General features: G+C 36.2%; 5 protein-coding genes, 1 long non-coding RNA gene, 1 other non-coding gene and 1 pseudogene across 14 annotated transcripts; 1 reads left to right on the top strand and 7 right to left on the bottom strand.

The window, feature by feature from the left end:
• Nucleotides 1-2,167: 2,167 nt before the first annotated feature.
• On the bottom strand, nucleotides 2,168-7,335 carry LOC118917050 (uncharacterized). The gene is made up of 3 exons (XR_008998636.1): nucleotides 6,761-7,335; nucleotides 3,155-4,650; nucleotides 2,168-2,255 (listed from the first exon to the last, which is right to left on the bottom strand). It is a non-coding gene; the product is annotated as an uncharacterized LOC118917050 (long non-coding RNA).
• Nucleotides 7,336-45,869: 38,534 nt separating this feature from the next.
• Nucleotides 45,870-48,143, bottom strand: ARL4A (ADP ribosylation factor like GTPase 4A). Of its 4 annotated transcripts, none has more exons than XM_036894533.2 (2): nucleotides 47,992-48,143; nucleotides 45,870-46,865 (listed from the first exon to the last, which is right to left on the bottom strand). In XM_036894533.2, the coding sequence occupies exon 2, from the start codon at nucleotides 46,774-46,776 to the stop codon at nucleotides 46,174-46,176; it is 603 nt and encodes a 200-aa protein (XP_036750428.1). In that variant the 5' UTR covers nucleotides 46,777-46,865; nucleotides 47,992-48,143; the 3' UTR covers nucleotides 45,870-46,173. The 4 variants fall into 4 exon arrangements, with proteins under 4 accessions (XP_036750428.1, XP_036750427.1, XP_036750424.1 ...); XM_036894532.2 differs by having other exon boundaries at nucleotides 45,870-46,862; nucleotides 47,992-48,140; XM_036894529.2 differs by lacking the exon at nucleotides 47,992-48,143 and adding an exon at nucleotides 47,301-47,950.
• Nucleotides 48,144-90,958: 42,815 nt separating this feature from the next.
• On the bottom strand, nucleotides 90,959-174,784 carry SCIN (scinderin). Its single transcript, XM_036894554.2, has 16 exons — nucleotides 174,491-174,784; nucleotides 169,385-169,539; nucleotides 165,204-165,365; nucleotides 142,988-143,137; nucleotides 114,652-114,744; nucleotides 112,411-112,543; nucleotides 111,912-112,000; nucleotides 110,882-111,097; nucleotides 109,441-109,562; nucleotides 104,303-104,393; nucleotides 101,978-102,148; nucleotides 97,528-97,705; nucleotides 97,132-97,253; nucleotides 94,432-94,509; nucleotides 92,480-92,540; nucleotides 90,959-91,893 (listed from the first exon to the last, which is right to left on the bottom strand). The coding sequence occupies exons 1-16, from the start codon at nucleotides 174,687-174,689 to the stop codon at nucleotides 91,766-91,768; spliced, it is 2,148 nt and encodes a 715-aa protein (XP_036750449.2). The 5' UTR covers nucleotides 174,690-174,784; the 3' UTR covers nucleotides 90,959-91,765.
• Nucleotides 174,785-198,486: 23,702 nt separating this feature from the next.
• On the bottom strand, nucleotides 198,487-212,018 carry LOC118917076 (uncharacterized). Its single transcript, XM_036894550.1, has 6 exons — nucleotides 211,938-212,018; nucleotides 206,246-206,698; nucleotides 204,184-204,268; nucleotides 202,894-203,036; nucleotides 201,693-201,772; nucleotides 198,487-198,697 (listed from the first exon to the last, which is right to left on the bottom strand). The coding sequence occupies exons 1-6, from the start codon at nucleotides 211,938-211,940 to the stop codon at nucleotides 198,676-198,678; spliced, it is 786 nt and encodes a 261-aa protein (XP_036750445.1). The 5' UTR covers nucleotides 211,941-212,018; the 3' UTR covers nucleotides 198,487-198,675.
• An 8,677-nt stretch (nucleotides 212,019-220,695) lies between these two features.
• LOC118917103 (taste receptor type 2 member 7-like) lies at nucleotides 220,696-221,597 on the bottom strand (annotated as a pseudogene).
• Nucleotides 221,598-229,158: 7,561 nt separating this feature from the next.
• LOC118917104 (U1 spliceosomal RNA) lies at nucleotides 229,159-229,321 on the bottom strand. Its single transcript, XR_005026673.2, has one exon. It is a non-coding gene; the product is annotated as a U1 spliceosomal RNA (small nuclear RNA).
• An 86,971-nt stretch (nucleotides 229,322-316,292) lies between these two features.
• Nucleotides 316,293-340,580, bottom strand: TMEM106B (transmembrane protein 106B). The gene is made up of 8 exons (XM_036894467.2): nucleotides 340,408-340,580; nucleotides 337,907-338,128; nucleotides 329,049-329,112; nucleotides 327,547-327,706; nucleotides 323,623-323,763; nucleotides 323,314-323,363; nucleotides 322,523-322,576; nucleotides 316,293-321,766 (listed from the first exon to the last, which is right to left on the bottom strand). Exons 2-8 carry the CDS (start codon nucleotides 338,124-338,126, stop codon nucleotides 321,628-321,630), a joined length of 828 nt encoding a protein of 275 aa, XP_036750362.1. The 5' UTR covers nucleotides 338,127-338,128; nucleotides 340,408-340,580; the 3' UTR covers nucleotides 316,293-321,627.
• Nucleotides 340,581-340,690: 110 nt separating this feature from the next.
• THSD7A (thrombospondin type 1 domain containing 7A) lies at nucleotides 340,691-1,150,518 on the top strand. Of its 5 annotated transcripts, XM_057504555.1 has the most exons (29): nucleotides 340,691-340,753; nucleotides 436,608-436,640; nucleotides 887,317-888,148; nucleotides 929,510-929,758; nucleotides 932,398-932,579; nucleotides 936,592-936,660; nucleotides 963,073-963,228; nucleotides 964,513-964,725; nucleotides 1,058,551-1,058,745; nucleotides 1,071,606-1,071,840; nucleotides 1,076,129-1,076,244; nucleotides 1,085,331-1,085,463; nucleotides 1,086,711-1,086,814; nucleotides 1,100,085-1,100,279; nucleotides 1,101,807-1,102,070; nucleotides 1,114,301-1,114,479; nucleotides 1,118,594-1,118,727; nucleotides 1,122,820-1,122,973; nucleotides 1,124,439-1,124,583; nucleotides 1,125,943-1,126,058; nucleotides 1,129,444-1,129,561; nucleotides 1,129,816-1,129,961; nucleotides 1,130,389-1,130,563; nucleotides 1,135,527-1,135,700; nucleotides 1,138,245-1,138,340; nucleotides 1,141,150-1,141,232; nucleotides 1,141,581-1,141,791; nucleotides 1,144,349-1,144,436; nucleotides 1,145,149-1,150,518. In XM_057504555.1, exons 3-29 carry the CDS (start codon nucleotides 887,334-887,336, stop codon nucleotides 1,145,231-1,145,233), a joined length of 4,830 nt encoding a protein of 1,609 aa, XP_057360538.1. In that variant the 5' UTR covers nucleotides 340,691-340,753; nucleotides 436,608-436,640; nucleotides 887,317-887,333; the 3' UTR covers nucleotides 1,145,234-1,150,518. The 5 variants fall into 5 exon arrangements, 4 of the variants coding, with proteins under 4 accessions (XP_057360538.1, XP_036750359.2, XP_057360537.1 ...); XM_036894464.2 differs by lacking the exons at nucleotides 340,691-340,753; nucleotides 436,608-436,640 and adding an exon at nucleotides 688,949-689,576; XM_057504556.1 differs by lacking the exons at nucleotides 340,691-340,753; nucleotides 436,608-436,640 and adding an exon at nucleotides 689,568-689,698.
• Nucleotides 1,150,519-1,153,433: the final 2,915 nt, after the last annotated feature.

The following is a 1,153,433-nucleotide window of genomic DNA, read 5'->3' as shown; positions in this document are numbered from 1 at the left end:
CCATTTTAATTTCAAAGCTCCTCACAGGGCCAGTGGAGACTGTTGTTCAGATCTACAGAGCAATTCAATCTCTCCCTCTACCTGGTCCTGTTCTTCCTTCCTCTTTTCTCCTGTACGGATCCCGAGGCACTCCCTCTGAAATACCCCACATGCTGCAGCCCACTCCAGCAGCTGCAGCCCAGACAACCCAACAGTGACACCGAGCTGAGGCAATAACACGTTCTGTGGACCAAGTCAGCCAAAAAGGTCAAGCATGTAAATAAGCAAACATCTTTATATAAAATATAGTGCTTAAGTTTTTACTGAAACTGCCTTCAAAGAACTACATTATGACCACACTCTGCTTACCCTGTTGACTTCTGATGCATTTGATCAAAATGAGAATGCCCATTTATTAACAACAGTCAATCACAACCATTTTTCTTTAATTTGTGCAGCTGTCCTAGCTCAAACAAAATATGCTGAAGTGGCTGTAGTGCTTCACTTCTTCTGCCAGCTCTACTTGCATTCACCCCATCTTAGCAGCTTCTTGGCTATTCTTGCTATCCTTTATTGTTCAAATAGGCCCACATCAATGCAGCTGAGAAACAGTGACAAAACCACTGATGCTGTCTATAAGAGGGTAGTATTAATAGTGAACCATGCAAGTTATTTGTGTTAAGCATTACCCATGGAAAAATGTTAAGAAAGCTGTTTAATAATCGGGCTATGTTTTCTGAGACAAAATTCTCATAACAGGTGAAATATTCTCATAAAATTTTAACTTGTTTTCTATAATATCAATATTGGCCACAGAGCCCAACTCAATTATTCTGAATGATGAATTTGGTCAGAGCAGTAAAAAAACAAAAGAATCCATTGGTTTTTATTCTTTTATTCTTAAATTAAAATATTTGTATATGATCAGTTATTCTCATTGTCTTGCCAAAGGGTTTCAGCCCCGAGCAAGTTCACTATGGATACAATGAGACTGAGGAATGACAATGGAATGTTCCTGGGGTGAAAGGGTTTATACCCGACTCTATTCCCACAGTGGCAGGTAAATCACTAGAATCCCGTCCACTCAGAGCGAGTCTGCATGCAGCAAGCTGGTCTCTGCCTCTGGGCCTCTCTGCCCCCACAGCTATCTTAGTCTTTGTCCTCTGCACTGCCACCACTCCAGTTTCTGCTCTCCTGAAGCCTCGCAGCCCTACAGCCATGCAGCCATGCAGCAGCTGTGCCACCATGTCAGCCAGAACACTGGGCAGAGCTCTTTATATTATATAGAATCAATAACAACGTATTGCCCACACATGTGTAGTGAGCTAGCTGAACAGGGCCAGGTGAGAATCCTGGCCATAGGAATCTTCACTTTATCCACACTGATGTCACACAGGATATTTCTAACATCTTGATCCAACTCTGACAGTTCTTCTTTATTTTCTCCCTCAAATATATTTCAATCTGTGTCCTCTACATAGGAACCAATGGTAGTAGGTGGGCCAAATTTAAAAGGAAATTTTTTTTAACAAAAAACGGAGAAAATCAAAGAATTTTTAAGTAGAAAATTCCCAAGGATGACATTAGCAAAGTACATGTGAGTTTGATAAAAGTATGCATTTAGCTCTTCATATTTTGATGAGATACTATCACTGTATAAATTCCAGCAAAGATTAAAACGCTCACATTTCTTTTCATTTTATTTCCAAGGAAAAATGATGGTCATTACAGCAGTCATTTTTTTAAATTCATTTTATTATCATTAATCTACAATTACATGAAGAACATTATGGTTACTAGAATCCCCCCTTCACCAAGTCCCCCCACCACAAACCCCTTTACAGTCACTGTCCATCAGCATAGTACGATGCTGTAGACTCACTACTTGTCTTCTCTGTGTTGCACATCTCTCCCTGTGCCCCGCCGCTGACATTATACATGCTAATTGTAAGGCCCCCTTTCGTTTTCCCCTGCCCTTATCCCTCACGTCCCACCCATCCTCCCAAGTCCCTTTCCCTTTGGTAACCGTTAGTCCATTCTTGGGTTCTGTGATTGATTCTGCTGCTGTTTTGTTCCTTCAGTTTTCCTTTGTTCTTATACTCCACATATGAGTGAAATCACTTGGTACTTGTCTTTATCTGCCTGGCTTATTTCACTGAGCATAATACCCTCTAGCTTCATCCATGTTGTTGCAAATGGTAGGATCTGTTTTTTTCTTATGGCTGAGTAATATTCCATTGTGTATATGTACCACATCTTCTTTATCCATTCATCTACTGATAAAGTAAGTAAAAATAAATAGAAAGATGGATAAGTAGCAGTGAATGAATCTGTTGTGCTCTCAGTAAAATGAAGTTTATTTTCCTCCACAGTTGGAATACACTCAGAGGGGATGGGACATCAGACAATTTGGGTGAAGGGAGTGAAGTGGTAAGATCTGACCTAAGGTCCCAGCCACAGCGAGTGAATTAGAGGAAACAGCTGACTTCTAACACCTCTCAATAAAACAATGCAGGATTCCGTGTGACCTGGCATTCACAGTGTCTCTGTGGTCAGTCAAATTTCTCTGTTACTCATGCATTTTCTGTGCTGGGAATGTTCCCATAGCTTTTCAGGCTCCTCCCAGACCTGTTACTCCACTTGGAAGTATAGCAACAGTGGCTGCTTGAGGTGGTGACACCAAAAGGGGCCTCCCATCTGCTTCTTCTTTCACACTGTAACTAAAGCTGTTATCTAACATAAAATGACTGTAGAGGCCCAGGGACAGATCTGGGGTTGAAGAAAGGCCCGGCAAAGATTCCCTTGCAAACAGTGCTGTTGTAAACTAACTTGCAAGGGCTGGACAGCCTCTAGGGAGTGAGTTCTTCTCACTGGAAACTCGGGTCCTGTGTGCCTGCACTCAGGCAGAATGGGAAAGAAGTGAGCTTTAGCATGATTAGACCACAGCTGTATTCAACACAGTCACTTGTCCCTGTTAACTGAATCACACTGTTTCAGATGAAGGACAATGAGTAATAACTATTCTGTTAAAGTCTGACGTCTGATCAGACATACAACTTTTATCATAGAGACTGTTCTTTTATTGTAAGACATTTCTGTTTACTTCAGGACTTGGATTCAACATAGCAACCAAGAAGATTTTGAAGATTATCTGTTCCTGCAGCTAGATACCTACATGGAGGATGAGGTACAGTGTTCTCATGTTCCATTCAGTGATGCTGAGGACAACTGAGTGTGTTTCGGGGCTGGTAGCCTATCGCTGTTACTTCTTTCCGAGTAAAAATTTCAAGCACTCTACATGCCAAGAGGGAAATGGTTAGGAACCTGGTGGATGGTACACACATAGATGATCAATAACAAATACAAAGAGGATGAGAACATCTAAGCAAGAAACAACCTAAATAATTCAGTCATGTTAACTCGAATCATTTTATTTGAATAAATTACGATGTCCTGACAAAGAATGGTAAAACATTCACACACTTCAGCTATGAAAGGCAGCATTATAGGCTCACACAAACTCAGAAATAACAAATATTTTCTGCCACAATTTAATTTCTAGACAATCTGGTACTGAGGTGGAGTTATCATTCTGCTCTTGGTACATTTATTCACTTTTTACATGGTATCTAGACTCCGTCCCTCAGAGCTGTTCCATGGCTTTCTTCAAGCAGTTTCCAAACACCTAAATTAACCATCCACTCCAAGAGATAAGAGCTTAATCCTTCCCTAATTATATGATCTGATTGTGAACTGTAAACATAAATGATGTCAATTAATAGGAAAGACTGGGGATAAAAGCCATTTTTTCCCCTCACTCTTTCATTCCCCATTAGTCACTTTCCTGTGAATAGTTTGTCTCTAAAAAGGAATTTTCAAGGTATGTGATTTCTCCCTTTTCCCTTCTCTAAGTAGTAAGCATAAGCCATGCTGGACCATTCCTATTCTCCCTGTTGCTTAAAAAAAAAGTAACATTCTCAAAAACATTAGTGTGGGGAAGTTGGGGTTCCTATGGCCAGGATCCTCACTGACCTTAAACCCCCTGATGATGTAACTGGCCTGTTGCTAGGCTACCGCTTTCACACCTTTAGACAATAAGCTACTGTTGTGCTATATAGAGAGCTCAGCCCAGTGCTGTGGGCGGAGGCAGAGACGCTAGTGCTTGACCTACTACCAGGAGAACAAGCCGGGTAATAAACCCTTTCACCCCAAAGAACGTTTTGTTGTCAATTTCTTTGGTCACATTGAATCCATAGCTAACTTTTCCAGGGCTGAAACCAATTGGCAAGACAATTAGGAAAGTTTTTTATTTACATTGTACAACATATAGTTCAGGAAAAATGCCATGAAAGAGTGTATTCATTTACTATTAGTGCATAACAAATTATCCCAAATGTTAACAACTCAGAAAAATAAACATTTATTACCTCACCCATTTTCTGAGAGTCAGGATGGAAGTGGCATACCTGAATGGTTCTGGCTCAGCGTCTCTTAGGCAGTTGCAGTCAAGGCCTAGACCATGGCTGTAGTCATCTCAAGGCTCCACTGGGGCTGAGAGATCCATTTCCAAGACGGCTCATTCACACGGCTATTGGCAGGAGGACTCAGCTCCTCACCACATGGACCTCTCCACAGGGCTGCTTGTTCTCATGACATGGAAGCTAATTTCCCCTAGAATGAGAACACAGGTGTGGGCAATGCCTTTATGACCAAGTCTTCAAAGACACATACCATAATTTCTGCCATATTCTCGTTGATAGAAGACAGTCGAACCCAGCGGGGAGGACTCTTAGGTTCAACCTTTGAATTTGTTCAAATATTTTTAAACCATCACAGAGGGGAATTCCGTGTGAAGGATATCTATCTCAGCAATCTCATACACAATATCTATAATCTCCATCAAAAAATTATCACCCCTCAAAAAAGTAGACGAATTACTCAGCCGTAAAGAAGAAGAAAATCCTGCCATATGCAACAATGTGGATGAACCTCAAGGACGTTATGCCAAAATGAAATAAGTCTGTCACAGGAAGATAATAACTACATGATTCCACTTATGTGACTAACAAAAGAAGAATTAAACTCACAGAAGCAGAAAGCAGAGTGGTGACTACCAGGGGCTAGAGGGAGAAGGAGAATTGCTGTTCAAAGTTTCATTATACAAAATGAGTAAATTCTAGGGATCTGCTGTACAACATTGTGCTTATAGTTAACAATACTGTACTGTACACTTAAAAATCTGCAGATCTCAGGTTATGTCCTCTTACCACAATGAAAGCCATTAATTAATTAATTAAAAAAGAAAAAGTGGATGATTCACAATAACAAGTTACTGTAGGTGGTTTCCCTGTACTTCAACATGGCTATAGATAAATGCTACTACATATGTTAGCACTTCTAGGCGATAAAATGTTTGAAAATTCTTAAAGTTATTAACTTGACCTATCAGTTATGAACTTAGTAGAAAGATTTTTTCTAAAGAAAATTCCATCATGCAGCTCTTTTTACAGGACAAATGTATTAATTCTGTATTGCTGCTATTATGAATTACCGCAAACTTAATGACCTAAAAACACAATCCTCTTTTATTTTACAGTCCTAGAAGTCAGAAGTGTAAAGTAGGACCACAGGGCTATGTTCCTTCTGGAGGCTTTAGGAAATCATCTTTACCTTGCCTTTTCTGGCAACTTGTAGGGAGGGGGGGGTCATTATTCTGTGTAGCAAATGTGATTCTAGGAGAATATCAGAGTCCAAATAAATTGTGAAAAATACCTCGACAGACTTAGTTAACACCATATGAAAAAGACTTAAATTAATTTGACTTACCTGTTAACACATAACTAGTGACCAAAATGATTGACTTAATGTACCAAGATCACATTTGGCCTTCTTTCCAAAATCACGACCTACAGGGCTGGTAAATCATATTTGCTTTAATACTTATTTATAGTTAACATCTTGGATAAACTATAATTAGAGCCAGATTGTGTGCAGGTAATACTATCAAGTCATCAGTTTCTTTAACCTGTGGATCCGATCCCAGGCTCTTATCTCAGTCACCCCACAAATGATGAAGAAACACAAATGGCGCTGAAAAATGTTCATTTTGAAATATTTGAAGTTTGCCAGAGAAACTCTCAATAATTTCTTCTGAGACTGGAAAAAAGTTTTCAATACACACAGAATCATAGAACTTAGAATATGATGAGACCTAGGAAATCTGAAATTAATACAGTTCTTCCCTCCATGCCTTCTATTTCATATATGAAGATTCTACGGATGAGAGATAAATATGCTCCTAACTTCTTAGTAAAGCTAGTAAGTGACAGAGCTAGGCCTGAAGGCTAGGTCTTCGGACTCCCAACCTAGAGTATTTGTACTTAATCATATACCAATCACAAGCCCAAATTTATTCCTTAGTTTTAAAAAATACAGTGTGTGTGAAGGTTGTGCATGGCATAGGACAATGGTAGGAATGCCACCATGTATTGTTAGTCTTCTGTAACAGACACCTTTAAGTTAATTATCTCTCTGTATTTTATCTCAACAAGGTAGGAAGCACTACTCCTGATTCTAAAATGCAAAGTTAGATAACATATTTTTAGCAACGTAAATAAGCCTGACCAAAGCAAGAATGCAAGGATGTGGCCTGGGTCTCTCCTTTTAACAACAAAGCTCATGAATAAATCCACATTACATTTCTGAAGAAACAATAAAGAAATATGCAAGTTGAATAATTTCAAAATATCTGCAATGTAACATTATGAGAAGAGAGTCTTACCAATTTCATGCATTAAAAATTACAAAACAACAGTGTTAACAGATTCATTTGTTCATTCAACAAACTCTCATTAAGTGTTAATTTTGTCCCAGGTGCTGCCAATATAAGATATGAAAAAGATAAATTCAGTGTCACTCTTATTTAATAAATAAATCATAAAATGGCCAGTGGCAATATATAATATTTTTTAAGAATCATATAATTTCAGCAGGGTAGAAGGAAACAAAGTTATAGAGGAAAAACCTTTCAATAAGTGAATATATGAGAAGCAAACAGAATGATGTGAAGGAGATAGACATGAAAAGGCTTTGGAAAAGGGTAACCCAGGCCATGAGAACAGCACTGTGAAGATCTACATACAACCAAACCTTGACCTGTGTAAGGCAATAAGAAATCCATTGTGAGCTGAAGCCAAGTGGGCCGGGGCAAGTAGTAGGACACTAGGCCAGGGCTTGTCCATGTACGGTCTTGCAGGTCATTGAAAATACCTTCGCCTTTGCCCCGAATATGACAGGAAGTTTTTGGAAAGCACTAATAAGGAGACTGAAATGATTGGATTTACATTTTTAAATAGATTTAAATTTTCCATATGAAAAATCGATTGTAGGTGGGCAATAAGGGAGTAGGGTAATCAGTGAGGTAGCTTCTGCATTAGTCCAGGCAGGAAATAACAGGATTCTCTAAAATTTCATAATATGTGAAATAACAGCATAAGTTGAAGTAAAATAACGGTCAATAGACACTGTCTGAAAAACAAATTGCTTTTAAAGCAGTTTGTCTTTTCATTTTCTTTCAAGGATTGAACTCATATACTTACTATTGTCATATATGGTTTTATTCACTAAAGAGATATATATATATAAAACAATATGAAAACCCTGAAAAACAGTATGAAAAAATCTTATAGAGCATCTGTTTTCTTGTATAAAACATTAATTTTTTTCTTGTTAATTATCTCTACATCCCTCAAAAGTGGGTTATATTTATAACCATTTTCATTTTTTATCTTCATAAATTAGGGCTCAGTAAGGTTGAATGGCTTGGTTATAATAAAAACAAAGACCTAAGTGATTTCCAGCTTTGTTTATTGGGTAACAAAAGTCAAACACTGTCCTCTATCTGTATATTTTTTTCAGAGGAGCAGACATAATCTACTTGTCTCAAATAACTCTTGCAACTCACAGATTCCTTTGAAGTTAACAGGAGGGCCAGGGTATGTGGATAATAAAGACTTTGGAAGGGATTATGCTTCTTCATCTACCTTTGAAGGTACATTAAATTTATTTTGTGCTTGATAAACATAAACTCCACAGGCACTCATGAGAGAGCTGCATTATTTTTTTAGATACAGAAACACATGGATTTATGTTTTCCACATTTACTCATGCCACTCAAGCACCTAATTTACTTATGGCTGCTACTTGATTTAGTAGAAATAATTAACAATACTTCTTTTTCCCATTTGGTCCAAATGCAGCCTCATGACCTACTAATTCCTACTGAATTAGATAATGCCTGCTTTTACACAATATCTATTGGAAAAGTAACTGACTGTATTCTTCTTTCTTAAAATTTACTTTGTCTAACAAAGAACAACACCATTTGGAACAGAATTTAAAGATAAAATTTGGGGCAGATACAAAAGGAATCCTTTTTTATGTATGCATCCATGGTTGTTTAAGTATAAAAATCATCCTTTATTTTGGTAATTGATAAAATTAACTGTTTTACACCATGTATGTATATATAAAAGTGCACAGAATACAGAAACAAACAAAAACAGAAAAAATGTACTTCCTCAAACTATCCTGGAGACAATTCTCTCCCCAAATTCATTCACAAATCAGGAAGCAGAAAAGATTACTTTTCATAGACAAGAAGGGAAAAGGAGATATATCTTACAGAGATGAACTGAGGTATTCCCTGTTTGATGCCAAAAGACTCACATAAATCTACAATTTTGGGTCTGCTAAGTTGTTCTATGTCACAGAAACATAGCAATGGCTTAAGCAAATAAAAGTTTATGTTTTTACATAATAGGAAATTTTAAAGAATTTGGGCAATTTAGGTCTGATGCATCAACTTAAGGATTTCATCAAGAAGCCAGGCTCCTTCTTCTGTCCTTCTCTGCCATTTTTAATGTTTCTCTCATTCTCTTGGTCCCAAGATGGCCTCATATCCTCTAGACACTGTATTTTAGTTTGGATATAAGGACGTAAAACAGTGCAACGATCAAATAGCAAAAATTAAAAAGTCAATCATTTGGCTTCTAATTATATTTCATTGGCACAACTGTGTATCCAACAACTAGCCTAGCTAGGGGCTCAGACATTATTTTAGGTTGGGCGAGATGTACCCACTCTCCAAAGAAAGATTTGGTAATAAGAAGGGGTAAGTAAGTTTGCAAGATAATATTCAGGACAGCTTCTGGAAAAGGAAAAAATCGAGAAAATAAAAAGATCAGTGCTTGCTGTTGGGGAATTCAGGGGAAAGTGGGCAGTTCAGGGGAAGATGGGAATAGGCAGAGCAGAGGTTTTGGGGGCAGTGAAAATACTCTGCATGACATTATAATAGTGGATACATATCATTTTACTTTTGTCCACACCCACAGAATGTACAAAACCAAAAACTAACCCTAAGGTAAACTTTGAACTTTGGGTGATTATGATGTGTTAATATAAGTTCATCCTTGGTAAAAAATGTACCATTCTAGTGAGTGGTACTAGTGGGGAAGGCTGTGCATGTGTGGGGGGCAGGGGGCATACAGGAAATCTGTGTGCCTTACTCTCAATTTTACGGTAACCTTCTCTAAAAATACAAGGTCTTAAAAAATCTTTAAATATGTGATTAGGGGGAAAAATAGAGAACATACAGTTAAATTTGAATTTCAGATGAACGTGAATACATTTTTAATTTAGGTCAGCTCCATACAAAATAGGGGACATATTTATATTAAAAAATTATTCATTGTTTACCTGAAATTCAAACTTAACTAGGCAGCCTATATTTTATTTGCTAATCTGGCAACTCTAAGAAGAGAAAATTAACTACTGAACAGCAGCTGATAATTATTTACCACAGAGCCCATGGAGAATTTCTCTGTTCTCCTTTATAATGTTGATCTACTCTCTCTTCAGAGAATCTAACTTGAGTATCTACCTTCAGAGATTAAATATATGGTTTCATAATTGCCAACTGTAATGGTTAATTTAATGTTTCGATATCTAGGCCATTGTACCTAGATATTTGGTAAAATACCAGTCTGAATGCTGCTATGAATGTATTTTAGGTGATACTAACATTTAAATCAGTAGCCTTTGAGTAAAGCATATTACTCTCCATAATGTGGCTGGGCCTTACCCAGTTAGTTGAAGACCTTAAGAGCAACCTGAGGCCCTCCAAGGAGGGAAATCTACCTCAACACGGCCCTCCGATTCAAGCTGCAACTTCAGTTTGTCCCCTGGATCTCCAGCCTGCAGGCCTATCCTGCAGACTTTGGACTTGCCAGTCTCTACAATCCTTAAACGAGTTTCTTAAAATAAATAAATATATATATTGCTAGATATAGAAAGATAATAGATAGATAGATAGATTGATACTACACGGGAACAGAATTTTGCCAAAATACGTCTCTTGGAATAAGGATTACCACTAAGACCCTATTTTTAAGAAACTGCAGACAAAAGAGAAACTCGAAACCAAGTTACCCTTTTGTAAGAGACGTTTACATTTGTAAGGGAAATCTCCATTTGTAAGGGTGTCTCCCTTAGGACAACAGGAAGAAGAGGATTTCCAAATCTTTAGAAAACCTATGACAGGGCACCACTGTCTGCATAACAACCATACTGTTGCTGACTGTGCTTTTTCTGGTCAACTCCCATTACTGGCCTCCCCCTTTCCCAACATCATCTTTTGTCTTTAGCTGGAGATGGTATTTTCGGCGGTGGTTTGGGCCATTTCAGGGAGTCACTCAGTTTTCCTGGGTCTCTCCAATGTATACAGGAGGTGTACATGTTATCAAAGTTCTGTTTGTTTTTCTCCTGTTAATCTGTCTTTTCAAATGGGGCTCTTAGCCAGGAACCTAGAAGGATAGGGGGAAAATTATTTTTCCCTCCCCACAATAGATAAGATAGAAAGATAGATACACACCCATCCTATTTGTTCTGTTTCCCTGGGGAACTCTTAATGATACACCAACTAAGTTAAAAAGTATTTGACTGAAGAAATTTAAGAGTGTAAGTAGACCTATAAACCAACTGGAAAATATGCAGGCTGGATCATGTACTCCTTTTATGTTAAAATAAAAGATAATAATTAGTTAATAACTAGCTGCTAACCAGCTTTTTTCCACTGAATTCAAACCTTGTCCTCAAACTTCCCTTGCCATGGCAGCTGCAGATGAATTGAGAGGCACATTTGTTTTTAATCTGCTCTTGCTGTATAATCTAATCTAGTCATAATAGATGCTTCAGAATTCTTGACTTTTGAATAATTATAAATGCTTTTATAACTTTTTTACTTAATCAAAATGAGGCCTATAAACTTGTCCACCCAGTTAATCAACTGGTAGAAGTCAAAATGTCTTCAAGAAGTTCAGGAAAGTTGAGAAAAATAGAAGCTAAAGTGTTAGGGAAATTTTTAAAAGTTTATATCAACAAAATCACATGTACACATTTTATAATATTTGAGGTATTAGAAAATACCTTTTTTCTATAAAGTACAAATTTCTAACACTTGTCATGTGTTGATTTTCCTTTACCTAAGAATGTGTCTGCAGTGACAACTTTATCAATATTTTTAAGAGACTTCCTGGGTGTGGCTGAAGAACCTGTCATCCTTTGATAAAAAAAAAAAATGTTGTAAGGGGCAAAAAAACTCTGTGTGTTTTCAGTCATTCCCATAAGTTTATTAAAAAGAAAAAAAATCACTGAATCCAACTAGTATTAGTTTCTCTTAAAATTCAAAACAGAAAATCCAGAATTAGCAAAATTTTAGATCTGTATTGAGAATGAAACCTGTTAGTCTATGAAAGAGTGAAAAATCAAAATTGAATAAAAATGAAAAATGGGCACATAATAAGGATTTAGAGATTTATTTTTTCAATCTACTTCCTTTAGAAACAATTATACAGAAGAAAAGTAGAGTATTGCTTTTTGCTCCTCTTACAAGTCAAACACCACTCTGTAAGCATAAAGCCTAATGAAAGCTGTGACTAAAACTTGCACTGCTTTTGTTCTCAGGTCACCCATACCAGTTTACTTACAGACGACATAGTCTGCCTTACCCCATGCCTGGTGCTTTTCTCCCGGTATATCAGCACTGCCTTTCCCCTACCTGACTCAGGATGACCTAGAATGGATTTTTTTGCAAAGTTACCAAGACACCCTTAACATGAAACTTAAAATGTCCAAGTCAACACAAGTTGTCGATGCAGAGACCCGTAAATGGTCCTCCCCAGATGCTCACCCTTCTTTCCAAGCTCAAGCCAGCAGGTCACGCTTTTCTTTAAAAGACTGGGGTAGATGCTACTCTTTAAAGGGTGAGAAGAGAAAGGAGGAGGCTGACAAAGGAGTAAATCTAAAACAATGAGTATTTCCCCAATAGGGAAAGCTCAATGAGAGGCACAAGCAAAAAACTAAAAGATTGGATCCTGTTTTCCCACGTTGCTGCTAGCTGTGCCGGTCTGGGGACTTTGAACTGTTTCCCTGCCCTTTCTAATCTTACTGAGAGGTTCCTTCTGGACCCTCACCAATCCTCCCAAGGAAAAACCTAAATTCTAGCTATTCCAGCCTAGTCTTACAATGTCTCCTTACTCTTCAGTGTTTGCAAAAGGGGAGGTTAAAAAAAAATACAGTGAACAGGTGACATTCAGGAAAAGAGGACTTACTTGGGGACATAACATGTGGGATAGATGTCCTAGATCTGTCAGTTAGAAGCTGTGCAACTTAAGGCATACAGTTTTTGTGTGTTATGGCTTAGAGTAAAAAGGTAAAGAAGTTTGATAAGAAAGGTAGGTCTTACCTGAGTCTCAGTTTACTCATCAGTAAAATGTAATAGAAATTCCAAACTCTTGGGTACGGGGCGCGGGTGGGGAGTGGGTAGGGTAGGGGTGGAGGGTGGGACAGGAAGCTCTGTTATGAGGTGGAAGGAGATAGGTAAAGCCTGCGCTGTTTCAGAGTAGGTAATTTCTGCTGCCTTCTCTGAGGGTTCCCATTATCACTGCTGGGAATCCAGCTTTCTCCAGTGGTCTGTGGATGCCATGATTAGTAAACCAAGATCCCCACCTTCATGGATTGTACATTTTAAGAACTCTGGGATTTATCTTGTGAGAAACACACTCACTGGTCCAAATTCAATAAGTGGACACGGAGACAAAGAGAACAACGGAGCGAGGCTTTAACGAAGGTCTTGCAAGATCGGGTGTCTGGTGGGCAGGCACACCTGGGGAGTTTGGCGCCAATAATTTATCTCTTAGTGCGCGAGTCCCTCCCCTGGTTCCTCATTGGCTGAGTACTACAGGGTTCACATTCTTTCCCGGAGGTCGCCTAAGCCGGTTATAACTTTTCTTTACATTTGTCTTAATATTATTGGTAGGTTTAAAAAACAAACAGGTATAGCCAGGCCTTTATCAATTCCCCCACCCCCACTCTCAGCCCGAGCAGCTTCCACCACGTGGCCCTTTGTTCATACCTTACTGTTAAAATGTTTAAACATCCTAGTGGGAATAAATCTCATTTAGGTTTTCTACTCTTCCCTAACAATCTGAAGGAGTAACTGCAATAACATATGACAGACTGAGTTTTACACGTATTACTTGTTTTTTCAATTAAAATGTCCCCTCAAAAATATAAACTTTAGACTTGTATTTATCATGTGTTAGTCCTCTTCACTTTGGGCAATTTCTTGCAAAGGTTGATACAAAATTTGCCAAGAGGCTGTAAGAATTCAGAAATCCAAAGATAGAAAGCAACAATTACTTCTTTATGCAATAAAATGCTAATCCTCTCATTTTTCATTGTTTTATATGACTATTTAGTCTTCAGACTATAATCCCAAGTATACTGGCAAGTCTTTTGGAAATAAACAAGAAAAAAAATCTAAAGGAAGACATCTATTTTTAGCTTTCCACTGTTTCTTGCTCTCTGCTGTGATTATTCCAAAACTGGTCACAATTTTATTTGAACTGCTCTAAGAGGGAAAAAAATGAACTTGCAAAATGGATTCTTTAAATACACACTACCAAATGTAATCGATTTTTAATGCAAGGATAAGTAGAACAGGCCATGTCATATATTTATCACCAACCATTTGCAAAACAATCAGTCTACCCCATTCTCAACCTCAACCTGCTGTTGACCCTGCTCAGAGCCCCCGATAGCCCAAAGAGGACAAGACCTGCTTCCTCCCACCCCCTGCCTGGCTTGCTGGGGCCACCCATTGCCTGGCTAATGGAATGCTGGAACCCAGCCAGAGCTGCAGCCTGCGCGTGTGTGGTTTAGTTTTGTTTTCTCGTTAATGATCACACACATCTTTGGCCTAAACTGTAGACAGAAGTGGGGTAGGGGTGGATCTTATTTTATTAAGAAAAGAAAACCCAGGAGTGAGAGTTCTGGATGAAGTTGTCTAATGTTTTAAGAAATAAGTTTAGGTAAATAAGTAAAATAGAAAATCATGGCAAAGGAAGAAAGGAAAAAAGAAAAGACCCAAGCATGTCAAGTCTTACCAGAAAAAAACTATCAGAAATGTCACCAAAAATTATCCAACTTGATGTATAGACATAAATTTAAAAATAAATTTGTCTGCTTTCCTCCTAGAAGCTACTGAGGAAAGAAAATAGTTTCTTTAGGGTAAGTGGACAGGAGTTTTATTTTTGTTGTTGTTTAAGCATAAAAATATGAAAATAAGAAAGCATATAATTTTGCTGGCAATTATATTTCCAGGCTTAAAAGTATTAATGAACAGTTACTCTAAGTTACTCTTAAACTTATATATGTGTATGTGTATAAAATTTAATGACATCAAAGAACTCACATAGTCTGAGAAACTACCTTACAAAGATGATAGTGAGCAAGCAAAAAGGCGATGCACAGAAGTACTTGTTTTTTAGTTAAAGAGTTCACAAAGGCATAAGGCTGGTCGTCAGGAAATAAGCTTAAGCAAAGGAAATGGGAGATGTCTGGTTCAGGGGATTTGAGGCAGACTTTTACCAATGTGTGCTTTTGTTTTCCTTCTCATGCTAAGTCAGGATACATGCTAGGTTTTCACATGTCCAAAAAAGAAATACCAAAGTAATAAGATCACATCTAGGACGGTGTAAGTCCCGAGTTTTCTCTAACAGGAAGCTGTTCACTTGCAGCCTAGTGCCAGTCTTTCTTGATTTGGGCTGAAACACATGCAGGAAGAGGAAGGAATTAACAGATTGAGCACTGATGTGTTTTTACCAGATGAAAACTGAAGCCTAGGTAACTGTAATCTCTGGCCTAGGAATCTGGAATCGGGACTCTGAAAGGTCACACTGAGTCACCTGCCAGGACACTCACAGACAGGCCAAATGAGCAGGGATGTGTGATGGTTATCCAGTGGGTGCCCAAAACACCCCAACACACACACAACCTCATCCTTAAATTAATAGGCAGTCTAAGATTTTCGAAGTTTGATCACACCTTCTATACAAGTCCCATAACATTCCCACTACAACCAACACAAATTTTTATCTTTAACTCTTCTTATATAGAAATTCTGAATGTTTCCAGGAGATTAGTCTCCAGAGACCAAATAGTATAGCAGACACCCATAGAGAAACTGGTACAATAGACCATGCAGCCCTTGAAAGAGTGAAAAAGAGAGTCAGTCCCCGGCAAACGTCCAGTTCAACTGAGGCCATCTGTAAGTCCTGCACGTTTCCTGATGAGAGTCGCTAAAATGACTACAAGAAAATTCTTAACCTAGGTTGAGTGGATAGCATGCAACCTAGTAATTTCTCACTAAGACATAAAGGATTAAGAAAGAATGAAAGTGCTCAGAAGGAAGTCTTTTTGCTAGGGAAGAACTAGTGGGAAAACTGAAAATCCAGTATCACTTTTCCAGAGTTCAGGGATTGCCATGACCCATACTGGGAAATATCTTAACTCCAGCACTGAAGAGACCTAGCCATGGTCCTTGTGTCTCATGTTAAGTGTTCTCAAAGTGCAGATTTTGTCAGCCTCTGGCAAATTACAATAGCATTTGTTCCAGAACCACTCTCCTAGAAAGGGCTCTACTACAAAACTGAACTGCATGAATACCTTAACACCCACTTCCACCCACCTTCCCCTTCCTACTAACTCCACCCCACCTCACCCCACATTAGTACCCATACTCAAGAAAGTTGTTCTCAGTGTAATGGTAGAAGGAAAGCTACTCATTAAAACGTTCAGTTTAAGCTAAATGGCGGCTAGAAGCTATTTTTCCTCTCAGGAAAATTACATAGTTTTAATTGACTTATAAACTCAAAAGAACAAATTGTCATTGATGGCATTCCTGTGGACACAGTTTTGGCTGAAGCCTTCCCTCATTTTTACATTGTACAATAAATCAACTATTTTATTATGAAGAGAGACAATTCTAAGTAGACTTAGCCCTTAATGGAAACAGTGCTGTGATAACTCAATGCCTTCAAGGAAGGCCACCTCCCAAAAGGTGGATGGTGGTGTGACTGGTGGAGAAAGCTGGCCAAGGAGCCCAGGGGTGCTACCTGGTGGGGAGAGCAGGCAGAGGGCTGCAACGGATATGAAAAGTGATAAGAGGACCACTTTTGGAATCAGTCAGTTGGATACACAGCTGTCTTGCTCTGCATGATGATGATAAGCAGTGAGTTACCATGGAAAGTGAACAGACCTTACAGTCAGGAAGGTCTCGGTGTTACGTTACTTAACCATGTTGATACACACTTTCTTCACTTAAAGAACACGTGATTAGAGAATTAGAGATAATACAGCCCATGGCATATATTAGACACTCAAGATGACATTATGTAAATTACCATTCACTACACACATCCTGGGAGAAGAGCTAATATCTGCGGCACAGAAGAACAGTGTGAAATAAATGATATGAGAGCCAGAGGCATCAAGATTTATGACAGTGCAGAAACAGTGGAGACACAGGGCTCAAACTCTCTTTCCTTGTAATATTTTCTATCTAGCAGCTCGTTCTCAGTCCTACCAGAATTATATTCTTCACTAAACCTTACTTTTGACTTTATCTACAATATTACTCCATTTTTTTAAAACTTAAGTGTAGATAGAAATGGGCTATTTATAGCTACCACCCTGGGCTATAAATCTTGAAGGCAATGTGGATGCTGGCATGAGAGCTCAGAGTCCAAGCCAGTAAGAAGTGTAACTAATTAAAAGGATGGGTTCTAAGGAGTTACTCTCCCATTTATTTTAGCTGTTTGGGACAAATGAGGGGATAAAAAAAGGGTAGAGTAAGCAACAAAATGATGAAAGGTGCAGCTGTGGACAAATCTGATGACCTGCTACAAGTCTGGAGGAAGAAATGCTAAAGATTCTGTTTGCTACTTAAAAAAAACATAAAACAAGCTAAGAAGTCTTGATACCTTAAATACAATGGACCCCAAATTTTCCATCAGCTTTCAGAACTATTAACTGATAATTCTATATTTATATATATCTATACATGTTGAAAACTAGAAAAGTTAGGCCACAATTAAAATACATTTTATAAAATATTTACTCCTATCCAAATAAAACCTATATTCCTTTTTGAGGATAAAACTATGACTAAAAGCAATTTTGTCATATTAAATAGATATGCAATATTCTATTGCTAAATAGAATAGCAATATGCTATACATGATTAAGGAATGTTTTTATAATCAAGATACTCAATTTTCCTGAATGAATAATTTACTGAACATCAAAAATAAATAATTCCTGGGAACTTATTTTCTATGGAAGATTTTGCAGATGTGGTATATTTTTCTGAGAGAAATATCAGGATTTTTAGGACATTGCTCAGTTGTTTTTACTGAACACTAATACAGATCTAGTAACCAAAGTGAGACTCTAGAGAAAATAAAATTTTGATTGAAGACTTAAGAGAGAAGAAATATGCAAGGGGAAAATGGAAAGTTAGCAGTACTTTGATCATTAGACTCATTCACTTAATGAGTATTATTGCATGCCTTCAACATGCAATGCACTGGGGAATACAACCATGAAGAAGACAGGTGTGCCTCCCACCAAAGGGGAGCATGGGAATACTGGCCAAAGAAAGAAATTATAGTTGTGAATTACAGAATGCTACAAAAAGGAAAAATGGATTCCAAAGGAAGAAGCCCATCTCAAGGAAGATTTTTTTATTTTTGTTTTTTTTCCCCCTAGAACTTGATAGAAGAAATAAAAGCTGATAGAAGAGCAGGAGTCCCTGAACACAGAAGGCTGAGGTACTTGGGAGTTAGTGAGTGGCAGGACTGCATGCCAGTCAGGAAAGAGCTGTGTGCAAGCATGGCTGCAAAAGAGAGCATTGGTGCACTGAAGTAATGAAAGAAATTCAGAATTGCATTGTGTCAGAGTTCTGGACTAGAAGTTCAGAAGGAGAGGCCATTCAGAAAGGTAGAGCTCAGGTCAGGGGAGTTTACACACGATTTGTTATACACATCTCATTCCTTTAATGAGAAGGAATTGACCAATCACATGAGGGTGGGAAGGGTGTTTTAGCAAAACAGTATGAGCAGTCAGCAGTGAATAGAAAGACATCAATTTCAGGGAACTTCTGAAACACAGGGTTCATGTAAAGGAGATAGAGCATCTGTGGGGGAAAGAGTGAGGGTAGGAAATTTATCCTGGAAAGGAACTACTTAATATTTTAATAGGGGACCCACTGGGACAGATCTGTGTAGGAAATTTGTGTGGCAGTGTGGAGGATGAATTGGCTGAAGAGGAAAATGACTGCAGTCCAAGCAAAGCAAAAAGGCTGGACAGTGGCCTGATTGACAACAGAGAAAGAGTGTGTCAGAGAGATCAGAAAGGCATGAAATAAAAGGCACTGGATGGCTTCGGGTAAAGTGAGGGGAGAGAGGACTGGAGACAAAGAAGTATATGGATGCACACCATCCCATGTAGTATTCACTGGTCAATGGGACAGCTGTGAGGAAACCAATGGAGCAAAGCGAATATGGAGAAAACACTTGAGTTCAGTTTTGGAGTTTGCATTGTCTGTGGAATTTCTAGGAGTTAGAAAGGTGGCAGCTGCCTGGGGCTGGCACTTGAAAAGAGGCCTGGCAATGACTGAAATCACAGACTACGTGCAGAGCAGTGATCCTCAAACTCATCTGACTATGAAAATCTTCATCTAAGCCAAGTTTTCTAAGAAGAGTTTATAGTTCTTTCCTGTGAAAATTTTCCAGCTTTATCAGCGACTCTTACCCATTTTTTTTCCAAAATGGGAGAACCATTGGAAAAGATAATGAAGAAGACAGAGCAGGGACCTCTATTTCAATCTCCTCCACAGTCTTTATTATCCTACCAAATATTTTTTTATCAGTTTGCTTGAAAACTGATGGAAATATTATACATGAGGATAAATTTGTTTCATCTAACACAAAATACACTTTATGACTCATTTTTTTCTTTATTCTCCAGTTTTCACTTGTTTGTGAATATCTCCTTTATGCAGTGACTTGTTTTTCTCAGTGTCGGTGTATAATTTGGACTAAATAAAGAAGGAAAGGGGAGGAAATTATAGTTGTACCACCTTTCATATTGTGACATTCTGAATAATCAAAACATTTTAGCTATCATGTGAAGAATTCTGTTGTCAAATAGACAAAAATCAATTCATGAAAATAACAAGGGTGATGTTTATTCTGCAAAACAACAGGCTTCTAAAATATTGCTTTAATTTCTCTGTAACGGCAACAATATCCCTGAAAAACAATTTCACATCATTTGTTCTTGATGTGACATATGTATTCCTTAAGAAGTCTGGGGAGAAATCTTGTACAATTTTCTTAAGTAACTGCTTCTAAAAGGGAATTTCCATAACAATTGTATAATTATTAAATGGAAATAGCTGCATTGCTAGAAAGGAAGGCCCATCCCAGCAAAAAAAAACAGTATTTCCGTTTGAAAATTACTATTGAGAGAGTATTGAGGAAAGAAATAAGATGAATAATTCTAGTTTACAAAGAGGGAGGCTCCTCCCCATTTCTGGCAGAGATGCTACATTCTGGCAGAGACGCTACTTTTTTCAGAAAGATAAATCATAGTGTACAATTCCAACTTTTCCCTCTGTTGAACACTGACTTAGTATGAATCAAAATCCTGGCTGAAGGAAAGGTGAATACTACCCATCAGACTTTCACTGAATTGTCAAAATTAAGATTATTTGGCTCTATGTTTTTTTCTCTCACTAGATTTCTTTTCTTTTGGGGAATTCCTATTGCCGTGCATCTTTACCCTAATTATTCAGGATATTATAGAGGTTATAATTAAATCAATTAAACAGTCTCTAGTTGAATTCAAGGCTACTGAGTCACCACGAGTCACCACGATTCTTTGCACATGGAATTACCCCAAAAGGCCTACTTGGCAAGAGCTGGTAGTTTAAACTAGGCATGCACGTTCAGCAAAGAAATAAAATGAAACAAAACTTGCTGGGCTGAACTTAGAGGAAGAGCTTACATCTAGGAGGACTGGGAAGTCATATAGTCCAAGTTCTTCTTAATCAATATGTAAAAAGAAGAAATAATAGAGCAGAAAAAGAAGTCTTTTGATTACAATCATTACTGATTAAAGCATGATTCCTTCTGGTTCTTTCCATGAGTGTTCAAGTCAAAGGGGTCATGAATATAAAAATTATTGAATATCTGATAAGATTGTACAGTAGGTAAGAAAATAAAAAAGGAAAAAAACTATAACAAAAATGAAGAAAAAAGAAAAAATAGGTTAATTTAAAAAAAAAGGATGTACAGTAGGTATTGTTAGGATGTCTGTCCCGTCTAGGCAAACCAACCCCCTTTTCTAAAAATTGCCCTGCTTCCATACCAGGGCTGGGGCCTGATTACAGAATATGTATGACCTTAGTCCGACCTGGCCGTTGTGGATCAGGGAGGACAGCTAACAAGAGCTCATCCAAATAACTCTCTCCTAAGCCAGGGCTGGAGTTGGGATTCAGAAGCTTCAGTCCCTCTCTCCTGGCTGCCAGCACTGGGAAATAATGTAGTAAACAGCAGACAAGGGAGTCTGTAGACAGATGAAAGAATGAAAGACATGGAGAGGTACAGAACAAGAGACCAGCAAATAGCCTGACAGCAGGGTAGGTAGAGGTTTAATTGACTAAGATGAACAAGACTGGGAAAGAAATAGTTTTAAGAGAAAATTAAAAGTCCTTATTTGTACGTGTGGCAAATGTAATTGTACATAAGGAGGGAGATGTGAACTAGACATCTGCAAAGAGGGGAAATATCAGCACTGAAGATAGAAATTTAAAACTCATCAGCAAAGAGATGGTTTTTAAATTTGTGGGCCCAGATGAGGTCACAAAGGGATCCAACGTGGATGGATAAGAGAGATGGAAATCAAGTCCCAGACACTCCATCATTCAGCAAAGGAGAAGAAAAACTAGCAAAGTGAGCAGGAAGGAATAGCAAATGAGACAGGAAAAAAACCAGACAACTGTGGTGCCGCTGAAGCCATGAGTATAGATAGTATTTCCAGGAAAAGTGATCCAATCAACTACTCTTACCAAAAAATAAAAATGAAACAAAATGAAAAAATAAACACTTCTTAAAATTTATTCGTATTCAGTTTGAAGGCTCACTAAATGAATGATATTTGTTTGTTTGTTATTTGGCTGATATTAAAGACACAGGTCAAAATAAGAAAATAAAAACATAAGCATATATAAACCAAATTTTTTTAAATGCCTCAGACAGACACAATTGGGTTTTGTTGAGAAAATAAAGGCAGGAATGGGTTTTTTGTGAGATTCACTTTGCAGAACTGCTAGGACATACTTTGCGAGATGTTAGTGATGTTATTTCAGGGAGGGGGTCTGATAGTAAAAAGCAAGACTTCAATAAGGTCTACTTAGCTAGAGCAAATATGATATTCCAAACTGTTTTATAAAGGCTACAAAACAATAGGAAAGGCCACAGTGATTCTGTAAAAGGGAATGGAGAGAAAGTGTGTTTCTCCGGTCAGGGGAGGTGCTTAGGTGTCTGATAATACCCATCAACATGCCCCCCCTCCCACCACCACCAGCCTCAAGCATCTAATCAGTCTAAATAAAAACAACATGGTTCCTGGGTCAGCAGTTCAAAGCAAGTTTCAGCCTTCCAGTTTGACCAGACTGCCTCCCCAAGCCCTCCTTAATGCAAAGGCTGGTGTAATTAATGGGCTGAATTCCTTAGTGGGTAAGATCTTGAACTCTAGAGTCTACCAGGCCTTGTTAGAACCCCAGTTCTTCCCACAATTAACTGAGTGACCATGTTTAGAGATTTAATATATCTTTCCTCATTAGTGAAAAGAAGATTGCAGAAATTACTCCATAAAGTTATGTGAGAATCAAATGAGAAAATAAACATAGCATTTAGCACAGTGCCTGCAATCACCATTCAATGAAAGATAGTTTTGTATTATCATACTGGGATTCAAATGTAGTATGTAGATGCATTTGAACCTGTAACAGAGTGTGAGACTAGGAATACGATTAAAATCTCATGAAGATGATTGTTCCAGTACTGGGAAGCAGGAGATTTAGGTTGCCAGTTGTAGCTCAGTCTCCAAGTTCAGCCCTCTTGCCACTTCTTTCCTACACTCCTTCTTCGCTCCAATTACCTGTGTAGCCCAATGGGTCATTTACTATCTTCACATACATAAATGGGTATTTGCTATACATGAATACATGTTGTTGAAAAATAAAGTATGGATTTTTCTAAATCAAAATGCATTATTCCATTTCCTTCTCACTGTCACTGTATTTTTTCTTTTGTGTGTGTGTGTAAAAATGAATGTTTGAGCCTGTTTTAAGTGATATAGCAGTTACTGTTCAAAGCCTCCCGGGGTATGTGAGCCCCTGAGCTCACAGTTGTAAGAATCTGCACCAGAATACCAGACACTCACCGGCCTACCACTTTACATCACAATAGGCAATCCGCTGTGAGGCAGCTTTGAAATCCCAGAGCTGTGGTCAAAGAGGGACGGCCTGGAAGGACAAAGTGTTCTGTTTGTGTAGTACAAGGGTGTGGCTTTCGTAGAGAGTAAAATAATCTAAACACAAAGGCTTCCAGAGCACCCTGCAGTGGACTGACTCAGCGGAAAGTGGTGGGAAAGGAAGCTGAGTCTTGGATTTCAGAGCCCTCCAAAGCTACACCCTCTGCACTTAGTTCCATCCCAGTTCAACAGAAAGGGGTCTCATCAGCTGGTGTGCATGCGCGCGCGCGCGCGCGCACACACACACACACACACACACACACACACACACACTAACTAAGCAGAGATACTCCCACGGAGAACACTGGTAGAGACCACTGCTTGCTCTTTACAAACTCTCACTGGCCTTCTGCTTTTTCCTTTTTTCATTCAAGCAAAACCTAGCTGAGCATGGGAGGCCCTCTATGTTGAACCACCTTTTAGCAGCTTCTCTCAAAGAGGCTACAGAAGCAAACATCCAGTTAATACTTGGGGTACTTCTGAATGTCATGATAGTAGCTTTGATTACCAATGTCCAAGAGAGATTTGCATTTTGAAAACAAAACATTGATATGTCACACATTTGTTGTGTACAAATAAGTGGAGAAGTTAAAATTATCGAAGATTTCCATCACATATCTTTTTTAGGTTCTACATACATACACCACTACCACTGACAATAGACTTTATATAAATAGTGCATTTTAGAACTTATATAATTTAAAATTCTCCGATCTCTATATTTGGAATTAAGAAAGAGGTCTGAATTATACAAAATCAGTCCATATTGATTAGATTCCCCTCATAATCACTCAACTCTTAATTTTACACAGATCATTTTGCCTCAAGACCACTTTGCCAATTTCACCCAAAGATATGGGAACTTTCTGTGAAAAAGACCACATAGAACTGTACATTGTATCAGTGAAATTAATGTTCTTTGGAACCTATATTCCAAGGAAATATGTATTCAGAAAAAAAATCATTTACTAGGATGAACAAGAAACACTATGAATGTCTTTCCCTAAACTACCAGAATGCTGATTAAAAACAAATTAATTTTTAGAAAAAAATCATGAATTACATGTAATGTTACATTTACATAAAGTTTAAAAATATGTATAGTTAAGAGAAGCTTTGTTATGAGATTTTTGCCAAAAACCATTTAAAGTTAACCTAATGTGTTGACAGTATCCTATGAATTAAATTTGACACATTCATGAATGTTTTCATTGAAGTTGTAATGGTTAAAGCTTTCATTTAAAGCTTTAATGGGCAAATGGTTAAAACATATATAATTGGTAAAATACATGACCTCCCTTCATCAAGATTACTAAATGTAATAGGGTTGGGGTTTTTGTTTGTTTTGAATGGCCTTTTCAAAGCTTTTCTTTCTGCAACTAGATTACACGACTCCTTTCTTATTGTAGAAGTTCTGAAGGGCACAACCAGGAGCAGTAAAGGGCAAACTGCACTGTCTATATTTATGTGACAATACACCTCCATGAAAGGTGAGTTTCCTTGCAAAATACAAGGCAGGTAGAGAATATTTCCATTTAAAATGTACTACCCCAGAGAAATAACATTTGTCTTCAGAAGATGTATATATCCTGCAGAGAGTATATACTGAATACCCACTATACATTAGTCAGTTCCTAGGTTCTGGGACTACAGTGGGGACTAAGCTAGACAAGATTTCTACTCTCATGGATCCTACATTCCTGTGGGGGAAGACAGGCATTAACCACACAATCAACCAAAGAAACAAGATAATATCACATGGTCATGAGTGTAAGGAGAAAATTACAACAGAGTGTTATACTAGAAAGTGACTAGAAGTAGGGCTGCTAGGCTTAGCAAATAAAAATACAGGAGACCAAGTTAAATTTGAATTTCAGATAAGCAGTGAATAATTTTTTTTAGTAAAATATGTCCCATGCAATTTTGGGGATATATGTTTACAAAAAAATTATGCATTGCTTTTCTGAAATTTAAATTTAACTCAGCTTCCTGTGTTTTATCTGGCAACCTTACCTGATAGCTGGGAGAGACTTCTTAAATTAGGAGGTTGGGAAAGGCCTCTGTGAGAATGTGGTGTTGACAGCACGCCAGAAATAAGCTATAGCACAAGCCCTAAAGCAGAAACCTAAAGCAGAATGGGTGCAAATTACAGCATTGAGAAATTGTGATGGTCAGAATTGACCTAAGGAAGCCTTCCCACCTTGTACAAAGCACCTAGTAAAACGGAAATGTACTAAGAAAGAATAGGACTTCAGACGGTGGAGGAGGTTAGATTCCATAGTGTATCAGGCTAGGGATTCGGCAGGGTTTGGAGCTTCCTGTGTAACTTAAGAGATGCTCACAGGGAAGGTTAGAAGGAGGAGGTACTTGGAGAGAACTGTGTGAACCTGAGAGCAGGATAACAATTAGGGACTGAGCTTTCCTTGGGAAGGTTTTGAGGTCTTAATTGATTTCCTTCTATCATCAAGAAAGTCCTACAGGCCAAAACTTTAAATTGACTGGCTTTACAATGTAACTTCTTTTTTAAATTGTCTTAATTCTTTTAAAAAGTAGGAGACAGGAGGAAATGGAATATGCAGAGCCAGACAGCAATTTCAGAAAAAGGGAAAAGATGATTATTGAGGGGGAAACCACTTCAGATTCCACTTGGGCTATCCACTTCAGACTTCAAAGCAGCCACCAGCATGGGGTGGGAACACCCTAAGGAGAACAATGAGTTTCAGGATCCAGCACAAAATGTGTGTGCTGCCCACAACACACAAAATGGATGTACATACAAAAATATATATATATACATTCTGTGTGTGTGTATATATAAAAATATATATGGTTTTGTTTTCCATATATATGCATGCATTTTAAATGATATCATAGCTATTCCTCTGCAGATTTCCAAGTTTCACTCAATGACATGTAATGGAGACCTTTGTAAAATGGTATACACAGATCTATTTCGTTCTTTTTAACTACTACATAGTATTCCATCCTACTTATGCACTATTATTTAAACACTTTCCAGTTACTGAGTATTTAAGTCCTTAACAGGATTTTGCTATTAATGCAACTGGGTTCATGGTTCCCAAACCACACTGGCTGCTGTAAATACACAGGAATGTCATGGAATATTTTTCACTGTTGAGGGAAGCACAGCAATGTTGCTAGACAAACTCAACTACTACTACAACCTTACTATTAAATTTGGCTCCAACTGCTTTATCAGTGGAGCTATTAGATATTTCTTTTGTCCTAGGGTCACCATGAAAACATTACTAAGACACTAAAAGTGCCATGTACTAAGAAGGTTTGAGAGTCTCTGTGCTAGGAACATCCTTAAATGTGCCCATGTGTAAATAATATCTCAGGGGGAAGGTACTAAAAGTGGCTTGTTATTGTTTTTTAATTAAATTGAAACAATACTAAAAATAAATGCTTTTAATCCATCTTTACATGCTTTTGTTCCTTGAAAACATTTTACAAACTTATTCTCAACAAATCATTAGCCAGACTTTCGTATCTCAGTTTAGCAGTCATATTATTGCCATTGTAAGTTGGTACATCTCATTTAACTTTTATTCCCCCAAATTTTATGTTTTTAAAGACCTATGACATTTATATGATTGCAGATACTCTAATTTAAAGATACATTTACTTTAGATTTGTTGGCAGAAAGCACTGTAGAATATATTGTTTTGTGATCTTTGTGTTACCAAAGATTAAATGACTAGATTTACCAAACTCATCATTTTATTTGTTATGTAATATTTATACCAGTAGAGTTTAGTAATGATGAACATAATTTCAATAGGCTTATGAAACTGCTGGATTTCAAAACAGAAGTCTATGTGGGCACTTCATTTCATTGGCTGAAAGAACTGTGGGCATTGCACAGAAGTGGGGAGGTTATAGTGTTTCAAAGAGTTTAAAAGAAAAGGTACCAGCTCCAAGTCCTCTATCAAATTTTATTATTTTTAGCTATACACTCCCAAATACTTTTTATTATTTATTTATTTATTTTATTAAGTTATCATTGATATACAATCTTATGCTCAGGTTTTACATGAGCAACATTGTGGTTACTACATTCTGCCCCCCATTATCAAGTCCCCACCACATACCCCATTACACTCACTGTCCATCAGCATAGTAAGATGCTATAGAGTCACTATTTGTCTTCTCTGTGCTATACTTCCTTCCCTGTGCCCCCCTATATTATGTGTGCTAATCATAATACCCCTTAATTACTTTCCTTCCCACCCACCATCCCCAACCCCTTTTCCCTTTGGTAACCACTAGTCCATTCTTGGGTCTGTGCACACTCCCAAATATTTTAAAAGCAATAGAATTCAATGATTCACCAAATCATTATAGAGTATCATTAGCTGGTAAATCTTGGGGCAAAGTTCTCCTTAAACCACCTTACACGATGTTCTTCCTGTGGTTTCGATGGATTTACACACATTGCACAAAAGTCATGGGCACTAAAGAGGCAAATCTATCCTGCTATGTTTTACTATCATTACTGCTGCTGTTTTCTCAAGTACTTTCAGTAAATGTTTGTCAAAAGACTAACTTAGCTGGAATTTAATCATTATTTAAAAATCACTTGTTATTGTCAGTCTTAATGTTTCTATCACTAAACACAAAATAATACCTATTACCTATTTCTTGAGACTGCACAATCAGGTTACTATTATAACGCTGAATAGTGCTTGATAAAACAATTGTGAAAATATTCTATCATAGTATTCTTCTGACTAAGAAAGGAAATCTCAGCAGAGAATCTTCCTTTGATGGCTTTTAAAAACAATGTTCAAAAATTCTTATCTACTCATATGGCATTTGTCTTTTTTATCAGTCATGAGTGAAACCAAAGGGGATAGGAAGAAAGCTCTAATAGGATGAAAAAGGTGATTGTCCCAGACTTTTTGACTTTCTGGTTTTAAAATCATCCCAATCCAAAATAGGTAACGAGAGTTAATTGTACCTACACTAAGACGAATCCTGATGATGACTGTGGCAGTTTCTAGATATATAGAGATGAGATGAAAACTGAGACCTCTGTGGCCCCAACATGCAGTTTTTTATGTGACTACTCTGATACTTTGAGTCTGTATGAATTGCTTATGAACTCTGTGAGCTTACAAGTTATAAGGAAAGTGTCACTGTGCAGTGTCCAAGATAGTCATAATGGGACTTTCGTGCAGACTCCACCCTTGAGTTTCAACCACCTTTCAACAGGCCTGATATCCTTGTCAAGATATGACCTAGTATCCATGCTCCATATCAGATATAGACAGATAATTGCAGTTGTACTTAGTTTAAGGAATATCTTTGTACTGTAAAATATAGAATAGGGGATATAATATGCTTAATATAATATGTAATATTTAAAGAGTTGTCAATTTATGTAATGCAAGGAGAAAAATAGCTTTAATGGATTTCTTACTACTTTACCATTGCATTTTTTATTTCAAAGAATATTTTTTCACTATAAATTTACTTTATTTGAAAATCTAGCATCTCAAGTCTTTGAAGTCCAGTACTGAGAAGGCACAATAGCTTTCTGAGCTAGAATCTAAGGCTCAGTGATTAGAACAGGGAGTATATTTATCTCTCAGATGACTTGGGGCAGAAAACAGTTTGAGATTCACTCATCTGGATTTATTTATTTTACTTGCACCATATAAAATTGGACCAATTTCTCCCAATGCCTTAACTTCCTTCCTTGGAAGCCATGGAGCAGTAACTTTTAATTAGAGAGTGATATAACAACCCAGATTTCCACATTGTTGAGAGGCTTAGCATAGTTTAAAGACACTTTATACGATAGAAAAGCCCTCTAAGATAATAAAAATTGAAGTGATTTGCCTATAAAGTCCATTAACTATACATAATTGACACATTAACTATGATGCAACTGATTTGCATAAATATTCCAGAATATTAGCATTATTTGATTATATAAAGAATTTTATAACAGTGGTTTTTAAATCACTGAAAAACATGTAAATTCAAAAGAATTATAAGGCATTAAATATTATAAAATTCTGATCCATTACAGTCAAATGCTATATTCAAAATATGCCAAAGATCCTCATCCTCAGGGCTGGGAGAACAGGACACCAGACCTTTGAGGAACTGATGTTTCATTTTGTTCAGTAATTATCCTAACTGACCACAGAGAGGGGCTTTGTCCTGTCCAACCATCTCTCACCTTCTCTGGAATGACCATAGCAGAAGAAAGAGATTAAGAAAAAGAATTCAGAAGGCCAACTAGAAATTAACCTTTTAGCATGTCAATTCTTACTTTTAATGGAGAAGAAAATCATTCAGCTGACTCCATCAAAACATACTGGTCTCTTCTCTCTGCTCCTGGTACCTTCTGTATTCCTCTTCCATCACCTTTATCATACCATCATAGGGATTGTTAATGTCTGCTTGCTTTATCAAATTCTGAGTTCTTTGTAGACCATGTATGCCTAATACCTGTTACATTAAGTGCTGTGCATAAATATATTAACACAAAATAATACAATGCATATTCAAGATCTGAAAAAAAATGTATAACCTTCATTCCTAGAACTTTACTTCTACAATCCTATACACACAAAGATCTTCAAAAAAACAATCAACATTGAAATTTTAAATTTTAGATGTGTTATTTCCTTCCTCCCCTCTCTCCTTTCTTCCTTTTTCCCTCTCTCCCTCCTCCTTCCCTTTATCCTTTTGTCTGTCCTTTATTTACTATTCAGTACGAAGTCTGTTAGGCAGGCCCAAGAGGGCAGGAAGGCAGGCCAGCAAGACTGGCTGCATAAAGGTGGATTCAGCAAATAATATATTGAGACAATGGAAGCCAGATATCTTACTGTCTGAGGAAAGTACAAATGGAAAGGGAGGAAGCTATAGATGAGGCTCAGCTTATGATGGTTCACTTACCATGGTACAAAAGCAATACACATTCAGTAGAAACCATAGTTCAAATTTTGAATTTTGATCTTTTTCTGGTCCAGTGATATGTGGTATGATTCTCATGATGCTGGGCTGTTCCCGACGCAGCCCCACAATCATTAGGGTAAACACCTGATGTGCTTACAGACATTTCTGCACCCATAAAACCTTTCTGTTTTTCACATTAAGTAAAGGATTCAATAAATTGCATGAGATATTCAACACTTTACTATGAAAGGTTTTGTTAGAAGATTTTGCCCAAATGTAGGTTAATATAAGTGTTCTGAGCATGTTTAAGGTATTCCAGGCTAGGCTATAATGTTCAGTAGGTTAGGTGTATTAAATGCATTTTTGACAGGTTATTTTCCTTTTTTTTTTAATTGAAGTATAGTTGATATTCACTCTTATATTGGTTTTATGTATACAACACAGTGTTTCAACAATTACCCATATTATTAAGTCCTCACTTCCACTAGTGCAGTTACTATGTCAATGTATGAATATGTCACAGAATCATTGTCAATGTTCTCCATGCTGTACCACTATCCCTGTGACCAACTTATAATTGAGAATTTTTGTGCCCTTTTATCCCTTTCACCCTCCCCACCCAGCCACCCTAACCCTCCCATATGGTAACCCCCAATCACTTCTCAGTGTCTATGAGTCTACTACTATTTTGTTCATTTTGTTTTGTTTTATATTCCACAATAAGTGAAATCATACAGTTTTGCCTGTTTCTGCCTGGCTTATTTCACTTAGCATAATATCCTCTAGGACCATCCATGTTGCTGCTAATGGCAGGATTTTTTTCTTTTTCATGGCTCAGTAATATTTCATTGTTTATATACCACATCTTCTTTATCCAGCCATCTATTGATAGACACTTTGGTTGCTTCTTATTTTGGCTATTGTAAATAATGTGGCAATAAACATAGGAATACATGTATCTTCTGATCAGAGATTTTTGTTTTCTTTGGGTAAATTCCTAGAAGTGGAATTACTGGGTCATATGGTATTTCTATTTTTAGTTTTTTGAGGAACCTCCATACTGCTTTCCACAGTGGCTGCACCAATTTACATTCCCACCAACAGTGTAGGAGGGTTCCCTTTTCTCCACATTCTTGCCAAAACTTGTTATTTCTTGTCTTTTGGCTAGTGGCCATTCTAACTAGCATGAGGTGATATTTCTTTGTGGTTTTGATTTACATTTCCCTGATGATTAGCAATGTGGAGCATCTTTTCATGTGCCTGTTGGCCGTCTGAATTCCTGCTGTGGAGAAATGTCTGTTCAGGTCCTTTTTTAATTGGGTTGTTTTTTTTTGGTGTTGGGGCATGTGAGTTCTTTATGTGTATTTTGGGTGTTAACCTCTTATCAGATAAATTGTTTATAAGTATATTCTCCAATACTTTAGGTTCCATTTTTGTTCTGTTGATGGTGTCCTTTGCTGTACAGGAGCTTTTTAGTTTGATGTAATTCACTTGTTCATTTTTTTATTTTGTTTCCTTTGCCTGAGGAGATATGTCCAGGAAAAAAATTGCTCATGCTTATGTTCAAGATATTTTTGCCTATGTTTATTCTAAGAGTTTTATGGTTTCATGTCTTACATTTAGATCTTTGATACATTTTGACTTTACTTTTGTATATGGAGTTAGTAATCCAGTTTCATTCTCTTACATGTAGCTGTCCAGTTGTGCCTTATAGTTTTTAGAGTAAAAGTCTCACCTCCTTGGTTAGGTTTATTCCTAGGTATTTTATTTTATTCTTTTTGATGCAATTGTAAATGGAATGAATTGTTTTCCTGATTTCTTTTTCTGCTAGTTTTGTTGTTAGTATATAGAAATGCAACAGATTTCTGTGTATTAATTTTGAATCCTGCAACTTTGCTGCATCTAGTTATTAGTTCTGATAGTTTTTAGGCAGGGTCTTTGTGGTTTTCTATGTATAATATCATGTCATCTACAAATAGTGACAGTTTAATTTTTTCCTTACCAATCTGGATGCCTTTTATTTCTTTGTGTTGTCTGATTGCCACAGCTAAGACCTGCAGTAATTTGTTGAGTAAAAGTGGTGAGAGTGGACTTCCTTGTCTTGTTCCTGATCTTAAAAGAAAAGCTTTCAGCTTCTCACCACTGAGTATGATGTTACCTGTGGGTTTGCCATATATGGCCTTTATTTTCAATTTATGTTGGGTTCATTGGGATGTAGTCCCATCGTAAGTCCAGGAAGATCTATATAATGAATTATATGGTGATAGGGAATTACAATTGGAGGTATTGGTGTGCCCTCACAGTTATAAATAAATAAGTAATAAATAATTATATGTGTATGTCTGCAAATACACGTGTGTGTCTATGTGTATACACACACACACACACACACACACACATACACATACATTTTACTCCAAATATACATACATATACACACAAACACACCACATAGAGAAAGAAAGAAGTAGAGGTGGTATAAATTTTATTTTCCCACTAGAGAAGTCTAGAAGCAGTAGTATGCCAGCATCGAGCACATCTTGCACCCAGAGCTTAGTTTCTAGATGTTACTGTACTATAAGAAACAGGGCTTCTTGGCAAAATGATTCATCCAAGGGTTGTTACAAGGAAAGAACAAGCTGAACTTGGGTACTACGACTATGCTAGATGGTAAGGAAGTGCTCAAAGAATGGTGGGTACATGTCAAAAGGACACAGAAGCCAGCTTGAAAGGGCTCTTACTGGTCAAATCTGCCACAAATTGAGCATCAAAATAATGATAATAATGAATTATAGCTCATTGAAGGAAATGAAATTCATGAGTCCTTAAGGTGTAGATAAATTAAAAATGGGAGAAAAGCAATTTCTTCCTTATAGCTTAATAATACATGATGTAGAAAGAATGAAGGAATTGGAAAACCAACATTTCTCAACCAAAATAATAATAAATAAGCAAGAAATAGCAATTGATGTTAAAACTAATCAGTGAATGTGGGCTGAGGAACAGGATTTTACAGTCTCAAAATTTCTCCTCAGAAAATCATTACCAGTTCCAAAATGTAAGAAACATCGTGCTTTTATAGTAGAGAAACCTCAGAGACATTACTTTATTTAAGCAATCAAAGTTAACATCACCATGTGCCACATGATGCAAGGAAAAGAGCAAAGTATCACTTCTGTGAGATTGTGTTCACAAATGTGTGTGACCTGGGTATAATTTTCAGAAAACATTAAGCCCAAATTGAGGGGCAGTCTCCAGAAATTGGCCTGTAATCTTCAAAAATGGCAAAGCCAATAACACCAAGGAAAGGAAGAGGGACTGTTACCAAATAAATGAGACATCCAGGTACCACAATTGATCCTTGATTGTATCCCATGTCACAAAGGACATTACTGAGACAACTGGCCACTCTTGGATGAAGTCTCCGGTGGAAGGATATGCCAAAAACTTGTGCTATCATTGCAACTTTTCCCCTATTTTTAAATTTTTCCAAAATTAAAAGTGAAAAAAAAATGTTAATGCTGTTCCTTGACTATGACTCCAATGCTTGAAAATCCTAATAGTCAAGTTCATATAAGAAATAATACATTTGCATAATCAAGTTTAAGCAGTGAACACACAGTAAGTAGTGACTCACCAAATATTTCACCTGTGAATTACTAGTATTGTTATTATTAGCACTTAACACTCATCTAGCACTCGCATTGCTGAACATTATGTAGCAAAAGTAAGGTTCCTCAAGAAGCTGTTCTAAAATACAAGAACTTGCGTATACATAGGCACATTTCCAAATATAAGGCTTGTAAAGAGATAGAGAGCCATGGGTCTAATCTCATGAAGACAAAACTAGACTCAGGCTATTCCTTTCCCTTTTATTTCAGGTTAAAGGAGGTGGAAATTCAGGTGTTCACACATTACCAAGTCACCACTCTGTAGTTTGGAAGGAATGAAAATGACATCCTGTTTGTGGTCATGGCCAGTTTAGTACTACACTCTCCTTGAAACTCCAGGCCATCAACATTTCAGCAAGGCTGTGTAATTGAAGTGGAAACACTTTTTACTTAGGAATATTGGTGACTTCCCAGGAGACAGTGAAAGCCCTCTGCCCACTTGACTTTCAGTCATAAACGGTGTCAGAGGAACCCCATAAAGGATGAACCTGGGGGGACCTGTGACTGGCTCCTGAGCCTCCTTCAAACCAGAGCTCCCTGGACACGCCTCTGCAGCTAGGAGGCAACATTTTATTGCTGCTTCTTGAAAAATCTCCTTAATTCTCTCATGTTTATTTATGTATAAATCTACTCTTCCCTCTTCCAACACTAAGTTTTAAATAAACACTTGCTTATTAGTATACAGACCATAGATTGCCAAAAATAGAATTGGTGCAGATAAAAACAAAATCCTATTGGAGAGGGCCATAATTCATTCAACTGCTGAAGAATCTCTGTAAATTACATCAATTAGAGTGTCAAGAATTGCAGAGATTTTTCTATACCCTATTATATCTGGGATACTTCAGAAAACATTTTATAATAATAAAAAATAATTATAATAAATTTAATGTGTATTAAGGGTGGGGAGAGATTCTAAATACTTAACATGTAATGATTCCTGTAATCCTTATAATAACTCCATAGGGCACATTACTACTATCCCATTTTAGAGTTGATAATATTGTAGGCCAGAGAGATTATGCAAGCTATATGAAGACGTATACATTTATTTTCACAGCTGATGAATGGTAAAACCATCATTTGAAACCAGGCTCTTAACAATATCATACCTCTCTCTTAGAGAGCTTTACAAATCATCACCACCGCTATTTCAGCCTATGTTTTTCTACTCTATCAGATCTGAAATTATAGCACTTCAGATTAATAGAGAATCCAATTACTGTTCAAAATAAGTTAGCTAGATTCAAATGATATCAAGAATTTAAGGTGTATTTGAGATGGAACTGAAACTTTAATAATTATAAATGGCTGGCACTACAGCATAGATTAACGAGCAGAACATCAATAGCAATCTTATTTTAAAAATACAAAGGCTCTTCCTATCTATACCCCCTGATCTGTCCCCGGCTTGTAAGCATACATGTATCCCAGTATATGGTGAAATAAGTGATTTAAGCACTCAGTCTATCTAAAAACACACCAAAATGAGAATACCATAGTACATGAAAAACATCAGATTAAAGATAGAAGTAATCCAAGAAGCAAATTTTTCTGATTCTTTAAAAAAATTTTTATTGGATAATAAGGAATTACAAAGCACTAAATATAATCTTATATTCTCTTTTAAGCTTCTCATACATGTGTGTTTGTGTGTGTTTAGGAAATAATGTTGAATCTGTTATGTATAAATACAAAAGATTCATATTCTAAAGCATTATAAATGATCATACAGGCCAGTGTTGAGAATTTCTGGAATAAAACATCTCTCAACATCTTTGAAAACAGTTCAGCGCAAGCAATTTTGAAATCAATGAGCAAGAACAACAAAAATTTTAATATTTTACTATTTAAGTTTTGACTAAGTTTTGCCTGTAGCAGCAACAGAATATAAATCCTCCTACATTTATACTAAATATAGTCTGAATGGAATATATCTGCATAACATAAAATAATGGATCTACCTTTTGAAATTCAAGAAGCCTAGATACAACATGTAGCTCCATCTAACAGAGCAAGTTCCTTAACCATCTCAAGGTGATTTGCTCTTCTATAAAATGTGACTAATAAAACTATTTACTTAAATATAGGAATGTTTAAGTTACAAATATAGACATAAAATAAACACGATCTTGGAAAAAGAATTTAACACTGACATTAAACAGCCTTCTGGGACAAAGAAACTGAGATAAAACCAATAATCCACACGAGTAACTGGATAGAGTTTAGACCAAGATGACAACAATGGAAATGGAGATGAAAGGCAACATTTTTCGGGGAAGAGACAACATCCTAAAAGGGAAATAAGTTATATCAATCCTTAAAACTCTGTACTACTGCTCTAGGCTAAAATTTATTTTTTGTATTCCTTTTCAGACCAAATTCCCAACTAACGCACAACAGGAACACTAAGCAATCTTTGTTTTAAAATCTATTTGAAAGGATTTTGTAGCTTTGAGAGCTACAAAGACTTTGAGGATCTGGGGGGAAAGACCCAAAAGAAAAAGGAAGCCTAGAGAGATGGTCTAACCTAACCCTTGCTAGCTGCCAGAAACACAAGTAAATTCTTACTGGAGAATGATGACATCTTATTGTACCTCAAATGTCACTAAATTTTATTTAAAGTGTATGGTAACTAGTCAGAAGAAGACCAGAAATACAATAGGACAACATTTGATTAAAGACACACGGATCCACAGATAACCAGAGGTTGGTGTTATCTGATAGGCATAAACTAAAGAAGTGCTACAAATCCCAAGCAAAAGAGATACAAAGAAAACCACCCCTAGACATAAGTCAAACGGCAAGAAGTAAAAACAAAGAAAAATCTTACAAGCAACCAGAGAATAAAAGACATGCCACCCTCATAAGAACAAAAATTATACTAACAGCTGACCTCTCATCAGCAATGGAAGAAGACAAGAGAATGACATGCTCTCAAGTGCTAAAAATATAAAATAAAATTAAAAAACAAGAAAACATGGCAAACTACAATTCTATACACAGTGAAAATATCCTTTAAATGTAAAAGCAAAGTAAGTATTTTGGGGTACCAAGTGGAAGGATTTGTCGCCAGCAGATCACACTAGAGAAAAAAACTAAAAGAAGTTCTTCAAGCAGAGGAACACTGATCCCATATTATACCTTAAGAGATTCAGGAAAAAGTAGAAAGCAGAAAAGATAAATATGCAATAAATGAGTGAGTAATCATGTTTTGAATGATTTTTAATGTGAACTAAAATATGCAGTAATAACATATCACAAGGGCGATAAATGCAGTTGAGTGTATCTTATGTTTTTGTATTATGCAAAAAGTGCAAGCAGCAAAAGTATTAATTTATATTAGCTTCAATAAATCTAGGATGTATGTTGTAATTATGTTAACAACAAAAAGAATAGAAGAATTTATAACAATAGAGGAGAAAACAATATAATTAATAAATAAATAAGGAAAAAAGGACATTAAAAAGAAACAGAAATGGTCAAATGGAAAAATATTATGGTAGATTTAAACACAAATAGCATTGTTTTGTAATTAAATATATGAAGACTAAATAAAAGTAAACTAAATATTATTGTCGAAGACAAAACTGTCAGACTGGATGTTTTACCTGATCTTTTAACTTCACATTCAGCGATTCTCTCCTTTTCTCACTAGCTGTGACCATACTAGTTCACTATCAGTACTCAACTCCATTAAATAATTTCCCATGTCAGAGTCTTTGCATACAATGTTCCCTTTGCCTGAAATGCTTTCCATTATAGTCTTCCCATAACTCTTTAGATAGATGGGAAAAATTTTCTCCAAAGATTTTGTTGAAAGTTAAGTCGTCACTATGTTTTCCACAACTCCACCCTTTGTTTCCTTCATAGCACATTTCACATTTTATATTTATTTTGCTTTTGTCTAACTTTTTGCTAGGCCAAAACTAACTTTTTTCTGATTTCCCCCATTAAAATTAAGCATCATAATTTTTTTTATGTGCCATGTGCATGTTTAGCATGTGCACACACCATGTATGTTTTAAGAGCTAAGGATAACAATGGATAAATTCCCTTTCCTGGTGGACCTTCCTAGTGAAATAGAAACACTACCAATCTGTTTTGCTTATACCTGGTAGCATGAGGTAGTCATTCAAATGCTACCTGAGTGAATATGTGATACATATGTTAGGATCCATGCCAGGTGACTCACAAACCTTTCACAACATAACCCTGTAAGAGAGGTAGCACCACCATTTCAAGGTGAGGAGGCTGCAGCTCAGAGAGCTTAAGTAACTTGCAATAAGTCACAAGGCTAATATATGTCAAGATCATGATTTAAACTTCCTGTATAAAATTTAAAACAAACTCGGTTTTAGGATGGTGATTTGTTGACAGATTGATCAAGCAAGGACCATCTTTGTATACCAAACTGCAAGATTTAAAGTGTTTTAATATTTGATTAAACAAATATTACAGTGGTTTAGTCTAGGCCATTTGGCACCACCCATTTCCTTCAGGCATTGCTACTGTTTTATACCTTTGATTTTTCTTTATCACCTGTTAGTCCAAAAAATTATTGGTTATGCTCATGACCAGGGAAATTCCCAAAATGAGTACAGAAAAGCAACACTATAGGCACCAGCTAGTACTTGAACTCTAACTCTAACTGGTCTCTATCTTTTGTGAGATGAGCGGGACTACCTATAAAGTTCTAGGACAACTTGCACCTCTTAGCATAAGATTGTATACAAAGCCCCTGGAAGGACAAGTGCTTATTCCATATTGCCTTTCCACTGGGCTCTCTCAGATTTCCCCTATGCTGTCTGGTCTAAGCATCCCTGAATCAGACCATGTTCTGAGTTTGGTTATTTTGATTAGGATCAATCCAATGAAAAAAAAAATCTCACTATATAAAAGAAAAGGGATCTAAGACAGACAGGTAAATTTTCACTAAGCCAGTTCTATTTATGATCCCTTCTTGTTCTAATATTTTAAAAATATATTTGTTCAAGACACATGAAAAGATGCTCCACATGGCTAATCAACAGGGAAATGCAAGTTAAAACCACAATGAGCTATCACCTCACACCAGTTAGAAAGGCCATGGTAAAGGGGAACCCTCCTGCACTGTTGGTGGGAATGTAGATTGGTTCAACCATTGTGGAAAGCAATATGGAAGTTACTCAAAAAACTAAAACTACAAAATACCACTTGACCCAGTAATTCCACTTCTAGGAATTTACCCAAAGAAAACAAGATCCCTGATTCAAGAAGACATATATACCCCTATGTTTATTGTTGCACTATTTACAATAGCCAAGATATGGAAGCAACCTAAATGTCCATCAACAGATGAATATATAAAGATGTGGTACATATACACAATGAAATACTATTCAGCCATTTTAAAAATCCTCCCATTTGCAACATGGATGGATCTAGAGGGTATTACACTCAGTGAAATTAGTCAGACAGAAAAAACAAATACCAAATTATTTCACTCATTTGTCAAGTACAAAAACAAAGAAAAACAGAAGGAACGAAAAAGCAGTAGATTTACAGACACTGAGAAAGGACTAGTGGTTACCAAAGGGGAGGATAGGTGGGGAGGGAGAAGGGGATTAAGGGGCACTATAATTTGCAATCACAATATAGGTAGATCACTGGGACAGTAGTAAAGCATGAAGAATACAATTAATGACTCTATAACATCTTACTATGTTGATAGACAGTGACCATAATGGAGGTAGTGAGGTCTTGATAATATGGGTGAATGTTGAACCACTGTGTTGTGTATATGAAACCATCATAAGATTGCATATCAATAATACTTTAATAAAAAAAATACATTGGTTCACTGGATGCCCATGGTTTCTAATCACTTGAAAAGGCAAGAAAACAAATGACTATTCCTATTTTTGTGGACATTACACAGATCTGCAACAGGAAGGCAAGAGTACTTTTTCAATCAGAGCCTGTTTTATATCAGATGTCTTCCAATGCAAACTACATGAACTTAAATTTTCATGAAACAATTCTACTGCTAGTTTGGGTCTCAAATTAAAAATGGAAAAAAATTCTCCTTGACTGTGGAAAATATTCATGCTGCTCAGTTTATAAAAGTAAGACTTTAAAATTATGGTGTGTAAATGTTTTTAATTCCAAGTTGAATATTTTAAATATATTGGAAGAATTGCATGTATTAAATAAACCACTCAACATTTCTATAAAGTAAAAGATTTATGGAATTAATGTTCCTAAACACACACTAGTCGGTGCATAATCACATTAAAACACACACACACACACACACACACACACACACACACACACACACACATACATATACAGGAACTTTGACTGTACATCCTAGTGACATATAACTTAAAGAGAAAAGAAACTACAACTATTGTTAAACAATTTACAGTAATCATACTGTGGTGTGTAGTGTACCATTTTGAGATTGAAGATTAGGATTAGAGTAGAATAAAGTGAAAGAGTTAAGTGTGTGTGGTTGACAATTAGGATTTTTGGCATAGGTGAAAAGAGGTAATAGTAACATAACTAAAGTTATGTAAAAAAAAAACTACCATTCTGATAGATTTTAAGCTTTGAATTGGAAATACCAAGTGTATACTAATTATGTATCTTTTTAAAAAAATCCTAGTTTTATCCACTGAAAGGGCCTAGAAATAATGAAAAATCCAGTACTCTACAAGTGTGGACTCCACATATAATTTTCCACTACAAGGAACCTGGGGATCCTAGAAAAACTACAGGTCTGGGAAAGAAATGCAAGGTAAGGCAGGAATTTATTGTCAAGTCAGAAAGCAAAGGAACTATCAAAGATTACCAGGGTGATGTTAAAAGGACCCTGTTCTCTAAAGATGGGACAATTTGAGCATAAATGGGGATAAGAAACTGCAAAGAATAAAAATATGTCAACTATGTTTAAATGGGTAAGGTTATAATGATACTCAAACTTTACTGGTCACCTTCGGAGGATTCTAAGGAACCAACTCATTTTTAAAGTTTACAAATCAAGAGAAGCATTTATCTTGCCTTTCCTTAAGAATTGAACCTCAAAATAACCAAATCATTGGTGAGAGGATTTCTTATAGAAACACCCTAGCTTACAAATGAAGACGATAGAATATAAAATGTCACCCCTTTACAGCTCTTAATGAATGAATCTAGTCAGCCCTGTCCAATGCAGTAGCCACATCCACCTGTTGCTATTTAAATTTAATTAACATTCGATAAAATCTAAATTTACATTTCCTTAGTCACACCAGCCACATTTGATGGCTCAATAACTGCACATGGCTAATGGCTACAAAATTGGACAGTGTAGATATAGCATGTTTCCATCACCACAGTCAGTTTTATTAGATGTCATTAATTAAGACAATGACCATCAATGGCTGCTAACATCCAAAAGAGAGAGACAACCAGACCTAGTACCGATGCATGGAACTATAGGACATTACCACCTCTGAAGTAGCCTTGGGGAAAAAAAATAAATTTGAGAGTACAAAGAAACATGTGAAGCACCACAAGGGAAATGTATTCAACAAGACCCAGAGTGTGGGAAACTGTACAAAAACAAATTCAGTAGTAGAGAGAGAGAAGGCTTGGGGAAGGTGGGGAAAGGCACAGGAAGGAGAGGAAGGCAGAGAGATTGGGGAGGAGGAGATGGGGTGCAGAGGAAAAGGGAACCTATGGAGACATATGTCAACCACACATATTAATCACAATGTGTGGATTATTATTGGTTAATCTTGATTCTAAAAAACTTAAAAATAATTGGGGAAATCTGAACACTGAATGGATATTAGATTATTTTGAAGTATTGATTTCTTTTTATACATGTGATGACATTGAGATTGTTTTTTAAAACTGCTTATCTCTTACAGACACATACCGAAATATCTATAAATAAAATGTAATTTTTATAACTCACTTCAAAATAATACAAGGGTTCGGGGACAAGAAAGGTGGAAGAGAAGAAAACGTACAAGAATATAGAGGAAATGGGATTGGCTTTGACTGGATAATAACTGAAACTAGAAGAGAGACTTCGGTGTTCATTATGCTATTCTACTTTTATAAAAGTCTGAAATTTGTCATAATAAAAGGCTAAGATTTTTATTTAAAGCTAGAGTATCACTGAAACAAATCAACTTCAATCTCTCTTCAACCACCCAATTTTAGAATACTACACAATACTTAGCATAATTCACAAGCAAAGCTCTCTTTTGTGTATATGTATGTACAGAAATTAATTTATAAGATATGACACTTAGATAGTTTCTGCTATTGTCAAGGAAAATTCATTCAGCAAGGTTTTACTGGATGCGTACTGTAAAGAGAACCGTGCTTTTGAAAAAGCACTTTTCAAAAAAGCCTGAATTTTATAGTATTGAAATGATTTATCTTAGTTCAATTATTTTTATTTTTTAGCATGATAAATGACTGGATTTTCTGTTAACTCAATGGTTAACTTTAATGAATATCAGAACCACTAGAAGGCTTGTGAGGGTACAGATTACTGGGCTCAGTCCCAAACTTCCATATTTGTAGGTCTGGAGTACAGCCTGAGAATTTGCATTTCTAGCAAGTTCCTTGGTAATGCTGATGCTTCTGATCCATAGACCACACTTTGTGAACCATTGTGTTAATCAATACCAGTTCCAATCGATCATTTAGAACTACTAATGCAATGTGTATCTGAGCTCCATTTCCTGAGTTAGTCTTCCATTAGGAAAGGAAGGGATGAGGGCCGATGCTCAGGTAACACTTCTGTTGGCGCTTGTTTTCATTTCCTCCTTATTGCAGAACCAGAAAAGAGAGGGCCCAGTAAAGAAAGGGTTTATTGTGACTAATAACCCACACTTTTCTACTCAACATGTTTATAACCCAGTGCCTAATATGGATTATAATCTCAACTCCAGCAAAACATAAGCAGAAGACATTAAAAACATGATTCAAAACTGAAAGTGAAGAAACTAAGGCTGACAGTATTTAAATAAATTGTCCAAGATAAAATTAGTAAGTGGCGGATTCAGGGTTCAAATCTTAACTTGCATGGCGATTATCAACAATGCCACACTGCCTCTCAACACATATTCATGTGATTAATAATAATGACTACTATTTGAGTTCCTATCAAATGCTTGGTGATGTGCTAAATAGTTTACATTACTTCATTTAAACCTCTCCAAATTCTATGTGACAGTTTTCGTTTCCCAGGAGGGCATGGCATTCACATATTAAGTTTCAAGAACTTGCCAAGAGGTCAAAAGTGTTAATAGCAGGAGAGCCAGAATTTGAACCCTAACTGGACCCCCAAACTCTTTGTTTTTAGCTAGTACACATAAAATCCTCCTAAAACTAGCCTCCCTTATAGGTATTCCTACATTTCTAACTTGTATGCAGAGTGACACATACTTCAGCTGTGGCTTGAGATTATCTCTGACTGTCATGTTTTCATGTCAAATTTATGATTACTTAGCATGCTATACTGGCTCATATTGAGCTTTAAACACCCCAATCTTCCATAAAATTTGTAATTAAATATGGTCTCTATATTAGTTTGCCCCCACTCTACTCTTAGCTGATTCTTTGTAACTAAGCATACATTTAATATTTTGCTAAAGTTTTTATTGTTAAAATACAAAATTTACTATTTTTAACTATTTTTAGATGTGTGAGTCAGTGGCACTAAGCATACTCACAATGTTACACAAGCATCCCACAATCCATTTACAGAATGTTATGATAAATTCAAACCTTAAATGTAAAATTCCAACCTCAAAAGATTGTATTCAAGATTCCAAGTTGTGTTAGCTAAATGTCAAGTGTTACATCATGGAAAGTTTAAAGAAACATGTTTTGTGTCTTCATTATCACTGACGAAACCATTGTTTATATTACTGATGAAATTGTTGTATTAAATAGAACCTTGAAACACTCTACAAAAGACCTCTTTCCAAGTCAACATGAGCAACTAATCCAACACTCTTTAAGCATCCCGAGCCTTGTATAAACAAAAACATTCCAAGTCTATGCCTTTCCCTCTGTTCAGAAACCATTATTCTTCTCAGACTATTACCTTTCTACATCCATATCTTTCTCTAAGATAGTTATCTTTCTACATACATATATTTGTACTTTTTTTATTTTCGATGAGTATTCATTTTTCCATGATTAATTCTTAGTGAACCTATGCTTGCTGAAGTATACAACACTTTCTCCTAAATGTTTATAATCCATTTTAGAACTCTGGACTTTTAAGTCTCTAAATATCAAAACTTTTTTAAAGTTTGTTCTTTGATAGTAATTTGAAATTAGAGTTGTTCTTGATTAATATTTGGCATTAAACCAAATTAACTTCAACTGTAAGAAAATACCTTAGAAATATACTTTAGAAAAAGTGTACCTTAATAAAACTAGATACAAAAGTACTGTCTAAACTCTTCAGGGTTTATTTTGAGACTCCTTATTACCCTACTACCGGTATTTCAAGTTAGAATAGGTGATTGGAAACCCGCATTTTGCAAACTGGAAAATCTATTTTATAAATAAAAGCTAGTACAGTGTTCATGCCATTTCTTTTTTTGTTGTTCACTAAATATGAAATGCTCTAGATAACATGGATTTGCTCCCCCAATTCTCAAGCTAAAAAATAAAGGTCAAGACACTTCAACTTTCAATAATTAAAACAGTACTATTTTATACAGCAAGTATGTATAGATTACAGGAAGGCTGACAATCTAAATTGATTCAGAGATTTACTTTTCAGCAAGGTTTATTAATCCACCATGAATCTAGTAATGTTTGGACTATAGACCATGATTTCATATAGTGAAGGGAAAATATAAACTCTCCAAGAAAACAGTCTTTGGTGTCTGTCACACTTAAACAGAACCATACTACGACTATGTAACCCAGCGGTCAAAGTTATCATCACTCACCTAATTAAAAGCTTCAGCCAAAGTGGAAATACATTAAAACTCAAACACTGTTCTCCTAGTGCCTCAAGTAGTTTATTGATAATTATTATCCACATTTCTATAAATATAAACATTCTAAGTGACTGTCACTAGTGCAGGTATATTTAACATATGAAAGCTCCACAGGAAGCTACTTCATTTTGGGTGTAACAAGAATCAAGTTTCCAAAAACTCAGCGGTGCCTCTAAAAGAAACAAAAACAAAAACAAAACCAGGCTACCAAAGTGCATTTCTTTTGGTTATCTTCAGAATAGCTGTTTGCTTTACAGACAGACATTTTATTTGCTAATATATGATCTCTGGAAGTAAGTCTTTGCCTATAGATAAGAATTAGATGGTTTTTCCTCCTCTTAAAGGCTTTTTAAAAAATTTCAGTGTTAAACAGCACCAAGTGAATTTTCACAAAACATAGCTTTGCTACTTTCCCCTCCATTTTCTGTAATTGGAATTCTTATCTGTAGTACTGTACCATTTCTTATCTTATAATCAGAACTGGATTGGCTGTATAACACTGTTTAGTTTGTAAACAAAAAGTTAAAGCTCAGAGTACATACAGGGTTATCTCGTACATTTTCACTCCACAGCGCTTCAGGTGTTGTTTATAAAGCCTTTGCTCCTCCCATAACAGTACACAATTATATGAAACCACATCTGTGTTCAGCCAGCAAATATTAATAAAACAAGTATTTTATAACTGGAATAGTTTAGAGACCATATATTGTAGTTACATCCTCTTGACTGAATTGTTTTCTTCATAAATCCATAAATAAATCCCAGCATGTGCATTTATGATTAATCTACATACCCAAAGGTACTACTATATAGGAGTTATGTTGTTCTTCCAAAGTGCTTCCAACAAACAACTAATAACAGCCCTAAGTCCCAAGTGTTTTAAACCTGATTATGTAGAAAGAATGCATAGCTATTTCTGAAAAGACTATACACCAAAACATGCTTTGTTGAGAAAAATATTCCATGCACTTGAATATGCCCCGAATACCTTATTTTAAGAAAGACCAACTTAAACATTGTCTAGAATTAAGATATAGATAGCATTACAATATGATTCCACAAAATGTCAAAATTCATTTGGTCAAACTTAAAAACACTTCCTCCTTGTCCCTTACTTGTTGGACCAATGTGATCAATATAATTGTATGTATGTTAATCTACCTTGGTATTTCCATTCATTTTATTTTCTCTTAGCATACAAAGCCTTGTATGCAATATCCTTGCAAAGGCTTCTCCCAAAAAGATGTAAGCACAAAACATTAGGCAGACACTCCTCAATAAGTTTTATTTCACTAACTTCAGGTTCAAATTTCCACAACTGGTTTCTTGTCAATTTACTATTCTTGCTTGGCTTTCCAAAATGTTAGTACCAAGATTTGTGGGGTAGGGAGAAGAGACCACTTTAAGAAGCATTCACTCATCTTCCACAAGGCAAAAGAATTGGGCATCTGATTGTTCAACAAAACAAACAGCATCCAGGAGGGCAGGCAGGCAAACCAGGCTGTAGACATTTCCATTTGTCAAAATCAGACCAGAGAAAACCTACTCCACACAGATATAAAAGGTGTCACCATTCATCTTTTCTTTTTCTGTTGGCGCAACATTTTTCTTCTTTTAATTATCATATCATGTAGTTTCTCAAGTCCTTCCTTTAGTCCATCTCCTATGATCGCACAGGTGGGCTGCAAATGCCATGGAGTTGATGAGCTCAGTTCACCCATTGCCAACAATTTCTCGATTTCTGAGAGAGACAATGAGTTCCTCAAGTCTTGTTTGTTAGCAACTATAAGTACAGGGACTCCTTGATTTTCTGATATCCTAGTTATTTTATGAAGTTCAGTTTTGGCTTCTTCCATCCTTTCAACATCAACAGAGTCCACAACAAACACAATGCCATCTGTGCATCTGGTATATGACTTCCACAGTGGCCTCAATTTCTCCTGACCACCTACATCCCAGAAGTGAAAAGTAACTGTTTTAGAATTCCCCAACGTTACCTTAATTTTTTCAGTATTAAATCCTTTGGTAGGTACAGTATTTACAAATTCATTGAACTGCAGCCTGTATAATACAGTTGTCTTTCCAGCACAGTCCAAACCCAGAATAACAATGTGAAAGGACTGAAATGATGGCAGGCTGGACAGGATAGAAGTCTGGTCCGACAGTCCATTCCCCATTTCCAGCTGCAAATAAATCTTCCAAATGGAAATGCTTTCTTCTGACTGCTTTAGAACTTCTCTTCCTAGGGGATCCCGCTACAAGACTGCTGAGGGGAAAAAGGGTAAGTTATTCTTGTGAAATAATGTACTACAACTGTTTTTCTCTTTTTGTGAGAAAATAAACAACACAAGGGGCTTGATAAAACTTGCTTCAATAAACAAACCAAATGAAATATGAAACGTACGCAATCCAAGACAAACCGACAGAATAATCACTGTGATTGAAATTCTTTCACATTCCCTGGATCTGCAGGAAAGAGTACCTTACTCCTCCGGGTCTCCAAATCTCAAAGACCTCATTCCGGAGACAACCTCATCACCAGCAACTGGTCCAAGTGGCGGTAACCACAGGAGTGCCTTTTTTGGCAGAAAATTTGTAACACAAAATCCTATCTTTGGAACCTAATTCCACATGCTTAACAGCATACCCAAGGTGACAATTGCCCTTTCCGTCCCCAAATAAAAAGGCACAATGCTCTCACCTCCGGAATTGGAGTCTGGGTCCAAATGAGAAAGCATTGGTAGGCGTCTTTATGCTGGGGTAACGTACCCCACGTCCACACAGCTAAACTCTCCACGCAGCTCTGGCGTTGCTGCGCTGGAAGCCGTAGATTCGGACTCCGGCCACGCCCACTCCTCACGGCCCACCCCGTAGCCCAAACCCGATTGGTCACCCGCTTCAGAGGCCATGCTGCGCCCGCCCCCCACCCTAATTGGTAAGAGTAACTGCCGCTCCCTGCGCGGCGAAGCCGGGCTCTCCCTGGGTCTACAAGGACCACCTGTTGCCCTCAAGTTGGAAAATAAGGCACCTGCGGAGGGATCCGAGCGGCCCCTGCAGGAGAAAGAGAGCTTCAACCAGTGGGTCCTATCTCCGCAGGCCGCTCGCCCCGCCCGCCCGGGAGCACCTGCAGCGCGGCTCAGGGACGCTGCTCCGCGGCTCTCACATCCGGGGCCCGCGGGCACTGCTGGCACGTTAACCCTTTGTCCGCTAGCCGGAGGGTGCTACCTGCGGCCGCGTCGGCCGGCACACTGAATGACCTGAACTGCGGCCGCGCTGGGGCAGGCCCACCATCCCCGCTACGCGAGAGCTTCACCCGGTCCCTCTATACCCGACCCCGGCTTCTCTCCTCGGCAAGAGCAGTCACGCCAGCTATCCGCCCCGCTGCGGCTCACCTGACTAACCGTCCTTCCCTCGTCTTAACCCAGCGTTTGCCACAGCCTCCGGGGAGCGGGCTGATACCTGCCGGCGAGCACCGGCGAGGCCTGGGCGTTGGCAAGGGACGATTCGGCTTCCCGGGAGGCGGCGGGCGCCGCGCGCCAGACCGCTCTAACGGTGCTCCGCCGACCGCTCCCCGTGCCTGCGGCGGCCCCGCCCCCTAGCCGCGTTCGCCCCGCGTCGGCCAGTGGGGGGCGTGCGGGAGCCCGGTCTCCCAGCAACGCCAAAACAAGGTCACTTTCGAACTGGCCTAGCGCGGGCAGGCTGCTGGCGAAGTCGGGTGGAGCTTCCGGCCTCATCCCCTGGAGCCGTTGTGTCTGTGACGCTTCCTGGAGCCCGCAGCTTCCTTCGGACTGGTCCCCGGGCCCCACCCGGCACCGCCTATCCTCAGGACACTATACGGCGTCCTTTGGGCGGTGGCCGGTGACGTAGGGTCAGGGACTTCAGAAGACACCGGACGGACGGGCCTCTTGTATAAACGGGTGACGCGGACGTGCCACGGTAGCTGCCTTGGGTGTCACGGCCAGACTAGTGTCTGTAACGCACCTTCCTTTTGCAAACAAATAGCCTCTACCACGTATCTTAGCAGCGTCTCTCTGAGGTGGCGACACGTAGAAATTTCCTAGTTTTACAGATGAAGAAATACACTGTAAGATTAAATAGCTATTTCTAATTACCCAAGGAAAATTAGTGGTGGTCCTAGAACTTAAATCTATCAGTCATTAAATATATGATGCTTTCCATTTAATAATTCTGACTCAATGCAATTTGTGCTTGATCTATGTATTTGCAAATACTTATTGAACACCTAAAATATAGTCAAGTACAATTCTATGTGAAAAAATAGTGAGCAAATCAGATATTGTCCTGCTCTCTTGGAATATTGGTCTCATGGGAGAAAAAGTAACCAAATTGCCACATGAAAAAATGTGATCATTTCAGGGTGCTTATCATTGAAGGAGAGGTACTGATAAAGTTCTGGGAAAACATCAATGAACAAATGTCTTTTTGGTGGAAGAGGCTATAAGAGATTGGAACTCAGAAAAATCTATATGGTGCTCGAAAACGTACACTTTTAAAACATGGATTGAAATTTTCTCAAGAAATTGACTGATTTTTTTCCAACACCATTACTGCTAGTGATACTTATCTCCTTTATGACTAGCATAGGGAAAGTACTTGTCATACAAGATTTTTAAAGATACCTGACACAGAAACCTAAGGACTAAGCACAATGCATATTGTTCAAGACAATAGTAATTTTGGAAATAAAGCTACAAGTCTCAAATGGCATATTCTGTCAAATTACTGAATATAGGATAAGCTAAAGCTTACCTTATTAAAATTGTGGAATCTCATTAGCCAATTATAATAATCAGCCAGTTAGTGATAAGGCTTAGTGCAATGACTAGTCTCCTTTACTTGGAAATTTACAGGGATTCTTTATTAAGCTGGAAAAACTTGCAAGTTCTCCTTAAAGGAAGACTAAAAGCATGATTCTATGACAGGCTTCTGTTTACAATAACTCTGCAATAAGTAAGCCCTTCCCATACTGGTTGCAAGGGTGCATTTTGGCACAGTGTTCCTTGGAGCAAAAAAGATGAGATAGGAAAATAACAGAGTTTCCACCCTTGTAGAATCACCATCACCGCAACTGCACTTTAATGTTATATCCTAGAGTTATAACTAGAATAAGAATTGGCAAACTACAGCCTGTGAGCCAAATTCAGGAGATAAGTATGGTTTTTACACTGTTTAAAGGGCTGCAACATGAAAGATCAGAATATACAGTAGAGGTCATCTGTGGCCCAAAACCTAAAATATCTGCTCTTTGGCTCTTTATAGGAAAATGATTCTCCTGCTCTATAAGCAATAAGAACCATATCAAAACTGCAACAAATGGTATAAAAAGGTGAAATTCATGGAATACACTGTCTACTTTGTTGTGCAGTCTCCTGTAAATGGCCCATTTAGATATCTTATTTAAATGCTATTTCAGGAAAACGTTCCCTTTAGGCTCCAGTTCAGAAACTGTGTGCCGAGATGCTCCGCGGTGCCTCAGGGAACTCCTAAGGATTCTGTGGGATATTTTAACTTTTTGAGGGAAACACAGTGCCATCTCTTGGATCCTGTCAACAACTACAACTATTAAGTTGCTTGGATCTATCTACTTAAATGGAACTTTGGGGTATTTCTTTTGGCTGAGGCACCATGAAAAAATTACTGAGACACTAGGGGCACTGTGAAACTGCATTTAGTTAAGGTTTTCCAAACTTGGCTAATAATGAGAATCACCTGGTAGTACTTGTACAGATATAGATTACTGATCCCCATTATATAACTGCCAAATCAGAACGATACAGGAGAGGTTAGGGATCTGCATTTCAGCAAGTATCCCAAGTTATTAATGATTGGGTATTTTGAGGAAATACTAACCTTAAGAAAGGAGGAAGTTTTTGTCCTTTCAAATAACTACAGTTGAGTAATGTACCATGTTCCTCTTTTTGAATACCAGGGCCCAGATCAAATCTGATACCTATAGCAGTTTTTCTTTATTCCATAATCTGATTTTCTATGATGTACTTGTGTTACGCACGAACATACTGCAACTGATGTCCTTCTTAACCTTTGCCGTTTATTTTTATATACTGCTTCCTCTTCTAGGACACCTCACTTTATTTGTTTCAATACATATTTATTTGAATCTCTCAAGCTTGGAGGTCTGCGTAAACAGAAGGCATGATCTCTGGGAGAAGGAACTGGTGTAGTGGAGGTGACAGACACACAAGCACATAACTGCTATGATATTCAAAGGATTTCTGAATAGTAAAATGGAAGTTATTATCAAGTCCTATGCTTATACAAACTTTATCTGGCAGAGTCAAGATAACAGAGAAATGTAATTTTTAAAGTTGAATATTAAAAGAACTCAACACCAGACAAAGGGCAGGGAAAAGATTTGCAGGTAGAAGCTACAGTATACAGATCATGGAGGCATAAAGTTTATGATATGTTTAAACACATCCTAAAAGAGGAGATTATAATTTCCCATTGGAAAAAAAAGGACGTGCTAGAGGAACTTTAATACCTGTCATTCAGGTAGAAAACCAATGAGGAATCAGCATTTGAACAGCTCTATAGACCAAATACAGTAACAGACATATACAGACCATTCCATCCAACAAGCAGCAGGAACACACATTCTTCTCAAATCCACATGGAATATTATCGAGGATAGATCATATCACCACCAGAAATTCAAGACTGAACATATATCAAGTGTCTTTTCTGACCACAATGACATGAAATTAGAAAAGAGGAGGAAAATTCACAACAACACACAATTCACAATTGGAAATTAAACAACACACTCCTGATCAACCAGTGGATCAAAGAAGAAATAAAAAAGAAATCAAAAACTATCTTGAGACAAATGAAAATGGAAACACAACATAAACCTATGGGATACAGCAAAAGCAATTCTAATACGAGAGTTTATAGCTGTAAATGCCTGCATTAAGAAAAAAGAAAGATCTTGAATAATCAACTTCAAAGAACTACAAAAAGAATTATAAACTAAGCCAAAGTTAACAGAAGTAATAATAAAGATTAGAGCTGAAGTTAGTGAAATAGAGAATAGAAAAATAGTAGAAAGATCAGCAAAACTAAGAGGTGGTTTTTCAAAAAGATAAATTGACAACCTTTAGCTAGACTAACCAAGAAAAAACAAAAACGGACACAAAATTGTAAATGAAAAAGGGGAACACTGCAATGGATACCACAGAAATACATATTATCAAAGAAGCTACTAAGAATTAACTATATGCCAACAAATTGTACAGCCTAGAAGAAACAGACAAATTCTTAAAAACATACAACCTACCAAGACTGAATCATAAAGAAATAGAAAATCTGAACAGACCAATAATAAGGAAACTGAGTTAAAAAAGAAACCACCAACAAATAAAAATCCAATACCAGATGGTTTCACTGGTGATTTCCACCAAAAGTTTAAAGAAAAATTAACCCCAATCCTTTACAAACTAAAAAGAAGAGAACACTCCCAAACATATCATCAACCTGAGAAAGCCAGGAAAGGACACAAGACAATAAAATTATTGGCCAATATCCCTGATGGATAGAGATGTAAAACTTCTCAACAAAATACTAGGAAATCAAATTTCAACAGCACATTAAAAGGATCATACACAATGGGAATTATCCCTGGGATGCAGGAATGGTTCAACATATGCACATCAATAAGTGTAATACAGCATATTAATAGAATGCAAGATTAAAAACTATGTCATCCTCTCAAAAGATGCAGAAAAAGCATTTGAAAAAATTCAACATCCTTTCATGATAAAGTCTCAACAAACTGGATATAAAAGAAATGTATCTGAACTTTCAATGGTTTGTATGAAAAGCCCATAGCTAATATCACACCCAAAGGTGAAAAACTGTAAGTTTTCCTCCCAGGCCAGGAAACAAGATAAGGGAGCCTACTTTCACCATTCCTATTCAACATAGTACTGGAAGTTCTAACCAGAGAAACCAGGCAAGAAAAAGAAATAAAACGCATCCAAATTAGGAAGGAATAAAATAAGAATAAATTTTACCCAGTAGGTAGAAGATCCGAACACTGAAAACTATAAATTATTTATGAAATAAATTGAGAAGAACACAAATACATGGGAAGATCGGCCATGTTCATGGAATAGAAGAACTAATACTGTTATATTTCCATACTAAACAAAGTTATTATGGATTCAGTGTAATCCCTCTCCAAGTTCCAATGGCATTTTTCCCAAATCAGAAAAAAATACTACTAAAATCCATATAGAACCACAAAAGACTGCAAATAGCCAAAGTAATCTTGAGAAAGAACAAGGCTGATTTCACTTCCTGATTTCAAACTGTATTACAAAGGTGAAAAACCAGTATAGTATTGGCATAAAAACTGGTATACATTATTGTTGGGAATGTAAATTAGTTCATCCACAATGGAAAACAGTATGGAGGTTCCTCAGAAAATTAAAATATAACTACCATATGATCCAGCAGCCCCAGCTCTGGACATATAAATAAAAGGAAATGAAATCACTCTCTTGAAATATCTGAACCCCCATGTTTACTGCAGCATTATTCACAAGAGCCAAAACCTGTAAACAACCTAAGTACTTGTCTATGGATGAATGGATAAAGAAAATGTGACACACACACACAGTAGAATTATTCAGCCTTGAAAATTTGTAATTTGCAACAACATAGATAAGCCTGGAGGGCATTATGCTAAGTGAGATAAGTCAGACACAGAAAAATACTGCATGAAGTTGAACTCATAGAAATAGAAATTAGAATGGTGGTTGCCAAGGGCTAGGAGGAAGGGGGAAATGGGGAAATATTGGTCAAAGGGTATAAATTTCCAGTTATAAGATAATTAAGTTCTGAGGATCCAAGGTACAGCATGGTGACTATGGTTAACAATACTGTATTGTTCTTGAAAGTTGTTAAGAGAGTAGCCCTTAAATGTTATCACCACACACACATACAAATGGTAACAATGTGAGATGATGGATGTTTTTATTAACCTTATTGTGGTGATCATTTCACAATATATGCAGATATCAAATCATCACACTGTACACCTTAAAACTTACACCATGTTATATGTCAACTATATCTCAATAAAGCTGGGGATAAAGTGCTAAAAAAGGATATTTTCCTAAGCTCTAAATGATATAAGAAAAAGGATACATTTATGTTTCTGAATTGTATCGGTATCATTCACATTCATAGTCATTTACTCATATAACCTTAGAGCCAGAAAGCTTTTTTTTTGAGCTGGACTCCATTTCCATTGCCTCTTGAACTCCTCTGCCAAATACCCAGCATATTCAAACCTAATTATCACTTCATTATCACTCCTGCTAAAACATGGCCCATGTGTTTTAGCCCTGTTTAGTTAATGGTAATTCATTTAATAAGCCCCAAGTAGAAATCTCAAAGCCATTTAAAAAAACTTTCCCTCACTTATGATTAGCTACCAATATCTCTTTTAACACATTTCTCTCTTTACATTTCATTTCCATACTTACATCTGGTTCTCACGCTGTCTCTCCTAAGCTAGTTAATTCATCTCCTAAGTGGTTTTTCAGTTAACAGGCAGTGGCACTGTGATTTGTCCCCCATGTCCAGCACCAGAGTCTGTTCTCTTATTCATTACACTCTAAGGAGTCCATATTTAGGATAACTCACTTTGATCTACTGCAACATAAAGCCAGGGTACACAAAGACTTTAAAAAGAGGAAACCAAAAGGGAAGTACAATCCAAAATTCACTTACAATGATTCCTAGATAAGAATTCATGGACCCCACAGGTCCAAAACTGTCCTCATGAATCTATTTTATAGGTAATCTTCAGGATCTAGCGCCACCCAGTTTCAAGTCACAGAACACTTTGCCTTCCTTTAAGAGGGCTTTCACATGCTTCTGGACACCTTGTCTAGGCCCAACTGCCAAAGGCCCAGTGGTAGAAAGGTGTCATACCACACCATAGGTAAGGCCTACTTTCTATGTCCCTATTTCCTAGCCTTTGACCCTTCTGGCATGATTGACAGAATGTGCAGCCAGCAGGCCTCAGTGAGGATATCATATCAGAATGGCTAAGAACTGATCCTATTCAGTTTTAACTAGTACTGTGTGTTATATTTGATTTTACCACCTCACTCTGTCCAGACCATTTTATATTTACATCTTCTATCATGAACATTTTAATCCTCTCTGTCACAGGGGTCATGTCTTCTTGCTGGAATGCTCCAAAGCTCAGTTGTTTATACTTTATGCTTTTTCCTTGAGTAATCTCATCCAATAACAGGGCTTTAAACACACAAATTTGGGAGAATAATTTTGTATTCCAATGTGGAACTCTACCCTGAACAACTGAGATGAGTATAAACGTCTCAAACAACCCTAAACCTACTTCTCAGACCCTGCATTTCTCATCCAATACACTGACAAATCAATTTACCTAATTGCTCCGAGAAAGAAACCCAGGGGTTATCCTCATACATCACATCTAATCCATCAGCAAGTACTGAAGACATGTACCTCCAACCTGACCACATCTCACCATCCCACTGCTATCATTCTAGTTCATGTCCATTATGTCCCTGGTGCTTCTGTAATCTCTCTACTTCTGGGGGAAAGTTCTTCCCCTAGGCTTAAATATCACCTCCTGAGAGGGGCCTTCCCTGGATATCTTATCTAAAGTATCTACCCTCGCTTTCCCACCACCACTCTCTATCCTTTACTCTGCTTTATTTTTTCTTTTTACTATGTATCACTAGCTGGCATCATTTGTATTTGTTTATTGCATGCCCTCTCTAACTGTCCCCTTCTTTTTTTCCTAGAACTGTAAGTTCTAGCAGGCAAGCACAGTGTCAGTCTTGTGTGCCTCTGCCCCTATTGTCCACTGCAGTGTCTGGCACATAGTAGGAGTTCTGTGAATTTATTGAGTGGATGTTTAATATCCTAAGAGTACCTGCTCAAACAGGAGCCCACAGATTGAGACAAACACCAGTGATCATTTTAAAGGAGCAATTCCATGCAGAGAAAACAATAAAACAAATGACTTGTACCTATTTTTTAAAAAATAGGCAACAGATCCTGTACAATAGTTTTGACTGCATCATTATTACAAAATAGAATGCTTAGCTTCTCAGTGTAAAATGTCTGTATTAAATTTGACTATTATTGCAATATTCCTAAGACTGTCAGGTACTTGCTACATTTTCATAACTAATGGATTTAAGTGGTTTTCTCAATCCCAAGAGCAGGGGTACCCAAAGGGGTGTTCAGATTTTTACAACTTTTGAGGCAGAAACTAATTATTTTGAGAATAATAATTTTCCTCTACCTTAAAACCATCCATGTTTCAAATTATTTTAGCTCAAGTTTCAGCCAGTTTTTCCTGTTTTCAACATTTCTATTTTTTGTTTTCACCCAATATTTTCTTCTTTGTTTTATTACTGGTGGTCATCCTGCAGAGGGGTTGGGAGACAGTTAGCAGAGCGTGTGTGGTTAACACACTGCTCCCCTTAGATAAGAAGTGAACAGTATCCATGAATCAGGAATAGGCAGAAATTCCCCTTTTCAATTTCACAAACTGTATCTTTATACTTTTGGTAAAGGGTTCTTATGTGGCTGCTATAAAATACCTAACAATCATTCTTGAAATGACTGTTTGCACAACATATATAATTGTAAGTGCTCTCTTGCAATCTTGTCAAACACAGAAGAAAGGGATTATATAACTAACTTCAAATTCTCAAATCTAAAACAAACATCTGCAGGGTTAGTGAGGAAAACTTAGTCATTACTCAAAATAAAATTGATATCATACTACTTTTGAATATTTTAATTAAGACAAAACATTTTAATATGTAATAAAATGGCACATACTAGAAATATTGCCTCAAATGCTCTCCCATTATTAAAGAATTTCTAACAACTTAAAGTACCTTTAAATGACCTTTGTGAATATATACAAATCAAACAAAAGAGAGACTAATTCTCTTTGCAAGAAACTACCTAAATCATCTTATTAGGACAATTTAGAAAGACTTTGGCCTAATATCCTAGGGAAAATAATGAAAAGAGAAAGTTCTGTTACATTTTTTTTAGTTCACTTGCTTAAAAACAAATTTCACAAACATTTTCTAGAGCAGTAGGTTAGTACTGGAACAGACATTAAGAAAACTACACCTTGACCTTTGCCATAATGAGGGTGTGTGTGAGTCTGTGTATCTGTGTGTGTGTGTGTGTGTGTGTGTGTGTGTGTGTGTGTGTGTGTGTATAATGGCATTGGAGAAATTGACCAGATGAAGTAGGTGATAATCTGGAAGAAAGGAAGGATAAATAAAGTAATTCAATGTGATTTACTAATCCTGAGGAAGGAATAACTAATTTATTATGGACAATATAATAATCACCTTTTCACTGGCTTACATTTAGCACTGAAGAGAAGCTTGGACTGTAGTCAGGTCAAATCTTTGCTTTCATCCTATGGGTTCTCATGTAATGATGAAAAACAACATGCTTTATTGGAAAATTTGTTCTTGATAGATGGTAAGAAAATAATATTTAATTAAGAATAAGCTGACACAGTATCTACATGTTTAAATATCAATATATCTCTCATCTATAAATAATGTATTTTGGTTACCTGTGGAGAATAACAATTAAATGACCTTTGTATCATGATGCAAAAGTGATAAAGTCTAACCCAATAAACAATTAATACACAGAATCTTCCACACTGTATATTTCTACTCCTTATTTTATCTTTCAGTTTATTTTACAATGAGGAAATCTTTGATCACATCTGAGATGTATATTGAATGCTTTAATGCTACCATATGTATGACATCAAATATTTTACTTTGATGTTCACAATGCTGAGCCTAGAAACATTTTTTTATGGTTATAAATACAAGTGATGCAAATGCCTAGGGTGCCTAACTGGTTTTCTTGGTTTCACTGGATATGACTGGTAATTGTAGGTCTGCTTTGGTTATGTAGCTGTATTCCTATTATGTTAATGTGTGCATGCAATTTAATTAGTAATTTAAAACCTATACATGCTTATGTTACACTACAAGAAGATATGTCAGAGAAATAATCAATCTTCCCATGTTTTCTTCCGTCTGTTATTTCTATAGCTTCTCTTCTTCCTTCATAATTACAACCCCTAAGTAGAATTCGTGTCTCATATTGAAATTACTGAGTATCATAATTCTTCCAAGTGGTAAAGATACCTCAAGACAAATGCTGGGCATAGAAGCCACAGGGCATAAATCTGCAAAAAAGTAAAAAGCTAACCTTTTCAAACAATATTGTTTCTCTCTCACTTACCAACTTTACATTTCCCTGTATGGCCCCGGAAGATGACTGGTTAGCCAGAGACGGGTAAGATTCCTCAAGGGAGGAACAACCTAAGACAGGCACAGTCGCAGAGGGGCCATCAGGTGAGAAATTGGGAATCAACAGAGGTGAGGCTTAGAACCTCACCCCCACTGTTTTGAGAGAAATCTTCTGCATCCGTGGATGTTTTGATGCCCTTGTCTAGCTTGGATTAATACTTAGTCTATAGGCACACACCTGATCATCTACATTTGCCCTCTTACAGCACTAAACTATGTTTTCTACATTTATCTTGCATCTACCTACCACTTCAGCATTTTATTTAAAAAATAATAATAATAATAATAAGGGAGAAATGTGAGATTCACATATAAATCAAGTATAAAAATCAAACGAATAATCATAATTGACCTGATTGTTTATAGTTCATGATTCGTGATCAAAACCGAAAGTTTCTGTGATATGACTGACCTTGCACTGTTCACCATGCAAGAACTTATTCACTATGTAAGAACTTGTTCACCATGTAAAAACTTGTTCGTTATGCTTCAGAAGATTGGAGACTGTTGAGAATTAGGCTTGGAGTTGATTAATGATTGTGCATTGAGTCCCCTATACAGAGTTTTATTGTTGTTAACAACCATATGATCAATAAATATGAGAGATGCCCTCTCAAAAAAAAAAATAAGTGATGGTTGATGAACTAACGTGTACAAAACACCATGGCTAATCCCTTTAAGATGCTTTAATAATAAGTAGATATGAAGTGATTCATAAATAAACCTGCCTTCTACAAACTTAGTCTAGTAAAATTAAATAGTCTTTCTACATCCAATGTAGAAACAGTCTTTATACATCCAATGTATAGCAGGTACACATAATGCCACAGAAATGTCTGAAGACATGGATTTACTTTCCGTAAGAAAGAGCAGGCACATGTCATGGAAAAGGTGATGGCTTAATGCCTGTGTGTGCTGGGGAAAGCAGGGCAAAGGCTTGGGCCAGGAGAGAGAGCTGCTTTCCAGGAAGAAGGAAACAGCATAAGCAAAAAGATGCAGAAGCAGAGAATCAGGACATGTTCCAAGGAAATAGCAAGTAATTTATCAATTCACAAGAACATAGGATTGTGTGCCAGGAAGCAAATTCAGAAAGAAAAAAATGGACCCTAATAGTGGAGTGTCTTAATTATCTTGGTAAGGAATTGAACTTCAGCTATTGATGACTCCGTTTTACCACCTACACCCAGTAGGTCCCTAAATCCACACACAGGACTTAAAACTGTCTGGCTAGAGCATTAACTCCTTAGGTGTAGGTGATACTGTTCTATTTCTTGACAAGGGTAGTGGTTACATAGATGTGCTCACTTTCTGATAGGTTATCAAGCTGCACGCTTACTTCTGTGAGTTTTGGGTATGCATCTAATGCCTTTTTTAAAAGTATGAGTAAAAAGACAGAAAAGATGCTGCAAAAGAATGATAGTCGATTAGGGCTCAACTAATTTGAATGCAATGGTCACTTGCCAAAAATTACTTACGATGCAAACAGGTCACTGACAGCTTCCCAGAGACTAGTTTGAGAAGTAGAAAGAAAACTATTCAATTAAATATTAATGAAACTAGTCTAGATTTTATTAAAGGAGTGAACAGATTAAATTTTAGTGTAAAAACAAAAAAAGGAATCTCCATAAATTCCCCTCCACCTATCAGGCAATGAAATTACTATTTCAGCAAAATGCACCATGTTTACACTATATATTTGCATACACCTAAAATACTTCCATGTATCCTTGAAATTGCAACACTGATTTGTAGACCTTTGACTTGTGATTTGGGCTTGCTTTCTATCCTCATTTGCCACTATTCTGTTGTTCCCATTTCCTCACCCTCAATGTTATGCTCCATCCACATGGAACTACTTCTATTTCTCCAGATATTCCATAGTGTACCATGCTTATTCATGCCTCTGTATTTTTCATATGTATTTTTCATATGACACCCATGTGTCCCCTATCCATTTCCTTTCCAACCCTGCTCTGATACTTGTCCACTTAGAAATTTGTTTATTGTTCAATACAAAGTCCAGAGCCTGCACCTTAGCGTGGTGTCTTTAATGGCCTAATTAGAATGAGTCACTCTTTTCCTTTATGCCTTTTCTGTCTCATGTATCTGCCACTACATAAGCACTGATCACTTTAAAATTTTTCATCTCATGTCTAATTCTCCAGCTAAACTCTGTGATCCTCACTCAGTGTCTCACACAATGCTGCTACAGAATTTATCATAGCAAGGTGACTTCTTAGGCTGATTAATTAATCCAGACACAGCTGCCATTTAAAAGTTGCCAGCTGCCTCTCTGACTAGGGGTGAATTTAAGTCTCCCTGAAGCATATTTTTGGTCACTTTGGTTGCAAAGAAGCACTTTACATGCTCTTTTTAGTTAAATAATATAAGGCAATTAGGTAAAGATTGGGGAACAAGACAGCATAGGACCCTTTTTTGTGAGTAGTGTTGTCACTCCAGATGGAACTGTCACTTAGGGAAAGGTACAAAACATCTTGTGTAGTAAAGGTCCTTGTGTAGAAAAGGAATAAAAAACACATACTTAATTGATTTCTTTTAGATTGACATGGTCTCAACCAAACTCTATAGCAGGAAGAGGCCTCAAATGGAAACTTCTGTAATTAAAGTGGGGAGAGGGTCTGTACTGCGACCTGTATTCAACACTAGGGTTGGAACAGAGGTGGGAGGAAGGCTGAGTTCTAGGGCACACAGTGGGTGAATGTGAAAGTCCCTCCTCACCCTGTCTTCTTAGCATTGTAGACTTAATTCAGATACAGGTTCACTCTTCCTGTATATCAGAACAATTGCAGCTTCTGCAGAGATCTCGATCAATAATCACATTATAAGAGTAGGTCCTGGATAGCAAAGCAATGCTGCTGGGCAGACCAAAACAACAGCGGCTGGCCATATTATCCTGGATCCTATCATCACAAGGTATTTAGAAGTAAACTGGTGCTTTTCATTCAGTTCCCACGGTTATGGGATCACTCAGGGAGAGAGAAGAGGCCCCAACAGAAAAGACAGGTCTTCCTGATAAAGATTAAGTATTTGTTCCCGAGGTGGTTTTGTTTTCAAAAGTAAGATTGTGACTTTATTTGTACTCTAAGCTCTTGAGGTGGGTCATATCAATCACAGAATGAATAGTCAGCAAAGATTATTTTTTTCCCATTGGAAGGCTGGCAATCTCAGATCTATGGTTTAGGAAGATTACTTTGGCAAAAATATAATTAAGAACAGAAGGAGGAGGACGAAGCTAGGAAGTTTGGTAATATTCCTAGCTAGAGGTAATCAAAGGACTGAATAAGGTTAATAACAGAGAAAATAACTGAGGGGAAAACAGGAGTTAAATCATTTGGAGAGAAGATGGACAGGTCCCAGAAAATGATTAAATATGTGAGGCAAGGGAGATGTCGTATGACTCTTATTTATTTAGCCAGAGTAACTAGAAAAATGTTGGAACCATTAACAAAAAATAGGAAGCACAAAAGTGAAATCGTAGTAGAGAAGATAATGAGTCTGAAATAAGTATGCAGGTTTGAAGTAGTGGTGATACAGGTATACACATAAAACACAGTGGTTTTCAAAACTGTTATCAGACTCACCTGGTGAAGTTGTTGGTTTAATCTAGAAATTTCTGTTAGAGTTGGAATTCTTAGATTACAGTTAGATATATCATGATTCATTAAGCAGGGAACACATTTTGATTTACTCACACTGCTACGAGCTTTTAATTATAATGCTATCATGAGCAGAAAGTAGCAGGAAATAATGATTAGGAGCCAGCAACAGGCATTAGAGTAAAAGCTGCTTTCTTGGGCAATAGCTGTTTTAAGTGGCATTATGCCTCCTATATCAGTAATTTTTTTAAATGGTAAATTGTATATAAGAATTCCAGTGCTACTAAGAATTCTGGTGGGAAGAGCAATAATAGGCAAACCTATATGAAATCATATCTAGATTTCTTTAATTTTGTATCTATCTTATCACCATGCTCTTATTATCATTAAAAAGCAGTGCAGGAAATTATTTTTCTATGTAACCAAAACGTTGTAGCTTCCAACTCTTTGTTTTATTTCTCATTTAAGTATTTGTTTTCACAGCACACTTTGTGATAATGCATGGTCTCCTAGGAATACAAATATAACATGATCAAAAGATTTTTTAGTTTTCTCACTCAGATCTACTCAATCAGAATACCTAAGAGTAAGTCTTAAAAAAAACTTCTGGAACAAAACATAGCTGGAAATCACTGACTGAAGTTGAGAACAGAAGTCAGTGCAGGATAAATTACTAGAGTTACTGGCATAGGTGCAGGGTAGGAGAGAAATCTAAATCTATAGGAAAGCCCGTGTTGTCATGTTCAGAGAAATTTTTTAAATTACATCACCTTAAACAATTCTTCAGCTTCAGGAGCAAGTCAGACGAGATGGTGCCAGAGAGATGGGAGTCAGGTGCGTCTGCTGTGGCAGAGGAAACTACCTCTCTATTGCGCATACAGTTCAGGCCAGTATGTGTGAACACTGTCATCCTTGTGCACAGGACTGAAAGAGGCAAGGGTAGAAGTGGAGGAAGGCCTTGGATTCAATCAGTGCTGCTAAGTACTGACATAGGGGGTCTCCCTTTCACTAGAGGGAATGTAGGCCATCCCTGGCCCAGAAGGCTGTGCGGTGAAAGTAGACTTTACAGGGAAAATCTGAGGTCGGAGTGGAAAGAGTGCCCTCTGTAGATGCTACTGGATCAAAGGAAGAATCAAACAGAACCCTAGTTCTAAATTCTACTGGTTCCACAGCTGGCAACTGATAGGCATTTACAAAATACTGATAGAATGAATAAATGAGCAAATTAGATATGCCTTGGGGTCTTTGTGCCCCATTCCTCCCTTCACTTGTTTTTTGGGCATTGAATGAAGTTACTTTACACAAAATTCCAATAACTGTTGGACAAAATAGTATGTTGTGGATGTATGATTACTTTTATTTTAGCTTCCTGAAGATCACAAACCTTATTAACAGCATTTTAGTCATAAGGAATTAGGATTTTAAAATTACCCTAAGCTACTGAAATTTTGGAGTTTAAAACAAACTGAGCAAAGATAAGGCATAATTTGTACCTATGAAGATAAAATTATTGAATATTTGCAAGTAATTTAACAAGGAGAAGGAGTCCTAAATTTAATATTTGATAAACCTTTTGCCTTTTTATAAAAAATCAATATATGTTAAATAAATTAATAAAGAGCAGTTACAGTTTACAAACATATTTTTAAAATTTTCCACATTTACCAATTATCCTCCAAACTGCCTTATCAGGAAAGTAAGATCTGTGTGTGATTTTATAAATGAAGAAACCAAGACTCCATAAGGTTAAGTGATTTATTTATTTTTAATAACACAGTAACTAGCTACTGAAGGTCACTAAGCTAGTGTTTTTGAGTTGCGATTTGGCTGACTCCAGCTAAAAGCTCCATCTGCAGCCACACAACAACTAACTTGCTTTGGAATGTGGAGTGCAAGGAAGGGAAGAAGGGTCTCTTCAGAAGTTTCCACTATAACAGATTAGGGCAATAAAAAACCATGGAAGGTCAGTGTCCTTGTTTTGAAAGTACATTTCCTGTTTTTAGCACAATAATCCCTCAGTAGGCTTCATTTATTATTAGGACATAGTATTTGAGGATTAACAACTATCAGTCTGGAATCTATTGAGATTTGGCAGCAAATTTATGATGTTCTCAGTCCAAAAGGACTGTATGGTCTTAAGGCATGCCCAGACATAGTTTCAAAATAAGAGGATGAAATTAAGTTTAAAGTTTAAGTCACACAGAAAGAACTGGTGTTTAGAAACTGTTCTGCTATTTTCTACTTAAAGATAACACTACCTTGTAATAGAAAAATGGAGGTTTTCTTGATGCCCCATGTGATCACCACACATTAAAGATCAACTGGTCTTTATATTTTCTTTAGAACAGTAACTCTCTATGAAATAAATTGAAAGTATGATGAATGGCTTATTAAACTCAGAGTAAATATGTTTCTACAGGAATCTGAAAATTAAATCATTCTGATACTTATTAGACTGAGAAATCACTTCTGTTACAAATCATAGCTTAAGACGTTAGATAGAAATGTTCTACTGAGCCAGGTTCTCAAACAATTCTGAAATTAAACTTGTCTCCAGGATGTCTACACACCAAGTATAATAAGGCAATATTGTGCCTCAGGGAAAATCTGAAATATTAGAAAACTCTGCGTTGAATTATTACAAAGATAAGCAGTATTCAATTTGAAATCTTGCCTGTGATATAGACCACACAATCCTGTTTTTGTCTCATACTGAAAAAAAAAAATCATTCTAAAACAGAGGAGGTACAGAGAAAGCATAAATGATCCACCAAAGTATCTTGGGATGACTACAGGTCTACCGACCTCACTGTGTGTGTGTGTGTGTGTGTGTGTGTGTGTGTGTGTGTGTGTGTCTAAGAGAAATGTAATATTGTGTATCTAAGAGTAAAATTGTAATTATTTCTTGATTCTGTTTATTCATGTATATAAATGGTTAACATATCTGAAAAATATTAATTTTGTATATTCTATTTTTAAAAGGAAATTACAAATGGTGGACATGGCTAATATTTTCTACTGTCAGAAAGTGGAATTTCCATTTATTTAGTCAGAGTTTAGGGGACAGCACTGGATTAGCTTGCAATGTATGAACTGGACAGACTGTAATTGGATCTTCCTAAATTCACATATAATTTGTAAACTTACAAAGTATAATTACATGTAACACAGCAAAAAAATTTCCTTTGAAGAAATGAATATTAAATTCAGGCTTCTAAAAATCAATTACCATTTAATATTTTGGATCTGAAACTATAATTTCCAAACAACTAAAATATTCCATTTGCTTAGATTTTATCCACATACTAAGGATTACTACTGAACACAGAAATTCAAAGTTTAAGTAAATTCCAAGAATATGGCAATATTTTGATATTAAAAGATCATATGCAACTACTGATGAGAATACAAAGTGGTAAAACTGCTTTGGAAAACTATCTGGTAGTTCCTCAAATGGTTAAGCATGGAATTACCATAAAGACAAGCAGTTCTACTAGCAATATACTGAAGAGAAATGAAAACACGTTCATACAAAAAAAAAAATGAATGCTCATGGCATCAGTATTCATAATAGCCAAAAAGTGGAAACCACCCTAATGTCCATCAAATATTGAATGAATAAACGCAAGGGGACATATCCATACAAAAGAATATCATTTGACTATAAGGGCAAATGAAATACTGATGCATGCTATATAACATGGATGAACCTTGAAAACATGCTAAGTGAAAGAAGTGAGTCACAAACCAAATATTGTATGATTTCATTTATATGAAGTGTCCAATACAGGCAAATCTATAGGGACAGAAAGTATATTGGTGGTTGTCTAAGGCTGGGAAGGAAGAGGGTTGGGGAAAAATGGGAAGTGACTGCTAATGGGCATAGGATTTATTTTCAGGGTGATAAATATGCCCTAAAATTGATTTTGATGATGGTTGTACAATTGTGAATAAACCAAAAATCAATCATTGAACTGGCAACAACAAAAAAAGGCAGGAGTTTGGGGGAAGCAATAGCAATCTCTCAAAAACTAATCGGTTTGTGCAAGTCCATCATGTTTCTTTTAAAAAGATTTACACATTTGCCCACGTACAAAGATATTTAAGTTTAGCACATTTACTGAGGTTAAGAAAAATCATTTGCAATACCCCAGCTCTTCAGGATAGATATGTAGGTTATCATTCATGTTGTGTTCTGAATAACTAACATTTTGCCTAAATTCATTACAGTTATTTCACTTCAATGGGAAAATATCAGGCTTTAATAGATCTCCTTGAGTTTCTGTATCAAAATAGTTGGTCATCTGAAGAGTGATTGGCTGACAAGCAAATAATTAGCATGTACTAACTGACTATCTCCAGTTACATATGCAAGACTTCACAAAACAACACAATGCCTCTGAGGGGTTGTTTAGACTGTGTCCCCTATGTGTTTTCAACTCACAGATAATTCATTCCAAATAAAGCATAAAACTTGCACCACTACAACATCAAAGAAAAGGACTAAAAGATTAAGCAAATCTATTTGGCAATCCAATGTGCCAGTGGATGGAGACACAAATCTGTTTTGGCAGCTGGGTTTGTATACTTTCTAATACAGTCTGAACATTTGGACTCCTCACCAAACTGAACAAATCATGTGACTGGTAAAACTTTGGCATAAACACAGACAGTGTTATGTATATGAATTCCTTTTGCAGCTTGATATTTATGTCTTGGAAATTAAACATTCATTGTGCAAAGACAGAGGATATCAGTACATATGCGCAATATGCCAGCACCATACTAGGTTCTGGGGAAATAAAATACATGACAATGCCTATTTATAAAAAAAACACGCAAAAGAAATATGTTCTTTAATGATTGTTATAACAGATCTCACCATGTCATTTTCTTTCATGACTTTAGCTCTAAACACACTATAAACTATTTAATCAAGTACATAGGACTAAAATTTAAATTTGCTTTGTTTTCCCTTTGTGCCTCTTCTATACACATAACTTTAAGGGGCTTAAAAGGGAAGAAGGTGCCAGACTTCCTCTTTATACATTCTGACGAGCTCTGACAACAAATCACACCACACATCAAACTGTTTGTTCTTAGATTTTTAAGATCTGAAATTATCCACTAAAGCAACTTGAGTAAATCTTCTGAGATGATGAGACTTTCTTCATCCACTAATGTTCTGGAATCACAGCCCTCACCAGTCAGAATTAGAATTTAGAATTAGAACTGACTACATCAGAAGATTGTATTTTCTAAGAACACCCTCAACTCCAACATTTTGGTCTGCAGTTACAATCAGGATTCTTAGCTGCCAACAAATGAAATAAGTTCTACTTAGTTAAGCAGAAAGAGAATGTGTAAAGATATTAGAAAACTCTTTGAATCTGTAGGAGGGTCAGAGAGCCTGACACAGGGGCTACACAGCTAAGAACCATGCCAAACTTCAAGGGTTTCCTTTCTAGCACTTTCTATCATCTCACCTTGAACTCCCTCTTCAGGCTCTGAGATCCCACTGTAACTGCTCTCACAGAAGCCAGCAAAGACTGTCAGAGCTGAATCTAACAGATTCTTGGATTTTGTCTTCCTTGATCACTTAGCAGCTTTGAAACTGTTGATACCAGTCTTTCCCATCGTTCAGTCCTTCTTTGCCTCCTCTTCTCAGGCTCCTTGGAAGGCTTTATTTTCCCTACTGTTTACCTCCTAAATGTCAATATTCCACAGCATTTGTTCTTGGCCTCACCTTTTCTTTCTCTACATACCTCCTTGGGCTTCTGCATTTCCTCTCCTGATTCCAAGTACCATGTAAACAGTGATGACTCCCAAATCTATATCTGCTACCTAGAAATGTATCTTAAGCTCCCAACCTGTGTGTCCAAGACTTTAACTCACAACTCAGATTGCTCACACCAAGCTCATGATTCCTCCCTAAAGAAGTCTGTTTCCACATCCTGTCTCTCTCACGGAATGATACCACCATCCTCCAAGCCGACTAAGGCAGAAAATTGCTGTCACCCTTCACTCATCTATTTTTCTCACCGTTTATATCCAGCCATTTGCAGAGTTCTTTCTACTGATCTACCACTTCAATCTCTCTCAGAACTATTCACTTCTCTACATCCCTGACACTACCACTCTAGTTTATGCCACTACCACCTAATGCCTAGACGGCTGCCCAGCTTCAGTGGCCCTCCGGCTTCCCCGCTTGCCCCCTCCAGTACATTCTCTATATTACAGCCAACGTGAACTTTCTATTATGCAAATTTGGCAACTTGCTTCTTAATCTAAAATCTTTTACTGGTATCCCAAAGAGTCTAAGGATAAAGTCTAAACTTTTTAACATATTTTAAGGTCTTTCATTGATCCTGCTCCTGTTTGCTTTGTTGGCCTTACTCTTTACACACAATGTACTAGCCATAGGCACTGGATGAGATTACACTCAGCCACATGTAAGTGACCTGAATAACTGAACTTGGAGTATGTTGGGGTAGAGGTAATACTCTTATTATTTACCATATCAAGAAATCCAGGGGTAGACAGTTCAGGGCTAGAACAGTGGCTCCATGATATCATCAGTTGCCCAGTCTCTGTCTTATATCCTCCTACGCTATTACCCACAGCTTACGGCTTTTCTCCTTATGGTTACTTCATGGATACAAGATTGCTGCTCCACTTCAAGTGATACATCTGCATTCCAGATTGGAGATAAGAGAAGAAGCAACAAGGAAGAAGGGATGGCGCGTCTATCAAGAAAGCAAAACCTACTCATCAATCACCTACACATCTGCTTATGTCTCTTTGGCCAAAACTCTGACAAATGGCCCGAAGTATAAGTCAAGGAGGAAAAAAAGTAGTTTTTTGTTTGTGTTTGTATTATTTTAATCTGGATGTTTTGCTCCTTTGAACAAAGTCAGAGATCTGTTCATAAGAAGGAAGTAGGAATAAAATTTACATAACAAAATAGGAGTTCTGTTTATAAGAAGGAGGTAAAAATTGCATATTGACTAAATAACAGCATTTACCACAGGAACTTTTTCTGAATTCCTGAAAAATGAAACAGTCCCTAGCAGCTCCTTTTGTCATTAACCCTGTTACTCTTTTCACCTGGAACATTTTCATAACCCTATTTGCCTAACTTACTATTTATTCTTTGGGTCTAGCTTAATGTCACTTCTTTTAGAAAACAGTGCCTTCCTTGAGCCACTCTGTCCCACCCTCCCTCAAATTTCTCTATGTACTTGCAACATGATTGACTTTTTTAAATGTGAAATAATTTTCTCTTTAATTCTTGGACTTTCCCACTAGATCGCCTGTTTTGCTCATGACTTCATGTTCATAACACATGGTATATGCATTCAATATAAGCTGCTGAATAAATATGAAATATTCATGAATATATGATAGTGATTAAGGACATGTATACATTTTTATGTTATATTTTATAGTATATATATTCAACACAGCGTATGGAGACCTAAGAAATTAGAACATACTTGAGGAGAAATGTGGGGTGAGACATACAGGGTGGATCAATTTTATTTGCTATAATAAAATGTTCCTCACCCCTCATCATGGTACTTGAATTATCCTTCCCTGGGAAACTTGCTTATTTTCCTCAGACACATCATACTTAAGATGTTAATATATATAGAAAACAGATCAATGAAACTCAAAAAAGCTACTTACTTTGAAGAAATGAATGACTAGTACAAGGATCGGGATTAATATATCAGGTAATGGATCAAAGGAGAGATTCTCATTTTCCTCTCACCTTGGCAATGAAAGCTTTCTAATTGGAACAAAATAGTTTCATTTTCACTTTATTGTCTTTCTCACACTTTAAACTGTCCTCATCAACTTTCAAATGTTATTACACATCCTCTCACTTTCTAATGTCTTAGCATTTAGCAGATACTAACTAAGTATGTATTGGATAAACTATGTGTAAGGAAAGTGGCCGGGTATGTCATTATTCCTCATACTGAGAGAAAAATGCTAGTCATTGATAAGACTTAACTTAGAAATTCCTGCCTAGGGATTTTCATATTGTATTCTACAGAGGGCCATTTTCTTAGGCCTAATTTTTCTCAGTGCAGAATTATATAGTTCTTTGCTAATTATCCTTTTATGAAATATACAGATGATTTTACACAGAAATCTTCACTCTTGGCTAAACATGGGCTCAAAATATAGATAAATGATTTATAAACTAATGTTCTCTGAAGGTTAAAGAAAAATTGAAATATAAACTGAAAATTAAGATTCAGGAAGAGTTGATATTTGCTAACCTCATCCTAAGTGTGGGACAGCCACCAGAAAATATACTTTGGGAAAACAAGCCATATCTCTGAATAAAATATACAATTAAACTGTAAAGTTTCATTAATATGAATAATGTAAAATACTAAGTGAAAATATCATGGTGAAACATTTATATTTTCAGTAAGCTTTCATAAGATTGTGACAACATAATGAAAAGAAATAAAGACTTAAAGATATAGTGAAGTTAAAAGCCAACTTATAAATAAATCATTACTTAAGCATTCTATGTATCTTCATCCAAATTTATCACAGGCTATGATATAAGAGAGGTCTCCTGAATTTTTCTGGGCAAATGTTTGCTCCCAAACCTTGAATCATTAGTTTCCTTTTTTTTTCTATTTATTTTTTCCCCTTAGTTTTATTGATATATGTGACAAAAAACATTGTGCAGAGGCATTACGATTAGCACACATAATGTGTGGGAGGGCACGGGGAGGGCTGTACAACACAGAGAAGACAAGTAGTGATTCTATAGCATCTTACTACGCTGATTGACAGTGACTGTAATGGGGTATGTGGTGGGGACTTGATGATGGGGGAAGTCTAGTAACCATAATGTTGCTCATGTAATTGTATATTAATGATACCAAAAAAAAACACAACATTGTGCTAGTTTAAGGTGTACATATTGATTTGAAACATTTATAGATGGCAATATGATTACCAGTATAGCATAGCTAACAATGCTGTCTCATCACATAATTATCAATTCTTCTTTGGGTGAGAATACTTAAGCTCTGCTTTCTTAGCAACATTCAAGTATATCCTAGAGTATTATTAGCTATAATCACCAGGCTGTATATTAGACTTGTAGGACTTGTTAATCTTATAACTGGAAGTTTGGATCCTTTGGCCAATATCTCCATTTCCCCCACCCAGACCTTGATATCCACCATTCTACAATTGGTTTGTCTTGAGTCTGTTTTTTAAGAGTCCACATATAGGATATATCATACGGTATTTGTCTTTCTCTGTGTGACTTATTTTGCCTAGTAGAATGCCTTCAAGGTAGCACCAATATTTCTTAAGAAGTCATTTTGTGCATTCTTTAGGGAATAACCTTCATTTCATAACTTCAGCAGATTTTCCTCAGAAGTTGATGAGGAAAGCAGCTTTTATTACACAAGGCTAATGTATTCTGTTTAATATTTCTCATTTATCAGAAATTGAATGAGAATCAAAACATTTCTAGAAAAGTAAATTTCTATACAATAGATAGTTGCCAAAGGAAGGTTACATGATTTAAAAAAAAAAAAGAAAGAACAAGAAAAAGGAAGAAGGCAGAGAGGAGGGCAGGAAGGAAGAAGGACATTTCTCTCTCAATGCTCTTTCCAAAAATGCTTTTCTTTTACCTTGGCCTTGAGCTATCTCTGATGACCTTGCTACTCAAACTATTTCTAGAATTTGTAGATTAGCCATGAGTCAGAGTCAGTGTTTGGAAAGATGACAGGAGATGAAATGAGAGTGAGTTCTAATAGCTGCAGGATATTACTAAGAAAATCAGAAAGTAGTAGCTAAAAAGATTGGTTCCTACTTACTTTTTCATTTAAAAAATGTGTCTATTCTTATATAGAGTTTAGATTTTCTTTGTTTTTGGGTTATTTCAGTGGGCCATCTCGAAACAAGCTCAGAGACCCTACTAACTCAACTGGCCACTGAGCTACCTCATAAGGTCTATTTCCATTCACATGATTGCTTCCACACAAAACTTGCCAGACTCTGCCAGCAGACTTATTTTGTATGCCTTTCATGTTCTTGAATCAGATCTTTGTTTCGGGTTCTTTTCTTTCTCTTAGTCTGTTTTCTGTAACTCAAAGTTTATGTCCCCTTTCTAATTCTGCTTATAATATGACATTTCCACTTCAACTTCCATGCTAGGCAGTGCTTCCCAATTGCAACCAGCTTTCTATCAGGGGCTGAAGAACTTCACTGTTAGTGTCCCCATCCCTATACTATTATATTGTCTGGTGTCTTAAAAAGGGTGCCCAGGCTAGCAGAATCTTGCTCTATTTCTGTTAACAGAACACCAAGCTACTGGTAAAGGAGGTACTTTTTCCCTCTCACTATCCAAAATGCTTTACTTCTTCCAGTCAAATAAACCTCTCCTCTTATAACTGATTCTGCCTCAAAAAAAAAATCTGCTCACTGATAACACACAAGTCTTTCTTCTTTCCTCTTTAAATGTTCTTGCATCATAAATAAATCAGCCCAGCTTGTCTCTGGAGAAGTTAGAGCAATAATTAGCAGCCCACCCTTCACCCAGGCTGGTCACTGATCAGCAACACCCCTGGCCTCCCAGAAGCACTGAGCCATATGTTAAGGGAGACATGGCCACCAAACCTCTAAGGGATGCTGAGACATTCTCACTCTTCATCTTGTCCAGTCTTTCTTAGAAGGTTTCAAGGACATTCTTTAAGTTGAACTATTGCAAAGAAGGTCAAAGTCTTCCTAACTTATGAAAGATAAAAATATAAGACTTCTGAGAGAAAAATCCTTGAGAATTTCTCAAGGTACTTAAACAATTCCTCTCCTCTGTTGATGAAGTGAGGGGAGGGGCAGTGGTACAAGCTTAGTTCTGGCAGATGGGAGCTATCTTGATATAAGGAGACACTCTCAGCTTTTAGTTTCTGTTCTGAGCCATATTCTTTGTTTCAGCTATGGAAAGCTGCTCTAAGTTCTAGAAGAGGTCTGGGTAGCAGGGGCTCATTACCAGTAGAAGCAATTATGCATTCTGGAGCACCCGCTAATGATGCAGCACAAATCTTAGGACTATGGGATCTGGAGTCAAGCTACCTGCATTAAATCACAGCTCAGCCAATTTTACTAACTTACACTCTGAACTATATCAAATAAGTTAAGAAAGGAAGATGTATATCCACCTAGGCTTACACTCTGTGTAGTTAAACAGAGAAATTTGAACTGTAGTGTTTATGTGTACCTGTGAATGTGACCTCATTTAGAAAAAGGGTTTTTGCAGATGTAATTAATACTCTTGAAATTAGATAAACCTGGATAAACTGGGTGGGCCCTAAAGCCAGTGACGTGTCTTTATAAGAAGAGAAGACACAGTGAAAGAGGCCATGTGAAGAAGGAGTCAGAGCTTGGAGTTAATGCTGTTACAAACCAAGAAATGCCTGGAGCCACGAGAATCTGAAAGAGGCAAGAAGGATGCTCCCCTACAGCCTTCACGGTGAACATGGCCCTGAGGACACTTTGATTTTGTACTTCTGGACTCCACAACTGTGGGAGAAAAAATTTCTTTTGTTTTAAGTCACTAAGTTTGTGGTAATTTGTTATGGCAACCCTAGGAAACTAAGAGAGCATGTATAATCTTTGTGCCAGCAATAAAATAAATACAATTAAATGATAAGATTTTCCAATCCTTCCCCTCCTCCCCTCCCCTCTAAGAAGGCAAGCATCTTCTGCAGCTCAGCCAGTTGCTGTTTCCTTGCTTTCGTATTAACTGTGTTGCAAGGTAGAAAGGAGAGTGACACTGAGAGCAGGAAGCTGAGGACAGGGAGGGCAGGAAGAGAATGAGGAAAAGTAGGAAAAATGAGCAGATTCTGTGAAGAGTAGATTTGGGGGAAGCCTTGCTCTCTGTTCTAAAAAATTAATCCTTCTTTTGTTGCCATCTCAAGAGAACTTCAGTAAACACTGGAACTACTTCAGAGGGTCTCTGGGATGAGGTCTTTGTTTCTTTCAGGTGCATTGCTATGCTGAGATTAGTGGGGTAGTGGGAAGCATTTAAAATAGGTTACATTTTTAAAATCAGAAAATAAAGGTCATTTCTCTTCAATAAAACAATGTGTGTGTGTGTATGTGTGTGTGTATACACCACCAGAGTACTCATATCTTATATTCAGAAATGGCTATGGATGTTCAGAAAAAGAAAAGATTCTTTTACTTCTGCTCTGATCAGGGGCATCCTGATCCATCCAGACTTACACCATCAGGACCTATATTTCCAGTTGGACAACAGGTGTTTTCTCCTAATCTTGAGAACTTCTATCTCTGCATGGTTTGCCAGGAAACTGACCCCCAAAGTATTACTCTTTCATTTAAAAATGGAAGTTACTTGTCGAATCTGCCTTCTGGGCTCTGTAGCACTAATCCAGTTATAATCCACTGTAGCCTGGAGCTGCTGCAGATAGCCCAGAAATCGTTGACCTCATAGCTTGCAAATTTTAGCACTTCAAATGTGCCATTATCTACACGCGGGGCACCCCCATCCCACTAAAAGCAATGACAACAGAAATAGCAGCAACGGTGATGGGAAACTCACTAGAACCCCAGCTGCCAATCACTAAGGAGAAAAAGGTGAGGCCCAAACATGAGAATACTTCTACTCTAAAAACCTGCTTGTGTTAATCCTCATTTGATACTGAATGAGTGAGGATAACATGAGCGTCAAATACCTACATGCAGCAGTCTACGTATCTGAAAACTCCAAGACCAACTGTGCTGCACTCTGTGTAAAATATGTACTCCATTTATCTGTTTTGCATGGGGCAGCCCATGGCCAGGATTTGCCGCTGTACCATTTTAGCCAGTATCTGTGGCTCTACCTACACATTAAACGTGTTTTAGAATAGGGACAGTGACTTTACACTATGTTTATCAATGGTATCTGTCTCCAGGTGAGCAGTAGTATAGTGGATTATTTGAACCATTTTCTTCCTCAGGATGACCATGGAGACACTTACTCTGGATTTTATCTCCTTCATTAATACAAAGCTGTCGTGATGGTGTTATATAGCCTTGCCAAAAGGGCACATGATCTGCAGCACTGCTCTTTTCTCAACTCTAAGTAGCACCAATTCAGGGAACCTTCTGACTCCATGGACAGGTCTAGCTACCTGATTTATGGCTTCTGATTTTTTTAAATGGTGTTCAAATACAGCCAAGTCTGTATTTACCTGTCAGTTGTCTACCATCCATAGACAAATGGGTTACCAAATGTGCTCCCCAAAGGTATGTGCAGTGGTGGCATTGTCTACAATCACCCCACTGAATTAAAAAACACAACGGTTTCACCCAGAACACTTCATACTACACAGTAATTACAATTTCTCTATCTCATATTCCATGTGTTCCCCAACTTCACTGATACCCCTGCAGTAATCAGTATCTAAAAGAAATAAGAGGCTAGATATAAATAGCTCCAAGATTCCCTCCCATAGGCAAAAGGCAGCAAGCAGCTCCAAGCTAGCGAGAGATTATGAAGTGATGCTTGGCATCACCTTTCACAAACATACTTTACAAGCAGCTGACCCCTCTAAAATAACGGAGACATCAACATTACTTCAGCGACTTCCCTTCCTTGTTTTATCTTATCCCCTGAACTCTATCTGCATGGTTTCCATCATGTCCTACAAAAAACTTAAAATGTGGAACAAGACTAATTTCCAGAAGGTACTGTTACCAAGAACTCCATACTCAGGTGCTATTTCCAGGTAACTGAAAGGGAGTGGGTGAAGAGAAACTTCACGTCCATAGCATCTTCAGTGGTTCAACACTCCAGTGAAATTTGTCCACATTCATCTCTTCCTCTGATCATTCTAAGGAGTTAAGAGCCATCCCCTGCCATTCGCACTCCTGTCTGTTCCCGAGGAGGAAAGAGCTGACAAAATATCTTCTAATGATTGATCTAGCACAAGCTAACACCAATGTTAGATAGTTAGGAAAACTGAAATTAGCTCATTCTTGTTTACCTGGGAGTTGATATTAGTCAGAATGATTTCAGTAACATCAACATTCATCTTAAGTTATGAATTATTAAAACCTTAGACTGAGTCATAAGTAAATCTGCAGGAATAATATTTTAATTTAGTACTGTTTACAATCAGTGCAGAAATGTTGGAAAAGCATTGTGTGATCAGGCATTTTTAATAAAGGTATTATTTTTATTACAATAGCATTCAAAATAATCCCTCTAAATAAGATAGATTTTGTCATGTTAACTAAACTAAAAGACCCAATTTTCACAAGTAACAGAAAACATGAACTACTGATTTCTTATTCTTGCATTATAAGACAAATGTTCCCATTTGGTATCATCAAATAACAGTCCACTGCTTTTCCTATCCATATGAAAGACAGAAACACCACCAGTTGCAAAGCACAAGGGAAAATAATACCACCTCTGATTTGTCTTCCACTGATTATATTGTACAAGGAAATTAATGATCAGTATCTTCATTTCTTTAACAATGAAAAAAATAAATTTAACATTAAAAAAATTCAATTATATCCTTTGGTGTAGCAGTTTTATATGTTTTTCTGTTGGGTATATACAGGGAGTAGAATTTCTGGGTCATAGGGTATATATATGCCCATTGTAATAGAAAGTGAAAGCTTTTCAAAACCAATGTATCAAATCATACTTTTGCCAGCAGTCGGTGAGAGTTGTAGTTGCACCACATCTGCATCAGTATTTTTAGTTGGTATTGCAAAGTAAAATATTTTATTTTAGCCACTCCCTAATAGATACTTAGGTTGAGCCATTTCTTTTATAGGTTTCATGGCTTTTTAAAATTTCTGTGAAGTTCATTTATAAATCAATCTCTCTCTGTCTCTCTCTCATTGTTTATTTGCCCAGGTACAACAGCAAACTGGAATGACTGGTCAGTCTACATATGCTGGGCATATGCCAGCTGTTAAATTCAAACCCATTTCAAATGCATTAGGTTTAAAATAAATATTACTTTTTTCCTTTTAATTCAAAGTAGGTCTCACTTATTTTTTTTCAGTAGAAGGACTGGTTTCTCTATGTAACAATACATGTTTACAGTGAGTAGCTTTGCAAATGACTGACATAAGAACTGCTGCATGACTGAATGAAGAGCCAGGTGGGCAGATGCTTAAATGCTTCAATGTACAGCGGTTCCTAACCATTGTTGGAGGCCAAACCTGACTAAAAACAATGCAGCAATTCTCTTTACCAGGACTTTCAGAAATAGGTGGTATGAAAAATTACTTGATAAGCTAATTGAGATAGAAGATGAGAAAACGAAGAATTACATTTGAGTAAATACAGATGATCTCTAAACAGCTCTCCAAGGCAGAGGGTAACTGCAGGACTTCTCACTGACTGGGTAGAGTATGCACTTCTGGGATAAGAGGAGAAATGAGATGTACCTCTGCTGAAGTAGATGTGAGACTTCTGCCTTTCCTTGCTTCTGATTAAATATTAGGTAAATATGCTAAAATATCAATTTGAAGGGCTATCAACATCTTAGCTTGCTTGGAAACTCACATCACTCTTTCTTCTCTGGGTACCCAGTCTAGTGAAATATAGTGCATATGTTTGATATTTACATAACATTTCAGGTTAGTTTTTTTTTTTTACAAAAATAATATGCTATAAATCAAAATGTTTTGACCAGTTTATAAACCCATTAACAGTGTGTTTGTGATCCGGTGTCCCTATATTCCAATGACCACTCATATTTTCATATTTGCTACTTTGATAGGCAAAAATATGATTCTTCCCTTTTATTTTGAATTTATTAAATTATGAGTGCCATAGAACATCTTTTCAATATAAATTGGTCATTTTTCATTCTTCTCTGTAAAACTGTCTCTTTATGTCCTTTTGACCATTTTTCTGTTGGGATGTTGACTCTATTAATTTGTAAGAGATCCGTTTCAATGAAAAAAAATCAGTACTTGTACAGTTATAAATGTAGTAAATGTATCATATTTTTCTTTAATGCTTTCTGTGTACATACATTTTTTCTGAGATGCATTCAGAAATTATAGAGCTGTGTTTCCTCCTCTCCCCTTTTGGGCAGGTTAAAGCTCTCTGCAACAGAACTGAATAATCATTTTAGCCCTTCACAACATTCTACTTATCATCTTGTGACCTATCCCATTTTTGAGATTACCATTCAATAAATATTAACTGAGACCATACTATATTCCTAGATTTTAGAGATGAGAAAAAGCCACGAGCTAAACTACAGAAACATTGTCAAACACAAGTTACACTGAACCACTAACTTTGCTCTTTACTAATTTTGTGAAAAAGTACTCTTTAAACACTTCTTCCTCACTAGCCTTGAACAATATTAAATGTGCCTCAAAAGATACTTGTAAATCTATTTTTTTATTATTTTGTACTCCATTACCATTCCTAGAAATAGTTAAATGCCTTCCTGTATTATTCTTGTTGAATGCAAAAGTGCTATATTTATTAATGTACAGGTTAAGCCACTGTTGTAAAAAAATTCTTTTTAAGGCAAATGTTCTATTAGGTAAATGTTCGTACTAAGACACATGGTCACAAACAGCTCCAAGTGAGGCTGGAACTTTCTTTTCTACCTGGACAGCCACATATTTGCTAAGATTTTGTGGGTTCTATGATTACAAGGAATTAAGGGATATTGAATACTAACTAGGGGACACTTAGCAGCTTGTACCACAGCCCATTTCTATGGTAACTCAATTATCTCTTGTTTCTTTCATCCCACATGAAGGACACACCTCTTTTCCAAGGATGAACAACGTGGAGTCCAATCCAGTTTAGCTAAAAATCTAAAATCTCTACATGATGCGAAGTTCATTCCATGAGTCTTATAAGGCTTCTTCTGGTTCTATGACCTATAACCTTGTAGGTAATTTCACTTGTACTACCCCCTCCCCAAAGATACAAACATACATATATACTGATACACAGTGGTGGAATAGAACTGGGATAGCTGATAAACATTCTTACTTGGAAAACAGAAGAATGGGAAACAAAGAGAACCCCCAGTCTATGGCAATGCTGAAATCTCACTGGGCAGGAATTGCAGAGACTCTCCTCACTAGCTGTAGAGGAAGTTCCTTGATGAAATCCTGGCTCTGCTCTTTGGGAAACTCCCTTGGCCATTGTCCTTTCGGTCTCCTGGCTTTGTCCTTTGGGGAATTCTTCTCTGTTCGTAATTTCCTGGGACACATCGACTGTGCATGTTGGAAAGCATGCCTTCTTTTCCACTTAGATGTGATGATGGGCAAGGAGTTGGTGCTGAGCTGAATGTAGCACAAGTTTTTCAACTGTTTGCTGATACTGGTTAGGGGGTTAGGATCTCAGGAGGTGTTTTATAGTCAAACAATTGCAAAATTTGTTGACTAGACTTTCAAGTTCTTTAGCAATATAATTTGCTCAAAAACAGTTGACTCCTTTTCTATTGGTTTCAGGTAGTTGTGTAAGAAAGCAACCACAACCAAAGGCTTTATCTGGATATAACTCTGACAAAGCTATCATCCTTCCCTCCTTGAATTAACAGCAGCTACATCTGGAGGGAACATAACACCCTTAATCTGATTTTGGATAGCTTCACATTCTTGCTTGAAAACACTTAAGGGAAAGCTCTTGAGTAAAGTCCTGAGTGATAACTTTATCTGTGGATATTTTGTTTATAGAACAATTGGCTTTTCCAAATTGCTAATCTCTTAATCAATATAGATTAAAGCCTACCTGCTGAGAATAGAGCAGAGTTATAACCCCTTTCATCTCTGCTTTAAACTGATTAATTCTTGCCTGACTTCATCTCTCTCTTACAGCACATTGCTAAAAGCTGCAAGGAATGGCCCATACATATCAACCATCTAAATTTTCCAAACCCCTTGTCTAGGAGGTACAGGTTTGGCCAGCATGTGATCTGCCTTCTTAATTCTCACTGGTAATAGTTTTATTTAATATTTTCACACTAAAAAGGATACTGGCTTCCCAGCCTGAAGTATCTATTTACTGACTCTTAGCAAGTCTACCATTAAGGCAGGGCCACATATGTTAAAGCTCCACTTCTGATACCAGTTTTTATATTAATTAGGGTACAGACTGAACTGCTCTAAAAAGAAACTCCAAAATACAGTGTCTCAAGTAAGATAGACAGTTCTTTCTTTTTATCTATCAGTCATAAGAGGGAAGTTCTGCCATCTGCTATGTGTGGCTTCCATCTCTGTGCACAAGCTCTCATCATTTCTCAGCCAGTGGAAAAGGGAATAGCAATGTGGAAGACAAACAGCTTCCTTTTTAAGGAAATGACTAGAAACCAGCCCTTATAACTCAAAAGAACTTCTGCTAACATGTTTGGCCAGAAGTTTAGTCACATGGCCAAACCTTGCTGCCAGAGACACAGAGAATGTGACCTACTAAGTCATGCAGGCAAGTTTCTATAACTAAAAGGAAAAGGGGGAGAATGGCTAATAGAGATCAATTAGCAGCTATAGATAATCACATTAATATATTTTGTTCTTGCCCTTTTTACCCATCACTTAGGGAGAAATAGCATGCATATTTAGAAACAATACTTTTAACTCCCAAATTACATACAAAATAATGTACTTTTTATCTACATTTTCTCTTTGGAATATTTAGACTGTTTTTCTAAATACTGAATATTTAGACTGTGTATCAGAACCAAGTGACTAATCAATAAAAATATTTATTTGTGATATATTCTGCTTTTTAATTTTTATTTGTCCTTCAAGCTACATTCAGTTTTTTTCCGGAGCTACAGAGAACATTGCTCTAAACTGCTACCTTCTACTTTCTGAAATGTTCAATAAAATCAAAATTCTTATTATGTATGGTAAATGCAAAAGGTGAGTAAACATAAAATGGTTAATAATCTAAGAGGTGGTTTTTTCCTTCCAGAAAAGAAGGAATTGTCCCTACCTTTCACACAGGTGTTGTTCATTTAATTTTTACTTCTCATCCCTGCATATATCACAAATCTCATCAAGCATAAAATACTTCAAACCAGTAATCGCTTCTGGCATTCAGTTTTCTTCACTATTACCTAGGCCCTCATTAGCATTATTTTTATTTATTCTACTCAATCCTTGAGCTTTTCCCAATATCCTCCTCTTTTTTCCACAAGGTTTCTGTGATTAGTTGAACAACTATGCTTATAACTCCCTTCCATAGCATATCTGCTTTTTGATGTATCTATTTATTTTGGTATTGTTCAGTCTCTCTGTCTTCGCCAGATTCTGTTTGCCTGAGACTGTGCCATGTTCTCACTCACTTCCTCCTTCTCTCCTCATTTGGCTTAGGCTCCTGAATTCCAGCAGTTCATCGACCTCCTCCTGACTTCCAGCAGCCATGCTGCATTTTTTCCCAGCATCACACTCACCAGTGAAAGCCATCTAATACCTGATTGTCAAGGTGAGTGTGCAGGCAAATGCATGCTTAACCGTTAGAAAAACTGAGGTTCAAAAAGCAATTAAGTCATTCACCTAATGTATTCAGCCTAACTAGTAGTGGTGGAGCCAGGATTCTTCCCAAGGTCTAATTAAAAGACCTACCAGGATACCACACACTGTTTGTTAGTATTGAGCTAATACCATAACCAACCACACTGCTGTTGGACAGACAAAGGCAGCCCCACAGCATCAGTAATCTGTTGGCTGTATTTGGCTGTCAGGTGTCATCATGGGAATGCCCAGGAAGGGATCTGGTGCTACCCAGACTGAATAGTTTGCTTTCCAGGGGAAGAAACATGCCTAGAAAATTGAATGAAATTATACTTCCATTTTTTTTGGTTTCAATAATCATTTCAAAATTCAACAAGTACAAAATACACTTTTTAAAAACCCCCAGAGCTGGAAATTTTAGAATCACAGAATATTTTGGCAAACTATAGGGTACCTATAATCCTTACTAGGAAATAAAACTTACTTTTCATTATTAACTGATTTTCCATTACAAATTGGGGAATCATTATTCTGTAACTATTTTTGCCTAAACAGTCTTCTGAGCTTGTGGCAGTTTTGGTGCCAGAATATGGAATGACTTGTTCCTATATATCATTTATGAAATTCCTTGAGAAATATATTGTGTTTGACAGTGACCTCTTCTCTTAAGGAATACCATCATGGAACATAAAGAAGGGAATTGTGTGGATTCTAAAGGGACAGTTAGGCCTTATATAAATTTTCTGCTTTGAGTAAATGATGACCTTTTGGGGCCTGAAACATTGCAAAGGAAAGAATAAAATGCAAATTCAAATGAACAGCTGACTCAAGGATTGTTTAAAAAAAGGAAGTTGTATCTGGTGCCCTCAATAAAAGTTCATGTAAAAAAATACCTGACCTTATAAAAATATGATCTTTTCTGAAGCACTTTTATAACCAGAAATCAAAATATAAATAATAATTCTTCTCATTCAAACCTGGGTTGAATGTCATGTATCATTAGAAGCCCGTCTGGCTAACAATGTCCCTACTGGATCTTCAAAGACACAAAATTCACAGATACGCTGTGACTAAGAATCTAAGAAAAGAAAAATGCCACTCTCAAAAACCAAAGCTCAAAATGTATCTGATTAAATTAGATCTTTAGTTGTTTAAAATATTTTGGTTTTGGTTAAGCTCAAATGCAATATCATACCCACTCCCAGGACTTCATAACTGTCCCACATACACTTTTGTCTTTCAAGTAGTGTTACTGTAATTGTACAGACAGCAACTGCCTTGTGTGAGCCCAGGAGGGGTAGCTTCTACTTCCTGATAAGGATTACAGTACCCTATAGTTCCTTAAAATACTCTAACTGCCTCTGTTTATAGGATTGTCAGATTGGAACAAGAACAGCAACTTTGGAAAAATTAGGAAGGACATGAAATGCTGACTGGATTTCCCACCAGCTATAATATTTATTTTCTATGTTAGAAATGAGGGTCTAGGCTGAATGTGGATATGATGGGAGTGGGAAAGTCTACTAGCTTCTCAGGTTATCAGCTTTTACCAATATGCCAACCAACTAGAATACTGGCTTCACTGTATACTGTTCTATCCAGCACAGTAGGTGGAATAGCAGTCAGTGCCCCAGGATTACTACATCCTGTCTGGAACCTGACATGGCAAAGGGATGAATCAGATATGATTAGATTACTGACCTTGAGATGGGAGATTATCAAGGAGGGCCTAGTGTAATTTTTACAAGGGTCCTTACAAATGAAAGAGGGAGGCAGGAAAGTCAGAGTCAGAGAAGGTCAGAGAGCAGAGGGCTGATGGTGGGGAGAGAGAGATTTTTAAAAGATGGAAGAAGTGGCCACAAACTAAAATACACAAGGAGCCAATGGAAACTGGAAAAGGCAAGGAAAGGGAGCTTCTCCCAGAGCCTCCAAAAAAACCCATGTTGACCCATTTTTGAGTTCTGAGCTATAGAACTGGAAAGACAATGTACTTATGCTATTTCAAACCACTACATTTGGCACAATCTGTTAGAGCAGAAATAGGAATTCAATACACTCTGGTTCAACACTGATTTTAAATATTGAATATTAAAATTGTAGTGGTTTCAGAGTGTTTTTAAATATTACCTTTAACTGCATCCATTTATTTTATATCTTTTCTTTAATTAAAGTAACATTGATATACAATCTCACGTTGGTTTCAAATACATAACACAGTTGTTCAAGAGTTACCCCTATTATTAATCCTCACCCCCTCTAGTGTGGTCAACTATCTATCAATGTAGTAAAATAGTACAGAATCATTAACTGTATTCTCTGTGCTGTACCACCATCCCTGTGACCAACTTATATTTTGGTTGCGAATTATTGTGCCCCTTTATCCCCATCCCCCTTCCCCCAGCTCCCCACCCCCACCCCCTTGGTGATCACTAGTCCCTTTTTGGTGTCTATGAGTCCACTGCTTTTTTGTTCCTTCTGTTTTGCTTTGTTTTTATACTCCATATATAAGTGAAATCATTTGTTATTTGTCTTTCTCTGCATATATTTTGTATCTTTAATAATTACAAGGTCTCATGTTTTACTCAGTCTCCCAATTCAAATGCCAATCTCTTTGAGAAAAACCTTCACAGACAGACCTGGAAATAATGTTTAACCAGGTATCTGGATGGCCCATGGCCCAGTCAAGGTGACAGATAAAATTCACCATCACAGACTCATCCGCTCACTTCCTTCAGGTCTCTGCCCACATATCACCTTGAAGAGGACTTCCTGATTACTCTCTTAAAAATAGAATCTCTCATCTCACAATCCCTGTAAGTCTCTCTGGCCGTATTTTCCTTGACAGCAGTTATTGCCATATGCCACAATATGCACCTGAGTAATTGCTTCTCTTCCGTCTCCACCCACTCAACTGTAGCTCCACTGAGGGTAGGGCATCCTTATTCTCTGCTCTCTGCTGTATGGTCAGCACTAGGATATACACCAGTGTGTATATATATATATATAATAAGATAAACATGCCAGCTAGTCTGGCCATGTAGCAAATGTATTATAAAATCAATATATGATTGCACTCTATTGAACCTCAAAACTGGAAAACATTATAAAATACTGCTAGACTAGGAATACAACATATCTGAACTGCCTAGAAGCACTACTCTTCCAATTTAAAATAAAAATATGACTATTTCTCAGTGTTTTCAGAAACTACCAAACTCTTTCTTTAGTAACATGGACAAACAGCGCCCTCTACTGTGCTGTTTGGATGTATACATCTCTGAAAAACAATTTCATAACTTGTTTTAATCAGGCAGAACACTATCTTAATGGACTTGAAGAGATTTGCAGAAAGGTAATTTCTATCCCTAATGCTTTAAAATAAAAAATCTATTTCTAGAGTAGACAGAAAGCAAATATTATGCTGCTGACATGCAGAGTTTTTAAAACAGACTATTATATAGTGTCTCAAATTTGATTTGAGGCAAAGGTAGAACATGGGCAGGACTTTTAAGTCAGAGATGTTTTGCCGGTTATTAAATATAGTGTTTGAAGGATAACCAATTATAGGCTTTTCTATTCCTGCATATGAAAATAATATAAGAGTGTTCCTTGGTAGTGGAGTCTGGAAAGAGCTGGAAAGAGCTGTATTTGATTTGCAAAAGGCTCTAGCAGGTTTCCAGCCTTCTGTATATTGTAATCACCTGTGAGTATTTACAGAATATTAATGCCCAGGCCACTTTCATCATGAGTACTTACTTCCTTTCCAAACTTCAGGCCTTTTAGTTTCTTCTCTTCCTTTATTGAAGCAGCTCTCCACTGGGGAGAATTTTCTCCCCTCTCCCCCTAGGGACATTTGGAAATGTCTGGAAATATTTTTGATTGGTTCACAGTGGTGGGGACAGGGGTGCTACTCCTGATAAGCAGAGGCTAGAGATGCTGCCAATCATCCCACAATGCATAGGGCTGCCCCCTAAAATCAAAGAATGATCAAAATGTCAACAGTGTCAAGGATGAGAACCCCTGCCTTACTAGGCTGACTAAAAACTCCAGTAAAAAATGGAATAGAAGAGATGGAAACAAACATCTGTATATTGTTCCAAATCTTAGCAGGAAAAGTTTGGCCTTCCATCTTAAATATGACACCAGCACTATACGTTTTGCAGATGCCCTTTTTAAGATTGTGGAACTTCCATTCTATTGCTGGTTTGATGAGTTTTTATTATGAATGGTTGTTCAATTTTATGAAATACTTTTTTGCATCTATTCAGATACTCATATTTTTCCTTTTAGTCTGTTAATATGGATTTTTTATTAAGGAATGATTGATATACACTCTTATAAAGTTTTCACATGAAAAAACAATGTGGTTACTACATTTACCCATATTATCAAATCCCCACCCATACCCCAATGCAATCACTGTCCATCAGTGCAGCAAGATGCCACAGATCCACTATGTGCTACAATGTTCTCCCCGTGATCCCCCACATCATGTGTACTAAACATACTACCCCTCAATCCCCTTCTCCCTCCCTCCCCACCCACCCTTCCATACCCCACCCCTTTGGTAACCACTAGCTCATTCTTGGAGTCTCTGAGTCTGCTGCCATTTTGTTCCTTCAGTTTTGCTTCATTGTTGTACTCCACAAATGAGGGAAATCATTTGGCATTTGTCTTTCTCCACCTGGCTTATTTCACTGAGCATAATGTCCTTCAGCTCCATCCATGTTGTTCCAAATGGTAGAATTTGTTTCTTTCTTATGGCTGAATAGTATTCCATTGTGTATATGTACCACCTCTTCTTTATCCATTCATCTACTGATGGGCACTTAGGTTGCTTCCATATCTTGGCTATTGTAAAAAGTCCTGCAATAAACATAGGGGTGCATATATCTTTTTGAATCTGAGAAGTTGTATTCTTTGGGTAAATTCCAAGGAGTGGGATTCCTGGGTCAAATGGTATTTCTATTTTTAGTTTTTTGAGGAACCTGCATATTGCTTTCCACAATGGTTGAACTAGCTTACATTCCCACCAGCAGTGTAGGAGGGTTCCCCTTTCTTCTCATCCTTGCCAGCATTTGTTGTTCTTAGTCTTTTCGATGCTGGCCATCCTTACTGGTGTGAGGTGGTATCTCATTGTTGTTTTAATTTGCATTTCCCTGATGATTAGTGATGAGGAGCATCTTTTCATGTGTCTGTTGGCCATCTGAATTTCTTCTTTGGAGAACTGTCTCTTCATACCTCTGCCCATTTTTTAATTGGGTTATTTGCTTTTGGGTGTTGAGGTGTATAAGTTCTTATATTTTGGATGTTAACCCCTTGTCGGATATGTCATTTACAAATATATTCTCCCATACTGTAGGATGCCTTTTTGTTCTGTTGATGGTGTCCTTTGCTGTACAGAAACATTTTGTTTGATGTAGTCCCATGAGTTCATTTCTGCTTTTATTTCCCTTGCTCGAGGAGATGCGTTCAGGAAGAAGTTGCTCATACTTATATGCAGGAGATGTTTGCCTATGTTGTCTTCTAAGAGTTTTATGGTTTCATGACTTACATTCAAGTCTTTGATCCATTTCGAGCTTACTTTTGTGTATGGGGTTAAACAATAATCCAGTTTCATTCTCTTCCATGTAGCTGTCCAGTTTTGCCAGCACCAGCTGTTGAAGAGGCTGTCATTTCCCCATTGTATGTCCAATATGGATGTGTTTTTATTAGTTTTAAATGTTAAAATGGACTCCATGGATAAAACCCATTTGATTTTTATGTATTGCTGGATTCAATTTAATAAATTTTAAATATTTACATCTTGAGGAATATTAGTATGTAGTTTTCCTTTCTTATAATTTCTTTGTCTCATTTTGGTAGCAGTGTTATATAATACTGGCCTCATAAATGAGTCAAAAATGTTCTCTCATCTTCTATTATCTGGATGAGTTTGTATAGAAATGGCTTTATTGCTTTTGGTTGACAGAAATGACAGAGAAGCCCAATTTCAGGCCTAGACTTTTCTCTGCCAGGTTTATTAACCTTTCATTTATTTAATATGTGTGTGTGTCTGGCTACTTAGGTTATGTGTCTGTTTCGTCTTGAGTTAGTTTGAGTAATTTCTGTCTTCCAAGGAATTAGCCCATTTCAAGAACATCAAAGTTATAAGCATAAAATTGTGTTTATTTTCTTTTTAGTGTTCATAGGTTTTGTGATACCACTTTTTCCTGATATTAGCAATATGTTATATTTTTCCCCTTTTTTGTATTAGTCTGTATGAGTCATTCCCTTCTATGTTTCTTGGGGTTCAATTTGCTCTTCTCTCAGTTTAAGGCAGAAGCTTACATCATTGATTTAAGGTCTTTCTATTTACTGAATGTTAGCATTTAATGTTGTAAGTTTCTTTTTAAGCACTGAGTTAGCTGTATCCACATATTTTGATAGACTGTATTTTGATTTTCATTGAGATAAGAATATTTCTCATTTCCCTGTCATTTCTCCTTTTATCCAAATGTTTGGAGATTAGCCAGATAATTTTTCCATCATTTATTTCTAGTCAAATTTCATTGTGGCTAGAGAACACAGTTTGTATGATTTCAGTACTTTAAATTTGTTGCCATTTTTGTTTTATGGCACAGAATATTTTCCTTCTTGGCAAACATTTTAAGTGCCCTTAAAAAATAAATATGCTGCTATTCCCTACTTTGTTCTTATCCTATCAGCTATTGAGAGATGCCTTCCCTATTCATATATTCCAATATATATAATTCCATGTATTCTTCTAATCTTTTCATGGTTCATTCATTTTCACATTTAAATTTTTGGCCATACATAATTTATCTGGCATATATAGTAAAACGTCAATTCAACCTTTTCTTTTTTCTTTCAATACTAAAGAATATCATTAATATGTTAAAGTGAGGATGGTATTTAAGAAAGATTTTAGAGAATATATAAAACACTTAATAATATGTATAAAGAATATATATGCATATATATATAATATGTATAATATTAATAAATAACATACTTAAAAATATCTAACATAAGTTTTTAAAACTAAAACGGTGAGAAATCAGCGGAGAAAGCACAAGAGCAAGAAAAAAAAGTTTTGAAAATACATCTTTTTGAATGAAAACAGCCCCATCCTGTACATATAACAAATATTAGTATTCTTTTATTTTGATTAGAATTTCATTCCTCAGAATAACCTGTCCAATATAGAAGTTATTTTGAGGCCAATTCTCTAAGGTCTTGCTAAACAAAACAAACAACAGCTAAAATGACAAACAATAGTTCACTTTTCATAAGTTCCTTGTTTCCAGTCTTTTGCTCAAAGTTAATGCCTTAATCTGATTTTCTGATTCAAAATTTGTGAGACATGCTACTCCTGACTATAATACTTATTTCTGATTAGCACTTGGTTTTCCTAGATTCATAAAATGTTATTTTGTTTTCTAGTTCACATATTTCACACGAAAAATGAGCGTGCCATATGATTTGAAGTAAGGAAAGGTCTGTAAAGTACTAGTAGCTGAGAACTAAGTATATCTCTTCTGGTTTTCCATCCCAAAAATCTTTTGAGGACAATCAAAGAGAACAAAGAAATCTAATGCTACACATTAAAAATTAATAAGCAATAGCTCCATCCAAGAAAAATAGAAAATTATGGAACTTCCGTATTATTAATCAGGCTGTAGGAGACTGCGTTTCAAGTCCAAAAGACTAATTCCTATGAGTTTATACATAATGAGTTTTAAGACTACACTATATCAAAGAACAATGAGCCTTTCATAACCCACCAAATGTTCACCTTTTTAGAAATAAACTGGTTGCCCGCCCCACATACTGACTTCACCTGTGTTGCAGGTGTTTCTCCAAGTCATCTCAGCTTTCTGTGGAAATAAAACAACTCCCTAGCTCGCCCTTTCCAGCTAATTTTTACAAATCCTCTTTATCCCTTCTCTCTGCCAGCTGCCTTTCACTTTGCTAAATGTAGGTCTACTAAATCTTCGTGATCAGCAGCTGGAGTTACCGGCCATTTCTGTTACCACCTCCACTGTGTAGGCTGGGCAATACTGCTCAGTGCAGCTCACAAGATCCATCTCCCCATATTGTTTGTGCTGATGACGCGCGGTCTCCCAGCCGTCACCATCATTGCCTCTTGAGCATTTGGATTTGGGATTTGGGAAAGCAGTCTTTCCACAGCCCAGGCTTAAAACAGCAGCTCTGCTTAACTTGAATTGTTTTCTAGTCCAGCGGTGACAGTACGAGGCAACCCTAAGGAATCTCCCAGCTTCTTCAGCATTCAGCCCCGTTATTCTAGGCACGCTCCCACTTCGGGGCCTTTGTACTCAGGCTCCCCTCTGCCTGGGTGTGGCCACAAGGTTCACTTCCTCCCCCATCGAATATCATCTACTCAGCAAGGCCTTGTGTAACCACCCTATTAAAATTGCACTTTGCCCCACTCTCACCTAATACTTCCTGTCCTCCACCCTGTATTTTTCTCCTCCATAAAACTTAACCTCTAATATGTTTTCAGTATACACTAGTCCCCCCTTACCCAGGGCGTTTAAGTTCCAAGACCCCCACTGGCTGTCTGAAACCACAGATAGCACAGAACCCTATGTTTTGTCCTATACGTACATATGATAAAGTTTAAAAATTAGGCACAGCAATAGATTAACATCAACTAATAAAATCGAACAAATGTAACAACATACTGTTAAAAAAAAGTTATGTGGTCTATCCCCTCTCTCAAAGTATCTTACTGCCCCGTGCTCACCCCTCTCGCCGCGGGGTTGTGAGATACACAGGCCGCCTGCGGGATGAGGCCAAGGGATGACGTCAGCTTGTGAGGTGGAGTTAGGCTGTAATTGACCTGATGATGATTCGTCAGGATTGTCCGCCCTCTGGGCCGCATTTTCCGCGGGGCACTGAAAGTGCGGAAGCGAAACCTAGGATAAGTGGGCATTGCTGTCTCTACCTAATGACTGTGTTTTGTTAGCCTCTTCCCAGGAATAGAAACTCCGTGACAGTTGGAGATCTGTCTGTTTCCTTCATGTTGGATCCAAAGTGCCTAGAATAGTGCCTGACACCAATAATGTCTAATAAATAATGGGTGAAGAGTGCCTGCTTCCTTCCCACCCACACAAGACCGCTCACCGTCGGGCCGTAATGGTGCCCGGCCCACTGACCCACACCACCGCTCGGTCTGGAACACGTGCACCTTCATTTCCCCAGAGGCAGGAGGAGCGCTCCTCAGACCTGCTCTGCCCCGATTCCCCTTCCCACGGAGGTGTAACTTCCCCTGCTCACGCAGCCACACCCCTAGCCCACCACCAAAGCTGGGTTTTCCTTTATGGAGCTCCAGCTTCTGCCCGTCTTGTTTTCTGGGAGTTGTTTATAATTAAATGAGCAAAGCCATTAGACTGAGGTTCTAATGTGATGGCATTAGATACATAAACCAACCAAACTATAAGCTTGTAAATTCCTCAAGGTTATGAAATTAAAACACTAAGTACAACAAATCACAACCAACCAACTGGCTTTAAGCTATAATCAATAGTTCCCTTACTTTGTTTCTGCCTTTTCACTGTAAAAGCTTCTTCCCGAGTTCCCTTCAGAAGGAGCCTCATAACCATTTCCGGTTTGGGGCTAGCCAATTCAATTTGATTTTTGCTCAGATAAACTCCTTATATGCCTCAGTTCATCTTTTAACAGGGCCATGCACTATTTGGTATTAAAAATATTACATAATTCTGTAGCCATGGAAGAGTTATTTAATTTTGACCACTTAATGGGGATGAATTGAGAAATATTAAATTCAATTTATGCATAAAAGTTTAATATGGCATAATTAGGTCACATATCACATTTGAATAAACACAACAAAACACCTTTTTAAAAGGAGATATATTTTAATGATTCAAGGCAGCATTAAGAAGTTTTTTGTACATACCTTTTGTGATAATAAACATGTACTGTCATATATAAGTGGATAATACAAATTATTTTGTCATGAAAGAGCTGTTAAAAGCTTTTAAAGTCTTTTAAAAAGCAAAAAAGGTGAAGTTCTCTTAGAAAATGACACTTAGGAGTTAATGGTATCAAAGACATTGGCTAAAGAAGGAAAGCAAGAATAAACTTTTAAAGCCATCTTAACATAAACCTTCCTGTAAATACACTATTCCTTTGAATACTACACACAGAAAGGCGTATAACCCCAAGGCTTTCTTCTCTAGCATATATATTAAAGAACATGTCTGGCTAATGGTTCCTGAATTATAAAAATTCCTGACACTCTCCCTTAGATTGTGCATTACTTTTCACCTTTAAAAAATCACATAAAAAGATATAATCAGTTTCTGGCAGAGCTAATATTGGTCCATAACAAAGTTAACTTTAGATTATTTAATAATAGTAGCATAAGAAAATTCCACTTTAAAATAGATTATTTAATAATAGTAGCATAAGAAAATTCTTTTAAGAAGAATTTCAAACCAATATCAGGCTTTAAAAAATAGTCATATGGCTGAGGTTAATTTTCTAAAACAACAAAACCCCCCCTTTTTTCCCCAAAACAGCAATGGGACAGCCACCCCATATAATGTTTGTTTTTCCCTACAACAATTAGTTTACAGCCTGCTGGAATCCCAGCCCAGGAACCACCCTGTGAATGTGGGTGGCTCATGGCCCTGTTTAATGATGACAATTGGCGTCCTCTTGTCTCTTCCAGAAGGATCTGTCTCAAGGTATAGCTTGGCTAAAAACAGTTGCAAAAACACATAAATTCAGTTAGTTTCAAGCAAGCTAAAATAACTATAGAATGAAAAGTCTTGTAATAAAAATAATAAATCAAGTTTTCATTGCCCTGAAGTAGCCATATACAGTTCCATATGAACAGTTCCTTATTGATTTCTCTTGTCAGTCATGGAATATACATGAGAGTCTCATAATTTCCTGAAAAAATACTGAACTCTATGGATTATCCTTAGGACATAATTATTTTCAATAACTAAAAAAAAAAAGAGCCAGCATTACTCAAAAGTTATTTTTAAAAAACATGTTATCATAGTTATGGAGGTTTTACTATTTCCATAATTTAAGAAGTATTTAAGTGAGTTTAAAATTTTCAGAAAAAAATTGATATATTCTAAATTAGGTAATAAAAATATTTTTCTTGCTACTATCATTAAATTCTTCAGTTTAAAAATTCCATTACTCTTTAGTTCTGTTGATGAAAGCTAAGATTTTCAATTTCAATTTGCAGTTCTGGAAGATGTGGTGAAAAGCAGTCAGGAACTTGGTAATTGCCATTACTGCCCCAAATGTCCATGGATCTGACTTACCAGACTTCAGAGATTCTGTCCTCTCAACTTCATTGGCATCTTTGCCAATCCAAATAAAAATCTGAAAAGTGAAACAATAATAACATGTACCGTTTGGGTAATGTTGATTCAGCGCAAACCGTATGCAAAGTGTTTCTCACATGTTGCTTATTTAATCTTTACAACAACCCCAGAAGTTAGGGATGTAGAGATGGAGGCATACAGCAATTCAATCACTTTTCCAATTTTTATGCTTATAAGGAGACACCAACACCTAAATTTATATTTAGCCAGTTTGACTCGAGATTTCACATTTCTGGTGTTTTCTAGTTTATAAAGTGAGCCTTGTCAAAAACACTGTATTGGTTGTTTTGCCCCCATCCCTGGGTATATAAGGCAGTCATTATTCTGAGAGGGGGGACCACTCTTAGTTTGTATGGGCACCCCAAACTCCCTTAGAAATCCCTGACTTAAGCTTAGTGTTCTTCTCCTATAGTATTGTACCCTGTAATACTTTAATAAAAGTGCTATCATGTTTAGTATTTAAACATTGAGGTTTAAAAAAAAGCTGATGTAGTTATGAATTCTTCATGTACTCTTGTCAAATGTCTAGGTTGGGTATTTCAATGCTGAAAAGTTCTCCTGAATTACTGTATATTTAAATCATGTTAAATCACAAGTTGGCAGAGATATTTTGGTCAAAGTAGTTTTGACTGTATTCTAATGCATACTGAAGGTGCTGAAATATTTGCTTGGAGGGCAAAGAACAAAACCATAAAAGCATGATAATATAATGAAAGGTATGATTTAAAAAAAAAAGACAAGCAGCTTCAAGAACTATTCTAAAGTACCCATGACTACAGAAACAATAGGGCGACTTCAAACGGGACTGAGTAAATCCTTCTGAATAAGGAAATATTATTCTTATTTTATAATTTTTAAATACATGAAAGTGGTTTTTACCTACATAAAGTTTTAAATTTCAAATCTAGAAATAACTGATCCATTTACTTGGGGAGAATCTGACTAAATTCCAAATTCTTAGATCAAGATGCTAAGGTGTAATGTAACTGAATGATTTAGTAACTAAGAACAAAATTAAAAGTAACAATCTCTGTGGCTGATTCTAAGACTAGGTCTAATTGAGATAGGTGTTCCATAATTGTTCTATATAATTTGGTTCCTAACATTTTTACTTTTCCCTTTCACTGTTACTAGTTTCCACATAGGTTAAAAAAAAAAAAAGTGTCAGATGTGGCATGTCATATCATTCATTTTCTCCAAGGAAAAGACATATATAACAGTAACATATTTTAGTGCATTGATTCAAAATTATTCTGTTTCTTCCCCAGGGTCCCCAGTAACTTCTTGTCAAATTTCCAGAGAAAGACTGAATATTTCAGTTTCCCACATTGTACCCACCACTGTGCTTATTAAATAAAAAAATGTTTAAGTTAAATAACAGATGAATGTATGACTACATTAGTAGTGGGTAAATTTTACAAATAAATGAAAAGTAAAAGTTTTTTTGCCTTAAACTATAAAACCAAAAATGGTAGCCATGAAATTATTTCCACATTAAGATGGATGAAATAGGTGAAGGGGATCAAGAGGTACAAACTTCCAATTATAAAATAAATAAGTCACAGGGATGAAAAGCACAACATAGGGAATATAGTCCATAATATTGTGATAACTTTGTACAGTGACAGATGGTAACTACATTTATTGTGGTATTTCGTAATGTATAAAACTCTTGAATCACCGTGTTGCAAACCTGAAACTAATATAATATTGTATATCAACTATACTTTAATAAACAAAAAAGTCAATTTGTTACATGTATCTACTTTTTGCCAAACTGTTGAGTCTCTCAAATACAGCCTAAATCCTTACGTCCATTTCTCAAGGCAGGTTTTTTCAGCTCTCAGCCATAAGTAGGCTGTCTTATCATGAACAAAATACAATTTTACCTGGTCCCAAGCATCTAGTAACATGACATCATCTTCTGCTAAATCATTCTGGGTGAACTCTCCCGGAACCTCTTCAATCTGAAATGCATGAAAAAGCTTTCTGACCCGAAAGTAAAGCAGGACTTTTCTAATATTTATGATATAAATGCCTTGTATTATTTTGGAGCAAAAATAAAGTTTGACATGCATTTTTTTTCCTTTTGGGTAATAAAGATTTAAATGATTGCTTATCTGTTTAATAGGGTATCATAAACTGATGGTATCTTATTTGGCAAGAACAGTACTTTATATAGACACCATATTTGAATGCTTTAGGCAAGCCACCTACAGTCAATTTGTCCACAGTTTTCCGTAAATTGCTTCGCAGGTTTATGTTGCCTTCCTAGTCCCTAAAGACATTTGAATATATGGTCTGGGTATTAAGATGACTTTCATTTTGTAGGTCAGATTATTTTAATAAAATCAATAGGTGTGATCAATTTATAAACAGACAATTTTCAGTAAAATGTTATTATAACATAACATTCATATGCAAAGTTTCATTATTTTTATCTTAAATGGATTAAATTATGTTCTCTATAGTTAAGATTAAAGGGTAATGGGGAGAGTTAGTTTAATGCACCTAATACCAGTGGGCATGAATTCATCTGAGTTCAATATTTGTAAAGAATTTTGGGTAAAACTCCCATGATCCTCAGGAAGCTTTGCTAGATTGGACTGTGGCTCCCAAGTCTTCACCCCTTCCTTGATCATGTGACTTTGCAGTATAGCTAAGTTGGTAGAGTTGACTGTGGCCTGGGCCATGTCATGTTAGCAAATATGACTCAGCAGTGGCTCTCCTGTGCTCCTGGATTCTGTCATTGGAAAAGCAGGTATGAACCCAACCTGCACTTTGGAGAACCACCCAGCTGAGCCAAGCCTAAATAAAGCTAGTCCCAGGCAACTGCAGTACTCTGAGCATGACAATACAGCTTTGTTATGATCTGATGAGATGTTAGGTTGCTACATAAAAAATAAACAAAGAAGCAAAAAAGCTAACTATTTACAGAGGGCAAGGGATTTGTTTATATTATCTTTTTACAAAATATTAAATACAATTTATTGTCAAATTTTATTTTTACGATTAAAAAAAGCAGTAGCCTTAAATATCATTTACTCTGTGCCAGGCACTATTTAATCCCTTATATCATGCAACAATTAATTTATTATTCACAACAATCTTACAAAGTAGGCTCTAGGATTATCCCCATTTTGCAGACAAGAAAATTACAGTGTAAAGAGGGTAAGTAACCAGCCTAAGTTCACATACGTAGTAAATAATATCACCAATATAGCACAGGCAAATTGGTTCTAAAAGCTGTGCTTTTAACCAGTACTTCTGCTGTCTTATATGAATCTACATGTCTTAAGTCTGCTTTCTAATGGTAAGAATAAGATCACTTTCCTAATTGTGAAGGGAGAAGGAGTTCCAAATATCAAAGAAGAAAAATGAGTAAGTGTAGAGAAGTATGTTTATTTTAAATATGTGCATGACAAAAAAAAAAAAAACAACTAAAATATTTTTTTAACCCTGACTGAGAATAAAGTCTAGGTATTACTTTTGTAAAATATATCTTCATTGGAAACAAATGTCATTTATTTCAATATTAGAAAATTATATTAATAAGATATTATAGAAACATATGCTAAAAAAGGAGTTGTTTGGATGCAATATCAAATTAACAGCAAAACAACAGATTTTTCTGATGACAAGTTTTATAAAATACAGGGGTTTCCTGCGAAGTAGATGAGCAACTGTGGTGCTCAACAACCAAATATTTATTACAATTCGCTATTTAAATCTTTAATTTTTAGGTCAAATCACTTAAAAGCTTCAAGTGTGGTTTGTACATAAGCAATTTTTTCAGAGCATTTAGTTTTTAGGCAGCAATGTACCTGGGAAAATACCTAGGAAATTCTCATGTGTGTGTTGGAAAACAAAGTTTGTACTGACCAAATCTTTAGATGAACCCTTTTACATAGGAAAGAAATTTGTTCTTTAAACAAAATATTTACACAAAAGCTTAGCACATCAAACAGAGAAATAAATTTTTATAGTTAAACTGGGATGAGGGCTGCAGTCCAACATATTTCAGAGCCCAGTATAGTCACTCTTGGCAACAGTTACTTTAACTTGGAATTGCCTGGAATTCAAAGACTGTGAATGACTATGAAATAAAGCATTCCTGCTGATTTCAGTTAATTTGCAGGTGTGTATATAGCTTTCTGTGATTTTGTCCAATGATCATAATGTTTCCATATTATTTTTTATCCCATCAACATGGTGAAATTTTTTATTCCCTAAGGAAACTGAAGTATAAAATTTATAGTTTTATTAGGAACCACTATTGATGCTAACAGAAAACATCAAATTATTAAACTAGCGAATCCAATCACACACATATTCATACAGCACTTACTACATGCTGACACTGGAGCAAAGCAGCTGATATTTTTTAAGAGCAGCTTGATTTATATGGGATATTACAGTATTCCTATGCTTTCATATCCATAAATCATAGAGTAGAGCAAAGATTATCATGGGTGGTTTTCAGGCAAGCTAAAACTGAGAATCAGAGGAGTGACATACTAGAAAATGTCACAGCCAACACCAGAGCCCAATGCTGTTTGGTGGTACCCAGTGTTTCATAAGACACTTACAATGAATCTTCCAGTTTTGTTGGAGCAGCCGAAAAGCCGAGGTGGGTGGTTTTCTGCCTGGGTTTCCAGCAATGGAGAGCTCTGGTAGTCTTTCTTTCCTCCAAGGGAATTCCAGAACTCCTCTGCGAAAAACACACTGACTTATCCCATACATGTCCAGAAGCACAGAGTCGCAATTGCTTTACATTAACCAATAATATTACCTCACCCTGACTTTAATGTTAAGAAATTACTTAAATATAGCAGGTGCCTTCAACCATTTTTTTAACTAATGGAAAGATTCTTAACACCTTGAAATCATTATAAAGTTCCTATTTATGAAAAAAAGAAGTTGCACTATTAGCAATTATACCAAATATAAGTTCTGGCCAGTGTCCTTGGCCCCACAGCACACACCTGGTTCTTTGCCTTCCTGAATCCTTGTGGTCTTGCATTTGAGGACACTTGCCACATACTCAGCTCCTTTCTCCTCCTCCTGGCTCGCACCTTTTCCTATCCAGATATAACCATTGTTTTGTCGCAATTTCAGGACAAAAACGTCATTGGAATTCAATGAATTTGCATCAACATCTACCTAGGGTATGAAGGAAAATGACACAATGATTCAAATTCACTGTGGCTGCCCCAGCAAACACGTCCAAGAAGCTGTGGCCATGATAACCATGCACTGCCTTCTGTCCTGGTCTCAGGATGTAATTCAGGGTGGCACAGGGAAGCCACGATGTTAGAAACATCAGAGTGAGCACTTTGCTCCCTGTCACCTTGACACTCAACTGCTCACAAACAGTAGCACAAGGCTCTAGGAATAAAATTAGCCAAACTAAGGTAATAATAACAAAGGTAATATTCAAAGAGACCATAAGAATAAGGGCGGGCTACAACTGATGTTCAGAGAGAGGGCATAATATTTACAAATGCCACACCTAAGGCAAAGGCATTCAGTTTTTCTTTCCCCCACTAAATAGAAGGTTTATCAAACAATCAAAGGGACACCTAAAAATTATAAAGCAGGCACTGGAGTCCAATGTAGGCAAGGAGATAACACTATAAATTCACTGAAAGGTTCTCCAGGCTCAGATAAATTACAGTTTGAATTACAAAAGACTATTTATAGGGATTACCAATACAGCCTTTCAACCACCAATCTGCAGACACTGCCTGGGACTGGCCGAGTGAGCACAGTCTGCTCCTTGTGGCCACAGAGGAGGGAGAGGGACCCACCTGGGCCCAGACTCTGGCCTGAGGGTGAGGCTGAAAGGTGCTTCCTCTTGGCAGGGACAGATATGCAGTCTCAGGACTGGTAGTGAGCCTGAGGGTCCTAGGATGGGTTTGTGTCTTTGACCGTGGCCATGACTTTCTGCTTTTGTGACTCTGTATCAGTCTTTGTGAGACCTCTGTCAGGCCAAATGACTGTGTGACTGTGACAGTGTATCTGTGACTTTCTGTGGGACTTGGTTTGATGCGTGATAACAGGGCGATGAAGAAAAATCAGTAAGCAAGACTAGGACAGAGCAGCTGCAAGGAAGGAGGAAAACAAGCGGGTGGTATACTCAGGACAAGTGAAGGCTGTTTCAAGAAGGGACTGGTGATCAGCTGTGCCAAATGGTGCTGTTTGACCAACTGTGTGTCAAGCTGCCAGATGGGCATCAACTGTGTGTAGAGTTGGGCTCCACCAGGTTGGTCAGGACCTGGCCCAGACAGAGAGCACTAGAGGAGGAAGGAATAGCTGTGGGAAGTTTTAAAGATGTGTCCTAGGGGTTGGGAACATTCAGGGAAGTAGTTATCACCCTCTTTCAGTAGAAATGAGGCTTCACAATTGATAAGCCTTTAACCAGGTTAAAAGAGTGTACACAAATTATTAATATCAGAAATGAAAGAGGGGACATTCCTTTAGGTGTCTCATGGACATTAAGGGCAATAAAGAAATAATCTGAACAACACTGTGTCCACAAATTGGAAAACATAGGTGATGCAGACCCATTTCCTTGAGGGAAACAGGCTTCTAGGAAAGACAAAAAAAAAGAAAGAAAAAAGAAATGAGAAATGAGATCTGAAGGAGATTTATAGGAATCATGACTTGAAATTTCTCATCCAAACATCTCTTTATTGGTACAGAGGAAAGAGATTGGATGATGGGGAGAGAAGTAATCTGAGACCCATGTTCTGCCCAGTACAGAATCAGGGAGTAGTTCCAAAATAGAACATGAACCTCCCAGGAGAAGAAAGCAGAAAGCCTTATCAACAGCAGTCTTGACTAGTGCATTTCAGACAGGCTAGGAATGTGAAGGACAGTTTGAGAAGCTGCAAGGAAATAAAGGACCTGAATCACAAGCGGCTTGGGATGGCTCATAGAGAGGTGCCGACTGGGAGGAGACCAGGAATGTGACAATTCTCACTGACTTTACCATCTGAAATCAATGGAGTGTACCTGCAGAAGAGAGCTTCACTGTTAATTTGATAGATTAAAAAAAAAATGCTAGTCATAACCAAACACCTGAGAATATGTGCACAGAACATTTTGGATGAGATCAATACATATAATGGAACTTAAACTGCATGACTGAATGAGATCACTGAAGGGGCCCAGGACAGAGTCTCGGAGAGCACAAGTGCTCAGGGAAAAGCAGAGAATCCAGCAACCCGGGACTGGATGGAAGGTGGAGTAGAAACACTCCAGAAGGGTGGTCCTGAAGTTTGGAAGAAATCCTGATAAATGTGGTGTTTCAGAAGCCTAGTGAACAAGACAAAACAGTGTTTCAAGAAGACAGGAGGGGTGACTGCAGAAAATGCTGGTGGGAGAAGGGTAGGAGAAGTGGAATCAGAGAAGAGACTTTTTGCTGTGGCAGATGATCGGGAGATCATTCAGTGGAATGACGCCTGTGGACATGGATGCCTGCACGGAGTGGCTTTAAGGGAGAACAGGCTTTCATAAGGGGGGACAGTGAGTGAAGCCAAGTGCGTTAAGGGTCTGTACTCTTAAGGAGAACAGAGAAAGGATGTGACAGCTGCAAGGGTGAGGGTCAAGAGACAGGTTTTAATAAAGGTTGAGAGTGTTTTAAACGCTTTTTTGTATTCCAAAGTGAATGATCCAGGATAGATGAATAAACTGATTATATGGCAGAATAAGAAGATTACTGCATATGTTAATGATGAGCTGGGTGGGAGATAAGAACACAGGACAGATAGAAATCCAGTAAAGGCAAGAGAGCAGGGGAAACGGAAGTCAGTGGACACATGGAAGTGGTAGGAATTTGGCTTTAGGACAGCAGTCAGATTTTATATATGCAGTAATAAATATGTATTAATTTATTTACCAAAATGCTAATTTATCCAAGCATTATTATTTATTATTAATTTATGGATAAGAACACATTGATATTAATTTGTAAAATAATTTAGTATTTATATGTAACAAACCATTAATTGTTAAATATAAGTAAATTAAATTTCTTTAAAACAGGCAGGAAAGGGGATATATATGTACAGATGCAGACAAGCTGGTGAAGCTAGAGGGAAGTAGATAACAAGATTCTTTGATTACATGTATGCTCTCCATGCACTCGGAACCAGTTATCAGTGGAGAGCAGGAATGTTGGATATTTGGAAAGGACTGGAAGGCAGTGACAGAGGGAGTGGAGTCACAGATTTAGGCAGGCACCTGAAGAATTGCAGAATGTGCTTCCTGGAGTAAAGGGGCTAAAGGACAGGGGATGGTTGGCAGAGATGAAATGTTTGAAACAGATTTCTGAAGTGCTGAAGTTAGCACCAATGGCAAGGTTCAGGACAGGACCATGTGAGTGTCGGATGGAAGGGCTCAAAGAGACAACTGCTGGCTGAGGGAGGAGCGAGAATGAGGGAGACAGTGGGACCGTGGCTGAAGACGTCACAGAATAAGAGGGGGATGATGCTTAACTCAGGCAGTGGGGGAGAGACTGATAGGAAGGAGAGCAGTCAGGGGCAAGGGCGAGCTCATCCCTGCTCATTCCTCTCCATGGTAAGAGGCCACTGGGGGAAAACAGCTTCCACTTGAGAGGGCTGTATGGGAATCTGCATCCTTGGAGGACAGACTCAGGGTGAGAAGGCAAAGGGAGAGAAGAGAATACAGGGGGAGGGATGCCATGACCCACCTGGGTCAAGGCTCGGCCCAGTGGCTGTGCAGAGGGGAAGGGTTGGCAGTTGGGGCTGGGTGTGGGGACATTCAGAGTGGGCATGGCAGCTTAGGGGTGGCTTGGGAGACTTAGATTTCAATGGTAACTGATGTGACTGGGGTATGAATGCCTGGGTTGTCCTGGAGGTCAAAGCACTCAGCTTCCCAAAAACCTGGGCCTGCTGGCCTTGCCTGTCCCTGGAGGCCTTCTTGTTTCACAACACTGTGGTAGGGGTTTGGTTCCTTTCACAGCTGCTCTCACAGGCAGTTTATTTGCCCAGCTGAGTTAGAGCTCTAGCCCACTGTGGTGATGCTTGCTTTCCACATTCGTTACACATGTACAAACAAGGGCCTTGCCTCTCAGATGTCCTCAGTGTGGTCACCTGACCATGATCTGCCATCCATCTTCCCAAGGCCTTTCAAGATACAACTTAAGCTGGGTCATGCCTTTGGCAGCTTGATTTGTTACATTATTCTTAAAATTCATTTGTTTTCGTACAGTGAACATGAGAGACCTGGTATCTGAAGTTAACATTTTACTCGATTCTTCTGCTTTTAGTTCTTTTTATTGTGCACACTGGATTAACTAGAGAAATGAAGGCAATTCACTTGCCAGTTTTTAAAAACTACTATTTGTTGATGGCTCAGATCCCTGTCAAGCCTGTAGCAAGGCTTGGTTTATTGGATGCATGACATTACCTCCACGATTCTGGTGATAGATGCCAGGTTTCTACGGACTTGGAAGAGACGTGTAGGGGGAGCAGGTGCTTGACCTCCTTTCTTTGATGTTCCATTCTTGTAAATAATGAGAGGTTTGTCTTTGAACAAACTCAGCAGGTGAACAGGTTCTTTGCCTTGGGAGACTCGGATCTGGGGGTGGGGGAATAAAAGAAATGTAATACAAGGTGCAATGAAAGAAGGTTGTATTTCTAAATGTATTCTTATTTTTCTTTTTGTAAATAGAACATAAAATACACAAAAAGTCAAAAGCAAGAAGCATGATGAACAGAAAATATAGGTTAATGACAATCAAGCACAGGTTCCTTGCTGACTTAAGAATCATTTGTTGCTCCAGACACAGCATCTCTGGCTTCTCAGGTAAACATCACTATACTGTCCCCTTTTCTGCTTCCATAAAGCATAAAGATGTAGATCTGTTCATTTATATCTCCAAAAGAGAAAAAACAGCCAAGTGCTAATATATACTGCCTTTAATGAAAATTATTCTTTTTTCAAGAGCACCAAAACTTTACAGATATTATGGAGACATTTTTGTTTCTCACATAGTTTGGATCTTGTTCAGAAAGAGATGTACATTCAAATGCTTCCCAAAGTAAGACAACACAAAAGCACACTCATTATTTCCACATCCCTGTAACTGTGAGATAAAAAACAATCATAATTTGGGGATGAGTAAAGATTCAATCTAGACATCAAAAACTGGCAAAAAATAAACAGAATGTACTTTCTACTTTATAACTTACCTGTAGAAATGGTAAGAGTAGGTTTGATTAATATAAGCACTTTTTAAAATACAATGGTAGTACTTCTCAGGATAAGGTTTTAAGAAAATAAGCGGCAAATTACTTAATGTTTCCTATTAGCTTAACACCAGATACTGGATTAGAAATGAATTTCCTATTTCTTAGGTAAGTTATTAATGCATTTTCTAAATAAAGAATTCAAATTTTGTGTCAGTCCCCTATTTTCCAATTATTTTTCCCTTTGCTAAAATTGAAGTATCTTACCTACTCTGGTCTGTCTCTTTCTAGAAACCAAAAAAGTAGAAATGCTGATGCACATACCATTGTAGGGAGGCCTAGGGAGCATTGAAAATAATTAACTTCACAGATACCTTTCTATTTGACAGACATTCAAATCAGTGAGTAGCAAATTATGACAATGTCTTTTAAGTCACAACCCCAAAGCTTGGGGTGAGGTTAGCTAGGAGTACCTACAGGCGCTGGCTTAGCATTTCCTATAACATTAAGAAAACCTCCAAGGGCAACGTAAGAGAAGAGGGCCACTAATTAAGACTCATTCTTCTGTGAAATGAAAATAAGAGAGAAAAAGATAAACTGAAAAAAAAATGCAAGATTGTTAATATACAAATATATAAAACAGCATTGTAGGATTTTAGGTGCTTTTTTAAAAATGTGTTATTGTAAACTAATGCCATCTCGTGGTTAAATTAAACATTACCATTTCATTGTCAATATCACTGGCTAAGAATAGAAATCCATTCATTGGGTATATCAAATATACTAGGAAATACAGAATTTATAAGGCATTAGCACAATGCAAAGCCTTCCAAGTTTTTGCATAATCTGGTGAGAAATCCTTTAAAGATCAATTAAATGACCTAGATGATGTCAGTTTTGGCTAGAAGTAATTCATTCAAGAAATGAATCTAATATTTCATGGAAAAATAAGAGCAGTGCCTTTAAAGAATCAATCATATTATTAATCGGTTAATGAACAATTAAACTTAATTTATAAAACAGAGTTAATATGCACCTCTAAATCTAGATCTGACTTGTTTTATACATCTATTAACAAGTATCAAGATGGAAAGTAAATTAGCTGAGAAACCAAATTCAGTCTATCTTTTGTACTAAACTATCTGACTCAACTCTATTCAATCATTACCTCTGAACAAGCAATTTATACACATTTATAAAGATTTGCAAACTGGAAAATGATCTGCTGGATGGGATTACTCAGAACAGTATCAATGTCAAGTATCTGTCATGGACATTTGATGTGATTCTAAAGGAAAGATACTTTGGGGCTCTTAAGTATGTTAGTTTTTCTTTAATTTTTTTTTTCAACTTTGCTCCCTCTTTTTCAGAATCTGAGAGAATGAGTATGGCATGAGAGTAGAACTATTTAAATTCCAAAATGAAAAAAGGCTAGTATTTAGAAAATGTCCAATTCCCATCCCAAGTTGGGAGGAGGGCTTTAACAGACACTGGCTGGCAAAACTTTAACTTGCATGAGTTTCAAGGGTGAAAATATCCCTACCTGTACAGCCTGTCCCCCAAGGGACCTATCCAACTGAACCGTCAGGAAAGCAGATGTTGTAAGCTCATCTCTTGTGGCATTTGCTCCTTGCCTGGAGGAACCAAAATAAAACAAATCAGCTTCTATTTAAGTTTTAAGATAATCTCATGTAGGCATTTCAAGCAGAGACTTAAGTTATTATGAAAGAGCAAGAAGAAACCAACTGTTTTGACACAATATGGCCATAGAAGTTATCATTTTTAAAAAGTGCTGAATTGAGTCATGAATCACCCTGCATATTGTCTGGAACTACATGTCGTAGACATTTTTTGTCTCCATATTATAGGTTAAGAAACTGAGGTTTAGTACCTTACATAACTTAGCTAAGTCATCAGGTCTGTATAATTTCAAGTTAGAGCTGTTTATTTTGGGAAACCATCTCCATGTGAAAATATAAGTGGAATATAAGGCAAATCTATTAGGGTGGATATTAGAGACATTTTATCTTTTCAGGAATATTTGGTGAGCATAATAACAAAGAGCTAGACCCAGAAAAAAATCAAGAAAATAATTATCACAAGTAAGCAAGGGAGAGGCCTCATTTTGTCATTCTTGCAATTCTTTGAAGGAATTATTAATAAAATCTTGAGAGAGGCTAGACTACCACAAACCAAGATAAAGGTCAATAAATCAATTCCCCTAGTTCATTTGCAACTTCTCTTTCTCGGGTAGCTTGTGGCTGAAATTTCAATTACTTGCTTAACCTATGAAACAACCTTTATGAAAATCTGCTTGTTGGACAGTGTCGTGGGCCGAGGAGCCAGCTGAAACCTGACTATTTCGAGCCAGTTTTCCCACCTCTATCTGACTAGGAGTTATCAGGAAGAATACCAGTCCTGGAATTCTATTTCCAAAGTTAGTTATCTTCTGAAACCTTGAGAATGACCTGTCTGTCCATACCCAGGACAAATTAACATTAACCTTCCAACCTGGGCAACACACACACACACACACACACACACACACACACACAAAACACTGGCTGACATTATTTGTATCAGAATGCTTCCTTGCACCAACAGAGTCAAATGACTGATATGAAAATATAATTATGCTCTACAGAGGAGTGCAAAAATAAAAATAAAAATGGAAGGGCACTCTCATGTCAGACACACATTTAGAAGAAAATTAAAAAGCCTTTCTCTAACAAATGCATCCATGAAAATATTGTCTTTTATTGCTAATAGCCTAAATTTTCCACGAACCCTATGATGCTCACCAACACTTCTGGGAGCACAGAGCAGGGAGTAAAAGAGAGCTGAGGATAACAGCAAGAGCTGTTAGCACCTGTCATTTCTTCCTCTCATCTACAGTTTCCTGGCTATTTCTCCATGTCCTGCTTTTACACAAGAAAAAATACAACCAATAAATGATAACACCAAAGTTTTGTTTCCATCTTGCATCTTTGCTTTTCCTGGAGTATTTCAATCAGCTAGTCTGAAAAACCTCACCAAACTTTTGCCTGAAACTCTTAATAAATACTTCACTGCTTATCTCAAACCCCTCTTCCTCTTCCTATCAAAGTGACCCACCCATGCTCCCAACCACACAGATTCAAGCCAATTTGCTTTGTGGATCTATGACCCAAGAGGTCAAGTACTACACTACAATCAAGATATAGTAAAGTTGCTCTTTGTCTCTAATTTATGAAATCTTATCTTGATATGATTTCTGCATAAACCTGTGGTTCTTGCTACTCATTAAAAATAAATGCTGCATGAAAATGGAATTTACTGCTTCAAAGATTCATCATTGCCATTGTTCAATGTTTGTTCAATTTCAATTACCTGACATTTCAGAGAAGAGATCACTGCTGAAATCATTTTTCTGCGATCATCTTAGAATATAAGTGGTTCCAGAAATAAAAAGACAAATTTGTGTATTCAGTAATTGACTTAGTTCTAGTCTACAGCCTTTACCTCCGCCACATGGTCTTAACCTACATCCTCACATCAAAAGTATCACATAAACTAGAAAGTTGTTTCATTCAAAAGCTAGTCTTCAAGAGATCTGCTTGTTTTCTAAATGGCTCTTCACTATCTTTATGGAAGCTTTCAAAGTTCTGCAAACCATACATTAACAAACTTACATTTCATACCCATGATATTAAATGGCAAAGGCTCACAAAAGGTCTCAAGTATATAAATTAGACTCTTAATGGCTCAAAAAGTCATGCATTCTCATCATAGAAACTTTGAACACATGAAAATGGAAAGAAGAAAACTAAATGACACCCTTTCACATCCCCAGTCACATCACCAAAACAGTACTATTAACAGTGTGACATATTTTCATCTCTTATTCCCTTTGAGTTTTTTACAGGGAGGGCCAAACTTGTCCTTCTCCTGGGCTCCTCAACTTAGTGAATGGAACACTACCCACTTGTGCACAGACCAGAAATCTGGGGGGGGGGTCACCCCTGACTTGGTCACCTTCTCTGCTCCTCAGCACCAGTACCACTCTTGCAGATACCAACTCCTTAATACTTCATCAACGAGTCTCATCCTTTCCCTCCCCACTGCCCTGGCCCTGAATTCTGGCCACATGATTATTCAGCTGGATTACTGCCTCTCTGACACCAGTCCATTCTTTAGATGTCAGCCAGAATAATTTCTCTCAGATGAAAACCACCATGTCACTCCCCTGTGAAAACTCTTTGACTGGTTCCTAGTGCCCTGAAAATAAAGTTCATTCTCCCCAGAAGGTTACAGGGCCATTCACAATTTGGCTCCTTCTAATTTCTTTGGTTTTATCTTTTGCTCCCTAACTTTGCTCTGGCCATACATCACTACTGGGAGAGTAGAGCACACTTTTCTGGGCATCACTTGGAACAGCTTTCCGATTTGCTCGCCTGCCTAGCTCCCACTTCTGCTCCCTCTTAGACGTCACTCTCCCAGGAGCCTTTCCCCAATAGCCTAGGACTATGCCTTTGTGTGCAACTATAATTCCCCAGAGATCACGCAGCTTGTCTTATCCTAAAACCCTGTTTCATTGGAATACCTATTAATCACCTGCTTCCCTTTGCAGTGTAAGTACTTGGGGACAAGATTGTATTTTTTTTTTACCACTGTGTCTTTAGTATCTAGCATAGTGCTTGGCACACAGAAAGTGCTCAATGAACACTTCCAACTGATTTAAGGAATAGCAACTCCCCTTCAAACTGATAACCAACCTGATTATATCTTCATAGTTACTTATGTGGACTGCAAATTATTGATGCTTTAAAATATTCACTAGAACTATTTATTCAGTCTTTCTTGTTTTATCTAATTGCCACAATCAATGATACTCTTTATAGGATAAAAGAGAAGTAAGAGGGAGACTGGAAAACAGACTGTAAATGAAAAGCTGATTGGGAACAATTAATACATCCCTTTAAATGTCATGCTTTCTGCAAACACATTTGTGAGTTAAAATTGAAAAGGAAATTGCAAAATAAGGACATCCCTTATCTTACATTATAGCTGCAGTCAGGCCTTGGAGTTATGGAGCCCTGCAGATTTGGTGTGAAATATTGCTTCACCAGTAACAGCAGGTGTAACTTTGGGTTAAGTTACTCAGTATGACTCCCCCCTCCCTTTTTTGCTTTTTAAAATAACCTGGTTGTGAGGAAGAGAGGTAATATAAGGAAACATCTAGCACTTTGCTGACATAAACATGATGCTCAAGACAAAACGGTTGTTGCAAAGACAGCATCTTAAACACAGAGCTCAGTAGCTGCATATGTTAAATGTTAATAGGAGATGGTGTGACTGTGAGGTCAGAAATGTCCTAGACACGCAGTTCTCATTAACGCCATCATAGTGTACATTAGAAACTCAGGAGTCCCACCACCTGAGAGTCTGATTTATTTGGTATGGACGGGGGCCAGGCATTTGGATTTGTGAAAAAATTGCCCAGGTTATTTATTATGTGCACCTAGTGTTTAGAACCATTGCCTGAGGTAGTGCATCTGAGTCATCTGGGGAATCTTGTTAAAACACAGGTTCTGCTCTAGTGGGTCAAAGGTGGGACCTGAGATTCTACACTTCTAACCACTTCCCAGGGGTGCCAACGTTTCTCGTTCCCAGACCATCTTTTGGGTGTCAGGAGCCTAGGGGATGAATAATCATCCCATTTCCTGAACTTGGTTGGGCTCAGGGCACTGGTCAGTGTAAGCGGTAAACGGTCCCACTGTTGGGGATGGAGGTGGCTCCGTCACCTGGTGGAATGCTCACCACAGAGAAATGTCACCATGTGGGCAGAGACCTGAGTTGTGCACAGTCGTTATGCTTACAGAAGGTCACCATCACCACGTGGGCAAAGGTGCTTCACCTCGCACCCTCCACCCACACCTTTCAGCTTTAAGATCTTTTCTGAGGATTCTTTTCTTTTTTCCTGGTCTTCTCAGAAATATTTTACTTGATTTCATTTAGTAAAAAGTTTGAGAATCCCACATTATATGATTTTTGCAGAATCCCTATCCCTTTGGAATAGTTAACTTGGTCAGACATTCCCTGTTGAGCAGGGACTTGGCACTGACTCTAAGTAAACTTAACCTTCAATTAACTCAGATCATTATGTAAAAGTAAAGCCTTACAAGATGTGGATACACTGACATTTTTTTCTTCCATTATTGTCATGAATTTCACAGGGACAATAAGGAAGTATCAATTTGAGATCTCTGGAGTATGAACTAGATTCATAAATTACATATATCTCTTAGAGTTTGCTTCAGCTCCAATCAGGATGGGTCTCTGCAAACTTTAACAATAAGATGTGGTACCCAATGCTGGCCAGTTGGAGTGTTAGTCTGCACAAGAGATGAGATATTCAACTACACATTCACTCAGAGCACAATATCCTCTGGATATCAAAACCTGTTTCCTGGATTAGATAAGATGGTTTTTTTATCTAGCCCCTCCTGCTTGTGGACAGCAGCTCTAAAATACAGTTAAAATCATATTGAAAGAAAACACCACATGCACACTATACAAATCTCACTGGAGTTAACTATAGAATAATTCTACCCCATATTGCATGGAATTTAAAGGAATTTAACTTTAGAGCAAAACCTGGTTTCTATGAAACTTGAGACCTTATGAAAGAGAGAAACTTACCATGTGTAGATAATCTGTCCTCTGGGGTAAGTGTAGAGAATAATGTAACAGTCACCACCATAGAATTCACCATATGAGCTCCGGTCAATTTCGATCCTGCCATTGTTTTCTACACGCCAAATCTGAAAAGGAACGGAGCAGAGAACTGGTAGCATGGCCTGACTGAACCTAAGTGCTTAGAAAGTGCCCTGGATTGCGGCAGCCCTGAGGGGTCACAAGAGAACATCTCAGAGATGCTGTGGCCTGACATGGAGATTGCAGCCAAGACAGATGATGCGGGGCCCTCTGGCTGTGCTGAGCTTCAGAAAAGGGTGTATGAGCAGGAGACAGACCCAGAAGTTGATACCCCTTCACAATGGCCATGAGGGGCATTTCTCCCTTTGTGGTTCCCACACCCTTTGCACAGCTTAGATTCCCACTTCATGTCTTTGAAAAGAGGAAAAACTGCTTCTTAAATCTCTTGACTACATACTTTGGTCCAACCATCGTGGTAAGCTCGGGGAATATTGACATAAAATATTCAATTTCTGACATCAAGGAAATGATTAGGGGTCTAGGAGGGGAAATTTGTAAGTAAATGAACAATTCTGTTATAGTTCAGTGATAGGTTCTATGAAAAATATTACTTATGGTTTGAGTTCAAAGAAGGGCCATTTTTGTACAAAGGGAAGGCTTCTTGGAAGAGATGCAGCCAGTGACTTAACTGAGTTGCAAGGGAGGAGTGGGATTGTTAGCCAGACAGTGGAGGGGCAGGGCCTGACAGGCAGCAGAAGGATGAAGGAAGAGGGGAGAGCAAGAGTCGTGCAGGCCCAGCTGAAGATGGGTGTTCTCAGGAAGACTGGAGAGCTAGTAAAATATTTTAGAATAAGAAGTGACATCACCCAGTTCTCATTAGGTCAGATGACTCATGAGTGGGTTGAGTGTAAAGAGATTAGAGTTAGGGAGGATTATTAAGGAGTTTTTATCAATTTTTGTCCAAAAAAAGGAATAATAAACAATTCAAGTGCTTCACAAATACCTGATTTTAGCACATAACACATGGCCAGTTTGCTTTTGCGGCTGGTCTAAGGTGCAAGGGAAGGAAGGACAAACTGGTGGAGTTGGTGCATTCAGAGCAACACACCCTCGCTGGGCCAAAGCAGGAGCAGTTCTGGACCAGGAAACAAGCTGGCCCGGTTCCACATCAAATGTGTAGAAGATAATTAGGTGATCTTGCACAATCACCTAACTTCTTGGAATCTCAACATACACATTTTGAAACAGGACTGAAGGTCAGACAACTCCTTCAGCTTTTAATTCCCTGATTCCATATACAGTCTTAGGCCTTCTTCACTAATAAGTAAAATTTACATTTTGCATAGTTTGCAGTTTCCTGAAGTTATATTTCCATGTATACTGGCATAAATGGGTGTAATAAAAACCCACATAAACAGGCAAATACCTCCACTTTGCCCGAACCATCATCCACCATATTGTGCTGGGCTGCCATTTGTGGAGAATTGTGTAATTTTGAGGCATCAAATGGAATTTGTTTTATTTGAGCCACTTTCTCTGTGACATATACTTTCCCGAAGCCATCACTCTGATCTTTCTCTCTCCAGTCCTTAAAGAACTGTTTGAACATTGGTGTTTCACCTCCTTCTGGAAGAACTTGAATCTGAAATTTAAAAAATAATGATTATTATAAACAGGAAAGTAAGTGACCAAGGGAAAACATTAATCTGGTAGTGGAGAAAAAACTATGAAAATACATAGATTGTCCCTTCATCATTTCTGTGATGACAGACGTAAACTCAGAAGCTGGGATCCTCAGTGAATACAAAAGGTAGGTAGGTCATAAAACAACCCAGGAAACAACCTTTCCTCACAGTGAAAATAACTGCCCTTGAATTTGGATGTTTGAGGCAAGAATCAAATTCTTTAATATGTTACCATTGCAGGCAAAAAGGTTGGACTGTTTCTCTACGTTAGATTCACAAACAGTCTGGACCCAGAACAAATGGCCTCATTGTGTTACTCGTGCCAGGACATAAAAAATAAAGAGAACAAAACAATGCTGAACGATTCAAAAAAGAAGAGTAACTAGTCAGTGTCTATGCCGATCTCAGTGAAGCCCAGTGCTATCTGGGTATCAGTCCATGTCTGCACAACTTGCTCTAAGGAATTACTGATAATACTTTTGGTGCCTTCAACTGTGGCTGATTATCTTGACTTAAAGGCTGTGGAGGAAGCAGATGGGTCTTATTCTCATCATGCAGATCATGACTCCGATCTTCAGTTTCTGCAAAATTGCATCCTTCACACAGACACAGTTCTAGGGATATATGACACAACATTGCACGCATGTGAGGAATGACTTCACGTGCATACGTTACTTTGAACCAAACTCTTTCATGAGTTTTGTGGAGATGTCATGAGTTCCATGTTATAACTAACCATGTTTTTTCTAACCAGTTTGTTTCCAAACATACTTGGGTATTGGCAGGATAATTCATTTGCTCTAGAAATTCTTCAGCTGTCTTCATTGCAGCCTTTCTCTCCCGGGGATTAGCATCTTTACCTAAAATCCAAGAAAAATTAAAGAGAGAATTTTAGAGAGGGAAAACATTGTATGATAAAGAAATACTTGTGTTCAAAAATGAAAATAATTACAATTTAGCTGGAATATAACACTGAGAGAATGGCAAAAATTTCCTAGTGCATTGAATATATTTAATAACATAGTAATGAAGAGTGTATATAAAAAAGAGTCTTTTTATATTGCCCAAATACTTCCCCATCATCTCTGGCAGATGATGCTAGTAGGAAGAAAGTATAGTTTTGATGTCTGTATTTTATATGAACTATTTAAAGATAAGTCTCAGAAAGGTGAGTTTTTTCTTTTTTAATCAGAAGAGATGTTTTCTTTGCCTTGCTGGAGATATACCCATAAGTCAGAAGTGCAGCAAAAATGTCAACAGCATCATTTACCTTTCCATATGAAAATCTGTTTTGCAGCACCATGGTCCAAAATAAAGCATTCTTCAGAAAGCAGCACTGCCCTGGAGAAGGGGTTTTCTTCTGCCACCGTGGTCACTCTCATGGATCCACTGGCATCTGAAACCTAATATAAAAACTATGTGCTCATTTGGGGATGATAAAAATGTTCTAAAAGTAGATTATGGTGATGGTTGCACAACTCTGTAAGTGTAACAGAACCAATGAATTGTACACATTAAACTGGTTATGCCATATAAATCATATTTCAACAAAGCTGTTACAAAGAAAACAAAAATAAGTCCATGGGCCAAATGATACCCTAAAAAGTCTTTTTAAAAGTGCTTTGGGGTAAAATAATTAATAATACAAGTTTCCACATGGTGCCCAAAACATCAGGAAATGATAGTGATAAACATAATGGCTAAGGTTTGTTGATATTCTCACAAATACACTGGGTACCATGCAATAAACTTTATCGGGTTCCTTCCTAATTTTTACAGCTATCTTTTCAAATAGATAATAATCTTACTATACACACAAAACAGCTTATACTCTAATATTCATTCAGCTAACATTTACCAAATGTCTGCCATTTTTCAGGCATTTTGATAGGTTACAGCTTGTGCTTGTTGATTTTTTAAAAAATACAGGTCCTATGATTTAAGTATATGTACGTTGTGTAAATAAAGTAAGTTTCCTCTGTGACAAATAAATTGTTATTTATCTAGACTTTTAAAGTTCGGAAATGACTACAGAATTTTTTTTAAAGCTGGAGGTGGTCTTACAAAATTGAAAATGACATTAATGCCAAGAATTCACTGTTACTTCAAAGCCAGCTTCTAGGCTGCACGGTAATCATCTGGGCACTTACTAAATATGCAGATTCCAGAACCCTCTTCAGATTAGTGGTAGATTGAAGCAGCACTACTCAGGGGTTTGAATTCTGTATTTTCCTAAATCGTCCTAGGTGATTCTGCTTGCAGCTTTATTCTACAATCTCAAATTAGTATTTTCAAAAGACTTGACTTTATATGTGTGCAATACATTACAGATCCACTAGAGGGAGTGATGATACAGGATTAACATGTTCATATTTTAAAACACTGATTTAGTCCATAAACTATTGAGGAGGGAGAATAGTTTTATTTGATGATGTGACATAAAAGATATTTGCTAAGATGTTGAAAATGGGTTTTGGAAATGGTAATGAAAAAAAAAGCAGACACAAAGTCTTTAGATAAGAATTTCTGTATGCTTTTATCTTGAAATTATCAGTTTTTAGCAGAAGTGGTAATCACATTTTCCTTTACCATCCAGGAAGAAAAGAATTCCACTTCCCCTTTACAAAAGGAAGTTATGATACACAAGTCAGTAATTTTATCTCTATTTAAAATTAGAGTTTCTGAGCTAGAAGGTCCCTTAAAAGAGTAGCAAATCTAACTCCTTCCTGTAACAGATGAGAAAACTACTCCGTTTAGTTCTGCAGAAGGATTATGGTCAGCTCCAAATGACATCCTTAGCAAGTTACAGGGGAGGACCTGCCTGAAGGATCCCATTTGAGCAGTCTCCTCAACTGGTATATCTTGTAGCTTTTGTTACTCTCACCAGCAATAAAATCACAAAATTACAAAGATGAAAGGAAACTAAGTTATCCTCTATTATAATCTCTCTCTCTTTTTATTTTCAGCTAAAAACCTAACACCCAGAATGATAATGTCTTGCTTTGGGTCACTCAGCCAGTTGTTACCAGACCTGATGTGGACCCATGCCTGCCAATACCCAGGTCAGGGCTGTTTTTACCATTTCCTTCCAGCTGTTTGACTTGATAACTTAGCCCTCTTGTGACAAAGAAAACATTCATTTAGGCTAAACAAGATATTTAAAATAAGGAGAAGATTTTATAGCTTATCAAGATTTTATAAGGAAAAGCTTACAAAGTACTTTTACTGCACAGAAGAAATATTTTCCTGTATGTAATATATCAAAATATGTTGTTGCAAACTAGTACAGCAACAATACATAATTTTATTTAAGTCACAGCAATAATTATTTATTGTTTTTAGTAAAAATAACAAAATGTAATCAAAAGAGGAATTCAAATACACATACTAGAGTAAAGAATGGGTTCTACCTACACATTTCTTCAACTGCAGCAATGAGTCCCTCCCAGTCAAGGCCTCTCCAGCTGCACGCAGCCCAATAAAAACAATAAAATCATAAAAGTGTGCTCACCATGTAGAGTTTAGCCATCTTCCTGTTACTTATGTCTGCTATGGAATCATCATCATCGTCTCCAACTCTAAGCTCCGGCTTTGTTCCTAAAACCTGGAAGAAGTGAACAGCAGTTAATAGATAAAGACCTCTCATTAAAGGTTGAGGAGTAAAAAAATTTTTTAAAGTAAACCAACTTACATTTCTAAAGATATGGCTTATAAAATATCTGCCATTAAAATGATCAGGCTCAAACATTTCTCACCAATCATACTACATTGGCTTTTTCCCATGGGTCAAATTGATCAGTAGCATTATGTAAACCAACACTGAGGTTACCTACTGGTGAAGTGAACACCCAAGTAAGTAAAATTCCAAACGTGAAAGCCTGGATGGCCATTATCTCGAAAACTAACAAGAATTAATTAAAATATAATTTCCAAGTTTAGTTCTGCAATGGAATTTCTTTTGTGACCTCTTTTTCTATGAGCAGTCTATAGGCTTAATTAATTTATCATTACAAAGACTTGATCAAAATTACTATTTGAGAGTAGGGTACTATCATTGTTGACATATTACAGTCTAGGTAAAGTTCAAGCTCTTGGTAACCATATATGTCATGCTTTATTTCCTGCTGTATATTTGGCAATTAGACCAGTACCTGGGTTGTAATATTCAATAAGTAGCTGTGAAATGAATAGATGAGTATATTTATTTTTTCTTTGCATATATGATAATATCCAAAAGTTCAAGTATAGCACTTGGTAGAAAGCACACTTGAACCTGCTTTGAATTTCTTACACTAAAATCACAAAAGGTATATCTATAAAGCAGCTAACTTAATTGACACAAATATCATACAATGCTAAGAACAGGAATAAAATATAAACTTCCTCTAAACAATGTCACTTTTACAACAACATAAGTATAAATAAATTCAAACATGCAAAAAATATGTAAGACTATGCAAGGAAGATGTTCATTTAGATTCAATAAATATTTAATATACAATGAAAGTGCTTGCATAATGTATTTTATATTCAATATTTCTTACAATGTGTTTTGAGAAAACATACTGCTGAATGTTAGAACTTATTTCCTCAGGGAATGCCCATCTTTCTATTTACACAGTGATCAAACACTTTAATTACTGTCCATAGTAAATGATTATAAAATATAGTTTTTCTTTTTTTGCCAAAAGTAGGAGCAAGGCAAAAATTAAAACAACTGCAACCAAAAGTTTTTTTTTTTTTTAAACAGTTTTACTTTGGTAAAAGCATGTATTTCTTGTAAGAGCAGAAAAAGGTCTTCTTGTACACTCTTTTGCAATTCTACTCCAACCAACACAGTAGTTTGGAATCAACAATTTAGGGTAGGGACATAATTAATACCGGGCTAAGTGAGTCTGAAATTTGGGGCACAGTCTAACTCTCAATTTGCAGACAATTCCCACCTCAGCCAGGGATCTTAATTAGCCTCTCAAAGCACTGTAGCATTCTTGGGAATTGCAACTGGGGGGTTATCAGAAACAGGCTTAAGCTCCAGGGGTAGGGAGATACTAGGTATTGTTCTATATCCCTAAGAATCATTTTAAAATTTAGTTCAACAGCAAAGCATTTATCAGATGCCTCATTGGAGTATACAAATGAGTTCCCAAACCTTCACTTCCTGCTTACAAAGAGGAAACAATTAAATATGTTAACTTTATCCTCTAGGCCAAACATTTTGAGCTTTGAAATAAACTGTAAATAAAGCTCTTTGTCTCTACAGGTAAGATAATGCCTAAATTTAAAATATGCAGTTTAGTTTTCTCAAGTGATCAGCATTTAGCTCATGTAATCTTTTGTGTGTGAAATCACATATACTTCGACAATTCAAAGAGGAAGGGAGACAGAGAAGCCTCATCTGAGGATGTTCCATAAAAATTTCACCTATAATTTTAACTAAACCTGTCACTCAAGGTTGAAACTCTCCTTTCCTTCAATAATTTTCTCTAAGCTTCCACTTAAAAGTACCACCATCCCCTACCATGCTCCAAACTGAACTTACCTTTCCACAAAACTTGCATTTCTCAATTCTCCATTTGTGTCAGTGAATCTCTGTTCTCCTATTCACCTGGACTTGAAATCATGTGGCCCCTTCTGAATACTTCTTGTCCTCCACTTTGAATCTCCTACCCACTTAGTCATTAAATTCTATTTCTTTATTTTGATGTTTAGAGTCAACTAACTCCTGTCTATTCCTTAACTCCCACCCTAGTGAAGGGCCTCTTCTTTAGTCATGGTGTGTACTTCTGTCGAATCCTACTCCCAACCCCACTTTGAACTATCTCATCTTTTCATTCAGAAAGCTACCCTGTACACTGGCTAGAAGGCTCTTACTACTCCTAAGCTTCAAGAATATGACTCCATATACAGATTTGTATCATATCTGCAACAGCGATTCTTAAAGTTCCATGTGCTTAAGCAACACCTGGAGAATTTGATAAAGTACAAATCCCCACCTGCCAGCTATTAAGTCAGTCTTCCGGGGTGAGGCCCAGACATCTACACTCCAGGGGACTCTGAATTGGATGCTTACTGACAGAGCCAGCACTCCTCTGTCTGGATTTCAAAGCCCCTCCAGAGGCTGGGTATTCCCTACCCTGCATTATTCTCAGCGTTCTCTACCAAGTCTCTTCTCCAATCAGGCTGTTGTTTTCAGTGTTCCTTTGGGAGCCACGCACTTTCCTGCCCCAGAGCTTTGCCTCATGCCCTATGTAACTTCTACCTAGGGGGACTGGGTGTGGTAGAAGCAAAACTGAGTAATTATTCTTTGGTTGGTTCAGCTAATTATAAAAAGCACAGTAATAGCTGCTGCTTATTAAATGTCTACTATGAGTCATATACTGTACCAGGAGCTTTAGCGACATATCATTTCATCTTTATGAGAGTTCTCATGAACTAGATACTGAATTTTACAGAATATTCATTTTACTAGATACTCATTTCACAGAAAAGGTCACTGACGCTCAAAGAGAAGTGATTTTTCACAGAGCTTCTAAGTGTTGAGGTCGAAATTCTGCACAGATGCCCTTAATGCCATTGCAGTAACTTTTACAATAATTGGTTGCAGACTTCCCTAAATCAAAGGAAACTAGGCAAGTCTTTGAAATGGATGAAAGGATTCTTTCCATGGATGATGTCCAGGGGACTCTACTGATGATCTGATGCTTTAGAGATCTGCACTTTTTCTTTTCTTTATTTTTTAATTAGTAGAAAACTGAGAGCAGCAAATGATTTTGCTCACAGAGATGCATAGAAATTTTGCCTGGTGGAGATGAAACTAACTTCTGCCCTGTGGAAGACATCAGCTTTGCATTTACCAACAAATTCATTTCAACACAATTGCCCATACATCTGTCTGTTCTTTGGACCTTCCCTCAAATTAGTTATAATGTCTTATTACTTCTTGTATTAATGAATGACTTCAGTAAAATCTTTGACATGGGTTTATTTTATACTTGTATGAGATGCATGATTTTACTTCTTTGAAAACATTTAGTACCCCTCTTGTCTAAACCAAATGTATTGGAACCTGTTTATATATATATTGCCATTTATGTATTACTGTTTTCAGCCAATGCTTTTCAAGTGTGCCATGATGTGTCATGCTGGGCACTTTAATATTTTTATTTAACAGTTAGTTACATGGCACTATGCTCCAGACACCATTCTAAGCACTTACATTTATTAAGTCATTTCATCTTCCTATCAATCTTATGAGTTGGCACTGTTATTATCCCATTTTACACCTGAAGAAACCGACTCAGTAAGGTGTCCAAGGTCATGCAGTTAGTAAGTGAAAAAGTCAGGATTTGAACTCGGGGTCTACAGTGTGTGTTCTCAGTTGGCATGCTGTGCTCACTCCTGTAGGTACTTTAAAAGGTCTTCACTTAAGTGTTTAGTAGATACAGCAGAAGTTAGTCTCTGGAGGTACAGCAGAAGTTAGTTCACAGCAGAGAGTGTATAGGGACCACCTGCTGCAGTTCTCCCACTCTGATTAGAACAATATTAGCAAATCTCCTGTACAGTCCACATCCTATTCACTGTGGTTATAGTGTTCTGCCTTCCTCTCCACATAGCTCTTTTCATGTCTCCAAATCCTCTCTTTCTACTCCCTTTTCCTCTTAGTCCTGCCTATGCTGTAGGCATTAAAGGTTGAGTGAGGGAAGTTCTTTCATTGTATCAGAGGATTATGTGAGCAAATAGCCCTTAAAAGAAGATGTAACAGTGTTTAACAAACATGAAAGTGCTACCAAATAATGTAAAACAAAACAAAAATACTTTTCTGCTCATAAAATTGTCAAAAGCTAAGAGAAAATTGACAGCTTTCAGTGCAGGGAAGGATTCAGTATTCACCAGACACTCTCTGATGAGAAGAAAGATTCTTAAAAGTAACTAGCAGTAGGTAACAGAAACCTTAAAAGCATGCCAATTATTTAACCCAATAATTCTATACTTTGTAGTCTATTCTAAGGAAATCATCAAATATACATTCAGAGAATTAATGTAAGGAATGTCCATCACAGTATAGTATAATATTAAAAAAGGCAAACCACCTAATTGCCCAATATGGAAGGGGTTGATTAAGTAACAGGCTACATCTGTATCAAGGAAAACTATGCAGACATTAAAATATTATAAAAATGATTTGATGATCAGAAAAATGTACATAATATTTCAAGTAACAATTTAGATTGCAAAGCATTATCTACAGTATGAACTTATTCTTGTAAAAGCATAGGGATAGGTCTATGAAAACAAAGATTAGAATCTGGTTACGTTTTCCTCAAAGGTGGGATTTAGGGTGATATATTTTCTCTATTATAATTGCCTATAGTTTGCAAAATTTCAGCAATAAACATATATTTTCCTTTAATATATAAACTGTAAAAGCTTTTATTAAAAGTAATGATCTCCTGTTTGTCTATTTTTCTCTCCCAGTTGGATAAGCCATTGGCATTTTATGACTTCATATAGAGTAGTCAGCACTTCATTTTAACTTTCAGTTTACTGCAGGCTTCCACCTCAGGCTTCCTCACTCAAATCCTAATTGCTCTAGGTATTTTGATCAAAGAAGCATATGATAATGTAAAGACCTAGAATGGGCCACCAGTGGCCCAAGGACCTTAAGCTTTCAGCTAGAATTCAGTGATTTCAAAGATAGGTGCTGTTTTTTAAAGATGTGATATGAATAGGGAAAAAATGGGGAATATCTATACCTCTTCCTCTGTTTTGTCAGTAATGTAATGGAAATGTTTAACAATGGAAGACACTCAAAGTATATTAATGAGGTTGGAAATTTGTGGAAATAACAATCTTGTTCTCTTTCTAAATAGACCTTCTCTGCTATTCACTCTTTGCTTTCAACAGGCATTCAAATCAAAGTAGGTCATAAGATATATTAAATCCTTAGAGCAAATGCACAATCTAGCCTTAGAGTCACAATCCCTCAGCTTCAGAATCCCTGGGTTCTCATGACCCCTGTCAAGACCATCCTCAGTGTCTTATATCTTTTTCTTTTAAAACCTGAGTAGGCCTACGTATAAATTTGGTTTTTTTACAAATAAGAACCACACAGTTTAGAAAAGTTTTGCTGTATCTTTATAATCCTTACTTAATTTTCACATTTGCATCTGCCTAGTTATTTATTTTGAGACTTCTGGCCAGCCCCACCTATTTTGGATATGAAACCCCAACATTTATAATCTTGCTCCCTCAAGACACGTTTTCCCTCCTTTAACTTTCTACAGAAAAGTCAAGATATTTGGACACTTAAAGTATTTGGAGTGAATAATAGGAAATAAGGGGATAACGCATGGCCTGGGGGAAGGATGATGCCTAGCCAAAAACATCTCAGTCACTTCGGATGAAAGGGTTCCGTGGTGGTGTCAAGTGCTAAAAGCATTTAGCATAGACAGTCTTATGTGCTTCTCAACTCTGATTTTAGCTTGATAGATTGGAAAATGAGGCTGAAAGGTTAGGAGTTTTGCCTTAGGTCCAAGTCTTATAAATATTAAGAATGTAAACCCCAGGCCTTACAACTCCTACTGCTGTGGTCTATACAGAAAATGAGACATCATGTTCCTACCATCGTCATGTTAGTATGAGTGGCTGTGTTTCTACTTTCACTAAAAACAGCAATCTCTAAGGTTCTGCCAACCAACACTTTAAATGCTCAGTAATTCCTGTGTCTTATTTCCTTTCCCTAAATGAGAAAAAAAAAATCAGTAGATTACAGGCATATGGTAAACAAAAATAAATTACAGAAGTGAAATATAGCCTTGTTACGGTGTACTTATTTGCTTTAAGACATTTTAGGCCTTAGGTAAAACAAATATTTAATAACAGGGAAGATACACAAGGATATAAAATGACAGGCAATTCTGAGAAAAGCTGCCACTTCACTTAGCCAGCCCCACCCAGCATTTCGCTCTCCTGCTCTCTCTCAGTGACGTGCTTCCATGCCTCTAAAATACCTTTCTTCTTTTATTGAGATAGCACACAAAGGGCAATTTATTATACCAACAGTGGGAAAGGTATTATAGACTGAGGGGAAGCATGTGAAATACATGTTTGAATAAAAGGACAAAGTCAACTGAATGTCTATAGAGAGGTTTGGCTGTTTAACCCTCTGGGCCAAGACTCTATAACTGAAATACTCCAGGACTGTGCCATCCAGTATGGTAGTGACCAGCTACCTGTAGCTACTTATCACCTGAAACATGGCTAGCAACACCAAGTAACTGAATTTTAAATTTTGCTTAGTTTTAATTAACTTAAGTCAGAATGTAAATGGCCATACGCATCTTACAGATGCTGTGATTCACAATATTGCTCTACTGGGGACTCAAGGAAAGCTGTAGCCTTGAGGAACTCACTATTATGTAGATATGAGCCTCAGTATTACAATAACACCAACCTATTAGAAATTAGATTTAGAGGGTCCAACTCCCAAGAAAGTTAGCTTGTAACTTATTATAACGTGGAGAGCAAATTCAGGAACTGGAAAGCTATCTAACAGGTTATGAAAATATGTGGAAGCCAGATGCCAACTCATTAAACTAGAACAGTTATTTTCTCTGGCTGTTTATCAGGACCATCTGGAAAGTTGTGAGAAAGAATATCAAAGTCTGAATCTGAGCCTTAGATGCTAACTGAAGCCCTGGCACTGTGCACTGTGCAATGTAAAAGCCCTTTGGGTCTGAGTCAGTGATATATTCAAGTGTTCAGTGGCGTCAGTTTTGCTAACCTGGTTCATCCATCTCGGCCACCAGGACAGGTCTGCCAAGCATTTCTGATTATCATGGTCTGGTGGTCAGGAAGCCACCCCTCCAAATACCCAGGACTAATGTCAGGTAAAGATTTTAGGCCATTTGCCCTGTATGGGGATCCTTAAGCCTTCCTCCGTAAGACCTCAAACCCAATTTAGTGCTTGAACAGATACTTCCATCATTTGCTCTTAAGGTTGCTAATTTCTATGCTTCCCAATGAGCAGCCCCCTTACTCTTTTGGCAAGCCCTTCATTTGGTAGGCACTGGCAGTCTGAGCAGGACGGGCCTACTACCAAGTGGTGCTGTGACCTTGGTCCACATTAAAAATTATATAATAATTAGTACCATTCACAATTACTATGATGATTAACTGGAATAATGTATGGGAAGTGATCATCACTATACCTGACACACATAAGAACTCAACAAAAGTTAGGCCTTGCACCCTTTCTTTGCCTTATATATATAGTGAAACTTGCCCTGGTCAAAGGGTCATCTTCCAGCTTGGCATGAGCTGGGATATGATCACCACTCTGATTCTCTGCATGATGATTTTACCATTGAACTTCTTGCCACATAGCTCCTTGTGGACTTACTTATTACTTGTTCATGTTTTGATATAACCATGCCATTAAGTAGTCTACATATCTTGAGAGTGTACCTCTGTCAGTTCCATATTTTAGATTTAAAACTACAAATTGAAGACAGACCTATTTATCCCTTTTTAAGCAAAGCCTTAAGATTCACCAGTGTAATCAGCAAGGGATTATCTGATAATGCTAAGAAGGAAAATAAGACATAGTAATCTCTTCTCTTCTTTGCAGGTTATCCACAATTATCATATATATGATGCTATTAGTTCTTGGTTATAAAATGAATTAACTGACCTTCCCAGGTGTTTCCATTGTATCTCCCCATTTAGACTTGTACACAGGACCTTATTTTGGGGAGTCAGAACATATCAGTTATGTAAGATTTATTTATGGAGTGTCTATGATATACCAACAATATGGGAAAGGTCTGGAACTGTAATGACTAATAGGTTAGCTGTGGTCTCTGCCCTCAGTGAGCTGACTTTCAGTACAGGGATGCTAAATAGATTTCATCTGTCCTTGCTAATTCCCAGTACAGGCAGTGGTGCTGGAGTAGTCTGCAAAGCAAGATTCTCAAGTAGCTTCCAAATTTAGTGAGAAAGTTTTAACATCATCTACCAGTTATGACACTCACGGGCAGGTAGACATGGCAAGGCCTACATCAATTATTTTCAACTTCAGTAGATGAAAATAGCTTGCAAGGATTCTAAAATTTAGAGATGTTTACAGAGATCTGGTCCACAAATGACCACTGCCCTCCTCTCAAGGCTGGCTCTCCACACCATAATGCCTCTGGGCTTCTGCCCTTAGTAACTTATTGGTTATTTTCACCAGTTTTGGAGATTACCAAAGACAAAACTACTTTAGGTTGAATGACGGGAATAATGGAACACTGCTTTTCTTCTCCATTCTCTTCCCTTGCAGCAGACAAGAAGACCAAGAGTGACACAGAGCATCCTGGGGGTGAGAGCATGAGCTAAACATAGGTGAGTTCCTGCACTGCCCTCCTCACCATATATGAACATGTACACACACTTACACAACCCTGTTTTATTTTATCTCCTTCCAACCCTGAAGTGAGAGGCAAGTGAACCTGACTTACACACAATATTTCCTCAGATTAGGCCAAGTTTGATGGCCAAAGAGTTGTAAAAACTTCTTTATGTAATTTAGAAAATTTCCAAGCACCAAAAGTTGAGCAAACTCAATATGGCTTTCATGGACTCTGAAGGGCTTGAAAAGTATTTGCATACCTTTTACACTCAACGTTAAAAGAATGTATCTTCTTCCTAAGAAAATGTCTACCCCAATTACCCTGTACTTATTGCCTCCACAGTCTGGATGAAAGGTTGAATGATTTGACAGTAAGAGGTATAAAACAAAGGATCATTCCACTGAGCACAAACATTGTGTAACTAAAGCTATGACCTGTGATATGAAATACATAAAGTAGATATGATTGTCAAAAGGGTGAGGCATAACTTTGGAAGTTATAAAATAACTTCACAGCAGATGGAGTGCCCGCCTCTCTCTGTATGTTTACGATTGAGTGCTCTGGAATGAAGACTGGCTGGGTGTGAACCACAGATCTCCCATCCCCATTCCCACTTGCGAAAGTTAACCAGCCTCTCAATGACTCACTTTCTTCATCGGTGAAGTGAGGGTATAGAGCTATTGGTACTCTGCTCATCTCCTCTTGGGCAACCCCAGAGGTCATCTGCAGATAATTTCTTTAAGCTCAAAGCTTTCTGTTCTCTGTCTGACAGTATCATCTGGCCACCACACTGTACTGCATCCACACACAAGGCAGGTCAGAATTTCTGGGTAGTTAACACTTCAGGAGTGACCTCCAAACCATAAAGGAAGGGGGTTACTGGCTAAATCCTACAGCCACCTGTGTCTTCAGTGGGCTTATTCTGAAGGGTGTTCTATACAGTTTTCCAGAGGCTTCCCCTGGGACTAAGCCACACTTGCCTGCAGCAATAAACCACTCACTCAACTATGGCCTCACTTTACTTCTACTTGGTGCTTCCAGAATCATCTTCCATGTAACAGCCTGCCTCCAAGTCCTTGGCTCAGAGTTCGGTTTTGGAGGAACACAAACCAAGATGGGCTAAGAGATGTATGCATGTCATGGAGGCATTGTACACCTTGAATTAGCTCATCCTTGTAAAGCCATAGAAGAAGGCCAGTCTCACGGTGGCACTGGCTCTTTGTCCTGGTGTGGGGGTGCTTACCTCTTCTGTGGCAAATAAAATCCACAACAGTTTTCTTTGTTCAGATTGTAGAAGTTCTGTGTTAATGATAGGAAGTATTGTATGATGTAAAATAAATGCAACTAGAAAGATTAAGGAATGAAGAGAAAATCTAGCCTACTAGGGAGCCATCTACCCTTGCCCTCCCAGAATACAACAAGATGAAATAAATTATGCCACCACCTAGTAATACAGCTCCATGAGAGTAAATACCACAGCAACTGATACTCAATTACAGCGCATTTGCTCCTTACTTTGAAACAGTTTCAAATCAGCATATTTGTCTTGTCCACATGCACTCTATCAGACTTCATTAACCTTTTCTTTTTATTCAACAATAATTGACACATTAAAATTTATTTACAGTTTTGGATTGTTTTTAGTCACCAGTATTTACTGAGACAGAGCACTGGTATTTAATTTCTCAGTTGTGCATAGCATAGGACTTCATTTCCCAGGATATGTATATGGCTTTTGCTTGTCTGCATACAGACAGTAATGCATTTTAACACTTTTTAAAAGTATGTTAGTACCTTTTTCCTGATTTGTAGTAGAACGTTATGGAGTATCCAGAGCTGAGGGTTTTCTGCTGGTTTCTACTGAACAAACCACGCTTTTCTGACAAAGTCACTTTAAAATCCATGCATATATATGTACACTGATTATGTACATACACAGAGCCAAGCAATGTGGCTGCAAAATTATGATGCATGATACATTTTCAAACATAATAGAAATTCTAATAGTAGTAATATGTTTTTTTTCATTTGCATGAGTATTGTGAATATAATCCAAGTCCAGCACAGTATGATCCTCGGCTCTGGGAAAATAGGACGTAGAAGCACAATTCAGATGCCTCCATTTTAGGGAGTTCCTTCCAATATATGAACACATTTCCTTATGATATTTAACAAAAATTAATTACAAAATAAATATTAGGGAATTGTTTTAATTGCTGAATCATGAAAACTCAATCTTTTAATATCTGGGCTTGGTTAATTCTTAGCAAAAGATGTAAGAGGAAACTGACATAAAGTTAATACTACTGTTAATTATGATTATATGTTTTAAAAAACTACTTAATTTACAAAAGGAATGCCAAGGAATCACTGAATCCTAGAGATAAGGCCATTTGATATCTGAGCTTGGCTAATTCTTAACACGAGGGATAAGAGAACTTGACCTAAAATTGGTGAAAGAAAATACAGTGCTACCATTAGGCTTTTTTAAAATTTACATTATTGCTAATGATTTAACAAATATGAGGAGCAATATAAGTAATCAGGACAATGGAAACCTACCAATCTAGTTTAATATTTATGTTGATTTATCGATTCACATATAGATTTTGTTAGGGCAAAGATCCAGCCTCTTTTATGGTCTGTCTTACAATTGCTTTATCCTATTTACAGATCCTGTATCACTATTCCCTCATTTCAGCTTCAAACTAAGAAGGAAAAATTACCTCATTCAGCAATGATTGCCATTTGGACTGATTATATAAAAGTGACACCTTATCAGCCTTCATGTTGAACTTTGGTGTGACAAAGTAGATTTTTTTGAAATATTATTATTTATTGCAGCATATGGTTGGCTACACTGTTTACTATATTTCTTATCTTTGTTCAGAATACTTCAACTTTCCCCAGTGGATGAGTTGGTGAGGAACAAAATGGGTATCTGAATTAAATACTAGAAATCCAAATGAAAGATTCATTAAAATAAATGACAACAAATGAATGGTGCCTCAAACAGTGGCTGGCACTTAGTAAGCTATCAAAAATAAACGGGAGATATAAATAGCCGTGGCAACCATAGTGCCCTTGAGGGACTCACAGCCTTGCGACATGCGCCACTTGTCACTATAATTCTTTGGGTTTTGGGGTGGTGCTATCACACTGTCAGAAGCATAATGGAGGAAACAATTCAACACCAGGCAACAGAGTCTTAATTGCTGGTACCTCTGATACTTCCTCCTTGCACTGTATAACCTCAGCACGAATCTAAAGAGAGTGGCAAATATTCTGAATCCCTTTAATTTAAAAAACTTGAATGGACCTCCTCCTTTCATAAGGCTCTTATAATAACATTATTTCAGACAAAAAATACTGATGAAATCTCCTATGTGCACTTGTTACAAGAATGGGAAATTCCAAAATATTTAAGGCATCATTCAGTTTCCCAAGAACTTAGAAAAAGACCCTGGAAAATAAAGAAGGGATAAACGGGAACCTAAAGCTACTTGTACAGAACACAAAGAGCAGGGTGCTTTCTGACAAAACCTTTCTTGTTGTTTCTTAGCGTTTACTTTGTCTATTGACCAAATTAATATCTCAGGAAACTCAAATTCCCATTCTTACAAAGCACAGCATTGTGACTAACAGTGAAACGAATAACAGGTCAAGAGAAAACAGTTTAATGAGTGATGTTTGAGTGTGTATAGATATTACAAACCCATAAAATATTGATTTAATGAAAATATCATTGATATTTGATATTTAATATCATTATAGATATCACAAACCCACAAAATACACAATATTTTAGTTAAAAGATTAAAATATGATCCCATGTAAACTCAGTGAACTCAAGATTATGATATGAAACAAGCATTTCCCGAGAGAAACTTCAAAGAATGTTAACATAATTCCAAATTCCCAAATTCCAATTTGTTTTCGTTCTTAATATTTTACTTTACACACTGAAATGTATGAATATTCTAGTGTCTAGATTATAAAAGTTTGGTTGTGAATTTATTTAAATAAAATGTGAATTTTAAAAAAATGTAAATTAAAATTATATAAGAACTTAGAAAACATTAGCAATGTGCACCGGTATGTGATGTTAAGCTTTGGGGGAAAAGTAAGACAAATATATTGGATGATTTCAAAAATAAATCTACCTGTGTAGTTCCTTGGAGTTCATGGAACATACTCATGTTCCACCCGGTGAAGAGAGGAGGCGGCATCATGACTGTGGGTAAGAGCCAAGAAAATTGGTCAAGGCCAGTCAACAGCAGTGTTGTGTGCTAGAGAGCATGGAAAGTGGCACACTAAGTGAGCAGTGACCTGACCTGAGAGGGAAGACTCTATAGATGGGGGTATCCAGTCACTGGGAACAAGTACTTTGTTCCCAATGAACAGAATGAAAAGTCTTAGACACCAGCTATTTATTTCTTACTATGCCAGGTACCTTCCTTCACCTGGAGGTATACACAAATACCTAATACATGAGAAGGTACTGCAGTAAATATGAATAAGCTCAAAATTCAGTTATTACTTTCTAAGGGGTTAGTTGTACCTACCCATTTGTAAAAAGAAGACTAGCCAATTATATCAGTTATCCTGATAACACTAACTGCTCCTATGTAAATGTAGTTGGTTTTAAAATTTAATAGCACAGCTTTGTTCATATCTTCACTAATACTATTACTCAACATGCAGGGATGATTTTTAAACAATACCATCCTCTAGAAAAAAGGAAAACAAATGTAATGTGTTTCTGGTACCACATAGATCACAGTTAATTGTATTAATTACCCAAATATTAATGGGCAAAGAGTTAGAGCTCTGAGGGTATGTATAAAGGTGGTATCTGCCCTCAGGAACTTAGAGTAACAATGATAAGATACAAGTTTTATTTCGCAAAATACTTGGAGAAAGCATAATAAAAAGTTTTACTCATTGGCTAAATAAACACCTCAAAGGGATAATTTAAGAAATATGTGCACTAGCTGGAGGGAGCCAAGATGGCGGCGTGAGTAGAGCAGCGGAAATCTCCTCCCAAAACCACATATATCTATGAAAATATAACAAAGACAACCCTTCCTGGAATAAAGACTGGAGGACACAGGACAATATCCAAACCACATCCACTCCTGTGAGAACCAAGTGCCTTGTAAAGGGGGTAAGATACAAGCCCCGGCCCCGCGGGACGCGAGCGCCCCTCCCCCCAGCTCCCGGCGGGAGAAGAGCAGGCAGAGCTGGAGGGAGACGGAGCCCAGGGCTGCTGAGCACCCAGCCCCAGCCATCCGGGCCAGGGCGCAAACACAGTGCGTGTGTGGGGCCCTGGATACTAGGGAAACAGGGCAGCAGGAGCGGTGAGAGGGTACCGGAGGCCTGGCGCCAGAGGACATAAAAGACAGTGGCCTTTTTTTTGCTGTTTTGTTCTGGCGAGCATTTTTGGAAGTCTTAAAGGGATAGGGACCCCAATACTAGGGAAACAGGGCAGCAAGACCGGTGAGCAGATGCCTGAGGCTGGCGCCGAAGAATAAAGAAAAACGAGCGGCCATTTTTTATTTTTTATTTATTTTTAATTTAAAAAATTTTTTTTGTGTGTGTGTGGTAATTGTTTTGTTTTGGCGGGTGCTTTTTGGAAGTCTTAAAGAGGCAGGGCAGGACACTTCATCCAGAGGTGGGGAATCCGGGGATCTCTGGGCACCCTAACCCCCTGGGCTGCAGGGAGCACAGAGGCCCCTTACGGAGATAAATAGCCTCCAGGCGGCTCCCCCTCCAAGTTGGAGCAGAGGCCCGAGCCAGGCCACGCCCACAGCAAAAGCGGAGATAAACTCCATAGCAGCCGGGCAGGAAGCAGAAGCCCTGTCTGCGTGCAGCTACCCAGCACAAGCCACTAGAGGTCGCTGTTCTCCCAGGAGAGGAAGGCCACAAACCAACAAGAAGGGAAGTTCTTCCAGGCGTCACTTGTTCCAGCTCTGTAAGCTATTCCTATCACCATGAAAAGGCAAAACTACAGGCAGACAAAGATCACAGAGACAACACAAGAGAAGGAGACAGACCTAACCAGTCTTCCTGACAAAGAATTCAAAATAAAAATCATAAACATGCTGACAGAGATGCAGAGAAATACGCAAGAGATATGGGATGAAGTCCGGAGGGAGATCACAGATGCCAGAAAGGAAATTACAGAAATGATATAAACTCTGGAAGGGTTTATAAGCAGAATGGATAGGATGCAAGAGGCCATTGATGGAATTGAAACCAGAGAACAGGAACGCATAGAAGATGACATAGAGAGAGATAAAAGGATCTACAGGAATCAAACAGTATTAAGAGAACTGTGTGACCAATCTAAAAGGAACAATATCCATATTATAGGGGTCCCAGAAGAAGAAGAGAGAGGAAAAGAGATGGAAAGTATCTTAGAAGAAATAATTGCTGAAAACTTCCCCACACTGGGGGAGGAAGTAATCGAACAGACCACGGAAATACACAGAACCCCCAACAGAAAGGATCCAACAAAGGAGGACAACACCAAGACACATAATAATTAAAATGGCAAAGATCAAGGACAAGGAAAGAGTTTTAAAGGCAGCTAGAGAGAAAAAGGTCACCTATAAAGGAAAACCCATCAGGCTAACATCAGACTTCTCAACAGAAACCCTACAGGCCAGAAGAGAATGGCATGATGTATTTAATGCAATGAAACAGAAGGGCCTTGAACCAAGGATACTGTATCCAGTACGACTATCATTCAAATATGATGGTTGGATTAAACAATTCCCAGACAAACAAAAGCTGAGGGAATTTGCTTCCCACAAACAACCTCTACAGGACATGTTACAGGGACTGCTCTACATGGGAGCACTCCTAAAAAGAGCACAGAACAAAACACCCAACATATGAAGAATGGAGGAGGAGGAATAAGAAGGGAGAGAAGAAAAGAATCTCCAGACAGTGTATATAACAGCTCAATAAGCGAGCTAAGTTAGGCAGTAAGATACAATAGAGGCTAACCTTGAACCTTTCGTAACCACGAATTTAAAGCCTGCAATGGCAATAAGTACATATCTTTCAATAGTCACCCTAAATGTAAATGGACTGAATGCATCAATCAAAAGACACAGAGTAATAGAACGGATAAAAAAGCAAGACCCATCTATATGCTGCTTACAAGAAACTCACCTCAAACCCAAAGACATGTACAGACTAAAAGTCAAGGGATGGAAAAACATATTTCAGGCAAACAACAGCGAGAAGAAAGCAGGGGTTGCAGTACTAATATCAGGCAAAATAGACTTCAAAACAAAGAAAGTAACAAGAGATAAAGAAGAACACTACATAATGATAAAGGGCTCAGTCCAACAAGAGGATATAACCATTCTAAATATATATGCACCCAACACAGGAGCACCAGCATATGTGAAATAAATACTAACAGAACTAAAGGGGGAAATAGACTGCAATGCATTCATTCTAGGAGACTTCAACACACCACTCACCCCAAAGGATAGATCCACCGGGCAGAAAATAAGTAAGGACACGGAAGAACTGAACAACACAGTAGAGCAGATGGACCTAATAAACAGACATCTATAGAACTCTACATCCAAAAGCAACAGGATATACATTCTTCTCAAGTGTACATGGAACATTCTCCAGAAAAGACCACATACTAGGCCACAAAAAGAGCCTCAGTAAATTCCAAAAGATTGAAATCCTACCAACCAACTTTTCAGACCACAAACGCATAAAACTAGAAATAAACTGTACAAAGAAAGCAAAAAGGCTCACAAACACATGGAGGCTTAACAACACGCTCCTAAATAATCAATGGATCAATGACCAAATCAAAATGGAGATCCAGCAATATATGGAAACAAACGACAACAACAACACTAAGCCCCAACTTCTGTGGGACACAGCAAAAGCAATCTTAAGAGGAAAGTATATAGCAATCCAAGCATATTTAAAAAAGGAAGAACAATCCCAAATGAATGGTCTAATGTCACAATTATTGAAATTGGAAAAAGAAGAACAAATGAGGCCTAAGGTCAGCAGAAGGAGGGACATACTAAAGATCAGAGAAGAAATAAATAAAATTGAGAAGAATAAAACAATAGCAAAAATCAATGAAACCAAGAGCTGGTTCTTCGAGAAAATAAACAAAATAGATAAGCCTCTAGCCAGACTTATTAAGAGGAAAAGAGAGTCAACACAAATCAAGAGTATCAGAAAAGAGAAAGGAAAAATCATGACAGACTCCACAGAAATACAAAGAATTATTAAAGACTACTATGAAAATCTATACGCCAACAAGCTGGAAAACCTAGAAGAAATGGACAACTTCCTAGAAAAACACAACCTTCCAAGACTGACCAAGGAAGAAACACAAAAGTTAAACAAACCAATTATGAGCAAAGAAATTGAAACGGTAATCAAAAAACTACCCAAGAACAAAACCCCCGGGCCGGACAGATTTACCTCGGAATTTTATCAGACACACAGAGAAGACATAATACCCATTCTCCTTAAAGTTTTCCAAAAAATAGAAGAGGAGGGAATACTCCCAAACTCATTCTATGAAGCCAATATCACCCTAATACAAAAACCAGGCAAAGACCCCGCCAAAAAATAAAATTACAGACCAATATCCCTGATGAATGTAGATGCAAAAATACTTAATAAAATATTAGCAAACCGAATACAAAAGTATATCAAAAGGATCATACACCATGACCAAGTGGGATTCATCCCAGGGATGCAAGGATGGTACAACATTCGAAAATCCATCAACATCATCCACCACATCAACAAAAAGAAAGACAAAAACGACACGATCATCTCCATAGATGCTGAAAAAGCATTTGACAAAATTCAGCATCCATTCATGATAAAAACCTCAGCAAAATGGGAATAGAGGGCAAGTACCTCAACATAATAAAGGCCATATATCATAACCCACAACCAACATTATACTGAACAGTGAGAAGTTGAAAGCTTTTCCTCTGAGATCGGGAACTAGTCAGGGATGCCCACTCTCCCCACTGCTATTTAACATAGTGCTGGAGGTCCTAGCCACAGCAATCAGACAAAACAAAGAAATACAAGGAATCCAAATTGGTAAAGAAGAAGTTAAACTGTCACTATTTGCAGATGACATGATATTGTACATAAAAAACCCTAAAGACTCCACCCCAAAACTACTAGAACTGATATCGGAATACAGCAAAGTTGCAGGATAAAAAATTAACACACAGAAATCTGTAGCTTTCCTATACACTAACAATGAACCAATAGAAAGAGAAATCAGGAAAACAATTCCATTCACAATTGCATCAAAAAGAATAAAATACCTAGGAATAAATCTAACCAAAGAAGTGAATGACCTATACTCTGAAAACTACAAGTCACTCTTAAGAGAAATTAAAGGGGACACTAACAAATGGAAACTCATCCCACGCTCATGGCTAGGAAGAATTAATATCGTAAAAATGGCCATCCTGCCCAAAGCAATATACAGATTTGATGCAATCCCTATCAAACTACCAGCAACATTCTTCAATGAACTGGAGCAAATAATTCAAAATTCATATGGAAACACCAAAGACCCCGAATAGCCAAAGCAATCCTGAGAAAGAAGAATAAAGTAGGGGGGATCTCACTCCCCAACTTCAAGCTCTACTATAAAGCCATAGTAATCAAGACAATTTGGTACTGGCACAAGAACAGAGCCACAGACCAGTGGAACAGACTAGAGACTCCAGACATTAACCCAAACATATATGGTCCATTAATATTTGATAAAGGAGCCATGGACACACAATGGCAAAATGACAGTCTCTTCAACAGATGGTGCTGGCAAAACTGGACAGCTACATGTAGGAGAATGAAACTGGACCATTGTCTAACCCCATATACAAAAGTAAACTCAAAATGGATCAAAGACCTGAATGTAAGCCGTGAAACCATTAAACTTGTAGAAAAAAACATAGGCAAAAACCTCTTAGATATAAACATGAGTGACCTCTTCTTGAACATATCTCCCTGGGCAAGGAAAACAACAGCAAAAATGAACAAGTGGGACTATATTAAGCTGAAAAGCTTCTGTACAGCAAAAGACACCATCAATAGAACAAAAAGGAACCCTACAGTATGGGAGAATATATTTGAAAATGACACATCCGATAAAGGCTTGACGTCCAGAATATATAAAGAGCTCACACACCTCAAAAAACAAAAAACAAATAACCCAATTAAAAAATGGGCAGAGGAACTGAACAGACAGTTCTCCAAAAAAGAAATACAGATGGCCAACAGACACATGAAAAGATGCTCCACATCGCTAATTATCAGAGAAATGCAAATTAAAACTACAATGAGGTATCACCTCACACCAGTAAGGATGGCTGCCATCCAAAAGACAAACAACAACAAATGTTGGCGAGGCTGTGGAGAAAGGGGAACCCTCCTACACTGCTGGTGGGAAAGCAGTATGGAGGTACATCAAAATGCTCAAAACAAACATATCATTTGACCCAGGAATTGCACTCCTAGGAATTTACCCTAAGAATGCAGCAATCAAGTATGAGAAAGACCAATGCACCCCTATGTTTATCGCAGCACTACTTACAATAGCCAAGAATTGGAAGCAACCTAAATGTCCATCAATAGATGAATGGATAAAGAAGATGTGGTACATATACACAATGGAATACTACTCAGCCAAAAGAAGAGGGCAAATCCTACCATTTGCAGCAACATAGATGGAGCTGGAGGGTATTATGCTCAGTGAAATAAGCCAAGCGGAGAAAGAGAAATACCAAATGATCTCACTCATCTGTGGAGTATAAGAAGAAAGGAAAAACTGAAGGAACAAAACAGCAGTGGAATCACAGAACCCAAGAATGGACTAACAGTTCCTGTGTGGTGACCTCCAATGAGTTCTACACAATGGTATAAAGGGCAGATCAAAGTGTGGGCAAAGGGTCTGTTTGTATTTATACAGAGGATCAAAGCCTAATTTGGCTACCCAGAAAATGAACTAAGATACGATATGAAGAAGAACTTCCAACATCAGCACTCTCTGGAAGAGTCATACCAGAAGATGACCATCAAAAAACCTCAACAAAGATCCAGGCGATGCTGCAGTTGTAGCTGCATTCATCCCACCGGTTCCTGGACTTGCCATTGGAATGAAGAAGGAGATATCTAAGCTGGCCTGTGCATACAGTAAAACAACAAATTTGACTGGATCTATACTGTTGGAACTCAACCAAGAATTAGGAGAAGTGCAAGTTGCAGCGCTCCAAAATCTTGCGACTATAGACTATCTACTGTTAAAAGAACATATGGGATGTGAACAATTCCCAGGAATGGGCTGTTTTAATTTGTCTGATTTCTCTCAGACTGTTCAAGTACAGTTGGATAATATCCATCATATCATAGACAAATTTTCACAAATGCCTAGGATGCCTAACTGGTTTTCTTGGCCTCACTGGAGATGGCTGGTAATTATAGATCTGCTTTGGTTATGTAACTGTATTCCTGTTATGTTAACGTGTGTGTGCAATTTAATTAGTAGTTTAAAACCTATACATGCTTAAATTACTCTACAAGAAGATATGTCAAAGAAATAATCAATCTCCCCATGTTTTCTCCCATCTGCTACCTCTATAGCTTTTCTTCTTCCTTCCTAATTACAACCCTTAAATAGAATTCGTGCCTCATATCGAATTTATCGAGTATCATAATTCCTCCAAGTGGTAAAGATACCTCAAGACAAATGCTGGGCATAGAAGCCACAGGGCATAAATCTGCATAGAAGTAAAAAGCTAACCTTTTCAAACAATATGGCTTCTCTCTCACTTACCAACTTTACATCTCCCTGTATGGTCCCAGAAGATGACTGGTTAGCCAGAGATGGGTAAGATTCCTCAAGGGAGGAACAACCTAAGACAGGCACAGTCGCAGGGGGGCCAACAGGTGAGAAATTGGGGATCAACAGAGGTGAGGCTTAGAACCTCTCCCCCTCTGTTTCGAGAGAAATCTTCTGCATCCGTGGATGTTTTGTTGCCCTTGTCTAGCTTGGATTAATACATATTCTACAGGCACACACCTGATCATCTACATTTGCTCTCTTACAACACTAAACTAAGTTTTCTACCTTTATTTTACATTTACCTACCACTTCAGCATTTTATTAAAAATAATAATAATAGTAATAAAGGGAAAAATGTGGGATCCACATATAAATCAAGTATAAAAATCAAACGAACATTCATATTTGACCTGATTATTTATGGTTCATAATGCGTGATCAAAACCGAAAGTTTCTGTGATGACTGCCCTTGCACTGTTCACCATGTAAGAACTTATTCACTATGTAAGAATTTGTTCACCATGTAAGAACTTGTTCATTATACTTTAGAAGATTGGAGACTGTTGAGAATTAGGCTTGGGGTTGATTAATGATTGTGCATTGAGTCCCCTATACAGAATTTTTATTGTTGTTAACAACCATTTGATCAAAAAATATAAGATGCCCTCTCAAAAAAAAAAAAAAAAAGATCTACTTTCTTAGTTTTGTATCTGAACAAATTTTTTCAAGGTGTTATTGATGGTAACAACTTTTCGTATTTAAAGGGCATTTTCAAATGGGGCAACAATGTTGTTTGGCTTTTTTTTTTTCCTGACTTTAAAAGTAATTTCTAATTGAAGGAAAAAAAAAACCACTTGCCTCTATACTATAGAGTACATTATTAATAACAACAACTAGCATTTTTTGAGTATATACTGTGTACCAGCATCATTTTGCATTTCAGTTTCCAAAAAAATGTGTTATTCAGTGACAGCTCCTGATAACCTGTGTACTAATGAATCAGTGATGGAAATCTGGACTGACAGTAGTCAGTCTAAAGTGGACTTAAAGAGCTTGTTTTGAAGATGAAAAAAATAAAAAAGAAATATTTGCACTATACAACTCCAGAATTTTTTTACACGATACCCAGATGAGCAAATTGTAAATATCCAACCAACTTACCAAGTGAATGGCTGAATAGATTATTTTATTTTCAGTTTGTCATTTATGACTTCTAATAACAAGACAAACTCAATTCCTATACTGGGAGATCCTTTGGAGGTTAATCTACCCTAAATGCTATTTTCATATGGTCTAAAATACATGACTTTTTTCATGAGAAGGCTTCCAAAAATGGCAGTATCGTTCTGACTGAGCTTTCTGGTGTTTGCAGGCCTCACACTCTGTTCCCCCTGTCTCTGTTTCACATCTAGTGCATACTTATCCTCTCAATCAGACAATAAAATAAGCAGAATCTTTGAACTTTATTGGGAACCAACCCAGGGCTCAATAAACACTTATTAATTGAGACATAATATGACATTCTAATTTTCCTTCCAATTTTCTTTTTTTTGTTGTTTTCCAGAATCTGAAACACTTATTTCACTTGACTTTCCAATGAGCCTTTTGTTTTTATAAAAGCAAGAAACCTAACCGTTCAGCAATATAGTGTTTGCTTATGATCTCCCTGCAGTATTTTTACTGCCAGTATTCTGCCACTAGCAGTTACAATAGTTACAGACCTAACAAGTTCATTACATTATATTGAAAAAGTCTTTCTTGATTAGAAAAATTAGTTGATTTTTGTTGTCATTTCAAACATCTTGCCCCTTCTTTATTCTCTTTTTGATACCTACCAGATGCTGTTTTTAAAAAATGAAAGTCTATAAAACAGAAATTAATTGGCCATAGAAATTTCTCCTCAGGGGATTTTTTAGCTTCCCTGCTAACATTAGAGAATAAACAGGGCCAAGAAAGTTTGGGACCTTAGTTAGAGGTACTGACATATTTAATTCTTCACATTCATTATTTATTTCAAATATGAAAAGAAGAAAGAACAAGAAAAAAAGCTTTGCATGATTTATAATGCAGTTTTTCCTGGCAAACATGCTTCAATGGAGAGAAAAGCACAGAGTAAAATGTGACTTTAATTACAGGCTTTAGTTGGTTCCACATCCAGGGTTATTTTTATATTTAGGAATATGAGCTTTTAAAAATGTTAAAGATACAGATAAGAAGCTGACCATACATCCTGTCTTAATAAGACGGTCTTATTAGTACACATTGTCTCTGAGTCCTGCCTGGAGAGTGCCCCCTATTGCTCTCCAAAGTGTTCTGGTTTGAAGGCTAAATCTGTGGTCATCCTAAAGAGAAGCCATATTAAAATTGTGTGAAAATAATAGTGTGAACAAATAGCTGAAATACCTAGAAATAAAGATTATTTTTTCAAAAAACTCTCAGAAATATTGTTTTTCAATTCTTTTAGTGTTAAGCACTTTAATGTGCAAGACAGATATGTTCCTACTATTCAACATCAAAATGGAGTAATGATAACAGGATCATTTAACTGGTTGAAAAGTCCTTGAGTTTCAGCCATTATTAACCTCTGTATACAGACTTTGAAGTTTTTCATGATGAATCACTTAAAAGATCAATTTTAAAAGATACTCTGAAAGAGTTTTAGAATTTAAAAATTTTTCTCTAGCAAAATCAACACTTACACTAGAATCTCAGAAAAAGAAATGACATTTATATTGTGCTAAACAAGGAAAATACTTTTTTGTGTGTGCCATGGACAACTTTATTTCACTTCTGAAATCTATGGGCCCCTTCTATGAAAATAACCTTTTAAATGCACAAAATAAAACACCAATTATTACAATGGCACCCTATTGTATTGGAATACAACTATCAAAATACTAAAATGTAATAAAGTAATAAATGAGTTTCTTTTGTATTGAACATTTTCTAGGATATTTTAAAAATCAAGACATGAAAAGCCCCTAAAACACAGTCATGACATTTTACAATAAGCATGTCTCTTCTCCCTATCACTAATATTTTAAAATCAAAATCTTATTTTTACCAAATTTTCCTTAGGTTAGGTTTGTCTTTTCTTATTTTAATGTAACAGTGTAATGTTAATTGACCACTTAAATTTTTCTTTCTCAGCACTCTGAATGAAATCCAGTACTAAAGACACAGAATGTAGAAACACAGTTAAGGCCCTCTGCCTCAGTGGCTTCACAATTGACTTGGTATTAAACACAGATGTCCCTAAAAGACAAGGTAGAATCACAGGCCACTGGAACCTAAAGGTACCCTGGAAACTACTTTGTTCAATGCCTCATTTTACAAATGAGGAACCAGACAACGAGAAGTTATAAAGACTTGCTCTGGACCAAAGAGCACCATGGAAAAGCTACTCTAATAGTTAAATGTAATGTTCCCTCCACGATCTACCAGGGCAAATCATCTTCCTGGGGATGCTTCTACAGAAGAACAGCTGCTGAAACAAAAGATTACAATCAATTCAAAATACATCTTATTTACAGATTTTTCCTTCCAAATATAAGAATTAGAAGACTTACACAGTGATTACATCTCTAGAACAGAGGCCTTGAAAGAATGTTAAAAGTTCAAGAAATTGTTTTGAAAAGTTTTCAAAGTCTAATTTATAAGCAGTGTTGTTTTTACTCCTGAAAACCCAGTTAAACTATCCCTAATTTTATTTAGACAGCCGTTTTTTCTGATTATAAAAAGAATACATGTCTATTATAATAAATTTTTTAAATAAAAGGACAAATGAAGAAGAAATAACAAACTGCGATATCACAACCATCAAAGACAGTATTGGTAATATTTTAGCAAATTTCTTTCCATATCTCTCTCTCTCTCTCCACACACACACACACACACACACACACATACACACACACATATAAAACACACACACATACATGAATATATAGCTATATATATAAACTTATATATTAAGATAATATTGTAAACATCATCTACTACAGCAACAAAAAGGACAAAAATCTCATGATCATCTCCATAGATGCTGAAAAAAAAATTTGACAAAATTCAATATCCATTCATGATAAAAACTCTCAACAAAATAGGTATACAGGACAAGTACCTCAACATAATAAAAAGCCATATATAACAGACCCAAAGCTGAAAGTTTTTCCTCTAAGATAGGGAACAAAACAAGGATGCTCCCTCACCTCACTTTTATTCAACATAGTACTGGAGGTCCTAGCAACAGCAATCAGACAACACAAAGAAATAAGACATACAGATGGGTAAGGAACAAGTTAAACTGCAACTGTTTGCAGATGACATGATATTATACATAGAAAACCCTAAAGAATCCACTCCAAAACTACTAGAACTAATAATTGAATTCAGCAAAGTTGCAGGATACAAAATTAATACACAGAAATCTGTTGCATTCCTATATACTAACAAGGAACTAGGAGAAAGAGAAATCAGGAAAACAATTCCATTTACCATTCTATCTAAAAGAATAAAATACTTAGGAATAAACCTTACCAAGGAGGTGAAAGACCTATACCTTGCAAACTACAAGACACTCTTGAGAGAAATTAAAGAGGACACCAATAAATGGAAATACATCCCGTGCTCATGGATAGGAAGAATTAATATTGTCAAAATGGCCATCCTGCCTAAAGTAATCTACATATTCAATGCAATCACTATCAAAATACTGAAAGCATTCTTCAATGAACTAGAGCAAATAGTTCTAAAATTCATACAGAACCACAAAAGACCCTGAATAGCCAAAGCAATCCTGAGAAGGAACAATAAAGTAGGGGGGATTACACTCCCCAACTTCAAGCTCTACTACAAAGCCACAGTAATCAAGACAATTTGGTACTGGCACAAGAACAAACCCATAGATCAATGGAATAGAATAGAGAGTCCAGATATAAACCCACACATGGATGGCCAATTAATATACAATAAAGGATCCATGGATATACACTGGGGAAATGACAGCCTCTTCAACAACTGATGTTGGCAAAATTGGACAGCTACATGTAAGAGAATGAAACTGGATTACTTTCTAACTCCATATACAAAAGTAAACTCAAAATGGATAAAAGACCCGAAATTAAGTCATGAAACCATACAACTCTTAGAAGAAAACATAGGCAAAAATCCCTTGAATATAAACATGAGCAACTTTTTTTCTGAACACATCCCCTTGGGCAAGGGAAACAAAAGCAAAAATGAACAAATGGTACTACATCAAACTAAGAAGCTTCTACACAGCAAAGGATACCATCAGCAGAACAAAAAGGCATCCTACAATATGGGAGAATATATTTGTAAATGACATATCCCAAAAGGGGTTGCCATCTAAAATACATAAAGAACTCTCATGCCTCAATACACCAAAAGCTAGTAACTCGATTAAAAAATGGACAGAGGTTATGAACAGATACTTCTCCAAAAAAGAAATTCAGATGGCCAACAGGCACATGAAAAGATGCTCCACATCACTAATCATCAGGGAAATGCAAATTAAAACCACAGTGAGATATCACCTCATACCAGTTAGGATGGCCAACATCCAAAAGACAAGGAACAACAAATGCTGGGGAGGATGAGAAGAAAGGGAAGCCCTCCTACACTGCTGGTAGGAATGTAAATTAGTTCAACCTTTGTGGAAAGCAGTATGGAGGTTCCTCAAAAAACTAAAAATAGAAATACCGTTTGACCTGGGTATTCCACTCATAGGAATTTACCCAAAGAAAACAAGATCCCAGATACAAAAAGACATATGCACACCTATGTTTATTGCAGCACTATTTACAAGACATGGAAGCAACCTAAGTGTCCATCAGTAGGTGAATGGATAAAGAAGACGTGGTACATATACACAATGGAATATTATTCAGCCATAAAAAGAAAACAAATCCTACCATTTGCAACAACATGGATGTGGGTAGAGGGTAATATGCTCAGTGAAATAAGACAGGAAGAAAGACAAGTACCACATGATTTCACTCATTGGTGGAGTATAACAACAAAGCAAGAACTGCAGAAACAAAACAGCAGCAGACTCACAGACTCCAAGAAGGGAGTAGTGGTTACCAAAGGGAAAGAGTGTGGGGAGGGCAATTGGGAAGGGAGAGAGAAGGGGATTAAGGGGTATTATGATTAGCATACTTAATATAGCGGGGAGCAAGGCAGTATAGCACAGAGAAGACAAGTAGTGACTCTATAGCACCTTACTATGCTGATGGGCAGTGCCTATAATGGGGTATGTGGTGGGGACTTGATAATAGGTGTGAATGTAGTAACCACAATGTTGTTCATGTGAAACCTTCATAAGATTGTATATCAATGATAAATTAATAAAAAAAGATAATATTGTATATGAAGTTACATAACCAGTCTTTTCTCTTAGCATTAAACCATGAGTATTTTCCCACTAAATCAAATTCATTTCTAAAAACATCATTAATATGTAAGTTTGTGTCTGGTGGTCATTCAAGTAACACAGTTTAAAGACATTACAATCCATAAAATTATCTCATCATGTAATTTTTGATCACTGGATTATGTAATACTAGATCAGGTAATTTTAACACATTCAATTGTTATAAATTAAAATTATTAAAAACATGTTTACATGAGAGTCTTTAGAAAAATTTAAGTGCAAATGGTTAAAATCATTGGGGGGAAATGCATAATGTTCCAGAAAATTAGAGAAAATTCAAAGAGATCCCACCTGCTACTATTAAATGCAGGAAGATTCAAAAAGAAGTTACAACAGTAAATCCTAATAGGGCTCTGGAAAGTGTTTGTGTAAGGAAGCAGGAATTAGTGTAGTTAGTGCCTGATACACAGTAGGAGTTCAATAAATACTTATTGAATGACTAAATGGAATAAAGAAACCTGAATATGATTATACTCTGACTGACAACCTTACTTAAAGGAATGTATACAATATGTATATTCAGGTACTCATTGAAGTTTCTTAAAGGGAAAAAACTGGTCACAACTAAAAGTCTAAGACTGCTATAATGGTAAAGCAAATGATGTAGGTATAAAGAAACCTAGAGACAATTTTCAAATTAATTTAACAGCTTTTAAAATCTTAAGTTTCTTGCCTATAATTCTTAGTTTAAAATGACTGGAATATTTAACATACTGGTGTATTTAATCTCTTGGTATTAGATTTTCTTTCACTCTTTTAATTAAATAATTAACTTTAAAATAGAAAAAACCACCTCATTTAAAAAAACATATTGAGAAGCCCAGATAAATGAACCATTATTTTCCCTCCAAAATGTGTTCTCACAGCCAATCTCAAAATGTCACCCATCTGTTGTCCTCATATACCACAGAATCAGGACACCTCTGATAATCATACCAATGGTGAGAGAAACAGTTGTGACTTTGTATTTCCCTTGCATCATGACTTAAGTATAACCCTGATGTTTCCTATTACCTACGCCCAGTATCAGAGAATTTGTGAAAACTAACACACACACACACACACACACAACTTAGAGTAATAACCCTTAAAAAAAATAAAACAATACAAGTCACAATACCTCTTTGAGCTCTAACGGTTCACTTCCTTCTTCCACCACGATTAGTTGAGCTCTTCCTTTCCTTTCATTGTCCCGAATGCCAATGGCAACCTGGCTGGCCTTCAGACGCTCATACTTGTTGCATGAGGAACCACACCACTGGTAAATTTCCTAAAAGACACAGATCTTTTCACCCCAGGAATATGTGGAGGACATTCACCCCTCCACATATTCATTGTTGTAATATTCACTGTGAATTAAGAAAAAAAAAAAAAGGTATAAAAAATAAAATACAATGTACCTACTGTTGAGTTATACATGATTTTATATATTTAATTTATACTTTATTCTTTCATGGTTTCAGTTAGCATTATCAAGCAACCATTATATTGTAACCATTTACATATAAAGAGTACACACAGACACACACATATCTATAGTAAAGTAACCATCTACATAGATATAAAACCATTTATATACATATAAAGTAACCATCTTTTAAACATGGAAAATGTAAATACATATCTCACCATCTTTTGTATATATAACTACTACCACAATTTCTGAAAGTAAATTTATATGGATTACTTACATGTAAAATAATAAACTTACCATACTTTGGAAAGATAGTCAAGAATCAGCTATAGTAATAGGGTCTTAATGATCATAAAAAGTGATACAACACTTTTGTAAAGCAAGTTAACAAATTTTATTAAGAGCCATAAAGAGTTAACACCTTTGACCCCATAATATCATGGTCTGGAATTTATTTTAATAAATTATTCATATAGAGAAGGAAAAAAACATGAAAAGAAGGGTTTTCATTACCACATAATTATATTAGTGAGGCACTGAAAAGACATTAAACATTAAATAAGAGGATACTAGTTATATATAATAATGATACATATAAAAATAGATGCTTAATATCAAAGTTATACTTTAATATAGAAATGTAGAAAAAAAAACAGAACAACAGTCTGATATAAAGTAAACAGATTACTTTAGCTGCCATTTAGATTAAAATATTGTTTATTTTAGACTTGGATAGTGTTTAGAAGATATACAGATACAAATGGAAGGTAACAATAAAATATCATTTTCTTCATTAAGAGTGGTTTAACAAAACAAAGAAACAGAAGTTTAATGGTACCCAGGCTTGGTGGGGGTGTAGGAATAGACATTATCATATTCTGTTTGGGTGATATAAACTGACACTGGCTTTTTTTGAGGGCAGTCTGGCATCATATTGAAAAATTATATGTGCTTTTAGTATTAGAAAATTCCATTTTTAGTAATTTAAACTACAGAAATTTTCAAACATGAGCTATAAAAGAAAAGAAACAATCAAACCAAAACAAAAACAAGTATCTAACAGAGGCATAGCCATGTATATGTCATTCTATGGATACTGCAGACTATTCTTATATAAACCGAGGAAAATGTTTAACTACTGATACAGAAAAATTTTCCAATGTATACCATCACGAATAAAATAAACCCACAGAATATAGTTCCATTTAAATAGAAACAAAAATATCATCTCTGTTCTGAACTCAGAGGAAAAGTTTTTAAAGATACAGTTTTTACAGATCAGGAGAGGTACGTATATGCAGAAAGAAAGTCTTCAATTTTTTACTGTATCTAAATTAATGCTTGTTTTTGTGTGGCGGGGGGGCACTCACATATATTAGGTGCCTATTATGACCTAAGCTGGGGATAGACAGTATGAGAGAAAACTAAAAAGGAGAGATTGAAGCATAGGCAAGGAATGCTAATAATGTTTGCGCTACACCTTGTTTTCGAAACGTTTCCACATACACTTCATCCGGTCAGTCTTGGAAAGGTGGTTAGTATAACAGTTAAGTGTGAAGAAGACAGACCCAGGTGGCTACTTCCTGGCAATGTGACCTTGTGTTTGCAATTTTTAAAAGAGCATATAAATTAAGGGCGCAAACATTGAGACTGGCTCTTTTCTCTTATTGCAACACATTTCCAGTCCAGAGTCATTGCTTCATTCAAAAATTACTTACTAACTCCTTAAAATGGGGCAGACTCTCTTCCAGGCCCTGAGGGCATAACTCTGCACCCCATAGCCCCAGGATGGTCTCTCGGACTCCTCACTCCACGTCCCTGACTGACCTATTCCATATCCCTTTTTAAGAATAAGATGTACATTTTAGGAATTGAAGCCTTTACAAGATGCAAAATAAAGACTATGCCTTGCAATCCCTTTCATTCTAGAATCTGATCTAGTTATTCAACACGGTCAAGGGGCGTTTCTATGAAAAACATGCTGTGCTGTTGTTTCCTTTCTAACCTTTTGTCTACCGCCAAGCATCTCCCATTTGGAGGCAATCTGAGTGCCATGCCTAGGTTAGCAGTTACAAAAGAGTGAAAACAAGTGGATCAGGCATCAGTCAAGGCCTATAGCACTAAGCATAAAATCAGGTGGTAGAGCAGGAAGGTAATTTTTAAAAACAGATACCTGAGCCCTACCCTAGGGCAGTGGGCCGTCAGGTGTGTTCTGGGCAGCCATGTTTTTGGACTGCTCCCCAGGTGATTGCAGCATTCAAGCAGGGCTGAGAACTGGTCACTCCAAGCACAGGGGATCTGTAACAGCTAGTTAGTCAACACACAGCCAGGCAAGCTACTCTGCTGAGCACACCTAGGTGCTTGGCTCACTTTCTTTTCCTGCTTTTTTCCATATTTTGCAAATGATAATTTTCTCGGTAAATCTAAGAAAGCAGACTTTTAATATTTACATTACAGTGAAATATAAGAAGTAGATCAGATTAGCTCTCCAGCTTTCTCAGACTTATTGGCAACTTTCATTACTGACTTGTTCTGTGTTTATATCATCAGCCACCAGATGTTTATATTCTCCCTCCTTTAGTTGTATAAATGACCTCTCACATACTCAGAGATTATATGAAATCACACTAAATGTTATTAGTATCTGTAAAACATCACGGAAGACTGGTAAAGTGTTTTTAAAACATGAATTGTACATAATGATAATTTTACTAACATAATTATTATTTAATGTAGCATTTTACAATATTCCACAGATCCCAAAATATGGTCTATAATGTCACTTTGGGTTGGGAATTTTCATGTGCAGTATCAATTCACAGATAAATTTAGTTGGAAAAAAATATTCCTGACCATTACTTAGAGACCACAGCTTCTACTTTTAAAATAGCAACAGCATCTAGGAAATAATCATAGAAATAAAACTGTTAAAATAAAAGTTTTCTTTTTATCTCAAAGACAACTGAATCACTAATGAAAGTGTTACAGAAAATTTCTTATTGAGCATGAAAATGAATGCTTTGTGTTATGCTTAATCTTTCCTTATTTCCCTGTGTTATTTCTGTAAAACTGACATCTTATTTACTAGATGTAATCTTCAATGGCTAACTCGGACAAAAAAATGCAATAACATATGGACATTAACTGTAAATTGCTAACTTGCTAAAAGCCAGAATTGTTTAAAGAGATACATTAATTGAAAAACCCTTTCTTCAATGCTAATTAATTTTTGTGCAAATATAGTTTGTTCAGTTATGGCAGTAGCACATTAAGACATGCTTCACATTTTTTAACAGAATGTTAGCAATTCATTACATTTGAGCAATTTATATTCCTTATGTGTGCATGATGTGTTTAGAACATCTCATTTTAACAGAGCTCTACTGTGCTGAAATAAATGTGTGTGGTACTATTAATAAACTGCACTGCCCAACACTTGCTCTATTCAGAGGCAATTGGTTAAGGCTACTTCATCACTCTGCACAAGGAAACGTTGTACTTAGTTGGCCCTGTGCTTGAAAGACTCTCCTATAATTCAACTTATGCTGGTTTTTAGACGGAGTGAGCTGAAAAAAAGGAATTCTACCTAGAGCTAAAAAGTGTCTAAAATGATGTGAAAAGTTGTTATATATTATCAAAACAAGAAGTTATCATTATAAATTGTTTTATTTCTAATACTTTTATGGGATGTAGATGACTAACCTTTCATAAATCTGATTTAAGTATACTTGACATTGAAAACTGTAAGCAAACATGGTTTCAGAGGCAACTATTTTACCCTCTAAGACCCTAAGGAATTTAACAATTCAACACTAACTGCTATACTTCTTTGGGAAAGGGACATAAAAACTCTCTATAAATATGGAAGTCTTCATTCAATTCAGAATGGTTTTTAGATGGAGTGAGCTGAAAAAAAGAAATTCTACCTAGAGCTAAAAAGTGTCTAAAAGGTTGTTCTATATTTTTACAACAAGAAGTTATTCATATTCAGAATGAAGTTCACTGAATATTTGGCCAAAATTTGTTGAATATATTGCCCATGAGCACCTTCTAGTAGAAGTCTGTGAACTATAATTAATGCGTAATATACTACTCTTAAAGGATATGAGATTACTCTGGATAACTAGAAAAGGCAGAATTAAGGGAATAAAGACAATGTGTTACTGGCAATTAGTCTGGACCACCAGTAACAAGAAATCACAGCAAGTGAGTGGTATGTATAGGAACAACCACACTGGGGGCAAACTAGAGGTTTCTCAAATTTCCTTTAAACTGGTCAGTGTTAACAAGTACAACACCACACGCAGCCAAACCTAATTTGGGGACAGAAAATAAGAGAAAAAATAAAACAATGCTCAATGATGCCCTTGAAAGGCATGATTTCAGAAGCTGACTTAAAGGGGCACCCAAACAGCTATGTAATGTTGACTCATAATGTGTGCAAAGAATTCAGCATACGCTTTCTACTCTTTTGTCCTTTTCTAGGTTATTTATTGTAAATATATCTAAGGCTTTATAATAGGAGAAGGGGAATCCATTCTCCTCTCCCTTGCTTCTATTGGCTTTATTTTTACTATGTTCAGTTTCCCTTTAGATCTAGCTAACCCAGTGTAAAAGTTCACTCAGATATCCCCCTAGGCTGGGGTTCTCATAAGCATAGCATAAATATGATACTGTCTCTTAAGATACCTCCAGGAATAAAGATACCTTTATTCTAAAACTTTAAAACATGACTTTTTTAGTTTTTGGATAAACAAATGTTAATCTCCTAATTTGTTGTAGTTCAAAGCCAAGCCAACTCAGTATCTTCCAACAACATACACATCTGCTTTAAAAACACCTCTGAAAAAAAAGGATAGAAAATGAATGGAATGACAAAACCTCACAGGAGCAGGGATTTCTGTGCTGAGTCCTACTCATGCTGCTCTGCATGTTCTCTTTCCTTGTCAGCCCGTGGGGTCAGTCATGCAGCTTTGCTGTGCTCACTTGGCTGTTTTTAGTCTATCCCCCCTCACTGTTCAGTCATGCTGCTCTGAAAGAGTGGTCTACACTTCCTCATTCACCCTGTCACCCAGGTGACAGCTTTTGAAGCAATCTTGTTTGTAGTGACACTAAGAGTAGGTAAAATTATGTTCTCTGAACTAGTCAAAGTATTTAGCAAATCAAAGAAATTTTATAGTGACATTTTAGCAAACACTATTTCTGCCAACCACATAAACTGCTGACTCAACTATTTTTGCCTAATTTATTGTTCTGCAGACATATAACCATGCATTTTCCAACACTGCAGACATTCCCCATATTGAAATCGGTCTCAATGTTCACTATATAATATAGTAACTTGGGGGAGGGGCTTAAAAATACATATACCAAAATCCCATCCCAAAATTTTAAAATCAGAATCTTTAGGGGTTAAATCACAGGCATCAGTATTTTTAAAACTTGTTTCAATATTTCCAATGTAAAATCATGAGTGAGAATTAAAGGATAAATCCTAATACCTTGTGTGTTACCTTTCCCAGTGCCCTCATCCTTTCTCCAATCACAATGTGTTTGTGCCTCTGTTCCAGCACTTCTCACATCCTACCTTGTCACACCCTGACTTGTGCAAGTGTCTTTGCCGCTCACCATTAGGCAGCACCTAGAGGTTAAAGGCTTTCTGGTTTTCATCCCTCTACTCCACAAACCCAGCACACAATAAGCATACAGTAAGTGCCATTCATCCCTGCTTTCATTGTAGCACAAATTGCAGGGATTTAAGATTAGATTTATCTTTTCCAATACCTTTTCTTACTGCTTCAAGGCTCTCCCCCTTATAAATCCAGTAGAATGCATTACTTTGGGGTAAGGACAAATTAATCAAGAACAAAGAAGATTTTGCTAAGTGTTTAGATTTAAAATAAGCATTTTAAAGTCATCACAGAGACAAAAGTCTGAAAGCCAATATGGTTTCATTTAAAATAACCTTTGATTTTGCTGGAGGAAAGATTTCCAGGAAAAGGAGTCAGTATTCGGTCTAGAAAATTGTTTTTGCATAGCAAGAACCAGAGTCTTGGCCTTAGGGGCTTGAGTATATTGTAGGAATCAGGAAGTAGGCAGCAGTGTGAAAAGTGATTACAAGAGAACTAGGAAACTTAATCAGATGCAATGAATCTTTGAGAAGAATTTGGGACACTTCCCCTCCACATATTTGTCTTATATTCATCTATGACCCTGAGCATCAGAGCAGAAATGACTATGGGCGGTTTCCGGACAGCTGGACCAATAGGTACTGGTACAATGTGGACACTGTCCTCACAACCCCAGTGGGCATGGGAAATAAAACAGACTTCCTGAATGGGGGCAGCAGTAGGGGCAGAACCAGAAAAGGGCCTGCAGTGGGTATGGGGACATTTCAGAAGACCAAAGTGAGGTCATGGACACTGTCCTCTTTGATAGAGGCCAAAGCCAAAACTCCAGGAGTGAAATGACCATGCGCCAGTGAAAGTGAGAGAGGAGTGAGTGCCAAGGACGGCAAACCAGATGCAGGCTCCATTCTCAGCCCTCTCCCCCATCTGAGGGACAGAAAAGGAGATGGTGGGTAGGTTCGCTTTAATGATAAGCAAAATTCACTTAATAGGGCAAGATGATTTTATATTTTACCCTCCTGTGAAAACAGAAGCTTGACAATAAAGTCAGGTTGAGTTATAGATAAATAAATAAATGAATGAATGAATGAATAAATAAATAAATAAAAGAACACCTCTATACACACAACTGCATGAGACTGTATGCTTTCTGTGGTCAGATAGGTATTTGGTGAGTAACCAAATGGACAGGTAGTGTAGAAAGTGCTGAGAGGCAAGCCTCTGCGTGGTGATTAGAAATTAAGCTAAAGGATCACTTAACTCTACAACATGAGTTAAGGTGTGCAATGTGGGACAAGGAAAGGAGAGGGGAAAGAGTTCAGGAAACACATTGCGAAGAGGCAGTATCCGGCTCAGATATTTTAGGATGAGATGATACTGGATGCTTGTCTGAGAAAGGAGTTGCAGAAGAGGAGAGAGTTCTAGGCCAAGGAAACATGCACATGTGACTTGAGGGGAAGTGTCACTCACAGGGTGCTGAGACAGTATCCTGGTGATGAGGACAAGAAAGATTCACTTAGGAGGTAGAAGAGACCAGGCACAGTGACTGACTGAAGGTTCAGCACCCGGAGCAGTTGTCAGGGTGACTCCTGGATTTGGGGCTTGAGGGCCTTGAGTGAGTGGTGGCTCCACACATAAGGACAACAAGAGAAGTCATCTTGGAATGAGAGGGTGAGGTTGATGAGTTCCATCTTTACACTTGTCGAGTTGGAGGTTCTCGTGATCCACACCAGCTGAAATACCTGGGAGGCAGTCTGAAATTCTGACTTTGAGCTCAGACAAGAGGTCTGAGCTAGCCTGTCAAACTGAGGTTTACCAGAGGGGAAGTAGTTGAAGCTTTGGGTGAGTGAGGATGAGTGTGCACAGGAAGAATGTAAAAAAGAAGAGACCATGATCCAAAAGAGAATCCTTAAAAGAAAATAAACAAACTTGAGTGGGTAGGAAGACCATGTGAAGAAGAAAGAGAAAGAGTGGCTTGAAAGAGAGGAGACACAGGGAGCCCCGGGAGGAGAGGACTGAAGTAGAGGAGCAATCGCCAGGGTCAACTGCAGCTCGTGGTTCAGTGTTCCCTGGACGGAGCAGAAGGCACTGATGCCTGAAGGAAGAACAGTTTCAGAGAAACAGCGGGAATGAATGTCAGGAAACGTGGGCTGAGGACGGCAGGGTGAATGAGGAAGTGTACACTGCTCTTTCAGAGCAGCATGACTGAACAGTGAGGGAGGATAGATTAAAAACAGCCAAGTGAGCACAGCAAAGCTTGTATCTGACCCCACGGGCTGACAAGGAAACAGAACATGCAAAGCAGCACGAGTAGGACTCACTACAGAAACCCCTGCTCCTGTCTCTCATTCTCCACGGGTGGCTGCTCCCTATAGATTTCTAAAAGAGGTAGTTCCACATGCCAAACGTTTTTCATTATCATTCACATTCTGTATTTACTAATGCTTTGTTGCAATATATTTAGATGTGATGCTATTAATTTCCACAACTACCTCATATCTTTAAAAATTGTGGGAAAATAACGATCAATAAATTCATTAACCTTCAAATGTATAGTCCAAAAGAAATTTCCCAAGACTCAGTGAATTACAATTCGCTAGGATCTAGACACGTTCCAAATTATTTTCTGAAAATACACTTTATGTAAGAGAACCTATGGAAATCATCTCCTAAAATGTGTATGACTTTTGTAACTTCCAAAGTGATTTAATGGGTAATTTTACAATCTGATGCCTTAGTTAGGGAGGTTACATTCTTATGTCTCAGGAATATTTATTATAGTCTAAAACCCTGTAATAGCAAATGCTTCTAAGATGTATGGCATAACATACATTTGATTGTGATGATAGTGATTATTTATCAAAAAGCTGACTTCCTACAAACATAATCAAAATACAGAGTTAAGTTATATCCATAACCTGTTGGCCAGCTGGCTTTAGCTGGATGGCAGCTTTCGATGTCAAACTCACCTTTTTCATGCCTAGCTAACAAAACAAACTGGAAGGAACTGCACTGGCTTCAGTTTGTGCGCTCTAATGCAGAAAGCTGTCATGATATAATTAACTCAATAACTGCTATTAAAATATTACAGTAGAGAGTTGGCAGTAGAAAGAGAGATCATGTGGGTGTTTGTCCCATATATGGGAAATCCAATGTTTGTCTCCTACTTAGGGTATCCCTTTGGGGTGTAGGAAGCTTCTACAACATGAGAGATCATCAAACCCAAGTAACCCTGCAACAAAATCATGCCAAATGTCTCTCATTAGGTATGAGAGCAGGAGACAACTTAAAAGCTATTACACATAATTAACTATATAAAACAAAGATAATTTACTATTAAATGAAGGAATGTCCTTGAACCTTACAATAGAGTCTCTCTCCCTATTTAACAAGCCTGGATTTGTGGGTCATATTCACATGGACAGACATTACCTATGGGAAGAGAGCATATGTCACCAGAACTACGATCTGTCTACCACAGCACCTAAATTTCTCTCCCATTGTGAAAACTCAATTAATACTTGTTCAACAAAATGATAAATGATTTCATTATTAATACCACTTGCAGTAGATTCTAAGCCAGATAGGATATAATCAGTTCTGAACTCAATAGATCCTGAAACTGTTATAAAACATTCTGTTATAGGGCCATACCCTCTTGCATACCACCAAGCTAGCTTAGCGTAGTGAACTAGGAATAGAAACACCTAGGTCCTCTCCCAGGTCCCACTCAACCTATATTAATGCAAGTGATGTCCTCACATTTTCTAAGGCTTTTTTTTCCCTCTTGTGAAACTGGGATGATTACTACCATTTTCAGATGTGACTGTCAGATGAGACTGAATCATAGCCAGCTAAGGTTAGAAATAACATCATAAATCAGAGTCAAAATGAAAAAAATAAACAAGGAAGTTTAGGCTTGGATTAGTTATAACTTGTTCAAGATCACAGAGTAGTAGATAGTTGGAAAGTTGAATTGGAAGCTATTAGTGATAAAGATATTGCATTTTGTGATGCAATTACATTACCATAAAAAGCATTTTTTTAAGAAAAGTATTTTTAAGTAATGGCAGTGATAAATTACAGCATCAATGGGAGTGTCTCTCTTGCTTAGGGGTCCTAGAGATCTAGCTAAATACCTGACTTTTATAAATGAGAACCTGAAATTGAAGTAAACTTGGATGAAAACTGAGGTCCTCTTTTTCTAAGAAACAAATACTATCTTACATGTAAAAATACTTCATAAATTACAAAGGGACAAAGCTATAAAATGTAAGTTATTGAGATGGAACTTACGATAGACAATTAATTATTGTGCATAGACTTTGAGAGACATGGAATGTTATAGCTGTTTTGGAACCGTGTGGCTTGATGATAGATGAGGGCATCTATTTATATAAATAGTGATTCTGATTGAAGAAATAGAGAGAGAATAGTATGTTTTCTGCCTAGACCTGAAGGTCAGGACTAAAGTTTGTTCAGGGGAATGGTTTAGCTTTTAAAATTGAAAAGGACTTTTCCATAAAATTGATTGTGCAATTCAAGGCAGGAGTACTGCCATTTTGGGGGCAACTAAGTGTGACAGTGAGAATTCTACTTTGGGCATTAACATTATGATATCAGTTGTGCACACAAGCTTATAACCTTAGCACATTTAATCTCTGTGCTGTTGCCAAATTAATATTGCTTAAATAGAACTTTGACTATGTAGCTCCATTTTCAAAATCCTCACTGTCCCGTCTTGATACATATGGAACAAAATCTTTTGGCATCTATCTGATGCTTTCCCTCAAAGTCCTGCTTAAGGAGAGGCAGTAAAACAAAATGCTTAGGTGGGAATCAGAAACACCTAGCATCTAATCCTGGCTTCATTATTTGCAGGCTACCTAAATTTGAGCAAGTCCCACAGCTAGTCCAAGCCTCGGGCTAACTGAAGCAATACAGGTCAGATCAAGTCTCTGTGCAATGCCCAGCCCAAAAATGTTAGGAAAATTATTTGAATGCTGATATATGGATTGTCATGCAAATAATAATCAGACACAAGAGGAGGACATCATGAATGTGCTTCTGTGCCTTTGCTTATGGGTTTTCAGTGGTAAGGAATGCCCTTTTTTTCTATTTTTAAAACTTCACAAAGTTTTAAAGACAAAACTTATATCCTATCTACGAGAGTCCAGCACAAAATCTTTCAATAATGCTTCTTTGTCATGATAATAATGATTAGTAAGTACACCTGGTATTAGAAGAAAACATAAGTCAGATATTGCCCATCCCATGAAAATGATAATTAATACTTATACTTACTGGGGCCTTTTCTTCTAATAACTCTAAGACAATTAAGAAGTGTGAAAAAGTATGATGTTTGTATATGTGTGTGTATATATACTAAAATATTCTCCCCAAACTTGTAAGACAGGCTGTTGAGACTCATCCTATGTTCATTTTAGATTCTAGAGCCTTTGATTTCTGGGGTTCTGGGGGAATCAATTTCCCCCTCAAGCAATGTTTTCCCACACACAGGGAATAATAATTAGAGGAAGCCCTGTTCAGGGAGAAGGGGAAATATATTAAAAATTATACAATTTCTGTTTGTGGGGAAGTTGGGGTTCCTATGGCCAGGATCCTCATTGAACTTAAACCACCTGATGATGTAACTGGCCTGTTGCTAGGCTGCCGCTTCCACACCTTTAGGCAATAAGCTATTATTGCGCTGTATAGGGAGCTGGCCCAGTGCTCTGCGTGGAGGCAGAGACCCTAGTGCTCAACCTACCGCCAGAGAACAAGCCGGGGATTTAAATCCTTTCACCCCAAACAATGTTCTGCTGTCAATTTCTTTTTTTTTTTTCTCAACAAAGTTGTTTTTATTTTTAAAGAAAGAAACAGCACATTTAGAAGGAACCAGTAAATACACTATATTGGCAACAGACGTTTAGCTCTCTGGTAATAGGGAAGCCAGTCCTCAACCTCATTTCCTTCCTGGCAATGTATTCTGCCTGCCACCCTCCAACTGATCTTCCTGAAGCCCCGTGTTCTTGCATCAGAACTATTACTTGGTACTATCACTAAGTCCCCACTGCCTAACAGATTCTTGGTCTTGAACCCATCTTTCCACACTCGTGTCCTGCATGAGTCTGTTGTTTTAAGTTGCCTGGTCAACTCACCTTCTGCTCCCCACTCTGCCACTCCCCATGCAGACCTTTCTGCTCACACCATTCTGCCAGCTTGGAATACCATCCTCCTTGCCTTCATGTTTCCTGTCCTTCAAAGATTAATGAGTACAAATCCCACCATCTTCTCTGAGTGCCCAAGTCACCTTAAGGGTCCCTCCCTCACTCCCTCCCTTCCTTTATTTATTTATTTTTATTATGGTATGATCGATATACACTCTTATGAAGGTTTCACATGAAAAAACAATGTGGTTACTACATTTACACATATTATCAAGTCCCCACACATACCACAATGCAGTCACTGTCCATCAGTGTAGTAAGATGCCACAGATTCACTATGTGCCTTCTCTGTGCTACACTGTTCTCCCCGTGATCCCCTCCACACCATGTGTACTAAACATAATACCCCTCAATCCCCTTCTCCCTCCCTCCCCACCCGCCCTCCCACACCCCTCCCCTTTGGTAACCACTAGTTCATTCTTGGAGTCTCCAAGCCTGCTGCTATTTTGTTCCTTCAGTTTTGTTTCATTGTTATACTCCACAAATGAGGGAAATCATTCGGCATTTGTCTTTCTCCGCCTAGCTTATTTCACTGAGCATAATGTCCTCCAGCTCCATCCATGTTGTTGCAAATGGTAGAATTTGTTTCTTTCTTATGGCCGAATAGTATTCCATTGTGTATACGTACCACCACTTTTTATCCATTCAACTACTGACGGACACTTAGGTTGCTTCCATATCTTGGCTATTGTAAAAAGTGCTGCGATAAACATAGGGGTGCATATGTCTTTTTTAATCTGAGAACTTGTGTTCTTTTGATGAATTCCAAGGAGTGGGATTCCCAGTTCAAATGGCATTTCTATTTTTAGTTTTTGAGGAACCTCCATATTGCTTTCCACAATGGTTGAACTGGCTTACATTCCCACCAGCAGTGTAGGAGGGTTCCCCTTTCTCTGCATCCCCCCCAGCATTTGTTGTTCTTAATCTTTTCAATGCTGGCCATCCTTACTGGTGTGAGGTGATATCTCATTGTGGTATTAATATGCATTTCCCTGATGATTAGTGATGAGGAGCATCTTTTCATGTGTCTGTTGGCCATCTGAATTTCTTCTTTGGAGAACTGTCTCTTCATATCCGTGGCCCAATTTTTAATCGGGTTATTTGCTTTTTGTGTGTCAAGGCATGTAAGTTCTTTATATATTTTAAATGTTAACCCCTTGTCGGATATGTCATTTACAAATATATTCTCCCATACTGTAGGATGCCTTTTTGTTCTGTTGATGGTGTCCTTTGCTGTACAGAAACTTTTTAGTTTGATGTAATCCCATGAGTTCATTTTTCCTTTTGTTTACCTTGCTCGAGGAGATGTGTTCAGGAAGAAGTTGCTCATGCTTACATTCAGTTATTTGCCTACATTGTCTTCTAAGTTGCTCACACTTATATTCAGATGTTTGCCTATGTTGTCTTCTAAGACTTTTATGGTTTCATGACATACATTCAAGTCTTTGGTCTATTTTCAGTTTACTTTTGTGTATGGGGTTAAACAATAATCCAGTTTCATTCTCTTACATGTAGCTGTCCAGTTTAGCCAACATCAGCTGTTGAAAAGGCTATCATTTCCCCATTGGATATCCATGGCTCCTTTATCATATATTAATTGACCATATATGGTTGGGTTTATATCAGGGCTCTCTAGTCTGTTCTATTGGTCTATGGGTCTGTTCTTGTGTCAGTACCAAATTGTCTTGATTACTGTGGCTTTGTAGTAGAGCTTGAAGTTGGGGAGCATAATGCCCGCAGCTTTATTCTTCCTTCACAGAATTGTTTTGGCTATTCAAGGTCTTTTGTGATTCCATATGAGATTTAGAATGATTTTCTCTAGTTCATTGAAGAACGCTGTTGGCATTTTGATAGGAATTGCATTGAATCTATGATTGCTTTAGGCAGGATGGCCATTTTGACAATATTCTTTCTATCCATAAGCACGGGATGTGTTTCTACTTATTGGTATCTTCTTTAATTTCTCTTAACAGTGTCTCGTAGTTTTCAGGATATAGATCTTTCACTTCCTTGGTTAGGTTTATTCCTAGGTATTTTATTCTTTTTGATGCAATTGTGAAGGGAATTGTTTTCCTGATTTCTCTCTCTGTTAGTTCATTGTTAGTGTATATGAATGCCACAGATTTCTGTGTATTAATTTTGTATCCTGCAACTTTGCTGAATTCAGATATTCTAGTAGTTTTGGAGTGGATTCTTTAGGGTTTTTATGTACAATATCATGTCATCTGCAAACAGGGACAGTTTAACTTTTTCCTTGCCAATCTGGATGCCTTTTATTTCTTTGTGTTGTCTGATTGCCATTGCTAGGACCTCCAGTACTATGTTGAATAGAAGTGGGGAAAGTGGGCATCCTTGTCTTGTTACCGATCTTAAAAGAAAAGCTTTCAGCTTTTCGCTGTTAAGTATGATGTTGTCTGTGGGTTTGTCATATATGGCCTTTATTATGTTGAGGTATTTGCCCTCTATACCCATTTTGTTGAGACTTTTTATCATGAATGGATGTTGAATTTTACCAAACGATTTTTCAGCATCTATGGAAATGTTCATGTGGTTTTTGTCCTTTCTGTTGATGTGGTGGATGATGTTGATAGATTTTCAAATGTTGTACCATCCTTGCATCCCTGGAAGAACTTCTACTTGATCATGATGGATGATATTTTTGATGTATTTTTAAATTCAGTTTGCTAGTATTTTGTTGAGTATTTTTGCATTTATGTTCATCAGGGATATTGGTCTGTAATTTTCTTTTTTTGTGGTGTCTTTGCCTGGTTTTGGTATTAGCATGATGCTGGCCTCATAGAATGAGTTTGGAAGTACTCCCTCTTCTTCTACTCTTTGGAAAACTTTAAGGAATGGGCATTAGGTCTTCACTAAATGTTTGATAAAATTCAGTGGTGAAGCCATCTGGTACAGGGGTTTTGTTCTTAGGTAGTTTTTTGATTACCAGTTTGATTTCATTGCTGGTAATTGGTCTGTTCAGATTTTTTGTTTTTTCATTTGTCAGCCTTGGAAGGTTGTATTTTTCTAGAAAGTTGTCCATTTCTTCTAGGTTATCCAATTCGTTAGCATATAATTTTTCATAGTATTCTCTAACAATTCTTTGTGTTTCTGTGGTGTCCTTAGGGATTTTTCCATTCTCATTTCTGATTCTGTTTATGTGTGTAGACTCTCTTTTTTTCTTGATAAGTCTGGCCAGGGGTTTATCTATTTTGTTCATTTTCTTGAAGAACCAGCTCCTGCTTTCATTGATTCTTTCTATTGTTTTATTCTTCCCAGTTTTTTAAATTTCTGCTTTAATCTTTATTATGTCCCTCCTTCTACTGACTTTGGGCCTCAACTGTTCTTCTTTTCTAGTTTCATTAATTGTGAGTTTAGACTGCTTATATGGGATTGTTCTTCAATCCTGAGGTAGGCCTGTATTGCCAGAAACATTCCTCTTAGCACAGCCTTGGCTGTGTCCCAGATTTTTGTGGTGTTGAATTATTGTTGTCATTTGTCTCTATATATTGCTTGATCTCTGTTTTTATTTGGTCATTGATCCATTGGTTATTTAGGAGCATGTTGTAAAGCCACCATGTGTTTGTGAGATTTTTCATTTTCTTAGAGTAATTTACTTCTAGTTTTATACCTTTGTGGTCTGAGAAACTGGTTGGTACAATTTCAATCTCTTTGAATTTACTGAAGCTCTTTTTGTGGCCTAGTATATGATATATTCTTAAAAAAGTTCCATGTGGACTTGAGAAGAATGTGTATTCTGCTGCATTTGGTTGGAGTGTTCTGTAGATGTCTGTTAGGTCCATCTGTTCTAATGTGTTGTTCAGTGCCTCTGGGTCTTTACTTATTTTCTGTCTGGTTGATCTGTCCTTAAGAGTGAGTGGAGTGTTGAAGTCTCCTAGAATGAATGCATTGCATTCTATTTCCCCTTTTAATTCTGTTAGTATTTGTTTCACATATGTAGGTGCTCCTGTGTTGCGAGCATAGATATTTATAATGGTTATATCCTCTTGTTGAACTGACCCTTTATCATTATGTAACTTCCTTCTTTGTCTCTTGTAACTTTCTTTGTTTTGAAGTCTACTTTGTCTGATATAAGTACTGCAACTCCTGCTTTTTTCTCTCTATTAGTTGCATGAAATATCTTTTTCCATCCCTTGACTTTTAGTGTGTGTATGTATTTGGGTTTGAAGTGAGTCTCTTGTAGGCAGCATATAGATGGGTTTTGTTTTTTTATCCATTCAGTGACTCTATGTCTTTTGATTGGTGCATTCAGTCCATTTACATTTAGGGTGATTGTCAATAGGTATGTACTTATTGCCATTGCAGACTTTAGATTCGTGGTTGCTAGAAGTTCAAGGTTAACTTCCTTACTATCTATGAGTCTAACTTGACTCACTTAATATGCTATTACAAACACAATATAAAGGTTCTTTTCTTTTTCTCCTTTTTCTTCCTCCTCCATTCTTTATATATTAGGTATCATCTTCTGTAATGTTTGTCTATCCCTTGATTGACTTTGGGGATAGTTAATTTAATTTTGTATTTTTGTAATTAGTTGTTCTACTTTCTTTCCTGTGGTTTTACTACCTCTGGTGCCAGCTATTAAACCCTAGGAACACTTCCATCTATAGCAGCCCCTCCAAAACAGACTGTAGAGATGATTTGTGGGAGGTAAATTCTCTAAGCTTTTGCTTATCTGAAAATTGTTTAATACTCCCTTCAAATTTGAATGATAATCTTGTGGATAAAGTAATCTTGGTTCCAGGCCCTTCTGCTTCATGGCATTAAATACATCATGCCACTCCCTTCTGGCCTGTAAGGTTTCTGCTGAGAAGTCTGATGTTAGCCTGATGGGCTTTCCTTTGTATGTGATCTTATTTCTCTCTCTGGCTGCTTTTAATGGTCTGTCTTTATCCTTGATCTTTGCCATTTTAATTACTATATGTCTTGGTGTTGCCTTCCTTGGGTCCCTTGTGTTGGGAGATCTGTGGATCTCCATGATCTGAGAGACTATCTCCTTTCCCAGACTGGGGAGGTTTTCAGCAATTACCTCCTCAAAGACACTTTCTATCCCTTTTGCTCTCTTCTTCTTCTTCTGGTATCCGTATAATGCGAATATTGTTCCGTTTGGATTGGTCACACAGTTCTCTCAATATTCTTTCATTCCTGGAGATCCTTTTTTCTCTGTGCCTCAGCTTCTTTGTATTCCACTTCTCTGGTTTCTATTTCATTTATCATATTGTCCACTGTATCCAACCTGCTTTTAATACCCTCCATTGTGTTCTTCAATAATTGGATCTCTGATAGGAATTCATTCCTGAGTTTTTGGATATCTTTCTGTACCTCCACTAGCATGTTAATGATTTTTATTTTGAACTCGCTTTCAGGAAGAGTCATGAGGTCCATGTCATTTAAATCTTTCTCGGGAGTTGTATTAATAATTTTACTCTAGACCAGGTTTCTTTGGCGTTTCATGTTTGTATATGGTGCCCTCTAGTGTCCAGAAGCTCTATTCTGGAGTTTCTCAGCTCCTGAAGCAATGTCGGGGGTTCCAGGGAAGCAGTATTGGTTCCTGGGGGTAGGAAAGAGCTGTTTCCTGCTTCTAGGCTGCTATGCCTGTCTCCACTGCCTGAACCAGTGGACCGAGCACACAGGTGTAAGCTTTTGTCCCAGAGCAGCCGGATATGGATCCCTCCTTTCCGCAAGTGGCTGGAATCCCAGTCTCCCCAGGACCTCTGCCTGTCCCAGCTTTCCAACCCCGTAATCACGAGGGTATCATGAAAGCACCATGAAATGGAGGTTTGTACTCCCAGCGCAGATCTCCTGAGTTAGGGATTCAGCAGATAGAGTCACGAGTCCAGCCTGTGTGTTTGCAAGACTTCCTGCTGGAAAGTGAGCCAACCTCACTTGAGCCCACACAGGAAGATGATTGGGGAACACAGTTTGACTGAGGGGAAGGTCAAGGTATCTGCCCTGAGGGACCAGAGAGGGACTGGAGGCCACATGTTGAAATAGCTACCCATTGTTCCCCAGTGAACATACAATGTGTCCTGGCTGTGGTGGACACAGGCGCAGAATGTGACCCTGAGCGCTTCCCTGGGAACCCCACTATCATAGATGGATACAGGGGTAAGGTTATCAGAGTGAAAAAACCCCAATTCCCTTTGGGAATAGGGCATCTATATATACCATGTATATATCTCCTATCCCTAAGTATGTTTTGGGGATTGATATCCTGCAGGGTTTATAGTTGCAGACCACTGCAGGTGAGTTCAGACTGAGAGTACATGTGGTAAAGGAAGTTCTGAGGGGACATGCTAGGCACCCGCCCATAGCTTTGCCTGTGCCTCTATGGGTGACTAATACCAAACAATACAAACTGCCTGGAGGACATAAAGAGACTGGAGAAACACTCCAGGAGCTGAAAAACGTGGGTATTATAAAGCCCACCCATAGTCCTTTCAATTCCCCAGTGTGGCCAGTAAAAAGGACAGATGGCTCTTAGCGTATGACTGTGGATTACAGAGAACTGAATAAGGTCATACCCCCTATGCATGCTGCTGTCCCCTCTATTGCAGGCCTGATGGATACCCTCAGCCATGAACTAGGAACATACCATTATGTGGTAGATCTTGCTAATGCCTTCTTTTCCATTGACATTGAGCAGGAAAGTCAGGAACAGTTTGCCTACACGTGGGAAGGACGGCAATAGACTTTCCCCATCCTTCCACAGGGATACCTCCACCGCCACACCATCTGTCATGGACTTGTAGCCCAGGACTTGGCAGCATGGGAAAAACTGCCAACGGTGCGGCTGTACCATTATATTGATGATGTCGTGCTCACATCCGATTCTCTTTCAGATCTAGAAGGTGCAGCACCTAGACTGCTGCAGCATTTACAGGAGAAAGGATGGGCTGTGAACAGCAGCAAGGTTCAGGCACCTGGTTTGCCTGTCAAATTCTTGGAGGTCGTCTGGTTGAGTAAGACCAAAGTTATACCAGAAGCAGTTATAGACAAAGTCCAGGCCTTTCCTACCCCCACAACTATAACATTGCTACAGGAGTTTCTGGGTCTTCTAGGCTACTGGAGAGTGTTTATACTGCATTTGGCACAAATTCTGAAGCCCTTATACTGGTTGGTACGAAAGGGCATCAGGTGGGACTGGGATGAGACATGTGCATCTGCCTTTACTACAGCAAAACGGGCAGTCAAGGCTGTGCAGGCCTTGAGTGTGATAGACCCATCAAGGCCCTGTGAGCTGTACATTCATGTGACTGAAGATGGTTATGGCAGGGGTTTCCGGCAGTGGCTTGAACGAACTCGCCAACCCGTTGGATTCTGGTCACAACTCTGGAAAGGGGCAGAGGTACGATACATTTTGACAGAAAAACAACTGGCTTCCGTTTATCATGCCTTGCTGGCTACAGAACCCATCACTGGAATGGCCCCAATAAAGGTGATAACCACCTATTCCATCTGGGGTGGGTATGAGACTGGATGCAAAAGCCAAGGAGTGGTGTGGCACAAACAGCCACACTAGCCAAGTGGGGTGCTTATCTACAGCAGCATAGTGCCCTCTCTAGTAGTCCCGTGAGTGAAGAACTCCAATGCTTGTTGGGGCCGGTGACATATAGTAGTGAAAAGGAGAAAGAACTTGCTTTTGAACCTTTAGTAGCAGAGAGTCCCTATTGGGAGAGAAGAGCCCCTATACCCGAAGATGCATAGTACACAGATGGCTCCAGCCGTGGGCAGCCCCCAAAATGGAGGGCCATAGCTTTCCATCCTAAGACTGAGACAATATGGATGGAAGATAGTGAGGGGAAGAGCAGCCAGTGGGCAGAGTTGTGGGCTATGTGGCTTGTGATCAGCAAGGAGCCCTCCCCTATAGTTGTTGGCACTGACAGCTGGACTGTCTATCGGGTCTTGACCCTGTGGCTACCAACCTGGTACCATGCCAACTGGCTGGTTGGTCACCAACCCCTTTGGGGGCAAGAATTGTGGCAAGACTTATGGGCCTGTGGTCAGACTAAAATAATTACAGTATACCATGTGACAGGTCATTTGCCACTGGCATCCCCAGGAAATGATGAAGCAGGTAAATTGACCCAGATACGTTGGTTAGAAGGAAAGCCTGCCTCTCATGTAGCCCAATGGCTACATCAGCATTTGTTGCATGCGGGGCAAAAGACAATGTGGGCTACAGCCCATTGGTGGGGCTTGCCTTTAACCTTCAAAGAAGTTAGTAGAGCCCGGCACCCCTCCAGAAGGGACTTACACCAAGTTCCACAGCAACATGGGACAATAGCTAAGGGGCTATACCCCTCGTCAGGTGGCAGATAGACTATATTGGGCCTCTGCCTGTGTCAGAAGGATATTGGTATGCAATGACTTGTGTGGACACAGCTACTGGACTTCTAGTTGCTTTTCCTACCTGTTGTGTAGACCAGCAGATGACCAAAAGAGGCCTGGAGTGTCTCTTTGCTACCTATGGCCAACCACAGGTAATTGAGAGTGATCAGAGCACCCATTTTACTGAACATACACTGCAAGAATGGGTGCAACAGCTGAGAATGAAATGGAAGTTTCATGTGCCATACAATCCTACCGCTGCAGGCATAATAGAGAGGCACAATGGCTTGTTAAAATCCGGACTAAAGTCAGATACAAATAGTCTGTAAGTGTGGTCAGTCCACTTATGGACCGTGCTATGGCATTTAAACGAGACACCAAAAGGGAGCCCTGAGCCCCGTAGACATGTTAACATATATGGCTGCCTCCTCCATTCAACTGCAAGTACAAACCAAGGAAGAATCACTGAAGCCGAGGTTCGGCCACCAGAATAACATCTTGCTGGCAGCACCAACTGCACTGAACCCTGGAGACTCCATTGAGTGGACGTGGCCTTGGACCTTTTGACACATGGACCAATGATATCTGGCTCTCCTGGCACCTTGCGGACAGGAAGCTGGCCTCCTGTGTATTCCTGGAATAACAGCAGAGTGGCCGCCAAAGATCACAGTAGTATATCCTGAACCGCCATAAGGTAGGAGCATCTTACAGGGAAGTTTTGTTTTATCATTATGGCCAGTGCATGCACCTCCAGTAGCACTATATATAGACCCTTCAGTAACCCCCATGGGGAAAGGAGTAAAGGTATGGTATACTAGACCTGGACAGGACCCCCTTCCTGCTACAGTCCTATCACAGGACCACTCTCTGGCATGCATCCTACCTGATGGACAAGATTTGCCTATGTTAGTGGCATTAAAATATATGTCTTAGAGCCCCTAAAGTCTTTGTGGATTCCGAACTTCCTCTGGCTTGAGGTTTATTATAATTTTTGTTATTAGTAGTCTTCTCTGGCTTGAGGATTATTATAATTTTTATTATCTCTAAGTTGTTGTTATCCTCTGTTGCTGTTGTGGAATCTGGTTATAGTGCTCCAGCTTTCTTGCACAGGGACCATTGTGGAAGACTGAAAGCATGTAGACTGTAAGGCGAGAATCCTTGAGGGGTGGAGTGTGGGGAAGTTGGGCTTACTATGGCCAGGATCCTCACTGAACTTAAACCACCTGATGATGTAACTGGCCTGTTGTTAGGCTACCCTTCCACACCTTTAGGCAATAAGCCATTATTGTGCTATATATAGAGAGCTCAGTCCAGTGCTCTGCAAGGAGGCAAAGATGCTAGTGCTCGACCTACCAACAGTAGAACAAGCTGAGTAATAAACCTTTCACCCCAAAGAACATTCTGCTGTCAATTTCTTTGGTCACATTGAATACATAAAGAACTTGCCAGGGGCTGAAACCCATTGGCAGGACACTATTGTATGACAGGAAGAAGTAAATCACCACTCTATTCTAAACCTGTCAAAGAAAACAAAAAATTCTGAAGTCCCACTTAATGTGTCATTTAAATGCTTGCCAATTACTCATATGATATGATTACCTCCCACATAAATATGACTTCTTTCTAGTGTGTAGAAAAGTGATTATCTTCCATGACATGTCCATCTGATTTGATGGATTTACTTTCCTTTAAACTACATGTGTATATAATACTTACAGTGCCAAGGTCAATGATGAAGCAGTCACCCTTGTTGAAACTGTCCCAGCTCAGGGGCACTTCTGTGGCCCTGACCACTCTCCGACCCTTCACATGCAGGAGTCTCTTGGCAGTCAGGTCATTTGTGAGAACATGATTTAGTCCAGATGCCACACCTCCAGACTGAACAGTGGGAGGGGGACAGAAAAGAAAACAAAACACATGAGGCTTCTATGTAGACATGGCAAGTGCAAAAAACCACAGGTGTTTGTGCCAAAACCACCTGTCAGGACAAGATAAAATAGCCACCTGAGTGCATGTGAAAAATTAAATGTGCAGAAGAGAATTCCTTGGCAAATCAACAAGTTTTCATTTTCTACATTTTCAGGTTCTTTTTCCTTGCTATTTAAGCGTTCAGTGTAATATTGCAAATATTTACTGAGAGCCTTCAGACAATAAACCTGCTACTTACAAGCAAGAAGCCATAGCTTGGTCCTTTGGGAGCTCATGACTCTCAGTCTTTGAGTGAGAAGGCAGACGAGGATTTCAGGGAGAAAGGTGACGGGGAGGTTGGAGAAGAGACTTAACAAATCCAGATGAGAAGCGCCCAGAGAACTAGGCACCCTCACACTCCACTAACATGGCGTTAGGACAGAGAGCTGAGTGCTGCTGGTTATGGGTTGCTCCTATTTATGGTCCATGCAGCTACATTTAAAAAATCAACTGTCTTTATTTATTTGGCAAAAAGAGTTTGCTAAACATGGCAGTATTTATACTCTAAATTTGGTCGCACATCCCCAACCAAACAAAACCAAACAAAATAAAATAAAACAGAACTGCATTCAATTAAATGCCAAAGAAAAAATATCAACTATATCAAGTACATCTTCTTGAATTATTTGAAATCAGCTTTTACCATTTCAGTTTTTTTCCTAATTAAATGTTAGAAACAATAATCTTTACTTATTGCCACAATTAATTATGAGGTATGTTCATAATAAAGATGCAGTGCAAACAAATCTGTAATTTACTGTTCCAAGGTCTCCCATGATAAATGATAAAAAATTAGTAGTCTAAGAAACCTCTAAAATTACCTAACTTTCAAGTTTATTATATAAACAGACAATAAATAAAAGAAAGAAGGTAAATTGCAAGTATAATCATTAGCACATTCTTTAAACTTCCATTGACTTTAAATTCTCACCATTTTCTAGGAAAAGACCCTCATGAACAAAAAGGCTTTGTTCAGGACACTTATAACCACAAATTTTAAGGAATATATAACAATTCCCTAGTCCATAATTTTACAAAGATTGCCATATTTCTTGACTGAACAAATAAGTATTATATAATAAAAAATACAAGTTTTCATCTATACATTATTGCTCTTGCCCATTTCACTTTAAAAAAAATAAGTACATTGTGATCTGATAAAAAATAGTATAAGAACTCTGTGATCTGAAAAGAAAGTGACAAAATGTAGAATAGATTTTGACTGAGGATTCATATTTTACATTTAGGCTAATTTCTTAGAAGGAACCATCAAAGTAAAACACATTCTGAATATTAACAGTATTTTAAAAATTAAATTTGTCTTTAATATTTGATGCCCAAAAGGCACAAAGGAAAAATTGTTGTCTGTATTAGACAGTAAGTAGTTCTGTGAATATTGTTTGAATCAACCTTAGAAACTGCCAGCCTCTCTCTACTTTCATACAGTAAAATGAAGACTAACTGGATGATGTCTCAATCAATGGCACTGGAAGTACAGTTTTGCTGACTGACAGATGTCTCATGGGCAATATTTACAACCATGGCCTACGGCTGCATCTTGATTTTGGGAAAGGTGTGATTAACCAGACATTCAATATAAGGAAGCAGTGTTAAGTATAGTCCTCTATAACCCCTCTCTAATCCCCTAAAAAGACCTCAGAGATTAAAAACCTCAAGTCAGTTAAATAACATGAGAAGATGATCTTCAAGTTTCCTAGTTGAACCTTTACACTACATATGGCAACTAAATACGGTTGTTGCTGATTTGGTAAGGGTAGCTTGGCCAAGATTTGCCTATTCTAAATAGACACAATATCCCATTTCCTAGAGTGATCTTAAATAAAAATTTCATCCTGATTTGAGCTATTTATTTATGTTGAGAGCATCATAATATAATGTCACCAGCTTAGGCACTGGGGCTGGATGGCCACCCAGTCACATATGTGGCAGAAATAGGTACATAACCAGGATAATGGCTTTTAGACTTTGGCTTATTAGACTTCGGTAAATTATATAGTCTCTTTAAGCTTTTGTTTACTTATCTCAATAGGGTAATAATGATGGGAACTGCACCACAGGGCTGTAGTCCGGATTAAATGAGATAATATATGTGAGGTGCTTAGCACATTCCTATAAGCATGAAATAAAGTATAGTATAATAGTCTTGGCTATTCCAGGTGGTAAATTACCTTTGCTTCCATATTTCCTTTCAAGTATTGTTGCAACTGCACACTTTGTCATCTGCTCAATGTTACTAATGGTAAGACATTGAATTGATTTTTTTGCTGAAAAATTTGACCTCCATTTACAAACATTCTTTCTAAAAAATGCTGGTTTTTATTTTAAGAATTAGAAGGTAATTATCCAATAACAGTTAAATTACTTTTATCATGTCCACTTTTAATTATGTATCCAGAAGTCTGATTTCAGAAGTCCTGCTAAGAGCCAGAAGGATTAATAAGTCCTACCAAATACATATGTACTACATAGGTATTTTTTTTATTTAATGTAGTCCTCAATCCTTAAACACCTATATGAAGAAGCTGTTATACCCACTGTACATTTGGGGAAACTGAGCACAGAAAGCTTATGCACTTACCCTGAGACAAACAAATCATGTGGCAGAAATAGGTTCATAAACAGGATGATGGCTTCTAATACATGCTTTTTTTCTGTACATGCTTTTAATAACTATGAGACCCAGCTTATTCATAATGTCGGGTTCAGTGATAAAAAGGAAATTTCAGATCATTTGACATAAACTGTAGTAACTCTTATTAATTAAATAAAATGAGAGATAATGGCTTCATATTTAGCACTGTTCATAGCCTAGAGTGAAAGAAGGACTTCAAAAGAGAGAGGAAATCTTTAAATGTTTCATCCTGATTTCAATGGCATTACAAAATATTCAACTAAGGTGATGATCAGCTAAAACTAGAAATAAACCCTGGTACCGCAGTAGACAAATTTAGTATATATCAAGAATTCTAATCTAGCTTTGAGGTTTTAATTCTGCATTAGGCTAATAAGCCTGAGGGTTAGGTGCAGCCCACCTGTTACAGCATGTTTTGTTTTTGAAAAGGGTGGTTTCTGGAATGTTTGTCTGGGGAGGGTATTCCTCACACTTTAACCAAATACTCCTGGGATAATGAGGGTGGTGAAGGAGGCTGGTCTGCAAGGGTCAGGAGAGAATTCCAGAAAAAAGTTATACCCTTTACTGAAGGTTACCTTAAAGGGACAGAACTATTTAACTATTTGTTTTTGTTTTTATTTTCAGAAGTAAAGCCATTTGGTAATTAGTGTTTTAGGCGAATACACAGAAACTGTGCATATATGTGTGTGTGCACCAGTTGCATTTGAGTTCATGAGGTCAAACAACATACATGTTCAACTCAAAGGTTTCATTAGTATAATTCCAAGATCAAACCACTCTATTTGGGAAATGTGTATATAGTTCTTTGTATTAACTGAAGCTATAATTGTTATAAATACTGTTTCAAGATATTCTAGAAAATTGATTTTCCTAAACTGTGGATTATTTGTAGCAAATTTAGACTTAGAACAGCAAAAATGGAAACTGTTAATATCCAAGTTACAAATATTTAATTATTGAAGTAACTTCACACAATTTTAAAGGGCTTTCTCATGATGACCTAATTGAAAGCTCTTAACATTGTTAAAAATTAACCTATGAAATGATACCACCAGAATATTTCACATATTACACCATACATTCCACAAACATTTATTGAGCACCTACTATGTAGTTAGCAGGTATGGAGATACATTTCATGAACAAAACAGATTAAAAACAAAACAAAACACAAAACCCTGCCCTCAGTGAACTTTCATTCTATGAAGACATGAGGTGTGGATGGATAGGAAGAGAAAGGGGGTCATAACAGAATTCGTTTGAAGGAGCTACATACCTTGTATTTAAGACCTCCTTTGAAATAGCCCACAAAATCAGTAGATTCATATCCTTGAAGTTCTCTATTCTGCACTGGTTTGCCACCCAAATAGTCATCCATCTGAACTGTAAAGATGGCAGCTGCTGTACTTTCATCCTGAGTACACTCCTTTCCTGAAATATCAAATGACAGCACCTTGTTTATCAACATGTGATATAAAATATTATTTTGCTGATAACTAAAAGAATTATTTTGTTCTTATTTTCCAATACCTTACATTTTTTTGAAAGAAACAATACTGTCTGAATATACTGAGGAAGATAAAACAATATATTCCAGTAGGACTCAGACTCATTTGATAAAGTCAATAAAATCAAGCCATGAAAACATTTTGCAATTGTTTTAACCTTTTTTAGCATCAAAATTTAAGCTTCTAATATGTTTATATGTTTATATTTGTAGAGCATACGAACATCACAGGCCATATCTAAATAACTTCAGGAAAGCAAGTGGTTTTTAGAATGGGAAAATTAATGTAATTTAACCTTATCCCTGTTTTTGAATCCCAGTGTCCCCACTTCATTATCTTACCAGTGTAAGATAATATTCTTTAAAGGAAAAGGGAGAGTAAAATCACTAGCATTCTAATGTCTATTGAATGTTAGTAAATGTAGTATTAGCCCAGAGTTTTAACACACATACATTTTCACATTTCTAACACTGATATTCTCCAGGCAAGCTTACTGAGGTTGAAATACCAATTCTTAGGAACCAGTATCTCCAGTGTACACAAAGATCAGAGAGAGGACAGTCCTAAGGGGAACTCACATTTTATGAAAAACACTTCAAAGCCCTTATTACATCTCAGCTGTATGAAAATCATAAATTATTCTAGAAATAAGAATAACTAACATTTATGCATTTATATAGTACCCTTGCTATGGGCCATTCTGCTAGTGTTTCACATCGATAACCTCATTTCATATTCAAGCAACTGCAGGAACTACTTTCTACCATGTTACAACAGAGAAAATGCAGGCTTAGGGAGGCCCAGTAACTTTCCTGAGATCAAAATGTTGACCTTTGGTAGAACATGACCCAGAGGCAGGTTTCTGTAATTCTGAAGCACAGGCTTTTAAAAACTACAATACTAGTAGATATATATATTTTTTTTACTAAGACTCCATTAACAGTAAAATTTTGGGGTAATCAGGGTATGTTATTTTATTCCATAGGTAATTGATGCACAGAAGTTTAGAAACTGTAACAATATCACATATATATATACACACACACATACATACATATATATATATATTTATAACAATACCACATATATATATATATATTTTTTCACTTGAAACCCTAGTTGAGAACATTCACCAAAGTTGAAGAAAGAAAATCAGTCAGCTATATTAAAGAAAGAATTGGATTTCTTTACAATTCCTTCTTTACTCTCAAAGGCGACCTGTATAGCGAACTATGTTCTCAGGAAAAAAAAATTCAGTAGCTAGAAGAGTATTTAACATGATAGTAACCTTGAACTTTTTGTGGTCAAAGGAAATTTATTTAATACACCTAAAAAAATGACACATGCAATTTTGCAGACCTAGAGCACTCTGGTATCATTCTTCTGCCCACTTTCCAATCTGTAAATGAGAATATTAACAGTCATACATGTAGATTTGTAGAGATGCTTTAAGAGGAAAACTTAAACCAAGGATAGGTGTTAAGGAAAATGTATTTGTTATAAACATTCTTACTTGTTGTACAAGTAAAAATCCAAGTCTCTGTAGGTAAATGTAAATGGACAGGCATGTAATTAATGAATTGAACCAGAAGTGAATTAAATTATGCTGGCATTTGATGTACTGTGCTAGACCAGAGAATATCAGTATGTATAAACCAGCATCCTTGCCCTAAAGAGGATGAAAGGTCTGAATGAAGCCAATATCAGCGCTTGAATGGAGAAACTATCAGTTGTATTATGATGAAATTCTACCAACTGTTCAGAAACATATGAACTTTCTATATGAATATTATTTATGATTTCATTAATTTTTCCCTCTCCTGAATTTACTCATATCTTTCACATTGTTATGTTGTTTTGTGTTATTTTATATTTGTTTAAATGCTGTAAACTTCCTAAATTGGTTTGGGGTGTGTGATGGTTTTATAAAACATAGATTAAGAGAGAGGTTTAATAACTAGGCTTATTGAGCATCCATTCATGATAAAAACTCTTGCCACATTACAAATGCAAGGGAACACCTTCAATTTGATAAATAGCATCTACAAAAAACAGAGTAGTTATTCCATAAAGGTTTGTTGTGTTCATATATACTTAGGTAAAGTTTAAAACTGGCAAGGAGAAACGGTGAGGGTTGGTCTCTGTGGCATAGGTCCAGGCTGTGACAGGGTAGCTTTATTGTCTAGCCTGGCTCATAGACATGGTGCTCTAAGTAATTACAAGCAGAAGGTAGATGTATTTAAACTAAGTACTGCTGAAATGTTTTTTAGGTACGTCTAATGCAACAACTTTTATGTTATATGCAACAAATTCTTACTTTGTAAATAAAAGAAAAAATTTTTAATGAAATTGAAAAAGATGAAATATGTAAAGGTATTCTGGAAGGACACTGAGGGAGAGATCAGGCAAAGCTGACTCTTCCTCTATTCCCCTATTTTGTCCTGCTTCTTGTTTCCCCTTTTCTCCTCTTACTTGGCCTGTTTCATAAAACTTTTCCATTCCAGTCTAATCTTAGCTTCACTCTCTTTCATCTTCCTTCCAACTGGTTTCCTGTAGTCAAACTTTCTTTTCCCATTAACTTTCAGCTCTCCTTGGAAGTTTCTATCAGTCTGTCTCTTTGATTAGTCTTCATGAATTCATCCGAATTTAGGTCTGAAAGTAGAGTATTTTGGATGAAATCCAGGTTGCTCCAGGGAACCAAAGTAGGAAGAGCTGCTGAACAATTTCATTTAAAGGTCCTGATGACTATTTCATGCCCAGCTTTTCCATGTTCCTCATGATTTACTCTTGGCACAGGACTCCCCCCTCTCCTCCCCTGCCCCCTGCCCAGTTACCCTCATTTTCCTTTTTTCCATCAAGGATTCTCTGCTTCCCCATAACCACATACACTTGTGTCTCTTCCACAGTGCTTATCACATTGTACCTGAGATCACTTATTGTCTTATTGCACCTTTTGAGATTATAAACTTTCAGGGAAGATTCATAAATCATTCATATGCAAAGCCTTACACAATGCTGGGCACATTGAATAATTAGTGAATGAATTAACTTATTAATTAACACACTATTAATTTTAGTTTTAGCAGATCTCTATGGTCATCAGTGTTTCTGCCCAAAGCATTTTCTATTACAATTTTTGAAATTGGTGAGCACTAAACGAATAATTAACAGTTAACCTGAATCTGTAAGCCCTACAAATTACAGTGCTTAAAGAGATGATTTGGATAAGAAGACCTGTAGAATTAAAAAATTGTGTTCAAAGCGCTCTTACAGTCTTCAAAGTCAGACTTAACTGTTGTCCACAGTAAGATATGAAGTTCTTTCAGATTTTAATTCCCCAAAATGATAAATGTGGCATTTCAGCCACTTTTAATTCAAGTTCTGGAAACAAAGACCTAAGTGAGGACATTACTGTTTTATCTGGCAACATTCATTCACAAACTTGGTTATATATTAAAGTTTCAGAGTTTTCTGGCATAAAATATAAATAGACCCCAATCCATTTATTATAATAGGAATAGTGACATAACACAGGGAAGACATAATGTGTTTGAAACTCAACTTCAGCCTCCTCTAGCAAGCACAAAATGTTAATGTCAAATGTTATAACAAAAACAGTCCTTTCTCCCTCTATGTATTTCTCATTTGGAGTGCCTACTCCAGGTGGGTGTTCCCTAGCAACTAGAACATCACTTCTCAATGTTTCCTACCATTTTGCTTCCTAAAATCTTCAAATGTTAGAAATAACAACGATGGCTTTCAGGGACTTTAAAGTGTGTTTTCCCCATAAACTAATGAACAAAACTAAAAGAAACACAAGTCCAGGTTAGGCAAGCCACTTTTAAAAGAAGGCAGTTAGGCTCAAATAAGTGGCACGTTGTTAGATGGGCGCTGGACGGAGAGGGGGAGCTCCTCTCACAGAGAGAGGTTGGACATTCAGGATGTTTACCAGTAAAAGTAGAAGGTGGAAAAAGTAGAACACACAAGGCCCAGTGTCCTGAGAGCCTGGCTCGAGTGCAGCCCAAAATAATTACCACTACCAAAGGAGAGGTTTTGTTCCACACTGTGTCCTTGTTCAAAAAGATAAATAATACATTTAAAAATAATAACTATAAATAAAGCAACTCATCTAAATAAATAAATATGCTATACAGAGCTATTTATACTGACAATATCTGTATTACTTTTTTCCTGCTTCCATCCAACGTTGCCAACATCCTAATAAACAGGAATTTTTGTTAGTCAAACCCGCAAGCAACCAGGTGCAGGCGGAATCCTGATTTAAAGCGACCCCAAACATTAATCGCCGCAAGAAGTAAATACAAGCTGGTGCCCAAGGGCAAAAAACAGAATTAGAATGGGCAAAACACTCATTAGAAAAAAAAAGGTACTTCTTGTCAGCTGCGGCGAATGCCCACAAACTTGTTTGACTTAATCTCCCCGAGAGGGAAACCAGGACTGAACTTGTCGGAAGGTGAGCGGGACTTGGCCAGGCGCGGTGCGCGGAGCAGCCGCCCAGGGAAGGAGTGGGACTAGGGGGCGGGAGCTGAAAAGGGGAGACGCTGGACGAGCCAGCCCCAAAGCACTGGAGATGGACGTGACAAAGGTCAAGGCCACTGGAGTAAGCCCGCTCCCTACTTGGGGGCGCCTTTGCTTGCAGCCGCGTTTGCAGAAGCGAACTCGCCGGGAGAAGGTGGCCAACCCAAACCGAGCTGCCCCGGTGGGGTCGCAGCGGCACGGCGGCGCTGCAGGCCCGCCCAGTTTGCGCCCCCGCCTCTCTCCCGACCCTCTCGCTGCCCGCAAATCTCCACTTCTCTCGGCCTCGCCGCTCCCCGACCTGGGCGCGTCTGGATCTAGCGGCCTGCCGCCCTTACCGAGCCAGAAGTGCAGTCGGTAGATGAAGCCCCGGCTCGCCTTGGCGGTGTGCAGCACCAGGTAGGCATCCCCGACGTAGAAGTCGCCGTGGGCCCTCTCGGGCACCGGCACCAGCTCCAGCTTCTCGATCCTCCAGACCTGCAGTCCCGCCTGCTGGCCCGCCCGGGCGAACTCCGGGTGGTACAGCTCCTGGGCCATGGCTCCGGCGCGCGATGCTCGGCGGAGGAGGCGGGACCTCACGGGCCTCAGAGCAGGACTAGCCCGAGGCCGACTGACGGGACCCGGGTCGCCGCCGACTTTATAGGGTTTGGCCCGCGGGGAGGCGGGGCCCTGAGGCGGGAGGGGCTGAGCACCCCGGCGGGAGTCGCTCGGGAGTGGGCGACCGCTGCCCTGGCGACGCGCTGCGCCCGGGACCGGCCACCTAACGCCCTCGTCTGTGGCTGGAGGGGAATCGGAATCTCAGAAATCTTGAGGCCTGGAGAGAACTTACAGAAACTCCAGGAAACGCTTTCTCCAAGGAAGGACATTTTCCCTGACAACAGATAGAGGGAACTAAAAAAAGTAGGTGGCGCATGGTGGGGCTTTTTTTTTTTTTTAATTGGCTGTCGAGGTAACAAACATCCTAATCAGCAACTCCATCATTTTCGGTGGCCCAGTCTCTTCATTCCTGACGACAAGAGTTTGTGTCTTGATCTTCCCACTTTGAAAGAGGCATGAATAATAGCATGTGGGGTTTCCTGGAAAGGATGAAAACCTGGAGGGCTGACGGTCCTACCCCGGGGACAGAGCTGCGTGAAGCCCAGGGGTTCAGGAGCTGTTGTTAAGCTCTTTGCCACCTGCCTCCTTTGAACCAAGAAAGTTTCTGAAAAAACCCGGAGCCGTCCTCCTGGGGAGTCCTCAGGCAGGGCTGATTGTGGCTATGAAATGCTTAGCTTGCTTGTGAGTAACCTGTTACCTGGATTCAAAAGCTAATTTCCTCATTGTTTTCCCTACAGATTTGGGTTTTGCAGCACTGTAAAGTACATATAGAAGTTTGCTTTTGGTCTTGCAGTCATTTAACTGAATCTGGTATAGGAAAGGGTTTTATTGTTATTGAAAACGCAGATCGCTGGGGGATCTAAAGAGTAAGCAAGCTGATATATATTCATGTACATTTTCTTTCACTGTTTCCTACATTACAAGAGTCCCCAGCAGGTCGCAAATTATGCACAATTCGATTGTTCCCTTAATTTATATTTTTAAATAGGTACTATATGACGACAGTAAAAGCTTCAAAAGTACAAAGGTGTGTAATAAAAAAATATCTTCACTTCACTTGCCACCCAGAGGCAATTAAGTTACTAGTTTCTTGTGTATTTTTCTGGATAGATTTGATATTTTTATCTACAATAATATAGGTGACATAGTTATTTTTTATTTTTTAACAGAAACGATAGCCTAATCTAAAACATATCAATATGTATCAATACACATACTCAGAAAGCTGCCTTTTACTTACTCTATGGTATTCTATCTTATGAAGGTACTATAACTTATTTACTCTGTTTAAGTTCATAGGCATTTAAATTTTGTCTATCTTTTGCTAATACAATGTTGTAAACATTTTTTAACATACTTTATTATGTACATGCATTATTACAACTGTAAATTAAGTTTCAAGAAATATGATTGCAAGAGGGGTTGGAATTAAATGGTTTTGATAATGGTGATGATAATTATGAAACTAAACTAACATTTATTTTTCTTCTGCAATGATGGGCTATAGTACATCAATTCTTGCTTCCATCTCTTAGTTCTGAGACTTTCGGCAATTTAACTAACTACCACCTTAAGCCCCACATCTACAAAATGGGAAAATAATAGTATGCAACATAAAGGTTGTTCCTTGGATTAAATGAGATGACACAAAGGATTTGTGTCTATTACATAGAAAGTGCTCAATCATTATGGGCTATTATGGCGTGATGGTAAGCTTCCTTGTGCTCCTCCAGATCTCTTCTGTACCCTTCTGTATCCTGCAGCCTTCCTTAAGGCCTATCTGCGTGAACTAAAGAACTGGTCTCTGATGCCCACTAGCTTAGGGTGTGGTTGGAAATCAGAGGGAGAAAGGAGAGTAGGATCTGAGTACTTATTTGCTTGGCTTCCCTCCACCAAATGTCACTGTACCTTTAAAGACAAATTACGCAATGTAACTTTTTCTCTCCTTTTTGGGGTCCAGCAGCTGTCCCCTCAAACGCACTATCCTTTTTAGTTTCTCTGTCCTACTACTTCTCCCTCTCTCTCTCTCTCTCTATGTATATGCATACATATATATACATATATGTATATATATGTATAGCCTATTTAAAAAAAAAAAATCCCCTGGAATTTTCCTATTTTATCAGTGTTATCTCTTACAGGTTGACATCCTGATTGATAAATAATAATAACCACATTTTCTTTTTTTACCTCCTAACCAAAATAATGAAAGCTAGATATGATAAGGTTTGTTTTATAGTTGAGAAAACTGAAGCTTTGAAACTCAACAAAGGTCACCCAGCTGGTGAGTGGCCAAAGAGGAATTGAACCCCACTGTATCGAACTAAAAAACACATGCTCTTTACAAAAACGTACTCTTTCAATCCAAATTATTTGGCCAAAATTTGTTTACTTAAGTATACTTTACATTTTCATTTCTTCCAGTTTGTCCCTAGAGAAGTTTCTCATATAGTGTGTCCTGTGTAATGCCAGGAAGTTTAACTTTTACATTGTCACTGAGCCATTGCATGTCTTAGTTTCCTTGCTGTAAAATGGAAATCATGTATTTTTTTCCTTCCCCTGGGGAATACTTATAAGAACTGGTGATATGGACTTAAGATCACTTAAAAATAAGAGTTTTCATTGAAGTTCAATTTCAGTTTGAGGTATAATTCCTTCCTTTTTAGGAAAGGAATTGTTTTTAGTGAAGAAATGAAAATAAAAAGAAATAATTTCCTTTTAGTGAAGAAATAAAAAAAGAACTGTAGTGTGGTATAGATAAGTGAAATTTCTTATTGCTTAGGCCAGGACTTGGGTCAGGCACATGAGTCCCCTGGTTGGGCTGCAGAATTTACAGGAGCACTAGAAAAAGCTCAGTAATTAAGATCAATACTCTTTTAAGGCAATATTTTAACAAATCAAAATTAAATGCAAAAAATCATGATAAAAATAGCAAAATGTCATATAAAGCCAGAATTGTCAGTAGGGCTATACCAGGCCATATTGGAGGCTGAGGCAAAGGAAAAATACTGATCTTCCTTTACTTAATTATGTTTGGTTCATCATTTTCTCAATTAATGTTGACATTTTAAAATGTATTGCATTGAAATATTATTGATCTTGATTACTGGTTTTTGTTTGCCATCTCCCTTAAATTTTGTGCCAGAGGTTAGGGGCCTCACTCCCATCACACTAGTTCTGTCCTGGCTATGCCACCTCCAGACTCAAACTTGCAACTTCCTGATGGGTATTGCCAACTAACTGGTCCTGCCTAGTTGAAATTCAGTGTGATCAAAAGGATCTCATCTCCTCTCTAAACATGCTCCTCCTATTCTTCCTAATTTCCTTAACAACATGATTTAACTTTGACTCAATACTCTCATTTAATCTTCATATTCAATTAACTAAGGAGTCCCGAATGTTTCTCAAATCCTTGCCAGCTGCCAGCTCTCTGGCTACTACTTTTGTTCCCATCCTTGGGAAAGGCATGCAGAGAACTGGAGTGGCCTATTTGCAGTATGGCCTTGGCCTGAATCTTGGCTCCTATACTTTTCAACTGATTGAGTTTGGACAAATTACTTGACATTATTGTGGCTCACTTTTCTCATCTGTGGAATGGTAATATGGATAGAAATCACCGTGTAAGATTGTCACAAGTATTAAATGTGTAAATAAATAAAAAGCTGAAACAGCCCCTGGCATATAGTGACAGTAAACTCAACTGAGATTGATGAGTGGCTAATTCACTTCTCCAAATCCAGTCCTACAAGAACAATGTCTCCAAGTCTACATTTCAGCATCCTCTATGCTCCCCATACTCCTCATATGCTCTCACATTGTAGCAGTTACCACACTCGGAAGTGTGTTTTCTCTCACATGACTGTAGACTCATTCTGAGACTTTGTCTCATTGTTTCCTTCCCTGGCTTTATGGTAATACACGCTGGATAGGTGTGTTTGAATAGCTGATTTTAAGTTAAGTTCTTTTTTTTTTTAATCAGTTTACCAATCCACTCTCTTTCTAGATAGAAACTGCCAAGGTGAATAAGTGTCTTACCAAGAGTCAGGAGGCTTGAGGTGTGGAGCCTGTGGTTGAATTCAAGATAGGTGTTCGTCTAGAATGTTAGTGCCCAAGCTTAATCCTTGAAATAAATAACAAATATATTAAATAATATTGATACATTGTACAATTCATTAGAACGTGTTGGTAGAAACAAAAAGACAGTTGGCTTCAAATAATCTTCATTTCTCAAGTTGTAGAATCTTAGAGTTGAAAGGCATTTTATTTCTATCAATGTATTTGTGACTGTTGAAATTAAATATATGTAAAAGACAGGAAGTGTACTTTTTTTCAGAAGAAGGAAATGCTTCAAAGATGCTATTTATTTATTTTCCTTTGATTATAAATAATGGGAAAATGTAATTAAAAATTAAAATTTTCATTTACTGGCAGTTCTGCTAAATTGTAATAACTTAGGTTTGATTTACCAGATGATCTGAGCTATAAGCATGGAACCTGGAGTCTGAAGACTTGGGTGTTGTGAGGATTAAAGGAGATAATGTGTGTCAGAGCCCTGAGAACACAGTCATTAAACTCGGTTAATAATCAGCAGGGACCCTTAACCCCAGTACATATCAAAGCTTATGTGATTATTGAAAGTGAAAGTTATCTCTAGGGAAGTGTATTCATCTTTCTTATCCTTAGATAAACTAGGACTTTCTAAAATTTTTGCTTATCTTTTTTAAAGCTTCAGTCAGGATCTAGGACTTTCCCTTTCACTAGGTAGCTTAAAATTACACATAATATTATAAATATAAAGGCATAATCATGGCTCAATACTAAGGTTTCATTGGTCTTAAATGTCTGCTGTTGTGAAAATTGTTCATTTCTTGTAAACCTACTTACCACATCATGTTGAAACAGCACTTTCTTCTTAATATTTTTATTATAGATTAAAAATCAATTTTTATTACTACTACTATATAAGAAGTAGCAAACCCCTCCAAGATTACTGAGAGAAGACATCACCATTATTTTTGGAGTTTATATACCAGAGAATGCTTATGACCAAAGCAGGGCCAGCAGGTTGTCAAAATACAGAAAGATAATATCAAAGGCTGGCTAAGATGGGGGGACATGAGAAACCTCATGTAATATTGAGAGGGGCAGCTCTAACATGATTTCACCTCTTGGAGAGCAATCTGGCAGCTTTTAGTGAAAGTTGTAGACATGTACTTTGTGCCCCCTGCAAATTCCCCTCTTGGGTGTGTCCAGAGATGCTCTTCACAAACGCAGAAGGAAACATGTACAGCGATGTCCACCAAAGCATATTGTGGTAGAACAAATTTGAAGGCAGCCCAAGGGTTCAAAAATAGACAAACGTACAGTAAAATATGGTATGTGGATATTTGTGAGTGGAGCAGTGGCAGTGTCAGAGCCAATGGGAAGGTATAGCCGTGTAGGCAGATTTCAAAACTACAAAGATGAATAAAATGGTGAGAAACAGAAGGCGATGCCTTTTGTACCATTAAATAGTACCTATATCAATAGTACCTATATTTGTACCTATATGAATAGTAAATTTCATGGGTGCACATATTTTCATATGGCAGAGAAGCATGTGGACTGTGGATTGGAAGAGCCCACATTAACTGCATGTGAGCCAGGGCCAGGTGGGGATGGGAAGGGGATTGATGATGGAGGAATGAACAGGTAAGTCATAAAATAAAACATAAAGGAGAGAAGGTGCGCTGGCTGAGAATAAAACTTTGCCATGAACCAGGGAGTACAATCAATTCACTTATGGGCATCTTAGAGCCAAAGTCCTAAAGCAAAACAAAACAGAAATAAAATAGCAACAAAAATTTAACAGTTTATCTGATAGACTTTTTAAAAAGTGTTAGCATATAAAACTTTCATAAAACTTATTACAATTAAAAATATGTAGGAATTTAAAGAAATTCATGGAGCACAAAGAATAGCACAGAGAGAATTACTGGGGATGAAGATAATGGTTCTTATTCCGTTTTTTCCTGTATATTTTTTATCCACATGACAAAAAGAAAAATCTTTAATTCAGGAAGTGTTTTATATGAATTGTGAAACCTGGGTTACTAATTTGCCATTTTATTACTGACTCATTTAAGAATGTGTTGAAAATACTTGTGTCTATGTCTTGAAATCCTGTAGCCCTACAAACTATCATTACAAAAACATTCAAATGATTGTTAAGGATACTATGCTTTATATTGTGTAAGGCTTATAATGACCCAGAAAACATATTAACTTATTGAATCAAGGAAACAAGCAAAGAGGAAACAACTTGGTGAGCCCTTCATAGAGGGGGGAAAAAACAGCAAAATATTCTTTGCCTTTCAGCTATAACTTTTCCAATGATGTTGATTATGATCCTCTTGCATTTATAGCCTTTATTATGTGATTGCAACACTTAATTATTTAAGCAATGAAAAACAATGCAATGTATATTTTCCTTAAAGACAAGAGGTTAAAAAAGGAAAGCGTCTCATTTTCATTTAGATATATAGTAAAATATTTATGAGTAAAATGACACAATGTCTGAGGTTTACTTTGAAGTACTCCAGGAATAAAGTTGGAGAGATATAGATGAAACTGGTAAAGTGTTAATAACCACTAATGTTGAGTAATGGGCAAGGAGAGGTTCATGATTTTCTTAGTATACAACTTTTGCACAAGATTAAAATTCTCCACTATAAAAAATCTTTATTAAAAAATTAACTTGGGCTTTGTGTGTTTTTTTAATTGAAGTATCACTGATATACAATCTTATATTGGTTTCAAATATACAAAACAGTAGTTCAACAGTTACCCATATTATTAAATCATCACCTCCATTAGTGTGGTTACTATCTGTCAACACAGAAAGATGTTATAGAGTCATTGACTATATTCTTCATAATACACTATCATCTTTGTGACCAGCTTATACTATGATTGAGAATTTTTGTGCCCCTTTAGCCCCCTCACTTTTCCACCCACCCATCCCAACACCTCCCCCATGGTAACCAGCAGTCACTTCTCAGTGTCTATAAGTCTACTGCTGTTTTGTTCATTCTGTTTTGCTTTGTTTTTATATTCCACAAATAAGTGAAATCATGTGGTATTTGTCTTTCTCCATCTGGCTTATTTTACTGAGCATAATATCCTCTGTCCATCCATGTTGTTGCAAATGGCAGGATTTTTTTAATGGCTGATTAATATTCCAATGGCTGGATACATTTGGAAGTGTTTATGTACCACATCTTCTTTACCCATTCATCTATTGATGGACACTTAGGTTGCTTCCATATTTTGGCTATTGTAAATAATGCAGCAATAAACATAGGGGTACATATATCTTTCAAATCAGGGATTTTGTTTTCTTCAGGTAAATTCCTGGAAGTGGAATTATTCGGTAGAATGATAATTCTATTTCCAGATTTTTGAGGAACCTCCATACTGCTTTCCATAGCAGTTGCACCAATTTACATTCTCACAAACAGTGTAGGAGGATTCCTATTTCTCCACATCCTCACCAACACTTGTTATCTCTTGTCTTTTGGATACTGAGTGGTATGAGATGATACCTCATTGTGGTTTTGATTTGCATTTCCCTGATGATTAGTGATGTGGAGCATCTTTTCATGTGCCTTTGGCCATCTGTATTTCTTCTTTGGAGAAGTGTCTGTTCAGGTCCTCTGCCCATTTTTTAACTGGGTTATTTGTTTTCTGGGTGTTGAGGCATATGAGTTCCTTATGTATTTTGGATGTTAACTTCTTATCAGATGAGTCATTTACAGATTTATTCTCGCATACTGTAGGTTGCCTTTTTGTTCTGCTGATGGTGTCCTGTGATGTACAGAAGCTTTTTAGTTTGATATAGTCCCACTTGTTCATTTTTTATTTTGTTTCCCTTGTCTGAGGAGATGTGTTCAGGGCTTTGTGTGGTTTTAAAAGTCATTTTGCCGTAACTGCCTTCTGAAATATTTGTGAAACCAGTAAAGCTATTAGAGCCTCATGGATGTATACATTTGGAAGTGTTTGTGATGTCCTGAAGCCATCTACATTCAGGACGAGGAATGGACTGACTCATGTCTTCTATTTACAAATCAGTTGGCACATGTGAGTTGCTTTTTCATACGTGTGTTCATCACTGGCAAGTTTTCTTCCTCTCTGAGTTTGAGGTCCCATCTACAGACATTGTTTTCCCTCTCTTCAAGAAATTTCCAAATTAAACTGTTAAATAATGAATAGTTATTATAATCAAGTAACTTTATAAGGAAGATAAAGACCTTTTTTTGGAATTTCCATAAGACAGTACAAAGAACAATTGTCCAAAAGAAGATTAGTAAGTAAACTTGGTTAATGTTATTGACATAGTTTAAACTGAGTGATTTGTTTTAGGGAGAATTTTCTATGTTAAAACACTATCTTTTTAGTAACATTTATTTCAAAAGTGCATGATAATTTAAACATTTTTATTCATGAGTAGTAAAATGTGAAGGAGGATGTTGCAAGGCTGATGAGAACTACTCTGAGGCCTCTGCCCAGCAGGCTTTCTAATATTACAGTATAACTAGCTGGCTTCTCTCCCTTGTCATATCAAGAAAATTAGTTCATTTTTCAAGAGAAGGGCTATGTCTTTCAGAAGGTTGTTGGGAGGTTAACTTCCTTTTGTCATTTGCATGACCAGGGCAGATTTCTAATTCACACAGCCTTCAACTTTCCCTCTTGGGATTATGAGACTAAAAGTGAATCTTTTCTACAGAAAATGCTCAACCCATCTTTCAAAGGAATTCTCAAAGTTTTACGATGAAGTTGAAATGGGAAAAAAGTTTAAAGTTCCATCTCATATAAAAGGAAAAGATTTGAAATTTGAATATTTTAAATTGGTGTTTCAACCTGTGAAGAAATCGAATGTTCCTCTAGAGTCATCAAAAAATATGGTAGTTACTTTTGCTTTACACTTTTTTCTTTTATCCTAGAAAACATAGAAAAGACATTCTTCAACTCAAAAAGAAGAATAAAAACCCTTCTTTTTGTGCATCAAACTTTGTGACAAAAGATTATGTCAAATACTTAGTAATTTAGGAATATAGTTTAGCAGAGTTGTTTTTCCAGTGATAAAATTAGAGATGAAAATACACTTGAAACATGTGTCTTGCCCTGTGCCTGCTTATAACTCTTAGAGGGACTGAGTATAGTAATTAGGATCTAGACTTTGCCTTAAAAAAAAACCCAAACTACCTGGGTTTGTTTTCCAGATGCTCCACTTATAAGTAGTGTGGCCTTTGGCTTATTTAGTGGCCTCTTTGTAAAAGGGGATGTTGAATATGTACTGAACACGTATATATGAAAACACGTGCACATTTTTTGTAAAGGTTAAATTAGATTGTGCATAAAAGTACATAACAAGTTACTAGAACCTTTATAGAATGTGCTCACCAACCTTTATTTATTATTTGCTCTAGGATAGCATTTACATTTAATTTAAAATACATAGCAAATGAATATGTATGACTAGCAAAACAATTGTTTTTAAAAGCCTTAGAGATTGGTTACAGAATGAGGTAAAAAACTGTGCAACATGTATCTGCACAGTGGAATGATTCTGAAAGTTGTCCTGAAGTTCCCTGAGATGGAGCTTTCTCACTGGAAAACTACTTTCTGTGAGTTTCAGACTGCGTCTGATTTGAATTAGCCTTGGAAATCATTGTTTTTTTCCTAAACTAAGGGCTTAATAATCTCCACACAATCCTGACGATGACATGATTTTATTTTTATTTTTTTGGATAGTCACTTGATTGCTCAAAACTTTCACAAAGAGAAATATAAGCAGCAGGTTGTACCTGGGCCTTTCCCAATTGTTAATGCAATTGTTTGACCATAATAATGGGAAGAGGCCTCTCTTTGGCTCACCATTTTTGTACAACTCTATGCAAATGTAGAAAATTTCTCCTCACTGCTTTTAGTTGTTAATTATTAATATTCTCATTAACCTCATAATTAAATCAATATTATTGTGGCTCCAATAAAAAGCTTCTCATCATAGAAATGTAGTGTTGTCTCCAAAAGCTACTTCTTGGCTATCAGGACCTTAATATTTTAAATTCACTGACCCTCCATTTTATTCCATAGAAGTATTAATTGAGAGATCAAAAGTAGAATTCAGCCACCTATTGTTGGAGAAGAAAAGGACCCCAAGCCTTTAAAAAATACACAAGAACTCTCAAAATGCTCATGAATGACTCAGCAGCAAGAGTCTAGTAGCATCTTTGGGATCCTGAGAACTTGCCAGCACTACCCAGGACATGTGGTCTGCTGTCCTGTTTCAGACTGGACCTGTTCAGAGGATTTTAATGAAAGGTTTAAAAGGTGCATGTTCTGGAGACCAACTGTTGACATTAACTCCAGCTCCATCACTTACTATGTGACTCGGGCAAACTGTGGTCTCTTTAAAAAGGGAATACTAATCTCTAGCTCAGAGGGTAGTTTTGCAGACTGGTTGATCAATCCATGTGAAGGTAAGGGCTGAGTATATTATGTCATCATCATCATCATTATAAATGCACAGACTAATATGTAGACATAAATATATAAATGCAAATATGCACACATGCATACACATACATATAAATATGCTTTTTGGTTTTATCTTGCAATTTTTACTTACCATGAACTACTTTTCAGATAAGTACATATAGATTGATCTCATTTTAAAAATTGCCTTCTGCTAGTATGTTATATTGATGTACTATTTCCATATAGATGTACCTATAGTTTTCTTTTCAGGCTTTTTGCTTTATAAATAATACTTAAGGTTTCTATGTATAACTTTTCATGTGAATATCACTCTTTCCATAGAATAGATTACTAGAAGTGTTACTGATGGGTCAAATTATATTTCTGTTTTAAAAATTTGATAAACACTTCTAAAGTATTCCCAAGTATATCATAATCATTTTATACTTCCAATAACAATGTTAGACTATCCATTTCCACAGACCCTAGCCAGCACTTAATGCTCTGTTTCATTATTGCAAATCTAATTGGTATTAAATTATATCACATTTGGCTTTAATTTGCATCTCTCTGTTAATGGTGAAGTTGAGCATATTTCCTTAGGTTTTAGGGCTATCTATAGGTATTCTATGATTTTATGTTCATATTATTTACATATTTATCTATTATGTGTTTTCTTGTATTTCTTTAATTATGTGTATTTGGAATATTAACTCTTTGTCTCATGTATGTGTTACAAATATTTTGTCCCAGTCTGTTGATGGTTGTGTCTAACTTTACTCCTGATTAAATAAATGTGAAATCAGAGATAGAAGTTGAGAGGTGACTGGGACTTTAAAGATTAAATAGTGTATAGTCTCATATTGCTATTCAAACAACTCTCAAAAAAAAACAAACAAATAACTCAGCTTTTAACATAATTTTATCTGAATGTGAAGGTTTGATGGTCAGTCTGAAATTGCTTCATTCAGCCAGGTTGTCTCTGACTATGAAATTTCATGTCACCTGGGTCTGTATTAAGCATTTTAACTGGTACTATTTTCCTATTTAGCTTCCTCTTCTAGGTATTTTTGCCCTTTCCTGAAATCATAGGTCTTTACAGCATTATTTCAGATAGATAGGAGTGATTTTTGAGACTTTTTTTAAAATAAATTTTTTTCCAATCCTTGAAAGAGTTTCTTCTACTTCTGGTTTGTCTCACTCCTTCTTTTGTAACTTATGAAGTTTAATCTTCCCTCTATAAATAAATTTCTACCAAACATGAAAATACTCAGTTTTACAGGCCAGGCTCTGGTAGGAATACATGCAGTTTGATTCCAAAAATATATGTACATTGGCACACTTGAAAAAAATTTTCAAGGGAATATCTGGGTTTTTGACAAGGATAATTTTCACTTGGTTTTAATTGTTACTAGCATTGCTTTTTGGCATTGTTTATTTTCTACTTGCAAAAGCAATGCATACAATTTGAAGAAAATTTAGAAAATGTATCAATATATGAAGAAAAATTTTATTCTGATGTGAACATTTTAAATATTTTCATATAAAAAAATATTTTCATATATATTTTCTCATATTTATATGTATACATAAATGTTTTTTGAGCAGAATTAATGTCATACTGAACATGATTTTTATTTTGGAAATTTACTTTCGTTGTTAAAACAAAAGTTGAAAATGATGAGATTTAATGTTAAAATCTGGGAAAACTAGTGGCAGCTCATTTATAATCTGTGGTTGCCCTTCAGGAGAATCTAACCTTTTCACATGATTTTAATTTTTAAAACTTCTCAATTCTTAACCTTTATATTTTGTTTCTTACTCTTTGAGAAAACTAAGCAAGTACAATAGTCAAATTGTCAAAAAACTTCACAACTCTGTAAAGGAAACACAGTATTTTGCCTCAACAGGAATCTGGGATGAGATGGATAAAATATATATCAAATTAAAGTTAGTGAGCAAATTTTCCCTTTGAGGGGACAAGTATTTGAAAAAAAATAAGAATACCAGACCAATGCAGTAAGTGGAGCTAAGAAAACATAATGAACCATTACAGAATGTGCACTTCTCATTCTAGGAGATAATTCAAAACTAATACAGCCATGAATAGAGGTTAATGTATGGTTTGGGGAATATTATTGAGAAAGGAAAAAGAATATTAATCATCTAAACCTTCAAATAAAGAAGATAGAAAAAGATTAGCAGAATAAATGAACACCAACAAAATGTGAAACAAAGGAATAAAAAAGGTAATGAAATGGCATTAAATGAAATGAAAGGCAGATGTGATCTACAAAACTGAAAGCTATCTTTAAAAAAGAATCAGTAAGTCAGACATACACTTGAAAAAATTGACTAACAGTAAGAGTGAGAATGCAAATGAAATACAGAATAAAGTAGGTGAAATAACTAAAGAGATAAAAGACATTGAAGCATCAAATTATGTTATAAATAATAATTTAACAGTAGATTAGAATACAAATTAAATGGACAAACAACATAAAAATGTAAAGTGAAATTATTAAAAGATGAAAGAACAAGTTGGATACACTAATAACCACTAAATACATATCACATTACTAGCCGAAAGTTTTCTCTCTTAGAAAGCTCCAAACAAGGAAAAATTTATAGGTAATTCCTACCACATATTCAAGAACTATATTAATCCTTATTTTATACAAGCTGAACCAAAAAATAGGAAAAGAGGAAAAATTCCAAACTACTGTCATAAGGCCACATTTTATTTCCCTTGGTTGCATTTTCTCAAGCAGATTTTTGCCTTTCAAAAATCATTAAGCCAGGAGCTTTTTCCTAGCTACTTTTTTCTTTCAATTTTTTATTTCCATTTCAATTTGAAAGGTCTTCCAAGTTGTATTTTATGATAATGAGAATCAGAATTAACCCCTGGTGCTTTCTTCTTATCAAATAAGAGCAGTTTACAAACCAAACCTATAAAGTAGGAATGAGAGAGAGCAAAAGTGTTGAATTTAATTTCACTAAACTTAATATGAATAGCTTTTCTCCTTTATTAATTTTTTATCCAGTGATATTCCTGTAGTAATTCACAGAAACATTTTTCTTTTTGGTATAGGTTCTTCCTACTCATTTTGGAAAACAAAAAAAAATAATTCTCACAATGTAAATAGAGAGTTATAAATCCTTAATCTTAATTTGCCTTGCAAATAATTAGCAATTTAATACATCTGAGTTGGAAGAGTTAATTTGGAAGTCATTCCTGTATCTAATATGTTCATTAAAAACCCAGGCTTTGCAGTTAAGAAAGCCTGGATTTTATCTCTAGGTTGTCCTTACCAGCTGTGAATTCTTTGGCAAGTTATATAAACTCTTTTACCTCCCCATCTCTAAAACAGTCATAATATCTTAAGGAATTTTTGTAAGAGGTAACAAAAATAAAGAGATTTAGAGTAGCTGACTTATAGGAATCCTCTATACATCTTAGTTATTATCTGTGTGGTGATAGATTTTGTCAGAATAGTCCAATTATAATTTAAAGGATCTTCCACTAAAAGTTTAACCAACATAAATATATATGATGGGCAAAAATGTCTTTAAAATAACTTTTTGAAAAACAAATTTATTATACTAAATGAGGTAATGCTGTGAAAAAACTCGATTTCCTATGTTTTATTATCCTGGGATCCAATAAAAAAAGACTTAAATTCCTAGTAAGAAGTGTTAAGTGAAATGATCCAAAGCTTGGAAAGAAGGCCAAAAAGTACAGCATCATCTTTTGTCACCCTAGGCATTATTTAACAAGCCCACCTGATGATTTAATCATCTAAAACTATACCCTCCTATGGAAGCCACTCCCCCATGTGTGGTTACTGAGCACACAAATGTGACTAGTCCAAATTCATGTGCACTGTAAGTATAAAATAGACACTAGGTTTTGAAGACTTACTATGGAAAAAGAATATAAAATATCTCATTAATAACTTACTATATTACATGTTAAGTTGAGAATATTGTTGATATATTCGGTTAAATAAAGTGTGTTATTAAATTACTTCTATTTATTTTTTAATGTTCCCACTGAAAAATTTTGAAATACATACGTGACTGGTATATTCTTTCTACTGAATGATGTTGATCTAGAGAGTATAGCCTTGTGTGACTCAATGTTTACTATTAACTAAGGCCCAGAGTTAGTGAAATGACATATTAATTGGTAGATTTAGTTTTGGTAGAGATGCAAATAACTTTCCTCTGGTGGAAAAGATAACCCCACAGGTTATGACTTTATAGTCCTGAAGGCAGAAAGCAGTGTTATAAATAACCTACAAATCTTATGTTTTTAAAACATTTATGAATACCCAGATATGAAATTGGTCTTTTAACCAGCTTTGCCATCTTCTTGACTCCTTCATTAATGAATTAGTAAATCTTTGTCATGTGTTTACTCCAGTGTTTTAATAGAAATGGTTTAGAAGAGATCATTTCTTCTATATAGGAAGGAAAGTCTGTTTTAACTTTCTGAAAATTATACTCTGATGTGAAAAAGTTCTTACGATGTTGTAAAATCTTTGCATTAGCTTAGCTTTTACTTCTATAAACTGATTGCATGATAGGTTTCTTAAAACACAGCTATGACATAATTTTGTTTTAAAAATCACTGTACAATTCACACTTCACAAACAACTCACAAAGAGAAAAATACAGCCAGAAGTTTAAAGCGTAACTCTATCCATTGTCTGCCATGATGTGAAAACAGATATAGAGGTATATGTTAATCAGACCATTTCTCTCATTCAACTTTCAGCAGTTAATCATTAATGTACTCAGCAGCTCATAGCATTAGGCCTGTGTTTTCCTGGCACTGATGAAAAGACTTGGCAATCATTTAAGTGCAAGCATTTTCTCGAAAACCTTAGTTTCTTACCTTATGGGATGGTATTTCCATTCAAGTGTAATGAGCAAGAAACTTAAAATTTTAACATTCCTGACAGATGCAAAGCAGTGTTAAGTACATACTACTTCACAAAGTTGTTGATTAGAAGTAAAAGTTAATTTTCACCTATTGTAAGCTAGAAAAGAAGAGGTAAGTAGAAAACAAACATAACCCAGTACTCTTCAACTGCTAGTGAATAACTTTAGCTTCATTGGCTCCTAAGAGTGAGAATCAATAGCTAGGTCAACTATGACTTACACAACTCTCAGATTATTCCAGTGAAGTCAACAAATGTTTAGTGAGCATCTGCAATGCATAAGCTATTCTATCTGGCACTGGGACACAACAGTAATCACACTGACAAAATCCCCACCTGTATGAGGCCTCCTGTTAGTGTGGGGTCCCCAGTGGCTGGAGCAAAGGACCATGAAAGATATTGAAAGAAATTTGGCATAAGATGTTAAGACCTTGGAAGTTTTTGAGCAGAAAAACATACTAGGAATTGCATTTTACAAGAGTCAAACAACACTGCTGTTGTGTTGAAAATAAACTGAAGTGAGGGTAGGCCTCCAGGGCACTCAAGATAAGAGGCTATTGCAACAATTCAGGCAGGAGATGATGGGGATTTGGACCAGTGTAGTTACTAGAGGTGCAAAATAGTTGGGTCGTGGATAATGTAAAGTAAGAAGGACAAGATCTGCTGATATAGACTGTGAAATAAAGAATAGAGACATGGATGACTCGATTTTATTTTTTGCTTGAGCAAATGAAAGAATAGAGTCATTCTTTGATGAGATAGTTAAGACAGAGAATTGGGGAAGTATATCCGGCCAAGTTTTGGACATGCCAAGTTTGAGAGGACTATTAGACACCATGGGAATGTTGCATAGATTATCATACATCAGAGTCTAAGAATCTGGAGTTCAGGAGAGATGTCAAGGCTAAAGATGTATATTAGAAACTAATAGGCATGTGGATTATATTTAAATCTACAAGAATGGGTTAGATCATCAAGGGCATGTATATGGATAGGAAAGACATGATGGCCAAGTACTGAGTCCTGGAGCATTCTAATCTTTCTACTCACGTGTCTTGAGTAAATTCACCTGTGATGTATTTATCCAGTACTTGCTACACTTATTTTTCTAAAGAAAACATTTCTTTTAAATGGATCACCTATTAAAATAACAGGGACTTGAATTATTCAAAACATCCTTAGGGAAATGATATAACTCATTGTCTCATCTTTCCACTTAATGCTGCTTGTGTAAACAGAGCTATTAAATCCTTATTTGACTTTATTTCAACTAGTTTTCATAGAAAGGCTGGAAAGGAGATAGGAAAATCATTTGATAAAAATGTCAGTCGCATGAGATTCTACCCTTTTTTCTATTTAAAATAATTATCAAATCTTGGAAACAAACAAGATACTTCTATTCATTTGTTTTCTTTCCCACAAAATTTTTAGACAAAGTTTTAGAAAATTATTTCAATATGTTAAAAGTAAAACTTTATTCTCTGGAAATATAAATTCTCCAGACTCGATGATCTTTAAAACGGACATTATTTGTCTCTGTTAATTGGAGATCTCTCTCTCTTAATATATTTGAGTGTCTCAAATAAACTTCAAAAATATGTATTGAAAAAAACTGAAAAATAGAGATTCAGATTTTGATTCAATATGCCATAAACATACAGAGAAATGTTGGATTGTTTCAATCCATGCCACTTTGTAAATATGAACACAAAGTTTGTACATGTAACTCGAGGTTTTTTTTTTTGAGAAATAGATAGCTATCACAGATCATCTGTCATCCTGAGATTCCTGTAATAAAATCTACTTCTGGGAATGACCTGAACTTTAGAAAAACATCATTGTGCCACAAATTAAACTTTCCTATTTTTTGTCTTTGGATAATATCCCACTAGAAACATGCCCTATTTGTATGTTAACTACTTCAACTCTGGATGCTACATTGTTTCCTATTTTTTTAAGGTCAGAACTTTTGACCTTTAACCAACTACATCCCCCCAAAAGGTATAATATTCATCCTTAAAGAGAATATATGCTACATACAAGGAATTCTTCTCATTATTACAAAACAAAATTTGCAATGCCTGCCTTGGAGAAGATTGGTGGTCAAAAATAAGTATGCATTATTTCTTATTTTTCTGCCTTCTCTTAGCTTAACCTGAGACTAGAACATGTCTTTAACTTTGGGCATTAACAGAAAGCACAAATTTCATCAGCCTTTCCACTCATCTTTGCAAGATCTAACTTTCAGAAAGTAAATCACAAATCTGATGATGGTATCCTCATCTGTATTGCATTCTCAAATACAAGGGAATTTCAAATTAGGCAACTTTAGTTTGAAAACTTTGTAGTTTTAGAACTTTCCCATGCCTCTGGCAGAGTGCCTGTTTCCCTGGAATCCAGTATGATGCCCAAATTCATTGATGTTGTCATAAGGAAAGGCACAGAAGATGAACAAGCTGGAGAGATTTCAGGAAGCCCTGTGTTCATTTGGTCCATCAGCTATCTAAATGAACAAAAGAGAAATATGAAACCATAATTTCCAGGATGAACTTCCCTGAAGGGTGAAGCTGACCTGCTATGTCAATCTCAGGACCAGATGCCAGATGTTATCTGTTCAGTCCTCTTGTCTCATTATAGAGATATTCAAACTCATAATGGCATGATAACAAAAAGGAATTGTTGAGCATGCCTACAACTAGATATGGAATGAGAACTATACTATGTTACTGGACAAATATATTTTTAGCAATTTATCAGCAAATATGCACAAGTCATAGGGATCTGCAGCTCATTGTGAGTGTTTTGTAGTATCATCTTGAATAAGTGATGTGAATATTAAATTTCTAATGAGGACTTAAGTTCCTAGTTTATAAAATTCTAACAAGTGTGATAATGATGATGATGATGATGATACCTAACTAATCTGCATGATCCAAAGAGAATTGAATGAAATTGTGCCAATGAAAATGATTTCATGTTGCTGACTTTGATTTGTTTAAAACAACTAAAGGATGCAAACATCAAGGACTCCTACATACATGCTGATGTGCACAGTTAAACATCTTCTCTATCAGCAACAGTGGAGTGGCAGAGTGCTCGTTTGTTGGAATGGACTATTTTATATCCAATTCTGAGTAATCTATGTCAGTGCATTACAGAAAATCTCAACCAGTTTCTTGTGTTCATTCCTTAAGCAACGTTTTTTTTATTTCCCATGTTCCAGGCACTCACCTACAAAATAAAATCAGGCAAGACCATGGTTCTGAAGTTATTAACTAGCTGGGGAAAGGGGTGGTACATCACCTGCAATCATGTGATGAAAGCTGTGCTAGAGGGATGCTCTGGGTGATGTTGGCACCTGAATGGACGAGGGGTATTCAAATAGGACAAAGAGGGCCCTTATTGCTCAAGGAAGGCTAGAGAAGGGCTGTCGGAAGGAAGACTCCCAGGAAATTGCGGAAGGCATGAGGGGCAAAGAGTGAGTGTACCCAGGCTCATCAGTTGGGTGAGGGAGGTGGGAGCTCCCTGAGGCAAGGGATACAAGGGTTAACAGCACAAAAGCTCCAAAACAGAACACAGGGAGATAAGTACTGCTATGTTCACAAGAGAAGACACATCCCTACAGGGCTTTCTAAAATATGGATGTGCCAGAACTGCTAATCTTGCCCTATATTCCCTCCAAGTTAAGTAAAGAAATGATTAAAACTCTGAAGTCGGCTTTTTCTTTTTGTAAGTAGGCATCTCCGCCTTGGGGGGAAGCACTGTGCATTCCCCTTTCTGGTTTCTGTGAGGAAGGAGAGAGAATGATCCCTTCAAAGCCAGTTCAGAAATGCTCACAATTATCATTATGGAGAATAGAAATTGGGGGTGCCTACCATAGGAGGAAACTTACACGGGTTCTGAATGGATTCTCTCTGAGCCTCAGAACATGCAGACACCCTTGGGTGCTCCTCAGCAAAAGGCAGTTTGGGACACCTGTGTAGAAGTGGTTTTGTGTATGTTCCCAGCAGGTTTTTGAGGGTGTGCATTGGAGCAGAGATGAGTGCCTGCTTCTTCCTTGGAGATTAAAATATGGGTGGTTCACGTGTATTTGAAACCAACGTAAGACTGTATATCAATGACACTTTAACAAAAAAAAGTATGGGTGGTTCACAATGTCAGAGAAAGAGGAAGGGAAAACATGGGGCCATATGCACGCTCACCATTTGGTGGGCTGTATGGAGTGTTCCATGAACCCCGTGGATTCATAAGATAGATGGGCTCCAGCTGCCATGTGGGTAACCCCACCAAGAAGGTTGTCTGCACGGGACTCAGATCTATGTATAAGAGACAAAGGGACAGGCTGTTGAGGCAGAGATGAGAGAAAGTTGCCGGAGATTAGTCTTCATCAAAGGGCTGTGCAGAACTAGGTCCCTGAGCAGGACAGAGAAGAATGCACAAAATGTGCTCCACAAGCACGTCACTGTTTGGACTTCTGCCACCCAAGTGATGTCAGTGACTGATGACTGCAATCCCTCTTACCTAAGGGTGTTGCTCCTCCCATTAGTTCTTTGGACACCAACACATTGGAGATAAAAGGAAGACCAAGAAGAAATGGAATGTGATGGGGAGACGGTGCAGAAAGAAAAGAGATGATGTCCCCTTTCCACTGTAAATTCCTGAGCTGCTGGGCAGGCTTTTGTTGAGGACAGCCTCAACAAAAGAAGTTGTGAGATAAAAATGTTAATTTAGAATGGGTGAGGCCTTATTATTTATGAAATGTAAGACAATTACAAGAAAACTTTCAGTCATTAAAAATTTGTTATTAGAGTTTTACATAAATGCATCATGGTATACAGATTTTAAATGAATATTTCTAAGAAGTATCACAAAGAGAATGCATCAGTTTTACCACCAACCAGGTAAGAAATGGTATTTAAGAACCCAGAAACTCCTCACTGTACTCCTTCCCTTCAGACCGAAGGAAGCCAACTTCCTGATTTCTTACACATAAACAAGTGTTTATCTCTATTAAATGGAATAATATATAAATATATATATGTTCTTTTTGCATCTGTCTTTTTTTTAACTTGGTATTTTTGTGAGACTCATGCATATTGGATCTAGCAACACTGTTTACTTTCTTGGCTCTATGTTAATCCATTTGTGTGAATATGACACACTTTTTTATCCATTCTCCAATTATTGGCATTTGGCTTTTTCTAGTTTGAAGGTTATCACAAATAATTTTGCCGTGAATATCCCTGTACATCTAATAGTACACATGTGTGTACTGTATATATGTGTGAGATAAATATACCTAAGAATGAAATATTTTTCCTTTTTTTTTTAAGTATCATTGATATACAGTCTTCCATTGGTTTCAGATATACAACATTGTGGTTCATCAGTTACCCATATTATTAAATCTTTACCCCCTCTTAGTGAGGTCACTATCTATCAATGTACTAAGACGTTACATAATCATTAACTATAGTCTCCATGCTGTACTATCATCTTCATAACCAACTTTTAATGTGATTGTGAATTATTGTGCCCCTAAATCTCTTTCACCTCCACACCACCATCCCCAGCCCCTCCGCCATGGTAGCCACTTGTCCCTTCTCAGTGTCTATGAGTCCACTGCTATTTTGTTCCTTCTGTTTTGCTTCGTTGTTATACTTCACAAATGAGTGAAATCATTTGGAACTTGTCTTTCTCCACCTGGCTTATTTCACTGAGCATAATAATACCCTCTACCCAAATCCATGTTGTTGCAAATGGTAGGATTTGTTTTCTTCTTATGGCCAAATAATATTCCATCGTATATATGTACCACATCTTCTTTATCCATTCACCTGTTGATGGACACTTAGGTTGCTTCCATATGTTGGCTATTGTAAATAGTGCAGCGATAAACACAGGAATGCATATATCTTTTTGAATCAGGGATTTTGTTTTCTCTGGGTAAATTTCTAGGACTGGAATTACTGGGTCAAATGGTATTTCTATTCTTAGTTTTTTGAGAAACCTCCATATTGCTTTCCACAATGGTTGAACTAATTTATATTCCCACCAGCAGTGTAGGAGAAAGGGTGCCCCTTTCTCCACATCCTCACCAGCATGTGTTGTTTGTTTTCTTTGGATGTTGGCCATCCTAACTGGTGTAAGGTGATATCTCACTGTGGTTTTAATTTGTATTTCCCTGATGGTTAGCAAAGTGGAGCATCTTTTCATGTGCCTCCTGGCCATTTGTATTTCTTCTTCAGAGAGGTGTCTGTTCAGGTCCTCTGCCCATTTTTTAATTGGGTTATTTGTTTTATGGGTGTTGAGGTAAATGAATTATTTATATATTTTGGATGTTAACCCTTTTTCAGGTAAGTCATTTATGAATATATTCTGTATATTCTGTATATGAATATATGAATATATTCTGTATATGCCATACTGTAGGATGCCTTTTTGTTCTGCTGATGGTGTCCTTTGCTGTACAGAAACTTTTTAGTTTGATATAGTACCACTTGTTCATTTTTTATTTTATTTTACTTGCCCAAGAAGATGTGTCCAGGAAAAAGTTGCTCATGCTTATATTCAAGAGATTTTTGCCTATGTTTTCTTCTAAGAGCTTTGTGGTTTCATGACTGACATTCAGGCCTTTGATCCATTTTGAGTTTATTTTTGTGTATGGGCAGCAATCCAGTTTCATTCTCTTACATGTAGCTGTTTAGTTTTGCCAACACCAGGTGTGGAAGAGGCTGTTATTTCCCCATTGTATATCCACGGCTCCTTTATCATATTTAATTGACCATATATTGTTGGGTTTATATCTGGGCTCTCTAGTCAGTTTCATTGGTCTATGAGTCTGTTCTTGTGCCAGTACCAAATTGTTTTCATTACTGTGGCTTTGTAGTAGAGCTTGAGGTCAGGGAGTGTAATCCCCCAAGCTTTGTTCTTACTTCTCAGAATTGCTTTGACTATTCAGGGTCTTTTGTGGTTCCATATGAATTTTAGAACTATTTGTTCTAGTTCATTGAACATTGCTCTTGGTATTTTGATAGGGATTGCATTGAATCTATAGATTGTTTTAGGCAGGATGGCCATTTTGACAATATTAATTCTTCCTGCCCATGAGCACGGGGTAGATTTCCATTTATTGGTATCTTCTTTAATTTCTCTCATGAGTGTCATAGTTTTCAAAGTAAAGGTCTTTCACCTCCTTGCTTAGGTTTATTTCTAGGTATTTTATTCTTTTTGATGCAATTATAAATGGAATTGTTTTCCTGATTTCTCTTTCTGCTAGTTCATTGTTAGTATATAAGAATGAGACAGATTTCTGTATATTTATTTTGTATCCTGCAACTTTGCTGAATTCAGTTATTAGTTCTAATAGTTTTTTTGGTGGAGTCTTTAGGGTTTTCTATGTATAACTAAGAATGAAATTTTGTATCTTAAATTATATGTACATACAATTTTAGAATATATAGCCAAATGGTTTCCCAAAGCACTTGTCCCAATTTACACTCCTTCAAGCAGTGTGAAGGAGTTCTAGTTATTCATACCTTTACCTGCACTTCATATTTTCTTTTTTATATTAACTATTCTGGTAGGTTAATAGTAGTATTTCATTGGGTATCTGACTGCATTTCTCTGATGAGTTATGAAGATAAGCACATATTCAAAAGTTTGGCTATTTGGACATCCTCTTTTGTGAAATCCCCATTATTTTCTCTTGCTTTGCTTGTCTTTTTCATATTTATTTGCATTAGTTCTGTGCCTTTTCACTCCTTCCTGGTGTTTTTTGATAAGTAGAAGTTTGGAGTTTTAATGCTTGAGTAGAATGTTTTCTGTTTTTTATTTTCTTTTTTTTCTATATGGATACTGCTTTTTTGGGGGAGGGGGGCTGGTCTTGTTTAAGATACCATTATTTTCCCAAATTTATTCTAAAAGCTTTATTTTTTCCCTTAACATTTGAATCACAAATCCATATGAATTGATTTCTTTATGCATGGAACAAGGTAAATATCATATATAATTTTTTCCTAACCTAACCTTTTTCATGGCTGACTGTGAGCTTAAATTACAGGAATGCCACTGAAGTGATTGAAAATCTATAGGATCTGTCAAAATGTTCTCAAGCTGAGGAGAGGGAGATTCAACACAGCATAAAGTCACGGTTTGAGACAAATAAAGCCATTTTGTTTTAACCTGCACAGGGTTCAATTTGCTAAGTATATCAAATTCTTTTTTAAAAGAAAAAAAAAGAGAAGATACCGTGACTTCAGATGAAAGCAGTTTTATTTTGAGAGCTTCTGTGATATTGAGATAGATTTGCTCTTAAAGTTAATAGAAGATGCTTCCCAGTGACAGCTAGGAAGGCCTTGATTCTGGCTGAGCCTGGAAGTCCCGATTTCATAGCCTTATAGCCAGCAGTAGTCTGTGATGTCCTGTAACTGCTTTAAGAAACTTGGTGATAGACTGCTGTGTCATTTCCTTTGAGAATGGAGCCTGTGTTCAGCAAAAAGATCACAGTTAGCACTGAACTCCCAGCTACTAAGCTCAATATCACCTACAGAGGAGAAGGCCTTGTAATTGCTACAACAGTCACTTCTTTTACATATGTACAGTTAGATCCTTGCAATTTGAAATGACCACTCTGTAAACTTTGTAAGGATAAGTCTACAGCCTGAGTTATTGGTGGGGTTGTAGCTGGGCAGCTGTGTCTGGGAAGATCTCTCCCTTTGCACTAGATGAAACCTCCACCTGGATAGGGGAGATTACTTGACTCTTATCAAGAAGGAATTTATGAACAGGTCTGACAAGTGTAGGTAAGGAAGGAATTTATTAAAGCGAGAGTAGTAGCGGAAGGCAGCAGCTGCTCAGGCAGTAGAGGGCAAGGAAGATTACAGGGAGGAAAGGGAAGCTCACTGAACTCCTGCTCTGGGTGGGGCAGATCCCTTGCCAACTCCTGAAGCCATGGTCACCTGGTGTCCAGTACCTGCTTGAATCTGCCTGGCATCAGAACTAAGCTCCTACCACCCCAGGATTTGGGGGAGCTGCAGAGCACTGGATGGAGTCAGATCATGTTCTGAGAACTTCCCAAAGCAAAGAAAGGAGATTTTCTGGCAGGCTACTAAAGAGCATGATCGTACAGCTGTAGTCCCGGCTGGGTCATCCAGGGTAGAGGAACTTGCAAGCCCAATTCGGATATCTTAGTAGCCATTCTCTACTTACTTGTCTGAAGTAGAACAGAGAGAGTGAAGATGTGTGCTTCAGTGGAGAAAATTGAAATGAAATAGCGAAGTAACAAAGACACATACCACTGGGAAAAGACATTTCTTATTAATCTCCCAAGAGGCTTGGAAAAGCACAGGCACAAAATGCAGTAAATTGAGCAGCAAAAAGGCTTTACTTAAGGCAAAGTACACACTTGAAGGGGAGTGCAGGCAGCTTCAGAGAGGAGGCATGCTTAAAGGCTTAGGATTTGTGTCTTTTAAGGATTTCAAAAATGGGAAAAAGGGCCAGGGAGCATAGGTTTGACATGTTGTCTCACGATGTCTGTCTTTGGTGAGAGACATTATGTCACCATCCATAGTCAGTCCTGTAGATATATTTTAAGATAAATTTACAACAAGGAATATATTAATCCTATTCTTCTCCAATGTAATGGTTACCCTAAAGGGGTGGGGACATATTACTTATGACTGTTTGCCCTGCCTTGAGATAGGGTCAGTTGTTGGCTAATTACAATAAAATATGTTAGGAATCTTATCTCCTACCTCCCTGGTTTTTAAAATGGAATCTTAGCCTTAAGGTGGAGTCCCTCCTATTCTATTTATATCTTGGCATTTTTCATCATAGGCAGGAAAATTTAATCATGATGCTTATCCATGTCCCTACACTACCTCAGGGTGACTTCATACCTACTTGTAAATATAAAATGAACTCTGTCCATTTGAACACAGTTTTCACCTATCTCCTTTTTATATGTTCATCTGTGATCTGGTCCTCTTAGAGATAGCTGTTTGCTGACTGTTCTTTCTCTGGATTTCTCCCATTTATGCAAGTACATAGATTAATCTTCCTAGAGAGTCTAGTAGGACTCTGAGTTTTTGAACTGCCTCCCTTTCTTTCTCTCATCTTTCAGTCAACTCTTGACTTGGCTAGTCCCTGGACATTGTATATATTTTACTTTGTACACACAAAATGCATAGTTTTTGTATTTTTGTTCATAAAATACTTATATTGCAATTACTGTCATATGCTATGTCCTCAGTGTTTTACAAATACAAATTTTTGACTTTTCATAACAAACTCTGTGAAGTTGGTACTATTATTATTGTCATTACACAGAAAAGAAAACTGAGCCACAGACAGTTAAGTAACTTAGATGCAAAGCAGTATCTCTATATTATTATTAACAATGATAATCAATAATAACTGAATTCAGAAGATGTGAGGGATTTTGACAGTGGTTTACATATGCCATTTCATTTCATTCTTCTAAAACCTGAGAAAGATTTGTTCAGAAAACTTAAGCAAATCATCCAAGATTACACAATTAATAGGTGGTTTGGTTAGAATTAGAATACTTTTTCACAAACTTAAAGCCCAAACTTTGTGCACAATATTAATCTGCCCTTTCACCCACTTCTTGTAATGACATTGACAAGTGAATCAAAAATGGTAAGAGAAGCTATAAGTCATAATGTAATTCAGAACCCCCTTGTCTGTCTAAGGATAGGACACCTTATTTTCATTTTACAGGTGAAGAATGAGGGAGAATATAGTTTAGTAATTTGCCCATGAGTACGTGGCAAGGCTGGGATTTGAAGCCAGGCTTTCTGTCTTCTGAGATCAGGATACTGCTTTCTGGTGTCTTGATTTAGGTTTCCCCAGAAGCAGTTAACAAGGATTCTAGGGAAACCACAGCAAAACCCCCAAATGTAAGAATACAGACAAGTGAGACAGGAAGAAGAAACCAACAAAGTGCAAGTTAACTACTGGGGCAACTGGAGTCAAACCCTCTTGGGGAAGGTTGGGAAACTATCTCCTTAGTAACTGCTTGAAAGCAGCTGCTGGGAGACATTAAAACCCCAGCCCTTGTGACCTGCTGTGTGCAGCTTTAGCAGCCAGAGAGAGCCCTCAGGCAAAGAGATGCAGCTGCTGGCTGGACGAAGTTAGGCAGGAATATTCTGGAATGAGAAAGACTGAAGAGATATAGGGGGCAACGATAGTGTGTGAAACCTGGAACTGTGACATCACCACAGGAAGTTTTCACCAATTTCCCTGAGACCTAAGAAGAAGAATAAATATCTGATTAAGGGACTGGATACATTCAGTCTCCAGTTCAAATGGTTTAAATACCATGCAAATACTTTATTTCCTATGATAGTAGAGCATCTATAGGATAAAGTACATATTATTGAAAACAGTCATTTGAGTAATAATTTTAAAGAGTCAATGAAAGTGTTCAACAACAGACCTTAAAATGTTTGCCCACCTGTTCTTACATGTCTTAGTAAACTTTTCTTCCACACGATCCATAAATGCACTGTACACATCTCGCCGCCTTCTATGTCTCTTAAGGAAGATGACACGAAGGGTGTTAGTGAAAGCAAACGTATTGATTTTAATTATTGTTTATCATTTTTTACTTGCTCTTTAATCACCTTTGCTTTAAAAGCTTGCCCTTTAAAAGCTTTGCTTTAAAAGTATGTCAAATGCACATCTTGTTCTGGTTGGACATTCAGGCCTACTAGCAGCCCAGGGTAGAATTTGAGCTGTTGGGGAGAATTTTCATCTATTCTTCAAGGTTCTTCTAGTTGGTCTAAGAATCAAACTAACATGAGACAGCTTAACAGGAAGGAAAAAAAAAAACCAAAATTTAATTATGTATGTATGGGGAATCCACAGACATGAGATTCCAAAGACAATCAGGGCCCATGAGGTACCCATGTCATTCTGAATTAAGGAGAGGTGGGTAGTGGCCTGGGATTTCAAAGGCAGGCAGGTAGTTCACAGCAATGTGAAAGAGTACATGCTTGGTAGATGATTGTTTGCTGGGCCACACAAACAATAGGACAGAGAGAATTTTAACCAACAGACTTTGCCACATTCCTCCCCATCTACAACATCTAGTTCATATTATAATGTAGTTACCAACAGCCCTAACTCTCTTTCTGGAGCAGCCCCTCCATCTAAACTCTTTTTTACCCTGTTGGTGGGGGAAGGTCAATGTTTCTTTATGAATCTTTTGGGCCTGGATTGTTTTCAACTCAACATAATCTACATAGCAAAGTGTCACAACTTGGAGCTGCCTCCCTTGGCCCCTACAGAGTGATGGTAAAAGTATATTTTCTCAGTATCTTTTTATAAGAGTACAACAAGGTCTTACCGGAATGCAATTCATTCAAAATGGGCTACTCCAGATAGGTGGAAGCAAATTTGAGGAAAATCCCTCACAGTATTCAGGCCTTAGTCCACCATATCAATTATCTTTGTAATAAGAAAATCCAAAATTCTAGATAATCCACTGTTTTTTTAAAAATCCACATTTTTAAAAAAAGCAGAGATATGCATGCTTTAAAGATGGGAATGTGTTTCACTATATACATTAACAACAAATGAAAAACTCCCACATTAAAACAATAGTTAACAACAGTGCTGGAAACATTTCCCAACAGCTGTAGAGTCAAGTTTACCGTATAGGAAGCAGATTTAATGGGCCATGGTGCTTTTGGTAAAATTAGCTTTGAATCCCACATGCATTCACGAAGCTTGTAGGTAATGAATCTTTCTGTACTGTTCTTCTGTTTATCATCCTTCAGCCACTGGTCCTTATGTACTAGAGATATGAAGACAAATGAGAAGCTTAGCAGCTACATGGGGCTTTGTTCATGATGCCTGTCAGAATATGGTTATTGTTTTTTGGAGATCAAGACCCAGGAGTAATAAATTTATAAATGTAAACCTAAAATACAATTTTGTTTATCCTGTCTGGCAAGTTTGCTGAAATTCATGTCCTTCAAACTCCAGTTCAAATCCCATCTTTTTTTATTTCCCTGGAAACCTGTTTTTAAAACTTCTCAATAGTGCTGTGTGACTTGAATGACTTTTGCATTCTGCTTCATATTTTACTTAAACATTTCTTCAAATTAGAGGCTGGGTCTTATACAGTATCCTTGGCATTTTCTTCCATAGTGATTTACCCATAGTGCATGTAAGGAAAGTTAGCATGTGAACATATCTGCAGATAAATTATCTTAATTTTACAATTACAAAACCACTCCTCATTTTTAGAAGAAAATAGAATTCAATCCTTATCTCACTACCCAGAGACAACCAGTGTTAACATCTTTTTATTTCATTTTTAATTTATATCTAATTATAATATGCAAATATAGCATGCATGTGTTACTCTTTTCCAAAGAAGGAATGCTGGATAATACAGATTACCTCTAGGTAAACACTATTCAAATGACACCATAATAATAATAATGATAAATGATAATAATAATGGTGTTTGCATGTTTACCATGTGCTGGATATGTGCTCTATATACATTAACTGATTTACATATGGTATAACAGATTTAATGCACACAATAATTCTATGATATAAATTAAATTATTATAATTCCCATTTACAGATGGGGAAACAAGGGACAGACAGTTTAGGCAATATGGGGCAGTGATGCCAAGATTCATGGTTATGCAGCTTGCTTCCAGAATCCATCCTCTTATGCACTAACTATTGGCTTTCCATACAGAACACGTTGAGTTAATAATTCAAACTTCAATAATATATTAAGAGTTATGGATAACATAATGGACTATTGTCATTAAATAATGGCATTTAAAAACTTACTATATTTTAAACATGCTAACTTATAAAAAATATTTTAGTTATATGTCTTTATAAGTATTAATACTAAGATATAATGCAGAAATATTATTTCTTGCCATATTCATAACTTTATGATAAAGACTTACCTGTACTTAAGTGTTGTGACTTAAATTTTAATCCCAAAGGGTCCCTTTCACAAGTTGTCACAAAATTTGGTAAATTAGGTTGGTACTGGATATGTAAAGAGAATATAAGTACTATTACTAATAAGTATTGTTTTTATTTCGAACATTGTATTTGGAATTTGATTTTTCCAGATATTAAATATTTCACTGGCGAAGTGCAATTTAGGGGATTTTGTTACAGCCTTTAAAACTTAAATATGAAAAATTTAAAGACTAATCTAAGATTCAAGGTATTATATGACCAATTCATCGCGTGGTGGGGCAGAATACTTCAACTATCCTCATGTGAACAAATCAGAAATAATATTTTAAACAGGATGAAAATAACAGAATCCACTCAAAATTTGACAACTTAATTTTAAATGCAGATAGAGTTACATGTTCTATTTCTTGAACTGAATTTATTTCAAGGACATAGATAAAATATTGAACAAATCTAAAATAATTTGCCGAGACTGAAATAGAGTAACAGTTGATTGTTTTTAGTAAACCAGAAAATTAGGTAGTTTTTTTGTGATGGTTTAAATGAACAAATATGAACTGAAGTTGAATTTGTACACTTCCAGAAACTAATCAAATAAAATATTGCAAACGGTTCTGTTTGAATGTTGAGTCAATATGGCACCAAGGAATGACCTTGGAGTATAAAGCAGAAGTTAGGGTTCACTTCTAGGGAAGTGATTCTAGGGTTTCTGTCACAAGAAAAGAGGAAAATATTAGAAATCCCAAAGGAAACTCTGGAAAAATACAAGATTTTTCACTCCTTAACCAAATATAGTATGAGGCCAAGCTAGTCTCAGTAACTTCTTCAATTTGTTTCAATTTGTAATAATAGTGACATCTGGTGGTCACATAATTTATATCACTCTACCTCCAATTCACTTTTATTTATAAAAACAAATTAATTCAACTAAAATAAAAATGTCCCCCATTCCTTGAACTTTACTTACCTAAGTCTCATAATTCTAACTGTAACTAGTGATTATTTAAATAAACCAATGACACCTGCTATTTAATTGACCTCTCTTCCTCTCCAAAAGGTAATATATTTCATTTACTACAAATAGAGGTGTTGAGATGCCTTGAACAAGTAAAGAGGGTTATGGATCAAAGCTTCTTTAATTTCCAAACTTTTATCCTAATAGCTCCTAAGAAGTAACATTCACTGAATATCAACGTATTCCAGACCCTGTTTTAAGTGCTTTGTAAATAATTGTCCTCTTTGTTGCTTAAAATAACTATATAAAATATGTAGTATTGTCATCCCATGTTATAAGTAAGTAAAGGGGCTTAATAACTTGTCTAAAATTGTTAGAAAGTAAGAGAGAACAGGATTAATCTGATCTATAGGCCATGCTCTTAAGTGCTTTCCTCTATTTTCCACTGTAATAAATTTTTTCTAACTTTCGTTTAATCAGTCCTGGTGCTTCTCTGTTTGCCTAGCAAGAGTCATAGTTCTGTGTTAAATTATAGACCTAAGTATAGGACATATTCATACCCTAGAGGAATTATATTTTGACTTCATTTGCATCTCCTTGAATATATATTCCCCATCACTATTTTAACTTATAAATCTAATTCTTTCCCACATATTATATAAATTATTATTCATTAGAAAGATTATTAAAAGTAATATAATACCTCTCTTTACCAATTTTCATTCATTCATCCATTCAGTCTATGAATTGATTTAATTACTACTGGATCATAAACTCCTGGCAACTGGTCTGTTCTCCAAGCACATCTAAATCCAACTTCTCACCTCAAAACTGAGAAAAGCCATCCCAGAGTTGGCCATTCCCCTGGCAGGTAAAATCCCACAAGAAACATTAACCAAGGTATTACCTCTCTCCTCTGTCATTTATTGCTGATCTGAATTGAGAAACAAAAATGCAGCTTTATATGTATTATATTTACATACCTTTTGCTCATGTAACAGTTTCCAGGAAAAATAAATGAATAAGAATAATACATATTTCCCCTTACCTACTTCAAGTTATTTAGAATCAAATGCTTTTTGTACCTGTCGAAAGTCATGTGGTTTCGGATCGAAGTATATGCCATTCGGATATTTTCCACTCTCCACATACAATAGCTTTGCTTTATATGAATCCAGATGTGGGAATGTAGTTATAAATTTAGGATATCTGGCCTGCTTGGGGTGATTGCTCATGCTAGGCAAGTGAAACATTGTTTCTGGAAAATTGCTTTTTTTTTTCCTCCTTTGTTCTTCCTTCACAGTCCTTGCTGGTTTTTCTGGAAAGCTCAAAGATGTATACAGTTTATAACTGAAATCAGGAGGCTTTATTGCCCACGTGTTAACTTTCATTTCAGGTTGGGGAGGCTGCAGGACACTTTTTTCCCATCTGGAGCTGAAATCCTGGGTGGGATACTGCCACCTTTTTGCAGTGGTCCTGCTTCGGCCTTTCTGGGACTCAAGGTACCTTAGGTGGAGGGTGTTTGCGCATGTAGGAACCTGCAACAGATGTGGAAATTGGTGAGGTTTGCCACTATAGCAATGGTGTATTGAATATTTTCTCTCCAGGCCAGGGTAATTATTGAAAAATTTATGAAGCAGGAAAAAACCCTCAGAAATGACAGGCAGTGTGTGTGGAGGAGAAGGAGGGCATCTCGGGTGTTCCAAGTATTTCGGGAGCACCAGTGTCACAGCAGAAGCTGTGCTGGGGGCTAAGAATTCAAAATGATTAGCTTAAAATCCATGTCCTTACATAGATGAGGGGTTACTTGGGAGAAAAACATGGAGACAACAAACAAAACCTTTGTAATGTGATGGATATCTCAGTAGTGTTATGAAGGAGAGTGGTCAGCTAACTCTACATGAAAATACAAGTGACTTTAAAGCGAAAGTTGTCAATTGGACTGATCTTTAGGGATAAATGGAAATATTCCATGTCATAAAGCAAGGAAACATTTTACCAAGACAGAGAAAGTATGTAAAATTTGCCATAAGCAGTTTCTAGGATAGCTATGGCCACCTAAACCATGATAAGAGCATTGTAGTGACTGCTACTGGGATCTGTGGATAAGAATCATGGATTCGCTTTTTACCTGTCATTCCAAGAAAATTGCCAGCACATTTCTAAGACTGAATGACTTTGTTAGTATGTTACTGGATGGTGCCAATGAATTTGAAATCTCCTTGAAAGAGGGCTATTACCAACTAAAATATTTTTGGCTAAGTGGAAATAATATAATAGTGCTGGTTCCTGGGGAATAAAGACCTAAGGTGAGATGAATTTCCATGACCTGTGCTAGAATTTTGTGTTGTTTGATAAAAACATCAAATAGAGGATCTTTAAAAATCTAAATTTTAAATGCAGTAAGTTAGAGTAGTAAATGAAGAGAAACTACTTTGCAGATATACTGAAAATGTCAACTTTGAAAAATTAATAATACATATTTTGTAAAGTAAACTGATGAACCGTTTTTCAAATTCTAATAACAATATGCATTTTTAATGACCATGGCACTATAGCAATGGTGTACTGAACATTTTCTCTCCAGGCCAAGGTAATCTTTGAAAGATTTATAATGGAAAAAAAAAGCTCAGAAATGAGAGAAAAGCAAGAAGCACAATGTGGCAGGAGCATAGCCTGGTATGTAAGGAAGCAGTGGTAATGGTATGCTATAAAAGCTAGAAAATCAGTTGGGGTTATATTAGCAAAGGTCTTTTATGTCATACCAAGGAGTTTTAATGAATCAAAGATGATGCAAAATTTCTTAACCAGCATAAGAAATACAAAAAGAAGAACAGTTTATGGGAAAATATCATCATAATGAATAGTTTTAAACAAAATATACATGCATTATATAATTGGAAGTATAGACCTGTGGCTAAGTCATCTTTTGCTGCAATAATGCTACATAACAAACTATTCACACACCCAGTGGCTTAAAATAAAAACTACTTACTTTTGTCAAAGGATATGGTTAAGAAAGAATTGGGCTTGACTGCTAAGAGGTACAAGATTTCCTTTTGGGGTGGTGGTCATGTTCTGGAATTAGCAGTGATAGTTGCACAAGATTGTGAGTATGATAAAAACCACTAAATTGTAGACTTTATTTTATTTAAATGTTACTCTTTAAAAGAGTGAATAGTGAAATTATGTGAATGTTATCTCATACATGTTGTAATACTTGTACACTATTAGTGAAATGTAAATTGTTGTAACCACTGTGGAAAACAGTATAGAGTTTCCTCAAAAAATTAAAAATGGAACTGCCATATGATCTGGTAATCACACCTTTGGATATTATCCAAAATAATTGAAATCAGGATCTCAAAGAAATACCTGTGCTCTCATGTTCATTACAGCATTATTCACAGTACTTAAGATACGGAAACAACCTAAATGTCCATTGATAGATGAATAGATTTAAAAAACTGTGCTATATTCACAAAGTGGAATATTAATTAGCTTTAAAAAAAGAAGGAAATTCTGCCATATGCAACAACATGGATGACCTTGGAGAACATTATGCTGAGTGAAAGAAGCCAGTCACAGAGAGACAAATGCTGCATGATTCCATTTATTTGAGGAATCTAAAATAGTAAAACTCCTGAAATTAGAGAGCAGAATGATGGTTGGCAGGATCTGGGGAAGGGGGAAAAGGGAAGTTGCTGTTCAATGAATATAAAGTTTAATGTACACAAGATGAATAAGCTGTATGGATCTCTAAGCAACATTGTGCCTGTACTAATAATACTGTATTGTGAACTAAAAAATGTGTTAATATGGTAGATCTCATGTTAAGTATTCATGCTACATAGAAACCACTACATAGAAACCAAAACAATGAGTCATGCTTAATCTCTGATTGAGAAATTTAGAAATGCCCCCAAGTGTTCAAAATATGTTATCCTCTATTGCCAAATAATGGATTGAAAATGAAACAGATTTCATGAATAAGGAGCCACTTACAGTCTCTTTAAAGTTACTATAAAATAAGTTAAATTTAATCATTAACATACCACAGTAATTAACAAAGGATGTGGAAATAAGGATGGAGGTTTACTATTCTCTAAGCAATGCTAAAAATATGAAGGGCAATAAGTTAAATAACAAAATATCTTAATTTCATGTTTCTGTGTTATACAATGAACAGTAGGAATGTCTTCATAGAATTTAAAAGGTTTGTAAGTAAAAGATATTTTTAAAAAGGAATGGTGGGCTGGAAGTTTGAAGGTTGGCAGCACCCTTCAAAGATTCTTTCAGAGGGAAGAGTACCTTGACACATATTTGATATTTTTATTTCCCTTATCATATTTGCCTATACTCAGGGGATTGATACATGACTTCTCATAAGCTGAGGCCATATAGCGTATGAAATACATAATTAATTCTCCTTATTCTGATTTTATTTTCACCAAATCACCCTCAGACGATAATTTGGCTTCACATGTACAGTAATCTACTGGAAGATAATGAGTGAGAAAGAAAATATGAGTTAGTATGGTTTCTTTTGCATGTAAGTGAATAAATTTGCATGTTTGGTTTTCCTGCTGGATTCTTCTGAACCTGGTTAATGTGACTTCCACCCTGACCCACCCAATTGACTAGGAGTTGATGAAAATCAAGTCCTTGACTGTCAGTTAATTTGTGCCAGGTACTCTGCCTTCTTTTATAACACTCTTGCCTCACCCAAGACCCTACACATTTCTGTAGAAACATATCTGTAAACTTCTGAGGAACACTAAAGTCTCAGCCTTGACCAAAATTGTGGATATACCTATCGCCTACGGGGCTCAGAAATCTGGTTACATGAGTAGAGAAAGCATATGAGCGGATTGATTCATGGTCAGAGTTTTGTAACCTGTTGCAATGAAAAGACACCGAGGTTGAGGATGTCAGTGAGTGAGACAGTAACATGTCTAACCAGTACGTAAAGCTGGAAAGAAATTGATGCCTGAAGCATGATGATAAACTGGAAGAATAAGAATAGGTCAAGACCACAGAAGTGTAATTGATATAAAAAACAAGTATTACAGCAGTAAGAGAGTAGACAGCTGGCAAACTAAAAGGCTGTGGTTGGAGAATGTAGTGCTGATCCAGACCTCTTTTTGACCAAGTAGCTGGGAGTAGACATACACTTATCAGTCACCTGGTTGCCACTGAGGCACTGTTTGTGTCTATAAGTCTCAAGACTTCCTGGCTGCCAAAAAGTTTTACTGTGTCACGTTTAAAATGGTAATAAATTCTTTTCAATTTTGAATGATGCTTTATTTTGTCCTTCAGTTATACATTTTTTATTCTTTTGTGTAATGTATATGTATTATTCTTTTGCATAATATGTATGTAAAATTCGGATTCTGTAGAGTATGAATCATACATTAGCCTGTGTCATTGTAGTCCGTAGGTACTCAGCAGAAAAAAAATCAACTGGACATCTAGAGGAATGACTGAAGCTTGTGATGATGATAACCCATCACTATCCTTATTTTACATAGAAAAAACTAAGGCATAGAAAAATACAAAGTTACAAGAAGTGTGGTTGAGAAATTAAGAAAAACTAGCAATATTCTCATTCAGTCAAAAGATACAGTGGTAGATGTTAATATTATAGAAGCTATATTTTGCCCAAAACGTCTTATTACAAATGGTTATATTAGAAAATATATCAAAGAATGGCTTAGTCTGCATTCAGCAAACACAATTATTCTCCATCTATGAAATTTTACCTATTTCTTAAGAAGCAATTTAAATGCCATCTCAAATAAAAGTATTCCGAGATCTCCCTGTCAAAATTCATCCTTCCTTCTGAATAGAGCAATGGAAGCTGAAGCTATATTTTGCTTTGTACCTTGTACTAAACTTAATTATTTACAAAATCTGCCCCCAAATTAGGCTATAAAATTATTGAAACAATATTTTTATCTTTACAAACCCAACACAGGGTTCTGCATGTTTTAGGTTGAGCTACGTGAAATTGCTGTTATTCCACCATTTTTCAACCATACAAAAATGAAAATTTTACACTTCAACAGTAAAAGAAATATTAAGAATTCTGTTTGCCAAATTCTGAAATATACAGATATTCCCTTTTTGAAAAGCTGTATCTAAAGCCCCAAATATCTAATCATACTTTTTTCTAAATAATGAAAAGCTTCTTCATAATGGTGACAATATAAAAAACAATCTTTCATATAAATTATTTCCTCAAGTATTTTCTACTGGAAAGCCACAAAATATTTTTATCTGCTTTTATTATCTGCTAATAAATACATTTATTTGGTTAGCAAACTTATGCAAATTGAAGCTGCTTTTGCTTCCATATCAGAATTCAATTTTGTAGCATTAAGAATTGAGGAGCTATATAAACAGATTGACTGACTGATTGATATAGATAAGTACCTGACACTTAAGTGCTGTCAACAAAAGACACAAACATTATAAAATAGTCTGTGAACTATTAAGTGAACTCCTTAAGCCACAAATTCATGCACAATTATAGTGTATAAAGAATTCAGCACCTTCTTCCAGCTGGCCTTTCTACTTGTTAATATATATTTTTTATCATTTCCCATTTGCAATATTATATATAAAGCAATTATTTCTCTCATAAATGAATTCATCTCATATACCTTAGCTTATAAAAATTTTAGATTCCAAAGAGCTAGATAAATTGACAAACCAGAATAATTCAAAATAAACACAAAACCAAGAACATTCCTTAGAAAATTGGTACCCACTCACCATTTGAAACAGAGAGCTTTATTATAAAAATTTCTATGGCAGTGTGTCTCAGCCAATCTTTTCTGCAAAGCCAAGTGGGACTACACAGTTTATAAAGGAAACATTTAGCCTTTGCTTTACAAAAGAACCCAAAGTGTATTTTAGCTATACTCATTTGGGTTGCTAAGAAACTGAGTTAATTTTCTAAAAGGCTCAAGTCACAGTAGAAAAAAATGTGAAAGCAGGACCTCTAACTGTTGCCTAAAACCTAGCAACAAAACAGTCACTCCTGTGCTCTTTTTTTAAGGTTAGAAAAGCAACATACTAGGAAGTTCATTACTCAGTAAATATTGAGAGAGACAGCAGAATAATTGCAGTCCCGTACAGTTTTACTAAATAATAGGTCTCAACAGTTCTTAGGTATTTGTTTAGTAACCCCTTTTATAAGTCAATGTGAGTTTGATATTTGATATAAACATTTGAGAAGCAGTTTCAATTCTTTTATTGCCTCGGGCTTAAGAAGGCTTGAGGTTAATTTCCTCCATATTCATGTTACAAGGCAAATGAAGATTACAAATTCTTCCTAGCCTATGGTTTAACCTACTCATATCTGCCATATAATGTATGGAGAAAGCACTCTTTTTACTGATGAAATTGTACACTCAATGGTAATAAATCTCTTGGTGAGATTTTTAAAAGTTGCTGGTTACAGAAAATTTCAAACATACAAAAGTAGACAAAATTGTACAATGAATCTCATGTAACCATCATCCAGCTTAACTATCAATTTACAGACCAAATTGCTTTGAATTAATCTCCAACTTATCTCCCTCTATTCCTCATATTATTTTGATGCATCACATCATTTTATCAGTAATTACTTTGGAATGTTTCCCCTAAAAAATAAAAATTCTTCTATTTTTAAAGCATAAGTACAGTACCACTATAACATCTAGATATATGAACATCAGTTCATTGATACTGAATATTCGGCAAAATTCAAGTTTCCATTTACCTCACAAGTATCAGAAATAATTTTTTCTGCTTTCTTCTTTAAAGTTTGTTTAATTTGGGCTAGTTATTTATTCTCATTTGGCCCAAAATTTCCTGAGCTGAGTGTAAAGTTCTCTTTCATCAATTTTTCTATTGGCATATAAAATTTCCTGAGCAAGGATCCCTAATGGTTGGTGTCTTGACTGTCTTAAACCTTCAGAATATTACATTTAATGTGAAAGTTTGCCACTGGGTGGCAGTGCATTATTTATCATTTATCCCAGTTTATAAACTGAGATGAAAAGATAAATTTGCCTGTGCTTTTTGCCCCAGTGTTCAATTGTATTTTGTTTTTTCCTCATGGAAGTAACAGTAGAGTTGAGCTTACTCAATTTCTTAGAGCTTGGGAAATAAAATTAACCTATCTCTACGCTATATGATTTTAGTTTTCTCTCTTGTTTTTGCATAAAGATGCATATGATTCTTTATCAAAAGCATATGTTCAAGTGTCTATTTAGTTCACTATGTTTAGTTAACTAATATTTGTTGTTTGGGATGTCAAAATACATATAATGTGGCTCCAGATTTCAAAAAAGAATAAATGATGGGCTAGAAAAGATACAAACCTGTAAGAATACATCACAAAACAAGGTACTAAATGCCAAGCAATCAGTCCTAACAATTTTTCTTGTAGGAATTAATGAAGGGTAGATCTTGAAGTTTGAAAACATCACTGAAGATTTCTTAGAACAGTTCAAGTTAATTCTGATCCTTGACAACAGCAAAGTTCTTAATTAAAAGGAGAGGAAGGGAAGGTGATTTGGATGAGCGAAGATCATAAAAACTACTGGAGTTATCTTTAATGCTTTCATGAGTGCCTTTGCAGGATATTCTGAGAAGGAAATATTATTTCATAGTTAAGTGACTAAAGTTATATGTAGGACCATACAAAAACCTGCTCTTTGGCAGGTAATTTTGGGTGTATAATAAGTTTTTACTCCATATGAATATCTATGGGATGTGCAAGAATCTGTTGCTTAGCTCCCACAGTTTGGGAAAATAACATGTTGCGGCAAATAAAACCCTCAACGCTCTTGATATTTATGGTTCCAGGTACAAAGAAATATGCACACTTCTGAAAAAGTTACTTGAATGACATATGTTTATAAAAATGAATTAACTTAAAATTCATTGTAATGATTAATGATAATTTTGTCATATAACCAGTAACTTCACCTTGAAATACTTCCTAAATTAATAAGAAAGTAAAGTAGGTTTTAAATTATGCTCAAAATAAGATACTAGATTGAAGGTGTTTCTTTACTTGGGCAGAGGAATAATATTAACTGATACCATAATGTAACTAAACAGTTCAGTTTCTATTTTATCTCCTTCTTTACCAAAGAGAACAGTTGCCATGCTAAAAATGAGAAACATGAAAAGGAAAGAATTGAAGCTTGAGAGAGATGAAGAGATAATAAAATAACATAGTTATTTATATGAATGCAGGTCCACAAAACCCTGAGTTACATGTCAGAACAGTGAGAGAACCAACAGAATTGAAGTGGTACCTTTTGAAAATTTGTTGAGAGGATAAGGTTGTAGAAGGGTGGGTAGTGAAGATTAAACATGACTGAGGTTACTTTTGACACAATTGTGCAAGATGGACCTCTTTGTAGTTACCCCCTGACACATCATGCAGTGTGGGTTAGGAAATTGATTTTATTGGGGCAACAAATGTATAACGAAGATCAGGAAAAAAGAGGACTTGAGTTTTCTGATCCCCCTAGTATCCTCTAAGTTGGTGACAAGGGCCTGGGCAAACTGTTGGACACACATTGAGTAAGCATTTTTGTTGACAAGAATTCTTCCTTCTGTTGCTATCCTTTATTACAGAGCAAATCTGAGCAACTTTATAAGTGCAGATTAGGTCGCAGAGCAAAATGCCTAACAAGTTATCAAGGCACCACCAGCCTTACTGAATTTGGATGCCAGCTCCTCATAGGAATGTCTGGGAAAGCCAGCTGTTCAGCATCTGGTGACCTTGGGGACTTGTACACCAGTGAAAACATGCTCTCTGGATGGAGTGTGATGTCTCAAAGAAGGGCTTTTCTTATTCCATATTTACTCGCAAAGTCAAGCATCTACAAGGCACACAGTGTGACATGACTAAAATCAGGGTATCAGTGGTTTTTTTCTAAGGACCTAGGCAACATGGCAAACATTGCTTACTCAGCTCTCTCTTTCTACCACAGCATTCAGCCTTTTGGTGCCTTCCTTCACTTCCATGCACAGGTGCTATTGTCTTGTCATTCCCTGTTCTAGCACCTCATTCTGTGTCTTGCCTTTTATAGCATTCAAAAATACTTGTTTACTCACTTTCATGCTGAATCAAAATGCTAACCCTGCTGCTCGTTTTAAACTGAAGTAAACTGTTGCTCTTTTCTCAAATGACCAATATAGACTTTTAGTTCTATTTGTCCAGTTTAAGAAGAGTTAGAAAAATTTATTTCAGAAATAATTTGCTAAAAAAGAAATCCTGCCATTTGCAACACCATGGATTGACCTAGAGGGTATTATGCTAAGTATAATAAGCCTAGTGGAGAAAGACAAATACTATGTGATTTTAATTATTAGTGGAATATAAGAACAAAGCAAAACAAAATAAACAAAACACCAGTAGACTCATAGACACTGAGAAGTGACTGGTGGTTACCATGGGGGAGGGTTTGAGGTGGGTGAGTGGGGAGCCTGAGGCGGATAAAGTGGCACAAAATTCTCAATCATAATATCAGCTGGTCACAGGGATGGTAGTACAGCATAGAGAATACAACCAATGATTCTGTAATATCTTCCTATGTTGACAGATAGTAACTGCACTAGTGGGGCTCAGGCTTTAATAATATGGGTAACTGCTGAAACACTGGGTTGTATACGTGAAACCAGTAAAAGATTATATATCAACTGTATTTCAATTTATAAAAAAAGAAATAATCTGCTTGCCTTCCACATAGTGACAATTGAAATTTTTTCTTGTCTTAATAAAATGTTTGGACCTAAATGATCTTTGCCATGTGCTAGCTAGCCACTGTTCTAGGTGCTTTACACTTGTTAGTACCCTCAGTCTCACAACAACCTTTGGGACTAAGTGCTTATATTATCTCACTTGACAGGTAAGGAAGCTGACAGTCAAATGACTTGCCCAAGGTTATACAGCTAGTAAGCATCTGGTCCAGGGTGAAAACCCATCCAATTTGGCCTCAGAGTCTAGATTCTTAGCTTCTACAACACATTGACTAAATCAGTGGTTCGCAAACTGTGGTCCCCAAACCACCAGTATGAGTATCATTTGAGAACTTGTTAGAAATGCTAATTCTAGGACCTACCCCAAATTTACTGTCAGAAACTCTGTCGGAACTCAGCAATTTGTGTTTTAACAAGCCCTCCAGCTTGTTCTGCTGTCTATTTAAATTTGAGAACTTCTACATTAGAAAATAGGCAAATGCTAGTGTAGATTCTAAAATGCATCTGGTAGCAAAGCATTGCTTTTTCTTTATGTAATTTTGTGATTGAGATTATTATAGAAGCTTTAACATATTGCTATGGTATGTTACAACACTTGGGAATACTGGTAGAATACCTAGGAAAACTTAGTATATGTTTGAAAAGCAAAAACAAAATATGTTAATGATTTTGAGATAATTTAAAATGACCAGTTTATTTTATTTCTGTGAAACTAAGTATTGAAAAAACTATGGTAGATCATAATGGGGAAGTAAGATTTTTTAAAAAAAGAATGCAAGCATAGACTTAGCAACTTTTTTAGTTAGTGAAACGTATCACAACAACCAAGAGTCTCTGAAATGCAAACTTTAGTTTGTAAGTTAAGAATCATAACATAGAAAACTAGATCTATAAAGCCCCATCCTCTCTAATTCCCATCAATTTCCATGGAGTACCATGACCATTGTCTTTATCACCTCTGAAAATATATACCCTCAGGGAAACTGAAGAACAATTATTTGGCATGATATTAAAAGAGCAGTTTTGATATAACTTGAATTATGTGCTTTGAGCATGAAATCCTTTGTGCTCAGTGGAAATTATGAGGCAATTATTGTTATAACTTCCCCATATTACAATATTTAAATATTTTCTCTCTTTTTTTTTATATATAGCATGGGCTCATAGCACAGTGTTATAAGAATCCCATTAATGCCTCATTCCTTTCAACTTGAACCGTGGAATCTGGGTATAATTTCTCATGTGTCAGGTAGACTCTGTATCAAGGAATCTAGGACAAAAATTGCAAAGTTGTTATGAAATACCATTATTTCCACTGTCCCTTTTATTTACCTCCCCTTACTGGCTCCCATCTTGAGATGCATCCTATCCAAATCCAACACACAGAGAGCTAATTTTTTCAGTTTACATCCTTATTGAAATTGACCTCCTCCTTTTATTCCATGGAATCAGGGGCTAAGTAACTAATACAAAGCTAATACTTATTATTGTCAAGAGTACCTCCTTCTGATAACAGCATATCAATATTTGGTGTCACTAAAAGTGTGAATGGCTCATTCATAAACCCAATTATGAGAAACTTGTATTACCTCTGTTAATCTGGAAATTACTTATATGTAAATTATTGATCATTTCCCTATCTATCCCTTCAGTAAAATACAGGAAGCTTGCTTTATAAAAGGGAAAGAGTTATTAATAAGATTTTGCAGTTTTTATTCTTTTAAAAGTGTGGGTATATATCTATGTGTACATGGGGAGGGAGCTTTTAATTTTCAAAAGATACAGTATTGAAATAGTGTCACACAGATGAGGTTAAACTTAACAAGATTCAGGCTTAGCTTGAAAAGTCTTCTCTCAAGTAACTCCAGTAGCTAAAACTAAAACTCTTTATTGATTAATTAAATATAAGTTGTCTAGTGTTAAGAAGAGTAAGAGAGGGCTGTGTCTACTAAGAAGCCAGAAGAAATAGAATAAATATATATGTCCTCAGACTAATTTTCAGGTTGGAATCTGCTCTGATGTGCCCAAGAACTATAGACATAAAATCATGTGAACATGTCACTCTCACTGTGCCTAGATAATTCTTTCCCTCTCTTTTTCTTTTCTTTTTTTTCATTGAAATATAGTTGATATACACTATTATATTGGTATCAAGTATACAACATATTAATTTGACAGTTATCTACATTTTAAAGCCTCATTCCCTACTGGTGTAGTTATTGACTCTATTCTCTACCCTGTGCTTTCATCCCTGTGATTCATTTATATTATGATTCAGATTTCATGCCTCTTAATCCCCTTATTTCACCTACACATCCCAAGCCTTCTCCCATAGTAACCACCAGTCACTTCTCAGTGTCCATGAGTCAACTGTTGTTTTGTTTTATTTTGTTTTCAGATTCCACATATAAGTGAAATTACATGGTATTTGTCTTTTTCTTCCTGGTTTATTTCACTTAGCCTAATACTCTCTAGGTTCATCCATGTTGTTGCAAATGGCAGGGTTTCTTTCTTTTTTGTGGTTGAATAATATTCTATTGCATATATATACCACACTTTCTTCCTCCATTCACCTACTGATGGACACTTAGGTTCCTTCCATATATTGGCTCTTGTAAATAATTCAGCAATAAACATAGGAGTGCATATATGTTTTTGAATCAGATATTTTGTTTTCTTTGAGTAAATTCTTATAAGTGGGAGTACTGAGTCATATGATATTTCCATTTTTAGTTTTTGAGGAATCTCTGTGCCTACATAATTTACTCCCACAATTTACCTATTTTCTGAGTTGTATATTTTACTATACAAGACTGCACATACAGTCTTGTATAGTAAAAGACCTTATCCACATACATTACAAGTCTTCTTTGACATAAAATTATCTAGACTATAAAGGAAATATAAGTCACATTCTTATCTGTGGATTTCAAGCTCCCAGCGACATAAAAAGTCTTTATGGAATCTATGGGCATCCCTTCTTTTGTCTGAGTCCTGAAAAAATAAGACATTACAGAAACATACAGATTCATAATAATCATGGTGTCTGCTACCCCAAGTTGCTTTCAGAGAAAATTCCCTGCTCACTGCCCAGCTAAAAGGGCAGAAACAGCCCTAGGCAGACAAGTGGATTCACCTTTCAGACTGAACTTAGTTGGTTCAGACTTGAACCCCTGATCCAAAGTTAGCTAGTACCTAGTCTCAGCAGCAATCCTAGTATATGGCCTGACAATAATAGCAAATGTATAATCAGATTTCCTCTAGAAAGATTTGAATTGAAGGAAATAGAGCAAATCACACAGACTGATAGGAATTAAAGCATAGCAGACAACAAGAGAAAAATCATGCAGTAGATTCAATGCAGAACGGTAGAATAAGTTGTATTTATGATGAAGTAGGAGTTATGTGTATGCAGAAGCTCCAATGAAAAAATATGATAGAGAGAAGATATACATAGACATCATTTGTTGCCATGACTTTCACCATCTAAAGTTGCTAAAAAGACTAATGGAAAGGAAACTGGAGAGAGTACTGGCTTTAGAGATAAAAGAACCAGATTTGAATTCCAGTTGCACCACTGAGTGTAGTTAAATGACATTAGGAATATGTAATGACATCTCAAACCTGCTTTTTAAAGTGTAAAATTGAGATAATTCCCCTGCCAACTTTACAGTATTCTGAGAATGAAATAAAGAATTGTATGTGAAAATATTTTGTAAAATCAAAAAATTCACACATACGTACCACACACAGATTTTTTCTCCATCCTGTAACTTCTAATTCACTTTACTTACAATTTATTCACAATTAAAATACCTGTACATATTTTTATTTGTTTGTTTAAGAGCCAATAAGGGTTTCACAGATTCAAGCAGATCTCTTGAGATATAAAGTATTGCAAAAAATATTTTTCTTCCCCAAAGCAAGACTAGTCAAGATCCTTGAAATGAAAAACCCATTCAAATCTAGCATCGGAATTCAAATTTTTTACTTTAGATATTCAAGTCGTTTACTGCTACCATACCCCAGTCAAGATTCCTAGTTTGTAAAGAGTTAAGGCACCATTAAGGGGGTTAAAACATCAGTTGAATGTATTCCTATAAGAGCTTCACATTTTCTGTAGGCATGATTTTAACACTGCAGTCAGTTGAAAAATATTTCTTAATGTTCTAAAAACAGAGATTCTGGATTGTGTGTGTTTATCCTCATGCATACCAGCTCTCTGCACCTTATCATTTACCAACCTGACCTAGTAACTGAAATCCAAAGCAAGGCTCTAAGCTACATGTCTGGGTCCATTGTCATGACATACATACACTTTCAACATATAATTTGCATTTGAACAATAATTGCACCGATAACTCTGAGAAATAGTTATATGCAACCAAACAGTGAAGTTATCATATTGCTCCAAATCTTAGACTAAATCAATGTGATTTTGCCCATCTAAACCAGATGATTCTCAATGACCTGGGAAGACAGATAACAGAACTACATTAGTCAACCCAAAGAAGTCTTAGTAATTCTTTCTGATTTCTAACACAATTGTCACTCCAGCTCAAGTACAAGTAACTTAAATGGGTCACTGTCATATTTTTCAGTACATGAGCTAATCCATCCAACATCAAAATTAGTGCTTCACATGTATTAGGGCAGGAAAGTGCCAGAGAGCACACAAAATACGTAAGTGAACAAAAGCAAAACACAAGTCTGTTGAATCCATGCCAAACAAATACAAAATATTTTACACTAGTCCTCCTCTTCATTTCTTTTTGAGGGAGAGAAGTCTTCTGAAAGGTTGTTGGAACTTGAAATTATTCAAGATTATTATAACTGAATGACCAGAGGGAAATGCTGCCATTATGTCCTTCACCACAAAGAAGCACCAACTTCCATAAAGAATATTGAATGTCATATTTGTCATGAAGGCAGCAAAATAAGAAATGAAAGAGCAAAAGAATGTTATCACTGTTTTTAATGCATTTATATGGGCTTCTGTACTGGCATTTCTAAAACCATGAAATCCGTTTTGCATCCGATGAATGTGCTTATAAAGAGAAATGGATAACATAAAAGTGCACATCATAAATATGACTAGAGGTAATACTAATGCCAAGTTGACAAGAAGCACTTCATTCATTTTCTTTATCTTGGGTTTAGTCCTTTTCAGCGTGCCATTCCTGAGGAGATTGTCATTCATGTTTTTAAGATAGTCCACCTCAGTACACAAACCTGCAATGCTTATGGAGGTGAGCAGGCTTCCCAGAAGCAGCCAAGTCATTAATTTTGAGATCCTGCATTTTAGCCAAAGAAAATAGGAAGCCTGGTATCTTGAGGCTATAATATACAGAAAGGCAGGTGGCAAACCAGAGACTGACAGAGCTAAAAAAACATCCAGAGGAATATCATGGCTGCACCATGAATTTTTACTCTATTAAAGAGCAGAAAGAACACAGAGGAAAAACTTTGTACCGTTAACACCATCTGAAAACCAAACCTAGACATCCCTATACATAAAAAAAGGAGTTGCACTGGTGTTAGCGTTCTGTTTTTGATCGGTTTCTTACAGTTGGTGATTGTAAGAAATCCATTTACTGTAATCCCTGTGATAAATTCTGCAGTCATGATGAAAACATGAGCAATAGATGACAAGGAGGAAGCCATGTGTCTTACCACAAATCTTAGTTTTTCCTTCTGGATGATGTTAAATACCTCCTTCAGATGACCTTGCAGATAGGAATATACAGCACTGAGAAGTCTGATCTTCTGCCAAGTCAAGGATCATAACCAGAGTCTTACATGAGACTTTTCTCCTAAGAATGAAAATCAAAGGGACTACTTTTCGAATGTGGTGCCCTTCAAATAAAACTGGGAATGCAAATCTAAAGATCTGAATGATGGTTAGGTTTTCCAATTCTATCCTATGAAAAATTGTCATATTGATGTTATTCAGTTCTCACTCCTACTCAACTTTGCCAAAAACCTAATTACAAATAGGTTTTATTTAGGTTACTGTTTCCTGTTTGTATTTTGTTTTTTCCAAATGACAAATGCCACACCCTCAGAACAGACAACTATTTCTTATTATTGCCACAAGTATCCAAATTCAGATGTGGCATTTTCCTCAGTACACTTTTTTCCTGATAATAATTCTCAGACACTTTAATAACCTCCACCACCATCACCAACTCTATGAAAGGCAGTTTCTTCTCCAGGCTTGAAAATCATTTTCTGGGATCTAACTTTTTATAACAGTTCTTCATTTCCCTAAATAATTTCTCTTATTTTCAAAGTCTTCATAGTAGAATTCTTACCTGAGGGCCAGCAAACCACAGTGATAAAAATAATGCATAATTAATTCACATGCTGGCATCATCTAATGCTCATGCTGAAAGAGCATCATTTCAAGAGGTAAATAGTACAGAAGCTGGTAGCCACCAGTGGAGGACATAATTACCTATGTGGTAAAATGAGCTTCCCTCCTTATTACACATTTTGACATAACCTTGCTTAACTTTAGTTACATCATATATAAAATGTAAGTAGGTTATTACCACTTCAAAAATAAGATGTTTGATCAAATTGTTTAGCCCATTGTCTAGGTCATAATAAGCAATAAATGTTAACAACAATTAACACTTAAATCTCTGTCTTCATGTTATGCTTATCCCAGCAAGAAAATAATGGTTTTGTTGAGAAAAAATTTTCAACAAAACAGTTGAAGTATTTTCAGTAAGAAATAAGACCCCTCTATATGTTTCAAGCAAAAGACATACTTAGATGTAAAAATATATACAGACTGAAAGTGAAGTGATAGGAAAAGATATTCCATGCAAATGGGAACCAAATAAACTTGAAGTAGCTATATTTATATCAGACAAAATAGACTTTAAAACAAAGACTGTAGTAAGAAACAAAAAAGGACTTTACATAGTGATAAAGGGGTCAATCCACCAATAGAATATAGCATTTGTAAATATTAATGCACCCAACATAAAAGCACCTAAATATAAAAATCAAGTATTAACAGACCTAAAGGGAGAAATAGACACAATATAGTAATAGTAGGGGGTTTTAATACCCCCACTTACATCAAGGGATCATCCAGACAGAATATCAATAAGAAAACATTGGCCTTACATGAATGACTTCTTAGAATAGCTAGACTTAACAGATATTTACAAAACATTCCATCTTAAAGCATAGAATACACATTCTTCTCAAGTGTACATGCAACATTTTCCAATATAGAACATATGTTAGGGCACAAAACAAGTCTTAATAAAATTAAGAAGTTTAAAATCCTATCAAGCATCTTTTCTGACCACAATGATATGAAACTAGAACTAAATTACATGAAGAAAACAAGAATTCACAAATATGTGGAGATTAAACAACATGCTACTGAACAACCAGTGGGTCAAAGAGGAAAATCAAAAGAGAAATTTAAAAATTCCTTCAGACAAATGCAAATGGAAATGGAACATACCAAAATTTATAAGATGCAGATAAAAACAATTTAAGAGGGAAGTTCATAGCAATAAATGCCTACCTCAAGGAAAGTCTCAAATAAGCAACCTAACTTTGTACCTCAAGGAGCTAGAGAAAGAAGAACAAATGAAGCCCAAAGAAGAAGGAAAGGAATAAAAATTAGAGCAGAAATAAATGAAGCAGAGACTATAAAGACAACAGAAAAGATCAATGAAACTAAGAGCTTATTCTTTAAAAATATAAATAAGATTGACAAATGTTTAGCTAGACTCATGAATAAAAGAGAGAGGACTCAAGTAAAATCAGACTGAAAGAGGAAATGTTACAATTAATACCACAGAAATATAAAGGACCATAAGAGACTACCATGAACAAATATATACCTACAAATTGGACAACCTAGAAGAAATGGATAAATTTCTAGAAACATACAATCTATCAGGAATCACAATGAAATGGAAAATCTGAACAGACCGGTTACTAGCAATCCAATTGTATCAGTAATCAAAAACCTCCCAACAAACAAAAGACCAATACCAGATGTTTTCAGTGGTGAATCCTACCAAGCATTCAAGTAATTAATAACATTCATTCTCAAAATTTTCCAAAAACAGAGGAGGGGGGATCTCTTCCAAGCTCATTTTTTATTGCAGCATTACATTGATACCAAAACTAGGTAAGAAACCACACACACAAAAAATCACAGGCCAATACCCCCGATGAATATAGATACAAAAATCATCAACAAAATATTAGCAAATCAAATTCAGCAATACATTAAAAGGATTAATTATACACCATGGTCAAGTAGGGTTTATTCCAGGAATGCAAGGATGGTTCAACATCCATAAATCAGTCAGTGTGGTACACCACATTATCAAAATTAAGGATAAAAATCATATAATCTTCTCAATAGATGCAGAAAAAGTATTTGGCAAAATTCAACATTCACTTATGATAAAAACTCTCAACAAAGCAGGAAACATACCTCAACATAATAAAGGCCATATGTGACAAATCCATAGTTAATATCATACTCAATGGTGAAAAACTCAAAGCTTTTCCTCTAAGATGAGGAACAAGACAGAAATATCCACTCTCACCACTTTTATTCAAAATAGTATTGGAAGTGCTAACCAGAACAGTTAGTCAAGAAAAAGAAAGAAAAGGCTTCCAAATTAGAAAGGAAGAAGTAAAACTGTTACTATTTGCATATGACATGATATTATACAGAGAAAACCTTAAAGATTATCAAGAAATTGTTAAAATTAATAAACAGTTCAGTAAATTTCAGGTTACAAAATCAGTACACAAAAATCTGCTGCATTTCTTTACACTAATAACAAACTATCAGAAAGAGAAATTAAGAAAACCATCCCACTTACAATTGCATCAAGAAGAGCATATATCTAGGAATAAATTTAACCAATGATGTAAATGACCTGAATATTGAAAGCTGTAAGACATTAATGAAAGAAATTGAAGACAACATGGAAAGATACTCCATGCTCACAGATTAGGAAAAAATAATAGTGTTAAAATGTCCATATTTCCCACAGCAATCCACAGATTCAATACAATCCCTAGCTAAATAACAGTGATATTTTTTACAGTAATAGAAGAATTCTAAAATTTATAGGCAGCCACTAAAGACCCTGAATAACAGAAGCGAACTTGAGAAAGAAGAACAAAGCTTGAAACATCACACTCCCTGATTTCAAACTGTATTAAAAAGCTATAGTAATTAAAACAGTATTGCCATAAAAGAGGCATATAGGTTAATGGAACAGAATAAAAAGCTCAGAAATAAACCCTTGCATATATAGTCAACTAACTTATGAAAATGGAGCTAAGAATATACAATGCAGAAAGGACAGTCTCTTTGATAAATAGTATTGGAAAATTTGACAGTCACATGGAAAATAATAAAACTGAGTCACTCTCTTATACCATACATAAAAATAAATTCAAAATGGATTAAAGACTTAAATTTAGGACCCAAAGCCATAAAATTAAAAGGTAGGCACTAAGTTATTTGACATTGGTCTTAGCAATTTTTTTTTTTACCAGTTTCCTCAACTGGGCAACAAAAGCTAAAATGAAAAAGTGGGATTACATCAAACTAAAAAGTTTTTGTGCAGCAAAGGAAACCATCAAAAAAATGAAAAGCAATACACTGAATGGAAGAAAATATTTGCAAAGCATATATCTGATAAGTTAACACCAAAATATATAAAGAACTCATACAACTCAATAGCCAAAAATCCCCAACAATCTGATTAAAAACTGGGCAGGAGATCTGAATAGACATTATTCCAAAGAAGACCTGCAAATGGTCAACAGGTACATGCATGGATACTCAGCACATTAATCATCAGGGAACTGCAAATCAAAAACACAATGACATACCCCTTCAAAACTGTTAGAATGTTATTATCAAAAAGACGAGAAATAACAAATATTGACAAAGATGTGTAGAAAAGGGAATCCTTGTGCATTGTTTGGAATGTAAATTACTGTAAGTACTATGGAAAACAGTACAGTGGTTCCTTAAAAAATTAAAAATAGAACTACCATATGATCCAGCAATACCACTTCTGGGTATTTATTTCAAGAATATGAAAACACTATTGAAAAGATATATGCACCCCATGCTCATTGCAGCATTATTTACAATAGCCAAGATGTGGAAGCAACCTAAATGTCCATTGATGGATGAATGGATAAAGAAATAGTGGTGTGTGTGTGTGTGTGTGTGTGTGTGTGTGTGTGTGTGTGTCTGTGTAGAATATTATTCAGCAGTAAGAAAGAATGAAATCTTGTCATTTGTGACAACATGGATGGACCTCAAGGGCATTATGCTAAGTGAAGTAAGTCAGACAGAAAAAGACAAATACTATGTGATCTCTCTTATGTGAGGAATCTAAAAAAAATAAAAGGTCATATATATATATATATATATATATATATATATATACACACACACACACAGAGAACAGATTGATGATTCCAAGAGGTGAGAAGTGGAAGATGGGAAAGGAAGAAGTGGGTGTACTTCTTTTTTTTAGTTTAAATAATTTGAAAAAATTTTTTAATTAAAAAATGATAAGGAATTGAAAATATAAAAAGCAAAAAACTGGATTTGCCATCCACTGTCCACATCATCAACGTGTTTAAAGCATCATAATGTCATTGGTGAAACATATATCCCCCAGCTCATGAAACCAAATGTCAGAACTATTTATGTACCGTTCCCTTGCCAACTTTATGACCCTCTCCACCCATCTTCTACCCACCAAGGTATCGAAATGTAGCAAGATTTATTTCAACTCTGTCTCTTCTAAAGTTCTGGTCTCTTGACCCATACATCAGTTTTTCCTTTGGTTTCCTTATTGCCATCTTCCTTGTCTATTACACCATGACTTTGCCCAGTGAATAGTATTTGCTTTGCCCCATAGCCTTCAGGAAGGAAGCTGTTCATCTTAATCCCAAACTCTAGACCATTATCATGACCTTGGGGGAAAAATGGGATTTGTAGTTTACAGCTTAGTGTCCTAAGTTACCTGTCTGAGACTGTGTTATGTATGTCAAATAACTGCATTTTGAAAGATCTGGTAATCGAGTTTTCAACTATGGTAGCCCTCCACTGAATCTTGTCCTTATATGATAAAGTGTTTAATCAATCATAGTCTTCCATTTTACAAAAATCTGTTTTAATTAATATTTTGTTATGACAGTGTTTCACTAAATGAGCTTGTTGAATTAAAGATGCTTGAGTAAATGACAGACAACAATTAGGGATATACAACCAGCTGTATGATATTTATATGACAAATTATTAATTGTGTATTGTTAGGGTGAAAATCTTGGCATGTATACCTACTATTGGGGTAATTTCTTTTTATTATGATAGATGTTAATTGCTTTTTGCCTATACTGTTACAAGGCATTATGGAAATGATATATAAGTATGCCTAAAATACATTGTATTCTAGTCAGCAGTAGAAGCTTTTTATGTTTCAAATACCTTCACCATGATAACCAGTATTTGGGAAGACGACAACTGTATGATCTTCTTCATTCCCCCTCCCTTTTCTAAAGTCCTTTCTCTTAATTTCATATTATAAACTAGGGTAATAAAAAATGGGCCAATATAAGGAAACTCTTGTTAACAAGAAAATTGAAAATTCAATTGTAATCAAGATTAATTTCTTTTCACCAGTATTAATTGTAAGTATATTTTATAAAAAACTTTTTTAAATGTGCATATTCATGGGGTCTACCTGCAAATGCATATATCCTATCTCAGAATGCAATATACACATAAAGCCTCAAGAAAATGTGAAATCATACAAAAATTTTATAAGCATTTATTTTGAATCTAATTTCTTAGATAAATACATAATTTATAAGCTGGAACCTATCCCCTTTGAGTATCCAAGTACTTCAAAATTTTTTCTCAGTTAGTTTCAAACAACCTCTCATTTGTCACATTCACACAGGTGCAGCTGGTGGTATGGCCTGTGGGTTATGTGATTCTGCTATGAGATTTGAATTTACCCAGAACTTATTTCATTCTGAAATCCTGGAATCTAGCCTCATTTAGCTCTCTAACTACATCATTTAATTGAAGAGAAAGATTGTATTTTCCAAGAACTATTTTAAAGGTATAATTAACATTCAGCCATAATTTAGCTGGTTTGTATTTGCATTTGTTATTTTCCTGTCAAACGTGGACTGTTTTGCATTTGCCCTTATTGAATTCCATTTTGAAAAGAAAATTTGAGTAAAGAGCTCTTTCTCGGATTTGGGAAAAGTCAATGGTGAGTGAGACAGTGTTGGAGTTAATAATTCATAGGCTTGTTTAGAGATCTGGGAAAGGCAGTGGCAACATGGAGAGAGATGATTTTAAATTAAACAATCTTTGAACATTCTACATAAAAAATATTTATTTTAAAAGAAATAACAATACCTCCCAAGAGACATCAGATATTTATAATTAATTTAATCAGTTCCAATTTATTTATTTTCCAGTCATCACATGAATCTTGATAACTAGTACACCTCCAGTGGAGTTTTTTGTTGGTTTGTTTTGCTTTACTATGAACAGTATAGTAAGAATCACCTGACTCTAAGATGATGTTCCTAAATTGCTTCAAAAATTCGGATGAATTTTAAATATTGATAAATAACCAGGTGTTTCCCATCCACAGATATCAGCTTGTTTGGTTCTTATTGCTTATAACTGTATAAATGTTTGAATTTTTTTTACACAAGCACATTGAATTGCTACTACTTTCCAATGTTTAGGCTAGGTGCTTTACAGGTCACTAGGAAGAACAGAGCTATTTTTATTCTTCCAGTTGAAAACATTTTTGTTTGTAGTTTTTCCACTATCCTTGCCTTGGGTTTGAAGTTTGCAGAGAAAATCAGTTCTAAAAACTGAATTCTTTATTGGTTCAAATCAATCCATTGGATTGGCTTATTTCTGTGAAAAACACTCAAAATGTTTTTTGGCCTTCTGTGAAGCACTGGTACAAATGTCACTTACTATCTGTCTTGTCATTATATGATCGTAGGAGTGAAAGAAGCAGTTTTAAAGGACTTGTTCACACACAGGCAATATTTGGGCCACTGTCTCCTTGGGAGACGGGACTCCAGTCACCAGAGAAGCAGTGTTACAAAGTCCATGCATTAGATCTTCAAGTCTTTTTTTTTTCTTTTTTCTATTTTTTAGGGGAAAGTGCGAACGAATCCCCCACTACCAGAAATGATGCAGCCGAGTTTCCCACATTTGGGGAAATCACAGGGGTCAGCACATCTGGAGTGCAATGGATAAGCCTCGCCCTGGGAAAACCACCTTCATGATCATGGTATTTCCCCTGCCAGGTAAGTATCTTTCTTCATGTCTTTTTATGTTCAATGTAGTTTTTCTTTTATGTTGGGTTGATTTCAGCATTCCAAAATGTTGTTTGTATGACTTATGAGCTTGGAGGCAAAGTTTTGAATTTAGTCTCTGAGTTTTCTCCCCAAGTTTCTAGAATAATATTAAGTATAGGGTGGGTGAAGGAGAATCCAAACAGGGTGAGCATCAGGCTCACATCCAAGCCACCAAAATTATTTCCGTATTTGTTTTATTGAATTCATGGACTTATTCTTTAAAAAAAAACAAATAGTTATCAAATTTAAATAATAGAAATTAAGGAAATTTGCTAGTTATATTTGGATTTGATAATAACATGTCAGTTAATTTGCCATATTAGCAAGTATTTATATAATTCTTAAAATATATTCTAGGCATTGTTATACATACTTACTATCCTTTAATTCTTATTGAAAAACTATGGAATTTTCTCATTTGTTAATGAGAATGAAGTTCAAACACTGAAGCTTCAGAATAGTGTAAAAAAGGATTTGAATATAGGTGGTCTGCCTCCATGTGGAGTCCACGTTATTGACCTGAACATTATGGTATATTCAGTTTGGAATACTTTGCTTCAGAAAAACTGTTAGAGATCACATGTAAAGTCAACTAGAGAATCATGGTTTAATAGCCACATTCCTTCCCCCACCCCGTATACATTAATAGGAAACAATTAAACATAATCCATTTGTTTAAGAGCACATCAGTAAATTGATGAAGCCATGGAGACCCTGTATTATTAGCCTATCTGATTCCATTTGGATGCTGTGGGACTAAGGCAGCAAGTAAATAGAACCTAATAGTAAGTATTCAATAAATATTGTTACTGAATTTTCTGTGGAAAATGACACACAGCTCAGTTCATTGGGAAGTTATAGAACTAGGATTCATAAAAGCCTTATTAATTGATGTAAGGAAGGAATCATATTCCATTGCAACCATCCCCATTTTATAGAGAAAGATACTTTGGAATCCCATAGATTAAGTGACTTATTCAAGGCTTAAAGAAGTAAAAACTGGCAGAAATTCTGTAGGCCATCTCAGTTTTCTGGTCTTACATTTCTTCATAGACAAAACAATCATACATATAGGGGGAAAAAAGATGGATATCTACAATTTTGGTCGTGTCAACATTTTCAGACTCATCTACCAAACCTTGAAGTGGTTGAGCTGCCTTTACATGAGTTATGTCCCATGTAGGACAGATAAAGAATAGGATTTCAGGATCCATTGATTAATATATTGGATCAGTGTCCTGCTTACAAGCCAACTCTTCTCAACTCCACCCAACCCAACCAACATCATAATATTTATGTACTTCTTCTTTCAAGGATGTTAGCCAGGGCACCATCCAAACAGAGGCAAGAGGGTACGATTCTCAAATTACCAGGTCTGCCCAAGGTTACACACAGTGTGAGGATGGCTTTGCACCACCAGTTACTAGAGCCCGTACTTTTTTGCCAGAAAAACCTGGATTGACCAAAATATCAACTCGTGCTGGATCATTTTGCTTTCTTGGTGTTTCCTGTGTGCCAACCACAGATGGTCACATTTTTTTTTTAAGATAGTCACTTTCAATGTCGATGTCACACAATTGGTTATTTTTTTATTTTTTATTTTTATTAAGGTATGATTGATATACACTCTTATGAAGGTTTCACATGAAAAGACAATGTGGTTACTACATTTACCCATATTATCAAGTCCCCACCCATACCCCAATGCAGTCACTGTCCATCAGTGTAGTAAAATGCCACAGATTCACTATGTGCCTTCTCTGTGCTACACTGTTCTCCCCGTGATCCCCTACACCATGTGTACTAAATGTAATACCCCTCAATAACCTGCTCCCTCCCCACCCGCCCTCCCACACCCCTCCCCTTTGGTAACCACTAATTCCTTCTTGGAGTCTCTGAGTCTGCTGCCATTTTGTTCCTTCAGTTTTGCTTCATTGTTATATCCCACAAATGAGGGAAATCATTTGGCATTTGTCTTTCTCCGCCTAGCTTATTTCACTGAGCATAATGTCCTCCAGCTCCATCCATGTTGTTGCAAATAGTAGGATTTGTTTCTTTCTTATGGCCGAATAGTATTCCATTGTGTATATGTACCACATCTTTATCCATTCATCTACTGATGGACACTTAGATTGCAGTGCATATGTCTGTTTGAATCTGAGAAGTTGTATTCTTTAGGTAAATTCCAAGGAGTGAGATTCCCAGTCAAATAGTATTTCTATTTTTAGTTTTTTGAGGAACCTCCATATTGCTTTCCACAATGGTTGAACTAGTTTATAATCCCCCAATTGGTTATTATGGAGATGGTATCAGTGGCAGAGGTAGTGTGAAAACTCTTCAGAAAATACAAAGAAAACTAGTTCCTGTTTAAGTAGTTAAGAAGATAAGCTTATCTATTTGTTAACTTTGCTCCATTTAGTTCACTAATTTCTTTTAATTTATCATTTGTGTATATTCTCTTCGCATTTCAAAAAAATTAGCATGGGTATTTCTGAAATTTTTGTTTTATGATGTTATTATTTAAAAATATTATAAATACATATTATAAATATATTTTTTGAGTACCTATGGTGTTCTAGGGTCTGTAGAAACAGTCTGTATCAATTGTCATATAATCCACAAGGCCGCTGCATATTGGGTGTTCTTTTTCCCATTATATGATGAGAAAACACAGCCTTAGAAGGTTGACTGGCTTCTCTGGCATGAAGCAACTAAAGAGATAAAATAAGGATGTGAATAACATTGTGTTCTGTGTTCTTTTCAGCCCACAATGGGCATTTAGCACTGCAGGTTACTAGTTCTGCCACATTTGCTCATTTGCATAAACTAGGTTTCTCTGTAATTCTTCCAGCTCTTGACACAGAAGTTGAGCATAACTTTAATTTTGAAAGGAGTGTTTACTTCTTTTCACAATTATCAGCATTGTTTTCTCTGATGCAGATCAAATTTTTGCCTTTCACAGAATAGAAGCAATTTTTTTCTGTGTGTGTTCTGATTTGTTTGAGACCAACTTAATCAATAGAGCTGCCAGAGTATTCCTTTGTTCTCAGTATTACCAAGGAGTTTTGTTTTCTTTTTTTCTGTAGGAATAATAATAATAACCTTCAATACATGTTTATAATATAAACTCATTATTGGCAAATAAAAACAACCTCATGCATTTCATTTACCTCAGGAAGTATGAGATGTTGAATAGTTTGAATGTATCAGATAGTTAGAGAAGATTAAGGAATACAAATCTATAAGCTTATGATGTGTTCCTGGCATTTTGCTCTTTGAATGACTGTTTCTGCCATTTACCAACAGTTACCTTATTAGTACCTGAAACTCACTGCCCTCTAAAAAAGATTGTAATCCCATTTATAGTTAGCTGCAATCTCCAAAATCAGGTTTTATTAAGAGAATAATTACCAGGTATGGTACTTCTTTCTTACTCTATTAATTGTTGTCTTCAGTCATTCTAGTAGTAAAACAAAAGAGAAAAAAATAATATTATGGGTAAATATACAGGTTATTATTTAGTAGTTTCAAAACTTTAAAATTTCATAGACTTTTAGTTTTATTATGACTAAATCTACAGTAACATTATATACTGTAACAATGATTGAACCCTTTTCCCTTGATTTTTGCAGCGATTTGTAGACACCCATGTGGGAAAAGCAGGGAATGTGTTGCCCCAAACATAAGCAAATGTAACCAGGTTACACCGGTTCTAACTGCCAAACTGGTAGGTATAGCACTCATTAGTTTCATAATGAATTCAATAATAATTGATATTTCTAAACCATGAGCTTTATTTTATACAGTTGTATGTCATCCTGATTGCAAAAACCATGGAAAATGTAGTAAGCCTAACATTTATGAATGTACCCCACGCATGGTAGAGCAACCCGTGATGAAGGTGATAATTCAAATTAATAATCAAAAATAGCCAAATTAAAACAATATTTTCTTTAAAACCTGTTTTAAAGGTAATTCGGTTTCACTGTGCATATACTAATCTACATCCACTAATGCTGGTGAGGGAGCCTGAGTTTTTTTAATGTTTATTAAAAATAGTTTATTTGAAGATTTAAAAAGCTTAAATTTCCAAAATCAGAGATCCAAAGAGCAATAGCTTTTTCATCCTTGGTAAAATTATCTTTAGAAATAATTTTTTGGGGATTCAGTTATAAGGTGCCATATCCCTACAAATATTCTAGCTTCAGACAAAGGACACCTGATTATTGAATGACTTGCCAAACGTGGTTCCAAGGAAGTGTTAAATATCAAATAATTAGAAGATAATAATAAGAAGAAACCTAAAAAATAATTTTTTAAGGCATGTCAATAGATGTATAATTGTATTGCCTTGGCTGAACTCTTAAGAGGAGACTTTATGAAATGGCATTCTTAAAATAGATATTTTAAAGAAATAAAAATAAGTTTACTGTTATTTTTAAAATAATATTTTAAAAGGATGTATTTTGGTACATGATATATATAATTATATAATAAACTAAGAGACACATTAAATTCTTCATGACAAGGCAAGGTACAAGTCAACAAATTAAAGTAAATATAGAGTGAACTAAGAGAAACATTCAATATCAATAGCATATGAAAATAATTATGGAAATTTAGAAAAGTTCTACTTGTAGGACAGGACTGCATGAGTCCATGTCTCACTTTTCAGAAGAAGCCTGAGATCTTATATTCTGTCCAGCAAACCAAAAGGTTTATGAATCAAAGCATATTGATGAATGGTGGGTATTTAAGTATGTGAATTCATGTAATCAATCCCACAAAAGTAAATTTCATGGTCAAAGGAAATTGAGTTTATTACCATTGATGTTATAGGAAGGTATTATTTAGCTGTGATTCACAAATGTAAACTGATTTTTCTTAACCAATGGCTGATTTAATAACACAATCTGTCTGCAGAACCTTATAGCCCACCTTGTCAACATGGTGACATCTGCTTGGCTGGAAATCTGTGCACTTGTTCTTATGGTTTTGTAGGACCAAGGTATGAAACAAGTAAGTGAAGCTCTCTTGCAAACTAATATAATGAAATTGCTCCTTTGAATAGCTGATGGCCTTTATGCTGAGATAAACCCAAACTCTAAGTGAACAACATGTATCTGCCTCCCACTGGGAGCACCTGATGCTAATTGCTAAGATAAAGAAGTTTGTTCTCACTGTGTTGTACATTTGCAACCAAAATAAGATTCTATATCAACGACACCACAATAAAAAAAAAATTTGTTCTTAGAAGCAGCTCTCATCTTGACCCTATCCATGACCATTTCTTCAAGATAACAAGAACTCCAACCTCTTGATTTGCATATAAATTTTCCTCATTTATGACTATGATTACTTTCATAAGTAACTAATAATTTTCCCAAATAACCAACCCTTGTTCACCATTCAGCTCAATGGTTTTCTGCTTTCCCCATCTATATTAGCAAAAACATAATTGCATGTGAGAATTGGAGGCCATATAAAGACAAAAGATACGTTATCTTTATCTTTCTCTCACACCATATTCGTTAAAGGATGTGATTGGCAGTTATGAGCTAGCTAGGTAATAATAGCCAATAATTTGATCAATTACAGGCCTAATTTCCTTTTATTTTATTTTTATCCTGGTATCTTAGTGGTTTGTAACAAGCCTTGTGAAAATGTAGGTGAATATCTTATACCAGATGTTTGCCAGTGCAAGCCTGACTTGGTTTGGACCCACCTGTAGTACAGGTAAAATCAGAAATATCTTCAATGAGTATGTCAGTTAAAGAAATTTAAAATGTGCCAGTGTTCTAAAAACTTGCACCGAGAAACATAAAACTAATTTGATAAGACAGGTGTGAAATTTTTATTTCAGACAGATTATTAAAACCCTGCCTTTTATCTTGGTTATTTTTCTTCTTGTATTGGACAATGGAGTATAGTTCAGCTTTACTGTTATACAGTCCAGTCAATGCTTTTTTTTGCCTTTATATTTTCCTCATCTACTTACCATCTACGGTGGAGAAAAAACTGTCTGTATTACATCTTTTAGATCTCTTTTAAGTTTTTTTTAATCATAACACATTCCACTTCATTAAACATTCAAGTAATTCTGGGTTAAATAACATGATGTTATTCCATTTATTTTTCACAGTCTCAGGCTTATTTGTTTGGCAGCAACGTTTGCAATTTTATCTATGTTTAATCCACTGTCATCTAATGACTTTTCTCAACTTAAACTTAATTCAAACTTTATAGCCTGCCAACTATGTGTGAAGCATGACATAAGCTGAAACAAAGCTCAATTTGATTTTGGCCCTGATTTCTAGTAGCCTCTCAGTAGTGGAGGAGACCCAGGAAACATTATAAAAAAGACTATGATATATTTAGATTATAATAAGTAATGTCTTATAATAACCCAAGTAATGGATTATAATAACACAGTTCCTTAGAAGCAGATAAGAGAGAAGCTAATTCTGACAAGTGCAGTTTGGAAGAATACAGTATTTGAGATAGACTTTGGAGAAAGGGTAAAATCTGATTGAAAGATAGAATTAGGGGTGCCTTTCAAACTAGAACAAAAGTAAAGAAGCAAAAACAAAGAATGTTTTGAGTGTGCTAGGACTTGCAATAGGGTTCCTGTTTGATTTGGGAGGGAGACTTAAAAAGACTTAAAGGCATGTAGCCACATGTATTTGAATAGAGTACAGACCACTCTGTTTAGAGCTGTTGAAATGTCTTCTCCTAACTTCCAATCACTTTTCCAGCTTACCCAGGGCATTCTGAATTCTAATCAGAGCCTTCACGTTCTTAGCTTTGTATTATTTGTAAGCTTAATGAACAGACTTTCAAAGCTATTATCCAGTTATTTCATTCCTCTTGTGTTTGGCAAAGTCTAATTAATTATAGGTTATGGGTTTTACTTGCAGTAAAAATAAAATATTTCATTATGTGCTGTTTTGTATTTCAGTGCAGCTTTCATTTTTTAAATACTAAAACTTTTATGGTCTCTCTCCCTCCTGCTGTTTATTAGCTTTGTGTGACCCCAGTTGCCTCAACGGTGGTTCCTGTAATAAGCCAGATACTTGCCTCTGTCCATATGGATTTGTAGTGCCCAGTGCTAGAATGGTAATTATTTTTTCTTTATAAATAAAAAGGCAAAGGGTAAGTTAGACATAAACAGAGATCTGAATAAACATATGATACATTTCAAAGGGGAAGATGCTATTTTTTTCCTTTATATTTTGTGAGGTAGCGGTATTGGTCACCAAATGACCAGTCATAGAAATATATGTTATTGTGTAAAATGTTTATATTTATTCACCATATGTTAGGCTGATGACTTCGGCCCTTGACTGTGCAGTTTTGTAGGACCAAAATGTGGAGCAAATAAGCAAAGTTCTCTTCCAGTCTATTACATAAAATGGGTGTCATTTTGTTGCCTTCACAGCAAAATATTTGACTTATGTTCATGAGTATCTCATGATCTTTCCTGACTTTAGTTTCATTAAACATTTATGAAGAGCCAGCAATGCACAGCACTATGCAACGTGATAGGGGGACATAAAGATACATTGTTTTTCTCCTTCATGGCTTGCTATTTCAACACTTACCCTGATATAGTTAATGATACAGATTTTTTTGGAATAATGGCTGTGTCCTGAGCCTGACAGTGTAGGCATGAATTAATGTCATTTAAATACAATTTAAAATATATTTTCTGCATCTTCATATTTTTGTGTTTATACAAAACATAGATTTTTGATAAAAACGTCAGACTACATCATAACTTAATTCCTGAAATATATGCTTTCCTTGCCATGTTATGCCTGATTTGATCCCATTTCTTTTATTTGGAGGTTGACTAGGATTCTTAGGTTGCAGCTGAGGCAGAGAAGGAACCATCATTCTAATAGATATTTGGGCATAGGAAAGGACTCCCTCTAATTCTCATGTCCTTTAAGGAACCAGGTTGTGAAGCAAAGTAAAGTCTAAGTTAAAGCAAATATTGAAAACTAAGAGACTATACCTAAACCCATGTTTACAAGTTATAGGATAGTTTTGAGTAGAGAACGTAAGGAGGGAAATAAAAAGCTTATGACTCGCCTGCTGCTTGTAGTAGATGTAAGATACAGCAAGAGAAGTTCTCTAAAATTTGTATGCCACCCATACAACTGAGAAAGGAGGGAAATCTCTAATTATTAGGTTGAACTAAAAATTATCTATTGAACATATGTCATGTTAGCAGGTTTTGGAATTAGCTACTCACTACAACTTCTTAGCTGGCATGGATTTGGGAAATTCACTGAGAGTCTCCAGGCCTCAGACTTACTGACTTTCAAGCCTGAACTAGACAATTGCCTTGAGGTACAAGGGAGACTACAGTAGAGCACTTGTGCATACAGTCAGCACATGGCAACTACCAATAAATTATAGTAGTATTGTCTTTAAGACATGCCACAGAAGATGCAGAGGCAATAAAACATGATCTTTGTTCTTATTAGATCATATCCTCTTGTGAGCTAATATGAGCCCAAATGGCGAGGGGAAGATGGTATACATATCAAAGCCATTCAGTAAAATTAGGCAGAACATGGTTAAAAGTAAATATGAGGAGCATAGAACTGTGTGTTCTATAGGATTTCAAAATAGGAATGTAGATATTGAGCTGGAAATGTCATGAAAGAGTTAAGCTTCCCTATTAATAGGCAAAACTTAAAAATGTGTGCTGGAGAGGTGATTAAATACACCTTTCAATTTTCTTATCCTGGACTGTGGTAAACCCATTCCAGAGGGAGGATGAGGCCAGATTACTGGGCTCATTTAGGGGTTTAATGGAAGGTCTGTCTAAGGCTTAGACAATCTCATTCTTAAAGCTTCTTTTCCTAAAATGGGATTAGGGATGGGCATGACCAATCCTGTTTAATGTCATTTTTCTCTGTTTTACTTTAATTATGCATATCTTTTTGTATAAATGTAATATTTATCTCTACACTCAAGTTTTGTGGTAGTGGATGAGTATTGATTATATCAAGGTTACCCCTCTTAAACAAGTCTTTTATGTTGTTTAATTTCTAACCATAGGTATTTCCTGTGGTGTTTATAATGGAAATAATTTTTTTTCCTAATAAATAGAAATGATCTAAAGTTGTATAAAGGTTAGGAAGCAGAAAATGTAAGAGCATTTTTCCATAATAAAAGGAACCAATAAAATAGCAGAGTAAGGAGACAGCATTAACCAGGAAGGTCTCAGTCTAAAATAATGGAAATTATCCATTCCCTAAGATCATTGTTATTTTATTTTTAAACATAAAGTGTTACATTGTTTTCATGTTTAAATCCATTTGAAATCAGTTGAATTTTCCTTACAGTGTTTGAAATTAAAGAAATTACTGTTAAAGATAGGTCAAATTCAGACTGGGAATCAGTCTACAAAGCCCTGTTACCAAAACCAGTTAATTTGACATTCATTTCTGGAATAAAAACTAACATTGATTTAATTATTATTTTGGGAAAAATTAAATTTTAAAGTTTCCAGGCAGGTTCGCCTATGTATTATTTTTTGAATAAATAATTTAATTGTCATATCTGGAGGAAACATGAAGCAATAAAAATCCCCTCATAAAAGATGATAAATATTAATTTCTGAATTCCATGAAACAGAATCATATACCTAGAAGACACTAGTACAGCATATCCAAGATTATCCAATAAGTGTTCCTAACAAAGCCAAGGGTTTATATGCCACATATAAAGCTTTGCCTTTATGGCCTCAGTAGGTATTCAAAAATTAACTTAAAAGTATTTTCTAAATATCATGTGACAAGTTATTGTGATTTTTCTGATTTCCACAGGAATGGGTACATTTTTTTTTTAGTTAGGTTTTGACTTATTTTCCAGATCATTTCACACTATTCTTCAAAGTATGGTGAAATGTAAGATAAAGTTGATAACATATGCACTGTGACACCGAAGACTCCGTATGTTACGAGAACTTCACCAATGCATTTCAAATTGTGCTAACCCACCAGCAGCTTAGATCTATCAACATTGTATTTTATGATTTAGAAAGTTTTAATGACTTGCTGTTGTAATCTTTTATTTTAATAGCACATTTCTCTGCCTTATGGCCCCATACATAACAAAGACCAAAGGCAATATGTAATATATAATAACTGAATATGTAATACTCACAGATTGCTGCCATGCAGTCTTTTAGCTACCTGTCACCCTCCCTGTATCAATGGTGGCCACTGCACAAGAAATAACATATGCACCTGTGAAGTGCACACTGGTAGGAGATGCCAAAAAAATAAGACACCACTAAATGTTTTTGCCAACTACAGGTAAAGCAAACACATTAAATAGCACAACTACCATTATGTAAGGATTGATATTTCATCCTTCTACCTGAAGGTATTTGTGATCCCATGTGCATGAATGGAGGAAAATGTGTGCAACTGAGTATTTGCTCTTGTCCTCCTGGTTGGAAAGGGAACCAATGCAACACACATAAGAGGAATACTCTTAAAATGCTAAAGTGCACACCATCATGAATAAAGCAAAATATAAGACAAAGAGCATTTTCCTTATTTTTGGTTTGTTTGGTTTTGTATTTGTTTATTTGTTCCTACATTAGACCATATCTTTTTGAAGCAGATAGAGTAAAATGCCAAATCCTCTGAACTCATTCTTTCAGGTTAGCAGAGGAAAAGGGTATAATGTCTTCTCCAGGCTGTCCACTACCATGGCCAGGATAACGGAAAAGTCTTTAAGTCTTGGTCTCTTTGTGTTAAGTAGGCGTCAGGGGAAGGTTTTAAAAAACTGATTCCTTGGCCCCAGCTCAGACCAACCTTTCCCCAGGTGGACGGCCACTGCTTTCAAGTTGGGCTAGTTTTTGAGATGACCACTCTCCTCATTCAAATGTTTCTTTTTTTCCTTTTTATAAAGTATGATTTAAAATTTGGAGCTATTATAATGAATCAAAGTTAAAAATGAGAAGCAACATAACTATCCAACAATTGGGAAATGTTAAATTACAATGCATTCAATCAATGGAACATTACACAACCATTAAAATCACATTTTCCAACAACAGTAGTGACATTGGGAAATGTTCTTGATAAAATGTTAAGAGAAAAGATCCTTTTATCATTGACTTTTTCATAAGTACTGACTTTTAACTGTTTCTTTTTGTTCCTTTAGTGAAAAAGTGTGTGGTTTATGAGGGAATTCAACTAATATATTAGATTTTTTACTTCTTTATGCTTGTATTTGCATCTGTCTGCTTTCCAACATGTAAAACTGGTGATGAACATGGTGCTCCCAGTATATGTTATTGTCCTGCTGCATGGGAAGGAGGGCCGTGTTAAATACATAAGCCTCCAGAATTTGTTCTCTGCTATCTGTTTGGAACCTGGATCTGTTGTAATTGTTAAAAAAAAAAGTATAGCATTAGAAGAAATCCACAGGGAGAACAAAATACTAGCATGCTGATTCATTAAAAAGGTGTTTTTAGAAATATGGAAATCTTATCCATTTTTATGCCCATTTTAAAAGAAGAAAGTATGGTGCATTAATATTTTGTGTTACATAGATAGTTCCAAATTATGTTCTGTGGGTTGCCAATGAAATTCTCTCAGATGGGCTGAAAAATGTTTTAATATACAATTTAAATATTTTTTCATATTATAAGACACATATATATCTATCATGGAAATCATAGAAGATGTGAAAAAGTTTCTAAAAGTTAATTACTCCAAATTCTATACCTAGAACTAATTTCTGTTAGGATTTTAGTATTTTAATATATGTCCATTCAGTTTTAGTTATTTTTTCATAGATGAGCTTTCAGGGTACAGAGGAAAACCAAATTTTTTGCAATTTTGAAATTTATGAAAACTTGAAATAACATGTTAAAGTATTAACAAATATTAACTTAATGGGGAAACCTGGAAATCCCCCCAAAATATTTTCAAATAATCCATAATGATATATTTTCAAAACTGGTGATCCCAGTATTGTTAAGTCCAGGGAAAGGAAATCCTGGGACAAAATACCTCTAAAAATCAAAATCAGCCAAAGGGAGAAATAAAGTTTAAAACCCGTTTATTGCTCACAAACTGCAGTCTGGCCCATCTCTCTCTCCTGCTCAAGAAGCCACAACACCGGCCCTCCCCCTCACCTCTCAGTTCCAGATAAGCCCTCTGTTGCCCAGGTATCACCCATTGATGTAGAGATGAACTTCTCCACCCCTGAGGAAAGATGCAAATGCACTAAAGCCATACTTCTTTCCACCTTTGAATACCTGTTGATATGCAGATGTACTAAAGCCAGGCGAGATATTCTGGAAATATTACAATTTTACCCACAAGTATGTTGTAAACTGAAATTACACAGTTGCAAAATGACCATGCCTTTTTAATAGAAAAACCTGCCCTGCTCTTCAATTTCTTATTGAACCACGCTTGTTTCTATGTATCAGAGATTCTGTATATAATTCTCATGAACTTTTAGATTTTATTTTTTTAGTAATTGCTATTTAATTTATATGTTTCTCATCCTAGGAAAATATTATCAAAGAACCATGAAGTGTTAGTACTTACATAGGAAATATGTAATCAAAAATCAGTTATTCTCATTTGAAGTTTGATGTGATAAAATGCTAGAAAAAACTGCTCATTTTGGAGAGAGGTCTATGTGGACATTGAGAGAGAATGGTAAGATGTTAAAAGCACATTAATGTGGAAATAATGATCCAATACTTGTGTGTTGAGGTACTCTGAGCACAAGCTGAAGATTTTCACCCTGTTTTTGCACCTTGTAGCACCTTTGTATGAATTTTTCAAAGTCCCCTACCTCAAAATGCTTTATTTCCCACCATCAAGAAACTGTCCAAATACTGACATTGTTTGAAAACACATCTGACTGCCATCTGCTGGAAAATTATTATAATAACAATTCAAATCTATGACTGATGTGAAGGGTGCTTTGTGTATTACACAACCTGCCCAACCATTCACAACAGCCCTGATGGAAGCACAGTCTTTCAGTGTTGCATTTATACAAACAGAATATTGTTCTTGAATGACAGGAGCTCCCAATATGAGCTACTGAAGCAGATGTCTCTCCCATGAAAATAACTATTGGATATTATTTTAAATATGCTTATTTTCACTCAATATTATTTAAAAGCATTTTCCATGTCTTTAAAAACATAATTTTAAAATGATGTATTAAGTTCCATAATATAAATATATAATTCACTTGACTTTCCCCTTTATGTTGGATATTTGAGTTATATACAAGTTTTTACTATTATAAGCATTTTCTCTCTATAAATGGGTAGGTAGATTGATAGACATAGATGGTAGATAGATATTGGGATAGATATAGATATTTTTAAAATGTCATTGGGAGAGATTTCAAGAAGAAATTTCTAAGACAGTGCAAAGTCTTTAGGAAGTTTCTAATAAAGCTGTTTCACATTTAACTTGCAATCACATTATATGCAATTGTTTTCCCATACACTGACCAGTACTTAATTGTTTCTTTTAAATCTTTGCTAAATCGTTAAAAAGCAAATTATGACTATTCTTCTTATTAATTTTTGGAATCAAATTGCTGAATGGCTTCAGACCACTGGCATAGAATATGTCACAAGCATTTGTGTTAAAAATGGTATTGTAAAAATTTGTATATTGCAGCAGTTTGCTGTCAAAAGGGTCTTTATGGAGGCAGATCTGTACCTCCCAATGTGTTTTCTTGCCACACTGGATATTCTGGAGTCAAATGTAAAAAAGAAAATAGAAGTGTTTTAAATTTTAAACAGAAATAAATATTAGATATTGACATCTGCTATCTACTCAGACATTCTACTTAGTAATTGACACCTATCTGTTAATTTCCAAAATTTTAAAAAAAGGATTTATTTGCCTCTAAAATTAAAAATAGTATCATTTTTGTGTCATTATAGAGTTATCTTATTATTCCAAATTCTAATGTGTACTTAAGGAATTTCAACCTGTAGATGAAACCGCCAAATGTAATGCAGTTATTTCATGGCACTGTAGCAGAAAGAGAGCAAATATTTCACAATATGGATTTAAGACACCATTAATTCATATTTTGATGAAAGGGTACTAGATGAAAAGACCACTCTCTCCGCTCTCAAAAAAAAAAATCACCACTTTTAAACCAATGAATCACTACTTCATTGATTTGGAGATGGCCCTAAACATTTTCAGTGGGTTATGTGCCACTAAAGCCCTGTCTATCCTCATTCTTTTCCCTAACAATAGTTCTTTCTCTTCATTTGCTCCCTATTAATATCCATTTCAAGGATAGCAAAAAAAAAAATGATTCACATCTTTAGAATTAGGATTTATTTCAATTTAGACAAAGGAAGAGTAGAAGCTTTCTTAGAGTTTCTGAAATTGCCCCACCCTTACTTGTAAGGCCAGTGCTATATAAACATTTATTTTAATTTAATGTTTGTGCTTATAAGTTTAAATTGGTTTTTTTTTTTGGTATCCAATCTTATATTTCTAAGTATCAACAGCCAAGATATTTTCCATTCTAATTCCTTCACATAGCAGGGTGATCTTAATCACACACACACACACAAAAAAAAACCCAGCAGAACGCTCAAAAACGTCTTAAAGTTAATCTGTATTAGTTTTAATTTAGAAATTAATTATATACTATTTACCACGTCAAGAAGTCCAAGGGTCATGAGCATCAAAGTATGCTGGAGCATTATAATTTGAAAAATGATAAGGAACTTTTTCTTCTTGAAGTGTGATACTTGATTGGTCTGGCTGAGAGGCAAAGTGGATGGGCGTATTTTTTTCTACTAGCATTGGTGTTCAACCTGAGAGGAAATGGCCCCCATTTTGAAAAAAGCAAGATCATGATAGTACTATGGTTTCAAAACCAGAAAACAAAGACAATAAGTACCTATTTGATCAGCTATTGTTGAGAAAAACAAATATAAAAGCTTGAATTTCCTGTGTTTGAAAGCAGCGTAAATATACATTATTTCATTTGAGATTTTTATGGCACAGAAAATGATCTCAAGTGTTTTCAACTTTGATACACTAAACCAGGCTACTTCTCTATTTTTATGCATTTCTTTACCATCTAGAATGCAGATCATCTCTATCCCCACTCATGTTGCCTCAGAGGCTCTGAAACTATATTAAGGAAAGAAAGAACAGAAGGTCCTGGGGAAGGAAAAGGAAAACAAAAGCAAAAGACTAGCTCAAGGACTGCATGGCCTGCTTTACTGTAACTTATTCTCCCAAGTTCTTCAGTTCTCACTTTAGCCTTATCCTATTGTTCATTGGTGTCACTGTTTTCATATATTTTTTTCTTTGACTTCTAACCATTAGGTAAAAATCAAATTTCTCTTCAGGAGGAAAATAAACCAACTACTATTTATGGGTAGTCGCTGAGCCCTCCTTAACTCCTCCCTGGCTTCCCTCTTCATTGACTAAGTCACCTTCTGGTCCTTCTTCAAGCCCTATGAGGTAATGGGTTAAAAAAAAGAAATGGAAGATACTGATTGGACTACTAGAATTTCAGTGAAAAAGAATTACTGGCTAGAAACAAAAGACACAGAGAAAGGGGAAATGATCAAGAAGGTGCTAAAGTGGATGGGTTGCTAAAAGCTTTGTGAGGCTTCATAACTTGCCTAGCTGCTCAATGCATGTCCCACTGGCCCTGCCACTTGTTCACTCTGGGCAAGGTGTTGAACCGCTCTGGGTCTCAGTTTCCTCATCTGTAATATGGGGCTAATGATCACACCTCATTATAGAATTGTTACAACTGCTGGATATATACAGGACACTATGTAAGTTTCATTATTAGTTACTACATTGAATGGAGGAATAGAGAGAGAGAGAGAAGGCAAAGGATGGGGAAAGACTTAACAGAAATGTTGCAGTGCACTGAAACAGTGATATGAAGGATATCAGAAAATAATTTATTTGGTTTTATTGAGCATGCATATTTCTTGAATGTAATCCTTTGCCAAGACGAGTCACAAGTCACATAGTATCCAAACTCCATTCATTCACAACTGTTTTGATATTTAAACATGATCTCATCAGATCTCAACTTTATGAAAGCAGTACTAAACCTCTAGTGGCAGACACAGAACCAGAAGGGCTTTATGTATCAAGTCAGAGGGAAGGAGAAAGCAAATAATGAATGAGGGTTAAATGGTTTAACAATTTTTATTGAAACTTGATTTCCCCCTTCCATCTACAGATAAAATGCCATTGAATTATACCAAGTGCAGTAATTAAAGCCTATGTCTTAAGAATGAAAATTTTAGTTCAGAAAAAGTTGAAGATAATTACTTGGAGTTTATTTGGACATCATATTTTGAGGACTGAAAAAACTAATAAACTATGTAATGGTCTTAGTTATCATTATTAGAGAAAAGCAAAGAAGAAATCCAGGTAATCTAAATTTGAGTTTGCAATGTGATTTGATATTTACATATTGAGATGATGTATCTGATATTCCAGACATATGTAATATATAATAAACCAAATATTTTCCCAATTCCTACTGTGAAGGTGTCTTTATCATCAGGGGTTAGTCAGCATAACAGAAGCCACTTGATGTATCCAGATGTCAAGCGTTTAATGCAGAATTAGGAACTTTCAGTACTTTTGGAAGAGCTGGGGCTAGAGTGGTGAGAGGGTAGGGTAGAGGTCAGGAAAGCAGCTGCTGAAGGTCAGAGAAATTGATATTGAAGATGTCAATCTAAAGTACCAAACAGTGCTTCTCAGAAGCTTTCCTGGAGCTGCTACAATACTTGAGTATCTTCAAACTACCACCACCCATCTCAAGCAAAGTAGGTCACTGTAGCTCCAGGAGTAATGCAGTTCCCTTCCTGGAACAAGTTCCCTATGAATCTGGTGAAACCGAAGTAAGACAGGGGAAAGGCCAGGTTGGGTTAAAGGGTTTTATTTCTAACAACTTGCTCAGGTTCGCTACCCAGGCTCCACACCATCCATTCCCTCCAGCTGCAGCGTGTGCGCTCTGCTCCCCCAGCCCACCCCTTCTGGTAGGGACTCCTGGGCAGATGGGAGGTGACTGATGGGAACCAGACCAATTAGGTACTGGGAATGGATGGGGGGAGAGAATGGCTGTTTTCTATCCACCCTTGCCCCAGATCAACCAGAGGCTCTGCTATGGTAAACATCCATTGGTATGTAAATAGTCTAAGGCCAGTCTGGAAATCTGGGTGAAAACTTCCATTTACCCCATAATCATTATAAAAAGTTTGCTGGAAAGGCATTGTGAATCTTTCATCTATCCAAGTATCTAGCTTCAAACAGCTTTGGAAAGATGATGACTTTCTATTAATTTCCATCTTCTGACTCTCCAGAAAGCTTTTCTCATTGAGAAACTCGAACCTGGAACCACAAAGGGAAGGGGATTCTGGAAAATGTAGTTCCAAGCCTTAGAAGGAAGTGACAGTGCCAAGGTGAGCTAAACAAGATACACTGAAGTTCTGTATCTTCTTCCTTTGGATGTACGTCTCAGAGTTAAAGCTTCACTTTAAAGTGATAAATACTCTGTTTAGTTTTGTCTCTTTTTCCCCTCTAGTCCTTCTACTGCTCTGACCTGTACCATTTCTAGACAAAGGGAAAAAAAGAATGAAATTGTTGGTTTTAAAAGAATTAATCATTTGTATTTATGGGTTAAAAAAACATGAAAATGTTTCATCTTTCCATTCTTTCAGTACTATGAACTATTTTGGTGTAGAAGCAAGAGAGAAACTATCACAAAATTAAATCTTCCTACAAATACCAAAAGTGAAGGGTTAATAAAAGCAAAATTAAATGATGTGAATTGTTAGGGAAGTGGGTAATGTCAACAGGGAATATACATATAACTGACAGATTAGTTTCACAAATGCAAATAATGTTGGTTAGATATTATTATATTCTTTACTACCTCATATGTGACCTCAAACTTTCAGGTCTTTTTCAAAAAACATTTTGTTTTAACATACCTATTTCAAATACATGAATTTACAAAATTTGTTTTGTTCTCTTAAGTAGAATAAGAGAATATAATGTTTTCCTATGTTTTATTTTGTTGACAAAAATACAGAAATATAAATACAAAATAAACCTTTGACAGCTAGTGTGTACTTAAATTTTTAAGCTCTTATGAAAATATGAGCACTAGAAAGAGAAAAAATACTCTAGATAAAAATGAACACCTTTTTGTTAATAACTGAAGTTGAAGTACCTATGAAAATAGATATGATAAAAATATAGTTTTTATAGCTGTCTCTACTAACTTTGCTCAGTATACACATAGCAGTTTTATTAGTAGCCTTATTAAATTGATTTCCAATGTATATTTTTTATGATTAAAAAGTTATCATTGCTTCCCGATTTATTCTGAAGGGTCTAAACAATACTTAAATCCTTCATAAATATTTTCTAGATCCACAGCAAGAATCTCAGGCTACAATTAAAATATTAATCAGTAGACTATTCATTTTTAATAGATTTAATGGACCTCTATTATGCTAATAATGAAATGCTACAGTTTGCAGATTTTATATAAAAGCACTGCTAATGAAAGCTAATGACTCATGCAAATGAAACTAATGGTTTGGAAATATAATATGTTTAGAAAAGCAAGTCATTTGATAAATTTATGGAGAAGAAATTAAATTTTTCTTATTTCTCGGTGATATTTTTACATACATTAACTTAAATTTTTTATCCAAAATCTACTTGAAAAATACATTGAAGATAATGAGTATTTGAGAATTTAAGCAAAACTACTTTAAAATGTGGAACTTCCAATGTCTACCTAATATATCATTTTCAAAAAAAAAATTCAGATCATAGGCCTTGTTTAAAATACTTGGCTATTTTGTGTTTATTCATGTTAAGATTTAAATGAAATGTTTTGAGTTGTCAAATAGGTCTTATCCTTTCTTTGACCTTCTGTTTAAAATAGCAGCACTTCTCTAAACTTTAAGATATGCCACCTTATTCTAAAATATTTAAGTATCATAATTTTTTTGATACAATTATAAGTGGATCTTATGTTTCCTATTCACTGAAAGGGTATCTCGCTGTGAAGAACGACTTAGGAGACACGGGCCCACGCAAGAGATTTTGTTATCTGAAAGAGAGAGTGGCTGCCCCAGAGGGAGTGGGGGAGAGAGAGAGAGAAAGAGAGGGAGAGCATGGGGACAGAGACAGAGACAAAGAGAGGAGCAAGACAGACAGACACACAGAGACAGAGATAGAGACAGAGGGAGCGACAGAGAGACAGTGACAGTGAGAGAGAGGGCAACAGCGTAGTGCCTTTTATTGTGGCGAATCCGCTCGACCTGTTGCCTTGGGGGAGGGTTGGGATGTTTAGAAATAAGGCGGGGTAAGCCCAGCAAGCCCCAGGCAAGCCCAGGCATAATTCTCACTGGTTTATGTGCTTGGGACCATGGGGCAAATGGAGGATAAATTACTATATTCTTACATTCCTCCCTTTTCTGTTTTATAAGTGGTAGAGGATTTGGGAAGGAGTGAAGGTTAGTCTTCAGTAACTGCTTCCTGCTGATTAGGGGTGATAAAGTTCATTTTTATATTGAAGGGGGCAGTCCTCAGGTGAGCCCTTGGTCTGCAGTGGCGATGGCATTTTCCAGGTTCAGTAAGGATCATCGTCTTTGGAGAGGGGTTGGTAATCCTGTAATATAAGCTGGTTAAAGGTTTGGTTAGAAATTTTTTACATTTGGGCTGATTGCTATGTTTACATAGGGTGGCTGAATTATAGCATTCTTTGGGGACGTGTGTAGGCAGAAAGAGAAGAAAGGGCTGGTGTTGGGAAGATAGGTCTGGCGAGAGAGTAAGTGTTGAGATCAGGGTTAATAATCCTGAAGCATGACACATGGCGGTTGTATGGGAGTTCTTAGGACTCTGTGCTGGCAGAAACTTCTTCAGTGATGAGTGGAAGCGGAGATGAGCAGCGCGAAATGCGGAGAGGAAGAGGTCCTGAAAGGGTGGAGTAGGAACCTGTGGGAGATTTGGTGGGAGGGGAATAAGGGGAGACAAACGGCTTACAGTGGGAGTTGTGTATCTAGTGGGGAAGACCCTGGAGTTTAACTGCAGTTGGCGTGGAAAGGATTACTGTGTATGGTCCTTGCCATTTGGGAGTTAGGGATGGTGTTGCTTGGTGTTTGGAATGGGCATAGTTTGGAGAAGTTTTTCCTGTCTGTGGTAATGGCCTTGTAGCATAGAGAGAGCTGAACTCCCAGGTATGTGACCTGAGCGGCAGGCAGCTGAACTTTGGAGGGTGAAACCCGATAGCTGTGTTCTGAGAGAAAGTTTAAAAGGAGAATAGTATCCTGTTGAGAGGTTTGTAGGGAGGGATTGCACAGGAGATCATTTACATATTAAAGGAGGTGGAGCTCGAGAGAGTAAGGGATTTGAGGTCTTGGGCTAGAGCCTGTCCAAAAGGGTGGGGACTATTTCTAAAGCCTTGGGGAAGGACTTGTTAAGTGTTCTCTGAATATTAAAAATTAACTTAACATGAGGAATTTCCTGCCTTGATTTTTCTCTGGGATACTGGCATCTTGGTCTGGGAGCATATCAAAAGGCTGCCTGCTCAGCTCCCAAGGTGGGCTGAGGTATTGTCTATTGGCTAAAGAATCTTGTCTTTTACTATGTCATCTACAGCTGGGTCTGCAGTTAGTTGCTCAGTTTGCAAAATTACCTCATCAGATCTGAAGGAGGAAAGATAGCACATAGGCCTGGGCCTTTTAGTATGCTAAAGTGAATCTTATACACGATTACAAATGATTAGCATAATAAAACATGTGCTACTCTTCTTTATCTGGGGAACATTAACTGATCTCACTGAAGAATGATTCTAGAGCTTAATGTTCAACATAGTTTTAGTAGGGGGTGGGGTTCCTAGCATGTAGTTTTACATTGCTCTGACTGCAAATATCCTGCCTTGCTTTCTCCAGAGGCTCTCACCTTATTCTGTCTAAGCCTATGGTCCCTGTCTCATTCCCCCCTCTACAGATGGAGACTCTAGCTGCTGCTAGGGAAGAGGGGCGATGACCGCTCTGGCTGCTTCGTGCAGAGAAGGGGGCACAGTAAAGGGTGCAGCTAGGTCTCCATCACTGGTCAATTGAGAGGGCCTCGGGAGGTTGGTGCTTCTATTCTGGGTTTCATTTCTATTACTATTTGCAGTTTTGTGGCTTTTAGGCAAGATAAAACAAATTGTTATTAGGTTAAGTAGCAACATCTGGAGTTGGATTTTCCATTCTGGAAGGACAAACTTGATGAGATTAAGAATGCATGGCTGAATATGAGAACTAGAAATATGAAGAGTCTAATTGAGAATCATAGCCAGGTATCATGGGGAAACTAGAATTCTGGATCGAGTTTACATCTCAATGACTAGTATTAGGATTTAGTATAGATAAGACTGCATTATTGAAACAATACTTTTCTCTAAAATCACCCTCATTTTTATTAGAAGTAGCCAGATTAAGAAAATAATTAACAGTTGGCTTGATTATTTGCACAAGTGCAGCAAGAAGAGCAATTGACTACATGGGATCTTTTAAATGTGCATTGTGGGAACTTTTTGTAAGGAATTTCAGATTGAACTTTTAAGGGCTTCTTGAGGCCAGAAAGCCAAGCCAGACTTGCCATCGGGTTGTGCCTGCAGTACCTGTAGATTTGGGTGAATTCCTCTCTTCTTGAGGTTCCCAAGACATTCCTGAGGTTCCTGCAACTGCCAGGAAGTGACCTTCCTTACTCACCTGGTAAGGCTGCTGGGAACTCTGTAAGCAAGATACTAGGCCAGTTTTTCTAAGGGGCTTTGTTGGCTTTATAAAGTCAATCTTAGTTCCTTAAAGCTGTCTGTTCATATCTGAGTTTACACACGTTTCTCTCAGGTATGATGTTCCAGTCAAAGCCTTGGTACTATAACCAGTGTTTTTAATTGGTCCTCTTACAAGGAAAGCAGATTCTTATTGAACTTCTGCAAATAAACATACTGCCATGAAATATAAAAATGGTCACTGAGAGTTTTTAAATTATGGAGGGATCAGGTAGAGAGAAAGATAAAGTTTCAATTCTGCTTATAAAGACAGTCATTTACTAAACTGTTGTCAGCTTAAGAGAAAAAGCTTAAAACACTTTATCAACATTTGAAACAAAAAGCCACCAAATCATCTTCCTTAGTTTACTTAATCCTATGTAACTAATACCTGTACTGCTGAAATCTAGTTTTTTACTAGTTTAGGAGTAATAAAACAGTGAGTATAGATGACAAAAGACTTACAAATGACAATGGTTAAAGATCTGATGAGAGCTTACTGTAAGACAGTTGTCATAGGGAAATTTGGATATTTCTGTAACACAAAACATTTAGTAACAAAGTTTAGTATCTTTCTCTGTGATAGTGCCTTCCAGCTAATTAAGCAGGTAAATAAGCCAAATTAACCAAATACTTTCTCCAATGAGAAAAAATTCCTCTGACATGTTCCAGGGGCCCTCTGGAAAATATCAGAGTGAACTAGAGGTAAAAAGCACCTTTTTGAATTTGATTTTGGGAAGCTGTTAAAAGTTTTAAGGCACTTGCTTAAATAGTTACTCACATTAGACAAAGCTACACTTCACTTTAAGCATTTTTCTTTGAAAGATTTAACAGATACTATCAACTTAAATGACTTTTCTAGGTAAACTTAGGCAGCTGATAACCATAAGGACATGTGTATTTCAGTTCAACTTAAATTAGCATTAATGCTTAATATCTTCTATTAGAATTTTTTGGAAGTTTTAGAATGCCCAATTTTTACAAGCGCTTGTCTTTAAATCAATTTTTATTAATACCATCCGGAGGTAGAAAAATATTTTTCATTTACACACTTACACACAAACATATAGATTGAGACGTAATGATACATTGAGAGGACAGACAGAGCTCCTGGCATGAGCCAGGAGGGGACAAGAGAGCCCATGGTGGTGCATTGTCTAGGGGTTTTATAGGCAGTTGAGGATATTTGGGAATGTGAAAAAGCTTAGGGGTGTGGACTTTAAGGCAAGTAGTAGGTGTTTAGGATTGCAGGGGAGACAGAGAGCTTGGTTCGGAGGTAGGAGAAAGCCTGGATATATGGGATCTCTTTCTATTTGCCCGCATGCTCACAGAAGTTGTATAAGTCACAGAGAATTTTAGGATCTAAAGAGCCATTTGGGAGCCATTTAGACTGATTGTCCAAGGGATATTGTGGCCAGATCTCATTACAGTAACAAACAGGTTTGAGGTCTGGAGTGAGGTGGAGGGGCTTTAGATTATTGAATAAGCACCCTAGCAGTGAATCTGTGGGAATGGAGGGGCCATATCTCATGGTGAGAACAAGACCATTCAGAAGTGGCTGAGGCATCCCTGAGCAATTGAGAAGGTCGCGGAGAAGACCAGGCACAGTTAGGGGGTCGTCACCACCTCTAACTGTGGGGTCGAGGAGAAAACGCTGGGGAGGCTCGGTACCTGGTACCAGGAGTTTTTGAGTCAAGTAGATAAGTAGATAAAGGGAGACTGGGCCTCAGTGGATGAGGATTCTCACCATGGGGAGGCAGACTATGGGGATCAACCGTGACTCTGAAAGTCGTGGTTGGGGATGCCCCTGTCCCAGAGGAGCCCTTGGGGGTGCCGGACACTCAGCGGTTGTTGGATTCTCTCAGAGGAGGACACCGCTTCAAATTACTCATGGAAGGCGTCTCTTGATGCAACAAGCAAGAGGAATTTATTCGGAGGCCAGCTAGCTGGGGTTTATGCGTTAGCCCGACGCAGCGGGTCTCAACGAGGACCTCGAACACATAAAGCCAGAAGTTTTTATAGCATTTTCAAAGGGGCAGTATTTTCTACAGTCACAATACAGTGTTTTTTTTTTCATAGACCCATAAATTTTCGGCTGACGCCTCATCCTGGGGGTCTGGTTAGATAAAATCACTTTCGGAATGTTTAGGGTGGTTCTAGCAAGATAAGCTTAACTGATTGAGGTTGGCTAACTAAAGGTCACTACAATTAACACTGGCTGACTAACTTGTTTTTCAAAGTTCTAGTAATTTTTCTCCTTCTAGGTTAGAAAATGGTGTTTGAGCCTTTAAGATGGCTGTGCTTATGCTAACTTTTGATTCTTCAGGTTCTACATTTCCCCACTTCTCTTTAAGGGCATTCTAATCATGGAATGTCAGTATCTTCTTGTTGGGTGAGTGAATGATATTGTTGCTGCAACATTAGTACATGAACGGCACTCACTCTTTCTCTAACAAAAGTTATCAGCCGATTTAATATGCAGGGTCTTAAAGTGAGGAGCAACACAAAGATGAGTAAGGGCTCAGCCAGAGTGGATATCAAGGTCGTAAACTACGGGGACTTAGTGAACTAAGATTTAAATAGCTCTTGGCCGGCTTCTCGTTTTCTCTTTCTCTGGTTTAGCCTTTCCCTAAGCTTTGACATTGAATCTCTTACTACTCCGGAATGGTCTGCATAAAAGCAGCATTCTTTTTTTAAAGCTGCACATAATTTTTTTTTTAGAAACAGCAGATCTAGCTTTCGTCTGTTTTGCAAGACTACTTCAGAGAGGGAAGTCAGAGATTTTTCAAGTTTAGTAATGGATTGCTCTATGGTTTTTAGGTTTTCATTAATAGCTGTCTTTAGTCTCTCATAATGTTGGTTCTCTTGGATAATAGCGGCTGTCCCTGTTCTTACTCTGGCTGCGACTCTTATCTCTAACAACACAGCTAAGGTTAGCGAGACCGGCTCTCTCTTATATCTATGCCTAGGTTTAAATTCAGCTACGAATGAGAGGTCATCATGATACATTAACTTGGGCACCAGCTGAACTATGATACAGAAATCGCGGGAGGAGTTGAAGGCAGAAGTAGAGACACATGGGGTCACTCTAGTGTTACAAGCCCACCACCCTTCGGGAGGAGGGACTAGATACTCATTTTCACTTGAGGAGGTCACAGCTATGGTTTCATTATACAAAGCTTTATGGGTGGGGGGGACTGAACTTAAACATTTTTTTCTTTTAGTTACTTTAGTCAGAGTTAGCTTCTTGTGGCTTCTCCAGCTACAGATCTCGTGACGGGTTGTCCTGTTAAAACTGCCTAACAATTTTAATTTTTCATAATAAGGCGGCTCAGAAGAGAAACACAACTAACAGGATTCAGTAGTGTTAGGGTTGGTGGTATTTAAGACCTGAAAAGCTCTTTCAAGGAGATTGAGAAGGCGTTGTCCAGTGCCAGGAAGGGAGGTGGCTCGGCTAAGAGTGGAGGCGGAGGGAGTGGTGGCAGAGTCTATAGGTGGGGCTAGGGCCTGTTTTGGGGCTGGGGCTGGGAGACGCGGTTGATCCCGCAAGACAGCGTTGGGTCCTACTGGGGCAGCTGGAAGGGTCCCAACTTTGAGCCTGATAGTAAATATGAGGCTTTTATTATATCCAGATTTATAGTATCTGAGCTTCTACTGTCGTCCAGTGACTCATCTATTATACTGGCGCCCCTTATCACTGAACGTGATATTTAAGGGGTTGCATAGCCCTGTCTGCTCACAGTTGGGGGATGTGTGGTTCAGGACTACTTTAAGGAGGTCTCAACTGGACATGGGGTTCTAATAAACATTACCCGTAGTTTCACAGCCTTAAGAGCTACAATAAAAGGATTCTAAGCCCCCACACTGTTGGGCTTGTTGGTGGGTTCGTCCGTCATGGGGGCAGACATAGAAGGTAGTGGTTTTTATCCTATTGCGTGCTTGGGGATAACTACACCCACTGTTTTTATAGGAAACCTGGCTCTGGGCTGCAGAATAATCGCGGTCTGGTGGTTGAATTAGGTGGGCCTGTCTCCAAGGTATATTAGGTATGTCTCAGGTATCTAATCCAGCAACTAGGGCGCAAACATCAGGGTGCAGGGACGGCCACCAGGTCTTAAGGGGGGCAGTCTTAGAAACAGACTACACTGCTTCTCTTGTCTGAGAGAAAATCTGCCATGTCAGCAACCTGGGTTCATGGGGGTTAGGGTTCTGGAAGGTGGGAAGTAACTGGGTCATTAGAATTAGAATTGTTAGTGACACAATCATTTTTACACAAGCGAAATTTAAGAGGGTTATCAGTTCGAATTACTCGCCAGTCCGGGTCTGGTTGAGGCACGTTCTTCAGATGTGAAGCATGTATCTAGGAAGAGATGTCATCTACTTTCATAGCTGTAGGTGTGGTCAAAAGGACGATGAAGGGTCCTTTCCACCGAGGCTCAAGATTTTCTGTTCGATGTCGCTTTACGTAGACAGTCTCCCACTTGGAACGGGTGAGGTACTGAAATGTCCTCTGACCGATAGGCTTCTCGGATAGAGGCTCACACTTCTTTCTGCACAACTTCTAGAGCCCGTAACTTTTCAAGCAGAAACTTATTAGTCACAGATTCAGGGGATATGTGGAGGTGAGCTGCATTTAGTGGAGCCGGGGCTCCAAACATTATTTCAAAGGATGTTAGTCTAAAACGGCTGGGGGTGTTTCTAACTCGGAATAAGGCGAAGGGAAGGAGGACTAACTAATTATATAAACTAGTCTCTATGGATAATTTAGTCAGGGTTTCTTTTAGAGTTTTATTCATTTTTTCTACCTGTCCTGAGCTCTGGGGCTTGTATGCACAATGCAATTTCTAATCTGTCTTCAAAATCTTGGCCAATCTCTGACTTACCTGGGCAACAAAGGCAGGGCCGTTGTCGGAGCCGATTACTTTTGGGATTCTAAACCTGGGAAATATTTCTTCAAGGATCTTTTTAGACACCGTCTGAGCTGTCTCAGTTTTGGTGGGGAACGCCTCTGTCTATCTTGAAAATGTGTCTAGGAAAACTAGAAGGTACTTATATTTATACTTAACAGGCTTGATCTCAGTGAAGTCAACTTCTCAGTAAGCTCCTGGGCGATCTCTTCGAAGTCTTTTCTTGGATGTTACTGGATTTTTACTCACATTTACTAATTGGCAGGGAACACAATTTCTTACAACTTCATCAGCCAGTTTTTTAAATCTAATAACATGATAAGGGGAGTCTTGAACTAAGGTCTTTAGGTTTTTTGCTCTTAAATGTGTCAATTGATGCAATTGCCTTAAGTATTTTTCTGCCTCTCTCTTAGGCAGGACAACTCTCCCTTTTTCAGACTTGTATATCTCGTGGGGTGAGGAATTTTTAAACTCTAATTTGTTTATACAAGCGAGGTCTTCGGGTGTATACTGGAAGCTCTTAATACAAGTGGCCTCTGGGTACACTTGGAGGGGTAAGATATTCATTCCCTGGGCTGCTTGTTTTGCAGCTTGGTCCGCCCTTCTGTTTCCTTGAGCTATTAGAGAGTCGCTTTTTTGATGCCCAGGGCAATGTATTATTGCCACTTCTCTAGGTCTATGGATGGCTTCTAACAAATTTAAAATTTCTTGTTTGTTTTTAACATTTCTCCCAGCAGAAGTCAATAACTCTCTCTGTCTATAAATAGCCCCGTGTATGTGAGCGGTGGCAAAAGCGTATTGGCTGTCGGTATAGACGTTAAGTCTCTTACTTTCTGCCATCTTTAGAGCCTGAGTCAGAGCGACGAGCTCTGCTCGCTGTGCAGAAGTGCCCGTTGGAAGTCCACTGGCCCACACGATTCGGTTATCATCTACTACTGCAGCTCCCGCCATTCTCTTACTATCTATAATGTAACTGCTTCTGTCTGTATACCAAGTCAGGAGTCTTGGTCTTTCTAAAGGCTGATCTTGTAAGTCCTGGCAGGTCCCCGTCTCCTCAGCCAGGATTTCCTGGCAGGTATGAAGTACTTTTTTTCTCAAATCGGGGAGCAGAGTAGCTGGGTTTAGGATGGCGGGTGGGGCAAATTCTACACGATCACGATTCAGGAGTAAGGTCTGGTAGTGAGTCATTTTGGCATTTGACATCCATCTTTCGGGTGGTTGCCGGATTATGCTCTCTAACGCATGTGAAGCAACTACAGTGAGTTTTTGTCTCAGTGTTAGTTTGTCAGAATCTTTAACTAGGAGGGCCACAGCTGCTACTACTCTCAGGCAGGCAGGCCACCCACTACTCACGGGGTCTAATTTTTTTGACAGATAGGCAACAGGTCTCTTCCAAGGTCCCCATTGTTGGGTCAACACTCCTCGAGCTACTCCGCTCTGTTCGTCCACGAAAAGGACAAATAGCTTAGTTACTTCTGGCAATGCTAGAGCGGGTGCTGAGAGGAGGGCTTTCTTGATATTATCAAAGGTTTGTTGTTGCTCAGATTTCTAAACAAATGGGGCTGTCTCCTTGGTAAGGGGGTACAGAGGGGCGGCCAAGGAAGCATATCCGGGTATCCACAATTTACAAAACTCTGCTGTCCCCAAAAACTCGCGAACCTGGCGTGCTGTAGTGGGGACCGGAATCTGCATCACAGTCTGCTTCCGGGCTTCAGTAAGCCACCTTTTCCCTTTTTTCAGGGAATATCTCAAATAAATCACTTGTTGTTGGCAGATCTGTGCTTTCTTAGCAGATGCTCTATACTCTAATTTGGCAAGTTCAGTCAAAAGGGCTTCAGTGGCTTCTTGGCAGGTCTCCCGGGTGGGAGCGGCTATCAATAAGTCATCAACATATTGCAGCAAAGTTACCTGTGGGTTTGAAGCTCGGTAGAAAGCTAAGTCTTGATGTAAAGCTTTATCGAAGAGGGTGGGCGAGTTCTTGAATCTTTGTGGCAAATGAGTCTAGGTCAATTGCCCAGTAGTTCTTGTGGTGGGATCTTTCCACTCAAAGGCAACCAGCGGTTTGCTGTTCTGGTGCAAGCGCAGACAAAAGAAAGCATTCTTTAGATTTAAAACTGAATACTAGATGTTTTTTGGGGCCAGGAAGCTTAGTAGGTTATAGGGATTTGGCACAGTGGGGTGAATGTCCTGTGTCCTTTTGTTAACTTCTCTTAAATCTTGTACTGGTCGGTAATCTCCTGTTCCTGCCTTTTTTACAGGCAGCAAGGGGGTGTTCTATGGGGATTGACATTTTACTAATATTCCTTGTTCTATAAGCTTCTGGATATGTGGCTTAATTCTATCCCTGGCTTCTTTACTTATTAGATATTGCCTCACAGTCACTAGCAAGGCTGAAGCTTTTAGTTCTATGATTACAGGGGGCTGGTTCTTGGCGAGCTCCATGCCCACCGTCTCCGCCCAGGCTCCTGGGAATCGGTCGAGCCACTCCTGACTAATTCAGGAGGGCTCTGGTTCTATAAAAAGACAGTATTCGTCTTCTAATCTTATGGTCAGAATACTCAAGTTCAAAGGCTTATTTTCCTGATTAGTCACCAGAGGTTTCTCAGCTTGAAAAGATATTTGGGCTCTTACTTTGGTCAAGATGTCTTTTCCTAACAGGGGCGTAGGGCATTCCGGTATAATGAGGAACGAGTGACTTACTCGTCTTACTCCTAAGTCTACTGCTCTTCGGGTGGTCCATGCATATTGTTTCTGGCCTGTAGCTTTAATCACTCAAGACTTTTTGCCAGAGAGAGGGCCCTTGTCTTTAGTTAATACAGAATGTTGAGCACTGGTGTCTACTAGGAACTCAACGGGTTGCCCCTCTACTTTCAGAGTTACCCTGGGCTCGGGGAGGGGTTCTGAGCCCCGTCCTCCCTAATCTTCGTCTTCCAGAAGAGACAACACTTTTTTGGAGGCTTCTGCAATGGCTTTTTAGGGCATTCTTTCACTCAATGTCTTTTCTCTTTGCAGTATGCACATTGATCTTTATCTAAAGGAGGCCGGTTGCCCAGGTACCCTGCCTTACTAGTTCTACTACTAGAGGGCGGGCGTCCCTTACGTTCTACTACTGCGGCCAAGATTTTTGTTAAATTTCTCTCATGCTTCTTATTCCTCTTTTCCTCTTTACTTTCTTTTTCCTTCTCTTCTTCAGTTTCTCTCTTATGATAAACTTTCTCAGCTTCTTTCACTAAATCTCTCAACGACAAATCCTGTAAGCCTTCTAGTCTCTGAAGCTTCTTTCTAATATCAGGCGCTGATTGCCCAATAAAGGCAAGAGCCACTGAAGCACTGTGTTCCTCAGAAGTGGGGTCAAAAGGAGTATACTGCCTGAAGGCTTCCATCAGGCATTCTAAGAACACTGCGGGTGCTTCAGCGGCTCCCTGACTTAACTTCTCTTACCTTGGCTAAATTGGTGGGGCGCCTTGCAGCCCCGCGAAGACCTGCCACCAGAGCCTGGCGATAGATGGTTAGTCGCTCTCTACTTTCTGGAGAATTAAAGTCCCAGTTGGGTCTGGTCAGTGGGAACCCCCTTTCTATATCATGAGGGAGTTGCGACGGTCGTCCGTCAGCTCCAGGCACGTTCTTTCACGCTTCCAGGAGGATCTTTTCTCTTTCTTCTGTGGTGAAGAGTACCTGTAAGAGCTGCTGACAATCATCTTAAGTGGGCTGGTGAGAGAACATCAGGGACTCTATCAGTCCCATTAGTCTCTGCGGTTCCTCTGAAAAAGGAGGGTGGTTAGCTTTCTAATTATATAAATCGGCAGAGGAGAATGGCCAGTATTGCAGAAGTTGGAAAGGCGGGTCTCTTTCCTCCCCGAGAATGGGGGCCCCATAAGACCTGAGGGGAAAAATACCTGATGGGTCTAATGCGGCCTCTCAGCGCCACCGAGTTCCCTGGGCCGGTCCCGGAGCTGGCCCCGATGCCTCGGTACCAGAGGCTAGAGGCATCGGAGGTGCCGGGGCCGGAGGCACTGGGGCCTCGGCTGCCAGGGCCTCGGGCGCCGGGGCAGAGGCAGGAGGGTAAGGAGGGGGATCATCAACCATGAGCAAGTCTTGAGTGTCAGGGTGTATTTTGGTGGTCTCTTTCCCTTTTCCCTGAGGTTGAGCCTGAGCCAATAAGACTCGAGAGTTCGCTTTCTTTTGCACCCAGGGCTTTACCCAGGGCGGTGGATTTTCCACCAATTCTTGCCAGACCACAATGTAGGGCTGCTGATCCGGATGTCCCCGAGTTGAATTCTGGAAAACAACAGCTTTTACTGCAAGCAGAGTGGAGAGGTCAAAAGTCCCCTCCGGAGGCCATCCAACGTTAAAAGTGGGCCACTTGGAGGTACAGAAAGTCTGCCACAGCCCTTTTTTAACTTCTACCGACAAGTCATGTGCCCTTGCTCTCACTTCTGTCCAATGACCTAACGTCAGGCTAAGGGGGGTCGTCACGGTCTGTCCCATTGCCAGTATAACAATTATTAGACACGTAAAGGACACATAAAACAGAGACACACAGAGATTAAACACACAGCGGCCGCTTTTTGTCTTCCTCAGATTTCTGACCAAGAACCAGAAGGAATTAGTGGGCTGATACTCTCGGCGCCCAAAAACCAACCCTATCTCATCCGGTTCACTTTTGCAGAAAAACAAGTGGGAGGCCACCAGGCGTCCCTGGTCCTCCAAACTCCCCGGGGCGTTCCCCAGGGTTGCAGCCTGCGGTGCTCCAAGTACGTCTACCGACCGCAGTCATGACCCCTTACGGGACCGGGACGGCTGCCAGACAGAGGGTACCCTTTTCAGAACTCCGACCGGTCTCACTGTAAAACAGAACACAGAACACAGACAACTCAAAGCGCCACTAATCTTACCTCTTCCTCCAAGAATGGCTTCGGGAGTGAAGCGGGGTGAGCGCAAGATCCCGGACGAGCCCCCAAATGTTGGATTCTCTCAGAGGAGGACGCCGCTTCAAATCACTCACGGAAGGCATCTGTTGATGCAACAAGCAAGAGGAATTTATTCGGAGGCCAGTTAGCTGGGGTTTATGCGTTAGCCTGATGCAGCGGGTCTCAACGAGGACCCCGAACACACAAAGCCAGAAGTTTTTATAACATTTTCAAAGGGGCAGTATTTTCTACAGTCACAATACAGTGTTTTTTTTTCATAGACACATAAATTTTCGGCTGACGCCTCATCCTAGAAGTCTAGTTAAATAAAACCACTTTCGGAATGTTTAGAGTAGTTCTAGCAAGATAAGCTTAACTGATTGAAGTTAGCTAACTAAAAGTCACTACAATTAACACTGGCTGACTAACTTGTTTTTCAAAGTTCTAGTAATTTTTGTCCTTCTAAGTTAGAAAATAGTGTTTGAGCCTTTAAGATGGCTGTGCTTATGCTAACTTTTGATTCTTCAGGTTCTACACGGTCACTTCCCAGGTTCCAAAGGGACATTTAAGTCGACCATGAAGGGGAGACTCACCAAATCGAAGGCCGGTGTTGGGTGAGAAGACGAGCAACCGGGGAAATGGATGGTGAGCCCATGGAGGAGGATCGGGCAGTGAGGGTTCCCAAAGCAGCTCAGGTTCCCGGAAGAAGAGCAAAATCAATGGGAAGCCTCATCCGAAGTCACGGCACCAATGAAAGGGTATCTCACCGCGACCCTCCTTACCCAGAATGACTCAGGAGACACGGGCTCACGCAAGAGACTTTATTATCTGAAGGAGAAAGTGGCTGCCCCAGAGGAGGGTGGGGAGAGAGAGAGAGAGAGAGAGAGAGAAGCAGAGAGGACAGTGGGACAGAGAGAGAGAGAGCAGGGTGAGCAGGGGGACAGAGAGACAGAGACAAAGAAAGAGAAAGGGCAGCAGAGAGACAGAGAGAGGTGGGGGGCAGCAGCGTGGTGCCTTTTATTGTGGCTGATCTGCTCGGCCTGTTGCTTTGGGGGAGGGTCGGGATGTTTGAGATAAGGCAGGGTAAGACCAGTCAAGCCCCAGGTAAGCGCAGGCATAATTCTCACTGGCTTATGTGCTTGGGACCATGGGGCAAATGGAGGATAAATTACTATATTCTTACTTTAATTATTATAAAATTTACCCAAATTGCAACATATATAATAGAATTTTAAATGTCACGTTAGAACTGAGAACATTTGGAGCCCATAATGGAAACATATGAATATTATATGCATTATATCTGTTTTATAAACACCATCATAACAATGAAAGGTTTAAAAAAAATTTTTTTTGTGCTAGGGTTTAAATCATGCATTATTCATATTATCAAATTAAATGTCATTTTGCTTTCCTGTTGATTGGTCATCAGGCTTTCCCCCCAGTTTTCAATTTGCTTCACAGGGACTTCCTCATATAACTCTTCATGTTGAAAATATGACAGGCAAATTCCTTGACACTCTACAGCCTCTAATCACCTTCTTCACGATGGCCTGCAGTGTCTTGGAGTTTGCCGTGGACACGCGTGCTGGAATGCTCCCTATCCCTGTTATTGAAGAGCTAGCGGGTGGCTGCTCTGTTTCCTTCATATTCTATCCTCAGTCTCACTTTGGGAAAGACTACCTCGTTCTCTCAGCTGGGAGCCATCAAGTTTAATTCTGATTCAATTCGATGAGACTGATGGTTATTAAAAGGATACAAAGAAATCCCACAGAGTTCAAGGGCAAGATGTGAAGGTGGGCTTAATGGGAACCAAGAAACAATCAATAAAAGAGGCCTATTCTTTTCTCTCTCTGGAACTGCATAGATTATCTCTTGGCTTCTCTCTAGTTCTCTCTGCCCACTGCTGTCTGTTACTGATCTCCCTCAACGTCCTTTGCGGCCACCTGATCTATATTATAATCTTTCAGTTGCTATAGCTGCTACTCAGTGACTAGAAAACATGAAAACCTGTTGTTTAGTTGAAAATTCTTGAGTGAGAGAAATCACAGGGTTAATGATCGGTAGGTAGACTGGGTCTGCTTGAGCCAGTGTCCACCCCTGAGCCATCCGCCATGATCAGAGCCAACAGAGTCCTCTGTTGGGTGGAGCTGCCTCTGTTAGGCTAGCGGGAAGTTCATGTCCTGCCTTGGGCATGGACAGCAGGCCTGCTATTCACGAAGTTCAGTTTACCGTGGTTTCCAGAGCTTGACCTTTGTGATGCTGAAATGAAGTGAGATAAAAAATCAGGCCAGAATGGGCCCCTATTCTTGAGAAATTATAATTCTAGACAGACCATGGTCGTCAAGGGAGGATTTTTATATTGTCAGCTTTTAAAAATATATTTACTTAAGGCAGGTAAACTAAAACTCACGTGAATATGTCTGTTAAAGCACAGTTTGAGGTCTGATGCTAGCCCCACTTATTTTCCTAAATCATTCAGTAGCACACTATGAGAATCAGAAGTGCTTTCTTAATTAGAAGTATATCAATTATATGATTATCAAGTTATCAGCCTAATTTGAGGAAAGAAAGCTACAGTGTACTGAGCATGATGCTAGGGATTTTAACTAATAGTTACTTAGATCATAGTTACTGAGACATAAGGAGATTTATCACTTTACAGATGAAGACACCAAGGCCCATAAAATTCCAATTATTTAATATTTTGTTGCTTACATATTGCAGGGATTATATTTGAATGCACATCTGACACCAGAGCCTATTATTTATTTCAACTTCATGGTATCCTTAATTAAAAAAAAATAAAAACCAAGAATTTTCCATGGCTTTTAATGGCTTGACACCACTTGATAATGTCAATAAGGAATACTACTTGAGAATCTCTTCTTCTTTATCTTTTCAACCCACATATAGGTTGAAAGAAGAAAACTATGAATATAGAAGAAAACTATGCATATTAAAATAAGAGATTTTAATGTGTTAACATATCAGGCAAAAATATTTTGAAAGAAACAGATCCCAAGTAGACCAAATTAGCAGTCTGTTTTATTTTAGCTGGGGGAATATACATCTGTATCTAGAGACATCTGGTAAGAAGGAGCACCATGCAGAAATGGAACTGAAGGCAGGAGAAAATGACATGCGCTGAGACCTTACAGTAGGGGGACCCCAAATCCTCGCTGCACCTCTTCCCAGGTATGTGGACTTGTACAGAGTGTCACCTCCCTCTCTATTTAATTCCTTTATTTGAAAGGTAAGGATAATAATATTTATTACAAGTATCATTTGGTAATTTTAAATTTAAAATGAGATTACTATAAATAATATTTCTCAATAACTGTCATCTAATTAATACCCAATATATGGGTTTTGTTTTATGTTTTTTGTTCTAAAAGTAAATCAGTGGATCTGACTGAGGAAATGGTAACAGGTAGACTCCCCTATTGGGGTATTAGGTTTTCCAGTGATTGCTCCATATTGATGCTTTTTATTCCCCGATTAAAGATTTTACTTGTTAAAAGCATTGGTTAAACAGCATGTGAGTTAAAAATAAGATAAAATAAATGAATGTAAATTTTAAATCAAGTAATTGCATATAATTAGTAGGACCCAGACTAAAAAAGCTAAAAGCAGCAGACATATAATTGTTTGGTAGAAAGAGATGGGCAGCCCAGGAAGGGGAAGATAAAGTTCAAAGCAGCAGCAACCCAGATTAGGGTTCAAGGGAAAAAACTGCCCAAACTGCCCAGGTACGGGGTCCCAGTGAAGAACAAAGGCTTTTCAGGGAGAAAACCTCTTGCCTATGGGGACCTATGGGGACCAGGCCCAACCGGTCCCAACAAGGTCCCGAAACAGGCACAATCAAACTAAACCAAGAACTGCCCAAACGGCACCTTGTCATAATCTCATTAAAGTAAAATTGCGGTTTTGCACTCTCCACCACCCATGGACTTTTCTGTGTGCATTTTGGGAAAAGACATGCACACCAAGAGGAATTGGTGTATTACTGAAAGTGTCAATCAAGTGACCCCACCCTGTCAATTAAAGAAGAGCCTTCCGGATAGGTCATGATAAACAGACCCTCCACTAACCATTTGGGGCCTTTGTCTACCGTGACTCTGGCCCCTCCTCCCTTGGAGTTTATTCAAATAAAACTTCACTCTGCTTCTGTGCTGTGTCTCTCTGCCTTTCAACTCTTGGGGACAAGAACCCAGGAGAACAAACTCAACCCGTAACATATTGAGTAAAATTTGCTAGTTTCATATGCTCCAGGCTTTGCTCTAAGTGATTCACAAGGGGCACGTTGATCATGCCCCTCCCTCACCTGTCAGGTACCCTCCCTAGTCTGTCAGTGTTGAGCGGTCAGCCTGCCAGTAAAACCTTCATGGGCCTGAGACTCTTGTCTTCCCAGGCTTCTTTCTCCACTTAAAAATATTGGAAATGTTATTCTACATCTAGGTTGGTTAAAAGGCCAAAATATGAATACCATATATTAAAATTTTTTCTTTGACCTGAAAGTTCATTTTTTAATTCTGATTTTAAGAGAAATCAAATATTTTTCATGAGCTTTACCAAGTGCTGTGGACCCAAGTCACTCTGCTTCCTGTGCCTGACCAGAAAGGGGACCCTGCCTGCTGGACAGTGTGCTAGCCCGAGACGCACCAAGTTGTAGACCATAGTATATTCCTTGAACAGCCACTGCGATGCTCTGAGAGAATAACAGAAAGGGCAGACAAACTAGATGGCATTTTAGTGCATATTTTTATTGTAAGGACAGCTCTCTCTACTACTGGATGAAATTAGCAGAATTTTGCCTGCAGATGGTGCTAGATCCTCAGTTCCCAGATAACACACCAGAAATAAAAAATGACCACTTTGGCAAGAGAGCTATTAAATATTTAATACAAACACAGCATTTCTCAAAAATAAAATTACTCATAAACACAACATCAGTCTTTTCTGTAAGCCTTGAAGTCTTTGTTACACCTGGTGATTAATCAATAATTACAGCCACTTGGCTGAGTGCAGTTAACAATTCCCATTGTGCTAGCAAGGTTATTACTTTCATTTGAGAATTTGGTGACTTAATCAATATTAGATTAAAATTGTTGCAAGTAGTAAGAGGGTAAACAGGAAACCTTTTTTCATATATACATTGAACTTCGAAAATTCAGTACTTTCAGGTATATCAAAATTATACCTTCTTTTCCCTATCATTGACAAATGATCATAAGTCAATATGTAGCACACTTTGAGAGAAAAAAGTCTTCATAAAGGATCATGCTTTCCTGACTATGCTCCTTCTTGGCACCATAATTTGTCTGAAGTAAGTAGGGCCCCCCAAGGTATATGTCTTGTAACATTACCTGGAGTGTCAAGTTGACACTATGGACTTGAGCAAAGTAATAAGACTTACTGGACACAAACATTGTAATGAGAATAATCCCAATTTATCTTATGTTCCAATTCCCTCAGATAGAGAGGAATTGGTAGTAATCCTTGCTAATGTGATCGGGAAATACTGTTATGGTCTAGTTTGGATTCTCATTCTAGGATCTGAGGATGTCCACCTGCATTTCCTTTGCTCCTTCCACCAGCATTTTAGTGCTGTCTGAACTGAGATATTCCTCTCCTAGTTGAGGGCTCTGATTATGAATCAAAGGAAATACTTAGGCTTTGCTTATTCCATGGCCCTAGGCTATGTTTTCAGTCACCAAAACTGGTCAATTATTTCTAGAGAAGACCTCACTGCTTACACTGGTTAATGGATATGGCAGCTGCAGCTTGCCTCACTCCTGACTCTGGCTGCTCTTTGCCCATGGCAGTGTTCTCTGCTGATGCAATCTCATTAATGATTGACAATTTCCAAGAACTCTGGGAATGGACAAGATTTTTTTTTTTTTTTCCAAATTCCTTCTTGTGATAATAGTCAGTTCTTTCTTTGGAGCTGACCTGAAACCAATCTCCCCATGTTAAAGAGCCAAACCACTTCCAGTGTAATGTCATATACATAACCTGCTGCAGTATTACAAGTGAAAGAAATAGAGCATTAACTATGCTGACCACTTCATTTTCCACACAGTGGCCTACACAGAAAAGTAGAATAGTTCAATTCAGGAAAAAAATCACAAGGCAGTAACAGACCTTGGTGAAAAATGTGGACACCATCACAGAGAAAATTCATCATGTCTCACATGAGTCACAGACAAATATTTTGAAAAAATATTTGTTTTCTTTTTCCGTAAAAGAAGAAATAGCTGTAGGAAATGTAAATTTGCATTACCAAAACATAAAACCTGAATTACTCGCTTTGAGGGTAGACATATGGCTTTGTGCCTGGCTCTGCAGAGCAAGAGTGGGATTTTTCTAGAGCCATATGGTTGAATCAAGAAGGGCAATGGACTAGAGCAGACAGAAGGCAGTTTATAGTTAATGATACAGTCCTGATGCAAATACATCCTAAAAAGCTTCCAATCTTAGATTCACATGAAAAAGGAGGAGGCTGCCAAGGAATAGAGGTTTTGTCCTGAAATGAGAGATCCCAGACAGCGCACTACCTGCCAGCTCTACTGAGATGACTGAACCTTCCAATCCCTGTTAAACAAAACAGTTAAGAGAATTCCTGTAATTGTTTTGGATATCATTACAGTCTTCCTAGTGAGTAAATACTGAGTTTCCACTAAAACACAGGAATTCTTCACCAACCCACACAGACAGGCAGATGACAAGCTCTGCCAGTCCATAATACTAAGCACCAGTAAGACAACTTCCTAGAAAGAGTTGTTAGGTTCCCACCCCTCAGGGAACACTGAAATGAGAAGCATTTCTGGAAACCAAAATGAATACACTGTTTGGAACTTCTGATAGAATACTCATGCTGAAAATACACATTTGAGATTTTAACTAATTAGGCCCAAAGCTCTTTGTAAAAGCTACATGGCAATTAAGATGATTGCTACTCATTATTTTTTTTAAAGCAAGTACATTCTTTATTATATGTACAAAACTATCAGAGAAGAGTAAACATTCTTACACTACCATATTACAGGTTTTATGCTAAAGTAGGTAAAATATTTAAGACTTCGTTATTTTTAAACTGTTCATCCGAGTTGAATTTGGCATACTATTATGAATACTTTAGCTAATATGTAATAATAATTGAATTAATTAACAAATGAACATCAAGATCAAGATTTGTAAACTTCCACTGAGGCACAAATCTAAAGAATTATAACATCCACTCTTAAGAGCAGTGATATGAAATGGGACCTGTCAGTGGAAATTTTGAAAAATATGGCCATTTAAGAGAGTACATCAAAATTTTAAATAGAATCCTCTGATATATTACTCTTCTTATATTTTATTTTACTTATAAGAATAATAATTCCACTGCCCAAATGCTTATTGTGGCAGTTTTCAACAATAAAGAAAGGGAAATTGTTAAATTATTATATATTCAGGTATGGAATTTCTATACAGCTAATAAAACAATGGTTCATACATAAATAGCAAAAAAATCTTGTATCTTTTAAAGATGGCTAGGCAATATTAAATAAAAAGGTGAAAAGATAAATTTCTAGACAATAATCATAGTATACTCTTGTTTTAAAATGTGTGTGTGTTTGCATATGTGTAAACACATATTTTTAATAACAGAAAATTTCTAAAAAGTTACGAAATTTTTTAAATTGGTAGCCTCAGGGAAGTGGGATTAAGAGCTGAAGGTGATTTAAGTAGATTCAAATTATTATTTCTTATAAGTGTTTAAAATTTTTATAGTGATCTCTTTTTTTTTTGGTATCGTTAATGCACAATTACTTGAACAACATCATGGTTACTAGACTCCCCCTATTATCAAGTCCCCAACCACATACCCCATTACAGTCACTGTCCATCAGCATAGTAAGATGCTATAGAATCATTACTTGTCTTCCCTGTGTTATACTGCCTTTCCCATATCCCCCCCCACTACATTATGTGTGCTAATTGTATGCCCCTTTTCCCCCCTTATCCCTCCCTTCCCACCCATCCTTCCCAGTCTCTTTCCCTTTGGTAACTGTTAGTCCATTCTTGGGTTCTGTGAGTCTGCTGCTGTTTTGTTCCTTCAGTTTTTTTTTTTTGTTCTTAGGCTCCACAGATGAGTGAAATCATTTGATACTTGTCTTTCTCTGCCTGGCTTATTTCACTGAGCATAATACCCTCTAGCTCCATCCATGTTGTTGCAAATGGTAGGATTTGTTTTCTTCTTATGGCTGAATGATATTCCATTGTGTATATGTACCACATCTTCTTTATCCATTCATCTACTGATGGACACTTAGGTTGCTTCCATTTCTTGGCTATTGTAAATAGTACTGTGATAAACATAGGGGGGGTGCATATGTCTTTTTCAAACTGAGCTGCTGCATTCTTAGGGTAAATTCCTAGGAGTGGAATTCCTGGGTCAAATGGTATTTCTATTTTGAGCTTTTTGAGGAACCTCCATACTGCTTTCCACAATGGTTGAACTAATTTACATTACCACCAGCAGTGTAGGAGGGTTCCCCTTTCTCCACAACCTCGCCAACATTTGTTGTTGTTTGTCTTTTTGATGATGGCGATCCTTACTGGTGTGAGGTGATATCTCATTGTGGTTTTAATTTGCATTTCTCTGATGATTAGCGATGTGGAGCATCTTTTCATGTGCCTGTTGGCCATCTGGATTTCTTCTTTAGAGAATTGTCTATTCAGCTCCTCTGCCCATTTTTTTAATTGGATTATTTGCTTTTTGTTTGTTGAGATGTATGAGCTCTTTATATAATTTGGATGTCAACCCCTTATCAGATATGTCATTTATAAATATATTCTCCCATACAATAGGATGTCATTTTTTTCTACTGATGGTGTCCTTTGCTGTACAGATCTTTTTAGTTTGATATAGTCCCACTTGTTCATTTTTGCTTTTGTTTCCCTTGCCTGAGGAGATATGTTCATGAAGAAGTTGCTCATGTTTATGTCCCAGAGATTTTTGCCTATGTTTTTTTCTAAGAGTTTTATGGTTTCATGACTTACATTTAGGTCTTTGATCCATTTTGAGTTTACTTTTGTGTACAGGGTTAGACAATAATCCAGTTTCATTCTCTTACACGTGGCTGTCCAGTTTTGCCAACACCAACTGTTGAAGAGACCGTCATTTCTCCATTGTATGTCCATGGCTCCTTTATTGTATATTAATTGACCATATATGCTTGGGTTTATATCTGGGCTTTCTAGTCTGTTCCATTGGTTTATGGGTCTGTTCTTGTGCCAGTACCAAATTGCCTTGATTACTGTGGCTTTGTAGTAGAGCTTGAAGTCAGGGAGCGTAATTCCCCCTGTCTTATTCTTCCTTCTCAGGATTGCTTTGGCTGTTCCGGATCTTTTGTGGTTCCATATGAATTTTAGAACTATTTGCTCTAGTTCCTTGAAGAATGCTGTTGGTATTTTGATATGGATTGCATTGAATCTGTAGATTGCTTTAGTCAGGATGGCCATTTTGACAATATTAATTATCCTATCCATGAGCACGGGATGTGTTTCTATTTACTGGTTTCTTCTTTAATTTCTCTCCTGAGTATCTTGTAGTTTTCAGAGCATAGTTTTTCACTTCCTTGGTTAGGTTTATTCCTAGGTTTTTTTTTTTTTTTTTTTGGTGCAGTTGTGAATGGAATTGTTCTCCTGATTTCTCTTTCTGCTAGTTCATTGTTAGTGTATAGGAATGCAACAGATTTCTGAGTATTAATTTTGTATCCTGCAACTTTGCTGAATTATGATATTAGATCTAGTAGTTTTGGAATGGATTCTTTAGGGTTTTTTATGTACAATATCATGTCATCTGCAAAAAGGGACAGTTTGACTTCTTCATTGCCAGTCTGGATGCCTTTTCTTTCTTTGTGTTGTCTGATTGCCATGGCTAGGACCTCCAGTACTATGTTGAATAAAAGTGGAGAGAGTGGGCATCCTTGTCTTGTTCCTGATCTTAAAGGAAAAGCATTCAACTTCTCACTGTTAAGTATCATGTGGGCTGTGGGTTTGTCATATATGACCTTTATTATGTTGAGGTACTTGCCCTCTATACCCATTTTGTTGAGAGTTTTTATCATGAATGGATATTGAATTTTTTTTAATGCTTTTTCAGCATCTATGGAGATGATCATGTCGTTTTTGTCCTTCCTTTTTTTGATGTGGTAGATGATGTTGATGGATTTTTGAATGTGGTACCATCCTTGCATCCCTGGGATGAATCCCACTTGATCATGATGGGTGATCTTTTTTATGTGTTTTTGAATTCAGTTTGCTAATATTTTGTTGAGTATTTTTGCATCTATGTTCATTAGGGATGTTAGTCTGTAATTTTCTTTTCTTGTGGTGTCTTTGCCTGGTTTTGGTATCAAGTGATGTTGGCCTCATAGAATGAGTTTGGGAGTATTCCCTCCTCTTCTACTTTTTGGAAAACTTTAAGGAGGATGGGAATTAGGTCTTCACTAAATGTTTGATAAAATTTAGCAGGGAAACCATCTGGTACAGGAGTTTTGTTCCTACGTATTTTTTTGATTACTAATTCAATTTATTTGCTGGTAATTGGTCTATTCAGATTTTCTGTTACTTCCTGGGTCAGCCTTGGAAGGTTGTACTTTTCTAGAAAGTTGTCCATTTCTTTTAGGTTATCCAGCTTGTTAGCATATAATTTTTCATAGTATTCTATCATAATTCTTTGTATTTCTGTGTTGTCCATAGTGATTTTTCCTTTCTCATTTCTGATTCTGTTTATGTGTGTAGACTCTCTTTTTTTCTTGATAAGTCTGGCTAGGGGTTTATCTATTCTGTTTGTTTTCTTGAACCAGCTCCTGCTTTCATGGATTGTTTCTATTGTTTTGTTCTTCTCAATTTTATTTATTTATGCTTTAATCTTTATTATGTCCCTCCTTCTACTGACTTTGGGCCTCATTTCTTCTTCCTTTTCTAGTTTCATTAATTGTGAGTTTTAACTCTTCATTTGGGCTTGTTCTTCTTTCCTGATGTATGCCTGTATTGCAATATATTTCCTTCTTAGCACAGCCTTCACTGCGTCCCACAGATTTTTGTGTTGTTGAATTATTGTTGTCATTTGTAACCATATATTGCTTGATCTCTGTTTTTATTTGATTATTGACCCATTGATTATTTAGGAGCATGTTATTAAGTCTCCATGTGTTTGTTGGCCATTTCGTTTTCTTTGTGTAATTTAATTCTAGTTTCATACCTTTGTGATCTGAGAAGCAGGTTGGAACAATTTCTATCTTTTTAAATTTACTGAGGTTCTTTTTGTGACCTAGTATGTGATCTATTCTTGAAAATGTTCCATGTGCACTTGAGGAGAGTGTGTATCCTGTTGCTTTTGGTTGGAGTGTTCTGAAGATGTCCTTTAAGTCCATATGTTCTAATTCGTTGTTCAGTGCCTCTGTTTCTTTACGTGTTTTCTGTCTGGTCGATTTGTCCTTTGGAGTGAGTGGTGTGTTGAAGTCTCCTAAATGAATGCACTGCATTGTATTTCCTCCTTTAATTCTGTTAGTATTTGTTTCACATATGTAGATGATCCTTTGTTGGGTGCATAGATATTTATAATGGTTATATCCTCTTGTTGGACTGACTCCTTTATCATTATGAAATTTCCTTCTGTGTCTCTTGTTACTTTCTTTGTTTTGAAGTCTATTTTGTCTGATATTAGTACTGTAACTCATGCTTTTTTCTCCCTATTATTTACATGAAATATATTTTTCCATTCCTTTACTTTCAGTCTGGGTTTGAAGTGAGTCTCTTGTAGGCAGCATATAGATGGGTCTTGTTTTTTATCCATTCAGTGACTCTATGTCTTTTAATTGGTGCCTTCAGACCATTTACATTTAGGGTTATTATCGATAGGTATGTACTTATTGCCACTGCAGGCTTTAGATTTGTGGTTACCAAAGGTTCAAGGGTAATTCCCTTACTATGTAACAGTCTAATTTAATTCACTTTATATGCTATTATAAGCACAACCTAAAGGTTTTTTTTCCCTCCTTTTTCTTCCTTCTCCATTCTTTGTGTTATGAATCATATTCTGTACTCTTTGTCTATCCCTTGGGTAACATGTATTTAGCCTTAGGAATACTTCCATCTATAGGACTCCCTCAAAAATGCACTGCAGCAGTGGTTTGCGGGAGGTAAATTCTCTCAGCTTTTGCTTATCTGAAAATTGTTTAATCCGTCCTTCAAATTTAAATGATAATCTTGCCAGGTAGAGTATTCTTGGTTCAAGGCCCTTCTGCTTCATTGCATTACATTTTTCATGGCACTCCCTTCTGCCCTGTAAGGTTTCTGTTGAGAAATGTGATGATAGCCTGATGGGTTTACCTTTGTATGTAATCTTTTTTCTCTCTCTAGCTGCTTTTAAAAAGTCTGCCTTTATCCTTGATCTTTGCCATTTTAATTATTATATGTATTGATGTTGTCTTCCTTGGGTCCCTTGTGTTGGGAGATCTGTGCATCTCCATGGCCTGAGAGACTATCTCCTTTCCCAGATTGGGGAAGTTTACAGCAATTACCTCCTCAATGACATTTTCTATCCCTTTTTCTCTCTTCTTCTTCTTCTGGTACCCATATAATGCAAATATTGTTCTGTTTGGATTCATCACACAGTTCTCTCAATATTCTTTCATTCTTAGAGATTCTTTTTTCTCTCTGTGCCTCAGCTTCTTTGTGTTCCTCTTCTCTAATTTCTATTCCATTAACTCTCTCTTCTACTACTTCTAATATGCTTTTAAATCCCTCAATTGTACGTTTCATTTCAGATATGGAATTTCTTAATGATTGAATCTCCATCTTAAATTCATTCCTGAGTTCTTGAATATTTTCTGTATGTCTGTGAGCATGTTCATGATTTTTATTTTGAACTCTGTTTCAGGAAGATTGGTGAGTTCAGTTTCATTTGGCTCTTTTTATGGGGTTTATGAGATTTTGGTCTGAACCATGTTCTTTTGACATTTCATATTTCTATGCGGTCCCCTTTAGTGCCTAAAAGCTCCAGTTTCTGGAGCTGCTCAGTCCCTAGGGTGAGGTTAGGGGTCATAGGGGAGTGGCACTGGTGCCTTGGGGGAGGAAAGCATTGTTTCCTGCTTTCTGGCTGCAGTGCCTGTCTCTAGCATCAGAGCCAGTAGGCTGAGCAGACAGGTGTAAGCCTCTGTGCTCCACCTCTCCTGTTGTTGTAGACGGAGCCTCCCTCTGGCTGGTCTGATGCCAGCACAGTGATGGTGGGTTTGGGAGCCAGTGCCGGCAGGCCAGGAGGGAGTTACAGCAGGCTGTGTATCACAGTGGGGGGCCTTGGAGCTGAGTAGTCAGCCAGAGGGATGGAGTACCTGAAGCTCCTCAAAGTTCCCAACCTGCTGGGCAGAGTGCACCCAGACAACCTTGTCCACCTCTCCCTTCTCCGGTGCAGCAAGCTCCGTGCAAACCCCACCCTTTCAGCTGCACTCTCGCTGCTAGGAAGCCTCTCAGACCCCCTGCCTTTCCTTTGTCCCAGAGCAGCCAGATGTGTATCCTGTACTCCACAAACACCCAGATCTCTCAAGCACTCAGTCCGTCCCAGCTCCCCAACATCCAGAGCACTGCACAATGTAGGTTTCTGCTCACAAAGCTGACCTCCAGGGCTAGGTGTTCAGCAGTCCTAGGCTTCCACACCCTCCCAGGCTCCGTTTCTCTTCCTCCTGCTGGTGAGCTGGGGTAGGGGAAGGGCTTGGGTCCCACTGATCAAGGCTTTCATATGTTACCATGTTTGTGAGGTCTGCTTTGTTCATGAGGTCTGTATGCAGTCTGGTGCAGCCTTCCCTCCTGTTGCTGTTTTGGGTTAGTTGTATTAACTATATTTTCATACTCTTATGTGGTTTCAGGAGGAGTTCTCTGTCTCACCTCTCATGCCACCATCTTGAATCTCTATAGCAGTTTTTATAGTGATCTAATATAAATTATTATTGTAATTTATATTTTTGCAAAATCTCTAAGTAGCTTTACGCAATGCAGCTTTCTTGAAATACCAATTAGAAGACATACAGAATAATATGAGTAGAAAATAAAAGAATCACTGCATAGTTTTTCTTAACTGAGAAGGTGTAATAAAAAATTAAAAATTTTAATGTTATTAGTATACAATTTTAGTTGTGGTATTATAATTATACTCTTTTCAGTAAAAGATTTTGCTAACTCATTATTGCATATGTATTTAAGTTGGAAACTGCTGTATTTAAATGGAAGAGAATGGTTTACAGTCCCATGAGTATCATCATAGGATTAAAATTAATTGCTCAGAATTTTCACATGAGGCCAAATTGGACAGGTAATCAGTCATGGGCTAATGTTATTAGTTTGATTCCTATTATCAAACTGTATTTCTAATAATACTAAGGAAGGAGGTGAGCAGGAGAGAAATAGACTACATATCAAAATCATGGAACCAAGTTCTTTTGTTCTCATTATTTCTAATATTTAGAGGTCATATTTACAGCAGAGTTGACTTTATTACCTGAATAATCCAAGCAAAAGGCTCACATTGGCCTAAATTTATGGGAGCAAATATACCACAAAATAATTTTTGTACTTATAAATTTGTGGAGTGCCTTTTTTGTGAAAATCTTGGAACCTTTAAAGGACTGAATTTATGATTCTTTAAAATGTATTAGTGAACTTTCATTTTAAATATAAAATTAAAATTATATATATATATATAATGCATCAGATGAGATGCAATGGTTAACTTTCAGTAGAAACTAGTTATCAAGGGTCAGTCTTGAACAGGTAAAGATTTGTTTCAGAAAGTGGCCACTCTCTTTTTGAAAAAATATGTGTTATTTTATGCATACAAAAGGACATTGTACTATATCTCTAAAGTAAAAAAGCATACCAAAATGGACTCATAATTCAATCATCCAATTCAGATACATGCTAACACCAAGGCGCTTGTACCTTCTTCTATGCTCCTTTTATAATCCTGCTTCTGCCCACCCAAACTACTGTCCTGAATTTGGTGTTTCTTACCTGTGCTAGGCAACCTCTAAAATGGTCCCCAGTGACTACCAATTTCTGGTATTCACACCCTTATGTAATCCCCTTCCTTTGCATTTAGCGATTCACTTCTAACAAAGAGAATGTGACAGAAGCAATAGCTGTCACTTCTGAAATTAGGTCATGTAGTAGCTTTTCTTTCTCCTCTCTCTTCTCTCTCACACTTGCTCTGAGAAAAGCCAATTGCCATGCTGTCAGTTTCCCTATGTAAAGGACCATATAGCAAGGAACTGAGGAGGCCTCTAGCCAAGAGCCAGGAAGAACTGAGGCCCTCAGTCCTACAACCCAAGAGGAACTGAATCTTGACAACAACCACAGGAGTGATTTTGGAGTGGATAGTCCCCAGGTCAGGCTTTGACCTTAGACCACAGCCCCAGGCATCATCCTAACTGAAACCAGGAGACCAAAAGCCAGAGGCATTCAGTGAAACCATGCCTGAATTCCTGACCCACGGAAAATGGGATAGAATAAATGCATGTTACTTTGAGTCCCTGTATTAGGAGTAATTTGTTTGTTTATAGACAACAAATATATTATCCGTGTCTTTTATAAAATTTTGATAAAAAGCACGGAGTATATTGATTTCAGACTGAAATCAATAAAAAGTTGAGTCAAACTTTTAAATTGTGTTCATTCTTCATCTTGCAAATTTTTATCTGCTTAATCTAGTAATTTAGAAAGATAATGAAATCTCTTTTTATCACTTTTGTTTTTATCTATTGGCCCTGTAGTTTTAACAACTTTTACTCTATGTTCTTGGGGCCATTAAATTAGATGCCTACATATTTCTATTATACTAAACCTTTTATCAGGCAGCATAACACGGTGTTCAAACTTGGGACAGATTGTCTTCTGGATTTGATTCCTAAACTTATTCCTTAATAGATGTGTGACCTTGAGGAAATTATTTACCTTCTTGATTTCCTCACCTGAAAAATGGAAATAGAAACAATGCCTGTCTGATGAGATTGAAATGAGGTTTAAATAAATTAATACTCTCAAGCCCACAATAGTAGTTGACATACAGCTATTGGTAATCATGTGTATCTGACTTTAGCTCCAATAATGCTTTTTGCTTAAAGGTTAATGAGGTTACTTAGAGCATATTTTGATAGCTACTCCATCAACTTAAAATACAGTATTTCCTGAAATAAAGTATTCTCCTGGTTAATCTTTTGTACTATACTTTTAACCTTTCTGTCTCCGTAGGTTTTATGAGTACCTCTTGAATTCAATATAGAGCAGAATTTCTTTTTTTAAGTGCAGTTAAGTCATTCTATCTTTCAACTGGAAAGAAGATAATGTTTTGTCATTACAAATATTTTGACTTCATTTCTATCATTCTGTTTTTTGCTAGTTGTCTAACTTTCACTATTTTTTCCTCCTTTCTTGCTTTCTTTTGGGTAGATTGAGATGTTATATTTGTCTGATTTGTGGTTCATCTTTTTCTCTTTAAGTGGCTTGGGAGTAATATATATTATATTTTGATCCTTTTTATTATTGTCTTTGAAATTCTAAATTGAGCAAATATTTAATGAACAAAATATAAATCACTCTTCATTCTCATTTCAAAAAATATGACTTTTTCCATAGTTTTAACTTCTGTCACCTCCTTCCAAGTTACATGCTATTGTTGTATTTTAATTGTATTCTCTTTCATATCCTAAATTAGAAATTATTACTATTTTTAAAGATACTATTTGCTTAAATTAGGTCAAAATGTCTATCAATTTGCTCAGCATTCTCTCTTGTCACTTGATGTTCTTTTTTGGAATAAATTTTCTTCATCCTAAAGTACATTGAATTTGAAGGTCCTTTAGTGAAAGTCTGTTGATGTAAACATTGTTTTTATCATGAAGTATTACTACAATTCTCTCATACATGAGAACAGTTTTGCTAGATATCTAATTCTAGGTTTATAGCTACTTTCTCTATATATGTTGAAGCTTTTATTCCACTGTTCTTAAAATTTCTGTTATTGATCTAATTGTTATTGTCTTTTATTCTGGCTCCTTTTCTATTCTTTTTTCTTTATTTGGTGTTCTATAGTTTGACTACAAGGTGCCTCTTAGAAACATGAAACACTTGTCAATTCCAATCTTCACATCAATCAACCAAACTTTGCCATTTTCTAAATCCTTGTCTCTCTCTGCTGCATTTTAATAGAGTTAACATTTTCTTCTTTGTGAAGCTGGGATTATTCTTTAGTATATAAAAGACACAAAAACAAAAAGGGTATTTTTCTTTAAAACAGAATTGAATTCTTTAGAATAATGACCAGTTCCTAAATAAACCAGGAAAAACAAATAATTTTTGCTTCACTGGAATATGGCAGTACCCATCACCAATGAGTTTTTATGTGGAATTGCTTCAAGAATGTTAAGGATAAGCAAATCCTTTTCCACTCTACATAAGAGAGGCAGAGCAATTCTCTTTATATGTAGTACATCTGGTTATAGAATGGGGAATTGTTAAATGAAGATGGGGAATCTGAGTACAAAAAAAAAATGGCGAGAGATTTGGCACAATGTGATCAAAAGCTTTAAGAAAAGGAAAAAATAAAGACTGATGAAAAGTGAACTTATGAGTTAACATTTTTTCTTGCTGACATAAAAGATGAATGTTAAGCATAAAAATGCTTTGCTATGTTTCTATATAGTTTTATTACTTATTTATATGCAATCACTGCAATATTAATGATACATGAAAGATTGTGAGTTAACCTCTAAACTTAAAAAGGAAGAACAGAATTTAAAAAATGAAGAAACTAATTATATAATGTAAAGGAAACCTGCTGCATTGGCACAAAACTTCTTCACCCCATCCATATGTTTTATATTTTACAAATGTTCCCTGACTACCTAAATTTCGTCAGCATGAGAATGGGCACTTCCATAGTCCAGACCCTTTTTTTTGTTTCCCTGCAAAGTTCCATGGAACTGAAGCATGTGTGCATTATTTGCAGAATTCTTTTCACACTATCCCATCATACTATAACTTACTAGCATGAAAGCTTAACCAACTCCCCTGTTCTGCCCAATGATCATTTTACTAATCCTAAACTGTCGTAGTCTCACCTGGGTCCCTGATATGAGAAATAACTAGGTCAATTTGTCTGCTCCAAAGTACCTCTTACCAGCCCCTATTCTTGAGCTTTCCTTCTGACCTAACTGTGCTTTTAACCATCTATAATGACAGAAATAAAGTAGTAATGAATGTCAGTGTGACTACTGTTTACCTTGATATGCATGCTTCTAGTTGTTAGATCAAAGATGTCTTAGTACTTATGAAAGAAAATGATCTACAGTACCTTAGCACATACAAAACATAGTTCAACTATTAAAGTGTAAAATATTTAAATCAGAAAAGAAAAAAATCTAATGGATCTGGTCCATAACAATTCAAGAGGCTAAAAAATACTGGAATTTGTGTTACAGAGCTGACTGTCGCAGAAGCATTGGATTTATCTGAAGAGAAACCCTAAAGTCAGAGTGTTATTGACTAAATCAACAACGTACTTCTTTTAAAAAGATGACATTTAAATGAAGTTGTTTCTAACCAACTAAAGTGTGTATTGTGTGTTTTGAAAGTTCTGAAGACATGGCAAGTATGACTATCTCTAAAACCAAACACAAGTTATTCTAATTTTTAATAAATTGATGAGTAAAATTTATTATTTTTAATCTTGTAAACTCCATGAGGAAATGTGAAACAGCACTCTTCGTGCTGTTTAAAGTTCAACAGGGAAAACAATAAACAAATGTATCTGTCTTGAAAAATATATAACTGGACCCAGCAAACTAGATACTTTTTATCAATTATTAAGGATGCATGCAAAGGGAATTTCCCAGCACACTTTCCTTCTCCCCTCTGCTGTCTAGTTGTAAAGGTTCTTTGTTCCTTCTGATTTATTGTCCTGTTTGTGCATTCCAGCCCCAGATTCATAGTTAAGGGGACAGCTAAAATTAAGGGACTAAGGCATAGTCTGTCAATCTTTGCCCCTTGGGAAGAAGGCTGCTATAAAGCAAATGAAAAATGAAGCATCATTAAGAATAAATTGTAGGTTTTGAATATGTTCCTTTATTCTCAAAATGGGTTTTCTTTTTTGAGAATCGTTTCTTTCCCTTTGAATTGGCTTGTATTAGAAGCTGATTGTGGCATTCTGTTTTCATCTGACTCTGCCCAGATGTTCCTTCCATTTACAGGAAAAATTTCTACTTGCCATACAAAGTTCTGTATTTTTAAACCCCATCTGATGAGTTAGGTTTCTAAGTCCTAGTAAAGTTTTCAAAAACTTAGGACTTCTTTTCTTTCAATCTGCATTTCACTTTCTAATTTGAAAAAAACTTTTGTTGACTTCTTTGTTTTATTAAGCTTTGGAAGTTTTCTTGCATTTTACCAATCAGCTAAGTTTCACATTTCAAATGAACATCTTCATGTTAAAAATTGTAACCTAACTATTTAGCTTTGAAATGCATTAGTAGCTTTATTTTTTACTTTTTGTCTCCATTGACTATTATTATGGATGGAAGTTTTAACAATGTCTTTGTAATGATGTTGAATTGATAGACACAGAAAACCATATATAATTAAATGTCACAGTGAGCTGAGGAAATGCTGAATACACATTTATAAAGAGGGAAAAATAAAACCCAGCCTTTCAACATCATTACTAAAAGCAATTTTAATAAAAATATTCACTAAATAATAGTTCTAAGTTAAATCGAATCAATGGATTAATGTATTTATCAAAGTGCTCAAAACAAGAAAAAAACCAAAAAGAACAATTTGTCACACCTGATATATTTTGGACCTATGTTCATATTGGTCATAAGAAAAAGCCAATTTTATCAATATTCTGTATCTTCTGAATGTTCCCTGAAAGGCAATATGTAAGAACTTCTCAAATAGATGCAAAGCAGTCTGTCAAGAAATACTTGTGGGTTTATACCAGAAATGTCAAAAACTTCAGATATAAAGCTAAATTCACAGATTAAGAAACATTAATGAACTTAATTTGAAAAGAAAATACTTCCAAGGTCATTTTATGATGCCTCAAAATAGGCTTTTAAATTTCAAATAAACTTAAGCCTTAAATTGATGTATCAATAAACTGCTTTATTGTGGTGATCATTTCACAATATATACAAATATGGAATACTTGTGTTGTACACCTGAAACTGTTACATGTCAATTATAACTCAATAACAAACTAAAATTAAATTAAAAAATTAACTGCTTTGATAATTTGAATCACAACTATATTGAGAAACCAAATAAAAGAGGGATTCCTTGAATGAAATAAACATAGATTAATAAAGGTAAATATAATCTATAGCATATGTACTTTATAATGCAATGTATAGTAAATATAATGTTATCATATATATATACTATATATGTAATAAATGTAAAAGTAATAAAGATAAATGGGAGAAAGGGGAATAAAGATATTAAACTGAGAGCAATTTCTTTTACACATGATACATATTTAGTATGAAGGAGCTCAATTTCTATGAATGCATCCAGGTTCAAAATTATTTAAAATTTACCTCTATTTGGGTATTTAGTAGAATACAGGAGCAGTTCTAGTCACAGATAAAAAAAATAAGATATTTTATGCATCAGATTTATGGGGTGAAATAAATACTAGCACACTGATAATAGGATATTTACTACTGTTTTCCTATAATACTATTTTTACTACTAGTTTTACTACTTTTATTGACTTCGCTTCTGCAGAATATTACTTCCTACCCCAAAAACTTAACAAGGTCTTTTTCTTAGCAGTGGTAATTCCTTCCTAGTAAGGATTTGATCAGGGACTGATGGGATTAAATGTTCTCCCTACTGTGCATATATCTGTAACAACATGACACAGAGTTACTCACAAATCCATTTTTTCATTTGAGTGAAAAATGTTTGCAAAATCATTGCATAGGTAAAAGAGAAAGCAGGTCTTCTCCACAAGTGGCTTGCAACACAGAGGGTATTAGGAAAAAATTTCTCAGACTGATACGGAGCAGGGAAGTGAAAAAGGCCTAGTTTATTCTTTAATTTAACCTATATGCTGTTCTTCCTCTTCCTCCAACCCCTTAATCAATTAAGCAACTCTGTAACCAGGACAAGAGAGAGATCTTGAAGTGTAAATGAACCTATGTGGATAAAGAATGCTGAGATCCAGATAAACACAGTCACCTAAATAACCCTATTCTTAAGACAAAACTTCAAAGGAATTATGAATTATCTATATACACTGATAATGGGTTCGAATTCGCAGTCAGAGAATGAACTTTGCAAATGCTCAAAGTAGGCGAGCAGGAGAAAAAGCCTTTTTATTCAGAGAAAGCAAAAAGTACAGAACTCCCAGCATTTGCTGGGAGGGTATGAGTGTCTGGGCTTTGTCTAGGGGTCTGTATCTCAAACTTAGCAGAGTTGCTTAGCTGAGTTGTCTAATTTCTATTGGTTCCTGCTGGTATGCTGTTCATTGTTTCAACTAATCTTATTGAAAGTTGTCTATATTTCTAAATTTGGCATGCTCATGCAACTCTAACTGCTAGCAAAAAAAACCAAAGATGTTTCACTGCAGCTGTTTTACCTTCCCAAGGCCTTATCCTGCTCTAACTAGACAGGCTGTCCCCCACCTTCCCCACCTCCTCTTTCCCTCTCTCAACATCATGCCTTACACTGACCCTCACCCAAAAGGCCCTATAAAACCACAACCCCTAAACCCTTAAGTGCATCTGCTCTCTGAGGCCACCCGCACTCTGTGCACTGTCTTTAGTCAAATTGACTTTCTTTTTTGCAAAAGCCTATCACACTTGTCTCTGAACTCTTCTCCATGATAAAGACAAGAACTCTCCAACCTCAGGTTTTCAACAAAGTTGAGTCTGTATTTGGAGAGAAAATAATTGTTTTATACCTTCATAAATAGACTAGATAGAATTAAGAGTGTTATCACAGCCATATTTATTAACATGTGATCTTTTCTTTCAAATTATGCTGGCTTGTGTATATTATCATAGCTTTTATGTTTAGGTAAATGTCTTCGTCACTTTGCTATTTCATTCAGCTTTCCAGTCTTAACACGATCTTTTACTTTCTCCCTGTTTTATTTAAGTTCTCAAAACATGAATTCATTCTAGTCCAGTGGTCCACAGCACCCCCAATTCTGGATTGGTAGGGATATAATTTCCATGCTGTGCAAATGAAGTAGACACTGGGTGTCAGGGGACCCTGGCTCCAGGAGTTGGCAAGGGATTTGCCCTATGCTAAGCAGGAGTTCATTGAACTTCCCTTTTCTCCTTCTGTTCTTTACTCTCTACTGTCTGCATAGCAGCTGACATTTGCTTCTGTGTTGCTTTAATGAATTTCTTTCTTGCTGGCACTTGTTCAACCTGTTTGTGAATTCTTTCAGAGTCCAGAGTCCTCCCCTGTCTGGGTTGAGCTTTTACCTAGTGTGCGGGAGAGACCTCCCCAGGCACAGCTGCCAGACAACAAGACCAGTTTTTGAACAACATTGAGATCAAAGTAAGGAAGTTACAGAAGCCCTTTCACCCATGTCTCAATATCCAAACGTAGAGGAAAGGAAACATCTTCAGATAAGCCTTAGAAGTTGAAGGAAGGTTAATTCCCAGACTCCTGTCATGGCAGAAAAGACTGTACAGGGTCAGCGAGAACAAGGGAATACTGAAGACTCCCCAATAGCCCAGCCACCCTACCGTAGCATGCCATCCTTCAGACTTCTTCCAGTAGCCAGAGGGGCCTCTTTCCTCTCCAGGTTTATCTTTCTTCACTTATGCCTCCAGACTGACCTACTAGCAGTTTAACTACTGAAAATTCACAAACCAGATTTAGTAACCTTTTTAACTCTGTCTCATGTTTTATTTCCTTAATAGTAATTTCCTGGTTACTCTTGGCAGCTTGAATATCTACATTCCCAACCTTGTGCATATTTTAACTGCCTCTGCTATCATACTTTCTTATATGCTCCTAGCACTAATCATCATGACTTGTGTATAGGAATTGATCAGAAAATGCCTGGTGGATTCATGAAGGAATCAAAAGAGCATTTTAGTTCTATTTAAAGTATAGATTGACACAAGATTTAGAAAATTAAATTAACCTTGGTTAATACACATTTGGTTACTATGGTAAATTGATGCCCTCCCTTAATGGGATCATGTTCTTTTTCAGAAGACATTTTGAAACTTATAAAAACTAGCTATAATTTTTATAAGAAAGAGTATGTATAAGTGATTCCAATATTAATCTTTACTGATTCAAGTACTGTTATAAATTTTTAAAAGAGGCAGGACCCTCAGTTACCCAGAGCAAACTGTCAGGTCTTCAGTTTTCACCATAATTAAATTTAACAAGAGTGTAGTATTTTTGTCATAAAGAAGCTCTGAGGCCAAATTACAAGTCACTTTACAAGAATTGTGTTCTCCCTGTGACTTGGAAATATTTCTCAGAGGGGACATAGTTTAAACTCCAACAGTTTTTAAATACAAAGTATTAACCATCAATCAGAAGAAACTGAACTTTGCTTCTAGGTTCTGAGTTGCCTAGGAGTGGGCAATTGCAAAAGTAATCTACAAAGATTTTCAACAAAGTTGAGTCTGTATTTAGAGAGAAAATAATTGTTTTATATCTTCATAAATATACGATATAGAATTAAGACTGTTATCACAGCCGTATTTACTGACGTGATCATTTCTTTCAAATCATGCTGGCTTGTGTATATTATCATAGCTTTTATGTTTTAGTGTGGTTATCTACTGGTATTTTTTAGAGCTTTTCCAATGCCAAGATGGGAAGAGATGGAACACAGTGGATTTACAGGAGTTGAAGTTCTCTTCGAATACTTCTGGGCTTTTCTACTATGCACTGATTTGAGAATTGGATGACCTAGTTCGTTATTTTCTTCTTTCCATACCTTAATGGCAATTAACACCAAGGAAACCCTACAAGCCTTCCAGTCCTATACTCTGTTTCTCAAGTGCTAGTGACATTATTATATAAGCCTATGTGTCACTTTCCCCTGTAAATCATCCTAATTCACCACAGGTGAAGGTCTCAGTGATGCTACAGATTTTCAGCAATTATCACATCCTGTTTTCCAGCAGCACAATTGGAAACAGCAAAACCCTGTTGACATTTAGCCGGTGAGTTGTCCAGTTCCATTATTGTAGCCCAAGGATTTACTTTTGGTATTAATTGCCAGCTATCGCATTGATAAGGAAAAAATTTAGCACTGCGATGTTGTATTGATATAAAGAATTTTAAGATACTGAGAAAAAAATAAGTTTTTAAATTCAGTTGAAATTTAAAGAAACTTAATCATCTTTAGTATTTTTCAGTATCCATTATCCATTACTATTTAGTATTTATTATTGTTATAGAATGATTTTTAAAATTAGACAACAGATAATGAATAATGTACAATTAAAAAGAAATTAAATTGTACATGCAAAATCCACTTTTCTTTGATACCAGAACTTGTTTGAAAAGCTACAGTGTAATAAGACTTTAACTAAAAATTGAGAAGGTCAAGTCATTTGTTAGAGAACATCTATTTCTAATTTCAAAGAATCTGTTCACTATATCCTTTCATTCCAGTTCACAGCATTTAAATTGAATCCCGCAGGGCCTGGACAGTCATGTTAAGCTGGTTATTGGGTAGCAACATTCTAAAGTCCATTTGCTTATTTTGTAGTTATTAAGAAGACTGATTCTTTTAAAAGTAATTTTCATATTTCTGATTAAACCTTTGCATGAATTTATTTTAAAAGCTGTGGGACACATCAGAGATGTATGAGACAGTAATGTAAGCCTAAGTTGAAAGCTCATTTAAACCACTATTTTATTTTTTATTTTAACACATTTAACTAAATTGTCCCTTGAGGTGGTAATTTTTTTGAGACACTCATTTATGTTTGGCTTCCATTGCTAGGCTGACCACCTTCTGCATGCCCCTGCAGATGCTGTCTCCATCTTTTCCTGCCCTGTTCTGTGCCTCGGGTGGCTGAACCCAGGATACACCAATGATTCCCTTGCCCATACACAGGCTTGGGCTTCAGCCAATGGGACAAAGCCAGAGACTGGGGAGAGCAGGGAGAGTAATGTCAGGATATTTATTCTTCATATTCCCCCATGTGACATTATCTGTGGTTGTCTGCTGACAGGCCACCTTCTCCACAGAGCTCTCTTCTCCAGCATCTGATCATTGCCACCTCCCCTGGCCTTTTCAGCCGAGGGCTAGTGAAGGCACTTTGTTGTTATTTGCACAGTCATAGTGTGTCACCCTTCGATGCTTTCCTAACTCATGCTCTCACCATTGTAAAGGGTTTTTCTGTTTTTTTGTTTATTTGTGTTTAAACACGGTTTCATGACCAAGCTTGACTGCACATACATTTCTTACCAGGACCCTGACTGATATAATTACACAAGTATATTTCTGTTCTGTACAACAAAAAGGTAGAAAAGTTATAAAAGCCAATAATTGCTTTAGAAATAATGACTTATGAATGCTACACTTAATTTCCTGAGACACACACCCTTTTACTTGTAAATCCAAGACAGATGACTGAAGTTCTTTATAAATTTAACACCTTTTTTCCTATTTTCTTAAATCATTCTCACGATTAGTTTACCTTGAGCTCTTCTCTTATGCTTCTCTCCTCTCATTTTCTGCTTCCTCCAAGTGAACCAAGAATCTACACTGTATTTTCCTATTTCTTCAGCCCTCTCTCCAACTAAAGCCTAGAATAACACATTTTCAGTTTGGAAAAATCCTCAGTAGTCTTCAAGTCCTACCTTTAACAAATGACCAAATGAATATAATCAGTTATATACTAGACATTTCTACCAAGTTATCAAATAACCATCTCAGATTTAATATGCTCATATTAAGTCTGTATCTCCATTTAGTTTGCTTTTATTGTATAATAAATGGTAGCATCATCCTTATCATACCAGAACCTGTGTTCATCTTCAACTTCTCATTTTTTCTTTCCCTGACTTCAAGTAACAATGGTTATTGTAATAACAGCACCAAGCATGTATTAATCACCCTTTATATCAGGCTCTAAAATCAATACTCTACATAAACTATTTTATGTAACATTTATAATAAGAGCTAATATTTTATTAGGAAATTTTACTTACCAGACACCATGCGAGTTTAATTCGTATTAGCTCAATTTTCATAATATAATTTTGTTAATTATCTATACTCTTCCAGATGATTCTGATGCACAGTAAGTTATATAATTTCCAGAGTTATACAGATCACAGCTGGCATGACTTGAATGCAGATAGTTTGAGTTAAAAAACCACGCTATTAACTACCACGTTATTTTCTTTTCCTAACACCATATAAAACTGTTATCCCAATGCCAAGGTGAGAGAAATGATTTTCCATGATGCTTAATAACTTGCCCAAGAGTACACAGCTAGTCAGAGGTCAACATAGGTGCAATACAGTTTTCCAAAATTCCCACAGATAAAAATTTCATTAAAATTTCCTTGTAGGTCCTGAGAAAAATTTCCTTCTAAAACGTCCCTCAAACCTATTTGAACAAATTTGGATGAAAAAATAATATTTATGAACCACTCTTTAATAAAAATTGTGTGCACAACCTATGTTTTAGAAGCACCAATATTTGGTTCCGCAGCTGGTAGGAGGAGCAAGAGTTAAAGCTTAGATTGTCTTCCAGCAAAGCCCAGTTCTTTCATCTGTTCTATGTTATTATTGAATCATATAGAAAACAACTCTTTAAATTTCCCCATTTCTTTCCCACTTCCATCACTACTGCCTCATCATTTGTCTCTTGAATTACCCCAGTAAACTCATAATTGTTCCTCAACTCTCCCAACTTACCACTCACACTATTTTCTGAATAATTTTTCTATAATAAAAATCCAATTATAGGGAGAGAATATTTGTACATCATATGTATGATAAGGGACTAGTATTCAGAATATATAAAACCAATTACAACTCCACAACTAGAAGACAAATGACCCACTTAAAACATGGACATATGATTTGAAGTGACATTTCTTATTGGCCAATATAAAAATGGCCAAGAAGCACATGAAAAGATAATTAACATCACTAGTTATTAGGGGAATGAAAATCAAAACCACAATAAGACACCACTTCATATTAACTAAGATGGCTATATTCAAAAGGATGGACAGTAACAAGTGTTAATGACAATATAGAAATATTGGAATCTTTATATATATTGCTGGTGAAAATGTAAAATGGTGCAGTAAGTTTGGAAACAGTATGTTATTTTTTCAAAAATTAAACCTGGAGTTACCATATTATCCAATAATTCCACTTCTCGGAATAGACCCAAGAGAATTGAAAATGTATGTTCGTGCAAAAACTGTGCACACATCTTCATAATAGCATTATTCATAGTAGTCAAAAAGTAGAAACAACCTATATTATATCCATATAATGGAGTATTATTGAGCCATAATAGGAATGAAGTACAACATGGATGAACCTTGAGAGTGTATTCAGACACCCCCCACTTGAAAACATTATTCTTCATGAAATAAGCCATTCCATACAATAAGGACATGCATTGTATGATTCAGTTTATAGGAAATGTCCAGAATAGGAAAATCCATAGAGCAGAAAGTGGATTAGTGGTTGCCAGTAGCCAAAGGCAGGTGAGAATGGGAGTGACTGCTAATGAGTATGGGATTTCTTTCGGGGAAAGCCTTTTACTACCACTGTTATAATATGTTAGATTATATTACATATGCTGTATTAGTCAAAATAGACTTGGTAATACTGTAGATATAAACCATGGTCAAATCTCAGTAGCCTAATGCAATCAAAAGTTAATTTCTCATGCATCCTGCAAGAAATATCTCATGTTTAATATCATTTACTAATAAGAGTCAACCTGTCAACTTATAAATATTAACTGTATCAACTAAGGGAATAAAAGGAAAGACAAATTTACTATAATCACCCTTCCACTGACAACATCCCTAGTAAAACATATTTTTACAATATAGGCTATGCTTTGCCATTTTGTTTTTCTTAAAAAAACCCTTTTAGTAAATCTGTATAAAGCCCTGAAAATTCTTTGTTCTTTAATGACCTATAAAGGCATTTGTTTTCCTAGTTTAAACATGTTTTATGCCTAATTAAAAATAAAATAACTATCATGTGGTGAATTTTTATACCATTTTATGACTATAAGAAATAAAATTAGATTTTGTAGTCAACAGTCTGCTGATTGTTGTAGTTTAGTAATAAAAGCTTAGATGTGATGAAAATATGTAGTAATTTATCTTGTAAATAATCAAATGATCAAGTCCATTAAAATTAAAGACATTATTTTTTAATATAATTTGTACTTTATTACTCTGAATAAACAGCTAGTCAATTAAGTCATGACTTGTTAAATTTTAGAAAGTATTCAAGAAGTCCTTAGCATAGCTAGATTTCAAAATTGCTGTATTTCAATAAAATTTTAGTAATACAATGAGACAATTTGAAAGATAACATTCTATGAAAATAGGATCAGCCTCTTGGGTAGACAAAATAAGAATTTTGGCTTACATGATATAGCTTGAGAGTGTATTCAGACACCCCCCACTTGTTATTCTGTCTTAAATTCCAATTAGAGATTCAGTCACAAAACAAGTATTTGTTGATTATCTACTATGCAACACAACTTGTTCAAAGACTTGAGAATCCAACAGAGAACAAAAACAAAGACCTTGTCCATTTTCCTGAAACCTTGGTCATTCCTTATCAGCTTGATAAATTATCCATTTATCTGCCTATATTATTTTAATACTTTTTTAAAGGTAATTCATTTTGTTTAAGTTTATATAATAAAGAAAAGATACCATTTCAATACATATTAAACAGGTTAACACTTGCTTTTAAAAACATAAAATTAACACAAGGAAAACAAAACGACTTTATTAATGAATGATTTCAGTTGGTCATTGCTTTGGCCTTGACGACTTTGACTTTGTGGAATGCTCTCTACTTATTTAAAGGAGGAAATCAGAAAATGTTTGCAAGATCAATAAAAGCTACTAAAAAACGGGAACTTTTCCCTTCATATAATCAAAAGGATTGATCATCAAGTGATTTGTTTTTTAATGCCGTGTCTCTACACTGAAATTATTATCTTTGAGAACAATTTTTACCGAAGTGGGTTCCTTGAATGTAAGGATTTGTGAAATCTTAAATACAAAATATCTTGTATAAATTACTTGCACTGTGAGGGTAACCCTATATCTTAAGTGACATCATAGGTTAGGAAGCCTTCTCCTGAGGTAGTCATGAAAGGAGACTGTGCTCACGCCTCGAACCTCTGAGAATATAATAAAATGGAAAAGTGGAAAGTGCTCAAAAGTAAGGAGAAAAGAGTTTAACTTTCCTTACAACTTTCCCTTTGAGTCAGCTAGAAAATCAAGATAAGGTAAGTAGCAATTTCCACTGTCAGTTTATAAATGTTTTAATGCCATGGTTAATTAACATGTTCGCAAATAATTAAATATATTCCCAAATTAAACTTCACTTTTGGTAATTACTTAACTGAGGTGCAACAAATAATTATTTTTAAATATATATGTAAAATATATACCCACACTGTATGAATGTGTTGTGAATTTATTATCTCATTTGAGGAAAAAATAAGTCTAAGCTGAAATCATTATTATTAAGGGCAAAACAAACTGTCAGTGCTGTGCTTGACAATTTTTGTTTGCCCAACTAGAAACACTATTTATCTCCACCCTACTTTCTCTACTCTGTATTCTGAAGAGTGAACTTGGGTGGATTATATCAGTAAACTCCACTGACCTCTGTAATCCTGTTCAAATGGGTAAGCCCTAGCAACAGATTTAATGAGAAGAAAATGAGGTCTAAATGTGTTTTTTCTCCCTGGCTTCCTTCCTGTGGAGTAACATGAGTTGGCAGAGACCCTTGACTAAAGATATCTCCTGTCAGGAATTCTTGTCAAACAGCCCTTTGCCCCTTCTGTCCTAATGGCAGTATGTTAGAGCCATGACTGACTAGTCCCAATGTGTAGCACTATTTCTTGTGTTTTCTCTGTATTTTACACACTTTTAAAAAACAACACTACTCAAATTATCTAATTCAAATGTATCTTTTTTTTTTTTCCTGATAGGCCTCTGACTAGCTCAATCATTTATCTTCTCAAGAACTTTCATGACTTGGGGCCAAGGGTTCAGCATATACGATTAGTCTTTTATAAGAAGACCTAGTGTTAAAATGCTTTTTACTGTAATTGCTTTATATTTCAGAGGAAACAGACACTGTGCACTATCACTAAAAATTTGGGCCCTTGTTCTCGATTCCATTGTATCTTATAGTCTTATTTTTAAGGAAAAAGTTTGTAGAATAAACCACAACATTCAAAAAATAGCTAAAATATCCTATTGTCTAATTGAAAATACATACTAAAATAAAATAATTTTTTCTCTTCTAAGAAATGAGTTTCCAAGATGTAATGACTGGTGCTGGCTACTACAGAGTAGCTAGGAACAGATTTAAACTCCTGTTGCGGATACAATAAAAACTAGGAAAAACTTCTAAAATGTAAAAAACAATTTGTAGGTACTGGAAAGCTATCCCATAAGGCTGTCTATGATTCTTGAGAGAAGGAAGAAGATAAGGAGAGCCTCACATTCACTGGTTTCTCACTGAGCCATTTTCCAAACAGCAACCCAGGAAAATAGAGCCCAACCCCAGACTTCAGTTTCACTGGGTGGAGAACACGAAGGTCAGAGTTCGTAATTACACAATCACTTGGGATTTGAGGATCAGAATACTAACAGAAGGCAGCCAACACAATAAGCCCCCAAAAGCTGCATAAAAATTCCCTTCTGGTTTCTGACCAACTCTTAAGTTTTGTGTGATTAATGTGAAGCCCTAGGAGGTGTGGCAGAGAATAACTATTGGCATGCTGAAGGGTTGAGTAGAGATTCTAGAAGCTGCATAGTACAGTCAAAACAGAGACTGAGTTTTGTACCATCAGAATAGAAAATCCTTCATAATCAGGGCTTTCACTTAAAAACTCAAAAAGGTCAGCCTTACAAATAAGAACAATAGACAAGGAGCAAGAGGATAGCTAACAAAGACCAGCAACACTTAATCCTTAAATCAGACCTTTCAAAGTAGTTCACTGTTAACCAGAGCAAAACATGACAACATCTAGAAGAACATAATATAATCAAGAGTCCCCACGTAAAAGAATTCACGATGATTAACACAAAATTAAAAATTACTAAACAAGCAAAAGAAAACAAAACAAAACAGGTCGTCGTTGATACTCAAGATACAAAATACTCAAATAGATTCAGAACCAGGGGTGATTAAAGGAAATGGAGTGGCAGAAAAAGATTTCAAAATTACTGTGATTAGTATATTAGAAATTAGAAAAATGAGGAAATGAATGGAAAAATGAATAATTTCTACAGAGCTTTAGAATCTTTAAAAAAGAATTTAGTGGACATTTTAGGGATAATAAAACAGCAAAATAAAGTATCTGATATTAATAACTTACCAAATTGTTTCAACAGCATACTGAACAGAGGAGAAGACAAAATTTGAAAATGTGGAAATAAAACCTGTAGATAAAACCAAGGAAAAGTGCAAGGACTTTTTCTAAGACTACGGTCCCCAGAAGTTTCTCATCCTTACACTAGTTCACTGTCCCTTGCAATTCATCAAAGCAACCTTAAAATATCCTACCCGTTTGTGTCTACAGCAGCTTACTCTCAGGTATGCTGATTTCATCTGTGATTCTCTGTATTTTGCATGGCAGTTTGTCGTGAAATATCAGTTTTCTCATAAGCCCAAGATAAGTCACTGATTTTCAGTTTTTTTTTTCCAGCATTTTTCTTCTTTTAAGTATCAGAGTGATGATTTCTAAGTTACTTACATGTCAGAGTTGAAACTGGAAGTCTGCATTCATTTTTTAAATTTTCTTATTTTATAATATTTAGATACATTTTCAGAATTTATATATTAATCCAAAATTTAAATGTGCCCTACTATCAAATAGAGACATTTTTGAGAATGTCCCTCTTCCTTTTTATTTTCTCTCTTCTTCCTTACCTCCCTTCCTTCTTTCCTCTTTTTTTTTTTTTTTTTGACAGGTTCCACCACTTCCAAAGGAAATGCTATATCTGTACTTGGTTCTTGCAAGTGTCTCAACCACAGTTTGGGAGAAAGATGACAGTCTTCTCAATACTGGTGCTGGGTCAGTTGGATTACACATAGTTTTTTTTAAAAAAGAACCAGGATTCTTAGTTTATACCACATACAAAATTACTTTAAGATTGCTCCTGGAAATGGAAATGCTAAAACCAATCAAGCCTCCACAAGAGTACAAACTAAATATATCTATGCAGTAACTATAAAAATATTATTTGGAGAGGGGCGGAAGATGGCAGCGTGAGTAGAGCAGCGGAAATCTCCTCCCAAAACAACATATATCTATGAAAATATAACAAAGACAACCCTTCCTAGAATAAAGACCAGAGGACACAGGACAATATCCAGACCACATCCACACCTGAGAGAACCCAGCGCCTCGCGAAGGGGGTAAGATACAAGCCCCGGCCCCGCGGGAGCCGAGCGCCCCTCCCCCCAGCTCCCGGCGGGAGAAGAGCAGGCGGAGCGGGAGGGAGACGGAGCCCAGGGCTGCCGAACACCCAGCCCCAGCCATTCGGGCCAGAGTGCAGGGCGCTCGATACTGGGAAAACAGGGCAGCAAGAACAGTGAGCAGGCACTGGAGGCTGGGCGACTGAGGGCATAAGAAAAGCGCGCGACCATATTTTTTTTTTGCTTTTTTGCTGTTTTGTTTTGGCGAGCGCTTTTTGGAAGTCTTAAAGGGACAGGGACCCCAATACTAGGGAAACAGGGCAGAAAGACCGGTGAGCAGAGGCCTGAGGCTGGCACCGGAGAATAAAGAAAAACGAACGACCACCTTTTTTTTTTTCTATTAAAAATTTTTTTTTTTTAATTAAAAAAATTTTTTTTCTTCTTTTTTTTTTGTGGTCGTTGTTTTGTTTTGGCGGGTGCTTTTTGGAAGTCTTAAAGGGGCAGGGCGGGTCACTTAATCCAGAGGTAGGGAATCCGGGATCTCTGGGCACTATAACCCCTGGGCTGCAGGGAACAGGGAGGCCCCTTACGGAGATAAATAGCCTCCCAGCAGCTCCTGCTCCAACGCGACTCCACCATTTTGGAGTAGCTGCCCGAGCCAGGCCACGCCCACAGCAACAGCGGAGATTAACTCCATAGCAGCCGGGCAGGAAGCAGAAACCCTGTCTGCGCGCAGCTGCGCAGCACAAGCCACTAGAGGCCGCTGTTCTCCCAGGAGAGGAGGGCCACAAACCAACAAGAAAGGAAGTCCTTCCAGCCGTCACTCGTCCCAGTTCTGCAGACTATTCCTATCACCATGAAAAGGCAAAGCTACAGGCAGACAAAGATCACAGAGACAACACCAGAGAAGGAGACAGACCTAACCAGTCTTCCTGACAAAGAATTCAAAATAAGAATCATAAACATGCTGACAGAGATGCAGAGAAATACGCAAGAAAAATGGGATGAAGTCCGGAAAGAGATCACAGATGCCAGAAAGGAGATCGCAGAAATGAAACAAACTCTGGAAGGGTTTATAAGCAGAATGGATAGAATGCAAGAGGCCATTGATGGAATTGAAATCAGAGAACAGGAACACATAGAAGCTGACATAGAGAGAGACAAAAGGATCTCCAGGAATGAAACAATATTAAGAGAACTGTGTGACCAATCTAAAAGGAACAATATCCATATTATAGGGGTCCCAGAAGAAGAAGAGAGAGGAAAAGAGATGGAAAGTATCTTAGAAGAAATAATTGCTGAAAACTTCCCCACACTGGGGGAGGAAGTAATCGAACAGACCACGGAAATACACAGAACCCCCAACAGAAAGGATCCAAGAAGGGCAACACCAAGACACATAATAATTAAAATGGCAAAGATCAAGGACAAGGAAAGAGTGTTAAAGGCAGCTAGAGAGAAAAAGGTCACCTATAAAGGGAAACCCATCAGGCTAATGTCAGATTTCTAAACAGAAACCCTACAGGCCAGAAGACAATGGCATGATATATTTAATACAATGAAACAGAAGGGCCTTGAACCAAGGATACTGTATCCAGCACGACTATCATTCAAATATGACGGTGGGATTAAACAATTCCCAGACAAACAAAAGCTGAGGGAATTTGCTTTCCACAAACCACCTCTACAGAACATCTTACAGGGACTGCTCTAGATGGGAGCACTCCTAGAAGGAGCACAGCACAAAACACCCAACATATGAAGAATCGAGGAGGAGGAACAAGAAGGGAGAGAAGAAAAGAATCTCCAGACAGTGTATATAACAGCTCAATAAGCGAGCTAAGTTAGGCAGTAAGATACAATAGAGGCTAACCTTGAACCTTTGGTAACCACGAATTTAAAGCCTGCAATGGCAATAAGTACATATCTTTCAATAGTCACCCTAAATGTTAATGGGTTGAATGCACCAATCAAAAGACACAGAGTAACAGAATGGATAAAAAAGCAAGACCCATCTATATGCTGCTTACAAGAAACTCACCTCAAACCCAAAGACATGTACAGACTAAAAGTCAAGGGATGGAAAAACATATTTCAAGCAAACAACAGTGAGAAGAAAGCAGGGGTTGCAGTACTAATATCAGACAAAATAGACTTCAAAACAAAGAAAGTAACAAGAGATAAAGAAGGACACTACATAATGATAAAGGGCTCAGTCAAACAAGAGGATATAACCATTCTAAATATATATGCACCCAACACAGGAGCACCAGCATATGTGAAACAAATACTAACAGAACTAAAGGGGGATATAGACTGCAATGCATTCATTCTAGGAGACTTCAACACACCACTCACCCCAAAGGATAGATCCCCTGGGCAGAAAATAAGTAAGGACACGGAAGCACTGAACAACACAGTAGAGCAGATGGACCTAATAAACAGACATCTATAGAACTCTACATCCAAAAGCAGCGGGATATACATTCTTCTCAAGTGCACATGGAACATTCTCCAGAATAGACCACATACTAGGCCACAAAAAGAGCCTCAGAAAATTCAAAAAGATTGAAATCCTACCAACCAACTTTTCAGACCACAAAGGCATAAAACTAGAAATAAACTATACAAAGAAAGCAAAGAGGCTCACAAACACATAGAGGCTTAACAACACGCTCCTAAATAATCAATGGATCAATGACCAAATCAAAATGGAGATCCAGCAATATATGGAAACAAATGACAACAACAACACTAAGCCCCAACTTCTGTGGGACACAGCAAAAGCAGTCTTAAGAGGAAAGTATATAGCAATCCAAGCATATTTAAAAAAGGAAGAGCAATCCCAAATGAATGGTCTAATGTCACAATTATCGAAATTGGAAAAAGAAGAACAGATGAGGCCTAAGGTCAGCAGAAGGAGGGACATAATAAAGATCAGAGAAGAAATAAAAAAAATTGAGAAGAATAAAACAATAGCAAAAATCAATGAAACCAAGAGCTGGTTCTTCGAGAAAATAAACAAAATAGATAAGCCTCTAGCCAGACTTATTAAGAAGAAAAGAGAGTCAACACAAATCAACAGTATCAGAAACGAGAAAGGAAAAATCACGACGGACCCCACGGAAATGCAAAGAATTATTGGAGAATACTATGAAAACCTCTATGCTAACAAGCTGGGAAACCTAGGAGAAATGGACAACTTCCTAGAAAAATATAACCTTCCAAGATTGACCCAGGAAGAAACAGAAAATCTAAACAGACCAATTACCAGCAACGAAATTGAAGAGGTAATCAAAAAACTTCCAAAGAACAAAACCCCCGGGCCAGATGGATTTACCTCGGAATTTTATCAGACATACAGGGAAGACATAATACCCATTCTCCTTAAAGTTTTCCAAAAAATAGAGGAGGAGGGGATACTCCCAAACTCATTCTATGAAGCTAACATCACCCTAATACCAAAACCAGGCAAAGACCCCACCAAAAAAGAAAACTACAGACCAATATCCCTGATGAACGTAGATGCAAAAATACTCAACAAAATATTAGCAAACCGAATTCAAAAATACATCAAAAGGATCATACACCATGACCAAGTGGGATTCATCCCAGGGATGCAAGGATGGTACAACATTCGAAAGTCCATCAACATCATCCACCACATCAACAAAAAGAAAGACAAAAACCACATGATCATCTCCATAGATGCTGAAAAAGCATTTGACAAAGTTCAACATCCATTCATGTTAAAAACTCTCAGCAAAATGGGAATAGAGGGCAAGTACCTCAACATAATAAAGGCCATCTATGATAAACCCACAGCCAACATTATATTGAACAGCGAGAAGCTGAAAGCATTTCCGCTGAGATCGGGAACTAGACAGGGATGCCCACTCTCTCCACTGTTATTTAACATAGTACTGGAGGTCCTAGCTACGGCAATCAGACAAAATAAAGAAATACAAGGAATCCAGATTGGTAAAGAAGAAGTTAAACTGTCACTATTTGCAGATGACATGATACTGTACATAAAAAACCCTAAAGACTCCACCCCAAAACTACTAGAACTGATATCGGAAACAGCAAAGTTGCAGGATACAAAATCAACACACAGAAATCTGTGGCTTTCCTATATACTAACAATGAACCAACCGAAAGAGAAATCAGGAAAACAACTCCATTCACAATTGCATCAAAAAAAATAAAATACCTAGGAATAAACCTAACCAAAGAAGTGAAAGACTTATACTCTGAAAACTACAAGTCACTCTTAAGAGAAATTAAAGGGGACACTAACAGATGGAAACTCATCCCATGCTCGTGGCTAGGAAGAATTAATATCGTTAAAATGGCCATCCTGCCCAAAGCAATATACAGATTTGATGCAATCCCTATGAAACTACCAGCAACATTCTTCAATGAACTGGAACAAATAATTCAAAAATTCATATGGAAACACCAAAGACCCCGAATAGCGAAAGCAATCCTGAGAAAGAAGAATAAAGTAGGGGGGATCTCACTCCCCAACTTCAAGCTCTACTATAAAGCCATAGTACTCAAGACAATTTGGTACTGGCACAAGAGCAGAGCCACAGACCAATGGAACAGACTAGAGAATCCAGACATTAACCCAGACATATATGGTCAATTAATATTTGATAAAGGAGCTATGGACATACAATGGCAAAATGACAGTCTCTTCAACAGGTGGTGCTGGCAAAACTGGACAGCTACATGTAGGAGAATGAAACTGGACCATTGTCTAACCCCATATACAAAAGTAAACTCAAAATGGATCAAAGACCAGAATGTAAGCCATGAAACCATTAAACTCTTGGAAGAAAACATAGGCACAAACCTCTTAGACATAAACATGAGTGACCTCTTCTTGAACATATCTCCCCGGGCAAGGAAAACAACAGCAAAAATGAGTAAGTGGGACTATATTAAGCTGAAAAGCTTCTGTACAGCAAAAGACACCATCAATAGAACAAGAAGGATCCCTACAGTATGGGAGAATATATTTGAAAATGACACATCCGATAAAGGCTTGACGTCCAGAATATATAAGGAGCTCTCACGCCTCAACAAACAAAAAACAAATAACCCAATTAAAAAATGGGCAGAGGAACTAAAGAGACAGTTCTCCAAAAAAGAAATACAGATGGCCAACAGACACATGAAAAGATGCTCCACATCGCTAATTATCAGAGAAATGCAAATTAAAACTACAATGAGGTATCACCTCACACCAGTAAGGATGGCTGCCATCCAAAAGACAAACAACAACAAATGTTGGTGAGGCTGTCGAGAAAGGGGAACCCTCCTACACTGCTGGTGGGAATGTAAGTTAGTTCAACCATTGTGGAAAGCAGTATGGAGGTACATCAAAATGCTCAAAACAGACTTACCATTTGACCCAGGAATTCCACTCCTAGGAATTTACCCTAAGAACGCAGCAATCAAGTTTGAGAAAGACAGATGCACCCCTATGTTTATTGCAGCACTATTTACAATAGCCAAGAATTGGAAGCAACCTAAATGTCCATCGATAGATGAATGGATAAAGAAGAAGTGGTACATATACACAATGGAATACTACTCAGCCATAAGAAAAGGGCAAATCCAATCATTTGCAGCAACATGGATGGAGCTGGAGGGTATTATGCTCAGTGAAACAAGCCAAGCGGAGAAAGAGAAATACCAAATGATTTCACTTATCTGTGGAATATAAGAACAAAGGAAAAACTGAAGGAACAAAACAGCAGCAGAATCACAGAACTCAAGAATGGACTAACAGGTACCAAAGGGAAAGGGACTGGGGAGGATGGGTGGGTAGGGAAGGATAAGGGGGGGAGAAGTAGGGGGGTATTAAGATTAACATGCATGGTGGGGTAGGAGAAAAGGGAGGGCTGTACAACACAGAGAAGGCAAGTAGTGATTCTACAACATTTTGCTATGCTGATGGACAGTGACTGTAAAGGGGTTTATAGGGGAGAGCCTAGTAAACATAATATTCGTCATGTAAGTGTAGATTAGTGATAGAAAAAAAAAAAAAAAAAGGGCAGTTTCTGTGTGGTAACCTCCAACGAGTTCTACAGAAGGGTATAAAGGGCATATAAAAGTGTAGGCAAAGGGTCTGTTTGTGTTTATACAGAGGATCAAAGCCTAATTGGGCTACCCCGAAAATGAACTAAGATATGATATGAAAAAGAACTTCCAACATCTGCACTCTCTGGAAGACTCATGCCAGAAGATGATCATCAAAAAACCCCAACAAAGATCCACGCACTGCTACAGCTGTAGATGCACTCATCCCACCAGTTCCTGGACTTGCCATGGGAATGAGGAAGGAGATATCTAAGCTGGCCTGTGCATACAGTAAAACAACAAAATTGGACTGGATCTATACTGTTGGAACTCAACGAAGAATTTGGAGAAGTGCAAATTGTAGCGCTCCAAAGTCTTACAACTACAAACTATTTACTGTTAAAAGAACATATGGCATGTGAACAATCCCCAGGAATGGGTTGTTTTAATTTGTCTGATTTCTCTCAGACTGTTCAAGTTCAGTTGGACAATATCCACCATATCATAGATTTCACAAATCATTCACAAATGCCTAAAGTGCCTAACTGGTTTTCTTGGTTTCACTGCAGATGGCTGGTAATTACAGATTTGCTTTGGTTATGTAACTATACTCCTATTATGTTAATGTGTGTGTGCAATTTAAGTAGTAGCTTAAAACCTGTACATGCTGAAGTTACTCTACAAGAAGATATATCAAAGAAATAATCAATCTTCCCATGTTTTCTTCCACCTGCTACTTCTATAGCTTTTCTTCTTCCTTCCTAATTACAACCCTTAAATAGAATTCGTGCCTCATATCAAATTTACCGAGTATCATAATTCTTCCAAGTGGTAAAGATACCTCAAGACAAATGCTGGGCATAGAAGCCACAGGGCATAAATATGCAAAGAAGTAAAAAGCTAACTTTTTCAAACAATAAGGCTTCTCTCTCACTTACCAACTTCACATTTCCCTGTATGGCCCCGGAAGATGACTGGTTAGCCAGAGACGGGTAAGATTCCTCAAGGGAGGAACAACCTAAGACAGGCACAGTCGCAGGGGGGCCATCAGGTGAGAAATTGGGGATCAACAGAGGTGAGGCTTAGAACCTCACCCCCCCGTTGTGAGAGAAATGTTCTGCATACGTGGATGTTTTATTGCCCTTGTCTAGCTTGGATTAACACATAGTCTACAGGCACACACCTGATCATCTACATGTGCTCTCTTACAACACTAAACTATGTTTTCTACCTTTATCTTGTATCTACCTACCACTTCAGCATTTTATTAAAAATAATAATAATAAAGAGAGAAAAGTGGTATCCACATATAAATCAAGTATAAAAACCAAATGAGTATTCATATTTGAACTGACTGTTTAGAGTTCATAATGCATGAGCAAAACCGAAAGTTTCTGTGATGACTGCCCTTGTACTGTTCACTATGTAACTTATTCATTATGTAAGAATTTGTTCCACATGTAAAAACTTGTTTGTTATGCCTCAGAAGATTGGAGACTGACAAAAATTAGGCTTGGGGTGGATTAATGATTGTGCATTGAGCATTGACTCCCCTATACAGAATTTTATTGTCGTTAACAACCATTTGATCAATAAATATGAGAGATGCCCTCACAAAAAAAAAAAAAAAAAAAAAAAAAGGACAGACTTCCAATGGTAAAAGAAATAAGTAACCGGGATGTAATGTATAGCATAAGGAATATAGTCAAGATATTGTAACAGCCTGGTAGGGTGATAGCTGGAACCTAGAATTATGTATATAAATGTTCTACCACTGTGTTGTACACTTGAAACTCATGTAATGTAATACTGTGTGTCAACTACCCTTCAATAAAAAATAATTATTTAAAAAAAAAAAATTATTTGTTAAAATTAAGAACCTCTGTTAATTAAAACAAATTATTAAGAGAATTACAGGTAAGCCAAAATTAACAGAAAATATTCTCAATACCTATGTATCAACAGGTCATATCCAGAAACTCCTACTATTAAATGACAAAAATAGCATTTAGTTATTAATGGGTAAGATGTCAACAACACTTCCTAAGAGGGAATATCAAAATGGGCAATAAATATATAAAAAGATCCTCAAAATATTAGTTCTTGGAGAAGTGCAAGTTAAAACCACACCATATCCGCCAGAATAGCTGAAATGAAAAAGACCAAAAGACTGGATGAGGGTGGTGCGGATGTGGCAGAGTGGCACTTTTACTACTATCACAAATTTGGAAAAATATTTACCTTTCCCTACAAATGCTCAACATACTTAAACTTCTTGACCTACCAATTTCTTCACAGTAATGAAAAATAACCTATTTCTGATACACACAACATGCATGGATTTGACAGACTTAATGCTGAAGAAAAATTAACCAGACACAAAGGAGTTACGTGATGTGTGACTCTCTTTACGGAAGGTTCAAAAAGAAACAAAACTAACGTGGTGGTCAAAATCAGAATAGTGGTGTGTGTGTGGTGGTGGGTGTGGGGGCTATTGTATGGGAAGGAGGATCTTCAGGGAGGTCTGAAATATTCTATATCTCGATGAGAATAGTGGTTACATGAGTGAATCAACATGTAAAAATTTATCAAGCCATATATTTATGGCTTGAACACTTTATTTTGTGTTTTATCTTATTTTTTAAAGAGTCACATTCTCTTTTCCCATGCAAATGAAGTCCATAAAAGGTTGAAATCTTTCCTCACGCAATTTTTAGTTCTGCTGCAGACCAAATGGATTACTTCAATATACAGTACATATTTTCCTTTCAAATTTAATTGTTAGTGTATTTTTCATAATAATAATGTTGAGCTTGCTAACTATTCACATTATAAAGAACTGAATCAGTCTGTTGCCAAGTATATACAGAACCATCTACTCATAATGTTTTTGTCAAATATTGAGAAGTGGGAGTGTGATACTAATCAAAGATCTAAAGCAACCATATTTTTAGGGTTGAAAGTTTCTTTTGGATACTGTCCTAAATGAAAATGTCTGATTCACTGGTCACTTCATTCTCTGGTGAGGAGTCTTTAAATTAAGAACTAAGGACCATAACTATCCAGTTAACCCTTTCTTTATAGTTTTCCCTGGGTTTGTAAAATATTTGCTTAGTAACAGTCAGTCAATTCCAGTTAAACTATTAAGCATTAATATGATAAACCACGAATCTAGAGAGGTGAAACCAGAGGATGTTCACACTAGTTTAACAGAAATTTCATCCATATGTAATACTAAGTAGCTTTTTGGGCATTTTGTATTAATGATGGATCAGCCATTGGGGAGGTAATATAGCAGAAAGCTCCTTATACTAGGAATCTGGCATCAACACTTTAATTAGGGAGACTTGGCTGAAGCTCTGGATTCCAACTTCCTTATACATATAAGATGAAGGGTATTTCTAAAGTTCTTCCATTCTACTGCCTAATAAAAAGTTCCACAATAATTTTTAATATACTATATTATGACTTTCTATGATAGTCACTTAAATATGCAGACTTACAAGAATTTCATCATTTTTCCATTTTAATATACACCAGTGCTTTGCCAGCTATGAGAAAAACAGCCATTTGGTATGTGTGGCAGTAAAACTTTAAGAAAAATTTTTAGCATGCATAAGATACCTCCATTCTTTCTCCTCTTTTTACATTGTGACATGAAAATATTACAAAAATACTCATTGAATCAGTAATTTCCCCTCAGTCATACACCACAAACTGTACCCAGGAAAGCCATGAGTGCCGTGTCACATAATCAGGTCTGGCCTGTCCAAATGTAAAAGATACAATTAGCAAGGCAACGAGCTGTTAAATAAAATACTTCCTACCTTTAGAAAAACAAATACAGTTTTACAACAACTTTTTTTTTAAACGAGGGTAAAGGAACAGTAAGATGGATAGCAGAATTTCAAAATTAATATTTTTTTGGCCAGAAATATTGTGTGGCAAGGCAGCCTATGCAGGAAAGGAGTAAACTTGGCCTCTCTAAGGCTTTTCTTTACCCCACCGGCCTGTGCCCAGAATCGTCAGCCCACTTGGTGACCCCAAGCCCCACCTCTGAAGCTCTTTAAATCTGGGAGAGGCCTGATGCTGAAGGCCGGGTTCTATTCGAGACTTTCAGAACTGTCTTTGTTCTACACCTGAATGTGATCCCTTCTCCGCCTCCAGCTCGCTCTACCTCACCACCATTCCTCCTCCTGTCCCTTCCAGCAGCTCGGATGCCCACCTCCCGCCCCAGAGCCACGGCATCTCTCCTTACTGCTGTCTCCTGACCACCCCAGGATCCAGGGGTGAGGACGCTTGCTGCGAGCAAGCCGGCAGGAAGGGCGACTCGAGGAGAGCCCCATAGTGCTGAAAAGCAGGCTTAGGGCTTAAGGGACAGACAATCCAGAACCCCAGGTACCCATGGCAGGGTTTAGAAAGTGGCCACATGCCCTTGGCCTGTGGAGACTGACATGGTGAAGGGTGGCTCCAACACCTGCTGGGGTGCAGGCCCTGTTGTCCAAGTGTAAGGGTTGTACTGATCACAGTGCAACTGGAGTGACAAGATTTAGTATGCTCAACATATAAAATAGAGTTAACTGTTCAAAACATCAAAGCTATAAATAAAAAGCAGAACACTGGCAAGAATATTCAGTGAATGGAAAATATGACCAGAAGCCTGTGGCTCCCATGCTTACTGGCAGTCCCACCTGGTCCTAGACAGAACATAAAGCACATGGGTTTTGTCCTTACGTCCTCTCACCTCCTATGTCCCCTCTGCCCTCTCTCTCACTCTCGATGAAGAACCTGCTCAAAACCTGGTATGGAGTTATCCCACGCAGAATTATTGTCCTCATGAAGAGGGGAACTTACAACTTTTCCTTTCCTTTTCACTCATAGAAACTCCCTTTGTCTTGAGGACAATGATGTCAGCTAGGCAAATGGGAAACAGCAAGGGTGAGAACAGTCTCCTGAACAGAATCCTCTCAGGGGACTTTTTGTTCAGATGGTAACTACACCTATCACGGCAAGCATTCCTCATATATGTTTTACTCCTGAAACTAATATAGTACTGTATGTCAACTATACTTCAATAAAAGATAAATAAAAAATAAAAAAATAGAACCATCACAGATATCCTATACAGTCCTTCAGTGTAAAAAAAGCAACCAAAATCTTAGCTGTCTCCTTAAGAAAAAAAAAAGCAGGTGTTTTTCATACTCTTTATAGACATTTTTACCTTAAGTGTCTGCATTTTCATTTTCCTATTTTATAACCTAGGAATGACTTTTTAGAGGTGCAATTAATGACTCCATTCTTTCACTAATATGAAGGTATAATTATTTCATTGGAAATCACTGCCATATATTATTTTTATACTTTATTTCTTCCATAACTTTGTTCATATATTAGTCTCATGCAGTACCTATCTTATAAGAAATTATCAGGAGAGATTTAATGTAGAAATAATAATTGGTATATGGTGTCCCTACTTACTCATTTATGCTTACATAACTTTGGAGGTGCTCAAAGGGTTCCACAAATATTGAGTCATTAAAACTTAGTACTCCTGTGAGATGCGCTGGGGTATTATCATTATAGCTTATTATTCAGACAAATAAAGTTTCCCCTGGACTGCTGAATGGTTCTTGCAGAAAGTGTTGCTTTTTCGTGTTCTGTATCTGAGAATCACATTTCAGGTTTATAAAATCAGCTCATTTTTCATGACTGTCTCTTGTGTATTACTGGCCATCACCTACTTCAGATAGCATAGCAGAAACAGTGCTCACCCAGCTTGTAGAAAGCCTTATAGTTGAAAGGTCATTTTGAATCCTTCCACAGTTATGGAGAAGGGGGAAAATACTTGAGGAATGAAAAGTAATCAGTGGGGGGTTTGCTTTCCAACACTACCAATCAATTCTGCAATTCTCAGCAGACACTGACTGGGCATTCTACAAATTTAACTCATTTCTGACACTAAAACCAAGGCTCCCGTGAATTATTGAATTCAATAATTTGCTAGCATAGCTCACAGAGTGCAGAGAACATTAATTGTTTACCAGTTTATTACAGAGGCTATTACAAAAGATACAGATGAACAGCCTGAGAAGTTGGTACCTTGGGTGAGGTCCAGAGCATCTGAGTGCAGGAGCTTGTGTGTTCATGCAACGAACTGAGGTTTGTCTCCCTCTCAGTACATGGATGCATTCACCAACCTGGAAGCTCTCCAAAGCCAGTCATTTTTGGTTTTTATGGAGGCTTCATTACATGGACACAATTGATCCAATCCTTGGCCTACTGGTGATTAAATTAAAATCTCTAGCCCCTCTTCCTCCAGGGCTTGGTTGAAAGTTCCAATCCTCTATCCTTCAGTTGGTTCCCCTGGCAACCAGCCTCCATCTTTAGGGTCTTTCTGAAAATCACCTCATTAACATAAACTCAGGTGTGGTTGAAAGCGACTGGTTATGAATAACAAAAGGTACTTGTGTCACTCTTTGCACTTAGGAAATTTCAAAGGTTTTAGGACCTCTGCCAGAAATGTGATGAAGACCAAATACACATTTCTTATTACAAGTGACAATATTACAATGCATGACATGAAAATTATTGGTATATTTGCTAACATTTAGTGAAAACTATACCATGTACCTGGACTGTGCTAAATGCCTTCCAGAGGAAGGAAACTAAGACTTTGAAAGGTTAGATACTTTGCAAAAGCACAGCTCTGTAGGTGGTAGAGCCAGTCCTGGAACTCTGGTCTTTAGACATCTAACCCAATACTCTAAGCCCCACCCCTGAGTTTCCCAATGTGTGATATCTTTGCTACCAGAGGCAACAGGGCTTGATTTTTCTCTGTATGAATATACATATATATATATATATATTTTTTTTTTGTAGATAATTATTTTTTATTGAAGGGTAGTTGACACACAGTATTACATTACATTAGTTTCAGGTGTACAACACTGTGATTCAACATTTATATACATGATAATTCTAGGTACCAGCTATCACCATACCAAGTTGTTACCATATTTTGACTATATTCCTTATGCTATACATTACATCCCGGTTGCTTATTTATTTTGCAATTGGAAGTGTGTACTTTTTTTTTTTGTTGTTGTTGTTGTTGTGAGGGCATCTCTCATATTTATTGATCAAATGGTTGTTAACAACAATAAAATTCTGTATAGGGGAGTCAATGCTCAATGCACAATCATTAATTCACCCCAAGCCTAATTTTTATCAGTCTCCAATCTTCTGAAGCATAACGAACAAGTTCTTACATGGAGAACAAATTCTTACATAGTGAATAAGTTACATGGTGAACAGTACAAGGGCAGTCATCACAGAAACTTTTGAGTTTGCTCATGCATTATGAACTATAAACAGTCAGTTCAAATATGAATACTCATTTGATTTTTATACTTGATTTATATGTGGAAACCACATTTCTCTCTTTATTATTATTTTTTTTAATAAAATGCTGAAGTGGTAGGTAGATACAAGATAAAGGTAGAAAACATAGTTTAGTGTTATAAGATGTATGAATATATTTTTAAGGAATATATTTTAATAATGATTACATCCTTTTAAAATAATATGATTTTACCATCAAACTAGGATATTATGAAAACTATTGCTCAGGAGGCTAAAGTATATAAACTCTGTGGTTGGGGTAAGTGGAAATGATAACAATCATGAAGGTAGTGCATTAATGCCTACAGTTTGGTTAACCTACTGTATATCTCCTGCTCCAGGAGGAGGGAGTTTCTTGCCTAGGGCAAGTTCTCTATGAATTTGATGAGACTGAATAAAGGCAAGGGCAAGAAGTTGGGGCCTTAAAGAGGGGTTTCTTCTCATGGCAGTAGGTTTCAGTCTCTCATCTGCCCCAGCTTTCCTCTGTCTTATCCATTCTCTCCTAGTTCTTTCCTGCCAGACTTCCCCCCTCTGCTCTCCAAGCTCTCTGCTACCATGCTTGCTTGGGCTTAATTCTCCAGGAGCACCCTCCCTCACCCCTCCAGAACCAGGAGGAGCTCTGTGGGAAGTTCTCTGGTTACTAGCAAATACCTGACCAATTACATACCAGAAACTGAGGGGAGGAGAGAATGGGTATTTCCTCACTACCCCTCTACCCCTCCCCTAGGCTGGTACTCCCATGATTGACCAGCACTCTTTCCCCAGTAAACATCTCATAGATGTGCAAACAGGTTCTTACGTATATATACAGTAGATGCTATTAAGGCCAGGCAGGAATCCTGGTCAGAAATTTCCATTTGCTCCACAATACCATTTCACAGACTTTGAATTAATTGTGTGTTGTAGTGTGAAGAAGGGGTGTATTTAAGAGTGTAAAGATAAGAAGAGTGTGGCGACTCTAGTTCTAGTTTCTGCTTATTTTCTGTTTTAAAAATTTGTGTAACCATTTTCCTTTTCTAATGAAATTACAGTAATGCCAAAAGTGAAGTGGGTAATGATAAAAAACTGGCATTGCCTGGAAGATGAACACTGCTCTGGCAGGCTGTGAGCCCCAACATGCCCTATTCCAGGTTTTGGTGTTTACTTTTCAGAAAAAACCTTGCAGAAGGTCTGTAGCACAGGGGGCCAGGGCTGGGGGATTCACAGAAGAGCTCCCAAGGGACCATCACGCCCCAAGGCGGGGTTAAATGGCCTTTGTTTCACTGATTCCATCTCTAATGCTCTTCCTTTCTTTACATAGATCTGAGTTTCTAACCTGTATCTTCTCTCTGAAGGAATTCTTTTAACATTTCTGGCAAGGCAGGTCTAGTGACAACAAATTTCCACAAAATTCATTTTGTCTGAGAAAGTGTATTTCTGGCTCATCCTTTGGTATTGTTTGCCAAATTTATGGTAACTTCATAGTCTGGAAGAGCTGCTAGAGCTCCTGTCATTAAGTCTAGGTTCCAGGCAACAGAAGAGGTTGGGAGAGAAAAGCACACCATTTTCCTTCAAAGACTACTCATGAATCCTATATAGAGTGTTTCCACTTACATATTAATTGATCTAGATTTAGTCATGTGCCACATCTAGCCACAAGACAGGCTGGTAAAAGTAGTCTTTTATTTGTCGGCAATGGGCCCACCAAAAATTCAGAGTTCTGAGAGAAAAAAGAGAATGGATGTTGTGAGACATCTAGAAGGCTCCAGCAGAGGAAGGAGTAACATTATCCTTGTGAGGAACTAGGCCATTAGAAACATAAGAGTCCCAACAGATAGATGACTAATGCATAAAGAAGCCATTCACACAAAGGGCAGTTGATTTATTAGTCTTTTAGCTGCTTTATTCTTTGAGCTCACATAAATCTAAATACTATAATCACCTCTACAGTGTCAGCACAATTCACCTATTTTACATTGTTTGTATATAACTCATAAATGACATGATTCAGCAAGCATACTTCATGTAAAGATTGACTAAGCAATATCAACTTGATTTCCATAATCTTCAGTTGTCTATAAAGATTCTTACATCATGAAAATCTGTTACTAATATGGAAAACAAAACATTAAATTGTCTTCATTTAAAAAATAGATTTTACAATAGGAATGTCTATTTACTATATTGCACTGAACAAAATAAAATGGATTGTAAAACCTAAGTTTAAGTGAAGTACTAAATATCTCTGTTCAAAAGAGACTTTCTATACAGTACATTTGGATTTCTTGTCAAAGTAATCACAATCAATTAGAAAGTTAACTTTTAGTAACTACATTGCCCACACTGATACTAAAAGATGTATGATTGAAATGATATCCTTAAACAAATTTTTTTAGCTCCCTCAGATATCCTTCTCTGGAATAATTTGGACTGGTACTATGTGAGTATATTTCTTGCTTTAATTATACAACTGACGCCAGTTTAGTATAGTAAAAAATAGAAACTATAAATAGTAAAAATAGAAGAAAAGTAAAACCATACAGAATCTCACTACTTGAGATTTCATTGTTACTGTGTATACATCCCTTCTGAATTCTGGTGTGACCACTCAGCCCACAGTGACTCAACTATTTCTGCAAACTTCCCCCAGTTCATATGACTATGATCACATTTGCCATATAACCCATATGAGAGGCTGCCAGCTGGTAAAAGGGGACTCCAGAAGAAAGGCTGTGTGATGATGGTCCAGGGAAGAGTGCAGCAGGTAGGTCCCTAAGGCAGAGTCCTAAAACTGCACCAAGACCCCACAAAGGACTCCACAAAGGAGTTAACATGTATTTGTCTGCCACAGTGGAAGGCATGATGTTCAGTCTATGTCACTTTTCCAAAGGAAACTGTAAACATGACCAGATAAGTAAGATCATTGTCCCTTCTTTTCTAATTATGCTTCTCTACATCTTTACATCCACAAACCCAGAAAATGGAAAAGGAAGAAGTAGATGAAGAATGTGAAGGAAGAGATCATCCCTCCCTCTCTTCTCTGCTTAATTCTAACCCAAATGATGAAGCCTGATCTGGGATTGGGGATCAATTTTGAATTCAGAATGAGATTGGAGTTTTGATTTAAATCCAAATGAACTTTTATACGTTAAAATAAGACTATTCTTAAAAATAAAAGTGATTTTTTCTCAATGTTTATTAACTTTTTAAGGATATGACCCTTTGTCACATATGTTGCCCATTTTTTTCCTCAAGTTTTATTATTATTTTATGTTCTTTCACATCCTGCATAACAGGAAGGCATCTTTTGGTTACAAGCGACAGAAACCAACTCAAAAACAAGGAAGGGGAATCCGACTTAGAGCTGGTATCAGAATATGTTGAAGCCAGAGACTCAGAAATGACCAGGACTACTCTTTCCAATCCTCAATCTACATCCAAGTCTCATTTGCTCAAAATGCATAATCTCATCTAAATTGTCTGAAGCAGGTGCAGATGAGGCTTTTCTGCATAACTTCTGGGACAGAATTCCTCTTGATGGTGGACCTGTGAGACTAAAGGGATGAATTATCTTCTCCCCAACACTCCCAATATAAGATGGGGGGGCAGTCAGAGGATAATAGTTACACTTCAGCTCCAAGAGGAAAAATGGAAGGTCAAAAGGGGCCACAAGTCCAAAGCACTTTTGAAATCCAGCTGGACTAATTCCATTAGGTTTTAAAACCTGGGAATAATCATCCATGATTCCTAATTCTGCCCCAGGAGCTCTTTATGCCTCTGAATCAGCAGGCAAAGAAAGGTGGTGGCTGGTGAGATGGTCCTGATAACCAAGGGGGACCGGATTGCTACTAAACAAAAGAGGAAAGGAGACATCTGTCTAGAGTACAGGAGATCTCTTAGGGGTCTCTTAGAATTACTACAGCCTGCAAATAAAGTCAATGAGAACTACAACCCAATTCAGGCAGGACTGCGATGGCCCAGATCCTTCAAGAAAGGTTTGAGTCACTCCAACAAGTAAAGAAGCCACTAAAGAACCTGAGGAGCTTACTGAGTGAAAGGGCAGCTGGAATGGTGGTAGGAGGTGGTAACACATGATTAGTTGCAGAAACTTTTTGCTTTTTGTATTTTAGGTTGTTTTGTTTGGTACAACCCCCACTGTTTTATTCCAAGATGATCATACTGTAAGTTTCCCTTTGGCTCTCTCCTGCTCCAATTTCTGCCTACAGGCATTTAGCCACCTGCTCCCATCTTTTTGAATGGTATTATTACATGGACTATGTTCTCCCTTTAATATGATCCTGTCTATTCTTCTAAAAGAAAAAAGCTATTTCTTTTCCTTTAAGAAAAAGTCTGGGTTAGCACTACATACAATACCTAACATGTTAAAACTTGAAATTCATAGCTATGATTTATTTACTTATAAATATTCCAGAAAGAAAAAATTGAAAGCAGAATTGTGTTCAGGTGAATGTACATCTACATTGAGAATGCTAAATGGCTCCTCAATAAGGCTATGTGTACAGTCCGGCCAAAAAGAGTGCACAGTGAAGACCATTTCCACATGTTTGCCACAAATGGTTAATATAAGTATTTTTAATATTTTCCATCTGAAACGAAAAAAAATCCCATTTTATTTTCATATATTTTTGAGTTCAAGTTGTAAGTTCCAACTCAGATACTTGGATTGGAATTATATTGAAACAAATGGATTTGATAGGATGGATTTATATTAGCCTCATCTTTCTTTATTTAAGTATAAAATCATAAATGGATGGGTGGGCTGAAAATCAAGTCCAAATAATCAGGTCATTACTTTATCTGTGACGTGAAGTAGAAAGTAATGCTCATAGCTAAAATAAACAGACATGGTTATAAGGCTGCTGTTACGTTCCAACTTTTCAGCCACAAAATAACTTAACCTTGAAAAATAAATACAGATGAATACATTTGTTATATTAGAGTTCCAGTTAATTCCGGATGCAGGCAGGTGGCCTGGCTAAGTATCTGCAGCTCCACTGCAATCCTATTAGAGTAACTGTCCAAAATTTAAGAAGGTAGTTTGGAAAACAATTCAAAGGGGCAGCTTACTTCCAGGATTTGGCCTACAGCTCTAGATAAATGAAATGAAAATGCTTACCACTGACAGCAAATGTCTTTGAATACTGTATTTCTATAACTGAAAAGTGAAAAGAGGATTTGAACAAAGGCACCAGCACTTAAAATCATGTTGCTTCAAAAAAAGTATTTTAAGTGACTCATTATATATAGTCATTTTGACCTCCTTGTAAGCAGTATGTGTAATAAACCCAAAATTGGGATATAATTGTCCTCAGAAGTCAGTTTTTAATCTTACTATTGCTTAGAATTAAGATGATATACACGTTTTATATATGTGTGTGTGTATGTGTGTGTGTGTGTATTATATGTATTTCTTTGCCTTTAATAAGTCATAAAATGATAAAACTAGACCTAAGTTAAAACCCTGAGTTGATAAGGGAAAATATTTATGATACTACACTCTATTCTAATGAAAGTTTAGGAAATATGCCACTTCCTGACAGAGTTACTAGGATTAATGGAGAGATTAGTTTGTTCATTATCTCCTTAAAGTACAGGAGATCCCAACATTTTCCCTCCATGCCATGCATAGAAAATGTATGTTCAGGCCATTAGGACAAACCAGTGCAGTTGTCCACAGCTTGTGATCACCGGCAGCCCCTGCGGTAGCTCTCCGGCGGCCAGAGGGCAGGGCAGGCACCCTGTAGCCCACTGGCAGTCCACTGACTGGGAAGCTCAGCTTAGACTGCCCGTGATCTTCCTTACCCTGCTTCTCTTTCTCCCAGCTCCCCAAGGTGCCACAGCTGAACTCCAGCTCTATTCCACTACAGTACTGAAATGGACACTGAAGAGGAGAGGAGGGTAAAGTGCCCAAGATTTAAGGGTGGGAGACCACTTTATTCATAGCCAGTAAACTGTTTTTTGCAGTTGGGAGTGTATTTGGTTTATCTTTGTATCCCCTCTAGTAACAAATACAGTGCCTTGTATACAACTGTTGCTCAAAGTTTACTAGACTGAAACTTTGGGTACCCACTACATTATTTTTAATCTTGCAATTCTAAGTGTGATAATTAAATCTTTATATATGCTTTTAAATATGATAATATTTTTCTTAAGAGGGAGTATGATACTATTTACACATTTGCCTTTAGTAAATCTTAAAATGATAAAAGCAGACTTAAGTTAAAACCCTATAAAGATTACATGAAATTAACACATAAAAAATGCTTATTATAGATCCTGACATAGAAATAGCTCTTAACATTTTAGCTATTTTGACCAACTTTACTACATTAAACAAATAGGCTTCCGAAGTAACTTTTCGAAGCCTTTTTTATGACGTTTATATTTCTTTACAAGTACTCAATGAAATCACAGATTATACAGTACCACTAATTTTTTTTTTAAGTATGTGAATGCATGGCTTTATGTATGAGCTGAACAATTTCCTCCATTTTAAGTAAATAGCACAATGTACTTTTCCCATTGTGATTTTTCTTTCCACAAGAAACATAAGCTCTCTTTTAAAATTTAAATAGTATAAAAAGACGGTTTAAATAAATCAGTGTGGTCTTTCATACAATTTTCTTTATACATTAAAATGTCAGTTGGACCTACAGTATAAGAACACATAAAGACTGAGCTGCCTTTTTTAGTACAACAGAAAAGTTTTGGTCTCCTCTCTTTGAATGTCACCGATGTCACTCTTAAAATCAATAATGGTAATGATGAAACACCCACTATATATCTAAACAATGTTTTTATATTGAGTATACAAATGAAAAGACCTTGAAAATACTTTTTTTAGATTCTGTAAAAATCTGTTATTTGAAGATATGCTTTCATTGATGAATATTTGGGTGATGAGTGTTGCAGCAGTTAATAGACAAGAATCCCTATTCTCATGTTTACTACTTTCTAATGTAGGTACACAGACAAACAAATAAATCAGTAAATATGTATTTTACATAGTGATAGGTGCTAGGGAAAAAATAAAAGGTACAGAAAGGATGGGAATTCTACAGTTCAGGGTTGTTGAAAGCATCCTTATCCTTTTCTAACCAGGCACAGGCTTATAAAACAGTATTTTGGGAAGGAAAATAAGGTATTGATTGAAGGTGATCCTTTTAAAGTAAGTGTGCTGAATAGTATGAATATTCAAAGAATGCACTTTTAGGAAATTCCATATTGCTTAACTTGAAAAACACAAGTTATCTGATAAGGACACTATTAAAATTAACATATAAGCAAGTAAGGGTTTAAGAAATTACAATTTGTATGTGAACAAATAAGTTTTGGGATAAGATTTTTTACTCAAATTAGAAAATTTCTGTTACATGAAAATTTACATTTGAGTAAAAACTCCCTATAATAAAAATCTGACTTTAACCTTATTCTTAACTTTACATGGGCTGCTACAGATACAACTGGTATCTCCATGTGTATTCTAACCAGTAGAAATAAATGTTCACAAATTACCGACCAGGCAGAATAGTTAGTTGTTTGTTTAGCAAGTGTATTCTTTAAAATTTAAGAATTAAATACCTGAAGCAGATTTGGGATTAGAATTCTTTGTAGTTCCAGTCTCAGTAAGTTTTAAAAAATGCTATTATGAATATATTATCTTCATGAATCTAGAATTCACTAAATGAAAATAAATGTTGGAATCTTCATTATAAAATCACTTTAAGGTGATATACATTGCCTAATGTCTCAAATTTTTTTCTGAAGTTCCTTTTGAAGACTAATCATTTGAAATATATGTAAAAATGGAGCATTACTAATCAGAAGGTTAGGAATTACATATTTTTCCATGGTCATTTCCAAAGCTATTTATAAAATATAAACTTAAACTACAAATTTAAGCCTGCATTTGCCCGGTTGTGAAATACATTGGTTATAAACCAAACCAGTTTTGTTAAATCGCACTGTTATCATTCAAGAAGTGGTTGCACACCACACCCAAGGCAATGGTTTCAGGGCCATTTGGAAGGTGAGTATCCAGGGACTGCAGGCCGCCTGCTCCCAATTAAATCAAAGCTACTATGTCTTGTCACATACTCAATGTAAGATGTTTAAAAAATAGATTTCACAACTTAAAAAAAAATCCTGAATATCACTGATTAAAGGGACAGAAACCTACCCCAAAAAGCCCTCATGAATTTGCTAATGATAATTCATTCTTTCCTGAGAAATTGGCTAGATAGAGCACCCCCAGGTAATAAATCTTTTTTTTTTACTATTATTCTACCAAGATATTTTTTATCACATTTCATCCAACTTTAGATCATGCTATTTGATACAAGATTTTTAAAACCATAATTAAAACACTAGCTCTAAGCTGGCAAAATGTATGAGTAAATGCTGATTAAAACAAAAGTTTAAAACAAGTTTTAAGTTAATTTCAAGACAAAAACAGCATCTTCTTTGTGATTGAGCAATTCTTTTGAAAGTAAACTTTTGGAAAAATGTCACCAAATTTTTGAGTGAGTTTGAGGGAGAAAGGAGTTTAAGCTGTGTGTTGAAAAATACGTAAGATTAGGGGATTAAAGAAATGGTCAAATAATTTTCTAGGAAAAAATGAGCAGAATAAGCAAAGTATGGGTAAAGAAAAGAACTATTTCCAAGGAATGGCAAACATCTCATCTTGGCTGGGATGTAGGTGAGGGACAACGATAGGAAGATTGTGAATTTACCTTGTCACCAAATAATGAAAGGTTCTCCATACCACAGTAAGGCCTTGGGTGTTTTTCTATAAAATATCAGGGAGTAATAAAACAGACTTCAATTATGAGAGATTCCAGAGACGTTAAAGAGGTAAAACAGATAGAATTTGGCAACTGATTGGAAGCTAAATAGATGAAAGAAAAAAGTAATGAAAGGTGATGCTAAAGTGGAGTTCAGGGAAGGGCTGTAAGGACTTAGGAGCTTTAGGTTACAGCACTTTCAACATCTGATTTATGTCAAGAGAATTTCAAAAGCATAACCAAGATACTTACTTGACTGATACAAATTTTATTTTTCATGCTAAAACATTTACAAATTTTATTTTGTCATACACAATTACAAGAGTAACAGTCACAAGTGAATTAAAAAAAAGCATTTTGGAGAACTTCTATTCACTTATCATAAGCATGTTTTGCTACATGAAAAGCATCAATGGTTACAATTACAGAACTGCTCAATTTGGAAATTTGTTAAATTTGTTACAATGTCATAATACATAATATAAACAAAGAGTAAGAGCCCAAACATAGTCTCACATTTTATATTATTCTTTATTCCACAATTATCACAGGTTAGAATCTACCGAGTAATGCCATCAGTTAAGTATCTGACCAAGCAGACAAAGGCGGCAAGCATTTCAAATCACATTCCAAGATCACACTTAATGTAGTTCTACGAGTAAACATGAGACAAAACACACAAATCATGGCTTGTTGATATTTTATGTCTAAAAATAAACCATAATAAAATTATGCATTTTTGCAACGTGGCATTTGTTCCATTTCATACAGTAATTGAAAGATGAATAGTATTTACATACTTAGAATCACTCGACTACAGCTGATACAGAATCTCCCAGACTTCTAGTTTCTAAAATCCTGGGGGAAGTGGGACAATTTGAACAGTAATAGTCTACATGGTAGTAATAGTACCTATTGGCCATTGGCTCAATACTAATTCTTTTTGTTTTTTAGTATACAAAATATGTTGAAAACATTTCTCTTAAACACATTTCAATTAATGTAATTAAACAGAAGACAACCCTTTCCTTCTAGAAGAGTTAGATTTAGCTATGAAAAACTTGCCATATATTTGTTAAATTAATTTATGGAATATTTTTAGGGTCAGTACAGACCATACTGTATTTTTAAATTTAGAACCTGTGCTAAACAGACGTAAAAAGAACTACAAACATAATCACATCAGTAGTTTTTTTTATAAAATGGAAATGACCATTTTTATCTCTACAGCAACTTTATAAATATATCACTTGCTTTTATCCAAATTAAGGATGTTTCAAAATCCACTGTGAAATTTACAATCTAAGCACAAAAATACACAAGTATCAGCTGACAAGTGAAAATTTTTAACTTTGAAATAAGTAGCTCTGGGATACAGAAGTGAAAGTTTTGATCAAAGCACATCGCAAATATATTTTGTTTTCATGTAAAAATAAGTTTTTTTTAAAGAAATAATGTTTAAGTCTCTTTACTCCTTCTCAAATACACAGTTTTTCCTTAAAGTAAAATAGTTTTGATAAACATCTCCTTTAAAATCTGATGTTATAAAAAAGAGAGAGAAATAAAAGTAATTATTCTAAGATGCCTTTGAGCCAAGTAGTTGCTGCTTCCAGATGTTATGAACGACAGATCATGACATCATGGTAAGTAACCTCTGGCTGACAACCTAATAACTCGAAATCCAATTCATACTGCTTACCAAAGAAGAGTGTAAATTTAAAATTGTACATCTTTTCAAAAGAAAAAACTTCCTAACAGATAAGTATGATTATTTTAAAAATTAATGATGAACATTTCTATTATACCAAAAATCTACAAAGAATAAAGTATCCTAATAGTATTTTTTTTAAATACTATAAAAAATCTCAAAGTCTTATATGTCAAGTACAACAAGCAACATATATTTACAAATAAGACATGTTCAGAGACCGGAAAAAAATATGTTAATTGTAAGAGCAGTGATGCCTGAGTCAAACACACCTGTTTTGAATCTCAAACCTGCCACTTTCAAGTTTACTCATATTTTAACTTCTGCAAAACTCAGTTTCCTCAGATGTAACATGGGGGCAGTAACATGACAGCATCTGCCTTGGCAGTCTCTTCTGAGGAATAAGGTGACAGTGCACATAAACCACTCCTACAGTATGTGACACAGTAAGTAACCAATAAATATAACTATACTGAGCATGACTTGATCTTCGGGGACAAGCACCTAACAAGCTATTCTCATAAATAACATAATCATTATATAAAGAATTAAGAACTTAAAAAAAACAAACAAAATAGCATGTGAGAGAACTGGGGACATGCCCGCCAATGAAACATCCAGAATTACATTGCAATAATGATAAGGTTAAGAACCAGAAAGGATTCATTAACCTACTGTCGAATTCTCCTTAGCTACTTTTACTGAGTTTTGGCAGTCACTTCCTATATATTTTAACATTGCACTGTGTCATTTCCAAACTACAGTTCAGAAGATATGAAGTGAATTTTATTTTGTCATCAATTTTTAGAGAAAATAATTACCCCATTGGCCAAAACAAACAAAAAAGCATAGAAAACTGCAGACAAAACCATAGTCATATATATATATATATATATATATATATATATATAATGTACTACAAGTCATATCAGGTGTCTAATATCAGGTGTCTAATATTTTCATACTGTTATTTCAAATCTCAAATACACTAATCTCTATTATTTATAATAGTCTATTCTGACAACATATCAGCCATATCTTTATTGGCATGATCCAGGAGTACTAATTTTTAATAAAAATTAAGCTACAGATTATGCTCCAAAATATTTTACAACTGCTCATTTCCCATTTAAAATATTTCAGGTACCACACTTAAAGGTACCCAAATCTTAGCCCATCAGTATTATTTTGACTTTCATTATTAACTGTGTGAATGTTTTTAATTTTTAATCACAGTAACCTGAATCAACAAGGGCTTTCCAATGAACTCTATTTTAAATGACAGAGCACAAATATGTGATACAGAAAAAGTAGATCTGGTCCCAATGATAATCTATTTACTAAATATGTGATCTCATCAAGTCCCTCAACTTTTCCATGCCTCTCTGTTCACTTCTAAAAAATGAGGATCTTACCCCACTCCTTTGTCTGACTCATAGGACTATGGGAAATAATGTAAGAAAAACACATGAAAGAGCTCTGAAAAGGGCATAGTGCTATATACATGTACTATCAACACACAGAGACTTGTTATAGTATTTGGTTAGAATGGCCAGTCCATTAAAGGTGTAATTTAAGAGCAAGTTACTCTTGGAAGTATTAGAAAAAAAACTGCAACATCTTTACCATGCCCTTTGGATAAGGTTTGAGAGCAGTTTGAAAAATGTATCAGTATCTATCTTATCACCATTTAAGAAACTGCATTGGACATGACCTAAGAACAGCTAAAGCCTCCTTCATTCTTTCCAGATTTTTCTAAAGGCTATAATTCTTTTCTCCTGAATCTGTTTTTTTTTTTTGGTAGTTTTACTGATTTACAGCCTGCTTGGCCCCAGGCTTACCATGCAAGTTACTTAACCCTCTCTAAAAGAAGTCACAGATGATCATTATTTCTGTACTACTGGTTTTTTACATATTAAAAATTCTAGTTTTTTTCTGACTTAAAACTACACAGAAAGTGGGTATAAAAAAAGTTCTTAAAGAATGGAGAAAAACATTCAAAACTAAGTCACTAAAAGCAAATGTTTCCTCACTTTCCTGCCTTCTCAGCAGTTACTTTGCATGTACTCTAAAAGGGATATTAGAACCACAGATCAATAGAAAAATTAATTTACATCATACAATTTTTCAAGGTTAAGAGATACAAAGCAGAAAATAAATCTGAACTGATTTTTGAAGGAGGCATTTATGAAGGATGCTTTTGAAGAAATAAGTGGTGATTTTGAACTTATTGGGACATGAGGACAAAGTGAGAACAAAACAATATGATAGATAATCTTGTAACATTTTTTGATTTACACACACAGTCACTGAAATACTGCTACCTCTAGGTCCCTAGCTAAATGAGAAACTAGATAGGTGACTGGTTAGACATGTAGAAACTGACTGAGAGTCAGACACTGATAAGTAGGCAGGTTTCAGACCTAAGTTAGGCACTTTGGGGGATGTGAAATGGGGGAACCTGATTTCTGTCACTAGAAAATAGAAAGAAATTAATCTCAAGCCACTTAAGTTTTTTGGTATCACAGCCCCTACACTCAGTGATATGTACTGAACAGGTTTTTAGAACTTGGTAAATGAAAAGGCAAAGGTCCAAATGGAAAATGGTACTGAAAATATTAAACAGCAAAGTGACTAAGTCAGTAATTTATACTTGAAAATAACTTTAAATAAAATCCAAAATAAAAGTAGAAAACATAAAAAATGTAACTGCTAGAGGCATCATATCCACATGATGTGCAAAGTGATTAAATTTTTAAAAATGTAATACAGGTTTTATTTGATATAGCTACCATCATTTAATGACAGGATTTCTTGGATAATTTCTACCAAAGAAATAATTTCCTCCTCTCAAACATTCATATAATTGATGACTTGGGTACCTTAAGTTGTGAAAACTACTAAGTGTCCTCATGATTCTTTAGTAGGAAAAGCAACATTAAAAGAAAGTGGAGCATCAAAATAGTTATTTCAAATCTACTTGATGCCCAATCCAATATGTAACTGGAACCATATTCACATTCTATAAGCTTCTGAATTTCATTTTCCTGTTTTATTTATTTTATGAGCAACTTTATTTGAATCTGTACCACTTTACTTAACATTTATTAAAGCTGTATAAAAGCCATGCACAATTTATTTATAGTATTGTACATTAACTATATTTGAAGATTACACAAAAACTTCACAAAACTGTAACATGGGAAGACGTGTGAAATAATACACTTAGGAGCTTTAAAAAATATTACGTACAGAATTTTGCCACAATTATTTCAGCTTATAAGTGTTATGCAAGCCCTGGCTTGAAATAAGACTAAAAAACTGCAAATGGGTAGAATTTCAACAAATGAAAAACTATAAATGTTCAGCTAAAAAGCAAAGATATATAGTTGAATTACTACCAGGTAGCAATGGGAATTTATAAAATGGGAAAAAATTATTATTCTTTAAAAGTCTTTCATGAATAATAGGCTGTCAGCAATATTTTATAAAACATTCAGAAATAGTTTCTCAAAGTGTGTTCATCACCAAAATTATGTTTTTAGTTAACTGGAGCTGTGAATTTTAAGTAATAATTTATTGTCCTATAAGGGAGTCTCAGTCTTCCCCTTTAGGGAGAAAGGGAGAAAGGGAGAAGAAAACCAATCAGTAAATTTAGATTTGAGTAAAAGATCCTGGTACAAATATCATCAACACATAACAGAGAGTTGCAATAACCTGCAAGTCCACATAATTTTAACTGTACTCGTAGTGTAAACTTTAGGTTTGTTCATTCAGTTTATGTTTAAGGATCTCCTATAAGGAAGTAAGTACCTCATCCTTAAGAGCTCAGAAAATAATCAGTAGGTATTCTCTAGATGCATGTCTTTCAGTTTTTACTGTTGTGGCCGAAGTACATTTAGATATTCAGACTGCCTCAGCTGGTAAGTTGTGTTCCTTCCACAGTCAATATACTGGTACCTCTCCTGGGATATCTGTTCAGAGTGTCCAAAGTATGCTGCTGTCACTGTAACTCTAAAAATAAAACAAATGGGGAGAAAGATTGAATAGCTATATATAAAAAAGTTTTCTAACATAACAATACTTTTGTACATCAAAATTCTCTCCCAAGAGAGATTATCTGAATAAGGATAACTTAATATTATGCAGTATTTCTCCAACAAATAACATAAATGCTGGCTGAACAAGCCCTACAAAAATAATTGTATACAATAATGTAATATTTTCAAAGTATCTATCATTATTAAAAATACTTAAGTTCATTACACTCTCAAAAATAACCATTATAGTTCTCTCATCATAGGAAAAGTGTTACTGTCAGCTAATGACCCAAATACCAAATCTAAAACCTACAATGTTTTACTGGCTAAGGATAATGCTCAATTTACAAATCAATAATAGTACTTCTCCTCATTACTATTAATGATTATTTACCACAGGCAGCAAGGAATTGGAACTTGAGCTCAGTCCTCCTCTCTACCCCAACACCTGCCATTTTCCTGAGCTCCTGCAAGGTCCAGATTAACTATTTAGCAGCCATGTGCTTCTTCACTACTCTCTGAGCCCCCATTTCCTCACCTGTGAAGTGTGATAATATGTACTTGATCTCATAGCACTCTTATAAAGCTTAAAACCCAAGTAAGATGGCATTTGTAAATGCCATCTGTATACGTTATAGGCAATGTTACACTCTGTATATGCTATAAGGCAATGTTATACATCTTTAATTTTAATAAAGAAATACCTCTTTAAAAGAAAATTCATACTTACTGCATCATAAGTACTATGTTATGCACTTTGATGGATACCAGTGTACAGAAATCACTGTTAAAAAGAAAAAAAAATGACAACTATGACATTATAAATTTAAAAGTTTATGATTCCTCTTCCTATGTTAAAAACTAATAGAGATACTAGTAAGATGACATAATAAAATAAGCATTTATTTTCTATCCCTCAAGGATTAACATTTTTATGACTTTTTATTCTAAATATACATACTTTAACTATAGCAGTTGTAGAATTGGTCAACATGGGCTATAAATTACTTCTACTTTCTGTTTAAAAATTTTAGGAACCAGTAAGTTATTCAGTAATTCTCTATCAGACTAACATCAAAAGATGATGAAAATTTATCATTGCTTTTCCTTAACAAGAATTAATAATCATTTATACCCAATTTAAAAGCTTTAGAACTTCAAACCAATAGCAAAGTATTATACATTGTTAACATTTTTAGTTCTCCTATATTAAAACATCAACAAATATTAAAATACATGAGAATATGATTCTCATAATATAGTAAATAAAAAGTGACATGGTGTGTTGGATCCCAATTCTTTAGAATTAAAAAATAAAAAACAAATTTTATGTGTACAGGTGTATATACTTAAATGTCATGTATGTTAAAAGGCAGAAAAACAGAGATGATTAGAGGTAAGGAGTATTCCAAAATATGGTCTGCTGACTGCTAAGATTATGGGAAATTAAAAACATACATATACTTTATTCTTCACACTTTATAATTGAATGGGAAAAAATTATTAATAATCTGCACTTACAACATGTAACTCTCTTCCTCCGCTATGATAGTAGGTACTGTGTAATCAATCTGAAAGGCAAAAAAATTAAAATATATAAAAATATACCAGTAGAAAACAGGCTCAAAACATCAAGCATTTTGGATACATTTCATAATTTCAAACTTTAGAAATCTCTGAGTTTGATTCTAAGACATTCTCTTATGCATGCATGGGATACATTTCAAAGTCAGTTTTTTGAGGAAATTCTCTCTCTTCCTCAAGTTAGTATGATATACCAAGGTTGAGACTCATTTAACGCCACCAAAATATTTCATGACTAAAGCTTACTTGTTTCATGTCTAGTGGACCAATAGTGGTTATGTTGTTTAAGCGTGTCTTTCCAATAACTGTTTTTGAAAACTGAACTTGTGCAGTGATGTTTTCAACTTCAACAGAATAATAGTTATTATTCGTTATATTTAGCAAGTTCTGCAAAAGAAAGAAGGCAGAAAATGTACAAGTTATTTAAAAGTAAGCATAACAAATATGTATTCAAAATTAATAAAGAAAATGACTTCAGATGTGGCCATACTTCATTTATGAGGAGGAAAAAAAAGTATTACAAAAATGTTAAGAAGCATTAAATGCACCAACTGCTGGTCTTATGCATGAGTACTAAGTATATGTTATGCCTACAATAAACAATTAAAAAAAAAGGTCCAGAAAATGATTAGCACACGTATATGAAAAAGTGGATGTTAGAAAATCTATTTGTGGCCTTAACAAAAATTCAGTAAAAATAATTTTAAAATTTCATTTAATTTTTACTGAGTGTTAATATAGACATGTCTCCACAGACTATTAGTAAACTATTTCCTATTCTATTAACTATAAAGATGATCATTTAAAATGTTAAACTTTAAACTTTTTAATTTAAAAGAAACTGGTATTTTAACATATATGTGTATTGATTTTTACCAAGTCACTATGGAGAAGAAATGGGATAGATTCAAGTCTGTTTGGTTGGAAAGAAATGCAGCTGCATTTTTGTACTTAACAGCTGGGGCCAACTTTTGCGATTCTAATTCACAATGACTGTCTCAAATTACTTTAGAAAACAGTCAATGAAAATAAGAATTAGAAAACATCAAATTGAGAAATAACAAAAAATAAATAAGACATCTAAAATAGTCATATCAAAAGAAACCATAAGCAAAATAGTAGACACTAAATGATGAATCTTGAAGAAATATTTGAAAGGCACATAGAAATGGTTACCATCTATGCAAAGAGCCCTTACAAACTGAAAAGAAAAAGGCAAAGCCTTAATAGGAAAAAAAACAAAGCAAGAAGAAAGGTATGAATAAACAAAAAGGTACAAATATAAATGGCCAAGAAAATTCTCAAATTTGAAATTCTCTGGTTCATTTATAGTCAGGGAAGAATTGATTTAAGTAAAAAAGGAATATTGATATATATCTATTTAACTAGTAAAACTTACAGAAAGCAACAAATTGTATTCCTGGCAGGGATATGGCCAAAGTGCTTATTTTACATTCCTGGCAAATACATGAAGCATTACAGCCACTTTGGTAGTAATCTAGCAAAATGTCCATTAAAATAAAAATTATGTATATCCTTTGACCTAGCAATCCTACTTTTGAGAACTTATCCCACAGAAATAAAAACATTAGGATATTAATAATAGTGTTCTTTTTAGTGGCAAAAAGCCAAAAACCAACCACCAAAAAAAAAAAAAACCCTGTAAATAAGGTAAATGCCCATCCATAAAAATAAGACTGAAAAATATGGTCATTACCTGGACTATTATGTAGCCATTAAAAAGAATGGATTAACTATGAGAGTATGAGACAGAAAATTAGGAGAGATTTCTATAAAGCATTAACAAGTGAGTAAAACAAAGATGAATAGAAGTATGAATAAAATAGTATTAAAAAAATAACTTAAGAAAAATTGAACATGTGTGTAAGTTAATATGAATATGGAGAAAACTATGGAAAGATGCAAAATGGAGTAAATGGAAAGAAGAAAAAAAGGTCTTTAAAAAAGGGTAGATAAAAGAATGTACTAGCAATCAGCAATCTGATCACATTTATACACTTATTTATTATAGTTATAAATGTATAGAGAAATGTTTAAAAATTACTTAAAATAGTAGAAATATATGTAACCTTTATGTAAATAAACATTTTCATCTACTTGGCTCTTAAACCTGTCAATTTCATTTCTAGACACCATAGGAAAGGAACTGTTAATTTGAAGTCAGTGGACCTCCTTATAAGATCAAGGAATGTGATGCAGTGCAATCTTGGAATCCTTACTATATGCAAAACAGACTGAGAACAAAAGTACTTATAAGAATTAGAAAAAGATATATTAGGAGTTAGAAAGAAAACACGAAGATAAACATAAAAAAGACACATAAGGACAAAAAGCTTAGTACTAAAGATCAGACATTATGCTGCTGAGAGCAGTAAGAATTCATTTAATTTATAAAGGGCCATAATCATAAATTTTAAATAATGATAACTTATTATCAAAGGTCTTACACTATGTACAATCTTTATTGGCTAATTTACGCTCAGGAATTCATCTTAAAGAAATAACCTGAAATGGAAACAAAGTTTAAGTAGTACTCAAAAAGAGTAAGTAGTACTCATGTACACTACCCATTTTAAGAAACAAAACCAGTACTATGTAATTTCACTTTTCAAAATACTGACAGAGAACCTACAGAAATTTCAGACTTTTATCTAATTGTCACCTAGTTAAACCTAATGTTCATCTATATAAAAATGTCATTTATTTAATGTTAAGTCTTTCCCAATTTAGTTAAGTGTTAGTATTCCAAAATGAGAGAATTCCTGAATAATTTAAAATATGATACTTACATTTAAATACATTTTCTGATATTTAAAAGGGAACATCACATGGTTTTTATTATTTTTTATTATAAATTTACCATATTTAATACTAAAACAGACTTTGGAGGTTGGCCAAAAAAATTTGGCCATTATTTTAAACAGAACAAAAAAAGGAAAATATGCACCTTGTTACAAATGGCTATAGAAAAATACCTGTTACTTTTTAAAAAAAGAGTAAATAGTACTCATGTACATACTCATTTTAAGAAACAGAATTAATACTATGTAATTTCACTTTTCAAAATACTGACAGAGAACCTACAGAAATTTCAGACTTTTATCTAATCACCTAGTTAAACTTAAACAAGGGAGGCTGTGGAGTACTAAAAATCAGTAGTCTCTGGTCATATGAAATAACTTACAATTAGCATTGTTATGCTTTATGCATGTATATATATTTTTCCATATAGTTTTTTAAGAAAGCCCTTAGATTGACAACTTTTGACAGCAAGCAATGAGGATAAATGGATCGACTTCCCTGTATTAAGTGGTAACTCCACTTTAACTAACACACCATTCCCTTTTTCCTGTCCCTTCAAACCATCCTCCTCCCAACTACCATCTCTACCTCAACTTCAGGCATACCAACCACCTCTGCAAGGAAAACCGACTGAAGACCAGACATCACTGTTCCAAACAAGTCACTGCCACACAGAAAGACTGTGAGGCCTGAAGCCATTTATAAATGACTGTTAATGGTACAACCTGTATATATCTTCCTCTTTACTAATACAGTGGTTTGCAAACCATGCTTTTCTCAAGCAAATGTTAACATCTAAAAAAGGTAGAAGGCTTTCTCTTAGGTTTTTGTGTGTGTTCACAACAGGGGAGGCTGTGGAATACTAAAAATCACTGTCCAGGGAAACACAGAAACACAGAGGACATTTTTACAGATTTACAGGAGGAATCGGTTACTTGTACTTTATCTTCAAATACAACAAAAGAATGATCTGCTAAAGATGGCAAAAATGGTATTTCACAAAAATAAAAAGAAATGAAAATGTTACATTTATAATACTATTGGATCAACTGTGTCTATTCAGAGTCAAATGTTGGAAAGTGAACAGATTGTAAATAACTTTTTTGCCAATAATAGTATATTTTACCCTGTTAAAGACATCTTTAAATGCTAAATGATTCTATACACAATCATCAGTATTTATTATTTTCCATTTTCAGCAGAACCAGAAATGATGGAGAAGGTTAATATAGCAGACATACACAAAACCAGTTACCCAGCATCACATTTAATATTCTCTCAATAGGGACAAATGTGCTGCTTAATATCATCAAGAGATGAATAAAGTATCTGTAAATTTGTACTTACCGTGATATTTAAATATATTGCACGCTGTTGAGCATCATAACTGACATATACTGACTTTACACCAATGTATTTCACATCGATGGAGCGAGGGAAAAGGAAAAACACAGCCAATCCAGAAAGGAGCAGACAGACAAACACTGACGCCATCACATACAGCTTTCTGAAAAGGAAAATGGGAGTATTCAAATATGTGTGCATAAAAAATTATATGCAACATTTAGAGATTTTTCAACTTTGATTTTTTCACCTATTACACTAGCAGAAACAGATGTACAATTGTACCAACTTTTTAAATTATAAAAGTATTGAGTAGGGTTGGGTCTGAGTCTATTAAGTATTAAACTGTTCTCCTTAAAAGATATATTTACCTTTTTGGAGACCAGGATTTCAGACTTATTACAGATAGAACATTTATTGCAGTGATTCCAAAATGAGGCTACACATTAAGAATCAAGCTGTGGAGCTCTATAAAAATACTGATTTCAAGACTCTCTCCTCTTCCTTCTGAATTCACTGAAGCAGAATTTTTACCTGTGAGTTTGCTATTATATGATTCCCTAAAGTGATTAACTTTGATTATGTTACCTGACTGCAATCCTTTTTTGTTGCACATATTTAAATGAGATGTTTTTGTACTTTTAACAGAAGTTTCCATTTTAGGTGATGAGGATGGGCCAGGGTCGCTTTCCTAGCTTCACTGTTTAAGGACTTCATCCTCTGCTGTAATGCAAAATATTTAAAAAAAGATGGCCTATATGAATATCTACTTCTATAGTTCTGAGATTCTCTCTTAGCTTCTGAGCCTTTCTTTCCTGTTCTTGCCCTATACAAATTGGATTCTATCACCAGCAGTTTCTTCCTTAGGATATGACTGTCCTTTTGCAAGAGTTTCTGTTGAGTTTCTCTAAGGTCTTTGAGGACTTAGGATGGTCTAGTTCCTCTGGTCTTCTCAAGGCTCCTTCACGGATCTCTGTGGCCTTTTTTGTGTGCCCTCCCAGGTAATAGTTCTCCCATTTTAAAAGGTTACCTTATCTCAGAGGTATTTGCTGGAAGTCCTCTGAGTTAGGTCCTTTTCTTTTGGGGCAAAGCATCTACTTTTGAACCAAGGCTCTTGTTTTGTTCTCCTTCACAGTTTCCATGCAGCTGTTAAGAATGTCTGTGTCCTTGCTGTCATCATGGCTGGCATACTGATTTATTCTGGTGTGAGTAGGAATGCCTTACACCCATTTTTGATGAAAATGTCATCTCTGTGTTTCCTACTACTATTCTAGGTTTGTCTGTTTTAATAAATAGATTTGAGAAGATTCAAATGCTATGCTGCTTTGAAGACTTTGCCCCAACCATAAAATCTTTTTTTTTTTAAATGACACAAAGCATATGATGGCATAACTTAATACTCTGATAACACTTTTCCTTTTAATAGTGTTAATTAATTATTTATACATAATTTGAGAAGCGAAAAATATGCAAATTTTTTTTGCCATTTTCTTATGATCACTTACGTTCTTCTTGGCCTTAATCTCTGATCACTATATGGAATCAATGCCACCAGTTGGTTTTCTTGCCCTAAAAGTAAAGAAGTAGTTTAGAAAATTATTAACAGGACCAATTAAAAATATAGTGGCTTCCCCTCAAAGTCTGGTTTAGAAAGACCAGCATATTATCTAGTTTTCATCTCATTCCTTTAGTAAATTAGTCTCAAAATCTTATAAAAATTATCTAGTAAAAGTTGAGTTTCTGAGCAAATATTCTGCTTTTTCATATCTAGATGTTTAGCTAATTGGAATCATATAAGAAATGAGGAAGAATAATTCTTTTACTGGAAAAAAAAAAAAAAAAAACGAAAAAGCCCTAGCTTTCAGAAGATCTGAATTTACCAGGCCTTCGTTCAAACTCAGTTTTTCATTAAGACTCTGATTTGCTTATCTGGATGACAGCAGAAGAAACTTTGCTACATCTGTGTCCTGAAACCCCTGTAACTGCAGAGGTTTCTACAGTATCCCCCTTGAAAACCCAAACTGACACATTCCAGGTCTCACCCTTCAAAGTCCCCATTAATAAGCCTTCTGGGAATTTTCAGGCCAAATCCTAGGTTAAGCCACTTCAAAACTCATCATTTATTTCTTGGGTTGAGCTATATCCATATAATTAGTGGATAAATGGATCTTGAACTGCCAAGTTTCCAACTGCATCACAAATTATCTTTTTGTATTAACTGTTAAAGCACCATAAGCAAACTCTCTTTTAAAGCTTACCATAATGCTTTCATTATTCCTCCCTGTCCCCTCCACAATTCTCCCCTTATTTGTACTACCTCATTTATAGTACTCATTTATACTACCATACCCACATAGATAAATAAATATTTTATATTTATGATATAGATATGTCTATGTGTGTGTTTATACACATCCCATCTTGTTTGGTGGTACTCAAATGGCTAAACTACAATCCTCGTTAAATGCAACCCTTCAGCCATTATGCCCAAATCCACTTGGCTAAATATGGATGGAGAAAACATAGTCACTCACTGGTCTCACTGTAGATAACTAATCTCAGTGGCCCTTCATGATGCCAACAGTCATACTATGTTTCCCTAATTCAAACTCTCAATCCGATTTGCCAAGACCACAATTTCATAGCTTCACCTCTCTCTTCAGATCACCAGTATCTCCTTCCCTATCTTTTAAGCTTAGCTCATGAGGCAATGAACAGAAGAGAACGTCCACAAGCTCCCACTGCCACACCCACCCACCTACCTGCTTCTGTGTCCACTCACGCTACCTTCCTTCCCACGACTAAGAGCAAACTGCAGGTGCTCCTGCAAGAGAAGTCCTCTGCATTTGTGCACCAGATCTAGTAATTCTCCTGCATTATCAAAGAATCTCCTCCTTTTCTCTACAGATCATTCGCATCAGCATATAAATACTATAAAATCTATCCTGAAGTCCCTTTCCTAACCTCATAACCCCTCCAGCTCCCATCTCTCCTCTCCTTTTCTAAACAGCAAAACTCCTCAAAAAACCTATTTTCTCATTATATAACTTTGCTCCCCTTATGCTCTCTTGATCCCATTCTATATGTGCTATACGTGTTTACGCAGGCTACCTGAACTGCTCTTTTAAAGGCCTGTACACCAAATCCAGGGGTGAGTTCTCAGTCCTCACTTCTCTGTTCTATCAGTAGCATCTAACATAGTTGATCACTCTCGCCTCCTTAGTACACTTTCTACATTTATCTTCCAGGACACCACAGAACAGAGATTTCTTCCAACAACTCTAGCTGCACTTTTTCAGTGTCTTTGCTAATTCTTTCTAATGTCACTGACGTTGAAAAGTTACAGTTCCCCAAGGTTCACTGCTAAGGTCTCTTCTTTTTTTCTATTCACACTGACAAGCTTGGTGATCTCATTCAACTTAGCTTTAAGTACCATCTATACACCAATGACTTCAGCCTAGGTCTTGCACATGAATTCCAGGCACTTTTTAGAACTATTAATCATATACACTTAGATGTCAAATATGCACCTCCAATCCTACATATCTAAAATTGAACTCCTGATCTCTCCCCTGACATAAACACTCAAACCTTCTTTTCTCCATCCTAATAAATGGGTACTCCATTCTTCCACTTGCTCAGATGAAAATACCTTTGGAGTCCTTGATTTCCTACTATTAAAAAAAGAAACAACAAGCCCAAACAGAGTCATTTGCCCCTCAAACCAAGACTTAATCACAGTTTCAACCTATTGCAAGAATGTGACCTTTTTATAGGAATTTTTTGGTCAGCATCAATGAGGTAGTCAATCACATGGGTCCCCCACAAGATGAGTTTATCTGTGTAAGACCCTTTGCTGTTCCCTGTAAGGGAGAGTGATCTGTCTGAAACAACCCTTTCTTTTCTTTTGCAGTAACTTCTTGCCTCTCCCTCCTTCCTATGAAAATCTTCCATTTTGTACAATTGCTCAGATCACCTCTCTACTTGTTAGATGGGATGCTGCCCGATTCATAGCTTAATAAAGCCAATTAGATCTTCAAATATATTGCTGAATTTTGTTTTTTCACACTAGTAGTCACAATCCACTCCCAGGTTGTCAAAAAAACCTGCTGACCATACCTCAAAAACATTTCCAGGTTGCTAAACCGCCCCTCCAACCCCCCATCCCCACCCACCCTCTTGCCCCCTGCAAGCCTGGTGATTTATTAATCCCTTCAACTATAATAATCCTTTCATTCGTTAACAGCTTACTATTCCTGCAAAGATAAAATCATGCATTCAAAGAGCCAACTCAAATATAAACTTCCCCAACCTAAGATATTTCTCAAGAGACTCTGATATACCTTATACTGTCACTTTGTCCTTCCCTCAGGGTCTCCCCAGGCTCACATATCAAGCTCAACCAAGCAGAAAATGAGAACAGCACAAGGTACTTTTATTATTTCTATTGCTGTCACTGATACTAAAGTAGCCTACAAACAGCACAGGGGGATTATTTCCTTCTGACTTCCCTGTCACAGGCCACAAACTGATTTTCTTTTTTCTGAGTCTCATCTTGATATACATCCCTCCTAATATATAGTTCCTCTTAAAAATAGTAAGGGCATGGCCAGCTTATTGTTCTTCTTTAGATAATGAATTAAAATATTTGGTCACCAAATTACTTACATTGTTCCTAACACCTAATATAGCAAAGGGACTAGGATATGACCTCTACTGATGTCCCAACAGAACTGTTAGGCAGAAAGACAGGTATGATTGGAATGAAGAGGGTGGTGCCCACCAAGAACTTGGGGAGTTAATCAGATAAAGCCAGAGAGCAAGAAAGTTAATTAAATGAAGTCACAGGGACCAAGAGTGACTTGAGGGCACAGACACTCCCCAGACAAAAACCTCAGAGTACAGGCACTCCCCAGATAACAAAAATTCCCCAAATAAAAAAGTCAAGACTACAGCCCATGTCTTCAATCCTCTATCAGATCAAGCCCCCAAGGCCAAAGAATGTTAATCAGGGATTTCTCTGCCCTGTCAAAAACCCCATAAAAGAAGTGTCACAGTCAGCAGCCTGACTTTGTCTACCTTAATGCTGGCCTGCTTCTCTCCTGGAGTGTAATTAAGTAAACCTGCCTTTGTCGACCTTAACTCTGGTACAATTCTCCCTTGCTGACAATTCAAATAAAACTTTCATTCTGCTTTGCTACTGTGTCTCTGCCTTTCAATTCTTTGTTGCAGCAGGAACAAGAACTGAGGAGAATGAACTCAACCCTTAACAGGACTTTTAAGTTTTCAGTCAAAATAGTAGATGTCTGCTACAACAGGTGGGAAAAAAAAAATACCAGGAGGTAGAAGGGCAGTTTTCATTACTGTCTTAGGAAATTGTTGTTTGTCTCCTTGTATTCTTTTGATTGAATATAAAAGATAAATTTTATCTTTAATTATTGTGGATAAAATTGTAGTATTTCCAGAATATCTCACCTGGATCTAGTGCATCTGCATACCAACAGGTGTTCCTCAGGGATGGAGCAGTTCATTTCCATATCAATGGGTAATTGCCTGGGCAACCCAGAGCTTATCTGAACCTGAGAGGTTAGGGGGAGGACTTGCTTGCTTCTGCCAGAGCAGGAAAGAGACGGCCCTGGAATGCAGTTTGTAAGCAATAAATGGGTTTTAAACTTTATTTCTTTCTTTGACTGATTTCGGTTTTGGAGGTATTTTGCCCCGGGATTTCATCTCCCTGGAGTTACATCTGGCGGCAGTTGGCAGGATCTCTGAACCCAAAATCTGTCAAAATGGGTGTAACCTATGGGAGGGTTGCCCCTATTGATGGTGGGGAGATGCCCAGAACCCCCCTGTGGATGGTGGGGAGGTCCCAGTGGATGCAGTGGCAGAAGGTGCAGCTTCACCTGTTATTATCCCCCCAGCTGTGGGGCTTCCAATCTGGGAGCCCCTAGTGGGGAATTGGTTGAGGGTAAAGTACCTCCTAGAGGGATGGGGCCTTCCCCAGAACTGGGAAAGGGCAGAAATACCGGAAGTTGCAGAATTAGTCCTCCATGAGTGGGAAGACCGCTTAGAGATCCTAGGTGGCTAAGCAGCAGCTGGCATTGTACTCTCTTTTCATCAAGATAGTGGAAAATGTTATACAGGAGAAAGAGATTATTGAGAGGGTTAGCGAGGAGAGAGAGGGACTTAGGTGGGAGACAGACACACTTTAGCATCGCTTGGAGGAGCTGGGCAATAACCTATGGGATGCCGTTAAGGAAGAGAGACAGTTACTGAAAAGGCAGATCATGCTCCAGGAAGATTCCTTAGTATCCATGAGGGGGAGGAGGCAGGAAAAGCCACAGTGCATGAGGTGGCAGGGGAGGGGAGGAAAGAGTGGTGCCTTCAGCTCCAGAATATAGGAGGACCTCGGGGGAGAGGGGGAGGAGGCGGGGCCATGAGCTGATCTGCTACCAGGCCACCGCCTGAGGTACCATCCTCTCCTATTTTAAAGGCCTGCTCAGCTATAACTAAAAAAATTAAAATGAAACCACCACAGGCTCCTCAGAGGGAGGAGCCACCCCGCAGGCTGTGGAGCACTCCATGCTCGTTCCCTATACCCAGGATGAGCTGGTGGACAGTGTCCGGTATAGGCAGAAGGCATCGGAATCTCTGCCTACATGGCTTTTACATCTCCGGGATATGGGTGTGGAAAACATTGTTATGTCAGGTACTGAGATGAGCAGAATGGCTTCCCTGACAACTCACCCTTCCCTTCAGCAGGGTTTGCAAAATGCCCATCATGCCTCCGGAAACCAGACACTCCTGGAAAGGCTGACAGCTGCCATCAGGGTAGTTTGGCCTAATCAGGGTGATTTACCATACTTACCCAGTAGTTGGAAAAACGTATGCAGAGTTCTAACAGGTACTGCAGGAATTGGGTATGAAAAATACAATCTATAATTGGGACCCCCAGAGCCCCAATGCGGAGGTGTTCACCTTAGAAATGAGAAATCTGGTGCTGCAAACAACTCTCATATCTCTCTTTGGGTCCCTAGTGACTACTTTTGTTCCCCACATAGGGCAATCCATAAGCGAGGCTACTCATACTTTAGCAGATTCTGGGCAAGGTTGAAACAGTAGTGGCACAGAGGGAAGTATGGGCCACGGCTGAAAGAAGTGCAAAAGGCCCCGTGACGGTCTCAAGAACCCAGATGTGGGTTGATTTGATAAAGGCCAGGGTAATGAAAGAAAAACTTGATGGGCAGCCTAATAGAATCTTGTTAGAACTGTGGCACCAATTAAAGCCAGAGCAGCAGTTCCAGCCGCTGAGGTCCAGGACATGGAAAATGGAGTCAAAGCCTCATGCCTGGGCTGTGTCCCTGCAAAACTTGCTGGGAGACAGTACTCAGGATTCGCCCGAGACCTCATCCCCACAGGAGGACGTCTGGGCATTGTGGTTCAACTGATGGGGTGGCCAAGGTGAGGAATGGAGGCCACATGTAATTAGCAATTCATTGGTCCTCTGTGAATGTACAATGTGTCCTGACACTGGTGGACACAGGAGCTGAGTGTTCTTTGATTCATGGCAACCCTGAGCATTTTCCCAGGACCCTGGTGTGATAGATGGCTATGGGGGTAAGGCATTTAGAGTGACAAAAGCCCAAATCCCACTGGAAATACAGCATTTACCCCCAAAGGAGTATACTGTGTACATTTCTCCCAGCCCTGAATATATTTTGGGGTTAGATATCCGGTAAGGCCTGTGGTTATAGACCACTGCAGGTGAGTTCAGACTGAGGGTACATGTGGTAAAGGCAGTTCTGAGGGGACATGCTAAGCATCCACCAGTAGCTCTGCCTATACCTCAGTGGGTGACAAATACTAAGTGGTAGAAATTGCCTAGGTGGCACAAGAAAATTGGAGAAACTCTACAGGAGTTGGAGAAGGTAGGCATCATAAAGCTCACTCATAGTCCCTTTAATTCCCCAGTGTGGCCAGTGAAAAAGCCAGACAGCTCCTGGCATGACCGTGGACTACAGGGAACTGAATCAAGTTACACCTCCTTTGCATGCTACTGTCCCCTCTATAGCAGACATTCTGGACACGCTCAACCATGAACTGCAAACATATCATTAAGTAGTAGACCTTGCTAATGCTTTCTTCTCTATTGACATAGCATAGGAAAGTCAGGAACACTTTGCCTTCATGTGGGAAGGACAGCAGTGGACATTCACTGTCCTTCCACAGGGATACCTCCATAGTCCCACCATGCGTCACAGGCTTGCAGCCCAAGACTTGGCCACACGGAAGAAACCACAAATGGTGCAGTTGTATCACTACATTGATGATATTATGCTCACATCTGATTCTCTTTCAGATTTAGAAGGGGCAGGTCCTAGACTGCTGCAACATTTATAGGAGAAATGACGGGTTGTGAATGGCACCAATGTTCAGGCACCTGATTTGTCTGTAAAACTCTTGGGGGTTGTCTGGTTGGGTAAAACTAAAGTTGTTCCTGAAGCAGTCACAGACAAGGTTCAGGCTTTCCCTACCTCTACCACTCCGGCAGTATTACAAGAGTTTTTGGGTCTTTTGTGTTCCTGGAGAGTGTCTATCCTGCACTTGGAAACAAATTTTGAAGCCCTTATACTGGTTGTATGAAAGGGCATCAGATGGGACTGGGATGAGACATGTGCAGCTCCTTTTACTGCTGCCAAGCGGGCAGTCAAGGCTGTCCACCCCTTGAGTGTAATGGACTCATCAAGGCCCTGAGAGCTAGATGTTCATGTAACCGAAGATGGTTATGGATGGGGTCTTTGGGAATGGCTTGAACGGACACACCAACCTACTGGATTCTAGTCACAACTATGGAAAGGAGCAGAGGTCTGGTACACCTTGATAGAGAAGCAACTGGCTGCTGTGTAAAACACCTTGGTGGCTACAGAGCCCATTGCTGGAACAGCTCCGACCAAGGTAATAACCACCTATCTCATTTTGGGGTGGGTGCAAGACTGAACCCAAAGGCCACGGAGTGGTGTTGCACAGACACCTACACTGGCCAAATGGGGTGCATATTACAGCAGCGCAGAGCGCTCTCTACTAGTCCCTTAAGTGGAGAACTCCAATGCTCACTGGGGCCAATGACATATACCAGTGGAAAGTAGGAAGAACTTGCTTTTGAGCCACTGGTAGCCAAGAGTCCTTATCAGGAGGAAAAAGCCCCTATACCTGAAGATGCTTGGTTTATAGATGTCTCCAGTCATGGGCAGCCCCTGAGGTGGATGGCTGTGGCTTTCTATCCTAAGACAATATGGATGGAGGATGGTGAGGGGAAGAGCAGCCAATGGGCTGAGTTGTGGGTAGTATGGCTTGTGATCACCCAGGAGCTCTCCCCTATAACTGCACTGACAGCTGGGCCAGCTATCAGGGCTTGACCCTGTGGCTACTGACATGGTACCATGTCAACCAGATGGTTAGTCACTGGCCCCTTTGGGGGCAAGAGTTGTGGCAAGACCTATGGGCCTCTGGTCAGACTAAGACTCTTACCATATATCATGTGAGTGGCCATTTGCCTTGGCATCCCCAGGGAATGATGAAGCAGACACATTGGCCCCGGTGCGCTGGCTAGAAGGAAAGCCTGCCTCTGAGGCGGTCCAATGGGTACACCAGTGTTCCATGTGGGGCAAAAGACAATGTGGGTTGTAGTCCATCAGTGGGGCTTGCCTTTGACCTTTGAACAAGTCAGCAGAGCCCATAAGGACTGCCTTGTATGTTCTAAGAGGGACTTACACTGAGTCTCACAGCAACATGGGACAATATTAAGGGGACTTATACCCCTTGTCAGGTGGCAGGTAGACTATGTTGGGCCTCTGCCTGTATCAGAAGGATATTGGTATGCCATGACCTGTGTGGACATGGCTACTGGACTATTGGTTGCTTTTCCTGCATATCATGCAGATCAGCAAACCACCAAGAGGGGCCTAGAGCATCTCTTTGCAGCCTATGGCCAGCTGCAGGTAATTGAAAATGATCAAGGCACCCACTTTACTGGACATGCATTACAAGGATGGGTGCAGCAATTAGGAATAAAGTGGAAATTTCATGTATCTGAACCTAAAGAGGTCTTGCTTGCTTCTGCCAGAGCAGGAAAGAGACGGCCCTGGACTGCAGTTTGTAAGCAATAAATGGGTTTTAAACTTTATTTCTCCCTTTGATGGATTCCGGTTTAGAGGTATTTTGCTCTGGGATTTCCTCTCCCTGGAGTTACAATCATAATAGTCCTTAAAACACAAAAGGTTGTGCTTAGACCCACGGGTTTTATAATATTTATACAAATGCCTGGAATCATTCTTTAAAGGAAAAACAATGCAGTAACACATACCCCTAGGAATTCTTCCTGTTCCTTGACAAGTGGGGCAAGTGACACTATCTCTTCCTGTAAATTCCACATATGGAAACTGAGAGACATCTCCACTTCTTCCATCTTCATTATGGACTTCACCATTAACCAAGCCATTCCTCATATTTTCAGTTGATGTGACTCCACCATAAGAATCTTCTTTATTTGAATGCAAAGGTAAATGAGAAAATGACTTTCCCATGTCTAAAGAAAAAGAAAAATCTTACAGTAAGCTTCAGGAAAAAAGTACACTCAAGAACATTATGGGATATTTATATCTAATTTATCAAATTTCAAAGGACTGGTCAAACTATTTTGGGGGGTTAATTATATTCAGTAATATCTGAAATAAGAGGGCCACTTACTAGAGTGCAAAAAACATTTTCTAACAAAATATTATGAAATGATATACAGGACTTGAGATGAGAATGGGTTTTCAAACAAGAATGGAAACTGACAAAAGTAAACATTTTCTTAGAGTTCTCTTAAACATGCTGGCTTCAATTTTCTTAGAATAAAACAACAACAAAATTCTGTCTTTAAACCAATTAGCAATGAAGGCAAAAGCTGCATTGGGCAGATTACAGCTAGGTATTATATGTATCACCAGGTAAGCTCAAAATAGCATTTTTCAGCCTTTTAAAAAAAAATTGTGCCTCTTTGTGTTAAATACAATTCACAAACCTTATCCCCACATTTCTCCCTTTAAACATATTAACACTTGCAGCAAAACTCAAAAACCAAATCCTGCAGGTTTTTTCATTCAAAAGTTGGCAGAATTAAAATTACAAAATTAATACTCAAAAATATTAACATAATTCACCAATACAGAGCAGCAAAACTTAGAACATTAATTTCAAATTTTTAGAATGACAATATCAAAACAACATGAAAAAAACTAATATAAATTTAAAACCTAGTAAGAATAAGTAGTACTAGTACCTATACAGAAATAACCTCCACAGGTAGATAATGCAATAACACTGCAGTTAAGGTCATACAATTTTATGGAGGAAAATAACTTCAAAGTCATATAATCCAATCTGCTGATATTCTGAGGGGAAAATTAATGAATGAAGAAAGCAGAATTCAAAAAAAACATTTCTTCTCCAAAATTTTTATCAATTCCTAAAAACATACTATCATAGACATTCAAAGATAGTATTTCTTTCAAAAATTCTCCCTGATACAAGGAAAACTGACTCCCAAAGTAATTCAATTTATCCTGTAAGTATGAAGAAAAGTTTGCTTTTGAAATTGCCATGCCATCTATGTTGGGGTCACTCAGCGTAAACATCTGAATAAAAAAGCTACATAGTTATTAGGCAAAACTATAGAATGATGAACAAACTTATTTTCACTGTTTTACTATTAAAAGAAAATCTATGTACACATTGTCCAAATGCAGACATAAATTATTTATGACTTCTACAAATGCATTATCTTTCCTTGTTTTGTCTCAGTGACATTAAATTCAAGCCACACCAACATTTGCCAGTCACAGGTGGTTCAGGAGTGAATTAATATCCCTGTCCCCACACACTGTGACCTTGGAGCGTCTTTAGAATACTAGATGAGCTGAGTCAATGGGCCTCAGGAGCACGGCCTCAGAGGCAGCCTTTCTGGGATCTTTTGTTAACACAAAAGGAGTGTAAGGAACAGTCTACTCTAATGCCTTAGGGGGAAAAGACACAGAAGGCCAAGTGGCTGTCAGTCTGGCTTGTTTATCTAACAGTTGCCTGGACGAGTCGGCCTCTGACAGGTGTTTGTTTCATCAAGGGTACTGGACAAGCCCCAGCCTTTGTCAGGAACTAGGCTTCCCAGCCCTCTCAGTTGGATTTACCTCAGATCACTGATCAATTTAACCACTTTCAAAATTCCTGAAGACTTGTTGGTTTATAAACAGGTGCTAGGCCTCTTCTCTGTGCTCAATGTTTTGATGACAATATCTTAATTTACTGAAAACAACAGGGATATCAGGCTCAATATCGAGGAAAAGAAGTATAGCACTCCATCGAGTTGTAATGGGGAGACAGGAAGCCAGCACCTTTCAAAAGCTACCAGTTTCAGAAGCAAAACCAGCACACAGACTACTCTGGAGAGGTTAGAGATAAGATCCTGGTAACCGTGCAAGAAAACTCAAGAACAGCAAAACCAAGGGCCCGTCTGGCCGCACAAAGTGTGGGAGCCTGAAATCAAGCCGGTCCAAGGGGCTTGGGCTGAAGCCTGTAAGTCCTTTGGCAGAAGGCTGGGCCCCGAAAGGAGGAGGCGACACAAGCCTCCGTCACCAAGGCCCTGAGCGCCTCCCAGGACGCCTGGCGGGCCCCGCTCCCCAGAGGCCTCCCCAGGTCCCTCGCGGTCTCCCCAGTTCCCCGATGGCCTCCCCTCTTGCAGTTTTTCGTCTGGCTGGCCTCTTCCCGGGGAGCCCCTGCTCGCCCCGCTCCGGAAGGGGACCTGGGGGCTGCGCGTCCGGGGTCGCTTACCGCCACGCGGAGCGCTGCGCGGTCTGAGGCTGCTCCCGGGCGGACAGGCGGAGGACAGGGTCACGGCGTCCAGAGTCCCGGGTGCCGGGCTGGAGCCGCTGGCCTGCAGGGCCGGGTCGCTGAGGAGTCGGGTCGGGGGAGGGGCAGCAGGCCGACAGCATCAACGAACAGCAGGCGCGGCTGCTCGCTGCGCCCGCGCCTGCGCCGAGGGCGCCGGGAGGAGGCGAGGCACCCAGAGCCTACGCGACGTGTGCGTCCGGCCTCCCCCTGCCGGAATCCTGGAAGCGCGGCTACCACAGCTGCGCATGATCGCAGATTCGTTACCGTGGTCTCCACAGACCTGAAGGTAAAAATGGGCCGTCCTGACCCTGAAAAAGTAAAAATAATAGTACTGCCCCCCTTTTGCCTCAATCTGGCCATTTCCTTTTGCAAAGGGGAAAAACATGCCCCATCTGCCGCAGCCCTCCGGTGAGCAGCCTGCCCGTCCGCGCTCTGCGAGTTGTCCTTGACGCTCGCGGTGCTGCGGGAGGGGTAAACTGGTTGGTAGACGCACGTCTGGTGGCCAAGTCCCATCTGTTTTAATTTAGAACCTCTTACCCAGCAGAAGGAAACTAAGTGGGCGGGAACCTTGTTTTGATTTTGTTTCTGTTTTTGCACTTGGCCGTCTCCCCCACCCCATCTTTCACTCAGTGGTAAGTTAACTGGGCGAAGTTATCTTATTTAGAAAAAGAGTAACAATACAGAGTTGTTTTGAGGGTTAAGTGAGATACAAGGAGTAACTGTCAAGCACAGACTAAACTCATTGCAGAGAGTTTAACGTTTAAACAAAATTTAAACTATTCTATCCACGTGTGAAATAATGAGCTTAACTCACACAATGTTGGTGAAGATGTGAATTCTTTTAAATTTTCTGGCAGGCAATGGAGCAATATGTATGAAAAGTATTAAAAATTTGAATTTTCCAGCCCTTTAGACCAGCATTCCCACCCTTCGTAATTTATCCTAAACCTAATCAGAATTCTAGAAAGATCTTTGTCCTGTTAATGGAAAATACTGAAAAACCTGGACTGGATCGCTGACGGAAGAACCAAGCGGCAATCTGAGGTCTTGGAGTGTTGAGGTTTTATTTTTACAACAGCGGACTCAGAGGGGAGTAATCTTCCAAGTTCTGAGCCCTGAGCACAAGCAAGGGGAGCAATTTATATTATTTTGATATGTGGCATTTAAGCATGAGCAGGGCAGAAGAGGAGCCTGGACGAGGGGAGGAGGGAGCTGGGGGTGCTTTGCCAACCAGGCGAAAAAAGTGGTTTGCTGACCTTGACGGCTGTGTTGAATGTTTTCCTTATCAGTACAAAGTGTGTGCATATAACCTAAATGTCCAACAATGGGGCATTGGATCGTTTCAGCCTCTTTTAGCCCATGTCTTCCAATGGCACATTGCGTAAATCATTTTCACCTCCTTTATTTAGCCTGTCTTCCAAAGGTGTGTGTGTGGAGGGTGTAGAGGGGGAGCATCCTCCGCTAACATTGTTTGAAATTTCATAATAAATAACTTGGCTAAAGCAAATCAGAATCATGGGGACCTCCCTCTCTCAAGAGGGAAAAAGAGACATACAATAATATTATGAATATGTTTTCAGGGGGCTCACAGATTTTTTTTGAAGTCTGTCCATGAAGGTCAGATTAAAAACCCTGGCTGTAAAATAACTAAGGATTAATGTGGCAAGAATATTATCCCATTGTCATGGGAAAACCCAGTTAGATGAAGATGGCTTTATTTAGATCTCAATCATCACAACAGTGGTGGTATATTTGCTAGCCATTATTTCTCCATGTTTTCAAAAGTGGCTTTGGGAAACAGTGATTATGGATTAGGGATACAGAGGCAGATTCAGTTTGTGGTATGTCAATACTAGGTGACCCTGCATTTCTTTTCAAAAAACCCTGAACAGATGTATCCTCTGGTACAATTTTCATGTTTCCTCTGTTAAAAAAGTATTGTCATTACTTAAATTCCAGTTTAACATTAAAGCAGTGAGTTTTAATTTTTGTTTATGAAGTGGGACACCCTTGGTTCTGGCTATGGGTTATTCTGAGTTGCCTCAATGGCCGCCCAACGGGGGGGAGCAATGGGAAGATATGTTAAGTAGATTCAATACTTTATGGATTGTCATTTAAAACATACCACTACTCTAATCATATAAGTGATCTTCTAAATATAATACAATAAATTTAAGGTAAAATTAAATTTAAAATATAATTTAAATAAACGTTTAATTTATTGTAAATACAGTAAATCCAATGAACTTAAAGTAAAATGAGTGTAAATTTAAAGTATTAAAATTAATAAAAATCAAATTAAGTAAATGTTTTTAATCTTAAGGGAGCTCTTACATAGAGCTCATCCCATCCTGACCTAGTAACTCCCAAGCTCAAAATAATGTTTAAAAAAATCTAGTTACAGCTTATAATTAAATAAATTTATCCTTATTGTATATTAATTTTAAGATAGGAATGGGAAGTTGATAAGAAACTGAGCAGAATTCCACACCTATAATTACCCAATGTATCTCCCTAGTTCTCAAGTCTTCCAGAGTTACCCTTTCCATTAATAGTCAATTAAAATAACCTAAACCCTCTTCTCAGAGGGAGCACACTTTCCCAATTTTTCTAAAGATGTATGAAAAGGGGGGCTTACTACTTTTTGCTAGTAATTGACTCTCATTATTTTATATACTCTGCTCCTGGCTCAAGTCTCAATCACTTCGTATCGTCTTATCACTGCTTCTTTTCTCTCTCTACATCCCTTTGCCACATGTTCAAACATAACAGTTCCTTTACACCATATCACAAGTCACCAGCTACAGAAAGCTCTATCTGTAACAGATTATCACCAAAGATTTTTAGAAATTAAAAAGTGGATTAAGTACAAAAAAAGGAAACACTCAAAACTGAGTATCAGACATTTTCCCCAAGAGTCGTGTTGTAGTGATCCCCCTTCCATCTAAGCCCAGTCTACCATCAGTTCCCCAGGGGTCCACTCTGGCTGTACATATGCTGGAGTTTTCCCCAAAGTTTTTCTCTAAGTCCTTGGGCCCAGACACCCCTTTTCACTGCTACTGAGGACAATGCACAGTTCCTTTCATACAGGTCAGTTTGGCTCTACTTTTATCCCAACCTCACCTCTCTCTCATAAGACTAGCTTAGAAACTTTTCTCTTTTTTAACTAAAGTGCCCCCTAATATTTGTTCCCCAACACAGCACTATCCACAGAACCCTTTTAGAATGCAGTAACAACTGCCATTAAAATTTGGGGATCCTTTCTTTTGTTCCTCTATTAAAGATAGAATGACTAGAACATAAAAGGACTAACTATGAATATGGGAATTTTTCCTCAGAAATGCCAGTTATCAGTTCAGGCATTAGGTGAAAGTATTCATTATCTATACCAGTACTGTCCCATAAAAATATAATTGAGCAACAAATGGAAGTCATATATCTAATTCTTTTTTTTTAGTGTAAGTATTGTTAATATACAATTTTATGTTGGTTTCAAATGTACATCACAGTGGTTGAACAGTCTCCGTGATCAACTTATATTGTGATTGCCCTTTCATCCCTCTCACCTAACCCCCACCTGCTCCAACCCTTTGGGAACCACTAGTTACTTCTCAGTGTCTATGAGTCTACTCCTGTTTTGTTCCTTCTATTTTGCTTTGTTTCTATATTCCACAAATAAGTGAAATTGTATAGTATTTGTCTTTCTCCAACCTGGCTAATTTCACTGAGCATAATACCCTCTAGATCCATCCATGTTGTTGCAAATGGCAGGATTTCTTTTCTTTTTATGGCTGAATAACACTCCATAGTGTGTATGTACCACATCTTCCTTGTCTAGTCATCTGTTGATGGACACTTAGGTTGCTTCTGTATCTTGGCTATTGCAAACAGTGCGATGATAAATATAAGGGTGCACATATATTTTTGAATCAGGAATTTTGGTTTCCTTGGGTAAATTCCTAGAAGTGGAATTACTGGGTCAAATGGTATTTCTATTTTTAGTTTATTGAGGAACCTCCATACTCCTTTCCACAGGGTTGCACCAATTTGCAGTCCCACCAACAGTGTAGGAGTATTCCCCTTTATCTTCATCCTCACCAGCGTTTGTTTCTTGTCATTTTGATAGTGGCCATCCTAACTGGTGTGAGGTGATATCTCATTATGGTTTTAATTTCCATTTCCCAGATGATTAATGATGTGGAGCATCTTTTCATTTGCTTGTTGGCCATTTATATTTCTTGTTTGGAGAAGTATGTGTTCAGGTCTTCCACTCATTTTTTGATTGGGTTGTTTGTTTTTTGGGTGTTGAGGCATATGAGTTCTTTATATATTTTGGAAGTTAATGCCTTGTCATATGAATTGTTTACAAATATATTCTCTCTTCTTGTAGGATGCCTTTTTGTTCTCCTGATGGAGTCCTTTGATGTACAGAAGCTTTTTAGTTTGATGTAGTCCCACTTGTTCATTTTATATTTTGTTTCCTTTGCCTGAGGAGATGTATCTAGGAAAAAGTTGCTCATGCTTATATTCAAGAGATTTTTGTATATGTTATCTTCTAAGAGTTTTATCATTTCATGACTTACATTCAGGTCTTTGATCCATTTTGAGTTTACATTTGTGTATGGAGCAGTAATCCTGTATCATTGTCTTGCATGTAGCTGTCAGTTTTCTTCAATAATGAAGAGACTGTCTTTTCCCCATTGTATATTCACTGCTTCTTTATCATATATTGACCATATATGCATAGGTTTACATCTGGGCTCTCTTCTGTTCCATTGATCTATGGGTCTGTTCTGGTTTGATTACTGTAGCTTTATAGTAAAACTTCAAGTCAGGAAGTATAATCACCCCAGCTTTGTTCTTCTTTCTCAGGATTGCTTTGGCTATTTGGGGTCTTTTGTGGTTCCATATGAATTTTAGAACTATTTTAGTTCTTTGAAGAATGCTGTTAGTATTTTGATAGGGATTGCATTGAATCTGTAAACTGCTTCGGCCAGGATGGCTATTTTGACAATATTAATTCTTCCTATCCACGAGCACTGGATAGATTTCCATTTTTTGGTGTTGTCTTTAATTTCTCTCATGAGTGTCTTGTAGTTTCAGAGTATAGTTCTTTCACCTGCTTGGTTAGGTTTATTCCTAGGTATTTTATTCTTTTTGATACAATTGTAAATGGAGTTGTTTTCCTGATTTCTCTTTCTGCTAGTTTGTTGGCAGTATATAGGAATGCAACATTTTTCTGTGTATTAATTTTGTATCCTACAACTTTGCTAAATTTAATTATTAGTTCTAGTAGTTTTTTGATGGATTCTTTACAGTTTTTTATGTACGATATTATGTCATCTGCAAATAGTGACAGTTAAACTTCTTCCTTACCAGTTTGGATGCCTTTTATCTCTTTGGTTGTCTGACTGCCATGGCTGGGACTTCCAATGCTATGTCAGTAAAAGTGGTGAGAGAGGGCATCCTTGTCTTGTTCCTGATCTTAGAGGAAAAGTTTTCAGCCTTTTGCTATTAATTACAATGTTGGCTATGGGTTTGTCATATATGGCCTTTATTATGTTGAGTTATGTGCCCTCTATACCCATTTTGTTGACAGTTTTTATCATGAATGGATGTTGAATTTTGTCAAATGCTTTTTCAGCATCTATTGAAATGATCATGTGGTTTTTATCCTTCTTTTTGTTAATGTGGTATATGATATCGGTTTATGAATATTGTACCATCCTTGCATCCCTGGAATAAATCCCACTTGGTCATGATGGATGATTTTTTTAATGTATTTTGGATTCATTGCTAATATTTTGTTGAGAATTTTTGTGTCCAAGTTCATCAGGAATATTGGTCTGTAGTTTTCTTTTTTTATGGTGTCTTTGTCTGGTTTTGGTATTAGAGTGAGGGTGGCCTCATAGGATGAGTTTGGAAGTGTTCCCTCCTCTTCTTTGGAAAACTTTAAGAGGTATGGGAATTATATCATATGTTTGGTAGTGAGGCAGGTGTTAGTGGGACACAGGCTCATAGAACTCAAGGCCCCAGTAGTAAGTTATAGTCAGGGTCAAGGCTTTGCAGTAAAGAAGAAGCCTCATCCTGAGCATCTGGGAAATACAGCCTGAGAAAAAAGGAAGTTTTTCCTTTCCTTTGATTCTAGCCTGGCCATAGTAACAGGCCCTAGCAACAGCTCCCAGACACTGGATGATTTACTCCATTTTTATGCTTACAAACCCTTGTCACTGCAGCCCTAATGGCATCCCCTCTCAGAGCCCCTCCCAATTAGAGGGAATCTTTTTTTTTCCTTTTCTCTTCTCAGTAAAAACTTTGCTGGTTGTACCATACTCTTGTTTGCTGGATTTATCCTTTGTCTCCTCCAAAACATGATCCTGGAAAAAACAACATCTTAGCTGGTAACAGTAGAATTCAGCTGTGAAACCATCTGGACCTAGATGGGTTTTTTTGAGAGTTTTTTGATCACAGTTCAATTTCATTTCTGGGAATTGGTCTGTTCAGATTTTCTATTTATTCCTGGGTCAGTCTTGAAAGGTTGTATTTTTCTAGGAAGTTGACCATTTCTTCTAGGTTGTCCAATTTATTGGCATGTAATTTTTCATAGTATTCTCTTAATAATTATTTGTATTTCTATGGTATCCATTGAGATTATTCCTTCTTTGTTTCTGATTCTGTTTATGTGTACATTCTCTTTTTCTCTTGATAAGTCTGGCTAGAGGTTTGTCTGTTTTGTTTATTTTCTCAAGAACCCACTCCTGGTTTCATTAATTTTTTTTCTATTGTTTTATTCTTCTCTAATTTATTTCTGCTTTAATGTCCCTCCTTCTACTAGCTTTTGGCTTCAATTGTTTTTTTTTTTTCTAGTTTCTTTAATTGTAATTTTAGATTGTTTATTTGGGATTGTTCTTTGTTCTTGAGGTAAGCCTGTATTGCTATGTACTTTCCTCTTAGAATTGTGTTTGCCACCTCCCACAGACTTGGGGTTGTTGGGTTTTTATTTTCATTTCTTTCTAGGTCTTGATTTCTGTTTTAATTTGTTCATTGATTCATTGATTATTTCATAGCATGTTGTTTAGCCTCCGTACATTTTTAGGTCTTTCTGTTTTCTTTGTGTAATTTATTTCTAGTTTCATATCATTGTGGTCTGAGAAGCTGCTTGATACAATTTCAGTCTTTTTGAATTTATTGAGGCTGTTCTTGTGGCCTAGTATGTGATCTCTTCTGGAGAACATTCCATGTACACCTGAGAAAAATATGTCTTTTGCTGCTTTGGGTGGAATGATCTGTAGGTATCTGTTAAGTCCATTTGATCTAATGTATTGTTCAGTGCCTCTGTTTCCTTATTTATTTTCTGTCTGGTTACCCTATTGATGTGAGTTGTGTGTTAGTCTCCTAAAATGAATGTGTTGCAACGTATTTCCCCCTTTAATTCTGTTAGTATTTCTTTTACATATTTAGGTGCTTCTATGTTGGGTGCATAGATATTTATAATGGTTATATCCTGTTGTTGAACTGACCCCTTTTTCATTATTAATGCCCTTCCTTGTCTCTTGTTACTTAATTTGTTTTGAAATCAATTTTGTCTGATATAAGTACTGCTAATCCTTTTTTTCCTCCCTATTATTTGCATGGAATATCTTTTTCTATCCCTTCACTTTTAGTCTGTGTATGTCTTAGAGTCTGAAATAAGTCTCTTGTAGGCAGTATAGAGATGGGTCTTGTTTTTTTATCCATTCTGCAACTCTTATATCTTTTGTTTGGTGCATTCAGTCCATTTATAGGTAAGGTGATTATTGATAGATATGTACTTATTGCCGTTTTATTAATTGTTTTTCTGGCTGCTTTTTATAACTCCTCTCTGTTCCTTCCTTCCTCTCTTATACTCTTGTTATTTATGGTTTTCTTTAGTGTTGTAATTATATTACTCTCTTTTTTTTTCTTTTTTCTTTTTGTATTTATTGTAGGCTTTAGTTTTGTGGGTTACAAGGTTCAAGATAGCTTCCTTACTATATAATAGTGTATCTTAAATTGCTGATTACTCTGTTTCAGACACAGTCTAAAGGTACTATTTTTCTCCTTCTTCTTCTTCCTCCTCCCCATTTTTCATATGAGATGGCATAATCTGAACTTTTTGTGTATCCTTAGAATGATTTTGTATATAGTTGATTTTGCTTCTTTTGTTTTGTTTTAATTTTGTACTTGCTTGGTACTTAGTTGGTTTATTACCTTTATTATGGGTTTATTTTCACTGGTGAAAGCTATTTAGCCTCAGGGTCATTTCCATCTACCGCAGTCCCTTTACATCCTGTAAGGCTGGCTTAGTGGAGAAGAATTCCTTTAACTTTTGTTTATCTGAAAATTGTTTAATACCTGCTTCAAATTTAAATGACAGTCTTGCTGGTTGGGGTATTCTTGGTTGGAGGTCCTTCTGTTTCACTACATTAAATATATCATACCATTGCCTTCTGGCCTTTAGAGATTCTTTTGAGAAGTCTGCTGAGAGCCTGATGGGATGTCCTTCATAAATAGTCTTTTTTCTCTCCCTGGCTGCTTTCAGCACTCTCTCCTTATCCTTGATCTTTGCCATTTTAATTATTAGATGTATTGATGTTGTCTTCCTTGGGTTCCTTTTGTTAGGGGATCTCTGTACTTCCATGATCTGAGTGTCTATTTCCTTCCCCAGACTGGGGAAATTTCCAACAATTAATTCCTTAATCAGACCTTCTATCCCTTTTTCTTCACTTCTCCTTTTGGTACCCCTATTATGCAAATATTTTTTGTTTGGATTGGTCATGGAGCTCTCTTAGCAGTCTTTCACTCCTAGAGATCCTTTTTTCTCTCTGTTCTTCAGCTTCTTTGTTTTCCTGTTTTCTAATTTCCATTTCATTTACCTTCTCTACATAGTCTAATCTACTTTTAAATCCCTCCATTGTATGTTTCATTTCAGATACTGTATTCAGCTCTGAGTGGCTTTTTTTTCAGGTTTTCTAGCTCTGTTGAAGTTCTCCTTGAGATCTTGAATACTTTTCTGTAAATCTGTGAGTGTGTTTCTGACTTTCATTTTGAAGTCTTTATCAAGAAGATTGGTGATCTCTATTTCATTTAGCCCTCTTTCTGGGGTTCTGTCTTGTAGTTTTGTTTGGATCATATTCTTCTGCCTCCTCATTTTATCAGGGTTTCTGTGTTTCTTCCTTTGTAGTAGATGGTTCTGCTATGTTTCCTGGCCTATAGAGTAATAGCTTTATGAGGAAGGCATGCCATGGTTCCCAGAAGCTCAAGATTTTTTACTCTATAGTGCCTGGTTCTGTTTTGCAGAGGCTCCAGCTGTGGGCGTGCTGAGGGTGGGGCCACCTGTCTGTCTGGCATCTCTAGTCATCTCAATCTGTGCCGGCAGTTTGCTTGAACTGCTACCTTTGTGATCAGTTCAAGAATCTGTTGAGCTCACTATGGGTGGGGCTGCAGAGTTAATGAGGTGGGTGGACCAATGTGCAGCTCTGCCCCGGCTGGACCCACAGCACCAGGATTGGACACCCACAGGGAAAAATGAGCTCTTGGGGCTGGATCCTGCAGGCACTTCCCCATTTGGGCTGAAATGGAGCCAAGGAAGCTGGGAGAGTCTCCCTCTGCCTGCCAGGCAGCAAAGTCTGATGCTGCTGAGCCGAGTGTGTTGGTTCCCAGAAGCACACACAGGGAGGAGCCTTAAGGCTGCATTGCCAGCAGTGGGGTGGAGGGTCTTGAGCTTCTGAGAGTTCCCAATCTGTTGGGCCAAGGAAGGACTCAGGAGGTATCCTCCACCTGCCCCTTCTCCTAAAGAGAGACTTCCATCCAACCCTTGCCCCCCTGGTGCCCCTCCCACTGCTGGCAAGTCTTTCAAACTGCCCCTCTGCTTTGGGTCTCAGGACTGGTGGAGTGTGCCTGCCCTCCTCACTGGCTGGAGTCTCAGCCTCCAAGAGTGTTCCTCCTGTCCCTGGTGTCCAGCCCCACTAATCACCAGAACCCAGTGTAATGTGGGCTTGTGCTCCTGGAGCAGATCTCCAGGGCCAGGTGTACAGTGGGCTCCTATGCCCTCCCAGCTCATTTTTTATTTTTCCCGCCTGTAGGCTGGGGTTGGGGGAGGGTTTGGGTCCTGCTCCATCTTGGCTTTGCCACCTCACCCTTTTCTATGTGGCCCTCTCTTCTTCCTCAGGTGTAGGGGGTTTGTTCTGCAGTCTTTAGGTCATTTTCAGATCTAGTCGCATATGCTGTATTTTCCTCTTTTATGTGTTTTTGGGAGGAGTTTTTGGTCTTGCCTTCCTATTCCACCATCTTTAATCCTATCCTGTAATTCTTAACTTTCTAGTAGGCATGTCAGAAAAAAATTGGTAAAATTAGTTTTAATAACCCAGTATGTCCAAGACATTATTATTTCATCATATAATCAATATAAAAAATTACTGAGATATTTTACATTGTTTTCCATATGAAGTCAAAAATTTGCACAATTCATTTCAGAGTAGCCACACTTCAAGTGTTCAGTAGCCACATGTGGCTCGTATGTATTCTTTTAGACAACACAGATTCATACAAAACCACAAAACACAATAGAGCTCCTCGGAATTTTTTATTACATACAGCTAAAGAGTTTTAGTGTAATCTTCCAATGCTGACAGATAGTAACTGCACCAGAGGGGGTGAGGATTTAGTAATATGGGTAACTGTTGAATCACTGTATTGTGTATTTGAAACCAATATAAGATTGTATATCAGCAATAGTTTAATGGAAAAAAAATTAATGAATAAAAAGTTTTAGTGTAAGGGAGAAAAGAATACCATTTATATCTCATCTTAAATGTCTGTTGAGATTTTTTTTGTGTTAACCACAAACTGTCCTTAATTTTCATTCACTGATTTTCTTAAACACTGTTTTCTAAAACTCCTTCCCACTATGACTCTGAATTATGATGGTTGGATATTGTCTTACATACTAGCATTATTATTTATTATATTTCCCAACATGGGATCCCTAACAGAGTTTCTTGAGAATATTCATGAACCACATTAATGCATAGAGTGACCAGGTTAGTTTTAGATTTAAGGCAGAAGAGTCAAGTAGAAGCTGGTATACCTACAAGAGATGAGTCAGAGGATATATAATATTGGGCATTCTGATTCCAACTTTTCAAAGTTCTTAAATATTACTGTGAAGATGTTCAGTTCTGATCTCCCAGATCAGACTTCAAATTTCAAACTGTAGTAATTACTAAGTATGGCCTCAAACAAACAACAAATATTAGTGCATAGAGGTGGACTTTGGGCCACCAGTACTGGACATGTCCACTCAAGTCAGTTTTCTACTTTGAACAGAAGCAATGTGTATTTTCTGAGAAGGCATGTTTAGCTCTGAGAAATAAATCTCAAAAATAACTTATCTTCCTTCATATTGTTTAATATTTTGTGAGGTAGACAGGTAAATTAACAAAAGCAATGAAATATGATAAGGTATATAAATGATAAAAGTATGCATAGAAGAATGGTGTCTAGCTGAGACTAAAGGATTGATGAAAATTCCCTGGAGAAGGTAAGGAATGTATAGATTTTTTATTTCTTTAAAATTTTACTGGTGTATAATTGGCATATCATTAACTATATATGTTTAAAATGTGCAATTAGAGAAGTTTGAACATATAGATATACTTGTAAAACCACAATTATAATAAAAATAATGAACATATTCACACCTACAGAAGTTTCCTTGTGTCTTTTGTAATCCCACTCTTGTTACTCCTCCACTGGTATAATTTCTGTCCTTATAAATTAGCTTGCATCTTCTAGAATTTTACATGATATCAAACTGTGTTCTCTTCTTTGTATGGCTTTTTTATTCAGTCTACTTATTTTGACATTCATCCAATTTGTTGCAACTACTAATAAATAATCCTTCCTTTTTATTGCTGAGGAATATCCATTCCCTTATAAGCATATACCATACTTTGGTTACCTATTGATGGATATTTGGATTAAAATTTCAACTTTCTGTCTGTTACAAGCAAAGCTGCTATGAACATTCATGTACAAGTCTTTCCAATACATGCTGCTTGCATTTCTTTGCAATATATAATTAGGAGTAGAATGGCTATGGTAGGTGTATGTTCAAAGTTTTAAGAAGTTGTAGAACTGTTTTTCAAAGTAATTGTATCATTTTACCTTCCTAGTAGTGCTTAAGAGTTTCTGCTGATCCACACCTTTGCCACCACTTCATATTGCTATTCTTTTTAAATTTTAGCTACTCTAATAAATGAGTAGTGTTTCTTATGGCTTTAATTTGTAATTTCCTAATAGTTACTGATCTTCAAATCTTCTAAAGTGCTTATTTGCCATCCTTATGGTATCTTTGGTGAAATATTTTTTCAGAGTTTTACTCATTTTTTTATTTTTTATTTTTACTGAGTTAGTGTTTTTATATATATATATTCTAGATACGAGCATGGATCCTGGATCAGACATGTGATGTACAAAAATTTCTCCCAGTCTGAAAGGCAGAAATTGTCAATTTTGATGGAATCAAATTGATCAACACTACTTAAAGCCTAGTGGGGAAGAGAGTTAAGTAAGTCAGCAATTAAAACATACTGTGACAAGTGCTATTTTAAGGATTTGCGTAAGGGGCATAGAGAAAACAAATGGCATTTGTTTTAGACTTAGGGATCAATGATTCATTTCTGGAGGAGGAGCCAGCTGAGTAAAGCTGGAAATGGAGTTGCAGGCAAGAAAAGAATGTGAGCAGGCTTCATGCTGTGAAAGAGTATGGTATATTTAAGCATAAACCTCTATGATTGGAGCAAAGTCTACAAATGAGAATAAAATAGAAAATGAACTTAGGCTGAAAAATGATAATGCAAATTAATCATGAAGCAATCCATGCATTAAATTAAGGAGTTATGACTTAATACTAATCATTATGGTCATATATGCATTTTAAAAAGGTCATTTGGGAATTGTGAAAATGAATGGGGAATGGGTGGGGGGGATATTGGAAGCTGGGAGACCAGGTAAGAAGTGTGAGGAAGAATCCAGGACAAAAGTAAGGATGCCAGGGATCAGGTAAATAGGTAGGAATAATTGGGAAATAGAATCAGGAGGATTTGGTTCTCAATGAATATTTCCTCAGAGATTGTGGAAGGAGTTAAATATGGAATTTGGAGAAAGGATTTTTTAAGCTTGAACAAGTCAGTGATGTAGCTGAGGAGTAGGGCTATATAATTAGAAATTTCATCATTTGTTTTATATGTTTTATTCCCTGATGAATGAGTGGAGTGGGATCAGTGAGATGACTGATAGACCAAGCTGATCATTAGATTAGTACTAGCCACTGCAGGTCAAGGAATAGATGAAGCCCACTATACTAAAAATACATCCCCGTATGTTTTACAAAATGAAGTTTATTTGCTGTTCAAATAATATATTCTCTTAGTATTAGTGTCTTAATTAGTATTTCCTGTACTCGTTTTTTAACATTATGCATTAAATAATCAGAACCGCAGAATCAGATGAAACAACAAATCCAGTAAATGACTTGGAAGACAATGGCACTATTCAAGTTGAAGTTCTAGTAATTGAAGGAAGAAGAAATGACAGATTTTTTTTTTTTCAGAGACCATAACTGTAAATGAAGTCAGAGAATGATTGGTAGGCAAGTTTTTTGTGTTTCACTAGGCAATTAGTCAAGGACAAAAGAAATAGTTGAGAAGTAGTACTTTCAGATTCCAGGGTTACACAGGATGGTTAGTCTTAAAGAAATAAAAGGTTTCAGGAAGACTCTATTCTTCAAACAGTGTGAAAAACCCTGAATAGAAAGCCAACATAATGCAAGTGAAGGGTCTAAACAAAATCAGCAAGACATCTGTGGTAGGTACTAAGTTAAGAGTGGAGTTCAATAATAAACCAAGGGCCTGTGGTAACTTTTATTTCTGTATTTCTTGCCTAAGGTCAAAATTGTTCATAAGGTTCAGGGAGATCCCACTATTCAGGTAAAGAAGGAAAACACCACTAGAGTGAGAGACTTGGAGAATATGAAACAAGGCAGATGTAAAAGTCAAATGGGGATCAAGTGGCTTTTTACTCCATGAATGCGAGGGAGAACCATGACTAAAGTTCAGTGGTTAGTGGAGAAAAGGACGAAATATTTTCAGTCTTTTAGTAAGTGATCAACACTACTGTTGAAAAGGGAACTGGGTCCAGAAACCCTTGACGAGCTGTTCTGAAAGGGTTATAAAATATGAAAAATACTGAATCCAATCAGGATCTATAAAGTTATGTCTTTCCTGAGGGTTTCAGTCCTCGGCTAGTTCACTATGGACTAGATGAGACCAAAAAATGACAATGGAAAGTTTTGGGGTAAAAGGTCTTAGCACCAAGTTTTTATTCTTGTGGTGGCAGGTCAAGCACTAGAATCCCATCCACCCCCAGTGCAGTTTGCATCCATCAAGTATGGTCTCTGCCTCTGGGCCTCTCTGCCACCTCACAGCCCTTGGTCTGCTTCCACTCCAGGTCTGTCTCTTCTCCTGGCCTCTGCTCTCCTCTCTAGGCTCTTTTGTGCTCTGCTCCAGGCTCTGCTTCTGCTTTGGGCTCTGCCGCTGCTCCAGGCTCTGCCTTTACCTACAGCCTCTGCTTTGCCCTGCCCTAGGCTCAGGATGAATCTCCTTTTATAGCAACACAGCTCAGTGCCAATGGGTGTGTAAACATTAGCCTAGGCAGTAGGCCAATTACATCCTCAAGTAGATTAGGGTCAGGTGAGGTTCCTGGCCCTAGGAATTTCCATTTTCCTGACAAGTTACAAGAGACTGTTGCTCCACTTCACAACAAGTATAACCCAGAGATTTTAGAAAGATAGTTAAAAAAAAAGAGCTGACAACACAAATGAACTTAAATCCAAAAGGTAATGAGAACTTCCCAAGAGAAAAGAGAATCACAGCTGTTTCCATTTCTTGTACAACAGTTTGTGATGCATCAAATAGCTTTTTATTACATGAACGTACCATAAACAGGGATCAAGGGAGACCATCTAAGTGTTTAATGGCTGTATGTGGGCTGGAATGATTGGCTACAATCTCATGGAGCTCCAGTCATAGAGTGAGTCAGCATCCATCCTCTCTTTTCCAAAGACCTTAAGTGCTCAAAAATAGTACGTGAAAGGCAGGGAGTGAGGCAGAATTGCTCAGTGCAATTGCTTTGAGGATTCTAGGCCTTCATTAAGCTCTCTGCAGCAGCCCGAAAGGCTGGGTACAGGGCAACAGGATGGAGAGAGTTCTACTGAGACACAGAAAGACAGGTAGTGCTGGGAAGTAAAGAGAACATCCTCTGGACATGCTGGAAGCTGGGATTTTGAGCTAAAAGAGTAGCAGATAGTTTAGTGGATGGGCTAACAGGTACCAGAGGATCTCCAGTGCTAAGAGTTTTGCCAGTGCTAGGAACCCAAGCACATTTGAAGGAAATGGTCTACTCAAACTCATTAAAGCTTTCAGCAAAGCCCAGGCTCAGCAAATCTGAAGATTCAGTAGACTCAGCTTTCCAAACAAGAAGCCTGATTTTTAAAAAGTAGCAAGATATTTTTAAGGGTAAATATTATTTCCTCTTCTCTTCTATACAGTGTCTAGCATATAATAAAAAATATGAGATGTGAAGTCTCAAGAAAATGTGAGCCGTGGCCAAAAGAGGAAACAGTTAATAGAGGCAAACACAGAAATGGCCAAGATGTTGAAGTTACTGGAAAAAGACTTTAAAATAATGCTAAGTATGTTACAGAGTCTGTAGGAAAAAAATGGACATTAGAACTGTTAAAAAAACAAATGAAAATGCTAGAAATAAAGTATGAGATATAAAAAGTCCACTTGATAAGATTATCAGCAAACTGGACACAGCAAGGAAGAAAACCATAAACTTGAGACAGGTCAGTAAAAATTTTACAAACCAAATATAAAGAGCAAGAAAGGGATAGATGGAAGATAGTGTCTGATATCTGCAGGACAATATCAAATTGGTCTAGCATACATGTACTTGGAGTCCAAGGAGGGTATAAAAGAAGGGGGCAGAAGAAATATTTGAAGAGGTAAAAACTGAAGAATCTCCCAAACTGACTAAAGATATTCAATCCATATATTCGAGAAGCTCAGGGAATCCAAACCTAGGGAATCATAGCAAAAAAACCTTAAAACCAGTAATAGGGAAAAGATACCCATTATATACTGTCTTGCCAATGGGTTTCAGCCCAGGGCAAGTTCACTATGGATTTAATGAGAGGGAAAAATGACAATGGAACGTTCTTGGGGTGAAAGGGGTTATACCCAACTTTATTCCCATGGTGGCAGGTCAATCACTAGAGTCCTGTCCACTCAGAGCAAGTCTGCATGCAGCAAGCTGGTCTCTGCCTCTGGGTGTCTCCATCCCCGCAGCCGTCTCAGTCTCTGTCCTTAGCGCTGCCACCATGCCAGTCTCTGCTCCCTGCAGCCATGCGGCCATACCACCATGTCACCCAGAGCACTTGGCTGAGCTCTTTACATAGAGTCAATAGCAACATATTGCCCACACGTGTGTAGTGAGCAAGCCGACCAGGGCCAGGTGAGAATCCTGGCCATAGGAACTTTCACTTTATCCACATATATCTATATGGGAACAATGATAAATAAAATCACTTGTGATTTTTATATCAGAAACAATAAATGGCATAGAAAATTAAGTGGTTTTTTGAATGGTTCTAAGAATATAAAAACTTAATATCAACTTAAATTGTGTCTAGAAAGACAGAAAAAAAGAACCTTAAATATTTGAGGCAAAACAAAGCTATTTTCAGACAAAAGCTAAGTAAATTCATTTCCAGAACATCTCCAGCAGAAATTCTAGTTCTTCAGGTTAATGTGAAATTATATTAGATGGAAGTCCTCATACAGGAGTAAACATATAAAAATGTTTTCTATTATCTTTATTTTATATGTACCCCATATGTTATACATATATATGTACAGCTATATGTAGCTTTAAAAGATTATTGACCAAAGTAAATACAGTAATAATGTATTTTGGGTTTATAATATATGAAGAAGTAAACTATATGCCAACAAGGGCACAAAGTATAGGAGGGAGTGTCAATTGAATTATGATATTGTAGTGTTCTTATATTTTTCTTTAAGTAGTAATTTATTAATTAAAAGTAAACTTTAAAAATTGAAGATACATAAGAAAAAGAGCAGGGGAAAATATACCATGAAAACAATAAGCATAAGAATGTTGGACTCAGCCACATTAATATCAGAAAAATAACACTTCAAGACAAAGACTATTACCAGAGACACAGAGGCATATTCTTTGTGGTAAAAGTCATTGTTTAAGAAGGTATAACAATTCTCAGTATGCATGCAACTACTAACAGAGCATTAAAGCCACAAAACAATATTTGACAGAATTTAATGGAGAAATAGACAAATTATAAAAACTGATAGAACAGACAGAAAATCAGGAAAAATATAGAAGATTTGAATAACACTATCTGCTAACTTGGCCTAATGGAGGTAATAGAATATGAAAGATACCCATCAACTCAAAGTAGAAATTCCTTTCAGCTGTACAAAGAACATTCAGCAAGATAGACCAATCATATGCTAGCACATAAAGTCTCAATAAATTTCCAAGGATCAGAAATGTAGAGTATATATATTTTGTGACAACTGGTTAGAAAAATATCTGGAAAATGCCTAAATATTTATAAATTAAGTAAGTGCTTCTAAATTACCTATGAATCACAATGGAAAATGAGAAATATTTCGAACTCTTTGATCATGGGAACAAAGTATATCAAAATTTATAGGATGCATCCCAAAACACGAGTAAAACAGAAATTTATAACATTAATTGTCTACATCAGAAAGGAAGAAAAATACAGTCAATTAAGGAATAGAAGACAAAATTAAACTCAAGTAGAAAGGAAACAATACATATAAAGGCAGAAATTAATGAAATAAAAGATAAAGTTGAAAGTTCTGTGAAGTGACTACTAAATGTGATAAACTCTTACAAAGAAAAAAAGGAAGATATAAATTACTAATATCATTAAGAAACGGGACATCATCACAGATCTTACAAACATTAAAGACATAATAAAGGGATATTATGAATAACTTTTATGGCACTGAATTCTCAACAGGGGACAATATTGCCCTCAAGGGAAATTTGGGATATCAGGAAATAGTTTGGTTGTCACAACCTCAGAAGGAGAGGTGCTACTGACATCTTACGGGTGTAGACCAAGGGTTCTGCTAAGCAGCCTGCAAAACACAGAACATCCTCCAGTAACAGAACTACCCAACCTCAAATGCCTGTAATGTTGAAGTTGAGAAGCTCTGCTTTGTGTTAATAAATTCAATAACTTAAATAATGAATGAATTTCTTGAAAAATATAGCTTAACAAATTGACATATAAAGGAATAGGAAAATCTGAGTGGTCTAATGTCTATTAAGGAAATTGAAATTGTTGTCAAAACCTCCCAAAGAAATCTCAAAGCTCAGAATGGCTTTACCAGTGAATTATATCAACATTAAATGAAGAAGTAAAACTATTCTTAAATTATTTTAAAAAACAGAGGAGGAAACACTTCCCAACTTATTTTATGAAACAGCATAACCCTGATATTAAAACCAGTAAATATCGTTCCCCAAAGGAAAACTACAGTAGCCAATAGCCCTCATGATCATAGATGAAAAATTTGGTAATGTTAGTAAACTCAATGCAGGAATACATAAAAGAATAATGCTAGTGGTTAACATTGAAAAACAATCTATGTTATTCACAAAATAACAATATAGAAGAAAAAATCATTTGATCATCTGAATAAATGCAGAAAAAATAGTTGACAATATTCAATATTCATTCATTATAAAAGATTTCAACAAACTAGGATAGAATCATGCACAGTGGTAAATTAGTACATGACTTTCCAAAAATATCAGGAACAAAACAAGATGTCTATTCTCATCAACTTAAATCAATATTTTACTATGATTCTTAGCTAGTGCAGTAAGGTATGAAAAAGTTTGAAATACATAAAGTTTATAAACAAAAATGTAAAGGAACAGGATTTTGTATATAAAATACCTTATGGATCTTAAAAAAGGGATACCAGAAGCACTAAATAATTTTAGCAAGTTCAAAGGACACAGGTAAACATACAAAAATCAATTGTAAATTAAATAGGCTAGTAATGACAATTGGGAAATAAAAGTCTAAAATTGCCATTTACAATTGCATCTAAAAATATTAAGTACAGAGAAATAAATCTAGTTAAACTCATGCAACATTTCTAAAAGCTATAATATATTTAACAGAAAGAAGACCTAAATAAGAAGAAAGATACCATTTTCACAAAGTAGAAGTCTCAATAATGTTAATATATTATTATCTCTTCAAACTGATCTACAGATTCAATTTAACCCACATCAAAGGCCCAGAAATCTTTTCTGATAAAGTCAGCAATCAGATTCTGTATTTTATATGAAAATGGAAGGATGTAGAAGAGCGAAAATATTCTTGGCAAATAACAACAAAATTGGATGACTTCTAATTTCAGGTTTCAAGCTATAAAACTAATGTAATTAAGACAGTGTATTACTGCTATTAAAATAGACAAATACAATCAGATAGAATATTGTGGGAAGTTGGAAGTAGACCCATGCATATATGGTCTGTTAATTTCCACAAAGTCATCTCAGTAGTAAAAGAAATGGCCTTTTAAATAAATGGCACTGGAACAACTGGATGTTTATACAGGAAAGTAAGGAGACAGTCGGCAAAAGCTACGTACTGTGATTCCAATTATACAGCATTCTGGAAAAGGCAAAAGTACACAAGGTAGTCATGAGGTAGCTTTTACATGAAGTAAAAAGATCAGTGGTTGCCAGAGTTTCAGGGGGAGGGAAAAAGGGTTGAAGCAGTAAAGCACAGGGGGTATCTTTTAGGATGGTGACACTGTTCTGTGTAATACTATAATGGTGGACCTATGGCACTATGCATTGTCAAAACCCATAGAACTTTACAATACAAAGAATGAGCCTAAATGTTTGGAAGCTTAAAAAAAATCATTCATTAGGTGGTGGAATCGTAGGATTGATGCTGATAAAATATGATAAAATAATCTAACTTAATTATAAATATAATATTTTTTTTCCTAAAACAATGAAGTCATAAATTCATTATTTGGGGGCCTCATTTTATGTTGATATCCTATAATTCTCATTAATATTCAGAGTTGGGCTCTAAATTCCTATTGTACAGAAGGCTTGCCTTTGTCTGACCTGAGTTGCCCAGTCTTTCTGTTCCATTTTCTTATCTCCGTTGCCCAACTTTTCCTGGAGTTTAAACCTGTTACCTCTACTGACTTAGGTATGTGCAGGAACTTTGAAGTTCCTTCTTGTGTCTATGTATCTTTCTCATTCATAATGCTATCTCTACAATGCTGCTTCATGAAATAGAGGAATGATATGTTGGATTTGAAATAAATATTAGCATTGCATCGTACAAATTTGAAAGAAATTATGTTATGAAAAGTAAATTAAAATAATGAGGGTGACTAATGGGATTTGATGCTTCGATTCTGTATTTGAATAGATAGTTTTTTCCTGTACACCTGGCCTGATCTGATCGTAAAGAATTTGGGAGGTATACATACATGTAGCAAATATGAAAATGATTGTAAATTATGTATCAGATTTATTTTCATATTTACTATTAGCTGTTTTCTGATTTATTTTTAAAATCTGGTTAGGCAAAGATACTAAGAAGAGATAGAAAAAGGCATGTGATATCCAGATTTTTCAAATAGGTAAGAGATACAACTGAACCATGGCAAACTAAGAGACAAAGTTGACAGTAGCTTTAACAAGTTGTTATTAGTTGATAATAGCAACATGCCATTTACACTTTAACCTAGAGAAGTAGTTAGAGAATATTGTCAGATAGTAGGGGAAATAAATGAGAATCGTATCCTTCAGAGCTGGCTCATTAATTCCACACAAGTGTGCCCTTTTGTTCTGGTCACTTGTTGCAGCTTTTGGCCCCTCAGTGTCTGTGCCTGGGCATCTGGGCTTCACTGTTTCCTCAGATGTCTATTTAACAAGGACACCAATGACTCCTGCAAAGGACTCCAAGTACAAACATTCTGCCAGGTCTGTGCAGTCCTTGCTCTTCTGCCCTCCTGTCTTACTCTCTCTGCCACTGGTTTCATTCCTGCTCTGCTTTCTGCTTGGAATGTGCTCATCACCTTCCAGTTACAGTTTTATATGTTTTTACTGCTTAATCGTTATTTCCCAGTTAATGTTAAACACATAGTATATTATCAGTGCCTTACCTTTATTATCCTCATTATTAAGAATTAATGATCTACATGGAAGTGTTTTTGATTCCAGGGTTCTTGTTCATGAAGCCGAAGAATGAGCTTCACACTCAAGGTAGGAGAGCAAGGTACAGGCTTTTTTTTAGAGATAAAGGGAGAGGACAGAGCTCCTGGCTCACGCCAGGAGGGGACAAGAGAGTCCATCGTTGGCTCATTGTCTAGGGGTTTTATGCATGGTTGAGGATTTTCAGGAATGAGGGTAAAGGGTTAGGGGTGCAGACTTGTTCAGTGGTCCCAGAATACTCATTCTTGATGAGTAACAGAGGAGATTTTCAGCTCTAGATTCTTTCTCAAGATAGCAGTTTCTCTCTGGGAGCATGTCAGTTAAGACCGCCTACCCTGCTCCCAAGGTGGGCTGGGTTGTTGCCTGTTTGCTGAAGTAAGTTAAGAATCTTACTTTTTAACTTTTTGGGCTGTTTATAGTTGGGCTTGCTTACTAAATTAGTCTTTTCCCTAGGTTGCAGATTACTTGGTTAGAATCAGAGAAGGAAATAGAGCACATAGGTATGGTTAAAATAAGCTGGGCCTTTTAGCAGGCTAAGGTAAATTTTATAGTGAAGTCACGGGTTATGCTGAGACACTTTTCTTTATCTGCAGAACACTCAAACATTCCAGGCTAAGTTGCTCCTGGCCTTTTGAGTTTTAACTGATCTCACTGAAGATGTCTATATTCCTAGTCTGGTATCTTTACCCTAGAGAATTAGTGTGACTCTGATGTTGCGTAATGCTTATCACAGAGTTTCAATAGGGACTTCTTTGCACATTGTTACATTGTTCTGACTGTAATTATCTTGCTCTGCTTTTTCTCCGGAGGCCCTCACCCTACTCTGCCTAATCCCACGGTCTCTGTCTCATTTTCTCCCCTAGTACTTGCAGATTTACATGAACTTTTTCCTTAATATAATCATTCGATGACATTTGCCAACCTATTTTCATTGAAATATTTTGGAGAGCTCATAGAATACTTGGCAGCAATACTTTGAGCCACAAATAGAAAAGTAAACAACATACAGGGAACATTTGAACAGGCTTTGGCACCAGCTAAGTAAACCATCTGAAAGACACAATCTGCTGTTTGAATCTAGTACCTGATGACTAATGGAAAATTATAGAGCCTCACTTCTAACCTTGACATTCCTACTGCTTTAGTTTCACAAGAGAGCAGACATGCATATGTAGTAAGTAGAACACCCAAACAAAGGTAAGCCTTGTTGAAAACAATCTTCTGTGAGAAGGCTCTTAATTTTGTTTTTCGGACTCTTGGCATCAGAACTTGGCTAGAGAAATTACATAGAGGTCATTGTTGCAAATATGCCTGGGGTGATTCTTTCATTAAGAGTCTACAAAGACTTCATGTTTAGAATCACTGAACTCACTATAGAATGAGAGCTATATAAATAATACTATGCAGTCAACTGGGATCATGATTATGTGCAGTGCACAGTGAGTTTCTATATTCCTTTTTTCATTATGAAATTGCAATGAAATTTACCCTAGTGTATGTCAGGATGTTTCTTTCTTTTTAATTAAGTCTGGGTTCATTTCTTGTGATTTCCTATTATGTTAGGTATTCTGCTATGTCTCTCGATGCTATGTCCCCTGTTAGTTTATACATTTTTCTAATTTTTACTCCACATATTCAATGTTTGTTTAAAGCATTGTCTTAATTAGTTATTTTTTAAACATTGACATCTTTCTTATATTTAAAAAATGCTTAGTGCCAGTTTTATATTTCCAAATGTAGCTTATTTTTCTTCTTAGAGAAAAGGTGTGTACCTCTCTTTTTCTTTTATGGATGTTCTATGTTTTCTGGGTATGTGTTCTAAGTGGTTTACTCATGGTGGAGTACAGAATTCTACTGATTTTGAAAGAAAGAATCCAAATTGAAAAAGTGGAAATAATATTAACCATGATACATTTTGTGTAATGCCACAAATAGCCCCTTGAGTATTATTTGTAAGCTATTTTATGCTGAAAAACTTAGATTATCTACAAATAATTCTAAACATAATGATAGAGACTATCAAACCTCAACAGTTTTGTTCACTGTGTCTGAAAACATGTGGCTTAAATATACTCTTGAATTTTAAAAGTATTGATAGGTTTCTTCTTATATATTAAGACCCAGGTGCCAACAGATGATATCGTTTATAATACATGTCTGCATACTTAATTATATAATTTTTACAGTGAAGGTGATTTTTTTCCCAAACTCCAGTGATCTGTTTTCTTTATTGGAACCTCACATAGAACCTAGATGAGAAATTACAATACTTTCAGCTATACCCAAAATTAATATTAATTACATAATAGTAAAAGTTAATTTTATCTTGACAAAATACCTCAGGAAAAGGATTTTTGATCACCATGGTGGGTGTAGATCTAAGAAATTGTTAACAAAATATATAAGTAGCTTAGACATCTCTCAGGTGTAGCAAATGGACTGACCACGTGTTCTTTCAAAGTGAAAATATAGCCTTGTAAGATTACTTCTCTGCCTGTTTCCCAAAGTAAAATATTTGAATTCAAGATTTTTTTACATATTTTTCAATTATGTGAATGTTTTATTATATTTTTCTTTCATTCACTTTTTATTTATTTTATTTTGGGATTGTTAATGTACAATTACTTGAACAACATTATGATTACTAGACTCCCCTATTATCAAGTCCCCCCCCCCACATACCTCATTACAGTCACTGTCCATCAGCATAGTAAGATGCTATAGAACATTACTTGTCTTCTCTGTATATACTGCCTTTTCCATGCCCACCCACTACATTATGTGTGCTAATTGTAATGCCCCTTTTTCCCCCTTATCCCTCCCTTCCCACCCATCCTTCCCAGTCTCTTTCCCTTTGGTAACTGTTAGTCCATTCTTGGGTTCTGTGAGTCTGCTGCTGTTTTGTTCCTTCAGTTTTTTTTTTTGTTCTTAGGCTCCACAGATGAGTGAAATCATTTGATACTTGTCTTTCTCTGCCTGGCTTATTTCACTGAGCATAATACCCTCTAGCTCCATCCATGTTGTTGCAAATGGCAGGATTTGTTTTCTTCTTATGGCTGAATAATATTCCATTGTGTATATGTACCACATCTTTTTTATCCATTCATCTACTGATGGACACTTAGGTTGTTTCCATTTCTTGGCTATTGTAAATAGTGCTGCAACAAACACAGGGGTGCATATGTCCTTCATTCACTTTTTAAAAGTTTGTCACAAGTTCAAGTCAGAAGGTACTTATCTTGTATAAGTGCAAAAACAGGGGAGCTAAAATTCATGTGTATCAGGACACTTAAAAAGTATTTTTATCCCAGACCATATTGCCAGAAATATCATAAGTGAACAAGAAGTAGTTGTTGAATGAATAAGTGAATATCAAAGAGAGGAGAATATCTTACTCATTTGAATCATATATATTTTATCCAGTTAAATGGTGCTAAAGCCTGAGATATAGAAACTAATCAACTGGTTCTACTCATCATCATTATTTCATCTTTCATTACTATTTACTATTCCCATTTATGTTGGCTCACTTATTGTCTACTTTCTCTCCACCAATATCAATTCCTTGTCCCCCACCCCCACCCCCAACAAAAAAATTTACTGCCTTGAGCTATTGGAAGCATTTGAACTTTGTAAGACTCTTTAAAGATACTCTAAAAAATGAATTAAGAAACCAATTATAAACTACGGAATGATATGACTTATTATATAATAACATGCTAATTATAACCACTCAGGAGAACACTTGCTAAAGTAGACTGTATGGTCTGACTATAGTGCTGTATTGTTAGATAGCACTTGTACAGTAAGAGGTCGGGAGAAGGAGTACTCTTTCTCTCCTTATTTGGAACAGCCAGCATCTGGTAAACATTTTTCCTCTTCCATTTCATCCACTTCCCAGTGGAAAAGGACTGTTTATTACAAGAACAATGATTTTTAAGATTAAAAATTCATATAACTATTTTATGTATCTTAGTTTTCTACCACTCTCTTCATCCATGTACCTCCACCCAACAAGCCTCTTCTCTTGAAAGCCTCATCTTTTTGTTCTACAGCTCACTTCCTATAAATCAGTGTGTTTATATAGATAGAACTGTTTTACTAAAAAATTTAAGCTTGCACTCACATGTTAATTTACATTAAAAAATTAAAGATTTACATTAACAAAACACAACATTTTGCTGCAGTAGAAATTCCTTGAAAGTGTCCTTGCACTGAATTACCTTGGATATTTGCAAGCACTATAATCAATAGTAATGATAAGATAGCAAAATAATATTTCCTTACTCATATTAACATCAATATGAAATAAAATTTGTGTCCATGGTAAATAAAAACTTTATACAGTGTTAAATAAAAACTTATATACAGTGTTAAATAATTTTATTAGGAAAATGCAAAGAAGTATAAACATAAAATACTAATGATAACATCATGACATGTATGTTTTCACGTTGAGGAGAGAAATGGGACATCTGAGCAATGGCAAAGCATCAGAGTCTTTTAATATGACATTGCATACTCGAGACAGATACCCTTTCCATTTGTCAAACAATATAGGTATTCTAGAACAAGTGTAGGATCATTAATGACAGTTTTAGAGAGAAATTGCCTTGACCAGGATCATAATTCTGCAGAGGAGCACCCTCTGTATTGTTTTCGTGTTCTATCTGAGCTTCTCCCATGGATTTGATTCACTTAGCAGTTTTGTTTTCTAATGGTATCCAAAAGGGAAGAGGTTTTGTTTCATCACAGCCGCTCTAGGGCTTAGATGTATAATGTATTTGTTACATAAAGAAGTAAGATGTATTACAGTTTCATAAGTGCTGTTTTTTGAGTTAAGAGAGCATAGGCCAATTACATGGAATTGAACCACAGTCTATTGAATAGGTTTAATACCTGGAATCAGTACTGGTGAATCTGCCGGAAAGACCCACCAAAATTTCTTTATCAGTTATAGAATTGCATATTATATAATGGAGACCATGTTAGACTCCAGATTTAAAGGATGTTGTAACTTAGTTAACAAGCAACATGGTTAAATGTCATTTTCAAATAAAATACTATCGATCCAGTGTCAGCAGCACAGGTATTCATAGTAGTCTTCCTGATACAGGAATCATTTACATGAATTCAGTGTCTCACTTTTTCTTTCTTTGTCATTCTCTCTCTCTCTCTCTCTCTCTCTCTCTCTCTCTCTCTCTCTCTCACACACACACACACACACACACACACACACAGTACACATACACACAGATGCACAAACACAATCTTGAGCGGTATGAAAAAGGTATTTAAGAAGAATGAAAAAGACCGATATTAACGAATTAACCGTGTTGCATTTGAAATGTTACATAGAAAAGGAATTGCCTTGTAAGTTATTAGATAACACATCAGCCTATAAACATATCACTGTAAGTTTAGTTCAGAATCTTGTGGATTTTCTTACAATGACATGTTTATATATGGGTATAGATTATAACTTGGTTATTTTATTAAAAATATTTTTTTAGAATTAATTATTGCCTCTTAGATTCAGTATAGTTTGATAACAAGAAAATCCAAAGAAATGGCTATTTCCATGCTTACATCTTCTCATATAGTGAAAAAACAGTGTGACTGGAATGCACAGACCTGAAAATTCAGATAATGAGTCTGTGTCCAGGTTTGTGGGGCTGAAAGTCTCCCACTTTATAAGGTTGGTATTTGTTGTATGCTAATGAGCTTGTGCCTGTTAGGGGGATGGTATGGTGGATATTTAGTCTCTAACATAAACATTGGAGTATCTTACTTTTTCTGTGCAAGTAATGTAGAAATATATTATGACATAGCTTTAAGTAAAATAAAATACCAAGATAATATCTTGTACGTCAGTGAAAGACATCATTGTCCAATCAATGGAAGGTGAATGGCCTCAGAGCCTCTCATCAGTCTGCAATGAATCTTTGAGGCTGGTTTGCTTTGATGTCTTTGAGAATGGCCTCATTTTAGCCTATTTCACTTAATATGAATATTCTAGCATATTTTACTTAATATCCATATGAATGCTGAATTAATTAGTATTTGTGGTCCAGTACTTTAATGCTCTTCTCTTTTGCTCATTTAAATTCCCATGTTAGGCTTAATTTTTATCATATTAATGAAAATTTGCTTTATCAAATAATAACTCTGTATGGTTTACTAATGAGTAAAAGGATTAGATCAGTATACTGACCAGAAATAGAGTCAAGAATATAATAGCATTCCTGGAGGATTAGGCAGTTTATGAATAGTTTCCTTCTGAAAAGATGAATTACAACCTGGAGTTAGAGTTTATAAATTTGTTTTTAGTACGATGGCCAATAGGGAAATTTCTTAACATGTTTGAGTAATCTTTTTCCAGACTTTGTTAGACCCCTAAACCCCAGTTAATTTATCTGACGCCCAAGTCCCTAGACAGTGCTTCCCCATAGAACTTTCTGCAGTAATGGAAAGTCATTAATCTGCACCATCTAATAGAACAGTTATTATCTGCACATGAATATAGAACATTTAAAATGTGGCTAGTGAGGCAGTAGGACTGAATTTTAAATCCTTAATTTTAATTTGTTGAAATAGTCACATGTGCTTAGTGACTGACCAATTGGACAGCCTGGTAGCACTGATTCTTTTTTGTGGTGTTCAGTAGAGGGTAAGTTTGTAATAGTCACATTTTGACTCTTTCTCTAGTAAATTGTGTTATTGAGGTTCTTTGAGTTGCAAGGAACACAAGTCAGCTTTGACTAACCTAAATTAAGAGGAGGATTTATTGGAAGGGTACTGAGGTTACTCATGGATTAAAATATGATTTAATTAACTGAACTTTGAAAGTCTGTTCCAAAGACTCAGCATCAGGAGATTGAGATTTTTTTTGAGGGGCTGCCATTATAATGACTAAGCTTTAATAATCATCCAGAAAGAATCTGGTTGTTTTCATGGATCCAGTGTCTCTAATTGAATCAATATCTTGTGACAGGGATAGAAATGGATGGGAAGTTATATTAGTACTAAAGCCACTGGAAGGATCAGAGTGAGTTGGGTAGTCACTCCCACTTGTGTCCAGCACAAATACTAATTTAGATTAATATTGAGAAAGTTAGTATGGTCCATAAAAGGAAAATGCAATAGTTAAAATATAGTGTGTCAGGAATTTCCTAAAATCTTCCCTTGCTACTCAGTGTGTTCCATGGTCTTATAGGAATAGCATCACTAGAACTTGTTAGAAGTGCAATTTACTACAATCTCAGACTAGACCTACTGAGTCAGAATGTATATTTCAACACATTCCTTAAATGATTTGTTTGCATGTTCAAGTTTAAGGAAACCACATAAAATTTGTTAAGTCAGCATAATGGTATGATAGTTTTTACATGATAATTTTTGTTGTATATATACATAACTTTCGATTTTCCTTATAATTATTTGAGTATAGAATAGAATTCGGTTTCTTACCTAAAAATATTAATTATGTTAAATAATAATGCACTCATCAGTTTAAAATTTTAGTTAACTCATTCTTGCCTTATCATCCAGTATTAAAAATCTAAGGCTGAAATTAAAGAACAATGAAATATGCAACTGAAATGCCACATTTTTTATCTGAAGACAAGCTATACTCCACAGAATTCTTTGTAAGAGGGGAAGAGGTAACTTATAAACTGAAGATAGATAAAATTTTAGAATATTATTTAAAATTTTTGAAAATGCAATTCATGCATTTATATCAATTATGAAAATACATCATCTGATATTGAGGAATTTTATTGTCACTTGGAAAGATGATATAAGTTCTTAAACTCATGTATTTCAAGTGAAATACATGTTAAAGAAATTTACTTTTCTGTATTTTTGGATATTTCCTCTGCTTTTAAAGTCCTTATTTATCCAGAATTATCTATTCATATCAGTGTAGAACAACCTCTTTATATATAAACTCAATTCCTGAGTGTTTGTAGAATGTTTAAGGGATGGCTTACTCATCTAGTATACAACTGAGAATCTGAGATATGTTTTTGTCTGACATGTGAAAACATAGATGTAACTGGCCTAATAATTTCTCTGCTAACTTTTATAGTTCAAGGGCTGAGGTAAATCTTCTGAAAAACCAAAATTAAAGCAAAAAATTAAAATTCCAAGAATTATTAGAGAACTAGCTTGCTAATTAGTTAATGATGACTAGATTTAGTAGAAAATCATATATTTATGGTCATTAATCAATCAAAATATTTATTTATTTATTTATTTATTTATTTATTTATTTATTTATTTATGTGTGTGTGGTTTTTTATATCATTAATCTACAATTACATGAAGAACACTATGTTTACCAGGCTCCCTCCCTCACCAAGTCCCCCCCCCACACCCCACTACAGTCACTGTCCATCAACGTAGCAAGATGCTGTATAATCACCACCTGTCTTCTCTGTGTTGTACAGCCCTCCCCGTGCCCCCACACAACACTATACATGCTAATCATACTGCCCCCTTTCTTTTTTCCCGCCCTTATCCCTCCCTTCTCACCCATCCTCCCCAGTCCCTTTCCCTTTGGTAATTGTTAGTCCATTCTTGGGTTCTGTGAGTCTGCTGCTGTTTTGTTCCTTCAGTTTTTCTTTGTTCTTATACTCCACAGATAAGTGAAATCATTTGGTACTTGTTTTTCTCTGCCTGGCTTATTTCACTGAGCATAATACCCTCTAGTAAAATATTTATTTTAAGATTATTGACCCTATATTATTAATTTTTATATGCACCAGAAAGTATAGAGCATGCATGCAAAGGAAGATTGTCTCTAATATGATTTATCTTAAATTAAGCCTTACTTAGATAACAGTATCATGTACAAGTGATAAATGACCACTTTTTCCTATAATTAATTATCAAGTAGTGACCATAATTTGAATGCTATTGATCAATTTGTTGCTAACATGTTTAGGAATTAATGATGAGAACAAAGGTGAATATCTTTTAATATAATATCTTAGACATTGACAAAAGTAGAAATATTAATATTTTAGTCTTTATTCTCTGGTAACATCTGTATTAAATTATCTTTACAGTTTCTGCTATTTTTGCAGGTTTTTTGTTTTATCTTGAAAGGTACCACAAATTATTTTGTAGATCTTTGGAAACCAAATTATGCCCCTGAATTCCATTTGTTTAATGACACTGTGGGTAAAATTACAGTATCTTCAGATTCTCTTACCTGGCCTTAGTGCATCTCCATTTCAATAGGTGTTTCCAAGGGGTGGAGAGAAGTAGTCCATCTCCATATCAATAGGTAATTACAAGAGGGAGTGAGGGCATATCAGTCAAAGGGAGAAATAAAGTGGGAGAAACTCGTTTATTGCTTACAAGCAGTCATCTACTCCTGCTCACCAGTGTCTCTTGCAACCCAGTTGTGTAGGCCCCACCAAACCTCTCCAACCCAGGTGTGTACTCATGTGCTCTGCACCCCCCCTTATAATCACCTATTGATATGGAGATGGCTACTTCTCTCCACCCCTTGGGAACACGTGTTGAGATGGAGATGAACTAAGGCCAGGTGAGATTCTGGAAATATTGGAAGCTTAGGTGAAATGTCTGCCTGTGAACTAAATAAATGTAGTCAGGAAGAAGTCAGGGTAAGTTGAGTAATAATCATATTGGCAAGGCCCACGTCTATGTGGGTGGAGGGAATGGCAGTGTAGTGACCTGAGAAGAAGGCCATAGGCTTGGCAAACACCCTCACGTTTGTCTGCTATGCACCTGAAAGAATGTAGAAAGATACTTTTTCATCTTTAAATTTTTTGGCTAATTCACTTACACCAAAGTACTGGATGTCAGTTTTCTGCTACAAGGCATATTTTTTAAGAATGTCAAGTTCATAAAACATCGCATTTGTCATTGTACACTACACATCTGGACAGACTTTTCATTAAAGTTTTTAAAATCTGTGTGAGGAAACTGATGTTCTCTGTCATGCTATTTTTTATCTTCCTTAAGTGTAAGAATAATGTGTACATACCAGGTAGGGAGATGGCTATATTTTTTCCTCCTTAACCCATAAACAAAATGATCAGTTTCCTTTAATAAAATACACTAGATCCTCCAGAATGGTGGATACTAGCAAAACACAGTAACAGTCTGATCTTCTGAAGGGGTTAAAGAATAGATAATCTGCTTAGCAGGAAGACTTGGCTGATATCACGGCCCCATCTCTTTGAGGATCACTGTGATGCTATGTAAGTTCTACTAGTGATGTGATTGGTCTGTGCCCACATCTTCTATGAGAATTTTCCCCTTGCCCACAGTACAGGAAAGGGGAGGTGTACACGACCAAGAAGGCTTTTCCTGCTGCCCTCAGTGATATGGCCCAGAAGTACATATGTGATTCTAGTTGGATTATCTCAATTTTCTCTTCAGACAGGGAGTGGTGGAAGGTTTTAGACTTGGCATAAGCAGTAACAGTTGATTTCCTTAGTTGTGGGTGCCAAGGTGGGATGTTATAAGGACCAGGTGCTGAGGTCATCCTTTCAGGGCGACCTCGCAGAATTGGATGATGAAAGAGAGGACACTGGTCTATGGAGAAGGCAGATGGTGGTGTGAAGCAGGGATCAAAGCAACTTATCTCAAGAAAGGCAACAACTTTTGGCCAAAGAGAGTGGCAGAGGATGTATGGGTTGGTAGTCTAATCCTTCTTCATTTTTTGAAATAAAGATCTTAAAAAAAAATTCTTATTATAAACTGTCATATACCCAAACTAACAGGTCAAATATTCTTTTAGTTCCTTTGGAATAAAGATGTTACATTTAATGAACTAGGAGGATTGTCTCAAACTTTGTCTACCTAGAAATTATTTGAAGTGGAAACAGTACATTAATTCATTTTCATGAATAGTTTCTTTTTTGTGTGTGAAATTATAACCAATTAACTTAAAATTTCATTTTAAACACTAAAGACAGTATCTGGTAATTCAACCTAAAAACCTAGAAACAAAAGTAGTGAGATTTCTGGTGCCTTTATAATTCTTCATTTTACTTTATCAAAATTTTGAAATTCTTGAAATGAAAATGGAAGTCTTATAATTAGAAATATAACGTAAGCTTTAGTTTGAAATATTCCTGAACCAGGGAGGGATGTCAGCAAGGGCAGTGTAGGAATTTCAAGTACCCTTCTCCCAGAAACAGCAATTTGAATAACTAACCATAACTGGAAATATCTTCACAAGAGCTAAGTAGACCACGTGAGGGATTCCAGGTCCTTGACTACCCCCAGTGACTGCCAGCTCCAGGATATCGAACAGCTTTCTGCAGTCCCATGTTCATTGAACGATTTATTCATGGTAGCCAAAACAGAAATAACCTAAGTGTGCATCGATGAATGAATGGATAAAGAAAATGTGGCGACATGGATGGACCTTCTGGGTATTATGCTACTTGAAATTAAAAAAGAGAGAAAGAAAAATACTGTATGTTCTCACATGTGAATCTAAAAAAGCTGAACTCCTAGAAAAAAAAAGTAGAATGGTGTTTGTTGGGGCTGGAGGGGAGGAGGTTTTGGGAAGATGTCTCCCTTATATGTGGAAAACAGCCAAAACAGAAATAGAGAATAGAATGGTATTTGCAAGGGGCTGAAAGGTGGAGGGGTTGCGAGGATGTTGGTCAAAGGATACAGACTCCCAGATATGAGATGAATATGTTCTGGGGATCTAGGATACAGTATAATTAACAGCACTGTATTACGTGGCAACCAAAATGTGATAGTACTTGCCAAAGCAAGAAACCTCTGAGTTATTCTCTCAACCTAAATTACCAGATAATTCTGCACCTTAAAGGAGTACCCAAAATTCAGTACTCAAATAGAAAGTGTGGTCAGTGATGTTTGTATTGAATAATGTCTTACACTCAACACTAAGGGTTTTGAATACTTTGAAGTTCTGTACTGTAAGTGTCTTAACCTAGACAATATTTCTGAAGTTGCCTGATTACATTTCACTTGGTCTGGAAATAGTGCCAATTTTATGTTATCGAAAGAAAGCTGAGATCAATGGTGTTTTCATCATTTTTGTTCTTCTCAGATCAGTATTAGTTCTAAATCACCTTAAGTAATTGACCTTTATATCCTTCAAAATAAATCAGTTTTATAGTTGATTCTTAATTTAAAAACCATTATAGACATTCACATTCTTAATAGCTTATGCCAAATAGCTCCCTACAAGGTTTGTAGCCAGACACAGACCATCCTTTAGTCCTTACAATATGATTTTAAAAGCTAAGTCAAGAAAGGGTGATAAAGACCTGCCATTGTCAACTTTTAAAGGAAAATAAGGAATTTCTTCTTGTGAAAATATATTGTTAATTTCTGTAAATTACAATCAGAATTATGTATTCATTATATTTATTCAGTGTTGAGTAGAATGTTTTAATTTGTTAATCTCTCATCCATTAGATTCATGATTATGACATGATGTTAAAGTGCAAAATTTACCGGTCACATGTGCATTGATTGTTTAAGCCTTATATTATTTTATGTAAGTTTTCCAAAGTGCAGAGCATTGGGATATTAATTTTTTTGTGATTTTTACAAGTTGTTTTTAAAGTAATTTGAATGTAATATAACTAAAGAGAATTGTCTATCTTTGCTGAACCAGAGTTCTCCTTTACATTTTCTTTCTGTCTCTTATTTCAGTTTGTTAGTTTTTCTTGCTCATACAATTAGGTTGAACCATATGAAATTTCAGTTTCTTTTGTTTTGCTCAACATAAGAAATTAAAATGGAAAATAAATGTTTAACATACTGGGTATTTTCTTTGAAGAGACCACGAATAATACTATATGCCAGTGTTTTTCCTTGGAAAAAAGATAAATTGGCATACAAACTTTAGATTTACTTCATCAATATTATGCCTAGCTTTGTCAGAATTCTAAGAGCAATTCATCTGAGGGTAGTCATGTTATAGATATTATTATTTATTGTGAAATAACATTTGTCTTGCAAAGACAATTTCTACCTGAAAGCACACAAACACAAAGCATATTAATTCTTGATTAATTATTTTGTCTTTAATCCTGATGAATGAGCAGTCATTTGTACTTCTGAACTGTGGATTCTATATAAATTTCTAGTTATTATACAAGAGACCTACCTTCAAAGAATGATTCCATAATGGCTTCTTGTTTTGTAAACAGCTTAGCTGTAAAATTGGTAGCTTTCTAAATAAATAAATAATATATAACAAGATGCTATAATCATATTCTCCATGAATATAAAACAAGGAATAACTTGATACCTCACTCTTTGTTTATGTGTTGTTTTAACTGGGTGGACTGTTATATAGTGATGCTGCCAACAAAATGCAGTTAGTATGAAAAACCATATCCAATGTTTGTATCTTATACCCTAGCCAGATTAGGATTGAGATAAATACATAAATTTTAAATTTGAATAAATACCTTTAGCTCTCTTTTACAGTGCTAGAGCTCTTGATAAATGTATAAAACCATTGGAATTTGGTGGTAGATATTTAAGTATTAAGACAGATAAGAGAAAACAATGCAAACAAATGTTTTACAATTGAATCAGGAATTTTTAGTTTTGATAAAAATATCATTGTAAGTTAGGCTGCACAACACCAGGAAGTCTGTCTATAGTGGTTCTTTATATTTTTTTCACATTAAAAGAATTACAATATGGAAATGAATGAACATGTAGTTTTAACTAAATTTCTCAAGTATTTTCAAGATGGGCTTTATAGATGTTGGCTACATTGTGTTTTGGTGGAATTAAAGGAAAAGAAGAGGTAAAATTTGGCCACTAGTTTTTTTAAATTTCATAGACTAGAAATCTGTGACCCTTTTATTCTGTGACAGAGAAACTGCCTCCATTCTTCCTTTACTCCCTTTCTCTTTCCTCACTCCTTCTCTCCTCGCATTGCCCCTTCCTGCCTTTTTTCTTTTCTTCCTCCTCCTTTTGGTGACATAAACACAAAAGGGGAAAGTGAATTGAGTAGAAAAGATGGGAAATGCTCTTAATACTACAGACTTTCAATGACAAAATGACAATCTTAAGGGAAGGGAGAGATTTGTTAATTCCTACACCCATGTGTTATGAAATTCTTCTCTTCCCAGTAATTATTTGTGAGATAAGATAAGGATCTATCTTAGATATTCTTGGTGTTACTATCATTTTCACTGTAAGGCTTTTATCCAGTTTCACAGATGATAATTTCTTGTTTGTAAACTATTGGTTATCAATTGAAAGAAATCATCCAGAACTAACTCTTTGGCTAGTGTAATTAATCTTTATATAGTTTAATCCTTATCTGATGAAGTGATCTGCATTAAAGATTGTAATATTAATTCCAAATCATAACCCTTAGTGTACTGATAATCAATTTTTTACTATCATTATCGTCATCAAGAAAAAAAGAGGGAAGAAAATGATGTATCTCACATATAGACCGTCATTCATCATGTTACAAATCATACTGTCTCACCAAATGAGGGATTCTGAATTCATCACCTTCCAATGTGAGGTTAATTCTGGATATAAAATAACAAGGAACAATTAAGAATAATAAATAATGACAAAAGTATTAAAGATTAGTCTTTGTTTAGTTTATAGTATATAACATATATTCTGTTTATATACTTACAGTAGTACATACCAAATTATTATATTGTAGTAGAAAATGTATACTAAATTTTGCTTAAAATGTGTTTTAAATTCTGTAGCCACTCCTCAAGATTGGATGTCATTACTTTAAACCAGTGGTTTTCAACTGAGGGTGATTTCTCCCCTTCAAGCACTATTTGGCAATGTCTGGAGACATTTTTATTAGTCATGACATAAAGTGCTACTGGCATCTAGTAGGAAGAATCCAGGGATGCTGCTACATATCTTAGAATGCACAGGGCAACCCCTCATAAGAAAAAATTATTTGGCCTGAATTAATAATAGTGCTGAGGTTAAGAAACCCTGATTTAAACAAATATGCATTGAGTACTTTCTGTTGCTTAATGTTGTGCTTAGCAACATTTGGGGATACAAAATAAGCTATGTAATCAGTACATTCATGAAGTTTGACATCTTAGAGAAGAATTGAGTTGGGAGTCCAAATAATGATGCTCCTGTAGTAAACTGATTAATATATCACAGACAAAATAAAAGACCATAAAGGCTCAGTGGATCCCAATTCACCTTTCCTTTGGGAATAAGTAGTTTTGCAAATCTTACGGCAGTTAAGTATTTTTATCCACTTTCTCAAAGGAGATAATTCTTTACATGGTTGCAAAATACAAAGGGTACAAAAAGGGTACAGTACTCATTGAAAAATATATTTCTCCTTCAATTGCTGATCACCACTTCCTTTTCCCCAAGGCAATGATACTTCTATTTTCTTGTGGATCCTACCTGAGGTATCCTGTTTCTACATATATTACGTTGTATGGATGCATTATAATTTATTTAATGAGACCTATTGATAAACATTTAGATTACTTCAATTTTCTGCAATTGCTAAAAATGCATGAATATTTCTTTTATATAGCTGAAGGATAACTACAAGTGGAATTTCGGTTTTGGAATCTATGTGAAATTTTCATTTGGAAAAATATTTTCCAAATTGTCTGTCCCCTGTGGTAGCCAGCCTCCAAGATGACCCCTAATTATCCTTGTCTCCTGAGATATATGCTCCGGTGTAGCCCCCTCCCACACTGAACAGTGCTGACCTGTGTGACCAATAGGATATTGAGAAAGTGATTACAGAGCTAGGTCAGAAGAGACGTCACAGCTTCCACCTTGCTTACTTTGGGATCTCTGGCTCTAGGGGAATCCAGCTGTCATGTCATGAGGGTACTCAAACAGCTCTGGGAGATGCTTACATGTGTAGGAACTGAGGATTCCTACCAACAAGCATCAACTTGCTAACCAGGTGTGAGCCACTTTTAAAAGTGGATCATCCAGCCCTTGTCAAGACTTAAAATGACTGCAGCCCTAACATCCTGGTTGTAGCCTCAGAAGGGACCCCGAGCCAGAACTGCCCATCCTAAGTTGCTCCCAAATCTCTGATATAGAGAGATTGTCAGAAAAGATAAATGTTTATTGTTGTTTTAAGCCTCTAAGTTTTGGAGTAATTTGTTATGTAGCATTGGATAACTAACACATTCTTCATAGAAGTCATTACAGTATGTGTAAGAATGCCTGATAGTCTAGACCTATCCTCTCTAACACAGTGTGGTATCATTTTTTTTTAATGCTTGCCCATGAAATAGGCAAATAACATGTCATTGTTAATTGAATTGCATTTTCTTAGTGTATTATTTTAGGAATTATATATTTAAGAATTCAGTTGTGATCTCTAGTCACATACCTTGCTCATTTTTGTACTGGGTTGTTTTCTTAGCTATTTTTAGGAACTCATATTGACAAAATTTGTAATTCATGTTTGATACGAATTGCAAATGTTTTGCCTCCTTTGATCTTTTAAAAGTGATTTTTAAAATAAAGAGGTTTTTAAAACTGTTTATAGTCAAATTTTTCAACATTTAAAAAAATGGTTTCTGAGCTTTGTGTCATATTTATAACTTATCCCATTTCTAAGGTAACTTTAAAAGTCCTACCATGGGTTTTCTGGTTTTTCCAGGTTTCCTTTTTAATATTTAAATACTTAATTCATCCAGAGTTAATTTTGCTTTAAGGGGTAAGGTAAAGATTTATTTTCCTTTTCCAATGGTTGTTCAGTTGTTGAAACACCAATAATTATGAACCAACCCTTCATCTAATTTGAAATGTGTCCTCTCTTTTATACTAAATTGCGTTTGTATTTGATAAATTTATGGTCCTTCTAGTATATTCCATTGTTTGAGCCTTTTATGTTATCTTAGCATAGGGTTATATTGTTGTTTTTATGATATGCTAATTCTTGGAATGATTCTGACTTGGCTCATTCATTTCAATATGTATTGAGCATTTGCTATATGTCAGATATTCTAAGTGTTCAGGAAAAAGAGTTTCTATCTTCATGGAAATTATCCCCTTGTGGAGAAGAAAGACAACCCCCCAGAAAATCAATCTATGATATGAAGAAAATAAGGCAGTATAAATACCAATATTTTATATAGTATTTTCAATGACAATTTCTCTCTGAGGAGGTGACATTTGAGATGAGAGTGGAATGAATGTGATTCCAGAGTAAGAGCACCATTGCTGGGAGATGAAAGAATGAGTGCAAAGGCTGATAGGCAGGAGCTTGAAATACATATTTGAAGAACATGATTGGAGCAAAAGAAAAAATTAATTAAAATAGAAAAGTGAATAATTAGGGCAATTTGGTAGGAAATGTAGTCAGAGAGAGATCCAGGTTCTAGAATGCCTTGCAGAATACATAAATAATTTTGGATTATACTCTAAGTATGTAGGAAAGCCATTGGAGCAGGTGAATGATGGGAGGGGAGCTAACTGATGCTTTCAAAGGAACACTATTTTAGGGAATAGGTTAACAGATGGGATGGGAATGTGGGAGAGGAGAGCAAGAGTGGAAGCAAGCAGTCCAGGTAGGCTACTCCAGTAGCCCAGATGAGAGATGATGAGGTTGGGCCAGCTGTGGAGGTGGCAAAGGTGATCTGAATCCAATGAAAATTTGTGGAAGAGCAATGTAATTTGCCTTAGAATCAGATTTCTTTACTAGGAAAAAAAAAAGCTGTGTTTATTTTACTTGAATCACATTAAAATTATAAATTGACAAAGGGAAAATTAACATCTGTATTTTTCAGTATTTTTTTTAACTCAGAAATGTAGTTTGTATTTTCTATTGATGTATGTCCACAGTAGAGCTTTAAAACTTTCATAGGTATCTTTCACATTCCTATTTCTTTTGTGTTCTCCTGTTGCTCTTGTAATTGAAGTGTCTATAAAGTATCTTCTAACCGGTTATGAACCAGCATCAACTGCCAGGCATGTGAGTGAACATGTCTTCAGATTATTCCTGCCCCCAGATTTGGGTCCTTCTCACAGAAGATGATGAAATAACAAAGACTTATTTGGAGTAATTCATTACGTTATAATAACTGGAGCAGAAGGTTCAGTTTCTTTCTTCAGGTTATAGAAGTCAATCTCCCTTATCAATTATTTTTATTGAGGTATATCATCAGAAAAATGCACCAAACATAAATATACAATCAATGATCACAAATGAATATTTGAGTAACAAACATCCAGGAATAGAAGCAATGTTCAAAAATGACGTATCTGTGTTTTATTTTTTCCATTCATCCTTGCCTTCTACCAAATGAAATATATGAAGGCTCTCACTGCCTGCCCTCTTACTTTTTTTCCCTTATTGTAAACAAATACTTTTTGGTTTGGTATCTCAGAATGAGACACTTATTTGGAGAAGTGTATTCGAGCAGCACTGTCAGGGATGTGCAGCTGGGGGCACTCTTTGCCCACATTCTCCTGCATTCAGTTTGACCTGAGCTGCCTTTGGCCTTCCTGTCATCTGTTCTGCTTTGTTGTTGTCAATGAGGTTCACTGTTCTTTTCTAGTATTTTTTGACAAGGGTTGTGTTTTCTTTTTCTTTATTTTCTGAATTAAGGATTATTTATTAAGAAGCAACAACAAAGTCAAAACTGTCACTGTGGCATTAAAATTTTCTTCCTTGTCTGGACTAAAATTTTAAAATACTCAATGGTAAATTTACATTAGTTTATCATTTGATGGACTGAAGTAGGCTCGTTTTTGCTTTTGAAGTATACATATTTTTGAACCTTTGTACTTAAAAATGTTATATTTATATAATATTTTCATATTTTTTTTGCTTTTTTATTGAGGTATAACTGACATTAATTTCAGATGTACAACATAATGATGCAGTATTTGTATATATTGTGAAACGATCACCACAGTAAGTCTAGTTAACATTGTCACTATGCATAGTTACAGGATTATTTTTCTTGTGACAAGAACTTTTTACATTGACTCTCTTAGCAACTTTCAAATATGTAATACAGTATTTTAGCTATAGTTGCCATGCTGTACATTAATACATTCCCATAACTAAACTTTTGTAGCTCCAGGGGAAAGGGTGTTCCCGGACTAGGGTGAATAAACCAGCGAAACTGAAAAAAGTCTAGGGAAAGAGTGAATTGGGAGAAAGGCTTTTTATTGCTCACAGCTTGATCAGATTTGCTAGCTAGACTGCCAGCACCGTCTGTCTCCTCCAGATGACGCTCTCACTCTGCAGCCATGGCGCGGTCTCCACTTCTTGCTCACTTCTCTGCTTCCTTGTGGTCTCTACTTACTTAGTTCCTTCCAGGAGGAACCCCGTTGGCGGGTCCTTGGTGACTGGCAGATGTCAGATCAGTTAGATACCAGGAACAGAGGGGAGGATAGAATGGCTGTTGTCTCTCCATGCCTTGCCCTGGAGGCTTCAGGAAGCTGCAGTGGTAAACACCTATTGATATGTAAATGAACTAAGGCCAGGTGGGAGATTCTGGAAATTCTGTAACTTACCCAACAATTTTATAACTGGAAGTTTGTTCCTTTTGATTCTCTTCACCCATTTTGCCACACACCCCCTCCCCCTCTAGCAACCGCCAATCTTTTCTCTGTATTTTTGAGTTGATTTTTTTGTTTTGGATTGGTTTTTAGATCCCATATAGAAGTCAGATTGTATGGTATATATATATTATATGCATACACCACATGTTCTTTATCCATCCATTGATGGACACTTAGGTTGTTTCCATATCTTAGCTATTGTAAATAATGCTGCAGTAAACATAGGGTTACATGTATCTTTTTTGAGTTAGTATTTTCAAATTTTTCACATAAATACCCAGGAGTGGAATTGCTAGATCATATGGTACTTTTGTTTTTAATTTTTTGAGAAACCCCCATACTGTTTTCTGTGATGGCTGAACCAATCTACATTCCCCAACAAGGGCTCACTTTTCTCCACATTCTCACCAACACTTATCTCTTGTCTGTTAGATGATAGCTATTCTAGCAGATGTGAGGTAATAGCTCATTGTGGTTTTTGACTTGCATTTCCCTGATGATTATGTATCTATGAGTATTACTCAGCCACAAGAGAAAAGGAAATCCTGCCATTTGTGACAACATGGATGACTTTGAGAGCATAGTACTGAGTAAAATAAGTCAAACAGAGAAAGGCAAATACTGTGTGGTATCACTTGTATGTGGAATTTAAACAAAAACCCGTTAAGTCGAACTGATAGAAACAGAGTGTAGAAAATTGGTTGCCAGGTTCTGGGAGTGGGAGAAATAGGGGGAGGTTGGTAAAAGGGTACAGACTTTCAGCATAAGGTGAATAAAGTCTGAGGACCTAATGTAAGACATGGAGACTATAGTAACCCTGTATTACATGATTGAAATTTGCTAAGACAGTAGACCATAAATGTTCTCAGAGAAGAAGAAGAAAGAAAGGAAATGAACTAGGCGTTATGCTAGGCTTCTGCAGTAGAGGGGTCCTGTACTCAAGGAGGGTGCACAATGGAGGAGGCAACAATTAGTAGTAGTCTCACTGAAGTCATGAGTAATCATGGAGACCACGTTAGGCTGGAGCTGAGTTCTTGCTGAATTTCAGCGTTAGTCATTAACAAACATGTAATTCAGTGAACAAGGCAAGCATACTGGTGTGAGGGCAGTCAGACAGTTTTTATAGCTTTTTGATTAGGGGCTTTGGGGTAAACTGTCTAAAAAAGACTAAATTTGCCCTAGAAACCAGAGGCTTCTTTTATCTGTTGAAGTGTGAATGAACAGTTTACACCTAATTATCTTTGTCCAGAGCATAAGGTGTCCTTTGTTCTTATATGATTCAGATTCATTAAGAAATTATCAGCACAACTCTGAATATGTTTTAGTAATGTTTGGGCTACTTTCTCTTTAAGACAGAATAGTGAACAGAAAGGCACCTTCTTACATTCCACACTTACGAAAAATTATTTTACTAATAGATGCAATTATGATAAAACATGGATATTTCAAGAGTTTATTTTTGAACTTCACAGGATTTTTTTAGAATATAGGTACATCATCACTCTCAAGAATTATAACATGTAAATGCATATTATTACATAACATTTTATTCACACTTTGTCTTTCATTTCCTTACAATATATGTTTTTAAAAGAAAAAACAGGAAATTAGAAACAAAATTTCATTCTTTACAGTCTCTCCTTTACTTGGTGGAACTCTCAATTCAGTGTTTCTTTTTACTTAATACTCAGAATTTATGTCATATTTTAAAAGGTATAGTCATATCTTTATCATATATTAATATATATTATCATTTTATTATATATTACTACTATATATATCCCTTTTGTACAACAGATATTATTAAAAATCTTAAATATTTTTAGAGATTATCCCTGCCTGCAATTATTTCATCCAGTGTGTATATTCATGGTTAAACAGTAGGGTCAGTATTATCATTAACCCTATACAGAGAACTTTAGAATAAGAGGAAGTGGGCCATGGCAAAGCAAGCTTTTACTCAGCTCCTCCTCTTCAGTCATTTACCAGATTACTTAACTTTCATTCGGAACTTGGATAGAGTTTTGTTCCAGTCTCCTTTGAATGACACTATCGTGTCTGATATATACACCATCCCTTGCCAATTATATGCTACCCACAGAGCATGCTGATAATTATCTCAGGGCTTCAGCATGCTGTGTCCATCTCAGGCACACATTATAACCTGACCCCTTCCCTGTCCTGTAATACTATCAAGACAAAGTCTCATGTCTGTGCCCTTCAGCCACTAAATAAATGTTTTTGTGGTCATAAACAGTAAGATGACCATGAAAGGCCTCAATAATTCAGGGCCATTCAAAAGAGGCATCATGTCTCTTAGTTTACTCCAGTTTCCTCAGTATTTTCTTGTTTTTCAAGACCTTGCAAGTTGTAACAATTACTGGTTAGCTGTTTTGTGAAATATCCCTCAATTTGGGCATAAGTGATGTTTTCTCATGATTACACTGAGACTGTGGGTCTTGGGGAATAATACCATATAGATAAAATGCCCTTCTCATTGCATACTATCAGAGGCACATACTACCAATGTGCATTACCACTGTTGAACTTAACCTTGATCTCTTATTTGACATTGCATCTGCCAGGTTCTCCACCTCAAAGTCACTATTTTTCCTTTTGCATATTCTTTTCTTTACAAGTGAGTCATTAAAGCCAGCCCACACAAAGAATAACAGAATTGAGCTCAGTTTTCTGCAGTAATATAAAAAATGTTGTGTGTTATATTGACCACAATAATTAATACATATTTGAATGGGAGATACTTTTATGCTCTACAACTATCCTGTTTTTCCTTAAAGTTTTGCCACTAATTTTACCAGTCATCAATGAATCTTGCCTACTGTGGTTTTTACTGTTGTGTTCTAATAGTGATTTTCTGTTTCTCATACTTCTTTCATATTTAATCTTTGGAATTCTTCTGTAAGGAAGATCTGTCCTGTAGGGGCAGAAAACTTTTCCTGCCTTCTTCCAGGTTCTTTGGCTGGTATAATAATTTAATTCACTTAAGACATTAACAGGAGAAAACCAAATTTAATTTAATACGTACAGGAGCCCAAAAGATATGAGAGGCTCAAAGACAGGTAATGGAGGCTTATTGCCATTCTGAGCTAAGAAGGGAACTAGGCTCTGGAATTTCAGAGGGGAAGAAGGTAATTCACAAGATGAGAACAGCAAATGTTTGCCAAGCCCTACAGAATAATCTTTCTGATATGAAAAGTTATCTCTGATTAGGCTCTCTTCTTGGCACAGGTCCTCTATCTAAATTATTTTAGGCAGTTAAGAGAGGTAAACAACAACAAAACCAGCTTTCCTAATTCTAGTGGGTTCCAATTGTCTTCAGCTCAAAACAAATACAAACCAAAGTGGCACATTTTGAGGTAATGTTCTCTGCTTCCCCATAGTTCCTTCCCCCCTATTTGTTTCTTTAACTCTAAGGATTGGAAAACTTTTTCTGAAAAGTTTAATCTCTGAAGACTGGATTTTGGAGGAAAAAAAAAAAATGTCTATTACTCTACTAACTTGACCTTGTTCCAAATTTTGCTGCCTTTTCTGATCCTGGCATCTGTTAGTCTACTCTTAATTGTACATATGAAAAATACATTTTATAATAAAACATGTCTCTAAAAATAGAGACATTTGAACATAACATTATCTTTTGGATACATTTTAATGGTAAAATATACTCTTGAGTGAACATGTTGGTGTTTAAAGACTTGGCAAATGGGGATGTATTTTCTTACTGGAAATGCAATCTATTAAAACCAGCCAACTTCTCAGAGGTCAGTTCCTATATTTTATAGATTATATAACCAAAGGGATTATATAACCGAAACTTGGAGGACTTCAGTAATTGTGTGAGCTCATATTTAGGTCTGGGACCAGAATCTAGACTCCAATACTAGTGAGTTATTTCTTCCATTACCCTTTGCTGCCACATATAAGAAGAAATGAATATGTCAGATAAAAATGTAGAATTAAACTTTTCTTTCAAAAGTTTTGCCACTAAAATGATTTAAAACTGACCATTATATATAGTATTGGAAAAAGGTAATCCTTGTCTATTTGTTCTTTATTACTGCTCACTGCTGTGAAAGGTGGTAAGCAATAAAATAAGTTCACAGAAATAAAACAAGTGCTCTGGCTACCATTTATTTTGGCAATTGTCAGAAAAGATGAATTGGATAGTACAAATTCCCCAGAGGTGGCATGATGTGTAAGACTAATAAAAAGATACCTGATGATTCCCTTGGAGAGTGAAAGAATAACCTCAAAGAAGAATCAGAATTAACAAGAAATGAGACCAATCTTTCACAGCACCATGAAGGTTAGAAAGATAAAGCTATAGTACTTCAAAAGCCATGAAATTACTTCTAAAGGCAATAATCGATTTAGTGGGAAACATTAGAAAACTACAAGTCAAAAAACAACATCAACAAGAATGGTAAGCCCTGGAGGTCACAGCCATCAAAAAAGTGCCTGGTAAATCCTGTTTCCCTCCTCACTGCTCCTCAGCTGAGATTGATGGATGCTGAATCCTGAGCCTGAAACAGCTGTTTTCTGAAGAGGAACCTTTTTACTTATGAAGAATTACCTTTCCTTCACTGCTTTTTACAAAAACAGAAGGAAGGAAGAAAAAAGGGAAGAAGAGAAGGAGAGAAGCAGGGGGAAAAGGAGGAAGGAAGCAAGGGGAAAAAAGGAAAGGAAAAAGTGTCTGCCATTGTCTGTTTCCTTCCTTTGTTTTTTTACTTGAATCAAAAAGTCTTCAGTGAGATAGATTAGTTGAGTATTCTTGTGTTTCTCATGATAATTGTGTAAATGCCACAAGTAATGATTTTTTTTTTATCATTTCAAGTCTTTTCTGAATAGAATGCATTGCTCTGTGCTCTGATGATCTGCACTGACTCTTCTCACATTCAACTGTCAGTTGGAAATTTTCAATTTGTATTTATGTATTAAACTGGTTCTTTATGCCCTGTGGATACTGATATGAAAGATAGCCTCAGTATTCAAGCAAAACACTGATGTTTTGTTGAGTGGTTCCTTATTTCATTTGAGATCATCATTTCCTGTGTGAGGTAGAATAGCTCTGCACATTGGTTAGGGAAGTGAAGCCAACTTAGAATGATAATTTTCTGCATTTTTGTAAAATGAGCACATATTTTCTTTGATAGTCACAATAATATTAAGCATTGAAAAAATCAAAGACATCAAAACAAATTTAGATGATTAAAAATGAGATTGTGTGACTACATTTGTTCTTTAATTTTACTTTTCGATTTAATATCTGTCAAATAATGAGTGTGACTTTTTGAAGGATTGATTGATTCTTCCATACATTTCTCACTCTTACTCATTCCCAAGTCCCAGTACCCAGACACAAGCTCTTTCATCTCATTTAATTGCTTATTCAAGTGTGTTAGTCCATATTCAAATAACTTGTACATAACTGATATTTCCAGTTACAGATATTTATTGAATTCCTTGCATGAGGTTTTATTTCTTCTCTTTGGCTCCTCCCCTCCTATTACACACACTTTCCCCATTCCTATAGTCCCAATACACATATTCACAATTGTTAGTTGAATCAATATTTAGTATTTGCAGTATTTATGGATACCTAAAATGAATCAATTAAAACAAAAGTCTATAGATTTCCAGCCATATAAAGTATTCCTTTGGTTTACATTCTGGGAAAGAAATTGTGTTGATTGCCTCCCATTGGTAGCTTCTTGTTTCTTCCTGTGGTAACCTCAAAACTTTTTCCCTAGTCCTCCAAAGAAAATACACTCCACAGAGGAGCAGTGAGCGAAAAAGATTTTACCAAAGACATTTAAAGGAGCATGGGTCACCCACTATATACCACATAATATTTTCACTTCTTTAAAAATCTCCCTGGGGAATCAGTTCCCATGCCTTTCGTCTCAGTTGCCTGACAGTGAGGTCCTGTTCTGCCTCCCTCCTAATAATTTATGTGATATCCTGTTCAGAGCTTTCCCTCTAATTCTCTCATCTTTTGCTTCGGCTTAGTCCTTTATTATGCTGTATATTTTAGTCCTCCTCAGGCTTCTCTACTTTTACATCCTCACAGACAAAATTTGATATCAATGTCATGTCTGTGAAATAGCTTTGTGTCAGTCAGGATAGTCTATGTTATTACCTGGTAATGAATGGCCCCTAAATCTCAAGTGCTTAATATAAAAAAAAAAAAAATTCCTGCTCATTGTACATGCTCACTGCAAGTTAGTAGGAGAGGTTTGCACCAGGTGGATTCATGCTTCCATAATTCATGGTAACAGCAGGAAAGGTGACACATGTCATTCCCACTCACATACCCCAAAAGCACAAAAAGCAAATGACATGTCCACACCTAACTTCAAAAGGGACAGAAGTTGTAACACCCTACTCTGTGCCAGGAAAGACAAATGGAATATTTTTAAAAAGCTCTTATTGTTACCAGCAATGGGTTCTTGGTTTTGTTATAAGAAAGAATTCAAGGATGGATATAAAAATGGTTGAGCTTTAAGTTTATTGGAAAACAAGAATTAAAAGAAAAGAGAAAGTACATACCTGAGAGCTGAGTGTGGTCAGATGCCTGCAGGAGTCACCTGAGGAAAGAGTAGGGAGCCTTTTTATGTAAAGGAAGATGCCTGTTGACTAAGTGGGGATAGGTTTCCAAGGGAACAGGTGAGGGCTTCTTGGAGTTTGGGCTTGCTCCACCTCCAACCTGTTTGGGGAAATTTTTGGCTATTTTTGATTCTCATTGGAACTGTCATGGTGCAGAGATGTGTGTTTTTTATTATGTTAATGGTAAAGGGGCATGATTTTTCCATGTTAAAAAGTATATAATGTATTTCGGAGTGAAGTGTGAGTCAACTTCTCCTCTATATTGGAACAGGCTGGATTCTGTTGGTCTGATATCTATACCCTCATTCCACACACCCCACAAGGGTAGCTTACATGGATTGTATAGAATGTAAACAGTAGGCCATTTTCCCCATCCCTGCTCATGTCTGGCTATACCTACTGTAACATAATGACAGCCTCCATCATTAATAGCAAAAACAAAGGAGGCTCTTACAAATAACATATATTTTTAAATTATCTATGAAAAATAACTTTTTTTCCATTACATATATTTTGATAGCCTTTAGGGAAAAGGGGGGCCCAATTTACCTGACTCACTTTGACTAACACACCCATTGTGTCACGTGTCAGTCTAATAGAGGAAGATGTAATTTCTCTCATCTTGAAATGTCTTCAGAAAACATTCTTCTGAGTTTTTTTACATTACTTAATTATTACATTAATTTAAAATATGATAAAACCTACTTAAATTTTCCAAAAAATGACATCCCAACCTCTGAGAAATGAAAATAAATCTAAGGCAAAACTTAATTAATACATGTGTTACAGGCTGAGTTTGTTCTCCTTGTCCCACTGCAACAAAGAATTGGGTGGTAGATGCAATAGTGAAGCAGAGTGGAAGTTTTATTTGGTTACACTCCAAGGGAGGAACAAGGCCAGAATCAAGATACACAAAGGCATCAGTCTGTTAGGCGGGAGGCTTATATATTGCATTCTGATCAGGAGGCACCTCTTTGATTGACAAGGAGGGTTTACTTGATTTGCAGGTCTTTCTTTATAGCCATTCCTCTCAGTGAGCATGTCTTTTCCCCATGCTGAGGGGTGATTTGGGAAGTTCTTAGTTCTGTTCAATTGTGGCCTCCTTGAGATCTGGCTGGGAAGAAAGTTATATCTCTGCAAAGCCTTTGTTGTCTTCACATGGGACCCTGTAAATCCGGGGAGGGGAAATCCTTGGGGAAAATGCTTTTGAAACTGAAATCAGTCAAAGGCAGAAATAAAGTTTAAAACCCATATATTGCTTACAAGGAATCAGCCCGCATCTCTCCTGCTGCAGCAGAAGCAAGCAAATACTACCTCCAACCTCTAAGGTTCAGATAAGCCCTGGCTCGCCCACATCATTACCCACTGATACGGAGATGGACGACTTCTCTCCATCTCTTGGAAACACCTGTTGATATGGAGATGCACTAAAACCAGACAAGAGATTCTGGAAATACTGCAATTTTACCCACAGGCCACCCCTCCAAAAATCTCACCTTACGATCTACTTGTTCCCCATCTTCTGCAATGGTCCCTGGGTGAGAAAACTGGAGCATTGTAACCAGACTAATGACATACAATAGCAAAAATCAATAAAATCATGATAATCCTCAAGCAGGAGGATTCAGCTGGGTTCAAAGTCCTATGCAGTTTAAGTCCATAGCTCGTGCATTCCACAGGCAGGCAGTGGTTGAAGAGGTAGAGGGTTCAGAGCAATCATCATCTGGCAGCGGCAGCCAGGGGGCACATCCAGGCCTCAAGAACTATAGAAGAAAATAACCTTAAGGGTGACAAGATAAATGCTTTTTTTTTTTATTATTAAGGTATCATTTATATACACTTTTATGAAGGTTTTTCACATGAAAAACATTGTGGTTACTACATTCACCCTTATTATCAAGTACCCCACCCCCACCCCATGGTAGTCACTGTCCATCAGCTTAGTAAGATGCTATAGAGTCACTATTTGTCTTCTCTGTGCTATACTTTCTCGTGATCCCACATACACCATGTGTGCCAATTATAATGCCCCTCAATCCCCTTCTCCTTCCTTCCCCACCCTCCCTTCCCCACCCCTCCCCTTTGGTAACCACTAGTCCCTTCTTGGAGTCTCTGAGTCTGCTGCTGTTTTGTTCCTTCAGTTTTACTTTGTCGTTATACTCCACAAATGAGGGAAATCATGTGGTACTTGTCTTTCCTGCCTGGCTTATTTTACTGAGCATAATACCCTCTAGCTCCATCCATGTTACTGCAAATGATAGGGTTTATTTTCTTCTTATGGCCAAATAATATTTCATTATGTGTATGTACCACATCTTCTTTATCCATTTATCTACTGATGGATGCTTAGGTTGCTTCCATATCATGGTTATTGTAAATAGTGCTTCAATAAACATAGGGGTGCGTATGTCTTTTGAATCTGGGATATTGTTTTCCTTGGGTAAATTCCCAGGAGTGGAATTCCTGGGTCCAGTGGTATTTCTAGTTTTTTGAGGGAACCTCCATATTGCTTTCCATAATGGTTGAACTAATTTACATTCCCACCAGCAGTGTAAGAGGGTTCCCCTTTCTCTGTATCCTCACAAGATACATGTTTTAATGACACCAGCATAGGCAAATCATGTCCATCAGGTAGGATACATGCAAGAGAGTGAACCTGTGATAAAACAGTGGCAGGAATGGGATCTCATCCTGGTCTAGTATACCAGACTTTCAGCTCCCTCCCTGTGGGTATTATGGATGGGTCAACATACAGGGCTACAGCAAGTACATGCACTGGCCAGAAAGATAAAACAAAACTTTCCCGTAAGATGCTCTTACCTTCTGGATGTTTTGCATACACTACCATGATCTTTGGGGGTCACTCTGCTGTTACTCCAGGAATATACATGAGGCCAGCTTCCAGGCCTTGTCCCCAAGGTGCCAGAAGAGCCAGCCATCACTGGTCTATGTGTCGAAATGTCCAGGGCCACGTCCATTCAACAGTATCTCCAGGGTTTAATGCAGTAGGTTCTGGCAGCAGGATGTTGCTCTGCTGGCCATATCCTGGCTTCAATAACTGCTCTTTGGTTTGCACATGAAGTTGTATAGGAGAGTAATGTGTGTTAGCATATCCACAGAGCTCAAGGCGTCTTTTTGGGGCTTCTCATTCAAATACTAGCACTGTCCATAGTTGAACTGACCAGCCCCATAGACTATTGGTGTCCAACTTCAGGCAAGATTTCAACAAACCACTGTACCTCTCTGTCATGCCTGCCCTGGTAGGGTTATATGGTACATGAAACTTCCACTTTATTCCTAATTGTGCACCCATTCTTTTTTTTTTAATTTTTTTATTAAGGTATGATTGCTATACACTTTATGAAGGTTTCACATGAAAAAACAATGTGGTTACTACATTTACCCATATTATCAAGTCCCCACCCATACCCCAATACAGTCACTGTCCATCAATGCAGCAAGATGCCACAGATCCACTATGTGCCTTCTCTGTGCTACACTGTTCTCCCTGTGATCTCCCATATGATGTGTACTAAACATAATACCCCTCAATCCCCTTCTCCCTCCATCCCCACCCACCCTCCCACACCCCTCCCCTTTCATAACCACTAGTCCATTCTTGGAGTCTCTGAGTCTGCTGCTATTTTGTTCCTTCAGTTTTGCTTCATTGTTATACTCCACAAATGAGGGAAATCATTTGGCACTTGTCTTTCTCTGCCTGGCTTATTTCACTGAGCATAATGTCCTCCAGCTCCATCCATGTTGTTGCAAATGGTAGGATTTCTTTCTTTCTTATGGCTGAATAGTATTCCATTGTGTATATGTACCACATCTTCTTTATCCATTCATTTACTGATGGACACTTAGGTTGCTTCCAGATCTTGGCTATTGTAAAAAGTGTGCACCCATTCTTGTAATGCATGTCCAGTAAAGAGGGTGGCTTTATTGTGCTCAATCACCTGAGGCCAGCAATAGGCTACAAAGGGACACCCTAATCCCCTCTTGGTGTTTTGCTGATCTGCATGATGTGCAGGAAAAGCAACCAATAGTTCAGTAGCCATGTCCCTACAAGTCATGGCATACTGATATCCTTCTGGTACAGGCAGAGGCCCAATATAGCCTCTCTGCCACCTGACAAGGGATATCAGCCCCTTTACTATTGTCCCATGTTGTTGCGGGACTTGGTGTAAGTTCCCCTTAAAGCACAGAAGGCACTCCTTCTGGACTCTGCTGACTTCTTCAAGGGTCAATGGCAAGCTCCACCAACAGGCTACAACCCACACTGTCTTTTACCCTAAGTGCAACAAATGCTGATGTAACAATTGGGCCACATCAGAGGCAGGCTTTCCTTCTAGCCAGCACACCTGGACCAATGTGTCTGCTTCATCATTCCCTGGGGATGCCAAAGGCAAATGGCCACTCACATGATATATGGTAAGAGTCTTAGCCTGACCAGAGGCCCATAGGTCTTGCCACAACTCTTGCCCCAAAAGGGGCCAGTGACCGACCATTCAGGTGGCACGGTACCATGTCTGTAGCCACAGCATCAAGCTCCAATAGACTGCCCAGCTGTCAGTGCTGCAAACTATAGGGGAGGAGTCCTGGGTGATCAGGAGCCATACTGCCCACAACTCAGCCCATTGGTTGCTCTTCCCCTCTCCATCTTCCATCAATATCATCTCAGTCTTAGGATAGAAAACTACAGCTTTTCACTTTGGGGGCTGCCCATGGCTGGAGCTGTATGTATACCAAGTATCTTCAGGTATAGGGGCTTTTCCCTCATGATAAGGACTCTCAGCTACCAATGGCTCAAATGCAAGTTCTTCCTGCTTTCCACCGGTATAGGACACTGGCCCCAGTAAGCATTGGAGTTCTCCACTTAAGGGGCCAATAGAGAGGGCACTGTGCTGCTGTAAATATGTGCCCCATTTGGCCAGTGTAGGTGTCTGTGCAACGCCACTCTGTGCCCTTTGAGTCTAGTCTTGCCCCCACCAGTCACGATGGGATAGATGGTTATTACTTGGTCGGAGCTGTTCCAGTGATGGGCTCTGTAGCCAGCAAGGTGTGTTACACAGCAGCCAGTTGCTTCTCTATCAAGGAGTACCGGACCTCTGCTCCTTTCCTTAGTTGTGACCAGAATCTAGTAGATTGGTGTGTCTGTTCAAGCTGCTCCCAAAGACCCCATTCATAACCATCCTTGGTTACATGAACATCTAGCTCACAGGGTCCTGATGAGTCCATTACACTCAAGGGGTAGATGGCCTTGACTTCCCGCTTGGCAGCAGTAAAAGAAGCTGCACATGTCTCATCCCAGTCCCACCTGATGCCTTTTCATACCAACAAGTATAAGGGCTTCAGAATTTGTGCCAAGTGCAGGATAAACACTCTCCAGGAGCCCAAAAGACCCCAAAACTCTTGTAATACTGCCACAGTGGTAGGGATGGGGAAAGCCTGAACCTTGTCTATGACTGCTTCTGGGATAACTTTAGTTTTACCCAACCAGACAACCCCCAAGAATTTTACAGACAAACCAGGTCCCTGAACCTTGGTGCCATTCACAGCCCATCCTTTCTCCTATAGATGTTGCAGCAGTCTAGGAACTGCCCTGTTCTAAATCTGAAAGAGAATCAGATGTGAGCATAATATCATCAATGTAGTGTTACAACCACACCTTTTGTGGTTTCTTGCATTTGGCCAAATCCTGGGCTACAAGCCCATGACAAACAGTGGGACTGTGGAGGTATCCCCATGGAAGGACAGTGGATGTCTGCTGTCAGCCTTCCCACATGAAGGCACACTGTTCCTGACTTTCCTGTGCTATGTCAATAGAGAAGAAAGCATTAGCAAGGTCTACAACATAACAATACATTCCCAGTTCATGACTGAGTGTGTCCATAATGGCTGCTAGAGAGGGGACAGCAGCATGCAAATGGGGTGTGACTTTATTCAATTCCCTGTGTGTAGTCCTTGGTCATATGCCAGGATCCATCTGGCTTTTTCATTGGCCACACTGAGAAATTAAAAGGGCTATTGAGTGGGCCTTATGATGCCCACCTTCTCCAACTCCTGTAGAGTTTCTCCAATTTCCTTGTGCCCCCTAAGCAATTTATACTACTTAGTATTTGTCACCCACCAAGTACAGGCAGAGCTACAGGTGGGTGCTTAGCATGTCCCCTTAGAACTGCCTTTACCACACGTACCCTCAGTCTGAACTCACTTGCAGTGGTCTCTAAACACATGGCCAGCAGGATATCTACCCCCAAAATATATTCCAGGATGGGAGAAATGTACACAGTATACTCCTTTGGCAGTAAACGCCCTATCCCCAATGGGATTTGGGCTTTCTTCACTCTAATTGCCTTAGCCCCATAGCCATCTATCACAGGAGGGATCCTGGGAAAATGCTCAGGGTTGCCACGAATCAGAGAATGCTCAGTTTCTGTGTCCACCAGCACCAGGACACGTTATTTATTCACAGGGGTCCAATGAATTGGTAATTCTACATGTGGCCTCTGGTGCCCAAAACAACCCCCAAGGTAGGGACCCTAACCGCCCCCCACCTCAGTTGAACCACGATAGCCAATCATCCTCCTGTGTGGGTGAGGGCCCAGGTGAATCCTGAGTACTGTCTCCCAGCAAGTTTTGCAGGAACACAGGCTAGGCATGAGGCTTTGATTCTGGTTTCCGTGTCTTGCACCTCAGGGGCTGGAACTGCTGCTCTGGCTTTAATTGGTGTCACAGTTCTAACAAGATCCTATTGGGCTGCCCATCAAGATTTTCTTTTGCTATCCTGGACTCTATCAAATCAACCCACCTCTGGGTCCTTGAGACCTTCACAAGGCCTTTTGTACTTCTCCTTTCGGTCATAGCCATATTTCCTTCTGTGCCCTTATTGTTTCAACCTCCCCCAATCTGGTAAAGTATGAGTGGCCTCACTTATGGGTTGCCCTATGTTGGGGGGCAAGAGTAGTCACTAGGAGTACAAAGAGAGATATGGGAGCTGTATGCAGAACCAGATTTCTTCTTCCTATTGTGAACAACTCCTTATCCAGGCCCTAGGGGTCTATATTATAAATGATATTTTTCATGCCCAATTCCTGCAATACCTGTTGGAGCTCTACGTATGTTTTCCAGCGAGTGGGTAAATATGGTAAAGCACCCTGATTAGGCCAAACTGCTTTGATGACAGCTGTCAGCCATTCCAGAAGTGTCTGATTCCCTGAGGCATGACAGGCCTTTTGCAACTGCTGCCAGAGGGTAGGGTGAGTCATCAGGGAAGTCATACTACTCATCTCAGTACCTGACATAACAATGTTTTACACCCCCATATCCCAGAGACATAAAAGCCATGTAGGCAGAGATTCTGACAGCTTCTGCCTATACTGGACGCTCATGCCCACCAGTTCATCCTGGGCATGGGATGGAGGATGGAGTGCTCCACAACCTGGGGAGGAGTCTGCTCCCCACCCCTTGAGAAGCCCACGATTATTTTTATTTTTTTAAATTATAGCCAGGCGGGCCTTTAAAACAGGAGAGGCTGGTGCCTCAGGCGGTGGCCTGGCAGATCGGCCCATGGCCCCGCCTCCTCATCTCTGCCAGTCTCCTCCACCATCTCTGAGGCTGAAGGCACCGCTCTTTCCTGCCCCTCCCCCATGGTCTCCTGCAATGCAGTTTTTCCTGCCGCCTGTCCCTCACCACTGCTAAGGAATCTTCCAGGAGCATGATCCATTTTCTCAGTAACTGTCTGTCTTACTTAAGGGCATCCCATAGGTCATCACCCAGCTCCTCCAACCGATGCCAAAGTGTGTCTCTCTCCTGCTGAAGTCCCTCTATCTCCTTGATGACCCTCTCAATAACCCTCTCTTTCTCCTCAGTAGTCTTCTCTCTCTCCTATATAACCCTGTCTCCTCGATAACATTTTCCACTATCTTGAGGAAAAGAGACCCTATAATGCCAGCTGCTAGGTGGCCATTCAGGGCCTCTAAGCAGTCTTCTATCTCATGGAGAGCTAATTCTGCAGCTTCTGGTGTCTTTACCCTTCCCTAGTTCTGGGGAAATTCCCACCCCTCTTGGAGGTGATTTACCCTAGACCAGTTCCCCACTAGGGGCTCCCGAATTGGAAGCTACACAGATAGGGGGCTCCCATGTGAAGCTGCACTCTCTGCCGCTGCAGTCACCGGGGCCTCCCAACTATCCACAGGGGGTGGTTCCAGGCATCTCTCCACCATCTCTAGGGCAGCCCACCCAAGGGTCTCACCCATGTAGACAGATTTCACGTTCAGAGGTCCTGCCAACTACTGCCAGATGTAAATCCAGGGAGGGGAAATCCCAGGGCAAACTGCCTTTGAAAATGAAATCAGTCAAAGGGAGAAATAAAGTGGGAGAAACTCATTTATTTTTTACAAGCAGTTGTCCTATGTCTCTCTCAATCCAGCTGCAGAAGAAGACAAGAGCTCCACCCAGCTTCTCAGGTCCAGATAAACCCTCACTCACCCATGGCATTACCTATTGATATGGAGATGGACTACTTCTCTCCACCCCTTGGAAACACCTATTGATATGGAAATGCACTATAAAGCCAGGCCAGAGATTCTGGAAATTTTGCAGTTTTACCCACAGACCCCTTACCTGGGCAGAGTTTGGGTGGCTTTTTCTTTGAACCTTATCTGGGGGTCTTTCTCTTTGAGTCTTAATCTTCCCTTTTCCGGCTGCTCATGTCTATTTTTCTACCCAACACATGCATATTTGGTTCATTACTTTTGGGGAGATAACATAATTTTCCTCCCACCTTTCTAGGTTCCTTGCTAAGTATACCCCACTCCTAAATAAAAGACAGATTAAAAGGAGAAAAGCAAAAGTTTAGTAACATGTATACCTCCTGTGTGCATGGAAAATACTCAGGAAAACTGAGTAATTCCCCCCAAATAGCCCAAGTCACCACCTGAAATATAATCTTCAGCTAAAAAATGAAAGTAGGATATTGGGTGGGGATGACCAGTTATGGAAGGTGACCAGGAGAGGCATAGTCACCAGCTATATGGTTGATATGCACATCTAATTCGGTGCTTCTCCATAAATAAGAATTTCTAGACGTGTGGTCATCTTTCTCTTCCTGGTACTGGGAGAGACATTCTTATAAGTGGAGATTTCCCTTATGAATGTAAATGTCTCTTAAAGAGGTATGCCTTCTACTTGGTTATTGAGCTTTGCCTATGTTTGCAATTTCTTAAAACTAATCAGCCTAAAATAATCTTTATGCCTATTGAGGAGGAAAAATTTTCCTTATACCCTTTAAGTTTCTTCTACTGGTCTAGGAAATCAAATTGATATGAGACAGATTAACAGGAAAAAATAAAAGTTTAATGATACATATACCTCATGTATGCATGGCAAAGGCCCAGGAATACTAAATAACTCCCCGAAATGGCTGAAGCTCTCACCTTAAATATCATTTTACACCAAAACAACAAAAGATGCTGGGGATGGGCAATCATTTATGGGAGGTTACCAGGAAAAACACATTAAACAAAAGTAACATGTTATGTAGATTTAAGTAATCTTTTCTATTGATAAGAGTTTCTAGAAATTGATTCATCCCTTCTTCCTAGTATAGCTGGAGGGACACCCTTACAAATGGAGATATCTTTACACATGTAAATATCTCTTACAAAAGGATAAGTTCTACTTGGTTTTCAGAACTTCTCTTCTGTGTTTGCAGTTTCTTAAAAATAATCAGCTTGAAATAATCCATATGCCAAAGAGGCATATCTTTGGATGGCAAAATTTGTTCCCTTCCATGTCCAAGATACATTTTGGTGTGGCACATTCTACTTCCCTTCAGTACTGTACCACTTTAGGTTTTAATTATTAAAAATCTAAAATAATACTTATTTTATGTAGAGAACATTGAAAACACTGAATATAAATTTTCATCAGAGTAAAATTCTAGTTGAAACTGAATACCAACCAAAAGCATATATTAACTTTATGGCTTAAAAAAGAAATATTAGTATAATGATAATCTAGGCCTTTACTCATGGCAGAACTTATTTCTGGTTGCAAGTAACTATTATTTCAGGTCCAGTAAGCAAATAGAGACTACCCATTCATTTCCTGCAGGCCTCTGACAGCTGCCTATGGAAACAAATGTCTCGTTGCTCAACTAGGTTGGGTTCAAACTGGTGACCTGGAGGTGAAATGTTGTGGATTCTGTTATCAATCATGTAAGCTGCTCATTCCTCCATCAGTGAAGCACTGGCTCACCCAAGAGAGGGGAAAATTATTTGATTCAATTAATTAACATATTATACCACTATGTTGGCAAATATGATCTGAATAAAATATGAACAGTATAAAAAGTGGCTTCCTTTTTTTATTATGACGTATGGAGCATATGTGAAGAAAATATGCCAAATGCAGCATTCTAAAAATTGCAATGTCTTGTTAGTGAGAAAATTTGTTTGCAGTTCCTAGGTATTTTCCCTTGTCTGAGACTGTCAAACAATGGCAGTATGATGGATTGTGTCACCCCAAGCAGATCTCTTGTGAACAGTCTCTGGCCTCTGTCAAATAACATTACAGACCTGACTTCTATACTCATTGTTAACATACTTGAGGAATCAGTTATTTACTCTTCTGCCACACTATTTTTTGTTTCTTTGCATTAAATTGTAAGATAGAGTAGGGAAATGGTGCAAGGGTCATGCCATTATAAAATCTACTTAGCCTGAGAAAAAGGCCCATCTTATTTTTTACCTTAATCTGTTTGCTCTTCCTCTTCTTCTAGTCCCTTAATCAGTTAAGTAACCAGGACAAGAGGCAGACCTCTGGAGTGTAAATGAACCAAATGGGTAAAGAATTCCAAGATCTGCATAAACACAGACACCTAAATAACCCTATTCTTAAGACTTCAAAGGAATTATGAGTCACCTTCATGCATCGTGCCTTATGCTGACCCCTACTCAAAAGGCCTAGAAAACCCCAAACCCTAAACCCTTAAGTGCTCCTCCTCTCTGAGGTTGCCTGCACTCCTGTCTGAGTGTGTACTGTCTTATTAAATAAACTTTCTTGCTGCATAAACCTATGGCATTTCATCTCTGAACTCTTTTTCATAATGAAGACAAGAACTCACTGAACTCCACCTCCAGTGAAAAGTGTCTTTGTCTCTGTTATTTCATTCAGCTTTCTAGTCTTAACACAATCCTTTATCTCTCTCCCTGTTTTATTTCAGATGAGTAGGGAAGCAGAAGTTTTTCAGAACATAATCTCACTCCAGCCAGTGCTCCGCAGCTTCCCCAAATTCTGGGTGGTAGGGATATAATTTCCGTACTGTGCAGATCAAGCAGACACTGAATGCCCGGTGACCCTGGCTTTAGGAGTTGGCAAGGGATTTGCCCTATGCTGAGCAGTTCCTAATGGACTTCCTTTTCTCCCTCTGTTCTTCCTTGCTCTCTATTGGCTGCATGGCTGCTGATATTTGCTCTACACTTGTTTAATGAATTTCTTTCTTGCTGACACTTGTTCAACTTGATCAAGAATTCTTCCCCAGTCTGAATCAAGAGCACACCCCTTTAAGCACCTAGTCCTAGTGCACAGGGAGAAACCTCCCCAGATGCAGCTTCCTGGCAACAAAGGGACAATAGAGAGTAAAATATGATTGTTGAGATGCTGACAGAAAAATTAAGAGCTGCAATTTGGGACATTCATTAGTTCATGAGAATAATTCACTTAAATAATTTCTCAAGACAGAATATAAAAAATGAAAGCATAATATAGTCTCTTGATTAGTTTAAATTAAATATTCAATAAAAGTTTCAAATGTACTCTTATGCCTTCTCTGAGGTAATTTGAACTTCTAAAAGCACTGTTGCAGAATATCTATTTTGGAAGGATTCCAGAATGGTTTCAACTACAATTTTTTTTGGAAGTATCATTGATATACAGTCTTATGAAGATTTCACATGAACAACACTGTGGTTTCAACATTCACCCATATTATCAAATACTCACCCCCACCCCCCATTGCAGTCACTGTCTACCAGCATAGTAAGATGTTATAGAGTCACTACTTGTCTTCTCCATGCCTTCTCCGTGACCTACCTATATAATGATTGCTAATTAGAGGGCTCCTTAATCCCCTTCTCCCTCTCTCCCCACATGCCCTCTCTACACCTCCCCTTTGGTAACCGCTAATCCCTTCTTGGCACCTGTGAGTCTGCTGCTGTTTTGTTCCTTCAGTTTGGCTTATTTGGGGTTCAACTACAATTTTGTGCCAAATAGATCAACTACTTACTTTGTGTCAAGGAATGTTCTAGAATATAGAAATTAACAAAGCCAGTAAGTTATGTAGCATTATTTAACTTGTATTCTACTGAGAAGACAAAATATAAATGATGAATTATCCTGATAATTTTGACAAGTGCTGTAAAAAAAATAAAACCTAAGATAAGTGAAATGGGACTCATACAGTTTTCTACTTTAGATAGGTCATTCATAAGAGGCCTGTATGAGGAGATAACATGTGAGCAGAAGCTTGAATAAAAAAGAAAGCAAGTCGTGAGAATATTTAAGGAAAAGTAATTTCAGGCAGAAAGGACAACAAATTAAAGGACCAAAGTAAGCTGGAATGTTCAAGAATGGTGAGAGGATCAGTGTGGTTGGAGAAATAAAGAAGGGAAGAAGTAGGATATAAGATGAATTAATCATGGGCCAGATCAGTTGGAGCCTAAGGCATATAAATACTTTGGAATTTGTTCCAGGTGTCATGGGAATGTTTGGAAGGCTTGAGAGCAGAGAACTGATAAATGATTTATCTGTTAAGGGATCTTCTGGCTGTTGTGTCTATCATCTAGAGTGTCAAGAATTGAAGAAAAGGGCTATTATATTAGCCCAGGGAAGAATTCGTGGTGGATGGAACCAATTGCTTATAAGAAGTATTCCTCTTCTGGATCAAATATATAAGACTGATAGGACTTTTGATTGCAAGAGGAACAAAGCCATCTAGAATGGTCCCAAAATGTTTTACCTGATCAGCTGAGTGGATGGTGGGGCCAGTAACTTAGACAATGTTAGAAGAGATGCAGATTTGAGTGGCAGGGAAGTCAGTATTCTCCTTCAGATGGGATACATTTATGAGAAGATGCCTGTTAGGGCTCAGTATTTATTTTCTGTGCTGCATAAAAAAATCACTGCAAACTCTGTGACTTAAAACAACACAAATTTATTATTTCACAGTTTCTGTGGCATTGTGTTATTGAACCCCCAAATCCAGATTCACGTGCCCAATGCACAGTAAGCCAATCTCTGAGTCACTGGGTTTGAAGCAGAGAAAGCTTTATTATCAGAAGGGCAGCACAATAAGAAGGCATGGGGCCTTTCCCAAATCTGTCTTGCCCAGTCGAGCCAAAGGTGGGTTAGATACTATTGGCAAAGGAATGTGGGGGGTAGGGCAGAAATTGGAGGGGCCTCAAAACTTCTTAGAATTATATGCTAATCGCATTTCTTGGTGCCACCAGGGGTCCAGGTGTGTTTCATGTTGGCTCCACGTCTACAGCAGCTCTTCAAGCTAGATGCCATCAGCCAACCAGCATTCTCCCCCAACCCCATCCCAGAATTAGCTTTAGGGAAAAGGACAAAGGATAAGATTAATAATTCTTGCAAGGTGATGAAGGCTTATGTGTAGCATGTGAAGTTACTATGGAGGGAGATCCTAGTGAAGATTGAAGCAAATAAACATATTTGGGTTCAAGTGGAGTCTGAACATTGCTTAGTTGGGTTCTCTGCAAGCCTGCAAATAAGGTATCAGACAGCTGGGTTCTAATCTCATAGCCTGATGGGGGAAGGATCTACTTATAAACTCACTCAGATTATTGACAGACTTCCTTTCCTTGTTGCCTTAGGATTTATGGTATCTTGCTTCTTTTAAATCATTAAGGAGAGTAAGATTCAGACCAAGTCAGTTAGCAGGATGGAGCCTTGTATAATGTCACATAATGACAAGAGTGTCATCCCATAATTTTTGCCATGTTCAAGTCTCAGGTCCTGCCTACACTCAAGGGGAGGGCATTCTACAAGGTAATGAGGCCAGGCTTTAAGGATCCTGGGGACCACCTGAAACCTATAGACATCATGTGAGTAAACTGAGTCAGAAATTGAATCTACATTCCAGATGGAACACAGAGCTGGAGATACAAATTTTAGAGTTATCAAGTTATTGATATCTTTAAACCCTGTGTCTGGGTGAAAATATAATCAATAATGACTTGGAAATGACAGGTGTTGTGTTTCAATGGACATATTGAGAAAATATTCCAGTAAGATAGATTAGAAGAAAAAAAGGATGCAGAAAATAATTCTAAGATCGGTTTCACTATGTAATGGGTCCGTTTTTGTCTGCCTTAACCTGGCTACTACTCTTAGCTAATTTGTGACTATTATCAGATGCTTAGAGTGTGCTAAGAGCTTTAAAAAGGTCATCTCACTTTTTAAGAAACTAATGAGATAAATAATATTACTTTTTTTTAATTTATGAGAAAACAAATGCTCAATATCACACAGCTACTAAGAGATACAGCCAGTGAATGTGGTGTAACTCCATAATCTACACACTTAACCACATCCTTTATAGTGCTTCCCTTTGTGTTCAACTTGCCTAGGTCCTGGATTCCAGGTTTCTGCTTCTGATCATTGATTGATATTCTTTATGCCTCCATGGGTTTGCATTCTTCTTGATTTGTTTTGTTTTGTTTTCCATCCAGGTAACATTGAGTTACTTTCGCCTTCCCTTGGGAGCTGTCAACCTATGTCTTTGCAGGCCACAATTGCTTTAGCATTGTGTAATAGGCATAATCTTTTATAAATTTTAGTCTTTTGATTATCCTGTCTGAGGAATTCAAAACTGAATTAAATGAAGGAATCAGAGAAAAATCTATCAGTTTGAACCTAAAGAAAGAGGAAGAAGGAAGGTATTTTTGAGGAGGAGAGAAGTAAACATGTTCATCATTCTTACAATTATGCAAATTGATTATATACATTATATATAAGAATAATCTAGGAATTATGGCTTAAAGAATGAATTTACTTTCTCAAATATTCAAAAGCATGATACAAAATATGTTTCTCAAGTATAATGAAATACTTTATAATAGAAATTTTAGTTGATTCTTTTTTGTTTCATACTTAGCTCCTGGTGGATAGTTATAACTAATACATATTATACAATGCACTCATTTACTGTGGTTCAAATTATATGTAATATGTGGTTTAGTATATCTCTTTCTCTTTAAGCATTTTATCTTTGACCCAATATTAGCATTAAGATGTGTTTCTATTGTATATCCAAATCAAGGTGTACAAGAACACAGAAAATCCTTTTTCTCACTAAAAGCCAATCAAAGAGAAAAGAAATTATTCTAGTAAAAAAAAAAAACCTCCGAAATTTAGATTAGCTGTTTCTATGGAAAACCCTAATCCAATTTTTCTGCATAAATGAAATACACAGTTCTCAGAAAGTAAGAGAACACAGTAATATCTACTGATAAAAAGAATCTGACATATGCCTGTGGTATACACCTTCACAAATTCAATATTATTTCTATAGGAATGTGCTATCCTTACAAAACAGTTTCAGTTTGAATGAACTAGAATTAAGATTATGGAAGATAGGTAACTAGACATCAGAAAAGTAACAGGACTTCTAGTAGAAAGTAATGTATGCCTAGAATTTATGTAACAAGGTACCACGAACTGGATGGTTGAAAAAAAAGCAAATATTTGTCTCACGATTAGTTCTGGAGAGCAGAAGTCTGAGGTCAAGGTGTTGGCAAGGCCATGCTCCCTCTGAAGGTGGTAGGCCAGGATCTTCCCCTGCATCATCTTACCTCTGTTTGTGTCTATCTCCATGCCCAAATGTCCCCTTTTTACAAGGATGCCAGTCATAATGGGCTAAGGTTGAGCATGACCTCATTTAAACTCACTTACTTCATAAACATCTTTTTTTCAAATAAGCTTACATTTGGAGCTACTGGGGCTTAATATTTCAATGTATCTTTTTGAGGGTACACAATTCAATCCATAACATATGTAAGAAGTCACACTTTTAAAATCATATTTTGAAAGATTTGTGCTGAAGTCGAATTCAGATTACATAATTGAAATTGATATCCTCATGTTTACTGCTTCATGCAGACTAACCACATTATATTCAACTTATTTTTAATTAAACTTACCCCAGATTGCTATACATTACTGAAATACATTTCTTTTTTATTCCCTTATAATGATTCTACATGACAGAACATAGACTCAAAGAGAAATTAATTCTATTACCACAACAATAATCTAGAAGAGATGCTATAAGCAATAAGCTACAAATATCAATCACAAAGTTTAGCTGTAACGTTAAAATGAAGATACATAATTTTGAGCAACAGTAGACATTAATTTATATTTAAATACATATCGAATCAATCACCTATGGTCCAGATAGTTTACATGTAATTTTAGCAATAGGTCTAAGAACTTAAAAGGTTATTCCCTCTTCTAAGTCTGTTTTATGTTCTTTTATATCCGTATAGTACTGCTTAGGGACAAGTTATTAATGTTTATACTATACCTAACATTTTGCACAGAAGTTTCTCAATACTACTAAATACTGGTACAATATTTTTCCTTCTCTGTTAATTGTTGGGTATCATGTCCATGAGAAAAGGAACTGTTTTGTTAACCATGTCTATCATCTGAATACATGACTGTCTGGTAGGTAGTAGGCACACAATAAATATTCATTTTCTAACTGACAGAGTAATTTAGAATTTACTGTGTAATTTTACATACCTAAAATATGTTCTTTCAAATGTCTTTGTATCCCTTGCCATGTTGAGCTTTGTCAGGGCAGTAGATGAAGTAAAGAAGGGAAGTTGGATGAAAAGAATAGCTGAATTGCTGTAGAAGGAGAGGCAAAGAGGATGCAGAAACACAGGTACTGGAGAATAATATTGTCTTCTTCAAGACATAATAAAACATGATCCCAGGAGGCTTTTACTTTTTTTTCTTTCAATACAAGCTTTGTGATATACTTTAATATTGCTATTTTGAGGGTAATTAATTAGAATGGTATCTCCAGATCTTTATTTCTGCTCACTTTTGGCATTTATATTGGTCATTAACACTTCCTCTAAAGTGACCATGTGAAGGGAGTGGGGTGAAATTTAAGCCAGGCAATTTGCTTCCTTGTTGACAGATTTTGTAATATGATTGATGGGGGCAGAAGGTGAAACTATCTGGTAAAATGAGTTTTTTGCATTATCTGTGTATTTCATATATCAATGCCAGTATTTCTCAGATTGTAGGTCAATACTCCAGAGGGAAGGGTTACAGTATAATTTAGGGGTTTCATATATGGAAACTATTTGGAGGTGGATGTGGGCTATATTGAGAATACAAGTCGTCTTTTTACTCAACTCTCCACACTTCCTTTTTCCTAACTGGTTAGTTTGTTTTAACAAAATTCTGCCAATTAGAGGATAGAAAATGTTTAAGTCATGTGTATAGTATAAACACTTTAAAAGTAAACGAGAGTGTTGAAATCACTGGCCCATCCAATGCTGCCTGCAGTACCTTGCACAGTGCCTTAAATGATTATCTTTAGGTTGATGTGCTTTCAACTTACTCACAAAAAGATGATGATTATATTATATGAGAAAGTGAAAAAATGTGTAACAGATAGGCACAATATTGTATTAATTACTGGTTAACTTAGGGAAGAAAAAATGAAACGTAAAAAAATTATTTTTTCACTTTATAAAGATGTTTTGAAATCCCAATATAGTATTAAATCCAGAATTGACTAGATTTCTCACAGTCTTCTTGACATTCCATGTTTGATTTCAGGCCTCAGTTATGTTATTGTATCCCATCTTTCCATTCCTTTTGCATCATGTTTTCTGATTTTATCCAAGAAATAGTCCTTGAAAAAGACCATGAAGATTTCAATTACAACCTAAAATTTCACTGTGTAGTTAACACTCATCTTGAGTCAAGCAACTTCATTTGAATATAGAGCACATGTAAACATTTTTCTTTTCAGTACATGAATGTGGAAAATAATGAAAGAAAATGTGAGTCATTTACCTTATCTAAATATTACCAAAAAAAGATTTTCATGATAAAATTTTATATTAGAATTATTTATTAAATGTGATTGATTATTGATAATCCATTTTAGAGTCTCATAGGTAAATAAGCTGATATCTGTAGTCATATATTTTATTTTCTTATTACCCATCATTAAAATGAAATAAAGAGAATTCTTAAAAATTCTACTTGGCTATTCTTCTAAAAATACATTTCAATATTTTAATATCACTATTTAAGGCTAATTTTTGACTGTGATAGACACCCAGCTCAAACTCTCCACAGCATAAAAGGAGAATCATTGGCTACTATCATTGAACTAAGGGAATGGGTGTATTTGAACATGTCCATCAGATGGAAGCTGTGATGAGCACCAGGACATTCTTTCAATTTACCTTCAGATATTACTTCGTTTCTCAAATGTTTCATTCTTCACAAAACCGAAGCCATGGTACGTGATAGCACCTTTCTTGCATCCTTGCAGTTTTGCAAAAAAGAAGGGCACAAATCTTTTTCCAAATCTTGGGATGAGATTCTCATTAACGACTTAGATTAATTTCATATCCATGGCCTGACATGATATGGAGTGGCCGCATTATGATTGGATCTTGCTTGCATTTCCTGCCCATCCCTGGTAATAAGAAAATAGTGTAGCACAGAATGAGACAGTATTGTGAATCCAGGCAATTGTCCCAGTGTGCATCTGCAAAATTTTAATATGCACTTAAATAATCCATATTATATAATTGTGTGCACACTAGCAAGCCAAAGTTCTGAAAAATAATATTGTGCATATTAAAATCTTAGGATACAGGATAGTCTGAAGTTGTTCAATTGTATACTTGATAGTTGTTAATTGAATTATGATATCAATTTTTAAAAAGAAAGTCCATTACTAGATTTTGGATTTGGGCATTTATTTCTTACAGGTAAGTAAATGTAGTTGTGAGCTAAGCAAGAGAAGTGTCAGAAAAATAATTTCTTTGTACAAATTTTTTTGAAAGAATTCACGTACAAGACAAAGTTTAACACTTCAGAAAGATTTCCATGCAACATATTTACTTCATATTTATTATCAACACATAAATTGTAAATTAATAAGAGGAAAAGTGAAACAAGGAAAAATGGGACAAATAAAAAACAATGGCAACCTGATAGACTTGGAGCTAACCATATAAATAATATAAAATTTAAGTGGTATAGAAACTCTAGTTAAAATACAGAAATTGTCAGATTGGATATAAATCAATAACTACCTATATGCTACCTATAATAAACGAATTTCAAATTGATACAAGGAAGGTGAAGTAAAAGGATGGAAGAATTTATACTGTCTTAATGCTTTATAAAACAAAATCTAAGTGTTACATTATTAGACAAAGTAGCCTTCAGGACAAATATTACCCAGGGATAAATAGGTTTATTTTATAGTGATAAAGGGGACAATTTATCAAGATTTATGCCCCTAATAACAGAGACTGAAAATATATGAGGCAAGAACTGCCAGGACTATAAGAAGGCATAAAGTAATTCATAATTATAGTCAGAGATTTTAATAACCCTCTCTCAATAATGGATAGAACAAGAGAAAGAAAAATTAGTCAAGAAAAATAAGTTCTGAATAACCCTATCAGTGGATGACCTAATTGACATAAAATACTCCACCAGAAAACAAACATTCCTTTGATTACACACAAAACATTTACCACAATAGACTGCATTGGCCCATAAAACAAACCTCAATAATTTTAAAGGGATTCAAGTCATTCAATGTATGTTACAGACCACAATAGAATTAAGTTAGAAATCATTAACCAAATGCTCTCTGGAAATTTAGAAATTAAGTAACATGGGCCAAAGAAAAAAATTAAAGGAAAAATTAGAAAGTGTTCTGAATTGAATGAAAATAAAAACGCAATGTATCAGAATTGTGCTACTTAAGTTGTATTATGGGGGAAATTTTTAGTACCAAAAACCTATATTAGGAAAAAAGAAAGGTCTCAAATAAGTGACCTCGGTGTTCACCATAAGAAACAAGAAAAAGAAGAGCAAAAGAAAATCAATTAAGTGGGAAAGAAAAATAATCATGATCATAGCAGAAATCAGTGAGCATAAGAGCAAGATGGCAGAACAGGAAGACCTGGAGCTTGTCCCCACACAGAGACACTGACATAACAATATATGGACCAAAATATTTTTTATGGGAACTCTGGAAACCAATTAAGAAATTGAAATAATCTAAGAAGATGAAAAGTTAAAAACAGCTGAATTTAAATGAATAAGAAAAATGATTTTTCTTTACCTCCATCGCCCCACCTGCAAGCCAGCACAACTCAGTGCCATTGCAAGACAACTCCAGCTCAGAGCTTCTCCCTGAGGGGAAGAGTAGAACATGTGTCCAGTGTGCAAGCTAAGCTATTCAGAAGGCTGCCTGGGGAACTTGTTTCTTTTATATCTGACTTTGAGTACTGGCATAGGTGGTACCAGCATAGTTTAGGTGCTTCTGAAAGAAAGACAGAATGGGGGTGGTTTGCTTTTGCACCAGACAATTTGTAGAACCACAGACAGAGGCCAGTGTGTCTTGGTACTTTTAGGAGAATGCACCCAACTCATGGGTTTCTAGGAGGGGAGAAGAGTGGAGCATTCATCTGGCTTCCCTGAGGCACTGTTTTCTGTTTGGCCTGACTTGGAGCCCTTACAGGAAATCAAGGTGATTTGGATGCCTGGGGGCCACTGAAAACAAAGGGGAACCAGACAATTTGCTGTTGCACCAATGAACCTTCAGTATTGCAGACAGACACCAGAGGGAGCAAGAGATTATGAGCACCTGTAAGAAACTAGAAAATCTCTCTAAAAGGGAAATAACATGTATAAACCCAGAGAAGTTGCATCCACCAGAAAAAGATTGCAGAGGCAAAAGAATCTCTAGCTGGTTTAATTAGTGAAGGTCTTTCCCTGTACAAAGTCACCCTATAAGTATTTGGAGAAGTGAAGTTTTTGCAAATGCAAAAATGCAGCCAAAAAAAAAAAAAAATAACAGACACAAAGAAGCAGAGAAACATGGTCCAATCAAAGTAAAAAAATTAAATAAATGTAGATCTATGAATTATCTGACAAAGATTTCAAAATAATTGTCTTAAAGGAGATCAATAATCTCTAGGAAAACACATACAGACAACTAAACAAAATCAGAAAAATGCATGTACAAAATGAGAATATCAACAGAGACAGAAAGTATAAAGCAGAACCAAACAAAAATTTGGAAGCTGAAGAATATAGTAACTGAATTGAAAAATTCAATGGAGGGGTTTAATAGCAGATTTGATAAAGCAGAAGGAAAAAATCAGTGAATGCAGTGGAGGTAATTTGAAACTTTTGAGTCAGAGGAGCAAAAATGGGATGTAGAAAAGTGAAGACTTAAGGGACTTAAGGGTTACCATTTAGCAGCCAATACATGCATTATGGGTGTTCTAGAAGGATGAGTGGGTAGGGCAGAGGAAGAGAGAGAAGAGGAGGCAAAGAATATAAAGTACATAACTTGAATTAGAAGAAGAGAACAAGGAGAATGGAAATGTGAATTCAGAGGAAAATGATCAGCAGGAATGAGCAGGAGAAGAGATATTAAATTCTTAACTTTGAGTTTGACAATTAGATAGATAGAACTGAATTTCTAAATAACTTGTGTTAAAGTATCATTACAGGTTGAATTTATTCTCCTTGGTTCTTGTCCCTGCAGTGATAAAGATTTGAAGGGCAAAGACACAGTAGTGAAGAGAGTGAAAGATTATTTGAATACACTCCAAGAAAGGAGTGGGCCAGAGTCAAGATATACAGAGACAGGTTTACTTGAATAAAACAGAGAGCAAGGAAAACCAGAAGGAGGAAAAGGAAGCTCATTGAGCTCCTGCTTGGCACTAGGCAAATTCCTTGCCAACTCCTAAAGCCAGGGTCATCTAGCGTCCAGCGTGTGTTTGAGTCTACTCAGCATGGGAACTAAGCTCCTACCACCCCAGGATTTGGGGGAGCTGCAGAGCCCTGGATGGAGTGAGATTATGTTCTGAGAACTTCCCAAAGCAAGGAAAGGAGATTTTCAGGCAGGCTACTAAAGAGCATAATCATAAGGCTGCAGTTCCCTCTGGGTCACCCAGGTGATGGGAACTTGCAAGCCCAAATTAGAGCTCTCAGCAGCCCCTCCCTACTTATCTGGAGTAGAACAGAGAGAGTGACACCCTTGAAGAAAGGGGAGCATGGGCAACATCAAGAGGAGGTGCACTTAAGGATTTAGGGTCTGGGGTTTTATATGGCCTTTTTGGGTAAGGGTTGGCATATGGCATGATGTATACAGGTGAATGATAATTCCTTTGAAGTTTTGTCTTAAGAATAGGGTTTTTCAGGTGACAGTGTTTTTGTTCACACTTCAGCATTCTTTGTCACATAGGATTATTTATACTTTGGAGGCCTGCCTCCTGCCCTGGTTACAAAGTTACTTGATTAAGAGGCTGGAAGAAGAGGAAGAAGGGCATATAGGTTAAGTTAAAGAATAAGGTGGGCCCTTTTTTTGCAGGCTAAGTAGATTTTACAACAGTGTGATCTAATTGGTACAATGAAGACACAGGCTGTGCTCTGAGACTTCTCTTTATCTGGGGAATATCCGGACATTCCAAGTTGCTCCTGGCCTTTGGAACTTCAGCTGATTAACTCATTAGCTCTCTGAGTCCTTTCTGGCTCTCTGGTTTTATCTGGTTAACTCTCTGAGTTCCTTTTAGTGGATTTCACTGGCCTTATTCTCCCTCCACCCACTCATGTCTGTTTTTCTGCCTAACAGTATCAGAAAGAAAAGTCAATAATCAGTCAGGTTCTGTATGTTTTTCCTGCAAGCATCCAATGGATATGACAGGAAGAAGACTAATTTTCATACTGGTAATTTGTTCTATGCTGATAAAAATATATCCTTTTATTTTCTGTCTGGTGGACTACACATTAAATAGATTTTAAAACATGTATTGAAAATGGAATAAGATCCTTTAAGTATAGACTTCAAAATAAGAATTGTTTTAGATAAAAACATGAACTTAAAAGTTTAAGTTTATATACAGTTGTTGAAAAGCTTAGGGATTCATTATAATTATGAAAGGATAAATTTCTTAAATTCCAGTTTTCTTACATATGGCTAGGAAAGAATTATCGTGCAAGGTGACAGATGAGCTAAATTTTTTATCACTGCTTTACAAATAAGAAAACTGTGAATGAACAGGAAGTGGATAATGAGACTAAATTGGCAGGTTCTTACCTTCAAACATGTAACACGTGTAGGGCCAGAATGATGGCATTAGGTACCCTTGTGTTAAATAAAAAAACAGCAAGAGAAATTGTAGATTTTGTTTTGGCAGATTGGGTTCATAAGGAAAAAACACATACATACCAATAAAGTTGAAGGTCGCTTAAGAGCAATCTTTGCAAATGATTATTTCAGAGAGTGAGTCATCATAAAGTTTATCCATGCTTATCATTATCTTGCCACTTGATAGGTTGATTTCCATAGCTCCAGTAGCACATCAACTTTTCACAATAAAAGTAAATTTTATTTTCTAAGATTTGACAGTCTGATAACTTCCATAGAGTTAAATATACTCTGTAGGAGCTTAGTTTTTTTTTCTTTTCCTGTACACCACCTCCCACCAATTTTAAAATTTGTTTTACATTCAGAAATTTGTTAGGCATTATTGAAATCAGTGAAATTGCAAAGTTCCAATCTGCCTCTCTCTTGTTGGTTACTTTTTTCTAGCCGACTTCAGCAACCTAGAAGCAAGCTCAGAGATAGTAGATACTTGTTGGGATTTTGGCAGATGGGTGGGAGGAAAAGCCAAAGGAGATGGCAGGGAAGGATATTGATGAGAGTATTGACATAATAGATAATGGGATCTGAGCTATGTAGGGAGGACAGTGAACGTAGGATGACACCACCAGTTGGAAAGGATGTAGAGGACCTAGTCATCTCAGATATGTTACAGAGAACACAGAGTAGTAAGAATTAGAGCAAGATAATGAAAATAGTATTTATACTTACAGTGCATGGTCTTTTATAGAGAAGATGCTCAATAAATACTCTTTCTACTGCCCTTTATTTCCTCCTTATTTTAAGGATAAAGAGAATTTGATATTTGATATTATCTAACTCCTCTGATTTATGAAAATAGAAAATACATTGTGCTTTAAAATGATTCCTGGTGCTAAATAAAAATAGAGAGACTATGGCTCTGGCATGATAGGAAATAAACAGAATAGAAGAAAGTGACTTTTAAATGATCAAGAAATATTTTTACTTTAATATTCATTTTTAAAGTTTCTTTTGCTTTACTAATTATAGTGTTCATATTTTTTGCAATGTACTGATTAAGCACAGTTGGAATTAGAGCATGTGAAGTACTAGGCTATTGTAAAAGAAATATCACACTATTAGTCGGTTTGCTATTTCATGTAAATTAAGTAACCTGAGGTGTTAAATTATAGATATTCACATTACTCTTATTATCTTTTTATGGGAAACCTACTTAAAGATAGTATAAAAGTCTACCTAGTATAAAAGTATATAAAAAAATGCACTGCAGTAAATTAGCTATGATGCCAAAGCTTCCTATGTGACAAATCCTTTTTTGGAAGCTTTTGTTGTAAAAGTAGTATTAACAGACTAATATATATATATATATAATTATAACTGCTTTAAGATGGCAGGATAAAAACATTAAAAATGCAAAACATTAATTTATGATGAGTTATAATACCTGATATGTTCCCATTAAACCTTGGTCAAATCCATATTTAGCTTTGTTAAAAATAACTTATACTTACTTGTTGACATCTATATTTTCCTTTACCTACACATGATGTGGTTACTTGTTCTTATTTTAATGAAGAAGGGAGACAGACAAATATTAAACAAGCAAACATGAAGAAAAGTATGCTTTATCATTTATTTCTATTATTGACAAGTATGTCTGAGTTTAAACATGATTTTTGGTGGGTAGAAATAAATTGAAATTTGTTGCAAAGCAAAATGCACTCAAACTCAGATGGAGGTGACTGAATGAAATTGATGCCTATGCAGAAATGGAGCTATTAGTAATTACTATGCTTTTAACCTTCACCTTTACTTATAAAATAAACAATTTCTATCCACAAGGAGCTTACTATTTAGAATAGACAAGGTGAATGTGTATACAGTAAGTAAAATGATGTTCAAGGTGTATGAAGCTTAAGCATGTTTTCCTCAGCCTGGAGCATCAGAGGAAGCTGAATAAGGCAGATAATACTTCAGTAGAAGCTAATGGGAAATTTGGATATCATTTCTTTGGGGAGGGTGTGTGGTCCTCTGTGAACAGGGATAAGAAAAGTTGTGAGTCCAAGATGCTCCAGACTGAGAATTTAGCTCTTGTAAAGGTCTGGATATGAAAAATTGTTTCACATGCTAAATATTAAGAATAGTTAAGTATGGCAGGAGCATTAGAGAATTATGAGGGATGAATCTAGAACATGGGGAGGGGCGTCTTGTGGAGGGACTTACATGCTAAGGCAAAGGGTTTGAAAGTATATTGTTCAGCCTAAAAGAGCCATTGAAGGAGAAAAAGTAATGAAAAGATTTTAGAAAGGCTTATTTGGTTGCAACATGGAAGATGGATTGAATGGTGTATCTGGAGGAAGAAAAAAGATTTAGAGACAATAAGCACATTCAAACTGAAATTGCAAATGTAATAAATACACGATGTTTTCAAATATTTATCACAACAGACTAAAGAATCTCTTTCAAACCATGTCCTATGATCCTTTTACAACATTATTTAATATATGTGACTCCCTATTAAAAATCTTTAAATGTTTACCTGACTAGCTTTTAAGACCTCCAGTGTTAGGTAAGGCATTATCCACAAAACTGAATTTTATACCCCCTCACTGTCACCACCTGCTGCAGCATAGCATTTGGTCCAGAGAATAGGCATGTGAACCAAATGGGACCCAGAACTAGATCCACTGAATATTTTTAGAACTGGGACTAATTAAAAAACTGCACTCAGGTGATGATGATATGATGATTAGCCTAGAGTATGACAGTTTCTCCCTAACTAGATATAGGAAACTGGTTTTCACTAAGAATTAATTAAACCAACATAGAGGGAGAAGTTGAGAAGACGAACAGAAGAGAGTTCTTGATTGCAGTTGCTGTGGCCCCTGAAACTATACCACTCTGTATATTCCCAATGCTTAATCATTTCTGTTCTTCCTCCATTTATGTAAGGTCTTTCAGTACATTCTTCCTTTTTGCTTAAGTTAGTTTGAGCTGGGTTATTGTCACCAGCAACCTGCTCATATATCCTCCCTCTAGCCACCCTATTTCCCTATAAGTGCAACACGCTCATTCATTTCTGTCCTTCTTTTCATGATGTTTTTACCCTACTTAATATTAATATCCCATCTGCTTCACCTATTGATTCAGATTCATAAATATCTAATGAGCTTAGTCTATAGGCAGTGATTCATGTTGTGCACTACTGATGCAGAAGTGAGTAATACACAGTGCCTGATCTTGAACAGCTCACAGTATATGGGAAAGCAGACGTATTTGCTCAAAGGAACAGTGTCAGGTGATGAGAGCTGTATGATGACTGTGAACAAATTACGATGGCAGCACAAAGAAGGGAGTCAGTGCTTAGGTAACTACGTTGTCAGTGGACTTTTACTAAAATAATCCAGTTTACCTCTTCTGTGAACTCATGTTATCCTCATTTTACCACTAAATACTATACTGTCTTATTTTGTTACTCAGTGGTGTTGTGGATATTTCTCTCTTACACAACTGCATTTTAGGAATGTGATTTTTCTTTACTTTTGTATTTCCTCAAACATCTACCACTATGTTTTGCACTAGTAAGAAGATCAAATAATGCTCAGAATTATAGATTCACAGTTTTTAACAATAAAAACAGTCTTAAGATTCATCTTAAGTCATTGTTTTTCTTAACAGAATAGAAAACATTTCCTGTGATTTTAAGCGACATGCTTACCAAGTTTCAAAGTATTCGATGGGAGAGCTAATGCAAAGTGTCAAAACCCCAGTGCTGTTGACATTTGTGTCTGGACAATTCTTTGCTGTGGGTTGCTCTCCTGCACATTGTTGGATGTTTATTGCTGGCCTCTGCCACTCATACCAGTTACACCTCTCCCTAGAGGGCAAATTTGTTCTCAACTACTGATCTAAGTCCTTGTCCTCTAGTTCCTCAATTCCTTGTCCTCTTTTACTGTTTAGTACTCAGCAGAATATCATTTTTACATATTGATACATTTTTATGGCTGTATTTTCTAAAAGTGCAGTTTGGCCATATTGAATAGTCAAGTTGTAGAATACCAGAATTCCTTGAAATCAGAAATCAGCACAAAAAAACAGTTACAGTGAAAAAAAATCACATTTTAAAATAGTATGTTAAAGTACAGAAATAAAACCAAAAAGCAAAACAGAAAAATTTGTCTTGGGTTGGGACTTTTTTTCTCTTCCTGTGCGTTATGATCCTGAACTGTTGGATCTGTTCAGATTTGATAGTTGTACAACTGCCCATTTTCTCCAAGACCTCATTATGGCTCTGCAAAGACTTTTTCACATGTACTGGTTTTCTAATATTCCTGCATAATGAATTACCACAAACTCAGTATCTGAAAGCAATACATACCTGTTATCTCTCAGCTCCCATGGCCAGGAGTTCAGGAATGAATTAACTGGTTCCTCTGCTAAGGTTCTCACAGGGCTACACAATCAAGGAATTGGTTGGGCTGCATTCTTTTTTTGGAGGCTTGACTAGGAAGACTCCATTTCCAAGATTATTCAGGTTGTAGGTGGGATCCATTTCCTTGTGGCTGCATGACTGAGCACCCCAGTTTCTTATTGACCGTTGTCCACAAGTTGCTCTCAGATTCTAGTGACCACCTGCAGTTCCCTGCCATAATATTGGGCAATTCATAACATAGCAGTTTGTTTACTCAAGGCCAACAGGAGAGCATTTCTCCCATCTGTGGGAAAATGTGATCCAGTCATATAACCTAAGGTAATCATGGGAATAACATCCCATCACCTCGGCCAGGTTCTATTGGTTTTCATTGATTGGAAGCAAGTCACAGGTTCAGCTTACGCTCAAAAGGAGGGGATTATACAAGGATATGATTCAGGAGGCCACCTTAAGAGTATGTCCTCCACACATACATTTATGAAGTTCTTGATCAAAAGTAAAGATCTAGTAAGTAAACCTGTTGAAATTGATAATCTATTATGTTTCAGAGAGTGATCTTTTAAAAGTGTAATCTGATCTATGGTCTCCAAATGAACCCCTTCTGCTGCTGCTTATAACATTCTGATAATTTCCCAAGGCATTTGAAATGAAGGCCAAACTTGTCACCAACGTCTATAGAACAATGTGCACTGGCTCCTGTTAAACATTTCCTATGATTTTCCCCCTCATCTCTGTACCTCAGACATACTCTAAATTTGTTCTCAATGTAGTCTTTTAAAGTGGTTATTCCCTCTCCCCACTTATCTTCAATCAATGCCATCTCAATGTAAATGCCATTTTCTCAGAAAGGCTTTCTCTGGCTACTCAATCTTGAGTTTTACCACTCATCATTGAATATATATAACCTGGTTTCTATTGTCCACTTGGATCCAGTAACTGGTGACATTTTCTTCTGGTTTGCATTGGTTATTGCTGGTTAGCCCCTATGTTCTCTACAGTAAAATACAAGTTCCATGAGAGCATACTCTTAATGTGCCTAGCTCATCTTATTCCCAGTACCCAAAATAGTTTGTCTCATTGGTGGGGCTCAACATATATTTGTTGAATGAATGAATGACCCACATAAATCTCCACTGGAAGTAGCTTTTACTGTTACTAAAATAATCAGATTCACACTTTTAAAAATGTTTGTGTTTTTAGTTTGACTCTCTATATAAATTGTTAAAATCTTAATAAGTACTGTGACTTGTAATTCTTTCGTAATCACCACAAAACTTCATGCATAGAGGATATAATTTCTGATGCCAAATATGAATTGGTTTCTTGTCAGGATATAACAGCTCTTCTCACTGAGTTGTAATCATGGATTAACTTTTTTCCCTTATTTACTGATTAACAAGATTGTTTTACAAGTCATACTGTTACTAACTAAATGTATTTTGGACAATGTAAATGACTATGCATTCTGATAAAAAATAATGAAGAAGCCTATTGCAGCTGCAATCTAATTATCTTCACAAAGAAACCCATGCCTGATAGCAATATGTTTAAGATTAAGTCTATCCATAAGTGGTAAAAATATCTTGGGAATATTAGTGATTTTGAAAATTACTAGTATCTTCGAAAGGGACATAATAGCATCATTAAAAAAGAAGGAACTTTGGTTAAGTAAACATGGTCTGGGACTGCTTCTATCTGTGCAGGGCTGCCAAATGATGAGTTTAACAAAGTTGGTTTGTGTTTGTAGTACAATCTATACTTCTGACAATGTGGATTTGAGAAAATAGAGATCTGGAAAGGAGCTGGATTAACTATGGGTTGCACAGAACTTGCTTTTTTTCTGTGGGAGTGTTGCTCCAGGAGGAGGGGGTTCCCCGCCTAGGGCAAATTCCCTGTGAATTTGATGAGACCAAATAAAGGCAAGGGATAGAAGTTGGGGGTTTAAAGAGGTTTTATTCTTTCAGCAGTAGGTCTCAGTCTCTTGTCTGCCCCAGTTTCTCTTCACCTCATCCATTCTCTCCTAGTTTTCTCTCACCAGGCTTCCCTCTTCTGCTCTCCAAGCTCCCTGCTCCCACACTGAGGCTTAATCCTCCAGGAGCACTGGGGCTCCACAACTCTCTCCCTGCTCCCCTGGCATCACTCTCCCCACTTCCCTGCCCCTAGCACCCAGAGGAACTCTGTGGATAGGTCTCTGGTGACTGGCAGATGCCTGACCAATTACATCCCAGGAACTGAGGGGAGGAGAGAATGGATGTTTCCTCTCCACTCCTCCCCTGGGCTGGTACTCCCATGACTGACCAGGCACTCTGACCCCAGTAAACATCCTAAACTTGTGCAAACAGGCTCTTATGTATATATACAATGGGTGTCATTTAGGCCAAGCAGGAATCCTAGTCAGAAATTCGCATTTGCACCACAGGGAGCCACTCAACATTGAAAAAAGTGTAGTTTGAAATATATTTTAAACCAAGATGTTAGCTTCAATCAATTCCCTATAATTAAGAGAAAGTCAAGCATGTTTTCTTATCAGGAGATAAAACTGAAAGGTGAGCTCATAGAAGCACACCTAAATAGGGACATCTAAAGCAAGAACTCATAGAAGTATTTATTTAGTATCTTTTTAACACAATATCTTTAAAAGAAGTTATGCAGAAGTTTATATATAATTAGGATAGAAGTTTAAAAATGCTGACAATGGAATCTCTAGTACATGTCTGCTCCAGGAAACACTTAACTGAAGGAGTAAAGCTAGAAGGTAATTAATCTTCAAGAGTAAAATTGTTGTAATAGCAATTGTCCTATTAGAGATCTTTAATTGAGTCTTCAAGAATCATAGAATCATCTACTTTTAAAGGTGAAAACAAAGAACCACATGAATTTATGACATTTCCTTAGCATCATTTTTATTTTTTCTATGAAGAGTCTTGCACTACTTGTCTAGGTGAGATGTCTTTAATTACTGATCAAAATCTGTGTGGAGCAGGTTGACTAAATAGCTCATGATCATGTCACACAGTTAGTGACAGTTTTAATGGGTTTCACCAACAAGGACTTCATAAGTGTAAGAAAGGATCATTTATTTTCCTCTAAGAAACACATTCTTTCCTTTTTGATGCTACCACCTTAAACTATATTTTGGTGAACTATACAAAGCTTACAGCATTGCTTTGAGTCAGAGAGTACTTCTGTACCCTTCAGTGATAAGGTTCCAAATAAAGTCCTTTCCCTCATGAAGAATGAGAGAAAAGAAGGTTCATTCATTACTCAGCAGAGTACATAGAGTCTGGCATTGTGATGTATGATAGATTTACATTGCTAAATAAAATAGGAAGTTTTCTTGCTTTTTGCTGTTTTTCATCTGTTGACTAAACAAACAGGTTTTTTTTAAAGAACAGTTGTACTAAGTCTCTGAATGAACAGTGCTCAGGATGTAAAATTTTAGGAAACTTGTTTAGAGAAGATATTTTGGATGGGTCACTTTGGGGAGGAGGCTTTTAAGTTGAGATTTGAAAGATAAAATGGAAAAATTACTAGGTGAAAAAAAGTCAATATGGCCGTTTGAGCCAACAGAAGAAAAGAAGGAAGTTGTTTATGGTGTTACCCCCTGCTGATCAGTCAGTTAAGAACAAAGACACATTGTCATTAGGTTAAGTAACGAGAATGTTATAAGTTGCTCTGACAAGAGCAGTTTCAGTTGACTGGTAGAGAACAAAATTCAAACTGCTCAGAATTGAGGGATGAATGAGGGCCGGTAGTAGTGAAAGGACGGTGAACATAGCCAATCTCAAAAACAAATTTATTTGGCCAACTTCATGTTGTTGGATAATCTGAATACTTGACAACACAGGTTGCAAGTTATAAGTTAATACCATAGTTACATTGTAAATTATTACAAGGTAGTATTACAAACAAAAGTGATGTGAGAAAAGAATGTTTAATGATATATGAAAAAGCTTACTAACTTGTAAATTGAAAAGCAGAAATAATACTGGATATACAAAAACCTTTAAAAATATATGTGACAGTAACACATCTGCCTTTGTGTATATATATATATACATATATATATATATAAGTAGAAAAATATATCAGGTATCATAATTATATATTTGTTCAATATATGTGTGTGTGTCTAAATATATATTATCTGTATGATACTTTTATTGACATAAATTATTTTTACAAGAATGTGTATTTTATAATCACCACTTAAAAATTAAGCTTTGTAAATGAAGTATAATAAGTTCTAAAATCACGTAGACTTGGTTTAAATCTAACCTGGTCTGTTATTCACTAATTTTATTTTTCTGAGTCACACTTTTATCCTCTGAGAGAGTGTAATTAAAATAGATTCCTTGTAAAACTTGTAAGAAGATTATATTGACCATGTATTAAAGCTTCTAACACTTTAAAAATAATTATACTTCAAAAATTTACTGCTACATATTGAACATTTGTGTCCCTCCCAAATTTGTATGTTGAAACCCAGTCTCCAAGGTGCTGATATTTGGAGGTGGAGCCTTTGGGGGGTGATTAAGTCTTGATGGTGGAGCCCTCCAGTTCCCTGCTCATTCCACCATGTGAGGACACAGCAAAATGTCTGTCTGTGAACTAGAAAACAGCGTTTCATTAGGTACCAAATCTTCTGGCATATTGATCTTGGATTTCCCAGCCTCCAGAACTCTGAGAAATAAATCTTTGTTGTTTAAGTTATCTGGTCTATGGTGTTTATAGCAGTCCAAAAAGAATAGGATACTTGTCATAAATTTAAAAAATATATATATATGTATGTAAATATTTATATACCTATATATATATATTTGCATACATATATATATATATATATTTTGAGAGGGCATCTCTCATATTTATTGATCAAATGGTTGTTAACAGTTAACAACAATAAAATTCTGTACAGGGGACTCAATGCACAATCATTAATCCACCATAAGCCTAATTCTCATCAGTCTCCAATCTTCTGAAGCACAACGAACAAGTTCTTACATGGTGAACAAATTCTTACATAGTGAATAAGTTCTTACATGGTGAACAGTGCAAGGGCAGTCATCACAGAAACTTTCGGTTTTGATCACGCATTATGAACTACAAACAATCAGGTCGGATATGATTATTCGTTTGATTTTTATACTCGATTTATATGTGAATCCCACATTTCTCCCTTATTATTATTATTATTATTATTATTAATAAAATGCTGAAGTGGTAGGTAGATGCAAGATAAATATACCTATATATTTTTATAAAAATAAAAATATGTACCTTCAGTTAGATATATAAAAGGAACAATGGTACAATAAACTAGAGAAAGACAATAGAATTTTAAGCTCATAGAATTATTGGATAAGCTAGTGGTTACAATATATAATACTAGTGAATCTATACTGCCTTATATTTTTAGAATAAAAATAATTTCTGTTAGGAGAAAATATTTCTCATTCATAATAAATATCCTTTGAAAATTTTCTGTATTTGTAAGTGTTTCCAGAAAGATCTTGTCATCACTGACTCCATGCTTTTGTACTCTATAGAAACCAAATTTGACCTATTGAGATGTTAAATGGATAATTGTGCTTCTGAAATTTGGAAGGTAGAAGAACTCTAAAAGGTTAACAGAGTAAAATGCAAAAAAGGCCAGTTATAAATTGGGCCCACAAAAATGACAAGTGGGGACTTTCCTATAGGACTTTATAAAAAGCAGAGCCAGGTCATTCAGTTTTTATTTCAAGGTTAGGTTAGAAAGTAAACTAACTCCTTTTCTTCTCATGATTAAGTCTGTGTAGGTTTTGTAGTACAATTTATTCCTTCTTTAAAAGTAACAGCAAAAGGGAATAAAGCTTTCTACACCTAAGGCTAATACAAAATTGCAACTCAGATGAAATTTCTCTTTCATGCACCCTCTAACATAAATCCAGGTTCATAAATTTCAACTTTTTTGTTTGGGTGTTCTATAAAAATGGAAATCTAAGTTGAATTTAGTAGATGTCTATTTATTTATATAAAAAAGCTTTGTATGCCTATATGTGAATTAATGATCTTTTACTATAATAATTATCACTATTAAACCACTATGATACATGGGCACACAAAGGAAGATGTTGACAGACACAGATTCTACCCTTAAGGTAGTCATAGTCTATGATAACATGGGTTAGAACAATCACATAAAGAATATTCAGGACAGTAAATAATGCCAATATTAAATAAGATAGACTGAGATTTTGATATGTTTTGGGAGAAATCAGCAAAATAGTTATAGATGCATATATAAATAAATTCAGGAAAAAAAGTTGTTATCCTCTCCTATGTTCCTGAAGAGAAATTCAGGGAAAATATGTGACCTCAGTGATAGCTTGAATAGTAAAGGGAAATAAACCAGAGAGAGCTGAGAGTTAGATACTCTTGATATCCGATAGATTCCCCATAGTGCAATGGTGAGTTTCATCCACTGAGAATGTGATTAGATGATATATCAACTACCAAAATGCACTAATATGATGAAGTCATTAGTAACCAACAATTCAAAGTCCCATAACTAAGATGGCAGGGAGCAATGTGGACAAAACATCTGATATTATGTAAAAGCACATTCTTAGATGTCAGACACCTCCAGTACTTGCTTGACCATGTAACATAAATTAATCTTGAATCCTATATTTTCTTATCTGCAAAAGAGAGATAGTAAATAGTCTTTGCAAACCCACTCTGTCATACTAACAGTAATGGTCCATGTTTGGATTGACTATCAAGTTTAGGAGACATGGTATCTTTTAACCAGCACTAAACTTTTGAGCTTTAAGGAAAGACAGGAAGAAAATCACACAGCACAGATAGCAAAAACATGACAGAGGCTATGTATCTTGCATGACTGATATGTACTACTTTCATCATCCTAGTCATTCCATACTTGGACCAATGATCATGAGATAAAACGCTAGACAGCCTGGGTTTAGGGGAATAATCAGCATTGCAATCCCTTTAACTTTTTTCTTTAATTAGGCACACAGTTACCTCAAATGCTTATAATTAGTCCCATCTTCAGAAAAGTTGCTTCTTATCAATATAGATTATTCATTACTCGCTTTAGACAGTAAAGCAAGTGCTTGGTTCACTACATAGTTCTTGGCTGGATTCTCATTTATATTCTACCTAGTATCTTATTTTTCTATAAATGTTGTGAAATACATTGCTAGGAGAATTAACCAAGCATCAAATCATCAGGAATTCCTAAGCTTGAGGAAAAACCAACGATAACAGCTATTAATTTTTCCTTTCTAGTGTCTACGTCATAGAATTTTATGATGACTGACTGAAATACTGTAATTACAAGGCTTAGCAAAAGACATGGCTCACAGTGACTGGTAAGTATCAGTTAACAATTATTAAGTTCAGGATAAAAGATTGATATTTTAATAATATCAGTAAAAGATTGAGGTTTTATCTGACCAGATTCTGTTTGGGACATGATATCTGTAACTGTAGTCACTGGCTAGCTACTCCTACTATTATTACCAGTACTAGTACAACTGTCACTGAACACACACACCTTTATATATTTCTCTTAGTATCACAGTTGGAAGTGATTTTTACATTGCTTTCTAATCAAGAACTGGAAATACTTCATTTTTCTTTGTTTATATTTCCATCACTCAGTGAATACTTAGATATATTTAAGTAGCTATTATGGAGACATTATTTAGTTATGATATCAAAACAATGTTTATTTTATAGCACTGGATTTAAGTCTAAGTCTTCTCTGTGGCAAAGTTGCTGAACATCTTTTTTCCTTTCTTTAGCAAATTACCAAATTCTACTGAAATTTACAAATAGAAATTGATATTCTATAGTGTTAATTTATATTATCACTTATCCTTTAATGCTATAGCTCTAGAAAGCAAAGCAGATGGGGAGGTTATAGCATTTTGCATTATTAGCCTTCAGAGGACCATCACAGAAGTAGAGGCAAAGAAGGAAAGCAAATAAAGTTGCTTTGTCTGCCTTTTTTAGGGCTGCTTTTCTCCCATGACTTCGTAAACTCCATCAAAGAGAGAAACATCACACTTTTGAGTATCTGGGGGTCCTCTGACCCCAAGCTCCCTTATTTTTCAGATTTTAAAGCCTTTTGGAGAATGTTGTTAGAAATTTATTTTTTACTTACGACATTGTTTCTTGTCTCTCTTCCGTTTCTGACATTTCTCTTCTCTACTCATTCTTCTTGTTTCAAATTTAGTGTGATAATATTACAATTTATTTTAACCAACTAGTTCAACTAAAAGGACCCATGAGGAAGAAATAAAAATTTTAAAAAGTATAAAACAACCATAACCAACCAAAATAAAAGCAATTCCCCTTTTTGTATTCTATCAATTCCTAGGTGTGTTTTCTCTTAGAAAGCTTCTTCCCATGTGAGAAAGTATCTTTTCTATGTTACTTTTTTGGTAAAGAAATATATGAATTTCTGAAAAAGAGGGGAATGAATGTTTTTAATGTACAGGCAAAGACTGCCTTTAAAAGGAAATGTGCCTACCAGGAGATCAACAGAGGCAACTCTCTTTGTCTTCAATGTTTCTGTGCTTAAATGATGTGATTGTTTATTTCTCAGCAAGAGTTAGGACTTTTAGACTCTCAGTAACAGATAACGTATTACTTTCCCAGTGAGTTCATGACTTAATCAGAATTTAATCATGGCTTTGCACATGCATGCTTAAGAGATATGCTGAGGCCATAGCATATCAGGCTGATGAAAAAAAAATGAAGTAAAGATGTAGCTTGATAGGGGTTAGGATATGATTATAGCTACAGAGCTGTTTCTTTCTCTGCCTATTATCTGAATGGCTTGGACAAGCCATGGGTATGGCGACTGTGGTTAAATGATAGAGCTCCATGCTTTACTTGGGTTCAGCAATATGAAAAGTCTAACTGGCACAAGGTGAGATTTGGTGGCATCCCGGTCCAGGTGATCTGCTTACTATGAAAGAATTCTGGCCAGTGATTGGGGTTGGGATGGAGGTATACAGGCAGTGCTGTTTAGCATTTTTAAGGTGATAGCAAAAGTTAAGGCAAGACAGGGCAATAGAGCCAAGCAAAGAAGGTGTGATTCAGGGAGATGTTCCTTCCCTATTTGATGGCTGGTATTCAAAATATACAATGGGATTGAAATCACAAGTTTGCAGTATCAGCTCGTTGCTGCTGAGAAGTTGGGATAGACTGCGAGTATACAGGGCTCGGCATCATGTGCTGTTACAGTCTCTGTATAATGGTAGGTACGGAGATGCTCAACATCTCTACTCTACTCATTTCCATCCTTCCATGGGATTTTTAGGGACCCTTGGAACACATTAGCAAAATGAGTAATTTTAGGAGAAGATCAGCAAACTATATAAGCATCAGTTTTCTAGCTCTTCAAACAAGCTTGGTTTAATTAATTTCAAAATTTGAAATACAGCCAATAATTGTGCCCAGTGGTACCTGCTGTTTATTTCCCAAGCAGCAGTGACTTCAGGCCATGATATGAGCTTTGCAGTGGTTTTTTATGCCTGACACTCATTTTGTAAACTCTTCTCTGGTTTCTCTCAAATACAAAGAATACTAAGATTCTCCCTGCTAGAACTCTAGGGTTCCTTGGTCCGACATGTTTGGATGCCACAGTGATAGCATTATGGATGCTCTTCTAATATTGAGAAGATGGAGCATGCTTCCTAGTTGAGATGATAAGTTTATGAACTTATCCTGTGTCTCAATTCCCAAACTTTGGTATCAGAATCACTTGCAAAGCTTATTTAAAAAGCAGATGCCTTTGTCCAAATCTAGACCTACTTCACATGGTGACTCTGATCTAATACAAACTTTAGGAGTCAGTTAGTTGGCACTGTTTCACTCTATAATTGAAGATGTTCATTCAATATTCAGCAGACATTTATTGATTGCTTATTGTGAGGTGGAGACTCTGTTAGGTACCAGTTATCCAAAAGGAACAAGACATATCTCTGTCTTCAGGAAGTTTATCACACATGGGGGAGAGAATTCTAAGCACAATGTAATAATATAGTGATACATAGTTCATTAGATAAATGCAAAGTACAATAGGAATAACAACAACAAAAAAGCCGACCTCCCTTAGAAGAGAAGAGGGTACATTATGTCACAGAGGATATGACTTGTGAACTAGGTTGAAGCAAATTTTCAGAGAGGCTGACTGTAGAGAGAATGATAAATAACCCTGTATGTTCAGAGAGAATGAGAAGTTCTGGGGGCTGGAGCCTTCCATGCGAAAGCAGAAATCTGGGGGCTTAACTGAGATGGGGCCTGTGTATTATAGTAAGGAGATAATTAGCCTGTAGGTGAGGAGAAACACTGAAAGATTTTGAAGAAAGTGGTGATATGACCAGGTGGAATTCTCTATCTGCTTATGTACTAAAAAGGAAAGTAATTTCTTAAAAGGAAGAGTGTGCCTTAATAGCTTCACTGCACTGAAACAGCAACATAACACTGGCTATTATCAATGATACACAATGTAAAATAATCACCTTTGCTTTTTTAAGTTGAGTTGATTGGATTATTGCTACAAAGGACATACAATCAAAGATTACAGTTATTTTGCTGTGGGCAGTATTCTAAATGATCCAAATTCTGTATTTTTATGTAAAGTAAAAGTAAAAAAACAATTACTCAGTTTATAAACATCTGAAAAAAATGTTATTTTTAAATTCTTCTCTTACGTACTGGAATATTTTGCTTTTATATTGAACTCCCACGAGGGCTGCACACCGCACCAAAGGGGCCCCTCTCCGTGTTTGTCCTTCGTCAGCTCAGAGTTCTCACTCCGTCTGCAGGCACAGGAGAAACAGGAAAAGCCCAAGGACAGTCCAAGGAGCTTCACTGACTATTTATAGAACAACCTTAGGTCAGAGAATCAGCTCTTCAAAGAGGGGGAACTACAGCTTTTGCTGTGGGTTTAATAGGAAGAGCAGCAGTGTGAAATATAAGGAAACAACTCCTAAATCAAAGGGATACTTTGCAATTGTAAAAGAATGTCTTTTACAATTTTACAAGGGATAAATGTAAAATCAACGATGAGCAAAAGTGAAATGATTCTTGGTGTTATCTATGCTTTCTCTTTCATTGTTCTCTTGGGATGTTATATCTTGAGTATATTTTCTTAGGCAACTTCTACTGCCTTGCAAGACCCACCCAAATAGTGAACTATGAAAAGTTAGCATCGCTTTTGCACCTTAAATATGAGCTGTATACTCCTGTTGAATTTTTTGTAAGAATAAAAAGTGATAAATGTTATTGCGTGGTGGCTTTAAAGAAATTATACAATTTAAATAATAGTTAAAATAATTCATTTTAAATTCCACTCTTGTGCATCATAAATCCAGCCCAGTTGAACATTGACAGTGCAAGATACTTTTTCCTTTTTTGTTTGGAATCAATTTCATGGAGCTGTAGTTTTTTGCAATGCTTTTATTATATAACTGGGCCCAGAAAATTACCATCCCCCATCTGCTCACTATAATGTTTTCTTCCTATTTTGTTCCAGAAGATGCCAAGACAGCCTCCTGGTGGGTTACCTTGGCAACCTCATGTATCATGTTTTAGAATGTCCCAGGGCTGCAGTTTTATTTCCATTTGCATGCACTTCAGTGAGCTAACTGTAAATTAAAAAGGCCTGTTGTAGAATCAATCCTTTTTTTTTCCTTATAGAATAACTATCAGATAATTTGGATTGCTGTTTGGTAATATCCAGTTATATTTAGTACTGTATAGAAAATTTGGATTACTCTTACTTAAAGCCATGGTATTTTTCACATGGCACTTCGGAAATTGATGCTGTAATGCCACATAATATAATGCATAGTGTATAATACACATAAAATACCACTATGACTGCTTGATCTCATCTTTGAAAATCATGTCACTGTGCAGTCTTTTGATGACAACCATACAGGGCTTTTCTCAATGGAGTTTTTGACATGTCAACCAGTGTAAGGATGCAGAGACTCAAGATTTTATTATATCAAGCTACTGATTTCAAACACCCTCCAATCAAAAGAGTATTGAAAATACCTTATTTAAATATTTCTCCTCTGAAGAGTCACATCTCTAGGTATATAGTGACCAAATTCCTTTCTTATAACCTTAAAATACTTTTATCATATTTTGTGAAAAATAGCTTATAATTTACACTAATCTTCAAAGATAGACATCTGCAGCTTTATAAAAAGCCAGAGATACAGAAGGACTGAAATTTGAGCATAGTTGTGTATAAAAAAGTTAATAGCAAAGCTGAAATGAAAAGTAATTCTCTTGGAAATTCCAGTATTTATATGGTATCAGACTGACAGCAATGGATCATTGTTTTCACTTGGGGAGAAAAACTGCCTTCATACATGCTCCCCAGTCAGCAAGATATGCTTTGCTTCTCTGTAAAGAGTTTAGGCTTTCTATGATCACTTAAAACATTCTAGGAGGATATTCTGTTACATAGTGACATTTTTCCATTTGACCCAGACTCAGTGTTACCTTGATATTAATAACCTTCTTTTTCAAAGAGGGTTTCTGAAGAGCTTTTCCTAGTAATTTTGTGTACCACCATAAATTGAGCTGTATATCCCCCTTTTATTCTTTAGGAATCCAGGCTGAACATGCTTCATTCACTATGTGCAGGGTAATTCAGCTGCTACTTTCTTTTCCAGTGTTTCCTTTAGGCTTGATTAACCTTGGCTGTCATATTTTAACTTTAAATTTAATGAAAACACTGGAAATAGACAATCTTTGTTCATGAATTTTCTATATTCCAGAGTCTGTCCCATCTTAAGATGTTAGGAGAATCTTCCAATATAATGCACCCATTAAGGATGTCTGTGCCTGAATATCATTCTTCGGTGAACGTCCTTAAAGCAAATATGGTTCCTTTAGACATGAACTTAAAACAGACAATTCCATACTTAATGAACCTGGTGTGAGAGATGATTTTTTAATTTTTAAACTCCAAGGAAGTGTAAACTATCTTGATATTATCTTAGTGTAAGCATCCTTTAAAGTAGACAATAAGGAGACAGAAGGATTGATGCAAGGACTAACTTTGACAGTGTTATTCAGCTTGTTCACAGTAGATAAACTATCAAAATCCCAATCTGACTAGTCCACAACTTGTTCTTAAAGCACTCTTAAGGTCTTCTAAAGACTTTAGCTGTTCATGACACCAATGCTTGCTTCTATTTTTTTTTTAGTTTGGTAGTTTTAATAATTTAACAACTTAGTAGTTCTGAATAGTTTTGTTTGTATATCAAAGGCAGATTATTTCTCCAATGACCATAGTAAGCTTAGCTAGCACTACATGACTAGTGGAATTTATCAGCTCTGGTTGTAGTAAAAGATGAATAAAACTCATCTGTTTCAACTCAGGGCATCTTGTCAGTCAATATTATTCTAGGCAAAGCTCCTCTCTTGTTTTCATTCTTTCTTCGTCTGATTTTTTTTACAGCTTTATCATGGTATAATTTAGATAAAACAGACTACATGTATTTAAAGTATGATTTGATGAGTGTTGACATATGAATACACCTATGAAACCATCACTACAATCAAGATAATGAGCATATCCATTAGCCACCAAAGTTTCCTTGTGCTTCTTGATAATTTCTCCTTCCTGCTATTCTCCCAACCACAGATCTGTTTTTTTTAATTGAAGCATAATTGATTACAATCTTATATTGATTTCAGGTATACAACACAATGGTTCAACAGTTCCCAGTATTATTAAATCCTCATTCCCTACCAGGGCAGTTACTATCTGTCAACATAGGAGATGTTACAGAACCATTGGCTATATTCTCCATGCTTTACTACTATTCCCCTGACCAACTTGTATTATTGGTAAGCACTGGTCACTTCTCCGCACAGATCTGTTTTGTTTTGTTTGTTTCTACAAATTAGTAAGCAATTTCTAGAGGTTTTTTAATAAATGGAATTATACAGGGTGCTTTCATTTGTGTCTGGCTTCTTTCATGAAACATAACTATTTTGAGATTCATCCATGTTGTAACATAACTATTTTGAGATTCACCCATGTTGTATGTAGTGTATAGTATCAGTAGTTCCTTTTATTGCTGAGTAGTAGTCCAGTGTATATAATTTGTTTATCAGTTCATTTTTTAATGGACATTTGGGTCATTTTCAGTTTTTGTCTACTACAAATAAAGTTATCATGAACAATCATGTATGTCTTTGGGTGGACAAATGTTTCATTTCTCCTTATAAACACCTAGGTGTGGTATGGCTGAATCATATGGCAGGTGGATATTTACATTTTAAAGAGAGTGTCAAACAGTTTTACAGAATGGATGTACACCATTTTACAATCTCACTAGCTTTGTGCAAGAGTCCCCATCCCACTAACAGTTGGGCCTTTTGGTCTTTTAATTGCCACCATTGTAATATTTGCTTAATGGCAATTCACTGTGGCCTTAATTCTCATTTCCCTAATGACATTGTGTTGAACCTCTTTTTGGTGTTAATTTTCCATCTATATACCTTATTTAGTGAGGTGTCTGTTTAAACTGTTTTAGCCCATTTTCTATTGGGTTTTCTTACTATTGAGTTTTAACAGTTCTTTATATAGTCCAGATACAAGTCCTTTGTCAGATGTTTTCCAAATATTTTCTCCCACTCTGGAGTAGACCTTTTCATTTGTGGTATGGTATCTTCAAAAAGCACAATTTCCTAATTTAAGAAAATCTAATTTATCACTTTATTTTTTCTTTTATGGATTATGCTTTTGGTTATATATTGAAGATATTTTTGTTTAACTCAAGGTCTCAAAGGTTTTTCTGCTCTCTTATTGTAGATATTTCATAGTTTTAGGTTTTTACATTTAAGTTTCTGATCTGTTTTAAAAATTATTTTTATATGTGTACAAGGTATGGGTTTAGAGTTTTTAATTTCTTTCCTTTCCTTTTTTTTTTCTTAATGCACAGAGGTGTGCATTAGTTCCAGTACCATTTGTTGAAAGATTATTATCTTCCATTGAATTCACTTTGCATCTTTGTTGAATATTAATTGCCTATATATGCATGGTCGAATTTCTGGAGTCTGGATACTCTTTTCCATTGATCTATGCATTTCTTTTTTAAGTTGTTCTTTGGTTTGTTTTCCCCTTTGTCCTGTCTCCACTCTTTTTTTCTGTCCCCAGATATAGGCTTGTTATTGTATGTGTATGTTTAACATGTACATACATGTATACACATATACATATTTTTATATACATATTATATACTTAGTATATATGTCTTAATTTACATGAATACTTTTGTAAATAGTCTATTTTACTTGATACTTTTTATAATATATATTGATAGCATATTCAAAAATATACTTAAATACTCATGTTTCTTTATGTAAATTTACCTAGTGAATTGTGGGTAATTCCTTCAGAGTATCTGACAGTGAGCATCCACTACATTTTGCTTATCCATTCCCAGAAGAATAGATTTATTATGTATATGCCTTCAACTTTCTGGAACTACATACAACACGGTAGTGCATACCATTGTATAAATACCTTTGTGAAACTCTGCATTTCTTTAAGGTGAGGCCATTAGAGCAGAATTTATATACCTACTCAATTGACTACATGCTGACCAACTACTTCTCAGTAAAACCAGAAAAATTTATATTCTAACCAACTGTGCATGAGGATTCCTAGTTCTTTCCATCCTTGAAAACACTTGGTGTTATACCAGTTCAACAGATGTAAAAGTATATCTTCACAATTTGCATTTCTCAAATTACTAGTAAATTTGAGTAACTCATTTACATATAAACTACATGAGTTTCTCCTTCTGTATCTTGTTTTTTAATTGTTTTGCCAATTTTTCTGTTATGTTTGCTATCCTTTTCCAGTTTAGTTGCAGAAGCTTCTATATTCTAGACTTGTTTTACATTTTACAGTTGCGTTGCACACTAGAAGCTTCTGCAGTGATGGAAGTGTTCTTTCTATATCTGTGCTAATACTACTGAGCACTTATAATGAGGCTAGTGGCACTGAGGAAGTGAATTTTTCATTTTACTTAATTCCAGCTAATTTACATTTAATAGTCGCATGTGTCTAGTGGCTACTGTGCTAAAGAACACAGTTCCAGACATCAGTCCTGGGACAGAGTTATATTCTCCAATTGGCATCTTCTTGGCTGTTATCTGTCTGCTTCATTTTTCTGTGTTTGTTTTCATGTGTCTTCACTTTTGATCTACCTGAACACATCGATTTTTGGCTTATGATTTTTAGTGGCAGGGTCTACTTTAATAAGTATATTCCCAGGTTGAGGTCACAAAGACACTCCGGCCATTACTTATGGTGTCAGGTGATGATTCAGTCTTATTTTCCTCTGTGTAATCACATCTGTTTTTTTCTCCATAGTCTATTAACCATTCTCTTTGCTTTGTAGAGGCTTATTTATCATGTATCAAAACAATGTTTATATCTTACTGGGCTCTGTATTCTTTCCATTGGGTTATTTCTCTGTTGTGCTTATTCCGTAAGCTTTTACTCTTGTATTTATATCTTAATACCCAACAGGACATGTATCTGATTTTTTTGGCCAACTTTTTCAAAAATGCCTTAGCTCTTTAATAAACATATTTTAAACCCTAATCTTCATTTATTAAGGTATAATTTATATACAGTATCCAATTCAATGAATGTTTATATGTGTATATAACCATGTCACTCCCACCTACGTCAAAATGTAGAATATTTCCACCATTATCAAATCTCTCCATGCCCCCTTATACACTTCACCTCTAGAGGTAATCAGTATTCTGAATTCCATAATAATAGGTTATGTATTCCCTTGGTCTGACTTCCTTCAATCAACATAATGTTTCTAAGATTCACTCATGTTATTGCACCAGTAATTTGTTCTTCTTATTGTCTTTTGTACTCCATTTTATGATATACCACTTTTTGTTTATCTCATTTCCTGTCAGTTGACATTTGGATAGTTTCAAGTTTGGAGCTATTCAATGGTATGCTGGTACACTGGCTGGGGTTGGGGGTGAAGTGGGGTGGGGTAGGGAGAACACACTAATCTGTACTATTTGGCAATTCCCCTGGTATAAATACTTTGGCTATGGCCAATTTCAAGCTGCATGGCTTAACAATAAGCTTGCAAAATTTCCTGTGAGCATCTGCAATCTGACTCCAGCATACACTTGGAGCTACTATGAATAAAGCTGCTCTGGATATTCTTGTACCAAGATTTGTGTTGTTTTTCTTTTGGTACATATACTTGGGTATATGCTAATTGCAGGATTTTTGGGTCATGGAGTAGATGTATGTTTAATTAATAGAAACTGACAAATTTCCCAGTTTGTTGATATTTTTCAAAATTCATTTTCTCTATATATAGACATAACTTGCAATTCTTCTTGATCCATAAGATATATATCTTTTGATGTTAAACTTTATATGCGTTGATAATGTCAATCATATTTGATCATATTGTGTTCTCTTTTGAACACACTTTTGGATTTGTTTTAGTGTTTACGTTTTTTTATATAGACTGTCTTTGCTCAAATGGAAGCAAAAATATAATATTATTTTACAAATTAAAATTAAAATTTTAAGTGTATAAATTAAAGCATATAAGCAACTCCACCCTTCCAAATTTCTACTCTTGCTTATTTTTAATCTGATTTTTCTTATTCTTTTTTTTTCCTCATTCTTTAAGGCCATAATCCTAAAACCATTGTTTTCAATCTTGGCAGTACACTGGAATCCCTGGGGAGCTTTTACAACAAATTCCAGGTCCTCACCCTCCAAATCAGAATCTCTGGGGTTGGAACCCTGGAACTCTTATTTTTAAAACTATATAGGTGGTATCTATATGTAGCCAGGGTTGAGATTCACTATTCCAAAAGATGTTGGAATTTGAGGCAGGGTGTTGTAAACATTGAAGTTATTAATTTTCTTACTTAACTCTCTTGATTAGTTCTGAAGCTTACCAACAATCTATCTAGTCATTTTAAAGTAAACTATATTTTTCCCCCTATTTTCTGCCCCTGTCTATCCTTTTCCTGTTGCCTGAAGAGAAATGAAGAAAAAGTTCTGAGTGAGGGACTGCCACATGTCCATAGTCTCAATAAGTCCTTTGGATTTTTCTACTGGGAGAAACCCTGAATTTCAACTTCCTTCTTTTCTCCTTCCTTGCAACAAATAGGTTTTCCTTGTTTGTTCGTTTATCTCTGTCTACTTCTGCTAACCACGTACTTCCATAAAAAGCATATTAAAAGAACTATTTTTAAAGTCTCATATTCCTAATTAAGAAAGTGGAATTTTCTATATTCTTAATATTTTGGGGGTACATTTGATGAGGTATCTTTCAAGTCCATCAGCAGAGGAGCCTCTCCATGTATCTTCTTTTGATCCTCAAAGTAGGGGTTGGTATGAGACAATTGAGCCTCCAGAAGCACCCACAGTCACAGAATGCATTAGCTGTAGTCTGAAGACTAATTTCAGGTTTATCACCTTAAACCTAACCTTCACTTGGGTATCTGGTTATTAAAGGGCAAAAACATCTCACCATGCCCAGGACAGGCCCCACAACAAAAAATTATCTTGCTTGAAGTGTCATCAGTGCTGAGCTTGAGAAACCCTGGCTTAGGTTCAATGGGTGATAATTTCAAGGTTACCTAAAAAGAGCCTATTCACTGAGGGCTGAAGATAGAGAAGGAGAAATTTCACTGAGGCAGATTGAAATAAGGGTTAAAGAAAGCCATGGGTTCACCGTGTGGCCCTCAAGTGACGCACTCACATGAGTTTCACCTGCCACTTTCAAAAGTAACGAACAACCTGTGTAGCTTTTAAGAAATTAGATCTGAAACATTCTATCAAGGGTATTGGGGGATCGGATTGGTGGTAGCTTTTGGCCTTTGTATATCACTAAGGACAGTCAGGAAGAAAAAAAAATAGGGAAAATTAAAGTAAGAAAGAAAATCTAAAAAGGTAAGCATGGGAAGGAAACAGGAATACAAGGGTGTGTATTCTATGTAGGATTGTTGTGTGTACCTTATTTGGGGGGTGGGGGTGGGGGTCGGAAGGAGTTGGGGACGATGTGGCTTTGACTCTGGATAAATTCAGGGGCTGGGGGGCGCATGTGCCCTTAGACGGTACAGTGGACGCTGGTCCCAGGACCCAGGAGGGCGCTGGGACACGGGGCTTGGGTTGCGAGCCTGGCCACTGGCCCTCGTGGAACCCTTGCGAAGGGAAGTGGGTGTCGGGGCATTGACAAGCATGCACAGGAAAGGGGCTGGGGCGTGCGGGGCCGGGACCCGAGAGGCCGCGCAGAGAGAGGCGCACAGGGTCCTCGAGGCTGCCTCGCCGTTGGAGCAGCGTGGGCGCGGCGCGGCCCGGCCCGCGATGGTCGGTGTGCGGGGTGCCGACGTCTGGCGCCGCTCGGGGAGAGCAGCCAGCAGGTGCCCTCTGCGCGAGCGCTTGTGGGGAGTGCGGAGCCCTGCTGGCTCCAGGAACCAGGCTGCGCCCCGGGAAGCGGCAGCGTCCCTCTGCCCCGCCGCCTCACGTCCTCAGCATCATAGACTGAGCAGCTTGGCCCACTCCTCCTTTGCTCGAGGGCGCGTCTGGGAGCCCCATTGCGCCTGTCGCGACTGCCTCGCAGGATCTCAGCTTTCCGCCCAGTTTTTTTGTTCTGTGCTTTTACCTAGAACCCACAGTGCACACTGTTGCTTCTAAGTTTTGTCTGTTTAGTTAGACAATATGCCGAGAACTGAAAGTTCCAAAATAGTTCCTCATCCCACCCCCCTTGGTGGGGGAGCAATGGAGTAGGCTGCGGGGAGATTTGGACACGATGGAAACAGTAATACTTTAAATTAGTGCGCATATGGTATTGTTTTATTAATCTAAGCTGTCACCTTTTATACCCTCGAGCAAATAGGACCTGAAGTTAGACTCAGTGAAAAATGATGCTCATGTCCAGAGTAAAATTTAGGGAGTTCTCATTAGATAAGCACACATAGTTAACGGAAGAATGGTATTCAGGCCACGATTCTCACCTGACTCTGGTCTGCTTGCTCACTGCATACCTGCTGGCATGTATTACTACTGACTATATAAAGAGCTCTGTCAGGTGCTCTGGGCTGCAGGCTGCAGGAGGGCAGAGGCCGGAGCGGTGGCAGTGCCTAGGAGAGAGACTAAGATGGCTGCAGGGGCAGAGAGGCCCGGAGATGGAGAGGCCCGGAGACAGAGACCTGCTTGCTGCATACAGACTCGAGCTGAGGTGGACAGGATTCTAATGCTTGACCTGCCACCCTGGGAATTAAGTTGGGTATAAGCCCTTTCACCCCAAGAACTTTCATTGTCAATTTTTGGTGGCACCAAATCAAGAGTGAACTTGCCTGGGGCTAAAACCCACTGGCAAGACAAGTGGGTTTAAAATTAAAAGATGTGGTTTGATTGGTGGGCCTGTGCTGTATAGCTGTATTTTCACACTGTACATTCATAATTGGCTTCTCCATTCCCAACAGCTTTAGGTAGACTGGATGGAGATGATGGTAAGGTATTTTTCCAGGTGGTTCTGATAATTTTCCTTATTTCCTCCCAAACAGAAAATCCTCAAATCCTTCTGGACTGGAGACTGGGTAAGTTATCATTTAACTTTATAAATTACTGAGGGTTTTTTTTATTTTTTCTGCTAGAGGTTTTCCATTAGTCATATTTTTTCTTAAGCATGAAAGTAGTAAAAAGTAGTTTTGAGTTTGGTGGTGAATACCTTTAAGCTGTATTTGGAATGTCATTCAGATGAAATATTTTTGTCTGCACATGAGCATGACACACAACATGTACTAAGTTCACTGTGTGCAGGCAGGCCTAGACTTATAAAAATCAAAGTCTAACTGGGCTACATGGAAATAACTTTATAAGCTAATTAAGCATTTAACTTTAATTTGGTTTACATGTCTCAGGCTGACTGAATGAGCTGCTCCATTTAAATTGGGCTCTCCTGAGCCCCTTCTCAGCCTTAAAATGTGAACTATTTTTCCTTATTTCACTGACATTTACCTTGAATCATTAGTATCTATGAAGAATTTTGATCATTTAATTAAGGTATTTTATTATTGGTAGGCCATGGTTACAAATTCTTACATGGTATTTATATGGATTGCTGTAATATACATATGTAAATTTATGTGAAGTTGACAAAAATATTAAATTTGTTCTGTTTGATTAGAAGGTGAATATACATATATTTGTGGAACTTTGAAGGACTAAGGATTTATTACCCCTTTTTCTGGTTAATATTAATAATTTGGTCAAGATTTCTCAGCCCTTTATGACATATTGTTTGGGATTGCTTAAGTCTGGATAGTCTGCAGATTGGATTCTGTAAACATGTTCTTCAGCTGTTTTCCAAGGTTACAGTTGGGAAAATTCTGCCTTTAACCTCTTTCTAAGGTATCATAACCGGGTGTTAGGTTGGAGAATTTCAACTAAGGAAAACAAGAATTGTGTCAGTGGATTGGGTACATTCCAAGTCCAATCTATACCACCCACGTGGGACTAGGAAAGAAGGTAGTGAAAATATACTTTTCAATTTTGATCTTATCAGTTACTAGGAGGATATATTGAGGGAAGCTAGAGGTTTGATGAGGATGTTGAGACCTATGGAGAAGGCTTGTTTGGGCCAAATGATCAGTGCTTCCACCCCTTTCCCATGGAGGAATGGTAGGGGGTGTTTTATGAAGGAGGAGAAATGTTTCTCCCTCACCTGAAATCAAGGTGGAGATGCTTCAAAGTGTCCATTTTCAGGGCCTGATAGTGTTTCTTGGAGTTTTAGAGATTAATACTCACATGTGCCTGAAAAGATGAGATGGAGATGCCTCTGCCTGGCCACAGAGAGCTAGAATGCTGCATTAGGGGTAAGCGGCAGTGATATATATGGTGGGGGAAGAATGCGTAAGTTTGATTGTTGAGTCTTGGGGAGGAGTTGACTTGAAGTCATTTGGGAAGTGTCACACCCAAGAGGACCAACGGCAGACCCCTGGAGGGGCAGAGAGGCAAGTGGAATCCACCAGCAGAGAGTGAAATATTCCATGTCAGAGGAAGTTCAGCATTCACAGTGGTTGGAACTTTGAGAAATTGACAAACGTGTTCCTCTTCCCTGAGTCAGGACTTGTCCTGCTGTTACCCAGAGGCCCCTGCTTCCACATGACCATGGCACCTGCCCCTTTCCTCTCCCCTGATCGATTCCTACTGAGTCACACAGTTTAGGAAGGGGGCAAGGAGGAGGAGGAGAAAACACCTACCCTCATTACCACTCCAGGCTTCTTCTCAGCCTGAAATGGCTCAAAATGGGAAAAGCAGATGTTTTACTTTTCTGTGAAGTTTCAGGTTTTGATTATTATAGTAAGTGGACATTTTAACTAGTGAAATGAGATTATTCTTCTGAGTGAAAGGAACTATAAAACTGTGGATACTTCCTGAGGTCTTATCTAGGAGCAGTGAAAAAGATCTAGCCCACAGAAGGAGGTTGACAGAAAGTGGGAGAAAGTGCTTTATGTGCACTAAAGATTCCAACTTTGTAAATAAAATGGTTATTCCATGAGAATTCCTTGGATTCCCCTCAGTTGTGGGATCTTGGCCAACATGCTTAATCTGTCCAAAGCTTTGGTTTCTCTCTGAGTACCTGAGCACAATATTAATATCTATTTGAAATCTTATTGTGAGAAATAGGTAAGTATTAACAGTGCCTGACATGATGTAAGCAAAAATGATCTATTAATATCTTTTATTTTTACACAAATGTCATGGTTCCTAGTTCAGTGGTGGACTCAAGTAGGTACTAATTCCATATCTGTTAAGCTGAATTACCAGAATGACTTGCTGAGGCGATAGAAATCAACTGATTTCTGAGCTTGGGCTAGAAGACAGCAGTGACCAAAAGTATAAGCTTGTCTGATTGCGGATCCCTTGATTCAGGCTATTGCTCCCAGTATAGGGGAAGGAAGCTGCAACTTCCCTAACCAGTCTTTTCTGACTCCTTCAATAGTAAACATAATGAAACAGCTTCTTAAAGGTACAGCTAAATGTGTAGTAATAAAAATTGTGGCACAAATCAGGGACTCTGTTGGCCATTTTTATAAAATTAGTTTTAGGGAAAAAAAAGATTCTGATGAAGTTAAATAGGGAGTGTAATTGCTGAAAAGAAGGCAAAGCCAACATTTCTAGGTCAGATGACACAGAAGTCCAAATCCAAATGCCAGAGAATGATTTGCAAGTAACCCAATACCAAAGGTGCTTGCGGTGGTGGGTCAACATTTGAAATCTCAGAAGCATTCCTTTGGCTTTGAACACCAGGCAGGTTCATCCTCAAATGGTGACCATGTAAGAAGTAATAGCAGTTTTGTTTTCTTTGGCTTTGTAATTTTTGGTGCTCTGAGGAGGCAAATACAACAAAGTATTGGGAAACAAGAGACAAATAATAAATTCCAGAGGAGTGATATGTGTTTTGGAAGGTGCTAAGCATGTGTAGATGGGCTATGATAACCTCATAAGCACAAAAGTTTGGTGCTTCCTGTTAACCTTTTATAAAGTTACAAAAACAGGTGTCTGCACACCAGGCAAAATGCCCTTAGTAGAGCACCCAAAGAAGGCAGCATCTAGCTCACAAGTACCACACAATGACTTGTTTAGCCACACAAATTGAGCTGTAATAGATAAAAAGGGAATATCCATAGTGCATTTTTCTGTTCTTTAAGAAGATAAAAGGTACCTAGCACTTTGATCTTCTTGTTTCTGCTAGCTTTCTAAATATGGTTTCAGAGATACTTATTTCTCTACAAATATGTAACCACTAGGATCTGACAAAACAACTTTGTGCAAATCTGTGTTCATTTTCCCTCCACAACTTAGCACTTAAACTGCAGAGACTAAAAAAAAAAAATTGCCAAGCGTGGGAGTCAAAGGATCAGTACAAACTTGGAAGAATCTTTTTTATATTTTTAACTGTTCTCATATTGGGATATACATTATCATTATCTTTTCAAAGTATAAGCTATTTGTTTGTGAAAAAAAAGCCAAGTTTTGAAGAGCAGGAAATAGAGTTTTAATGGAAATGTTATAAATGTATAGGATTCTATATTTTTTAAACCTGTATCTTTCGTGTACCACCTTGTCTTTTGAAAACAAGTGCTTAAAACAGGCTTGGGATATAATTTTGAGTTAAAGTATACTCATAGGTCACATAGTCCTACTCCCTCATTTTATAGATGAATCTAAGGTCGAGGTCAGGCCAGGACTGGAAGCTAAAACCTAAGTATTCATTTTTATTCTTCGTTGTGAAAAGAAACCCAGAAAAGTTAAGACTCTGTGGCAATGTCGTTCCTTTTGTTTGTATTGTTAAGATGGTTGATTTTGGTCAATTTTCCATGAGCTTGGTATAATAGCTTAATTTAATATAGTAAACTTATTTCATGAAGGTGTAGGAAATATTTTAAAATCATTTCTGGAAATATTTTTAAATCGTTTAGGTAAATTAGTTTATTTAGAGCTATAAAACTCTACTTCAAAATGTAAGAACATTTGTAAATCACCTGGGGGAAAAGCCATAGGATTTTAAAATTATTGTTAACAGTTCTTTACTTTAGTGGAATATGGCAGTCTTTTATAAAACTCTCAATATGCTTCAACATTTTTTGGATTTGACTTTTGTTGAGTGGGAAAAACAGTTTTTAAGGAATTTGAGCCCGCATTCTTCAATTATTTGTTAATAATGTTCACTTATAACTTTAATTTCAGGGCTTGATATCTTAAATAGTCTCTTATGTGGTGTATGTACTTGAATGTTCAAATTCTGATAAACTCAAGTAGTTTTGAGTCATATAGTATTGGTCAAATTTACTAACTTCTTGGCATACCATTTTTATTAAATAGTTTTATAGGAGTTTACTGGATTATATACTAAAAATAACATAGTTTATTTATAATTGGTACAAACTATATATGCATAGAAATTCATTTACCTGTAAAAATCTAACCTTTGAGAATTTTTATGAATAGCAAATAAATTCTTTGTTTAATAAGTGATAATGGCAACACTGGCAATCAGTTTAAAAGTAGTTGAACAGATTGTGGATGAATTAAAATATTATAAGAAAAAATATTTCAGTTTGAATTAGGCTACATTTAAACTAAAGAGGATATTAAATTTGTTAAATTACAAAATGAGCCTAATGATTTATAAGCCAAATGCTTGTGTTAACATGTGTGTTACTGAAAATAGTACCTTTATGATATAAACAGTGAATAAAATAACCATTCCATTTTCCTTAGAAGCTTCTGAAAGTTTCTATAAGAACCAGAAATTTTATAAGTATTCATCTACTCTTTAAGTTCTTTTCATTAAGCTTCTCTTTCTTCAATCACCATGATTTAAAGTAAAACATCTTTTCAGTAAAAATTCCCCTCAATTTCACCAACCATGTGGCAGACTTGATGTGAAACTGCCTAAGTAATAGTGAAAGCTGTTAGAGACAAATACAAAAATGCCATCAGTAGTTTCACAGGAATTTTCATTTCTTTAATGTGTAGTGATGTTAAAATCACTGGGAGTATGTGAAGGGAGATTTGGGTCATTAAGTAAAGGATAGATGTGTGGTTCATCCATGTCAGTTCCTGAAATTGGCTGTAAAATGCATCATGAAATAAATTTCTCCTATTTGCTATTTTGTCTCTAGGTCCCTCTGATATTATGCATCATGAAACCAACAGACTGAAGTTGTGGGACTTAAGTACTTAATTAGGTGATCCAAATCAGATATTAAGTACAGGAGTCTGGGACATCTATGAATATCTTAAACATTGTTTCTAATGTGTGATAATATATGAAAGACATGATTGAACTTACCTTCTAGTAGCTGTTCAGGAATCCAGAGCTGCATTCTGTTCTTTCAAAATTACATTGTCATTAACCTGTGATTATTGTTTATCCTACAAAACAAAGGTAATGTTCTTGCTAGCATAAATCAGTATCAACATGATAGCACCTTGAGTCCCATACTGGAAATTTTATACTGTCGCATGTAGGGAGGATGCTGCACTTTTGGTAAAGAAAAGCAAAGGAAACAAGCCCATTAAGGGTGAACAATTTGGACTGTGAAGTGACACACTGCATGTGAACCATGGCTTCACCATTTCCTAACCATGTGATTTTGGACCTACAAGTTATCATCCCTGAGGCTCAGTTTCTTTATTTGTAAAGTAACAGAATATTTATACATTCTTCAAAGCATCGCTGTGAGGATATGTAAAGCACTTAGAATATTGCCTAGCACACAGGAATTATTAACAAATGGTAGCTACCAGCTAGTTTCCTCCTTTCTGTCCTGCCCTTCCACTTTTCAACTTACATTTTACTACTGACCTCTTGCTCCTGTTTCATCTACAAACCCTACAGATATGAATGACTAACTACTGTAAGACTAAATCGTGTGTACCTGGTTATATGGATAAACATATATAGAACTGTGTGTATGAGAGTGTAATATTTTGGCAGAAGGTATGTGAGAAGTCGTTATAGGGTTTCTGTTTTCCCTAAAGAACCATCTTAATAGAAGCAATTGTGTAGACTGTTCTACATATGCACTTAAACTCAATAATGTTTTCAAGCCTTAATCAGGGACTGACACAGGGCATGCATATCTGTTAGTGCGTACGTGAGGTCACTTGTTGCCAATCTCCTTTGAAGATTCCTTTAATGATGACAGGGCTATGAACCAGAACATGATAGTCAAAGAATTTTTTTCCCCCAAAGGATTCTAAAAATTAAGTGGGGGAGGCTGCTAATATAGTGGTTGAGATTATTGACTGAAGATTAAGATTCCTGCCTTCAGTATTTACTAGCTCTATGATTTTAAACAAGTTACTTAACTGGTACTCCTTCTTTAAAATGGTTTGAAAGTTAAGTATTTATTATTCACATAAATGAATTCATAAATTTGTATGTTTCTCACAGTTCAAATAATGATTAAAATAGGAGCTGACAAAGAGTAAACAATGAGACATGTGGCTGTAGTTGTTCTACACTTAACCCTTACCATCTGTCTGAAATGTTTGCCAGTTATTTCCCCCTAAATGAAGCATTCTCCAAGAATATCTCTAGTAGAGGACCAGTATATCATCTTTACATATGAACAACTGTCTTCATTTTAATTTGGAAACATGAAAAATTATGTCAAGGTGTAAAGTTAGACTGTATCCCACACGTGAAATAGTTTTTGATAAATTATTTGACATTAAATGGACACATAAAATAATTTTTCAATTTTCTACAGAATCTTATTTCCTAATGAGTGCAAATGAGAGGCTTCCTTAGTTGTCGAATTTGGTTTGGTTGTAGAAACAGCCTAAGAAATCTCACTTCCAGATATACTTCACCATACTGTGTCCTGCCACATCTAAACAAAAGACCAGTCACTTTTTATTATAGGATAAAACAATTTGTGAGTTCCCCAGTGACAGTTTTAACAAATGTTGAGACCTTGGAAGATCTATTAACATAGGAAAAATAAAAAGATATGATTATTTCAAAGACATGTATCCTTAAAGTTTATCTCAGCAAATGAGCCCCCAAAATCAAACTCATGCCCAGAAAAAATTCTTTTAAGCAAAGGTTGATGTTTTATTCTCCAAGTACATAAGTCCATATTTTATTAGTTTCAGAACAAAACATAATAGAGTTACATAAAATGAAAGGAAATGTGAGCTAGAATTGAAGAATTCTGAATGAGCAATTATTAAGGCTTTCATCATTGTGACTAGGGACAGCTGCAGGGTCACAGGCTCATGCTGTCACTCAACACTCGTCGAATATCTAGGGAGTGTGTTGAGTTCTGAGTAACAGAGCAACATCTATGGAACATATTGAATAATTACAAATCTTGTTTTAGCAATAAATTAAGTTGCCCAAAAGCCCTTTCAAACAACGTAGAGGATATTGTGAAATCAAGCATTTATTAGAATTGGCATTACTGTTTGGAAATGATTTATTTATGGACCCTACTTGTAGCTATGACATAATGATCATGAAACCCTTAAATTTAAGTTAAATACAACATAAATGTTAAAGGCTTTATAAAATGTTATGTTCTCCTAGGAATACAAAACCCTTTGGAGATGCTTTGTAAGGTATCACCTTGCTAAAGGAGCAAAATATAAGGATGTTTATAATAACTGCAGATGTCTAGGGAGCTGTAAAGACAGTTAAGTTATTATATGTACATTTTAAACTACAGTGTACCAAGAAAGTCAAGGGGAGTAGTATTTGGGCAGGAGAGGAGACTCTTAAAAAATGTGAGCTGGTTGGAAATGGGGAAAAACAATAAGAAAAATTCATACTCATCATAGACATGTCCAAGCTGCCTTTCTTTTTCTGTATTTGCAGAAGGAATGGAAGTAGGAATAGGAAAGGAGTAATTTTCTGGCAGATGGGTATCTGCAAGCTGGGAATTGTATAGACTAGAAAATGAGACAAAGTTTTTTATTATTAAGGACAGAGGGGCAAAATACAAAATTCAAATTCTGAGATTAGATAGAGATGAAAATAGTGTATAAGGTATTTATCTCTTACAGAAAAAGAACTCCCTAAAACTATATGTTTTAAGAGTTAGAAAATATTCTATACTCAAAACTATAGAAGACACAGAAATGAACTATTTCAGGGGCAGAGAAACATTAATTGTACTTCTTTGAACAGATCCTTATACCTTGCTAATTTGAGAATCATTTTTGTAATAGCATCGTTTCATGCTATAGATTTAGTAAAGAAGTAAGAGCTGGGGTATTATGATTGGTACACATGGTGTGGAGGGGGTTGTGGGGAAGGCAGTGTAGCACAGAGAAGACAAGTCGTGACTCTGGCATCTTACTAAACTGATGGACAATGACTGCTATGGGGTATGGGGGGACTCGATAATATGGGTGAATGTAGTAACCACATTGTCATGTGAAACCATCATGAGTGCATATCAATAATACGTTAATAAAAAAAAGTAATGAAAACTCTCCAGTTATTATATATTCCCTTTGTCCCTTTGTATTCCTTGTTTCCTAATGAAATACCATCTCTGTCAGGCCTTTGCCCTATTGCTCTTAGAAGCTGCCAATCTTCTTTATAATTTTTGTATTAATTCTCCCATAGTTTTAAAAATTCTTTATACTTTTTAATGTTAGTTCTTCATACTTATGTTAATGTTGTTTGAAACATCCTCTACTCTCTTTTCTGGCTATTTTAATAAGTACCTCTATTTACAAATTATAACTTTCCTTTTTAAATGGTTGAACACAATTCTCTTTTTTTCTTCCCACTTTTTTTTTGTTTTGTGATGTGATTGACAGATAAATTGTAAGATATTTAAAATATATGTTATGGTGATATTATGTACATATACGTTGTTAAAGAATTCTGCCCATCTAGTTAACACATCCATTACCTATCATATTTATCTTTGTGTGTGAGAACATTTAAGTTCTTCTCTTTTAGCAAATTTCAGTTATTTATACAGTGTTACCAACTAGTAGGTGCCGTGTTATATATTAGATCACAAGATCTTATTTATCTTAGAGCTGAAAGTTTATATCCTTTTACAAACATCTTCCTTTTCCTTCCAGCTCTTGACACCCATTTTTTATTGTTTCTATGAATTTGACTTTTTGTTTAGATTTCACATTTAAGTGATATGCTGTATTTGCTTTTCTGCATCTGGCTTATTCCACTTAGCATAATGCTTTGAAAGTCCATCAGTGCTGTTGCAAATGGCAGGATTTCCTTCTTTCTCATGGCTGAGTAATAGTCCATTTGTGTGGTGTGTGTTTGTGTGTGTATCACATCTTTTTATCTGCTGATGGACACTTAGCTTGTTTCCATAATTTTCTGGCTACTTAAATATCTATGACACGTAGCTGCAGTGGGGGAGGGGGATAGGAAGATGGGTGAAATAGGTGAAGGGAGAAAAAATTAGTAAGAATGTTCAATATCTTGATGAGGATGATGGTTATCTGTATGTACATGTCAAAATTCACTGAGGTGTACATTAAGATTGTGCATTTTATTGTATGTATTTGAATAAAAAAATCTTTAAAGGGTCAGATAAGTTCTGACTATTCTGTAATGTCCTTAAATTTTTTCTGAAGCCCTCATCCTTTTCACTAATTAAATTGTGATTGTTAATAAAAAATAATAATTTAAATCATTATTATTAACTATGAATACTTTTTAGTAATTATGAATCATGAAAACCTAACTCCAGAATGCAATTCCCTGAGGCATGGATGCTACGCCCTAGTTCTGTGTTTGTTTCTGTGCCAATAATAGTGACAGTCACAGACTGGAAAGAGAGATGAGGATCAATCAGTGGCAACATTTTGTTATGTTAAAATACTATACTGTAATTACAGAAATAACGACTACCTATTTTATTAAATTGTACTCTACTGCCATGCTGTAGAATGGAATTCACAAACCCTTCATAGATGTGTCTAAATTTTTATCGATGTGTAAAACTAGTATTTCAAAAATGGTGCCGGGTATCAGCTAGAATGCTGAGTTGATCAGATGTGGTCGTAGGCTGGCCAGACTCCGAGCTGAAGCTGTCTGAGAGTGAAGAGCAGTGAGAAGAGGAGGTGAGAGACTGAAAGGTGGGAGAGCACCAGCGCCAGAGCAAGGCGCTCGGTTTGTTCTCTTCTTTGTCATATTTCCTAGAAATTTGAGAACAGGGCAAGTGTTCACAAGTACGGGGTGATTGTGGCAATCTTATTATCAAAACCTAATTGTATCAGAAAAGGACTACTATAAATATATTTAAAAAAAATAAGGATCAAAATATCATAGTATGTACTGGGGTAGAGCAGACTTTAGTAAAATAGCATCTTAAAAATGAAATAAAAACTTACGCAAGTACTTATTTTCTCTGGTTTACAACAGCTTAGGGTATTTTCATGCTACTATTTTGCCCCAACAGATTGATAGGATTAAGGAAGGCCTGAGCCTTCCACTCTATATCTGAGTCCTACAGCACAGTCAGTACGAGAATCCCTTTTAAAAACATCTGATATCAATACTACCTCTTTTGCCAAAGGTCTTTATTAATGTCTTGTTATTCAAATTGTTCTTTTCTGAAGCTTCATTTGGTAGATTATTCTTTCAGTTTTTAATTTGACTCTGACATGTCACCATTTATCTTTGTCCACCTACTTTCCAACATCACTTTTGGTAGTTTGCTGTGTTTTCTGGTTTACTTTGTAGTTGATTTAAATTTCATTTGCACAGCATTTCAACACTCTAGTTGACAATCAGTGAGGGCCTGAACATTAAAGAGGTTGGGCAACAAATGTGGATAATATATTAAATGAGGAAATTAGAGTGGTAATGGGTTTTATAGGTCATCAAATCACTTATGAATATCTTTGGGTTAATGATGTTTTGTTTTCTAATCTGCTGTATAAATTCAGGGATTTGGAAAATGAATATTAGGATAATGAGAGATCCCTGTCAATATTTATAGCTAGAGGTATAGAGAAAGTTTCCTTAAAGTCAATCTGTGACTTCACGAAGGATCAAGAGTGACACGCATGGAAGCTTCTTAACCACTCCTCTTGGAACTCTGCCACTGGCCAGGTGGGTGAAACACATCTCCAAAGCACTCATCTCCCTGTGCATGCCAACCATGTTTCAAATGATTTTACTCACTCTCATACCTTCAAATACTATTGATTCGCTTTTCCTCCAATCCTCTCCACCTCCTTCTCTTTTATGATTGGTACCATCTTTTTAAGCAACTTCCAGCTGCTTTCTTTTCAAGATATCTTTAAAAAACTAATAGACTTTATTTTTTGATGAGTTTAGATTTACAAAAAAAAATTGAGTAGAATGTACAGAGAGATTCCCATATATCCTTCTTCTATTCCCTGATATAATTGTCCCTGTTGACATGTTGCATTCGTATGGTACATTTGTTACAATTGTCGAATGAATGTTGATATGCTTACTAAGTCTCAGAATTTACCTTAGGGTTCACTCTGTTGTAACTTTTATGGGTTTTACAAATGCATAATGTCATATATTGGCAATTACAGTATTATGCAGAATAGTTTCACCGTCCTAAAAATCTGTGCTCTGCTCCTTCATCCCTCTACCTCCCCTATCCCTGACAATCATTGCTATTTTTACTATCTCCACAGGTTTTTTCTTTTCCAGGATGTCATATGGTTGGAATCATAGAGTGTATAGCCTTACTTAGCAATTCCCTTGACGAGTCTCTTACTCCTTCTTTGGCTGAGGTCTTTACACCTCTTCCAGTGGCCTTCTGGGAAGGAGCTTAGATGGCTCCATACCACTCCTTGCCTCATGTAGCCTGTGTCTGGTCTGTGGAAAATCCTGACAGATTCTGTGCCTTAAACTCCAAGTACCAGTTGATCCCATATGGGATTACCCCTCCTTTGTGACTTCTGTTAGAAAGGTAGCCAGGTGCTCATCATCTTTGTTTTTCCAAATTAAAGTCAAAACCTGTCCAGTGAATCTTCTTCCCTACCCATAGCTCTTCTTCATTGACTTGAAGTTGGGAGATAGTGCTTCCCATCCCTCCATTCTTGTAAAGTACTCTACTTTAAACCTTTATTCAATGTGACTGAGGGATTTAGGAGTCACCTCACTGATTTTTGGCCTCCATTATAAATCCTTGTCTAGATCCTACTTCAGAAGCCCAATTTAACATCTTGTAGCAGATGCGACTCAGAGTGTATATTTCTTTTCTTGAAATATTCATAAGTTGATCAAGAATCCCTCTGTTTTCTCCTTTTTATACCAAAATATCATCCAAGTAGTACATTCCCAGACCCTTCAGTGTCATATTTCCTATCTGGATGCTATCTAATTGAGAACCTTTAAGTATATGGCAAGAAAATAAAACAAAACTACCAGACCAACAAATACTGAAACAACAGAAGAGCCATATGTGTGGCATGCATATAAATCAAATGCAAATATGATATACTTAACAATTTTAAATACTTTACATATTAGGGGAATGGATCATGGGGTGTTAAATTAAAATAAGAAAAAGGGTAGGGACTTGAGAGCTATCTGACTCCCCAAGACAGTGCTCTCCTATGAAATAGCATAAGAAATTAGTTAAAAGTTGTTTATGTACATATAACTTGTAAGTTTTCTATTCTGTTTTTCTTAGATTGCTAAGTATGAAAGCATGACCTACTTTTCTCCAACTTGTGCCTCATGTTGGGTGTTTATTTTATGCACTGCTATTTTCTCTTTGAGTTACTCTTCTACAGAAAGTACTTCCAAAATTGACTCATTAAAAACAGACAGTTCTGCAAATCTTAATCAAGGATTCATAGTTTGTAATTCATCCGGTTCTCTGAATTGCCAATTTTTGTTAAATTATTTACATAAAAATGAATACATTTTAACTGTTCCTTAATCGGCAGTATCTAATAATATCTCCTATTTGCTACTAGCCTTGTGGACATTAAGAAAATGCTTCTGAAAAATTCAGTTGGCATTTTGAGAGGCTGGCCTAGTTAATCCTATTTTTGGAAAATCACAGATTTGTGCCAGTACATACTTTCTCCTACAATTCCATCAGTCTTTTCCCTTATGCTTAATTCAGTCCATAGGCTCTGCCTGTTTAAAATTGTTTGCCTTCTTGCAACTGATAACCTGGAAAACACCAGCCAACAGAAGAAAAACTCAAGTGTGGTGTGACATAGTGGCCAAGAGCGTAAAACTAAATCAAGCCAAACTGAGAGAATTTGAACCTTTTTTGTCACTTCTTAGCTGGGTTACACTGGGGAAGTTTCATAAACTGTAATTTAGTTTTCTTATCTGTATAAAAAATAATTGCACATACCTCGTAGGGTAAAGATGAGGATTGAATGAGTTAATGTACATAAAGGGCTTCTCAGTGCCTGAAACATGGAAAGCACTCAGCAAATATATGTGTTTTAGTATTTGTAAAATAAAGATAGTTAAAGGAAAACACGCCAAATCCTAATCTTTGTCTAGCAGTAACAAGAATCGTACCATTTTCAATATTTTCACATAAGGAATAAATGAAAGTTCAGTGAACTTCTTTCCTGTGATTACAGACCTTGGCATACTGGCTCAAGAAACTTAAAAAGAAAAAATCAAACACAGGACACTAGGACTTAACAAGATGTTTTAGCGGTATTGTTTCACTTCACACCACTTGGAGAAAAGTTCAGAAACGTCCTTGGCTAATCAGAATATTTAAATCTAATCTATACCTTAGGAAAAATAATGGTCCTCGGTAAACACACACCCTATTTCATAAAGAACTGATTCCAAAAAAGAAATAACACATCAACTTCTTGGTGGGGTTCTGGAGCTGGTGGTTAACCTCCCTTGCCTCTCACAGAGGAGCCTTTATGAGAATCCCTGCACTAAGGAGCTTCTGTGCAGTTCCAGAATCTATGGCTGGAAGCTCTTGATCTCTTGCTGGCTTAAATAACCTTCTTTGATTTTGGAGCAAGTTATTCTGAATACTTGCTCCCATTCCAGCATTCTACCTTCTTTGCTGCTTAGGTTTTCCTCTTCTCCTGGTTTGCTCTTCTTGTAAATTTAGATATGCAGATGACAGGGAGATTGTCACATGCAGTGTCATAGTGAGGGACAAGGTGAAATATGGTTTCCTAGTTCTCTCCAGTCAGCCCTGCAGCCTTCCTGCCAGTGCCCACACTATAGAGAAAGCTTGAGGAGAAAACACAGTGTAAGGTTGTAAAATCCAGGGATGATTTTAAAAACTGTCTTTGAAGTAATTATGTTGACAGTTACTTATCCTATATTACAGTGTGAAAAAGATGAAAGGTTTCTCTTCAAATGTATTTTTTTCTAATATGCATTTCATAAGTTTTAACATAAATGATCAATAATGTTACACATTTAAAAAATATTGATCATAGCTCTCCATGAATCAATACTAATTTCTCAGACAAATTAGTCATTACATTGACCAAAACCAAGTCATTATATGCATATTAGTTAGGTACCACAACATAAACTGAATTAATTTAAGAGGTGAATGAAGAACATGCAGTTCCTTATATTACTTGATATTTGAAACTTCCATCCTTAATTCTCTACCACACTTTTACTGCCATCAAATTATTCCAATGGCTAAACTTTCAGCCATCTGCTCATTGAGTAAAATAAAATATATAAAATATCCTGTACAATGTCTGGCACATAAAGGGGCTCATTAAATATTATATTCTTATCTCCAATTTTCATCTTTTAAAATGAGGATATTAAGAATTTAACCAACTGTATTATATATGTATAATACGAGAGAATTTGGCATTGGAATCAAGGACCAAAAGCTCCCTTATGATGTGGTTGGCTTATTCTGTGAGTGGGGAGTTGGATGGAGATTATAAAATGGAGAAGTACTTCAATGTTTTGAAATGGCATTTGATAAAAAATGCACTCTTCTGCCCCTCTCCAGGGCAGTCTGTAAAATCTCAGGTATGTGTGTTTGTATTTGAGACTTAGAGTTTGAAGTATTTTTTAAATTATTTTTCTCTGTGCTCCTGACTGTCAAGTATGGTATGCCCAGATCCATTCTGTACCAAAATTATCTTTACTACAGCATGAGGGAATCCTGAGATATCAACTATACATGTTGAGAAAAATGAAAACATTACTGTTTTTTATTAAAATTTAAAATAATAGGATGAGTCATGTGATGTTGCTGTATCCGGCTATGTTAGACCTTCAGAAAAGGTCAAACTAATATTCTCTACTAGTCAGCAGCCCCCTTACCTGTGAACAGATCATAGAATGCCGTGGGCTATTTGTACCCAGTCAGGATGCTACTTTTTATTTTACTTGACTACACCCTCGGTTCTCTTCTCCTAACCTGCATTGCCTAGTGGTGGTCTTTTTACTCCACTTGAAGGCACTCTGTCTTTTCTATTACTAAACACACCTAGGCTAATATTTTTTTAGTTTAAACTTGTGCCACAAAGGGAAAAAGCTTGACTTGAAATAACTTGCACTTTATGCCCAGCAAAAAATACCAGAGATAAGTAAATACTAAGGGCCTTAGTCTATGCTTGGAATGTACAATGAAAGTAAAAAGCAGTGGCAAAATAAAAATGTCTCAAAGAATACAGTCAAATGTGTGATACCGTATCATTTGTATATCATATGAGGAAATGACAATTCCATTTTTTTTTTTTTGCTCCTAGCAACTTAACATTTATTTGGGTGCATGAGGAGGAGATGTATGGAGGTCGGTGGAAAATAGATGTTCTACATAAACCAATGGTTTGTAATTCTCACAGGTGATGAATGATTTTTTCCAATCACTCCTGGACCAGTACTTTTATAGGACACACTAAAAATGGATTACTAGAAATATGAGATATAAAACAAGATAGACTTTAATTCAATTTCTTAATGTTTGATTCAATAGACCTAAAATTACATTTCAATAAATATGATCAGAACAAACATAACAGGAGAAAAGGTGATTATGAAACTATGGTGTTATGTATTAAAAATGAGGTATTGGGGATTAGTATAGAAACTCACTATTGCATAACTGTTGTGGAATTGTAACTAACAAGTTATGAGGGAAATAAGGACTCCTTATAGTCAACACCTAAGTGCATACTTTGAATGGTCTCTATATCTATGTGATGAATGTGTTTGCTTCTTGCGAACTAGTTTAAACTAGACTGGATTTATGGAATTACTACTCTCAAGGGGTAATGTTCTGTATTGTTTCCAAATTGCAGTGGTACTCATAGAGAAATGAGTATCATATACCTATTGGATGGAGTAGGAAAAGACAATTCAAAGCAATTTTAGCAAGTTCAGAATATCCCTTTTTAACTTTTATCCACAAATGAAGCATGTGATGCTGTATTTTCAAAAATGATTTTCAGTCCTTCATCAGTAGCTACTTCAGTCAATTTACCCAGTAAGGATATAGCAGAGTTTAAATTGTCCTTTGATTTAAGTCATTGATTATAGATCTATTAATGTCCTATGCATAGATTTTTTGATTGAAAATAAAATGAATAATTTTTGTCAAATTGTGAAGTGTTCCTTTTGTAGAAAGTAAGTGTCAAGATAATCACCTACTTCACTTATCATTTCTAGATTGTTATGGATCTTGTCATACCCATCTGTATAAACTATCCTACACTTATTATTTCTTTCTTTAGATGTTCTCTGCCATTGAAAATAATGTGTTCCTTAACTGTGTAGACATATTAAGATCATTAAAAATACTGAAAATAAGACAAATTATAACAAGTCCAGGTGTCCAATTTTAATCTTTACAAGTTTGACACAAAATATTTCTTACCTTTAAGAAAAGCTAAGTATTTGTCACATACTCTAAACATTTGCAAGAGAACTTTCCCTACAATAACCATTTTACCTGGATGTACAATATTAGTTGTTGATGATCACCTTCCATGCTATCACATGATAAAGAGAAACTCTTGAACTTAACACATAATATATGAATTATATGATTTCCATTTTCACCAATGACTAACTATACTGTTCCTTTTATTGCAATATTTCTTTTTTCAATGATGGAAGCAATGTATGATTTACATTCTGGTATAAACTGTTTAATCTGCGTAACTGCTCCAGAATATTTTTCTGTCATTGCATTTTTCTTTTGGAATATGCTCCTATTCCTGTATAAATATTCCCATACAAACTTAAAAAAACTCCAAACAGCATTTGCTAACACTAATCATGCACTTGAGTGTTAAGGCAATGTCAGATATTACTATCACTTTCTGTACTCCCGGCAGGCTGGTAAATAGTTCACAGACCAGCACTGAAATACGGACTTCACTCTGAGGAGCACTGATCTAAACAACTTGCGAAAACTACATAGGCAACAGAATCATCCTCACTAATGCAGAGTGAATTGGACAATATTTCTCTTTGCCCATTAACTGTTCTCACTATGTTTTCCCTTTCGATTTCCAGGGTTATCCCTGGAAATAAGTTTTTATTCATATGCATTGTAAGGTGATACCCAGAGATAAGGCTTCCTATGATCCTGAGGGTTTTCCTTTCCTTTAATTCCTAACATGATAATGGGAATATAATAACTGCTTAATAAATTCAAGTTTATTGGTCCATGTCAGGTCACAGGTTAGTCTTGTTTTTCATGAATAATAAAAAGTGTCCTTTCCTAAATTTCCCAGACTTTCCAAATTAATATCCAAAGAAATTTCCCAATTTCCCAAATTACTTTAGATTTAGTTACAAAAGGAGATTGCATTTTATTCTTCAGAAGGCCCCATATGTTGAATAAGGATGCTCCAGGGTTATTCAGGAACATAGCCAACTTTGGATAAGGCAGTGTTAAGAATGTTTATGTGTCTGTGGTAATTTGAATCCTTAATTCCTTCTCCCTGTCTCAATCTCTGCATCATAACTCTTAGAAAAACTTCTTTCAGAGCTTTCAGACCAGGAATTAGCTTTTAATGATTTTATCATTGCTTCAAGGCCTTATAGCTATTATACTCCTATATAAAATGATTAAATAATTATAATTAAGGGTTAGTTGTTACAATTTTGCTTATTTGAATATAGGGAACCGAGAGTTAAGAATTTTTCTCTAATGTTTGAGTTTCATTGAGTCCCCCTAGGAAAGCCTAATCATTTATTTCTGACTAGAGTTTTGCCAAAATTAATTATCATCAGTGTAAATAAAACTAGTTACTATGTTTGTATAAATGGATGCAGTCAAATAAATGTAGACTTTCACATGGGAGCTCTCTGAAGTAGAAGCCAAGTATCTTCTTGGCATACCTGTTTATCTAGGATTATTGCAGTAAGCTTCTAATTAGTCATATTACTGTCTTCTAATTTGGCTCCCATTCCACCTTAACTTTCCCCTGCCTACCACTGCCAGAGCAAATATAGTCATATCATTTTCTTATTTCAAATTTTTTGTATAGCACCAACTGGATATTTTAGTCATTAAGGAATTCTTGATATATATATTTTTTCCACTGTGCTGTTGACACTATGGTCATGTTACAAAAAAAGGAGTCATTGTTTTCTGTTTATGATAGAAATGAAATTAACATGTTGATTTTCTTTAGAAGTTAGAATTATATTTTAAGTGTTTTGTTTTTTTATCTAGAATTAGATATAAAAATATAAAAAATATAAAAATCTGATGTGTTCATACTATATGAAAAAAATCCTTCAATGGCATTTCATTGTTTTGATTATAATACCTAACTTTAACAGCAGTAAAGGCCGGGCTTACTTTCAGTCATATTTCCTCACATTTGCTCACAGTCCTATATTCCAAATATATCAAAGTATTCGCAATTAAATGCCCTTCCTTGCCTCTCTGTATTTATATTCTCTCTACATTGAATAATTTTTCCTTTCCTCCAAGTTGCTGACTCTTTTGCCTCTGAATTTTGACTATATTATACTTAATGATACATTTTCTGACCATCTTTTAAACAGTGAACTACTTGAGAGCAGATGTTATGTTTCCTGCCTTTTTCTAGAGCAGCATATAGTAGATACTCAATAAAACTATTTAACAAATGAATGAATTTGTAGCCTGAATGTATTTTCTCTTACCCAGTATACCTTCTTAACCATGTTTAACTCTCAGAGGTAAAGTTACTAAGAAAAATATTTCCATACTTCAAACTCAGATCATGATTTGAGACTAAGATTTTCTCCGTTCTTCTGCTTCCCCCTTTCTCACCAAAGTCTTTCTTCCCCACCTCCTCTAAAAAACATTCAAAACTGGAGTTGGGGACAAATAAATGTGAATGTACTCTTAGGTGCTAGGTTGAGAAATAACAAATTCAATGCCCTCCATATTTTTTTTGGTGTTTCAAAGATCTATCATTTCTTTATGTGAACTATGCTAGAGTATAATTTACACAGATTTCCCCATTCACAGGAATATCTGGAATACATTTTCTTTAGATAAAGTTGATATCACAGGTTGTGGCTATTGGATTTGATATTATTTAAGAAATATCTAAAGTACACAAGAACTTGTTTTTACTGCCAATTATAATTTTAAAATGCAGAAAAATAAGATTGTACCTTACAATGGGGCTCTTTACTAGTATGCATTGCTCCATTTGAAGAGGTAGAGAATTTTGATCACTCTTGGAAAATTAATTTACCTATTTCTCATGACTAAATTTTCTTATTTAGAAAGCCCTTACTGTTTTCCTCTAAAATAGTACAGTTTTATCTACTCTTTAATTAATCAAAAAAGTTCTTATACCCACAAGTAGTAGATTTCATTATTATACATTTAGTTAACCAAATTTGAAATATTTGAGTTTAAAATATGAATACATCTGACTATAGAATAGTGAAAAGGTGTTTTTCTCATTTTTTTACATAACACTTAGAGAAAAAGACAGGAGGAAAGAAAAAGACAAGAGAAAAGGGTAGAGAAGGGGTGGGGAAGAGGGGGAGGGGGGCAGGGAGAGAAGTACCCATTCAGTTGCAACTATTCAGAAAGTAAGAAGGTAGACATGCATTTATGAGGTCTAAATAATATCAGTCTCACAGAATTCTGATACAGTAATGATAGTTTCTTTAAATCACTGTGAGACCAGTGACTGGGATTTAGTTTCAATAGCTTCAAGATGTTTTATGTTCTTATTTCTGTCTGAATTTCTATATAGCTTATTTTCATTTCTAATAACTGAGCATTATAAGAAATGATTTAACATTCTGCTTTCAACTAAAAGCTGTTTGTAGTAAAAGGCAAAACACAAAAGCCCCAAACAAAAGAACCTCTTAGTATTAAGCTACTTGAGTGATCTAAGGTGGTTGAAAAAGCAAGGAGACATTTTTCTTTCCCTGATTCATTTTGTGCTCTATTAAGGTGAGCATTTATATTTTTCCTTCAATAGTATAAAATTGGATGGTGATTTAATTTATTCATTATTTCTAGGATTCATATAACCTAAATGTAATTCTTACATTGCCTGTTGACTATTTTAAACTGAGTTGATTAATATCATTATACAAATTAAAGGCCAGAAGAACTTTGAGTTTATCTGGCCCAACCTGCTAATTTTACCCATGAGGAAACAAATTGAGAGAGTCCTCAATGATGTGCCCATTATCTATGTTTTTTGCTGGACCGACAGTGGGGAAGAGAGGGAGATGATAAACCATCTGCCACAGCCTCCTCCACTCTCTTGGAAGAACAGAACAGAGAGGGATAATTAGACCTTCTTATGAAATATGCATACATACCTACATAATTCTGATGGGTCAAATATGATACATTTTAAAAGGAGTAGGAGATTTGGGGCCGGAGTTAGAAAATTGTCATTCTTCGTTAGTTCTGTCTTGACTGTTGTATACATGATGATGGTGAAGGTAAAGATGACGGTGGTGGAGGTCATGATCCGGGGGCAGGGAATCCAGTTTTGTGTAAAGCAATTTTGGGAGCTCTCTTTAGGAAAAGAAGTGTAAAATCACAAATAGAGATTTACATATGAGATGATTACTTATACTGAGAAAAGAAATCAAGTCTTATATCTTTAAAAGTTGGCAAATACCATGGCCGTTGCAATATTCTGAAAAATAACTTAATGTGTTAATAAATTGCCTAAAACACCTCTATATTCTCCTATGATTTGGCTACACACTCTAACCATCTCTTCATATGATGACAATTTTGTATCATTTTCTGTAAAAAGAATAAAATATCAGAAAGTCTTCCCTCTAGTATGTTTGAATTTTTATTTTAAGTTGATAGTACAGAAAAGTTTCAGCCTCACAGCTTTACATTGGTAATGTCATGTGAACTTTTGGAATTGTCAGAGTTGAGATAACCTCTTTGAAGATGCATTTTATATTTAGTTATAAATGCAGGAGTTATTTTCCAATGACCAGAGTCTAGGTACATTTAAGCATGTTTCTCCTCTAATACATACTTTTGATGCGGGGCTCTGCAGGGAACATTCAGAATATTTTACAATCTCTGGCCCTTCACTTTCATGAAAGAGTCATTGGCCGAATGGTCTTTAGGAGTGTGCTTTAAAGTCATTCCTATGCCCAAGTAATGAATAATTACATAATATAATTGCTTTTATATTATATATAATGTAAATATTATATAATTATAGAATATATAATATAAATAAATGACTATAGTTCACATGTTTTGCCAAATTTGTTCCCAAATTGATTGTCCCTTAGGTGAATATCAAAAAACGCTTTGTAGCCAATACAGTGGCACCAAAAATAAGGGGAGGAGTGACAATAGAAGCAAAGTGAAAAAAGGCAGTCAGATTAATTGAAAATGGCTAAAATATCTAACCTACAGAAATTTTTACAAAACTGTATGATCATGTGGACATATTTCTATGAAGTTTCATATTTCTGTTTGGACTTTGGAAGAATTTCATGTGTTATACTTCATTAGCCTTGTGCTACATTTCTCTGATACTTTCCATAGATAAGATGTTTGAATATTGGCATGAATCAAGGTCTCAGATGACCAGATTACTTCCTTGGGAACAAATATTTGAAATTTGAATGAGTAGAAGCTAATTCAGAACTCTTTGAGGAAATAGGCTAGAAATAGTGATATGATAGAGAGTTAAAAGTGAAATAAATCACAAATATTAGCTCCCAAATTATTGCTGAATAATTAACATACATGATGCTGGTTTCTCCTTATACTTTTTCTATGCTCTTTGTCATCACACATTTCAGGACTGCTTTTATATAGGATATTTAGTCTTTGATAAAACATTGAATAGAATAGAGTCTTATGACCTTAATAACATAAAACATGGAAGGGGGAATAAAGTAGCGCTTTTAGAATGTGTTGGGACTTAAGCAACCATCACCCTAATATAGACTGCTATATACATGGGACCCTCATGATAACCACAAACCAAAAGCCTGTAAATATACACACAAAAAAGAGAAAGGAATCCAGGCATGACACTAAAGAATGTCATTAAAGCACAAGGAAAGAGAACAAAAGAGAAAACAGAAGAACTACAAAACCCCCCAGAAAACCATTAACAAAATGGCAGTAGATACATATCCATCAATAATTACTCTAAATGGAGTAAATGCTCCAATCAAAAGATACAGGGTGACTGAATGGATGAAAAGACAAGATTCATCCATATGCTGTCCACGAAAGATTTACTGCAGACCTAAAGATACATACAGATTGAAAGTAAAGGAATGGAAAAAGATATTCCATGGAAGTGGAAGGGAATAAAAGCTGGGGTAACAGTACTTGGACAAAATAGACTTCAAAACAAAGACTGTAACAAAAGACAAAGGAATTACATATGAAAAGGGATCAATCCATCACGAGGTTATAACAGCTGAAAATATGCATGTAAGATAGGAGTACCTAAATATATAAAGCAAATATTAACAGACTTAATGGGAGAAATTGACAGGAATATAATAATAGTAGGGGGCTTTAACATGCCACTGACATCACTGGATAGATCAGACAGAAAATCAATACGGAAACAGTGGCTTTGACTAGGTGGGCATAACAGCTAGGTATAGAACATTCCATACAAAAATAGCAGAATACACATTCTTTTCAAATGCACACGGAATATTCTCTAGAGTAGATCACTTCTCAGCTATGAAATAAGTCTCACATTTAAGAAGACTGAAATCATATCAGGCACTTCTCCAATCACAACAGAATGAAACAGGAAATCAATTACAAGAAAAAAAAACCTGGGAAAAGCACGAGCATGGTGATTAAAGAAGAAACTATTACACAACCAATGGGTCAATGAAGAAATCAAAGAGGAAATCAGAAACACCTGGAGACAAATGAAAACAAACACAAGGGTTCAAAATCTTTGGGATACAGCAAAAACAGTTCTAAGAAGTTCATAGTGATAGTTCTACCTCAAGAAACATGAAAAGTATCAAGCAATTTAAACTTATACCTAAGGTAACTAGAAAAAGAACACATGAAACACAAAGTTAATAGAAGAAAGAAAATAAAGATCAGAGCAGAAATAAATGAGATACACACACAAAAAGAGTAGAAAAGATCAATGAAACTAACAACTGGTTCTTTAAAAAGATTAACAAAATTGATAAACCTTGAGGTGGACTCATTAAGAAAAAGAGAAGTTACAACCAATATCACAGAAATACAATGGATTATAAGAGATTACTATGAAAAATTATATATATGCCAACAAATTTCTTCTGGGACAACCCAGAAGAAATGGATAAATTCCTAGAAACATACAATCTTCTAAGACTGAATCAGGAAGGAATAGAAATCTGGACAGATTATTAGTAATGAAATTGAATTGGTAATCAAAAATTCCCAACAGAAACCCAGGATGAGATGGCTTCACAGGTGAATTCTATCAAATATTTTAAGACTAGTTAATACCTATTCTCAGATTATTCCAAAAACAGAAGACAAAGGAATGCTTCTAAGTTCATTCTACAAGGCCATCATTACCCTGGTACCTAAAACAGACAAATACACTTCCAAAAAAATAACATTTCATACTGATATCCCTGATGAACAGAACAGAGATGCAAAAATTTTCAAAATATAAGCAACCAAATTAAAAAATACAAGCAACCAAATTAAAATTACCATTCTCTGTGAGCAAGTGGGATTTATTCCAGGGATGAAAGTATCGTTCAGTATCCACAAATCCTATGATAGAGTAATTCCACTTCTGGGTGAAACAAAGAAAACAAAAATACTAATTTGAAAAGATATGTGCACTCCTATATTTATTGGGGCATTATTTACAATTGCCAAGATATGGAAGAACCCTGTGTACATTGATAGATGAGTAGATAATGAAGATGTGGTATATATATATGCAATCAAATATTACTTAGCCATAAAAAAAAGGATGAAATCTTGCCATTTGTGGCAACATAGATAGCTTTGACGATATTATGCTAAGTGAAATAACTCATAAAAAGACTAACACTATATGATTCCACTGATAAGTAGAATCTAAAAGCAACAAACAAAATCCAGAAACAGGCTCATAAATACAGAGAACTAACTGGTGGTTGTCAGAGGGGAGGAGCGTGAGGGGATAACTGAAGTAGATGAAGGGGATTAAATGGTACAAACTTCTAGTTATAAAATTGTATTTAGATCTAGTCACATTATATAAAGTACACATTGTATAAAGCATAGGAAATATAGCCAACAATATTGTAATAACTTTGGTGACAGATTGGAACTACACTTACTGTGGTTTAGCATTTTGTAGTATATATTGTATATCTGAAACTAATATATTTTATGTCAACTACAAAAAAATTTAAAAAATAAGAATTTTTTAAAGAGTCCTATGATTTCCCATTAGATATCACTTCCAGTCTAACACCATTTAAAAGCATTCTTTGGATATTTGTTTTTTTTTAACTATTCTGCTGCAGTGAGATTTTAATAGCTTGTGCTGGATGATGTAATGTAATACTGTTAAGTTCACTGTAAAAAATCTTCCTATGTGTATCCCAATTGTATACTTAGACCTATAGAGCTGTATTAGAACTTAGGATATTCATACAGATGCATTTAAGTCATTATTTAATAAAAGAGAGGGTAATGCAACATAAGTATCTTGTGGTAGGGAAGTTTACATACATGTTTAAAGCTTCTTTAACAAGTAGCTTTGAGCTCATGAATTGTGTTGATTGAAAGGATGAAAGGACAAAGAGTAGTTGCCTCTTGTGCCAAGAATAATTGATTTCAAATTCACTGTTTAATTTAGGATTAACTGTAGTTAAAGGAATATTAAAAATTTAATATATGTCTGTCTGGTATGAGACTATCCTTTTTTCCTGACATTTTCAACTAAAGAATTTTCTGGTTTCTACTGAAAGAAAAAAAATTGTCAATTGAAGAGTGGTATTGATGATATATATTCTTGAAATACATTTTAAAAAGGATACTATACTTCTGTATTTATAGCCTGGATGTCTATACTAACTACCACAGTGTTTGACGTATATTGGAGTCTTATGGTAATCGTTAGTGCTGTGTTCCACATGTCATTGGCTAACAACTTCCTGGGCACATCACAGTAGTAGAAATTGTGTTCCTATAGCTGTCCCCAGAAGCTGAAGAAATTACTTATGACATTACATGCTTTGGTCCATGAAATGTAAGCAGAAGCAAAAATTTGACCTCCTAAGTGGTACATAATTGTACCTCATCTCCCCTCTCTCTTCCCCTCTCCTTTGTCTTGGCAGTTGTAACGTGGAGTTTCAGATCTCCTTCAGCCCAATTCCCTTAAAGACAGCAAGATAGAGCACAAATCCAACTAATGTAAATAGACATACAGTATGAGCAGAAATAGATTGTGAAAGCCAGTGAGATTTGGGGATTGTTTGTAACGGCAGCATAACTTTGCCTATTCATATATGCTCTGAAACATTGGATTCAGAGAGATACAGATGTATGAACATGATACAAAGTAAAGAAAACTAGGTGAAAACTGTCAGTGTAGTTTGATTTAAAAATATGCAGGGGTTGAATTAGGGCAATAAATTAATAAATTATTAAATCATGTGAAGCCATATTAATCCAAATATTCTATATTGTATAAATATAGCATCTAAGATATATTTGAATATTTTTCCCTACTCCAAACATGAATAGAAACACTTAAAAATAATCATAAAAGTCATGTATATAGAATAACATACAACCTAATCTATAAAGGTAGATGGAGTGGAGTTGAATGTGCACCGAGTAGGGCGTACTGAGTACCCTGAGAGAAGTTTTGTAATCTATTTAATTAAAGTTTTGTGTTTGTTGATTAAATCTTAAATTGACTATACATGGAGAAATTGTGATGCATCGTTTAGGACAAAGTATATTTAAGAAAATACTTTTGGAGACTAAATTTATTTAAATCCATATATACTGATGATGTCTTTTTAATTCTATACTTTTAAAAATGGGTAAGAGTGAAAAGGGCATCCTTATAGAAAATATTAAATACCAGATCTGCTTCTCACAATACCACATTTTCTCCATACTTATTATATAAATTACATTTCTCTCATGTGGATATTGAGTTTGTCATCTTTTTTTGTACACAAGATGCCATTCAAAATTTAGCTACATTTTTTCCAGATCATCTTCAGCTAATCAAGAATAATTTTCTACATTCCAATTTTCTTTATCCCAATATTTAACAATTTCAAAGAAGACGAACTTCAAAGAGCCTAGTTTTTTTATAAAGCCTGGTAAGAGTGGGAGTGAGGAGGTTATTAAATCACATGTGATTGCTCAAAATTATTCAGTATTTTCTAGGAAGCTAATTGAAGCAGGATAAGAAAGTATATTTTACTATATTCACACAAATAAACTTGTAATTTCTTTCAAAAGCAATTATTTCTTTGCAGTTCCTGGTGCTGAATCTTCTCCTAATCCCTTTGAAATGTAGAGTGATTTTTTTCTTTTGGAACTTGGAATGATACCTTCTCCAGTTCCCTGGTGCTTCCTGATTAGCATCTAAACCCTGGATTCTTAAAATAAGTCTCTTTAAATAGACCATAAACTTCTAGTTCAGTGGGTCTTAATTTGTTTTGAAAACAGACTCCAATGGGAATCTGGTGGAAGTTACGGATTTTTCTCTCTCCTACCTTCCCTGTTTACCATTCCCTCCTCTAGTCCTCTACGTGCTTCCACTCAGCTCGCCTGCTTTATGGGTGGGCACAAGGGATAGATCCAGTACCAGTGTTGCTACTGGGATTAGCCCCCAGGCCAAACCCAGCTTTCATACTTGTTTTCAACTCGTAGCTTTCTGCCCTGGTTTCAGGATTTTATTTGTTTGCTTGTTTTTGTGGAGAAGCTTTCATTTTTTTTCCCTTAATTTCTGGAAAACCAACAAAATTTGAATAGCATGTTTTATAGTTATGTTTCAGTTATTCTTTAGCAGTAAGACTCTTCAGAGTACCTTACCAACATACTCTCATAAGCAGAACTACAAATGAAGTTTTGGGAGTATGTTGACACTTTTTGAAACAGTGCTATATTGTTAATTAAAGCACTTAATTATCAGGCTGCTAAGAATACTGAAATATTTCTATAAAGTGAAAAAGGAATATTAATCACTATCAATATTGCTATAATATATTTCACACTGGGTATAGCTAGTTCTAAGTATTTCTTCATACATCTGAGTTCCCTACCTGAATAAATCCCCTTAGTAACAGAGATCATGTTTTATGGATCCTTGAATGTGCAATAAGAATACAGTGTGTAGTACAGGGTAAGTGCCCAGAAAAATGTTTTATGTGAATTTGTACATGATTACCTGGTATTATAGTTGCATTGTAAGTTATATGAGATTTTGAGAGGTTAATTTTACTCACTATTGTTGACATTGTTTCATTGGATGGCTTAACTCATTTAATCCAGTTTACACTTACTGAATAAATTTTACATGCTAGGCTGTCAGGGCAGAAAAGAAAGGCCTACTTGCAAGGTTGACCCTTGACTGGAATCTAGGAGCTTGAATAGTAAATGATTCACTCTAATGATATAAAACTAGCAAAAGGAAAAGAGTGGCTCACTCTGCTGAGACTGTGTAAATGATTTTATTTCTGCTGAACACCTGCCTTTCTTCTGTGAGTCTGGAGTTTTGCCATTGGTGATGCAGAGTACCTATGTAATCAACCCCCAATTATAAACTGTGGGCACTGAATCTCTTATGAGCTTCCTTGGTAGACAGCACTTTTCTATACTGAAGTGGTGGTGGCGGGGCAGGAGGCATGTCTGTGTGACTCCACAGAGAGGACTTTTGGAATTGAATACCTGGTTTCCACTGGCTTTTGCTTCATGCAGCTTTTCTCTTTGCTGTTTTTGCTTTGTACCCTTTCTGTTACATAAATCATAGCTGTGAGTGCAAAATATATGCTGAATCCTGTGAGCCCTCCTAATAGCATACACATGAAAATGCAAATATAAACACTTGACATATGATCTTGTTTGACTATGTAAAGTTGTTATTAATATAAAAGGGTCCCAACTGGGATATTTAACAGGACCCCTTTTCATTGATGCCTCTCAACTCTAATTTGGTCTCCCCATCCCCAAAAGAAGCTCAATTGGGTTATTCAGCCACCTTTTGCTGTGGATTAGCAAATGATTTAAGGAGAAAAGCAGTAATGCATGTCGTGATCTAATCTGTGTACTTCCCTTCTCTCTGGGATCATGGCCTCTCAAGTCTACAGCCATTCTCTGATGCCTTCAAAATGGTGTAATTTGATTTGTGGGTAGTTTTTCTAAGTCAAATGCTTACCCATGAGCATTGAGCTGAAAATTTTCCTGCAGAAAGCACAATGCATTATTGAAGATGCAAAATGTAAAGCACACTTAATTATGATATTCTTTACATAATTTGTGACAACTGATTTTAGAACACTTGACACCTATACTTGAAAATATTTTTATTGTGCAGTAAATAGCATATTAACCTGGGAGTGAATAAACTAATGTGTTTAAAAGACACTTAACATATAATGGAAAATTTGGTTCAACAATTGGTTAGATCTGGATTTCCCAGTCCAGATCATATCATAGTCTGTATTTTTTTTATTATGGTATCTTTAATATACAATTATATGAGCAACATTGTGGTTACTGGATTCCCCCCATTATCAAGTCCCCACCACACACCCCATTACAGTCACTGTCCATCAGCACAGTCTGTAAGTTTTACTACATTACACCATTCAAAAAATTAACCATATAACCTGTATCACAAGCTCCGTGCTGTAGCTAGAACCAAGTGTCAACAGGATTCCCCCTGTAGCTCATGTCTGAACTTAACCAATTTCATTTTTTATCTTTGCAGTCAATTCATTTTTGTCCTGTAATAAATTGGTAATAGGTAAAGTGCTTCAAGTTGAGTTAGTAAAAGTAATGATAACATATATTAAAAAAACCTGAAAGTGTATCCATATTGCCTCCTGTTGACTGTTAGCCTCAATGGAAGTGCACATTTCTTATAAAAATATCATTTCTCTCAGTTCCTGATGAGAACCTTCTCCAATAAATTAGGGTAAATGGCATTTTGTTACTTCACATAACTCAACACAATGAATTACTACAAATGCGCATTAATATAGCATTTCCCCAGAAGCATATTTCACATAGCTTTGCAAACAAATGAGAAAGTCACATAAAGAGAATTAGATAGTTAATCATTTAGCAGTACTTATAACTTACAGCTTTGACATAACACTTTAAGGAAACAATGAAGTGATTGATTGAGGAAAAATAGTTAGACTACAAATTATACTCTATGAAATATTTGGCTCCAAAAATTTCAGATGTGAGTTATTACTGTAATCTGTGACCATTCATTTCAGTATTGATGCCTTTTATAGATAGTTTATATGGATCAGTTATTAATAAGAAAAACATTCCTCCTTATTGTTACTGCCAAACCACGATCATCAATAAATGTTCAGGGGCCCTCCACAGGAGGGAGGGCTGGGGAGATGGTGGACTGTGAGCCATTAACATAGATACATATTAGAAAAGTTTGACTTCTAATGTTGGAGCTTTTCTGATGCCTGAAAAGTCAGCAGTAGCATGATTTTCACTTGTAACATAGACAATGACATCTTATATGAACAATTTGTTGAACCTACTTTTTTCTTTGACATGAAGTAATCTTTTTGTTGTTGTTGAATAGGTTAATATCACCATTCTTTATTTTACCATAGTGGTCTCATCATCTCCTGAGACCAAGAATGAAAACAAGCAATTCCATGTAAATCTTCATGTCTTACTTGCTTTTGCATTTATTCGTGTGCTGAATAAATTCTAAAGAATTTAGTACATGCTTGCAAAAATGAATTTTTGTTTTTTATCCTTCCACTGCTAAGTGCCTGTCAGTTATAATGTGTAGAATGTTTTATAGGCACATGAACACATTTGGTGCATTTGAGCATTGATTACTTTAACCATGCTTTGCATTCTCTCTTCACACGTTTCTATTTAATAGATACAACAAAATGTATGGATTGTTGAGCTAAGAATTTTAGATGCTAGACACCAAGAATGTCTACATGAAGGAAAGAAAGAAAAAAAATATGATCTAAGCAAGGTAATAGTTATTATTTTAATTATGTTAACTAAAATATATTCAGTCTCTGAATTAGGTGGTCTTTGAGTTCCTGACATCTTAGCTTCACACAGTGAAGGTAATAAAGCAGGAATGATAATCCATAGGGTTATCTTCAGGCATGAAATAGGACATGCGAGAGAGCTGAAAGGCTGAAAAAAATGAGTCTTGACCCAAGTGTGTTTTAGAATTAATGACTCCAAGTCATAGACCTTACCATTTAAGCAATTACTATTCATACTTTTGAAAAATTGATTTTGTTTATAAGACTCATTACCTATTTGGATATGCAGTTTGACCTTATATATGTCAATGTGTATTTGCTTTACATGATAAGCATGGTCCTTACTTGCACATGCCAAATCTGGGAGGTGACACCTGCTGGTATAAGAACTTCCATTCATGTCTTTCACTTGAAATGCTCTGAGTAAATTTTTCAGACACCTTGCTACCTTTTAAAACAAAACAAATAATGAATGGTTAGAAACATATTGAGTATTAGGCACCATGAGGAAGGCAAAAGTCAATTCAGATGTGATTTTTGTCCTCTGGAACCTTACAATGTAAAAGAAATAAATATTAACTGCAGGTAAATAAAAATGATATTTGCTAAATTGTAGGATAAGAGAATAGAAAGGGTGGAGTCTAGAGGAAGGAAGATTTTCCTTTTAGAGAGCATATACTCTTAAATAAAAAAGTACTGAATTTCAAGGACTTCCAAGAATTAATCTCTATCCTCAAGGAGCCTCTTAAGAGAATGAGGTCCTGTCTTCCTTAACATTTCAACAAATCATCTAGTAGTCCTTTATCTTCTTGAACCTTAGACTGGGACACACCAGATCCAATCTTTGTACCCAGATTTGGAGAAAAGCTTTGGTTCTAACACTGAAGTTGATTTGTATTCTGATGAATGCTAATCAGAACAGCAGAATTCTCTAAAAATATAACAATTATTATGCTGACTCAGGCTAGAATGTTAGTTTATGTGGCACATTTATCTTGTCTTCCAGCCCCAGATGTGTAAAGGGATTGATTTCACCATAAAACAATGAATATGATGAACTTTAAAAAGCAGATTGTCTTAAGAAGCATGGAAAATAATTGCTAGAAAGTAGATCTGAGGTTGACTTCGATAGGGTTAACATAAATAACATAATACAATAATTAAAATATGAGCAGGTAAATTCCCTCAAGCACTGTTTTAATGATGGACACATTCCAAAAGGGCTCTCACCTCAGGGCAAAGGCTGGAAGCCCCTTTTCTGACTCAGACAGAGAATCGCATCTCATTTGGTTGCCAGGTGCACATTTTAGCAGAAAAACATCTAGAAAAACACAAAATATGCTGCTTTTCAGGATGGAAAAATAGTGCAGCAATAAGGAACAGCTTCTTAAGAGATTTTATTTTGTTTTGTTTTTGCATGAGCTTCTGAACATTTGGGACAAAAGATTTTAGAAATTAGGACCCTTTTAATGAATTTTAGATGAAAGGAAATGTGGATATTTTCTTATGCCTGGGACTGAAGCTGGAAAGAACTTGGGGTATCCCTCATTGTTTTCTTTTAATGGACAATTACAAAGGGTGTTAAGTCATAACCATTTGTAATAACCCATTTTCGAATATACTTTACTATGGACATAGTTACTCTTTTCAGCTGTAGGATGCTGAGTATGTCCTCTGAAATGATTGAGTGCCTTGCTGGCTTCCTCCCCAGTGACTGCTGGTGACCATACGAGCCCTATGACCTTGCCAGCTCTTTACAAAGTTCCCCGGAAATGTTTGGATGCAGAGATTCCTTGTAAGAACCCACATTTGACCATCAGCATTTCCCTGAGTTGGGTAATTGCTTCCATTTAATTGGTAGTTCTCAATGCTGGCTGGCATTTGAACCCTTAGAGATTCTGATTAAATTGGTCTTTGATTAAAACAGATATTAGATTAATTTTGTTAGGCTCCTCAGTGATTCAGTGTTTCTCCTGGGTGGAGAATACCACCTTAGGTGATTTGGGAAAACCTCAGGCCCATTCATTCATGGCAGTGGAAAGGAGCATGATGAGTTTTGTACCTTTTACAGCTCTGTGAACTTGAATGGTCCACCTACTACTTCCATCCAGAGGGTCTTGCCAAGTCCTGCCTTCTAATTCTTGTTTAGTTTTGGGTACTGAATCATGCTGTGTACTTTTCCTATTGCCTTGTACTTAATAGTTCAAATATCTTCTGGTTTCCCAGCTTGTGGCTACACAAGACTCAGAAAATAATTCACATTGGTTTCACATCTCCAGTTTTAGGCCAGCCTCCTCTCTCAGCCAAGAGGGTAGACTAGACTGTAGTCTACTCTCCACATTCTACTAGATACAGGTTCATGAAGCATTCTTTGCATTTTGTCTTTCATTTCAATTCAGCCTACCACCCTCTTTAATGATCCAATGAAAAAATACATTAGCATTTTAGTATATAACTATATGTCATTAAAACAAGTAAATCTTTGGCTAAAAAAAAATTATGTCACTGAAAACTGGATAATACAGATCATTTGTTCCTTCTTTCCTGTATTAGCAATTCTAATTGGATTGACAATAAATACTATAAATCATTTTCATTCCAAAAGTATAATTATATTTTCCTTTCAAGAATATACTGTAAGAGAAGATTGGAGACTGTTGAGAATTAGGCTTGGGGTTGATTAATGATTGTGCATTGAGTCCCCTATACAGAATTTTATTGTTAACAACCATTTGATCAATAAATATGAGAGATGCCCTCTCAAGAAAAAAAAAAAAAGAATATACTGTAAGAAAAATTCCTATCTTCATGAATAAATGACTTTTATTTTTAAAATTTTTCTTATTATTTTTATTTTGGTATCATTAATCTACAATTACATGAAGAACATTATGCTTACTAGGCTCCCCCCTTCACCAAGTCCCCCCCGACATACCCCTTCACAGTCACTGTCCATCTGCGTAGTAAGATGCTGTAAAATCACTACTTGTCTTCTCAGTGCTGCACAGCCCTCCCCGTGCCCCCCACGCACTATACATGCTAATCGTAATGCCCTCTTCTTTTTCCCCAACCTTATCCCTCCCTTCCCTTCCATCCTTCCCGGTCCCTATCCCTTTGGTTACTATTAGTCCATTCTTGAGTTCTGTGATTCTGCTGCTGTTTTGTTCCTTCAGTTTTCCTTTGTTCTTATACTCCACATATGAGTGAAATCATTTGGTACTTGTCTTTCTCTGCCTGGCTTATTTCACTGAGCATAATACCCTCTAGCTCCATCCATGTTGTTGCAAATGGTACGATCTGTTTTTTTCTTATGGCTGAGTAATATTCCATTGTGTATATGTACCACTTCTTCTTTATCCATTCATCTACTGATGGACATTTAGGTTGCTTCCATATCTTAGCTATTGTAAATAGTGCAGCGATAAACATAGGGGTGCATCTGTCTTTTTCAAACTGGAGTGCTGCAGTCTTGGGGTAAATTCCTAGAAGTGTAATTCCTCGGTCAAATGGCATTTCTATTTTGAGCATTCTGAGGAACCTCCATACTGCTTTCCGCAATGGTTGAACTAATTTACATTCCCACCAGCAGTGTAGGAGGGTTCCCCTTTCTCCACAACCTCGCCAACATTTGTTGTTGTTTGTCTTTTTGATGATGGCGATCCTTACTGGTGTGAGGTGATATCTCATTGTGGTTTTAATTTGCATTTCTCTGATGATTAGCGATGTGGAGCATCTTTTCATGTGCCTGTTGGCCATCTGGATTTCTTCTTTAGAGAATTGTCTATTCAGCTCCTCTGCCCATTTTTTAATTGGATTATTTGCTTTTTGTTTGTTGAGGCATGTGAGCTCTTTATATATTTTGGATGTCAATCCTTTATCAGATCTGTCATTTATGAATATGTTCTCCTATACTGTAGGATACCTTTTTGTTCTGTTGATGGTGTCCTTTGCTGTACGGAAGCTTTTTAGCTTAATATAGTCCCACTTGTTCATTTTTGCCTTTGTTTCCCTTGCCTGGGGAGATATGTTCATGAAGAAGTCACTCATGTTTATGTCCATGAGATTTTTGCCTATGTTTTTTTCTAATAGTTTTATGGTTTCATGACTTACATTCAGGCCTTTGATCCATTTGGAGTTTACTTTTGTGTATGAGGTTAGACAGTGATCCAGTTTAATTCTCCTACATGTAGCTGTCCAGTTTTGCCAGCACCATCTGTTGAAGAGACTGTCATTTCCCCATTGTATGTCCATGGCTCCTTTATCAAATATTAGTTGACCATATATGTTTGGGTTAATGTCTGGAGTCTCTATTCTGTTCCACTTGTCTGTGGCTCTGTTCTTGTGCCAGTACCAAATTGTCTTGATTACTGTGGCTTTGTAGTAGAGCTTGAAGTTGGGGAGCAAGATCTCCCCTACTTTATTCTCCCTTCCCAGGATTGCTTTGGCTATTCTGAGTCTTTGACGGTTCCATATGAATTTTTGAACTATTTGTTCCAGTTCATTGAAGAATGCTGTTGGTAATTTGATAGGGATTGCATCGAATCTGTATATTGCTTTGGGCATGATGGCCATTTTGACGATATTATTTCTTCCTAGCCAGAAGCATGGGATGAGTTTCCATTTGTTAGTGACCTCTTTAATTTCTCTTAAGAGTGTCTTGTAGTTTTCAGGGTATAGGTCTTTCACTTCCTTCGTTAGATTTATTCCTAGGTATTTTATTCTTTTTGATGCTATTGTGAATGGAATTGTCTTCCTGATTTCTCTTTCTATTAGTTCATTGTTAGTATATAGGAAAGCTACAGATCCCTGTGTGTTAGTTTTGTATCCTGCAACTTTGCTGAATTCCAATATTAGTTCTAGTAGTTTTGCAGTGGAGTCTTTAGGGTTTTTTATGTATAATATCATGTCATCTGCGAATAGTGACAGTTTGACTTCTTCTTTACCAATCTGGATTCCTTGTATTTCTTTGTTTTGTCTAATTGCCATGGCCAAGACCTCCACTACTATGTTAAATAACGGTGGGGAGAGTGGGCATCCCTGTCTTGTTCCCGATCTCAGAGGAAAAGCTTTCAGCCTCTTGCTATTCAGTATGATGTTAGCTGTGGGTTTATCATATATGGCCTTTATTATGTTGAGGTACTTGCCCTCTATGCCCATTTTTTTGAGGGTTTTTATCATGAATGGATGTTGAATTTTGTTTCTTTTTCAGCATCTATGGAGATGATCATGTGGTTTTTGTCCTTCTTTTTGTTGATGTGGTGGATGATGTTGATGGATTTTCGAATGTTGTACCATCCTTGCATCCCTGGGATGAATCCCACTTGGTCATGGTGTATGATCCTTTTGATGTATTTTTGAATTCGGTTTGCTAATATTTTGTTGAGTATTTTTGCATCTACGTTCATCAGGGATATTGGTCTGTAGTTCTCTTTTTTGGTGGGGTCTTTGCCTGGTTTTGGTATTAGGGTGATGTTGGCTTCATAGAATGAGTTTAGGAGTATTCTCTCCTCTTCTATTTTTTGGAAATCTTTAAGGAGAATGGGTGTTATGTCTTCTCTGTAGGTCTGATAAAATTCCGAGGTGAATCCATCTGGCCCGGGGGTTTTGTTCTTGGGTAGTTTTTTGATTACTGATTCAATTTCATTGCCGGTAATTGGTCTGTTTACATTTTCTGTTTCTTTGTGAGTCAGTCTTGGAAGGTTGGATTTTTCTAGGAAGTTGTCCGTTTCTCCTAGGTTTTCCAGCTTGTTAGCATATAGGTTTTCATAGTATTCTCTAATAATTCTTTGTATTTCTGTGGTGTCCATCATGATTTTTCCTTTCTAATTTCTGATTCTGTTGATGTGTGTTGATTCTCTTTTTCTCTTAATAAGTCTGGCTAGAGACTTATCTATTTTGTTTATTTTCTCAAAGAACCAGCTCTTGGTTTCATTGATTTTTTCTATTGTTTTGTTCTTCTCAATTTTATTTATTTCTTCTCTGATCTTTATTATGTCCCTCTGTCTTCTGACCTTTGGCGTCGTTTGTTCTTCTTTTTCCAATTTCGATAATTGTGACAATAGACTATTCATTTGGGATTGTTCTTCCTTCTTTAAATATGCCTGGATTGCTATATACTTTCCTCTTAAGACGGCTTTTGCTGCGTCCCACAGAAGTTGGGGCTTTGTGTTGTTGTTGTCATTTGTTTCCATATATTTCTGGATCTCCATTTTGATTTGGTCATTGATCCATTGATTATTTAGGAGCATGTTGTTAAGCCTCCATGTGTTTGTGAGCCTTTTTGTACAATTTATTTCTAGTTTTATACCTTTGTGGTCTGAAAAGTTGGTTGGTAGGATTTCAATCTTTTTGAATTTACTGAGGCTCTTTTTGTGGCCTAGTATGTGGTCTATTCTGGAGAATGTTCCATATGCACTTGAGAAGAATGTGTATCCTGTTGCTTTTGGATGTAGAGTTCTATACATGTCTATCAGGTCCATCTGTTTTAGTGTGTTGTTCAGTGCCTCTGTGTCCTTACTTATTTTCTGTCTGCTGGATCTGTCCTTTGGAGTAAGTGGTGTGTTAAAGTCTCCCAAAATGAATGCATTGCATTCTATTTCCTCCTTTAATTCTGTTAGTATTTGTTTCACATATATTGGTGCTCCTGTACTGGGTGCATATATGTTTATAATGGTTATATCCTCTTGTTGGACTGAGCCCTTTATCATTATGTAGTGTCCTTCTTTATCTCTTGTTACTTTCTTTATTTTGAAGTCTATTTTGTCTGATACTAGTATTGCAACACCTGCTTTTTTCTTTGTTGTTTGCATGAAATATCTTTCTCCATCCCTTCACTTTTAATCTGTACATGTCTTTAGGTTTGAGGTGAGTCTCTTGTAAGCAGCATATGGATGGTTCTTGCTTTTTTATCCATTCTATTACTCTGTGTCTTTTGATTGGTGCATTCAGTCCATTTACATTTAGGGTGATTATTGAAAGATATGTACTTGTTGCCATTGCAGTCTTTAGATTTGTGGTTACCAAAGGTTCAAGGTTAGCTTGTTTAGTACCTTACTGTCTGACCTCACTTGCTTATTGAGCTGTTATAAACACAGTGTGATGATTATTTCTTTCCCTTCTTTTTCCTCCTCCTCTATTCTTCATATGTTGGGTGTTTTGTTCTGTGCTCTTTTTAGGAGTGCTCCCATCTAGAGCAGTCCCTCTAAGATACCCTGTAGAGGTGGTTTGTGGGAGGCAAATTCCCTCAACTTTTGCTTGTCTAGGAATTGTTTAATCCCTCCCTCATATTTAAATGATAGTCGTGCTGGATACAGTATCCTTGGTTCAAGGCCCTTCTGTTTCATTGCATTAAATATATCATGCCATTCTCTTCTGGCCTGTAAGGTTTCTGTTGAGAAGTCTGATGATAGCCTGATTGGTTTTCCTTTGTAGGTGACCCTTTTTTTCTCTCTGGCTGCCTTTAATACTCTGTCCTTGTCCTTGATCTTTGCCATTTTAATTATTATGTGTCTTGGTGTTGTCCTCTTTGGATCCTGTCTCTCGGGAGTTCTGTGTGCCTCCGTAGTCTGAGCAACTATTTCCTCCCCCAGTTTGGGGAAGTTCTCAGCAGTTATCTCTACAAAGACACTTTCTATCCCTTTTTCTCTCTCTTCTTCCTCTGGTACCCCTATAATGTGGATATTGTTCCTTTTGGATTGGTCACACAGTTCTCTTAATATTGTTTCATTCCTGGAGATCCTTTTATCTCTCTCTGCATCAGCTTCTATGCGTTCCTGTACTCTGGTTTCTATTCCATCAATGGCCTCTTGCATCTTATCTATTCTGCTTATAAATCCTTCCAGAGTTTGTTTCACTTCTGTAATCTCCCTCCGGAAGTCTGTAATCTCCCTCTGGACTTCATCCCTTAGCTCTTGCATATTTCTCTGCAGCTCTTTCAGCATGTTTATGATTTTTATTTTTAATTCCTTTTCAGGAAGACTGATTAGGTCTGCCTCTGCAGATCCTTTCTCAAGTGTTGTTTGAAGTATCTTGGACTGGACCAAATTTTTTTGCCTTTTCATGATGATAGTAGTGGCTGTAGGCAGGTTGCAGGTGTGTCAGCTGGGAGAAGAAAGTCCTTTCCTGCTTGCTAGATGCCTTGCCCCTTTCTGCTGCCTGTGATGGTTACCTGCACTCCTGGAGCAGCCACCAGGTTAGTCCCCTAAGCTGCTGTGGGCGGGTTGTCCGTCAAAGCAGCACGGAGCCCTGTGGGAAGTGGCAGGCACGCCAGGTGCACTCCTCTGTGCTAGCAGCGACCGTGCCAGGCAGCTCTGTGCCAGCAGCGGCCTTTGGGTCTGGCCCGGGTGGCTGTGCCTTGGGCTGGGATTCTGGTCGGCTGCTTGAGCGCGCCTGCTCCCTCTGGCTCCACTGCAGGTGCCCAGGGCCTCTACCGGGCTCCTTTGGCTCCCCTGACGCCAGTGTGCTCGAGCCGCGCCTGGGCTGTTCGGTCGCGCCGCCACGGGCTCGCACAAGCCTCTCCTGGTCTCCTCTGGTGCCATTAGAACACGGATCTGCTCTCGTTCCCTTCCGGCGCCGCCATCTCCGGCACGCGCTGCCACTCTCCTGCTACTGGGCCGGTGTGTCAGAGTCTGCGCCAGTTGGAGGAATGACTGGCAGGCTGGTTAGTGCCGTGAGGGGCTTCAGAGCTGCACTGCCTCCCTGGGGCTTAGGGCGCCTAAGTTTCCCCAAGATTCCCAGCTGCTGGCTATGTGTGCCATAACAATTTCGTCCAGCTATGGGGTCCCTGTCTCTTTAAGACTTGCAGAAAGCACTCGCTTTTCTTTTGTTTCAGGGGCACCGGTTGCGGGGACCTGCCCACAGGTTTTGCTTTTCCGTTTCTCTGATATCCAGCACCCCGTGCACTTTGTGTCTGCGTTCTGGGTGTGGATTTCTAGAGCTGGTTGTTTAGCAGTCCTGGGCTTTCACTCCCTCCCCATTGCGACTCCTTTCTTCCCGCTGGGTTTTGGGGTGGGGGAGTGTTCAGGTCCCGCCTTCATGTGATGCTGAGTTCTCGCAGATGTAGATGTATCCTGGCTGTTGTACTGCATCCACTGGTGTCTCTTTTAGGAATAGTTGTATTTATTGTATTTTCATAAATATATATGTTTTGGGAAGGAGATTTCCGCTGAACTACTCATGCTGTCATCTTCCCGTGATCCCCATGAATAAATGACTTTTGATGAATATAGTGATATTAGGAATATAACTTGGTAATAATTTCAAATGATAGCAGAAAGGGTTAGAAACAAAAGAAAGTTGTCAAGCAAAATATAAGAATAGGTTGAACTTTTGTTTGGAAGGGAAAATATTTATGTTCCATGACATGTATTTTCAGTGTTTTATATGGTGAGTGTGTTTGTTTTCTCCCCCATTGGAAAAGCTTTGTTTAAAAACCAATTAAATATATAGTCACTAAAAATTTATGCCATGGTATTAAACCTTCTTTTGGTATATATTCAGTTATTCTTATCAAGACAAAGTAAACCATTAAAATGAGTTTTATATTTTTTAAACAATGCATTGCTTATTTGATAAACTATTGAAACATATGTATGTGTATATATATTCACAAAGTTTGAATAATCTAGACTTTCATACGACATAGTGGTAATAGCGATGATATTAAGATTCTTCAGGATATTTTAGTGGTTTTTAGTTAGCTCAGGTTTATTATTTGGAGTGAGCTAGAGTGCTATACTGTCATCTCTATAAAGTAGCATGGACACACATGAGAACCTTTAATGACTTCACAGGATGAGGCTGTTACAGTTATGACAATACTTTCTGCCCATTACTTTCACTGTTCAAAGGGAAGATCAAATAATATTTTCAAATTGAGCTAGAGGGAAATCATTGAGGCACAAATCTCTGGCTCAGTAGCAGGAGTTATGTGATTATATTGTTTGAATTCTTTGATTTGAAGTAACAGACCAACTTGAGGTCCTTCTTAAGTCAAAAGGCAAATTAATAATCAGGCACAGTCTAGAATCCAGGGACAGAATTTATCCAGGCCTCAGCTAACATAAAGAGGAAAAGTCACTGGTTTCTCCATCCTTTATTTTATTCCTCTGTGTATGTCTGCAGTACTGTTTTTGCAAATAGGTTTACTTTTTCTACTCTGTCTACTTGGTGGGCTATAGCTACGGTCTCCTCTCTGTATTGCCTGTGGCAGGTCTAGCCATAGTCAAAATTTAAGTGACTCTTGGAAGGAGAATCTGAGCTTTGCTTAGGGACCCACTCATCGCTTGCAATGGCCTGGCATTGTTATCACTGAGTGCTAACTGCTGGAGGTTTGGGGCCTATGCTTGAGGAAGAGGAATAAACTGGATAGACAACCAAATTTTGTCAGCTCTTATTGGAAATGCATAAAAGTCCAATTTTATTTGTGTGTGAGGCTTAACTGATTACCTGAAGCCCAATTTTCCTCATCCTTGGGGTGAAGAACCTTATCTTCCAGCCCATGTATTATACCCAGGGACACCTGTCACCTTCTCTTTTCCTGTATCTGCACAGTGGACAACCAGCCTACTGTTTCCTATTTGGCCCCATTAGATCCTGATTTGGTGGCTCCCAGAACCCCAGACTTGGACCAGCATATGACTTACCTTGTTTAAAGAAATAAATTTTGTGGAAGGACAAGAAAAATGTAGGTTGTTCCTTTTCCCTGTGACCTTCCCTCATCCCCACCCTGTGTCACCATTGCAGGGGACCCAGCATCACGATTATCATCAATAACTTTGATAATAGTTATTATAGAGTGTTCACTGTGTGTGCAGGGCTAGGCTAGTCCTTAGATTGTCTGATTTAATATTGACAACCTCATAGACAGACACTCATCTCTGTTTTACAGAGAGGTAACTGGGGCTTACAGAAATGGACTTACTGAAGACAATGTAAGCACTAAGTGCTGGTGCTGGAATTCAACCAACCCCAGGCAATTTGATTTCTAGCCCAGTTTCTTCAGTAGTTTTTTACAGAAGGGTTGTGAAGTACTGCACGGCTACAGGCCAGCATCTGGTGCATCCATTGCCCCAGCCATTCTACCCCTGAAAAGCTCTATCAGGTTCCTCATCCTAGACACTTACCTAAAGACTCTCTAGGCCTGTGTAGTGCTCCTGTCCCACAGTCACCCCATTCCTTTCATGCAACATCGAATTTCCTAGGGAGGGTATAAATAGATAAATGTTCATCCTCTGTTATGTACTGAATGTTTGTGCCCCCTCACCCCCAATTCATATTTTGAAATCCTAATCTCCAAAGTATGGTATTAGGAGTGGGGCATTGGGAGTTTATTATTCATGAGGGTGGAGTCCTCATGCATAGATATAGTGCTATTGAGATATTTAAAGAGACTTGAGAGCTTGCTCTCTATCCTGCCACATGAGGAACCAGAAGACAGCTGACTGCAAGCATCTCACAATTCTCACATATACTGTAGAAAAGATACATAAAGGTCTTTATAAGCCCATATTTTGCCCAGTTCCTTTTGTATTTGAAATATTAAATTTTTAAATCTTGAAAGTAATTCTGAAAGTGAGATCTTGGTTATATGCAGTCCTGGCAAAACACAGTATCAATTTAGTATATTCCAATTTATTTTCAAGACTACTACAAAGTATTTCTGTTGGTGAAACAATTGGATGCATATTTTACTTAACAATCAATAAGCACATGGTCTGTTCCTTACACTCTTCCCCTACAAGATTAGGCAAACACAAAAATCATTCAAGTACTTTCCAAAGAAACTCACCACTCTGCTTTTATGTCCACGAATTTCTGATTTCTTCCAGGGAACTTAGTGATAAGTATAGTTCTGTTTTGTGGTAGTTACAGCAGCTAAAATTTTGTATTTCAAGTCTTGCAAAAAGAGAGAAAAGAGAAATCCTTTTAAAAAAAATGTGGAAAAGTTCAAAGGTCTAGCTTCATTGCCCAATTGTGTTTTGACTCTTCTTCCTGTGAGTTTACTTGGATTCACTGAAAGAATACATTTTGCTGACCCCTCGTACTACCTTGTAATCATAGTACTCTGGACCATTAACCTTCTAGGATCCATGTGAATGTCCGTGACCCTGTTATTCTCATGGGTGGGGCACACCCCAGTTCTTTTTATTCCTGAATTGGTGGGCAACCCTAAAATAAATACGTATTTCATTAAATTTTCAGACTGAATTATCTTTGTTCTAAATTTTTATTGAAATACAAATTCTTCCCCAGGTTGTGTGCACATTTTACTCATAGTTTTAGAAAATAAAGTAACATAAAAAAATAAACATAGGAATGTGTATTAGTTTCCTATTGTTGTTCCTATGGCAAATTGCTGTAACTTTAGTGGCTTAAAAATAACACAGATTTATAATCTTATGGTTCAGGAGGGCAGAAGTCCCAAATGGGTGTCACTGGTCTAAAATCAAGGTGTCCGCAGGGTTGCGTTCTCTTTGAAGGCTTTAGAGGAGAACTTATTTTGTTGCCTTTTCCAGCTTTAAGAGTCTGCCTGCTTTCCTTGGTTCATGGCCTCTTTCCTCCATCATCAAAGCCAGCACGGTCCATCTCTCTGACTATTCTCTTCTTACATCTCCCTCTGACTGCTGGGAACAATTCTATACTTTGAAGAACTGGTATAATAAAATAGGGTCTATGTTGGTAATCCAAGATAATCTGACCATCTGAAGGTCCTTAATCTTAATTAAATCTGCCAAGTCCCTTCTGTCATGTCAGGTAATGTATCACAGGTCTGGACATTAGGGTATCAACAGCTTCTGCGAGAGGGTGGACATTGTTCTGCCTACCACAGAATAGGTTAAAAGGCAGCAGTACACAGAAATAGCAGGTAAAATGTGCAAAATAATTTTTGGTAGGACATTTTTCCCCACATAAATAATCTTTCAGTTCTCACCCTGTAAGGTGTTTTACTTCTCTTTCCATTTTACTTCATTTTGTATTCCTACTTCATGTGAAAATTGAAACAAAATTGTCAGAATTCATGCTTCTAGTTAGTTCCAGGAGGAGCCAAGTCTGAATCAGGCTGCTTGATTCAAAGTCCCTCTTCCTATGGCTATTCCAGATTATTCACAAAGTAGCGGACAGAAAAGGGAAGTCCTAGAAAATTATACATTTGTCCCTGGTTCAGGAAACCTCTGGGAATGCAGGCTATTTGTCCAGGTCCTTAAGAGATTCCTTTTAGTAAGAATCAAAACAAATGTTCCCTCTGACTTTTAAAACTGTAGGTAAAATATGCAAACATCCTGATGAAGAGTTTGTATTTCAATAAAAATTTAGAGCAAAGATAATTGAATCTGAAAAATTTAATGACATACATATTTATTATAGGGTTGCCCACCAATTCAGGAATAAAAAGAGTGAAGAGTTCACATAAATTATTGAAAGACCAGTGCTTCACAAATTTTGGAATGCATCAAAATCATCTGGAGAATTAAAATGCAGATCACCAGGCTCTACCCTCAGACTTACTGGTTCAGGGGTGACTTTTCATTTCTAAACTATTCTCAGGTGATCTTGGAGTGCCTTGTCTGGGACCATACTTTGAGGACCACTGGTAAAGATCTTTATATGGGCAACTCCATATTTCAGAGATGGAAACCAGATGCTTCTGATTGGCTCCTCTGCAAACTCCTAGTCTCCTTTATCTTTCAAGTTTGGAACAGTGTTCTTATCCTAGATATATAAGACCAGCCTTCAGGTGGGAGGGCAAAAGAAACACTTAAGTCTGCCAGACTCTGTTCTGGTAGAGAAAATGACAGGGAAAGGGAAGGGGGCTTTGATATAAATTGCTTTAAGTTCTATTAGAAAAACCTTTGTTCCCTATCTTAAAGAAAACTGATTAATATCTAGTCCCCAAATACATCAGTCTTATGTAAAGAGCACTCTGTGGTTCAAGTGTGTAGCAAAGCTTGAGAACCAGAAGATGAAGAATTTTCTCTGGTGCAAGAGTTTTCATCTTCACCATCAGAGCCTGTGTGAACTCTTATCTTTATGCCTCTGGGGTTATGTCATAAATTACAATCATTACTTTCAGGAGGGAGCCTCCAAACTGATTGATTGGAGTTCTGTGTCTGATATTCTCTTTGCCTTCTTCTTTCTGAAGTGACCCTGTTTCAGAGGGGCTGTGGCTCACAAACCATCAGCAGCCCTGGGCTAGAACCCTCCTGGCTCATTCAGCTACAACCACAGTCAAGCTATTGTCGAAGTGTAGTCTCTCCCCTCCTCAAAAGAGTTTTGCATCATCAAAAGAGCCTTTAGGAAAGGATCTGGAAAATAGTGCCCCCATGTCAACTAGGCATGATCTATGTGAAAGTTTTTGTGCGGATTTTTTCTTAGCCAACTTGTCTAGTACCTAGTGTTGCTGTTAACACTGTGCACTTGTGGAATATCTGACAGCAGCTGCCATAGGATGAGCTTAGATCAAATAGTAATAAAAAATGTATTTAATTTTATAATTTTGAGTGGTTTTGGCTTCCATCAAATGATCACAGAATAAGGCATTATAATGGACAGCTCGTGAAGCTGCGTGGATAAGGCTACACCACAGCGCACTCAACTCTGGAGCCATGTTATTGGGACCTTCTTGAGTTCCCAATATTATCAATGAACCAATCATGTGGCTGGTCTACATTTCTGACCATCAGTCTAGCTAATCAGAATACTTGGCACCCTCAGGTTACTTTAAGAACATTCCAAAAGCCTCTTCCAAAAGGCATTTGTCTAATAAATGAAAACCTCTGATGCAGTGGTCATCTTGAAAATTTAGCATAAGTTATTTATTTTCATTACAAAAATGGCAAAAGTGCAAACTCAGTGGAGAAACTTACATACACTATTCATTATTTTTATTATAAAATTGACCTGAATATAAAATAGGTTGTTGCTTTTCCTGATGTGATCTTTAACAAGAACAGAACAGCAGACAGTTTGAGCATAACTGCAGAACAGTGTATGATCGAAGGAGTGAAATGTCATAAAATTTTCAGTAATGGGTAGATTTCTCACCACCCATTAAATTGAAAAATGAGAGAAGCAAGACTTCTGCCACACAGTTTGGTAAGGAGTTCAGTTTTCTTGATACAAAAATAAAATACCCATTTCATTCTCTTTTGAGCAATATCTTTGAAATATTACCAACCTTCATAGCAGAGGTTGCTTAATCTGCAAATTTATCAGTGAGCAAACCATTATTATTGCTAATAACCCTTATTCACATTAGCCAGAGAACTGCTTCTGGTACCATTCCTTAACAAATGGAGTACAGCATAGTAGGCACACTGAAGCCTATTAAATTTTCACACATCATTAGTCCCCACCTCCCTTAAAGTTTTAACTTACATTTTTTTCTTTATATCATTTTCTCCACAAAGGCACTTTCTTTCTACTAAGGACAAATATTGAGTGAGATTTCATGCAGTTTGGTGTAATTATTTTCTGTCATTTTATTTAAAAACTAGTTAAAGCATTGACTCAAAGTAGGCATATGAAAATGTGACTGTGATATGTGATTCTGTTTGATAACAATATTTTTAAAATGCTTATCTGTTTTGGAGGGCTGAATGGTACCAGACTCACTGTAGAGTATGTAATCTACAAATAGCAACCAAAAATAATAAAAAAAAGACTTTTAGTTTGACCAGCATGGTTCATCATGATTACCTCACAATGAATTCTTTTCGATGGGATCATTTTGCAGTATTGGATTTATTATGAAAATATTTCTTAATCCTCTTCCGTTCATTAATTGTCTCATGGTCATTTATTTAACTTTTGGTATGCAGTATCTTGGCATTTTCTGCCAAAGTTTCTGCTGAATTAGACAAAAGTATTTTCAGGGAATGGCATTCAAACAAAACAAGTAGACCTGCTTTCTAGTTTCTAATCATCTCCTTTTTCTTCCACAAATTTCCAGAGGAGAAAGCAACCTGTCAATTAACAGTGAGTACTCTAACTTTAGCCAAATATAATAAAGCAGACTTGGTAATCACATTCACGATCATTTCCTGGAAGTTCTTGACAATCAAGGTATTGATATGCTAGTAAATACCAGTTATGTCTCAAGCCATAGGCCTTTTTTGGGCAAAGGCTTGAACCTGGGGATCAGGGTATATGTTGTGAAGTTCACCAGAACCAGCTTTGGTTCTTAGCAGGTCAGGAAAATAAAGTGAGTTTTCACAGTAGCTGAAGTAGGATAAATGGGTGATTGACTGGGCTATATCCCTGAATAATTTATATTTCCCAATAAATTTTTATTGATTAAAGAATATCATAAGGGTTTGTAAGCAAATGAGGATGAATAATTCATTAAAGCACCATTTATAAAGCTAAGTCTAGCATGTAAAGAGCTTGGACTCCATCTGTGCAATAAGAAGAAAGCTGAACAAACTGAAAATTAACAATTCTATAGATTCATTAAAGAATTGAAATCACAAGTCAAACTGTTTTCCCCAAAGCTGCAGACAGGCAATCACAGAGAATCAGTTTACCTGGAGCAGACACAGTTGCTGCACCTTGGCAGGAACAAGGGTGATTGGCTGAGCATGTGCTGACTTGAGAGATAGAAACTGGGGCCAAAGGTTTGGAAGGTTCCTGCATTTTCCTGAGTTTTACCTCCAAGAGCCCACAGTTCTCAGGGAGACAGAATGAAGTAAGATTAGAGCCCTCTGTTCTCTTTAACAAAAAGGCCTACATTTAAAGGAAATGATTTTATCAGAGTCTAACTGATTTGTGGTTTAACAGAAACTAAGTTTGCTAGAGGAAGGGAAATACCTAAATCCAGACCCCTATAGCCTTCCTGCCTCACCCAAAGGGATGGAAAAAGAAGATGAGAAGCACTTGAAAAGGTCATAGCTCAGGATAGTCTTAATGAGAGCCTAAAACCTAATCATAGGAATATCAAACATTCCCTCCCTGTACACGCATGTGCACACCTGTACCACCACATCAGTAGGGCTTCTGTAAAATAATAGTATTGCCAACTTTAGGCCCTATTTAAGAAGGAATCTCTAGGGAAGCACAAAGATAACAAGGGAGACAAAAACAGGCACACCAGAGGAAGTTTTTGCCTCTGACACCATACCAGCTGTGGAGTAAATACAGCCTAATTCTTGGCCAGTTGCACATAAAGCCTCACACTAAAGGATTATTTGCCTTAGTTCCTTTACCTTATATACCTGGCTTTTGACAGAAAATTACAAAGCATGCATAAAAGCAAAAAAATACAGTCTGAAGGGACAAAGCTGTCATCAGGAACCAGACTTAGATATGGCAGAGATTTTGGAATTATCAGACTGGGAATCTAAAATAGCTGATGAATATGCTAAAGGCCTTCGTGGAAAAAATGGGCAACATATAAGGACAGATGGATAACATAAGCAGAGTGATAGAAACTCTAAGAAAGACTCAAATGGAAATGCTAGTAATCAAAAATAGAATTGAAGAATATCTTCGGGATCAAGAGATTAGAAAGAATCAATGAGCTTAAAGATATATCAATAGAAATTAGAACAGAAACAGAAAAAAAAATGAAAACAATGGAATGGAGGAAGAACAAATTACTCTCTTAAGCTACAAAAATAATTTTATCTATTGTGTGTAGTGTGTGTGCACACAAGTTTGTGTGAGTTAATCTTTTAAGGAAAACCAGTGTCCAGTTTTGGAGCTTCCTTCATTTATCCAATATGTTGCTTTTCAGTAAAATTTTATATGCCATTATATATTAAATTATTTTATTAAAATTTGCTATCTCCAACCTCCAGCCTTTTATGCCACTCTCTCAACCAGTGACATCTAGGGCAATGGAGCAACTGTGAATCCTCACGCCCATCACTCTTCTCAGTTAAAAAACAAAAATAACCCAGAAAACCCTAGTGGTAACAAGATCTTCCACCATTAGAAAGAGGTAGTTGCTTACAAAAACAACTGTCTGCTTTTTTCTTTGACATGTAGAATACATCATGATCTAATATAGGCATGTGTCTCTACAAGGTTGTTAGAAATTATCAATCTTGACAGAAATGCGTAATATTAATGTGCAACTCCTGGGACACTCAGCTTTCCATATTTAGCTTTTGTTAACAATGCATTTAGCAAGGCTTTTCTAGAAAGGAGGGCAAATGATAAAATTCCAGGCAAATTGTAAAATCTTCACTTCAGTAATGGAAGAAAAATATGAAATTATAAAATGTTGAAAGTTGTAGAGTATTCAACTATATTAAATATATTTGCAACATAATGCAATTATATTTACGATACTTTTGTTTTGTTGAAGTTTCTTTTTTTGCCTTTGATACACTCCTGGAAAGTTACGATGTAACTTTTTTAGGGGATAGGAGTATATCAAAACATTTAAATTTCATTAGATGGAAACAACCAAAGTGTCCATCAACAGATGAATGGATAAGGAAGATGTGGCACATATACACAATGGAATATTATTCAGCCATAAAAAGAAAGAAAGCCTGCCATTTGCAACAACATGGATGGACCTAGAGGGTATTATGCTTAAGTGAAATAAGCCAGGCAGAGAAAAACAAATACTGTATAATTTCACATATTTGTGGAACCTAAAAACAAACAGCTTTAGACTCATGGACACTGAGAAGTGACTGGTGGTTACCATGGGGTTAGGGTAGGTGGGTAGGGAGGGTGAAAGGGACAAAGGAGCACAAAAATCTCAATCATAATGTAAGTGGGTCATGGAGATAGTAGCACAGCATGGAGACTAGAGCCAGTGATTCTGTAACATCTTTCTATGTTGACAGATAGTAACTGCACTGATTGGGGTGAAGATTTAATAATGTGTGTCACTGTTGAACCACTGCATTGTATACTTGAAACCAATATATTATTGTTTGTCAACTACAATACAAATTTTTTTGCTAGATTAAAAAATATGTTTAGAAATATAAACTACCTTTCCCTGACATTTATATTTTATAGTTTTATTGGTTACATGTTCAAGCTGAGGATATTTGTAAAAAGCAAAAGTGTGTATTTTCCCCCTGCTTCCCTGTTTCCATGAAGGATGTCTTGCCTGGTAGAAATAATCGTCACCCACTCTTGACTTTGTCTTTTTGCCTACCGGTTTGATGAGCAAAGCCCCTAAGAAGGGACTGTGGGGAAACTTGGGAGGTTATTTTTTAAGGGAAGAGGAAGACAAATGAAGACAAGAGAAAAGAAGACAAATGTTAGGGTAAGGGAAGTAGAAATTTCCAGGAGAGATGTTTTAGGGGGGGAAGAAAAAAGACAACAAAAATAAGGAAATACAAGGAAGAGTTATTTCAAAGGAATAAACCTAGGTTTTTAGACCTTTTTGTCTCTGCCTTAATTATATGGTATCAACATTTGATTCTTACTTAACCAGGAAAACCTTAGTATGGGAGAAATAAGGAAGGAATCAGTTATTGCAACTGTTTTTTCAGTTCTTTCTGCTTTTATTGGTATTCTGACTTGTTTTATATGTAAACCTTGCCCTTTGCAAGTCAGGTGGAGTACAAACACAGCTCAGAAGTTAACATGTATGACAGCCCTGAAAATAACCACATTTTTTGAGAGAATAAGTATTTCTTTTAGAATGGTGGAATGCAGTGTGAAAATGATCATTGTGTACCACTTCATTGTTTCTTAGAGTATCTAGATTTAAAAATATTTTTGTCAAGATTTGTTTATTTTCAAACTATATTTCTATGCCAACAGAAATTATAGATATCAAATTCAATTTTAAATTTTAACTGGCAAGCCTTTTAAGAAAACAAAAGTTTCAACTTTCCATCTCCCTGTTTTACCTTTTTCAGTAAAACTAATTTCTTCACAACAGTCATTATAGGAAGCATTCTAACTGCTTGTTCTCATATTTAAGATACAGTCAGAGGAAGCTCAACACTGAGCATTTGCTTATAATGACTTCTCTGTGCTGAGACACTGAAATACATTTCTAAATTAAATTTGTTTACATATGTACATATATAGAAAAGGGGCAAAGAATTGAGGTACTGATGTTAAAAATGTTTGGGTATGACACCTATCTATTCCACAGTTCAAGACCTAATCCATGTCACCGATCCTGATGGGACGAGAAGCAGTCACGTAGCTAAGGCACCTCATCTTCCATCAGTGCAGCTGAGTGCTGGTAACTCTGGGTCAACTACATGAAACCTACAGTATATTCCTAAAGTTTCCCTTAATATTCTGCACATTCACTTTGGGAACAGGAGCTTCCTGTAGTATCTACAGGAAAAAAGTTCAGAGCTTCCTTGCCTTGGCCATCGTGGACTTTGGCAGCACCGTAGATGTGATGTACTGGCTAAGTGAGATCTATGCTTGAGACCAAGTTAGGTGTGTCCATCCTCTCTATATTCACATTCTTTCTAAAAAAAAATGGCTGGAGACAACAGACGTATATAGATGGCTAAGTAAGGACCACCACGATGGATTACAAAGAATTATTGAAATATGGCTATCATCAATATCAGATTCCTAAAATAACCTGTGATTGTAGTTAACCTCTTTCTGTTTGGTCTGGAAGCCCCCTATCCACCCCAACCACACATGCACAAACACACAGGATTTCCCAGCAGCTCTGTTTGAAATTATCCCTTGTATCTTTCCAATGTTGCAGCCCAAAGCATCTACTGAAAGTTTTCTGCCCTATCCTGATGGTTGCCTGCTGGCCCTGCAAAGGGGACATTCTGTGCTAGGGTTTCTGTGTTTTCTGGCTGTATTAGAGATGTATAGTGAAGACTTTGTTTCCCATTTAGACAGAGGAAATAGATGATGTTGCGGAATAGGGGTTTTCACTCCAGGCTGTAGCTTGTTTTCACCCAAAGAATCTGAAATCAAACACAACCTCCCACTGTGATGACTCATTTATTTCTAAAGGTCCCCATCTGGTCTCTGTGAAAAATTCATATTCTTTCTATTAACATAACTTTGACCTTATTTGTAACAAACAAATAACTAATAACTCTGGCCTTATTGTAACATAAGAGCATCTGCCTTTCCCTGCCCTAGGCTATGATAAAAATTGTCTTATATTAACAGGCAATGAAAGGTGCTATACCTATTTGCTTCTCTTCAATTTCCAGATTTCTCCATGAATAACAGGGGTACGGAAGAGATTCAGTTTAGCAAATCAGTTCTTACAAAATAATTTGTCCAGTGTCATCCTGACATTAGTAAGCTAGGAAACACATAGCCTCTATGAGAGTCTTGCTTTCTTCATTCCCACTTGAATCAGGGTAGATTAGTGTCTAGTGTTAAACAGGAGTGTTTCCAGATACCTCTTTGGAAAGATGCATTTTATTTTAATTTCTCAAACTTCCAAGATCTCAAACTAAAATTATAGATGCTTTTATTTTTGTAGAGAGACAATATAATAGGATAATCTATAAAATTCTGATTAGAACATCTATGCTGTGTGTTCTTTGAGAATAATGAATATCTCCTCAGTCATGTAGATCTCTGAATCTTTTGGGAGCTGTTTTGGGTTAATGTTGAAAAAAACACAAAAGCATTTATGGCTGCTACTTTCAGAGTTGAGTATTTTCACAAATAGATATGACAACTTATTTTTTAGGAATAGCCACTTAATGTGACTTTTTCTTACTTTTATAAAAATGAACTTCACATATTCAACTGTTACTAAAAAAAGACCTTTGGGCTCATAGACTATTTGCAATACTTTGATAAATATGTAAAAGACTTAAATTTTTCTGAATGGCCTTATATTTTTTCTTTCACCTATATTCTGGTACCTGCTTTTCTTTCTCTGGTAAGCTGAACCTACTATTTTGGTCCTAATCCTTCACTAATCTCTTTTTTTTTGAGAGCTGTGACATGTAGAAACTGTTCCTTACCCCTCATACCTACCAGTCATATATTCCCCTTTCTTCTCATCTTTTTTCTTTGTTTTTTGATCACTTTTTTCTTTTCTTCTTTTGCCTACTGCCTGGACCCCATCATTACCAAATATCCTTCTGTTTATTAACTGCTATTCTTGTTAAATTATCTAAATGTATTTTCATCATTTTGTTGTTAGATTTTACTTCCTTTCCAAGGGTTTTCAAGTGGGATGGAGAGTGATATTTTGTGGGGGTAACAGGAATTTTATTTCACCCCTCCAGTGTTCCTATGAAGTACCATTATCCATCTTATGAGTTTATTGATCACTACAGTATCATGTGCTAGAGGCCCAAGGGACACAAAGATAAGCATGATATTGTTCCTGAAGTTAAGAACCTTTTAAACTAAACTCTAGAGGATTGCCTGATTCATGTAATTGCTTGGCTTATGATGGCAGATAACTCATGACCTTAAGTCATTGTGATGGCAAATTATTGTACTTCTCCATGTCCATTTTTGAATCATATATGCTAACCAGTCCTTTTGCACTGCTGGAGAGTAAAGGTAGTCTGAAAAAATAGTATTTTTAAATAATTCAGTAATTTCTGGGTTCTTGGCTTATTTTAGATTTTTGGTGGAAATCCTCTTAAATACATCATACATTCTTCTTCATAGCCTTCTATGAATGATTTGTTCTAGAAGATTGGAAATGGGGAGTGTGGTTATCATAACACAGCAGCTTGAAGGTAACAATACAAAATAGTGACCATAGTTAAGATTCACTTTTATATGAAGTAATTAGAGTGAAAATAATGTTAATATTTTTCAAATTGTGTTTATTTGGGAAATGTAATAACATTAATTACATTATCAGGACAAAAACTTAGCTGACATTTATTAATTGCCTACTAAGTGACAGTTGCTCTGCCTTGCATGTTACCTTATTTAACGACCCAGCTGAGCTATTGTGTTGATGGCAAATACCTAGCCAACTTAAATCTGTATTCTGTATGAGGTTTAAGTGTTGCAAACAGGTAATACCAGTTAAAATCTGTAGTTTTTATCTGAGTACTTTTGTGCATAGGTATTATTTTCTTTGTGATTAATTTATGTGCATATCTTAAAAGTAAAGTGTCTTTAGAAATAACTGATTCAGCCAAGCGTCTACTCAAATTCTTCTCTTTCAGATGCTGTAATTTATAGTAACCTTCCCTATTTCTTTCTTGTTATTGCAAATCTTTATTCAGACTCTGGTCCCCTTTTGCACATTTTTTCTTACATCAGTGCCACATAAAGAATGCAATATTAGGACTATAGATCATAAAAATTTACACAGATAAGGAGAATATTGCCATTTCCCACTCTTCTGATCTGAAGGGCTGTTTTCCTGACCTTATCTTTTTGCTTTGGTCCTGTATAGCCCAAAGTTCTTGAACTCCTCTCAGTTTGCTTGAGAGCCTGCTGAGATGAAGGGTTCCAAAATAAAGTTCAAATTTACCTTCATCCTTTATGTAAACAAATATCCTTCATTATCCCCTGTGTGTAGGTATTTTCTTGTGAGTGCAAATGAGATGGAAAGTGAAGTGAGTGACATTGCTGCTGGCAGTAACCAGTCTTAGAAAATATCAAGGAGAGGTTTTCATTTAGGCAAAGGACTATAGGAAAAAATCTATAAAAGTATGGTGAGGGTTTAATAATATGGATAACTGTTGAACCACTGTGTCATATATTTGAAACCAATATAAGATTGTATATCAACAATATTTCAAAAAAAAAGAAAAGAAAAGCAAAAGAATAAAGCCAACCTGTATATGATAAAATAAAAAGTATATATTTACTTCCACAGTAGATCAAGAAAGAAGCTCTGGGTAAAAAATAGTCCAATTCCTAAGCCAGGGGAAATAAAGTTGATAATCCAATTTCTAGGACACACAGAAGGGGAGTGATAAGAACTAGTACACTGAGATGTGTTCCACATGTTTTATTAAAAAATTATTTTCCTTTAAACTCTTAAAAAATACACTCCTTGGCTTCAGCCCTGTCCACTTCTCTTTATAGCTGCCTTGGGGGTCCCTTGCCTGGAGCCTTGGAATTTGTTAACATGAAATAGGCATGGTTCTCTTTTCAGGAGGCCCAAGGAAGAGTTACATCATTTCTAGCTTTAGAAGTACTTCAGAAGCTAATTGGCTTTGTCATGATATTTGAAAGTCATCATCAGATTGTCCTTCCAAAACCTACATACCACTGTATACCACCATACTTATGTGCTCACCATTAGAAAATTATTTCTAGAGACTTTCTGGGGTTTGAAGAAATCTTATTAAAAGGTTAATTTCCCTGGGGTTATTAGCACATATGAGAGATTTTTGATATACCTGAGAACAAATTTCCAAGACTGTATCATAGGATGTGACTGGAGGGGTCATGCTACTCCTCTACCCTAGTGTGTTCTTTTTCTTAGTCAAAATTATGTTGGATATTAAACATTTTTCAATATATTTTATATCTTTCAATTATATCCTTGTCATTTTTGCTGATTCCATAGCATTCCACAGCCTGGAATATTATTCGTGTTCTGGGAGTTAGATATCTTAGGCTTTTTCTCATTTTTCACTGTTTTAGACAATAATAAAAAAAAACATTGTTTTATGGATCTTTTAAATTTTTAATATATGCCATTATTTGATTATGAATGAGGCAGAAAATATTTTCTCACAGATCAGAGGCCTTACCATCTAATGTGTAGGCTAACACTTGATTGATCTGCTAGGTTTTTTTTATAAACCTGGAATCATTACTCTCCCCTTCTACATCCTCCCTGTATTCTTTTAGGAGAATCCTGGGAATAAATTTTCCAGGACCCCTTTTCCTAGTGGTTATAAATTATATTCAGCAAATCAGGGGCATTCAAAGGGTATTACTTATTAGAAAAAACTAAAATCAGAATTTAAAATTGGGTGGTTTGTATTGGCTTATGCTGGAGTTAATTTATTACACAGATAAATCTTATTGGCCCAAACGACTTAATTTGGAGTTCTGGTTCAGCTGGAGTCAGTGAGCTACCACTGAATATTTGCAACAGTTCTACTGATCTGTCCATATGGATGTTTTGCAAATAATAATTTTCAAATAGCCATAAAAACAATGACAAGAAGGAAGCAACTCTTAAATTCATTGGTGATTCTATATCTTTCAGGAACAAGAGAGTAGTTTCTATATTTTCTCTTTTAGGGCCATACTACTTATGTCTGTACCAGTGATGCTCTATCAGTTGATATGGTGATCTGAGCAGGAAACCTAGCTGAATGCTGCCTTTTCATAGTGACCACATTTATTAAAGTGTGGTTAACTCGGTCATCCTGAAATTCAGTCAGCAAAACCCAGTAATCTAAGTGTCAGTTGAAACCAAGCCAGATGGTAATATTATCTATCCATAAGCCAAAAGGATTTTATAAGAGATGGCAACCAATTCTTTGAAATAGCCAACAGCACCATTTAGAAATAAGAACCCTAGAAGTTTGTTGTATTATAGATTTTCAGTACATTACAGTTTCTTCCAGGTGCTTTTTGATCCATTTTCTTCATAAACATACAGTAGCTCCATACTAAGAAGACACTGTCATAATGTTAGGGTGGCTTGTATATTCGAATGTATGCAAAAGAATTCATCATGTTGCATGTATCGGCATATTCAGGGATCTTAGTTGGATGTCCTGGTCATTTAAATACATGATGGAAATTGAAATATGTAAAAAAAAATGTGTGACTTCAGTGATATTAAGTATGTTATACAAATGGTATAACTATAAATATTATCTGGGAAGTTATGTGGGTATATGTGAGCAAGGGCATTCAGAACCCTTGAGAAACATCTTAAGGATTAAGAATGTATTTCTTAAGGATGTTGGATGCATTTTATTTGAGAATTTATATCTGACTTGTTATGATTGTCCTGATCTGCTTTATCTATAAAGCAATATAAATATTTAATCAAAAACTGTCTTGGAAACATCAGTCTCCTTTGTCAGGGACCAGGAAATCTGTAAGTAAGCAAAAGAGTAGCACAGTATTGTCTCTAAAGATAGCTGAAACAGTTTCAAGAGAGTCATGAATGGAGAAACACAGAATAATATAAATTTTATTCATTCTCCAATTTCAGATTGCTTCTGCACAGTTTCTTCTTTATTCTAGATATTTTGGGTGGCGTGTGCAGTAAGATGTTGTATATAAGAATTGAAGAAACATTAGTTGTTCTTAAGTGAAAGAAACATTTTATATTCACAAGTATGTCTTAATTCAGTATCTACATAGTGGAGATAATTAAGATTAATACTTGCTCTGAAGCAGAATATTACAAAATTTTGGAAGAATCACTTAACTGAGAATTTGTAGGACTTAAGTGTGGTCTTGATTTTGTTTATCACTTGAGTTATCTTCTGGTCCTTATATGTTTGTGAGTGAAGTTTTAAACTAAGAAAGTTAAAATTGAACTTTCTATAGACTCTACTGAATTTCTGTACTTTATAAACATTATCACAACTTGATTAATCCTTACATTAGTCCTATGAAATAAGAAATACCAGCAGCCTTTCACATTAAGAAAATTCTAGCTCTGAGAGAACATAACTTGTATGAGGTATCTGAGGGTAGCAGTATTGGAACCCAATCCTGTACCCACTCAGACTGTGCTCAGAAATACTAGTCATTAGTAACTCCGTAAGAGTAGTGCTCATAATTTTGGGGTTCAGTTTTCTTAACTTTGTTTATTCTTACCTTTTATCTTCTTAGATAATTGTTAGAAAAGAGAAATATTAACAATTGAGTTTTGTTTTTGTTATTGTTGAACCCACCAATCAGTTATTTTGATCCTTTAATTTCTTTGCAATAATCTGTGAGTCAGAAGTGATTAGATTAAAGAGTGTCCCCATTTGTCCTTTTCATGTAACAAAGAAATAGCATTGTTCTCTATTTCCTTTAGCTCTGTTGATACCACTTGGAGGCAGATGTGGGAATGACTAGATATGACTGTGATTTGAATAGCACATTTGTGAAAAAACAGATTTTAAGAGTTAAATAACTTATCCTTGATTAACATCCAATTTTGACATTTAAATATTATAGCATTGGAGGACAATTATGAGCTTTCTCTAGTTTTTCTTTTCCACATTTATGGTCGTGAATACCATATGCATGCTTGAATCTGATAATTCATGCTGTAATCCAGAACATTAAAAAAAATAAACTTATGCATCCAGTTACCTGGATTTTTACATCATAATTAACATCCACACTTAGATATTGCATATCAAACAATTTTCTTTAACTTCTTAATGTGACGTTAAATATACATGTGGAAAAGTGCTCCCTGCCCCAGTAACCACTATCCTTATACTTTAACTTTGTAACAGTCATCAAGATTTTAAATGTTTATGTATTATTGATGTTTTTATTAGCTTAATGTCCATTTACATAAGCATGTACTCTATCAATACAAGGTTTTATTCATCATATATCATAGCATCTAGCAGAATGCTTGACACTTAGTAGATTGTATAATATCATTAAGCAATGAAGGGACTAAGTAAAATATAACCAATTTGTATTATGCACACACACAAGTTTACTGACATATACAAAGTTTTCTGGTTAATTCAAGGGATAGGGAGAAGCAAGAGTTGATTTCAGCCAGTTATTGGGCTCACATTTTCTAATGACAAGATTTAGTTAAATGTCTACATTTTTGTGGCTTTTCCTATATTATTCACTGAAATACAAAATAATATTTTCTTCATGTTTAACAGAAAACCAGCAGTATTTTTATTTATTTTCTTTAAATAAAGAATAGAGAAAGATCTTGTAGTTCTAGTTTATGTAACAACCAGACAAGCATGAACGTTCTTACAAAAAGACATCAGGCTGGCATTGGAAGGTCATTCTTTAGACACACTTCATTAGTTGGATCTCTCATCTTTTTCTAGTTTTTTAAAAAAATAAGTTTCCTTTATTTTATTTTTTTGCCTCTCTTCCTTCTATCTGCTTTATTTTCCTACCACCGTCTACCAAGGCTGTCTTTAGACCTGCTGATGGCACTCTGTGGTCTTGCTTAGTCCTGTGACCCTTGGGGCTAATGAGGAATAGAGCAGTGCATGGTTGATCAAAAGCAGGTTGGACCCAGTGACAGGTATCTTGTATACAGATTTAGTGTTTAGGGTTGTTTTTCTTTATCGCATTTCTGATGAAGGGTCCCCCTTGTGTCACATTTGTCAATTACTTTTTTTGAACATGTATACAGCTGCAATTCTACAACTTAGAGGGAAACCCTCATATACATAGATTTGTGGACTCCTAAATTTGAAGACTTCCCTTCAAAGAGCATGTTTTAGATGAGTCTCAGAAAACACATGAAATATCCTGTGGTACTATTGTTCAGGCTAAATATCATTAAAGTAAACCAAAATAAAACAACCAAACCAAACTATGTCTTCTGTCTTACTGAACAGTGAAATGTTTTCTATCTCTCTTAGCATTATGTTGTATGTTTGTATCTGTTCTGTGTGTGATCTACAGTTGTATGAAACTATAGAAGGCAAAATATTTACCATGTGAAATGCCTGAGTCTAGTCATTTGTCAAGAAAATGTACTATAAAATTAAAAAATTTTATCTTTAGTAACCTTTATATGGCAGAATAGATATATAGATAATAGAGTATGTGTGTGTACATACACACACACAATCTCATTTAGTGGTAATGTCACTCTTTATCGATGTCCTAATATGACTGATACTATATTTTTTAAATGTCCCTATTATCTAAGTGCAGGATGGTAGATATTTTGATGTGTAGTGTGTCACCTTGATGCACACATTGAAAATTTTAATAACATTATTAAAGTACCAATTCTGTTAAGTTATTAAAGTACCAAATCTTCAAGTTAAATAGTCAAATTGACAGGGTCTACTGTAAGTTAATATAACTATAAATGATTTCTTTAACATGATTGCTAAAATCTAGATGTATGCATATGTGTGTGTAACTGTGTGTGTATATGCTTAGACCTATAACCTGGAGATCTTAGGTTTTGATTATGATTATTCTAATGTTAATACCCAGGATGGTTAAAACAGATTACCATGAATGAATGAATGGCTTTGCTTGATACTATTTTGACTCAGTGCTTCAGGGGATACTCCTCAAAATGGAGGGAAATGTTTAGAGGGTGGCCTGCCATGCATTTTATACCTGACCTAGTGCTATGTCCATGGAGAACTGTGCCTAGAAATTATTTTAATTGTGGATGCTACAAACATGATAAGTGGCATCATAATAAACATAGGCCATACTACGGCCTCATTCTGTAATAAGTTTTTCATATGAATGAGGGAACAAATTCTGATTTCTATCTGGCTGCTTTTTTGAATATGAATTTAATCAGAAAAAATGAGAGTGGGGGTGTTGGCGAAATGCAGTCTACTAGTCAGAGATAAAGCAAGGGCAAATACTGTATTGCACTTCATCTTTTGTATTATTGATCTTCCAGAATCTTTCATGCTATGTGTTAAGTGGTGTAGGGGGGAAAGCTATTAAGGTGGCATCCTAAGAGCTGGCAGTGTTACTCAGTTTAGAGGGTGAAATTTTTAGTTCCTTAAAAACAAAAAATAATGAAAATCTTGAAAAGTAATTGACAAGTTAATGTTTTTGAGATTAGAACTGCTGAACTATCATTTTGAAACGTCTATCAAATGACTCCCATACATATATTAGGTTGAGCACATGCCAAACATTTATGCAACTGATTATAGGAAGAGAGCTGTCTTGGCTTTAGAGAAAGATGGTTGGGAACATAACTGGTTAATGTCCTGCAGGGCAATGGCCTGCATTGGGGATTACCTTATCTGCCAGACAGAAATCATTTACATCTCTAGGAGACAAAAATTACAAGTTAACTTGTAACTTTGGCTCCTCTGGGCACTTAATTAATAATATATACTAAGTCAATCAAATATACAGTCTCTCAGGTAATTAAATAATCCTGGATGGGCTGGTTAAACAATGCTCTATTGTGAAATTCAAAGGATATGCTGCTTTCTCTGCCTCATTTCTAAGTTGTGAATATTTTTTCTTAACAAATAAGTCATTGATGTGTAAGAAACATTCCATGAATATCGAAAAAAAGTAAAAGAACATGTCTTAGGTGGCACATTGGGGGTTTATGTTTAGGGTTAAGATTAAAGAATAAAACTCATCTACATAAGATATAAATTTCTTGTTTTATTCCTAGGAGGGAGAGGAGTTTAGATAAAACAAGGGACCGGAAAGAACATGAATCAGAAAGAACATATGAGACTGAGCCCTTCATGGGGGAAGGTCAAGAGAAACCAAAAGTTGTGGCATTACCAAAAGGAATTCTGTGACTAGAAACTAATATTTGGACTTATTTATACTGTGCAGTAGATGATGTAATCCATCTCTCTTGCTTTTCATTCTTTAGTAAGTTCTGGCTTCATGAATGTTCTGTATGTGCTTTTTAATTTTATTTTTAGAAACTGGTGAATGGGCTGAATTTCATAGGTAGGTTATTCACTTATTAATTCATTCATGTAAAGAATTTTTGAATCCAGTGATATGTAAGCATGTATGAGTTGCTGGACATACTGTGTCTATTCAAATAGTACCAAAGAGCCTTCATAGAGCTTATCGTTTAGTTTGGAAATCAGGCAATAAATAAACATAAATATGTAATTATAATTTGTGGCCAATGCTATAAAAATGGAAAGAATTCAATGACAGAGAGTAACAGGTTTAGAGGTCTGTTTTAATCAAGGAAAGCCCCCTTGAGGAAGTGGCCTTTAGGCAGATCTGACCCAAAGGCCATCCAGGAAGTGGGAAGAGTTTCCCTGTGTATTAGCTTTTAGGGCTGCCATGACAACTGCCAACTTGCTGGTTTAAACAGAAATTTATCCCCTATCAATTCTGCAGGCCAGAAGTCCAAAATCAAAGGCGGCAAGGTGGTTCTTTCTGGAGTCTCTGAGGGAGAATCCAGTTCATGCCTCTCTTTCAGCTACCGGTGGCAGTCAGGAATCCTTGAAGTTCTTTTGCTTGTAATTGCGTTACTCCTGTCTCTGCCTCTGTCTGCACACTGTCCTCTGCTCTTGAGTTTCTGCGTCACAGGTCGGCCTCTGCCTTTCTTTCATAAGGAAGTGGTCATTGGATTTAGGCAACACCTGAAATCTAGGAGGAACTATTTTGAGATTCTTAGTTACATCTGCACAATTCAACCCACTATACTTGGCAGAGGGATTAGCATGTGCCAGAACAGGAGGTGGTAAAAAGCTTGGAATGTTCAAGGAAAGAAAGAACTTTTTGGGTGAGGGGGAGAACAGGTCATTATTCAGTTGATGTGGTAGGCAATGTTGTCATGTTAACACCTATGCTGGTGAGTAGAACCAGAAAATAAAGTTAATGTGAATTTTCAGAAGCAAGAGGAATAATATGGGATTCACAGGGCCTGGAATGGGTGTTGAACTTGTCTGTGAAACCCATTAGATAACCAACTTACTAATAATTATCTCTTCTATCACAATATTCTCAATTGCATTGTGACTTAATGAATTTAACTGGATATGCTGCAAACTTATGTGTAAATTTTCTCCAGAATTACTGCTTGTTCTTTTCTTGTCCATTCTGAAGGGGTCCTTTTTCAATGGCCCTCAAATCCCATGTTCTACCCATATCCCTTTTCTGAGGTCAGTGCCTAATGGTACATTTCATGTCTCACATCTATGTGAGAGAATGAACCTACAATATAGTGCAGCTGTGTTCTCCAGGTTGTGTACTGCAATCGAGCTTTGTGCTATGATGTCTAAATATATGGTACTACACAGAATTTATGTAGTTGTATATAACACCATTTTTTAGGTCCCTTTTCTAAGATAGGCCAAAATAATTCATCTTAGAGTACAAAATAACCTGTTTTGAGTCTTCCTGAATCTGAAAAACTGTTCAAGTAAACCAATTCCATTAGCGTCAATTTTGTCTCCTATTAAGGAGCTCATTTTAAACTCTTTACTCCATGAACGTCAATTTATATAATTGAAGACAACTTATAAAAAGATAGGATTATACAACTGGATTATAGCTGATGGCTTCATTAAGCACAAATAATAAAGAGACTTGTTTTAACCTCTTAAATGTGACTGTCCTACTCCTCTACCTAATAATGTGGTGCTGAGATTACTGATGTCCCAATAGGAAACCTGCCTCCAGCTAAGGTCATAATCATTCTTGGGCTGCTTAGAGTGTATACCTTGGACCCTGTCAGCCACTAACCTCAATGCTGAAATATAAGTAATATTAATAAATCTACTTTAGGAAGTTTTCTGATCAAATGATGGTATTTTTTGCATTTCTGAATAGTTTCTATTAACAGCTTCTGCTTATAAGTTCCTCTGAAAGAAATTTAACAGCAGTGGCCTGATAAAGAAAACTAATAGATTAATAGTCTTAGGTGTTGAGAGTATAACACTGAGAAAATGATTGAGAAATAGGACAAAGTCAATTTACCCTAACATAAACTTGAGTACCTTCCTTCTGCATAGGAAAAATGGAAATAACCATTAGAAAGGTGGCAGTCGTTGGTCTTTCTGTGAAGCAGCTGAAGGACTTGTTAAAAACACAATTTATAGGAAACAAATCTACTTTTTGAGATTTTTTTCCTCAGGTGTACTTTGATCAATTGTAGGATACACATTGAAGGACTTTGGGGGCATATAATAATTATTAATAATTTAATTGGGAAACTATGCCAATGGCAATTTAAAAATTAGAAGCAGAGAAGATGAATTAATTTATTTTTTTGATCCAAGATTGCATATAGATAAATAAAAAGAGCTAAAATACAGCTTCCTGTGAAGGAGCAAATGAAATGTGCTTCATGGATTAAATGAAACCTGACAAATGCAGTTTGGAAAATAAGATTGTAGAGATGACATTTAACTATGCTTAAGAAAATAGCCATGCCTTATGACAAATGTGAGATTGTATAGAATAATTTACTGAATACTATTTTGTGGGAACATTTTATAAATCATTCTCAGATTTATCTTTTCCATTAAGATATAAAGGGCTCTTCATCAATTTCTATCCCTTAGAATTATGTTATTGGTTTCTTACATTTCTTATATTTAACTTGAAGCTTGTTTGTCTGTTGTATTTGACCTTGAATAATGAGAAAATAAACTTAAGGTAATGAAATTTTCTTTAGTTCTGTCTGTTTTATTACTTTCATTTTTTCCCCTTTGGATAAGTAAATGTATGTTTCTGGTGTGAGGACAGAATTTAGAGCCAGGGGAAAAAGAACAAAAGACACTGTCACTTTTTTTCAGTCAACAAAGCCCTTTTTAAACAAAGGATAATAATATCAAATGACTTACAAATTTCTGATGTAAGAAACAAGAATCAAGAGCATGAAGTCTGGTTTTTATTACTGTCCTTCATATAAAAGCTTAGAAGAAGACTTATTTTCCTTTTATAAGTAATTCTGTTTAATAAATTAATTTTAAAATAAGGATATAAGTGTGGTTAGGTTATAATTAATAGACTATATAAAGAACCATGCCTTAGAAAATAGTTCCCATATTCTTACGGCATTTCCTTCTGACCCCTGGTAAATTACCCAATCTATTTTCAGGTGTAACTGGTTGATTAGTGCAGCAGGCTTCTCTTAAGTGAAGGAGAAAATTTTGACTCAATGGCATCCTTTCTCTCATCAGTTCTAATCTCATTCTTCTAGCCTCACTTCCCTCTTGGTTAACAATGAGTTAAAAGTTTTTATGTTTCTGACAGCTATAGAACATATTGCTCAGCAAGATAAGAATATAAGACTTAGCATGGTTTGTTTATATTACAAATTATTCCCATGCCTTTATTTAGAACTGTTAAAGAAAGAATTGTATTGGGCAAGTTAGACAGGCAAGGAAAACTTTACTTCAAGACTATTGAAATAGAGGTCAAGACTCCTGCAATACATGAGGGAGACTGAAGTCAGCTCTGCTCAGGCAAAAGGCTGGAGAGTTTTTAAGCATTGGGGTGAGCTAGTGAAAAATTCAAGGGGGAGATTGGTCAAGGTGTTGGGCTAACTGTGGTTGCCAGTTGGTAGTTATGGATGTTAAGTTTCTACCCAATGACTGAACACTACCTTGCTGGATTATTGCATTTCAAAGTGATGGCTCCTGGGTCTTTGAGAAAGACATCCCTGGGTTGCAGAACTGGCAAATGGCTGGGGGACAATTTGTATCTCAAAGGGGCAGGGAAAGAATTTACAGTATCAGATTTTCTAAAGAAGAAAATACTTAAAAAAATGAATAAGGGGAGATCAGAGGCCTGTAGTCAAGAAGAAACCTATCTCAAATTTAGCCAAGCTGAAGGGTGTTTGGATCAAAATTATAGCCAAGATGAATTCACAGGCCTTATCTTTAGGGGTCATCTAACAGAGTTATTTTTACAAAGGTTATTTCATTTCCATGTAGATATCAAAACTAACCAACATCGAGGCCCATGAGTATCTTAAAACATGAATTGTGTTACACTGCTGTGATCACTTATCACCATGATTTTATCTCTACGTTCTCAACTTACAAAGTGTAATTGCTATTGGAAGGAGCTGCGTTCCCACCAAATGTCATGCTGCAGCTCTAACTCATTGTGAATAATGACAATAATGTATTTGGAGATAGGGGTTTTAGGAGGTAACTAAGGTTAATGAGGTCATGCTGGTAGGATCTGAAACTTAAAGGACTGGTGGCCTTATAAGAAGAGGAAGAGAGAGACCTCTTTATCCTCCCTGCTGAGGACATAGGGAGAAGGTGGTCATCCACACGCCGGGAGAGCTCTTGCCAGAACCTGACCATGCTTGCACCCTTATATTGGACTTCCAGCCTCCAGAACTATTGAAAAAATAAATCTCTGTTGTATAAGCTACCCAGACTGTATTTTCTTAATGCAGCCCAAGATAATTAGTACAACAATAAAAATAGTGTACTTCAAAATAACGCAGTATGAGACAGGTTGGCATAATCTGAAGCTTAGTTTTAAGGGATAGTTATCTGTTATCTTCAGGTCTAAGGTAACTTTTCTTTGCAGTAGGTATCATTTGGATTTTCAGTGAAAGAGGACCATAATCCACTTCATAATTTCTCAAGTTTTTTGTAGTCATTTATTAGGTAGAACACATTTTTTTCACCATTGTATCACACCTTGGAGTGCATTTAGAGTAAGAATAAACTTTTAAGTAAGAATAGCTAAGAGTATCTTTTAACTTAGTATCTATCTCCAGAATCATTAAAATCCAGTCCTACCTCTGAAATCCTTTCCTTGTGATACAGCTGGGATATTTCATAAATGTTCCTGAATTACTTTGACTAGCTTGGCTACTTTGTAACACTTTCTTTCTCTCCTTTTCATACACCTCTTCTAACACTTACCATGTTTACCATATGTGATAGGACCAATTTCAGCTGCAAATAACAGAAAAAAGCAAGAGCATCTTCTGAATTTCTTCTACTAGCCATGGGCAAGTGATTATAGGTTTTTATTACTGTCCTTCATATAAAAGCTTAGAAGAAGACTTATTTTCCTTTTACAAGTAATTCTGTTTAATAAATTAATTTTAAAATTAATTATTAAAGATAAGGAGTGTAAACTCCGTTTGTATAGTTTTTTGTTATCATAGGTCATTTCCACTGGATTGTAATCCCACTGGATGAAGGACTTGACTGTTTTGTTTACCTCCATATCAGTAACTTCTAAAATGGTGGCTGGGTACCTAAGCACTCAATCAGTAGTTTCTTAGTGCACAAAGGAATGAAATAGAGCAGAGGGAGTTGGTACTAGAAATAAAATGATGGTATTTTGTTAACTATTATTTTTTCAATATCAAAAAATAAACATTTTCCTGTAGGTAGTAGAGAATTACTGAAAATTTCCAATGGAAGACTTGAAAGATTTTTTCCACTACAGTCACATGTTTTTGTTTTTCAGAATAAATACATGGTGTTATTTTATTTTATTTTGTTTTGTTCCACTGAGCTATGGGTCTGTTCTTGTGCCAGTACCAAATCATCTTGTTTACTGTGGCTTTGTAGTAGACCTATAAGTCGAGGAGTGTAATACCCTAGCTTTATTCTTATTTCTCAGGATTGCTTTGACTATTCGGGGTCTCTTGTTGTTCCATATGAATTTTAGAACTGTTTGTTCCAGTTTGTTGAAGAATGCCGTTGATATTTTGATAGGGATTGCATTGAATCTGTATATTGCTTTAGGTATGATGGCCATTTTGACATAATATAATTCTTCCTATTCATGAACACAGCATTTCCATTTATCAGTACCTTCTTTAATTTTTCCCATGAGTGTATAGTAGTTTTCAGAGTATAGGTATTTCACTTCTTTGGTTATGTTTATTCCTAGGTATTTTATTCTTTTTGATACATTTGTGAATGGTATTGTTTTCCTGATTTCTCTTTCTGCTAGTTCATCATTAACATGCAGGAATGAAACAGATTTCTGTGTATTGATTTTGTATCCTGCAACTTTGCTGAATTCAGTTACTATTTTTAGTAGTTTTGGGGTGGATTCTTTAGGTTTTTTTAGGTACAATATCATGTCATCTGAAAACAGTGATAGTTTGACTTCTTCCTTACCAGACTATATGCCTTTTATTTATTTGTGTTGTCTGATTGCCATACCTAGGACCTTCAGAACTATGTTGAATAAAAGTGGGGAGAGTGGGCATCCTTGTCCTGTTCCTGATCTTAAAAGAAAAGCTTTCAGCTTCTTGCTGTTAAGTATGATGTTGGCTGTGGTTTGTCATATATGGCCTTTATTGTATTGAGGTACTTGCTCTCTATACCCATTTTGTTGAGAGTTTTTAACATGAATGGATGTTAAATTGTTTTTAATGCTTTTTCAGCATCTATGGAGATGATCATGTGGTTTTTGTCCTTTGTTGATGTGGTGGATGATGTTGATGGGTTTTTTAATATTGTTCCATGCTTGTATCCCTGGAATAAATCCTACTTGATCATGATGAATGATCTTTTTGAAGTATTTTGTATTCGATATGCTAATATTTTGTTGAGTGTTTTTGCATCTATGTTCATCAGGGATATTGGTCTGTAATTTTCTTTTTTTGTGGTGTCTTTGCCTGGTTTTGGTATTAGAGAGATGCTGGCCTCATACAATGAGTTTGGAAGTATTCCCTCCTCTTGTACTTCTTGGAACACTTTAAGGAGGATGGGTATTATGTCTTCACTAAATGTTTGATAAAATTCAGCAGCAAAGCAATCTGGTCTATGGATTTTGTTCTTAGGTAGTTTTTTGATTAACAATTCAATTTCATTGCTGGTAATTGGTCTGTTCAGATTTTCTGTTTATTCCTGGGTCAGCCTTGGAAGGTTATATTTTTCTAGAAAGTTGTTCATTTCTTCTAGGTTATCCAGTTTGTTAGCATATAATTTTTCATAGTATTCTCTAATAATTCTTTGTATTTCTGTGGTGTCCATAGTGATTTTTCCTTTCTCACTTATGATTCTGTTTACATGAGTCAACTCTCTTTTTTGCTTGATAAATCTGACTAGTGGTTTATCTATTTTGTTTATTTCCTTAATAACCAGCTCCTGCTTTCATTGATTCTTTCTATTGTTTCATTCTTCTCAATTTTATTTATTTCTGTTCTAATCTTTATTATGTCTTCCTTTCTACTGACTTTGGGCCTCATTTGTTATTCTTCCTCTAGTTTCATTAATTGTGAGTTTATACTGTTCATATAAGATTGCTCTTCTTTCCTGACATAGGCCTATATTGCAATATACTTCCCTTTTAGCACAGCCTTTGCTGCATCCCACAGATTTTGCAGTGTTGAGATATTGTTGTCATTTGTCTCCATACATTCCTTCATCTCTGTTTTTATTTGGTCATTGATCCATTGATTATTTAGGAGCATGTTGTTAAGGCTCCATGTGTTTGTAGGCTTTTTTGTTTTCTTTGCTTATTTCTAGTTTCATACCTTTGTGGTCTCAGAAGCTAGTTAGTACAATTTCAATCTTTTTCAATTTACTGAGGCTCTTTTTGTGGCCTAGCATCTGATCTATTCTTGAAAATTTTCCATGTGCACTTGAGAAGATTGTGGATCCTGCTGCTTTTGGGTGGGGTGTTCTGTAGATGTCTGGTTGATCTGTTCTTTAGAGTGAGTGGTGTGTTGAACTCTCCTAAAATGAATGCAATGCATTTCCCCCTTTAATTCTGTTAGTATTTGTTTCACAGATGTAGGTGATCCTGTGTTGAGTGCATAGATATTTATAATGGTTATATCCTCTTGTTGGATTAACCCCTTTATCATTATGTAATGTCCTTCTTTGTCTCTTATTACATTCCTTGCTTTGAAATCTATTTTGTCTGATACAAGTACTGCAACACCTGCTTTTTTCTCCCTATTATTTGGATGAAATATCTTTTTCCATCCCTTCACTTTTAGTCTGTATATGTCTTTGGGTTTGAAGTGAGTCACTTGTAGGCAGCATATAGGTTTTTTTTATACATTCAGTGACTCTATGTCTTTTGATTGGTGCATTCAGACCATTTACATTTAGGGTGATTATCAATAGGTATGTACTTACTGCCATCGCAGGCTTTAGATTCGTGGTTATGAAAGGTTCAAGGGTAACTTCCTTACTATCTAACAGTCTAACTTAACTCAGTATGCTATTATAAACACAATCTAAAGGTTCTTTATTTTTTTCCTTTTTCTTCCTCCTCCATTCTTTATCTATTAGGTATCATATTCTGTACTCTTTGTCTATCGTTTGACTGGCTTTGGGGGTACTTGATTTGACTTTGCATCTGCTTAATAATTAATTTGTCTTCTTTCTTTACTGTGGTTTTATTTTCTCTGGTGACAGCTCTTTAACCTTAGGGATACTCCCATTTATAGCAGACCCTACAAAATACATTGTAGAGATGGTCTGTGGGAGGTAAATTTTCTCAGCTTTTGCTAATCTGGAAACTGTTTAATCCCTCCTTCAAATTTAAATGATAATCTTTCCAGGTAGAGTATTGTTGGTTCAAGGGCCTTCTGGTTTATTGCATTAAATATATCATGACACTCCCTCCTGGCCTGTAAGGTTTCTGTTGAGAAGTATGATGATGGCCTGATGGGTTTTCCTTTGTATGTGATCTTTTTTCTTTCTCTGGCTACTTTTAATAATTTGTCCTTATCCCTGATCTTTGCCAATTTTATTATTATATGCCTTGGTGTTATTGTCTTCCTTGGTTCCCTTGTGTTGGGAGATTTGTGCACCTCATGGCCTGAGAGACTATCTCCTTCCCCAGAGTGGAGAAGTTTTTAGCAATTATCTCCTCAAAGATACTTTCTATCACCTTTTTCTCTCTCTTTGTCTTCTGGTACCTCTATAATGTGAATATTCTTCTATTTGGACTGGTCACACAGTTCTCTTAAATTCTTTTATTCCTAGAGATCCTTTTTTCTCTGTGTGCCTCAGCTTCTTTGTATTCCCTCTAATTTCTATTTCATTTACTGTCTTCTCTACTTCGTCTAATCTGGTTTTAAATCCCACCTTTGTATTTTCCATTACAGATACTATATTCTTTAATTATTGAATCTCATTCCTGAATTCTTCCCTGAGTTCTTGCATATTTTTCTGTACCTCCATGAGCATGTTTTTGATTTTTATTTTGAACTCTCTTTTAGGAAGAGTTATGAGTTCAGTTTCACTTGGCCTTCTTTTGGTGTATGTGGGATTTTGGGTTGAACCAGGTTCCTTTGATGTTTCATATTTGTAGATGGCTCCCTCTAGTGCCCAGAAGCTCTTGTCTCTGAAGCTGTTCAGCCCCTGGAGTGATGTCAGGGATTACAGGCAAGGACACTGATGCCCTTTGTGAGGAAAGTGGTCTTTCCTGCTTCCCGGCTGCCGTGCCTGCCTCCACTTCCACGGCCAGTGGGCTGAGCACACAGGGAGAAGACTCTGTGCTACTGTTTTTAGCTGCTGTAGCTGGAGCTGCCCTGTGGCTGGCCTGGTGCAATGGTGGAGGCAGCCAGTTTGCAAGCTGGTGCCAGCCGGGAAGAAGGCATGGCATGCTGCATATTGTGGTGCAGTCCTCATAGCTATGTAGCTCGCCAGGCTTATGGAATGCCTGAAGCTCCTGAAAATTCCCAACCTGCTGGGTTGAGTGTGCCTAGACAGTTTTGTCAATCTGTCTTTTCTCCTGAGAAGCAAGCTCTGTGGCATCCTTGCACCTTTAGCTGCCCTTTCACTGTTAGGAAGTCTCTCAGCCTGCCCGCCTTTCTTTTGTCCTGGAGTGGTTGGTTGTGAACATGTGTTTTACATAAGTAGCTGGAATCTCAGTCTCTCTAAGTATTTCACCTGTCTTAGCTTTCCAACCCAACTAATCTCCAGAGCACCATATAATGTAGGTTTGTGCTCCCAGAGCAGATCTCCAGGGCTGGGTGTTCACCAGTCCTAGGCCTCCACCTGCTCCCTGTTCCATTTCTCTTCCTTCCTCCAGTGAGCTGTGGTGGGGTAAGGGCTAGGGTCCTGCCAAATCATGGCTCTGGTACTTTACCCTTTTCCTTGAGGTCTGCTGTTTTACCCAGGTGTAGGCAGTCTGCCATAGCCTTCTTTCCTGTTGCTCTTTCAGGATTATATGTATTTGCTATATTTTCATATTATATGTGGTTTTGGGAGGATGTTTCTGTCTCATCTCTCATGCCACCACCTTTAAGCCTCCTCTGTTGGTTTAGTTTTCATTGGTGATAGCTCTTTAGTATTAGGTTGTTTCCATCTACAGCAATCTGTTTAACATATCATGTAAGCAGTGGTGAATTCCTTCTTTTGTTTATCTGGAATTTGTTCAATCCCTGATTCAAATTTAAATGATATTCTTGCCAGGTAGAGGTTTCTTGGTTGGAGGTCTTTCTGTTTCAGTATATTAAATACATCATGCCACTCCCTTCTGGCCTGAAGAGTTTCTGTTGAGAAGTCTGCTTGTAGCCTGATGGGACTTCCTTTATAAGTAATCTTTTCTCTTTCTCTAACTGTTTGCAATACTATCTCCTTATCCTTGATCCTTTTCATTTTAATTATTATTTGTCTTGGTGTTATCTTGTGGGATTCCTTTTGTTATGATGTCCCTGTGCTTCCATAACCTGAGTGTTTATTTCCTTCCCCAGATTGGGAAGGTTTTCAACAATTATTTTCTTAAAGAGACTTTCTATCCCTTTGTTTTTCTCTTCTCCTTCTGGTACCCTTTATGCAAATATTGTTTCACTTGGATTGGTCACATAGCTCTTTTACCATTCTTTCACTCCTACAGATTCTTTTTCCTTTTTCTTCTCTGTTCCTCAGCATCTTTGTTTTTCTGTTCTTTCATTTCTATTTCATTTACCATCTCCCCTACATGATCAAATCTACTTTTAAATCTCTCCAGTGTATGTTTCCTTTCAGATATTGTATTCTTCAGCTCTCAGTGGCTCTTTTTCAGGTTTTCTATCTCTTCGTTGAAGTCCTCCCTGAGATCTTGAATAGTTTTCTGCAAATCTGTGAGCATGTTTGACTTTTATTTTGAAATTTTTATCAAGAAGATTGGTGATCTCCCTTTCAATTAGCCCTCTTTCAGGGGTTCTGTTTTGTTGTTTTGATTGGATCAAATTCCTCTGCTCATTTTGTCAGGAATTCTGTGTTTCTTCTATGCTTTCTGGTCTAAAGAGATATAGCTTTATGAAGAAGAAGCTATAGCTTTGTAAAGAGATATAGCTCTGTGGTGTCCAGAAAAATCAAGATTCTTTACTCTCTAGTGCCCAGTTCCATTTTGTGGGGGCCCCAGTTTTTGGAGTGCCATGGGTGGGACACCTTTCTGTCTGGCTTCTGTATTGGTATAAGTCTCAGTGGGAAGTTTGATTGAGTGCTCCTTTGTGACCAGCTCAGAAATCTCTGTTGAGCTCACTGCGCTGCTGTGGGCAGGGCCACCCTCTTCCTGGCCTGCAGCAATGGTGGGGCTACAGGATTAATTGGGTGGGTGGACCAATGTACCCCAGCCAAACACACATCAACATGTTTGGACACCTGCAGGGAGGAAAGAGATCCTGTTGCTGACTCCTCCATGCACCTCTCTAGTTGGGCTGAAATGGAGCCTGCAAGCTGGGAGAGTCTCCCATTGCCTACCAGGCAGCACAGTCTGATGCTGCAGCTGGGCCAAGTGGGTTGGTTACTGGCAGAGTGCAAGGAGGTGCCTCAAGTTTGTGTTGCCAAGAAGAGGGATAGAGTATCTGGGGCTCCTGAGAATTTCTGATCTGTTGAGCCAAAGAAAGGCTGGGGAGGTATCCTCTACCTGCCCTTTCTCCTGAGGAGAGAGTTCTATCCAACCCTGTCACCACTGGTACCCCTCCCACTACTGGCAAGTCTTTCAAACTGCTGCCTCTGCTTTGGGTCTCAGGACTGGAGGAGCCTGTCTGCTCTCCACACTGGCTGTAGTCTCAGCTTTCCAGAGTGTTCCATCTGCTGTCCAGCCCTGTTAATCACCAGAACCTAATGTAATGTGGGCTCGTGTTCCCAGAGCAGATCTCTAGGGCCAGTTGTGCAGTGCTCCTGGGCTCCTACCCTCTCCCTGCTCCATTCTTCTTTCTCCTGTCTGCCTGTAGGCTGGTGTAGGGGAGGTCATGGGTCCAACTTGATCTCGCCTTTGCTGCCTCACCCTTTTCTGTGTGGCCCTCTTTTCTTCCTCAGGTATAGAGGGTCTGTTCTGCAGTCTTCACATAATTTTCAGGTCTAGTTGCATTTGCTGTATTTTCCTCTTTTAAGAGTTTTTGGAAGAGGTTTCCATAATTCCTTCCTATGCTTCCATCTTTAATCTGATCTCAATACATGGTTCTTTTTACAAACTAATATCTTATATTTTTATAGATGTTGAAAGGTGTAATTAATGAAAAAGAAATGACTATTTTAAAATTCTTTCAAGTTGAAAACATTTAAGCTTACTGTGTATTTTAAAAGCTAGTTTTATTTAAAAAGATATAGATTAGCTTTGTATAAATGGCTAAAAAAATACAAAAGTCTTTGGCACAAATTTTCCATTGGGTTGATATGTAAATGATCTTTATATACAAGGTATATAAGTCATTTGTTGGATATATGCAATGCAAATATCAAACACCACAATTTGAATTTTTACTCTTTTTGTTATTTCATGAACAAAAATACTTGCTCTTAATGGGATTCAATTAATTTTCTCTTTATGAACAATATATCCCCCCATTTAGCAATTACTTACCAACTCCAAGGTCATAAGATGTTCCATATTTTATTCTAAAATATTTATTGTTTTAACTTTCACACTTAGATCTGCAATCCATCTGGAATTGTTTTTTAAGTAAGGAAAGGGGTCAGATACATTTTTTCCCATAAGGACCCCTGAATGACTCCATACCATTTGTAGAAAACACCATTCTTTTCCATTGCACTATTTTATCATACATTAGGTGATGGTAATGTTTAGACACATAGATTGGTGAGCTATTTTGTTCCATTGGGAAGTTTGTCTATCCTTGTGCTTGTCTCACATTGTTTTAATTACAATAGCTTTATAATGAGTCTTGATATCTGGTATGTTGGTACTCCAGATTTTTTCTTTTTCAAGATTGCTTTGGCTATTTTGCAGCCCTTTACATTTCTATATTACTTTTAATATCTTGTTAGTTTCCACCAAAATTTCTGAGATTTAGATTGAGGTTTATATTACTCTATTGCCATATGACAATTTACTCCCAAATTTAACAGCATAAAGCAAGAAACAAATACTATCTCAAATACTCACGTATCTGGTGGTTCTAGTATAGTATCTCATGGTGTTGTAATCAAGCTGTCAGCTGGGCTGAATTCTCATAAAATCTTGACTGTCCACCTCCATTAAATCTCACTGTTGCCTGGGACTCTCTACAGGGGTGCTTGAGTGCTTTCAGGACATGGTGGATTGTTTCTTTCAGAGCAAGTGATCCAAGACAGAGAAAGATGAATGTGACCAAGATGGAAGTTTAGTCTTTGATAAACAATCTCTGAATTGGCATACAATCACTTCTATAGGATTCTATTGCTCACACAGACCAACTGGCATACTGTGGGGATCATCAAAATTCATGTACGGGCAGTCTGTCTGTTTTAATTATTCCTTCATTTCACTGTGGTTAGAGAGCATTCTCTGAATAATATAAATTCTTTGCAGTTTCTTGAGGCAGGTATTATGACATATGATACTGTCAGTTTTATTAAGACTCAGTTTGCCCTTGAATGTAAATTCTTTATTGTTGGACATGGTATGTGAGATACATTAGTTCTTCTGTTTCTATAATCCATATCTTTACTGATTTTCCAAATCATTTCACCTTCTTACTGATTATCACATACTGATAATTCTATATATGTCTTCTATAGTGATTATGGATTTATCTATTTCTTTTTTTGGTCTTGATAATTTTTGCTTAATATGTTTTGAAGTCATTTAATATATGCAAACAAATTTAAGACTCTGATAGCTTCCTTTGTCAGTAATAATTGTTATCTTTATCTCCAGTAATGATTCTTTCCTTAAGTCTACTTGTTTGAATAGTGATACACTTGCATTATTTCCTTTGGTTGTTGTCACTCACCTTTTCCCAAAGCCTTGGGAAAAAGGATTTTTTAGTGAGTATAATTTTGTGATTCTGGTAATCTGCTATTTGCAAAAAATGAGGAAAAGGCAGATTTTAAAGTTAATAGATAATTTTAAAGTTAATTTACCTTAAACTACCTAACAGGTAAGTAGAAATAACAAATAGCTAGCATTTGTTTCCACTTTGATGATAAAAAGTGTGTGTGTGTGTGTGTGTGTGTGTGTCTCCAAGCAACTAAAAGAGAAAGCTTCCAAGGTAAATATTAGGCCCATAGTATATAAAAATAAAAATAATGCTACTGGATTGCTTTTTGGTTAAATTGGGATTAAGTGGTCATATTGGACATTGTTTAATGTAGGTTACTAAAGAATTTTGTAATCAAGCTGAAATTATATGCAGTTCCCTGTGATCATTTGAAATACCTTTTGAAGGGTCCTGAAAGAGTGAGGTAGCCTACACCAAACACTCAGGATATTATGATCTTTAATCACTATATAAACTAACCCAATTCTACAGAGTTATCTGTTTGCTTGATTTACTGATAAAAATATAGTAAAAAAGACGAATTGCCTCTTATTTTTCTCAACCCATACTCCTTAGCCGTCTGTTGGTAAGTAGTTGAGAGGGTAAGAATAACCTGTACTGAGCATCAAATTCAACCACCTAATCAAAGAAAGAGGAAGTGACTTCCCCAAGAGCACACAAAAGGTTAGTGGCAAAGCTGGAACAGAAATCTGTGTCTTAATCTGATTAAATACAATGTTCTGTGTAGTAAAGTTTCCTAGAAATTATTATAAAAAGAAAGACAGGAAGCTATGACATCTACCTTTTTTCAAATTTATTCTGTGTAAATTTAAATGCTTTAGAAATTAAAAAAAATTTGTATCACTATTTAGTCACATCTTCTGCATTTCTGATAAATAAACCAGAATTACTATTTTATGTATAAATTTGAGGTTTACCTCTTTGCTCCTATGTTTTTATTTTTTTCATATTTTACAATATTTTATTATGAAAATTTTTGAACAGAGAAGTTGAGAGAATTGTATAATGAACACCCATATATCTACTATGTGGGTTCCACAGTTAATATTTTGCTGTATTTGTTTTATCACTTATGAGATTACATTTTTAATATCATTTAAAAAGTAACATATTCATTGCAGAAATTTTGAAAAATATAAGTGAGCACAAAGTAGAAAATAACAGTGGCTCCACTACCCTACTGAGATGATAATAAGATGGTCACAGTTATCATTTGTATTCCGAACTTATAATGTATGGGGCACTGTTCAAATTTTTTATCTTGATTAATTTTGTATATCTTGATTGATTTATAATATGTAAACAAGCATTTTTCATATCTTGTTTCATTTAAACATCACACTATTCCTTGTAATGGTTACTGTTATCCCATTTTACAGATAGAGAACCTTGGATACAGAATGTTAGTGATTTACTCAAAATCCATGAAGAATTAAGAGATGGAGTATGCACTTGACTTACGTAGTCTAGTTCTGAGTCTGTGCTTTTGACCGCTGTATTCTTCAACTCCATACTGATTACAGTTTAAATTATTTGTTAATCTTCTTCTGGGCCTTCTATACCTGTGAGAATTTCATGAAAGAATTTCATGGAAAAACCACTTATCCCTCTGTTGTTTTTCTTTTTATTGTTTGTTGTTTTATAACATTCTAGACAGATGGAGGTTGATCATATTTAAGATCCATGTCATAGCATTCATAATTTGGAACTTTCAGTGAATTAACTCACATTTGAAATCCTTGATATAACCATAAAGATTATAGTTAAACCTGGATAAACATAGCCTAATAAAATGGATTAAGTGTGACTAGATTTTTGATGACTGATGAGGATAACTCTTTTAAATATCCCTATATTTTCAAGTATTCCAAATCCTTTTTATTTTTAAGAAATACAGTTACTAAAAAACAAAGATGAGAATTCTGTTGAGATAAATACTAGAGTTTCTACTTCCATAAAAAAAAATCTGGTTTTTTTTTTTGGACATTAATGCTCTACTAAGGAAGCTTTACTTCAATTACAAGAGAAATTTGAACCCAGTTTTTTTTAACCTTTATTTTAAATCAACCTGATTTTACAAGCTATGATAGAATATGATATTTACATATGGCACAAAGTTTTGATTTATAGATTACCTGACCTTAATACAGTTAGCTGTAGTTGAGTTTAACAATTGTGTTATAAAAATCAAAGTACAGTTGGATTGAACTTTTTACATATTCATTCAACCATAGTAAATTACAGTTCAAATGTTTTTAAAGTAAATTATTTTAGAGTCAATCTCAATTGTTTTAGGAACTATAAATACTATTCCTGAAAACATACTCATTAAAAATTGCATTCATGTCATTCTAGTGAGTTTCATTTTGTTTGCTAGTCTAACCCTGTCTTACCAAACAAGCAACTTAATTTGATAATTTAATAGTTTAATTATGACCTTGCCACAAATTTTTTGTGTTGACATGACTAAAATATTCTATGAATTGAATTGAAATATATGCCCTATATATATGTTCTCATGTATTTATCTGTATTAATGTTTTCTTGGCTCTTTAGATATAGAGCATTTAATAAGATCTAGGGGGGAGACTGTAATCCTGAGAGCACATTTTTTCTCCTTTATTTCTCTTGAGTAGGAGAAGGTATCTGTTAAAGACAGGCTGTGACCTCAGCTGCCCTCAGCCATCCTCCGCCTTCTCTACTTCTTGCCCTCATAATCCCCCACACATTTTTCTTCCAAATTAAACTGTTCATTAACACTATTACAACCTGTTTTAAGTTTTCAAAAGAAAAACAATGTGGTTATTACATTCACCCTTATTAAGTCCCCCCCATGCCCCATTGCAGTCACTGTCCATCAGCGTAGTAAGATACCAGAGTACCCATTTGTCTTCTCTGAGCTACACTGTCTTCCCCAAGACTCCACACACACCATGTGCACCAATCATGATACCCCTCAGTCCCCTTCTCCCTCCCTCCCCACCCTCTCTTCCCCACCCCTCCCCTTTGGTAATCACTTGTCCCTTCTTGGAGTCTGTGAGTCTGCTGTTGTTTTGTTTCTTCAGTTTTGCTTTATTGTTGTACTCCACAAATGAGGGAAATCATTTGATATTTGTCTTTCTCTGCCTGACATATTTCGCTGAACATAATACCTTCTAACTCCATCCATGTTGCTGCAAATGGTAGGATTTGTTTCTTTCTTGTGGCTGAATAGTATTCCATTGTGTATATGTACCACCTCTTCTTTATCCATTCATCTACTGATGGACACTTAGGTTGCTTCCATATCTTGGCTATTGTAAATAGTGCTGTGATAAACACAGGGGTGCATAAGTCATTTTGAATCTAAGAAGTTGTTTCTTTGGGTAAATTCCTAGGAATGGGCTATTACAACCTTTGAATACTATGATTTTTTCCACAAACCTTATAGTATGATTCCCCTTTTGCCAGAAAAAAATTGACAGTTAAAACATGTTTTGAAAGCTATGTGAACATTCTTCTACCACAAAGCCTGACTTTAATGTAGTGTATATTTACAGTTTGTATTTGATATTACTTGTAAGCCAGATTTTCCCAAATGCTTCTCTCATTTCTCTATATGTAAATTTTTCTTTTACACAGAATAGAAAATTTCTAATATCTTAGGAATAGTGAATGTGATTTTAAATATGTATAAGTCTGTTTTCTTGTGTTTGGAAACACAGTAAGACTTCAGTAAGAAACACTGAAGTAAAAAAATACATTTTTACAATACAAACAGAATACAGATGTATCAATATTTTGACATTTTAGTTTATGGCAATTGAAAATTAGTTAATTGCATAATTTTAGTGTCTAAAGGCATCCTTCTATAACAAATGCAAAGAAAAGAAATAAAAGAGAGGTAAGATAAAAATAAGAGAGGAAATGAATATTTTTTGGGTATGTTACAAATTCATGATTTTAACTACTGTATATAATAAAACTTAGACTAGAAACAATTTTAATGTCGATGTTTTTGTGTTATTGTCTGTCTTTTTTTAGAAGTCTGGGGGAACAAAAAACAAGTTTGATTTATTTAGAGTTTATTGTGTGTCTAGTAAAGGACCTTTTCTGCTTGTCCATTTCCTTGAGTTTAGGAAGATTCTCTATAGGCTGTATCTTTATAAAGAAAGTTATTAATGTGGACAGTTTTCAGAGTTGAGACATCAATCATGAAAGTTACTTTTCTCTTATTTCAAATATTAACTACTCTTTCCCCATTTCTTGTGACTTAAGTGTTCCTAACTGAATAGTTTCTGCTCATTTTCTAACTCTTAAATCTGTCTGGTGTCAAGAACATAGGAAAAAGTTGAAGCAGGAAGCTCGTTAGGATGCTTTTATAAATGTTGGTTGAAAGTGTGGCTTAAGTTAAAGGTAAGAAGCTGTTCTGTTTCTTGCTGACCATGACTCATTACAGCTAAAAAGTCTTTTATAGTGATTATATAGTATATTTTATTAAAGCATATATGAGTCATTTTACTTTTCTTACATTCTATTAAAGCATATTTGAGTTATTTTATTTTTCTGTATTATTTCAAAGATAGTTTACTGTTTTATTTTAGCACATGTTAATGTAAAGTGAATTATCCAGCAAGAAAAAATATTAGAGTGAGGAAAACTTAGATGAAAAGTCAATGGTAGAGTTAAGTGAATTCCATTTTAAAGTTATTTTTTACTGGCAATTTGCATCTAACACTTAAAACCTTGTTTAGAATTGGCTATATCCATTACACTGGAAAAATTTTTGTCTCAAACTAAAATAGAAAAGACAAAGACTACATAATTTCCATTTGTATTGTAAAAATGTATTTTTTTTTTACTTCAGTGTTTCTTGTGTTCCACTTCAAAACAAATTATTTGTAAGACCAGGAGAAGCATCTTAAAAAAATTTACAAATGTTTGCATTTAAATAAAAATTCAAGTTTATGATTTTAAGAATAAATTTCTACAAGGTATATTCATTCATTTGGGAAAATTGCATGAAGAATAATGATCTAAGCTATGTAGAATTATAAATCTAGGTAGGGAATTAGATTTAGTTTGTGATTTAAGAAATTAATTATTAGTTTTTACAATTTTTCATATCAAGGAGAATTTTTTACCTGACATGTATCATGGATCTAGAAATACAAGTTCCTAGAATGTGGACAGCATTTAGAGAATTCAAGGAGTCAGCCATACTGACCTGTGAGGGTATTGTGTTTATAATATTATATACAAAAAAAGATTTTTGATCTCCAAAAGAAAGCATAAGACCAGAAACCACAACACAGCTGACTGTAAAATGATTGGTTATGAGACCAGCTTTCCTTAATAATTGTAAGAATTTGACCCACACATGATGGTACAAAAGGATCTTTGTATTAAAATTTGCTTCACTTCTCCTACGATTTCAGTTCATGCTCTGTGACAGGTGATTGGTTCACCACAGTGTCACCAGAGGAGCTCTGGTCTGTGCCATGTTGGTGACAAGGAAAGATAAGTGATGAGTTGTGTTGTTTTATAATGGAATGATGGGCTATGTAAGAAGGTATGTGGGAACTTTTAAAACATTTCTTGGTGTTTTGTTCCTAAAGTATTTCGGTATTTTACTTGTGTCCTCAGGATGTCCACTGTTGAAGCATTCGTGCCTTATCACTGAGAGACAAGGAACAGACTGAGAAAGTAAGGAAGCCTTGCAACCATCTTATAGACATTATTGTTCATTATCAGACATGTACTTTTACTTTAATATAGAAGTTCTCACAGCTCTGTGGTTCTGGAATCAAAATGAAGAAAAAAGGAAATAAGTATCATGACTTATTCCTGAGTCACTTCTGAAATAAAATTTCAAGTTTTGCAATTCCATTCTGCCCCAGAATGCCCTTTCCTTTACTATGTAAAAATGTAGACACTGTTTGTAACTGAAACAAAATATATCAAATGGCATTGTGTCAAAAAGAAAAAAATAGACTGGCATAACTTTTGAAGAACTTAGAGAATAAAAAAGTCCACAATAGTACTTTATGCTTAAAAGCAGAATTTGAATGATAAAAGCATTGGGTGAGCTTGATTACATAGTTAGTCCATGTTCCTTGTAAGCTCAGCATCACTGATTTAGGATAGTCAGGTAATTTGACTTTTCTGTAACTACAGATTACACCCTCATCTCACTCCCCTTCGATCAGCTATTTCAACACTATACGTGGATGCTGAAAATGGAACAGCTCAAGACCAGAAACTGTGCTGAGAAAAACACCTTGCAGTCCTCTCACTGTGTGTTAGCAGCCTGTTTGTGCACAGAGGACAGCAGGCTTTATTGATTATATAGAATTTTTACCCCATTCTGTTTACCACTGCATATTGATTTTAGTGTTTTTATGTTAGGGTCAGGTCATTAATAGCTTAAATTGCACAGCAAACTAATAAGAAAACAAATTCTCTGTGCCTTCAGGAATATAATAATGGCTGCTGGAGTAAGATTTTAGCAAAGAGATTCCTGAATATTTCACACTCTGAGTGCTGCATTTGCTGTTTTTATGTAGTGAGTGGATAAACATAAGCCTGTGCATCTACTTAGTCGTGCAGCAATTATTTATAGAACCCCTAATATGTACAAAAGTCTGTGCCAGATATTAGGGATATACTTGACAATATAAAGTCAGTTTCTTTTATAAAAAAAAAATAAGAAATGTGAAATTTACTAAAAGAAAATTGAGAACAAATGAAAATATTTACTCCTCATTTATGGAAAAAAAAGCTTTGTAGTGACAAAATAACCAAAAAATGTGGCTTTAAGAACATTGCTATCAGCGGAAGGAAATGAATTATTCACCCTCCCACTTCAGAAAAATCACAATGCTTGTCAAATTGTTCACTCTGGTCAGACACACTGAATGGAAAGAGAAACTGAATGAGAATTAAGTGAAGTTAGAGCAGAATTCCAAAAGAATATTTAACTGGAGGCCAAAAGCCCATAGTTCTACATGCCTTTTAATTATGTTGTCAAGGAAATTCCTTCTAATGATAGTTCAGAAGGCTTACCACTTTTGATTTCGGGAGAATAGCTTTGCATTTCCCCATGATGGGTGAAACAACCAGCTTTGCTGCCATGGCATATGCTCTCTCTACATCTAAACGGGGTACCAGTAGGTATGGATAAGGTATCACTAGAAAATATCAGCAATCATGAAGCAAATGAGACTGTGTGAAAGATGTAGTTGGGAATTCTTTCCTGACCTCTGTCTCTTCTCTTGCAACTGTTACTTCAGATTGAAGAAATAATTGGCAGTTACCTATTGAAGTTCACCTTAAAATGGAAGTATTGTTGCCCACTAAGGTAAAAATGGCAACATTAGAAGTTACAGTATTTAAAAATTAACCCTTAATGCTGTTTACATCAATTTGTTTTTATGTTTCTTGATTGTAAAATAAAAACATGCACATTGTTGAAATGTGATAAAATAGACACATATAGAGGTGAAATTAAAAGTCACCTTGAATCCTAGTACATAATCATTGTGAATATTTTTGAGAACTGCCTTCCAAATTTAGACAAACACATACAAACACTAATATACTTAGAAACATGCTTTGCATTCATCTACTTATGTGGGATTTACCTGTGAACGCTTGTTCCAACCATAACTCTCTTTGCCTTACCATTATCCCTGTCAGTCCTGAGGTCTCCCAGGCTAGTGTTCCTGAGATAGTGTTTTCAAATTCCTCTTTCTTTATCTTACATATATACTCTATTGCTAAACTGCATCTCTTTTTCTTAATACCTAGAAATTCTCAAACATCTGAAAAAAAATGGAGGTGTAATCTCTTCCAATATCTTGTGTATATATGTGTATTCTAAAGTCTCAGATATTGTACTTTTGTACTATCAATGTTGATACCTCGGTACACATCTTTACCAGAGGACTTTTTAAAAGAGAGCCTCCTACCATAACTTATAAGTAATTAAATAATAATTTATGAATATTAAATCATAGGTTTCCCCAGTCATCTCAACTATGTCTGCTTACAGTAGGTTGGTTCCTTTGGATGCAAACAATGCACTGGATTGGTGACCTCCCCTTTTTTCTTGCCCTTTATTTAAGCATGGGGTGACTGCGGGAGAGCATTTCAGCAATGAGTTACCCCACCACAGAAGGAGAATCACAGCTGGGGCTGCTCAAACAGAGGCTGAGTGAGCAACTCTCAGAGGTAATTTGTGTATTGGTTGTTTTTCAAGTCCCTCCCAACGCTAAGACTGTTGTTCCTAGAAATAAAGTAATCGTAGGTTCAGTCTTTCAATTACTCTGATAGAAACTTGAGTGTCTCCAGTGGCAGAAATCCAACTCTTCTTCAGCTGCTTCTCTTGCCAGCAGATGTGGTGTCTTGAGCTTTAGTCCTTCCCTATCCAACACTGGTCAGATGCTTTTCTTATAAAAATGATAAAAACAGTGAAGATGATCATGCAAGCAAATAAGGCATGCGTATTTATAGACACTGTATTATCATGAATATGGCATTCTCACCTTCAGTCTTGCTCTGATCTTTATTATACACCATTGAACTAGTAGTTTCCTGACTTGTTTCCTTAAGGTCTCTTATAATGGTAATTCAACATTTGGCTATGTTTCTTTTTTTAATACTGATTCATTATATTATTTTCATATTTTCTCAAAACTGCTCGACCACTCCTTTCTTTGTGACCAAAAGCAAGTCTCTGTTGTTCAGTTTTTAAGGCCCCTGAGATTGGCCTTTTATTGTGTAAACAAGCTTCTTCCCTCTCAATACTAGGATTGATATGTCCTCCGTAATAAATTGTATAGGCTCCACAGAGACAGCTCCGGCAACGTGTGTGACCTTAGGCAATTCCCTTAACCTCTTTGAATCTTCTTAGTTATCTCTAAAATAGGAACAATAAAATGTAACCTACAGAATTACGGTTAGTGGTAGAGTAACACACCTTGCACCATGTTTTTCAAAGGAAGTTCTTTTTATCAATGTCAGTTGTTTTCCTCCACCCTCTTGCTTTCTTTTCTGTACTGTTCCCAAAGTTGTTTTAAGTGGATATGCAAGTCATTTTGAGTCTAATATAAAATCTATACATATTTTCATTCATTGTTTTTTTCTTTTAGGATATACCAATGAAGCAAATTAGTTAGACTGAAACTAATAGTGCTATTTATTGCATATGTTTCAACTTAAAAAGAAATTAACATGTGCTGAATTTTTGGGAAAGCCAGAAAAATTGAATTCCTCCCCTCTCTTGTAAGAGATTAGTGTAAAAAGAGAAATTTTACATAGTGATAAAGGAAAAAAGTCATTTCACATTTTATATAAATTAAGCATGACTGTGATAGCAGTGACAGTCTGAACACTAAATCTTTGATAGTGACAGTGGTTACCACATTTCAGTTGTATCTGTGGCAATTTTATCAGATTTATTAAGAACACTTCATAATTTATTTATTTTTTGCACTTTGCTCTGGTGTTCCTGCCCTCCTCTTATATCTGTTTCTCAAATGATCTCTATTTAAGGTGAACAGGTTTAAAGAATTTTCATAGAACAGGAGCCATGACCAGTGATCTATCCCTATAAGTGTTTTCTAGCAATAAAAAGACTTTGTGGACATTGCAAGAAATCCAAAGTATATAAAATTATATCTTCACTCCAGAGCTAAGAACTCTTTAGGAAATAAAACTTTTCAGAGACCACAGCATGGGATCTTTTAGTGTTGCTGTTTTCTTTATCACTGACACTTTTTTCCCTATCATCTTCTTTAGTGTTTAGTTTGGTGGGTTATACATTTTCTGGTAGAGTAAAATCGATTTCATTTCATCATCCCAGGCAACCATTCATTTAGACCTCAAGCTACTTGAAGAAGTATTATATAAATAGTTGATTAAAATAATGGTTTTCTTGCTATCAGGAGAACTGGCAAAAAAAATCATAGCCCCACTGACTCAGTCTAATAAAACATCAGTCTGTATAAGAGTCCTGAGAAGTTAAAAGCAAGCTCAGTAAGTTCAACTATACTCTGAATTCATTTTATTTCTGCTCTTTCTCAAGATGTAAATTTTCATTTATTCACCTTATTTATACATGCCTATAATATGCATACTTTAGACTAATTGCTTTGGGGAATACATGCATACCTCCATGATTGTGTGGGTTCAGTTCCAGACCACCACAATAAAGTGAGTCAAATGAATTTTTTGGTTTCTCAGTAAATATTAAAGTTGTGTTTACATTATACTGCAGTCTATTAAGTGTGGAATAGCATTATGTCTAAAAAAAGTGCCTACCTTAATTTTTAAGTACCTTATTGCTAAAAAATACTGACAAGTACTTATCTGAGTTTTTAGTGAGTCATATCTTTTTGCCGATGGAGTGTCTTGCCTCAGTGTTGAGGGCTGCTGAAGGTTGGAGTGGTTGTGGCAATTTCCCAAGACAATAGTGAAATTTATCACATCAACTGACTCTTCCTTTAATGAGAAGTAGCATGCTCTTTCTCTGTAGCATGTGACACTATTTGATAACATTTTACTCATAGTAGAACTTCTTTCAAAATTGGAATCGGTCCTCTCAAACCCCACCACTGCTTTATCCACTAAGTTTATATAATATATTAAATCCTGTGTTATTTCAACAATCTTCACAGCATCTTACTGGAAGTAGATTCCTTCTCAAGAAACCACTTTGCTCATCTGTAAGAAGCAATTCCTTATCCTTTCAAGTTTTATAATGAGATTTCAGCAATTCATTTTCTCTACTTCTAATCCTGGTTCTCTTGCTCTGTCTACCACATATGCAGCTATTTCCTCCACTGAAGTCTTGAACTCCTTCAAATCATCCATGAGGACTGAAAGCAACTTCTTCCAAACTCCTGTTAATGTTGACATTTTCACCTCATTTTATGAATCATGAATGTTCCCAGTGCCACCTAGAATGGTGACTCATTTCTAGGTTTTCAGTTTACTTTGCTCAGATCCATCAGTGGAGTCACTACCTATTCTCTAGCCTTACAAAATGTATTTCTTAAATAATAAGACTCGAAATTTGAAATGATTCCTTAATCCATGGGCTGCACATGGGTGTTGTATTAGCAGGCATGAGAACAACATTCATCTCACTGCCCATCTCCATCAGAGCTCTTGGGTGAACAGGTGTGTTGTCAATGAACAGTCATCTTTTCAATCTTTTTTCTGAGCAGCCGATCTCAACAGTAGCCTTAAAATATTCACTAAAACATGTTGTAAACAGGATGTGCTGTCATCCAGGCTTCACTGTTCCATCTATAGAGCACTGACAAGGTAGATGCAGTGTAATTAAGGGCCACAGAATTTTTGGAATGGTAAATGAACATTGGCTTCAACTTAAAGTCACCGACTATGTTAATCCCTAGTGAGAGAGTCAGTGTGTTCCTTGAAGCTTTGAAGCCAGGAATTGACTTCACCTCTCTAGTTATGCAAGTCCTACAAGGCATTTTCTTCCAGTATAAGGCTGTTCTATGTACACTGAAAATCTGTTATTTAATGTGGTACCTTCATTAATTATCTTAGTTAGATCTTCTGGATAACTCATAGCTTCTTCATCAGCATGTGCTACTTCACCTTGTACTTTGATATTATGGAAGTGACTTCCTCCCTTAAACCTCATGAACCGACTTCTGCTAGCTCAGATTTTATTTTGAGGCTTCCTCACATCTCTCAGCCTCCATAGAATTGAAGAGAGGGCCTTGCTCTGGATCAGGCTTTAGTTTAAGGGAATGTTGTGGATGGTTTAATCTTCTGTCCAGACCGATAAAACTTTCTCATTATCAGCAGTAAAGCTGTTTTGCTTTCTTATCATCCATGTGTTCACCATTTGGCTAATTGGTGCAAGAGACCTGGCTTTTGGCTTATCTCAGCTTCTGACATGACTTCCTCACTAAAGTTAGTCATTTCTAGCTTCTGTTTTAAAGTGAGAGATGTGTGAGTCTTCTTTAGCGTGAGATTTACCAAATTGTGACACAGGGACACAAAGTGAACAAATACTGTCAGAAAAATGGCACCGATAGACTTGCCCAATGCAGGATTTCCACAAACCTTCAGTTTGTAAGGGATGTAGTATCTCTAAAGTGCAATAAGACAAAGTACAATGGAATAAGGTGTACCTGGCACTCATTTGGACTAGATTGTGGTCTAAGGAATTTGCAATCTAGTTGGAAAAGAATGAATAAAGCATAAAGTGTTAGATATTAAAATTAAAATGGGGCTATGACTATCAGTTATTTCTTACCCTTCTCCAGCTTCCAACTAAAACTTAAGACAAACAAAATAGAAAAAAGAAAAAATAGGCTTAAGACAAACAAAATAGAAAAAAGAAAAATTAGGCTTGCAAAATAATTAGCTGAAATTAGAATAAATTTCTGCAAATTGAAAGGCTACTGTAACTGAATTTAGAACATAATCCAAGACCACTCATACTGTACTGCTGGAAGCAGAACATACTTGGTATGAAGGAAGGTCATATGGACTTTCCTCCATCCTCTGTTCCCTAGTTCAACAGTGGAAGTTTTTGCTGAAGAAAATGATGGACAACTATCTCTCTGTCTCATTAGTACTGCATGTTTAAACAGCCAGAGTGCCACTCTCATTATTCTGCCATTTCCTCCATATCGTCTCATACTCATTTGTAAATAAATTCCTGGAAAACAGCTGCTAGTAGGCAGGGAATGGGGTGAAATTTAAGCTGTTTCACCTTATTTGTAAAGTATGAGTACAGAGGATAAATAGTAGCAGTTCATATTAGGAATTGTAGTTTTTCATATATCTCATATGCTGTCAAAAAAAAGAGGAGTAGTTGAATAAGCCTGTGACAGGTCCATCTGAGACTAGCAGCCTTCTCCAAGACCTCTGGACTCTGAGATGTGGTCCAGGAAACTGGATCCAATTATACAACATCAAAAAAAGCAGGACGAAGGTCAGTCCACACACTCTCCTTAGTGACTGGGCATCAACAGAGCTTTCTTCATTTGAAAAGAATGAATAGGAAACTTTAACTGTGGATAACCTTTGATGGAATCGGTTTGAAAATTCAAAGGAAGAATATACTTATAAAAATTATTTTCTGTAGGAATTATGAGAGATCTTAAAAATGTTTCGATTATCTTAGTATGATTCAAGTAGACAAAAGCCTTTTTGAAACCAAAACAAAAATACCCTGAGATTAAAAGACAAAAAAGATGGCCATTCCCTGACAGAGATTGTCAAAAGGGCACACTAACAGCGCCTCTCCCTTCCCCAGCCAGGTTCTGACAAGGAGTTGGTGCATCACAGAAAATATAAAATATGAAAAACCTATGGGGAAATAAAAATTTGCTGGATCCTGATAGAAAACAGCAACCAAGAGTGGAAGACGGCCAAGCTGTTATCCCCACATACTCCAGGAACATGCTGGGGAGAGAGGTTAACTGTGATTTGCTTTCTCTCCTGTGTTAAGCGGGAAGGGGTTTTACCCCTTCCATTAGCGCTGCGGAGACCACTGCACCACCACACGGAGACCGCTGACGGGGAGGCAGTGTGAGGCACTGCAGGCTGTCCCTGAGCCTGTTTGTTTTGAGATGCAGGAAAATGGGGCTGGCCTCCCTGCTTCCCCAAGTCTCTTTTTAAGCAAGAAACTGTATGTGACTTCGCTACTAAAAGCTTTTTTTTTTAAGTCTTATTTCTTACTTTTTAGGAAGCAGTTGAAGTAGGCAAGTCAAATCCTGTGATGTTTCAACTTTCTGGATTGTATTTGTTACCTTTTAGTTTTACCTTCGACCTCACTGGCCTCCTCCGAGATTCTCTCTTCTGTTCCCTTGCTAAGAGCTGAAAGGACAAGCTAACACCATTGCCACTACACGTTCTTCTCATTTCTTCCCCTAGAGCTGTAGGCTCGGGAGGCAGGCAGCGTTCTCCCAGGTCATCCCAGACTGCATTTTGGCTGAAGGGGGTTTATTGGTTTCTCCTGTATAAGTTGCATCTCCCTCTTTTTAGTCCCCAGTGTCAATTTCTTTTCCGCCCTCTAAATGATCACTATACCAGTAATGTGTATTTTAGTTTACTTGTATCTAAAACTTTTTCTTCAAGTTACCAAGTACATAGCAGCTGCTGAAATAAAGTCTTTTCAGTAAAACATGCAGAATTCACCTATATTACATTTTTAAGTCCCCAAATGCAGATATGACTAAAAAAAAACCCCAAACAAACAGTGAAATAACCTATATTTTTCTGCCCCTAATGTCAATTAGACCTGTAGAGATTTTTTTCCATACAACAGAATCTGTGCCTCCAGCTGCCCTGCTGAAGACCCGCTGGAAGGGAAGCCACAGCTGTGCCAGTTTGGAGCTGTCTCAGTTTGCCCAGTGCCAAGGATTGAGCTGCTCATGTTTGAGGAAGCCACCCATATGTCATTACTAAGGCCTGAGGGGGACCTACAGAAATAGAAATCAGCAATAGACAAAGCTACTATACATTTTAGTCACCCACCAAGTTCAGAATACTGTGTGACTAGTTCCATAGTTAGAAACCCAACACAGAACCTAAAATCCTGCCTGGGTAACATGAGCCTCTAAAAGTCACAGAAGCAAAATTACCTTGGCAACATGTTATAGGTCTGCACAGCCTAATCCCACCAGAAGGCAGGCACCCTCATGAAACTTCTGTCTGAAATTCCACACTGTGTTTCATTTCTCAGTGTTCTCTGACAATGCGCCAACATTTACTGGTTTTGAAAGGAAAAGAAATAGCAAACTATTCCCCAGTTGAGTTCTGAGAAATAGGACAAAAAGTCTTAGAAAGTAGAAATTATTTTTGTGACTTTGGGATGGTGAAGGATTTTCTAACAAAAACTGTAGAAGCACAAACTGTAATGAGAAAAAAAATCAATCCATTTTACTATGTCAGAGTCATGGTTTTTGTTCAAGCATACACATAAAATTAATAAATTGGGGGAGTGTGTTTACAGCATCCAAACCAATAAGAGATTGTTATGGATTGAATATTCCTCTGAAATTCATATGTTGAAGCCTTAATACCTGATGTGATGGTATTTGGGAGATAATTAGGGTTAGGTGAGGCCGTGATGGTAGGGCCCTCATGATGCGCCCTTATTCTTTAAGAAAAGGGACAGAGACCAGAGCTCACTCTTTCTCTCCCACGTGAGGACACAGGGCCAGGGCTCTCACCAGACCCCGTTCATGCTCACCTCAGGCCTCCTAGCCTCTGAGCTGTGAGAAAATGGTCTGTTATTTAAACTATCCAGTCTGTGGTATTTTGTTGTAGCAGCCCACACTGAGTAAGATGGACATAAATGTCCAGAACAATGAGGGAACTAAATTACATCAGCAAGATTTTATGTTAGAAAGGGGAGTGTAAGTTGGAAGTGGAGATAGAAAATTTGATACTGATTTATTGTAAAAAGTATACTAAAATGAAGAAATTCAGAGATTTAAATTATTTGAGATTAAAAAAATATTTTTCTGTGGACCAAATTTCCAGTAATGTGCACGTATTTCTTCTAAAGCCAGAAAAAAATATCTGATTTATTAAATACTAATCATAACTGAAATAGGCATTTAAAAGATTCCACTGATCAGTAGGTTAGGCTGGTGCAGGCAGAGGAGAGAGACAACTCAAACATGCAGATGAACCCAGGTGTGGAACTGATTTTGAGAGGGAGACTACCAATTTAATTATATGGCCTAAGCATCTACAGTTATCAACATTCCAAGGGAGAAGAATTTAGGACGATGGTTTGTTTTAGAGAACTAGCCTTACAAAGGATTATTTTTCCTGTTCCAGCACATTTGAGAATCAGAGCTTTAATAATTCTGATGCACAGATTATTTTTAATATTTTTAATATTTAACAATAATTTAATAAAACTAAATATATAAATAAATGTGTTAAAGCAGTGTATTTCAATATTATGAATCAATGGAACAGCAAATTACACATGCTTAGCACCAGATCTCTTGAAGGATTTTCTGGAGAGTTGCAGTATGTTCTAAGTTATTAAAAGTTTTTATTTTATTGCTGTTTTGAAGAGACTATAACACCAATTAATAGGAAACTAATAATTTAGGACCTAAGTATGCATCACTACCTCCAAATCTTGTATTCCCTCTATGCTAATATCTACAGTACATTTTGAATTTTAACTCTAATTAAATGGGGATCCTGTAGCTGGGGCAGCTGGCATTATCAGCAATCCCCTAAAGCTTGGGGTTTTCTTTCTCTCCTGGAGGTGCCTCAGGGCTGTACGATGGACTGAGATGTCCTTGAGGGACTTAGAGTAAATGAATACATGTATGTGGACAAGCTGTTTAATTTATCTGTTTGTTAGGTTCCTTTTAAATATTCCTCCCATGTTCCCTCCCACTTTGCATTAAAAACTGTAAGACAATCAGAGGTATCAGAAAAAAACTGTAACAGTGATGGTTATTAAGGACAAACATAGGCTGGCCCCAAAAAACAAAGAAGTAAAAAAGGACTGAGTGAACAAAACAGCAGTTGGTGGGTGGTCTACTGCGTTGGGTGGTCTACTGGGTTTATGGGTATTATCAAATGCTAAAATTGCAAACATTAATATTAACCATATGTATCTAAGATTTAGTAGAATTGGAGCTAACCATAAAAGCAGAATGAAGGTTGTTAAAATTGCTTCCCCCGCCTAGGGACCTGACATTCGTTTACAAGGCTTAAGTCTAGAATTTTCACAATGGCTTTTTTTGTATCTCCAGATATTACTTTAGAGTACTTTCCACCATATTCTACATTTATTTGGCTCCTTTGCTATTGACATGCTGTTAACTGTTGTCTGCCCCTAACTAGTACAACAACATCTATTTAGTAAAAGCTTTTTGTTGCAGAGATGCTAGATACTGGGAAGGGTACACTAAGACAGTATCATCATGGACCAATGGTTGACAATAAACTGTTACCCATTTACAGTGAGATAAACACACTGAAAGTTAAGTGCTTAAAAACTTTTATAGCAATTTGACATTGTCATGATGTGTAAACATGTGGTCAGTGACCGATCTGGTTGAATAGGGTAAGACCATTTAGGGTATTGTTGAACTTGAGTGCTCAGGTGCAGAAGGCCTAAGTTGTCCAGATACATTACAATATATAGTATTTCAAGATCAGTGAATATCATAACCCAGTACGTATTGTAAAACATTCAGAATCCCCTCATTTATTTTAAGATGTAAATTTACTTGAAACACAGGATAAATTGCGACTGGCTACTGATGAAATTTAGAAGATTAATTTTGAAAATATAGTATTTCTTGCTTTATTTTAGGTAAAAACTACAAATTAATATCCTAAGATTGATGAAACTGCTTATAGAGCTGTTCATCCTTTCCTATTAGTGTGTGTGAGAATGCTCTGTTTGGGTTTTAGTTAACAAATATACAAATTCTTTAAATATATTTAAGGGATTAGGTACTTTAGACAGAAATACTTTAGATAGATTATTGCCTATAAATAGCATTGTCATCAATCCAATATAGATTTAGAAAAACTGACAAGTAAGAATCAAGGTTACTTGTCACATAAAAAATTTAAACATTCTTATACATAGTGTTTGTTTAAATTTGTGTATAGATATTTAGTATGGGGAATTACTGTTTCACCCATAGCTTTTTAAGTTATGTTTGCCAAAAAAAGAAAATTGCAAGAGTGATGGTGATTTTATGTATTAATCACCCATATGTACATTTTCAACACAGTTTAATACCTTTTTTCTTAAGACCTTTTCTTATCCTGTGTTATGTTTGTTCTGATAATATTATTGAAATGTACAGTTAATTCTTAACATCAGGGTTAGGGGCAATAACATCCTGTGCAGTCAAAAATTTGCATATAACTTTGACTCCGCAAAAATTTTTCTACTGCCCTTCTATGATCAGAAACTTTACCAATGACATAAAGGGTCAATTAAAGCATGTGTTATATGTGATGTATATTATATACTGTAGTCTTACAACAAAGTAAGCTAGAGAAAAAATATACTTTTCAAATTGTTGCAAATCTCCAAAAATTTTTCCAGTATATTTATTGAAAAAAATCCACATGTAAGTGGATCTGTACAGTTCAACTCTGTGTTGTTTAAGGGCCAACAGTATTTTGAATCTAATGACAAAAATTGGAGTTTGCAGTTTTTCATCACTTTTTTAAATAATTTATTTTCTCTTTATATATACATATATATACATATACACACACAAACCCAAACACACACACATTATATATGTAAATCTGCAACTGTCAATACATTTTTTTGATATCATCAATGTACAATTACTTGAACAACATTATGATTACTCAACTCCCCCTATTATCAAGCCACCCCCACATACCCCATTACAGTCACTATTCAACAGAGTAGTAAGATGCTATAGTATCATTACTTGTCTTCTCTGTATATACTGCCTTTCCCATGTCCCTCCCTGCTACATTATGTGTGCTAATTGTAATACGCCATTTACCCCTTATCCCTCCCTTCCCACCCATCCTCCTCAGTCCCTTTCCCTTTGGTAACTGTTAGTCTATTCTTGGGTTCTGTGATTCTGCTGCTGTTTTGTTCCTTCAGTTTTTTCTTTGTTCTTATACTCCACAGATGAGTGAAATCATGTAGTACTTGTCTTTCTCTGCCGAGCTTATTTCACTGAGCATAATACCCTCTAGCTCCATCCATGTTGTTGCAAATGGTAGGATTTGTTTTCTTCTTATGGCTGAATAATATTCCATTGTGTATGTGTACCACCTCTTCTTTACTCATTCTTTTACTGATGGACACTTAGGTTGCTTCCATTTCTTGGCCATTGTAAATAATGCTTCAATAAACATAGGGGTGCATGTGTGTTTTTAAAACTGGGCTGCTGCATTCTTAGGGTAAATTCCTAGAAGTGGAATTCCTGGGTTAAATGGTATTTCTATTTTTAGTTTTTTGAGGAACCTTCATACTGCTTTCCACAATGGCTGAACTAGTTTACATTCCCACCAGCAGTGTAGGAGGGTTCCCCTTTCTACACATCCTCTCCAACATTTGTTTTCATTTGTCTTTTGGATGGTGGCCATCCTAACTGGTGCGAGGTGATATCTCATTGTGGTTTTAATTTGCATTTCTCTGAAGATTAGCGATGTGAAACATCTTTTCATGTGCCTGTTGGCCATCTGAATTTCTTCTTTGGAGAAGTGTCTGTTCAGCTCCTCTGCCCATTTTTTAATTGGCTTATCTGCTTTTTGTTTGTTGAGGTGCTTCAGCTCTTTATATAATTTGGATGTCAACCCCTTATCAGATATGTCATTTATGAATATATTCTCCCATACTGTAGGATGCCTTTTTATTCTACTGATGGTATCCTTTGCTGTATAGACGCTTTTTAGTTTGATATAGTCTCACTTGTTCATTTTTGCTTTTGTTTCCCTTGCCCAAGGAGATATGTTCATGAAGAAGTTGCTAATGTTTATGTCCAAGAGATTTTTGCCTATATTTTTTTCTAAGAGTTTTATGGTTTCATAACTTACATTCAGGTCTTTGATCCATTTTGAGTTTACTTTTGTGTATGGGGTTGAATAATAATCCAGTTTCATTCTCTTGTATGTAGCTGTCCAGTTTTGCCAACACCAGGTGTTGAAGAGGCTGTCATTTCTCCATTGTATATCCATGGCTCCTTTATCATATATTAATTGATGATATATGCTTGGGTTTATATCTGGGCTCTCTAGTCTGTTCCACTGGTCTATGGGTCTGTTCTTGTGCCAGGAACAAATTGTCTTGATTACTGTAGCTTTGTAGTAGAGCTTGAAGTCAGGGTGCATAATTCCCCCTGCTTTATTCTTCCTTCTTAGGATTGCTTTGGCTATTTGGGGTCTTTTGTCATTCCATATGAATTTTAGAACTATTTGCTCTAGTTCATTGAAGAATGCTGTAGGTATTTTGATAGGGATTGCATTGAATCTGTAGATTGCTTTGGGCAGGATGGCCATTTTGACAATATTAATTCTTCCTAGCCAAGAGCATGGGGTGAGTTTCCATTTGTTGGTGTCCTCTTTAATTTCTCTTAAGAGTGTCTTGTAGTTATCAGGGAATAGGTCTTTCACTTCCTTGGTTAGGTTTATTCTTAGGTTTTTTATTCTTTTTGATGCAATTGTGAATGGAATTGTTTCCTGATTTCTCTTTCTGCTAGTTCATCATTAGTGTATAGGAATGCAACAGATTTCTGTGTATTAATTTTGTATCCATGCAACTGTCAATACATTTAAAAAATAAAACATTGTATTAGGGCCTAAAATATAATAGGGCTTTAGAAAGAATAGTGTGGAAGAGGAACCCTAGTACCTCATGACATTTTTGAGTATGCTGTTGACCCTGAATATCAGAGATAATATAGGCTACAGAAAGGTTAAATATCAGAAATACCTAAAGCTTCCTTTTAAAATAATAATATGGCATGTACAATGTGCTGGACCCTCTTTCTGCTTTGTTTTTTCCTCTGTTGAGAAGAAGCTTCTGCCAACTGCTTCCCCACCTCCAATACACCTATGCTGGTTCCACGATTTCCATGGTTGGATTTATGGACGTGTGACTTGTTCAGTTACACAGAACTCCACCTCTGATTTAATGCCCTGCTGTGACTCTTTTAAAATTCTTAATAATATTTAAACATTGGAACCCATATCTTTATTATACTGGGCCCCACAAAATTATGTGTCAGTCCTGGGTAGTAGCTTTGTCAGTGCCCATTCCCTAGCCACATCAATCTGTTCAAGGCTGGGTGCTAAACTGAAGCTTGGTCAGTCATCAAGGTTTCCTGGGAACTTGAAATTTGGGAACAAGAGGCTTAGGGACAAGCAGACCGGGTAACAGTAGCAGCGCTGAAGATCTACACACTTCTACGGAGGTAATCTTGTTCTTTCTGTTTTCTTTGAGGCCTGAATATTCAACTACATCTTGGATATTGTGAAAGATTATTCTTTCATAATACAGATTTATATTTTCTCTAGCTGGAATAGATTTTGGTTTTTGCAACTAAAAGCATCACTAAAATACATATTACAGGAAGAGGGAAGGGTCAGAAACAGCATTGGAAGTTATATTGCAACGATGAGAGAGTGTCAGTCTTATAATATCACCCTCTTCCTCCTCACTGTGGAGAATTGGAAGCAGATACATCAGAGAAATCAGCTGACAAGGCTCTAAGGCCACACCCTGAATTTGGGAGAAGCCATTTGTCTCTTGGAGGTTTCTCCCACCAGCCAAGTATGTCCTGGTACAGGATATTACATAAAAACTCTTGAACAGGGAATTGATTTCAAACATTTTGCAAAGACGTGACGTTGCATTTGTGGTTTTCCTTTGCCTTCAGCCTCACTACTCGTTCTCGCAAACCATGGAAAAATGGGTAGAAAAAATGTATATCGAGGTCTCTCATCTGAAACTGCATGTTGGTGGGGAAGCATTCTTCCTTCAGTTGTAGTAGTAAAGAAATGGGTAAATCATCCATACTCTTCTGGGGAAAATGGAAAGTGATGAAAGCTTTTCAACCCAGGCTAAGGTCAGAAGAAATGGCATGGCAATCTTGCAAATGTAAGACAGCAAAAATCAAACACCCTAAGGCAATAAACTGACAATGTAAGTATGAATAACCAGAAACCCAAACCTAGAAACATACCTTCTAAATAGAACAAAATTTTCCAAAAGTATTTCTAGCTATAAGAAACTATTATGTGAGTATGAGTTAAATTGATGAAGACCTCAAATGTGAGATCTTAAAACAATAGAACAGATAGACACGAAACATTTAACACTTAAGGAGACAACTGAAATAACAATTAATATCAAGGGACACAATATTTATGACTCAAGATCACAAAAGTAATAATGTTAATTATATTGTTTTCTGCATTTTATATGTCTTTGTCTCTGTAATAGTGATGTCTATGGTAACATTGTTCATGTTTTTTATCATGGGAGAATGATCAATTCATAGTAAATTCTTCCTATGCATTTATGCAAAAAGTGAGTCTGATTTTCAGCCTGAAGGGTTGTCCAGGAGATCTTAAATGAAAAAATATTTTTAAGGTGGTAGGTATAGTATGATATCACTTTTAAATAAAAAATTCCCTTTATAAGTTAATATATATGTTAGAATAATCATGTTGATTTACATAAGAATAGACAAAGCATGAGGAATTACAACTTGCCACAACATAGTCTCATTTGTTTCCATAAAATCCTGTTGGCTACATGAAATATATTGAACATCAAAGTCAGGAAGGAAAATATAATCCAAGAGGTTCATTGGTGATGAAGATGTTGCAAACCACTGATTTTTAATGTTTTCTTTTTCACAAATATGAAAGTAATTTGATAAAAAAGTTAGACTACAGTTAAGCATCTGAATGCTTAATGTTTTCTGGGGAAAAAAAAATTAATGAATTAGCCTAGAATGTTAAGTGGTTCTAGATTTTGTAGGGCCTGAGGCTAAAATAATTTCAGTACCATTTTTAAGACAAAATATGTGAAATTACTAATATAATATTACATTCATGATCTTGAAAGAGATGTGGAAATGAGGGACCCTGAACCTTGCTTTATTGGCTAGATGGTATATCAGCTTCTGCTGAGATTCTGATTTTCCTTTTTCACTGAAGAGTTTTGTTCACCTTTTCTCATTTAGGTACTTTTACTGTCACTAGCAAATCATAATTTTCCTCTAAAACCATATTAGTGATCTTAGAGATTATTTATTTTTGAGTTTGAGGATATCAAAACAGAAGAGAAATAATTTAATCTCATTAATATTTAAAATACATATGTATAGATTATGTCTGAATGTTCAATGAATTACAAACTATGGCCCAATTACTATGCAGTAGTTATTACAATATGATTATCTGCTTCCATAAAATTCCTTTTGTTTGGAATTTCCTTGGATAAAATGAAATTTCACAAAAATTCAAATCCCTCTTGATTATTCCTTGTTTCTTAAAACTATTCACTAAGTAGAAGTTCTAGCAAGAAAAAAGGCAGTTGAAAAATTTGATACTCTATGTGACACAAAAACTAAAAATTAGATGTACATATATGAATCACTTCACACCAGTTAGAATGGCCATATCCAAAAGACAAGAAATAACAAGTGTTGGTGAGAATGTGGAGAAAAGGCAACCATCCTACACTGTTGTTGGGAATGTAAATTGGTGTAGGCACTGTGGAAAGCAGTGGAATTCCACTTCTAGGAATTTACCCAAAGAAAACAAAATCCCTGATTTGAAAATTTATATGTACTCCTATGTTTATTAATGCATTATTTACAGTAGCCAAATATGGAAGCAAACAAAATGCCATCAATAAATGGATAAAGAAGGTATAGTACAATACACACAATGGAATATTATTCAGCCATAAAAAAAACAAAGAAATCCTGCTATTTGCAACAACATATATGGACCTAGAGGGTATTGTGCTAAATTGAAATAAGCCAGGTGGAGAAAGACAAATACCATATGATTTCACTTATTTTTGGAATCTAAAAACAAAATGAATATAATAGCAGCAGACTCATAGACACTGAGAAGTGACTGGTGGTTACCAAGAGGGAGAGGTTAGGATAGGTGTATAGGGAGGGCAAGGGACATAAAGAGGCACAAAAATTCTCAATTGTAATATAAATTGGTTATGAGGATGGTAGTACAGTATGGAGAATATAGCCAAAGATTCTGTAACATCTTTCTATGTTGACAGTAACTGCACTAGTAGGGTGAGGTTTTAATAATGTGTAACAGGTGAACCATGGGTTGTATACTTGAAACTAATAAGATACTATATCAACTATACTTCAGTCAAAAAACTAAGTGAAAATGTATATTTTATCAGTGTCTGGAAGATAAAGACTAAACATTTTGTTTGTGCTACAGCTCCATATAGCCATGTTGAGTGAGTGTTACAACATTCATCATAGAAATAGCCCTGCACTGTGGACTTCCAGTTCTAAGTGGGTTTCATAAGAGACCCTGGATTCATTTTATTTGATTGGGGGGTTTTAAAAAAATGAAACTTTATTTTGCCACAGGACGGAATAATTTTTTTAGGACTCTGCAGATTCTTAAATGTCTTTTTTTTTTATGGTGGCTGTCCCCGGTGATTGTATAACCTGGTTCCTCTTACTCTAAGAGTCAATTGTAAATCATAAAGGAAAGCAAACTTTGAAAAAAATTTCTCACATCACTGTGATAAATTCTATATCACTAATACACAATGTTTAAATAAAATGTTTTAGATAGCTTTCAAATAGAAAACTAAAAATATATTTTTACTAGTTTTTAATGGATTCTGAAAATGATCAATTCCTAAAATGACCCAGAGAACTACTCTTCATTTGCTGCTTGTGTCCTTTACAGTGTGTAAATTTCTAGATGAAATTTTAACTTCAGATAAGGTACGCTTTTTAAAAAATGACCTCTTATGATATTTCTTTTAAAACCATTTACAAAAAAGAATTTATTCTAGTACAAAACTGACTGGTTATTTTAACTGTAACAGAAAGAACCTCAGAACTGGGGAGGATCTGGCTTTTTAAGTGAAGAGGACAATAATCAACAGATGGCTTCTTGAGTGTCCTTACAGGCCGTGAAGGTGCTGTATGTCACAGAGATGTAAGGGAATAGGCACAGCTCCGTTCCCAGTGTTATTCCCACCATCAGTGGGATTTCAGGCTTAGCTGATGCCCAGAGAGTGCTATCTATGGGTACAATACCAGGGTCAGAAGGCAGCTGGGGAAATACAGGGTGGAAATATCCAAAGGTGAACAAAGTGGAGAACCACAATCGTTCTGCTAAGGAGCCAGGATTGTAGGCAGGAAAGTTACAGCTTGCATAAATATAAAAGACAAGCCCGGAACAGGAACATGATGAGAATAATTTAGAGCAGCACTGTCAATTGGAAATATAATTCAAGCCTTAAATATGAACTACATACATATACTTATTAATAGCAGCTAATTTAAAAAGTTAAAAGAAACAAGTTTTAAAGAACTATTTTATTTCACCAGTATATCCCAAATATTATTTCAACATGTAATCAAAACATGTTGTATGAAAATTATAAGTGAGATTTTACATTTTTTTCTCCATACTAAGTCTTCAAAGTTCACTTAGCACATGTCATTCAAAGTAGCCACATTTCATCTGCTTAATAGCCACCTGTGGCTACTGACCACTATACTGGACACTGTAGGCATAAGGTCATACAAAGACAAGAGATTTTAGGGTTAATCCATCAATAGCCAGTAGTGCCAGGGTCCATTTTGTTTCTTAATGTTTTCTGGGGGATAAAAGTTAATGAATGTAAAGGACAAAGTGGAAATTTAGTTAACTAAATTTTAGAAAGCCTCAATCCTCCTAATTCCTTGGTTTATGTACTTTCTGAACCAGATTTTTTGGTTATGTAAATGAGAATAGTATTACATTACATGGACATTGTATAGGCCTGAGGTATCCTATGAATTATGATCTCCATGGTATTAAAAATATTATGTAATTCTTAACCTGTTACAAAGTTAGGAGAAAAAGGTATTGAAGTTGAAACTACCTATCTAGCCAGCACAAACTACATTTTAATTCTGATGAATTTTTTTTGCCCTAGCTTGTATTAAATAGTCAAACCATATAGGTAGGTCCAGGAATTACTGTGTTTCTATCAATTGCTTTTTGGATTATTCAAGAAAATTAGATTAAACATAAATATTTGGTCATGTTCTAACTAAAAGCGAACATAAGTTTATTGAGCTTATATTAACAGTACTTATAAGTGGTATTTATTGCTTTAGATGTAAGAGGAAAAAGTACAATCCAAGGGAAAGTGCAGTTAATAAAGTAAAATAAACTGGAATTATCCTGTTGAGATTAATAGGCAGGAAAATCAATGATCCCCCTGTTCTTCAAGAGAATAAATGTGTATTTCTGTCATGCTACTATTAAATTAAAAGGTGTGTGCTTTTTATGCTGTATAATTAGAAACAAGGGAAATAAAATAACGTATTCATCAGCCATGTGTTCATTCAAAATCAGCTAAACTCAGTTTACCTGAGGAACAACTTTGAACAAGAGGAAGACACATAGTGAAAATTCACATGATGAATTCTTAACAAGAACTTTGTTTCTTTTGTGGCAATTCACATTCTTCCAATTTGGAAGGTTACATTTTTGAAAGTGAAAATGAATTATTTAACTTGTATTATAATTTTTTAAATGTGGGATTTTGATGTAGAATGATTTTGGCATATCAGATATACCACATTCAATTTGTGCCCAGAATAACCTATTTTTTTAGGGGAGGGAATTTCCCATGCTTGCTAAATATTCTCAATTCTCCATAGCCCTCTCCGTTCAGTGGAGAAGTTTGGCCCACAGATTAGATGTGAAGGCTTCTACCCTCTCATTAAATCAGCTTTCCTGTTTCTGTAAGGCTGTAAAAGTCGGGGTTGAGATCCGACAATGGTATGCTGGTATTTAACACCTAGATCTCCAGAAGGAAAAACCAGCCCTGGATTGCAGTGTTTGTCAGTTTTGCACGCACATTCCAAGTCTTGTCGGTTTCAATTTACCAACATGATTTCACTGAAAGTGTCTTAGCTCAGGCTGCTATAATAAAACACTGCAGACTGGATGGATATCAACAATGGATAAAAAACCCTCATAGCTGTGGTGGGCCTGTTGTTTGCCTAGAAATATCTTCTGTTTCAGATTCAGTGTGTACTCTTTGTTTTCATGAAGCATGTGTTTCATATGACTATCCCTACTGCTAAACCTGTTGTGAGGGGACAGGGTCTTTCGTTCTGCAGCACAAGAGGCATGTGTGTAGGCCAATGGCCTTGAGCCAGCTGCTGGGAGGGACCCCTGGCCAGACAGGGATCAACACCTACTACGAAGGTGATCTTGTTGATCTCTTTGTGAGTAAAGCATTCGGTCCAGTTCTTGACTACATTGTATTTTCCTTGACTCCAGTACCAAAATGCATTGAGAGGTGTTCTGCCTTCTCCTGTGGTAGGCAACAGATACCTGCTTGACAATTTCCTTGAGTATTCTTGGTACTTTATTTTTATACACATTTTCAGAAATGTGTTGAAATAAAGTGACTTGTAATATCCTCTAAAATCATTTTGATGTTAATAACCTGTATATAAAAGAATAGAATCTGTAATGGTAACTCATTTTGCATTTCTGACACTGTTTATGTGTCTCCCTGCCACTTTTTTTTTCTTGATTAAGTCTTGGGTGGGTTAGTCCCTTTTAATGGTTTTTCCAGAGAACTAACTTACAGTTTTGTTAATCTTTTCATGTTTGCTTTTGTTTGTTTTTTTCCTGGTTCAGCATTATTATTCTGTCTTTCTTTAGGTTCATTTTAAATTTCTCATTCAAATTTTGCATGTAATATTTAGGGTCAGTGATTTTCAGATTTTTTTCTTTTCTAATATATGCATTTTAAAGGTATACATTTTCTTCTAAATAGTTTTGCCATCATTAAAAGGTTTTTTTGATTGTAAGTTTTTCATCTTTTTACAAATAAATATACATATACTTTCATTTATAATTTGAAAATGCATATTTAATTTTTTTCTTTCATAATTTTTCTTTGATCAGTAGTTTATTTCCAAGTATATATTTTAATTTCCAAATATCTGCTAATTTAAAATATTCTTTTATCTAGTTTTACTCTTTTGTGATCAGGGATCAGCTTATGAATGATTTCGATATACTGAAATTTACTGAGTCTTGTTTTGTGTTAAAATCTTGAATATCTTTAAGCTTTCCATATTCTTTCAGAATAACTTACATTTGACTACTTTTTAGTTGCTGTACATATAGTTACATATATATGTGCATGTATGTTTGTTTATGTATGTATTTTTAATTATGCCAAGATTGTTGAAAGTGTAATTGAATATTCTGTATATGTTTTAGTTCCTGTTGTCTAGTTTTATCAGTGCCTAAGAGAAGTCCATTAAGAATTATCTACTATAGTTGTGAATTTGTTCATTTCTCCTAGCATTTCTCTCAACCTTTGTTCTTTGAATAATGTAGACAGAACCTTAAGGAACACAAATTGAAAATTGCTGTATACTTACTGAGTTGACACTTGTATCATGAAATACAATTTTTTTGTCTCTATAATTTTCTTTTAATGGGATAGAATTTTTGTTTCATTTCTAATACAGCCTAAAAATCTTTTTTTTGTTGCTTGGAGCATTTAATGCTCTTATATTTAATGTAAATAATGATTTATTTTGATAAGTCCTACTTATCTATGTGCTTTATATACATTCTACTTTTTCTAATCCCTTTTTCTCATCTTACTATTTTTCCCTTCATTTATGCATTTAGAAGTTATGTACTTTTATCAACAAGTTTGTTGATTCCCTTGATATGAAAATAAGCACTTCTGACTTATTACAATAAAATATTATCATAATTAAAATCACCTGTCAAAGTAAATGCCTAAGAATTCCCTAACTCTGTTTACCCCTTCCCAACATAAAAATCATTGTGAATTTAATTCTATATTTATTTTGCATTCAAACCAGTCATTGTTATTATTGCTGTATGCAGGCAACATTTAAGTGTATTTAAGCACATATTTATCATTATATGTTCTTCCACATTTCCAATATTGCCAGTTACTCTTTCAATATCTTAAGTAGTTCATTTTCTTCTGGTTTCTGTTCTGTTGGAGAATTTACCTGCTAGCCTAGTTGCTGCTCCTTGAAATGTACTGTATACTTTTTTTTGGGTACTTTTAAGATTTATCTTCTTTGATGTTAATAATTTAATGTCATGTTCATCAGTATAGATTTACTTTTATTTTTCATGGGCGTACAGAGCTGCTTTAAATCTATGACTTAATGGCTGTAATAAGTTTTGAAAAGTTCCAAGCCATTATATCGTAAAATTTTGCATCATCTCTTCTCTCTCTACCCTCTCATTCTGGGCCTTCCATTGGACATAAGTTAGATCTTATCACTATATCCCCTGTTTCAAGCCCTCCTTTTTTTACTTATCTTTTTGTGTCTGTGTTTCATTTTAGATATACTTAGCTGATCTATCCATTAGTTAATTCATTCTCTCTCTAGCTTTGTCTAATTACAGTTAAACCCATCCATTCAGTTCTTTCAGGGAGGATTTTTTTGTTTTGTTTGTTTTTTAGGAACAGCCAGCATTTATTTACTTGATGTCATCTTAGTTCTTCACACCAGGTCCTCTGAGATTAAATGTTCCCATTTTGCATATGGGAAAACTGAGGCTTTGCGAGTGATAATTAATTAACCCAAGGTATATTGCTAATAATGCAAGTTAAGTGCTATACTGTAGTCTAGTAGATTGTCTCTAGTAAATGTTTATAGACTAATTTGGGGGACTTCAGAAAGTTAGAGATAAGCTTTGAATGATCTCTAGTTCTATTCTTCATATGAAAACTGCTTGAAGAGTATGCATGAAAAGGCATTCAATGGTCTCTTAATTTTTTGAATACTTGTATACATATTATTTTAGAGGATTCTGGGTATTATTTTGAAAATATGACTTACTGATGGGATGGTAGCTTTTAATATCTGTAAGTCTCCAATAATTACTCCAAATGTCCAAGATAAGGGAAGGTGTGGTACACAGGTGTAGACCTGATGCCCATATAAGTAGTAGTATACTAGTGGACCATATAGCATTGGGTGGGTGAACATCATTTATTATAACAGAGGTGTCTCATTTTGTGTACCTTGAGTTGGATAAATTCCTCGAGTGGAATGAAAGTTTTGGTAAGGTAGGCTGAGTTGTTTCTGAGAAGAAAAGGGAGTAAGTTTATTCATGCATTTTTATTCTTTTTGATGGTATGGTAAATGGAATTTTGTTAATATTTTTATTATTAATATTCTCTATTTGGTGAGACATTGTTCTCATACTTACTGAAATTCTTTAGACATGATTGCGTTTAGTTCTTTTCATGCTTATAATAACCTGTCTACTAAGTGCAACACCAGGATTTCCTCAGGAACAACTTCCCTTACCTACTTTTAACCACATATTTCTATTTCTTTGTGTGTTTCTCTCCCCCAGGGCCATATTTTTTTGTTGTTTGTTGTAGTTATTGATTTATTTAGTGATATTCCTAGACTAATTCTAGAAGTTTGTATCCATTATATGTGGCCACTGCAGTCTCTGCTATATTAGTTTAGTGGTCTGTTAATAATTAAGCAGAGATTTCCTTAAGTACATTGAGCCCAAGTCTTTCAGATGTTGCCAAGAGGTTCTGTGTTTGTGTTGGGGTATTTCTTCAACCTGTCATCAGGGAATTTACAGTTCTGCCATAACATTCACTTCCTGCTTGATTAGATCCTAAGATGGGAGATTACGGCCTTCTCAGGTCTGTCCTGGAGATGCCCAGAGCTCTGTGTATGTGCCGGCCTTGTAGATCTCTAAGAATATGCCAGGCATTTTCAAAGTCCTATGTGAACATGTTATTCTCCAGTATTTTTAAATTTTTTGGTCAGAGTCTTGTCAGCCCCAGTTGGTATCTTACTCCACGCCCCACATTCTCTATTCCCTGCCCATCAAAGTGAGTCAGCTGCAGTGTTTAACTTGTCCCCATTTGTTTTTGACAAATGCTCTAGGGATTGGGCTGTTCATACAGAGTAAAGTCTACATCAGATCAAATAAGTCAACGCCTGAGAAATGGGGCTTTTTGGGGAGCTGTCAGGCAAGTCAAATAGTGACAATCTGGAGATGGGCATTTGCAGAGCTAACCCAAACCTCTTCTGCCCATCCAGTGGTTCTTTGCTGATTTTCACAGCTATTGTGAGAAGTTGCTGGTTTCTGGGGTGACCAAAGAGCAGGGAATAAGGGGATAGGCAAGTTAAAACACCACAAAGGTTGCTGATTCAGCCACTTTTCTTGAATGAACATTCTTTGAGTTGTTTCAAAACTGGTTAATATTCAGAGTTCTGAAAAACTAAATGTGGACATTTTTTGTCAATGATTATTCCTTTGGGAGTTCTTATTTATTTATTTTTTTTGAGGCACGCTGCCATTTCAGAAGTGCTTCCTTCTTCAGTCTTTTAGCCAATATTCTTTCTGCTTCTCTGCCAAATGCCCAACATTTTTCTTTAGCTATTTGGAAATAGTAACTGTAGCTGTTTTAAAGCTTGGATCGGATAATTTTACTACCTGGAGTGCCTATGGTCTATTTATGTTATCTCCTTATATGTCTATTTTTTTTTGTCACCAATGTGTATTTGCAGAATTTTTTATACACACAAATGTCTTGAGTCCCTGGATAAAATTATCTTTCTCCAAAAGGAGTAACAACGTTTCATTCTGCCAAGTGTCTATTTTGCAATTTCAAAACCACATTATTCCAGTTTGAGGGATTGAAATGATTCAGAGGTGGATTGTGCTCTGTTTTTGTTCTTCCAGTGAAAGCAAGGTGTTCTATCAGGGACCGTTAGGTGGGCACTGGACTCCAGCTCCTGCTCCCAGACTCCACAGGATTATCAAAAGCACTTCTCAGTCTCCCAGCTACCCACTCAGAAATCTACAGGGAAACTGGGTTCACTTCTCTAGACTTCTGTTCTTCCCCAGATCCTGGCCTGCTAATTCTTCAATACCTATTATCTCTGATTCCTTCAAGCAGAAGATTTTTATATGTTTCCCAGATTTTCTAATTGTCCTAAATAGGAAGTTTGTCTGAATTACTTAATCTGCCATTACCAGATGCAGAAGCCAAGCATTTTAAAATTTTTATTCAAATTCAGTGTCATAAAATCGTGCGTTTCAGTGATCCTAATAATTGTAATGGTGTACCAGGAAGCTAACCTCCTCCGATTTCTTTATTTATAAATGACAGTTTTGGGTTAAATTATCTCCAGAATGTTTACTGGATTTAACGTCTCATTCATTGGAACACATTCTATATTTGTCTTTTGTTTTTCTTAAAAGTTAAGGTAGAAATTACCTGAAGATTATTCTGTTTCCTTCCAACTTCCCAAGATAGTCACTCCAGACTATGTTCTCATAAAATATTGTATTTTCATCTATATGCCTCATACTGTGCTTTGGAATTTGATTTTAAGGACCTTTTTTTTTTATTAGACTAGACAAGGACATGTTTCATTCCTTTGTCCTTCTTTCCTTTAAGAAAAATGTAATAACATAATTTAAAAATTGTGTTTTATTTTAAAATTATCTTCTATGACTAAATGAAAAGACAAATTAGAATGTAATATATCTGATATGACTAACTTTTTATTAATAAAGAAAACTTAGATGTGTATATATTTGTATGAATATAAATAGTGATGTAGAATGATACATGAAAACTCATTTCCAAGAGATACAGTTTTCGATGTGTCAGGTAAGAGTTTGTATTTATACGTCTTTTAGGTTATTAAATTTGTGATAAAAGCTAACATCTTTTGAGGACTTACAGGGATCAGATACTTTTCTAAGTTCTGTACTTGTTTTAATAATTTAAACCTAACAAGTATTAAGATAGGTTCTAGTATTTCTCCATTTTACAAACAGGGAAATTTAAGCACAAAAAGCTAGGGATTTCCCAGAGTTGCATAATACTTGGCAGAACTGGGATTCTAAATAGTTTGTTTCATTTGCTTGATCTTTATTCTGGTCATTAAAACAATTAAAGAGGCATTGAATTTGTAATAGAATCCACTTGTTTAATTTAGTCACTTAAAATCATTAAACATTTGTAATTAGTTCTTAATTCCATTGGTGAATGAATTTTGTTCTGAGCTAACATTAAAGGCATGTAAGAATAAGTGCAACTGCTAAATGACAAAAATTCAACTGAGTAAATTTGAAGATCAAATGGCTTTATTCAGCCATTCATGAATGGGACAGCATCAACAACCTAGCTCTGCTAAACTCTAGAAAAGGACAGGTCTTTAAAGATGGAAAGGGGGCAGAAAAAGGAAATTATTAGTAAAAAATGCATTATTTCAGGCAAGGCTGTCTTCCTAAGTGGATCAGAAGTGCCTCTTGGGCAGATTACCTTGCTAGTGCTGACCTAGAAATTCCAGTTTGGCTGGTTAATGTTTACATTCCTGGGCAATGGGGTTAAGGGTTAAGACTGCGCTTATGCTACATATTAAATCTTGGTTTGCTGACACGGCGTTTAGCACAAGTGACTCCATTTTGGACCTATTGTCTCCTTTTTAACACAACCAAAAATTTCAGTGAAATTTCTCTTTAATAGTTGTTTAAGGTGCCAAGGGAAGTCAAATGCATTAATTCTTTGTGAAATGAGAATATCTTACGTGTGTTCTCTAAAGTGACTCGACTTAGTGGGACTGAAAAGCACTAAGGAGGAATAATTACCTCCCCGCCTTTTGTCCTGAAAACATCTTTTAGGGTCCTTTGAATAAAAGATATTTGCAAACACCAAAGGCTTTTTTATAAGATTTGACTACACTGGAGAGATAAAGGTCTGTGGTGAGTTCTACCATCTGCTGCACATGTTTAAAACAGGATAGCATCTTATGTAACAATTTGACAGACCCTTATTTTAATGGGCAAGCCAGGTTATCCTCAAAGGCACTGAATAGTGAAAACAGCCATGTATTCAATGGCTTTAATTTTCCTTCTTTTAATTTCCCATTTCCTCATAACTACTTGCAGTTTGCATTCATCTCACTGATTGTTTCATTGATGCTTTGAAAATTAGGATGTTTGTTATACTGTGTAGTTGTTATGTCACCTAAGGCAGAGTAAATCCCTACTTTAAATAATCTCAGTAAAATTATCACTGAAATGGTACCATTTATAATTCTTGATGTATTATACTTGGTAGATTTATATTCTTTGAAAAGACTGTAATATACTTATTCATACTTAGCATATTATGGAAACGTCTCATTTTAGGAGCTTTTCATTGTGTTTGTTTTAATTATTTTTTTTTTTAGTGTATGCTATATGCTAGACCTTTTGAAATCAATATACCTCCAGAATAAAAAAAATTTGCTTACAGAACTTTTTAACATTTAGTATATCTAAGAACAAATGTAAGAAACAAATATTTAAGGAAATTGGGAGATAAGAAGATCTGACTATTGTATTCTAACTTAATCCCAGAAAGTATGATTAATTATGGATCTTGGGAAATTTTATTACCATCGTGTGATATATATTGCTGTAGGTATGATACAGCTTCATTGAAGCTTCCTTTTAAAGTATTTGCCACAGGCCTCAGATTATTATTTATAACATTAAAATATCCATTTAGCAATTTCAGATATGTTTCACAAGTATGCTAATGAAAATGAAACCACTTTCAGACAAAGATGGAGAAAATGAAAGGTGTTATAAAATACATATTGCCTGAATTGATTGATTTAGACTGTTAAAAGACTGCAAGTTTTTGTAGATTCAGATGACCTTTATGATAGGATTTTAAGGTATATTCTCTCATTTTCATTTTATTCTTTTTCAACACAATATCATATTTTTGTCACATAAATATTTCAATACAGTAAAGAAATTTTTTACTTAATATATATTTTTAAAGTGTTATAGAGACATTTTGTTGTTTTCCCTGAATAAAGAGAATAAAAATCCTGAAACACATTAGGTACATTCCAATTTAACAATTTTATTTAAATTTTATTAAAAAACTGATCTTCAAAACAAATCTCTGAACTAAAAATAAGTATACAATTATTGACATTGTATAGATAGAAAGATTTAGGCACAGAGAGAGTAAGTGACTATTTTAAAGGCTGGAATGAATACTCAACTGTTTTAAATACTAGTGCTCTTTTTAATATACTAGTGCACTGTTGTGAAGGCTTGATCAACAAATCATTATGAAGATATACAATGAGTAATCCTTATACTTGTAAAAAAGCATAAGATCATAGAGTTTAATATGTGCAAGCATTTTTCCTAGCAATGAAAGAATTTTCAGGATACACAGAATGAAAGGGACCCAATCCAAGGGAGATAAATATACATTTGAATAATTGTCAACAGAGAGTTTCATTCATGACAATGACAATAAAAAGACTTGTAAAGGCAAAATAAATAGATTTGATAAATATATAACACTATAAAATTGCACATGGTTGATTGGTTCATTGGTTCATTTATTGTTTCATGGCCACAAATACTTACTGGATGCATGCTGTATGGCAAGCCCTGTTGTAAGAACTGGAAATACTGAAGTGAATGTCTTTTAGAAACTTGTCTTGTAATTTGCATAGTTTCATGAATACTATATACTGAGGCTGAGTACTGACTGTTTAAAGTCCATGTACTCCTTTCATATTAGGACTTTTTCAACTAATACATGAACCATGGTATGGTAATGATTACAGCTGCTATCGTATAATGTAAAACACACTGAGTGATGTTGAGTAAAATGAAAGAAAAAAACCTGCCACAGCAAAACAAACTGGCAAATAATCTAAGGGGTGATGGGAAAGAGAAATTAGAAGGAAGGTACTTTGTCAGTTCTAATTATCCTAATTTGAAAAAGCAAATAAGCTCACCAGATGTTACTACATGAGTTAATTCTGTCTTCAACATTAAAAGTAATTAACTTATATGCTTACACATGTACAATTTCTTAGACTGGAATTAAATTCACATGTTATGACTCTCCATAACACTGTCATGGAACAAAAGCCCTATTAGAGTGATGTAAATTCCTTGTAAATGGGAAAATTCTGGCTATTGACTCCTATACAGTTCTTTGAGGAGACTGCCCAGGCACTGGCTAATCAATCCCAACATTTGTGACAGGGAGTAGGGCCTCAGATCTTGTCATCCTGCATCCTTAAGTGGCTGCATGTCCAAGGCTCATTGAGGATTCCCTCGGCACATTTCCTTTGTCGCCTCACCTCCTCCAGAGCCCCATAAATGGAAGGTAAACTGAGGCAGTGTTGTTCTGGCTGTGTGTTCTATCTGCTGGTCACCTTACTGACTGTAACAATAGCAGCTAGCACTTATTGAATGCCAGGCAATTGTCTTTGTGCTTTACATATACATAGCTTTTTAATCCTTATGACAAGTCTTTACCTTTAGCTTTCTCAACATCTGTATTTTATAGATAAGCATCCTGAGACCCTATGTGGTTAGAGGGCAGTTGTCTGAATTTTGAACTCAGACAGTCCATATCAGAAGCTATGCTTGTAATGTGTCATGACTGTGGAGCAAAAAATATTCTATGATTTAGATTTTCCTATATTCATGTTTATGTTTTTAACCAAATCTTTCTTAACCTTGATTTATTTTTATCAATAAAAGGAGCAAACTAATGTTTGTTATTCTATCACAGAGTTGTCATTGGTACCAAATTTTAATGTATGAATAAAAAGTGGAAACTGTAAAATACTATGTTAAGTGCGCAGAATTATCATCACTTGGTACAATTGACAACCTCATTCTTTACTCCACTCTTCCCTTTCTGACTTTGTGACAGTGATCAATTTTAGCTTTTCTCTGGCTTTTAAACTGTTCATTTTCTTTTTCTTTTGCTGGCACTGTTTTCTTTTAACACTCACGCACACATACAAAAAGGGTAAAAGCCTGAGTTCTGTCCTTGGCCCTGGTGAACTGAGATGTCACCTGTTCTGACTTCTTAATCTGAACAGATAAAGAAACAAATTTTGAGTAGTTGTCTGATTACCACGGGTTAATTTTGTCAGAGATTTTATTTGTTCATGAGCCCCACTACCTAGTTTGAAGTCCTTCCACTGCAAATCTGGGCCTGTTCAATGGGAGGCATTTCTTCATCTTCTTACTTTCATATCAAAGGATATCAGATCTGAAAGTTAATGGTGGTTAAAACAAAAATTTCAAGAGTAAATGTTTTAAGACTACTTCTGTATAAGATTCCAAGTAGTAACATCAGTTAAAAGCAGACAATGGAAAAGATTAAACAAATTGATTACACAATAAAAAGATACGCATGAGATATGCAGTATCAGGGCAGACTAACAAAAACATCTGTTATTACATCTTTAAGGGAGAAAAAAAGTAATTAGCTTGAGACTGATTCAGATAGATGTCATTTTAAATGGCTTTTTGCTGTTTACCAAAATAATGCAATTAGATGGAGTAAGTACAATAAAAAAGATAGGTTTAAAACAGATGTCTGGCAATAGAGATTCACACTTTTAAAAACTACATGTAGAATTGCCTGCCAGGCAAACTTATGCACAACTAAATGTTGGGTCATTCTCAAGAAATATGAGCCTTGATTAAGGGGCATAAATTTAGCCACAGGTTTCATTTTCTGATCAACGGATAATAGCACTTGACCAAGCTAGATGTAATGTAGTTTAGATTTGCAAGGAAGAGGTAGGCAATGAAGGGGATTGGTGGGCTGATCGATGTTCTAAAAAAATTGACACATCTTTATCTTTTCTCAGTTTTTAAATTTTTTCTTTATTTTTTATGTTAGTTTCCATTTGGATTATGAATGCATATTCATCCACATCTGTATGTGTATTTAACAGATACACACGTTTCCTCAGAAAGTTAAATAATAATGTATGTTATGTTTAGTTTAGTAAAACTTCCACTGAACTTAACTAATCCTCTGCCCAGGTTTTCTTTGAATAAGGAAAAGAGATTGGTTAGTGTGAGAGGGCAGCAATGGGTTCTGACCAAAGCCTAAAGGAAATTTTAATTGAATTGTAGAGTGTTTAAGATAAAAGCAAGAGCTAGGTTTAAATTCTGTTACCTGTCTGAGGATCTTTGGGCATTTTCTTAGTGATGTGTAACTTTTTTCATAATCTATAAGGAATAAATATTCTAGAAGTTATATTTTGTAACTAAGTACCAGTTTTTATTTCCTGAAGAATATGAATATTCCTTAAATATTCATCCGCTCATTTAATATTTCCTGTATGTCTGTGCACAGTGCATGGGCAAGTGCTGGGTATGATGAATACAGTCTTGTCTCTCACAGAGTTGATGATTCTTTAAGAGATTCAGCTTTATTATTGACAAATCAAGGTAATTTGGACTGTGAGAATGGAACTTTTAGTATACTCTATGAACATATGTAGAGCCTGTGAATCTAGCCTAGTGTTGGGGGCTGGGAGATATGTAGGTGTTAAGGGAGGGATATCTGACTACAATTCACAAAGCATGAAGAGCTGACAGAAACAGATTATGAATTGCCTAATGAACTAATCTAAGAATTTTGAAATTATTTCCATTAGCAATGGAAAACCGTCAAATGCTGTTAAGGAAAAGAGTAAGTTGATTTGCATTTTTAGGACAATCATTGTTTAAATTGATCTACCAATTAGGATTCTTTTCAGGCAGGATTATTCCCTCTAATTCATGACATAGCTCTATGTTAATAAAGGCTTATCAGATGCTGCAATAAAGGAGAAATTTGTTCTTGTTCATTTGTTTGTCAGTTATATGTTGTGTGCCTCTTAGGCATACTGCAGCTTGCCAGGTGAAGTATGTAATAAGAATCCTTGAGACCACACCAGGGCTGTGCCAGTTCTGAGGCAGATATGGTTCTGAGGAAAACCAGTAATCTCCCTGTTTCTTGATTTATAGGGTAGTACAATCATTTGTTTACTGTTCTCCTCCAGTTCCTTCTCAACCAGTGGCAAATCCCCTTGTGCAGGAACCTTGAAATCATCCATCTCTTGGTCTCCCTCTCTCCCTTTTTTTCTGCCTCTCTTGTACCAGGCTTTAATCTGATAGCTACCCGGGGTACTCCAAGAAAATCTTGTTTCATGCAGCTATCTTTTGAATTTATGCCCCTTAAGGCCCAGTTGCCTTGGCTCTTCCGTCTTAACAGCATCTCAAAGTCAAATGTTTTTCTTTTTAAATATTATTGATCACTTTTCACTGCACCACTTTGATATATTATCATACTAAAACTAGGGTGTGCTGATAAATGTTTAAAAACTGACTCTTAAGGAAAAAAAAAAAGTGCCCTGATTTGTAGCCACTGTCCCTGGTGTAAATAATTCCATCATTTGTAGATTTCACATGACTAATTTGACATCACTGCATATAGTGTTGGGAAAAAGATAGGCACAATTGGCTCCTGCAGGTTGGTACGAGGCAGTGCCAGCACACTACTGAAGTATCACCTTCTCACTACATGAGGCGATTAGGAGGGACAAAACGAGTGTAGAGGGCAGAGAACTCTGAAACTCATCACACCTCAGATGGAGGAACTGAAGCACAGAAAAATAAAACAGGAAGAGAAAACAGACTCGAAAAAATTCTCCCTTTCAATTTTAGAATGTTAGCAATGTTCATTCATCCCTGAGTTTAGAAGCTAAGGATAAAATATTATCTTAAATACTCTACCAATTCAAATAAAAATTCCTTTATGCTTTGGTCAGAATCCATTGCTGCCATCTCACATTAGCCTTCGGGCTATTCTCCTTTCCTTATTCAAAGAAAACCTGGGCAGAGGATTGGTTAAGTTTAGTGAAAATTTTACTAAATTAGATATTATATTATTAACTCTGAGGAAAATGTCTGTAAATACATATACTGTGGGTAAAACTGCAGTATTTCCAGAATCTCTTAACTAGCTTTAGTGCATCTCCATATCAACAGGTGTTTCCAAGGGGTGGTGAGAAGTAGTCCATCTCCTTATTGGTGGATAATTACCTGGGCTATCAAGGGCTTATCTGAACCTGAGAGGTTGGGGGGAAGTTTTGCTTTCTTCTGCTGCTTCAGGAGAGAGTGATGCTGGACAGCTTTTTTTGTAAGCAATAAATAGGTTTTAAACTTTATTTCTCCCTTTGACTGATTTTGGTTTCAGCTAGGTATTTTGCCCCAGGATTTCCTCTCTCCAGAGTTACATATACAGATGTGGGTAGAAGTATATTCACAATCCAAATTGAAAGCAACATAGAGAAAATATGAAAAGATTTAAAAACTGAAAGCTAAAAAGATAAGAGTTGTAGTGTTTTTTGGAAATTCAAGGAGTTTGCAATTACCTACATATGTGTTATAAGGAAAACACTGATACCAGGGTTCTTGTTCACGGAGTCGAAGGATGAACTTCACAAACGGTCGAGGTAGGCAAGCAGGAAAAAAAAAGGCTTTTTAGTTAGAGAAAGTGACAGTATAGAACTTCCAGTGCATGCTGGGACAGGGCAAGAGAGCCTGTGTCTGGGCTGTGTCTAGGGGGATATATCTTAGACTTAGCTGAGTTGTCTAATTTCTATTGGTTCCCACTGGAATGCTGTTCCTTGTTTTAACCAGTCTTATTGAAATTTGTCTATATTTCCAAATTTGGCATGCTTGTGTGACCCTTACAACTAGCAAAAAAACACAAAAAACAAAAACAAAAATGCAAGGATGTTCCCATTGCAGACATCCTGTTCTTGTATATTCCTGAGGCCCCCTGTAAGCTTCCTGTTTTTGCCCTTTCCCGAGGCCCCTTATCCTGTTTTAACTAGATAGGGGCTGCCTCTGTCTTTCCCTGTCTCAACATGTATTTCTTTATATGCATTTATTATTTCTTTCCCCTTGGAGTAACATTCCCAAAATGAAATCCTCAGAAGGTATGAGTTGACACAAGCTTTGGTATGTATTTCAAAATGCTTACAAGAAAGATTAAACCCCCTTGATTAAGATAGTCTTAACATTTCCCTTGAATTGATTACTCTTTAAACAGACTTCTGCCTAACTCTAGACCCCTGACTTCTCTCCTCTTAGAGCATTCCCTTCTTTAGAAAACTGGTAGCTGCCCATTCTTTCTCCACCATTTTAGATGAAATGTTTAAAGGCCTCTTGCCAGTTTTTCTACCTAGGATTGTCTGTCTCAAAAACCTGGCAGCCATCCCTTTGAAATGTAATCATCCAGGAATACAGGGCCCTTATCTCTTGTCATGGAGATCAGAGAAGATATATCTTCTTTGGGTAAAGCCAATTAGCAAACAAAAGTGGCCTAAGATCCACCATTCCAGCTATTAAAACTCTTCAGTCCTTTGTTTCAGGGGAGTAGGGTTCAGAGTGAACTCTGACCTCTCCCCCCTATTTCAATAATCTTGAATAGTCTTCCTTGGCAAGTGTAATTTTTACTTGGACACCTGATATAGGCTGAACTGTGCCTTCACCCTTCAAATTCGAAGGTTGAAGTCTTAATCCGAAGTACCTCAGAATGTGAGTGTATTTGGAGATAGGCCTTTAAAGAGGTAGGCAACATAAAATGAAGTCGTATGGGTTGGCCTCATCCAGTATGACTGGTGTCCTTATAAGAAGGCACTGTTAGGACGCAGTCTCACAGAGGAAAGGACCATGCTGAGATGCAGGGAAAAGACGGCTGTTATATAAGCCACGAACAGAGTCCTTAGAAGAAACCAACCAAGGTAACACCTTGATTTCAGATTTCTAGTCTCCAGAAATGTGAGAAAATAAATTTCTTCTGTTTCAGCCACCCTGACTCTGGCACTTTATTTTGGTAGCTGTAGTAAACTAACACAATACCCCACTAGTAGAATATGAGAGAGAGCCTGTCTTACTGCAATATTATCAGTATTCACTATTAAACATCTAAAAACATTTGCTAATTTAGTAAATGAAAAGCTGTTTTTAATTGATTAATTTCTGTATTTATTTGTCCATTTTTATTTAACCTTTTATAAAGTGGTCATGCCCTACCCATTTTTGTTTTGTGATCTTAATGTTATTATTTTTAAAAATCTATTTGAATGGCCTTTCATGTTTAAGTGCTCTATGATTTCTCAGTTTGGCATCCAGTTGGTTTTTTTCTTTTTTTGACATAGGAAATTTTTGTGATTTATTTACTTTTATGCTAAAAAACATGTGTTTTATCCAAGGACCATATATATTACTGTTATTGAACACTTTCTTCTAGTATTTCTATGATTTTAAATGTTCAGCACTGTAACCCATCTGAAATTTAGGATACTATAAGAGTTGAACACCTGAATGGATTATTTTCTTAACAATTCTTTATTTCCATACTACTGTTTATTTAACATATTTTCTGATTTGGTGGTTATTTATCACATAGTAAATATATTTAAGAAAAACTTCTATTTCTAAATTATATCTTGCCTTCTATTTATGCTTATATGTTTGCATGCTACTGCATTATTATAATTACACAGCTTTGTGATTATTTGATTATATTGATAATGCAAATCCTTTCTCATGACATATAATTTTCTTGGCTATTTATGTCTGTTAATTTCTTTAGTTGAACTTCTCTATAATTGAATTTAAATTTATTTTTTGTCCTCAATCCCATTGAAGTGCTATTTTGGGAAGAATAAGCATTTTTATAAATAATTTGTTCCCGTTCAGTAATGGTATTTTTTGTCTCTGTTTATTAAGATATCCTACATGCATTTCCACAAAGATGTATAGTTTTTCTAGTTAAATCATATTTCAAGCTAGCTATGATTTGATTTTCTTTGATTACTATTGTAAATGTTTTGGCTAATGATTCCCTTATCCATAAAGTAATCCATTCCTTTGGTACCTGAAAACAGGCATTAAGCTACATTAATTATATAAATATATTTAAGTTTTCTTCTACTTTTAAGTGAATATTTTTGAAATGTACTAAATTTCCAATAATGACTGCTGTTATTTTTGCTGTTATTTACGTATTAGGGCTTTCAGAATGAAATTATAATTGATCCTATGAAACATTCTGTTCTCACTTTTAACAGGGAATTTCCACCTTTAGTAGTGAATTTCTAACACTTTTTTAAGTGTAAGGTTGATCTGAACAATAATCCTCTTTGAGAGTTATCTTTTTAAAAATACAGAATGAGTACTGAACTGTATCAAAAGCATTTGGGTTAGGTCATACTCTTATTCCTCCTTTTCTTGTTCATGTAATAATAAAATGAAATTGATACTTAGAGCTAAAATATTAATGTTTTACTAGAATAATCTGATATGACTGATAAATGGCTATCTTACTACACATTTGAATTCCATTTATTTGCTAGTATCTTGTTTAGCACTGTGAAATTCATATTTGTGGGTTGGTTTGATCTGTGGTTTTATTATTCTATGTGGTTTTATTACTTTATTAACAGGTGCTTGGAGTTTGACATTTTTGACAGATCAAGTTGTAGACTTGCATTACAAGTTTAAAAAGAGGTTCTTAAAATATTATATTATCTATGCATTTGTTTCAACTTGAACCAAATATGAAACAATTAAAAAACTTTTTAAGTTGTATTGAGAACAAATAGGCTTTAAGTTAACCTATTTTTCAACACCAAAAAGAGAAATCTTTAGGTAAAAATAATAAAACCCCATGCTGTATAGATAATTTTTGTATCAAAATCATCCTGGTTAGTTATATTGATAGTATTAGCTGGATAAAGTAATTACTAACTTACATATTTCTTACACACTAAATACATGTCTTACAGATGAATGAATTTTCTTTGAATGGTTTATGTAGCCCCAGAATTAGTTTTTCAGTAATGTCAGTTCTATAATATAGCACCTGAAGTTCTATAATAATATTCTTAAATACCACCTGCTATGCAAAATGATGAAATAAAGCACTATAATGATTATGGGGAAAATAAGGATATAAGCACAATCTTTGAAAACTTGGCCAGTTACACATTGAAAAAAATCAGAACCTAATAATATGGAAGCATAGTCTTACCCAGGTTAGTTAAAAAATATATAAATACTACAATAAATATGGCACTTGGCATTTTTAAAAACTACCTAGTTTGCTTATGGTGTGGAAGTTGGAGGGGTTGCAGTTATGAGTTAATTTGAAGTATTGGAAGGAGGTTTAACTGAAATAGGGAAAGTTGTAACACCATCTGTGGGGGGTATGGCTCACATACACACTGTGGGCTGAGATGGCTGGTAGGGTGTGTGTGTGCCTGTGTGTGTGTGTGTGTGTGTGTGTGTGTGTGTGTGTGTGTGCATGTTGGGTATTCTTAGCTCTGTTCATCTGGGTGCAACTTTCTACATTTCTTGAAGATCGAATCACATTTAAGCAAATGAAAAACCCTTTTTATGCTAAAATTTTTCCTTATATTCCCATTGTGTTGGAGCAAATTCACTGTTAAAACAAGTGTGGCAGCAGAACTGACATTTTGTGGGGAACTCTTATAACTAGACTGGGAATTCTTTTGAAACTAATTCTTTCATAACCATCTACCACTCCCTCTCCCTTTTTCCCCTTTTTGATCTGTTCACATTATCTTCTTTTGGAATTATTTTTGGTCATCCCATTGATTTTACTGGCATTCAGAGAGTACTTCTGCTACCATGGTCTGATTTTAGGCTTTGCTTTGGCCTGATGCCCACCTCAAAGCTTCGTATATGAGCCAACTGGGAAGAATATGAGGGAATCAAAAGGTTCCAAAGGAAATTTTTATAGCACCTTCTACCTTATTTTTCTGCTGTGCCTGAAGTCAGGTCTCCTTTGGAGTACTTTTTTTTTGCCAAAATAGTACGGTATAGAGTTTGTACTGTGAAGCATGACCATGACAGTCTATAAAGTAATAATTCTTGTTACTGCCCTTAGGAGTGTATTATATAATATGACATAAGTTTTTAGAAGAGTTCCCAGAGAAGCAAGTAATTTAGCATGATTATTCTACCAAATGTCTCAATAGTGACAAGTAAATGTGAGGAGTTACTTTACATACAGCCTAAAGAAAGTCTGATTTGCATGGGAAGCAACTAGAATTACCATTTATCCAAGGTCATATTAAAATTTGAATCATTCTTCCTTGAAAATGCAGAAAATAACATTCAAAAACAACCATAATTCTAGGACTGAATAAAAAATGAGAAATACAATTCACCAAGCTGAATAAAATTTTTAAAAAGCACACACAAAAAATATTTTAGGTAGAGTACACAGCTAAATGGTGTTGCCTGTGTGTTGCTTATCCCTATTTTACCTTGGATTATGGTAAATGTTTGCCCACCCCCACCATGGTACTCTTAAGAATTATTACTAATGATTATTGTAACACTACTATTAAAGGTAATAATTAAAAAACTAATATTTTACAGTAAACTGTAATTTATGAAATACTTTCATTTATGTTATCTGTGCATTTGTTTCAAGAAACAGGCTTATTAGGTGGAGAAAGACAAGTATCAGATGATTTCACTCATCTGTGGACTATAAGAACAAAGAAAAAACTGAAGGAACAAAATATCAGCAGACTCAGAGAACCCAAGAATGGATTAACAGTTACCAAAGGGAAAGGGACTGGGGAAGATGGGTGGGAAGGGAGGGATAAAGGGGAAAATGGGGCATTACGATTAGCACACATAATGTAAGGGGGTGGGGACATGGGGAAGGCAGTATATACAGAGAAGACAAGTAATGATTCTATAGCATCTTACTACGCTGATGGACAGTGACTGTAATGGGGTATATGGCGGGGGGGGGACTTGATAATAGGGGGAGTCTAATAACCATAATGTTGTTCAAGTTATTGTACATTAACGATATCAAAATTAAAAAATTTTAAAAAAGTAAAAAAGGAACAGGCTTATTGATGACCCATATAGCCAACCTATTCTATAGAACCATTCTACAGAATGTCTGTTCTTCAGAGTAAGTACTGTCAGTTTGTTTAAGTAGCTGACAGGGGTTATACAAAGTGTTTCTTTAGAAAAATAGATTCCACCTTGCTTATTTATTACAACATTTGGTGTTACAGAGCAATTTCAAGAAGAGAGTTAGTGGATTTTCAAGGAAAGAAAAACTTTATAGTAACACTGGCTACTTGAATCCTCACTTAAAAACCCGTAGCACCGAGGCATGATATCACAAGTTAGTGAAATAAGCGGCTCCCCACTTATATCCCCCCATAACAACAATAATTTGCCGGCCACCCATGGACAGAAGAGCTTTCTGGGAGACTTGGGATCCAGATAGAAGTATTTGAAAACCCCAGTAGGACTCAAGATTGAGCATGGCCGTCTTGAGAAGGCGAACCTGCACCCCAGTGTGGTCACTGACCAGGACGCAGCCCTGTTCCTTTGTGAACTCAACTATGGCCAGTTTGGACTTGCCCTTCCCACCAGCACCATCTACCAGATTTCCATGTCATAGTCTCCAGATAACTTTTTAATTTTCCTTTTGATTTCTTCTTTTGACCCTTGGTTGTTCAGGAGTGTATTGTTTAATTTCCACATATTTGTGAATGTTCTAGTGTTGACTTATAGTTCCATACCATTGTGGCTGGAAAAGAGATGTGGTATGATTTTAATCTTTTAAAATTTACTAGGACTTGTTCTGTAACTTAACATATGATCTGTCCTGGAGAATGTTTTCTCTGTGTTTGAGAAGAATTTATGGTGCTGTTGGGTGGAATGCTGTAAATATGTCTGTTAGGTCCATTTGGTCTAAAGTGTAGTTCAAGTCCACTGTTGCCATACTGATATTCTGTTGGGATTATCTATCCAGTTGAAAGTGGGATATTAAACTCCATTACTATTGTATTCTTTTCTATTTTTCCTTTCAGATGTTAGCATTTGCTTAATAAATTTAGGTACTCTGATGTGGATTCATATATTTTTATGATTTTGACTTAAATATTATTTAGTATGACATAAGAATAGTCACATTTTCTCTCTTCTGGTTTCCATTTTCTTTGAGTGACCTTTTTCTATTCCTTCACTTTCAGCCTATGTGTGTCCTTAAAGCTAACAGAGTCTCTTGTAGGAATCATATTGTAGGATCTTGTTTTTCTTTTTATCCATTCAGTCACTCTGGGTCTCTTGATTGGAATATTTAATCCATTTGTATCTAAATTCATTATTGATAGGTAAGGACTTACTAGTGCCTTTGAATTGATTGATTTCTGGCTGTGTGGTAGTTCCCTTGTTCCTTTCTTCCTCTCTATCTTCCTTTGTGCATATAATTTTCTATAGCAGTATGTTTCAATTCCCTTTTCTTTATCTTCTTTCTATTACAGATTGTTGGTTGTTACCATGAGGCATACATAATACATAATACAATATAGACATAACAGTGTATTTTAAGCTAACAATTTAACTGGAGTCCTTGGGCAGGCAGGTCTGGTGCCTGGCTTAGAAGGTGGGAGGCAGGATGGATGCTTGGGTCAGCTGATGGGCTGGCCTGGTGCTTGGGTCCACAGGGGCCATCATGGTACATTGGTCAGTGTGAGCTTGTCTAGAGGCTAGGTCCACAGAGTACAGCCTAATGCTGGGATCGTCCAGGAGTCTGGATCTGTGCAAACCCTTCTAGAGCCAGAGACCGTGGGAGCTGGCCTGGTCTTTGAGAACTGACCTGGTACTAGGAGGCAGTCTTGAGGCTTTGTCTGTGGTGGCCAGCCTTGTACTGGAATGGGCTGGGGGCCTGGGACTGCAGGAGCCATAGGGGTGGGTTTGGCTCTGGAGTGGGACAGGAGCCAATCTGGGATAGGGTCTTCAGGGGGCTAGCCTGGCACTGGGATGGGCCAGGAGACTGGGTCTCTTGGAGCCAGAATGGGACAAGTGAGGGCCAGTGCTGGGATCTAAGGTAAATTTGGGTGCTCACTTCATTCTTCTTCTTCCACAGAAAGTGTGTCTCTCTCCACACTGGCTTTCCCAGACTTTGGGAAGTATAACAAGGTGACGTGCAACTGTCTTTCCTGTCTTCTTCAGTAGATTTTTTATTATTTATCTTATTCACTTGGGTGCTGTATACCCTCACCTGGAATCCTTAACTCTTGTAAAGGTATTTTTATATATTGGTAATTGCTCAAATTGATGTTTCTGGTAGGGAAAGAGTACTAGAAATTCCTATACCACCATCTTGTAGATGTCACACAAAAGCAGTCCTAAGATTTATAGCAATAAAAACCTACTTAAGAAAAAAGATCTTAAACAAATAACCTAATTACACCTTAAGAAACTAGAAAAATACCCCAAAGTTAATAGAAGGAAGGAAATAACAAAGATCCCAGCAGAAATAAATAAGATGGGCACTAGAAAAACAATAGAAAAAAATTAACAAAACTAAGAGTAGGCATTTTGGAATAAAATAAAATTAACAAACCTTTTGCTAGACTAACCAAAAAAAAAGAGGTGTCAAGTAAATAAAGATTTAAGTGAAAGAAGAGGTGTTGTAACTGATACCACAGAAACAAAAGAGATCAGAAAAGACTACTGTGAACAATCATATACATACAAAAAAATGACAAATTGTATAGCCTAGAAGAAATAATAAATTCTTAGAAATATACTGTCTAACAAGACTGAATCATGAAAAAATAGAAAATCTGAACAGACCAATAAAGAATAGGGAGATTGAATCAGTAATCAAAAACCTCTTAATAAAATTTCAGGACTAGAGGGCTCACAGGTAGATTCTATCAAACATTTAAAGAAGAATTAATGCCAGTCCTTCTCAAATTCTTCCAGAAAATTGAGGAATAGGGAACATTTTGACACTCATTTTATGAGTCCAGGATTACCCTCATGTTAAAGTCAGATAAGGACACCACAAAAGAAGAAAATACAACCCAATATCCTTGATAAACATAGATGCAACATTAAAAAGAATACTAGCAGAATTCAATAGCACATTAAAAGGATCATACACCAAGATCAAATAGGATTTATTCCTGGGATGTATGGATAGTTCATCAGATAAATCAATAAAATGATATGTCACATTAACAGAATGATGAAAATCATACAATCATCTCAGTAGACACAGAAAAAGCCTTTGACAAAATTCAACATTTTTTCCAACATAAAATCTTTCAACAAATTAGGTATAGAAAGAATCTACCTTAATATAATAAAGACCATATATGACAGTTCCACAGCTAACATCATGCTCAATAGTAAAAGCTGAAAGCTTTTCTTCTAAGATCAGGAACAAGACAACAGTGGCCATTTTTACCACTTCTATTCAACAAAATTCTGGTAGTCCTAGCCAGGGCAATTAGGCAATAAAAAGAAGAAAAAGGCATCCAAATCTGAAAGGAAGAAATAAAATTGTCTCTGTTTCCAGATGACATGATCTTATATGTAGGAAACCCTAAAGACTCCACCACTCATTATAACTAATAAGTGAATTCAATAAATGAATGCAGCATAAAAATTCAACATAAAAAATCAGTTGCCTTTCTATACACTAAGAATAAACAATTTGAAAAAGAAAGAAAACAATCCCATTTATAATATCAAAAAGAATAAAATACTTAAGAATAAATTTATCTAAGAAGGTGAGATATCTATACACTGAAAATTGTAATACAAGGATGAAAGAAATTGAAGAAGACACAAATAAGTGGAAAGATATTCCATGTTCATGGATTGGAAAAATTAATATTGTTAAAATGTCCATACGACCAAAAATGATCTATAGATATGATGCAATCTCCATCAAAATTCCAAAGATTTTTCATAGACATAAAAAAAGTCCTAAAATTTGTGAACCACAAAAGGTTGTTGTATAACCATTGCAATCTTGAGAAAGAACAAAACTGAGGGTATCACACTACTGACTTCAAACTATGTTATAAAGCTGTAGTAATTAAAATAAGTGTGGTTTTGGCTTAAAAACAAACTTGAAACAGACTTGACCCATAAAATAGAATTGAAAGCCTAGAAATAAACCTGTGCATATATGACAACTGTATCTTTGACATGTGCACCAAGAGTACACAATGGGGAAAAGAAAGAATAGTTTCCTTAGTAAGTAGTGTTGGGAAAACTGGATATTCACATGCAAAGGGATGAAATTAGACCCATATCTTTTACCACTCATAAAAATGAACTCAGATTAAAGACTTAAGACCTAAAGTTATAGAACTCCTAGAAGAAAACATAGGAGAAAAAAGCTCCTTGACATTTGTCTTGGTAATATTTTTTTTTTTGGCTATAATACCAAAAGCACAGGCATCAAAAACAAAAATAAACAAGTGGGACTACATCAAACTAAAAAGCTCCTGCACAGCAAAGGAAACAATCCACAAAATGAAGAGGCAAGCTACAGAATTGAAGACAGTATTTCCAGACCTTAGGTTAATATTGAAAACGTACTAATATTCAAAATATATAAGGAACTCATACAACTGAATAGCAAACAAATAAATAATTCAATGATAAAAAATGGTCAAACAAATGGCCAAAAGGCATATAAAGAAGGTGTTCATTATCACTAATTGTCATGTCAAAAAAAATTAAAACCACAATGAGATACCATCTCATATCTGTTAGGATGGCTTTGAAAAAGACCAGAAATAATAAGTGTTGGCAAGGGTATGGAGAAAAGGGAAACGTTATGCATTGCTGGTGAGGATGTTAATTGGTGTAATCATTAAGGAAAATTTCATGGAAGTCATTATGGAAAACATTTTGACGAGTCTTCAAAAAATTAAACATAGGATTACCATAAAGTCTAGCCGTCTCTCTTCTGGGTGGAGATCCAAAGGCAATGAAATCATTTATCCTGAAGAATTATCTGCACCCCCTGTTCGTTGTAGCATTATTCACAATAGCTGATATATGGAAATAGCCTGTGTACATCAAGGGATGAATGGATACAAAAGGTGTGTGTATATAAATATGTATATGTATATATAAATATTTTTCAGCTGCAGAAAAACAAAGTCCTGCCATTTGCAACAACTTGAATGAACCTGGAGTATATCATGCTAGGTGAAATAAACCAGACACAGAAAGACAAATACTGTATGATTTCACTTACATGTGGAATCCAAAAACGTCACACTCACAGAAATAGAAAGTAGAATTTTGGTTGCCAGGGGCTGGGATAAATACAGATATATTAGTCAAAGAATACAAACTTCTACCTGTAAGACGAATTAGTTCTAGGATCTAATGTATAGCATGAAAGTATAGGTAGCAGCTCTGCATTGTATAATTGAAACTTGGTAAGATAGCAGATCGTAAGTGTTCTCATCACAGATACACTTACACTGTAGCTATGTGAGGTGGTGGATATATTAATTCGTCTATATTGTAGTAACTGTATTATCATTTAAAATGTATGCATATAAACTGTCACATAGTCCATCTGAAATATATATACTATTTTAGTTTGTCAATTATACCTAAGTAATGTTGGGGGGAAAAACATCGAATTTAAGAGTTCCAAAGGAATAAAAACAAAAGCAGTGAGTCATAGTTTTCTCCTGAATGTACGTACCTACAGTGGTGCACAGAAACAATGAGATACCTACAAAGAACCATGTCAGTGGATTTTGTCTTGAGATTTGCAGATGGCCATGTAACTTTTATATCATGCTTTCTCTTCTGTGGCTGACATGTAAAAATAGCCATGCCTTTTTGACAGTCCTTCATTTTAGCTTAGGAGAAACCTAGAGAAATAATACAATATCTAAAACTGCTAATTTTTCTGAAGTTTGTTGAATTTAAGAGCCATTGAATGTGTTATTCATTTAAACTTAAAAAAATCTTTTAGATATTAAATTTCTAAAGTTCTGGAGACTTACTCACCTATCAGTTTTTGATAAAGTCCTTTATATTATTTAAGGTCATTCTAACTTAGGGTTGTGATTAGGCCTGAATGCTCTTCTTAATTTCTGCATTTCTGTACTTTATAAACATGATTTTTCTATGACATGTTTTCAACCTTTGTAGGGGCTGGAATTGTGAAACTGGATGGAGGCGAAAGTAGCTTGCAGAATACTGTCACAAAATAATATTTCTCTAATATTTTAAATGAATCTATACACTGGTTCCTAGGCATAGGAAAATGATGAAGGAAGGGGGAGTTAAATATCTTTACTTTCTTTTCAAAGTGTGGCAATCACCATAGTCTAAGTTAGTCATTGGGATTGTTATTTTCTTTTAAGAGGTGCAATAATGCATCAGATTAGTGTCCAGCTAAAAGGAGATAGACGCTACTGTGAGGAGAAGTCCCTAAGGGATTCAATACATACTCCCAGCTCTAAGGGAACTGATTTCAGTTTAAGTGTAAGAGGTCTGACTCGGAAAGGGTTTCCTAGTGGATAGAGCACAAGAGACCAGGGTAATATTAACTGAGACAAAGCTCAAAGGAGCTGTTTTGTTTATTTTATACATACCATATTCTATTCATATTTTGGTGAATTCTAGTGATTCAGTTCTAGATACTTGTATATATTTTGATTATAAAGTCAGGACTCCTTTTATTAGTATTTTGACTGTGGTCAATTCATTTTAACCTCTTTAAATGTCATTGTTTCATATGTAAAATGAGGACTAAAATTCTCTGTGCACTAAAAAGCCTGTGAATGTGAAATGAGATGATGTATTAAGAGCTGAAGGCATCATAGACATGTTAAGTAATAGTGTTATGTGACCAGATATAGCCAAAAGGACTTCAGCATACTATATTTTTAAAAATCTGTATCTGAATGTGACTTATGGAATGATAAGTCTGTCTCCATTTGAAACCTGCCTATGAACTTGTAGTTTGACTGAAACACTGTGGTCCGTTACATGACTTTCTACATAATAGCCATAGTAAGTAGACAAGATCCAAATCTTCTATGATGGTCCCTAAGCTCTATTCCCATCTCAACATACTGATTTTCTGTCAATCTACTATTACCAACTCCATGTAAGGCACACTGGTCTTCTAGTTGTTCACAACAAGGTAGTTCCCACTTTAAAAAGGGCTTTTACATGGAATTTCTTCACCTTGGAATACTTTTCTGCCACATTGTCACATGACTTGCTCCTCACTTCAATTACATCTCTACTAAAATGCCACCTCTTTTGAGAAGTCTTCCTTTACTATTCAATAAAAAATTTCCTCTCCCAACCCACCCACCTTATCCTCTTACTCTCCTTTATTTTACTCATAGCACTTCTTATTATCTGATATCATATATATTTCTTAGACCTTACATAAATTGGTTTTGTTTTGGATTTTTTTTTTGGTCTTTTCCCCCACTGGAAGGGAGTCATCAGAAGATAGAGAACTTAATAGCATTCTTTAATAGTATCTCAGCACCCTGAACTGCACATAGCACAAAGAAGGTGAACAATGGGTGTTGGAAGAAAGCAATAAAGGAAGAGGAAAGAAGAAAATAAAGGGAGGGAGGGAGAATGGAAGAGAAGTAGGGAGAAAAAGATGGATGGATTCTGGCTATACAACTTGGCCATTGGTTGCTATTGTTTCCTAGTAGGCTAATATATAGTTTCAATATTTGGATCTGAGTTGCAGAAATTCTAAAGCTGAAAAATATACTATTACTTTTGAGTCTGGCTTATATTCACACTTGTTCATGTTTCTAAATGGATATGCATATAGACACATGTACTCACATGTCTCTAATGTCTGTTTCTGTTATTCATGCCTTCCTGTGTATGGTTTTTGTCTTTTATTTCATTGCATTAAAGCTAGTTGGGCATACAGCTGGTCTTTATTTTCATTGTATGTCAATAAAGAAAAAAAGTTGTCACAGTGCAACAAAATGTGCTGTGGTGGGCATTTCCCCTCTAGTAGATATTGATAATGGATGATGTTTTATTGGTGGTTCTGCTGCTTGTATCCTTACCCTTCAGGAAGGCTATCGGGCAATGCTGTTAGAGCCGTCCACACAAACTGATGGTGATATTGATGGTATTGATGGTAAGTGCACCTTAGTGAAACAGTTAAGGGAGTTCCATTTTTATTAACCTAACTGGATATGCTCCATTGCAAATGCATTTTCATAATGAATTAATAATTTGATAACTAATAAATAGATCGTAAACATTGATATTTAGGTTTGAAGTAATAGGCCTGGAGATCACATTGGTAATTATTACCATCCACTGTTCCTATAGCTGTGTTCTTTGGAAATAAAAATTTCATCTGTGAAGATCAATCACTAGACTCATCTACTGTGGTCTAATGCAACATATATATTAAATATAATATTCATTCATTGAGGTTAAGAGTGGTTTGGAGGTAAAAGTAGTTTTTGTTCTGTAATAAGCCATTGGGCTCACTTATAGGTGGGTTTGGAATCTCATTATCCCTCACTGCATAGGGGGAACCTTTCTAAGCAGTTACTTTTTTTATGTGGTGTATGTTAACATGTCATTCATCTTGTTTGTGTGCCATACCTTTTTCTCCTATTAATACTCCTTTAAATCACTTAGAGAAGAAAACCATTATTTTCTAGACATCTTACAAATACCAAAAATTCTTGTTGATCCACTTGAAAACTTTTAAACAAATGAAACCAGTCGTGAATTTTTCTTAGTTTTCTGTTGTTAAAGTCAGAGAGCCTTACTTGATAAGGATATTTTATCAGTGAGAAACAAACCACTCAAGAACAGGGATACTTCAAATCCAAAACTGAAGCTCAGAGGCATGATGTTACAGGATGGCTTATACAGTGAAAAGGAGGAAGTTGTTCACAAAGATTGGTGATTACAGTGGGGGCTTCAGACAGCAGGGGATAGGTTCAAAGTGATTATCTTGTACCATTTTAGGAAAATGATGTATATTTCTTTTATGATTATCAGAGGCACTTATAAGAATCTGCTAAATTTCACTCATGTTCATGAGATAAGGTAGATTTCATTTTACTTACATGGCTTAAATGGTTTTGTGTGGGAGAGAGAGGCGGAGCCAACATGGCGGCGTGAGTAGGACAGTGGGAATCTCCTCCCAAAAACATATATACTTTTGAAAATACAACAAACACAACTAGCCCTAAAAGAGAGACCAGAAGACGCAGGACAGTGGCCAGACTGCAGCTACACCAGCGAGAACCCAGCGCCTGGTGAAAGGGGTAAGATACAAGCCCCGGCCCGGCGGGACCCGAGCGCCCCTCCCCCCAGCTCCCGGCGGGAGAACAATAGGCAGAGCGGGAGGGAGACGGAGCCCAGGACTGCCGAGCACCCAGCCCCAGCCATCCGGGCCAGAGCGCAGACACAGTATATGCCCAGGGGGCCCTGGATACTGGGAGAACAGGGAGTAAGACCTCTGAGCGGGTGCTGAAGCTGATGCCCCTGTGACAAAGAAAAGCGGGGGCTTTTTGAAAGTCTTAAAGGGACAGGGACTTAACAGCTTGACGGAAACAACCCAGGTCACAGTACAGCAGCTGGAAATTACAGGGAAAACCGGGTGCACTAACCCCCTGGGCAACAGCTCTGAGACCCCTCACGGAGGCAAACAGTCAAGCAGCCCCCCCATCCATCACCCCACCGGGCGCTGCGAAAGCAGAGAAGCAGCCTGAGACAAATTCCGCCCACAGAAAGGGAAATTTCTCCCTTCCGGCCGGGCAAGACACAAAGACCCACTCTACACGCAATTACCCAACACAAGCCACTAGGGGTCGCAGTTGCCCCAGTAAAGAAAGGCCAGTAGTAAGTGAAAATTTTGGCCCTCCCAGCTGACAGTCAATAGCACCTGTCAACATGAAAAGGCAAAAAAATATGATCCAGACAAGACTAACCCAGACAGCTTCAGCATCTGCTACATCTTCCCCTGAGAAGGAATCTGGGGAGATAGATTTAGCCAGTCTACCTGAAAAAGAATTCAAAACAAAAGTCATAACCATGCTGATGGACTTGCAGAGAAATATGCAAGAACTAAGGAAGGAGAATTCAGAAATAAAACAAGCTCTGGAAGGACTTCAAAACAGAATGGACGAGATGCAAGAGACCATTAATGGACTAGAAAACAGAGAACAGGAACGCAGAGAAGCTGATGCAGAGAGAGATAAAAGGATCTCCAGCAATGAAAGAATTTTAAGAGAGCTGAGTGATCAATATAAAAGAAATAATATAAGAATCATAGGCATTCCAGAAGAAGTAGAGAGAGAAAAGGGGATAGAAAATGTCTTTGAAGAAATAATTGCTGAAAATTTCCCCAAACTAGGGGAAGAAATGGCCTCTCAGACCACAGAGGTACACAGAACTCCCATGACAAGGGATCCAAGGAGGGCAACACCAAGACACATAATAATTAAAATGGCAAAGATCAAAGACAAGGACAAAGTATTACAAGCAGCCAGAGAGAAAAAAAAGGTTACCTACAAAGGAAAACCCATCAGGATACCATCAGACTTCTCAACAGAAACCCTACAGGCCAGAAGAGAATGGCATGATATACTTAATGCAATGAAACAGAAGGGCCTCGAACCAAGACTACTGTATCCAGCACGAATATCATTTAAATATGAAGGAGGGATTAAACAATTCCCAGACAAGCAAAAGTTGAGGGAATTTGCCTCCCACAAACCACCTCTACAGGGCATCCTACAGGGACTGCTGTAGATGGGAGCACTCCTAAAAAGAGCACACAACAAAACACCCAACATATGAAGAAGGGAGGAGGAGGAATAAGAAGGGAGAGAAATAAAGAATCATCAGATTGTGTTTATAATAGCTCAACAAGCGAGTTAAGTTAGACAGTAAGACAGTAAAGAAGCTAACCCTAAACCTTTGGTAACCACAAACTTAAAGCCTGCAATGGCAATAAATTCATACCTTTCAATAATCACCCTAAATGTAAATGGACTGAATGCACCAATCAAAAGACACAGAGTAATAGAATGGATAAAAAAGCAAGATCCATCCATATGCTGCTTACAAGAGACTCACCTCAAACCCAAAGACACGCACAGACTTAAAGTCAAGGGATGGAAAAAGATATTTCAAGCAAACAACAGAGAGAAGAAAGCAGGTGTTGCAATTCTGGTATCAGACAAAACAGACTTCAAAATAAAGAGAGTAACAAAAGACAAAGAAGGACATTACATAATGATAAAGGGCTCAGTCCATCAAGAGGATATAACCATTATAAATATATATGCACCCAATACAGGAGCACCAACATACCTGAAACAAATATTAACAGAACTAAAGGAGGAAATAGAATGCAATGCATTCATTCTAGGAGACTTCAACACACCACTCATTCCAAAGGACAGATCCACCAGACAGAAAATAAGTAAGGACACAGAGGCACTGAACAACACACTAGAACAGATGGACATCTATAGAACTCTACATCCAAAAGCAACAGGATACACGTTCTTCTCAAGTGCACATGGAACATTCTCCAGAATAGACCACATACTAGGACACAAAAAGAGCCTCAGTAAATTCCAAAAGATTGAAATCCTACCAACCAACTTTTCAGACCACAAAGGCATTAAACTAGAAATAAACTGTTCAAAGAAAGCAAAAAGGCTCACAAACACATGGAGGCTAAACAACACGCTCCTAAATAATCAATGGATCAATGACCAAATCAAAATGGAGATCCAGCAATATATGGAAACAAATGACAACAACAACACTAAGCCCCAACTTCTGTGGGACGCAGCAAAAGCAGTCTTAAGAGGAAAGTATATAGCACTCCAAGCATATTTAAAAAAGGAAGAGCAATCCCAAATGAACGGTCTAATGTCACAACTATCAAAATTGGAAAAAGAAGAACAAATGAGGCCTAAGGTCAGCAGAAGGAGGGACATAATAAAGATCAGAGAAGAAATAAATAAAATTGAGAAGAATAAAACAATAGCAAAAATCAATGAAACCAAGAGCTGGTTCTTCGAGAAAATAAACAAAATAGATAAGCCTCTAGCCAGACTTATTAAGAGGAAAAGAGAGTCAACACAAATCAACAGTATCAGAAATGAGAAAGGAAAAATCACAACAGATCCCGCAGAAATACAAAGAATTATTAGAGACTACTATGAAAACCTATATGCTAACAAGCTGGGAAACCTAGGAGAAATGGACAACTTCCTAGAAAAATACAACCTTCCAAGACTGACCCAAAAAGAAACAGAAAATCTAAACAGACCAATTACCAGCAACGAAATTGAAGCGGTAATCAAAAAACTACCAAAGAACAAAACCCCCGGGCCAGATGGATTTACCTCGGAATTTTATCAGACATACAGGGAAGACATAATACCCATTCTCCTTAAGGTTTTCCAAGAAATAGAAGAGGAGGGGATACTCCCAAACTCATTCTATGAAGCTAACATCACCCTAATACCAAAACCAGGCAAAGACACCACCAAAAAAGAAAACTATAGACCAATATCCCTGATGAACGTAGACGCAAAAATACTCAACAAAATTTTAGCAAACCGAATTCAAAAATACATCAAAACCATCGTACACCATGACCAAGTGGGATTCATCCCAGGGATGCAAGGATGGCACAACATTCGAAAGTCCATCAATATCATCCACCACATCAACAAAAAGAAAGACAAAAACCACATGATCATCTCCATAGATGCTGAAAAAGCATTTGACAAAGTTCAACATCCATTCATGATAAAAACTCTCAGCAAAATGGGAATAGAGGGCAAGTACCTCAACATAATAAAGGCCATCTATGAAAAACCCACAGCCAACATTATATTGAATAGCGAGAAGCTGAAAGCATTTCCGCTGAGATCGGGAACTAGACAGGGATGCCCACTCTCCCCACTGTTATTTAACATTGTACTAGAGGTCCTAGCCACGGCAATCAGACAAAACAAAAAAATACAAGGAATCCAGATTGGCAAAGAAGAAGTCAAACTGTCACTATTTGCAGATGACATGATACTGTACATAAAAAACCCTAAAGACTCCACCCCAGAACTATTAGAACTGATATCGGAATACAGCAAAGTTGCAGGATACAAAATCAACACACAGAAATCTGTGGCTTTCCTATATACCAACAATGAACCAACAGAAAGAGAAATCAGGAAAACAACTCCATTCACAATTGCATCAAAAAAAATAAAATACCTAGGAATAAACCTAACCAAAGAAGTGAAAGACTTATATTCTGAAAACTACAAGTCACTCTTAAAAGAAATTAAAGGGGACACTAACAGATGGAAACGCATCCCATGCTCATGGCTAGGAAGAATTAATATCGTCAAAATGGCCATCCTGCCCAAAGCAATATACAGATTTGATGCAATCCCTATGAAACTACCAGCAACATTCTTCAATGAACTGGATCAAATAATTCAAAAATTCATATGGAACCACCAAAGACCCCGAATAGCCAAAGCAATCCTGAGAAAGAAGAATAAAGTAGGGGGGATCTCACTCCCCAACTTCAAGCTCTATTATAAAGCAATAGTAATCAAGACAATTTGGTACTGGCACAAGAACAGAGCCACAGACCAATGGAACAGACTAGAGAATCCAGACATTAACTCAGACATATATGGTCAATTAATATTTGATAAAGGAGCCATGGACATACAATGGCGAAATGACAGTCTCTTCAACAGATGGTGCTGGCAAAACTGGACAGCTACATGTAGGAGAATGAAACTGGACCATCGTCTAACCCCATATACAAAAGTAAACTCAAAATGGATCAAAGACCTGAATGTAAGTCATGAAACCATTAAACTCTTGGAAGAAAACATAGGCACAAACCTCTTAGACATAAACATGAGTGACCTCTTCTTGAACATATCTCCCCGGGCAAGGAAAACAACAGCAAAAATGAACAAGTGGGACTATATTAAGCTGAAAAGCTTCTGTACAGCAATAGACACCATCAATAGAACAAAAAGAAACCCTACAGTATGGGAGAATATCTTTGAAAATGACACATCCAATAAAGGCTTGACGTCCAGAATATATAAAGAGCTCACACGCCTCAACAAACAAAAAACAAATAACCCAATTAAAAAATGGGCAAAGGAACTGAACAGACGGTTCTCCAAAAAAGAAATACAGATGGCCAACAGACACATGAAAAGATGCTCCACATCGCTAATTATCAGAGAAATGCAAATTAAAACTACAATGAGGTATCACCTCACACCAGTAAGGATGGCTGCCATCCAAAAGACAAACAACAACAAATGTTGGCGAGGCTGTGGAGAAAGGGGAACCCTCCTACACTGCTGGTGGGAATGTAAACTTGTTCAACCATTGTGGAAAGCAGTATGGAGGTACATCAAAATGCTCAAAACAGACTTACCATTTGACCCAGGAATTGCACTCCTAGGAATTTACCCTAAGAATGCAGCAATCAAGTATGAGAAAGATCAGTGCACCCCTATGTTTATCGCAGCACTATTTACAATAGCCAAGAATTGGAAGCAACCTAAATGTCCATCGATAGATGAATGGATAAAGAAGATGTGGTACATATACACAATGGAATACTACTCAGCCATAAGAAAAGGGCAAATCCAACCATTTGCAGCAACATGGATGGAGCTGGAGGGTATTTTGCTCAGTGAAACAAGCCAAGCAGAGAAAGAGAAATACCAAATGATTTCACTCATCTGTGGAATATAAGAACAAAGGAAAAACTGAAGGAACAAAACAGCAGCAGAATCACAGAACTCAAGAATGGACTAACAGGTACCAAAGGGAAAGGGACTGGGGAGGATGGGTGGGTAGGGAGGGATAAGGGGGGGAGAAGTAGGGGGGTATTAAGATTAGCATCCATAGCGGGGTGGGAGAAAGGGGAGGGCTGTACAACACAGAGAAGACAAGTAGTGATTCTACAACAGGTTGCTACGCTGATGGACAGTGACTGTAAAGGATTATATAGGGGGGACCTGGTATAGGGGAGAGCCTAGTAAACAAAGTATTCGTCATGTAAGTGTAGATTAATGATTAAAAAAAAAAAATGCAGTTCCTATGTGGTGACCTCTAATGAGTTCTACACAATGATATAAAGGACATATAAAAGTGTAGGCAAAGGGTCTGTTTGTGTTTATACAGAGGATCAAAGCCTAATTTGACTACCCCGAAAATGAACTAAGAAACGATATGAAAGAGAACTTCCAACATCAGCACTCTCGGGAAGACTCATGCCAGAAGATGATCATCAAAAAACCCCAACAAAGATCCACGCACTGCTACAGCTGTAGATGCACTCATCCCACCAGCTCCTGGACTTGCCATGGGAATGAAGGAGATATCTAAGCTGGTCTGTGCATACAGTAAAACAACAAATTTGACTGGATCTATACTGTTGGAACTCAACCAAGAATTTGGAGAAGTGCAAATTGTAGCGCTCCAAAGTCTTACAACTACAGACTATTTACTGTTAAAAGAACATATGGCATGTGAACAGTCCCCAGGAATGGGTTGTTTTAATTTGTCTGATTTTTCTCAAACTACTCAAATTCAGTTAGATAATAACCATCATATCATTGATAAGTTTTCACAAATACCTAGGGTGCCTAACTGGTTTTCTTAGTTTCACTGGAGATGGCTGGTAATTACAGGTATGCTTTGGTTATGTAACTATACTCCTATTATGTTAATGTGTGTGCGCAATTTAAGTAGTAGCTTAAAATCTATACATGCTGAAGTTACTCTACAAGAAGATATGTCAAAGAAATAATCAATCTTCCCATGTTTTCTCCCGCCAGCTACTTCTATAGCTTTTCTTCTTTCTTCCTAATTACAACGAATTCTTAAATAGAATTCATGCCTCATATCAAATTTACCGAGTATCATAACTCCTCCAAGTGGTAAAGATACCTCAAGACAAATGCTGGGCATAGAAGCCACAGGGCATAAATATGCAAAGAAATAAAAAGCTAACCATTTCAAACAATAAGGCTTCTCTCTCACTTACCAACTTAACATTTCCCTGTATGGCCCCGGAAGATGACTGGTTAGCCAGAGACGGGTAAGATTCCTCAAGGGAGGAACAACCTAAGACAGGCACAGTCGCAGGGGGGTCATCAGGTGAGAAATTGGGGATCAACAGAGGTGAGGCTTAGAACCTCAGCCCCCCTGTTCTGAGAGAAATCTTCTGCATATGTGGATGTTTTATTGCCCTTGTCTAGCTTGGATTAACACATAGTCTACAGGCACACACCTGATCATCTACGTTTGCTCTCTTACAACACTAAACTATGTTTTCTACCTTTATGTTGTATCTACCTACCACTTCAGCATCTTATTAAAAATAATAAAGAGAGAAATGTGGTATCCACATATAAATCAAGTATAAAAATCAAATGTGTATTCATATTTGAACTGACTGTTTATAGTTCATAATGCATGAGCAAAACCAAAAGTTTCTGTGATGACTGCCCTTGTACTGTTCACCATGTAACTTATTCACTATGTAAGAATTTGTTCTCCATGTAAGAACTTGTTCGTTATGCTTCAGAAGATTGGAGACTGACGAAAATTAGGCTTGGGGTGGATTAATGATTGTGCATTGAGCATTGACTCCCCTATACAGAATTTTATTGTTGTTAACAACCATTTGATCAATAAATATGAGAGATGCCCTAACAACAACAACCAAGAAAAAGTACACACTTCCCATTGTAAAATAAATAAGCAACCGGGATGTAATGTATAGCATAAGGAATATAGTCAAAATATTGTAACAACTTGGTATGGTGATAGCTGGTACTTAGAATTATCATGTATATAAATGTTGAATCACTGTGTTGTACACCTGAAACTAATGTAATGTAATACTGTGTGTCAACTACCCTTCAATAAAAAATAATTATCTAATAAAATAAATAAATAAATAAATAAATTAAAAATTAATAAATAAATAAATAAAAAATGGTTTTGTGTGCTTGGGGGATTTTCAAGCCTAATCTCCATTTTATTTTATTTTAGTAATACTAAATCTATGTAGTTTTTGTTTCCTCATCTATCTAGAGAATGTAGAGTAAAACAACTTCTGGTAAGTTAAGTGGCATAGTTTTTACCAATTATATTTGTTTAGAGATCAAAGTAATACTCTGTATTGTACAAACTTCTATTTTAGACATAAAATTTTAAGCATAAATTGTGTATTTCTTTAAAGAATATTTTATTGAATGCTGTGATGTTGATGATTCGCTCATGATTTTGCGAAGAAAAATGTTTCTTATGTATGTCTCCTAACAGTAGAATTGAATTTTTATTGCTAACCTTTTTTTTTAAATTTTTTAAATTTTGGCATCATTAATCTACAATTACATGAAGAACATTATGTTTACTAGGCTCCCCCTTCACCAAGTCCCCCCCACATACCCCGTCACAGTCACTGTCCATCAGCGTAGTAAGATGCTGTAAAATCACTACTTGTCTGCTCTGTGTTGCACAGCCCTCCCCGTGCGCCCTCCCCCCACACTAACCTTTTAAATTTACTGAGAAGCATTGAAGTACCTAATGTTTTCCACTGGGGTTCATTCTGTTAACATAGAACAGTATGATTCACATGTGAAGATATTTAAAAAGTTTTCTTAAGATCTTAAAACAGACCCCAAATTTAGTATTCTGTTATCCATAGAACTATTACTGAAGTAAATCCATGGAATTACATATTACTGAAATATGGTAACAAAATAACGTTTTTTACTTGAAGATCCATTCCAATTTATGAGAATATGCCATTTTAATATTTTTTCTAGTCTTCCTCAAATATTATGATGTGCTTTCTCTGTTTTTCCCTCTGTGTTTTATCCCAGGATAACATTTCCATCTGTGAGCAAAAGCAATGAAGTCCATCTATACTAGAAACAATTTATGTGTTCTGGATTTCATTAGCCTCTCAAAAGAGTATCATGACTCCACAAAATGTGAAAGCTGCCTCTTTAGATGGTATATAGAATTGTGCATATGATTTAGGGATTTACTTACTTACCAGAGCCCATTCATATTTAGGTATATATTCTTCACAAGAAATTTTTCAGTGTTCAGTCATCCATATAGGAACTCAAGATTAACATCATTTCTCTTGCGGACTGGAAGGAATTGCATTTAACCTTCAGTTTAGAATCTTACTTTCAATCTACACAGCTATTGATTATTAACAGCTTGTCACTCCTCCAAAATAGGGTCACTACTGGCAATGAGAGTTCATGTAATTTCTAAAGTCATCAATGGTGGGTCTTTTACTCAAATGCCTGGAAATAATGTAATAAAACATGAGTTGCCAACAAGATGATATTAACAAAATTTTTATTTAAACTGCTTTAGTATGAAGTTGTTAAAAAAAACAGGTTCCCAGTGATAGCAGTCCTCTATTCTAGGGGGAAATTAATTTTAGTTAACTTCTGCATATTTTTATTATGTTAAGCTGTACTATAAAAATGTTTAATTCCTTTGTCCTGATGGTCTCAGTGGAAGAGAAACTTTTAGTGTCTACCCTTAATAATGTACTCTGCATCCAGTACTCTGACTTCTGATGGAAGATTTTGTTTCCATGGTTATCCCCATGATCTCTATACATATTCCTTTCATTTCCCTTCAAATTATAAAATGCTTTTCTTATCATAAAAATATATATTCAGTATCTAATCTTGCATTCTGCCTAGTTCTCAGTGTCTTCATTTCTTCACATTTGAGTTTCTTGAAGAAGTAATGTACTATCTTTGTCTCTAATTTTTCATCTCAATTTACTCCTTAAATTAGATGACCAACAGAGCCTTAAATATTCCCTCATCTTGACTAAATTTTCAATAAGCTTCTTCCTAACTCTAGGCCTCTAACTTCTCTTTTCTTAGAGCATTTACTTCAGAAAGATTGTAATTGCTCATTCTTCCTCCCGCCTATGAGATGTAAGTCTTTTCATAAAAGACCTCTTGCCAGTTTTCTAACCCAGTAATGTCTTTTTCAGAGCTAGGAGCCATTCCTTAGGAATGCAGTCATCAAGGAAGACAGGGCCCTTATCTGCAAGTTTCTGTGAAAGAACCTAACATAGTTAGTTACAACCTTTGGTTATAGAATATCTCCAGAAGAAAGCTTACATTCCTTGTCCATCTCTTAAAATTCTTCAGCCCTTTGTTTCAGTGGAGTTGACCTCAGATTGAGTCTGGCCTCTCCCCCTTACTGCAAGAACTTTGAATAAAGTCTTCCTTGTCTATTTCATTTTGTCTAGTACAATATTTGCTTTGACACAGTATAATCTATTTTCTTCCCCACACACTCTTTATTTCTCCCACTAGATCACACATTTTCTCTTAATGAATATTCTAAAAACCTTTCATTAATTGAAATTCCTAAAACTGTTCAATATTGATAACCAGATTTCCTTCTTAAAATTTAAATTGAAGCCCTTTCACCATTCTCTGTATTCCTGATTCAGTAGTTCTTTTGCTATCTTCTAACTGTGGGTAATTGCCCTGTATTCCTTTTCTGTTCTATCTATAGACTTCTCTTTGGTTAATTTCAAATATGTTTCAATTTACAAATATATCTTATAGCTCTGAAATATTATTCTTCAGGCCATACTTCTCCTGAATTGCTAGACCATATTTTCATCTGCTATCAGTTAACCTCATGCCTCATAAGCATCTCCAAACCTTAATTTATCTTGGAAATTCACCTTGCTGCTCTTTCAGTGTTCTTTTACTGGGTGAGTGCACAGCTCTCCACACAACTGGCCAAGCCAAAACCTTGGCCATTGACATAGAACACATGCATTAATCTGTTTTTTCAAGTACAAATGGGATGTCTAATACATTTCATTGAAAAAATAATACATGGATAATATTTTACAAAATATTGTAGGTTTTTATCTGACTTTATATCTCTTTTCTGAGTGATGGCTGGGGAGTGAGATGTAGCCAGATGAATACATCTTTAACAAATTAGCCCAAGGACAAGGGAAGCTGATAACTTGGTGATGATTGGTTGGCTTTTGAATTATTAAGAGACCAGCTCAAACTATTGCAATGATTAGTTTATAACAATATTTCAGTTTATTAATGGATGTAGTATACTCAATACCAGGATAAACTTTTTCTGTAAAGAGTCAGATAATAAACATTTTTGGCTTTGTGAGCCAGGAGGCAAAACTGAGAATATTATGTTTGTTCTTCTGTAATCATTTAAAATATGGTCATATAAAAATGTTAAGACATTTTTAATGCTACAAGTCATATAAAAACAGAAAGGAGCCAGGTTTAACCCATAAGCCATAGTTTGCAAACCCATGCTTTCTAACTTATTATAAATTAGAGTACAAATTCCTGGTGCAATAAATTAACCAAAACTATTTTAAAATTCCTAGATCACGTTCCATGTAACCTGTGTGTGTGTATGTAATTATGCTGTGTGTGTGTATGTATGTGTGTGCATATGCATATATATTTTCTGCGTTCAAAATTTTTTATTGGGACACTAATTTTAACATCTATAATCCAATTATTTTCCTCTCAGTATTATAGTTTATTGGTAGATATAATTAGTAAACAACTAAGTAAATTATTTTATTGTATTTTTACTGCAATTCCATATGAGCAACTGATCATTAGATGGAAATGAGGTGAATTATGCTAATTTCTTGTCATGAAGCGAGAAGGTAGTGTTAGTCTAATTAGTAGATACTAGAGAAAAATGGCCACATTTGCATTTTTCACAAGATCCCCTTATTTATGATATAAATGTTATTCAGAAGTCATCTGTGTTAGTTTCTTCAGGTTGTAAGGAATTCCGACATACTTTTTTGTTTTTCAGGTAATGGGGCTTTATGTTAAGGATATCTTGGGGAGCTAGCGAGTCAGGAAGAGCAGGAACTTTGTTTATCCTTGTGGAGAGTAAACGAGTTGCTCTTGTAGTCTATGCACAGATTTGGTGACCCAGTAGGAATTTACGAATTCTACCTTGATTTGGCTCCCACCTGTCTGCTTACCAGTTGTTCCATCTACTTCATTCTACTCTGCCTTCCTCTCTCTGATTGGTGTTGTGACTTAACTCCACGGAGATTGTGCTTACTTCCTTCTTGTTTGGTGTGTGTTTTTTACTTGCTTGTTTGGCAGCCCTCTAAAGGACTCTAACCAAAAAGGTAGACATACATCTCAGATGCTAAGGAATTTGGGGGTCTGGTTTGAGAGTTTGACCCATTTCTTTTACTCCAAAGCATGTATGTTAGATTGGCTTTTTCTTTCTAGAGCCAGTCAAAATCAAAGTATACAACTTGAAACACTGTCATTTAACAAGAGAATAGTCAATATCTTAAAAATGACACATGATTTGAAGATTGTTCTCACCTAGGAAAAAGTAGGCCTGATTTGTGGGCTTCACAGATTATTATAGATTCCCCTAAAATATCTTTACCACTGTTAGGTTGTTGCATTCTTTACCATTTGGTTAAAAAGGACACTTAGAGGTGAGAGCCAGCCTTTTTCTGTGACACAATAAATTTCTGTTGTTTAAACCTCCCAGTTTGTCACACTTCGTTATGGCAGTCCTATCAAACTAACATGCAAAATCGTCCTGATTTTTAAGATTTGGCAATCCATTGAATTTAAAAGTTGAAACTAAAATATATTTCCATCCTTTTCTTTTATGTTTCAGAATTATAGCCTATTTCTTTTAAACAATTTTATAATCAAAGACAAAAGACTATTTATTTGCACTTACCAGTCTAGGAATATAAAATGGTAATTGAATGTTTGGCAAATATGTGTATAAATTTGGAGTTGGTCTCAACCCTTGTGACTGGATAATAAGCCTTGCTAATGATTACTGATTATTTCTGTATGCTTAAAATTCAGTTTATCCAAGAGAGAATATTCAGTTGGTTGAAAAATAATCCTGGACCATCTCAGTGGTTTGAAGCTGATGTCCTATCTAGCATTTATAGTAAGGGGATCAAGTCTAATTACTGTGTGTCATCACTGACCAGTGTTTGTGGGTATAGCAGGTAATCAAGCTTTCATAGTTCATATTCCAAGACAAGTACACATGCAATTTGGGCCAAATAAGGCTTGTCCACAAATTTCAAATCTTTATTAATTGAGTTATTTAAGGAAGATAGGTAAAATTTTTAAAATCTTTGGGGTTGTTCAAGTCTTATGGCAACTATTTTCATAAAAATTCATCCAAATCTGGTACAATAAAATCAAAAGAGCTGAAGATGAGAAAGGAATGTTTCAAAATTATGACTTAATCATTCAAACATAATGTCAATCTATTTGACTTTGATTTTAATTCCAAATTGTTTAACAACATATTCTTTTTGGTTTTGTTAATTAAATGAAAGTTGAAACCAACTGACCAATACTGCTAAGGTAGTTATTGATAGGTATATACTTATTGCCATTTTATTAATTGTTTTCTAGTTGTTTCTATAGTTCCTCTCTGATCCTTTCTTCCTCTATTGTACTCTTCCCTTGTTATTCGATGTTTCTTTTTTAAACATTGTGACTGGATTTCTTTAAAAAATTTTTTTTCTGTGTATATCTATTATAAGCTTTAGGCTTGTGATTACTGTAAGGTTTATAGATTGTTTCCTAAGTATATAACAGTCTGTATTAAGCTGGTGATTGCTCTATTTCAAGTGCAGTCTAAAAGTACTTTTTTGCTCTTCTTGCCCTTCCCCTTATATATTAGATGTCATAATCTGCACTTTTGTGTATCCTTTGGCTGATTTATATACAGTTGATTTTACTACTGTTGGCTTTTGTTTTTCTTTCTTTTTTTTTTAACTTCATATTTGCTTAGTAATTGATCTTCTGCCTTTACTGTGAGTTCACTTTTGCTTGTGAAAACTATTTAGGTATAAGATTTTCACCTACAGCAGTCTCTTTAATATATCCTGTAGTGCTAGTTTAGTGGTGGTGAATTCCTTCAGCCTTTGTTTATCTGGGAAACATTTAATGTTTCCTTCAATTTTGAATGATAATATTGCTGGGTAGAGGATCTAAAGAACATGGTTGAATTCATAGATTCAGAAATTATGGACTGGTTGAAGGTCCTTCTGTTTCAGTACATTAAATATTTCATGCCACTCCCTTCTGGTCTGTAAATTTCCTGCTGAGAAGTCTGCTGATAGCCTGATGGGGTTTTCCTTATAAGCAATTTTTTTTTCTCTCTCTTTCTCTGGCTGCTTTCAATTCCCTTTCCTTGCCCTTAGTCTTTGTTATTATTATATGTCTTGGTGTTGTCTTTCTGGGGTTCCTTTTGTTAGTGGCTTTCTGAGTTTCCAGGGCCTGGGTGTCTGTTTCATTTCCCAGATTGGGGAGTTTTTAGCAATTGTTTTTTCAGAGAGACTTTTTGCCCCTTAGCATCTCTCTTCTCCTCTGGTACCCCTCCCTATTAAGTGAATATTATTTCATTAGGAGTTGTCACACAGCTCTCTTAGTATCTTCTTGTTTATAGAGACTCTTTTTTCTCTCTGTTCCTCAGCTCCATTGTTTCCTGTTCTCTAATTTCCATCTTATCTCATTCCATCTACTTGTAGCAATCTATTATTGATTCCCTCCATTGTATTTTACATTTCACTTACTGTATTGTTCAACTCAGAGTGTCTTCTTTTCAACTCTTCTCTTTGCTGAAGTCCTCCCTGAGATCATCAGTACTTTTCTGAAGATCAATGAACATATTTATGACTGTTTTCTGAAATATTTATCAAGAAGATTTGTGACCTCTATTTCATTTAGCCCTCTTTCTGTTGTCTTATCCTGTTCTTTTGTTTGGAACATATTCCTGTGCCTCCTCATTTTGTCTGGGTTTCTGTGTTTCTTCCTTTGTATTAGATAAATCCACTCTGACTCCTGTTCTAGAGAACAATGGTTTTAAGAAGATGTCCTGTGGTGCCCAGAAGCACAAGACTCTTTGCTCACCTACACCTGGTTCTCCTTTGTGACAGAGCCTCAGTTGTTGTTGGTGGGCTGCGGGTGGGGCTGCCTCTTTGCTTGTTTGCTGGAAGAGGCTCATCTCTGTCAATAGAGGCCTTTTGTGAGCCATGCAGCTGTGCTTCTGCTGGGATCTTTGTTGGCAAGGCTGGTCTGCACCCTGCAGTGATGACGGTGCTGCTAGTCTGCTGGGATGGGAGGGGTGGGTGTGCAGGGGAGCACACCTGGGGCTGGGCTGCCAGCTAGGAGGAAGGAGCTTTTGGAGCTGGTTCCTACAGGTACCTTCCCAGTTGGGCTGAGCGAGGGCTCAGAAAACTGGAAAAACCTCCCTCTGCCTGCCAGGCAATGTCTTACTGATGCTGGGCTGAGAGGGCCTGGCAAGCAGTTGGGTACACAGGGAAGCTCCTTGGGGCTGAGTTGCCATTGATGGGGATGGAGCATTTGGGCTGGCTCCCAAGTACCTGACCAGTTGTACTGAGAGAGGGCTTGAGAAGTGTCGCCTGCCTGCCCTTAGTCCCCTGGAGAGAGCTCCATCCAACCCCTGCCTCTCTGGCACCGTTCCTGCTGCCGGTAAATCTTTCAAAGTACTCCCTCTGTTTTGGGTGTCGGTGGGACCAATGGAGTGTGCCTGTCCTCCACAAGCTGCAGGAGTCTCAGCCTCCTAGAGTGCTCCAACTGTCCCTCCTGTCCAACCCTGTTAATTACCAAAGTCCAATGCAATGTGGACTCGTGTTTCAGGGTCAGGTCTCCAGGGCAAGTGTGCAGAGTTCCTGAAGGCCTATCCCCTCCCTACTCCTTTCTTCCCCTCCTGCTTGTGGGCATGGATGGTGGAAGGGCTTGGGTTCCTCCTAATTATGGCTTTGCCACTTTACCCTTCTCTGTGTGGTCTTCTCTTCTTCACCAGGTGTAGTTCTGTTCTTCAGAACTAATCTTCAGGTCATTTTCAGGGTCAGTTGTATTTGCTTCCTTGGTGTGTATGTGGGAAGAAGTTCCCACCTTGACTTCCTACTCTGCCATCTTTTTCACCTCTCTTGTTATTTTTGACTGAACTGGGTCTTCAATTAATGTATGCTATAATAATGCATTTAGAAAAAAAGGTAAATATGGATGTATTTCATATGCTAAGGCATATTCTCATTGCAGAAATCATTTTGAGGAGAGATGACCAAATCAATTAGATAAAACATTACTTTGTATGTCTCATTTTCTTTTCTTAAATTTTAAAATTTTTATTGAAGTATTATTGACATACAATCTTGTATTAGTTTCAGATATGCAACAAAGTGTTTCAACAGTTACCTATATTATTAAATCCTCACCCCCTCTAGTGTGGTTAATATCTGACAACAGAGAAAGATGTTACAGAATCACTGACCTCATATATATCCTCCATGCTGTGCTGTTATCCCTTCATTTTCTTGATCTGTGAAATTAAGAAGTTGAAGTTGAACTGTGTCAATTATAAGGGTCATTCTAATGCTTAGGACCAAGAGAAAAAAATCAGAAGAGGATATAGTTTTTCCCTTCTAGTTGTCTAAATTTTTATTTGATGGTTAGGAAAAGAATAATATGAAAGAAAAAGAAAGCAATAGTTTGAATGCCAGTGTTCTTTGATGTCGATTTTTTATGGCCTTTTTGCAAATGGAACAAATTACCTTGGGTATAAATTCAAAGAAGTTACAGCCTACTTTTTTCTGTATTTTAATTAATGAACATTTATTGAGTAATATTTTTTTTTGTAGAGGAACTACCCACAGACTTCAGCATATACCTCCAAAGACCCTGGTGTCAGGGCAAGGACATATCACTTGCAAAAAAAAAAAAATCTTCTAACTGCAACTACTGTTTCTGTTAATAAGAAGGGGGCATCCTGAAATACCTATAACCAGCCTATGACTTAGACATGGGGAATTCGTTTTTCCAAATGTAACATAGACTAATCCTCCATAAGGATATGAAGGAATAATATAGAATTTATTCTGCTTTGAAGATGCTGTAACTCAGGAGACTCATGAAGAAAATATGTCTCTGGGAATACAAGCATATATATTTTAGTTATAATTATCTAGGCTGAAAAAAATCTGACTTTTAAAGAGTGATGCCCCTCAGTGTCTCTGGAGAGTTTCTGCAAATGTCCACCACATCCATGGCTTCCCATGGAAAGTTTATGCTCTGCTGGGTATAAGCCCTGGGTAACAGACTCATAGTTTCTCTCCCAGTGCCACCTGCTGAAAGCTCTAAATAATATATAACCCCAGATTCTAAGCCATATTTTTGCCATTAACTTTATAGGATGAACATATATCAGAGCAACGAGAAAGTACGGGGTTGAGACAGCATGATTTATTTTTCAGTTATATGATTCGGTTGTGATTAATATATGTGCAACAGCTAGCTTCTAATATAAAATACAATTTAAACCTTAGAGATCTATTAACCAAAGAGCCATGGTTGGCACTCAATACAGTTATTCTATTCAGGGAAGTAAAGTTGTATATTTTGAATACACAGATTACTTCTGAACATATGTTGTAAACATCTGGATGACATAGTAAGGTGTTGTGTCCAGTTTTTATAGGCTACTGTGATGTACATTGGCACAGTACTTATTTTTTCTTCAAGCAATAAATTAATTGCAGATAAATATGAACTCCATTGTATAATTGCTTCCTTCCATTTACCAAGTACCCTTAATAACTTGATTTTAGAAAATCTGAAGCATTCTCACAATAAGGCAGGTTAAACCACAGGAAGTTCAGTAGCATCCTGAGTGATAACAGCATTAATCAGCAGTTATAACCACCAAGGATATTCTCTAGCCATGGGGAATTCATTTGTCCAAATGTAACATGGACTACTTAACACTTTGCCAGATGACAATAATAAGTGATGAATGAGTTTTATTGCCATTTACAATCTATATTGACACTGTGAACTCAGTTTTATTACATTAATCTTTGTAAGCCTATTTCTTTCCTTTCATGTATTTTAGTTACTGAAAAGGTGATATGAACTATATTGATTTTTTCTTTCAAATACAGAGAAACACTTTAAAAATAGCATAAAACTCCAAGGAAAATAATTTGTTATTGTACATTTTTTTATGACTGCCAAATGTCCATCTTATTTATGAGATCTTTTGCTTCTATGACTCAGGCAGTAAAGGACAGTGGGAAAGGTTGTTTTCTGGGATTAACATTTATGCCATAAAGGAAAAAGTCCCTAAACAGTTTTTATGTAACACTCTCCTCAGGAGCTTTTTAAAAGACAGACTTGGAAATGTCATCTGCAGATATTCTACTTTAGTGGATCTGGCTGAAGTGGAGCCTAAGAAGTTGACCCTTTCTCAAAGTGATTCTGATGATAATGCTCTTGAGGAGTGAACATGTGGGAAATACTAGAAGCAGTAACACTTGAACATAATGAAATAATCATTAATTTATTCTCCCAACCATTAATTTAATAGATATTATATGCCTGTGATCAGTAGCTCAGTATAGGTTTATGTAATGTCTCTGTTGGAGGAGGTTAGAGGGTGCATCCCTCTTATTCATTGGTTAAAACCCAGAGGTGAGGTGAATTTACCTAAATAATGCTAGTTATCCCAAACCCAGAAACGACAATGTAGTGAATAAATGTCTGTTTTTACTTCAGACTTATTTTTATAAAATATAAATTTTCTTCCTGTATCCATAGATGTATATTAAGACTGAGAATATTAAATCAAGCAAGTATTAGGCTCAGTAAACCTTCATTTGGCTTTCACCTGAGATATATTTCTCTTTATCATAAGAAAAGCCCCTTCAATCAGGAAAATGGGTGATAAACACATGGTTCTTCTTCAGTGTTTTGCATTTTTATAAAATCCTATATTTTCTTTTTTTTTTTTAAGTTGAAAGAGACTAATGGTATGGTCACCATGGATAGACTCTAGAAGACGTGGTATGATTTTCTCTAGACAAGTAGAGTAATATGCTAAGAACAAAAGTACTTGAGCTATTTTTGCAAGCAAGCAGACAATTCAAAATTTACAAAACCAAAGAAACCTAAATTTTGTAATTTTTCAGCTATATTGAAGGAAAAGAGTCAAATAAATTATATTAGTCTTTTATTTAATAAAACTGTAGAAATTCCAATTAAAAAATATATGCAAATACTTCTTTAATTGTTATTTGAAGTGAGGATAATTTTCTCTTATCTGTCACAGTCAGAAAACTATTTTGTCACACCTATCAGAGGACCATCTCTATTAGAAAGTTGTGTTTTTTTGTTCTTACCATCTTAAGACTTTCCTGGTTCTAGACTGGTTGATTATTATTATTATTATTATATTTTTTTAAACAGCTTATTCTTGTAGTTATGTCTCAGTAATATGTTTGCATACTTTGGTTGATTATTTTTTAATAGCAAATTTAACACATTATTCTTTATCACAGCACTAGGAAAAAATATATATATGCAGAGACATAGAAACATCCAACCTATTATGTTTAAGGATGTAAAGCTAGTTGAGTCCATCTTAGTAATTATCAGTGGAAATGAATTTGGCCATTTTCTTTTTTCACTGGGAAATCTAAACAATATTGCCGAGTAAATATTGATACTACATATGTGCATTCATTAAAATGCAAAGGCTTCTTATTTTGATTCCAAGGGCATGGATTAGAAGAAGGAAAGAATTAGATGGAAATACCCTGAAGCATAAATGTATTCATGGGTTGGTTTGATTATCTTTAAGTAGAATCAGATTTGCAAAAGAATCTCCATATACTCATAGTTGGTTCTAAGATGATTTGAACATTTGGAGATGAAAGAGCCAATCCCTGGTTAAACATGATTAGAAATAACATCAGCTAGTAATTTCTTAATAGACAAAATTATTTTATGGCATAATTTGCAGATCATACCTTGTCAATTGATTATTTGTCCTTTGGATAGATAGCTGTAATAATGACTCCTCCTTACTTTAATGGCCTTTGTGAATTTTCCTCTAGGTCTTAAAAATAACAATTGCTCTTCAAATCTAAAACTGTAGTATTGAAGTTGCTTTTCAAGATGTTTCCTTTCACTAGCACCAAATTTTACCATACATTGTTAATAATATGTAAGCATTTATTTTAAAATACATTTGGAATGAAATGCATATTGTCTTATATGGCTAGGGAAATAGCACTTTTTTCAGAAAATTCCTTGAACTACATGAAAAAAAAGAATATTATAATGAGGGAAATTGTGTGTTTAGAATAATGTGTCCTTAGCCCAATGCTAGGTCAAAATGTGTAGGACTACAGAGTTGACAGTCTTCTCCTCTGTGGACTGTCTCAAAAGGAGAGATATTTTAATATCTTTGCACTGAAGAAAGTGACTCGAGGGCTGTTAAAATTGTCACAATATTCTAAGAGTTAAAGCAAGGATGTAAATCATATAAAGGAAGTAATGGTGTGGCTACTATTTATTTGCTTACTTTTCCATCATTCAGTGGCCTGACATTCCATCATGTCAGCACAAGACATGTTTCCACATGCTAGATTTTACCTCTGCCTGTGCTACATGCTTATATCCATACTGGCCTTGTTAAAAGAGCTGTGGTGAGGTGTTACTCAGTGAGAAGTAGTCCCACACAGGACTCGTATTTCCTGCCCCATCTTCCATCAGTGCAAATAACTGTGTCGCTCGGTTAACATTACTCTCAGACTACTTGCTTTATCGTGTTGGGCAAGTGAAGAAAAAGCATCTTATAGTTTGAGGACAAATGTGAGCAGACACATGGTTTTTTGGGCAAATGACAAAGGAGGCAAAAGAAAGAGTCTTGATATCTGCTACACACTTTAAAGAATCTTCCCGAGTCTCAGAATTTTGAAAATTTTTTTTATGAAGACAGAAAGTTTGCTTTCTATGGGTACCATCTCTTTATATTCCTAAAAATAAGGGTTCTAGTCACACTTCTGGAAAACCAGCCCTGAGTCACAGATGTCTCTACACAACCCAGATAGAAGCAATCTCACTCCTTTTTTTTTCTCTTTGCATTTCTTATGTAAATTGGAAAATTGTAGTCCTAAATTACAGTCACATAAATTGTCAGTCTGTCTGTGTTACCTTCTCATTTACTCCTTGCCAGCTAATTTGTCAAGTTCTGTGTTAGACCCAAGCATAAAATTGTCATTTTTCAAGGCTTATGTAGTGCAAAAAAAGGGCACAAGTCCTGAGTAACCATAATGAAAATAAAACTGTAATCAGCCGTTCCCCAAACATAGTGGAAATAAAAAAGTATAAAAGATGTGGTCCATACCTTTGGGGCCATGGGGAAAATGTGTTCATAATCCAAAGATATTAACCTAACTGTTCTGAGACCAAGGTATTCTTATAAATCAAGGATTTTTAATAAAATTATACACATAGTATAAAAAATGTAAATATCTGAATAGGACCGTGAAGGATGGATGGAATATGGACAGAGAGATCATAAAATAGGGGGAATATCTTTCCAATGAAGTAAAGCACATGGGCCAGTGGTAAAGAATTCAGAAATAGTAAGACATGATCAGACAATAATTTGGCTGGTTCTGGCAGATAGACAAAGACTATATATCTAATAGGTTATAAACAATATCTGTTAATTATTGGACATTTGCTATGTGCAAAGAAATGTGTCAAGACCTTCTACAGCTATTAGATCATTTAGTCTTCACATGATATTATGAATTAGTTATAGAAATTTTATGATTGAAGACGCTGAAGCTCAGACCTCAATTATAACCATGTTCTTTCGCTTTGGTTACAATTCACCAGCAAGGTAAAAGGGGTCAGATATTGGAATAAGTTAATGCCATATTAAGGTCTTGGTACTTTTTTCTTTAGACAGTGTGAATTTATTGAAAACCTTGAAGCTTGTTTGCTTTTGTTGTTTGAAAGGTACTGGCAAGAGGATGTGAGAGTTTGGTTGAGAAGTCAAGTAATTGAGTTTATAATGCTGGAGGAAATTTGATTATTGCAATTAAGAGCTTCATAGTATGGTCAAGAAAGAATTTAAAATCTTGGACTGAATTCTACCCCTGACTTTGCCACGAACTGCTTTATCTTGGCTAAAGAAGTGAACTACTCTGAGTTTCGGCTTCCTCGTGTACTGAGGCAAGAGTCAGTTAAGTTCACCAAACATTTATTGAGACTGCACCATATAGAAAATAATGTTCTAGGAATCATGTGGGATAAAACCAAAGTGAGAAAAACATCAAAGAAGATTTGTAATTAATATTGCTGGATAAAGATGAGAGCCTGGGTTTAGGAGATGCACAGGGAAGTAGATCTTATTTTGGAAGACGGATCCATTGTACTGAAATGGAGTTTGGATGGAATAGAGGTGGGACTAGGTTAAAAGGGAAGGTTGGTTCAAATTAATGAGAAACTTAATGCTCAAGCCGAGACTGGCTCTTACTCAGGGTCAAAACTAGATTGGTTTTAAGTAAGGAAATGGCCTTCATCCTCATTGCATTAGCTCAAATCTTTATCTTGTGTGGATGACTTCAGTGTCTTCCCATCTATACCTCCAGTGTATTCACCTTCTGTTTCATCATCAATACAGTGAAATGGAGGAATATAAAAAATCCAATACATGTTCCTCCACTTCTCAAAAACATTTAGGTAGCTTTCTGCTGCTCATAGTATTAAGCCTAAATTCCTTGGCGTAGTGTACAAGGTCATTTATGACCCTCGCCTGTCTTCCTCATCAGACTATTGCTTCCATTTTATACCTTGGATTTCAGTCACTCCAAACCTCTTTCCTCTGCTCTCTCAAAGACACCTGGCAGTGCCCATGTGACTCCTTCTGCCTAGCATACTTTCCCTTGTCACTACATTACTTATTCAGGGATAGTCTATCAAGACTTCAAACCAGTTTGATCATCATCTCCTTTATGAGAACTTTCCTGACTTTTCTTTTTGGTCATGACATATTACTTACCTATGCTGCTGTTGTTTCTTGTGTACCCTTCACTTGTTGGAGTTAAACTGTTGTTTGTTCAAACCTCTTTTCCCCATTAAGTGGACATTTTTGAAGGCAGGGCTAATGTCATATTTTAATGTTTTTATTAAATATTCAGTTTGATATTTTTCATCTTGGCATTTGCTTTACCAGCAGTTATAAGCTCCAGCAGGTCCTCATTACATCACTAACTGTGTCCCTATAGCAGATCTCTGTCAATTGTCTCAATTGCTGCTACTCTAGTTTTTAACACATTTCTAAATTGAAAAACCACATTCCCCTGCCAAGTATAGGGATGAAAGGGCTTATCTAAAATAAAAAAATAACCAGTGTAGAGATCAATTCACTCTTTTGGAGACTATAGGATTTTTCATATCTTTTAGCAAAAAAGCATTTTATTCTGATGTCTACAGAAATTTTTAGAAAAAATATTCAACCTACTTCTATAATCAGATGCTCACTTGTAGGCTCGCATCACAATTTGTTTCGATCTCAATTTAGGACCTTCCTCTCTGAGCACATTTATAGAACTGGGACATCTGCAGCTATTGGACACTCAAGCCCATGTAAGAGCCAGCTGCCACATACATTATTTATTTGAACAGCTGGCTGATTTGTAAGTCTTTAAAAATTCTACCTCTAAAGGCATCAACACATAATTTATTTATTTTTGTTTAGTATTTTCTCTTCCTGATAATTGATTTCCTACATATACAACTTTTTATGAACAGGGCCTGGATAATCAAAATAGTAACAACAACAAATCTCTGAAACAATGACATCCGCACTGTGCATAAATTGGGTAAAGGACAGGCATTGTATTGTTTTATGTTCTAGAAGGCATTTGATTAAAGTATCCAACATAAAGATGAAAAAAATTTGAATATTCTTATTTAAACAAATAATATGAGTAGGTCAACCAGTAAAATTGACACAAATGGAATTCATATGGCCAAGTGGAAAGCAAAATTTTAACAGGTAAGCTTTGAAGATTTATTATTTTCTAATTGGTTCCTATAAATTTTTACCAAAACTGAATTATTTTTAAATCCCAGGTATTTTAAATCCCAAAATTCTAAGACTTATAATTAGAACCAAAAAATATTTTTTAAGTTGACTATATTCTTTTTCTTCCTGAAATGGTCTTTTTTTTTTTTATTGCTGCTGTTATGAGATACAAGACAGATAATGTTAAAAACAAACTTATGTGAAAGTGGATTATGTACATTTATCCTGCATAATTTTTGAGGATGGCACAAGGGATGAAAAAAGAGTTATGAGAATTGGCACAAGGGATGAAAAAAGAGTTATGAGAATTTCATCTAAAAATGTATATACTCAATAAATACCACACAAAGAAAACTGGAGAAGTCTTTTCCTATAGTGTGTTGTCATATAAATACCTACTTACTTGTGGCACATTCATTTATATTGTTAATTAGCTGAAGCTTAGATCCTGAAACAGTCACTTTGATGGTTGATTTGTGTATGTCACACACCATATTATGAGTTATTTTATTAGAATGAGTACTGTATTATGTGAGTTTTGATGTTTTTTAAACCATGCATTTTTCATTACATGCAAAAAAATAGAAATTTTACTTATTAACATTAATTCTGTTTGCACAATGACATATAATGTTTAGTCAAATTATGGTTTATTCTATTTTGTAATTATCTCATTACAAAATTCTTGAAGGTGAACACAAAAGGTCACTTATTGCCTTGTAATGTATGTATCTTTAACAGTGTATTTTGTACTGTATACTCTTAAGAAAAGTTTATTTAACATATATTAGACATTTTACCATGTTATTTATAACTTTGTATATTTTATTTTTATATTTGTATATTTGTATATATTATTTTTAAAGCTTGTATGCTATTCTGTCATAAATGTGACTTACTTTATTTAACCAGATTCCTATATTTGAACATTTAAGTTACATATAGACATTTATAAATTATATATTTGTAAATAGCAAAAACATTAAAAACATCTTTCTCATCCATGACCAAATACTTACTGTACATTGCTGTAAAGGATAAAGTGAATGTCCACTTTAAATGATTTTGATACTATTGATGTGCTTACCAGAAATTTTGTACCTGTTTGTCCATCTAGTGACAGCTGCAAATTATTGTACACTCATAATTCCTTAAAAAAATACATGTTAACTGTATAAAATGTTTTAAAGTATCTCAAAAGTAGAAAAATCACCTAGACATAATATGAAAATCGGAACTCTCCCAATCTCACTATGTGGGTAGACAAATAAGAAAGTTTTAAAAAATTAATGACCTCACAGGAAACCTTTATAAAGTGGCATTTTGTCCCAGCCTCACTGATAGTTTGAGGTGTTTGTTTTTTACCCAGTCTTTGTTTTTTATCAATTGAATATATTTTCCCACTTACTCCTTTTTTTATTTTAACCTTAACTAACTTTGAAGTTGCACACTTTATTTTTGTTCTTTTAGAGGCTCCAACTGAAATGTGTTACTAACTTGGGTCTACTTTCAATCAACATGTTTACTGTTTTCCCAAAGAATGCAAGAGAGTAGTACCACTGATCCCTGTCTCCTGATGCAAATGTTCTTGTCCAATATTTCATTATCATTGTTCCATATAGCAAAAATTGATTTAAATTTGCCTACCTATTTACTATTTTTACCCAGCTTAATAATTTACTCGCATCTCTATCATTTCTTTTTCTTATTCCTGAAATTGCCATTTCAAATATGTGTATATTCTGAATCTCCTAGACATTAGTCCTCATGCCTTTATTTTACAAGTATTGTAAGGTTTTCTTTTGCATAGCTCCATTTTTCCAACGGCTTTATGCGGTAAGAACTGAGCAGACCCAGTGTTTCTCAGAAGATATTGTTAATTGTCAGTGTCTTCCAATTTCAGTCTTCTTTTGTGAATGTCAAATCTTTTTAGCTCAGAGAGGGGATCAGCTTAATCTATATAGGTCTCATTCATGTTTTGGCTTTAGATAAGATTTTCCTTGGTTCATATATTCTCAGCTAAAATCATATTTCTTATCCTAACTCTCCCACCCTCAATTTGTTTTTTGGGGTTCTTTTTTGGTAAGTTATCTAGTGGAAACATAGAAATGGAAAATTTAAAGTTTAATTCTACCAAAATTTTTTATTTATAAGGCTCAACCTATTTCAGGCAATAAATGGCATTTTTTGATGTTTTGTTTTTTCCAATAATAAAGCCTGATTCAGCGTATAATAGTATAAAAATTTCCAGTATTTACTTTTATGTTTCACTGAATATTTTCATGATGTGATGGTGGTGTATAGCAGTGGAGGGGGAAGCTACTTCTTTGCCATATATTTTCCCACTTAGTCCTCTTTTTATTTGAACCTTAACTAACTTTGAAGTTGCATACTTTATTTTTGCATCTCCATCATTTGGAAGTCCCCAAACTAAGATTTTTTAAATAATCTCTGAGACCTCATATTAGTGGAACTTCTAAGATAAATAGCATTTTGATTTTTAATTCTTTGCTTTTTGTCTTTAGTGTCCTCTCTTGTAATCTTCATGCAGTCTATTGGATATGAAATTCTTCATGGTTCTACTATTTTTCTTTCTCAACATCTTATCTCTCATTTATACATACCATCAACTTTCATAATTCCAGCATCTATCTCTTTCTGTGTAAGTCCCAGTTCTGCAATCTAGCCATGATATCTATTCTAAAATTCAATTCTACCCTTCCAGAATCTTGTTGAAGAGCTACATTCACTTCTTTGTTATACTTTTCTCAACTTTAATATATCCAAACTCGAGTTCTCTTATTTTTGGCCTATTTCATCAATTTTTCTTTCTTGCTATGTCCAGTCTATATGGTATCTTATTTTTATACTTTCACAAGGTCAAAATATCAGAATTACTTTGGTAGTGAGCTTTTACTTGGACTCCAAAGATCTACTAATTCCATACATTCAATGTCTTTTGCTTTGTTTTTGTTTTCCTTGCACTCACTTTTCCTTGTAGACACCATCACTGTTCAATTCATCATTATGTTTCATTTATTAAGGAATAAAAGCTCTCAAACTACCTTCCACATACCCAGCTGTCCTCTTAAAGTCACCACTGGGCACACCAAAATATATTATTTTACTTATATACACTCTACTTTTTCACCTCAAGTTTTTATTTATGTCCCTAATAAGTCCACTTACATTCTTTGCTTAAAACCATGGCCAGATACTAATCACAGCAGATCAAATGTAGTCATGAACCGTCCCTAATGCTCCACATGGATACTTTACACCTTTTTTGAATTCAAAGAGCATTTTAGAGATCTTGGCATGTTTATAATTGTTTTTAACATGTCTAGGTTTACCTCTAAGATTCTAACGTGGTACTGTCCAAGATAGTAGCAATTAGCCACATATGGATGTTGAGTGTTTGAAATATGACTGGTCTGAATTGAGATGTGCTGTAAGTATAAAATGCATGGATCATTTGATGACTTAGTATGAATAAAAAGAATGTAGAATTTTAATCTTTTATAGTGACCCATAACAGCTACAAGCATGCTACAACTTATAACATACACAAAGATGTTTGTAGAGATCTTTACTATGTTGATAGTGAATCAATTCTGAGGTCACATAATTTCCAATAAAATAGCCTAATGCAAGGAGACCTAGATCGGCCTGAAGAGTAGAGATTCTCTTTTCTACTTTTCTCCCTTTCAATTCTATGTTCAGAGCAAGCCAACTGAATCGTTCGTCCAAGCTTGAGCTCCTTTCTCGTTTTTCACACCCTTCAGAATGGCCTTGAGGTGCAGCAGTAATAAAGAGCAGTTACTAGTGAAATCGTAGCTTTGAGGCCTGAAAGAACTATACAGCTTCTTATGTAACATTAGGGATTAACTCAGACCATGAGAATATCTAGCTTAATGAGTGTTATTTGATAATGATCCATTTGGGTTGCTTTGTTTTGCATGAAGTCATGACTTTTTGGTTCATGATGTAAGGACTGTTGACAATCTGACATAGACACACTCTCAAATTGGACTTGTGTCTTTTGGAACAAAATGACCTTGCAGCACAGTTGATAGACTTCCCCCCCATCTAAAGCCCGGAGCACAGCAGTGTCCACTTGAATGGCAAATTGTGATAAAGTAGCAGGAGCAAAATTGCATAGCATAATCACTGCAATTTTTTATTGAATTGAGCCCTTTGCTCTTTCTCTTGACAGAACAGTTTATTGAACGAATGTGTGGAAAACAAAGGCAGTAAAGAAAAATACCTTTTTTTTTTGCCTGAGAATAGAATGGAGAGAAAATGTGTCTACTTCCAGAGTGCATTTCTTAAGTACAAGAACATTTTCAGGTGCAAACAGACTCTTTAGAAATATCATAAAGCTGTGCGCTCGAGGGCAATTCAGTGACTGATGAGGCTTCTATCTGGCAGCCCAGTCAGCTTGAACAATGGAAGTTTCTTAAGTCTTTTATTCCTGGAAAATGGAAAAAAATCTACCAAGTAATAAATTTTTTTCATTAAAAGGTAGGAATATTATTTTAACAGATGTCAAAGGTTTTATTTTGTACATTCAATAATAAAAGGTATGTCAGCTTCATGTTTAAGTTTTATAATGAACATGATTTACTAGAAAATCAGTTTTTAGGAGTTCAAGGTAGAAATTGACATTGGAATTTCTGGGTTTGAATTAAAGATTCAGCATTAATGCCATTTGGGTTATTTAGAATGAGGCTTCCTGTTTTTCTTAGCACTTACAAACTTAATAATCTTTGACAAAATCAGAAATTTTCTTTTAAAACGGGAACTGTGGTGTCTGTCATAAATTGTTTTAGTGAAATTTCCTAATAGAATAAAAACCTCAGCATTGGATTTTATTACTTGATTTTTGTTACTACCCATTCCAATAAATGATTTATTTGGATATAATTGATATTCATTGACACTATAATTTCAGCTCATTCAGTTTGTGAAAGTTAGGCTTCTGTCATATATTTTAAACATTCTTTTAAAAGGTACAAAACTGAACTGAATATCAAGGTCCTTGGGATTTTTACCATTTTGTAAAATTTTCCTCTTGGTATAATTTTTCTTATTAGAAACATACATTTTACAATTATATATCATGCGTTTTAATACTAAATAACTTGACAATGATATTAGCAGTTTTCCCAAAAGTTGCTCATCATGAATATCATTTCATTAAGCATTTTATAATGGAATCCCTCCCAAGGTGTGAAGTAGAAACCATATTATGCCTCAGGCTTGGCAAAGTCTTAGTAAATATATTTTAGAGAAAAATTCCTTATTTGGCAGAATGGCTTGAAAAGCCTGGCAGATATTGATTCTTACGTATTCTCTGGGAATTCTCTGCTATCCATTTGAACTTTTGTATTACTGATAAATCTTAAATGCAAATTAATAAGGACTTACTCATAGGGAGTTGGACTTACAGCAGCAGGATCTACCAACAAACTCAAGTTTAATCACTCTTGAATACCCATTAACTGTCTTCCACATTTCTTTATTACTGGCACTGCAATACATATTTTCAAATGGAATAAAACAGTTCATTATTGAGCACTGATGTAAAATTCAGAATTTAAAGGGGAAGGTCATTATAAAGGACAGAAAATAGGAATTTCATTTCTCCCTTTTATCCTTCTCCCAAAGCTTTATGCTTTATATATTTACATACTTCTCACAATTTCATCTTTTAGTCTTTAGGACTAACATTTCATTTGGGTCTAGGAATTCTACAGTAAATTACAGTATTTTAGATTATATCTCTTAGTGCTCTATGTCTTTAATTCAGTTAGGTAATATATATGTAGAAAATAATTGAATGATGTAAAAAATTGTCATTAAAAATAATGTATAATTACTTACTCAATTATTGATGGGGTTCACATCATATAAAGAAAAGTTAAAATGCTAACATTTTATGATTTCCTAATGCATATGTTACTCTCAATTTTATTAGGTATTGTGTTTTATAGGTTTTCTAGACCCACATTTTAATAAGGTACTCATTACACAAAATGGAAACTTTCTTATGTGAGGTATACAAACAACATAAATTTTTAAATGGGCTACTAAGTAACAAAAAACAAAATTCATTTTATCATTTCAATTAGTATTTCTCTATGTAGCAGTCATCTTGTAACAGGATTTTGTACCATCTGTTTGGTGTGTTAGAACTCCCTACAGGCTTATAAATTCTCATTTGAAAAATAAGTACTAATAGATACTTTTCTTATTAATTCCTTGTCTCTTATCTTATAAATCGATGTGAATGAACAGAAAACTGAATTATTGCCTATCCTGTGCCTTTTGTATGAGACGCTCCGGTTCCTGATGGTCTGTATTGTGTGCGATTCTCATTCTTTGGGTAGATTGTTTCTTGGATTCTGTCCTTAGGCAGGCTTCCTTACATCACTGAAGCATGTTTCCTTTCCTGGTAGCTCCTTTCTGTTCTCAGCCTGGAAAGACACAGTTGCTGAAAATGCCCCTGCTGCTCCTGTTTTGGCTCTGATGGGCTCCTGCTGTTTTGGCATAAATGTTGCATTTACATGCTGTGAATAGTTGGCATTTGGGAGAACTGCTGCCATGAACGTGATGAATTTATGAACCAGAGTGTGTTTTTGTTCTCTGTATTCTATTTTTCATTCATTTACTGTTTATTGTTATGGTGTCTTCAATAAGCAAGATTTTTTTTTCAGTTTTATGTATAGAGTTCAACGTACTGTCAGGTATCCAGCACAATAGATTTTGTTCTCCTATGTGATTATGTTTTATCTAACTTATATTTGTCACTGTTTTTTTTTTGTTTTTTTTTACTATTTTTGTTCATGTTTACTATTCTTTAAAAGACCCATGTGCAGTTGAAAAGTGCAGGCTGTGGGACTAGACACACCTAGCTCCATTCCTTACTCTGTGATATTGGAAAAGTTATTTCATACCTAAAGTTTTAGATTTACCTTATATAAATGAGAATAATAGTATCTTCTTTATAAAATTATTATGATGATTAAATTGAATAATATACCTAATATATGGAGCACAGGAAAGGTATTGAACAAATTTTAACATCCCTTCTAGTGCCAGGATCTCATTAAATACTCCAATTTAATAAGTGAAGGATGAGAAAAAGGCTAAGTTGGTCCTTGGTAGCTTCAGTAAATAAACTCTGCATAGGCTTGCCAGTCCAGACTGATTTTCTTAAGTTCCACAGCAAAAGCTAAGTATCCATCTTTTGGCAAAGATCATTTGAAGTTATGGAACTCTGGAATTTGCCTAAAACAGGACTGAATTTGGCCACAACCAGGCTGGTATTAAACATTCTCACAGTGAGCACTTTCCCTCATGGCATATTTTAAAAGGGACCAATAAATCTCTCTTCCTAGAAAAAATATTCTTCCCAATAAATACGTCTCATTCTTATCCATTTCCCTAAATTTTGATTAAGTTTGATCCTGCTTTTGAAGGAGTGAATATTGCCTGAAGGGATTATATTAGGATGCCTTTAATAATTCATAACACAATATGAATTATTTTATTAGAGTTTTCTTTGTAACAGGGAATTTGAGTAAGTTTTGATTGAAGGTTGGGGCACAGATGAGCCATAACACATTTTGCTGATTTTACAAACTTGCTTGGCCTAAGAAATAACTTGATAAAATCCAAGTTTATTATTGTCCAACTAAAAAAATACACTGTAATTTATCAGGAAGGTTGGTTCATTCTAAGGAAATTCTAAAGACAGTAGTATTTCACTACTGTACCATTAGCCCTAACCTTACAGAAGTTTAGTCATAGTCAAGGTCACATTGTATATTTACAAGAAAGTGACCCCAAAATCTTTCTTTGTTCGTCTTGTGCTCCATCTTTTAGACAAGAGATAATGCTATAAGAACAGTGACCATCTGCTACAGAACCAGTTCGATTATAAGGTATGTTAGAATATGAGAACTTATCTTTAGTGACCCAAGAAGGGAATAGAGGAAGAGTTTGGGGATAGTGGAGGAAGGGTATTTCTTATCTGCAAGGGCTAGCTTGCAGATTTTGAGAATGAGTCTATTGAAGCATAGTGGGTAACTGTCAAGAAGTTACGTGGAGCCACCATGGACCTTTATTAAGATAAAGGCTGTGTGTGTGTGTGTGTGTGTGTAAACCAAATGAGCTGAAATAGTTTAAGACTGGAATTGCATTTAAAAAAGTGATTTGATTTCTTGCTTGTACTCATTTGAAGAGTTCTTGGCTACCTTCAGGAAGCATACTTGCCCCAGATTTGACAAGGATTTACTAGGCTACTAATTCATGAGGTACCTTAGCCATATATACAGAGAGGAAGAGAGAGAGAGAGAGAGAGAGAGAGATACCCACACATACACATACAGAAAGAGATTGATTTATTATAAGGAATTGGCTCACACAATTATGGAGGCTGACAAGTCCCCAGATCAGCACTCAGAAAGCTGAAGACCTGGGAGAGATGATGTGAAGTTCTAGTCTAAAGGCTTGCAGACCCAGGGAAGGCCAATGTTTCAATTTGAGTGCAAAGGCAGGAAAAAAGAAAAAATATACTAGTGTCTCAGCTCGAGGCAGTCGGGCAGGAGGAGTTCCCTCTTACTGTCAGGATGGTCAGCCTTTTGTTCTATTCAGGCCTTCAACCGACTGGATGGAGCCCATTCACATTAAGAAGTGCAATATGCTTTACTCAGTTTACTGATCATTTGTTTATCTCCACCAAAAATACCCTCGCAGATACACTTAGAATAATACCAGTGGATCACTCAAGTTGACACATATAATTAACCATCACAAAAGGTTAATCAGAATAACTTCAAATTCTTGATATCTTAAACCATTAATAAACTGAATTTGTAGAACAAACAACTGGCCCCAAATCTAATGAAAACCTACAGGGAGAGAGAAGACAAGGGAACTTGTCTTTTCAACTTCACACCAGTAAGGAGAGTTCAGCTAGAATAGCTGACGACGTGGTAAAGGCATAGTGTAGGGTGGTGAGACAATATGAAACACCTGGGAACTTAAGAAATTAGGAGAAGTACTACCTGCTAGAAACACTAAACCCAAACAAAAGGAAAAAGTTCTAACAAAAGGTTGCCCTCTCCAGCCAAAGGACCAGAAAAGGGGCGGCCTAGCATTCAGACAATAATCAGTCCATACAAGCCAGACACCACAGAAAACAAATGTGGTCCCCTCTGCCACCTGTCCAACTCTCATCAAACTTTAATAAAGCACCCCACTCCTCATACGGGGTCGGAAAGGGAGCCAGGACTTCGATCTGTACCAGCCAGTAATTAAGACCCTCATAGTGTCAGTGAAGACTAGTTAATTAGCCTGGACATCCATCATCACCAGGAAGTAATGAGATGTTCCTCCCCACCTCACTGGGATGTCAGAGGAAGAACAGTGGAGAGGGAAATAGAATTATTATGCAATCAGAAGAACACATAAATAATCACCACAGGAAAGAGCCACTGATGCATGCTAGAACTAGTAGGTATAAAATAAACAGGCATGAAACATTTAATAGTCTCCAAGTGTCCTTCCCCTAAAAATTGATCTAATAACTAAATAGGGAACACAGTAACTATATAGTTCAGGGTATTGGCAATCACCACTTTAACCGAGTTATCAAGGTTAACATATTGACCTCAGGTACTCCCTGGTATCATGCACTGAGGGCACATCACCTTTGTATGATTCTTCCCAGTAAAGCAAACTCTGAATATAATAATGGGAAAACACCACATTCCAAACTGAAGGACATTCTAAAATAAGTAACTGAACCAATACTCTTCGAAGGTACCATAAAAGACAAGGGAAGACTAAGGGATCCTCACATACAAGAAAACTAAAGAAACCACAGAACCACATACTATGTAGAATCCTGAATTGGATCCTGGGACATAAAAAAGACATTAGAGGAAAAATCTTTGAAGTCTGAATAAGTTCAGTATATTAGTTAAAAATATTATACCAAGGTTAATTTCTTCGTTTTGATAAATCCTCTGTTGTTAAGTGAAACATTAACATAAGGAGAAGTTGAGTGAAGGATCTTGGCATCTAAAATTATCACAAAATAGAAAGTTAAAAAAATTTGGACATTTTCACTTTAAACTGGTGAAGCATATTGTAATAAAAAACTCAGTGTTCTTAATCATGTCCCAACTTACTGTTTAGTCCTTTTTTTCCACTGCATTTTCCTAATCTGCTTATCTGATATTTCCTAGATACAGCTTTTATTCACAATGTTGATGTTATAAATATATGCTGGACTCCTGAAATTTGCAGAGAATTGTTTGAGTAACATTATTCCCAAGGACCATATAGTTTTTAAAAATGTTTTAATATAAAAGTATGTCATGAAATTTTAATACTATTCAAAAGCATTTAGTTTCTAGGAATGATGCAAAGATACAAAACACGTATGTGGAGGTGATACAGTGAGCATCAATTTGAATATTATTCAATATTTTGCTTCTGAGAAATATTTATATCTTATTGTTGGATGATTCCTTTAAGTGAGGAAAGACTGGATGGACAATTAAGAAAAAAATTCAAATTAAATAATCATTAAGGGCTGGATTCCATTATAGTAACATAAAAAATGAGAAGATAGCATTTTCCATGTAGCATAAAAAGTTGTGTTTGTAACATCTGAGAGATTTATTCCTTTATTTTAAGCAGGTCCAGACATTTTCAGAGCTCTTCTTGCAGACTCAGCTACAGCTCAGCAAGAAGAGGCAGGTGGCCTAACTAATGAAAATGATAACTGATGAACGGCAGTGACATTTGGTGGCTTACCTAAAACTTTCCTGTGCCTCTCATTTAATTCTCATAACTGTTCTCTGAGTAGCTTAAAAGTATAAGCAATATAAAATCCCCTAAGAAAAATCTGAAACCCAGAAATATATTACCAAGAATGCTATCATTTACAAAAGAGGAGTTACAAAAATGACATCATATTGGAGGGAAGGGGACAGGGAGCTGCTGCCTGTTTGCTAGGAAAAGAATCTACTCACCTCTAAGTACTATCAAAGGAGTAAAGTAAGTCTTGGTTTTATTTGGATTTGATGTGATATACTCTATATACACATGTGTATATATGTGTGCGCATACACACATACACCCCACCTTCTTGAACAGAAAGACTCAAAGTTGCTGAGTTTATATTCTCACCACATGGATCTGCAGATTCAACACAACCTCATCCAGAAATAAAACAACACAGAAGGCTGTTTTGCTGGCTAAGGAGCTAAGGTGATTTTACTTTGAACTATTCCTTTGTGATTTGAGAAAAGGTTTAATTGGGTAGAACCATACTTTTTATGGCTTGCACATATTTGTTGATTTATTTCCTTTTCTTTAGCATGGCATCTGTCATTTGCATGAGCTTTCCACTAGGATGTGGGAAACAGCCAGTACAGTAAGCCACAAAAACCCACGTAGCAGATTTTGAGTATATCGAATTAGTCAAAGTTTGTTTTGTTACGTTGCTGCACAGCTGAGGTAAAAATTTAAATGGAATTTATGAGTCTTTAGTTTTTGCCATTCTAATGGGTATGTAGTGGAACCTCATTTGGGATACAGTTTACATTTTTCTGATGACCGAGGATGTTGAGCAAAATTTCATGTGCTTCTCATTTGTGTCACTTCTTTTGTGAAAGGTCTGATCAAAGTTTGGCTTTTTTTTTTTTTAATTTGTGGGTTTTTTTCAGTAATTGTGTTCTGAGAGTTCATTATTCTGGTTTCATGTTCTATGGTGGGAAATGTAGTTAAGAATATTTTGTTTTGTGTGATTTGCCTTTTTATTTTCTTAATAGTGTCTTTCAAAGAGCAAAGTTTTAAATTTTGATATCCAGTGTCTCGCCTTTTGTGTTTTTAGTTTGTACTTCTTATTCATATCTTAGATATCTTTACCTACCCAAGGATAGCAAACGTATTTGTTTTCCCTGGGAATTTATATAATTTTAGCTTTACATTTAGGTCTGTAATTCACTTTGAGTTAATTTTCATATGTAGTAGATTAAAGGGCCAATATTTATTTTATTTTTTTCCTTATGGGTTAATTAGTTGTTCTAATGCCATTTGTTGAAAAGGTTATCATTTTCCCCCACTGATACCTCTTGAAAATCAAATGGCCATGAATGTATGGGTCCATTTCAGATCTCTTTGATACCACTGAACTGTTTAGCCTTTTGCTATTCCCAGATAATGTAATATATTGTAGATAAACAATAATTTTTTCAATCAAGTAGTGTGTAAACCTCTTTGTCTTTGCTTTTTTAAGAACTGGTTTATCTCTTCAAAATCCTTTGTATTTTCATATGTTTTAGAATTAGTCTGCCAATTTCTGAAAAAGTAAAAAGCCTGCTGTACTGTTGTATTTTTGGATGAGATTGTCTTGAATCTGCAGATCCATTTGGTGAGAACTTACAGCATAACAATTTTGAGTCTTTCTATTCATGAAAATGGTATGTGTATGCAAACATATACGCATGTGCATATATAGCATATAATTATAGTATATGGTATATATATCATATACAGTTTTTTGTAGTAAAGTATATAAAAATATATAACATGTAGCATATATAATCTCTGTATTTGGAGCTTAAGTTATTTAAATATATATTTAAGAAAATGTCTTACTAAATTTAAGAGAAACTCAGTATTAAATAAGTTGGCAAAGCTGTGACCCCATGTCTTTGGCATTTCATAATTTAAAAAGATTCACTAAGGTTCATTATGCCAGTAATGAAATGTTTTCAAAAAAGGAAGAAAGAATAGGTAAAACTGGTTTATTATAGAAGTTAGGACTTTAAAGAACTAGGGAATAAGATATGATTCTCAGAACTGACGCTAAACTACATTTTGGCCTTTCTTCCCTAAGACTTCCTTATTTCTATCTTTTGCTGTGGTTTACTCAAAATCTTCCTAAAGGTTCTTTTATTTTTTTCTATTTCCACTTCTTTCCTTTCTTTCTTTTTTTTTTTTTTCATTGTTTTGTGACATATAGGGAATACCTAGCTCTTTTTGATGTATTTAAATAGGGTATCCCGGTTCATACTATGTTTAACCTTCCCTCACTGCTCCAATGTAAAGTTGATCTTTATATATCCATAATTGCATTTCTACATTAACACAGTATCCTGGAATATTACTTACCTGGCTTAGATATGCACTTATTCATATTAGCTTGGTTTTTCATTATAGTTTTTCACTTAAGTAACTTTGTTATATTACCATGTGCATATGTTTAATTGTAAAGATGCAAACAAAGTAAGAATTGAATAGGTCTTTTTATCCTTGTTGTAGTTCTTCATTTCTCTCCATGGCAGTATGGTCTTATGTCAACACTGATCAATTAGATGTGGCTGTCTGCAGTGCTATATGGGGAAAGACTGAGAAGAAACATCTCTATTTTGTGGTGAAAAAGTGTCCCCAAGGGGTTTGGGTGGGAATTGCCAGTGTGTCAGACTTGTATTGTCTTACTTGCTCCATATGTGGACCTATTATTTCCCTTGTCTTATTATGAACATGGCTCAAAAGTAATTGTAGTTATTATCTCAATCTAGGTTTAGTATGCCTAATATTCTTATACTACATAATAAAGTTGCAGTCATTAATTTTAGTTTAATGTGAACATTTTGAAAACTTATTTCTATTTTGATTTAAAACCACACTATTACAAAACATATGTATTCACTGGTCTGTAATGGATAGAAGATGAAAGATTAGTCTTTCATTACAGGTAAGTTTGTAAAGTTCTGAGCCAAAGAGCTTGATTGATTTAAATGGCATCCCACATTTAGAAAAGTATTATATTCTAAATATGAAATCCTTGAAACATGGGTAGCATGGCACACAACGCCCGAGAGCCTCCCCTGCACTGACCAAGGATGGCGACTTTGCTACCTGCTCAGCAGAACTGTTTGAACAGCAAATGCAGGGTTGATGTGGAAGGCTCCAGCATATTTGATGAGCTGATTCCTGTGAAGTGCTTATAGTAGGCCCTTGGCATGTAGGAAGGACATGGGTTGTGAGGCCCAGTGAGAAATCCCACTGCAAAGTGCTATACAACAAAAGGGATTTTAGCATTAAAGATGGTGATGTGAGAGGTGAGACAGAGAACTCCTCTCAAAACCACATGTAATATGAAAATATAGTTAACACAACTAATCCTAAAAGAGCAACAGAAAAGAAGGCTGTGCCAGACTGCATACACCTGGAGAACAGAACAGACTTCACAAAGCAGGGCACCAGCACCACTCCCCAGTGACCCCTGACATCATTCTGGGGACTGAGAAGCTCCAGAGACTAGAGCTTCAGGGTACTAGAGGGCACTACCTACAAATATGAAACATCAGAGGAACATGGTTCAAACCAAAATCTCACAAACACCAGAAAAAAGGCCGAGTGAAACTGAATTCACCAATCTTCCTGAAAGAGAGTTCAAAATAAAAATCATAAACATGCTCATAGAGGTACATAAAAATATTCAAGAGCTCAGGGATGAATTTAGGATGGAAATTCAATCATTAAGAAATTCCATATCGGAAGTAAAACATACAATGGAGGGATTTAAAAGCAGATTAGATGTAGAAGAGATGGTAAATGAAACAGAAATTAAAGAGGAATACAAAGAAGATTAGGCACAGAGAGAAAAAAGGATTTTTACGAATGAAAGAATATTGAGAGAACTGTTTGACCAATCCAAATGGAACAATATTCTCTTTATAGGGGTACCAGAAGAAGAAGAGAGAGAAAAAGGGATAGAAAGTGCTTTGAGGAGGTAATTGCTGAAAAATTCCCCAATCTGGGGAAGGAGATAATCTCTCAGGCCATGGAGGTACACAGATCTCCCAACACAAGATACCCAAGGGAGACAAACCAAGACATACAATAATTAAAATGGCAAAGATCAAGGATAAGGAAATAATATTAAAAGCAGCCAGAGAGAGAGAGAAAAGATCATATACAAAGCAAAACCCATTAGCCTATCATCAGACTTCTCAACAGAAACCTTAGAGGCCAGAAGGGAGTAGCAAGATATATTTAATGAAATGAAATAGAAAGGCCTCAAACCAAGAATACTCTACCTGGTAAGATTATCATTTAAATTTGAAGGATGATCTGCAACAACACAGATGTAGCTATAGGGTATTATGCTCAGTGAAATAAGTCAGAAAGAGAAAGACAAATACCAAATGATTTCCCTCATTTGTGCAATATAAAAATGAAGCAAAACTGAAGGAACAAAATAGCAGCATACTCACAGACTCCAAGAAGGGACTAGTGTTTACCAAAGAGGAGGGAAGGGGGAGCATGGGTGGGGAGGGATGGAGAAGTGGATTGTGGGGTATCATGATTGGTACACATGGTGTTTGTGGGGTCATTGGGAAGACAGTGTAGCTCAGAGAAGACAAATAAGGACTCTGTGGCATCTTACTACACTGATGGAGAGTGACTGCAATGGGGTATGGGGGGGACTCGATAATAAGGGTGAATGTAATAACCACATTGTTTTTCTTGTGAAACCTTCATAAGAGTGTATATCAATGATACCTTAAAAAAAAGGAAAAGAAAAATGCAAAAAAAATTTGAAGAAGGGATTAAACAATGTTCAAATAAGTAAAAGCTGGATTTATCTCCCACAAACCACCTTAACAGTGTATTTTGGAGGGACTGCTATAGATGGAAGTGTTCCTAAGCCTAAGTAGCTATCACCAGGGGAAATTAAACCACAGTAAAGAAAGTAGATAGACCAATTAATTACTAAGCAGATGCAAAATCAAATCAACTACCCCCAAAGTCAATCAAGGGATAGACAAACAGAACAGAATATGATGCATAATATATAAAAAATGGAGGAGGAAGAAAAAGGAGGAAAAAAAATAACCTTTAGGTTGTGTTTGTAATAGCATATGAAGTGAGTTAAATTAGACTGTTAGATAGTGAGGAAATTATCCTCGAACCTTTGGTAACCACGAATCTAAAGCCTGCAATGGCAATAAGTACATACCTGTCGATAATCACCCTAAATGTAAATGGTCTGAATGCACCAATCAAAAGACATAGAGACACTGAATGGATAAAAAACTTACATGCTGCCTAGAAGAGACTGACATCAAACCCAAAGACCTACACAGACTGAAAGTAAAGGGATGGAAAAAGATATTTCATGCAATTAACAGGGAGAAAAAATCAGAAGTTGCAGTACTTGTATCAGACAAAATAGACTTCAAAACAAAGAAATTCACAAGAGACAAAGAAGGACATTACATAATGATAAAGGGGTCAGTCCAAAAAGAGGATATAACCAGTATAAATATCTGTGCACCCAACACAGGAACACCTACATATGTGAAACAAATGCTAACAGAATTAAAGGGGTAAATAGAATGCAATGCATTCATTTTAGGAGACTTCACACCACTCACTCCAAAGGACAGATTGACCAGATAGAAAATAATTAAGGAGATAGGGGCACTGAACAACGTATTAGAACAGATGGACCTAAGAGACATCTACAGAACACTCTAGCCAAAAGCAACAGAATACACATTCTTCTAAGGTGCACACAGAACATTTTAAAAATAGATCACATACTAGGCCACAAAGAAAGCCTCAGTAAATTTTAAAATATTGAAATAGTGCCAACCAGCTTCTCAGACCACAAAGGTATGACAATAGAAATAAACTATGCAAACAAAATGGAAAAGCCCACAAATACATGGAGGCTTAATAACATTTCCCTTAATAAGCAATGGATCAATGACCAAATAAAAACAGAGTTCAACCAATTTATGGAAACAAATGACAAAAAATAATGCAACACCGCAATATCTGTGGGACTCAGCAAAGACCATGCTAAGGGGGAAGTACATTGCAATACAGGCTTGTCTCAGGAAAGAAGAACAATCCCATATTGGGGATTGTCTAAATCTCACAGTCTAAACTTACAATTAACCAGACTAGAAAAAGAAGAACAATTGGGACCCAAAGTTAATAGAAGGAGGGACATAATAAAGATTAGAACATAAATAAATAAAATCGAGAAGAATATAACAATAGAAAGAATCAACAAAAGCAGGAGCTGGTTCTTTGAGAAAATAAACAAAATAGATAAACCCCTAGCCAGACTTATCAAGAAAAAAAGAGACATAAAGAAAATCATAAACATAACAAAATCAGATAAACAAAACATAACAAAATCACATAAACATAATCAGAAATGTGAAAGGAAAAATCACTATGGACACCACAGAAATACAAAGAATTATTAGAGAATACTATGAAAAATTATTTGCTAACAAACTGGATAACCTAGAAGAAATGGAAACTTTCTACAAAAGTACAACCTTCCAAGACTGACCCAGAAAAAAATAGAAAATCTGAATAGACCAATTACCAGCAACAAAATTGAACTGGTAATCCAAAAACTACCCAAGAACAAAATTCCCAGTCCAGATGGTTTTACTGCTGAATTTTATCACACATTTAGTGAAGACCTAATATCCATCCTCCTTAAAGTTTTCCAAAAAGTATAAAAGGAGGAAATACTCCCAAAATCATTCTATGAAGCCAGCATCACTCTAATACCAAAACCAGGCAAAGACACCACACAAAAAGAAAATTACATACCAATATCCCTGATGAACATATATGCAAAAATACTCAGCAAAATATTAGCAAACTGAATTCAAAAATACATCAAAAAGATCATCCATCATGATCAAGTGGTATTTATGCCAGAGATGCAAGGATGGTACAACATTCGGAAATCCATCATCAACATCCACCACATCAACAAAAAGGACAAAAACCACATGATCATCTCCATAGATGCTGAAAACGCATTTGACAAAATTCCACATCCATTCATGATTAAAACTCTCAACAAAATGGTTGTAGAGGGCAAGAACCTCAACATAATAAAGGTTATATATGACAAACCCACAGCCAATGTCATACTTAACAGCAAGAAGCTGAAAGCTTTTCCTTTATGATCGGGAACAAGACAAGGATGCCCATTCTCCCCACTTTTATACAGCATAGTTCTGGAGATCCTAGCCAACAATGAAATCAGACAACACAAAGAAATAGAAGGCATCCAGATTAGCAAGGGAAAATTTAAACAGTCCCTGTTTGCAGATGACATGATACTGTACAAGAAAACCCTAAAGAATCCACTCCAAAACTACTAGATCTAATATCTGAATTCAGCAAAGTTGCAGGATACAATATTAATACACAAAAATCTGTTGCATTCTTATAAACTAATGAAGAACTAGCAGAAAGAGAAATCAGGGAAACAATTCCATTCACAATAGCATCAAAAAGATTAAAATACCTAGGAATAAACCTAACCAAGAAAGTGAAAGACCTATACCCTGAAGACTACAAGACACTCATGAGAGAAATTAAAGAAGACACCAATAAACCGAAACACATCCCATGCTCATGGTTAAGAAGAATTAATATTATCAAAATGGCCATCCTGCCTAAAGCAATCTACAGATTCAGTACAATCCCTACCAAAATACTAACAGCATTCTTCAACAAACTAGACCCATTCACATGGAACCCCCAAAGACCCCGAATAGCCAAAGCAATCCTGAGAAGGAAGAATAAAGCTGGGGGGATTATGCTCTCCAACTTCAAGCTCTACTTCAAAGCCACAGTAATCAAGGCAATTTGGTACCGGCACAAGAACAGACCTATAGACCAATGGAACAGACTAGAGAGTCCAGATATAAACCCAAGCATATATGGTCAATTAATATACGATAAAGGATCCATGGCTATACGATGGGGAAATGACAGCCACTTCAACAACTGGGGTTTGCAAAACTGGGCAAGTACATTCAAGAGAATGAAACTGGATTATTGTCTAACCCCATATACAAAATTAAACTCAAAATCTGAATGTAAGTCATGAAACCATAAAATTCTTAGAACAAAACACGGGCAACAATCTCCTGAACATAAACATGAGCAACATTTTCCTGAACATATCTCCTCAGGCAAGGAAAACAAAATAAAAAATGAACAAATGGGACTTCATCAAGCTAAAAAGCTTTTGTACAGCAAAGGACATCATCAACAGAACAAAAAGGTATCCTGCAGTATGGGAGAATATTTTGTAAATGACATATCCGACAAGGAGTTAGCATCCAAAATATATAAAGAACTCACATGCCTCAACACCCAAAAAGCAAATAACCCATTTAAAAGATGGGCAGAGGATATGAACAGACACTTCTCCAAAGAAGAAATTCAAATGGCCAACAGGCACATGAAAAGATGCTCCACATGGCTAATTATCAGGGAAATGCAAATTAAAAACAGTGAGATATCACCTCACATCATTTAGGATGGCCAACATAGATAAAATTAGGAACAACAAATGCTGGCGAGGATGTGGAGAAAGGGGAACCCTCCTATAGTGCTGGTGGAATGTAAACTAGTTCATCCATTGTGGAAAGCAGTATGGAGGTTCCTCAAAAAATAAAAAATAGAAATACTATTTGTCCCAGGAATTCCACTCCTAGGAATTTACCCAAAGAAAATAACTTCTCAAATTCAAGAAGACATATGCACCCCTATTATCACAGTACTATTTACATTAGCCAAGATATAGATGCAACCTAAGTTTCTATCAGCAGATGAATGGGTAAAGAAGATGTGGTACATATACATAATGAAATACTATTCAGCCATAAGAAAGAAACAATTCCTACCATCTGTAACAATTGGATGGTGCTAGAGGGTATTATACTCAGCGAAATAAGTCAGGCAGAGAAAGACAAATACCAAATTATTTCCCTCATTTGTGCAGTATAACAACCAAGCAAAACTGAGGGAACAAAATCTCAGCAGACTCACAGACTCCAAGATGGGACTAGGGGTTACCAAAGGGGAGGGGTGGGGAAGGGCACGTGGGGAGGGAGGGAGAAGGGGATTGAAGGGTGTCATGATTGGTTCACATGTTGTGTGTGGGGTCATGGGGAAGACAGTATAGCTCATTGAAGACAAACAGGGACTCTGCGGCATCTTACTACACTGATGGACAGTGACTGCTATGGGATATGGGGGGGCACTCAATGAGGGTGAACGTAATAACCACATTGATTTTCTTGTGAAACCTTTGTAAGAATGTATATCAATGATACCTTAATAAAAAGAAAAATAAAGAAATCCTTGAAACGTGATCCTTAGTTAGCCCCAATTATTTTATGTCAAGTTTCTTATCTTAAATGGAAATCATTGTTAGGGAGTTGCTTTTCTCCTTACCCTCTTAACATACAAATTGTTTTAGGTCTTTTGGCTACTTTGGCTTCACTTTACTGTTTCCATGACTGGGTACCACAGTTAGTTTAATACTTGACTACAGATAAATACATTGTTAGGAAATTAGTCTTTCCTAGAGCAAAGGATATTTCATAAATACTCATACAATGTTTTTTTGTGGATTACTGGATTCTAGGCATAAAGTCATTATTATATCACTTAAAAACTAAAAATAATATTATGGTATAGCCTTTTAATGGCTAATTTATTTTAGAGTTATACTTGCCTAATTAAAAAGTGTGTTATCTATCTGAATAATTTTTCTGACAAATGAGTTATATGATAAAGAGATTATGGACAACTATTAATTGCTTTGGCATATCTCATAGTTAGTGATTACTACTTTCAAGTCATGCATTATTTAATTTCTGTGTTAATATAGACTTAAAATTAAACATAGTTAAACATCCCTAAGGAAATACATTATTTCATCTTATTATACAAATAGTTTGAGATTAAGCAGTTGATGATTTTCTACCTCTAAGTAAAACATTGATATAGTTTGCTGTTCAAAATAAGTGAGGAGAAAGAGTATGCTATATGAGGACTTTCTTACTGTTACTCCCATATAAAATTTAGGAAGCTTCTGTATAGAAACTACCTTTTATTTATGAACCAATTTTATTTAGAGCAATGTACTTTTCAATCATAAAGTGCTTTTAGATGATAGCATCATTAAATTTTCCATTTTCTAGATTCTTACTAAAGTAGTAAGGATTTTTCTGTCAAATATTTTGATTCATTTTAAATCCTCAGCTGGATGAAAATGGGGCAAGTTAGTCTGCATATTCTTGTTCCATTTTTTAGTCATATTTAGTGTGATTAAGCTCATTCTAGTACAATTTCTTTTAAGTAAAATCTGATCCTTTAGACACATTTTCCCATTTAGTTTACTGAACTAAGACATATCAATCAATCTTCTTAAAATCTTTTATCCTACTCTTACTGAATTTTTAGCTTGCATGGATTCCATTTATTACTTGACTATTAATATATTAGTACACTTTTAATATTCAATATTAGTACACTTTTATTATTGAATATTAAAAGTGTACTAATATATTAATTTAATACTTTTAATCCATGAATAGTTTTAATTCTCTGAATCATCTCAAGGTTACTATGAAGTTTAAAGTTCTATCCTACAATTCTTTCTAGAATTGAGTATTAGTCCTATGGTATTCTTTGAGTTATTTATGATTTATCCCAAGATGTGTTCTGTTTTTTTTTTTAATTTATGTATTTAACAACTTACATTGAATATCTTTTGTATTCCAATCACTGTGTTGTGCATTTGGGAATAAAACTGTACATGGTTGGTCTCTGTCTCTTCTCTTTACACACTCGTATTCTACATGAGAAATAGTCACTTGGTAATATTTCCCCAAAACAGAACAAGCAATGAAGCAAGAGGAGGGCTACAGCTGCTTTATTTTGTGATCCACCTTCCAAAAGTGGGCCAACATCACTTCCAGGGTATGAATTAAGGAAAACATAAGAATACAGCATGCTTTGCAAATGATTGCTGAACAAGAAAAGTAACGATGTTTGAAAAGTTCATAAGAAATACATACTTTTATTATATATGCCCAAATAAGAAAAATAAGGAGCAATTTGTTTTTAAATAGGGGGCAATAAAACTCATCCTCTTAAAGTGATGGCAATGCATTAAGGGTATAATAGAGGGACAAAATGAGAATGAAACAAGCACACAGAGTCAAGGAAAAAGAAACAAAATCCCAATACCAGAAATAAAAATCCATACTGGAAGAAGTTAAAGTAGGATTGATGCAATAGAAATCAATTTGTAAAATGAAAACAAAACCAAAAAAACAAGAGAAGCTATCCAAAACTATGAAGCAATCACACAGGAGAAGAAAAATGATTGAATAGAAAATAAAAGAAAGACATTGTGTGTATATATAATATTACTGAAGAAGGACTTAGTCAAAATGGGCACAAAATACAATCAAAGGAAAGAATAAAACTTGGGTTCAAGAAATACCTTTGCTTGCAGGTTAAAAGAAACCTCTGCATCTTAGACAGTCAATTAAAAAAGGCTTCAAAATGAAGTGTTATAGCCCCATTTCTTAACCAAAATTATTAAGAAAATTCTGCATGATTCAAATGAGTAAAAATACAAAGAAACAGAAACCAGGCTGGTATCTGACTTCCCTCCTGCAATATTAAATGCCAGGATATTATTATAGAGTATTGTATGTAGTTTTTAATAAAAAGGTTTGAAAAGAATAAAGAAAGCAAATTTCATTCTCAGAGTGCAAAGACCCTGTTTTAAAAACTAAGGTGTAAGAAAAAAATCTATTAAAAAATGGAAAAATTACAGAAACAAGAATGATAGTCTTAAAATTTCATGCAGTTATCAAACACATTTTTTGTTCAGAAGAGATGATGCATAAGTCATAGTGTAATAACAATCATTTGGCTTCAGTGCCAAAATATATTAAACAGGCTTGGAAAGAATGAAACTTTACCGAGTTCTCTTTCTTCCTAGTGGAAAAACAAAATATGCCATGTAATCTTTGACTCTGACATTAAGGTAAATATTTTAAGTAATGAATTTTAAGGGAACTCATTTTGAGAAACTTAAGAAGTTAACAATGATATAATTTAAGAGAGTATACCCTCTACTACAGTGGAAAATAGAAAATTTAAGTTCTACATAGGAGAGAAAAAACTACAGGAAACACAATATTAATGGATTTATAATAAAAAAATGTTTAACAAATACATGTAAATGGCTTAAACTTCTGTATAAAAAATCTGATTGTTATAAAATAATCTCTCATTCTATTCAACTCACAAGTTGTATACTTAAGGCAAAGTAACACAATATGGTAAATAGTCAAGAAACAAAAACTGTATAGAATGAATAAAAACAAACATTAAATGCAGATGAGCTTTTAGGAAAGATGGGTCCTGGTAAAGCTGAGTTTTGAGCTGAGAACCCAAAGGATAACTCATATATATATATAATACATATATACACATATACACATAATATACATATAAAATGTGTAATAATAATATATATGTATACATCATCAAACTGCTAATAGGAGAAGATGGCAAAGGTAATCATTAACAGCTAGTGTTTATTATTTTTAAATATTGAACTATTCAATTAAATTAGTGATTTTATTTACCACCATTGCCTATGGAATGAGTTCTGGAGAAACGTGTGAAGGAGATACGGAGCTGAGTGTTGTCAGCATATAGGTGGTAAAAGAAAATGAAAATGAGCACTTTTTTCCACAGACAAAATGCAGAGTAAAAAAAGGATTGAGTTAGTCTGTCTTCCAATCAAAGAGAAGGTTCCTTCTTGGTAAGCAAATCTAATTTCCAGAAGTACCAAAGGGTGAATCTAAACAATCTTTCTCAGAATAACCATCAAAGCCACTTTGCTCATTTAACTTATCTGTGTTGAACAGTCCATCCCAATTTTTATCTGACATTGAGAGGCCAGAAAATAAGATTTCTTAATTAAAAGATTTAAAATTTTAAGATAATTCCCCGTTAGTCCCTGCTGAGAAGCACAACTATTCTTTTGAACTTTCATATTGCTTGAATATGACTGCTGTCCTCCTATCTTCCAGATTTCAAATAGCCTATTTGAACCTTAGAAACCATAATAAACTTGCTAGATTGGCACTGCCTCTTTCATTACTTGTATTTTTAATGTATTAAAACCAGGAATCAATTAATTTCATCATTACAATTCACTTCTATTACACCTTCCTCCGATGACATGCCCTAAATAATCAAAAAGCCAGGGAGGCCAAAACAGTTAAGTGTAAAGAGACAAGTGCAAAATATAACTCAAAAAACTCATTCCTATATCAAACTATCAGTTTACATCTAAAGGTACATTACCCACTAGGGCCTGCTCGTTGAAGCAATTGTATTGTTTATGTTTGCAATTCGGTCATTAAAACTTCTGTCTGAGTACCTAGGAATCCGTTGGGAACTGTATTTGTCACTCTGGTTCCCTTTAACTCTTTTCATTGTCTGCAGGAAAATATTGTAGAATGGAAACAGCTGTCCAAGTTGCCACTGGGGGCTCATTCCCAAAGACTTCTCTCTTGAGCAAAGGAAGCCATTGCAAGCGCCATTCAGTCCAGGGATTTATGCCTTGAAGAAGAAAATGTCAAAAGTGAAATTAAGTGATAGAATAAAGTGTGGTGAACTCCAATAAAACCAGATAACAGAAATCATCGCATGCTTTTAAGTAGATTTCTTTTTTTAAAAAATATATTCAAAATGGAGATCCCAAATTAGTGTCAAAAACCCTAATTTTAAAACTGAGTTTTTTCTGTGAGCGTTATGATTATTTTCATTTGTATTCCACTTATTATTTTATTTCAAAATATCAAGGTGATAAATGCCATTCTGTTACTGTTTAGTAGGTAGATACTTGTAATTAATATGATTTTATGAGGGAGATTTTAAAGAAACAGTAAAAAAAAATTTGTGGTGTTAACTCAAGCTCTATCAATTTGTCTTGCCAATGCGTTTGGCCCCAGACAAGTTCATTATGGATTCAGTGAGACCCAAAAATGACAATGGAACGTTCTTGGAGTGAAAGGCTTTATACCCAACCTTACTCCCATGGTGGCAGGTCAGTCACTAGAATCCTGTCCACACAGAGCGAGTCTGCCTGCAGCAAGCTGCTCTCTGCCTCTGGGCCTCTCTGCCCCCATAGCCATCTCACTCTCTGTCCTCGGTGCTGCCACCACTCCAGTCTTTATTCTCCTGCAGCCCTGCAGCCCAGAGCAGTGGGTGGAGCTCTTTATATAGAGTCAATAATGTATTGCCCGCACATATGTAGTGAGCAAGCAAACCAGGGTCAGGTGAGAATCCTGGCCAGAGGAACTCTCATTTTTGTTAACACTCCACCCCTCCAGGATTCTCGACTCTCAGTCTATGTGTCCCCAATCTTCCACAGTGGTTCCAGTGCAAGAAAGCTGGAACATTGTAACCAAATTCCACAATAACAACAGAGGCTATGACAATATACATGTAACAAAAATTGTGCAACAGATAATAGAAATTATAATAACCCCCAAGCCTGAGGAGATCCATTGCCACCAAGTGGTCATCCCAGCTGTATTCAAACCAGTTCTACTCAGGTGAGTTAACCAAAAGGACCATGGATGGGCCTTATAATGCCCACCTTCTCCAGCTCCTAGAAGGCTTCTCTAACCTCTCCATCAGAAAGTCTTGCAGACACATAGGCCAGACTTGTGGCTCTGTCTCCAGGCTCCACTGCTTTGTCATCAGTGGACAGAACTGCTGCTCTGGTTTTAATTGTTGCCATAGCTCCAGTAAGATTCTATTTGACTTTACATCCAATTTCTGTCTGTCTGCTCCTGCCTTTATCAAATCAACCCAGTTCTGGGTCCTCATGAATTTCATGGGGCCCTTTAAATTCTTCCTCGGAGTAGCAGACCATATTTCCTTTTGTGTTTTCATTGCTTGAGCCTGAGTGTAGGGCAGAGTATGGAGTACTCCACGACCTGTGGAGGGGGCTGCACTTCTCCTGGAGGAACCTGTGGTTGATGAGTTTTTATCTCCTTTACTACAACTGGGCAGGTAACCAGCTGAGCTTTCAACAGAGGAGGGGCTGATGACTCCAATACCAGCAGGGCCTCCACCCCCACCTGTTCAAACCTCAGCTCCTCCTTCATTCCTAGGGCTGGCAGCGCCCCTGCATCCTTCACCTGCCTCATGGCACCTCTCAGCGTGCACTCTCACACCGCTTCTTCTCATGCTGTTGCTTCTTGGGTAACCATTATGTCCTTACTATTTCCACAGCACCTCATAGTGATGCCATTTCAGTCGTCAACGATTTTTTTTACCTCCTCTATGGTACCTCTAAGTTCACATTCTCATGTTTCCTGCAGGAGGACATCTTTCTCCCTTATGGCCTTCTTCAACACTGTAAGAAAAAACACTCCACAGTTCTCACAGCTTCATGGGAATTCTGTTTCTTTAAGGAATTTCCTATTTTGCTGAGGGCAAACTTTACTGCCTCAGGTGTCACCTCCACCTCTTCTGGGTCTTGGAGAGGGGCCCAGTCCTCTAGGAGGCAAGCCACCTTGGACCACATGTCCATTGGAGGACACTCAAATGTCTCCCCATATGTAGGAGCAGTCCACTGAAACAGTCCTCCCCTGAGGGCAGTCTGTTCCATTCTCTGGTCTACAGCATGTCCTGCCAACCTCGCGAGTTGTCTTGCCAGTGCTTTCGCCCCAGACAAGTTCACTATTGATTCAGTGAGACTGAAAAATGACAATGGAACATTCTTAAGATGAAAGATTTTATACCCAACTTCATTCCCATGGGGGCAGGTCAATCACTAGAATTCCAACCACCTCAGAGCGAGTGTGCATGCAGCAAGCTGGTCTCTGCCTCTGGGCCTCTCCACCTCTGCAGCCATCTCAGTCTCTGTCCTTGGTGCTGCCACAACTCCAGCCTCTGCTCTCCTGCAGCCCTGCAGCCCAGAGCACTGGGTGGGGCTCTTTATATAGAGTCAATAATAGTGTATTGCCCGCAAGTTTGTAGTGAGCAAGCAGACCAGGGTCAGGTGAGAGTCCTGGCCATAGGAACTTTCATTTTTTCTACATTGTTTAAAATATTTTATTTGGTAAAACTAAATTTATTATGTTAATCTATAAACATTGGTACAGTGCTGTCAGTATCCAGTTTCTTTTTAACATATTAGCTAGTACTATGGTATTTTCTTTTTTTTTCTGCAGACCTCTTTATGAAGTCTTTTTTAAACACTATTTTTATATAAAAATCATATAAATTATGTAAGCTAGGTTTGAGACAATCAACATGACTAATATGATAGTTGACTCATTAAAAGTAAAAATTAAAACAATGGCAGACTAGTGGTTGATGCAGTGAATTATTGAACACTGTTAATGTTTTGGGATTTTTCCTCTGCATACTTGCTCATATCTCTGTACAGATAGCAAGGTTTGCTAGGTCAGATGGCAAAAGAAAAAATTTTAGATAAAGCAAAAACAAAAGACAGAGCCTTTGTTTTCTTATTTGTTAACTTCTTTAGGAGAATACTAATATTGAATTATTAAGTTTTGATTAAATTTACCTGATCACCACAGATTGTCTATTTCATTGTTTATCCCAATATAGTGTTTAGGTTAGATTGAAAGATGCAGGAAAAATCAACTATTCATATGATTATCTCTGGTTTTTAAAATTGTTATTTATAGGCATACACATTAAGATAATGCTTAAATGAGTTTTAGGAGGTTCATCTTAACTCTTTATGTAATGTTTTTAAGCTAATGAAATTTTGATATAAATGATAGCTAAGAAAATTGAATCTAGCTCTTCTGAGATTTCATTTGCCTCCCAGTCTAGAGAAAGAGCACTGAAGTGAGGTCCAGATGACCACTGTTTTGCTCCCAACTCTGCCTCTGAATCAATCACTCCTTTATCAAGTATAGTCAAATTATTCAGCACAGAGATATTAAATTTCCCTAAAATTTTGTAAAGATGATACATTATGATGCAAAGATTAGAAAGTGAAGTCTTCATTTAACATCTTAAATTTGAAATTTATTATTGAAATTTACTACAGGTACCTTTTCAACATAAAACCAGTATGCTTCATGTTTAAATATGAACTTAAAAATGTCAATTATATTTAAAACATTAATAATTAGGTAATTTTGGAAGGCATGATCTGAAAAATTTTTATTGTCATAAGCTTTTGTTTTAAATAAATTCATTTAAAACAAATTTCTTTGATAAAGATAATTGTGATTTTGTCTAACATTTATATCTTAAGAAAAGGATAAATGCAAAGGCAAAATGGTAATTTTATTAAAACCTTGAGGTTCTAAAGATGAAGTAATATAAAAATAGAAGGTGACACTAGTGGCATAAATTTTCAGAGCTAATTAAGTTGTGGTCTGCAGGTTCCCGTATGGTTTGCTTGACTGCCATGATCACTCTTCTGTTTTCTCCAGAGGTTTAAAGGAGGTATGAAAATAAGTGGAAGCCCATGTGCCCTGGTCTAATTGGCATTGGGTAGTTAGCCTAAGCAAAAATTAAGTGCTTTACTTCTTCTTTCTAGTTTCCTCATGTCAAATTGTTTTTCATCTCTGTTTTGAGTGAAACATCAAATAATTTTTCTTCAAGCAAGTATCTTCGCTTATTAGTAAAAGTAATTAAATTTAAGAAATATTGATAAGGACCTAGTATGTATAAGGTACTGTACAACATAATGGAGAAACAACTAATATGTTCCTTGTCAATGAGGTTCTAATAAATAGGAAGTATAGTTATATGAACAAAAACTCTTGTAGATACATGCTAGATCACAGTTGTTTTCAAATTGGGTATAATCATGTTTGCCAAGAAGTCAAGTAATAAATGAAGTGATTAAAATAAATATTTAATTCCACATCCATTCATCGTTTCTTGGGTGATGATAGGTAAATTGTTATTCATTGCTACTAAACTCTCAATATTTTCCACAGTAAAAATGCCTTGGAAAATGGTTGGAAAACAAATGAAAATGAGAAAGCACCTAATTATTTCTGGAGGGTTGAATAGGAATGTTGTGTCTTCCTTATTTTTTAATACTGTTGTCCTATACTCATCATATCAAAGGTAACTTTTAGTAATTCAGCATAACATATAATATCACATGGACAAAAATGACATTGGCAATCACTAATATTTAAATTATAAGACATAAAGCCTATAATGTATTTGCTTCAAATAGCTTATTTTTGAAAAGATGCTAACTCATATGGAATACATAGCCTTTTTTTTTAGAATCCTACCATTTTTGTGACTATTGTTTTGACTATCAAAGATGTATTCTGTTTTCTTTTTAAATTATTCTCTGGGCCTTCTATATTCATAATTATTTTGTTCAATAATTTGAAAATGAATGAGAGCTGTAAATCAGTCTTAATTACTGATTTGTTTCCATATATTTTGTCTTACATTTTTGCTTATGAATATTGACATCATATTGTTATGTTTGTACAGATATTTATAATTGTATTATTTTACCCTAGGAAATCAAAAAAAATTTATAAATTATATTTCATTTATAGTGTGTTTAATTCTCTATTAAGAGTAATGATAAAATATCTTCTTCCTCCTCAACCCATTTTTTTTTTAATGTACCGACGTTTAGTCAATATAGCTAACCCTTGAACAACTTTGGGGTTAAGGTACCAACCCCCACACAATTGAAAATCCATGTATAATTTTGACTCCCCAAAAATTGTAGCCTAAGGTTGACTGGAAGCCTACTAATAGCATAAATAGTTGATCAACATATTTTGTATATTATATACCGTATTACAATAAACTAGAAAAATTTTTTCAAATTTTCACAAATCTCAAAATATTTTCCAATATATTTACTGAAAAAAAGTCATGTATAAGTGACGACTTAAGCAGTTCAAACTCTTGTTCAAGAGTCTGTTTAAGAATTTACCTGTATATCATTCAATAAGCTTGTACTACTGTTCTTGATTTGTAAGCTTTCAAATATGTTTCTATTGATATATTTTGACTACATGTAAGAGATACAACTTATATAGTTATATTACCTCCATCTTATTATTCTTTTCCTCTTTTAACTTTTTATAATTTTGTAAGGTCTACATCACTTTTTTCTTGTCACAATATATGTATGTGTTTCAGGACCATAATATTGTTAAATAGATCTAATGTTCACTAATAGTTCATTGCTTTAGTTTTTCCAGTCATCTCTTAGTTGACTCAGATTGAATGTTCAGGGAAGGTTTATGGGTATATTATTCTCAAAGCTTTTATATATTTAAAATTCTTGCATTTGGTCTGGGTTCAGATTCTTGGATCATAGTTGTTTTACATAGGAATTTGTGGAAATTGTTCTACTGTGTTTGGATATTGAATCTTGATGTGAGGGTGTCTTAGACTATTCCAGAACTTTCCTGCTTTATATGTTGTTTGATCTTTCATCTGAAAGTACAAATGATAGATAGTTTGATTTTAATTACTGATAACTTTAGTAAGATATGTTTATATGTTGCCCACTCTGGCCATTTTTCCCTTACTATTCTACCAAAGTGTGGATTTAAATGTACTTGTATTTTATTATGCTCCAATATTTATTGTCCTCCTTAGAAACTTACTGTTTGCATTTCCTCTAATTTCTGTCAGGCTCATTCTAATTTAGCCTTAGATTCTGTGGTCTTAACTTTAATGTCACATCTTCCTTGAACACTTCCATTTTCCATTTTATCTGTTTCTGTTTTTTTACCGTCTCTTTCCTAAATTCCTGTACTTTTCCTTGGTACTCTTGATTTATGAATGTAATGTATTTATTCAATTTTATAAATTCATAGGGAAATTTTGGGCATATTTTCATGTGTTCCTTCATTTACTGCACTGAATAGTATCCCCTCAAAATTCATGTCTACCCAGAACCTCAGTATATAAGTTTATTTGTAAATAAACATAATTATTTAAGATGAGGTCATAAGGAATTAGAATGGGCTCTAAATCCAGTGACTGATGTTCCTTTGAGAAGACTAGAAAGGCATAGAGAGACACACTGGGAAAATCCATGGACAACAGAGGCAGAACTTGGAGTGATGCAACTACAAGCCAAAGTATCTGAAAGATTGTTGGTGTTGGGGAGGAAAAATTTTCCTCTACCCTTCAAGATTCTCCTGGGTGATCTAAGAATTAAATTGATATGAGACAGATTAATGGGATAATATAAAATTTAATTACGTATGTACAGAAAATCCATATTAACATGAGAGATTCCAAAGACAGTAAGTCAAAATGAGGTATGCATGTTATTCCGAATTAGGGAAGGGAATAGAGTCTAGGGCTTCAAAATAAGGGAAAGCAATTTGCAGGAAGAGTAGAAAGTAAATGCTTGGTAAATAAATGTTTTCTGGGCTATACAGAAACAACAGGACAAAGAACTTTTGAGTTTGCCAAGCTCCTTCCTGTCTATAATATCTGGTTCATATTATACTATAATTATCTATGGTGAAAGTTCCCTCCTGGAGCAGGTTCTCTAGCTAAATTCTTTTAGGCAATTAGGGAGACGGTCAAAGGTTCTTCCTGAGTCTTCATTTGTTAAAAATAATCAGCCTAAAAAAATCCATATGCCAAAGACACAAATTTTGGTGTGGCAAATTTTGCTCTCATACATTGGGCAACCACTGGAAGTTAGGAAGAAAGACACAAGAAAGGTTTCTTCACAGCCTTCAGAGAGTGTGGCGCCACTAACACCTTGATTTTGGGTTTCTAGCCTCCAGATCTGTGAGATAATAAATTTCTCCTCTATTAAGTCAACCATTTTCTGATAATACTGTATGGCAGGCCTAAGAAGCTGATACTTTAAGTCACCTAGTCAGTTTTTGTGATGAGTTTTCTTAATCCGTCACTGTTTTCCTTTTTTTTCCTTGCAGTGTTTTTTATACTTCTTACAGGTTTCATACTGGATCTATCCTTTAAGGAGTAGGTTTTTTGTCTTTTTTAAGTTACAGAGGACTAGGGGAGTTTTCCAGCCAAGCATAAGTTTTTGCCAATGACCTAAGGGTTTGTGTTTATATTTGTTCATCTGTATCTTAAGCCAATGGAGATGCACAACTGTAGTTTTGCACACAATAAAAGATTTCCTTTTTCCCAATGCCATAGGGCCAGAATAATGCTTTCAAATATGGTTTGCCTATGTCCTCCCATCCTCAGCCTATACATCCTATTACTGCCACTGAAAGCTTGGGATTTTGATTTTGCACCGTGGTTTAGTTTGTGCCCTTTTATGCATTCTGTGGTTTACAACTATCTCAAAGCTAATATTTACATTTCTGTATATGAATACATTTCTGTATATTATTCTTTCATTGGCTACAAGGTGATTTTCAGAAAGATAAAGGGTGATACTGATATTGTACCACCATTTTTGCACAGGAAGTTCTTAAATTATGTAAATGGTAATTCAGTTTTGGTGGTAATCCAAGTTGAATTTGCTTCCAGTTATCCTAGTGGAAGAGAGTTTAGTATAGTGCTTATCCAGTTGCCCAGATTCAAATCCAAGCTCTGCCTCCTTTTGTATTTTGGGGAAAGCTACTTAACTTTACTTAGTTTGCTCATCTATAAAACTATAATAATAAATAGTGTCTTTTAAGGTTGCTGAGAGCAAAAAATGAGTTATCTCTGTAAAGTACTCAATATCAGAGCCTACTAGCATATGGCAAGTGATGTTCATTATTATTCCTCAGCACATATAAACTGTATATTATAATATTCATAAAAAAGCAAGTCATTCAAGTATATAGACTTGCATAAACTCTTCTGAAATTTCATTTTTGTTGAAGATTGAAAAATGGTTTGCATATTCTAGGTGACTAAAAGAGAAATCAGTCACTTCACTAATTTTTGTTCACGTATCATCAGAAAACAATGGGCCTTAAGGGTCAACATTGTATCTACTTTCAAATATAAAAAACTTCTGTTCAATTTCAAATTGCTTCAATTTACCTCTAACTTTCATGTAGAAAAAGTCTCTCTAATTCTTCATAATGAATGTTTTTTCATTACAGAAGATTATACTGTAAAATTATAGTCAAAGTAAATGAATATGTATAAATTTAGCACTTATCTAGCATAATATTAATTCTTAACCAGATTTTTTCATTTCTTTCAAAGTATTACAGTATGACATCTTTAAAATTTGGTACTTGTTAGCAAAATTTCTTATATTTTCTTAATGTTTGCTAGATTTGCTTAGAATAGACAAAAGAACTTATATTTCTGTGGAAACCATCCAGATATTTGCAAACAATAGTTATACTGTAATTCTTAGTCTTTACTTAGTAAAGTATACCTGTTTTAATTCAATTAAGATTACTTGTCCAATCCTTTATTCTTTATTAATGTTCTTTTCTGAATCCCCATAATTATTTTAATCTTTCCATTAAAGAGACACCCTGAAGTGAAAGTAAAGGGAGAAATAAATTTTTTAAGTCAAATAGTCCCTGTGTTTTATCACTTGAGTAAAATAAAACATTTGTGTAAAGGCTAAGATAGTAGAAACTAAGTTATCCCCATGCTTGTAGAGAGAGCCTATTCCAGAGTGTTGGACCAAGTTGCTATTGTATCTCATATACCCACGCCCAGAATTATGATTGCTAGACTTCAGTCACCTAACCAGCCATTCTACCAATATGTAATTAATTGAAAAAAATCTTGGAAAACATTCCCTATTTTGGAAACTTACTAGAAGAGTAGTCATCAGTGTAACTTGGTTTTTTAGTAAAAATTTTTATTTTTGGATGTCTTACATGACATTTTTAAAATTCAGTGTCCTCTTCAAGAAATCGGCCTCTCTAATTAACTCAGATAATTTATTCTGATTCTTTTGACATATTCCTAGCATAAAATTTAAACTTTTAAGCTTCAAATCCTCTTGGTACTAGATGGAAATGAAAACAGCTATTAAATGTCTTTGAAGGAAAAGTGAACTGTTATGTTGAAATTATGGTTCCCATTGTGGGGGGAAAACTGAGTGGTACTGGGAATTTTTATCTGTTAACCTCTATGGATGATTTCCTAGTGAGTGTGAAATCAGGGCAGGCCATCATCTCAGAATCTGAACCCTAGAAACATGAATTGTATTCTAGATCAGGAAGTTTTCTTCTTGGACAATCACTTTCTTTTCAAATAAGTAAAGGGATAATCGCAATCTTGACTCCTTTCACCTAATGCATATATATTTGACTTGATGAAGACTAGTTTAATTTTGATGGTTTTCAAACTATCCTGACATGATGGAAGAATCTGCGTTACGATGATTAAGCAATACTATTCATATGATGTTAATATTGTAGAAATGTAAGCACTCTGATATTTTGGCTGACTACTCATAAAGTAGTGTGCATTAGGGAGAAAATTGGCCATTTTATTAATTCTCTTCAATGTATATGTAATTCCTAAATCATATATATCCATATTTAAATGCTATGCAGTGATAAGATTTCTTTAAATCTTCTATTTAATTGATTAATTTCATATATTTAGGAGAATGCCTTGGGGCTTCACATTTAATTAAGAGACTCTTCTAAGTGTTTCCTTGGAAAGTCATATTTGGAGATGTCCAAAATGTGGGACCTTAAATGAAAAGTGTGCATTGTTATTTTCTGTCTGAAAAATATTGAATTTTTAAGGCATGCTAAAAAGGAAAATAGAATATATAACTTTCTTGTCTCTGCCTTAGCTGCAAGAAAATCTGGAGGCAAATTCAATACCTAGTTTTAACATTTTTCTTTATCTTATTGATCTTGCAGCCCTTTTACTCACTTAAACGGTTTATGATCTAATTTATCCAGATCCCAGTTTATTTTGCATTATTTTTCAGCTTCCAACTTCCTTAAAATTTTCTTTAAAGTAGAATGAACATATGTAAGGAATAAAGAGTACCCTTGATAACCTTATATATTCACAAAACATCCCATTTCAAATTTTCCTCTAAGTATTCTCAACACTTCCCATGGATTTATCATTCTCAAATTTATGATCATGAAGTGTTTATACATGTTAATGCAACTAATAACAAAGCTTTTGTATTGACATATTGAAATTTATTTTAATGTCAAAATGAAACTCACTCATGGAGCTATTTAAAGAAATATGACTAATCCTTGAATAGTGCGAGTGCAGACCAAGGAGCTCCTATGAAACACACCCCAAATACTGTAGCTTACATAAGAGAGAAGCTTTGTTTCTTTTTTAAACAGTGAGTTTGTGGGACCATCCACAGGTTTCTGGCATAGCTGGATGTAGATACTGAAGGAGCGCTATAATTTAATCCATCACTTCACTCACTGATTAGCTTCTGGTTGATTTATTCTTAAGTAGTCCCTTGTCAGCTCCAAACTTATTTGATCTATAATTAGCAATGCCAGTGAAAAGAAATGCCTCCTTTTTGATAGTTTTAATAGCATTTCTCGTGTTGGGTCTTACTGTTCTGGCTTTCTTCATGAGTCCATCTCTGATTCAATCACTGTGGTCTGTTGGAAGGATATTTTGGCCAGGCTGGCTACGCTGAATTAGAAATTTCACAACAGAATTAAAACTCTCGAAAACATACTTTTCAAAACACTGTATGAATGTACCATACTTTTAGCATCACTTCTATTGTTAGCTGTTTATGGTGAAAAATTTTCACAATTATGTTGTGATTAACAAAATTATGTAAGAACATTTACTTTAAAATATTTTGATTTATCACTTAAGGCTTTATTCCTAGAAGTTAGAGTAAGTCAAAGAACATTTTTAAGGCTCTTGCTGTGTATTATTGTGTGACCTATCCATGTGTTCATTTTCTCCCTTGTAAGAGTTCTTTATATTTGAACAATGTTAAACATTGTTCTGTAATATGTGCTGTACATAATTTTCCCTGTTTTGTCATTAGCCTTTTGATTTTGTTTGTGGTGATTTTCTTTATAAGAAACTTTAAGAAAAAATTAAAAGGCACATCTATCAATATTTTCCTTTAATATTTTTGTATTAAGCTTAGAAATGGCTGTTCCACAAAAAGTTTTTCTTAAATATTGATCTGTATTTTGTTCCAATATGCTTATAGTGTCTTTTAGTGTTTACTCTTTGACCTGTTTGGGGTTATAGTGAGAAAAAAATGACAAACAGCTGTCTCTGTAGGATTACTTTCATTCTTTTACCATCAACCCAAAATGGCAGCTATGCCACACATACACACAAATGCATACAAAATCTGGAAGTATGTTTATTCTTTTCTGAGAGTCTTTGCCGTTTGTTACCAAGCTTTAAATCTTTTATGTATTTATTTATTTATTGGTCATAACAATATAATATTTTGTACTGGTTTTCTGTTTGTATGTTTATATGCCTTTTGTTTCCTTTTTTTTTCCATTTTCCGTATTGATATAGGGACTCTTTGTTTTTATATTTGTGTTTTTAAATTTTTTGTCCAGCTTTATTGAGGTATAAATTCATTTTGATCAAACATCTATTTTATCTAAGTATACACTCCTGCTCTCTTTTTGTTACCATTTGCATGAATACCTTTTTCTGTTCCTTGCTTTCAGCTTACATGTGTACTTAAAACTAAAATGAGTCTTTTTTTAGGTAACATATTATTGGGTTTTGTATTTTTAATTCCTTCATCCCCTCTGTGCCCTTTGATTGAAAATTTTAATCCATTTACACTTTAAGTAATTACTGGTAGATAAGGACTTATTATTGCCATTTTGTTTATTGCTTTCTGATTATTCTGTAGTTCTTTTCTTCCTCTCTTGCTGTCTGCCTTTGTGATTTATTATTTATTTGTTGTATGGTTTTACTTCTTTCTCTTTCATGTATGTATTAAAGGATTTTCTTTGTGGATATCCTGAAGTTGACATAAAACATCTCATATTTATAATAGTCTATTTTAAGCTGTAAACAATTTACCTTTAATTACATACAAAAACTATGCTTTTACTTCTCCCTTCACATTTTTGCTATTGATAGCATACTTTACATCTTTTTATATTATGTATCCTTAACAAATAATTGTAGCTAGAGTTATTTTTAGTACTTTAGTCACTTAACATTTTTTTTTCTAGAGTTAAAAGTGATTTACTCATTGCCATTACAATATTAGAGTATTCTGAGTTTAACTATATATTTGCCTTTACCAGAGAGTTTTATAAACATATTCTTCTAGGAGGGTCTAGTGGTGATGGACTCAACTCCTCTTTGTCTTGGAATGTCTTTTTCTCTCCATTTCCAGAAGTCATTTTTGCTGGGTATAGTACTTTTAACTAGCACTTTTTTTTTCAGCCCTTTAAATTTGTCCAACCACTCCTCCACCTTGGTGGTGTCATGTTTCTCTGAATATTTTGTGATTCATTTAGCCTTCTGTTGGTGTTTGTACATTTGAGGGAGCAAACTTCTCTTCTTGTGTCTACAGACTTGTTTTGGCAAGTAGACATTCTTCTGTTGGTTCCCCAGGCTGATGGGATTATCTCCAAACTTGCAGTCAAGCTAGACTGGAGCCAGACCAAATGGTATTGCTTCATCTGCAGCAGGTTTTGTAGTTGATGAGCCTATTACCAGGGGCTCAGGCAGACCCAGATCCCATCTAGTTCCTACATGGAAGGCATTGCTCCCAGACTGCTCAGTAGGGTTTAGTGCTGGTCAGGGTCTGCTTTGGGGCCATAGATGGGTCTGTTAGTAGGGGCACAGATGGCTGTGACTCCCACGAGGTCCCTGAGAGAACTCCTTCCAGATCACTTGGTGAGTCCTTAAGCAGTCAGGATTCTGGCTGTAAGGGGCTAGCACCAAGTCCCGTTGCTGTGTGAGAGTCCATCGCCAGAACTAAGGGGTACAGACCTATTATCCAATGCATGTGCAGTTATGACTCTCCCTTGGTCCCTTGACCTACGATGCTGGTGGCAGGACCAAGGCGAAATGGGGCTTTGTCAAGTTCACAGGGGAACAGAATTGTTTCCAGGTCTGTAGTCAGGACCACAGTCCTCAAGTCAGACAGCTGGGCATGGGCCTGCCTTCTTATAAGAGCACTCCTAGATCTTGGACTCCACTGGGGGTTCACAATCTACCACCTGAATCCCAAAGCTCCCCCAAAAGTACTTTATCCATAGATGGCACCAAATTATTGTTGTTGAGGGGAGATATAAGGGAAGGGTTCTATTCTGCCATCTTGCTAATACTTTTTAAAAAAATCTTTGGCTCTGTTGTTTTGTGAACTTTACAAGAAAAAATCCTTCTCTGATTTTCTTTTTTTGGTCAATATTTTTTCTTTTCTATCTCTACCCCTAGAATTTCCATTGTAGATAGAAAGACATTCTTGGAAATAATTGATCTGTCTCATAATTTTTTGTATTAATATTTTACTTCTGGAAACCAGAGAGAATTCTTGAACTTCATATGTTTGCTGTTATTGGTTTAATACAATCTAATGCTTATTCTCTCTACTGTGGTTTGTAATTCAACAACCGTATTTTAACCCTGTATTTCTTAATCTCAGATTATTCTTTTCTATGAATGCACATTGTTTTTATAGTGGCTGTGTCTTGTATCTTAAGATCATTAATCAGACATGTTAAAATCCCTTGTTTTGGGAGGGTAATTCCATTTCCTTGACAAGACATACAGTCTGATATGCTCCCCTGACTTTTCTTGAAGAACTCTAGTATGTTTCACAGGTCTTAACTTTTCTCTGTTGATATTCGTGAGTAAAGTCACAAGTCTTAATCACAATTGATAACTAGGATGAGTCCTATTAAAAGTTCGTTTGCACACCTATTCAAAGTTCAGACCAAATGATTAAACAAAGATAAACTCTCCCTGGTGGTTTTATTTTGTCAGTTTAGCAATCCAGCTGCTTTGGCAAAGTAGGGACAAAAGGACTGTGCAAAGCGATTGTGAGAGGTACCAGCACCCTTTCTCCCCTGGAGTCTTCTGGCCCTCAGGAGGGAGTCTCTGTTCTCTGCACTCTGTGCAGAGTGTAAGTAGAGAGCACAGTTCAGAGGTACCCCCATTCAGGGTGATTTCTGACAGTTCATCTGCGTGCACAGGCTTTGGTGAGATAAAGGTGTGCTTCTCCAGGGGTCTTATGCCTCCAGGTTAGAGGATATCAGTATGGTTCAGCAATGATGTCTTTTTCTTCTTTCACCACTGACTAGGCACTTTTTCTTCAGTTTCTATTCTGACCTCAGGATAATTCCAGGCCTCATACTCTGTATTACCTGAGTGATAATTTCATTGATTCCTCCAGATGAAATTTAGGAAAAAGGGGAATTGGATATATTTGATGAAATTCTCACTCAGCAGTGGTCCTGACTTTTTTTTAAATATAGCAAAACCTTTATATTTTCCCCTTTAATTATATCTTATTATATTTAACTTACTGTAAGTCTTTAAGTATATTTTGAAATGTTTTTGTCTATAATACAATGTATTTGATATCTCTCCCAGTTTAGTTTTATTAGTGTCATAAACATCTATCCAATGTGTTCATCTTCATTTTTAATAAAAACACTAAAAAAACCACATATGTAGTTTGTGTTTAAAATGCTTATTTGAGGTTGTCAGCTTTCCTATTATGATTATTAATTTTCTTAATTGACTCTGTTCTCCATCCATGATGGACAATATAACATACTTTGCTCAAGTTTTAGTACATTATATATATACCACCTTTAGTTTATATAACTAAAAGCTTTACAAAGGAAGTGAGTATAGTCTAGGATATAATTAATGAATTCTTGCTGTTTCTAGTGTCATTTATTCCTCTCCCTTTAATAATTCATTATAACCTCTTGACCGAAACTGACATTAGGTTTTCCCTCTGGAATGCTCAGAATCAAATTATTTGCCTTTATGAAAATCCAACCAATTGCTTATATTAAATTTCAAATGAAAAAAATCAGGGACCCAAATTATTTGTAAAATATAAATAATTTCAGCCCTATGTGCTTTCAGATATTCCTTGAAAGTGGGATTTTGGAATACTAACACTGAAATACTACTTTTATACTTTTTAACACATGTTCTGTACTGTAGTAATATATCCATATCCTACAATGATGCAGAAACTGCAAAACCTTATCCCTAGTCATGTTCTATCTTTGGATGTTTGGGCAATTAAGATGCTCAGAGTACTTGGAGATATTGTGCATGAGTTATCTCACAAACTTAGTGTGTAAAATGATGCCTTAGTTCATCCAAGTTTCCTCTCATTTTTATTAATACTCAATTTCCTCAATCATCCCTTTTTAAAATAATTCTATTATCCTTTCTATGTATACAACTTCAGTATACCTCAAATTATTATTGGAATGTGAAGAAAATGAGTCGCTAGGTAGGTAGGTAGGTAGATGATAGATAGAATATTAATATGAAACTAATTCATTAATTAGGTTTCGAGACTACTTACTAAGAGTTTCCATGTACAGAGAAAAAGTTAAGTGACGATACAAGTACATACACATTCATAGTTTGGAAAGAGGCAATTGAATGAGAAATAACTAAGAAAGAATCTGGTAACAGAGTGTTCAAGCAATTACGAACTTAGATTTGATTAAGCCATTCATTCTATTGTCTTTTCTTTTTATAGTCAACTTGCAATGAGATGAATAAGGGGAATTAATAGCAAGCATAATTCCCAATATTTCTCAAAGTTGAAAATTCTTTAACATTTTTCTGTTATACTTTAATGATGTTCTGTTACTAAGAGCTTCTTGCTTTGTTTGTTAACATTCCAGATGCCCTGCTCAGAATGGACCTAAATACTTAACCCCAAACACCATTTGGATCTTACATATGGATCCTCAATCAAATGATTATCACATAATTATTGCACTGCTTGAACAAATCAGTATATAAAAAGGGATCTATGACTAAGTTGGCAAATAGACACTGTTTCCTTTCGCTGTTTCTTTGCTCTTTTCTGATGTTTCCTAGTATAATTGTTTGTTACAGAGACAAAGCCTGACAGATTCTACTCTCACTATACTATGTATTTTATTTTAATGGCACATTTGAAAATAGTGGAACCGCGGCTCCTAGTTATAGAAAATAAATCCTTCAACATTAAAATAAATTAATTTGAATTATTTTTATAAAAACTTATGAAAAAGAAATTAGATGCTTTGGAAATAACTTGAGAATAAATTGGTTTTCTAGGTGCTTTGGGTTTGGCGATAAAAAGCCTATCTCTGTTACTTTGTGGAAGATGCTAAACTCCCTAGTGCATGCTAATGTGTGTTTTGTTAGCCCTCAATGCCCAGAAGAATCATTATATTCAGTAACTGAAGTCTCATACACCCTTGCTCCTATTTACTCCACCTTGTACCACAGATGGAGTAAATGGGCCTGCAATTCCTCAGGGTTTTAAAAAATTCACTGTCATACTTTAGAAATTGTGGCTGCACCATTGACTTCCGACTATAACAGCCTGGTTCACTCTGACATCCTATATGTGAAGCCTGCATAGATTAAACCCATAGCTTCGCTTAAAATCTCTTTATGGACTGTTAATCACCAAAGCAGAGAATATAATGGATTGCAAATATTTACTAGATTTCCACTTCTATATACAGCTGCGGCTAGATAATTTAATCAGGGTTTGCAAGGCAGTTTCTCCCAAAGAGTATCTTTAATTCCAAATTTAAAAAAGGAAAAATACCCAGAAAAACATTATGCATTACAGAGGTTTTGGTTGTAGCCATTAAATAAAATGTTTTTCATTGACATAATATGTAAAAACTGTAAAAACAGACGTATTATCTATAAACTGTATACAATTACATGCTTAGGTTTAAAAAAAATGTGTGGCTACAGAAAAGCTCATTGAAATTTTTACCATGGGAGAGCAAGAAATTATCAATTCCATTCAAAGAGCAGAAAAACAGAATAGAGTGATTATAAATCTTAAGGGAAGGAATGTCACAGTTTCATATTTTACTTGGCTGATGAACAAAATATTTATTTCAAATATCCATAATATATACCATATTTAATTAATAAAAACCTATCTCACAAATAAGTTCCTTCTTCCCAAGGACACATTGCTTTATTTAATATTGTAAATTACCTGGTGTGAGCTTTTACAGGGCAGTATTTAGGTCCCTGGTATTGCCCTGATTTGTTCATCATTTTATTAAATTTGCTGCTTTCTTCAGCCAATTATCTTTTGAAAACACACCAGCCTCAAACACAAACCAGATGTGTGAGTGAGTGAGTCCTGTAGGAAAACCCAGGTGAGGGAACAAAAGGCTCTAACAATAAATCACATGTCGAAACATTTACCAGTGGCGATGATTAAAATTAATTCTGTAGGGAGAAGCTTATTTTCATAAAAACTCATCGAGATAATATCAGTGTTGGGAAACAATTGTTAGAATCAACTCTGAAATTCTCACAGAGGGTAAGAAACTTTGTACTTCAGAAGATAAAAAGCCATGTGACTTCTAGGACGATAGCTAGTATATTTGGAAAGTAAACAGTGGGATTGTAAGGTTCAAGTATCAAGGGAAAACAAATTTCAAAACGTACAAACTGCTACAGCAGATCTGTGAGATGCAGGCTAAATATGTAATGATCCTGTTTCCATATCTATAGAGAGATCTAAATGCCAAGTCGGAGGGCCGTATTATGGGCATATCTTGAATGAAATGGAAGAGGCAATTACACAGCTTCAAGGCCCATACAGCAGTAAATGTGCTAAATCGATAAGAAAAAGTCAGGTTAATTTGAGCTAATAATCTGTTCTTGTACTGCAGCCCTTTATTTCAAGTATACTGCAGAAAAATAGAAGTTAATAGATATTTTACAAAGATTCTTCACATGGAGAGAAAAAAAGAGACCGTGTAATTAACGTCCAGGCACACTCTGTCAGGGCCTTGAGGGATGAGATAATATGGGAGCAAGGAGGCTTCTGTGCCACTTCCAAAGGAACCAGCATGTGGTGTAGTTAAACCCCTGAGATTACTCATGTTGACTACAAAATGAAGTCCCCAGGATATTTTGGGGAGGGGTAGAAAACTACAGGGGCTCTTGGATGCTTGTCTTATATCTCTGGCCCATCTATAAGCCAACTTAATTTTATCCCTTGTAAATTGACTTTCCCTACCTTTTGGTAATTACATGCATTCCTGCTTAGGATGGCATGGATTTGGGGGAAAAAAAGACATGTTTGGGCATATTTGAAACCAATTTACTTTAAAGATTTGTCTGTTGAAAACAAAAGCTTTGAAATGAAAATAAAGACTTGGGGAACAAGGGGTATTTTAAAAGGTAGTATAATGTGATACTACTTTTTAGAGTAGTATTTGGAGTGTTTTTATTTCCATGATCTTGAGAAGCAGTCTTTTATTCTAACATGACATTACTGTGTCAGCCATGAATCCCAGATTCTCCTGGGGAGTCACAACTGCACATATTTCGTTGCATTTGTCTGTGATTTCATTAGAGTGTTCAGGTTATGTATCCAATCAATTTTCTTGGAATATGTGTTTTTCTAGATAGTGGAAAGGACATTTGGTTTTTGTTTTATTTCCACTCTGTACAGTGCTTTAATTCTGAATTATTAATGCCAGTCTAACTTATCCATGTGTATTTAAATAGATTAAAGACTACGAATCAGGAGTTTTTGGAATAGCGTAACACTTTTTTAGCATTCTAATTAACCCACACTTGGCAATGCCTCTGGCAACATGACATGAAATCTCCTTTTCTGTTGGGAGTGAGTGTGGCAAACTCCATTCTAACACTAAAGGGAGTAAAGATCATGTTAACTCCCTCATTCCTCTGTTGAAGCTCATGAGAACTTTCTGTTTTTCACACAGTCTATTGATCATCTTTGAATTAAATCCTGCCTTAATTTTAACCTTGTCTCTAATGCTGAGAAAACTGTTAAGAATGGAACCAAAATAATCTTGGTAAAATAAAGTATGAAGCACAGCACAGATGTGCAGCTACACTGTGTGTATTCTGAAAAGTAGGAAAAAAAAGACATAATTTTAAGGAACACTGGATAATACAAAGGTTATCATCCAACTACCAGAAATTATAAGGGTCATTGTTTAAATAGAATACAGAGGAGACTACCATTGGGTTGCAGTTCTTGTGAGGTTTTATTGAGGATTAAGAGGGAGTCACACTGATGAGGCATTTGAAAATACACATCCAATAAAAAACAGCAAGAGAGTTTCTTTCTTCCAGGGCTGTGACAATTGGTAGGGTTCTTCTCAGTGAGTTAACAGGAGAAAAAAAAAAAAAAAAAGCTCACCTATAAAAAGCTGTGTCAGTTCTGAAGCAGACCACCCTAAAAGGTGAAAGGTTGTTCTAGAAGCTAAAGAGTCATGGACTTTGGTTGGATCCAAGTTAAAAACTGATGAGGTGTCTTTTCTTGGCACAATTAATGAAATTTGAGTATTGGTTGGTAAGTAGATAATATCAGAGAATTATTGTTATTTTTTTTTAAATGTGAAATGCTGTGTGGTAGGAGAATTCCCTTATTTTTAGGAGTTGAATGCTTAAGTATTGAGGGATGAAGTGCCTGCAAGTTCCTATGAAGTAGTTCAACAAGAAAAAAGAATATATACAGAAAGAAATTTGAGGATATGATAAAATGTTAAAATTTGTTGAATTGACAAGGGATCCAAGGAGGGCAACACCAAGACACATAATTAAAATGGCAAAGATCAAAGACAAGGACAGAGTATTAAGGGCAGCCAGAGAGAAAAAAAAGGTCACCTACAAAGGAAAACCCATCAGGTTATCATCAGACTTCTCAACAGAAACCTTACAGGCCAGAAGAGAATGGCATGATATATTTAATGCTATGAAACAGAAGGGCCTTGAATGAAGGACACTGTACCCAGCACGATTATCATTTAAATATGAAGGAGGGATTAAACAATTCCCAGACAGGCAAAAGTTGAGGGAATTTGCCTCCCACAAACCACCTCTACAGGGCATTTTACAGGGACTGCTCTAGATGGGAGCACTCCTAAAAAGAGCACAGAACAAAACACCCAACATATGAAGAATGGAGGAGGAGGAATAGGAAGGCAGAGAAATAAAGAATCATTAGTCCATGTTTATAATACTTCAATAAGTGAGTTAAGTTAAACAGTAAGATAGTAAAGAAGCTAACCTTGAACCTTTGGTAACCACAATTTTAAAGCCTGCAATAGCAATAAGTACATACCTTTCAATAATCACCCTAAATGTAAAAGGACTGAATGCACCAATCAAAAGACACAGAGTAATAGAATGGATAAAAAAGCAAGATCCATCCATATGCTGCTTACAAGAGACTCACCTCAAACCCAAAGACATGCACAGACTTAAAGTCAAGGGATGGAAAAAGATACTTCATGCAAACAACAGAGAGAAAAAATCAGGTGTTGCAGTACTAGTATCAGACAATATAGACTTCAAAATTAAGATAGTAAAAGATAAAGAAGGACATTGCATAAAGAAAAAGGGCTCAATCCAACAAGAGGATATAACTATTATAAATATATATGCACCTGATACAGGAGCACCAACATATGTGTAACAAATACTAAAAGAATTAAAGGAGGAAATAGAATGCAATGCATTCATTTTGGGAGACTTCAACACACCACTCACTCCAAAGGACAGATCCAGCAGACAGAAAATAAGTAAGGACACAGAGGCACTGAACAACACACTAGAACAGATGGACCTAACAGACATGTACAGAACTCTACATCCAAAAGCAACAGGATACACATTCTTCTCAAGTGCACATGGAACATTCTCCAGAATAGACCACATACTAGGCCACAAAAAGAGCCTCAGTAAATTCCAAAAGATTGAAATCCTACTAACCAACTTTTGAGACCACAAAGGCATGAAACTAGAAATAAATTGTACAAAGAAAGCCAGAAGGCTCACAAACACATGGAGGCTTAACAACATGCTCCTAAATAATCAATGGATCAATGACCAAATTAAAATGGAGATCCAGCAATATATGGAAACAAATAACAACAACACAAAGCCCCAACTACTGTGGGATACAGCAAAAGCAGTCTTTAGAGGAAAGTATATAGCAATCCAGGCATATTTAAAGAAGGAAGAACAATCCCAAATGAATGGTCTAAGGTCACAATTATCAAAATTGGAAAAAGAAGAACAAATGAGGCCTAAGGTCAGCAGAAGGAGGGACATAATAAAGATCAGAGAAGAAATAAATAAAATTGAGAAGAATAAAACAATAGCAAAAATCAATGAAACCAAGAGCTGGTTCTTCGAGAAAATAAGCAAAATAGATAAGCCTCTAGCCAGACTTATTAAGAAGAAAAGAGAGTCAACACAAATCAACAGAATCAGAAACAAGAAAGGAAAAATCACTACGGACCCCACAGAAATACAAAGAATAATTAGAGAGAACTATGAAAACCTATATGCTAACAAGCTGGGAAACCTAGGAGCAATGGACAACTTCCTAGAAAAATACAACCTTCCAAGACTGACCCAGAAAGAAACAGAAAATCTGAACAGACCAATTACCAGCAATGAAATTGAAGCGGTAATCAAAAAACTACCAAAGAACAAAATCCCCGGGCCAGATGGATTTACCTCGGAATTTTATCAGACATACAGAGAAGACATAATACCCATTCCCCTTAAAGTTTTCCAAAAAATAGAAGAGGAGGGAATACTCCCAAATTCATTCTATGAAGCCAACATCACCCTAATACCAAAACCAGGCAAAGACCCCACCAAAAAAGAAAACTACAGACCAATATCCCTGATGAACGTAGATGCAAAAATACTCAACAAAATATTAGCAAACCGAATTCAAAAATACATCAAAAGGATCATACACCATGACCAAGTGGGATTCATCCCAGGGATGCAAGGATGTTACAACATTCAAAAATCCATCAATATCATGAACCACATCAACAAAAAGAAAGACAAAAACCACATGATTGTCTCCATAGATGCTGAAAAAGCATTCGATAAAATTCAACATCCATTCATGATAAAAACTCTCAACAAAATGGGTATAGAGGGCAAGTACCTCAACATAATAAAGGCCATATATGATAAACCCACAGCCAATATCATACTGAACAGCGAGAAGCTGAAAGCTTTTCCTCTGAGATCAGGAACAAGACAGGGATGCCCACTCTCCCCACTGTTATTCAACATAGTACTGGAGGTCCTAGCCATGGCAACTAGACAAAACAAAGAAATACAAGGAATCCAGATTGGTAAAGAAGAAGTTAAACTGTCACTATTTGCAGATGACATGATATTGTACATAAAAACCCTAAAGACTCCACTCCAAAACTACTAGAGCTAATATCGGAATTCAGCAAAGTTGCAGGATACAAAATTAACACACAGAAATCTGTGGCTTTCCTATACTCTAGCAATAAACTAATAGAAAGAGAAATCAGGAAGACAATTCCATTCACAATAGCATCAAAAAGAATAAAATACCTAGGAATAAACCTAACCAAGGAAGTGAAAGACCTATACCCTGAAAACTATAAGACACTCTTAAGAGAAATTAAAGAGGTCACTAACAAATGGAAACTCATCCCATGCTCCTGGCTAGGAGGAATTAATATCGTCAAAATGGCCATCCTGCCCAAAGCAATATACAGATTCGATGCAATCCTTATCAAATTACCAGCAGCATTCTTCAATGAACTGGAACAAATAGTTCAAAAATTCATATGGAAACACCAAAGACCCCGAATAGCCAAAGCAATCCTGAGAAGGAAGAATAAAGTGGGGGGATCTCACTCCCCAACTTCAAGCTCTACTACAAAGCCACAGTAATCAAGACAATTTGGTACTGGCACAAGAATAGAGCCACAGAGCAATGGAACAGAATAGAGACTCCAAACATTAACCCAAACATATATGGTCAACTAATATTCGATAAAGGGGCCATGGACATACAATGGGGAAATGACAGTCTCTTCAACAGATGGTGCTGTCAAAACCGGACAGCTACATGTAAGAGAATGAAACTGAATCACTGTCTAACCCCATACACAAAAGTAAATTCGAAATGGATCAAAAACTTGAATGTAAGTCATGAAACCATAAAACTTAGAAAAAAACATAGGCAAAAATGTCTTAGACATAAACATGAGTGTCCTTTTCTTGAACATATCTCCCCGGGCAAGGGAAACAAACGCAAAAATGAACAAATGGGACTATATCAAGCTGAAAAGCTTCTCTACAGGAAAGGACACCATCAATAGAACAAAAAGGTATCCTACAGTATGGGAGAATATATTCGAAAATGACAGATCCGATAAAGGGTTGACATCCAAAATATATAAAGAGCTCACACACCTCAACAAACAAAAAGCAAATAATCCAATTAAAAAATGGGCAGAGGAGCTGAATAGACAGTTCTCTAAAGAAGAATTTCAGATGGCCAACAGACACATGAAAAGATGCTCCACATCGCTTGTCATCAGAGAAATGCAAATTAAAACCACAATGAGATATCATCACACACCACTAAGGATGGCTACCATCCAAAAGACAAACAACAACAAATGTTGGCGAAGTTGTGGAGAAAGGGGAACCCTCCTACACTGCTGGTGGGAATGTAAATTAGTTCAACCATTATGGAAAGCAGTATGGAGGTTCCTCAAAATGCTCAAAATAGAAATACCATTTAACCCAGGAATTCCACTCCTAGGAATTTATCCTAAGAATTCAGCACTCCAGTTTGAAAAAGACAGATGCACCCCTATGCTTATTGCTGCACTATTTACAATAGCCAAGATATGGAAGCAACTTAAATGTCCATCAGTAGATGAATGGATAAAGAAGCAGTGGTACATATACACAATGGAATATTACTCAGCTATAAGGAAAAAACAGATCTTACCATTCGCAACAACGTGGATGGAGCTAGAGGGTATTATGCACAGTGAAATAAGCCAGGAGGAGAAAGACAAGTACCAAATGATTTCATTCATATGTGGAGTATAAGAACAAAAGAAAAGTGAAGGAACAAAACAGCAGCAGACTCACAGAACCCAAGAATGACTAACAGTTACCAAAGGGAAAGGTACTGGGGAGGATGGTGGGAAGGGAGGCATAAGGGCGGGAAGAAAGAAAGGGGGCATTACGATTAGCATGTATAGTGTGTGGGTGGGGGGCACGGGGCAGGCTGTGCAACACAAAGAAGACAAGTAGTGATTTTACAGCATCTTACTATGTTGACGGACAGTGACTGTGAACGGGTATGTGGGGGGACTTGGTGAAGGGGGGAGCCTAGTAAACATAATGTCCTTCATGTAATTGTAGATTAATGATACCAAAATAAAAAAAATTGTTGAATTGATTCTAGGTGGAAATAAAGATATTCATTGTGCTTTGATCAACATTTCTGTGTGTTTAAAATTATTGTAACAAGATGTTGAATAAAATCTATAGACTTTACAAAGTAAAATAAGCAGTCAAGTGAAAGACACCCAGACCCTAAGTACCAAAGTCAGAACAATCAGAGCAACAAAATAAAGTACTATTGCGCTATGACCAAAGCATAAAATATCTTTATTTATATCCATACTGATATAAATAAATGTCTGGATAAATTAATAAATGGGGGAAAATAAACAAATATGCTATGCAGAATAATTTCAAATTATTCATGTCACTACTCTGTCCTTAAGGAGAGCAAGCATAGCTCCCTACTCCTTGGGGGTAGGCTGCACAGACTAATTTCCTTCCAGAGAGTACACTAAGCAAAGGGGGAAAAATAATCACTAACTTCACATGGAACCTGACAAACACTCCTTCAGTCAGATGCCCAAGGTCCCCATCAGCGTTCATAAATCATGTGCGTGATAGGTACCCTTGACCTGATTCTTTACCTCTGAGGGCTTCTCCCCAGGACTCAGAAGCCCACTATTGTCATAAGAAAAATATCAGACAAATTCCAAATTACCTGATGGATGCTGGAAAACTGTATTGGAACAGAAAACATCATTAGGGGAAAACTAAGGAAATCTGAAAATTTATTTACTTTAGGACTTTGGTTAATAATGTATCAATGTTGGCTCACTGGTTATAACATACAATGCTAAAGTAAAATGTTAATAGAGGGAAAGCTGAATGTGGGATGGATGAATATGTTCTACCTGATCAGTTTTTCTGCAAATCTAAAAACTGTTCTCAACAACAAAGTCTCCTTTTTGTTACAGATTTTAAATCAGTGATTCACTTGCAGGAATTTACCTTAAAATTGCATAGATTTTCTATGAAAGTATTGATTTGAAATTTAGGAACAAAATAAGTAATGAAACATATGATAGTGGTTCATTAAAGTATAGATAGTGTGACCATACAGCAATCCAAAGGATGTTATAGGAAAACATTAAAATAGTGAAAAGTCTATGAGCTATTGTAACAGGTATGAAGCCAAATTATTTCATAAAAGAAATATTTCTAAAATTATGGCTTGAGAAATTACATAGTTTTCTTCTGCTTCATGCTGTTGCATAAAGTTGATTTTAGGGCTTCAGTTTTTTTCTGCTCTTGGCATTATATATACATTATTTGATGTAGATGGCTCATTAGAATGCTAAAGACTTGAAAGTGTTTTGCAAAATTTTTGTGTTTTGTCATAATTTCTATTTCAACCAATGTCATTTAAAATAATTTAAACTTTTCTTTTGATCCACTAACTGATATAATTCAGAGAGTTCTAAAATAAACCAAGAATTTCAGCTTTCTTAATCAGGACATATAGAGTCCTTTAAAGTCTGTTTTGCTAATGATCTTCAAATTGGTGCTACGTGGTCATATGTTATTTATTTCAAGCCTAACTTATCATTAAAGACCAAGAAAAATAAAATATCCCTTTGTTGATTAAAATCCAAACTAGTATTAATTTTAATAGTTCAAGATTGCTTAGATCTCATATTCTATTTCAGTTGTACCTTTGAATCTGTAATCAGAAATTAGAAAGATGACTTTTTAGATAATACAAATTGTTTCCCTTTTATTTAATTTTTATGTCAAAGTATAAACTCTTTCAAATATATTAAAAACAAGCACAGAAACAGAAAATTTAGTAATCACTTTGTACCTATGTGTCCAGGATAAGGCAGAATTTGATCATACTTTCTCAAAATTTGTAAAAAAACACACACAATCTTACAGTTAAAAGTACCCCCTTCCTATCCTATCCTTCTGCTTTTTTTTTTATTATCAAATGTATATCACAGTGTTTCAACAGTCCCCCTGCCTCACTCACTCCTCTTCCCCTTGGTAACCGCTAGTCACTTCTCAGTGTCTATGAGTCTAATGCTATTTTGTTCCTTCTGTTTTGCTTTGTTTTTATACTCCACAAATAAGTGAGATAATATGGTACTTGTCTTTCTCCACCTGGCCTATTTCACTGGGCATAATACCACTAAGTCCATCCATGTTTTAGCATATGCCAGGATTTCTTTTCTTTTTATGGCTGAATAATATTCCATTGGGTATATGTGCCACTTCTTCATCCATTTATTTATTGATGAACAGAGGTTGCTTCCATATCTTGGCTGTTGGAAATGGTGCAACAATAAACACAGGGATGTGTATATCTTTTTGAATCAGGGATTTTGTTCTTTCAGGTAAATCCTAGAAGTGAAATTACTGGGTCAAATGGTATTTCTTTTTTTACTTTTTTGAGGAATCTCCATAGTGCTTTCCACAGTGGTTGCACCAATTTGCACTCCTACCAACAGTGTAGGAGGATTCCTAATTCTCCATATCCTTGCCAGCATTTGTCGTTTCTTGTCTTTTGCCTGTCCCTTTGCTTTTACAAAGATAATCAATAGCTTGAAGTTGATGTGTATCATTCCTGTCCAACTTGAAATGTTTTTAACCATGTATGTAACTATGCATGCTTTTAAATAATATGTCTTAAAAATTATATAAATTGAATATTCTTATTTATATTCTTTTGTGACTTCACCAAATATTATATATTTGACATTTATCCCTGTTTTCAATATAGTTGAAATTAACTGAAGTGTATTAAGTGTGTAAATATCCTATAATATTTTGCAAAGCTACTTCTGTAGGTTAACATAAAATGTGTGACCTCATTTAATCTGAAAAAGTATGATAAATTCTGTTGTTTTCTAATGTAGCATTCATCCCATGCTAGAGATAAGAAAGACCTTAAACCTTTTAAGTAAATTGGCCTCATTCTAGCTAGTGAGTGCAGAAGCTGAGATTTGAACCATGTAGTGACACAAGATAACAACTTTAAATGACTAATTGCAGTGCCCTCCCTTGCCGATGGGTTTAATAAGTAAGGTTTGGGGATATGGAAGTAATGAGTGTAGCTTGTTCATGGATTTCAGAGGAGTAAAAAGAGCTGCAGGATCTAACAGTAATGTGAAGAAAACAAAGCAGAAGGCAACTGGGAATCAGTTAAAAATGAAATAACAAACTGGAATCTTTTCCATATCCACAGTGTTTGTTACCTGACCACTGATTTATCAGCTGAACAGTGAAGTGAAAGCCCACATTCAACTCAGTTCAACAAATACCCTAAGTGCTTATGATGTGCAGAGCACTCCTGGGAGCTGTGGTTTTGAAATAGTAGCTATTTGCCTAGTCAATAAACAGAAATTTGTGCATTTTGAAATAGCAGAGCTATCTATACAGTTGCCCACTTACATTATTCTCCCACATCTCTATGTGTATATGGCCAAAATGGAACTCACATCCTTTCTCTCCAAACTCTTCTTCCTCCTGTGTTCTCCATCTTAGATAACATAGAGGAAAATGAGAATGACTGAGTCAACAGAAGTAACAACACTTTTAGAATAAAAATTTCATACTGCTTTTTCTATTAAGTGAAACTTTCTCTTATTTAAATTAGTTCCATGTGAAGATGATCTTGACAGAAATATTAGAAGTGAGATAGAAATATTAATAAGAAGGCAGATATGTCTCCTACTTTAAAGTTGATGCCTATGAATGTTACAAGTAATAATGTAATGTGATTATTTGAAATATGAACACAATAAATAATCATTAATGGGGACATTTACTTGTCTCAATGAGAAAAAGGTTTCTCTAAAAATATGAATTACAGATACATTAACCAAATAATCTCTTTCTCAAAATGATTTTCAAAGCTTATTATCTAAGTAGATAAAACCCCAGTTAGTATGATATCTTTCTGTGAAGGTACATTGTTAATTGAGAAATCTAGTTCTCATTCCAAAGTTTTTTTTCATTAGACTAATCAATAAAACTATATTTGACATAGAATAGTGCAATTTTTCTAAGGACTCTTTTTGTCTGTTCCCTACAAAATATGTCATATATTACCAGTTAATTATCACTTAAGACTTTCCCCCTCTTTGGGGAGGGTGTCTTCCATAATATATTTGTCTTTTCCTAATAAACCAATTTTATACTTTAAGATACAAAAGTATAATTTAAAAGTGAAAGGGAACAATGGATAGGATTAAAATGTGGTGAGTGTTAAAGGGGATGGTGGAAGGATGTTTTTATTAGATTAGAAATATTATATCTTACAACTGAAAATGCAAATTATGCTATGCTCTAATGTTCCTTTCAAGCACACAAGATAAAAATTGCATATCTAAATTAGATCAGGCTGAATGGGTTTCCCTCCTCTCTCTCCCTTGAGCAGCAGTCAGCCTGAAAAAACTTGCAGGTGATCCCAGTAGTGAGTTGTTCAAGTCCACATAGTTCACATTCAAAAGTCATCATGTATGGTATGTGTGTGCATATGTGCGTATGTATGTGTATGTATGTACAGATACACTATTTTCACTTTTATTAGAGACTGACAATAAAAATCTTGGCATCCTTTTCATAATTATTTGTTTTACATTTTATTTAATTTTTACGTATTTTTTTAAAACTTTCTACTCGGTGTCCATATTGCTACTTTTCTTTCACTAATATTTCTCTGCTGGTTGATTTTTCAGAGTATGATAAATATTTGTAACTGAATTTGAAGTGAAATTATCTTTATATATCAATAAGCTGTGCTCTCTATTCCATTTTTCTTTAAGGAAATACCTGAAATATTTAATGAAGAATGAACTGTATTTTACTAGGCTATTTATTATCCAAAAGTATCCTACATATTATTTTTAAATTAAAATTCTTATTTAAATTACTCATTTTGGGGGGTATTATACTCCCCAAAATATAAATACTCATTAGTGTATGTGTCAACAAAATTTTGTAAATAATTCACTGTTCAACAGATGCAAAGTTGACTTCACAATGGTATATGCTTAAAATTTCCTATTTACATGTGTATTTTGCTTAATTTTTTTTCCAATTACTTAAACTTCGAAATCTTACCATAGTTTATCACTTTTAACTATTTGTAAGTTTAGATAAAATGAATATAATGTGGAAGAATTTATTATATTGGGCCATTACCTCATTATCAGGACTTGAACAAATATTTCAAATCAAACTACCTGACTCTAGGTGCTACTAGTAACAATCAGCCCTACAAATTTTTGAGGATTGAAAGAAATACAAAGTCTTAATAATCTAACAATCATCTTATGTTGATGTAGTATTTTAAAAACTTGAATGTTTCTCTTATTTTATAAGATGTCCGTCTATTTGTACAGAGAGGCTTTATCAAATATCACAAAAGTATTCCTCTGATGTCCATTCTTAAGTATTCATAGATAAAATACCTAATTTGTAGATAATCCATTCCCTGAGTTTCCCAAGTTTCAATCTGTCATTTGCCAAATTTAATTTTATTTAGAATATCATTGGAATATGTGAAAATTAAGAGTGTGTGGAGTATATGTTTTATTTTAGATAGCCTTGTGTAAATGTGAAGGATAAATCAATAAAAATTATTCCCTAAAATAGTGTTTTGAATTCTAGTAAAGCAATTATTTCATAATTTGAAGAAACTTTCCAGAAAAATGACACATGAAATGCACCAGGACTAACTTGTTAGTTATTTAGGATGGAGCTGACCCTGGACAAGGATGCACATTTTGTTTTTCAAGAGCATCTAGCCATGTTTTTGTACCATATCTTCCAGAATTCTTGGTCTTCTGGTGGTTCCTACTACCCATCTGCCCTTGAGTTCTCCAGTTTTAGTTCATTTTTATTTACATTTCTCTTTCAGATAGTGAGAGGACTTATTAACAGGAGTCTTTGTAGATAAAATATGAATCACTATTTGAAGATATTTAGACCTTTAAAAAGGATGTTTTAGAGAAATGGAACTTTCACATCATATTCGGTATTTTCTTATTCTAAGGGGAATATTTGTATATTATTATGACAAAAACAATTTATATAGATACATTGCCTTATATACATATATTCATACATGTATATTGTGTGTAGAACCAATATTAATTACATATAATGTAAGCAGGTGTAATTTTATATATACATATTTTCATTTTTTCACATATATGTGTGTTGAGTTGTTTGTTAGTATTTAATTCATGTGAATACTGATATTTAACAGGGTTCAATTTCTTAGGCACACACAGGTCTCTTATTTATCCATTTTCTCCAGTTCAGTCCTGAATCTTGAATAAGTGGTCAATACTGATTTGTTGATTCTTGAATAAATACGTAGAAACAAAATGAGATTGACAAAATTTTAAAATCTTTTGAAATCAATTGTTGCTGGGATCAAATTTTGTTAAATGTTTTGGAACACAATTTGTCAATATGTGATAGAATGAAGATGTGCATGCTTGTGACTAAGCAGTCAGTAATAATACCACGTGGGCTGTTTAATGGGGAGAAACTTGCGTGTTTTGCAAAAGGAGAGGTATGCAAAGGTGTTCAATGCAGCTTTGTTTTAAGAGCAAAATAGTTGACTCACTCTAAATGACCACCAAAAGGAATATGCATAAATAAAATGTGATGTTTTAGTTCAATAGATTTCAAAGTGAATAAACATTATTTGTCATCTATGTTAACACAGATTGAAAGGTATAGTAGCTTGGGTTGTACAGAAGGCTTTAAGCGCAGGTCGTTCATTTGAGAGATGATCCCAAAGAATAACAATAGGGTTGTGGAAAAATGAAACAGAAAAGGAAAGAAAGCCAATAAAGTGTGTGTTATCAAATGAATCACAACTCTGAGTAGGTAGGGTAAGTATAATCCTACTGCAGAATTCTGGAAGACTATGGAATAGGTACTATGGAGATCTTAAGGGACTGAGGATACCTTCCATCAGTCACTTGTTAAGGGCTGTTGGGGGAGGGAGTGGCTTATTTCTTGAGCCTCTGGCCTGCTGATCAGGGGTGGGTGGGTAAAAGATAGCCATAGGCAAAGAGACTTAGTTCCTGCCAGTTCTGAGTCAGGGCCATGGTAAGTGCCTGAGTGATACAGGGAGAACTTAATCCCACTAAATTAATGACTCTATTTGCTGATGGGGGCTAGTGGGTGAGAAAGGAATAGAACTGGGTCTGTAAAACAAATTCCATTTATATGATTTTCTTTATTTAATAAAAATATTTCATATGAATATTACAAAATGTTAATTATTTTCAGTTCTGGTGTGGTTGCATGATGTTTTTAGTGGCATATGAAAATAGTTTCCTAAAATTAAAAAAGCAGAAGCCTCTCAGAATGAAGCAGAATAAAAAAAGCCATCTATCTTTTATTATTCAGTGAGCACTGAAAGGCTGAGAGTACAAATATGAATTATGAACTACTTGAGATCCAGTATCATACAACTTTGTTTACCAGGAGCTTACACAGAATCTTGGAGGGAGTTTATAAGATAGATGACAGAATTAATTGATAATGGATTCTAGTTGTCAAAGCCATTCTCCATAAGCATTTTAGGTCAGCTATGAGTCAGCCTTTTTTGCTTTAGCCATCAACAATGCAATCGTCTCTAATTTGTCTAATGTACTTCAGCATTGACTGGGTGAGAAATTGAATGTCCGTTCTTAGTGTATACTAGTGCCATCTGAATAAGTTTCTGAATAATTACAGGTATCCTCCAGTAGATGTGAATAGCCAAGACTATAGAAATTTAAGAAGCCAATTATTCCAGGGTCTTGACAGGGCTCTAGACAGATGACGATAAGTCTGTGAAGTTGAGTTTTCCATTTTTAATTACTTTGAGAAAATTATTTTAGATGCAATTATGAAGACACCATAATCTCAATCCTGTACAAAATGCCAAAGAATAATGTGTGTCTTCTTACCCTTTACTGCAACTATTATGAAGGTAACAGGGTGCCAAACCTTTCATCTGAATATCAGCACATTGGAAGACAAGAGAACCTTGGGGCTAACCCCATTCCAAAATATAATCAGGAAATATCCCAACATCCCATGAAACATCTTTAAAGCAACCCATAGGCAAAACCTATTTCAGATGAACAATTCATGCTGTGCTGTTTAACCAGCATGAAGTGAATTTTATCAGCCTTACAAATAGCTGTTTTCCCATTTACCAAAAGGCTATAGCAGTATTTAACAAATAGTAAAATAATTGTTGTATATGTTCTTTTGAAGGGAATAAGAGTTTATAAAGCCAAAATGAAAAGGCAGGAGATGGAAATGCTTAAAATCATATTGATACCTATACTTCACAGATAATAATGTTTGAGCTAAAATCAAGCAATATTGATTGAAAAAGAAACACTTCTCTTCCTTACATAGTTATAATGTGAAAGAAATATATGTTTTCCTCTTTTACAATGAAAATTTCTTTGTGACACAAACACCAGGAGTATTTGTAAGAGTTGTAAAAATATAGTGTATTTAAAGCTACTGTCCAAAAATAAAATATGGCCAAATAAAGCTTCAAAAGGCCACAGAGCATAGAACATTTTTGTTGGATTTAATTTGCAGTTCTAACAATTTACTAGTTGATTTGCTTAGATCCAAGACATAGTTGCAAAAGTAAAGGACAAAATACTAACCCAAGACTTCTACTGATTAAGTTTTTGCCTCTGATAGTAAGTACTGCCAGTGTGTTTCAGATTTTGCTTGTGAAAACTGATGTTTCTGTGTAAACATTCTTCAACTGCATATTGTGAGCTTTACTTAATTAGTGACTACAAGGATTTAGGAAACACAAACTACTGTGTTTGTCTCTCATGCAAAACTTTGCCTCAGTCTTTTGGTATGGAAACTGTTAGGATAGTGTTGTGTATTTTCCTCCATTCTTGTCTCTGCTGCAACAAAGAATTGAATGGCAGAGACACAGTAGAGAAGCAGATTAAAAGTTTTATTTAAAGTTATTTAAAGAGAGAAGAAGTGTGAGCGACCTCAGGGAAAAGGGGAGTGTGAGCTACCTCATAGAAGAGGCTCACTGAAAGGTTGAGATAAAGTTTTAAGGCTACGCACTTAGAAAGTGCGGGCGACCTCAGAGAGAGGTATGCGCCTAAGGGTGTAGGGTCTGGGGTTTTATAGGCGGTTGAGGATTTTCAGGAATGTGACAAAGGGCCAGGTGCGGACGGGCCAAATTGTCCCAGAATGTTCATCTTTGTTAAGACATTAAGTTTCTTTCTTTTTTTTTTTTTTGACTTAACACAAGAAATATACTGCTTTTATTCCTTTCCAGGATATCAGCTTCTGTCTGAAAGCATATCAATAAAGACTGTTTGCCCTGACTCCGAGGAGGGCTGAGCCACTGTCCATTTGATTAAAATGCAATCTTAGCTCCAAGGTAGAATTCTTCCTGAATAAGCTGGGCCTTTTAGCAGGCGCTAAAGTAAATCATACAATGGAATGTTCTAATTGATACAGTGAAAACATAGGCTTTGCTGAGATACTTTTCTTTACCTGGGGAGTATTCAACATTCTAGGTCAAATTGCTCCTGGCCTTCTGAGCTTTTTATTTTTAACTGGTTAATTCTTTGAGTCCTTACTAGTGGGCATACTGGCCTTATTCTCTTTCCATACTGCTCATATCTGTTTTCCTGCCTAACAAAACTATGAATCAAGGGATAATTTACATATGTCAGCTGGTATGTGCTCATTTCTCCCCTTTTGGTAAGCTTTTGGCATGTGATTGAAATCTGCCAAAGCATTAGAATTGAAAGTGAATGGAAATTCTCTGAAGAATAGAAACTCAGACTTCCTATTGTGTGTGTGTGTGTGTGTGTATTCACATGGGTTCTAACTGGGAGTACCTATGAAGTGTGAAGTTTATCTTGTGCAGAGTTTTAGAGCCTAATAATACCCATTCCTTGAAGATGAAAGGCTAAAGAAAATGATGACTTTGGCTACTGGAACTTAACAACAAAGGACCTCAACAAAGAGTCACAGAATTTTGTCACATTTAGAGAAGCTAACTTTTAGAAAAGCTAAATTTTCTTTAAATGTTTATTGAGATGAAACTGTATGATCTCCAGTAAAATTTCCCATAAAAAATATTCAGAGAAAAATGTCCTACAAAATTCAATGACTATATTTTGTCAACCTTAAAATTTCCATTCTATCTTCAGAAATTGTTTTCTGTATACATATGCAAAATCATCATGTTGTAAATCTAAAACTAGTATATGTCAATTATATTTCAATAAAACCTGGAGAAATGATTAATACAAACATTGAAAAATTGCATTTTCATTAATTCTTCATTTGGAGAGTTTTTGAGGACTTTTGTACTTGTAAAACGCTTTACAATTTCTTGGACTTTAAGGTCTGTCCCCCTTAGTGAAGTACCAGTTTAGAAGCCAAGTTTTTCATCTTCATTTTACTTCCACTTCTTTGGGAGATTTCCTCAACCTTACCTAGTAAAACTTTCATTTATTTCTTTATTTCTACTACCATATTCTTAAATTTGACATGTTATGTCTTGTGAATTGACTGTTCCTATTTTATAGCATCTCATTTCTGTTTCCTGATTGCGTTTTTCTCCTCTCTCTGGGTATTGCTGATTTTATTTTTTGCTCACTTTATTCGAACTTTTCCCTTTTCCCCCATTATTTGTGTGTTAGCATATGTCTTTTGTTTTAGAGGCTTTTCCATGAATTATCTGTTGACATTTAAGAATGAAATACTAAAAATGAAATTGGAGACCTATAGGACCTCTAGGTTTTATTCACTGAAAACATATCTATTGTTCTTTTTTTGGCACTGGCAAGATTCCTCAGAGGTATCCTCAAGTCTGCACCTTGGAGAGGGAGTACACACCCTGTTTCTTGCATTCTGAGAGCTGCTTGAAAGGGGAGGGGCTGAAGATTTCCCACTTCAATCTGAAACTGTCTATTTAGCCTCCCCATTTCAGTAGAGTTCCTCACGTCCACACTCAGCTCTGTCTGGTGTCCCCAGGTCTCTCTGGTTTAACTCCTTCTGAAATAAACCTCTAGTTTTCTGTAGAGTGGAATGATAGTAATAGTGATATGGTTCTGGTGTCAAGACTAGGAGCATATTTCTGAAAATCCAAACATATTCTGTATATATAGGGCAGAAGGTTTAATACATGGTTAATGAGTCTATAAGTTTATACAAATATTTGTTGAAATAAATTTTTCTTTAATTCATTGGTCAAAGGCTGAGAAGTCTTTCTTTTTTTTCTTAATCTTACAATAGGTTTATTATTTCTAAGAGTGGACCTCTTTTACTAATTATTATGGAGAAATTATGACTTTCAAAATGAAGACTGCTTTTTTCAACTATGGGACTTTATTTTTCTTTTCTAATTGTTTCTCTTGTTCCAGTTATGTGTTTCCTTCCCCAGAAAGCTGCACTAGCCCTGTACCACCCAGCTACCATACTTACCATGTCGGTCATTATATCTCAGAGCCTTTCTTGTGGTATTCTCTGTATGTTTCTGTCATTTGCCTTCTTGACCACTAATTTTATTTCATGCATTTTTAATTCTACTGCTCCAATCTGAAATTTTACTTTATTATTGATTTAACTTTACTTGTTTTTCTTTTGCAAAAAGCATTTTCTTATACAAATAGTACTTGTTGTGAAATAAAATTTGAATATCATCAGAGGACAAAAAATAAAAAGGAAATATATTTGATAGATTAAAGAGTACATTGCCCTTTTACTTTATGAATATGGCCAAACTGCAAAAAGGGTGTACCTAACCAGGATGTCACATGCAGAGTGTGAGAGAGCAGGCTTATCCACAATATCCAAGCAGTGTGCAGATGCTCTGGGGGAAATACGAACAGTTAGCTATCTCATGGAAAATACAAAATAGGCAAGGTTACTATAGAATGTGAGGAAAGGGATTCTTCATCAGAAGGACTGCTGGGTGGACAAAATGTAAGTACTCTGTTAAGCATTATTAAACATTAGCTAATAGGTAAAAAATTAGCTTCTCATTGCTATGTAAATTTTTTTTTAATTATAAGGAAGAATTCATTTTTCATGTTTCTTGGCTAATTGTACATCACCTTTTGTGAACTGCCTATCAATAAATTTTATTCCCTTTCTTATAATATTGTTATGTGTAAAATTGCAAAATTTCCAGAATCTCTCTCTGGCCTTAGTTCATCTCCATATCAATAGGTGTTTCTAAGGGGTGAAGAGAAGTAGTTCATCTCCATATCAATAGGTAATTTCAAGGGGGAGCAAGAGCATATCTATATTGGAGAAGCTGAGTGGGGTTCCTTTTTCTGCAGCCAGGTCATGAGAGGCATGGGCGAGTGGAGTGGATCACTGCTTGTAAGCAATAAACGTGTTTCTCTCACTTTATTTCTCCCTTTGACTCATTTTGGTTTAAAATGTATTTTGCCTTGGGATTTTGCCCTGCAGTTATAATTGTTAAACATTTTCTCTTAGAGATTTTATATGTTAAAAATGAAGGGAAAAGAGGTGGAGCCAAGATGGCGGCATGAGTAATCTCCTCAATCTACTCAATGAGTAGAGCAGTGGAAATCTCCTCCCAAAACCACATATATTTTTAAAAATACAAAAAAACAACTCTTCCTAAAAGAGAGACCAGAAGACACAGGAGAACAGCCAGACTACATCCATACCCGCGAGAACCCAGCACCTCATGAAGGGGGTAAGATACAAGCCGCAGCCCGGCGCAACCCAAGTGCCACACACCCCAGCTCCCGGCGGGAGGAGAGGAGTCAGAGCGGGGAGGGAGAAGGACCCCAGGACTGCTTAACACCCAGCCCTAGCCATCTGCACTGGACCGCAGACACAGTGCATGCGTGGGGTGCTGGATACTAGGAAAACAGGACAGTAAGAACTGTGAGCGGGTCCCTGCAGCCAGTGCCCCAAGGACAAAGAAAAGCGAGTGCTTTTTGGAAGTCTTAAAAGGACAGGGACCCCACAGCTGGACGGAAGCATACTGGGACACTTATTCCAGCAGCAGGGAACTCTGGACACCCTAAACCCCTGGATAGCAGGACAGCTCAAAGGCCCCTCACAGAGATAAACAGACTGCTGGCCATTCCCCCACCCGACACAGCTCCGCCATATCGGAGTAACAGCCTGAGGCAGGCCACGCCCATAGCAACAGCAGAGATAAACTCCATAGTGGCGGGGCAAGAATCAGAAACCCCGTCTGCACGCAGCTGCCCAGCACAAGCCACTAGAGGTCGCTGTTCTCCCAGGAGAGGAAGGCCACAAACCAATAGGAAGGGGAGTTCTTCCAGCCCACACTCGTGCCAGCTCTGTAAACTATCTCTATCGCCATGAAAAGGCAAAATTTGAGGCAGACAAAGATTACAGAGTCAACACCTGAGAAGGTGACAGACCTAACCAGTGTTCCTGAAAAAGAATTCAAAATAAGAATCATAAACATGCTGACGGAGATGCAGAGAAATATACAAGAGCTAAGGGATGAAGTCCGGAGGCAGATTACAGATGTCCAGAAGGAGATTACAGAAGTGAAACAAACTTTGGAAGGATTTATAAGCAGAATGGATAAGATGCAAGAGGCCATTGATGGAATAGAAGCCAGAGAACAGGAATGCATAGAAGCTGACACAGAGAGAGATAAAAGGATCTCCAGGAATGAAACAATATTAAGAGAACTGTGTGACCAATCCAAAAGGAACAATATCTGCATTATAGGGGTACCAGAAGAAGAAGAGAGAGAAAAAGGGATAGAAAGTGTCTTTGAAGAAATAATTGCTGAAAACTTCCCCAAACTGGGGGAGGAAATAATCGAACAGACCACGGAAGTGTACAGAACTCCCAACGGAAAGGACCCAAGGAGGACAACACCAAGACACATAATAATTAAAATGGCAAAGATCAAGGACAAGGACAGAGTTTTAAAGGCAGCTAGAGAGAAGAAAAAGGTCACCTATAAAGGAAAACCCATCAGGCTATCATCAGACTTCTCAACAGAAACCTTACAGGCCAGAAGAGAATGGCATGATATATTTAATACAATGAAACAGAAGGGCCTTGAACCAAGGATACTGTATCCAGCACAATTATCAATTAAATATGAAGGAGGGATAAAACAATTCCCAGGCAAACAAAAGTTGAGGGAATTTGCCTCCCACAAACCACCTCTACAGGGTATTCTAGAGGGACTATTCTAGATGGGAGCACTCCGAAGACTAAACAGATGTCACCAGAGAAAATAAAATCACAGCAAAGGAAGCAGACCAACCAAATACTAATTAAATGCAAAAAATAAAATCAACTACCCACTAAAAGCAGTTAAAGGAAACATGAAAGAGCACAGAATAAAACAACCAACATATAAATAATGGAGGAGAAGGAATAAGAAGGGAGAGAAGAAAAGAATCTCCAGACAGTGTATATGACAGCTCAGTAAGCGAGCTAAGTTAGGCAGTAAGATACTAAAGAGGCTAACCATGAACCTTTGGTAACCACGAATCTAAAGCCTGCAATGGCAATAAGTACATATCTTTCAATAGTCACCCTAAATGTAAATGGACTGAATGCACCAATCAAAAGACACAGAGTAATAGAATGGATAAAAAAGCAAGACCCATCTATATGCTGCTTACAAGAAACTCACCTCAAATCCAAAGACATGCACAGACTAAAGTCAAGAGATGGAAAAACATATTTCATGGAAATAACAGAGAGAAGAAAGCAGGGGTTGCAGCACTAGTATCAGACAAAATAGACTTCAAAACAAAGAAAATAACAGAGATAAAGAAGGAGATTGCATAATGATAAAGGGCTCAGTCCAACAAGAAGATATAACCATTATAAATATATATGCACCAACACAGGAGCATCAGCATATGTGAAACAAATACTAACAGAACTAAAGGGGGAAATAGAATGCAATGCATTCATTTTAGGAGACTTCAACATGCCACTCACCCCAAAGGATAGATGCACTGGACAGAAAATAAGTAAGGACATGGAGGCACTGAACAACACACTACAACAGATGGACCTAATAGATATCTATAGAACTCTACATCCCAAAGCAACAGGATACACATTCTTCTCAAGTGCACATGGAACATTCTCCAGAATAGACCACATACTAGGTCACAAAAAGAGCCTTGTAAATTCCAAAAGATTGAAATCCTACCAACCAACTTTTCAGACTACAAAGGTTTAAAACTAGAAATAAATTCTACAAAGAAAACAAAAGGCTCACAAACACATGGAAGCTTAACAACATGCTCCTAAATAATCAATGGATCAACAAAGAAATTAAAATAGAGATCAAGGAATATATGGAAACAAATGAAAACAACCACACAAAGCCCATTCTGTGGGACGCAGCAAAAGCAGTCTTAAGAGGAAAGTATATAGCAATCCAGGCACACTTAAAGAAGGAAGAACAATCCCAAATGAATGGTCTAAGGTCACAATTATCAAAATTGGAAAAAGAAGAACAAATGAGGCCTAAAGTCAGCGGAAGGAGGGACATAATAAAGATCAGAGAAGAAATAAACAAAATTAAGAAGAATAAAACAATAGAAAAACTCGATGAAACCAAGAGCTGGTTCTTTGAGAAAATAAACAAAATAGATAAGCCTCTAGCCAAACTTATTACGAGAAAAAGAGAGTCAACACACATCAACAGAATCAGAAATGACAATGGAAAAATCACGACAGACACCAGAGAAATACAAAATATTATTAAAGACAACTATGAAAACCTATATGCTAAGAAGCTGGAAAACCAAGAAGAAATGGACAACTTCCTAGAAAAATACAACCTTCCAAGACTGACCAAGGAAGAAACACAAAAGTTAAACAAACCAATTACGAGCAAAGGAATTGAAATGGTAATCAAAAAAGTACCCAAGAACAAAACCCTCGGGCCAGACGGATTTACCTCGAAATTTTATCAGACATACAGAGAAGACATAATACCCATTCCCCTTAAAGTTTTCCAAAAAATAGAAGAGGAGGGAATACTCCCAAACTCATTCTCTGAAGCCAACATCACCCTAATACCAAAACCAGGCAAAGACCCCAACAAAAAAGAAAACTACAGACCAATATCCCTGATGAATGTAGATGCAAAAATACTCAACAAAATATAAGCAAACCGAATTCAAAAATATATCAAAAAGATCATATACCATGACCAAGTGGGATTCATCCCAGGGATGCAAGATGGTACAACATTCGAAAATCCATCAACGTCATCCACCACATCAACAAAAAGGACAAAAACCACATGATCATCTCCATAGATGCTAAGAAAATATTTGACAAAATTCAACATCCATTCATGATAAAAACTCTCAGCAAAATGGTTATAGAGGGCAAGTACCTCAACATAATAAAGGCCATATATGATAAACCCACAGCCAACATCATACTGAACAGGAAGAAGCTGAAAGCTTTTCCTCTGAGATCAGGAACGTGACAGTGAAGCCCACTCTCCCCACTGTTATATAACATAGTACTGGAGGTCCTAGCCATGGCAATTAGACAAAACAAAAAAATACAAGGAATCCAGACTGGTAAAGAAGAAGTTAAACTGTCACTATTTGCAGATGACATGATATTGTACATAAAAACCCTAAAGACTCCACTCCAAAACTACTAGAACTGATATCGGAATACAGCAAAGTTGCAGGATACAAAATTAACACACAGAAATCTGTAGCTTTCCTATACAGTAACAATGAACCAACAGAAAGAGAAATCAGGAAAACAATTCCACTCAAAATTGCATCAAAAAGAATAAAATACCTACGAATAAACCTAACCAAAGAAGTGAAAGACCTATTCCATGAAAACTACAAGACACTCTTAAGAGAAATTAAAGGGGACACTAACAAATGGAAACTCATCCAATACTCTTGACTAGGAAGAATTAATATCGTTAAAATGGCCATCCTGCCCAAAGCAATATACAGATTTGATGCAATCCCTATCAAATTACCAGAAACATTCTTCAGCGAACTGGAACAAATAGTTCAAAAATTCATATGGAAACACCAAAGACCCCAAATAGCCAAAGCAATCCTGAGAAAGAAGAATAAAGTAGGAGGATCCCACTCCCCAAGTTCAAGCTCTACTACAAAGCCATAGTATTCAAGACAATTTGGTACCGGCACCAGAACAGAGCCACAGACCAGTGGAGACTCCAGACATTAACCCAAACATATATGGTCAATTAATATATGATAAAGGAGCCATGGACATACAATGGCGAAATGACAATCTCTTCAACAGATGGTGCTGGCAAAACTGGGCAACTACATGTAAGAGAATGAAACTGGACCATTGTCTAACCCCATACACTAAAGTAAATTTGAAATGGATCAAAGACCTGAATGTAAGTCATGAAACCATTAAACTCTCAGAAAAAACATAGGCAAAAATATCTTAGACATAAACATGAGTGACCTCTTCTTGAACATATCTCCCCGGGCAAGGAAAACAAAAGCAAAAATGAACAAGTGGGACTATGTCAAGCTGAAAATCTTCTGTACAGCAAAAGACACCATCAATAGAACAAAAAGGTACCCTACAGTATGGAGAATATATTTGTAAATGACAGATTCGATAAAGGATTGACATCCAAAATATATAAAGAGCTCACCCACCTTCACAAACAAAAAACAAATAATCCAATAAAAAAATGGACAGAGGAACTGAACAGACAGTTCTCCAAAAAAGAAATTCAGATGGCCAACAGACACAAGAAAAGATGGTCCACATCACTAGTTATCAGAGAAATGCAAATTAAAACCACAATGAGATATCACTTCACACCAGTAAGGATGGCTGCCATCCAAAAGACAAACAACAACAAATGTTGGCGAGGTTGTGGAGAAAGGGGAACCCTCCTACACTGCTGGTGGTAATGTAAATTAGTTCAACCATTGTGGAAAGCAGTATGGAGGTTCCTCAGAATGCTCAAAATAGAAATACCATTTGACCCAGGAATTCTACTCCTAGGAATTTACCCTAAGAATGCAGCACTCAAGTATGAAAAAGACAGATGCACCAATATGTTGATCGCAGCACTGTTTACAATAGCCAAGAATTGGAAGAAACCTAAGTATCCATCAGTAGATGAATGGATAAAGACATGGTACATATACACAATGGAATATTATTCAGCCATAAGAAGAAAACAAATCCTACCATTTGCAACAACATGGATGGAGCTAGAGGGTATTATGCTCAGTGAAATAAACCAAGCAGAGAAAGACAAATACCAAATGATTTCACTCATCTGTGGAGTATAAGAACAAAGGACAAACTGAAGGAACAAAACAGCAGCAGAATCACAGAACCCACGAATGGACTAACAGTTACCAAAGGGAAAGGAACTGGGGAGGATGTGTGGGTAGGGAGGGATAAGGGGGGGGAGAAGAAAGGGGGTATTACGATTAACATGCATAATGTGGGGGTGGGAGAAAGGAGAGGGCTGTGTAACACAGAGAAGACAAGTAGTGATTCTACAACATTTTGCTATGCTGATGGACAGTGACTGTAATGGGGTTTGTGGGGGGAGACTTGGTGTCGGGGAGAGCCTAGTAAACATAATATTCTTCATGAAATTTTAGATTAATGATAATGGAAAAAAAAAGAAAGAAAAGGGGGATAACTCCCTGATAGGATAAAACTAACTGCAAATCAACGATTAATGCATGCTTTACATATCCTTAATTTTGATCTTTTCAAGGGTGTCGGATGATCAGCTATGGAAGTACATTTTTCTGATAATATTTCTTTCTCTTAAAAAAAATGCTGTTCCTGTGTGGTGATCTCTAATAGGTTCTTCACAATGCTATAAAGGTCATATCAAAGTGTGGGCAAAGGGTTTGTTGGTGTTTATACAGAGGATCAAAGCCTAATTTGGCTACCCAGAAAACGAATTAAGATACGATATGAAGAAGAACTTCCAACATCAACATCCTCTGGAAGAGTCATTCCAGAAGATGATCATCAAAAAACTTCAACAAAGATCCTGGTGCTGTTGCAATTGTAGCTGCATTCATCCCACTGGTTCCTGGACTTGCCATTGGAATGAGGAAGGAGATATCTAAGCTGGCCTGTGCATACAGTAAAACAACAAATTTGACTGGATCTATTCTCTCGGAACTCAACCAAAACTAGGAGAAGTGCAAGTTGTAGTGCTCCAAAATCATGTGACTATAGACTATCTACTGTTAAAAGAACATATGGGATGTGTACAGTTCCCAGGAATGTGTTGTTTTAATTTGTCTGATTTTTCTCAAACTATTCAAATTCAGTTAGACAATATCCATCATATCATTGATGGGTTTTCTCAAATGCCTGTGGTACCTGGCTGTTTTTCTTGGTTTCACTGGATATGGCTGGTAATTGTAGGTCTGCTTTTTTAATGTATCTGTATTCCTATTCTGTTAATGTGTGCAGTCAATTTTTTTTTTTGTAGATAATTATTTTTTTATTGAAGGGTAGTTGACACACGGTATTACATTACATTAGTTTCAGGTGTACAACATAGTGATTCAACATTTATATACATGACAATTCTAGGTACCAGCTATCACCATACCAAACTGTTACAATATCTTGACTATATTCATTACATCCCGGTTACTTATTATTTTATCATTGGAAGTGTATACTTTTTTTTGTGTGTGTGTGTGAGGGCATCTCTCATATTTATTGATCAAATGGTTGTTAACAACAATAAAATTCTGTATAGGGGAGTCAATGCTCAATGCACAATAATTAATCCATCCCAAGCCTAATTTTCATCAGTCTCCAATCTTCTGAGGCATAACAAACAAGTTCTTACATGGAGAACAAATTCTTACATAGTGAATAAGTTCTTACATGGTGAACAGTACAAGGGCAGCCATCACAGAAACCTTCGGTTCTGCTCATGCATTATGAACTATAAACAGTCAGTTCAAATATGAATACTCATTTGATTTTTATACTTGATTTATATGTGGATACCTCTTTTCTCTCTTTATTATTATTATTTTTAATAAAATGCTGAAGTGGTAGGTAGATACAAGATAAAGGTAGAAAACATAGTTTAGTGTTGTAAGAGAGCAATTGTAGATGATCAGGTGTGTGCCTGTAGACTATGTGTTAATCCAAGCTAGACAAGGGCAATAAAACATCCACGTATGCAGAAGATTTCTCTCAGATTGGGGGGGTGAGGTTCTAAGCCTCACCTCTGTTGATCCCCAATTTCTCACCTGATGACCCCCCTGTGACTGTGCCTGTCTTAGGTTGTTCCTCCCTTGAGGAATCTTACCCATCTCTGGCTAACCAGTCATCTTCCGGGGCCATAAAGGGAAATGTAAAGTTGGTAAGTGAGAGAGAAGCCTTATTGTTTGAAATGGTTAGCTTTTCATTTCTTTGCATAGTTATGCCCTGTAGCTTCTATGCCCAGCATTTGTCTTGAGGTATCTTTACCACTTGGAAGAATTATGATACTCGGTAAATTTGATATGAGGCATGAATTCTATTTAAGGGTTGTAATTAGGAAGGAAGAAGAAAAGCTATAGAAGTAGCAGGCGGCAGAAAACATGGGAAGATTGATTATTTCTTTGACATATCTTCTTGTAGAGTAACTTCAGCATGTATAGGTTTTAAGCTACTACTTAAATTGCGCACACACATTAACGTAATAGGAGTATAGTTACATAACCAAAGCATACCTGTAATTACCAGCCATCTCCAGTGAAACCAAGAAAACCAGTTAGGCACCTTAGGCATTTGTGAAAACTTATCTATGATATGGTGGATATTGTCCGACTGAACTTGAACAGTCTGAGAGAAATCAGACAAATTAAAACAACCCATTCCTGGGGAATGTTCACATCCCTTATGTTCTTTTAACAGTAAATAGTCTGTAGCTGTAAGATTTTGGAGTGCTACAATTTGCACTTCTCCTAATTCTTGATTGAGTTCCAACAGTATAGATCCAGTCCAATTTGTTGTTTTACTGTATGCACAGGCCAGCTTAGATATCTCCTTCTTCATTCCCATGGCAAGTCCAGGAACTGGTGGGATGAGTGCATCTACAGCAGTAGCAGTGCGTGGATCTTTGTTGGGGTTTTTTGATGATCATCTTCTGGCATGAGTCTTCCAGAGAGTGCTGATGCTGGAAGTCCTTTTTCATATCGTATCTTAGTTCATTTTTGGGGTAGCCCAATTAGGCTTTGATCCTCTGTATAAACAAAAACAGACCCTTTGCCTACACTTTTATATGCCCTTTATACTCTTATGTAGAACTCATTGGAGGTTACCACAGAGGAACTGCCCTTTTTTTTTTTTGGTATCACTAATCTACACTTACATGACAAATATTATGTTTACTAGGCTCTCCCCTATACCAGGCCCCCCTATAAACCCCTTTACTGTCACTGTCCATCAGCATAGCAAAATGTTGTAGAATCCCTACTTGCCTTCTCTGTGTTGTACAGCCCTCCCTTATCTCCTACCCCCCCATGCATGCTAATCTTAATACCCCCCTACTTCTCCCTTCCCTTATCCCTCCCTACCCACCCATCCACCCCAGTCCCTTTCCCTTTGGTACCTGTTAGTCCATTCTTGAGTTCTGTGATTCTGCTGCTGTTTTGTTCCTTCAGTTTTTCCTTTGTTCTTATATTCCACAGATAAGTGAAATCATTTGGTATTTCTCTTTCTCCACTTGGCTTGTTTCACTGAGCATAATACCCTCCAGCTCCATCCATGTTGCTGCAAATGGTTGGATTTGCCCTTTTCTTATGGCTGAGTAGTATTCCATTGTGTATATGTACCACATCTTCTTTATCCATTCATCTATCGATGGACATTTAGGTTGCTTCCAATTCTTGGCTATTGTAAATAGTGCTGCGATAAACATAGGGGTGCACTGATCTTTCTCATACTTGATTGCTGCATTCTTAGGGTAAATTTCTAGGAGTGCAATTCCTGGGTCAAATGGTAGGTCTGTTTTGAGCATTTTGATGTACCTCCATACTGCTTTCCACAATGGTTGAACTAACTTACATTCCCACCAGCAGTGTAGGAGGGTTCCCCTTTCTCCACAGCCTCACCAACATTTGTTGTTCTCTGTCTTTTGGATGGCAGCCATCCTTACTTGTGTGAGGTGATACCTCATTGTAGTTTTAATTTGCATTTCTCTGATAATTAGCGATGTGGAGCATCTTTTCATGTGTCTGTTGGCCATCTGTATTTCTTTTTTGGAGAACTGTCTGTTCAGTTCCTCTGCCCATTTTTTAATTGGGTTATTTGTTTTTTGTTTGTTGAGGCGTGTGAGCTCTTTATATATTCTGGACGTCAAGCCTTTATCGGATGTGTCATTTTCAAATATACTCCCATACTGTAGGGTTCCTTTTTGTTCTATTGATGGTGTCTTTTGCTGTACAGAAGCTTTTCAGCTTAATATAGTCCCACTTATTCATTTTAGCTGTTTTTTACCTTGCCCAGGGAGATATGTTCATGAAGAGGTCACTCATGTTTATGTCTAAGAGGTTTTCGCCTATGTTTTCTTCCAAGAGTTTAATGGTTTCATGACTTACATTCAGGTCTTTGATCCATTTTGAGTTTACTTTTGTATATGGGGTTAGACAATGGTCCAGTTTCATTCTCCTACATGTAGCTCTCCAGTTTTGCCAGCACCTTCTGTTGAAGAGACTGTCATTTCGCCATTGTATGTCCATGGCTCCTTTATCAAATATTAATTGACCATATATGTCTGGGTTAATGTCTGGATTCTCTAGTCTGTTCCATTGGTCTGTGGCTCTGCTCTTGTGCCAGTACCAAATTGTCTTGATTACTATGGCTTTATAGTAGACCTTGAAGATGGGGAGTGAGATCCCCCCTACTTTATTCTTCTTTCTCAGGATTGCTTTGGCTATTCGGGGTCTTTTGTGTTTTTCTTTATGAATTTTTGAATTATTTGTTCCAGTTCATTGAAGAATGGTACTGGTAGTTTCATAGGGATTGCATCAAATCTGTATATTGCTTTGGGCAGGATGGTCATTTTGACGATATTAATTCTTCCTAGCCATGAGCATGGGATGAGTTTCCATCTGTTAGTGTCCCCTTTAATTTCTCTTAAGAGTGACTTGTAGTTTTCAGAGTATAAGTCTTTCACTTCTTTGGTTAGGTTTATTCCTAGGTATTTTATTTTTTTGATGCAATTGTGAATGGAGTTGTTTTTCTGATTTCTCTTTCTGTTGGTTAATTGTTAGTGTATAGGAAAGCCACAGATTTCTGTGTGTTGATTTTGTATCCTGCAACTTTGCTGTATTGCGATATCAGTTCTAGTAGTTTTGGGGTGGAGTCTTTAGGGTTTTTTATGTACAGTATCATGTCATCTGCAAATAGTGACAGTTTAACTTCTTCTTTACCAATCTGGATTCCTTGTATTTCTTTGTTTTGTCTGATTGCTGTGGCTAGGCCCTCCAGTACTATGTTAAATAACAGTGGAGAGAGTGGGCATCCCTGTCTAGTTCCCGATCTCAGAGGAAATGCTTTCAGCTTCTCGCTGTTCAATATAATGTTGGCTGTGGGTTTATCATAGATGGCCTTTATTATGTTGAGGTACTTGCCCTCTATTCCCATTTTGCTGAGAGTTTTTATCATGAATGGATGTTGAACTTTGTCAAATGCTTTTTCAGCATCTATGGAGATGATCTTGTGGTTTTTCTCTTTCTTTTTGTTGATGTGGTGGATGATGTTGATGGACTTTTGAATGTTGTACCATCCATGCATCCCTGGGATGAATCCCACTTGGTCATAGTGTATGATCCTTTTGATGTATTTTCGAGTTCGGTTTGCTAATATTTTGTTGAGTATTTTTGCATCTACGTTCATCATATTGGTCTGTAGTTTTCTTTTTTGGTGGGGTCTTTGCCTGGTTTTGTTATTAGGGTGATGTTAGCTTCATAGAATGAGTTTGGTAGTATCCCCTCCTCCTCTATTTTTTGGAAAACTTTAAGGAGAATGGGTATTATGTCTTCCCTGTATGACTGATAAAATTCTGAGGTAAATCCATCTGGCCCAGGGGTTTTGTTCTTTGGTAGTTTTTTGATTACCGCTTCAATTTCGTTGCTGGTAAATGGTCTGTTTAGATTTTCTGTTTCTTTCTGGGTCATTCGTGGAAGGTTGTGTTTTTCTAGGAAGTTGTCCATTTCTTCTAGGTTTTCCAGCTTGTTGGCATATAGGTTTTCATAGTATTCTCCAATAATTCTTTGTATTTCTGTGGAGTCTGTCATGATTTTTCCTTTATCGTTTCTGATACTGTTGATTTGTTTTGACTCTCTTTTCTTCTTAATAAGTCTGGCTAGAGGCTTATCTATTTTGTTTATTTTCTCGAAGAACCAGCTCTTGGTTTCATTGATTTTTGCTATTGTTTCATTCTTCTCAATTTTATTTATTTCTTCTCTTATCTTTATTATGTCCCTCCTTCTGCTGACCTTAGGCCTCATTTGTTCTGCTTTTTCCAATTTCGATAATTGTGACATTAGATCATTCATTTGGGATTGTTCTCCCTTTTTTAAATATGCTTGGATTGCTATATACTTTCCTCTTAAGACTGCTTTTGCTGCGTCCCACAGAAGTTGGGGCTTAGTGTTGTTGTTGTCATTTGTTTCCATATATTGCTGGATCTCCATTTTGATTTGGTCATTGATCCATTGATTATTTAAGAGCGTGTTGTTAAGCCTCCATGAGTTTGTGAGCCTCTTTGCTTTCTTTGTACAGTTTTTTTCTAGTTTTATGCCTTTGTGGTCTGAAAAGTTGGTTGGTAGGATTTCAATCTTTTGGAATTTTCTGAGGCTCTTTTTGTGGCCTAGTATGTTGTCTATTCTGGAGAATGTTCCATGTGCACTTGAGAAGAATGTGCATCCTGTTGCTTTTGGATGTAGAGTTGTATAGATGTCTATTAGGTCCATCTGCTCTACTGTGTTTTCAGTGCTTCCATGTCCTTACTTATTTTCTGCCTGGTGGATCTATCCTTTGGGGTGAGTTTTGTGTTGAAGTCTCCTAGAATGAATGCATTGTAGTCTATTTCCCCCTTTAGTTCTGTTAGTATTTGTTTCACATATGCTGGGGCTCCTGTGTTGGGTGCATATATATTTAGAATAGTTATATCCTCTTGTTGGAGTGAGCCCTTTATCATTATGTAGTGTCCATCTTTATCTCTTGTTACTTTCTTTGTTTTGAAGTCTATTTTGTCTGATATTAGTAGTGCAACCCCTGCTTTTTCTCGCTGTTGTTTGCCTGAAATATGTTTTTCCATCCCTTGACTTTTAGTCTGTACATGTCTTTGGGTTTGAGGTAAGTTTCTTGTAAGCAGCATATAGATGGATCTTGCTTTTTTATCCATTATATTACTCTATGTCTTTTGATTGGTGCATTCAGCCCATTAACATTTAGGGTGACTATTGAAAGATATGTACTTATTGCCATTGCAGGCTTTAAATTCATGGTTACCAAAGGTTCAAGGTTAGCCTCTTTAGTATCTTACTGCCTAACTTAACTCGCTTATTGAGCTGTTATATACACTGTCTGGAGATTCTTTTCTTCTCTCCCTTCTTATTCCTCCTCCTTGATTCTTCATATGTTGGGTGTTTTGTGCTGTGCTCTTTCTAGGAGTGCTCCCATCTAGAGCAGTCCCTGTAAGATGTTCTGTAGAGGTGGTTTGTGGGAAGCAAATTCCCTCAGCTTTTGTTTGTCTGGGAATTGTTTAATCCCACCGTCATATTTGAATGATAGTCGTGCTGGATACAGTATCCTTTGTTCAAGGTCCTTCTGTTTCATTGTATTAAATATATCATGCCATTCTCTTCTGGCCTGTAGGGTTTCTGTCGAGAAGTCTGATGTTAGCCTGATGGGTTTTCCTTTATAGGTGACCTTTTTCTCTCTAGCTGCCTTTAAAACTCTTTCCTTGTCCTTGATCTTTGCCATTTTAATTATTATGTGTCTTGGTGTTGTTCTCCTTGGATCCTTTCTGTTGGGGGTTCTGTCTATTTCCGTGGTCTGTTCGATTATTTCCTCCCCCAGTTTGGGGAAGTTTTCAGCAATTATTTCTTCTAAGATACTTTCCATCTCTTTTCCTCTCTCTTCTTCTTCTGGAACCCCTATAATACGGATGTTGTTCCTTTTGGATTGGTTACACAGTTCTCTTAACATTGTTTCATTCCTGGAGATCCTTTTATCTCTCTCTATGTGAGCTTCTATGCGTTCCTGTTCTCTGGTTTCAATTCTATCAATGGCCTCTTGCATCCTATCCATTCTGCTTATAAACCCTTCCAGAGTTTGTTTCATTTCTGCGATCTCCTTTCTGGCATCTGTGATCTCCCTCCGGACTTCATCCCATTTCTCTTGCGTATTTCTCTGCATCTCTGTCAGCATGTTTATGATTCTTATTTTGAATTCTTTTTCAAGAAGACTGGTTAGGTCTGTCTCCTTCTCTGGTGTTGTCTCTGTGATCTTTGTCTGCCTGTAGCTTTGCCTTTTCATGGTGATAGGAATAGTCTGCAGAACTGGGACGAGTGACAGCTGGAAGGACTTCCTTTCTTGTTGGTTTGTGGCCCTCCTCTCCTGGGAGAACAGCGGCCTCTAGTGGCTTGTGCTGCGCAGCTGCGCGCAGACAGTGTTCCTGCTTCCTGACAGGCTGCTATGGAGTTTATCTCCGCTATTGCTGTGGGCGTGGCCTGTTTCGGGCCTCTGCTCCAAAGTGGTGGAGTCGTGTTAGAGGGGGAGCAGCCTGAACGCTATTTATCTCCGTAAGGGGCCTCCCTGCTCCCTGCAGCCCAGAAGTTAGGGTGCCCAGAGATCCCCGGATTCCCTACCTCTGGATTAAGTGTCCCGCCCTGCCCCTTTAAGACTTCCAAAAAGCACCTGCCAAAGCAAAACAACGACCACAAAAAAAAAAAAATTGGCCGCTCGTTTTTCTTTATTCTCCGGCACCAGCCTCAGGCATCTACTCACCTGTCTTGCTGCCCTGTTTCCCTAATATTGGGGGCCCTATCCCTTTAAGACTTCCAAAAAGCGCTCGCCCAAACAAAACAGCAAAAGAAAAAAAAAAAAATGGTCGCGCGCTTTTCTTATGTCCTCCGGCACCTGGCCTCCGGTGCCCGCTCACTGTTCTTGCTGCCCTGTTTCCCTAGCATCCAGGGCCCCCTGGGCACGTACTGTGTCTGCGCTCTGGCCCGGATGGCTGGGGCTGGGTGTTCGGCAGTCCTGTGCTCCGTCTCCCTCCCGCTCTGCCTATTCTTCTCCCGCAGGGAGCTGGGGGGAGGGGCGCTCGGCTCCCGCCGGGCCGGGGCTTGTATCTTACCCCCTTTGCGAGGCGCTGGGTTCTCTCAGGTGCGGATGTGGTCTGGATATTGTCCTGTGTCCTCTGGTCTTTATTCTAGGAAGTGTTGTCTTTGTTATATTTTCATAGATATATGTGGTTTTGGGAGGAGATTTCCACTGCTCTACTCACGCTGCCATCTTCTGCCCCTCCACGTGTGTAGTCAATTTAATTAGTGGTTTGTTAAAACCTATAGATATGTTACTGCACAAGAGGTTACGTCAAAGAAATAATCAATCTTCCCATGTTTTCTTCCGTTTGCTACTTCTATAGCTTTTCTTCTTCCTTCCTAGTTACAGCCCTTTAGTAGAATTCGTCCCTCATAAAGAAAATTGCAGAGTATCATAATTCTTCCAAGTGGTGAAGATACCTCACGACGCATGCTGGGCGTGGAGGCCACAGGGCATGTATCTGCAAAGAAGTGGAGAGCTAACCTTTTCAAGGAGTGTTGCCTCTCACTTACCAACTTTACATTTCCCTGTATGGCCCCGGAGGATGGCTGGTTGACCAGTGACGGGTGACATTCCTCAGGGGAGGAACAGCCTGGGACAGGCACAGTCGCAGGGGGGCCATCAGGTGGGAAGTTGGGGATCGACAGAGGTGAGGCTTAGAACCTCACCCCCCCTGTTTTGGGGGAGATCTGCATCCGTGGATGTTTTGTTGCCCTTGTCTAGCTTGGATTAATGCTTGGTCTGTGGGCACAGACCTTGTCATCCACATTTGCCCTCTTACAGCACTCAATTATGTTTTCTGCCTTTGTCTTGCATCTACCTACCACTTCAGCATTTTATTTAAAAAAACAATAATAATAATAAGGGAGAAATGTGGGATTCACATATAAATCAAGTATAAAAATCAAACAAATAATCATATCTGACTTGATTGTTCATAGTTCATGATGCATGATCAAAACCGAAAGTTTCTGTGATATGACTGCCCTTGCACTGTTCACCATGTAATAACTTATTCACTATGTAAGAACTTGTTCACCATGTAAGAGCTTGTTCATTGTGCTTCAGAAGATTGGAGACTGTTGAGAATTTTGGCTTGGGGTTGATTAATGATTGTGCATTGAGTCCCCTATACAGAATTTTATTGTTGTTGACAACCATTTGATCAATGAATATGAGAGATGGCCTCTCAAAAAAAAAATGAAGGTAAGGATAGCAAAAATATCTTTCCAGTTTTTCTTCATCATGTGGTCTTATTTTTGGTGGATGTTTTTTGTTTGCCGTGTGAGGCAATTAGTTCTGATAAAGCCATATAGCTTTTTTACGGCTTCTGAGTTCTTAACTTTCTTAGAAAGGCCTCTTTAACCCAAATCTGTAGAAATATTGTACTCTGTTTTATTTTAGGATTTGAACAATTTTATTTTAATTCACAGTTATGGCTTTGATTCATCTGTAATTTAAAGTGTGAAGAGAAATCTGTTATTCCTGACTTCCAAATGGCTAGCAGTTTGTCCAAACATTTCCTGTTTTCTTCATTATTTCTTCACTGATTTGCAATGCCCTTTTTTTTTTTTTATCATATTCTTAACTATCACATAAGCTTCTAGTTGTTTCAGAACTTCTGTCCAGTGATTTGTCAGCTGGTCCACAGTTTTGCCACATCTCGAGCTGTGCTACTACCGTGTGTGTGTGTGTGTGTGTGTGTGTGTGTGTCCTTTTTAACTTGTTTATCTAGTAGAATTAGATTCCCTCCTTATCACAATGACTTTCACAGCATTATATTTCCATATAAATGTTAGAATCCATTTGTGTGGTTTAGGAATGTCCTAGTGCATATTTTACTGTCACTTAAATATGCGGGTTATTGTAAGGAAAATGATATGTGTATAAAATGGGTTAATGAACATAGAAAACAATTTAGGAGAAAACTACCTGTTTATATTTAAATAGATAAATTTTTATTTCTTTGTTTTGGAAAACTCCCTTAAGAAAACTCAAATTTTCTTTTTATACATGTCTTCTACATCTCATTAATTTCTAAGTTCTTTTAGCTTATCTCATTTATCAGTTATAAATAGGAACCATTTAAATTGCATTTTCTGATTAGTTTTCAGAAAATTAATGATTTAATGTATTAAATATTTAATTTTCCAAATTCTGTTACTCATTTTAAATATTTTTCTTTTGATACCTTTGGATTTCTCAGACATAGAATATTCTAATTTTTAGTTACTGATAATTTGCACTTCTCTTTCCAATAGTTGTCTTTTTTGTGTATTTATATTTTCTTATGCTATTAGAATAATATAAAACTTTAGTGGCAATAGGGTATTTGTATGTCATTCATTATGTCAAAACATATTTAAATGTTTCATGAAGAATTAAATTGCTTTATGGTAGGAATCATGCATCTTTTATCATTATGAAAGTGTTGATCTGTTCTTATTTTTTCCATAAGAAATTTTATCAAACATCTTTTTTGTATATTTTAATCATATAATGTGTCTCTCTTTAAACATGGGGAAATATAAAGTATAAATCATAATCTTCAACCATCCTTGCATTCTGGGCATGACTAAATAGTATTATTGTGGTACTTTGTTGCTCTACCAAGTAACTCAATATGCCAATATTTTATTTCAAAATCTCAAAACAAATATAGCTCTTTTCTATCCCTTCCTCCTTCTCCATACAGCCTCAACAGGCTGTTTCCTTGGTATGATTTGTCTTTATTGTTTTATTTAAAACAAAATTTATTTCTGTGAGTTTAGTGGAAAGGGTGGGAAAGGTGTGATTCATATAGTTATATATTGTTTTAATTACAAATGGTAGAAAGATAGGGTACTCTAACTAGTATGTAAAAAGTAAATGAAATTGGTGATGATTATTACGTTATCTTCTATAAATAAATATTTCTTATTATATTTTATCCTTTCCCTAGTACACAACAAGATAGGTCTTCTCTTACCACATATGAAAAGGACAATCCCTCTTTTATTGTCACTAAGTGCTTCTAAACAGTCACCATCACCTTTTATATGAAACCTCAATAATTTGTACTGATATATCACTGAGTTCAAATGAATGAATAAACTATTTCAGTATCAAGATTTTTCTAGCAAATTGCCATGACTTTCCTATAATATTTTCTTTTTTGTTGATTTTTTTTCAAGTATAATTGACATACAATATTATATGAGTTTCAGGTGTACAACATAGTGATTCAACATTTATATGCATTACAAAATGATCAACATGATAAATCTAGTTACCATGTCACCATACATAGTTACCATAATATTATTGCTATATTCCTTAGGCTGTGCTTTATATCCCCATGACTTACCTATTTTGTAACTGGGAGTTTGTACCTCTTAATCCCCTTAACGTATTTTGCCCATCTTCCAACCTCTTCTCTCTTCCAGCAACCACCCATTTGTTCTCTTTATTCATGAGTCTTTTTCTGTTTTGTTTGTTTATTTGTTTTTTTAAGATTAAACATATAAGTGAAATCATATGGTATTTGTTTGACTTATTTCACTTAGCATAGTATCCTCTAGGTCCATCCATGTTGTTGCAAATGCAAGATTCCATTCTTTTTTACTGCTGAGTAAATTCCACGGTGCATATAGGTATGTGTATACATGTATGTGTGCGTATGTGTGTCATCATGGAAATGCAAATTAAAACCACAATGATACATAATTCTCCCACCTGTTAGAATGGCTAGTATCAGAAAGAGAAGAAAGTATAATTAGATGTATATATACTGAAATATGTGTATATATATATATATATACATACCATGTCTTTATTTACTCATCTATTGATGGATATTTAGGTTGCTTACATGTCTTGGCTATTATAAATAATGCACAGGGAACATAGGGGTATATATATCTCTTCAAATTAGTGTTTTCCTATTTCAGGGGTAAATACCCAGATGTGAAATTGATAGGTCATATGGTATTTCTATTTTCAATTTTTGGAGGTATCTTCATATTGTTTTCCATAGTAGCTGTACATTTCACATTGTCTCAGTGCATGAAGGATCCGTTTTCTCCATATCCTCATCAATATTTATACTTTCTTCTCTTTCTGATACTTGCCATTCTAGCAGGTGGGAGATGATCTCTTTTTGTGGTTTTAATTTGCATTTCCATGATGATTAGTGATGTTGAGCATCTTCTCATGTATTGGTTAACCATCTGTATGTTTTCTTTTGAAAAATGTCTATTCAGGTCCTCTAACCATGTTTTAATGGATTATTTGTTTACTGATCTTGTATGAGTTCTTTATATATTTTTGATACTAACCCTTTATCAGATATATCATTTGCATATATCTTCTCCCATTCAATAGGTTATCTTTTCACTTTGTTGGCAGTTTATTTTGCCATGCCAAATCTTTTGAGTTTGATGTAGTCCCACTTGTTTTTCTTTTGTTTCCCTTGCATAGGGAAACTTATGCAGAAAGAAATTGCTAAGTCTGATGTCCAAGAGTTTATTGCCTATGTTTTCTTTTAGGAGTTTTAAGTTTTAGGTATTACATTTCTTTAATCTGTCTTGAGTTTATTTTTGTGTATGGTGTAAGATAGTGATTGAGTTTCATTCTTTTTGCATGTAGTTGTCCAGTTTTCCCAGCACCATTTATTGAAAAGGCTGCTTTTCCCTCATTGCATATTCTCAGTCCTTTGTCATAGATTAATTGACCGTAAATGTGCAGATTTATTCCTGGGCTGTGTATTCTGTTCCATTAATCTATGTGTCTGTTTTTTGTATCAGTATTATACTATTTTCATTACTATTTTAATATTGTTTGAAATCTGGGACAGTATGAGCTTTTTTTTCTTAAGATTGCTTTGGCTATTCAAGGTCTTTTGTAGTTTCATACAAATTTTAGGATTAGGATTACACATTCTAGCTTTGTCAAAAATGCTATTGGTATTTTGAAAGGGATTCATTGAACCTATAGTTTGCCTTTGGTAGTATTGATATTTTAACACTATTAATTATTCCTGTCATTAGCCTGGTATATCATTTGTTAGTTTCATTTGCTTAAACAATAGAAAAGATCAATGAAAGTAAGAGCTGGTTCTTTGAAAAAAAATAAACAAATTTGATAATTTTCACCAGATTTACCAAGAAAACAAAATAAAGAATTCAAAATCAGAAGTGAAAGAGAAGTTACAACTGACCCCACAAAAATACAAAGGATCATAATAGACTACTGCTAAAAATTATATGTCAACAAATTAGACAACCTATAAGAAATGGATAAATTCCTAGAAATACATAATCTTCCAAAACTGAATTAGGAAGAAATAAAAAACCTGAACAGACCAATTACTTGTGAAGTCGAATAAGTAATCAAAAAATTCCCAAGAACCAGTTATATTTTCTTAATATACTTTGACTTTGAGCTTTTTGAAATGAAAGGGTTGCTAAGGCAACTTAACTTGATTTACAACAAAAATTAACTCTTACTGTAATGGGGCAGCATCTTAATGAACACTTCTGATTTTTTAAACCTCTTTGAATTCACATTTATTAAGTGAAATAAACATACCTTTGAACCTGATCTACCAATATAAGGCAGAGATGGAATTTAGTAAAAGAATAAAAAAAAGTTACATCCTTGTCAAACAAAAAACAAGAGGGTTTTACTTGACAACTATTACTAGGAGAAAGTGTGTCTCTAGATCTGTATGAAATATGAATATTTTAAATATTCCAAAATAAAACAGTTATCCTAAACAAAGTCATTTACTAAGAAAATTAACTTGGGAGCTTCTATGAATGCTTAGAGGTGTAAAGAACACACAGGGTTGATAAACTGCCTCTATGAAAGTTGAATAAAAACAAAGCAATGTTCTTTGGCAGACTTTAACATTCTTAAATTTCCTAGTCTTTGAACTCAGGTTGGCTTTTTTGTTAAATTCTCTTTTTTACTGTTGTTTCAAATCTTCAGGTTGCATTTGTAAACTGGGGTGATATCTACATTAACAATGTGTACATATATTAAGAGCATCTTTATAACAAAGTCAGTTTGCATTTCAAATTTGTGCTCACAGTTACAATTTTGGAAGATAGAACTTACTCCCAAAAAGTACTAAACTTTTTGGTTATTCATTACCTTGAAGTAAGGAAAGGAGGATAATTTCTTTTGTTTTAAAGTCCTTCTTCCTATCTCAATTAAATAACAGAAACTTGTTAACATTCAGTATTAAAATTATAGACATAGAATTAAACTTAATTTGATGATGATTTCATTGTGTGTCGGCCAATAATACCATAGACATAAACGCAGACTATAAAGTTTAAAACTGTTAAAACTTGTGTTTATTATTCCAGAGACACTTGAGAGGTTGAATTTGTTTGTAGTGAGGTTGGAGCAGTTGAAGGAGTCTTGTATAGAATTATCATTGCTGAACCACTCATGCCTGGAACTGTAAGGTGCATGATGGCTCTGTGTAACATGGCAACAACCTAAGTTTCCTACAGCTATATAGGGATATGAAAGTAGGATTTAATCTTAGAGCAGTGTGCACTCATGACCTCTTTGCTGCACAGTGAACTCTGATTAATGCTTGCACTCAAGGTGTTGCGATAATCGGTAACAAGAATCTTAACTAAAATATAAACAAGTAAGTGAATCATCTAGTGCATATTTTACTGTTTTAAAGAAGGTAAGCTCCTTAATTATAAGAAATTATAATAATTTCTCTGTTGTTTCTATTACTAAGTGACTTCTCTCTAGTACAAATTGATTTGTGGAGTTCAACTGCTATATTCATAATATCTCACTAAAAATAAGCATATAAAATCTAACCTGGTTTCTTATAATTATACCTCTATTGGATTAATAAAAGGTCTTCAAAATGTCAGGGCTAATTGTGCAGGAAGGATAACTCCCTACCATTCTGGTAGCTAACAATGAAATTATTTGGCCTAACTATGATTAGAAACAATATTTGATAATATATCTATGTAAAGTAAATATTTTGATGGGAATTGACAAATCAAGTGAACCAATTTGAAAGAGAAAGTATTCCCACCTACAGATTTCAAGAGCAACTTCCTTATGATAATTTCTGGGTCACTATAGTTATTAGGGAATTAAAATTACAAAAATGTTAATTAAACTCAAAGTAACCACTATCCTGGAAGACCCAAGATAACTTGGGTATTCTTCAATTACTTTGTTGAAGCACAGACTTGGTGTTTTACAAAGGAATCATTTGTTCTGCCTTAGTGAAGCTAATTATTCTCAGCATGCAACCACTGTTTCAAATTGCAAAAGGCATATCAGCCTTTGCTATATGTTGCAGGAATTAAAACCCAATCAAATGAGATAATGAAGTGCATGCAAAGATGATCTTACTTTTGCAATGCAATAAAATTAAAACCATTTAAAGAAATGTTGCAAAAATCATAATGTAGAGAAGAAAAACATGCTGTAAAACAAATGTTTACCATTTATTTTAATTACTTATTGCTTAGAGGTATGCATTAGGTTTATTTATTGTATGGTGAAGACTCTTCTTTTTAATGACTAAAGAATATGTTTCCTAGCAGTCCAATATGAAGCAGCATAATGGAGGAGCTTTTTAAATTTCATGGAAAACTAAGGAAACAGTCCATATTATGTAAGGGATAAATGTACATGCTTGTAGAAATTTCATGAGGCTATATTAAGAAAATAATGATTAAAAATAGACTGCATTGGTAGTTTTCTGTATTACATGATGTGAAAGAATGAAATATATTACTGCTCCTGTTCATTAATAAAAACACCATCTGTGCAAATATCAACAACACATTACCCATTTAAAAAGCTCTATTTATTCTTTTTCTGTAAAGCCTATTTTTCTAAGAATACATAAACCATTAGTAGCCCCCATAATTGTGTAATAAGCTAGTGAAATATGATGGATCTGGGTTTGTGTTCCATTTTACTAAAGATAATTCATGGGTTTATAATTTAAACCCATTGATTTAATTCTTTTATTGTTTATTTTGGGGGTGTTTTCTTCCACACTAGCCATTGTCAGTGATCCTTTTCTGCCCCCACCAACAATATCTTTAAAGTCACATGGGGTGAAATTAAGATGGATTATAGGTTTTGTCCCTCGCTTGTTATGGGAGAAACCAGAGCAAGCTTCTCTTTCAGCTGCCAACAAAGTGTAGTCATCTCAGCACCTCAGAATGTGAAAACAGCAGTGTTCAAACATCAGCAATGACAATGCAGAGAGCATTCAGTTCATTACATACTGCGGGGACTGCCTATCTGGAGCAGTTTACTCTGCAAAATATCGATTAAAGATAATGCCCACTGTTAGTTATTTACATGCCAACACAATATGTACATATGAATATATTAATGGGCTTTTTGCTTGATTCTGCATTCTTTCTTTATGTTACATTTAGTTTTTGTTTACATGATGCCAGTGATAAATATTATGTTGTCCTAAAGTCAAGGAACACAGCAGTTTGGCTAGCATGCATGTTCCCCAAGCTCAGTGCCATGCATACCTGAAGGCTTAGTGAGTCAGTGATGTATTAGTCACCGTATCTCCAGAGCTTGATACAGTCTTGACACATACTGGGAACTCAATAAATGTTTTCTCATTGGTCAAATGAATGGTGAATTCCCATCAACGGGTTGATTTGGGGTGCATAGTAGAGATCATATAAGAATTGTGACAAAATAAGTGGGTACCATGAACTTTTCCACAACCACAATTGGGTCTTGACTCAACAAACACTGTGAGGAGGTTAGATCTAGACATTTGGCTTCCACAATTTTGACTGTTCTTGTCAGTACTATATTCCTATTTTTATTTGAACCAAAAATGCAAGAACTTCAGAATATCAAATAGCAGCTAAACATGGTTTTAAACACTTCTCTTTTAGAGACATGTGTTTATAAGGGCATTTTGTCCCTGTTTTCAACCTTCTCACATTGAATGTTCACACAATTTGGTAAGTGAAATACATTGGTGGATTAAAGAGCCCTGCTGGATAATCTAGTTTTGAAGAAGGGCTTTTCTTCATATATCCTAGCTTACCTGCTATGTTCTTCTCTTTACAGTTGAGTGAAGTAAAAGTGGATGGTGAGGTATTGTTCAGCCAAAACTTGGCAGCTCTCAACCTATTATTCAACTTAGAAAGAAAAAAAATTTTTAAATACCTTTTTTCTTTATTATAGTCAAGGATATACTGCAACAGTTTTGTGCCACTGATTAGCAAATGAAGGAACAATACTTTCTTTGTAAATTGAAAAGGGATGTAACTGTCATATGCTGAGACAGGTTAACATCTGTATCTCAAGGGAAAAACTTATGGAAGTAGCAGATTTGCCAGTAGCAATTAATTAGAAGGCTTTTCATACCGTTTTCAGATGTGGTCCATGTACTAGCAGCTTGAGAAAATTGGTAATGATGTCTTCTGTCACCACAGGGTAGTACAATGGACGGAGCTAATTTACTGACATCTGCTTTTTTTCCCCTCAAAGTGTCATATCTTCATCTTACACAGAGCTTGATTTTCATTGTCAAATGATAAAATCAGCATAAATATAGATTTTTTTTATTGCTTATAATGCACAGTGTGAGATGTAAGCATATTTTAGTCTACAAGAGTGAATGCATCTTATACCCTTGTGAATGCCAGGATGTGAACAGCTGGTCTCTTTTCACCACCTACTAAGAAGAAATATAAAGAAAGGCCACTCTCTTATGAAGGAGAGGTGTATCACCTTAGATACTAGTAACAAGACTGTAAGAAGTGATTTGCCAATTTTTCTAAAAGAAGCATAATTTTTATATTATAAATTTTATCTCAAGGACAGGCTTCCAGTTTTTAGGTCATTCATGGGTAATCATGTATATCAAGACTCATTCCTCCTTAGGTAATTATTGTCTTTGAATTCATTCTGCATACCCAATCCTGGAGCATTTGGGCACAGTTCTTTCTCTCTCTTACTAATTAATAAAATTAAAAAAAACCCAGTTCTTCTCAAATTTCAGTGTGTGACCACAAGCCTGATGAAATGCCCAAGTGGGTGACTTGCAAGTGGAAGCACTTGAGAGCCGTAAGGAGAGACCCAGCAATGCCATGTGAGACAGGGGTGTGTGTCAGGGCTTATGGACATACAGGAAGTCCAGGGGTGGCCAGCTGGACAACGTTTTGCATCGCTATCTTGGACAGGAAGGGAACTGCTTAAATGGGGTGAGAAGACAAAGACTGCATGTATCATGGATGAGGGGACAAAGACTGTGTGCTTTCCAAGAAAGGCTCATTCTTGTGTGACCAGCACCCCAAAGAATAAAACCTTGGTCAGAGGAGTTTGCCTTCCAATAAGATATTTCCATAGATAAGGTGAGCCTGGATTTGGCCAGCTCCAAGCCATTAACATACCATATATCTAGCATATTGCTTGAAGGAGGAGGCCATGTGGACACATGGTAATTCTGAGACAAAAGATTACAAGCGGGCAAGGCTTGTCCACATATGAGTTATTTCTTATTTCCCTTTTTCTACAAGTACTTTTCATACATGTATTACAGACCTCATACTACTATAAATAAATTAAAATTAGGCAAATATTTGTGTTTATTATAGTTTTTTCAATCAGACGTTCTCTTCAGAATCAACGATTTTCTGAAAGCTGTCTCTATTTAGGCAGCACAGTGTATAGGGAAATCATGGCATCCTACTACTCTCAAACTCATCACAGAGTGCATGAGAAAGATTTTAACTTCTGTGTGTTAATATTTTTTTATTTTGTCACATAATATTATCTTCTCCACTTATTTCTTCTGATGTGAAAGGTTTAACTGATTCTTGTGGAGGTAATGAACATCAATAATATATTAAAGTTTTGTTTCTACAGTTGATTAGAAAAATATAAAAGAAAAATAGAAACTAACATATTGATACCCCTTTAAGCATGATGGTTTGAATATAGTAATTTTCTCTCCTTCATCCCCAAACCATACTGAAATATCAACAGCAGAATTTAAAATGTATAAATACATAAAGTCAAATAGAACAGAAGATGGTACAAAATGAATGGTGTCAAAAAAACATAGAGAAAATTAAAAATTCAATTGAGAGAAAACTTCTAAAATAAGTTGGCAGAATGGAGGAAGGTGAGACCCTATATATATATATATATATATATATATATATCAAAGAGTAAAGCCAAAAATATTTATCAGGAAGCATCAGAAATCAAAGAAATCTCATATTCTAAATATGAAGTAAAGAAGTGCTGCCATGTTGTGCAACCCAAAGAGAGCCATTCGCATTGCAGTGTCTGTGAATATCTGAGGGATTATGAAGTGAAGTTGGTAACCTGTTATAAAACCTCCTAAATATAGGGCTAAAAAGGTAATACAACGTAGAACACCACTTTCTATTCACTTGTTTTATCAAAGACACATTATTTTTCCTCTCCTGTTTGGCCTTATCTATTTATACATTTTAAATTCTGATGTTGATGTTTTGGTGGGATTTGGAGTGAAGTGGAAAGAACTCTTATGTTCTACCCATCATGTTACCCATTATCACTCCCAGCGTGCCTCCATTGTGAATTTTCTTTCTTATTTCATCAGAGCTGAACCCTACAAGAAGTCTACCATTGCCAGCTTAATCACTGGTAGCTCTCTAGAAAATAAACTGCAATTTTTGCCTTTTAATGATTATTAATCCACTATTACCTACCTATGCACCCAAAAATATGACTTGAAAACATGTAGATGGTTATGACATCTAGGTAAGTAGACAAAGAAAAATCACAGGCCTTTTGGGTGACAAAGTTGCCTGAATGTGGGACACTAGGGCAGAGCATGAGATTTTTTTTCCTACATGTAACAGCAATAATATATTATAGACTGCAGTAATGGTATATGGCAGTATAACAGTATTATAAGTGCTTTCAGACCCAAGTCCAATGTGTGTGTGGAGGAGGGGGTCTTCCCACACACACAACACCAAGCAATTCTTGAATGTCAACAGGGTGTCCAAGAACTCAACTCTCTTCTGATGTTATCTACCTGGAGACAGCACCAGATTCCCCAGGTTAAGGACTCCATCCTACAAGACTGCCCTCCACCCCTGATTCCAACAGCTGGTTGCAAGCCCCAGCAGTTGCTTGTGCTTCTCACCTGAAGATTAGAGCTTCCCACAACCTCACCATTAAGTTCAAATAATTTGCTAGAGTGGCTCACAGAACTCAGGAAAACATATTTACCAGTTTAATAAAGGATACAAGTTTATAGTCAGATGAAGAGATACATAGGACAGTGTCCCAAATAAAGGAGCTTCTATTCTCTTGGAGCTTGAGGCCTGGCTCGGTGGTAAATGGAAACATTCTGGTTCCCCAGGCGTGGAACCTCTCTCCAACAGAGAAGTAAGATCCAAGAGAGTGATAAACTCTTCTCAGGGGGTTTTGAAAGGGCTTCATTGCATAGTCTTGATTGACTAAATTATTGTCAACCTCCAGCCCCTGCCCTTGGGTGGGGTCTGAAAGTCTCTCTTTAACATAACAAGACACCTATTTCATCTGTAAGATTCTGCAGTGTCGTTAGGAATTGCGGATGAAGACCAAATATACGTGGGGAATATAAGTATTTGGTCATCTGAATGACCAAGTATGTATTTCTTATGACTCATATCGCATGGAGATATTCCTATGTATTTATTGAATCCATTCAGTTTTCTTCCTCTCCAGTATACATGGGGACAAATTTCTCAGGTCCCTTGCAATTAATTGACCATGCAAAAAAAATGACTATGTGGTATCATTTTTCTCAATAGTATGTAGACAAATAATGTAAACATCTCAAAGAACTCTAGAACTCTCTTGACTTCTTTCTTTTAGAAGCAACAATAGAGGCCGTATATTGAGATACTGATATATCTCAATATATATCAGTCAAAAGATGATACAAATATATGTATCCTGAGATATATCAGTATCAATCAGTCAAAAGATGAAAGTAGCCTCGGTCTTTGGAAAGTATAACGTTTGAATTAGTAAACATGAACATAGAACAATAGAAATTAATTTGATAAATATAGATAAAAAGATAAAATGAGCAAAAAGACCTGTGGGCCAACATCAAGCATGCCAACAAATTGGTCATGAGACTACATCAGTCTAAAAAGGGGCTGTACTCAAAGGAAACTGCCAACAAAACAAAAAGACAACCTACAGAATGAGATAATATATACATAAATGATATCAACTATGGGCCTAGCATGGAAAATATATAAAGAAACCATACAAGTCAACACCAAAAAAACCAAATGCAATTAAAAACTGGGCAGAGGACCTGAATAGCCATTTTTGCAAAGAAGACATACAGATGACCAATGGACACAGGAAAAGAAGCTCCATATCACTAATTGTCAGGGAAATATAAATAAAAACCACAATGAGGTATTACCTCTCATCTCTTAGAATGGCCACTATCCAAAAGACAAGAAATAAGTGTTGGCAAGAATGTGGAGAAAAGGGGACCCTCCTACACTCATGGTGGGAATATAAATGGGTACAGCCACTATGGAAAGCACTATGGAGGTTACTCAAAAACTAAAAATAGAAACACTATATGACCCAGTAATTCCACTTCTAGGAATTTACCTGAAGAAAACAAAATCTCTGACTCAAAAAGATATAGGTACTCCTATATTTATTGCCACATTATGTACAATAGCCAAGATGTGGAAGCAAGTAAAGTGTTCATCAATAGATGAATGGATAAAGAAGATGTGGTACATATATACAATGGAATACTATTCAGCCATAAGAAAGAAACAAATCCTACCATCTGCAACAACATGGATGGAGCTGGAGGATATTATGCTCAGTGAAATAAGCCAGGCGGAGAAAGACAAATACTAAACGATTTCACTTGTATTTGGAATCTGAAAACAAAACAAAATGTACAAAACAGCCAAACTCATAGACACTGAGAAGTGACTGGTGGTACCATAGGGGAGGGGTTGGGGTGAGTGGGTGAAATAGGTGAAAAAAAAAAAGTATGTTAAAACCATAAAATAATGCATAAAAGGGGAACAGATGAATAAAACATATGAGATGTACATAATTGTTCATAGCAGCTCTATTTATGATAGTGAAGAGGTAGAAATAACCCATATTCAGACTAACTGATTAAAGAATAAAGAAAATGTATATCCATGCAAAGTATTATTTAAACATAAAAAGCAGTGAAGTACTGATTCATGATATACTGTGAATGAATCCTAAAAAGTTATGCCAAGTCAAAGAAGCCATATACAAAAAGCTACATATTATATGATTCCATTAACATAAAATATCCAGAATACGTCAGCCATAGAATAAGTTGTTGGCAGAGTCTGGGATAAGGGAAGAATATCAACAACTGCTAATAGATTTGAGATTTCTCTTACATGGTGCTAATAGTGGTACAACTGTTGGAAAAAAAAACCTGAATTGCCTACTTTAAATGGAATGATATGTGAATTATGTCTCAATAAGACTGTTACTAAAAAGATAAAAGTAGAGAATGAACAGCAAAACTACAAATGCAAATATACTCATATAAGCAATTACATTAAATGTGAATAAACTGAAAACCCCAATGCAAAGGCAGAGATTACTGGACTGGGTAAAAAAAAATTATATACTCTCTATAAGGTATGTACCTTAGATTCAAATACACAAGTTGGCTGAAAGTTAAAGGATGGAAAAATATATGCTAGCCAACAGTAACCATAAGAGAGCTAGAACAGCTATACTATCAGAAAAAAATAGACTTCACAAGAAAAAATTGGTAGAGACAATGAAAGACATATCTTAATGATAAAAGGGTCAATACATCAGGAAAATATAACAATGAATATATGTGCGTGCACCTAACGATAGAGCTCCCAAATACATGACATAAAAACTGACAGAACTAAAAGGAAAAATAGGCAATTCAATAATATCTGGAGCTTTCAATAATCCACCCAATAATTGATAAAAACAACTAGACAGGAAATCAGGCAGGATGTAGAATATTTGAACAGCGCTATCAACTGGATTAAAATTTAGGGAACACCCAATGCCTGAAGAATTCGTTTTCTTTTTAAGGGCTCATGAAAACTTCCCTGTAGACCCTGTAGAGTTCTCCCAGACTCTGGCAACAACCTATTCTGTGGCTGACCTATTCTGGATATTTTATGTTAAGGCAGATCGCAAGAGCAAGGCTCAATAAATGTAAAAAATTTGAAGTCCTGTAAACTGTGTTGCTTTAACCACAAATAATTTAGACTTCCACACCAGAAATAGATGTGGAGAACCCTCAATTGTTTGGAAATTAAACAGTACATTTCAAAATAACCCATAGATCAAGGAATAAATCATAAGGGAAATTAAAAATATATTTTCAACTGAATGAAAATAAAACATATCAAAATTTATGTAATGCAGAGAAGCCATATTTAGGGGAAAAGTTTTGGGTTTAAGACTTGTCTAAAAATATGAAAGGCCTAAGTAACTTAAGTAAGCAAGTAACTTGAGTACCAAAGTAATCTAAGGCCTCTGTAACCCAAATTTCCACCTAAAAAAACTAGAATAAAAAGAGCAACTAAACTTAGAGCAAGTAGGAAAAAGGAAATTTTAAAATTAGAGTGTGAATCAGTGAATTAAAAAACAGAAAATCAATACAGAAAACTGAAGAAAGCAGAAGTTTTTTTGTGAAAAATCTTTTGAAAAATTTTAAAAAAGACTTCCAGCCAGGCCAAGAAAAAAGAAAATAGACACGAATTACCAAAATCAGGAATGGGGAGGAGAAGCCACTGCCAACACTATATATAAATTTAAGAGATTTTACGTGAATCTTATGAACAAACTTTTGCCAACAAACTTGACAGCTTATATAATGTCGATGACTTCCTAGAACACAGGTTACCAAACTTATGGAGGAGGATATTGAAAACCTGAGTAGATACAACAAGTAAAGAAGTTGAAATAGTAATTAAAAATCTTGCCATAAAGGAAATGTCTAGGCCCAGATGGTGTCAATAGTGAATACTGAACATTTAAAAGATAAATTGTACAAACTTTCACAAACTCTGAAAATAGCAGAATAGGAGGAAACAAACATATTCCAACTGATTCTACGAGGCCTGTATTATCCAGATACCAAAGCTGGATAAAGACATCACGACTAATAGCAATAGCAAGAGAAACTCAAGGCCAGTGTTCCTAATGAGTATACACGGAAGGATGTGAACTAAATATGAAATCAAATTCAGTAACATTCATAAACATACATATACTGTGACCAAGTGTCTCAGGAATGCAAGGTTGATTTAATACCTGAAAATCAATTTATGCTATATTGATCAATTAAAGAATATTAAAGAGTAAAGAATGCAGAAAAATCATCTGTCAAAATCCATCACCCATTGATGAAAAAAACATTCAACAATCTAACAATTTAATGGAAATTTCTCAATCTATGAGTGGAAATGGCACCTATAAAAAAATCTATAGCTAACATTATACCTCACAGTGAAAGACTGAATATTTTCTCCCTAAAAACAGGCACAAAGCCGGGGTACCAGCTCTCTCCATTTCTATTTAACACTGTCCTGAAAGTTTCAACCACTGTAACAGGTAAAATAATAAATCATAACTGTAGTTATAATAATAAAAAAAGGCTTTCAGTTTGAAGAGGAAGGAATAAAAATTCTTTCTGCAGATGGAAATTTTATAGCAAAATCAAATTAAAAAAATATTTATTAGAACTAATAGACAAGCAAGATTGCAAGATAATCAATATGTAAAAACTTCATTCCTGTGTCTTAGCAATAAACAATCCAAAATGTAGTTCAGAAAACAATTGTATTCACAAAAACATCAAAGTGAAAAAATATGTACAATGTGTGCACTGACAAGTATAAAGTATTCATGAAAATAATTTATGAAGATCTAAATAGAGATATTTCATGTTAATGAATTGGAAGACTACGTATTAAGATGGCAGTTCACCTCAAATTCATCTATAGATTCATTGCAATCGTTATCTAAATCTCAGCAGAAACAATTTGTAGAAATTGAGAAGTTGATCCTAAAATAAATGAATATGCAAAGGACCTTGAATAGCCAAAATATTTTTGAGAAGGAAAAAAGTGGTGGTCTTAGATTATTGGATTTCAAAACTTAATATAAGCTACAGTAATCAAGGTAATATGGGATGGGCATAAAGATGGACATATATCAGTGGAACAGAAATAAACCATTTCATTTATGGTCAATTGTTTCTGAATAAAAAGTACTAAAACAATTCATGAGAAAAGTAGTCTTGTAAATGGTCCTGTGACAATTGGATATCCATATACAAAACAATGAATTTAGAACTTCATAACATATAAAAATTAACTTAAATGCATCAGAGACTTAAACCTGTGTGACCCTCTATTACTGGGGACATATAAAGAGCCATCATGTAATGATGCTGGCATCCCTCTCACCAATGCATTTCTGATATCCTCGGTGATTGGTGTGCTTTCTGAATGTCCCTTTAGAGCAGCATAATCCTCTTTTGGGTCTTCCTTTTCCTTACATGAGGTATTTACTCTGGCATGTCCCTTCCCTCCCCATTTGCCTTGGACATTAGGCATTTGCATTCCCATCCCTGTTTCTCCAGGCTTCTAGGAACCACCATTGTCAACCCTCCCTTTTAGTCCTTGTCAGAGTGTTAAATTCCACGTACTTGGGGTGTCCCCCAAGTTAATAAACTCTCTTTTGTCTTGGCTTATGTCTGGCTCCTAATCAAACACTCTCATAATCTAGCCCTGTGGATATTCTTCTGGCTTCTACCAGTACATACATCCTAGCTAATTCTTCCAGCTCCTTTTACTCTCTTAATAAGCCCAGCATATCCTAGGCTGACTGAATGCTGTAACTTAATCCTAGTTTTCAGCTTGCAAACTAGGGGTGGGATATGGCAAGCCTTGTAGGAAAGAGAGTGTGCCAGCTCTTATTAGAGAGGGCTGGGCTGCCTCTGAAATCTTTTGAGAATTCAGAGGAGTCTGGAGAGACTTTGGGGCATCCACCCAGACAAACTTGTCCTAAATACCAGGTCCCAGGGGTTCCCAAGAAGAACTCTGTTCTTCGCACAAATTACTCACTTTGGTTGATCATTCAGTCACTGCAGTTTCAACTTTAACTATTATGTTTTCAGTTTAATCTTCACCTTTTTTTCCTACTGGAGATAAAGGTCCTTGGAGATAACGGTCTCTTTTTAAAGACTCTCAGCCTTCATATTTAGTTTTCAGTTGTTTGTGAAGGACCCTGTACCTTGTAATTATCCATCCATAGAACACTGACACAGCTCATGATAACTGATCAATTCTGATGCCCTTAGATACATTGTTCCTCTGTGCTTTTCAAATGCCTGTAGCCTTGCATTGGCCAACGTGTTCCCCTCTACAGAAACAAGTCTCCCAAGTCAACACTGGTGAAACATTTTAATAATTGGTCTTCTCCCTTGTGTCAGGGACTACCGATGCCTCGTGTGCCACCTAGGAAAGGCTCCTTATTGTAAGGGTTATAGTGCTGATCCATTCCCAAAACCCAAGAAAGATTTGAACCAAAAATATATTGTATATATTTTCACCTGATACTCAAAGCAAGGGATCCAACTATTTGTAGCAGATCTTTATTATTTCCAGTTTTGAATGAAATGGAGAAACCATGGGATTAATTTTCTTTCCGTGAAACGATTAGAAATTTAGTATCTGCCTTCTCTCACCATACATACCTACAAACCAGCAAACGTATCAACCCACAAAACAAAGTGTTTGAAAAGGAAAATGAATTGGAAAGAAAATAGAAGGTGAATATTAGAGTCAGAAATGGGAAAGAAAATCTGTTGCTACTTACTGCAAAGGTAAAAAGGGAAATGTTTTATCTTTAAATAATTAAGTGGGTGTGGCAAGAAGGGGGAAGAATAGAAAGAAGCCCAAATGAATTTTGTTTACCCCAAATCTTGGTCAAGTCTGACACCTAGAGGCCATACAAACAGAATTCCTTTGGGTAGTCTTTTTTACAAGGTAAGATGCTTATGTATATATAGAAAATTATTTAAAGTTTTTATTTCAAAATGGACATTTTAAGATACATCCCTATGTAGCACTCTATCACTGAATAAATTTATACTCCTTTATGTATTACTTTTATTCATTAAAACTTATGATATTAAAAGTTGTTTCCCTTTCAAGTAACTGATTTTTGGTGATTGACTTTAAATGCTGGTACTAATCACTGAAATCATTGTCTGGGTCACAGATTATGTTTATCTGCATATCTTCTAATAAAAAACATATGTGCAGATAGGTATGTACCCTCACTCTCTGGAGTTTGGAGATGATATCAAAAACAATAAAAGATGAATGAGCACTACATGAGAGGTAATAGGTTTGGGCACTTCTCATTTCTAAACACTAAAAAAATATGCTTTGTATTTTTCAACCATTGGTTTGGAAAACTTTTATAACCCTGGCTCATTAATAGTTGAACAGTTCTTCGTGAAAAATGATGAATGGTTTGCTTCATGGCAGGCTGTACAGATGGTCCATTTAATCTGCATCCTTGAGACTTCTCATGACTAAATTTTGACATCGTGTCATTGAACATTTGTGTATTATTTATATCATATTCTAGAAAACAAAGATTGCTCTGTCAGGCTATCTCTTGCTGTTTATCAGTTTTATTGATAGGATTTATCCAATGGAACACTATAGCTTTCACAAAGGAACATGTATCTGAATATATATATATCACTTCTGTCTCCTCAGAGACCCATACATTTTTGTCTTCAAGTGCAATAATGACCCAGTTATAGAACAGATATATGGCAGTGGTGGTGACAAACGTTTATATGACTTAGTTTCTATAATCTTGTCCAGAGATGTCTTTACTTCTAACTGTGCATGTGTATGTGTTTGCATGTGGCCCTTAAGCTCTGTGTAAATTGAAATTAAAAGAAAGAAACTAGTCGTTGGCTGTTTTCAAACACTGCTACACAATGTTCACCCTGGTATGTTTTGAGTGGCAGCAAATTCTGACTTAGAAGTGGTCCTTTGCTCTTGTGTACAGTGCTTGAAGTTGTAGCTAGAATGTTTAAACTATTGATCAATTGAGTAATTGTCATTCAGCCATGGATAAATATAAAGATCAGTATCTTAAATTTTCTTTTGACATTAAGTTATTAATTGTAGCGTCTGAGGGTTTTTGAAAGTGCTAAGTAATTACCCCACACATTACATAGTACTAACTTTACTCCTTAGAGACTGTGTCTTCTATTGTATAATGAACTTCTTCTTGGTGAATTGATTTGGAACTTCCCAAGAATGTTTAGACTGGGCTGATATCAACGGAGCACTTTCAGTTTGAAATCCTCCCTGTGCCAGAGTTGGAGGGTTTCAGGGCCCTAACAGTAGCTGGGAAATAAAAACACACGGGATAGGAAAACACTGCTGAAGCAAGTGCTCCCTCAGGGAGCTCCTACGTTAGTTAAGAACGGGCTTCCTTTGTATCCATTATCAACCTATAATCTTTTGATTGTTGCCTGTTTTTCACCAGGAAAGGAATAGTAATCCACACTAGGTTATCTCTCCTAATCACAGACTCACAGAGCTAGGGCTCTCTGAGCTTTTAATTCCCTTTTAGAGGCCTAACAGTGTGGAAAGTAAACAAAGACTGAATTTGCAACCTTCAACATTGCTAATTTCCTCTGATGTCAGAATACTTAAACAGGCAGGACCTCGGAATTATTTGATCAAACCTGCTTTTAATCTAATGCATGCAAGAAGGGCTGTGTCTGGAATGATCTGCAAAATGACAGGCGTCCCAAGAGAGCTTTATGGAAGGAAGGTTTCCTCTTTCAGAAAACAGTAGCTTCCTCCTTTTAAACTCTTAGGTTGCCTGTGTTGATGGAGTAAATTCATAAAGAGTAGTTTTCCTGCTTTTTAAATTTTATTTTACTTGGCCAAATATTGCTGACCGGATGTGAATGTTTTTCTTTGACTTTCTGTTTGCTGAGTTTTTAATTGGCTAAATGTCTTGATCATATTTTAGCTTTAGTAGGAAATGAATTGTAAGAGGTTATTATGGGGGAAAGAAAGAGAAAAAGGCAAAACATTATGACTTCACACACATTCCCCTATTACTACTGGTTTAAGAAATGGAAACACAAAGAACAAAAGACCCAAACTCATTAGATCATTTAGATTATGAAAGGCATTTTTCTTTAGAGAAATTAGTGTCAGGGAATTTTAAGTAAAGAATTTGTTAATTTGGAGATGTCCAAATAATGGAAACTCACTGCTTCCTTTAATTTCACTCACTGTGTGGATACTTAAAGGTGATATGTTTTTGACAGAGAGAAGTAGATAAAGGGCTTACTTCATATATGAAATACAATATTCTGATTAGTTTTGGTAAAATTTTATCCATGTAACTAGATAGCTTTGTGAATACTTATTAAGTACTAACTCAGTTTAAAGGCTACTAAAAGACAATGTACTTTGATTTGTGACAGTAGTACTGCTCATTGAGAAGATTACTAAATAAAAAAATTAAAGTCTTTCAATGCATTTTGACAGCACTGTAAACATCGCTGCTATTTTACTTTGTTTTTTCACATCTGATCATAAATACTGCTTCCCCAATAAAGTAATTCAGATGCCACCGCCTAAAAGTAAATTATAAACCCTAATGCTTTGTGTAAATACACCCTAAGAACAAAATGCCACTAGATGTAGCATTTGACTCCTTGGGTGACGATGAGTTTCAGTGCCCGTTATTTGTCATGCTGGAACCTTTCGGGCGATGATTCTTTTTATTGGTGAATCCTTGCAAACGTCTGTCCTCGCACCACGTGCACGGGAGTGGCCCGGGCGGGGGCGCGGGGTCCGGGTGTCCCCGCTCCCCGCGCTCGCTCCCTTTCTCGCCGTCGCGCGCCCGCCGCCCCCGCCTGCAGCCCGTCGCTCGCGTCGGCGCCCGCCCCCTCCTCGCTCCCGCTGGCGGCGGGGGCTGCGCGGCCTCCCGGGCCTGGAGAGCCTGCCCAGTCAGCTGAGCCCTGCGGACGGCCGCCTCCCTCGCCGCCGGGACCCGCACTGTGCGCGGAATGGCAGCCGCGGTAGCATCTCCGCCGGAGGCGGTGGCGGCGGCAGCCCCGGCCGCCGCGGACGCTTTTGTTCCCGGCTGTTAAATGCGCTCTCTCTCCTGTTCACCCGAACTGAACAATAGCGGGAAGAGCTTTGCCTTCTGTACTCCTCGGCAAGACGTTCGGAGGGCGAAGCCAAACTCGCTGCCTACTGCGCTCGGTCCGGACCCCGGAGCGGCCGCGCGCCATGGGGCTGCCGGCGAGGCGCGGCGCGTCCGGGCGCCCGGGAGCCGCGGGCCCGCGCCGGGGGGTTCGGGTGCTGCCCCCGCCGCTGCTCCTGCTCGTGCTGCTGCGCCCGGGCGCCGACGGGGCCGCGGCTCGCGGCGAGGCTCGGGGCGACACCGTCTATCTGTGGAAGACTGGTAAGTGCGACGGAGTTCGCCCGCCTTCCCATCTGCACATCTGGGTCCACACTGCGAAACTGCGGGGCTGCAGGAGGGGACCCCTATGCTTCCTGATGGCCCGGGTGTGCCGGGATCCTAAGGTAAAAAGTGTGATTCCCCAGGAAGAGAATTAGGTCACGTCCGATGCCACTGGGAAAGTAAAACCTAACTAAGAAGCCTTAGTGAGCGCTGCGATGCCGTTTCTCTCGCAGCTCTGTAGTTAATGAGGACGACCGACACTGCACTTTCATGATGAAGTGCGGTATTTTTAACCTCTGGATTTTCATTTTACTTGGGAGTTTCCCAGATGTGTATTTGGCAAAGAACAGGTAATCAGTTAAGCCCCAGTCTTTATTCCGTGTTTTTTGCCCAGTGCTGTGATGGATGTGGATGTAGAGTTGAATTTGTTAAGTACAGCTTTGTGGTATGTGGGACACGTGGAAACAAGCCAGGTGAAGGCAGTTCTAACAGTTAAAGGCAAATGGGGCTCCAGTGAGCTCGCCGAGACCTTCTGTGTAAAGCTCAATTCTTAAAAAGTGATTTGTGGGATTTTTAAAGCGTACAGCTGGTAGGATGTTTAGGCTTAAACTTTTCTTGCCTTGAGAATCCTTTTGCTTTGTTTTCAGCCAACCCACAAAAGCAGCAACTAATTGTCCCTCAGACCCTCCAGCCAAAGTGCTGACTAGAGGTCGTAGTGGGGCAGTGACAGGCAGGAAAACAATACCAAGTGCGGCATTACTTCCCCCTCTCTAGCGGCTCCTCCTCTGAAGGACACAGAGAATTCTTCAGCAGACTTGATACTTGAAATGTTGATAGGAATAAAGTGGGAAATATTGTTCCTATTGCTGAGGGCTAGGATAAATTACGAGTTTTTTTTTTTTTTTTTGCAATGCCAAAAAATTAAGTGAAAGATGCAGTTAGAATGGAGGGAAAGTGTGTATTCATCGTGGGATTGCAAACAAGTTTCAGAGTAGAGTGCGTCTCTTTCCCGGGCTTCAGCTGTCAATAGCCCCTTAGCGCAGAAACACATCAGTCTACTCTACTGGTTATTACACTGAATTACACTGATATCCTCAATTTTTAAAGAAGTTGCTTCTAGCTGGCAACTCAGGGAGGAGATTGAGCATACATTTATTTAAAGCCAAAGTACCTAATTGCCTCACAAGGTTGCAGGAAATAACACAGACACACGTTTAGAAAAGCCGTTTGAATGTTAGTGTTAACCATTCTTGTTAACATTTGCAGTTTAAAGATCAGTGATTTGTGAGTGCCAATGAAATCAAATTAATTTATTTCAATTTACAACAAAGAGGAAGAGCTCTAATTTAGTTAAAGCCATGGCTTTACTTTTCAAAAGCTCAGTCATAACAAACACTAATCAAACTATAGTTTACCATTAAGTGATATTATTTGAATGCTGGTAAGAGCTCAGGTAAGTGTTGGACAAACAGTATTTGCCTGGTTGAAATTTATACGATTACAGTAACAAGAGCCAAGCAGTAATTCAGAATGAAGAGTCTAGGCAACATTCCCTGTGCAGCATCTGACGTGCCAATATATGACAACATAAATGTCATGGTGGGAACACAAGCCAATAAACAATTTAAAATAGTGGAAAGCTCTCAGGAGCAAGGATATGGAGCAAAGATATGTTCCAGTGCCAGTTCCAGCTCTAGCTCTTACTAGGTAAGAACATGGGAAGTTCACTTAACTTTTGACCTCTAGTTTTCTCAGCTGCATACAAATGTTATGATCTCTTTGTCTGACTATTCATATTGTATGGAGGTCAATTGAATAAGCTACAAGAAGGTAATCTGTAAACTTCAAATTTAGGTGCATGTGCAAATATAAGCTATTATGATGAAGATGATAATGCCATCTATTACGATGATCCTCAGTTTGGTAGGAAAAAATGATGAATTAAACTGGAGAGGAGAATGATGACCTCTTTTTTTTCCCAGAAAGAAAAGAGACTATACCATATCTGTAAAGCAATTGAGAGTAGTTATCAGTGGAAGTAGGGACTATCTAAAGGAAATAGATACACTGTAAATGAAAGTATAGAGATGATAGTCATAAGTGTTCCCCACCTGATGAAAATAAAGAGTCAGGAAGGGAACTGAGAGATGAAATGAGGTGAGACAGTCCAGGATATCTATTCCAGGGGGATAAGCTTAGTCTTGGTATAGCTGATTATAGGGAGTCACATTACTGGTGAGATCATTGAATTAAAGTGATGGAGTGAAAAGTTCACTGGGTGAGGAACTAGGACAAGAACTTTAACACTGTATTTATAATTAACAAGCTATAGAATGTTGGCAAAGTCATCCAGTGACTTTGGTTCTTGGTTTTCTATTTTGTAATATTCATTGATCATAAAAAATTATATCTAAGGGCTTTTTCATTCCTAAAGTGCTTCATATGTATGTACACATATGCACATACACCATGAACACATATATATGCATACATGGTGTATTAATATGTGTATGTAGTGTATATATGTACATAATATATAAGGTTTATGATGTTATTTATAGTGTGTATGAAAGTTTAATGTATAGTGTACATTATATGAAAACTTAAGTCAACTCACAACAGATAGTTCTTGAGGATTCAACTGTGCGACTTATATGAAGTCACTGTGGTAAAGGCAGACTAGAATATTGTCATCCCTGCCCTCAAGAAACTCACAGTTGAACAATAATGTAAATATACAACAGTTATGACATGGCATACCATACTCATGAACAAAACACTGTGAGAGCAGAGAGGTTGTTTATCTGATAAAGACGATTGTGGAGGGTTTCAAAGAGGAGTTAATGTTGATCTGGACTTTGAAGGGTGAGGTGCATTTTTACTGAAGAAAGAGTGGAAGTCCATTCCAGCTAAAGGGAATAGAGAAAAATAAAAATAACGGGTATGACAGCATTCTTAGGTCTTGAAGTACAACTCAAGTCCAAGATGTTTGGTGTAAATTAGTGGATTTAATGCTAATGAGATGAGTTGGGACTAAGATGTAGAAAAACCTTAAGACTATGGTAAAGTTGAAGTGTAACCAAATGCAGGTGGAAGCCTTTACAGACTTGGGGAAAAGGACTGACATATTTTTTGCCCAGAATGGAGAGAGATAAATTAAAAGGTTGAGAGGGACTGAGAAGCAAAGGGAAGGAAAACTAGGACCATAAAAGTGCAGAGTAGTAGAGGAAGTGGGGTCGTCACATTGCAGAAGAGTTTGGTCAGATTTAGGGTACAGAGGACCCAGTGCCAGGGAGAGGAGGAAATAGTACTATCAAGATCCCATTATATCTGCACTCAGTTACTTGAGATACAGGATTTGAAAGAAGGAAGAGCAACCTTCTTGGGGATGGGGAAGAAGAATATCAAATTAATTCAGATATACTGACGTTGAGGTAACAATAATCCATTCAGATGAATAGATCTAATGGGAAAGTTCGTGAATGAGTAGGTACTTGAAGAGAAATAGTTAGGCTGTAGGTGTAGGCTTGGAACTCAATATGTATTATATTTCAAAGCATGGTAGGGAGAGTGATCAATAGAAGAAAAATATTGAAGAGAAGGGCTAGAATACTTCACAGAGAATATTGAGATTTAAAGCGCCACTATGGGAGAAAAACTAGTGAAAGAACCTGAAAAAGCATGGTCTAAATAGGTCCCAGGAAAATGGCAATAGGTACAAAATGGAAGAAGTATAGTAAATAGTATAAAACATTTCTAAAAGCCTGGAGAGGAATTGTGAAATATTTCAGAAAAGATTAAGTAAAGGGAGGAACTGATAAGATAATCCACAGTGTTTTGGGAAAGGATATGTCTAGTAGAGTGGTAGAGATATAAACTTAATTGAATAGTAGACAAGGTTGTGGAAAAGGTATAATTGAGAAAGCTGAATAACCAAGTGGTATTTAAGTGCCTTTACGACATTGTTGTTTTTTTTTAACAGAGAAAAAGCCAGAATATAAGATGTTACAATATTTATTAAAATATAAAAGTTAAATATTTCAATAGTTTTGTGTCACAGCTATTTGGAAGGTAAATTGTGTGAATAATTGTAAAGCATATTTCATATACACTGAGATAAAGCACTTATTGAAGGATGAGTATTGTTATTGACAAGTGATAGACTTTTAGTTTTTCACATTTTAATATTCTAGAATATGGAATTGTTTCAATAATAATTATGGTCAGCTATAGTTCACCTGGCAATTCTAAATTAAGAATATCAACGCATTGAGCAAAATGTGATTGACTTAACATGAGTCAGACAGAAAATAGGGAAAACATCCAACTTTTATCAACTTCTGAGATGGAGATGTGTTTTCAAGAAGATCTTAATGAAGCAATTGAATTTGTTTTTGTAATAGTGAAACACTGAAATTCAGGAAACAGATGCAAACTAGCCATTGTTCAGAATTGAGGTTATGAGAGTATTTACAGATGCGGTTTCTCTCAAGAAAATTACTTCTTACACTGAACACTTTTGAAGTATGTTCATCCAATGCAGGACAATAGTATTAACAATAATCACTGTATCCTTTACACAGTTAATTGTGCATAAAATAATCCCTTGTTTCAGTATAAAATAAAAATAAGTGTTATCCTTTTCTTTTTCTTTCATGGGCTTGTACTAATATAAAATATTCTGCAATGTATATGGAAAAATGTCAGTCCTAACCCTACCATTCATTAAATAACAAAGGAAAGAAGGATGTCTTTCCAGGTAGTAGGGTGGCATGAGGGTGGCACTACCTATTGAAAGTATTTCGCATTTCAGTTGTGCTTACAGTTTCCCTTCATTTGGAATGCAACACAGTTTGCTCATTAAATGGAGGCTGGGGAAAGCACAGAGTGGGCAGAATGTGGGCATCAGTGTCAATTAATCCAGAGCAACATGGATCAAAATATTTTATCCCATGCCAGCTATGAAATCATTTCACCTCCCCTCAGTCTTTCTCCTCCATCTTCAATATAGATAAGTAATATGTATTCCATAGGGGTTTTCCTGGGGGCTAAATATGGGAATGTATGTAATGTGCTAGTAGACTGCTTATTAGAACTTACAGTAAATGGTAGGTTTTATCGCTGCCATTATTCTATTATATAGTACAATGGTTACTTAATTTTATGACCTGGAGCAAGTCCAGGAACGTGCTCTAGCTTTCTCTAAAGCATCATTTTCTTTTTCTTTTTTTTTGTAAATGCACTGGAAATTACAAATTGATACAGTTAGAGTGCTAGATAAATTATAACAAATTATTATAAAGGGAGCTCTGAGGAATGAAAGAACATGGACTTTGGGATCACAGAAACCACTGTTTAAATCTTGTCTCTAGTTACTTAAGCTCTCTGACTTTATTTTTCTCACATTAGGATGGTGACAGTTCTGAAATGAGAGAGCATTTATGAAGTTTTAATAGGTAGTAAATAGGAAGTACCTACCACAGTGCCCTAAACATAGTAAACACTCAAAAAATGTCAGTTTTCTTCCCATTCTTTATCTTTTCCTCCCCTAAAAATTCCATAATGTGCAGGAATTTTCCTGATCCAACACATTTATCTGTCTTCTCCAATTAAGGGACACCATGAAAAATAAACAAAATAAGTCTAGAAATAGAAGTTATTATAGGCTTGTCTTTTTTAAAAAAATTAATTTGGCTATTGTTCCTTTTATGTAGACAGCATGGCCCAAATGTCATAAAATGTCTCATAAAAATATTTTGAGTGACAAATTCAGGTTCCTTTTATGCTGTGTCTCGGGGGATGTCTTAAGAATCTGAAATTTCACATTCTTGCAATTCACATTGTCACTTCTGCCTTCCAAATTAAATGCTTTTATAGTAGAATTATTTTGGTTTGTGCATTCTTTAGTTTTAGTTCTTAGTTGATCGTTTAAATAAATTGTTAAGACTACACAGTTTATGTCTTGTTTTCCTACTCTTCTTTCTCAGCATACATAGCACAGTTAATGCTCAGAATTCCTTAGTTTACTGATTATTTGGATGAAGAAGTCAAAAGCTCATTCATTTTGGTAAGCTTTAATATTTCAGGAGACTATGGTAACTCAGATCGCTCCTTAGGCAAATTGTAGGTAACTACCTGGTTTGCAAAATAAAGGAGGCGCCAATCAGGACTGTGATGAAGAGACTGTAGAATATCACATCCTAGACTTTTCTACCTATTGTTCCTACCTGAAGAACTGTCCTGATGGTGGTGGGATGAGATGCTGACAGTCTCGTCAGGTTACTAGGGAGGTGTGATATGCCTTGGATCCTTTTAGGAGGAAGTGAAGCCTCTCAACCTCTGATGTAAGTTAGAATGGTGACACTGGACAGTGAGGAAAAGGGGGTGTGGAAGCTTCTCAGTCTGGTGAATTTATAGAGCAGCCTCACTTGAAATGGACACAGGGCCATCTTAGAGTGGTCCTTAGTGAAAGAAGCACTGGGGAAGTGGCAACTGGGAAAATACATCTTTCCTATCACAAGAGCATCATGGAGTGTCAGTTAGAGGTGCTAATGAGTCATAAGGTAGAGATTTTTTTCTAATTTTCTTCATCAGAACTTTACACTTGACACTTTAGAATGCATTAAAATGATAAAAAATAAAGGAATTTGGATTTAATCCCCAGGTACCCAGGGAATAAGAAAGGTAATGTTAGAGGAAATGATATAATAGTTAAAAACATATTGGGAAAGAGTGGGGGAAACATGGCTGTACTTAAAACAATGATGTTAAGAAATAATCTTTTGCTTCTGCTACGTAATTGGATTGAACCAAAGGATATTCTTTCATCTTCCAGAGGTATTAAGCTAATTTATGTTTTGCATAGTTTGCAATGTGAAGCCATAATCTTTGGGTGGGGTCTCATTTTTATTGGTCTCATGTTATTGTATCAAAATTATACTATGAGAAAAGATATATGGGCAGACAGGAAAAATACAAGTGTGTCTCTTTGTATGGACAATAACTTTCAAATGATACATGTAATAGGGTAATATTGAGGGGAGCTCTGTGACCCATGAGAAATCACAGAGAGATGGTCCACATAGCATTTACTGAGTGACGTCAGTGAAGTCAAGAGAAGCTAGGTACCACTACTAACACTGGGAAAGAAAGAGACATTGTAAGAGGTGCAACAAAACAAGGAGAGAAAAGAGGAAACAGTCACAACATCCACATTCTTTTAAACAATATTTTTAATAGGCTTTATTTTTGGAGCAGTTTTAGGTTTATGGAAAATGAAGTAGAAAGTACAGATTTCCCATATACTTGCTGAGTCTCTCCCACTTTCCCCTATTATTAACATCTTTCATTAATTAGTGTGGTACTTTTGTGCAATTGATTAGCCAATATTGATATGTTATTATTAACTGAAGTCCATGGTTTATATTAGGGTTTAGTCACTGTAATGTACATGGTTTTGGGCAAATATATAATTACATGTGTGCACCAATGCATGTATCCACTATTATAGTATCATACAGAATAGTTTCACTGCCCTAAAAATTCTCTATGCTTCACCTATTCATCCACCTCCTCCATTTCCCCTTTCCCCCCCAAATCCCTGGAAACTACTGATATTTTTATTGTCTCCATACTTGTGCTTTCTCCAAAATGTCGTATAGTTGGAATTATACAGTTTGTAGCCTTTTCAGGTTGATCTCATTTACTCAGTACTGTGCATTTAAGTTGCTCCATGTCTTTTCATGGCTTGATAGCTCATTACTTTTTATCACTGAATAATATCCCATTGTATGGATGTAGTACATTTTATCCATTTACCTATTAAAGGATGTCTTGATTGCTTCCAAAATTATTGAATAAAGTTGCTACAAATCCCTGGCACAAGTTTTCAACTTTGTTAGGTAAATACCAACGAGCTGGATTGCTTTACCATATGGCAAGAGTGTGCTTAGTTTTGTAAGCAACTGCCAAACTGTCTTTCAAAGTGGCTTTACCATTTTAATTCCCACCAGCAATGGACCAAAGTTCCTGTTGGTTCACATCCTCACCAGTATGGTCAATGTTTTGAATTTTCAGCTATTTTAGTAGGTGTGTAGTTATATCTCATTGTTTTTATTTTGCTGTTCCCTAAGGACATATAATGTTGAGCATCATCTTTTCATCTGCTTGCTTGCCATTTGCATGTCTTCTCTAGTGAGGGATCCACATTCTGTTCATCATATGAGTAGAGTAGCAAGAGCAGGTAGAAAGCCTAGGTGGTAGAGTTCAAAGTCTCAGTCCAGGCTGTGCTGCACATGCTCTACTTCCTGTTGCTCTGGTGATAAGACCCACAGTAAGGACAGGTGCTTTGTAAGGATAAAGCACACATGAAAATTAAGCAAAAAATAAATAGAAATGGGCCTACAATTGGTCTGGTTTGTTCCACCTTGAAGACAACACCTTGGGAGAGAGTGTGGGGGTGAAAACACTACCATGAAGTGGAAGAATATGCTCTGATATATTAAAGGTTAGATTGAGGTTGCTGGCTTGTGAGATTTTCAAGTGTATCACACACCTGGTGTTTAGCTGACTGGTCTGGTTAATAAATTAGGTTGTTGCATATCCACTTTTCCTTGCTCTTACATGGGAGATGCCATGGGCTGGCAAAAAGTTTAAGTGCAATATCCTCCTGAATTTCTAGGGAACAGTGGAGGTCCACTGTCCTGAACCTTTGTAAGTTGACCTAGGAATTGAGTTGTCAAGGCAACCTTCTACTTAGATTGCTCCCATGGACCTTCCAGGGACACGAAAATGTTGGACAGCCCAGAATGTGGTTGTTGAAACAGGGACTAGTAAGCAGACAGTTTGTGTGCGTAGGGGTAGAAATGCAGCACGCTGCCCAAGTACCTAACTTAGAACTATAGGGAGAGCTTGATGGAAAATTAATTTTCCCAAGTAAATGTATCAGGCACAGGCACTGATTATGCAGTGGGATAATTTAACTTACAGTATATGGCCAGTGCAGGGCTTTCTAATTGTACCCCATTGAGTAAAAAATTAACCCTTGGTTTATAAAAGCAGTGGCAATAAGATATTCTGAGTATCATAGTTGGATGTGTTTGCAAGTATGTTTATATTGTGCCTGATAAAGAATGGCGTCAGAACACAAACAGTGCCTGTTCGATTTATTATTTAAATATTATTTTAATTTTCTCCACCAAATTCAGAGAGTGCAACTGCAAATGTCAGAAGGATCCACTGTATTCAGGTGCTTCCCCTGACAGTGAAAGAGGCTAGCTGCAAGGAATTGAACACATATGTCTTGCCAATGGGTTTCAGCCCCAGGCAAGTTCGCTATGGATTCAATGTAACCAAAGAAAATGACAGCAAACGTTCTTTGGGGTGAAAGGGTTTATTACCCGGCTTGTTCTCCCGGTGGTAGGTCGAGCACAAGTGTCTCTGTCTCCACCTGGGGCACTGGGCCCAGCTCCCTATACAGCGCAATAACAGCTTATTGCCTAAAGGTGTGGAAGCGGTAGCCTAGCAACAGGCCAGTTACATCATCAGGTGGTTTAAGTTCAGTGAGGATCCTGGCCATAGGAACCCCAACTACCCCACACTCTACCCCTCCAGGATTCTCGCCTTACAGTCTACATGCTTTCAATCTTTCACAATGGTCCCTGTGTGAGAAAGCTGGAGCAATGTAACCAGATTCCACAACAGCAACAGAGGATAACAACAACTCAGAGATAATAACAAAAATTAAGATATAACAAGATTTTGATACAGGTAACAAAAATTATAATAATCCTCAAGCCAGAGGGAGTTCCCAAGCTGTAAAGACCTTAGGGATGACAAGACACATGTTTTAATGACACCAACATAGGCAAATCTTGTCAATTAGGTAGCATGCATGCAAGAGAGTGGTCCTGTGATAGGACTGTAGCAGGAAGGGGGTCCCTTTCAGGACTAGTATACCATACTTTTACTCCTTTCCCCGTGGGGGTTACTGAAAGGTCTATATATAGTGCTACTGGAGGTGCATGCACTGGCCATAATGATCAAACAAAACTCGGTAAGATGCTCCTATCTTCTGGCCATTCAGGATATACTACCGTGACCTTTGGCGGCCACTCTGCTGTTATTCCAGGAATACACAGGAGGCCAGCTTCCAGGCCTTGTCTCCAAGGTGCCAGGAGAGCCAGCCATCATTGGTCCATGTGTCAAAAGGTCCAAGGCCACGTCCACTCAATGGAGTCTCCGGGGTTCAATGCAGTTGTTGCTGGCAGCAAGATAGTGTTCTGGTGGCAGAACCTCGGTTTCAGTGATTCTTCCTTGGTTTGTACTTGCAGTGTATACGGGAGGCAGCCATGTGTGTTAACATGTCTACGGGGCTCAGAGCTCTCTTTCAGGGTCTCTCGTTCAAACGCTGAGGCACAGTGGACTACAGCCCACATTGTCTTTTGCCCCGCCTGCAACAAACACTAATGTAACCATTGGGCTGCATCAGAGGCAGGCTTTCCTTCTATTCAACATAATCTGGGCCAATTTATCTGCTTCATCATTTCCTAGGGATGCCAGTGGCAAATGACCTGTCACATGGTATACTGTTATTATTTTAGTCTGACCACAGGCCCATAAGTCTTGCCACAATTCTTGCCCCCAAAGGGGTCAGTGACCAACCAGCCAGTTGGCATGGTACCATTTTGGTAGCCACAGGGTCAAGCCCTGATAGACAGCCCAGCTGTCAGTGCAGACAGCTATAGGGGAGGGCTCCTGGCTGATCACAAGACACACGGCCCTCAACTCTGCCCATTGGCTGCTCTTCCCCTCACCGTCTTCCATCCATATTGTCTCAGTCTTAGGGTGGAAAGCTATGGCCCTCCATTTTGGGGGCTACCACGGCTGGAACCATCTGTGTACCATGCATCTTCTGGTATAAGGGCTCTTCCCTTCCGATAGGGACTCTCTGCTACTAATGGTTCAAAAGCAAGTTTTTCCTGCTTTTCACTAGTATATGTCACCAGCCCCAATAAATGCTGGAGTTCTTCTCTCAAGGGGCTACTACAGAGGGCATTACGCTGCTGGAGGTAAGTACTCCACTTGGCCAGTGTGGGCATTTGTGCCACACCACTCCTTGCCTTTTGGGTCCAGTCTCATACCTACCCCAAGATGGGATAGGTGGTTATTACCTTTATGGGGCCATTCCAGTGATGGTTCTGTAGCCAGCAATGTGTGATACATGGTAGCCAGTTGTTTTTCTATCAGTGTATTGTACCTCTGCCCCTTTCCAGAGTTGTAACCAGAAGCCAACAGGTTGGCAAGTTCATTCAAGCTGCTGCCAGAGACCCCAGCCATAACCATCTTCAGTCACATGAACATCCAGCTCACAGGGCCTTGATGGGTCTATCACACTCAGCCCTGAACGGCCATGACTGCCCATTTTGCTGTAGTAAAGGCAGATGCACATGTCTCATCCCAGTCCCACCTGACACCCTTTCATACCAACTGGTATAAGGGCTTCAGAATTTGTGCCAAGTGCAGGATAAACACTCTCCAGTAGCCTAGAAGACCCAGAAACTCCTGTAGCAATGCTACAGTTGTAGGGTTAGGAAAGGCCTGGACTTTGTCTATAACTGCTTCTGGTATCACTTTGGTCTTACCCGACCAGATGATCCCCAAGAATTTCACAGACAAACAGGTCCCTGAACCTTGGTACTGTTCACAGCCCATCCTTTCTCCTGTAAATGTTGCAGCAGTCTAGGTGCTGCACCTTCTAGATCTGAAAAAGAATCAGATGTGAGCATGATATCATCAATATAATGATACAGTTGTACCGTTGGCAGTTTCTCCCATGTAGCCAGTCCTGGGCTACAAGTCCATGACAGATGGTGGGCCTGTGGAGGTATTCCTGCAGAAGGACAGTGAAAGACCATTGCTGTCTTTCCCATGTGAAGGCAAACTGTTCATGATTTTCCTGCTCAATGTCAATGGAAAAGAAGGCATTAGCAAAATCTACCACATAATGGTATGTTCCTAGTTCATGGCTGAGGGTATCCATCAGGCCTGCAATAGAGGGGACAGCTGCATGCATAGGGTTATGACTTTATTCAGTTCTCTGTAATCCACAGTCATACTCCAGGAGCCATCTGGCTTTTTTACTGGCCACACTGAGAAATTGAAAGGACTATGGGTGGGCTTTATAATACCTACCTTTACCAGGTCCTGGAGAGTTTCTCCAATCTCTTTATGCCCTCCGGGCAATTTGTATTGTTTGTTAGTAGTCACCCACTGAGGCACAGGCAAAACTATGGGCAGGTGTCTGGCATATCCCTTAAGAACTGCCTTCACCACACGTACTCTCAGTCTGAACTCACCTGCAGTGGTCTGCAACCATAGACCCTGCAGAATATCAATCATCAAATATACTCAGGGATTCAAGATGTATACACAGTATACTCTTTCAGGGATAGATGCTCTATTTCCAAAGGGATTTGGACTTGTTTCATTCTGCTTTATCCCCATATCCATCTATGATAGTAGGGTTCCCAGGAAACTACTCACGGTTACCATGAATCAGTGAACATTCAGCCCCTGTGTCCACCAGAGCCAGGACACATTGTATGTTCACTGGGGACCAAAGGATAGCTATTTCAAAATGTGGCCTCCGGTTCCCCCCTGGTCCCTCAGGGCAGATACCTCGATCTTCCCCTCAGTCAAACCATATTTCTCAATCATCTTCCTGTGTGGGCTCGAGTGAGGTTGGCTCATTCTCCAGCAGGAAGTCTTGTAAACACACAGGCTGGGCTCGTGGCTCTGTCTCTGACCTCTGCCTCTTTGGTCTTAATGGCTGGAACTGCTGCTCTGGTTTCAGTTGTTACCAAAGCTCTAGTAGGATCCTATTTGACTTCTGATCTAATTTCCTTCCATCTGCTCCCATCCATATTAAATCAACCCACATCTGGGTCCTTGTAACCTTTATGGGGCCCTTTAAAGTCTTCTTGTGAGTAGCAGACCTTATTTCTTTTCGTGTTCTCATTGCTTCAGCCTCTCCTAAGTCTGCTACTGTATGTGTCACCTCGCTTATGGGCTGCCCTAAGTGAGGGGAAAGAATGGCCACTAAAGACTCAAAGAGGGATGTGGGAGCTTTTTGAAGCACATTATTTCCCATCCCAGTAGTGAAAATCTTTTCATCTGGACCATAATTCTCTGGACTATAGATGGCTTTTCTTATGCCTAGCCCTCGTAACACCTGTTGTAGCTCAGCATACATCTGCCATCTAACGGGAGAGGATGGTAGATCACCCTGATTGGGCCACACAGCATGAAGTGCAGCCATAAGCCAATCAAAGAGGAGTGACTCCTTGGGGTCTGATGTGCTTTTTGTAATCACTGCCTCAAGGCAGGCTGCACTGTCAGGGAAGACAGCTTTCCCATCTCTGATCCCTACAAAACAATTCCACCTACCCCTAAGTTCCACAGATGCAGGAGCCAAGCCGATATTGACTCCAAGGGCTTCTGCCTAAACCAGGAGCCCAAATCCACCAGCTCAGCCTGAGTATAGGGGTGGAGCATAGAGTGCTCCACAACCTGGAGAGGAGGCTGCTCTTCTCCTTGGGGAACTTTCAGCTACTGGGTCTTTAGTTTCTTTACAACAACTGGGCATGCTTTCAGTACAGGAGGGGTCAGTGCCTCCAGCACCATCCCTTCATCTTTCCCCAGCTTCTCCATTTCTGGGACTGATGGCACCTTTCTCTGCCCTCCCCTGAGTGCATCTTCTGTTACAACCTTTACCTTTTCTACCATGCCTCGCAGCAATGCTACCTCAGTCTTCAGCAGCTCTCTTACCTTCACCTCAATGCTTCACAGCTGGCATTCTCATGCCACCTCTGCCTGTGCTTCCCTCAGGAGTTTGTCTTTTTCCTTGATGGCTTTTTCCTCCTTTAGAGCACCTGGCAGCACTGCCATCTTGTTCTACAAGGAATCTTTTACCTCTTCAGTGGCACTTCACTGCCGGCATTCTTGTGCTGCCTCCTCTCACATCAATGCCATTTCCTTCTTCAGGGAATCCACAGAAGTTTGCAGCTTGCATTCTTGTGCCGTCATTTCTTGGGTCTTTTCAGGATCATGTCTTTCTCTTCTGTAGACTTTTTAATACTCTGAGAGGCAGCCAACTCACAGTCCCCACTGCCTCACGGGCCCTCTGTCTCTCAAAAGACCTACTTATTATACCAAGGGCTATCCTTACTGCCTCAGGTATCACCTCTACTTGCCTCCAGTTCTGGGGTGGGGCCCAGTCCTCTAGGAGGCAAGCCACCTCAGGCCACATACCTATTGGGGGACAATCCACTGTCTCCCCATTCACAGGGGCAGCCCACTGAAGTACCCCTCCAATAAGGGCAACCTTTTTCCTTGGTCAACATTGAACCTTGCCCACTTTCACCAATTGTCTTGCCAGTGGGTTTCAGCCCCGAGCAAGTTTGCTATGGATTCACTGTGACCAAAGAAAATGACAGCAAACATTCTTTAGGGTGAAAGAGTTTTTACCCAGCTTGTTCTCCCAGCAGTAGATCGAGCACTAGCATCTCTGCCTCCACCCAGAGCACTGGGCTGAGCTCTCTATATAGGGCAATAATAGCCTATTGCCTAAAGGTGTGGAAGTGGTAGCCTAGCAAAAGGTCAGTTACATCATCAGGTGGTTTAAGTTCAGTGAGGATCCTGGCCATAGGAACCCCAACTTCCCACAACATAGTTTAAAATGATACAAATACTGACTGCTAAGCAGTTAAATAAATGTATATTTGTGCACATTTGCATATATGTTTAATAAATGAGAAATTTGAGAACAGACTTTTGAACAAACATGATTCTTACCTAATTTTTTAATTTATGAAGAATGTGATCTCTAATCTCTCTGTGTTTCTTGTTGCTCCGCCATGCCATAGGTATGATATTAGTATCTACCTTAAGGTTATTTTAAAGAAAACTTGGCATAAACTTGAAGATAGATTACTTAGGTGGTGCCTGGCATATGTAAGTGCCCAGTGTTTTCTCTTATTTGGTGTGACCCTGGTATGAGCAGCCAGTGACTCTCACTGGCAAAGGGTTTGTCTCCTGGATCTGTGTCCTTTCCTTCTTCCTGTTTGGACCTGCATATACACTGCAAGCTTCTCTGCATCTGACATTTCTCTGCTTCTACCTGCTGTCAGAGACAATAGCATAGTTGCAAAACCTTCAGTTTTGCTGTTTGCAGAGTTGTTCAAAGTATAGTTTTAGAAAACAGGAACATTCTGCTTTAGTGTTTTATTTATACTTGTGATTGTGCTTATCTTTGCCATGCAGGAAATGATGGAGGTGTGACTCCTTAAGTGGGACTGTGTGTTCCAAAATTCCTTTGTGTGGAAACACCTAAGTATATTCTTGGCAAGACTTTCCTGTTCTGTGATGCTGTGAGTGAAAGGGTGCAGGAAGTGTGTACTGAATGCCGAGGCTTCCGCTCTCACAGTCCTCTTTCCTCTCCTGATGCACATCCCTCCCCTTCCTCATATATGTATATACACACACACATGTATGTGCATACCTAGATACATACAGAAATACATGTACAAATATAATCCGCATGCACATAGAAATAGCACAGTCATTTTTGGCTAAATTACTACACAAGTCTTCATTATTTGTTGTACTGTGGAAATTGTTATACCCCTTCAAATGTGTTTTATATTTGGTACATATGCAATTATAAATACTTTTCACTAAAATATTAATTATACAAAAATGTATCTTAAAATTTTATTTTAGAAAATTTTATGCCAACCTTTATGTTCATCAAGGTCCCATTCATATGAAAGATCTTATTATACAACTCTGCATTACCTTCTAGCTTCCAGCTTTTATTTTAAGATCCTTTTATGTTACCATCTTCTGTTTTCCTCTCTTGTGCCTGAACATGTCTTCAATCTGCAGTGCCTGAACAAATTTCTAACTAGTAGTTGTTTCTAATAGCATCTGTCTGCCAGCAAATCCATGAACATCATTTATATAAAATATTACTTGTAAATAGTTTATGTTGATTTTGATGCATTGTCAGTACTGATGACAAAAACAGGTGGAACAATATGGATTAACTATTATATATATATGTGTATATGTATGTGTGTGTCTGTGTGTTTATATACAATAGTTGACCCTTGAACAACATGGGTTTGAACTTCATGGGTCCACTTAAATGCAGATTGCTTTTCTTTTTTCTGTTTTTTTATATTTAAAATTTTTATTAAGGTATGATTGATATACACTTTTATGAAGGTTTCACATAAAAAAACAATGTGGTTACTATATTTACCCATATTATCAAGTCCCCACCCATACCCCAATGCAGTCACTCTCCCAGTGCAGCAAGTTGCCAGAGATCCACTGCAGGTTGCTTTTCAATAAATGATCGGAAAGTTTTTTGGAGATTTGAGACAATTAGAAAAAACATTTTCTCTAGCTTACTTTAATGTATGCATACAGTATAATAACATATGGAGTATGTATTAGTTGACTTTGTTTTCAGTAAAACTTCTGGTCAACAGTGGGCTATTAGTACTTAAGTCTTTGGATCAAAAGGTATACATGGACTTTTGACTGCACGAGGGTCAATAACCCTTTCCCTTGAATTGTTCAAAGGTCCACTCTATACACACAGACGGTTCTTGACTTATGATGCTTTGACTTATGATCTTTTGCCTTTAAGATAATGTGAAATTAATATACATCCAGTAAAGACCATACTTTGCATTTTTATTTTTGATCTTTTTTTGGGTTAGGGATATGCAGTACCTCCTCTCTCATGATACTGGGCAGTGGCAGTGAGTCACAGCTCACAGACAGCCACACAATCAAAAGGGTAAACAACCAATACTCTTACAACTGTTCTGTACCCATGTGACCACTCTATTTTTCACTTTCAGTATAGTAGTCAATGAATTAACTGATATATTGAACAATTTGTTATAAAATAGACTTTGTGTTAGATTATTTTGCCCAACTGTAGGCTAATGTAAGTGCTCTGAGCACATTAAAGAAGGCTAATCTAAGCTATGCTGTTCAGTAGGTTAGGTGTAGGATAAGCATTTTCAATTTAATGATATTTTCAACTTAGGATGGATTTATCAGAACTTAACCCCATCTCAAGTTGAGGAATATCTGTGTTTGTGTGTATAATACATGTTCTATATATAATACATTTTTTCTTAAAGGAAATATAGTCCATTCAGAGCCACTACATTGCACAACTTCAGGGACTCCAGAAACAGTCAGAATTAAGTAATCCTTATCTTGATTAGTTTGTGTTGATTGGGTTCAATTAAGTAAAACTGGCAGGCATTTAGTGCCCATTTTATGCCAAGCTCTGTGCTCTATGCTGGGGAACAAATATGAGTAGCATGTGAGCCCATCCCTCCTGAAGCTCCTTGTTTCCTATATGTAAATAAGTAATTCTCATCTAGTGAACTTACTGCAAAGTAGAAGCATATATATATATACATATATATATATATAGTATATATATATATGACAGTGAAAGCAGTGATTATCTTATAAGAGACAGGGAAGGGAAAATTTCGTAAAACCCAAGTTTGAAAAATAAATAGCTTACAAAATGGACAAAGATTATAGATATATGGAATTTCAGGCAAAGAGTAGTTGTGAAGAAATTAAATGTCATGTGTGTCCAGGGACAGCATGGAGTTGGGAATAGGTTGGGGTGGATAGAAAGGTGAGTGCATGTCTGGAGAAGTGGGTGGGAGAGCTACACTGAGCTTGCCAGAATAAGGAGCATGGCCTTTGCTTGATATTGGTTGGCTTGTGGAATCTAGAAGCCCAAGTCTATTTGAATTGATAAGTTATTACCAAGAGCAAAAGAATATATTTGCAAATGTTAAGTCATACGTGAATTTATGAATTTTAAAAGATTATCTGTTGTATAAGTGAACTATGACAACTCTCCTTGCAAACTTTGTATGAGAAATGCTGTCTTTAGATAATGCTAAGTAAACGCAGTCATTTCCTTAGTGGAGTACAGGCATGCCTCATTGTATTGCACTTTGTAGATATGTGCTTTTTTACAATTGAAGATTTTTGACACCGCTGGCAAAGTCTTTCAGTGCCATTTTTTCAAAACCATTTGCTTACGTCCATTTTAGTAATTCCTGCAGTATTTTAAACCTTTTCATCTCATGATAAAGTTTGCAATCTCATGATAACAGATGAGGAGTTGCTTCTTATGGATGAAGAAAAAAGGTGGTTTCTTGAGATGGGATGTACTCCTGGTGAAAATGCTGTGAGGACTGTTGAAATAACAACAAAGGATTTAGACTATTTTGTAAACTTACAGTTGCTATAGCAGCTTCAGGGTTTAAGAGGATTGATCCAATTTTGAAAGAAGTTCTACTGTAGATAAAATGCCCTGCGTGCTACAGAGGAATTATTTATGAAACGAAGAAGCAACTGATGTGGCAAACTTCATTGTCTTATTTTAAGAAATTGTCACATCCACCCCAAACTTCAGCAACTACCACCCTGATCAGTCACGGCCATCAGCATCAAGGCAAGACCCTCCCCCAGCAAAAAGATTATGTCTCACTAAAAGTTCAGATGATAGTCAGCATTTTTTATCATTGAAGTATTTTTTAATGAAGGTATGTACATCATTTTTTTAGATACAGTGTTATTGCACACTTAGTAGACTACAGTATAGTGTAAGCATAAATTTCATATGCGCTGGGAATCAATTCATTTGACTCATTTTATTGCAATACTTGCTTTATTGCGGTGGTCAGGAGCTGAACCCACAGTTTCTCCAAGCTATGCCTGTATCTTTCAGTTTTCTAGATAAGGGTGATTTACTATTTTATTTTTTCCTCTACAGTTTTGATTAGACCAGTGTTAAAATGAATAAACCTTAAATCTGTGTATTATTTCTCTGGTCGATCAGTGTCAGAATATAAATATAAATGAGCGAAGTGTACCAGGCATGGGGTGAAGGCTGGTTGTCCCCACACTTCTCTGTGGGGACCTGGTTAATTAAAGAAGCGACACCACCCCTTTACCCTGCTGTGGGTCTATCATGTGTTAGCTTTTAGCAATGGGGTTCAATTTTTAAAAATACCTCTTAAGGGACAACATTGTTAACTAAGTACAGTATCTGGTGAGCCCTCATTGGATTATGGGGCACTAGTTTACAAGCTTTGCCTTTGACAATCCCAAAAGGTCTTTAAAAATCTGAAGCTTAACTATAGAGATGGAAAAGATATTTAAAAGGTACTTTTTTGAGTATTAGAGAATGAAGACATGAGAATATATGGAGCAGCAAATCAAATTGAAGTGTCTACACAGTCCTGCTTCCAGCCAACATCAACACTTCCCTCCAGTTCTCTACACACTGTGCTTCATTAGTTCTCAGTAGCTGATGGGCCCTGTGGAATGAGAGGAACGAGCTAGCAGGAACAAGGCATTTGCTACCCAGAGCTGGTGCAGATACTCACAGAAACGCAGCAAGGACTATGGGTTCAACAGCTCTATAAAACAGCTGCTTCTGACAGTTTGCAGTGGTGACTACACATCTCTAATGGGGGAGTCATCAAAATGGATTTGGATTTATGGAGTCAAATCATTCATAATGAAAGCTTTGACTGCTGCTAAAGATGCATTTCTCTCCCTGTCTCTTACTGCAAGATTTAATATAACTTCTTCAGCACCTTGGCTTGTTTTATAGAACTGGCTTTGAACTGCTTCAGCTGTGAAAATTCCACAAGAAGAGAATAAATACAAGAACAGGCAAGGTGCTCTTTCAATCATGGCTGACCAAGCACTGTAGCACCATGAGCATCATGATGTCCCAAATCATGATGAAAATCCTCAGAGATTTCAAGATCATTCTTCTGGAAGAAATTTTCTGTCTTGATAGAATTATTCAAAAGTTAAATTGATTATTTAATGAAAACTGTGAAAATTAGAGGAAAGAATAATTCTTGTACCAAGTCATTATATGCAAGGTGACCTTTCTTTGTTGGCCATATACTGAATATTGTAATTACTATCACAGAGCTATTTTTTAATGGCTTTATTGGATGTAACTCATAGGTCATTCTATTAATGCATTTAAAATATACAATTCAAAGGCTTTTAGTATATTCACAGCGTTGTATATCTATTACCAGAATCAATTTTAGAACATTTTCATTACCCAAAAAAGAAATCCTGTACCCCTTAGCCTACCAAGCCCAAACTCCTGTATCCTTCATCAGGCTGAGCCCTAGGCACACTAATCTATTTTCTGTGTTTATGCATTTGCCTGTTGTTGACACTTCATATAAATGGAATCATGCCTTATGTGGTCTTTTCTGACTCGATTCTTTTAAGAGCATGTTTTCAAGTTTCATCCATGTGGTAGCATCTATCAGTATTTCATTTCTTTTTATTTCTAAATAACATTTCACTGTACGGATATGTCATTCATTCATTAGTTGATGAATATTTGGTCTATTGCCAGTTTTTTTGGCTGTAACATATAATACTGTTATGAACATTTGTATGTAAGTTTTTGCATGGATATATATTTTCATATCTCATGAATGTATACTTAGGAGTAAGATTTCTGGGACTTACAGTAGCTCTGTTTCATCATTTGAGGAACTGCCAGACTGTTTCAATCACAGTTTTTTGAACACAGCACAGTATGCATTGTGTTTTCCAAGAACCTCAATCATGATAAAATTTTCACTTAAGGAAATACATTAAAGTTCCAATGTTTAATTGGAAGGTAAATAGGAAATATAGGCAAGTGCTTCAGGGGACCTAGTTCATTAGAGTGCAAGTACATGTAGGAGGAAAATCTGAAGTAATTATGAGCACATTTGATAGGATGCCTGCAGGAAGCTCCTTTTTGTTTCTTTATCTGATTGTATAGTGAAGGCTTCAATAAAGAAGAAAAGTAGTTGGGATGAGAGAGCTGAGATGACTTAAAGAGCAAATTAATCACATATATTTAAACTGCACAGAGAAGTCTAAGTGATACTAATGAAAAACTTAAATGTTAATGCACTGTAGAAGTTCCTGTTTGGTTTTTATGGCTTAGTGAATGTTGTAGTACTGCTTGTGTTCCCATGGTACTCCGCAATTCTCTGAGGTCCTTGTAACAAATTCTCACAGTTTCTTCATTAATATAGGACAACAAGTAATGCCTTTCTCCTTTAATGAAAGAGTAAACTCAGATACTTAAGGTTATGTGATTTGACCCAAACCACACTCTTACCATGGGTGAGCAGCCAGGACAAATTTTTTGGTGTTTTTTGTGCTATAATATGCACAAAAATAAAATATTTATTTATAAAACACTTCAAATATACTTCCTAGTATTTTCATTGAAGAAACAAAGGTATGAGAAAATAATCTTCAGCTGTGTGAAGAGTAAGCCTCACATATTTGAATTAGCATTATATGGTATATTCAATAGGCAATAACAAATATACTTTCACACAAGCATAGGGAGATACAGCAAATGATTACAACATTTGTATTCTGATAAATATTTTGACCGTTTGGTATCTTGACTGAGCATTTGACAGTGTTCTTGAGATTTTAACATTTATTTTCATAGCTTTCTTCAATTTTGTGACCTAGAATAATGTATTTTATATAAACAATTCATTGCTCTATAATCCAATATAAACATATTCTCATATTCTATGATGCAATGAATCTTATTGAAAAGTATAAAGAGCTGCTTCAAGTCATAACTCAATATTTACTTTCAGTATATTGATGCTATCCTTTTTTATTCCTTTTTAAAAATGTTACATAGATTTAAGCTTGGATTTTCTTGACTATATAACAGGAATTTATACTAAGCATCATATAACAAACATCCTAAATCCTTTCCTATCCCAAAATACCGCATAGAGCTTCTCTCCATCCTTGTCTCTCTCCTCTCACACACACCCATACACACTATCTCCTTCACCTTGACAGTGTAGTCTCAGGTTTCTTTCACTGTCTCCCTAAAGTTCTCTTTCCTACTAAGCTCTTCTTGCCTTTTCTCTCCCCCTTCCATGTCTGACCATCTGTGTTGTATATTAGTACAATATTGCAGTCTACCTTTAATTTTGGGAATCATTTTCTAAGTGCATAAACTGATAAAATTTCTTGAATAGGAATATGATCAACAACAGAAGTGCTGACTTTTGCAGTGTCCTATACAGGAATATTTGCATCCCAGCTGTAGTTTTCCTTTTCTAAGGAGACAAAGTGAAAACCTGACAGCATCATTATATTTGTCTACAGGCGGCTAACCATGAATACATTGTGGACTGCTGTATGGGATACAGCTGTGAAATGAGCTAGAATTTATTATTGAAAGTAAAAGAACTAGTGTAAATTTATTCAGATGAAATCCTTTGCAAACATTACCGTAAATAGGCTTTGGAAACATTCTCATTCTGTCTCTTGTACTTTAAAAATGACTTTTCTGAAGATACTATATATCTTAGGACATCTAATGAAAAGATGAAAATTAGGACTGCCAGTATTCAGGGATTTATGTAGTAAGTTTCTGCAACTACTACTATGATAGAATTTTTAATTTGAATTCAGGTCTCTGTGTGACTTTTCCTAAATATTGGATCAATATCAAAACTCCTTCTTGACAAAGTGGATGACTGAGCACTCCAAATGCATCATGAGCACATTGTAGAAGCATTTTACTCCTTGAGTGTAATGGTATAGTCCAAATAGCAATTTTACTCCAGAGAGAAACTTGGAATATCCTTTTCATTTTGAAGGTCTTCACATAACTGTTATATAGTACTTGTCCTTATTTTAAATTGTGTGAGCATTTGATAATTCTCTTGGCTAATGTGCACAAGAAATTTGGTGTCTTAATCACAGCCTACTTAGTAGACAGCAGAGACATCACACACAAATCACCAAGTTTTAAAATACAAACCAATAAAATGTACTTAACACTAAATAATGTCATACTGCACATAATTTAATCTGTAGTTTATCATGATGCATAAATGTCTTCAGAAGGTTGACATTCACTAGTCTTCATTGTGACCAAAACTTTATTGCTGTAGTAGAACTGTGAAGTTGGCAAGAAATTTTTAGTTGGTAGGATGCTGAATTAAACCAAATTTGAAGAGTCTTTTAGTCTTTTTTTCATTTGCTTGTGTGCTTTTAAGGTGTGTTCAAAAGTATCAGTATTTTTCTGAACAATTTTCTTCATTCAAAAATGTATAGCCTTCTGTTTTACCTTTTTATTAAGGTAATATACTCAAAATCCACACCTTTGAGAGTTGAAGTTAAAGCATTCTCTTATCTTCAGTGACCTTGCCTACGTGTAGGTGTGTACAGTGCTTATCTTATTTGTTGCATTCTATTAATGCATGTAGGATGGAAGGATAAATTTGAGATGAAGATAAACTGTTTGCTATTTTATCTTTCAAGGAAGGCTCTTTTCCTCTCCCTTCCTGTTTTAACCTTTTCCAAACATATTAGTGGTATCAGTATGAGCTGTGGTGCCCTGTGAGCCACTGTATTTACTGCACAAACATTGTACTGAACTCTGGGCTGGATCCTCGTCTAGGTAACTGGGTCCCTTGGTCACTAATGAGCTCACATCTTTGAAGGAGATGCAGACACATCACAGCCATAAATCAGTGTAATTGGGGCTCTGGCAGTGGTGCATTTGAAGTGCTCTAAGGACACTAAACAGCCCCAGTGTTGAGGTGTCCTCAGTGTCCTCAGTGATTCCTGTCAGTTTTACCTCTTGTTCTCATTCCAGTAACTGCCAGCTTTATGCCACAGCTATGTTTTCTGCCTGGTTTCTATGTCCTTGTTCAGTCTTTTGTAATGCCTCCATTACAGTCCTTCCCTTGCAGGACTGCCTGCTTCTTTTCCAAATTCTGACTTTATTTCTGTCCCATTATTTTTCCACATGCCTCAGTTTCATGCTGTTTAACCAAATGGTCAGTTCAGTTCAACTTCTTTGTCAAGCCCAATATTCCAGAACCTTCAACGTCAACATGAGCCCAGAAATTAATAACTAAACTTGGATATTGGATTCAACTTTCAGCAATATTTACCTTGAATCCTGCATCACAGCATCTATGCTTTGGTACATGTGAGACCCATTTTTTGGAACTTTAGTGGGAAAGCCAATTAAAATTTGTATTTGAGAAATATGTTGTTAGTATCTCCATCACAGTCAGGAATTAGCAAGTCAGCAAGCTCCAGATTTACTTAAAAGAGTTCATTCGAGTTCAAAAAATGTTTTAGCTCTGTCTTACTTGATGATATAATAGTGCTTACCGTAATATTTACAATGGATAATTCTTATTGCTCCTCTGCACATCAAGTATAATTTGATACATTCATGAGACTGTAATCATAGGCTGTGAAAATCTTCCTCCAAAAAGTGAGCTGTGGTTTTCTTATTCTCCCAGGAAACCACACAGAAAGGAAGGTTCATTGTGAGAAATAAAATGTCATATCTTTTTTTTCTTATTAAGGTAATATTGATATTATTGATATACACTCTTATGAAGTTTTCACATGAGCAACATTGTGGTTACTACATTCACCCATATTATCAAGTCTCCCCCGAACCCCATTGCAGTCACTGTCCATCAGCATAGTCAGATGCCGCAGAGTCACTTCTTATCTTCTCTGTGCTACACCATGTGTGCCAATCATAATGCCACTCAATCCCCTTCTCCCTCCCTCTCCACCTGCCCTTTCCCATCCCTTCCCTTTGGTAACCACTAGTCCCTTCTTGGAGTCTGTGAGTCTACTGCTGTTTTGTTCCTTCAGTTTCACTTTGTTGTTATACTCTAAAAATGAGTGAAATCATTTGGTACTTGCCTTTCTCCTGAGAACACATTTTTTCTCCTTTATTTCTCTTGAGTAGGAGAAGGTATCTGTTAAAGACAGGCTGTGACCTCAGCTGCCCTCAGCCATCCTCTGCCTTCTCTACTTCTTGCCCTCATAATCCCCCACACATTTTTCTTCCATATTAAACTGTTCATTAATGCTATTACAACCTGTTTTTTTTTTGAAGTTTTCACAAGAAAAACAATGTGGTTATTACATTCACCCTTATTAAGTCCTCCGCCCACCATACCCCATTGCAGTCACTGTCCATCAGTGTAGTAAGATACCACAGAGTGTACCTATTTGTCTTCTCTGAGCTACACTGTCTTCCCCATGACCCTACACACACCATGTGCACCAATCATGATACCCCTCAGTCCCCTTCTCCCTCCCTCCCAACCCTCCCTTCCCCACCCCTCCCCTTTGGTAATCACTAGTCCCTTCTTGGAGTCTGTGAGTCTGCTGTTATTTTGTTTCTTCAGTTTTGCTTCATTGTTATGCTCCACAAATGAGGGAAATCATTTGGTATTTGTCTTTCTCTGCCTGACATATTTCACTGAGTATAATACCCTCTAACTCCATCCATGTTGTTGCAAATGGTAGGATTTGTTTCTTTCTTGTGGCTGAATAGTATCCCATTGTGTATATGTACCACCTCTTCTTTATCCATTCATCTACTGATGGACACTTAGGTTGCTTCCATATCTTGGCTATTGTAAATAGTGCTGCGATAAACATAGGGGTGCATATGTCTTTTTGAATCTGGAATCTTGTTTTCTTTGGATAAATTCCTAGGAGTGCAATTCATGGGTCAAATGGTATTTCTATTTTTAGTTTTTGGAGGAACCTCCATACTGCTTTCCACACTGGTTGAACAAATTTACATTCCCACCAGCAGTGTAGAATGGTTCCTCTTTCTCTGCATCCTTGCCAGCATTTGTTGTTCCTTGTCTTTTGTATGTTGGCCATCCTAACTGGTGTGAGGTAATATCTCATTGTGGTTTTAATTTGCATTTCCCTGATGATTAGCAATGTGGAGCATCTTTTCATGTGCCTGTTCGCCATCTTAATTTCTTATTTGGAGAATTGTCTGTTCATATCCTCCACCCATTATTTAATCAGGTTATTTGCTTTTTGAGTGTTGAGGCATGTGAGTTCTTTATATATTTTGGATGTTAACCCCTTCTCAGATATGTTTTTTATGAATATATCCTCCTATACTCCATGACGCCTTTTTGTTCTACTGATGGTGTCCTTTACTGTACAAAAGCTTTTTAGCTTGATATAGTCCCATTTGTTCATTTTTGCTTTTGTTTCCCTTGTCCGAGGAGATGCTTTCAGGAAAAAACTGCTCATGTTTATATTCAAGAGATTTTTGCCTATGTTTTCCTCTAAGAGTTTTATGGTTTCATGACTTATATTCAGGTCTTTGATCCGTTTCGAATTTACTTTTGTGTATGTGGTTAGACAAAAATCCAGTTTCATTCCCTTACATTTAGCTGTCCAGTTGTGCAAACACCAGTTGTTGAAGAGGCTGCCATTTCCCCATTGTATGTCCATGGCTTCTTTATTGTATATTACTTGACTATATATGCTTGGGTTTCTATCTGGGCTCTCTAGTCTGTTCCATTGGTCTATGGGTCTGTTCTTGTACCAGTACCAAATTGTCTTGATTACTGTGGCTTTGTAGTAGAGCTTGAAGTCAGGGAGAGTAAACCCCCCAGCTTTATTCTTCCTTCTCAGGATTGCTTTGGCTATTCGTGGTCTTTTGTGGTTCCATATGAATTTTAGAATTATTTGCTGTAGTTCGTTGAAGAATGCTGTTGGTATTTTGATAGGGATTGCATTGAATCCATAGATTGCTTTAGGCAGGATGGCCATTTTGACAATATTAATTTTTCCTAGCCAAGAGCATGGGATGAATTTCCATTTATTAGTGACCTCTTTAATTTCTCTCAAGAGTATCTTGTAGTGTTCAGAGTATAAGTCTTTCACCTCCGTGGTTAGGTTTATTCCTAGGTATTTTATTCTTTTTGATGCAATTGTGAATGGAATTGTTTTTCTTAAAATTTTTATTTATTTATTTGATTTTGGTATCATTAATCTACAATTACTTGTGAATGGAATTGTTTTCCTGATTTCTCTTTCTGCTAGTTCATCATTAGTGTATAGGAATGCAGCAGATTTCTGTGTATTGATTTTGTATCCTGCAACTTTGCTGAATTCAGATATTAGTTCTGGTAGTTTGGGAATGTATTCTTTAGGGTTTTTTTTATGTACAATATCATGTCATCTGCAGACAGTGACAGTTTGACTTCTTCGTTACCAATCTGGATGCTTTTTATTTCTTTGTGTTTTCTGATTGCCGTGCCTAGGACCTCCAGAACTATGTTGAATAAAAGTGGGGACAGTGGGTATCCTTGTCTTGTTCCCAATTTTAGATGAAAAGCTCTCAGCTTTTCGCTGTTAGGTATCATGTTGGTTGTGGGTTTGTTGTATATGGCCTTTATTATGTTGAGGTACTTGTTCTCTGTGCCCATTTTGTTGAGAGTTTTTGTCATGAACAGATGCTGAATTTTGTCAAATGCTTTTTCAGCATTTATGGAGATGGTCATATGGTTTTTGTCCTTCTTTTTGTTGCTGTGGTGTATGATGTTGATGGATTTCTTAATACTGCACTTTCCTTGCATCCCTGGAATAAATCCTACTTGATCATGAAGGTTGATCTTTTTGGTGTATTTTTGAATTCAGTTTGCTAATATTTTGTTGAGTATTTTTGCATCTATGTTCATCAGAGTTATTGGTCTGTAATTTTCTTTTTTTTTTTTGGGTGTCTTTGTCTGGTTTTAATATTAGAGTGATGTTGGCCTCATAGAATTAGTTTGGAAGTATTCCACCCTCTTCTACTTTTTGGAAAACCTTAAGGAGGATGTGTATTAGGTCTTCACTAAATGTTTGATAAAATTCAGTGATGAAGCCATCTGGTCCAGCCATTTTGTTCTCAGGTAATTTTTTTCATTACAAATTTAATTTCTTTGCTAGTAATTGGTATGTTCAGATTTTCTGTTTCTTTCTGGGTCAGACTTGGAAGGTTGTATTTTTCTAGAAAGTTGTCCATTTCTTCTAGGTTATCCTGTTTGTTAGTGTTTATGGTATTCTAAAATAATTCTTTGTATTTCTGTTGTGTCCATAATGATTTTTTCTTTCTCATTTGTAATTCTGTTTATGTGTGTAGACTCTTTTTTCCTTGATAAGTCTGGCTAGGGGTTTATCCATTTTGTTAATTTTCTTGAAGAACCAGCTTTTTTTTATTCTTCTCAATTTTATTTATTTATGCTCTAATCTTTATTATATCCCTCCTTCTTCTAACTTTGGGCCTCATTTGTTCTTCTTTTTCTAGTTTCATTAAGTATGAGTTTAGACTGTTCATATAGGATTGTTCTTCTTTCACGAGGTAAGCTTGTATTGCAATATACTTTCCTCTTAGAAGGGCCTTCACTGTGTCCCACAGATTTTGCATTGTTGAGTTATTGTTGTAATTTGTCTCCATATATTCCTTGATCTATGTTTTTATTTGGTCATTTATCCATTGATTATTTAGGAGCATGTTATTAAGCCTCCATATGTTTGTGGGCTTTTTTTATTGCATAATTTATTTCTAGTTTCATACCTTTGTGGTCTGAGAAGCTGGTTGGTACAATTTCTGTCTTTTTGAATTTACTGAGGCTCTTTTTGTGGCCTAGTATATGATCTATTCTTGAAAATCTTCCATGTTCCCTTGAGAAGAATGTGTATCCTGTGGCTTTTGGGTGGAGTATTCTGTAGATGTTTCTTAGGTCCATCTGTTCCAATGTGTTGTTCAGTGCCTCTGTCTCCTTACTTATTTTCTGTCTGGTGGATCTGTCCTTTGGAGTGAGTGGTGTGTTGAAGTCTCCTAAAATTAATGCATTGCATTCTATTTCCCCCTTTAATTCTCTTAGTATTTGTTTCACATATGTAGGTGCTCCTGTGTTGGGTGCATAGATACTTATAATGGTTATATCCTCTTGTTGGGCTGACCCCCTTATCATTTTGTAATGTTATTCTTTGCCTCTGTGACTTTCTTTGTTTTGAAGTCTATTTTGTCTTATATAAGTACTGCAACTCATACTTTTTTCTCCCTATTAGTTGCATGTAATATCTTTTTCCATCCCTTTCCTTTTAGTCTGTGTATATTTTTGGTTTGAAGTGAGTCTCTTGTAGGCAGCATATAGATGGGTCTTGTTTTTTTATCCTTTCAGTGACTCTTTGTCTTTTGATTGGTGCATTTAGTCCATTTACATTAAGGGTGATTATCGATAGATATGTACGTATTGCCATTGTAGGCTTTAGATTCATGGTTACCAAAGGTTCAGGGTAGCTTCTTTATTATCTAACAATCTAACTTAATTCAGTACACTATTTCAAACACAATCTAAATGTTCTTTTTTTTTCTTCCCTTCTTTATTTTTCTCCCCCTTTCTTTATAGATTAGGTATCATTCTATATTCTTTGTGTATCCCTTGACTGATTTTGTGGGTAGTTGATTTAATTTTGCATTTGGTTAGTAATTATTTGGTCTACTTCCTTTACTGTGGTTTTATTTTCTATGGGGACAGCTATTTACCCTTAGGAGTACTTCCATCTATAGCAGAACCTCCAAAATACACTGCAGAGATGGTTTGTGGGAGGTAAATTCCCTCAACTTTTGCTTATCTAGACATTGTCTAATCCTTTCTTCAAATTTAAATGAAGGTCTTTATGGGTACAGGATTCTTAATTTGAGACCCTTCTGTTTCATTGCATTAAATATATCATGCCACTTCCTTCTGGCCTGTAAGGTTTCTATTGAGAAGTCTGATGATAGCCTGATGGGTTTTTCTTTGTATGTGATTTTTTTTCTCACTCTGACTGCTTTTATTAGTCTTTCCTTATCCTTGATTTTTGCCATTTTAATTATCATATGTCTTGTTGTTGTCTTCATTGGGTTCCTTGTGTCAGGAGATCTGTGCACTTCCATGGCCTGAGAGACTATTTCCTTCCCAAGATTAGAGAAGTTTTCAGCAATTACCTCCTCAAAGACACTCTCTATCCCTTTTTCTCTCTCTTCTTCTGGTACCTCTATAATGCAAATATAGTTCTGTTTGAATTGGTCACACAGTTCTCTTAAATTCTTTCATTCCTAGAGATCCTTTTGTCTCTCTGTGCCTCAGCTTCTTTGTACTTCTGTTCTCTAATTTCTATTTCTTTTACTGACTCCTCTGCCTCACTTAATTTGCTTTTAAATCCTTTCAGTGTATGTTTCATTTCAGAATCTGTATTTTTCAAACTTTGTCTCTTTCTTGAAGTCTTTCCTGAGATCGTGAATATTTTTCTCCATCTCCATTAGCATGTTTATGATTTTTATTTTGAAAGCTTTATCAGGAAGATTGGTGATTTCAGTTTCACTTGGCCCTCTTTTTGGTGTTTGTGGGATTTTAGTTTGTACCATTTTATTTTGATGGTTCATATTTGTAATGAATAATATGGAATAATAACTTTGTGAATGCATCGCCTTCTAGTGCCCAGAAGTTCTACTCTCTGAAACTGCTCAGCACCTGGAGTGATGGTGGGTGTCACAGGCAAGAGGCACTGATGCCTGCCGGCGTGAAGGAGATCTTTCCTGCTTCCTGGTTGCAGTGCCTACCTCCACTGTCACAGCCACTGACTGAGTACACAGGAAGTAGTCTCTTGGGTATGCCTCTGTAGCTGCCATAGGCAGGGCTGCCCTCCAGGGACCTGGAACAATGACAGTGTTTGCAGGCGAGTGAAGCAGGTTCCTGGATGGAGTAAAGAGCACTTTCCTGCTTTCCAGCTACGGTGCCTTCCTCCACTGTCAGAGCCAGTGAGCTAAGCATGCAGGGAACAGCCTCTGCGATACACCCTGTTGCTGCTGTAGGCAGGGCTCCCCTCCATCTGGCCTGGCATGATGGCAGGGGCAGCAGTTTTGTGAGCAGGTGTTGGTTTTGAGGAAGGAGCAGCATGCTGTGTATCACAGTGGGGAGCTTTGGGAATGCATTGCCAGCCAGGGAGATGGAACACCTGAAGCTCCTGAAACCTGGGTTGAGTGCGCCAGGACGATTTTGTAAACTTGTCTTTTCTCCTAAGCATCAAGCTCTTTGCAATCCTTGCCCCTTTAGCAGTCCTCTCCCTATTGGGAATTCTCTGAGAGGGCCTGTTTTTTTTTTCCCCGAGCAGCTGGTTTTGGGTACCTTTTCTCCATAAGTAGCTGGAATCTTAATCTCTCTGTGTATTCTGCCTGTCTTAGCTTTATAATCCCAGTAATCTCCAGAGCCTCAGGTAATGTAGGTTCATGGTCCCAGAGCAGATTTCCAGGACTGGGTGTTCAGTTCTCCAGTTCTAGGCCTCTACCCACTTCCTGCTCCATTTTTCTTCCTCCCACCGGTGAGCTGGGGTGGGGAAAAGCTTGTGTCCCGCTGGGTTGTGGCTTTGCTTCTTTACCCTTTCCCATGAGGTCTTCTCTTTTTCCCAGATGTAGGCAGTCTATCACAGTCTTCTTTCATTTTGCTCTTTCAGGATTAGTTGTATTTGCTATATTTTCATATTATATATGGTTTCGGGAGGAGATTTCTGACTCACTTGTCATGCTGCCCTTTAAGCCCCCCTTTAAAATGTCATATCTTCTTTGAGGTTCCTGGTTCATAAGTAGTTGATGGCCATAATTCTAGGAGTGAAGGATTACAGAATCCAAAAATTACTCTTCTGTCAAACACCACTTCATCTGTGAAGCTTTTGTGACCTTCCTTCCTGATTTGTCATAGCACTTTTAACAATGTACTTGATTTTCTTTTCTTTGCACCCCTGTGCATGTATATGTGTCTCCAGTGAAGTGCCTGTGCTTTTTCTTATACTTTATCGTTCATGTCCCTAACTCTCACTGTTAAAATGTGAATGGTAAGGTGGGTGTGAGTTCAACTGCAAAGGTTAGCGGTCCCAGGACTTGCTGAAATTCCTGTGAGAGAGGGCTTTTTGAGAATCTTGGCCACTGCTAAATGGGCAACCCAGTCCAGGGATTTGTAGCCCAGGCTCACAACCATCTTTCAATTGGGAGGGCAGTAATCATTTTTACTGTTTGTATTTCCGTGATTCCTTCAGTAGCTAGTAAGGCAGCATACACTGCTGCCAGCTGTTTTTCCAACAGCGAATAGCGAATCTCTGCTCCCTTCCACAACATACCAAAACCCTACTGGGACTTTGTGGGCCCCGTGCTTCTTCCATAATCCCCAGACATACCCATACATTTTGGCAGACACCGTCAGCAGGAAGGGTATGGAGGGGTCAGTGACTCACAGCGTCTGGGCCTGAGCCACTACTCCAGGTAACACTTTTGTCTTACCCAACCAGAAAACACCCAACAACTTGACAGAACAACCAAGTCACTGCACCTTGTCTTCATTGACAGCCCATCCGCACCCCTTGAGGGCCTGGGAGCCACAGCTTCTAGATCTGGAAGAGAATCAGAAGTCAACATTATATCATCTATATAATGGAACACTTGAACCAAGCGTGATGGGACCAAGCGGCCAGGTCACTAGCTACCTAGCCATGATACTAAGTAGGACTGTGCATGTATTCTTGTGGGAGGACAGTGAATGTCCACTGCCGGCCTTCCCACTTGAAGGCATACTGTTCTTGACTTTCTGGTGCAATGTCAATGGGAAAGAAGGCATTAGCTAAATCCAACACAAAGTGGTAAGTCTCCAAAGTCACAGTTTATCCATCAGGTCAGTAATATTCAGTACTGCAGCATGCAGCATGGGAGTCACTTAGTTTAGTTCCTGATAGTCCACTGTCCTTCTCCAAGTGCCATCAGGATTCTTTACAGGCCACATGGGTGAATTAAAAGGGGCTTGTGTGCTGTGAGGATGATGTGTGCTTCCTCCCACCACCACCTGTATCCACCAGTGCCAACACCCAGTGTACATTTTGTTGGCACCAGTGAATGACAAGTTCAACAAATGGCCTGCGTTTTCAGGTTTCTCAAAGCCAGACGTATTTGGGGTGAAGCAGCAGACAGCTGTCCTCAAAAAACAGTAGGGAAAGTGGAGGTGGTGGGGGCTCCCCTGCAGTTATTTTTGTTTCTAAAGTACCCTGAAGAGGATGGAGCTGAGGTCTGGAGATACTCCTCCCTGGCATAATCGGAACCGTTCAGAAGGTGAAGGCGGCTTTTGTGGAGCTGTGTACGGATGAATGAGTAGGTAGGTGGGGAACCATGAGAGGCCCTCCAGGTACTTGGGACAGGAGAACAATGAGGGTATTTAGAAGATAGATATGGGAGTGGGTATCAATATTACTCTGACAGTGTTTTGTTTGTTAGTTGTCATTCATTTTGGTATTAATTAATTTAGAATTATTTATCCTCACTGAGATCTGGGAAGATAGGCTTAAAAAGTTAGCTTTGCAGGAGAGTTTCTTTTTTGCAAAAAGAATGCATTCAGGCTTATGAATTGTAGTTGTTGCAAAGTATTCATTGATTTAAAACTCACGTCAGGTGATTTTTTATAGAGAGTGAACTGCCCAGACCAAGGTTAGGTGTTATAAATCTTTTCCTGAAAAATAAAAAGCATACTGTATTAATTCAAGTCATAAATTAATCCTGCAAATAATTCAAGTCGTATTTAAAGTGGTTTATTCAAAATAAGTTTGGGTTCAGATGGGGATAAAAATTATAATATTTAATATTTCAGTTTGGCTTATAGTTATATAAATCCTCAAATGAAAAAGATGATGAAATCAATAACTTGCTTTCTACTTTTACATTCCTTTATTCTTTCTTTCCACATCTATATATGTAGGAAAACAGACTAAATAATTATACAAAATAAGTAATATGTGGAGTATCTTTCTCTCAAGCACTTATTTCAGGCCGTTATTTTACCAGTAGCTAATTTTATGCAAAAACTTTCCTGTCTCCATGTCTCCCAAACCCACTGCCTCACAGACCTTCATACTCAGGCTTTTGTCCTGTGATTATTGTGGCATCTACTCATGGCCTCAGCCAATTACCCCATGTAATTTAGAAGGACTGAGGGTAGCAGTCAGATTCTACTTATTCCTTAGAGAAAATGCCAAAGATACACCTAAGGAACATTGCTTTTATTAAAACACTTCAGAGTGAAAAGGCATTTAGTAGTGGTCATTTGGGTCTATGTCATACCAGCCTCAAACCTTAAAGAAAACCAATTAGAAGCCCCTAGGAGAAGATGTATTTATGTGTGTGCTGGAGAGAGAGAGCATCTGAGAGAACGTGAATGAGAATAAGAGCAAGAGAGAGAGAGAGAGAGAGAGAGATAAAGAAGCAGAAAGGGAGAAAAAGAGAGGGGGGAGATGAATTGATTGCAGTTTATAAAAATAATGATGCTGCATTGAATATTTTGTGCAGGGGAGGAATTATGTTGGAGGTCTTAGATTAGCAATGGAAGGGAGACATAAAGATCTAAGGGCATTGGATGGAAAAGTGGAAAGCTCAGGACACAAATACACAGCCAAGAGGTGAGCACCCAGGGTCCAGCACCCACATTCCCCCAGCTGCTTGCTGAGTGCCCATCCTCCACCAGCTGCCTGCTCACCACCCTGTGCCTGTGAGCCTTGCCTGCATGCTGACTCTCAGGTTCTGAGCACTGCTCAGTTTGTCTGAACTCACCAGCAATGAGGTGATCCTCTCAGAACTGCTAGGGCAAGATGTCCATCTGTTTTTTTTTTTTTTTTTTTAAGTAATTTTTATTGAAGGGTAGTTGATGCACAGTATTACATTAGTTTCAAGTGTACAACACAGTGGTAGAACATTTATATACATAATTCTAGGTTCCAGCTATCACCCTACCAAGCTGTTACAATATCTTGACTATATTCCTTATGCTATACATTACATCCCGGTTACTTATTTATTTTACCATTGGAAGTCTGTCCTTTTTTATTTTTATTTTTATTTTTTTTGTGAGGGCATCTCTCATATTTATTGATCAAATGGTTGTTAACAACAATAAAATTCTGTATAGGAGAGTCAATGCTCAATGCACAATCATTAATCCACCCCAAGCCTAATTTTCGTCAGTCTCCAATCATCTGAGGCATAACAAACAAGTTCTTACATGTAGAACAAATTCTTACATAATGAATAAGTTACATGGTGAACAGTACAAGGGCAGTCATCACAGAAACTTTTGGTTTTGCTCATGCATTATGAACTCTAAACAGTCAGTTCAAATATGAATACTCATTTGGTTTTTATACTTGATTTATATGTGAATACCACATTTCTCTCTTTATTATTATTATTTTTAATAAAATGCTGAAGTGGTAGGTAGATACAAGATAAAGGTAGAAAACATAGTTTAGTGTTGTAAGAGAGCAAATGTAGATGATCAGGTGTGTGCTTGTAGACTATGTGTTAATCCAAGATAGACCAGGGCAATAAAACATCCACGGATGCAGAAGATTTCTCTCAGAACAGGGGGGGTGAGGTTCTAAGCCTCACCTCTGTTGATCCCCAATTTCTCACCTGATGGCCCCCCTGCGACTGTGCCTGTCTTAGGTTGTTCCTCCCTTGAGGAATCTTACCCGTCTCTGGCTAACCAGTCATCTTCCGGGGCCATACAGGGAAATGTGAAGTTGGTAAGTGAGAGAGAAGCCTTATTGTTTGAAAAAGTTAGCTTTTTACTTCTTTGCATATTTATGCCCTGTGGCTTCTATGCCCAGCATTTGTCTTGAGGTATCTTTACCACTTGGAAGAATTATGATACTCGGTAAATTTGATATGAGGCACGAATTCTATTTAAGGGTTGTAATTAGGAAGGAAGAAGAAAAGCTATAGAAGTAGCAGGTGGAAGAAAACATGGGAAGATTGATTATTTCTTTGATATATCTTCTTGTAGAGTAACTTCAGCATGTACAGGTTTTAAGCTACTACTTAAATTGCACACACACATTAACATAATAGGAGTATAGTTACATAACCAAAGCAAATCTGTAATTACCAGCCATCTGCAGTGAAACCAAGAAAACCAGTTAGGCACTTTAGGCATTTGTGAATGATTTGTGAAATCTATGATATGGTGGATATTGTCCAACTGAACTTGAACAGTCTGAGAGAAATCAGACAAATTAAAACAACCCATTCCTGGGGACTGTTCACATGCCATATGTTCTTTTAACAGTAAATAGTCTGTAGTTGTAAGAGTTTGGAGCGCTACAATTTGCACTTCTCCAAATTCTTGGTTGAGTTCCAACAGTATAGATCCAGTCAAATTTGTTGTTTTACTGTATGCACAGGCCAGCTTAGATATCTCCTTCCTCATTCCCATGGCAAGTCCAGGAACTGGTGGGATGAGTGCATCTACAGCTGTAGCAGTGCGTGGATTTTTGTTGGGGTTTTTTGATGATCATCTTCTGGCATGAGTCTTCCAGAGAGTGCAGATGTTGGAAGTTCTTTTTCATATCGTATCTTAGTTCATTTTCGGGGTAGCCCAATTAGGCTTTGATCCTCTGTATAAACACAAACAGACCCTTTGCCTACACTTTTATATGCCCTTTATACCCTTGTGTAGAACTCGTTGGAGGTTACCACACAGGAACTGCCCTTTTTTTTTTTTTTTTTTTGCTTTGTTTTGGTATCACTAATCTACACTTACATGACGAATATTATGTTTACTAGGCTCTCCCCTATACCAGGTCTCCCCTATAAACCCCTTTACAGTCACTGTTCATCAGCATAGCAAAATGTTGTAGAATCACTACTTGCCTTCTCTGTGTTGTATAGCCCTCCCTTTTCTCCTACCCCCCCATGTATGTTAATCTTAATACCCCCCTATTTCTCCCCCCCTTATCCCTCCCTACCCACCCATCCTCCCCAGTCCCTTTCCCTTTGGTACCTGTTAGTCCATTCTTGAGTTCTGTGATTCTGCTGCTGTTTTGTTCCTTCAGTTTTTCCTTTGTTCTTATATTCCACAGATAAGTGAAATCATTTGGTATTTCTCTTTCTCCACTTGGCTTGTTTCACTGAGCATAATACCCTCCAGCTCCATCCATGTTGCTGCAAATGATTGGATTTGCCCTTTTCTTATGGCTGAGTAGTATTCCATTGTGTATATGTACCACATCTTCTTTATCCATTCATCTATTGATGGACATTTAGGTTGCTTCCAATTCTTGGCTATTGTAAATAGTGCTGCAATAAACATAGGGGTGCATCTGTCTTTCTCAAACTTGATTGCTGTGTTCTTAGGGTAAATTCCTAGGAGTGCAATTCCTGAGTCAAATGGTAAGTCTGTTTTGAGCATTTTGATATACCTCCATACTGCTTTCCACAATGGTTGAACTAACTTACATTCCCACCAGCAGTGTAGGAGGGTTCCCCTTTCTCCACAGCCTCGCCAACATTTGTTGTTGTTTGTCTTTTGGATGGCAGCCATCCTTACTGGTGTGAGGTGATACCTCATTGTAGTTTTAATTTGCATTTCTCTGATAATTAGCGATGTGGAGCATCTTTTCATGTGTGTGTTGGCCATCTGTGTTTGTTTTTTGGAGAACTGTCTATTCAGTTCCTCTGCCCATTTTTTAATTGGGTTATTTGTTTTTTGTTTGTTGAGGCGTGTGAGCTCTTTATATATTCTGGACGTCAAGCCTTTATCGGATGTGTCATTTTCAAATATATTCTCCCATACTGTAGGGATCCTTCTTGTTCTATTGATGGTGTCTTTTGCTGTACAGAAGCTTTTCAGCTTAATATAGTCCCACTTACTCATTTTTGCTGTTGTTTTCCTTGCCCGGGGAGATATGTTCAAGAAGAGGTCACTCATGTTTATGTCTAAGAGGTTTTCGCCTATGTTTTCTTCCAAGAGTTTAATGGTTTCATGGCTTACATTCAGGTCTTTGATCCATTTTGAGTTTACTTTTGTATATGGGGTTAGACAATGGTCCAGTTTCATTCTCCTACATGTAGCTGTCCAGTTTTGCCAGCACCACCTGTTGAAGAGACTGTCATTTCGCCATTGTATGTCCATGGCTCCTTTATCAAATATTAATTGACCATATATGTCTGGGTTAATGTCTGGATTCTCTAGTCTGTTCCATTGGTCTGTGGCTCTGCTCTTGTGCCAGTACCAAATTGTCTTGATTACTATGGCTTTATAGTAGAGCTTGAAGTTGGGGAGTGAGATCCCCCCTACTTTATTCTTCTTTCTCAGGATTGCTTTGGCTATTCGGGGTCTTTGGTGTTTCCATATGAATTTTTGAATAATTTGTTCCAGTTCATTGAAGAATGTTGCTGGTAGTTTCATAGGGATTGCATCAAATCTGTATATTGCTTTGGGCAGGATGGCCATTTTAACGATATTAATTCTTCCTAGCCACGAGCATGGGATGAGTTTCCATCTGTTAGTGTCCCCTTTAATTTCTCTTAAGAGTGACTTGTAGTTTTCAGAGTATAAGTCTTTCACTTCTTTGGTTAGGTTTATTCCTAGGTATTTTATTTTTTTGGATGCAATTGTGAATGGAGTTGTTTTCCTGATTTCTCTTTCTGTTGGTTCGTTGTTAGTATATAGGAAAGCCACAGATTTCTGTGTGTTGATTTTGTATCCTGCAACTTTGCTGTATTCCGATATCAGTTCTAGTAGTTTTGGGGTGGAGTCTTTAGGGTTTTTTATGTACAGTATCATGTCATCTGCAAATAGTGACAGTTTAACTTCTTCTTTACCAATCTGGATTCCTTGTATTTCTTTATTTTGTCTGATTGCCGTGGCTAGGCCCTCCAGTACTATGTTAAATAACAGTGGAGAGAGTGGGCATCCCTGTCTAGTTCCCGATCTCAGAGGAAATGCGTTCAGCTTCTCGCTGTTCAATATAATGTTGGCTGTGGGTTTATCATAGATGGCCTTTATTATGTTGAGGTACTTGCCCTCTATTCCCATTTTGCTGAGAGTTTTTAACATGAATGGATGTTGAACTTTGTCAAATGCTTTTTCAGCATCTATGGAGATGATCATGTGGTTTTTGTCTTTCTTTTTGTTGATGTGGTGGATGATGTTGATGGACTTTCGAATGTTGTACCATCCTTGCATCCCTGGGATGAATCCCACTTGGTCATGGTGTATGATCCTTTTGATGTATTTTTGAATTCGGTTTTCTAATATTTTGTTGAGTATTTTTGCATCTACGTTCATCAGGGATATTGGTCTGTAGTTTTCTTTTTTGGTGGGGTCTTTGCCTGGTTTTGGTATTAGGGTGATGTTAGCTTCATAGAATGAGTTTGGGAGTATCCCCTCCTCCTCTATTTTTTGGAAAACTTTAAGGAGAATGGGTATTATGTCTTCCCTGTATGTCTGATAAAATTCCGAGGTAAATCCATCTGGCCCGGGGGTTTTGTTCTTTGGTAGTTTTTTGATTACCGCTTCAATTTCGTTGCTGGTAATTGGTCTGTTGAGATTTTCTGTTTCTTCCTTGGTCAATCTTGGAAGGTTATATTTTTCTAGGAAGTTTTCCACTTCTCCTTGGTTTCCCAGCTTGTTAGCATATAGATTTTCATAGTATTCTCCAATAATTCTTTGCATTTCCGTGGGGTCCGTCGTGATTTTTCCTTTCTCGTTTCTGATACTGTTGATTTGTGTTGACTCTCTTTTCTTCTTAATAAGTCTGGCTAGAGGCTTATCTATTTTGTTTATTTTCTCGAAGAACCAGCTCTTGGTTTCATTGATTTTTGCTATTGTTTTATTCTTCTCAATTTTATTTATTTCTTCTCTGATCTTTATTATGTCCCTCCTTCTGTTGACCTTAGGCCTCATCTGTTCTTCTTTTTCCAATTTCGATAATTGTGACATTAGACCATTCATTTGGGATTGCTCTTCCTTTTTTAAATATGCTTGGATTGCTATATACTTTCCTCTTAAGACTGCTTTTGCTGTGTCCCACAGAAGTTGGGGCTTAGTGTTGTTGTCATTTGTTTCCATATATTGCTGGATCTCCATTTTGATTTGGTCATTGATCCATTGATTATTTAGGAGCGTGTTGTTAAGCCTCCATGTGTTTGTGAGCCTCTTTGCTTTCTTTGTACAGTTTATTTCTAGTTTTATGCCTTTGTGGTCTGAAAAGTTGGTTGGTAGGAATTCAATCTTTTGGAATTTTCTGAGGCTCTTTTTGTGGCCTAGTATGTGGTCTATTCTGGAGAATGTTCCATGTGCACTTGAGAAGAATGTATATCCCAGTGCTTTTGGATGTAGAGTTCTATAGATGTCTATTAGGTCCATTTGCTCTACTGTGTTGTTCAGTGCTTCCGTGTCCTTACTTATTTTCTGCCCAGTGGATCTATCCTTTGGAGTGAGTGGTGTGTTGAAGTCTCCTAGAATGAATACATTGCAGTCTATATCCCCCTTTATTTCTGTTAGTATTTGTTTCACATATGCTGGTGCTCCTGTGTTGGGTGCATATATATTTAGAATGGTTATGTCCTCTTGTTTGACTGAGCCCTTTATCATTATGTAGTGTCCTTCTTTATCTCTTGTTACTTTCTTTGTTTTGAAGTCTATTTTGTCTGATATTAGTACTGCAACCCCTGCTTTCTTCTCACTGTTGTTTGCTTGAAATATGTTTTTCCATCCCTTGACTTTTAGTCTGTACATGTCTTTGGGTTTGAGGTGAGTTTCTTGTAAGCAGCATATAGATGGATCTTGCTTTTTTATCCATTCTGTTACTCTGTGTCTTTTGATTGTTGCATTCAACCCATTAACATTTAGGGTGACTATTGAAAGATATGTACTTATTGCCATTGCAGGCTTTAAATTCGTGGTTACCAAAGGTTCAAGGTTAGCCTCTTTAGTATCTTACTGCCTAACATAGCTCGCTAATTGAGCTGTTATATACCCTATCTGGAGATTCTTTTCTTCTCTCCCTTCTTGTTCCTCCTCCTCGATTCTTCATATGTTGGGTGTTTTGTGCTGTGCTCTTTCTAGGAGTGCTCCCATCTAGAGCAGTCCCTGTAAGATGTTCTGTAGAGGTGGTTTGTGGAAAGCAAATTCCCTCAGCTTTTGTTTGTCTGAGAATTGTTTAATCCCACCGTCATATTTGAATGATAGTCGTGCTGGATACAGTATCCTTGGTTCAAGGCCCTTCTGTTTCATTGTATTAAATATATCATGCCATTGTCTTCTGGCCTGTAGGGTTTCTGTTGAGAAATCTGACGTTAGCCTGATGGGTTTCCCTTTATAGGTGACCTTTTTCTCTCTAGCTGCCTTTAACACTCTTTCCTTGTCCTTGATCTTTGCCATTTTAATTATTATGTGTCTTGGTGTTGCCCTTCTTGGATCCTTTCTGTTGGGGGTTCTGTGTATTTCCGTGGTCTGTTCGATTACTTCCTCCCCCAGTGTGGGGAAGTTTTCAGCAATTATTTCTTCTAAGATACTTTCCATCTCTTTTCCTCTCTCTTCTTCTTCTGGGACCCCTATAATACGGATATTGTTCCTTTTGGATTGGTCACACAGTTCTCTTAATATTGTTTCATTCCTGGAGATCCTTTTGTCTCTCTCTATGTCAGCTTCTATGCGTTCCTGTTCTCTGATTTCAATTCCATCAGTGGCCTCTTGCATCCTATCCATTTTGCTTATAAACCCTTCCAGAGTTTGTTTCATTTCTGCGATCTCCTTTCTGGCATCTGTGATCTCCTTCTGGACTTCATCCCATTTCTCTTGCGTATTTCTCTGCATCTCTGTCAGCATGTTTATGATTCTTATTTTGAATTCTTTTTCAGGGAGACTGGTTAGGTCTGTCTCCTTCTCTGGTGTTGTCTCTGTGATCTTTGTCTGCCTGTAGCTTTGCCTTTTCATGGTGATAGGAATAGTCTGCAGAACTGGGACGAGTGACGGCTGGAAGGACTTCCTTTCTTGTTGGTTTGTGGCCCTCCTCTCCTGGGAGAACAGCGGCCTCTAGTGGCTTGTGCTGCGCAGCTGCGCGCAGACAGGGTTCCTGCTTCCTGCCCGGCTGCTATGGAGTTAATCTCCGCTGTTGCTGTGGGCGTGGCCTGGCTCGGGCAGCTACTCCAAAATGGTGGAGTCACGTTGGAGCAGGAGCTGCTGGGAGGCTATTTATCTCCGTAAGGGGCCTCCCTGCTCCCTGCAGCCCAGGGGTTAGGGTGCCCAGAGATCCCGGATTCCCTACCTCTGGATTAAGTGACCCGCCCTGCCCCTTTAAGACTTCCAGAAAGCAACCGCCAAAACAAAACAACGCCCACCAAAAAAAAAGAAAAAAAAAATTTTTTTTAATTAAAAAAAAAAAAAAGTTTTTAATTAAAAAAAAAAAAAAAAATGGTGGTCGTGCGTTTTGCTTTATTCTGCGGTGCCAGCCTCAGGCCTCTGCTCACCGGTCTTTCTGCCCTGTTTCCCTAGTATTGGGGTCCCTATCCCTTTAAAACTCCCAAAAAGCGCTCGCCAAAACAAAACAGCAAAAAAGCAAAAAAAAAAAAATGGTCGCGCGCTTTTCTTATGCCCTCAGTCGCCCAGCCTCCAGTGCCTGCTCACTGTTCTTGCTGCCCTGTTTTCCTAGTATCGAGCGCCCTGCACTCTGGCCCGGATGGCGGGGGCTGGGTGCTCGGCTGTCCTGGGCTCCGTCTCCCTCCCGCTCTGCCTGCTCTTCTCCCGCCGGGAGCTGGGGGGATGGGCGCTCGGCTCCCGCCGGGCCGGGGCTTGTATCTTACCCCCTTCGCGAGGCGCTGGGTTCTCTCAGGTGCGGATGTGGTCTGGATATTGTCCTGTGTCCTCTGGTCTTTATTCTGGGAAGGGTTGTCTTTGTTATATTTTCATAGATATATGTTGTTTTGGGAGGAGATTTCCGCTGCTCTACTCACGCCGCCATCTTCTGCCCCTCCCGTCCATCTGTTTTAATACAGGACTTTGTCATACAAGAAGCCCCACCATACACCTGCCTTTTAGTTAATTTTTTAAAACATGATTATATAGCAACAACAATTTCTGACCCCTGTGGCCTAAAATTGAAGTCTCCCTATTTATAAATCCTAATACATTGTCCTTTGTCCATTTCTTTGGAAAGATGAATTGGTTAGTCCATTTTCCAAAAAATCTGTAGTTTCTGCATTGAATGCTTTAATTCCTTGCTTTTAATAAGATGTTAAATTTATGTTTAACATAGCACTTGAAATTAATTTAGGGACTTATTTCTATTTAGATTTTAAACCTTTTGTTCCTGAAATGTGGGGGGGATCATGGGGAAGACAGTGTAGCACAGAGACTCTGACTTACTACACTGATGGGCAGTGACTGCACTGGGGTATGGGGGGGACATGATAATATGGGTGAATGTAGTAACCACATTGTTTTTTCATGTGGAACTTTCATAAGAGTGTATATCAATAATGCCTTAATTAAAAAAAAAGCAGTGGTGAAATTTATTGCATAAATTGAAGTATAAACATCATTAAAGATAAATGTTTTACAAACATGAAGTGGTGCTGCTGTTCCTGTGGAGTGATTAACACGGTAAGGAAGTTGTATGTGAATATTCAGCTGACCATGGGACATTAAATAGATTGTTTTGTTTACAAAATTCAGTGTGCTTTAGCTGTCACCGAGAAAACCTGAAGTGGTAAGTGCTATAGGTCAGAAAAGTACGATTGCTGTTGATTGTTGAATGAATGTCAAAATAGTAATAATCTATCACCACCAAATAGTTGGCAATTTTACCCTTGTAAACATCTGAAATCATCCAGTAAGGCAAATAAAATTCATATTATACTTTTGCAAAATTAATTTTCTATTAAAATTCTATTGTTACTATCAAAACAAGTGAAATTTCAAGACCTATATATTTTGTAACTGCACCATGGTTTTAACACAGTGGTTACATAAACAATGGTGAAGTAAACAGAGTATAACCATTTCCGAATAAAATTGTTGCAGTTTTTATTATTTCAAATTGTTTAAAATTGCATGTGATTTCAAATTTGTCATAAAGTTAAAATCACTATGATTCCTTTTACATTATAAGTTACTAGCTGACCTTTCCAAACCATATAATCAGATGTCAATAAAACAAATCTTTTTACCTGTGCATGATTTATCATGATATAAGGAAATCATGTTCTCTCAAGAAGCTTTAGAGAGGTGCTAAAAGATTTCCCTAATTAGAGTATTATTTACAATATGGAAATCACTGAAAGTCTATGGAGATTTTTGTCTATCAAGTGTATATAGTTATTTGAATTAACAAAAGTAATAGTATCACATGTGGTGCTTCCATAGGTACTAGCAATAATAAATACAGCATAATACTTCCATTAGCATTTTGATTACTGTGAAATCAATTAATGTGATACAGAGAAAAGCCTCCATTTTCTTCAAATCCCTTTTGGAATGAGAAGAAATATAAGCATCGTTTTGCACTGGGAACATGGATGGAGAAGGGTTCAGTAGTAATTAAGAAGAGGAAGTTTGGATTTACCAGCCAGAGTTTAGGAGACTGAAGGACATGAGCAGAAGTGCAGGCAGGTAGTAGAGTAAGATGTAGTGACTACGTAATAGTCCCTGGCATAATCACAGCCCTCGGCCAGAGCCAGTGTGTAGGTTTTCAACTCCTTACCCAATTCCCAGAATATATGAGGGCCTGAGGATAGTGAATAAGGGAAAATATCCATTACCAGAGTTAATGCTGACTTTTTATGGAGTCACCAAATGTGTGCAGAGCTTCCAACTCTCACTTTTCCACCATTCCACTTAAATGGTCCTAGAACCAGGGTGGGCTCAGTCTGCAGATGGGGACTGAGAGGCCCCAGGTGTGAGGACTGAACAGTACCACGCAGTTCATTAAACAATGGTAATGCTTACAATTCAGTCACAATATTTAAAACACTAAAGGTAGTATAGGCCTGGTTTCCATCTCCTTGAGAAAGAGAGACATTAGCCTTAATCACTAAGCATTGAAGGTCACATGAAATCATAAGAATGCAATTTATTAGCCATAAGCATTGCTTTTGTTAATTTAATCCATGCAGATTGAAACACTACAGCACTTTGTGTAACACATTTAACAAAGCTCCGAATGCATTCTAGGAACCTGTACTTCAGTTGCATTGGGTTTGAAGTTTATACTTAGATCTGAATTGTTTGTTTGCTTGCTTTTATATCCTTGTTAAGAAGTCTGTTCTTCATGTGGTTGTTTACAGAAAACTAATAATTTTGAGACATCATCAGAAATCTAGCTAAACATGTTTTCTAGAAAACAGGAAAGAAATCTGCCTTTTTCTTAATATTTAGTATTTAAATCCAATAACCTAAAGATCTTACTTAGAAGGAATGATTACTCAGACAAACATTTTTAAAACCTCAAATTACTGATTTGGAATATAAATTAATGATAATTTATTGCAAGTAAATTCTGTTCTCTTTGATAATAGGATAGAATTTAGTGGCAAAATAAAAAAATCATTAAATATTCATTTAGATTTCTGAAATAGAAAATGTAAACCAAATAACTACCGCTTCTTCTATTAAATCTGGAGAGCCTTTTAGTATCATTTATACCTTGAAATACATTTATACGCAAATGGTATAAGAAGAAATCATAGACTTTGAAACTGAATTGATTGAAGTTTCCACTTTTAGGTCTAATTACTTGCTACATTTCGTGTGACTGTTTAAGTAATTAATCTTTCTAAATTTCACTTTTCTAAACTAAGAATTACTAATGGAAATTCTTAGTATAAAGAATTGTAATGATTTAGAATAAGACTGTAGTCAGCATGGTCACCAAAACTAAGAGACATTTGTAGTAGCCCCAAGGAGCAGGTACCTGTTGTCTGCCTAAAAAGTACTACCTGTCACCACTCTTAATTCTTACTGTTCCTTCAGATTTCTCATGAAAACATTTACCACACTCTCCCTATCAAATTGTCTTACTACACTATCTCTTATCTCCATCTACCTCTCCTTTTCTAGATTTTTCACAGATGTTGTTTAATATCTAAACAATTATGTAGTTAATGTATGTGTTCTTTGAAATACTCTATGCTTTCTAAAGGGAGAGGTGCATCATTGGCTTTTAGATAACATAGCGCACAGCTTAGCACATTTTGGGAGGCTGATACTAGGTGAATGTATGGATGACTGAGTGAATAGACACATAGTAGTGACAATATTTAATGAACATTTAATAAGTGTCAGATATTGTCCATCCAATAATTTAGCACATATATGCACAAAAATCTATTAATTATATACTTTTATGTCATCAATTTAGTCATAGAGAGTTTGACTAACTTAAGGATACAGAATGGAAAGAAGCAGAACTGGAAAAAAAATATGTTATTTCTCAATTCACGCTGTTAACTCAGTGCCTCTCCCTCTATCCTCCCCTTTTGTTTCCTGTTTACTCCTGAATCTAAATAAGTTGTCCCCATGTTTAGCACATGCACAGGATCCAAGACCTTTTTACTGTGTCCCTTCTTGGCTTCTCCCACAGTGTAGTGATCACTTTGAAAATCTCAGATTCAGTAGTCTCAAGGTCTCCAACCCAAGGGTGGTGTTCTCAAACTTTTGTCTGCATCATAAGCACATGAGAAAATGTTCAAAATGCACCCATTTTTCCACTCCAAGATATTTAATTTAGCATCTGCAGAGAGGCCAAAGGACATGCATTTATATGAAATACCCAAGTGATGATAATGCAGGCAGCTTGTCTACAACAAAGATCTTCCAACTTAAGCATAAGGAACTCTGATTTAGGGAAGGAAACAGATTTTGCAGGGCTTCTTAGGTATATACAGTGAAGAAGTAATAGAGGTGAGAAGATTCCTGTAGTCTAAAAACAGGACATTTCAATCTGGGGAAAAGAAACTGTCGTTGGAGAACTAAAAAGTTTTGTGAAGAGCAGAGAGGTGTCTTTGTGGTGAGGGATTGTTACATCATACACAGTAGGCTGGAAAGCTGTCGACATTAAATGGCTTTAATCATCCTGCAATACTGCCTGTGAAATGAAAAATCATCATTTTGTAAAAGTAGCATTAGACTCATTCATGTAAACTGACTTAAGTGTATTACTAATAACTGTGTAGTGTGAAAGTTGACATGTATATTCTTAAATATGTAGTGTATTTTGTACGTAAGTTTTGCCTAATTAGAGCAATGTACTATGTGCTTAATATCACCAGCTTTTAAAATTATTGCTTATGAACAAATTAGAAAAACATTATTATAACTTAGAGTTATCTTGTGATTTATTTTGTCATTGTTTTCTTGTTTAACTTTATTTCCTCTGGTCCAAAAAAAAAAAAACCACACCTTATAGTTACTCACTTTTCTAAATCTATACAGTCTTTACCTATTTTTTTTTTTTTTTAGTTCATTAGGGAAATATTTTACGAAGTTGGAGTTTTATCACTCATTCAGTAATGCAGACTATGTTAATTTGGAATCCATAATATTTTGAGGAGAGATGACATCTGAACTCAAAAGCATCTTATTAGAATCCTGATTCTGATTCTGACACTTTCTAGCATTGTTACCTAGGACAAGTTACTTAATTCATTGTGCCTCAGTTCACTCTCTGTACATCACAAATTTTTTGTTAGCGTTAGGTATGGTCCTTGTGAAAGAATAGATATCAGCTAAAAATAAAAAATGAGTCAGTATAGACACCTAATATCACATCCAGCACCATAATATTCTGAACTTCTGTAGGACCATGGGATCCTCTTAAGACTACTGCAGTCCTGACCTATAGGCCAGTCAGATGCATGCCTCACTCCCCTCCCCCAGGTTTGTGGATCTCCTACAGGTGATCTAGACACACATTTATGGAGCCAGCATCTTACATTCCTGGGGGTACAATTAACCATCTTCTAGAGGTTTTCATACTTCAAAGTAGGTACGTGAGAGTTTTAGTCTATGTTACTTTTATGTATGTGCACTATAGTATCAAAATCTACAATTCTGCTAATTGTGTAATCTTAAGCTTCAACAATTATAACAAATGAATTGGATTTTTATCTGTATTCACATCCAACTCTTAAAATCCCTAATTATGTAATGTTTCCTTAGGTAGCAAATGCTCTCCCTCTATTATACCAATTTGGATCTAGTTTAGAGTATTATAAAAATTAAGTGAAAAGCAATTTTTTTCAGTATGCATAGGAACTTTTAATATGAAAACCTAAAATTATGTGTGTTTCTTTTACTGGCAATAAAAAATAGAATTGAATGTTTCAGGATTTCAACCAGGAATATGATCTCAGGTATGACTGCCTTTATATTATGGGCATACTATTTACTTAAGCAGACTGATGAAGTCTCTTAGAATAAAAACATTTTCTAGTTATGTTGTTCATTCTAGTTATTCAAAATGGAATAGCCTTATTAACTAAGTATTAGTGTTTATCTGATGCAGTTATGAAGTAATATAATTTGGAGCAACATACAGTCTACAATCAGCATAAACAAAAACAAGTATCATACTAAGTTATTACAAAATAAAAATGACATCACTGCTATAGAACTTTTGCCACTGGAAACTAAAGCACTTAAGTTTCCATTTGCCTATTCTGACCACTCTTTGGCCTAAAAAATACAATTCTTTTTTTGTAACTGTGATCATAAAGTTGTTCAATTAGACTTTCAGTTTTAAATGAAAATATAGCTATATACTAAATAGAGAAATAAGGGACAAAATGCTTTTTACATTATTTGCTAATATGTTTAATATTATTCTTTTCAAATAGCACTATTTTCCCTATGAGTGTCATTGTTAACGTATATGCACGTTTTTACCCTTGATTTGCCAAAATGAATGAAATGATTTAAGTATATCATCTGCTTTATCAGTTATATATTGACTTCACAAATGAATAACACTAATTTCTTTGTATTTATCAGTACCATATCCTTGTGTGTATTAAAAAAAACACATGAATATGCTACTCAAATCACCTAAATAATAGTGGCACAGGTGTGCTCAATTCATGCACATTCATCAAGAACATATGAATTGTATTCATTTGTGTATGCATGCTTTATTTGTACAAAAAATAAGGAAAAATAACATAATTATAGTAACAAGAAGGTAGTGGTAATAATTATACTCCTTCTTGTTTATCTTGACAAAGGTGGTCAGATGAATCCTTTACAGACTTTTAATCATAATTGTGCATTGGTTTATCATCAATGCATCTGTCTCTGCCTTGACTGCCTTCTGCCTGCTCACAAAGTCTGTATGTCAGATATTTTAGTTTAGTGGAGATCTAGATGTCTGAGTTAAATTTTCTATGCTAAATTATTAAAGATTATGTTAGTCTTTTAAGTAATAGCCTAAATTAAATACAAGTGGATGGCACTATATTGAATTAAAATTTACACCATATTGAGAGAGTTATTTTTCAAGGTCATTCAGAGGAGTGAGTGATATATACTTGATTATCTGTTGAGATGATCATCATCAACTCAAAAGTAGTTCAGAATTTTCATTAAAGTGAAATTCCACAAGCATCTATTAAAAGAGTAAAATTGAGAAAGGAAAATGAATGCTGTGGAAATTAGATCGCCACAAATAGCATGTGATTTAAATGTGTCATTCACAAATAACATCATTATTATAAAATGTAAGTCAAATTTAAAAGCAAAGTTTTCTATTTCTACTGGAGAAAAAGTGGTAAGAAAGTAAACCTAAAAAATATATGAGGTATAAATGTTTACATGGTCAAAGAGTTGTTTTGATTGGCAAAAACTTTCTGAGGATGGTTCCAGATTGTCTTGGAGTCTAGCTAGAGTTTATCTCAAATAATGTTATCTATTAGTTGGCTCCTTTTAGAGAGATTTGTCAGACTTAAATGTCAAAACAAACCCAGAAAGATTTTTTGCCTTACATTCAATTTGTTATTTACATTTAAATAGCACTTTGAGTGGAAACAGCAATATAATTTTATACTTTTTATTATTTTGTACTGTGATTGCATAAAATCTAACATAGTATATAGCATGATATTAACATTAATGGGAAAGCTTGCTGAGTGGATGGATGCAAGGTATACACAAATTAGTATTTATGTTTAAAATAACTAGGCAAACATTGAAAAGGGGGAAAAGTACCTTTCCCATTATCTACAAAAACAACAATATCAAAAATATCAAAAACAAACATCAAATATATAGGGATAAATATAATAAGGAAAAAGCAAAACCTAAGTGAAGAAAATGATTACATACCATTGAAAACCTTAAAGCAAGTCTGGAATAAATAGCAAAATAGGTCATATTCTGGATGGAAAACAATTTCATAAAAATAAAAATGGTTTCCAAGTTAATACATAAATGTGATACAGTTGTAATCACAACACCAATGGGTTTTTGTAGATGACTGTACAAAATTAATTTGAAGATGATCATAAAGGCTGGATGATGCTTGCTAAGTATTTATATCATTAAACCTTTTTTAGGTATTGTAACTGTTTAAAAGCATTATGGTGGATTTAATTTCAAAGAAGTATCCAAAATACATGTTTTCGCACAGTTTTAAGAAGCAACTAAAGTATAATTAGTTAAAAAAGGGAAACTTCCAGTGCATGATGCTCTGACAAAGAATGCTTCTATTTTGAAGAAGCCAAAGATGGCATACGTGCTTTGTATGATAGTAAGTGGTTGGGAAGGACATCGAAAAATGTCTCACTAGCAAAGAGACCTATGTTTCAAGTGACTTTAGAAAGATGAGTCCCTCATTTATTGATTCTTAGGTCTTAGGTGATAATATTAAAGCTTACTGGAAAATTAAGCAAGCTTAAATACTAGTACAGACCCCTGAGCAATGCTGCTTTTCCATTCACACTGTGGATTAGTAAGAGATTGACCTGAATTAAATCCTTACATGTAATTCTTGATAAGAAAGAACCAGGCAGGGAGAGACAGAAGTGGATGTGTAGAAGGGAAGAGATTCCACTTTGTTTTTTATCTGGTCTGAAAGACATCTCTAAGGATCATTAATTCCTGAACAAAATTTTAATATGGATATGATTTCAGGCCAAGAAAATGCTATTCAATTTTTTTCATAAGAAATTCTCAATTCAGTTATCAATTCAATAGACTTTGTGAGCAATGTGAAATACAGAATTGTGAGCAGGCAGAAGGCAGTCAAGGCAACAAAGACAGTGATGGATAATCTCTGAAATATTGACTAATTTTTCAGGTTTTGAGTAAAATTGGTTTTTATTCAACTGTGTAGTATATCCTTTAATTTTATATTGAAGAGAAAAAAATGGTAGGAGGTATGCCATGTATCTTGACATCATAAGCTTCTTTATCTTTTACCCTGTGTGTTTTACTGGTTTTAATGGAAGTGAAGTATGTTAGAATATAATTAAAAGAAAATATAAATTAAGAAGATATTTATGCACTTGAAAACCCATGTTTCTTCCAATTCTTCTCTTTTTTCCTCATTTTTTCACATCAGTTTTGCAAATGGAATCTAAAATTCATTGTTTTTCTTACTAAATTTTCCAAAATTTAGTTCATTTTACGTCAGATAATCTGATCACCAGATTGAAAATACATCTGTACATTTAGTTTTCATTTATTTCTGTTCTTTCCTTGTCCTTCCTAAAAAAGTTAAAGACCCATTTGCAACAACATGGATGGAACTAGAGGGTATTATGCTCAGTGAAATAAACCAAGCAGAGAAAGACAAGTACCATATGATTTCACTTATTTGTGGAGTATAAAAACAAAGCGAAAGAGAAGAAACAAAATAGCATTCGATTCATAGATGCTGATAAGTGACTAATGCTTACCAAGGGGGAAAGGTTGGGGTGGGTATGGGGGGAGGGTAAAGGGGATTAAGGGGCATAAAAATTCACAATCACAATATAAGTTGGTCATGGGGATGATAGTATAGCATAGAGAATATAGTCAGTGATTCTGTAACACTTTTCTATGTTGATATATAGTGACCACACTGGAGGGGTTGAGGATTTAATAATATGGGTAACTGTTGAACCACGATGTTGTATATTTGAAACCAACATAAGATTGTATATAAACAATACTTCAATTAAAAAAAAAGTTAAAGAAGAAAGGAATACATAAGAAGCAGAAGAAAAAATCTATGTCAGGTGTCCAAGGCAATGTGGTTAACATTAAGCAGGAGTCTTTTCATTTTGCTTTAGTCAGTTATTTTTTTTAAATAGTTGGTATTTACTGTTTGTAAATTTTTGTATCTGATATATTTTACTTGAAACAAAGTGTAGTTTTTCATGTCTTTTAAAAGCCTCATTATCTTATTAATGATTTATAATATTTCATTTTGACTATCCTTATAATTTTGGACACTTATGTTTCTCTAATTTTTTATATAAATTAATATTTATTTGATTTTCTTTTGTTTCAGGCTATTTCCTTAGTTTTGAATTACAGAAAGAAAAAATATAGTACATTGTATTATTATGATTTCCAGGTTCTTCAAGTTTTGCTAATTTTTTTTAAGTCTCAATTTCATTCTGTGAAAATTTTTCTAATTTTTTCCTGAGTCAGAAATTTGTTCAGGTTAACTGCTTATTATAGCTCTGTCATTATTTGATGTTTTTCCATTATATACTGGAAGAATTATTTGCTGTTTTTCTCATATGGCTAGTGGTTTTGACATTGTGAATTATGTTTTGTTTTTTTGTTTTGCTTAAAAAGTAGATATTCTGCTACTAAATTTTGATGTCTTGAAATTACTTCTTAACTCCTCGATCGCTCCTTCATCTAATTGTCTTCCCATCTCTTCCTTTTAGTTTAATTTCTCTTGTGGCTGTTCCTTTCTGTTGCATAGAGACTATGTAGTTCTTTTATTAATTTGGAGATAATGATAACTTATTAAACACAGAACAATCTTAATTGATCCATGAATGTCTTACTTTGAAATCGTGCTGCTGTGATACATTGCAGAGATTGAAAAACTAAAACCCACAGGCAAAGTCTTACCTGCAATCTGATTTTGTAAATAAAATTTTATTGGCCTGCAGTCATGTCCATTCTCTTTCTTATTGTCTATGGCTGCCTCTGCCCTACAACAGAGAGGTGACTAGTTCTCATACTACAAAGACTGTATGGACCAAAAACCCTAAACTACTTAGTATCTCTCCATTTACAGAAAATGTTTGCTGACCGATGGTATAGGGGAACTTCTAAAAATGTTTTTTTGTTTTGTTATGTTTGCTTTTGTCTGCCCACTCATTTCCCCTAAGAGCTGCCACTATCTTTTATTGGTATCATGGTTTCCTCACTGAATACAGTTAGAAAGTATTGCATCTGCTTGCCCTGAACAGCAACAAAAAATTTGGCTAACTTAATCAGATGTGCTTCTCCTGGAATTTGCATTTGAGTAGATTGAATTGTGTGGTGAAGCTCTAATTAGATTCTCCCCACTATAAGGCTTGCTGCGGAGGTATAGGGGGAAAGCAGAGCTGGTAATTAACGCAGGAATATAGAGCCTGGAGTTAGGAGTCAGATTATTAAGGACTCATATATCATGAAGAGTAGTTTGCAGTGGCAGCCATCAAGGACTTTTCAGCAGGAAGATGACATTCAGATTTATGCTTTAGAGAAAGCATATCACTCTGCTGACCGTGGAAAAGCTCTGTTGTAATAAGGTCAAAAAGCTTTTCCATTGCCAGCAGAATGGACAGTTATGACTCAGAATAAAGAATAAGAAACTTCAGTCAAGTAATGAAGATGGAGAGGTAATAGAGTGACATTTAGATAGTAAAAGCAATGACAGAAAAGATGGGAAGAGTGGACTGGAGAGAGAAAGCAGGACAGTTCAAAGGTCTCTAAGCTAGGTCACAGCATTTACGGTAGAAAATGCAAAGAGTGGTTTTACCAGGAACCAGTGGTTCACTTTTTAAGCATATGGAGTTGAAGGTGTCTGTAGGGCATTTAAGTGAAGTTATAAAATGGATATACCACCAGAAAACAAGAGTAAAAATATGAAAAAAATCTCTAGGAATAGCACCAGGAAATGCCCCTAAGCGAGGAGGAGTCAAGGAAGAGGAGGCAGCAACAGGAACAAGAGGCATCTGAGCAAGGAAATGGTGCAGTGCATCATTCCTTTGTATGTTCCACTCATTTCCTGCAGTCCCTCTGTTACTTTAGGATGCAGAAATTATTTTTCATTTGCTTATATGACAGCTATTAGTACAAAAATTTGAGATTTAAACAACCAGACTCTGTAGGTTATACACTTTTTTTTTTTTGAGAGGGCATCTCTCATATTTATTGATCAAATGGTTGTTAACAACAATAAAATTCTGTATAGTCAATGCTCAATGCACAATCATTAATCCACCCCAAGCCTAATTCTCGTCAGTCTCCAATCTTCTGGAGCATAATGAACAAGTTCTTACATGGAGAACAAATTCTTACATAGTGAATAAGTTCTTACATGGTGAACAGTACAAGGGCAGTCATCACAGAAACTTTCGGTTTTGATCACGCATTATGAACTATAAACAATCAGGTCAAATATGAATATTCGTTTGATTTTCATACTTGATTTATATGTGAATCCCACATTTCTCCCTTATTATTATTATTATTATTATTATTTTTAAATAAAATGCTGAAGTGGTAGGTAGATGCAAGATAAAGGTAGGAAACATAGTTTAGTGCTGTAAGAGGGCAAATGTAGATGATCAGGTATGTGCCTGTAGACTAAGTGGTTATACTCTCTTTTTGTCTAAATATTTTCTAAAAGGAAACAGTAAATAACTAAGCTAATGTAATTTACTAAGGAATTTTCTCTATGAAACTTTTGTTACTATGAGCAGGTAAAACCTCACTATGTAAAAAAATTGTAGAAAATGCTCAACTGTCACAATCAACTCAACTTTGGGAAACCACAACTTTTCTCCAATTCTTAAAAGAGGGTAAATATTTCTGATCTTGCTGCTTATACTCTAGAATTTCCCAGGAAAAGGAGATGATGGGGTGGGGGGAGTGACATTTTTATCAGTATGAGAGAGAAGCAGTTCAACAAAATTGCCATAGCTAGTATCTATGATAAAAGAGAACAAACACCAGTTGCCAAGTAAATTGGATGGAGGGCTTTCAGTGATAATCAGAGCAAACTTGTGACACGTGTAAATGTCAAGATTTTAGGCTGTGATCTCAAACTGCATTTATGTATTGACTAGTCTGTGTTCTAGCACACTGATTATGTACATATTATTAAAGTTGTCTACAGAAATTGAAAGTCCAAATGTTATTTTATTTTGATCTTGTACATTAATAGTAGATAAGAAAACTATACAAAGCTTGATTTCCAACCCTTCTCACTGTCTTTTTCATTCTTTACAGTATTATAAGCATGATTACAGATTACAATAGAATACAGAGGGGTGTCTGTAATGGGTTTAGTTCTTTTAAAAATGGTATAAGCAGGAACAGGTTTGTGAGCAGTCAGCCATGGGGAAAAAAGTTTTTAAAATTTGTTTTTGATATAAAAATTACAGAAATTAAAGAAAACTTACTGTCTCACTGACTTGTCAGAATGATTATTGTCTACCAGTCTTTATATGTATTTTAGTTTGAAAGTTTGTAATAACAGAAATTTGTGGCATTTATATATATGTACATATATGTACAGTTGAACCTTAAAACTGTAAAATAATCATTTGGTAAAAGCTTTTCTAGACTGTTACATCAGATTTTTATCTGCATTTGTCAGCCTAATACTCCTCAGCAAAAATTTTACAGTTTTAGGAAAATGTTAAGTAGAAGAAATAAACCCATTGTTGTAATGTAATTTTTAATTTCCTCTTGCAATAATGATCTTATTATCTCTCACTAAGAAAGTCTTATTGCAGAAACTTTAATCCTGCCTGTTGTACTAATATAGTTAATGAACCAACATAAAAGAATTTGAGGGCTTGAATATGAAACCATTCTACTGTGAAGGAAGGAACTGGTTGTTCTTTTCCGAGGCACCCCCAAATCTCTCTACAAAATTGCTCTCACTGTTCCTTTTGTATAAATGTTGGCATTCAGGGGGTGCCAGTTCCCTTAAGTAGAATTTAGTTCCCTTAAATAGAGTGTGTAATTATTTTATGTTCTCAAAAACATTGGTTACCTTATACAAGAAGCAGCACCATCCCTTTTCTGTTTCATTTTTATTTCCTGAACAGTATAGCAGTCTTTGAGCTGCTTGATTTGATTATCAGCCCCAATTTGGTTGCCTCTATTAGAAGACACGCAGCAGTTTTTGCTCAATTATGTATGCCTTTATTTTTGACTCTGCTTGAGAAGTCAATAAATATTTAATTAGTCCCTTTAAGACTTCAAGAACTATCTTACTTCATTTATAATCTATTTCAAAACACATTTTGTGTCACCTTGCCTCTTATTGTATTTCAAGAAGATTTCATTTTCAAGTAAATATTGAAAGAAAAATATCAACACAGTGCAAAGACTTTGTTATTACTATTTTATAGCATTTTAGCATGTGACTCTAGTTATGCGAAATTAGGTATGGAAAATGTATACTGCAGTGATCTCCTAACTGGTCTTCCCTCTTGCCCTCTATGTAACAGAGTGATCCTACATGCCCTTGCTTAAAGTCCTCCAAGTGCTTCCTGTTTCCCTTAAAATAAAAGCATATCCCCTTATAGTGGCCTGCAGTGCCTTACATGATTGGTTAATCATCCATGTTTCTGATCTAATCTCTTGTTTCTCCTTTGTTCAGCCAAGTTCCAGGCACACTGGCCTTTATGTTGTTCAGACAAATTAATTTGGACCTTTGCATTTTGCTATTCTGCTCAGAAAGCCATTCCCTTGGATCTGTGGTTAAGGTGGATCCATTTGGCAATTCATGTGAGCACTCCATGTCTGTTCAGAGAGGCTTTCCCTGACCATCCAGTCTGTCTCCCCACCCTGAATTACTCTCCGTTACATCACTCAGTTTAATACTCCTCATAGCACTTAATTGGTATCAGAAAATAATTTCATTTACTTATGTAACTTCTTAATTTTTGTCTGATTTCCTTCCCGAGGCTGCAGTAATATCAATAGCTAACATTTACTGAGAACTTAGTATTTTCCGGCACTTAGTCTGTACTTATTCATTGTTAAGTATTAAATCATTTAGTCTTCAGAACAGCACCAGTGGTTGGTTAAATATACTATTATTTTACAGATAATGAAATCGAGTCACAGAGAGATTTAAAAACTAACCCAAATGAGTGGTAGAGTTGAAATTTGAATAAAGACACCCTGACTCCAGAGCCTGTGTTTATCCACAGCTCCATACTATACTCTAAAAAGTTTCTACACTCAGTGTCCTCTCTGCCAATGTCTAGGAAAGAGAATGTTTCATCTGCACTCAATTAATTGCTAAAAATTTTAAAAGATGTTTTGGCCCTGAATCATATGTATGAACATATGCAACTTGTGTAGAGGCTAAAGGGGAAACATTTCCCCAGCAGTGAATATTACCACAATGCTCTCAGGAGACAAAATGGGAGGCATGTGCAGGGAATATTGAATACCTCAGAAATATAATCTGATTAGATAGATTTGGGAGAGGCTCCAGAAAGACATATGTCAGATAAGATTAAAGAGTGGGAAAACAGTTGAGATATTTCAGTAGGGAAGTGTCAGAGGGAGAGGGAAAACAAAAATAAATCTACCTTGTAGTGAAGATGATGAATTTGGTTTTGGATGTATGGACTTTGCAGTGATGACATACATTTGGATATTCCAGCAGGCACTGAAAATCTGGAACTGGTGCTTGAGGGTGGTCATGTTTAGAGATAGGGGTAAGCCATTCCTTGGGTAATAAGAATGGAATTTAAGAGTGTGGAAAAGATGTTCCATCCTGAGTTATTCTGTTTCACACAAAACAGATTGAAAGTGAACAGAGAAATTAGAAGAATAAAAGGTCTGTGGTTGAAAAATGTCAAGGTCCCTGGGGCTTTCTGCTTTTCTATTTCATCTTTCTTAGCATTTTTTTTTCGTAAGATCATGGTTTAGAGTTGCAAGACAGCTAGCTTCTACAAGTCTAGACTTGACAACCACATTCTAGGCAGAAAGAGTTGGGGAAGCAGAGAGAAGTTTTTTGTCCTAGCAAGTCTTTGCCTTCCTTTATAATGATGGATTCTCTCCCCCAGGTTTTTCTAGCTACATTTATTTGGCCACATCCATGTAGCATGGCTATTTGTGACTTCAAGGAAGGATGCACGATTGAGTCATTTGGTTTGCTTATCTCTGTTGTAGAGGAAGGTAGAATGGGGTTAATTATGGCTTGGTCCAAATATGGATTGGTTAAGTGGCTGTCACAGTGTAATGATAAGAGACAAGTGAGTATAAAAATTAAACAAAATTCTAGAACAGTGTGAAGGATCTGTTGGAGAAGGAAATATTGAAGATTGAAAAGAAGAAAGAGTAAGTAAAACAAATTATTTTTCTGAGAAGATAAAGGAAAAAGAAATGAATTAATATGCAGAGATACCCTACAGTGGGTAAACCAATTTAAAAGAAATCACTTCCTGTTGAAATAGGAAATGAGGTCAAGGGGGAAGCGGAGAAATGTCTCAGAGATTTAGTGAAATATGAATTAAAGATTACAAATTACCCCTAAGAGGCCATTTGAGTTTTGAGAGAGTTATTTTGTAAAGCAAAAGATTTGCTTTTACTTTTTTCACTAAGGCATGGTAAACTGATAGCAACTGTATGTGAAGTTCACTTGAGGGCAGGATATATTCAGTGTTTGTGACTGAAAAAGCCTACATGTTATACAATTTGAAGAGTATGTGAGTGAATTCAAAGTGCTTAATAAAACGTTGTTTTAATAATCAATCATGGATTACCTGAATATGGAAGAAGTAAAAGCATAATGGAGCTCATAATGTACCAAGGGAATAGGAGATATTTGAATAGGAGATATTCACTGAGTATTGACAATGAAGATTTAGATTAGGTAAAAATGGTAATGAGCACATGAAATAAGACATATTTCCTGCACTATATAACACTATATTTCATGAAATATTTCCCTTTACAAGATGTACATACTGAATAAAATGTAGTCTAACATCAGAAATTGGGTTGAGCTCTTATAAATGGAAAGGAAATGTGAAGGGCCAAAAATAAAATGAGATTGAAATCCAGAGTTTTTAACTCCACAGTGAAGCCAAGATGGACCTGGAGTGCTTACAAACTTAGTAACCCAGGGATTTGGATTTTTTAAAGAAGCTACGGACAGGAAAAAAACTATGGAAATGGGAAAAGTAAGCAGTTGGAATTGAGACCTCCTACATAAAGCTCCAGCATGCAGAGCTATACCTCTGCATAAAGAGGAGTATAATCGCAGGTCTCCATCTCGTTCACTTGAAGCTCAGAGCTTACTACTTGAATAAAGTGAGAAATTAATTAATAGCAGTCCCATATAGAATCCCTTGGGTTATTTGGCAAAAGTCACCACAACTACAGAATTTACAGTATTCCTATAGTCTGACTATTTGTTCACATATTGCAAATACACATAAAATTTGCAATACATATAAACTTCCTTATGACCAACACTCAAGAGAAACTACACACAACATTATTAGAACTTTAAGAATTTCAGTGTATGAAATCATTGGCCTCAGTCCACAAAATAAGTGTGTTTGGAATGATTGAAAAATTAAATATGGTATGAAAACTTCCAAGGACAATAAAGGATGTATCCAAGATGATCAGATATAGGGAAAGAAACCTAGAAACAAAAAAATAGTGATAACTGAAATTAAGAATTAAGTGGGTAAGTTAACAGTGGATTAGATATGAATGAATAGATAATTAGTTAACTGGAAGAACATTAAATTAAATTTAATGCAGCAAAAAGAGTTGGAAATTATGAAAGAGGTTAAGGGACATGGGAAAATGAGGTGACCTAAAATGTATCTAATTGGAATTTGAGATGGCAATATTTGAAGAAATATTGGCTGAGAATTTTCCATAATTGATGAAAAACATATATCTTAAGATTCAGGAAGCATAAAAAATCCCAGTCAGAATAAAAATAAGTACATACATATGGATTTCTGGAAAGAATCACAAGCAAATATTTATAATACCTTTCAGTGAGGGAGCCTGGTTTTAGAAGAGAAGATACTTTTATTTTATAACTTCCTGTGTAGTTTAAATTTGTTAATGCTGTAATTTTGCACTCAACAGGGACTTTTTTTAACTTCCATATCTTAAAAAAAAAACGAATAAATGTTTTAAGAAATGAACAGATTAATAAGTGGATAGTTACATCCTTATGTTAATTAGCTGATGAACCAAAGGAGAATTGTTTATGAATTTTTTATTTTACTTGGAGTCTCCTAAAAGGTCATTTTTATTACATCTTTTATATAGAATAATAAATATTTTTTCCTTTTAACTATGAGTATACTTAATTAAGAAGAAAGTATTGCCTTGACATTTCTTGACTATTTATGTTCATTGTTTTATAGAAATTATAACAAAGCAGAAATGTCTAGGGCCCCACATGCATTCCCTTTAACTCACTTGCTAGTTGTCTTCTCACTGCCCAAATCAGTATTTATTTGTCTGAGATCCTTCTGGCCACTGAAGTCTGCTTTCCTTCCCTGTGGAGGAGGCCAGACATGCTAGGAAATTGAAGTTTCTGGCAGTAGCCTTCAAACAATGGCCAGCGAGAGTTGGTGTATACATACCCCAATTCCCTTGCCTTTAGTGGTATGACTCTGAATCATTAATTCTGTATTGGCTCTCAAAGTTTTCCTGGATTAAGCTTCATTTGCTTTTTTTGATAACTGGTTTAACCATGTGCCTTTGTATTGCCTGCACTCCTTCTGTGTCTCACTTACCTGTCCTTTTACCAGTGTTTCCTTTACAAGAAAATAAACTATCCATGTCCAAATCATTGTATCAGAGTTTGCTTCTGCAGGAACTGTAACTAAAACAAACAGAAACATAGTTTTTCTAATTTCATGATCCCAATAAATAGACATTCACCAGTCACTCAAGTGGAAAAACATAATTTCAGCGTTTATTATAGAAAAGTATTCCCAAATACTTTGCAATATTGCAAGAAGTCCTTAACACTGTAAAACTCTTCCCTCTGCTTTTTATAGTCACAGATGCCACAGTGAAGCATTTCATGGCAGAAATACCTGTAAGTTTAATAAAAAGTAGAAGAGCATCGTAAACATAATCGTTTTTTATTTTACATGTATGTTCCTCTTTTAAGGCCATTATTAAAACAGTCTCTAGCCTCAATTTTTTCAAGACCTTTGGTTAGTTATTGTGATTACTGTTCACTCAACTTTGAAAGTTTCAACAAGACAGACTTTGGGTTGTGATTCTGTCATCCCTGACGTTTAAAGATGACTGATTTTCTTTTTTCCTAAATAATAAGTTTGCAGTTCATTTGTGCAACTACTAGAAGTACTAAAAATGAATAGATGCTTTTTCCAGAATGTGTTTCTGTGTGTGTGTTTAATTAAAAGCTCTTTTTTCTTCTGCAAAAAAGACATCATAGTTTTTCCTGTTGATTCCTAACATTGGACTGATCATTTGTGGCAGTCTGGCAGATTATTATAACTATGGCAGATGGCTTCAGACTCTTTAATTGGAATATCCAAACTGAAGGTTTTGGGTTTTATTTATATTTCATCCTTAGGTATGAAGTGCTGCAGAACAGATCGAAACATTCCTATTTGTTGAAAAAAATTTTTTTCCATTAAATGCTTATAAATTATATTCTTGAATCTGTAATACTGGTTCTTAGCCAAGGATGGTTTTACTCCCCAGGGAGCATTTGTTAATGATTGCAAGTTTTTTTTTAAAATTATTGTGACTTGGAGCAAGGGATTTAGTGGTTTGAGGCCAAGGATGCTGCTAAGCACCTATAATACTAAGGAAAGCCCCCTTCAACAAAACAATATGTAGAGTAGAGCTTGGGGAACCTGGGTCTATATGTTAGAAGAGTTTGCACATTTTTCTTTTAATTTACAGCTACTTAAAATATTCAAGTATAATTTTTGCATTACATTTTTGGAGATAGAACACTTTAACAACAAGATTTCAAAATAGAAGAGGCACTGTATTGTTTTCAATATAGAGTCAAATCCCATGATACATTTTGTTGTTTATGTGTTAGCATTTCAGACAAATGTTCAATAAATATACAAGCAAGAGGAATGTGTAACTTGGCAGATATTCACAATTTAGGATTAGTCTAGGTTTTGGTATAATCTATTTTATTTGTAGCAAATGCACAAACCATGTGTAGAATAAAATGAACTCTGTGGAAAGGTTGGTTAAATTGGAATTTTACATGGGAATATGGGTTGAAGAATGTCCTTCCCTTTCTTTATCACCTGACCTTGTAAAAGTACATGCTTCTAGTATCTCATACCTAGCACCCAGGTTTTAGTCCTCTATCCAGGATATTTTATTGCTACATAATGCTCCCCATAAAATTTAAGTTCTCATTGTATTAATTATCCATTGCTGTGTAGAAATATACTTTAAAACTGTAGCTTAAAACAATAAACATTTATGATTTCACAGATATCTGTGGATCAGGAATCTGTAGGATGAATTGATTGTGGGATGGAAGATTATAGCACAGGATGTCTCCTGAGATTGAAGCAAAGATGTTGGTAGAGCTGCGGACATCTGAAGGCTTGACTGGAGCTGGAGAATCTGCTCCCAGTGTGGCTCACTTAACATGACCAGCACAGCAGAGCTGCCCGTTAGCTGGAGACTTCAGTTTCTCCACATATGGGCCTCTGTCTAGGGCTGCTTGAGTATCCTCACAACATGGCAACTGGCTTCTCCCAGAACTAGTGGTCCAAGAAAGAACAAAGCAGAAACCAGAATATTTTTATGACCTAGGCACAAAAATCATACATGATCATTTCTGTAATATTCAGTTGGTTACAAGTACAGAAATGAGGAGTTATAGGTCATTGGGGGCATCTGTAATTCTGGTGCCCCCACCTCTGCTGTATTCAATAAAATGTTTTATCACAGGTAGCCAAAGATTTTACTTCTTTATCTGTGTCAGAGTGTATGTTCATAAATTATTTAGTTGTGTTTTATATTAATTTTGCAACCCATTGATTGATGGCTTGAAAAGAAAAATGACTACAAGTAGAGAAATCAATAAGCAAATTAATATGATGGTTCATTCAATGGAAGATGAGGACCAGGCCTATGGAAGCAGAAATAAATACTGAGTGGTGGGAGAAGAATGGGGAGATGCAAGGCTGAATAAATAAGCTTTGGATATAAATTATAGGCATTGACTGTAGATGATTCTGAGAGTTTTTACCTCTGCCTGTAGAAAGAACATGACCTTAAATAGCAAAACACACAGATAAAGCTTTTAGGTTATAAATCTAGTTTTGAACTGTATGACCTTTATATGTCAGACAAAGAAACTCAGGAAGAAATCCAGGAAGGAATTGGAAATTTGGATCTCTGATGTGGAAGACGCCAGCTAATTAGAGAACTTGTTTGGGAATTAACTGCTAATAGGGATCATTAATGTGGATGAACTTGGAGGGGAGTGTTAACAGTGAATGGCAGTGGACATTCTGAAAGGCAGGTGATTTACTCCTTAATAGTATGTTATAGAATTGATGGAGTTAGTATGTTATAGGTTTGATAGAGTAGATGCTCTTTTCTAATTAAAATAAGTTGGTATAGTGAAAATGATATCATAAAAGGTGTAAAATCTATCTCTGGTACTAAGTAGAAGGTTGATCTTTGGCAAACCATTTAATTTCACTTACCCTTACTTTTCACACCTATCAGAGACTTAGGAAATATTACAGTACATCTAGGTCAAAAAGTTAATGATAGTATTTGTTTATATTTGTTGTTTATGAATATTAATATTCTTGTTCATAGGATTGCTATAAGAACAAAGTGAGATATGTGAAATGCTTTATAAATTATTATTAATGCATAATCTGCATGGTATTTAAAATTAATAAGGGTATTATATATTTTGGCTGTGTATATAGTTTGTAGAATCATTGGTATATTTCTCAGTGTATGATTTTGATGTGATGATTTCTGTTCACATGAGCATAGTTTCTAAAAAGTTATAGTGTGCAGTTTTCTTTTGATTGTCTTTCTAGGAAATAAAGGTTGAACTGTAATCTCTGAATATAAATATTAGTCTTTATAATTTTAAAAGCATTTCCTTAGTTTTTAAAGATACCTTTGTTTCTAAACTGGTGAGTTTTCTAGAAGACACTTTAATCTTTTCTTTCTTTACTCTCCCATCTTCCTTTCTCAGTTTCCATTTAGTTAAATCTCGACCAAAAAGAGACTCAAAAATTGAGCTTTATTTTTGTTTGTACTCTTGACCAACTGCAATTCTTTTAAAATAGGTATGAAACTATAGACGTCCATTAAATAAGTGTTACAACTTGATTAGTGTTAGAACTAAAGCATTATCTGTTCAGGAAAAATGAATGGTTTTATGTTTGAATCAAGGGTTAAAATATGTGAGGAGAAAGTTTTTTTCTTTTAAGAGCAAAAATCTGCTTAGTGGCTTTTCCAAAGTCCAATCTAGAAACTGACACTTCAAGTCTGTTAATATACTGCTACATAGATAAGGATGCTGTAGACAAGGATGTAGTTTTCTTGTTGTAGAACAGGGTCAATTTTAACAGCTTTTGTGGTGTGATACATTCAGGATTATAATAGAAAAAAAAATACCAGGCTCAAAAGTGAGCCAAGACACAATTCCCATACCAGTTATTTCATTCCTGTTAAGTATTATTACTTTAATATAGATTTGCTGAGTTTGACTTCACTGATGCTTTTCCTACATCCATGGGCTTTCAGTGGCCAGGAATTCTGTAGTTAGACTGTTTATCCTAGATGAACATTGGAAATACAGAAGACACACTAGTAGGTAAAATGTAGGAGTCATCTTCTCCATTCCCTACTCTGAGTCCCCAGTAAGAGGGATGACCTGCCCACATAGGTAGAAACTAAATCATAATAAAATACACTGTGTCACAGATGCTGGCCACAGTTGGCTCAAGGCTACAGGTTAAAGTGTGTGTGTGTGTGTGTGTGTGTGTGTGTGTGTGTGTGTGTGTGTGTGTGTGAATTTAATTCACATTTGAACTGTAGCTTTTGTTACATCATTATGACAGAATGATATCCTTTCCTGCCAATATATTGGGTTTATTGGCTCTAATATTCTCTGGTTTGGACATGTGAACATTATCTTTGTTGAATTTCGGTCTCCTTGTGAAAAAAAAAGTGTAATGAATCTTTTGAAAATGTCAAATGGCACTAAATGTTTCCTTCTTCTGGAGATAGTTATAAGTTTGCATCCTGGAAAGGAAATGGGCTTTTCAGAAATTGACCTGATCAATTTATATTACTTTTTACATTTCTCTTTTGCACACTGTCACTGGTGATTTGTTGTCATGCAAAATAAGCATCACTTTCTATTCTGTTCTCAAAAAAATGATAAATTGTATCTCTTAATGCTTTTATAACAACTGAGAATACATACAGAATAAATGCTAAATGAACAACTGTAGGATGGTTGCACTTCATGATGTTAAATCAGCTGCAGAATCTATAGCAGTGTTTCAAAAGCCAATAGCAGTTGCCACTGATGGCTGAAATCCTGAAATTTAAACTGGGCCTGCAGAGAGAGAAACACTAATAGTTAGTGCTTCACAATTTTAAATAGCTATGGGATTCTTAGAAACTCTTTGATGTTAGGACTTTTATATGAAAGTCCTATTAATTGTCAGGATGTGTCTCTCACTCCTTTGGAACACTTTTATAATATTTCATCAGTTTATTCAGTAGAAATGTCTACATTTTCAGAAGCTGATTTTTAAAAATTTTACAAATTGAGTGTGAAGTATGGAATGATAAACTTCCAAATTTTACAAAACATAGAAAACATTAAGACAGAAGACTCCAAAAGAGACAGATATGATGTAGAACTTCATGCACTGTAGTATGAATTTAAAGTAGGTTGTGTATAAAGTCATAAGGCATAAAGTGAGATCTGATTATAATGGACCACCCTGTCTATTAGCAAATAATGTTGTGAACAGTGACCAGATAATACAGGAAGGGGTTTTTAATTTTCTTTTTCTCTCTAGGGAATTCTGAAAGATTATAAAGCCTTCAACATTTTCCTTCCAGGCATTGATAGTTATAGCAGCTTGATGTTTTCCATTATTGGGTCTGATTTTTCATATGCAGATTCAGTCTCTGGGGCAAAATTTCATATGTGAGGTTAGAACAGTTTCTCCTACAAATTTGTTAGCTGCCCTGGAGGAGAAAATGAAACATATGCCCTAACTTTGAGGTTTCATATCTTTGGTGGTCTGGAAAGAGGCATTTTTTTTCCCCAAAAGAAGCTATCAAGAGAATAATTTTCAGTTTGCTTCATTGAAATTACAACTCCCTTGGGTCAGTCATGTCTGAGGAAACATCTGCTTCACCATCAGAAAAGGTCTACAAAGGAGGCCTACTCTCCTAACAGCTTATCTTTTAAAAAATGCCAGACCTCACTTATTTTACTTACTATACATTATAATTACAGTAGTGAAGGAGATATTTTGAAAATAAGTAGCTATTTGAACATTTGGTTATTTTGCAATTAATCAATGGGAATTTTAGTTTCCTTTTTTATTTTTTAAAATTGTGGTTAAAATATATATAACAAAATTTACCATTTTTACCATTTTTAGGTAAACATTTTTGTGGCAGTAGTATGTTAACATTGTTATGCAGCTAGCACCCTCTCCAGCACTTTTTCTCATTTTGCAAAACTGAAACTCTGTACCCATTAAACAATAACTCACCACATCCCCTTTCCCCCAGACCTTAGCGACCATCATTCGGCTTCTCTGTGAATTTGAGTGTGTTAGGTGCATAATATAAATGGAATCGTACAGCATTTGTCCTTTTGTGGCTGGCTTATTTCACTTAGGCTAATGTCTTCAAGGGTCATAATGTACGTAGCATGTGACAAAACCTTCCCATTTAAGGCTGAATAACATTCCATTGTATGTATGTATATATATACACCACATTTTATTGATCTAATTCATCAGTGGAGACTTCGATTGCTTCTACCTTTTATCTATAGTGAATAATGTTTCTAAGGACATAAGCATATAAATATCTCTCTCTTTAAGACTATTTTCAATTCTTTCAAGTATATACCCAGAACTGAAATTGCTAGATCAAATGGTAATTCTGTTTTAATTTCTTTAAGAACTGCCATACTGTTTTCCACAGTGATTGTACTATTTTACATTCCCATCAGAATTACACAAGGCTTCCAATTTCTCCATATCCTTGACATCTTTGCCAATACTTATTGTTTTCTATTTTTTTAAATGATAGACATCCTAATGTTGTGTGTTGATTCCATTTTTTATTATAATCAGCAAACATTTATGTAAGTTTTCTATATTTTCTTAGACTACAATTCTAGATATTTACTGGTATAAAGGCAAGGCTAATTGTGTGATTCTTCAATTGTTTTACAAATTATTATTATTATTATTCTAATTTATATTCCTGCCAGCAGTATATGAGTGCCACTTTCACCAAGTACTTGCTAATAGTGATTATGATTATGATTATTAAAGTTTGGGTAATTTTATTAAAACACTGTATATTTTAATTTGCAGATTATTATTAGGTAAACTTGGATTTTTTATAGTTTCTGGCCATTTATTTCTGTCTGTGCATTTTTGTTAATGGTCTCTTCATGCCATGTGTTCATTTTTCTGTTTTTTTTCTTATAATTAATAATAGTCTTTTTATTAGCCACTTCATATGCAATGTTTCTTCTTCAAAAATATTACCATATCAAATTTTATGCATTTAAATATTTGATTTTCCACCAATGCATTTAAATATTTGATTTTCCACCATTGTTTTCATACTTGGAGCATCATTTCTCACTGTTTATAATGATTGTTGAATATTTCTCCTAATGCTTTAATTCTTTGGTATTGATTCTACATTTAGTTGTTAAATGTATGTGGAATTCATTGGGTATTACCATGGATTCTAAGGAAATGTCTTTTACTGTCTCAAAAATATTCATCCTTTTACTCCCAACAAACAGGTGATGGCACCCTTATAATACAGCAAGTTATTAAGTACACTGAATCATACTTAGCCTCTTCATTTTATTTCACTAATATTATGGTTGATCTCTGCATGAGTATCAGTGTTAATTATTACAGTTAAAAAATATTTCTTTTAATACACAATTTGGCCTTACTACTATCTGTCGTTCAAATTGTCTGTTACTGGACTTCTGTTCTTCAAGGTGAAATTTAGATTCACTTTTCCAAAATTCAGGAAAAATTATGGTGGCATTTTTATTCGAATTGCATAGAGTAATCTGAGAATAACTGCATTCTTTATGATATCAATTTAGTATAGATTGAAATTTGATGACTACCACTTTATGTATCAATATTTTAAATGAGCTGTCATCGGCTATATTTATTTTCTATTTATGTGTTGAATTATATAAATCTATACTAATTTTACCATATGCCAGACTTTTCTCTCTGCATTTATAAAGCCATTTCTTCAACGGCTTTAAATTTTTGTCTTGTTTTATATTTTTTCTTCTAATGAGCATTAACTTAAAACTCTTTGGTTGTTGTGACCATTTATTCATCCTTATTATTAAAAGTGCCTAGAATGTAATTCGTACCCAAATTTTACCAAGCTGAAAAATGCCATTGTTAATTTTTCTATTGGGGAGATGTAGTTATAAATAAATTCATGAGCTTTTAAATTATGTCATAAAGATGTTTCATAAGATTAATTATGTTGAATAATATTTTAATGGTCAGTGTTAATATATGTATTCTTTTCAGGCTTGACAAATTAGCCCATGGGGGAAAAATTAAATATGGAAGGTGTTATGGGATACACATATGAGGAAATTATCTCCTCCTTTTTAGTCTTCTATATCTTTTTAAAAAAGCACATATTTTACATGATCATATATTTATTAGGTATTTTTCCTTTCACATGTAAGTATTGTCTTTGATTTTTTAAAAAATAGAATATACTATGAAGAATGCTGTTGTTTACTGTACCATAAATAATTTCACCTAGCAAAGAGCTCTTGATATATTTCAGTGTATCAGTAGATTTGGAGATAAAGAGTATTAACTCAAGAATATTGACCTTGCTTTAGTAGTAGTATTTTTTTTGTGAGTGTACATAAATATTCACTATTTTTTAAAAAGTAAGTGATGTCATATGTGTTTTTTTCAAAATACCAGGAGTGTGAGACAAATCATTTAAGTCACAGTATCTAGAATTGCCTGTGATAATCCTAGCTAATATTCATTTTTCATAATATATGTAGTCCTTGGAGTAGAAAAGAGATTTCTAGTAAGAGCTGAATAATGACACAATTCAGAAGTCAGATTGAAACTATCACTTGTCAGTTTCCAACAGATATTAGCCTTTTTACTGGAGAACATTCGTCAAATGTTGCGTACGATGAGGACTAACCTTGTTCTTTAAAGTACACCCTTGACTTCAGAAGAACAAAAAATGTATTCTGTAATTTCATGTGCAAAATGATTTCATTGAGATCAGATATTGAGCAGACCTCAAATTAAATGAGATTACTGTAATTGCAGGTAAAATATAATTTTTGGAATGTTGTTATTGCCATTAGGAAAATAAGTATTTGATTTAGCTTGTGAGTGCAACATTAATTATTTAAACACTAATCACTTAAAATTAACTCTGATTTAACTTTAATCCTTTTATTAAGTTTTTGGTGGTAAAGTACGATTCAAACAAATGACTGGAAATAAAATAATGAAAGTATTCATAACAATTTGAAATATTTTTCTTCAAATATTTTCTAACTCTTTATTTTTAGATCACATAAAGATCATGAATTGTTAATTCAGTGTATAAACTAAGAGGACACACAAGTGGAATAGTGGTATAAATGTTTAGATTACCACTATTAACAGTCATCTTCTACCATGTCTTTTGATATTTCATACTGGCATGACGTAAGATAGTGACAAGGAAGTGCAATTTAAGATTAAAATAATATAAATGAAATACTCAGTTTTCAGAAGTGTTGCTTGTTTACATTATTTTTAAGATACTTGAAATTAATAATTTCTATATATTGTAAGTAATCATAAAGATATTTTAAAGTTAAGAGGAAGACTCATTTAAATATTTCTCATTTAGAATTAAGCTATTAGTAAACCAAATGTGTAAATATTTATTGGGTATAAATAAACCAACTGCAAATAAATAGATAAAAGGAAATATTTATTTGATATAAATAAATAGAAAAGCTGCAGGGAGTACTTTGTAATAGTAGGAACTCAAGAATTACTTGCCAATATTAATGAGTCAGATCAGGTAGGATTACATGGGGAGTAGTTAATGCCTAGACGTAAATACCAGAAGTGCTTCTAATTAAACATATTCAGTAGCATTTCACTTTTAGAAAAGTGTGTTTCCCTAAGGACCATTTCTTGGGGGATAGATTCCTGAACAAAGAAAAAGATAAATGTGTAATTAGACACATATATCATCACAAGCTAATGTTAAATGGCAACCCAGTGACAACCTTATGGGCTCACCTTCTTAAGGACCACCACAACTGATTATTTAATAATTAACTATTGTTTGGTTACAAATATACTGTATTTGAAATGACTTTTCCAGAATAAGCAGCTCTCTCTACAAGTGATTATTTTAAAATCCATTAAGCATATTATGAAAGGTCATGTGTTTGAGATGATAAAGGATCACAGTACTTGGGATGTTGAAGTTGATTGTGTTCTAAAAAATTTGTAAGCCAAGTGATAATTCAAAATACATAATTTCCTTTAAATATTATTATGTTCTTACACAAGGCTTCAAAAACAAAGTATTCTACACTACCAATTACTAGTGCACAATAAGTTGTTCTTAATTTTCTTTTCTTTTTAAAAACTATGACATATATTAAACACATGGAAATCTCCCAACTCTTTTTGTGTGGCACTGTGATCACAGTGTCTTTGTTCAGGAAGTTTATCCCTGAGCTCAGAATCATATGGTAGAGTTGGAGATCACTTTTGGTCAAATCTATCACTAATTTCCTGAGTAAGTACCTTAAGTAAGCAGGAAGAGAAAACCAATAATGTAATGCATTTCCTGAAAAGAAGCTTGAGTGTCATGCCTTCCAACCTCAAATTCCTAAGCCTATCTATCTCTCTTACTCTCAGTTTAAGTGACTTCACATTGCCACAGTGTGCATTGCATGCCATTGGCTATTGTACTTCCAGTGGTCTCAGGCTGATGTAAGATTGCATGTGTGATGTTAGCACTTGACAATGGAGAACTTATTAGGTGGTTTTCCCTCATGACAAGTATATGATTCCATTTGCCAAAATCCCTTGATGTATTGTAGGACACCTAGCCTTGAGAGTGGCCCAGGCTCTTTTGCAGATGAGTTTGAAGGCAGGTAACACACTGTCTCAACATTAACATAAATACAATCATCAGATTAGGATAGTGAATAGTCTGGTAAGTGTGGTTGTCTTATTTAAATTCTCATTGAATATTTTTTTGCACATTATCAAATATTTCATGCATACTTTACTGGATTGATTTATTCTAAATCCTGTGATTGTAAATGAACTTTCTCACAGTACAAAATAGTTAGAGAATAGTTAGTGTATTTGTTTTCACTCCTTTTTTTTAGCTCTTCGTTCATATTGTAAAAGTGAGAAGACATTTAGATATCCTGAGGTTGTCTTTCATTCCTGTTCCTTATGCATTGGATCTCCTCCCAGACTTCTGCCTCCTTTGCTGAGCTGTTTCCTCCTCAGGCTTTTATCTTCCCTAACCCATTGTACTCCACCACCAAACTGTACTCAGATCTTTCATTTTATAACTACAAAGAAAGCCATAAAACTGTCCTTCATTCATTAAACTTTCAAAAATAATTAAAAGAAAATATGCAGGAGGTTAACGTGTTGCCGCTAAGCTACAACTTTAAATATGGTAGTTAGATGAGGTTTCATTGAGGTGTCTTTAAATAAAGAATTAATACATCCAGAGGAATAATCAGGCTGAGGAAACAGACAGTGCAAAGGTATGTCTGATATGTTTGAGAAACAGCCAAAATGACAGTGTGGTTGGCATGAATCAACAAAAGGGGAAAAATTATAAGAAAGAGATGAGAAAGATTATGAGGAGCCAAATCTATGATGGGTCTTGTAGGCCACTGTAAAGAATAGGCTAATTCTGAATAAATTGGCATACCAGCACATGTTTTTGAACAGGAGAGTTACATGATCTGAATTTTGAAAAATTAAATTGTCTTAAACCCACAGAAAAGCTGAAATAATATTCAGCGTACCCATGTAGAACCTTCCCCTAGATTCATGAACTCTTTATGTCTTCCAACAATTGCTGTCTACACACACAAACACAGACACACATGCACACCCCCATTCTTCCACTTGGCCACATCATTAAAAGTTGTCTGTAGGTATCATGACACTTCCCCTTAAACATTTCAGTTTGCGTTTCCCAGAAATAAAGACTTTCTCTTGAACTGCCACACCATCATTATCATATCTAAGACAACAAATAGCAGTTTCAAATTTCTCACATTTTCAAATTTTCCCAATTTTCCTTAAAATGTCCTTTTTAGCTGTGTGGTAGTTCTCTAATCCTGCATAAACCAAAGCCCACTCATTACATTGGCTAAACTGTCTCTATTCTCTCCCGATCTGAGTTCTTGTGCCCCACTCCCCACCCTCTGTTCTTCATGGTGTTTAATCTGGAATATTCAGGTCCATTGTCCTGAAGATCACCTCTTTTTCTAGGTCAGTGTGACAGGTTCCTCATTATTAGATTCAGGTCTTAATGCATAAAATACTTTGCCTCTTTCATATATTCATTGCTTGGTGAGTTTGTCAGAGAAAGCCAAGCTTTTACTTATGAACTTCACATGACATTCACTGTGTAATCTCTATAAAGACAAACATTGAACCAACACAGTTATTTCTATAAGTCATATTTAGTTTAAATGATGAATGAGACTCTTGGGAGAGTATGATCTTGTGTTCAATACCCTGTGAGTTTGCCTTGGAAAGCTGTATCTTATTTACCTACTTCATTTTCTCATAGCACAGGCAGTTGATTTCTAAATTTTGGAACATTCTAGTTAGATGTGTTATTGATGAAATCGTTGTTCAGATCTGATGATAATTTAATATAGAACAGAACTCGATTGAGTGACCTTTGCTGCAACTGATGTTGGCCTTTCTTCTTGTTAAATGACTGGACAATTTATCTAACTTACAGGAAATACTGTGATTGCTAAATGGAGTGTCATAGATAAATATATATGTCATCCATCTTGAAAAGGTTCACTGGGCCATAGAAATGGTTAAGGAGCATGGGACTTCATAAACCTTCTTTTAAAATTCATTAGTCCTCCACACATAAGTACTTGCATTTTTTCAACTTTTAACTATTTACTCAGAGTCCAGTATCACTGAATAAACACCATGCACACTCAATGGTTAGAATATGTTTTGTAAGATCATTACAAAGTCAAACTGTTTAGATTTCTAAGATAAAAAAATTATTTTTTGAGATGGCGATGAAGGCTTAGATAATTATTATCATTCAGTTAAATTGCTCAGGTTCTAGCCTTTTTCTAAAGAATTTCCCTATAGTGCCAAGGGTATGTATAGGCTAGAAGAGATGGAACTACAGAGTCATAACCATTTTGGGATAAGATGGAAGACTGCTGCTATGTACTTGTAGGGAACTACTCAAGGGAACCAGTTTTTCTCCATGAGAATCAAGGCAGATGAAATGTGCATTATTCTCACTTAGCGACAGAATATATGACTAGAGTAAGAAAACACGGCTCAAAACCAAAATTTAAGTTAACAACTGATGACCTTTCTCTAGAAATGATTGTACAGACCATATGTATCTTAACTATGCATTAACATGAGGAACATCCAAGTAGTTAAGCATTTGTTAGTTCTGATGTAGTGTAATTTGCTATTTCTTCAAAAGCAGCAGGTCACCTGTAGGACTGATGAAAAGTGATATTCATGTCACTGTTGACTGATATGTCTCACTAACACATGCAAATGTTGGGCAGGTCTTCTCTGGGTCTTAATTTTAAATCATATGCACAATTCTATGAGGAAGTAACCTAAGGTAAGGTATAACACATTTAAATATGGATATCAAAAGTTTGTATCTCTGTGAGCTAAAAAATGGTGAAATAAAGTTTATGTTTCTCCTTTATATGGAATTTTCAACTAAGGTCCCTGAACTAATTTCTGTTAATAACTCTATGTTTTTCTATATCTCTTTACCCATTTTTCAATATATGTTTCTCACAAAACTGAATTTTTGTTTTTGATTGATATATCCTACTATATGTCTTTAATAAAATGATTTCCACTTTCCTTATCCCACAGATTTCTCTCTATGTAAAAAGTGTCTATTATATCCCAGGGTTTATCATTAAGAGTTTTGGTACTGTTAGATATTTTCAAAAAATTTCTGCCTATATTTGGGTCTGACATATTAGCCTATTTAAATTCCCTATCCTATTTTCCTGACTTTAGATTTAATGAACTATATTACCAGGGAAATTCACTTAAATTTTCTGAAATTTAATTGCTTCATTAGAAATACTTTCTGAGAAGGCTGGAATTGAATGAGTTGACTTCTTGAAGTTTCTTTTAAGTACTATGATTGATTAGTTTACTGAATTGGTTTATCCAGTTACTCAAAATTATAATAAAATCAAAATTTACATTTCAGTAATATTACAGGATATTGATGTGATTCTCTTTTTGATGTTTGTAAGAAACTACAGAAGCTCATTGTAATTTCATTTCATTCCTCTACCTTTATTTATTTATTTATTTTGGTATCATTAATATACAATTACATGAGCAACATTGTGGTTACTAGATTTCCCCCATTATCAAGTCCCCACCGCATAACCCATTACAGTCATTGTCCATCAGCGTAATAAGATGCTATAGAGTCACTACTCATCTTCTCTATGCTATACTGTCTTTCCCGTGCCCCCCCTACATTATGTGTCCTAATCATAATGCTCCTTATCCCCCTTATCCCTCCCTCCCTTCCCACCCAACCCCCCAGTCCCTTTCCCTTTGGTAACTCAGTCCATTCTTGGGTTCTTTGAGTCTGCTGCTGTTTTGTTCCTTCAGTTTTTTTTCTTTGTTCTTATACTTCACAGATGAGTGAAATCATTTGATACTTGTCTTTCTCTGCCTGTCATATTTCATTGAGCATAATACCCTCTAGCTCCATCCATGTTGTTGCAAATGGTAGGATTTGTTTTCTTCCTATGGCTGAATAATATGCCATTGTGTATATGTACCACATCTTCTTTATCCATTCATCTACTGATGGACACTTAGGTTGCTTCCATTTCTTGGCTACTGTAAGTAGTGCTGTGATAAACATAGGAGTCCATTTCTTGGCTATTGTAAATAGTGCTGCAATAAACATAGGGTCCTTTTGAAACTGGGAAACTGCATTCTTAGGGTAAATTCCTAGAAGTGGAATTCCTGGGTCAAATGGTATTTCTAGTTTTAGTTTTTTGAGGAACCTCCATACTGCTCTCCACAATGGTTGAACTAGTTTACATTCCCAACAGCAGTGTAGGAGGTTCCCCCTTTCTCTGCATCCTCACCAGCATTTGTTGTTCCTATTCTTTTCTATGTTGGCCATCCTAAGTGGCATGAGGTAATATCTCATTGTGGTTTTAATTTGATTTCTCTGATCATTAGTGATGCGGATCATTTTTTCATGTGCCTGTTGGCCATCTGAATTAGTTCTTTGGAGAACTGTCTGTTCATATCCTCTGCCCATTTTTTAATTGGATGATTTGCTTTTTGAGTGTTGAGGTGTGTGAGTTCTTGATATATTTTGGATGTTAACCCCTCATCGGATATGTCATTTACAAATACATTTTCCCATACTGTAGGATGTGTTTTTGTTCTGCTGATGGTGTCCTTTGCTGTACAGAGGCTTTTTATCATGATGTAGTCCGATTTGTTCATTTTTTATTTTGTTTCCCTTTCCCAAGGAGATGCGTTCAGGAAAAAGTTGTTCATGTTTATATTCAAGAGATTTTTGCCTATGTTTTCTTCTAAGAGTTTTATGGTTTCATGACTTACATTCAGGTCTTTAATCCATTTTGAGTTTACTTTTGTGCATTGGGTTAGCAATGATCCAGTTTCATTCTCTTGTGTGTAGCTGTCCAGTTTTGCCAACACCAGCTGTTGAAGAGGATGTCATTTCCCCATTGTATATCCATAGCTCCTTTATCGTATATTAATATTTGTATTTTGATAGGGATTGCATTGAATCTGTAGATTGCTTTAGGCAGGGTGGCCATTTTGACAGTATTATTTCTTCCTAGCCAAGGGCATGGGATGAATTTCCATTTATTAGTGTCTTCTTTAATTTCTCTTAAGAGTGTCTTGGAGTTTTCAGGGTATAAGTCTTTCACTTCCTTGGATAGGTTTATTCCTAGGTATTTATTCTTTTTGATGCAATTGTGAATGGAATTGTTTTCCTGATTTCTCTTTTTGCTAGGTCATTGTTAGTGTATAGGAAAGCAACAGATTTCTGTGTATTGATTTTGTATCCTGCAACTTTGCTGAATTCAGATATTAGATCTAGTAGTTTTGGAGTGGAGTCTTTAGGGTTTTCTTGTACAATATCATGTCATCTGCAAACAGGGACAGTTTAGCTTCCTCCTTGCCAATCAGGGTGCCTTTTATTTCTTTGTGTTGTCTGATTTCCATGGCTAGGACCCCCAGAACTATGTTGAATGAAAGTGGGGAGAGTGGGCATCCTTGTCTTGTTCCCGATCTTAAAGGAAAAGCTTTCAGCTTCTCGCTGTTAAGTATAATGTTGGCTGTGGGTTTATCATATATGGCCTTTATTATGTTGAGGAACTTGCCCTCTATACCCATTTTGTTGAGAGTTTTTATCATGAATGGATGTTGAATTTTGTCAAATGCTTTTTCAGCATCTATGGAGATGATCATGTGGTTTTTGTCTTTCTTTTTGTTGATGTGGTGGTTGATGTTGATGGATTTTTGAATATTGTATCATCCTTGCATCCCTGGAATAAATCCTACTTGATCATGATGGATGATCTTTTTGATGTATTTTTGAATTCGGTTTGCTAATATTTAGTTGAGTATTTTTGCATCTATGTTCATCAGAGATATTGGTCTATAATTTTCTTTTTTTGTGGTGTCTTTGCTTGTTTTGGTATTAGAGTCATGCTGGCCTTGTAGAATGAGTTTGGGAGTATTCCCTCCTCTTCTACTTTTTGGCTCCTCTCTTTTTTTTTTTAAATCCATTTTTGTAGTATACATTATTTGTAAATGCCATTTATTTAATTTTGATTGGTATTTTACAACAGACAACCATGCTGTCAAATACTGACCATGCCAGTCCATAACCTTTTTTCTTTGTTGTACAATTCAATTTCTGAGATTTAAGTTAGGATTGGATAATCATGCATAAATTTAAATCTCCTAGAACAATACGTTAGTAATTATGTGTTTACAAAGATGATTTGCAGGATTTATCTGTATTGTTTTTCAGATTTTCAAGTAGAAGGAAAGAAGAAAAAATAGGAAAAGGAAAGAAATTAACAGTATCATGAATAACTGATCATATAGCTTAAATTCTTTTAAGAGTTTTATAAAATCTGACTTAAGTATTCCCTCTTCATACTAATTATAGTCTATTGTAACTTCTCCACAGAGAAAATTGTATGTTATCCTTCCAACTCACAAGTTTTAATAAAACATATCATCTTTAAATCCTGTTAAAAAGCAACAGAGAAGAGCTTTGAGTGAAGTTAAAGCAATTACTGATATATCTTTTTCCTGGAAGGCAGAACAATATTTAATGACTAGCAGTAAATATTACTATAATCATTAAGGGAAATGATGTTCTAAGGATGAGTCAAGATGGCAAAAACTGATTTTTTTTGTTGTTAAACTAAATCAGGAGAGTTAATAAGCCTTAATCCATCTACTTGACTTTTTTAGTAGACTATTTTCAGGTACTATGCTATATGTTAGGTGTTATTTTAATTAAAAATATTTGCTTACAGTTATATAGGTATCCATGTATTTGTGTGTGTGTTTGCATAAACGTATATATACATACCTGTGTATGTGTAGGTTCATGTATACATACATATTACACATTCACACATAATTTAACATTGTAAAAATATTTTTAATATCTATCAGTACAAAGGAAGAAGCATCTAACTCAGCCTAATGGAGATGGGGGTATCCAAGAATTACTCCAAGAAGTGACATTTTAGCTGAGACTGAAAGTTGAATAGAGTTGATAAGGTGGACAAGGACAGAGATGGGAGAAGAAATGAGGCAGAGAACACCTTGAGCATATACCTGGCTGTGGGACGATTTGGTTACCAGAAGGGCCGAAGTGTGGTTTGAGGGAATAGTTGTAAAGAAAATATTAAAACAGTTCAGAATAGCCTACATGCTATGACAAAGTGTTTCTTGTTGTTATTTTCATCAGTGATAGGAATACAATAAAGAATTTTGAGCCCAGGGAATGACAGACAATTGTGATAGAAGGGTTTTTTTGCCATAGTAAGATGCTGTTAGAATTTGTCACTTTGCATCTCCTCCAGAAAGCATTACTTCCCATTCACATATTAATTCAGTCTCCGCAAGGTCACACTTTATGCATACAATGAGATAATGCCCCTCCAAAGAGAAAAAATCCATTATAAAAGCATCTTCATGAAATACACTCTAAGAATGCATGCTTCTATATAAGTGATTCTATATGCAAAAATGTTATATATTGACCAGAACTGTAATGGTCAAAGGCATCGTATCTTTTTCAGCTTTAGATAAGAGGTTTTAGATTTCCCTTGCCCAAGAAAAAAAGTATTGACTTTTATATCTTGTTTAACTGTGAATGAAATATGTTTCATTAATGAAAACTCAGGGCAACTTTTGTATTTAAAACTAGGTTTATTCTTTAGGAATCATGCATAAAGTTCTTAAGCAGTGTTTGATGTGATTGAAATTTTCCTCAGGTTTTAGAAACAGCAATTAAACCTGCAGGCTCTGCCCAAAGAAATTGTTGTTTGCTTGGATGACATATTTATAATTTTGAATTAAAAACATGTTTGTAGCTTTTCATCATCTTAGCGGTATGACAAGTTTATATCAGAATCATAAATTGGAATACTCTCATTGAGTAGTTTTTGTATTCCAAAATATGTAAAGTTAGTGGATAATTAGGTTTTAAGTACTTTCCTAAAACAATGAATATTGGTATTATGTTAGAATAACTTTAAACCTCATAAATTATATCCAGTTAAAAGTAGTAATTCTGATGATCTGGTTTTTAATTGGTTGTTTGCTGATATTTTTAGCACAGTGTATGAAAAGCCTCTGGTAAAACATGAAATCTGTAATAAAATCTACTGTAAACCATCCATGAAGGGGACTTTTACAGATGTGATTATGTGAGCCTGGAGGCTACATTGCCATAATTGGCCTCTCGTGAGGCTGGAGATCTTCAGTTGTTTCTGGAAGCTTGGTGAACAAGAAGATTAGATTTCACAACATTTATATTTGCTGACGGATACTTCTGAATTAGCAACATACCAATAATGATGAACAGCAATTCCTGCTTGTCTCACACTGTTCTTTGAATATGAAATGCAAAATTATATACAGTTTTTTACCAGTATAGATTCATCTGTTAATACTTTTGAAATGACTATCCAGTAAATATTACTGGATATTCTTATTTTCAACACATTATATTGCCTCTATGAAAATGTACTTAACTCTACTTGTAACCTTTTAAATCTACCCAGACAGTCACTTAAATTTTTTGATCTTCTAGTGTGGAAGTTTTATATTTTGTAACTATTGAGTTGTTATAATAGACATTTTATTAGAAATATTTGAATTAAATTCTAAGGTTGTTATTTTTATCCTCCTACCCCAAAATACAAATATTTTAGAATATTTAAATCTAATCATTCCTTCCCAAATTATATGTGAAATTATTTATCATATTTAGTTTTTCAACTTTGATTCCCTAGATATTAGATATTCTCATTAATTCTTCATACAGTCAATAGTGGTTTAAGTCCACCCACTTATATAGTTACTGTTTCTCATATCTTTGGATTCAATCTTTATTTATGAAGCACATTCTTTAGAAGTTCTATTAGTGAGAATATGTAGCTAGTAAAATGTCTCAATTTGTCAGTATCTGAAAAAATGTCTTCTGTTCACCTTTATTATGAAATAATGGTTTTCCAGTACACAATTCTAGGTTGATAGATATTATTGAGAAAATAATAGATTCCTTTGTTTTTGGTGTTCTGCTTCTAGATGTGATTTTTAAAAGTTATACTTCTAAGGATTCACTTGACTTTCTGAACCTGAGAACTAGTATTTTACCAATTCTGAAAAAATTAAGTCATTGCTTCTTCTGATACTGCCTTCCCTCTTTCTCAGAAACCTGATTAGATATGGTTGGCCTTCTCATTCTTTTTCTCCTTGTCATATATTCACATGTCACTGTGTCACACTGTGAAATATTTTTACAAATCAATATTTTAATTAATTCTCTCTTCTACTATCTCTAATCAGCTGTTTAATGGTTTCTTAAAATTTCTAACTTTAAGCATATCTTTTATTTGTGATTATTTTATTGGTTCTTTTTCAAACTATGTGGTCATTTTATAGCTTCTTTTTCTTTTGGCATACTGTTACTACATGCTATTATTCTTTCAAATCCTTACCTTATAATCCCATGATATGCTATCTTTGCACATCTTAACTGTAATATGCTGTTTTGTTGACTTTTGCTCATGTTTGTTCCTTTCCTGTTGAATGCATGTTCCTTGAAAGTTTATGGGGATTCTTTGAAGTCCAAGTTTGATGTATTTTCTCCAAGAGCGACTTTTGTGTTTTCCTGCTAGGTCCCTAGACTTTCACCAGCATGGGAACCACTTAAAGCTAATTTTTTGCTTAAGGTGTTTTGAGGGGGGGTCTATAAATTTATCTTGCAGAACACATTCAGTGTGCTGTCTGCTTTTATGAATAAAATTTTATTGAAACAGAGCCACAGTTATGTTTTGTCTTTGGCTGCTTTTCCTACTACAATGGCAAAATTGAGTGATTCCAGCAGAGACCATATAGTTCAAATATTCTAAAATATTTACTATCTGGCCTTTTACAGAAAAACTGTCAACTATATAGGTAGTATGTTTTAGATTATATAGGAAGTATGAATTCCACCCCAACCCTTTAAAGGCAGAATTATGGTTATGAATTCTCATAGGAGACTTTTTCTTCTTATTCCTTTCCAAACAGATAATGATGTGACAGAAAACTATCTGCACCCTCTGTGTTTAGCTTACTGACTGATGGATTCACCTTGTGGGGGGTCCAGGCATCCTGGACAGGTCTTTAACTTCTCAGTTTGAGCTGCTTTAGAATTTTGCTATATATCCAGTATATCTTTAACCTTTAAAACCACATCCTTATAACTATCAAAGATAGATGAAAAGGTACCTTTAACAAATTAACAGATTTCAGCATCTATTTGCTTCACTGAATTCATATTTTATCATCATTTATGCATTTAAGAATTTCCCTTTTCTAATAGCCATGCATTTAAACACATGCATGTAATATTTTATCTGGAATTTTTAGGTTCTGTACTTAGAGGATTTCTCTAGACATCATCAGTTCCACCATATTACCAGGCATGGAGCATAACCTATTTTTAAGGATTAACTTAAGCCATACTTTTTCTTTCAAACTGATGTAGCTTAAACCTACTGGTTTTGGATTCAGACTGCTGGACATAGTTAATTTATTTATATGTGACCTTGGGTTAGTTATGTATCCACTTCAAGTTTCTATTTCACCTCAGTAAAATGAGAATATTAAATGCACTTATTATTAAGGACTTTGTGAAGAAAGAAATCAAACTTTATATAAATATAAATACATATATACAGCAATAGTAAGTGGTTAGTAAAAATGATACATAATGTTGTTGTTATCATTATCTTGTTCTATTCCACAATAATTAAGCTTATCCTAAAGTCATTTATTGTAGAATCTAAGCATTAGAAGTTAGCACTGCACTAGCTTCTGGGGGTAAGAGAATAAGTATCAAATATTCACATATTATACATACTTTATAAATAAGAAATATTTACTCTAAGTCATAAGAAATGTTGCAGTGGACAAAGGGAGTAAAAATATTAACTTTCTAGAGAATCAAAAGACATAGCTCCTAATCTGCTAATTAATTATTTTAAAAGTACCTCTAATCTTAATCTACTCAGTCTAGGGAGTTTTTTTGGTAAAGAAAAATAAAGGAAATAAGAGTTTAGATTTCTATAGACCACTCTTGCTCTTGCTGCAGAGTCTATCAACAAAGTAACAAGTGTGTTTATTTGAAAATATAATTAGATTATCTTCAAGAACTTCCCATTTGTCTCCACATCTCTCTAAGAATAAATTCCCAATTCCTTAACCTGATTATTGAAACCTTGCATGAGTTGACCTGTGTGCGTTGACTCTGATCTCATCTGCCATTTCCCCATCTATTCTAGTCTCCAGTCGGTCACATCTGTCTTCTTGCTAGTCTTTCGCAAGCCAAGGATTCATCCATCTCAACGTGTTTGCAACCCCCATCCCCTCTGTTGTGGTCATCTCAAATGTTATCAAATCAGTTGAACAGTATGTGAGTATGGACTGGATGTGATAAAATGAGAAAAATGTTAAGTCAGTAATTGAAAGGATGGAGCTTTCATTTATAAGATAGAAAACTGGGAGAGGCACATATCTCCGGGGGAAATAAAGGATCTATTTAGCACATATTAAATTGGTGGATAATATCAGATATCAAAGATAGGCTAAGTTGTGGTAGTTAATGGCAAAATTCAAAATCATGTTTGTGGAGAAAAGACCATAATTGAAATCATATAAATACTCAGCGTCAGAGTAAAAGGTGAGGAAAGGCTTTAAATATGAAGACTTCATACAGAATCAGAAGTTAGAAATAAAAGGAGAGTGTGGTGCAAGGGAAAGAGCAAATTTTCTCATTTTATCACATCCAGTCCATACTCACATACTGTTCAACTTATCTTCAAAATTTACCAATTTATACATTCAAGAAATATGCATTCAACATTTCCTGTGTAGTAGGTACTGCTGAAAGTGTGTGGAATAGAGAGTCCAAAGGTAGTATGCCAAGTAGGTAGTGTTTATTTGATTCAGGAGTTAAGAGGAAAGGTTGGGGATGGAGATATAATTTGAAAGTTACCCACATATGGCTGACTAATTGCTCACTATACTGGCCAGTAAGGGTTTTTCTGAAGGGCACAGGCATATGTAAGGTGTGGTATATGCTTTCCGAAGATTATTTTGACAACAATGCAAAGAATGAAAGAGAAATGTAGAAGAAACTACTTGGAATAGGACATTTTTTATATAAAATAAGTGCAAAAGTAAAGAAGTCCTGAAGAAGAATAGGGACAAAAGGGGAAGAAAGGCAGAAAGGCTTTATGAACAGTTAAGGATGTAGGATCTTCAGGTTTTACTAGCATCCTGGATATGGATGGAAGAGAAGGGAAGGAGTCATAGGCATTGACTATGTAAATAAAGAAACCAGAATATAGTGACATTGAAAAGCATGTGAAATGATAAAGTTGCTTTTTGTTGGGTTGATTATTTTCTAATTATCATTAAGTAGATTTTTAGCCAAAATATGAAAACGTAAGTATACATGCAGTTTTATTTTCAATGCGGCAATCTTTTCAGGACTGGTTTTAAAATGTATCTGGCATATTTTTCTTTTCATTTCTTTAGAAAATGTTATACATTCATAATTACAACAGTGATCCTTTCCTACTTTACGTCACGTTATTTAATTGAAAATACCTAGCTATGTTGCCAAGGAGTATTTCTTTGAAACTTAACCATATTAAAAAGTATGTCTTAACTTGTTATTATTAAAGGTGAACCATACAACTCATATGCCTTGAATAATGCATTTGTTAACTCATAAATACGATTGCATTTAATTATCATACCTCAAAGTGAATGACAGAGCTGGTTTTCTAAATACATTTTCTTTTTTCTTTTGCTACTAGATGATATTCCTCTACCTGTGTTATTGAAGGTAGTAGACAAACAAAGCAAAAACTAAAATAGATTTCATACTGAATGACTTTCAAGTAACTATCATAGTGGGTATGGAGGTGTATTGCTCAAATCTCTATTTGAAAGGACTGTTGCAGGAAGAAGCTTCACCAACAGCGCCCAGCTGCCTCACCCTTGGATCAACTGTAGAACTGATGCCAAGGCCACACTTCCCTGGGGCTGTTCCAGGCCGGTTAGTGTGTGCAGCGTGGGTAGTAGAGCCAAGACGGTCTGCTTGATGTGAGATTTTTCTAATTGGTATTTTTGGTCCAAAGCCTTCTCATCAGCCTGGAAGAGAATGAACTATTCTGTAAAATCTGGATGTAATTCTTTAAAAATCTGTAATGATGCCCCTTCTTTATTCTCGATATTATAATTTATGCTCTCTTTTTCCCTCTCCCCCTCTCACCAGTTTTACTAGGAGTTCATTAACATATTAATCTTTTCAAACAACAACTCTTTTAAGTGTTTTTCACATATATAGGCTCAGGCCTCAAAGCAATCCAGGATGTAGTGGGACTCCAAGGTGGACCCCAACTTAATCTGGGAACTGGGGCCAGATTAGCAGTGGTGACAGGGGCAGCAGCTACAGGCAGAAGCAGTGATGGGGGCACTGACTGAAGCCTCCAGAGGGAGAAAAGACTGCATATGCAGGCACTGCAGAGACCCACAGCAGGAAACCATCTGTGTGTCCATTCCTCTATTTCATCCCAACAGCATCTGTATAAATATTAGCCATTTGGCCTGAGGGCTGGAAAGGCGGTGAGGCAGTAAACTTTGTCAATAAGTTATTACAAAATAATCGTGTATAAGTAGACATTGCAATAAAGTGTATCAGTGAGTTATCAGAATTCTTAAAAAAAATTAGAATCCCTAATTTTGGAAACTGCTGGAGCATTGCAAAACTAATATACACAGGCTCAGAAATACAAATTAAATTTAAAGATCATCACATTCAATGGAAATTACCAGTTTTCATATGAACTTCAGATGAACCAACTAAAAAAGACAGTTTTTGAATTCTTCTGCAAGTGAAGATATAGTGATAGATGACATAAATAGGCATTTTTTATTATATATAAATCATAAACTCACATCTAGTTTCTTGTACAAACTCTACAAGTTACAGAAAGTGTCAGAGGAAACATTTGTTATGTGTGAATTTATACATAAAACATACACTGATTTTTTTTGTTCAGTCTTCAGAAATTTTTGTAAGTGGAATCGTCAGCTCTAGATGTTTTAAAACTGATATCTCAAAATAATAAATCAGAATTTATCCTAATGTTATACCTGAATAAATACTCTTACTAACTCCAGTAACAGTTGCATCAGCAGAAAGATCTTTCTCAAAATTAAAAATTATCAAAAATTACTTTGATCTTGCATTGTCTAAGAGGAACTGATGTTGTGTTCAATTTAACCTTGAATAATAAAGTATAAAAGTATAAATTGTGATGAGCTAATAAGTAAATTTGCAGAAATAAGAGCTGAAAATATTATCAACAGGTATCATATTCGCCAACTATTATTTTTTAGTATTGTTTAAAATTGTGAAATCAAAAATTTATTTTTTTGTGCTTTATATGCACATATTATCATTCATGTATCACTATTGCCCATTACATTTTATAAGTAATAAAATATTTTAAGAGGAAAAACTTTCTATTTTAATATCTTTAATAAGGCTGCTATAAACATGCAAATATAGGATTCTGTGTGGGTGTAAATTTTTGGCTCCTTTGATAAATACCAAGGAACGTGATTACTGGATCATATGGTAAGAATATATTTAATTATCTAAGAAACTACCAGTATGTCTTTCAAAGGGACCGCACCATTTTGCATTCCCACCAGCAATGCATAGAAGTTACTGTTGCTCTCCATCCTCGCCGGCATTTGGTATTGTCAGTATTCCAGATTTTAGCCATTCTTATAGGTATACAGTGATATCTCATTGTTCTTTTAATTTGACATGAAGCCATATAACACATGGACATCATATGATGTGGATCGTCTTTCCATTGCTTATCTGTCATCTGTATGTTTTCTGTGGTAAGGTTATCTGTTAAGGTCTTGGGCCCATTTTTAAATCAGGTGGTTGTTTTCTTATGTTGAGTTTTAAGTGTTCTTTGTATATTTTGGATAACAGTTCTTTATCAGAAGTGTCTTTTGCAAATATTTTATTCTTGTGTGTGGCTTGTGTTCTCATTCTCTTGACATTATCTTTCAAAGAGCAGACATTTTAATTTTAAGGAAGTACAGCCTATCAGTTATTTCCTTCATGGACTATATCTGTGATGTTAAATCTAAAATGTTATCATCATACCCAAGGTATTCTAGGTTTTCCTGTACGTTATCACCTAGGAGTTTTACAGTTTTGCATTTTATGTTTGTGTCTTTGTTCCATTTTGAGTTAGTTTTTGTGAAAGATATTAGATCTGTCTCTTAGTTCATTTGTTGGGATGTGGATGTCTGTTTGTTCTAGGATCATTTGTTGAAGAGACTCTGCTCTATTATATTGCCTTTGCTCCTTTGTCAAAGATCACGTTGACTATATATATGTGGTCCTATTTCTGGGCTATCTGGTTCCATTCATCTATTTGTCTGTTCTTTCACCAATACCACACTGTCTTGATTATTGTAGATTGATAATAAGTCTTGAAGTTGGGTAGTCCCAGCCTCCTAACTTTGTTTTTCTTCTTCAGAATTGTATAGACTCTTCTGGGTCTTTTGCCTCTCCATAAAAACTTTACAATCACTTTGTAAATGTCCATAAAAAAGTTGCTGGGATTTTGATTGAGAGTGCATTAAATCTATTGATTAAGTTGGGAAGGTTTTATTTATAATATTGAATCTTCCTATCCATGAACATGGAATAGCTCTCTCCATTTATTTATTCTTCTTTGATATCATTCATCAGAGTTTGGTAGTATTGGTCATAGAGATCTTATATATTTTTTTGTTAGATTTTTACCTAAGCATTTAATTTTGGGGGTTAATAGTATACAAAGTACTGTGTTTTTAATTTCAATTTCTCCTTTTTCATTGTTGGGAAAGCAACTGACTTTTTAAAAATTACTATTAAGGTATCATTGATATACACTCTTATGAAGGTTTCACATGGAAAACATTGTGGTTACTACATTCAACCATATTATCAAGTCCCCCCCATACCCCATTGAAGTCAATGTCCATCAGTGTAGTAAGATGCCACAGAGTCACTACTTGTCTTCTCTGTACTATACTGTCTTCCCTGTGACCCCCACCCCCCAGCACCATGTGTAGCAATTATAATACCCCTCAATCTCCTTCTCTCTCCCTCCCAGCCCACCCTCTCCCACCCCTCCCCTTTGGTAAGCACTAGTTGCTTCTTGGAGTCTGTGAGTCTGCTGCTGTTTTGTTCCTTCAGTTTGAGCAACTGACTTTTATATGTTGTAAACTTGTATCCTGTAACCTTGAAATCATTGCTTATTAGTTCTAGAAGACTTCTGTCTAATCTTTCAAATTTTCTACATAGGTGATCATGGCATATGCAAACAAAGACAGTTTTATGTTTTACCTCCCAATCTGTATATATTTTTCTCCTTTCTCTCCTTATTGTATTAGCAAGTACTTTCCATATAATCTTGAAAAGGAGTGGTGTTAGGGCCATCCTTGCCTTGTACCTGAACTCAGAGGAAAAGCTCTGGGTTTTTCACAATTAAGTATGATGTTAGCTTTATGCTTTTTACAGATAGTCTTTATCAAGTTGTGGAAGTTTCCCATATACCTAGTTTACTTCTTATCATGAATGGGTGGTGGATTTTGTCAAATGCTTTTTCTGCATCTATTGATATAATCATGTGATTTTCTTTTTTAGTTCTTGCTGTGATGGATTACATTAATAGATTTTTCAATTTTGAATCAACTTTTTATCTTGGGATAAATTATGCTTCACTGTGGCATATAATTTTTATACTTTTTGGATTTGATTTTCTTATTGAGCATTTTTACATCTATATTCATGAGCAATATTGGTCTGTAGTTTTCTTATTATGTCTTTGTCTACTTTTGGTATTAGAGTAATGTTGGCCTCATATAATGAGTTAAGAAATATTTATCTCTGCTTCTGTCTTCTGAAAGAGATTCTAGAGAATTGGTGTAATACCTTTCTTAAATGTTTGCTAGAATTTACCAGGGAACTCATCTGGGTCTGGTAATTTCTGTTTTGAAAAATTACTAATTACTGATTCACACTTTTAATATATATCGGCCTATTTAGATTGTCCATTTCTTCCTGTGTATGTTTTGGCAGATTGTGTTTTTCAAAGGGTTGGTTCATTGCATCTAAGTTATTAAATGTGTGGTTATAGAGTTATTTATAGTATTCTTTTATTATCCTTTTAATTTTTATGGGATCTATAGTGATGTCCCTTCTTTCATTTCTGGTATTAATTAGCACTTACTTCTTGCTTTTTGAAAAAGGGCCCTGCATTTTCATTTTGGAATGTTCAGAAAATTATCTGTTCATCCTTCACATGATTTTCTATGTGAAAAATCATGAGTTGTTAAATTTCTGATAGCTATGTGTATTAGTTTTGGCTTCCTTAAAAATAACAGCATTTCTAAAAAGAAAATAGCCTAAGACCTTCCAAAGTGCTTAACTATGTATACATAGTTTGGAAATTTATGGTTTTAGTAATCTTGTACATCATTTACATGCCTTTTGATGATTTTCTTGGCTTTGTTCTAAGTTTTATTTTGCAGAGGGAGAGGATTAAGCATTAAATTACAGAAATAATAAGAATATATGTTTGCTTTTCTTAAATATTCAGCAATTTGCATGCTAATAATTTAAATGGCAGATACTTTTTAAACTTCTAACACTTTTTACTAAGAAGTGCACTCAAGAACAAATAATGCCAATAATTAACAAGATCATCCATCAAAATAACCTTCACTGAAAATCACTTTGTAGTTAGATACACTCATATGTGAGTGAATTATATTCTCTTCTGGAAAGCGGACACCACTGACATGAATCAGGATAATCAATATTACCATATTTTAAAAATAAGGACAGGGAAAAGGTACAAATTTCCTTATAACCTATTAGATTACCACCACCCCCCTCCTCCAGAAGGTAGAGTTTAACCCACCCCCTATTAATGGAATATGGATAAATAGTAACTTTACAGTGGAGAATCCTGGCAAACACTACCTTAACCAAATCGTCAAGTTAAATGTCTCTAGTGATACCATGTTGAAATAATATTCCCCTTGCATACTGGGATGGGAAAGGCACTCCATCTCTGAGGTATTTGTCATAGAAACAGTAACCACAGGCTTATCGTGAGAAACAAAGCATCAGACAAACCCAAATTGAGGAACATCCAGCAAAATATGTGACACATACTCCTCAAACTGTCAGTATCACCAAAAACAAAGTCTGAGGAACTGTCACCCTCTAGAGCACCCTGATGGTACATGACAACTAAATGCAATGATAGAATCCTAGATTGGATCTTGAAACAGTAAAAGATTATTAGTGGAAAAACTGATGGAATCCAAATACAGTCTTGATAGTAATACAACAGTAATAGTATATCCGGTAATAGTAATATACAAATGTTGATTTCTTAGGTTTGACCAACATGCTATGTTAATATTAGGGAAAACTGTTTAAAGGTTATTCTAAACTTTCTATACAGTAGTTGTAACTTTCTATAAATCTGTAGTTATTCCAAAATAAGTGTTTATATACAAAATGTAACAGTAAATTCAATAATTGAAAATACCAAGTGAATACAATTTTCAATCAATTAACTATGGTATAGAAATTGATACATATTAATCTACATATGTTATTTGAAAACAAATAAATGTATATCCTTACTCTTTTGATGTCAGGAAATGGCTTTCTTGATAAGTTTATTGCCACATGTTTTGTTACAACAGTCAGTATGAACTTATGGCTTTATTTGAATCCAACATATCAGTTACATTAAGTAAATAAAGAGATCTTCTTCTAGACTATTGTTAACAAGACAGTTATTGTATTAAAAATATTAATAGTTAATATCCAAAATGACTTCCTTAAAAATAACAGCATTTCTAAAAAGGAAATAGCCTAAGGCTTTCCAAAATGCTATATAGTGCCAGGTCATGTCAACCTAATATTAAATTTTGTATTCTGTATTAAATGCATGACAACTAGTTTATATTTCAAGTGGTTGTATGGAGAAGGATGTGGTTGGTGCCATCAAAAGTTAGCAATATGCTCAAAGTTTATTTAATGGTGGAATATCCTATCACTCATTTTTATCTAAAACTTGCATTTTAAAAAATCAAGATGCTTATAATTCTTTATGGACAGCTTGAATAAAATAGGGAAGAGATGCTTTTTGATTCAGATATGTAAGTGCAATGTAGAGAAATTGGTTGGTGACTATAGCACAGAATTGGGCAGACAGATCTCTATCTACTAATACGAATGTAAGTGTTTTATAAAAGATTGAGTTTTCGCATCACTTTGTACTTAGTCTTCATGTGATCATGTTGTAGTTTGTCTCTAGAGTGAAATGACAATTTCCAAAAAAACTATATTCTCAAGAAAACACATTATACACTAAGGGGAAAAATGAAAATGCAGTAACTGAAAATAAAATCTGAAACTAGAATGAATGGTATTAGTTTATAAAAGGATTTACAGTGCTTATTCTTAATTATTTGATATTCTTAATGAATATTGCTCTGTTTTGAACTCATCCCAAAATTGATGAAATACTTAGAGAACATGCAGAATATGAATTTGATCTCTCAGATCTAGGTGAATATTCCCAGTGGAATGATAAATTTATTTCCAATTGCTATAAATTTCAGGTCTAAAATATAGGGGAACACAGTGCCAGTAAAACTATATCTACATTCTAAACACCACAACTATTTATTATTGAGCTGCCTTGTAAGGATAATGCAAGTCAATAAAACATTGTGAACTATCTATTAGGGCTATAAAATATTTGTATGCTTTCATAAATGTTAATGAAAGAGAATAGGTAAACAAATATCACTATAAATTAGTTTGGAAAGGCAATGATAATATAGCACAGGGTTTTAAGTAATTTAAAAAAATCTTTATCCTTTGAATGTACTTTGATGTAGTTGCTGATTTCTATAATTAGGAAAAGGAATCAGAAATCCTAATTGCAGAGGTATAGAATACTTCTAACCTTAATGGTTGTGTTATTGAAGAATTACATTAAAAAGTAGCAGTTTGTATTGTAAACCTCAATGAAAAAAAATCATAATGACACAAAAGACAGCCATTAATTAAGTATGAATTACCATATTTTAAAGCACTGGCTATGGAAGGAGAAATGTCACCTTTGAATGAATGGCTTCCTCTGTCTGATCTGACCTCCTCCCACTTAGATGTGAAGGTGATAAATCATGAAATGCAGCAGCAGGGATCCTTAATAGCGACATCTCAGTCTCTGACAATCGCTGCAAGTGCAAGTGACGGGCACAAAGGTTTTCCTTTTCAGCTGAAAGGATGTAAATTTTCTGTGAGGAAAAAGACAAGAGATAACAAATGCTGGCATGGATATGGAGTAAAGGGAATCCTTCTGCACTGTTGGTGGGATTATAAATTAGTACAGCCGCTATGGAAAACAGTATGGAGGACCCTTTAAAAATGAAAAGTAGAACTACCATATGATACAGCAATTCCACTTCTGGGAATATATCCAAAAAAAAAATGAAAACACTAACTCGAAAAGATATCTTCCTGCATGTTCATAGCAGCATTATTTATAATAGCCAAGACACGGATACAACCTAAATGTCCATCAATAGATGAATGGATAAAGAAATTGTGGGGGTGGGGTGTGTGTATACACACACACACACACACACATGTGCTTAGATATAAACACATACAATAGAATATTATTCAGCCATAAAATACAAGGAAAGTCTATCATTTGTGACAACATGGATGGACTTTGAAGGCATTATGCTAAGTGAAATAAGTCAGACAGAGAAAGACAAATACTGTATGATCTTATGCATAAGTGTAAGGTGGAATCTAAAAAGAAAAAAAAACCTCATAGAAAAAGAGATCAGATTTGTGTTACCAGAGGCAGGGGTTGAGAGTAGGAGAATTAAAGGAAGATAGTCAAAAGGTACAAACTTCCAGTTATTAGATAAGTAAGTACTAGAGGGGTAATATACAGCATGATGACTCTAGTTAACACTGCTATAGGATACACAGGAAAGATGCTAAGAGAGGAAATTCTAAAATTTCTCAGCACAAGTAGAAAAGTTGTTTTCCTTTGTTCTTTTTGTCTTTCCTTCTTTTTTATTGTATCTATATAAGGAGACAGATGTTGAATATTTGTGGTAATCATTTCACCATATGTTTAAATCAAGCCATCATGCTGTATATATTAAACTAATACAGTGATGTATGTCAATTATTTCTCAGTAAAGATAGGAAAAAAGTAAAAAAAAACGAATTAGATATAGAAATTCTGGATTGTGCATCTTAGCACTTCATCTATTAGACAGTGTAGGGGTTCTTAGAATGCATCCTGTCAACACATTAAGCCATTATCATAACAATTTGGATGGAGAATTTTATATTACTAGGTATATTCTTATAACAAAAAAATTCTATTAAATTTATTTCTCTCTAATGGAAATAAAATTGAGGCAATAGTCAAGGGATCTGATTTTTAATAAATTTAATTTATCAAATAAATCACATGAAAGAGGGATCAAATTTTTAAATGATACTAAAATAAAAACCCTGGATTTAGTCATTTTCCTCTACCCTACCCTATTTGTTACAATTAAAGACAGTTGAATCTGATCATGTTTCTTCAATTATTTTTTTTTTTGTTTGAAGATAGGTAAATGGCAATTCCTTTTCTTCAACTGAAGATGTTTCATTATTCTTATACTGCCTCTGAATTTGACAGCTGCTTCTGAAAATCAGGACAATAAGCGAGAAGCAGTAAGGTTCAATTTTGATTTTACAACTCTTTACTACTCCTAAAGTTAAAAGTTAAAGACTTGCTTGAGGGAAAAAAAAAGGGGAGTGTAAACCTAGGAAGCTTGTGTTTAACTCCTAGAGTAAGTCTTGTTTGACCTTAGACATGTCACTTATCCGTGAGAGTTAGTACCCACATATATAAAATAAAATAACCATGCCAGCATTATCTAACATAGGATTTTCAAATGTGTGTGGGGGAAAATCATGTGAGACAATGTAAGCACATGAGCTTTGGAAATAATAAACATGAATAAATGTAAAATAGTTTTGTAAATATTGAGGGAAAAGCAAAATTATTTGCAGTACAAATAGTTTAGAAATAATATGAGATTTCTTCAACTATATTCTTTGTTACCATCATCAACATAGTTATTAAAAAATTGATTTATAGAGATAGTATGTATCTTATTTTACTTTCCTTTTCCCATCCTAGAGGTTTTAGCCTTATAATTTAAAATTTGTATCACATCAGATTTACTGTACCAGTGAATGCCCACAGGTTACAAATTTAGTAAATCCAATATTTAATTTCTAGTTATCTATCCAATATTTTATCTATTATAAAGATGACATAACATTAGAGAACTTGACTGGGACATCACCACAGGTTATAGCCAATGTTATTTTTTTCCATACTTATATAGCATATATATTCATTCAGAATTCATCATAAAGTGTTTTTCAATATTTTATTAATGGGAGAGAGGAGGGGCATAAGATAAATAAAGATGCACTCAGAACTTGGCATTCTATCAGTGTTTTTAGATGAAGATGGATCTGTTTCTCTTTGGATCTCTTAAGATTGGAGTAACTTTCACACTAAAGGTTAATTAAAATGGTCTTTCCTGAGTGAAGACCACAAAGCTACATGATCTTACAGAGAGAGAAAACAAACATCAGGAGGAAAAGCTATGATATATTTTAACACCTACCTTAGTACTTAACTCACAAGGGCTACCATATGCCTGCTATTCTGGTTTAATTATTAATAGCACCCCTTAAACCCTCCCAGCTTGAACAATAAATTATATGATCACTTGTATCATAGGTTTTTAGAAAATGTTAACATTCTCTTCAGTGTTCAATGTCCTATTTTAATAATGATTTATATGGTCACCATTTAATAAATGGCGATTCCTTTTCTTCAACCAGAATTTTTTTTTAATAAGCAGTGTTGTGGTAACATTAGTCATTTGTTCATTCAGCAGATATTTATTGAGTGCTTATTATGTTCCACGTGTTGGTAAAATAGAGCACAAGACAAGTAGACTTCATGGTCTATTAAGTTTGCAGTACAGTGGAGAAACCACTCTATACTTTCATGTACTGACAAATGCTGTAAATAAGCTTAAAGATAGGTAATTGAAAATAGAATGTTGTGGAGGGAGGTAGATATATTGATATAGGGAAGGCATCTCTCAGAATGATATCTCTCAAAAAAAAAAGACATTTAGGAAAACACCAAATGACCTGAGGGAGAGTACTATTTAAGTATCTTAGAGAAGGATATTTCCGGGAAAGGGAACACTTTTCCAATTGTTCAGAAGCTAAAATGAAAAAGAAACTTGACATGTTCTATTAACAGCAAGAAAACTAGCACAGCTGGAGCAAGATAGACAAAGGAATGAGGCTGAGGAGATGTTAGGTGTCATGGTAAGGAGTTTGAATTGTCTTTTAACCCTGCCTTTTAAATGACAGGGACATCCTCAGGGGAACACTATTCTGCCAAATTATCATCACCATTTTACAATGACTCTGAGACACAATGAAGTTAAGGTAATTGGCAAAGACCAGAAAGCTAACAAGTGGAGAAGAAGGCCATCAGCTCCAAATTACATATCTAGCCACCAAATCATACTGGAATCTCTAAAGAAGAGAAATGCATTGCTAGTACTATCTAATATTCTTTTGATCATATTGGGTTAAGTGTTTGTTGAGATGCTATTTTGTTACATGTATCTGAAAGTAATAAGCTAAATGCTGTTAGAGATATGTTATTTGAACATAGATTTATCATTCAAGAAACTTGGAATCTAACAAAGGAGACAAAACATACCAAATTATACATTTAATTATATATATATAAATACCATAAATGAGATACATTTAAAGTGCTATAGGAATTCAGAGTGAGATAGTCATGCTGTTTACCCTGTTTTTCCAGTTCCATTGCTGTCCCCCTGTCGAGTCATGACTTGTATTTCTTCAGTTGTCCATCACTACTAAATACATAGTCATACTCAGTGATTATCCTGGCTGCCATTATTAGTGCTGTATCTTTGAAAATTATTTTTCACCCAAAAAGTGATTATTTCTTACTTCATAGGATTTGAAGTGTTTGAAATCACTTTTTGTGCATTCATCTGTGGAGATCTCTTGAAATGCCTTCTTTTTTAAACTTAGATTTCAATTTACACATGAAAAAGGATAAAATTATAATATTTAATCTAGCCCAAATATACCTAGGAGACCTTGTTCCTCAGAGAATGGTAAATTTGGCACCAAGTTCTAATTTCATGGCCTGTAAAAGTTTGAATCCCTCTCCATGATTTATGACTTCTTGATGACTGCCTCAGATTTCCCTTAGCTCTGATTCCCCTGTGTACACAGTGGTACCTTATCACAGATTTTCTGGAAAATATTCCTGGCAAGTACAGATTAAGTGAGGCAAATTTAGTCCTGAAATGTCTTGGGAAAGAGCACACGTGAGGCGTCTTAGCCACCCTGATTTCCCTGCCTTATACTTTCCTCTCCCCCATGTCCACTGACCTACTGCAGGCTCCCACCCAGCCAAGCCCCCAGCCCAGCCCCCACCCCCGTGGATCAGAGCCCAGAGAAGTGGGACAAGCACACCACTGGCCACCAGCACACAGTCCGTAGCTAACTGTCTTCACAAGCAGCCAGGCCCTCAGTCTGATCTCATTTTGCCAGTGTTCTCATACTCTGGCCTATAATGTGTTTTCCTTCTTATGTCAGCAAAATGGAGTAAATGCTAAAATATTTTCAAAGAGTTTTGTTAGCCTTCTTGGAAAGCCACGAATGCCACTTTTCTTCACCATTTTGTTTTTCTTGGGTTTTCACTTGTTTATAGGAGGATTAGCCCTATTTTTTTCATTATCAAGCAAAATATTGTCTTTCCTTTATAATTCTGGTACCAAAAAATTAAAAACAATATTTAGAGCTTTCTTATTATAGCTTTAACAATAGCTTTGAACAGCCCTAGAAATGACAGTCAAATTGAATTTCATGTGTACTATGTCAAAAATATTAAATATTGAAGAAGATGAAGAACTTTGCTCTGACTCCTATCATGTGGGCCTAGTTTATTATTATTATTACTATTCAAAATAACTTAGCTATAGCTGTGAGATTTGCCCAATGATATCTTTATTTATTCTCTCTATGTATTCATCTTTTGGAAGGGATTCACTCACTGTTTGTAAACAGGTATTTTGTGGTTCTTTGACTTAATGTTAACATGAAAATTTAATTGGAAATTAGGAATATTTTTAAAAAAGTATTCTTAAACTTTGAGCTTTATATTTACAATGTAAATATTGAAAACAACATATTTAAATATGTTTAATATAGCACTTGAAATAATATACTGCTATATAAGAAACCAGGTGGTATTGGTTTAATTTTTCTGGTCATATATTTTCACTTTAATACAGAATTTTTTATGTCTGTGTCCATTTACCACATATAACTAGTATGTCCAAAGGAGATATTTATATTATAAACAAAGCACTTGGCTCTTAATGCCCTCTCATGAGTCAAAAGTGTCATTATCCATCCCAAATGGAATGCTAACAATTTTAACATCATATTACACTGCTTCAACTTCTATTTCTTATCTAGCCAGGTGAACCAAAAAACAGTTTGAGACTAATCCATGAAACTTGTACTTGAGAGTCAATTAAGTATAATACATTGTTCCCTCCCCTCTTTAATACACAGAAAAGTGTTCTGTTACTATAGCATTATAGACACTTCAAAAACTCTCACCTTTCACCTAAGATCAGGAACAAGATAGGGATGCCCACTCTCCCCACTGTTATTCAACATAGTACTGGAGGTTCTAGCTATGGCAACCAGACAACACAAAGAAAAACAAGGCATCCAGATTGGTGAAGAAGAAGTCAAACTGTCACTATTTACAGATGACATGACATTGCACATAAAAAAACCCTAAAGACTCCACGCCAAAACTACTAGAACTAATATCAGAATTCAGCAAAGTTGCAGGATACAAAATCAATACACAGAAATCCATTGCTTTCCTATACATTAATGATGAACTAGCAGAAAGAGATATCAGGAAAACAATTCCATTCACAATTGCATTGAAAAGAAAAAATACCTAAGAATAAACCTAACCAAGAAAGTGAAAGACCTATACCCTGAAAACTACAAGACACTCTTAAGAGACATTTAAGAGGACGCTAACAAATGGAAACTCATCCCATGCTCTTGGCTAGGAAGAATTAATATTGTCCAAATGGCCATCCTGCCTAAAGCAATCTACAGATTCAATGCAATCCCTATCAAAATACTAACAGCATTCTTCAATGAACTGGAACAAATAGTTTTAAAATTCATATGAACCACAAAAGACCCCAAATAGCCAAAGCAATCCTGAGAAAGAAGAATAAAGCAGGGGGTATCTTGCTTCCCAACTTAAAGCTCTACTACAAAGCCACAGTAATCAAGACAATTTGGTATTGACACAAGAACAGACCCACAGACCAGTGGAACAGAATAGAGAGTCCAGATATTAACCCAAACATATATGGTCAATTAATATACAATAAAGGAGCCATGGATGTACAATGGGGAAATGACAGCCTCTTCAACAGCTCATGTTGGCAAAACTGGATAGCTACATGTAAGAGAATGAAACTGGATCACTGTCTAACCCCATACACAAAAGTAAATTTGAAATGGATCAAAGACATGAATGTAAGTTATGAAACCATAAAACTCTTAGAAAAAAACATAGGCAAAAATCTCTTGGACATAAACATGAGTGACTTCTTCATGAACATATCTCCCTGGGCAAGGGAAACAAAAGCAAAAAAGGACAAGTGAGACTATATCAAGCTGAAAAGCTTCTGTACAGCAAAGGACACCATCAGTAGAACAAAAAGGCATCCTACAGTATGGGAGAATATATTCATAAATGACAGATCTGATAAAGGCTTGACATCCAAAATATATAAAGAGCTCGCACACCTCAACGAACCAAAAGCAAATAACCCAATTAAAAAATGGCAAAGGATCTGAATAGACTCTTCTCCAAAGAAGAAATTCAGATGGCCAACAGACACATGAAAAGATGCTCCACATCGCTAATCATCAGGGAAATGCAAATTAAAACCACAATGAGATATCACCTCACACCAGTAAGGATCACCACCATCCAAAAGACAAACAACAAATGTTGGCAAGGTTGTGGAGAAAGGGGATCCCTCCTACACTGCTGGTGGGAATGTAAATTAGTTCAACCATTGTGGAAAGCAGTATGAAGGTTCCTCAAAAAACTCAAAATAGAAATACCATTTGACCCAGGAGTTCCACTCCTAGGAACTTACCCTAAGAATGAAGAAGCCCACTTAGAAAAAGACATATGCACCCTTATGTTTATCACAGCACTATTTAAAATAGCCAAGAAATGGAAGCAACTTAAGTGTCCATCAATAGATGAATGGATAAAGAAGAGGTGGTACATATACACAATGGAATATTATTCAGCCATAAGAAGAAAACAAATCCTACCATTTGCAACAACATGGATGGAGCTAGAGGGTATTATGCTCAGTCAAATAAGCCAGGCAGAAAAAGACAAGTATGAAATGATTTCACTCATCTGTAGAGTATAAGAACTAAGAAAAAACTGAAGGAACAAAACAGAAGAAGACTCACAGAACCCCAGAATGGACTAACAGTTACCAAAAGGAAAAGGACTTGGGAGGATGGGTGGGAAGGGAGGGATAAAGGGATAAAAAGGGGCAATACTATTAGCAGACATAATGTAGGTGGGGGGGACACGGGGTGGGCTGTAGAGCCCAGAGAAGACAAGTAGTGATTCTATAGCATCTTACTATGCTGGTGGACAGTGACTGTATTGCGGTAGTGGGGGCAGACTTGATGATGGGGGTAGTCTAGTAAACATAATGTTGCTCATGTAATTGTAGATTAATGATACCAAAAAAAATACACACACACACACAAAAACCTTTCACCTACTAATATATTTTTAAATGTCAAATAAGTGATCAATTGCTGAGACTATTGAAAAAGAAAAAATCCTTCTCAATGATTTGGGGACACTTCAAAGAAATATTAAGAATTTGGGCTGGAAATCTATAGACAATCAATGGGAGAAAGGAAGACATTTCAGATAGGGAATCTGATCATGTAAGGAGATCTATTTCAAGAAGCAGAAGGTTCTTACAGAAAATTATTATAACCCATAGAGGTGGAAAGGTCCAATAAGTTCAGCCTTTGATAAAAATAAGATAATTAGATTTGGTCCTGTATGCAGTAAAAATCTTTGATGACTATAAAATGACGATAAAACCAACCAAAAAATGCTTTGTTGAAATGAATGGAAATTTATTCAATTACTTTCCCCTTTCTCCAAACTCTCATATTTTTCAGGAAACATGATGAGACGCTTTGTTATGCCCTGTGTGAAATGCAAATTTTATTAAATTGAAATCCCTGTCCTTGGGAGTAGTTTCCTTCCTTAGGGAGTTTACATTCTAGGAAAGAAAATAACGTGGACGTGTATACTAGTAACAATGCACTACAAGAAAAACCAAAACAGTATTGCAGGTGTTACAAGACAGGGGCTAAAAAGAGCACAAGGGAACCCCCAAGGAAGAGACCCTAAAAAGGAGAGGGAAGGGAAGACCAAGAATAGACACCTGAGAAATTTACCTTTAGAAAGTTGGAGAGAAAGGTCTGTGGAACAAGATGTAATAAAAAAAATTAGTATAGTAGCAAGAGAAGGAAGTAAGGAAAGAGGGAGGGAGAATGGGGTAGTGAGGGAAGGAGAAAGAGAGAGAGAGAGAGAGAGAGAGAGAGAGAGAGAGAGAAGTTTGCAATCCATAGTATTAACAACATATCAATTATTTTAATATATAAACTGAAAAATATATTTGAATATCAAATAGGTCGTGAGCAGTTTTAGTACGGGAAGAATCCAGAGTGCTCGTGACATCTCTGAAGCTTAATTTCTCCCCTATCTAGAGCTATTCTAATTGCTCTTAATCGGATCCCACATCTTTCTCAACCATACTGAATCTTCAGCGCTGACTTAGTAAAGGACTCACTGCCTCAGATCTTGACTTCCCACCCTTTTTTAGAAACTGCCTCTTATTTGCTGTGGAATGCATTTTTTTCCTCCAGTTACATTCAGCATTACATCAGCCAGATCAACTCCATCTCTACTTATCTTTTCTTCCAAACACCATCATGAAAGTGATACAGGAGCAGATAAAATGATTAGAGACTCTCAAAATTCCACTATTTTTGAACACATTTATCCTAGATTTAGATTACTAAGTGTCATTTATGAAACAGCAACATCAACCTGAAAATGTACTGGTCAGTGTATATAGTCAAGATGTAATTTCTGACTTATGGAGCTGTCAAATGGCAGTGGGGATAGCAGCAGGGCTGACAGTGATATAACGTACAGTGGAATAACTCACATTTTACTACATGGATATGTTTTTCAGTTGCTCCTATAGGCATCAGTCCTGTAGGAAACGCCAATTACCTGAGGGGTTTTTATTAGAGGACAAGACCCAGCAGAAAAAAGGAATTGCCTCGTTGAGACCATGAAAGTTACAGTTCTGAGTAATTAACATTAGCTAATGCCATTTGGATATTTATGTTCAAGTGGCTAGGTTTACTAAAAGTTCATAGTTATATAGTTTAATGTTGTTAAATACATCCAGGGTCATCCCAACCTACATGTGTTTTTGAAATTACGTTATTTGAAAGCATTTAAAAAAAATCTGTGTGAAGAGTATAGGTCACAAACTTTGAAAATGATTCATCTGAAGACAGGCTCTCAACCATGGCCCATATACCCTTGTTTCCACTTGATAATCTTGCAGTGAGGTCATGGCCATAGGCCTCTTGCATGTACTTTCAAAGCCATAAAGTAATTAACTCTGGATCCAAGGCTAGGCAGTTCTCTGCAGGTGGAGTCCAAAGCACATTTACTGCTCCTGCTATTCTACAAATAATTGAAAAGCCTTCACTATGCGTAAATGTTTTCTTTTGTGTTTTATACATAAACCAAAACATAGACTTGGTGTAAAATATCTTTGACTATAAAAATGTGCTAAAAATATTTTGAAAGAAGAAAGGACACTGATAAGCTTGAAAGAGGAATCCCTTTAGGGTTAAACTCATGAATAAGAATTAATTTCATGTTTAACATGGTCTCACTCACTGCACCATGTATCCTGCAGTATGCCACACGGCTGACTGCCTTGGTTTTCACAATTTTATTTTACATTTCTTAGTTGTGGTTCATCTATTTACATTTTAAGGTTGCACATTATCAAGCTTGAAGCAGTGCTTGGTAAATTTTTCAAAATCTCAATCTAAAGGGATTACCAAAGGATGTCATGTGGATCATCTTATATTAAAATAAAAATATGTGTTCATGTTATCAAAAAAAGCAAATATATAGCTATATGTTTGATGCTTAATAAACAACACTATCTCTTTTTTTCATTAAAAATCATATGTCTTCAGGGAGGATTTTTTCAGAGGAATACTTTAAAAAATCTTAAAGTAACAAATGGCATTGTTCTTAATATGTGCCTAATTGTGTACTCACTTATCAATTTTACTAAATGCCTGGAATACATAGTAACGTATCATAAACATTAGTGTAGAGTGGATTCTTATACTAAAATAAGCTGCACTTAGGGTGCTATTCCCTGTGATAACAATTAGGATGATCAAGCATGTAATGCTTTTTAACACCATTTTTGAAGTAGAGGAATGGAATGCCATGTGTCATAATTCTTCTGTCTATAAGATTTCTCTGTTTGCTTGAGCACAAATTAGCTTCGCTTGCAAAGGCTGTCTGAGATTTAGTGTACAGCACTATTTCCTCTCATTTCAACCATATTATGTTTCTGCTTTACAGGTGTATTGATTGCTGTCTGGTCCATTGCTTTTATTATTTATTTAGATCAGGCAATGAAACTTACTCTGACACCACAAGTGAAATTGAGCAGACTACAAGATGAAATAGTAGAAGAAAAAATGATCTTGAAATACTGGAAATAAGACCAGTTTTTGAACTCAAGCAATTAACTTTAAGAATTCATCATAAACATGTTATTTCTATGGATGACTCTGAGACATTATGAAAGTAGTTACAGCTTTTAGGAGTATTATGAATCATGCATAAGCCTATGTATTATATGTACTCAGCGAATCTTTCCCAAGTTAGTAAGACCTTATTAAGAAGCATTTATCCTCTATCACCAGCATGGTAGGCACTCAGGAATGCACAGTAATCAGAAGTTATCTGCCCTCAAGGAAGTTCATACCTCTTAGCTATAAAACTTATTTGAAAAATATGAAAAAATAACAATTAAATAGGAAAATATATCAAAGAACATAACAGAGCACAATATAATATGACGACATATTATAGTACAAGGCAATGAGAAATTTGCTGTCGAATTATCTGCACTGGGAATAAACAGGATTTCAGGAGAACAAATAAGATCAGTTTATTGGAAAGGGACAAAGTTAAATATGAATTATCTTGTGGAAAGTTAAGTAGTTGCTCAGAGAGGCTGAAAGAGTGTTTTTAAGGATTTAATCGTAAAAGCAGATTGCAAAGTGAGACCATCTATATATGGCATGTCCTGGGGAAGGTTGAGCAACTGTCTTAACTGAGGAGAGGTGGTGGAGGAAACAGCAGAAAATATGAAAGATTGGTCAACTAAGATTGCCTGGTGGGGTCAAATGGGTGCAGAAGAAGATGAGTGGCTGAGAAGCTACTAATGCATTAAGAGGATCACAGTTTACAGAAAATAAAACATTAAAGGGATATTCAGCAAAAGATGTGGCTCAAAAATGGGTGGCCAACAGGCTGCAACAGATGAGTAGAATATTAATCCAAAGATAAAGGAACAGAACATGAGTTCTAACTACATACAGGAGGATAAATATTTACTTAGCTAAAATGTTTGGATGGATACTTTGGTAGGAGGATATGTTGTAGACAGAAACACCTGTATTTAGTTCATACTTTGCACCAAATGTAAGGAACTGGGAAAATAAAAATATAATAGTACTACTCAAACAGTGACTCTAGAATATTTATTTATATCATAATAAAATATATTGTAATGTATTATATGAAATTAAATTTTGTACTTTAAAACATCTAAAGACAAAACTATAAGTCAAAAAGAAGAAAAACTTAGATTAAGGAATTTAAAATATATCTGGCATCATATTTTATATATATATATACGTATATATATATATTTTTTATTTTATAAAAAGGCAAATATTTTAATATTGCTTGTTTTAAAGTTTATGATTATCTAGGGCTAGGGCATTTAGGCATGTCATCTTATCATTTACTGACTTTTCATATAATACTATTTGGCTTTTTAAATTTATTGTGGTATCATTAATCTACAATTACATGAAGGACATTATGTTTACTAGGCTCCCCCCTTCACCAAGTCCCACCCACATCTCCGTTCACAGTCACTGTCCATCAAAATAGTAAGATGCTGTAAAATCACTGCTTGTCTTCTCTGTGTTGCACAGCCCTCTCCATGCCCCCCCAACACTATACATGCTAATCATAATGCCCCCTTTCTTTTCTTCCCATCCTTATCCCTCCCTTCCCACCCGTCCTCCCCAGTCCCTTTCCCTTTGGTAACTGTTAGTCCATTCTTGGGTTCTGTGCTTCTGCTGCTTTTTTGTTCCTTCAGTTTTCTTTTGTTCTTATACTCCACATATGAGTGAAATCATTTGGTACTTGTCTTTCTCTGCCTGGCTTATTTCACTGAGCATAATACCCTCCAGCTCCATCCATGTTGCTGCAAATGGTAGGATTTATTTTCTTCTTATGGCTGAGTAATATTACATTGTGTATATGTGCCACATCTTCTTTATCCATTCATCTACTGGTGGACATTTAGGTTGCTTCCATATCTTGGCTATTGTAAATAGTGCAGTGATAAACATAGGGGTGCATCTGTTTTTTTCAAACTGGAGTGCTGCATTCTTAGGGTAAATTCCTAGAAGTGGAATTCCTGGGTCACATGGTATTTCTATTTTGAGCATTTTGAGGAACCTCCATACTGCTTTCCACAATGGTTGAACTAATTTACATTCCCACCAGCAGTGTAGGAGGGTTCCCCTTTCTCCACAACCTCGCCAACATTTGTTGTTGTTTGTCTTTTGAATGGTAGCCATCCTTACTGCTGTGAGATGATATCTCATTGTGGTTTTAATTTGCATTTCTCTGATGACAAGCGATGTGGAGCATCTTTTCATGTGTCTGTTGGCCATCTGAATTTCTTCTATAGAGAACTGTCTATTCAGCTCCTCTGCCCATTTTTTAATTGGATTATTTGCTTTTTGTTTGTTGAGGTGTGTGAGCTCTTTATATATTTTGGATGTCAACCCCTTATTGGATCTGTCATTTTCGAATATATTCTACCATACTGTAGGATACCATTTTGTTCTATTGATGGTGTCTTTTGCAGTACAGAAGCTTTTCAGCTTGATATAGTCCCATTTGTTCATTTTTGCATTTGTTTCCCTTGCCTGGGGAGATATGTTCTAGAAGAGGTCACTCATATTTATGTCTAAGCGATTTTTACCTATGTTTTTTTCTAAGAGTTTTATGGTTTCATGACTTACATTTAAGTCTTTGATCCATTTTGAATTTACTTTTGTGTATGGGGTTAGACAGTGATCCAGTTTCATTCTCTTACATGTAGCTGTCCAGTTTTGCCAGGACCATCTGTTGAAGAGACTGTCATTTCCCCATTGTATGTCCATGGCCCCTTTATCGAATATTAGTTGACCATATATGTTTGGGTTAATGTTTGGAGTCTCTATTCTGTTCCATTGCTCTGTGGCTCTGTTCTTATGCCAGTACCAAATTGTCTTGATTACTGTGGCTTTGTAGTAGAGCTTGAAGTTGGGAGTGAGATCCCCCCCACTTTATTCTTCCTTCTCAGGATTGCTTTAGCTATTCGGGGTCTTTGGTGTTTCCATATGAATTTTTGAACTATTTGTTCCAGTTCATTGAAGAAAGACGTTGGTAATTTGATAGGGATTGCATCGAATCTGTATATTGCTTTGGGCAGGATGGCCATTTTGACGATATTAATTCTTCCTAGCCAAGAGAATGGGATGAGTTTCCATTTGTTAGTGACCTCTTTAATTTCTCTTAAGAGTGTCTTATAGTTTTCAGGGTATAAGTCTTTCACTTCCTTGGTTAGGTTTATTCTTAGGTATTTTATTCTTTTTGATGCTATTGTGAATGGAATTGTCTTCCTGATTTCTCTTTCTATTAGTTAATTGTTAGTGTATAGGAAAGCCACAGATTTCTGTATGTTAATTTTGTATCCTGCAACTTTGCTGAATTCTGATATTAGCTCTAGTAGTTTCGGAGTGGAGTCTTTAGGGTTTTTTATGTACAATATCATGTCATCTGCAAATAGTGACAGTTTAACTTCTTCTTTACCAATCTGGATTCCTTGTATTTCTTTGTTTTGTCTAATTGCCGTGGCTAGGACCTTCAGTACTATGTTGAATAACAGTGGAGACAGTGGGCATCCCTGTCTTGTTCCTGATCTCAGAGGAAAAGCTTTCAGCTTCTCGCTATTCAGTATGATGTTAGCTGTGGGTTTATCATATATGGCCTTTATTATGTTGAGGTTCTTGCCCGCCATACCCATTTTGTTGAGAGTTTTTATCATGAATGGATGTTGAATTTTATCAAATGCTTTTTCAGCATCTATGGAGACGATCATGTGGTTTTTGTCTTTCTTTTTGTTGATGTGGTGGATGATGTTGATGGATTTTCGAATGTTGTGCCATCCTTGCATCCCTGACATGAATCCCACTTGGTCATGGTGTATGATCCTTTTGATGTATTTTTGAATTCGGTTTGCTAATATTTTGTTGAGTATTTTTGCATCTATGTTCATCAGGGATATTGGTCTGTAGTTTTCTTTTTTGGTGGGGTCTTTGCCTGGTTTTGGTATTAGGGTGATGTTGGCTTCATAGAATGAATTTGGGAGTATTCCCTCCTCTTCTATTTTTTGGAAAACTTTAAGGGGAATGGGTATTATGTCTTCTCTGTATGTCTGATAAAATTCCGAGGTAAATCCATCTGGCCCGGGGATTTTGTTCTTTGGTAGTTTTTTGATTACCGCTTCAATTTCGTTGCTGGTAATTGGTCTGTTCAGATTTTCTGTTTCTTTCTGGGTCAGTCTTGGCAGGTTGTATTTTTCTAGGAAGTTGTCCATTGCTCCTAGGTTTCCCAGCTTGTTAGCATATAGGTTTTCATAGTTCTCTCTAATAATTCTTTGTATTTCTGTGGGGTCCGTAGTGATTTTTCCTTTCTTGTTTCTGATTCTGTTGATTTGTGTTGACTCTCTTTTCTTCTTAATAAGTCTGGCTAGAGGCTTATCTATTTTGCTTATTTTCTCGAAGAACCAGCTCTTGGTTTCATTGATTTTTGCTATTGTTTTATTCTTCTCAATTTTATTTATTTCTTCTCTGATCTTTATTATGTCCCTCCTTCTGCTGACCTTAGGCCTCATTTGTTCTTCTTTTTCCAATTTCGATAATTGTGACCTTAGACCATTCATTTGGGATTGTTCTTCCTTCTTTAAATATGCCTGGATTGCTATATACTTTCCTCTAAAGACTGCTTTTGCTGTATCCCACAGTAGCTGGGGCTTTGTGTTGTTGTTGTCATTTGTTTCCATATATTGCTGGATCTCCATTTTAATTTGGTCATTGATCCATTGATTATTTAGGAGCATGTTGTTAAACCTCCATGTGTTTGTGAGCCTTCTGGCTTTCTTTGTACAATTTATTTCTAGTTTCATGCCTTTGTGGTCTCAAAAGTTGGTTAGTAGGATTTCAATCTTTTTGAATTTACTGAGGCTCTTTTTGTGGCCTAGTATGTGGTCTATTCTGGAGAATGTTCCATGTGCACTTGAGAAGAATGTGTATCCTGTTGCTTTTGGATGTAGAGTTCTGTACATGTCTGTTAGGTCCATCTGTTCTAGTGTGTTGTTCAGTGCCTCTGTGTCCTTACTTATTTTCTGTCTGCTGGATCTGTCCTTTGGAGTGAGTGGTGTGTTGAAGTCTCCCAAAATGAATGCATTGCATTCTATTTCCTCCTTTAATTCTTTTAGTATTTGTTTCACATATGTTGGTGCTCCTGTATCAGGTGCATATATATTTATAATAGTTATATCGTCTTGTTGGATTGAGCCCTTTTTCTTTATGTAATGTCCTTCTTTATCTTTTACTATCTTTATTTTGAAGTCTATATTGTCATTTATTTTGAAGTCTATATTTTGCTAATATTTTGTCGAGTATTTTTGCATCTACGTTCATCAGGGATATTGGTCTGTAGTTTTCTTTTTTGGTGGGGTCTTTGCCTGGTTTTGGTATTAGGGTGATGTTGGCTTCATAGAATGAGTTTGGGAGTATTCCCTCCTCTTCTATTTTTTGGAAAACTTTAAGGAGAATGGGTATTATGTCTTCTCTGTATGTCTGATAAAATTCCGAGGTGAATCCATCTGGCCCGGGGGTTTTGTTCCTGGTTAGTTTTTTGATTACCGCTTCAATTTCATTGCTGGTAATTGGTCTGTTTAGATTTTCTGTTTCTGAATCAGTCTTGGAAGGTTGTATTTTTCTAGGAAGTTGTCCATTTCTCCTAGGTTTCCCAGCTTGTTAGAATATAGGTTTTCATAGTATTCTCTAATAATTCTTTGTATTTCTGTGGATCCGTCGTGATTTTACCTTTCTTGTTTCTGATTTTGTTCATTTGTGTTGACTCTCTTTTCCTCTTAATAAGTTTGGCTAGAGGCTTATCTATTTTGTTTATTTTCTCGAAGAACCAGCTCTTGGTTTCATTGACTTTTGCTATTGTTTTATTCTTCTCAATTTTATTTATTTCTTCTCTCACCTTTATTATGTCCCTCCTTCTGCTGACCTTAGGCCTCATTTGTTCTTCTTTATCCAATTTCGATAATTGTGACATTAGACCATTCATTTGGGATTGTGCTTCCTTCTTTAAATATTCCTGGATTGCTATATACTTTCCTCTTAAGATGGCTTTTGCTGTATCCCACAGTAGTTGGGGCCTTGTGTTGTTGTTTTCATTTGTTTCCATATATTGCTGGATCTCCATTTTGATTTGGTCATTGATCCATTAATTATTTAGGAGTGTGTTGTTAAGCTTCCATGTGTTTGTGAGCCTTTTTGCTTTCTTTGTATAGTTTATTTCTAGTTTTATGCCTTTGTGGTCTGAAAAGTTGGTTGGTAGGATTTCAATCTTTTGGAATTTACTGAGGCTCTTTTTGTGGCCTAGTATGTGGTCTATTCTGGAGAATGTTCCATGTGCACTTGAGAAGAATGTGTATCCTGTTGCTTTTGGATGTGGAGTTCTGTAGATATCTGTTAGGTCCATCTGTTCTAGTGTGTTGTTCAGTGCCTCTGTGTCCTTACTTATTTTCTGTCTGGTGGATCTGTCCTTTGGAGTGAGTGGTGTGTTAAAGTCTCCCAAAATGAATGCATTGCATTCTATATCCTCCTTTAGTTCTGTTAATATTTGTTTCAGGTATGTTGGTGCTCCTGTATTGGGTGCATATATATTTATAATGGTTATATCCTCTTGATGAACTGAGCCCTTTATCATTATGTAATGTCCTTCTTTTTCTTTTCTTACTTTCTTTATTTTGAAGTCCATTTTGTCTGATACTAGTATTGCAACACCTGCTTTTTTCTGTCTTTGGTTTGCATGAAATATCTTTTTCTATCCCTTGACTCTAAGTCTGTACATATCTTTGGGTTTGAGGTGAGTCTGTTGTAAGCAGCATATGGATGGGTCTTGCTTTTTTATCCATTCTATTACTCTGTGTCTTTTGAATGGTGCTTTCAGTCCATTTACATTTAGGGTGATTATTGAAAGGTATGTACTTATTGCCATTGCAGGCTTTAAGTTTGTGGTTACCAAAGGTTCATGGTTAGCTTCTTTACTATCTTACTATCAAGCTTAACTCACTTATTGAGCTATTATAAACACGGTCTGATGATTCTTTATTTCTCTCCCTTCTTATTCCTCCTCCTCCCTTCTTCATATCTTGGGTGTTTTGTTCTGTGCTCTTTTTCGGAGTGCTCCCATCTAGAGCAGTCCCTGTAAGATGCCCTGTAGAGGTGGTTTGTGGGAGGCAAATTCCCTCAACTTTTGCTTGTCTGGGAATTGTTTAATCCCTCCTTCATATTTAAATGATAATCGTGCTGGATACAGTAATCTTGGTTCGAGTCCCTTCTGTTTCATTGCATTAAGTATATCATGCCATTCTCTTCTGGCCTGTAGGGTTTCTGTTGAGAAGTCTGATGATAGCCTGATGGGTTTTCCTTTGTAGGTGACCTTTTTTTTTCTCTCTGGCTGCCTTTAATACTTTGCCCTTGTCTTTGATATTTGCCATTTTAATTATTATGTGTCTTGGTGTTGCCCTCCTTGGATCCCTTGTCATGGGAGTTCTGTGTACCTCTGTGGTCTGAGAGGCCATGTCCTCCCCTAGTTTGGGGTTATTTTCAGCAATTATTTTTTCAAAGACACTTTCTATCCCTTTTTCTCTCTCTTCTTCTTCTGGTACCCCTATAGTGCGGATATTGTTCTGTTTAGATAGGTCACAGAGTTCTCTTAAAATTCTTTCATTCCTGTAGATCCTTTTATCTCTCTCTGCATCAGCTTCTCTGCATTCCTGTTCTCTGTTTTCTAGTCCATTAATGGTCTCTTGCATCTCGTCAATTCTGCTTTGAAGTCCTTCCAGAGACTGTTTTATTTCTGTATTCTCCTTCCTTAGTTCTTGCATATTTCTCTGCAAGTCCATCAGCATAGTTATGACTTTTGTTTTGAATTCTTTTTCAGGAAGACTGGTTAAATCTATCTCCCCAGGTTCCTTCTCAGGGTAAGATGTAGAAGATGTCGAAGCTGTCTGAGGTGGTCTTATCTGGATCAAATTTTTTTGCCTTTTAGTGTTGATAGGTGCAATGGTGAGCTATTGACTTTCTGTCAGCTGGGAGAGCCAAGGCTTTCCACTTGCTCCTGGCCTTTCTTTACTGCGACAACTGCGACCCCTAGTGGCTTGTGTTGGGCAATTGCATGTAGACTGGGTCTCTGGATCTTGCCCGGCCGGTATTTAGGAAGCTCCCTTGCTGAGGGCGTGGCCAGCCTCAGGCTGCTTCTCTGCTATGGCGGGGCCCCAGAGGGGTAATGGACGGGGGCTGTTTGGCTGTTTACCTCCTTGAGGGGTCTCAGAGCTGTTGCCCAGGGGCTTAGTGCACCCAGCGTTCCCTGGAAATTATTGCTTCTGGACTGTGACCCGGGATGCTTCCATCCAGCTGTGGTGTCCCTGTCCCTTTTAGACTTTCATAAAGCACTTGCTTTTCTTTGTCACAGGGGCGCCGGATTCGGGACCCACTCAAAGGTCTTGCTGTCCTGTTTCCCTAGTTTCCAGCACTCCCCGCATGCACTGTTTCTTCACTCTGGTGCGGATGGCTAGGGCTGAGTGTTTAGCAGTCCTGGGCTCCCTCTCCCTCCCTGCTCCGACTCCTCTCCTCCCGCTGGGAGCTGGGGTGAGGGGCACTCGGTTCCCGCTGGGCCAGGGCTTGTATCTTACCCCTTTCACCAGGCGTTGGGTTCTCACAGGTGTGCATGTAGTCTGGCTGTTGTCCTGTGTCTTCTGGTCTCTCTTTTAGGATTAGTTGTATTTGTTGTATTTTCAAAAATATATATATTTTTGGGAGGAGATTCCCATTGTCCTTCTCACGCTGTCATCTTGGCTCCGCGTCTGTATATTTTATATATATTATCTTTATATGAGGTAATGACAAAAATAGAAATTAAAGTGATAGAAATTAAAAGACCATTACTAAATTTAGGTAATCACTGATTTAGCTATTGTAAATTAAAAGAAAAGCTTCACTTCTTTGTTTTAATTTTGGTTAAACATTTTGAAACATAAATTATTGAAGTTCTGGTTCTAAATTCAGTCAAATGTAATATTTGGTGCAGTTTGACTAGGTGCGAAATGATCTGGCACCAAAATAAGGATTCCAAAAAGAAAAAGTGCATCATTGTTCATGCTCTGTTCATGATAGTAATTTCAAATTCATTCACCAATTACAGAAAGTGCACTGATGTTACTGATGTTGAAAATTTCAACATTCATTATTAGCTGGTTGTATCTGTCTTCATTAATGTCAACCATGCGTTTGGCAAACTAATTGGAAGACTTTTTTTCCATACTTTCAACAAATAGGTCTAAAACCAACTGAAATTCTTGATATCCAACATTTTAAAACTGGGCAAATTTTGTTTCCAAATGTAAATGTGCCTATTGTCCATGGGAACTTCATTAGCTAAAATTCTACCTTGAAAAGACAGATTAAATATATTTGTATTTTTTCCAGACCATGTACTAGACAGCATTCTATTGGAAGGCAGTTATATTGGGTTTTTTTCCTTTTTAAGAGAAAAACGGTTAGTGTACCTTAAAGTCAGATTGTTTTAAGTATTTCATGTAAGAAATCCATTTTGTAGAGTAAATGATGTTCATGATCACTGCCAGACATCGTTACAGAGTATTGTTAAGAATTTAATATAGATTCTGTTTTTTGTTAGTTTGCTTGCTTGCTTCTAAAATATCCTGTAGCACTTTGGGCCCTTCATTCTTCAAATTCTCTCTTGCATTACATTTTCCAGGAAGGATGCAGTGAAAAAAATTCACAGGTGGTGTTATCTCTTGGTAACCTTACTGTGGAATCTACCTCATCAGTGGTTACACTTAGAGACTGGTTCCTCAGCACAAAACACCACTTACATTAAATGTCATTTACCACTCAGAACATATCTTTCTCCATACATCTTTTTACTTATTATCTCACACTATGCTTTTCACAAGCTAAGACAGGGTAGAAACTGGCGTATTTGCATCTCACTCTGAGCAACCTTCCAAAATTACCTAATCTGATAATTCTTGTTCTTTCACCTCATTAGCAATGTCCTCTGTGGGAATGCCCAAAAAAGAAGTTTGCTGACAAAGGAATTCATTTCAGTTGTCATCATATTGTTTTCTTTCAGTCATTTTTTTTGATTGGGGCAGAAGACACATTTCCATAATGCTGTAGTTTCATTTCATTCTTTAAGTATTTCACTACTGTTAGAAATGCCAAAACATATTTCAAAATATTGTTTAATTTAGGACATTTTGGTGAAGCGATGGTTTATCATGATTTCTATCATTGCTGAAAAAGTGGCAGTGGTTTGTCTTTATTAAAAAAAATCTTTAGTTTTAAAACATCTTGCTCACCATGAAGCCTGGAGATACTAGAAGTAAACACATTAAGTATTACTAATATCTAGTGTACATATTGATACTGGCAACCTCAGTCTACTCAGTGCATGTAATATTTTGAGAGAATATTAGGACTTGATCAGTGCAAACTCAAAGTACAAAGTACACCTATGCCAGTTAGTAATAGCTTATGTGAATCGTAATTCAAATAATATTCTCAATAATTTCTCTTGGTCATATTCTTATCAGATAGGACAAGATTGTCATTGCCTCCCCCCAACACACACACAGTTTGAGTGAAAATGAGTTCATAATGTTAAAGGAAGGATCAGCTTTGCCCGTTTCTTTTCCAATTGTGTTTGCATACATTGTCCTATCTTCAATTCCTGTTTATGTTTTTCAAGCCATATGTTTGGGGAAGGTTGTATACTACTGTAGATTATATAATCGCTCAATCTATGTATCAATGTGCAAGGGAACTCCAAAAGGTTAAGCAAGTGAAAATGAAAGAAGAGATTGAGCATGCCTTTGCTTAATCAAATTCTGACCATTTTCTGGAAAAGCATATGTAGCAAATGCATCTTCAGTACATCTTCTTAGAAGCTTGCTTCCAGTATGAAGATGACTACACTGGGATGTCATTTAATGGTTTTCTAAGAGACAAAACAAAAGAAAGTTTATTTTAAGGACCAAAGGAAGAGATACCAATTAGTAAGCTATTGCAGTAGTGTAGTAAAAAGGTTAATATTCTTAATGGAAATGAGGAATAATGGTTGTGTCCTATGAGAAATGTAGATCTCAATATTATGAATTAACAAATCCTATTGATATTAGAATATCTTCATGTTTTGAGATGCTCTTCTGTCATTTCTTTAAAACAGAAATATCAAATATTTTATGTGAACTAGGAAAACACATAAAAACATTAAAAAGAACATGCTGATGTCTTTCAGCTTTTTAAAATAATGAAACCCTCCTTTGGTGTTCCACATCTGCCCATGTGCTAAGTTGGTAAGAGTGTATATCAATTATTTTAACATTTCTATCTCCAAATGAATTTAGTGAAAGTGTAAAAAATGAAGGTGTCCCTTAAAATAGGTGTTTCTATGGCTGACATATTTATTAACTTACTCCACCATTGGATCATTGTTTTGAACTGTTTCTTCCCCGTGTTCTGGTGTTACCACCTTGAGATTTTTAACCTCCTTTGGTAGAGTAAAAGAGAGCAGGAAGGGTGCTCGCTACATTTAGAGAGAATGAAAATATGATGGCCTGGTAAAGAAGATGATAAAAGAGGAAGGGCAAAGAGATGCTGGGAAAGGAATGAATGAGGGTTTCAAGAGAGTTGAAAATGAGTATCAGGTGATACTGGTAACAGCCAGTGACTCAGCTTCACAATCATGTGTCCAATACCTGCTGTGCTTCTGGCACAATGACAGAATGCATCTTCTCTAGGCCAGTTGTAGCCTACATGTTAGAAAGACAATATCTGTGATGTGTTAAAGCCTAAACACTGGAGTATCAAGGTTAAATCCAAATAATCTGGATGCCTTTAAAGTGAGCCTCCAGCCCTGTCATCCAGCCAGTGGCTGGTGTACCATGTAGCTATCTGTCAGAGCTCCAGCAGCCTTGCAAAGAGCTGTGCCCTAAACTGCAATTTTCATTGCAAAAGTGAGAGACTGGTGACATGAGGAATTATTCTTAGATGACTGGAAAGGTAATCTAGAAAACATGAGACCCACTAGGCATAGGGTATTTTGTTTGATTCCCAAGTCAGTGCTATTTTCTTCAGACTATGGAAGATCAATATGAGGGGAAAACAAGTTAATTTCAGCACCTCTCATACACTGGCCAGGATTCATGCTGGTATTCGTAGATAGAACAGCCACTGTGGAAAAGAGATTGGTCCAAATTGCATTTCTCCTTGATTCAGGTATGCCATGAGGGAGTCACAATCCATTTAGAATATCAGCACAGTCATTGTCCATCTCAATCAATTTAATGCAAAGAGGGGAAAGGGAATCATTAGGGCACAAAAAAAATCAATTCTGGGCATCTGTCTGCACACAGACCTCAGGCCAAAACAGATTGAGTACCAAAAAGTAGACAAAAGGGAAATCCCAGATTTCACTGCGCAGTTCTTTGGTGCTGCTTCTATTATGCGACTAATGAACCTTTCATTTTGAATTGGTGTGTTTTATTGCTGCACCCAATCATTACTTCATAGACTTCATACACCTAAAACTATGATGTGAGACAGAAGCTTTATATGAAGTGAGGTGTGATGGATTGTCATTGTCAAATTATTAATAGAACCATTCATTTTATATTAGAAACATAAAATATGATATTTTGTTCACATATTCCTTTTGAACTCTGGTTCTAGCTGCCAAAATGAACTGTATCGTTCAAGACTGCACAACTTTGCCTAAAGATGTAGGGCATTTGGAAATACATATATTAAATTCTATTTTAATCCAGTGTTTATGAAAATTGCTTCATATCATCTTATTTCTCTATAAAGTAAAAGTAAACTTTTTCTAAATATATTAAAACATGATTAGACCACAGTATAACCACAATGAAAGAACAATTCAAATTAGTAAGTTCTGTTTCTGTTGCAATATGAAGATTTTTCTAAGTCATTTTCAATATGTTTGTTATACTTGTAAAAATTAGTATTGCAATGCCATTAAATTATAATTTTCTCTCTTTTATTAATGAAAAAACAGGAAGTCACAGAGGATAAATAATTCCCTTAAGGACTCCCAGCAACTAGGTACTAAGCATACAGTTTGAACCAAGTCACAAATCTAAACCTAGCAGTGGGCTCAGGGAAAGCAAGAGATTTGTACCAAAAGTCACACAAATGCTTTTATATGTTATACAAATATAATATGTATATGTGTATCTATTTCATGCACATATATAAACATGAAAAAATACCATAGCCATCTCAACATATACAAACGTCTACTTCAAACACATGAAGTAGCTTACCTTAAACACGAACTACATAAAATTGAATCATAAAAATTACAAATCGTTTTCTATTTTTATATGGCTCTGTCAACATTTCACTTTCTAACCTGGATTCTAAACTAATGTAAAATTTAAAAATGAGAAAGTAATGAATCTTAGTAGACCCACTACCATTCAAAGCCAAATTAGCTAAGATTGAGCATCTTTTGTAACTTTAACAACAAAAAACATTCCAGGAAACCATATATCTAAAAATGTCAGGTACACTTTATCTTAGAAACTGTGTTCAATGCATATCAGTCCCTATCTACAATTTCTGGTGAGATCATATCAGGTTGAAGAATATAAACTTAATCTTGTTAATCCTATTTCATTACATGTGTAATCAAGTTAACAAGTAATATCAGGCATCCCTGGGAATTAGAAAGTAGGATTTATTTTTAATTAATGCTTTTGTGTGTTTGAACTTAAGCATTTTGTTATAAAAGAGCAAAGGGATGACACTAAAATTCAAATTTAAAAATACATTATTTTTCCATGAGTGATGTTTGAGTAGGACTTTAAATTTCACAAATAAATGTTCAATAGTTAATGGATTTTCTGCTGTTTCTTTGCTCTTAATTCTGAGGAATTTCTTTAATTTATGCATTGTCCTTGTAATAGGTCTTGCACTAAAAGGTTGTGTTTAGGGATTTTTTAAAAAAAGTGTTTTGCTGGTTTGATCTGGGGAAAATCTCAGTAGCATTTACTTTTTTGATTACTGCTCTCACAGCTTACACAGCAGGCTTGATCCCTGTTTTCTGGCTATATATGAACTTAGGCATATGTTTCTTCTTGTGTTCATGCACTGATTTGGTTATTCAGATATATATGATGGAGGTCTTAAAAGAACTAAAAATAATTACTTTCCCATTTAAAAACTGAGCTTCCTTAAAAATTCCCAGTAAGTTGAAAGTAAGTTAAAAATTATTTTTTCCATCTACCAAGTATCAAAATACCAAAATTTAGGCTTAAGTAATACATTGTTGGGGGAGATGTGTGTGTGTGTGTGTGTGTGTGCATATGTGTGTGTTACTTTTCCCTTAATTAAAGGTTTGTCTACATTTTAATCCATAGTAATATTCCATATGATCAGTTATAAGCAATAAATCAGTATAGAACTGTGCTGTCAATACTGCAGAATCAGATCAGAGGAGAGTTACTTGAAAATGCTTAATAAATACTTCTGCTGCATATGTCCAAAATGGAGCTATCCTGGCTTGACTGCAGTAAGACTTTGCATCATATTGAATTCTCTGCTAGAAATTATAGTTTGGCTCCAGAACAGTATTCAATCCAATATTCTGAATGGGATCACATCTCATTAAAAGGCAACTCCATTCTATGTACTTAGGCAAAAGGTTGTAGTGTCATGTGTGACCCCTCTCTTACCTTTAATCCATTATCAAAACAAATGGGCTCAATTATGGGCCCACAGTTTATACCACCTTTACTTCTATTATTGTGACTCAAGCCACTATCATCTCTTGCCTGGGTTATTGCAGTAGCTTCCTAACTGGTCTCCTTGATTCCACTGTTGCTACTTTTTGGACTATTCTCAATTCAGCAGCTCGAGTGCACACATCCTCCAATTGTTTCCCACTTAGTGAAATCTGAAGTTCTTGCAATATCCTTTAATGTCTGCTATGGTCTGGCCCTGTTACTCCCATTTGATCTTATTTTCTATTAATCCTCAATTTGCTCATTCTGCTCCAGCCCTACTGAACTCCTTGTTATAACTGAAATACGTCAGTCATGTTTATCCTTCAGGTCCTTTGAACTTGCCATCCCCTCTGCTGAATTCAGTGCTCTTTCCCACAGAGATACATGGCCAGCTCTCTTAGTTCCTTTCTCTTCACTTATCTGAGAACTCAGTGGTCAAAGTTCCAGATAAAACTGCAAAACCGACCAACCAGCCAACAAATAAACATGAGTGACAGTTTCAATTTGCCTTATCTACTTTGTCTTCCTGGCACTCATCACTCTAACATATCATTTAATTGACTTGTTTATATAGTTTATTTTTCTATCTCCTCAACTAAAGCTCTGTTAGGGCAAGGACTCTTCCGTTTCTTCATTGCCATATGCCAAGTGCTTTGAACAGTGCCTGAAATCTAGTAGGCAATCAGTCAGTATTTGTTAAAAGAATGAATGAATTTATTCCGAGAATATACTTCACAGGGATGGAAAATATACAAGTTTTATTGTTGCATTTGTTTTGAACATAATGAAAAATGTTACCAGGGTATTTTGAACAGGTGATAAAAATAACATTTTTATGGATATTAGAAGGGAAGTTTGGCATATATAAAACATTTTAAAGATATACTGTTCTTCTGGGCCAGCATTTAAATTTCAGATTATTAGTGTATTTAAAAAATCACATCTAAATAGCTGACATAAAGAAATCAAGGAAGCAACAGAAGAAAGGAATGTTAATTTGCAATGAAACCAAGAAAGAAAACAAACTAATTCTGTAACTTTGGGTAAGTTACCTACCTTCTTATAGATCAAAGATCTTTCATTAACATATGCTGCAAATAAATTTATTCTTGTTTATGGTATATACATATACACACAGAAGATATTTATCCTTCACATACTGTCTTATTCAAAACTATGCTTACTGAATTTCTGTTGTGCATGAACTGAGAGTTGCAAAGAAATCTATGAAGAAGACAGACATGTTATCTGACTTCAGTGAGTTTACAGTTTGACTAAGAAGACTAACAAATCAGTATGAAAAAGAAAAATGTGTGAATATACCTGACAGTTGGCATGATGAAAGTACAGGGTGCCATGGGACTCTCAGGGGAAGACCTAGCTGGATTAAGAAGGTCAAGTAAGGCTTTCTGAAACAAGATGTAATTTGAGCCATGAGTGAAAATGAGAGTAGAAACTAACCAGGCAAAGAGGATGGGAAAGTTTTGAAGCAGAGGAAAGAGTTTTATTAAAGAACCTTAGGGGCAAAAGATAATGAATGAGTTCAGTATGGTAGGAGGGAAAGTAACTGTGCCAATACCATCCTGCTGCTGACTCAGTGAAATTATTTTCATATACAGAGTGACAGAGGTGGGAACCAGCTGACAGTAGTTTGCTTACAGATGAAGTTGTTAGGAAATGGAAAGAGCAATTTTGGATGAGTTAACTGTCATGAAATAGGTCAGAGAAAGGCAGACTGAAATGCAACATGGGATTAAGGGAGAGTGTTATTGTCTGTTGTGTTCTGTTCGTTAAATTGAGAGAATCTTGAGCATTCTTAATGAGCCAGTAGGAAGAGATTAAGGATAGAGGAATGGTAATAATCAATAGACATAAATCCCCTAGAAAGCAGGGATAGTATCCAGAAGAAAATAAGAGGGATCATTCTTATATAAATGGCACATTGCATAAAATGGGCTGGACAGTGAAAAGTGTGGTTTCAGGTAAGGCAGGAAGATGGAAGGAACCTAGAGAAGAAATGAAAGGAGCAGGAAGTTTGTTAATCTGGGTTATATATAGGAGACCAAAAGGCTTACCTCTTGGATGAAAGATGTGACATTTGGTCTTATTTGGATGTTGGGAAGAACACATATGCACACACACATACACATACACATACACACACACAAAAATATTGTGTTGATACAGAAAAGATAAAGTCCAGCTCTTCTTTTTTCTATAGCAGAATCCTTCAATGAGCAAGTAATTAGTTGGTCTGATGCTTTTTTTGACATCCTTTTTGCTTTTCATAATACCCCTAGTTCAACATTGGTGTCTATGTTTAAAACTTGTTAAGATGGAAAAGGAAATTTGCAATTGAATTTACACTGTAACATGCTCAAACTTTACTTTGTCTTAAATTATTTGAACAAAATCAGGGCCAAAATATTCCTCCAGGATATATTAGTTTGTTTTGTTTTAATCTGCTTTGGAGCTACATAAATTACTCTTTAAAACGAATGTAGATTACATGAAGATTTCTTATCAACTAATTATTTGGACAATTCCTTATCTACAAGGAATGCACTCAGTATACCTATACTATATCAGGATATACAGATAAATTAAAGCAAAATAGACATGGACTGATGATTTACTTAAAGGAAAAGATTGTAGATCATTGTCACAATTAGGCACATTATTTATGGTAGACTTGAATGTACTACTAGCTAATTCCATGCAACACAATCTTTTAAATTAGTCCTGGAAAGTATAGAATGTGCCAATATTGAAATTGAAAATCTTTCAATAGGTCAATATAAAATGTGAGACTATTTTGAGTATTTTATCAGATTAGGCATAGTAAGTGAAACAACCATAGTTAAAATTATATATATATATATATATATATAAATACATATATGTAAATATATAATATATAAATCATTGTATTCTTGGTGGAGAGAACAAAGTTTAAATATATAAATTTCTTTAGATCCTCATTATGATAAAAAAAGCCTTCATACAAAGAGGCATACAAATTGTGTTGTCCAAACAGAGCTTGCTAATTCTTTCATTATTTTACATTTGCTATGCTGTATATCAAAGAAAATTAGAGTACTGTCAGGTGAGGATGCAAAGTGCTCTTTACAAATTTGTGTTTAGGCTGGTCCAAAAAAATTGCATTTCCTCTTATGTAAATTACTTCCACAATGATTGCAGTTACAGTGTTGATAATCTTGAAGATAGAGGATAAATTCTTGAGAAAGATAGTTGTCTTGAATTTGATAGAGAAACTTTGGGTTTTGGAAGCTGTAAAATAGGCAAGGATCCTAGAAAAGATTACTGAGAGGGTGCTCTAAAAGCCCTTCACTAAATAAATATTATAGGAACATATACATATGAAGACATGTATCTGAGGTCATAGTCATGAAAGTGCTGGTTAAAGACATGGGAGTTTGGGGAAGCTAGGAGACCAATAAATAACACTTCATATCCACTTCTTAGTTTGGAACTGAGTAAGAGACAAGAGAGACAAATGGAAACAGAAATAGCAGCTTTGTGGATCGAGGGAAGTAAGGCCACAACAGGCTCCTGAATACTTTGCTGTGGAATTAGACAGACTTAGTAAACCTCCCAGCTGGACAGCAGTGAGACTTCTCCGCAGATGCAGGCCAAATGTCAGAGAATATAAATCAGAATTCCCCACCCTACTGAAAGGCTGCTTCCAAGAAAGGAGAAGAGAAAGGGGCTGTGATGGTACTGTGCAGTTCCTCCTCTGATCAATTTCTGTCCATGGAAAAGAGTAAATGAAGGGCGAGGTGGTGGTAGGAGTGGTGAGGAGAGGTAGGGTTGCTATTACAGGTAAAGTCCCTCCACGTGGAAGCAACCATAGGAAATAAGGGCTTGTTATAACAAGAGGAGAGGAATCTTAAGAGTAGAACAAAGACTGCTTTAGGGGAGAATCCCAGTGAAAGTGTATATTTAAAGGACAGGCTAGGATATTGCCTCTGCTAGGAGGCCACCTTCAACACACCCTCCCTCAGCCAAGAGAGACCATCTTTGCAGCTTCCTTACTGTTTGCAGTTGGACCTTTAGAATCACAGCAAGTTTGGGTCTCAGTACGTTAGGACAATAGCACTACACTTGCAAATAATCAGCGTTTAGTAGGTGGGAGCTTGTCCCCTGTGTTTCTCACTTATAAGAAGAATTAAGAACATCTGGTGGTCATGGGCATGTGTGCTGTTTTTTCAAGGAAGAGTTTTGAAGAGTTTGTGATAAGAACAGAATGTAAGGTGAGAAAGGTGATTCCATTTCATGAAGGGAATCATTGCTACTGAAGTTTTTCTTGTGTGTTTTTATTTTCTGGGTTCTGTTTGTTTTGTGCTTGTATTATATTATTATTTGTGTTGTGGTTAATGTTTTTCTTCAGAAAAATAGGGCAGCCATATACATAAAATGGATTGGAGTGAAAAAATATATAAAGATGTTGTATAAGCGTTCTCCAGAGAAATAGAACACATATGTATTTAATCTGGGCCCAGTCAAGTTGACACATAAAATTAGTCATCAGTGATATAAAAAGCAGTTAGAAGAATGTTATAGGCAAGCAGCTATGTAAGTCTAAATATGATTAGTGGAAATAAGAACAAGAAGAATTGAATAACATGAGGTATATAATGAGGTAAACGGTATCTGCTGAATAATCCTTTGGCTGATTATTTTGTTGGAAAATTCAGAGCTAAGTTTTACAGGGTCATAGTTGAGTTCCAAAATCTCAAAGGCCAGAAACCAGCGAATGGGAGAGGAAAGCAGGAGAGCAAAAATCTGTGGCCAATGGGAGAATAGATGTCTGTAGGGGTTACAGGGCAGCATTAGTCACTTCTGTTTTGTTCCCCTCTATTGGAAAGGTAAAAGGTAGGGCTAGAGAGATAAAGCAGCATCCATGTTAGCTTGGCACACTACCTGGGGGACCTGGTAGGCAGAGGGAGGTGACTCTCTGTGTTTTCACCCCCTGATGGGTTCTCCTTTTTCTGGAATTCTAGTAACTCTGCTTCAGCCACACTAGGATGTGTGGTTTCCTGAGATTTTTAATTTCCTACCTTAATGAAAATGTTGCTCTTTTCATATGGTTGTGGAACAAACAAATTTGATTTACCTTTTAATATTTACAAAGTGGTTTCATGTTAGAAAGTGCTCATAAATTACTATTTTTCATCCTTTTGGAAGGTTCAGGGATGAGGAGACAGGAGGTAAATTAGACCCTACAGAGCACCTTGTGGTATTTTATGTCCTATGAAATAAGGATGGGGTCCAGGGCTTCTGCAGAAATTTAAATCTTGAATTCAAATAGCACTACAGCATGGGTAAGCAGCTGAGTAAGACTTTTTAAAATTAAATAGCACACTCTGTTTTAAACAAGATTGTATAATATGACATAATTCTTGAATCAACATTCTATTGCTTTGAGAGACAGGAGAGAGAAAAAGTCTTAACAGCAGGTTGTATACCTGTGAGTTTACATTTCATACACATGTATACCTAACTAGTTTGATCACTCTTTACCAGTTAATTAATCTGAATAAAGCCTTTTAGAAATGGAAACCTTGTTATTTTTAAGTTTTATCATGGATTTTTTCCCCCTCTTTCTATTGTAATTGCTGTTATACTATTTCAACAGCAAATACAATTAAAATATGTACTTTTTGGTTTGGAGTGTCCTTGTAGAATTAACTTTACTATGTTAAGTAAGAATCTCTACTTCTCTACAAATGAAGCTTCATTGCAATGGAACAAGCGATTTCTTTGCTCTCAAAAGAAAATGATCTGATTTTTCCATACAAAATTTAATTTGCATAACTTCAGTATAATTATCCACTTCTTTCATACCCAGTTTTTTTGGAAACAATGAATACATCCAATTCCTGGCTCAACTTTTATTGACCTCAAAGAGTCAAGTTATTCCACATTACTCTCCTTTGCTATAAAGAATGAGAGAACCATAACAACTCAGCCAGACTGGGTGGCTTAACATGAGGGATGAGAATAGTATGCTTACCTGGGCCCCCTACTTTATATGATTATTTCTGGATTTGCTCAGCTAACATGATCACCGCTTAACAATGGCCATGCTAAACAGTCTGTTGTGGTTTGCAAGCTTGTAATTCTTTAAACTTGACTGGGAAGATCCAGTAGGGCAAGGAGCCTCTAAGAGAATGAATAATGGCACAGACTATTATCACTGTTTCTGGCAAGTTTAATCAAATGGTATTTGTTAGCTCCAAAAGTTCCCATGGTTAGACCATAATTCTAGAGGAACTTTTTTTTTAAATCATTTTAAAATTAAGAAAATACTTGCAGGTATTTTCTAAAAAAAATAAAATAAAGATGAAGAGTGGGCGATGTATTTAATCCTACCATCATTGTAGTCTAATAAATGTGTTAGACTCATATTCATTTATGAAAACATTCATATTTGATACCAATTCAGTGTTATTACAAGAGCCTCTAATAAATATCTGAGTAGCTCAGTCTGGATATAACTGTATATAGTGGAATATATATATACCTACCTCATCGGTTTAATGTGAGAATTAACTGAGAAAATACATGTAAATCACATGAATGTTGCTTGATTCATAGTTTTACACTATTATTTTATTAACACATTTGGAAATTTCAATATGCCAAGATTTATTGCATCAGTCCCTTCTAAACTTTTTTGACTGTGACTCTCATTAAAAATACTTTTCAATTAAAAAAAACTTTTGAAATTGTGACTTAATATATACACACATATATAAATTAAAAGTATCAAGAAATAAAACCCTAATTATATATAATGCCCTCTGATTTTTTTTTCTTTTCTTCACTTTTCTATTCTATTCTGTTCTCTTCACTTTTTAGAAAGGACTGACTTTGACCCACCTATTGGTTGTCACCATTTGAGAAAAGACTGTATTACCTCATCCCACTTATATTACCTCAGTAAAATCTGAGTCAACTTAGGAATTCAGGATCTACTGATAACAATTACCAAGTTTAAGTGGCAGGGAAATATCTGGCTTCACTGTACCTGCTGAATATACAGAGGTTTTCCACTTGACTGAGAAATATGATCATCTGACCTCTGTAATATAAGGTTGAGGTTCAATTTTTTTCTTAACTCTCAAACAGAAAGTTAGAATTTCCCATGCATAAGGTAATACTTTAAGTTTCTTCTTGATACATATCATAAGCTTTTGTCAGTTACTCTGTTCGGGAAACTGCCCTGTATTCTTCATATATGTGTTTAGCCCCACAGAAGTAATCTGCTAACGAGGCAGAATGACAGTAGATTCAGGCCTCATTCTCAGAGATAGGTAGGGAGTTTTATTTATGATGGGGAGATGAGCAATCAGTTCATTTTTAAAAAAGTGGTAGTCACCACTGTAACGTGGCTTTGCCCAGCTGAAAAAAGCATTTAGAGAACTATAAGCACACAGTTGAACTTTATAAAGTGAAATAAGCTTTTTTTTTTTTAACCTATTTATTTTCTTCTAGTCCTTCCCTCTTGTGAGCAATTGCAGGAAATCACAAAATGTCACAATCTCAGGAGTTGAGTTTTGCGTGACTTCACCTGACTGCTACTGATCAGCAGCAATGTGCAGTGACAGCTGTGTTACTTGATGAGCCATAGCTTTGGAACTGTAGATTAAGGCATCCTGTGTTTGGAAGAGTTAAGAAGATTATCTGTCCACCTAATCACTCTTTACATATGCATAGGCACACAAAGATGAATAATTGATCATAGGAAAGTAGAGATGTAATGCTATGGAAGTTCAGAGGAAGGAGAAATTGACACTTATTCTTGGGCTTAGAATGTTCAATTTGGAAGGGACATAAATTCTTCTAGGTGCTAAGATTACTGTCTACTCTGTGTAGAATTATGCTCTTTGCCTTAATTTAATCTTTAAGAATCTTTGTTAGGCAATTAGTGATTTCTACATGGGAAACAAAAAGCATGATTCCTACAATAACTTATAATCAGCCACTAATAACATTTATTAACTGTTACTTGAATATGAGATTTGGTGTTAGGATTAAGTAGAAGACACTTGGAAATAAGTAATTGCAGAGTCTAAGGTTGATACAGCTGACACTCTACTTGAGCCACTGCGTACCAAGTTCATCTGATTCATGGATACCTATGATCAGGTCAATAGCTGTGCACATAGGAAATGAAAATAACTACTGATACTTGGAGATGAGGGCAATACCTAAAGTCTAGTACCTAAATTAATTATTTTGATTGTGCTCTATCAAAAGGTAAAGTGTTATTGCAAGAGCCTCTAATAAATGTCTGAGTAGCTCAGTCTGTACATAGTGTACAGACTTTTCCAGAGGTAAAGGATTTCAGTAAAGGTTAGATGACTTCTGTATGATCTGTAAACTCCAAAGCAAAACAGCATTTTATATGATGAAAGGAAAATGTTTTTTCTTCCCCTGGTTTATGATTACATATTTATTGCTTACAAGCCCAAGCACAAACCAATAATAAATAATCTCTAGCTATAATAGTAGACTGTGGACTGTACATATTAGTTTAATACATGGATCAGCCCATCACCCAAAAACATAAATGGAGTTGTCACTTTATATGATGCTGTCGTCATTCTCTTTGGGTAAATTCGAAGTTTGTATTTGCCCCAGTAATCACCTGCAAGATAGTCTGGACACCTAAACCCATGCATATTTACGTGGTTTCTTGCATGAGGGTTTCTTTTGCACATTTCTCTTCATGTGTTGACTTATTAGGTGGGAAAAAGGTTTCAGCTGAGCATTTTTGTTACTTTGTGTTTTGTTCTTGCTTGAGGACTTAAAAATAGACTGTTTCTGGTGACAGAAAATCCGAATAAAATATGCAAGCACCTGAAAGATAGTCTTGAGGCTTTTATTGGTATGAATACAAAGATGGTATGTAACCAGTTCTTATCTCAGCTGGGATATTCATGTATTAATTGGCCTTTGACCACACTTCTCTTGTTCAGAGTATTTACCCTAGGATGAAACTGGAGTACAGCTGAGTTGTCTGTTGTCATTGGAGTCACAGACTTCTACCAGTTCTCACTGGAACTAGCTAGCATTTTTTTTCCTTAAAAATCACCATGTTTAGTACCTGTACTGTGCCATGTGTCATAGTTTCACATTTATTATTTCATAAAGTTCTAGCATCAGTCTTAACTGGTAGCTAATCAGAGCACCACTTTCCTGATGAGGAAATTAAGGATGTTAAGACATAAAAGTGCAAAGAAAAGAAATATAGGAAAAGAGAGATTAAGTCATTTTATAAGCAAATAAATGTCAGATTTAAGATTGAAGCAGCATTTCAGAAACTTCATTTGGGTCACAGGAATGTTATGTTCATCCGGTGGCATCGATACAACTAATCAGTAGGACTCAGCTATGAACTCTGGGCTGTGTGGCACAAGAGTAGGCACCTTCTGCTCTTCTGCAAACGTCATGTAGAGCATGTGGAGTAGAGGACAGAGCCTATGGTTTGAAACCACTGAAGCATAAAATCGTTTCTTGCGTATGTGTTCAGCTAAATGCTTAGAGCACATTTGCTTCTCTGGTTGATGTGTATCCCTTCAACTTTCAAAGACTTTTTAGCAATTCTTAGAGAATAAAAGAAGACAGTATTCAGAATATTCTTAAAGCTTTTTCTACAAAGGAAGTAAATGGCAGATGCTTTGTTTGATGAATTAAAACTATTTAATACACACATTATTTGCTAGATATATCTTAATACATTTTGATTTAATACGCCTTATTTGCTCTCTTCAAACAGTTTACTAAATACATTGTTTTATCAAGTAAGGTAAGGATCACAGTCATTGTTTGAATAGCAAACATGAGGCAATTAGATCCTGAAACTTACATTCACCTATATATTGTCCATCCTTTCCATTTTTTTATATGACTTGCATAAATATCCTGATGACCTAAAGCAGATGATAGTCAGTAAATAGGGGCATGTAATAGAAATACAATAACACAAATATATCTTTTGGTTTCTTTGGTGAAATAATAAAGCACTTCTCAGAGCATTTTGCAAACTTGATCAATCATGATTTCTTGAGAAGTAGGTCAGCACATAGTTTCTCTCTGCATTAGAACTCAAGAAGTGCTTTTGAATTCTGCATGCAGGAATTCAGCAGGGGATATCTATCCTGGATTTTATGGCTACCCTCAACTAATTCTGGCCTCTATCCCCTTAGGATTTGAAGGTTAAATTTCTTGCTGCATGTTTTTGTAGATGAAGACTTATATTACCCATTGCTAAATTCATCTCTGAGATTTAACCTTGTTGAGTGGATGGAACAAAGTCAGAGTTACTGAAAATCTAATTCAGTTTCCTCAAATGATCTGAAAGAAAGATGAGCTTTAGGAAGTACAAGTATTTGAAATTAGAAAAGCTGCTGAGCAGTAGCTCTATCGGTTTTCTTTTCCCTTTTTCTTTCTTCCTTCCTCCCTTCTTCTCTTCCTCCCTCTCTCCCTCTCATCCTTCCTTCCCTCTCTTTTCTTTCTTTATCTTTTCTGTAAAATTAATTTATCCTCGATGCCACCATTTCAAGGCTTGTCCATGGTCCACCAACATCACCATCACCTGGAAACCTGTTATAAATACAGATTCTCAGGCCTTACTTTAGACTTCTTGAATCAAAAGTCTTGGAGTAGAGCCAAGCAATATGTATTTTTACAAACTTCCTTGGGATTCTGATGCTTGCTAAAGTTTCGAAGCCACTGCTTTAAGGCATACAACAGACCCTTCAATTATCTAAATAGTGTTCATCCAGTTATTTATGTTTTCAGTAGAGTTAGGTTGTAAAACTAAACTTGTACTGAAAATTCACAATTCTCTTAAGTGCAGAGACATTATACAAGTTTATAGAGAGCACACTGATTTGCCTTTTGAAGAGTCAGTGGTCAGCAGGCGAGGCTACATGAAGTTGTGTCCAAATAGGAAAACATATTTGCATTGATCCTGTTCAGAAGCCAGAGTATCTTCAGCTTTTATCTCACAAGGAAAGGGAGCAGGCTTTAAAGATCAGGAAACATTTTACATCTTGACAAATGAAATTGCTGTGCTTTCTATGGCTTCCTAGTCATGATTTACCTTCTAAATCTAATTGCTCATTTTCCTGTTGATAAAGAAAGGACCATTTTCTGCAACCTCCAAGTCCTGGTTCCTTCCAGATATTTAATATACCATAATCACAGCTAAGTTAAATTACTTCATATGTGTCTGTTAGAACCTTATCCTATTTCTTTTTAAATAATATGTCATGTACAGACTGAAATATAGACCAACAGAGACAGCAGAGAAGAGGCTCCTTCTGGTTTCTTCCTCAAATGATATGAAAGAAATGATCCTGGATATAAGTTACAGCTATAGAATCAAATTTGAACCATAAGTGATTCAACTCAACATAACTCATCTACCAGGCAAATCATGAGATTGATGTCAGAAGGCACAGCAACTCTGACACTCAGGTGATGTGTGAATCATGCCAGAAGATTTTTATTATCTCAGGCTGATCTGACTATAGTAGGTATTTGTGGGTATAAATTCATGTGGTTAAGAGAATCAATCATTTAAGAGGTATCCTTTGGGTATGTACTGCATACAAGGCACTGTGGGGAATATGGGAACACAGTATACAATGAACCTATGCAGCTTGAACAGAGAGCGTGCAACAAAGCAGGAGTTTAAATATTCTGAACAAATGGTTCAAAAACCCTGCAGCCTCGTCTTCTTCATTGGCTAGCTCAGGTTATACTAGTGATCTCCATGAGACCAGGGGTCACATCTTACTCATTTTTATTTTTTCCAGGGCTTTATACAGAGTTTAGGATATAGCAAGTTCAAAATAAATCAATTATTCCATTTCTTCCTCTTCTGAATTTTCTTTATAATAATTTCCTAAACCACTCATGTGGCATTGATCCTGTATAGCTTAGATTTCCATTAAGTTTTCTATGTTGATATGCTTTATTTGTCCACATACAATGTCTAGACATCTGATCACGTTAGATGATATTCTATATACCTAAACTCCTCAAGAACTATGCTTAGATGATCTACAGTAACCATTTGTTAATGATTATGGAAATAGCACATTAGAGGAAGCATATTAGGTCACAATACAAGAGATGACTGTCAGCTGAGTGGTCTAAAACGTTTGAATTCAGAGAAGTTATAAATCCCTAAGCTAGAGTAAGTGGGGAAAATATAATGGCACAGTAATTCAGAGCTCAGGCAGAATTGAAAGATAATCTACTCAAAAGTCTCCAGGTTACAGCTGAGAAGATCAAGTTCCTGAAAGATTTATTTTAAAGATCATGTGGTTGGTTTTATGTTGATTTGTACTTTCTTACCTTGAGTTGTTGATCTTTGACTTCATTAGAAATTCTTTGTGCAGGAATATATCTTTTTTTTTGTCCCCTCAATTGAACATAACTCAGCAACAGGCGAATATATTAGAAAATACGCAGTAGTTATTGTTTTGTTCATTGTTCGTTATTATGCTTTTTCAAATCTATGGAAATCATGAGCGAAAACCATCTAATTGTTTTAAAACTGAATATGTCAATGTAGTTTCACTAATTTATGACAAATATTTCTACATGAGTTAAAAGAATAATTATGAATTCAGTACTGAGTACTAAATTATAGCATTATCTTCATATTATCTGTGTAGTGTAGAAAATATGTTTGTCTAGCTTTAACTCCAGGCTTTGAGCCAGGCATTTTGAAGATTTGTAAGTCATGATGAGGCAGGGCAGCTGGAATTCTCTTCCAGCTTAGAGAAGTGGGGTGAAAAAGAATATAAAATGGGGGAAATTGCAAAGAAAATTTGCGCGACCCCTTGGCATTCTTCAACTTGATTCAGCTGTATGCTAATTTTCATAACCACTTTATTGGTACATTTTCTTGCATTTAAAAAATCAGGGATGTGGGAGATATAAGATATGCATATTCAAACTTTTGACAGTTTGGAAAAAATAAGTAGAAAACGTAAAGATATACTTGAATAAAATATTTCAACGAGCTTCTTTCAAGAGCATTTTGGCCCAAGCCAAATGAATTTCAAAGGAATATTGAATAAGCATTGAAGGATGCAGACATGGAAACGAGTGTGCCCCACATGCTGCTGAAAGCTTTAGAACAGAGATTCTTTTGGGTCTGGATGCCTCTGGTTCCGTTGTTCATTTTATATTAATTAAAAATAAAAATAAAATTTCTCCACTGCTGGGGAAGATCTTAGTCTCTCTGACAGTTTTGCCTGGCAGGCACACACATCTGAGGTTTTGCAGAGATTATGATGATAGAATGTATTGATTATAGCTAACAAACGGCAAAACAACTCAGTTGGGGCTCCTCTTAATAATAAATGCCCAGAGTTTTCCATGATTCCTAAACTCAACAGAATTATAGTCCTGGTTCAGCAAGCAGCGAACACACTTGTCATATGAGGTAGGGCGTGGTGATAAACAGAAGGTCTGTAAAAAATTAATAGCTACATAACTGAGAGGCAGCATTCAAAACAGGAGGGCAAAAAACCCTTGCAAAGACAAACACTGTGATCACCTTCCAACCATGGCTCCGCTGTGATTTACAGCTACTTGGGCATGAGTTCCAAGAAAAGCAGGGGAAGGAATCAGGAACCCCAGTGGTGTCATAGCTAGAGATGAGAATTCAGAGGTCTATTTCAAAGTAATGGCTCTGCTCAGGGACAGAAAGGACTATCTCATTTTCTGAATTCAGTGTGACCCTCTTAGTTCATTTGTTAAGTCATGTTAGAGACTTTTTAATTTAAGCCAGTTATACTTTTTGTGGGCAAGGTTTTTCTCTAGACTGGGCTTTAGTCTTGACTCTTCAGTTCATGTTTTTTAAAATAAAATAAAAAATGAAAAATTACATCACTAAGAAATCCTTCCTGTGTACAAAGAACAAGCTGAAAATCAGAGCTGAGTGGATGGCATGGTATCTGCTGTGTTCAGATAACGACAAGAAGATGACTGATCACTCATTTACCAATAAGTCATTGGTTCTTTAGGCTCTGATTAATGTACTTTAATGATTTTCTGTTAAGCTTGGGCTTAATCTTTGAAAGTAATTAGAACACATTTTCTCTGTTTTGTATTATTTCATCTCATTTATAAATGTACCTTGTTATAAGAAGCAAATAGGTTCCTGCTAAGTAGTTGATATTTTCATTTTTAATTAGTATCCTTTTAAAATTCTTAGACTATTTTCAAAACCCAAGTGATAGAAATTTTTACAAAGAAAGAGTAATCTAAATTAACAGGGTTTAAGTGTGAATGTTAATACATTTCTAAACACAAGTGAAACACAAGTGTTCTGTCTTAATAGATTAGCCTTGTGAGTAAAAGTAGATTATGTAGCTGCCAAAATACAAAAGGCATTTTGTATTTTGCTTAGTGAGGAACCATAGCCTCTTAAGTCTTATTTTGTACTTTTCTTATTTGCAAGTTCAGTGCGCAGTTCCTGTTCTGAAATAGTCATTTGCACCCTAATGATAGTAGGACTCAGTTTTATAAATGGTCAGTGTGCATTCCTATCCAAGATCATAGCTTTTGGGTTGACACTGAGACAATACACACATGGCTCCAGCTGTACAAGAGATATGTGTACAAATTGCAAAGTGGTACCATTTTAGCAGCACATTTTAATGTAAATATGGTGTCTGACAATACTGCATTTAGATATTATTGGAGTAACAAACCTTCTTAGATCAATTTTCAAGTGTAAAAGTACTGTAATTCTGAAACACTTTGTAAGAACCAGATTAGGTAGCTTCAAAGCATATTAGAAAAAAGTATAACCTGAACCATTTGTATAGTGTGGAGACTGTAATAATAGAGATGCTATTATTGATCATTGTGTGCATTTATTATATGCTGTAACATATCATATGCTCACTCATTTTATTCAGCCTATATTAAGGACAGCCAGCAGCCTTACTATGTGATAGGTGTTCTTAGAGACAATAAATAACAATAATACTGCAATACAGAAGATGAGGTTTTTGAACCATAAAAGATAGATGTTATGGTGATCCCCAATACACTCACAGGCTAATTTACAGAAATTAATTTGTAATGGATTGCAGTACTTCAAAAATATTTTCCCACAGAAAAAAGGAATTATTTGCCCACTAAACTGACTTAGATAAAATGAACCTAAAATTCAATACACATTTTATTATAAAATCTAATAAGTAAAAATGTAAAAGATAAAAATCCTACTGCATCCCTCAATCCCCAACTTGAGAGCCTGTCTCCCCCTGTCCTTTTTTATGAGAGAGATAAAAGAAAGTGGGGGTACAGTGTAGCCCAGGCCACAATGGGCTGACTGTAAGGAAGTGAAGAGGAAATCAAAGTCCTGTGTGCCTCTGAAATGGAAATGTAATTATGAAATTACCATAACACCTAATCAAAAGTGAGTATCACTGGGTCACCTTTCAAAGCAGAAGATGTACCCAGGCCTGGCTTATTTGCATTTAGAAACCCTTTCACATTAGATTATTGAAATTTATCATGGATACTTTTTGAGCTTTGTGTATATTTACTCACCTGTGTAGCTTAAACATGCTTCTAGATTACTATTTCAATGACTTCTATTAAGCAAATATAATTATAACTAGGATTTTTTATTTAGTGCACTATAGGGGTTTAAGGAGTCAATTTCCTGATATTTGATATTATCTGAAATCGCCAATGTAACAGTGACAAATACTTTCAAATTGCCTGAAGTAACTCAACAGTACTTTTATTTTTCCTCTCTCTGCATCAGCAATTAATCACTTCCTGAAATCAGTCATAGTGCTACAGGTATATTTTTTTAAAGTTGCTTAGTTCTGAAATGTCAATTAATGATTAGCATTTCAAATATGGTGCAGCAATTAAACTTAGCTTAGGTGAAGTACCTACGTACAGTGTGTTTTTTCTTTGGAGAGCTATTTTAAACAGAGGATATTAAATTATTTGATTTTCTTTATGGTACCACATAATACAGTTCCCAGTCCACCATATAACTTGGCAGATGTGCCCCAGAACGTCTCAGAAGCTATAGAAGAATAGTTTCTTAACCTTTTCTTGCTCATGAACCATGAATAGACTGTAAGCCATGGGCCTTCTTCCCAAAGAGATCATGAGAAGAATCGGCACATCCATGTAGTCACATATAATTCATGGGGTCCAGGGTAGCCTCAGGTTACAAACCCCACTCTGGGGAGTAGGGTTGGTAGGAATTGTTCCAAAGGGTGGTAAAAACTGCACTTTGTGGAGCCCTTCCACACCTACCACTTAACACTGATCACTGTTCACAGAAGGGGAAGTGGGCAAGGGTTCAAAAGATTTGTGGAAGCTTTGGCCTTTGGTAGGAGGGAAGCCTTGTCTGTTGAAGCAGAAGATAAGGGAGAGAGAATATTTCCACATAATAATAATAATAGTATGATAATAATAATAACACAGTGGTAGTTATTATTTATTGAAACTTATCATGTACCTGGCCTATATTTAGTACTTAATTTAATTTAATCCTTGCAACAACTCAATAAAACAGTGATCATTAAATTCCAGTTTTGCAGACAAAGGAACTAAATCTTAGAGAAAATAACTAACAGGCCTAATGCCACCCACTAATAAGCAGAAGAGCCCAGCCCTAAAGCCCAGGATTTTAATCACTGTACAAAAATTAAAACACTGTAAGTTTTAAGGTTTGTAAGTTTGGTAGCACACTAAGGTGCAAACATTTAAGGTTTGTAAGTTTGGTAGCACAAAGCTGAAACTTATGCAGTGGTGTTCTATTCTGCTATGAGGTATGAGGCAAGTTTATATCCTGAAATAAAGGGTGAGTTTGATGAGAGTTTCATTTGAGAATATTTAAAATGCTTTTCCTTTTTTAATGGAAAGTGTGTCTCAGAATTGACCAAAGAAAATGGTATAATATGCAGAATTTATATGAGGATAATGATCATGAATTTATAAAAGTAACAATCGGGCTGATGAGTAGATTTTTTTTCCCAGCAATTCTGGGAAATTCCAGTGTAGGTATGGAGAAGGCTCATGACGAAAAGATATTTTGGTATTGGCAGGACCACTTATTAAATTGTAGGACATGATATAAAAGATAAATAAGGAAAAAATATGAGAAATCGAAGAAGGAATTATTGTACTTAAGTTTCTAATGGAACTGAAAACAATTTACAGTGGGAGAAATTGAACAGTTCAGCTGGAGGATAATTGTATTCAAAAAGCAAGATCCTAGAATTGGTGATTTTGTATGAAAATTGGTTTTTACTCCACTGTGTGATTTTTGGGCAATGGGATGATGGAATTCATTTAGGTGAAAGTGATATAGAAGCACAGTTCAACTGACAAAATTGGCCATGGGGTGGACAGAGAGAAAACCGTAGGATGCTGGAGGTGGCCTTGAGTGACCTTTCTGAGAATCCAACCACCGCTGAGGCGCCTGTGGTTCTCTATCTCCTCCCCTGTCTCTTCTCCTTGTCCATCAGAGAAATTCAATGAGGGTTCTAAATTCTAAAACAGGTATTCCACCTAAACTTCTATTCCCCAAAAGGTCAACTCAAATTATACTTTGTGCATGATTTGGGAAGAAAGCATCATAATTCCATTAACAGTAAGACATACTTAGGTATACTGAGATATGCTACTGTTACTTATTATGTTCTATAAACATTGTATTTCTTATTTTATCCCCATGTTCAATTTGAAAATGCTGAGGATTTTGGATTTCCGGCAACACTGTATTATTAGGAGTAATGGTATACCATGATTCATTGCTTGCACTTTTGTTTTAAAGTCTGATTAGAAGTTCAAATAACTTGTAGTAGGCAGAGATTATTTTCCCACCTGTATTGAGGGAGCATGGTGAGGGGTTCGTGTGCTTTGTTGCTCTCAATTAAATACTTGTTCTGTGCATAGAGTTGGCTTCTAGTTCGGAGATAACTACTAGTTAAGTGATAATCAAATGTGTTCTGAAAACTGTTTTGTTTCTGGCTCACATTTGTGTCTGTTGACAGTTATACCCCCAATGATTCCAGGTTCAGTGTGAGAAATTCTGCCTCCTTCACTGCACTAGAGGGGATGTCTTTAAAGGAAGCTTCTCTGATATTTCAGCTTTGCTTAACTTTCAATAAATATATGCTATATGAAGCATGTTGATTTCAGTGCATTTCAGTAGGTCCTATTGTGCATCAGAGTTTTTTTTAAAGGAAAAAATCCCTTTATTGGTAAGTCAATTATTGCTGTTTACAAATGCCCAGTCCACAAAGCTGAACGTCATTCATGTTCAAGAATTGTACTAGTATTTCCACGAATCTTACAGATACATTTAAAATGACACCAATGAGAGATGTGAGTTTCACAGTGCATGTACTTTGTCTCAAGAAATATCTATTTTAAACTACATGTATATTTGGATTTGTTGTATTTGCATTTGCATTAAGAAACCATGAAATTATCTATGGGGTGAAGAGGTGGAAGCACTGGGCGTTAGGTGTGAAGAAACGGGTCAAGACTTCTCTGAAAAACCTTTTTATATTTTCTTGTCTTTGAACACTATAACGACGTTACCAATTCAAAAACAAATTTAAAAAGTACAAATTAATACAATTTTAAATTTTTAATAGAAAATACCTTCTTTTTTTTTTTTTGTTCATTTTCCAAAACCAGCTCTGATGTTTCTTTCTTTTTTCTTTTTTTTTTTTTTGGTATCATTAATCTACAATTACAGAAAGAACATTATGTTTACTAGGTTCCCCCCTTCACCAAGTCCCCCCCACATACCCCTTCACAGTCACTGTCCATCTGCCTATTAAGATGCTGTAAAATCACTACTTGTCTTCTCTGTGTTGCACAGCCCTCCCCGTGCCCCCCATGCCCTATACATGCCAATCGTAATGCCCTATTTCTTTTTACCCACCCTTATTCCTCCCTTCCCACCCATCCTCCCCAGTCCCTTTCCCTTTGGTAACTATTAGTCCATTCTTGGGTTCTGTGATTCTGCTGCTGTTTTGTTCCTTCAGTTTTCCTTTGTCCTTATACTCCATATATGAGTGAAATCATTTGGTACTTGTCCTTCTCCGCTTAGCTTATTTCACTGAGCATAATACCCTCTAGCTCCATCCATGTTGTTGCGAATGGTAGGATCTGTTTTTTCTCATGGCTGTGTAATATTCCATTGTGTATATGTACCACTTCTTCTTTATCCATTCATCTACTGATGGACATTTAGGTTGCTTCCATATCTTGGCTATTGTAAACAGTGCAGCGATAAACATAGGGGTGCATCTGTCTTTTTCAAACTGGAGTGCTACATTCTCAGGGTAAATTCCTAGAAGTGGAATTCCTGGGTCAAATGGTATTTCTATTTTGAGCATTATGAGGAAACTCCATACTGCTTTCCACAATGGTTGAACTAGTTTACATTCCCACTAGCAGTGTAGGAGGGTTCCCCTTTCTCCACAACCTCGCCAACATTTGTTGTTGTTTGTCTTTTCGATGATGGGCGATCCTTACTGGTGTGAGGTGATATCTCATTGTGGTTTTAATTTGCATTTCTCTGATGATTAGCGATGTGGAACATCTTTTCATGTGTCTGTTGGCCATCTGGATTTCTTCTTTAGAGAACTGTCTATTCAGCTCCTCTGGCTATTTTTTAATTGGATTATTTGCTTTTTGTTTGTTGAGGTATGTGAGCTCTTTATATATTTTGGATGTCAATCCTTTATCAGATCTGTCATTTATGAATATGTTCTCCCATACTGTAGGATACCTTTTTGTTCTATTGATGGTGTCCTTTGCTGTACAGAAGCTTTTTAGCTTGATATAGTCCCACTTGTTCATTTTGGCTTTTGTTTCCCTTACCCAGGGAGATATGTTCATGAAGAAGTCACTCATGTTCATGTCCATGAGATTTTTGCCTATGTTTTCTTCTAAGAGTTTTATGGTTTCAAGACTTACATTCAGGTCTTTGATCCATTTGGAGTTTACTTTTGTGTATGGGGTTAGACAGTGATCCAGTTTCATTCTCTTACATGTAGCTGTCCAGTTTTGCCAGCATCATCTGTTGAAGAGACTGTAATGTCCCCATTGTATGTCCATGGCTCCTTTATCAAATATTAATTGACCATATATGTTTGGGTTAATGTCTGGAGTCTCTATTCTGTTCCACTGGTCTGTGGCTCTGTTCTTGTGCCAGTACCAAATTGTCTTGATTACTGTGGCTTTGTAGTAGAGCTTGAAGTTGGGGAGCGAGATCCCCCCCACTTTATTCCTCCTTCTCAGGATTGCGTTGGCTATTTGGGGTCTTTGACGGTTCCATATGAATTTTTGAACTATTTGTCCCAGTTCATTGAAGAAAGCTGTTGGTAATTTGACAGGGATTGCATCGAATCTGTATATTGCTTTGGGCAGGATGGCCATTTTGACGATATTAATTCTTCCTAGCCAGGAGCATGGGATGAGTTTCCATTTGTTAGTGACCTCTTTAATTTCTCTTAAGAGTGTCTTGTAGTTTTCAGGGTATAGTTCTTTCACTTCCTTGGTTAGGTTTATTCCTAGGTATTTAATTCTTTTTGATGCTATTGTGAATGGTATTGTTTTCCTCATTTCTTTTTCTAGTAGTTCATTGTTAGTATATAGGAAAGCCACAGATTTCTGTGTGTTAATTTTGTTTCCTGCAACTTTGCTGAATTCTGATATTAGTTCTAGTAGTTTCTGAGTGGAGTCTTTAGGGTTTTTTATGTACAATATCATGTCATCTGCAAATAGTGACAGTTTGACTTCTTCTTTACCAATCTGGATTCCTTGTATTTCTTTGTTTTGTCTGATTGCCATGGCTAGGACCTCCAGTACCAGGTTGAATAACAGTGGGGAAAATGGGCATCCCTGTCTTGTTCCTGATCTCAGAGGAAAAGGTTTCAGCCTCTCGCTGTTCAGTATGATGTTAGCTGTAGGTTTATCATATATGGCCTTTAATATGTTGAGGTACTTGCTCTCTATGCCCATTTTGTTGAGAGTTTTTATCATGAATGGATGTTGAATTTTGTCGAATGCTTTTTCAGCATCTATGGAGATGATCATGTGGTTTTTGTCCTTCTTTTTGTTGATGTGGTGGATGATGTTGATGGACTTTCAAATGTTGTACCATCCTTGCATCCTTGGGATGAATCCCACTTGGTCAAGGTATACGATCCTCTTGATGTATTTTTGAATTCGGTTTGCTAATATTTTGTTGAGTATTTTTGCATCTACATTCATCAGGGATATTGGTCTGTAGTTTTCTTTTTTGGTGGGGTCTTTGCCTGGTTTTGGTATTAGGGTGATGTTGGTTTCATAGAATGAGTTTGGGAGTATTCCCTCCTCTTCTATTTTTTGGAAAACTTTAAGGAGAATGGGTGTTATGTCTTCTCTGTATGTCTGATAAAATTCCGAGGTACGTACATCTGGCCCGGGGGTTTTGTTCTTTGGTAGTTTTTTGATTACCGCTTCAATTTCGTTGCTGGTAATTAGTCTGTTTAGATTTTCTGTTTCTTTCTGGGTTAGTCTTGGAAGGTTGTATTTTTCTAGGAAGTTGTCCATTTCTCCTAGGTTTCCCAGCTTGTTAGCATATAGGTTTTCATAGTATTCTCTAATAATTCTCTGTATTTCTGTGGGGTCCATCGTGATTTTTCCTTTCTCGTTTCTGATTCTGTTGATGTGTATTGACTCTCTTTTTCTCTTAATAAGTCTGGCTAGAGGCTTATCTATTTTGTTTATTTTCTTGAAGAACCAGCTCTTGGTTTCATTGATTTTTGCTATTGTTTTATTCTTCTCAATTTTATTTATTTCTTCTCTCACCTTTATTATGTCCCTCCATCTGCTGACCTTAGGTCTCATTTGTTCTTCTTTTTCCAATTCCAATAATTGTGACATTAGACTATTCATTTGGGATTGTACTTCCTTCTTTAAATATGCCTGGATTGCTATATACTTTCCTCTTAAGATGGCTTTTGCTGCGTCCCACAGAAGTTGGGGCTTTGTGTTGTTGTTGTCATTTGTTTCCATATATTGCTGGATCTCCATTTTAATTTGGTCATTGATCCATTGATTATTTAGGAGCATGTTGTTAAGCCTCCATGTGTTTGTGAGCCTTTTTGCTTTCTTTGTACAATTTATTTCTAGTTTTAGACCTTTGTGGTCTGATAAGTTGGCTGGTAGGATTTCAATCTTTTGGAATTTACTGAGGTTCTTTTTTTGGCCTAGTATGTGGTCTATTCTGGAGAATGTTCCATGTGCACTTGAGAAGAATGTGTATCCTGTTGCTTTTGGATGTAGAGTTCTATAGATGTCCATCTGTTCTAGTGTGTTGTTCAGTGCCTCTGTGTCCTTACTTATTTTCTGTCTGGTGGATCTGTCCTTTGGAATGAGTGGTGTGTTAAAGTCTCCCGAAATGAATGCATTGCATTCTATTTCCTCCTTTAATTCTGTTAGTATTTTTTTCACATATGTTTGTGCTCTTGTATTGGGTGCATATATGTTTAGAATAGTTATATCCTCTTGTTGGACTGAGCCCTTTATCATTATGTAGTGTCCTTCTTTATCTCTTGTTACTTTCTTTATTTTGACGACTATTTTGTCTGATACTAGTATTGTAACACCAGCTTTTTTCTCCCTGTTGTTTGCATGAAATATCTTTCTCCATCCCTTGACTTTTAATCTGTGCGTGTCTTTGGGTTTGAGGTGAGTCTCTTGTAAGGAGCATATAGATGGGTCTTGCTTTTTTATGCATTCAGTTACTCTGTGTCTTTTGATTGGTGCATTCAGTCCATTTACATTTAGGGTGATTATTGAAAGATATGTTCTTACTGCCATTGCAGGCTTTAGATTTGTGGCTACCAAAGGTTCAAGGTTAGCTTGTTTACTACCTTACTGTCTGACCTCACTCGCTTATTGAGCTGTTATAAACACAGTCTGATGATTATTTCTTTCCCTTCTTTTTCCTCCTCCTCCATTCTTCATATGTTGGGTGTTTTGTTCTGTTTTCTTTTTCAGGAGTGCTCCCATCTAGAGCAGTCCCTCTAAGATACCCTGTAGAAGTGGTTTGTGGGAGGCAAATTCCCTCAACTTTTGCTTGTCTGGGAATTGTTTAATCCCTCCTTCATATTTAAATGATAATCGTGCTGGATACAGTATCCTTGGTTCAAGGCCCTTCTGTTTCATTGCATTAAATATATCATGCCATTCTCTTCTGGCCTGTAAGGTTTCTGTTGAGAAGTCTGATGATAGCCTGATGGGTTTTCCTTTGTAGGTGACCTTTTTTCTCTCTCTGGCTGCCTTTAATACTCTGTCCTTGTCCTTGATCTTTGCCATTTTAATTATTATGTGTCTTGGTGTTGTCCTCTTTGGATCCCGTCTCTCAGGAGTTCTGTGTGCCTCCGTAGTCTGAGCAACTATTTCCTCCCCCAGTTTGGGGAAGTTCTCAGCAATTATTTCTTCAAAGACACTTTCTATCCCTTCTTCTCTCTCTTCTTCTTCTGGTACCCCTATAATGCAGATATTGTTCCTTTTGGATTGGTCACACAGTCCTCTTAATATTGTTTCATTCCTGGAGATCCTTTTATCTCTCTGTGTCAGCTGCTATGCGTTCCTGTTCTGTGGTTTCTGTTCCATCAATGGCCTCTTGCGTCTAATCCATTCTGCTTATAAATCCTTCCAGAGTTTATTTCACTTCTGTGATCTCCCTCCGGACATCTGTAATCTCCCTCTGGACTTCATCCCTTAGCTCTTGCATATTTCTCTGCACCTCTGTCAGCATGTTTTTGATTTTTATTTTGAATTCTTTTTCAGGGAAACTGATTAGGTCTGCCTCTACAGATCCTTTCTCAGGTGTAACGATCTTGGACTGGACCAGATGTTTTTGCCTTTTCATGGTGATAGCAGTGGCTGTAAGCAGCTTGCGGGTGTGTCAGCTGGGAGAAGAAAGTCCTTTCCTGCTTGCTGGATGCCTTGCCCTTCTCTGCTGCCTGTGACGGTTACCTGCACTCCTGGAGCAGCCACCGGGTTAGTCCCCTAAGCTGCTGTGGGCCGGGTGTCCGTCAGAGCAGTGTGGAACCCTGCGGGGAGTGGCAGACACACCAGGTGTGCTCCTCCATGCTATCGGCAACCCTGCCGGGCAGCTGTGTGACAACAGTGGCCTTTGGGTCTGGCCCAGGTGGCTGTGCGCTGGGCTAGGATTCCGGTCAGCTGCTGGGAGTGCGCCTGCTCCCTCTGGCTCCGCTGCAGGTGCGTGCAGGGCTCTTCCGCGCAGGCTCCTACCGGGCTCTGGCTTCACTGCTGTCGGTGCGTGCGAGCCATGCCTGGGCTGTTCAGTCGCACCGCTGCAGGCTAGCACAAGCCTCTCCTGCGGCGCATGGATCTGCTCTCAGTTCCTTCCGGTGCTGCCGTCCCCGGCACGTGCTGCCACTCTCCTGCTACTGGGCCTGTGTGTCGGGGTCTGTGCCAGTTGGAGAAATGACTGGCAGGCTGCTTAGTGCTGTGAGGGGCTTCAGAGCTGCCCTGCCTCCGTTTAGGGTGCCTAAGTTTTCCCAGTATTCCCAGCTGCCAGGACAACTTCGTCTAGCTATGGGGTCCCTGTCTCTTTAAGACTTGCAGAAAGCACTCGCTTTTCTTTTGTCTCAGAGGCACCGGTTGTGGGGACCTGCCTCCAGGTTTTGCTTTTCCATTTCTCTAATATCCAGCACCCCGTGCACCTTGTGTCTGTGTTCTGGGCGTGGTTTTCTAGAGCTGGTTGTTTAGCAGTCCTGGGCTTTCACTCCCTCCCCATTGTGACTCCTTTCTTCCCACCGGTTTTTGGAGTGGGGGAGCGTTCGTGTTCCGCCTGGCCGTGGCTTGTATCTTACCCCCTTGGTGTGATGCTGAGTTCTCACAGATGTAGATGTATCCTGGCTGCTGTACTGCATCCACTGTTGTCTCTTTTAGGAATAGTTGTATTTATTGTATTTTCATAAATATATATGTTTTGGGGAGGAGATTTCCTCTGAACTACTCATGCCACCATCTTCCTGTGATCCCAGAAAACACCCTCTTTTAAAAATTCCTAGGTATAAAAGTTATGTTAGGAAATAGTTCTAATGCCAAATAAGTCTTTCTTTGAACAAGTAATTTCCCCTGGTACTTTTAAAAAAGGTTCCAACTTTCAGAAACTCAGTGCCTATTCAAAGATACAAGTATGTTACCATATTTTTACTACATTCTTAAGAACAAATTGCAGACTTTTTTTTTTGAGGACTTCTCACTGTCCTTTAGAATAGTTTTTTTTAATTAAGTTATTATTGATATAAACTCTTATGAAGGTTTCATATGAAAAACAATGTGGTTACTACATTAACCCATATAATCATGTCCCCCCATACCCCATTGCGGTCACTGTCCATCAGTGTAGTAAGATGCCTCAGAGTCACTATTTGCCTTCTCTGTGTTACACTGTCTTCCTCATGATCCCCCCACACCATGTGTGCCAATAATAATAACCCTTAATCCCATTCTCCCTCCCTCCCCACCCACCCTGTCCCACCCCTCCCCTTCTTCAAGTGTGTGAGTCTGCTGCTGCTTTGTTCCTTCAGTTTTGCTTTGTTGTTATACTCCCCAAATGAGGGAAATCATTTTGTACTATTCTTTCTCTACCTGGTTTATTTCACTGACCATAGTGTCCTCCAGCTCATCCATGTTGTTGCAAGTGGTAGAATTTGTTTCTTATGCCTGAACAGTATTCCATTGTGTATAAGTGTCCTGTCTTCTTTATCCATACATCTACTGATGGACACTTAGGTTGCTTCCATTTCTTGGCTATTGTAAATAGTGCTGCGATAAACATAGCAGTGCATATGACTTTTTCACACTTGGCTGCTGCATTCTTATGGTAAATTCCTACGAGTAGAATTCCTGGGTCAAATGGTATTTCTATTTTAAGTTTTTTGAGGAACCTCAATACTGCTTTCCACAATGGTTGAAATAGTTTACATTCCCTCCAACAGTGTAGGAGGGTTCCCCATTCTCCCCATTCTTACCAGCATTTGTTCTTACTATTTTCTATGTTGGCCATCCTAACTGGCATGAGATGACATCTCATTGTAGTTTTTATTAGCACTTCCTTGGTAAGTAGTGATGTGGAGCATCTTTTCATGTGCCTGTTGGCCATCTGAGTTTCTTCTTTGGAGAATTGCCTGTTAGTATCCTCCACCTATTTTATTTACATTTTGGTTGTTGAGGCATGTGAGTTCTTTATATATTTTGGATGTTAACCCCTTGTCAGGTACGTCATTTACAAATATATTCTCCCATACAGTAGGATGCCTTTATGTTCTGTTGATGGTATCCTTTGCTGTGTAGAAGCTTTTAAATTTGATGTAGTCCCATGTGTTCATTTATGCTTTGGTTTCCCTTGCTCTAGGAGACACGTTCCAGAAAAAGTTGCTCATGTTTATATACAGGAGATTTTTGCCTATGTTGTCTTCTAAGAGTTTTATGGTTCCATGACTTACATTGAAGTCTTTGATCCATTTCTAGTTTACTTTTGTGGATGTGGTTAGATAAATAATCCAATTTCATTCTCTTACATGTAGCTGTGCAGTTTTAACAACACCAGTTGTTGAACAGGCAGTCATTTCTCTGTTATATGTCCATGGCTCCTTTATGATATATTAATTGACCATATATCCTTGAGTTCATATCTGGGCTCTCTACTCTGTTCCATTGATCTGTGGGTCTGTTCTTGTGCCAGTACCAAATTGTCTTGATTACTGTGGCTTTGTAGTAGAGCTTGAAGTCAGGGAGCAAAATCCCCCCAGCTTTGTTCTTCATTCTCAGGATTGCTTTGGCTATTCGGGGTCTTTTGTGTTTCTATGTGCATTTTAGAACTATTTATTCTAGTTCATTGAAGAATGCTGTTGGTATTTTGATAGGGATTGCATTGAATCTGTAGATTGCTTTAGGCAGGATGGCCATTTTGACAGTATTAATTCTTCCTATCCATGAGCATTGGATGTGTTTCCATTTATTGGTATCTTCTTTAATTTTTCTCATTAGTGTCTTGTAGTTTACAGGGTATAAGTCTTTCACTTCCTTGGTTAGGTTTCTGCTTAGGTGTTTTATTCCTTTTGATGCAATTGTGAATGGAATTGTTTCCCAAATTTCTCTTTCTGCTAGTTCATCATTAGTGTATAGGAATGAAACAGATTTCTGTGTATTAATTTTGTGTCATGCAAGTTTGATGATTTCAAATATTAGATCTAGCAGTTTTGGAGGGGATCCTTTAGAGATTTTTATGTACAGTATCATGTCATCTGTAAACAGGGACAGTTTAACTCCTTTATTACCAATCTGGATGCCTTTTATTTCTTTGTGTTGTCTGATTGCCATGGCAAGGACCTCCAGAACTCTGCTGAATGAAAGTGGAGAGAGTGGGCATCCTTGTCTTATTCCCAAAATTAACAGAAAGACTTTCAGCTTCTCCCTGTTAAGTATGATGTTGGCTGTGGATTTGTCATATATGGCCTTTATTATGTTGAGGTGCATGCCCTCTATACCCATTTTGTTGAGAGTTTTTATCATGAATGGATGTTGAATTTTGTCAAACACTTTTTCAGCATCTATTGGGATGATCATGTGGTTTTTGTCCTTCTTTTTGTTGATGTGGTGGATGATGTTGATGGATTTTTGAATGTTGTACCATCCTTGCATCCCTGGAATAAATCCTACTTGATCATGATGGATGATATCTTTAATGTATTTTCGAATTCGGTTTGCTAATATTTTGTTGAGTGTTTTTGCATCTATGTTCATCAGGGATATTGGTCTGTAATTTTCTTTTTTTGTGGTGTCTGTGCTTGGTTTTGATATTAAAGTGATGCTGGTCTCATAAAATGAGTTTGGAAGTATTCCCTACTTTTCTACTTTTTGGAAAACTAAGAAGGACAGATATTATGTCTTCACTAAATGTTTGATAAAATTCAGCGGTGAAATAATCTGCCCCAGGAATTCTGTTCTTAGGTAATTTTTGGATTGTGTTGCTGGAAATTGGTGTGTTCAGATTTTCTGTTTCTTTCTGGGTCAGACTTGGAAAGTTGGATTTTTCTAGAAAGTTGTTTATTTCTCCTAGGTTATCCAGTTCGTTCATATATAATTTTTCAATGTATTCTCTAATAATTCTTTGTATTTCTGTGGTGTCCGTAATGATTTTTCCTTTCTCATTTCTGATTCTGTTTATGTGAGTAGACTCTCTTTTGTGCTTTATAAGTCTGGCTAGGGGATTATCTATTGTTTATTTTCTCATAGAAGCAGCTCCTGCTTTCATTGATTCTTTCTATTGTTTTATTCTTCTCGATTTTATTTATTTATGCTCTAATCTTTATTATGTCCCTCCTTGTACTGACTTTGGGCCTCATTTGTTCTTCTTTTTCTAGTTTCATTAATTGTGATTTAAGACTGTTCATATGGGATTGTTCTTCTTTCTTGAGGTAGGCCTGTATTGAAATAAACTGTTCTCTGAGCATGGCCTTTGCTGCATCCCACAGATTTTGCAGTGTTGAATTATTGCTGTCATTTGTTTCCATATATTGGTTGATCTTTGTTTTTACTTGGTCATTGATCCATTGGTTCTTTAGGACCATGTTGTTAAACCTCCATGTGTTTGTTGGCTTTTTTGTTTTCTTTGCGTACTTTATTTCTAGTTTCCTACCTTTGTGGTCTGAGAAACTGGTTGGTACAATTTCAATCCTTTTGAATTTACTGAGGCTCTTTTTGTTCCCTAATATATGATCTATTCTTGAAAATGTTGCATGTGCACTTGAGAAGAATGTGTATCCTGCTGCTTTTGGGTGGAAAGTTCTATAGATATCTGTTAGGTCCATCTGTTCTAATGTGTTGTTCAATGCCTCTGTGTCCTTAGTTATTTTCTGTCTGGTTGTTCTGTCCTTTGGAGTGAGTTGAGTGTTGAAATCTCATAGAATGAATGCATTGCATTCTATTTCCCCTTTTCATTCTGTTAGTATTTGTTTCACATATGTAGGTGTTTCTCTGTTGGGTGTGTAGATATTTATAAAGGTTATATGCTCTTGTTGGATTGATTCCTTTATCATTATATAATATCCTTCTGTCTCTTGTGACTTTGTTTGTTTTGTAGTCTATATTGTCTGATATAAGTACTGCAACTCCTGCTTTTGTCTCCCTATTAGTTGCATGAAATATCTTTTTCCATCCCTTCACTTTTAGTCTGTGTATGTTTTGGGTTTGTAGGCAGCATATAGATGGGTCCTGGTTTTTTTATCCCTTCAGTGACTCTATGTGCTTTGATTAATGCATTCAGGCCATTTACATTTACAGTGATTATTGATAGGTATGTACTTATTACCATTACACCCTTTAGGTTCATGGTTACCACAGTTTCAAGGTAACTTCCTTACTAGCTAAGAGTCTAACTTAACTCACTTAGTATGCTATTACAAACACAATCTAAAGGTTCTTTTTTCTCCTCCTTTTTATTCCTCCCCCATTCTTTATATATTAGGTATCACATTCTGTACTCTTTGTCTATCCCTTCACTTAATTTGGGGGTAGTTGACTTAATTTTGAATTTCCTTAGTAATTAGTTGTTCTACTTTCTTTACTGTGGTTTTATTACCTCTAATGACAGCTATTTAGCCTTAAGAACACTTCCATCTATAGCAGTCCCTCCCAAATACACTGTAAAGACCATTTGTGGAAGGTAAATTCTCTCAGCTTTTGCTTATCTGAAAATTGTTTAATCCCTCCTTCAAATTTAAACAATCTTTTGGGGTAGAGTATTCTTGGTTTAAGGCCCTTCTGCTTCATTGCATTAAATATATCATGCCACTCCCTTCTGGCCTGTAAGATTTCTGCTGAGAAGTCTGATGATAGCCTGATGGGTTTTCTTTTGTATGTGATGTTTTTTCTCTCTCTGGCTGCTTTTAATAGTCTGGCCTTATCCTAGATCTTTGATATTTTATTTATTATGTGTCTTGGTGTTGTCTTCACTGTTTCCCTTGTTTTGGGAGATCTGTGCACCTCCATGGCCTTAGAGACTATCTCCTTCTGCAGGGGAAGTTTTCAGCACTTACCTCCTCAAAGATGCTTTCTCTCCTTTTTTCTCTCTCTTCTTCTTCTGGTACCCTTATAATATGAATATTGTTCTGTTTCGATTGGTCACACAGTTTTCTCAATATTCGTACATTTCTGGAGATCCTTTTTTCTCTCTGTGCCTCAGCTTCTTTGTATTCTTCTTCTCTAATTTCTATTTCATTTATCATCTCCTCCACCATATCTAATCTGCTTTTAAATCCCTCCATTGTGTTTCATAATGATTGGATCTGTGCCCTAAATTCATTCCTGAATTCTTGAATATTTTTGTGTACCTCCATGAGCATGTTTATGATTTTTACTTAAAGTCTCTTCCAGGAAGATGTATGAGTTCAGTTTCACTTGACTCTTTTTCTGGTGTTTGTGGAATTTTGGTTTCAACCAGTTTCCTTTGATGTTTCATATTTGTATTTGGCACCCTTCTGGGCATCAGATTTGTATTTGGCACCCTTCTTGCCCAGAAGGTCTACTCTCTGGAGCTGCTGAGCCTCTGGAGCAATATCGGGGTTCACAGGGGAGTAGTGTTGGTGCTTGGAGGGAGGAAAGAGCTGTTTCCAACTTCCTGGCTGCTATTGCTGTCTCCACTGCCAGAACCAGTGGGCTGAACACACAGGTGTAAGCCTCTGTTCTTTGCGTTTGTAGCTGCTGTAGGTGGGGCTTCCCTCTTTCTGGCCTGACACCAGGGCAGGGGCTGCCCTTCATGAATCAGATATGGGCTGGTTGGGAGGAATGCTCAGCAGGTTGCATATCATGGTGCGGGGCCTTGGAACTGCGTAGCCAGCCAGGGGGATGGAGTGCCTGAAACTTCTGAGAGTTCCCAATCATCTGGGCAGAGTACACCCAAATAATTTTGTCTACCTGTCCTTTCTCCTGAGCAGTAAGCTCTGTGCAGTCCTTGCCCCTTTAGTAGCCCTCTTGCTGTTAGGAAGCCTCTCAGACTGCCCTCCTTTCTTTTGTCCCAGAGCAGCCAGATGTGGATCCCTGTTTTCCACAAGCAGCTGGAATCTCAGTCTCTCCAGGTATTCTGCCTGTCTTAGCTTTCCAATCTCACTAACTTCCAGAGCATCATTGAATGTGGTTTCGTGCTCCTAGAGCAGATCTCCAGGGCTATGTGTTCAGCAGTCCCAGGCCTCCACTCCCTCTCTGCTCTGTTTCTCTTCCTCCTGCCAGTGAGCTGGGGTGTGGGAAGGTCTTGGGTTATGCCAGATCAAGACTTTGGTACATTACCTTGTTCCATGAGGTCTGTTCTTTTCTCCAGGTGTATGCCATGTGGCACAGCCATCTTTCCTGTCGCTCTTTCCGGATTAGTTGTATTTATTATATTTTCATATTATGTTTGGTTTTGTGAGGAGGCCTGTCTCACTTTTCTTTGCGCCATCTTTAATCGTCTCTGGGAAGAGTTTGATCATAGTATTAGAAAGCTCTAACAGGTATATGTGAAATCAAAGGGAAAAGGAAGGTCAAAGTAAAGTTAGACATCATGATGAATATTAATTTTAATATTTGTCTATACAAAAATTTATTCAATGCTAACTGCATATAAGACATTATGCCAGGAACTATGCTAGCACCAAGTAATGCCTCTTTTAAACAATTAAGTCATACATATGTCTTCAGATAATGGCAAATATTAATTCCAGAAGAATAGCTGCTTCTTCCTTGTGATTAATGAGAGATGCAGTATAATGATTAGAAAAGCTATAAACCTCATATCTACATTGATTGGGTTTTAATCCTGATATTACCACTCCCTGAGTGTAGTGAAGTAAACTTTATTTAGTAAAATAAATGTTTTCATTTTCTGATATAAAATATCCTTGATTCTAAGATTTCTCAGCTGCAAAGCAGGAATCAGAAATAGTAAGTATAGAGGTGTTTGTGTGTGTGTATGCACTAATTCAAAGCCATTTCTCCATCTTGCAGATGTGCTTATATGTTTCTAAGTAGGCAATTTAAGAAAGTTGGAAAAGGGTTTTCTAGCTTCTGCAGCACCAGAGTTTGAGCACTGACAGAAAGTTCAAATGTGTGTGCCCACACCCATGCTAGCTCACTTGGGGGGCTAATGCAGGGCCATGCATGCAGAGATCTCTCCTGGAGAAAGCAACTACCTGAGGGTGGTGTTGTAGTTCCCTGAGCAGAAGTGATTAGCTTTGAGCATGTTCTCTCAAAGAGTTGTTTACTAGAATGTCTTCTTCAGAGATTCCAGAGGGCTGAGAAAACATGATTCAAAGTTTCTGCCTAAAAACAATGAGAAAAATTACACTGAGCTAGCCTAGTACCAGAGGCAGGAATAAGTCAGAAGAAGCAAAAGATGTCAGTGATGATAATAATCTAAAATAATAATTGTAATTAATAGATACTGAGTACTTAGCATGGAATAGATAGTGTTCTAAATGCTTTACATATACTACCATGTTTAATTGTTACAAAAGTCTAATGAAATAAGTATTTGTATTAGTCTTATTTTCAGATAAAGGAACTGAAATACAAAGAATTATCTAAGTTGCTCCAGCAGAATTTTAAGATGGCTCCCCAAGAATCCAACAAAGAATCCCAGCAACTAGTTATTCAGTAAAACACTAATGCAGGTACTGCTGTGAGATTTTGCAGATATAATTAAAATTAAAATTCAGCTGACTTTGAGGTGTGAAGATTTATCTAAGAGGACCTGCCTGACAAAATCACATGAGCCCATTAAAGGGAAAGTGTTTTCTTAGGCTGGTGGCAGAGGTCAGAGAGTCATACCACAGGAAGGATTTGAGGTGCCTTACTGCCTTAATGGTGGAGAGAAAGGCAGAAAAGCCCTGAGAGTGACTGCCTCCTGACAGTGAGCAAGAAAACAGGGACTGCAGTCTTGCAGCAGCAGGCCCCTGATTCTGCCAACAGCTGGATAGTCTAGGGGTGACTTTTTCCACAGACCCAATAAGCAACCACCCAGTATAGCCAACACCTTGGCTTTGGTCTCATGATATCTATCCTAAGCAGAGAACCCAGGTGTACCAGAGTGGACCTCTGGCTCTCAGAAGTTTGAATGAATAAATGGGTGTTGTTTTAAGCTGCTTCATTTGCAGTGATTTGTTACATGGCAGTAGAAAACTAATATGGTCATAAATGTACTGGGTGTATAACCTCTTAACTGCTAAACTCTAAAAGTAGAATATAGACTGAGACATGAAACAGTCCTCAGACTGGAAATAATACCCATAGGCTACACTCAGATTTAAGGTCTGGAGGAACCAAAGCATAGCCAATGGCTTGGCATGAGGAATCATCTCCAGGGGAGAAAGTGATCTAAGGTATACCCAGGTCTTCAGAGACAGGGGAGACATTGAGAGAGAAAAATGAAGACAGGACAGGGAGGTCGGGCAGTGGGGGTACTGATTGGTGCAGAAGTTGGATTCCTATATCGCCCACTTACTATCACATGAGTCAACCTTAGGCGGTGTAGTCTGAGACAGTCTTTCTGTTTTATAGGCATTTAGGAAATAGGAAGAACCTAGAGCCTTACAACTCAAGATGTGGCTCAAGGACCAACAGCATCTATATCACCTGGGGGCTTGTTAGAAATGTTGAATGTCATCTCCTGTCCTAAACCTAGTTTATTAGTCAGAATCTGCATTTTTGACAAGGTCCCAGATGATTTATTTGCACACTAATGTTTTTGAAGCACAACAATAAGAAAAAACTCCCAGCATTTTCTGTGAAATGATTTCTGTCAGTTTCTAAATAGAATGTAGCTGAGGAAAAGAATCTTAAGGGAACTCAAAATACTCTTATTTTGTATTAATATCCTTCATGTGAATTGTAGTGATACACATAACTTAGAAACTAACTGTTCAGAAACCTCAAAGGATGAAATAAATGGATTATAGAACTAAGAAGGAAAATAATTCATGTCTGTGAATTTTCAAATGATTTGCATACATCTTTATCATGCTATGAAATACCCTGCATTAAAAAACCCACGCATTGTGTTTTTTAATAGTTTGGGTTGTGTGCACATCTTGAAACATGCAGTTAGAGCCCTAAGAAATTTTATTATGTGTTTGTATTTTAGAGAAAACATCATTATTTTGTTATGCAAACCTACTTTAAAAAGTAGTAAGAATTACAAAAAGAATTTTTAAAAGGTTGTATATGAAAAGTATTTTTCATGTTACTATAAAATAAAATTAATAATCAAGTTAAAGATTGCATTGCTTTAAAGAGGATAATGCAAACAGCCTTAGCATATAAATTTAAATACAAACAGTTCATTAAAATTGCCAATTTTTTCCAACATGGAGCTGAAATAACTTACAGATGAAGTCTGTTATTTCTCCCAGGGGTATGAAGCAATCATGAATATGGGACTACTTTATTAGATAGATAAGGCAGTGAGAGCAAACAGCCATGAAATCCAGGGCATGAGAATCCCAACAGGAGATTGCCATAAAGATCAAAATAAATTATTTCAATTTTCAGAAATGTGTGTGAGAGATAATTTAGTTTTTCATCTACTTTCAGGAAAGGGTATATGTAAACAGGCACAACATGAAAACACTCTGCCTACAGTTTTACCTGAAAGATAATTTTTAGTAAAGACTGTCCATGTGAAGTTCCTGCCCCTTGGTTACACATTGAGCTGTTAATTTTTTTCCAGTAAAGTCAATGTATGTATTCATTGTTGATTTGAATTAATAATCTTTGTGTTAGATTTGAAATTTTTTTCTTATTAATTGTATTTTTTATTATGAAAAACAGAATTATATGAAATTCTATTGCTTTCCAGAAGTTATAAGACAATTCCAATGCCATATGGTGGGTTTACATTTGAAATCAGTGCCCTTAACTATGTTTTTGCACTTTTATTGTAGAAAAAGAGAGTACATTATTTAATCAATTTCCCTTCAGTTATTTCTTAGTTGGAAGCCTGCCAGGAATTGATCTAACAAGTGTTCTCTATTTAACCTGTTCTACATTCAAAAGACCTGTAAAATAGAGTCCATATCTTTAGCATGTTGTATGCCTTGTGGTGTTTCAGAGAGCAATTACTTTATTAAAATAGTAAATCTTCAATAATTACAATTAAAATAAATATAACTATTTATAAATTTTTCAACTGATATGTACTATCTCCATAAAGAATATTCTTCACATAACAGTGTTCTGATGCTGCTAAATGAGAAGATTTTGTTTTAAATTTTGTCTAGGACAAAACAAGATGTATCGAGACAGAAGTCATCTGTGCGTACATTGTCAGTGCCTTTCCTGACATTTCCATGAATGCAAATTATAGCCACTCTATTTTTTATCACACTGTATTTACATGAGATCCAAGAAGTCAGTTATGTGATAACTGTCACACTTCCAACAGGTGAAAATTGAAAAGTTGAAAGTTGAAGATTTCACCCTGGAGAAATGATACTACCAAATAGAAGAACTAGTATATTCTGAAATTAAGTGTGAGATTGAAGGGGAATTTTTTTAAAGTTATATGCAACAGTTATTAGGACACATTTTCATCACCATAATTAATGTTTAAGATAACTCACTTGCTCAATTTTAAAGAACACTCCATTGTGCAAGATTTACTCACATTTACAATTTTACTTTTACTTATACGTTAAGTGTGTTGAGCTAAGGATTTGTAGTCATGAAATCAGAAAATCTAAAACAAACTGTTAATAAAATTAAGAATCAGTGCTAATAAATAGCAGGGCATCCTGAAAGATACAAGGCTTAAATTAGTACTTCTACAGAAGAACATTTTCTAGTAGGTGTTCTCAGATTTTCAGGGAGAAGGAATAAAAAGCAATATAAATAAAGCAAAGCTAGCACAATACAGGCTTAATTTTATTTCAAGGTATGTTAAAGTATTTCATTTTCTCTTTTCTATGGTCATGGGACATGATTTAAATGAAAAAAAGCTAATGCTTTTTAAGTAGTGAGGCTATTGTACTTCGAGCTGGGATACTGTGCCTCAAGGTCAGCAGCTAAATAACCTGAACACAGAAATTACACTATCTCATTAGTATGACAGAGGTTCATTTATTTTTTGCTGCAAATTTACTGTATTAAGTTCTTCTGTCTCTTAATTAATTATCTGCCTGTTAGCAATGTTAAGGTGTCTTGGCATTATAAATGCAAAAACAAAACAATTAATAATATTTCCAGGCACCTACATATAGATAGACTTACTTTTAAGTCATATTTTTACATAAAACAAAAAATAACCTCGGGCTACATAGCTGACTGAAAATCTGATCTGATTCTCCAATTTTATGTACCTATTTTACATTTTTTTAGAGCTGTTAGTTTCAATAGTTAACATTGTTCTTCCTCCATATTATCATTTCTGAAATCAGCAAATTCCTTAATCTTTGTATGTCCTTTCAATGTTGGATGATTTCCAATATGAAGTGTTGTTTTGAACCTAAATAGAATCAGCCCCAAACAGCTCTATGATACACTGAGAAATAAAGGTGTCTTTGGAGAGAGAACTTCAAGTGCAAATTAACTTGAAATAATTTAACCTAAGTGTGGAATAATTTGCAGCTTTTCTTCTGTGCAGCTGTGGGAATTGCTTCTGTGGGCTCGGTTGGGGAAGTTGCCCGGCTACTTGCAATTTTGTCACATCTGTCAGCTGTGGCCAAATGGAAAACATAGTAAGAGGTAACATCACATAGATTTGGGGTGTCCCTAGAGGGTCTTGTCTCCTTGCAGCAGTGAATAAATTATGTGAAAGCTGAAATGAAATGTGGTGTTGTTGATTTGCCAATTCATGCAATTTGAAAGAATAAGAAAAATTATTTTTTAGTTCCCTGCTTAAATTCTCCATAGCCAGAAGCTCCTATCTATCATGATCATATTTTCTGATCCAAAAATGGGACCAGGTTTTGGCTTTTTATGATTTGTAAGTTTTTATGAAAATATTTTACTGAGAAATACTCATTATATTTAGACACATATATTCAACAGATTCCCATGTTTGAAAAAAAATTACATGAAATCAGAAATGTCAGCATTTATACAATATTAAATGTTGGAATCCATCAGGCTAACTTAATGGCTATGATTTTACAGTGAAAACAGTTAACAGCTTCCAGATCAACTGGAGATCTAGTTGTATAAATTAATAAATAGTTGAAATACCAGGTATCCAACACTTTGTAGTTGACTAAAAAATGGCAGTGTAAAATCCCTATTTACATGCACTTAATTTGTGTTTTTTTTTTTTTTGAGAGGGCATCTCTCATACTTATTGATCAAATGGTTGTTAACAACAATAAAATTCTGTATAGGGGACTCAATGCACAATCATTAATCAACCCCAAGCCTAACTCTCAACAGTCTCCAATCTTCTGAAGCACAACAAACAAGTTCTTACATGGTGAACAAATTCTTACATAGTGAATAAGTTCTTACATGGTGAACAGTACAAGGGCAGTCATAGCACAGAAACTTTCCATTTTGATCACGCATCTGAACTATAAACAATCAAGTCAGATATGATTATTCATTTGATTTTAATAATTTGTGTTATTTTTAGTGGAGGAAGTTTATTATATAAATCCTAGGATGACACCTAAATATAGAAACTGGGTGACCTTCGATTTGGTCTTCTTACTGTATTTTCTACAGTCTTTCTCTAGATGAAAGGTTAATAACAGTAACTTCATCTCCCATCTTGAGAAGGTTAATGAGAAGACATTTGAAAGCTATTTATAAACTGTAAAGTATCAATGATGATAATTATTACTATCTTTTATGGTTCAGTAAACAGCTGAAGAACAGAAATTGTACACATCTCTTGCTTGGGTCATGACATAAAATGCTTATCTTGTTCATAACCTCTCAAGATTGCCCTTGATATTCATGCAAGAAATATTTACTACATACTACATTTATGCAGAATACCACATAAGATATAAAATTGTGTAACTCAACAGTATTTTCAAGGAGTTTGTAGTCCCAAAATATGGTGGCTTGTAATAAGAATGAAAAAAAAAATAGCTGATTTAAGGATAGTGAGAATTCTGTTCTTCCTGAGGTTGTCTGTGAAGACTTTTGGGCATGAGCTAGTTAATGATCAGTTAACAGTCTGAGTAAAATGAGGAAGCTATTCCAGGTATAGGGAATGTAATGCAATGCAGTTTTGGAAGATTCAAGGCAAAAGATAGGTTGATCAATGGCAAATAATACAATTAGATCCATATATGAAAAATAAACTATTACATATCAAAACACTTGAAATGGCAGTATTTATTTGAAGGTCATAGGCTGAAAGAACCATAATCTCACAGAAGGAAATGTCATCAGAATCCATTGTTAAATCCACAGAGATGGCAATCAATTTGATCTTATCAAATTCAAATATATTGAATTCATTGACACTATTTAAAAGCTTAATGTTTCCCCCAAAATTCGTAATTCCAGTTTTCTTCAATTTCTGATCAAAACTATAATGGTGAGTCCATATTCTCTTATGGCTATACTCAGAACAGAACTCATGATCCATTATAGATAGTACTACTATGTGCTTTCCATATTATGTTACTACTGAGTTTCTTCAGCTATTTATGCCACTTGTTTATTTATATGAGTTTGTAAACCCCGATCTACATGTTGCAAGACCTCCTTGTTTGGCAATCATAATAGTTTTCACTTACCTCTTTTTGAACTCTACCAAAATTTTCCCTTCTAGGTAGCCCCTTCATGTTTCAGAACATGTTTTAGAAGTTCTTCCTTATATCGAATCAAAATTACTTCCTTGTGTCTTCCAGCTATTTGTCTTAAATATGCTTAATGGAGTCACATTAGAAGTCTAGTTTTTTTCCCTATGGTAAACCTTTAAAACAATATATAATCTCTTGACAATTTCACTCTCATTTATGGATTTAATTACCACCTGTGTGGCCAACTCATTATTTCCAACTGCCTACTGAACACGTCTAGATCTTTGTCTCACACAGAAATTGGAACACCACATGTCTGAGTTGAGGCTGAACTCACATCTTCCCCACTGACCAAGTTCCACTTCTGTTTCCCTGCTTAGTAACTGGCTTCACTGTCATCAAATGACAGGCTGGAAATCTACAGTCTTCCTAAATTCCTTGCATTGCTTCACACCCCATGTCATTGAACAAGCACCAGAACTGCACTGAAACTTATTTCAGTCTTTTCTTATCATTTACCATAGACAACTGCAAGAGCCTCTTAGACCCTTTGTTCTAAGTCATGTTCACCTTCAATCTATTTTTCATCATGTTGCCGTAAGGTCTCTCTTACATGTGGGTTTTTCTGGTTATGCAAGTAATTAAAAAAATGTCTTTGATTTACCATCATATTCCAGATGAAGTCCAAACTATTTAGCATGCCCTTCAGAATCTGTTTCCATCTACTTTCTAGTATCATTTACTACTATGTCCTAACATACTGTCACAGCAACATTTAGTTTTCCATATTATCTATCAACTGCTCTCCCAACATCCTTTTCTATCTCATTTGACAGGCTACCTCCTTTGGGTCCTATAATATGAATTCAATTAATGCATCCTTGGTCAGGCCATTCTACTCCATCCTATTTGAGACGGATTAGGTATTCAACTGTGTTTTCCCATAGCCCAATATGCCTATAGCTAGCACTACATGGAAGTCAGTATTAGCTTTTTTTCTCTTTCTTTTAACACTAAGGCTATTGAGGATACAGATTATATCTTGATTATTTTCTGGAATTTCAGCATCTACTGCAGTGAACAGCTGACATTTGGCACTCATTGAATGTTAATTGAATAAGTGAATTAATAATTATGTCTAGGTTACACATTCTCAGACTTTCATATGGTCTGAGATTCTTCATTATCCTATTTTTGCCATATTCTGCTTTGCCAATACTCTCCTTTCTCTTTTAATTGAAGTCTATTATGATCAGCAAGAGATGACAGGAAGACCTAATTCTGTGATGAAAGACTCATGAACTTTAAAGGCAGATATACCTGGTTTAATGCCTTGTTCTATCCAGCTGCTACCTATGTGATTGTGGGGAATTTACTCAACTCACTGTGTCTTGGCTCTCATTTATAAAATACGAATAATAATATCTAACCATAGGTTATTTCTCAGATTAAATGTTACAGTCTAAGGATTCTGGCATGCAGTAAGTTAATAATCAGTTCTTTGCATTAGGCTTATGTTTTGGAACTCATCACATCATTGCAGTATGTACCAGTTATGCCAAAATTTTTGTGTAATAGTCCTCCAGAATTAGACTTTGAACTCCCACTCTTTGGATAGATAAACAAACAAATTTGTGTTTTAAGAAATGGAATATAGCAACTTAATACATTTGGATTAAAAAATTTGAATTGAAATATTGTGGCTATGTTCAGAGTAACATTGATCAAATAGAAACCCATTTGTCTCTTTTCTGATTGCTGTGAACTGTATTTAACAACCCTTATGAGCAGCAAGCAGGATGAATAATCCCTCAAATTTAAGAAAGCTACACCACTTCGCGTTTAATTGGTGGGATCTCAGTCAGCGGCTTCCTCTGCCAGGGCATCTTTCGTTTAAGCTCTTTCATTGCTAGTCTGCCCTATGTTTCAATGCTCTCAGTACTCAGTATAACTAGAAAACTACATTGGAGATAGAATAGAGCTTGAATTTTAGTGGTCAATGTGGAACAGGTATAAAAATGGAGGGTATTGTATCTGAATCCTGTTTCCCTCCAGTGGATACTGGTCCATCTGTGGTTTCTGGTGTCCTGGGAGGACATAGAATTGGTCTACTTATTGCCTTTGCCTGAAATATATGGAGGCAAATAGCAACTACTGGAAATCATGTACCAAGAATGACACTGAAACAAGTGCAGAAAAGTCACTGGTCAGCTAGTCAGGCTTAGAAAAGTAGCGAAGAGCTGCTGCAAAGGGAGGCCTTGGAAAACAATAGATAATGAAGCAAGTAGCTAGAGTGGTGAAACTCCTTAGCTGTATGTACACAGTTAAATTTTTATATTCCTGAAGATTTTTAAACCTCAAACAGAAAACTTCTTTGAGTATCCTTCTGAACTTAATTATTGAGAAGTTGGGAAAAATAAGTAAAATTATTCCTCTGAGTTTTATGAAACAAATTATTACAAAAATATTTATTGAAGTTTCATGAGAGAAGTGAAATAGAGATGCCTTAATTAGTTGTAAGTTTCATATATTATAGAACTTTTTTCAAAAATCTGCATGTAATACCAATAATGTTGTGAACCGTAGCAAGAATTACTATAAATCATGGTGCATGACCCTGATAAATGCCAGGTCTGTGCACAGATATTTCCTAATTTACTCCAACAGTAAACCTGTAAATTGTACTATTCCTGCTTTCAAAATGGGAATAGAGAATAAAGTTTGTCAGGAGCAAAGCTATTCCTCTTCTATTATGGAAACATAACACTGACCCCACTGCTCTTCTATAATGGAAACAAAGTAAAATGGTGTTTAATTAACATTGACCTTAACCTTGATATTCTGACTGGATACCTCAATGACACTAATCTTGAATTCAAGATTAAACGTTAGTCTCACCTCAATCATTGTCTAGCTAATTTAGAGCAAGTCACTTTAAACTTCCTGATTTTTATTCCAAAATTACAGTATGTAAAGAGTGTATGTTATCACTAGCTTTACTAGATTATGAGGATCCATCCAGTTAGTATATAAATGTACTCAATGAACAGTCAAATGGTATACTTGTTGTTGATAGTACTCTAGATCAATTAATTTACTGTATTATAATCACTTATCTTCAAGATGATAGCATTTCATAAGACTACATATCCTTTGTTAGAAATATATTTTACATGGCAAATTTAAATGTATATATACATAATTAAAGTACAATTCTATTTTTCCTATCTTAGATTCTCTTTAAGGTGTTTCTTACAAATTTTGAGGAACTTACAGTCTTGAAAGTTCACTGCTTTAGGCATAAACACAGAAGCTAAGAATCATAAGTAATATTCAACAGCATATTCTTTAGAAGAATTGTGATAGCTTGAGAGTCCCATTAGTTGCGAGATACAAGTTAGTACCTGAGGAAGTGACTCAAGCAAAGGCTTAACAGGCATTTGGGAGCCATAGATTTGATCATAAAACTTCTCCTCAAGGATTTCAACTACTGCACTTAAATTATTGTTTAAGTATATATAATATTATTTTTAGTAAGATGTTAGACATCTCATGAGATTCTTAATCTGCAGAGTTTAATAGTTAAGTGTAGAAATTCATATTGAAAAACTAATTTCAGAATTCATGTTTCACATGTTCAAATGTTCACATCAAGAGCATTTAAGGGAATGTTTTAGGGATGTTTAAAATGTTATTTTAAGGAAAGTTGTTTCTTTGAATTGTTTAAGTAGTGATTTTTAAACCATTTCATAAGAATACTTGATGTACTGGGGATTGGGGGGTAAATGAGAGAGGTGCAGCTAGCTGAACTCCAGTGTTTAATCTCTTCAAACCAGTTCAACTTTATTCTGATTTGTTCTGTAAATTGATCATCTGCCTAACAGTTCAGCCTTTAAAAAAATGTATATTAGCTGCTAAAACCTAACAATAGAATTTTAATACCTGTGGCCTAAAATAAAGCTGTCCTATTTTCCTATGGAAGATAACAGAATTGCTCTTGAAATAATACACCCTTCATTTAACCATGGAGGCTGATGCAACTTATCCATTTATTTGCCTGAACTATTAGCTTCTTTTTCAATATAATCAGAACCACTCTATAAACACATGCTTCAGTAGAAAGCTGATGAAACCACTGTGCTAGATCTGTAATTATGCCCAATCTAACTACCCCAATGTTTTCAGATTTCAAATATTGTAATCATTATTTCTACTCCTACCATCTTACTCCCACAGATTTTGGTGTCATGCCTAACTATCATCTTTTCTTGAGCTAGAACTTTTGGATCAATTTGCCCTACCCAACCAGACCCACATAGCCACACACGTTACTCCACTTAACACTTGTGACTTGATCATTCACACAGCTTTTTTGTGACTGGGTTTTGTTAACAAAGAAATTTTTTAGTTTCTCTGCCTGCTAATTAAGAGAATATTTCTATAATGTCATGTGTGATTTTTTAGATATTCAGTTATTTGTTTTTAAATTATTATTTCATATCTGAACATTACATATTGTTTGTGAGAATATTTCCTATTTTATTGTATACCTGTAAATTTAGGAAAAACATGAAAGTTTTTCTCCTTTAAAGTTGTTTTTTATGCCAAAACTTTCACTTATATCCATAACTTAATACCCTCAAAATTATCTGTCATTCAATGTAGTTGAATTATATGAGAAATTAAATGTATTTGCTTATCTAAATATTTTACTATTGCTAGGCTTCATGTGAAATGTTATGTGTTGGGAATTACAACATTTGTTTGTCACTTCTGCACAAGGCCTTATAGACTACCAACTTAGGAAGAGTTTCAAAGGCAACTATAACCTGATGAGGAAGCTCTCTTTTGTCCAGCCATCCTCTCTTCAGTCCCTGGCAGTTTACTCTCTCATTCCAACAGGAAGCCTCCACTGACTCTCTGGACCAAGCAGAATATCTCTGTTGCACTCTCTGATAAATAGTACCATGTACTTATCTTTGGTAGTATTTATTTATTACAATTGCAATTTTCCCTGCATTTTCCTATGAACATTTGATTAATGTCTATCTCCCTATTCGACTGTGAGCTCCTTGAGGACCAATAAAATCACTGTTTTTGCTCATCATTGTATCCTCAGTGTCTACTCTAAGCTGGACCTACCAGGTTCAAAACTTAGTGTTGAATAAATGGGAATAAATGCACAGATGTGAATTATTTCCTTAACTTGAAATTATATTCACTCCATACTTGTAAAGGACACAAAACCTAACACATTATAGACACTTTCACTCACATATAAATCATGTCCCGTTATTTCTTTCAAATAGAAGATGAAAATATGGGCACTTTTCTTAAAAATGAAGAATTGCTTTAAAATTCTATGACTTTATGACTTTGATATTCAATATTCCATTTAAGTTGATTACAAATACCTATCCACTTTAGGTAACACTTTATTTTTTAGAAGGTACCACTAAAAATTTCAAAGAAAACTAAAGATTGACAAAGCAAGCATCATCCAAGAATCCCACTGTATGAACACAGTCATATTTGATTCAGCTAATGTTTTAAAAGGGAATATATCAGTTAAGCAGGGAGCTTAGGGATGTCAGCACAATTATGCATTTAGCTGTAGTCTGCATACACATTTTTAAAAAGATTCTTGTAAGGATATTGTTGATTTGTTTTCCCCAAGGAGATTATTCGAGAAAGCAGGAATTATTCTGGGTGGCATAAATTAGCCTTCAAGATGCTAATCTCCCCCAAAAGAACTCTCAGGGTGGATCAACATAACTAACATGGAGAGGGACATGTGAAGACGGAGGCAGAAATTGAAGGGATGCATCTGTAAGCCAAGGAATCCCAAGAATGGCTGGCTGTGCCTGGAAGCATGAAGAGGTTCTCTCTCAGAGCCCACAGAAGGAACCAACCTGGCCAGCATCTTCACTTCAGATTCTCGCCTCCAGAATGGGACAGCTCGGCCCAGAATAAATCTGATCTGTACCCTGCTGTCTTCTCACCACAGCAGTGGAGACAACCACTCACTTGCAGAATACTCCAGTCCAAGGAGCCTAGATGATTTCAGAAACTGAAGAATCCATTTAAAGGATACTGGGCAGCTCACAGAATCTTTGAGGAAGCTACCGGCCAAGAACAAAGCCCAAATTGTGTTGCTGAAGTGCTTCTTCTGGATACCAGATCCCACGACTTGCACTGCTCATATCTCTGACATCGGTGCCACCAGATGCTGTCCCCAGAATTTTCATCGCTGCCTCTGGGAAGCAGAGGCTGCCGCCCCTAGCTCCCATCCCCACAGTAAAGTTGATACTGTGCCTGGCTCCCCCCCCCAAACCATGACAATGTGTTGGTGACTTTTGCAAACCAGTAATGCTTTTTATGAAGTTTACCAACAAAATTCTCTGAAGCAATTTGTTCAAATTTGTTCCCAGAGTTCTCCCCAGAAACATGTTTTGAATTCTTTTGATGTCAAGATACCCAATATTTTAAAATAAATAGCACTGGACAAAGTAGCTGTGTGGACTGCCACCAAAAGTGGATTACACTCTTCCAATTTGGATATTTGCTGCCCAGCTCTGCTGGAAGTTTTTGGAAGAAATTTTAGTTTTGAATTAATGGAACGGCAGAGGCAAAGAAAGCTTTCAGAATGTAGATGCCGATGTCAGCTGCTTCCTGATGATTTTTCATTATTCATCAGCATTTGCCAGTTCACTCTTACCCAGTAATATTTGTTAGATAATATATCCAGATAAGCTCTGCTGAACTCTCATCATGAAACAAGTGTAACTTGTAAAACCAAAAATCCTAATTTGGTTGGGGTGTAAATATTAAAGATTGTGTTTTTCCAAAAAAAACAAAGAAAAGAACCATAACTACCATGGACCAAGGGTCCTCAACAAAACAAGTTTGTCTCAAACTTCCATCTTCTGAAATACTGGGGCAACTTCCGTAAATAATAGCACTGAAGAGAAAGTACACACACCAGCCTCAGCACAGATTGCATGTTAGGAAATAAAATACCAGAGAGTCAGTGGAATAAATTGTTGCCACCAGTCAGACCTAGGTTTCAGGAAGTACAGTTTGAGAAAAGGAGAGATAACTGAACTATCAAACTTACAACTTACCTCATGCCTTCATTCCAATATACTTATACATCCCCTATAATATCAATCTACCATATAAATTTTATTTTGAGAAGCAGCAAATACTTTCAAAATATATGGCTACCTCACATTCTCTGAAACAAGGTGAATACATGCTCTACTTCTTCAGAATTTACCAAGTGGCTATTTTATTGGACCCTGAAAAGTCAGGTAGAAAAATATATTGTAGTCTATTATAATATACAAGTAATTTATCCCTTGAAACAACAGCTAAAGAAATACTTAGATCTTCAAGAATTTCAGGATGATATGGAATGTTGTTTGTTTTCTCCATTCTAAGAAGAATAAATTGTAATATTGACTATTTAGGCTCATATTTGATACTTAATGTGAATTCTTTTTTGCTAGAAGCTAAACATGCCTCCTTGAAAATATTCTCCTTGAAACAAAATGAAATTGGTGATTTGGCAGCATTTTCGTCACAGCTAAAGCTTTAAATTTCATGTGGGCAGATACAGATCTCTGGAACCCAGCTTGGCAGGCATGCTCAGTGGTCTTTGTCCAACGCTAACCTTTTTCCTTTATTCATTCCAAATGGGTGAGCACTTTCTTAATCGGAGTAGGTTCCCTATATAAAAAGCTATCTTCACTCCATTTACTATTGATTTGTAAGGTTTTGACCTCTTACATTTTTCAAAATTGTGGGTTAACCTTCTTGCCTGAAGGAGAATGGCACCTGGGAATGACATTTCCATTTTCTGAAGTAATGTGACCATGGATGCAAGACTAAAATGGACCATGACATTAACCTATGGCTTTTAAGAGGATAATATCATTTATTTGGTGTGATAAAGAAAAAAAAACACTATATTATTTTCAGTTGACAGAAAAAAAGAGAGAGAGAGAGAGAGAGAAAGCATATGGACTCTTGTCTTTCAAAAAGCAACTCAAAACCTTTTCTCCTCAAGATATGACAAGGCCAGGGTCACAGAGTCACACCTACTCTCTGCACTGACAGTTGTTCAGTCATAACTGTATTCCAGTAAATGTTACTTCTTTATTTCAGTCAAATTAGGGAAAATGACAGTTAAGTGAAAAGCATTTTTATTGCACACTGTGACTTCGAAGGCAGTCATTGAACCAGCAAGAGCTTTGACCTGATATAACAGTTACCATTGTAGCAGTTTTAACCAATTTGGTCATTATTGCTGGGCAGATAGTTTGTCGAATAAGGAATTCCTCAGCTCAGACTGTAGCATCATCTTTTATGACATAGCCCTATTGTAGCCACAGCTTACATCGTCTTATTTTAAATGTATTCTCTACTTTGTATAGAAATTATGCACATTTTAATCCTAAAAAGAATGAAAGCCTACAAAAGTTTATTCCACATGAGAGAACAGAGGAGAGAAACTTACTTTTTAAAAATTTCTCTTTACAGTCTACCTACATGAAGTCCAATAAAATCTAATTTCATTCTATCTTTTTTTATAACCTGAATATTGCATTCACTTATTACTACTATCAAAAGGTTGCTATTTGAATTAACTGGGGTAAGGCAAGGTGAGTGCAGAGGAGTGGGATTGATGAAGGGCAGGCACCCAAAACTATTATTTGCTGGTTACTTTCTTCCCACCCCTATTTCATACCTACTTCACCAACTTTGTCACTCTCCCCTTGCTGATCCACAGTCCTTCATGCTCACCAACTTCTTTTCCTACACAGACCATTTGCTCATGTTTTTCTCTCTGCCTGAGATGTCCTAGTCTCTCTCCCATGGCTACTGCCTCATCACTGCAGTCTCTGTTCAACTTTTACCTCTCAGGAAGGTCTGTCTGTGCATCCTGTGTGGGCAGTCCCTCTTCTTTTCGGCATCCTTTGCTTTCCCATGGCACCATCTCACTGAACCTACGGGTGACTGATTGCAGGCAGGGAGTGCTCTCTCTACAGTGGACTGTAAGCCAGTGAGTTTCAATCCAGGCTGCACTTGAAAATATCTAGGGAGCTCTTCAACAATACTGATGCTTGAGCTCCATCTGCTAGAAATTTCCAGTAACTGACCTTGGATAAGGCCCAGGTATCCGCATTGTTCAGGACTTCCCCAGAAGATGCTGACTCACAGCAGAGTGAGAAGCCTTGTCCTGAGTCCAGGAAGGCAATAGTCAGCTTCCTCAGGCATGAGAGCAACCACGGGGGCATGAGACCCATCGTGACCATCGATGGCACATGAATGTTGCGATTAATGTCTGTCTTCTCATTGGCATTCTAGTTTTCTTTGTTTGCCAAAATATTCCTTGGAGATGGTAGAAATATTCCCAAGCACTAATACTCTAAAAATTGAAAAAGATACTTCAAGTGTAAGTAACTCTTCTGAGCTTCAAAACAAAAACTAATACCGTTTTCCCTTTCCAATAATGAAAACAAGGTATTTTCCCTTAGTTTATTTACTGAATGTTTAAAAAGTTTCTGCTGCAAAATGGGACCATAGCTGTGTGTGTGTGTATTTGTGTATGTACATATGTATATTTCATTTTTCTTACCTATGAGAATTTATCTGTTGATCACTAAAGCCATAAACCATTATCCCTGCCATTGGACAGTCATTTCTGTTCACTACAACTAAAATAAATAATTTTTAAGTTAAATATATAAGCATAGTCTACTTCTTGCTTTTTGGCAAAATGCAGTTTATTTTATTGGTTTTTGTATTTTAGTGTACATTTTTCACAACTGATGATTTTGGTATATATCAGGGCAGAACTAGGGTGAGGCATTTGTCTCAGTGCAAAATTTCAGTGGGGGTACCAAAAACTCAGGAACCAAAAAAATAACCTTTTCATGTAATAGTCTTAGAAATCAAAGTTAATGCAAAAAGCCATCATGAAGAAAATATCAAAGTTTTAAACAAAGACTACTGCCATGCTGAGCCATATCAGAATCTGAGGAAAAACGAAAAATGGGTTTCCCAGATATATATCTTTATGTATTTTTTTTTTTTTTTTATTTAATAATTATTTTTTATTGAAGGGTAGTTGACACACAGTATTACATTACATGAGTTTCAAGTGTACAACACAGTGGTAGAACATTTATATACATAATTCTAGGTTCCAGCTATCACCCTACCAAGCTGTTACAATATCTTGACTGTATTCCTTATGCTATACCTTACATCCCGGTTACTAATTTATTTTACCATTGGAAGTCTGTCCTTTTTTTTTTTTTTTGTGAGGGCATCTCTCATATTTATTGATCAAATGGTTGTTAACGACAATAAAATTCTGTATAGGGGAGTCAATGCTCAATGCACAATCATTATTCCACCCCAAGCCTAATTTTTGTCAGTCTCCAATCTTCTGAGGCATAACAAACAAGTTTTTACATGTAGAACAAATTCTTACATAATGAATAAGTTACATAGTGAACAGTACAAGGGCAGTCATCACAGAAACTTTCAGTTTTGCTCATGCATTATGAACTATAAACAGTCAGTTCAAATATGAATACTCATTTGGTTTTTATACTTGATTTATATGTGGATACCACTTTTCTCTCTTTATTATTATTATTTTTAATAAAATGCTGAAGTGGTAGGTAGATACAAGATAAAGGTAGAAAACATAGTTTAGTGTTGTAAGAGAGCACATGTAGATGATCAGGTGTGTGCCTGTAGACTATGTGTTAATCCAAGCTAGACCAGGGCAATAAAACATCCACGTATGCAGAAGATTTCTCTCAGAACGGGGGGTGAGGTTCTAAGCCTCACCTCTGTTGATCCCCAATTTCTCACCTGATGGCCCCCCTGCGACTGTGCCTGTCTTAGGTTGTTCCTCCCTTGAGGAATCTTACCCGTCTCTGGCTAACCAGTCATCTTCCGGGGCCATACAGGGAAATGTGAAGTTGGTAAGTGAGAGAGAAGCCTTATTGTTTGAAAAAGTTAGCTTTTTACTTCTTTGCATATTTATGCCCTGTGGCTTCTATGCCCAGCATTTGTCTTGAGGTATCTTTACCACTTGGAAGAATTATGATACTCGGTAAATTTGATATGAGGCACGAATTCTATTTAAGGGTTGTAATTAGGAAGGAAGAAGAAAAGCTATAGAAGTAGCAGGCGGAAGAAAACATGGGAAGATTGATTATTTCTTTGATATATCTTCTTGTAGAGTAACTTCAGCATGTATAGGTTTTAAGCTACTACTTAAATTGCACACACACATTAACATAATAGGAGTATAGTTACATAACCAAAGCATATCTGTAATTACCAGCCATCTGCAGTGAAACCAAGAAAACCAGTTAGGCACCTTAGGCATTTGTGAAAACTTATCTATGATATGGTGGATATTGTCCAAATGAACTTGAACAGTCTGAGAGAAATCAGACAAATTAAAACAACCCATTCCTGGGGACTGTTCACATGCCATATGTTCTTTTAACAATAAATAGTTTGTAGTTGTAAGACTTTGGAGCGCTACAATTTGCACTTCTCCAAATTCTTGGTTGAGTTCCAACAGTATAGATCCAGTCCAATATTGTTGTTTTACTGTATGCACAGGCCAGCTTAGATATCTCCTTCCTCATTCCCATGGCAGGTCCAGGAACTGGTGGGATGAGTGCATCTACAGCTGTAGCAGTGCGTGGATCTTTGTTGGGGTTTTTTGATGATCATCTTCTGGCATGAGTCTTCCAGAGGGTGCAGATGTTGGAAGTTCTTTTTCATATCGTATCTTAGTTCATTTTCGGGGTAGCCCAATTAGGCTTTGATCCTCTGTATAAACACAAACAGACCCTTTGCCTACACTTTTATATGCCCTTTATACCCTTGTGTAGAACTCATTGGAGGTTACCACACAGGAACTGCCCTTTTTTTTTTTTTTTTTTTTTTTTTTGCTATCACTAATCTACACTTACATGACGAATATTATGTTTACTAGGCTCTCCCCTATACCAGGTCTCCCCTATAAACCCCTTTACAGTCACTGTCCATCAGCATAGCAAAATGTTGTAGAATCACTACTTGCCTTCTCTGTGTTGTACAGCCCTCCCTTTTCTCCTACCCCCCCCATGCATGTTAATCTTAATACCCCCCTACTTCTCCCCCCTTATCCCTCCCTACCCACCCATCCTCCCCAGTCCCTTTCCCTTTGGTACCTGTTAGTCCATTCTTGAGTTCTGTGATTCTGCTGCTGTTTTGTTCCTTCAGTTTTTCCTTTGTTCTTATATTCCAAAGATAATTGAAATCATTTGGTATTTCTCTTTCTCCGCTTGGCTTGTTTCACTGAGCATAATACCCTCCAGCTCCATCCATGTTGCTGCAAATGATTGGATTTGCCCTTTTCTTATAGCTGAGTAGTATTCCATTGTGTATATGTACCACATCTTCTTTATCCATTCATCTATTGATGGACATTTAGGTTGCTTCCAATTCTTGGCTATTGTAAATAGTGCTGCAATAAACATAGGGGTGCATCTGTCTTTCTCAAACTTGATTGCTGCGTTCTTAGGGTAAATTCCTAGGAGTGGAATTCCTGGGTCAAATGGTAAGTCTGTTTTGAGCATTTTGATGTACCTCCATACTGCTTTCCACAATGGTTGAACTAACTTACATTCCCACCAGCAGTGTAGGAGGGTTCCCCTTTCTCCACAGCCTCGACAACATTTGTTGTTGTTTGTCTTTTGGATGGCAGCCATCCTTACTGGTGTGAGGTGATACCTCATTGTAGTTTTAATTTGCATTTCTCTGATAATTAGTGATGTGGAGCATCTTTTCATGTGTCTGTTGGCCATCTGTATTTCTTTTTTGGAGAACTGTCTGTTCAGTTCCTCTGCCCATTTTTTAATTGGGTTATTTGTTTTTTGTTTGTTGAGGCGTGAGAGCTCCTTATATATTCTGGACGTCAAGCCTTTATCGGATGTGTCATTTTCAAATATATTCTCCCATACTGTAGGGATCCTTCTTGTTCTATTGATGGTGTCTTTTGCTGTACAGAAGCTTTTCAGCTTAATATAGTCCCACTTACTCATTTTTGCTGTTGTTTTCCTTGCCCGGGGAGATATGTTCAAGAAGAGGTCACTCATGTTTATGTCTAAGAGGTTTTTGCCTATGTTTTCTTCCAAGAGTTTAATGGTTTCATGGCTTACATTCAGGTCTTTGATCCATTTTGAGTTTACTTTTGTATATGGGGTTAGACAATGGTCCAGTTTCATTCTCCTACATGTAGCTGTCCAGTTTTGCCAGCACCACCTGTTGAAGAGACTGTCATTTCGCCATTGTATGTCCATGGCTCCTTTATCAAATATTAATTGACCATATATGTCTGGGTTAATGTCTGGATTCTCTAGTCTGTTCCATTGGTCTGTGGCTCTGCTCTTGTGCCAGTACCAAATTGTCTTGATTACTATGGCTTTATAGTAGAGCTTGAAGTTGGGGAGTGAGATCCCCCCGACTTTATTCTTCTTTCTCAGGATTGCTTTGGCTATTCGGGGTCTTTGGTGTTTCCATATGAATTTTTGAATTATTTGTTCCAGTTCATTGAAGAATGTTGCTGGTAGTTTCATAGGGATTGCATCAAATCTGTATATTGCTTTGGGCAGGATGGCCATTTTAACGATATTAATTCTTCCTAGCCATGAGCATGGGATGAGTTTCCATCTGTTAGTGTCCCCTTTAATTTCTCTTAAGAGTGACTTGTAGTTTTCAGAGTATAAGTCTTTCACTTCTTTGGTTAGGTTTATTCCTAGGTATTTTATTTTTTTTGATGCAATTGTGCATGGAGTTGTTTTCCTGATTTCTCTCTCTGTTGGTTCATTGTTAGTATATAGGAAAGCCACAGATTTCTGTGTGTTGATTTTGTATCCTGCAACTTTGCTGTATTCCGATATCAGTTCTAGTAGTTTTGGGGTGGAGTCTTTAGGGTTTTTTATGTACAGTATCATGTCATCTGCAAATAGTGACAGTTTAACTTCTTCTTTACCAATCTGGATTCCTTGTATTTCTTTATTTTGTCTGATTGCCATGGCTAGGACCTCCAGTACTATGTTAAATAACAGTGGAGAGAGTGGGCATCCCTGTCTAGTTCCCGATCTCAGAGGAAATGCTTTCAGCTTCTCGCTGTTCAATATAATGTTGGCTGTGGGTTTATCATAGATGGCCTTTATTATGTTGAGGTACTTGCCCTCTATTCCCATTTTGCTGAGAGTTTTTAACATGAATGGATGTTGAACTTTGTCAAATGCTTTTTCAGCATCTATGGAGATGATCATGTGGTTTTTGTCTTTCTTTTTGTTGATGTGGTGGATGATGTTGATGGACTTTCGAATGTTGTACCATCCTTGCATCCCTGGAATGAATCCCACTTGGTCATGGTGTATGATCCTTTTGATGTATTTTTGAATTCGGTTTGCTAATATTTTGTTGAGTATTTTTGCATCTACGTTCATCAGGGATATTGGTCTGTAGTTTTCTTTTTTGGTGGGGTCTTTGCCTGGTTTTGGTATTAGGGTGATGTTAGCTTCATAGAATGAGTTTGGGAGTATCCCCTCCTCCTCTATTTTTTGGAAAACTTTAAGGAGAATGGGTATTATGTCTTCCCTGTATGTCTGATAAAATTCCGAGGTAAATCCATCTGGCCCGGGGGTTTTGTTCTTTGGTAGTTTTTTGATTACCTCTTCAATTTCGTTGCTGGTAATTGGTCTGTTTAGATTTTCTGTTTCTTCCTGGGTCAATCTTGGAAGGTTATATTTTTCTAGGAAGTTGTCCATTTCTCCTAGGTTTCCCAGCTTGTTAGCATATAGGTTTTCATAGTATTCTCCAATAATTCTTTGCATTTCCGTGGGGTCCGTCGTGATTTTTCCTTTCTCATTTCTGATACTGTTGATTTGTGTTGACTCTCTTTTCTTCTTAATAAGTCTGGCTAGAGGCTTATCTATTTTGTTTATTTTCTCGAAGAACCAGCTCTTGGTTTCATTGATTTTTGCTATTGTTTTATTCTTCTCAATTTTATTTATTTCTTCTCTGATCTTTATTATGTCCCTCCTTCTGCTGACCTTAGGCCTCATCTGTTCTTCTTTTTCCAATTTCGATAATTGTGACATTAGACCATTCATTTGGGATTGCTCTTCCTTTTTTAAATATGCTTGGATTGCTATATACTTTCCTCTTAAGACTGCTTTTGCTGTGTCCCACAGAAGTTGGGGCTTAGTGTTGTTGTTGTTGTCATTTGTTTCCATATATTGCTGGATCTCCATTTTGATTTGGTCATTGATCCATTGATTATTTAGGAGCGTGTTGTTAAGCCTCCATGTGTTCGTGAGCCTCTTTGCTTTCTTTGTACAGTTTATTTCTAGTTTTATGCCTTTGTGGTCTGAAAAGTTGGTTGGTAGGATTTCAATCTTTTGGAATTTTCTGAGGCTCTTTTTGTGGCCTAGTATGTGGTCTATTCTGGAGAATGTTCCATGTGCACTTGAGAAGAATGTATATCCCGCTGCTTTTGGATGTAGAGTTCTATAGATGTCTATTAGGTCCATCTGCTCTACTGTGTTGTTCAGTGCTTCCGTGTCCTTACTTATTTTCTGCCCAGTGGATCTATCCTTTGGGGTGAGTGGTGTGTTGAAGTCTCCTAGAATGAATGCATTGCAGTCTATATCCCCCTTTAGTTCTGTTAGTATTTGTTTCACATATGCTGGTGCTCCTGTGTTGGGTGCATATATATTTAGAATGGTTATATCCTCTTGTTTGACTGAGCCCTTTATCATTATGTAGTGTCCTTCTTTATCTCTTGTTACTTTCTTTGTTTTGAAGTCTATTTTGTCTGATATTAGTACTGCAACCCCTGCTTTCTTCTCACTGTTGTTTGCTTGAAATATGTTTTTCCATCCCTTGACTTTTAGTCTGTACATGTCTTTGGGTTTGAGGTGAGTTTCTTGTAAGCAGCATATACATGGGTCTTGCTTTTTTATCCATTCTGTTACTCTGTGTCTTTTGATTGGTGCATTCAACCCATTAACATTTAGGGTGACTATTGAAAGATATGTACTTATTGCCATTGCAGGCTTTAAATTCGTGGTTACCAAAGGTTCAAGGTTAGCCTCTTTAGTATCTTACTGCCTAACTTAGCTCGCTTATTGAGCTGTTATATACACTGTCTGGAGATTCTTTTCTTCTCTCCCTTCTTGTTCCTCCTCCTCGATTCTTCATATGTTGGGTGTTTTGTGCTGTGCTCTTTCTAGGAGTGCTCCCATCTAGAGCAGTCCCTGTAAGATGTTCTGTAGAGGTGGTTTGTGGAAAGCAAATTCCCTCAGCTTTTGTTTGTCTGGGAATTGTTTAATCCCACCGTCATATTTGAATGATAGTCGTGCTGGATACAGTATCCTTGGTTCAAGGCCCTTCTGTTTCATTGTATTAAATATATCATGCCATTCTCTTCTGGCCTGTAGGGTTTCTGTTGAGAAATCTGACGTTAGCCTGATGGGTTTCCCTTTATAGGTGACCTTTTTCTCTCTAGCTGCCTTTAACACTCTTTCCTTGTCCTTGATCTTTGCCATTTTAATTATTATGTGTCTTGGTGTTGCCCTTCTTGGATCCTTTCTGTTGGGGGTTCTGTGTATTTCCGTGGTCTGTTTGATTACTTCCTCCCCCAGTGTGGGGAAGTTTTCAGCAATTATTTCTTCTAAGATACTTTCCATCTCTTTGCCTCTCTCTTCTTCTTCTGGGACCCCTATAATACGGATATTGCTCCTTTTAGATTGGTCACACAGTTCTCTTAATATTGTTTCATTCCTGGAGATCCTTTTGTCTCTCTCTATGTCAGCTTCTATGCGTTCCTGTTCTCTGATTTCAATTCCATCAATGGCCTCTTGCATTCTATCCATTCTGCTTATAAACCCTTCCAGAGTTTGTTTCATTTCTGCGATCTCCTTTCTGGCATCTGTGATCTCTTTCCGGACTTCATCCCATTTTTCTTGCGTATTTCTCTGCATCTCTGTCAGCATGTTTATGATTCTTATTTTGAATTCTTTGTCAGGAAGACTGGTTAGGTCTGTCTCCTTCTCTGGTGTTGTCTCTGTGATCTTTGTCTGCCTGTAGCTTTGCCTTTTCATGGTGATAGGAATAGTCTGCAGAACTGGGACGAGTGACGGCTGGAAGAACTTCCTTTCTTGTTGGTTTGTGGCCCTCCTCTCCTGGGAGAACAGCGGCCTCTAGTGGCTTGTGCTGTGCAGCTGCGCGCAGACAGGGTTTCTGCTTCCTGCCCGGCTGCTATGGAGTTAATCTCCGCTGTTGCTGTGGGCGTGGCCTGGCTCTGGCAGCTTCTCCAAAATGGTGGAGTTGCGTTGGAGCAGGAGCTGCTGGGAGGCTATTTATCTCCGTAAGGGGCCTCCCTGCTCCCTGCAGCCCAGGGGTTAGGGTGCCCAGAGATCCCGGATTCCCTACCTCTGGATTAAGTGGCCCGCCCTGCCCCTTTAAGACTTCCAAAAAGCACCCGCCCAAACAAAACTACGACCACAAAAAAAAACAAGAAAAAAAATTTTTTTAATTAAAAAAAAAAATTTTTAATTAAAAAAAAAAAGGTGGTCGTTCGTTTTTCTTTATTCTCCGGTGCCAGCCTCAGGCCTCTGCTCACCGGTCTTTCTGCCCTGTTTCCCTAATATTGGGGTCCCTGTCCCTTTAAGACTTCCAAAAAGCGCTCGCCAAAACAAAGCAGCAAAAAAGCAAAAAAAAAAAAATGGTCGCGCGCTTTTCTTATGCCCTCTGTCGCCCAGCCTCCAGTGCCTGCTCACTGTTCTTGCTGCCCTGTTTTCCCAGTATCGAGGGCCCTGCACTCTGGCCCGGATGGCTGGGGCTGGGTGTTCGGCAGCCCTGGGCTCCGTCTCCCTCCCGCTCTGCCTGCTCTTCTCCCGCCGGGAGCTGGGGGGAGGGGCGCTCGGCTCTCGCGGGGCCGGGGCTTGTATCTTACCCCCTTCGCGAGGCGCTGGGTTCTCTCAGGTGTGGATGTGGTCTGGATATTGTCCTGTGTCCTCTGGTCTTTATTCTAGGAAGGGTTGTCTTTGTTATATTTTCATAGATATATGTTGTTTTGGGAGGAGATTTCCGCTGCTCTACTCACGCCGCCATCTTCCGCCCCACCTCACGTTAAGTGTTGTCTTTATGTATTTTTAATGTGTAATTTTTTCCAGAACATTATGGTTGATGACATAATGTTTAAATAATATCATTTTATGTTTAGTATTTAGCACAAAGCAATTTATTATAATTTTAACTCAGCTGAAGCTAATTAACGTTATTTTAGATTTTTCTCTTGGTCAAGATAAATTGTCAGACATGGCCTTTTTCTCAATTCAAAATGAGATAAGCAAAAAGGTGGATTAAAAAGCAATGATTGATAAGTTTTCTTCCATTACAGCCAGAGTTCCAATATTTTCTTTTGCCTCCAGCTCCAACATGGCTTCACACAGCACTGTGAGGCATATATGACTTTTCATTTATAAAGTAATTTAACTTCCTCCAAAAGCAAATATGTGACATTATTAAGTTGAATTAAAATTGTTGGCAAAAGTTGGAAGTGAGAAAAAGATGGTTGTTCTTTATTAATAATGAAAATTTAACATTTATGCCCTTCAAAATGTCACATAGTATAAACGTAAATAAGGCAAAATTTGTTCAAATGGAAGAATAGAATAATAGAATGATTTGTGACTATAGTTATTAACATCTTGTTATTAATCTAATATAGAATATAATGCAATGAGAGGATTCTAATAATAGAGTGAAAGGCAAATTAATGACTAGGTATCAGCTTGACCAAATATTTTTTAAGTGCAGTCAATTTTAAATAGCAATTGTATGAGCTATTCTCTGCTGGCAAACAATAAGAGAAATAATATTTTAAGCAAAAAGTAAAATAAAAAATTACTTCCTGAGTTTGCAAAAAGAAATTCTTTTAAGGATTTTAACATTTCCTTCATGGGAATATCTGAAAGAACAGAGAAAGGATAATGATTCTCCAACTAGAAATGCTCACTGCCAGGAAATGAGCAAAGCTTCAAAGTTGTGGTACAAAGTATGCTAGAAGTTCTGAAATATTTTATAAGTTCTAACAAGAATAAGTTTTTAAAATGGAATTAAAATATCCCAAATTGTACTGAATTCCATTCTTTATAATAATTAAAATTCTTTATTTCAAAAAGTGAGAGAAGATGAAACTAAGAGAACAGAGAGAAAACAGTAAATATTCTTGATGATCAGAATCTCAATATACTGTTGAGTATTATTAACTCTCCAGTTCCCTTTAAGCATCTGTTAAATAGACATACACACAATGAAAAAAAAATTGATTTGCTTTGGAAGATTTTATTAACAAATAAAATCGTATTTGGATTATGGGTATTTCAGATGAAATGTGTAGATTGTGTTTCATTACACTAGTAAGATTTCATGATAACCCAAAATACCTTCTTAATTGAAACTTCTGTATATCTGTTTTTCATAGGCATAATGTTTTTCTAGTCATCTATCTATAAATTAAGCATCACAATTTAGAAAATAAAAATAACAACAGAAAGATTTTATGTGACCATCTTTTAAAAGGGTGTGTAAAACTCTAAAAGTTTTTCACAACAATTCAGCAAGCTACAGATTATGATGAATAGTAAATGAACACTAAGCTGGCTCTATAGGGTGTTTCTCAGCAAGAGGAGTGTTTTAATAGACTTCAGAATACCCATGCCTATAAAATCATTTTACTGTTTCTACAATTTAAATAATGAGTTATTTGATTATTACTGATAAACAATTTATAGCTCTTCATCACTTCTAGAACTGAAAAGTAAACTGTTTTATTCTGGGAGTTTGTAATGTCTTATAAATAAAACCATGCAGGGTTAGGGCTACAACCATAGGCTATCATAGAAGCTGGCCATTAGGTTTCTCCCTCATTTTGAAGGATGATTTCACGAGAGCTAGGAGCATCAGAGAAGCAACTAAAAGCATTTGCTAATTTCTATTCCCACTGTTTACCATTGAAGGTCTATTAATGTTCCTATGTAGCTTTCAGGTACTTCACAGGCAGGACAGGAAAGCTCTTCATTATCTGCTCTTAGCCTCCAGAACTGCACACATGGGAGCTTCTTACCAAACTTGAAACATCAACAAACTTGTTAAATCTTACAGAAAATAGTAGTAGTTTATAGAAGCCAGGGAGTCTCACCATCTCACACCAGTTGCTCTGCTGGCTCCAGTCTGTTAAGAAAATGTGAGCCTCTAGCAAAAGATGTTAGTTTAACATCACATCAGTAAAAAGGTATAAACTCCTGGGGGGAGTTCGAATATTGGAACTGAGCTTTCTTAGTTTAGGATACTCTGAAAAATCTTCAAAAAGATGGGATTGAATCTCTGTGAATAATAGATTTATACCAAGGACTTTGAAATATATACAGCCCTTTGCTTTTGCTGAATAAGTTAGTACTGTCTACAGTGCTTTGATATGAGGTCCCTCTGCTCAAATGGATCACTTTATTAAAGTACCAAGGCTTCTGGAAATGAGCATTTTAGCCATCATATCTTTGGTAAAAGTGAGTTTGTTTCCAGGAGAGCTATGTTAGATACTTGCCAATACAGCAGTAGAGTTAAATATCAACCTATTATCACCCATTAATGTTGGGTTGCATTTGTTTATCGGTTTATCTATCCACTTAGTAGAATCCTAAGGCAAACTCTTAAATACAAATATTCTCCTTCTTTACATATATGAAAATTCACAACTCACACCCCAAACAGACTGTACCCTGATTGAATGCCTGGATCATCTGTCTCCCTTTCCACAGCCACAGGCCCTTTAGCTGTTGGCCTCTGCCTATTCACTGGTAATGGGTCTCCACTGTCTATCTCACAAAACCTGAAGCTTCAAGCATAAACTCCTTACCCCATTTTCAGGGTTCTCCAGAACTTGGTGAAAACTAGATTTCCAATCTCTGTCCTACTCCCTATATCCTACATTGTAGCCAAATTGGATTTACCAGCAACATGTTAATCCAAAGATTTTCTGTCTTTTTCCTCTTTATGTTATTTGCTCTGCCTAGGGTGCTTTCATCCCCCCGACCTTTTTTGCATGCCTATTGAATATCACACTTGCAACTTATATTACTGATATTTGTAGCACACGCATGTTCACACACACACACACACACACACACACACACACACACACAACTATAACAGTACCGAGACATGAAAAGTTTGGGAGGATTGCCACTGGGAATCAAAATGGCCCCTACATTTCAATAACGTAATGAAAGTCTAGATGTCCAAGAAGGAGTCTCTAGGGGCAGTGGACTCTTTGATGGAATATTGTATTTGTAGGATGAGATAATTTTCTTTTTCCTATCCTTTTCATAGAACTATACTGATAATAACTAAATTTACAAGTATTGTATCTCTGAATCAAGATTAGTAGATTCTGGTTATGACCTGCTTGATTTGTATTCACGAATTCTCAAGATACAAGACTTTAAAAACCAAAAGTTTTACTTTTTTAAGAGCCAGTAATTTATCTAGAATAAGAGAAACTACAAACAAAAAAATTATAAAGTGATCTGCTCTTTCCCTAATTTCCTGAGGTGTTGGTCAGTCACTTATCTGGGTGACTTGACACTTTGTACAGTCTGAAAATACACTATTCTTCAATTTGCAGAATAGCTGTATCAAAGAGCTCTCACACTGGTTGTTGAGTTACTAAAGGGCAGGCCAAGCATCTCATTCTTTGTATCTACACATGTATAGTAATTGACAGAAAAACAAATCTTAATGACAAAATATCAATTTTTAAAAGCTGTCTTTTTAAGTGTTATGTTTCTATCACACTAAGAAATATTTCCTGTAGGGGGTTGACCAGTGGTAAAGGTCTCTTTCCTCTCCCCTGGGAAAGTAGGTATTCTGTGCATATTAACTACAAAATTAATTATTTAAGTTATTAATGAATTCATATTTTATTCTTCCCTTTCACATTCCACGTGGGACATTTCTATAAGGGGAACCTCTGTATGCATAATAGTGTGTGGGTGAGGAAAATAGAAATATTAAGTGATAAATAGCTTGAACTGGAGAAAATGTAAAACCCTGTTGCTACGCAAAATGCTGAGAGCCAAGCCACAGGCATAGCAACAGCCACACATCTAAAAATACTATTCCAGCCCACTTCTTTGGAACTTGGATTTGAGGAAGAGAATTCAGTATGACAAAAATCTACATACTTACTATGTAATATAATAACCAGTAATGCCCAAGCTCATCATTTGACTTCAGATAAATCAGTTTATCTTAATGAAATAATTTCAAGCCTTTCAAGATAGAAGGCTAGATTTCACTCACTCTGCTCTGTGCTATCACTTGTCCCTAGACATACGTGTATTTGAGGACTCAGGCTTACTGACACCTTACAAGTATGAGTCTGTCTAGAGCAGGCCCTTTAACTCCCTAGTTGTGTTGCAAATATCTTCACTGTTTCATTGATTTATTCTTGTTTCATTATGCTGATGTGCTATGAGGTTAAAAACCATAATGCTTCCATTTCTTATAGGGAAAAAAAATAATAGATTTCACATCCATAATAGAGAATGGCACTGATTTCAGAGACCTACACTTCTCGTTACAGTTTGCTATTATGACTCCTAGTTTGACCTTGGAAATAACATGTTTTGGTGTGCAACATTATCTGAGCATTTGAACTCAATGTCTCCGAAGCCATTTCTAACTCTAAGAGTATACATTGGTTAAACTATTAATATCAAAATTATGCATGTTTTTTCCCCTAATTCATATACTTTTATTTAATATACAGCTTAGGAAATTTTTTTTCCTAAGTGCTGCTAATAAAGCAGGTGGGCAGTTTCTTTCATACTTTTTCAAGGTTGCTTTATACAGTTTTATCTAAATAAATCACAAGGAACTGGCAAAAAAAATCATGGTACTCATAGATTACTCTCAATTTCATAAATTAATATGTAGATGGATTACTGATAGCAAAATACTTGTTTAAGCACTAACATTTATTGGTATTTAAATTGTGGGCCCCAAAGAAACATTTTCTTTTTCAGGAATATGTTTATTGTAATGTGGCTATAATCTATGACCACTGTGATTGCTTTGCAGAGCTAAGATGCTTTGCTTCTCTCTGCTTTGCTATATTTTTAGTATTAATTTTTTATTATAACTGTCCCTATTTGGAGGCTTTTTGATAGAAAAGAGTATGTGATTTATAATGACTTAAGGGGGAACATAAGAAAGAGCATAAACATTTGTCTTGTAAGTTTAAGCAATGTTGATTTCATCAGAAAATGTAAAATTGTTAACAAAGCTAAGAATGCCTCCTGTAAGGTTCAATAAATAAACCTATACCTGTTCAGACAATTAGCACTTAATATAAACCTTTTATTTTTTAAAAAAATGCAGTCTTATCTAGATTCCATAGGATAGGAGTAGACATTTTAGTTTTTCTGAGTTATTTTAATATGCTTGCATGAAATTAGAAAATATTTTTAACTGCAGTGACCAGTAGTGAAATTTCAAATGGTTCAATTCCTCCTTTTCCTAAATTATTATCTGATTGCTGCTATAAAGTGGAATGTTAGCCTTTAGATTTTTAAAAACTAAATCTTTCACATTAATTTTGATATATTTTATATTTCTGTTTTTTATAAAACATATCCTTAAGTATAGTTTTAAATAAAATGTTGTACTATAGAGTAGCATGATATTTAAAGGAATGAAACAAAAGCAGTTTCATCACTACTGGACAGTCAAATGTACTAGGTCCCTGGTAGTTAAATTCATTTAAAATATTAATACAGTGTTAGGTGGTCTCCAGTACATACTGACCACTATAATAGGCTGAATGTAAATTATAATAATATTATTGAGCAGTGTTGAAACTGCCCAGGATAATTTCTAAATATATCATTATTTTTAAGTTTCTTACAAACTTTTGAGGTCCAAATAATTGAGAATCAGTGAAGTAAATAACTTGGCCACCTTTGTCTGGCTAAATAGAGGAGATTTTTCTCTTTAAGAAATAAAGCCCCTCACTGGCACAGACACCATCTAAGCCCTGAGTCGGGGAAGAGGCACTGGTGAAAGTGTTTCATGGTCATATATTTTTGTATTTGTGGTATTATAAAAATTTACAATTTCTACCTTATTTATTTTCTCATTCTACATAAAAATTTACTCATGGACCTAATTTTTGTCTGTAACTGAGTATTGTTTTTGCTTAGAGAGGGCTTCTAAATTGTACCAGCTTCTGATCCCACAAAACCTGAATCTCTTCCTGCAGCTAAAAAGTGTCTGAGGTAGGTGGCTTCTGTCCTTTAGACTCTCAAAACTGTCTTTCTTTCCACTAAGCCTCACAGTCTTAAAAAGCTCTAACTCAAGAAAAAGGGAGTTTTATAAAAGGAGATGAGTGTTGCAAAGCCCTTATATCCCAATATTGTAAGGATTTGTAATTGTCACATGATAGAAAGCTTTCTTTAGAAGGGCTGGGAACAGCTTTTGAGTGTGGGATGGATGTAGCCAACAGATCAAGAAGGGTTCAATTAAGGATAGAGTAGAAATTCATCACACATTTGCCTCATTTTCCTCTGGGGTTTTTAGGTCCCAACCTTACCACTTATTAATTCTACTCATACCATATTTATTGGATTTATATGCCTGCAAATCTTTCCTATCTGGCAGGGTCTGAAAATTATTGGTAATTAACATTAATGGGCAGGAACAATTTCAGTGGAAATTAGAAAATCCTTTGGCGTCATGGCATAATAACTAGTTAAGAGGGTTGGCTCTTCCAACATTCACATTCCTCCTTAGGAATAAGCTTTGTTGCACAACCTTATATATGCAGAAAGAACTAGGGATTTTTCCCCCCTTCATTTGGGATCTAACCATGTTTGTACCATCAGGAGGCAGCCAGGTAAACTCTGCTTGACATCACAAAGGCTTTGATGCTACTTTACCTGTGAATTGGTATTGATGGCCCCTGAACCGTGAAATTCTGCTACACGAAACAGACCAGTCAATTTAATACTTAAGTCACCCTTTCCCTTTTCTTTGATTTGCATCCATCTTATTAGAAAGTGACACTCTCTTATTGATCCCATTCAGCCCTTGAAAGAGTAGATAAGAAAAACGAAAATGTGACAGAGATAAGAGGCTCTCAAGGTGATCCATGGATAGAGTCTAAAGGGATGGATTGTTTCCAAGGAAAACTGGTATCTCAGTAAATGCTGTTGAGGGGACACTATTCAGAGGTTGCAAAAGCACTTTGAGGTTACCATCCATGAGAATCTGTTCTGCTATTTTATCCTTGGTAGTAATTTAAGTGCTTTAGAAAGCATTTATCTCTTATCTTTTATGTTTCTATGTGCACAGCAGTTTACAGTATTATAGCTGATAGCCATACACAGCCTCTAGTCAGGTTCAGTGGCTATTTGCTACTCATTGCTGAGTAACTAAAATGTCAAAATATCTTTCTGAACCTTGGGCAAATGTGATTTCTGATCTCTAGGCTTTTCTCCTTCTGTAATAATACTAAATGTGTGATCAATTTAATACAACATCCCTATGAGGTGTGTTCCATTTTTACCCTCCATAAAAGTGAGGAAGTAGATGCTTTCACAGGTTAAATGATCCAAAGAAGTGTAATAAATAAAAGGCAAGCACCTACACAAACCCAAATTCGTCTGATAAAACATATACTCAACACTCTATTATTCTGACTGCTATAAATTGTATTTTGTTATAAATAGGGGCAAACATACATATGCTTTGAGGTACTTCTAAAACTCCATTTATGTTTTTAACAGCTAACTTCTTGGTATTCTTGAAATATATTAGAAAAATTTATTGAATCTCTCATAAAAGACCATGGATGATAGAGACTGAAACCAACAAGAGGTGACTAACCAGATTTTATACTCATTCAGGGGGTGAGTCTAACATAATAAAAGGAGTGGATTAAAAAAGCAGTTTTTAGCCCTAATGTTATCTAGAAGTATAAATGTCTAGCATGTAAGACAACTTCTTTCTTTACTGTAACATGTTACATTTATTGTTAAAGGAAATTTTATCATAATTCATTATTTAAAATAAAGGGAAACAATATCAAAGTGGAAAATAAAATCCATTATCTTACAAGGCAGAAAAAAAATCATTAGCCAATGTCTTTCCAGTCATGTTTTTGTCCATCAAAATTGAAATTCTTATATATTTAGTGTAATATCTTGTTCTTTGACTTAATAATATTTAGTCTAGTATCTTGTACTTGCACACTGAAGAATTCTTACTTCATTACATTGATTTTCTATTTTCATTGGATTATAGTTGATACACAATATTACTGATTTTCAAACATTAACACCTATCTTGTATTTTTGGAGAAATCTCTGATTGGTTATGATGTATTATCCTTTTGATGTATTGATGGATTGGACTTGTGAATGTTTTTGTTGTTGCTGTTTTTTGTTCTTACCTCTGTGCTTAGGAGAGTTTTGGGGCTGTAATTTTCCTCTCTTCCAATGTCCTTGTCAGGTATAGGGATCAAGGTAATTCTGACTCTATAAAATGAGCTGGTAATGATTCCCTTTTCCTCTTATGTTCTGGAATATATTAGGGATCAAATATTCACGATGTTTTTTTTCCTAGGTGTTTGGTTAGTTCTCCAATGGAGCCATTAGGCCTAAGAAATTTCTTTGTGGAAATGTTTTCACTATGAATTGAATAGATAGAGCAATATTTAAATTTTCTGTATCTTTTAATGTCAGTTTTGCTAAGTTTTCTGTTTTCTAAGAATTTCTTTCATTTAACATTCAATATTTTGGGCATAAGATTTATCATAATATCCTATTTTGTTTTGATATCTTCAGAATCTCTGAGCATGTCTCCTCCTGTATTTCTAATAATAGTCATTTGCAAATGCTCTCTTTTTTAATTCATGTTGATTGAAGTTTATCAGTATTATCAGTCTTCTAAATAATGGCTTTTCTCTGTGGAACAGTTGATCAATATCTGCTTCCATTTATTAATATCTGCTCTTACCCTTACTATTTCTGTCTTTGTGTTTTCTTTGGGTTTACTTTATTGTTCTTTTCTAACTTCTTCAGATAAATACTTATATATTAATTTACAATCTTTTCTTTAAAATGCTGTGGTATGTCCAGGACCTCACACAGTACTTGGCAGACAGTTGCTACTCAATATCTGTTTGGTGAAGTATAAATGAATTCATTAATTATTCTAGGGGAAATTGGCTTTCTTTCCATATTAATTCTTTATATCTAGGAGCATATGCCTCTCCATCTTGTCTGATATAAATTGCTTTTATAAATCAGTGTAAATTAATGACCTATAGTTCTCAAACTTATATGCACATACAAATTATCTAGGAGTCTTGTAAAATTGTAGATTATGAATCAGTAGTGTGGGAGCTGAGTCTGAGATTCTGCATCTCTAATAAGCTCCCAGGCACTGTCAAAGTTCCCGGTTTCCGGATCACACTTTGAGTAGGAAGGGTCTGTCTAGATTGTTAGATAGAACTTTTGTGGAAATTTATATTTTAACTGAATTAAGACATTGTGCTTCTTGGGAGAGGTTTCTCCTCACTAATGTATTAGCAGTGATAATTTTTTTCTAATTAGGCATCTTAATTTTTACTCATTTAAGTGTGTTCATTAAGCATGGATTTTATGTGATAGCAATTAACATGTGATTTGCATTATCCTAAACATTGTGGGTAGAAAAATAACAAGGTAGGATCTGCTTTCAAGGTACTAATAATCTACCAAGAATAAAGACAAAATTACAACACACTAACTGCTATAATAGAGATTGATTTGAGGAGAAAATGGTGTAGAAGCTGAGTGTGGTTAAAGTACAGTATTGAAAGGGAATAAAATGCAAGATAAATTTGGAGAGGGAGGTACAGGTCAGAGCCTGGTGGAATTCATAGGTCATGCTAACAAGCTTTGCTTTAACCTAAGAACAATGGAAAGACATCGAAGAGTTCTAAGCAAGAAGGCAACATGAACACATTTCCATGTTGAAAAGATCCCTCTGGCTGCCCAGTGCAGAGAACAGATTAGAGATGGGCAAAACGGATGAGTGGCTTGCAGCTGCAGAATTCCAGGTGTGGCTACAGGTTGCTCTCGTGCTAGAGCACATTAATAAACTATTAAAATCAAATGGGGTCTAAGTTACTCACAGCCAAATATTTACATAATAAGGAAATCAGTGACAAATGAGTAAGAGCCAGAAGAGCTGGGAGATAAATGAAAGACAAATTTGTCTGTTTTTCTTTAATTCGAGTGAGTCCCAAGCCTAAAATATGTCATATATTTTCTTTTGGAAATATCCCCAAAAAGTATAGTTTAAGTCCTAAGAAATGTACCTATATTTCATATTCTCCTTTTTTTTTCACTCACCTTCTTAGGCATATCCCATTGATCCTGCTAAGAATCTTAAAATACAATCAAATGCATCTAATATGTGCTCATTTTCCTTTCAAGGGAAGCAAAAACTACCATGTTTTCCAGGAGTTACAGAGAAGTCAGAGATAAAGGAATTTGCCCACTAAGAGCCTGTTTTATAATTCCTTATGTCATGAAAACTTCAAGATATCAAAGAATATAAAACTGGAAATTTTTTATGGTATAGAATTCTGAAAAACTGCTTATCTGCAGATAAAAAATTCAGCCATTGGCAAAATGAGTAAAGAATCCTCTTAGAGACTGAGATTCGTTTTGAGAGCTGTGACTCTCAAATCTTAGGGGGCAGCATTTGTCCCTGGAGAAGCCCGGATGCTGCAGGACGATAGTAATTATGAAAATGTGACACACCCTCAGAGAGACATCGTGACATTGAAGAAAATGCCACTGAAATAATGAAACAACTATTAACACCATCGGAATGGAAGAGGAACTATATGGGGAAAATGACTTGAATTCCATCATTTCTGACAGTCATCTTCACAGGCACATTAGCAAGTGACAAACAAGTCTAAAATAAAATACACATGATAAACATGCATCCTTCTGTGGACAACCTCAGGGGAAAAAGGAAATAAACCAGAAGGATGATAATGTTAAAGTTTGCTAAGTTGAATCTCATGTTCCGCAATCATGGGTGGCTCCATTTTAGTAATAGTCCCATTTTCCATTTTAATTGTCTAATGTCCTTGAGCAGATGGTTGAGTCTTGGATTAGTTTTGAGGCACAATGAATTACGAGTTCATTTTTCTCACTGCTTAGCCCTGCAACTGATATATTTTTGATGTACTCTCTGCCTGCTCATCCCTTGTTGACGCTGGCAGGGTGGCCATCCTATCGAGTACCTGCCTTTCGTACTGTCACATTGTTGTAATATAGCCTTGGCCGCCATAGCCAGCTTACTCTGTTTTCTAACCTCCCAATAACTCATACAAGGGTGTCAATCTTTTTTTTAAAATTCATGATCTCGTCCTTAGAGTATTTCTAGAAACAGCCCTTTTCTGCTATGTCTTGAAGCTCACCAACTATTTATTAAGGAACAATACCAATTATATCTTAAATGTACTCTAGAAAGTACTTTCATACCTATTTTTGTTGGCAGTCTTGCATTGTAGTGGGAACTACAAAAGGAACTGACAAAGCTCCTGTCTCTGGGTGGTTTAAAATCTTATTTGAGAAATAGGTTTGCATACAAAAAATATTTGGTGAACAGTGTAGAGCACAATATGTTAATTAATGTGTTTTGACATTATGTTAAAATGTGGGACAGATCATATGAAAAATACCTCTTAAGCCTATCACCCATCATCAGAATGAGGAACTTGGTAAAACAATAATCTCTTGTCATCAGAAGTATTCTATCTGAGGCTGTATGAATATAAGATGAAGAGTGATTGTATTACAAGATCTCCATGGATCCTTCCAAATCTTACAGATTCCAAGATAATGATAATTTTTGTGATTTAGTGGGTTATTTATGGATCCAAAAGTCACTCTGATAATTCGTAACTAGAGTTTGAGAAATAGAATTCCACTGTGAGTCATTCATCTGAATTAAAGTCTCCTAAGGTAAAATGTGAAACTATGGAGTTGGGAAGTCAGGATACCTGCATTCTAATCTTGGATTGGATAATGACTGTATAACCTGCATTTAACTTCTCATGGTCTTAAGACTTTGCTGTAAAATGTTGAATTATTTATCATGATGGTGTTCTTCAGTTTTAAATTTTACATTTTCCATGAATGTGCAGCTCTCAGCTCCCCTATTCCTCATCTAGCCATCTGCCTTAGTTACTCTCTCTCATACCCTTGGAACCAGTTGCTCAGTGAAACCATGTATATTAATGCTCTGGGTTAGTTTCAATTGATACATATTATGTTTTTGAAATGCATCCAACTGTGACTTTTAATCAAACCAAAGAAACAGCACATCTACATGTATCTTCAGAAAGACTAATGATGTGTCTTAAAGTATAGCTTGGCCTCATAAACTGGTATTAATATAATGTGATTTTTAAATCATGGCTATTTAATAGTTATGGAATTTGTCAGCCATAGAAATTTAATATCTAAGGAGAAATTTACACCCAATCACAGAACAAGTGTTCACAGGAACAAAAATCAGAAAATGGATGTTTAACTCTGACCCCCGAATTTTGAGTAAGATCTTAATGTTTCAGGCTGAAAGAAATGTCTTCTAGTGATATAGTGTCCAGAATTGTTAAGGAACAATTAACAGAATTGTAAGCATCTTCAACAGTGCTTTATGGCTGACATTTCTTTGAAGATAAAGCTGATTATCTGATTTTATTAATAGAGGACATGTCTTTTCATTAGAATTAGAAATATTCAACATTGAATATTTGTTCTGATCAACTACAGTTGTGGCTTTGCATTTTATAACCTAATTTAGGGCTTTCATACATATGTCATTTTCCAAACTTAAATTATTACATGGAAGATACCGATAAAATAATCTAATTCTTAAGAAATTTGTACATATTTATGAGTTATATTACATTACCAAAGTTGGGAAGTTCCTACTGAAAAAGTAAGATATTCCTCAATTTAGTTTTTGGAAAATTGAAGCATATACATTCAAATCTTTAACTGATTACCTACTGATTGCTTTTCCTAGAATATTATAATTTTGGTTCATGTTTAATTTTTAAAAATTCACTTAACTTTTACCTCTTATGGAAATAAGAATCTTAGGTCTAATAGACATTTCCAAATCACTACTATTGCAATTTACTACCCTAAAACATACACCAAATTTCCTTGGACATGTGGAGTTTGGAAGGATTAATGTGGCTTCAGATGAAGTATTCACTTTCAGATGAAGTGTTTCAGTAGCAAAAACCATTTGTATATACAAGGTATATTTAAATATACTTTACATTTACATGCATATACCTACCAATTAGTATGTTAGAAATTTAATGTTTCAGTTATTTGAATTGCTTACATTTCTAACTATATATGTAATATTATATAATTATAACATTTAGTGGAGTAGAAATTATATGGAGATTATAAAAAGATACAGCAATGCATATGGACATCGATTAAGGTAACTTAAGGTTGCTACAGTCTCTTGTACAGTCACAGTTCTCAATTTCTTTATTGTATAGCAGTAGTCTTTTAAGTAAGAAGATAAAAACTGAGTTTACTGTTATCTTAAATAATTCATTGTAATGAACCAGTCTAGCCCAGACCCAGAAAAGAAGAAATTAACATTCTTTTTTTTTTTTTTCCTGAGCCTTACTGTTAAATAAAATTTGGAGAAAAATCTACTTTGGTCCTATTTTACAGGAACAGTTCATAATGTGCAAGGAAATACTAAAATGTAATATAGACCTGAAAATGAGCTTTCTAAAAAAATAAGAAATAGCAGACATGTATATATTTGTTAAACAGAGTATGGGTGAAGAATGCCTTAAAGAATCAAGGAACAAAACACATTTTCAAGATATGTGATGGAAACAGTACAGCTGTCAAAAGGTTATTACTTCCATTTTGTTCTGATTTTCTTTTTCTTTTTTTCTTTTTTCTTTTGGTATCATTAATATAAAATCACATGAGCAACACTGTGGTTACTAGATACCCCCCACTATCAAGTCCCCACCACACACCCCATTACAATCACTGTCCATCAGTGTAGTAAGATGCTATAGAGTCACTACTTGTCTTCTCTGTGCTTTACTGCCTTTCCTGTGCCCCCCCACAACACGTTATGTGTTCTAATCATAATGCCCCTTATTCTGCTTCTCCCTTCCCACCCACCCTCCCAGTCCTTTTCCCTTTGGTAACCATTAGTCCTTTTTTGGGTTCTGAGAGTCTGCTGCTGTTCTGTTCCTTCAGTTTTTGCTTTGTTCTTATGCTCCACACATGAGTGAAATCATTTGATACTTGTCTTTCTCCACCTGGCTTTCACTGAGCATAATACCCTTTAGCTCCACCCATGTTGTTGCAAATGGTAGGATCTGTTTCTTCTTATGGCTGAGTAATATTCCATTGTGTATATGTACCACATTTTCTTTATCCATTCATCTACTGATGGACATTAGTTTGCTTCCATTTCTTGGCTATTGTAAATAGTGCTGTGATAAACATAGGGCTGCATATGTCTTTTTGAAACTGGGATCCTACATTCTTAGGGTAAATTCCTAGGAGTGGAATTTCTGAGTCAAATGGCATTTCTATTTTTAGTTTTTTTTTAGGAACCTCCATGCTGCTTTCCACATGGTTGAACTAGGTTAAATTCCCACCAGCAGTGTAGGAGGGTTCCCCTTTCTCTGCATCATTGCCAGCATTTGTTGTTCCTAGTCTTTTCCATGTTGGCCATCCTAACTAGTGTGAGGTGATATCTCATTGTGGTTATAATTTGCATTTCCCTGATAATTAGTGATGTGGAGCATCGTTTCATGTGCTTGTTCACCATCTGAATTTCTTCTTTGGAGAAGTGTCTCTTCATATCCTCTGCCCATTTTTTAATCAGGTTATTTGCTTTTTGGGTGTTGAGGTGTGTGAGTTCTTTATATATTTTGGATGTTAATCCCTTGTCAGATATGTCATTTACAAATATATTCTCCCATACGGGAAGACACCTTTTTGTTCTGCTGTTGGTGTCCTTTGCTGTACAGAAGCTTTTTAGCATGATGTAGTCCAATTTGTTCATTTTTCATTTTGTTTCCCTTGCCCAAGGAGATGTGTTAAGGAAAAAGTTGCTCATGTTTATATTCAGGGGATTTTTGCCTATGATTTCTTCTAAGAGTTTTATGGTTTCATGACTTATATTCAGGTCTTTGATCCATTTTGAGTTTACTTTTGTGTATGGGGTTAGACAATAATCTAGTTTCATTCTCTTGCATGTAGCTGTCTAGTTTTGCCAACACCAGTTGTTAAAGAGGCTGTCATTTCCCTGTTGTATATCTATGGCTCCTTTATTGTATATTAATTGACCATATATGCTTGGGTCTATGTCTGGGCTCTCTAGTCTCTTCCATTAGGTTATGGGTCTGTTCTTGTGCCAGTACCAAATTGTCTTGACTACTGTGACTTTGTAGTAGAGCTTGAAGCCGGGGTCATTCTTTTCTATTTTGTGAAAATCATAGCCACAATCTCACATTATAGGCTAAAACTATATTGTAATTGTTGAGGTATGCAGTTAAGAATACAACTTCATCAGAAGAAGAACTTGGGATATATTGTTTCTAATGATAATTACCTATTTAATATGGTTGGCACTGGATCTAAGATGATAATGATGGCATTTATGAGCTACTCTTTTTTTTTTTCATTGTTTAATTAGACAAGGAAAGGTCTATCAGATCTATAACTGGCCATTCTCTTTTTGCCTGAAGATCTCAAGTTGCTTCTAGGTCTAAGGAATTTACGAATTCCCCAAGGCTTTGAATTTAACAGTAACTTCCCAGAAACTTGGCACCATGTTACTATATCCAGACAGTTTCTCTAAGTTTCAGTGGATTATATGCATGAATATAAAGTTTGGCTGAATTTGTCATATCATATATGTTATTATGTATATTTTTATTGTGGTTAAATATATAAATAATACAAAATTTGCCACTTTACCATTTTTAAGTGTACAGTTCAGTAGTGCTAAGTACATTCACATTTTTGTGCAACCATTACAGCTAAGTATCTCCAGAATTTCACCATCCCAAACTGAAACTCTAGACCCATCAGATAATAATTTCTCATGCCCTTGTTCCCTCAGCTCCTGGTAACATGCTGCCTTCTGTTTCTATGAATTTGGCCGTTCTCTGTACCTCACATAAGTGAGATAATGCAGTATTTTTCCAAATTTTGAGTCTGGCTTATTTCACTTCCTATCAATTTTCAAGCCTCATCCATGTGTCAGAATTTAATTCTTTTTAAGGCTGAATAATATTATCTTGTATGTTTTTACCACATTTTATCCATCATTTATTGATGGATATATGTAGTTCTTTCTTAATATATATCTATTTTGCTTGCCTATCACAGCACCTAGCAAATTATAAGCCCACAGTAAGTATCTGTTGAATGAATAGGTAAATGTGATAAAAATTCAGATATGTTCAGCCTTTAACAATCATATGTAGTGAGATTTCAATTAAAGCAATAGTGGATTTGCATTTATGAAATTTAAAAAATATATAAAAAAATGCTAATGAGACCATAGTGATGGGATGTAGATTTCCACAAGTTACTTTGAAAAATCAGTTGGGCAACATATATTTTTAAATGATAAAATTGTCGTACTCTTTAATCCAGTTGTTGACTTCAATGGAGTGTAACCTGAAGAAATTATCACTGATGCATGCAGACTGCAGACTTTAAAATATTAAGTTACATAAATATGAGAATATTTCTGTGTGAGAAAAGAGCATTTCACAACTTTATCACAGATATTCTTCATAACACTGATACTTAAATTATGTTTCAGATAGTGTTGTGAGATGATAGAAGCTACTGACGTGGTAACTATTATATTTTACAAATGAGGGGAACCAGGCTCCAGAGAGGATATGAGCCATTTTCTTAAAAGAGGTCAAACATGACAATCTGAAAATAAATCAGTATATTTGGCAAACTTAACTGTCCAGTTACTGAGTCTTCATTTAGTTTCTCATCAGATTTAAAGAGCTAGTTCTAATTCTGTACATTTAATGTGATATTCTTATATAATTTTTTATTAAAATTTAATTACTTATTGAAGATGAAAGCTCAGTTTGACTTCACAGGGATCTCTCCTTATCCACCAAATTGATTCATCATTTGAGAGTTATATTTTAAATTAAAATCAAAGAAGCTACAAGCTCTCCCTTTGTCTTCCTTTAAAAAGAAATTGTTATCTATTTTAGGTCAGTAAACATTCAAAATTGTTTTTGTGGTTATATATCTATACAAAGGGTTCTCCTAGACAGTGCATTTTTATAACTAAATCAGTTAGTATGATATTGAATGGCACTGTATGCCAGACATTTGGATTACCAATCTATGGATGATTTCAAGACAGACATTTTAAGTCCATGGGTTTACTTCTGTCCACAGCAAAAGTCCTGTGAAATGACCAAATGAGTACACGATAAACAAAATTATGTTTCAGTGCTGAAAAAGGGGAAGGATATTATCAGTTGTCCAGAAGGTTTGGGGACTTTCTGGAGCTCATGGTACCCAAAGGATTGGATTTAAAAGTATAAGGACTATAATCAAAATCGTCAAAGGAGGGACCTTCTAAAGAAATAATCACATGAGATTTCCCCAAAAGTGCCCCAAATCAGGAGAAATAACAGTCTATAGATATCAAGAAAAAATATATACTCTGAATTGTTGGTGGGAGGGCACACTAACACACTTTGATGGGCACTTTGGCACACTAGAAATACCAGATGCTTGAAAATTCACAAAACTTTGGACTCAGCTACCTGACCAATGTACAATGAATTTTCATTGTAGCATTCTTTCTAGTCTTGGAAACAATTAGAAACAAAGATCTAAATTTCCATAATAGAATATCAATTAGATATATCATGGTAAATTATACAATGTACTATGCAATCATAGTATAGATCTAATTGTGGAAATATGAAGAGCAAACAAGATTAAGTAACTGTCCAGTAGGCTCATTCTTTGTGTGTGTGACCCCTCACACACATCCATTGAAATGGAATCATGTCATAGCATATTATAAAGTTACAAAGCAAATTATAAAACAACTTATAGTCCAATCCCAAATTTATTTAAATATATTTTTATTGCCTAATAGGATAAGAGCAAATATTATGAAGACTAGTTGCTTCTAGTTTATGGGATTTATGAGGAATTTTCTTTTCTATTAATTAGCAGTAGTTTCTAATTTTCTCCACACTGATTTGCTTGAGTAAAAATGAATAGAATTTTTTTTTAATTCTGGTATTATGGATTTAAAAATACACTGTGCAGCATTCATGAGACAGAATTTGGTACATTACTAAGCTGTTTGTGTACTCCTTGATCTTGGTAAACTAGGACATACTGTATCATAATCAAATCCAGGAGGGAAAATACACTATCTCATTTGAAGGATGCAAACATGTTTAGTCAAATAAGAAACTGGCTCATTTGAGAGTTTTGTGGCAAACAAGGACAGAAAGTAGTTTGCATAATTTTCTTATGCTCCTTTTATAGTGTTTATCTTTTTATAAGGCTCTTTGGAACAGTTGCTAGCCACCTGTCAATAATGTGGTCTTTTATAAACTCAGCTCTTTATTGTTCTCATGCCCTTGACATAGTAAAAACAGTCTTAGAAGACAGTGTTGAATATGGTGGGCAAAATACTAATTTTAAATTTAAAAGACCATCTTTTGTAGACTTAAAAAAAAAGAATTTTGAGTGGTGTGAAGAGAACAGGCATGTTATCAAATCCTCCTTAGCAGGAATAAAAACAAATTCATTATTTTATCAATACTTTTCAAAAGTAACGAATTATATTTAAAGCTCTAGCCTATGGAAAACTAAGCCAAGTAGCATTCATTTCAAGTTGTTATAACAATTTTGCATAATTTTGCATATCAATTCCAAGTGAAAATATTTGTGAGTCTATCAATTACATAAATATTTTGGTGCATAAACATTTGTTTTAACTTCCTTTTAGTAGAATAAGACTTCCATTCTTTACTTATATAAAAATCTGTCAGGCTAAATATTATACATGTATTTATTGACCTACATCCTAGAAGTGTTTTACATGATACTGAATGAACACAATCCAAAAATCTTTATGTAGGAGTACGTTTCCATTCATAAAAGGATATTATCTAAGGCCTTAACTAGAAAGCTGCCTATCCTTTGTTTTGCACAATTAGATTCTAAGTTCCCTTTATGTAATCATGAACAAGAACAATAAAAGAAGCAAGTTCCAAACCAATGGAAATTATTTCTGTTCTTGTTAAAACAAACCTTCCTTGTTCATCTGTGTGCACGTGTACACACACACATACCACCTTTCCCTTTCCATCCCACCACTTCCCCCTTTTAGTAATGTGAGATGCAGCATTACATTTTAACATTTATGCAGACATACGAGTTAAGTATCACAATCTCATATTGTACTTCAGAGAGGACTTCATGTTTTCCTTATTAGAGTTTGCAGTGTGCTTTCAAATTGCACTTTAAAACATTTGCACTCGCTGAAACATGGTAGTTAATTGGGCTAACAGTTCTTAGCTGTCAAGAGCAATTTTAGATGTGGTCCCCTTTCCACTCAATGTGTGATTATTTTAAGACTGCTTGGAGGACAGAAGTAGATAGCCCTTCATCTGGTGTACAGTGGTAAAGATCTGATTTTTCAAGAGGTCCGTTAATTGGACACATGTGCAATACCCAAGGTGCAGTGAAAAGATAAGACAGTGGTTAAAGACTGCAAAGTGGATAAATTTTCTTTAGGTTCAATTGTGATTATACTGCCACCTCTATTTTCACTGGTAACTTCATGCATTTTATTTTCTGTTAGCCTAGTGGTGATTTTTATACACCTCCATGGAATTTTCTCAGGGTATCCTATCTTCTGATTCTCAGTGTAAATATACTTGGAATAAAATAAACCCAACAGTGTTATCTATGAATAGGAATTATGGTAATATTTAATAGGAATGGTTAATAGGAATCGATGATAATATTTTGAGAATAGGAATTGAATTGTAATTGTATTTAGAATGTATGCTTTTCCCATTTATCTAAGTGAATTTTAACAATGTTTACTCATTATCAATGTATATTAAATAGTGTAGAATTTTTCTTGAAGTCAGTTTCTTTCTTTCTGCTGGCATGAACCAGGTAACACTCTGTATATTAAGATCAACAAACTAAATTCTCTTTTATAAATAAAATAATTGGGGAAATTCATTCAAAAGCTAGTCAAAATAAAAAGACATGATCTAACCAAATGTTGCATAAGGCAGGTGAAGTTCTGTCCTTAAGGGGCTATAGAATCAGTCTAATGTGATTAACAAATAATTGGCAGTTATTCAGTAATTAACTGTTACAGTTATTCAGTAAACTAACTGAAATTGTGATAAGCATTATGTGAGAAGCATGCAGGGTTTTCTCAGAGTGTGTAAGAAAAGAACTCTCCTTAATTTGTCATCAATTAAGCTTTGAGTCATTTTCAAAGTAACCATCAGTCACTTTTATTTTTGAGTAAACTTAGAAATAAGCCTGGAGTTTTTACAAAAATTTGGTTTATAAGAGCTTAATATTTCAACCATCCTTACTTTACCTAAGGTAATTTTCAAACTTAGCAGTTGGCTGGTGTCATATAGATCTGCTTCATAGTTTTGGGAGTTTAGTTTTTGGTATGTGTGTTTTCTTTACTCAGCAATAACAATTCACATTTTGTATTCTCTGAGTTCTGTAATAAAGTATTAATTTTAATCAGTTAGTTAAAGCACACCTATTAATAACAGTACCTAAACTTACGTACATATTTTCTTAGTGCCAAATTGAAAATTTTGCTATATATATATTCTTTTTTTACTTTGAATATAAAAGATTAATTTCTTAGTAGTCCTAATCTGATTCATCAGTCTAATTTCATAATTTATATCAAATATTGGAAACAGTGAAATAGCAAGAAATTATACTGAATTACATCTGGGATTTAGGCTCTGAATTAATGCAAGGTACTTGCATTTTGAAATTTAATGACATAGAGCTTACTCCCGACTTGACTGCCCAACATAAACATATCTTTATATGTTGTACTTAGAGTGGGAAATCAACATCATTATATTGTTCAAGCACAGTGGGGAAAAGGAATAAATACTAAAGATATGTAGAATTCATTGTAAAATTATTATTATTGAGTAATTTTCATAATACTGAGAAATGTCTTAGCTTCACTTATGAGAAATGTTCTAGGTTCTGTGACTCCCAAACTGGATATATAGGAAATATCTGAGACAATTAACAGACTTATAAATATTTTCACTTGACAAATTGAAAATAAGATTAAAATAGCATCAGGTATTGAATGTTAACAGATGTAACAAATTGACTTAATAAGGTCATAAAGTTGTGATATAAACATTATGGGAAGACTATTTTCCTAAACATATTTTTAAATCCCCATATAATTATTTTCATAGGAATTTCATAAAGTAATTGTATGAGTATGCCAAATCTGAAATTCTTATTTTCATGCAATAATGACTAGTTAGCATAATATTTTCAGTCAGTCTCTTTTCTAGTTACAACTCCATTATTTAAATTAAAGATAAGCACATTCTTCATATTTCATTCTTTGTAAATTGTTTTATATAGGAGTATTTTAGTCCCAATCTCTAAAACCTAGGATAAATCATAAAACTTAAAGTCGAAATTCATACCTGAAGTCCAGGGTGGTTTTGTTATTCATTCATGATGTAATTCATGGCAAATCATGTCCCTTTCTTATCACCTGTTTTCAGCTATAGAGTGAATCTGTTGGCCTGGTTTAGTAGTTTTCACTTTTTAGCTGGAGAACCCTCTTGTAGGACAAAAATCGAATGCATAATTTCAACATGTATAAAAATAAATAATAAGAATGGAGATTCTCTTATAGAAGCAGCCATGAGGGAAGAGGAAGTAGGGTGGGTTGGGAGACCCTAGAGCCCAACCCTACATGCTGGCCCTCATCTTCCCACACAACCTCTTGAAGGTGGCTCCCAACTACATCAGATAATTCCTCAATTGTCCAGATCACATTGTGAAAATCATATAATTTTTGCCCATTATATTTCTTTTAAAACCCCAAGTATAACTCTCAATTTCACAAATACAGATTTTTTCCCATTAAAGCATGAATATTGTATTGCCTACCTTAAAATATATATATATGCAAATATAAGTAGGTTTCAATCTATGCTGGGAAAGATTCTAAGGTAAGAAGCTCACATTTCATACTAAAGCCAGTGACTTAAGTACTCCGCAGATCAGCTCTGTAATACCAGACAGTTCGTATGTAGGAAGTGAATACATTGATAACACTCCAAGTAATCTCTCCAACATTCAAAAAAATTACTAAAGTGTTTTCATTAAATTTTAATTTTCTTACCCGTCTTTCTACTTTACCAGGGAGATGGGAAAAAATTAATTTTGGGAGTACTTTTTTAAATTTTGGTATCATTAATGTACAATTACATAAGGAGCATTATGTTTACTAGACTCCCCCCATCACCAAGTTCCCCCACATGCACCATTACAGTCACTGTCCATCAGCTTAGTAAGATGCTGTAGAATCACTACTTGTCTTCTCCACACACACACATATACACCTCTTAGACTCTTGAAGATACAGTATTATGTACAACAACAGAAAATGAGGTGGAAGAGAGTACATTGGACAAAACAATTAATTGCTCAGGAAAAGAAGAGCCTGCAGGAGCTTAAGTTCTTCCCAGGGGCCATTCTCTTGGCCCATTACTGAAATGGATTTGATGGTTTTGAGGCCAGGGTAATGGGTTTCACTGTGATTAATTTCTGATGTCCTTTAAGAACAAGGATTCTCTAACTACCTAAAGTTAAGAGAATGAATAAAAGCAAACATTTAGTAATCCCCAAAGGACCCAAAGTGAGCTTGTCCCAGCAGTTACCTTATATATACTCAGTGACACAGTTCCCCTTTTGCAGAAGTTCTGAGTGCAGATTATTTCCCAACAGTCATGTACGGAGCCCTGCTTTATAACACCTCAGGGAAGTGAGTGTGCTAGATCTTGAAATGTCTTTCTGGAATGTGAAGAAATTGTAGGTTTTTTTTCTAGTAGCACTGGTAACTCTTGTATCATTTTTAGGTCCATGGGGCCGATGCATGGGAGACGAATGTGGTCCAGGAGGCATTCAAACCCGGGCTGTGTGGTGTGCTCATGTGGAAGGATGGACAACATTACATACAAACTGCAAGCAGGCCGAGAGACCCAGTAACCAGCAGAATTGTTTCAAAGTTTGTGACTGGCACAAAGAGTTGTATGACTGGAGGCTGGGACCCTGGAACCAATGTCAGCCTGTAATTTCAAAAAGCCTGGAGAAACCTCCTGAGTGTGTTAAGGGGGAAGAAGGCATTCAAGTGAGAGAGATAACATGCATCCAGAAAGAGAAAGACATTCCTGCAGAGGATATCATCTGTGAGTACTTCGAGCCTAAGCCTCTCCTGGAACAGGCCTGCCTCATCCCTTGCCAGCAAGATTGCATCGTGTCTGAGTTTTCTGCCTGGTCAGAATGTTCAAAGACATGTGGCAGTGGGCTCCAGCACCGGACGCGTCATGTGGTGGCACCCCCCCAGTTCGGAGGCTCTGGCTGCCCCAACCTGACGGAGTTTCAGGTGTGCCAGTCCAGTCCATGTGCAACGGAAGAGAGCATGTACAGCTTGCAAGTGGGTCCCTGGAGCACGTGCTCAGTGCCCCACTCAAGACAAGTAAGACAGGCAAGGAGACGAGGGAAGAATAAAGAACGGGAAAAGGACCGAGGTAAAGGAGTGAAGGACCCCGAGGCCCGGGAACTTATTAAGAAAAAGAGAACTAGAAACAGACAGAACCGACAGGAGAACAAATATTGGGACATCCAGATTGGGTATCAGACTAGAGAAGTTATGTGTACTAACAAGACGGGGAAAGCTGCTGATTTGAGGTAACATTTTATTATCATTAACTACCCCTGTCTCTCTGTCAAGACCATGGGCTTGAAAGTACTTAAGACATTTTAAGTACTAAGTCCTGGAATTCATAGGTGCACAGCCTTTGTATGAGCTACACACCCAAGTGCAGCATTTTCCACTTGCAGGCATTTAAGCTGTTGTGGATTACCTGGCATTACTTCTATTTTGTTCATCTTTAGGCACTATGCCACTAGAGTTAAATTTTCCTGTTGAAATCTAGAGAATGAGCAATTCTCCATGAGATAATACTGCCTTTTATGGGTCAATAATGCTGTTTCCACCTATACTGTAACAATAAAAAACTTACTTAGAGGCTGGAGTTTTTGTATTTTGAATTCAGATGCTTATTTTAGTGAAAATAAGGCACACTTGTAACCTCGTCAAGTTTATAGCATTTTCAGAATTACCCTATAAACAAAATCTATACAACAATTATACCTAAGAATAATTCTCTTTCACATTTTATAAAATGGAATAACTCTCCCCAGTGAAGAAAAGGGGAGCCAGCGGAAATTAAGGTAAGTGGGGTGTATTTAATCATGAGTAGCCCAGTTTAGAAAACATGTAATTAATTAGTTGCAGTTTCTAGACAAATTATTTGTCAAATTATCTCTGGGTAAATAATGACTGTATTATGAAAGACTTTCTCATCTGTGATTTATTGTGAAAATATTCATTGAGGATTATTCATTGAGGATTATCTAAAGAATATGATGTTCTCAATATTCTAAATTTTGCTCTTGGATAAGCCAGACCATCTGGGAGTGTCTTATCTGGATCATTTGCATAATTGCTTTCTGTGAAATATTTATTCAGTTATGATTTGGACTGAACTGAGAGAAATTATAGTAACATCACTCAGAATTTTATATCATATTTATTATAGAAGTGACATTGAAAGTGTCATCTACTCCATCACACAGTCTGTTCACTTGATTAAAAACACATAAATTTCTCTGTAGTCTCAGCCCATGTGCTTCTGGTGAGCAGCTGGATTGTTTTCCTTATGGCCCCGGCAATCTTGTAACAGATCACATTTCCTTGTTTACTTTGGCTGCTGAAAATGTAAATGGGACTGTGTGGCATGTGGGTTGTCTACTAACACACCCCACTGGCTTTATCTTTTTCTCATCCTCATTATTTTCCTTCACTCAATCTTGCCCAGTGATTTGCGATCTATGAATTTTGAAAGCTGGTTGAAAGCCTTTTTAGTACAGGATATGGGTTAAATAAATGAGTGAACAAATAAACAATTGCTTTACCTATCTAGGATAATGATTTCTCACAGCATAGCACTGTTTTGGTTGTAATTTTTAGGGTATCTGCTACCCCTCCCCTCTTTGTACTTACTCAGCTGGACCTTGTCTCAGCCATACAGTGATTTGCTCCTTTTCCATTCTTGATGGTGTCACCAATCCAGCTCCTTACCATGGTCTTGCTAGTGGCTGCTTGTTCTCCCACCTGTTCCCCCCAGGCTCTAAGTGTGTGTGTGGTGTGCATTCACCTCTGATTATTTCATGGGTTTTCAGTTCAATCCCTGTTTGATTTTTTTTCTGACTATCCTTCTTATTGTGATTTCCTGATCTCTTTTCTAGCAGTATTACAGTTATGTCAGCTATGTGTCTCCCACCAACTAATTGAATTAGCCTCCAAGGCAACTTGAGGTCTCTCCTGCTGTTGCTGACTTAACATGCTATAGACATTTAATTTAATGTTGACTATGCAATTGAAAGTATAATTAGGAGAGTACCTACCACTGCATAAAGCCTAATATTCCCATCCAGTTGTTTGAAATCATCAAATCTATTTAAAAATCTGTAATTATTTGTCAGTTGCTTATATTCGATTAGAAATACCGTATCTAATGAGGCCAGGGAAATGAAATGTGCATGTATATTATACCTTATTGAATAAGCTTAAAAGTAGTTTGGCAGAGCCCAGAAAAGAAATATAGGAGAAATATAAAAGAAGAAAAGAAATTAAATTCAGTTAGAAGCACCAAAAGTGGAAAAATATTCTGTGGTGAGAAGAGTTAGAGATATATGGGACAGTTTGAAAACATCCAAGTAAACTGTAAGATTTTAAAAAGATGATGGATAAGAAAACAAAAAAGATCGCTATATGAAAGTTGGATGCCTCTTAAGAGAGGACCAGAAAAATTAGATTTGAAAAAGCAAAATAAAAACACAAACATATACTAAAAGACTTCCCTGAAATTAAGGAACACTTTAATCCACTTCAATTAAGGAAGATTGAAATTACATTGGTACAGTTTTTCCAAGAAGAGGTTGAAATAATGTTACCAAGGAAAAACTGGCAGACAAGAATTTTTATAGAGATAGAGACACATCGAAATGAGAGCCAGCACAATGCTGAAATTATGAAACACTAGAAGCATGCCTGTTACAGTAAAAAATAAGACAGGATGGCACATTTACTCCACTGTTAGTTAACACTGATCTGTAAGTACTAGTCAATATAGTTGAAAAGAGAAAGAAATGAAAATTGGGGGAAAAAACAGATGGCAAAATTAAGATTTTTTCCACATGTTATGATTATATCTTGGAAAACTCAAGAAAATCGATTGAAAATATAAACAATAAATAATAAAATAACTCAGTATAGTGGATAGACACAAAAATAATAGCCAAAATTAATATAGTCCCCAAATGCAAACAAGAGTTAAACATCAAAAAGATGTGTGCCTGTCTAGAACACCCTGTAAAACATACCAATTGTCCCTACGTTGTTACTGTAAAATTTACACGTGTGAGGGCAGAGGCTATATGAGAACTCTCAGGTTTGCTGTGAACCTATAACTGCTCTAAAAGTACAGTCTATTAAAATCAGCAGAGGACAGGATTAGGTCACAGAAAATATGCTAATCCTCAGTCATAGTTAAGAAATATAAAAAAATTTAAATCCCATTTTCACCTGTCGAAGTAGCAAGTAAAAATGTTTGCTAGTATGTCAGGGGCTACTGAGATGGCCTCCAGGTTAGTGATTCATTAGAATGACACACAGGACTCAGCCCAGAGCTGCATTCATGTCTAAGATTCATTACAGTGAGGGGATGTCAAGCAAAGTCACAAAAGAAGATGGGCACAGGGAGAAGTCCAGAGAAAACTCTATACAAGGTTCCTCAGAAACCCATTTCCAGAGTCCTTTCCCCATGAAGTTTTGCAGCCTATACTTAATTACTCTGGTAAAGAGTTAAGGCGAATTGTGCAAGGCATCATCTACTAGGCGACCTCCTTAGATACTGCCTCAAGTTTGTATAAGGGGGTTGATCACATAGGTACTCACCCCCTCTAGCATGTACAAAATATCTAGACTCCCAGAAGGAAAGCAAGTGTTCATTCTAAACTACATTGTTTATACAGCCAAATTGGGCATAGTAAGTCACTTTATCATTTAGAGCAGTTTTATCATTTAGGGAAACATTTTTATCAGGTAGAGAACTGTTTGCCACTCAAGTTCCCAGATGCCTGCCAAAGGCCACCCCTGCAGGCAGTCCTTTCTAAGGATAGAAGTCTGAGACTTGCTGTTTTATCAATAATAGTATTTAATATTAAATAAATTAAAGAAAACAGACACTCTTATATGTTCTTCGTAGGAGCAAAAATTGGTACAACCTATTTGAAAAATAATTTTGTAATATGTATCAAAATTTAAAATGCACATTCCCTTTGGGAGTAATTCTGTTCCTAGGAATTGCTTCTGAAATTTATCTTAGCATGTAAATATATATACAACTTTAATTGTAGTATGATTTGCTGTAGCAAAACAATCACACCAAAAAAGGACTAATTAAATTATGGTCCTTTCACATATGGATATTATGTTGTCATTATGTATCTCAGTCAGTTCGGAGTTTTACAACAAAGTACCATAGACTAGGTTCCTCATAAACAACAGAAGCTTGTTTCTTATAGTCCTGGAGGCTGAGAAGTCCAAGATCAAGGCCCTGGCAGATTCAGTGTCTGGTGAAAGCCCTATTCTGGGTTGTAGATTCTCTGACTTCTCATTATATCCTCGTGAGGCACACCAAGTGGGCGAGAGCTCTCTGGGGTCCCTTTTGGATGTCATTAATCCTGTCCATGAGGGCTCCACCCTTGTAACCTGATTACCTCCCAAAGGCTCCACCTTCTGATACCATCACATTAGGGGTTAGGATTTCAACGTAGGGGTTAGATTTTGGGGAGACACAAACATTCAGTCCATTGCAGTGACTTCTCAATAAATATGAGAGAATAAAAGCAGTTTTATTCTACTCCCCTGCCTTAAAACCAACCAGAAATACCATTATAGGAAATAAGTACTTCTATCTACAGTAAAAAACAAAAGGAAAATGGAAAACATGAAAACATGAAAAAAGGAAGTGTCCACATGAAAAATCTGGATCTAAATGCTGAAGAAATCTAAGATCTGAGTCATGAAAAAGACTCCTGCCAGGTAATTAGGACATGTTCCTGGAAGGCCCACTTAAGGATCTTTCCATCGGCTTATCTCAATTAGGAGGGAGCAGGACAAGCCACAAGGGGTGTGGGGAAGGTCCCTGGAGAGCCAGTTCCTCACCCAGAATCACAGGGAAAGTGAAGCTGGAATGTAACTTCCTTAATCCCATGCTTGAGAGAAGCTGTCAAAGGTGAAGTGAAGGAGGAAGTACAGGAGGCAGACATCTCCAGACTGCAGCAAGCATAGCTGGGTACTTAAGGCTTTACGATGAGCCACCTTCACCTCTGGAAAGTTTTAGCCTCCCAGCTCCCCAGTTCCTGAAACAAAGGCCTGAATCTGCATGTGAAAGGTGCACCTCGATTCCAGAAGAACCATGAAATCTGCTATAAGTAATATAAGAAACATTTAGTGGAAGTATTGCCTACTTTTGAAAATACCTTCCATTTGAACATGTCTTACTATGAACGTGTGTTGTCATATTGTCTGACAAAGGCAATTTGTTGTAATTATAAATCCAGTGGAAGCAGTGCCAAGAAGTGTAGGAAATTCAGCCCAGTAAACTCCTGAGGGAATAAGTAGAATTGGGATTTAAAACAGATTTCTGTTGGCCAAGTAGATATATCTAGCTTCTAGATAACTCAATAAAGCAGATATTCTAGGCCCAGACACAAATGCATGATGGTAAAAAATAACTGGGCCTATAGATATAGTCAGCTGATGTTTGACAAAGGGGCAAAGACAGTCCAAGGAACAAAGACAGTCTCTTCAACAAATGGTGCTGGAACAGCTGGACATCCGGATGCAAACAAATGAATCTAGACACATACTTTAGATCCTTCACAAAAATTAAAGTGGATTATTCACCTACATGAAAAACACAAAATATTATAAAACTCCTAGAAAATAACATAGGAGAAAATGACCTTGGGCATGATGTTGCTTTTTTAGATAAAACACAAAAATATGATCTATAAAAGAAATTGTTGATATGCTGCATTTCATAGAACTAAACAGTTCTTTTTTGCAGAAGGCACTGTCAAGAGAATGAGACGACAAGCCATAGAGGGGTAAAAAATATTTGCAAAAAGCATGTGATAAAGCATTGTCATCCAAAATACACAAAGAACTCTTAGAACTCCCAAAATAAGAAAACAAACATTAAAAAAATGGACCAAATGCCTTAATCTCACCAAAGAAGAAATTTAGATTGAAAATAAGCATATGCAAAGATGTTCCACATCATTTGTAATTAGGGAAATGCAAATTAGCACAATGAGTTATCACTGTAGATACTTAACTAGATACCACTAATAGGTACCTGTTAGAAGAGGCCAAATCCAGGATACTAACACCAAAACCTGGTAAGGATGTTAAGCAACAAGAACTCTCATTCACTGCTGATGGGAATGAAAAATGGTATAGAGATTTAGAAGACAGTTTGTCAGTTTCTTAACAAAACTAAATATACTCTTACTACATGGTCCAGCAAACATGCTCTTTGATATTTACCCAAAGGAGCTGAAAACTTATGCCACATGAAATCTACACAGTGTTCCCAGGCGTTAGGGAGAGCACAGAGGATTTTTAAGGGAGTGAAGATCATCTGTGTGATATTATAATGATGGATATGTGCAATTTATTCAAACTGATAGAATATGCAACACCAAGAGTTAACTATAATGTAAACTATGGACTTTGGGTGATCATGATGTGTCAATGTAGGTTCATCCTTGGTAAAAAATGTGCCATTCCAGTGAGTGGTGTTGGTAGTGTGGGAGGCTGTCGAGGTGTCAGGGCACAGGGTGTGTGGGAAATTCCTGTACCATCCCCTTAATTTTGTTGTAAACCTAAAACTGCATTAAAGTATAGAAAAACTGGGTAAAACATAAAGAGGAGAATCATCTAGTTACCCTAAAATAACTGACACATTGGACTACTTTTCTCTCATTTGTTATTGATTTTATATTTCCTTTTAAGTCTCTCTATAAAATCAGTCTTATCATTACAGATAGTAAAGAATAATTCTCAAGCGGCTTCCTGATATTTTTTCCTAAACTTGTATTTTTTCTGACAATATCCTCCCATCTTCAAAGTTAACTCTGTTGAACACAGTCTCTTCATGTCTGATTCCTGTTTTCCCTTACAATGCTAATTGTTTACTATTCTGTCCTTCCTCTTTGAGGGCTGCTCTCTGGAATGGTGATATAAAAGTTGAATATAAAGCTACTGGCTTTACTGCAGTGTAGAAACTGGACCATTCAACATGAGAGGAACTTAAATAAAGGATAATTAAAAGAAATAGGTACTAAATAAGAACAGGGAAGTCTGTAAATTCATGGCTACACAATGTTGAGCAAGTCATTTAAACTTTTTGGGACTTGGTTTTCTCACCTATAAATCAACGTGTGGGGATGGGGTGAGCAGTAATAAGTGAGAGAAAGAGGGAGCTAAAAAATCCCCAAAAGCCTTCCAAATTTTGTGATTCCAGTGAACCCTGAACAAACACCATACCTAAAATTGTGGGTATAAAATCCTATATATCTTTCTTGGCACAAAGTTAATTATATTTGACATGTTCCACAAATCAGTTCGTAGTGAAATGTCAAGATGAATTAATACACATGGAATAAGACTCTCCATCTTAAGAGTAACCAGGTTTTTATTCAGTTGATGTGCTACATGGCTCCTGAGGGCCCATTCCCACACTGTGACTTTGTGAATTGGCAAAATTGCAAATCTAGTCCTAACCTTACCAAAAATGTCCACTATTTAAAGTGATACTGACTATTTCTGGGTTATTCAGAATCCATTTATGAAATTTCCACTTCTTATGCACAGACAGCAGACTTTTAGATTTAAAAACTTTCTGTCATATTACCTGTATAGATCTGCCCATCAGATATTCATCATTTCTCAGGAGCTTGCCTTCTCTGCCTGCTGGCCACAGCTGGCTAGAAATAGAGTCAGTGTGCCCACATTCTTTTGTAGCTGGTATGAGACTAACATAAAAATCCTTACTGCTCTCAAAATGGAGAGCTGACTGGGCAGTGTATTATGTTTGCCCTTAGAAAGCCACTCTTGGCCCTGCCACATCCTGGTGATGTGCCTGGAGGCTGCTCTCTGAGCAGTACATTAATAGGACTTCCTGGTTCTCTTCTCTCTATCTGGCTTCTCCCTGTGGGAGGCTGCACTAGCATATGGGGAGGTGGAAAGAGAGGAACTGAGGTATTTACTCTTGTCTTCTTGGATCAGCAGTGGCTGAGTTCCTCTAATGAAAGGCTACAGCCCCTATCCAGCAGCCCTCTCCCACAGCTCTAGGTCTGGTTCTGGTAAAATCTTTCCCTTGCTCCCTTTTTGTCCTTGGGGTGATAATCTTCCCATACTTGCTATCCCCAGGATGCTTCACCATCCCTTCACGATTCTCTTAACACTATCCAGTAATAAGTTTTGTTAATAAGCCTTTTATTAAATTCTTCTGAATTAACCCATGTGGCTTTGCAATCTGTTTTCTGTTGACCTGATTAATATAACAGCTTATACTAGAGCACAGTGTTAGTCAGAGAACTACTTCTGTGTCATTGCTAGTTTGCATATTAATTATGCAATGGTTTAATCATTTATTTACTTTTTGTTCAACAAACTGCAATGCATTCTGGGTGCTGGAATATATAGACCAAAAAAAAACACAGTGAATCTACTCTCTAGGATTAGGAAATTCTCTGCTATGGAAAGAATGGCATGAAAAATGAATAAAATATTAAAAGTGCTGTTTTATGTCTATGTATAGAGATAGAGTGCATGCAAGTGAGAGAATGGCCTTATAGGAGAAATGCTGCTAGAGCTAAGGATTAGTAGGTATGCATAGTAGTGGAGAATGGAAGAAAATGATGGGAACCTCAAGAGCAAGGTACTGAGATTTGAATTAGTAATGATTCACTGTGCAAGGATGTGATGCATGCAGAGTATTCATACATCTACAGATTATCCTAAGAAGGGATGAGAAACTCAATTTAAAGACAAGTCAGGGAAAACCTTGGTCAAGCTTAAATGTTTGGACTTTTTATCCTGAAGGTCCGTCATCTCCACATTTATTAGAAACAGTGTTTTGAGTTCATTCCAATATTTGTAGTATTTATTTATAAATTAAATTCATGCACTGTTACAAAAGCATATACATTACTAAAAATCATAAACTAAGTATAAGAAACAAGGAAATATTTTGCTAATTATTATGGCTTTATATTATCTTTAACTAAAATCAAGGCGAACTATTCATGAAAAGCTGTAATTATTATTATTGGTAGTAATTTTTAATCTAGTATATATATTTTAATAAATATAAATAAATAAACTTTTTATATTGGATAGTGGAGATTCATGAATATGATTACCATGTTATTTGCATATTATAATCATTTAACCAATAAAGAAGTATTAATTAAGCAGTTGCCAGGGATAGAATTAACTTTGTAATTATATAAAGCATAACTTTGACATTGAAATATTTTTAAAGATCACCAAGTATAAAATGAATTAGATATTATCATTCCTATATTATAGATGGCAAAAGGTGAGTATCAGAAGTCTTAAGTAACTTGTCCACATCACCCAAGAAAGAACAAAAGCTGTGGGCAGTGGAAAAGCCTTGGCCAGGGTTGCCCAGCTTTCGTATAGATGAGACCTCTGTGCTACCTTTGATGTCTTAGAGGAAAGATGGTTCACATGAAGGCACTTTGAGGAGGAAGCTTAAGCTCATTCTCAACAGATAGGGACATATTTCAAAACTGAAATACACCCATTTTTAAAATAGTCTTCTTGATACCCCTTCTGTTTTAGGAGAGACAGCTTTGAATATGATGAGATTATTGTTCCCCCCCCCTTTACCTCTTTTCATAATAAGGCAGATTTATAGCGGAAGTGTCAGTATGCCCTTTTCTTATTTTTTTGCATGTTCCCCCAAAATGCACCATTTGGAGAAGAACACATATTTTCATTCTCCTACCAAAGATGTTTATATTCATTTCAAAATACAGGAGCAACTGGACAGTCAGAACAAATGCCAGTGACTCTGTATATACTTCATTAAACCAGCACTAGGATCTAAGATAACTGCTGTGCTCAAAATTGTAAAGCAGGAAAAGCTTGTCTTCTGCTGTTTATTTTTATATTTCCATTTAACATCCCTCACTAACCATGACATTTTTCTCTCCAGAATTATGCCTGAGTCTGTTTACATCTCTCATCCTGATCTATTTACCTACTACATCACCCAAGTTTACTGATATCCCCTTCTGCTTTTTTCCTTAACTTACTTTCATTCCTTGAATGAAAGATACTTATTTAATGGTGTTTTAAAAAAAGAAACCTCAACTGATTAGCTCATTCATATTATGTCAGGACCCAGATTTCATTAAAAGCTATATTTTGTTAAATATTGAAAGTTTTCTTGAAGGTATGATATGTATTATGTAAGGAAATATATATACCCATATTCTATGTGATACCAATATGTGAATGGCTAGATAAACTGCTTCATGAAAGAAAAAGTATAGGACTTTATAGCTCTCATTCAACTAAGATAATTCCTAGCAAACAATCAGCTCCCAATACATTTTTGTTAAAGTATGAAAATTGAGTGTTTCAGTTTTAGAAATTGAGCCTTTTAGTGAATCATAGGGAGTCAATGGACACCAATGGAAAAGTGGAAACTTCTGTGGATTATAAAAAATATAACCAAAACATGTAAAAGAATGTTCTCAAGAGAGATAAATGATATTCAAATAAGAACTAAGGGAAGATAGAATAAATAGAATATATAATATAGATATTGGTTTCATTCATAAGACATCATTTAAAATTTATTTCAATATTACTGTATCTTGTTAACACTAAACAGTTGATGTTGTGTAGTTAAATAAAATATATTTCCTCTAAAAATTAGAAAATGTATAATTCTTTTTGTTTTTAGAAAGGCAAATCAAGTATCTCTTCCTTAATATTGTAAATATACTCCAATAGTTTCTCAGCACTCATTTATTTAGTTTAATCTTTATCGCATTCACAAACATCCTATTGTTGTCTGTTACTCCTGTTTTTTACATCTCGAAGCCACTAGGCTATTTAGGCATAACCGTCAATTAGCTGGCATTGATGACAGAACACTAAAGGCTAATACTGTCAATGTCTACCTATAACTCACAGCAAATTCAAAACTACCAGTGTGACCACGTGGGTCACTTCCCACATCTAAAGTACAATGGTCTCATCGTGGGCTAGGATATCTTCTCCTCTCCTGCACCTCTATCATTTCCCAGGAGTATTTTTTTTTAAATGATGACCCTATCATGGGACAATTAAACAAAAGGAAGCTTTCAGGTAGTATTTGAACCCTGTTTAAAGTACTGGGGCTAGGGACTAACCTGAAATCACATTGTATATATTACTGTTTAATCCTGCTTCACATAAACTCTAAATGAAGTCCATCCAATTCCCTCATTTTTCCTTAGAGCCTTATTAATAATAGCTCTGATTTGATTGTTCCAAATTTAGCTTTCTTCCTTGAGCCTGTGTGAAAGCAAGTTTCCTTGAGAAACTTCCTTGAACAGTGTGGCCACCGATTGGAGCAGTGACCTTGCGTCTCCTTGGCAGCAGTCATGATTTCACCCATTGTTTCATTTTCTGGCGTCTTACTAGCTTTATGTGGGTAGCTCTGAGTCTCCCTCTGACTAGACTATAACAAGAAGGGTTTTAAATGGGAGGAAATACTTACAAAAGGAAAAAAAAATCCTCATAGGATAAGGAATTTAATAAATCATTATGCACTATTTGTACAACCTAATTAAGAATATGTTCACTCTTTGAGAGTCTAAAATTTTTATTAGTAATTTCATGTGTTTTATTTCTTTATTAAAACTGTTGCTCATATATGCACATTATTTTAGCCTCTACTCACACTTTCATCTTTCTATGATCTTTATTTTTCCAACCTTGTATCATTTTATTATAGGGCTTTTCCCTATAATAAAAATTATCTGACTTTTCCCCAAAAGCTACTTTGACAGATATTTTCTTCTCTGTTTAGTCAAATATGTGATCACTGATACTAGATTTTAAAAGGATGTGATCATGGAAAATTTGTTTGGATAGTATTTACCAGGATAGCAATTGAATTGTAAATGAGCAAAGGAACTGTGCTGTGCTTAATACAAAAAGCCATTGAACAAGAAAGATCTTGTCATTCTGGTATAGTCATGTACAGTGTAGCATGATGCAACAAACAAAGCAGGTTTTTGATAAAGAAAAATCAACTTTGATCACTGATAGTTGAGAGTACATTAGCTTTTCTCTTTGGTTTTACAAAAATAAAATAAAATAAAGCTTTCAAAAGGCTACTAGTAGATATAAGCCAAATCTCTCTCTCATTCTCTTAATCCACATATACTCCTATTGATACATGGGTAAGAATAGAAATAGAAGAGAGATGTGTATCTTAATTCAAGAGTAATAGTTATGAATTTGCCAGAAATTATTTTCAATAGTATTAAATATGAATACTTTTGGATTTTATATAAGATATGGTGTACTGATACATTTTGAATTTCATACAGGTTTTCAAACAGTTTTAATAAAAAATGCAGTTCTCTAGCAGGTTCTAATCTATCCAGGATTCCATATAGTGAAAAAAAAAGAAATAGGTGAACAAAAATACAGTAGACACCCTAAAGTTCCAACTCGGTGTAAAGCATTGTTCCTGTACTTGATATCTTTAATTCTACACAAGAGAGACAAGGGCGGAAAAAAAGTGAAAAAATAAATGATAAGTAAAATTACTTTAAATCATTTTAAATCCATGTAGACCCACATAATTTATGGCCTTTTTGAATCGCATAGTATGTAGTCCATTGTTGGTAAAAATACCTGGTTAAAGGATAAATCTAAGTAAAAATGACTGAAATTTTCAATCAAAGGCTGCATCCATATTGACTTGAGCAACAGCATTTGACCAAATACCAAAAAACCATGGATGATATTTATCTAAGTGTGATGTGATGGGAAAAGTGAACATTCCAAGTCAAACGTAATTTTAAAAGAAATCTCAGAAGTAGGAATGAGTAGGTTATCTATAGAGGGCAGTAAGACACTAGTATAACTTAATTAAAGGAGCATATAAATAGTAGTAAATAACTTTAGAAAGGAAACCTGATGACCTTAATAGTAAGGCAGAGAATCTGGGGCATTTTCCAGTAAACAGGAAGAGAACTATGTTCATAAACAGGAATGGCATGCAGAATGGATTGGAGGGCCCAATTTTAGAGTTTGGACAGCCAGGGCTTAGATCACATTTCTAATCCAGTAACAGGTGACCAACGCCTGTGTCCAGCATCAAACAGACAATACAGGATCAATTAAAGAGGAAATTCATTCTTGGCAGTTTCCATTTAGCAGAGATCTGGTGTCTGCCATCTCTGCCTCATCTGAGCATCCAATTTCCATACCTCTAGCAAATAAATGACAAAGGGTAGGATGGTTGGGTTTGCTAAAAATGAAACACTAGCAAGTTGTACAAAGAGAAGGACAAGAAGTTGCCTTTCCTATTTCGGTGGTCAACTATTTCATGCTCCTCAAATAATATATGGACTTGGGCCATTTTGTTTGGGGTACCACTTCCTCAGTCTAGAGCCAAGAACACCAAACCACTGAAGCTGATCCCTGAATATTTCTGTTGATAACTTATCATGACGATGACAACTAAGTTTTTCTTCTACTCCTTGTTAAACATGTCCACATATATCACTTTTGAACCTTCTAATAAGTGTGCTAGCCAAACACTACACTCCCAAGGTTTTACCCTCCCAAATAGAGTGGGAAAGGAATATGAAAAGAGGATCCTATTAATCACTTCATTCTAACCCACTGTCCACTGCCTCCAAGTTTATTTACCTTCTGTAATCCAGACATGAAATGAAAGGAGAGGAAGTCTGTCAAGGGGGTGTGGTTTAGCCTTTTCTTAGATAATAAGTAAGAAGGGCTTCTAATCAAGGCATAGTAGACAATGTAGATTGGAGGAGAATGGAAACTGGGCCAACTAGCTGGAGGCAAGCGAGGCTCCTGAGGCACAAAATTTAAGGAAACACTTACCCCCGGTGTCATGCCAGTGCCTCCTTCAGTCTTGTTCCCTGGGACAGACCTTAGTCTAACCCTGGGGGAGAAATGGGGCTAAGTTGGCTGATGGGCTGAGGAATCTCATGTGTTTTTCCTCCAAAAGCTGTTCATAATCTGTATTTGTATATTTATTCAGCAGATACTTAATGAGCACTTAATGTGTGCTCAATCCTTCCTTTGAAAAGTAAGTTTTAATGGCACTGACCTTGATGATCTCTACTTCTCATTTAGATATACCATGAATCTAGCCATCTTTAAGGAATATGCAGGACACTGTAGGTTGAAATTTGAACATGTGCAAAATCACGAATTAGTTTTTCTTTGAGCCTAAACATCTCCCTTTGTGTGAGTGCCTTTGACTCTGTGCCTTTATTTTCTTCTATAATTAAGTAGAAGATTATCTAAAGCCTTTCTAACAGTACCAATGCTATGGCATTTTTGGCGACTCTCTAGTCAGTCTAAATTTCACCTGTTTTTTTTTTCCCACTATGGGTACTGGTTATTTAACCTAACAAAGTAACTCATATAACTTTTCATGATAATAATGAATGGCTCTACACTGTAGTATTAGAAAGGAATAATAAGTGGAACAATTTTAGATATTCAGGCAAGTTAATAAGAGTTAAGTTAAGGTAGATGAGGCCCTGGTAGACCTGCTAAAGGTAGCCCCTTTCTCTTTTGGTTAGTCTAAGAGGAGGAGGTCATGTCCCCATATGCTAGGAAGTCAGAAACTAAGTCATATTAGACACTAGAGCAGTACTTTTATGCAGCTGATATAAGAAAACACCAAAATCAAACCCAGATGGCCTAGATTCCAGTTGGAATTCTACCACTTATTTCTTAAATTCAAAACAGGGGTAATACTCCTCCATTACGTATGTGTCATGATTATTATAGAGAAACAAAAAATGTTATTCATGTAAAGTATGTGTTGTATATATTGAGAATGGTGAGCAAAATGTGAATTTTACTAATAGTAAAGGATGGTTTTTAAATAATTAGGAGTAAAGATCATTAAAAAAAAGGGAAAAAAGAACACAACTCTTTCTTGGGTTCTTTAAATTTCACTCAGAGGGCAGAGCTATATTCCACAGGGGCGAATAAATCTGCACAGCTAACCCTTGAAGAACATATGAGTTAGAGGCACAATCCACCCCCCCCCCCGAGCAGTTGAAAATACACTGATAACTTTTGACTCCTCAGAACTTTACTAATAGCCTATTGTTGATCAACCAATTGGCCTTACCAGTATCATAAACAGGCACCTAACATATGTTATATCTATTATGTACTCTATTCTTACAATCAAGTAAGCTACAAAAGTATTTCTCATGTTATTACAAATTTAAAAAAATGTTTTACAATGTATTTATTCAAAGTTAATCCACATATAAGTGTAGTTCAAACTTGTGTTGTTCAAGAGTCAACTGTATATGTGATTTTACAGATTAAGGTAAATACCTCTTTTACATCTGTGTACCTTCAATATGCTAGGATAAAACCAGGATTAAGATAAATATTTACTTTGTAAGTACATACATCTTACTATTAGTATATCTTTCTGCTGAGCTCACAGAATCTTGGCTTTACTCATACAAACTATTTTAGGTTCTAGAAACATACAAAATATCATTAATAGGATTAATGGGATACTATCTTTAGCTACATCCTACTATGCACAAAATAAAATTCTCTGTATCAAAGTTGTACTAATATGATAAGGATGTAATAAAATATTTTTTGCATGATTTGTAATATTCAACAAATCCAGTATAAGACTGTGGCAGCCAAAACCATTAAATACTTTATCTTCAAACAAATCATAAAGAATTCCCTGGAGAAAGAATTAATTCATCACATAATCACATTGCAAAATAATTTATTGACTTAGTATCCTTAATTATTTCCAAACTTGTAAGATACAGCTTTCTAAAGCTGGATACAAAGATAATTTGTTTATATTTTTGTATCTTTAAGTGTCAGAGGTTTATGTATATAGCCATTCCTCCATAAAGGTAGAATCCTGTCACTTGGTTCAGAACAGTGTGGGGTTTTCTGTGTAATAAAGAAGATAAAAAAGGTAAGTAATATAATTTGTAATTGTCAAATAAAAATATGAAAATGACTTGTGTTAGAAATTATAAAGAAATTGTTATTAAAGGGATGCCATAATTGGAATCATATAAAGCTTATAAGATACCTTAGCAGAAGGAAACAAAAGGTGCTAAAAGAAATATATGGAAGGGCTGAAATGAATCAAAACTAGCTTTAATTGAATTTGTCATGGTTTGAATAACCCAGTTTTGAGTGAAACACATAATGGATCATATCACATAATGCTAATTTTGATAACTTAAATCAGACTAGGAAACACTGTGAAATCGTCATGAATGATGCATATGCTCTGCTGCATCATCTTAATTTTAGACTTGCAAATTTGACTTCTTAAACTGTTAGCATTTGAACAACAAAGGAAGGTTGTTGTGAAATAAATCAGTTTGAAAAGAAAACATTTCCTAATGTGATTTGTGGAATTCTTGGAAAGTGCACTGGTAACATATTTTTGCATAGATTCATTTTACCTCCTACTTTCATTATGAAGCTGAGAGTGTGGAGCCCACAGGAGTGAGAGGAACAAGTGAAGTTGAGAATCCATTGGGAATGAGGTCGGTTGTCCTGTTTTGTTGACAGGGACATCACTGAAGAGGCCATAGTGAGCTTTTATTGACTATCAGGGACATTGACTGTGAATGGCTGATGGAAAAGTACAGGATGAATGAATGGTAGTAATGAAACAGGTCTAGGTCTATCTTCTTGGGCCTGAATAAAGTGCCTCAGTTTTGCTAGATTAACTATGTGTTTTATAGCATTCATGTGCAGTATTTTGTCGACTGGACTGTGAAATACTTCATAATGTCTCTCTGATCCTTGTCTCCTATCCCTCTACTGTGAGAGGATTTGAGGAGTTACTTAGCACTTGATAGCTACCAAAGGGTGAAGTGGGTGTTGTCATTAACACCTAGTAAATATGGCCCCCCAAACTCCATCCATTGTTCTGCACTGATCATCTCCATCAGACATGTTCACATTGACATCAGCTTTTAAAGTTGGAATTTTACTTATGTATTTATCTGTGTAATCTCCTTATAAATATTGTAGTATTATTTCATTAGTATACAAATGCATGATAGTACTCCTACATATAAATTAAATAAACTAACCTAGTGTAGTAATCTCAATGCCAAAGGCATATCACTGATTTGGAAAAAAAAAAAATGTTAAGTGAATTTTGCCCAGAAGCTTTTTAAAAGGCAACACAGATAAAAATATTTTAGACTTCTAAAAAATGCTGAAAAAAAATACTTGCAGTATAACATACTTCAATGAAAGAAAATGATTGTTAGGTACTTATTGAAATTACAACTTTAGGGTATTTGTAGTACAAGAAAGAATCAAGTTAAGAACAGAATTGTTAATTACTTAGGTAATTGGTTTTTATTGTGAAAAATCATCACGTAACTGATGCGATGTTTGTCAACCCCATGGTTTGCTGGTGCCAATTTACTTTCTGGATCTGAGAGAGGAGATCGAATGTTCAGCAAGTGTCCCACCAAACCAGAGCCTTGCTCTGGGTTAGATGAGCAGTCCTGATGGACATGTTGTATTAGCAGTTTACATGTATACAAAGGTGAAAATGATTTGATATTGGCACAGATAGAATATTATAAAATTGTCACATTATTCTAGGAAGACACAGAGTTACATTTCAATTATACAATCAGAGAAAATCATAAGTATTTAAACTGACTCACATGTTAGGACCACTGGATAGTCATATTTCTTTATGCTTTTCTCCATATTGCCTATCATCTGAAAAATACAAAAATAAAAGCATTTCTTCTTTATTCATATGGCTATTTTTAATTAAAAGCTGAGATACAACTCAAATCATATCAAAATTTATCTTTAGAACTTAGTTGTCCATGACTAGATGTGATAGCAAAGATCTCAGTTGAATCACTTAGGAGCATTACAGTAATTGATGTTATAAAATTACATTGAAATTTATATCTAAAAGCTTTGACAATCCAATATATTGCAGTGAGTAAAGGAAACCAGTTTCTTTTTGTTTTTTTTTAATTTCCTTGTCATATTTCTTTGCCTTGTGCCCTCTAGCTTACATGTAAATACTGCATAATGCAATTTTTTAAAGTTTATTTGTACTTCATACACAAAGGAAATATACTTTTTTCTGTTTATATAAATAAAATATTTTTAAACTGCACACAATGTATTAAAATATAAAGTTAAAGTAAAAGCTTCCTAGAATAATCAATCACAACCATCATGAAATAATCACTTTTAGTATTCTGGTGGCTATACATCATGTTATGTATCTGTAACATATAATTCTACATAAATTGGATTGCATCATACGTACTAAATTTGTTATCCCCTTTCTTGTATCATATTAACATGTCAAGTACATGTCCATTCCCATATGGAGTATAGTTATGTTAAAACAAGCTGTATTAACAGGAACCTACACATACTGATTATACACAAACATGCATACATGCAGCTAACTTACTTAGCCCACTGTTTTTTGTTTTCTTCAGTAGATCATATTGTACACATTTTTCTTCTTATTTTTTGCTAAATAAAACCCCATGGAAACCTTTTCAATTTATATGGAATAGCTCTAATCCATTCTTCTTAAATTCCCTGTTGATGGGAATTAACTTTTTCCTGGTGTATGATTACCATGAACCAGCCTGCAATAAATATCCTCATATATATATGTCCAGGTGATTTGGTATTTTTATTTCTATAGCCCATATTCCCAGGTGTGGGATTGTTGGGTCAAATTTAATTTTCAAAGATATTTCTAGATGCTTTCTAAAAAGGTGGTAGCACCTAACATTTCCATTACCACTGTTGAAAAGTACCCTTTTTCTCTCATTCTTCTGAACAAAAACTCTTACTCATTACATATCATTCATGTCAAGTGATATCCCATTGTTACTTGAATTTTCATTTCCCTGAATGTGAACTCAAGTACTTTATCATTCGTATGTGGCTCTGTGAGCTTTCTCTTCCATGGATCTGTATATAATGAACAAGGGACATATATTTTTTTCTCTTCTGTTTGTTTTTCTTATCAATTTATAATTGCTCATTTTATTCTATTGTAATTAAATCTTTATTATATTCATTTAATTTTTTTCAAATCTATCATTAATCTACTGACTAGCATGAGTTTTAATTTTTTAAAACATCAGATATGTCTTTTTTCTATTGCAGTTTCTGCATTTTTAGTTAAGGTTATGGTAGACTTTCTAGTCATAGATTACAAACTTAGTCTCCTAGATTTTCTTAAGTGACATATTGTGTTGTTTTACATCTTTTCTTTCTGGACTTTGTTTGGTGTACATGTAAGACAGGGCTTCAGTTCTTATTTTCTTTACTTTAGGTATATGGCACTATTTTAAATAAGTCATATCTTCCTCATTTATTTGAACTATCAACATCTTGGGTTTTTTAGAATCTGATTCTGGGTTTTCTTTATTATATGACTTATCTATTTTTCTCCTCCTGTACAATGCCATGTCAGTTTTTCTACAGTAAATGTATGTTTCGCTATACTTGAAACAGTGGTGCTCCCCCTTACTGTTGTTTTTCAGTTTTCTAGCTATTCTAACCCTGAGGTCTTTGTATGTAATTCTAAGGCAAAGTTGTGATTTTAACTGGGATATTTTATGTTTGAATGTATCTGTGAATTACCATCAAAACTGTGTTATAGTTTTCTGCTTTTTCTGCTCTTGTGTGTCATGTTTTTAAGTAACGTAGTATAATTTTTATAGTGTGTCATGTTTTTAAATAACATAAAATAGGATATTTCTTGCTACATTTATTCTGAAGTATTTCATAGGTGATTTTTTTTCTTCCTGATATAAATAGAATTTTTTTAACATTTCCATGTCCAGATGCTTATTAAAAGGGTTAAGTTATTGATTATTATGTATTTAACTTATATCCATCCACATTGCCAATTCTCTTTTTAAAAATTCCAAAAATATTTTGTTAGAGTCACCCAAGTTTTCAGAGTACATAATGATAGCATTTACAAAAGAAATTTCTCTCATATTTTCCAATGTTGGTGTCAGTTATTTCCTTTAAACCATATTTTTACTTGGCTGAACAAAGAAATTTCAACAAAGACAGTAATCAATAAAAAATTTTTCTCTGGGGGATGTATTTAAGCTCACTCAAATACTTATTTTTAATTATTAGTACAGAAGGAGAAAGTATATGATCAAAATCAAGTTATTTAATCGTAACATGGTATTTGAACTCTGTTATCTTCAGATGTTCTGCAAATAGTTAAGAAACCTCAAATTTATTCTATGCTTTATTAGACTGAGATTAGTCTATCATAAAAATAATTAAGAGAGGCTTCATAACATTGACTATGTTGCAGAATCTATGCAAATTGAATCCTGTTTAAGGAAGTGCTAAGTGTTACTAGTTAGAGTTCATGTTCTGTTAATTCCCACTGAAGCCCAGAGCTGGCAATGAGACCTGTGGTCTTCAAATACAATAATATGTGTTCTTCCCCTCTGATTGCTAATTGAAGAGATACTCTTGGTAATGACAATTTTCAATTAACTCCAGGTCTCTTAAATAGACTATTACTTAAAGAAGAATAAGTTAAGCATTGAACCAAAACATTGCAGTTAATTTTCCTTTATCCTAGTTCACATTCTAATTAGACCAGACATTAACATCTAACAAAAGGTATCTAATGTAACAACAAAGAAATTGGTGACTGTTGATAATCTGTGATAAATAGAATGCTAAACAGTGTGAAATATTGGTGTCATTTGCCAACAATAAAAGTTAGAAGTTTATTTATTGAAGGTGTCTGATAGCATTCCTATAATGTAATTATAATCTGTATACTTCCAGTAAAGATTTGGGGGTGGTTTGCAATAAAAAAGCAAAATGAATGAATAAATGAGTGAGTGAATGATCTGAACATATATACCTACATAAATACAATTAATGAAAGAGGAGGGGAAGGGAGATATTATATGAAATTTTAAAATCACATTTGGAGATTGGCTATAGCAATTGAAACAAAAGTTAGATTGGCATACCCAAACAACTGGTATAAAAACAAACGAACATTTGTATTTTAAAATGTGTCTGTGCATGTGTACATGTATGCCTGTGTGTGTTATGTGTATACTGGTTTCTTCTGTCCATTGCTATTGAACGCATATTGAAAGCACAATTCTATACAATAGTTCTATAAATCAATTCAAGAGGGGTCAAAGAACTATGGACCACATAAAAATTTTCTTTTGACTGGAGGAAATCTCAGGTTCAGAGAATGTCCTGCTTAGATATGTCTGCATACATTTCCCACAGTTATTTTGCAAAGTTCTAATATACCATCACTGTGAATTTCTAAAATTATTGCTTATGTTACTTATTCAGTAACTTTTTTTCTGAGTGTCCTTGAAGAATAAGATGACAATTACCTTTAAAAAACAAAAACATTTAAATGAATGATTGTATTAGGGAATAAAAAGCTGTGAGAAATCACAGCCATCTTCTGCCCTTGTTACAATTCCATGTTTTCCCCTTTGCCTTTTTGTCTCTGAGGAGAGAAAAGAAAAAAGCTGCAGGGATGTATTCCCTCAAGAAAAGCAATTAGAGCAACAAAAGAACTAGGCATTTTGGGGGGGCTGTGGTGAAACAAAACATTGAGGAAAGCTCTGAGGGCCTGCCCAAAATGAGAACGAGGATCCATGAACAACCAAGAGGGAAGGAAGGGTTTAAAGAATTTATGAGGGAGTCACTTCCTGGGCTTAAGTGAATAAAAGAATGGGCAATTTAATCAGTGCTACTGGGAACCACATTTTTTGAACTCCCTCTAAAGTGAGAAAAGAACTGAAAAAAAGACTGAAATTTCAACTTTATCTCTGCTTCATAAATTTTGCATCATGCTTGAATGGGATAAAGCACTGCCCTCCAAATTATATTTCTGCCTCTCTATATAGCCTTGGATGAAAATTGTCAGACCTACTTTCTTTACAGGATATGTACCTTGCTGGTGTTCCCACATGTGTCCTCTTGACTTAATTTTGTTAAAGTCTAGGTGCATTTTGGGATGTTGCATTTGCCTCTTTAAAGCAGAGAAACTGAGAATTGTGATGACTTCATTAAGGAAAGAGTAGCAAATGGGCAAAAAGTTACTGAGACTAGTAATATGTCTACACTGATGCAATGATACATATAAAAATTAGGGGATTAAACGATTTTCTCTACTTAAGATTTTAATATATAACAACAGAAGTGTCACAAATCAGTGGATGAAGGAAAATTTATTCAAAAAGTAGTATTCTGACAGTAGTAATGTATAAGACTTTAGTGACAGAGAATTGTTTTAAAAGATAAGTTTAGAGCCCTACTGAGCACAGTACCAAAAAAATGACTCCTAGTGAAGTATTTTTAAGATGTTAAATAATGGGGGAAAATTGAAGAAAGCATAAATATTATCTAATTTGTGGATGGATTTCCTCCATTAAAGTAATTAAAATAATGGAGGAAATCACAGAGGTCAAAATTATATAATGTGGTAGATAAAAAACACAGCGTGAGACCAGACAAATCTGGATTAAATCAATGTTCCTCCATTTATTTCAGACAGACTACATTTACTATAATTGTACACTACAGTTAGAAACTGGCAGCTGAAAGACAGCCACAGAAAAAATATATGCTCATGGGCTGAAGAGGGGATCAAGCTAAAAAATTGAAAGCCATTTATAAATAATAGAAGGTGAATATACTTATATGAAAACATGTAGTGTGGTATTTGGCCAAAGCAGTAATTACAGACAAGTGAATTTATTAGAAAACTGGTACACGGGTTAGTTTTCCTATCTGAAAACAGCAGTTGGTTTAAAAGCAGGAAGGAGTTTATAACTGGCAGGAAGCCGAGTGCAGAATTCCTGGGAAAGCCAGGGAAGGAAGCTTAGATGCCATCTAGCCAGAAGTATAGCTGCGAGGATTACATAGTCCAGCAGGGGACAGCTCCAGCTCATCACTCATTACTCACCAGTCCTGAACACAGAAGCTGCATTCTAGCTGGTCTTCTTGCCTTCATCTCAGGATGGTCACGTCCCTTCAGTTGTATGCAGTCCGTGTTCACATCCTTTCCAAGTTGCACACACTTGCATTCACCTTATGTAATATAGACCACAGTGTAGCCCAAGTTTCAGGGGAGCCAGAGTGATGTGGTCTTCATCTTTCCAGCCTCTGATGTCAAAGAAGACATACTCCAAGGATACTGGAGTATAATGAGTAAGACAGTCTGGGCTGTTTGCCATTTGGTCTCCTTTTTTGGATAGTAGATATTTACAATAGTTTGGTTCCATTCTAATATTTCAAGTATCATAGTAACAACAACATGCTATTGAAATTGCACTGTCCCTTTAAAAAAGAAAATATGTTCACCTCCCCAAAGTCTCATTAGTCACTAAATCCCATCCCTTGGTTATATTTCAGCTATAATCCAAAATCTGTGTAAATATATATTATGATATTATGTGCCAGTAGCCTGCCTTATATAAAATATAATGGACAGTAGGGAGGAAAAACTAATATGATTAATATAAATGAATATGTACATAGGTATGTACATATTCATTTATATTTATATATGTACACACACAGTATATATATATATATGTATATATATATATACTGTGCATAGAACAGAAAGAAAGGCTAGCACAGTCCTGGGTACTGTAACTGGTTATAAGGCCATAGCTGTGATATGTAACCTATTCTTTCAGTGTATATTCATTCAGTTTTCCTTTTGCCTTCAGCTTGAATTGAAGTTGTTGAGGAGCCTTTATCTAGTGAGTGACCCAAAACTTTAATACCCTGTTCATTTGAGCTAGGTAGATCTGCCTTCATGACACTAGACATGGCAGTACCAGAAGGCACCCTCATTCTGCAGCAGCAGCTCCATTGGACCAATCACCACAGGCAACTGAGTAACTCCACCCTTTTTTGTGCTGGTTGACTTAGTGGCATGAAGAACCAAAAACAGCCTGTTGGTTGAGTCAGGCAAAAAAATCACTGGAAATACTGTTTCCTAGTGGAAGCATTCATATATATATATATGTGTGTGAATATACATATATATGTTGGCTGTGGGAAAAAATAACACCATATATTTGCTTCTCATTCAAGTAAAACATTCCAATTTCACCAACTTTTCTTTACCACATGGCACCTTAACTGAAACTTCTTTTGACCATTCTGATCTTTCCATAAAGTCAATTACTTCTCTATGACAAGGTACATACTGAAACCACTAAATTCCATTATAGTCATTCCATTGCCTTTATTCATTTGCTGTAAGTTCAGAAGCAGGAGGATGCCACGACTGTGAATAAGGCATTGAGCAAGACTCTAGAGGATGGTCCTGGTGAGCCTAAGGCAAACCCATAGCCAAAAGAATCATCATTCCAGGGAGATCAAACGCCCTTCTCTGCCAGGATTAAAGGCTCAGTTGCCACTGATCACAGATTCTCCCAGAGTGTGGTGCTGCACCAGGGCTCAGGGTGATGGACACTCAGAATAATGGCATCCAGTTAGCTTTGGTCAAGGGAAGTGCATGTTTTGAGCTCAAGCAAAGCCTTTATCTGTGCCAACCTGTCCACCTTTTCCATGAACAAGCGCTAAGGTGACTGGTGAAAAAAGACTACCACTGACGTCTGTGGGGTGGGGACAGCATAACTGCACAAAAACTGGGACCTCTGCTGTTACGATTTTAAGACTGTTGGTTCCACTGAGCCATAACTGCCAAGCTTGAAGCTGCTGGCACAGAAGCCTGAATGAACAGCAAGAGCTTTGTTTGTTTTTCTCCAGGCCTCTCAAGGCAACCAGTTTACTTAGTTTTCTTAGCAAATGGATCATATCAGAAAAGCTAAATGGTGTGCCTGTTTCCTCTGCAATCCAAAGAGTTCCACCAAATGGTGTGCCTCTCTCTGAATGTAAGGGGAAGCAAGGTACAGCACTTTGCCGTTCCCTTTGGATGTCCTCTGCCCTCGATTTTGGACACCCAGAAAGCTCACTGTTGTGAAATTCCCTTGAATTTATATCTCATGTGTTTCCCACTTCTAACACTGAAATGTTTTACCAGAGACTCTAGGGTACTTGCTGCTCTCTGATTATAAGATTTTATTGGCACACTGTCATCTATGTAGTTGTCCTGTGGGATAATGATGTGAGCAAAATTCTTGAAAATTAAACTATAGCAGAGAGTTGATGCAACCCTAAGGTATAATTCTGAAACTGTCCAGGTCTTACAATGTGAAAACAAAGAGGTACAAAAGACCATTTCGTGTATACAAGGATGTTCACCCTCATGAATAATCAGAGACATACAAAGTAAGACAACAAAGAGTTAACCACATATCACCCTTCCAGTTTTCAGAACTGCATATTGAAGTCTGATAATATCAAGTTTGGGTTAGGATATGATGAAATGAGACTCATATATTGCTGATCAGCATATAAATTAAGATTACTATATTGAAGGATGATCTGGTAATACTGTCAAAATGTACCATTAAAATGTATGACCCAATAAAGTGACTTCTGATACTTTTCCTAGTGATACATTGCATACATGCATTTAAATAAATATGAATATATGTTTAAGGGTGTTTATTTTTGCAAATATGCAATGTAATCTAGGAAACACATATGTGATTCAAAAAGTAAATAGCCAGATACTTGTTTGACAGATTCTGATCCTCATGCCCACTTCAAGATAAAAAGGAGTCAAAGCACTGAGAAAGAAGGATTTGTAAAGGGATGTCTTTGAAAAGAGTTCCTGCTCTCTTCACCATTTAGCTAATGAGGTAACTTTTCTCAGCACCTCTGCATTTCCTGGGGCCTGGGAACCTACTAGACAGGGCCGACTGACTGCTCTGGAGTGGCAGTGCCCATAGAACAGTGCTGTGTCCTGGGAGGCCGACCGAGTGAGTCCTACACAGAGATGATTATGGCAAAGGCTGTTTCCTGCAGACCCCATGAAGACCATGCCCAGGAGAGGCAGAGCAGCATCGGGTCATCATGAGTGCCATTCAAGAAACCCACCTGCAGGACTCAGGCTTCTTAGTAGGCTCTAAGGTGGCAGAACCTAGAAAGCTGAAGGGCCAGGGGCAGCAATTCTCTGAATTTGGCAAATTGCTGAACATTTTTAGGTTGCAGTTACCTTATCTGTAAATTGAAGAATCATTTGGCAGTATCTATGATGTTGGGTTCCTTTCATGGGAAAAAAAATATACTATACATATTTGTGCTTTATGATACTTTTGTGACACTTATGGCCAGTCATACCAATGGCACCTTCAACACCCTCCTGTGCTTTCACACACTGCTGTGAGTCAGGAAGTTTAAAGCCCAGTAAATTATGTTATAATATTATTAAATCTATAAATTTATTATAGTTGATTAAAAATATAGTATGCATAGTAGCCCCTCTGAACAAATAATGAGATTTGTTACCTGGCAAACTATTAAATCAGTGATGATGGTTATTATTAATATTAATGAAGTGATCATTAATATTTATTACCTTATAAACATTTAATATACCGTATTTATTTTCATAAGTAATATAATAGGTCTCCTGCCTGAGTACACAGTTATCCATTAATATTATATTTAATAAACTCTAAAGAATAGCTTTTATTAATCAGTTATCATAGATTATATAGCACGATAAAGTAACATATTGTAATCAATCCTCCCTCTCCAAAATGAAAATCTGTATATTTAAAAGTGCTATCTGCATATATTTAATACATTGCCTTCCTCCTCAAAAATAAAAACTGGATTCATTTCTTTAATTGCACTTTAGATATTGATTTAGTTAGGTTTTCCCTAACACCTAAGGTAGACTTGCAATAAAAGAAAACTATATTTTAACTGAAAAAACTTTCCAGATTTTCATGCTTTTGACAAATATGTACAATTGAGGTTGAAACATGAGGTTCTTTCACATCTGTGTTTAATTATTAGAGTCCAGATCAGACTTCAGTGTACAACTTGAAACCCTCTGTCTTATAATATGTCAAATGGGTATTTGACATATTATAAGGTATTCTACAAAAAAACAAAATCTGATTCAAAAAGATATCTCTACTCCCACATTTATTGCCACATTATTTACAATAGCTAAGACGTGAAAGCAACGAAAGAGTCCATCAAAAGATGAATGGATAAAGAAGATGTGGTACATATATATGATGGAATATAACTCAGTAGTAAAAAAAGAATGAAGGGGATTAAAGATGGCAGCATGAGAGGAGAGACAGAGGCTTCCTCCTAAATCTGGATACAATTAGAAAATTTAATTAGCGCAACTAATCCTGAGAGAGCAACAGGAAAGAGGATGGCGTCAGACTGCACACACCTGGAGAAAAGAGCAGACCTCACTGAACGGGGTAACGTACCAGAGCTGTGGCTCCGCGGGACCCGAGACCCTCCCCCACCCCAGCTCACTGGCTGGAGGAAGAGAAACTGATCAGGGAGGGAGTGGAAGGCTTGGGACTGCTGAATACCTAGCTCAGGAGATCTGCTCTGGGAGTACAAACCTACATTTATTTCATGGTGCTTTCATGAGACTCGCATGACTACCAGGTTGGAAAGTTAATACAGGCAGAGTTCCTGGGGAGACTGGGATTCTGACTGCCTTTGGAAAGCAGGGATCCATATCCAGCTGCTCTGGGATGAAAAATACCTGTGTGCCCGGCCCACTGGCTCAGGCAGTGGAGACAGGCACAGCAGCCGGGAGGCGGGGACCAGCTCTTTCCTCCCCACGGGCACCAGTACCCCCTCCCCTGCGACCGCTGACATTGCTTCAGGGGCTCAGCAGCTCCAGAATAGAGCTTCTGGACACTAGAGGGCGCCATATACAAACATGAAACGCCAAAGGAACCTTGTCCAGAGTAAAATTATTAATACAACTCCCAAGAAAGATTTAAATGATATGGGCCTCGTGACTCTTCCTGAAAGGGAGTTCAAAATAAAAATCATCAACATTCTAATGGAGGTACGGAAAGACATCCAAGAACTCAGGAATGAATTCAGGTTAGAGATCCAATCGTTGAAGAGCACGATGGAGGGTATTAAAAGCAGGTTGGATACGGTGGAGGAGACAATAAATGAAATAGAAACTAGAGAAGAGGAATACAAAGAAGCTGAGGCACAGAGAGAAAAAAGGATCTCTAAAAATGAAAGAGTATTGAGAGAACTGTGTGACCAATCCAAGCAGAACAATATTCACATTATAGTGATATCAGAAGAAGAAGAGAGAGATAAAGGGATAGAAAGTGTCTTTGAGGAGGTAGTTGCTGAAAACTTCCCCAATCTGGGGAAGGAGATAGTCTCTCAGGCCATGGAGATCCACAGATTTCCCAACACAAGGGACCCAAGGAAGACAACACCAAGACACATAGTAATTAAAATGGGAAAGATCAAGGATAAGGACAGACTGTTAAAAGCAGCCAGAGGCAGAAATAAGATAGGAAAGCCCATCAGGCTAACATCAGACTTCTCAGCAGAAACCTTACAAGCCAGAAGGGAGTGGCATGATGTATTTAATGCCATGAAGCAGAAGGGCCTGGAACCAAGATTACTTTATCTGGTGAGATTATCATTTAAATTTGAAGGAGGGATTAAAGAATTTCCAGATAAGCAAAAGCTGAGAGAGTTTACCTCCCACAAACCATCTCTGAAGTCTATTTTAGAGGGATTCCTATAGATGGAAGTGTTCCTAGGGTTGGATAGCTGTCACCAGAGGTAGTAAAATCATGGTAGGAAGGGTGGAGCAGCTGATTGCGAGGCAAATGCAAAATTAAATTGACTATCCCCAAAGTCAATCAAGGGATAGACAAAAAGTACAGTATTTGATACCTAATTATAAAGAATGAAGGAGAAAGAAAAAGGAGGAGAAATAGAAAAGAACCTTTAGATTGTGTTTGTAACAGCATACTAAGTGAGTTAAGTTAGACTCTTAGATAGTAAGGAAAGTAACCTGGAACCTTTGGTAACCACGAATCTAAAGCCTGAAATGGCAATAAGTACATACCTATCAATAATCACCCTAAATGTAAATGGACTGAATGCACCAATCAAAAGACATAGAGTCACTGAATGGATAAAAAAAACAAGACCCATCTCTAAGCTGCTTACAAGAGACTCACCTCAAACCCAAAGACATGCACAGACTAAAAGTCAAGGGATGGAAAAAGATATTTCATGCAAACAATAGGGAGAAAAAAGTAGGTGTTGCGGTACTAGTATCAGACAAAATAGACTTCAAAAGAAAGAAAGTAACAAGAGATAAAGAAGGACATTACATAATGATAAAGGGCTCAGTCCAACAAGAGGATATAACCATTGTAAATATATATGCACCCAACACAGGAGCACCAGCATATGTGAAACAAATACTACCAGAATTAAAAGAGGAAAAAAGAATAAAATCTTGCCATTTGCAACAACATGGATGGACCTAGAGGGTATTATTCTGAGTGAAATAAGCCAGGTGGAGAAAGTCAAGTACCATATTATTTCATTCATGCGGAATCTAAAATAAAACAGAACATAACAGATGCACAAAACAGAAATAAACTCGTAGATACTGAGAAGGGACTCGTGACTACCAGGTAGGATAGGTGGGTAGAATAGGTAAAGGAGATAAAGAGGCACAAAATCTCAATCAATATGATTTGAACATGGGGATGAAAATAATAGAAAATATAGTCAATAATTCTGTAACATCTTTTTGTGTTGACATCTTTCCAGTAACTACACTAGTTGGAGTGAGCATTTAATAATGCCATTAACTGTTAAATCACTATGTTATGCACTTGAAACCAATATAATGTATATCAAGTATACTTCAATATATAATAGATAAAGTTAAATAAATAAAAAGGGATTTTACCCTCTCTTTTTTGTTAATCTCCATTAATCTCCTCTTCCATGTAACTCTATAATTCAACTAAAGAGATTTCATGTTTAAAGAGAGATAACTTTGAAATTACAACATACATATATGGAACATAATGGGAAATAATAGTAAAAAATATAGCCAACAAAAGGCACTTTTCCATTAAGTTGAACAAATATTCTAGCAGGAATTCCCATATAGTTAAAATGACTTTTCATTTTTTCTGCTTGTTGCAATTTATGTAAAGATGTTGATTTTTAAGTCCTATTTCAGACTGTCTTGGTTTCTTCCCTAAGCCTTTTGAAGCCTTTGAGAATACATTATGGAAAGGCAAATAGAATTATCCTTTTAAGTGATTTTGCTTTCCCGTTTCTCTCTGTGAAAAGAACTAAGCAAATGGCTTTCCTCTTCTGCAGACTGCATATTTCAGGAATTTATTACAGAGTTTTTGAGTAGTGGGTAGGATATTTGAAAGTACTATTTCTCAAGAACTCTTTATATCATCCAATTTAAAGCCTCTCCTCCAGTTTTATTACATATAAAATTCCCCTTACTACCTTCATCTATTTCATTGACAATTATTTCTACCCATTTGGCTGTGTATGTCATGTATTTTATCAATTGAGTGTATGCTGACTATTTCTTGCCCGCATTGAAGCAAAATAAACAAATGTATTAAATGAGATAAGGCTGCAATATTTGAGGAAGTATAAAGTCCAGTAGGGGAGAAAATAGTTTCATGCATACAGAAATTAGAGATGAACAAGAGACAGTAAATAATCAAGTGTCCCTTCCTGTGTCAGAGGAGATAACAGTTTCCGGTTATGTTGGAGTTTAGGCAGCTTCCAGAAAAGAAAGTTAATACTGAAAGTTAGATTCACAGATTTAAGTTTGTTCTTCTCATCTTTGCCATCTTCGGCATACCTAACATTTGTGGGAGTTAACCATTTTCGAGTAGTTTTCATGTCAGTTTACATGATTCTCACAATTATGTTATAAAATAGAAAAGCCAAATGCTTCTGTCCCTAATTTAGAAACTCAGAGGGAAACCATGATTTGTTCAAGATCATTTTACAATGAAAGCACCAGCATGCAGGTCATTTCACTCTCTGTGGGTCAATTCTCTTTTCTGCTGCTGTTTGAAAGAAAAAAAAGATGGCACCAGAACATTTAAAATAAAACTAAACACTGGCCCCCAGTACATTTTTAAATAGATTTAATAAGCATCTCTGGATGAACTTGGGGGGAGAGTCCAGGATTGCCTGTCACTAAAGTCCTCTTAGCCTCCCTACCTAAGGCCACACTCGGATGTTCACCTAGACCCTGCTTCAGTTCTTCCAGACCTCATCTCTCTTAGGCAGCTCTTTACATGTTGGGCAGCAGTAAGATCTAGGAATCCTTCCCTATGTGAAGCGGAATTTCTGCCCCCTTTTAATTTTTACCTAATCTAAACCAGTTTACCTCTCTTTGTCAATCCTGATGATCTGCTATTCTTAGGGACCATGTCTGCCTCTTGGTACAGGGATTACTATTGAAGTAAGTCACCTCAATTCTAGGTGTGCCACTTGCTAATCTAAATTCAGTATTTTCTATTTCTCCTTATTAAATTCATTGTTCAATAAAAATGTCATGGGCTTGAGCAGGTCTTCAAAAGATTAAGATAGTCAAAGGAATGAGAGAGCCAGGATCTGTAAAGAAGTGGAAGGATGTACTCAGCAAGCCCCATTCCCACACCCATGAGGTGGTGATAGGGAAGACCTTGCCAGGAAGAAGGATTCCAATGGCTGATGTGGACTCTAAGCCAGCCATTGTGAGTTCTTGAGCAGGGATAAATTGGATAAATATAAACTGGTCAAAAAATCATTCTGACAGGGTAATTGGGATGGTGCATACAGAGCAGATTAAAGAAAAATGGCAGTTTATCCTCCTACTCCTGTGACAAGACAAAGGATACTTGGCTCAGGACTGTAAGAGTGGAAATGGAGAACATAGAATGATTTGAAAGGATGCTCTGTATAAGAAGTTGTGATGGCTTTTTGCCTCATTGGCATAGGGGAGGGCTGACAGTGAAGAATTGGGGGGAATGGTAAGATGTACTGCAAGTCACTCTGAAGGGAAGATGATGAATTTGGTTTGGGTTCTGTTACCTTTTCAGATAAATTGAAATATGTCCATAGTTATTTTAGTTAAGTCATGGTTGTAAGTGTTCATCTAAGAGAGTAAAAGTTCAGAGAAAAGAAAAGAAGGGCAAGAAGATATCCTAGAATTGATGCTCAAAAGCAGGAAAATGTGGCATTATTTTATATAACTGCATTGTTTTTCTCACATTTTTATTAATTATGAGTTACATTTTATGATTACATTTTATGCTAATTTCAATAAAGAAATCCCTGGAACCTCCATATTATCCAAGCAATGGGGAGTTGGCAAGGTCAGGGGAATGTTAATGGAATCTGATGTTCTAGTCAATATAGAAAAGAAATTCTAATAATTATCACTTCCCCAATGCTTTCTTGCCTTTAACTTCTATCCCTTAACTTGGATATATTAGACTTGATTTCTCTCTCTCTCTTTCAGTTATCATAAAAGTTTTGATAATCAGTGTTTCAATTGATGCTTGGTAATTCTCCTTTTAAATAATGAGTATGCTATATTTGTGATTTGTAAGAATAATACATATTTAGTCATTCAGATGAACAAAACATATTTCTCATATATATTCACTCTTCATCCCTGGTTCCTCACTCACAGCTCTGAAAATCCCTGGAATTTCTAAGTGCTGAGAGTGATAAAGGTGTCTTCTGTTATGTTAGTAAGGCGACTTTTAGAAACCACCTAAAAATGGGGACTATTTGCCAGAGGAGTCAACCATGTGATTAGAGGATTGGATTATTCAGTCCCACCCCGCAACCTCCGAGGAAGGGAGAGGGACTTGGGATGAATGAATTGCCAATGGCCAATGCTTTAATCAATCATGCTTAGTAATGAAGCCTCCCAAAACCCCCAAAGGACTGGGTTCAGAGAGCTTGCAGGGTGGTGAACATGTGGAGGGGCTAGAAGAGTGATGTGCTAAAGAGGGCACAGTAGCTCCATCCCCTTTCCCCATCTGGCCCTATGCATCCCTTCCATTGACTGTACCTGAGTTATATTCTTTTATAATGAATTGATAATCTGGTAAGTAAAATGTTTTTCTGAGTTTTGGGAGCTACTCTAGCAAATTCATTGAATCCAGGGGTGGGGTTGGGGAACCTCTCTCTGATCCATAGCCGGTAGGTCCAAAACACAGGTGATACAATGGACTTGCAGCTGGCATCTGACTTGGGGAGCAGAGGGGGCAGTCTAGTGGGACTGAATACTTAGACTGTGGAATCTGACACTATCTCTGGATAGTGTCAGAATTGAGTTGAATTATTGGGCACCCTGATGGTGTCCAAGAATTCTTGTTGGTACTGGGAAAGCCCCCCATTCCCCCACTTCCATACATTGAAATTGTGTGCAGAACCCAAAATAATATCTATAATATCCCTGTGCTTATGTTTTCCTTCTCTTCTTGTTTAGTTTGAATTTTAAAAAGAGGCAAAAATTTCCTTAATGCTAAAGATTGCCTTTGATGAAAAGAATTGCTAAAATTAATCATGCCATGTAACACCATTTTAGAAGTCTGGTAGTTAGTTTTAACCCTGCCTCATAAAGCTATTTATAATTTTCATTTGGGATGGCTTTGGGGTTGTTTCATGAATTTCACTGGTCACTGCCTGGAACAGCATTGGTGATAAGGAAGCAGCTGCATGCAAATATTTGCTATGTGAAAGGATAGAAAATGTATGTACTGGCCCTTCCAGGGAGGCCTCGTTGCTACTGCAGTTTATCCCATTACTAAATATGTGCCACACCAATATTCTCACATTCAGCTGCTTTCCAGCAGTGTAGCCCTCAGCTTTAATAGGGAGCATATGATTGTTCCAGCTGGCAGGTGACACCATTTGGCAAGGTTCCCAGGAACTCAACAAAAGGTTTTCAAATATCAAAGTAAGGGGAAAGACCTCTGTCTTTATAAGGAAAGTGGTTTGTGCATATGTTTTACTTCCATGAGAATCACTGCTTCTAACTTGCTGAGTTCTGTGAAGGAAAGGGCACCCTTAGAGAATGAGATTAGTTTGAAAAATCTGTAAACTGTTCATTCAAATTGACAAATAAGTGGTAAAGTACAGCACATTTAATTTTGTGGGTTTTTTTAAAGGATTGCAGCTTGAATATAAAGTGATAGTCTTTTTTTAAAGATTTAATCTGAAAATACAAGTCACCAAACACAAGAACAAGAATTTAGGCTGGTTATGAAAACTAAAGAGTCTTCAATTTTATTGAAGAAAGAGACCTCAGAGGTCTGTTAGAAAAATGTAATTTCTCTAATATGGAAAAGCTATGGGGCAGAGTAATTGCTACCTTATCAGTTATTCAACTCAAGAGTGGAAATTTAGGAATGTCTTGGATCTCTTGACTATGAGTACAGTATTCATCACTTCCTATCTTGCTATAAACTGGGGACTCAGAAAAACTGGGCAATCCTCTTGGCCCATTCCATTTTTTAATTGAAAAAACAAATAGATTAATTAAAAAATTTAAAAAAGAGAGAAATATATCTGAACATTATATTCTTATATTAATCTCTGAATATAATTTAAAAACTAAATCTGCTTATATATATATATATGTATAAGAGATGGGACAATAGACATGACTGTCAGTTGGCTGATGGCTATCTTAGTATATGTGAAAAATGCATCTACTTCAAAAAACGTCTCTTTTTTTCTCAAATAGTCCATAGAGATATAATAACACTCTATGTGTGATTTAATCCCATTGCCTTTATATTCTGCTGGCCAGGATTAGACAATCACTTTTATTCTTGGAAAAAATTACCTAATCAAATTAGGTATGTGCCCATGCTGTCATAACAGAGTATACAAGCTTACAAATACATTTTGCTTTATACAAAGTAAATATTTTAATCCACTTTAAATACTAAATTGTGTTTGTTCATATTACAAAACTTGGGGATGCTTGTTAATATTGTGAAAAGATTTAGGGTAATATCAGTCATACAGAAAATCCTCCATAACTTGAACAATGTTATTGCATTCATTTGCATTCTTATAGGAAGAAAACATCAAGAATATTATAAGTGCTTATTATAGACAAATTCTACAGGAACTTCAAAAGACATATTGCTATGGGTCTTGTTTATAGATAGTGTATTCTTAGGTGCCCAACTGATTTATAGTTTTGAAAAGTCATATGAGCCCATCACAGTCTACAGATTTTATTAAAGAGCTAGGAATTGAGCTGGGTTTGGGGGGTGCAACAGATTGACTGGCTCATAATTATGCAGTGCCACCAGTATGGTGCTTTTTCAGATAACTAAGGCAAAGGTTCAGATTTTGGTTGCTGGTTTCCTTTTTTTTTATTTGTTTGTTTGATTTCTTACTGATCCAATAACATGGTCCTACTATGGCTGTCTAAGATACAGCTCATGCCCTGTGCCTCTCACCATGGAATTCAGCATTAACAAACTGGCCTATACCCTGCACATTGAGTTGCATCCATTCATCATACACGTGGAAGTTGCAGACTTCAAACTGCTGTAAACATGCCTCAATACTTACTTTCAATTCCTGTGCCTAGCTCATTAACAGATGCCCTCATCCAGACATCCCATTTTGACTAGTACTGCTTTAACAAGATTTTCTGTACTACAAAAGCAGAAAACTAAAATGTACTTTCCAAAGTTGCTTGCAGCCAGGTTTCTGGATGTGATTTAGATTCCCAACAGTGTGTTAGAGTCAGACTTGGATTCTGAACTGAGGTCAGTAGTAAGAGGCAGAAGTACCCATTTCACAGGGAAGTTTGTGCCAGAAATGTGGCTTCTTGTAGCCACAAAAGCAGCTTTATGAATCAGAGAAATGGCAGTATGATTCTGAGGGCTGAAAGTTGTCCTGGAAACTTTACTTAGAAGCCTCTTCTCCAGCCTACCCAATTATTGTATAAACCACCTAATATCTGGCAATAAATCCCATTTTGTGTGATCTACTCAGTTTCTGTTTTCTGTAAGAAGGAAGGCTGTACTGATGAAGGCTCATTTGCCAACTGTAAATATTGGGTGGCTTGTATTTTTGGAGTGTTCAGGAAAGTTAACTCTAGACCAGTGTTCTCAAACTTCACTGTGCATATCGATAACCTGGAATGTTACTAAAATACCGATTCTGATTCCACAGTGTAGCCTGAGAATCTAAGATCCTGCATGTCTAACAAGTCCCTGTTTCACAGACCAAACTCTGGATTAGACTAAGCCTTAGGAATAGCTTCCCCTTCGGAGCCCCAGACTGCAGATGTTAGGCTTCAGCAAGGTGATGAAAAACGATTCTGATCACTTTTATTACTTTCCCTGGATTACAAACACAGGGTCTATGGCAACATCCAACTATAACTTATTTTTTATTTTTCCTTTTTGCCTTATTAAGAATAAAAAGAAAAAAATTTTTTTCATGTATCTGAATCTATAAAGAGAAAGGAGAGAAGAGAGAAAAAGATTAAATGAGTCAATTCTAAGCACAGAGGCTTCAAACATGGATTTACAGGTGTCACTTTTTTGCCACCTCAACATGAATATTCAGCCTAACTATTAGTAAGGGACACATATTTCTTGTCAATAGTTGATGGCATCATATTTTCAGCCTATAATTTCATCTTCTTCCCATGAGAAAGAAAAACTGTCACCTGGTTCTCTTTGGGGGAGGGGTTGTTCAGGCCACATTTAGAGGTTTTCCTGAGCGCTGACCATTCCACATGGATCCTCAGCTACGTCACTTCAGGGAGGCAAAGAAGATGGGGAACGAGAGACAGGATTCCAAATGGCAAACAGTGTAGACGAAGGTGGTCAGATAGAACTGGGCTGCTGTGCTCGGGAGATGGTGAGGAGAGTGGGCAGAACTGCAGGCTCCTGGGCAGGAGGACTGAAACTCAGTTTTGGCTAAGTGGTGACCAGAGAGGGCGCTGGAAGTAGGGGCGGATTATGGAGAGTTTTGATAACTAGAAAGGCAAGTTTGGATTTTATCTTGAGAAAATCAGGGTCTTGGAAAGCTTCTGTTTAAGAAGCTAGTGAAGAATACTGGTATTTGGGGAGAGAACTTAGTCTACCTTCAGAAAGAAGGGATAGTTTCACAAGTGTTAGGATTATTAAATGGGTCACAGAAATAAGTTTAGGAAAAAAGATTTGAAATGGCATTCTATTTTTGTGTAGCAAAACTTGAATTATCAAAAATGAAAATTATAGTTTATTAGTTTTAACCTTGACTTGAAGTAGAAAAATGTTAAAGATACTAAATAATCCAAGTTTGGAAGTGACTGTCAGGAGTATCTGTGTTCTGTCACCTCGTAATAAAAGTCTCTTTAAAGGCAAATACTAATCTTTGCTCTCCACTTTTTCATTTTTTCCAATATTTTACTTTCTATTAATATAAGATGTACAAATTAACATATGCTTCTGTCTCAAAGCCAAGCTTCTGTTCTGTTCATTCTGAGCTATCAGGGCTATGCTCAGCATACCACATAAGTGAAAAGTGACTGTCACATATCCTGTCAGGCCACCCTTGCAGAAGCATAGCCCAGGCCTTTGACCTCCCAGAAGGGCATGTTCCCGTGAAAATTGTAGTGAACCAAAATGTATAGTCCCCTAAGCTCTATAGTGTCAACTTTTTGCATGCCCAGAATAAAGGAGAGAATGGTAGCTTGAATAATTTACTAACCACAGATTTGGTGGCCCCATTTAGTCTCACTAACAAATACAAAGTGAAATTTAAAATCATCATATTGCTTATGGTCCTACCAAGGTACACTTACAGCCATGTGTGAATTCTGCAGGTTTAAAATAAGCCCCAGTATGTGAGTGTTCAGCTATTCCTGTGGCCTTGTTGAACTTTTATATGTTCATGGTTCTAAAAACTATACAGGCCATCCAGAACTTTCAATTAAACCCTAATCCTTAATTCTGTATCTGCCTACTGGGTACTTCTGCCTGTGGGATATGTCTATATCAAATGAAGACATTAATGTTGAACTCATTTATCAACTGTCAAAACTTGATTCTCCTTCCATGCTCTCCACTTCAAAGAAATTCAGTGCTGCTTACTAGATCACCAAAGCTAGAAATTCCCAAGTCTTTTAACGACTCCTTTCTCTCTTTTAATCCCCTCAACTGTCCATCAGGCTGTATGGTTTCTAACTCCTCTTTTCTTATAGTTTGCAACACCTTTTAATTTCCATTGCCATTGCCATTATTGGCACCTTCCTGAACATCATAAGGAGAATGATCTAGTTAGAATCCCAGTTCTGCTATACTCTAGACTAGGGTGACACATCTAGATTCCATTTCCTTAGTTTGAAAAAAAAAAGCAGCTCTCCACCTTATGGAGCAGTTTTGAGGACTACATGAGATATTCTAGGAAACTCAACACAGTATATGGCTCGTAGTAGACATTCAATGAAGGTTAACCTCATGTTCATGATCATACCTCACCCAGCTTGTCCAGTACACATAGTAAGCATCCAATATATGTTCATTACAAACAATGTTGTAATCATTGTCATCATAGTCTCCCCAGCTCCACTGGTGTACCCTATTGATAATATTCCATCCTCCACCCCACCATCAAAACCTACCTAAAATACAAATACCATCTCCTTTTTGCTCCAAATCTTTCAGTGGCATTCTCACCCACAGCAGGTGCTTTTTGGGATCTGCATAACTGCCCTTGATCTTACTTAGGCTTCAATGCTACTCTTATATCCGCTGCTCCTTACACTGACAAGGAAAAAATCTATATTTCCCTGAATCATCCACAAACAAAAAGCTATTTTATTTCGTATCTCCACTAATTACCTTCACCTCAATATGAAAAGTTCTAATACATTGTTTAAAATTCATATAACCTTTTGTGTTTCTCCAGGTAGAATTATATGCTTCCAGTTTAATTACTGTAATCTTTGTCTGAAGCCCAGTATTAAGTTACTAATACATATTTCTTGAAATAATGGCTTGGGGTATTGAAAAATTATAGGAAATGCAGTGACAGATATCAGGTTTGCTGTATATGTCATGTCTATTAAAACTACATAACCGTACAACTTAACACTGTTCTTGGGCTTATGCTAGTAACTTCCATGTATATATGTAGGACCTATGTTGAATATTGTTGTTATCAGGAAAATGTATTTGTTTGGGCTTTTCCATAATTACTAAGTCCTCCTTAAGACAAGCAGTACATTTGCAAAGTGCATAGATGGCACAAATCCTGGGGATGTGAAATAGAGATACTAGTTGATTCACAACTTGCCAGCTAAAGCAGTTGCTCTAACAAACTGAGACCTAGTCCAAACCATGGAAAGAAGTAGGGCAGAGTGGTTAAGAAAATAGGCTCTGATTTTAGACAATCCAGGTTCCAATTCCCATCTACTACTTACTATTTACATGATCTTGAACATGTTCCCTAACCTTTCAGAGATTTCTTCCCTATAAAATGGAAATAATAATGCTACCCATATAAAAGGATTATTTGGGAGTATTAAATGACGTAGTATGAGTTAAGTGTCAAATGTAGGCTCTAAAGACTTTAAGACACACAAGACTCCCAAGACTCACTCACATTTAGCATTAGTCTGCCTAGAAAGGTATAGAGCAGGAACTAGAACTTGTCGTCACTGTAGCATCAGAGAGGCCTTACCTGATAGGAATTCTATAAATCCATGTAGCACAGCTGAGATGAAAGAAGGTAAATTCTACATCAAGTGGACCCAACAGTCACCTTAGCTTAAAGGTCTCACGCCCCACAGGAGCTGATGTCTCTTAAAGCAATCCCACTGTCATAGCCTGTAAGATCCCCACAGAAAACAAGCCCTGTTTCAAGAGTTGTCACATTCAGGGAAGACTATGCTGTAGCCACCTACTAGGTTTATATAGTTTTCTCCAGTGCAGATGAATTTGTCCAAAGGGGTCATTTTATCATAAATATGATCGACTAATATAGCTAACATCCCAACTTTATCAGGCTACCAGTGTAACTGTAACCAGACGCATTTAACTGGTGGTCAGATTGTCTACAAGAGGTTAAAAGGAATTGTTAACCTTCTGCCTATACATAGAATATGAACTTAATTAGAAGTACATAAAGGATAATGCATGCATAAGTATGTGAAAATCTCATGAAGCATAAGAACTGTGTATAAGAGGAAATTAAGTATGGAAAACTTTGTAAGAGGACTTAAAGAAGTCATCATTTGGTCATTATTTTGACTGATTTTCATGGATAAAGTATAAGAGAGAAAGCTTTCTCATCACAGAGAAAAATTTTGCCCTATGCTTAGTTTGTACCCAATCCATCAATTCCAGTACATGACACTTGAATAAAAATGGGATTTTGATCCTCTCTGTTGTAAGAAAAACTAAGCTGACTCACAGGGCCCTTTTACCACCAATGAAATGATTCTTCTTCCCAGACCTCTCAACTCAGACAAATTGATTTTGATGCTTTGAGCTCTAATTGTCTCCTAGGAATGCAATTTTCCTATACATGCCAGTAGAATTAAGAAGATTGACTGTGAGTTGTTACATTAAAATGGACCTGCCTCTCTGTATGGTTAATTACCATAGTTAAATGTAGCACCTGAATGACAAGACAGAATTATCAGTGTGCTCTCCCGTTGGAACAGATGGCTCCATCATGGCGACAGGCTGCCTGTGTCTTGTAAACATGCACTATTGGTTATGGAGAATGAATGAACAAGAGTTCAACTAAGAATCAACACAAGGTCATTCAGTTCCAGGAAAACTCCTCAAAGTGCATATGCCTTTAGTTCTGACATCCGTAACATCGTCTTCATCTTCATATGTATGAATCCAACATCTCTCTAATTCAAGAAAGAGTAGAGAGATATGAGTTTGAACATAAACACTTTTCTGATGAATAAATATTAGAGCTTTAGTGGTGATCTCTACAGTAATATAGATCTAAATAGGTTTATATTTCTAATGCTTATGATGTATTTGATTAAGATATATGTATACTGTACATTGAAGTGTGAACTGGAAGATTTGGTATATTTGAATAAGCATACATTACAATTATAAGTGATGACTGAAGTTTTCAATGATATTAAAAAAATAATGTAAGCATATATTAAATTACTTTTTCTACTCAAGACAGTATTGTGTTAAGTTAGCCAGGCATGTTTATTTAAATTACTTAACAGAGGGGAAATGATCGTATGTTAACAGTTCTTGGTTTCTCATTTTCTAAATTAAAACAAATCTGGAATGAGTGAAATGAACAATATGGTAAACTCAGTTTCAGCTAATTTGCTTAGTCCCTTTTGTTTTGTATTTCCCATGAATGGTTTAACAGCTCTTACAAAAATAGAAAATGCAAATGTTAGCTTTGAGTCTAACTGCTTTGACACATGAAAAATGTTGATATATTGTCAATGAAATTATAATTGTACCTCCAATTAGAAATAAAAATGTCCAAGCAGATTTCACTCTGGAGTGTAGAACACAAAGTTCATAACTGCCTGCGGGTCTGTGATGAGAATATCAATGCCTTTTTTTCAGCTTTTGCCAGCAAGAGAAGCTGCCAATGACCTTCCAGTCCTGTGTGATCACCAAAGAGTGCCAGGTGTCCGAGTGGTCAGAATGGAGCCCCTGCTCAAAAACGTGTCATGATATGGTGTCGCCCAAAGGCACCCGTGTAAGGACACGGATCATCAGGCAGTTTCCTATTGGCAGCGAGAGAGAGTGTCCAGAACTTAAAGAAAAAGAACCCTGTGTGTCTCAAGGAGATGCAGTTGTCCCCTGTGCCACGTGAGTAAACAGGAAGACTGCAGCTGGGCTGTGTGTCTGCCCAGATTGCCTGTTCATTTAACTGTTTGATTTCAACTGTTGAAAAATATTGATCTTTACAACTTCTAAGTGGAAAAAGGGAATATCTCTTTACAAACACTACCCAAAAGAGAAATTCTGATTTTATACAATAAAAGTGTCTTTAACAAGTGGTATTTGCAAGTCTCCATAAAACCTAGATTTTTTGCAGCAATTCTCTGTTAATGTATTTTCTATAACAAGAATTGTAAACTTCTTCTGTAAAGTGGAAGATAGTAAATATATGAGGGTTTATAGGCCACATATATCTCTAACAATGACTCATCTCTGCCATTGCAGCTACAGACAATATGTAAACAAATGAGTGTGGATATATTCCAACAAAACTTTATTTACAAAAACAGGGGACAGGTGGGATTTGCTTCCTGGTCCATGGTTTGTCAACCCCCATTCTATAATGTTGAATAAACTTTAAAAACATAGGTTCCTATTGTTTACTGAGCAAGTCCTCTTAAATTCAGTACTGTGTGTAACAGATCCTATTGAATAGAGTAAAATACCACATCAAAATAATAAGACTTTAATCTCCTTGAGAAGAAGCGTCATATTTATTAACTGTTAAATTCGGTTTTTTGTTTATCACCCCAGTATGTCACAGGGCCTGGAACCCTGGCACACAGTAAATGTTCATTAAATTCAGATGGAATAAAACTAACTCTGAAATATTAAGTAGTATAATCTTATTATTTTTATCCTTAAAAATATCATTTCTAAGACATTACTATGAATTAGCTTGGCAATACATACAGATTAGTCTGAATATGGAATATTTATAAAACAACTTAGAGAATCTTAGTTTCTCAAAGATATGCCCAGGTTTCATTGAGAGCCTCTCTGGAATATTCCAGACACTTAAAGAACATGCATACAGCCCAAATTTCCTAATCCAGTGAGGAGAATTTATACTCACATTAGTGCTACTTCTAACAATATTAAAAGTGACAAAGTGATGATTAACATGAGAGCTTTAATTCTGCAACACTTTAGACTGTCCATTCTCCCCTGTTGTAACAAGTGACTGAACACTCTGGAGAGTTTCCTTCCTAACTTCTTTCTCTCTCGGACCCACTGAAGTGTGTATTCCTCTGCACACAACAGGCTCAGAGAAGTTGCCAGGATCTCCAGTGTTTGGTCTCCTATGATTTTCTTCTATTTTAGTCTTAAGCTAGGTGTTTTATTCCTTATCCTCTCAGATATTTAAACACCATTAACAAAGTATGTATTTGGAGTCTCTGCTCTCGCTTTTTGGAGGGCAGCATTTTTTTTAAGAATGTGTAACTGATTTACAATATTAAAAATGTATGCCTCTCACAGGACTTCTTAGGGCAGCCTAAATCAGGAGTCCATTCTATTAGAAAAATAAAATTTTCATTTTAACCCCAATAATAAATGGCTTGTTTGGTCTTAACTGCCCTTGGCCCCTTCTCCCGCTTCACCCAAGGCATCAATTATCCATGTTTTTAGAATTGACCTGTAACATATGTCAAGAGTGTTCTTTGATGCCCCAGTCCTGCACCTCTGTAAGCCATGAATCCCCACTTATAAAAATGAAAAACAGGCATGAAGGTCAGTTTAACTGTCATGAAACTTTACCACGGACAAACAAAGCACCTAGATCAGACATCTGAGGACCCATTTAACCTTTTTGTCTAATTGAGATGAACGTTCGCACATCCATTTGTACCCATGTTGGCTGTTAATCTGATTACTACGGAAGCATCTTGGTTAAAGTGACACAAAGTGCTACTTGAGCCATTTCCTTTGTGCTTTTAGAATATCCATTTTCCTTGAGGTGGAGAGATGCCATGTCTTTCTATCTTCAGTGGCATCGGGCAGTGGTTCCCTGGCTCTCTCCTTAAAGCATGTGTTGGGCTCTCAAGCCCCTGACAGTTCTTTCACATCATAATCTTGACTGGAGCTTTAATTTAGAATCACACAGATCATCTTTCCTGTGTTCCGCTGATTAGAAACGTCAGCTCCTTTCCATCACTCATCAGCACTCATCAGCGATGCTCAATGCTGCAGAGAAAAGCGTGCTTATTGTTGACAATAAGGAGAAAACTCTGAATTGTTATATTTTTTAATCCTAACACACAATTATAATTTTAAGCCAGTATGAAGAAGCAATTTTCATGCATTTTATTAAAGGCAAAACAAATGTTTGGGTTGATGATCATTTAGAATGTTTTCCATTCTCCGATTGAACCCTCCTTTGTTTATATGCATCAGGAAAGGGCAAGCCTGAATTCAGCTTAATTGAACATAAAATTTTATGTTTTCAGCATTATGCTGTCTTTTCATAAAATATTTATAAGTAATTTCCAGTAATTGCAATTAAAATGCGATCATCCTAAATTTAACCCCCCTTTAAATGGAGCACTGCTGAGGATAAAGAAGAGATTGAAACTGAATCTTCACCATAGATATAGTGCTCCATGACTGATCAAAGAGGAACGTGTTGTTTAGATTAATTTTCTTAAGGAAAAAAGTAGGAGAGCAGAGCAGAGTTTTATTCGGTAAAGTTTTATTCAGTTGCTAATGCTGGCGTTTTCTTTAATCAGGTATGGCTGGAGAACTACAGAGTGGACGGAGTGCCGCGTGGACCCTCTGCTCAGTCAGCAGGACAAGAGGCGGGGCAACCAGACAGCGCTGTGCGGGGGCGGCGTCCAGACCCGGGAGGTGTACTGCGTGCAGGCCAACGAGAACCTTCTCTCGCACTTAAACACGCACAAGGACAGAGAAGGTAAGCTTGTTTTCTCGTTGAGGACCCAGGCGTGCAGATACAGCAGCATCCTGCAGGGATGAGTACATGGCCATGTGGGGCAGAAAAGCCCAATTTCTGTTCACACTATGGTTGATAGTCACTGTGGTGAACAGTCATCCAAATTTGGCATATAAAAAAAAAAGTGTAATCTAATTCCATCCTTAGCCAGCTCTGATTTACAGACAAGTCTGTCATTAAATTTTTTGACCATACTGAGTCAAAGATTACCAGGAGTAGTTTTAATCATAAATATAAAATAAAAATTCACCTTGTAAGCATACACATAGAATGCAAGTATATATTCTATACTTTTAAGAAGTAAAACTTGCTTGTAAAAAAAAAAAAAAACTCCTTTTGCTGCTTATAATTTGGTTGAAAAATTAATTATGGATATTGACTGAAAATTTCAATTTGAATTTAAAATGAAATAAATACAGAATAAAACTATAGCTAAAAAAAAATACCAACTTTAACCCAAAGCCATGACTTTTTAAGAAATCTCTTGATTTGGCAGACTATCTTAGAATTTTTTTTTGTTTAAATCTCTGCTTGGGGACCAGATTCCATAAGTGTGCAAAAGGATAAAATGAGTCCAAAATGACCAGGGATGAAAGTATATAATATTATAAATATTACTCAAAAATGCTAATTTTATTATTGGACCAAGTTTTTACCCAATTAGTGGCTCTTAAGTCTACACAAATATGAATATTTTTAAGCAGAGCTGTATGTAGACTCTCTTACAACCCCACCTGAGGGATAGCAAGCCTTTCAACACTTATCTGTTAGTTGCCAGCAGAGTTCCCAAAACTGTGTTAAAGTGGTAAGGACAGAAGTATCGACACAAATTTTGTGTCCAGAAGTGCTCGTAGTCACCAGTTGGGCACACAAACAGGCCAGTAGTTATAATACAGTATGATATGCATTAGAACTGCGTTTTAGAATAACCATAGGCATATCATAGACAACTTCATAGAGGAGGCAGCACTTCAGCTGAGTGATGATGTATATGCTCCATAAAGAAAGATAAAGGTGGGTTGGAATAGAAGAAGGAGTTTATTCCAGGCAGAGGCAACCTCATGTGTTGAAGCACACCATTAAAGAGAAGCAAAAATAAAAGTGAGGTCTTGTCAAAATGTCTTTGGCAAGTTGTGGACAGAATAGTTTAGTATTTCCAAGCAAATATGTTGGTTGGAAAGGGAAAAGAATAAAAATAAAGATCTTAATTAATTCCAGGAGGAGAAAGGCCGAAGTAAGTAGGCTATGTAGAGAAGGAATCCAATCAAGAATGATGAGAAAAGAAGGTGAAGAAACAAGAGAAACGGCTGATTTAAAAAACAAAGGAAGAGAAGGCTCCTTCGCCTTCCCCAAAAAGGAGTGGCACCATTGACCAGTAATTCATGAAATAGGCACTGAAGCTTTGCACTTGCAACTTGTAATATTTAATTGTTTTGTATCCACTAACTTTACATAGCATGTCAACTCATCTAGGGGATCTTGCCTAGGGATACGTCTTCCTACTAATGTATCTTGAGGTTGTAAAGAATTTACAATGTAAATAAACCATGTAATGATAGTACATTAATATTTTCTTGGCCACTTTAATGACTACATTTTCAACACTCTTGGGAGGATTTATTATAGTAGTCCTTTCAGAGTAGTATAATTTCATTGCTAGAGGTATATGAGATTTTAGTTTCTGAATGTCAATTATGTCCTGTAGGTTACTACTTTCAAAATATCCTTTAGAATTCTAAATTGCAACTCAATATTTTTTTAAATCATTTTCCCATAGAGTGCCCCTACTGCTCTTCAAGCACTGCAGAGCACCAAAAAGTCACAGAAAAAAAGACAAACAAAAAGAATATCATTAAATTCTTTCTTTTGAACTAAAAAAAATGCCTTAGCAAAGATCAGTAGATATTATAGAAATAATCAATTCACCTAAAGTTAACATTTATTATATAACTATGTAACACAAATAACTATGTGTTTGTGGCCTTCCATCTAAATACCAAGAATATTAATAAATTTCCTGTAGTCTTTGCAAAAACAGTGGATTCTCCCTAAAAGCTGCAACTTTTTTTCTCAGAACGTAAACTATGTGAGTTTGCCCCCCAGAGCACTTAAAATTTCCCGATAGTAAGCTGATTCAGTACACCAGCATCCCAGGGTGACATGTAAAGACTATAAATATGTGTAAGTGGAGAACAATTAGACTGTGGGCTATGAAGATTGTTCAGTCTGTCTTCTTCAGTAAGTATGAAAGAATGAAAACTTACTTTATAAAGAGAGAAAACTCTCAAAATAACTCTCAATCAAAAGGTGTTGATCTAAAAAAATCCTATGTAACCATAACAACCTACCCTAACAATAATTCATATTGTATTTACTTTGAAGAACAGTCTACACTATTGTTCTTGCAGATTCACACTGTGTGCTATAAATATCTTGTTTTCACATGTAACCAAGCTATTCAAAATAACTTAACTCACAATATGTTAACTGAAAAATAAAATTTCTTGATACAAAAATACTGCAAGCAAATGATATGAAATTCCCATAAACTTCGTTTATTATTTTGGCCTTTCATCATGTAGAGGAGAATGATAATGATCACCTGAGCATAAGGACAGGCCACATTAAATCACTTTAACTCATCGATAGATTCACTACTGTTTACTGAAGCACCCCACACTGAGCCCTAAAAAATTCTCCTCCTTAGAGCTAATATATTTAATTTTCAAAAAATTGAAATATGTATTATTAAAGTACTCAGAAAATATAATGTATGGTATTGTATATGTGTATTGTGAATATTTTCTCCCAGTCTGTGGTTACCTATGTCTTTAATAGTGTCATTCCAATGGCAGACATCTTTAGTTCTGATGGAATAAAAAATGAATATATATGTATACAAAAAAAAAAATATATATATATATATATATAATGATATAATGTATGGTACTCACAACTTGGTTATCTTATCTGTGCTATTTGAATTATATCATCAGAATGTTTATTAAGTTAGTGATAGCATCTATGGATAATAGGAAAAATATACATACTTGATATTGGAGAGTATCCACATTTTATTCATGCACTGCTGCTGGCCATAGGTAGACCTTCCAATCCTGACCTTTCCCCCACAATATTCAGGTGAGCAAAATTTCCTCTATCACTTCTTTAGAAGAAAGGCTTGACAAGTTCTCTACTGAGAAGAGTTAGCATTAAAACCCTTGACAGTTTCTGTTCAGCTGGCTCATCAGAATTCCAGTAGACTGTGAACCACGTCCAATCTATGAAGGCATGAAATCTACCCTTATCAGAATATGACAGGAAGAAGCCTTGCCCATGGGGAGGTTATAAATCCTAGAAAGCTGATGAAAAATGTTGCTGATCATTGGCTGCATGAACGTAAATTGGTTTATTGAGAAACCAAACTGAAATGAAAATAAATTATAGTACTCAAAAAATGCTTCCATTTGATACAGATTGAACATGTTTTTAATGAAGGAAGCCAAAAGTATTGATTGCAATGCACCATGAGGATTCCTATAATTTTACCAGGAAATTTAAGGACATTATTTTGTAGAAAACATATCAAATAATCCACACTAAACTCTGGATAAGGTCTGTGGGTTTGAGGTTATTAGGAAAGACAGCCTGGGTAATAAACCTCTACGATGGCACAGAATGAAATAAACCAGCAGTAAGGTTTGGACGGTCAATGGAAAGAAGGACTGAGGGAAGGATGATTCAACTGTGAATGGGAAAACAGAAAGATGAATAAAGAGCTCGCCTTTTCCCATGTTCTGCAAAGAAATAGGAGAATAAAATAGTCATCATCCCTAAATGGAATGCAAATGTCATTGTTATTGTAGTCTTTTATCTACAGTTTCCGAAATCTAGCCCAGTTTAGTTTAAGCTATTTTGGGAGAAAAAAAAAAAAAGGCTAAGCTTATGGTGGTGTTTCTGGTGTTATTTTCAGAAAGTAAATACCAGAGTACTTCGAAGGCTAGCGCTGCACCTTTCCTATCCATCACTTTTGAAATAACAGGTAGGTGAGAATATTTTACATGACATTTCAATCAGATGTGTATATTAGAGATTCTCTAGTCCTGATACAATCCTTAAGCCATCTAGGAAAGATGATTTACTTTCTGTTTTGCTAGAAATATATCAAGTTGTCCCATGAAGCAGAAATGTTTTCATATTTCTTGCCTTTCTTATAAAATCATTGTATCGTAGCATTGTATAAATGTAAATTGTGAATAAAAACAAAGAGACTTCTAAATTTAGTGACATAAAATGTTACTAGAATATCATAATTACATAAACAGATATATAGTTTGGTTATGAACACTTTGTTGAGATAAATTAATGAAAGTATGAACACTTCTCATAGTTACTGTATTTCTAAGCACACCACCACTTCTTGCTCTACCCATCTTAATATGGTAAATGAAGAAGGAACTAAGTCAGCACAGTGGCTTCATTTTGGAAACATACCTGCATCGATGCAGTGGGATATGAAAAGCACTGTAATTGTAATATAATTGAAACATAGGAAATCTCAGAAATCAGTTCTCTGGATATTTTATGGGAGAAAAAGACTACTACCCTATGAAATTTCTCTGTGATCAGTATATTACAAAAATTAAGATGCCAAGAGGTTCCAATCACTGGGATAGAAGCTAATAAAATCTTACATGCTGGGAATTAGATTAAGCTGGTCAGTGGTCTACCTCAGAGGCAACTTAGAATTTTAAATAGAGGAATAGCTTATTAATGTATTGTCAGGAAGTATTCAACCAAAAAAGCAATCAAAGGAGAATATAATGAGGCAGTTCAGAAGTCACGTAAACATGAGAACAGAGCTTATAATACCTTGGACTTAGTGTTTAATGAACATTTGTTGTTTGACATGTTTATTCTCTCCTTTATAAAATGGTACAGTTCTCTTTTAATTTGTCTGAAAATTATCTCTTGAATGTTCCAAATACCCTTTAAGACAACTATTTCATCAAGGGGCTATATTCACACACACCCTGTCCTTCATTCCTGAATAAATACCTCTTCACACCTGTGACTTTGAACAAAGGGAGCATAATCTAGTTGCTAGATCAAATGACAAGAGTCAAAATTTAGGCACTTTGTTTCAGTTTGGCTACTCATTTAGGAGAACATTTTTTGTTCTTTTCTAATTATAGAGATAGCTTAAAAATCTTTTGAATTTCATTTAGTAAGGCTACTTTCAAAAGAACCCCAGACAAATAATCAGCAAACCTGGTTTCATTTCTGCTTTGCCTTTTATCTTTATGTACATTGCTTAACTTTATTTGCCTAGAAATATCTATTTAATGACTCTTCTGTTCCACTTACAGCAATATGGCAGATTAGAATATCTGAAAATCATCCTTTACAGGAAGCCTAGACATGCAAGATACAATTATTGCTTTGAATGCTCTTTTTGCTTTTTTTAAAATTGAAGTATAGTTGAGACAACATTACAGTAGTTTCAGATATACAGTATAGTGATTTGACACTTGTGTACATTATAAAATGCTTACCGCAGTAAGTATACTTATCATCTATCACCACAGAGTTACTACAGCATTTTAAATGTTTTCAAGAGCAGAACTGATGTCTTGATTAAACAGTTCCCCAAAGCAAACCAGGAAGGTTGAGCTGATGTTTTCTGTGGCTGCCTTTGGGAGGTAGGGATGGTAAAGGAGGAGGATTACACATATGGGCACTTAAAGGGACTGAAGCCAATAAGGACATGACATGAAACTTTTAGCCAGAGGAAGAGCATGCAGGCAGAAACACTGCATCACTTCATGAACCTCAGAAAGTTACAGCATCAGTGAGTGAGCAGGTCAACTCCTCTTATCTATAGAGGGAGATGACAAGGAACCAGGTCAGCCTCAGCCTCAGGTCAGGGCAAAATAAACCTCTCCTAAGAATTCAGGTAGCGCCTCTACACAAACACAGTTTATTTACAATTTATGGTACTTCAGTGAATCCCAAAGACCACCTAGCTGAAACATCAGTATAAGAAATGGTTTCAGGCCAGTGGTACTACCAGGGTGTCTGACATGAGCAAAAGCAAAAACTCTGAAGAGGGAAATGTATTAATCGAAGCCACAGAATTTCCTCAGATAAATTGTCTCATTCAAATTTGTGAGCCACACAAGGAAAAATCATCTGTCACGAACAGTAAGATTAGACTTGAAAAGTTAGAAAGATTAAAAATAGCAGATAGAGACCATAAAGTACATATGCTAAAGCTTATTAAAGATAAAAAGGAAAAAATTAAAACATTAAATATAATATCATAATGTAATATACCAGATTTTAAAAAAAGAAGAAACAGAATCTCTAGAATTGAAAAAATATTTTTTACTGTAAATAAACAAATGGATGGATTAGACAGATTGAGCTAAACAGTTATTAGTAAACTGAAGACAAACATAAGGAAATTATTCAAAATGCAACACTGAAAATAGAAGTAGAAAATAAAAATGAAGAATGCAGATTTCAGGCATGCAGAATGAAACAAGAAGGTTTAGAATGAGTGAATCAAGAGAAAAGATGGAAGAATTTTCTAGAATTGATGAAAGACAAGAGTTAACAAAATCAAGAAAAACAATTTCCAGGCACGATAATAATACATGCACATGTAGACAAAATGTAGTGAGATCTTAGTTCATCAACTACAATTCAGCTAAAGAGGAATAGAGAAAAAGAAAAAATTAACTACAAAGAAATTTAAAAATTGACAGTGAAATTCTCAACAGCTACAAAAAAAGCAAAATAACAAAAATGATATATTTAAAGTACTGAGAGGAAAATACCTATCCACCAAGCTAGCTATCATTAAAAACTATGGACAAAATTAGTACAAAAATTAAAGGGTTTACCTCTGATAAACCCTCACTGAAAGAAGTGCTAAATAATAATGTTTAGGAAGAAGGTAATTGAACCCAGAAAGAGAAGAATTCAGGTGTGTAAAGAATTTGATAAAAACTGGGAAATCTAAAAAAGTATAGATATGTATAAAGCAATACTAATAGTTTTCATTATTTAACAGTAAAATTATTTAAATTTCACTATTTAAATCATTTAAATTATCATGTTTAATATTAAAACTGTACAATTAGTTAATGAAGAACAATAATATATGACAGGAGGAAAGGATAAGGAATATATTGTTTGGGAAAAGGTAGAGATACTGAACACCCTTATACATTATTAATGTATAACTATTAGAGTAAAAATACATATTTCACATTTTTTGTGAAATTTAAGAAATTTAAGAATAACTATTAGAGTAAAAATACATATTTCACATTTTTTGCATATGTGTATATATATATATATACACTTGCCAATCCAACAGAGGAAGTAAGAGACTAAATAAAATTAAATCAATTCCTGAAAGGTACTAAGAGGAAAAATCATTATTTTCTTACAGAGATGATATAATTAATACCAAATAAATAAGAATAAAAATCTAGAAATATGGTTTTTAAATGTCAGAGTCAAAGGTTATTATAGAAAATCATTTTGTTTTATTATTGTATCTATGAGACCATCCAACTTTAAGTGTTTACAGTGATCAAACTAAGAGTATGGATTACTCAGTCCAAGCATTCACTACTGCTAGCAAGTACACAAACACAGTAACAGACCACACATTGTATTTCCCAGGCAATAGTGCCTTTTTATATACAAAGCACAAATGAAAATTTTATTTTATCAAGGAAATAACATGAATTGACTTAAATTACATATGTGTACAATGTCAAAACTATCCAGAAGATTGAATGATTGATCAAATAGCACTGAATGAAATGAAAATCTTCATAGATAATAAAAAATGCCCAGAATTTTATCCAGCATTTTTAGAGTAAAGGATAATCTCTACAAACATAAAACTGAATAAAAATTATATTTCCAAATTGAGAGTGAAGCATGGAAGGGATTGCAAACTTTTAAAATTGAAAAAGAGAAACATCTGAAAATTCAAGAGTATTTCAAACCTATCCCCCTTTCTATCATTATAGTTTTTCCAGTTTGTAAATGAGAAAGATGAATGACATTGACGTTATTACCTAGAGAAGGTAACAAAATTCATTATGTATGTTGGTGTCTTGGACAAAGTCATACATGGTAGTTCTGATGAAATATGTGAATGATATTAAGCTAATAAAGATAAAACACATTGGATAATTATTTTATAAAACAAAAAGATATTAACAGGCTAGAAACAATGGAATTTCTCCAATGGTGTAAAGTCTAATAAAAACTTCTAAATACCTATAGTTAAGTCCCATGTGCCCCCTCTAAAAGAAAATGATAGTAACAATGGTACAATGACAAGGACAATATTGATTGTGTTTGTTTAGGCACTGTGTTAATTACTTGGATGCTACAAAGATTAAATGCTTAATGTGGAGAATAAACAGTTGGAATAAATGATTAACGCTAAACTCATTCTGTATCTATAATATTATTACAGTGTTACTCTTCTGAACATTAATCACAATCTGATTGATGAAGTGAGACAAATTTGGATATCTCACTTGGAATTCCTTCACTCAATAAATACTTACTGGACAACTATTAGGTTGCAATTCCGATTTAGACATTGAAGTTAGAATGTTTAAAAAAGTAGACTTAATCCCTGTCCTCAGGGAGCTTATAACCTAAGAGTAGCCACGTATTTACAGCTTTGTTTACTGGGGGGGTTTAGAACTGCCCCTTCACAAGGCTGACATGGAAAGACTTCTACAGACATGCCAATGTGGGGTTCCTCACTTAGGCTCTGAAAGTACACTACAATCATAGTCCATCCTTCACAAAGAACCTCTACCCTTATTCATTGGGTGAATTATTTTTCTGGAAAGTACATATCCTCAAAATGTAGTTGAAGAATCACCTGGATGCTTAAAAAAATTCAGACATTTCTGGATGTGAGACTGTAAATCAGAAACTGTTACAGGAATCTCTGTCTTTTTTATAAGCACCTTTGTGATTACAATCAGGAGTTAATTTTACCATAAGCTTTTGAAAATCCTTTTAAAAGGCCCTTTCCAAAGCTTTAGGAAAGACTGGGATAGGGCAGAAAGCCCAGGTTTCCTGAGCCCCAAAGCTTATACAACCTAGGAGACCCTCATTGTTTTTCTTTAAAAAGCAAAATTTTAAATATAAAATCACTAAGATCTCTGTCAGGGTCTCAGATGAAAGGCCCTGAATCTTAAGCTTCATGGGCTTCTCAATAAATCTACCCCAAATGCTAATGTAGATTTTGGGCCCCTGTTAAAGCAGAGAGAATCACTACTTTAAGAGGAGAAACAGAAACACAGATATGCATATCCTGAAAAAGGCTTCCCACAGTTCTGAAGGTAAGTCTGGGGAGAATGAGGTGAGTGGGAAAACGTGCTGTATGTCTTCAGAACTGAAGTACCATAGAATTTTCAGTTCTAAGAATAGTTACATTGTCACTCACTGAGTCCTAGTTTTAGGTCCCTGAGCTGCAAACCTTCAGAAAATCACTATACCTTGCTAGTATTTAAGCTAGGAAATTGAAGAGGAAGAATACCTAGCCCTCTCAAATGCTGTTTCTTCTTACTTCATACTTGTAACTCAAGATGGAAAGAAGCCATAACTTAGTAAAGACCCTTCCATTAATGAAAGAAAGATGGATAAAATGTCACATAACCTGACACCATCAAGCGACTGTAGTACGTGTGCTTTTCGTAAGCCTTAAGCACTTATTTCACCAAGTCTGATGCAGATGAATGATAGCACCAGAAGGGATTTTGAAATGAGCACTCAGGGATGTGCACTGGTGAATGAACAGCATTTTTCAGAGGCACACTATGCTCTCTGAGGATGTAAAAGAAATGGTTTGTAGCTGGCTGTTCCCTGCCTTGCTGGTGATTGCTCAATAGGGAGTAGCTACTCTCACCAGTGTTAACAGAGGAGTACAAACTACATTGTGGAACTCATTAATATTTATTCCTTCTAAAAGCACTGGGCAATAAAAAGGGAAATAAACCAGGGAGAACAGCAGTGGGAAAAGGGAGCCATGACAACAGGTTCATCTTGGAAAGGTTTCACCATTGATGCACGCAAAAAACACACACAAATGCAAGGATACATATTATTAGATTATTAGTCTGCAATACACTAAAAATGACTCTTATTGGGTGAACTAATTTATGCAAAAAGTTGTGCATTGAACACAATTCAAGAATTCATAGTAGTCGTACATATTCTTGTAATTATGTACATCCAATGTACGTCTTTACAGTTTCGTATTTTTTATATTTAACAAAGCTACATGTTCTCAGTGTCAGAGTTTGTGCTGCATCAGCCTGTACACAAGAACTTTCTCTAAGCTAAAGATCATCTATTTGTTGTAAGAGCAGCACCAGTAACATCTCTATTCCTTTTCTTTTGTGGCTTCTCTATTTTTTGCCTTGAAATGCCATTGTCCCAATTGTCCAAATATCTCCTCCTATTTTGAATAATCTTTTTCACATTTTGTGACCTCAGTGATCTTTCTTCACCTAAAGCCTATAGTCTTGGTGTGCAGTATTGCAACTTACCATTTGATTACACATAACTCTACTCTTTTACAATTGCCTCATGCGTAGTTATTCCAGTGTCCCAAGATTTTAGGCTTCTGAGAAGGTCGTGGCCGTTTTTCCCAAGAGGATGTTGACTTCCTACACATCTAATTTGTAATGTTTTCATTTCAGATTAATCTATATACCTCACTAACATCATTCTTTTCCTCCTTTGCTTTCCTTTCCTCTTTAAAGGACAATGAGAGCATACGTAAAACACATCCTAGCATAAGGTCCTTATTATGTGGCAAAATAGATATTACTTGCTTTTGTTTATATATTTGCTTTGCTGGCTAAACTGAGAGAAAGGGAGGGATTTTTAAGTAATAGTCTTACTCAAGATCTTTTGTACATAGTAAAGGCATAATTGTATATTGGTCTTCTAGTTGAGAAACATAATGGAAGATGTATAATTAATAGAGTCTCTATACAATATGTTCTGAAATCCTTCTGTGTACTTATATATGAAATTTCTCCTGTGTACTTATATACGAAAAAGCATACTTACTTTGTATTTTTCCAGAGTATATAACTGTCTTCCAAATTGTCTTCCAAAAATCCATAGCAATGGGGTAAGCAAAGAAGCTAACATGTTATCATAGTGTTTTCCCAAAGAAATATATAACTAATTTTACTTCTGTAGTTATGGGAGACAGAATGATTATAGCTTCCCTTACTTTGCTGCATCCTTGAAAAGTTAAGCAGCTATTGCCAAAGAATTCTGAAGAAATGCTTGTAATAACCCTATGATGGTTCGGTTGCTCTAAAAAGAGCACTTCTACATTGCTCAAACTGAGAATTCCTCACTGAGCCATCTGTCCTTTACATCACACAGGACTCCTAGGCATCTGAAACCATGATGGTTAGGCAGCATTATGCCTGGGAGACCTTACCTCTTCTTGATAAAATAATATTAATGAATAGATAGAGAAAAAATAATTTTAAAAAATGTCCTATTGTTTTATATGTTTTCAGTTATGACTGGTTAGAAACCTTGAATCAGTTAAGTTCCTAGTCCATTAGGAATTTCCAGAAATACCTTGAAAATAAAAAGTCATGTTCTTTATTAAGAAACCTCTTGATCCATTCCTCATTGTCTTCCAAAAATCCATAGCAATGGGGTAAGCAAAGAAGCTAACATGTTATGATAGTGTTTTCCCATTAATGTGTGGCTTAAATGGACAATGAGAGAATAACTTTCCTAGACATACTGGAATAGTAAGTGACAAAGGACAAACTCAAAGCCAGTTTTTTTGACTCTAGTCTAAGCTCTATCCAATCCTATTCCCATGCCCTGTGAATTTGCTTCATAGTAAATTACAGTACAGTTGCTGTCCACAACTTTATCAAAATCATCCTATGTGCTTGCATTATATTAAATTATCTGATAATACCTCTGTTGCAAAATAAATAAAAACACCATAGAGATCAGCGTCTTATAGCAGGAAATGAAGGAAAACTAAGCATAACTTAAGCGCTTTGTAGGATTCAACTCAAGAAAGTCATTCCCTGAAATGGTTCTATAAGGTCAGTGTGAAGTCATATCATGGTTTTTGAACCAGTATTATATTGCATCATATGATATTCAACTGAGTAATTATCCAGAAAGTCTGTCCCAGACTTTCCACTGTCCGAATCAAGCCCACAGCTACTGGCTGAGAATTGTAGTCAGTGTTTCCATGTGAACAATATGCAGTTGTGCTGCATGTGGTGTGCTTTAGAGAGGATAATGATTGCCTCCTATAAAAATGTGTAGATTTCCCCATACTAGATAGTCTTTATGGGAAGATAACTCATATTGATGGCTTGAGAGTGACTTGAATTCATCAAGTAGCTTTTACACTTTGCACAGTTAGAAATCTCCTACATTCAATGATGTGATTTTTAATACTCACCTATACCCCACTTTGTTTTATGTAAATGTGTACAATAAAAGGAGATAAAATGATTTTTAAGGATAAGTAGATGAGGAATGTAGGGCAAAGGAAAAATGTTAGTAGAAAGAGACTATCAAACTAATAATGAATATAATAAAGATAATGTACAAAATGTGTGCCGTAAGATCCTGTGAATTTCTTGACTATAAGTTTTTGCTCTAAGCTTGTAATAGTCAATGCAAAGAGGAGCACTAATTATGAAACTCACAGTGTCCATTAGACATTAGAAACCAGTTGTAAATGAAAAGCATAGCAATTTATGATCTTACGCTCAGAAAGAAATTCCCCTGTAAGCCTTCATAATGAGAACACTGTAAATATATTAAATTACAGTCTCATTAACTTCTTTATAATAATACCATATGATTTTATAAGAGGCTTTAACTTTAAGAGTTTTCCTAAATGTAGACCACTAGCACAAATATTAAAGTGTAACTCACGAAAAGCAAATCAGTGAAAGTTTTAGTGTGATAGGGTACAGATTTATAGGTCTTGCTTAGCAAGATGACCCAGGGATAGAGTTCACAATATCTAAGTGAATGGATGTAGAGCTATTCCTTCAGGCAACCCTCCTCAGCGTTTTGATAGATATTGAGAGGCAGAGAGTTCTCCTGTATCCCCTGACACAAGGATCTGGAGTACTGCTCTTCTGGTTCCTATTTAGGTTCAGTTAAATGCAGAGGCATGTTTTCCAGCCATCATCTAGGTGAGGATAGGCTTATCATGGTTAAAAGAAAATTGTTGAGGCTTCACAAAGACATAAACTTGAATAAAATAATATCCCACTTCAAGCAGGGAGATGAGTCCAGGCCTAACTAGATGTAGGGCAAAGAAAAAGTTTAATCAAAGCCTCATCAATCTATTCCATAGCTCATAACCCATAGCAAAAATATGAAACAGATCCAAGGGAGACACAGTTCAACAATAATGTCATCTCTTAAAAGAAGCAATTTAACTCTCTAGTATCTTCTTCAAGGTCAAATGATTTCCAAATATAACTCTATGGAACTAAATGAGTTAACGAAGTAATAATGATAATGATAAGGAATAGGAAGCTAGTAGATACATGCTTACACAATGTGAGATATTATTCTATTTTACATTTATTTGATGATAAGATCCTCACTACAAGTCTATGAAGTGACTACTATTCTTATATAGCATTGAGATACAGAGAAGTAATTTCATCAAGGCATATATAGGTAGTAACTAGCATTGTGAAACAAAAAGTCTGTTTTCTGAACCCATGCTCTTAACCACTATACTGTGGAGTTAGAGTTATTAATTGTGAGCCTGTTTAATGTCTGGAAAAATTTGTCTCCCCTCTAAGTGATACTGGTTTTAGAATATGTGCCTTTCTTTTAAATAGCAATTAGGTTTCAGAGCCAATGGTCTATTAAGTTTATTATTACTTAATAACAATGAAACTATACATGTATGACAATGCCTGTGTTTCCATTTTCTATGGCAGGAAGTCATCATTCATTCATTTATTCAACCGGTATTTACTGAGTGCCTTCTATGTCTAGACATTGTTGTAAATGCTGACAATAGAGAAGAGAAAGCACAGACAAGATTCCTGCTGTCATAAAGAGTTTAAATTTTAATGGAAAGAGACAAACTATAAGCAAAGAAACAATATAAATGAGGATTAAATTATCAGATAATAAGAAGTACTATGCAGAGGGTTAAAATAGGGTGATGGGAGAGAGAATGAGTGAGTAGTGGTATTATTTGGATATTACTATCATGGTATCATTTGGTTTCCAAAATCTATATATCTAGCCTAAAAATCTCCTCTGAGGAGCAAACTCATAATGATCTTTCTATTTGACATCTCCAGTCGTAACACTCAGGTATGCTTGTCTTCCCTCCACATGCTCCTGTAATAGCAGAATAAATAAAAGTTTCAAAAAATCAGAGTACACATTATATGAAAAGCACAAGCTCCATGAGCTGTTGAATAGATGTGTTAAAGTAAATCTCTTATTAAAGCCGCTTAAGAGAAAGGAATACTACTCACAGAATAGGTGACACGTAACAGGTGTTCAGTTAATACTTATTGAATAAATAAATGCATGGACAAGTCCATTCCATTTGACAAGTGATACTTGAAAACATGCAGAGATGTTTTGGAGATAAACAGAGGTCATCAGAGTGAGAAAAAAATACCCACTCCATATTTACTGCGACAGCTTCTCTCACTTTTTGCTGTCCAGAAGGAAAAAGTCTGAAATAAAGCAGGGAATTTAAGAATAGTAATGATAGGAGGTATTAGGGATAGAATTTTTAAATTGCAAAAAAGATTTAGAGAAAAAGTAATGAGGTAATAAAGACACCCAAAATACCATTAAAATTAAAAATGAAAAAGATAATAAAACAGATATGATTTGAGATGAGCACAGTAAGGTAGAAGTCAGTGAAAATGTAAATGTAAAAGACATAAAGCTGAGATTAAAGTCAAAATCTGTGAGATAAAATGTAAAAAGGGCTCATTAATAATACATAAAAATTCACTCAAAATGGATTAAAGACTTGACTGTAAAACCTGAAACCATGACCTGGAAACCCCTAGAAGAAAATGGAGGGGGTAAGCTCCTTGACATTGGTCTTGGCAATGAATTTTTGGATTTGACACTAAAAGCAAAGAACCAAAAACAGAAATAAACAGATGTAGGGGGAGTGAGGGGGTGGGAGAGGTTACATGAAACTAAAAAGCTTCTGCTCAGCAAAGAAAAAATGAAAAGGCAACCAACAGAGTGGGAGAAAATATTTGCAAACCACATGTCCAGTAAGGAGTTAATATCCAAAATATAGAAGCCAATCTGCTTAGGGAGCTTTCCTGGTCAGTTCCCCATCTCTCTCTTTCACAGTTTTGTCCCTTTTCCCTAAAATGTCATTTTATCAGCCCATGAAAATGTGAGTCAGGGAAATGACCAACAGCAAACCTCCAGAAGGATTTCCTGGTAGGGTTTGAAATCTACAATGGCAGATGTTTTAGAATCTCCAGTATCATTCTTCAAAGTAGTTTTATTTATAAGAATATAATATATGCTTGGGGAAAGTATTCAAACTCAGTTTACATGCTGCCATAAATAAAAATGGGTTTAGGCTTAGGAAAATGTTCAGGAAGAAATTCACAAACAGAAAAAATAAAATACTACTGGAGAGGAAATTCTTAATATTTTTAATGGTCAAAGACAATGGTAAGCAATTCTTTACCTGAGCGTATGCAGCTCTGCTCTGGAATGAGCATAACATTTTCTAAAAGGTAAGCATTTAGTGCCACAGTGTTATGACATTCAGGATTAACTTCAGCTTCCAATCCTGCATAGCTGTTTCTCGAAGGGTACTCTGAGCATTACTTGCATCAGAATCAGCTGCAGTGCTTATTAAAATCGCATATTCCTAGCTTGTTCCTAAGTTTCAATCCAAATGTAAGAGATTGAATCACAGTTTCTGGAAATGTCACCCAGGAGTCTGCTTCCTTAAAGCAATGTCTTTTATCACTTCCATTGCCCCCACCCCAGGAAATTGTTGCATGCACTGAAAATTGGGAAGTCACTGTTTTAAGGTTAAGCATGGAACATGAAAATCATGATTTTTGTTCTGCAGACTCAGAAACCAGTAACTTTGTCACATTCCACATTCCAAAAAGCTCTAAGGCTACATGATGACATTTTCCAACAGGTGATATTATGAATCAGCTATGTTTGAGCTTTTATGTTTGTTTTTAAGAAATACATGGTAGAGCTTAAATAATCCCAGAATATTATTGCTGTTTTTTCAAGGAGTCATAACATCTGTTTTTTGTGCCTTACCAGGAGTGGAGTGAACATTAGCAGCCCTCATGGTATAGCCTAACAAAGAGGGAACCTAGCAGTGTTAGAAACTGTTTAAATGTCAAACCAGGCGTATTAGTCCAGACCTATTGATTCATCTGGCAGCTGCAGGAATGGGTAGATTAATTGGAGGTAGAGCAGAGCAGTGCAGAAATGGAGGTTCATGGAGAAGAAATTGGCAGGACTTCTGTCAATTGGAATGTTATACAGAGCACAGGACCCTGATCTTTTGAGTGAGCAGTGTGAGAAAATACTTTTTACAGTCTATATAGTCAAGAACTCGGAGAAACAATTCAATGACCACCAAGGGCTAGATAAAGGTTGCTTGGTTCCTCTGTCTTTCACTCCTACAACTACAACTGATTACTCAGGGAATTCCTCTGGCTCTACCTTCAGTATTTATCTGAGCAGTTCATCTACACTGTCACCCCCTGGCGCAAACTATAATCTCTTGCCTGAATTATTGGGATAGCTTCCTAACAGGTATCACTGTGTCCTCTGTGCCCCCACAATCGATTTTCTCATGGCTGCTGAGCAGTCTTTTAAATTTTAAGTCAGGCTGTGTCACTCTTCTGCTCAAAGCCCTGCTTCAATACCTCAGTTCATGACAAGTAAAAGCCAGTCTTTCTGTTCTGCCGCTTGTCCCCCTGACCCCATCTCTTACTCCTTTCACCCATGCTACCTGCCTTTGCAGTCCCTGGAACACACCCTCCACCTGGATTGCTTTTCCCCAGACAAATGCTTGGCTATCTCCATCCCCTCCTTCCAGCCTTGTCTCAAACGTCTCTCTCTAGAAGACGCTATATGTGACCCTCCTATTTCAAATTGCGGCTCACCTCTCCCCACACACTCCCAGACCCCTTCCTCTGCTCTTTTCTTTTTTCGTAGCACTTTTCACCTTACACCATACTGTCAGTTGTAGTTTATTAAGCTTCTTGTTCATTTTCTGTTTCCTGCTCCCTCCATGAGAATGCCAGCTGCAAAAAGCAGGCAATTTATCTATTTTGTTCTTACTGAGTCCTAAGCCATACCTGTGGTACAATCCCATGTGTACCAGTATATTACTGGTACATCACCAAGGCTCAATAAACATTTGTTGAATGAAGTAAGTAAATATTCACAGGGTAGGTCTGATTCTGAAAAATTTAAGAATAATTACAAAGTATTAAAAAGAGGAAATTAACTGTAATAAGAACCAAATCTGAGAGAGGTAAAAATAACCAGATAGGCCAGAAAATCTGAGTGGACCTGGAACCAAGACAGTCATTATGACAAAGATGTGTTTATAGATGATAGTATTTGAGGTTACAGTTCAAGGCTACCCACCAATCATGCTTTTTGGCCTTTGCCTCTGTGTTTCAGTTTATGTTTTATATTTTAACTCTAACCTCCTGGCAACTTCATCCTCTATCTATGCAATGATCAGGAATCAGGAATTTATACCTAGAATTGCACAAATGGAGATGTTGAGAAAATAATGGAAAATTTCTAGAAAAACAGCATGTTTCATATTGGAGATTTTTACTTCTGTTTTCTTCTAAATAAAGTGTGGTCAGACAGTAATAGTAGCCCCAACCTGCTATGGAGAAACTCAAGTGAGTAGAAATTTGGCATAGATTTGTTTTCCCAGAAGAGCAGGAGAGAGTTCATGAAATATGCCAGTAAATACGATCACACACTGGTGCACACTGAAGTCATTATTTACACATTATTTCTTTCTTTAATATCCCATCAAGGTTGGTGTTGTTGTATGAATTGTGTCCCTGCCTCCACACCCCCACCACCCCACCAAATTTGTATGTTGAAGCCCTAAACCCCAATGGGCCTTTTTTGGGAGATTGGACCTTTAAAGAGGTAATTGAGGTTAAATGAGGTCAAAAGGGTAGGGTCCTAATCCAGTAAGGCTGGTGTCCTTAGAAGAGGAGGACAAGCCTCCAGGGATACATGTGCACAGAGAAAAGGCCACACGAGGACACTGAGAAGGCAGCCCAGAGAGGCCACACAGAAACCAACTCTGCGGCTCCTGGGTTTTGGACTTCTGGCCTCTGGAACTGTGAGAAACTACACTTCCACTGTTCCAGCCACCTAGTCTGTGGCATTTTATTGTGGTAGTGCTAGCAGGCTGACACCCTTGATCATCAGAGTGATTATATTTGGAGAAGCTCAGCAAGCAGCTAGGGGAGCTGGTTGCAGACTGTATTTGATTAGCTATTCCAGTACTTTTATCATCACTTATTTTGAAAGAACAGTTACAATTCTTTGAAATTCCAACTGCCAAGATGCTCTATCATTATATTGTGAATTACAGACAGGTTCCAAACTGCTTACTTTAATTTACAATATCTACTAATGTTATTTTCCAGGTTAGGGACATTGTAAATAAGAATTTGAGTCATGTGTTGTTGTGAACACATGAATTTGAGCCATGTGTTTGAATCATGTTAGTGATGGTGGATTGTTTAAAGATTTCAGTGTGAATTTAATGTAGACTATTCTACAACATTTCCTGTTTAAAAAAAAAAAAGAAAAAAGAACCCAACTCCATACTTGCAGTATTACAACAGATGGTACATCCCTTAGTAGAAGAATGATGTCCTCATCAAACTGTTGATACAGTTTGTGAAATTTAAATCCTAACATGATTTGCATTGCTGTGAAGATGTGTATATTGAACAATCTCATGTATTTTTAAATGTTCTTATCTGAATCAGGGTCACTAAGATAAATTATCTGACCATAATTCTGTTTTACTCAAGCCATGAGGATAGTTGTTTTCAAGTCAATATGGCTTTGTGCATATAGCCATATGGATCTCTATATTTCCTAAAGTGCCCAGTGGAATATACAAATAGAGAAAAGCCTGCATTACTCCTCGAAAGGTGGAGACAGTTAATCCAGAAGCTAGACCTTAAAGTAGTTTCTATTTGCTAAGATGATATGGATTGAAGATTGAAGGAAGAGGGGCACCAAGGCCTCTGGAGTAGAATTTCTGAGAGATGACAGGATGATACTGACAGGATGCTCCCTGTGCCCCACCTCGGCTAAGCGAAGGGCAGGGGCAGGGGCAGGAGAAGTAATAGGCCCACCACTGGGTGCTGCTCTCTTACCTCTGCTAAGAGGCAGCATTCAGAGAGCAGGCAAGCTGCAGGGAGGGTTTGAGTCTGTTACAGAGAGAAGATGGTTTTCTTAGAAGTCTGTCCACATCTTCTGCAACATTCAGTGTTCATGTGCTAGCTTTTTCCCACCTTCAGTCCCAACACCCATAAATTTGAAAGTTAAAACTAGAATATATAGCTGAGAAGCAAAAGAAAGAGGGATATTCTCTTCTTATTTTAATCTGGACGTCAGTGTCCTTGATGGGGATATTTGGGAAGAACCTCATCTAAGCTTACGAATCACATCCAACATAACTTCCTTGACTATGAACAAACCAGAGCAATTCTGGACCTCTATAAGCTCCCAAAAGGAAAAACAAACAGAAAAATGCAGAGGCCTATGTAAAAATACTGCAGTTCCAAACTCAATCAGCCTAGCTTTGTAATATTCTAAGGTAAGAAAAAAACAAAAAATATTAAAAAATGTTTTGTGACCTCAATCAAATTTTTGATTGGTGACCTCAACACAATTCAAGAGATTTCCCACAAGCAGGAAGTACAAGCAAGAACAAAGAGGAATCAAGCTTTGATCAAATAGTATGGCCTGGGGATGAACATCATGGCCATCAATTCATGAACTGGATACTGAAGACATTAATTATGGTGTAGAAAGTGAACTCAAGTCTATCACGTATTCCCCTTAAATAAACTGTATAATGTCTTGAGTTAACATAAGAAAAGTTTTATCAAGAACAGTAGCTCAATCACAAGTTAATGCTAGCCAGAGAAGACTGGAGGTGAGCTCTGAAGTATGTTAAATACCAAGAGGTGATTCTCAATCATTGCTTTAAATATGAATACAAAATTGATTAAAGAATAAGTATATTATCTTAAAAACAATGCCCTATATTATTAAAAAGAACATGATAGTTTGTCTCCCATTAAGTATACCAGCCTGAGAAAAGAGACAAGGAATTCCTGTGAACAAAATTTAGTACAAGAACATCTTCAAAAAAACCTTAAACAATCACTGCTGTGCATAGAATTTGATTAATTTTCAGAATAAAACCTTTCTTTATTTGCTTGACATCAATTCTTGAGAGTGAATTTATAGTGCCTCTAGCTGACATGTATGTGGGGGCCGAGTAAACCATCAATAGAACCTTCTTGGAATTACAACTACTTTAGTTAAATATACCCTTAATTACTACCACACTCTTGTAATAATTAAGAAAAACAAATCACCACATCCCTGCCATTGACCCCACATCACCCTTTGGCACAATTATTTTGTGCCAAACTATTTGCTTTTAACCAAATAGCAGTATTTTGAACCGAGTAGACATTTAATATTTAACTAGACTGAACAACAGACTAGTGAAAGGAAATCCACTGGTAACTGATTTTATTTTTAGGTCCTTGGACTCTTCTTACTTCAGGCACCCTTGTATTTAATAATAATGTTTGATCCGTTCCTATATGGAAACTAAGATTTAAGTCCAAGAGAATTTCCTCATAATTATGAATTAGAAATCAGTTTGTTTAAAGAGATGTTGCTATTTCAAGAACAAGAGATTTTTAGGGAAAGAGTAGAAGATAAATACAGTATCAGGGGATTTTGAATGCCTAAATGCTCGGCTGTTTTGCTAAATGAATGAATGAATGATTAAACCTATTGCCCTTTACTCAACCTTTGAACCCTTATGTATCTTTTGAATGACAGTAGAAAAGGTATATTGTTTTATGAATAGGGATAAAATAGACTGTGTGTGAGATCCCTGATTTAAAATACTTTGAGAATCCACATATGTATTTTTAATAATAAAAAAAAGTTAAAAATACACATGTGGAATAGATTTTAGACAGGGCAAAAATTATGTAGTTTTAAAAAATGAATGAGAATCTAACCTGTTTCTTATTAAAGTCTGAAGATCCTTTTTTCCAGATGAATATATCACTCCCAATTCCTTCTCTCATCCCCCACAACAATAACCAAATAGACGGTCTTAAAAATGTACATGTGTTCTAGTCAAGCCACACTTTGAATTATAGACTTTTGGGAATTCAGGTAAGAAATGGGGGAAGAGCATGACTTCTATTAATTATCACATGATAGTATAGCAGAGTGGGTAAGAGCATGGCCTGCGAAGTCAAATGCCAGCTGCCACTAATTAGCTGTGACCTTGGGCAAGCTGTTAATCTCTGTGCCCCTGTTTCCTCATCTTCAAATTTGGGATTGCAGTTGTACCTGCTTCATGATATTGCTGTGAGGATTAAAATAATTTATTTAGTAAATTCAATATAAGCATTTACTCTTATTAATTATCCGTATAAGTGTGGAACATTCCACTTTAATAGTGTTTTAACTGGACAGCCAGTTCTTGATATCGAATAGAGTGAAAATTCAGTTTCCATTCTCAATTAGCACACAAAAGTCAGAATAATTGTCACATCAAGACTGATGTTGGGTTAGTTTAGTAGTCTCATTATATTATTATGTTAATATGACACACATACTATATTAATAACCCCCATTAACTGTATTTTTAATTCATTATGACCCATTTCAAGTGTATTTGTGTATGTCTACATGTTTATTACAGACATTGCATATTATGTATCCTTTCAAGGTCACATGAAATAGTTAGAGGTACACACTGAAGATTATGGAGCTATATTGCCTCGGTATGAATCCAAAATCTACAATTTCCTAACTATGTGATTTTAGGAAAGTTACTTTTCCTCTTCATATTCAGTTTCCCCATTTGGGGAAAATCGAAATACCTACCTCATGAGGTTTTGTGAGAATTAAGTGATTTAGTATTTGCTAAATACTTGGAACACCATGACATTGCTTGGCACATTATAAATACCAGTAAGCATTGGTTATTAAATAAATCACATCCTACTGCATCCATGAGTGGAATGCCTAAATTTTATGTTTTTAACATTCCTTGTTTTTCTGTATATATTTGACTTGTCCATGCTATTCAGCCAGACCACCAAATATACCTGCATTTGAACAAATTGGGATTATTACTCATTGCAGTGAGGGAGAACCATCCCATGGGCAACTGTGAGCATCTCAGTAAGAGTGTCAGAAAGCACTTATTACAGGATTTGTGCTTTAATCAGGTGATTTTTTAGGAAGGTCTAAATAAGTGGGCTTTGCCCTGGCAGGAATGCTGTAAGGAAATAATGATAATTCTATGACCAAGTATCTTAATACAACTTATTTGAAAGGAGGAAAGACTAGAGAGAGACAAAATCTGTAACTGATAAAAGAGCAGAACTCATTAATATTATCTTGGAGAGGGGAATATTTGATATTGTTGTGGTTCTCATATTGTGACATTGTTTTTACTTAGGCAAATTAAGTCGTCTTGTTTTTTCTCTTATTCCATCATAGTCTGAATGACCCTGTCAGATGGTGCACTGTGAATTTGTTTATGTGCAACAGGAGAATACCATGGCATAGCTCTGAGTGCCAAGCCAAAACTCAAAACACCAAGGCCTAGCTTAAAGTTTCAGGCCAGTTTCCAGACAACAGTGCCAGCTCACTTCTTTCCCAGTCTTACATATTTATCCAAAAATATGATGACATTGTTTTTTAAAACTCAGTATGAATGGTATCATTTAGTATACTTCCTTGACTTGTTTTCTTCACTCTTTGATGTGTTTGTGGGATTCATCACATTGATGAGTGGGCTCTAGTTCATTTACTTACACATCTGTATAGCATTACATAGTATTATTATCCGTAACTTAACACCCATTACCTTTTTGTTGGACACCTGACTTATTTCTAGATAAGTGCAATTATAAACAATGATTCAATGACAGTTCTTGTAAATACCTCCTCAGGTAAATGTCCTGTAGTTTTTCCAGAATATATACCCTGGAGTATGAATCTCTTCAACCATACTAGAAAATTCCAAGTTACTTTCCCAAATGGTCAAAACAGCTTGATTTCTACCAGGAGTGTTTAACTGTTCTGGCTGCCTCACATCTTCTCCAACACTTGATATTGTCAAACTTAATTTTTTCACAAACTAGTGGATATAAAATGTCATTTCAGATTTTATTTTTCTATTCAGTCTGATAATCTTTGGCTTTTAGTGGTTTAATATTTTTCATTAATTTCTTCCATCTTATTTTATTCTTTGTTCCATCTTTTCTGTTACTTTGTCTCCTTTCTTACCTTCCTTTGAATTTATTATGACAGTTTTGTTATTATTACATTGTTTTCCTTGGGTCAGAAGTTATACATCTTATCCTATTTATAAAAAGAGATTACCTTAAAAGTTAAGGTCCAGACCCAAATGAATATAGTCTATAATTAATATGTTTACCTTGCTAAAGGCTTTAGACTATTTTACCTCTGATTATTCTTCACCAATCTGCATATTATGTAGTCTTGTACTTTAGTTCTATCTTGCTACTTATAACTCTCTATTGCTACTGTAACAATTACCACAAACTGAACATCTTTTCTTAACATTTCTGAAGGCTGTAAGTCTGACATGGGTCTCATCTTTTATGAGAATGTAGCTGAGCCACATTCCTCTTGGAGGCCCTCGGGGAGGACCTCTTTCCTTTTTGTTCATTTGAGTTGTTTGCAGAATTCAGTTCCTTGCAGTTGGAGGACTGAAATCTCCATTTTCTTTCTGGTTTTCACCTAAAGACTGTTTCCAGCTCCTAGAGGTCATCCGCATCCTTGGTTTTTACCCCCTTCCTCCAAAGCCAGTGAAGGCAAATCAGGTTCCTCTCATGCTTTTGAATCTCTCCTCCCCCTTCATTGTCTCCTCTTCCTGGCCTAGCTGGGAAAAGCTAGATCTTATCTGCTTTAAAGGACTCATGTAATTAGATTGGGCCCACTGGATAATCTATAATTTCTTCATCTCAAGTTTCTCAGGTTCAAGGTTAGAGCCCTAAATCACATCTGCAACGTCCTTTTTTGCCATTAAGATAACATATTCACAAATTCTGAGAATTAAGTAATGTAATTTTGGGGTTACCTTTATTTTGCCTACAGTACTGCCCTATGTAATCATATAATTATGCACTTAACAGTCAGCATTTATTTTTACTCATACATCATATTTTCTTTGACCACTATTCCATCTTGCGACTTAGACCCTGCTTGTGTGTTGTTCACTTTCCTTTTTATGAGAAATAGATTCTTTAAAATTTTTCCTTAATGATGGTCTATTATAGTTAAATTCTTATTTTCTGTCTGAAAATGCTTTCCTTTGTCCCTGATAGAACTCTGGATATGCAGGTCTCCCAACAGGCTGTTAAGCCTGAAAGTTCTGGGACCTGGGATCAGTAATTACCCAAGGGAGAGGCCAGCATTAGGAACTCCAGTACCATACCACATTCATACTGTGGATTTGGAGAATCCTTTGAGGATTTTCCTTTCCTCTTATCCCAGTTGCAAAATTAGAGCGTTTTATTTTTTAAAATGACATACAGTCTTCTGCTTCAGGAAGAGAGAGAAGATGCAATTTTTCCTAATTTTTTAACTAAATTAAAAAAAATCCTGGATGTTATATAGCAAACAAACCATAAGACAACTATGAAAGTTGGAGAGAAGGAGGCAAACAAGCTAAAGATCTTAAGCCCCAAGAAACAACAAGGTAATTAAGTTCCCTTGGTTTTCTTTTTGCCTCCTATATCTCAGACTTGGAATAAAAGAAGGCAGAAATCCAGAAACTCCAGTGGATGTGGATTTTTAAAAGTCCTTACAAATGCCTGCTCAGGCAATCTTATAATTTGCTTCTAATGCAATATAAAAATTAATTTCAATTCTGTATCTAGAAAAAAATTAAAGTGGAAAAGAAGATAAATTTATAGAATGGATTAAAAAATGACATGCTATATATATTCTATATGACACTCACTTCAAATGTAATGATATACCCAGGTTAAAAGTAAAGAGTGGAAAATAATATATCATGAAAATATTATTCAACGAAAAGCAGTGGCTTTAGTAATATCAGATAAATTAGATAGCAGAGCAAAGAAAATTACCAGAAACAGAAGGACATATATAATGATAAAGGGGCAATTCACCAAGAAGACAAATTTAAACTTGTATACACTAAACAACATATTGCAAAATATGTGAACAAAAATTGATACTTCAAGGAGAAATGCACAAATCCATAATAAAGTCAGAGATGACAGCATTATACTCCAAACACTTAATAGAACAACTAAACAGAAAGTCAGCAAGGTTATAGAAGTCAACAACACCATCAAGCAACAGACTCTAATAGGTGCTTCTAGAACACTCCATCCAACAACAGAACACATCCTTTCAAGTGTCTATGGGACACATACCAAGACAGACCAAGCTGTGATCCATAAAAAAAAACCTCAGCCCATTTAAAATAATTTAAATCATACAGATTGCGTTTTCTGAGCACAAATGGAATCAAATTAGAATTCTGCCACAGAAACAACAGTAAAATTTCCCAACACTTGGAAACTAAACAACACACTTCTAAATAATGCATGTGTAAAAGAAAAATTCTCAAGGAAAATCAAAATCTTTTGAATTGAATGAAAATAAAACATGTCAAGATTTGTGAGACACAGCTAAAGCTAAGATAAAGTGCTAAGATAGAAGTTTATAACACCAAATGCTTACATTAGAAGCGAAGACATAAGTCAATAATCTGAGCACCCACTTCAAGGCAAGAGCTTGAAGAGAAAAAAGAGAACAAAATAAGATGAAAGCCAGCAGAAGGAAGGAAATAATAAAAAATAACAGATATCAATGAAAATGAAAACAAAAATAGGTAAACTCAGTGAAAGAGCTGGTTCTTTGAACAGACCATTAAAATTTGAACCCTCTGCCAAAACTGATTGAGTAAAAAAGAAGACACAGATCACCATACTCAGGAATTAAAAAGGGGGTATCACTATAGACCTTACAGACAGCAAGAGGATAACAAGGGAATATGGCAAACAGCATTATACACATAAATTGAACAACTTAGACTAAATGGAAGAAATGAATCAAAAGCACAACCTACCAAACTTGCCCAGTATGAACTTAATCATTTGTATCAAGAAAACAGGAAAAGAAGGGACAATGACAGTACAACAAAAAGGAAACTACAAACCAAAATCTCTCATAACTAGATACAAAAATTCTCAACAAAATATTAGCAAACAGAATTCAGCAATACATTATGAGAATTAAAGACTATGACCAAGTGCAGTTTACTCAGGGATGCAAGGCTGGTTGAATTGTGGAAAATTAACCAATGTAATTCACTCTATTAACAGGCTAAATGGAAAAAAGTGCATAATAATAGCAATCAGTGGAGAAAAAGCATTTGACATGATTCAACAACCATTCATAATAAAAACTCAGAAAAGTAGGAATAGAGAGGCACATCCTCAGCTTGATAAAAGGCATCTTCAAAAACCTACAACTAACCTTATATTTAATGGTGAAGTCTGAATGCTTTACCCCTAAGATCAGGAACAAAGTAGCTGAAGGCAATGCTTGGCTTCTAGCTTCATCATTCCAAACTCTGTCCATCATTGCACGGCCTCCTCTGTATGTCTTCACATGGCGTTATTATACGGATACCAGTCACTGGACTTAGGGCTCACTCTAATCCAGTAGGACCTCATCAACTTTACTTTGCAAAGACCCTATTCCCAAATAAGGTCATATTCTGAGGTTCCTATAGATGTGAATTTGGGAGATGGGGAGACACTATTCAACCAAGTACATGTACTCTGGCTGTCAGTGTCAAGGTCAGTATTTTGATTGTGATATTATACCATAGTTTTATAAGATGTAACCATTTGGGAGAAAGGAGTAAAGGATATATAGGATATCTGAATTTCATGTGAATCTATATCAAAATAAAACATTGAATTTTAAAAAGTATATATTTGCTGTTCTTAAGAGTTACAGCAGGTATATTTCAGAATACCTCATTGTCTGCATTGCTTGACACAAATATCTTAAGTTACTTCTTAGAATGAATTTTTGTCCATTGCAATGCCCTACACATACAAATACAAAAATATTTCAGCCTACAAAAAACTCACTAGTCTCATTTTTTTTTGGTTTGTTTTACTAAGTCCAGAAAAGTTCAGACACTCTTTTATGACCTTGTGAAGCATGCAAAGTACATACAATTGAATATCCTTTAACTTAAATGACAACAATAAGATGTCTCTTTTATTTTCAAGAAATCAACAATAAGAATTTTTTTAAAAAATCTCATACGTAGTTGTTTGCAAATTTTACTAGATGGACAATTTCTTAAATAGTAAAATTATACAAGAATAATGACTTGGCTCTTCTAGAAAATTCAAATCTCAGTATTTGAGAATATGAGATCAGCAGTAAAGTCTCCTGGGTCGGTCCTTTACTTCATTCATCAAATCATACTGATTCCAAATAATTCTTGAGCAACTGCAAAAATGTAATTGGCTTATAGTTTTTGAGGAGCTCTGCTAGTATCTGTGATTTACATTAATCAATATATACTCTATTTACAAGAAAACCTATAATAAAAATCACTAAAGGAATAGAATCATATACAAACACATATTCTCTCCCTGCATTTCTTTGATTAATGAAAGTATATTTATTTATCTATATTAATGATTAGTTTATTGCATTTTGATTAATGAAATTATGTATATGTATGTTTAAGCTTATAAAAGAAATAGCCAGGAATTAGAAACACAGTATTTTAACCTGTTTCCTTGATAAAACTTTGTTTCCCTCCTAAAGCTTTCAACTTAATATATAAATTTTTCAGGCTCTACTAGTCCTCACAACCTCATGCCCAGTAGATTTCCCTTTATAGTAACCATGATATCCAATCCGATATAGTAACACTAAGGTTTAAAGCTACTTTTAGTGAACTGAAATAAAAAAATAGAGACTTTTCAGGTATTTATACACACAAGCACTAATTCAAACTACCTACAAGTGAATAAATTACTTATGTTAGCTTGTAGTCATAGGAGTTTTTCTATATACTGTAGTCTTACATTAGCCAGGGTTCTCCAGAGAAACAGAACCAATAGGATAAACATATATACACAAGAGAAGATTTATTATGGGTATTGGCTCACACAACAATCAAAATGGTGTAATGTCTGGTTTCCCAGAACCAGAAACTGATTTCGAAGAGCAGAATAAGATGGATACCACAGCTCTAGAAGGGAGAAAATTCTCCCATCCTCCACCTTTTTGTTCTCTCCAGGCTGTCAGTGGATCCATCATGCCCTCTCACGTTGGTGAGGGCATCTCCCTTACCCCGGCTACCAACTCAGATGCTATTCTCTTCCAGAAACACCCTCACAGGCACACCCAGAAATAATGTTTTCTATCTGGGCATCCCTTAGCCCATGGTTTAACACATAAAATTAACCATCATGAGACTCTTATGCCTGAAAGGGTATCAGAAACAATTCACTTTATGTGAAATATGTATCACTGATGCCATTGTTTTATATTCAGAGAAGTGAAGCTTTTATTTCTGTGTCTTCCATCATTAATATGCCAAGTGCCTTCACTGTTGGAAAGCAATAAAAATAATCACTTTTGGCTAAGGCTGATATTATGATGCACATTAGCCACAATTCTGATAAACTGAGAACGCTCATGGTGCTCCATACTAAGCAAATTAGGGATGACTATTTATTTTCACTGCAGGGGGAGTGGAAAAGAAGGCAGATAAACATCCTTAGGAGGAAAAAGAAAAACTGAAATCTATGGACTATTTTTCAGAACCGAAAAACCATGGCAGAGAGAAATAATGTAATAGTCTTTCAGTAGCATTTATGCTTGTGTTTGTGTGCACAGAAAGTTGAGGAATGCACAAGTACCTATAATTTGCTAAAGAGTTTAAACTATAAACAGACATATTTGTTACTTTTATTTAAAAGTTAAGATAATATAGCTTAAATTATTTTAATTTCTTTATGAACTTATAGTTATCTCAGACCTCTATTATACTACAGATGTGGACATCCCAAATTATCAGAGGGAAATAGGAGCTCATTTTTATTAAGTAACTGTCTATCCAAGGCATTTAGTTCTTAACATTTTTACAGCAAAAGTAACTATAGCTGTATATTCCATAATATGCAGCTAAACTTGATGCTATTCTGCTGTTCACAGAGCTTCAAATATTTTTAACCAGGACTTTGGACACCTCTTGACATTAACTGTCAAGTATATGTGCTGTGCAAACAGCTGAAGTGCAGGCATCAAAATAAAAAAGGAGAAGCAAGGGCAAGCAATATTTATGCAGTTAATTGGTCAACTTATGCATAGGCACAGACAATTATAAATTAGTCTCCTTAGCAAATCTGAGATTTAGATCACATATGCAGATAATAAATTAGTCTCCTTCGCAAATCTGAGATTTAGATCACATATGCAGATAATGTGTTTTGTAGAAGTTCTGGAAAGTATCTGGTGAGTCATGCACCTGGAAGGAGAAAGAGATGCCACATTTGATGGCTTGAGTTCTTCCCACATCATATCCACCAGTGACCTTCTATGGACCAAAAGGGAAGGGAAACTGCTCCCTAAGAAGTCACTCAGGGGAGATTATATTGAAGCTGTAGTCCTGTAAAGTAGATCCCACTTTCTTAGAATCTGTAACATTTTAGAGATAAAATTAACCTTAAAGTTTATTTTACTGACCAGGGAAGTTGGACTAGACATTATTATTGCATGTCCAGTTAGTGGTAAAGCTGGGATCAAACAGCCTGTAAGACTTCTAGGCCAACTTACCCTGGACTACACTGCCTGCTGCCTTCTTCCACACTCCTTCTCTTTTCCTTCTCACTGTGTAGCTGAGACTAAAGCATTTTCCCTCTCCATATGCACAGAAAAATCATACTGTTGACCATAATAATTTAATTCTTAAGGGATCTCTGTATTTTTCTCTGAACAGCTTCAAAACCAGTGGATTTGAAATCATGCACTGGTCCTGCCCCTAACACTACACAGCTGTGCCACATTCCCTGTCCTGTTGAATGCGAGGTTTCAACCTGGTCGGCTTGGGGACCTTGTACTTATGAAAACTGTAATGACCAGCAAGGCAAAAAAGGTACGTAATATTAACATGATGTGCTGAAAATTCCCAGCAGTGGAGTCAAACCATGAATAAGTTAAAAATGCCACTGCATGCTCCTTGTGCTTATTCCTTTGGTATTTTCCAGCATGGCTAAAGGCTACTGATTGTGAAAGGTGAATAAACCTACTCTGGTGATGGTACCAGAAGATTAGAACTGAAGAACATAGGCAAGATGCTTGTTAATTTAGACAACAGATGGAGAACATTGGAAGCAGTTTAGCTCAGTGGTTAAGATGAGTTGTGGTGCCAGACTAACCTCGACTGAAAAACCTTCTCTAGCCCATCTTGTTGAAGAGTTAATTAACTTATCTAAATCGGTCTCCTTATATGTAAAAGAGATGTAATAATATCTGCCACCCAGGTTTTCTCTAAAGATTCAATGAGATAATAAACATAAAGCAGTTAACTCAGAGCATGACCCATACCTAGTGCCCAATAAACTCCTTATTACTTTGAAGATAAAAAACAAAAACAAAAACAAACTCTGTGCTTTTATGCAGTGGTTTACTACATGATGGGCATGGTGGAGAAATTTTCACATGACCAGTAATTGAAAACATTTTCTTATTTTATTTCAAAGAACAGTCTTCTGGTGATTCTAATATTCACATAGCAATAAACAGACTTGCTAGTTTGTTATACATTGTCAAGAAGGCCAACACTTGGGTGCTAATAAGCAGAGACTAGGATTGAATACTCCTCATTAGAACCCGGATGGTTTATATTGCTAGTTCAAATTTCTAAGGAGTCTAAAATCAACCAAAGCTCAAAGAGACAATTTCTGGGAACCATCCAGTTTCCCAGAGGTTCCTTTTCAAATTTAATCACATGATAGTGTTGAAGAATTTAAAGTAATAGCACTATTGTCTGTTCATGACTATTTCTGAATAGCTGGAGATTTCACTGTTTCCTGGAATATTTTATAACGACAGATTTTCCACATCAAACTCAATCTCCCTCCCTTTCCTACTCTCTCCAGCCCTATGACAGAGGTGGGAGATATACACATTTCTTGCCTTATTTTACTGTAGTTGGCTAACACCAAAAGTCCCTCTTTGGCCATTCTGTTCATTTATTCATGTATTTACGTAAACTTTTAATGAGCTCATACTAAGTTAGATTCGGGGATATACCAATTAAAGCAGATAGGACTTGTACCCTCAACCCTCGTGCAGCATTCACTTGGGGCTTCATTCAGCCTTATGGTTATTCAACCCATGATAGTAACAATAAATATTTCCTGCCCCAAACATTCAGGCTTCAAACTGAGGAAGCGGCATATTACCAATGAGCCCACTGGAGGCTCTGGGGCAACTGGGAGCTGCCCTCACTTACTGGAAGCCATTCCCTGCGATGAGCCATCCTGCTACGACTGGAAAGCAGTGGGGCTCGGAGACTGTGAACCAGATAATGGAAAGGAGTGCGGTCCAGGCACACAAGTTCAAGAGGTCGTGTGCATCAACAGTGATGGTGAGCCAGATGCGTCTCTCCTACATTTGTGAGGAGACTGTTTAACCCTAGAGAATAAGTTTTACCTTACAGTAAAATCTCGTGTCTTCCCTAGTCATAACGAGTTCCATTTACAAACTCAAAAACAGCTGCTGCTTCTTTCCTTCCTTCTTCCCTCTCTCTTTCTAATGATACTGTGAAGAGGTGGTATGAACAATCACAGGGCTTTTTAAAATTTGAAAACAGGTAACATAGAATAAGAATTAAATCATCATCAAAGCCATTATGTATTTATTGCCAAATTTAAAATTAACAAAGAAAGGTAACATTGTTCTAAGTGGTATTTATTTTATTTGCCATAGAAAATGATATATAAATAAAGGAGGGTTGTAAGGGTTGATTGACCTGACTCCAGAAGCCTTTATTTCCTGCCCTGACATTGTGTCTTAGAGGTATAATTTAATTTCCAGACTCCCAAGGCACAAACCCTATCATAGCCAAAGTCCCTACATCAACCTTCCATGTGTTGGGGGCCTCCCCTCTGGAGATGCCACAGAGCCCCTGGGATGGTGATTTTCCATGAATTTCTTTTTCTGAACCACAGGAATTACCATGAATTTTTACAACTGATTTTCGTTTGATAAAATACCCTGTCTTGTTAAACCTGACATAATATTTTTGTGTTCTTTCCCAGAGTGCTGCTCCTTGTGTGGGGAGATCCCTTACTCTTCAGCAATCCCTGAGTCCCACTTAGGAAACATAGAACTCTCCCCAGACATAGTTAAAACCTCTGGCTAAGACCATCCCTAGGGTTCCTTCCAACTCTCAAATCCTATGACTCTGAGCATCAGAGAAGCATGAGCACCATGCCCCTGGGTCCCATAGTTTGACAGTTTATGCTCTTTCCAGCATACGCAGAAGCATTCTGGTGCCCCTCAGGACCACTGGAACATCTGGTAACCAACGTAATTCCTTCCATCCTATTTTCTTCCAGCAAGTAGAATTGCTTCCTCCTGCAACTCAGTCACTACTCGGTAAAGAAAGATAATCTCTGGAGTAAGGGACTGACAGACACTGCTAGTCCTGAGCAATTAGCCTTTCGACTTTGAAACATACAGTGTCCTCTTTGTCCAGGATCCAAGGTCATGCAGGACAGCATTAGGCAAACTCCAAGCCAGCATTGGCGGTTGGAAGGTGAAGAAGGGATTATTGCTCCAGATACTGTGCAGTGAATTTTATGCATTCTGCTTTTTTCTCTGTGGGTATAATTAGCTATGAAACATCCTCTCTTTAGCTTTTATCCAGTTCTACTCTAAGGGGAAAGAAGATTGACATCTAGAAAAAAGAAATCAAAAGAAACATATCCTGTTGCACTTACGCACCCACTACAAATCTAATTTGGATCAGATGACGCTCTATGTTATTTTCTGAGTTGCTGTAAAAACAGTAAGGGTTATGTCTATTTTAACATCAGTGGTAACTCCCTGATTGATACTGCTTCATAATTTTTCCCTCAATTCAATTTTTATTCTCCTACAGATCTTGAGAGGATCTGGGATTCCACATATTGTAAAAGACATATTTAGTGTGCTAAAATGAAAAAAAACGCTAAGATGAAAAGTCAGTTGTGCCTGAAACTCCTGCCTAAATGTTATCAAATGAATGAAAAATCAGATCTCATTTATTGCAGTGATCTTCCTGGATATTTGTGCCAGTTGATACATTTTAAATATACTAGAAGTACTGGCTATTTAAAAAATATCAGTAGTTGATTTTAATTTTGTCAAGTAAAAAATATTTTGTAACACAATCACCTCCTAAATTGCCCTGGGGCACACTGAAGAACAAGCAGAATTAGCTGGGTATATGCCTAGTTATATTGAGAAGTAATATATGTTATAACCTTAAAGTCCAACTGATAACACAATATACAAAAAGCTGGTTTCATTTTGTCTGTTTCAGACAGAATGAATTAAAAAAGATAAGTATGCTATTGATACTCAGTTTGTTACTGTCCTTTATCAAGACATTTATTTTATTATTACATTTTACTTTCTGCTGTTAATTAATTATAGTGCAACTCAGTATTTTTACTGGCTCAACTATAGGGGTATATAAATTCAAGAAAATTCTTTATTATTATAAATCCTAGAGGCTGCTCAAATTTATATATAACTGAAAACATAATTCGCTGATGGAATCGGGAAACTTGTAAATACTACTCCAATATTATCATGTGGTCACTGGATAAGTACTTAGCAGCTGCACCAAATGTTGTTTTGTAATTAAATCGAACTCAGGGAATTAAAGTTGATTAGTTGTACAGACTCTACCTCTAGGCCTGGCTGTGGCTATAGATTTTGTTTTATAATTAAGTTAAAGCTCAACTAGGGAAATGAAGAATCAGAGCCTGTGAATGTAGCAAAAGCCTTTTTCCTCCCATATTCCTCACAAATTTCACAACTTTGTTAATGACCTCAAAGCACTTGAAAGTCTCTATTCTTTCCTGAAATAGTATTTACCAGACTTCCAGTGGTCATTAGTATTTGCTGCTGTTGTTCATCTTTCCAGTTATCTTCTAAGGAGCAGGACTGAGGAGGGGTTGTGAGAGCAGCTGGGAGGAATTTATGCAGATTCTCTGACAGGCAGAGGCATGTAACAGAAATGCAAAACAAAAGAGAACTTAGAAAACAACTAGACTCTCCAGAAAGAGATAAATAAATTTATGTGTAATGAAAAAATACTACTCATAATTTAAAGATGGTCAGAAAAGCCATTTCAGACCTCTGAGCTCAAATACTGAAACTACTCAGCTCTGGGGATGATGGACGTGGCTGTCCTAGTGGATGCTGGTCATACAAGAAAATGCAAAATCTGCCATAGTTCATTTTTCAAGAAATTTGTGTATGTTTTATTTAAAGGTATAAGTTTGAAGAGGGAAGAGTATTTTGTTTCCCAAATTGGTTGGTTAGAGATGAAACAAAGTAAGGCTATTAGGCTGAAAATAGGGGGGAATAAATCTAATTTATTAATTACTTAATGAGATTATTATAAACCAAATGTTGTTTCCATATTTCCCTCCCCTCTGTTGCCAAAAAAGAAGATAAGTGATGCCATCCATATTTCAGTGAACCTCAGTAATTTCAAAATGTCTGCAACTTCTAAATGCTCCCTTTCTTATTCTTCTCCATGTGAGTAAAAGTTAACATATAACCAGTGATCATACTTGACACATATTTTTATGAAACCAAAAAGTAATGTTTCTATGGAAGTGAATTGATACAACAATTCATCACAGCTCCTAGTGGTCTAGTGGTCCAGTAGTAAGAGCAGTGGCCATCCAGGGCCCTCAGCATGGAGTGTGCCATTCCTGAAACTCTACAGCTCTGGCTCAACTCCTTCCTTCTCCATTGGGTAAAGAATGTCAAAATTCAAATAAATGGGAATGCTGTTATAATATGGATAATCTTGACTCACTCTCATTTATTTGTTAAAAGCAATCTGACTTTAAATGTCATTAACAATAAATGTTTCACCTAAAACCTGATTGTAACACACCATTGTGGCATGCCACTGTGGTTAAAAACTAGTCATTATTAAGAAGTTCTCCCAATAAATTCCTCATGTACAAATAGAAGGACTGCATCGATAATATTAGATGTTTATAAGTCATGTATAAATAGACATAAGATATATGGACATATATGTATATTCATTGTCTGCAAATATTTTGTTCAGTTTACCCTGTGAGATGCTAGATCTGTTTTTGCAGTGTCCTAAACCTCCCAAGAGCAGTATCTCCTTAAATATGTGCTATAAAATCATGTTCCTAAGTCTTATCTACAGACCCAATGAATTGCAATCTATGGAGGCCAGTCCCAGAAAATTGCATGTTTATGAAGCTTTCTGGACAGTTCTGATGTGCAGTGAAGTCGATGAACCACTGCACTAAAATGAGAAAAGGATTGTTTTGGTAGAACTTAAGACCCAACTCTGTTACCCAGAGACTGCCGGCACCAAAGCAAACTGGCTGGGTTTGGGTGTCAACTGAAAAGAACTATGATTAAGAACATGTTGAGATCTGTACTAAGGTAAGCCTTAAAAATAAGGTCTGTTAATTCTTTTTGGAACCATTTCTGCACATCATCAGAAGCACCAAAAGAATTATGAAAGATGGGAGATGATGACTTTAATATCCTCAGCACTGGCTTGTCCTATGACTGCTAATTCTTTCTGAAATTTTTACCACCAGGTTCTTCCTTCTGAAATGACATATATATCCTCAAATAAGTAGAGGGCAGGGAACACTTGAATACTATTTCTTTCCCAAGTAGTTCATGTCATACATCTTTTTTCTCATGCATCCAGTATTAAGAGAAACATGAAGGCAATCATTTCATTATCTTGAGGTAAATACAGGAATAAACACCTAAAAAATATCAAAACATTTTACATCTGGAAAACAAGACTCAGTTTTGGGAGAGATGGGGCAAGATACTGCTGTATTTTCTTTTAAGCTTTGTTATACAATTTATATCCAGTTTATAAATAGTATAAAGACTGAATTAGTTTGTCCAAATATAAATGTATTAAAGAACAACAGTTCAAAGGGGGACAGAGGTATGTAGATTCAGGAGTAGGGTTAAGGAGCGGAACATTCCAGGAATAGAAACAGAGAAATTACAAAGTTTATAGCTGAGCCTAGTATCTTTGACTGGTTGGGAATATTCACAAGCTCTCCCAGAAGCCTAGGCCAGGTCAAGGATTAGGATGCACCCAGATGATTAAGGATATGCTCCCCCCCCAGGAGAAACCAGTAAGAGAAGGATGAATAAAGAAACAAAATAGAGAAGGGAGAATATTTTTGCTCCTCCAGGTTCTGTACTTCACTAGGGGACTCAGAAGTCAGCAAAGAGTCATACCCAGAGCTCTGATTCATTACAGTAAAAGGATACAAAGCAAAATCAGCAAAAGGAAAAGGCACATGGGGCAAAGTCTGGAGAAAGCAGGCATAGGTTCAGACTTCTCTCCCAGGAGAGTCACCCAGGGTGTGACTCTTTTTTTTCACCAATGAATTGTGACAACATGTGTGAAGTGTTGTCTACCAGGGAAGCTCATCTGAGCCTAGGAGTCCAGGGTTTACACCCAGGGCCAGAGATACAGTCAGCCTCTGCCTAGCACATAACAAAATTCCAAACTCCTGGAAGGAGTTCAACCTAACCCGTGTTGTTTGTACAAGTACTGTAAGCATAGTGAGCAACACTTACCATTTAGAGAACAGCGGCATCCTCCAGAAATCCAGGTGCCCAGGTACAGGCCAAGAGCCAGCCCAGTGAGGCAAAACTATCTCAGGTTAACAGTCTCTGCCTGCTGTGTTCTCTTTGCACAGGGAAACACCATTGTCGCAGACTGAGTCTAATTAGGTGCAGCACTCTGGAGTGTAAATTAGACCCCAAAGGTTGTAGTGTTAGGGGTAAAGGAGCTGGGCTCTTATACTCTCACACCCGTCAACCACTGACCCACAGCTGCTGGCTGGAAGGAGGAAAGTTGGTCCCAGAAGCTTCCAGCTATTTTGCTTAGACAGCCCTAGTGCCAAGGCCATTCAGCTGAAAGTTCAGGAATGAGATATTAGCAGCAGAATCTGAGAAATGGGTGCAATGATGCAGTAAAAGGTATCCCAGGGGACCCAAGCTGGGCAGCAATACTGTCCGAGAGGAGACCCAATTATAATGGGAAAGAGCATAACTGCTTGTACATACTAAACAGAATCTAAAACCTGATGATAGTGTCTTTTACACTACAGAGAAAAGCCCCCGAGGGTATAGAGCTTCCAGTTTAGGGAAATAATGTGACGGAACATTTTGGCTGACAAATGTGCGGTACTCTCTCCATTGCCTGGGTAACAGCAAGAGAAGAGCTGAGGTCTGCAAAATAAAATAGCAATTTTAAGTTACCTCTTGCAGTATGGGAAGAGAGGCAAGGAGTTTGGGAATGATAGAAGATGGGAGAAAGGACTGGGAGAAATGAGAGTAAAGATCTTATGCAAGAAAGAGGAAAAGGTTGAGGAGGGCCACAGCTAACCAGAACTTCCCTTTGGTATGAAATACCAAATGATTCATCAATTTCTTCAGGATAGTACCATTTTCTTTAGGCCATTATAAATAGCCACTGCCCCACCCCCTCCTTTGTCCTCGAAAGTGTCCTGGTTTGAAGAACAAGTGATACCGTCACCCTAGGAATGATTGACAGATTTTGAGGCAAAGGAAATGGTAACCAAAAATATTAAAAGAAATATTATTTCCATGAAAATCATTGTGCAAAATAAGGAAAGGGGGCTCCATTGCCACTTAAGTGGTTCCCAAATTCCCCAATGGAGTTTACATAATTCTATTAGAATTTTAATGGAAAACAGAACTCCAAAATGCTGGAAAATGGAAAACAGCCAAGTAGCAGGCATTGCGATTGTTTACCATCTGAAAATGGTAGGGTATCTTTTCGGGAGCTTAAAATTGAAGAGCACATTCATAGGTATTTTTTGTTCCTTTCCATCAGGGGAATACCTTTTTGTGCCATTTTTGTCATAATTATTTATCAGTGGTGGACAAGAACATCATAATACACAAGGAAAAGTGATGAAAACTTAAATTAAAATTTGCGTAAGTTTAGAAGAGAAACTAACCTAAATGACATTTGCTTCAAAACCTTTGATGAGAACTCTGAGTTCATATCAATCCAAATGTCTGTCGAGCTAGATGAGAGCATAATTTCAAAAGCATGTTCGCTCTCTGGAAGTAGAATCTACTTCTTAACACAAATTACACAGCCATTACATGGAAAAGCTGATTTTTTTAAATGCAAGAATATGTCCTGTAATTGAATTGTTTTTCCATAATTTAAGTGATAAATCGACTGAGAAGTTTCCTTCTTGAAGAATGCTATGCTATTTAATGTGTTTGGAATATAATTAGGCTGGATATTATGCTTAAATCTAGGGTCTCTTACTTTACAATTAGGATCATCTAACATTGTTGGTAGGAGTTTGCATCCTATAATTGGGTTGAGATTCTCTATTCAATTTGTTGTAAAGATGAAAGTCATTACAGACTTCAGAAAATTTAAGGCAATTGGTTATTCTTTGGTGTTGGTTTATAGTGATCACAATTTTATTTTGTCCTTAAAATATCTGGCAGCAAATATCCTGATTTGCATGCTCTGTGTGTGTCTGTTATAATATATTTTGATGTATTATTAATAAAAGTTATTTTTTTTGTAAAGAAACCATCAGAAATTGAGCCAATATTCTTTTGCACAGCAGTGTCAAAGAGTAGGGTTTTATAAGGAATTATCTTTTTTAAAGTAAGATGGTTCTAGCAGACACCTCAGATGAAAGTTGAGTAAACAATAGTTTAATTTATCACTCAATGAGATAATGATATAAATTCCCCGGTAAGTCTCAGCTACCACTTCAATTGGCAAATGTAAGAGAAAACAGCCTTTCACTTTATCGTAGGTGGCCAAGTACCTTAACACAACCCAGGGTAGCCAGTTTTCACATAGCTGGGTTAGTGCTCATGAGTCTACTGCTCTTTTCTTCATTTTGTTTTGTTTTGTTTTCATATTTTACATATAAGTGAAATAATATGGTATTTGTCTTTCTCAGCTTGGCATATTTCACTTAACACAATACCCTCTAGATCCATCAATGTTGTAGCAAATGGCAAGGTTTCTTTCTTTTTTATGGCTAAATAATATTCCATTATATATATATGTACTGCTGCTTCTTTATTCATTTGTCTATTGATGGATACTTTGGTTGCTTCCATATCTTGGTGATTGTAAGTAATGTGGCAATAAAACATAATTTATTCAAAAAGATACCTTTACAAAGAATTATGACAAAGAATTTAATTTACTACAGTCCACTCTCTGATCGCAACTGTTTCCTCTGCTCCCAGATGCAAAATGTGTCCTTTTTGAAACAGAGATTTTGTTTTCTTTGAGTAAATTCCTAGAAGTGGAATTACTGGGTCTTATGCTATTTCTATTTTAGTTATTTGATGAATCTCCATACTGCTTTCCACAGTGACTGCACCAATTGATATTCCCACCAATAGTATAGGAGGGTTCCCATCTCTCTGCATCCTCCAACACATGTTATTTCTTGTCTTTTGAATAGTGGCCATTCTGACTGGTGTGAGGTGATATCCCATTGTTGTTTTGATTTGCATTTCCCTGATGATTAGTGATGTGGAGTTTCTTTTTGTCTGTTGGCCATCTGTATTTCTTCTGCCAATTTTTAAATTGGATTATTTGTATTTTGGTATTGAATAATATGAGTTATTTATATATTTTGGATGTTAATCCCTTATTGAATTAATCATTTACCAATATAGTCTCCCATACAGTAGGTTGGCTTTTTGTTCTGCTCATGGTGTCCATTGTTTTTTAGTTTGTAGTCCCACTTGTTCATTTTTGCTTTTGTTTCCTTTGCCTGGGGAGATAGATCCAGAAAAACATTATTCATCCTATGTTCCAGAGATTTTTACCTATGTTTTCTTTTATGTTTCTTTTATGAGTTTTATGGTTTCTTTTGAGAGTTTTATGGTTTCACGTCTTATATTTAGGTCTTTAATCCATTTCAAGTTTATTTTTGTATATAGTGTTAGAATGTATTCCAGGTTCATTTGCTTACCTTTTGCTGTCCAGTTTTCCCAACACCATTTATTGAACAGACTGTCTTTTCTGCATTGTATATTCTTGCCTCCTCTGTCATATATTAATTGAACATATATGCATGGGTTTATTTCTGGGCTCCCTATTCTGTTCCATTGATCTATGGGTCTGTTCTTGTGCCAGTACCAAATTGTTTTGATTACTGTAGCTTGGTGGTATAGCTTGGCATCAGGGAGCATGATAGCCCCTGCTTTGTTCTTCTTTCTCAAGATTGCTTTAGCTATTCTGCATCTTTTGTGGTTCCCTATACATTTTAGGATTATTTACTCTAGTTCACTGAAAAATGTCATTGGTGTTTTGATAGGGATTGATTTGAATCAGTAAATTGCTTTGGGCAGGATAGCCATTTTGACACTATTAATCCTTCCTAACCAAGGGTTCTTCAGTTTCTTTCATCAGTGTCTTAGAGTTTTCAGAGTACAGGTGTTCCACATCATTGGTTAGGTTTATTCCTAGGTATTTTATTCTTTTTGATGCAATTGTAAATGGGGTTGTTTTCCTGGTTTCTCTTTCTGATGGTTCATTGTTAATATATAGGAATGCAACAGATTTCTGTGTATTAATTATGTATCCTGCAACTTTGAATAATCCAGTACTTTGTTCTAATACTTTTTTGGTAGAATCTTCAGGGTTTCTATATATATAGTATCATGGTATCTGCAAAAAGTGACAGTTTAACTTCTTCCTTACCAATTTGGATGCCTTTTATCTCTTTTCCTGTCTGATTTCCATGGCTAGGACCTCCAGTACTATGTTGAAAAAAAATGGTGAGAGTGGGCATCCTGGTCTTATTCCTGATCTTAAAGGAAAAGCTTTCAGCTTTTCACCATTGAGTATGATATTAACTGTGGACTTGTCATATGTGGCCTTTATTAGAGTTTTTATCATGAATGGATGTTGAATTTTGCCAAATACTTTTTCAGCCTCTATTGAGATAATCATATAGTTTTTATCCTTCCTTTGGTTAATATGGTATACCACATTGACTGATTTATGAATATTGTACTATCTTTGCATCCCACTTGTTCATGATGATGATCATTTTGATGTATTTTAAAATTCTGATTGCTAATTTTTTTGTTCAGGATTTTTGCATCTATGTTCATCAGGGATATTGGTCTGTAATTTTCTTTTTTGTAATGTCTTTGTCTGGTTCTGATATTAGAGTAAACTGGCCTATTTTTTTTGTCTTTTGCTTTTTGTTTTTTTCTCCTGTAAATAATCCAGAACTAATGAATCTTTTCAGTTTAGCTAAACATTTGCAGACTTATTTCAGATATCAAAACATGAAAAACATAACCTTCAATTTTACTGAAAGATTTTAAAATTTGTGTACACAGTAAAATTCAAATCAGGTTATTTATTTTCAAAAAAATGGAGCCCTATCATTCTTAACCTAAGGTACACATTTTCTCCAAGACCATATTCACACTGGTATGGTGCTTTGCACAAGTAATTTTTGAAAAAATGGTTCCCTTTAAGATAATAAGGTCATATAATTGTTTCATGTTCTAGTTACAAAGAACCTCATTTCAGATTGAAACTAGAACACTTGGCTCCTCATGAATCAGAGGCCTGTGAACTAAATATACATAGTATTTTGATTCCACTAATACCTTCTACTAATTCTCTGCAATTACAACACACAATGATGTAAGAGGACTAGAAAAATCAGATCAGACTATCCCATTCAAAAAATGAGAAAAATGGGAAGCGTTCAGCAGTTTTGGTCTATATCAATTCCGAAACAGAGCCTATTCCCCTTTCTGAGGGACAGGGAAAATTCTTTGATCTGAGCCGTTATGTCCTCCCAGAGTGGTGCCTAGGCTGTTACTTAACTTGGTTCTTTGTTCTTTATTCTGGACTCTTGAATCTTCCATAAGAAGTCTTTCCTTTTCCATAAGAAATGGCTCATATTTGTAGCTGAGGAGCTTTCTCAGTCTGCCTCCTGCCCATATAAATCAGAGAACCCAGAGGCCTTGTTTTCATTGTGCACTGTTTCCATTTCCCTAAGACCAAGTTTGCAGTATTTTTACCAACACAACACTTATGTGTTTTGAGTTTCTTATAAATGTCATTGGAGATGCCCCAAAAGGTAAATCTATAATTTGGATAATTTCTTTTTGAAACAAGCCTTTCTTTACTTTGGGCCATGTCTGTGGCTGCCTTAGAAAATGCCTATAAAATTCTTAGATGCCCATTTGTCCAACGGAGAGAGTCTTCTAGGAATTACTTTAATCTTTCTGAAGTATTATCAAACAATTTTTAGCTACATTCTTTAATTGATTTTTACCTTAGGCCACTTATTACTCTAAAAATCTTTTTCCAGAGAACTGGGGTGAGAAACAATTTTATTTTCCATTCAGCACATCATTGCATCATCTAAACTCCAACTGCATGCTGAATTATTACTTCTTTAGTTTATTTCTCTTCCTATAGCGTATCATCCTCAAGAGACAAAAAATAAATTGATACTTTTATCATTATTCCTGGAAATATCCTTATGTAGATCCACAGGTTCTTTAGATATGTTTTCTATTTTACAATTCCATAGGTAACAGTTTTGCCAACTTTTCCATCAATATATAACATCAGACTCTGTTTGCATCTTCCACTAACAATCTTCTCACCTACTTTTCAGCTTTTATCCACCTGGAGTCTCAAACCCATTGCTTTGTGTTTCAGGATTTTGTTACAGCAGCACCCCATTTCTAGGTACTATGTTCATGCATACATAGAATGTATGCTGTGCAACCAACTGCCCTAAACTTAATGATTTTCCAAAAACGTTCTTCTTAATTCTGTTGGTTGGCTGGGCAACTTCTCTGCTGGTTCCTCCCGGGACTGCCGGCACAGCTGCATCAGCTGGAGGGCTGCCGGGGCTAGGATGTCCAGGTTGGCTTCACTAATATCAATTAAGTTACATTGCTTTTCTCTCTATGTTCTCTCATAGCCTAGTAGACTTGACTGGCTTCTTTTCAAAATGATTTCAGGACAGTGTTCCAAAGGAGCAAAACAAATGAAAAACCACTTAATGTTTGGCTTCTGTTACAACCATAAATTCACTTCTACCATATTCTTTGGGTCAAAGCAAGTTGCAAGGCCAGTCAGATTCAATGGAAAGTGGAATCCATCATACCTTTTGATGTGAGGTACTCATCAGAATTTGTAGACATATTTAATGTACCCAGACTACTTCTCTGGTTTCCTATATGCTTTATTCTTTCTCTGCTCCTTCCTCAAATGTTAGCATTCCCTTTCAACTTTCTGCTATGGAGTTACACCTGGAAACCCCAAACGAACTCTACTGTCATTTCAAAATCTGTATGTACCAAAGTCAGGTTCATATCTTTCCTCCAGAATTGGTTTCTTCCCCAGTTTTCCTAAACTAGTTCACAGCACCACAGTTTGTTCAATCCTTTTGATAAAGTGACATCTGCAAACAGACTTAAGAGAGGTGGGAAAGTAAGCCCCATCCAATTCAAGGAAGATAATATTACAGGCAGAAGCATCACCAAATGCAAGATCCTGTGGTAGGAATTGCTCTAAATGTGAGGAATAACATGGTCACCGATGCGGCTGGAGTGAGTTAGGGGGAGAAGAGTGAGGGACAAGGTCAGAGAGGTTATGGACTAGTGAGACCATCCAAGGGCATTGGCTTTTTCTCTAAGATGGGAAGCTACTGGAGGGTGGTGTGAACAGACAAGTGAAGGCACTGATTTATCATTTTAAAGAATCACTCATGTTGCTTTGTTAAGACTGAACTTTAAAGTAGTGAAGAAGAAGCAGTGAAGAGACTTAACTAATTCAGGAAAGGGATGGCAGTGAGGCTTAATTAAGGATTGCAACACTGGGAACAGGGAGGGAGGCACCAGTTTAAAAGAATTACACTCATTGTCTGAGAAGAACTAGGACAGTTTGTAGAGAGATTGATATCCCGGGATCAGGTTTTCCTTATTCTGGGATTATAAGTCTCTCACCATAAATCCTCTCTTCATCATACTTAAAATCTCTTGTGGGCTTTCTGTTGCCTTTTGCATAAAGTTCAAAGCCATTTAGGAATCACAGAATATCTCCCTTCATCCCATCCTGACGTTTTACCAATCACCTTTTCTGTCCTTCTGTTCATTGCACCATTGTACACTTTACAGAATTTGGTTATTTACACTTTATCTGTTACCCACTATGCCCTTCATATTGTTAGTGACTATGGGGTAAAGATCATGTCTTATTTGCTTTTGTCTACCTATTCCTTTGTGCTGTGCTCCACATAACAGATTGTCAATAAATCTCTGGTTCATTACTAATTTTTTGCTTTCTTCTGTCCCTAAACATGACATTTTTTTCAGGAAATGACTCTCAATTTCTCCTTAAGTAAACTTTTGTTAATGCTCTCACTGCAAATTCAGATTTTGCCTACCAGATGTCAGAAAAAGCATGACACCAAATTGCACAGTCTATTACCATCTCAATATGCTTTCAAATTCCATTACTTTCAAATCCCAGTACACCAGAGCAAAAGTTACTGCATTTGCATGAAAAAAGCTAAATAAATGAATGTTCATATGAAACTATAATCTGAAGGATTCCTCTCACAGCATTTTATCATTGGACTATATTTTGTTGAGATTTAATTTTCTGGAACCTAGTCGTTGAAGCACTGCGTACAGATTCAGATGCTAACTTTGCCACTTTCTTTGGCAAGTTACCTGCATCCTCTGTGACTATGCTTCCTCATCTGGGAAGCACGGACAGTACAGTTACCTGACTCAGAATATTGTTGTGGAGTATAAATAAGTTAATATATATTAAGTGCTCAAGATTGTTTGAAGTATTTGTTGCTGTTACCATTCATCTGATGTGAGTTCAATAGTGAAAAAGTAAACTAAGCACAAAGACCATTCTTTTTTGTTTGACTAAGGATAGAAATTTTATTACTTACCCAGACTCATCAAATGATTTATAGTCTAGCTCATTTATTTTCATGCTACCCTCAGGAAATAAGTGTACTTATTTTCAAGGCATATACATGTATGGCCTGTAAGAAATGGATTCCTGCTTATTATTCTGTTAGCTGCCAAAAAATAATAACTCTACAATAGGAAATTCCATAATAGAAAATGCTTTCACCTGTTATACAAGAAAATAGATCCCTGAATTGACATTTCTTTCTTCCACTTGACACATGCTATTGATTAAAACTAATATTGAGCTAGTAGTAATATCTTCTGAAGAAAACTAAAATTACTTGAGTTTGACCAAGTTTTGAAAATTAATTCTTGTAACATATTACTATTAATTTTTAAGTAGATTACAAATGTGCATTTTTTATTTGTATGACCTAAGAATTGTACTGATTGTGTCAGACAAGGAAGATTGTAGTTTTCTTTCTTTCCTTAGAAAGATAAGTTATTGATCATGGCCAGAAATTGGACTTTACTTGATTTATATAAGATCAGGGAATATTTTCATGGAATGGCAATTAAATATAATATGAAGGGAAATCTGTAGTAATCTTTAAACTTCATAACCACCCATCCTTACTTAGCACGGCATTAAGTGGAAGCTAGGGAAAACATTTCTTCCCCAAAAACTCACCAAAAATCTGCACTAGGAAGTAAAAGAGGAGATGCTGGCTAGCTGTGATCCTCTGAGATTTCTTATCTCAGGGGTACCTGTTGTTGAAACAGGGAATGAGGTATGACAAGCCATAAGGTTAATGTAGTGCATTTTCTTGATTTTCATTTTTGCCAATAGGTTAAAAGGGGGTTGAGAATTTAAGTATATTAACTAGTAAAATTTTTAAATCTTTGATCTTCTCTCTTCAAATCTTAAATCTTTGATCAAAAGAGATGCTAAATTGATACAAAATTTTCAAAGATACTTATTAGTTTTGTGTTTCTTGCCTCCTCAAACATTCATCCTCTTCTTTCATCAACTGTGCCTCTGGTTCTTCTTTGAGGAACTCATTCAAACCCTAAACCTGTTCAGGAGGCTTTCTGGGATTGATCCCACCTCCCAGCCAAAGCTGTATTCCACCTGCCTGGCCACAGTGATTGCTTTAAGGATGAGCATATAACCCAGTTCAGGATGGCAAGAGAGAATACACCCAAGAACTTGTACAGAAGTAACTACAAGGGAAACTAGCTGGTCCAGGGACACTACATAAAGTCAATAATCTAAAAGGTAGAGAGGAGAGATGGAGGTATTTGTAGCTATCATTTGAGCCATTGGATCGACCATTTCCTAAAGCCGTTTTTATCTATACTTGAAGCCATTATTTAAACCAGTAAAGTTTCTTCATTATTTTTATCCTCAAAGAGGTCTCACTGATACAGAAGGAGACTAGAAAGAAAGCTCTTGCTTTGAATGAGTGGCTGCCTGGGCTTATATTCCCTGATATATCCAAAATTCACTCCTAAGTGATTATTCACTTTCCATTTTCCTTAAGAAAATGTCAGTGAAAAACTCTGGATTCTACTAAGGAAGGATCTACTAAAATGTAGCTTTTCTAAACAAGTTAATTTATACGGGAGTTTTCTTAGTAGAAAGAATGCAGGGTAACAGTCTAGTTGATAGAGAAAGGACAGGTTTTGTCTTTGAGGGCATTGAAGTTAAATTAGGAAAACATCAGTTTTCCATGTGAAACAGAAGTAGGCCAACAGAAATGGTTGAATCGTTAAAGGGCCTCAAGGTACCTTTTTTTTGTCACTATTGTTGCCAGATCCATTTTTTTCCCCTATTCTGTTTTACCCTTTGACATTAGAACATTCCACTGTTGGAAATTGTTGCTGAGATGATGATGATAGAAATGACATGATGCCACAAAATGTCTGCCTTATATTTTTTATTATGATTCCAAAATGTCAACTTTGATTTAGAGCTTTCTCAGGATTTTTAAATAAGAAATTCATGCAGTGAGGCTTCTGAATATTCAGTCTGGGCTTTTCTAGGATACACAACCTAGGAGGTGGAGGGAGCTAGAACCTTCTAGAGAAGTTCTGATCTCATAAACAACATTTAGAATTGGTTTAAATGGTGGTTAGGTTTTCAAGAGACTGCTGCCTGGACTCATTTGTTCATTCCTTCCACAACATTTATTGTGCCTGTTCTGTTGCAGGCATGGTAGCATATGCTGGTGATATTCATATTAATAATGACAGCTTCTGCCCAACAAGCATCCAACTCTAGATTGGAGGTGGGAAAGTGTGAATCAAATCATTTTTAACATAGTGCCATAATTTGTAAACTAGAGATATGTTCAGGGTGCTAAGGGGCAGAGTGGGTAAAGTTTATTCTCTACCTGAAGCAGGCCACTGTGGGTTTTAGGAGGTGACTTAAGTGTTAACTCAAAGAATAAATAAAAATCTTTAGCAAGGTCAGGATATTTTAGCTAAAAGCACAGCTATGGAAAAGCACAGAGGTGTAAAAGAACTTGAGATGTTTGGAGAGCTGAACCTGCTGGGGCATGTCACTGCAGATATGTTTGGGAGGTTGGAGGAGGTAAGTCTTGGTGGATGGTTCCAGACCATGAAAGAAGCCAAGGGAAAGAGACTCTTCCATTCGATTGGAAGCAGTGTGCTGCCAGGAAAGTGGTATAATCACATCATTGAGAAATAGAACTTCAACTACAGCAGGGAGGAAAGGGGGCTGAGACAGATGCTCGTGTTTTTTTTTTAAAAAAAAAAACAAATCCATTTGGCTGTAAAACAAAATTTGATCTATGAATAATCCTGAGAATTTTATTGATGTAAAATTTGTTTTTAATCAGTGATGTTGATGCTCCCTTGTTCCCCTGTCACACATTAAATTTAGGAAGTAGGGAAATCTACCCATATTTTTTAGAGTCTGTGTTTTTTTATTAAAGCATCATTGATATACAATCTTATGTTGGTTTCAAATACACAGCACAGTAGTTCAACAGTTAACCCATATTATTAAATCCTCACCCCCTCTAGTGTGATCACCATCTATCAATGTGGTTAGATTTTCCAGAACCACTAACTGTATTCTGTGTACTGTACTACCATCCCTGTGACCAACCTATACTATGATTGTGAATTATTGTGCTATTGTGCCCCTTAATCCTCTTCCCCTTTCCCCCAATCTCCCCAAACCTACCCCCATGGTAGAGTCTATGTTTTATGTGAAAGACATTTTATGGGTTGTCATAATGCTAATGAAAAGAAAGAATATTCCAAATGAGAATGGCCCAGCAAGAAAATGAAGAAAGTTACAATGAACACTTTATTTTTTACTTATTTTAAAGCACCCCTGATAGGGTAGCTATAAGAATATCTTTCATTTAGATTGGGGAAATCCATGTCTGAGCATAAAAGATTGATATAATACTGGTAAAGACTGTGATGTTTAAATATCCTATTTTATGTGCCAGGAATACTTGAAAAAAATAATAGTATAATTGTATTCATTCTGTTACTTATAAGTGGTAGGTTGTTTAAGCTTCATGTTCCTGGAATTGATCTATGAGATTATTAACAATGATTAAAATTTTGACTGTTCATACCTTTTTATTTATAAAAGTGATTTTCTTATATTTTCAATTTTCTATGAATACCACTAATATATTTTATGGTATTTTAATACATTCATTTATAATGGAATTTCTTGGCAGGGTAGTTAAATCTATAATCAATAACTTTAGTGCTGTTTAGGTGGACTGTATTCAGGCATGATCTATTGATTGCAGTTAGCGGAAAACAAACCAAAGTTGCATCTGAGCCATGGAAGAACCCTTTACCTTTGATCACAGAGTAATATCCTCTTATTCTAATTTGATAAAAGCATTTCAAAATGGAGTTACTGATGGCTTAAAGTGTAGCTTTTGTCAATTGAAACGTTAATTTAAAGGTGAAAAATATGATAATGTGTATGAAGAATATGCCTTTCATCCCAGAAAATGGAAGTGTTTATCTCCTGCTGAAATGAAGGAAGGCAATTGTAGTTCCCTGCTGTTGGTTTTAAAATAATCCCATAGCATTTAGTCAAATACAGGAAAAAGAATATTTCTTGTTTTGAACTCTTCTTTTACAAAATTGTATTTCCTGTTGATGTGGGGCATGCATTAATCATATATTCTGAATTAAGTATGTCTTGATCTCTTTTCACTCATAGAAGAGAATGGCAGTAATTGCTTTGAAGTAGAGTGGTCCCCACTATTCCAGTCTGACTGCTCACATATATAAGAGGAGAAAAATAGAGTTCTGGTACCATTCCAAGCTCCTTGGAGAGCTCAGACTATATGGACTTGTGTTTCTGGCTGGCTAGGCACATATGACATACACTGATTGAAATTGTTTTTAAAACAATTTTTAAAAAAGATTATTTATCTGGAATGCATTGATTTTGGCTTAAGGTTCATTGAAACACTGAAAAGTATTATTCTAATTGAGTGAGACTCATGCTTTTTGAAAAAACAGTACAGATTACAGGTGGTGGCATGAGAGGTGAGACAGAGGCTTCCTCCTAAAACTGCATATAATACAAAAACATAATTAATACAACTAATCCTGAGAGAGGAACAGAAAAGAAGACTGCACCAGACTGCATACACCTGGAGAAAAGAGAAGACCTCACATAACAGGGTACTGTACCAAAGCTGTGGACCTGCAGGACCCAAGCCATTCCCCCACCCAAGCTCACCAGCAGGAGAAAGAGAAACACAGAGGCCTGGGACTGCTGAATACCTAACTCCAGAGATCTGCTCTGGGAGCACAAACCTACATTTCATGGTGCTTTCATGATACTCTCATGATTACAGGGTTGGAAAGCTAAGACAGGCAGAATTTCTGGAGAGACTGAGATCCCAGCCACTTGTGGAAAACAGGGATCCATATCTGGCTGCTCAGGGACAAAAGCTTATACCTATGTGCTCGACCCACTGGTTCAGGCAGTGGAGACAGGCATAGCAGCTGGGAAGCAAGAAACAGCTCTTTCCTCCCCAGAGGCAACAATACCACTCCCCTGCAACCCCCGACATTGCTTCAGGGGCTGAGCTGCTCGAGAGAGTAGAGCTTCTGGACACTAGAGGGCGCCATATATAACTATGAAATGCCAAAGGAATCTGGTCCAGAGTAAAATTAATATAACTCCAGAGAAAGATTTAAATGACATGGACCTTATTACTTTTCCTGAAAGGGAGTTCAAAATAAAAATCATCAACATACTAATGGAGGTACAGAAAGATATCCAAGAAGTCAGGAATGAATTCCGGTTGGAGATCTACTCATTGAAGAGCATGATGGAGGGTATTAAAAGCAGATTGGATACAGTGGAGGAGGTGATAAATGAAATAGAAACTAGAGAAGAGGAATACAAAGAAGCTGAGGTACAGAGAGAAAAGAGGATCTCTAAGAATGAAAGAATATTGAGAGAACTGTGTGACCAATCCAAGCGGAACAATATTCACATTATAGGGGTGCCAGAAGAAGAAGAGAGAGAGAAAGGGAAAGTGTCTTTGAGGAGGTAATTGCTGAAAACTTACCCAATCTGGGGAAGGAGATAGTCTCTCAGGCCATGGAGATGCACAGATCTCCCAACACAAGGGACCCAAGGAAGACAACACCAAGACACATAGTAATTAAAATGGGAAAGATCAAGGATAAGGACAGACTTTTAAAAGCAGCCAGAGGCAAAAATAAGATCACATACAAAGGAAAGGCCATCAGGCTAACATCAGACTTCTCAGCAGAAACCTTGCAGGCCAGAAGGGAGTGGCATGATGTATTTAATGCAATGAAGCAGAAGGGCCTGGAACCAAGATTACTTTATATGGCAAGATTATTACTTAAATTTGAAGGAGGGATTAAACAATTTCCAGATAAGCAAAAAGATGGGAGAATTTACCTCCCACAAACAATCTCTACAGTCTATTTTGGAGGGACTGCTATAGATAGAAGTGTTCCTAAGGTTTAATAGCTGTCACCAGAGGTAATAAAACCACAGTAAAGAAAGTATAACAGCTACTTACTAAGAAAATGCAAAATTAAATGAAATATCTCCAAAGTCAATCAAGGGATAGAAAAAGAATACAGAATATGATACCCAATATATAAAGAATCAAGGGGGAAGAAAAAGGAGGAGAAAAAGAAAAGAACCTTCGGATTGTGTTTGTAACAGCATATTAAGTGAGTTAAGTTAGACTCTTAGATAGTAAGGAAGTTAACCTTGAACCTTTGGTAACCACGAGTCTTAAGTCTGCAATGGCAATAAGTACATACCTATCAATAATCACCCTATATGTAAATGGACTGAATGCACCAATCAAAAGACATTGAGTCACTGAATGGATAAAAAAACAAGAACCATCTATATGCTGCCTACAAGAGACTCACTTTAAACCCAAAGACATACACAGACTAAAAGTGAAGGGATGGAAAAAGATATTTCATGCAAAAAACAGGGAGAATAAAGCAGGTGTTGCAGTACTAGTATCAGACAAAATAGACTTCAAAACAAAGAAAGTCAGAAGAGACAAAGAAGGACATTACATAATGATAAAGGGGTCAATCGAACAAGAAGATATAACCATTATAAATATCTATGCTCCCAACACAGGAACACCCACATATGTGAAACAAATGATAACAGAATTAAAAGGGGAAATAGAATGCAATGTATTCATTCTAGGAGACTTCAGCACTCCACCCACTCTGAAGGACAGATCAACCAGACAGAAGATAAACAAGGAGACAGATGCACTGAACAGCACAATAGAACAGATGAATCTAACAGACATCTACAGAACTCTACACCCAAAAGCAACAAAATACACAGTCTTCTCAGGTGCACATCGAACATTTTCAAGAATAGATCATATACAAGGCCACAAAAAGAGCCTCAGTAAATTTAAAAAGATTGAAATTGTACCAACCAGTTTCTCAGAACACAAAGGTCTGAAACTAGAAATAAATTACACAAAGAAAATGAAAAAACCCACAAACACATGGAGGCTTCACAACATGCTCCTAAATAACCAATGGATCAATGACCAAATAAAAACAGAGATCAAGCAATATATAGCAATATATGGAGACAAATGACAACAATAACTCAACAATGCAAAATCTGTGGGACACAGCCAAAGCTGTGCTAAGAGAAAAGTATACAGACCTGCAATACAGGCCTACCTCAAGAAAGAAGAACAATCCCATATAAGCAGTCTGAACTCACAATTAATGAAACTAGAAAAAGAACAACAAATGAGGCCCAAAGTCAGTAGAAGGAGGGACATAATACAGATTAGAGCAGAAATAAATAAAATTGAGAAGAATAAAACAATAGAAAGAATCAATGAAAGCAAGAGCTGGTTGTTTGAGAAAATAAACAGAAGATAACCCCCTAGCCAGATTTATCAAGAAAAAAGGAGAGTCTACACACATAAACAGAATCAGAAATGAGAAAGGAAAAATCACTATGGACACCACAGAAATACAAAGAATTATGAGAGAGTACTATGAAAAATTATATGCTAATAAACTGGATAACCTAGAAGAAATGGACAACTTTCTAGAAAAATACAATCTTCCAAGGCTGACCAGCGAAGAAACAGAAAATCTGAACAGACCAATTACCATCAATGAAATTGAACTGGTAATCAAAAAACTACCTAAAAACAAAACTGCTGGACCAGATGGCTTCACTGCTGAATTTTATCAAACATGTAGTGAAGATCTAATACCCATTCTCCTTAAAGTTTTTGAAAAAAATAGAAGAGGAGGGAATACTTCCAAACTCATTCTATGAGACCAGCATCACTCTAACACCAAACCAAGGCAAAGACACCACAAAAAAAGAAAATTACACAACAATATCCCTCATGAACATAGATGCAAAAATCCTCAACAAAATATTAGCAAACTAAATGCAAAAATGAATCAAAAAGATCATCCATCATGATCAAATAGGATTTATGCCAGAGATGCAAGGACGGTACAACATTCGAAAATCCATCAACATCATCCACCACATCAACAAAAAGAAGGACAAAAACCACATGATCATCTTCATAGATGCTTAAAATGTATTTGACAAAATTCAACATCCACTCATGATAAAAACTCTCAACAAAATGGGTATAGAGGGCAAGAACCTCAACATAATAAAGGTCATATATGAAAAACCCATAGCCAACATTATACTTAACAGTGAGAAGCTGAAAGTTTTTCCTTTAAGATCAGGAACAAGACAAGGATGCCCACTTTCTCCACTTCTATTCAACATAGTATTGGAGGTCCTAGCCACAGCAATCAGACAACACAAAGAAATAAAAGGCATCCAGATTGGCAAGGAAGATGCTAAACTGTCCCTGTTTGCAGATGACATGATATTGTACATAAAAAACCCTAAAGAATCCACTCCAAAACTACTAGATCTAATATCTGAATTCAGCAAAGTTGCAGGATACAAAATTAATACACAGAAATCTGTTGCATTCCTCTACTCTTAACAAAAATCTAGCAGAGTGAGTATCAGGAAAACAATTCCATTCACTATTGCATCAAAAAGAATAAAATACCTAGGAATAAACCTAACCACGGAAGTGAAAGACCTATACTCTGAAAACTACAAAACACTCATGAGAGTAATTAAAGGAGATACCAATAAATGGAAACACATCCCGTGCTCATGGATAGGAAGAATTAATATTGTCCAAATGACCATCCTGCCTAAAGCAATCTATAGATTCAATGCAATTCCTATCAAAATACCAACAGCAATCTTCAATGAACTAGAGAAAATCATCCTATAATTCATATGGAATCACAAATGACCTGAAAAGCCAAAGCAATTCTGAGAAGGAAAAATAAAGCTGGGAGCATCACGCTCCCCAACTTCAAGCTCTACTACAAAGCCACAGTAATCAAGACAATTTGGTACTGGCTCAAGAACAGAATCATAGACCAATGGAACTGACTAGAGAGCCCTGATATAAACCCAAGCATATATGGTCAATTAATATATGATAAAGGAGCCATGGACATACAGTGGGGAAATGACAGTCTCTTCAACAGCTGTTGTTGGCAAAATTGGACAGCTACATGCAAGAGAATGAAACTGGATTATTGTTTAACCCCATACACAAAAGTAAACTCGAAATGGATTAAAGACTTGAATGTAAGTCATGAAACCATAAAACTCTTAGAAGAAAACATAGGCAAACATCTCCTGAATATAAGCATGAGCAACTTCTTCCTGAATGCATTTCCTCCAGAAAGGGAAACAAAAGCAAAAATGAAATCATGGGACTACATCAAACCAAAACGTTTTTGTACGGTAAAGGACACCATCAATAGAACAAAAAGGCATCCTACAGTTTGGGAGAATACATTTGTAAATGACATGAAATTGAACTGGTAATCAAAAAACTACCTAAAAACAAAACTGCTGGACCAGATGGTTAACAAGGGTTAACATAAAAAATATATAAAGAACTTACACACCTCAACACCCAAAAAGCAAATAACCCGATTAACAAATGAGCAGAGGATATAAGAGACAGTTCTCCAAAGAAGAAATTCAGATGGCCAACAGACACATGAAAAGATGCTCCACATCGCTAATCGTCAGGGAAATGCCAATTAAAACCACAATGAGATATCACCTCACATCAGTAAGGATGGCCAGCATCGAAAAGACTAAGAACAACAAATGCTGATGAGGATGTGGAAAAAGGGGAACCCTCCTACACTGCTGGTGGGAATGTAAGCTAGTTCAACCATTGTGGAAAGCAGTATGGAGGTTCCTGAAAAAACTAAAAATAGAAATACCATTTGACCCCAGAATCCTACTCCTTGGAATTTACCCAAAGAATACAACTTCTCAGATTCAAAAAGACATATGCACCCCTATGTTTATCGCAGCACTTTTTACAATAGCCAAGATATGGAGGCAATCCAAGTGTCCATCTGTAGATGAATGGATAAAGAAGAGTGGTACATATACACAATGGAATACTATTTAGCCATAAGAAAGAAACAAATCCTACCATTTGCAACAACATGGTTGGAGCTGGAGGACATTATGCTCAGTGAAATAAGCCAGGCAGAGGAAGTCAAATGCCAAATGATTTCCCTCATTTGTGGAGTATAAAACAATGGAGCAAAACTGAAGGAACAAGATGGCACCAGACTCAGAGACTCCATGAATGAACTAGTGGTTACCAAAGTGGAGGTGTGTGGGAGGGTGGGTGGGGAGGGAGGGAGAAGAGGATTGAGGGTTATTATGTTTAGTACACATGGTGTGAGGGGTCACAGGGAGAACAGTGTAGCACAGAGAAAGCCCACAGTGGATCTGTGGCATCTTACTACACTGATGGACAATGACTGCATTGGGGTATGGGTGGAGACTTGATAATATGGGTAAATGTAGTAACCACATACATTGTTTTTTCATGTGAAACCTTCATAAGAGTATATATCAATCATACCTTAATAAAAAAAAATTAAAGTCTTAAAAAGAAAAAATAAAAAAATACCGTACACATGCCGTACACTTACTCCAACTGAAGCAGTGTCTAGAAGATCATGAACCCTATCATATTTGGCATGGACTCCATGGCCCATATTCAGGAGGCCCAGCCCTTCTGGGAAGTCATGCAGCAAGACTCAGTCATGTATAACGTAAGGAACAAGGTGTTCTCCACTGCATGGAGTTCCCCACTACACTGTCTTTCCACCCTTCATTAGGGCTGCATTCTGAGCACCACTGTAGATCCAGAATCCAGTTCAGTTCATGTGAGAAGAAATATAGATGGTTGCCAAACATGTGGGAACACTACAACCAAAAAAATATGTAGATTGCTGAGACATTATTTATTTTTTAAATGTCCATAGTAAAATCAATAGAGCACTCAGTGCCATGAAACAGACATCTTACACAGAAGAGGAGGAACTATAAATTATTACGCTCTTTAAAATGTTGTTTTAACAATGTATATTGTAAATCTCAAATATGTGCACCTATATCACTTCTTGTAATCTTTTCTAAGGACTAATACCCAAAATGGATTCTTAGATAAAAATATGTCTACACATGTACTAAAATAATTGGAATGAAATGGCAAACAAAGAAGACCTAAAAGGACGACTACAAGGAAGAGTGGAGAACAATAGAAACAGCAAGAAGTATTCTAGTAACTATTATGTAGTAGGAATATATGATATATTCTAGTCTATGGATATTCTTGTCTATTTTTCCTATCTTTCACCAGGACTATGCTATTTTCCCATAGTTCCATCATTTATTTTAATATTTAGTAAAGCCATTCTTCATTCTCTTTTCTAAATTTTTACAAATTCACTAGTTAGTGAATTTTTCAAGTTGCAAATCCACTTTTTGTAATTTTTTGACTGGGATTCTGGAAATTTTAAGTGAATTTAGGAAAAGTGTTATCTTTATATGTATAAACTCCCCATTCAGAAGCTTGGTATATTGTACATTCCTCTATTATTTGTCAGGCTTTCCTTTATTTTTCTTAATAGTGATTTGAAAATTTTGTTATGAGGATCAAAGATACTCTCAGAGAAAGAGAGGGAGTTGCATGATTACTGCTATTACTTTCATTTTATATCCCCAGTGTATCTTGTTAGCATTCATTTTCTAAAAGCAAATGTCAATATATTAATATAAAGATGTCAGCCATATTTTTTAGAGATCAGGGGTCAGAAAGCTAGGTTTTTAGTTATGACTGTGCTGCTGAATAGTTTTTACATAATGCATTGAACTTTGTGAACTTCCCATTCACCAAAGTGCAAAACCAACACAGAGCTGAAAATAATGTGTTTTATATCTTTAGGTCTTAAAAAAGTACCTTTTATATAAAAATTTATGTTGCTCCTAATAAAGCACCATTTTTCTATGATTTTGTAGTTTGGGCATTGAGAGAGTCTATATGAGTTTGTCAACCATAATAGTAATTTTCTTTCACTGTCATTCAAATTCTAAAGAAATATGTAAAATGCCTCAATAGAGCTGGAACAGATTATCCTGAAAAAGACAGTGAATGTCTAACAAAAGAAAAACATTATGTGTACCTGTTGATAGTTTTGACTAAGTTTACATACTAAGCACTGATCTTTTTATTTTCCAAGTACTTACATATTATGGTGGAAATCAGACAAACATCACCACAACACATGTCTTCCCATAAGAAAGATGAAAGCAGCAGGCTGATAGAAGTTTTAAAAAACTCTTATATTTTTGTTCCACATCCTTTATATAATTAGGTTCTTATATTCAATGTTTAGCATTAAGCTGTCATTATTTTATCTTTTATTTAAAATGATGCAAGATGCCCTAATAAGAACAAAAGTATTATTTCACTATCAACAACAGGTTTTATCTCAGATTGTCTGATTTGGTAGCAACCCAAAATACAGGAAACAAATAAAACAACAAAGCTCACAGATAAATGAAAAAAATACTTAAAAACAGTATGTAAGTGTAAGTCTCATCTATAAACATGAGAGTGTGTCAAAGAAAACTGGTATAAATCAATGTGATGAAATATTTATCCAAGGAACATTTTAAATAATGTTGATTTCTACTAGTTTCTCTTTAGACAAAGTAACCGATTTCAGTTGGGCATTTGCCTGGTGGCCTGTGGGTAAACATGTACTTTTTGATGGAAATGGGGGAAGCAGGCTCTGATTTGGGTTTCAAGCTAGGAACTCTGTCCTAGGAATAACAAGGAATTATGGATGGCCCCACTCTGGCAAATAGCACTGCCTGCTTCCCAGTCTTCTTCAGTGAGTTCTTCCATAACAGTACATGGAAGACCCTACTATCAAAATCTTTATCAGGTGCTTATTCTCCTTGCCCTCATCTTTCTCACACCTGCCTGGATTTAGGAGCTAAGGAGCTTAGAAACTCTGTAACATTGTAGAATTAATATCAGTAATCTAATTCAACCCTATATCAGAAAGGGCTTATGAACTCTTTAGAAAATAATGGTTATGTATAAAATTTTTTCCATAGAAAATATACTCTAAGTTTTTCTATACCATTGTCATTCCATTGGACTGTTTTACTTAATAGTGCCTATATCAAAGGCAATCTCGGAAAAAGCAAGTTGAAGGTGTGGTAACACTTATGCAGTATCTCCTCTGTGAAAATTGCAGGAAGAAATTTACTTTGAAATCAAGCACAGTTTTATCTCTTCTCAAAATTGTCCTATTCTAGGATGAATTATGTAATTAATCCCTTTTGTGTAGACTACTAAAAAAGATGATGACAAACCTGCAACCAATATATGGGATTTTATGTACTCAAACGTTTGTATTAATCTCATTCCTCTAGTCTCTACTTTTTAAAGTAGATGTATTTCTCATCTCTTTTTAACTACTATTTATTAATTCTTAGGTGTTGCAAACCACATTAAAATATTTTTCTGGAACAAGATGACATAGGAATTAATGAATGTACTAACCTCCCATTTCCCGACATCTCCCTTACAAATTTTGAAGGCAACCAATCAGAAGGTAGCGACTCCCTACACCTGCTCTGTGGCAATCCCCTTTGCTCCCCTCTCTCAATCAGTCATTTGAAGGAAAAGTCATATGCTGAAGGCGCTATGCTGTGAAAAGTCCTCTTAAGCGTATGGCTGTATGTCAGTACCTTAAAGCTTGTATCTTCAGTGTCTCTAGAGAATTCTATCTCAAAAATCATACTTTACCGATTAGCAAATAAATTTTTAAAAATTAGTGATTACATAGAAAATTCCTTTAAAATATTAAGGCTACACAAATGTAGTTGTAATGTTTAACTCTTTAAAGTTCTAAGAAAATATAAGGTTACCTAGATGATATTTTGTATTTGTATTAGTAGTACCACGAATAGGACAAGTCAGGTTAACCATTCTTTTTTATCTTTGTGTGTATTTATATACGTAGATGTGTCCTAATGTATGAAATGCCTGAGTATGTAGCATGATGTATAAAATGCATGTGTATATTATATTATTATGTTCCTTAAATGATCACCAATCATGACTGGTGTTTTACATCTGTGACAAAAGTACAGAAGTTTTAAATGATTACATTTTGGAGAACAATATTTGTGGGCTTTTAAAAAAAGGTTAGCACAGTCAGCATTCTGATGTCCTATGAGACCCTTCAGTGACTTTGTAGGATAGTGGTCTGCACATTGATCCCTTTTGTTTCCATGACTGAAATTGATTACCCTCCACACTGAGACCTCTGCCTGTCATCAAACTTATTTTTTCTCTGGTGCCAAAATGACATCTGATTGGATTATTCAACAGAAGGTGCCTTCTGTCATTGAACACAATCAATATGCTTTGGTCACTGATTTGATAGATTCTTCAGTGACTGCTTTCATAAATGAAAGCTGGGAAGATTCAGGTCTAGTCAGATTATACCAAAACTTGAAGATTTTTTACAACTGTAATCTCTTTTATCAACCTAAAATAATATTCAGCAAGTCTATTCCTAAAAATTCTATCTCCTCATATGTGAATATATCAGTCAAGCCATTTCAGAATGTGAAATATCATATATTTTTTTAAATATTATTATTTGTAAGATATGCAAAGGTATACACATGGTTCTTATTCTCAAAGATTTTATCTCCTGGTAGCATATATAGACTATTTGCATGAAAAATAATTGACAATAAAAATAGCACATAATTTTAAATGAGTCATATTATCAATAATGATAGAAGTAATGTCTACCACTTTTTTAAACAACTGTAACATACCAGGCTCTTTATATTGTGTTCAGCTATTATATCTATCACATCTAATTTTTATAACAGCCTTCCAAAGTAGTTAGCATTAACTCCATTTTGCAGATAAGAGACTAGTAACTTGCTCAAGATTGTGCAGCTGGAAGAGTTTAAAATTGAGCTCCATTTGACTCTAATGTCCACAGTCTCTCAAAACACCCTATTGCATCCCCATAGATCTTACAGATTTTCAAAAGAAGGTAGGGATTGCCTCCAGCTCTAGTGGTCAGGAAGATTTGACAGAGATGGTACAGATCCATTCAGCATTTCATGGTATAAAGGCTTCAAACAACCTGACAGAAGGAAGAAGAGGTTCTAAGTTGGAAAGAAAGGCACATGTTAAAGAGTAAAGATGAAAAAGGAGCATATCCATCTGGAGAATTGAATATGTACAGAGCAGAACTTTCACCTGAAAGAAGTTTGGAGATAAATTTGAAGGGAGAGTCAACAACATAAAATTGTAGAGGATTTACATGCCACCAATAGCTTGAAATTTATTCTTGGATGTACCAGATTTACTTAATGGCTTTTGGGGAAATTATAACACTATCAAATACTAAATAAAGACTACTGAATTAACTGATAGGACTGCAGCATAGAAGGAAAATATGAGCATCTGGTAGTAGAGAGAAGAATTAGGAGATATCTACAGTAGTCCAAAGATAAGGGGCTCAGAACAAGATTCATGCAAATGAACTAAGAGAGTATAGGTAAGTGACATTATTAAGGACTAATCAGATCTTTGCAACTGAATAAATTTGAGTAGGAAGTTGACTCAAATAAGTCTTCAAAATTTGGATCTGAGAAACTAAAAAAAAAAAAAAGAAGAAGAAGAAAAAGAAAAAAGCCATTACCCTGAAGAGAGATATCTAAGTTTACAAGAGCAAATGACTTGAGAAGAAGGGTTATTTGGATGAATTAGTTTATATATGAAATATTGACAGCATAAGCAAGTTAATGCAACCAGCAAATGATGACTGAGAACAGCATCAAAAGAGATGTCAGGAAATGAAGTATGGCTTGTCAAATGTGCAAAGATATATAGAGACTCAGGACTAGATCAGATCTCTGAGGAAAGAAACCACGTGTAATTCTTGTCCAAGTTACTACTGTATGCAAAGTATACACTAGAAAATTTTGAAGGTAGTAATATATTTCTATTTTATTGAACAATGAACTGAGATTCAGGTTAAGCAGTGTACTAAAGGCATAGCGAGCAACATTTCCGCTGCTGGTAATGGAAGAGTCATAGCCAGGGCTAACTATACTTCTTAAGGACAATTTGGAAAGGCTGGAAAAACGTATTTGTAGAAATGTTTGGCAGTACTGTAGAGCCAACAAGGCAGTAAAGAATTATAGTTTAAAGAGCTGAGAGAAGGTGGCAAAAAGTGTAAGTTTTCTATTTGAAATGTTTTAACTTTGTGGATATCTGCAACTCTGAAGGAGGTGGCTGTGAGGCTGAGATTAGCAGAGCCTTTAATAGCTTCATAGGCTATGGAGACAAAAATTAGAATTCAGGCCTGCCAAACAAGGAGGGACCAGGTAAACTCATGGATATTTGGTGTAGTACCTCAACAAGCTCTATCTTAGGAGAAATCATAAGAAGGAATAAAAATAGACTAATACACAAAGTGTCTGAAGCCCAGCTTTAAATCACTTTAATCATGAGAATTGAATTAAGTGGCCCGCGATTGCGAGATAGCAAGCACATAAATATGAGATATTTATATAAATATATGAGACTGTCAATAATCAATAGAACAATCGCACAAAAAACAGCAAGGATACCATAATGAGAAGCATAAGTAACAGGTTTGAGCTAAAAGAACATGACATCCAACCATCACAGAATACTTTTCTTAATAAATATGAAATCTTTGAATATTATGGGACATAAAGCAAATCTCAGTATATTTAAAAGGTTTCGAATCTTCCAGAATGTGTTTTCTAATCATAGTACTATTAAGGAAGAAGTCAATATGAAAACTATAAATTCTTCAAATGTGTGGAAATTAATAGTTTTTCAAGTTACTTAGGATCAAAGAAAACATCAAAATGGGAAGTAGAATACATTTTGCACTGGCTTGTAAACATCAAAATGGAAAGTAGGATCCATTTTGCACTGATTTGTAATATAAATACTATTTGGCAAAACTTACAAGGTACAGCTAAAGCCACCATATAGTCTTAAAGGCATGTATACTACGAATAAAGGAATAGTGAGTAAACCAGATATTTACATGAGATAAGTTTCCCTCCCATGCACTTAAAAAAGTAGTATAGAAATAGAAACTCAAATAAAATAATAGGAAGGTAAAAAAATTTTAAAGAGCACATATTTATGAAGTAGGGATTAAGACATACAAACTTCTAGTTACAAAATAAATAAGTCATGGAGATGTAATGTGCAGCATAATGAATATTGTCAATAATACGTGATTACTTTGTATCATGATAGATGGTAACTAATGTTCTCAGGGGGATTATTTCATAATGTATGAAAATACCAAATCACTATTTGTACACCTAAACTAGTAGGATATTGTATGTTAAGCATACTTTAATTTTAAACAAAAGAGAAAAGCATATGTTTGAATATGATAAATGAACACAAACCTGTTTTTTGAAAAGAGTAATAATATTTATAAATCCATACAGAGACAAAATGAAGAAAAAGAAATGATAGCACATATTACCAATCTCAGGGTGCAAAGGGGACATCACTAGAGATCTGAAAGATATCAAAGTGTAGTTAAGAGGATATGATTAACAACTTCATGCCAGTACATTTTAAAGGTTAGATGACCAGATTCCTAAAAATACAGTTCCCCAAAACTGAATCCAAAATAAATATCTTCCCACAAAGAAAACTACAGACCCAAATGGATTCACTAACAAGTGCTGCCAAAATGTTAAGGAAAAATTATGCCAATCTTATAAAAATTTGTGAGAGAATCAAAAATGAGGAACACCTCCCTATTTATTTAGTGGGAACAGCGTAATATTAATGCCAAAGTTAAAATCAAAATTGGATGCAAAAACCCTAAAACAAATAATATCCAATAATATATAACAAGAATAATGCATAATAACTAGTTATGTCTTTTTCCAGAAATGGGAGGTCATTTCATCATCCAAAAATCAGTTGATTCAATTAATTAACACAGTACAGGAAAAAAAAAAAAAAGGCAATTGTCTCGATAGATTCACAAAACATATTTGATGAAATTTAACCTCCAGTTATGATAAAATAAAATTAAAAAAACTTGTAGCAATCTAGGAATAAAAGGAAACTTCTTTGATTTCTTAATCATATGATAAAAATACTTAAACATACTTCATACATCATATTTAATGGTGAAATATTAAAACTCTCCCTCTGATATAATCAACAAAGAAGGATGCTCTTTATCATCCTTCATTTTTTTTTTTTGTAGATAATTATTTTTTATTGAAGGGTAGTTGACACACAGTATTACATTAGTTTCAGGTGTACAACACAGTGATTCAACATTTATATACATGATAATTCTATCAGCTATCACCATACCAAGTTTTTACAATATTTTGACTATATTCCTTATGCTATACATTAAATCTTGGTTACTTCTTTATTTTACAATTGGAAGTGTGTACTTTTTTTTTTTTTTGTGAGGGCATCTCTCATATTTATTGATCAAATGGTTGTTAACAACAATAAAATTCTCTATAGGGGAGTCAATGCTCAATGCACAATCATTAATCCACCCCAAGCCTAATTTTTGTCAGTCTTCCATCTTCTGAAGCATAATGAACAAGTTCTTACATGGAGAACAAATTCTTACATAGTGAATAAGTTACATGGTGAACATACAAGGGCAGTCATCACAGAAACTTTTGGTTTTGCTCATGCATTATGAACTATAAACAGTCAGTTCAAATATGAATATTCATTTGATTTTTATACTTGATTTATATGTGGATACCACATTTCTCTCTTTGTTATTATTGTTTTTAATAAAATGCTGAAGTGGTAGGTAGATACGAGATAAAGGTAGAAAACAGAGTTTAGTGTTGTAATAGAGCAAGTGTAGATGATCAGGTGTGTGCCTGTAGACTATGTGTTAATCCAAGCTAGACAAGGGCAATAAAACATCCACGTATGCAGAAGATTTCTCTCAGAACAGGGGGGGTGAGGTTCTAAGCCTCACCTCTGTTGATCCCCAATTTCTCACCTGATGGCCCCCCTGCGACTGTGCCTGTCTTAGGTTGTTCCTCCCTTGAGGAATCTTACCCGTCTCTGGCTAACCAGTCATCTTCCAGGGCCATACAGGGAAATGTAAAGTTGTTAAGTGAGAGAGAAGCCTTATTGTTTGAAAAGGTTAGCTTTTTACTTCTTTGCATATTTATGCCCTGTGGCTTCTATGCCCAGCATTTGTCTTGAGGTATCTTTACCACTTGGAAGAATTATGATACTTGGTAAATTTGATATGAGGCACGAATTCTATTTAAGCGTTGTAATTAGGAAGGAAGAAGAAAAGCTATAGAGGTAGCAGACGGAAGAAAACATAGGGAAGATTGATTATTTCTTTGACATATCTTCTTGTAGAGTAACTTCAGCATGTATAGGTTTTAAACTACTAATTAAATTGTGCACACACATTAACATAATAGGAGTACAGTTACATAACCAAAGCATACCTGTAATTACCAGTCATCTCCAGTGAAACCAAGAAAACCAGTTAGGCACCTTAGGCATTTGTGAAAACTTATCCATGATACAGTGGATATTGTCCCACTGAACTTGAAGAGTCTGAGAGATATCAGACAAATTAAAACAACCCTTTCCTGGGGAATGTTCACATCCCATATGTTCTTTTAACAGTAAATAGTCTGTAATTGTAAGATATTGGAGCGCTACAATTTGCACTTTTCCTAATTCTTCGTTGAGTTCCAACAGTATAGATCCAGTCAAATTTGTTGTTTTATTGTATGCACAGGCCAGCTTAGATATCTCCTTCTTCATTCCCATGGCAAGTCCAGGAACTGGTGGGATGAGTGCATCTACAGCTGTAGCAGTGCGTGGATTTTTGTTGGGGTTTTTTGAAGATCACCTTCTGGCTTGAGTCTTCAAGAGACTGCTGATGTTGGACGTTCTTTTTCGTATCGTATCTTAGTTCATTTTCGGGGTAGCCAAATTAGGCTTTGATCCTCTGTATAAACACAAACAGACCCTTTGCCTACACTTTTATATGCCCTTTGTATCATTGTGTAGAGCTCATTGGAGGTCACCACACAGGAAGTGCTTTTTTGTTTTTTGTTTTTTGTTTTTAACATTAATCTACACTTACATGATGAACACTTTGTTTACTAGGCTCACCCCTATACCAGGTCCCCCCTATAAACCCCTTTACAGTCACTGTCCATCAGCATAGCAAAATGTTGTAGAATCACTACTTGTCTTCTCTGTGTTGTACAGCCCTCCCCTTTCTCCCACCCCCCCATGCATGCTAATCTTAATACCACCATTCTTCTTCCCCCACCTTATCCCTCCCTACCCACCCATCCTCCCCAGTCCCTTTCCCTTTGGTACCTGTTAGTCCATTCTTGAGTTCTGTGATTCTGCTGCTGTTTTGTTCCTTCAGTTTTTCCTTTGTTCTTATACTCCACAGATGAGTGAGATCATTTGGTATTTCTCTTTCTCCGCTTGGCTTGTTTCACTGAGCATAATACCCTCCAGCTCCATCTGTGTTGCTTCAAATGGTAGGCTTTGCCCTTTCTTATGGCTGAGTAGTATTCCATTGTGTATATGTTCCACATCTTCTTTATCCATTCATCTATCGATGGACATTTAGGTTGCTTCCAATTCTTGGCTATTGTAAATAGTGCTGTGATAAACATAGGGATGCATTGGTCTTTCTCATACTGGATTGCTGCATTCTTAGGGTAAATTCCTAGGAGTGCAATTCCTGGGTCAAATGGTAAGTCTGTTTTGAGCATTTTGATGAACCTCCATACTGCTTTCCACAATGGTTGAACTAATTTACATTCCCACCAGCAGTGTAGGAGGGTTCCCCTTTCTCCACAGCCTCGCCAACATTTGTTGTTGTTTGTCTTTTGGATGGCAGCCATCCTTACTGGTGTGAGGTGATATCTCATTGTAGTTTTAATTTGCATTTCTCTGATAATTAGCGATGTGGAGCATCTTTTCATGTGTCTGTTGGCCATCTGTATTTCTTTTTTGGAGAACTGTCTGTTCAGTTCCCCTGCCCATTTTTTTATTGGGTTATTTTTTGTTTGTTTGTTGAGGCATGTGACCTCTTTATATATTCTGGATCTCAAGCCTTTATCGGATGTGTCATTTTCAAATATATTCTCCCATACAGTAGGGTTCCTTTTTGTTCTATTGATGGTGTCTTTTGCTGTACAGAAGCTTTTCAGCTTAATATAGTCCCACTTGTTCATTTTTGCTGTTGTTTTCCTTGCCTGGGGAGATATGTTCAAGAAGAGGTCACTCATGTTTATGTCTAAGAGGTTTTTGCCTACGTTTTCTTCCAAGAGTTTTATGGTTTCTTGACTTACATTCAGATCTTTGATCCATTTTGAGTTTACTTTTGTATATGGGGTTAGACAGTGGTCCAGTTTCATTCTCCTACATGTAGCTGTCCAGTTTTGCCAGCACCATCTGCTGAAGAGACTGTCATTTCGCCATTGTATGTCTATGGGTCATTTATCAAATATTAATTGACCATATATGTCTGGGTTTATGTCTGGATCCTCTAGTCTCTTCCATTGGTCTGTGGCTCTGTTCTTGTGCCAGTAGCAAATTGTCCTGATTACTATGGCTCTATAGCAGAGCCTGAAGATGGGGAGTGAGATCACCCCACTTTATTCTTCTTTCTCAGGATTGCTTTGGTTATTTGGGGTTTTTGATGTTTCCATATGAATTTTTGAATTATTTGTTCCAGTTCATTGAAGAATGTTGCTGGTAGTTTCATAGGGATTGCATGAAATCTGTATATTGCTTTGGGCAGGATGGCCATTTTGACGATATTAATTCTTCCAAGCCATGAGCATGGGATGAGTTTCCATCTGTTGGTGTCCCCTTTAATTTCTCTTAAGAGTGACTTGTAGTTTTCAGAGTATAAGTCTTTCACTTCTTTGGTTAGGTTTATTCCTAGGTATTTTATTTCTTGATGCAATTGTGAATTGTTTTCCTGATTTCTCTTTCTGTCAGGAGTTGTTTTATTTTCTTTTATGCAATTCTGAATTGTTTTCCTGATTTCTCTTTCTGTTAGGAGTTGTTTTCCTGATTTCTCTTTCTGTTGGTTCATTTGTTAGTGTATAGGAAAGCCACAGATTTCTGTTTGTTGATTTTGTATCCTGCAGCTTTGCTGTATTCCGATATCAGTTCTAGTAGTTTTGGGGTGGAGTCTTTAGGGTTTTTTATGTACAGTATCATGTCATCTGCAAATAATGACAGTTTAACTTCTTCTTTACCAATCTGGATTCCTTGTATGTTTTTGTTTTGTCTGATTGGCCGTGGCTAGGACCTCCAGTACTATGTTAAATAACACTGGGGAGAGTGGGCATCCCTGTCTAGTTCCCGATCTCAGAGGAAAAGCTTTCAGCTTCTCACTGTTCAATATAATGTTGGCTGTGGGTTTATCATAGATGGCCTTTATTATGTTGAGGTACTTGCCCTCTATTCCCATTTTGCTGAGAGTTTTTATCATGAATGGATGTTGAACTTTGTCAAATGCTTTTTCAGCATCTATGGAGATGATCATGTGGTTTTTGTCTTTCTTTTTGTTTATGTGGTGGATGATGTTGATGGATTTTCGAATGTTGTACCATCCTCGAATGTTGTCCCTCGGATGAATCCCACTTGGTCATGGTGTATGATCCTTTTGATGTATTTTTCAATTCGGTTGGCTAATACTTTGTTCAGTATTTTTGCATCTACGTTCATTAGGGACATTGGTTTGTAGTTTTCTTTTTTGGTGGGGTCTTTGCATGGTTTTGGTATTAGGATGATGTTAGCTTCATAGAATGAGTTTGGGAGTATCCTCTCGTCTTCTATTTCTTGGAAAACTTTAAGGAGAATGGGTATTATGTCTTCCCTGTATGTCTGATAAAATTCCGAGATAAATCCAACTGCCCCAGGGGTTTTGTTCTTGGGTAGTTTTTTGATTACCGCTTCAATTTCTTTGCTGGTAATTGGTTTATTTAGATTTTGTGTTTCTTCCCTGGTCAGTCTTGGAAGGTTGTATTTTTCTAGGAAGTTGTCCATTTCTCCTAGGTTTCCCAGCTTATTAGCATATAGGTTTTCATAGTAGTCTCTAATAATTCTTTGTGTTTCTGTGGGGTCCGTCGTGATTTTTCCTTTCTCGTTTCTGATACTGTTGATTTGTGTTGACTCTCTTTCCCTCTTAATAAGTCTGGCTAGAGGCTTATCTATTTTGTTTATTTTCTCGAAGAACCAGCTCTTGGTTTCATTGATTTTTGCTATTGTTTTATTCTTCTCAATTTTATTTATTTCTTCTCTGATCTTTATTATGTCCCTCCTTCTGCTGACCTTAGGCCTCATTTGCTCTTTTTCCAATTTCGATAATTGTGACATTAGACCATTCATTTGGGCTTGTTCTTTCTTTTTTAAATATGCTTGGATTGCTATATACTTTCCTCTTAAGACTGCTTTTGCTGTGTCCCACAGAAGTTGGGGCTCAGTGTTGTTGTTGTCGTTTGTTTCCATATATTGCTGGATCTCCATTTTGATTTGATCATTGATCTATTGATTATTTAGGAGCGTGTTGTTTAGCCTCCATGTGTTTGTGAGCCTTTTTGCTTTCTTTGTACAGTTTTATTTCTAGTTTAATGCCTTTGCGGTCTGAAAAGTTGGTTGGTAGGATTTCAATCTTTTGGAATTTACTGAGGCTCTTTTTGTGGCCTAGTATGTGGTCTATTCTGGAGAATGTTCCATGTGCACTTGAGAAGAATGTGTATCCTGTTGCTTTTGGATGTAGAGTTCTGTAGATGTCTATTGGGTCCATCTGTTCTACTGTGTTGTTCAGTGCCTCTGTGTCTTTACTTATGTTCTGTCTGGTGGATCTGTCCTTTGGAGTGAGTGGTGTGTTGAAGTCTCCTAGAATGAATGCATTGCATTCTATTTCCTCCTTTAGTTCTGTTAATATTTGTTTCAGGTATGTTGGTGCTCCTGTATTGGGTGCATATATATTTATAATGGTTATATCCTCTTGTTGGACTGAGCCCTTTATCATTATGTAATGTCCTTCTTTATCTCTTGTTACTTTCTTTGTTTTGCGTTCTATTTTATCTGTTACTAGTACTGCAACTCCTGCTTTTTTCTCTCTGTTGTTTGCTTGAAATATCTTTTTCCATCCCTTGACTTTAAGTCTGTGCGTGTGTTTGGGTTTGAGGTGAGTCTCTTGTAAGCAGCATATGGATGGATCTTGCTTTTTTATCCATTCTATTACTCTGTGTCTTTTGATTGGTGCATTCAGTCCATTTACATTTAGGGTGATTATTGAAATGTATGAACTTATTGCCATTGCAGGCTTTGAGTTTGTCTTCACCAAAGGTTCATGGTTAGCTTCTTTACTATCTTACTGTCTACCTTAACTCACTTGTTGAGCTATTATAGACGTGGTCTGACGATTCTTTATTTCTCTCCCTTCTTATTCCTCCTCCTCCCTTCTTCATATGTTCGGTGTTTTGTTCTGTGCTCTTTCTAGGAATGCTCCCATCTAGAGCAGTCCCTGTAGGATGCCCTGTAGAGGTGGTTTGTGGGAGGCAAATTCCCTCAACTTTTGCTTGTCTGGGAATTGTTTAATCCCTCCTTCATATTTAAATGATATTCGTGCTGGATACAGTAGTCTTGGTTCGAGGCCCTTCTGTTTCATTGCATTAAGTATATCATGCCATTCTCTTCTGGCCTGTAGGGTTTCTGTTGAGAAGTCTGATGATAGCCTGATGGGATTTCCTTTCTAGGTAACCTTTTTTTTCTCTCTGGCTGCCTTTAATACTTTGTCCTTGTCTTTGATCTTTGCCATTTTAATTATTATGTGTCTTGTTGTTGCCCTATTTGGATCCCTTGTCATGGGAGTTCTGTGTACCTCTGTGGTCTGAGAGGCCATTTCTTCCCCTAGTTTGGGGAAGTTTTCAGCAATTATTTCTTCAAAGAGACTTTCTATCCCCTTTTCTCTCTCCTTCTGGTACCCCTATAATGCAAATATTGTTTCGTTTCGATTGGTCACTCAGCTCTCTTAAAATTCTTTCATTCCTGGAGATCCTTCTATCTCTCTCTGCATCAGCTTCTCTGCGTTCCTGTTCTCTATTTTTTATCCCATTATTGGTCTCATGCATCTCGTCCATTCTGTTTTGAAGTCCTTGCAGATCTTGTTTTATTTCTGTATTCTCCTTCCGTAGTTCTTGCATATTTCTCTGCAAGTCCATCAGCATGGTTATGACTTTTGTTTTGAATTCTTTTTCAGGAAGACTGGTTAAATCTATCTCCCCAGGTTCCTTCTCAGGGGAAGATGTAGCAGATGCCAAAGCTGTCTGGGTTAGTCTTGTCTGGATCATATTTTTTTGCCTTTTCATGTTGACAGGTGCTATTGACTGTCAGCTGGGAGGGCCAAACTTTTCACTTGCTACTGGCCTTTCTTTACTGGGACAAGTGCGACCCCTAGTGGCTTGTGTTGGGTAATTGCGTGTAGGCTGGGTGTTTGTGTCTTGCCCGGCAGATATGGATGGATCTCCCTTTCTGTGGGCGGAGTTTGCCTTAGGCTGTTTCTCTGCTTTCGCCGCGCCTGGAGAGGTAATGGACGGGGGGAGGGGGGCTGTTTGGTTGTTTACCTCCGTGAGGGGTCTCAGAGCTGTTGTCCAGGGGGTTAGTGCACCCGGTTTTCCCTGTAATTTCCAGCCACTGGGCTGTGGCCTGTGTTGTTTCTGTCTAGCTGTTAAGTCCCTGTCCCTTTAAGACTTTCAAAAAGCACTCGCTTTTCTTTGTCACAGGGGCATCAGCTTCAGAACCCACTCAGAGTTCTTGCTGCCCTATTTCCCTAGTTTCCAGCCCTCCACACATGCACTGTGTCTGTGCTCTGGTGCAGGTGGCTGGTGCTGGGTGTTTAGCAGTCCTGGGCTCCCTCTCCCTCCCACCAGGAGCTGGGGGGAGGTGTGCTCGGGTCCCGCCGGGTCAGGGGTTGTATCTTACCCCTTTCACCAGGCTCTGGGCTCTCGCACATGTAGATGTAGTCTGGCTGTTGTCCTGTGTCTTCTGGTCTCTCTTTGAGGATTAGTTGTATTTGTTGTATTTTCAAAAGTATATATGTTTTTGGGAGGAGATTCCCACTGTCCTACTCACCCCGCCATGTTGGCTCCCTCTATCATCCTTCATTTTATGTATGTAATTATCAAGTCAAGTTGGTTTGCATATTAAATACATCAAACAACTGTAATATTATAATAAAAATGAAAACCTACTTATTTTGTCTGTCATTCTTCAATAGGAAATCTAGAGCTAATTGTAAAATTCATATGGAAATTCTAAGGACCAGGAACAAGCAAAACAATCTGGAAACAAAAGATAGAAAAATATGCTGTATCAGAAAGCAAAAGTTTATTAACTAAGTAAATAACACATAGTGGTGTTGAAGCAGCATATGCAGTTAGACCAATTGAACAGAATACACAGTCTAGAAACAGAACCACAAGTTTATGGACACGATGTATGATAACATTGGCAATGCAAAGCATGGAGGACAAATGTTTTCAGTAAACGGTGGTGGGTCAATGGGAAATGGGATGGCAATAAGAAGAAAAGAAACTTGACCCTTCTTTCAAACAATACACAAAAATTAATTCAATGTGGATAATAAATCAAAATACATGATATAAAACAATTAAGTTTCTAACCTGGAAAATAATATGGGAGATTACCTTTTTAAACAATTATAGAGAAAATTTTCCTTACTGGCTCATGAAGGGAAAGATTCATAAGTCAATGAATTATATTAATCACAAAACACTGTGATGATCATGGAAAAGCAAGGGAAAGAATGAGAGAACACATTTGCCAATAGAGCTTTCGTATTCACAATATATAAAGAAACTACATAATTCCATAAAGAAAAATAAATAAGAACACAGTCATTTCAATAGAAAAAAATAGTCAGGAGACTTGAACTCTTCAGAAGTGCCCTAAGCCAGTAAGTATATTAAAAGATACCTTTTTTAGTAACTAGGAAATGCCAATTAAAACCAGAATGATATACCACTAAACAGTCACCAGAATGCCTAAAATAAAAAAAGTTAGGATTAAAGATGGCGGCATGAGAGGAGAGACAGAGGCTTCCTCCTAAAACTGGATACAATTCAAAAATTTAATTGGTGCAACTAATCCTGAGAGAGCAACAGGAAAGAGGACGGTCAGACTGCACACACCTGGAGAAAAGAGCAGACCTCAGAGAACAGGGTAACGTACCAGAGCTGTGGCTCCGTGGGACCTGAGCCCCTCCCCCACCCCAGGTTACCAGTGAGAGGAAGAGAAACGGAGCAGGGAGAGAGTGGAAGGCATGGGACTGCTGAATACCTAGCTCTGTAGATCTGCGCTGGGAGCACAAACCTACATTTCATGGTGCTTTCATGAGACTCGCATGACTACCAGGTTGGAAAGTTAATACAGGCAGAGTTCCTGGGGAGACTGGGACTCCGGCTGCTTGTGGAAAGCAGGGATCCATATCTGGCTGCTCTGGGACAAAAACTTATAACTGTTTGCCTGGCACACTGGCGCAGGCAGTGGAGACAGGCACAGGAGGAAGGAGGTGCGGACGCTCCCCTGCGACCCCTGACATTGCTTCAGGGACTCAGCATCTCCAGAATAGAGCTTGTGGACACTAGAGGGCGCCATATACAAACATGAAACACCAAAGGAACCTTGTCCAGAGTAAAATTGTTAATACAACCCCTGAGAAAGATTCAAATGATATGGACCTCATGACTCTTCCTGAAAGGGAGTTCAAAATAAAAATAATCAACATCCTAATGGAGGTAAGGAAAGACATCCAAGAACTCAGGAATGAATTCAGGTCAGAGATCCAATCGTTGAAGAGCACCATGGAGGGTATTAAAAGCAGGTTGGATACGGTGGAGGAGACAATAAATGAAATAGGAACTAGAGAAGAGGAATACAAAGAAGCAGAGGCACAGAGAGAAAAAAGGATCTCTAAAAATGAAAGAATATTGAGAGAACTGTGTGACCAATCCAAGCAGAACAATATTCAAATTATAGGGCTACTAGAAGAAAAAGAGAGAGAAAAATGGATAGAAAGGGTCTTTGAGGAGGTAGTTGCTGAAAACTTCCCCAATCTGGGGAAGGAGATAGTCTCTCAGGCCATGGAGATCCGCAGATCCCCCTACACAAGGGACCCAAGGAAGGCAACACCAAGACACATAGTAATTAAAATGGGAAAGATCAAGGGTAAGGACAGATGGTTAAAAGCAGCCAGAGGAAGAAATAAGATCACATACAAAGGAAAGCCCATCAGACTAACAACAGACTTCTCAGCAGAAACCTTACAGGCAAGAAGGGACTGGTATGATGTATTTAATGCCATGAAGCAGAAGGGCCTGGAACCAAGATTACTTTATCTGGCGAGATTATCATTTAAATTTGAGGAGGGATTAAACAATTTCCAGATAAGCAAAAGCTGAGAGAGTTTACCTCCCACAAACCATCTCTGCAGTCTATTTTAGAGGGACTGCTATAGATGGAAGTGTTCCCAGGGTTGGATAGCTGCCACCAGAGGTAGTAAAATCATAGTAGGGAGGGTGGAGCAGCTGACTGTGAGGCAAATGCAAAATTATATTGACTATCCCCAAAGCCAATCAAGGGAAAGGGAAAAAGTATAGAATCTGATACCTAATATATAAAGAATGAAGAAGGAAGAAAAAGGAGGAGAAACAGAAAAGAACCTTTAGATTGTGTTTGTAGCAGCATACTAAGTGAGTTAAGTTAGACTCTTAGATAGTAAGGAAAGTAACCTAGAACCTTTGGTAACCACGAATCTAAAGCCTGAAATGGCAATAACTACATACCTATCGATAATCACCCTAAATGTAAATGGACTGAATGCACCAATCAAAAGACACAGAGTAATAGAATGGATAAAAAAACAAGACCCATCTATATGCTGCTTACAAGAGACTCACCTCAAACCCAAAGACATGCACAGACTAAAAGTCAAGGGATGGAAAAAGATATTTCACACAAACAATAGGGAGAAAAAAGCAGGAGTTGCAGTACTAGTATCAGAAAAAATAGACCTCAAAACAAAGAAAGTAACAAGAGATAAAGAAGGACATTACATAATGATAAAGGGCTCAGTCCAACAAGAGGATATAACCATTATAAATATATATGCACCCAACACAGGAGCACCAGCATATGTGAAACAAATACTAACAGAACTAAAGGAGGAAATACACTGCAATGCATTCATTTTAGGAGAATTCAACACACTATTCACTCCAAAGGATAGATCCACCAGACAGAAAATAAGTAAGGACACAGAGGCACTGAACAACACACTAGAACAGATGGACCCAATAGACATCTACAGAACTCTACACCCAAAAGCAACAGGATACACATTCTTCTCAAGTGCACATGGAACATTCTCCAGAACAGACCACATACTAGGCCACAAAAAGAGCCTCAGTAAATGCGAAAAGATTAAAATCCTACCAACCAACTTTTCAGACCACAAAGGTATAAAACTAGAAATAAATTGTACCAAGAAAGCAAAAAGGCTCACAAACACATGGAGGCTTAACAACACGCTTCTAAATAGTCAATGGATCAACGACCAAATTAAAATAGAGATCCAGCAATATATGGAAATAAATGACAACAACAACACAAAGCCCCAACTTCTGTGAGACACAGCGAAAGCAATCTTAACAGGAAAGTATATAGCAATCTGGGTATATTTAAAGAAGGAAGAACAAACCCAAATGAATAGTCTAACATCACAGTTACCAAAATTGGAAAAAGAAGAACAAATGAGACCTAAAGTCAGCAGAAGGTGGGACATAATAAAGATCAGAGAAGAAGTAAAATTGAGAAGAATAAAAAAATAGAAAAAATCAATGAAACCAAGAGCTGGTTCTTCGAGAAAATAAACAAAATAGATAAGCCTCTAGCCAAACTTATTAAGAGAAAAAGAGAATCAATACACATCAACAGAATCAGAAATGAGAATGGCAAAATCACTACAGACTCCACAGAAATACAAAGAATTATTAAAGACTACTATGAAAACCTATATGCTAAGAAGCTGGAAAACCCATAAGAAATGGACAACTTCCTAGAAAAATACAACCTTCCAAGACTGACCAGGGAAGAAACACAAAATCTAAATAAACCAATTACCAGCAAAGAAATTGAAGCAGTAATCAAAAAATTACCCAAGAAAAAAACCCCTGGGCCAGATGGATTTACCTTGGAATTTTATCAGACATACAGAGAAGACCTAATACCCATTCTCCTTAAAGTTTTCCAAAAATAGAAGAGGAGGGAATACTCCCAAACTCATTCTATGAAGCCAACATCACCCTAATACCAAAACCAGGCAAAGACACCACCAGAAAAGAAAATTACAGACCCATCTCCCTGATGAACGTAGATGCAAAAATACTCAATAAAATATTAGCAAACCGAATTCAAAAATATATCAAAAGGCTCATACACCATGACCAAGTGGGATTCATCCCAGGGATGCAAGGATGGTACAACATTCGAAAATCCATCAACATCATCCACCACATCAACAAAAAGAAAGACAAAAACCACATGATCATCTCCATAGATGCTGAAAAAGCATTTGACAAAATTCAACATCCATTCATGATGAAAACTCTCAGCAAAATGGGTATAGAGGGCAAGTACCTCAACATAATAAAGGCCATATACGATAATCCCGCAGCCAACATTATATTGAACAGCGAGAAGCTGAAAGCTTTTCTTCTGAGATTGGGAACAAGGCAGGGATGCCCACTCTCCCCACTGTTATTTAACATAGTACTGGAGATCCTAGCCATGGCAATTAGACAAAACAAAGAAATACAAGGAATCCAGATTGGTAAAGAAGAAGTTAAACTGTCACTATTTGCAGATGACATGATATTGTACATAAAAAACCCTAAAGACTCCACTCCAAAACTACTAGAACTCATATAGAAATACAGCAAAGTTGCAGGATACAAAATTAACACACAGAAATCTGTGGCTTTCCTATGCAAAAACAATGAGCCAATAGAAAGAGAAATCAGGAAAACAATTCCATTCACAATTGCATCAAAAAGAATAAAATACCTAGGAAGAAACCTAACCAAAGAAGTGAAAGACCTATACCTTGAGAACTATAAGACTCTCTTAAGAGAAGTTAAAGAGGACACTAACAAATGGAAACTCATCCCATGCTCTTGGCTAGGAAGAACTAATATCGTCAAAATGGCCATTCTGCCCAAAGCAATATACAGATTTGATGCAATCCCTATCAAATTACCAACAACATTCTTCAACGTACTGGAACAAATAGTTCAAAAATTCATATGGAAACACCAAAGACCCCGAATAGCCAAAGCAATCCTGAGAAAGAAGAATAAAGTGGCGGGAATCTCGCTCCCCAACTTCAAGCTCTAACACAAAGCCATAGTAATCAAGACAATTTGGTACTGGCACAAGAACAGAGCCACAGACCAGTGGAACAGATTAGAGACTCCAGACATTAACCCAAACATATATGGTCAATTAATATTCGATAAAGGAACCATGGACATACAATGGGGAAATGACAGTCTCTTCAGCAGATGGTGCTGGCAGAACTGGTCAGCTACATGTAAGAGAATGAAACTGGATCACTGTCTAACCCCATACACAAAAGTAAATTCATAATGGATCAAAGACCTGAATGTAATTCATGAAACCATAAAACTCTCAGAAAAAAACATAGGCAAAAAATCTCTTGGATGTGAACATTAGTGACTTCTTCATGAATATTTCTCCCCGGGCAAGGAAAACAAAAGCAAAAATGCACGAGTGGGACTATATCAAGCTGAAAAGCTTCTGTACAGCAAAGGACACCATCAATAGAACAAAAAGGTACCCTACAGTATGGGAGAATATTTTCATAAATGACAGATCCAATAAAGGCTTGACATCCAAAATATATAAAGAGCTCATGCTCCTCAATAAACAAAAAGCAAATAATCCAATTAAAAAATGGGCAGAGGAGCTGAACAGACATTTCTCCAAGGAAGAAATTCAAATGGCCAACAGACACATGAAAAGATGCTCCTCATCGCTAGTTATCAGAGAAATGCAAATTAAAACCACAATGAGATATCACCTCACACCAGTAAGGATGGCCACCATCCAAAAGACAAACAACAACAAATGTTGGTGAGGTTGTGGAGAAAGGGGAACCCTCCTACACTGCTGGTGGGAATGTAAATTAGTTCAACCATTGTGGAAAGCAATATGGAGGTTCCTCAAAATGCTCAAGATAGATTTACCATTTGACCCAGGAATTCCACTTCTAGGAATTTACCCTAAGGATGCAGCACTCCAGTTTGAAAAAGACAGATGCACCCCTATGTTTATTGCAGCACTATTTACAATAGCCAAGAAATGGAAGCAACCTAAGTGTCCATCAGTAGATGAATGGATAAAGAAGATGTGGTACATATACACAGTGGAATATTATTCAACCATAAGAAGAAAACAAATCCTACCATTTGCAACAACATGGATGGAGCTAGAGGGTATTATGCTCAGTGAAATAAGTCAAGTGGAGAAAAACAAATACCAAATGATTTCACTCATCTGTGGAATATAAGAACAAAAGAAAAACTGAAGGAACAAAACAGCAGCAGAATCACAGAACCCAAGAATGGACTAACAGTTACCGAAGGGAAAGAGACTGGAGAGAAGGGCAGGGTAGGGAGGGATAAGGGCGGGGAAGAAGAAAGGGGGTATTATGATTAGCATGTATAATGTGGGGCATGGGGGAAAGGGGAGGGCTTTGCAACACAGAGAAGACAAGTAGTGATTCTACAACATCTTACTATTCTGATGGACAGTGACTGTAATGGAGTTTGTGGGGGAGACTTGGGGTAGGGGAGAGCCTAGTAAACACACACACAAAAAAAATCCACAAAGAAAAACAAACCTGAGAGATGAAGGCAGGCTGATTATATCACTTAAGTAGCTGGATCCAGCCATAACTAAAGTTAGATATGTGTATGTACGTCTTTTTTTGTTTTTAAACTTAGGTCAGTTTGGACTGGTTTTCAGTCACTCACAAATGAAAGAGACCAGACTCATACGTCAATAAAAATCAGGAGGGCACTTAGAAATTAAAAAAAAAAAAAGTTAGACAATACCAAGAGATAGTGAGGATATAGGACAAGAGACATTTGGAATACTGCTGGAGAAAAGTAACCCTTTGCCATTACCTAGCAAAAACAAACATTCTCATCACCAGTACTTAGGAATCCCATTCTTAAGGATATACCAAAAGGAAATGTGTGTGTAAATACAGTGAGAATATGTAAAGAATGTTAAAGTTTTATTCATATGAATTAAAAACCAAACAAAACTGAAAGAGTGAGCTAAAAATCAGAATAATGGTACCTTTTGAGGAGGAAAAGGGAAATTGCTGAAAAGTTCATGATGGGACAAAGTATCTTCAGGGCTGCCAGCAATGTTCTATTTTATGATTGAGAAATGGTTACCCAGGTGTCTGCTTTGTGATAATTAGTGAGCTGTGCCTTTTCTTGAGAATGTGGCCATATGAACATTACACTTTAATTAAAGTATTTTAAATAAAACCAAAATATTAAAAACAAAAAATTGTCTAGCTGGAAAATTGAAGTAAGAGATTCAAATTCAGATCTACTTAGCTTCAGAGCCCATAAATGATTTATACTAATTCAGATCAGAAACAGGTAGGAGACCTTTGTACATATTCAAATTTGCTGTGCAAATTTGTCAGGAAGTCTATATTAATGAACAGTGAAAGTGAAAATATCAAAAGATATCTATGAATGAAATATGCTTCAACATTACCTCCTATTCTTAACTCTGATTTCATTTATAGTCAGTGACACAAAATATGAATTTCACATGAGTTCATTTTGTCTACTGGACTCAGACTGTAATTCAAAATTTCAGATTGTAATTCAGAAATTGAGATTGTAAATTTCTGAAAACCATGAGGCATGTTTAATTTTCCACAGCACCTGGTGCTGGGCACATAGCACATGTATGGCAAATATTTGTTATGTAATACAATTCCAGGGAAAAAAATACGATACATACTTGTGCATTTTTTTCGACTTTCACTTCCTTTCTTCTACTACAATAATTGATGCACTTTGTCGGGAAAAAAATGCTTGTCTTAATCTTGTTCAGTGATTAGTTCACTGTACCCAGGATGATGCTAGCACACTCCTGAGTTAAGCCTGGTATTTACCAAACCAATCATATATGCTTAGTTCTGCTTCTCCACCAACTTAGAATACACTCTCCTTCCAAAATTGTTGTATTCAAATTCTGGTTATTTCTCACAAAGCAAACTGAGCAGTCTCCTCCACAAAGTCTCCCTCAACTCTTCCCAGTCAGAACCAAATGCTTTCACCTTGCATTCCAGTAGTGATTTTTTTGTATCCCTGTCATGGCTTGTATGATGCTGTCCTTGTATTATGCTGAGTCGTATACGTATGTGTCTGTCTCTGCAACTTATACTATAAGGCAGTAGATTATGTGGAAGCAAGGGTCAAAGAAACAGACCCTAACATATTTTAAATGGGCTCTGAGCAGAGTGCCACTTCAGTTCTGAGAAGATAGGCCTAGGTGACATATCTAGGGAGCAGTCAAGCTCTTACTTGTAGCCAGGTCCCTCTGGCTCTTTTACCTCTCCACGTGTCTGTTAACTCCCTGGGCTCCTACAGCTCCTTGCCCAGTGCCCCCCATAGGGGTAGTCCGGAAGGAGTTACAAATCTGAATAATCTGCTGGTCTCTTCAGTTACAAATGTTGAATTTCCCTGAAGAGCACCTGATTCTAGATGGGAAGGTTGCAGGTTAGTATACAGAGATGATATGTCTGTCCATTTTCATAAAGTATCAGGGAAATAAACCCACTACAAGATTCTGCTCTATGTATCTCATTATATGAATCTTTAAAATGTACCTTCTACATAAGATATTTATGAAGTTGTGTTTAAAATAGTGTAGTTGTCTTCCAACAGCTCATATCATTAGGAGCCCTGAAAAGGACTTGAGGTAAAATGGCAATCAAAAGCTCACACCAAAATATTTTAATACGTTGGGGTTTTCTTCTTAACTGATTCTCTTGTGCTTATTTTTTACTTCATAGACTGTGCCTTGTATTCAATGCATTCTATTGTTAATAACATGGCTGTGTTTCAGGAGGGAAAACTTTTATTTTTACTATTTCAGCATGTAGTAGGTTTTGAAATGTAGTTTCCTGATTTTTTAAATTATGTGGAAATATTTCTACCTATTCTTGCTTAAACTGTTGATTCTATGAATGTGACAGATGACAATACATTTTACATCTAAAAATAACTACTCAAATGGGAAAAAGTACTATTGCTTTCTTTTATTCTTTTGCATCATCTAAAATTTATCTACATGATGACTATTAATTCTGAGAGATGACAGCAATATAAAGATTCATATATGTCTTTCTGTTAACAAAGTGCTAAAGAGATTACAGAACAATGTGTACCATACCCCCAAATTCAAGTGCATTATTAAACATACATCGTGTCTCCTAAGGAATTACTGAAATATATCCTAATTTTCAATTAAAAATTAATATTTAATCTTTCAAAAATGCAGTTTAAATCTGTTGCATCTCTCTCTTATAAATAGTAATTGTATGAAAATTTAATAGCCTATTTTTCCTAAAGAGAAAAGAAAATAACTTTTGTAGATAAGTAAGAATTTAAAACCAAAACATTTACAGCATTTCACACTGAAGCCAGACATTGGCCTTAGCACTGAGAAAAAGCCATCTCTGCACCCAGGCAAGGTCGACTGGCTTGTGGAAGCCTTCTTTTTTAGGAAGATGGGCGGGAGCACCTTTATTACATCAGCAATAACTTCTCTCTGAAGTTATTTTAGTAACTTCTCTCTGGCAGAGCTAACAAATCAGTAGTAAGTTGTGTGGAGTCATGAATCAATTCTCACAGTCATTCCTAGGGTACAGGGACATTAGCTAGGCTTAATCAACAACCCTACTTACCTTCAGTTCTGCCTCTCCTATTTCAAGAAATGAGTCCATGCATTAGTTTACGATTTCTGGTTTTATGAGTGTACTTTGTGTGTGTCTGTATTTTATGAGTGCAATTACCTTAACTCTGGGGTTTGAATTTATTTTCAGTAAGTTCATTAAATTACTAATTAGGTGTTATACTTCATTATAGCTAGACCACATCTTAAAATAAAAATGCATAGAAATAGTAGCTCTTAGAAATCTTTATGAAAGGAAATTGGTTTTTTAAAATTTTTTAAATTTTTTAAAAATATGACCACAAACAAAAGTTTTCTTTTTTTATAGTTTAAATGACTTTCATCCACGACTTCCTCACGGTATACTTTAAGTCATGATAGCCACTGCTACTTGAAATATTTTGACAGGCTCTTAAATGGGTTTGGCCAGTCACAGTTATGAAGTCCCAATTCAGTTAGCCAGAGCAGTATTCCTTCTGTTTTCTCAGTAACTGTGGAACTCTATCCCTGAGGAGTACAACCAAGATATATGTGCAAATCATCTCCAAAGGTGTACTGGAAAGACTACTGAAATACGAAGAAAGAGACCTGAGTTCTAATCTTAATTCTGTCACTTACCATGAAACATTGGACAAGTCTGTTCTCCTATCAGAAGCTCAGTTTATTCATATCTAAAAAACACATGGACAAGATCCCTGAAGCTTTAATTTTCTGTCATGAGAACTCGGTCCCTGTTAATGAATCTAGCTAAATACAATAGCAATATGTTGTTTCCATGATCAGTAGATGATGGGTGAAATTTTCAAAGTAAAATAGATACATCATATTTAATTGATGATATTTATGTTGCTTTATAACACTCTATTATTAAACTGTCTTGAACATTTACAGGGTCTGAGAAGAATTCTCTTCTATCATCTAAAAAGTAAAAGTGCATAGTATGAAGTCAAGTTGAAAGTTGTTAGTGGTCAACCAAAAAGATATGCCAAATATATCAGAAAAATATGATATTGTTATGCCAATCTTGATGGCGTTATGAAGATAGAATTCAAATATTGCATACCCAGGAACTAATTGTAATGGTCTGAGGCCAGCAGGGGCTGATACAGAATCTGACAAGTAAATTGCATTATTAAACAGAAACCAAAATCCTGGCAATATTTTTTCATTTTCAGGTAAAGGTATGTATTTTCGGCTTTCTAATGGGCTTTCTAATGTGATTCATAATTATTTCTATGTAAGAGGTTTTCTTTATAGTTAATGTTCCTACAAATTCATTTATCACTTATTTTGCCGTTCAAAGCAAAAGAAAACAGTTTAAATGAGTGTAAATATGAAGCAGCTGGTGATCTGTTCAGGACTAGATGAAAACCTCCTTCCTGATAATATAGGAATGGAGTAACAGCAGTCACTGTTACTGAGAGCTTAGTTTCCCGACAAATGCTGGTGATTGTGAGTTTTGGAGCCTCCATGCAGTCTTAGCCAAATGTCCCTATATTCTTCTGAAGGATAAAATGATATTATTAAATGGAAAAAGCAAGTTGTTTATACATTTTAAGTGTATTTAGTATTTTTTAAATGTTACCAAATACACTGCTAAGCTGTTTTAAATTGTTGTGAAATATTTGATGCATATAAAAGATTACGCACAGTGTTATATGGCATGAAGAATAAAGATATAACACTTTATTGAAAAATTGTTCAAACACTACCCAATTAAATAAATAGACCTCTAGTAATAGAATTGAAGCTCCCTGGACTCGTGACCTCACCCGTCCTGGCTCCTACTCAACCTGCTTCCAGAGTGAATTTCTAAGTGAATTTTTTGTTTATCATTATGATTTTGCCATATCATACAGTTTTACCACATATGAATGTGTCCCTAAGCATTTTATGTTTATTTCCTCTGGAACTTTATGTAAATGATATTAATTTACTCAATAAATATTAGCTGATCGCCTACTCTACTCCAGGCATATATCCCTTATATGTTTTAGATATAAGGGATACAACAGGATGAAAATAATAACCCTGTGCTCATGGGCTTCACATTCTAGAGGGGAAACATATAATAAGCAAGTAAATAAGGGAAATATAATGAGTCAGATGATAATAAGTACTATGGAGAAATATTAAAAATGCAAGGTGAGGGAGATGGAAGAGTGTATTTCTTTTGGGAGGTGCAGCATGTAAGCAGGGCCAGGAGAAGGGAATAAGCCCGGTAGGCAGCTGTGGGGATTGTGTGCCAAATGTAGGAAAAAATAAGTATGAAGACCCTGAGGAGGAGCACACTTGGCATGTTTGAGGAATAGCAGGAGGCAGGGTGTGAGGGGCTGAGTATGTCTGCATCTGGAGGGGTGTGTGTGTGTGTGTGTAGGAGTAGATGGGTGCCGCAGGGGTAGTGGACATACAGCAGGGACCAGGTCCTTTGTGGACTGTTACAGACACATCATGGTTCTTCCCATCGAAGTGAAATTCACATAACATCAAAGTAACCATTTTGAAGCATGCAGTTCAGTGGCTTCAGTACATACACAGTGTTGTGCAGACACCACCTCTAGCCCTAAAACTGTCATCACACCAAAACAAATCCCCATCCCTAGCATGCCATCACTCCCTATTTCCTTACCTCCCAGACCATGGCAACCAATCTGCCTTCTGCCTCTGAGGACTTACCTGTTCTGGATATTTCTATATCATACGATATGTGACCTTTTGGCTTCTCTTACATAATATTTTCAAGGTCCATCCACAACATACCATGTGTCATACTCCATTCCTTTATAATAGCTGAGTAATCCCATATCCCCCATTCTGTGTCTCCATTCATCTGATGATGGGCGTTGAGACTTTCCTCCTGCTTGTTGTGAAGAGGGCTGCTGTAAACGTTTGTGTGCAAGGTGTTGCGTGGACAAACGTTTTCAATTCTCTTCATTTATATCCAAGGCATGGAATTGCTGGGTCAATGGTAGTTCTAGTTGAACTTTTTGAGGAACTGCCAAACTGTTTTCCACAGTGGCTGCATAATTTCACATTCACACCAGCATTGTATGAGGGTTTCAATTTATCCACGTCCTCAACAACACCTGTTTTTTTCTACTTTTTTTTTTTATTATGACCACCTTGGTGGATGTGAAACAGTATCTTGCTGTAGTTTTGATTTACATTTCCCTAATGACTAATGATGTTTGTATCCTTTCATGTGCTTGTTGGCTATTTGTATATCTTCTTTGGGGAAATGACTATTCAATCCTTTGACCATTTGTTAATTGAGTTATCTTTGTTATTGAGTTAGCAGTGTTCCTTATGATGACTGCCTAAAGCCTTCAGGTATCATATTCATTTATTTACTCAGCAAATGTTTAATAAGCTTGTGGGGTACACCTGGCACTTTTTAATCACTAGGGGTATGGCAATGTGAGGTGAGCAGATAATATGCCTGACTTGATAAATCTTGTATTCCAGGGGGAGGAGACAAAACACTAACACACGAAAAGATACATTGTACTGTTAACAGCTGTAACAACTGTAAAAAGTCTGAAAACAGAGGGGGAGCCAACATGGCGGCGTGAGTAGGACAGTGGGAATCTCGTCCCAAAAACATATATACTTTTGAAAACACAACAAACACAACTAGCCCTAAAAGAGAGACCAGAAGATGCAGGACAGTGGCCAGACTGCAGCTACACCAGTGAGAACACAGCGACTGGTGAAAGGGGTAAGATACAAGCCCCGGCCCGGCGGGACCCGAGCGCCCCTCCCCCCAGCTCCCGGCGGGAGAAGAATAGGCAGAGCGGGAGGGAGACGGAGCCCAGGACTGCTGAACACCCAGCCCCAGCCATCCGGGCCAGAGCGCAGACACAGTACGTGGGCGGAGGGCCCTGGATACTGGGGGAACAGGACAACAAGACCTCTGAGCGGGTGCTGAAGCTGATGCCCCTGTGACAAAGAGAAGCGGGGGGTTTTTGAAAGTCTTAAAGGGACAGGGACTTAACAGCTTGCCGGAAACAACACAGGTCATAGTCCAGCAGCTGGAAATTACAGGGAAAACCGGGCACACTAACCCCCTGGGCAACAGCTCTGAGACCCCTCACGGAGGTTAACAGCCAAACAGCCCCCCCATCCATTATCCCTCCGGGCGCTGCGAAAGCAGAGAAGCAGCCTGAGACAAACTCCGCCCACAGAAAGGGAAATTCCTCCCTTCCGGCCAGGCAAGACACAAAGACCCACTCTACACGCAATTACCCAACACAAGCCACTAGGGGTCGCAGTTGTCCCAGTAAAGAAAGGCCAGTAGCAAGTGAAAATTTTGGCCTTCCCAGCTGACAGTCAATAGCACCTGTCAACATGAAAAGGCAAAAAAATATGATCCAGACAAGACTAACCCAGACAGCTTCGGCATCTGCTACATCTTCCCCTGAGAAGGAACCTGGGGAGACAGATTTAGCCAGTCTTCCTGAAAAAGAATTCAAAACAAAAGTCATAACCATGCTGATGGACTTGCAGAGAAATATGCAAGAACTAAGGAAGGAGAATTCAGAAATAAAACAAGCTCTGGAAGGACTTCAAAACAGAATGGACGAGATGCAAGAGACCATTAATGGACTAGAAAACAGAGAACAGGAATGCAGAGAAGTTGATGCAGAGAGAGATAAAAGGATCTACAGGAATGAAAGAATTTTAAAGAGCTGAGTGACCAATCAAAAAGGAACAATATACGAATTATAGGTATACCAGAAGAAGTAGAAAGAGAAAAGAGGATAGAAAGTGTCTTTGAAGAAATAATTGCCAAAAACTTCCCCAAACTAGGGGAAGAAATGGCCTCTCAGACCACAGAGGTACACAGAACTCCCATGACAAGGGATCCAAGGAGGGCAACACCAAGACACATAATAATTAAAATGGCAAAGATCAAAGACAAGGACAAAGTATTAAAGGCAGCCAGAGAGAAAAAAAAGGTTACCTAGAAAGGAAATCCCATCAGGCTATCATCAGACTTCTCAACAGAAACCCTACAGGCCAGAAGAGAATGGCATGATATACTTAATGCAATGAAACAGAAGGGCCTCGATCCAAGACTACTGTATCCAGCACGAATATCATTTAAATATGAAGGAGGGATTAAACAATTCCCAGACAAGCAAAAGTTGAGGGAATTTGCCTCCCACAAACCACCTCTACAGGGACTGCTCTAGATGGGAGCACTCCTAAAAAGAGCACAGAACAAAACACCGAACATATGAAGAAGGGAGGAGGAGGAATAAGAAGGGAGAGAAATAAAGAATCGTCAGACCACGTCTATAATAGCTCAACAAGTGAGTTAAGGTAGACAGTAAGATAGTAAAGAAGCTAACCATGAACCTTTGGTGAAGACAAACTCAAAGCCTGCAATGGCAATAAGTTCATACATTTCAATAATCACCCTAAATGTAAATGGACTGAATGCACCAATCAAAAGACACAGAGTAATAGAATGGATAAAAAAGCAAGATCCATCCATATGCTGCTTACAAGAGACTCACCTCAAACCCAAAGACACGCACAGACTTAAAGTCAAGGGATGGAAAAAGATATTTCAAGCAAACAACAGAGAGAAGAAAGCAGGTGTTCCAATTCTGGTATCAGACAAAACAGACTTCAAAATAAAGAAAGTAACAAAAGACAAAGAAGAACATTACATAGTGATAAAGGGCTCAGTCCATCAAGAGGATATAACCATTGCAAATATATATGCACCCAATGCAGGAGCACCAACATACCTGAAACAAATATTAACAGAACTAAAGGAGGAAATAGAATGCAATGCATTCATTCTAGGAGACTTCAACACACCACTCACTCCAAAGGACAGATCCACCAGACAGAAAATAAGTAAGGACACAGAGGCACTGAACAACACAGTAGAACAGATGGACCTAATAGACATCTACAGAACCCTACATCCAAAAGCAACAGGATACACATTCTTCTCAAGTGCACATGGAACATTCTCCAGAATAGACCACATACTAGGCCACAAAAAGAGCCTCAGTAAATTCCAAAAGATTGAAATCCTACCAACCAACTTTTCAGACTGCAAAGGCATTAAACTAGAAATAAAACTGTACAAAAAAAGCAAAAAGGCTCACAAACACATGGAGGCTAAACAACATGCTCCTAAATAATCAATAGATCAATGACCAAATCAAAATGGAGATCCAGCAATATATGTAAAAACAAATGACAACAACAACACTAAGCCCCAACTTCTGTGGGACACAGCAAAAGCAGTCTTAAGAGGAAAGTATATAGCAATCCAAGCATATTTAAAAAAGGAAGAACAAGCCCAAATGAACGGTCTAATGTCACAGTTATCAAAATTGGAAAAAGAAGAACAAATGAGGCCTAAGGTCAGCAGAAGGAGGGACATAATAAAGATCAGAGAAGAAATAAATAAAATTGAGAAGAATAAAACAATAGCAAAAATCAATGAAACCAAGAGCTGGTTCTTCGAGAAAATAAACAAAATAGATAAGCCTCTAGCCAGACTTATTAAGAGGAAAAGAGAGTCAACACAAATCAACTGTATCAGAAACGAGAAAGGAAAAATCACGACGGACCCCACAGAAACACAAAGAATTATTAGAGAGTACTATGAAAACCTATATGCTAACAAGCTGGGAAACCTAGGAGAAATGGACAACTTCCTAGAAAAATACAACCTTCCAAGACTGACCCAAAAAAACCAGAAAATCTAAACAGACCAATTACCAGCAACGAAATTGAAGCGGTAATCAAAAAACTACCCAAGAACAAAACCCCTGGGCCAGATGGATTTACCTCGGAATTTTATCAGACATACAGAGAAGACATAATACCCATTCTCCTTAAAGTTTTCCAAGAAATAGAAGAGGAGGGGATACTCCCATACTCATTGTATGAAGCTAACATCACCCTAATACCAAAACCAGGCAGAGACACCACCAAAAAAGAAAACTACAGACCAATATCCCTGATGAACGTAGACGCAAAAATACTCAACAAAATATTAGCAAACCGAATTCAAAAATACATCAAAAGGATCGTACACCATGACCAAGTGGGATTCATCCCAGGGATGCAAGGATGGTACAACATTCGAAAGTCCATCAACATCATCCACCACATCAACAAAAAGAAAGACAAAAACCACATGATCATCTCCATAGATGCTGAAAAAGCATTGACAAAGTTCAACATCCATTCATGATAAAAACTCTCAGCAAAATGGGAATAGAGGGCAAGTACCTCAACATAATAAACGCCCTCTATGAAAAACCCACAGCCAACATTATATTGAACAGCGAGAAGCTGAAAGCATTTCCGCTGAGATTGGGAACTAGACAGGGATGCCCACTCTCCCCAGTGTTATTTAACATAGTACTGGAGGTCCTAGCCACGGCAATCAGACAAAACAAAAAAATACAAGGAATCCAGATTGGCAAAGAAGAAGTTAAACTGTCACTATTTGCAGATGACATGATACTGTACATAAAAAACCCTAAAGACTCCACCCCAGAACTACTAGAACTGATATCTGAATACAGCAAAGTTGCAGGATACAAAATCAACACACAGAAATCTGTGGCTTTCCTATATACCAACAGTGAACCAACCGAAAGAGAAATCAGGAAAACATCTCCATTCACAATTGCATCAAAAAAAATAAAATACCTAGGAATAAACCTAACCAAAGAAGTGAAAGACTTATACTCTGAAAACTACAAGTCACTCTTAAAAGAAATTAAAGGGGACACTAACAGATGGAAACACATCCCATGCTCATGGCTAAGAAGAATTAATATCGTCAAAATGGCCATCCTGCCCAAAGCAATATACAGATTTGATGCAATCCCTATGAAACTACCAGCAACATTCTTCAATGAACTGGAACAAATAATTCAAAAATTCATATGGAACCACCAAAGACCCCGAATAGCCAAAGCAATCCTGAGAAAGAAGAATAAAGTAGGTGGGATCTCACCCCCCATCTTCAAGCTCTATTATAAAGCCATAGTAATCAAGACAATTTGGTACTGGCACAAGAACAGAGCCACAGACCAATGGAACAGACTAGACAATCCAGACATTAACCCAGACATATATGGTCAATTAATATTTGATAAAGGAGCCATGGACATACAATGGCGAAATGACAGTCTCTTCAACAGATGGTGCTGGCAAAACTGGACAGCTACATGTAGGAGAATGAAACTGGACCATTGTCTAACCACATATACAAAAGTAAACTCAAAATGGATCAAAGACCTGAATGTAAGTCACGAAACCATTAAACTCTTGGAAGAAAACATAAGCAAAAACCTCTTAGACATAAACATGAGTGACCTCTTCTTGAACATATCTCCCCGGGCAAGGAAAACAACAGCAAAAATGAACAAGTGGGACTATATTAAGCTGAAAAGCTTCTGTACAGCAAAAGACACCATCAATAGAACAAAAAGGAACCCTACTGTATGGGAGAATATATTTGAAAATGACACATCCGATAAAGGCTTGACATCCAGAATATATAAAGAGCTCACACGCCTCAACAAGCAAAAAACAAATAACCCAATTAAAAAATGGGCAGAGGAACTGAACAGGCAGTTCTCCAAAAAAGAAATACAGATGGCCAACAGACACATGAAAAGATGCTCCACATCGCTAATTATCAGAGAAATGCAAATTAAAACTACAATGAGGTATCACCTCACACCAGTAAGGATGGCTGCCATCCAAAAGACAACAACAAATGTTGGCGAGGCTGTGGAGAAAGGGGAACCCTCCTACACTGCTGGTGGGAATGTAAATTAGTTCAACCATTGTGGAAAGCAGTATGGAGGTACATCAAAATGCTCAAAACAGACATATCATTTGACCCAGGAATTGCACTCCTAGGAATTTACCCTAAGAATGCAGCAATCAAGTTTGAGAAAGACAGATGCACCCCTATGTTTATTGCAGCACTATTTACAATAGCCAAGAATTGGAAGCAACCTAAATGTCCATCGATAGATGAATGGATAAAGAAGATGTGGTACATATACACAATGGAATGCTACTTAGCCATAAGAAAAGGGCAAATCCTACCATTTGCAGCAACATGGATGAAGCTGGAGGGTATTATGCTCAGTGAAACAAGCCAAGCAGAGAAAAAGAAATACCAAATGATTTCACTCATCTGTGGGGTATAAGAACAAAGGAAAAACTGAAGGAACAAAACAGCAGCAGAATCACAGAACTCAAGAATGGACTAACAGGTACCAAAGGGAAAGGGACTGGGGAGGATGGGTGGGTAGGGAGGGATAAGGGGGGGTAGAAAAAGAGGGGTAATAAGATTAGCATCCATAGTTGGGTGGGAGAAAGGGGAGGGCTGTACAACACAGAGAAGACAAGTAGTGATTCTACAACATTTTGCTACACTGATGGACAGTGACTGTAAAGGAGTATATAGGGGGGGACCTGGTATAGGGGAGAGCCTAGTAAACAAAGTATTCGTCATGTAACTGTAGATTAATGATAAAAAAAAAAAAAAACCAGTTCCTGTGTGGTGACCTCCAATGAGTTCTACACAATGATATAAAGGGCATATAAAAGTGTAGGCAAAGGGTCTGTTTGTGTTTATACAGAGGATCAAAGCCTAATTTGGCTACCCACAAAATGAACTAAGATACGATATGAAAAAGAACTTCCAACATCAGCACTCTCGGGAAGACTCATGACAGAAGATGATCAGCAAAAAAAAAAAAAACCCCAACAAAGATCCACGCACTGCCACAGGTGTAGATGCACTCATCCCACCAGTTCCTGGACTTGCCATGGGAATGATGAAGGAGATATCTAAGCTGGCCTGTGCATACAGTAAAACAACAAATTTGACTGAATCTATACTGTTGGAACTCAACCAAGAATTAGGAGAAGTGCAAATTTTAGCACTCCAAAATCTTACAACCACAGACTATTTACTGTTAAAGGAACATATGAGATCTGAACAGTCCCCAGGAATGGGTTGTTTTAATTTATCTGAATTCTCTCAAGACTGTTCAAGTTCAGTTGGACAATATCCACCATATCATAGATAAGTTTTCACAAATGCCTAGGGTGCCTAACTGGTTTTCTTGGTTTCACTGGAGATGGCTGGTAATTACAGGTATGCTTTGGTTATGTAAGTATACTCCTATTATGTTAATGTGTGTGCACAATTTAATTAGTAGTTTAAAACCTATCCATGCTGAAGTTACTCTACAAGAAGATATGTCAAAGAAATAATCAATCTTCCCAGGTTTTCTTCTGCCTGCTACTTCTATAGCTTTTCTTCTTCCTACCTAATTACAACCTTTAAATAGAACTCGTGCCACATGTCGAATTTACCGAGTATCATAATTCTTCCAAGTGGTAAAGACACCTCAAGACAAATGCTGGGCAAAGAAGCCACAGGGCATAAATATGCAAAGAAGTAAAAAAGCTAACCTTTTCAAACAATAAGGCTTCTCTCTCACTTACCAACTTAACATTTCCCTGTCTGGCCCCGGAAGATGACTGGTTGGCCAGAGACGGGAAGATTCCTCAATGGAGGAACAACCTAAGACAGGCACAGTCACAGGGGGCCATCAGGTGAGAAAATGGGGATCAGCAGAGGTGAGGCTTAGAACCTCCTCCCTCATGTTCTGAGAGAAATCTTCTGCATACATGGATGTTTTATTGCCCTTTTCTAGCTCAGATTAACACATAGTCTACAGGCACACACTTGATCATCTACATTTGCTCTCTTACAACACTAAACTCTGTTTTCTACCTTTATCTCGTATCTACCTACCACTTCAGCATTTTATTCAAAATAATAATAATAATAAAGAGAGAAATGTGGTATCCACATATAAATCAAGTTTAAAAATCAAATGAATATTCATATTTGAACTGACTGTTTATAGTTCATAATGCATGAACAAAACTGAAAGCTTCTGTGATGACTGCCCTTGCACTGTTCACCATGTAACTTATTCACTATGTAAGAATTTGTTCTCCATGTAAGAACTTGTTCGTTATGCATCAGAAGATTGGAGACTGACGAAAATTAGGCTTGGGGTGGATTTATGATTGTGCATTGAGTATTGACCCCCCTATACAGAATTTTATTGTTGTTAACAACCATTTGATCAATAAATATGAGAAATGCCCTCACAAAAAAATTAAAATTAAAATTAAAAAATTAAAAAAATAAAATAAAAAAGTCTGAAAACAAAACAAAGAAAGATGTGGTGTTGGAAACCTGTGAGTGGGGAGAAGAGTATCTTAAGTAATCAGGCAAGGCTTCCCTTAGGAGGAAAAAGTCAGAGACTTGTCGTAAAGGAGCAGGTAAAGCAGATATCAAAGAGGAAAATATTAAAGCTGAAAGTAAGATCCCAGAGAGGAGCAAGGGTTCCAGAAGTATCACAGAAGCCAGTGTGGCTGGAAGAGAATAAGGCAGCAAAAAAAGGGTTACAGGTGGCCCAGATCTAGATCATAGCAGGCCTTTAAGGAGTTGGGAAATAATTCCACATTAGTGGGAACCTACTGGAATATTTCAGCAGAGAAATGTTGCAGTCTGAATTATGTTTTTTTATTTAAGTATCATTGATAGATGATCTTATGAAGGCTTCACATGAATAACATTATGGTTGCAACATTGACCGATATTATCAAGTCCTCACCCCCGTTATTGCAGTCACTATCAGCATAAGATGCTATACAGTCATTACTTGTCTTCTGCATGCTACACTGCCTTCCCCGTGACCTACCTATATTGTGATTATGAATTATAATGCTCCTTAATCCCCTTCTCCCTCCCCACCCCTTCCCTTTGGTAACCACTAATCCCCTCTTGGAGTCTATGAGTCTGCTGCTGCTGCTTTGTTCCCTCAGTTTTGCTTTGTTGTTATACTTCAAAAATGAGTGAAGTCATTTGGTACTTGTCTTTCTCTGTGTGGCTTATTTCACGGAGCATAAATACACTCTAGCTCCATTCATGTTGTTGCAAATGGTAGGATTTCTTTTCTTTTTATGGCTAATTAGTATTCCATTCTGTATATGTACCACCTCTTCTTTATCCAGTCATCTAAAGATGGACATTTAGGTTGCTTCCATATCTTGTCTATTGTAAATAAAGCAGTGATAAACATAGAGGTGCATATGTCTTTTCAAATCGGGGATCTTGTTTTCTTGGGGTAAATTACTAGGAGTGGAATTACTCGGTCAAATGGCATTTCTTATTCTAGTTGCTTTCCACAAGGGTTGAACCAGTTTATATTCCCAACAACAGTGTAGGAGGGTTCCCCTTTCTCCCAGTCTTCACCAGCATTTGTTGTTTCTTGTCTTTTGAATGTTGGCCATACTAACTGGTGTGAGGTGATATCTCATTGTGGTTTTAATTTGCATTTCCCAGTTGATTAGCAAGTGGAGCATCTTTTCACGTGCCTGTTATCATTCAAATTGCTTCTTTGGAGAAGTGTCTGTTCAGATCTTCCACCTATTTTTTTTTATCACTTTATTTGGTTTTTGGGTGTTGAGGCATGTAAGTTACTTATATATTTTGAATGTTGACCCCTTGTAGGATATGTCATTTACAAATATATTCTCCCATACTGTAGGATGCCTTTTATTCTGCTGATGGTGTCCTTTACAGAAGCTTTCCACTTTAATGTACTCCCATTTGTTCATTTTTTATTTTGTTTCCATTGCCCAAGGAGCTGTGTTCAGGAAAAAGTTGCTCATGTTTATATTCAAGAGATTTTTTACTATGTTTTTTTCTATGAGTTTTATGGTTTCATGGCATACATTCAGGTCTTTGATCCATTTTGAGCTTACTTTTGTGTATGGAGTTAGACAATAATCCAGTTTCATTCTCTTACATGTAGCTGTACAGTTTTGCCAGTACCAGTTGTTGAAGAGGCTCTTTTCCCCATTGTATATTCATGGCTCCTTTATCATGTATAAATTGGCCATGTATGTATGGGTTTATATCTGGGCTCTCTATTCTGTCACATTGGTCTAGGGTCTGTTCTTGTGCCAGTACCAAATTGTCTTGATTACTGTGGCTTTGTAGTATAGCTGAAGTCAGGGGGTGTAATCCCCCCCATCTTTGTTCTTCTTTCTGAGGATTGGTTTGGCTACTCAGAAGCTTTGTAATTCCATATGAATTTTAGAACCATTTGTTCTAGTTCATGGAAAAATACTGTTGGTATTTTATAGGGATTGCCTTGAATCTGTAGATTGCTTTAGGCAGGATGGCCATTTTGACAATATTAATTATTCCTATCTATGAGCATGGATATATTTCCATTTATTGGTGTATTTGTTAATTTATCTCATGAATGTCTTGTAGTTTTCAGAGTACAGGTCTTACACCTCCTTGTTTAGGTTTATTCCTAAGTATTTTATTCTTTTTGATGCACTTGTAAATGGAGTTGTTTTTCTGATTTCTCTTTCTGCTAATTCATTGTTAGTATATAGGAATGTAACAGATTTCTGTGTATTAGTTTTGTATCCTGCAACTTTGCTGAATCCAGTTATTAGTTCTAATAGTTTTTTGGTGGAGTGTTTACGGTTCTCTATGTATAATACCATGTCATCTGTAAACAGTGACAGTTTAACTTCTTCCTTACCAATTTGTATGCCTTTTATTCCTTTGTGTTTGATGCTGTGGCTAGGACCTCCAATACTTTGTTGAATAAAAGTGAGGAGAGTGGGGAGAGTAGGCATCCTTGTCTTCTTCCCAGTCTTAGAGAAAAAGTTTTCAGCTTTTCACTGTTAAGTATGATGTTGGCTGTGGGTTTATCATATATGGCATTTTATTGTGCTGAGGTGCTTACCCTCTATATCCATTTTGTGAGAGTTTTTATCTTGAATGGATGTTGAATTTTGTCAGATGCTTTTCCAGCATCTATTGAGATGATCATGTTATTTTTGTCCTTTTTGTTGACTGTGGTGTATGATGTTGATGAATTTTCAAGTGTTGTACCATCCTTGCATTCCTGGAATAAATCCTACTTGATCATGATGGATGATCATTTTGATGTATTTTTTAATTCAGTTTGCTAATACTATGTTGAGGATTTTGCACCTATGTTCATCAGGGATATTTGTAATTTTCTTTTTTTGTGGTGTCTTTTCTGGTTTGGTATTAGAGTAATGCTGGCCTCATAGAATGAGTTTGGAAGCATTCCCTCCTCTTCTACTTTTTGGAAAACTTTAAGGAGGATGGATGTTAGCTCTTCTTTAAATGCTTGATAAATTTCAGCTGTGCAGCCATCTGGTCCAGGGGTTTTGTTCTTAGGTAGTTTTTTTTATTTCATTACTCATAAATTGTCTGTTCAGATTTTCTGTTTCTTCCTGGATCAGTCTTGGAAGGTTGGATTTTTCTAGAAAGTTGTCTATTTCTTCAAGGTTGTCCAGTCTGTTGGCATATAATTTTTCATATTATTCTATTATAATTCTTTGTATTTCCATGGTGTCCATTTTGATTTTTCCTTTTTCATTTCTGAATCTGTTTCAGTGTTTGCACTCTTTTTTTCTTGATAAGTCTGGGTAGGAGTTTATCTATTTTGTTTATTTTCTCAAAGAACCAGCTCCTGGTTTCATTGATTCTTTCTATTCTTTTATTCTTCTCAATTTTATTTATTTCTGCCATGATCTTTACTGTGTCCCTCCTTCTACTGACTTTCTTCCTCACTTGTTCTTTTTCCAGTTTCATTAATTGTGAGTTTAGACTGTTCATGTTTCTTGAGGTAAGCCTGTGTGTGTTTCTATGTACTTTCCTCTTAGAACATCCTTTGCTGCAATCCACAGGTTTTAGGCTACTCAGTTGTTGTTTTCATTTGTCTCCATATATTGCTTGATCTCTGTTTTTATTTGGTCATTAATCCATTGATTATTTAGAAGCATGTTGTTAAGCCTCCATGTATTTGTGGGCTTCTTTATTTTCTTTGCATAATTTATTTCTAGTTTCCTACCTTTGTGGTCCGAGAAGCTGATTGGCACAATTTCAATCTTTTTTAATTTACTGAGGCTCTGTTTACAGTCTAGTGTGTGATCTATTCTGGAAAACATCCTATGTACACCTGAGAAGAATGTGTATCCTTCCGCTTTTAGGTGGAGTGTTCTGTATATGTCTGTTAGGTCCATCTGTTCTAATGTGATGTTCAGTGCCTCTGTCTCTTTACTTATTTTCTGTCTGGTTGATCTGTCCTTTGGAGTAAGTGGTGTATTGAAATCTCCTAAAATGAATGCATTGCATTCTATTTCCCCCTTTGATTCTGTTAGTATTTGTTTCACATATTTAGGTGCTCCTATGTTGGGTGCATAGATATTTGTAATGATTATATCCTCTTTTTGGAGTGACCCCATTATCATTATATAATGTCCTTCTTTGTCTCTTGTTACTTTCTTTGTTTTGAAATCTATTTTGTCTGATATAAGTACTGCTACTCCTGCTTTTTTCCTGTTATTTGCCTGAAATATCTTTTTCTATCTCTTTATTTTTAGTCTGTATATGTCTTTGGGTTTGAAGTGAGTCTCTTGTAGGCAGTGTATAGTTGCGTCTTGTTTTTTTAATACATTCTGCAACTCTATGTCTTTTGATTGGTGCATTCAGTCCATTTGCATTAGTGTGATTATTGCTAGATACATACTTATTGGGTCTGAATTATGTTTTAAGAGGATTGTTCTGAGTGGAAGAAGAACAAGAGTGGAACCTGGAACCAGAAATTGGCCACATTAGTAATGAAATGATCAGGATACAAATAAAGCAAGTACAATAATGGATGTATAAACCAATCAGAGTCCTTATAATTCATAGTAAAATGCCTTCTCTTTGTGAATAAAATAATTTACAGAATAACCTTAAAAAATAAAACAAAAACATTTGTATTTTGTAATTAATACAAAATATGTTTAAGTGAACTTAAGTTATCTCTTCAGTAATGAATAACACATCTGCTGCTTTAGTCCTGCTTCAGGAGCTGCATCTCAATTCCAGGGCCTCCTTATGTCCAAATTGTTCTCATAAAATTTTATTTAATTAGCTTTGGAAGTACTTTTTAAAACAACTAATCTTTGTAAAGCACTCTTAGATTCTTCATCTTATAATTCCAGATTCTTATCATGACAAGTCACCATCAAATGAGAAGAAACTGGATAATGAGTCCCACAGATATACAAATGTCAAACCATAATGCATGTCCTAGTAATATAATAACTGCACAAATGGCTTTCAGTTAGCATGTTTCATTTCCTGATTATTCTGATTCCTTACTTCACTTTTAACCATGTAAAACTTTCTATAGCCCTATTCCTAAACATGCCAATGTTAGGTGAATTCCTATTTTTTCCTCTGATGGAAAGGATGATTCTCTCTAAATCCATCTAAGCCTTTTTATTATATAAATTCTCTAGTGTATTTACATTTTTGCCTTAAATGTATGTTCATATACCTGCTGTTGATTTTGATGTTTCTATCCATGAGATGGAATTTATTTCTATCTAATTCAACTGTGAGAACTACTGTGCCTTCTCTCTTTTAAAGCTTTTACTTAAATCTATTTAATTAAAAAAATGTTTCTTCACAATGTAATGTTAGTTTTTGGACACATAATTTGTAGCTGAATTATTATAAATACTTATATCATTGCTATGTTAAATTAAAATGGCAAAAGGAAATTAGACTCTCATGTTAAATACTAGAAATGGGTGTTTGGAATTAGTGACCATTTATTGTAAGATAATTTAGGGAGAACAATTAGGACAACTGATGAAATGAGCTATAGAATTTTAATTATTTCCTTTATATAAAGTAGTTTAATCCTCTGATACTGATACTCACTTCTACTCCCTTTCAAAGTATAATTGAACTTTGTCATTCATTAAAGCTTCATAAATTCAAGACTTTTCCTAAGCAATGATATCCCTATCAAATCCGTTTAAGCACTCACTGAACCAAGTCAGAATGTCATGGCCGCAGTTGAGTTTAACAATCAAGAATGCTAAAGCATAATTGCATCTCTGCAGTCTCTGACTAGTTGCCTCACACATATGAAGGTAATAATTTACCCAGACAGTTATCCTTAAGATGAATGTCTTCTGAGTAGAAGGTACTATTAAGTATTAAAGATTATCAACAGTACATTACACTACACAAATGTGTTTACCAAAAGGATGATCAGCACTTTCATGCTCTTTGAATCTGTACTGAATTGGGGATTGGCTTTGTTTGGACTGCTTTTTTGAGAACTACCTTATTTCTTATGTCTCCTGGTGAAATGGGAGGGTTTAGTTATTATCAATTCTTTTCATTTTAAATTTGAGACATATACCAACATCATCTGTCTATCTCAGCATATATATATATATATACATATATGTATATATATGTATATATATATGCATTAAAGTTACCTTATTGATTTATACTGATAGTTTAACTTCTGAATTTGTGGAATCTATGTTGTCTTCTGTGATGAAGTCTCACAATTGGTTAGCTTCAGTTTCTTTATATATGTATATTCAGTTGCTGTTATCAGGTCTATAACATATCTTTCCCACCCCATATTGCTGACTTTGGTTCTACTGTTGGTTACCTGAATTTCTTTGTTCTGCTTTCAAGAAGAGCTTTATGTTTTTAACCCCATGAACATTTGAGTAAGATTTTCTGCTTTTATATTTAACCTGTACAGTTTCCTTACTTGTGAAAATGAGATAATGTATCCTGCTTCTCAAGATTATTGTAAGCAGTTTACTTTTGTTATTATAGCACAGGTATCTGGCCCTTCAGAGAAGTGTAATATATTTGTATTAGTGAGGTAGCATCTACAGTCTCTGTAATGGCCTCATACAAGAGAAAATAACAAATGTGTCCCTAAAGAACAGATCCATATGGTCACTGAATGAATACTAGAAAACCAACTCTGTCATTCACTTGTGGTGTGACCTTACCAAGTCTTTTCTTTCTGTGGGCCTCATTTCTTAATCTTTAAACTAGATGTCTCCCACACCTTTTCTTTCTATTCTTCTCTGATTATGTGCACACAAGGGTGTTCTATTGGAAAATCACAAGAAAGGGCAAATCAATCAAGTAACTCACACTAGTAAGAAAGGCAGTGCAATGTGACCTTAGGCATATTAGTCAGTTTGCCTCCCTTAGTCTTCTTCTCTAGAATATGGGTATAGTAATTGCATCTACTTCACAGAATTGTTGGAGAATTACATCACTTAAAACCTGTAAAATGCTTAGTGTCTAGCACAGCAATGCTCATAAATGTCAGCAATCAGTAGTTCCAGATTGTAATTTTATGTTATGTCCTTAAGACTAGAGCATGGTGTTCACATATAAACAACATTTCTTTATACTTCTGACTCATTGTAGAATTTATCACATGAAAAATTTATGACCTTAGAAGAATTGCTGGCAAGATTCTCCTGTTTGTGTCTCTATTGTTATTCTCTGTATTGACTTCCCAATAACTTAACTTGTCTAAAAATCTTAATTCCCCAAACCCCCTTTTATTTTCATTCTGTCTACTTCCTCTCATCCATTTCCCCCCCTGGTTTTGTAAGTCCATCCAAACCCAAGCAGAGTAACTTATTATTCCTACCCTCAGGATAAAGACTTCAAAAGTCTTAGTACATTGGGTGTGGAATTCATTCTGCCTGCATTTTCTTTCCCTGTTTGATCAAATAGACAGCCTCTATTCTATCTTTCAGATGTACACATAAGCCAAGCACTTTTTAAGATTTCTCTAGTTCAGTAGTGGTTTTGATTTTTTTAATGGCTTCTAGAGAGCGTTCATTATCTTGGCACACAATGCCAGAAGATATAGTTTTACAGCGGAAAGTATTCAAATTGATTTTATGTTATCTGCATTGATACCATCTAGCAACTGCTATAGAATTGGGGGATAAAAGTGCTGCCAGTTTGTAAGTGAATGTGATCATGTATTCCTTAGTATTCAAGCTGATTTTTAGCAAAAGAGTTCACGTGTACAAGTGCTATTTATTTCCCTTCTTTCTTTATTTGCTTATTCAGTTATCATTTCTAACATTTAACCTCGTAAGCATATAGCGCCAATGCCTCCTTAAAGCTTAACTACCCAGTTATTGCACATGTTCTGAACCACAGATTTCAAAAGTACAATGTAAAACAGCATATACATTCAGGATGTTAAAAATAAGTCGAAAGGTGAAATTATAAATCAGATAAAATTTCAGCTGAAAAGCTGGAGTTATTTTGGTTCTTTTGTTTTGTTTTCCTTTTTTAACTCTCTTGAATATAGTGTTTCTGGCAATTATTCAAGCTACAGGCTTGAAAAGAACAATGCATCAAAGGTCAAGTTGCTCATAAAAGCATTACTAAAATGTCAGAAACAATTACACTGCATAGAAAAATAAACCCCCAAAGAAATTAAACATCCATTTGTGAAAAGTTATGTCCCTGCTGTGATTCCATTTCCCAAAGTCATACTATTGAGGATTTCTAGATTGTAATATGCTATAGGTAATTGATATATTTTTAAGGGTAGATTATTCTCTGAAATGAAAAGAAAACTGTATTTTGGAAAATGCTTCACCACCCAGATTTAGGTAAAATATATGCTCATTCATTTTACCATTTTTTAATCATATGTCTACCAACTGCTTGTGCCTAGAATGTACCAGGTTATGATGGAGAGAACATGAGCTTTGGAGTCTAGGAATCTGGTCTCGAAATCCTGTCTGTGCCACTAAATAGCAGATGACTTGGGGTGAGGGAAAGAAAAGTTTCTCTATTTTAAATGCTATAAGATGTGATTTTTAAAAATATTTACCACTTTAATTGCTGTTTGCTTGGCATGTAGTAGGTACTCAGATTTGTTATTTCCCTTCCCTTCATCACTGACGTAATAAACAGTGTGAAGCCAGTGTAGAATTTTCAAACAGACAGGAACATGAAAGAAGTATGTTAGGTCATTTTACCTTGAATTGCAGTCGTAGGTAGATTTAGATTGGGAAAAAGTTTTAAGACCCTTGAGTTCAGTTGCATGGAGTTTTGTTTGTTTGTTTGTTTTACTTTGTTTTATTTTGAAAGTATAACGACACTGGGAATTAAGAGGACAAGGCTTAGAAATAAATTGTTGATTACACCCAGGAGTTTCACTCATCATATTTAACAAAATATTCACCGAACAAAACACATATACTGACCAGTCTAAACAGATGCCTTGACCAACTGGTTTGTCTTAAAAATCAGTGTGCCTTTATCTGTGGAATCCAGCATATACAACTGAATGTTAGCACCATAATTACATGAGAAAACTGTATAATGTTTTTAGACTAATCTAGCTACTTATCAATTTTAGAAAATATTTACTCTCTCCCTAGTGCAAAATTCCCACTAATGCTTACCTATCCTTGCTTTTAGATTTTGGGTCAAAATATATTATGTATGTATTGATATAAATGTGTTTGTTTGTGTGTATGTTCCTTCAGAGTAGCAATTGTCTTTTATTGATTCATGATTAAATAGTCCTCCTAATACCCATCTAAGTGCCTTATAAACTGCATGATATTACCCGCAAATGTCTCTATTAGGAAACCACTGTTATAACACTTCATTACTTTGTTCCCGGAAGACTATGAAATAAAAAAGAGCCCACTTGTCTCCTTAAAATATTGAAATCATTGCTTCAACTTAGGGCTTCAGATGAACAACAAAAAAGGGTTATTTGAGATAAATAGGATGATACAGTGAGCCAACATTATTTACTTTTAATTTTAAAATGTGCATAAATTTTTGTCATAAATATGACTATGAGAATTTGATTTGAATCATTAATCTCTCCTTCCTATATTTGGCATTTGATCAGGAATTAGTAGACAGAGTATTTCCCAAACACTGATATATCCGAATCATTTAGGGATCTCTTTTTTCACAATTATATTGAGATAATTGACATATGGCTTTGTGTGACTTTAAGGTGTATAGGTGTTTATTTAATGTACTTTTATATTGCAACATGCTTACCACCAGGGGACTAAAGCTGGTATCATGTTAAGTAACATGTCAGGAAAAAAACATGTGGTCTCACATATACATGTAATCTAAAAAGCTAAACTAGTAGAGAGAGTAGAATTGGTGAGTACCAGGGTTTGGAGAGTAAGAAAACAGGGAAGATGTTAGACAATAAGCACAAACTTCCAGTTAGATGATGAGTAAGTTCTGCGGATCTAATGCATAGCATTACGATTATAGATGACAGTCCTATGCTATGTATATGAAAATTGCTAAGAAAGTAAATCTTTAATGTTCTCTCCAGAGATAGAAAGAGAGAGAGATGGCAATTATGTGAAATGATGGTGTTAGAGAATTTTTAAAGATATATTGAGGTATAATTGACATATTAGTTTGAGGTGTACAACATGATGATTTGATTTTTGTATACACTATAAAACAATCACCATATTAAGTCCACCACACACAGTTACAAAAAATATTTTTCTTGCAATGAGAACTTTTAAGATTTACTCTCTTAGCAACTTTCAAATATACAATATAGTATTATTAACTATAGTCACCATGCTGTAAATTATATCCCCGTGACTTATTTGTCTTACAACTCTAAGTTTATACTTTTTGACCCCCTTTACCCATTTTACTCACCCCTCACCACACTCCCCTCTGGCAGCCACCAGTCAGCTTTCTTTATCTATGAACTATTTTCTTTGTTCTGTTTTGTTTTAGATTCCACATGTAAGTGTAGTTGTATGGTATTTATCTTTGATTTATTTCACCCAGCATAATACCCTTTAGGGCTATACATTTTGTTGCATATGGCAAGATTCCATTCCATTTTATGGCTGAGTAATATTCCATTGTGTGTGTGTATATCACATTTTTATCAATTCATCCATTGATGGACACTTAGATTATTTCCATATCTTGGCTATTATAAATAATGCTGCAGTGAACATGGGGGTATATGTATCTTTTTGAATTGTGTTTTTGTTTTCTTCAGATAAATACCCATAAATGGAATTGCTGGTGTTACAGTAGCTTTATTTTTTATTTTTTAAGGAACCACCATACTGTTTTCCATGGTGGCTTCACCATTTTATATTCCCAACAACAACACACAAGGGTTCCCTTTTCTCTACATTCTCACAAACACTTTTTATCTCGTTTCTTTTGATAATAATCATTCCAACAAGGATGCGATAATATCTCTTTGTGGTTCTGATTTGCATTTGGCTGATGATTAGTTATGTTGAGCATCTTTTCATGTACCTGTTGACCAGCTGTACGTATTCTTTGGAAAAATGTCTATTCAGGTCCTCTGTCCACTTTATAATCATATTATTTTTGTTGTTGAGTTATATGAGTATTTTATATATCCTATCAGATATGTGGTTTGCAAATACTTTCTCCCATTCAATAGGCTGCCTTTTCATTTTGTTGATGATTTTCTTGGCTGTTTAATATAGTTCCACTTATATATTTTTGCCTTTGTTGCCTTTGCTTTTGGAGTTGGATCCAAAAAATCATTGCTAAGACCAAAGTCAAGGAGCTTATTGCCTGGGTTTTCTCCTAGGAGTTTTATGGTTTCAAGTCTTACATTCAAATCTTTAATCCATTTTGAGTTAATTTTCATGTATAGTGTAAGATAGTAGTCGACTTTCATACTTTTGCTTGTGGCTGTCCAGGTTTCCCAATATCATTTATTAAAGATGCTGTCCTTTTCCCATTATATATTATTATATATTCTTGACTCCTTTGTTGTAAATTAATTGACCATATGTACATGGGTTTATTTCTGAGATCTCCATTCTGTTCCATTGATCTGTTTTTAATGCTGATACCATACTCTTTTCATTATTATAGCTTTGTAATACAGTTTAACATCAGGGGACATGATACTTCCAGATTTGTTCTTCTTTCTCAAGATTGCTTTGGCTATCTTTTGTGGTTCCATACATATTTTAGGATTGTTTGTTCTATTTCTTTGGAAAATCATTGGAATTTTGATAGGATTGCAATAAATATGTATATCATTTGGGACAGCATATACATTTTAACAATTTAAATTTTTCTAATCCATGAGATATCTTTCCATTTGTGTTTTTCTCAATTTCTTTCATCAATGTTTTATAATTTTCAGTATACAGATCTTTTACCTCCTTGATTAAATTTATTCCTAGGTATTTTATTCTTTTTGGAGCTATTATAAATGTGATTGTTTCTAATTTCCCTTTCTCATAATTCATTCTTAGTGTGTATAAATGCAACAGATTTTTTTGGTATACTGATTTACCGAATTTGTTTTATTAATTCTAGTAGTTTTTTTATGGTGTATTTAGGTTTTCTATATGTAAAATTATGTCACTTGTAAATAGTGACTGTTTTACTTCTTCCTATCCAATTTGGGTGCCTTTTATTTTTCCTTCTTAATTGATCTATCTGGGAGTGCCAATACTGTGTTGAATAAAAGTGGTTAGAGTGGCATCCTTGTCCTGTTCCTGATCTTAGAGGAAAAGACTTCAGCTTGTCACTGTTGACTGTGTTAGACATGGGCTATTCATATACAGCCTTTGGCAAGGCAAAAGGAGAATGCAGGGATGGCAGATGCCCACTGGGTTTAACAAAGTAGACGGAGAGCATAAAAATAGTTGCCACCAGCACCACCATCCCTTGGGAAAATCCCAACAGGCCCCTGCTCCTCCAGTGGACATTTTAAATTAGCAAATGAATTTCCTTCATGTATAGTGCCAGTCCTTTCCAAACTGCTCTTTCTTGTGCCAGGCCCTGGGGTGAGTAAATCTGCATGTGAGCCCTTTAAAAGTGGTCTCTCTGTTTATTCTAGCCTCCCAGGTCTTATGGACATGAGCCCCATTGATTTTCCAAACCATATTATTTGGGGGCCTATCTCTCAGGTGCAGATCTTAATATTGGGGTGCCTGATGTGGGATGAAGACCCTTTGCTCCTCAGAGAGAAGATCCAGGTTTATGAGATCCCTCCTGATAATAGGAAGCCACACAGGGGAAAGAATTTTCGGTGAGACCGTGCCTCAGCCTCTTCTACCCTCTTTGATATGGACCTTTTCTCGTTTGATGTGACACAGCTGTTCAGCTAATTTTCAGGTCATTTTCAGAGGGAATTGTTCCAGATGTAGCTGTAGATTTGGTGTATCCATTGGAGAAAGTGAGTTCAGGATCTTCCTACACCACCACGTTAGACTGCCTGGCTTAGGGACCTTTTTTAAATGAACATTTCTAAGATCTTGCTCTGTTCCATTGATCAATGCACAGTTGAGTAGTTCTTTGGTGGGACTGGAAGACAGGAATATTTGGAAACCCCCAAACAGGTTGGAAAACAGTGAGCTAGAGTAATAGTTCCATCTTTTCCTGAATCCTTGTGCTCATTGTCCTTTAATTTGGACATACATGGAATTGTTCCTGGGTTTCATTTTGGCCCATCTCAGACTAACCAACTCCTTCTTTATCAGTGAAATTCTAAATGTTTTTATAGAACTCTCAGGAGGTTTTCCCTGCAGATATTCACTGATCATGGTTTGTTTTGGTTTGACTGTAACAGAGACTTTCTATCTTGATTGCTGAGATGATGATGCTCTTTCTCTGTCAGGTACATATATTTTTATCACAAATTCCTCTGATTGATTACCTCTGATATGGGCCTAAACTGCTTTTTATTAATGCCAATTGTTGGTAAAATGGGCTGCATGTTCCTACCATGTCTGTGGTTTTCACTGTGGGAGCAAATTGCTTACAGGCCAATTAATAGGATAACACTTACCCCATCAGTGAAAATTCATTTTCACTAGGATTGTTTTCCTCTGATTTGCTAGCAACATTCCTCTACAGCTATGCAGATGAAAAGGGTGGTGACTTTTTCAGTGACAGTCTAACAGCCTAGGGTTTCTGATCCAAACTTTTAGTGTTTCTACGTGGGGGTCAGTCATCAAAAGAGAATATGAGATCTTGGAAAAACATAATGGTGATGATTAATTCTTTGAATTAGTTTCTGCTTCAAAGCCTTCTTACAATAGACCAATCTCCTGTATTTTACTGCTCTTATATACTCTTTCTAATCACTTTAGCTCTCATTTCCTCAAACTCTATTCAAATTTCACTGCTTTCAAAATACCTCCCTTTATAAACTGTGCTATCTCTAATCATCCCATTAATCCACAGTCTCTATCAGTGAGCCAAAATGGTACACTATGTTTATTGGTGCATTTTTTTAATGTGAATAAACATATCTCAAAGTCATTTGGTCTTCTTAATCCTGGCAAGATTCCAAAATCAAATACAGGTCTATTTAATTTTTTTAATGTAATTTTGCCATTGCTCTATGGACTTTTTTATGCATTGTGATCTTGTAATAACTATCTATAGAATAACTATACCTTCTTTTTATTTGTGTGACTATAGAAGAGACCCCAAAATGTAGGAGTGCAGAAAGAGAGGTGATAAAAATTGCTTTCAACAAAAATATTTACAAACTGAAATTGGTTTTTAACCTATTCCTAAAGAGCTGAGAAATGCACGGAGTTGTCCTTTTCAGGCAGTGAGGTCCCTGAGCCTAGTCTTGCTATACCTATACCCAGAGCATGAGAAATGGGCCTGCTAGACGAGGTATGTAAAGTGGAGACAGATGGTGGAATGTCTTAAAACATAACAGACATGAGTGTATGCTTGATCTGGGGAGCTACAGGGAGTCATTTGAGGGTGTAATATAGACAAAGCAGCATGGCTGGCACTCTATTTGGTTGATAATTTGCAGACAGACTGGAAATGTGAGACTCCTCAGAGAAAGAATGTGAGGTAACCAAGAACTGGAGAAAAAAAGTATGAAACAAAAGGAAAAGCTACGCCAGGGGCCTTCCTCCCCACAGGGATTGCTGCAGGGTTTCATGAGGGACTGACTGGGATAGAACCTGCAAGATGCCTTAATGTGATACAGGGTGAGGCTGGAGAGAACAGCCCATGAGTTGTATTTCATCACAGCTTAAAATGGAATTCTGCTGAAATCTTTGATGTGGAACTGTTGACCTAACCTCTTATAGTTAAATTAATTAAACCAGTAGATTATCATAAATATGACCATTTTGTTGATTGTATTGTTAATTCTGCAATGACTCTAATGTAGGATTTCTTTCATTTAGTGGTGTAATTTATCTTGTTTAGTACTGTAATATACTTCAGTATAGCTGCATCATAGCACTTCCAGAAGAAGCATTTTTTTCTTCTTGTCTAGAAGATGCCTAAGAGGTTTGATGACTGAAAGTATTTGTGTGCAGCTGCTTAATTTACAGTTTTGAAAAGTCGCTTTAGTGATTTTTATCCATGGACTAAAGGAGCATTATAGGATGGCACATGTGTTAGAACTTCTGTTTATCACTTTGAGCTAAATATTCTATAGTGTAACTTTCAATTAAAAATTTTGATTGAACCCCAAGAGATATTTACAACACAACTCTAAATAATTTTCAAAATATGAACTATAACACTGAAGAGTCAGAGTTGGATAAACTGCCTTTTCCTGAAATTTCTATTTCCTCACAACCTTAGCAAAAAAAAACTCTTTCTTTTAGTATGAAATTACTGAATGATCAAACTTATGTATTCAATCTAGTGCAATGGTATTTACTACCTATTTACTAATACCTCTGCAAGCACACATATAAAGAGAATTAGGAAAGAATGATTAAGCACATTAGCTCAAGTTGACTGAAACAGTAGTGTTTAGAAAGAAGCAGATCCATTCCCATAGTGGTACGGGAGGGACGGTCAACTCTCCACTGACAGAGATGATGAAAGGAGGCATGGGATTGGTATACTAGAAAACACTTTTCAACTGTATGTCAGACACTGGGCTAGGACAGGTTTTCCTCATTTAATATGTGTAACAGTACCATAAAATAAGTCCAGTTCTTAGCTTCCATTTTACAGATTAGGAAACTGAATCTTAGAACAGTTAAGTAATTTACTCAAAGGGACGTAATTGGTAAATGGTACCAGAATTGAGCCAGGGCAGTTTGATTTCTACTTACCAAAAAAGTAAATTTGAAGGAGATGAAGTTATTGTAGATCATTTCAAGCTCAAAAACAGTAAAGGAGGATGAAATCACAAAAGAACTATTCAAGCATGAAAATATGAAATCAGTTTGGGGAAGTAACAATGAAAAAATGAGATATTAATCTCAAATAATTCCAGAGTAAAGTTATCGTTTAATTGTCTAGAGTTTTCATAAATGTGAATCAATACACTTTTCTAGTCACTAAAAATAAAACAGGATAGTCTGGGGCTTTCAGGCAGACAAACAAAAGGATAATGGGAAAGGGCATAAAAACAAAGTATTAAGTTCAGTGAAAGGAAGTTAAAAAAAATCTCACTCTTTTATTCTGAAACATGTACACTTCCATTTATTCCTGTACCATATTGCACACACACAGAGCATGCATAAAAAATGTGCTATGGTAGCTGACATTAAACAGGGGCAGAAATCATGGGCCCAGTGTCTAACTTAGCAGGGTATAAACAACCTTTTTTTCTGCCTAACTCCAAGTAAAATCCTTAACCAAAGTTGTTAGGAAAGGAAGTCATGAGAGTAGTGATAAACAATCATTTGCCAGATGCCCTGCGCACCAAGTGCACAATTTACACCACAATTGCCTTAAATTCAATGGAGCAAGGGAAAACAAAGTTATGGTTGGATGAGCCCTAAATTTTCATCATTTATTTACAATGAACCATATTTACTTACTACCCTTTGTTAGAATGGGTTTTGGGTTCAAAAATGAAGTTAAAGATTGTGTTACTGGGTACATCACGGTGGGGAGTTGGAGAGCGGATACCACTTCGGAGAAGAAGGCAACTTTTTACCTTAGGGTCAAGTAATCCATTTTGCCAGGATCATGAAGGAATGAAAATACAGACAGAGACTGGGGATAATAAAATAAAGAAAATGACAGGGAAGAGAACATACTGGGGACATTAAAGATAAACTTATTGAGGTAAAGGTTTGAAGATAATGAAAATGGAGGAAAATCCTGAAAATAATTATATCATTGTATGAAGACCCTAGATTGCTTAAAGATACTTAGGAGTCAATAGGTAAATATCTAGATTCTTAAAAAGGAAAGAGAAGGTGAAGCTAAAGGTAATATTCATTTATAAATTGTATATAAATTGGTTTGTCAAAATAAAAATTGCACCAAAATTACACCAGCAAGGAAAACTTTACTCCAGAGTATTAGAAACTGAAATCAAATCCAGGAATAAAAGGTGGGAACATTTTTGAAGCAATAGGGTGAGCTAGAGGAAGGGCACTTGGGGACTTTAGGGGGAGATTGATCAATGGGATAATGGGATGTGTTGGGCACATTGAGTTGCTCCCGAGTTTGCAAATGTTCTTCTCTGTGATTAGGCCATCTGTGTTTACCACCTGGTGGCCACTGAAGAAGTTAGGTAACTACCATCCTACAGAGACTGGACTGTCAAGGGACTATCTCCTTTGATGTTTCTGTATCAAAGAGATGGTTTCCAACTCCTTGAGAAAGACTTTTCCTGGGTTGTAAGACTGACAAGAGAGTAGGGGACTTAGATAAATATCAAAGGGGCACAAAAACTATTTTCTAAAATAAGTGCCCTTAAGAAAAGGGAGTTTTGGGACCTAGAGTCAAGAAGACCTGTCTAAAGTTGAGTCAAACTGAGGGCAATGCTAACTTGGTCAGGTTCCAGTAAACAACTAGAAATATATAAACAATAGGAGCTTTTTCAGAAAACTAAACTATATCCTGAGATTTCCAATCCATTTTTCCCCTCATCCAAACATTCACTACAAAGCTCTTAAGTTTTGACAATAACTGAACCAAGGACTTCAGATATAAAGATCTTGAATAAGACAAATTCTCTGGCCGGGAGTTTCTCATAGGCTAATGGAGGTAAAGGTGAGTAAACACACAATTATAAAAAGTCTTAAATATGATTTGTCTGCAATGCTGTAGGAACAGAGAGAACAGAGCACAACTCTATCTGGAGAAGTTGAGAAAGTCAGGGAAAGTTCACAGAGAAAGAAAACCCACTCCTAAAAGATGACCTAGAAAGAGGCTAGGGCAACCAACCAGGCATGGAGAAGAGTATACCAAACGCCCGAGGAGTGGCAAATAGCTTTCTGAGGATAGAATGTAGGAAAGACATGAAGCAAAGACATAATGTGAGGATTTCCTCTGCTCTAGTAGGGAATTTCACCTTCATCAATAGGTATTGAAGAGACTGTTGTCTCACATTGGCATTTCAGAAACACACCCTTGAGGTCAGGATGGATGATGGGCTGAAAGAGAAATAGGATGCAGCAGGAAACCAAAGCAAGTGCAGGGCTCTAGAAGAGACCATGGGGTCAGGAGATATGTGGTACACTGAATAAGTCAGACCCACTACCTGGACATGATAGCAGAGGGAGTGTAGGGATTAAAAATGATTTAGCAAATTCCAATTTAAGATGAAATATGTAGCTTCTCTTCAGGAAGGGAAATGAAGAGAGAATTGTAAAACTCAATACATATGTATTTTACTGCAATAAGCTGAGGGCGATTCTGGACTTACATATATTATAAAGTTTAGATAAGATGGTTATATGAAAATACTTCCTGGAAGATCTAAGAAAATATGAAACTCCATTCTTTTCCCATCTCATTTTTAAAAAATTTATATTGGTTATTAAGAAATAAGTAAAGATATAATTAATGACTTTCACTATGAGAAGTCTATGAATTTTAAGACAATTTCTGAAGAATACAAAAGACATCAACACTCAATACTAGCTCTCAGTATTATGATAGAGTTTATATAGGTCTGGCAAGAGAAATTTAACCCCAAAATTATAATTCTAGAGACTTTCTTTTTAATTTTGGTATCATTAATATGCAATTACATGAGCAGCATTGTGATTACTAGATTCCCCCCATTATCAAGTCTCCACCACATACAGTCACTGTCCATCAGCTTAGTAAGATGCTATAGAGTGACTACTTGTCTTCTCTGTGCTATACTGCCTTCCCCATGCCCCCCTCGCCACATTATGTTGCTAACTGTAATGCCCCTGCTGCTGTTTTGTTCCTTCCGTTTTTTCTTTGTTCTTATACTCCACATATGAGTGAAATCATTTGGTATTTGTCTTTCTCCACTTGGCTTATTTCACTGAGCATAATACCCTCTAGCTCCGTCCATGTTGTTGCAAATGGTAGGATTTGTTTTCTTCCTGTGCTGAATAATATGCCATTGTGTATATGTACCACCTCTTCTTTATCCATTCATCTACTGATGGGCACTTAGGTTGCTTCCATTTCTTGGCTATTGTAAATAGTGCTGCGATAAACATAGGGGTGCATATGTCTTTTTCAAAATGGGATCCTGCATTCCTAGGGCAAATTCCTAACAGTGGAATTCCTGGGTCAAATGGTATTTCTATGTTTAGTTTTTTGAGGATGCTCCATATTGCTTTCCACAATGGTTGAACTAATTTAAAATCCCACCAGCAGGGTAGGAGGGTTCCCCTTTCTCCACATCCTCACCAGCATTTGTTCTTCCTATTCTTTTCTATGTTGGCCATCCTAACTGCTGTGAGATGATATATCCTTGTGATTTAAATTTGCATTTCGCTGATAATTAGCGATGTGAAGCATCTTTTCATGTGCCTGTTGGTCATCTGAATTTCTTCTTTGGAGAACTGTCTGTTCATATCCTCCGCCCATTTTTTTATTAGGTTATTTGCTTTTGTTGTTGAGGCATGTGAGTTCTTTATATGTTTTGGATATGTCATTTACAAATATATCCCTTGTTGGATATGTCATTTACAAATATATTTTCCCATACTGTAGGATGCCTTTTTGTTCTGGGGATGGTGTCCTTTGCTGTACAGAAGCTTTTTAGCATGATGTAGTCCCATTTGTTCATTTTTTATTTTGTTTCCCTTGCCTGAGGAGATGCGTTCAGGAAAAAGTTGCTCATGTTTATATTGAAGAGGTTTGCCTATGTTTTCTTCTAGGAGGTTTATGGTTTCATGACTTACATTCAGGTCTTTGATCCTTTTCAAGTTTCCTTTGTATATGGGGTTAGACAATAATTAAGTTTCATTCTCTTGCATGTAGCTGCCCAGTTTTGCCAACACCAGTTGCTGAAGAGGCTGTCATTTCCCCATTGTGTGTCCATGGCTCCTTTATCATATATTAATTGACCATATATGCTTGAGTTTATACCTGGGATCTCTAGTCTGTTCCAGTGGTCTATGGGTCTGTTCCTGTGCCAGTACCAAACTGTCTTGATGACTGTGGCTTTGTAGTAGAGCTTGAGTCAGGGAGTGTAATTCCCCCCACTTTATTCTTCATTCTCACGATTTCTTTGGCTATGCATGGTCTTTTATTGTTCCATATGAATTTTAGAACTATTTTCTCTAGTTCATTGAAGAATGCTCTTGGTGTTTTGATAAGAATTGCCTTGAACCTATAGATTGCTTTAGGCTGGAAGGCCATTTTGACAATATTAATTCCTCCTATCCATGAGCATGGGATGTGTTTCCATTTATTGGTATCTTCTTTAGTTTCTCTCATGAGTGTCTTGTAGTTTTCAGAGTATAGGTCTTTCACTTCCTTGGTTAGCTTTATTCCTAGGTATTTTTTTCTTTTTGATGCAATTGTGAATGGAATTGTTTTCCTGGTTTCTCTTTCTGTTAGTTCATCATTAGTGTATAGAAATGCAACAGATTTCTGTGTATTAATTTTGTAACCCACAACTTTGCTGAATTCAGATATTAGATTTAGTAGTTTTGGAGTGGATTCTTTAGGGTTTTTTATGTACAAAATATCATGTCATCTGTAAACAGGGGCAGTTTAACTTCTTCCTTCTAATCTGGATGCCTTTTATTTCTTTGTGTTGTCTGATTGCTGTGGCTAGGACCTCCAGTACCATGTTGAATAGAAGTGCAGAGAGTGGGCATCCCTGTCTCGTTCCTGATCTTAAAGGAAAAGATTTCAGCTTCTCACTGTTAAGTATAATGTTGGCTGTGGGTTTATCATATATGGCCTTTATTACGTTGAGGTACTTGCCTTCTATACCCATTTTGTTGAGAGTTTTTATCATGAATGGATGTTGAATTTTGTCGAACACTTTTTCACCATCTATGGGAATGATCATGTGGTTTTTGTCCTTCTATTGTCGATGTGGTGGATGATGTTGATAGATTTTCAAGTGTTGTACCATCCTTACATCCCTGGAATAAATCCTACTTGATCATGATGGATGATATCTTTAATGTGTTTTTGAATTCAGTTTGCTAATATTTTGTTGAGTATTTTTGCATCTATGTTCATCAGGGATATTGGTCTGTAATTTTCTTTTTTTGTGGTGTCTTTGCCTGTTTTTGGTATTAAAGTGATACTGGCCTCATAGAATGAGTCTGGGAGTATTCCCTCCTCTTCTACTTTTTGGAAAATTTTAAGGAGGATGGGTACTAGGTCTTCACCAAATGTTTGATAAAATTCAGCAGTGAAACCATCTGGTCCAGGAATTTTGTTCTTAAGTAGTTTTCTGATTACCAATTTAATTCCCTTGCTGGTAATTCATCTATTCAAATTTTCTGTTTCTTCCTCGGTCAGTCTTGGAAGGTTGTATTTTTCTAGAAAGTTGTCCATTTCTTCTAGGTTATCCAGTTTGTTAGCATTTAATTTTTCATCATATTCTCTCATAATTCTTTGTATTTCTGTGCTGTCCGTAGTGATTTTTCCTTTCTCATTTCTGATTCTGTTTATGTGTACAGACTCTCTTTTTTTCTTGCTAAGTCTGGCTAGGGGTTTATCTAGTTTGTTTATTTTCTCAAAGAACCAGCTCTTGCTTTCATTGAGTCTTTCTATTGTTTTATTCTTCTTGATTTTATTTATTTCTGCTTCAATCTTTGTTAAGTGTCTTCTTACTTTGGGCCTCGTTTGTTCTTCTTTTTCTAATTTCATTTATTGTGTGTTTAGAGTGTTCATTTGGGATTGTTCTTCTTTCCTGAGGTAGGCCTGTATTGTAATATACTTCCCTCTTAGCTTGGCCTTTGCTGTATCCCACAGATTTTGTAGTATTGAATTATTGTTGTCATTTGTCTCTATATATTGCTTGATCTCTGTTTTTATTTGGTCATTGATCCATTGATTATTTAGGAGCATGTTATTAAGCTTCCACGTGTTTGTGGGCATTTTTGTTTTCTTTGTGTAAATTATTTCTCATTTCATACCTTTGTTACAAGCTGGTTTGTCAATTTCAATCTTTTTTAATTTACTGAGGGTCTTTTTGTGCCCTCATATATATGATCTATTCTTGAAAATGTTCCATGTACACTTGAGAAGAATGTGTATCCTGTTGCTTTTGGATGGTGTGTTCTGTAGATGTCTGTCAGGTCCATTTGTTCTAATACATTGTTCAGTGCCTCTGTCTCTTTCCTTATTTTCTGTCTGATTGATCTATCCTTTGGAGTGAGTGGTGTGTTGAAGTCTCCTAAAATGAATACATTGCATTCTGTTTCCCCCTTTAATTATGTTAATATTTGTTTCACATAGGTAGGTGATCCTGTGTTGGGTGTATAAACATTTATAATAGTTATATCCTCTTGTTGGACTGACCTGTTTATCATTATGCAATGTCCTTCTTTGTCTCTTGTAACTTTCTTTGTTTTGAAATCTACTTTGTCTGATACAAGTACTGCAACTCCTGCTTTTTTCTCCCTATTAGTTGTAAGAAATATCTTTTTCCATCCCTTTACTTTTAGTCTGTGTATATCTTTGGGCTTAAAGTGAGTCTCTTGTAGACAGTATATAGACAGGTCTTGTTTTTTTATCCATTCTGTGACTCTGTGTCTTTTGATTGGTGCATTCAGACCACTTACATTTAGGGTTATTATCGATAAGTATGTGCTTATTGTTATTGCCATTGCAGGCTTTAGGTTTGTGGTTATCAAAGGTTCAAAGTAATTCCCTTACTATCTAACAGTCTGATTTAACTAACTTAGTATGCTATTGCAAACACAACCTAAAGGTTCTTTTTTTTCCCCTCCTTTTTCTTCCTCCTCCATTCTTTATATATTATGTATCATATTCTGTACTCTTTGTCTATATCCCTTGATTGACTTTGGGTGTAGTTGATTTAATTTTGTATTTGCTTAGTAATTAATTGTTCTACTTTGTTGTGGTTTTATTTCTCCTGGTGAATGCCCTTCAGCCTTAGGAAAACTTCCATTTATAGCAGTCTCTCCAGAATGTACTATAGAGGTGGTTTGTGGGATGTAAATCCTCTCAGCTTTTGCTTATCTGAAAATTGTTTAATCCCTCCTTCAATTTTAAATGTTAACTTTGCTGGGTAGAGTATTCTTGGTCCAAGGTCCTTCTCTTTCATTGCATTAAATATATCATGCCACTCCCTTCTGGCCTGTAAAGTTTCTGTTGAGAAATCTGATGATAGCCTGATGGGTTTTCCTTTGTATTGGTCTTTTTTCTCTCCTTAGCTGCTTTTAAAAGTTTGTCTTTAGCCTTGATCTTTGCCATTTTAATTATTATATATCTTGATGTTGTCTTCCTTGGGTCCCTTGTATTGGGAGATCTATGGATCTCCATGGCCTGAAAGACTATCTCTTTTTCCAGATTGGGGATGTTTTTAGCAATCACCTCCTCAATGAAACTTTCTATCCCTTTTTCTCTTACTTCTTCTTCTGGTATCCCTATAATGCATATATTGTTCCGTTTGGATTGGTCACACAGTTCTCTCAATATTCTTTCATTCTTAGGGATTCTTTTTTTCTCTCTGTGCCTCAGCTTCTTTGTATTCCTATTCTCTAGTTTCTATACCATTTACCACCTCTTCTACTACATCTAATCTCCTCTTAAATTCCTCCATGTATGTTGCATTTCAGATATGGAATTACTTAATAATTGAATCTCCATCCTAAATTCATTCCTGACTTCTTAACTATTTTTCTGTACCTCCATGAGCATGTTTATGATTTTTATTTTGAACTCTCTTTCAGGCAGATTGGTGAGTTTAGTTTCATTTGGCCCTTGTTCTGAGATTTGTGAGATTTTGGTCTGGACCAGTTTCCTTTGATGTTTCATATTTCAATGTGGTGCCCTCTAGTGCCCAGAAGCTCCACTCTCTGGAGATGCTCAGCCCCTGGAGTGAGGTTGGGGTAGCAGTGGAGTGGCACTCATGCCTGGGGGGAGGAAAGAGCTGTTTTCTGCTTCCCGGCTGTAGTGCCTGTCTCCAGTGTCAGACCCAGTGGGCCAAGCATACATGTTTAAGCCTTGGTGCTTTGCATCTGTAGCTGTTGTAGGTGGGGCCTTTGGGGCCTTCCTCTGGCTGGCCTGAGGCCAGTGTAGTGACTCCCCATTTGCAAGTTGGAGCCAGCCTACCATGAGGAGGGTGCAGCAGGCTGCATATCACAATGGGGGAGCCTCAGAGCTGAGTAGCCAGCTAGGGGGATGGAACACTTGAAGCTCCTGAAAGTTCCCAACCTGCTGGGCAGAGTACACCCACACAAGCTTGTCCACCTATCCCTTCTCTCACACAGCAAGCTCCATGCAAACTCCAGCCCCTCAGCAGCCCTCTCGCTGCAGGAAGCCTCTCAGACCAACTGCCTTTCCTTTGTCCCAGAGTGGCTGGATGTGGACCCCTGTCCTCTCAAACGGTTGGAATCTCAGTCTTTCAAGTATTCCACATTTCTTGGCTTTCCAACCGTACTAATCTCCAGAGCACCATGCAGTGTAGGTTTGTGCTCCAAAGCAGATCTCCAGGGCTGGGTGTTCAGCAGTCCTAGGCTTCCACCCCCTCCCCACTCCGTTTCTCTTCCACTGATGAGCTGGGATGGGGGAAGGGCTTGGGTCTTGCTCATTCAAGGCTTTGGTACATTACCCTATTTCATGAGGTCTTCTCTGTTCTCCAGGTGTATGCAGTCTGGTGCAGCCTTCTTTCCTGTTGCTCTTTTAGGATTAGTTGTATTAACTGTTTTCATACTGTATGTGGTTTTGGGAGGATTTCTCTGTCTCACCTCTCATGTCACCTTCTTAAATCGATCTCCTCCAATTCTAGAGACTTTCTAAATGTGCTTCTTTAAATCTTTGTTCTATGTCTGGTTTCTCTCTAATTTCTCCTTTCTGCTTACCATCCTGTCAATTCCATCACATAGATAAGTTTTCAATTTTGCAATGTCTTCTAGAGGTAGATTGTACAGTTACTATGAATGATAAAAATCAACCATAACAATCTGCACATTTCTGTAATTCAAAGGAAATAAGGATAATACAAGGGACATTTAGGGAATAATGCTAAATACTTATATACCTTCTATTAAAATACCATTGATTATATTTTTGGTGGATTAACATTGTGTTCTTGACTCAACTCCTAAGCTAAAAATTTGAACTTATAAAAACTTTTATGAAAAGATTTGTCTTTTATATTATGTCTAAGCTCCAGTACAATGAATGAATGCAATAAACTTTCAATACATAATTTTACCAAGAAAAAAAATGTCTATCCTCTGATATCAATTCTCTGTTTTGTTTCTATGAAATTCTCAGTGTAATTACTTCAAACAGATGTTCAATTCTCTTATCCTAATAATAGGAAAGTAGCATGCAAGATATTTTGGAAGAGTTCATGAGAGTTTGGTTGTATAAAAATAGACCAAACAAGGGAAAATTTAAGTGTTACTTTAAAGATGTCAAAATACATGTTAAAGTTGACTAAAATGGTAAATTATTAAGTCCATATTCTTAAAATTTTATTGTGACGAAAGAGGTTAGATAGGGAAACACCAACTTAAACATTTAAATATTGTTTTGAGATCCTAAATAAACCTGAGTGTTTGCATTTTATTTCTCAACCTTTTGTATAGGATATGACAAATAAGTTTAAAGGGGATATGCTTCAAATAAGGCTTCAAAGTAAGTTGTAATATGTAGATAATTCTTTATTCAGTTCATTTTGTGTTATATTTAGCATGTAAAACAGACGTTTTTGCAGGTTTGGGTAAGATGCCCAGAACTTCATGGTGGGGGTGGATAGGAGCTACACAAATGCAAAGCACTCTTTGATTTTGTGTTTGTAAATGCATGCAAAAAAAATAGAGTATATTTAATACACAAAGGTAAGCATGAGGAACATTCTAAATGTTTATCTCACCATGTTCAGTATCTAGCTAAGAACTTGTCCTCAGGAAGACTAAAGAAAGAAAAACAGGCTCCTTTGGTCTGTGCCTGCATGAGCTGAGCTACATCCTTCACCGTGATAATGATTGGGCATGTCAGTCCAGATTATTGGTATGCACACTCAGATCATCAAAGTCTCACATGGTTCTATAATGGGGACAATTAGTAGTTAAAGTTGTTCAAATAGTAGGACAGCTGATATGGGAAAAAAATGGAATTTCCAAGTGCTAATCAGTACTTTTCTACATGGAGAGAATATTTGGATATGTACATGTTTAATTTATTGCTATATATTCTCTGCAGTAATGTGTGGCAAAACAGTTCTTATTTAATTAAAATGTTTATCAATTAAAGCCAAGTTTTCATATAAGGAGGAGGGATATTTTCTGCAGCTCTTGTAAGACCTTATTTTCAGGGTCATTTTTTATATAAAAAATAAGATAGAAGTCACAGTCTTAGAAAGTGGGCTGGAGGTGACAAGTTATGGGGTTACCTGTGATAGCTGTTTTTAATCCTACTGTTTCCTAGATGACTTATGCCTAGAAAGCTGGAGGTTTGGCTAAAAAGAGCACAGCTCCTAAGGGTTCCAGTTAGTGAACAATTAACTGAATTGATTAAAACTTCCATTGAGAGCAACGATCTGAATGATTCCATATATTCACAGATCCGTGTTGTTTGTTTAAGCCAAAATGTATAACTCTCGACATGTCAACAGTATATACTCTATACATGAGGTAGTGTGTAGTTGCTACCATGTGCCACTGTGCCTTAAGAAACAAGTTAGATTGCCAGTTTCTTGACTTCTTTATAAGACAAAGGCTTATCTGTATTAACTCCCTTGGCATCTCAAGTTCTCCCTACCATCATAGCAGTTAAAAAGTAGATTGGAAAAAAGGCAGCACAGGCGCCGGTCTGAAGTGTCGGTGGGGGCCGCGTTCTCCCTAACCCGGTTTGTGAATACAGCAGCGTGGCCATGGCAGAACCACAGCTCGCGTCCTGCGGCCTCACGGACGAGGCCGCCCTCGGTTGCTGCTCGGACGCAGATCCCAGCACCAAGACTTGGAACTAAGGAAATTTGCAACCTGGAAATGCCAATGGGTGCAGACAAAAAGAAGCCCACTGAAAGCCTGCTCTCTCTAGCCACAGGACCAGGATATAGGCTGTATTTCCTGATAAGACAATAAACTTGTAGATAATAACGGCTCTACTACAACCAGGCACCACAGAAAGAACTGTGGCTGCAGCTCCACCTATGCCCGCAAAGTCTGAGTGAGGCATCTAGTCTTCCACCAAAGAGCCTGTAATGAGGTTCCCAACTGCCTCCTGTCAGGGTTCCATCAGATAACGCAGAGTAGGGAGCCAAGACTTTCTCATCTCACCAGACAAAACCAAGCTTCTCCCACCTTGCTGTGTTGTTGGTCCCTCCCTGCCTCTGACCTGCAGATAAGGGAGGAGACGCGATGAGACATCGAAGATCTGAAAGGGCCAGCCAGGGGACTCAAGGCGTAACAGCGCAAGAGTGATGCCAAAAAGGCACTCCTCATATTTACTGAGCAAATGAACCCAAACATCCAAATAATTTTGAGTAGGGGATTCAACACATGATCAACACAATCATGATCTGACCTTGAGTCCAGCCCTAGAGCGTGATGCTCCTCAAGGACACTGAAATCATGTGAGGGCAGTCACGAGTTGTAGGAACTGTTTTGTCTTTACTCATTCTGTTATTGATCACGCATCAGGAGTTGTAGGAGAAACAATCAGGTCATATGCATTTGTACATTTGATTTCTATATTACTTCATTTATGTATTAATCCCATCAATCCCACACTGTATCACTGGAAAAACATGGAAAACCTGAAATTCCACCCAGCCCATCAGTAGAAATAATTTAAGACAATTGTAAAAGTGAAAGTGTAGAGGGATATTAAGAGAGGTAAGGTTTCTACACTTCACTCAAATGAGTAAGATGATGACACAAAGTGATTGTGATGTTACCTATACATAATGGGACACCCAGAGCAGCAACTGAAAGAGCTATACAAAGAGTACATGCAAAAACACTATTGATAAGTAAAAATGGAATTTTAAAAAAGGTCCCAGTGACCCACAGGGAAGGAAAGAAGAAAACAAAACAAAACAAATATTTAAAAATGACCAACTTAAGGCTTAATATTCAGTAATTACATTGTCTGTAACTATACCAGTTAAGGCAGAAATTGGCAGAGTGGATTTAAAAACATGGCCCAGCTTATCTATATCTGAGGTGATGTATGTTAACTTATTGTGGTTATTATTTCATAACATGTATGTCATTATACTGTATGTCTTAAATTTATGGAGTACTTCATGTCAATATCTCAATAAAGCTGAAAAAAAAAAAAAAGTAGATTGGGTAATTGGTTAGAATTCAATTAAAACTTCTTCTTTAGGTTAACTTCCGCTTTTTGAGACAGTAAACTTAAACTTGTTAATCTTCAATTTCCTTTAAAGTAAAAAATGAATACTGCTGTCAGAAAGGTGTTGTAAGGTGCAAACTTTCATTTCTAAAATAAGTCCTGGGTGTGTAATATACAATACAGCATGGCAACTACTGTTAAAAATACTGTTGGGAAAGAAATTCAGTTTGGAGATGAAGGGAAGTCAGAGTGAAAGGAAAGAAAGGAATTCATTAAAGCGAGAATGGCAGGGAATGGCAGCAGACGGCAGGCAGGCAGCAGAGAGCAAGGAAGAACAGAGGGAGGAAAGGGAAGCTCATTGAACTCCTGCTCGGCATAGGGCAGATCCCTTGCCAATCCTAAAGACAGAGTCACCTCTCATCTAGTGTCTGCTTGAATCTGCATAGCATGGGAACTAAATTCGCTACCACTGGATGGAGTGAGATTATGATCTGAGGACTTCCCAAAGGCAAATAAAGATTTCCAGGCAGGCTACTAAAGAGCACGATGTTACAGCTGCAGCCCTGTCCGGGTCATGTAGGGCAACAGGAATGTGCAAGCCCAAATCAGAGTTCTCAGGAGCCTCTCTCTACTTATCTGGAGTAGAATAGAGAGAGTGAAGACTTGTGCTTCAGTCTGGAGAATAGAATGAAATAGCAAACAAAGACATTTACTGCTGAAAGAGTGCAGAGACAAAACGTACTAAGTTGAACAGTAAGACGTCTTTATTTAAGGCAAAAAGGTGCACACTCAAAGAAAAGGGAGTGTGGGCAGCCTCAGAGAGGAGGCATGCTTAAAGGTTTGGGGTTTTTAGGGCCTTCTGCTTAGGGGTCAGAATAAGGCATAATGTATACAGGTGATTCATACTCTGAAGTTCTGTCCTAAAAACAGTGTTATTTAGGTGCCTGTGTTGGTCCAGATCTCAGCATTCTTTACCCACATGGGTTTATTTACACTTCGGAGGTCTGTCTCCTGCCCTGGTCACAAGGTTACTTAATTGTAAAGAGTAAGCTGGCCTTTTTTCTGCATGCTAAGTAGATTTTACAATGGCTCTTGTCTTAGTTTTCTGCTGTACTTTATGGCGTAGGGTAGAGAAGTCTTTCATTGACAATTTTTGGCCCTGGAGGCTTGATCTAATTGGTACAGTGAGGACACGGGCTGTGCTCTGATACTTTTCTTTATTTGGGGAATTGCCTTTCATCTGGGGAATATATGGACATTCCAAGTCACTCCTGGCCTTTGAAACTTCAACTAATTAATCAACTCTATGAGTCCTTTCTGGCTGTCTGGTTTTACCTAGTTAACTCTTTGAGTCCCTTTTAGTGGGCTTTACTGGCTTTATTCTCTCTCCACTCCATTCATGTCTGTCTTTGTGCTTAACAATACAATACTGCTTATTTGAAAGTTGCTGAGACAGTGGATCTTAAAAGTCTTCATCATAAGAAAACAAAATGTTGTAACTATATATGGGGACAGATGTTAATTAGACTTAGTGTGTTGATCATTCATAACATACAAAAATATCAAATTATTATGTTGTATGCTTGAAACTAATATAATTTTATATGTCAATTATAACTCAAGAAAGGTCGGTGTGACAATTAAGATGATGTATACAATAGTCATAGCACAGCACCTGATAAAGATGGGTACCTGTTCATTAATGCTGTTTTCATACAAATTTACTCTGTATAAAAAGTAGTATGAAGGAAGTCCCACAGAGAAACAAATGTTAGATTTGAAGTCCAGATTAATTTGTTTTATACAGCTTCCCTTTCAAGAGGCAGTCTGATTCTGCTTAAACCACAAGAGAACAAAGGTAGAAAAATCCTAGAGCAATGCTTCTCAGGTTTTATGTATGTGCGAATCCCATGGGACTCTTTTAAAAAATGCAAGAACAACTCAATGAACAGGAAGGAGACAGTTGAGCCAAAACATGAATGTTGAGAAGCAGCCTGATGTGTGAAGATTTGAACTTTTCATAGAAAGTGAAGCGCAAATGCTCAGGCCTTGAGATCAGGAGATCAATCTGTAGGAGAAAAGGGGAAAAAGCCATTGTGACTATAGCAAAAGGCATTATTTGGATGCAAGACAATGGTGGACAAATCTGGAGCAGTCAGAGGGTCAAAGAGTGCCAAGGTCACACCTGGCAAAATTGGGGGCAGTTGCAGTAAGGACTGAAATCCAAGGAAATGGATTACTGAAGTCCAAGTACGGACTGAAGTTGGATCCAAGATGAGTTACGAGGTTAGGAGGCTAAACTGCTCTACTCTAGAAGGAATGTGCCTACAGGAAAACACCTGGCTAAGCAGAAGACGAGTGAATAAGAGCTAACCTAAGGCAGAGGACACAGGTTGAAAAATTAAGAAAAAAGTAATAATAACTCAAAAAGCAAGAAAAGTTAAAATTGTATATCCCTTAGGTTTACACCACAAGAAACAGAAATGCATTGTTAATTCAGTGCAAATTAATCTAAGAGCCCTCAATTGCTGCAGAATGAATTAAAATTTTCTGAGTAGAAATGATTAAAAACTATTAGAGAAGACATAAAACTATAAAACTCTGGTAGACTGTAAGCTGTAACCCCAAACTTACCCAACTTTTCATAGAATATTAGAAACAAAAGGTAAAGAGAATAGGGGGAACAATAAGAGATAGCAATGAACAAAGTAAGATATATGTAAGCCTTCTCTTGCTCTAAGTAAAAAGTCTAGTAGGAGCAAGAGTCATCATTATTATGTAAATTTTAAAATACTAAATATCTTGTAATGATTTTTGTATTCTACCTATCGTACATATATTATCTATAATTGATCACACTGTTTTATTCGGATATAAGCCATGTTAAAAGAGAAATAAAAGCACAATTAAAAGAGATCCTATGGATCAGAGTAACTAAAGAATGAATCATATAATGATGCCTCAATTATCATTTTAGTGAGTCTTACTTATGAGTGAGCAAGTCTAATAATTTAAAGCCTTGCAAACTAGAGGCTGTTAATATGTAAGTGTATTCCAATTGACTTCTGATTTTGTCTAATGATTTAAATCCCTGTAACCTAGTAACTATTGAAGTGTTCAATCATTTCCAATTGAATTCTGATTTTCTGTCTTCTTTTTCAAGTATATGAATAAAGGACCATACATTAAAATAACGCTCCTAACTGTCCATCGGTGAAAAACAGTTTTGAATCATTTGTTTAATAGCAAAGACTAATGGCATGGTTAGTTACCCTTTCTCACCTGAACGCACACATTTATGATAGATTCATCCAGAATTATTATATCTATTTTGTGGCAAAATAACAGATTGACATTTGCTTGTTTGCATATTGTTTTACTCTGTGCCGTTGGCCTCAGTAGCACCATACATACCTTAACCAGCTAAGCCACGGAGTTCAGATATTTTTTCATACTCTATTATGGTAATTTATTTGCAATTCTTTTGGATATCTTTGGCATTTATCAATAGCAAGACTATTTTCTTTCTCCTTGGTCTTCTCTCTATTTCATTTCTTTCATTCAACAAACACAGAATGAGTGCCAATCTCTAGAGCTTTGAAAGCAAGGGGGGAGTGAAATGTGACAAAGTTAGAAAGGGAAACAAGAGCCAGGTCATTTGACGTATTGTAAACTTATACAAAAATCTGGTGTCTACCTCAAGAACAGTAGGAAACAGCTGAAGAGTTGTAAGTGTGGGAATGACAGCATATTACTTCTGCCATTTGCTTACCCTGTCATTTTTCTCCCCCTCTCCCAATGGGACTGCCTTAAGTAGTGGTCTTAAAATGCTGTCCTATCATTTACATTTCCTGGCAATTTCCAACTAATAAACTAATATTTTAATGAAAGAAAAAGGCTGCCAATCATACAAAAATAAATTATCTGGGATACTCAAGAGGATTTGCAAATAGAGATGCCTATGAGTTGGTTTGTGAACACATATGGTACATACTACAGATAGACTCATTATTTGTAAATGATGGCTCATCTCCAATAACAAAATCAAGTGTAGAACATATTTCATTGATGCATCTTAATGCACGCTTAATATTATAGATGAAAATTACTTACTGGGTAAGTGTCAGTAGCATGGAAATATTTTCAGCAATGAGCTTGATACATACATACACTTATACTTCTGATAATAAAAATCATCCTCATTTAGGGATACATATTTACTCCTGAGCTTTGTTTTTAACCAAGAACAAAAGAGAAATAACCTAATTTATCTTGGTGCCCATCTGGTTTCAATTTCTTATTTTGCATTTATTTAAAAAATGATAGATTTTGGTGATGATGTCTTTCCCAGGAGAAGAAGTTGACAGACAGCTATGCAGAGACGCCATCCTTCCTATCCCGGTTGCCTGTTGTGCCCCATGCCCAAAGGACTGTGTGCTCAGCATGTGGTCAGCGTGGTCCTCCTGCTCACACACCTGCTCAGGGAAAACTACAGAAGGGAAACAGATCCGAGCTCGGTCCATTCTGGCTTATGCTGGTGAAGAAGGTAAGGTCACCAACTTCCAAGGGACTTGGGTTCCTCTCAGAAGTTGTCATGTATTTTCTTTGTCTTTCCTGGATAAGATGATGTTCTACAAAAATCACCTTCCAGAAATTCAGCAATCCAAGATGTAATATCTATTGGCATGTTGGGCAGCTTGCTTCTGTCCTGCAAAATTAATCTTGAAAGTAGATCTTTAATAAAAGAAGAGAGACTTAAAAGTGAACTCACTTTCCTCCTTTCTAATAGTTCAAGTTATTTCCTGTTCAAATGATTAACTGTGAAAGTCTGAAAATGGCTCCCCAAATTCTAGATGCCAGGTTTCATTGTTTTTTCTCTAGTTCAATAGTCAGTTTTTCCTTTAAAATCACATTCTAGCTTCTCAAAAATAGGCATAAATGTTCAATGATAAAGTTTGTTTAAAATAAACACCAACATGGCTATTGCTTGATTGAAGACTACATGGATTTCTACCATTCAGGTTTCTGAATGTAGGTTGAATCCAAAAGTTTCATACATAGATTGTGTTCCTTTTAAAATATGCTGCTTCTAAATCACTTCCCCTTATCCAGTGAATAAAGCATGCTTCATTATATATTCATACTTCACACGCACGTGCAAGCTTTATTATTGAGAAATACAAGGTTCTTGGTAATTGTCCCTCAGGGTTTTATACAAATGCTAATTTGGCCTCTCTGTGACTGAGTGATATAATGCCAAACTTAATCTTGTCACTCTGTAAAATAATGCAGGAGTAAGGAAAACAGAAGTAAATCAAGTTCAGTCACATTAAGGCATATTCTCTCTCAAGAATACAGGTGTATGTTACTTAAATATTGTCAAGCTGAATGACTCTTCTCATTCATATTTAGCACTGATAAATAATAATTTCTATTTGTAGTAAGCATGTGCTTCTCTGTGTGTACCCCCCAAATAATCAATTTTGGAGGAGTTTTCAGGTTGCCTATTTTATTTTTCTGTTTATGAAGCATTTCAGTGATAGAAACCTGATAGTATTTTTATTTGGTCACAACTTGCTGTCTGTGTATATAATATCTTTGCAAAAATATAACTACCTTGGCCTTAAAACATGAGAGAAAAAATTAACATATTAAAACAGTCAACCTATGGGAAAATTTAGGATTTTTTTTTAAGAGTCCAAAAACTTTTTCCTTAATATAATTAACTTCTATATACATATATATATAAACCTTAATATAGTTAACTGTTTGCTATCAGAGGTATATCTGTAGAATGTAATAGAAAAATAAAACCTTTTAGAGAGAAAATTATATCACTTATGTTCTCAAACAATAACTCTAACCTTGTATAGATTATGTTCAGACTTCAAACTCTGTCAACTCAGATTATGTCTTGGACTTCATTAAAATTAGATCTGTGGTCACCCTGCTTCCTATAAATCCATTATGCTCTACAGACACTTGCTTTGTGACTAGTAATGAGTGACTTTTAGCCCCTTGAGTCACATGGCAGAGATTTTGCGATGCTTGCAGAACTCTCCAGATCATTATTTTTGTAGACATGATGCTTCACACTGAAAGGTCATGAAATGCTTTAAAGGCAGAAGTTTATGATTGCTCTTTGATATGTATCATCCACTTAGTTTGAAAGGGTGAGACTTCAATAATTTTTAATTAAGTCTAGTAACTACATCAAAAGCAAGCCATGCTGGGAAATTATAGATGTTTGTATAGTAAATCATAAAGGCATGAATTCAAAATATAAGTTTAAATGGAAACCACAGAGGAATCTGCAAATTGGAATCTGCCACTATTCATCTCTGTTAATAACAGTAACAGAAACTGGTTTAATTATATGAAATACTGAATAAAGAACCTATCCTTCAAAAACTATTTATTTAATACTTATTATTTGTGGGATATCGAAATATATTTTCTTTTCCTGAAAACAAGTGTTTCATATTCCTGAGCTGTTTTTAAAATGATTGTAGGAGCTATATTTGCAGGAAGTTTTAAATTGTTTCCCTGCCAAATTAGATAACACTTTATAAATCTACATAAAACTATGTCTTTCTATTATAGTGTTTTTTATGTATCATAAATGTCTTTAATTTTCTATAGATCAGAAAATAACTATGATAACCTTAAAGGAAAAGGTCACATTAGTAAAACTATGTATTTAATTTACATGAAATTATGTGATTTTCTGATGAAATACCTTACAAACAAATCCATGTGCAAAGTGCTTATCTGGATTTACAAAATATATGCTGCAACCTACACTTCTATTTATTTCAGTCAGAACTTCACCACTAAACATTTTATGGGATTAAAAACATCTCATATTAATAAAGACTGACTAAGTTGTGCTGCAGTAAAAGACAGCACAGAAATTCAGTAACTTACAAGGACAGTCATTTCTTCCCTATGGGAATTTTGCTATAGTGTTGGGTAATTCTCCAAGGCATTCTGTCCTCCATGAAATATTTCCAGTATTGTACCTCCATATGAAGACCTATTTCACAATCTCCAGGCCAGTGGAAGAAGAGTTTTGTTTTTGGGGTGTGAGGGTGGGGGAAGGTGTCTGCTGATTTAAAAGTGCTAGCATTAAGTTCTTACATCCAAAAGTTATGTATATTACTTCCACTGACATTTCATCATCACAGCAAGTCATAACTTGAAGCTGAACCTAACTTCACTCAGGACAGGGGGAATATAATCCTACCATTGCTGAAGAGGAGTGCTGGCTGCCACCTTACCCTGCTTTAGTCCATCTTGGTACTGTGTCTGTGTGCATGCATGCATCTACCTATCTATCTATGTCTAGGTCTGTGTCTATGTGTGCATTTATATCTGTATCTATATCCATATCTATATACCCATAGATATATGTAAAGGACTATTCCATATGCCCCTAATTCAGGAGATAAACCAGGCCTCTCCACTGTTGTGAGACATCCATCCCAGAATGCAGTGTCCAGGCAGGGCTGGTGAGAGTGTCTATAATACAGAGCAACCTGATGCAGGTTGTCAGACATGGGCAGTGTGGTGACAATGGCCTTTGAGTACAGAAATGAAGTTGTCGGTGGGGGGTGGGGGAGGCTTGACCAAATAATTTCATTAATTAACTATTAAATGTAAAGCATAGTATTAAGTATTAAATAAGTACAGGAAATAAGTATTAAAAATAGTAAAAGTCAGGTTTCTTACTGCTGGAGAAGGGTATTACATATATGTTAGGAAAGAAAAGTAGAACAAACCCTGTTGTATTCTATAGACATCAGAAATTATCTGTCTGACAAAGGGATCATCCATCACGACCAAGTGGGATTTATTCTAGGGATGCAAGGACAGTATAATATTCGTAAATCAGTCAATATAATACACCGTATTTACAAAAAGAAGAATAAAAACCACATGATCATCTCAATAGATGCTGAAAAAGCATTTGACAAAATTCAACATCCATTCATGATAAAAACTCACAACAAAATGGAAATAGAGGGTATATACCTCAACATAATAAAGTCCATATATGACAGACACACAGCTAACATCATACTTCATGGTGAAAAGCTGAAAGCTTTTCCTCTAAGATTGGGAACAAGGATGCCCACTCTCTCTGCTTTTATTCAACATGATACTGGAGGTTCTCACCATGGCAATCAGACAACACAAAGGAATAAAATGCATCCAAATTGGTAAAGAAGAAATCAAACTGTCACTATTTGCAGATGACATGATATTAAACATAGAAAACTCTAAAGACTAAATACTCCACCAAAAACTATTAAAAGTAATAATTGGATTCAGCAAAGTTGCAGGATATAAAATTAATACACAGAAATCTGTTGCTTTCTATATACTAACAATGAACTATCAGAAAGATAATCCAGGAAAACAACCCCATTTACAGTTAGATCAAAATGAATAAAATATCTAGGAAGAAAACCTAACCAAGGAGGTGAAAGACATTTACTCTGAAAACTGTAACATACTCATGGGAGAAATTAAGAAGACACCAATAAGTGGAAATCTATCTCATGCTCATGGATAGGAAGAATGAATACTGTCAAAATGGACGTCTGGTCCAAAGCAATTTACAAATTCAATGCAATCCCTATCAAAATACCAACAGTTTTTTCAATGAACTAGAACAAGTAGTTCTAAAATTCATATGAAACAACAAAAGACCCCAAACACCAAAGAAATCCTGATAAAGAAGAAGCTGGGGAGATTAACATTACCTGACTTCAGGCTATACTGTAAAGCTACAGGAATCAAAATGGTTTAGAACTGGCACAGAACAGACCCATAGATCATGAAAGAGAATAGAGAGCCCAGATATAAACCCATGCTTATATAGTCAATTAATGTATGATAAAGGAGCCATGAAAATATAACAGAAAAGAAAGCCCTTTCAACAACTGGTGTTGGCAAAACTGGACAGCTACATATAAGAGAATGAAACTGGATTACTGTCTAATGCCCATACACAAAAGTAAACTTGAAATGGGTCAAAGACCTGAATGTAAGTCATGAAACCATAAAACTCTGAGAAGAAAACATAGGCAAAATTCTCATGAGCATAAATATTAGTAATTTTTTCCCTAGACACATCTCCTTGGTCAAGGGAAGCAAAATTAAAATTGAACAAGTGGGACTAAATCAAACTAAAAAGTTTCTGTACAGCAAAAGACACCATCAGCAGCACAAAAAGGCAACCTACAGTATGGGAAAATATATTCATAAACGATTCTTCTGATAAGGGGTTAACATTCAAAATACGTAAAGAACTCATATGCCTCAACATCCAAAAAACAAATAATCCTATTAAAAAATGGGCAGAGAACCAGAACAGACACTTCTCCAAAGAAAAAAATACAAATGGCCAACAGTCATATGAAAAGATGCTCCACATCACTAATCGTCAGGGAAATGCAAATCAAAATCACAATGAGATATCACCTCACACCAGTTAGGATGGCCACTATCCAAAAAACAAGAAATAACAAGTGTTGGTGAGGATGTGGAGAAAAGGGAACCATACTACATTGTCAGTGGGAATGTAAATTGGTGCAGCCACTGTGGAAAGCTGTATGGAGGTTCCTCAGAAACTAAAAATAGAAATCCAATTCAACCCCGTAATTCCAATTCTAGTAATTTACCTGAAGAAAACAAAAATATCTGATTCAAGAAGATATGTGCACTCCTATGTTTATCACCTTATTATTTACAATAGCCAAGATACAGAAGCAACCTAAGTGTCTATCAAGAGATGAATGGATAAGGAAGATACTGTACATATACACAATGGAATATTCTTCACCTATGAAAAAAGAAACCCTGCCATTTGCAACAGCATGGATGTATCCAGAGGGTATTTTGCTCAGTGAAATAAGCCAGGTTGGAGAAAGACAAATACCATATGATTTCACTTACTTGTGCAACATAAATATAAAGCAAAACAGAATGAACAAAACAGCAGTAGACTCAGAGACACTAAGAAGTGACTGGTGATTACCATGGGAGAAGGGTGAGTAGGTGGGAAGCATGAGGGAGATAAAAGGGCACAGCAATTCTCAAACATAATATAGTCATAATATAAGTTGGTCATGGGAATAGTAGCACAGCATGGAGAATATAGCCAGTGATTCTCCAACATCTTCCTATGTTGACAGATAGTAACCACACTAGTAGGAGTGAGGATTTAATAATATAGGTAACTGTTAAATCACTATTGTATACTTGAAACCAATATAAGATTGGATATCAATGATACTTCAATAAAAACTAAATAATTTCTTGGTGTGAATTCATTGTGTTCAATTTGTAAAGATCAGTGTAGAAACAAAACTGTAAGTATGTATATACATATTCATATTCTATACATATGTTTATATATGTACACATATACATATATCAGTTCCATCCATTGAAGGGCCTTGAGAGCAACAGGACCCCAATAACAATAAGTGCATACAGTGCTCAGATTTTGGTTTCTAATAGCATTCTCCAAAGAACAGAACCAGAGCTTCTTGGAGAAATGGCTGATTTTGGACCTAGAAGAGAAATACAAGATGTGCCTGGAGGATCTTGTACCAGAAAAGAATTAAGAGAAGAACATGTCAAAAGGTCAGGATGCTTGAAAGGTTTCCCACTGTCCACCTGAATGCCATAATAATAACCGATTATAACTCATTAGACAAAACAGGAAAACATGAATCCATACTTGATATAAATACATAAATGTATTAATTAAACATCTGATAAAGAGCATTATATTTACAGTCTCAGGTGTCTCCCTAATGGAGAAGTCCAGCAGACATTGATCCAGTAAGCAAAGTTTACATCTTGGTAATGAAGCAAATAAAAATCATGTGTTTCTGGTGTGATGCTTTAGAACATTACATCACTTCCATGATATCCCCATTAAAGATGCATATTTTAGAATCAAATCATGAGGAAAATGTCTGACAAACCCCAATTAAAAGATGTACAAAGTAACTGACATTTAATATTCAGAAGTGTTGAAATGATGAAAATTAAGGAAAGACTGAGAAACTATCCCAGATTGAAGGAGACTAACAAGACATAATGACATCTAAAAGCAACACTTGATTCTTAACTAAATCCTTTTGCTATACAAAGGACATTTGGAGATAATTGGCAAATTTGAATGGGTTTGAAGATTAGGTGGTAATAATGTATAACGGTTAATTTCCTGATGTCCTCATCCTGAATATTGAATGTACTTATGTGTATGAAAATATCCTTGATTGCAGGAAATGCACACTAATGCATTTAGGGGAATGGGGCATCATTTCAACAAGTTATTCCAAATGGTTTGGAAAAAAATTATAATAAACTTTTAATCTTCCCATAATTTTGAGGTTGGGTCAAATTAAAAGATTAAAAAATTATAGAATAAAAACAACTTCAATATAATTGCTTTTCATACAACCTTGAATAATATTATGTACCTATTATCAGCAGTACACCAAATTGCCATAAAAATATTGTTATTGAGTCTTATAACATACACAAGAATAAGCTTGAAATGGATTAAAGACCTAAATGTAAGATCTGAACTATATAACTCCTAGGATAAAATATAGTAAACTCTTGAACATTGGCATTAGTAATTTTTTTCTGGATATATCTACCCAGGCAAGGACAACAAAAGCAAAAATAAACAAATGGGACTACATCAAACTAAAAAGCTTTAGCACAGCAAAAAAAGGTCAACAAAACAAAAAAGCAACCTACTGAATGGGAAAAGACATTTCCAAATAGTATCCAATAATGGGCTAACATCCAAAATTACAAATAAAGAACTCATACAACTCAACACCAAAAAATCAGTTAATCTGATTTAAAAATGGGCAGAGGAACTGAATACATGTTTTTCTAAAGAAGACATACAGATGGCTAATAGATGTGGAAAGATGCTCAACCTCATTCATCATTAGGGAAATGTGAATAAAAACCACAATGAGATATCACTTTTCCCCCGTTAGAATGGTTATCAAAAGAACAAGAAATAACAAGTGTTGGCAAGGATGTGGAGTAAAGGGGACACTCCTACACTGTTGGTAGGAATATAAATTGGTACAACCACTATGGAAAGCAGTATGGATGGTTCTTAAAAAACTAAAAATAGAAATACTATATGACCCAGCAATTCTACTTCTGGGTATTTATTCAAAACAAAATCACTAATTTGAAAAGACATATGCTCTCCTGTGTTTATTGCAGCATTATTTACAACAGCCAAGATATGCAAAAAACCTGTGTTCATCATTAGATAAATGGGTAAAGAAGATGTTGCAAATATACAATGGAATATTACTAGCCATAAAATAGGATGAAACCTTGCCATTTGCAACAACATGGATAGACTTAGAGAGTATTAAGCTAAGTGAAATATGTCAGAGGACAATGAATACCATATTATTTCATTTATATGTGAAATCTAAAAAACTAACAAGCAAAACATAAACAGACCTATAAACACAGAGAACAGACTGATGTTGATATATGGGAGGGAAGTGGGAGGGTGGGCAAAATAGGTGAGGGGGGAAAAAGGTACAAACTTCCAATTTAAAAAAAAACGGTTCTTCTTGAAATGTTCTTATTTGGAAAGAAATCATAAATGGTAAAAATTGTAGATAGATTTTTAATATATTGGAGAAAATAAAAGTTTTTCTTTAAAATTTAAAACATAAAATTGTGTGTGTGTGTGTGTGTGTGTGTGTGTGCCTGTCTGTCTGTCTTCCTGAGCCTTGACTTCTGGTTAAATAGAATTTTTCATTTGTTTTTTAACATTGTATGATACCTTGTGGTAAAAATCTTCTTTGTATTCAGTAAACTGTGGGATGTGTCCCAAAAGCTACTTTAAAATGATGTTGGGAGGTTCTAAAAGGACGTAATCTTTAAGTCTAGCATAGTTTTCATATAAATACTACTAGGTTGAATTTGAATAAAAGTTAAAAATTACATTAGATTTATAGCCTTCTCAATTTTTTAAACCTGTGTTGCAGATCCTTAACAAATTTTTTTAAAAAGGAAATACAGTTTTCAAAATGTTTTCCACTGAGTATAATAGCGACTTATGTTAATTCTCATTATATAGTTAATTATCCTTACAGAGCAAGAAATGAGAGAATATTTTTGCAAAGTTCAAAATGACCTGAAGTAAGTTCATCAGCCAAGTTTTAGTGTGCCTTTTATACCAGCTTTATCCCTACAGGGAACAGGTGCAAATTGGAATAGAATTATGCCAATTATTTTTCAATTAGTAGTCTTCAAAAATGATACTGTATAGTACAAAACGTTAAGGAGAATTATATTTCTATTTTAACTTTGTTCAGTTTTGCACAACTGAATAGTTTTAATCCTAAGAGCCAGGGAGCAATTACATTTCCTAGAGGAATTTGAAAAACTCAAGATCCACTGTATGTGTATATATAATTGACTTCTAAGAGAATACTGTCACTTCCTCATCCTCCCACTACGGACTTTGAAAAAGGAGTTCTGCCTCAGTCTGTCCCTTCATGACCACCATGCAGAATTCATGCAGACTCTACAGTGGGAAATCTTCTATCTCTTCCTGTAAGGAAAACTGGGGTGGGGGTACTGCAGCAGAATCTCTGGAGCGTCTCTGGGGCTAATGCTGTTCCAGTTCAGTTCCCAAAGGTCATGCCATTGCCAATGTGCTTTTCACCCAGCAGTGGTCTGCTGTCAAAGGGATTTGGACTGCAATAGCAGGCAAAGTTACAAACATCTTAGAACTGTAATTCACAGAACACTAACAGCCTCTTCTAAACATGAGCCCAGTCCCCTTCCTTATCCTGTTGCCAGTTACCTCCCTCTGTGAACTCTGCACTCCAACTGATGGCGTCAACATTGCTAATTCCCAGGGTCATACCTGCCTACATGCCTTTGCTTTATTTTTTCTTTTGCTTAAATAAGATTCTTCTCCCTTCTCTCCCTTCCCGGAAATCCATTTGTCAAAATCCTCTCCTTCAAAACTCATCTCAGTGCCTCCTACTTGAGGCATTTTTCAGTTCACTCAAACATATGGAATCCTTTACTTTTGAATCCCAGTTATACTAAATGCCTTTTTTAATATTATTATTTTCTTCCTAGAATTATACTCATTTGTTTACTTATCTTATCTCCCCTACTGCTTTTCTCCACTGCATTATAAGATCCTTACAAGAAGCAGGAACTATTTCTAACCCCTCTATGTATCTCTTGAATCACTGGACATAAACATTGTATATTAATAGCATTCAATACACATGTATCCAATTTAGGTTTTGAAAAGTTCTTTTTTTTTTTTCAATCTACCTTCTAAATTGTAAATACTTCAATGCCAGAACCAGAAACCCCATGGCTTCGTCCAAATGTATCCTAACAAAGCTTTTATGAACTTGTGGGGAGGAAAAGTCTCTTTTCATTTCTGAGAGAAAAGGTCCTCGTAATAGCTGGTATTCTTATATGAATATGAAAGTTTATTTATACAGCAGAATTTCATCAAAGTATTATAATCTTCCTTTGATGAAATGATGGAAAGCCTCAATAGTCACATTAGTATGAAGCATATATTTTTATGTATAAGAGGATTTTTTTAAATACCCTAATCACTAATTTTGTCATGGATGACATTTTATAATTTACCCAGTCCTATGGAAATATTCCCTGATGTCTGAAATTAGATCTTCCCATAAATAATAAATAAATTCACTATTATATCTATCAATTTTTCTACCATAAAATTATTCCCAAAACAGTAAGACGATGCTGCAATGACTGATTACTCCAAGTCATGCTTTCAAAATTGCCGTATCGTTGTTATAATTAAGACCACATTGGGCTTATCTATGTGCAAATATCCTGACATGAGATCAAAACTGCTGATGTGGCCTTATGTGAATTGGGGCAAGAAAATAAATAGCCTTTATGTCTGTAAACTTAACAACTACCTTGCAGTTCCTGAACACATTATGCTGATGTCGTAGAAGTGTTTTCCTTACCGTTTTTTCCAAAGCCAAACATTCAATTCCAACATCAAAGGCAATTCAAGAGTTTTAAAATCACAGTTTAAACAGCATATATATATATATATGCACAATGAAAACAGAGTCTGCCAAGAAACACTCTTCTTTGTAGACGATCAACCATTTTACTATTAAAAATAAAGGTCTGGTTAAAAATGGTTACAGAAAATGTGTGTATAAAATGTCTATAATTAGCATGTGTTTGAGAGATAAGATTGGCTAAATCTACTAGAGCCTCAGGGAAAGGGTAGTAAGAGTGCTCATTTACTTCTCCCCAATCCAATTAGTATGTTTGGGGATTCATTCTGATTCAAATCCTGAACCTCTTTGCAGAGACTGCCAAGGTCCCTGAGCTGGGTGTGGAAGGAAGGATGTGAACGGTGACAGATGTACTCACCTTCAGGAAGCAGGGATACTAACGAAATGCTGTTTAATGCAGGTTATTCTGATGTTCTCCCATGTTCAACACTGCATAAATGATTATAAACAGCAGCTAAATTCTCACATAAACTGCCTACTGATTTATTTGCCTAACAGAGGGATGTCCTTAAGCATAAGCGAAGTAGTACCTGAAGTTCAGCTCAGGCTGTGATTTGTTTATGACTTTTACCCAGATCTCAAACTTTTGGGGCCATCTTTCATGTTAGGGACACTAGCTAGTGAAGTACTTTTTCTTTTTTTAGCATTTTGGGACTTGATCTCCTAATATCTGAAACCCACCTCTTATTATAGTCAACATTTCCTCCATTTATTATCACAAATATCTGTGATGAACACCCACCAGTCCACATTAGCAACCAGTTGTATTCTGTTCTGAAGATAAAATCCAGATGCTACATCTATTTAAATAGATCCAATTGTCAATAAAGTAAACAACAAATTCCTCCAATACTCTGCTTTTAACAATTTAAAGCTTTTTATTTTCGTAATTGACATTATAAATAGCATTGCTATATAAAGCTCCATAAATTCCTAGATGTTACTGTGGCCACGCCACCGTTTAAGCTATACGGGCTCATCCATTCTATTATTTTTAACTTGTAAGACAGGTGTGAATATAAAATGAGGTCCTGCTTACAAAGTACTTATAAAAAATGGGGCTAGCCCCTGGAAAAGGCTTCCATAATGACAACTCCATGCTATAATGTATTGATTAAAAGGCACCTTTATTATCTCTGTAATCATTGCACCCTATAACGGATGTATTTGAAATCCACTGTGGCCAAGCAGCATGTGTGACACAGTTGTCATTGTGTGTCATACATGTGAATTGTGTTGGTATTCCTAGTGGCAATAGTAATCTCATAGTATTTCTGCCAAAAACAGCTAAGGACCAGCTGAGGAAGGAAAATAAATCCTTCCTCAGTTGCTTGCTTAATTCTTTCATTGGCATCTTCTGGTGCAATTAAGAATACAACAGCATTAAAACTTTGAGATAGGCACCAATATCCTGGAAAAAAACCCTGGAGACAACAGAGAAACACTCTTTCTAAGAAATCCTACATCCCTAACACTTCTGATGCCACAAAGATGATTCTATGTAAGAGAACCAGTTAAATGACTTGAAAGATTTGGATTCTGAATGTAAAGATTAGTTTAGGAATACCTTCCCCTTTAAAGCAAAAGAGTGATACATTTTTTAAAACTATGTAAATAAGCCATGCAAATCTATTTCAGTAAGCATTTGATAAAATTGCAATTGACAAGAAAACATTGTATCACAGTTAATTTGAAACCATTTCTCTTTCTTGGGACACATAAAATAATTCTCACAGTCAATGACATCTTATATTTGAAGAAATACAGTGTTATCATTACTACATGGCTTTTCCAGGAATGCTGTGGAAGACCAGAAAGTATCAATTGACTTTAAAATCCCTGTTTATAATCACCCTAAAGCCTAATATATTAAAGTAAGCAGGACTTTAAAACCTATAATTAAGACTTTCATTTTGGGACAAACATATTGGAAAACACTGTGTTTTCTCTCTCGACAGAGTCTCACTGCCCACATTTCCCCTGGGCAGTTATCAGATAGGTTTCATTTGTACTACATTTTCAACATCCCTGGAGAACAATGACCTCTCTCTTTGGAGTCCTCTGTAGACCCCCAAAACCGATATCACGTATACCACATGGTTTAAATTGTAAGTCCAATTGTGCCAAATGAGGTAAGATGAACATGGAATTCACCTTCCTAGAAGCATGCTGGTCACATGCTATGTGCCAATAAATCATTGTTATTGTTAATCCCAAGGAACAAAGAGTGGTAAATTTTCTGTTAGCACTATATCTAATCTAACATCGTCCATTTTTCTAGGTGGAACTCACTGTCCGAACACCAGTGCTTTGCAGGAGGCGCGCAGCTGTAATGAGCATCCCTGTACTGTGTACCACTGGCAAACTGGCCCCTGGGGCCAGTGCATTGAGGACACCTCCGTGTCAGCCTTCAACACAACTACAGCCTGGAGTAGGGAGGCTTCTTGCTCTGTCGGCATGCAGACGAGAAAAGTCATCTGCGTACGAGTCAATGTGGGCCAAGTGGGACCCAAAAAGTAAGAGCTTTAGAGTGACAGCGGTAAATCCTGTGGTCAGCCATGCGGGGGATTGGCTCAGGTCTCTCTCGCTGCATGAAATGGAACTGTCCTCAAGAGTTAGATGTGACGCTGTCCTCAAGAGTAAGATTTGTTTGTTTTGAATGTCAGCCACTGATAAAGCTGTAACAATTTCAGAGTCTTGTACCTGGGATCCATAAATTTTTTAGAAATCTTTCTACATGGTACCTACTTTCAGTTTTATAGTACCACTTTCTGCTTTTATTAAGCTAGCAAGGCAATGAAACAAGTGCTTGCTCTAGGCTTGGCTGATCAATAATGACAGTGTATGAAGTCCTAACAGTGTACGTCATCCATGACCTCTTGTATATCCGCAGGCTGTGGAGGCTGCCAGTCTAGTTTCATTGAGGAGTAACTTTCTATGATCTGCCTTTCATTTCCCCTAGAAAATACTACATCAAAAATACTGAGGCCAAACATATTACATGTTTTAATGGTTAAAAAAATAAGCCGTTTACTTCCAAGAGAAAGCCTTGGGATAGATGAGTGGTATGATAAGTTGAAAAACCATCAGTTTCTCACTGGGGTTACAAATAGTGTAGTAACAAGGCAAGCGATTTGCTAGAAGAGAAGACAGAGAACTAGAGAGTTGGCATATTATATGTGCCTTGTGAGAAATATAAACAAATACAAGTTATGGCATAACTGCTCTAATAATTCTTAGAGAAAATTAACAGATCAACTCTAAAAACATATTCCTTGAAGGGAAAAAAAATATCTTTTGAAATTTAAACAGCATAAATATTCTAAAATTCAAATCATCTTAGCCATATGAAACATGGAAAGTAAAACCAGTCAGTTTTGCATTGGTATGAAAATGGCCTCATAATTTCCAAATACTTGGCCAAACGCTGAAGTATTATGTGTGATGTTATGCATGCTACTTAACTGATTCTGCCCTCAGTTTTCAAAGTTTGTTGAAGGAATCTTATGAAAAACATATTAGTATTGTGAATACTCAGTAAACCTTAGAAATTATTATTTTCTCTTAAAAATTTGAGTTACTTCTTAGTGTTTCATGGAAATGGTAATAATGGACCTGATGTGTGGAAAACTCCAGGAGATAACTGATAGTACCATTATGAGGTGTTTTTACATAACCAGGTTTCCAGACATTCAGGATATTTTGCCCCTTACTTTGTTTATATAATTTGAAATTATGAAACATTAGAATATATATGCCAAAAATTCTTGAATAGATTGAAAAACTATTCCACATGCTTGATAGGTCCCCCCAAATCAATACTTTTATAGAAATAATGCTAAAGCTGTAGTGAATCTAACACAGGAAATTAATGAACAGTACATTAGAGTTCAGAAGCAGTCACAGCAGAAGTTGAAGTCTCAAGCCCTGGAGGATTCTGAGTCTTGCTGGAACAGAAACACAGGTAGAAATAGCCACCACAGAGGGTTGTAACCTGACCGTCCTGTAGTGGCACAGCATGGGAGGCGGGAGGGAGGCGGGTAATATTGCACTGAGCTTCTACAAGTAAGCTCACTCTATGGGTGTTTTTTGTCTTTTTTTTTAGTTAATCACCTTTCAAATGTTGCTTTTAATATTTTCCTCACTTATGCAAGCTACAGACTATTTTGCTGAGCAATAAATGTACATGTGTATAAGCCTGTGTGAGAAAGAGCCTGCTGGATTAATGTCATTAAATCATTCAATAGGAAAGATGTCCTGAAGCCCCATGTTGAACTGCCACAATAATCCATTAAAAATTTGCTTTGTCCTTGCAGCCTTTATTCAATGACCTGCATACATATATAGGTGATTTGTTAAATTAAATGGACCTAACTTTGCCCTTAAAGTTCTGAAAAATTAAGCCAATACTGTGAATTCAAAAGAAATGTTACTGCTCTCATCCTTAAAACCTAGATTAAATTCAATGAATGCTTTTCTGTACTAGACATTTCAAACAAAAATGCAAATAGAAACCTTGTTTTAAACTCCTCTTAATAAAACAGATTACTGTGCAATGGTAAAGTCAATGTTATTGATCTTATCTATCCTCCGAGTAACAAACTTCAACTCCTATCACATCTGTTTAATTTGACCTTGAATAAGATTTGGGGGCAAATCAATGCCTTGATTTAAACCACAAACACTAAATACAAACAGTACAAAGGAGAAAAGAAGCATGTTGACTGAACCAATTGCCTCTCCAAAGGAAGTCTGAATTCATTTTATTAGATGTAATCTATGCTGTATAATTTATCTTTGTGTGTTCATTTAACAGCTTTGTTGTTAGTAATTTTGTTCTCCACAGTTAGCCAAGTATCTTGCTGTGGATATTTCTAAACTAAAACAGAATTTTGGAGGTTGTCAAGAATAACATTGTAAATCCATTGATTTATTCACTTCTAAACTTTGAATAGCATTCAATTAAGTAATGTTCTCCCATTGGTAAAGTTATAAGATTGCCTCATTGAAAAGGAGTGCTTCCAATAATAATTACTAGTCAATAATTCCATGATTCCAAAATAATTAACAGGATTATATATGGGATTTTGCCATATAGTTTGCTGGCTAAGAATGCAGATTAAAATGTAATTCTCGTGATATATAATCTCAATTGCAACCATACATTAACCACTATGATTCATACCTAAATTTGTCATCCATGACTTTGAGTTTCAATTAGGAAAATCCAAGCATATCCTCAACATAAACAAGAGAGATTATTTCTAATGTTGAATTCAATATATTATATAAATCCACTTACAAATAAACCTTAGTGTTAGAGAGGAAAGCATGTATCTATTTCATTAAATAGAACATAATATTTATGTATGAGATAGGATATGTAGATAAAATTATAATACAAGTTATACAAAAAATCGTGTCAGCAAAGTACTATAAAGAAATTATGGAAAGATTAATGATGAGGATTTTTTTCATTCATAGTTCAGTTCTGAAACCTGATTAACTTACTTGTTAAAAGACCATCTCTCTTAACCTACAAAAATTTTGCTTCTCCTATGGGGAATATTTTTAAATCCCATTTTTCACTAATTTGCCAAGTCATACAGTTATATTGGTTATTTAGTCTATTTCTTTACTTCCTCTTCATTTTCTTGTCAGAAATTTATATGACCTCAAGAGAATTTCTCAGGAATCAGAACATTACTTTTAATTGTATTTATCATGTTATTATATTTTGTTGTCCTAATATACATCTTCTAGTGTTAATGCTAATGGCCAACATTTGACCACTAGTAATAGTAGAATCAAATCAGAAGAAGAGAATTGGGGAAGTAAAAAATCATATAAGTACACAGTAAGTGACACAATATATTGAAATTCCTATATCACCTTCCTAAAATTATCCTTTAGGAAGTAAAAACCTTATATAAATAAGACATTTCAATATTTTTTCATTACCTTTCTCTTATGTTCCTAATAAATATTTTTGCTATATTATTTAAAAATAGTAAATCAGTTAATTTTTCTATCATTTATGTCAAGAAGAAACAGATTTTTCTTTAAATTACTGATTGACTATATATGTTTTATTTATATTCACTCTTTTTGTTTGTTCAAAAAAACTATAGCTTCTAAAAATATTTAAATTACTTAAAATCTCATAATTTGAAGTTAGGTACAAAATGGAAGAAAATATAGGAATAAAGACACTAAGTGAAACCAGGAATAAAGGAAAACTGCTTATCATAATGATCTATATACTTTTATTACTTTGTTAGTTATTTATTGTGAAATGTATTTTAAGTATATTTTTTGAACATGTACAATGTAGAGAATATGCTCCATTATAAATTTATTTTATGCAATATGTATTTTGTAAAAATAAAGTGTGGAATGACCTGGAAAATTATAATCATCAATAAGCCTATTTAGTTATACAAAAATGTAGAATTGAATCCTTAATTTGGTCATTTGAATACCCATAAATTTCTTATGTAGCATATTAGAAAATACATATTCATTAGTGGAGAGATTATTATAAGGGGCTAAAATAGAATTATCCTATTTTGTTCTAAATACGCTTATTAAATTTACACACCCTGCCTTGAAATACTTTATGAAATCTAGCTGGAGAATTAATTATGTTGGGTAGTCTTGTCAAATGCAGAAAGGTTCCTAGGAGTTAAAAAGTATGGATTGGTGACTGCTTAACAATTACAACAATGAAAATCCTGAGGATTTTAGATTACCTGATTTCTGGATTACTCTAGAGGCCCAGTAATTTCCCTTTGCTTTTTCTAGGTGTCCTGAAAGCCTTCGGCCTGAAACTGTGAGGCCCTGTCTGCTTCCTTGTAGGAAGGACTGTATTGTGAGTCCCTACAGTGACTGGACATCATGCCCCTCCTCGTGTAAAGCAGGTAAGAGCTGCAGATTTCTGAAGACTGTTCACCTAGAAAGCACACTCACCAGCACTTCCATGTTCTTCTGGCTGAGCAATGTTTGTCATTCTTACATGAAGTTGTGCAATCCTGGCTTGGCGTGAATGTCATAAAATTCTGGTTTCCTTCTAGAAAATTCTACACCTTTAGAGTATCAAATGAATGAATTTTATGTAAAAGTGACTTAAAACTTTATGATCTAGATCAAAATGAAAGGATTCTAGACTTTATTATATTAATAATGCTTCCATTAACACTAACTCTAAAAAGATTGTACAGTGGCCTTACATATTTCAAAAAGAACATAATAATGATCTTATCAGTACTCAGGGCTTCTAACCTACTTAATGGCAAGAAATAGCCATGGGACCAGATTTGCCACAGATTCAATTATGTGACCCCAAGGATGGTAATAAAGGAAGGAGAAAAATGACTAAATTGTACCTCTTCCAACACTTAATATGGCATGAGGTATTTACAAGATAAGGATTTGTTCCCAGTTTGGTTTGGTTTTGCTTTTATTATTCAAAAGCCTCTTAAATATCATGGTGGATACTTTGATAACTCTTTACCTTCCAGGGTAGGGTCCTTTCTCATGCTGCTGACAAAAGCATCAACATCCTCCAGGTGAGGGATACAGTAACTGACCACACTTTCTCTCACTGTTGCAAATGACAATGTTTCCTATTTTTTATTTCACTCTCCCAACAAATACAGATAATACTTCTGAAGTTCTTTTTATGCTTTTGCTTTAATTATGCTTCTTGACTCTTACTAGAGAGATTCAATAAGAATCATCTTCTAGTCTAACAACTATTTTAAATTGCCAAAAATTATTAAATCCTTAGGATATTATGCACACTTTCAAATTTAAAAATGGTTTGTTTTTACAGTGTGATTGTCATTTTATATGTGTAAAACATGAGTTTCTTTTATACTTTTTTTTAATACCTTGAAATATCAAATAAAATTAAACCACAAAGTGAGCAAGAATATAAAGCTTTGCTTTTAAAAGTCTTTTAAGACATCTAAGTAGCTTTGGGGACAAAAAAGTTATAAGCATCATTATTTTTTTTAAAGATGTAATGGCATTAACCTTAGTAATAGAGCAATGTCATTATCTGATGTTCCTTTCCAGATTTTCTTCTCTTATTCCCTTACTTTCTTAAAAACTAAATAACATAAGATATCGTTTGGTTTGGTCATAATCCACAATAGAATAGTACTTTCTGATAGGTTAATATTTTTGTCATAATTATTGGTTTTTTCATCACTACTTTTATCCCAAATGAAGGTTATTTATTACATGGATTCATATGCTTGCAAATTTTGTTCTTAATATTTTATACTTGATATTTTGTGTTAGTGTGAATAAGACCATTTACTAATAATTCCAAAACATGAACAGTTACATTTATAACTGTATGATTAATAATCTAACACAAATTAAGTGAAATATTTGAAGGTGGGAAGAATCTTAGCCTTTTCCTTATGTTCGATAGTTCTTTGTTTGAGTAAAAGCATTTTAAAATAAACATTGACACATTGGCTTGGTCTGAAGTATTTCAAGGAAATAAAGTAAACAAACAAAACAGAAAATATTTCATTTAACTGATTCAAGGATAGACACTCACCCACCAAAATGAGCAATCAAGTAAAAGTTTCTCATTTATTTAGACCTTCATTTGAAAATAATCTGATATATTGGAATAGATCCAAGGATTAGGAGACAGTTTAGAAGTCTCAATTTTTTTCTGTAAATTCTTGAAAATGTATTTGTTATTTTATTAGGTATTATATATGTCTGGAAAGGAAAGAAAAAATACATATAACAATCATAAGAATACTGTAATTGAAAAATCAAATAACATGAATTTTAATTTGATCTCTGCTGATGATTTCTATAATACTAAATAAGTTGCTCCTCTATGTTTGACCATTTATAAAGTAAAAAAAAATTTATATGACAAACTGAGATAACGTATATAAGGCACTTAAAAATTTTTTTAACAGATAAATGAGGGACTAGACTATGAATACAATGTATATATTAAATTAATCCTCATCTGTACATATATTCATAAATACTTATTGGATTTCTTATTTATTGATTTCTATATATAACGAACACATTAAAGGCCCTGTGGAGAAAGCATAGTCCCTGACTTCAAGGAAGCTTTTGATTTCATTGACAATATAGAACTCTTCTACATACACCAGACAACATAAGACTTTGATGATTCAATAACAAGATTTAGTGGTAAACCAAAGAGCTCCTGAGAAAGGAAGGGAAAAACCAGTGTGGGAGCCTAGTAGGGAAAATCTTGTTGAAAGGAAGTTGGAAGAGATGTTTTTGAAAAAGTGGATGCAAAAAAGAAGCCAAAGTGAGGATCAGAGGCATCAGGAAAAGTCTTAAATGGCCATGAAATTACGTGTTGTTCAAGAAGAAAGTGGGAACCAGGCCACTGGAGCCCAGTGTGTGGAAAACAAGTCAAGACAGGAAGTTGGAAAGGAGAACGGAGACAGGTTATAGAAGACCCAATCAGACTTATTCATATATAGAGACATAATTTTTAGTTTTTGAACATGAGTAGTGGGTTTCATGGTATAATGGAATGACATTATAATTTAAATGGGTTTTAAATGAGCAAATCTGGTTTGGATGCCTGCCTTTGCCACTTGCGAGCCAAGTGACCTTAGGTGAGCTACTTAAGCTCTCCAAGTCCTGGTTATAACACCTGGGAGATGTTCTTTGGTGCAAATGAGGTAAAATATGGTAAAGTGCTGTATGTTTTGTGAACTGTGGTCCAATTGATATATTATTTATTGTCTAACCTATAGTGATTATCAGTTCTTGTGGGAAAGGCACTTTATGCTGCATATGGTCAGCCTCTGGTAAATGTTTTAATTTGCCATACTGAAAGTAGCCTTTCTTAGAAGTTTGTATGTCAGTATAGGAAAAGTATTTAGGACATGATGAAGGAAAACTTACTAATATAAATTTCTAACTGATTGTTAGTTATTGAATATTTGCCAATGAATTTACTGATAATTGCTTTTAAATGCTTCATTTTGTCATTAAGCATCACATACATTATTTTAAGTAAGCATTATTTTTTCATTCTGTAGAGGTTTTTCAAGTAACTACAATATGCCAGGCACTATTTTTTTTATTAAGGTATCATTGATATACAATCACATGAGCAACATTGTGGTTACTAGATTCCCCCCAATATCAAGTCCCCACCACATACCCCATTACAGTCACTGTCCATCAACATAGTAAGATGCTATAGAGTCACTACTTGTCTTCTCTGGCCAGGCACTATTTTAAATATAAAGGATATAGCTATAAGCAAGGATACCAAGTGAGACAGACAAGGAATTTAATGATTGCTCTAATGTGTCAATGAATGTGATGGATCAATGTAAGGATACAGGGGGGACTGAGGAAAGAGAAGATGTGACATCATTTTGGAGGACACAAAAGTGGGCAAGTTAGTAATATATAGAATTTGTAGTCAACATGGAGTACCCATTTACGCATGTCTTTAAAAAGGGATTGCTCAACACTGTTGCCAATGTTTCTTCTAGCCCCCGCAGCTGCCTGAGTTCGGGAAAAGTGTAAGAAAATAGTTGGTTTTGATTAGGGCTGGGGCCTACTTTTCCAAGCAAGTACAAGAAAGGGAGAAGAACAAGAAGTCAAGGGTATTTTCAAGTGAGTTATTATTATAAAAAAGACTGTGGAATCCGAGTCAGGTTGGGATGAAAGGCCATGAAGGGGGTGGCAGACAGAAAAAGTGGTCGGGAAAGTGGTCAGGCAGTCTCAACTGAGTCTCAGAAATCCTAGGAAGGTGAGAAAGAAGGTTAGGAAAAGAGCCAGGAAGTAAGATGTTTAAAGATGAGCATGTCTAAGTATTAATGATAATAACAAGGGATGAACAGAAGAGCTAGTAAGTAATGTGAGATGCAGGGGAAGGTCACTGAAAGTGTAGAGGTCCAGCCATTCAGAGCCCAGTGCCGTGGATGGGTTACCACATGGAGGCCAAAGCTACCAAAGCCGTGGCAGGGGTAGGAAGAGAAAGGATGACAGTGAGGGACGTTCTAGGGTCACTAATTAATGAAGCGTTGGTAGGTGACAGCCATCAGATGGAGTGGCCATGTGTTCCGATGAATGCACTGTAGAAAGGTTAGAGGGTGGAATGGAAAGAGAGACTGAAATAGGGCTGTGCGTGTAGATAGTGCAGTGAGTCCACGTGACTGGTGGATATGGTGCTAGTTTCCTGTGGTGAGTGACAGGCATGTGAGGGACAATGGGTTCGGCTGGGGTGGTCTCTGGGGGAGATTAGCTAACTGCTGTAAGTTAAACTGCAAGGTGCCACTAGGATGCTATGCTCCCCTGGAGCTCCTGGGTTGTGTCTGCCAAGCAGTGCAAGAATGCCATCTCACAAGTCCGCTGTCCTGTGAGCAAGAGGCTCCCCGAGAGGTGCGGCTGTGTCTGGCTGAGCACAGCCATCTCCCCAGGAGCAGATCAGCCCAGCCTTTTCTGTTTGGAAGCTCTATGCTGAATCCCCTATAACAAAAGGCTTTCAGAAATCTAACCCTAAGCACTCAGACTTAAAAAGAATAACTCTAATTGTGTATTGAGGAAATAAAGAAAGCCTTGGGGGTGGTAGAGAGGGTTGCTGTTGGACAACAGTGCCAAGATGTTTTGTGTGCCTGGAGAAGCCTTTTCTGTTTGGCCTGTAGACTGTTGTCACTGAGAATGAGGATACAATGGTGTTATAGAAAACTAGCTTTTTATTGGAAAGGAAATAAAGCAATGATGTGTGGTTAAGTTTTTCTCATTATTTGGTATGGAATGGGAATAATCCAGTGTAATTGAAATTACACTAACTTTCACATGCAATTAAAAAATGTTAAACAAAGTTGAATGTTCAAGGATAGATAATGGCAACCGAAAATTAATTCAGGGATGGAGTGGTTCTTTTAAATTTCATTCTGCAGGCCAAATCTAAGTTTTATAAGAGTTTTGAACTTAGGAAAGTGTGAAGTTACCCCCTCCTTTTTAAAATCACTTTAGAGGTAGAATTGTACTGTAGTATTGCAGAAAATGGAACAGAATAGTTTAGCATTCCAAGAAGAACAAAAGTGTTCCTAGAAATGGTATTCATCCCTCTCTCAAGATATGTCTTAAAAAATCAATGCTGATGAAGATCAGTATTGAGTAGAGAGTAGTTTTAATCCTTAAACTGGTGCACTTGTTAACTTTTCTCAGATTTTCATAAATTTTTACAAAGGGCTTTTTTTAAAAAAATAGGAAGTATTTATGCATATAAATTACTTACAGCTTTCATCTTAAAGAAATCCATACTTCTGATCAAATAATGCAATTGGCTGCTAAAATTCTGTTCGCTCCTTTTTTCCTTTTTACTACCTTTATTGATTTGAGACCTAGAAGGGATATTGCAGAGACATCTATTCTACCTTGATGCCCTTAAGCAGTACTACACTAGAATTACCCCCAAAGACATGAAAACTGCCTTTACATTTTGCTTCTTGCATGAAACATTTCCCTTTCAATTTTTTATCACCGTGCTATTCCAGCCTGCCATCCATCCCACTTCAGCATAACAAATCTTAGTTTTGCCTGCCCTTTAAATCCTTCCATCAGTTAATTTCCCTGGTGAAATTTATCTTGAGTGTCTTAAGATATCTGAAAGTGCTGTAACCACATGAGTGATTATGTACCCTCTGAATCTATATGCCCCATTATCACATAATTATTTTCTGAATATATAATCCCTTTTTTCTATCTCCATGCCAGATAGGTATTTTTCAAGTATAAACACTACAAGAATATTCCTTTATTCCCCATGCTTATTTCCAATCAAAAGGATGATATCTATTTTTTATTCATCCTCAATGCACAGATCTAATACCCATGTGCTTATTACTATAAGGAAAATGATTTTAAGAAAATGGAAGACACTAACTAATAATCTAATTGAGAAAAAATGAAATAAATGTTCACACATTCAGCAAATATTTCTTATGCCCTTACTATGTGTGACTATTGTTCTAGGTGCTAAAACACTAAGATAAATGGAAGCTCTCTATGTATATTAAGCACATATAATAAATTGGGTGTAAATACATACAGGAAACTATGTAGGCTGTAAAATTTCAACCTTGCCAGCTTCAGTTATTAGTGAGGAACCTTCATTTTTCTTTTTTAATATGTGCTGCAGCTTCCCTTTCATCTGCACTCTTAATCTGAGGACTTTATAACCTGGCTGAGCCCACTGCTATGTCTTGGAGCATGCAAATTATTTCTTAACTTAGATCTGAGAAGACACAAACCTCCCCACCCTCCCCCATCAGAAAGAAACACGGGCGTCATGACACTTCCCGTGTAACCCCATTAAACTTCCTCTGCAGGTGTTATGGCTTTGGAACATTCTGCTTTAATTGGGTCACAGTCCCTGTGCTGTGGGCTGCACAAGGTTAAGGTATTTGAACTTTTTATAAGAATAAATGGATTGCTGTTGTGGAATCAGTTATGGAAGAGAAAAGAGAGTCTTATATATCAAGGGCAGATTTGTGGAGGCTGTGAGAAGGCACTAGAATGTCTCAGAGTTGCACATTTGTACAGGTAACATTTTTGCTTTCAAGTCAATAAAGGAAGTAGAATTGAGAGGCTAACCTTTGATTCCTGCTTCCGTATGTGAACAGCTGTGCCTATCTTCCGGGAGGTATCAGATAGTCAACAGCCAGGAGCTTCCGTCTGTAAGGTGCTGCCCAATTCATCGTCTTCTTCAGTCTCCAGAGCCCTTCATCTCGATTCCATGTCGCGTTTCTATCTGCGGGATGAGAAGGGTTGGAGAGTTATTGAATCTAAGAATTTTGACCACCTGGGAAGCAAAAGACCTGCTCCACTATGGTCTTACCTTCTTTTCCCTGTTAAAAAGCGAACAAGCACCTTCCTCCTTCCCCCAGTACTAACAAGTGATAAGAATGGCCATTTAGTTTGTATACTCTTTTGAAAAGATTAAAGACAGACCATGAACTTAAAAAAAAAGAAAACTAATGAACAGTGTAAAAGAAGGATGGAAACAGGTATTAAATAGGGGTGGGGGCAGGAGAGAAGAGAAAAACGTTACTGTAAAATCAAAGTTAAAGTAGACTCCTGAAACTGAGGAGAAAATTAGCTCTGAGAGAACAAAGGAAAAATGGAAACAGAGTGGATTCATAACAGATTGTCAAGGGAAACAAAATATTTCCTAGCTCTAAATTATTAAAGGAATTTATCACATGGGCCTTAAAATAGGGGTCATTGGACAATATAATGGATGGAAACTGCATTAGCAATTTTATTAAAAGTCCTATTGACATTTCCTAGATCTCTCCCAGATAAATGATATTTAATGTGTTAGAGTTGCGCTGGCATTCAAACTACTCTTTTGAAAACTAAAGAAAAGTCTGTGACAATATTTTCAAACACTCTAATTCCCTGCCTCCTACTACCTCCAGCCCCTAATTCCCTACTCATTACCTGTAGTATTCCAATTACACACTAAAATAATTAATACAGTCATTAATAGTACATGTTTTCCCCATAATGGGAATAATCCTAAAAAGTTACTTATGAACCCTGGAATCTTAAATTGGGACAGGACATACAAGGTCATCTATTCCAGTAAATTTCAAACTTGGCTGCTCATTCACAATTCCCCAACAAGCTTTGAAAAATCAGATTTCCAAATCCAGCTCCTAAAGACTCTGATTAAGTTGTTCTTGGAATGGGGCTGAGAAATCAGTTTTGTTTTTGTCTTTGTCTTCTTAAAGAAATTCTCCTACATTGTCAGACATTTAGGATCACTAAGCTGATCCATTCTCCCATCTAATACAGGAATATTCAGTCCACTTTGCTGGGAGTCAGTTACCCAAGCACACTGAGGAATACCCTGACTCCATGAGAAAGAGTGTTCTATTTATGGAAAGTTCTAATTGTTAAATTACATTTTCCTACTATATTGGAATAATTTTAAGAATATTTCATTTCATTTCTGATAAACCTTCATTGTTAGGGACTGCTAACTCCTCTGAATTTCCCTATTCTTGTGTCTACATAGCAAATATTTAATGATTGTGAAAAAAAAGGTAAATGCATCAGAAGAACTCTATTAAAATAATTCTTTAGGGAATTCTTTTGTAAGTGAAATTGTGCCATGTGGCTATTCATCCTTAAAGTGTACGTATTATAAGTTGTAATATATTAAAGTTGACAAGTCTTATGCATTCTCTCTTTCAAATGCTAAAAAATATGGAATATCTTTATATCAATAATACTGTTGAGTTAGTATCTCCATTGAAGGCATATCTTAATCATTTCCATTGGCTTATTAAACATAATTTGCAGTTATTTACTTATAGTAATTAGTGCTAGTTTGAATGCTTCTCTAAAAATTCTGCCCCTAGGAAACCACTTTCATTTCACTACTTACAGCCCTGATGTTGAGATGCAACCTGAATTGAAGATCTTAGGCTGTTTAACATGAATAATAAATGACTAGAATAATTTACAAGTTATGCATTTCAAATTAAGTGAATAACAAAGAAATAAAATTTCACATTAAAACATTGAATATATTCTCCTAAGAAAGATTCATTAGACATGTGTGAGTCCCATGTGGTAAACAGGGTTCTGTGAAATGGCATGAACATAAACTTAAGGTAGAGTAAAATAAATTAATTAGATCTGTCATATTTCTCAAGGGGAAAGAAACATACAAAAGAACAATGACTTTGTAACTGCACATTAGGAAGGCTAGTTGACTATGGAACTGTTTTCTCCATTCTTCACATTTTTAAATATAAACTGGGTTTTCAATATAAGCAGTCTTCGGGAGAATTTAGGAAATGATTAGACTAGATGAGGCCTTTCATGCAGGGATGTCAAAGTATATGTCGCTGGAGGCAATGTGACTTCTTCACCCAAGCTGGTATTTGGAGATTCTTTTATCAGTGCGGAGTGCAGAGGTTAAAAAGCTGCCTCATTCCAGGGGACCCCGGAGTTATGAAGCAGACTCGGCACCGGGTCATTATTCAGCTGCCAGCCAATGGCGGCAGGGACTGTGCGGATCCTCTCTATGAAGAGAAGGCCTGCGAGGCCCCTCCAGTGTGCCAAAGCTACAGGTACGAGAGTTAAAAAGCATGGCGAGCAATGCACTAAGGTAATACTTCAAGTCCACATTCTTTCCAACGATGAGAAAAAGGAGCTAATCTTGTCCCACAAGCTTGAGGAGTTTGGGATGTTTATGGCTGTTATGTGCCATCTCGTGCCCCCTTAGTAGAGCCACTCTGCTACAGAAGTCACCTCCAGGGACACAAACACTTGTTCATTTCCAAACTGTATTATTAGCTTCAGGAGATGGGGGAGATTTTTTACATTGATATAAACTATAATGAATGCAGAAAAGTGGTGAATGATTATGAAACACATATGCTCTGGGAAGCAGTTCTTTCCCACTTAGAGGAACAGCCTAAGCATTCCTCCCCTGGCTCCAAAAAGCACCTGTTCCTCATAAATGCTGGCATTCTGGCTCTTGAAATGACATCCTCATCTCAATGATGCTAGTAAAATGTCTACTCTGTTCATTTGTGGCCAATCTCAAAGAAAATTGAGATTATTGATGCTATATATCAGCATCTTGATAATTATTAGAGAAAATTTGCTGCATAACTGTTAAAAGAAAGTACTTAATTGAAACTTGATGTGTTATTTAGTTGCAGCCCTGCCAACAAATGAAATGTTATGGCATCAATTGATGGAATGTGTGATCACAAAATAATAATTTAAATGAAATTGATGGTAAATTTGCCATCTTAATTTATCTGTATTTAATTCTGAGCTGACAAACAGTATAATTGCATGTTTATGTGATTAACATTGACAACTATTAGCCCAAACTGATTTATTTAGGGTATTTGTTTTCATACGGTGTTATAATTGCAGTTAATGACTTGCCCCTTTAGTGCTAACCAGAAGAAAACTATACAAAAGGCTAGTAACTTGAATGTAGTTTAATTACTTGAATATAAAATAATACCTCATTCAAGTGGGATGCATCACTTTTGGTACTATCTGATGCATCTGCTGGCAGTTCTAATCATTAAAAAGGCTAAATGCTAACTGTACAGTCCATTCCTACAGAACTTGACCATGATGGACTCTTATCCCCACTGCGATGGAAAGTACTTTTATATTTAATGTTGCTTTTTATAATGCCTTGATGGAGATCAAAATTACTTTTAGATTGAACTGAGCATTGTTATATAAATTGTTTGCAGTAATCAAAGTCATATTTGTATGCCACTGTATCTCTATGACTGGCCTGGCATTTTTGCTTCCTCTTCATGAGGTTTCTGTTCTTTTCTTGCAGGTGGAAGACTCACAAATGGCGCAGGTGCCAGTTAGTCCCCTGGAGCGTGCAGCAGGACAGCCCTGGAGCTCAGGAAGGCTGTGGGCCTGGACGACAGGCAAGAGGTGGGCAGCCCCTTCCACTCTTGATCTACTTTTCATTTTTCCACTATCACTGACTTAACCAATAACGTGAGGAGTTTGTCCCTTTGATTACATGTTTAACAGAGGAGGGCAGATATTAATCTGCTCCCCCGCATTCTCCCTAACACCAGAACATGGAAATGCATCTTTTTTACTCGTGTCCTTTGTTCCTTGACAATAGCCCACAGTTCCTCTGGTTGAAATTGCCACTCATTCATATCTAGGAGATAACCAGACCAAGCATTTGGGAGAATTATGACATAGATTGTACACTGCAGCTAGTTGGTTGTTGTTAGTTTTGGGATCGTGGTATTCCATAACACTTTCCTCATCGCCTTAACAATAAGATCCTTACATCCTTGCCCCTATGCATTATATAGTGCATGCATATAATGTTAATATAATTGCTTAACTTCCCCAGAAATCCTCAGCAATGGCATCCCTAACATTGTCATGGCTATCCCCAATTCTGTTCATCTTCGGTACTGATCTTTAAATGGTAGACTTGTGTACTTGAAACCTACCATATGTGTACTGCAATCTGTCTTCATTACTAGATAACATGAAATCTTGCAGAAATGAGTGATGGAAATGTTTCCAACTTGCCATGATTGAACTAGATATCATGGGTAATAACTTACATTCCATGCTTTGGCACATGGTGTTTATACATGTAGCAAACTCAGTCTTTAGAGAGTACATGATTGTTTTTACTCATATTGACTTTGAGCATGTAGTTCCTGCTACATATTTAAAATGATGCGGAATATGCAGTCAAATATTCGGCCACCCTTTGTTTGATTCATACAAACATATTTTTCTCCCTTCTATGAAGTTGTGTATTTGATGATGATGTAAAAGTCTGAACATACAGAATACAGTTCCAGTTTTTGTGTTTGATTGGGGCCCTCTTTACAGTGAAAAGATTGCTTTTTTTAATTGAGAGTAATAGCTTCTCTTTTATTTTTATAATCATCACTTTAGAAGTCTACATTTGAAACACAAAATTTAGTTCACAACTAATATTAATAACCCAGTGACTTTTAGAAATTGTTTTATATGCTTAATTTTCATTCTGTAGTCTCCACCATCAGCTTTGGCTAAAATAATATGAACTGTTTCTCTTTATGGTTATAGAGACTTAGGTATTTAGAATTGAAAGTCTCCATTCTCCCCATTTCAAACCATTCATGGAGAAATTGAGTGATACGAGCTCTTGTCATGCCCTGCTAATTTCTCCTTGAGCCAAAAGTACATTTGCATACAATTTGGGTCCTACATGGAGTTTATAATAAAACAGGTATGAATTTAGTCCTAGTTCTTTCCCTAATAGTGGGAGTGTTATTCATCCCTTCATCTTTCTGGGTCTGTTTTTTTAGATGGGAAAAAAAAAGAGGGTTGGGCCAAAGGATCTTTTAGGATTATTCCAATGTTCATATTCTACAATCTAGGCTCAGGTAACACAGGCATCAGAGTGTAAAAAGAAGTCAGGCAAAACAGGTGAAAGCCATGTTTTTCTAGGATACCACTGGGGGATCTTAGATATGTTATCAGTGACACAAAGTGTGGCAACAGCTTTTAGTTCCGAACTCTGCTACTTATCAGCTGCACAACCTTGGTTTATTTATTTCCTCCCCCTGAGGCAGAGAACATAATGAACCTCCCAGTGCTTTGCACATATCACATCTTCTTAAATGTGAATTCCTTCCTGCTTCCTCTTAGATCGTGGCCCCAATGAGTGCACATACAGATCATAGTAGGCATGAAAGCGGCAGTCTTAACATGTACCTTTGTTTTCTGACACACAGTCTGTATAAAAGCTGTTCGTTCTGTGGTCACAGGTAATCTTTTCATTTCCAAATCTGAAAACCTCTGTTGAGTCCTCATCCTGCGTGATCGCTTGGTGGTATCCAATACTGTGACCCACTCCCACTGTGGAGAAGGGTCTTCAGCTTCCTCAGGCTACTTTTTCCTGCCTTTCTGGTTGTTTCATTCATCGTTTCCTATTATTGGTGCCTCTTCCTCTGGCTGTATATAAATAATACTTCCTAATCTTGGCATATACATCCTACATACTCTATCTCCACAATCTTTTCCATTTTCAGAATATCTGGGAAGAGAAAATTGCTTTATGATAAATCATTTCTGCATAAATAAACTTACAAAAGGCCCCTTTAATTTCCACATGAAGATAATCATTTTCTTTCTTGCCTTGATAAAGATCTTTTTTTCCTCAGAGTTTATATTCCTACAGAAACAAGAAAATTAAAAGTGGAGAAATATCTTTGGCTAATAGCAAAAAGGTAAATTTTCTTCCCTTGATAGTCATGGCTGTTCCAGAATTCTGTATGATTGACCTGTCATAGTCTTGCTATCTTCAACTTTGTCCTTATCTGGTCAGAGACTTAAAAAAATGCCAACTTTTGCTGTTTTTAATGATTAAAACAGTTGTTTAGTAAGGATTAGCATCTGTTGGCAAAGATTATAGAGAAGCTACTCCCTGTCCTTCCTAATCCATCTGACTTTCTAATCCCAGTCAACTCATTTAGCTGTGATTGCATTCAGAAGACCGGGCAGAAAGAGCCATGAGTGCCAGAAGAGGATGAAGATGTTCAAGCCAGGGAGCTTACACTGGGATAGGGAAATGAAATCACTGGTAACATCCCCTGAATAGGAGTGAAAAGACAGGAACTGATCCATGGCAAAAGCAATCGTTTGAAGCTAAGGCGTAAGAAACACCTAAGGATGATCGGTCACTTGACTTATACTGTAATAGCAGAATAAGTAGAAAGGAGAAAAGGATACAAAATAAGATCAGTTTTATAAGCTAGGTATTTGAGGTAAGAAAAACAAAAACAAATGTGTTCTCAGAAAAGTAGGTAGACTGAAGCTCTGACAATGTGAGCTGAAGCCTGGACTAATTTTGCAGAGGGCTGTAAATGTCAGGATCAGTATGTTGGACCTTGTTCAGTAAGTGGTAGGAGCAAGGACCTGATAAAAGCAGTGTCTTATCTGTCAGCATGTACAGAATAAATTAGAAAGATAAGATGCCTGGGCCTGGGTGCCAGCTAGGACACTGTCGTCACAATGTGAGTTGAGGTTGAAGTAACAGGGACTCAGACTGGAACCCCAGTAGTGGGAATGGGCAAAAAAGAAGTGGATTTTCAACATATGATGGAGGAAAAGAATTTTAGGACTTAGTGGCAGACAGTGGAAGCAGAGATAGAAATAAATGAGTCAAATATAGTAATATGATTCTTTAGCTCCAATATTTTCAGTTTGAGAACAATTATAATATTGGTGAAAATTCGTAGGTATGAAAGTAGAGCTAATTTTAGAAATTGTGTTTTGTATATTAGGCACTACAGGTGATGGCAACTGAGGCAGCTGGAAATACCCACGCATTTGAAATGTAGAAATGTAGCTACAGTGATAGCTCAGGAGAGCAGATAGAAATTTGGGTAACATTTTCATAGAGGGATTTGATGAAGCCATAGGAAAAGCTAAGATCTCTCAAATACATTGTATATAGGTGGAAAAGTGGTTATTGTATTTTTCTATTAAAAGACTTCTTTTTTTCTCTAACCTGTGCCCCTTTGTATACTTTCTAAGCATTTATTTTACCTAAAGAACTTAAATGGTATTGACTTTAAATTACTATTTCCTTGCTTGAGTTAGAGATGACACCAAATGAGCTACAATATGAGATAGCAAACTTTACCATTCTATGATTCTATAGATAGAAGTTTTTATTATATGGCCTTTATCAAACTTTTGGTCTAAACCAGTGGTCAGTAAACAGTGGCCTGTGTGCCAAATCCAATCCACAGCGTGTTTTTTGCAATTAAAGGTTTATTGGAACACAGCCATGCCCATTTCCTTGCCTGTTGCCTACGGCTGTTTTCATTAGATGGGGCAAAGTCGAGTAGTTGCAACAGAAACCATATGGCCCACTATCTAGCCCTTTATAAGAAGAGTTTGCTAACCCCTGGTCTACACCCTAAAACAATGTAATCACTGATAAGAGTCACAATTTCTAATAGTACTAAGCTGTCATTCATGCTGTAGGTTCAGAAAATCCCTTAAGTTTATTTGGGAAGCTTATCTGGTCACTTAGGAAGAAGTTTGTAGATTCAGTTCATCAATCAAGGAACTAGTTAGCATCTGAGAACAGCAGACTTTAAAGACTGTCACAATATGAAACATATGCCTTTATGAGGAAATTGTAGCATTCTTTAAAGAGTTTTAGAAGTAAAATTTTGACTCTAAAATCTTTAGTAAAAATAAAAAAGAGTTAAAGATGAAACGAGATAATACATGGAATATGGAAGACAAGAAAAAAGGGCCTCATAATTCCTCTGTCTTGCAGATGATAAATCATTCCCAAGAACTGGGCATTATGAATTCATTTACTAAGTGTGCATAGAAAGGAAAGCCTGTGTGTGTGTCTTATATAATATGCACCACTCAGCAGAACACTTACAAGGTCAACTATTATGCTTCAGTTTTCTCAGATGACTTGAATCTTCCATATTAATAGAAAAATAGAACTCTAAACTCTCTTTCACTAGCTTACTAGCCAACCATCCTAGTCCTCCCTTTAGTCAGTCACTGAACCTACTATGAGCCACCTGTTATCAAAAAAGTGGCCATTACAAACAAACTTGCATTTTTACTATTAGTAAATAGCTTAATTGTCTCAACTGTAGGAACTGTCTGTAATAATGCATATCAAAGGATTTGGGAAGTCATTATGTGCACAGAGACTCTTGAACAATAACTAACTACTTACCATCCCAGCACAGACAGCTCACTGTAAAGCAAGTTACTGAGAATCAGCCAAACCCTGCAATGAGTTAAATAACACAGGCATAAGATGATAGGAAAGTTCTACTCCAATCAGGTAAATGCAGTCTTGACCAAGTCTACATTCTGTATATTTCAAATGCTTTCTGAACTATTATGTTAAGAACATAAATCACCTTAAAAGACAATCAGTATACTCCTAATAATTAATTCAAAAAATATATAGGACTTTATGTGTTTATTTACAACCAATTCCTTTACATTTGAAAGGAAAAGTGAAATAATGGTGAAGCAAATTTTGTATCAGTCCTTCCCAGAAACACCAATAATTTTTGTGCAATGTTCTGTAAATTGGATTAGCTAGTCTGCTATAAACAGGATCTTTTCTTTAAGTCCATCAAGTATTTCGATAGAAACATAGAAATATTTTGTAAAATAAATGCTTAAAACTGTGTTAATACTTGTATCAGTCTGCTTGGGCTACTATAACAAAATACTGTAGACTTGGTGGCTTAAGTAATAGAAATATATTTCTCACAGTTCTGGAGGCTGGGTAGTCCAAGATCAAGGTGGCAGCCAATTCAGCTCCTGGTGAGATTTCTCTTTCTGTTTTGCAGATAATCATTTCTTGCTGTGTCTTCAGATGACAAAGGGCAAAGCAAGGTCTCTAGTCTCTTCTTATAAGGGCACTAATCCCATCATGAGGACCTTACTGTCATGACCTCATCTAAACCTAATCAATTCCCAAAGGCTTCATTTCCAAATACCATCACATTGGAGGTTAGGACCTCAACATATAAAATTGGTCAGGGACAAAATTTAGTCCCTGGCAATAGTGAAGAATCAGTGTCCTTAAAGTCCTATCCCAGTGTACAGAGCTGTAGGTTTGTTAATATTAGGCTTCCTCAGAAGCTATGAGAACAGGATAACACCAGTCCCTAAAGGCCAATTCAAACTTTTGAAATTATTCAGTAAGATTCATTCTTCGATAACACAAATATTTATCGAATAGTGCCAGCACGTTGCCTACATGGTGCTGGGCTCAGCCTGTCAAGAGAATAAAAGCATATAATAAATCCTTTCTATTTGTAAGAGTATGGTAAGAAATATACTATAAGTACACATAATTTGTGTTTCAAGTATATTAATAATATATTAATAGTATATGTACACAATAGACCTAGAGAGTTAGAAAAAGTAAAAAGAGGCAACCACTGATAGGACATGGTGACAGAGGAAATGGCATTGAAATATAGGATCACTCAGCAAAATACAAGGTACAATTTTGTGTTTGTGGAACAGTGCATTGACCAGTTGGCCTTGTGTTCCTGTGAGTGATGTAGACAGGGAGCCATAGCTCCGGAAGACGCAGAACCTCCAGGAGTGTTTGGATACCAGAAGGAGAAGGGGATTTGGTGGGGGGGCATGGAGGGGTGTGGGTGGAAAGTGAAGGAGGGATTGTTTTCGATAGGAGATTAGAAGTAATGAATAATTTTAGCAAGGCTTTGGATATTGCGAATGGCATATTCCAGGAAATTTTACCTAACTGTATAAGAACTAAAAAGAAACCAGAGAAGGAGTTTAAGGAAGGAATGGGCAAGACTTGGCAACTTTAAAACTTGAATCATTCTTAAATCTAGTAGGAAAATTTTAAAGGGATATTGAAATAGACTTTCCTATATTTTTGGCAATAAAAGAAGTGCAAGTAACATGAAATTATGTCTACAGTTTATTTAATTTTTAAATGAATAGACAACTTATATTAGCCTCATAGTATTTGAGTCACTTGTGTATAAACTTTTAGTAGAACTGTAACTTCTACTGTCTCCTTTCTGCTCACATTTCTATAGTTTGGAAGGCATTTAGAAGGCTAAATTATCAGTTGGTCAGTGCCTGTATCACTGAAACCTAGCATAATAGTTGTAGTTAGAGTTACCATTACATTTGCATTAGGAAGGAAATACATGGCTCATAGTAATGACAATTTTGGACAATATATTCATTTTTTTCAACATGACTGCCCTAAGGAGCAGTGTCAATCAGCACCACTTAAAATGTGTATATACTATGCCATGTTTGTTACTTTGTGAAACATTTATACCAAAGTATGATGCAAAAGCATCATAGATCAGATGCTGAGATTTCATAAAAATAACTTCAGATTTGCTCTTGCTCAGTCTCCATGTGATTTCCTAAGTGTACTTTCTGTACTAGATGGAACTAGAATCAACCATCTCCAGGGTCCACCTGCGTATCCTAATCCCCCGTCCCTTCTGAGTCTTTGCCTGCCGAGGAATTTCCACTGTAATGTTGGTTGGCCTCTAAGATCTGACATCAGCCTCTTCATTTGGAAGCCAGCATGATTCAGATGTACTCTTAATAAGTACAAAAGAGAAAAAAAAGGTCAATACTATGCCTCATATGGCAGGGACCTACCTGGCCCTGGGAGTCCTCAGCTTGCATCACTTATTAATTAAAAAGATTATTGATAAGAAAATCTAGAAAGAAAAAAAAAGTCCTAGTTCTCCTTCTAGCAAATTTAAATCTAAATGAATTTGCAAAATGTGAGATATATGTATTTAGCTACAATTTATGCTGTTATTTTTGTGAGCAAGTATGATTAAGTTGTATGCTTAAATAAGATGGTTTAAGTTGTGTCAATGCCCTTGGTATTACCCATTTGCTTAAACTCAGGCCCACTTTGCTCTTTTATAAAGATTACACTTTAGAGTCATTATTGAGGTTAAGACATTTTATCTCAGTAATTCACATTAATCTCTTCGTTTTGTTATACAATAGGAAGAAAAAGAACAGCAGTGGGTGGGAAAAGAACTAGATAAAAAAAAAAGCAAAAAAGCTTGCTTTAAAGAAATTTTGTACAGACACGATTTTTAAAATCTTGTGGCTAACACATTTGTAAGTTAGCACTCAATATTTTTGTACTCTACATTTATATAAATCATTATGTAAAACTTATAGAATTATTTCCGTTTTTAAGTGGTTTCCTCTAATTTCCTATGCATTTTAGCATCCTAGTTGCATTGGGATTTTGCTTTTGTTTTATATCTCTGTGAGAGCTCTGCCATAAAATGATTATTAGCATTTGCTAGTGTTTAAATAGCTCATAAAGTAAGCTTGATGTTGTGATGTGTCTGCGATGGTTCCTTGAAGCCCCATTTGTTGTGATGCAGTTAGTTAACCCTCCCCAGATCCCAATCAGGGATCTAGCTGACCTTGGTTTGAGCTGCTCCACTGGGAGCTGATTATTATTTCCTAGTAAGTCCTCAGACAAGGACTTTCACATATATTATGAGCATCAATGAGACTGGGGATCATTGGTAACTATTTCAGATCAATAAAAAAGAAAAGTGCATTTCTTTCCATTCTGCCAGTTACCTTCCCAAGTTGTAATTAGAAATGTAATTTGGCCAGCTTGTCAGTGAAAATCTCTTCTGCACAGAGAAAGACCAGGATCATTATATCCACCTACCTGGTAAACAACCAGAGCCCTCTTGCATTATTTATAAGTTTGGTCTTATTTCTAAGCACAATTAGGTCTCTTGATAACTAGCTCCCACTCACATTAAGCTTTTTCTTTTTCATTTTTGCATGATTCATTCTCACTCTGCCATTTTTTTTTTCATAACATTATAGGAAAAGTCACTCCTCTAATCATTCAATTACCTGACCATGTTCTGTCTCTAGTGCTATGCAGATGCGGTTGCCATGGGGTAAACCATGTTAATATTGCTCAATTTAATAAATAAGGTCTCAGAGTTTCTTGAACTCTCTGTTACATACAGTCCAACAGCTTTCACTGTACTAGGACATTGATCTTATTCTGTTTCCTATAATGAACTTCTGTGTGCACATTTTAGATGTGGTAATTTATTTCATTCTGATTATTCAAACGACATAACATAGTCTTACATGCTGAAGGGTAATCTGCAGACCAGTAAAACTCCTTCTTTTCAATGCATCCTGAATAATAAGGGAGTTTCATTACTCTTTAAGAAAATGAAGATGAGCACCTACATTCTGAATTATGTTAGATTTGTTTGAGAGTTGCAGCATAGCTTCCATTTACATACTCACATACGCAAAGCACAGGCTTCCAGTCCTTTTAGCTCAAACCAGTGTTACCTATTCCTTGTCATTCCAGGAACCTTATTGGTCTCTTTAAAATAAAATTGGTCTCTTTAAAATAAAGCTGAAAATTCAACCTTCATGAAAACACTCTGCAACTGACTGTACTTATTCAACATATTAATTTCTTTTCATTTAAATTTGTGGGAAACTTCAAAGATACACAAAAGTAAAGAGACTAGTATAATGAATACTAGTTGTGTTGTTATCACTCAAAAACAGCTTCAACAGTTTTTAACATGTTGCCATTCTTGGTCATCTGCCACTCCTCACACACTTAAAAAGATTTTGCTGAAGCAGTTTAAAGCAGCTCCCAGCTGAGATATATATCACTCATAAACACTTAATTATTTTTAAATATAACAGTAGTATTATTATAACACTAAACAAAATAAATAATAATTCTTTTATTATATATATACCAGAAATGGCCTTTCACAATTGATTGGTTCAAATCAGGGTTTATAAAGGTCTCCCTATTGCGTTTGGTTAAAATATTTCTTAAGCCACTTTTAATCTAACAATTCTAGATCCCTTTTTCAGAGCATATATTTGTTGAAGAAACACTTTCTTCCTTATCTTCCAACATTTCCTCGGTACTGAAGTGCTGAGCTTGCCTTGCTTAATTCATGTATAACCCACAAGTCAGACACGTGGGTCTCTCCTGGGCTGAATTGCAGCCTGCTGGAAGCAGCCTGACCGTGCTTATATAAAAATTTCTATGTCTCATATCAAAAAAATAAAATGATAGATAAAATAAATAGATACAATTAACATAGAAACAAATATGGAATTTTACTTTAGCTATTTTGATGTTTGCTGACCTCACTAAGAAGCCTCCATGGTGAATTACACATAAGGCATCATGGTTTGGGGCCCATCTTGCTAACAAGGCCTGAGCCCAAAGGAGAAGTTGCATAATTATTACCACAATTACATATCCACATATGTACCACAATACCACATATACATTATCCACCTGTAAATACAGATGCAGATGCCTGGGTATGTGCAGTTCTCTGGGGTGCCAGGAAACCATGCTTAGTATGCTGCCTCTACTCTACAGACAAAATCACCCTTTGAAATGATTTTTAAGATTTATAAAGTTGAAAAACCAGATAGTTTCCTTTCCAAACATTTATATTTTCCTCACCCAATAGCAGGAAGTTCATTTCAGATCATATTCCTGTGTTTAAATTGCTGTGTTTCCTCTAAGTCAGAATAAAAACAAGTTGAGATGCATGATAAATTTTCAATATATTATATGAATGGTGCTCTTGTTTTTACTTGTTTGAGTAATGCAATGTACAGCGTCTAAAATTCAGATAAGGGGACTGGAGTGCTGAATTAATTTCTGAAAACAGATATAGGAATTTTACACATTTTTCTTTTCAACTAGTTGAAGTACTTACGATTTTATGTACTGAAGGAATATAGAGAAAAGGGCTTCAGATTTATGTAAATAGTGTAGACCTGCACAAAATCAATTGTCTCTGGAATTGTGTTAGTAATGGTTCTATTTTATTTTGTTTTGGATATTTGGTGTCAATGTGATCATAGCTAGAGTTTCTGAAAAAGAATTTCTGAGAGAACCTTAATGGAGAATCTAAGTCAGTTTCAGTTAATTTCTCAAAAGATTTATATCCAAGTCTCTGTTTCAGAGAGCCAAATTAAATGAGTAGATAAAAGTAGTCCTATTTCAAAGAACCCAAATATAGTTTTGTGCTTTGTTTCTAGTTATAAACAAGGTGACCCTCTTCACAGCTTAGTATTCTGATGTGCTCAAATCTCTGATTTTCCAAACTGATCATTCTTGAGGTTCCTACATATCCTGAATAGTAAAAAGTCTCTGATATCTTCGTTTTTACCAGTCCTTCCTCTTGAGCCTCGAGGGCTTTTGCCCGGGAACCATCAGAGCTCACTATGTTGAAAGTGTTTAAGGAGTCGACCCTGTTCCACATGGCAGCCACAGGAAGAACTGCATAATCACATTAGCTCATTAATATGCCACATAATGAGTATTCCTCCTACACCAATCCACAGATAACATTCTTCCAAACTATACTGATGCTCTTTTTGGTGCACTCCTGGATAAGTTGCCTTGACCTCCAAGTTGAGAGGTCCCTTAGTTCATTCCCACATGCTCTGTCTGCCATTGTTTCTCAAAGTTTGGCACAGAACCAGTGTGACTGGGAACCAAAGGACCCTCAGTCTTAGACACAGTCTCAGTCCTACCCCACCTTGTGCCTTGACTACTCAAACAGTGGATCTTAAACTTGAATGTGCATAAAGAACATTTGAGCAACTTAAAAAAAAATCCACATATTTCTTGACCCCACTAACAGAGATCTTATTTGGAAACTCTGGAATGAATCCAAGAATCTTCAACTTTAATAGCTTTCCAGGTGTTTCTGCTACAAGTGGAAATACATCATCACTAGGGTTGTGGTCTCAATCCGGTGCTGCATGTTTGAATCACCAGGGAGTTTAAAAAGATGTTAATGATCGAGACCCTAGAACTAGTGAGAATGTTTGATATCTTGATCTGGGCAATAGTTACATGAGTGTAAACACATTTAAAGAAAAAAAACATGCTAATTCCCAGGACCCTGTTCCCAACCAATTAAATCAGAATATTTGAGTTTAGCAAGAGGATAAACAGTTTCCAAAAGCTGTCCAGGTGATAATTCTGCAACCGGATTTGGGATCCACTACCTTAGACTGAACACCAGACAGCTCCATCCCCAAATACTGTTTTTGGAACATCCTCAAGTTCCTCATTGCTTTTTACTGTCCCATAATCATAAAGGCCACCACTGTCTGCTGTACAGTGTTTTCATATCTTTAAAATTCAGGAGCCCCTGCCATACAAATTGGCCTGTCCAATGTTGTGCATATTAAATGAAAGATATCTTATAGCTAAGACATAGTGTGAGTACTCACTGTCATTTGGACAATTATGTAAACTTTTCTTGCTGCAGCTGTGACCAGTTGTGTTCCCCTACACAGAGTTGTGTACACCTCCCTTGCTAAAATTGTTCTCATCTTACACAGCCCATCACTCAAGGCCTACACTACTAGGTGTTAAATTTTAGTATATACAGATCCAGAACCTGGGGCCCTCTGTGCTCTAACTGTAATTTAGGATCAAAATGTCAAGCTCCTTCATTTCATGATGATAGAATTCTGAGCAGGGCAGAGATCAACAGCAGTTTCAACCTAGACTGTAAATCTAAAACATGTACATCAGTCGGACTTGGGCCATTTAAGCTAATTCAGTGAAGACGTAGCTTTAGGACCAAGGTTTAAATGTTTCATCTGCTTCCTCAATAAATGAAATGAATTATTTTTAAAACCAAAGTGGGCAAATGGCAGAGGGAGAAAGGGGATTTAAATATCTCTTGCTCTTTCTCTTGAAGACTTGTTACCTTAAGGCAATTTACATCTGTGTTCAAAGTAATAAAATAATGACATGTTTTTAAAAATTCAGTAGAATAGTATCTTGGGGAAAATATATATATGAATTAAAAGTATTTGACCAATTTTTTAGAGTCTATATGTACTTGTGGAAATTTCAATTATGACATGATGAAGATTGCTACAAGTTTTTGCTCTTATTTTTAAATTCATGGTTGGTATTTGTGCATGTGAAGAACTTGTAGCCAGAGGGCATAGGGGACTCTGCCTCTGCCTCCCTATTAACCACTCCAAAGCTGCCCCAACAAATTTCCAATGTAATAAAAAAGCATGCTTTTTATGCAAATGCAGCTTCAAGACAAGTTCCATGGTGTCCCCTCCCCACCCAAAACTTCCAATCAATTTTCTGCCATTCAGACCCTTTCTGTGTAGAAATCCTACAGTGTCCAATAATATAAAAACAATTATTAGAGATATGTGGTGTCTCCCTGCACCTCTATGAATAGCCTGTGTTCAACATAAACTATAATCAGAACCCATGTATTATTAATTTGTCTCTTAAATAATTCATTTCTAAACATACTCCACATGTGACTTGGAATCCTTAATAGCATCTAATAAAAATTGCTAAATGGTGTGTGTATATGTGCTTTACTGTGTCACAAAAACCACTGAAGGTTATCTGTTATTTTTTATTTTTTAAAACCTGCAGGATCATTTTAGTGACTACTGTGATTACTAGAAGCATTCCTACCAGATTTCTGCTGCAAGTAAAGAATTGAAAGAGGATTCCTCTACTACATAAGAAAATGTTAGGTTAACTCCTAAACTGTAATTACAGACATTCAGATTTGTTATAAACAGCTGTATGTTTTTCTTTTAGCTATTACTTGTCGAAAGCAAGATGGGGGACAAGCTGGCATCCATGATTGCCTCCAGCATGCAGGCCCTGTGCCAGCCCTCACCCAAGCGTGCCAGATCCCCTGCCAGGATGACTGTCAGTTTACCAGCTGGTCCAAGTTTTCTTCATGCAATGGAGACTGTGGTGCAATTAGGACCAGAAAGCGTACTATTGTTGGTAAGAATAATTGGGATGCCAACGCCAACACTTGTCAAGATACAAAAAACACAATTAAAGTCAGACCACGAGAGTTCTGACAGTATATTGGAAAATGCACTGATATGCCTTATTGTTGCCATATTTATACCTAATACATCAGTGGATTTGGATGTGTATGTTAATCTAAGTTGGCAGTGACAGACTCCTTATGTACACATAGTAGAAAGAAAACAGTTTTGCAAATTGAACTCTGTCTCCCTATACGATACATTGTAGACTATTCTTTCGGTTTACATGTACTTTTAGTGGATTGCCTACAGGTTATGAAGTGCTTGGAGGAAAGTGTTTTGGGAATAAAAGGAAAGGTGGCAACCTTATTTCCTTAATCCATTCTCACTGCCAGAGCATCAGATTCTTCCTATCCTAAAAGAAGAATGTGATGCTGATACTGTGTCTGAAAACTGCACTTTAAAAGGCAGTTACATTGACAAGAAGCAGTAATATAATGAACAAGAACAGGAGCTATCATGCTGAGCTAAGCCCTGGTGCATTCAAAAATATTGTCAATGGCAAAAGAAACCTAAAAATATTGGTGCTAGTAGACTATTCAGAATTTAAAGATTATAAAGTGAACCACCAAGTCATAAAGAAGACTGTTGAAAGCTATATATATGTGTGTGTATATATATGTATATATGTGTGTGTGTGTGTGTGTGTGTGTGTATATATATATATATATAAGGCAGCTTATGAAAGTTAGAGAAATATATATAAAATGCATGTAATTATTATGTGCAGTATAATGCAATATAATGAAAGTGTATAATATTCATAACAAATACAAGTATATGTGATCTAATTAAAATAATGAAATATTTTTCAAGCACATATTACTGTTACACTCATTTCTTTTTATTTTAAAAGGAAATTTACTTAGATTTATATACAAACTTTCTAACATTTTTATTCTGATGTTAAATATCTTCACTTTGAATATTATTTCCTACATTAGTAACCAAGTATGTGAAAATGATTACTTCTTAGAAATACTGAAAACTCCAAATCATAATCAGAAAAGTAAACACAAAAATCTCATTTTCTGAATTGTACTCCTATATAACTTCCTATCTATTTGGAATTAATGAGAAAGCTATGCAGTCCAGTCCAGTGACTCTCTCCATTTCACAATTTGCACATGCTATAAAGGAGAGATTTATGCAGTTACTTCAAACTTCCCAGTCAGTGAAAGCACATGATCATTTGAGAGACTTTCATTATCTTGAAGAGCATAAAATTCAGCACAAAGGTTTGTCCCTTATACAAAATGGCCTGTTTTTAAATGAGAAAAGAAGAAAAATTCTACTTTGCAAAGTACAGAGTACTAACAAAAGCCTGTTGAGAAAGCCCTATGGGGTGAGAAAATGGCATTATTTTTAAAGGCTACTGTTGAACAAGGTTAAAAATGGAGAAGGGCAGTTTAACAAAGGAGAAAACAGGGATGCTTACAATTAATAATGATATTTTCCAACTTAAATTTCTCCACAGGAAAAAGTAAAAAGAAGGAAAAATGTAAAAATTCTCATTTATACCCCCTGATTGAGACTCAGTATTGCCCTTGTGACAAGTATAGTGCACAGCCTGTGGGGAACTGGTCAGACTGCATTTTACCAGAGGGGAAAGTGGAAGTGATGCTGGGGATGAAAGTACAAGGAGACATCAAGGAATGTGGTCAAGGATATCGGTACCAAGCAATGGCGTGCTATGATCAGAACGGCAGGCTCGTGGAAACGTCCAGATGTAACAGCCATGGTAATCTGGTTTTTTCTCCGTGTTATATATTTGCTATGTTTGGGGGTAGAGGTAAAATCCATGTGTATCAGAATGAAGGGAAGTGAAGATTTACAGATGTGCATTCTAAATTGAACATTATGGAGCACCATACTGTATATATATCATTTATATGTAACAGGACATTCAGTGGCACTTGTCTCATTGTCCAGAAGTTGGCAACTAAACCCCAAAGTTGGTGGCGTGGAAGCTTTGTAGGTAGGCAAAAACAGTGCCAGAAACACCTCTTGGGGCTGACCAAGAGTCTGTTGAATGGGCCCAACAGTCCCAGCCAAATCTGTAAACAGAAAGGGAATTCAGATGGAGATTTGAATTTAATTTAAGAATTAAACTTTCAAGTGAGACAGAGTTTCAACAACCAACTGTGAAGACTTGTAATGTGCCCAAAACATCATTAAATGGCAGAGAAGAAAGTTTGAAAGCCACAATTGACAAAAACTCAACCATCTCCTGTTTATTCCTCATTGAACAGAGATTGGAGAAAAAAGAAAGAAAAGAAAAAAGAAAAATGTACAATACTCTTAAGAAACTGCACCCAATTTTTTTTTTTTTTTTAATTAAAAGCTACAGCACAGCGATAATTGAGTTGCCCAAGGTTTGTGAAGACTGGCCATATTTGACCAGAGTATGTAGTGAGCTTTTTGTTTCTAAGTCTTAATATAGTCAGTCTTAAGCAGTATTTCTCTATTATACTTTTATTTAATGCATCTGTCTTTTTAGTGGATGAGATCAGTTTACAGTGGATGATCCTGAATCACAGGTGTCACTATTTTGCACTAGACAATGACACTATGTTCTCCATGGAGGTGACCTAAGAAAGATGAGTTAAATCGCTAGCAGGGAGGTACACGGCAGTCACCCTCCAGTCTTGCTGAATAACTTCTGCTTTCTGAACAGTGCTCCTCTAGTTTTATTATATGGTCCAGAAAACAACATGAACTAGTAAGACCATCACACATTTATAAACCATCAAGGTATCTGATGTTACATTTATTGGAATCTCTTAAAGCTGTACCTGTAAAGACGTTTCCAAAAACCTGGTCCTTTTTTTTCACCTTATCTCATAATGCCTATTTTACCAAAGCCAAATGATATAAGTTCCAAAGACTGTATAATATTGAAACTCTAAATACAAGTATTTTTCAGGTTAATGTATGTGCATTGCTAAGTTTAAGATTACTGCATGCATGTAAAACAATAACTGTAAAAGAAAAAAGAGTTTAGTATTTATAAGTACACCTTGAGAAACATCTCTAAGAGTAACTATGTATTTTATTCTCTTTCAAATAACATAGGTGCTATAAATTAGATACCAAGAAAAATGTAAATGCACTTCCCATTCTGAGATAATATGATGATAATGTAGATGATCATAATTAGTCATTACAATGTAAAATTGAAGATCACTTTAAAAGCGTGTTTGCCCTGGAATTTAGCATTGTTTGCTCATATTTCAAAGTGTTATGCACAGTGAATCACCAAGTTAATCATTTGTTTTTGACATCACCTGTGAGCTTTCAGAATGAGTCTCACATATTCTCACTTTTACCCTGATCTGTTAATTAGATGCATGAGAACTTCAGTAAGCCATTTAACAGTCTTATTTGAGAAAAAAGCTTTTGAAATATCCTGTGACTTGACTCTAACAAAAAAAAAATGATCACTTAAAAAATGTAAAAGTACAAAAATAATTGAAATTGCCCAAAGACAGTAGATTTCCTACCTCAGCATTGTCAATTCAAAGCATCTTCTATTGCCTAAAAGTAATATATTGCTGTTGGTATCTATCAAATACTTGCCAACTTGGAGAGACCTTGAGAAAACTCAAGAATCAGTTGTTAGGTTAAATTATGTGCCACCAAATGTTTTCATAAAGGCTTAGATAGTAAATATTTTAGGCTCTGGAGGCCAAAAAGTCACATGTCACAACTGACTGCAGTTGTATAGCATGAAAGCAGCCATAGTCAATACATGAGTGATGTCATGGCTGTGTTTCAGAAAGACTTCATTTACAAAAACAGGCTGCCAGCCTGGGTTGTTATTTGCCAACTGGGACCTAAACCCTTGCTACTCAAAATGCAGTCTACAGACCAGCAGCATAAACATCAGAGGGAAACGATTGGAAATACAGAAATTCAGCCCATATTACAGACCTACTGAGTCAGGAATCTGCCTTCCAACAAGATACCCAGGGGGTTCCATTACACTCTCCAAGTGTAAGGGTTACTTCACTAAATCATACAGGTACTCACAGGGGTTGGTAGGGACCATGAGTTTGAATCTTGGTGGGAAAGGCCTGTGGAGGTCACCTCCTAGAGAATCACAGCATGACTTGGGCAAAACAATAAACACCCCCCATGTGAGATAACCAACTGTGGGAAAAAGAACATTAGGCAATTTTTGATATTTATAAAGATGGATCTTCATAACGTGAATACCTATCTAGGTATAATTTTTTAAATGAAGTGAGGTTAGAGGACCTTCTGTGGAAAAGATATTGGCAATTTAATGACTGCCCTGTGGAAAGTCTTTTTCAGTTCAGTTAGAGAAATAAGAGAGCTCTAGGTTTATTTACTGCTCTATTGGTAACAGAATACAATTCAACATTAAAGTGCTGTGTGCATTTGACTTTGTGCACTCAGTACTCATGATCCACTGACTCTAAAATTATCAGGGCTTTGTACTGTCATTTGGACCTTTTGCTGGCATTCAGACAGCTGTGATATGATTTTTGTCACATTACAACATTTAAATTATTTCTTTTCATTGTAGTCACTACTGAATAGTTCAGAATAGTTTGTCTGATGCTTATTAGTATAAGGTTAATTTCCCCATATCATTAATTTGCAAATGTAGTGATTTGTGTTGACTCTTCCATGCTTTGTCGCTTTGCCTGTTATGTTTATAAATGTTATTACAGCGAAGGACATGAATGAATGATTTTAGCAATTTACTTTTGGGAGCGTCTATAGGATTCAATGTGTGCCCATTAAAGCCTGATATTTTACAACAGCCCTTTCTGGCACCCAAAGTTGCTTTTATAGGTTTCATAGGTTTTTTGCACTACAGCACTAATTATTAAAATAAAAATAATGCTCTACAAATTTCACAAGTGAAATAAAGCCTTTTAATAATATAGTCTCCTATTATAACTATAGGTTACCTTTATATGGCAACTTTTAACATTATAGCCTAATAGCCTAAGCGATCTACATCTTTATTTCACCAGCCTTTAGTCATGTTGCAGACAATTTCAAAGGAAGAATCATGTTTAAATGACCATCCCTAGCTGCTGCAAGAAACTAACTGCCAGGTGCTGCCTTGTCAGTCAGGGACTCTGGTACACATGTCACAGGTGTGGGGTCATTGGCTATTAGAATTTATGGAAGCAAAAGAGCCATCATAAAAACTTAGGAAAGGAATATATTGTGGGTGTATTTGTGTTACAAGTGCCCAACTGAATTAAAAAAATCATATAGTACTCAATTTGGAAATAGATTTTAGTTCAAGAACATGTACTTTTAGACATTGTGTGGAACTCAGGGTACATCTCATAAAACTATGAACATGGGGAGAGTAGATTCAAAGGATAACCTACATGACTACTCAACCATAATATAACTGGAATGTATGCATTACTCTTTGTAATGAGATTCTGTAGATTATATAAGTTTAATATTAGAGGTTAATTAGAAACAAAATTGAAAGAGAAATTGTTCCTTACCATAGTGGATGCTCATATTTGAGGAAGAGCATGTTTAATTAAACCAAGCAGAAATGGCAGTAAATAGTCTTGTAAATGGAATGCTGATTTCTCTGAAAAGCTTTTTCAGTTGGTGGTATTTATTTATTGTCTTATACACTTCAGAATTTGAATCTCCCATTTGATATTATTCACATAGCTAGTATTGCTTTTGAAGATACTGAGATCTTTTTCCTTTCAAATGTAAAAGAGAGGCAGGGTAGGAGAGACAAACTTTTCCTGAGGTAAAGGTTGCAAGTTTAAAGAGCCAGAGAGAGAGAAGGAGAGGGCTGTTGTGGATACTTAGGTACAAAAAGAAAGCAGTTGCCCAGGGTTGAATATAAATAAGGAGTGGATACCAGCATTTTTCTCAAGCAGGTTCCCTAGAGGAGCACTATGGAAGTTATGAGGGAAAGACTTTGGGAAATTTCCTGCAGCTACCATTCATGTCATGTGTGATGGAAAAACATCTGGTGTTACCATTTAGTTCTGCGTGCTCCATGTCCTGGAGACGTTAACTCATCTATTACTTAATAACACAGTTTCCAAAGTGGGTTCCACGGAGTCCTTCAGGCAAGATTGTCAAACATGTTTTTTGTCAAAGCCCATACATTTCATTTGGGCTTTCTTTTCAGCTTTTAGGAAGAAAGTGTTCTGCTTAAAATAAATTCAGCTGCTGAAAACCATTCATTATTTGCAGTAATTTGAATTTATCTTTGCCTTTATCAATAATTTTTGCCACTTTATTTTACCCCACACTCTTTCTATTGGCCTCTGATCCCTTATACCTCCTAATGCCTTAGATAAGTGTAAACCCTGATTTCAGTGAAATGATTAGAGAGTGATAATATTGCTGATATCTAGGTAATTTTATTGATATAACCATAGAGTTCATTATCTGTGTTGTTTACAAGTTTTCATAGTTCATAAATATACTAAATGACCTGTGCGAATGAATCCACATAAAGATTACTGTTATGTTACTAAGTCCAGCAAATTCAAAGTGGTTTTAAAGCTCTATATGCCATTAGTTGAGAATAAATAGTCTTATTACTATTTCAAAGCATCATCAAAATGGTCATGAAGTGAACAAGACTTATGCATAAGGAATTTTTTTCATAAATGCATGAAGAAGGCATTATATATTAGACATTAGCCATATCTCTGGGCTCAGAAGTAACCTGAGAGGGCACCCACAAATTTGTGGGCATTTAACATTTTAATTCTAAAGAAAAATCTTTACTTGTATTTACTCTCCATGTGTATCCCACTTCTTCATAATTACATGGAAGGCCAACTTAGCTCATACCGGAAATTTTAGTTAATTTGCATGAAAACAATTTTGACTGCTTTATAGTCTTTTTTAAATACTAATTTTAAAAAAAACTTAAAAGTTTATCAATATAACAGTTTCCCCTCCCTTTGTCATAAGTTTGACCTTTTAAGTTTGGGGAATTTTGTTTTTCTGTTTGCTTTTGCATTTCTTTACACATCTGGAAATGGACATAAAAAGGACTACTTAAAAAAAATTAATACTCCATACAGCTCAAAACGTGAATCCATTTTAAAGCATTTTAAACACAGCCTATCTGAATAATCTCTTTCTCACTGGTCCACTGAGATGCTATAGGAAAAAGTCAGTAAGTAGAGGAATGCAATATCTGAGTCATTCTCCTAGAGATTTATAGTTCATATTTTAAAAAAAAAAGAAAGAAAAGAAAGCCCAGGCAAAAGGGACCTGTTTAATCTAGTTTAATGCAACAGTGTTCCAACTTACTTGACCACAGAATGCTTTTCATAAAAATTATGTTTAACACTTACTAGGACCCAACAAACTAGTGTTTAAAGATCATTCTTTTGGAAATAGGTCTATCGCAATATATGATTTTCATTGATTGAAAGAACAGTGTCCTGCACTGGATCAAGTTAAAAATAAGTCATCTACATTATGATCTACATTTTGTGCCCCTTTATCCCCCTCAACCTCCCTACTTCCCCACCCCAACCCCTCCCGCATGGTAGGCTGGTCATGGGGATAGTAGCACAGCATGGAGAATATAGCCAAAGATTCTGTAACTTCTTCCTATGTCAACAGATAGTAGCTGTACTAGTGGGGTTGGGGATTTAATAATATGGGTAACTGTTGAACCACTGTCTTGTATACTTAAAACTAATATAAGATTGCATATCAGTGATACTTATTAAAAATAAATTAAATAAATAAAGGAACAGCCAAAAATAAACAATTTAAGTTTCAAAGTTAATTTATTCCCCATTACTTCATCTTCCGAATCTCAACAATCCATCATATATGTTTATGTTGCTGAGAAAGCCCTATTCTTTAAGTGAGGATTTTTAGAACTTAACCTTTTTGATTTTTAATACACTACTAGTTAAAATTGTAAGTGTTAAATTTGGGAAGAAAGTGCATAAATGCTTTAAAATATGTAATTATTCCCAAAGTTCTTATTTCAGTTGAATAAGTAAACTATAGAGGCAGTTTTCTTAGATAAATAAGTTTATGTATTACCTGTTTGAATAAAATATATGTCTGAAAGTACAGTGCAATTCTGACATTGGTACCTGGGGTTAAGCCAAACTTTCCAAGTTCAAGGCTCAGTCCTTTACGTGACTGTTCTCACTTCCAACATCAGCTGCAAGTTTGCGGGTGCCCAGGCCAGCCTTCCTACTGACAGACCGGCTAGTTTTGAGAGTTCCCACTTCCCCTTCAGGTTCATTAATTCACTGGAATGACTCCGAGAACCCAGAAAAGCACTCTACTTACAGTTACAGTTTTATTATAGCAAAAGGATACACATCAGAACCAGCCAATGTAAGAGACCCAAAGGCGCAGTCAGGAAGGTCCCCAAGCCCCAGGCTTCCATTTTCTCTCCCAGGAGAGCCAGAAGACGCTACCCTCTCTGCACAATGAACTGTATTATCAGCAAGACAGCTCACTTGAGCTTTGGTGTCTGGAATTTTTGTTGGGGTTTCATTACATAGGCATGACTAATTGAATCATTGACCACATGGATGAATTCAGTCTCCTCTCCACAGAGACTGGGTGGATATCAAGTAGCTTAAAGCCCCAACCCTCTTAACAGTGGTTAGTCTTTGTGGTGTGACTAGTTCCCCCACTCCTGAAACATCTTATTACCAAAACTCAAGTATCGTCCTAGGTACCTCCATGAATAAGAAAGATACTCCTATCACTCAGAAAATTTCATGTCTTGGAGGTTGCCTCTCAGGAATCAAAGACCAAGACCAGCTAAATCCATTATTACACAACAGAAAGCTTTAGAGTTTGCTGCAAGATGTGGCCTTAAAATGAGCTTGTACATAGATGCACCTCAATTAATCCTAATGTGCCTGGCCACTAGGGAAGCTCCATGTATTGGAATTGCAGCAACAAAGCCCACAGCTATTAACACTGATGCTGTGTTCCTGAGAAAATCTATAAATTCTTAGCAGATATGAAGAGATATGCCTTCATATGTGTATAAAACAAATAAATATTAGTACAATTAAAATAGCATTTCATTGTAGTTATATCAATTTACTAGAACACTTCACTATGAAAATTTTAATTGCCCAATGTTGATTCATAACTTTTCATCCAATAAATATATGAGTTTGGGTAGAATATTATATTATAGGAGTTTGGATATATACAGAGAGGTCTGTTTTCCTCAGGTTGGGTTATCAGTTCTTAATATATAATTACAAAATATATTCTGTTCATTGGGGAAATTTTTTTAATGACCTTTTTTTCAATATTTTCAAACCCATGAAGACAGCAGTAGATAAAGGTCTATCTAAATTTTCTTGTTCCTGATCACAGTCATGTGCATATAATACACATTTAAGTAGGGGAGATGTTTGAGGTCGCTTTTGAGAATGATCCAGACGTTTCAGATAGAGTGCCAGAGTTGCTCATTCACACAGCTGTAAATCAGAACAAACCAATATTTTCCACATGCGTTCAAAATGAATTATTCAGTCAGCAGTGTACCTTTCAACAACACAATATAGTAATTGTGAAGGTGGTTGAAAGCTACTCTATCTGCACATTCATAATTCAAGTGAATGTGGTGATTGGGTATATCTCAAAGGCAGTATGTCCTCCAGTTGCCACTTCAAACCTGCTAGTATTTTGTATTTATTTCAACCTGAAAGAGCATTCAGAATAAATATAGGCTACAAAAAATATGATCAGAAATCAAGAGTTTGATTTTTCCATGTGTCAAATTCAGTGTTGAATTTCTGGAAATTTTAACACCGTAATTGTGAAGTCACTTATTTTATTCCAGTATTCCTCAGAAGCCATAAATTGCTGCAAGATGCCAGCAGTTTATTTAGCCTTAAATGCATCAAATGTTTCTCTTTCCATCCCTGAATACTATTTGGTGTTAATTGCCCTCAAAAATAATCTTAGTGGAGAAGACAGGGGAATGCTTATCTAGCAGTTCACTAGTAGCATTAAGGATTTTAATTGTGCTAGATAAACATGACAAGCAGTTACTGAGTGTTATTACATATTGGAAAATGAAAGTGGAATGCTAAGAATTATACTCTTGCAGTTTTGTTCTTTATCTCAGTGCCTAATTTGTTTCTTTTAACAACTTAATAGGTTAAGTTTTATTTGAGAGATGTTTTCTGGAATGCGCTATTAGAAGATAAGGCATAAAAGTTTTGTATTTGCTTACTTAAATATGCTTTACATCTACATACTTAATATGCTACTTTTATATCTGCTTTCTTAATAATGTGAATCAGCCTGAAATCATATGTAAAATCTCACTAATGCCATAATACTGCAACAGGTAAAATAGAAAGAATTTATATTTATCTGTTACTACATGAAGAAGTGACATGAAGGATCATGTGATTCTACTTTCAACTATAGTTACAGAATAACAAAAGGTTAGAGGTGTACATTTGCCATCATTCTGAAGTTTAGCAAAATGGGAAAATGTAATTCTTCTAGAAATATTTAAATAACTCACTACCTTGGAAATACTAGTGTCCTATTGCTAAAAGCATTGAAAATATTGGGAAATAATTGTGATTTTTTAAAAAATTTATCGTACTTTTATAAGCATTAAACAATTTGATCACAGAATGCTGTTGATTTGGAAATGACTTCAGACATTTTTACAGTTTGATTCTATTTCTTAAACTATTACTATGAAACACACACAAAAATTATTACTGACCCTATCAGGAATTACATTTATTCATCTCATACTGTTTTAGATAAATTCATTTACTGGCTGTGCTATATGAAAAAAGGAATGAGATTTGAAATATATTTCAACTAAAAATACTGAGGTGGGCTTGTTTCTCCACCTCAAACTATAATTAAAGTCAAAGTATAAGATTTAAATAGAGCACTGCTATCTATTTGAACAATAGTTACACTTTTGAAAACTTTGGTAAACACTTCTATAAAGTAAATCCTTCAATTCTTTGTTGGACTTTCCTCTGAATCATTATCAATACTCCCAAAAGGGCCTTAATATCACTAAGTACATTCAAAACTTAGCATTGGCATCTTTTGTCTTCAGTGTTTCACAATTACCAAAACCCCACTGGCAAATCTGCCCTCTTGAAGCTTATTTAAGCCTAATTCCCACTTTTGATAACTCTTTCATTTCATTCAGTTCTTCATACCAAATTTGTGATCCTATCTTTTTAAAAAAAGATTTATCTTTTATACTTCACTTACACTTAGATGACATAATATGCATATCCTCTGATGCATCAAATTCAATCCTAGAAATACTTCCAACAGAAATGCATACATATGTCCACCAAAAGACATTCTAGAATGTTCATAGCAGTACTATTAATAATAGTGCAACAGTGAAAAATACCCAAATACTCACCAACAAGGAATGAATAAACAAGCCATAATACATTCACACAATAGAACACTATGTATCCGTTAGAATTAACAATCTTCAACATCTTGCAAGAATATAAGTGAATCTCAAATTAACAATGTAGAGGGAAAGAAGGCTAGCACACAAAGGTAATACACTATATGATTCCATTTAAAAAACTTTTAAATAAAACATTCTGCATAGTGAGAAATTAGGATAGTGACTACCCATGTGAGACAGGGTAGTGATTGGAAAGGAGCACTAAAAAGGGTTCTGGAATGTTGGTTTCTTGGGTGTGTTCAGCAAACTTTATGTTTACAAAAGATGCACTTTTATGTATGGAGACTGCAATAAGCTTAATGTGTGTTTTTGACAAAAGTATAGGAGATAATACATAGAAAGATATGGCACAAATCTCCTTCTCATCCAGATTTTACTGGTTCTGCCTGTGTCTTACAACTCTCTTCTCTAATTTCAGTCACACACACACACAGATGAGTACAAGTAAAACGGGTGAAGAAGCTCAGTGTATTGTATTAATTCTGGTATCTTGGTTGCAATACTATAGTTACCATTGTAGGAAAATGGGAAAAGTATGCAAGGGACCTCTATATATTATTTCTTGTAATTATATGAGAATCTAAAATTACTTTGATAAGAAAAATTTCAATTAAAAAAGGTGCTAAATATACACAGGCAAATATGCTGATTTTCAAAAAGCCCCTATCCCAAGTGAACTGTATCATAATGTCCGAAATTGCTGGCAACCTGTACCTTTAACATGTGTCCCAGGTAACTTATGATAAGGCATGGCTAGGAAATACTGTGTAGCAAATTGGCAAGCTTTTTATCACTATGTCAATCCAGGGCACATTGGGCACAAGCTTATAAATTAAATCTGTCGTATTGGTTTTTAGGCAGTCTTATTGCATATTATAAAAGAAGTCAGCGTTTGTTGGTTCTCTTTTAAATATATCTACAGAATATATCTAAGAATAAAATACTTAGGAATAAATTTAACAAAAGGAGGGTAAAATGTGCACACTAAAAATTATAAAACATCATTGAAAGAAATTAAACCTCCTAAATAAGTGGAAAGAAATTCTGTGTACCTGGATTGTTAAGATTGCAAAACTCACAAAAGTATTACACTTAGTATAATGTCTTTGGAATTCATCTATGTTGTAGCATGTGTTAGTGCTTCATTCCGTTTTGGCAAGCTTTTTGTTGGTTCTCTTTTCAATATATCTACATAATATATCTAAGAATAAAATACAATAGACCATATAATGTGTGATTTCATTTTGTGAAATTCTTAGAGAGACAGAGTAGTTTACTCATTGCCAGGGGATGGGGAGGAGAAAATGGGAAGTGATCGCTTAATAGGTACAGGGTTTCTTTTTGTGATGATGAAAATCTTCTGAAATCAGATACTGCAATGATTACACAGCTCAGTGAATATATTAAAAACTTAAACAAATGACTTTTATCTCAATAAAAATCTTTAAAAATATATCTAGAGTTCTCTAGTATAAATTTCTTATATTATAATCATATTCAAAATCAAATCCTTAATGTTAATGTAAAATGGTAAGGCATCAGGACAACCACTCTCCACATCAGAGCATTAACAGAGAACAATCATGCATTTGACTCTTGACCAAAGGAAATTTTGCTTTTTCTGCATGTATGCCTTGAAAACAATAGTAATATATTAATATTGTGAAATGCCCAGCTGGTGGTGAGGGACTGTTCAAGGAAAAGTCTCCTATTTCTCAAATCAAATCTGTAGGCTATTAAGTTAATTGGCTGTGTGATTTGATGGAATGGATAGTGGACTAGACTCCAGAAAACCTTTCCCTTTTTCTTACTGTGTGACCTTGTACTTGTCAGTTATCTCTCTGCACTTATTTTTGTAACTGTCCAGTTGAATATCAATACCTGCCCAACACATTTAAAGGATTTTCAAGAGGATCAAATGAGTAGATGTGAAGATGCTCTGAAATTGACAGCACTAAAAATCATGAGATATTATTTACTTAATATCCTTCATTTTTTCTCTTCAGACTTGATTTTCAAAGAAGGGGAAACATAAGGTGCTAGGTTAAATGGTTCCTTTGGCTATTGATTGAGAGGATCTGGCTTTCTTGAGGAAGAAAGTTGTATGGTTCCAGAACTTGAGCTTGTGTGACATTAACAGATAGGATTTCATAGAAAATTGTTATAATTTTTTTAATGCATCATTCTGGCAGCATGAGAATGATATGGCAGCAGACAGGTTATTGTCAATTAAACACGAGCCGTCAGAAAGTCAGAAGTGTTGGAATATGGAGAGCATGTATCCTAAACAGATCACATGGCAGCTGCTTGGCTGTTATTTTAACAGTCTCTCTATGTATATGTCACTTTCCTGCAGAATTTGAGTCCCTAAGGACAGAGATATCTCTGCATTTGCATGTTGCTGTCAAGTCAAACGTGGACCTTCTAAATGAGCTAGAATGGTGGGTAGTAGTGGGCAAGTGACACGTGGAGGAGATGGCTCTTGTCTCATTTTCACCCACCAGGTTATATTGAAGAGGCCTGCATCATCCCCTGTCCATCAGACTGCAAGCTCAGCGAGTGGTCCAACTGGTCACGCTGCAGTAAGTCCTGTGGGAGTGGCGTAAAGGTTCGGTCAAAATGGCTGCGTGAAAAACCATATAATGGAGGAAGGCCTTGCCCCAAACTGGACCATGTCAACCAGGTATTTTCTACCACTGATTCTAATACTGAAAATATTAACATATTGTTTAGATTCACTGTGATTTTTTTTTTCTCCAAAATGGAGAAGAGTAAATAATAGCCCCTTAATAAGAAACTTGGCCCGTTTTATCTTTAGAGTGCTTGAGTAAAATACATGTTATTAAAATCCCAAAGAAGTTATTTTATTTCTCTATTATCAGGAGATTTAGTTCCTTGCATGTTTATGCATAAGAATAAAACTAAATGGAAATAAAAATGACACCTACCTTTAAAATAATGTCATAAAATTGTATCTAACTTGTGTGTTGAAAGCAAGATTGTCTCATTCTTCGAGTTCCATAGACTCTCAGGAAAGACACCTCAGTTATCAACCTTGTAAATTAAAATCAAAGAAAGGAAATGGGTTTGCATCTAAAATTAGGAAACATATATCGTACATAAATTTGTTTGATATAAAATTGTTAAAGAAAAGAAATATGAAGATGGCCTCAAAGTCCCTGTAAGGATGCTATCAATGTACTCATTGGCCTTTTCAATGTTTTTTTGGAACTTTATTTGACTTTGTATGCATACTTTGTTAGCTGCTATTAATAATTATTATTCATATTCTATTGGAGAAATAAAGTAAAAAAGCTAATAGAGGGAACTGTGACTAAATTAAATGTAATATAAGATGCATCAGATAACCTACATGTGAATTAACAAAGAATAAATTTTATGTAGTATGTGTGGATGTTAAGATATATATTTATAAATGCAGTTATCTCTCTGCATTTATTTTCATAACTGTCCAGTTGAATATCAATACCTGCCCAACACATTTAAAAGATTTTCAAGAGAATCAAATGAGTAGATGTGAAGATGCTCTGAAACTGACAGCACTAAAATACATGAGATATTATTTACTTAATGTCCTTCATTTTTCCTCTTCAGGCTTGATTTTCAAAGAAGGGGAAGCATAAGGTGCTAGGTTAAATGATTTATTTGGCTATATATATTTAAGTCATAATCAAATGAACCAAGTCATATATATGAACCAACCTTAAATATGTAAATATGTTTGAAACATACATTGACTGTATAATTTTAATGTGCAAACTGCTTACCAGTACATGCATTTTCCTTCCCAAATTAATTTAAATGTGTTAATAACAATAAAGGTACACTGTAGGGAAAATAAAAAGAGTATTTGAGTAAAGGAATTAGGGACAAAGAAAGTGGAGCATTAAATTCCATAGGAAGTGCTCTAAAATCTTGATTTTTCCCTGAGTGAAGTTGCTGAATTTACTCTTGAATTTTCAACTGTAGGTGAATAATATACGGCACTGCTGCCATCTACTGGTAATTGAGTTCCCCTGTTATAGTGAATATTTGCAAAGAAAATTCAGTTCCCTGATCCTAATGAAACAGAATAACTGAAATGTAAGGCTTATAGTACAAAAGAATATTTCTGTATGTTTTGAAGTATTGAATTTCTAGTGTTAAATTTTAATTTTAATAAATGTTATCCATGGTTTTATTAAAGAGAATTCTTCACATACTCTTACCCTAAGAGTATGTACGTGTATGTGTACAGCCAGTCAGAGCTTAAATTAAAAAAAGCTGTTTGTCTCAGCATTTTCTCCACTAGTGAGTTCACAGAGGTTCAAGGCCTTGTGTATTTGCTGTGAAATTCTTTAACCTACGCTATTTCTCTGTCACTTTTCAACTCTGATATAATCTAATGCAAAGTTGGAAAGGGACATTTTTAGGTACTTATTATTGGCTTGTGATAAGTTGAGATATTAACAACAGGAAAATCAAAGCTAGAACAAAAAATAGTAGATTCCTGAATATTTGACTTTAAATATAAATTTTCTTCATTAAAAAATTGAAACTTCTAGGTATTTATGTATTAGTAAAATATTAGAAAAGTAAAGAGTATGCAAAGGTTTGTGTTAATGTTGAAAATCGGAAATTATATAGATTTTTTTACTACAGTTATACGTTCTCAGTAAAATAATCAGTGGTCCATTGATTTAAAAATGGTCTCCAAGTTTCCATTTTCTAATTGAGGAAGCACATCCTTATTTCCTAAGAAATATGGATGAACTGATTGATTAAGATCAACAGATTGATCAACCAATCAACCTGTAGACAGATATAGTCTGATCACAGGTTGGATCACAAGATATTTGCATATGTCAATTCCCTATAGTATGTACTTTGATGTCTACTCAGTTTTCCAAGATTTCTTCACCCAGCCTATCTATTCCTTTCCTTGACTGCTGTTTTCAATTATGTATCAGAAGTTGGTTTTTCTCCCAAGGCCTAATAAAAATGTTCTAATAATTTACCAAAAAAATAGGCTTTTATATATAGATAATAATATTTGAAACTTAGAACATGAGCTCTTCTCATTAAATCTACTGACATTTTTACTTATCTTTGTTTCTCTCCCTTTGCTTTATTCCTGTTGAACACTATTCCAGGCACAGGTAAGAGCTTTTAAACATTGCGGTTCATAGTAGGGTGCTGCCAGTTTTATATTTTTCTTCTAACTTAAGAAAATGTATCTATTTTACTGCTATTGTCTTCTATCTTTTACAGGGAGGAAATATATTTTCCATAAATTTTTTTTTGCAACTCTTCCCTTTTCTTTTATTCCCCCCCTAAGATGTTACCTATGTTTTCTCACTTTTATGTCAGGACCCTGAAGTGCAGGGGTTGGGAGAACAAGCTTCACTCTACCAGCCTTGAAAAGGCAGTGACCCCTCTTGTCCATGACCTCATGCTTCTCAGGGGGGGAGGAAAAGGCACAGGTGGGCTGAAAGTAGGTGAGAGAAGGTTGCTCTGAACTGGTTTGCATTTATTCCTGGGTAGAGGAGTAAAGCGAAAGCTATCAAAGGATTAGGAAGAATGACATTTTCTCATCAATTTTTTCTTCCCCGTAAGTCATAGGGTAATGTTTTGTCTGGTAGTATTTAGTCTTATTTTAACACAGCACCTAATGTGAAAGTAACCATTTATGACAATAATTCTAATTGGACAAAAATAATTCTCAGTCCACTGTTGGATTCTTAATCCAACAGTATCTGTGTTTTATTCCTTTTGCAATAGGTCAACTTCATTCACTTTACTTAGGTGTTCAGTACACTAAAATTTACACAAAAGAATGGCTCCACAGGGTTACCAAAATCTGTATTTTCTGGAATTAAATAGTTATATAAAACATTCAGTTATGTCAGTTATGTGTGTGTATGTTAAAAAGTAGGAAATAGAGTCGAATTACAGCTTTTGAAATTATTTTAGAAGACTTTTTTCTTTACTGGTTGAGTTAGCTCTGTTGCGGTGAATTATGGTCCATTTATTTCTTTTATTTAGTAATTCTTTTCATTGAGAAAAGAGCATAATTGGTTCATTGTTTTCAAAATCCTGAAGCCAAACAAAGCACCCTAAATGTGGGGCTGAAAGCCTCTGTAACACCAGAGCGCAGACAGTCTGTTTTGTTTCATGGGGCCCTCCCTGCTTTGGACTATAGTTGTGTAATAGGAGACCAATTTCAGGCCTTACATCCAAGCCCTAAATGATTGAGGGTTAGTTTTAAGATGGCTTTGTTTCATATTATTTATCTTTTAATTCAGTTTCATATATGGAACACAAAAAAGATAAATTCTCATTGTCACACATATTTATTTGGAAAACAGGCCAAATTATGTTTATTTGAAAGAGTTACCTTTATATGTTTCATTCATTCATTTATTCAACAAATCTCTGTAGAATGCCTAACATACGAGAACCCTGAGCTATGTACTGAAAACTCACCGGACAGGAGGCTGAGGAAAACACAATACTGTGGTGAGGGTCAGTATGGGAGGGTATGCTGTGTGCCCAATGTGGTCCTTCAAGTCAGCCCTACAACTGCAAGGTAAGAGAAAAGCAGGCAGAACACTACAGCCAGCCTCTCATTGCTAGAACTCTCAAGAAATTTTCTATATTCCCATTCCAGAATAATCAACAAGAAAGAACAGTGAAAGTAGCTAAACAAGAATATAATGGGTTTATGATGTGCAGTGTCCAACTCACTCTCATCAGGTTCCCTGAGGTGCGATCGCTGAGAGCTGTGTGTGTTTCAGGTGTATGAGGTGGTCCCCTGCCACAGTGACTGCAGCCAGTACATATGGGTCACAGAGCCGTGGAGCATTTGCAAGGTGACCTTTGTGAACATGCGGGACAACTGTGGAGAGGGTGTGCAAACGCGAAAAGTGAGGTAAGGCCAAGCCTAACTATACAGAAAAGCAAAATGTGCAACTACCTCCCTATTCCACTTGTGCCATTATGAACTGTGTCTCCTCCCCAGCTGCCTGAATAAAGTTGTCTTTAGTTTTATTTTTAGGGAATCTGTGTTCATGGAAAAACCTAAGGGGATTTTCAAGCAGTAGTTTCTCATAGTTGGCCTTCTGATTTAGGGAGCTTTATTTCAAGGTGCTCTTGAAAGGAAAGAGCGGCACGGTGAATGCAAACTGAACCACTGCAGATTTTCCAAACCCAATACCTGTTTTCTTGAATGCCAGATATATTTGCCTATTTTTTAATGGTAATTTGTCATAAACTTGTACTCCTTTCTATTAAACTGGCTAACTTCTGAATACTCTCCTCTCCTCTGAGAAGCATTCCTGAAAACCTAGTGCCACTCATTTGTTCTTCTGGGGCTGCCCTGTCCAGTAGGGTAACCACTAGACATGCGTAGCTATTTCATTTTAAATGTAAAGTAACTACAATTAAATAAAATTAAAAATATGTTTCCTTAATCATACTAGACACATTTTAAATACTTAGCCCACAAGTGGCTAGAGCTATTCTATCAAACAGCACAAATGTAGAATATATCCAACATCACAGTAATTTCAGTTGGGCAGTGTGGCTTTATCTGCTCCATATGCCCCTCATTGTTTTTGAAAAGGCTCATTTACTCATCTGTCACCTTTATTAATCTCTGTATAATTTTCTCCAAACTGAGACCCTGTTATATTTATAAAAATTCCCCAACACCTAATACAAGGTTGATACTCATTAAATTTTCCCTCCAGCATCTGCGTGTGATCCTTAGCAGTTCTATGGAACAAGTGTATGAGGTTTTATTATCTCCACTTCATAGAGTAGATTCAGAAATACCAAGTAACTTATCAAGAACACACATCCAGTAGAGTGACAGTTGGCATTCAAACCAAAGTCTCTTGTCAATCTTTATACCAGTTCTCCCGACCCTGCTGAGGGACACACAGTAAAGACAAACATAAAAACATCTGGAATTTGACAACTCATGCTGTGGAGAAACCCATCCTCACACGTGACCTAACTTTTCATGAATTGAAGATTGATATTTTTCAGTAGAAAAGGAGAACAAATTAACATTTGTATCACAAATTCTTGGCACACCATGAATAACTTCACTTCCAATAAAAATAATCTATTTCTATTTTCCAAAGCCAGTTTGAACTCTCAAATCATTTTTCCTGAGAAACTTAATAAAGGTGGATGTAATTAAAAATTATATGTTAGAAAAATAGTCAATGACCTGAGCAGATGTTTATAATGTATTTTGGGAGAGGTAATGAATTGATAGGGAAACAGGGAAGAAGAAGACAAAGACTGTTTTCTACCATTCCCTTCCACACTTAAAATTTCTCCTTCAAATTTAAAAATATTTTTCTTACATTAATAATTTGATCAGACTGGGATTTTTGTTAATAAGAACTTATAATAAAGAATTACTGTTCTATCAGCTTTCCATTTGACTCTCTGTGCACAGATTGCTGCTTTTCTTTGTGAACAGATATTCTCAACATTTGCAAACACATCCTCACCAAAGTAACTTTTTAGATCAGCTAATTAAACATCTTTAATGCAAATAGAGAAGAGAGAAGGTGAGTATTGATTTTGATCTCTGATCATGTAATAATGTTCCCATTTGCTACTGATTGAGTAGTACACCTCCTTAACCTTATCCTCTGCTAGTTAAGGTCAGAATGTCCTGCTTAAACACCAGCATTGGGTGACATTTTAGGATAGATGAGTCTATAAAAGAGCAGGTTTCAGTTTATCCAATGTCATTCTTTCTCTTTAAGGATGGTATGACATATCAAAGATGGTGTTAGAAGCAGTTTGCCCCAATGGGAAGGGATATTTTTTCATTGACTTTTTTAGAATTGCCAGCACATGGTGAAATAAAAAACATCAGATCTGGTTACTTTTATTATTGTTTTTAAGTTCTATGCAGGAAGTGCACTCTCTTATTTTCATACTAGTGATGGGCTTCTGGCCCTGCCCTTTGGCTCCAACTTGATTGTACACTATGTATTTCTAATACAGTTCAATTTTCTCAAAACGTAATTCCTTCTCCTGTGGAAAGGAGAAAGGCCAAGAATTTAGAAAGCTAGTGAACTTAAAGTGCCTTCCTTTGGACTCAAAACTTGATCCAAATATTTATTCTATATTCTAGAGTAGTTAAAAATACTTAACACCAAATAAAACAATTAAAACATAAATAATCTGAATGTCAACAATAAAGGTTTTTAAATAATTGTGGCACATTCAAATGATGGATGGAATTCAAATGTGGTCATTAAAAATTATATCTTAGAAAAATAACTAATGACAGAAGTTGTTCATATTGTTGATTGTTTTCTCAAATAGTAGGAAAGTTTGCTCCTATTGCATAATATGAAACAGCAGGCTTAACAAAATAGTCTGTTAACATTGCTGATCTCAAATAGGATTATGTGAATTTTATTGTTTCTTCTGATTTTTCCTAAAATGAATAAATTTTCCATATAATAAAAAATCAGAGGAAAAGGAAAGCCTTTGACAATGAAGTTTTTTGTACAGAACTACTTAACAGTATTAAACATCTGTCCATAATGCTGGATCAGTAGGTAATTTTGCGAGCTAATCCTTGTACCTTGTGTCAGTGCCCACCATCAGTCAACAAAGCAATTTTTAAAATGCTATTGAAGGTAGAACTTTTTCCTGTGAAATTTAAATTCTCCCTAAAAAATGCATAATTTAATTTTTCCTTCAACATGAAATCCAGTATCTAAATTTGCATGCTTTTATGATTGCTCTTTTAGATATCTATCCATATACAAAAAAACACAGAGTTGAGTATTTGCATGGACACTTTTTCTGCCTACAAAGCCAGTTAAGACATGACTCAACAGCACAGTTTCCCAGTCTTTGAATGCATCCCACAGGAAAAGTACATTTCTCTTAAATTCAGCAGCACTATATAGAAAGGTGTTTCTACAGAGTAGATTTGTGAAGATGCAATGTCCCTATTGCTTGTAAATCCTTGAGAGAAGTTTAGGTTCCAGGCATAATTGGTAATGTAATTCAACTGACAGTTTAAAACATCACAATGGGCTTGAGATACTTAAGAACTCAAGCCTGCCTTTTCAGCTCCTGCAATGCAGTTCTTTTCCCAAACCCATTAATTTTGTTCACTTTCTCCAAGGTATAAGCGAGGGATAGTTTTTCTCTTCTACTAAAAAGTGCCTGGAGAGATTATTAAATACAGTAAACATGAAGTCTGGTACTAACCACATTAATTAGTTCCCCAAGAGATGAGTAAAGAGCCCTTTGTTACTGCTTACAATAGAATGAAATGTAATAAAATGTTTGAATTTGTTCTGTTAAAAAAGAAAATAACAATAAAAAAAGGTCAAGGTATAGGAAGATCTGAACAATCACATTTAGAGAATTTGTGCTATTACTATTATAACTATCTTTTCACTTCTGGCTTTCTTTTAAGGTTATCAGCAGATGGGAGGGTAAAATTGCTTTTTAAATGACAAACAATTTGATAAATGCCATCAGTTACTTTTGAAACACTTAATGGAACCTCTCCCTTGGAGATTTCACTGCCTCATCCTGTATCTATATAAATCTACTTGTCGATAGAATCCACCATTTTCTTCAGAAGAAAAAAAAGATACATTATATTCCAAAATTGCAACCCCTCTGTGAATCTCTTTGGAACACTCCTAATTAGTGTCTGCAACATATATTAGTCTAAGTGACCTTTTCCTTTCAGAGGAAGATACACAGAGTTTACATACATGCAGTGGCTATAATTTTAAAAGATATTCCAAGCAAGCATAGATTTTTAAATCATACTGAAGCTCTACAAGTATTTATGGGAGGAACAGTTTCTTTTATGTCTTATGTTTGGAGAATTTTATTCATTAAATACAAACCTCTCACTCCCCACCCCTATGATGATGTCTGAAGAAGAACATCTATCCTATGGTTAAGTCGTTGTTCTAATTGTTCTGGTTCCTACCTAAGAGTTGTTTCCTTCCAGGTGCATGCAGAACACAGCAGATGGTCCTTCTGACCATGTAGATGATTACCTCTGTGACCCAGAAGAGATGCCTCTGGGCTCTAGAGAGTGCAAATTACCATGTCCCGAGGATTGTGTGACATCCGAGTGGGGTCCATGGACCCGATGCACTTTGGTGAGATGATTAACTATTTATTAGTAGTGAGATTGCTTAATTCCTTACCATTAAGCTTAAAAGATATTATTAAGAAAGTTACAGTTACTAAATTAGCTACCAAAGCAAGAGTGTGTTTTCTTGGCTACTTTATTCTATGACAGGGCCATTTGAAGTCAGCAGTGTTTTGACTCAGCAGAACAGCTCGACCTCTTGTGAGCTTTATGCTCCACCACCGTCTTCCTAGCCCAAAATGCCTTCAGATTGGCTTACAAATACACAGCATGCTAAAAACTGCAATGGTAATAATGATTCCCTCCAGGTAAAGAGAAACTGAATGCAACTCTAGTAAAGGTATTTTAATGGTTCAGGTTATTGTCATCCCGCACTTTTTGCCCATTCCATTTTATTTAAATTGTAGGAATAATCTTTCCCCCAGTGGGGTACAGCAGCAGGAGTATTGATACTAAAACTTAAAAGATCTTGATAAGAAAGAAGAAAGCTGTACATCAATGAATCTCTCCACACACTGACGCTATGTCTCTCTGGGCCTCAAAAGCCAACTGAGAGTTTGAAATGACATAAAGCTTCTAGATTTCAGCAGTCTGTAGGGGCTCTTCCACAGGACCCTGGGAAGAAAGCCATTTAAAACAGATCTGGCTGATGATGTAGGAAATTTGGCTCACCCCTGGGCACCTTTAGATGCTAAAGGATGGGGGGAAATTCCACCTAATGTGGAATTAATTTGTTGAAATATGGTATAGGACAGTTTCAAAGAATTTATGATGCATGTTTCCAAGGAGAAATTAATTTTCTATCTCAGTATTAACATTATTAAAAGTGCTGATTAGCAGCCAACTGATACAGCAGAAGCAAAACAGGACTGGCAGTTGACTGGGATATGAGTTAAATTGCCATAAAGAATCAATTTCTTCTCAAAAATATGCAAATGATTTTCTGTTCTAATTCCATAGCATTAGATTTGAAGTTACTGCTACTGTTCTTAGAAACCCAATACTTTCAAAACAAGACTGAGCCAGTAGGAGAATGACAAACCAATCCTTTTAAGTGCTAAATTGTAGTTGTGTGTTATGTGTGCATTAGGAAAATAAAGGCCACTAATAGCTACTTATTTAAAGTCACCCTTAAAACAGTTTTTCAGGTTCAAGAGACTGTGATAGATGGATGAATGGATGAATGAATGGATAGATAGATAATTTCTGTGTTAGTGACCTACAGTATTAATATGACTATTTGTGTTTGTGTTTGTATGATGTGATATATCTATTAGTATTAGACACATAGACTCTTAAGCACCTTATAGCTAGTGGGACATCAAGAAACTCATCTAACACCTTGATTTCATAGATGAAGAAACAGGCATAATGAGATAGTTCAAGTTAGCCAGTGACCCAAACATTCGAACTCCAGTGCTCCCCCAACACGTTAGCTCACCTTTCTGAGGAGTTGTATTATTCTTTGTCAGCCTTGCAATCAAAGCGGTTTCCGGCAAAGGTCAGCTGATCCCATCAGACAACCCACTGAGGAAGGAAGAGCCTGCCCTGATGCTGCTGAGAAGGAACCCTGTAACCTGAACAAAAACTGCTTCCACTATGATTATAACGTAACAGGTACGAGGATAGTCATCTCATCGCCAAGCTAAAGGCCACATCCTGTGTCTGTCAGCTCAGTAGTGTAAATATTTTTCATCTCCATCTGTGTGCCCTTTGGACATGCTGCTTATACTCCTAGAAATAATTCTTGGTTGAATGAAAGACATATTTATCTGTTTTATTTTTAAGTAAACATCAAGATACAGGGAACGAAAATGTCACACAAACCTTAGCCCTTAAGGTAGATAGATTTGTGAATAGTCTGAGTGACCCTATTTAAGACATCCTCCCATTTTGCAAAGGTGAAAATAAAAGATACATCTTTCCCATGGGTATCAGGTTTATTGAAAGATGCCTTTCTGCTTCAGAGCTGTTTAATCACTATGACGCACTTGGACAATTCTTCATGTGCAGGCAGTTCCTAAAAGCATGATTGGTCTGATGTAAAAACGTCAGCAGTCTTAAGCTTGACAAAAAGCATATGAGGAAAATATAAATATTTCCATGTTATCAAAGGTACAGATGAAAAAATACACACTTGTATTTTTTCTGGAAAAAAGGCTTATTGTAAATTCCATTTTCCTTCCCTAACCCCAATCTTAAACCATCAAGGCACATACTCTTGAAAAGAAGAGAGTTTGTGAGTTTATATGACTGGTGCAACACTGATGCTTATTTTGGAGTTTTTCCCAAGTAATTTTGAAATTACTGGACACCACCCCAGAAACTGCATGACACAAAGCAGTGAGATTAGCTTTTTATTTATTTTGTTTTTTTTCTTCAATTTCCTTTGATGACGCAAAGCAATCACAGTTCTCTAAGACATGCCATGCTACCCTGAAAAGAAAGATGAAATAATTTTTCAAAAGATGTAAAATAAGAGAGTTAAATAAATGTGGCCAAAGTGATTTTGAAATAAATAAGTGTACATTTTAAAACATTCTAAGTATGGACAGTAAGTAAAATACAGTATATTATTTGACTATAACTACATATAGTACCATCCACTATAATTATGATTATTTTTCTAAAATACACATAATGTTGAATTTTAAATTTCTACTTCAATTAGGAAAAACGTTTTTAAGTGACATTTGATCTGCAGACCAAAGCCATTTTTACAATATCACCAAATGGCTAGCTATCAAGATTGTCAAATAGACATCTGCCTTCAAGAATAATCCCTGAAGCTCTGTGCAACTCCAGCAATTCTGTTTGACTCCTGATATGTTCAGAGCTGGGCCCCATATGCTCTGCATGTGGAATGATGGATTGTACAGCTTAGGAAGCAGTTGTGAATTAAATATGGTTATCAGAGTTTCATCTGAAATCTGTTTCATACTAGCCTTCTGTTATGATGGACTCCCTTCCTTTCAGACTGGAGTACATGTCAGCTGAGTGAGAAGGCAGTTTGTGGAAATGGTGTTAAAACAAGGATGTTGGATTGTGTTCGAAGTGACGGCAAGTCAGCTGACCTGAAATACTGTGAAGAGGTGAGGGGATGCTGTGTAATATCTTTGTGAGTAAATCCCTTCCTAATAATTTCAGTTCATGCTGAACCAAGTGACCTCTGCTCCATGCAACCCACTGGCGGCAGATGTTTTTCTGCACTGTTCAGAGGCTGTTAAGCACCCTCTTGAAAAGATACACTGTCCAACACTACTGCTTTCTGCACATAATTTCCTGTATTTTGTTCAGCATGGAACCCGAAGGTATGCTAATTAGCCTATTCTGGAAGAAATGCTTGGAGAACAATAAGTCATCAAGGTGAATAAAGGCAATAAATCAGACTACTCACCACCTTTTGTAATTTCACGTGAATTTTGTGTTGCCTGGGACACCTGCCAAGAGCCATCATTTATTCTGTTACTAAACATTGATCACATGTGGTTTGGTAGCAGATTTTGATACTAGGATCTAATACCAGCTGTGAGAGCCCAAGTACCAGGTCTAGAAAAGAGAGAGTTTGAAATTCAAACAAAGGAATGGAGTTGGCCATTAGTATCTTTTAGGTGCAGAGAACTGTAACTGTTAATTCTCTAATTTATAAAAAGAATGTCATCATTTCTAGATATGACCTTATGGGACCATGAAAAAAAGCAGTTGTTGGCCTTTCTTAGTGTTCATGAAGCTACACTTCATGTTGTAATTATTTTGTCTGATTTCCATACCAGAAGGGTACTCGCATTCCTGACAGGTTTGGACTCCTCCTACATCAGAGGTCCACGGTGTTAAATGTGAACTGAGATAAGCAGGAGACTCCATAGATCTGCAACACACAGGGAGGAGCTTGAAAACTTACTAGGGTTCAGTAGACAAGGTGGCCGTAACTTCTAGCTATATCCTAGAGGTTATCATAAGCCCATGGTAAATTGTTCCCGCTCCTAAAGGAGAGACTCAAGATGGAAATATTTTAATCCACTTTGATATCTTTATCATGTGGATCCCCCTTAACTTCCTTACATGTCTGTCTCCGGGAACAGAGCTCCCAAATGTACTGACAATAAGTGATTTACTTAATAAATTCCTCTCACGATCATCTTATAACATAACTTGGTGTATTCATACTTTAGATATAATTAGCAATTTCATACCTGAATCAGTTTGGTTTTGAAACTAGTAACACTGAAGTAATGTAACCATTATACAAATAACATTATTATTATTGGACATTATTATAGTAAAATACTGGCTAGAAAGCTTTCTGTGATCTACTACTTGTTGATTAAAATGTCTCTTTTTTGGCAAATGCACATAGAAATGTCCTCCTGGGTCAGAATGAAATACATGATGAATAACTCTGAGAATTTTCTGAAAGCTAACCCCACATCAAAAGACAATTTTAAAATATCTCATATGACACAAGACAAAAGTATAAGTAGGGTTCTTTATTTCTTAAATGAAATGTGAGTAAAAACCTGAGAAATAACTAATTTTAACTATCCAGGAACCTAGGTAAATTCACTCATGTACAAATATAATGTTTGAGTACTGCGATGACAGAGATTCAAATCATAACATTCTAGCAAACACTTTCTGCAGGGAGGACCGTGCCAGTCTCTACAGGAAATGGATTGAACAGCTCATGTCCCATTTTATCCATCCCTATGGATGCAGTAGGATTAAATAACAGCCCTGAGAAAAGCTGGCTATCTTCTTTAACAAAGGATTGATTGCCTACCTGCTAATACACGTGCAAACCTCGCATTCAGTGCACAGCAGCAGCTGACTCTTGCTGTTTCTCGAACAGCTGAGAAGAAAGATGGCATTCCTACCCAACAAGGAGGAAAATTAGGGTTAAACACATCCAGCATTTATGTAGTATTTTTGTCTTTGATGTTTTTGAGACATTTACTTACCTGCTACCTAGTAAGTGGCTTTTCCTTTTCTATTCTTTGATCCCTGAACAGGTTTCATTTACTTAGACACTTATATTTAGATAGGTGCGTAGATGGGAGAAAAAAGGAGATATAATCAATTTAAGGAAAACAGAAATCTAGGCTTAAAATGTCTTACTACTGGATACCCAGAATATTGTGAACAGACATCCTTTGGAATGCTCTAGTGAAATAGATAAGCCAGTAGTAGTTGAATTCTATGATTCAAACACTCCCTCCATGAAACTTCTACCTACCTTAAATGTAACACATTATTTTTCTGTATCTCCTTAAGTCCTTATCTCCAACTTCCTATGATTGTGAGTAACTTTATGAAACTTTAAGTGAAATGGCAAAAGTTTTCATACCAAAAGTCTTGTCGGTTATTACTGGTAAAGAATATAATGGGAGTCCCTGCAAAGCATAATACAGAAATCATTGATCTGATCCTCTGACAGTGGATAGCTTAGAGCCAAGAGCTGTATTTAAACCACAACATAATATTTCAGAAAAAATTTCTTTTGCCATCTTGTGCTTTGTAAATTAGTTTGCAAACTTCTCTTTCATGCAGACATGAACAAGATCTTGAAATTCCCAAGGATTACCAATTTAAAAAATTGTATTTTTAACAAGGTGATAATTTTTTCTATGTCAATGCTACACTGCACCTTGGGCTTTCCAAATGTTTGTATATACAGTAGGTGAGTTTTAAATCTCATGTTATATTTTAAAAGTAGACTACTTAAATGGTAAGTAATGGAACTCGGCCAATAAAATGGCACAACATTAGTATCTTATAAGAGTCTAACACAAAGGCAAGTGAATTATGCCACAGTTAGCTGCTGAGATCAGTTTTAGAAAATAAAATGTTTAAAAAAAGTATAAATTATATATCTATGAATAATCTAAAACAATTCTCAGTGACCCTCACTTCCTTTTGAGTGAGAGAGCTTACTTAAAAACTGATAGTTATATTATTTCAACACATTATATCATTAGTTTTTGCATGGTAATTTCTCTTTAAAACCTTTCCCTTTTGCTTTTCAGTTTAACACACTCATGTAAAAATAATCATGTCCCAAGGATACAATTATAGATCTACATATTGGTGATAGTCTTGGTTTTTAACTAGTGGAAAACAATCATGCTTACACCTATTTGTTCTTCATTTAGAGAAATTCAAACAGATTAAATCTAGTTTTTTTCTCATTGCTTATTTAAAAAGTTCACCAATATATATCAAGTAAAAGGATGCCTCCATTTATCCTGTGCCCTTTGCTCCCACTGTCCTGGGTTGAATCATTTTATTTTGAACAGTTTGGGTGCTTGTCCTCCAGACGTCTTGTTATTTTTCTATGTGTCTTGCTTATTCTTCCTCTCCTCTCCTTCCCTCTCATCCCCACCCATCTTGTCCTTCCTCCCCCCTCCCTCCATCAACAGTACGCCATGGTCATATGAGCCTCCATGCCAGTACAAACAGATCTGCCTTTGTCCTTTGCAGCTTGGCCTGGAGAAGAACTGGCAGATGAACACCTCCTGCGTGGTGGAGTGCCCTGTGAACTGCCAGCTTTCTGACTGGTCTCCTTGGTCAGAATGTTCTCAAACATGCGGCCTCACAGGTTTGTGTGCACCTTCATCAGCATTAGGCTGAAGGCCAAGGAACGGGAAATAAAATATACCTTTTGCTGTAAGTCATATCAAATAATCTTCAGAAACGTTGAATCAGGGTGTCTTTCTTTCCAAGACATCTGAGCCTTCCTTGTTCCTCAGATCTCCCTAAGGAGAAATGTCTGTGATGCCCTCACCCAGTGAGATATATGCTCATACAACCATGACATATTGGTAAAGTTGCATCACTTTGTGTCTCCTAAAGGAAAAATGATCCGAAGACGAACAGTGACTCAGCCCTCTCAGGGCGATGGAAGACCATGCCCTGCCCTCACACATCAGTCCAAGCCCTGCCCAGTGAAGCCCTGTTACCAGTGGCAGTATGGCCCATGGTCTCCATGCCATGTGCAGGTACCAAATATCAGAAGGTTGTATGGAAATGGGTATTATTTATTTGCATTCTATATTCTTTATCAGCAATACTTTTCAGAGCTTACAAATGGCATGTTTCCTCTTAAGGGTTTTTAGGTGCCTTGCCATTTCATAACGGTTTAATTAACTTTAACAAGCACTCCCTCTCCTGTATTTTTTAAATCATTTGGAGACTGATTCACTGTAATGAAAATTGACTTGCCTGTCTTTAGCTAGAAAACAAATAAATTGTTCAATGTATGCTTTATAGCTAATGTCCCATAGGACTTTTTCCCTATGGTTTCAAATGCTTCTTTTACTGCTTGTAAATCAAAATCAGTGGTGCAGAGATGATTGTAAATGATGAGCACACTAATGAATTATTTTTCCTTCCCTAATTAGTTATGTCTTCCTCCCTCCTTTCCAGGATGCCCAGTGTGGTGAAGGGACCAGAACAAGGAACATTTCTTGTGTAGTGAGTGATGGGTCAGCTGATGATCTCAGCAAAGTGGTGGATGAAGAATTCTGTACTGACGTTGAACCCATTATAGATGGCAATAAAAAAATAGTCCTTGAAGAAACTTGCACCCAGCCTTGCCCAGGTAACAGTAAAACAAAATTCACACTTTCTTTATTTCTTACCAGGACCAGAGTCATGAAGGGGTTGCCTAAATAGTCTAAGTTAAGGGATTCAGTGGCCTTCTCATTCAGTAATATCTGTGCAAACAGCTAGATGCTGTATTGTGGATGAAGGCAGATGCTGCCTCATTCCTGCCACATGGTGGTGAAGTTCAGGTCTCCCATGTGGCCTCTGTTGACACCCATTCCCATTGGAGTTTTAACATCTTTAAGAGATGACAATTAAGGCCTTAGGCTTATGCTTGACAGGTAAAATATGAAAGAAAAGTTCAGCAAATAGGGATAGAACATACATCTATTTAGGATTTCCAGAAGAAGAAAATAGAGAATAAGAGAGAGGCAGAGTTTAAACACATAAGGGCTAATAAAAGATTTAAGTCCTCATAATGAGAGGTTAATCTGTGTTCTGGGTTAGAATCAACAACAAATTCACCCCCTAGATACACTGTAGTTAAAATATAAAATGTAAAATTAGTAAAGCATTCAGAAAGGAAGAAAAAAAAAAAGACTACCTGCCTACCTGCAGCTAGAAGACAATGAATAAGAATTATGACAGAATTTTCTTTTTTTGAGAGGGCATCTCTCATATTTATTGGTCAAATAGTTGTTAACAGTTAACAACAATAAAATTCTGTACAGGGGACTCAATACACAATCATTAATCCACCCCAAGCCTAATTCTCGTCAGTCTCCAATCTTCTGAAGCATAACGAACAAGTTCTTACATGGTGAACAAATTCTTACATAGTGAATTAAGTTCTTACATGGTGAACAGTACGAGGGCAGTCATCACAGAAACTTTCGGTTTTGATGATGCATTATGAACTATAAACAATTAGGTCAAATATGAATATTCGTTTGATTTTTATACTTGATTTATATGTGAATCCCACATTTCTCCATTATTATTATTATTATTTTTTTAATAAAATGCTGAAGTGGTAGGTAGATGCAAGATAAAGGTAGAAAACATAGTTTAGTGCTGTAAGAGAGCAAATGTAGATGATCAGGTGTGTGCCTGTAGACTATGTGTTAATCCAAGCTAGACAAGGGCAACAAAACATCCACGTATGCAGAAGATTTCTCTCAGAACAGAGGGGGTGAGGTTCTAAGCCTCACCTCTGTTGATCCCCAATTTCTCACCTGATGGCCCCCCTGCGACTCTGCCTGTCTTAGGTTGTTCCCTCTCTTGAGGAATCTTACCGGTATGACAGAATTTTTAGTTACAATGAAAGCCAAAAGACAATGGAATAATATTCAAAGTGTGATGGAAGATAATAATCAATCTAAAATGCTAACCTCAGCTAAATGATCATTCAAGAGTCAGGAGAAATAATATTATGGAAGAAAATATTGGAAGAAATCATTCCAATTCAGTTTTGGGCCAAAGGGGTACATAACAGTAAAATGTAGAAAGCAGATGTTGTATATCAAATAGTTAGTAATAATAGGCAGACAGAGATAAGCTAATATTTAAGAATGTGGGCTTGATGTAGAGAACTTTAGGTAGATAGAAAGTCAAAATAGGCTCAATGTAAAACATGAACCTAAGGCCTTGAGAAAGATCTGGAGGTAACAGTTTATTAGTGGACTAGAAAAGAACAATATTGTAAGTGAATTGCCTCTATTTTTTACCCACAAATGGAGTTTCTATTCTCCAAATTTGCTTGTAATTATAAGAAAAAAATATCTAACTCTTTATGAAATATGTTATTTTAAATATGATCCCCCAAAAATTAAGAATAAGGATTTGCAAATAATGATTAATGATAAAATAGACATTCTATATAAAAAGGATATGATTTAAGAAAATTTTAAAGATGGGTAACTTACATATATATTTTTTAAGTTTTAATGGAATTAAGTCCCTAAAAGCTGGAAAAGCTGACATTATGGGTTGGCCATTTATTATCTCATCAATTTACTCACTCTTTATTAAGTAAATTATTTGAGGTGATAATATTGGCAGTTTCTAGAGTTGGTTATTAAGATGAACTGAATAAAATGGAACAGAGCAGTAAATAAAATAACCCCTGGCACTTTGAACTATACTCCAGACTTTGAGAGTATTCCCCACTGTCAACTGTAATAATAGTTTTTGTACACACTGATATTTTCATCTACTTCAGGATAAGAAATAAATTTTTTTTTTGGAGTCTAACTTTCTAGACCTAAATGAAGTGTTGCTTCTTAGACATTCTCCACACCTGCGAATAATAACCTTTTCCTATTTCTTGCCCCCAAATGGGCCTGATTTCAATCCAGATCTCACACACAAGCCAAGTAAAATCATTTCACTTCAAAACAGACTAAGGTTGAGGTTTTGGCTACAGGTGAGGAGTCCAGACAGAGCCAAGGACTGAGCCTTTGGACTTTGATGTTCTGAATGACCACATAATGAACACAAGATGACCGAAGCTAACAGTTGGGTGGCCTACGTATTCCAAAACCAAATCTCCAGCTCCAGGAATAGGATCATACAACACCCACGACCTAGAGCAGCACTGGCATTCTTGCTGGACATTGGTGTCTGGGTTACTTACTGTGGAGTCTCCCACTTGTTTTCATTATCATCCATTCATTCAATCATCCATTCACTCACCTCTTATTCATCAAGTGTTTATGTAGACCAGGCACTGAGCTCAAGACACAGTAAGAGACAATCATGCCCAGCTCTTAGAGGGTTTACCTTCTAATGGGAAAGACAGTTTCTAATCTAATAATGGCATAAGTAAATAAAAGATTCAAATCTGTGGTAAGTGATGTGGAGGAAAACTACAAGATCCCATACTAGTGTAAAACAGGGCAGACCTTTTTAATTAAAAGGTCTTTCTAATTAAAGAGATTACAAATCCAGGAGGAGGCTTGCTTCTCTTACAAATTACAATCTATTCATTTCAGTTCCTCTCTTGCTAGTTTTCTGCAATGATGGCTTTTGAAAGCTAACAATATGCAAGCCAGTAAGCTTTAAAGAGTAAAATGCCAAAGTAGGAAATGGATTTCATGTACTTAATTGTCACATTCTTGGCAAGTATAGTGTAGTTTCATTGTTACAATGGCTTATATGCTCAAAGTATGAAAGCGTGTTTAGTACAAGGCAGTGTCTCACCCTCATTCATTGTTATTAAATCTTTGAAGCCTGACATGGAATATTTGGGGGTGATAATTATATAATTCACAGACTACCATTAAAGATGTATTGAGCATTGTTGTAAAATACACTATATGAAGTGATATAAGCAGTAATACAGCCTGTTAGTAAAAAGTCGTCTTATTTCCATGTAGTTTGTAATCACTGAGGTGAAGTTAAACTGTCTTCATATAGAGAGGAGTTTTTAATTTTAATAATTCTCCTTCATAATTAAAAACTGAGTAACCCAAAAGTAGCATTTCCTAGGGGACAGAAATGTTCCTAAAGCTTCTTAGACTACTTAAAAATTCTTACTAGTTTCTTTTTCCTTAATACTTCTAAAATTTAGTAGAATTTTCTGTACTTCAGGATGACATTAGAGTATTAATGACATACTACAGTAAAGGTCTACAAAAATCACTTCATTTACTATGTACCTGTTAGTCAATAATTCATGTCTTGGCAAAATTTCTTAATCATGGCACAAGAAGTTTTCTCATTAATCAGTTCTTCAGGCAACTTTGTGCTAATATTAGACATCTTCAGCATAATATAAGGTGATATGAATTACTCATGTGGGATGGCTGAAGTAATTAAAATGTTAAAAATCCCTTATGGATTTGTGTCTATCATAATTTACTGTATCCACTGAAAAGTATTACTGAGCAGTCAGTCCTGAAAGATGGTTGGGTATATGGGAAAGAAATCTTGTGAAATCTTCCCTGTTCTCAAAATGTTTGAAGATGTTGATGAGGAACAGTGATACACTGAGGCCCACCAATTCCACTCCTAGATATATACCCAATACAAATAAGTATATGTAAGTTCACTAAAAGACTCACACCTAAAATGTTCACAACGTCAGTATTCATGCTAGGAAAAATTTACTGCTGGACACATGCCCATCAACAGTAGAACGGACATCTGAATTGTGGCACATTAATGCAATGGAATAAAATATAGCAGTAGGAATGAACCAAGTAGAAATATATAAACATATGATGGATCTCACAAACAAACATAAATGAGTGAAAGAAACCAGATATTGGAAATAAAAAGTACATGTGGTAAAATTTCATGTCTAACATGACGGGTGTTTCTGAGATTCTGAGAATGCTCTGCTGGATGTTCTTTGCATGAATATATAGTCAAAATGTGAAAATTCAGCAGTTATGATGTGTAATCATGTTGCATGTATGTTATTCTTCAATAATAATTGAAAAAGGGGGGAAGTTGGTTGAAGATGTAGATCCATGAAATGACCAGCATTACTGCCACGACTGCTGTTGCTCAGCTGGCTGTCTCACCTCCATGCCTCTGGGAAGGAATAGGAATAAAGAATAAATGCCAGCTTTCTCAGCCTTGAGCTTCAAGTTCTTTTGAGTCTTGAATACCTAGAAGGCAAGTTTTATGTGTATTTAGAATTTCATTGAATAGTGCCAAGTACTTAATAAACCCCTTTACAATGATAATGACAAGAGTGGTGGTATGTTTTAATCAAGTATTTGTTGTCTCTTAAAAGGAGATGAATCATAAAGGACAAGCTCCTTCAAGCCATAGTTTACAATTGATATTGTTAAGCAACATATATTCTGTATGCAGTAACTTCCACTTAGAAAATACAAGTAGTAATATACACTTATAAAACTACATACAAACCTGCAAATACTGCATATTTCTCTAATGTCATGTATGACTGGCCTGCCTAAAAATATTGCCTGGTGGGGTTAAAAGATACAATGCCTGGGTATAAACTATATGGAATCGGGTATGAACTATAAACCTGTGTTCTGCAGGTGACTGTTACTTGAAGGATTGGTCTTCGTGGAGCCTGTGTCAGCTGACCTGCGTGAATGGCGAGGACCTAGGCTTTGGTGGAATACAGGTCCGTTCCAGAGCTGTGATTATACAAGAACTAGAAAATCAACATCTGTGCCCAGAGCAGTTGTTAGAAACAAAATTTTGTGATGGTGAGTGCTACAATTCATGAAAATCAATTCATTTTAGCTTTGTGTCGATAGGCAAAAGCATGATAAAGAATTTTCAGTTGATATGCAAACTTGATAAGATGTAACTTAGGATCGAGAATTAAGGGTATGATATTGAATTCTAAAGATTCAGAGGAAGAAAAATCTTGCCACCCTTCATGAATTAGATATAAAATATTGTAAAAATTTTTCCCATTTTTATAAGCCAAAGAAAGCTGAGATAATTAGGAGCACATTATTTGTATACCTATAACAAACTATCATGTATGAATCTAAAAATACCCTCAATTTATTTAAATCAAAAGAAATAAGGAAAAATTACAAATCTACAGCAAAATGAGATATTTTCCTATATCCTCAGGAATTGTTATAGTATTTTTAAGAAATCTAAATTTGACATACAACATATATGAACACAAATGTTTATGTGTATATGTGTATGCACACACACACACAGAGCCATGCACCCAAATAAGCAATGCAAGACATTTATTTCAAGAGCACTAAAATGTCATAGTTTGAAAAACAGAGAGTGTCTAAATGAAAACAAAAGAATTGAGTAGCAGAGAATGTAGGGCTGAACCTCTCCTACCTCTCCTGCCTGCTTGTGTTCTGAAACAGTTAAGTAGTATGACATATAACAATAAATAGGAGGCAAACTATCCCTTTTATTACTGAAAAGTTGGAAGAGAAGGTATAGAATGATGCAGAATAATGCTTAGAATGAAAGCCAAGTGGGCTAGATGACTTCACCCAAGAATTAGATAGGATTATGTGTCTTGGAGTTCAATCTTCCCAAATTTGCCAACCAGATAAACCATCCCATGTAGCCTAAGATAGAGTATGTAAAGAAGTTGGGGAACATCTGGGGTTACAATAAATAAAATAATTCCCAAGGAAAGAAAGTGATTTGTTCACCCCCAAATGACAATGAAATGAAATTACAAATTAATAACAAGGGCAGAAGAAATACTCCCATGCACACACTGAAGTAAAAACCACACTTCTAGACAATTACATATCATCTTAAGTGGGATGTGGCATGGAAGTACTTAGAAGAGAACTTAAAGCCTTCAGTGCTTACATAGGAGGGAGAAGGGTTTAAAATGAGCTAAGCATTCAACTTAAGATCTTTTTAAGAAAGGAAAAAAGAAGTAGAATATAACCAATACAGATAAATGCAATTCATGAGATAGAAAACAAAGAAACAAGATAATTAACAAAACCATTAGCTGGTTTTTTGACCAAACTAACAAAATAGATTTTGCCCCCTCATGGCAAAATCAATGAAGGAAAAACCTAGCAAAATCAGTACTACTACAAAGAGGGCTTAGAACACTATAATTCTATGATTAAATTTTGCTAATAAATGTAAAAACTTGGAGACACTTTAGAATATTATAATTTATCACGAGTAATAGAAAATCTAAGCCATGAGTTCTGTAACTATTAAAAACTCAAATCTATCAGGAATTTACTCACACCTGCACACAAACTGAGACCTAAATGGCTTTAATTGTGAGTTTTACCAAAATTTAAAGAGACAACCCCCTTTTATGTGAAATCTTAAGAAATAGAATAAAGTTGAGTGAGAAAAAAGTTGAGGAAAATCTCAACTCCCATGCTAGTATAACCTTGACAGTAAAAATCAGTCAATGCAAATAAAGTCACCAATGAAAATAGATGTCAAAAATCATAAAAGATACCCAGAATTATACAGTGACAGCCAGAAATTTCCTTTCTGGAGATTTACTCTAAAGCACCAACAGACTGGACAGGATGACTATTGAAGCATTGTTGTAATAACAAAAATTGAAAACAACCTAAAAGGCCATCCAGAGAGGAAGTAGCTAAGTAAATTGTGGTATTTAGTACAGTGGAATTCTGTATGTCAGTTAAAATAAATGGACTATATCTACATTTAAAAAGTCACATAGAAATATTTCATCTTTAACACTATCAAGTTTCAGAATGAGTATGATTTTTTTTAAGATTTTAATATATATTTTATATACAATATGTATATTTTACATTTACATAAAACAGTAAGAACTGTGGCACAGAAATGCATGTATTACTTCAGAATAATGGGTTTTGCAGATATGGAGGGAGATTAGACAGGGAGGAATATGATAGGACATACAGCTTATTTGTTATTTTTTACTCATTAACAAGCAAAAGAAAACTAATGCATGACTAAATGATGGTTGACTGAACGTATCTTTTAACTATTCTCTGTCCTTGTCTACATAATTGGTATTTCTTACTACTTTCAATAGAACATAAAATTAAATTAAAAATCCAGGTTCACATCAGATAGTATAACAGACATGGAAATTAGTTATGTATCTGGAATTTTGTAGCATTGATATGGCAGTTTCAGGACAACCAATTAACATTTGAGTCATTTAAGTTGGGCTTCTCATCATGTTTCAATTGTGTTAACATACTTTATTAATACTCCATCACCATGAATGTCTTTCTAGAGCACAGAATGCTTCTTTCACGTTTATTGTGTCCCTGCAGATGGACAGTGTTATGAGTATAAATGGATGGCTAGTGCTTGGAAAGGCTCTTCCAGAACAGTCTGGTGTCAAAGGTCAGATGGTGTAAATGTAACAGGTAAACTTCCAATTTCTTTTGTTCTTTGAAAGTCTTCCTGTAACACACATGTAACTGCAACAGTTTAAAGAAAATAATTAATGAAGATATCCTTTCCAATTCAGTGCATGGTTAGAATTCAGGTGACCAAAGACAAATTATTTTTTAACAATTTCAATTAGGTTCTCCCTCACCCTGACATTTTAAACATTGCTGCCAGAATTTACTTAATTAAAATACTGTCTAACTCTAATAAGTACTTATTTATAAGTAAATAATTGTCAGATTGTTCTTCCTAGAAATTTTACATATTAATAACTTACTACATGCTAAAAACAAAATGAATTTTTTATCTGTATCTGTGTCTGTGCCTTCAAGGCAATACATATATAGACCAAATATACTACCGAGGGACTCTGATTATACAAATCCCAATATCTTGCCTGAGTTCAGAAGTCTGTGATATATAGATTTTTATTAATTAGTAGGAAAGACCTGTTGGTAAATCTCAAGCTCAGAGGATCTGAGCAGCTCACCTACTCTGTCCCCACTCAAAAATTATTACATATTCAAAGAAGAAATCCAAATGAATAACTTTTTGTGGATGTTCTTCGACCCAAACATACCCCCAAAGAACCTACTCTAATCTGCATATATTTAAAGTTTCCTTATCTGAGCCCCATCAATGTAGGGGATCCCAAAGACTCTTTGAAGAGGGAAAACACTTGATTCCAGATATGTAGTGAGCCACCCTCCTAGTATATTAGAAAAAAGCCAAGGTCAAAACTAGGACTTCAGCCTCAAACACATGGATCCAAAGTCTAATGTCTCCCTTTAAACTATTTACCATTACAAATCTAATCCACAGGAACTCTCAGTAATGTAGGAGCAGCGTGACTGTTGACAGTAAACTGTTCACTAGTTAACCAGCTGACCTGCTGCTGTTGTTTGACCCTCCGGCTGGGAGAAAAAATAACGTGTGTTTGGGTGCCTCTGAGTAAGGCCCATTTATAAATTTAGCTGTAATATATACAGTAAGATAACAGGCGAAGAGATCATAGGCTTTTTGGAAAGCATCAATTTTTATATTGAACTTTAAATTACCTGGGTTTATTGAAATCTGATTACCTATTTCCTCCCTATGAAAGCTGGTGCAGGATGTCAAATTATACTCTTGTAAAGATAAGATTTTATATATGATTGATTGTATCAGGAAACCCTTGATAATAGCAAGTCCCACTGAACACATATATATGAAAATAAAAGACACCTACCAGGAACCCCTTTGTTCTCTCACAGTGTTATTTCTGGGAGAAAATCTGTTCCAACTACACCAGGCTAAGAGGGCATAGGGGGAAAAGGAGCTGTGGGAGGGGAAGCACAGGCTTTCTGAACCCATGTTAGAGACGGGGTCCACTCAACTCAGGTTTTGAAAATGAATGTCTACCTTTTTCTTTAAACTGTTCAGGGGGAATTTTATAGTTTCCTCAGCAGTGCCTATTAGTTTTCAGTGTTTTCTTTTTTCCAAATATGGATGCAAATAATATTTGTCTGCCTTTTCTTCTACATGTTAAAAGCTCTTTTCCCATTGAAATTGTGACTATTCCCCAATGCAAAGGCAAATCAAATTTTAAAAGCTTAGCCTGTAGAAATCATATTTCAATTTCTTTTCAGTGACTTTTTTATAATTAAAAAATAAATCCAGTGATTTGTTTCTTTCTAATACTGTTTGATACCAAAAATCCAATGTGTAAATGACTTGTGATAAACTTTGTAAGCATTCTTCTTCTACCTTTTAGGAGAGATGAGATTCTTTATGAGAAATAGACAAGCATGTAAAGTATATTACCTACCTGCAATGATTGATTTCATTTTATGGAGTTGGCCTTATAAGGAACTCTCCTCGTGTTATTATCATCAGATAATAACTTCAATATGGCCATTTAACTGCACTTGCCTTGCAATGACTGCTTTTCCATAACACTTTTCTATGAATATTTTGTTTATAATATTGAGAGATAAGACAAAAAATTAACAATAAGCACCTTTGATTTAATTCCAGAGGATCCTCAGTTCCATAAATATAGGAGAAACTTTGCTTTGCTAAAATTCTGTTAAGTGAACGAGTATGGTTTAAAACTGTGGGTGCCTTCTATATCTTTATGACAGCCATTCTCATCTGAAAGCCTCACTTATAACAGCTCAAGCACACTTTGTACAATACTTGAAAGGAAGGAAGAAAGAGAGATAAATGAGAGCTGCAATGTCAAGTTAAAGCAGTAGTGTGAACACACGACTTGGTAGCTACATTTGTTTTCTTTCCTGTATCCTGAAAGATTCTGAATTTGCAGGAGCACTGATTTTCTTAAAAAAAAAATGTACATTATAAAAAAGTACATTTGTGTGGTAGTCACATGAATTGACAAGACATCTCAAGGAACATGAAAACTATTTCTTTGAATAGCCAAGAAAGAATATTAACTTTAAGGGAAAATTAAATCTGCCTTTTAATGTTGGGCTTGGCTTCAAGAACCATGACAGAAATAGCCGTGTGGTACTGTTTTGCAAGTAGCAACTACAAAATCAGCCATTCAACAAGTGCTTATGGAGCATCTGCTAAGTGCCAGGGCTGTTCTGTCTCCTGTGACTAAGGAAAGCCTCAAGTTCCTAAATAAAGTGGTCAAGGTTAACCAAATATTTCAGACAACCACCCTCATAAAAATGCATGGATTCCCAAAGTGGTTAAGATTCAAAGACAAGTGTATAACAGCAGTGTATTTTTATCATTGCAAGAGATGCTACTTGTCAAAATTGATTTTCTGTTCTGCAGGGGGCTGCCTGGTGGTGCACCAGCCTGATGCTGACAGGTCCTGTAACCCACCGTGTAGCCAACCCCACTCGTACTGTAGTGAGGTATGTGTGAATTCATTAGGGCAGACAGGCTAGCTTCATCACCTGTCATCCCACTGCCTCTTGTGCATGTGCAATCCATTTTCCTCCTAGCAAAGCATGTCTTGAGGCATTAAGTTCTGTTTTTAGAACTCTCCTTTTACCAACATAAACAATTCTGCATGCACTTGCTTCTGCTGATAGAATATGTTGGTATACAGTACAAAAATCATTTTCTTTTTATATAGTTGAGATAGAAATTACTTGCAATGAATTCCCAAAACAGTACTTCTTTAAAAGTCTTCTCCTCGAGTCAGGTCTGTTATGGTTTCAAAGATCTCTTGCATGTGTAGAAATCTTGTTCTCCTGCAGGCAAGGACGTGCAGTTGTGAGGAAGGGTACACTGAAGTCATGTCTTCTAATGGTACACTTGAGCAATGCACCCTTATCCCCGTGGTGGTGATGCCCACCGTAGAGGACAAAAGAGGAGATGTGAAAACCAGTCGGGCTGTACACCCAACCCAGCCCTCCGGTAACCCAGCAGGACGGGGAAGGACCTGGTTTCTACAGCCATTTGGGCCAGGTGACGTGACTAGACAGTGTTGATATAGAAGTCTTTACTTATGTATTTAATCAACACCAAAGGATTAAAAAATGAGCATTTTTCATATGTTATATATTATTTCATTTATACTCATTTGTTCTGATACTGCTATAGATGATAATTTTTTACAATTATTAAGAAAAACATGCTCAAAGGTCAGAGAAATGAATTACTTTCTCCTGAGAAAAATTTAACCTTGATATTAGTTATTTCAATCTCAGTGCTAAGTTTACAAGTATAATTATGCTCACATTGAACAAATGAAAATATTAATTAGGAAAAGAGAGCATTGTCATTCAGAACTGGAATAAATAAAACTATAAAGGCATTCAGGAATCTTTCATTTGGACACAGAATGATAATAATTTGAACCTAAAATAGGTACATCAACAATGCAGTACTGTGCCAGAGTGCACTTGGTAGCCAGCCCAATTTCTCTCAGCCCTTAGACTTGTGACTCTCAAATACTCAGAATCTATAGCAGCACCAGATACACAGGGGCAGGGGTAGAGTCTTCCTGTCTACATGGGATGATGTAAACTTGGAGACTCACCAGATCCTTGTCATATTTAGCAGACAGGTCTTAATGTGTCTAGTAATGGACTTGAAGCCAATACAGGCAAAAACTTGAAGGCCCAATAAAATGCTTTCCCTACTCCGCACACTCTCCCTCCAATCGGATCAACAATATGCTTACCCCTAGAAATGAGCTGGTGCTTAAAAACGTGCTACAAGGGCTATTTAGTAGCAAAGGTCATGTCACTTTTTCTTTTTTTTTTTTTTACCATTTTTATCTCCATATGTTGGGTGCATTGCCTTCCAGCTGTGCCACCTACTAGCCTCGTGGCCTTGGGCAGCCACTCTGAGACTCTGTCTCCTGATCATGCCACTTTTTCTTATACAAAGAGGGATAATAGGTTAATGATCAAAGGAAATCTCCAAGCAAAGTCAGGCATAGGCTATAACTCCATTAGAAACATGAGAAAGGAAGAGATTTGCATAGGAAGCACAACAATATTTTTAATGCATTACATCAAAACACTTTCCCTTATTGGAGAATCATTGTTAAGTATTTTTTAACTACTTTCAGTATTTGGGTGATTCACATTTAGCCACATTATCCCTGCCTTGACTAGGTGTTTAGCTGAAAATAGCAAAGCTGACTTGTCTGTGCAAACAAACATGGGACACTCTTCTCTCAGTGTTCAAGACAGTGGACCAGCAAACGGCCATTGGCAATCTTGTCCTTGACCAAGAATTAAGCAGATCTCCTCACATCAAAACTGTTTTTTAAAAAGAAAAAATATTATTGTCATTTTAAATTTAATATATAGCTTCCCTAAAGTGAACATTTTAGTGTATTAAAAAGATACACATTCTTTAAAAAAGTGCTTTTAGACCTTATTTTTAGTTTTTGAAAAATCCAAGAATATTTGTTGAAGATCTCTCAGAGCAGAGAAACCCAGCAGTGGAACAGCTCTTTTGTTTTTCAACCCAGCCAGCTCAAATATTAAAAATATTTATAATTAAAAAGGATATTTAGAATATTAACATAATTGGTTTCCAGCAAATGAACCCCTAAGCGGTCCAGCTCTAGGCAGAAAAAATTTCATGTCCTGATTCACTTTTGATGCCCTCAAAATACTGAATAAACTAAAGTCTCTCTGGGGTCAATTTGCTCAATCTATAATTTTAACATTAATATCATGTGTTTAATTGTATGTATGCAACAGAAAATATATGCTGATGTAAGGATGTAAGGATCAAATTAAGTTAGGCAAAGTCATTAATAGTATCTTCTATTTGAATTTTATGCAGAACATAAAACAGATGTTCAAAGAGAATGAGACCAGAAAAGTCCCTCTCTTGATTCCATATAATAGAAAAAGTTACTTAGAGATCCTTTCATATGTTAATCAAACTTGGTTATTTTTGCAAATAATATTGTCCAACCAATTTTAAAATATAGCAGAAATTATATAAAAGAATATTAATTAAAAAACATGTTAAGTATGTTCACTTTCAATTCATCTGGCAAAAAAATATTACAATGGTAAAGTTTATGTTTACATACCTGTCTGTATCAACTCTAAGTTGTTGGACTTTTTTGAAATTGCCATATTTTTCTTCTTTTCTTATAATTGCCATTCTCAAAATAGAATGAAAATTAGAAGAAAATGTTTATTTAGCATTACAAATACATTGGATTTGAAGTAAAATTCAGATAAGCAGCAGCCAAAATTCACACATATTACCTTGAAATCTGAGCACAAATTGAAAACATTATTTATTATTTTTCCATTCAATTTTCATTGTAAATTTATTTTTAATGAAGCAGCATCTAACATAATAGCAGCAGCTTTGCATTAATCATTAACTGTGCCTAAGCAATAATTCATTCTGAATTTTGAAAGGGCTTGGTCATATGTGACTGGTCATTGTTCATAGTTAAAACTGTCATATATATATATAGATATAAATATATATATACATACAAGACAAATGTAAATTAATGTCTAATATCCATTCTTCTTAGATGGGAGACTAAAGACCTGGGTTTACGGTGTAGCAGCCGGGGCATTTGTGTTACTCATCTTTATTGTCTCCATGATTTACCTAGCTTGGTGAGTGATTAAATATTTCAAAACCTCGGGGAATGCATAATCTCTCTATTTCAGCAAAATCACTGTCAAATAACCATAACACAAGAACAACAAACTAATGTCTCAAGTAAGTGTTCCACATTTACGTAGTGTCCATCTGAAGAAGTACACATGACTGTAGTCTTAGATAATCTAAAAGATAACAAATCTGAGCCGTTTAATTTCTGAGGATGTCAAACTTGCTCCAGGTCATCTTCTCGAGAAGGTTCTCCTTGGTTACACAAGGGAATAGTGTTGTGTATCCTTATGGTGAACGGTGGATTTTGATACTGAATTATTACTAGAGAAAGATATTTTGATCATACCTAAGATTATTCAACTATCTTTTAAAACATGTATTATTTATAAGTTATGTATTATTTCTAAAGGTTTCTGGCCAAATATAAATGATTATAATGTAATGTTACTTCTGTTGTTAGTACTAGAGGAATTCCATTCGAATAATTTATCTCTTACAGGATAATAAAACATTTGAACAGTTCTGTTTCAAGTTAATTCAGAGCATAAAACTAAGAAATGCAAGGTACCAGAATATGAAATGTTATGGTTGAATTTAGGCCACATAGGCAATGAGGCAATTTCAATCTAGCAGTATGTTTTGAATGTTTTTCATTTAAAACAACAAAATTTATAATTGAAGATTTATTCCCAATTTTAATCATTTTTTTTATAGCAAAAAGCCAAAGAAACCCCAAAGAAGGCAAAACAACCGACTGAAACCTTTAACCTTAGCCTATGATGGAGATGCAGACATGTAAAATACAATTTATCCTGGGAACAACCAGTTTCAGCTTTCTGACTTTGTAGTAGACACCCAGAGGCCACAAAGCTATTCAAACTGTGTGAATTAAAAATGCATTGTAACATTCTAAAAAAGCATCATAAAGAAAAGAGTGAACTAACAGTACCATTGGAGATATCAAGAAAGTACCGCTTACACAGAAGCCATCAAGCCCTGAGAATTCTAGGAAATTTAGGTGAATACATGCTGCATTCTAAGAGTTTTTTGTGATCTTTTCTGAAATCTACCAACTGACAATTCACTTTCATCTCGAAAATATGGTTGTGGAATTGACCAGTTAGGATGACTGACGCAAGCCTCTGTCTGCAGTGTTAACCCATAGTAACATTTTAGCATGAATCTCTGCAGTACCAAGATCTCTACAGTACTTACCAAGATCTCTACAGTACTATAGTCAAGCATAACAACACGCATACTCAGCTGAATGACACACATTATTGTCAGATTATATACTTGTTAATAAGCAATTTTAATGGTAAATAAGAGAAAAACTTTAAGCAGAAAACCCATTGAATAAATTCAGCATCTTGGTGGTTGATGGTAGCTTTGATTAACCTGCATTTCAGAGGCAAAGACTCTTTTGTAACACTTCATTCCTGTCTGTCTCCAAAATACGAATGCTGGACAGGTACTAGGATCTTAGAAGAAAGAGTCCTCAAGTTTGGTATTTTATAGTGGTTATTGTCTGGAAAACTAATTTGCTTGTGTTAATACATTTCTACTTTCCCTAATTTTCAAACTGGTTGCCTGCATCTCTTTTGCTATATGGAAGGCACAATTTTGCACTATATTAGTGCAGCATGATAGGCACTTAACCAGTATTGCCATAGAAATTGCCTCTTTTAGTGTGGGATGAAGACATCTGTGCCATGGCTGGAGACATTTGCAAGTTCTTGTGTCCTGAAGAGAGTAAAGGACAGTTTGGATGGCAACAGGATGGAATTAGCTATTACATCTGCTGTATACACTCCTGCTCATCACTGCAGCCATTGTGAAATCGACAACATGGCGGTAATTTAGTGTTCAAGTCCTGAACTCATTAGCCCTCCAAAAGATAGATCCCTCCAGTTGGTTTTTAATTGTATTTTGAAGGCTGTTTATGACTAGATTTTTATATTCCTTATCTTTGTTAAAAAAAGAAAAGAAAAGAAAAAAAGGAGCTGGTTGTCTTTTTAATTTTGAGCAGACTGAGAAAATAATGTATTGGTGATTCTGTAACTAAAGAAATCAAAATTGCGTATTGATTTTACTTTCTCCCTGACTTGTTTTTCTAGTTTCAAATTGAATGTATGTCAAAATCCATAGCTCTCTCTTTCTCACTAGTAAAATTTGAAGCAGTCTTTTAAATATATGATTTCAAAAACTAAAATTTAGAAAGAGGAGAATAAATATTTTGTCCAGGGCTTCATTAAATATCCAGACCAAGGGTGGAAAACCTTTTCTGTAAAAGGTTAGATAGTAAATATTTCCATCCAGGTCTAGGTTGCAAATTCTAAATTCTGCCATTGTGAGAACACAGCCATAGACAATACACAGTACATATAACAATGAGCATGGCTGTTTTCCAGTAAACCTTTCTTTACAAAAACAGTCAGCAGCCCATATTTCAGGTCATGGTTTGCAGACCACTGGTCTAGAAGTTTTTTTCAGTGCTAACTGTCCATTGGGTCGTCTTTAGTTTTCATTCACTTACCATTAGACTGCAATCAATGATTAATTTCAAAGGTGATAAACAGGTATTAAATTTACCACTACACTGAAAGTAGCTATATTTTTTCATAGAGGTAGCCCTGGGAAGGCACAGTGAAATTATATCTAACTTACTACATATGAAAACAAAATTTGAAAGGTGCCATTAAAAACCGATTCCATTTTTCAGGCAACATTTACGGCAACAATCTTTGGGAGAGGCTAGGACATTAGGTTTTCAGGTTTTTTAAAAATAGTGTAACAAGCTATTTTATCTTAAACATAGCCGTGCTGCTTATGAAAGTGGTTTTTGGACAAGAAGGTATTTTACTTTCATTCTAGAGTTTGGACTCCCCCTGCTGTTCATTAGAGTGTTTGCAAGTATTACAAAAGAGCAGGTTAGGATGTTATGGTCCCCAAAATGAATAGATTTCTACACATTGCAAGGAGAATTAAATGTAGTGAGCATTAATTCCTTATTTCATACTCACAGTATTAGGCAATGTAAATAATTTCAAATCAAACAGGTGCTCAGGAAAATGAGGATTTTACTTTAAACCAAGGATTTGAAAAAGGAAAAGCATAAAAACAAATTCCATTTCAACTGTCTTATTGAAGAGGAAGACAAAAATAATACTGTTACTCTAAAACTGTGATTGTCGATATATAGACTCAGGGGTCCTCCAGATAGTCTTCAAATTGATCTCTTTGAATAAAAGGGACTCTATTTGTCCAAAATAGTTGATAAAGAATCTGTTTCAGTTACTTGAAGAATTCAGCTAACAGCTTTATGAAATGTGTGCGACACCTAATGAGTTTGAAATGACTGAATAGAATATTGTTGCTACTAATGTAAAATGTCATTAATTCATAAGTCAGATCACTATTATCCTACCTATATTGTAAGATTTAAATGAATTAATTGATCAACATTATAAAATGTTGTGAAGATACAAGGTTTTTTTATTCATAAATTGATTACAGTTTACAACACCACATATATGCAGGAGACTAGGTTCAGTGTGACCTAGCACTTGCCCACACATTGAATGTTCACTGTTAGGATAAGTAAACAGTGGATGGCCTCTTGTTAGACAGGCAAAAGGAAGGGAATGTAGCTAAGCTGGTTACTTTGGACAAATGAAGGTTACCAGTATTCATGTTTATAACATGAAAATAGCCTTATTCTTGTTTCTAGCATGAGTCAATAATGAGTTAAATACTTTACTGGAATTTCATTAAAACCTTATTCCTCTTGTTCATTCAAACAGTTCAGGAGGGGAATATAGTAACAGCTGTCTATTGACACTTTTGCCTTACCAAAACAGTCTGTGAGCCCAAAAAAGATTTAGAACTACTCTTCTATAAATATGATGGTCTGGTTCATTAAAAAAAGAAGGAAAATATTGACATACTATTATACTATTTTATTGGACTGGTCAGTATAAAACACAAAGAAGTGGTGTAACTGACCACTCTTCCTCATTCATTAGTACTTTAGGATATTGGCCATAATCCTTATTTCAAAGCTTTTTTTGAGGTCATTACATTGTAGCTTAAAGCTAATTTGAAAAGGGGTGCAAAAAAGCATGTCCTTAATTACTTATAACAAAGCACAAATTACAAAGACAAATATTTACTGAATTATCACATGTAAGATATTCTGCCAGGTGCTGTAAAAAGCTAATAATGGCTTTTGTATACATGTGTACCTAAGACATTCAAAAGAAGGAAAAAATGTTTAACAAGTAAAAATAACACCTAAACAAATCATCCTTTCCTCTGGATTTGTTTTTCAATCCTTATGTAATGCCCATGTCTCAGGCCATGCTGTTAGAGTTTTGCTACTGTATCCCTCCTCAATCCTCAGATAGGTGGCAGTGGCACTGTGGCTTAATCAGAGCATTCCAAAGTCCCTGGACATTTCAAGAAAAAGCCACTTACATAAAACTTTGTACAGGAAGCAAGTAACACCTCTCACAGTGTTTTTGTTTTTTCTTTAGACCCCCTCAAATGCCCCATATCCTTGCTCCATTGTGATGAGTTGCTCTGTCTGGTCTTTCCCTACTTTGCTCTCATCAACAACCTATCTTGTCTACTTCCTTTAAAACCACCTTCTCCTAAACATGCTCAAATTCTTAATAAGAAGTAAAGAGGTGAATTTCCTTCCTATTGGAGTCAAAGTGTCACCCAGACGGTGAACATCTTGGTTTAAACAGAATGTACACATCAAAGACATCAGGAAAGAGATAAGGAAAGATGTGGAAGACATGTCAAAACAAGACCTTTTCCTATAAACATGTCAGTTCCTACCCTGGATTTAATGCTACCCCAGTACCCCGCCACCTCCATCATGCCTTTTTGTTCATGTCCCACCCTACCAGACAGTGAGGGAAGCCTGTGCCTTTCCATGCTTATAGAAAGGAGAGCCCATTCTTAGGCTGATTTGGGGTCAAAAAAGATTTGCAAGAATCATGCTTCCCTAGTGATCTGGGACTCACTGTTTGTAAAAATAGTCCCAAATTCAAAGGGAATATTGTTCTATTTCCCCACTGAGGATGTTTACAGTAGAGCAGTCCATGACCCAGTCTGGGAGGAAACTCGTCAGAGAGCCGGCTCCCCTGGGTCTGGTGTAGGTGTGAGAATGAACACCCCTGCCTGTCCCCTGGCTCCGAGGCTTGGGTGGCTGTGAACAGGATTTCAGGTGAATGAAACTGGTGTTTTGGCCTAGCAAACCTTATTCTTTATGAAAAGGAAGTTTCACAGTATGATGTGGTAATTCTGTACCTAGCAGGGTCACTGAAAAATGGTTACGTCTACTTTATTAAAAGAGTAAAACAAATGTTTAATGGTTAGAGTTAATTTTGTAGTTTTATGTTTTGTGTTCCTATCAAGCCAGATCTTAAAATGGGCAGTATATGAAGGCTTTTAGTTTGTGGAGTTATGTTTTCAGCTATCAAAAATCTCTAGATATCAGTCTTATCATTGTGTTTTGTAGATGGTCTTCTTTTTTGTTTTTAAAGCAATAGTTTCTAGATCACCTATTCTAACCCCTCAGTGAACTTTGCCAACTATTTTTCAGGAATCTATTTGTGTTTATTTTTTTAAAGTAAACATCAAGATGCCCTTTCTGGTACTTTTTCCTGCCTATTTCTAGCACATATTTGAAGAGATCAGTAACTGTCATAAAATATAACTTTATTAAATTTGCAGTGTCTTTCTATAAATTATAATCCCCTACATGTGTTTTTTGGTTAATTTAACTACCTGAATATTTATTTTGTTTAAATAAGGAGGCAGCTGTCTAAGAAGTTTTTGTTAAATTACTTCGTAAATTGTGTAATTTATTTTAAATCATGTACATTTCTTTTTTAACGCACAAAATGTCTATGTACAATTAATCACAGATTTGCAAATAATGTCACTAAGCTTTATCCAGTTAATACAGATGGCATGTGAAGATGTAATATGCTTTTTTTACATTTTCATATGGGTTATTTGTAAATAACTATGTTGCTGACAAACATAAACATGGAAATCATTTTCATTATATACATGTGTATCTGTTTTAATTTGCATCATTTGCTGCTCAAATGTGGGTCACAAATTTTTTTTCAGCAAATATCCAAATCCTTTTACTACCGTATTGCCTGTTCCTGTGTCTTTTTTTCACAACTCCAACTTAGAAAATTCAAGAGATGCAAACTTTTACTGTAAAAATATGCTGAGGCCACCAGGTTAATCATTATGGACTAAGGGCCTCTTGGTTTCCAGTTAATTGAAAGGGAGCACCAGCTGGTGAGACGCTCCAGGGTGGGGTCAGCTCTGCCTGCCCAGCCACTTCTCAGAAGCCAAACCTCTCCCCGCCCTTCACCAATGAAAGACCAGACCTAAGAAAACAAGGCCGGAGCTCACACACTAACAAACTGAGATTCTCTCAATTCCCCAAATTAAAATTCCCACATTTACAAATGTAGGAAAGGATGCACAAATTAGATAAATTACTGCCAAGGTAGCTTGCCATAAAAACATTTTCTGAAATAGCTGTTCGCTGAAGTATAAGTAAGCAGGAAACTCTTTAAATATATGAACCACTCAAAGTATGCAGCTGGCCTCAAATACTTGATGAAAAAATGGCGATTTACAGTCTCTTTATTTTCTGTATTTTTCATTACAACTGAGTCTATTTTTAATATATATCACCTAGATATTTCTTTGTATATATCCCTGAGCATTCATAGTCAAATTACTAACTTCAGTTTTTATTTTGCAAGTCCAATTTACGTCCTGCCAACACAAATATGAATGTAACTTGTCTACAGTCTCTATTTCCTTCCTGAGTCTAGTGATCCCTTTCATTAAACTCTGAACATAGGCCAAAGAAGAACCAATACACTTCAATTTGGAGTTCTCGTCGGTGTCAGTTGCTTTCAAAAGGTAGCAGCTACATCTAAAAATGGTCAAACACGGTCAGGCTTTTGACGTTGCAGTTTTTTCTTTTCTTTTTTTCAAGATGACTTCCAGGGGGACCTTTATACCTTCCTCCACAGCATCTCCCTGCCAAGGAAGCTCCCGTTAGCAATCCGATGTGTGACCTGCCATATTTTTCTCCTTCATGTGATCTTATAAAACATGATGGGGAAAGAAGGAGAAAAAGGGAATGAGAAAAATGGGCTGAATTTTTTTTTAATTAAAGTATCATTGATACACAATCTTATGTTGGTTTCAAATACACAACATCGTGGCTCAGCATTTACCCATATTATCAAGTCCTCACCCCCTCCAGTGCAGTCACTCTCCATCAACATAGTAAGATGTTACAGAATCATGAACTGTATTCTCCTTGCTGTACTACCGTCCCCATGACCAACCTATATTGTGATTGTGAATTATTGCGCCCCTTAATCCCCTTCCTCCCTGCAACCTCTCCCCCTTGTTAACCACTAATCCCTTTTCAGTGTCTATGAGTCAACTGCTATTTTGTTCCTTCTGTTTTGCTTTGTTTTTATACTCTACAAATAAGTGAAATCATTTGGTATTTGTCTTTCTCCATCTGCCTGGCTTATTTCACTGAACATAATACCCTCTAGCTCCTTCTGTGTTTTTACAAATGGTAGGGTTTGTTTTCTTTTTATGGCTGAATAATACTCCATTGTGCATATGTAGCACAACTTCTGTATTCATCTACTGATGGACACTGACGTTGCATCCCTATCTTGGCTATTGCAAATACTGAAGCTATAAACATGGGGGTGCATATGTCTTGTCAAATCAGGGATCTTGTTTTCTTTGGGAAAATTCCTAGGACTCGAATTACAGAGTCAAATGATATTTCTATTTTCCGTTTTTTGAGGAACCTCCATATTGCTTTCCACAAAGGTTGCACCAATTTATATTCCCACCAACAGACAAGAGGGTTCCCCTTTCTCTGCTTCCTCACCAGCATTTGTTGTTTCCTGTCTTTTGGACAGTGGCCATCCTAACTGGTGTGAGGTAATATCTCACTGTGGTTTTGATTTACATTTCCCTGATGATTAGCGATGTGGAGAATCTTTTCATGTGCCTGTTGGCCATCTGAATTTCTTCTTTGGAGAAATGTCTGTTCAGGTCCTCTGCCCAAAATGGGCTGAATATAGTAGTGACAATTAGAAAACAGCTTTTTTTTTCTATTACTGTTTTCAAACACAATGAAATGTTTGCACACACACCCCCCACACACACACACACCACCACCACCCAGTTCCCTCCTCCAGAAAAACACCTAAGACAAATCCCATAGCTTCTTGGTCACAATTTAAGTTATGGAAAACTCCTAATCCAGGATAAAATAAATCATCAGTCCCTCTTATTGTTTTCATTTCCTTGACCACTAGCAAATTTGAGCAACTTTTCATCTCTTCATACATGTATTGGCTATTTAGATTTTGCCCTCTATTACATACAATTTTTACATGGCAATTCTGATATCAAGTGGTTGTTAATTTTAGACCATCAACAAAATTTAACTTTTCAGTAAAGAAAAGCTTTCTGGATTTTATTTCTCTGCAATCTATTTTATTATTCCAGGCAGAGATGCTTTTCCAATGGCCCCTGCCCCCTCACTGCCCCCAACTTTCTGCTATTTCCTGACCGTGCTCACCCCACCTCATGCTAACCTCCAGGCAGGGTCACATGGAGGTGCTGAAGCTGGATTTCCATCTTCTATTAAAATCACCCCGTTTCCTCAGAGCTCTGCCTTTACTATTACCTCTGCCTGGAACACTCTTCCCGTCACCACAGTCCCTGCTGCTCCCTCACTTCACAGCAGGTCTCTGCTTAAATGCCACCTTCTCTGAGAAGCCTTCTTTGAACACCCCTGTCTTTCTCTAGCCTCCTGCCTTTTTGCTTTTTTTAAGTGGTACCTGATATTATATATCTTTTTGGTCTTGGTTTTTTTTTTTTTTACTCTCACATGGGCGAGGCCAGGT

This window comes from Manis pentadactyla, chromosome 7 (assembly GCF_030020395.1).
Source record: "Manis pentadactyla isolate mManPen7 chromosome 7, mManPen7.hap1, whole genome shotgun sequence".
Lineage (NCBI taxonomy): Eukaryota > Metazoa > Chordata > Mammalia > Pholidota > Manidae > Manis > Manis pentadactyla.
This window is presented reverse-complemented; position numbering and strand designations above follow the sequence as displayed.

Bases quoted from the DNA above. Each gene is read 5' to 3' on its own strand.
- ARL4A (XM_036894533.2), bottom strand. From the start codon at position 46,776: ATGGGGAATGGACTGTCGGACCAGACTTCTATCCTGTCCAGCCTGCCA.
- SCIN (XM_036894554.2), bottom strand. From the start codon at position 174,689: ATGGCCCAGGAGCTGTACCACCCGGAGTTCGCCCGGGCGGGCCAGCAG. The intron at 97,706-101,977 runs GTAATGTCATGC...TTCATACCCTAG, and splicing joins CTATCACCAGAATCGTGGAG to GTAGATGTTGATGCAAATTC. The intron at 91,894-92,479 runs GTAAGTCAGATC...AACTGTTTTTAG, and splicing joins GACAGAATCTCTGAAGTCTG to CCAAGCTATACCTTGAGACA.
- LOC118917076 (XM_036894550.1), bottom strand. The intron at 203,037-204,183 runs GTAAGTCTTTAT...TCATATCTCTAG, and splicing joins GTCACAACACTTAAGTACAG to TACATAAGGACCAGTGGCTG. The intron at 201,773-202,893 runs GTAAACTTGACT...ATCTTCCTTAAG, and splicing joins TTAAATCTGCTTCCTATACG to AGACATAGAAGGCGGCGAGA.
- TMEM106B (XM_036894467.2), bottom strand. From the start codon at position 338,126: ATGGGAAAGTCATTTTCTCATTTACCTTTGCATTCAAATAAAGAAGAT. The intron at 323,764-327,546 runs GTAAGTACAAAT...TTTCTTTTGCAG, and splicing joins CAATATATTTAAATATCACG to AACTTGCTAAATATAACGAA. The intron at 321,767-322,522 runs GTAAGTATGAAT...TTTTATTTTTAG, and splicing joins AACATAGTACTTATGATGCA to AGTTACAGTGACAGCAGCAT.
- THSD7A (XM_036894464.2), top strand. From the start codon at position 689,402: ATGGGGCTGCCGGCGAGGCGCGGCGCGTCCGGGCGCCCGGGAGCCGCG. The intron at 888,149-929,509 runs GTAACATTTTAT...CCTTTTTTTCAG, and splicing joins GGGAAAGCTGCTGATTTGAG to CTTTTGCCAGCAAGAGAAGC. The intron at 1,122,974-1,124,438 runs GTGAGATGATTA...ATTCTTTGTCAG, and splicing joins CATGGACCCGATGCACTTTG to CCTTGCAATCAAAGCGGTTT.